The sequence below is a fragment of the Mesoplodon bidens genome (assembly GCF_964165515.1).
Source record: "Mesoplodon bidens genome assembly, chromosome: 3".
Classification (NCBI taxonomy): Eukaryota; Metazoa; Chordata; class Mammalia; order Artiodactyla; family Ziphiidae; genus Mesoplodon; species Mesoplodon bidens.
In genome coordinates this window covers 40,562,130-41,715,562 of record NC_138178.1, presented here as the reverse complement: position 1 = coordinate 41,715,562, position 1,153,433 = coordinate 40,562,130, and the positions used below count along the sequence as shown (strand labels likewise).

The following is a 1,153,433-nucleotide window of genomic DNA, read 5'->3' as shown; positions in this document are numbered from 1 at the left end:
CCTGGATGGCTCATTCAGATGGTTTGCTGAGTCTCATCCTTAGGGTCTGGGAATGGGGCCTGACAATGTGCCTCTCACAAATTCTCAGCTGCTGCCGCTGCTGGTTTGGGAAGCACACTTGGAGAACGGCTGTTCTCAACCAGCATTTCTCAAACTTTAATGTGCATGGGGATCCTCTGGAGATCTTGTTAAAAAGCAGGTCTGTGGTGGGTCCTGATAATTTGCATATTGACAGACTCCCAGGAGATGCTGATGCTCTTCAAGTAAGGACCACTCTTTGAGTAGCATTGCCCCTCGTCAAGCTGCCTTTAGCCTCTGACTGGCTGCAGGTCAAGGCTTCCTATCCATCTAGGAATAAATACCTCCACTCCCTGCCCAGTTGACTCCACCCCATGTCCCTGTTAGGAGCCTAGCTGCCCAATCAGCTGTTGGGACACCTGTTCCCATCCACAGCGCTAGAGGGACAGTTAAGCCTTGTCAGGCTCCAGTCTTGCTGGCTGCTGCACAGTTGCAGCCAGACGTCTGCTCCCTCTCGCTCCCCAGGGCCTGCTCTGCCCTCGCTAGTCTGGCAGTGGCCACCTCCAGTACCAGGAACCAGCCGTTCCTTTGTCCTTGAATCCAGCCCTGCTCGGCTTCTCTCTGGCTTTCCCACTGTCCTGGTCACTCCCGAATGACTCCACCCTCCAAAACGGGCCTGCCACAGCTGCTCTGGTGAAAGGGCAGGAGGAACAGGGAGGTGATTCAAATAAGGAGAAGCTGCAAAGATAGAAACATAGGGGAGAAGGAAAGAGGAATGGGGGTTCATGCGTGCCTCATATGAGTTTTGTTATTTGCAGGATTGGAATAACAAGGACTAATAAGCTAATAAGCACCATGATGGATTTAGGGAGGGTTTCTTGTAGGGTGAGGTCGTGGGAAGGGAAATGGTTTGGGGTTCAGGACACCCAAGTTCCAGTGCTTATTCTGATGCTAGTCAAGAGCCCCCTGGCCTCACTGTTCTCATTTATCAAAAGAGAGGGTTGTATGAAACCAAATTGGAGGTACCACATATCACAAAAAGTCACTTATTATGAGGATTATCTAGGGAGGCTGGGAAAGCCCTAGACTTTGGAATCAGAAAGACCTGAATTTATTTATTTATTTATTTATTTTCAATTTTTAAATTGAAGTATAGTTGATTACAATGTTGTGTTAATTTCTGCGATACAGCAAAGCGATTCAGTTATATATATATTTACATTCTTTTTTTTTAGACTCTTTTCCATTATGGTTTATCATAGGATATTGAATATAGTTCTCTGTGCTATACAGCAGGACTATGTTGTTTACCCATTCTATATATGAAAGCTCACATCTGCTAACCCCCAGCCTCCCATTGCATCCCTCCCCTAACCCACTCCTCCTTGGCAACCACCAGTCTGTTCTCTTACGGAGAAAGACCTGAATTTAAATCCCTGCTTGTCCTGCTCAATGTCTCAGAGCCACTGGACACATCTCAGTCACTCTGAGTTGCTTCTTTACCAGTGAGGATTAAATGAAATAACAAATAAAAAGAACCTAAAAGAGCTGCAGGTATATAGTGAGTGAGCACTCAAGAAAAAGACATTAATATTACGATAGTCACTAAAAACGTGAAAAACCTGTACCTTTCCACTGTGCTCCATTTTGTTAGACTGAAATGCTCAAACGTGTATTACTTTTTTCCCCTCTAGAAACACTTCAATTCTGTGCTTCCCATACTAACCCCTTAGGTAGTCTGTGTTTGCTCAACTCAGCCTCCAAGAAAATACATTCCAAAATCTTGCAACAAGAGGGTAACAACAATCAAAGCAGCATGTTGTCCTACTTAGCATGTTTTAGGGAATTATTTAATACTGAATTGCAGGAAAACTGACTGAAACATCATCTGTGCCAACAGCTCCTGTGGGCCCTGTGACCTGAAGGAAATGTTTAAGAACAGGGCAGGTAGTACAGGACAAAATGGTTTTTTATTGTCTGTTTCTCTGAAAACGGTTGTCATGGGATGCTGAACATAGTGGGTGCTCATTCGATGGTTCTTCTTCTTTTTTTTTTTTTTTTTTGCGGTATGCGGGCCTCTCACTGTTGTGGCCTCTCCCATTGCGGAGCACAGGCTCCAGACGCGCAGGCCCAGCAGCCATGGCTCACGGGCCCAGCCGCTCTGCAGCATGCGGGATCCTCCTGGACCGGGGCACGAACCCGCGTCCCCTGCATTGGCAGGCGGACTCTCAACCACTGCACCACCAGGGAAGCCCTCGATGGTTCTTGACTGAAAGAAGGGTGTTCTAGAGACTTAAATGTTCCACCTGTTCAAGATCACAGTATATGCTGAAGGTGACTGTTGCCTCCATTGGTAGCCTGACGGTTTGTTTATTTAGTTCTGATTTGGGTCCCCCAGGAAGCAGGTGTTTGGTTGCAAGCAACAGAAACTGAGTCTGGCTAATGTATGTGGCTATCTGGAGTTTACAGGTGCACAGGGAAGGCTGGAGAGTCTGGATTAGTAAACAATAAGAATCCAGGACTTACCTGACAGGCACTTCCATAGGGATGAATGAACCAAAGGTTTTGAATATTTCTTTTTTTTTTTAATTTATTTTTTGGCGGCATTGGATCTTCATTGCTGTGCGGACTTTCTTTAGTTGCGGCGAGCAGGGGCTACTCTTCGTTGCTGTGTGCGGGCTTCTAGTAGTTGTGGCGCGTGGGCTCAATTGCTCTGCGGCATGTGAGATCTTCCTGGATCAGGGGTCGAACATGTGTCCCCTACATTGGCAGGTGGAGTCTTAACCACTGTGCCACCAGGGAAGTCCCTGAATATTTCCTCACTTAAGGAAATAGGCCTGGCATTTCTGAAGGTGCCACTCCCTCAGACCCAGCCTTCAAATATGATCCCCCTGCCAGGACTCTGATATGAGCAGCTGACAAAGGGACAGTGGCACATCAGAGGGCCAGCCCATATATTACCCCCATGCCCAGCAGTCACTCTATCCTCCTATTCCTTATGAGATATAACAGACATGAGGACATTCATTCTTGTGAATCATAAGTTCAGTATGCAGCCCAATGTGTGGTGTTGCCTTCAATATTAATCTCTGAGTACTGATTAGTTAATTTCCTATTAACTACCCAATAGTTAATAAAACCTGGTGGTTTGGTTTTGTTGTTTTGTGCCTAATATGTTTGGGTTTTATGGATAAATGCTTACTTAACACATTGTATCTACAAAGAACCCCTATGGGCTATAAGATAACCCCAATGGCCAAACAACTTCATCTACCGACAGAATTATTTCTGTGGTGTGCTACACTCATGTCAGAATTTGGCTAGGGAATTGTGGTCTTCCTGTGCCTTTTTTTCCCAATTATATTCTGAAATGTGCATAATAGACCCTACATGGTGGGTTTGTTGTATTAAATTGTATACTATGTATATTCATCACGCCTGATGTGGTAGGAACGAATACAAAAGACAAGGATTATAACTTGTCTAGATATAGACAAGTCCTTCTATGACTTTCTCTATCCCCATGTAATAATCAGTGACTAAGACTTTGTTGGCTTATATGACAAAGTTTTGGGCAGGAGGAAGGTGAAAGAAAGGGAGGGTGGCCATATTCCCGGCCCCTCGATCTCTCCACGGTACAGAGCTGAGTCACAGCACTTGAGTCACTGGCACCCTCATTCCCTGTCTGTGATTTTGGTTATCACAGTCCTCCTAACAATTCCCCTGCAGGCTCAGGAGTGATGTGGCATCACTGTTTTTTGTTTTTAAACATTATGAATTATTTTGTGTGAGAATTATAAAGTTGATATTCTTTTAAATAAAAGTCTAATAATTTATTTCTTTCCTTGTATCACTCTGCCTGACACCAAGTCCCCAAAGAGAGAGAGTTAGTTTGGCCTTGATGATGGCCGCAACCCTTCAGCCAGGGGAGAGGATGTCATTCTGGTTGATGGTTCCAACAAGCAAATTAGGGCAAATTGATGTTCATAAAAGGAAACTGGGTCACAGTTGCCAGGAGTACAAACAGTCGATGATGCAGCGGGTGTGCAAAAATTCCAAATCTCCACTACAGGGTTTGCAGCGTTTACTCCCATAAAAATTATAAAGCCTAATAAAGAAACTACTCCAAAACAGCAGTTAAGATTTGGACAAAAAAATAGACTAAGAAATAGCATAATTTAATCACTTTGTCATATATATATATATATATATGACACACAAATATGTATGTGTATATATATATATACACACACATATGTATGTATATATATGTATGTATGTATGTAATCATATATATATATATATATATATACATACACATGTAACTAGGATTACAGTAGAATATTTTGCATTGACATAATTCGTTAAAGTTACCCATTACTAACAGACACTAATTTGTTGCTATAATTTGTTTGCAGCTCTCACCTTCCTGCCCAGCTCCCTCTCTCTCACCATCTGAGTCAGCCAGTCTGTCTGGCTTCTACCAGGTGCTGTGTGAGGTTCTAACACCAAGATGGAGACCAGGTACCAGTCTTGCTGGTCCTTGTTGCCAGGGAGTCCCAAATTGAGGAAGAGAGACTGACAGGTAAGTGTGTCAGTTTCACTTGGCTGGTGACCTCAAGGAAGCCAGACTTTGGATTTGGGGTGCAACCTGTGCTAGGACACCAGGCACTGAGGCACTTACTGCATTCCATTCTGCAGGATTCCTAGGTCTTTTCTCATCCCCGATACTTCATTCCCTTCCTTTGTAATCCTGCATCTCACTTGCATAAATCCAGTGCCAACTGGCTGGGTCCAATTCAGTGCCATGAGGCCCCTGTCCGCTGGCCAGCTCCTTCCCTGGATGGAACCAGGACTGCCAGAAGCGAGGCAATGTCTTCCTCCACCCCACCGCCTCTCTCCACCTGCAAGTCTTTGTTAGAGGACTCCAGAAGGCCACCTCCTCACGCCACCTTCTCCGAAAAGCTCTCCCTTTCCTCGGAGGGTGGACATTGTCTCTGGTCACTAGGTACTCCTTTATGTCCATCAGTTTATCCGAGACCCACCTAGGAAGCAGCTTGGTCACTGTGCAGTGTAAAAGGGCAAACATTATCTTTGCTCCCTCTTTCTATCTGCTCTTTTTGGAGAGACGCCAACCTGAGGAATGTGAAAAGGATTTTATTTTATTTCATTTCTATTCATTTTCAAGCCTCCAAAGCAGTAGAATTGACTCCTCTGTTTTGGATTAGGCTCAGAAGGATAATATAAGTCTCACTAACTCTGAAAAATTGGAGAAATATCTTCCAAAGCTCTGCTTTGATCTTGTCGTCTTCCTGCTCTCCCCCCTGCCCAGGGGACAATCCAAACCCTTTCTATTGGCTTTTGAAACCCCACACAGGGAGTGGGCACCCTAGCCAGGTATGCCTCCCATGGTGCATCCCTCCCATCCTCTGTTTGGGTGACACTGGGCTCCACTTCATCCCCCAAACACTCCTCCTCTTGCTCATTCGGGCTGTTACCCAGAATGCCTTGCCCTCCCATTCTCACCTCTTCAAATCCCACTCCGTTTTCAGGACTCTGTTCAGAGGTCACTTCTTTTTTTTTTTTTTTTTAGGTACGCGGGCCTCTCACTGCTGTGGCCTCTCCCGTTGCAGAGCACAGGCTCCGGACGCGCAGGCTCAGCGGCCATGGCTCACGGGCCCAGCCACTTCGCGGCATGTGGGATCTTCCCGGATGGGGCACGAACCCGTGTCCCCTGCATTGGCAGGCGGACTCTCAACCACTGCGCCACCAGGGAAGCCTCAGAGGTCACTTCTGTCGGGAAGCCTTCCCAGTTGGAGCGAATCTCTCCTTCCTGTCCCCTTTCACGGTATTTGTGTGTGGCTCTCTCTTACTTTTCCCATTTTAACTTTCATTCTGGATAACCTGCCAATTTTCCTCACTACATCCCAGTTTTAATTTAGGTGACCAGACACTCAAGACAAGGAAATTCTGGGTTGGGGGGTTGCATTCAAAATCCTTGGCATTACCTCCCTCATCCCGTCGATCAGCAAGTCTGCTATGTTACCTGTGAAATGTTTCTTGAGCTCCTCCCTTCCTCTCTGTTGTGATGATCAGGACTTAGACCCTCATCACTGCTCCCAGAGGTCACTGCAATGGCTTTCCACCTGCGTTCCCTGCTGTGACCTGCTGGGCTCAAATCCACTGTCCTCACAGGGCTGGCAGTTGTGTGTTTCTCTCCCCTGTTAGTCCAGCAGCTTCCTCAGTAGCAACCACATCGTGGTTATGAAGACCTTGTGCCTATTAGATGCTTAATAAACACTGAGTGAATGAAGGATGAATAAGTGATGTAGTTATTGGGATTGGGGGGGAGTGCCAACCAGCTCGGATGGGAGGATGCTACGTGATCATGGGTCCTTGACTTGCACAAACATCCTGCCTTCCCTCCCGGACCCCATTTTACTCATCTGTAAAATGACAGTGATGATCTTGTTTCTGAGATCCAATCATGGATCCAATTTACCCCCGATTCATTTACATCTGTCTCACAGTTAAGCAAAGACCTTAAGTTAGAGTGATCTGAGGGGTACCTTGCAAGAGATCACCCTTCCCTATGAAAGAATGTTTTCCTTCTTATTTCAGCTTGTTCCTTATGTCTCTTGTGAAGTGGACATGGACTATTGCTGATGGGGCAGAATACAAGGGAAAAGCTTTCTAATCTGGTGTGTGACTCTCTCTCCCTTTCATCACCTGGCTGGGTCTCTCAGGCTCCATGATTCAGATTCAAGTTAAAGAGTGTCCGAAAAATCTGCTTAGACATAAAAATCAATCAAAGAAAAGGAGGAAAGACTGATAGCTACAAATTACATAATTCAGGTGGTGGGTACACATGGCTCCCTCCCTTAAAGACTGTGGAAGGTGGAAATCTGAAGTGTTAATTCAACGTTTGAAGGAAACGACAATAATGATTATGCCAGGAAATTTCTCCCTGTGTAATGGTTGGGAAAATGTGCTCAGATCACAGATATAAAAGTTATATACTTTAACTTTTTTATGCCTAAGACCCTTCCTGAATTCAAATATTCTGTCCTCTTGCTCCCAGAAGTATATTTAATGGTCAGTTCAGTTGGGATAATATGGTCATTGCATGAACAGGTCTTGGAAAGTTTTGATAAATTCATACCAGGTTTCTCTTGCTTACAAGAATAAAGTAAGTATAATATTAATAATAATGTCTGGGACTTCTTAAATTCCTCCTATAAGCATATTTCCAGTTTCCTAATGGAAAAATCTCTGCTTGAAGGCCATCAATTATTCCAAGCTCCAAAGCCATAATTTTCCTGGAAAACAGAATCCTCTTATTTGGGATCCCATTTCTTTCTGTGTTGCATCTAAATGAGACTGGGTCATCTGAGCAGTGAGTAGCACTGGGGGAGTATTGGCTGTTGGTTAGGGTGAAACCATATAAAAATTGTTAAAGTGTGTTTGGACAAAGGGAATTGAGCTATGCATTGTTCACCAAATTATATCTGCCGGGGAAGTAAAGTGAGAGCACAGCTGTTTGGAACAGAGTAACACGGCAGACCAGGGGCTGCATGAGAAACTGTTATGGAAAGAGCATGAGTGTCATATGTGGGGATGACCCTTGAGAAGGTAGGTGGAGGTGGGAGCCTGCAGTCTATGTGTTTACTGTTTTGCAAGCTCTCTTATCTTCATTCCCTTTAGCCATTTTGTAGCTCTAGCTTCTCTGTTGCCTGTTACCATATCTTTCTTTCATTAATCAATATCTCCCCTTACCATCTTACTAATGACTATGTCATGGAGAATACTGAATAATCCATATGACGCCATACTATCCCTGCCCAAGGTGGAATGGGTGGAGAGGTTGAGGATCAGGGCAAATGAGTTGATGGAAGAAAGTCAATGATTCTGATCAGGAGGGTGGACCCATGGAGCCAGAATGTTGGGGGTCAGTGGGATGGACAGTGTCAGGCATCTATCAGGAGATGGGAAGTCAGAAAATGACTGAGGTCAGGGTAGTGTCCAGGTTAGGAAAATGCCTAAGCAACTGCCCCCTAGTGGTCAGGAGGTCAGGGGATAGCTAAGAGGTTAAGGATCCCCAACTGGGCCATCCAGAGACACAGTCTTGATGAGGTAGAGTGGGGCTCACAAGTCATTCATTGTAACAATAGTGAAAGAATCAATGCTTATCAATTTTTCAATAAATTGAACTAGATTCAAGATTATGTCTCTATGAAAACTTACTGACTTATATTCTGATGTACATTCTTGAACTGGAGAAAAATGGTCAGGGGTACAGATAACGCACCAGGAGCCGCAGGGACTATCTTACAACAGTCACTTCCCACAATGAAATTTCTTCTAATGTCTGCAAAAATAAAATATTGGGTAGCATTTTACTTCCACAAATTTTTTCTTATGATTTCATCAAAATTTGAGGGGCATGTTGTATATGGAAATAACAAATGTCGGGTGTGTAGCTGAAAGGCAAATGTTGAGAACTGCCAATTTAGTGTCCTGAACTGTGGCAGTGGAGGCAGACTGGGAGGCAGCAGGTGCTTCTACTCTTGGCTTTCAGGATTTTGGAGTTCAACGTTGGTTGATATCTGGGTCATAGACCAGTCAGGAAGGTCAGCTACTGCACCACTGCCTTCTATTCCAGAACATACATCTCTCACCCTTGTCACTCTTTCATGCTGTAGACACACCTGGTTTCTGGGTTCTGTCATGCTTTCCTTCACTGTGGTCTGACGTTTTCTCTTTGCTGCCCCTTGTCCCTAAGCCTCCCACTTGAGACCAAGTCTGGAGCCTGGCCATCCCTTTCTTACAGTAGTTTCTCTACCGGCAGCCACTCCCAATTCCATTCCACCCTCCACTCTGCCGCCCTGCTAATCTTCCTGAACTGTCCCTGGCTTCCTTATGTTTCCCTCTTGAAAAAATTCAGCAAAACATGGTGAGGTGGAAAAAGCCCCCACCAGGTACATCCCTGGTTTCTAACCCCTTTGCCCTCATCTTGCTGTGTCGCTGAGCAAGGAGTCTCCTGTTTTGGGACCCCAGTGTTCTCCTCCATGATATGAAGTGATGCCATTAGTAGAATGTTACGAACCTTGATTCCTCTGCTTAAAAGCTCACCGAATCTGCCCCACTGACAATTTTAATACAATATTGCCTGCAATTTTGTATACACCTTATGTGTTCATCAGAGAAATTTTGGAAACGTAGATGAGCACAGGGGAAAAAATGAAGGTCATTGTAGTTAGAAAGGAAATGCTTGCTTTCAAACTAGGACAGGACACCATCTCTTTGTGCAAATCTCTTCCCCTCTTCTACCTTCAACTCCATTTTAGCCCTTTCACTCTCCCCTTTGGCCTCTTGGAGGATGGTAACATATGGGAGACTGAGTAATAAAATATGGTGGTTAGAGAAACAGGTTTTCGAATCAGAGAGGTCTGGGTGATGCCTAATTTCATCGTGGCCTAGCTGACGCTTGGTGACAATGTTTCTAAGTGTATTTTACTCCTTTGTAAAATGGAGATAATAATAGTATCTTTCTCAAAGCCTGATGAGGAATTTACCATATGGCATGGCACATAGTAATATCTAAATAAGTGTTAGCTCTGAATAAGCTCAAGCTTTCTCTTTATGCATCTTTTTCTAGTCTGGTTCACAGACCTCCCAATGACCTTACAGGGATTACTACGCTGTTTGACTTTTGGTTTTTACCTAATCCTGGGTCTTTTTTCCTGGCCAGCCAAATGCAAACTTCTTCAGTGGTGAACCCTGCTTCTATTTCTTTTGTCTTCTTAAGGAAACCAGACAAAATGCTCGCCCAATAATATTTTTGGAGCAATGAAATGTTAACACCAATTAGATGATGCTATGGCATTCTCCCAACCATAACTAAAATCGTGGTGAAATTGTTCTTCCCAGGCTTTACCTCTTTGCCCGCTACTCTGCAGATACTTTATCTTAATAGACATTCTCTGACACCCGAGGAGCCCTGCGATATGGGATTTGGTGAATCTTGAATTGGCTGCCTGAAATGTCAGATTTACCCCAGGCTCTCTCCCTTGGGGCCAAGAGATGTTTTCATCCTTCCAGCTCATGGTGAGTTTGGGAATGGCCATCCAGAGGCTCAGGAATGGAGATACTGCCCTCAGAGAAGCTGGAGAGAGGTGATTTTGCAGTGTTGTCTGTGAGTTTATTTGCTGTCCATCGTTTGTCATGGCCACATGAGGGTATGATGGGCACTTTCACTGCCCTCAGCACATTGTGGGGAGATCTGTCCCCATGGGTTTTAATTTTGGAGAAAAACCTCAACATTACACGTAAGGTGGAAAAGTTTTATTTATCATACCTGCTATGATAAAAAAATTCGAACTAATGTTTGTATAGAGGGTATCTATTTGGGGGCTGATACTGGAAGAAAGCATCCTCTATGCCCTCCCAGTGTGTAGAACGGACAGGGAAGAGGCTGCAACAGGAGCGGCTCGGTCTGTACTTAACTCTGCCAGCTGACGTTCTTACCCTAAAGGGAGGGGGTGGGCAAGGTGAGGGTTCAGGTGTCAGGAATGAGAGGGGAGGTTCTGGACCTGCATTCTGCAGCAGCAGCCTGTGCTCCACATTTTCTTTGCATCAGAGAAGCCTCCTCATTGGCTGTCTGCCTAAGGATCAAAATCTCCCCCTGGAGATTTTCTCTTCTGTGTGCCCTTCATTTGGGTGTCCAGGCGGGAGTTGACCCCAGGCTCATCAGAACTGGAGCTGCCTCCGACTCCGATGTGGTTCTCTGACTGCACAGTTCTGCTCCACTCGGGAGGTTGGAGGGTGCCGTGCATTCATTCCACCTCATCAGATGCGCTCTAGTTTGGGGGCCCATCCAACGCCCCACCTTGCTATGTGGAACCCAGAGCTCTCCAAATGCCCAGATCGCAGCTGTGACTGGGTATTTTCAACACTGTTCTGTGTATACCAAAAATCCAGGGAGGGAAGCTACACAGAAAGTTTTGGAGAGCAACCAGAATGCACATGGAATTATTCATGTTTGAGGAGGGGATGGCGAGACTTTTGCTCAGGGTCTGAGCAGAACAGAACCAAGGGATACAAGGGATCTGGTCTCTTAGAGACCCCTCCAACTTTGTAAGGTTCTAAATCTAATTCAGAGTGAGAATGGGAACGGGCAGGCTGACCGGGTAGAGATCTGCTCCTGTTTATTAGAAAGAACCGAAATCCACTATCATGTATGTGGAAGGAATTGTTCTCAGATCACAGTGGTCTCGCCCCATCAGGCAGGGGAAGGGGGCGCTGGGAGGCTGTGTAAGGCCTGGGGGTGCTGGGACGGGGGGGGCCTGGGGGTGGGCAAACCAGGGCTGACTCAAGGCTGGTGTTGCGAACAGATGTGGGCTCTGAGACACTGACACTTATTCTAGACTCCTTCACTGGAAGGTCCGAGGTCACCTGCCTACCCATGTCCTTTAGGGCTCAGCTCATGAGGCTGAGTTTCCAGGGAAGTTATCCGAGGTGGCTCTTGGCCACTGGTTTAACTCAACACTGCAGGGACGGCCACTATTCATCTTTATACAATGTTCTATTCATCCTTAACACCCCTCCAGTCCTCCTCGGTGCCACTTACAAGGTTTTCATGATCCTGTTAGATAAGACATTCATTTCCTTTCCTGACCCCCTCTTATTTGGATCATTGGATTTCCTTGCGCATAGAGAATTGTCTTGGGGTGAATGCTTGTGTCTGTTGCCTGAATGCACTACTGTCATAGACTTGGTGCGGGATGTGAGGGGCAGATTTATTTCCTTTGATATTTTGCATCAGCGGTACTGGCGTTATATACAAAGGAAGTCTTAGAGAAGTGCTATCAGGGGAGCTTATACAAAGACACCCCCGGAATTCTGATATGTCCTCACTGAGTTGCAGTGCAGCAGTGAGGCACCATCACGGGTTGCCGAGGTGAAGAACATGGTTGGGGAATGTTGTTTAACGATCTCTGGGGTTAACTGGGTGTAAGGCCAGCCATGCATCACCCCAGATGCCTCTAGGACATGCTGCCACTGTATTTATCCCTCATGGTGTTCTCAGAGGCACAAGAACTCCAGTATCCAAATGAACATGAAGGTGGCCCAGGGCATGGATATTTTTGCTGTGAGAGTAGGAAGGCTTGAACCGAGGTCTCAGGTGTCTTCAGGTGTCAGTTCCTGCCTCTCAAGTGATTAAACATTACTTTTCATGTCTTGTATATTTTTGCATAATCCTCATAATATAGGGGTCGGTATAATATTCTATAATCCTTATAAAATGTGTGACAGGTACAATTAGCCTTGCTTCCTACATTCGGAGACCAAGACTCAGAGCAGAAAAGTGACTTTCTCAAGTCACAGACTTCATGCTGGCAGAGTCTTGGGCATGAGTTTCTATTTCCTGATTCTCAGGTACATGCTGTTTTTGCTAGACTCAACGTATTAAAGAACTGAGACTCTTTATTTGGAAGTAATGAGGGATTCCAAAAATAGCCTTAGCAGTGCTTAACAGATTGGAAAGACCAAAGGAACTGAAGCCAAAGAAGATTGAGAGAGGTGAGCTGTTTCATTGTATAAATTTTCATTAACTTAGTTAATAACAATTGATGCTGCCTTTATATGTGTCTATATATTAATCAAAAATACTTGCGATTTGATACAAGGTCAAAAATGACTCATTAAATTGTTTCTCAAATTGTGCTAACCTCAAATAAGAATCTCATGGTGATCATGATTTTGCAAAATTGATTAGATAAAAAGAAATGCATCCAAGTGTCAAAGGCTACATTAGGAATGGTTGCTAATGAGCTCGATGTCTCAGAGCTGCCTGGCTGGGGGCACAGTAGGTGCTGAATGAGTGATGATGGAAGGCTCGGTTGGCCTTCCATCCCAGGGAGCATGGTGCTTTAATGTGTGAGCTAAGATGAAATTCTAAAAATGTATCAGCCTATAAATTTAAAGGCTCATTTGGAAAAATTCCAAACTTATAGAAGGTTAAGAGAGGAGTATAGTAAATCCCTACATATCCTTCCTCAGCTTCAAGACATCAATATCCTGTAATTTTCATTTTCTATCCCTTTAACACAAATACACACACACATACACATTCTTTTTTGGCTGGAGAGCTATACAGGAAATTCTAAGCATCGAAACACTCACCTGTGAATTTATCTGTATGTATCTTCAATAGAAAAAGACTTAAAATATATATATATATACATATATATATATATGTATATATATATATATAACTGGAATATCATCTTCACCAAAAATAACAATTATCATATCACTTACCTGTGAATATATATGTATGTATCTTCAATAGACAAAGATTTTTAAAAAATAACCACAATATCATCATCACAACAAAAATAACAATCATTCCTTAATACCATAGAATACCTCTTTCGTGTTTAATGCTCCATGATTGTATCAAGATGCTCTGATTCTTTTTTTAAATAAATTTATTTATTTTTATTTATTTATTTTTGGCTGTGTTGGGTCTTCATTGCTGTGCATGGGTTTCTCTTTGCGGTGGCTTCTCTTGTTACAGAGCACAGGCTATAGGCACGTGGGCTTCAGTAGCTGTGGCACACGAGATCAGTAGTTGTGGTGCACAGGCTTAGTTGCTCCACGGCATGTGGGATCTTCCTGGACTAGGGCTCGAACCCGTGTCCCCTGCATTGGCAGGCAGACTCCCAACCACTGTACCACCAGGGAAGTCCCAAAATGCTTCGATTCTTTTGGTTTGATTCTTCCAATTAGATTTCAAACAATGTCTTCACACTGCATTTCGTTGGTCCAGCTCTTATATCTCTTTCAATTTATAATAGTTTCTCCTCCCTTCTAAGAAAAAGAGTTAGGTCTAGAGGCTTGACTAGATTCAGGTACTTTAACAAAAAATACTGTGGACTTCCCTGGTGGTGCAGTGGTTAAGAATCCACCTGCCAATGCAGGGGACACGTGTCCAATCCCTGGTCTGGGAAGATACCACATGCTGTGGAGCAACTAAGCCTGTGTGCTCTAGAGCCCATGAGCCACAACTACTGAGCTCGCATGCCACAACTACTGAAGCGCATGCACCTAGAGCCTGTGCTCCACAACAAGAGAAGCCACCACAATGAGAAGCCCATGCACTGCAATGAAGAGTAGCCCCTGCTCTCCACAACTATAGAAAGCCTGCATGTAGTAATGAAGACCCAATGCAGCCAAAAATAAATAAATAAAATAAATAAATTTATATAAAGAATACCGCATAGGTAAAATTTTGCACTTTCTTTAACCTACAACATTTAGAAAAAATTCTATGTTTCATTAGCATGCATTGATTCCAGGTCCTAATTCTTGGTCAAGATTGATCATGTGAGGAATGTTTTGGGAAGATGACATGGAGACATGGTCTTTTATCATACCTGATGGGTCAGACTTGTGGAAATCACAGCCATCCAGGACACGGCTGCTGGGAAAGGGAAGTAGACTACTATCCAGTATCCACCGGACATAATTATCATAAAGTCTCTCAGGAAGGATTTTAGGGCAGAGGAGAGGCCCTAATTCAGGGCCTATTTTCTCTTGCTTTACACACAGTTCTAAGAGGTGGCATTTTATTTTGGCAACCCACAGTAAATATGAAATGGAAAATTAAAAAGAGCAGGTAGTCCAGAAACATGAAAAGAGCTGGATGACAGCTACATGATCAAGGAGAAAACAGAAGAACTAGAGAAGGCACAGAATCCGGGATAAATTGATATAGAAGCCAAGAAAGTTCGTCTTCCTTTTAGTGGGTACATCATGCTTGTCTGTTTACTTGCATTGTCTATTTTAACTGTCACACTAACCTTCTGAGGTAGGTACTATTATGTTCTGTATTCCACAGATAAAAACATATTCAGAAATATTCCTAAAGTTACCCAACTGGGAAGAAAATCCCAAGGAACACTGTCTCATTGCTCTGTGATCAAGTACAAGGTGTGCATAGGTATGCCCGTGACCCTGAGAGAAGAAAAATTGAGGCCCTGTCTCTCTTGGTTAAGCAGGCAAGAAACCACATGATGTGTTTTGAAATGTACTGACCTCCCCACAAAATGGGAAAAATAAAATGTTTGTAATCACTTTAAACAGCTTCAGGTTTCTGGAAAATTTATACACACTGAAGTCCAGATATAAATGTTTAGAACTTGGCACTCCAAAAATTTTTACAAATCAGAAACACAGAGAGGGCTTCCCTGGTGGCGCAGTGGTTGAGAGTCTGCCTGCTAATGCAGGGGACACGGGTTCGAGCCCTGGTCTGGGAAGATCCCACATGCCGTGGAGCAACTAGGCCCGTGAGCCACAGCTACTGAGCCTGCGCGTCTGGAGCCTGTGCTCAACAAGAGAGGCCGTGACAGTGAGAGGACCGTGCACCGCGATGAAGAGTGGTCCCCACTTGCCACAACTAGAGAAGGCCCTCACACAGAAACGGAGACCCAACACAGTCAAAAATAAATATAAATTAATTAATTAATTTTAAAAAAAAAGAATGCTTTGTAAAAAAAAAAAAAAAAAGAAAAGAAACACAGAGATGTTATACCAGTAGTTAAATTCATGGATCAGTTTATCTTGAAGTGTTACCTGGTAACATTTCAGTGATATTGATGTTGTCAGTTTTCTCTGTCAGCCTGGACTTTTCCTGTGGTTTTCTAGAATTTTCAGTGAGGCATTTGACTGCCAGAGCCAGTAAGCTCTACTTGAGAATCTAATTTTGTCTTCTCTGTAACTCAAGATTGGATTAGTTAGGACTGGGATTCCCCATCACACCCTGTAGATGATGGTGACTATTAAAGAAACGATCTCTGCAGGGGTTTCTTCTTGCAAAAAATAACATGATGGGAGCTTTTAGTTTGCATACATTCTACATGATGTACACCTTAACCAATTCTTACTGAAGATCAGGAATTTGGGGGAGGTAAATACTTCATCATCAGAAATGATACCTTGAACGTCACCCCAGCATCACGTCAACTGTCTGGGACTCAGTCTTCTAGAGCCCAACCTGAGAGTCAGGACACAGAGAATTCAGTTTTGAGGTCATCCTCAGGCACATCCAGCACCATCTGGGGCAACTTAATGAAGGGACAAAAACCTCCCAATTCATAGTCCCTAGGCCTTCAGTAAATAATTTTCGGTGTTCATAGTGATGATTCTGATTGAGCAAGCCATGTTAATAGGGAAATGATTAAGATAAACAAAAAAGTTTGGTTACTTAAAGAACTTACCTTCAGGGACTTCCCTGGTGGTCCAGTGGTTAAGACTCTGCCCTTCCAATGCAGAGGGTGCGGGTTCGATCCCTGGTGGGGGAACTAAGATCCCACATGCCGCGTGGTGTGGACAAAAAAAACAAAACAAAAACCTTGCCTTCAGCTCTCTGGACAACTTAACAATCCAGCAATGATTCATTTCCTGACCATCCCAGCTAACTAAAGTTTTATGCTATGGTGCTTTTAAAAAAAAAGCATCTTTTGTTTCACCAGCAGAGAAATTCTGAACTAGTCTCACCTGCCATGACATTTCTTCTGTGCTTTTGACAATTTTCACAGCATATGGATTCTTCATTTCATTCTCAGACACATCAGTTAATTAGCTAATTTGGGTTTTGATTCACACGTATTAAACACCATCATTTTTGAGCACACAAAAACCCCCTTATGTGACATAAATGGCATTATGTCCAAAAGAATGGTGTTAGATTATCTTTTGCTTTGGAGGAAAAGACAGTAATTAGTTTGATATATATTTTTTCATTTGCAGACTTTAATGCCATTTTCACCACTGAAGGAAAGGTGAATGACCGTGGCCAGTCACTGCTCCTGGTTTTTGTGACTCTGACATTGTATGAAAGGAGTTTGGGGAAATGAAATGGAATAAAAGGGCCTCAGTTGAATACATGGGTAAGTAGCGTTCTTAAGACTTCAACAAAATCTAAAAGAGTTTGCAATTCACATAGCTTTTCTGCCAAGAGGGATATTTTGAATAGTTGGCGGAATGAGGAATTAAATGTAGATTATTCTGGAAAAGACTGGAATTTAATATAACATTTGAACAGGTTAAATTTGTAACAATAAAATACCAGGGGGAGAATGAGACCATTTAATTTCCAGCACACAGAAGACACATAATGGTTCTAGAAAGGATGAACGCAGCATAGGCTGCTGTTTCAGGCTTCTGTGTTCATTTTCAAAAGCAGCCTGGGAAATTTCTGCCATTCTTTGGGATTCGAGGCAGTGGCAAAGCTACGGTCAGATGTGATGGATTACGCAGCCAATTTGCTTGAAGTTTGTGGTTCACTAATCCAGCTCTTTGAATTTCAAAGAACCGAGGTGATGGCATTTGGAATGTACATCACAGAAAATTAATGGGGTTCCTTGGTCAGAAGTGAGAACTAAGACAATGTGACAGGGAAAATGGGGACTGGTGTTACTAATGGCTGAGGAGTGGGACTCCTGGTTTCCAATGGGAAAGCCTGCCTAGCCATTCAGGGCCTCTCCCCGCCCCGATCCCCCTTGTAGGCTCTGAGGGAGCCCTCTTTGTGGGTCAGCCTTGCCAAGAATGAGAAAACACAAAGCACTACTTATTCAAGTGGTTCCCAAGAATTCAGCAGCATCAGAAGCAGTTAAAAGTTTTAGTCTAATTCACTACAGTGGAACTGACTGGTTCCTCCTGTCTCCAGTTCCACAGCCTACCACCCCGTCTGGGTCACGTTGGCAGTGCTGGTGGGAGCCCGGCCCATCAGGGTGCTGTGCTGACATTGGATGCTTCCCACGGTGGACTGGACTTTGAAGCCTGAGGCAGAGTGGCAGAAAGGAGACTGAATAACTGCCCAAGAGGCAGGCTGGGAACGTGGGCCAGGAGGGGGTCTCGGGAAAGAATCCAATGAAATTAGTGAATGGGTAGTGAATGGCTTGCGCTCAGCCAAGCTGGGTGCTAGGTACTATCACAGTTCATAGGATCATTACAGCAACTGTCTGTGATAGCAATAGAAATATAGCCCCTGGCTCAAAGTGGCTGCTCAACAATTTTATTTTTTGAATAAAAGCAAAAAAAAAAAAAAAAAAAGCCCAACAAAACCCAAAAAACCTAAAAACTCCCCAAAACTGTTCAGCTGGGTGATAATATTGTCCTTCCTTTTCAAATGAGAAAACTGCAATTCAGAGACTCGCTCAGATAGTAAGAGAGTTCTAATCTTTGTACTTTGTAAGCTGCAAAAATACGCTTCAAATGTTAGCTTTCATTACTGTGTCACGGAATATGCCCATTTCCTTAAAGCCTCTGCCTCTGGAAGTGTCTGAAACATCATAGCAATTCAAAACCTATTTGCTGATTGAATGACTCATTGACCATTGGGCAAGAGGGGCTGATGGTATCGTAATTGGATTGTCATCTCACAGGAAAAGAGATGAGGATTTCCACACACATATACCATCCACTGTGCAGGGTGAGTTTCCAACACTGTGTAAGAAAGTTGAAGCTAGATACCTATTAAGAAAGATGAGGTGAAATATTTCAGGATGATTTTGGAAATCCTAACTCTGGCTTAGAACCCCTTAAAAACTCCATTAGGAATCAAAATGTACTAGTATTTTTATTGGGTAACAATATAATCTGAAAGAGTGAAAAATTTTCTGTTTGACAGTGCAGGTTGGGGTTCTATTTCATATTAATGGTCAAATCTAATATGGATAGTAGTTTTTGTTGCCTATATGTTTATTAACATTTGAGGGCAATTTGAACTTGATAGCATGTTTCATTGCTTCCTCAAACAGTAATTACTTTTTATTGTAAATACATTTATGATATTACACATATATTTCAAGACATACTAAAAGTAAATTTGTTTAAAAAAATCTGAACTGCTTTGTGCATTCTTATTTCTAGCATTTACTTCCACTTAGAGTCTGATAGACTTGGACGTAGCCACTAAAAGTTGGTCAATAAATTGCAGCTTTTAGAATCCAGGGAGAGTAAGCTTAAAAGAGAACTCCAGGATTCTGTGTTCATTCACTCCTGGTGCCATTTTTCTGGGAGAAAATCCAGATTTTCTCTGTCCATTTTGGATTCTTATTTCCTGATTGGAGTTGGGGGTCCTCACGAGCACTGATAGGGTAGAAACTCAGCTGTAGGTAGAAAGTCTCTGTATGTTTTCAACAACAACAACAACAACAACAACAAATTTAACATGGAAAATTTCGATCAGTACAAAATATAGAGAGAATAGTTAAAACATTTTTTTAAGTTGAAGTATAGTTGATTTACAATGTTGTGTTAATCTCTGCTATAAAGGGAATAGTTTTTTGAACCCCACACACCCTTACCCAGATCTAACAATTATCACCATTTTGCCCATCTTGTTTTAATCTCTTTCCCCCATTTATTTTTTTCTGCATTATTTTAAAACAAATCCCATATCATTTCACCTGTAAGTAGTTCAACATAAATCTCTAACTGTTAAGGACTTTTAAAAAACTGCCTTGCAATTATCACGCCCAAAACAATTAACAATGGTTCCCTTCATACCATCTAATACCCATATTAACATTTCCCTGATTGTCTTAAATATGTCCTTTGTGGTTGGTTGGTTTGAATCAGGATCAATCACTGAATGTTTTTCCTGAAGCACAGACACCTCCCTGGGGCTACCTCCGGTGTCTTGCTAGGTTGGGAGACTAAAACTAAGGTAACAAAGGTAAACTTGGGATCTAAGGCATTATGGCTCCACCTGCTAGTTGCAGCCGAGTGGAGGGAGAGTTAACTAGAAAAGACTAACCTGGCCTCTTGGGCTGCATTGGGACAGGACACCTGAATGGACTGGTCACAATCCCCAAGGGGCAGAGTGGTCTCATTCCTAATTCTAGAAGTGGACTGTGCCAGGTCATGCCATCCTGTGGCTGCAAAGACAGCAGTGGAATCCTCTAGAGCCTAGTGGGAAATAGCAGTCATTCCAGGAGAGTCACCGTAAGAAGACAACAAAATGTCAGGTCTTGTGGGTTGGGGAGGATGGCCCCAGGACCCCAGCCCGATTAGGAGTATTTGTTGGAAGTAGAATAGCAGGCAAAAAATGAAACAGAAGGGACTGGGTTGGAGATGGTGGGTTTATCCCGTGTTGGAGAGAAGAAAGAGTATGACTGGTTCCACAGCTCTCCGAGGACACTAGCTATCAAGTGTGTTTGGAAACAAGACTATTTGGTTCATAGAGTAGGAGCCCAACAGTGGGATCTGGCCACTGGATGCCAGTTCGGGAAACAGGGCTTCATTTCATGTCCCACTGGGGGAAGGAGAAGTAGACAGGAGGCAGCCGTGCATACCCTGCCCATGCTGAGATTGGTCTGGGAGCATGTGTGAGCCTTCAGCACAAGCAGAACAGAGCACACAGGTGGAGTTCACAGAAGGTGGCATTTGGTACAGAAATACGTTTTCCAAATGACATGTTACTAATCTGAAAGAATTAGAACTTGTCTCCTCAGATACATTAAGAGATTTTGTCCATATTACTGATAATATAAGTAACATCACTAAGTGTAGAAATAATGAAAACCGGATACAGAGTAAAGTAAGTCAGAAAGAGAAAAACAAATACCATATGCTAACACATATATCTGGAATCTAAAAAAAAAAAAAAAAAAAAGGTTCTGAAGAACCTAGGGGCAGGACAGGAATAAAGACGCAGACGTAGAGAATGGACTTGAGGACACAGGGAGGGGGAAGGGTAGGCTGGGATGAAGTGAGAGAGTGGCATGGACCTATATACACTATCAAATGTAAAATAGATAGCTAGTGGGAAGCAGCCAAATAGCACAGGGAGATCATCTCAGTGCTTTGTGACCACTTAGAGAGGTGGGTTAGGGAGGGTGGGAGAGAGACACAAGAGGGAGGAGATATGGGGATATATGTATATGTATAGCTGATTCACTTTGTTATAAAGCAGAAACTAACACATCATTGTAAAGCAATTATACTTCAATAAAGAAAAATAGTTGTAAAGTAGCAAAGAAAAAAAACTGGCATTTGAATAGTATTTCATAGTTCTCAAAACATTTTCACAAACATTAATTCTTTCATCTTCACAAAAACCCTGTCCATTTAAAATTGGCTGATATTTACTGAGTTTTGACTATATGCCATAATCTGTGCTGGCTGATTTTTATATCTTGCGTGAGCCTCTTCACCTATCCCTTTTTTAAAAGGGATTTTGCCTCTAAAGTCCCTTACTTGTTGTATTGGATGGGGTTCATCTCAAGAATCAGAATAAATAGATAATTCATGTTCTACAGGGACTACTTGCTTTATGTGATTAAAGACACTGGATAGGCCATCTCGGCAAGACTGTCTCAGTCCAGTGCTAGAACTTGAAGCCCCCAGGCAAGTGGTCAGGAAGGGGAGATCACAAGCAGGCTGGAACCCCATGTGCATAAGCTAGAATCCCATAAGGATGAACTGAATTCCACATCTGTACTTATTGCCTCTGACCTTGGTGATAAGGATATCCTGCAGGAGCCAGAGCCCTTCCTCATGGAGCTGGACAAACATATCCCCGGCCCAGGAGTCAGAGACAGGGAAGGAAAATTCAGGGGGAGAAGAGAGCAATGACAAGACCAGCTGCTGCTTCACATCGAAGAGGTGAATCAGCTGATCAGCAACAACCTCTGTGCTACAAAATAGCTGCCACTTCCCTTCTGTCTTGCAACTCTCCCTAGAGACTCTTTCTTGGAGCCCCTGCTAACAGGAAACACACGAGAAAAAGGAATTCTGGGAAATGTAGTTCTGAGCGGGCACAGAGCCAGCACACCTGTTCTAAGATGTGCACAAGGTGGGGTGGTTCAGTGTTCGAGGCAGGGAGAGGGGGTTGACCTGCAGTAGGAGGGGTTGCTCTGCAGCACTCAGAGGGAAGTTAAGGTAAACTTAACCTCAGTGACCACGTTAAACCTTCCACTACTGCAACAGGAGCTTCATGTCGTAGGACCCGCTTTCCTGATGTATTCTGCTAAATTTTGCGTGAAATGGGGCAGCATGTCCTACACTTGAATAGTTAGCAGGGAAGCATGGAGTCCTGGCCTACTCACACTAAAGGGTCTTTCATTCATCCAGCAACTGTTTGTTGGCTCTGGTGGTGTTGTTCTGTTCCTTCTGCTTCTCAGGGGACCATCCAAGTTTACATGGAGGAACAGCTGAATCTTTTGCTGACCCAGCTGTAAGCAGCTAATTGTCACCAATGCCTTATCCCACCAGGCCCGTGCCTGGGAGGCTGTTTGCCTCTACCAGATGGGCATCTGCCCTGTCATGGTATCTTCCCTCAGCCAAGCAAACACTTGGCTGTGGGAAGTGTCTTCCTGAGCAAATGTGGTCTCAGGTAAAGAACATAAGAGGGCCAGTCCAGCTCTCATCCAACTTGATGCTCAGGCGATGTGCTCTTTGGGAATCTGTCACCATGCACCCTGCAGGGTGAGGGGAAGGAACTCTGTCCCAGCTGGTGTGAAAGTATGTGAGTGGGCAGTTGCTGACATTCCCTGTCCACCTTTGCTGGGATAGGCGACCTGGAGCCACCTTTGAAATCAAGAACAGAGACTAAACGGCCTGGCGGGCGTCCAGAGGGCCCCTGAGGATGCATGCAGGGACGCTTGAATCGCAGAGCCTATTACACGGCCCAGGAAGCACATCGGTGAGCTGGGCCTTGAGGGCCCAGGTGGCTCTGAGCACCTTGAGCAGGATTACAGGCCCTGCCAACACGCCTGGAGCTCGGAGTGCTGACATGGGTATGTTCCCTGGGAATTTCTTGCCATTTTTAATCTTTGTTCTTTGATCTTTGCTTAATGGAAAAGAAAGCTTTGCATGCTCACTGGAGGGTCTGGCGTTCCAGGCTGGGAAGTGGAGCTCAGGCAGGCAAACCTGAAAGCAGCGCTGAACTGGTCCGGGGCTGCAAATTAGTATATTCTACTTTGCTGGCAGGCTTTATTGATTGGCCCAGGGTGGGTGATGATTTTCCAGGCATTTTACATAAATAAATCTAGATAATGGTATCTAATATCTCACTCTCTGTCCCTGTCACAGAGAAAGGTAGGGGGGCATTCTTAGAAGTTTAGACATATGCTTCAGTTGCTGACAAATAGGCTGAATCTTGGTGCCTGGGAAGAGGGAGCTCCAGACACAGATGGGGCTCTTGGGAGGCAAAGGTGTCATCTTTTTAAAAAAAGGCAATTTCCTCTTTTGAGAGGATTTAGTTATTCTATGCATTACCTCTGAACTAATCAGTTGCGGCCCTGAGCACCAAGAGTTTGCATTGATCACCAGTGGGAACATTGTAGAGAATGAGTTCTTTTAGGGGACCTTGGATGGAGATGCTCTTCTAGTTCATTCCAGACAGCTCTTGTGAAGTCAAAGATGACCTGGCTTAAGGGTTTTACAGATCCTGGCCTTGTAGACCCTTTGCTGCTTCTGAGCAAACCCACCTCTCCACCAACCAAAGACATTTCAATCCCTCAAGATCCAGTAAGTCAGATCTACTCTAAAAATTGTGTGTGTGTGTGTGTGTGTGTGTGTGTGTGTGTGTGTGATAAACTGACCTTTCCTTTCCCTGGTGAGCAAGGAGGTTAGGACTTGGGTGTTTGGCATGGTGTTTTTAAGACCTGTGGAAGTATGCTCAAAAAGGAACACAGTGGGATGTACTCAGAGAGATGCACCTGAGTGTATTTGCCTTATCCTGCCATCCCTGGAGATCCTGATATGGGATGTATTTTCAAAATGTGTTTTGTGAGCCCACCCCAGCAGAGGGCTTTGGCTGAAGAGCCCTTGACTGTGGATCCGGTATGAGTTCCCTGTCTGCTGTGTGTCCTTCACTCTACTTTTCTCTGTGATTTAGACTTTATCTGCTCTTTCTGATGTTTGTCCTTTGCCCTTCCCCCATTTCTCACAGTTCTAGAGGCCAGAAGTCCAAACCAAGCTGTCTTCAGGATTGCTTCCTTCAGAACCTGGGAGGGAGGGATCTGTTCCAGGTCTCTCTCCTTGGCCTGTAGGTGGCCTCCGTGTGTCTCGTCACATTATGTCTTTGTGTCCAAATTTCCTCTTATTATAAGGACACCAGTCATATTAGGTTTATTTCAACCCTCATGACCTCATTTTAACAAGATGGCCTCCATAAAGATCTCATGTCCCAATAGGGTCATATTCTGAGATAATGTCAACATGTGAATTTTTTTTTGGGGGGGACACAATTCAGCCTATAACACAGACCACGATTAGCTATCATCCCCCATCCTTTAGAGAAGGGGAGTGGGGCTCCAGAGATCTTTGAGGTAGCCTGGTTAATCAGTGGGGCCCTGGGAATGGACCTCAGGTTCCTGCTACCCTTGCAGGTACCAGGCTTCATCAGAATCCAGATGTGTGAAGGAGCTCCGAGGGCCCAGAGTGAGTGTGCTCCAAACGGGTGTAGAGTTGGTGTCAGTGTCCAGGTGTCAAGCTCAGCTCTCAAGTTTTAAAACCTCTCTGTTTTAAGAGGACACATTACTCAGATTGAAATGAGGCTGCTCCCTTCTTTCTTGTCTGCTCCGAGGGCAATAACGGTACTGACGGTCACGGTTACAACTACCACTACCACCTACATCTGGTGAGCGTCATGTACTTCTGCAAGCCTGTTCTATGCTTTACCAATTTCCATCCTTACCACCACCCCATGAAGTAGATTCAGGTTTAGAAGCCCTTCTGAAAGCCCCTGGGGCCATATGTATTTTAGAATTCAGAGCTCTGCAGACTTGAGAAAAGCAACTACAGTGCTTGTCTTGCGTATGACATAACAGCCCTTGTGGGTTCAGGGGCAGCATTTGAAATCAGACAGCAAAACGTATAAATATTCACACAAAACTGGGTTAATGAGGATAAGCCATAACCTCTGATCCATTCAAGTCAGATTCTGCTGCTGTTGAGTTTAGAAAAACTTTCAGTTTTTTGCGATTGTTTAATTTCAGGTGTGTGGCTAAGGGATCACGAGCCTGTTGCTATTTTGGTCCCTGTTCCCAGATGAGAAGGTGAAGTTGCCCACCTGCCTGCAGAGGTGAGCTGGCCTCGGCACTCAGCAGGAGAGGACTGATGGCAGGGCTCTGTCTAGAAGAATCTGGGTGCTAGTTCTGGGCCCCAGTGACTCATTCTGTGCCTCCAGGGCACATTGTTCACCCTCCCTGTAGCTCAGTTCCCAGTTTTGCTCTGATATGCCCACCTTGTGGCATTGCAGTGAGAATAAAACAGACTTCAGAGGGGACAGGAAGGGGTCTGGGTTTTGTGGGGCTTGAAGCTTGCGAGACTATGAAGGCACTCTTAAAGAAAAAGGACATAAAACAACAGACATAAAATTAGACACAGAGTAGATTTTTCTTTAGGATGAGAAATCACAACAGATTACACATTTTAAAAAGCTGCCAGATAAACTGGAGGTGGGAGTGTGTGAGGGGGAGCTCTCTGTGCTTTCTGTTCAATTTTTCTGTGGACCTAAAACCAAAAAAAAGGAAAAAAGAGGTCAATTAATTAAAAAAACAAAAGCTGCCAAATAGTTCAGACATCACACAATCTAGAAAGGGAACATGATATATTTTTTAAATCAATTATCTGCCCACTCTTTATCATACTTTTTTTCCCTACAAGTTTTGGGCTGTGGCTTCTTTGGTTTCCTTTTCACATGACAATGATTTTGTAATATATTTATAGAGAGCCTTTAAAAATCTAATGTAAAGATGATGCAGTCTTCCTTCTAGCGTGGTCGATCAAGCTGGCTTTTTATAACTGAAAGCTTAGAAACGTTCCTCTCGGCTTTGCAACTGTTTATTGGTAACATGGTAAATTTTTAGGATGGTTGACCAATTTGAGATACCTTTGCCAAGTTTCTTCCAAATCTGTGCCTTTCTTTAGGCAGGAGGACAGTGTCGTGTGCCCACTGCAGGTGAGGGTTCCAAGCAGCCTGGGGTGTTAAGGGGCGAGGGGTCAGTTGCACTTTGTCTGGTTCTCACAGTAACGGTGATGCCGTGTGCCTCCCCATTGTAGGGTCAGCCCTGCTTTGGCTTCTAGAACAATCTTTAAGTAGGAGGATTTTTAGCAGCTTCGCTTTCCTGAAGCACTGGCTCTCATTTGGGTTCTAGACCCACTCCTGTTCTGCCAGCTGGGCCTCTGTTTGAATTGGGTACGTAACATTGCCTAACATCTCAGCCTTCTAAGAAGGCAGGCCAGTCTGGCTACTAAGCCCTCCCTCTCTATAGCCTCCACCTGGACACCCTCTTTGTGAAGGATGCTGTGAGCTGCCTGCCTGAATTTCTGAGTATGTTTCTCTCCCTCATATATGAACTCCTTGATGGCAGAGGTAGGTTTTTTGTGATTGCATGTTTGTGACCCCATCAACCAGAATAATATCTGGCATAAAATTGGTACTTGGAAAATGTAAAGGAATGAATGAATGAATGAATGAATGAGACATGGAGGGCCAGGCCAGCTTTATTGCCAAAGAGCATTTAGGAGCTCTTAGAGCAATAGGCATAGATGCTTCTGAGCTTGACGGGGAGGATTTGAGGGCTGAGCATGGGGTATGTGGATATCCCTGTATTTTGCTAGGGCTGCTGTAACAAAGTACCACAAATTGGGTGGCTTATGGAAAAGAAATTGATTGTTTCACAGTTCTGTAAGGTAGATTGATTTACAATGTTTACATTGATTTACAATGTTTTGTTAATTTCTGCTGTACAGCAAAGTGATTGAGTTATACATATATATACATATATATACATTCTTTTTTAAAAATATTCTTTTCCATTATGGTTTATCATAGGTCATTTGGGATTAGGATCCACCCTAATGACCTCATCTTAACTTGGTTAATTCTGCAAAGACCATATTTCCAAATAAGGTCATATTCTGAGTTTTACTGGGGGTTATAATTTTGATACATCATTTTTTTAAGGGGGAACAATTTAACCCATAACAAGCCTCACAAGCTCTCACCTGGGTGTTTTGGACATTTCCATGACTTTCAGGGGATGAAGTGGGGAGGGGATGTTCTCAAGGACAGGACAGCAAAGATCCTGGATGGAGTTTCTCAGTATTAGCTGGAACATAGGTTAGTGCTTATTCAATAATGGAAGAAAGAAAAAGAGAGTGAAAGAATGAATGAACACATTCTGCGGTGTACCATCCTATGGAGATATCCTTGTGACTTCCTCCTGGACACTCAGTGTCATGAGCTTGCCTGGACAGATGGTTTCTGGATGCTTTGGATATGCTGCTGCCAGGTTGAACTCTGGATGCCTACAACTGGGAACCAGATAGACCTGTGTTCAAATCCTGGCTCCACTATTTTCCCATTGTAGGTTGTAGGTCAAGTTACCTCATCTCCAAGAATCTCCGATTTCCCATGTTGAGATGAGAATGGCGATAGTAATCTTATAGAATTGTTCAGCATTAAATACGATCATATACATGATACATGTAGCTTAGAGTGGGCAGAAAGGAAATGCCTGGTAATGATGAGAAGTCTACTGTTATTGTCATATCTGGCTCTGTCTGTCTCTTCCATGGCTGCCCTCCTCTAGCTTGTTAATATGGTTCTGGTTCCTTCCACACTGCCCCTTTCTTCTAGCTGGAGTTGATCAGGCTACGCCTGGCTATTCCCAGAAATAAGGTGATCAGATGCCCAGTCCCGAGTTAGGCAGGACGCCTGACTTCTGGGCCAGATCTTCAATTAAGTGCCTCTATGGGGACTTCCCCGGTGGTTCAGTGGTTAAGACTTTGCCTTCCAATGCAGGGGGTGCGGGTTCGATCCCTGGTCGGGGAGCTAAGATCCCACATGCCTCATGGCCAAAAAATCAAAACATAAAACAGAAGCACTATTGTAACAAATTCAATAAAGACTTTAAAAATGGTTCACATTAAAAAAAAAATCTTAAAAAAAAGTGCCTCTGTGGACTAAACTGTGCATTCTCTCTGTGCCCTGAGTGTCTTCATTTGTGAAATAAAATGTTGTTGGTCTAGTCCTGTCTATGACCCTATCAGTACCTAATTCATGTCCTTACAAATGCAGATGAGAACGGTTATTGGTGAGTATTTTTCTGCTGTAGGACAATATTTTTACTTGTTGTTGTTACTGGCATAAGCATGGTGTTAAGACAGCGATATAAGAACTCTTGGATTACAGCATAACCCAGAGGAAAGGGAACACAGTGTCTCAGACCCGACTGTGTTTCATGCACTCTGCTCTATGTTTTGTGTACAGTATCATATCACACACACACCAGAGCCTCTAAGGAAGGAGCAGGGAAGGAAACTGAGGTCTATGGAAGTTACATGACTTGCTGGAGGTCTCAGTGCTGGCAGGTAGGACGGTCAGAATTTGAACCTAGGATGCCTGACTGTCAGGGACCTCTGGAAAGGCAGCTGGACCCAGAAGAACTGAGAACAGCGAACAGCCACGTGTCCACACCCCCCACCCTTCCGCCGTCCCAGTCCCCGCACAGGCGCACAGGGGCGGGAGCTGCCTTGGGCTTGAGCAGTGGTCTGTTCAAATAAGTTCTTATGAAAACAACAGGCTGTGACTAAAGAACCAGACTCTCCAGTCGGCCAAGCTCCTCTGCAGGAGAAAACAGGCTTTTAAGAGGATAATGAATTCAGCCTCTAAGGGAAGTGAGCAGGCAGCTGGTGGAAAATATTCCTGTGCAGATTTAGCCTTAGCTTCAAGGCCCCTTGCAGCCTGCTTCTGCTGGCAAGGAAATGGCCTCACACTAAGGAGGAAATATCCGCCTTCCTTCAACCCTAAACCCTGGGAGTCATTCTGGCCATCCAGCGAGGTTCCCAGGCCATTTTCCTTTAAGTATTTACACTAAGCAAGCGCTTTTTGCTCATGAACACTTTTTCTCTCAGAAGGATCTTAAAATGGGGCTCAACTCCTTTTCAGCTGAAGTTCAGTTAAGAAAATAAAGGCCAACTATTTCCATGTTGCAAAGTGAGATGGTAGTGGACTGACAAAGGATGTGATAGGAAACTAACTGGTTTTGGAGCCTTAAACCCACACCCACTGGAGAGCATCAAAAGGGGCATAAAGTCAGGACATGAGAAGTTGGAAAGGTGGGAAGGGAAGTGATTGGAAATTGGAGCATTTTTTGGAAAGAGCTGGGCAGTGATTTTTATCCTTGATGGCAGAGGGTCAGGGGATACTTTCTGATCCCAAATCTATTGAGAGGGATGCTAGTGGGAATTCTCAAAGATCTCAGCATGCATCCCCTGGTTCTTGAAAACTACAGTGGACTGACATCTATCTCAAATTTGGGAATCTACAGAGCTAAAGGCTGTGGCTGGAGCTGTCAGCAGGTGGCTCAGTGAACAGAAGGCTGCCTTTGGGAAGTGATTCTACCCCCACTGACTGAGGGCAAATACGAGTTATTTCCTGTGTGGATCAGGGAGAGAGAGAAAAAATTGATAAGGGGCAGTCACCCAGAGGAGTGAGAAGAAAATGCTGAAGTTGTACCATGGTATGCTCAGGAGTCAAGGGAGAAATTGTAAGTGATCAGCCAGAAGAGATACATTTGTCTACATCACGGGCACTGTAGCAACTCTAAACAAGACCCTTATAATAATAATTCATACATGTATAGATCTTACTAAGGGCCAAGTGTTCTTATCACTAGTTTAGTCCTCAATAACTCTATGAAGCCCGTACTATTTTCATCTTTATTTTACAGATGAAGAAACTGAAGCACAGAGAGGTCAAGTGACTTGCCCAAGGTCACGCAGGTATAAGTGGCAGAGCTGGGATTCAAATCCAGGCAGTCTAGTTCAAGAGTTTACACTTTTAATCAATACGCTGATGCTGAATCTTCTAGTAGCAATGAAGCCATTACATAGTTCTGTTGGAGGAAAATGTTCAGTTTCTCTGCCAGGACTCCATGAAGGAAGCTGGGATCCTGGGTGAGCTCATCCTGGCTGCCCTCTACTCCCCAAGTCCCCGACTCGCCCTTCACTTGGCAACACCTCCCACCTTCTCTCAACATGTTTCCCTAAAGGGCTGCGCTGGGGACGCTGTCCTCTCTCCTCTTGGCCCCCAGCCAACTCTAACCTCTGGGGCCTGCGGAACTCAGCACAATCTCCAGATGCTTCCTTGTGGCCCCTTCACCTACATAAGTCCAGTCTCAGTAAGAGCCCCTGGGAATTCTAGCTCCCTAACAGAGAAGCTATGGGTGCAAGTGTAATGCTTTTTGGTGCTAAAGTCAGGGGAGACTCATAGCACTTTTCTATCAACTTTATCTCCTCTTCCACTGGCTCTGAGCTCTCAGTAGCCTGAGGCAGGAGACAGCTCTGATGTAGGGGGAAAATGCTGTACCTGGAGTGGGATGATCTGGGAGGGTCCTGAGCTCTGTACCTGGTACTCAGGTGCAGGCAGATATGTCTCCCTGCACCCGCCACCCCCCCCCATGCCATGTGATGTCTGCTGGAGGTCCTCGGATAAGAGAAGTCCTTAATGAAAGTGTTTTTGAGACGACATAAAAATCTAAAAAAAATGCATATATATAGTATATACACAAAAATGTGTAAACATCTGCCTTCATATAAAGATTTATATTTATTTGTATACATGTCTATGTGTATATATATATTTATGTGTGTATACACATTCATATAACTATTTCTATATCTATCTCTATAGCTATCTTTTTTCTCTCTCCCTCCACCGCCCCCCGCCATTTGCAAGATGAAACAGAGAATTTAAAGTCACGGGTGGTCCCTGAAGTTGTAATCCAACCTCTTATGAATGTGTGAGAAAACTGAGACTCAGAGATGCTAAGTGATTTACCCAACATCACACAGCCAGGCACTAGCAAGGCTGGGACTGGTCCAGGTGTCCTGTCTCCTCCCAGTGTGCTGCTCCTCCCCCCTCGCCAGCTGCTTCTGTTTCCCAAGCGCTGAGTATGTTCTTGGCAAGGTACTAGGCACTTCTCCAGTGCTGCCTCAGCCAGCCTCTGTTATTTTTTTTATTCCTCTTTTTATTTTTATAAATTTAAAAAATTTTATGTTGGAGTATAGTTGATCTACAATGTTGTGTTAGTTTCAAGTGTACAACAAAGAGGTTCAGTTATACATATATATGTATCTATTCTTTTTCAAATTCTTTTCCCATTTCAGTTATTAGAGAATACTCAGCAGAGTTCCCTGTGCTATACAGTAGGTCCTTGTTGGTTATCTATTTTAAATATAGCAGTGTGTGCATGTCAATCTTACACTCCCAATCTCTCCCTTCCCCCCAACTCTTCCACCCTGGTAACCATAAGTTGGTGCTCTAAGTCTGTGAGTCTGTTTCTGTTTTGTAAATAAGTTCATTTGTATCATTTTTTTTTAGATTCCACATATAAGCGATATCATATGATATTTGCCTTTCTCCGTCTGACTTACTTCACTTAGTATGATAATCTCCAGGTCCATGCATGTTGCTGCACATGACATTATTTCATTCTTTTCAATGAGTTAGCCTCTGTGTTAAGAGGAGGATACTGAAGGGCAGAATGGTTAAGGAACCTAGAAATACAATGGTCTGTGATAGAGCTTCCAGGTCTTTCTAATTCTAAAGCCTGAGTGCTTCACAGGACACACAGGCCTCCACCTCGTGTGCCAGCTCCAGTTGACTGGAAGTGGCTGCATGGAGTGCTTGGGGGCTGGGATCTTTCAAATGTGGCCTTTAAGTCTCTGGGACCCTGGTCTGTATCCTGTTCACCCCACTCCTTGCAGGGATCCATTTGGAATTCTCAGCTGAAAGGCTGCTTTTCCGAGCCCTTGCTGCTTGGTGGGCTCTGAACTCCAACTTTACTCCTTTGAAGCCCTTAAGATGCCTACATTTTGTTCAGCCTTTCCCCTACCAGTCACTGCACTGGAATTGGCAAATGCTGCAGTGGGAGAAGGGCTCTCAAATGATGGCTCACCCTGCACTTCTCTTCACTGTGGGCTCTTGGTCCCTCAAGTCCCTTCTTCCTTGGCAGCTCTCTGATGCCTTCAAACAGGTATTTTAAATATCTTTTATTCCTCCAGTTATTTTAGTAGGAAGGTCATTCTGCCACATGCTAATCCACTTTTACCAGAACTCCCCTACATTAAGATGTGGAGAAAACAAACCTGGAATTTCGATGCTAATTGAGTCATTTGAGAAATTGGCCTCCTCCCAGTGACTCTCCCCTGAACTAGGCTGTACCTCTGAAACCTCTCTACCTTTCAGCTAAGTTACACTGGCACTTCCGTGGTGGAGCTCGGGACAGCTAGCATTCTCTTTACATGAAAGACAATGGACACAATTTCTCTGGTGTTGGGGCCTCTAGCCAGCAAAGTTGGGTGAGTGTTACAATGCAGTCTCCAGGCAGAGCTGGCCATCTCAGAGAGTAATTGCTTCCCCTTCTATCACGAAGCTTTACATCCCTGGTTCATAGCCAGGTGCCCAATGGCCACAGTGATGCTCACATGAAGCCTGTTAAGTCCACTTGGGCACAGTTGACCAGGCAGGAGTGTGAGCAGATCTGAGGATGGTAAATATCTGCCCCCATCATTCCACTGTCACCCTGTGAAATCTTCTGAGAAACATACCATGCAAGAGGAGCTGCTGCTAGCTGTGGGCTGTGCTTCTATTTCTCAAACAGTTGGCTCTAAAAGGTCAGAGTAAGTAATGTTGTATAAAAGGAATGAAATAGTGACAAAAATGGACCCGTTTGCAAAGTGCTTGTACAGTATTTATGGCCCAGATACACCATTTAATGCTGTATTTGGAGAATGATTGATGCTTTAGTGACCCCCAATGCTTTGCTTTGCAGGAGCTGGTGACACATAGAGAGGGCACACCCTTGTATTTGGGAGGGGCAGGCTAGCCTTCTTCTCTGGGTGGCCAAGGGCAAAAGCCTCCTGGACTGTAGCTCTCACTTGTTTTTCTTGTGAATTTGCATCTTTGTATTTTTGCAGCTTCCTTTCCTTTCCTTCCAGCCCATGAGACATCCTTAGCGCAGCCACTAAAGCAGAAAATCGGAGGAAGACAGATGTTGTCCGGGTGTGGTGAGGCTTTCCGGGCGTGGTGAGACTTGACGGGGCACAGATCACAGCTATGTCAATGACAAACAGGAGAAAGACCATGGTCATTGTAAAGTCAGACCTCTCTGGGTCGAAGCCCAGCTCTGTGACTTTCTTGTCCTTGGCCTGTCACTTAACCTTAACAATTTATATTTGTTAATCTTGATATTAGAACATTTAAACATATCAAACTACATAAAAATATGACAAATAATATAAAATAGAAAGAAATTTGTTGACAACTTATTTCCAAAGCATCACTATTTCTTATATTGCAGTTAAGCAAGAAGACAGCTTCCACAGCTCTCCAGAAAACATATAGTGTTCTTAGTGGAGTGTTATCAACAAAAATCAGCCCAGTCCCACACAATAATGTCTTCAATTTATTATCTTTTCCACAGTGCAAGTCTTTCACAAACCATAAATCCTTTGCAGTTATTGAGTCTATAAACAAGTACCTGAATTCCCACATCCCCCCAGTTTAGTATATGCTTGTGAATGTTTTAAGTCTCTCCTTCATCATCTGTTAAAGGAGGGCAATCATGCCAACGCAGCAGCTTTGCTTCGAGAAGGAAATGAGAGACTGTCCATGAAGAGTGATACATCCACATTCCAGCTTCTCAACTTCTCCAGCTTCCAATCATCACCAGCCTTTTATCACATGGCATCTTAGCCAACCCTGCCTTGCTTACGCCCTGCATCTTGTCACCACCAGAAAAAGCACCTCATCAGAAATCTTAGTTCTGAATGTCCCAGTCTCCAGCCCTTCCACTTGCTCAGGACCCTGTTCTTCCACTGAATCCGGACCTCCTGTCCACGTGGTCTCTGTCCTGGAGGAGGGCAACAACGTGGACTTCCTACTCCCATGCCTGTCCCCCTACCCTCTTCTCCCCAAAGCAGATAGAGTGATGTCCTCAAAATTTTAGATCCCATCATGTTCTTCCCCTGCTTAAAGCCTTTCAGTGACTTCCCAAGTGGCACCCAATCAACCAAACAGCTAACCCGTAAATGCTGATGAGCACCTACTTTGCGCCAGCTGCCATGTTGCGTGACCTCAGTGCAAAGGATACGTGCAGAGCCTGCTGTCAGCTCCTCCTTGTACCATGATGGAAAATTGCCCACTATGTGTCTGGAACTATCTCGTTGCATCTTTACCATGAAGCAGATCGTTGTCTTCATTTCTCAGGGGATGGAACTGATCCGCAGAGAGGTTAAAGGACTTGCCCAAGATCACACAGCTGGTGTGTGATCACACCAGGAGCTCCCAGCCTGCCTGTTTCTGCCATGCTGTCCTGCTTAGGTAGCTCTAGGGCCATGGCTTAGCCCCATCACTTACTCATGAAGCCACCACCATTAACCATAATAAACCCTGTGGTGTAACACAGGGCATTAAGACCTTGAAGTCACCCCACCCCCAACACAACCCCTTTGCAGAAAATCTTAGGATATTTCCCAGGCAAAAATCTATCTTCTGTGTTCTCTCATTTTCTTGCCTCTTGCCAGTACCCTTACTCCAGACTTTTGGTCTTATGGTCTCTTGCTTCTCACTGTCACCAACAATTCTGCATCCAACCATCCTGTGACTTAGATGAGATCTGATTATCATCACCATTTTGGATGAAGAAGACAATCAGGCTCAGAGAGTTTAATTTACTTGCTGGTGCCCAGCTAGTGAACAAGGCTTTGAGTAGAACAAGGCTTTGATCTCAGAACTTCTGCTCAAAGGATTCCATCCCATTATTCCTTGTGGCCATGTCACTGTCATTTCTGCTGGTGGAATTCTGCAGCAGGAAGGGGCAATAGGCTTCATCTAGTGTGTGCTGATGCTGGTTGATTTCAGCAGTTTCTTGCACCTCTGTGTTGGGAAAGACTCTGAAGCTGCATTTAGACTCACCCAGAATGAGTGTCCTGATTAATTAGGCATGTCTGCTAAGTGTGGGGTCATGTATTGGCTGTTCCCAAAATTCTATATCATCTCTCATGTAACATAATGTGGCGGCATCTAGCACAGAGCCTGGGATGAAGTTGAAGCTCAGAAAATGTAGAATATTAGTTGATATACAGGGTTGTTTCCAGGGAAAAGAGTGGTAGAAAATACTAATTCCTTTAAAATACCAGCCTCTGCTCTTGTGTTAGATGGGGTTCAGGAAATAGTAACACTGGACTAGGGGGTCAAGCACAGTAGGTGAGGTGGTGTAATACAAAGAATTGGGACATTGGGGCTGGCATCCCTGGGTTTGAAGTCCCTCTCTGTCATGTGGTAGCTGTGTGACCTTCAGCAAGTCACTCAAATATTATAAACTTCAATTGTGGAGGCGGTAATTGTACTTATCAAATAAGGTTGTTGAGTGGGTTAAATGAGATGATGTATATAAAAGTGACACATACAAAGTGTCCCATAGCCATATGGATATACAGAAAGTGTCCCTGACATATAGGAAGTGTTCCACAGTTGTGAACTATTAATAGTATGGTGCATGAAATTCATAGCACAGTTCCTGGCACACAAAAGGCACTTGGAAAAAATTTTCTTTCCTCCTGCTGCAAGGAACCAGGCAGAATGTTCTTCCTCTTTTGCCCCAGATCCTCCATCTGCAAAACAGAATCTGCTTCCTTCATGTTCAGGTTTTGGGGTGCCATGGAGATGTCTGTAAAGCTTACAGTCACTCAGATGACAAAAGCAAAGAAAAGATCTGGTCTCTTCTCAAATCATGACCTGCTTCTTCCATTGGAAAGATGTTTACAGATGGCACCTGTTGGGAGGGGCAGCGAGAGGCTGCATCCTGGGCTCTGGGGTTATTCGCAACACTTGCAGAAGGACCACCAGCATCCACTTTCAGGGTACTCTGCCGATGCTAAGCACCTCTTGGTCCTGCCCTGCATTCTCGCCTTTTGCTGATCAACTTGCAGTCAACTCAGGAATGTGCTCTGAGCAGAAGAGAAAGTCTAGGCGAGGTGGATGGGGCATTAAGAAAGATGGTTAATTTGCTGGATGCAGAGTCTTTCAGGAAGTGTCTGGAGAGTCTGAAAAATTTTAGACCGATGGACTAAAATAGATACCTAAAAGACTGTTTAGCACTGAAGACAGTGCTAAACTAGCCTTCCCCATTTGAAGCAAAAGCTAGCCTCCCCCATTTGAAGGTGCTCATAATTATTTCCCTGGATTGTTCTAGATCTCTGTGTTTTGGGCTCTTATTTGGAACTAAATTTGTTTTGAGAAGTTTGGGACTTAGTGGTGAAAAGCACAGGTTTACCCACCCATTCAGACATGGGTTCAAATCATGATGCTGTTACTGTCTTGCCTCAGAACAATTAATTTACTCTTCTCTCTTCTAACCTGTAAAGTGGGATCATGACACTTCCTTAGAGCTTATTTGTGAGAATAAAATAAAATAAATGAATGAATGGAAAGCATGTATCACAGAGCACAACCCGGAGTAGGTGATGGAGCCTGTCACTGACATTACTGACTGACCAGATTTTCGGGGTAGAGGGGGAAGAACTCTTGTTTAGGACTCAGAACATTCAGTTCTTCTGCAGGCTGAACAAGCTCAGAAGTCCCCAACCTCCCCAAACCCTGTGGAGATAATAATATCACTTTGCCTACCTTACCAAGTTGTGAAAATCAACAAAGTAATGGATGAGAAAGGCATGGTTAACTGTAAAGCATTATCCAAGTGGAAGATGACTTTTGGGGGGGTTTATTGAGGTATAATTCACATGCAATAAAGTCCATGCTTTTAAACTGTACAGTTAGATAAGTTATGATAAATGCCTTCAGTGGGGTAGACATGATCATTGTCAAGGTATAGAACTGTTCCATCACTCCAGAAAAATTCCCTCCTGCTCCTTTGCAGTAAATCCCCTTCCCCAATAACCAACCCTTGGCAACTACTAAGCGACTTTCGGTCCCTGGAGTTTTGTCTTTTGTAGAATGTTATATAAGTGGAATCACATGGTGTATAGTCTTCTGTCTGGCTTCTTTTATTTAGCATAATGATTTTGAGATTCACCCACATGCTTGTGTGTACAGGTAGTCTGTTCTTTTTATTATTGAATGATATGGCATTGTATGGTGCTAGAAACAGAACTGTGTCCTCCCTAAATTCATATGTTGAAGGTCTAAGCCCTACAGTATGATAGTAGGTGGAGATGGAGTCACTGGGAGATAATTAGGTTTACATGAGGTCATGGGGGTAGAGCTCTCATGATGAGATTAGTGCCCTTATAAGAAGGGACACCAGAGAGCTCTCTCTCTCCATGTCTCAGCTACATGTGGACATGGTGAGAAGGTGGCCATCTGCCAGGCAGGAAGAAAGCTCTCACCAGGACCCAACCATGCTGACACCCTGCTCTCAAACTCCTAGCCTCCTGAACTGTGAGAAAATAAATTTCCATCTTTTAAGCCACGCAGTCTGTGAATTTAGTTATGGGAGCCCGAGCTGATGAAGACATGTGGATAGAATTTTTAAAAAAAGAAATTATGGAATATTTCAAATATTTACATTTCTCATATTAATTCCTTTAACACATACCAAAACATTTGATTATAAATATACTGTTCACAAGATCATCACAAGATTAAACATTATGAATTCAGAGCTCTGAATTTGTAAGACATAAAATTTCAAGTGCTGCCATTGCCTTGACATCTCTGAGCCTCACAGGGCCCCAAATACCTCACCAGATGTGCCCCTCACACAGTGGGAAAAGGGTCCTCACCCAGCTAATTCCCCTACCAGTGGCATCAGCTTTGCCGCACAGGGTCCTTACTTCCCTACCAACCCAAGGAGTTATTCAGCAAACCAACACATCCTCCCACTGGAACCAGCGGTCACATCACTTTCTTGTCACTACAAAGCCTGCCTCTCACAGCTCCTGGTTGTTCACTCTGTTCCTGAGTGCAGTCCCCATGTGGCCCTGCAAGGTGCTGTGTCCTCTGCCCCCTGGGCTGTGAGTATATGTAATTAATAAACTTCTGCCAGTCTCATCAGTCCAGTGTAGGGCGTTGTACTGGGTTGGCCAAAAAGTTCGTTCAGTAACAACTTATGGAAAAGCCGAACAAACTTTTTGACCAAACCAATATATTTATTTAGGGCTGGGGATCCCTCCTTCACTAATGAGGTGAATGGGAGGTGATCAAAACAAGCACATAGTAGATTTTGTTGTTTGGTAACAGGATTTGAAGGTTAACATCCTCACTGGGCATCTTTCTTCAATCCTTTACTGTGGTTCAGTGAGGCTGTGCTGGGCCCCACTTGCAGATAAGGTTAAAAGGCTTAATGTGTGGCCTTATGAATAGGGACTCATGCACATGATTCTGAGAAGGGGTTGTCTCTATTTTGTATCCCTGCCCTTTCCAGAGGTCCAAGAAACCTCTAGACCAGGATTAGTCAGAAGCTGGGAAGATTTCTCCTGAGGAGAAATAAGAAAGGCCTTCATGGTGAAAGGAACATCATTAATGGAGAGAAAATGGTCCATTCTCTACTCATTAACAGGATATGATTCTAAACTGCCTTTACTTTTTCCAGTCCAGGAATCTCCTTACAGCAAGTCTGAATCTAGAGAGTATACCCCATGATCAAAGGGGTGTCTGCTCTAACCATCTGCTTGAAACTCTCCTCAACTCCCTGTCCTTCACTCCCAACTCTGGATTGGCATCCACAGGCTTCCTGGTGCCTGAGTTTTTCAGTGTTCTCCAGAGAAATAGAATCCACAGGAGGCACTTACATATATACATATAAGGAGGGAGAGACACAGATGGACAGACTGGTTTTAAGGAATTCGTTGACATGATTAGGGAAGTTGTCAAGTCCAAAATTTGAAGAGCATCAGGCTGGAAACCCATGGAAGAGCTGCTGTTGCAGTTCAAGTTCAAAGACTGTCTGTGGCAGAGCAACTGTAGACTTGGGGTTGGCTGTCTGAGACTGAATTGTTTCTGATTTTTATGTTTATCTTAGTATAGTTTTTAGCTCTTGTTATCATTGGCCCATTTGTTTATTAGTTTGGTTGCTCTCTTCGTTTTTTAAATTACTTTAAAATTTTTTTAATTTTAATAATTTTTAATTTTCTAATTTTATTTTTATTTATTCATTTCTTTCTTTCTTTCTTTTTCTCCCTTTTCTTTTGAGCTGTGTGGCTGACAGGGTCTTGGTGTTCTGGCCTGGTGTCTGGCCTAAACCTCTGAGGTGGGAGAGCCGAGTTCAAGATATTGGAACACTTGGCCCCATGTAATGTCAACCGTGAGAGCTCTCCCAGAGAACTGAATCTCAATGCTAAGACCCAGCTCCACCCAATGGCCAGCAAGCTCCAGTGCTGGACACCCTATGCCAAACAACTAGCAAGATAGGTATACAACCCCACCCATTAGCAGAGAGGCTGCCTCAAATCATAATAAGTCCACAGACACCCCAAAACACACCATCATAGGCAGCCCTGCCCACCAGAAAGACAAGATCCAGCCCCACCCACAAGAACACAGGCACCAGTCCCCCTCACCAGGAAACCTACACAAGCCACTGAAACAAACTTACACACTGGGGGCAGACACCAAAAACAATGGGAACTATGAACCTGCAGCCTGTGAAAAGGAGACCCCAAACACAGTAAGTTAAGTAAAATGGGAAGACAGAGAGATATGCTGCAGATGAAGGAGCAAGGTAAAAACCCACCAGACCTTAAAAATGAAGAGGAAATAGGCAGTCTACCTGAAAAAGAATTCAGAATAATGATAGTAAAGATGATCCAAAATCTTGGAAATAGAATGGAGAAAATACAAGAAATATTTAACAAGGACCTAGAAGAACTAAAGAGCAAACAAACAATGATGAAAAAACCAATAACTGAAGTTAAAAATTATTAGAAGGAATCAATAGCAGAATAACTGAGGCAGAAGAACAGGAAACTGACCTGGGGAATAAAATAGTGGAAATAACTACCGCAGAGCAGAATAAAGAAAAAACAATGAAAAGAATTGAGGACAGTCTCAGAGACCTCTGGGACAACATTACATGCAAAAACATTCGAATTATAGATGTCCCAGAAGAAGAAGAGAAAAAGAAAGGGACTGAGAAAATATTTGAGGAGATTATAGTTGAAAACTTCCCAAACATGGGAAAGGACATAGTCAATCAAGTCCAGGAAGCGCAGAGTCCCATACAGGATAAATCCAAGGAGAAACACTCCAAGACACGTATTAATCAAACTATCAAAAATTAAATACAAAGAACAAATATTAAAAGCAGCAAGGGAAAAACAACAAATAACATACAAGGGAACCACTATAAGGTTAACAGCTGATCTTTCAGCAGAAACTCTGAAAGCTAGAAGGGAGTGACAGGACATATTTAAAGTGATGAAAGGGAAAAACCTACAAGCTAGATTACTCTACCCAGCAAGGATGTCACTCAGATTCGATAGAGAAATTAAAACCTTACAGACAAGCAAAAGCTAAGAGAATTCAGCACCACCAGACCAGCTTTACAGCAAATGCTAAAGGAACTTCTCTAGGTAGGAAACACAAGAGAAGGAAAAGACCTACAATAACAAACCCAAAACAATTAAAAAAATGGGAATAGGAACATACATATCAAAAATTACCTTAAATGTAAGTGGATTAAATGCTCCAACCAAAAGACATAGACTGGTTGAATGGATATATAACCAAGACCCATATATATGCTGTCTACAGGAGACCCACTTCAGACCTAGGGACACATACAGACTGAAAGCAAGGGGATGGAAAAAGGTATTCCATGTGAATGGAAATCAAAAGAAAGCTGGAATAGCAATTCTCATATCAGACAAAAGAGACTTTAAAATAAAGACTATTACAAGAGACAAAGAAGGACACTACATAATCATCAAGGGATCAATCCAAGAAGAAGATATAACAATTGTAAATATTTATACACCCAACATAGGAGCACCTCAAAGCATAAGACAAATGCTAACAGCCATAAAAGGGGAAATCAACAGTAACACAATCATACTAGGGGACTTTAACACCCCACTTTCACCAATGGACACATCATCCAAAATGAAAATAAATAAGGAAACACAAGCTTTAAATGACACATTAAACAAGATGGACTTAATTGATATTTATAGGACATTCCATCCAAAAAAACCAGATTACACTTTCTTCTCAAGTGCTCATGGAACATGCTCCAGGATAGATTATATCTTGGGTCACAAATCAAGCCTTGGTAAATTTAAGAAAATTGAAATTGTATCAGGTATCTTTTCTGACCACAATGCTATGAGACTAGATATCAACTACAGGAAAAAACTGTAAAAAATACAAACACATGGAAGCTAAACAATACACTACTCAATAACCAAGAGATCACTGAAGATATCAAAGAGGAAATCAAAAAATACCTAGAAGCAAATGACAATGAAAACACAACCCAAAACCTATGGGATGCAGCAAAAAGCAGTTCTAAGAGGAAAGTTTATAGTAATACAATCCTAACTCAAGAAAAAAGAAATATCTCAAATAAACAACCTAACCTTACACCTAAAGCAATTAGAGAAAGAAGAACAAAAAACCCCCAAAGTTAGCAGAAGGAAAGAAATCATAAAGATCAGATCAGAAATAAATGGAAAAAAATGAAGGAAACAATAGCAAAGATCAATAAAACTAAAACCTTGTTCTCTGAGAAGATAAACAAAATTGATAAATCACTACACAGACTCATCAAGGAAAAAAGGGAGAAGACTCAAATCAACAGAATTAGAAATGAAAAAGGAGAAGTAACACCTGACACTGTAGAAATACAAAGAATCATGAGGGATTACTACAAGCAACTATATGCCAATAAAATGGACACCTGGAAGAAATGGACAAATTCTTAGAAAAGCACAATCTTCTTAGACTGAACCAGGAAGAAGTAGAAAATACAAACAGAACAATGACAAGCACTGAAATTGAGACTGTGATTAAAAATCTTCCAACAAACAAAAGCCAGATGGCTTCACACACAAATTCTATCAAACATTTAGAGAAAAGCTAACACTTATCCCTCTCAAACTCTTCCAGAATATAGCAGAGGAGGAACACTCCCAAACTCCTTCTATGTGGGCACCATCACAATGATACCAAAACCAGGCAAAGATCTCCCCAAAAAAGAATACAGACCAATATCACTGATGAACATGATACAAAAATCCTCAATAAAATACTAGCAAATAGAATCCAACAGCACGTTAAAAGGATCACACACCATGATCAAGTGGGGTTTATCCCAGGAGTGCAAGGATTCTTCAATATATGCAAATCAATCAATGTGATAAACCATATTAACAAACTGAAAGATAAAAACCACATGATAATCTCAATAGATGCAGAAAAAGCTTTCGACAAAATTCAACACAAGTTTATGATAAAAACTCTCCAGAAAGTAGGCATAGAGGGAACTTACCTCAACATAATAAAGGCCATATATGACAAACCCACAGCCAGCATCATTCTCAGTAGTGAAAAACTGAAACCATTTCCTCTAAAATCAGGAAAAAGACAAGGATGCCCATTCTCACCACTATTTTTCAACATAGTTTTGGAAGTGTTAGCCACAGCAGTCAGAACGAAAATGAAATAAAAGGAATCCAAATTGGAAAAGAAGTAAAACTGTTACTGTTTGCAGATGATGAGACACTATACATAGAGAATCCTAAAGATGCCACCAGAAAACTGCTAGAGCTAATCAATGAATTTGGTAAAGTAGCAGGATACAAAATTAATGCACAGAAATCTCTTGCATTCTTATACACTAATGATGAAAAATCTGAAAGAGAAATTAAGGAAACACTCCCATTTACCATTGCAACAAAAAGAATAAAATACCTAGGAATAAACCTACCTAAGTAGAAAAAAGACCTGTATGCAGAAAACTATAAGACACTAATGAAAGAAATTAAAGATGATACAAATAGATGGAGAGATATACCATGTTCTTGGATTGGAAGAATCAACATTGTGAAAATGACTCTACTACCCAAAGCAATCTACAGATTCAATGCAATCCCTATCAAACGACAATGGCATTTTTCACAGAACTAGAACAAAAAATTTCACAATTTGTATGGAAACACAAAAAACCCCGAATAGACAAAGCAATCTTGAGAAAGAAAAATGGAGATGGAGGCATCAGGCTCTCTTACTTCAGACTACACTACAAAGCTACAGTAAGCAAGACAGTATGGTACTGGCACAAAAACAGAAATATAGATAAATGGAACAGGATAGAAATCCCAGAGATAAGCCCAGGCACATATGGTCACCTTATCTTTGATAAGGGAGGCAAAACTGTACAATGGAGAAAAGACAGCCTCTTCAGTAAGTGGTGCTGGGAAAACTGGACAGCTACATGTAAAAGAATGAAATTAGAACACTTCTTAACACCATACACAAAAATAAACTCCAAATGGATTAAAGACCTAAATGTAAGGCCCGACACTATCAAACTCTTAGAGGAAAACACAGGAAGAATACTCTCTGAGATAAATCACAACAAGATCCTTTTTGACCCACTTCCTAGAGAAATGGAAATAAAAACAAAAATTAAAAAATGGGACCTAATGAAATTTAAAAGCTTTTGCACAGCAAAGGAAACCATAAACAAGATGAGAGGACAACCCTCAGAATGGAGAAAATATTTGCAAATTAAGCAACCGACAAAGGGTTAACCTCCAAAATATACAAGCAGCTCAATATCAAATAAACAAACAACCCAATCCAAAAATGGGCAGAAGACCTAAATAGACATTTCTCCAAAGAAGATACACAGATTGCCAAACAAACACATGAAAGGATGCTCAATACCACTAATCATTAGAGAAATGCAAATCAAAACTACAATGAAATATCACCTCACACCAGTCAGAATGGCCATCATCAAAAAATCTACAAACAGTAAATGCTAGAGAAGGTGTGGAGAAAATGGAACACTCTTGCACTCTTGGTGGGAATGTAAATTGATATAGCCACTATGGAGAACAGTATGGAGGTTCGTTAAAAAGCTAAAAATAGAACTATCATATTACCCAGCAATCCCACTACTGGGCATATGCCCTGACAAAACCATAATTCAAAAAGAGTCATGTATCAAAATGTTCATTGCAGCAGTATTTACAATAGCCAGGACATGGAAGCAACCTAAGTGTCCATCAACAGATGAATGCATAAAGACGATGTGGCACATATATACAATGGAATATTACTCAGCCATAAAAAGAAATGAAATTGAGTTATTTGTAGTGAGGTGGATGGACCTAGAGTGTGTCATACAGAGTGAAGTAAATACCATATGCTAACACATATATATTGAATATAAAAAAAAAGTTTCTGATGAACCTAGGAGCAGGACAGGAATAAAGACAGAGAAGTAGAGAGTGGACATGAGGACATGGGGAGGGAGAAGTGTAAGCTGGGACGAAGTAAGAGAGTAGCACTTACATATATACACTTCCAAATGTAAAATAGATAGCTAGTGGGAAGCAGCTACATAGCACGGGGAGATCAGCTTGGTGCTTTGTGACCACCTAGATGGTTGGGATAGGGAGTGCAGGAGGGAGACACAAGAGGGAGGGGATATGGTGATATATTTATACGTATAGCTGATTCACTTTGTTATACAGCAGAAACTAACACAACATTGTAAAGCAATTACACTCCAATAGAGATGTTTTAAAAAATGTTAATCTCATCCTCCAAAACACCCTCCCAGAAACATCCAGAATAATGTTTGACCAAATATCTGGACACCGGGCCCGTGCCAGCTTGATATATAAAAGTAACCTTTAGAGTCGCCATGCCGAGCTTCTGAGCACAGGCAGAGGAAGTCACACGACAGCATTGCCTGGATTTACTTAAATCAGAATCTTAAAATGGCCTCTCTACAGCCTGTCTTATGTCCCAAGAAGAATGTAAACTCTCTTCTTGGACTGTCCACTCCCTTCTTCACTGTCATTCTCCCCCGATGTGCCTACCTTGTACGTCCTGGAGGACACAGGGACTCAGATGTGAACTGGCCTCTCTGTCCACTGCCCACCTAAGTACCCACCTGTATTTGTACCAACATTTTTGCTCTTGCAGGTGGTTACAATAAGGAAGCATCTCTCCTTTTACCAGAAGACGGTCCCCCCACTAGGGCTCTGGGTCTCCTCCCCTCTCTTCTTCTCAAGGACCTGACTCTTCTGTTGGCCCCTTCCTCTCCTCCATCATCATCAACCTCTCTCTACACAATCTTTCTCACCAATGTGCACATGGGCTTGAGGATTCCCCAATGTAAAATAGCCTCACTGGATGCCATCTCCTCCAGTTGTGCTCCATTTCTCTGCTCCCAGCATAACCAGACTTCCTGAAAAGCTTCTCTACTCACCTGTCTTCACTCCTCAACAGTTCCACTCTGGTTTCTGCCTTCACCCCTCACCCCCCCAAAAGAACTTCTCTCTGAGTCTCCAGTCATCCCCATGTCCCCATGGTGGGTGGCCTCCCTCAGCATCCTGCACAGCTCACCACCCACTCTCTTTGAAACATTTTGTTCTGGCTTTGGACTATTTTGGTTTCTTCCTACCTCACTGGCTGCTTCCCCTCCATCTCCCTTGCTCTTTTCTACCTTACCTCTAGAGTTTGAGAATTTGAGATTAGGCCTGGGTATCCTGTTCTTTCTCCCTTCAATGTTTTCTTAGGTGGCATCATCTTTTCTTTTAGACTTAAATATCATCTTTCAGATGAAGATTCCCAGAAGTATATCTCCAGCCAGATCTTTCCTCTGAGCTCCAGACTCACATCCCAAACTATCCGAATTTTTATTCATATATCTCATATTTCAAACTTTATATGTCTGTATCTTGGTTTCTTCAAAGCCTGCCCCCATGCCCTAATTCTGAAAATGACACTACCAACCACCCAGTAATTGGAGTCACAAACATGTGGGGTGCTGTGATTCCTCGTTTCCCCTATTACAGTCCATCCTCCAAGTTTGTCGCATGGCTCAATTCCACTCGCTTTGCCCCATTCCAACTCCCACTACCTTAGTCCAGGAAAAGCTTCTTTGGAGGAGCCTGCAAAGCCACCACTCAGCTTGCTTCCACTCCTACCCTCTTACAGTCCATATTTAACACAGCAATGACATAGTTTTAATTATGTATATATGATCACGTCCCTCTTCTGGTAAAAATTTCCAATGGCCTCCCACTGTAATGATGATAAAATTCAAATCCCTGACATAGCCTGCATGGGCTGATGCTAATCTGCCTCTCCCTGTTATCCGTGCCACTGCTTCTTATGCTCTGGCCACATTGGCTGTGTTCCCAGCTTGGGACCACAATACTTGAATCCTTTCCCAGCTCAGATTTTCTCATGCTCTTCCCCTCCTGGAAGGCTCTTTCATCGATACTTCAAATGGGTTTTTCCTTAGAGTGCAAGTCTCAGCTTAATTTTCACCTCTGCTCCCCTCTTTCCAAAGAAGACCCTACCCCTCATGGTCCTTCTTCTAACCACCTAGATTATTTCCATCATAACACCATGCTTTGTAATTTTTTATACATTTTGGGGAGTCCAAATCCTCCATTATAAAGTCATCTCTGTGAGAGCAGGGCTCTGTCTGTGTCGCTCCTTCCCGTGTTCCTGGAATCCCCAAGTGTCTGGCCCAGGGCAGGTGCTCACACATCCTTAAGAAGTTTGCAATTCAGGGCAGTGTTGGGGGTGCAGGAGGATTTGACAGAAGGTGTGTTTTCCTCCAGGCTCTGTGCTGGAGGGCTGTGTCACCTTGGACAAACTACTTCCTTTTTCTAGGCTCAAACGTCTAAGTGTATGGCAGACACAAAACAACACATATCCTAAAGAACTGAGCAAATTGCAAGGAAGGGATGAGTTGTTCATGTGGAGAGGGGGCCTGTACTTTTTAATCTCCTTGACTTCCTTGGAATAATAGCATCTGAGAAGTTGACACATTTACTGCACTGATGCTACAGATATTCTGATATATGATATGGAAGAGATCTGTGTATCCTTGTAATACAGTCATCTGTAATCCCATTGTGTGCACTGGTGTTCTCCCTTTCTTATTATTGTAGTAAATTACAAAGATGATATTTGTGATCTTTTGGGACTGGCAGAAGCCACAAATATTTGTGCTTGTTTACTTTATCCCTGATGGTAATCAGTAGAAAACCCTTCCCAGGATTCTGGGCCCCAAATCCAAATGCACCAGGCTGTTCATATTTGTTAAAACTCTCCTCTTTAAACTTCACTAAACACAAGGTACAGAAAACTGATGGAAAGTTTTAGGGACAAGAGATCGGAAAAGCCAGGACACCAAATAATATCATTGCTTCGAGAAAAGGAAGGATAATCTTCAGAAGTTTCTGAGAGACAGAATTAAGAATCAGGGAGAAAAAGACTTCGAGTGCTAAAGCAAATGATTTTAATTGAACCCTTTACTTCAGATATTCTTATTTCTGCTGGAGCTTATCAAGCTAAAGCAAGATGTTAAGCACATTCTTTAAAGTTTATGTAAGAGCTAAGCTTCCTTTTGGATTTTTTTTGGGCGTCATTCAGGATGAATGGGGTCAAGGAGAGGAGGGGTTTTGTTAAAGAGATGGGAGAGAGAGGTGTACTTGCTGAGAAAATGGGGTCAAATATCATCCCAGATTTTTTTTTGTCTGCCCAACAAAGATTTTCCCAGAGATCCTCAGCCTAGAGTTAAAAATGGGGTCACAATTTTGTTATAAAACAGTATTTCCCGGGATCTGCCTTCCTCTGCTAAATGGGAAATCCAGCCCCTCTCGGATTCCTGCAAAAGGGTATGTGGGGTGCCCACATGTGCCCTGGGAGTCGTTTGCTTGATTCCCTGATGCCTCTAGCATTTTCCTCCTCTCCCGCTGAGGCATTCTTATGGTTGCTGTACATAAAGAAGGCTTAGACCTAAAAGCGATCCATCCGGGGAAGCCATTAGCTTTCCCAAGTCTTTCGAAGCATCCACGGTGGTTTGAGGCTGTATGTGGCCAAGACGTGGTGTTGTAGGAAGAGCACAGCTTTTGGAGTCAGATAGACCTGAGTTCAGGCTTACGTCTGCCACTGACTAGTTGTATAAGGCCCTTGAGCAAGTGACTCAGCCTCTCTGAGACTCCATCGAACCTTGAAGGGTCTTGTCACCTCTTCCACCAAAGAGCTTCTCTGTTGCTGATTCACAGGGGTAGAAAGGAAACCCCCTCTCTCTGCCTTACACACTCCTTTATGGCAGCCCTTGTGTTCTAGGGCTCTGGCCCCCATGCGGGGGCTCGGTTACTGCACCTTCTGGTGACCAAGTCCAAGGAATATTTCAAATCATTTCCCTTTCTTTGCCTCTTTCAAGCCTGTATGCCTGCTCACTCTCTTGTCTGAGCGTGAGGTCTTCCTAGCAGGCTCCCGGCTCCTTATAAACTCTGGAGATGCTTCCTCCATTGATCTTCAAAACTCTCAAGTTCTATCTGCAACCCAAGTAAGCATCACTTCAGTTCAAGCTGAGGTCCCACTCACACTAACACTTATATTTCTATTTCATCTTTCTAAGTGTGCTCAAAAGCTTTATTGAGCAAAGAGCAACAATGCAGGTATTGAATTAGCAGAGAGCAGCTGTGGTTACCTGAGCTGGAACTTATGTGCTCACAGGCCGATGTTGGAGATGATCTGAAGGGCAGACTAGGCCAGGTTCCCTCATAGCGCTGTTTGCTTCCTCTTCGGCGACGCTCCAATGCTGAGTTGGAAAGCTCCCAAAGAGGAGGAAGGAAATTGGAGAAATGAAAGAAGAGTTTTTACATAAAATTTAAAAGATGTACAGGTACTTCAAGGCCACTCTTCATTTTCTGGATGCTCAGTGTTGAGTAGCACAAAGTCTTAAATTCTGTTGGTCCTACAGGCCAGGCAGACATAAACCTGGGAAAGGGGAAAGAGGGCCTTTCTTGTCTCAGGGCTGTCACTGAGCTACTGAGCTGGGTGATTGCACCACAGGAAAAGAGCAAGATAGGTCCCCCTTTGTACAGACCACCCTCGCACACTCCACACATTCCGTGTCCCTCCACTGCCTGTGTGGTATTGTAACCTCTTCCCAACCTGGCCTCCTATTTTGGAGTATTTGGCCCACCTGCTTTCTGCACACTCTCTCACTGCACACACAGTATCTGCAAACGTGTCCTGCTCCCTCACCTCTGTTCCCTTTATAATTACCCTGTTGTTCTTCCCTCATGGAATGAATGCCTTCCTCCTACCCTGTCTGTCAAAATCCGACTCATTCAGCAGGTGGCCCAGCTTAAGTGTGCCACAAAAGTGTGCCTCTGCCTAGCCAAAAGTGGCCTGTCATGTGTCTGTGTCCCCCCATAGCACCTTGTCCTCCTGCCAGAGAACCTGCTTCCATATGTCAGAGTTATTAGTACCATGTCTTGTCTTATCCTCTAGTTGTAAAGTCTTTGAAAGTGGCTATTTATCTTATTCATTTTTTAAAAATTGAAGTTTGGTTGATTTACAATGTAGTGTTAATTTCAGGTATACAGCAAAGGGATTCAGTTCTTCTTATCTCTCTATCTCTCTATCTATCCATCTATCATCTATCTATATCTATCTATCTATTATCTATCTATCATCATCTATATCTATCTATCACCTATCTATATCTATCTATCATCTATCTATCTATATCTATTTATCTATCTATCATCTATCTATTATCTATCATCATCTATATCTATCTACCTATCTATCAACTATATCTATCTAATTATCTATCTATTATCTGTTATCTATCTATTTATCATCATCATCTATATATATCTATCATCTATCTATCATCTATCTCTCTCTATCATCTACATATATCTATCTACCTATCATCTATCTATCTACATCTATCTATCATCTATTTATCTATTCTTTTTCAGATTCTTTTCCATTATAGGTTATTACAAGACACTGAGTATAGTTCCCTGTGCTATACAATAGGTCTTTGTTGTTTATTTTATATATAGTAGTTCGTATCTGTTAATCCCAAACTCCTAACTCCTCCCTCCCTCTCCCTTCCCCTTTGGTAATCATAAGTTTGTTTTCTATGTCTGTGAGTATATTTCTGTTTTGTAAATAAGTTCATTTGAATAATTTTTTTTAGATTCCACATATAAGTTATACCATATGATATTTATCTTTCTCTGTCAGACTTACTTCACTTAGCATGATACTCTCTAGGTCCATCCATGTTGCTGCAAATGGCATTATTTCATTCTTTTTTATGGCTGAGTAATATTCCCTTGTATATATGTACCACATCTTCTTTATCCATTTATCTGTTGTAGACATTTAGGTTGTTTCCATGTCTTGGCTATTGTTTTTTTTTTTTTTTACATCTTTATTGGAGTCTAATTGCTTTACAACAGTGTGTTAGTTTCTGCTTTATAACAAAGTGAATCAGTTATACATATACATATGTTCCCATATCTCTTCCCTCTTGTGTCTCCCTCCCTCCCACCCTCCCTATCCCACCTCTCTAGGTGGTCACAAAGCACCAAGTTGATCTCCCTGTGCTATGCGGCTGCTTACCACTAGCTATCTATTTTACGTTTGGTAGTGTATATATGTCCATGCCACTCTCTCACTTTGTCACAGCTTACCCTTCCCCCTCCCCATATCCTCAAGTCCATTCTCTAGTAGGTCTGTGTCTTTATTCCTGTATTACCCCTAGGTTCTTCATGACATTTTTTTTTCTTAGATTCCATATATATGTGTTAGCATATGGTATTTGTCTTTCTCTTTCTGACTTACTTCACTCTGTATGACAGACTCTAGGTCCATCCACCTCACTACAAATAACTCAATTTCGTTTCTTTTTATGGCTGAGTAATATTCCATTGTATATATGTGCCACATCTCCTTTATCCATTCATCCGATGATGGACACTTAGGTTGCTTCCACATTCTGGCTATTGTAAATAGAGCTGCAGTGAACATTTTGGTACATGATTCTTTTTGAATTATGGTTTTCTCAGGGTATATGCCCAGTAGTGGGATTGCTGGGTCATATGGTAGTTCTATTTGTAGTTTTTTAAGGAACCTCCATACTGTTCTCCATAGTGGCTGTACCAATTCACATTCCCACCAGCAGTGCAAGAGTGTTCCCTTTTCTCCACACCCTCTCCAGCATTTATTGTTTCTAGAATTTTTGATGATGGCCATTCTGACCGGTGTGAGATGATATCTCATTGTAGTATTGATTTGCATTTCTCTAATGATTAATAATGTTGTGCATTCTTTCATGTGTTTGTTGGCAATCTGATTATCTTCTTTGGAGAAATGTCTATTTAGATCTTCTGCCCATTTTTGGATTGGGTTGTTTGTTTTTTTGTTATTGAGCTGCATGAGCTGCTTGTAAATTTTGGAGATTAACCCTTTGTCAGTTGCTTCGTTTGCAAATATTTTCTCCATTCTGAGGGTTGTCTTCTCATCTTGTTTATGGTTTCCTTTGCTATGCAAAAGCTTTGAAGTTTCATTAGGTCCCATTTGTTTATCTTTGTTTTTATTTCCATTTCTCTAGGAGGTGGGTCAAAAAGAATCTTGCTGTGATTTATGACAGAGTGTTCTGCCTATGTTTTCCTCTAAGAGTTTGATAGTGTCTGGCCTTACATTTAGATCTTTAATCCATTTTGAGCTTATTTTTGTGTATGGTCTTAGGGAGTGTTCTAATCTCATACTTTTACATGTACCTGTCCAGTTTTCCCAGCAACACTTATTGAAGAGGCTGTCCTTTCTCCACTGTACATTCCTGCCTCCTTTATCAAAGATAAGGTGACCATATGTGTGTGGGTTTATCTCTGGGCTTTCTATCCTGTTCCATTGATCTATATTTCTGTTTTTGTGCCAGTACCATACTGTCTTGATTACTGTAGCTTTGTAGTATAGTCTGAAGTCAGGGAGCCTGATTCCTCCAGCTCTGTTTTTCGTTCTCAAGATTGCTTTGGCTATTCTGGGTCTTTTGTGTTTCCATACAAATTGTGAAAGTTTTTGTTCTAGTTCTGTCAAAAATGCCAGTGGTAGTTTGATAGGGATTGCATTGAATCTGTAGATTGCTTTGGGTAGTAGAGTCATTTTCACAATGTTGATTCTTCCAATCCAAGAACATGGTATATCTCTCCATCTATTTGTATCATCTTTAATTTCTTTCATCAGTGTCTTATTATTTTCTGCATACAGGTCTTTTGTCTTCTTAGGTAGGTTAATTCCTGGATATTTTACTCTTTTTGTTGCAATGGTAAATGGGAGTGTTTTCTTGATTTCGCTTTCATATTTTTCATCACTAGTGTATAGGAATGCCAGAGATTTCTGTTCATTAATTTTGTATCCTGCTACTTTACCAAATTCATTGATTAGCTCTAGTAGTTTTCTGGTAGCACCTTTAGGATTCTCTATGCACAGTATCATGTCATCTGCAAACAGTGACAGCCTTACTTCTTCTTTTCCAATTTGGATTCCTTTTATTTCCTTTTCTTCTCTGATTGCTGTGGCTAAAACTTCCAAAACTAGGTTGAATAAGAGTGGTGAGAGTGGGCAACCTTGTCTTGTTCCTGATCTTAGTGGAAATGGTTTCAGTTTTTCACCATCGAGGACAATGTTGGATGTGGGTTTGTCATATATGGCCTTTATTATGTTGAGGAAAGTTCCCTCTATGCCTACTTTCTGGAGGGTTTTTATCATAAATGGGTGTTGAATTTTGTCAAAAGCTTTCTCTGCATCTATTGAGATGACCATATGGTTTTTCTCCTTCAATTTGTTAATATGGTGTATCACATTGATTGATTTGCATATATTGAAGAATCCTTGCATTCCTGGAATAAACCCCACCTGGTCATGGTGTATGATCCTCTTAATGTGCTGTTGGATTCTGTTTGCTATTATTTTGTTGAGGATTTTTGCATCTATGTTCATCAGTGATATTGGCCTGTAGTTTTCTTTCTTTTTGACATCCTGTCTGGTTTTCGTATCAGGGAGATTGTGGCCTCATAGAATGAGTTTGCGAGTGTTCCTCCCTCTGCTATATTTTGGAAGACTTTGAGAAGGATAGGTGTTAGCTCTTCTCTAAATGTTTGATAGAATTCGCCTCTGAAGCCATCTAGTCCTGGGCTTTTGTTGGTTGGAAGATTTTTAATCACAGTTTCAATTTCAGTGCTTGTGATTGGTCTGTTCATATTTTCTATTTCTTCCTGGTTCAGTCTTGGCAGGTTGTGCATTTCTAAGAATTGGTCCATTTCTTCCAGGCTGTCCATTTTATTGGCATAGAGTTGCTTGTAGTAATCTCTCATGATCCTTTGTATTTCTGCAGTGTCAGTTGTTACTTCTCCTTTTTCATTTCTAATTCTATTGATTTGAGTCTTCTCCCTTTTTTTCTTGATGAGTCTGGCTAATGGTTTATCAATTTTGTTTATCTTCTCAAATAACCAGCTTTTAGTTTTATTGATCTTTGTTATGGTTTCCTTCATTTCTTTTTCATTTATTTCTGATCTGATCTTTATGATTTCTTTCCTTCTGCTAACTTTGGGGTTTTTTGTTCTTCTTTCTCTAATAAGTTTAGGTTGTTTATTTGAGATGTTTCTTGTTACTTAAGGTAGGATTGTATTGCTATAAACTTCCCTCTTAGCACTGCTTTTGCTGCATCCCATAGGTTTTGGGTCATTGTGTTTTAATTGTCATTTGTTTCTAGGTATTTTTTGATTTCCTCTTTGATATCTTCAGTGATCTCTTGGTTATTACACAGTGTGTTGTTTAGCCTCCATGTGTTTTTGTTTCTGACAGATTTTTTTCCTGTAATTGATAACTAGTCTCATAGCATTGTGCTCAGAAAAGATACTTGATATGATTTCTATTTTCTTAAATTTACCAAGGCTTGAATTGTGACCCAAGATATGATCTATCCTGGAGCATGTTCCATGAGCACTTGAGAAGAATGTGTAATCTGTTTTTTTTTTGGATGGAATGTCCTATAAATATCAATTAAGTCCATCCTGTTTAATGTGTCATTTGAAGCTTGTGTTTCCTTATTTATTTTCATTTTGGATGATGTGTCCATTGGTGAAAGTGGGGTGTTAAAGTCCCCTACTATGAATGTGTTACTGTTGATTTCCCATTTTATGGCTATTAGTATTTGCCTTATGTATTGAGGTGCTCCTATGTTGGGTGCATAAATATTTATAATTGTTATATCTACTTCTTGGATTGATCCCTTGATCATTATGTAGTGTCCTTCTTTGTCTCTTGTAATAGTCTTTATTTTAAAGTCTATTTTGTCTGATATGAGAATTGCTACTCCAGCTTTCTTTTGGTGTCCATTTGCATGGAATATCATTTTCCATCCCCTTGCTTTCAGTCTGTACCTGTCTCTAGGTCTGAAGTGGGTCTCTTGTAGACAGCATATATATGGGTCTTGTTTTTGTATCCATTCAGCCAGTCTGTGTCTTTTGGTGGGAGCACTTAATCCATTTACATGTAAGGAAATTATCGATACGTACATTCCTATTCCCATTTTCTTAATTGTTTTGGGTTTGTTATTGTAGGTCTTTTCCTTCTCTTGTGTTTCTTGCTGGAGAAGGTCCTTTAGCATTTGTTGTAAAGCTGGTTTGGTGGTGCTGAACTCTCTCAGCTTTTGCTTGTCTGTAAAGCTTTTAATTTCTCCATCAAATCTGAATGAGATCCTTCCTGGGTAGAGTAATCTTGGTTGTAGGTTTTTCTCCTTCATCACTTTAAATATGTCCTGCCAGTCCCTTCTGGCTTGCAGAGTTTTTGCTGAAAGATCAGCTGTTAACCTTATGGGGATTCCCTTGTGTGTTATTTGTTGTTTTTCCCTTGCTGCTTTTAATATGTTTTCTTTGTATTTAATTTTCGACAGTTTGATTAATATGTGTCTTGGCGTGTTTCTCCTTGGATTAACCCTGTATGGGACTCACTGTGCTTCCTGGACCTGATTAACTATTTTTTTCCCATATTAGGGAAGTTTTCAACTACAATCTCTTCAAATATTTTCTCAGTCCCTTTCTTTTTCTCTTCTTCTGGAACCCCTATAATTCGAATGTTGGTGTGTTTAATGTTGTCCCAGAAGTCTCTGAGACTGTCCTCAGTTCTTTTCATTCTCTTTTCTTTATTCTGCTCTGCAGTAGTTATTTCCACTATTTCATCTTCCAGGTCACTTATCCGTTCTTCTGCCTCAGTTATTCTGCTATTGATCCCTTCTAGAGTATTTTTAATTTCATTTATTGTGTTGTTCATCATTGCTTGTTTCATCTTTAGTTCTTCTAGGTCCTTGTTAAATGTTTCTTGCATTTTCTCTATTCTATTTCCAAGATTTTCGATCATCTTTACTATCATTATTCTGAATTCTTTTTCAGGTAGACTGCCTATTTCCTCTTCTTTTGTTAGGTCTGGTGGGTTTTTATCATGCTCCTTCACCTGCTGTGTGTTTTTCTGTCTTCTCATTTTGCTTATCTTACTGTGTTTGGGGTCTCCTTTTTGCAGGCTGCAGGTTTGTAGTTCCTGTTGTTTTTTGTGTCTGTCCCCAGTGGCTAAAGTTGGTTTAGTGGGTTGTGTAGGCTTCCTGGTGGAGGGGGCTAGTGCCTGTGTTCTGGTGGATGAGGCTAGATCTTGCCTTTCTGGTGGGCAGGTCCACGTCTGGTGGTGTGTTTTGTGGTGTCTGTGGACTTATTATGGTTTGAGGCAGCCTCTATGCTAATGGGTGGCGTTGTGTTCCTGACTTGCTAGTTGTTTGGCATAGGGTGTCCAGCACTGTAGTTTGCTGGTCGTTGAGTGAAGTTGGGTGTTGGTGTTGAGATGGAGATCTCTGGGAGAATTTTGCCGTTTGATATTACATGGAGCTGGGAGGTCTCTTGTGGACCAGTGTCCTGTACTTGGCTCTCCCACCTCAGAGGCACAGCACTGACTCCTGGCTGTAGCACCAAGAGCCTTTCATCCACATGGCTCAGAATTAAAGGGAGAAAAAGTAGAAAGAAAGAAAGAAAGAGGATAAAAGAAAATAAAATAAAGTAAGATAAAATAGAATAGTTATTAAAATAAAAAATTATTAAGAAAAATATTTTTTTAATATTAAAAAAAATCGGATGGATAGAACCCTAGGACAAATGGTGAAAGCAAAACTCTACAGACAAAATGTCACACAGAAGCATACACATACACCCTCACCAAAAGAGGAAAAGGGGAAAAAATCATAAATATTGCTCTCAAAGTCCACCTCCTCAATTTGGGATGATTCGTTGTCTATTCAGGTATCCCACAGATGCAGGTACATCAAGTTGATTGTGGATATTTAATCCTCTGCTCCTGAAGCTGCTGGGAGAAATTTCCTTTCTGTTCTTTGTTCGCACAGCTGCTGGGGTTCAGCTTTGGATTTGGCCCCGCCTCTGCGTGTAGGTTGCCTGAGGGCGTCTGTTCTTCACTCAGACAGGACGGGGTTAAAGGAGCCGCTGATTCGGGCGCTCTGGCTCACTCAGGCCGGCGCGGCGGGCGGGGGGGGGGGGCGGAGGGAGGGAGGGAGGGCGGGGCACGGAGGGTGGGGCGAGCCTGCGCGGGAGAGGCCGGCGTGACGTTGCACCAGCCTGAGGCGCGCCGTGCGTTCTCTGGGGGAAGTTGTCCCTGGAGCACGGGACCCTGGCAGTGGCGGGCTGCACAGGCTCCCGGGAGGGGAGGTTTGGAGAGTGACCTGTGCTCACACACACGCTTCTTGGTGGCGGCAGGAGCAGTTTTAGCGTCTCATGCCCTTCTCTGGGGTCCGCGGCTGCGGCTCGCGCGCAACAAAGAGGGAAGAAAAAGTCTCTTGTCTCTTCGGCAGCTCCAGACTTTTCCCCGGACTCCCTCCCGGCTAGCCGTGGCGCACTAACCCCTTCAGGCTGTGTTCACGCCGCCAACCCCAGTCCTCTCCCTGGCTCCGACCGAAGCCGGAGCCTTGGCTCCGAGCCCCGCCCGCCCGCCCCGGCGTGTGAACGCTTTTCGGCCTGGTGAGTGCTGGTCGGCACTGATCCTCTGTGTGGGAATCTCTCCGCTTTGCCCTCCGCACTCCGCTTCCCTCCTCCGCCACCTGCAGTCTCCGCCCGCGAGAGGACGTGTGTGTGTGTGTGTGTGTGTGTGTGTGTGTGTGTGTGTGTGTGTGTGTGTGTGTGTGTGTGTGTGTGTGTGTGTGTGTGTGTGTGTGTGTGTGTGTGTGTGTGTGTGTGTGTGTGTGTGTGTGTGTGTGTGTGTGTGTGTGTGTTGCGGAGCTCCAGACGCGCAGGCTCAGTGGCTCACGGGGACCGGGGCACGAACCTGCGTCCCCTGCACCGGCAGGCGGACTCCCAACCACTGCGCCACCAGGGAAGCCCCCGTCCCTATTCTTTTGTCTCTGCTTTTTCTTTTTTCTTTTGCCCTACCCCGCTACGTGGGGAGTTTCTTGCCTTTTGGGAGGTCTGAGGTCTTCTGCCAGCGTTCAGTAGGTGTTCTGTAGGAGTTTTTCCACGTGTAGATGTATTTCTGATATCTGTGGGGAGGAAGGTGATATCCGCGTCTTACTCTTCCGCCATCTTTCCCGCCCCTTCCTTGGCTATTGTTGATAGTGCTACTATGAACATTGGGGTGCATGTATCTTTTAGAATCAGACTTTTCGTCTTTTCCGGGTATATGCCTTATTCATTTTTTGCAGGTTAACTTGTACATTGTTCCGCTCATAGTAGGTGCTTAAAACATCTATTTAGTTGAATAATTTGCCCCAGGCTATGAAAACACACTAATTAATGACTCCAGAAGGCTAGACCATGCAGTGCATCTGAATTTGCATTGTCCTAAGGGGTGGCCAAATTAGGGTGGGGACTCAGATTCTAGGGGCAGTTTAGACAGTAATACAAAATGAGTGGTTTGTCATAGTCACATAGAGTTAAGCTTGGATTCAATCCTTAAAAAAAAATCAGAGAGAAGAGGAAGAAACTTTAAGATGTATTTCAATCATTGATAAGAGTATTTGGGTTATGAATGATGATGTCCCAAATTGAATTGAAGGCTCATCTTTCATTCAGTTAATCAATAAGCATGAACTGGACAAATATTTAGTGGGTACCTCCTATGTGCTGTGCCTGCTGCATGTGGTTTGCAGGGATGACTGATGTGGGCACAGCCCCCGACCTCACAGGGTACACATAGGAGAATCTATAATGTACTGGGTACTTGTTGACTCTGGGCACATGACGATGATCAAAGCAAGTTCCAGCCACCTTGCTTCCTCACTTCCTGGGGGTGCCAGGGGAGAGACAGACAGATGACTTAACCTTTGATTTCACTGCAGTGTGACAAGGGCTGGGAAAAGAGTGAGCAAAGTTTGAGAAAGGGTGCTAACTGAGCCTAGGCTGTGGAGGGTCAGGGAGCTGCTCCTCAGCCTTGAGGGGTCACAGGGCATTCCTGGGGGTTGATGTCCAGTGAGCTTGCAGACTGGGTAATAGGAGAGAAAACACAGATGGAGATAAGCTTGGGTCCAAACCCCAGCTCTGTGAATGATGGTAGCTATGACTAGTATAGTAAGTCCCCTACATACGAACCTCCAAATTGTGAACTTCTACAAGTGCTTGGGCTTTTGTGTACTTTACTGTACAGTACTGTATAGAATACAGTAGTACAGTATCTTTATTTCAAGCCCAGAATGTCTGGAAGCAAGCATCAAAGCAGCAGTGATGTAGCTGGCACTGCTAAGAAGAGATTCATGATGCAGGTAATGGCAAGGGGATTTTCTTTATTTGAGGAGGCACCGTTAGTTTGTTTTTGTTTGTTTGTTTGTTTTTTTGGTTTTTTTGCGGTACGCGGGCCTCTCACTGTTGTGGCCTCTCCCGTTGCGGAGCACAGGCTCTGGACACGCAGGCTCAGCGGCCATGGCTCATGGGCCCAGCCGCTCCGCGGCATGTGGGATCCTCCCGGACCGGGGCACGAACCCGTGTCCCATGCATTGCCAGGTGGACTCTCAACCACTGCCCTACCAAGGAAGCCCGGCATTGTTAGTTTTTGAGGCACAGGACGCGAACATAAAATGGTACATGCAGGTTGCAGCAGCCGTTCAGAATGCAACCCAGTGTTACTGTGTCATCTATGACGAGAAAAAGAGAGTTACTACCCAGACATCACTGGATCATTTTTTCAAGAGGGTAGATAGAATTGAATCCAGCAAGGAACCAGAACCTGTGCCATCAACGTCAGGCGTGAGTGACATTGCAGCTTGCCCTCCGTCTCCTATTGTTGATAATCCTTCAGCTCTACCATCTCCCACCTCGTCTCCCCCCTCCAGTAACTCTTCTTGCCTGTTCACTCGATGCCAGCCCCTGGATGCCAGCCGTTGCACTGTACTACTGTACTTCTCAAGGTACTGTAGTATAAGATTTAAAATGTTTTCTTTATTTTTTGTGTTTGTTTTTTATGTACCTATTATTTGTGTGAAAAGTATTATAAATCTATTGCAGTACAGTACTATATAGCCACTTGTGTTAGTTGGGTACCTAAGCTAACTTTGTTGGACTTAGGAACAAATTGGACTTACGAACGTGCTCTGGGAGCAGAACTTGTTTGTATGTAGGGGACTTACTGTATTTTTATAACAACATGCTCAGGTGTATGAGTGAGCAGGCTACATTTGGGGAGTTCAGTTCAGCGTGATGGGGCGAAGAGTCTGAGGGGTTGGGATTGGAAATATTGCTGGAGAAATTTAGAGCTGCTAGTGTAATATTCTGCTTTTCTAACGTTTTATGGCAGTGACATCACAGTTTTGGGCCACATTGTTTTCTGTAGCATTAGCAGCATGCTGGGAAAGGCAGGTCCATCCTGTAAGAGTCCAGAACCGAGATCCCCTTAAGCCCCTGAGCTCCCATGGCTGTAACCTTGAGGAACAATGGCCTCCCAGACTGGAGGAGGCCTCACTGAAAACACACCCCACGTGCTTCTGCTTTGTCCCTGGTCACGTGGGGCAGAAGTGATCTGTGCTTGGTGTGCCACCATCGCCTTTCAGAGCCTGGCTGAGATGGCCATCCTCAGGTGACCTTGAGGATACTGTGTTTCTCTTTAGCTGTTTTGTCTTGGCTGTTCCCTATCTTTTGTTCCAAACTAATCTTGAGGGGGCCGGGGCTAGTATCACTGCAGGTTTCCTCCTCTCACATTACTGTCTACCATAGCTCACGGGCTCTCCTCTTTTTTACACATCAGAAATCTCTTGGGGTCATTTGTTCTCTGGGGAGAGGCAGGGTGACATTGGGGTGCCAATGCCAGCCCAGGAGTACTGAAACCACAAACGAATCTCGTGGACTGAGGAGACCCCTGAGAGTTCAGGGAGGAAGTGGGGGATGGAGAAGGCAGATGCTATTTGGTCCTGGTCACTGTGACAAAGAATTTTACATTTAGACTTTTGATGTGCTCTCCAAAGGAGGTTGTACTCATGATGATTTCTTCGGGATTAAAGTATAATCAATGTGTTGCTTAGTTTTTATTTTTTCATAGGTTTGCTCTGACCCCTCTCAGCTCCAAATGGAAGTGGCCCAAGTCTCTCCCAACCTATGCGTGGTTCCTTCCGGCTCACAGGTGGCTCTACTGAGCCTAATTCCTATCCAGGTGAGCGGTCACATGAGTACCCAGGTGAAACACCAGGAGGAACCTGATGTCAGGGTTGAAATGTTGGGTGAAGAAGAAAGGAAGAACAACCAGGATGAATGAGACATGAGGAAAAAATCTCCCATGCAGTTTTTTTCCTGCTTGTTTTTGCCTGAAGGTGCCCAGGCCATCTATCTTGGATGTCTGCCTCTGGTGTTCTCGAAGGATAGTTCTTGGGGCATCTGGTCTTTGCAGAGACCTGCTCAAGCCTAACAGAGCATTTGGCTCTTCACTAGACACTAGGTTTGGAAATCAGTGCATCTCTTAACCCTACGTGTTGCCGAGGTCCAGCCTTGACTATGTATAGATTAAAGCTAAATATTTGAAATGGGTACAAAGTAACTATTCCACCAGCATCATTAAGAAAATGTAGTCTTGTCCCACACTGATGAACCCCGAATGCAAGTCATTCATTTTAAAAGAGTCCATCTTGGTACCAAGACAGCTAAGGGGAAGTTTGGCCTCCTCACTCTTTTGTTTGCAGGGGCTGCAGCTGGGAATGAGGATTGAGCAGCCCAGCCCTAGGATGAGAGGCCTCTCATAGTTGACCAGAACCTAGGCTAGGAAGGAACCAGGCTGACCAACTGTCCTGGTTTGTCTGGGACCAAGGGGGTTCTTAGTAGGCAGGATTTTCATGGTTAAATCCAGGGAAATCCCAGGCAAACCAGGACAAGTTGGTCACCCTCGGGGACTCATAGAGCCTAGTCAACTCTAGGGTGATGGGACATGACACTTGGCCACACTGGGTCTCCATTTGTAGGTGTGGGAAGTGCTTGGTTGCAAAGCATGGTGGACTCAACCCAATTTTCCAGAGAAAGTTATTTATGTCTCATACTTGAAATAGTTCTGATTGGTTTATGGAATGCATCAAGTTGCCTCCTTTGTGATTTCTTCCTCTGGTAGGATTGTTTCTGCTGATGAAATGCCTCTCTGGGCATTTCTCAACAAGAATCCTTGTTGTTTTTCCCTGTCTGGACAGACAGGCAACCGCCTGTCATGCTCCTGCTTTCTGTCAGCCAGAATATTTCTGACTCTATCTCCACTGACCTCCACCTTTACTGGGAAGAACATCTATTTAAGCCTTGGAGATAAAAAAAATTTTCCTTAATTTTCCTTGCCTTCCAGAGGAAAAGGGGGTGTTGAGAGAAAAATAGCTAGGAAGGGGAGTGAGAGAGAAAAGTGAGGTCAAGTTCTTCCAATGAGTGTGCACTGAGAGCCTGGCAGGACGAGCACCCATGGAAGGAGGAGGCCTTTGGGAGACAGAGCCCAAATCCACGTCAGAGGGTTGTTCTGGCATCCTTTCTTTGCCCTAATTCCTTCCTTCTTTCTTTCTTTTTCTTTCCTTCCTTCCTTCTTTCTTTTTTCCTTTCTTTCTTTCTTTCTTTCTTTCTTTCTTTCTTTCTTTCTTTCTTTCTTTCTTTCTTCTCCTTCCTTCCTCCCTCCCTCCCTCCCTCCCTTCCTTCCTCCCTCCCTCCCTCCCTTCCTTCCTTCCTTCCTTCCTTCCTTCCTTCCTTCCTCCTTCCTTCCTTCCTTCCTTCCTTCCTTCCTTCTTTCTTTCTTTCTTTCTTTCTTTCTTTCTTTCTTTCTTTCTTTCTTTCTTTCTTTCTTTCTTTTTTCTTTTCTTTCTCTCTCTCTCTCTTTCCTTCTTAGCCTTTAACTTCGACACACTTCCTCTCCCTTCCCTTTTCCTTCATTTGTCAGTTGTGAGTATTTTGGTTTGACTCAAGAGAAACAGACAGCTGGTGGAGCCCTCATTGATTCAATAACACCAGGCTGTTTATGTTCACACTTTCCATCCTGCAAGGGGAGCGGGTGTGCAGGAAAGCAGCTCCATGTTCTGAGTCTTTGCGCTTTGGTGGCTGGGCTGTGGTGCGAATGGCCTTCTCCAAGTTCAAGGTCAAATTGGTGAGCCCTAGGGAGGTGTGTGCCAGGGGTGAACAGAGTGTGTTGCAGATAAATGTATTTATGTGCCTAGTGGGGGATCCAGTATTATGAATATTAAAAACGGTGGCAATAAAAAGGGTATGTAAAATGTGTATGAAGAAAAGGTGTATAAAAATTTGCCCTTATGCACGGAACTCTCTTTCTAAATGTCAAGCACAGAAAGCTACTACATAAAATCTTTGCAGTTGTTTTCTGCGTGTTTGTTCATGTGGAAAAAGTAAGGAGCAGCCGATGTCTTTGCATTGTGCTTTACAATGAGCACAGCACTCTCATCTATAAAAAAAAAAAAAAAAGTTGGGGGGGAGGACATGGGGGTGGCAGACAAGCGAAATCATTTGATATCTGGGATCATGCCAGATGGCTACCTTCAGAGGAGGCCAGGCCACCATGATTCCTTAGTGTGGGTGATTAGGGAGGGTAATGATTTGGGGGAAACTTCCAACAAGGATAACGTCATTATGAAATTCACCCATCTCAGCAGCAAATCGAGACCCGGCTTTCCCCTCCTCACTATTCTCAGGACCTCTCATGACCCTCAGAGCATTGTTCTCAGCCTTGGCTACACATTGGAATCATCTGGGAGCTTAAACAACTAGCATTGTCTGGAGTCCACCCCTGGAGGTTCTGATTTATTTGGTGTGGTGTGAGAACAGGGCATCAGGACTCTTGAAAGCTCCCCAGTTGACTGTAATGTAGAGCAGAATTTGAGAACTATTGTCTTAGAGTCTCAAAGTGTGGCCAGTCAGCCAGTACCCAGCATCACCTGGGAACTTGTTAGAAATGCAGGCTCTCAGGCCCCACCCCAGACGGAATCAGAATCTGCATTTTAATACAATTGCCAGGTGGTTCATGTGCACAGTAAAGGTTGAGAAAAGTGTCAGATCCTGTGTCTCTAGGCAGGTAGACTGGGCCAACAGCTTTGCTGAGCTGTTATATTAGTTAAAAGGTATAAAATGGTTAAAAGTGTGGGTTTTGAGGTCAGCTATACCTGGATTCAAACCCTGGGTCTTCTGCTTAATAGGTCTGAGGTATTGGGCAAGTCAGTGACCACTTGGTACCTCAGTTTCCTCACCTGTAAAATGGGGGCTATTTGCATACCTGTCTCCTAGGATGGCTATGAAGAGAAGCTACCTATGAAGTGCTTTCCATAGTGCCTGGCATGCAGCAAGGGCTATGTGTTAGCTGTCATTGCTACTACGAAGATGTGCTGATTTGTTAGAACTGAGGATTTTTATCAAACTTAAGTTCCTTGGAAAATCATACAGTGAGTGGATCGGAGAGAGGGTCCACTTTAGTTAAGCTATAATAATATTTTGTTTTGATTTTCTGATCATTTCTGAATTTCAGGCAAGTATTATCTGGGACTGGCCATTACTAAAAATGTAAACTTTCCTTCCCTGATAGTTTCAGAGATGTATTCTGGGAACTGGGTATTGGGACTTCAGAGAAAAATCACCTCCTTTGAGCTCTCCAGGTTATGGCCCCCTGGTGAGCCCATTCCCCCATCCCCAGGGCCAGCCAGCCTGCTTCTGGGAAGCTGCAGACATGCTTCCACTATATGGGAGCAGGCCCGGAACCAGCCTTGTGGTTCTTGGCCCAATAAAAAGAACGCAATCCTCAGCAGAGCCTGGCCTCAATGACTCACTGCTCTAAAAAATATAATTCATATATCTAGATGAGAGGTTCATATATTTGCTGGACACAGTTGCAATGAGTGGAGTGTTACTGACAGCCAATCAGAATCATTAGTCAAAAGTATGACCTCAATTCCAGCCAGTCAGGCTGTTCCCAGAAGACCTGGACCTTCCACAGGTTTCCTGTCATTTGTAACTCACTTGGAGGACATGGGTCAGGGACACAGGGAGAACAACCTGCTGGGGACTCTAGTTTCTTTTGCTTTGTAAACCTAGGGACATAACTGTTTGGAAAAGGGTTTTGCAAAGTGGAGCCAGGAGATACTACTTGGAAAAAGTGTTTTGTGTTTGCGGCGGTTGAGGACTGTTGCCTATTACATTCTTTTCATGGAGACCTAGCATGCAGTTAGCATATTAAAGACTTGGAGTGGTCATGCTATACAGAAAACTCTGCAGGGTTGTTTTACTCAAGTGTTTATAAAGATATGTGCTATGGATTCATATTTTAAAATAATGTCGATTGAACTTCTGGCTAATGTTTCACAGAACAAATTTTGGGAGCTGCTTAGAGAATTCTAAATTCTGCAGCAAGCAATGCCTGCTATTTATATTGCCTTCAGTCAATCAGCCAGTCAATCACTTAAGTTAACTCTAGGTTCTGGGGTTACTTTACAGGTCGTTATTAAAGAAGGCATTTCTGAGGAGGCTACATTTAAGCTGAACCTTGAAGGATGAGAAGGAACAAGCCTTATAATGAGCTGGGAATGAGCACAGCGGCTGCAGGAATGGAGTGAGCAGGACAATGACAGGTATGTAGACAGGAACTAGAAAATGCAGGGCCTTCTGGGCTCTAGTAAAATGCCTGGGTTTCCCCCCCTAGTTTGTTGAGAAACCATTGAAGGATTTCCAAGAAGAATGTGACATGACTTGGTTAATTTTAGAAATATAATTTTGCCTACTCAACAGAAGATGGTTTATAGAGAAACAAAATTAAAAGGGAGTAGGACAGATTATGTTTTTCAACTATGGCTGCAAACAATAACTTCCATCTCACATGCTCTTCTGGATCCTTCACAGGCTCCATCAGGAGATGAAGTCTAACTGTCCCCCCTGGAACCTAGGCAGGGTTTGACTTGTTTGTAATCAACAGAATGCAGCAGAAGTCCGACTCCCGTTACCTCCCAGGCAGCCATGCTGTGAGGAAGTCAAAACACATGAGAAGCTCCATGTACGTGCTCCAGTTGGCAGCCCCAGTCTTTGAGTTCTCCCAGCCCAAATGCCAGACATATGAGTGAACAAGGTTTTAGATGATTTTAGCTTCTGGTTGTCAAGGTATCATTGGCCTTTGCATCTTCCCAGCTGAGCCCCAGACCTCAGGGAGCAGAGACAAGTGTTCTTGCTGTGCCATTTCCAAATTCCTGATCAACAGAACTGTGAGCAAATTAAAGTGGTTGCTTTAAGCTGCTGAGTGTTGGGATAATTTGTTATGCAGCAATAGTAAGTAGAACAGGGGGCATAGGTAGGAGCCTGTTGCAATGGCTTGGGCAGGAGACGATACTGTCTTGAATTGAGGGTTGTCAATTCTCATCAACTATAGCTCACCCCAGGAACACAGCTGTATTTTAAAAAAGTTAGATTTATTACTTGCTGCAGCAAGGGAGTCTGCACACCATGGGGAAGCACGGAGTGTCCCAAAAGAAAGCAGGTAAGGAAGGGATACTTAGAAGGTTTGGGGGGGCTAGAGTTAGTCATAGATGGTTTCAGCAGGAATTGACCAGAATTTTTTATCTTGGAAGCTGCTGCAATGGTGAGTGGTCTTATCTTTAGAATTCATGAATCTGTACACAGATAGCATTAGTTTGTCTCTAAGATCAGTATCTGTTCTTAGAACATATGGGTCTGAATGGACTGGTGTTAGAAGGGTTTGTGGTTTACACAGTCTGGGATGTACATCATGGCTTGGTCTAGCACAGATTCTCTGTTTGTAAGTCAGGGTACATTTTGCAGGCTGTGGTTTCTATTTCAGTTCCAAATTCTCCTCAACATCTTTGCTGCCAGCTGTTCATTTTAAGAGTGAAATTGCAATTATGTTTAATAAGAGAAAGACTCCTGATCTTTAAGAGATACAAAGAGAAATATTGACAGTGCAAATTAGCAGTTCTCAAATGTTTTGGTCTCAGGATATCTATCTACTTAAAAGTTACTGAAGTGGTGGGATGAATTGGGAGATTGGGATTGATATATATACACTAATATGTATAAAATAAATAACTAATAAGAACCTGCTGTATAAAAAAAAAAAGATAAAAGTTACTGAAGAACCCAAAGGGCATTGTTTTAATGTGGGTTATAGCTATTGATATTCCCTATATTGGAAATAAAAACTTTAAAAAATTAAATATTTAATTAATAACATTTAATTACAGTTATTAATATATTTATAACACAAGTGACATTTTATGAAATATAATTATATTTAAAAAATTAGAAGAGTGCCATTATTTTACATTTTTTGCAAATCTTTTTTTTTTTTTGCAAATCTTTTGATGTTCTGGTTCACAGAAGGTGGCTGCATTCTCATATCAGCTTCTGAATTTAATCGGTTGCAATATGTTGTTTTGGTTGGAATTTATGAAAAATTTGACCTCATACAAATACAAAGTTGGTAAAGGCAGGAATATTTTAATAACCTTTTTCAGATTATTGTGTATATTCTTCTTTGATACCACATCAAATGTGGTAGTTTCTATTTGTAATCATCTCAATGAACTTTTTGTACTCTATTAACATTATAGTCCACAGGTCTATCTTATACTGGATCTTTTATCCATGTGAGATTTTGTATTATCATTCATTGGTCATTTGCAAATATTCCTTTACTGAATATTCAGATCTTCCAAATGTTGGTACATTTCATCATACAATATTTAAAAAATCACATTTGAGGGCCTCCCTGGTGGCGCAGTGGTTGAGAGTCCGCCTGCGGATGCAGGGGATACGGGTTCGTGCCCCGGTCTGGGAGGATCCCATATGCAGCGGAGCGGCTGGGCCCGTGAGCCATGGCCGCTGGGCCTGCGCATCCGGAGCCTGTGCTCCGCAACGGGAGAGGCCACAACAGTGAGAGGCCCGCATACCGCAAAAAGAAAAAAAAAAAAAAAAAAAAAAAAAAAAAAAAAAAATCACATTTGTTAATATCTCCTGTGATCTGGAAGCCATCAAACATATTGCTGGCAGATACATTTTTTTCTAAAATTCTTATTTTCACTTTAAGGTTTGAATTTTACTTTGGCAACAAATGCTATCTGTTGTTTGCCTTGAAATGACAGGCTCACTTTAATTTTGAGAGAAGTTGTGTTAAATACCTGAATCTGAATAACCAGAGTTTGTCTGTTAGTCAAACTTTCAAGTAAAAATGGTGTTCCTTGAAAAAAGTGGCTAGTTTAACTGGTCGCTCAAGTATTTGCACAAGTGCTTTTCCTGAGACCACTATTATACTTTGGTGTGCAACATAAGCACTTTATGGGTACATGCATTTTGCCACACACAGTATTAAAAAGATGTGAACTCAAAAGTTGAAGCTTAGGGCTTCCCTGGTGGCGCAGTGGTTGAGAGTCTGCCTGCCGATGCAGGGAACACGGGTTTGTGCCCCGGTCCGGGATCTGGTTTTCTTCTTTGATAAGTCATTTAGAGCTGGGTCTGGGAACTCTCGGCTGAAAGAATGGTAAGGAAGATCCAAGACCAATAAAACCAGACACTCCTAAAGCCATCAGGTCACCAGCATGAGTCACTGCTTCCTCTCTTCAGTCCATGTTACTGCTTGACATCAAGTCCACCAGAGGGAGGGGCAAGGATAGAGTAAAGGGGGAAAAACCAACCAATGTTAGTCACATACTTGCTGTGTGCTAAACCCTTTGGATGCATTGCCTCAATTGTCTTCCATCCAAACCAGTGAAGAAAGTGCTTTTTTTGTTCTCCATATTTTTTGGTATTCTTTTTTTAAATTATTATTCTCCATTTTAGATTTGAGGAAATTAGGACTTGGAGGAGGTTAACAGTTTGCCCCAGGTCACAGGGCCAGGAAGGGGAAGAAGCAGGGATTTGAATCCCAGTTGATTGAATTCCTAGAGGTTAAGTTCTTCACCACCAGACTAGCCTCAGACATCTCCACTTCTAAACTCTGGACCATTCCAGTAAATATTTTGGTGGGTGGAGTTTACAAACATTAATCAAAAGTAGGCTTAAAGAGTCTCTGTCAATTTATATTTTCTTGTGATCCCTGTCCCTCCCGAGAACCCCCAGCATAACAGATGGAGAGGGAGTGAGACCTTCTCAGAGCTTTTCAGGGAAATCTACAAGCTGCCTTCCTCTCCTCTGCCTTCCTAGTGCCCCCAATCACAGGAGATAATCAGAGCACCAGAGGAGGTTGTTGAATTTCAAGGGGACAGTGCCAAGCATCCAGAGCAGAGGAAGGCCTACGCAGGCTCTCAGAGTTGGAGGGATTTAGCCCAGGCTCAATCAGAGCATTGAGGGAGGCTGCTTAAATGGGCTTTCCCTTCTCCCCACACTCTTGGCCAGTGCCATGCCTTAAAACACGAGCTATATGCTGGCGATTTCATGCTCCAGAATCACATATCTAAAGTGGATACCTCACCGGCATCTCAAATGTAATGTGTCTTAAACAGAATTCTTAAATTGCCCCATCCAAACTTGTGCCTGCTCTCCAAGTCTTCCTCATTAATAAATAGCCCTATTGTCCACTCAGGTACTAAAAGTAGAGTCCTAGGATTCAATCTTTTTCATCTCAACTTCTTATCACGGAAAAGTTCACATGCATACAAAAGCAGACAGATTAGTATAATGAACCCCTATGTACCCATGACCCAACTTCCACACTTACCAGTTCAAGGTCACTCTTATTTCATCATCCCTTTTCTTCCTCCTGTATTATTTTGAAGCATAGCCGAGACCTCAGAGGTTGGTCCATGGACTCTTGGGGTTTCCTAAGAAGCTTTCAGGAAATCTGAGAAGACAAAATTTTTATTATAATATTGAAACATTATTTGTCATTTTCACTGTATTGACACTCATGTTAATTGTGCAAAAGCAATGGTGAGTAAACTGCTGGTGCCTTAGCAGGAATCAAATCATCATGGCAACATTGTATTCTTTACTGTACTCACCCACATTAAAACAAACACCAGTTGCACTTAAGATCTCCTTGATGAAGTAGTAATAATTATTACTTTATTAAGCTTCAACTTTTTTTTTTTTTTTTTTTTTTGCGGTACGCGGGCCTCTCACTGTTGTGGCCTCTCCCGTTGCGGAGCACAGGCTCTGGACGCGCAGGCTCAGCGGCCATGGCTCACGGGCCCAGCCGCTCCGTGGCATGTGGGATCTTCCCGGACCGGGGCACGAACCCATGTCCTCTGCATGGGCAAGCAGACTCTCAACCACTGCGCCCCCAGGGAAGCCCTAACCTTTTTTTTTTTTTTTTTTTTTTTTTTTTGCGGTATGCGGGCCTCTCACCGTTGTGGCCTCTCCTGCTGCGGCGCAGAGGCTCCAGACGCGCAGGCTCAGCGGCCATGGCTCATGGGCCTAGCTGCTCCGCGGCATGTGGGATCTTCCCGGACCGGAGCACGAACCCGTGTCCCCTGCATCGGCAGGCGGACTCTCAACCACTGCGCCACCAGGGAAGCCCAGCCCTAACCTTTTAATTTTTGGTTGTACCAACTCCTAGTGTACATCCTTCTGTATCTGTATTTCTATTTGCTAAGAATATACTTTGTGACAGATTCTGACATAATTACTGAGAATACAGGAATGCGTGTCACATTCCTGCTCTTCCAGTGTTCTCACTCTAGTGGTCTGGGCAGATAAAAGAGGGTTGTAGTAGGTGTTCCTGTTCAAATGTCTACAGGAGCCCATTAGTAACATAAGAGTGAGGTGGGGCCAGTGTGAGCGATACGGGTCTCTTAACTGAAAAGGAAACAACAGTACGAGTATGGTGATGAATGCCAACTGTTTGCCCTCCTCCGTGTTAGGAGAAAATGGGGATGACGGCACGCACCTTCTGAAACGGCAAGGAATTCACTCTGTTCTTCTTCACTCTAACAGCAGGACCCGGGGCAGGCTGGTCTATTAGAGGCGCTCAATAACTTTGATCAATAAGTGACCGAGTGTTTGATGGTGGTGAGCTGGAGAGCATATGCCCTGTTTAAAGGGACCTGCTGCAGCTCCGCTTCAGTCCATTTTGCAGTGTAGAAATGTGGACCCAGTGTTAGCAGATCCTCTGATTTCTTTTTCCCCGAGCAAAGCCAGAAATTTTGATTTTTTTTTTAGGTGAAATTGTCAGGTTAGAAAATACTGACAAAATTAAAATGTGGAAGCCATCCAAGGGGTGGGCCAAATAAATTTGTTTGAAGGCCAAATGCAGCTTGCAGGCCGTTCTCAGGCTCTGCAGAGATACTGCTGTAACTAAAGTGCCAGCAAAAGAGGTGAGATTAAGAGCCAGACTGACAGAGGCAGGTTTGCCCCTGGCCCTGAGCTGGGGTGGGGAGCCTGGACCAGGGTTGAGAGAAGCCAAGATCAGCTCTGGAGGACTAGGTTAGGTACAGAGACCACCCACAAGAAAATGGATCCTTTTGTATCATATGCCTTTTTTGTTTGTTTCTACATTAAGTCCCATTTTTCACGACAAAAAGACACCGGAGGTGCATTAAAGAAGTGTAATTTCTTATGATTTCAGCTTCGGGCTTATGTGTCTCAGGTGTCACGGGAGCCGAGGCAGTCTCAGTGAGGCCCAAAGCATGCACTGCAAAGCTCAGGTCAGATCCAGATGCATTTCTGTAGCATTTTGTAACACTCCTCACAAAGGAGGAGATCCTTAGAGATGGTGCTTGCAGGGCTGAGGTGGCAGGAAGAAAACCATAAAAATGCAAACTGGCCCTGCTTCCAGAGCCCTTGAGTACTGAGCCCAGAGTGTGGAGCAGGCCCTGCTTCCAGAGCCCTTGAGTACTGAGCCCAGAGTGTGGAGCAGCTCCAAGTGGTGAAACCAAGTAGCATGTGAAGAACAAGCTGGTAACGGGATGCTGGCTGGCCGGGCTCCTCCTGGCTGCCCCAAGGGAACTATATTTACATCAGCCCTCACAAGGCAAGCTGTGCAGCACCATGGGACAAGCTGACTGAAGGGCTGTGGTGGGTGTCTGGGGTCGCTGGCCCTTAGCTGGGTTTCCAGGAAGGAGCATTTGTGCACTGCCCTCTGCTTAGCTGTCAGCCATCTGCAGGAAAGGGGGACTTGGAGAGTGTGCCCAGCCTGCAGGTACGAGAACAGAAATCAGCGCAGTGCCAGTATTCTGGGTCTAGGAGGGCTGATGACGCTGCTGGGATTTTCCTGAATGCCATGCTGTGTTAATTTCAGACAGGCTGTGGCTTAGAATGGCACAGCCCAGGGATGATGGAGATGTTCAAACTTGTCTCCTCTTATGGCCTAGGAAAGGGCAGCAAAGACGGGGCAGAAGCTCTCTGCGTTCTCAACAAGTCTGCAGGTGCTGCAGAGATCTCTGCATCCAGGGAGGCTGGAGGAAGGGCCCCCAGGGATGGCTCCTCTGACTGGGTTGGGTAAGGATGACAAGTTTGCAGCTGAAGTGTTGGCCCAACACCAGCAGGGAGACACGACCCTGACAATGATTCCCATCTCGATCACACCTTCTTGGGGGCTAATCTTAGATGCTCAATTACTTCCAGCCTTTTCTGCCTCAGTGCCTCAGAATCTGCCACATAGTTTTCACTCCTAAGGTGCTGAGCACAGGGTTTGCAACAATCACAGAGTGATTCTGCAACGTTAAGAAAAATGGGGGCTTCCCTGGTGGCGCAGTGGTTGAAAGTCCACCTGCCGATGCAGGGGACACGGGTTCGTGCCCTGGTCCGGGAGGATCCCACATGCCGCGGAGCGGCTGGGCCCGTGAGCCATGGCCGCTGAGCCTGTGCGTCCAGAGCCTGTGCTCTGCAACGGGAGAGGCCACAACAGTGAGAGGCCCGCGTACCGCAAAAAAAAAAGAAAAATGAACACACTTTAGTGTTCACCATGCAGCAGGACCTGTGGTTGGCACATGGCATCCCTTGTCTCCATGCTGCCCAACAGTCCTGGGAAGTAACTTATTCTCCCCATTTTACAGAGGAGGAAACAGAGGCTCACAGAACTTAAACACGCTTTCATTGTGGTGAATTTTACCGATCCCTGAAAATAGCAAAGATTCAAAAGCCTCACTGCCTTGTCTCTGATTTACTGTCGGGTCAGGACACCTCCACCCATTCATCCTTGTTCATCCTACTTCCCCACACCTGGTTCTCCCCAGCCTTGTTCACTCCTCCTTATAAAAGCAAAGCTCCTTCTCCTTAATCCTCGAGACATTTGCAGATCTCCTGGTTGGAATGTTCCCTCTATTGCAGTAGTCCTCCTCCTATGTCAAGAGTATCTCCACCCTCCACCCCCAAGTCCAGAGTTGTTTTATTTTGACTGTAGGTAACATTTATCAAGCACTTATTTAGGGCCAGGCCCTGAACTAAACACTTAATAAGCCATATCTTATTTTATTCTTAAAACTATGTGGTAGTTCCCCTACTGTCATTACATTTTAGAGATGAAGACTAGAGCCCAAGGTGGCTCATCAGGGATTTCTGAACTGAAGTTGGTCTGGCTTTTCTATTTTACTCCATCATGCCTGATGATAACCCACAGTGCATTCCTGGGTCCCCAGAGGGGAGGCTGATAAAGAAGAGGATGTGGCAAATAGGGGCAGGGGGTGGGGTGGGTATTGTCCAAAGGTAAATTATCACTGAAATACAGGAAGTCCCCTACATATGAACGAGTTCCATTCTGATAGCACGTTCTTAAGTCCAATTTGTTTGTAAGTCCAACAGAGTTAGCCTAGGTGCCCAACTAACACAATCGGCTATATAGCGCTGTACTGTAATAGGTTTATAATATTTTTCACACAAATAATAGGTACATAGAAAACAAACAAACACAAAAAATAAAGAAAACATTTCTATTCTTACAGTACCTTGCAAAGTACAGTAGTACAGGGCTTCCCTGGTGGTGCAGTGGTTGAGAGTCCGCCTGCCGATGCAGGGGACGCAGGTTCGTGCCCCGGTCCGGGAAGGTCCCACATGCCGCAGAGCGGCTGGGCCTGTGAGCCGTGGCCGCTGAGCCTGCGCGTCCGGAGCCTGTGCTCCACAACGGGAGAGGCCACAACAGTGAGAGGCCTGCGTACCGAGGAAAAAAAAAGAAAAAAAAAAAAAAGTACAGTAGTACAGTACAACAGCTGGCATCCAGGGGCTGGTATACACGTTCGCATCTTTGAAAGTTCACAACTTAAAGGTTCATATGTAGGGGACTTACTGTACCTCAGATCCCTAGGTGAGAGTTGTGGCATTTAATTAGCACTTAGGTGCCTCTTTGATGTAACATGACCTTGGCTGTGGGTTCGGCAGGCTTCGTGAAAATTACATCCATGTGACGGGTATGATTTGTCCTTGATTCAACTACCTGCTGGGTCCCTGTCTTCTTTTCTCCCATGACCCGTGTCATGTGGGGAACCATCTCGCCCATTCAACATGTATATGGGGAGAAGCAGGAAGCAGGAAGTTTCTGCCACTTGTGCCAGGCCAGTCCACAAGCTCTTGGAGGGGAAGAAGAGAGTTGGCCTGAGGCCAGCAGGCTGTCTGTGGCTTACCCCACTGCTCCACCAGTGCCTCAACTTGTGCAAACCAGGCACATTTTCAAGTTAGACCACAAGGCTTAGTTGAATCCTTCTGATCTCTTGGGGTCAAGGTCAGCCAGAAGCCCAACCTACCCAACAATGCTGAGTCTCCAGGGTTCATGGAGACAAGGAAGCAGGGTAGATAGCCTGAGCTTTGGGACTGAAGACCCCTGGGTTTGAAAGTTTGAATCCTAACTCGATCACAGCTATGTCCTGTAGATGAACTTGCATGAGGTGTTTAGCCTCTTTGAGCTTTATTTTCTTCATCTCTAAAATCAGGAGAGCACCACTGACATCGTGAGAGTCGACAGTTGAGATATGTATGGCAAAGCCTGGAACACTATGCCAGGCAGATGGTAGAAGCTCTGTTGGTGTTGCCTACTTCTCTGATTTGCCCACACTGGGAAGTTGGGTGTCTTTACCTGATGCCTCTTCCGTCTTTGTATAACACTTTCCTCTGAGGTTTTGGGGTCCACTCTCTATAAGCTCCCTGGTGACTGGAGCTTTCATGATTTTTTGAGTTCTTCCTATCATGTAGGCAATTGATGATATAAATTAATTCAGAATAAGTTTACATGGATTTAATGATTTAACCCTCCAAGTGGTAACTGCATTTTAAAAAGAAGCTACACATAGAGGAAATTTTTGAAGAGGTTCACCTGCAGAAAGCAAAGAAAATGGCCTTTCAGTATGGGAGATGCCCTCAACTTTCAACATGGGGCTCCATTGCCTCCAAGACAAAGATCTTCCCACAAGGAGATACTCCCCATGGAAAAGCTTCATCCCGGTAGCTCGTTGAAACCTCACATCCGGTGGAAATCTCTGCAGCTCAGACAGGAGCTTACTTACTGTCATTCTCACTCACCCATCCTTGACAATCACACAAGCTCAAAACCTCAGTCATCTTTTAACTGATGCTCTCGGTGAGCCAATCAAACAAACCAATTACTGGTTGACTCTTCCTTGGTGTGGTCCCTCACATCTATTTTTATTGCTATGAGCTTGGACTGGTTCCTTATCAATCTCATGATGCTCTCACTGGATTGAGTCCTAACTGCTCACTTTTCCAGATCAGATGCTAGGATGCTCAGCTTCAGAATCACACATGGTTTGACCCTCTATCACCAGGACACCTTGGACTCATTATTTAACCTCTCGGAGCCTCAGTTTCTTCTCTTGCACAGTGGGGATAATAATAGCATCTACCTAGCAAGGTTGTTGAGAGATTCAAATGAGGTTTGTAAAGACTGAGGAACTGTCTCAGAGTGAAGGACACTGAACAGACATGACATCTAAATGCAGTGTGAAATTCTGAACTGGATTGATTTACTTTAAAGGGTATGGTGGGGATAACTGATGAAACCGGAATTTGGTCTGAAGACCAAGTAATGGTAATGATCAATCTTAACTTCCTGATTTTGAGAATTCTATTGTGGCTATGTGGGAGAATATCCTTTTGTATAGGAAATTCAATACAAAAGAATTTGGAGATGGTGGGGATTTTGATCAGCAACTTATCCTCAAATAGTTTAGGAAAAAACTGTACTTGCAACTTTTCTGTAAGTTTGTGGTTTTTTTCCCAGATAAAACATTATTTAAGAAATTTAAAAAGAAGAAAGCACAAGGTCCTAAATGTAAGGCATCTGACATTGAGTTGGGACTATAGACACAGGAGCCACTTTGGTTTCATCTTCCTATACGTTCTGCACATGGAGATCATCCTCATGCACTGCTTCCTCATTTCCCTTCCTTATTTACACTCTCAGCATGGCTCCCCACAAACAAAGCCCAGACTCCCTAGTCTGGCTTTGAAGGTTCTCCATCATCATTCCTCAAACTGTTTTTCTAGTCTTTTCTCCCCCACATATCTTAGACATCCTTGCTCATCTCCATCTTGCTGCTTTTGCCCTCCTGGAAAACCCTCTCCACTTGTCCTCCTCTGTCAAAAGCTTCTATCCTCTAAGGCACTGTTCCAGTGTCACCTCCTCCAGGAAGTCTTTCAGAGCTGGGTGATTGCACCTGGGATGGGTTCTAATACCTTTACCACTTGAACCTTTTGACAGACATTTAACTATTTGCTTTGGTCTATGGGGATTTCATTCTTTAGTTGTTGTCCTTTCCCAACCTGTTTTATAAGATGTCTGAGCCCAGGGCGCAGAACTATTAGAATATAGAAGCTCTATAAGGACTGGGATTTTAGTTTGTTTTGTTCACTGCTGAACCTCAGAGCCTAGAACACTAGCACATAGTAGATACTCAATAAATATTTGTTTATGAGTTTTGCATAGATGTCATACTCTTCATTGCATATCCCACAACATGGAGCACAGTGCTCTGCAAATGGGTGCTCAGAAGGTGTGGGTTGAACCAATCAATGGATGGATAGATGTATGGATGGATGGATTGGTCAGTATGAACATCACCAGCTACTATGGATAGTCTAGTGTCTCTGCTGCAGCAAAGTAAGATGAATAATGAGTCAGTAACCATACTTGTTTGGTAGCACTAGGATATTGATTATAAAATTCCTGCAGGAGGGTTGGTAGAACTTGTGGCTGAGGATGACAGCCCTCATTGCAGTATTCATGGGCCTCTCACATACTGTCCTTGGCAGGGTTTCCTTAGAAGTCATTTGTACATGATTAATTTCCTTTCCTTGAATAAGACATCTTCTGGCCTTAGCAGTGGCCTGCCTGATGAGATGAGATATCCATCCAGCAGGACCATGGGAGGTGAAAGGATGAGCAGGCAAGCCTAACAGGTCTATCAGTTTCCCCCAGGGCCAAGGTCAAGATAAAAGACTTTTAATACTAGACTCTGAAAGGGGGCCCTGACAAGTTGTCAGAAAGGCATCTCTGTGGAAAATGACTGATTAAATGCAAGTGAATTAAAGGAACAGGAATTTATATTTTTGAGCACCTACAATATCGAGTGTTATGACAGACCCCTTCACATACATTCTCAGAAAAACATTATAAGCCAACAATGAGCTATGAGCCATGTGACCCCCAAGCCCAGGTATTTTGTCCATACTTGCTGTCCTCACCTTCTCTTCCTCTAAGGCACTGTTCCAGTGTCACCTATCACTCTGCTCATTGTAATCGGGTTTCGTCCCTATCACTCCCTTAAACAGTCTTTATTAAGGTCACCAATGATATAACTTGCCAAGCTAACACCCCCTCCTTATGTAACTCCATTTCTCAGCTGCATCGGACCCAGCTGACAACTGCCTTCTTGAAACCCTTTCTTCCTATGCTTCTCGCTATCTCACTGGACATTTCTTTCTGAGTCTTTGTGGCTCCTCCCTTTGTTCTTAAATTCTAAATGTTGGAAACACCCCTGGGCCCTCTTCTCTCCTCTAGTTTCATTCTCTCCCCAAGGGATCTTATCCAGCTCCATCTGTTTATTGATGACTCCCAAGTTTATTTCTTCTACCCAGGCATCTCCCTTGAGCTCTAGACTTATATATTCAATTGCTACTTGACATCTCTGCTTGGACGTTGAATCGATGTCTAAAACTCAACATGGCCAAAACAGAAGTATTGGTTTCCACCTTGTTTCTGATACCCCTCCTATAGGGAATAAGGAAAGTGTTTGATCAGCTTTTACCACTTCTCTCCTGCTTCTCTTCTTCTCTTCTTCTCACTCAATTCAGTGCCATGCACTCTAAGCTTGGGGGCTTCCCTGGTGGCGCAGTGGTTGAGAGTCCGCCTGCCGATGCAGGGGACATGGGTTCGTGCCCCAGTCCAGGAAGATCCCACATGCCGTGGAGCGGCTGGGCCCATGAACCATGGCCGCTGAGCCTGAGCATCCGGAGCCTGTGCTCCGCAACAGGAGAGGCCACAACAGTGAGAGGCCCGCGTACCGCAAAAAAAAAAAAAAAAAAAGAATCCTGAAATTGGAAGTGGTTTGGAGATTTGCTACTCAAATACCTTCATTTTACAGGTGAGGAAACTGAGACACAGAGAGGGGCAGTGATGGGGTCAAAGTCTTACAGTTAATTGACCACCGAGCTGAGACTGGAAGCAAGGTTTCCTGACTTGTAGTTTTCATTTTACTGACACTCTATTTTTCACTTTCTCTTTTGAGCACCTGCATGTGAGGGAAAAAATATCTTTGACTGCTTACTTGTTTAGTTGTCTTCTGGCCTCACTCATTGTCTTCTCCCCAGCCCTGCCAATTTCCAAACCTGACCTTACTTTGTAGAATCCCACAGTCTAGATCAGAGACGGTAAAGACCAGGCCCGTGTGCAGTTGCTTCCTCATCAGGGTCCATAGCAGACATCACTGATCGATCATGATACCTTATCCTGCTGAGCCCTAATACAACCTCAGAAGGCTTTGCAATATGGTGCTCCAGGCTGCTGCTATCAATTGATCAGAGTTGACTTTGAAGATGAGACCTATTTGTTATTCATCACCGGAATCTTTTCCTCTATACAACTTCAAACGTAATCCATTCCTCTCTGGTCTCATGTTTCCCCCTGAGTTTCTCTTTGGAGGCTAGGTAATTTGATCTAGGGTGTTAGAAAGTTCTAGTGAGATGTTACATTTTAGCAGTAACATCTGGAAACAATGCTGACCCAAAGATATAACAATTTAATGATAAAAATATAAGGGCCTGAGGTAGGCATTCTGTCTCTCTCCAGTAACGCCAGGCAGATGTATGGCCTCTGAGTCCAAGTTCAACCTAACTTACTAGCAGTGTGACTTTGGAGCTGAGCTAATCTCTCTGAGCTCCACTTTCTTCATTTCCTAAATGTGAATAACAGGTTGTAGAAACTATTATGGTTGCTGTACGTAAAGAAAGTTTAGACCCAAAAGTGATCCATCCGGGGAAGCCATTAGCTTTTCTGAGTCTTTCTAAGCATCCAGGGTGGTTTGAGGTTGTATGTGGCCAAGACATGGTGTTGTAGGAAGAGCATAGCATTTAGAGTCAGATAGACCTGAGTTCAGTCTTGCATCTGCCACTGACTAGTTGTATAATGACCTTGGGCAAGTGACTCAGCCTCTCTGAGACTGCATCAAAACTCAGTGTCCTTAAAAGGTTTCAGTGCATAGTGGGTGGCATGTAGTAGATCCATACCAATAAATGAATAAATAAATAAATAAATAATGAATGAATAAATACATCCAAATAATATTTACTGAGCATCTACAATGGGCCTGGAATGATGTTGGTGATAAGGCAATAAATAAGGTAGATAGGAAAAGATCCTGTCGTCATGGAACTTACGAGGCAGCTTATGTTTATCTTGATGATTTAGTGATGGTCTCTCCCAGGCTGAAAGAGAACTCTTGTTTTATTTAGGGCTTCAGTCTCTCCCAGCATGCTCTGCCCCTGGGTAGGTACCACATCTGGGAGAGAAAGAACATGATATCTACTGTTCCTCTGCAGCATGTTCTCATAGAAGGACTGAGGAATTTACCCAGATGTCCTAGTGCTGGCCTGGGGCTGGGCTGCAGAAGTGCTGCCCCAGCCTGGCGAGAGGCCCCGGTCCAGCAGGCCATGTTACGTCTGTGCCCAGCTTTGGCTGTTTCTTGGCTTCCTTAGAGGCACATGGCCCTGGGAATTTCTGCCAACTCGAAAGTCATCAAAGCAAAGGGCAGAACTTCCCAGGAACAACTGTAATTTCTTGGTGGGGAGCTGAATTGTGTGGCGACAGTGCAAGGTTCTGCAGAATGAATATCATGTCAATGCTATTTAATAATATGGTAACCACTGACGATTTAATTACATGGTAATTGTCACTTAGTGGCTAGGTAATTGCATAGTAAGTACCATCTAATTTCAGGGTAAAGGGTAAATATGTGATTATTTCAGGCTCCTTAGGCACAGTGTAGGTCACTCAGGAATTAGGTTTGGATTGACTAAGTGTAAATTACCTAGAAATCTGTTCTTGTGTGATTGATTACTCCTGTCATCCTTGCCGACAAAGCCCCTAACGGTTACCATAAAATTAAAGAGAGATTTTGGGTCTCAGGAACTTAAAAAGACACTATTTCGTTCAAAATCAGTCATTACCTGTTGTACAAGAGATGTTGCTAGATTAGGGAGGAGAGGGAGGAGAGGGAGAGAGGGACGCTTAAAATTGGCAGCAGAATTTACTTCATTTGATGTGGGCGATTCAACACTTGGTGCTGAAACTTGGGACAAATGACATTACAAAATGTGAATCCAGTGTGTGCCTCCGTGGCCTCTTGTCAAGAGCCCTGGGCTATAAAGAGGGATGGTCTCAATTGTGGGCTAAATGGTAACTCCCCCCCAAAACATACGTCCTCATTTTCATCCCCAGAACCTGTGAATGTGAACTTTCTTGGAACAGGTGTCTTTGTAGACGTAATTAAATTAAGGATTTTTATTAAAGATAAGATCATCCTGGATTATCCAGGTAGGCCCTAAATCCAATGACAAGTGTCCTTATAAAAGATAGAAGAGGCATAGACCAGAGAGGAGAAGGCCTTGTGAACATGGAGGCAGAATTGGAGTGATGCATCCACAACCCAAGAAATGCCTGGAGCCACCCGAGGCTGGAAGAGGCAAAGAATGGAACATCCCCTAGAGCCTCAGGAGGGAGTGTGGCCCTGGTGACACCTGGATTTCAAACTTCTGGCTTCCAGAACTGTGAGAGAACAAATTTCGGCTTTTTAAAGCCGCCCAGTTTGTTAAATTGTTCCAGCAGCTGCAGGAAACAAATCCAGTCTCTAAGGGGCTGTGGGGAAGCAGGAGCTCCTGGCCTCACCAGCATCAGGTCCTTCTTCCAGTGCTGGTTTGGTTGGTGATGGAGAACAACCAGAGAGGAAAGAGGAGAAGTCTGAACAACTCAAGTCCTGTCTTGAGAGCGCCCACGAGAATGGGGCCACCAAAGACCCCAGGTGGCAATCAGGGCCCAACCCTAGATCTGCCTGAGGTCTCCTTTGTTCGCTGAGGTGTCACGTAGGAAGGGAATTTACAAAAATAGGTTTAATGTTCATCATTATGAAAGAAATTTATGATCTTTCTGAACAAATACAAAACATTTAAAAAAATGCCCAGAATTCAGATATAATCACACCAATATATTTCCTTCTTTTTAAAAAACATATACATGTATCTATTCTTTTTCAAATTCTTTTCCCATTTAGGTAATTACAGAATATTGAGCAGATTTCCCTGTGCTGTACAGTAGGTCCTTGTTGGTTATCTATTTTTAAATATAGCAGTGTGTTCATGCCAATCCCAAACGCCCAACCTATCCCTCACCACAGCCCTTCCCCCCTGGTAACCATAAATTCGTTCTCTAAGTCTGTGAGTATGTTTCTGTTTTGTAAATCATTTCATTTGTATCATTAAAAAAATTCTGGGGCCTCCCTGGTGGCGCAGTGGTTGAGAGTCCGCCTGCCGATGCAGGGGATACGGGTTCGTGCCCCGGTCTGGGAGGATCCCATATGCCGCGGAGCGGCTGGGCCCGTGAGCCATGGCCTCTGGGCCTGCGCGTCCGGAGCCTGTGCTCCGCAACGGGAGAGGCCACAACAGTGAGAGGCCCGCATACCGCAAAAAGAAAAAAAAAAAAAAAATTCTGCATATAAGTGATATTATATGATGTTTGTATTTCTGATCTATTTCCTTCTAATCGTTTGTGTTGGCCATAGCTGGTTGTACTACACAGTGGGGAGAATGAAAGTGCAAGCTTTGGGGTCAGATAGGCAGAGGTGTAAATATTGGTGCTACCACTCAATCATTGGGCAAATGACTTAACTTTTCTCTCTCACTTTCCCTATCTCTCAGGTTGGGATAACACTGCTTGCACTGTAGGGTGTTGGTTTGCTGAGATGATATATATAAAATAAGGAGTGGGAGTTTGTACTCAGTTAAGTGGAGCTGTTGTTTCTGTACGGAATATGCAGGGCAGTGTGGAATAAGCAATTCCCTTGTTACTATGAACTCTATAGACGTGTGTAAATGACTGCATCATAGTCAAATAGATGTGGCAGGGATCAAACTGATGTTGCCAGCTGCATAGCCTCCCCAGAGTTGCTTAATGAGCTTGCTGCTAATTGCACAGTTCTCTGCCTCTGCTACCTTCTTTCCCCACCCCTGCCATGAGCTCACGATTTTGGAAGGCATAGAAATCAGCTACCTTGCCTCCACACTTTGGGTACCTTGGGCACTCAAGTTTACACAAACAAGTGCTTGGAGGCAGAGAATAAGGCCTCCAAATAGCCCATCCGAGATTGCACCTAGCTTTATGATCCTACAAGAAGGAGCTATCCAGCCAATAGAAGGATTAACCAATAAAGGATTTAAAAGACCCTCACTAAATAAAAATAACACGAACCATTCTCCAGGAGGCCTCCTGAGTCCTCACTGCATTTAAGTGCTGCAAGTGAAGTCAGGTTTATTTTTATAGGTTTTGAGTCATTTGCTCCCATAACCCTTCTCATTCTTGTAACAACAGTCTCCGCTCAGTTACATGTGGTGTTCTCCATACTTGCCCTTCTGTCTTCCAACCGGACTATGGGGAAGATACCATTACCAAGGGCTAGTGGTCACCAGGGGACACCCACCTGTGGCACCTTGGTGGTCAATTCTAATTTGTGGTCTAGCATCTCAATGGTTCATCTTGCTATCAGCGATGGTGATGCCCTGGGATATAGTCACAGAAAAAGAGTATTTCCTAAAATAAAAGTAAGCAATGAAAAGCTTCCTTTATTGGATTTTTCTACCACACAGGCATTTTGCAAAGAGTGTCACATAGACTTTCTTGTTTCATCATCACCAAATTTATGAGGCTGGCCTTGTCATTCCCATTTCTCTAGGCCACATGCAACCTAGAGAGGTCCCCTGACTCAACTAAAAGCCACGTGGCTAATAAAGGGAAGGGTAGGGATTCAGACCAAGCCCTGAGTCCCATACTATTCCAGTTCCCTGGGCACATGGAAGGGTGGGTAATGAGTCACTTTAGCTCCAGAACACAATCTTTTGGGGGTGATCGGTTAAGTGGTTCTCTACATCTGCACACTGAAGGAACCAATAATTGGCTGGGAGTCTCACCTTGAGTTCTCTTTCATCCAAGAGTTATCAAAATCTGTACTGAGGGAAATAATGCTAATATATGAGGAGGCTTGCCTGAGGATATGCATGCTATCATCCTCTAGAAGAGTGGTCTTTAAACTTGGCTCAGCAGCAGAATTGTCCAGTGAATCAGATTCTCAGGGGTAGCGTCCAAGCAACTGTATCTTTTTAAAGGTGATCCCCGGATGATCCTGATGCATCTAGTCTGTGGACTAGCATTTGGGTACCACTGCCTAAAATATTGTAGATTTTATCTCTGGCTTAAGTTTCATCATTAGAGAGCTATAAACCAATTGACATCCGTTTAGCTTTGAAAATCACAGCTTTTACCATCCTGCATAGTCATTGGTTAAAAATCAAAGATGTTATAAAATACAGCCCTATATAATTCAGAGCTAGACAGTGTGTTTATGGGATGAAGGATATTGCTAAGGATATAAATTCAGTAATCAGACAAGTCTTTTAATTAACTATCTCTTAGGCTTTCTATCAGAAATAACATTGTTTCTCCTGATAACTATTCTTCCGTCTGTCCATGTGGAAAGTGTGCTATGTAACTGATTGGGTTTTTTTCTTTAAATTGGTCACTAGGAAACCCAGAACAAATCTTACAATGCTTTAGCAAACCATAAAAAATCTTATGTGTTTTGTTTCTAACTTTACTTCTGGATTCTTTTTCCGTCTGTGCTTTTCTTTTTTTCTTAACATCCCCACAGTTGCCTCACCAAACATACATTTTTTTGATCTATATTTTGTGTTTGTTCACTCATGAAATGGAGCTACCTTTCACACTTTAGTTTTTCATAAATTGGGATAGGACCTGCAGTTAATGGATATATTTAATATGATAATATGTTTGTTTCCTAGGGCTGCCGTAAGAAAGTATCCAAAACTAGGTGAAAAACTAGGTGACTTTAAAAGACGGGAATTTATTGTCTCACAGTTCTGGAGGTTAGAAGTCCAAAATCAACGTGTTGGCAGGGCCATTCACTCTGATGGCTCTGGGAAGAATCTTTCCTTGTGGCTTCTAGCTTCTGGAATTTTCTGGAAATCCTTGGCATTTTTCTGGCTGGTAGATATACCACTCTGGTCACATGGCTGTCTTCTCCCTGTGTCTTCACATGGTCTCCCTCTGTGTGAGTCCAATTTTCCCCTTTTTATAAGCACACCAGTCATTTTGGATTAGGACCCACCATCATGACCTCATTTTGACTACTGCAGTAAAGACCCAATTTCCAAATTAGGTCAGGTTCTGAGGTACTGAGAATTAGAACTTCTATGTATCTTTTTTTGAGGGGGCACAGTTTAACTCATAGCATAGTACTTCCTTTCCTTTCTATTTTTTCCTTGATCTTTTATTGACTGTTTTCCTAGTGGTCACTTGATAGGGAGAGAATGTTAAATGTCAATATCATTTTAAAACATTAAAAGGAGTTTAATTGCCCTGACTTTTCCTGGTCACCTATAGCCTGAATCATTAATTAATAATTAACTGTACACATATCAGAGGTTGGAAAGAAATCGAGTGGGTCAGGTACTTGGAGATCATCCAGAAAGGAAGATGTGACAAAATCACCAATTATTCTTGTGGCTCTTCCAGTTTTTAATCTGTCTTAGACAGCTTGGGCTGATATAACAGAATACTATAGACTGGGTGGCTTAAACAAAAGACATATATTTTCTCACAGTTCTCGAGGCTGGGAAGTGCAAGATCAGACCTGGCTTTCAGACAGCTGCCTTCCTGGCTTTCAGACAGCTGCCTTCACACTGTGTATTCACACAGCCTTTCCTTTGTGTGTGAATGTACAGAGAGATCTCTCTCTTTCTTCCTCTTCTTATATGGACACTAAGCCCATCATGAAGGGCCCACCCTCATGACCTCATCTAATCTTGATCACCTCCCAAAGGCACCACCTCCAAACACTACCACATTGGGGGTTAAGGCTTCAACATAGGAATTTGGGGGGTGGGGCACAGACATTCATCCCATAATATTATCTTTCCAATGTTGCTTGCTTTGTGACTTCATTAGATTATCACTGTCAAGCACCCTTGTACCATTTTTACAACGAATATGTAGTTTCATTTTTTTTTACAGGCTGAAGAGCTAGGCAAGAAATTGAGTTGCTTGAAAATTTTAAGTTCTCCACCCTGCATGCTTTATGATGCTAAATAAAAGTTGCCTTCATTGCTCACTGCAGAATATAAACAAGTGTCAACCATCTTAGCAAAGAGGGATCACTTGATTTAATTGCAAATTAAAAAACATAAACCACCTTAAACATGGAGCAAATGCTGCATCAAATCAATACAATAATTGCACCAGGGCAATTGAGAGGCGCACGGAGTTTCCGTACCTTGAATGCTAAAAGAAGCCAGTCACTAGGAGGGTCGGTAAGCTCTGCTGAATGATGGGCGATCATGGTAAATTGCACTAAACTGGCTGAGTTCTTCATTGTCTGTGGCAACACAAAGGAAGGGTCTTTGTTCTTGAAAAGCAGTTAATAGTTCTTTTTGTGTCTTGGGTTGGAGAAGTTCTTACAGTTTCATAGTGGCGGGTTGGGGGGTTGTGGGGGGAAGGAATGCTCCGGGCCCTTGCAACGCCTTGTGTTAAATGTTGATTCTCTTGGGACCCAGCAACTATTTCTTTACAGACCTGACATATTGTGGCAGCTAAATGATGCCAGTGGAATATGTCTGATTGACAGACCCTAAGTCAGTGGTGCTTTGTTGAGCCATTCAGGTGACACTGGCCCTTTGTTTAGCCCTGGAGTACAGAGCAGGCACTGGCAGACTCCATTCCAAGTTACTTTTGTTTCCTGAAAGTGGTCCTCAGTCTTACTCCAGGGACGACCTGGGATGAAAGATGGGTGAAATGGGTAATCCCCTTTGTCATGGGATTTGAAGGGTATGGAGAAGGTCTTCTGTCCCAAATAGCTCTCCTCTCACATCCTGTCACAGTCCTGAAATAACTTCCCATAGACACACATTCCTTTGAGTGTCTGAAGTGCCAGTTAAAAGGCAATCACCCCTGGGAAGGATGAACAAATTAAACAATTAACAGCTATTAATACTGCAATGTCAAGCTGATTCAAGAGGAAACATCCTATGTGCCCCCATGAGGTGTTCATGAGATGATGCCTGATTGTGTGTGTCAATTAATTTAACAAAGTAGCCAGTCACCTAGCAAGAACCTGAGGGAATGGGACATTCCACCTGCATGGACTGCAGGGTGCTTCGGTTGTCAGCTCCTTGGCCTTCTTTGCTTCCTGGCCTTTTGTGGGGAGATATGCTGTGTCTCTCCAGTGGACACGGAGGAGTACGTGCTTGTGGCGGCTGACTGTGCCTCCATGCCCAGGAGCCGTAGCCATTTTCCCTAGGCTCCCCTAGCGCTCTGTGCCCCAGTGTGAGCTGGGTCTGAGGTCCATTTCCCTACCTGTCCCCCATCCCTCTTTCTGCTCTCAGCTCACATGCTGTGCCAACAACTACCTAAGTAGCTTTCACCATTCTCTCCTGCAAGGGCCAGCCCCTGCTCTTTGCATTCCCAGCTATGGCTAGTGTCTGAAGAGACCCCTACCTGACCCCGGCCAGACACGCTTCCCTCCCCTCCACCAGATCGGAACCCTCCCTTCAGTTCCTCAGGAGTCTAGGTGGAGTCAAATTGGTCAGAAGCCTATTATTTCTAAAGATTTGATTTATTTATTGAATAGGTAATTTGTTAATATAGTACATACATCAAAAGGCACAGAGAAAAGGCAGTGAAATGATGTCTTCTGGCCCAGTTGCCCAATTTCTTTTTTTTGAGGCAACCACTATTATTACTTTTTAATTTATCTTCTGGACATATTATATGCATATGTGTGTGTGTGTGTGTATGCATACAAATATACATATGTGTGTAACTTTCTTTCTTCCCTGCCATAAAAGAACACTATTCTGATCTTGCCCCTTTCTTTCTTCCTTCATTTTTTTCTTTCTTTCCTTCCTCCCTTCCTTCCTTTCCTTACTTCCTTTCCTTCCTTTCCTTCCTTCCTTCCTTCTTTCTTTCTTCGTTTCTTTCTTTCTTCACTTATTTATTTATTTAAAAATAGACTTTACTCCTTAGAGTAGCTTTAGGTTCACAGCAAAATTGGGAGGAAGGTACAGACATTTCCCATATGCCCCCTGTACCCACACATGCATAGCCTCCCCATGATCAACAGCCCTCACCAGAGGGCACATTTGTTACGACTGATGAACCTACACTGACATGTCATTATCATCCAAAGTCCATAGTTCACATCAGGGGTCACTTGGGGTGTTATGCATTCAGTGGGTCTGGACAAATGTATAACGACATGTATCATCATTATAGTATCATACAGAGTATTGTCAGTGCCTTAAAAATCCTCTGTGTTCTGCTTATTCATCCCTCCTTCCCTAAACCATGCTTTTTCACTTAAAATTTTATCTTGGGCCTCATTCCATATCAGCATGCAGTGAGCTGCCTCATTGTTTTTAATGACTACATAGTGTTTCCTTACATGGAAGTACCATAAAGTATAGGCTGTTTTTAATCTGTTGCTTTGATAAACAATGCTGCCATGAATACCCTTTTCACATAGACCAAATGTTGGGTGAATATCTAGAAATAGAATTATTGTCCAAAGAGTATAGGTAGTTTAACTTTTTTTTTTTTTTTCCGGTATGCGGGCCTCTCACTGTTGCGGCCTCTCCCGTTGCGGAGCACAGGCTCCGGACGCGCAGGCTCAGCGGCCATGGCTCACGGGCCCAGCCGCTCCGCGGCATGTGGGATCTTCCCGGACCGGGGCACGAACCCGCGTCCCCTGCATCGGCAGGCGGACTCCCAACCACTGCACCACCAGGGAAGCCCAGGTAGTTTAACTTTTAATTGAAATATTGCCAAATTGTCTCCTGAACCTTATGATTTTTCAATGCTGTGCACACCAAGCCCATCCATTCCCAGACCAGACTGACATGCAGGTCATTTCCCTGCCTCTTTTGTTTTTTGGCTGTGATTGCCTCATGCCTATGGCTGAATCCATGGCTCAGCAGGCAGACAAGTGATATCTGAATAGGAGGCAAACATTTCCCCAGAGTGGGAAAGAGATGGGTCAGGAGAGGGAGGTGGGAAGGCATGAAGGGAGAGGAGAGAGGGAACTAATGTTCACTGAGCCTCCACAAGAAGCTTCCCCGTGAATCCCATCAGAGCATTACAGCAGCCATGGGAAGTAGGTCACAGGACCGTTTCCTTCTGCTGAGGAAACTGAGGCTCAGAGAGGTTAATCAAGTAAAGTCACTCAGCTAGTGTTATGGGTTGAACTGTATCCCCTCAGAAACATATGCTGAAGCCCTAGGTCTGCTCCCTCACATCCCCCAGTACCTCAGAATGTTATTCTGTTTGGAAATAGGATTGTTGCAGATATAATTAGTTAGGGTGAGTCTATCCTGAAGTAGAGTGGGCCCTAAATCCAATATGATAGCTGTCCTTATTAGAAGAGAGAGATTTGGACACAGACACAGAGGGAAGAAGGCCATGTGAAGACTGAGTCTGAGGCTTGGACTTATGCCACCACAGGTCGAAGAACCCCTGGGCTATCAGGGGCTTGAAGAGGCATAGAAGGATCCACCCCCTAGAGTTTTAAAGGGAGCCAACACCTTAATATCAGACCTCCAGCCTCCAGAACTGTGAGAGAATCCATTTCTATTGTTTGTGGGACTTTGTTGTGACAGCCCTAGGAAACTAGTAGAACTAGTAAGTGGCCAAGCCAGAAATCCAACCTAAACCAATCTGCATTTAAACCCCAAGCTCACTCAAGTCTGTCACTTGGTGATTCCTGCTCACAAAACTTCAGTGGACTTGGAGGTCCAGGCCTTCCTCACAGCTGTGCCCTTCCATCCTCCATGACTCAGAAGTGGGTGAAGGGACTGGAAGCCGAGGTCCCATTCTGGCCATTTGGTGGCCCCTCAATTCATGGTGGGCATATTTCACGCAGGCTCCAGAAGAGTGGGAAGCTACTCTGTTTCAAATTCCTTCTTGGTCAGGACAGGACTCTCAATAAGCAAATCCACCTGCTATGTGATGACATCAGGATTTTCAAACCTAATCCAGGCATTGCTAACATGATATGAGAACAATGAGTGGGCCCTGGTTCCCACCGCCTGTCCATCAAGGGAAAGCTGTGTCCTTTACAGATGGGCTGCAGGACTGACAAGGCTGTTCTGTTACTCTTTACAAAGTTGCCAGTGGAAGAAAACAACTGCTGGTTTTCTCGTTTCTGTGGCAACAGGAGGACGTGGTCTGACTTCAGAGGATGTTGCTGCCTGCAGTCATCCCTCCAGGGCTGCGGGAACAGTGAGGGGCCCTTGCTTGGGCTGCTTATTGAGAGGCAGGACTCAGCCCAGGAGGGGTCCTTGGAGGAGGGAAGGACAGGACCAGACAGAGGAGGCAAAAGAAACCAGCTTCCAGGGCTTCCCTGGTGGCGTAGTGGTTGAGAGTCCGCCTGCCGATGCAGGGGACATGGGTTCGTGCCCCGGTCTGGGAAGATCCCACATGGCGTGGAGCGGCTGGGCCCGTGAGCCATGGCCGCTGAGCCTGCGCGTCCGGAGCCTGTGCTCCGCAACGGGAGAGGCCCGCGTACCGCAAAAAAACAAACAAACAAACAAAAAAACCAGCTTCCAAAGTCCTGGCACCGGATTTCAGCTGGCGTGGAGTTTATTGGCATATCAGAGATGACCCCAGCTTTTAAAGGGAGGGAAAATGGAGCCTTGGAGGAGAGGATCTGGGTTGGATGCACCTAGAACAGTGTTTGTAAAACAATCCTTTAGAGTGAAAGAAGGAAATAATAGAACTTTGTTTTTTTTAAATTTGTTTTATTGACGTATAGTTGATTTACAATGTTGTGTTAATTTCTTCTGTATAGCAAAGTGACTCAGTTATACATATAACATATATTCTTTTTCATATTCTTTTCCATTATGGTTTATCACAGGATATTGAATATAGTTCCCTGTGCTATACAGCAGGACCTTGTTGTTTATCCATCCTATATGGAATAGTTTGCATCTGCTAATCCCAAACTCCCAATCCATCCTTCTCCCACCCCCTTGGAAGTTTGAATTAGATATCTATCCTATCTCTTACTTTAAAATTTTTACTTTTTATATATTCTTTATAAAATTCATAATATAGGGCTTCCCTGGTGGCGCAGTGGTTGAGAGTCCGCCTGCCGATGCAGGGGACACGGGTTCGTGCCCTGGTCTGGGAAGATCCCACATGCCGCGGAGCAGCTGGGCCTGTGAGCCATGGCTGCTGAGCCTGCGCGTCCGGAGCCTGTTGCTCCGCGGCAGGAGAGGCCACAACAGTGAGAGGCCCACGTATCGCAAAAAAAAAAAAAAAAAAAAAAAATCATAATATATTAATAAACTCAGACATGTAGAAAATAAGCAGGTAGTATATTGGAGAACATACTCAATTTTTGAAAGCTGATAAAGGTGTATGATAAAAGGAATTTGGAGACATTATTTTAGAAGATCAAGCCATCAATCCATAGCCTGACATTCAGGGACCTTCCTCATCTTTCACACACCCCTTCCTCTCCAGTTCAAGTTCTGAGTCCACTGAGCCTCAAACTTAGCCTATGGATTTTGATTCATGCTGTTGTCCATTTGACCTGAATGTTGTACATACGTGTGCATAGTACAAAGCCTGGCTTTGGAGCAGAGATTTGAAGGGATGACTCTTGCCTCTGCCACTTACTAGCTGTGGGACTTATGGAAAGTTTCCTGTTCATATCTCTGAGCCTCAGTTTTCTCATCTGAAAAGTGGGCATAATGACCTTTACCTTATAACGTTGTTAGCAGAAGGAGATGTGATTGCAGCCAACACAAGGCAGGGCTGAGTGCCAAAAGGAGATCTTCTGACATTCAGTGTTTTTCTCACTCCAGCATGAGTGCGGTGTTTCCATTTGTACTGATCATTTTATTATGGTGCACATTCTCAAAGACACAGAAATGCATGCTTCAAAATGTTTGATTCTCATCATGGTGACTATAGCCATGTGTATTGGCTTTCAAATAGTAGTGATGACAACAACAAAACTAAAACCACGACCAACTTACCCTTCTATACAACCTTTCTTTTTAAATGAGCAAGGCCCTGTACCAAGCATTTTTCTACGTTAGCTCTTTTATTGCTTGTGACAATTTTACAGGGGATGTCCAATTATTAGACCCATTTTATAGATGGGGAAACTGAAGAACAGAGAATTTCAGACTTCTCCAAGATCACAGATCACACAATTTATAAATGATGGGGTTCAGGAAAAATCCAGTCATTTGTCCAGGTGCTGAGGTGACAAGTATCTGGACATTTGAAACTGTTTGAAATTTCAGGTTCATGTACACATGTCTAGGAAATGAGAGTTATCCAGATTTGTGAAGGCCAGGACTAATTCCCTTGTAACAAGGTCAGATCCAACCAACATGTGGCAGATACAGCTTGATGATAATGCTTCCGTGAGGCTGCAGTTTCCATAGTGCTGTTTCACTTAGCATTCTGCCTCATCCTGTATATTTTTGACTCAAGAAAGCAATGCAAGTTTCAGGATCAAAAGTTATCTTGGGGCTTCCCTGGTGGCGCAGTGGTTGAGAGTCCATCTGCCGATGCAGGGGACACGGGTTCATGCCCCGGTCCGGGAAGATCCCACATGCCGCGGAGCGGCTGGGCCCGTGAGCCATGGCCGCTGAGCCTGCGCGTCCGGAGCCTGTGCTCCACGGCGGGAGAGGCCACAACAGTGAGAGGCCCGTGTACCACAAAAAAAAAAAAAAAAAAAAGTTATCTTGCTATCTGTTTGAAATGGAAATACGTGGGATGTCAGACGTAGTGATCATACCTGATCCTGTTCCAACTTTTCTCCCTCATGTTAGTTTAAAATGTCCTCTCTTTGGAGTTGTGCCCATCTTTGCAGCAATGACTGAGTTCCATGAATGATAAATGTAGGAGTTCAACCCTCTCTAAACACACTGTCTCAGGTTGACCTTTTTGATGATGGTGAGATAAAAGGGAAGTTTTGATGCTAAATAGGTGGGCCAGGGATACAGTCTGACCTTCAGACTTACTGTGTTTAGCCTGAATAATGTTTTATACTTTAGGAATTTCACATTAAAATCTGGATTTCTGGCTTCTTTTGAAAAATCACATGAGCCAGAACTTGGGTCTACCTCCCTGAATGAGTCTACCCCACTGTCTGAAGATGAATGGAAATAACTCTCTTAGGTGGAATCTGTAGCCTCTGGTTTCTCAGAGTCCCCACCATCCCCCCCCGCCCCCCATTCTCTTCCTCTGTGACAACTGCCTGACCCCTAGGGGCATTTGTATTTCCAATCTGTTTTAAAGAATATCTTGTGGATAGGAACTTGGTAGAAAGTTAATGAGCCCCTCATTACCCAAATAAGGCTGGAGAGGGACAACGGGGCTCTCTTAGCTCGGGTTGCTACAACAAAAATACCGTAGACTGGGTGGCTTTATGAACAACAGGAATTTAGTTCTCACAGTTGCAGAGGCTGGAAGTCTGAGATCAGGAGGCGGCATGGCCGGGATCTGGTGAGAGCCCTCTTCTGAGTGGCAAATGGCAAACTTCTTATAACCTCACATGGTGGAGAGCAGAGCAGGGGACACATTGCTCTCATGACTCTTAGGAGGATATTAATCCCTTTCATCTCATCCTGATGACCTGGCAAAAGTCCCACCTCCTAACCTCATCACACTGGGGGTGGGGTGGGGTTTCAGTATATGAATTTTGGGGAGACACAAACATTTAATCCATACCAGGGAGCATGGGAGTGTTGGTGAGAATGTGGGGTGGTGGAGGCAGGAAAGGGGGAGAAGTGAGGAAAAAGTGGAGAGTTCTTCTTAGTGAAGCTCCTTGAAATATATTTTGCTTCAGACCAAAGAGGAAGATTTTGCACTGGGCTGTCTCCTGATGGGAACGGTAGATGAGAAGACTGATTCCAATGACAGATTTGAACTTGAGACATTCAGGGCTAGAGATGGTTAGGTTAGGTTAGGTTGGGCAGGTGAGGAGATGACATGATTTCCTTGTTTCAAGGGAAATGCAGCTGTGTTCTTGAATGGTGTGAAGAAAAGGTGATAGAGCACCCACCACAAAGGTGGGGCCCCTCTCCCACGTCCCTCCCCAGAGCTTTCTGCCCATGTCTCTTCAGCAAGTTGAAAAGAGGGGAACTGCCTCTTCTGATTGGTGTAGAGGCTGGGCGACCTCCTTGGAGTCTGGGAGCAGGGGATCTGGAAGTTTACTCTCCCCCTGCCTGGAATGAGCAACATTCCCCGGTACTCATACAGGTTCTGTTCTAAGTTTTATTTTGCTCCCTCAGATCCCAGAGACAAAGTCTTTGGAGATGCCACAGATGTAGATAAACATTGGGTTTATTTCCATGAAGGACTATCCCATGACCGGTCAGCCAAAGAGCAGCCCACACACAACGAGGACCCTTCTTATTATTACCGTCAGTGAGTCCTTCGTGATACTTATAGGGCCCCATCTTAGGAGTTAGTGACCAAAGTAATTATAATATTAGAATAAGCAATGGGCATTTTTAGCTTACAGATTAGACCAAGTTTTATCAGATAGCATTTTGCCAGCAGAAAACTATATCTTGGCTCAGGCCTTTGGTCCCTTTGGAACCTGCTTAAATTAGGTTAAAATCCAACTTTGCATCCCATCCGTTTATTAGCACATTTTTCACGACTCCTTGCCACGGAACCTTTGTGTCTTGATGGCACTCTGTAGTTTGTGGGTGAAGCCGTGGTTTCTGGCATCACATTACAGCTTCTAGTTCTTTTGCTTAAATCCGCGGGAGTGGGACATTTATTTCCCTGAAATGTGTAAGGGAAGACTTTTTCTATGTAGCTTCTGGGTCTCTAAGCATGTCCTTCACTCCCTCTACAATTCTCTCCTCCATTCTGCACCAGGCTGACTCCTATTTGTCCCTCCAAAATCCGCCCAGGTGCCCCTGCTCTATAAACCTTCCTGACCCTCCAGTGTTCCCTGCTTTCCACCCCGTGTTCCTCTAGAACCAGGTGTTTATCTCTATTTTACCATTTGTTCATCTCTAATTGTCTGAGCCTCTCCCCAACCCACCTGTCAGCCCCTGAGGGCAGGGCTGTGTCTTGTTCTTTCAAGAAAGATTTTTCTGATTGGATCCTTCCCTTCCCCACCCATTCTCTGCCTGGGTCAGATGCCTCTTCTCTGGGTTTTCCCTCAACTCTGCTCACCTTGGATCAGAATCATCTGTTCAGGTTTCTCCATCCAGACCGCACTTCCTTGTATCTCTTTGTATCTGACCACCTTGTGTCCTAATGGTCAACACGTTGGTAGGTGACCAACTCATCCTGGTTTGCCTGAGACTTTCCCTGGTTTAAAATGGAAAGTCCCACAATTCCACTCCTGGGTATACACCTGAAAACATTGAAACGGGCACTCAGACACATACATGTACACCCACGTTCACAGCAGCACTACTCACAAGAGTCAAAAGGTGGAAACAGCCCAAATGCCATCAATGGATGAATGGCTAAACCACATGTGGTCTATCTATATTGTGGAATATTACTCAGCCATAAAAAGGAATGAAATACTAATATGTGCTACAGTGTGGATGAACCTCAAAAACATTCCGCTAAGTCAAAGGAGCCAGATATGAAAGATCACGTTCTGTATGATTCCATTTCTGTGACATGTCCAGAACAGGCAAAACCACAGAGATAGAACACAGTCTGGTGGTTGCTTGGGGCTGGGGGGAGGAGGGAGAATGGGGAGCGACTGCTTACTGAGGACAGAATGGCCTTTTGGGTGAAAACCTTCTGGAGCCAGATGGAGGTGCTGGTTGCTCAGCGTTGTGAATATAGCGAAGGCCACTGAATGGTCCACTTGAAAATGGTGAATTTTACGTTATGTGAACGTCGTCTCGGAAAATAAAAGCCAACCAACCAATCAACCAACCAACTCTTGGAAACCCTAATTGTAGGGGTCTATCTCTTAAACAAGAGACAGGAAGGAAGGGAATTCTGCTTCCTTAGTGAAGTCAAACTCAAGACTTTTCAAAGCTTTTAAAAAATATATTTATTTTATTTATTTTTGGCCGTAATGGGTCTTTGTTGCTGCACACGGACTTTTCTCTAGTTGCGGAGATTGGGGTCTGCTCTTCGTTGCGGTGCATGGGCTTCTCACTGTGGTGGCTTCTCTTGTTGCAGAGCACAGGCTCTAGGTGCACGGGCTTCAGTAGTTGTGGCTTGCGGGCTCTAGAGCACAGGCTCGGTAGCTGTGGCGCACGGACTTAGTTGTTCCATGGCATGTGGGATTTTCCAGGACCTGGGATCAAACCCATGTCCCCTGCATTGGCAGGCGGATTCTGCACCACTGCGCCACCAGGGAAGCCCTCAAAGCTTTTCAAGTAGCATCTGCTAGTGGCAGAGGAAGGCCATGGCACCCTGACCCTCCCCATTGGGGCACCCTCCTGACAGGTGCTGTGGCCTCCATCCTGGGTCCAAGAAGCGTCAAGCCTCCTTTCACACTCAGGCCCACAGCCCAGCCAAGTAGCTTGGATCTTTAAAGACAGACGTTAGAGGATAATCAAAAGGAAACAAACCCCACGAGTACAAGAGGGATTTGTACAGCACAGGCTTCTGCTCTTATAGTTACCTCCTGGGGCAGAGTTGCAGGCTCATGCCTGCCCCATGTTATCCCAGGAAAGTAAGGACATGCCCCGAAAATTTCCAACACTGCATCCTGTAATCTTAGAATAAGCAAATTAGAAAAGCTTCCTTTTTCTGGCTGGATTTCCCCCACCTTCAGGAAGCAAGACCCCGAGGAAGACCTCCAAGGCAGTTAGCATGTGTGCGGGGAGGTGGGTTGAGGGCACTGATGGCTCTTCGGACGTTTTGGAAACTCCCAGGAAGTTCCGGGGGAGGAGCCTCAGGCTCTCTTGAAAGAGATTTTACTTTACAGAATCTTACTTTCCAGCTTGTTGATTGTCTGGGAATAAGAGATAAGGACCCTGGAGTGAGGACTAGCGTGAGCCTGGTGAGTTCTAGAAGGAACCTAGTCTGCAGAGAACTGGGGTCTTGGGATTGGGGTGGCTCCTGCCTGCATGAAGGACTGTCTGGTCTTTCCGTTGCTGGTAAGGTCACAGGCATGGAGTCCTCTCTGTCCTTGATGTTGAACGAGTGCTGGCCTGGCCTGCCTTGTCAGACACCAGCCGGCAGGTGCAGCTGTCTCTCAGGGCCACCTCTGTTCAGGGCTCCGCAGCAGCTCTGACTTCGGCGAGCAGAGGAGGGGAAATAAGAGGGGTGGGATAGGGAGGGTGGGAGGGAGGGAGACGCAAGAGGGAAGAGATATGGGAACATATGTATATGTATAACTGATTCACTTTGTTATAAAGGAGAAACTAACACACCATTGTAAAGCAATTATACTCCAATAAAGATGTTAAAAAAAAAAAAAAGCGTATGCAAAGGAATCCAGGAGCTGGAATGGAGGCGTCTGCAAAACAAACAGAAGAGGCACCTGAAATAGAAGAGGCTGGGAAGGATGATTTCAGCAAAAATTACCACCGAGTGTATTAGTTTTCGATGGCTTACATAACAAATCACTACAAACGTGGTGGCTTGAAATAATAGAAATTTATTCTCTCAGAGCTCTGGAGGCCAGAAGTTTAAAATCAAGGTGTCAGCAGGGCTGTGCTCCCTCTGAAGGATCTAGAGGAGAATCCGTCTTTGCTCCTTCGGCTTCTGGGGGCTCCTGGCAATCCTTGGTGACTTTTGGCTTTTGGAGGCATAACTCTTATCTCTCCCTTCACTGTCACATGGCCTTCTTCTATGTGCCCTCTCTCTCTCTGTCTCTCTCTCTTTTCTTTTTTTTTTAATGAGGACACTAGTTCTTGGATTAGGGCCCATCCTAATCCAGTATGACTCATCCAAACTAATTATATCTGCACAGACCCTATTTCCAAATCAGGTCACATTCCGAGGTTCTGGGTGGACAGAAATTTTGGGGACACTGTTCAACCCACTAAACTATGAAGGAAGATTTTGGTATAGTAGAAAAAGACGTCTTGGCACTAAAAAAGTATAGTTTGCCAACTAAGAAATTCAAGAGATGAACTGAATGAGAAGATGAGGCCTGAATTAGTGGCCTGTGAGACCGAGAGGAAGAAATAACCTGAACAGAGCAGAAATTCAAAGAGAAGGCATTCCCATGGGACAAGATAGGAGCCATGGAGGATGGATCCAGGCACCCGATGTTAGTTCCACAAAGCAAAAGAGACACAGAGGAGAGTTAAAAAGAAAACAAATAATGCAAAAATAAAACATTGATTAAGGGAAAGCAAATTCTTTGACTCTTCAAAAGAGGTTTTGCCGTGCTCCAGAAAAGATTGTGGAACTGAAACAGACTTACGCATAATCTGGGAAAATTCCTGGTAAACTTCAAGGATAAAGAAAAAAATCCCACAAGCTAAGGGACACAGGCATTCAACTCAAGGACCATTTCCTCAGATATTTTCTATTCCTCTCTTGACTGGTTTGTTAAGCCATTGGTTGTTATATAACTTTCCATGTTTCTCTAACAAGTTTGCAAGTTCTTGATAGTAAAGATGGTGTTTTATTCATATTTCTATCTGTCTTCATATCTGACCATCCAAAAAATTGATGCACAAGACAAGAGAACTAGGATACCCTAAAATTCAATTGACAATAGTCTAAGAGGTACATAGGCAACATTCAGAACTACAGATGGGGCTAGCGGCCTTGTGCTTTTGCAGTGGCCTAAAGGGTGTCACAGTTTGAGGCCAAGGAGTCCTAAGGTTTGGTTAGAATCTTACTGTGGAGATGGTGATGGAAGGGAAGAAACTCCTGTCTTTTTTTTTTTTTTTTGTGGTGTGGCATGCTGGATCTTAGTTCCCCAACCAGGGATTGAACATGTGCCCCCTGCATTGGGAGTGGGGAATCTTAACCACTGGACCACCAGGGAAGTCCCGAGAAAGTCCTACATGGCAGAGCTGGGCCAGGGAAACCCACCCGCCATCCCCCAGTCTACTCAAGACTGGCTTGGAGGCGAACATTACCATGAGATACCGTATTACTGTCAGGCTTCACTCTCAAAGTCCAAGAGACAGGGTCCAGCCTCCTAAGAAGAGGGATTTTCAAGAGCTAGGCAGGGATGTTCAGCCTTCTGGCCTCCAAGGTATGATCCCAGACACTGGTGTGATATGAGCTAATCAGGAAACGGGCACAAGCCCAGGCACATGGATGTGATAAAAAGTGTAAAAGGCAGGGTTTGGAAAAGACTGCAGTTCAGCTGGCAAAGTAGGTATCCAAGCTCACCCCAGTTTGAGGTCAGGGCCTGGGGATCACACAGGTCTGTGTTTGACCCCCTAGCTGCTCTGCCCACTAGCTGTGCAATACTGGGCAAGTGCCTACACACTCCAAGAATTGTCACAAGGATAAAAAAACTCGTAAATAAATAAAATATAAAATAAATCAAAGTTCTGGTGCGGTTATAGGTACATAACAAGGACTCAGTGAATGATATTGGTTTGTTATTAGTATTTGTTTCTTCTTCTTCTTCTTCTCCTTCTCCTTCTTCTTTTCTCCTTCTTCTTCTTCCTCTTCTCCTTCTTTTTCTTCTTCTCAGTGACAAGGCTGTTTCTAGATCTCAGCTGGTGGGCTGGGATGACTCCTGTACCCTCCATTCGGGTTGGGGCTGACTCAGGACTGCATCTGAGGTTCAGGTTATGTGGGAGGGATTCGGGGGAGGGTCAGCAAGGTCTGACAATGGCCCATTCCTCTGAAGGCGCCCTCATGTAGCTCCATCACAGAGCAGAGAGAGGAGTTGGAATTACCACTCTTCATTTTTGGCTCTTTATTTTGAACTCACGATACTGGTCATCATCTTCTCCAAAGTTTTTATTCCCTGAAGGCCTTGGCAAACAATTCGGTCATCATGTCTCCTTTTCAAGAAAATAAATTTCAAGCTCACAAGTGATGTGGAAGTGCATGTTTTATATGGGGAGGGGGCAGGGTAAGCTGTGACAAAGCGAAAGAGCGGCATGGACATATACACACTACCAAACGTGAGGTAGATAGCTAGTGGGAAGCAGCCGCAGAGCACAGGGAGATCAGCTCGGTGCTTTGTGACCGCCTGGAGGGGTGGGATGGGGAGGGCGGGAGGGAGACGCAAGAGGGAGGGGATATGGAAACATATGTATATGTATAACTGATTAAATTTGTAAAAAAAAAAAAAAGTGCATGTTTTTCCCCATGCAAAATGTTAAAGATGCCAAGTACCAATTTTAGTTTTCTTTCTTTCTTTTTTTTTTAAAAAATCCATATATTCATTTAATAAATGCTGAATTTTTGCCCTGTGAAATACAGTGAAGTTAGTTTTGTGGAAGACCCCAAAATGAGTAAGGCATGATCTTTACTCTCAGGGTATTCACTCACTGATTAATAGGGGGAGATAAGAAATAGAAAGAAAGTGCTGATAGATAGAGCGACTGATAAATGATAGATAGATAGATAGGAGGCTATGAAATGTACAAATATGTTGCTAAGGGACTCCAGAGGCAAAAGCCATCCCTTCCAGCTAAATAGAATCAGAGAGCTGTGTCTGATAGTAATACTTGCCATATGCTTTTTGGGCTAGAGATTGGGCTATTGCTGTTGTATTTATTATCCCTTTATTTATTATAGTAGCCCAAGGAGGTATGTCCTAAAACTAAGGCTTAGCGAGCTTAAGTAGCTTGCCCAAGGACACATCACTTGTGAGGTACTGATGGATTCACAGCCATGGTCATGTTCCTTCTCTCCTAAAAATCCTCCAGTTGTGTCCCTTCACACTCCAAATAGAATTAAAATCCCTCCCTCCCGCCCCCAGTCTACAAGGTCTGACATGGCCAGGCCCCTCTCAAGCCTCGCCTGCTCTGTCTCCTTCTAGCTTGATACGCTTCAGCCACCCTCACATCCTTCTAGTTCTTCAGAATCTCCAAACTCACCCATTCCCTAAGCCTTTGCTGCCCAAGTTTTCTTTCCTTGAAATGCTTTTTCTTCAGAAGAGGAGGAGGTTGTCTCCTCGTAGGTCTCAGATGGAATCCCCCTCTCCAAGAGGCCTTTCTGGCCTGAGCTGCCCAGTTAGGCTCTGTTGTCTAGACCATGTTTTATTTTCTTCCTGGCACATAGCATCCATGGATATTTTCTTTCACTACCTCCTTTTACGATGACTGCCCCGTGAGCGCAGCACCTGGTCTGTCTTGTACACCATACTTAGGACAGTCCCAGCTCATGGTCAGCTCTGAATAAATAGATGCCAACTGAGTGAAAAAAGAAGTATCAAGTCCTAGAATTGGATGCGGAGGGCACTTAAGAGCAGAAAGAAGGGGTCGGGGGGGAGGGTGAGTAGAGACAGAGAGAGAGAGAGAGACAGAGACAGAATTTACTGCAAAGATCAAATCTGCCTGGAGTACAGCAGCAGAGCTTGAAAGCTACTTTTGGAATAGGGGGTCAACTCTGCTTCTCTCTGAGCCGTAGTTTCCAATGTCAGGTTCAAGAGTTTGAACTTGATTTGCTAAAGTGCCATTTGGGCAAGGGAATTAAGCCTGTGAGGATAAGGTTTACACCATTTTGGCATGGGGTTAACTACTACCAGTGTTTAAAAATATGTTAGGAATCTTGATAGGAAGTACTGTTTTGCTTTTTTAGACATTTTCATGGATCCTGCACAATGGCTTTCTCTTGGTGGAAGAAGCAGGGCAAAGGGAAGGCCAGGCCTCCTCTAGTCCCCATGAGACAGACGGTGTGTGATGGGACCTTATGCTGCTTACGCATGGTGCCCAGGCCAGAATTCAACTATGGAAAGCCATGCTCCAGAGAGGGCACCCAAATTTGACCTGGTTGTCCAAACCAGGGGAGGGGAATCTAGAGTTTAATTAATAGGAATTAAAGTCAAGACCTGCCATGAAGAGGAGACCAGGATTATTTCTGGGGGTCATGGGACATTAGGGAAACTATTGACTTTGGAACACATACTGGTTATGGTAAAGAAAGGCGGGGCAATTCCGTGGGAGGGGAGAGGGCTTTCTTTCTTCCTTCCTCTCTTTCTTTCTTTCTTTACTTCTTTTTTTTCTTTCTTTCTTTCTAAATTAGAGTATAGTTGATTTACAATATTGTGTTAGTTTTAGGTATACAGAATAGTGATTCAGTATTTTTGCAGGTTATACTCCATTACAAGTTATTACAAGATAATGCATATAATTTCTTATGTTATGCAGTAAATCCTTGTTGCTTATCTATTTTATATACAGTAGTTTGTTAATCCCATACCCCTAATTTGTCCCTCCCCACCCCCCTCTCCTCTTTGGTAACCACAAGTTTATTTTTTATATATGTGAGTCTATTGAATTAAGATGATATGGTATGTACAGACAATGGAATATTAGCCATAAAAAAGAATGAAATACTGCCATTTGCAGCAACATAGATGAACCTAGAGATGGCTTTCTTATGAGTGCAGTGGGCATTTGCTCTAGAAAGAGTCTTTCTTCCTACCTTGATTTGTATACAATTCTTCCAGGCTGTGGCAGAAAGATAGCAGCCCTGGCCTTGGAATAATTTTCCCTAAGTCAGCACTTCTCAGACATTTGCATCAGAGGTACCATCCATCTACTGGGAAGAACACAATGCAGTTTGCTCGAAGCATAAAATTTCTTAGAATATTTTTGTTTTATTTGAATTTGCATTTTATAGTCATGTCGCTTGTCATATCAAATAATGTTTTAAATTATCATCAGGTAAAGCATATAACTAGCTGTGTTTTTTTCCTCACCAAATCATTGAATAAATATGCTCTGTGTGCCCAGAGGCTTTGTGACTCCATATTTCATAAGAAGAGTTGGCGTGGGGTAGCGAGAAAAATGACTCCCAGCAGCTGTTGGCTCCGGAGGTCCACAGAGCTGGGGGATTTAGGTTGCTAGGACTTGTCCATTGTGTCGATGAACAGACCCAAACTCTTCCCAGATGAAGAGGGCTCATTTCCTGGGAGTTGACAGCCGTGAAATGGCAATCGGAGAAATATTGGACTAAGTTGACTCTCGTCGGTGTCGTTGTTTATGAGTCTAGATGGGGTTGGCAGATGCCTTGCATTAGCACTATTTAGACTTTAAGAGATTCTAATTGGAGACTTACATGCGTCCTCATCACCGTTGACCTTATTTATGGAGCGGCTGACATATGAATGTCAAATTTGCATCAGTGAATTCTCTCCTCTAATAACCACTTTAATATGTAAATAACTGATTTGCAGCAGGGAAAAATACATGTAATATTCTGATGATTGCTTGGAATATGTGGCTTCCTTCCGTACACGAAGACTGAAGAGCTGGTAGGTTCCTTCCTTTAATTATGAGACATTGGTGAAAAGATGGAGCCAGAAAGAAAGATACACTTTACCTTAACTCAGCAGATATATAGAGAGTTCCTACTTTGTTGATCTCCTTGGCTAAGTATTGAGGGAGACCAAGGTGAGGGAGATAGGGTCTGTCCCCAGAAAACTTGAAGCTATTATGAGGTGGAATAAGAAAGGTGCACAAATCAGTACATTTCACAGTGTCATATGATAAGTTCATAAGGAAGAAGCATAAGCAACACTACTTTACCACTCTCTCATTTGCAGGGGGCTAGTAAGGGGACCTAGAAAGTTGTATTAAATAGGGATGATTAGCTCCAAAACCCAGCAAGCCCTATGACTGTGATTTAAGTGGATAGGCTGGAGTCATCTCATGCCGCAAGAGGTCTTGCGTAGGTAGTCCAGGGCAGGCAACAGCTCTTTCTACCTTTTCTACTTCATCACTCTTTGTGTGAAGGTCTTAGTGCTATGTTTGTTGCCTCATGGTTGCAAAATGGCTGCTGCATCTCCAGACCTCAGGTCCACATTCTAGGCAATTAGAAGGAAGTGGGAGGGGCAAAGGGAAGAAAAAGGCCATCTCTTCAAAAGCCTTTCTTTTTTTTTTTTAAATTCTGGAAGAGAAGCCCGTCTCAGCAGACTTGTGACTATGTCTTACTGACCAGAACTGTCACAGGCCAGTCCCAGTTGGAAGGTACCCAAGGAGGAGAGGATTGTGGATGAGGGTTGGGATGAACAGTGGTGTCTGCACAAGTACGTTGGAGGAAACAATGATGCTATGGTACAGGTGGAGATTTTGACAGATGTGTATGTGTGTGTGGGGAGGGGGGCAGGGATGAGCAGGAGGGAAGATAGAAAAATGTGATGAATAATTTAGAAAGAAATTGGCAGACTTAAGGGTGAAGTAGATGGCAGAGTAGGAGCTAGCTGACTTTGCGGTGCTCTTTGGGGGAGGAAAAGGAAGTGGGACTGCTCTCTGCTGTGTGTTGGGTGCGGGGAGAGGAGATGTGTGCAGGTGGACTGCGGAGCTGGGTCAGAGGGCCCTGGCATGGTCTGACTTGACCCCACTACAGGCAGTGTGGGCTTCTAGAAACTGTCTGCTTGGAGAGATTGATTGAGATTGCCTAGCCTGTGTGCATGGTAGCTGGGTTCCCACTGAATTGTCACACTGTGTAGAGAGACAAAGCTCTCACCAATTTCCATCTTAAGCATCTACATTAGTAAAGAAATGGGGCAGAGCTAAACAAATAGTATTAAGAGAATAACTCACATGGATCAAGGCAAGTTGACTGCTAACATATTCAGTTATTTGTTTAGCAGTATTTCTGGAGTGCCTACTGTATGGACAGCACTGGACTTGGTGCTGAATAAGTGACATGAGAGGCAGGTCTCTGCCTGCCAAGGGCTGTCACTCTGATAGGGAAGACAAGACGGAATTAGGAAGCATACCGGGCAGCATGGGATAACTTCCTCAAATGGGTGGTTCAGACAGAATGTGTACACATGGGAGTTTAGAAGATTGGGTCACAGTGTCAGTCAGCACAGGGAGAAAGGCCTCGTGGAGGAGGAAGTGACATTTAATTTGTGGATCTTGAGAAACTGGTAGACTTTGGGTGAAAAGTGGGCAGAAGGGGAGCATTCCGGGGCAAGGAACAAGGCTTAGGAAGGAGGTGATGGAGGACCAGGCCATCACCCACGTGGGGGAGTGTGAGGGACCGGTCCGGCTGAGCACTGGGAAAGGATGGGGTGGAGATAACGTGGGTGTGGAGCTCTAAGCCAGGTCTTGAAGGAAAGAGGAACATGGTGATGGGTGGTCCTGGGATTGAATCCTGGCTCCACTTGTTACTGACCAGGGTTCTTGCCGTCCTTAATCAACAGAAATTGATCAGAGGCTAGACAAGAAATTCAGGCAAGCCTTACTGGGGCCCCTGCTGCAGCAAAGGGGAGTGAGAACAAACAACAGGTTCCATTGCTTGCTGGCTCCCTGAAGGGGGACGAGCTCGTTCCTTATATGGGGTGAGGGTGGGGGTGTGTCCAGGGGTCGGGCTGGAGGGCTGGCTTAGGTGGATTGCCCACCCCTTATGTGGTGTTGTGTGCAGGGGGCATGCGCAGTACCCTGCTTTTGCTCCTGACCCATTGTTTTTTTAAAAAAAATATTTGTTTATTATTTTATTTATTTTTGGCTGCGTCGGCCTTAGTTGCGGCATGCGGGATCTTCGTGGAGGCACGCGGGATCTTTCATTGCAGCGCCGGACTTCTCTCTAGTTGTGGTGTGTAGGCTCCAGGGTGCGTGGGCTCTGTAGTTTGCTGCACGTGGGCTCTCTCGTTGAGGTGAGCGAGCTCAGTAGTTGTGGCGCGCTAGCCTATTTGCCCTGCGGCATGTGGGATTCCTGACCCCCTGCTTTTGCTCCAGGATCTTCAAAAGTGGCAGTTGGGTTTTTTGGTCTGTTTGTAGCTTTTGTCCAGAATTTGCCCCAACTGCACATGCACGCAGTTATTTTTAGTCCCATACGTTTCTTTGTATTTTGTTGCTCAAGGAGAGGTGTGTCCACGTGCAAGCATTGCAGCACTGCAGCAAAGGGTCCCAGGCCCCAGCCTGTCTCACACTAACCACCCACCACTTGTGTGCTCTTGACAATATGGTTGACTTTCTCAGAAGCTCGGGAGTATCTGTAAATGGAAGCAATACTGTTGACCTAGAGGGTAGTGGCATAGAAAACTGCAGCAGTGTTAAAGTAAGAGCTGGTATTCTGGGGTGAAAGGGACCTAGGTCTAATCCTGATCGTTATATGACCTTGGGCAAGCAACCTAATTTCTCTGAGACTTTGTGTCCTTGTTAACAAAATGAGGATATTAACAGTATATTACATGGTATAATAATTTCATCTGCATAACTGATAGGGTTCTTAAAGTTCTTAAGAACCACAGAAATGTATTCTGGAAGTTCAGCCTAAGAGGAGTTTGTTAAAAGATATTCAGTAGCACCTGGCTTTCTCAGGAGGGCTAGAGAGCCAGGTTTGGAAGACAGGTAGAACACTGAAATAAAGAGAGATTTGGAAAAAAAAAAAAAGAAAAGAAAAGAAAAAGAAAGGTCAACAAAGTAAACCACAACTTAAAATTTTAATTTTTTCATTTATGGCATTTTTTCTCCTTTGACTTGCATCATATGAAATTGATGCCATTCAACTGCTTTGACCTATAAAAAAGGAAATTTTATATATGATTCAACATAATACATTACACACTACATATAAAGTTTTATGGCCTATTCTGCATATACTGTTATATCTTAAACATTTCCCCATGTCATTAAATTTTCTTTGAAGGCACAGTTTTTACTGGCTGTCTTCTAGTAAATTGTATGTGTGGCCATAATTTCTTTAACCATTTATTTCGTTGTAGGATGTTAGAATTTTTTCTCTTCCCTTCCTTCCCTCCCTCCCTCCCTCCCTTCCTTTCTTCCTTCCTTCCTTCTTTCCTTCCTTCTTCCCTCGCTCCCTCCCTCCTCCCTTCTTCTCTCTCTCTTTTGTTGCTATTATAAATAATGCTGACATAACATATTAATCTTTGTACTTATCTCTCATTATTTCCTTAGGATGCAAACTTAGAAGAGGGTCAAAGGGTTTGAGCAATTAAAAAGAATCTCAATACTTTAAAGCCAAAAGGCTTTCCCCAAATTGTGCCAATTTATCCTCTAAGTAGCAATGTATGAAAGTGCAGGTTTCACTGCAAAATTGTCACCAATGAATATTGCCTTTTATTTGTCTTTATTCTCTCCAGGTGCACTGGAGGAAAATGGTAGTGTCAGAGTGAGTTCATTTCACAATGTAAAGATTTGCATCAATGAATTAGAAAAAAAATGAAATGAGATTTCTGTCTGAACCTCTATTCTGACCATCTGCCTTTGACTTTCATGCTTATTTCAAAAAGATGGGATAGAGCCCAAGTCACAGACCCATCGTCTAAAGCCATTTTGTGCCATCCCTCCACCCACAACTCACCCACCTTCCATGACTTTTCTGCCAACAATATATCAATGGGTGGCCCGAATAGGTGAGTAAGCCTGTGGCCAGGTGGCTGCTTATTTTTTATTTTGGCCATGATTGAGCTGAATTACTATCATTTGGTGTAGGTGACTCAGCGATGCAATCATAACTCATTGTCAGGAGCAGAAAGAACTGGTGTGGGTGGCTTGCAGGCCTTGGGCACAGGGCCCTGTCATGGTGCTCCAGCTTACTTGTTTCCATTTATTTCCAACTTCAATATATGACTTCTAGCATTGCCAAATCTGACTTTTTATTTCCACCTGTGCATTGGGCATGTGTGGGGAGGGGCAGGAGGAAAGGCAGGCAGAACAGGAAGAAAGGGACAGCAATGTCAATCTGGGTTGGCAGAAGCAGAGTGAGAATATGGTAGGGGGTGGAGGGAGGAAGGAAAAATGAGATAATAATTCCTCCCATTCGGTTCCGATCATCAAAGCTGAAAACTCAAACTAAACATGTGGGAGCCTGGTATTGCCTTGGTTCCACCACCAGTGAAGGGTATCAGCAGCTGATTGTGCAGTTAAGCCAAGAAAGGGTAGGACTGTGAGCTTTCAGTGAAGAAAGGGGTCATCCAAACCAGACTTCCCTACCCCTGATGGCCCATGGATTCATGAAAGGAATTTCTCTTTTTTGGCAATGGCCACTGTAGCTTGTGTTTTCTGTTCTCTTGTCTCCAGCAGAGTGGCAAGTGCTTGCTGTTCTATGACATAATCTGGGTGAGGGTAGTCTGGCTAGACCTTGCTGTGGTGACATGAGCACCGGCTGGCAGAGTCAGTCATACTGGGGGACACTAGAGGCACTGGCTGGGTGAGTTAACTAATGTCTCCATAAACCAAGGGTGGTGTGATCACCTTATATGGCTTCTGTGAGGATTAAGATACCATGCTTCTTTAAAGCCTTTTGGAAATAAGGTCTAAATACATATGTTTTTTAGTGTTTGTTTATTTTTTATTGTGGTAAAATATACATTATGTGAAGTTTACCATCTTAATCATTCCTAAGTGTCCAGTTCTATGGCATTAAGTGCATTCACATTGTTGTGCAAACATCACCACCATCTATCTCCGGAACATTTTTTAATCATCCCAAACTGGAACTCTGTACTCATTAAACACTAATACCCTATTCCCTCCCCTTTACCGCACCCCCCCGAGACTCTGGTAAGACTCTGTTTTACATTCTATAAATTTGACTACTCAATGTACTTCACATAAATGGACTCGTATAAAGTTTGTCCTTTTGTGCCTGGCTTATTTCATTTACTTTAATGTTTTCAAGGTTCATCCATGTTGTAGTGTGTATCAGAATTTCCTTCCTTTTTAAAGGCTGAATAATATTCCACTGTATGTATATACTCCCATTCTGTTATCCATTCATCCATCAATGAATATATGGATGTTTCCACCTTTGAGCTATTGTGAATAATGCTGCTATGAACATGGGCGTACAAATATTTATTTTGAGTTCCTGCTCTCAGTTCTTTTGGGTATATATCTAGAAGTGGAATGGTTGAATCGTATGGTTATTACATGTTTATAAATACATATGTTTAAAAAATGAGATGGTAGGGCAGTGTCTTAGTCTATTTGGGCTGCTATAACAAAAATAGCATAGACTGGGTGTCTTACAAACAGAAGTTTATTTTTCAAGGTCTTGGAGGCTGGGAAGCCCAAGATCAAGATGCCAGCAGGTTCAGTGTCTGACGAGAGCCTGCTTCCTCTTCCATAGACGGCTATCTTTTCACTGTGTCCTCACATGGTGGAAAGGGCAAGGGGGTTTTCTGGGGTCTCTTTTATAAGAACACTAATCCCATTTATGAGGAATCCCGCCTCATGACCTAATCACCTCTCAAAGGCCTCATCTCCAAATACCATCACATTGGGGATTAGGTTTCAACATATGAATTTTGTTAGGGGACACAAACATTCAGTCTACTGCAGGCAGTGAAATTATTCTGTATGATACCATAATGATAGGTATATGGAATTATATTTTTGTCCAAACCCAGAGAACTGTACAACACAAGGGTTGTAAAGAGTGAACCCTAATGTAAACTATGGACTTTAGTTAATACTGATGTCCCAATATTGACTCATTGATTGTAGCGCATGTAGCACATCAAAGTGACATGTTAGGGCTTCCCTGGTGGCGCAGTGGTTGAGAGTCCGCCTGCCGATGCAGGGAACACGGGTTCGTGCCCCGGTCTGGGAAGATCCCACGTGCCGCGCAGCGGCTAGGCCCATGAGCCACGGCCGCTGAGCCTGCGCGTCTGGAGCCTGTGCTCCGTAACGGGAGAGGCCCCAGCAGTGAGAGGCCCGCGTACTGAAAAAAAAAAAAAAAGTGAGATGTTAATAATGGAAGAAACTGTTGAGGGGGGTGGGTGAGAGAGGTGGTGTGTGGGAATTCTCTGTACTTTGGGGTCAACTTTTCTGTAAACTTAAAACTGCTCTAAAAATAAAGTCCGTCACTTCATGGAGTCCTTCCCTGAGCAGTTCCCATGTAAATGCTTCTCCTTTTTTCTCACTCTTTCCTTTGCAGTCCCCCTGCCTTGTGGGACCATTAGGTGTCCTGGGCATGGCCCTCTTCCTAGAGGCTGTGACAGGTGCTCTTATGACAGAAGGGTGCTCCTGCTCACCCCCTCATCCTCTTGGGGTCCACTCTCTGGCACCCAGAGTCCAGTCCCTGTCCATCACTCCTAGTGTTGGACCTTTCCCCTTATTTCCAGAGACTTCTCTCAAATCCCTCCCTGTTGCTCATGTCACAGAGGGGAGGGGTTTTGCTCATTAGGGAGGAGGATATAGAGCTCTAGAGAATTCTGGAGAGCTCCTCAGGGTCCCAACGTGTGTTCAGAGCAGACCCAGGTCTAGCCCCGTCTCCAGGGCGCCAGGTGGGTGCTGGTTTCAAAGCAGACATTTTCCACTGAGCATCACTGTGAGTGAAGACGGTCACCATGGAAGATTGTAGGCCCCCTGCTTTCCTTATGAAAAAAATCAAAATGGTTTATTATGGTTTCTAAGTCTCTGTTTAGAGTTTCCAGCAACTTGGTGCCAGTTTGTTTGCTATAAGACACATATTCTGTACAAAATAAAACAATAAAAAGTAACTGAGCTTGAAAGAAAGGAAAGGGAAACCCCCAGGTGCCATAACACAAAAAGTAGCTGAAGTCAGAATGGCAGAAAGATTTTACTGCTGGTGGTTGGCTGGGATGTTGGGCTGGACAGAGGCTCTGTGTCCTAGAGTCCCAGATGTTATTTCCTATTCAGTGATAAAAGATCTGGCTGCGGGCCTGTGAAAGCAGGAAGGGAATAGCCAGGAGCGACATCACCCCACCCCACCCTTCATAAAGCCCAGAGCCTCAAAGAGCCCCTTAGTCTACAGGACTAGGAAAGCTCTGCCCACCAGCATAAATATTACTGAAGGAAAATTAAAACTTCAGACCTGCATCCAAACTGGGTGCAGGGTCCAAATTTACTGAAAGGCAAGGGCTTCATATAAAAGTGGTCCAGACCACTGAAGCTCAAGTAGCCTAAAAAAGCAAACCCAGAGCTACACTGTAATGATGTTTTATAGTCCAGAGTACATCGAAATCTTAGAGGGTATACAGCACTTGTTGAAAATGAGCTAACAATAACAATAATAAAAAACGACAAGCCACACAAGAAAACTAACCACTAAAGGGAAGAGTGCTGAAACAACAAACAAAAATTAGTATCCCAAGAGATAAAAATGATAGAATAAGATGAAAGAAACCCCCAATCCTGTAAAACAATGTTTTAAATAATAAGCAAGGAAAAAAATAGGGGGTAACAGGAAGAAGAGAATCATAATAAATGAACACGACTTGCCATCTATTTTTTTCCTACCAGATGTGAGCACTTTGAGACAGGGTCTCATCTTATTTCATTTACTCTGTGCTCCCAGAGCCCAGGACCCAGTAAGACTCAGTGGACATTTGTGGAATGAATGGATGTCTCCTCCTCACTGTCTATGGAAGAGGGTGGCTGAACACACCTGTTATGTATCTAGATCCTGTCCCATTCTATTCTGTGTGAGTCAAGGTCGGACTGGCAAGTGGTATGTAGGAAACAGTTCTAGGATGTCCTATCTGCACACCCTTGTCTTTCTCTGCCTTCAGTGGTGTAAGGGTGTCAACCACAGAATCAAGCACATGCCCATTTTGTAAGTTGGCACAAGGGTGAAAGAAACAGAGTAAAAGTAACTTCTCTAACCAGAATGACTATTGGTACCAGGAAGCCCAATTTCCTTCTCAAAAGACAAAGAACCTTGCAGAACTCTGTGCCCGCATACACACAGAGCTCCCAGCTGTCTACACCTCCTTCCAGTTCATCCTGTGGGCAGCCTGTTGGTGGAAGGCCTTGGACTTGTACCAAATGACTTGGGTTAGAGTTATACCCCAGGCATCATTAACCTGGTCCTTATGTGAATTTCTCAACTTCTCTGAGCTTCAGTTTATATCACTTGTTGAATGGGGTGGATGAGACATGACCCACCCGTCTCTCGGGGCTGCTAGGAAGTTGGAATAATTGAGTGGAGACACTTTATAAAAATTAATGGTCGGGCTTCTCTGGTGGTGCAGTGGTTGAGAGTCCGCCTGCCAACGCAGGAGACACGGGCTCGTGCCCCGGTCTGGGAAGATCCCACATGCCGCGGAGCGGCTAGGCCCGTGAGCCATGGCCGCTGAGCCTGCGCCTCCGGATCCTGTGCTCCGCAACGGGAGAGGCCACAACAGTGAGAAGCCCACGTACCACAAAAAAAAAAAAAAAAAAAAAAAAAAAAAAAAATTACTGGTCATGGACTTCCCTGGTGGTCCAGAGGTAAAGAATCCGCCTTCCAATGCAGGGGACATGGGTTTGACCCCTGGTTGGGGAACTAAGATCCCACATGCCATGGAGCAACTAAGCCTGCGTGCCACAACTACTGAGCTCACATGCCTCAACGAGAGAGCCCATGTGCCACAAACTACAGAACCCACATGTCTTGTAGCCCGTGTGCCACAACTAGAGAGAGAAAACCCACGTGCCACAACTAGAGAGAAGCCCGTGTGCCGCAACGAAAGATCCCACGTGCCTCATTGATGATCCCTCGTGCCGCAACTAAGACCTGATGCAGCCAAAAAGATAAAGAAAATTAATTAATTAATTTTAAAAAGTTAAAAGTCAATATACTTCAAGGGAGGTTGATCCCTGACACAGAGTAAATGTTTCACTCTGTAGCATCTAGTATGTGACAGTGTAAGATTGCAGCAAGGGGGTGCTATGATGTGTAGGAATGGCTCCCTGGAGGAGGTCACATCTAAGGCAAGATTAGAAGGAAGACTAGAACTAGCCAAGAAAATGGGGAAGGGGGAGAAAAACATTGCTCGTAGAGAGAAGAGCATGAAGAAAGGGCTAGAGGAGAAAGCATATGGAATTTTGGAAAGAAGACGAGTGTGGCTGGATCATGTTCTGTTCTCCCTGGCTGCCTCCCTAAAGTCTGTGCATGGAAATTTCTAGGTCCTGTCCATGTACACTGTTGATCAATGAGTGCCCCTTCCAACCCCATTATCTGCTTCAGGTATCCTGTACCCCTCCCAACTCAACCTCTCTGGTACTAAGCATTCTTTAACTTCACTTCAATCCTTTGTCACCTTCTTTCATTAAATTCAGATATACCCAGGCCCAGAGCTATGTCTCTCCCCTTCCAATACTGCCCACTCTCTCCAGATGCCCCCAGACTTTCTATTCCTGGCTCTTTTTTGATCCTCTTCCCCATTCATTGATCTTCTTTCCACCCAGCTGCCATTTTATTTTAAATGATTGGTGAGCTAATATTAAACAATGTTATTTCACAGCCACTCACCACAACACATGTGGCAAATACCTGTGAAAGCCAGCATCTTAGGAAAGTTAAATAATGCTCAGAAAAGGACTTCCTAGGGGACATACAGTTTTTCAGGGCAGGAGCCCACTGTGTCCCCCTTTGCCTGGCAGAGCAATAAAGCTATTCTTTCCTAAAAAAAAAAAAAGAAAAAGAAAAGGACTTCCTAATATCAGGCTTGGAAGCATTGAATCTGGAAGGGGACAGAGATAACGAATCAAACCAGGACAAGAAAAATATCCTGAATTAGTCAGTCAACATGTTTTCTTACGCATAAGGCATAGCGTTGGAGGTTGAGGAAGACACTAAAATGCCTCAGATATGGTCCCTGCCAGAAGGATGTTATAATTTATTTTGGAGAAATAAGAGGAAATTAGAAAGAAAGTAGAAAGCTCAAACTGCCAACCTTTTCGACAGTTTATTAAGGCCCCTTTCATGCACTTGACTCCAAGCTAAAGAGATTATTTTCCTCAACCCTGCTGCTGAGCTTTGTTCAGGAAATAGTTGACCCGTATGTCATGGGCTGTGTTGACAGTGTAGACTCACAGATGACATTGTGTATGGTGCTCAGAATGCCAGGACAAGAGGGGATTGGGTTTGCTGTGACTGGACGATCCTGCTTCTTTGGGGTTTGGTGGGTAGACCTTCTTACAGTCATCTGTGGGGAGATATTTACAGTGGTAGAAACTTGGAGATTTAAGAGTCACTTGGTATAGCCTCCCACCTAAGGATGAAATCCCTTCCATGGTAACAACCCTCTCAAGGAAACTTTGGGTTTCCAAAGATAAAACTTTGGGTTTTAGAGTTACATGGATCTTGTCCAAGTCCCAGTTCTATCACTTATTATCTATGTGATCATCGGTGAGTTACTAAAATTTTCTAAGTCTGGAACTCTTGAACAATCAGAATTCTTGGCTGCAAGTAACAGAAAATCCCACTGCAATGGGTTTGCATGGTGTTTTCTTCTGACACCAAACATGAGGGTTTTTTCCATACGGACAACCGATTCTCCAATTCTCTGACACTAACTGGGTGTCCAATAATTCAATTCAATTCAATTCTGATACTAACTTCAGAATTAGTGTAGACCCCACAGATTAAGGGCTCAGTCTCACAAGACTGACATCCCACTTCAGATGCCTGTCACAAGTCCCAGGGGCTACCTGTACTTCTGATCAGCTGGCTATAAATTCAAGGGTTCCCACAACCCTCTCCAACTCAGGTTCAATAATTTGCTAGAATGATTCAGAGAACTTAGGAAAGCACTTTACTTACCACTACTGGTTTAATATAAAGGGATACAAAAATGGAACAGATGCAGTGTGTGTGTGTGTGTGTGTGTGTGTATAGATTCCATACCTTCTCCAGGTGTGTCATCCTCCCAGCACCCTGATGTGTTCAGCAACCCAGAAGCTCCCCCAGATCTTGTTGTTTGAGACTTGTCTTTCTTTTTTTTTGAAAGAGCATAATCTCAAGCCATTTCTCCCTGAAGGTCAGTGGTGGGGCTGCAAGTTCCAGCCCTCTAATCACTTGGTCTTTTTGGTCTCCAGTCCTATCCTGAGCCCATCTAGATGTCCTACTCCAAGTTATCCCACTAGCATAAACTCAGCTATGACTAAAAGGGGTTCAGTATGGGGCATATACCCTGAGAAAACCATAATTCAAAAAGAGTCATGTACCACAATGTTCATTGCAGCACTATTTACAATAGCCAGGACATGGAACCAACCTAAGTGTCCATCGACAGATGAATGGATAAAGAAGATGTGGCACATATATACAATGGAATATTACTCAGCCATAAAAAGCAATGAAATTGAGTTATTTGTAGTGAGGTGGATGGACCTAGAGTCTGTCATACAGAGCGAAGTAAGTCAGAAAGAGAAAAACAACTACCATATGCTAACACATATGTATGGAATCTAAAAAAAAAAAAAGGTTCTGAAGAACCTAGGTGCAGGACAAGAATAAAGATGCAGATGTAGAGAATGGACTTGAGGACACGGGGACGGAGAAGGGTAAGCTGGGACGAAGTGAGAGAGTGGCATGGACGTATATATACTACCAAATGTAAAATAGATAGCTAGTGGGAAGCAGCCGCATAGCACAGGGAGATCAGCTTGGTGCTTTATGACCACCTAGAGAGGTGGCATAGGGAGGGTGGGAGGGAGGGAGACGCGAGAGGGAAGAGATATGGGAACATATGTATATGTATAACTGATGCACTTTGCTATAAAGAAGAAACACACCATTGCAAAGCAATTATACTCCAATAAAGATGTTCAAAAAAAAAAAAAGGGCTCAGTATGGATAACAAAAGTCACTCCTATCTCTCAAGAAATTCTAAGGATTTTCGGAGCTGTATGCTGGGAGCCAGGGACAAAGAATAAATGTATATTTTTATTATAGCACAGGGTTTAATGATGACAAAGGGTTTTGGGAATTTTTGGCTTACGTTGAATGGATATTGACATATCCATTGCTCGTGCTAGCTAGAGACTTGCCTACTTTTGGAGTTCATTTCCTCCATTTCTCAGCTTCAGCCTACCTTTGCATCGGCTACTTTCTTAGGCAGGCTCTCTACAAGAGAAAGAAAATGGATTGGTGATAGCCTGAGACTTGTCTTCTTAGAGCTTAGCAACTTCTACAGACAGAAAACTTTTCTTCCCCAATTATTTAAAAGAAAAAAAAATCTCAGAATTTCTCTCGTTGGTCTGGCATGAGCTACCTGTTTACCCCTGAGCTAATCATGTGGTCAGAGAGTAATGCACTCTGATTCAAGCATGAATCCCTGGAATTAGGCGTGGGCTCCACTCAAACTATAAGAACCAAGAGTGGATAATAAGTGGTTTCTTGAGGAAAAGTAGAGGAATATGGTGGCTGGGCAGGAATAGCTACTCGGTCTCTTTTCATCTGTAAAGCAAGGATACTCATCTCTTCCCTCGGCTCTATAGTTTTCTGCAACTACCCTTCTACAATCATCCACACCCCTAGGACCCTCTGCAACATGCACAGGGTGTGTTCTCTGAGTCTTTGTCCAGCTATATGTGATAGAGCCTCCAGCAATTCCTTCAGGGAGATGAAACCAGAATTTAATAAACCTTCTCATTGGACAAAGTTTGTCCACATTTTTCTAGACTTAAATGTATCCCTTCCCCTCCTGGCTATACCATGAGAATTTACAGAGTGCAATATTCTTCCCAGGCCCAGATCATCTCACTACTTGATGTGTTTTTCATTTGAGCCCATGTTTCATTGGAAAATGTCAAAATACTGCCCACACATGGCCAGAGCCCAGCTGAGAAGAGAGAGTCATTTTATAAGACCTGCCAAATGGGGTTCGGTGCTTATCTGATCATGAATCATGAAAGCTTTTAGGACAGATGGTGTAATCACATCCAAGAAGAATGCCCTTTCGAGAGCGATGCTAATTGGATCACATGGTATAAGAATTTCACATCTGTCACATGAGCAACACATGGCAGAGACGAAGCTTTCTTAAACTTTGGTTTGTTTCCGTTCTGGGAGTGGTTAGAGCTTACTTCAGTGTGTTCAGGAAACACTTGCAGGGTGCTAACTGCATTGATTGATCGATTGATCGATTGATTCATTCACCCAGTATATGTATTCTCAGTTCTTTCTATATGCCAGACAGTGTTTTACATGTTTTCACCCTATGAAGCTTTCCTTCTAGCTGCGGAAGGTGAGTAATCAGTAAGTAGACCAATAAATAAATAATATGAATGCAGCTAATGGTAAACACTATGAAGATAGTGTGATCTTGAGTGTGTTTGCATGTGTGGGAGATGGATGTGGGGCAGCTAATGGGGACTAGGTAGTGACATTTTTGCTATGTCTGAATGATGAGAGGGAGCCATCCTGGAAGAGAGAACAGCAAAGGCAAAAGCCCTGAGCTCAAAGTGAACTTGGCTTATTTAAAGATCAAGAAGGTCATGGGACTTCCCTGGTTGTCCAGTGGTTAAGACTCTGCACTTCCACTTCAGGGGGCATGGGTTTGATCCCTGGTCGGGGAACTAAGATCATGCATGCCATGCGGGTGCAACATACATACATACATACATACATACATAAATAGCTCAAGAAAGTCAGTGTGGTAATTACCTCGTGAGTGAGGGGCACACTGGATCGAAATGAGGACAGAGATATAGTCTGGGGCCACAGTAATGAGACTGGATTTTATTTTAATAAAACCTAATATCGGTGAATGTTTACCCTATGCCACTTGACATATAGTAACTCATTTAATCCCCACTAAAATGGTATGAGATAGGCACAATTCCTGCTCATTTCACAGAGCAGGAAACAGAAGCACAGGAGAGTTGAGATTTGCACTCAGATCAGAACACAGGACGTGGCTGCAGAGCTGTGGTCTCAGCCACTATTAGTAAAAGGAAGCCGCTAGGTGGTTTAAAACAAGGATGACATATCTGCCTCCCATTTTTTCAAAAGTCTCTCTGGCTGGGATAGATTATAGAGAATCAAGAGTGGAAGCAAGGAGAACGGTCTGGAGGCTGCTGCCGCAACCCAGGTGAGGGCTGGATTTGGGGACGGCAGTGGCCCTAGAGAAGAGGTTTGGGGTGTGTTTTGGTGTCACCATTTCAGATGGATTGGATGTGTCTGGAGAGGAACAGAGAGAATCAAAAGTGACTTAGAAAAAAAAAAGTGACTTAGATTTAAGTGAAGTCAGTTTAGCCCCTGCTCTCACAAAGCTTATAGTCGCATGGTCCAGACAAATGCCTATTTATTTCGAGGGACTAATTCAGTGCTGTTCTTGGCTTATTCATTCATACAATCCTGGCAATGACTTTTCCCACAGGGAGAGGGATACATCTTCACCAAGGAGGGCTTGGGGGTAGAAACACACATGTTTATTTTACCTGATCCTTCCCTTCCAGGACTCTGGATCTCCAAATATATAGGGAAGCCATATTTATATCCTCTTCCTCTAGCCCCAGTGACCCAGAGATAATGTCCGGGACTGCATTAGAGTCTTCAGCCATGGCCCAAGTTCACAGAAGCCAGATGGAAGTCTGGCTCCCCTGTCTCCTGCATATGCCAGGCTCCTGGCCCCTCCAGCCCTCTTATCTGTGCTCTTCCCTTCCACCGAAGCCCTCTCTCCTCTGTTCTCTGCCCTCCTCCTCACTCTTTAGATCTGTACTCAGCACGTGACTCTTCTGGGGATCCCTCCTGACCTTCCCGAGAAAACTAGCCCTTAGCCCTGCTCCTCTCCTGTGTTCCCACTTTACTTTGGAGATAATTCCAGGTTAGCAATTATTTTGAATTCTAACAGTCCTCTTAGATTGCAAACTTCTCAAGGGTTGGATGTGTGTGTATGTGTGACTGTGTGTACGTGTGTGTTTGTGTAGGCACGCAAGCCCATGTGTGCGCGTGTTTGTGTGTGATCACATGGTTGTGGTTTTATGCATGTGTTTGTGTGCACTGGTGTATTTCATGTTGATATCCCTGCGTCTAGCAGAACACCTGTCATACAGGAGCAAGGGCTTCAAAGGAGGTTTTAGCTTTTGAACAAGGACGCCTAGGGAGATCAGTAAAGGAACAGAGAGGAGAGCCGTAAAGATAAAAGTTATTCTTCAGTACCTCTAAAAGGAGCTAAGACGCCTTCATTGTGCCCTTGGCTACCCAAGGAGCTAGATGTGAGGGAAACCAGAGGAAAGACATTAACCCTGATGAATCTGGCTCTTTCTCAGGGTGAAATCCCTGCATTCTGGCAGGTCAGGTCTTTGCTTCCCTAGTAGCTCACGGTGAACAGGCTTTTATAGTTGAAATGTTCAATCATTTTGCCTCCGTTATTTTTCTTTCCCCAGGCAATTTACCTTCACACAATAATTACCTTTATTCAGATTCCTCCAAAATGTCATTGGGTTTGATAGCTGCAGAGTTGAATTTGCACTTCCTCATGTCAGCATCGTTGAATTCCTTCACCTGGGCAGACAGCAGGACTGTGCCAGTATTTGCTTTCCATTATACGTAGTGGGCAGATTAGAGAAAAATGGGGAGAAAGTAGGTAGGCCTGGAGAAAAGAAAACTATGGTGGTTACTTGGCAAAAAGCAACACTTTTGAAGAAAAGAAAAAAGTAAGAGATTGAGTATGTTATTATTGAATAATTAGATGATTAAATCTTGTGTATTCAAATGTATTCTTCTTTTTAGCTATCTTTGTCCATTCATTCATTTATTTGTCCATCACTTTTCTCACTAGAATTTCATGGTACTTAGCCCACATGTTGTAGGAAAAAAGACCACAGACTTAGAATTCAGGAATAAGACTTTGTCATTTGTGAGAACTGCATTTTTAGAAAAGAAGGGGGAGTGTGCTCACCAGCCAGCTCCCTCAAGCATGAAAAGGTCAGGCTTTCTTTTATACCTGAGTAAAACTCAAGACTCCTTCCAAGATTTGCCTTATAATTCCTGGGAAATTGGAATCCCATGACCATCAGGCAGGGAAGATGGAACATGAAGACACAACCCAGAGGAGAAGGAGGAGGACCTTGGGGGTCAGGAGTCAAACTTGAGAAAGAATATTTGGAAGGGGTACTGATAACCTTTACTTGGAAGAGGCCACCATATTTGTCCCATCAAATACTCATTAATAGAGTCAAGACAGTTTATAGTATTTGTGTAAAGAAAGCTATAGAAGAGTGATGGTGTTTGTCCAGGGGAATAAATCATGACATATGACGTTCAGGATCTAGTTGCTGGTGAGATTTTTTAATTTATATTTATTTATTTATTTTTGCAGTACGCGGGCCTCTCACTGTTGTGGCCTCTCCCGTTGCGGAGCACAGGCTCCGGACACGCAGGCTCAGCAGCCATGGCTCACGGGCCCAGCCGCTCCATGGCATGTGGGATCCTCCCAGACCGGGGCATGAACCCTCGTCCCCTGCATCGGCAGGCAGACTCTCAACCACTGCGCCACCAGGGAAGCCCTGGTGAGATTTTTTTTAACTTTCGAAATAGGCGACTCAAAGGTTTAAAGTTATAGAGGGGCTCATTTTCTGGCCACATGCTCCAGCACTGTGGGAGCGTCGGAGATGATTTCAGTGGTCTCTGTCTCCCAGATGTTCCTAACCTGGTGGGGGAGACAGATGAACAAATGGACAGTGGGAGGGAAGTTATATGGTAGGAGGGAAGGAGAGAGAGGAATGATAGAAATCACCTTGTGATGGGAGGGTCTGGGGGGAATAATTTGCTTTGGCTGAGGGTATTGGGGTGTTTGCATAGAAGAGACCATACCTGAGCTATGTTTTTACGGATGAGTAGGTATATTTCAGGCACATATGGATTGGTAATGGGATGGATTACCAAACAGGAAAGGATGTTCCAGCGGAAGCAATAGCACATGGAGGGCAAAGCATCAGCTCTGGGGCTGGCATGTTGGGGACCTATGAGAAATTCAAGGGTGCTGGCGTGGGGACCCAAAACAGGGTCCCCCTCTTTTGGGGGACCATGCTGGAGGAGGTGAGGAGAACTTTGGAAGCCAAGCTAGGGCATCTGGGTTTGTTCCTCAGTCATACTAGTTAAACTGAAGATCTCCTTGGCTGTCTACCCCTCTTCCCCGTTTCCTACCTAAGTAACTGTGGGGTTTACTATCCCAAGCTGTAGCCTTCTATAGAAGTTTGCTAGGGCTGTCATTAACAAAGTACTGCAAACTCGGTGGCTTTCTTACTATCTCACAGTTCTGCAAATGAGAAGTCTGAGATCAACGTATTGGCTGGGAGCTTCCTTCTGAGGAATCTCTTCTAGCCTTCTCTCCTAGCTTCTGGTGGATTTCTGGCCATCTTTGACATCCCTTGGCTTGTAGAAGCATCACCTCCATCTCTGCTTTCATCTTCAAGTAGCGTTCTTTCTGTGTGTGTCTGTTTTTAAATGTCCCCTTTTATAAGGACATCAGTGACATTGGATTGGGACCCATCATAATGACCTGGTATTTCACTGGACTTATCACTCAGGAGCAGTAGTGGATGCTGTTTGCATACCAGGCAGACCTGCACTTATATCTGGATACTCAGCTTCTAGTCTGTTTATCTTCCTGTGAGATAACCAACATCCCTTAATAATTCCTTTTCCTGTTTAAATCAGCCAAAGTGGACTCTGTTGTTTGCAGCTAAAAAGCATGACTGGCACCCTGTGAGTGTAAACTACTTGATGCTAAATAAAAAGACAAAATGGAGGAAGGAAGGAAGGGAGGAAAAGAAAGGCTGACCAATGGACTGGGAATCTGGAGGCTCTGGTTTTAGAATTGGGCAGTGACTTTGGGCACGTTGTTTCCCATTCCTGATCTCTAGAGAATTCATAGTATTATGAGTGAGTTTTAAAGGTCCCTTCTGGTTTAAACATCCTTTAAAACAATGTGATAGTTCAATGTTTATGTACTGACTTTTTTTTTTTTTTTTTTTGCGCGGTACACGGGCCTCTCACTGTTGTGGCCTCTCCCGCTGCGGAGCACAGGCTCCGGACGTGCAGGCTCAGCGGCCATGGCTCACGGGCCCAGCCGCTCTGCGGCATGTGGGATCCTCCCAGACCGGGGCACGAACCCGTGTCCCCTGCATCGGCAGTCGGACTCTCAACCACTGCGCCACCAGGGAAGCCCTATGTAGTTAATTTTTTGAGTTTTTATTTTTTTGCCCTCAGATGGGTAGGGTAAAATAAGATTTAGATGGAACCACAGTTACTGATTTAGATCAATCTAATTTTAAAAACCCACACGCTTTCTTCTTGCTCCGGGAAACTGGCAGCAGCAGCCTCCCACTTTCCCCTGTGGCAGAGCTGAGGTTCAGGGGGCAGGCCAGGAGAGGAAGCGGGGCTGCTGCAGGCAGCGTTGCCCAAGCTCCCCATACATGGGGGAAGCCTTCTCCTTGGTGGGCAAGTTTTGCACCATGAAGCAGCACAGTCCTGTTTTTCATTGTGTGATGTGAAACTCTATGAAATGAAAATATAAAGGAGCCATTTATCAAAATCCTCAGCGTGGTTAGATCCGTGAACTGTGCACCAGGCCACTTGTTCTTATTCATCATTGAAATGGCAGAAACCAGTGATTGCCATTGTAACAGCCCAGCCCCATTAAAGTGGATAAACAACAAAGTTTCCTTAAAGAAGACCGAATGGGCTGGCCCACTCGGTGGTGCAGGGTGTAGATCAAGATTTCGGGCCCTTGGTTTAGTTCCTTTTTCTCTGGATTAAGGTGCTATCTCCCAGGCTGTGGATTCAACACCCTTGTTTCAGGGAAGAAGGTGGCCAGAGGAGCTGGCAGCCTTGATTGTCAGGAGAAACATTTCCTCCTGTCCAAATCCTTCCCCCAACCAGGAAGGAGAGCAGTGGTAGGCTAGAGCTGGGAACCCAGCTGTGATGGTTAATTTTATGTGTTGACTGGGCTAATGGTTCCCAGTTCTTTGGTCGAATACTAGTCTAGATGTTGCTGTGAGGGTCCTTTAAAGATGTGATTGACATTTACATCAGTAGACTTTAGTAAAGCCGATTACCCTCTGTAATATGGATGGGCCTTATCCAGTCCCTTGAAGGCCTTAAGAGTAAAGACTGAAGTTTCCTGAAAAGGAAGGAATGCTCAAAACTGCAATATAGAAACCTGGCCAAAGTTTCCAGCCTGCTGCAACATCAACTCTTACCTGAATTTCCAGCCTGCTCTAGAGATTTCAGACTTGCCACCCCCTACAGTCTCATTAGCCAATTCCTAACATTTCTCTTTGTCTCTTTATAGATCTAATCTATATCTATATATTTCCCATTGGTTCTGTTTCTCTGGAGAACCCTTCTGACTAATATACCAGCCCTGTTTTTTTTCCCCCTCCAGTGAGATCGTTTTCTCCCCCACTGTATTGTCAGTTTCCTCATCTGTGAAGTGGGTATACAATAACATCCCTATTATGTCCATTAAGAGTTTTTGAAAATATGTTCCATCATTTCCTGTGTTAGAATCTCTTCCCAGGCTGCACTTCAGAATCAGCTTTGTAGCCTCTCAATAATATGAATACCTGAGCCCCTTCTCCTGAGATTCTGGGTCAGTAGAAGACTCACAGTGTTTAAAATGTGCCCCAGGTAAGGCTGATGCAGCTGAAGTTGAGCACCATTGGCTTGGTAATAACATCCAACTTCCTTAGCATCTTAACACTGTCACAGTCTGATATCTTTCACCATTTCACACCATGGTCTAGACACAAGGACCCTTCACACCTTTGTCTTCTGGTGTTTTGCATGCACTCTTACATCTGCCTGAAATCTACCCCACCATAAACACACATCCCCTATTAAGGTTTGACTCTTAACTCCTATAAAGACTCAGCAGAAAGGCAACACTTTTCCAGGCCTCCGGATCCCCTGCCCATAGGTCTAATATCTCTGTTGTGATGTTGATCACATTAAATTACCATCCAACCACACTTCTCTATTTGACTTCAAACTTCAAAGCTGAGCATCACAACTTGTGTCCTCGTTACCCAGCGTGATCCTGACATATAGAGCTCAATAAGTTTTTGCTGAATTTAAATTACAAAGCAAGCTCCTCTTGTATGGATTCCATGCTCACCAAGCAACGTTTAGATACTTTGACTTCGCCAGTAGCTGCCACCGATGGAGCAAATGCATGTTCCGTCAGATGGATGTGAGCATCTGGGCCAATTGATAGTGCATTCATTTCGAGCAGTAAATTAATAAATTGGAGTCCTGGTTTACACATACAGAGTCTGTTGAATAAATGGCTTGCTATGGTCATAGCTCAATTATCTAAATACAGATGATCCTCCTAGCCTATCATCTGCAGACTGGTTTTTATTTATTTTCTTGAATTTGCTCTTTTTCTGGCCCTAACTAGTCCCTTTCTCCTTCCTTGTGTGGATAGTTGAAAGCTGGCACTGAATGTGACCCCAATCAAAGAGACGATTTTATAAAGCACTGGTGGTGTTGTCATTAATGTCCCTGATGGCTTGGGCTACACATTTAGGACAGAATCAACCAGATGTTGGCCTGGTGGGTCCCCACCCCCTTCCTGATCTACTGAGGCCGCTGAAGCAAAATCTAGCTCAGGACAGCAGCTGTGTGAGTCTGTCAGGAAGACAGGGGCTCTCATTAAGCTGAGAGGTGGGTAATGGAGAGTGAGTCAGACTGGCTTGTAAGTAGACACCAATGTGTCTTACATTTAGGTTAGACAGACACACCACCTCGTGTTTTTCGCTCTCTAGGGTAGTTCTGGCTGCTGACCTTTGCATTTTAGCCCAGGAGTACAGAGCAGGCTCTTTCTGGCAGCTGGCGAAGGCCACAGGTCCCTGGGCAGAGGACTTTTCCACGGAAGAATCCTGGAGTCAGTGTGGTACAGTAGGAGCTCTCCAACCAGAGATCAGTGCATGCGGGTCCCAGCCCTGCCTCTGCCACCACATGCCCAGAGCAAAGCAACAGGCAATCTCTGCTGCTTGTTGATTTCGCTCTGGGCTGGGATTGGCTTCCCGGCCTCTGTGTGCTGGTATTTAAGGATGGGGATTAAGGATGCGGCAGCTGTCCAAAGAAAACGAGACAGGATGGGCTCCAATGGGCCTGTGGTTGGTCCCTAAAGCTACTTTCCTCAAAACTACCTCCTCCTTCAATAATTTCTTTCCTCTTTCCTGGTTCCATTCTCCACTTAGCCTGCAACAATCCTGGGATTCTGTAGAAAATTGGCATTCCCTGCCCCTCCTGTTCCAAGTCATCTTTGGACTGCTAGAGCGCTTTCTTCTGGGCCCAGGCGATGCCCCCCCCACCACCTGGCTGAGGGTTCTGTACCATCAGAGTGGGTCCCTGGCCCCTGCCCCCATTCTGGCTTCTGTACTTTCTCGTATGCTGGTCCTATGGCCCACTCCCCTTGCACACGCCACGGGCCTGCAGCCATGCTAAGCCCACCTCACAGCCTACAACTCTATACCACCTCTGGTTTTCATGTGGCTGCCACTCCAAGGAGTTATTGACCTTATGCCGGGGTCAGGGGCCAGAGCCACCAGCTTCGGGAGCTTGCTTAAGGCCACAGGATGAATGGACAGCACAGCTGCCCTGGAAACCAAGAAACTCCTTCTAATTCTCTGCTTTTTCTCTCTCTGAAAGTTTGATTTTGGAGATGGGGCTGCGGTGCTGATGACTGGAACAGGCTCGAGCAGGGTCCTTCCGAAGCTGACCTTGGAGGGCTCTGCCTCCTCTGGGATGCTGAGAAGGTGAACTTGAGAAGCCAGAAGGGCTGAGAGGAATCGGGGGGAGCAGATGCAAAGCGAAGCCCAAACGCTAGATCAGGGGCATGACTGTGGGCAAAGACCAGACTGCAGAGAGAACACGCCCTGAGCTGGGTGACAGCGGGACCAGTTCCAGGACGTGTGAGGGCGGGCTGGCCACGGGGGACCACGCTGGGAAGCCATCTGCACACGGTATTGGCAGTGAACGTGACAATCTACCATGAAGACTAGAGATGGCTCGTTTGGTCCCTCAACCCTCAGGCTTCAGCCAGGGGCCGCCTCATCCGAGAAGCTTTCTTTAACTCTTCCCATAGCTCGAAGTCACAATGGAAGAGAAATAACCAGGAGAAACATCGGCTCAGTGATTCTCAAACGAAGAGCTTTATAAAATACAGATACCTGTGGCCCTGTCTACATCTACTGAATTATAATCTCCAGCAGAGGGGCCCAGGCATAGGTATTTTTTAAAAAAAGCTTTCTAAGTAATGCTCATACATCTCTCCAAGGGGGGCTTAAAAATACCATACTTTATAGCACTTTACAGCTTACCAAGAAGTCCACAGACACAGCCTCACTTTTTTTCTGGCATCACTTTGGATATAGTACATCCCCAAGCACCACATACTTTAAATAACTACCTGAGTCTTCTGTTATTTCACTCTCACCTGGGCCAGAGAAGCAGGCTTTGCTCTTTATTTACTTTTTATTGCTTATGGTACTTGCTTTCACAAACAGTGCTGGTGAAAGACCAAGAACTCTGTAAATACTTAATGATTGGTGCAAGGCTGGGGAATTAAAAGTCACAGTAAATGCACACATGGATGCACACACACTCACACATCCTTCGTTACACAAGAGAGAAGTGTACATTGCAGGAAAATGAGAAAGTGCAAAGAAGAGTAAAAACAAAATGAAAACCACCTCTGTTCACTCCCTACCATCAAACACTGTCAAATTATGGGTGTGTGTGTGTATGTGTGCATGTATATGAAAATGGAATCAAGCCCGTGTGGCTTTTTTATAACTACGTTTTGAAATTTAACAGGAAATCATCAACAAATTTTATTCTTTGAAAAATATTAACATAGCATTAGGTCCTAAGCAGAGATTTCACTAGGAAATCATTATCAAAAGTATCTCAGGGCTTCCCTGGTGGCGCAGTGGTTGAGAGTTCGCCTGCCGATGCAGGGGACATGGGTTCGTGCCCCGGTCCGGGAAGATCCCACGTGCCGCGGAGAGGCTGGGCCTGTGAGCCATGGCCGCTGAGCCTGTGCGTCCGGAGCCTGTGCTCTGCAACAGGAGAGGCCACAACAGTGAGAAGCCTGCGTACCGCAAAAAAAAAAAAAAAAAAAAAAAAAAAAAGTATCTCAAAGATGAGATCTTGGAATCCAAACTTAGAAATTTGGGGTTTTCCCCTCCCAATATATATTTAACATTTATGCACATCAGTACACATCCTCAAAATGCATCATTAGGGCTTCCCTAGTGGCACAGTGGTTAAGGATCTGCCTGCCAACGCAGGGGACACAGGTTCGAGCCCTGGTCTGGGAAGATCCCACATGCTGCGGAGCAACTAAGCCTGCGAGGCACAACTACTGAGCCTGCTCTCTAGAGCCCACGAGCCACAACTACTGAGCATGCGTGCCACAACTACTGAAGCCCATGTGCCTAGAGCCCATACTCCGCAACAAGAGAAGCCACCATAGTGAGAAGCCTGCGCACTGCAAGGAAGAGCAGCCCCCGCTTGACGCAACTAGAGGAAGCCCGTGCACAGAAACGAAGACCTAACATAGCCAAAACAAAAAGCATCATTAAAAATTAAGTATTTAATCTGAACACAGAGATCATACGTACTTTACATATATACATATGTATACATACATGTACTTGGTGTCATTTCTCTGCTCAGGGTCATGACTCTTTCTTTATGCCCTCTTTCTTCTCTGCCTATATGACTACCCCCTAATCCTATAGTAAACATTTTCCATGCCAATAAATAGGGCAGTGTTTCTGTTATGTCACTGTGCAGCAAACCTCTGCAAAACTTGGTAGCTTAAAATAACAATGTATCATTTCTCATGTTTCTTTAGATCAGCTCTTCAGGCTGGGTTCTTCTGCTAAACTCACCTGTAGGGCTGTCAGATTTAGCAAATAAAAATACAAGACACCCAAGTTAAATTTGAATTGCAGATCCACAATGAATAATTCTGTAGTATAAACACGTCTGTGATATTCGAGACACAATTATGTTAAAATGCTACTCATTATTTATCTGGAAAGAATATTTAACTGGGTATTCTGTGTTTTAGCTTTGCAACCTTACTCCCCTGGGGTCACTCGTTCTGCAGTTAGGGGCCTTGTTTCTCCTCCATGTGGCCTCTTGTCCCCCAGTAAGCTGGATGCAACTTCTTCACATGGTGGGCTCAGAGTAGCATCTCAAAAGGGCAAAGGCGGAAGCTGCAAGGCCTTTTGGGACCTAGTGCTGAGCATCTTATGACATCACTTCCCCCTCATTCTATTGGTCAAACAAGTCACAGGGCCAGCCCACATTCAACAGACAGGAAATAAGCTCTAACTTTTGACGGAAGGACCAGCAACGTGGCATTGCAAAGGGGCGGGCATCCAGGGATGATTGGAATTGCTGCAGCCCTTTTGGCAAACAGAGTCAACATTCTTCTCTATCAGTTGAGAACATTGCCTTTTATTCTGTTGTACCACAATTTTTACCCATTGTCCATATTCGATGTTTAGATTATTTTCTTTTATGCTGTTACGAAGCTAGTTGCATAAAAACCAGGGATTTTTCTGCATTTGTCCAATTTTGCATACCTTTTTCATAGGAGAGTTAGAAAGTACTGCCTTGATTCAGAACCCAACTTTATCACTTACCAGCTGTGTGGCTGGGGGAAAGTCACTTTGCATCTTTGTGCCTCGGTTTCCTCATCTGCAAAATGGAGACAAAAATATGACTCATCTCATCTCCTACTGGGAAGGTTAAGTAGATTCTGAATATAAAATGATCCATAACTGTTGGTCATTGTTAAGATAAATTCCTACAAGTGAAATTATTAGGTCAAGAGGTGTAGAGATAATTAACACATTTGCTATACATATTAATAAATTGAAGGAACCATGTTTTGAATTAAGAAAAACAAGTCCAAGTTCTACAGCCTAGTGATTAAGAACCAAGACTTTAGACCAGGATTCAGAAACCTTGTTTCTATAAGTAAGGTTTTATTGGAACATGACTATGTCCTTCTGTTTATGTATCATCTGTCACTGCTTTTGAACTGCAACAGCAGAGTTGAGGAGTGTGGCAGAGATCCAATGGCCCACAGAACTACAGAGATTTACCATCTGACTCTTTATAGAAAGTCTTCCAACCTCTAATTTGGAGTAAGAGAGGCTTGGGCAGGAATCTGCCCTCTGCCCTGCGCCCTCTGTGAAAGATGGCACTTTAATTTTGATCTTCTACTACCTTGGTGGCTACTGGGCAAGGAGGCAGTCAACACTTTACCAGCACTGAACAAAAGGGCTCCGTAGAGTTGCAGCTACTTAAATACAAGGTTTTATGTGTGTATGTGCAAGAGTATGTGTATGCCTGTGTGTGGATGTCTGTCCATATGTATGTGTATCCATGTGTATGTATATGTATACATGTATATGTGTGGGTATATGTATGTATATGTGTGTGTGTGTAGCCAGAGGACCAGGGGAGTGGTCATTGTCCATAAGCAGTTTAGAAAGTTTTCTGCATCTTAATAGTACTATTGACAGGACTGCTGCTGAGCACTGTTGAAAGCTGCCAGGGGAAGCAGTGCAAAAGCCTGACATGGGAAAGATGTAAAGAAGGTCGTCATAGGCAGGGGTCTTTCAATGTGCCTACTCACCCAACAACCAGCGGCACCAGCCCTCCCAGCTGGGCCTGACCCCTCCCAGTAGACAGCCCCACTATCTCCTCCCCACCCCTGATGCTGGAATGTACCTTCCTTCTGCACTCCTCACAATGCTCCAGTGAAATCACCACGTGCTGTCAAGTCCATGGCCCATAGCAGGGGTACTTGGTAGGTTCTGAGCACTGCCCTCTATGCTGAGCATGGGTAACCTTAAGAGACTCAGGGTGTGCTGGCTCCTTTCGTCCCTACACCAATGCTGCCAAGTAGGTCTTACTATCTTCACTTTTTAGATTCAGACACTGAGGCTCAGAAAGGTCAAACAATTTTCATAAAGCCACACAGCCATGAAAGGACAGGAGCTGGGATTTGACCGTTGTGACGCCAAAAGCTTGTTCTTTCTACTGCACTAGGGAATCAACAGTCTAGCAGAAAAGATGTTATGGTACAAATATTATAATTAAAGTCAGGATGAGATATATGCCATGTAAGTGGTAGATAAACGCTAGAAGGGTTCAGAAGAAAAAAGGGAAACCTTCTATAGATGGAAGCATTTGAACTTGATTATAATTCCATATGACTAAGAAAAAAATGTTTTTCCTTCAAATTCGAGGTCTCAGGTAAAATTAGGGGAAAAAAAAAGGATGTTATACTGGGTCAAAATTTGGGAGGTAGTTGACAATCTTTACTTACCTGAAGAAAAGGTGTTGACTTTGGGGTCCGTGAGGGGTTGGCCAAGTACAGCCTTTGCTGCAGGCCACCTCTCTGGAGGGACCCACATGTTACTGTCTTAAGTGGTGACTTTAGGAACAGATCCATCCTGGGCCCAAGAAAGTGTCTCAGGCAGATCCAGCATCACTTCCATCGGGTTCTTTTTTCTTGGTTCCCTAGTCACCTGGTCTCTGCTGCATTTGCTGACGGTGGAACCAGTTGCAGTACCAGGGTTGGGTTTTCGGAGCTCCTCTGCCCGGTTCAGTCTTGTGAGAGAAGAATCGTTCCTCTGCACCACTCTTCTGAGACGGCTTGAGAACCAGGGTCAACAGCACACCGATAGGTGTTTATAATTTGTCTGTGGACAGTGGACAGTCCCAACCTCTGCACCTGTTAGCCGAGGTCTCCCGGATCCACTTCTGTGGTTTACATGAGAGCTAATGGGACATTTCACCCTGAGCATCATGACAGGTGGTGAGACGCAGGTCCGTGGGCCCAGCCCCAGGCTCTTACTGTGGAGAAGAGCTGAGGAAGGGTCTGTTGGAGGAAGCAGAGAGTGAATACGTGAGCACAGCTGAACGTCTCTGTCTTTAATTGCTGAGGTCGCCACTGTGCAGATTTGAAGCATTTTAGTTTCGAATTAAGATTCCCTGCTTGCTTGGGTGTTCAAACTGAAACTAGGTGAGATTCAAGACCCTTCAGCTTAGCCTCAGATAGTCTGATTTCACTGGTCTGGAAAGGAGCCTGGCAATGGTGTTTTTAAAACGTTCCCCAGTGATTCTGAAACGCTGTCAGGACTGAGAATCACTTGGATGTAATCCAGTCTGAATTCTCCCAATTTGCATATGAGGAAACTGAGGCCCACAGACAGGCTTGCTATAGAAAGCCTTCTGCCAAAAAAGAAATTGGCAGAGGGCTTCCCTGGTGGCGCAGTGGCTGGGAGTCCGCCTGCCGATGCAGGGGACACAGGTTCGTGCCCCGGTCCGGGAAGATCCCACATGCCGCGGAGCGGCTGGGCCCGTGAGCCATGGCCGCTGAGCCTGCGCATCTGGAGCCTGTGCTCCGCAACGGGAGAGGCCACAACAGTGAGAGGCCCACGTACCCCCTCCCCCCAAAAAAAAGAAAGAAAGAAATTGACAGAAAGTCTCCTTGGCTAACTGCATGCTTCTTTCATCTTGTGTTCCTCCTCCTCCTTCCTCCAAATGTATGAGACACAATTGAATGTGAACCTGTGGTCAGGACTAGATACCTGACCCCTACCGACCAGCTCCTTCCCTGGATCTTCTGTGACCCTGGGGCTACCTCCTGCCCACTTTCTGTTTCGCAAGTGACTTGGGTTCCATTTTGTTTTAATTGATACAATGTCCCTCCTGGAATGTCATGTCTGTTTCTTCTGTTCTTTCTCCTGGAAGCAAATGGGAAAGATTTATGGCTCCTTGTAAAACCCCAGTGTTGTTTAGAAATTGCTTGTGATTGATTAAGTAATAAAAATGCTTTTAAGACAGGGAGGTAAATCTCCCTGCTAATTGCTCTGTGCTTTACATTAGAACCTTGTTACATACACTGCCTCAGGCTCTCCAGGGCTGGACCACTTGGTAATTTCCATCACCCTGAAAAGTCACATTGGCATCATCGTGCGCAGCTTTTTTTCCAGGACTGATACTGTTAAAAGACGTAGACAGATAATTAATGGGCCAATAAACAATGAACAATGGGCCAGCAAAGCATTTGAAGCAAGAGAGTAAATCCCTCCTTCCCCCGGAGGGTGAGTTCCAGTGCTCATCTGGGTGTGTGGATGGGATCCAAGCCCCGGTGGAAGGGTGGTCCAGTTGGGAGATGGAAGGACTTTCTCACCCTCCACCTGCCCCTTCCCTCTTTCTAGCAAACTAGCTTTGTGTACCTTGAAAGATGGATAGATTACTTACTGGCTTTGAGCCAGAAGGGGATGGAACTCGATCCCAGCGGGGAGGGCACATTGCTGGATGGGGAGAGAGGGCACAGACAGTGTGCAGTGTTTGGTGTAGCGAGCCTGGATTAGATGGGTGACCATCTGGTCCCTGAAGGTCTACAGTGATGAAGCCATTGCCAAGTTCATTCTCAGTCTCCATCAGGAGAGTTGTCATACTTTTACACAGTCCTCTGCAGCTTTCCAAACTTTTCAAACCCACAGGTAAGTGGGTATGAGATAGTTCAACAGCTCTTGCACCTCTTCTGACATGAGCAGGTTTCAATCCGTCTAGGAGGCCCAGGGAATGTTCCACGTGGAAGGCAGGAAACAGGGGTGGTATTATATTAAGTACGATATTTGGTCTTTGTCCCCAGTTCCTGGTACGGAGCTTCTAAAATCCTTGGAGTTTCTTGAGTGAAGGGTGATAGGAATGCTTTTTGTTCTAATGGGGGTATCAGACCCTTAGAAAGCTTCAGGATGGGTAGTCAGGAATACCAAGCCTCGAATAGAAGCTTGGAACTTCTGGCCCCGCCTCCTAACTTTCTAGAAGGGGAGAGGGGCTTTAGGTTAAGTAAATCACCAATGGCGAGTAATGAAATCTGCATAAAAACCCTTGAACAGTAGGTTTGGAGAGCTTCAAAGTTGGAGAACACATCGACGGACTGGGAGGGTAGCACACCCCAACTCTAGGAAGACAAGGAATCTCTGGACCTTGTCCCAGGTACCTCTACGTCTGGCTGTTCCTGTGCATCCTTTACAGTGAACAGGTAATAGCAAGAAAAGTGTTTTCCAGAGTTTTCTGAACCATTCTAGGAAATTATCAAACCTGGAAAAAGGGGTCGTAAGAACCCCCTGACTTTGTAGCCACAGAAGGGTGGATCACCTGGGGACCCGAGACTTAAACGCCTGGCATCTGAAATGAGGGCCATCTTGGAGGATGGAGCCCCTAGACCTCTGGGGTCTCTGCCAACTCTGGGTCGTTAGGGTCAGAACTGAACTGAGCTGTAGGACACCCAGTCTGTGTCCAGACTGCTGGAGGATTGGTTGGTGTGAGACAAAAACTCCACACATTTGGTGTCAGAAGTGTTGTGAGTAAAACATAGCTCAGAAGGGTTTCTGAGTATGAGGGAAGAACTATCCAAGGGGCATGTGGGCCAGGAGACACTTCTTGTCTCACCCAGAGCCAAAGTGGGCTCACTCTCTCCCCCGCCCCCGCTTCTGCAGCAGCTACATTTTCAAAGCAGATTTGCCATGGGAGAGAGCTGATCACGTAGCATATTCTGCCTGACATAGATGTTACTGACAGCAAGTGATTGAAAGAAATAACCAAAGGAGGGATTCGTAATGGGTCCACAGATGAACTCAGGAGGTCCCCGAGTGCTCGAAAATTTGGCAAATTATGTGTGGTTGTGAGTACGTACTTTTCTGGGGAGGGTCCACTCCTTCATCAGAGTTTTAAGGATTCACCATGCAAAGATGATTAAAAAAAAAACCAAACAAACAACCCTAAGTTGCATTCAAATTATTAGAAAGGTGGATAGGAGAATTTATTCTGACTCAGAGGGTCCCCAGTTTTTTCTGGACCAGCTTCCATGGAAAGTCACTCTGTTGTAACAAGTTACTGAGGAATGATTGATGTCCCAGGGAAAATGTTCAGGTTTTGACTGTCACCCACTGGGAACTTTTAACTTGTCTTAAGGGCATTATGTGGGGCAAATGACAGGGACAGATCATGGGTATGAATATTTCATTATGCTTTTTTTAGCCATTCTATTTGGTGATGCCTAAGAGATACCCAAACTTTAAACTACAGAGAAGAGTGATTCGTTTCAGAGAGGTGACTTCATTCAACCCCAGGCTTCCTGAGCATCCCGAGAAGTGGTGATCAAAGGGCCATAGCTCCTAGATCCCTCAGTGTCATAATAGGCTAATGATGAGAATACTCATTCAAGGAAAAGTCTTGGTTTTAGAAGTGCTGTCCCTTGGGTTATGCCTCAGGGTTTGTCGTGAAGAAACTCTGCTCAGGATAAGTCTTGGGATGAGCGAGAGCCTTCAAGCTTAAGACATAATTTCAAGTAGACGTGGAGCACACTTCCACCTCTGTCTACTCCTTCTGACTCATTCTGCTGGACTGGCTACCCTGAGGTCTTAGGCAGGGCTTTGAGTTCTTTCCAGGTAGTGGGTGAAGTTGTCACCACTATATCTTCCCATGGAAGGCAGAAACTGGGGAGACTTAAAGAAAGAGAAAGTCCCTGCCTTCCACGGTCCAGCTGTCAATATTTCCATGTCCAACAGAGTGAGGAATTCTAGTCTAATAAAAGAAGTAGTTAACAATTACTGAGTACATACAAGGGGTCACTGTGCTGAGTGTCCAACTGTTAGCTGGACTATCTCATTGAATCTTCCCTACCACCTTAGGGACAAGGAACTACAACTGTCCCCACCTTAGGGACAAGGCACTACAACTGTCCCCACTTTACTGATAAGAGAATTGAAGATTGGAGAGCAGGAGGATTACCTTGCCCAAAGTTCTACAGTTAGTGAATGAATAGTGGACCCAAGCCACCAGCCATCAGAGGACACACTCTTAGCCACTATGCAGTTTACTGCTTCCATGGTCCATTGCTGGCTGGACCAGTCTTTACTGGTACAGTCTCCTGTACATGGGGCAGGGTGGAGGAAAAAGGCTTCAGGGTGGCTATAATGTTAGATAAAAAGCGGATATAGAATAGGTACATCTGAGAGGTCAGAGTTGATGCAAGGGATAGTGGAAACATCGCAACCCATGGAGGGATGGTCTGGGCAGCAACCGGTGAGGTGCCAGGCCCCTGTCCAGGTGGCTTACATCCATCCCTGCTGCAGCCAATGAAGCTAGTCCCACGAGCTCTGCATTTCTCAGTGGATGTGTTAAAGCACAATAATGTTCCACAGCTCAAGGCCACAGCTGTTCCTTCAATTGACTTATTGCTGCTTATCTTAAATAATAATTGTAGATGGAAATCAGTTGTGTTTGGCAGAAGAATAAATACATTTATTTGATTCTGACAGTTTAAAAACAAACAGGCCCAAAACCCAAAAACCTTGGCCAGGGCCTGGCATGCCACCCCCTCATCCTGCTTGTGCTCTGCAGTTTATTTTCAGATCTTGTTTCCTGGTAGAGAGGAAGCATCCAATTGGAGATCTAGGTCCTGTGGGCTGGGAAAGACAGGCAGTGGTTGACCACTTGGGGTGGACGATACTGTAGATTGCTGAGTGGGGCTGGAGGTGACAGAGCCCGCTTTGTTAAGGTCGTCTTCATCTGGAGGGCAGCTACTTCATCTCTTTGCCCACCTTTCTAGAATGTCAAGGAGATGCAAGGGCCCACATAGACATATAACTGTAACAACAACCACCAGCATATCAAGGAACTCATGGAAGTTTCCTTTTTTGGCCTGTATGGGCTCAGGTGAGCTCCCCCTTCCTCTCTGCCCAGATGTAGCCTGGCAGCCGAGCTGTGGTACTGGGTGAGGTTGGCACGATGGGGTGCAAATGAGTGGTAGAGTCTTCACAGCCCAACACACCCTCTGGGGCTCAACTTATTCAAGCCACCTTTGGAAGCGGCCCAACCATTGGCCTTTCCTGGAGTCCCTGAGGCCTTTCTGGGAAGAACCTCATGCCTCTTCCTTCCAAGTTCTGTCTTTGGCATCCAGTTTTGTATCAGAAAGTAAACACATCTCTCAAAAGTGTCAGCTTAAAATGCATTCCAATGCAGACAAATACTGTTGGATTCCGCTTCTATGAGGTACCTACAAGAGTCAAATTCATAGAGTCAGAGAGTAATTGGTAGATGCCAGGGGCTGGGGCTGGGGCTGGGGGTGGGATGGGGAGGGGGAGTGGGGAGTTAGTGTTTAAAGGGGACAGAGTTTCAGTTTAGGAAGGTGAAAAATTAGGGAGATGGATGATGGTGAGAGTTGCACAACAATGTGAATGTACTTAGTGCTGCTGAGCTGTACCATTAAATATGGTTAAAATAGTATGTTTTATATTATGTGACTTTTACCACAATAAAAAAACATTAAAAAAAAGTGTCAACTTAGAAAAGTTTAAAAGAAACGATATTACCCCTAGTGGAAAGGAAAATATGTCAGAGATATTTTTCTACTCCTCGCATGTGAGGGTGCAAAAGGTTGCACACCTGAAAGTGTGTATACGGATTGAATAATTTACAGCAAATATTTGTAACATTTCCTTTGGTAGATGGAGATCTACTGAAGGTGTGTAAGCAGGGAAATGATATGATTTGATTTGTGAATTTTTGGTCAACAACTGAGGGTTATAATTAGTGCTTTCTGCTTGATTGTGATGTCCTTGAGGGTAAGGAATGAAGCATTCTTTGCTTTTGCATCCCTAGCGCTGAACCTACAAGTGCCACATTCTTCCACATACTGCCACAGTAAACCTCGAATGAATGAATGAATGTGAAGGAAAGTGTCTGCAAGTGCAGGCAGGCGTGGAGTTGGCATGGGAAGTTATGATTTGGAATCTGGGAGGGCTAGAGTCAGGGGAAGAGGCCAGAGGACCTCAAACACAAGGCTGGGGGTGTGCATTATAGAAAAGGACTGTGGGAAGGGAGAAAAATGGGTGGATGCAGGATGTATTGTGGAAGCAAAATGGGCAATTATTTCTATGGTCTTGAGGGGACCTATGATGCAGAGCAGTGCTGTCCAATAGAACTTTCTTTTTTAAAAAATTTATTTTATTGAAGTACACTTGACTTACAATGTTGTGTTAGTTTCAGGTGCACAGCAAACTGATTCAGTTGTACATACATATATACCTATTTTTTTCAGATTCTTTTCCCTTATAGGTTATTACAAAATATTGAGTAGAATTCCTTGTGCTATACAGTAAGTCCTTGTTAGTTATCTATTTTACGTATAATAGTGCATATACGTTAATCCCTAAATAAGGATGGAAATGTCCCATATTTACATTGTCTAATATGGTAGGCATTAGCCATATGTGGCTACTGGGCACTTGAAATGTGTCTAAAGTGAATGAGGAACTGAATTTTTAGTTGAAAAAATTTATGATTACATTTACATAGCCACATGTGGCTAGTAGCTATCATACTGGACAGTATAGTCTATTATCTCCATATCACAAGGAAAGGTTTTCTGGGTCCAGGAAAAAGATGGGGGAGAAATTGGGAAGAATTTTTGCTATGCCAACTGGTAGTTTTGAAGACAACTGTAGCAGAACTATAGTTCTAGAAGACAACTATAGCAGACAACTGTAGCAGAAACTTCTACTGTGAAATCCCAGGTTTGTTGTAGGTGCAAACTTGGTGGAGAAGAAATAAAATGAGAGTATCCCAAAGATTCTCTCTCATATCCTGGACATATTAACGGACTCGTAGCTGGAGGCCTTTATTCATTAGTTTTATGGTCAAAACCTAAATAAAGTACCACAAATGCTCTCCGTTTGTTTGGCATCCATCCTGGTCCAGGTGAGGATGCTATCCATTTCCCGTTGCAATCCTTCATGCAGAGGTGTATGGATGAAGTAATCACAGGGGAGGGATAAGCCAAACCAGCCAAATTTAGCTGGGCTTTTCACAAGCACTTATAGCAAATTAACCCAAATTTGCTTTGGCAGGGGGAGGGTTTTATTTTGCTAGCATTATGTAGTTGTAATAAAAGTGACCTTTTGAATAAAAATCAATGACAACTCTAAATGCCCAGTAAATGCTGTAACATTAATAAACCATACTATGCATTAAATCCAACTTTAATATGCAACGTGCACTATTTACCGCTTGCATTTCAGGTCTGATCAAGCTTCCAGCGGAGAATGAAATGGCCTAAAACAGCTGCCAGATGGTGTGAAATGAACATAGATACAAGGTAAAGGAAACTCAAATGAACCCTGAATGTTCTTTCTCATCAGTGAGACCAGCCCTGGTTAATTAAGGTTGAGTGGATGTCATTCACTCTTCCTCCATCTCTCTTTCCCTCTTTTACTCCCTTGCTGTCTCTCTTCTCCTTTCTTACCACATGTGCAGAACTTGAGGAATAAAAGAAGTTAAAGGTATCGCTTGCTTTCTAGGGCTTAATGTACCATTAGGAGATAATTAACTATACACATGATACAGTTCTTCAATGGCTTCCTGATGTTTCTAATTCATCATGGATATGGATTTCTAATTCATTCTGTGTGCTATTTCCTCTACGGGAATTGCCCTGCCTTGCCTTCTTCACAAAGAAAACTCCTACTTGTCCTTCAAGATCCAAACCAAATGGATCCTCCTCTGTGAAGACTTCCTTGAGCCCCCAGGCAGAGTCCATGGCTACATCTTCTGTGCTCCCACACTGTTTTTCCATTTTCCAATTATAGTGATTATCATGCACACTCTTCAGTGAAATTCCTTGTCTTTATTTCTGTGACTCCCATTGTGAGAACTTTTAAGGGCAGGAACTTGGATATGAAGAGTTTTGCAGCTTCAGTGTCTCATGTTGCCTTGCACATGGAAAGTGCAAATATTTATTTCATATGAATTTGGTAACAGATATAAGGCAATGTCAGTGTAGCTGAACTAGGTATGGGAGAATTTGGAGAAATGTGCTGATTATTCTGTCTGAAGTACTGTTCAGCCAGGAACCTTATAATGACCTCATTACTCAAAGTCATGGGCCTCTGTTGGCCAAGCTCCTTCTGTCTTGAGGCTCCATCTTAACACGTGGCTTCCAAGGTCACTGGACTTGACATTGCCTAGCTGACAGATGGGAAAGAACCTGGAGGTTTGTTAGGGGGTTGGGGGCGGGGAGAATGGACCAAGGGACAAGTCCACACCACTTTGGCTCACATTCCACTGCCTATAATGCAGTCCCTGGCCACACTTGATTACAAGAGAGGCTGGGATCCACAGTTTAGCTGTGCGCCCAGAGGGAATGAGTTTGGTGCTCATGTAGCCTGTTTGGAGAGACACACACAGGCCTCAAATTCATGTCCAGACACTCTCCCCCTTATTCATGATGCCCAGACACACTGGCTTTCTGGATTTTCCTTGTGCCAAGCAAAGTCCCTCTTTTGCTGTTCCCTCTGCCTGGAATCTTTTTTCCCTTTGTTGTCTTTGCGGCACCTAGTACTTACTGTAGTTATATAGTCATTTACTTCCTATAGGTTGTGAGCTCCAGGCAGGCACTGCCCTTCTTGCAATAGACCAGTGGCTGCTCCGGGTACCTCTTGAGGTTCGACCCCTGAAGCCAGAAGCTCTGTTTCCTCTGGTGGGCAACCTGACAATCCATACTCCTTCACATTGTTGAATCTCAAAGAAGGGTCTTCCATCTTCCACTGGGTTTAGAGAACAATTGATGTGGGGCGAGGATAAGGCAGTGGAGATGTCAAAGGATCGGCCCCACCCTAGATGCAAACTAAATGCGCTATATGTTCTATAAAAATGAACTTCAGGGCTTCCCTGGTGGCGCAGTGGTTGAGAGTCCGCCTGCTGATGCAGGGGACACGGGTTTGTGCCCTGGTCCGGGAAGATCCCATATGCCGCGGAGCGGCTAGGCCTGTGAGCCATGGCCGCTGAGCCTGCGCGTCCAGAGCCTGTGCTCCGCAACGGGAGAGGCCACAACAGTGAGAGGCCCGTGTAACGCAAAAAAAAAAAAAAAAAGAACTTTAATAAACTCTGTCCTGAATGGTCAAATTGAAAATTGAGGAGATTTTGGAGTCCCGCTACTTCTTAGCTTATGTGACCTCAGGAAATGACTTAACATCCTTGGATTCAGTTTTTGGTACAATGGGAATAAAGATGCCAGTGAGATCACCTTTATGAAGCAGCGGGGTAACCTCTGACTTATACTAGGAACTCAGTACATCTTCCTCTTCTGCATCCCCTTCCTCTTCCTTTTTCCTTCTACTTCATCTTTTTCTTCCTCCTCCATGATTTTTTCACAGCAAGGGGCTCGCATGAGTATCTAATCGGTTGCCTTCATTTGCTTCTCTCCATCTATCAGAACTCACATACCCCTCTCCACTCACAGGACTCTTGCCATGACCTTGATGGGCTGCACTTCCAGTCCAGACAAATCTTCCTAGGAGGCCACATGAAAGCAAATTTCCAACACACGTAGTTAATAGGTTAATAGGTTTCAGGGGACCCAACTTGGCCCATATTTAGAATGAAATAATGATTTGTGCTTTCATTGGTTTTCCCTCCTCTGGGAGCCATGGGAACATAATTTCCTCTAATTCTCAGTAGGACCTACAGTTAGAGTAACCATTGAATTCTGCTTCAGCCAGACTGAATGTGAAAGGTCCTTCTAGGACAAAACCCAGATCTCTGTTCTTGCCCACAAGCGGGGACACAAGCAAAACTCCCCACATGCCGGCTGAACATTGAATCTGATTCTGAGGCATACTCTTTCAACTGAGCCACTGACAATTATTAGTTAGGTGTCCATGACAGAGTGTCTCTTTGGAAAATGCACATACTATGCAAATTCCGGCATGTGGGATCCTCCCGGACTGGGGCACGAACCCATGTCCCTTGCATTGGCAGGTGGACTCTCAACCACTGCACCACCAGGGAAGCCCCCCAAAATTTTTAATCTGGTTACTGTAGCTTAATTTCAATGAATAGTTAAAAGATGCTCATATACAGCACTCTGGGGAGTGACATGAAGGCTTTTCTGCTTTCCAAATGGCTGAAAGGGACACAAACATAATTACTGGTTCTCGTGTGAGCATCTTCAGGGCTGAGCTGATGTCTTTTTTACCTTTGCCCCACAGAGCCACCTAACATGTAATAGATGCCCAATAGATACTTGTTGAAATAAAATGAAAAAACTCCCAGGGCATTCTTTAGGATGAGAAAAGACTGCTTGATATAAGAATACAGCTTGGATAACATTAAATACATTTTCTTTACTCCATGTCTTGGTTTGTGTGGAAATCTCTCCTCTCCTTTTCTGTGCTGATCATACCTAGATTGCATTATTTGAGTGAGATGGAGAAGGGGAACGGGGGAAGAAGATTCATGTTTTCTTTTCTTTTTGTTTTGTTTTGTTTTGGAGTGCCTACAGGAAGCTAGTCCACTTTACCAGACACTTTTACAAATGTTGCTCTGGTTATTCTCATTTATAGATGTGGAAAACGAGGCCCCGAGAGGTTAAGAAATATGTCAGTTCACACAGCTGAGCCAGCATTGAAACCATCGTTACCTCCTTCAAAAATTGATGCTCTTTTCACTAAATTCACAAAGGTTGATGTGGGGATGGCAGGAGATGAGGGATAAATGGGGTACCAGCTACTCAGATCCAGCATGTCACCTGGTCCGAGGTGTCTGGAAATCCTTCCAGGCTGTCTTTAATGCATGCTTATCTCTCTCCTCCCTGCCTTCTTCTGGCAGCCTCCGTGATTCACATTCCAGGTGCTGTCGTGGAAGGTGCAGGTAGACTTCAGCTTTTTAAACCCCCAAGAGAGCTGATAGCGTAGGACATGGAGGGACCCGGTGGTTGCTCCCCGCCCACTTAGAGACCCAGGTCCTAGGGGGTCAGTGTAATTGTACTGGGATGAAGGAGGTGAGAGTTTTAGCTTCCTTTCCCCCTTAGGCAGTTGCTAAGGGACCAGAGGTGGTGATGGTGATATATGGAAGACCCATTCTAATTGTGTGTGCAGCCTCTGGCTTGAGCTCCCCAGGCAGCTTGAGAATAGAGCTCCACCTTCTGTTCTCCTGAGTTCTTCCAATCCTCTTGACCAGAGGTTCTGACAGTCCTTGCACAGGAACTCATGTAACCTGCAAACCTAATGCATAGCAACCTTTCCTGCTATTCCATCAACCTTCTCTGGGCCATTAAGGTAACATCAGACCTGGACCGTATGTAGCCTTCTGGGCCTGAAATGTGGTCCCTTTAGATTTATCACTGTCTTTTAGAAGAGGCAGCGTGGTTCATGGAGAAGCACATGGACTTTGGGCTCAGACAACCTGGGTTTGAATCCAATCTAGATCATGTTTTACGGAGACCTCAGATGTCTGAGTGTCAGCTTCCTCATCTGGGGAGCAGGGAGCTTGAATCCTACTCAGCAGAGTAGCAATGTCATATGTGTAAAACTTAGAGCAACACGGAAGGCCCTTGGTCAATATGATAATTTCTGAAACACTAAAAGCCCAGGCTCTGAGGTTGGATGGACCTGTTTCGAATACTGAATCTGTTATTGACCAGTTGTGCAAGCTTGAATAAGGGTCTTAACCTCTCTGACTCGCAAATTTCTTACCTGTAGTTTAGTAATAACTACTAATCTATCCAGTAATAACTATCTTGTAGAGTCTATGTGAAGATTAAATGAAATGACGTTTGAGAGGGGTTAGCATAGAACTTGATATATGGAAGGCAGTCAATAATTGTTCATTCATTAGATTATTAAATATCATTGTTATTACTATTGCAAGTATTGTTAAGGTCTTGTAACCTTTAGCAACGATGCTGTGCCATGCTGCCTAGACTCCTCATTCAGGAACGAGGATCTCAACCCTCAGCTGCCAGGGCTATGGGCTACTGACAGCTCACGGCCGATCCTGCTGTCCTCCTTGGAAGGGAGCTGAGTTGTCCAAGGTGACACCTCCTCCCAGAAGCAGTTTGCAATCAGTGACTGATCCACATGGAGGTACAAATCCCAGCCACCTCATCTCAGTTTGAGACAACTCTGCAGGGCCCTCTTGATACCGAGCAGGGCCCTATGGGGCTCCTGGGCACAAAGCCTTTCTGTGTCCCCCATTTCTTTGATTACAGGAAATAGCCTTTATTCTGCCTCCATGACCTTCCCCGGGTTCCAGTGAGCAGATTCAAGGAGTTGTTAATTCAGGAAGGGAGGGGATGCCAGACAAAGGAGAAACAGTCAAGAGAAACAATAGTGCAGCCTTGGGGCAAGGTCCAGCTTCCCCATCAATACACACAACAATATCTCTGAGCTGTTTTGCAAATACTGAAACCTCCTCCAAGTAGGAGAAGTTAACGAGTAACGGTGGTATGCTTCCCACAAGCACATAGACCCCAGACCAGTTGGAACCTGAAAGTTGATGATGCTGACTCCTACTTACCTCACCGTTCAGAAGTACGTCCACGAGCTGATCACGCCCTCTTTGAACCATTACTATAAAACTCCTCACCACCCCCTCCAAGTGGGGACATACAGTTTTGAGGGCATAAGTCTGCTGTGGCCCCTTTGCCTGGCAAAGCAATAAAGCTATTCTTTTCTACTTCACCTAAAACTCTGTCTCCGAGATTTAATTTGGTGTCCGGGGGCAGAGGCCAGATTCGGCTTCACTCTCAGCTCCAGAGCCTCTGTGGCTGAAGCCTCTCCTGTAACTGCAGCATAACTCCCCTCCCTACTCTGCCCATCCTGCTTTCCTCACCTTCACAAACACTGACAAAAATTCTTCCTTGACTAAACTCTAGTCAGGCTATTCTGAATCCTCTCCCCAAGTAGGCCAGGACTTTTGGACTTCTGTGCTCATCTCTGTATTGTCCAGTTTGGGCAGGAATCCTGCTAAGGGGCTTCCCTGGTGGCACAGTGGTTGAGAGTCCACCTGTTGATGCAGGGGACACGGGTTCCTGCCCCAGTCCGGGAAGATCCCACATGCCGCGGAGCGGCTGGGCCCGTGAGCCATGGCCGCTGAGCCTGCGCGTCCGGAGCCTGTGCTCCACAACGGGAGAGGCCACAACAGTGAGAGGCCCACGTACCACAAAAAAAAAAAAAAAAAAAAAGAATCCTGCTAAGTCAGTTTAGCCAGAATCCCGCATCCCTGATAGCTGATCACCTTTGATATCTGATCGGGTTCCTCACCCTCTACCATCCCCCAAGTGATGTCTAAACACCCTGGCCTGCCTTCAGCAAGAATCCTATGAGGTTGATTCAGCCAGAAAACCTCCTTACCCCTCAGGTTTCCTTCCTCTGAGTAATTTTCTACCCACCGACTCCCGCCCTGCTCCTTGACTGTTCTCACTTTTCCTGATTGAAACAGGAGTTGAGCCTCATCTCTCTCCCCTTTTACAAAACCCCATTGTAATAGCCCCCCTTACACAAAGTCTGTCTTACTGTTCTTTAGCAAGTGTCATGAATAATTTTTTCCTTAACAGTACCATTCTCTAGGGCACTTCCAATAAGGCTTTTGCATGAAAATCTCAGAATCTTTTTTCCCCCAAGACTTCTCGCATTTAATATTTGAAACTTCTTTTCAATAGAGTAAACCAATACCCAAGCCCTCATGAGACAAGGAACTCTCTCTACCATCTATAAGACCCAAACTCCTTTGCAGACAGTTCTAATAATTAGAAAGCTTTAAAAAATAATATCCAACATTTATGTAGCTCTTTATTCTTCACAAAGTATTTCTATAGATCTTATTTCTCCTGAGCCCCACAAAATCTTGCTAAGGCAAATCTTATTAATATCCCCATTTTACAGAAGAACGACTCCAGGAAAATCAAAGGAATTAAGCAACTTGCCCAAGATGACTTAAGAGACTGAAATTAGACACATATATCACTGAATTGGCCCAATAATAATTTTTTGGGGCTGATGCATGTTTAAGAAAACTGAGTTTGGGTAACTTTAATCTTCTTCATCATGCCACTGCATCTTTTTACTGGATTACTTCACACATTCCTATCTAGCCTTAGGAGACAATTTGAATTCAGGACAACTCACTTATAAATGGTAGAAACAGGATTCAACCTCTGGCATCCTCACTTTGGAGCCCATGGATATTTTAGTACACTGTGCCATCTGTTTTTTGATTCCTACATTTGTCCTATTTCTGGGTTAAACCACGAGTAGAAAATCTACCCTATGTATGACAACCTTTTAGTTATTCCAAAGCACCTACACCCTGCACCTTCTTTCCCCAGGTTAAACTTCCCAATCCTTCTATTGTCCTTATGGGCTGTGTGTAATAGTGTGATTTATAATAAGCAATATGTATTTGGTCTTAGTCCCCTTTCTGGCACAGAGTTCCTCAAACCCTTGGAATTTCCTAAGTTATGAGAACAATAAAGGTGTCTTTTGTTATGTTAATGAGGTGACTTTTGGACCACACCTAAGGTGAGGGGCTGGTTGTCAACCCTGTGATTAGAGGATTGGAATTTCCCCAGGGGGAATGGTGGGCGGGAGGTTGAGTCAACTGCCAATGGCTAATGATGTAATCAGTCATGCCTAAGTAATGAAGCCTCCAAAAAAACCCCAGAGGACAGGGTTCAGAGAGCTTCTCACTTGATGCACACAAGGAGATTCGAGAAAAGCGGAACACTCGGAGAGCGCGGAAGCACCCTACCTTTCCCCCACACCTTGCCCTCTGCATCTCTTCCACTTGTCTGTTTCTGAGTTATAGCCTTTTATAACAAACTGGTAATCCAGTGAGTACATTAAAATGTTTCTCTGAATTCTGTGAGCTGCTCTAGCAAGCAAACCCGAGGAAGGGGGCGTCGGAACCTCTGTTTTATAGCCAGTTGGTCAGAAGCACAGGTAGGTAACAACCTGGACTTGTTATTGGCATCTGGACTGGGGACAAGTGGGGAGAGGCTTGTGGGACAGAGCCCTGAAGGATCTGATACTATCTCCAGGTAGATAGTGTCAGAATTGAGTTGAATTGTTAAGACACCCAGCTGGCGCTGGAGAACTGTTTGGTAGTGTGGGGAAAATCCCCACGCTTTGGAATTGGAGTCAGCATCGTACTGTGGTTATGTTTGCATATTACATTGGGTCCACTTACCTGGATGGACTCCAGTTTGGTAATAATGCTCTTGAAAATGGTTCTAGAACTTGTTAAGATAGTCTGGATGTGATCTGATCAGTGCAGAGTAGTTTAACTGAAGCTCACTGAATTCCAAATTACCACAATCCAGGTTTTATGTCTGGTCACATAGCTTCACAGATCTCTGAAGTGTTTAAGAATTCTACTCAACCAGGAGAAATGAGGCTCATGCATGAGTATGTCTCTACTTTATTATCTCTCTTAAAGTTTATGTGTTCAAATATGGTCTGGTTATGAGTTAACACTACAAGAACAATCAATACCAGACTCTGAAAAGGAGAACTCACAACATGTCTATAAAATGAAATTAGCATCATAAAACAATTATGGATTCACTTTTATTTATTTATTTTGCCTTGGCAAGGGGTGTGGTTAACTTCCTGCTCCTAAATTAAAATTGCAATGTTTTCCAAACCCATGTTACTTTGAAGGGAGGTGGGGTGTGCAGAGTTCTACCATTATTTGGGACCAGCTGCACTGGCTCTGTCTGCAGGAAGATCATAACAAGAGCTAACAAGTGTTTGGGACTTCCTGGGTGTCAGCAACTGTGCAAATACGGGTTATGGATATTTTCTCATTTCATCCTCGTGACAACCCAGAGGAGGGAGGTACAGTTACTGAGTAACTTGCCCAAGGTCACACAGCTCTTAGGAGGGACGGCCAACAAGTGAGCCCTGGCAGTGGCCTTTCTCAATAATAAGGTGAATGTTTGCTCTTCCTCTGTCTGGTGTCTGAGCTTATCACCCAGTTGGTTCTGAACTTGAGCAGGGAACAGAGAGAAACTTTTTAGTTCCCCCAAAACTCACACTCTCAGCAGAAGAGCCTGGAGCGGAGCACGGGTTTAGGGATCTAATTCTGATTCCCCCCACCCCATACCTTTCTGCTTCCTGTCTGAGATACATTCTAAATTCCAGATGATTATGAACCCGCCACCCGCTCTACTAAAGTCCCAGAATAAACATTATTAGCTGTTTTAAAAATTATAGGGAAAGAAGAGGAAGAGGGGGGCTGACTAAGGACAATGCTAGCAATCTAATTTTATCAGAATTAGTTTGTCGCTTCATTAAAATTTTTTCTTTCGAGGCACTAGTTCAAGAAATCTAGGCAGAGGCTCAATCTTATAAAGGAAAATGGCAGGGCCTTTGATTTTTTTTTTTTTTTTTTTTTCTTTTTGTGGTATGCGGGCCTCTCACTGTTGTGGCCTCTCCCGTTGCGGAGCACAGGCTCCGGACGCGCGGGCCCAGCGGCCATGGCTCACGGGCCCAGCCGCTCCGCGGCATATGGGATCTTCCCAGACCGGGGCACGAACCCGTATCCCCTGCATCCGCAGGCGGACTCTCAACCACTGCGCCACCAGGGAGGCCCCAGGGCCTTTGATTTTTAATATCCCATATATTACCTAAATCAGGTAATGACCAATTTGTCAGCTGCCTTAGAGGATGTGGCCAGGCAGACTGTTCGTGAAACTTGAAGTGATTCTTTCTGAAGTACATTTCCAAACACCTTTTTTTTTTTTTTTTTTTTGCGGTAGGCGGGCCTCTCACTGTTGTGGCCTCTCCCCTTGCGGAGCACAGGCTCCGGACGCGCAGGCTCAGCGGCCATGGCTCACGGGCCCAGCCGCTCTGCGGCATGTGGGATCTTCCCAGACCGGGGCACGAACCTGTGTCCCCTGCATCGGCAGGCGGACTCTCAACCACTGCGCCACCAGGGAAGCCCCCAAACACCTTTTATAACTACCTGTCGAGACTTCAGTGGGCTTGTCAATTGTAAATGCTTCCAATGCCATTCCTGTGGGAGGTACCTTTTTTACTGTCTTGTGGCCCTAATGGAGAACCATTTCGAGGGATTCTTTCCCACACTTTGACAACTTGGCTTAAGGAGGAAAGGCCAGAAACCATTTAAAGCTTTTGACGTACCTCTTTTTATGGAAGCAATAATACTTTTTTCTTGAAATGTCATTGCACATGGTTTCCTATAGACAATAATTATACATTCAGTATGTGTACAGTTGATGTGATCTGGGGTGAAAGTCTTCACGGTGCCTCCTTCTCTTGGCCGTGGCACACTTCCTTTGGCTCTAGTTATGTTTCCAGAATGTTTGGTTATTTGTCTTCCACCTCCTGGGTCACTCTTCCTTGTGAAGTGTGACTGGGTGGGTGAGCGTTGCCTTTTATGGAGCAGAAAAGCATGTTATTCCTTTGGGTTCTTGTGTCCCTGTTCCCTGTGATCATTGGTGACTCGTTGTAGGAAAGCAGAATATGTCTTTCTTTCCCCAGGAGATTTGAGATGAAGGCAGAGGTCCCAGAATAAAGTTCAGGTGTTGGAGAGAAATGAAATCTGATCGGGTCTCACTATGACTCTGCAGGAAAAAGCAGGACACGGTTTCTCTAGTGATAGCCTGATTTCTCTTGCTCCATCCACTCTTATTTCCATCGTGAGAACGATTGGGAACCCATGGCCTTCTTGTCCCCGTCCAGCGATGTGGATGGGATATAAGTACCTGATCTCCTGCTCTCACCTTAGCATGCTGGGTATGTGGGTGGACCCTGGACCCGGATGGTTCGGGTTCAAATCCCATCTTCTACTTCCCTGTTGTGGCACTTCAGTCCCTTCACCTTACCCTCTCAGTTCCTTAATTTCCTTATTTGCAAAATACCAATTATAATAGGTCAAGTGTTAGAAAGTTCTAAGCCAGCAGCAGTATAGTGAAATCAGACAGACCAGAATTTGAATTTTATCTTTGCCAGTGACTAACTTCCTGACCTCAAACGTATTTGATCTGTAAAATGGGTGTATTCATAATAACGTCCACAGGACATTGAGGATTAATGAAGGTGAGGATTAATGAAGAATATATGCTCTGTACTTAGGACAGTGCCCAGCATATGTGCAGTCAACAAATAGTAATTTTATTTAATGATCACTATAATAGTCGTGTTTATGAATAGATAATGGGATTCATGTTGGAAGCAGAGTCGGCAGGACCTGCTAATAGATTTGGCTAATAGATTACAAATAGTAATTTTATTTAATGATCAATATAATTGTTGTGTTTATGAATAGATAATGGGATTCATGTTGGAAGCAGAGTCGGCAGGACCTGCTAATAGATTTGGCTAATAGATTACAAATAGTAATTTTATTTAATGATCAATGTAATTGTTGTGTTTATGAATAGATAATGGGATTTATGTTGGAAGCAGAGTCGGCAGGACCTGCTAATAGATAGTTATCCAATGTGAAGTCTAAGCTTGCCTGAATTGGGATAAACTTCAAGTAAAACTGAGTAGACTGGTAAACGGAAGACTTCGGCTCTATATCCGGTTTGTCGTCTGTGTGGCTTTGAGCTATTATGCTACATTCTGGTCGTCAGTTTTCTCATCCATAAAATGAAAGAGTTGGTCAGGATGAATTCTGTAGTCTAGCCCAGACCTGACACCTCCTGAATCTGTGCGAAGGTTATAACTGCAAGCACATTGAACAAAGACCTTTTCAATATCTCAACATCTGGAGAACAGGTTCACTTATTCTGATTCTTTCTTTTCAGAATATTTCTCTCACGGGCAGATCAGACTAAATTCGATAAAACGAAAAAATTCTGTACACCATCAAGAAAAAATATATCTATCATTGTTGTTCTAGTTTTAAGTTTTGTTTAAATCTAAGAGCATGGTGGTGGCATCCACTTTGACGCCAGGGAGCTTAGTGGAGGAGGCACCACTAACCTCAGTCAAATAGAGGGGCTGCTGCCGGCCACTGTGGAAAACGGGAGTACGCAGGGAGAGGAAGGAGGCGGGGCAGCGGTCGGGAGCTGAGCACATTCTGGGCAAGGTGCCGCCAGACCATCTGCAAATAAGCACCTTCTGTGCGCCACCTCTAACCCAGTGACTTCTTAAAACCATAGCTGATCACATGGCTCCAGGTTGAAACGTGAGCCCGTAGGTGTCAAGGGCATGTTCACAAGTCCCACTGGCCCCTGGCACAGGCTTGAGGTCAGAGGCAGCACAGATTTTGAGACCAGCTCGCAGGCTGTAACAAAGGCAGCTTTTTTTTTTTCCTTTTTCAAATGCAATACCTTTTAATACACAGTAATTAAGTACATGATACAAAGTGATTATTCTGACAGTACGGTTTCAGATGAAGACAATTCCCCATTTTTTTTACATCTTTATTGGAGTATAATTGCTTTACAATGGTGTGTTAATTTCTGCTTCATAACAAAGTGAATCAGTTACACATATATATATATGTCCCCATATCTCTTCCCTCTTATGTCTCCCTCCCTCCGACCCTCCCTATCCCACCCCTCTAGGTGGTCACAAAGCACCGAGCTGATCTCCCTGTGCTATGCGGCTGCTTCCCATTAGCTATCTATTTTACGTTTGGTAGTGTATATATATGTCCATGCAACTCACTTTGTCACAGCTTACCATTCCAAGGCAGCTTTAACTCCCATGGCTGCCTTTGATGCTGCAGAGCCTCCCCAGGGTCTGGGGAAAGGCAGTGTGTGTGCGCATTCGGATATACACCGGCTCGTCTCACGTTGATAATGTGCCACCGTCTATCTTTCCAGGAGGAATGGATTAATAATATACATAAGGCATTTAATTAAAAACGTGTCATCACCTCATAAATGTCTTCTCCGAGGATGTATCATGATTCTCTTCCGCTAACAGAAGTGATGCGCCCGCCCACGCAGCCGCGCTCCGGCCTGTGGCTGCAGGTGCGGAAGGAGGGGTCTCTCGGGAGGGGGGCTGGGCTGCCCTCCTCTGACCCTTGTAGGTTCCGATCCACTGTGCCAAGGAGGACAGCCTTCTCCTCCGCTCTCCCAGTTCGGTTTCTTTCCCGTGCTCAGCCCTGTAGGGGTCTGACCTTGCCCGGCGGTGGGGAGCCAGGGTCCAGCCGCCTCTGAAGGCCGCTTGTCCTGGGCAGCATCTCTCCGACTAGATCAAGAGAGGATATGGAAGCCCCACAGCGGGACAGTCCCCAGCCTCACGTTTCCTTTCAAATATAAGTACAAGGAAGCAGAAAGGGGCACAGAGGGGCCCCAGAAGAAGGGCCATGAATTATGCATCTCCTAGTGTGGGCTCACAGAGCCTCCTCTTTCGGTCCAGAAAGGCAGCCAATGAGAAAGGCACCTTATTCAGTGATTGAATTACTGCATATGAATGACTAGGGGATCCGTTTCAAAGCCGCACTTAGAATGTGCCTATTAAAAAAAAGCGGCCCAATTTGTTTCAGAAGCTACACTGGAAATGAATGAGGGCTCTTCCATCTCTGCTGGCTATTAAAAAAGCTTCACTTCTCACAGAGCAACTGTTTTAATTAAACCGATAATTATGTTTTACTGAATTCAATGCTCTTCAGCAAAAATAAGCACAGAGCCTCTCCGCCTTTAGAAAACTTAATTTAGGCCAGTGGTGGGTTGCCCGAGGGAGGGTGGCTAGGAGGAGTGAGGCTGGGGAGAGAATAGGAGAGGGAAATGGCTATTTCATCCTACCTGTTAGAATGTACCCTCCCACCCCCTCAGTCCCTCACCCCCTACCCCCTCTCCTGCGGCGGGGGGGGGGCCCAGCCAGGGTTGAGAAAGGCACCACTGGATAACCAACGAGTACAGGGAACTCTATTATGTAACAACCTAAATGCGAAAAGAATTTGAAAAAGAATAGGTACATGTATATGTATAACTGAAACTAAGACAATGTTGTTAATCCACTATACTCCAATATAAAATAAAAAGTTAAAAAAGAAAAAGAAAGGCACCCCTGGGAGTCCCCCTTCAGTTTGCCGAGGAGCAGGTAGATTTCAATGCCTCAAGGCAACTAGGAAAGTGTTCCTCTCATGGCTCTTGCTGGCTGCTTCTAGCTGAATGCTGCCTCTAGCTTGTTGCTCCACATTTAATCATGGGTAGAGCCTCTGGTGTCTGTTTTTTTGTTGTTTTGTTTTTAAACTACATGCTTAGGCTAGATTAGGGATTACTGCAGTAACCCCCTAAGAGTGTTCCTCGCTCTGTTCTGGAGTCTCCTTCAACTTCAGACTCTCAAGTTAAACTGTCTGAAAAGTAGATCTGATCCCATCACCTTCCTCCTTGTCAACTGAAAAAAAAATGCACAACCTAAAAGTTAGGAGTTATGTCTTATTCGGAAGACATTCTGCAGACTTCAAGCCTGGGAGACAGGACTCTCAGATCACTCTGAGAGCCTGCTCCGAAGAGGCAGGCGGGGAGCCAGGATACACAGGAGTTTTTGCAACAAAGACCAGGTAGTGGGGAACATCAAAAGACTACTGTTAATGAAAGAAAACGAGACGTCTCAAGTTAATGATATTGGTGCTTTTCTATGTATGGGAAGATGCAAGAGTCTGGGCTCACTGAAATCATTCCTTTGTTATGCACCTCAGCTGTTTGGGGTCACTATCCTGTGTTTTCACATCCTGAGTTTCCTCAGGGTACACTGTAGGGGTGACTAGAGTGGCTGACTACTAGATGGGGAGGGGATCCTCCCTCCACCCCGAGTTTCATCAGGGCTCACCATTGGGGCAGCTGTAATGGGAGGGCTTGATGGCTGCAACATCCTTTGTTTACTGGAATGGCAGGCAACATTTTTCATTCACATCCTTCATCTCTTCAGTAACTGCCTGTTGCCTCAGGTTGCAAACTCATTGGCTTAATCCGAGCTGGGCAGGTAACATAAATGAGTGAGCAGGCAGGGTGGGAACTCTGACAAACTGGAAAGAAGCATTCCTTGGTCTAAAAGGTGTGGCTGAAGCTCAGCTCCATCTAATGGCTGCCCCGTGGAAACAGAGCCCCATGTTGCCAGCTATTTTTTTTTTCCAATAAAGCCTGGAAGTCTTGACTTTTTTGTGAAATCTGTGAAGTTTTAAATATTGGCTACTGTGGTAGATAAAATAATTTGTTCAAAATATTCACTATCCCTTCTTACCAGGCCCAACATATAGGAGGAACTACATTAACCAGTCCATTGACCTGGGGCTTTGTTACGTGCCATGTTTTGGCCAATGAAATGGGAGTGAAATTGACATGTACCATGGCCAAGCAGAAACTTGAAGAGCCATTGCCGGGGTTGTTCCATCGTTCTTTTCCCTCTGCTACAAGAATGCACATCACAGACAGGCCCTGCTCCTTCAGCCTATGTGTCAGAATGAATAGGTTGTGGAGTAAAGCTGGGGTCAACCTTCAACAGACATGAACATGAGTAAGAAAGTGCAATGCTGTTGAAAGCCACTGAGATTCTGGGTCCTTTGTTTCTGTACAAAGAGTTACTGATACATTTACTAATTTAAAAATATTTTGGAAGCATGGTGAAAACTAAAAACCATAAATCTATAGGTTCATCAATTTTCAACCTCTGCTTTACAGGACAAAGTCTAACGTTCTGATAACGACACGGGGAGCACTTTCCTAGCTGTGCAATCTCAACTGCCTTGACCTTGGCTCTGCACTAGCCATTTCAACCCTCCTTGCGGGTCACTTTGTACAATGGATATTTTGCAAAAGCCTGCACACGCTGTAGCCTCTGTCTCAAATATCCTCCTTCTCTTCAGTTAAATCCTTACCTTCAAGATGCAGCTCAGTTTCTACCCTCTTTGAATCCACTTTCTTGCCCTTACTTCTCTCCACTCTTTGCTAGGTTTATGTCCCCTTGCACATACCTTCAGAACACACTGTTCAGATTTTTCTCTTCCATATCTCTTATGACCCAAGATTGTAATCACTGGGATTTTCCCCTATTTGGGGGTCTATCTTTCCTGACTAGAATTGCAAACTCCTTGATGGCAGGATCTGTGCTGCCCTTGTTTACAACTAACACTCAACAAAATGTTAAGTGAACGTGTGAAAGTTTCCCAAGAAGCAGAAAATAGACTAGTGTGTCTATCAGGGCTCTCACTGTAATTGCATATATTCCTGAATATAATAGGTAGTACCAAATCCTCAAAAGAAATCTGAGATGTTCTTAGGCATTGCAAGAATCGTACTTTAGGTCAACCCAGACACACTTTAGGAGAGTGGATAGGATTTTAATTCAAATGGGGTACAGAGGTGTACTAAGAGTTTGAAATACATAGGTCAAGATAACATGGCTTTTATGTTCCTTCAGAAGTTCACACAAAGGACCGTGATGAATAGATCTTATAGGTGGGAGAAATATCTTATGTCCATAAAGAATGCATTACTTTTCCAGATAAAAATAAGGGTTGCTAGCGACCAATGAGGCAGAATGAAAAATAATTTATTAAGAAGCAGATACCCCATAGGAATGGGTTAAGCCCCTTCTCAAATTTGGTGGCTCTCCTGGCTTCCATCCTGGACTCTTGATTATTGCTGTTAGGCAAGCAGATGGGACCATTCATAGTCTGTTAAAGGCTACCCCTTCCAATACCTTCAGTAATCAAAGCTGGTCCTGGAGAGGGATGGAGAGATGTATGTAGGGAACCACAGTAGTCCTCTAGGGAGAAAAAGGAAAAAGATGTGTGACTCTTCTCCTGGGAGGTTCTACAATTCTAGGTCATCTCTATTGGCTTGAGAAAGTTTCTATAGAGATTATTGGAAGGAAAACACTCGGGGTCCCTATAGCGCAGTTGATCATGAAGGCAGGGGCCAATAACCAGGGCTTAGATGTTTATTCCAGAAGGATGGGTCTTTGAAGCCTGAAGCTCCTCTGGACTTACCCACCCTGATGGAGTGATATTATTTGGAGCTCAGTGGCTGAGCATGTTCTTTAAAAAGCTGTAATCTTGGATATATAAGTCTGGGACTATTACAGAGTCTCTGGAAGGACCCAAGGACATCATTGCAACAGTGGATAAGGACACATCTTCCTGGAGAGAACCAGTTTTCAATAGTGACATTGTTCAGAAGCCATAGAAAAAATGACCACCCAAGCAAGATTGACACCTTCTGGAGAACTGACCACTGATAACCTACTTCCCTCCACCTGGCATTTGGAACAGGACTGATTAAACTCTCTGGACCGAATGTGCTCCTAGTTTCTGAGCTGTTTCACAGGCAGTGTCCTGGGTGTGTGTTAAGAGATTGCTTTTCTTGTTAATATTTGCCAGACATGATTCCAGATACTTTACATGTAATTCTTATCACAATTCTTTAAGGGAGGTACCATCATAATTCCATAATTCCATAATCCCATAATTAACAGATGAGGAGTTGGAGGTACAGAGAAGTTAAGTAACTTGCCCAAGATCACACAGCTGATGAGTTTTTTGCACAAGCCTTCAAATCTAGGCATTAACTGGGAAAATAGAAGTAGCAGTGTCTGTCCCTAAAGCTAATGAAAAGGGTCATGTAGGTTACATTAGATGTGAAATGCAATTCAATAATTCATCTCAATTCAATCCAGTCCAATTCAATGAACAAATTTGTACTGAGAAACAACTCTTTTTCAATTATTACAACGACTTAGGGATTCATAGAACAAACTACACAATTTTGCTTTTGGCCGAAAGCAATTCTGGGCTTTGTCTGTGTTCAGACAGCAACCTAAAACTGGTGGGGAAACTGCACTTTTTTTAAAGGAAAACTGCACTGAGGAGAAGAGCAGCCCTTATGATGCCTCCTGCATAAGAAAACAAATAACCTCGCTGCTGACAGGCACCTGCATAAAAGGAAGCATCTGACAGGGTCGGGCCAGGCACCCCTGCAAGGAAGCACTCCACAGGGGCATGTTTAAAAGCTCCTTTCATTAAGGTGTTTTCAAACTGTGACCACTGCTGAGAGCTCTCCTGCAGCTCAGAAGCTTCCCTTGATGCTAAGTGGGTGCTCAGGAAAATCAGACTGATCCACTATCTTTATGGAGTACCATGTATATGTGTGTCTTTAGTCTGCTTGGGCTGCTTGAACAGAATATCAGAGACTGGGTGGCTTATAAACTACAGACATTTACTTCTCACAGTTCTGGAGGCTGGGAAGCCCAAGATCAAGGCGTGAGTAGATTCGGTGTCTGGTGAGAGCCCATTCCCTGGGATGTAGAGAGCTGGCTTTTCACTTTGTTCTCTCATGGCTGAAAGGGTGAGGGAGCTCTCTGGGGATTCTTTTATAAGGACACTAATCCCCATTCATGAGAGCTTCAACCTCATGGCCTAATCGGCTCCCAAAGGCCCCACCTCCTAAAACCATCATATTGGGGTCAGGTTTCAACATATGAATTTTGGTGAGGGGGTGACACAAACATTCAGTCTAAGCAATGTGTGTGTGTATACTAGAGAGAGAGAGACAGAGAGATAGAGGTCTTGCTAGGGCAGCACTCTCTTACCCACAGCCAGAGGAAATCATTTAGCTTAGTTTTCCTAGAGTAGTACCTGGTGGGGAAGGAGGGCCCAACTTATTAGGGCAGAGGTGCGCAAATGTTTTCTTTAAAGGACCAGATACTAAATATTTTAGGCTTTGCAGGTCTTACAGTCTCTGTTGCTACTCAACTACTCAACTCTGCCATCGTACTGTGAAAGCAGCCATAGACAATATGTCAGTGAACTGAGCATGGCTGTGTTCCAATAAAATTTTATTTATAAACACAGGCTGTGGACCAGATTTTGCCCGTAGGCCATAATTTACTGGTCCCTACTTTAGATCCTTCAGCTCCAGGCCCTTCAGGAGTAGGGGAAGGGGAAGAAGGGTCCAAAACTTCATGCAGTGGTGACTCAAGAAGAGTGACAGTGGGAAGATGAGTGTGTTATAGAGGGTCACGTTTTATTTCTTGAATACCTGGAATTAGCCACTTAGAGGGAAGTGAAGGTATCACTTGTTTTGATACATAGGCTTTGGACAGAGTTAGGGCAGATATGGATATATAAACATCATTTTATTTATTTATTTATTTTTTGTTTTTTACATCTTTATTGGAGTATAATTGCTTTACAATGGTGTGTTAGTTTCTGGTTTATAACAAAGTGAATCAGTTATACATATACGTATGTTCCCATATCTCCTCCCTCTTGCGTCTCCCTCCCTCCCACCCTACCTATCCCACCCCTCTAGGTGGTCACAAAGCACCGAGCGGATCTCCCTGTGCTATGCGGCTGCTTCCCACTAGCTATCTATTTTACGTTTGGTAGTGTATATATGTCCATGCCACTCTCTCACTTTGTCACAGCTTACCCTTCCCCCTCCCCATATCCTCAAGTCCATTCTCTAGTAGGTCTGTGTCTTTATTCCCGTCTTACCACTAGGTTCTTCATGACATTTTTTTTTCTTAGATTCCATATATATGTGCTAGCATATGGTATTTGTTTTTCTCTTTCTGACTTACTTCACTCTGTATGACAGACTCTAGGTCTATCCACCTCATTACAAATAGCACAATTTCCTTTCTTTTTATGGCTGAGTAATATTCCATTGTATATATGTGCCACATCTTCTTTATCCATTCATCCGATGATGGACACTTAGGTAGTTTCCATCCCCGGGCTATTGTAAATAGAGCTGCAGTGAACATTTTGGTACATGACCCTTTTTGAATTACGGTTTTCTCAGGGTATATGCCCAGTAGTGGGATTGCTGGGTCATATGGTAGTTCTATTTGTAGTTTTTTAAGGAACCTCCATACTGTTCTCCATAGTGGCTGTACCAATTCACATTCCCACCAGCAGGGCAAGAGTGTTCCCTTTTCTCCACATCCTCTTCCAGCATTTATTGTTTCTACATTTTTTGATGATGGCCATTCTGACCAGTGTGAGATGATATCTCATTGTAGTTTTGATTTGCATGTCTCTAATGATTAATGGTGTTGAGCATTCTTTCATGTGTTTGTTGGCAATCTGTATATCTTCTTTGGAGAAATGTCTATTTAAGTCTTCTGCCCATTTTTGGATTGGGTTGTTTGTTTTTTTGTTATTGAGCTGCATGAGCTGCTTATAAATTTTGGAGATTAATCCTTTGTCAGTTGCTTCATTTGCAAATATTTTCTCCCATTCTGAGGGTTGTCTTTTGGTCTTGTTTATGGTTTCCTTTGCTGTGCAAAAGCTTTTACGTTTCATTAGGTCCCATTTATTTATTTTTGTTTTTATTTCCATTTCTCTAGGAGGTGGGTCAAAAAGGATCTTGCTGTGATTTATGTCATAGAGTGTTCTGCCTATGTTTTCCTCTAAGAGTTTGGTAGTTTCTGGCCTTACATTTAGGTCTTTAAACCATTTTGAGCTTATTTTGTGTATGGTGTTAGGGAGTATTCTAATCTCATACTTTTACATGTCCCTGTCCAGTTTTCCCAGCACCACTTATTGAAGAGGCTGTCCTTTCTCCACTGTACATTCCTGTCTCCTTTATCAAAGATAAGGTGACCATATGTGCGTGGGCTTATCTCTGGGCTTTCTATCTTGTTCCATTGATCTATCTTTCTGTTTTTGTGCCAGTACCATATTGTCTTGATTACTGTAGCTTTTTAGTATAGTCTGAAGTCAGGGAGCCTGATTCCTCCAGCTCCGTTTTTCTTTCTCAAGATTGCTTTGGCTAGTCGGGGTCTTTTGTGTTTCCATACAAATTGTGAAAGTTTTTGTTCTAGTTCTGTCAAAAATGCCAGTGGTAGTTTGATAGGGATTGCATTGAATCTGTAGATTGCTTTGGGTAATAGAGTCATTTTCACAATGCTGATTCTTTCAATCCAAGAACATGGTATATCTCTGCATCTATTTGTATCATCTTTAATTTCTTTCATCAGTGTCTTATAATTTTCTGCATACAGGTCGTTTGTCTCCTTAGGTAGGTTTATTCCTAGATATTTTATTCTTTTTGTTGCAATGGTAAATGGGAGTGTTTTCTTGATTTCACTTTCAGATTTTTCATCATTAGTGTATAGGAATGCCAGAGATTTCTGTGCATTAATTTTGTATCCTGCTACTTTGCCAAATTCATTGATTAGCTCTAGTAGTTTTCTGGTAGCATCTTTAGGATTCTCTATGCATAGTATCATGTCATCTGAAAACAGTGACAGCTTTACTTCTTCTTTTCCGATTTGGATTCCTTTTATTTCCTTTTCTTCTCTGATTGCTGTGGCTAAAACTTCCAAAACTATCTTGAATAAGACTGGTGAGAGTGGGCAACCTTGTGTTGTTCCTGATCTTAGTGGAAATGCTTTCAGTTTTTCACCATTGAGGACGATGTTGGCTGTGGGTTTGTCATATATGGCCTTTATTATATTGAGGAGTGTTCCCTCTATGCCTACTTTCTGGAGGGTTTTTATCATAAATCGGTGTTGAATTTTGTAGAAAGCTTTCTCTGCATCTATTGAGATGATCATATGGTTTGTCTCCTTCAATTTGTTAGTATGGTGTATCATGTTGATTGATTTGCATGTATTGAAGAATCCTTGCATTCCTGGGATAAACCCCACTTAATCATAGTTTATGATCCTTTTAATGTGCTGTTGGATTCTGTTTGCTAGTATTTTGTTGAGGATTTTTGCATCTATATTCATCAGTGATATTGGCCTGTAGTTTTCTTTCTTTGTGACATCTTTGTCTGCTTTTGGTATCAGAGTGATGGTGGCCTCGTAGAGTGAGTCTGACTGTTCCTCCCTCTGCTATGTTTTGGAAGACTTTGAGAAGCATAGATGTTAGCTCTTCTCTAAACGTTTGATAGAATTCGCCTGTGAAGCCATCTGGTCCTGGGCTTTTGTTTGTTGGAAGATTTTTAATCAGAGTTTCAATTTCAGTGCTTGTCATTGGTCTGTTCATATTTTCTATTTCTTCCAGGTTCAGTCTCAGAATGTTGTGCATTTCTAAGAATTGGTCCATTTCTTCCATGTTGTCCATTTTATTGGCAAAGAGTTGCTTGTAGTAATCTCTCATGATCCTTTGTATATCTGCAGTGTCAGTTGTTACTTTTCCTTTTTCATTCCTAATTCTATTGATTTGAGGCTTCTCCCTTTTTTCTTGATAAGCCTGGCTAATGGTTTATCAATTTTGTTTATCTTCTCAAAAAACCAGCTTTTAGTTTTATTGATCTTTGCTATCATTTCCTTCATTTCTTTTTCATTTATTTCTGATCTGATCTTTATGATTTCTTTCCTTCTGCTAACTTTGGGGTTTTTTTGTTCTTTCTCTAATTGCTTTAGGTGTAAGGTTGGGTTGTTTATTTGAGATGTTTCTTGTTTTTTAAGGTAGGATTGTATTGCTATAAACTTCCCTCTTAGAACTGCTTTTGCTGCATCCCATAGGTTTTGGGTCATTGTGTTTTATTTGTCATTTGTTTCTAGGTAATTTTTGATTTCCTCTTTGATATCTTCAGTGATCTCTTGGTTATTACATAGTGTTTTGTTTAGCCTCCATGTGTTTGTGTTTCTGAGAGATTTTTTCCTGTAATTGATATCTAGTCTCATAGCGTTGTGGTCAGAAAAGATACTTGATATGATTTCAATCTTCTTAAATTTACCAAGCCTTGATTTGTGACCCAAGATATGATCTATCCTGGAGAATGTTCCATCAGCACTTGAGAAGAAAGTGTATTCTGTTGTTTTTGGATGGAATATCCTATAAATATCAATTAAGTCCATCTTGTTTAATGTGTTTAATTTAAAGCTTGTGTTTCCTTATTTATTTCATTTTGGATGATCTGTCCATTGGTGAAAGTGGGGTGTTAATGTCCCCTACTATGATTGTGTTACTGTTGATTTCCCTTTATGGCTGTTAGTATTTGCCTTATATATTGAGCTGCTCCTATGTTGGGTGCATAAATATTTACAATTGTTATGTCTTCTTCTTAAATTGATCCCTTGATCATTATGTAGTGTCCTTCTTTGAATCTTGTAATAGTCTTTGTTTTAAAGTGTATTTTGTCTGATATGAGAATTGCTACTCCAGCTTTCTTTTGGTTTCCATTTGCATGGAATATCTTTTTCTATCCCCTCACTTTCAGTCTGTATGTGTCCCTGGGTCTGAAGTAGGTCCCTTGTAGACAGCATATATATGGGTCTTGTCTTTGTATCCATTCAGCCATTCTAAGTCTTGGTTGGAGCATTTAATCCATCTACATTTAAGGTAATTATCGATATGTATGTTCCTATTACCATTTTCTTAATTGTTTTGGGTTTATTATTGTAGGTCTTTTCCTTCTCTTGTGTTTCCTGCCTAGAGCAGTTCCTTTAGCATTTGTTGTAGAGCTGGTTTGGTGGTGCTGTATTCTCTTAGCTTTTGCTTGTCTGTAAAGGTTTTAATTTCTCCATCAAATCTGAATGAGATCCTTGCTGGGTAGAGTAATGTTGGTTGCAGGTTTTTCTCCTTCATCCCTTTAAATATGTCGTGCCACTCCCTTCTGGCTTGCAGAGTTTCTGCTGAAAGATCAGCTGTTAACCTTATGGGGATTCCCTTATGTGGTATTTGTTGTTTTTCCCCTGCTGCTTTTAAAATTTGTTCTTTGTATTTAATTTTTTTTTTTTTTTTTTTTTTTTTTGCGGTACGCGGGCCTCTCACTGTTGTGGCCTCTCCTGTTGCGGAGCACAGGCTCCGGATATGCAGGCTCAGCGGCCATGGCTCACGGGCCCAGCTGCTCCGCGGCATGTGGGATCTTCCCGGACCGGGGCACGAACCCGTGTCCCCTGCATCAGCAGGCGGACGCTCAACCACTGTGCCACCAGGGAAGCCCTGTATTTAATTTTTGATAGTTTGATTAATATGTCTTGGAGTGTTTCTCCTTGGATTTATCCTCTATGTGACTCTCTGTGCTTCCTGGACTTGATTACCTCTTTCCTTTCCCATATTAGGGAGTTTTCAACTATAATCTCTCCAAATATTTTCTCAGTCCCTTTCTTTTTCTCTTCTTCTTCTGGGACCCCTATAATTCGAATGTTGGTGCATTTAATGTTGTCCCAGAGGTCTCTGAGACTGTCCTCAATTCTTTTCATTCTTTTTTCTTTATTCTTCTCTGCACTAGTTATTTCCACTATTTTGTCTTCAGGTTACTAATCCGTTCTTCTGCCTCAGTTACTCTGCTATTGATCCTTTCTAGAGAGTTTTTAGTTTCATTTATTGTGTTGTTCATTACTGTTTGTTTGCTCTTTAGTTCTTCTAGATCCTTGTTAAACGTTTCTTGTATTTTCTCCATTCTATTTCCTAGATTTTAGATAATCTTTACTACCATTATTCTGAATTCTTTTTCAGGTAGATTGCCTATCTCCTCTTCATTTGTTAGGTCTGGTGGGTTTTTGCCCTGCTCCTTCATCTGCTGTGTGTTTCTCTGTCTTCTCATTTTGATTAACTTACTGTGTTTGGGGTCTCCTTTTCGTAGGCTGCAGGTTCGTAGTTCTCATTGTTTTTGGTGTCTGCCCCCAGTGGGTAAGGTTGGTTCAGTGGGTTGTGTAGGCTTCCTGGTGGAGGGGACTAATGCCTGTGTTCTGGTGGATGAGGCTGGCTCTTGTCTTTCTGGTGGGCAGGTCCATGTCTGGTGGTGTGTTTTGGGGTGTCTGTGGCCTTATTATGATTTTAGGCAGCCTCTGTGCTAATGGATGGTGTTGTGTTCCTGTCTTGGTAGTTGTCTGGCACAGGGTGTCCAGCACTGGAGCGTGCTGGTTGTTGAGTGGAGCTGGGTCTTGGCATTGAGATGGAGATCTCTGGGAGAGCTTTTGCCGTCTGATATTACGTGGAGCTGGGAGGTCTCTTGTGGACCAGTGTCCTGAATTTGGCTCACCCACCTCAATGTCATAGCACTGACTCCTGGCTGCAGCACCAAGAGCCTGTCCTCCACACAGCTCATAATAAAAGGGAGAAAAAAAGAAAGAAAGGAAGGAAAGAAAGAAGATAAAATAAAGTTATTAAAATAAAAAATAATTATGAAGAAAAAAATTTTTAAGTAATATAAAAACCAAAAATGGACAGACAGAACCCTAGGACAAATGGTAAAAGCAAAGCTATACAGACAAAATCACACACAGAAGCATACACATACACACACACAAAAAGAGAAAAAGGGAAAAAATAATCTATCTTGCTCCCAAAGTCCATCTCCTCAATTTGGGATGATTCGTTGTCGCTTCAGGTATTCCACAGATGCAGGTACATCAAGTTGATTGTGGATATTTAATCCTCTGCTCCTGAAGCTGCTGGGAGAAATTTCCTTTCTGTTCTTTGTTCGCACAGCTGCCGGGGTTCAGCTTTGGATTTGGCCCCGCCTCTGCGTGTAGGTCGCCTTAGGGCGTCTGTTCTTCACTCAGGACGGGGTGAAAGGAGCCGCTGATTGGGTGCTCTGGCTCCCTCAGGCCTGGGGGTAGGGAGGGGCACGGAGGGCGGGGCGAGCCTGCGGCGGCAGAGACCAGAGTGACGTTGCACCAGCCTGAGGCGCGCCGTGTGTTCTCCCGGGTAAGTTGTCCCTGGAACACGGGACCCTGTCAGTGGCAGGCTGCACAGCCTCTCGGTAGGGGAGGTGTGGATAGTGACCTGTGCTCGCACATAGGCTTCTTGGTGGTGGCAGCAGCAGCCCCAGCGTCTCATGCCCGACTCTGGGGTGCGCGCTGAGAGCCACGGCTCGAGCCCGTCTCTGGAGCCCGTCTCTGGAGCTCCTTTAAGCAGCCCTCTTAATCCGCTCTCCTCGCGCACCAGGAAACAAAGAGGGAAGAAAAAGTCTCTTGCCTCTTCGGCAGCTGCAGACTTTTCCTGGACTCCCTCCTGGCTAGCCGTGGCGCACTAATCCCTTCAGGCTGTGTTCACGCCACCAACCCCAGTCCTCTCCCTGGGATCTAAGCTCCGGAGCCCGAGCCTCAGCTCCCAGCCCCCGCCTGCCCGCCCCGGCGGGTGAGCAGACAAGCCTCTCAGGCTGGTGAGTGCTGGTCGGCACCGATCCTCTGTGTGGGAATTTCTCCGCTTTGCCCTCTACACCCCTGTGGCTGCGCTCTCCTCCGGGGCTCCGAAGCTTCCCCCCTCCGCCACCCGCAGTCTCCGCCCGCAAAGGGGCTTCTAGTGTGTGGAAACCTTTCCTCCTTCACAGCTCCCTCCCACTGGTGCGGGTCCCGTCCCTATTCTTTTGTCTCTGTTTATTCTTTTTTCTTTTGCCGTACCCAGGTACGTGGGGAGTTTCTTGCCTTTTGGGAGGTCTGAGGTCTTCTGTCAGCGTTCAGTAGGTGTTCTGTAGGAGCTGTTCCACGTGTACATGTATTTCTGGTGTATCTGTGGGGAGGAAGGTGATCTCCGCGTCTTACTCTTCCGCCATCTTCCCCCTCACTCCCAACAACTTTTTATTTTGGAATAATTTTAGATTTACCAAAACATTACAGAGATGGTACAGAGAGTTCCCATATACCTGCACCCACTTTCTTTAATACCTTTTTTAAAAAACATTTTATTTTTATTTTCATTTTTTTTGTTCGATAAATTTGACATGTCACAGTTTGTTAAAGTATACAGCATGATACTTTGATATATTTACATATTGTAATATGAATGCTATGGAAGCAATATTTATCCCATTACATCATTATAGTACAATACTGTTGTCTGTATTCACTAAAGTGTGCGTTAGATTTCTATAGCTTATTTACTGCTTATTATAAGTTTGTACCCTAAAACACCATCAATCTTATTTCCCCATTCCCCACCCCCTGGTAACCACTATTTTATTCTCTGTTTTTTTTTTTTACGGGTTGGACTTTTTTAGATTCCACATATAAGTGATACCACATACAGAATTGGTTTTTCTCTTTCTGATTCATCTCGCTTAGCATAATGTGCTCAGGGTCCATCCATGTTGTTGCAGATGGCAGGATAGCCTCCTTTCTGATGGCTGAATAGTATTCTATTGTGTATATATACCACATCTTTTATATCCATTCATCTGTGGATGGGCATTTGGGTGGTTTCCATATCTTGGCTATTGTGAATAATGCTACGATAAACATGGGTGTGCATCAATCCTGTTTTCATTTCCTTGGGGTACATACCCAGAGTGGAATTGCTGGATGGCATGGTAGTTCTATTTTTAATTTTTTGAGGAACCTCCATGTGGTTTTCCATGGTGGTTGGACCAGTTTGCATTCCCACCCACAGTGTATAAAATTCCCTTTCACCACATCCTTGCCAGCACTTGCTGTCTCTTATCTTCTTGATGATGGCCATTCTAACAGGTGTGAGGTGATTGCTCATTGTGGTTTTGATTTGCATTTCCGTGATGGTTAGTGATGTTAAACATCTTTTCATGTGTCTGTTGGACATTTTGAGGTCCTCTTCGGAAAAATGTTTATTTAGTTCTCCTGCCCATTTTTAAAATGGGATTTTTTTTTTTTTTTGGTCATTAGGTTGTGTTAATTCTTTATGCCTTTTGGATATTAACCCCTTATCTGATATATGGTTTGCAAAAATTTACTCCTCTTCTCTAGACTGTCATTTCATTTTGTTAATTGTTTCTTTTGCTGTGCAGAAGCTTTTGGGTTTGATATAGTTCCATTTGCTGATTTTTGCTTTTGTTGCTTATGCTTTTGGTGTCATGTCCAAAAAATTATTGCCAAGACCAATATCGATGAGCTTCTTCCCTATGTTTTCCTCTAGGTGTTTTATGGTATCAGGTCTTATGTTTAAATGTTTATCCATTTTGAGTTAATTTTTGTGAGTGGTACAAGATAGGGGTCCAATTTCATTGTTTTGCATATGTTTCTCCAGTTTTCCCATAATGTTAATATCTTACATTATCATGGCATATTTGTCAAATCTAAGAAAATTATATTGGTCCATTATTGTGATATAAAAAAAAATGTATGGTTTTTGTCTTCAGTTCCTGGCACAGAGTCCCTAAAACCTTTAGAATTTCTTGAGTGATAGGAGTGTCTTTTGTAATTCATAATGAGTCCCTTTATGACCTTACCTAAGTTTATGCAAATAAGGTACTTAATTGGTGGTGGTGGCCGGTAGCTTTAAGATGAGGCCTGTTGCCACAGGACCTAAGCATGTGATTAAGGGATTGGGACTCCCCCCCAACTCCCCCCCACCCCAGGAGAGAGGGGGCTGGAGATTGAGTTCAGTCACCAACGGCCAGTGATTTAATCAATCATGCTTACGTTATAAAACTTGGATGAAAACTCTTAAACAACAAGATTAGGGGAGTTTCTGGATTGGTGAAAAACAATGATGTGCTGGGAGAGTGACTTGCCTGGAGAGGGCATGGAAGCTATGTTCCGTGCTCCCCTTGTCCTCCAAGAGTTTGCCCTATGCAGCTCTTCCATTTGGCTGTTCCCGAGTTCTGTCCTTTATCATAAACTAGCTTTTGTAAGTAAAGTGCCTTCCTGAGTTCTGTGAGTTATTCTAGTGAATTATCAAACCCGAAGGGGGGTGTTGTGGAGCCCTTGAATTTGTAGTTGGTTGGATGAGGATATGAAGCCTGGTTACCCCATTTGCGGCTGGCATCTGAATTGGGGGGCTGTCTTGTAGGACTGAGTCTTAAACCCTCGGGGTCTGTGCTAACTCTGGGTGAATTGAAGTGAACTGAATTACAGGACACCTAGTTGGTGTTGGAGAATTGGTCATTGTTTGGAAAAAGCACACACGGTTGTTATTAAGCAAATTTCAGATTTTATTTAGATTTCACCAACTTGTCCTCTAATGTCCTCTTTCTGTTCCTGGATCAAATTGAAGGTACTGTATTGCATTAGTTATCATATCTACCTAATCGTCTCTGATTTGTGACAGTTTTTCAGTCTTTCTTTGTTTTTCATGAGAGTTTTGAGGAATCAAATATTTTGTAATATGTCCCTCTACTTGGTTTTTTCTTATGTTTTCCTCATGATTAGACTGGGGTTATGAATTTTTAAAAAGAGTACTACAGAGGTGAAGTGCCCTTCTTGTCACATCGTATCGGGGGTATTTGATATCCATGTGACATCGCTGGTGATGTTGTTAACTGTGACTATTTGATTAAGATAGTATTTGCCAGATTTCTCCACTGAAAAGTTATTATTTTTTCAGGTAGGCATATTTTTAAAGGACTTCTTTAAATAAAGTAAGTTGTAAAATCACAAAATAACCACCATACAGTAAGTGCTTACTGCAGTGTAAAAATTTGTAGTGTGAGTGAGAAATAGACCTTTGTGATTTAACAAACCGCCCGCCTATTGTCTATTACTGCCGCGCACCTGGGCTATCCTGCCTGAAAGAGGATAATAAGACTCAGAGAGGTTAAGCAACTTGTCTAAGACCCCACAGCTAGTAAGGGATGAAGCAAGGCTTTGGGCCTGGTCTGGTCAAAACCTGGCTTATTAGTCAGGCTAGGCTAGGTTATACTGTAGTAACAACTTATTCCAAAATCCGAGAGGCTTAGCACAATAAAGTTTTATTTCTTACTCATATTAAATCCTCTGTGATCTGGGTGACTCTTCAGGACAGTGTCATTCACGTGGTGTCTCAGTGAAGCCGGGCCACTTTGATCTGTAGCTGTGCCATCTCATTGTGAGGCCTTCGTGTTCATTGTGGCAGGGGAACAGGGGATTACACAGAGGCTTTTCACTGCCCAAGCCTGGAGGATTACATGTCACTTCTACTCACATCTCCTTGTCCACTCTAGTCATATGGCCTCACCTAACCGCAAGGTGCAGGGAAGTGTCATTTTCTATACATGCATTAAGGGAGAACCGATGCTGGGGATATCTTTCCACCAGGCTGTGTTGTTTCTGCTAAAAGACTCAGAACAGCCCTGAGCATGGAGGAAGGTTAAGAAGTGTGGAGTATCAGGCTTTAGAAAGGGAATTTTAATTAAGATCAAGGCATTCTTTCTCTTGGTCTTCCCCTGAGACCCCATGTGTTTGTGGGAACCACTGTGTAGCAGAAACCTTCAATTCCAGATCCCATTTCAGGACACCCAGTGGCCCTCTCCTGTTCCTTTACCAGCTTCTACCTTTCTTATTAGGCAAGTTTATCAGCAGAAATGTTCCCCCTGACTTATTCTAGCTTTAATGTTTACAAAGTAGGAATCCAGGTGTCTTGGGGCTTAAGTCATTTCACATTCAAAGATGCAGAGCCAAAGAGTGATCCTGATCGTCACTTGTGCCCTATAGGCATGAAGGGCTTCTAAGTACATAATCCGCAGTCTTGAAGTATCCCAACCATTCCTCTTCTTTGGGATGCAGGAGGTCCTGGGAGCCTCTCCCTTTCTGCACTGTTCTCCTGTCTACATCACGTTTGAGTTCTTGAAAGCTCCCCTCCCCTCCCTGAGCACCACTGTACACACACGATCCCATGTCACGTTCTCCCACTGCATCCAGCCCTCAGGGGTTCTGATGGCTTTACTTCCGAGAATTTGTCCAAAGTCGTTGATGTATTTTCCTCTTTAGTGGAAGGGAAGGGAAGGGAATGCCACGTGCTCTTTGGGTACCAGGTTCCATGGGATGGTGTGTATCCCATTCCAGGGACTGGATTGATCTCCCTGCCATATCTACTACCTCCCCATCCTACTCCCCCAACCCAAGACACCCAGGGTCTCCCAGATGTGACTTAGAATATAGACCCTGGTCTGGGCTTCCCACTCAAAAGATCGCTGGCATGAGCCTAGAACTGCTTTTCTCAAACTGTGTTCTGTGGGAAAAGTAGCCCAGAGAAATGTGCCATGAAAAAAAGTATTACATGGTCAAATAGATTTGGTAAAATTTGGGTTAAACAAGTTAGGTTTCCTTACTGTAGAACTTCCTAGAGCTGTTTAATAAGCAAACCTGATTGGGAAACTCCAAAAATTGATGTGGAAAACAGAGTCTCTCAACCTTGCCTGAACATATTTTTCTGAAGTGGCATATGAAGGAGTGAATGTTCCATGGATCCCACTTTGGGAAACGCTAACCCAGAAAATATTAAGCAACAAAACAATATTTAAGAAAATTCTGCTCCTATTTTAGTAACTTAAAAAAAGGTTTTGGACTTCCCTGGTGGCACAGTGGTTAAGAATCCGCCTGCCGATGCAGGGGACACGAGTTCGAGACCTGGTCCGGGAAGATCCCACATGTCGTGGAGCAACTTAGCCCATGAGCCACAACTACTGAAGCCCGCACACCTAGAGCCCGTGCTCCACAACAAGAGAAGCCACCACAATGAGAAGCCCATGCACCGCAAAGAAGAGTAGCCCCTTCTCGCCGCAACTAGAGAAAGCCCATGTGCAGCAATGAAGACCCAACACAGCCAAAAATAATAAATAAATAAATTAATTAATTTTTAAAAAAGGTTTTCTCTCTACAAGTAATAAATAACCTTTGCATGCTTTTGAGTCCGCTAAGTCCTTCCACATTCATTAGCTCATGAGAATGATTAATTCATTTTTAATTTAATTTTTTGAAAGGTAATACATTCTCCGGGTTTAAAAACAGAGGGAATAAAACAATATTCTATTAAAAAATTCTCCCATCTCATTCTTGTCCTCCACATAGTGGGGTTCAACTCTCTTCCACCCCAGGAGCCTGCTGTTAATAGGCTATATGGTTTCCATACAGATGTTGTATATATACAAGACAATACAGTTTCTCAGCCTCCAGTTTTTTAACAGAAAAGTTTACAATACTTTAAAAAGGAGGTTTATCAAGGTATAACTTACACAGAGTAAAATTCACCTTTTTGTAGTATACAGTTCAATGAGTTTTAACAGTGTGTATTGGTGTGTAACCCCTCCCACCATCATGACATAGAACGAACAGTTCCACCCCTCCCAAATGTTCTCTCATACCCACCTCCTGTGCAGTCAAAATCCCCAGCACTTGGTACCCACCATTTTGTTCGTTCTCCTAGTTTTGCCTTCTCTGTAATGTCTTGTAAATTCAATCATAAAATGTGTAGTCTTTTTTTTGCCTGGCTTCTGTTACTTACCATAATGCTCTTGAGAGGTGTGTATAAGACGTTCATCATTTTTGTTGCCTAGTCATATTCCATCATATGAATGAATGTGCCACCATTTGCTTATCCACTCACCAATGGATGGACGCCTGTGTGCTCCCAGTTACTGGTGATTGTAAGTAAAGTGGCTATGAGCATTCAAGTACAGGTCTTTGTGTAGGTGTATATTTTTCTATATTCTGTGAGTTGTATCTTGCCTTTTTCCATTGAAGCAATATATCTAAGAGATGTTTCCATATTAGTAAATGAAAAGCTTACTCATAGTTTCTGGAGCTACATAGGATTCCTTGGTGTGAATTTGATCCTGACAACAACCCCATAAGGAAGGTAACCTAATCACCTCCAGGTTAAACTAGACAGTCAGAGACTCACACAGGTTAAGTCATTTTTCCGAACTAGTAAAAAGCAGAAGAAAGAAAAATGGGCCCTAGGTCTGTCCAACTCCAAGTCTTATGTTGTCCGGAAAATTAAGTCTATTGTCCTTCTCTAGGGTGGCTGATGCCTTTGTCACAGTTTGTCCTCAACATTTTTAACCAACTCTTCCTTTTACCAGCCCCTCAAGAACAAATCCTCTGCTCTGGTCACGTGACTTCACATCTCTGAAGTGATCTTTTCACAGGGATTTCCATAGCCTGCGAATCTTGCTGCCCTAAGGCTTTCCATCTTGGAAGCAACAAGTTTCAGTGCCTCAGAGGAGGGCAGATAACTCCGAGAGCAAAGAAACCTTTGCTCAGTTTCAACTGTCAAATTAGATTTCAGTTTTAATTAGAATCAGGAAAATAAGCACCGTCCCACTGTCAGACTCCTGGCAGTTTTAACAAGCACGAGCCAGTCATGGCTGCAGTGAATAAGAAGTAAGAAGGGTCTTGATGAGTTGGGAGAAGAAGGGACATGCATCTTCCTAGCCTAAGGGATTTTGTAAAGAAAGAGAGAGCAGGAGGAAAAGCAGGGGTTGCGACCCTGGGTTTGGATTGCCCTAGTGGGCATGAGTTTGGATTGGAAGGGGAGCTTGGAGGGCAGCTTTGCTGTACTTCACGTTTGGGAGTGTGAAAGGACATTGCTTCCCAGGTTGCCCTGCCAGACTCTGAAGGAAACTCGCTTACCTAGCGCACCTAGATTTTTCTTGAACTGTCCTAGGTTCCCACGTGCCATAGATGGATCCCAGAATTGCCATATGTGCTGTGGAGAGTGGAGGTTGCAGAAAGTAATTGTGTTGGCAGCAGCTGGGCCTCTATCCCATCATGGCAAGGAATGAGCAGGGACTTCCAGAGTTAGCTGAGGCCAGGGCAAGTGGGGGATGTGGTAGAGACTCAGAGAGATGGGAGGAGGCCTCAAGAGCTGAGGAGAGGTGGAGAGAGGCACGGGGCCCCATGCACACTAGTATATAGTCCCTGCCCGGTGTGTGGGGGCTGATGGGAATAAATCAGATCAACTATGTGTGAAATAAACTGCCTTTTCTTTCCTCATCTAGTTTTTGTGTGTACCATGCCAACATGTGGAAACAGACTTAATGCATACAAAACTGTTTGCCACCATTCAAGGGGACAATGCCTCCTGCCTGGGTTGGGGAGCCAGTGCTTTTGGCTTCACTGATGTACAGTATGGTTTTTCCAGTGACACCTGCCTTCATGTTCTTCAAGGGTTGTCCCATGGGACACCAGTCTGTGCTAAAACTTTGCCAGGTCCCATTTGGACTGCTCTGAGGGGGACACTCCCCATTTTCAATGGTCAAACATTCTTGAAAGTAGCCCTCTAAGGCTGAGATAACTAGCGGGAGTTGCTGGCAGGCGGCAGGCAGCAGCCCAGCCCGAGACTACATTTCCCAGAACAACTTGCATCCAGGTCTAGCCACTTTAGAACCAATGGTGAAGGGCTGGTGTGATGTGTTTGGAAGCTCTCTGCTCTCTTTTCTCATCTGCAGACTGGCTGCAGAGGACTGATGCCCTGGGGGTTGGTAGAACTTGGGCTGCTGAATCACCCATCAAGGAATGACACCTGTTCATTGGGAATTATTGTATTGGATTACTACATGGAACAAGAAATAAACTTCTAGTTGACTAAATACTTTGATGATGTGAATTTTAAAAAAATATTCCTGAGCATGATTACTTTATACTTTTGGCCCATAATTTCTAACTCAATTTTTATTCATATATTAGATTTTTAGAATATGTGTTTCCTATTGGTATCCTAAAATTATATGAAATATGAATCATGGTCTATTCATTGGAAATGAAAGGAATTGCTGTACCATCTGCTTATTTTTAATATTTAATTCAGTATCAGGAGCATTGAATGGCAGTAGGATTTCACTGTCAAGTTGCTTTATTTAGTATTTATATGTTGTGCTAGCCCATAAACTATTCTAATCATCAATAGTGTAGTAATAGAAAAAAGTAGAAATTTTAAATTAACTTCTGATCAGTGACTATTTTAAAAATATTTAATATGTAATATATTTTTTAAAGGTATAGTAAAAACAATTCACTACTATCATCTGTCTTTGAGTAAAGGAATGTGGGTGGTAACTTATTATGAGAAAAAAAGTAAACTTCTACTGTGCTATATGTCTCTCATCTGTAATCATACTTTTTTCATTAAGGAATATGCTAGCAGTCCTTAATGAGTAATTCTTCCCACAGAGGACTGGGGGAATCTTTACATCCAGAAGGGTGGATATAGTGTGGAAGGGTGAAACTGGTGAAAGTGGAAACTTGGTGGAAGCCGGTGGTGCTGAAACACATCCTATTACAATTCATTGATCATCTACTATGTCCAGAGCATTGTACTAAATAGTAAAAAGCAAAAGAAGATAACAAGCAGCCCCTTTTATGGCTACTGATGTAGCCTTCTCTTGTTTACAAAATGCTTCCTTACTCATCATTCTCATTTGCCCTCGAGAAAAATCTTATGAGGCTGCCAGGGTCTTTAAAGATGCAGTGATTAGAAGACCATTGAATGAGTTGCTAGTAAAATAGCACATACCTTGGCCCTTTTATTTTAACTCAAAACATGTAAGTATACATTCTTTTACCAAGATTTTGGTGTCCCTTTTTTTTTTTTTTTTTTTTTGCGATACGCGGGCCCCTCCCGCCGCGGAGCACAGGCTCCAGACGCGCAGGCTCAACGGCCATGGCTCACGAGCCCAGCCGCTCCGCGGCACGCGGGATCCTCCCAGACCGGAGCACGAACCCGCAACCCCCGCATCGGCAGGCGGACCCTCAACCACTGCGCCACCAGGGAAGCCCTTGGTGTCCCTTTTATGTGAATGTGGACCCACTGATTGGAGATGTACATTGTTTTCCATAAACAAATCTCATGCATAATTCATCTGCTATAATTTCTAGGTTTAGTTTCTTTAAAGCGAAACCAAAACCTAAAACCAAGGCATTAGGAGCTTAGACTCCTTCTAGATATTGTAATTTCCCCCATTCAGTTATGATTGTTTCACTCATAGCTAATTGGACATCAATTAAAAAAACCCACTTTATTGAAGTATGATTGACATGCAAAGTTTGGGGACAACTATACACCCTTGAAACCATGACCATATCGGGTCCATAGACATATCCATCACCCCCCAAAGTTTTCTCCCACCCTCTTTTTTTTTTTAAGAAGACTTTTTTTGATGTGGACCATTTTTAAAGTGTTTATTGAATTTGTTACAATACTGCTTCTGTTTTATGTTTTTGTTTTTTGGCCCTGAGGCATGTGGGATCTTAGCTCCCCAACCAGGGATCGAACCTGCACCCCCTGCATTGGAAGGTGAAGTCTTAACCACTGGACCACCAAGGAAGTCCCCACCCCCTTTAATATTAGTATTATTTTGTGTGTGTGGTTAGAACACTTAGGATATGGTCTACCTTGTTACCAAATTTTGAGTATACAATACAGTATCGTCAGCTGTGGGCACTATTAGGCTTTGTAGTTGATCTTCAGAACTTAATTATCTTGCATAATTGAAATTTTCCACCCTTTAACCATCACCTCCCCATTTTCCCCTCTCCCCAGTCCCTGGCAACCACCATTCAACTCTCTGCTTCCATGAGTTTGACTATTTTAGATTCCACATATGAGATCACACAGTAAGTTTCTTTCTGTGTCTGGCTAATTTCACTTAGCATAGTGCCCTTAAGTTTTATCCATGTTGTCACAAATGGTAGGATTTCCTTCTTTTTTAAGACTGAGTAATGTTCCACTATATGTTTTCACCTATCTACCTGTCCATCATCTCGCACATTTCTTTATCCATTCATCTGTGGATGTACATACAGGTTGTTTCCGTATCTTAGCTGTTGTAAATAATGCTGCAATGAACATAAGAGTGCAGGTGTCTCTTTGAGACCCTGAGTTATAATTCCTTTGGATCAATACCTAAAAGTAGGATTGCTGGATAATATGATATTTCTACTTTTAATTTTTCTGAGAAACCTTCATACTGTTTTCTATAATGACTATACCAATTCACTTTCTGGACAGCAACTTTTAAGTTTATTGCTTTTGTGTGATTTTCAACTTAGTTTCCATAGAAATAAAACCTTTTTGCACTTATATTTCATTGGTTTAGATCTTATTTAATAAAATTACTCAGTTACTATCATTGGCAAACCAGGCTTGCGAACGAATGTGGCTGACATTTGGTGACAACAGCAGTGAGTAGGCACGCCATCTGTGCGATTCAGTGGGCCTGTGGGCTCAGGATGGGTGTTTAGCAGAGGAAATGGAGAACGTCACTTAATCTGAAAAGTGATTTTCAGACCTTCCACCCTCAGTGGCAGCTAGCCCACAGAGATCGTTTTTGGGCAGTGTAGCATCCTGCCATGTGCGAGGCTTGATAAATGGGTCTCCAGCAGAATTTCAGCCCCCTCTCCCTCTCTCAGTCAAAAATCCTTATGTAGAACATGACCTGAACATCCTTAGGTGGTGGCCCAGTCTATTTTATCTGTGAAATTTAGATACTGCACCGAGATGCAAACAAGTTAAGTGAGTATCTAAAATTACCAACTGGGACTTGGACCAAAGCTGCCAAAACCTAATCCAGAGTGGACTGCACCACCTGGTCCAGATGTTTGGACACCTCATCTTGTCTTGTCTTGGTCCTAAGATAAGAGCTCCTTCAGTCTTGTCCCAGCATTTAATATACTTTGTTAAGCCTTGTGCATGGCTGCTTCTGGGCCTCTGCCCACGTGGTTTTCCCACCCAATAGGATCTCAACCCCTGTACTTGTCCTTTAAAGACCTGCTCAATCCCTCCTGTCCACAAAAACCCTTTCCTTCTCAGGTCTCCTATTTCTACAGTAGTTCTCAACTCTGGATACATGTTTGGGTTGACATGTTTAAAATTCCCATGCCAGCATCCCATGCCCAACCAACTCAATCAGAATTTCCATGGATGGGACCCAGACGTCACCCAGGTGATTGTAATGTGCAACCAAGTTTGAGGACCACAGAATTAGAAGGGTCTGAATTGCAAAATCCACTTCCTGATTATGTGAATAAGTGATTAATAATTCCATCTGTGTATACCTTACCATGTCAACAAGACAACTTAGAGGTTGGAGTCAGGAGCTTACTTTTCCTGCACATGAGGGATTCTTTTTTTTTTTAATTTATTAATTTATTTATTTATTTATTTTGGGCTGTGTTGGGTCTTCGTTTCTGTGCGAGGGCTTTCTCTAGTTGTGGCAAATGGGGGCCACTGTTCATCGCAGTGTGCGGGCCTCTCACTATCGCGGCCTCTCTTGTTGAGGAGCACAGGCTCCAGGTGCGCAGGCTCAGTAGTTGTGGCTCACGGGCTTAGTTGCATGTGGGATCTTCCCAGACCAGGGCTTGAACCCATGTCCCCTGCATTAGCAGGCAGACTCTCAACCACTGCGCCACCAGGGAAGCCCTACCAACTTCTTTATGCCTTGCTCCCTATGCCAGGGAGCCTTCCCATTTCCTCCCTGCCCACCCTGTACCCAAAGAATCTGCACCAGTATGAATTCATTCCCATCATTTGACTGAGATGGCTTCTCTTGGGAGGATCACAGGGAAGAGAGAGAGGGAGAGAGAGAGAGAGAGCTTGGAAGGGCCTTGTGCCTAGAAGGAGCTCCATAAGCCAGGAGAGGGTTGCAGGAGAGAGTACACAGTGGAGGAAGGAGTAACCAAGACAAAGATGAAGAGGAGAAAAAAGAAAATTCATTCAGGAGAAAGACATGAGACAAGCAACCCACTCTTGGTCAAGCCCAGTGGCTTGGAGGCTGGGATGGTGGACCCTCCCTGGCTGTTAAAGTACTGTCATTAACTCAGCAAGTATCTTACCTTCTCAGAGTGTCCATTTGCCCATCCTGAAGATGCTGACAGCCAAACAGCACACCTCACAGGATGATGGATTGATGCTTACAGGCAGTAAAGCTGCTGAGGTGTGGAGACACGCACATCAGAGTCAGCGGATGGATAGTTTCACAAGGAAGGCAATGAAAGTCCTATTTACTGGCATCATTTAATCCTCCCATCTGCAGGGCAGGTTTTTGGGGTTTTTTTGTTTTTGCGATACGCGGGCCTCTCCCTGTTGTGGCCTCTCCCGTTGCGGAGCACAGGTTCTGGACGCGCAGGCTCAGTGGCCATGGCTCACGGGCCCAGCCGCTCTGCGGCATGTGGGATCTTCCCAGACTGGGGCACAAACCCGTGTCCCCTGCATCGGCAGGCGGACTCTCAACCACTGCGCCACCAGGGAAGCCCTGGAGGGCAGGTTTTGACAGGCTTCATAGAAGCTCTCCCAATTGTTCCCGCTCCTTCAGGAACAGGCCTCCTCCGAGGGACGTCAGGAGCAGCTGCGAGTCCACGGAGTTGGCTGCCTCCTTCGTGTGGTTTCTGAGTGTATTTATGCAGCCTCGGCTGCCCTGGGAAGACAAAGTGCACTAACCTTGTTCCCCAGATATTTTGTTCTGTTTCTTAATGACTTGGTTTGCTAGGATAATATCACACATAGTTATGGCTCTTCTGAGAGGCTGGGGGTGATGCCAAAAGCACTGGAATGGGAGTTAGGAGAAACAGATTCTTGGCTCTACAGCGGACCAGTGGGGTGACCTGTGGCAAATGACTTACCCTCTCTGGGCCTCAGACAGTTCAGACTAAATTATCTCTAAGGTCCATTTTGATCCTAATATTTTAGGAGCCTAAGAAGACAATACTATAAGAGCAAAAGAGTGCACATTTCACAGTCAGATGGGCTGGATGCAGAATTACAGCTCTGAGCCTTATTAGCTGTATGCCTTTGGGAAAGTTACTTAACTCTTCTGAGCCTCAGTTTTTTTCATATATAAAATATAATGAAGGAGATAAAAGAAAGTGCTTAGAATAATGCCAGGTACACACGTGTGTTTAATAAATGTTGGTTCCTCTCTTTACTTTCTCCTTTATCTATCTCTAGCAACTGAAGGAAGCCAGCTAATCTTCATGTTAAGTTTTCCTGCCTTCCTCTCCCCCATTCCATCCTTTCTTCCTTTCTTCTACATACATTTCCTGAGCATCTCTGTTGTTCCAAGTCCTGAGTTAGGCACTGGAGATACACAGATGAGTGTGGTCTGGTCTGGGATGCTCAGCAGGGTATGGTCTACTGTTGGAGATTGTGGAAAATTATATAATGGAGACAAGGCACACTTCTGAAGCTGCAGAGGGGAAGCAAAGCTATCTTTCCCCAGAGGAGGCCTCTGGGAATGCCTTGCACGGGCGTTGGATCTTTGGCTGGTTTCTGATGGAGCTTTGCAAAAGCAGAGGAGATGGAGAGTGTGTCCCTGGGCATGTGTGTATGTGCAAGTCGGGGAGGGGGCATTTGTGATGGGGCTTTGGGCAAAAGATTGGGGGAATGAACACAGGCACGTCTGCTGAGGCCAGAGGCTTTGCAGGAAGAGCTGGCAAGGCCAGGCTGGGGTTAAGACATTACCTTCCTAAGGCCTAGTTCAATTGTTAATGTTTCCCAGGGAGGGCAATGGGGCTGCAATGGTCATAGATTAATTTCTCAGCGTAGCTAGTCCAAGTGGGGCTCCACGGGTCCCCCGAATCTCAAGCCAGACCATGGTGTCCGTGGCGCCATATCTAGTTTGGAAAATGCCTGTCATTCCCAGCAGGACAATTTAGGGGCCTGCAGAACTAGTGTCTCGAAGTCTCTGCTTTGCCTCTGCCTGGCCCTGGCCACCCTGCATAGCCTTGAGCTCTTGGAGAGGTGAACTGATGGTGTGTGTCCCCACCAAAGGTCAATGGGCATCGCAGCAAACTTGTAACCCCACCCAGGCTGGAGTGACAGAACCTGAGCCCCCGGCTGAGCCAGCACTTTCCCTTTTATATGACATCTGAGCCACTGGCTCACTGCTAAGTAGTAGTAGCCTAAGGAGCCGGGAGGGTTCACCTGGTCCGAGTGTTTACTTTCCTCTGCTGATAGCCTCCCCTGCCTTGGGGTTGGGCACTGAGAGCTGTTCTTTTTCCCCAGTTTAATTAACTATTTTCCTCAATGATTTACACTGAGGCAGTCCCTGCTTTGCGGGGGGGAGCATTAAGGGGGAGGGTTAATGGATTTTGTTTTTTCTGCTATGAATATGCTTTGTTACCTACTTGAATATAAGAGTGGATGAAAGCAAGCTAGAGTCGTTGCCTTGAAGCAAACCCCCATTCTGCTCATTTAAGTGTTTGCCATTTTAAAGCTGGAAAATAATTTTACTTCATATGTAGGAAGCATTTCTCCTTCTCCTCCTCCTCTTTCTTCTTCCTTGTGGTAAGAGGAGGAGATTTTTCTCCAGGATGGAAAGTATTTGCCTCATCTACACTTAGAGGTGGTGGCTTTTCTGTTCTGGAGCAGAAGGTCACTGGGAGAGGAGGGGAGGGGAGGGGAGGGCAAGACCCAGGAACCCATCACCTGGAGCTGGAAGCAACCCAGACTCAAAGGACTCCATCTCTCAGTGGGGATTTGTGCTCTGATAGGGACAGCCGATCTCTCCCAGGACAGCGGTTCTTATTTTCCTCTGAAAATTCATGCTGCAGAAATTGATAGTTTCTCACAGCTTTCCTGACAGGTACAATTGTCGCCAGAAATGGAATAAAGAGACAATGCAAAATAGCTCCTCTTAGCTGCATTTAATTGGCTCATAAAGTCATTTTCCTGAGATGGATTAATCACATCACGACACCGTGTGCTAGTGCAACTCTTCAACCCTGTTTTTCCCGATCATTTTCCAGGGTGAGGGGGTATTCTGTGCCACTCTTGGTCCTTATATAAAATCCTGTTATTAGATTTTATAGGGGCCAGTTGATGGAGCACACCCATCCAGGTTCTGGCGCTCAAAGTCCAGTGGACAGGTGTGGCCTAATCCCAGAGGCAGTCTTTCTTTCCGTTTTGAAGAGCACATCAAATTCTTTCTGCTTGTGGAAAATGACAGACTCCCAAACCACCATTCTGCCAGTCCTGGCAGGGGGTTATAGGTATTACGCAAACTCTTGCCTAGGATCTGCAGAGCTTACCATTAAAATTCTATTTCTTGGGCTTCCCTGATGGCGCGGTGGTTAAGAATCTGCCTGCCAATGCAGGGGACACGGGTTTGAGCCCTGGTCTGGGAAGATTCCCACATGCCGTGGAACAACTAAGCCCGTGCGCCACAACTACTGAGCCTGCACTCTAGAGCCCACGAGCCACAACTAATGAAGCCTGCGTGCCTAGAGCCCGTGCACTGCAACAAACAGTAGCCCCAGCTCTCCATGGCTAGAGAAAGCCTGCGTGTAGCAACGAAGACCCAATGCAGCCAAAAATAAAATAAATAAAATAAATTAATTTAAAAAAATCTATTTCTTATTCAAATAGTCATCTACGTGAGTATTGATGCTGCCATTTTCGTGTCAAGAGAGCCTCCCAAGTGTCACTGGGCAGCCCCACTCCTCAAAGTTAGTGAATTTAAAGAAATCCATGGGATGTGGCAGGTCTTTGAATTTGTTTTAAAGCTCTGTTACTTGGGGGAGAAAACAGTGGAGGCTCAGCTTCCATGAAGAATTTAAGGCTGAAATCAAATACAAACTTGCACAAGTTAAACTTAAACACTTACTGGTATGCAAATTTGAGCTCCTATTTATGTAAATTACTGTAATGAGAATTAGTTTCAACCAGCCAGATCAGATGTTGAGGTTTTTCTCTTCTTGCTTCCTTGTGTTTCTCGGTGTGAGTGATGTGCGGGCGTGCGATTTCCCTGGGATTCCTGTGAGGAAGGAGTAGATTGCTGGAGGGGCGGGGCTGAAGGACAGATGGGAGACCGGCTGGGCTGGATGGTCTGTTCACGGCCATGGCTTCCTCTACAAGACTTCGGTTTAATCCTCAGGCTGCCAGCATAACGGTGAAGAGTGCTGGGGCCTGGAGTCAGGCTTGTGGCTATGTGTCAGGGCTCTGGCTTCTTGCTGGTTGTCTGCCGGAGGCCACCCACAATTCCTTGTCACACAGGCTTCTCCACCTTGGCCACTTATGTCATCAAGCCAGCAGCAGGGAGAGTCTCTACAGCTAGTCTGCCAGCAAGATGGAGTCATAATGTAACATGATTGTGGGAGTGCCATCTTACCATCTTTGTCATGTTCTATTGATTAGAAGCAAGTTCTAGCTCCTGCCCACACTCAAGGAAAGGGGTTTGTTACACAAAGGCGTCACCATCAGCCGGTGGGGATCATGGATTGGGATGGGGCACCTTAGCGTCTGTCCATTCATTTCCTTATAAATTCTACTCCCAGGTATTCTAAAAGGGTTAAGCAATGTCAACTGTCATGTCACCTTGGAAGGACATCTGAAGCCATATCAGGATTACTGAGGGTTGGTCCTCCTTACCTTTTGAACATTTCCACCTGTTTAAGATGTTTAATAATCCTCTAAAATGAGCTGATGTCTTCTGTTGCTATAAGCTGATAGAAATAGAAGACCTACATTTCAGATGCTCCTCTGAGGTTACTCATGACTGAATTTAGTGATCTCAGCTGGTCACCATGGTCCTCAGGGCTAACATCAGATCATTATTTATTAGTATGGAAAGGAGATGGGGTAGAGAAAAGTTTCCACTGGATGAGGGATGGGATAAAAACTAAGAATGGGGACAAGGGACTTTGTCATTTCCATGGCTTTTGTTCCCTTCTTACAGATAGCTAAGCTGTGAGTAATGGTGTTTCGGCTCTGAACTTTTGCAAGTACAGATGGCTCAGTGAAAGCCTTGGTTGATGACACAAAAGGGAAATCCACAGTCACTGATATGTTCACAAAGTAATGGGTATCACAAGATAATTCTATCAGAAGTTATTAATCAATTGTTTAACTGATAAAGAGAGCCTTTCATTGTAATGAACTTATTAGACACCGGTCTGTAAAGGTGAGAGAGGGGATTTGGGAAGGTCCCCTGAATCTCAAAAGACTTCCTTCATCTCTTAGATAGTGCCCTAGATTTTAATTATCCCTTAGTAAACTGTAAGTTTTCTTGGTGAAGAATTGCATCACGCCTTACCAGTCGTTCACAGCCTAGTGTCAATGAGAGAAGAGGAAATGAGTTTGCCGTATCCTTCACTGCATGTGGAGCCGGAGAAAGCTCACATTTCCACAGAGGGAAAAGAAAGTTAGACATGAAAATGAACTTTACCCATGTCCCTTCCCTGTTTACAAACTTTCACTGGGATCTCACCCCCCATTATGGAAAACAGAGCCATCTTACCTGGCCTGGGTTACCTCTACAGCTTCGTTGTGAAGGCTCTGTCACTTGTACACCAACCCCTTATGATATCGAGTATCCTAAACTCTCTTATACAGGTATGCCTTTCACATACTCTTCTACCTAGAGTGGCCCTCTGCTCTCTTCATCCTGGACGCCCTCTGAGGTCCAGTGCTAGGACCATACTCTTTGGGAAAATTTCCCCAACTTCTTCAAGAAGGAGAAGTTACTTTCTTTTTGGGGCTCCCATTCGGCAGCTGCATTGTAAAATCACGCTGGAAAAGGTTATATGCAGGTCAATTTCTCCCACTATCCTAAGAGCTCTTTGAGGGCAGGGACTTAAGAATCTTTAAGATAGTTTGTCACCTTAATCTCTTTGATGCCATCCCAGGCCTGATGATAATAACTACTAACATCTATTAAGCATTTATTATATGTCAGACACTGACCTGCAAATTTTAAATGAATGACTCATTTCATCTTTACAACCGTTTGTGTTACTATCACTGTTTTAATCATGGGAGGTGCAGAAAATGTATGTAACTTGTTAGAAGTCACGTAGCTAGATTTGGCAGAACCTGCGTGTGAATCTAAGTTGTCTGATTCCAGAGATTTTTGCTCTTAGCTATTATGTGATGGTATACTCCTTACTGTAGAACTCTGATGAGTACATGTTTGTGGAGTAAATGACTGAATGAATGTGTCACAAGCTGGAGCATCGCCTCGTCCTCATAGCCCCTTCCCAATGAAGCCAGGCCCCTGTCCAGTTTGGGATTTGGTTCCTGTAGTCCTGGCTTGCAGTCTCCCCAGCCTTCAGTGAAGCAGAAAGAAACATCTGGACTTGTGGCTTTGATGGCTGATATCTCCATTTCTCCCCAGCCTCACTCTGGGCAGCCTGACCTTAGGAGCCCTTAGTTCCAGCTTGTTTGTGACCTGATACTTCAGCTTTGGGGCCCAGAAGCCATGAGCCTCTGGGCTGGCCCAGATGCAAGTGCCTGATGAACACTCCACACCTGTCAGCACTCCAGGTCTGGCCACTGATAGAACAAGACTGGGCAGAAGGGTGGGGATTATCTTGGCCCTCCCTGAAGAATTTTGTCAGGTGTCCATGGCAACAAAGCCTCAAGTGGATGCTGAGTAGAGAGTTGGCCCTCCACCTCATAGGACCAAGGATATGGTGACCTTTGAGCTGCCACTTGCTGACAAGGCGGGAATACTGGCATGCAAGTAGTCCAGAGGTGGGCTTTCCCCTTCACTGGAGGCCACTGGAACCCAATATTTTCTGCCAACTACTATGTGCCTGGCACCGTGTTGGGTGTTATGAACATAGAGCACTTCCCTGGCCACTGAAAGACTACAAGCCTAATGGCACAGCTGTCCACATAAACTAATTAATCTAACATATTTTCATCAGTACTATATTATATATGCATGTGCTTTGGAGACACAGAAACAGGAGTATTTAATTTTGCCAGCAGAAAGAGTGGTATTAGGGTAAGCTGCCAAAGGAAGAGATGGTATAATGTGAAATAAAGTAAGTAAAACTCCTGCACATTAGCTGGCACATAGTAGTATAAGCACAGTACTTGACAAAAAGTAGGTACTCAAGGATATCAGATATCATTATCAGCAGCAACAGAAGTAGCATCCCTAGATCTAGAATAGGTGAGTGATCTTCAGGCATGGAAGTCAGGAAAGGGCTAGCAAACCTTTAAGAGCAGAAAATGTTATTCCCAAGGATAAATTTTTAAAAAGTATTGAAAAAGCAGTATGTTTTCAAGTTAAAAAACTGGGGAGACACTGAGCCTCAGCTCAGGGGATTTGGTTGTAGTTTCAGTTGGCCATGACTATCTGTGGGCATTGGGCAAATCCTTTTTTCCCATGGATTCCTTTTTATAATTTTTAAATGCAGAAAAATGGACTACTTGTTATCCAAGAGTCCTTCTAATAGCAGAATCTACAATCTCCACAATATCTCAATGATGATGTCTTGCAGTCAGTAAAACATTACTAGACATGTATAGAAACTGAAAAATGTATTCCACAGCCAAGAGCAAGAGCAATCAATAGAAACTAATTCTGAGATATTAGCATGAGTGGACTAGGACTTTAAAGCATCTATTTTAAATATGCTTAAGAAATTAAAGAAAGACATGGTCACAATGAAAAAACAGATGGATAATAACAGAGAAATGAAAAGTATAAAAAAAGAACCTGATGGATTCTTTACACCATAAAACTAGACTAGTTGAAATTTTAAAATGATGACAGGTAAGTGAACTTGGAAAATTAATAGAAGCCATTTAATCTGAAGGGCAGAGACAAAATGGCTTGACAAAAATGAGCAGAGCCTCAGGTGTACCATATCAGGTGATCTAACATATATTTAATTGGAGTCCAAGAAGGAGAATAGAAAGGAGGAAAGAAACGATATTTGAAAAAATAATGCTAAACGTGTTCAAAATTTGGTGGAAAACACAAACTTACAAATTCAAGGAACTCAAGAAATCAAGCAGGATATACATAAAGGAAGCCACATTTAGGTATTACATATTAAATCTGCCAAAAGTCAAAGAGAAAGAAGAATTCTTGAAAGCAGTCAAAGAAAAGTGACACATCACATACACAGGACATTGATACACATGATGACAAACTTCTTTAACAAGAGTGGAGGCAAGAAGACAGCAGAATGATGTGTTCAACGTGCTGAAAAAAAAGAAAAACTGTCCAGTATCCCAGAATTCTATATTCTTTAAAAATGATAGCAAATAAATGCCTTTTCCAATAAACAAAAATGGAGAGTATTTGTTGCCAGTAGATTACAACTTCAAAAATGCTGAAGAAACTTTTCCAAGCTGAAGGAAAATGATTCCTGAAAGAAAGTCATATCTACAAGAAGGAATAACAAGCACTGGGAATAGTAAGTGTGTGAATAAATATAAAAGACTATATGTTTTTTCTTCTCGTAGTTTCTTTAATAGACTCATGACTGTCTTAAGCAAAGTAAATATTGTGTGGGATTTATAACAAATACAGAGTTACTATTTATGACAACGATATCAAAAGGATAGGCAGTGGAAGGCAAATGGAGCTATTCTGTTACATGGTTATCATATTTTACATGAAGAGGTACTATATAAACTCCAACCAGACTGTGAAAGGTCAAGGATGCATAAAGTAGTCCTTTGAACAAGCACTAAAATATAACGCACAGAGGTAGAGCTGAAAAGCCAATCACAGAACTAAATGGAATACTAAAAAATGTTTGATTAACCCAAAAGAAGGCAGAAAAGGAGGAGGAGTGGATGAAACAAAAAGAGATGAGACAAAGAGAAAAACAATGGCATAATGATAAAACCAACTATATCAAGAATTACATGAAATGTCAATACAGTAAGTCGCTACCTATGAATGAGTTCCATTCTAAGAGTGCGTTTGTAAGTCCAATTTGTTCATAAGTCCAACAAAGTTAGCCTAGGTACCCAACTAACACAATTGGCTATACAGTACTGTACTGTAATAAGTTTATCATACTTTTCACACAAATAATACATAAAAAACAAACACAAAAAATAGTACTGTATAGTGAAGTACACAAAAGCACAACCACTTATAGAAGATGCACGCATGTGGCAATGTACACCAGACAAGTGAACTAACTTATGTGATTAGACATGCAAACGCATGTTGCCATCTTTGAAAGTTCACAACTTGGAGGTTCATATGTAGGGGACTTACTGTAAATGGACCACTCCAATTAAAAGGCAGAGATTGTCAGGCTGAATAAAAAAGCAAGGCACCAATATATTATTTGAATAAGAAATGATGTTAAGTGTAAACAGATAGATTGAAAATAAAGGATGAAAAAAGCTATACCAAGTAAACCATAGCATAAAAAACCTGGAGTAACTATATTAATATCAGACAAAATAGACTTTAAGACAAAGAGTATTTCCAAAAATAGAAACATTTCATTAAGATAAAAGCGTCCATTTATCAGGACATAGCAATTATAAATGTGTAGTTGCCTATTAACAGAACTTAAAAATCCATGAAGCCAAAATTTACAGAACTAAAGGTAGAGATAGATAAATCTTTAATCATAGGATATAGAAGATCTGAATAATATTGTATCTTCACCTAATTGACATTTATAGTATGCTATATCCAACAACTGCAGAATATACATTCTTTTTATAAACAGAAAATTTTTTTCAAGATAGATCAAATGCTGGGTCAAAAATTAAGTGTTAAAAAATTTGAAAAGACTGAAAATTTACAATCTTTTAGAATACATTTTCTCTCTATACTGGAATTAACCAGAAATTAAATTTATAATAATAGAAACTCTGGTGAAGTCCCAATATTTGTATATTAAACAACACATGTCTAAATAACACATATGCCAAATATTAGAAATATTTTGAATAGAATGATAATGAACAAACACATGGAAATTTGTGGGATGTAACTAAAGCAGTACATAGAGGGAGATTTATAGGTTTATATGCTTATACAAGCAAAGAAGAAAAATTTAAAGTCATTGATCTAAGTTTCTACCTTAAGAAGCTAGAAAAATACAATCAATGTAAGTAAGTAGAATGAAGGACATTATAAAGAGCAGAAATTAATGAAGTGAAAAAAAAACAATAGGGACTATTACAGAGCCAATTATCCTTCTAACATTTTCTAATAGAAATAACTCAATTGAACTAGCATGTATTTGCTACTGGGACCAGTGATCCTTTTCGTGGCCATAACATCACTTTGGGGTTCTGGAATAACTTAAGAAAAGTCTGTCTGAGAAAACTTTGGAAGATTTAAAAAATGCTTATTATTCTTTTCTAACAGAAAACATAATCAACATAAAACCAGGTAGTTATCCTTGAGCCTGTCTAAAAAGATCACATTGTAAAGCAAGGCTTTACCTGGTTCACAAGAAACTCCCTGTGGAAGCAGACCATTATATAGTCACCTTCCTGGGTTAGCTTACACTAAGTGTAATTATAATCCTTATCACTCCACATCAAATGGCAAAGGGATGCGGACTTGGGTGGTGGGGATGCATGGCTGGGGTGGGGGCAGGAAAAGCAGTATTAAGAGAAGGAGGATGAATCAGCTGCCAATGAAACCCTCTTCACTCTTCTAAAAAGGCAGATCCTCTAGTATGGCTTTGGTATCCCACCCTTCCCCATAGTTCCTGAAGGATCTGGATTTTGCTGCACATCAACCAGAAGGAAGGGAAGAACACTCTAAGACAATGCAGGAGAATTCAGTTATCACCTGTATGCCCTGTTTAGTAGATCAGGATTTACAGATAAGAAAAGTTAGTGATGAGTGTCTTTCAGTCTTGGACAGACAGGACTAAGGATTCTGATGATTAAGTTGAGTGAGGGGTGGTCAATGTTCTCCTAGTGCTAAGGGAAGCCATCTTATTGTTAGTTTTGAGCTTCAAATTTATGCCAGAAATATTCAGCAAGGATGGTCGTTTACCTGTTTTGTCCACTCTGGGCCCCAGAATCCAACAGCCAGATAAGAAGTGGTCCAGACTGACAATCTTTGAATAGTTCTCTGATTGTCTATGGGTTGGTGAAAAATGGCCAAATTCACGGTCAGTTGAGAACAATATACAATTTTTGACAGAGCTGTCTAGAACACTCTATACAGAGAATAGAGTAGATTCAGTTCTTCCCCATTTCAAAGGGTAGTATCTCCTTACTTGTACACCTGGGAGAACAGTCTTGATTTTGGTGCTGCCTGGAGATGTTCTCTCTGCCTCACTCTATCATGTCCTGTGCTGCTCTTGTCACCAGGTCTGGTGGTGGCTGAGATTCACCTTTAATGTCCGAATTAGTCCTTGCTCAAAGGGCAAAATACCCAGTGTTGCTGAAGCCATGTCTCCTGCAGGTTTGGCTTGCCTTGGGCCCCTGTCCATGGTAGGTGGTGCTGTGTCTCTCTATCCCTCCAGCCTGAAGGATGTTGACATCTTGTCTGCATCTCCTTTGCTTTGTCTGGTATCTGAGCTCGGGCAGCTGCAGGCTTTTTTGGGGCCTGCTGTTGTGCAGGTGTCTTGTAGTGATGGGAGTTCATTTCAGAGATGCTTAGGGCTGATGAGAACTCAAAACAGTTTTCTTCATTGGGTGGAAATATGGGTGTCAAGTCACTTCCTCTACTCAGTACCCTCCTAAATTAGGAGTCCAATCAATCAGTGCTTAATATACATTAATCATTTCCACATAGTTTTGCTCATTTAATCCTCCTACCAATTATTTGAGGTAGGTATTATTGAATCTGTAACAAAGGTAATCATAATCATATCAATCACATCTGCATGTACAGAGGGCTTACTAGATGACACACACTGTGCTAAGAACACTGTGCTATTCCAATGAATCCTCCCAGCAACCCTATGAGGTAGGCATTATCATTCCCCCATTTAGCAGACGAGAAACCCGAGGCACGGAGAGTTTAGATGACTTTCCCATAGTCACATAGCTAATAGGCAAGGGAGCAGAAGTTTGATCCCAGGTGTTCCATGTTTAGCGTGGAGAGAGGCTTGTCAGAGGGCTGGTCCCAGGTTGAGTGATGGAAGGAAGTCTGTTTTCAGGCCTCCCCTTCTGCCTGAGGTACCTGTATTCGTGTGCATCTAGGTCACTATGTCTTTCTAGATCAGCTAAGACTCCTGGGGCTGCACTCACACGCTCACGGCAGGGTACTCCCTCCTCCTACCTACAGTCTCCTCTATGCTCCGGAAAGAATCCACATTTGTCATTTATGAATGTAAATTCATTGAGAACTTCCCTTCTGGGACTTCTGCACCTCCAGCCTCTCTTCTCGTTGGAGGGCAGGGCCATGGGGGCTCATGGACCCAGGATCAAATCCCTGTACAACACCCTCACATAATTTAACCTTAGTTTTCTCATCTGGAAACTAAATCTGGAATAATGTCTGACTCAAAGGGCTTGGACAAGGATTCCATTAGCTAATGTACACAGAACACCAGCTCTTGGACCCAGATTTCTTCTCCTCTGCCCCCACCCAGCCCCCTTAGGAATTTCATGCATTAGAAGGGGAAGGAAATCTTTTGAGTGTCAGTAGGGACAATCACCTCTCTGATGTTTTGTCAAGGCAGCATTGTTCTGATTGGCAGAAGGTTGCAGACAATGTGTGTGTCCACGTGTGCAGGCACCAGTGTGTACACACACGTGTGTGCTGGAGATAGGGCAGGAAAAATCAGGAAAGTGAAAATGAAGAAAACCAGAGCATGAACTGGAAAGCTTAAAGATAGTAACATTACATGTAAATCACCATGATAGGTAGACTGGTCACATGTGTGGGCTTGGGTAAATCTTTATATTAATCAGCTTAAAATGTGTCTGAGGAAGGAGGGTGTTAGCTATAATTTGAGGGAGATTTGGTCTCACTGTAAGATTAGGGAAAAGGTCATCTAAGCTGAATATTAGACAGGAAGTGTGGAGCAATGTGATCCTTCTATAATTTTAGCTATTAACTTTCCTCCCTCTAGATTTTTGCTGTGTCTGAGAGCCATGTGTACTATTCCCTAGATGTTTTTCTTAACATTGACTCAGTTAAAAAAAATTATTTTATTGAAGTACAGTTGATTTACAATGTTGTGTTATTTTCTGCTGTACAGCAGAGTGATTCAGTTATACATATATACATTCTTTTTCTTATTCTTTTCCATTATGGTTTATCACAGGATATTGAATATAGTTCCCTGTGCTATACAGTAGGACCTTGTTGTTTATCCATTCTCTATATACTAGTTTGCATCTGCTAATCCCAAACTCCTAATCCTTCCCTGTCCCACCCTCTTCCCCCTTGGCAACCACAAGTCTATTCTCTATGAGTCTGTTTCTGTTTTGTAGATAAGTTCATTTGTGTCATGTTTTAGATTCCACATGTAAGTGATATCATAGGATATTTGTCTTTGTCTGGCTTTCTTCACTTTCTATGAGAACCTCTAGGCCCATCCATGTTGCTGCACATGGCATTATTTCATTCTTTTTTATGACTGAGTAGTATTCCATTGTGTATATATATACCGCATCTTCTTTATCTGTTCACCTGTTGATGGACATTTAGGTTGTTTCCATGTCTTGGCTATTGTAAATAGTGCTGCTGTGAACATAAGGGTGCATGTATGTTTTTGAATTATAGTTTTGAACATTGACTCACTTTTAAACTTTAATCTTTATCATGAGAATGAATACCTGAGAAAACATGGTTTTATTGTGCTAATTAGATATTTCTTCCAATACAGGCTGAGATAAAACCTATCTATTGAAATGTAAACTGTTATCTGAGTTCCACCCAAATCATTGCATGTGCCACCTGGGACAGTGGGCCACATTCTAAAGGGCAGCTTCGACGGGAGAATTAGTTCCAGCTTTGCCATCTCCTGGCTGTATGACCTGGAGCCAGGGAGCACCTCTCTTTCTCCTCACCCTATCAAGTCATTGAACAGAGGGCCTGTTAAAGTCACCCAGTCCTGGAATTCTCTCTGGAACCTTCTGACCAAACGGTCTCTCAGTCCCTGCTGGGCAGGGAAATAGCCCCTCACGTCCTGAACCAGCTCAGGACAGTTCTGCACCTGCCCCAGATCAGGCTCCTCGTAGCTCCACCCTTTGCTTCTGTTTCTTGCCCTCAGAACCCAGCCCTCCTCCACATCTTTTCCGGCCTTGGCGACAGCTGTCATGCATCTGGAGACCAAGCAGTGTTGAACAGGACTCGGGTCTCCTCTGTTGTGGTTATGACCTTTTTGTTGGTGATGTCCATAATAATAATAACACATAGCTCTCATTGATGGGCACTTCCTCTGTGCCAGGGACGGTGCTGAGCTCCTGCACAGGTGGGACCTCAGTGCAGCCTCACTTCCATCCTGGTTACAGATACAATGTTCATCCCCCTCTAAAAATGATGGCATTAGATTGAAAAAACACTTTGGGGTAGGGGACCATGCTGACAGTTATATGGTTCTCCTCTCTGGCTAAACTCCCAAGCCTTTCCTTGTTCAACACTGCTTTGCCAAGTATCTTACCTTATTTTTGCACAGTTGGTGTTGAGGATCCAGGGGAAGGAGCGTCCACCTGGCTCTGTTATATTTCATCCTGTAGGATCTGGCCCATCACTCAAGGCTGCTGAAATCTTTTTGGATCCCACTGTGTAATCTGACATATTTGTATCTTTCTCAATTGGGTGTCATCAGAAAATCTGATAAGCTTGCAGTTTGTATTTTCATCCAAGTCACTGAGATAAAATGTTGAATAGGAAGAGCCAGGGGAACTCTCTGAATGCTATTAGGAAACTCCCTCTGAATCAGCATCAATTTATTAATCACCACTCTTTGAGTACTGACATTCTACCAGCTATCTGGTCCTCCTAATTATACAGGCTGGTGCTTATTTCTCCAGCTTATTCACGAGATATTATGAGATTCTTGAGCCTGAGATTATGGGAGAAGAGGGCAGGTGTGCAGTAGAGGATTAACCTTGTGCAAATAAAGTTCTGGCTCTTGCCCAGCTCCTGAGAGGTGATCTTTAAGTCCTTGGAATGTGATGCCTAAGAAGAGTGTCTGTCTGCCTGGGGGACTTGGGCCACACTAGATAGACTGTGTAAACAATATAATTTAGGTGGGGACCTTGGGCCACATGGTGTCAGCTTGACCTCTGGAGGGGCTGGAGACTAAGGTCAGTCATGTCTACACGACCAACCTCCAATGAAATCCCTAGACAGCCAAGCTCAGGTGAGCTTCCCTGGTTGGCAACACTCTGTGCATGCTGGAACCCACTGTTGCTGGGAGAAGTAAGCATTGTCCACACAATGTCCTGGGTGAGCATAACTGGCCACTCATGCCTGGTCTCTCTGGGACCCTGGCCTGTGTGCCTCTTCCCTTTGCTGGTTTTGATCTGTATCCTTCTGCTATAATAAATCATTAATTGTAGTATAACAGCTTTGCTGAGTTCTGTGAGTCCTTCTAGTGAATTACTGGACCAGGAGGTGGTGTTAGAGACCTCCTGAAACTGCAACAGGAATCTCTGGACCACATTAAATGTATCTTTCTTTGAAGCCAGAGGGCTGAGTTCTATCTGAGTTTCCCTAAATGCCTTCTTCAAAAGGTATGAAGTGAAGAAAGTAAGAAGGTCTTTCTATTCCACACAAAGTAACATCCTCCCTAAGCTTCCCTAGGGTCAGACCTTCCCCTGTTGGCTACCCCATGTGGGTAATGAGCGCTCATTTCAATCTACTCTGGATACCTATATTGCCCAGGAGGATTCCAAGCTTGGGTATCAGCTCCTGCCTTTTAGGAAAAAGTCCCTGCTGAAATTCAAATACTAATGGGGATGTGCACACTAAGCTACTATCACCCATTTATACTCCAGCCAGAATAAATCAGCCCACTCATGGAACTGGAGTCTCATTAAGATAGAATCCAGGAGAGGGAGGTTAGGATGGGGGCACTGCTGGGGTTTTCTCAAAGCTTGAGAGTAAAGGAGGTTGTGCTGGAGAGGGGAGCAGGGTTGTTAAGGTCTCTCCGGGGCAATGATGAGGTGTAAGTGTTGGGGGAGCAAGAGAGGAATGTGCTGAAGGTATGATGGAGAGCTGAAACAAGCTAGAGGCGAGACCTAATTTTGTTAGAAAATCAGAGGGCAAAACCAACACTTTATTCCTTGTTTGGCATCCATGTGTATCCACATGGGCAAGTGGGTGATGACTCCCCAGAAGATGGAGCTTTGTCAGGGGTGATGGGGAAGTGCATCCAAGCTGGGCATGTGAGACGGAGGGAGCCCACTCCTTATTTCTTACTGAAAATAGGGTTCATGGTGCTGCAGGGGAAAGGGGTCACTGAGTAGAAGAGAGTGATCGCTTTATGTATAAGGTTTTCACCTTGCCTCTGCCCTACACAATTCCAGCGAGCTGAACCGAGACCCTGTTCAAATGGGGCCGATTTTACGTCAATGCTAATATAAGGGCCTGTGACCACAAAAGTGCCTTTAGTTATGTCCTCAGAGGTTGTTTTTGTGAGCTCTCACTACAAAATGGCTTTTTTCTTCTTTTCTTTTTTTAAAATTTTTATTGGAGTATAGTTGATTTCCAATGTTTTATTAGTTTCAGGTGTACAGCAAAGTGAATCGGTTATACATATACATATACATATATCCACTCTTTTTTTTTAAGGATTCTTTTCCCATATAGGCCATTACAGAGTATTGAGTAGAGAGTTGCCTGTGCTATACAGCAGGTTCTTATTAGTTATCTATTTTATATATAGTAGTGTGTAGATGTCAATCCCAATCTCCCAGTGTATCCCTCCCCCCAAGTGGCTTTTTTCTTTAAACTATTTTTGGGATATATGTTGGAAGGGAGGTTTTATTTTTCCTTCCTCCCTCTCTTTTTTCTTTATCCTGCAGCCAAGGGGTATGGATATCTGCCCTTAAGGTCATGACATGGGACAGTTCAGTCCTCCCTGCATCCCTGGACCTTAAAGGATCACAGAATGTGTGCCTTGAAAAGCTCCACACCTCACAGAAGGAAGAAAGCCTTACGGGGCCTTTATTTCTTCCCTCCTGTCGTCAGAGGTGGTGGGAAGTGTAGGGATCAGCTGCCCCCACCCCCAAGCTCTATAAACATGAGATATTGTAGTCCATTCCCTGCATGGAAGGTCTTCATATTTAAAGTCATTAAGGGTGGAAGTTTCTGGATGGCAGGAAGCACATGAATTTCGTCCTTGAATTTGAGGACTTGCCAGGCTTAGCATTGAGAGGGAATAACTGAGATGCTGTCTGTCTCCTGACTTGGGAACATTTCAGCCAAGTAGGATCAGGAAATGTAAACTCCCTTTCCTCGGTCACCACAATGGGCTTGGGCAGCTGCCAGCTGGATGCTTTGATGCTCACAAAAGCTCCCTGAACTCTGCACGAGCGTGTTGGCTGTGAGTCCAGGCCCTCTTGCCTAGCTTGCTCTCTGTCGGTCATGAACTTCAATGAGCTCACTCTCCAATTTCACACGCGAAAACTGTGCTTGGAGCTTGCTGGGTGCTAGGGATAGGGACAAAAATTGTCAGGCATCGAACACATGGACTGTTAGTGGCCATGTCATCAATGTGGTCAAAATTGGGGCTTCCTGAACTTTAATCCTCTAGTAATTTTGTTAACCAGCTGTGGATCCCCTGGGGATCTTGTGAAAATGCAGATTCTGATTCAGGAGCTCTGGGGTGGAGCCTAACAAGCTGCCAGGTGATGCTCCAACCACACTCTGAGAAGCCAGTATCTAAAGGACTACAAGACACCTAGGTGTTGACATGGGGAAGGGGGCTAGGTGGCCAAATAGCCACTAAAACTCTTCTGACACATTCTGAGCAGAAGACAGAGAAAGAGATGATGGATCCTGCATTGGTCTGGAGGAAATCAGCCAGGGCATCCACTCTCCCTGAAGCAGGGGACAGGGCTCCCGGCCCTCATTACTTTGATCAGTGCGTCTGCAGCAGCAAGAGGCAGGATGGTGTAATGGTCAGTGTTTGTGCTTTGGTACCAGTTCACCTATGGGAGGCCGGGCATACACTCCTAAGCTCTGCTCTTGTGGCTTAACAGCTCTGTGCCTGGGTTTTCTCATTTGTAAAAGGGGGTCAGGGGTGGTAAGAATAGTACCACCTCGATAGGGTTATTGTATAAGGGACCCAGTTAGTAGAAAACATTCAGAGCCGTTCCCTTCCTTCTCAGCCAGAGCTCCAGTCCCTAAGCCTGGGACCTCAGGGAGCCCTGGGCTCCTGTGCCCTGCAAGGCCACGGTTGTGCAAGCGCTCTCCAGGCTCTTGTTACCCGGGAGCCAGCAACACACCAAAATAAAGGAACGGGGGACCAGCGGGGAGGGCCGAGCGAGCCTCTGCAGGGAGTCTGACCAGGTCAGCTGGGAATGCTGTCAGCCGTTCAGGGTGGCTCCGGCATGGGCCTGGAGGTGGGTCAGTGACTCACACCAGGGCCCTCTCCACCCCCGCGCCCAAATGCTCGGCCCTCCCCGGGCCGGGGCTCACCTAATCCCCACAGTGGGAGTCGGGGGGCACCCGCGCCTGGGCCGAGGGCTAGGGTTACAGTGCAGTCACTTCACACTCGGCAGCATGTGCAGCTGAGGCCTCCCCCCGTGCAGCAGTCTCCCGCCAGGCGGGCAGCGAGGTCAGCTTGGCAAGCCGCTGCCTCTCCAGCCCCGATCTGGCCTCAGGCAGCCGATTCCCCCGGACCCGAGGACGTGATGGCAGAACAAGAAGCCAGTGGGCTGCAGGTCCTGCTGCACACGCTCCAGGTAGGAAGAGGCGGAGAGCTGCAGAACCCGACCGGCTGGGTCTTTGCGGGCCGGGCCTGCCTCGGCGCCGGGCTCTCCCCGCAGTCCCCTCTGGCACCAGTGGCCTGGTTTGCTAAACAGCAGGAACACCGGAGTCAGCAGCAGCTCTCACCTTGAGGCTGACCTAAGTGATGCTGTGCTGTTTAAATATTAAACCTGACGGTGTTGATGAGTGCTGTGCTTCAGTTATTGAACCCGGTGGGGCTAGATACTCAGGCGAAAAGATCCAGGTGTGCTCGAGATGAGAAAGATGGAGAAAAAGGCCGTTTGGCAAAAGTAAACCTGTTCACGTTCTCCCTGAGCAGGGCAGGAGCCTTGGGGGTGGGTACGTAGAACTGCCTAGGACGGAGGGGGAAGCGGGGCAGAGGACTCCTCTGGGCTTCTGCTGAATGGCTGGTTCCAAGTTCCCAAAGGGTGGTCTGAGTCGGAATTACCTAGGATGCCTGCGGACAGTGCATCTTCTCAGGCGGATCTGCCGGAAGGAACTGCAGTCACCAGGGGCAGGGGCCCTGGAATCTGCCTTGCCCTCTTCGTGATTCTGTTCACTCCTAATTTTGAGAATTCCTATCCCAGAGCACGAGTTTGTGAACCTGTCTGCAGATGAGAAACTCCCGGAGGATGTTAAAAAATGCTGACGCCCACTTACCCAAATTTGGATTTAATTGATCTGGGGAGCAACCTGGGCACTGGAGTTTTGAAAACTCCCCGGGTGGTCTCAAAGTGCAACTAAAGTCAATGAACCACTGCTCTATAGACTTGGGTAGATGCTTCCACTGAACCGGATGCAGGGAATGCCAGGGCTCAAAGAGAGCTAAGAGATCTTCTCCTCCAGGATTTTAAACCTGAAGTCCATGGACGGGTATCATAAGAGGATGGGCTTCAAGGGTCTCCATGACCCTCACCCCCTGATTTAGAATGTAAATGTTTTGCACTTACGTGCATACTTCCCAGCTGTGAAAAGCTTAGTTTTGCTCAGATTCTTAAGGAAATGTATATCCATAAAAAGTTGAAGAACCAATAAATACAACCTTCCAGTGCACAGATAAGGCAATTGAGTCTCAGAAGTGAAATAGCTTCCTAAGGTCACTTAACCACTTAATAGGGGAAATGGGACTAGCACCAAAGAACTTCAATATCCTTTGGACCTGGTGTCTTTGACTCATTCTATCTGATGCATCAGAGGCAAGAATGCCTCTGGGCTAGGAGTGTTGGGGGTGGGAGTGGACCTCAAAATTAATTTACATTTGGCCTGAAGTCACTGCAGGATGAACTCAATCTCCTGTCTTCCTACCCGTGGGGATTTCTAATTGATATTTAGAATGATTGTTCCAGGGCATTGCAAGATTCTCAATCATCAAAGAAAGATTTAATTATGTTCAATATACCCTGCTTAGTTCCCAATTAACCAGAACACTAAAATAACCAGAACATGCTTCCCCTGTGCGTTCTAGTTGATCTCAGAATCTGGTGGTGGAATTGACTTGGGTTCCTGGCTGAGCCCTGAGCCAGCCCTCTCCAAGTGCCTGCCTGAACCTGGTTTCTGTCTTGAGAGTAGAAGTCAGAACCCTGACATAATTTTTAAAAAGAGAACCTGGAGCAGATATGCCATGGAATGATGTTTCATGCCCCACTCCCATCCCCAATCCCCATGGACTAAACCCGGCAAAGTTTCTGAGAAGGGCTTAGCTGAAGTGCTTTTGATCGGGGATCCCAAAGGTCTTAGGGATTCAAGCCAGTCTTCCTTTCCTTGTGCACAAAGGTGAGAGAGACCGAAGGCTTTGTACTGCTACTCAAACCTCTGTGGAAGACAGTGGTTATGTCTGAGCAGAATGTGAGCTCAGGATATGAGTTTCCCATATCTTTCAGGAGCACCCCAGAACATTGCGAAGGGGAGGGAGAAAGAGATATCAGATGACCAGAAAGAGCAAGCACGGGGGTGACAATGTCCCCATGATATGATAGTAGAAATCCCCCTATTCCAGAGCATCATCACTCTGCCTCTTTGGGCCACAATGACAAAATAAACTAGATCATTAAGAAATATCAGTTTTCTGCCTATTATCTTTTCCTGTACCGATGGGAAAGGAGTAATTGATTTTTTTTTCCTACCCTGACTTAAACACAGCCTTATCTCTGTCCTGAAAGTATGAGAATCAGATTTCTACCCAGACATTTTCCAAGTCCCTGACTTTTATCATTTTAGTTGAGGCAGAAAATCAGACTGACTCATGAGGGCCTGGGTGAAGAGGGGGAGACAGCCCAGAGCACAGATGAGAGACAGGAAGAACTGGATCCCACCCCGTTTCTGGCACTTACTGGCTGTAAATCCTCAGGCAAGTCCCTCAACCTCTCTGAGCCCTCATTTCTAGATTTGTAAAAGGGGGGCAATAAAAATACTTTGCTCAGCCCTTTGTGCCAGGATTAAGAGAACCCATTTGAAAAGTGCTTGTAAACTATAAATGGCAGTTCAAATGACTCTGGTTTTTATGATCTCCCCAGTTGAGTACACAGTGGAGAGGCTGGGAACACTTGCCATCAACCTGCCCTGCTTTTTTCCTGGGTGGACTCCAATACACTTGGAAAAAAGGAAGGTGTCTCATTCGTCCTGCTCTCATTTCTCCATGTGGTTTGAGCTAATGGGGAAGATGGGAAGCTGCCAGGGTAGCAGGATGTGGGCTCCACGCCAGCCCTGATCCTGGGAGCCCTCACCCAGTGGTGTCCCACAAAATGCCAATTAAGTACCTTATCAAAACATGAAAAATGTATAATTTTCTGGTCAGCTTTGGCACACTCTGAGCTGTGATATGGGCACACTTTTGCTGCTTGCATTTGCACTTTATTATTTTATGTTACAGTTGCTCAAATTGAATCCCAGTTCTGCATCTTGGCCAAAATGTGCATAACAAAGCTTCATTTCTCAACTTGGGCTCCAGGAACATTATCTATTATGGATTGCCAACGAGGCTGCAGGATGTGGGGCTTCCTGTCTTGAGTTAACATTGAGCTTAGATAATAGAAAACCTGGAGGGGGTGACAGCTCCACTTTTCCCCTTGGACTTGTTCCTCCAAGGATATTTCCAAGACAACAGATGATTTCAGCCCCTGGGCTGCAAGGAGGGGATGGGCGGAAGAATGATGACTGATATGTTTCATTCATAGCACTTGAGAGTTTTGTTTCCAAAACATGTGTTTAAAAATTTCCTTTCTAGAATTTTCCACGGCGGATGTAGGAATATCTATCTATTGTACATACACGGGGCTAGGTGAAGCAGAAACTGAGCTTTCCCTTTGGACATCAACAGAAGGGTTTGGAAAAATCAAGAGAAGACTTTTCCTTTTAGATAGTAAACATTGTGCAGACCTTCTAAACATCACAGGATTCCTCTGCTGGTGAAATTTGAGGCTTTCTGAGGTTTTTATTTTTGGAGACTTCTGCCTCAACCTCAAGACAAACATGGAAATAAACCAGGAGAGGGAGGACTTATTAAATTAAGACTGAAATCTGTCTTAATTTCAAGCACCAGTAGAAACAAAGAAAAAGAAAAACGCCCAAAGGACAAGTGCCCAATGGAAAAGGGACAAAATTGGCAAGAAATAGCCTCTGTCAGTGTCTAAAGAATGACTTGGTGCCAGTCAAACTGGACGATGAAGGGGGCAATGGAGGCATGGAGCCCTGTGCTGAGCTGGGAGTGGGGAGATGACCTTATATAGTGTTTTGTTTTTTAAGACCTTGTTGCTTTCACAGTTTCTTAAAGTCCTTGGTCTCAGAGATTGGAAAAAATAAACACTGATTCAGGGTCCACTCTATGCCAAATTTTCACGTTCATTACCTAACGTCACTGTCTGTGCCACCTGTGAGGGGGATGTGGCTGGTCTGTCTTATAGATGAGGACACTGACCCTCATAAGCCACTCAAGGCTCAATGGAAGAAACTTAATAAATCCCTAGAGGAGAGATGTGAAGAGGATCTTGTCACTCCAAGGTCTTTTCACTGGTCTCCGGTGCTTACGTGACCTAGGGAATACCCACTCACTCTTTATTTTGAGGGTATTACCTTACCTGACTGAACCTGAAGACTGAGAGGTTATGGATTCTTCATAATAGAACTAAAATAATCTTCCACATCCTGTATTGATATTTGGGTAAATAACTCCTGATAAAGGAAGGTAACAGTTTTGATTTGGGTCAATTGGTTATTTTTAATATCTATCTAGCCATCCATCCATCTATCTATCCATCCAACCCTCCATAGCTATCCTATGTGCTAGAAGAGATTCAGAGAATTGGGTAGGATGATACATCAAGAAGAGCAAGGTCTTTGGATCTTGGTTCAGCCATTCAAAACTTGTGTGACTCAGGACACACTACTGAACTTCTCTTTGCTGAACTTTTTTCATTTGTAAAATGAGAATTATAGTATCTACTCATGAGCTTACTGTATGTTTGGAGAAAATGCATGTAAAAAGGTGTTATGTGCCTGACAAATAGCAATTATTATAATTAAACACAGTCCCTGCCCTCATGAAAATACAGTGTGCAAGGGGTAAGGCAGGAGGATAAAAATATTTGTAGAGTAAGTTCGCATGTGATGAACGCCATGGTAAACGTAAACATCAAAAAAAATTCGGTGGAATTTGGGACAAGAGTCTCCTCCTCACTGGATATTCAGGGAAGACCTTGGAAAATGGGTCAGATTTCAGCAGAGGAAGGTGCACTTAAGAGGGTGATAAGGGTCCCCAGTGATCCTTCCTATGTCAGGAAAGTGTGGAGAGTATTCAGGGTATTTGCCATGGCACTGAGTTTGATTAAAACAGAAAATTCGTGAAGGGGAAGAAAGGAGATTGAAATGGGGGTTTGCCTAAATGCTAGAGAGCCTTGAGTGGCAAGCTTCAGATCCGATCATGCCCTTGGTGATGGCTGCCTATCCCTAAAGGTAGATGATGGGCGCTACAGGACATTCAACCAAGGTGATCGTTGCAAAGCTATTTGGAGGGGGGACGTTAGACATGACTGCATCTCTGCTTTTTGTTGCCAAGGGATGTGATGTGTTCCCTGCAACCTCCCCACCCCTGACCTACCTTTTATCCTGATCCTCTTCCTATCCATTCCCAGCCTTTAGCCCTTTCCTGTCACTTAACTCTGCATCTCACTCCCCTCCCCACACCGCCTCAGCCACTGTCCATCCCTAGTCCACCTCCAGGGGGAAAGGCTGTGATGGATTAAGGCTCAGGGATTGGAGAAGCAGAACTATTTAAACTTTTTTTTTTTTTAATGGAAGAAACAACTTATTTTAGAGGCAGCATTCAAATGTCCTTGTGTCAAAGCAGCTCTCGTAACATGTCTGCATTAAGATGACCAGAGTTGAGTCCAAAAGTCCCATCCTCACTTTTGGGAATTGAGAGCACTCGGCGTTTCCATCCCCTGAGCCCAGATTCTGGATCTGACCGCCTTGCTGAGCACCCACCTCCGCAGGGCAGCAGGTGAGGGACAGAGGCCTGCATGGCTTTGAGGTGTAATTGGAAATTTGCCAGTGCTGGGGACATGTTGAGGCAAGTGGCCAACAGAGGGAATTTCTCTCTGTAGAAATTCATAACCTGGCAACATGTACTCCACAACTCAGTTGCTAAAACTGGAACTAGTCTGATGAAAGCCAAACATAGTCTGGGTTTGAGCCCTGGGAGCTGGGGAAGTACGCAACCAGGGAAGAGAAGCTGGTCTGGGTTACCAATCGCTGTACCATATCTGTAAGCATGGGACAGGCAGCTATGAATCAAACAGACAAGGTGCTTCTTCATATTTCAGAAATAGGCACACAGAAATACATCCACTTGGATGTGACCTCCATATCCTTGTGCCAGACCTGAAATGTAGGAAGTCAAAGGTTGTGGGATCTGTACTTTTTCACAGAGTGAATACTGCATGGCTCCTTCAAAGTGATGGATTCGCAAATCAGACTCTCATTGGAGAAAAGAATGTGGTGTAGGGGGAGGAAGAGATCAACAGCAGAGATGCCAAGAATAAAAGTATGAGTAGAACAAAGAGTGTGGACGAAACAGAATGGCACAGAGTATGCGCTCAATACATATTTTTTCCTCCCTCCCCCCCTCCCTCCCTCCATCCCTCCCTCCCTCCCTCCATCCCTCCATCCCTCCCTCCCTGCCTTCCCCTCCCCCTTTCCCTCCCTCCCTCCTTCCTTCCTTCCTTATAAAATTTTGCAAAACGAATACACCCATGTAACCAGCACCCAGACGAAGTGAACTCCCAGCATCTCAGAGGACCCCTCACACCCCCACTTCCAGCCCTGCTCCCCCATTGTAACCACTGCCCTGATCTCTAACCCCGCAGACCAGTCTTGCATGCTTTGTGCGTCATGTAATTAGAACCCCACAGTCAATCTTCTTTTGTGTCTGGCTCCTTTCACTCAGCATTGTGCGAGTCCCCCTTTCGATACAGTTGTAGATTGTTCTCACTGTCATTGCTGAAGAGCATTTCGTTGCGTGAACGTTCCACGGTTTATTTATCCATTCTAGAGCTCATGCTATTTGGGGTAGTTTTCTTTTTTTGGCTATAACAAATATGGCTGCTGTGAACATTCCAGGGCATGTTTTTGTGAAGGTAGGTACACGTGTCTGTTGGGTAAATACCTAGAGTAGAGTCGAGGGGTCATGGGATACATGTATGGTCAGCTGTAGTAGATAATGATATTTTTCAAAAATGAGTGCTCCAAAATAAACACCTATTAACCCTGTAAATACCATTAATTTATGAGCGTCTTGGGTACTCCACACCTTTGCCCTAACTTTCTTAATTCATATTTGTTAGTTGAAAGTGGCTTGAGCTGCTTTGCATGGAGGACTTTGTCATGTTTTATGTGTCTAATTCCCTCTACTTGGTCCCTTTCATAATAATGGTTCTAATGATAACTAACATTTATTAAACAGTTTCTACACGTAAGGAGCTGTGCAAAGTCCTTCACATGCATCATCTCATTTAATCCTTACAACAACCCAAGGAGGTGGGTGGTATTATTATCCTCATTTTAAAGCTCTCAAACAGAAGGTTGGAGAGGTTAACACACTTCTCAAGGTCACAAAGCGAGTTAGTGGCAAAACTGGAATTTGAGAGGAGGGAATCTGACACCAGTGGATGATTTCTCGCCAGGTGTATAAACTCTCTGAGGAAAAGGAGGGGCATTGAGAAGATTCAGAACAGATTTTCCCAGGTGGTAGGTGTCTGCTGAGGAGAATGGAGACCCCCCCCTACTTGGCACATGCGGGGAAGACAGCAGCTGTTCCCACAAGGCTGGCAGGACTGGCCAAGAGGGCAGAGAACAGGTGCCTAGAGCGGGGGTCAGCAAACTGTAAGGGCCTGATAGCAAATGTTTTAGGCTTTTCTGGCCACAGATCTTTGTCATACCCATTCAGCCCTGCCACTGTATTTGTAGACAGTGTGCAAATGAATGGGTTTATGTTCCAATAAAATTGTGTACAAAAAACAGGGAGTAGGGGCTTCCCTGGTGACGCAGTGGTTGAGGGTCCGCCTGCTGAGTCAGGGGACACGGGTTCGTGCCCCGGTCCGGGAGGATCCCACATGCCGCGGAGCGGCTGGGCCCGTGAGCCATGGCTGCTGAGCCTGCGTGTCCGGAGCCCGTGCTCCACAACGGGAGAGGCCACAACAGTGAGAGGCCTGAGTACCGCAAAAACAAAACAAAACAAAACAAAAAAACAAGGAGTGGGCTGGACTTGGCTGTTGGTGGTAGATTGCAGACCCCTGGCTGGAGGTCCTTTGGGCACAGGCATGGTGTAGGGGTGGGAGGTGGGACAGAAAGAGAGTGATAGAGCAGCAGGGACCTGTTGGGGCTGCCAACTGCCAAGTGGGAGCTTCCCTCATGTGCCATGGGTGTCCTCCTCAACTCCCAGGCTGCCTTTCTTGCAAAGGCAGCCCATCAGATGATCTCTGAGTTCCTCTCAGGCAAGTCTTACAGAACCTGAAATGCACACTTCAGGATGTCATTTCCTGCCACTGCTACTGCCTCCAATTTTCTAAGTATCAGTGGGGCCAGTGATTGTGTCCATCAGCCCTCCAAGGTGGGATTTCAGGTCATTTTAGCAGCACTTACCAGTGTAACAGGTGATTGTCTTGCAGATATTGTCTGCATTCAACAGCGCTACCAGCACAAGACATGTTCAGTCCAACACTTCTCAAACTGGGTTCCACAGAACACCAGTGTCCCCTGGGATGCCCAGGAGTATTCTACTCACAAAGGGTCTTGTTGACAGATGGATCTGAGATGTCAGGGTAAATAAATTTACTAATTTCTTTACTGAAAAATAATCAATCTTTTAAAGGCTTTTCAAACATTTCTGTCCTACAGCTCTCAGTTTAAATGTCTTTTACTCAGAGAGGAATACTCTGACAGCCCAGGGAGCTACCCAGTCACTCTAAGTCCCACCTCTCTAGTTTGGCTCTCTGCATAGAACTTGCCATTTCCTGCTTGTTTGTATCTTCTCTGCCTTCTTCCACCAGGGTAGGGATCTCATCTGTCTTGTTCACCTTCACCCCTACTACCTAAAGCACGATCTAGGACATAGTACGTGCTCAATAAATATTTATTGATTGACTAATAAGATGAATGTGCATGTATATTATCAAGTTGGGGATATACTATATGGCATTTCTAAACCATCTTAGAGATGGGATAATTTTTTATAGCAAAACCCCACTAGTATCCCACAGGACTCTAGGAATCCATGGAGCACATTTGGGAAACAATGGTTGTAGACCAATGCCATGTTAAATCACTGCTGGTCTGTGAGGGTTGAATTTCTCCTGATCTGGAAACTAACCTCTGGCTTGTTGAAACATTTCTGACCTGAGTTGATACAAAGTTAGATCTATTGGAGACCTAGGGTCCTTCCTTCCTCTGCTTGGTGAATTCCACAAACTGATGACTCTATGATCTATCTGTAGGCCTTGAGTTACATGAATTCTAATCCTTACTTGATTGGGAGAAAGGATAGAAGTGACAGATGTGGAGGTTTAGAAAAAGGTTCTTCCTAGAGACTCAAGAGGGCCGGTTCTGCTTCTGATCAGGAGGCCAGATGGTGATAAGAACAGCATTAGCCTCAGGTTTCAGATGAAAGGCAGGGTCAGATTTCAGAGTTGGGATATCTGATGAAACTTCCCCTAGGGAACTTGGAGAGAAGGCAGCTTCTTCAATAAATGGTCAGTAATGAATTCTCCCTCTACTCTTAAAAAAACCCAAACAAACCCAAGCTCAGTGTGTGTTAACATCTCTAATCTTCCGATCCCAGCAGTGAGTACAGCCCAATGCCCTAAATGTCTGACCCATAGGCATCCTTATCCCATTCCTCTTAACACTCAAGTTAATCCAGGAAAACCCCATGACAACGCAGGTATTTTTTACTTTTCACAATAGGTAGATTAAGAAGTCACTATAAGAAAATTCCATTTTCTCCTTGACTTTCATTGTTAAATCATAAAATATATATCATATACCCTAAAGGAAAAAAATTCCCCAAACCACAGCTAAAATTTTAGACTAAGGAAGAGGCTAGAATGATAATATTTCAATAGGTATTACTTGAAAGTGGATATTAAAATTCAAGAAGTGTTTTTGCCATGAGCTGCTCACATTTGTTGAGCACTATGTGCCAGGAAGAAGTCGAAGCATGTGACGTGTTATCTCATGCAGTCCTCACAGCAATCCTATGAGGTGGGTACAACTATTATCTGCAGTTTACAGATGAGGAACACAAGGCCCTTGTCAAGGTCACATAGCCTTTAAGTAGCAGGGTCAGGATGTGAACTCAGGCACAGACTGACTCTAGCTTGCTTATTACTCATTGCTATTACTCATCAGGCTACAGAGTCTCTTTTCCTTTTACCTGTCCTTTTCACCACTACACATTTTTTTCCTGATTAAAGAAGTAATACAAGCTTGTGATTGCAAAAATTTTATTAAAATATAGATATAGATTTTAGGAAGTAAAAATCACCCCATCAAATCCTGATCCCCAAGACAACCACACAAGTGTCTGCTGTATATTCTTTTATATGTTTACATACATATAGCAATATGTGTATTTCTATAACTATGTCTATGTGTGTATATCATTTTAACACACTAGTATTCAATTTGCCTTCCCTACATGTCAGTATAATTGCACATATTTCAAGCCAGCACATATAGACCCAGCTCAATCTTTTGTGGTATAACTTAAATAAATAGAAGTATAGTTTCTTCTAGCGTTTCACTTAAATTTGACTTGGCTTGTGTTTTATTTTCATTTTTTGATGTTTTATGTGTTGTATTTTAATAGTCAACTTTATCAAACTTTTCTTTCATGAATTATTTTTGGCCATGAAACATTTTCCCCAGGATCTAACTCTTATACTTAATGATGTTTGAATTTAACTCCATACCATTCTCTTTTTCTTAAGTGTTGTTGCTTTCATAGAACTTCCCTGCCATACCACACTTCACCAGTACATGGCAACAGTAAACAAATTTATATGCTTAAAATTTCTTTTACTGGAAGATCCCAGTTCTGTAACATCTAATAGAGCTCTGCTTGATAGTGTTTGGAAATTTTACATTTGACATAAATGTTTATTTAAAATAAACATATATAGGTTTCTTGGCTGGACTTCAGGAGGCCAGAGTTGATTTTGGGTGCTGCCACTGTCTTTCTGTTTGACTCAAATCCCCTGGGCCAGCATCCTCTGTTTTGATGGTTTTCAGACTTAAGTGCTAGGAACGTGCCCAGCAATATCATCTGTTTCCTTGGTATATTATGACTCTCTTGTTAATGGTTCATTCATTTATTGAATGCTTCCCTCGTGCCAGAGACTGTGCTAGGTAGTGGGTGGCAAGGTTCAAGAATCTTATTACTCAGATACTTTCCTACTGAAATTCTTCCAAATGTTAATGACTAATGTCAGGAAGAGAGAGATCCAGAATGCTGCAGTCACACCTGCCCTCCTTTGCTCCATGGACCATTTTATTCTGTGGTGACTGGCTGAGAACACAGTATTATCATTACTCCAAGTCCCTGGGGAAGATCTGAAGACTCAGCTGCTGTAACATGTTCAGCTATGCCTGTGTACTTATGTTAATTCATATGTGGTCTTTTTTTTTTTTAAACAATTCTTAATCTTTTCATTCTTTTTTCTTCCAGGGAGTGGGGTGTCACAGATTCCTTTTTTTTTGGCTGCACCCTATGGCATGTGGGATCTTAGTTCCCCGACCAGGGATGGAACCCTCACCCCCTGCAGTGGAAGCGAGGTGTCTTAACCACTGGACCGCCAGGGAAGTCCCATAGATTCCTTTCTGATGCCATTGAAAGCTAAAGACACTTTCCCCAGATAAATGCTCACACAAATTTTTGTGAACAACTTCAGGGTAATAAGCCACACCATAAGATTTCACTCTCTCAAGGTATTTACTTGGGTTTTGTTTCATGGACTGGAGCTCTTTAATGTTGGAATAGTAGAGGTGAGTTCTAGTCACATAAAAGAAACCCCACAATTCTGTCCAATTGTGATATATCTTTCATGCCTCCAAACTGGTCACAATATTCTTTTTATATCCACATCCCAACTTTGCCTTGAACATCTTTCAAATCTGATCTATACTTCTGAAAATTTTAAGTACCTTTGATGGATCAACTGTAATGTTACTTTTCAAAAAAAGCCTCTTTTGATAATTTGTGTAGGTGATATTTTTCTCTGTCTTCTGAAGTAGCATCTAAACATTTGTACCTTTCTCTTAAACCATCTATGCTTTGCTTTATTATAGTTGCTCTTTATTTTTCAACAAACCTTTACTGGGCAGGGAGAATCCCAAAATAAATATGACATGGTCTTTGTCCTCCCAGAGCTCACTGTATGTATCTAGAGGAACCAGATATACATTTGAGAATCTCCTGAAAGTTACAGACACTTTCTCTAGATAATCATACATCTGCACTTTAACTAAGCACTTAAATCTTAGATTTGCCTACAGTTTGAATAAGAATCTATGCCATGTGATTGCTCGGGTTGACATATGAACAAATAATTATAAAGTATTATTATAAGTGAAGGTATGACAACATTCCCAGTGTATTCTTGGCAGAAGGGGCATCTCAAACAATCTCCAGTATTCCATGACCTTCTCTTCCTGAGTAATAGATTGATTAGATAATTCAGACCAATACTTGTGTTGGAGACAGTTTAAAATATAGATATAATAGAAATAATTTTTTTCTAAAAAGCATCCATATTCTAGTGAGATAATGAACATTTAATGATTTGAGAACAGAAGAGGTGGGAAACCCAGAGAGATGAGCAAAATTCTGGCACTTCTGCTTTGGAGGCATTTACTATTTTGGAAGGTGTGGCTGGAAAGATTAAATCGTATGTTCTGTAGCTTTGCATGTCTAGAAGAAAAGGAGTTGGAATATAGGGCTTGCCAAGAATGGGGACCTTGGTAAACTACTGTCTGCTTTTGGGCTGACACTTGGAGGGATGCTCCCTAGAAATAAAGGTGAGCCATACATAAACTAATCTTTACACTGAGCCATTCTTCAACTCATCTGGGTGGCCCAGAAAATCCTAAGACTTGAATGGGCAGTCTCAGGTTCCTAGAGCTTCCAGGTGCCTGGTAGTAGCAAATTAAAATCAGTGGAAGAAAATATCGTACTAGGCCTTACATTAATTCTACAAATAATTTGGAAACCAGGGACAAGGGGAGATAAATCAATATGAGTAAACACCAGCAGAAACGGAATCAATAACCTGTGATAAACTATAATGGAAAAGAATATTTAAAAAATGTGTATAACTGAGTCATTTTGCTGTACTTCAGAGATTGGCACAACATTGTAAATCAACTATACTTCAATTTGCAAAAAAAAGAAGAAAAAATGAAATAACAGATTTCTGTTGTACTCCAGAAACGAGAATTACCAGTCACAGAATGTAAGAAAGCTTTGGTTACTATGTTCAAAGAGATTAAAATCAAGTTTGAAAAATTTGGCATTGAACTATAATATATACGATGTGATATAGCAGATTTGAAAAGGAACCAAATAGAAATTCTTGAACTGAAAAATAAATAACCAAAATTAAGAACTCAATGGTTAGATTTAACTGCAGATTATACTTGGCTGAAGAAAAAAATTGAAAATCAGGTCATAAGAAATTATCTAGAATGAAGCACAGAAGGCCAAAAAGCTTAAACATGCAGAAGGGCAGGTAAGAAATACAGGGGATAGAGAAGGTCTAACATACATTTAATTGGAGTTCCGGAAGGACAGAAGAGAATGAAGCAGCAACAGTATTTCAAGAAATAATGATAGAGTCCTAACCCTTTAATATACTGCTCATTACTTGATAACAGAGGCAGTATCTTTCTCAAGCCTGTATTCTCTGAAATACTTAGCAGGACTTTATTAAGAGTTTGTTGAATTTGTTAGTTGAGGAAACTTCTGTATTATGTTCTATTCCATTTTATATTTTTAGAATCATGTCAGAAGTTCTCTTAAAATAGTATACTTTTAAAAACAATATTATAAAATTACTATCTGTTGTGGATATATATTCAAATATCTAAATCCCTGTATTTGCAGTCGTCACTTCAAAATTTAGAGCTAAATCTACAATTGACACTACAGTTGAAGATTAAGCTCTAATTTGCAATCTGATGATTCATTTTTGACCACAAAATATCCCCTTAAACTCATATATGCTACCTATGATTATACTCCATTTCTTTTCTTGTTTTGTAAGTTTTACAGCAGCCTTTGGCAACGAGTTATGAAATTCTAATCTGGTCACAACTAATTAGAATATTACATTTACTTACTTTTCCCCCATTCTCTTTAATGATACATATTCTGATAAATAACTTCATTTTTTTCCTTTAAAGTAGAGAGAAAACATGATATTTTATAGGTTCCCTGGGAAACAGATTTTGAGACAAAGATTTGCATTCAGGAAGTGTACTGGGGAGTGTCTCAGGTCCACACGCGGGGGAATGAAGGAAGCAGGATTGGGCAGTGCGAGGAGATGAAATGCAATGTAGTCACAGCAAAGGCTCAAGCTGATGGTCCTTTACCAACTCTCTCGCCCTGTGCTCAGGGGGTTGAAACTTTATACCTCCTCCCCCACACCACTGACCAGTCATTGGTTATAGGCTGCTTCCAGAGAGAGGACATGACCTTAGAGATCTCTTCATCTCGACAGCAGTTCCCAAAGAGGGACTCAGGTGAGAGCTGGCAGTCACTAATATTCCCTTTGGTTTGGGGGATGAGTGCCTCAGTCCTGAAGGGGAGACCCAAGAGGCACAGCTGTAGCATCCACTACAGGTGACAACTGATAAGACTGTGCATCAAGCCACCTAGGTTCAAATCCTAGTTTTGCTGCTAATTGACTCTGTGATCCTGGGCAAGCCACATAACCCCCTGGGTCACAGTTTCCTCATCTTTAAAAAGACAGGAGTAGTAGGGCTTCCCTGGTGGCGCAGTGGTTGAGAGTCCGCCTGCCGATGCAGGGGACACGGGTTCGTGCCCCGGTCCGGGAAGATCCCACATGCTGCGGAGCGGCTGGGTCCGTGCGCCATGGCCGCTGAGCCTGCATGTCCGGAGCCTGTGCTCCGCAACGGGAGAGGCCACAACAGTGAGAGGCCCACGTACCGCAAAAAAAAAAAAAAGACAGGAGTAGGAATGAGATAATATTTTCCTCAAATTTAGTCATTTGTATGCTACTTTCATACTTTTTTTTCATATTTTGGATCAACGATACTATTGTTTACTTGACGTGATTTATTTCAGCAAATTTATTCATTTTAACTGAATGTAACTTAACGTGGCACTTTACATACAACCATAAATATAGTAGTAGTACTTAACAAAAATAGAAAGTAGTGACAAAAATAAATTTAATATAAACAATGCAATGCTGTTAAAGTCCAGCTAGACACTTGCCTGTAGAGTCTCTGAGCCTGCTCTGTGCTTTCTAAAAAGATTAGCAACTATTGGAAAATAATTGGAAATATACTAATAACTAAGACATTAACAGACATTCCCTAAAAGAAGAATAAACACTTTACTGGGAATAAACGTTTTTGTCTATGTGATTCAGTGAAATTCAATGCTATGTCTCCTGTGACATCTAAATCCAGGTCATATACGCTCAGTAGGAGATTTCTGACCTTCCAAGAAAATCTGGATTAGGTAGCTTTTAGGATGAAATTATGCTATTCCATGATTCTCTCCTTGTGGGAAAGGAATATTAGAGAGAAAATATTTATGAGTTATACTTTTTTTAAAGGTCATACATCTATTAGATTGAGTACCAACCAGAAGCTTGAGGAATTAAATTTATTGGATAGGGTTTCTAATATTATGAGCACACCATATCTGAATGTAGCCATGATGACTAGCAATGAGAATGCAATGCATCAGTTCTCCCAATACCCCTGGAAGAAAGAGCCTCTCATAGGTGGTAGACACTCCTTCCTTTGGTAGCCTAGCACAGCTCTACCCTACATCTAGCTTCCTCTCCTCTGGAATGACTGATCTGAAGTAGCACAATGTATGGTCCTGTCATCCTGAGACCACCAGTTTCTTGTTCAGATGCTGTTTCCATGCTGACCTGGAGTTAGCCAATTTATCCCAGGTCATTTAGGCATTAATAGGAGGTGCCTTGAACATTCTTCCCGTGATATCCTCCAGATATTGGACCCTGTACAGGGTTGCCCAAACCTATTGGCGTGCTTTCAGAGTTCTATCACCTCTGCCTATGTAGATCACAGTCAGGAATAGAACTCTGAGTCTTCTCTAGCATTTCAGCTGTATTCTAAGCTTAACTAGGGTTACTGTTTCGGATTCTTTACTCAGCTATGGTAATAAACAGTTCATCCTAGTCTTGGCATCCTTTCATCCCCCGATGTTAGGATTTGGCATCTCCTGTTGAATTGACCTGCAGTAGCCAACCAAAGGATGGCTGGAATTCTATGTCCATACCCATTTCCTCCATAAACAAATCAGGAAAATTATCTTTCTTGAGGCTAGTAAAGGTGTTCACCTTAGTGGGGTCACCACCCTTCATTCAGTTAGTTCTACATTCTGAGTATTCACCAGTAATTGAGACCATGAAGCCTCCTTGCTTCTATCATAAAACCAATTTATATCAATACATAAATAATGATGATAATGACATTATTATGATGAGGAGGAAGAAGGTGAGGAGGAGGTGCAAGAAGAGAAGGGGGAAGAGGAGAGAAGCAGAGGGGAGAGACCCTTATTGAGCATGTACTAGTTACAGGCCTGATGCTCAGCCTTTCACAGAGGCAGGGCCGATACTAATCTTTGAACATAAATGCTTCCATGTGATGAATTCATCCCTTAAGTTTTAGAGCTCAAGTGCTATTGGAACAAACTAATATGTCTTATTCTCTCTGGACCAACCCAATCTTGGCTCTTTTTATGGATCTTTCTAACTCTTCTTGGTAGCAAGTCAGTTCTCGGACCCAATTCAATGAGGTCTGTGAAGTGAGTTAGTTTTATATATACAGTTTTATTTGGTATAACTTACGAGTCTCATGGAGTATCCAAAGTTATGCTAGTATTTATAGAGTAACCTGCCAGCTCAGCCCTCCATCTCTTCAAATCTCATCTGAGAATCCCTTTTCTCTTTGCTTCCAAATGTCTTTCTTGCTCCCCATGCTGTTATTTAATTCTGAAACTGGCAGAGGCACAAAACTTAATATGAATAATAATGTACAAATAAATGTGTGTTCAGCCTGATGTATGGATAACTTCTCTGTGGTATTGTAACCCAGTGTTTTTTTGTTCTTATTTATTTATTTATGGATTTACCTATGTATTTATTTATTTATTTTAACATATTTATTGGAGTGTAATTGCTTTACAGTGGTGAGTTAGTTTCAGCTTTATAACAAAGTGAATCAGCTATACATATACATATATCCTCATATCTCCTCTCTCTTGTGCTTCCCTCCCACCCTCCCTATCCCACCCCTCTAGGTGGTCACAAAGCACCAAGTTGATCTCCCTGTGCTATGTGGCTGCTTTCCACTAGCTTTCTTTTTTTTTTTTTTTTTTTACATTTTTGCAAATCTCTTTAATGTTTGGCTTAATAAAAGAGAACTGGATTCCTAACCTGCTTCTTAATTCAATTGGCTGTGATATGCTGTTTTTTTTTGCCCAGAGAAAATGAAATTTTTTTTTAGCTCAATTTCATTTCTTTTTATGGCTGAGTAATATTCCATTGTATATATGTGCCACATCTTCTTTATCCATTCATCTGATGAGGGACACTTAGGTTGTTTCCATCTCCTGGCTATTGTAAATACAGCTGCAATGAACATTTTGGTACATGACTCTTTTTGAATTATGGTTTTCTCAGGGTATATGCCCAGGAGTGGGATTGCTGGGTCATATGGTAGTTCTATTTGCAGTTTCTTAAGGAACCTCCATACTGTTCTCCATAGTGGCTGTACCAATTCACATTCCCACCAGCAGGACAAGAGTGTTTGTGTCCCTTTTCTCCACACCCTCTCCAGCATTTATTGTTTCTAGATTTTTTGATGATGGCCATTCTGACCGGTGTGAGATGATATCTCATTGTAGTTTTGATTTGCATTTCTCTAATGATGAATGATGTTGAGCGTTCTTTCATGTATTTGTTGGCAGTCTGTATATCTTCTTTGGAGAAATGTCTATTTAGGTCTTCTGCCTATTTTTGGATTGGGTTGTTTGTTTTTTTGTTATTGAGCTGCATGAGCTGCTTGTCCCAGAAGTTTCTGAGAGTGTCCTCAATTCTTTTCATTCTTTTTTCTTTACTCAGCTCTGTGGTAGTTATTTCCACTATTTTGTCTTCCAGGTCACTTATCCATTCTTCTGCCCCAGTTATTCTGCTTCTGATTTCTTGTAGAGAATTTTTAATTTCATTTATTGTGTTGTTCATCATTGTTTGTTTGCTCTTTAGTTCTTCTAGGTCCTTGCTAAACATTTCTTGTATTTTCTCCATTCTATTTCTGAGATTTTGGATCATCTTTACTGTCATTACTGTGAATTTTTTTCAGGTAGACTGCCTATTTCCTCTTCATTTGTTTGGTCTGGTGGGTTTTTGCCTTTCTCCTTCATTAGCTGTGTGTTTCTCTGTCTTTTCATTTTGCTTAACTTAGTGTGTTTGGGGTCTCCTTTTTGCAGGCTGCAGGTTCATAGTTCCCATTGTTTTTTGGTGTCTGCCCCCAGGGGCTAAGGTTGGTTCAGTGGGTTGTGTAGGCTTCCTGGTGGAGGGGCCTGGTGCCTGTTTTCTGGTGGATGAGGCTGGATCTTGTCTTTCTGGTGTGCGGGACTGCATCCGGTGTTGTGTTTTGGGGTGTTTGTGACCTTATTATGATTTTAGGCAGCCTCTCTGCTAATGGGTGGGGTTGTGTTCCTGTCTTGCTGGTTGTTTGGCATAGGGTGTCCAGCACTGTAGCTTGCTGGTCGTTGAGTGGAGCTGGGTTTTAGCATTGAGATGGAGATCTCTGGAAGAGTTTTCACTGTTTGATATTACATGGGGCCTGGAGGTCTCTGGTGGACCAATGTCTTGAACCCTGCTCTCCCACCTCAGAGGCACAGGCTTGACACCAGACCGGAACACCAAGACCCTGTCAGCCACACAGCTCAGAAGAAAAGGGAGAAAAAAAGAAATAAATAAAATAAAGTTATTAAAATAAAAAATTAAAAAGTAAAAAGTAATATAAAAGAAAGAAAGAAAGAAAGAAGAGAGCAACCAAACCAAAAAACAAATCAACCAATGATAACAAGCGCTAAAAACTATACTAAAAAACAAAACCAAACAAAAAAATGGACACACAGAACCCTAGGAAAAATGGTAAAAGCAAAGCTATACAGAAAAAAGTCACAGAAAGAAGCATACACATACACACTCACAAAAAGAGAAAAAGGAAAAAAAAATATCTATATATATAAAAAAATAGGAAAATTAGAGAAAAGGAAAAGGAAGAGAGCAACCAAATCAATAAACAAATCTACCAATGATAATAAAGTCTAAATACTAAACTAAGATAAACATAAAGCAGAAACAATTAGTTGCAGAAAGCAAACCCCAAGTCTACAGTTGCTCCCAAGTCCACCGCCTGAACTTTGGGATGATTTTTTTTGTATTCAGGTATTCCACAGATGCAGGGAACATCACGTTGATTGTGGGGATTTAATCCGCTGCTCCTGAGGCTGCTGGGGGAAATTTCTCTTTCTCTTCTTTGTTCACACAGCCACTGGGGTTCAGCTTTGGATTTGGCCCCGCCTCTGTGTGTAGGTCGTCTGAGGGCATCTCTTCCCTTTTGGGAAGTCTGAGGTCTTCTGCCAGCGTTCAGTAGGTGTTCTGTAAGAGTTGTTCCACATGTAGATGCATTTCTGATGTATCTGTGGGGAGGAAGATAATTTCCACGTCTTACTCCTCTGCCATCTTGAAGGTCTCTAACCCAGTGTTCTGTTGTGTTTGTCAAGTGCTTGGATCTACAGAGAGAACGGGATGGTTCACTATTCAGTGAATTTGGTGCTTATGTTACATGTACTTGGTCTTTGTGAGATTTGGTTCATAGAATTGTTTTCAGGAAAGCTAATTCCCCATTACTCAGGACAGAAGTGCATTTGGATGCACTCTAAGGTAACCGTGGTTAAAGCAATTTTCATACATGATATGTTAGGCTTGCATGAAGATGGAACACTGATATGATGCAGAAGACCTCTGAACCTATCTTGAGCCCTAATTAGAGTTAGGAAACCTGCATTTGATTTCGGGATAATACCTGTCTTTTCAATTGACTCCAGTGATTGTCAACTAGGGATAATTTTGCCCCTCAGGGGACATTTGGCAATGTCTGAAGACAATTTTGGTTGTCACAGTTGTGGGGGATGCTACTGGTTAAACATCCTATAATGCTTAGCATCCTAATGCTGCTAAATGCAAAATGTCCTACAGTGCACAGAATCTGGCCCCCTCCTAAAGAATTGCCCAGTCCAAAATATCAACAGTGCCAAAATTAGGGCCCTGCTCTGTTCAATCAGCCCTTCATTCACTTTACTAATTGAGGCTGAAATTTAAGATGGCACAATACGTGATAGCACAGTGTAATTTGGTCCAAATAATACTTTCCCTGAGAAGAATAGTGATGCTGTCTTTGTTAATTCTTGGATTTGCTCATAGAAGAATCAGGCTAGTGAATCTCAGGACAGATGTTTTCTCTCCAGAGCCACCTCCTCCTCATTCCCACTGGCAGTGTGCTTTTGCACCCTGAACCAGTTGGCAGTGATCAATGCAATTTGCTTTGATGTATTCCTGAGGCTAGAGGAATTGTTGAACAATGTGAGTGACACATGCCTGGAGGCAAAGTGTATTATAATTCATAAATGGGAGAAGGAGACCAATTAGAGTTGATTAAAAACAGAACACACTGTGGGAAACATTTGGGGTCCAAAATCATTCAGCAAGCAAACTTATGCATGCCAAGATCCAGGCCTGTCAAAAATGAAGATGGCCAGTGTGCCCTATGGTTTACAAGTGCATAGGGGACCACAGGAGAAGATAAAATAAAAGAGTTTTACAAACAACTTGGGTCCTCCATGACTTTTATCCTGTTCTTATTTCTTCTGCAGCATGGTTAGAGAGTGGAGAGCTTAATTTTGATCTTTAGTGGCCAGACACTGGGTTTAGCTCCAGAGAGAGCTGAATTTCAATCCTGGTTCTAGTACATATAAACTGTGTGCTCCTAGGCAAGTTATCTAGTTTCCTTAAACCTCAGTTTTCTCTTCAGTATAATGGAGAAAATGATATCTACCTGTTGTGAAGTTGAAAGGCTATTGATATCGTTTGTGAACATGCTAACACAATTTTGGCACACTTTACAAATGGTCCCTCATTTACAATGATTTGATTTATGAGTTTTTGACTTTATGATGGTTTGAAAGCAATATGCATTTAGAAGAATCCTAACTTTGAATTTTGAATTTGGATCTTTTCCTGGCTAGTGATGTATGATATGATACTCTGTCTTGATGCTGGGCAGCAGCAATGAACTTCAGCTCCCAGTCAGCCATGTGATCATGAAGGTAAACAACCGATACTTACAACCATTCTGTACCCAGACAGCCATGCTGTTTTCACTTTCAGTACAATATTCAATAAATTACATGAGATAGTCAACACTCTATTATAAAATAGGCTTTAGATGATTTTGCCCAACAGTAGGCTAATGTAAGTGTTCTGAGCATGTTGAAGGTAGGCTAGGCTAAGCTATGGTGTTCAGTATGTTAGGTATATTTAATGCATTTTGTACTTATGATATTTTCAACTTAGAATCCCAAGATGTAACCCCATTGTAAGTTGAGGACTATCTGTATATGCTTGATGGCCATGCTTGATGGGTGAATATTCACCCATCTTCCCCCCATCCACACCTGAAGCAATGCCATGTCTCCCATCCCACTAAAATGTTGAGCTTCTCAGAAGTTCGTTTTTGGAAGAATTTTGGATGTGCTTCAGGGTGAAAGGCACACTCTAGAATTCCTCAGTGGATACAGGAGGATGGCTTACTACCATTGCTTTACTGTTCACATTTAACCAGCATTCTCTCTTCTGTCACTGGTAGGGGACAGGGATGGGAGAAAGGAGGATGACAAACACTTGGTTCAAGTCTACTCCATGGATTAGAAAATGAGAATCTCTAGGAATTGACTGGCTGTCACTTTGCCCTCTCAATGTTTCTCAGAGCCTCATGCAACCATATGGATTCCAATCCTGGTGGCTGTACAGTAACACCTCACTTTTTGTAACTCAGTTCTCCAGGAAAATCAAATCTTTTGAAAAATAATTGAGAACCAAGACAATAACCAGTTAATGAATGGGAAGAGCACAAACTGATGCCATGCTGTACAATCCATATATGGTGTTAGGAGAGCCCCATGCTACCATAACTAGAGTTGCCTTACTCTTAAATACTTTACATGCAATTAAACACACCTTTTGATCTAATTTCAAGGCAATTGTCTCGCTGGGACCAGGTCAGAATGGCCATCATCAAATAATCTATGAACAATAAGTGCTGGAGAGGGTGTGGAGAAAAGGGAACCCTCTTGCACTGTTGGTGGGAATGTAAATTGCTACAGCCAGTATGGAGAACAGTATGGAGGTTCCTTAAAAAAACTAAAAATAGAACTACCATATGACCCAGCAACCCCACTACTGGGCATATTCCCTGAGAAAACCATAATTCAAAAAGAGTCATATACCACAATGTTCATTGCAGCACTATTTACAATAGCTGGGACATGGAAACAACCTAAATGTCCAATGATAGATGAATGGATAAAGAAGATGTGGTACATGTATAGAGTAGAATATTACTCATCCGTAAAAATGAACAAAATTGGGTCATTGCAGAGATGTGGATGGACCTAGAGTCTGTCATACAGAGTGAAGTGAGCCACAAAGAGAAAAACAAATATAATATATTAACACATAAATGTGGAATCTAGAAAAATGGTACAGATGAACCTATTTGCAGGGGAGGAATAGAGACATAGACGTAGAGAACGGACATGTGGACACAGCGGGGGAAGGGGAGGGTCGGACAAATTGGGAGATCAGGATTGACATATATACACTACCATGCATAAAATAGATAGCTAGTGGGAACATGGTATATAGCACAGGAAGCTCAGCTTGGTGCTCTGTGGTGATCTAGATGGGTGGGATGGGGGAGGGGGGGAGATCCAAGAGGGAGGGTATATAGGTATACATATAGCTGATTCACTTCACATTGTACAGCAGAAACTAACACAACACTGTAAAGCAATTATACTCCAATTAAAAAAAAAGATTAAATTGGAAGACACTAAATATAGCTCCTTTGACACAAACAAGAAGTTGTAACTCTATGCCCAAGCAGGCTTAAGTTTACACATTGACCATAGTAATTAACTTTCATGATAATGAGCATACATCCTCACCAAGATCTTCACCAAACAATTTTGTGTGTCTTCTTTTTAAAGGAGATGGGGAATTTCAAACTTTGTATATATGATGAAATAAAATGAAATAAAATGTGGCTTGAAATAAAGTGAAAAGGGATAATATACAAAATACAGCTCCTTGCTATGCTTAGTTGGTACTTGTTAAATGTTGCTATTAATATAAAATATTGTAATATGATAATCAGGAGAGGACCCAGGTTTTGTGGGGCCTGAAGCTTTTATAACTTTGGGATTCCTTGTTAAGAAAAAGAGTACAAAATTGCAAATACAAAATTAAATATGAATGGGAATGTTTATTTAGAATAGGAAACCTTTACAAAGTAATGATTTTTAAGAAGCTGACAAATACCACAAGCATCACAAAATCCAGAAAAATAATGTATTTTTTAATTGACTTCCTGGCATTCCTTTATAATCCTTTTTATCATAACTTTTTTTTGCTGACTATTCTTTGATTGCCCTATTCACATGGCATTTTATAATACCCTCTTCTATAGAGAATGAGGACAGTTCAACCTCTTCCTGGCATGGCTGATCAAAATTTATTTTTTACTATTGATAATTAAGGAAAAATTTCTTTCAGTGTCACAACTTGTTTTGGGGTCATATCAGGTAAACTTTTAGGATTATTGTCAAATTTGGGAAAACCTTTGTTGAGTTTCTTTTAAAAGAGCTGTAAGTTTTGAAAGAACATGTCATAGACCAAATTCTGGCTCTGTCCACTGATCCCTTGTTCCCCCTCCATTACCTACATCCAGGGCTGGATGCTGTAGGCGACGTTCCCATAATGACAAGACCTTCGTGTCATGATGCTGGTGAGTCTGCGTAGGTAGGAACATTACTGGAAGCCATTGCTCTGCCAGGATGGCTAACAGTAACTTAACTGTACACAAGAGTTACTGTAAATCATAGGAATAAATCCAGCTAAATCCGGGTTAACTAGGTTCTCAACTCAACTCCAATGTCATTCAATATGTGGGCAAAGTACTCGTAGGAAGTTGAAGAGGGAAGAAATAGGGGTCTTAATTGTGGTTGAAATATCTTCCTGCTGCAAATTATACAGAAACATATCGCCATGTAAACATGTAGCGAGGACACCTCTCAGGTCTTGAAAGAATCCCATGCAAATGAGGGACTCTGAAGCTTAAGCTCCATAAGATTCATGGTCAATCTCCCTCTGATAATAAAAAGCTCTGAGAAGGTAATGAGCAGACCTGGGCCACCATTTTGCTTGGGAACTAGCTATGTGAGCTTGGGTAAATCATTTCATTTTTTATGGACCTTCTTTCCCATCTTTAAAGTGAACATGGTGATGTGTAAGGTCCCGGATACCCACAGCAGTGGGCTACTCTGAGAACTGCTTCTGAGGAAGCCCAGTGGGGTCAGAGAAGATGGGAAAGAGCAAGAAGAAATAGTTATTGCATTAAGACCATCCCTCCCTCCCTCTCTCCTCCAGCAAAATTTGCTTAGCAAACTAATCCTGAATTTTCCCAGCATAGCAGAGCTATGAAAACTGTACCACTGAGTATTGCCACAGTTACTGGCTGTGACAGACCTATCTTTTATTTTCCCAGGAGTAAGACATAAGGAATGAATTGAGCTGTCTGAATGACTTACCCAGACATCCCTCTTTTGAAAGTCATCAGGGCAGGAGGAGAATTGTCTTGGGGGCAGCAGGGCTCAGGCCAATTCCCTGGGTGGTCCTGAGCAATTCTTGTTTTTGACATTGCCTTGGAGTCAGATCAGACTGTAAGTTTGGGAGGGTTCCAGTGCCTTCTGTCTTCACTTCTTGACCTTTAATCCCTCTCCTTTGATGGATGGACTGGGAGTGAGAGAAAAGTGGGTGGTGACCAGTCTTGCCTGGACAATATAGACTTTGAATGTACTTTTGGTATTAAAACTCATTTTTAAAAAAACTTAACTTCATTCCAGTATGAGCCAGCTTGAACATACGTAAAACTCTTTTTCCAAGACTCCTTTTCCACACACCTACAACTTTTTTGACATTTGTTTAGTTTTTGTCCTATGTTTTTTCTCTTTCTGGAACAACCTATTACATTACCTACATTTTGTACACACTTGTTTCTTCTCACCCTTATTTTTCTAAGTAGTTTTAATTACAGACACAGATTGAACTTCTTAACTCTTAGAATCCTTTATTCCTAGTGAAAACTAAGAAGTAAGCAAGTGCGGGCTGTCTGTTACACTAGCATTCTGTGGACTGGCAAATGTATAAATACATTTCATAATTTCTAGAAATATATTCTTCCTCATAGTAAATTTTTCAATGTGGCACAAAACATGTTTACTAAAAGACCCAAATATCTTGTTCCTCTGTAAAAGGAAGCCAAAAGTAGATAAACCTGTGGTCAGTAATTAATGTTTCAGAATTTTATCTTATTTGTAAATGAATCAGATATTCAATGAACATCCATTATTTAACTTATCTCCATATAACTTTAAAGTTATTTTTTAAGTAGACGTACCATAAAACATAATTATTGTTGAAAATTAACTTACAAACTTTTATCAAACTACATCTATTTAATTTACTTGTTCTTAACAATTATGTTTAGATTTTTTATAAAAATTTCATGAGACATGAAAGAGCTAACATCACCTTAAGTTATCTTTCTTGCTGACGAATTCTGTAACACAGAAAACATGAGATTGTTTGACTTTTAGTAAATCTAGGTAGAATAAACATTTTATATTTAATGCTGATAATTCTAAAGACATGCCTGTTTTAATTAAGCCAAAAAACTTAAACTAGGTTTTATTAACCAAAGATTATCCTAGACCAAGTGAACTTGAAAAACATTTAGGTTAGTTTCTATATTTCTGAGAGTATACTTGATATAATGCTTGTTTGTTTTTAAGCCAATTAAATAGAGCTCTTTACAAATTAATTTTGGCAATACAGTCTAGAGGTGGAAACAAAATCACACATCTATGACATGCATATGTAGACATCCAGGCAGATGCAAATGGAGGTCTTATGGCTTTCCTTTAAAGATTTTAGTCATGGGACAGGTATGAGAATGCAAAACTGACTGGTTTATAAAAGAACAGTTGGATCCACACTATGTTTCTGGCAGATGGAATAAGTTAAGGTCACCTACTCAGATGGCTAAGCTAAAGCTTTTTACTAGTATTTGTGAAAGAGACTTTAAAGATTTTTCACAGGCTTAGTTTTCAAAATAGGCTTTCCTTTTTTTCCTCCTTCTGATAAGAATTACCTTAGTTCCTAGAGAAGACCAGGTAGATACTTGCATTTCAAAAGGCACAAAGAAAGGAGACAAGTTCTACCAAGAAGGATTTTTATTCCCTAAGTCCAGATATTTTACAATATGTGAAAACCTTTTGAAAGAAATAGGAGAGGTCTGGGGATTGGTAGAGGGACAGGTGGACTTTGAATTTTTCAAGAGCTGCTTTTCTTTTCTTGTAAAAACTCGATCTGTAAGACAAGTACAGCTGTTTTGAATTCCTCTAGGAATTGGGCTGCAATTCTTGAATGATACCAAGAAGCTGGTCCACCCTTCCAGCTATATTTTTTTCAGTTTGCTTTTTAATATCAGGGAGAAGATCTTCAACTAAGATGAAATTTAAAAGTTTTAAGTTCTAGATTTAGAATTGTTCGTCTTTGGAATGTTTCTTTGTGAATCCTTCCACAAAGCCCTCAGGATATTTTTCTTTCTCTTTGGGTACATAGTTTCATTTTGGCTTAGGGAAGAAGGCCTAAAAAAAGTTCCTATCTGGCTCTGATTATCAACTTCCAATCTGGCACACACCTCACCATAGAGCTACTTAAAAAAACAAAAACAAAAAATTCTTTCAAATATCTTGTCAGGTTTTGGCCAGGACAAACAGTAAATATTTTCGGCAGTATTGAACAATCCTGTGGATGCAAGAGGCATCCCCAAAGAGGGTGCAAAAGATACTATCATCCCAAGATCCAGAGCCACTCCCAAGGATAGCCAAAAGAAAGAAAAGAAACTCCCCTGAGAGTTGGCAGCAGTTGGTAGGACCCTAGCTAACTGCAAATGGGACGCAACCCACATTTCTGTCTGGCCATATTTTGGGGGCCCCAACCTGATAGTTGCCAAGTCAAGTTCTCAAGACACAAATGAGACAAACAAGAAGGCAGTAGTTGTCCTTAGGAGAGAAAGAATCAACAACCACTGGGTACCCAAAAGCAAGTTCACAAGCCACAATTGAAAGACCTAATTCTTCCACATGTTTCTTAGCCTGCCAATCTGAATTTGGAAAGGAAGGGACACTGTAAAATTGTCCCTTCCTCTTTTGACCAGGCACCACAGATAGAGATCTGACTTTGGGAAGGGTTCTCACCCTTTGTCAGCTTTTGCCAGTTTTCCCACGATGCCATCTATAGGGTTTGGAGCGAGTGGGGTGTCCCAGCAGGTCTCATCCTGGTCACCAGACACTGTAGAGGAAGAAAAACAATTTTCCCTCTATGCTTTATGGTGAGTGCTTGGCTGAGAACCCTTCTCTCTAGGGCACCTCCTAAGTGGATAAGCTTGTCTAGGTTAATATATTAAAAAAAAAACTCCAGTAGGTTAATTAGGCTGCCAGTTGTATGAAGTAAATTTTGGTCAAGGAATAGCCAAGGTAGTAATGCAGTAATAAGTTATAAATGTGCTCACTGTGGTCTAGAGTGTCATGATTGGAATGCAAGAAATATGTGTAAGAAAAAAGACAAATATTCAATATTGATGGTTGGATGAGCTGAATAAATTAGATGAATCTACTTTCAATTAAAATTAATTAATTAATTAAATGTAAAGAATAATACCCCTCCAAAAAAAAAAAAAAGAGATCTCCACTGTAACTCAAGATTATTTTTGGAAGGTTAACCCGCTTGCTGAGCCTCAAAACAAAATTTTATACACCTGAGGCCTCACACTCAGCCCAGTGCAGCTTAAGTCAAATCCGGTTCAACCCAGACCTAGTCCGCCCGCCCCCGCACCTATCCAGTCGGTTTCTGAGTCAGACCCCAGTCCAACACTGGCTGGTTTCCAGACCTAGTGTGGAAAAAGAAGTGTTCAAATAAAGTCTGAAGACTCGTAACGCAAAAACTGCAAAGCTAGGATCCGAGGGGGGACTCACCCATCACCCCCAGAGGCAGCAGCGAGAGTAAGGGACTCAGCAGGTACCGACACTTGCTTCCTTGTTGCTCCGGAAGGCTGTCAGGCGTCTCCTTTGATTCCCTCTTCTGACACTGAAACTGTTAAAAGATAAACTGAGGTGGATTAAAAATGAGTTTATTTGAACAAAAATTGATTTGAATCGGGCAGCATCCAATTGAGCAGATAGAAAGGAGCTCCGAGGACCTGTACAAAGTGAGACTTTTATCGGCCCAAGGGAGGAGGAACAAGGAAGCTAGTCTAGGCAAAAAGCAGTCTGGTTGTTGTAAAAAGTTACTTTCCTTTAGGGGGTGGCAGGGGTCACATCAGGCAGATGACCTCGCTGGTGCTGATCAAGTGATTCCTGACCGACTGGTTTAAGATGCCATTTCTGGGAGAGCTGAAACTATAATTAAGTCTTGGTTTGGTGACATGAGGCTTAGCATAAGCAACTCCATTTGGGGCCTGTTGTCTTGTTTTTCACAAGTTACGTTTTGAAGACTCAGTAGAAGTTTCCTAGGAGATCAAGGCACTATAGAAGGGCAAAAGGCATGCATTGAATTGTCACAGGCAAATAAAGACTTTCCGTGGCTGGAAAGGCTGAGAATAATGTATAGCTGTTTGTCATACCAGATTTTGCTCTGTGCATTTATCCATATATATATGCGTGTTTAGACAAAACCCAGACATGCTATAACCATATTTTGTACATTTATTAATATAACATGAATATCTTTTTGCATTAATAAAAATGTCCTACAACAGCATCATAATCAATGATTGAATATTATTCCATTGTGTTATGGCAATTTATTTAATGTTAGATTTCAGAGTGTTTTCACTTTTTCACGATTAGCAACAGTGATGAAGTGATAAAGATCCTTGCAAATAGATGTTTGTCTCCAATCCTTAGGAATAATTGCAGTAGAATTTTGGTGTCAAAGGGTCTGTACATTTTAAAGGCTTTTGATTAAGTATTTCTAAATTGCCCATCCAGAAAAGTTGGAGCAATTTAAGCCTCTTCAGCACTGTAGAAGAATGCCCATTTCCTCTCACCCTCACTAGGGCTAGATTTTATCATGCTTCTAAATCTTTGCCCATTTGAGAGGAGAAAGATGGTAATTTGTTTTAATTTGCATTTCTTTGATTACGAATGTGATTGAGCAGTTTTTTTTATAATAAGTTTATTAGCCATTTGCATTTCTGCTTTTGTAAATTGCCAGTTTATCTCTTTCAGGCAAGAGAATCTTTTCCTTCAGGAAACTCTCCCTAAGATACTAGGATCAATTTTATAAAACATTGTTTTTCGTTCTCACACTTCAAAAACATGCCTCCCATTGGAAAAAGGAAGAGACGGTCTAAAGGAGGAAATGGTGTCCCTGTTAGCAAGTGGTGAGTCCAGCCATGGGGTCAGGGGCAGAATTTAGCCTTCTTGCCTCAACTTTTAGCTCTTCCCTCTGACTTCTTAGGTTAGTTGATTTCTTTCTTTCTCTTTTTTTAAATTTAATTTTATTTATTCTTTTATACAGCAGGTTCTTTTTAGTTACCTATTTTATACATATTAGTGTATATATGTCAATCCCAATCTCCCAATTCATCCCACCACCACCTCTACCCCCAGCTTTCTCCCCTTGGTGTCCATACGTTCGTTCTCTACATCTGTGTCTCTATTTCTGCCTTGTAAACAGCTTCATCTGTATATTTTTCTAGATTCCACATATATGCATTAATATACGATATTTGTTTTTCTCTTCTGACTTACTTCACTCTGTATGACAGTCTCTAGATCCATCCACGTCTCTACAAATGACCCAATTTCGTTCCTTTTTATGGCTGAGTAATATTCTACTGTATATATGTACCACATCTTCTTTATCCATTCATCTGTCTGTGGGCATTCAGGTTGCTTCTATGACCTGACTATTGTAAATAGTGCTGCAATGAACACTGGGGTGCATGTGTCTTTTTGAATTATGGTTTCTCTGGGTATATGTCCAGAGGTTAGTTGATTTCTATTCATGGCTGTATATTACATCTCTTTTAGGAGGTAACTAAAGCCTGCCTTATAGTCTAGATATTTGAGTATCTATACCAAATAGATAAACTGATATACTGTATTATATAGTATAGCTTATATTAGGTAGTTTGTATTATGTTGTTATGTTATATTAATTATCAAACTGATAATAGTTGGGGCATTACCCTGTCCTATCCTAGGTTATAAGCTCCTAAAAGACAAGGACAGTTTCTTCTTCAACTTTTAAGGTCCTGCCTCACCCAACACAGTGGCTTGTCCATAAAAGGTGCTCTCTAATGTGGGATGAATATGGATAATGCCACCTTCCAATAATGCCATTTTAATTCCAGCAGATTTTGAGTTTTCTGGTCCTTCTGGAAACTTGCTAGGTTGTCTTAGAAAAATGACCCAACTTTATAGTGCTTCTCATTCTCCATGCCCCAAAGGAAAGACTGGTAATATTTGTTTATAAAGTTCTGTGGTTATATTGGCTCTTTGAAAATGCTGAGAATTATTAGAGTGGTAAAAAACAATTAAGAGAATTCTACACATAAGTCATTAACTACACTTGAAATAAAATGTGGGAGTTACCACTGACATTTCAAGGACTATATTTGCTAATAACTGAGCCTTGACAAAATGAAATTATTTACAAGCTTGGCCGAAATGGGAATCCAATACTGCTTCTAGTCTTGTTGAACAATCCAATTAAGGAACTCTTTATATAGAACATGAGTGCCATTTTTCCATTTGAAATATTACGATAATGTTATATTTGTTTTTTTTTTTTTGCGGTACGTGGGCCTCTCACTATTGTGGCCTCTCCTGTTGCGGAGCACAGGCTCTGGACGCACAGGCTCAGCGGCCATGGCTCATGGGCCCAGCCGTTCCTCGGCATATGGGATCCTCCCAGACCAGGGCACTAACCCATATCCCCTGCATCGGCAGGCGGACTCTCAACCACTGTGCCACCAGGGAGGCCCAATGTTATATTTGAAATCTGAAACTTTTTTTTTTTTTTTGCCAGTGGTTTGATCTCTTTGGACTTGGACTTGGTGGGGTCAGAGGAGGTGAAGGATGGGGGAAGCAAGTTCACACTCTGTCTAGGCTATGTGCATTTCTTCCAGTTCAGAAGAAAGAGCTCAGAGGCACCATTTCCAATTGAACCTGGAGGAGGTAGCCTCCATCCTCTACCTCAGTCAGCTTGTGTGTGCTTGGTCTGCAGAAACACTCCCTGTCAATGATCCTGGAGCCCTGGGGATTCCTGGAGTGGGATTCCTGGAGCCCTGCTTTTGTGAAAAGTCATAGGAACATAGCTCCTTATGGCTCAAAGGTGTTTTTTTTTTTTAATTGAAGTATAGTTGATTTACAATGTTGTGTTAGTTTCATGTATACAGCAAAGTGATTCAGTTATATACACACATTTGTATATTTTCATATTCTTTTCCCTTATAGGTTATTACAAAATATCGAGTACAGTTCCCTGTGCTGGGCAGTAGGTCCTTTTTGGCTATCTATTTTATACATAGTAGTGTGTATATGTTAATCCCGAACTCCTAATTTATCCCCCCCTTTTCCCCTTTGGTAACCATAAGTTGTTTTTTTTTAATTGAAGTATAGTTGATTTACAATGTTGTGTTTGTTTCAAGTATACAGCAAAGTGATTCAGTTATACACACACATTTATATATTTTCAGATTCTTTTCCCTTATAGGTTATTACAAAATATTGAGTACAGTTCCCTGTGCTAGACAGTAGGTCCTTGTTGTTCATCTATTTTATACATAGTAGTGTGTATATATTAATCTCAAACTCCTAATTTATCCCCCCCCCTTTCCCCCTTTGGTAACCACAAGTTTTTTTCTATATCAGTCTGTTTCTGTTTTGTACATAATTTCATTTGCATCATTTTTTAAGATTCCACGGCCCAAATGTTGACTTGACCCCAATGTGGCATAGATATCTTTCTTCCATGATGAGATTTCCTTTGCATGAGCTTGACTTCTGAAACAAAGAGAAAGTTGGAAGATTCCAGGAAGGGACTGTTCTTTTCACTGATGTCATGGTCAGCTTCATGCATCTCGTGGACTTTGCTGGCTTAAGGATTCCGCATACTAAAATATGGCCAGTAAGATATGTGAGCTGAGTTTGGTGCAAATGGCAACTCGTGGCTCGCTTGCCCACTTCAGGATCAAGTGTCTGCTAATTTATTCTGTCACCCATCCATACCAATGCTGGGGTCCTTCAGAAGTCCTCTTCTCAGTGAATTCACTGAGAATCTAGGCAGAGTGGCCGGAGCTTTCCAAGAATTTGTCTCTTCTTTTGAGTTCCATGATAATCTCTAGTGTTGTTACCGAGCCCAAGCTCCCTCTGTTCGCAGCACGACAGGCCAGTAAATCAGGAGATGATTTGTTGGGGCAAAGGACTTTAATCGGAAAGCTAGCAGACCAAGAAGATGGCAGAGGAGAGTCTCAAAAAACCATCTTCCCTCAGTCCTAATTTGGGCTCCTTTTATACAGAGGAAGGGAAGGGGATGACTAATGGTCGCTTGCTTGGGGGAGGGGCCCACTGCAACGCCGACCAGTGGCCAAGAGGGACCACTACTGGTCACTCACTAACAGCTGCATGCCTGCCCCATCCCTATTACAATGTGAAAAAGGGTAGGAAAAATTGCTGCCACTTTTCGGCTCACTGTTCACCATTGGGTGATGGGTGAACACCTGCCAGACATATGAAATGAGGGGAATGAGGGAGATAGAGGTAATGTCTTGACTTCTAAAAAATAGCTACTTCTATCCAGAAATGACACAATGAGACTACTTTTGCTTTCCCGAAACTACCTTTCTTGGAGGATGCTTCAGCCATTCTCTAGGTGGTGTTGTGACGTCCATCTTACTGCTAATCCCATGATCCAGATGAACTCTGTGAGGTCACAGCAGAGGACTGAGACTGTAAAGATGGAATTTGAACAGTGGCATCTCTCTGCCCTAGTCTAGACCTGCCTGGTAAACACACTGCCACTAGGTTGTGCTAGAGTATAAACATAGCACTGATGCGCATGTCCTGGTACATCTTCACTTCATTGGCTATTTCTTTCGTTCTTTCATTAAAAAAAAAAATTCCTTCTGTTCTTCATGGCTTGGAAGAACATATCAGAAACATAACTTTTCTTTGAAATGAAGGACTTTTGAGTGGCTCTATTGTGATTTCGTAAAAGCCTGAGGTAGTGAGATGCTCAGAATTATTTACTCTCATGCTTGGGTACGACTTAGCCACCTCCCAACATCTGGTGCTTCTCCTCAATTTTCTTACCGAATCCTCATTTTCGGCCTGACTTATCAATACTGGAAAGCTCAAGGCTCTACTTGGGTTCCTCTACCTTCTTTTCTCTGTATAGGTTATCTTCCTTAGTCACATACCACCTATATGTTGGCGATGCCCTGAGCTATAGCTCTAGTCCTGATCTTTCCACAAAACTCCAGACTCTTATATACAGGATGACCAAACATTCCAGCTTTCTGTAACAGAACTAGTTTATACTTGTTATCCTGTTATAATTATTAGTAACAACCCATCTCTCTCTCAAAAGGTACCATTTACGTCATCCTACACATCTCTGCCAATTTGACATGTTCACTTGAATATCTTATAGGCATCCCAATTACTATGTCTGAAACTAGGCTCTTAAATTTCTATCCAATTCCCTTATATCTTCCCAGTTAATAGACTCAACATCTACCAGTTGTTTAAGCCAGTTATCTAGTACTTTTCCTTGATCATTTAATTTCTCTGATCCAATCAGTCAATAAACTCCGTAGGCTTTCCATTTAAAATACATCCTAGACCTACCCAATTCTATCCCCTCCATTATAATTCCAGTCCACCCACAATCATCTCTTCCTTGGATAGATCTTAAAATCCATTCCCCATATGGTAGCCAGTTTGGCATTTAAATAAGATCATGTTGTTTTCTTGCCTAAAATCCTCTCACAAGAAGGGAAGTAAATAATTAGGAACAATAATAGAATTTATTATGCCACTAGAACAAGCAGGGAACATAGAATTTATTGAGCATCATTGTGCTAGGTTATTTGCATTTATTCTCTCATTTAATTTAAACTTCATCTCTTCTCTGTTTTGTGGGTATTATTCCAGTTTATTTCAGCTAAAACAAAGTAAAATAAAACAAGCAAACCAACAAAAAAGAAAAGTGAGGCTCAGAAAGACAAAAATAACTTGCTTGATGTCACACAACTGGTAAGTGTTAAAGCTGGATTTGAATCTTAGTTCTCTTCAGTATTCAAGTCCAGGGGTTATCTGTTTGTTTTTTCCAATCACTTTGTTGGCAAATAGTCATCTTCATCTGGTCTCAGGAATACTTTCTTAGAGATTTTTATATTACTTGGCCCATTTGCCTAATGATTTATCAACTCTCATCATTACAGTCTTATTGGAGATTTTCCCTGGGTTACTGTATTGATTAAGATTAAATTTGACTATGCATAATAAAAACTAAAAATCACTGTTTTATTCTATCTCACATAAAGAAGTCTGGAGGTAAGTAGCCCTGAACTGCTATGGGACTCCATTCTCATCATGGCCCTGGCTTTCTTTCTGCCCTAATATTGCAATGCATGGTTGCCTTCCTTAAGATCACCCTATGTTCCAAGATGGTGGCTGGGAAATCCTACTAAAATTTGCTCTGTTACTAAGGAAGAAGGGGAGAAACCAGCAGTCTCTGCTGTGGTGACTGGCTTTGCTTTCCTTTATTTCTCATTATTTGGGATTTTTTTTTCAGTAGGAGTCTTGAGTGTATGAAAAATAAAGTGTGGAATAAGGTTGACCTGGCTATAATTTCCAGGTTTCCCTGGGACTAACTTGCTAATTGGGCAAGTTGTGTAGTTTCTCTAAGTGAGGTACTTTACACAATCATCTCATTTAAATCTTACTAAAGCCCCCATTATCTCTGTTTTACAGATAAGAAAACCAAGGCTCAGAATGTGTTAGTGCTTATCAAATAACGATCAGTGTGTGATGATTAGCACTTCACGTGGCACACAAATTATTCAAAACTCTTCTTTACCTTGTTTTAACCCAAAGTTTTTCTCTTGACTATCAAATAGGACTATTCGTCCTTCATTTTTTCAATTTATCAAGGTTTTCACAGAAAAAAAACAACAAAAAAAAACAAGCTTAATGTGATCAGAGATAATAGGAGAATGTCATAAGATTCTATAAAAATTCATATGTCCGAAATCCAACTCTAGGGACTTCTAATTTAGTAGATCTGGATGGGCTTGAGGTATCTGTCATTTAAAAAGTTGATGTGGGGGCTTCCCTGGTGGCACAGTGGTTGAGAGTCCGCCTGCCGATGCAGGGGACACGAGTTCATGCCCCGGTCCAGGAGGATCCCACATGCCGTGGAGAGGCTGGGCCCGTGAGCCATGGCCGCTGAGCCTGCGCGTCCGGAGCCTGTGCTCCGCAACAGGAGAGGCCACAACAGTGAGAGGCCCGCGTACTGCAAAAAAAAATAAATAAATAAAAAAATAAAAAATGTTGATGTGTATCTCAATGGGTGAGCTTCCGGCACAAGAAGAATAGCTTTCTGGAAATGTTTTGCTGGTCTTAATTTGGTGTCTTCTTCTTGGATAGAAAAGTCTTTGCCTATTCCAGTGTTTGTGCTGTCATATTAAACAGCCATCTCTAAATTTCTTGTCACGCTGACATTGTTATCACCCAGCTGGCAGTGTCAATATAATCTTTCTTCTCAGATTTACCCTCAGGAATTCTGTTTTAGAAGACAGCTCTCACTTTTTTCTGGGTGAGGTCAGTTCTGTATTTACAGTTGCTCCCTAGGCTGTGTAAGAGTTGCTCTCATTTGAGATGCTGGGGACCCCCAGTTCATCTTGCCCCCCCACCCCACCCTTTGCTTCTCTCTGGGGTTAAGACTGGCAGGGGAGAATGAGAAAAAAGCATAAACACTCCAAATTGGCAGGTTGGATTTCAAAGAACAAAATAATATTCAAAGCATATCTCCCCTCTGTTTATGCTGACAAAAGGCTGTCTTTGCAAGAACTCTGTGGCATCATGTACACTGTTGGCCCTCTGCAAATCAACACCAATGACAACATTATAACCATGCTTCAAAAACAAAGGCAGCGAGAAATGCATTTTAAATATCCTTTATTTGGTTGCTCTGGGGGTGCCTGTGTAAGTTCAGTGCTGGAGAGCAGGTGCAGAGATTAAAAATACACTCAGAAAAGTCTAGAACCCAGTGCCTTGCTTTCTGTCATATCCACTGTGACTGTGAATGCCTTCCTGGAGACCTGAACATTAAGGGGGGTGATGGGGCAGGACATGGGAATTCCTCTTCTCTTGGGTTCTGTTCACAATGCAGTAAAGATAAGGAAGACTAAAGCTTTTGGGGGAGCCGTGGAGCTAGAAAGCAAATTTGTACTCGTAACTAAAAATCAGTTTCTCATGTACTCAGAGAGTTAAGATTGTGTTGGAAAGGGTCTCCTATGGTAGGCGTAATCGTAGCCACTCCCATTTTAGCATCCACTATTTGCAGGCAGGCTACCAGGTACTTTACTGCCATTTCTTGTTCCCACAATAAGATTGTGGGAGAATATTGTGTAATACTCTGGGAGTATCTGAGAGGGCACACAAAGGGGTGCCCAGCCAGTAAGCAGAAGAACCAAGATCCAAACCTGTAGGGTCTGAAGTCTTTGCTATTTGCTCTAGGTGGCACCTCACCTCTGGCTTGATTAGGGCTCATTTGATTGCAAGTCACTGTAGTCCAGGTCTGGATTCCATCAAACCCCAATTAAACTACACTTTGGGTTTCATAAAATGAATTTAAACCCAATCCCAGTTTACATATAAAAGGGAATTTATTGTAGAGGTCCAGAGGTTTCTAACCAGATGCTAAAGTGGTTCTGAGTCTCTGGAATGAACCAGAGCCAGTACTCAAATCCAGAAAGTACTCATGCTGTTCACTGTTTTTGCTTTTCTGTACCCCTCAGTTCACAGTTCACTCTTCTTTTTTTTTTTTTTTTTTTTTTTTTGCGGTACGCGGGCCTCTCACTGCTGTGGCCTCTCCCGCTGCGGAGCACAGGCTCCGGACGCGCAGGCTCAGCAGCCATGGCTCACGGGCCCAGCCTCTCCGCGGCATGTGGGATCCTCCCGGACCGGGGCACAAACCCGTGTCCCCTGCATCGGCAGGCGGACTCTCAACCACTGCGCCACCAGGGAAGCCCTACTCTTCCTTCTTGCTGTCGATGGATTTCTTTCGGCTCTTTCTGCCGACTCTCCCCACATACCGCCAATAGTTCCGGAGTTTCACATGGCACAGTCATGTTACCATACAGTAACAGACACAGTCATGGCACCCGAGAGAGATACCAGCTTCAATAGCCCCCAAAAATGGATTGACTGGTCCAGCTGGGCCAGTGGGAAGGTTGAGTTGTATAAATATGGCTGAACCCACAGTGGCCAGTGGTTAGGAATCCCGTAGAAAATTGGATTAGGGTAGAGAAGATCTCAGAGGACTGTGGTGTGTGTGTATATATATTTGTGTGCACAATGCATGTATGTCTGTATGTAGCAACCGGGCAGACAGAAGTTGTCCAGTACGTCTGTACAGATTGCAGGTGTCTTCTGGTTGTGGAGGTCTTGGAGGGGGCGCGGTTTGCCACACTACCACTTTCAATTCTGTCCCCAAGGCTGGCTCCCCACAAGGGATAAGAGTGGAAGGGTTTGGGTGATGGTCGAAGGAAAGTCAGGGAAGAGAAGAATTTGTTCGTAATCTGTTCTCAGCATCAGTTCTAAACATCCATTAACTATGAATAAACCAAGGCCTACTTTTGCAGATCATCTTTTACTTTCCCCCATGTGTACTTGGAGCTCTAGTACAAGTTGCAATGCCCTTTTGCCTTGTTTATATGATAAATGAACATAGTTGGTTTCAAGGCAAAGTTCCAGCATTACCTCCCTAACTTCTTCTCTGTAACACCCTCTCTTATATTGCCAAATGTTAGAAAATTGTTGTAGTAAGTATGCAAATATGAGCTGATTGTGATGCAGGTGTATCCTTCAGACCTGAAGCCACTGAGCAGAACACAAACCGCAGGGCTGAATGCAGTGGCCACAAACCACCTTCCACTATGGAAGGAACAGCTGGAATCCATCTGCTTGCATGTCTGTCTCCACTCTTGTGCCATGAGCACAAATTATATTGCACTAATTGTGTATCCATAGTGCCTAGCAGAACTCTCAATAAATGTGTGTTGAATCAATGCAAAAGAAGTAAAGTATAAGGCATGAATGACTATAAGGCAAGAATAAGTGCTGTAGAGATATCGCTTCGGTATAGGTGTGATCCATGCCCTAAGGATATTAGAAGCTTTGGGGCCCATGTACTTCTCACTACCCACATCCCTCTCCTCTTATGTCCTCGTTTACTTTTGGCATGTTTTAATATGGAAGAAATCTATGGTCATTTTAAGAAAAGTTAGAAAATTGGATGAGTGAAAATAATTTCCAGTCCCATTGCTCAGGAATAACAATTGTTAACATCTGCTTCCCCAATGTTTTTCTGTGCAAAAAAAAAAAAAAAACCCCAAAAATTGGTGTGGGATATTTTTAAAACAAATTTAATCATTCCTTTTAAATAGAGATTAGAGAGATATGTAAATGTGTCAGTTACAAAGAAATACCCGGAGCCTAAGGATGACCTTTAAAATTAGAGTTTCAAACAGTGGTGTAAGCTGCTTTGGGAGATTCTGAGTTTCCTATCTCTGGATGTATTTAAAAAAAAAAAAAAGATGAGAAAATTTCTCATTTGTGTGTTGTATGAGTGATTTCATGCACTTGACAATAGTCAGATTAGAGAACTTCTGAAGTCTGGGATTCTGATCCATTGGGAGAATTCTCATGGATTCCAAGGGGAACCCACGTTTCTAAAAGTGTGCTGTGTTGAGAGCCAGAATGCGTAGTTTTCTGCAGCCGTGTCTCAACCAGCTTAAACCTCAAAGGCAGCCTCTCAGAGGTTAATCTCTGAATGCATTCTTAGGCTCATTTACACTTTTCAGGTTGACAGGTGAGTTTTTGTTCCACGATGTATCCTGTGATGCCTAATGTAGTCATTGCGCAATTAGCATTAAATTAGTTATAGGATAAAATGAAACAAATTTCGCTTTTTGAAAAAGGGGACTTTCATACAAGGTCCAACTTGAGAGAAAGAAAGCCAGAGAACATTTCAACTCAAAAAGCAATTAACTTGGCAAAAGGAAGTAGGAAAATTACAGCCCATCACACCTAATTACTGCACGCATTTGCGTTTGAATGGGAGCTCTCCCTCCAAGGACTGTCTCCAAGTTCCTTACACTTCACCTCTCAGCAGCCAGAATCCACTGCTGATGGCAAAACAGTCATTGGAGCAACATGATATTGTCCATTTCCTGACACGGTTGCAGGAGGTACTGACATTGAGTGTTGTAGAAAGTCCTGTTCCAAGCATAGTATTGGGCATGTGATTATGAAAAAGGGGTGGAAGAGGATGTAGACATTCCCATGAAAGCTGAATGCACTGAATGAATTTCTCCCTCAAGGTCAAGGATTCAAAGAATTTTTGTAGCTACTCTCCCTTCCAAGAGATAGAGCTTGATTTCACAACTTCTGCTCCAGTGTAGGCTAGACTTAGTGACTTGCTTCCCAAAAATGGAGTATAGAAAGGGAACCATAGTAACTTCCCATTGGAGAAACTTGACAAATGTCACTTTATCCAAGTGTTGAATCAAGTGATGCCATATAGGTATAATGCATCCCTCATATATTATGGGAAGACTCTGATGCACCCCCTCTGTAGACTCATAAACCTGGTCAATAATGAGAAAAAACTAAATAAAACCAGATTGAGGGGCCATTCTACAGAATACATTTTCAGTACTTCTCAAGACTGTCAAGGTCATGGGAAAAAAGGAAAGGCTGAGAAACTCACAGACCAGAGGAGACTGGGGAGACATGACAACTAACGCAAAGTGGTACCCTAGTTGGGAACTTAGAACAGAATGAAGACATTAGTGGAAAAACTGGCAAAATCTAAGAAAATCTAGAGTTTAGTTAATAATGTGCCAATGTCAGTGTCTTAGTTTTGACAGATATGCCATGCTATTATAAGATGTAGCAGTGGGGCAAGAGGGTGATGGGTATCTTTACAACTTTTCTGTCAATCTAAAATTATTCTAAATTAAAGAGGTTTATGAAAAATTTCCAGGGATTTTTGTCTCTGTGCAAATTTCACTTCCATTTCACTAGTGGACTTGGTCCATGCCTTTGATACTGACCCATCAGATGGTTTTAAGAAAATCAATATATTCCTCACAAAGGGTGTCTGCATTTCCAATCCTATGGCTCAAATACCAGACTTCTGAATTGAATTTCTTAAGACTAAAAGATTAGAGTGATCATTCAGCATCTAATGCTTGAGAACTGACCGTGGAGACTCTGAAAAGCAAGCAGAAGTAAGTCATTAATGCTTAATCTAATTATGTATAAACTTACAACAGTCTGTAGAATGGCATGACACAACTATAATTACCCTTGGTAATTGGGCATAAAACTGGTTGATGTTAAAATGGTTGACTTTATTTTGTGGAGAAATGAATAAAAGAGACTTTAGAACTAATTTGATCAAACATCCCTCCAAAGTGCAATAATGCCTTTATAGAAACTCTGATTGAAAGCTCCCTGATTTTGCTTATCCAGCTAATTCTCATCGTTCTGATGAGAGAGAAAAACTTTGATTTTCAATCATGGCAAATCTGGTGCTTTACTTACACGATTGGTTGACTTCCTTCAAGATGATGAAAACCAAAACTTAAGACAGAGTCAGAAATAATTCATAAGGTTTTTAGAAGAGGTTTCCACCCTGAAATTGGAATAATCATGGCTAACCAAAATAACTGTTGCCTCTATTTAGGAAGAACTTCCTGCTTCCTCATTGTACATCTGTATTCATTTTCTTTTCTTTTTTTAAACTTTTTATTTTATATTGGAGTAGAGTCGATTAACAATGTTGTGACAGTTTCAGGTGCACAGAAAAGTGACTCAGCCATACATAAACATGTGTCCATTCTCCCCCAGACTCCCCTCCCATCCAGGCTGCCACATAACATTGAGCAGAGTTCCCTGTGCTATATAGTAGGTCCTTGTTGGTTATGCATATTAAATATAGCAGTGTGTACATGTGAAGCTCTTCACAATTAGATTTTCCTCTCTACTCACATACCTTTCCCTGAACTCCTGTTAATCATTCTCATATATTAAATTCAGTATGGACTTGGGTAACATGTCAGTATTTTTGTGTCATTTTTGGCTTGTTTTGCAGTTGGGTTGAGAACTCCCTCACTGGTGGCATCCTTTGGATCCTCCTCATCCATGGCTCATTGTATTAATGTATATCAAATAATTTTAATAAACAATTGATCAAATGGATGGATGGAAGGACGGATAAGTGGACATTTTGTCTAGTTATTGTTTATGAAAGAAGTCATGACTCTCTGTGACTGTACTTCTCGGTGATTTTCAACCAGTAATTTTCATTTCATCCTTCTTCAACCTAGGCAGGGAGATGCCACTGCATCACTGAGTATTGGAGTACCAACCATGTCTCTCAGATTCATTGAAAGGATGCAGTCAAAAGCAACTTCCATTATCATGATATTTATTTGATAATTCAACATAAAGCTGAATTCCAGAAAAGCGAATTGAAACAAATGTGTTCTCCTTAAGTGGGGGCATTTAACTACGAGCTTGTTGAGTATCTCCTTAGTTCTTAGAACAGCCCTGGCAATTAGAAGAGAGTTGCCTGATGTCCTCTTTATGGGTTATGTGATCCTACACAGCTGCAGACACTTTTCTGGACTACTAAAATTGTAACTTAACTGGCTACTTGCCAAACATTCAGGGCTTGGTTGCTGAATCTCTTGATAGACCATTTTTCTCCCACTGTCCCATTACACTCTCTGACCCTTGAAGCCTTGATCCATAGTGGAACCATCACCTCTACCCTTTGTAGCTCTTTTTTTTTCTATTATCTTTCCCATTTATTTACCCTCTCAATTCTTATCAGTTTTATAACCCAGCCTTCTAACATCGTTTTTCTGGAATCTTCTGGTTTCTTGGACATGAGCTGTGAAAAAATAAAATATCAGTTTGTATTCAACATTATCTTCATCTAACCTTCTCTCTCACCTGCTCCCTCTACTTCATTAAATACAGTCCGAGTGCTTGAAGAATCTCTTGTGAAATTATCAACGACCAAGGTGAAAGTACAATACTTCAAGTAGGCACCATGTCCCTGGTAGAGTTCTAGGGTGACACTGGTGGGTCTTTATGACCCCAGTGTGGGATTTTACATTTCCAAAGAGGCCTCCAGGATATTCCATAAATAGATGGTAGAGTCTATGTGAATTTAACAATGCGTTAAACAGAAGTTCCTATTGGTGAGGAATGAACCTTCTCTGGGAGAATGGTTTGCAAAATACTCTCACTTGTACATGTTACCTAATGATTCCATTTTGAACACCTTCATTCACCAAAGAGATCAACAGGATCTGTAATAGGGATGCAGATGTAAAATATGCTATTAACTAAGTGTTTGATCTTTGGGTGTCCTGGAAATGAAGCTATAGAGTATTTGGAAAGATAAATAGGATGACTAATTTATTTCCAAACTGCTTTTTGTTTAGCAGTTGCATTGTGGTTATAATTAATATAACAAATCTTGTAACAAATTCCCGTTGCAGCTGCCCACATAGCACTGAGATTCCTGGATATATTTGGTTGGAAGCATTTTGCTTCGAAGATGAGAATTACTAGGATGGAAATCACAGTTGAGGTTCCTCAGAGGTGTTCAGTATGGGCCAGCTGGTCCAACAGGCTCATGACGTGGCTTGAAATACTTCTGAGAAGTGCCTCATGAGATCAAGAGGGTGTAATATTCAGACAGGATGAGTAATTGCTTTTCATAGAAACTTAAAGCTGAGTATTGACAGGCATTTTCTGAGGTGCTCACCAGCACTCCAGCCTTCAAATAAGGAAAGAACTACAGGAATTCTTAATGTTTAACCCTTGGTATTTTTGCCCTTAGATGTTGATGACTATTTTATATGACGTAACTCACCCAGAAGTATAAGGGCTTTGTGTTTTCAACCTTGGCCATAGGTTGTGGGACATACTGACTCCTTCTTGTTCCTGTTTGTGTTTTTTCTTATATAATAATGTGCTTATTATTGAGCTTGAAATTTTGGTTCTTCGTGAAAGATGCCAGAGTAAATCTTTCATGAATGGAGTGGGTCCTCATACAGGAAATAAGAATTGGAAAATTGCCTTAGATGGCAGGATGGTAAATCCAGTGCCTCCTGGTCTTGCTTACTTTGGCCTATAGTTTAGCAAGTCTAGACATAGTGGAGGGAACATGGCATCCCCCAGCATGAGGCCAGCCAAGGGCATGGTGGGAGATCATACCTCTTGGGAAACCCTAAATGGAGGATGAGGAGACTACTCTATGTCAGAGCCACACTAGCCATCTACCGAACCTACTTCTTCTCCTTTTAGCACAACAGCTGGAGTCATGTGCAAAGTTTATGTCCTGATTCTGGAATATGCTGTCCTAGCAGCTTTGGAGGAAGGTGAATACCCACGAGCAGAGAATTAATCTCTGAGGTGCAGTTGCCCGTCTCCATGTAGTGGTTCCCCAACCCCTCCTTACAACCCAAACTTACAGGTTTGTGCATTATTTTATTGACAGAGGCAGGAAGTTTCTATATAGTTTATGCTAACTCATCCATGTGCCTTTTTCTTATCTTTCTTTTTAAGCCAAAAGAGCTCATTTACTAGAGCTGGGGAAGCAATTTATACTTATGCAGCAGAATGAAAGGAACTGGGGCATATAACCATTATGTCTACTAATCTTACTATTACCAAACTTTAGTTAAGCAAACACTTTGTAGTCTGAGAGATCTGTGAGAATTGAGACCTTATTGGCTTGTTTACAGCTGCATCCCTGACGTGGAAGTGGCCACCCAATACATATCTTCCAATTATGTTAACTCACTGCTTTCAATAACTGAGCCAACCATGGGCAAATCAGGGAGAATATTGGAAAGAAAACAAAGAAGGAATCTTATTCATTACTTTCTAGAATGTGCTGGATGTTCTCTTTCAATATAACAGAACCAATGACTCTAGCGGGATGGTAATTAATAATCATTCAAAAACAGATGTAATGTCCCATGTTAGACCAAAGCCACACCTTTATTTTAATTCTTGGTTGGTTGATTTATTTTCAAGCAGTTGAATGGTTGGTGGAAATCATTATAGGATGAAGTCTGCTAAATTCAACTAGTTTGCTATTTAACCGTGTGTGTCTGCACATGTATGTATGAATCTGATCATATGTCTGATCCAGAAATCTAGTGCTGGCTTTGAATGAAAGAAGAAAGTAAACAGTTGTCTGGGAGAAGTAATTTGTGGGATGACTGAAAGGATCCAGGCCCCTAAAACTCTCTCTGACTTGACTTTTCACTGATCCCTGAAACAAGGAAACATTTATTCCTTTGGTTTATGTCATTATTCTCATTAGATACACTGGGAGGGATACCGTGTTACATAGGAATTAGTCATTAATTCATTAGTTTAGTGGTTCTTGACCAGTGCCAATTTTGAATTCGGCAATGTTCAGTTTTCACAACTGGGGAGCAGGGTGGGCTACGCACTGGCATCCACTGGATAGAAACCAGGGATACTGTTAAATATCCTACAATGCACAAGACAGCACTCCCACCCCACCTCAACAAATAATTATCTGGCCCCAAGTATCAATAGTACTGAGTCTGAGAAGCCCTGCCTTAGTGTAAACTAATTCACTGAAAGATCCTTTTGAGAAGATAGTTGGCAGAGTGAAAGGTTTTGAGAGAGAGTGGGCAGGATGGACAGAAAGGCATTAAAAGAAAATTGTGAAATTAGAAGTTAAATGTTGGGATATCTTCATGTCCCAGAGGTCGACATCTGTGAACTGAAAGGTAAAGAATTACTCCTTCCTGGGAAAAATGCCAAATGTAGAGCTGTTCTTTTAAAATGGCATAGCGCTGTCTTAAGTTCACAGAGGGGAGGAGAGGTCACGTGGTGAGGGCAAGAGCAGAGATCGTTGACCTGAAGTTAACACTGGCTTCTTTTACATGCCTCTCTGGATTATTCTGGATCCTGGGGGATGTCTTTGGAAGAGCATCATGCCCTATCTTAGGTCTCCAAGGGTACATCTGTCCTATGAGACTCTTGGGTGTGTTTCCAGCAAATGAACAGATACCATCTCTCTCTCTCTCTCTCTCTCATCCCTCATTTTCAGAGTCTGACTCACCTTTAAGCAGCCACTCTTGGCCCACAAGGCCAAAATTAGAAAGTTAACCTCTGAGCATGAGGATCTTCTCTTTGCCCCAGTCTGATATCATTGAATGCCACAGGATCATAAAGTTGGAAGGGACCTGAGAAATCATCTCTTCTTGTTCTCTTAGTTGAAGCATGAGGAAAGCAAATAAAGGCCAGAGAAGGTGAATAATTTATTTAAAATCATAATGGAAAAATTAGGTTAGAAGTAGGTTTACTCCTCCTCCAAGTCTGATGTTTTCTCTGCTATCATGTAGTTTCTTGCAAAAATCAGTGAAAGAAGCTTGTAAAATCTTTGTGATGTTTTGCAATTTAAAAGGTCTAGATCCTTTTTTTAAACTGTTATACATTTCAAATTCAGATTTTAGAAATCAAATTTTCAATGCTTTCTATTGATCTACTTTTGAAATTGGTTTGCATTTCAATTAGTATTGCTGTATAACAAATGATCCCAGTCTCAGTGGCTTAAAACAAACATTTAATTTTTCTCACAATTTGGAAAGGACTGTAAGGGTAGCTCTTGCTTTGTGTCTCTTGTGTGTTGCATTGCAAGTTGACTGGGGCTGCAGTTATCTGAAGGTTCAACCAGTCTGGACATCTAAGATTTCTCGCTGTTATGGTTCACAGCTGATGCTGAGTGATCCCAGTGTAGCTGAGTGCTGAATGGAAGCTGTCTCCTGGAGTATCATGTATGTCCTTCCACATGGTCTGGGCTTCCTTACATCATGGCTGCCTTAGGGTAGTCAGTACTTTCACATGGTGGCCTAGGTACTGCATCACTTTTTAAGGGCTGTCCTTGGAAGTTAAGCAGTGTCACTTCTGCTACAGTCTATTTGGTAATGAGAGTCACTTGGCCAAAATTCAAGGATATGGGCCATAAATTCCACCTGTTAGTATGTGTGATAAAGCATTAGCAGACATATTTTAAAATTGTCAGTCTGTTTTCTAGAATCAGAGAGTTTTCACTAAAGAAACATTAATTTAGTGACTTTAGAATGTCCTAAGATTTTTTTTCAAACTTACTAGCTTTCAAAACTCAATTCAGAAAATATGAAGAAAGGTTATTTTACTCTCAAGCAAATCATTCAACTTGTTTTGGCCTCAATCTCCTCACCAGGACAGTAGGAATAATGATATCAAAATTGCAAGATGGTTTTGAGGAATTCCCTGGCAGTCCAGTGGTTAGGACTGTGAGCTTCCACTGCAGGACTGCAGGGGCACAGGTTCAATCCCTGGTTGGGGGAACTAAGATCTCGCATGCCATGAGGCAGGGCCAGAAAAAAAAAAACCCAAATAAATATAAATAAACGTCACAAGACAGACGATGGTATCAAAAAAAATTGCAAGATATGAGGATTAAGCAAGTGATTTCTGAAACAAAGTGGGTATTCAATGGTAATATTCATAGTATTATGACCTACGTGGGATGTCAATTCATAATCCGATGCCTAGTTCTTAATTTTCAAACTGCACAGAATATCTCTGAAAAGCGGCTTTTCAGAGTGGGTCGGGGAAGGCCCTTACCTACTAGATTAGACAGGACCCAAGTGGTGGAGCAAGGCCATGAGACGATGGGGTCCCTGAAATGGGAGACACAAGGACACCAGAGTCAAACTTTTCTTGCTTCGTGACTGTGCTTTAGACCAGCTGGCTAAGAATTAGCTGGGTGGTTGACCTCGAAAAGGGCATCTTCTTAGCGTTTTTGGAAACTGCTTGGTTCAGTGGCCTTGCACAGGCAGGATGGAGCCTCCCTGACCCAGTGCTTTTAATCTTCCCTGTGTGTTTTGGAGGTTGATGCATTCAGAGAGGATCAAGGGAGTGAGTGGCTGCTGCTGATTGAACAGGAAGGCAGCAACTCACTTCCTCAGCATTGGTACTGAACCTTGGGTGGCAGACACCTGGAAGTGTTATTTACTAGCTGTGTTTAGAATTCATTCAGAAAAGTTGAAAACTGTTTGGCACTTCTTTTCAGTAATCCTTAATTCTAACCTGCAAGTTTTGTGCTGTCATTTGTCAACTGTGATTTGGAGAGACTTCACAGCCTTCCTAGAAATAGAGACAGTCTTCTTTCCAATGAACGTCATTTAAAAGAAATCAGAGAACATCTCAAGTATGTGATGCTGTTGATTGCTGTCATTAGTATTATGACTCAGAGTCTTTGCTGTTTACCAAGTGGCAACAAGTGTGCTGGGTATTGACAAAGGACTCCAAACTGTCTCTGCCCAGAGGACACAACCTCACCATTTTCATATGTTTTGGTTATTTTTCCCTCTTCTTTAAGAGCATCCTGCTAAATTAGGAACATCGTGATCTGGGTGGAAAATTTATCCAGGAAGATGCATTTCTAAAGATCTTCAGGTCTACTCTTATTCACCATTCGTTAAGCATGGTCATGGCAATACTTATTTACCAACAGCCTATTGAACATTTATTGTGACCTGGCCAGAGAGCTAAGCGTTTTACATCCATTATGGTGTTTCCAACCCAATTGTACCCATGAGCTGGATACAGTGATTAGTACAATAATGTGGGGAAAAAATTAAGTTGTACAGAGGTTATGGTAACCAAGGTCTATCTGAATTAAAAGTACATCCTTTAAAAGTACATCCTGCTCCCTTTCTCTACCCCAGCTTCACTGGCCTTCTTTATCTCCCTCACCTTTGCCACGTTTCTACCAGCCACACGACTGTATACTACTCTCCTTTGCTCTGTTTTGTCCTGAGCATTCTTCCCTCCAATATGCTTCTAGTTAATGCTTGCTTATTCTTCCGCTCTTGGCTTAAGTGTTACTTCTTAAGGGAATCCTTTTCTGATTCATGTCAAATAACCTTATTTTATGGTCACGTGGTGCAATAAACCTGGGCACTTATCCCCACTTGCAAGTTTACATTCCCTTGGGTGACTATTTCGATATCTGCATTTCTAACTAGCCTGAAAGTTTCATGAGGACAGGGACTGTGTATATTTATGCTACCCATGGTATTCCTGGCACCTAACACAGTGCCTGGTACACAGAAACTACTCAACAATATTTGCCAAATGAATAAAAAATGGATCACATTCTAACTTTACCTCATGCTGGACCATGAATACCCTTTTACCCTGGAAGAAGAGTATTGGTATTCTTAACAATTAATTATGTAAGACCCAATCTATGACTGGGGCATTTGTTAAATTCTGGGGCCCAAGAACTATGAGGAAAGATCCTGGTGGGATTGCTTATTCTTAAAGTTCCATCTAAGACAGAAAACATTACAGTACATAGCATTTTATTTTATTTTATTTTATTTTGTAATGTTCTGTTCTGTAATGTTTATTTTATCTTGTAATATTATGAAACCACATCACCCAGCTTCTGTAATTACGGCAAACCTTGTTTATATGCCCCACTATTTCCAGCCCAACCTCCATCATATTGAAACAAATCTTATTTCACTTCATTCATAGGTATTTCGGTCCATACTCTTTTAAAACACCTCTCTCTTTTGTACCCATCTCAACACTGACGGGAAGTTTTTCCTTCTACCTAAACTAAATTTCTAATGATTCAGCCTCTGCCTGTTTCCTCTTGTGTGAAGACAGAGAGCTGTTGGTCACGGTTTTTGGTAGAATAACCATTTTTAGTCATTGAAGTTTGTGATTAGAACCCCCTTTTATCATTCATTACCAACTCCAAATTTAATAATGTCTTTTCTTTAGCCAATGGACCATTTCTAGAGAGTGTTCAAACCGCACAACTGAAGAACAAATTTATTTTTGGCAATATGGTTTTCTTGGGCTATGAGCTGTGTCCTGTGCTCCTGGCTCATGCATTTGGAAGAGATTCTGTCTTATTCTTTAGAGACCAAGAGTTAAAATTTCATGGGCTTGTTCTTTCCTCTGTGGGAACAGATTAGCAGAGTGTAAGCACTCTATTTCTGTGATATCAGGGGTGTTACACAAAATGGGGTAGGGATGGCATTTTTTTTCTGCCTGTTCAGTAAAATTGGGCCTAGACTTGAGAAAACTGAGCAGAGGGGCACAGGATGCTTATTTTCCCTCCACTTGTAAGTCTGGGATGCTATTGATGTTCCCTATTCATTAACACAGTGCTTGGCACATAATAGGCACACTATAAATGCTTGCTCAGTTGCTGGATTGGTAGAAAATTTGAGCTGCATACCTTGTAAACTTCTGTAACAATGTTCTCACTGGATTATACTTGGAGGTAAATCCTGTCATCGAAGAGAATTAGATAACAAAACTCTGGCAGATTACATATTAAGTTTCCATTCCATTCCATCTCATCCCATTTTATACCATTCAGAATGTTTACTGAATGCCTCCTTTGTGCAAGATGCCATGCTAGGATCTGGGTATACCAAGGGGAACAAGACAAAATACCTCCTCTAGAGGAGCTCACAGTCTAAAGGGAGTATGGAAGATTAAAAATGGCCGCAAATTCTTTTCTACTCCTCCAGTTGAGAGTTAGAGGTTAATTCCCTCCACTTGAATCTGGGCTATCATCGGTGACCTGATTAACCAATAGAATGCAGCAGAGGTGATGATTGGACTTCTGAGGCAAAGTCAAAAGAGGCCTTGCACCTTCCACCCAGTTCTCTTGGAATGCTTGGTCTGCCATATAAGAAGTCCAAGTACCTTATGATTGTCATGCTGGAAAGGCCACATGAAGGCGTTCTGATCAACAGTCCATGGTGAGCTCAGTCCTTCAGCCTGCCAAGGAGACACCATCTTTGCCAAGGTATCAGACATGCAAGTGGAACCATCATAGATCCTCCAAACCAGTTGTTCCATTTGCCAGCTGAGAGCTACCCAGTGGCCTTAGTTGACACCATGGAAAGTAGAAGAATCTCCCAGCTAAGCCCTGCCCAAATTCCCTATCCACAAAATCAAGAGATATAATTAAAAGGCTGTTGTTTTAAGCCATTAGGTGTTGAGGTGGTTTGCTACCCTGCCATAGACAACCAAAACAGAGAGGCAAGAGAATAACCAGGATCTAGTAAGAATTCTAATAAAAGTATGTGCAAAGTGGATTGTGGGAAATCAAATGTTTAGAGCAAATAATTCTGTTCTTGGAGAAACTGGGCCACTGCATCGCATCACTTTAGAGGGCACTGATTGTGTGATAGTCCCTGAGAATGGCACCCCCTGGAGTTATGCAGTGCCTAATGTATGCAGACATGTGGAAGTTTTGGGTAATGGGTGCCAGGAAGGCAGTTTATTTGGGAAAACTATAAAGAAAGAGAACTTGAACTTGGAATTGAAATATAAGTAGGTTTCATGGGCTAAGGAAGAGGGAGGAGAAATAATACTCTAGCAGTGGAAGCAACGTGAGCAAAACTTTGAAGGCATAGGAACCCATGATGGACTTGGGGCATGGTGACTGGCCCTGTGTGGTCAGCATGCTTGGTACTGGGGTCGGGAGAGTGGATGGAGATGAGCCTCCAAAGGTTGAGTGATGTGCAGCATCTTATACCTTCACGGGGAGTCAGGAGGAGGAAGACAACAGGGAGACAAAGATTTCAAAGCAAGGGAGCAACAAATTCAAAACAGTATTTGAGAAAATTGCAGTTCAAAACCCCACAGACTGTGAAAGACACTGTTTGTTCTTCCAACGGCCTGCCTCTCCCTGAAAGCTTAGGCAGACACGTTTTTTTATAGGCAAGTCTTAAACAACAGGGGATTACTCAATGATTCATTTAAAAGGATCATTAAAAGAAAATCGAGGCACGTCACATCCTGCCTTCTTTAATTGCTCGTTTATTATTACTGCGGGTGAGATAATGGCTTTGTGTTATTCTTCTAAATAGCATAAAATATTTGTTGGTAAATATAGCAGTGCATATATTAATGCCAGCTGAGATTTTGTGGAGCATTTTTTTCCCTCCACTGATAGCCATGATTTTTACTTAAAGAAATAAAATGTTGTGCTGATCCATTCTGTCTCAGAGCTGAGTGAGAACATTATGAACTCGACATCTGTATGACGGTACTGTCTCTTAGTGCTGACAGAATGGCAGGATTCTCTAGGTGGGCTGGCCCTAGAGTTTGTGAAATCAGTTTCTTTCCTGTTTATTAAGATTCTAATGCTTGGGAAGAGGGCAAGTGGAGGTGTAAAATTTTCTTTTCTCCCTCTTTGTGACAAACTACCCAACTGAAAATAGCTTTTATAAGTGAGGATATTTACTATTTCATGTATCTGAAAGTCTACAGGGAGGTGGTTTTATAGAGTTGGTTCGATGGCTTAACAATGTCACCAATGACCCAGGGTCACGTCCTCATTCAACAATGTCCAAAACGAGGAAATAGAGTTTTTGGTTTTTTGCTTTGTTTTTGTTTTTAATGTTTTCCTTTTTAAAATCCTGGAGGAAAATCTTCCCTGGAATCTCTCAGCCAACTTCTACTTGAGTTTCCTTATCCAGATCTGGGCTCATCCTCACCTCTAAACCAGTTGTAGGAAAAGGAGAAAGACTTAGAGGAGGTTAACTGAGACCCATTCCCTGGGCAGGGGAGAGTAGAAGGTGCATCTTCCATCAGCACACTGCTGCCCTGTGCTTGAAACAAATGGGGTTTTCTGGGAAGCAATTACAGAGGAACAGCTCGTGTGTGTGCAGCCAACTGTGTTGGCCACAGGTCAAACCAATTTAGGGGCAGTGATTTAGTACATTCTGTATGCCCAGATCTATATCCCTGCTGGCAGGTACAACAGAAGCCTAGAAGACAGTGCCTGTTCTCAGGGAGCATTAGTGGACATTGTACTAAAAGCAGGCAATTCCTTAGCTGGATAAATTAATCCAATAAAATATACTGATTATCTATTACACCTTAGGAGATGGGAATGCAGAGATGAGTAAGACCTAGTTCTTGCCCACAGACGTTCACAATTCCCTTCACCATCTGCTTCATGCTGGAAGCAATTTCATCCCCTAAGGTCGCCATGCTCCATCATGCTTCTCTCTGAGTATACAGGGCTGTAACACAGCTGGAACACTCGCCCCACCCCCGTTCTGCCTGGTTTCCCAGATTTATCACTCATGAACCTGGCTGGGTTAAATGCTCCTTCCCTCGATTCTTCTAGCATCGATGCTTACCTTTATCACAGTCCTTAACCATCCTGGGTCCTAACTGTCTGCCAGCTGTTCACCTCAGCCAGGCCTGGAGCCCCATGAAGGCAGATTGTTTCCATCAGTTTGTTTCCCAGCCTGGTGACTGGAACATAGATGATTTCCAATGAACGTTTGCAGGATGAATGCATGAATAATTGAATGAAAGGAAATTAAACGTGGATCTTTCATCCCTCTTCAATCAGTTTCTACTTTATTGGTTTTTCTCTCTCCCTTTTTTCTTTCCTTCTTTCTCATCTCTCCGTTTCCTCTCTTATTTTCCCTTTCCTTGCTCATTATTCACAATTAACTAATGAATCCTGCATTTAACAAGTTACACAATATTGTGCAGCCTTGCTTGTATCGCTTATCCCCTTCTCTCTTAGAAAGAAGAGCAGTTATGGGGGGTCCTGCAGATGGATCCAGAAACATCAGTGCTGACCAGGGACACCATTCCAGGGACTTTGTTTTCTACTGTGAGCCATCCTTGGGTCCATTTTCAAAGGGCTGGAGTCCTGCTGTGATATTGTGATTTATAGTAAGAAATATATATTTGGTCTTCCTCCTGTTTCTGGCACAGAGCTCCTCAAACCCTTGGAATGTCCTAAGTGATGAGAGCAATAAAGTTGTCTTTTGTTAAGTTAATGAGTTGACTTTTGGACCACACCTAAGGGTGGGAGCTAGTTGCCAGGAGAACCAACCATGTGACTAGATGGTTGGGACTTTCAGTCTGTCCCCCTGGCTCCCCAGCACACCCCAAGTCCCCCTCACCTCCAGGATAGGTAGAAGACCCAGAAGTTGAATCTATAGACTATGTAAGGAAACCTCCATGAAAACTCAAAGGATGGGGTTTAGAGAGCTTCCAGGTTGGTGAACATGTGGAGGTGCTGGGAGAGTGGTGCTCCTGGAGAGAGCATGGAAACTCTGTGCCCATTTCCCATACCTTGCCCTGTGCATCTCTTACATCTGGCTGTTCCTGAGTTATATTATTTTATAATAAACTGGCAATCCAGAAAGTGAAATGTTTCTCTGAGTTCAGTGAGCGGCTTTAACAAACTAATCAAACCCAAGGAGGAGGTCAGTTGTGGGAATCTTTAATTTATAGCCAGTCGATCGAAGTACAGGTAAGAACCTGAGTTAGAGGGGATCATTGGAACCTCTAATATATAATGAGTGAGCTGGTCAGAAGGACAGGTAACAATCCAGATTTGCCACTGGAGTCTGAAATGGGGGAGGGCAATCTTGCAGGACTGAACCCTTAACCAGTGGACTCTGATGTTATCTCTGGGTAGATAGTGTCAGAATGGAGTTGAATTATAGGACACCCAGATGGTGTCCAGAGCATTGTTTGTTGATGCTCTGGAAATTGGAATTGGTGCCAGAACCTAAGGCTAGCAAACTCCCCAGGATGATAGATCTGTTGCTGCCCTGCTCCTTGGTTCCTGTTCCCAGATTTTGCGAGATGAAGGAGGGGCGGGGAGCACTGACATGGTGCACGACTAGGGATGACATTTGCTGGAGGGTGGCTCAGACTTGGGGACTCAAAGAATGTGCCTTCTCTTAGTGTCCAGTGCAGCTGTGATGGGAAGCACCAGGAAAGTATATGCTGAGCCTGCCCTCATTAGGCCACAGCTCCCAGTGGAGAAGCTCTCAGAGCAAACCCAAGTCTCTTCCTGGATAAGTATAGACATCAAGTGCCTAGGGATCCCCAGGTGTCTCATCACACCTGGAAGATGAGTTAAAGTGTTAAATTTTGGTATTTTGTTCATCATGGATTTTTTTTACCTTATTTGATGTGTAAAAATATAGCATTACACTATTATCTTAATTACTGCATTTTAAATTTAAAAATTTGTGCCCAAGCTAGTGTCTCACTTGCCTCACCCTGGCCCTGGCCTTTGCTGGGGTTTTAAAGTGTGATTTCTTGGAGGGTCTTAAGCCTGGAATTGAAGAAAGTATAAGCACCACTCTGCCTAGGGATGTGGTGTTGGACTTCATGGCTCCTTGGAGTCCTTTATGGTTCAGTTTGGTTCGATTCTGAAAAATATTTATTGCACACTTTTCTCTGGAACAGCGCCAGTTCCAGGTGTTGGGAATACAATATACACAATAATTGGGCCTTTCTTTAAGGATTAATATCTAGTGAGGGTGGGGTGGGAAGCAAGATTGTACCCTGCTGCCAATGCCATGTGGTATGGATGCTGTCAGAATGGCACAGAATGATGTGGAGACAAAGCAGACTCCAAACCCAGCCTTGTGGGTGGGAATGGAATCTTATGGGAGTCATAGTGCACCTGAAGGTTGAGTTGGCATTGACTAGGCGTCAGGAAAAGGGACTAGCATGATCAAAGGCACAGAGGCAAGAAATTACATGGTTTGAGCAGGAAATTGTAAGTAATTCCATGTTGCTGAAGCATGTATTTATGCAAGGGTGTTGTAATGAATAATGAAACTGGAGCGATAACCAAGAAAAGATCATGGGGAGCTTTGGAAACCCCATCAAAACTATCAACTCTATCATGATAGAGTCATGACCTTTATCCTATATGTCATGGGGAGTTATTGAGGTCTTTGAAACTGATGAGGAACATGAGACTTACTTATGGGAAGACTTAAAAGAAAACTTTGCCTTAAATAAATAACATATCTAAAAAAATAGCATATTAGCGTTCCTTTTTCTCCACATCTTTGCCAACATTTGTTATCTCTTGTCTTTTTGATAAAAGCCATGTAGCAGGTGTGAGGTCATATCTCACTGTGGTTGTGATTTGCATTTCCCTGATGATTAGTGATGTTGAGCACCTTTTCATATAACTATTGGCCATTTGTATGTCTTCTTTAGGAAATGTCTATTCAGGTCTGTTGCCCATTTTTAATTTAATTATTTGCCTTTTTTGTTATTGAGTTGTATGAATTCTTAATATATTTTGGATATTAGTCCCTTATCAGACATATGGTTTGTGAATATTTCCTCCCATTCTGTTGCCTTTTCAATCTGTTGATTCTTTCCCTTGCTGTGCAAAACCTCTTCAGTTTAATGTAGTCTCACTTGTTTATTTTAGTTTTTGTTGCCAGTGCTTTTGGTATCTTACCAAAGAAATCATTGCCAAGACTAATGTTGGGGATATTTTCCCTATAATTTCTTCTAGAAGTTTTTTTTAACGTCTTTATTGGAGTATAATTGCTTTACAATGGTGTGTTAGTTTCCATTGTATAACAAAGTGAATCAGCTATACATACACATACATCCCCATATCTCCTCTCTCTTGTGTCTCAATCTCACCCTCCCTATCCCACCCCTCTAGGTGGTCACAAAGCACTGAGCTGATCTCCCTGTGCTTTGTGCCTCCTTCCCACTAGCTTTCTATTTTACATTTGGTCGTGTATATATGTCAGTGCCAGCATCTCACTTCATCCCAGCTTACCTTTCTCCCTCCCCATGTCCTCAAGTCCATTCTCTATGTCTGCATCTTTATTCCTGTCCTGCCCCTAGGTTTTTCAGAACCTTTTTTTTCTTTTAGATTCCATATGTGTTAGCATACAATGTATTTGTTTTTCTCTTTCTGACTTACTTCACTCTATATGACAGACTCTAGGTCCGTCCACCTCACTACAAATAACTCAATTTCACTTGTTTTTTATAGCTGAGTAATATTCCATTGTATATATGTGCCACATCTTCTTTATCCATTCATCTGTCGGTGGACACTTAGGTTGCTTTCATGTCCTGGCTATTGTAAATAGAGCTTCAATGAACATAGTGGTAGCTGACTCTTTTTGAATTATGGTTTTCTCAGGGTATATGCCCAGTAGTGGGATTGCTGGGTCGTATGGTAGTTCTATTTTTAGTTTTTTAAGAAAACTCCATACTGTTCTCCATAGCGGCTGTATTAATTTACATTCCCACCAACAAGGCAAGAGGTTTCCCTTTTCTCCACACACTCTACAGGATTTATTGTTTGTAGATTTTCTGATGATAGCCATTTGACTGGTGTGAGGTGATACCTCATTGCAGATTTGATTTACATTTCTCTAATGATTAGTGATGTTGAGCATCCTTTCAAGTGTTTGTTGGCAATCAGTATATCTTTTTAGAGAAACGTCTATTTAGGTCTTCTGCCTATTTTTGGATTGGGTTGTTTGTTTTTCTGATATTGAGCTGCATGAGCTGCTTGTAAATTTTGGAGATTAATCCTTTGTCAGTTGCTTCATTTGCAAATACTTTCTCCCATTCTGAGGGCTGTCTTTCCATCTTGTTTATGGTTTCCTTTACTGTGCAAAAGCTTTTACGTTTCATTAGGTCCCATTTGTTTATTTTTGTTTTTATTTCCCTTTCTCTAACAGGTGGGTCAAAAGGACCTTGCTGTGATTTATGTCATAGAGTGTTCTGCCTATGTTTTCCTCTAAGAGTTTTATAGTGTCTGGCTACATTTAGGTCCTTAATCCATTTTGAGTTTATTATTGTGTATGGTGTTTGGTAGTGTTCTAATTTCATTCTTTTACATGTAGCTGTCCAGTTTTCCCAGCACCACTTATTGAAGTGGCTGTCTTTTCTCCATTGTATATTCTTGCCACCTTTATGAAAAATAAGTTGACCATATGAGCGTGGGTTTATTTCTGGGCTTTCTATCCTGTTCCATTGATCTATATTTCTGTTTTTGTGCCAGTACCATACTGTCTTGCTTACTGTAGCTTTGTAATATAGTCTGAAGTCAGGGAGCCTGATACCTCCAGCTCCGTTTTTCTTTCTCAAGATTGCTTTCGCTATTCGGCATCTTTTGTGTTTCCATACAAATTGTGAAATTTTTTGTTCTAGTTCTGTGAAAAATGTCATTGGTAGGTTGATAGGGATTGCATTGAATCTGTAGATTGCTTTGGGTACTATCGTCATTTTCACAATGTTGATTCTTCCAATCCACTAACATGGTATATCTCTCCATCTGTTTATATCATCTTTAATTTCTTTCATCAGTGTCTTACAGTTTTCTGCATACAGGTCTTTTGTCTCCTTAGTTAGGTTTATTCCTAAGTATTTTATTCTTTTTGTTGCAATGGTTATGGGAGTGTTTCCTTAATTTCTGTTTCAGAATTTTCAGCATTAGTGTAAAGGAATGCAAGAGATTTCTGTGCATTAATTTTGTATCCTGCTACTTTACCAAATTCATTGATTAGCTCTAGTAGTTGTCTGGTGGCATCTTTAGGATTCTCTATGTATAGTACCATGTCATCTGCAAACAGTGACAACTCTACTTCTTCTTTTCCGATTTCGATTCCTTTTTTTTCTTTTTCTTCTATGATTGCTGTGGCTAAAACTTCCAAAACAATGTTGAATAACAGTGGTGAGAGTGGGCAACCTTGTCTTGTTCCTGATCTTAGAGGAAATGGTTTCAGTTTTTCACCATTGAGAGTGATGTTGGCTGTGGGTTTGTCATATATGGCCTTTATTATGATGAGGTAAGTTCCCTCTATGCTTACTTTCTGGAGGGTTTTTACCATAAATGCGTGTTGAATTTTGTCAAAAGATTTTTCTGCATCTATTGAGATGATCATATGGTTTTCCTCCTTCAACTTGTTAATATGGTTTATCACACTGATTGATTCGCATATATTGAAAAATTCTTGCATTCCTGGGATAAACCCCACTTGATCATGGTGTATGATTATGATCCTTTTAATGTGCTTGTTGGGTTCTGTTTGCTAGTATTTTGTTGAGGATTTTTGCCTCTATTTTCATCAGTGATATTGGCCTATAGTTTTCTTTCTTTGTGACAACTTTGTCTGTTTTTGGTATCAGGGTGATGTTGGCCTCATAGAATGAGTTTGAGAGAGTTCCTCCTTCTGCTATATTCTGGAAGAGTTTGAGAAGGATAGGTGTTAGCTCTTCTCTAATTGTTTGATGGAATTTGCCTGTGAAGCAGTCTAGTCCTGTGCTTTTGTTTGTTGGAAGACTTTAAATCAGTCTCAATTTCAACGCTTGTGATTGCTCTGTTCACTTTTTCTGTTTTTTCCTGGTTCAGTCTCAGAAGGCTGTGCTTTTCTAAGAATCTGTCCATTTCTTCCAGGTTGTCCATTTTACTGGCATATACTTGCTTGTAGTAATCTCTCATGATCCTTTGTATTTCTGCAGTGTCAGTTGTTACTTCTCCTTTTTCATTTCTAAATCTATTGATTTGAGTCTTCTCCTTTTTTTTCTTGATGAGTCTGGCTAATGGTTTATCAATTTTGTTTATGTTCTCAAAGAACCAGCTTTTAGTTTTATTGATCTTTGCTATTGTTTCCTTCATTTCTTTTTCATTTATTTCTGATCTGAACTTTATGATTTCTTTCCTTCTGCTAAATTTGAGGTTGTTTTGTTCTTCTTTCTCTAATTGCTTTAGGTGTAAGGTTAGGTTGTTTATTTGAATGTTTCTTGTTTCTTAAGGTGGGGTTGTATTGCTATAAAGTTCCAGCTTAAAACTGTTTTTGCTGCATCCCATAGGTTTAGCGTCATCGGGTTTTTATTGTCATTTTTTTCTAGAGATTTTTTGATTTCCTCTTTGATTTCTTCTGTGATCTCTTGGATATTTAGCAGTGTATTGTTTAGCCTCCATGGGTTTGTATTTATTAGGTTTTTTCGTGTAACTGATATCTAGTCTCATAGCATTGTGATCAGAAAAGATGCTTGATATGATTTCAATTTTCTTAAATTTACTGAGGCTTTATTTGTGACCCAAGATATGATCTATCCTGGAGAATGTTCTGTGCACACTTGAGAAGAAAGTGTAATCTGCTGTTTTGGGGTTGAATATGCTATAAATAACAATTAAGTCCATCTTGTTTAATGTATTATATAAAGGTTGTGTTTCCTTATTTATTTTCATTTTGGATGATCTGTCCATTGGTGAAAGTGGGGTGTTAAAATCCCCTAGTATGATTGTGTTATTGTTGATTTCCCCTTTTATGGCTGTTGGCATTTTCCTTATGTTTTGAGGTGCTCCTATATTGGGTTCATAAAAATTTACAATTGTTATATCTTCTTCTTGGATTGACCCCTTGATCATTATGTAGTGTCCTTCTTTGTCTCTTGTAATAGTCTTTATTTTAAAGTCTATTTAGTCTGATATGAGTGTTGCTACTCCAGCTTTCTTTTGATTTCCATTTGCATGGAATATCTTTTTCCATCCCCTCACTTTTAGTCTGTATGTGTCCCTAGGTCTGATGTGGGTCTCTTGTAGACAGCCTGTATACAGGTCTTGTTTTTGTATCCATTTAGTCAGTCTATGTCTTTTGTTTGGAGTATTTACTCCATTTACCTTTAAGGTAGTTATTGATAAGTATGTTCCTATTACCATGTTCTTAATTGTTCGGGGTTGTTATTGTAGGTCTTTTCCTTCTCTTATGTTTCCTGCTTAGGGAAGTTCCTTCAGCATTTGTTGTAAAACTGGTTTGGTGGTGCCTAATTCTCTTAGCTTTTGCTTGTCTGTAAAGGTTTTAATTTCTCCATTGAATCTGAATGATATCCTCACTGGTAGAGTAATCTAGGTGGTAGATTTTTCCCTTTCATCACTTTAAATATGTCCTGCGACTCCCTTCTGGCTTTCAGAGTTTCTGCTGAAAGATCAGCTGTTAACCTTATGGGGATTCCTTTTATGTTTTTGTTGTTTTTCCCTTGCTCCTTTTAATATTTTTTATTTGTATTTGATTTTTGATAGTTTGATTAATATGTGTCTTCATGTGTTTCTCTTTGGATTTATCCTGTATGGGACTCTCTATGCTTCCTGGACTTGATTGACAATTTCCTTTCCCATATTCGGGAAGTTTTCAACTATAATCTCTTCAAATATTTTCTCAGTTCCTTTCTTTTCCTCTTCTTCTTCTGGGACCCCTATAATCCGAATGTTGGTGAGTTTAATGTTTTCCCAGATGTCTCTGAGACATTTTATCTTCCAGGTCACTTATCCATTCTTCTGCTTCAGTTATTCTGCTATTGATTCCTTGTAGAGAATGTTTAACATCATTTATTATGTTGTTCATCATTGTTTGTTTGCTCTTTAGTTCTTCTAGGTCCTTGTTAAACGTTTCTTGTATTTTCTCCATTCTATTTCCAAGATTTTGGATCATCTTTACTATCATTATTCTGAATTCTTTTTCAGGTAGACTGCCTATTTCCTCTTCATTTGTTTGGTCTGGTGGGTTTTTACCTTGCTCCTCCATCCGCTGTGTATTTCTCTTTCTTCTCATTTTGCTAACTACTGTGTTTGAGGTCTCCTTTCTCAGGCTGCAAGTTCATAGTTCCCATTGTTTTTTGATGTCTGCCCCCAGTGGCTAAGGTTAGTTCAGTGGATTGGGCAGGCTTCCTGGTGGAGGGGACTGGTGCCTGTTTTCTGGTGAATGACACTGGATCTTGTCTTTCTGATGGTAGGACCATATCCAGTGGTGTATTTTGGGGTGTCTGTGACCTTATTATGATTTTAGGCAGCCTCTCTGCTAATGGCTGGGGTTGTGTTCCTGTCTTGCTATTTGTTTGGCATAGGGTGTCCAGCACTGTAGCTTGCTGGTCATTGGGTGGAGCTGGGTCTTAGCATTGAGATGGAGATCTCTGGGGGAGCTTTTGCCATTTGATATTACATATAGCCAGGAGGTCTCTGGTGGACCAGTGTCCTGAACTTGGCTCTCCCACCTCAGAGGCACAGGCCTGACACCTGGCCGGAGCACCAAGACCCTGCCAGCCACACAGCTCAGAAAAAAAGGGATAAAAAAGAAAGGTAAGAAAGAAAAAATATATATAATAAAGTTATTGAAATTAAAATTTTAAAAATTATTAAAAATTAAAAACTTAAAAAGTAAAGAAAGAAAACGGCAACCAAAGCAAAAAACAAATCCACCAATGATAATAAGTGGAAAAACTGTACTAAGAAAAAAAAATGGACAGACAAAACCCTAGGACAAATGGTAAAAGCAAAGCTATACAGGCAAAATCACAGAAAGAAGCATACACATACACACTCACAAAAATAGAAAAAGGAAAAAACAATATATATCTATATAAAAAAAAATAAGAGAGCAAAGAAATTGATAAACAAATCTACCAATGATAATAAACTCTAAATATAAAGTAAGATAAACATAAAACCGAAAACAAATTAGATGCAGAAAGCAAATCCCAAGTCTACAGTTGCTCCCAAAGTCTACCACCTCAATTTTGGGATGATACATTGTCTATTCAGGTATTCCAGAGATGCAGGGTACATCAAGTTGATTGTGGGGATTTAACCCTCTGCTCCTAAGGCTGCTAGGAGAGATTTCCCTTTCTCGTATTTGTTCGCACGGCTACTGGGGTTCAGTTTTGGATTTGGCCTGGCCTCTGCTTGTAGGTCGCCTGAGGGCATCTGTTCTTCACTCAGACAGGGCAGGATTAAAGTAGCAGCCGATTAGGGGGCTCTGGCTCACTCAGGCTGGGGAGAGGAAGAGGTACGAATGTGGGGTGAGCCTGTGGCGGCAGAGGCCGGCATGATATTGCAACAGCCTGAGCGCGCCGTGTATTCTCCTGGGGAAGTTGTTCCTGGATTATGGGACCCTGGCAGTGGTGGGCTGCACAGGCTCCCAGGAGGAGAGGTGTGGATAGTGACCTGTGCTTGCACACAGGCTTCTTGGTGGCTGCAGCAGCAGCCTTAGCGTTTCATGCCCGTCTCTGGTGTCCGTGCTGAAAGTCTCAGCTTAAGCCCGTCTCTGGAGTTTGTTTAGGCAGTGCTCTGAATCCCCTTTCCTTTCACACCGTGAAACAATTCTCTCTTGCCTCTTAGGCAGTTCCAGACTTCTTCCTGGACTCCCTCCCGGTTAGCTGTGGTGCACTAGCCCCCTTCAGTCTGTGTTCACGCAGCCAACCCTAGTCCTCTCCCTGGGGTCTGACCTCTGAAGCCCAAGCCTCAGCTTCCAGCCCCTGCCCGCCCTGGTGGTTGAGCAGACAAGCTTCTCGGGCTGCTGAGTGCTGGTCGGCACCGATCCTCTGTGCGGGAATCTCTCCGCTTTGCCCTCCGCACCCCTATTGCTGCGCTCTCCTCCATGGCTCCAAAGCTTCCCCTCCGCCTCCCGCAGTCTCTGCCCACGAAGGGGCTTCCTAGTGTGTGGAAATTTTTCCTCCTTCACAACTCCCTCCCGCTGGTGCAGGTCCTGTCCCTATTCTTTTGTCTCTGTTTATTCTTTTTTCTTTTGCCCTACCCAGGTACATGGGGAGTCTCTTGCCTTTTGTGAAGTCTGAGGTCTTCTGCCAGCGTTCAGTAGGTGTTCTGTAGGAGTTGTTCCACATGTAGATGTATTTCTAATGTATTTGTGGGGAGGAAGGTGATCTCCACATCTTACTCCTCCACCATCTTGAAGGTCTCCTCCCTTCTAGGAGTTTTATGGTTTCAAGTCTTAGATTTAAGGCTTTTATCTGGGACTTCCCTTGAGGTCCAGTGGTTAAGATTTCACACTTCCAATGCAGGGGCTGTGGGTTCGATCCCTGGTTGGGGAACTAGGATCCCACATGCAGTGGGACCCAAAACTAAAAAAAAAAGAAATCCTTTGATCTATTTCAAGTTAATTTTTGTGAGTGGTGTAAGATAGGACTCGTGGCTATATATACAAAGGAATTGAAAGCAGTGTCTGGAAGAGACATTTGCACACCCATGTTCACTGCAGCGTTTTTCATAATAGCCAAGATATGGAAGCAGCCTAAGTGCCCTCAACAGATAAACGGATAAAGAAGATATATATACATACAGTGGAATATTATTCATCCATGAGAAAAAGCATATCCTGCCATTTGCAACAACACAGATGGATCCTGAAGGCATTAGGTGCAGTGAGATAAGTCAGATAAAGATGAACACTGTACGATATTACTGATATATGAAATCTAAAAAAGCTGAACTTGCAAAAGCAGAGAGTAGAATGATGGTTACCAGGGGCTGGAGTGGGGGATTTGGAGAAGTGTTGTTTATGGGCACAAACTTGCAACTAGTAGATAAATAAGTTCTTGTGATCTAGAAAATTAGCATATTACAGCGTAACAAACACTGGCCTGATTTTTGGGAACCTGGCCTGGGCTGTAACTTTGGGTTTTTCTCTGTGGGTCACCATAGAGGACTTGAATAATCCTCCCTCCCTCTGAATCTCAGTGTCCTCTTCTGTATAACAAAGGGTAGAGTATCAAGCGTTGCAAGCATCCCATAGAGCATCTATATCATGTGATTTGGTGCTACCCTAGGTGTCTCTTGAGAAAATAAAAATTCATCCTTGTCAGTCAGGGAAGTCTTTCCATTGGAACATTTTAGTGGGTTTCTGTTTCTGCTGTTTGCCCTGCATTTAACAATAGTCCAAACCTCCTGAAATAAGTGAGAACTATGCTAACTTGGCCCACAAAGCCCCTTTCATTTGCTGTTTCTGTGTAAATTATCAGTGTTTATTCTCTTGCCCATCTTGCTGGTGTTACTTAAAAAATGGGTCCCCAAAGAAGGGTCCTGAAGTCTGAATATGGTGGCAGAACCCCTGAGACCTTAACTCAGTGAATCCCCTCATAGTCATTATTTAAGGAACAACCCTTCAACCATCTCTTGTGGCAGGAAGTCTTTCTCAATAGAAGGAAACACAGTCCTGCCATTCCCATGTGTACCCTGACGATGCCGCCTCCTTTCTTTTGCCTGCCTTCTTTTTCTTAATTTTTATTTTATATTGGAGTATAGTTGATTTACAATGTTGTATTAGTTTCAGGTGTACAACAAAGTGATTCAGTTATCCATACACATTTATCTATTCTTTTTCAAATTCTTTTCCCATTTAGGTTATTACAGAATATTAAGTACAGTTCCCTGTGTTATACAGTTGGTCCTTGTTGATTACCTATTTTATGTATAGTAGTGTGTACATGTCAATCCCAAACTCCCAATTTATCTTTCCCATACCTTTCCCCTTTGGTAACCATAAGTTTGTTTTCTATGTCTGCGAGTCTATTTCTGTTTTGTAAATAAGTTCACTTGAATAATTTTTTTTAGATTCCACATACAAGTTATATCATATGATATATGTCTTTCTCTGTCAGGCTTACTTCACTTAGCATGATAATCTCTAGGCCCATCCATGTTGCTGCAAATGGCATTATTTCATTCTTTTTATGGCTGAGTAGTATTCCATTGTATATATGTACCACATCTTCTTTATCCATTCATCTGGACATTTAGGTTGCTTCCATGTCCTGGCTATTGTAAATAGTGCTGTAATGAACATTCGGGTGCATGTATCTTTTCAAATGAGAGTTTTCATCTTTTCTGGATATATGCCCAGGAGTGGGATCGCTGGATCATATGGTAACCTTAAGGAACCTCCATACTGTTCTCCATAGTGGCTGCACCCTCGCCTTCCTTCTTAAAAATGACTGACTGTGCTTTCATTGCAGAGCTCCTCTGACAGGGAGTCCACCCTGACCATCCTCCAGATCCTCGGAGATCTGCTTTCCGTTGGTGAGTAAGCCATGCCCTCATCCCTTGTATGGTGGACATGGAGGCATGCAGCTGTGGTGTCTCCCAGGGACTTATGTAGCCTGGGGGTTTGCTCCAGCTCAAGTTTTCTGTGAGAGATCGAATCACCATGGGATGGTTGTACTTAGGGCTCTTCAGTCTTGTCACTCACCCTACAGTGATCCAAACTTAGGAGGGAATTAGACTCTTGGTGGTCATTCTATGATACTTCATTTCTGGGGCCAAGGACCTCCAGCCCTCAGCAATTCGACCTGTTGCCTCCCCTGCTTCCCTCATCGTGGCCCATTTAGAGAGCCAGATATTGGCAGCTCCCTTCATATGTCCAATGGAGACAGGAAGATGAGGCAGGAGCTGGACTTAGCAGAGTGGTCAGCCACTACATTTTCAGAGATAAGATGACAGAGATGACTATATTGGCATTAACTGAGTTAACTGGGGCACGCCTCTATTAGCTCATTTCCATGTGAGGGTCTTGGAAAACACAGCTTCTTGGACATTCCAACATTTACTCAGTTTTCACTTCTATGTAGCCAGTCACATTGCATTAGAAAGACGTATTATCACCAAACAGACAATACCAAAGTGAATGTCGCTCCAAAGCCACAAACCCTCAGATTACAGATTCAGGAGGAAGGGTCCACTCATACTGAGGTTTTTCCATAGGCTGTGCTGCTCTCCAATGGCAGGGTGACTTCCCTTCTTCTGTGCGAGGTACCCTCTGTAGGTGAAGACCACTTGTGCTCTGTGATAGTTCTGCCTTCAATTTGTCCAGTGGTGTCTGGAACTCTTAGAATGAAACCTTGGAGTTCTCCTTCTGAAATAGATACTGATTATTGCCCCTTTAGTAGAGGATGAAAAACCAGAGGGTCTTCTTTGCTAATAATCTCCCACCCTGGTGTCCACCTTTGTCCAAGTGCACAGAGAGTCACGTGGGTCCCCTTCCAAGTTGAAATGTAATCACTGCTTTTGAGCTTGTCGTGGGGCAAGATGTTTAAAACTATTCTTAGGTAGAAAGACCAATATACCTTACCCTAGCCCCAGACACTGTTCAAACTCCCTAGACATATGATTAGATGTTTGTTTCTCAAGGGATTATTCTGGTTGTTTCCATATTTACCACACATCTGTTACTGAAGGCCAGCACCAAATAATCATTAACACCATCCATGAAATTATTCCAGATAAGCTATCAAACCAAACCCTCTTGTAGATGATTCAAACCTATAGCTGAGGGGATACTGATCCCTCTTTAATTAAGTATATGATTATACATAAGCCTATATGCATATTTCTATACATGCAACACAAGTGCACACATACACTGAGACTTAATAGATTCTCAGGAAAGTAGATTTTAGGCTCCGCTTATTACAGCTGCTGCAAATTCTGAAATATTCCATTATTTCTCCATTTCACACCCCACCCCCACCCCACAACCCTGGCCCCTTACCTAATAGCACAACTTTACACAAGTTGCTTCAAGAACTCCACAGTTTTCGTTTCTGGGGTGAAATGAACCAATCCTTGCTCTGTCTCTAGCTGTGAGGTCTGCTTCCTGTTCCAAGGAAGTGAGGGTAGTTATTTGAGGCTCAGCGCTCCTCTGCTTTCCCCCTCAGGCACAGACCGGAGGATTTGCTACATGATCAGCAAGGGTGGTAGCGAAGCCCTTCTGCAGACCCTGGTGGACACAGCCAGGACGGCTTCTCCAGACTATGACATCCTCTTGCCCCTCTTCCGGCTGCTGGCCAAAGTTGGCCTACGAGGTACCCATACCCCTGGGACCCAAAGATGACTGAAAGGGCATCTGGGGATGTTATCATGAGAGCAATTTGGGAAGCTTTTGTGGGGGAGTACAGGGAGGAGCAGCAGGGAGGTATAGGCACCTTGGTGGTGATGGCAGGACCAGCCCCAGCCTCACCTGGAAGGTGAGGGACCAGGAGAAGTTTGTAGATGTCAGCAAATCCAAGGTACTTAGGTGCTTAGGAGAGGACCCAGAGCAGGCCTGGACTAATGGGGCATGAGGCATATGGGGGACAGAGGGGAGATACTCCAAGGAGGTTTTCAGTCACTTAAAAAATAAGTGGAACATTGCGCTTCCTTGGTGGCACAGTGGTTGAGAGTCCGCCTGCCGATGCAGGGGACACGGGTTCGTGCCCTGGTCCGGGAAGATCCCACATGCCACGGAGCGGCTGGGCCCATGAGCCATGGCCGCTGAGCCTGCACGTCTGGAGCCTGTGCTCCGCAACGGGAGAGGCCACAACAGTGAGAGGCCTGCGTACCGCAAAAAAAAATAATAAATAATAATAATAAATAAATAAATAAATAAATGGAACATTTCTACAAATAGCATCTTATATGGAGGTTCATTATGTAAATGCATTAATTTCTTAGGGCTGCCATAACGAATTACCACAAACTGGGTGGCTTAAAACAACAGAAGTTTATTTTCTCATAGTTCTGGAGGCTAAAAGTCTGAAATTAAGAGGTTAGCAAGATTGGTTCCTTCTGGAGGCTCTGAGGGAGAATCTCTTACATGTCTTTCTCCTAGATTCTGGTAATTTCCAGCATTCCTTGGTGTTTCTTGGCTTATAGACACATCACTCCAATTTCTGCATCCATCTTCACATGGCCTTCTACTCTTGGGTCTTTCTTTGTGTCGTCTCCTCTTATAAGGATGTTGGTCATTGGATTTAGGGCCCACCCAAATCTGTATGATCTTATCTTAAGTAATTAAGTCTGCAAAGACTCTATTTGCAAATATGATAACACTCTGAGGTTCCAGGCAGACATGAATTTTGGGGCACAGTTTTCAACTCACTACAATATGTCACATAGAAGTGGAGCTTCCTTGGTTGAAGAGAAGATGGGGGTCTAGAATTCTTTCCACTTATGCCACACATCCATTTCTCTTTCCTCAGAGAAGACTGAAACACCTCCCTACAACCCTAGGAATTTTTGGAGCACATTTTTTTTTTTTTTTTTTTTTTTTTGCTCTACGTGGGCCTCTCACTGTTGTGGCCTCTCCCGTTGCGGAGCACAGGCTTAGCACTTCACTTAGCATGATAATCTCTAGGCCCATCCATGTTGCTGCAAATGGCATTATTTCATTCTTTTTTATGGCTGAGTAGTATTCCATTGTATATAATGATTGAGACCCAGACATCAGCCAGCACCTGCATGAGCATGTTCCAGACAAAACCAGTAGAACCAATATTCACTGAATATTCAACAGATTTTTACTCTATGTCTCCCAGGGCTGTGCACTGTTCTGGACACTGGGAACATCATTGTCACAAAGACAGATAAGGGGCCTCCTCACATGGGACTTACATTCAAGTGGGGAAGGGCAGAAAGTAAATAATTAACTAGATAATAGCAGACAATGATAATTAACTAGATAATAACTGGAAGGAAAAGAAAAGGTGATGTTCCTCTAAGATGGTGTGGACAGAGAGAGGTGACATTTGAGCCCAAACTTGAAAGATAAGAAGAAGTCAGCAAAACAAAGAGTGGGCCAAGTGAACTCCAAAAAAAGACAGAAAAGACATGATATACACCCTGGTAGTAAATGGCAGAGGCTGGAACGTCAGATCTGGGTTTCAGGCCTGGCTTTCACATTTATTAGCAGTGTGACCTTGGGCAAGTTACCATTGGGCTCTCATCTACAAAATGGGTCTCAGTACATAATTCTTGGGTTGCTGTAAGGATTAAGCAAGGTTGTATGTTGCCTGCTTAGCATGTGGCACCAGAAGCTTGATGGACAAGAGTCATGTAGGTTTCATAGGAGAAAGAGAGATGAGTGATGCACCAGGGCAGTGATTTTCAAGTTATGGACCTTGATATTATTATTGTCATAATTACACCTTCTGCCATTAAAGATGGTAGTCCTTGATATTGACATTCAAGCTGTCAGGGGCTGACCTGAACAGAACAGAAATGAGATGGGCTGCTCATGAATGGAGCCAGATAGGTATCTTTCTTTTCTGATAAAGGAAATGAGTCATATGAGTTCAGTCACAATCTCTTTGCCGGTGTCTTTTGGTCCAGAGATAAATATTGGTAAACGAGGTTTAGGATGTTGTCTCTGTTTTCCTTATTTCCACCTGCTATGAATCTGGTAGTGATTGTATTCTTGCAAAAACAAACATGGTGATTTGGGCATTGCAGTTTGGAAAGGACACAAACAAATGTGACAGGTGGCACAGTCACAGATTATCCTAGTGGGAGCCAGGAGCATAGAATTAAAAAATACTTTTCCCTTTATTTTTTATGCTATTACTAATTATTAAATAATATTAATAATTAATAATTATTAAAATAATAATGACTAACCCACAACACTGAATATCAGGTTATTTGGATCAATAATTTAGAGAAATTTGGGGTGAAAATTTTATTTTCTGAAATTATGTTTTCATGTTTTATTATAAAGTTCTCTACCATATAGAAAGATGACCTCTTCTATACCTATCACTTAGATCTAACCATTGTTAACATTTTGCCATATTTCCTTAACCTATTTATTTTTATTTGAAATATTCTAAGGAAAATTAGAGTTAGCATTACTCCTAAATACTTTTGAGTGCATTTCTTTGAAAAGAGACGTTTTCCTATATAATCATAATACCATGGTCATAAATCTAACAAAATTAACAATGCATACATATTTATATTCATTCCAGTTTCTTCAAATGTTCCCAGCATGCCTTTTACAGACATGTTCAGAGAAGGATCCAATCAGGGTTCACACAATGCATTTGAATGTTATGTAACTTAAGTATCCTTACTTCTGGAACTGTCTTAAAGGAAGAAATTTATACCCAGCTAAACTGTAGCTCATGTTTGAGGACAATCAGAAACATTTTTACATATAGGGGTGCAAGTCATACAACCCACAAGACTTCATGTAAATATTACTTGAAGAATAATGGACCATAAGTATACCCTCGATTAGTTATTTTGAGTCATCTAGTTCCAGTGGGGACATACTTAGTAGCAGTTTCTACTAGACCCGAAAAGTCTCATTGGCCATGATAATCTTCTTCACTCCACCATCTTTGCCTTCCTCTCCCCCACACATTATACAGCCTTCAGAATTAATGTGAAACACAACTAAGTTGGATTGATCTGTGTTCACAGATAAAAAGTTTGGACAGAAGGCACTGGAATTGGAAGCACTTGATGTGACACTGATTCTGGCGAGGAAAAACCTGTCTCACAGCCAGAACCTCCTCCACTGTCTCTGGGCTCTGCGTGTCTTTGCCTTTAGTGGTAAGCAACTCAATTGTGGCTCTCTGGGGGTGGCTTCCAGATCTGGGCTGGGACACCTGGAAACCATTTGGGGGTGTGGTTGGAAGGAGGGCATGGGTGGAGGACAAATGTAGTCCCAACAAGATAAATAAACCAGGAGGAGCCTCATGTTCTAGAGACTGTAGAGGTGAGAAGTTATTTCTTCATCTCCTTCTCAGCCATGGAGAACTCTTGAGCCAGTGCTTGAAGTGAGAGGTCCATATCGTTTTCCCTTGGGAGCTAAAACATCTTAGCACTCTACATCTCTCTGTCAGTACTACGAGATGAAAAAGACCTGTGGCAGGGGAAGGCAGACTTTATTCAGTCCTTATATCCAAGGCACAGAGCAATGTGTTACAGCTGTCAAGAGTGACCCTCACATCACAAGTCTCTCCACTATGTCCCTGAAGTCACTCATTGCTCATGACATCCTTTACCAAAGTTTATCTCCCAGTGCTTCTCAACATAGTCTTTCAGGTAACTTGATATATCATAGCACATGGGTTGATGTTATTTGCCATCTCCTGATTTGGATTATTTCTGATAATCATAACCATCCTGTATGTAGACTCAGCATTTCATAACTAAGAAAAAAGACAGTGAAGCTTAGAAGAATGAAGAAATTGCTTGAGTTCATACAGATAAGTCATGAGGACTAAGTTTCTAACTGCAAAATTCATGTTTATTCCACTCTCCATACGGATACAGTTATTAATAGATTATATTCTGTACCACCTATTTCAGTGTAAAGAACACAGACCTTTATTGCTCCTTTCTAAGCCCCTTTCCTGCAGAACAAAAGTGACAACTATTTAGATGTAATACTCTCTAGAGAAAAGAACATGAGCTTAGAGCCGAGAAGATCTGGGCTTGACTCTGACTTCATTTCTTAAGAGTCATATGATGTGTGCACTTAACCTGTTTAACCTCAGCTTCTTCCTCTGTAAAATTACAGTTGTAATAAGAGCTCATAGACTTGGTGGTTGGGCTAAGTAAGATCATGTTCACGGGTAAGCTCGTCACATAATAGTTGCTAAGTAAGTGTTAGTTTTTCTTCTCCGCTCTAATCTTTTCCCTCAGTCCTTTGAAATAATAGGAATCATACACATAAGGGGAGTAAACAGGTGGTGACCTTTTTCCGTAACTATCCTCAGGACTAACAAAATAGTAGGGACATATTTCATTGGTTAACTCCATGAATAAGCATGGAAGACCCATCAAAAGAAAGTATTTCTAGGGAATAATGAGACAGATGCTTGACTCCATGATCACAGACAGAATCTCCACTCACACTCATGTATGTTGACTGGAAAATCAAAGAATATTTGAGAGAGGCTGAAAGAATCTGTCCAAACCCATCTCTAATAAAGGAAAATCTAAGTGAGAAGTTGTGGCTCTGTATAAAGGACAACTCTTATTAATGAGTAGGCAGAAGGTGTGTCACCCCCATTTGGAGCTTGCCAGCAGCACGAGATTTGAAGTATCTTCTTTTGGTTTCATAAAGAATAGTTAAGATGAATAACTTACTCTCATTATATACATTGATTGTAGAGATCTTGAAGAATTCCTTCAGCAGGGAGCTCTGAAAAATGCTGAGATTTGCCTGTGGGTATGAGGAGGTGGCCATGTGTCTCCTATTCTAAGACAACATTTATTGTATGAACTGTTTCATAAAATATTTAAAAAAATACGATCACTCTCTACACATTGACTTTACTGATGAGAGGCAAGCAGAGTTCATGAAGCCCATGGGTTGCTGTCGCTTTGGTGAATTGTTAGCTACTGTTGAATGTTCCAGCAAGTTTTCTAAACAGCTCCTATCTGCAGAAGGAATTGGCTGGAACCATAATGGGTCTGTGACAGCCAGCGAACCCTTCGGCAGCTCTCAGATGGCCAGTGAGGTTGCTTATAGAGCTGCCAGAGGTCTAACCTTGGGCAGGCCTCCAGCATGGAAGAACTTAGCGAGGACTTTTTATTGTTATCCTCTTTCAGTTCCAAGTCTGAAGTCTCCCATGCTAGAATTCATGCTCTTAAAACTATTTCCTCCCTAACTCTACTTAATACTAGAATTTTGCTGAATTATTTGCCAGGAGTTTACTCCAGCATGTTTTCCCAATTTAGAAGTAAGGACTGAGTTAGTAGCCATGGGAAGGGAAGATTGATGGGCAGGACTAGGATGCCAAACTCTTGAATTTTGATCCATTCAATGACTGCCTGTACTAGCCTCAGGAGGGACGAATGCATAGAGGATATTCCAGGAACACGCACTCCTGGTGATAACTAAGACATCAGCCTCAGTCTCTCTCTGGTGGACTGTACTGAGCTGAACTATATTAGAGACTCCAGTTTTCCATTTTTCCCCCTTTCCTGAGGCTTGGAGCAAGCCAGTATAAGCCTCCCTTGTTTTTATCTCTTTGCTTCTCCCTGACCCCCTTGTTTCCACTCGTATTTCCTGGAACAAAGCTGGCCCAAAGCACAAGGCATTCATAGGTCTCTGTTTTACTACAACAGTACAGTGGAGGAAAGGAAAAAGAGTCACACCTTGGAATATAACTTTCTTTCCTTCTCCCACTGAAAGTTTTGCCTTGGGCCAAGATTCCATTCTATATCCTGGGGGTTCCTCTTATTTTTGACGTGATCAGAGCTCTTCCTAAAGTGCGCTGAGTGGAGTGAGGTGCTGGGAATATTGCAGAGTGGCTGGGGCCTCATCGGAGATGAGAGGTTTTGTATCCAAAGTACTCACCTGAAGCCACCAGGATGACCAGCTACCCCTTTCGGTCTCTTTCTATTATTCAGATCTATCACTCTGTTTTTATAGCCATCCAATTGGGCAAAAAGGCAAAAATTTCTGGTAGTTACCTCTGAGCAGGACCAACTGATTCTTCCTTTGCCATTCTAATGGATAGAGGTATAGTCAAGCCTTAGCCTTTTAATGATGGGCGATCCGAGTGCAAAAGTTGTAGGGGAACTTGGAACCGGGGTGGAACAAAAAGGGCACTATCTTCTTTATTAGGTTGCTTCTTAAAGTTTTAAAGAAGTCAATCCAAGTTGGACTGAAACTTATCCCATCCACTTACGACTTTTCTTCATTGTTAAGTCTCCAAACAGCAAAATACGTCTAAGAAAGTGTTTTTTAAGATACTGGCTCTGTGTGTGTGTGTGTGCGCACATGTATGTGTGCATGCATGTATGTATCATATAGGAAGTCGGTGGTGGGTGAAACAGCTTGAACTTAAGTAGTTGCCAGAAACCCAAAGATCTGCTTACAGAAAAAATCTGCTCGGCAATTGCCTTGGCTATTCTGATTGACTATACAAAGGAGTAGGGCAATGGGCCACCAGAAAATGAAAAACAGAATTTCATGGCTTGGGACCCTTTTGAGAAAGAGATAGTGTGGGAAGATAATGTGTGCTTTTCAGATGATCTTTAACTTCCAAGTCAGGGATAAAAGACCATAGAGTTTCTCTGCTTTTAAGTTGCCTTTGGTAAGAAAAGTGATGGACCTCCCCTATCTTTTAGGCTCATTCTGTAATGCTGAAAATTACGCTTGGTTCAGATGGGTCAATAACTAGAGTGCTTTTGTCTTTCTCAGTCACCACAGGAGCCATGCTGGGAATTAATGGAGCGATGGAACTGCTTCTCAAGGTCATCACCCCTTATACCCAGAAGCGCACCCGAGTAATCAGGTACAGAGCAATTTTTAGTACTTTTGCCTTCTTTGCAGTAGATACAGATATGGGAATGGTCTCAGAGATATTCGCTTGGTGCTTCCAGTTCACTTAGCAATGACTTCCCCCTTGTAGATATGGTACTATGATTTTATCCTGTCTCAACTCGCATCCCTCCCCACCCATGCATCATTTCCTCGGATTGTCACAACAACCTGAATGGATATATCATCTTCATTTTCAGATGAGGGAACTCAGATGTGTAGAGAGTCTTATCCAAGGTCACAATGCTAGGAAAAGGCAGAGTTGGGATTTGAATCCAGCCAGATCTGTCTGACTCAAAGGCCCTTGTTTTTTGCGTGAAGCCTTCAGGTATCTCTTTTAATCACAGACTCTACCATAGTGAGTACAGCCCTTAAAAGACAGTCCAGACATGATAGGGAAAGGTGATGCTCTCAGGGTTCCTAAATTTCTGATATGAAATTCTGATTGTGTGCTGGTTTTGAGATGTGTTTTTATGATTGGAAAGTGAAACTCAGCCTATTCTCCCTGGCCCTGCCTCCTGGAGTGGAGTGAATTGAATCTCAAACTTAAAAAAAGGGAGATGGTTAAAGACGCAAGCTTCAGAGATATTTGGAACCAATAAGATCCATCATTTATGGGAGTGACTCAGCGAGGACCTTGAAAGAATATTAGAAAAAATTCAGCCAGTTTCCAAGATACATGGGGTCATTTGGCAAAGTAGCATTTCCATGACCAGCCATGAGATTTTCCGCATCCCAGCATCAGTCGTCGGCTCATCTTCCACCTGATTATTTTTCTCTTGGGTCACCACAGTAATGCCATTATCATCCATTCTCACCTGCAGCTCTCTACACCAGCATTTCCTAGAGTGATAAACATTATATCTTGGTAAAAAAAAAAATTTCTCATCAAATATATTGAGAAGTACTGGGTTAAACAAAGTTAGGTATATTTCTTTAGTGTAAGACTTCTCAAAGCCTTCATAAAGCCAACACACATTCAGAATATTCAAGATGCGTATGTAGTATATACCCTTTTCCAAAACTAATTTGGTTAGGGAACTACTTTTGTTTGCAGACCACCTTTTTTTTGGGAGTCAGTGTTGCATGTGCCTCATTTGAGAAATCTCTTCTCTGAAGTGCAAATGTATTGCAAAATGGGATTCAACGAAATTCTGTCAAGGGATCCTCATTTAGTTAAGTATAAAACTTCAGAGTCACAAGCTCAGTGACCAAAAAAATTAACTTTCTTGGTTTTTCTGTATTTTATTTTATATTTTATTTTATTTATTTTATATTATATTTTATTTCCCTCTTAAACTTCCATTATTCAATTTGAATATGTTTGATTTGGATATTTCAGTTTTTATCATGGTGTGTTGGCCTTTGCTGCTGACATATGCAGTCTTAACATGTCCTTTGATCAGCAATCCATGAGCCATATCTTTTTGCCTTACTCACCAGGACTCTTCTAATCTGCTGTTGTCTCCATGTATCTCTTTGGCAGCTCAGGAATGTTTGGTTTCTTACCCTACATCATGTGAAAATCTAGTGATGTCTCCTGGGCCCATCCACATACCAGTATCATACAGTACTCACTCGGGTACATGTTGTTTGGAGAGCTCCTCTAGGCAAGCCCTTCCCAGCTTACCTTGGCACTAGGCCCTTCCCTTCTGGGATCCTGATAGCTTTTATGGTCTTCCCTATTCAGATTGAGCTAGGGAGAGTAAGCAACAAAGCACAGAAGCCCCCTTCTCAGAGACTCATGCTAGTTGCCATCTCTATTGCTTTTTTTCTCCTGGAAAGTAACCCCAGGGATAAACAGGGGTGGATGTTTCTGATGACAAAATGACTTTTCAGGGACCTCGGGCATATTTCTGCATTTCTGGTCTGTTCTGTAAAAGTTAGACAAGATGAGTCCCCTTCTTGATCCAAATGCCAAATTAAAACCAAACCTCCATAGAGGAGAGGCTTTTCCACCAATCATTTTGATAAAGCTGTCATTGCCGTGGCATTTATTATGTGCACTGCCCCATGCTAAGCTCTTAGCATGCATTATCTCATTTGATCCTCTCCTCTCTTCTGCGAGGCAGGTGCTATTGCTCTCCCCAATTTTACAGGGAAAAAAAAAATTGAAGCTGAAAGAAGTTAAGTAACATGCTGGGATTTAAGTGAAAGAGCTGGAATTTAAACCCTGTCTGATACATGAGCCTTAGCTCTTAAACCACCACCGGAGTATCTTACACAGTCTATTTCCAGCATTTGATTTCTAAACCACCATATATAAGGCAATCACAAGCGGTTAAACTTTGTTTAAATTTCTGTTACCATCTAAACGCACATACTCATGGACCAATTTGCTCAATGATAGAGGGAGTCTTTCTCCTCCATCGTATGGCTCTTTTCTCTCAAAGGCGAAATAAATGTCTGTTCCCTCTGCTTTTGAATTCTTTCTCAAAGCTGCCTTGTTTTCTGCCTTACCCTCAGCCTCCAGCAGCAAGACAAGAGCAAAGGTGCTAAAATCAGAAGACCTGCCTTGTTGCCCTCTTTCTAGCTGATTCCTTGGCGAGTCATTTATCCTTTCTTAACTAAACTGTTACATTTCTCAGAGTGGGAATATCAAGTCCTACCTCTTAGGTTTGTTGGGGGCATTAAGAAATATTGTGCCAAAAATCTTGGAAGCTTTGATGTGCTTTAATTATTGTTCCTCATTATGAATATAAATGCTATTGGGTACTTGGCTGCCTGCTTCAGATCTGGCAGCAAAGCTAGAGGCGAACATGCAGATGAGAAATTTCTGCCACTACTCACCTTCTCACATGAACTCCATTTCCCAAATAGAAACTAAGTTGTACCCCAATGAGTTCTACTCAACTCCACTTGGATGCCAGAACCTGTGGGTTTGAAGGGGTCTTTCAGGGATGAAGTAACATGTCAGGGGACGTGAATAGCTTTACTGAGTGTCAGCCTCCAAATGCTAGCAAGCCCCGGGAGAGTTATTCTTGGATGCCTCTGTAGGAACAGATGCCCAGCGTTGTGTCACTATGACTCCTCCCTGCCCTGGAGATTAAACCTGCCCTATTTCTCTAGCACAAACCTAAAATTAGTTATGCAGCTGTCCTCCAATAAAACCTTGTCTCCAGATAGTATTCAGGGCAAGATTTATGTCAGAGAAACAAACCGCACACCTTCTAGAGACAAGGGGCATGCAGAGCAATGTCACTCACCCTCTGTGGCCTTGTGCCAGCCCTCACTCTCAGGGGAGGTGGCTATTCCAAGCCTTCCTCACTTCCCAAATACCCACCGTGCTGGCAGAGTCTTACTGTCATAGATTTGGGTCGGCTTGCACCTGTTCCTTCATGACCATTGCTTTAGTCTGAGCAGTTTTCTTCAGACCTAGACAGCTACTATAGCCCTCCCACTGGTATTTCGTGACTTCAAAGCAATCAAGACTGTGTCCCTATCTCCATCTCCATGCTTCCCTTTTAGTCCTCCTCTCATCTTTCTTTCTAGCCAGCTACCCCTGCACCTGGGATGCTCTGTCCTGTTCCAGATCTTTCCTCACGTGCTTCCCTCCCTCTGGACGGGCAGTCCTGCCTTATTGAATGGCAGAAGGTGCCCCCATTCTTCAGACCCCACCTTATGGTGCCTGCTCCACCTCACCAGACAAAAGGAATTTCCCCTCGTCCAGCACTTTGTTCATATTTTCCTGTAATATATATCAAATTTGACTCTGTACCATGTTGGCGTGTGTGTCTTCTCTCCCATATAAATTCTAAACCTCCTAAAGGTAGAAGTCAAATTATATTTATCTTGCTGTTATCCATTGGTCCTACCCAAGTTCTGGGACCATGGTAGGCTCTTAATTCAATTCAAAAGAAATTCTTCAATTAAAAAAGTTTTATATTTTGTGAATAACCTATCTAATGATGAATAAAAGCCAACATTTACTGAGTGGGTGCTACAGTAGGCACTTCATATTTATTATCTTATTATTCCTTGGTACCAAGCCAACTTCACATTTGAGGTTCTATCATGTCTAAACATGTCTAGGAAATGAAGTAGCTGGTCTACCCAGAACTCTCTTGCATGAGGGACTGAGGTGCCTTGCGGGAGGGGACTCATTCTAGAGAATGAGAAGCAGCAACCATCAGCTTGAAAGAGAACAAAGTCTCACTGGACGGGGTCTTTTGTCTCTTACTTAGAGTTGTCGGGGGAAACTGAAATTGGCAGAAGAGAAAGATCTGCGTTTGAGGGGCTGTGACGGGCAGCATTCACAGTCAGATTTTGCTTCCTATTTGAAGCAGAGCTAGGCCTCCAGTATTTGGTTTGATAATCCATTCGGCGGGAATTTATGGGGCTTTAGAATTTATGGGGGAGCTTTTTATAGACTCAGGGAGGGAGAAATGACACAGGGCCAGGGTGAGCTAGCTCTTGGTAGCTTGCTCTACTGTGAACAAGTTTGTTTATCTGCACCAAAGCTGTCTTTGAGCTTTCCAAATTCACTAAGTAGAAGAATTTTTTTGAGGCAAAGATGAATTGCTTGTCTGTGACTGACTCATCTTGTGACCTTAGAAGAGTCTGTGTTTGTTCCATGTCTCAACACCTTCTGTACCTTTGTGCCCTCATTTCCAGTGTGGACCTAAGGGTCTTGGTAAAAATAATGACAATTTCCACTGTCTGTCCACATAACTATTTCCAAAGCATGGCCACATTTTCACATGGTAATAGTTAACCCAACCTTTGAAGCTGAATTAGCAGCTGTTATCATTGGTTTATTGCCCAGGACTTTAAACTCTGTTGGCCTCTCTTGCCTCAGAAACATCAGAGTCAATCAGAAACGGGTTGAGTCTTCCTAGCAGAGGTTGGAGCTTGAGCTCCATTGTATTCCCTGACCATTGCACCGTCCTTTGAGAAAGGGAACTCAGGACATCCGTGAGCTGAGATGGTTCCTTCATCCTTCACTTACAGTTTCTCTGGAGCTTTCCCAAGAAGACAGGAGGTCAGGAAATGTGTTGTTCAGGACCTTGCTGGTCTAACCCTCACAGAAGACAGCATTTCCAGTATTCACACCCCTTCAGTGTCCTCTCAGGCTTTCAGCAGGGTTCTCATGCTGTGAGTTATACTCATCAGGCTCAGGAGTTCCTGGGCGCCTGGGTTTCTTTGAGGTCATGGTGTTCAGAGGCTGTGTGCTTTACCTGGGCTCAAACACTTCGACAAGAGGAGAAGAGGGATGTGTTGGGTCTTTCGCAAGCCTCATAAGCAAATTCTTCAGCTTAGTCTCTTGTTGTCTGTGCGTAGAATAGTTTTAAGTGATCTTCTCCCTTCAAAGTCCTGATCTCAGGGCATCTCTGGCATTTGAGCTTTGCCTGAGTTCAGGATTACTAGGCCTTGCTTCGTTGACAGCTCTTTATGGTGATTTCATCTTCAGTTTGTAAGCTCTAAAATATGTCCTGCACCTCCTTTCCCTTCCCCAAAAATCCCTACTTTTTTTTTTCAGAGCCAGGCCCTCTGGGCTTTCTCCGACCATCATACCATTCCACTTTTTGGATGAGTGCAGACTCAACCAAAGCTAATGCGTTCCCTGAGCTCATGAGCTATTGGGTGACTCAGCTACTTTGTCACTGAGACAAAGAAGCAAAATCTCCTGTTTTTCAAAATAGCTACTGAATTTCTCCCTGGGTGTTCATTTTCCCCTTCCCCTCCCATTAATGGCTCTGTGAATTTTGCTGCTCTCTGTTCAATATAATTAGACTCTGTGGTCTCCAGAGCAAGGGCTCACATTGGGGTTTCAGAAACCGTGTGCCCCCGATCACTTGGACTCAGATACCTTGGAACAGGAACAAAAAAATTCCACCCCAGCCCTACAAGTGCTTTTATTGGGAGTGAGCAGCACAGGCTCAACTTACTGACAGAGTGATTAGTGCGTTTGCCACCTGACTCCAAGCCTGTAGCTGATGGTGGGATGAATAGTTTCCTACATATATTAAACCTTGGCGACTAGGTTTGTTGGTTTAAATCCCTCTCATCTTTTTTGGGAAGCCAGTAATCTCTCCCTGATTAGGGCCAGTCATAGATATTCAAGTCATAGGATCTAAAGTTGGAAGGTCCTTAAGGATCTGCTGGTCCAGCTCCTTCATTTTAAGATGAGGTGACTGAAACTGAGAGATTGAACTAAGCCTTCTAACCTAATTTCAAGACACTATTCATTTCTCTAAGATGCTCTACTGTATAATGAAAATCCAACTTCCCTTGAAGTAGGATTTTTAACATTTATTTGACAACATTGTAAGTGTCTGTCTTGGTGCTAGGCACGGGGGTTTGAAAACAGCAGAAGGTGGACCCTGTCTTTCAAGTTGGTGACAGTCTGTGGCAACAATAACAGTGCAGTGTGGGAGGAACTTTCTGACCCAGTGTTGGGCTTATGAAATGGACTGACTTCCTCTTCTGTGGAAAGGTCCTCATCATGCCTTTATCTGGAAATGCCCTTAGAGCTGAGTCAGAAGGGCTTCTGTTGTGGGCCCCGTTCCTTAGGAGGCCCAGGACTTTAGAGAGCCTTCCTGGAAATGTGTAAAGTACTCCTTTAGGCCTGAGATGGGCTTCGGTTGGCAGTGTATCAACAGGACTCCAGTCTGTTCCTCCCCCTTCAGGGTGCTCTCTGATGTCCTAACACCTCAGTGAGGTGGACTGGATACCTTGAGGAGGAGAAGCTCTGGAACACATGCATATGGGGCTGTCCTGAGACTCCATGACCAGTCCTCGATTCAAGGGGTATGATCTGGCAAGGAGATCACTCTTGCGATCTGGTGCGGTATTTTGTCCTCAGCATGACATGAGATGGGGCAGACGGAATGGTGCTGACATGCTGATTTTGAGTGCATCCAGTTGTTTGTATAGACAGGGTCTCCAAAACAAAACAAAACTAAACTAAACTAAACTAAACTTGGGCCTGCATACCCTAGGACAGTCATACGTGCCCTGCTTTGCCCTGGCGAGGGTTCTCTACAGAAACTCCATTCCCATCTTTATCTGCTGAAGCCAGTTCTGCCCATATCTCTTCATGGATTTGCCTCCATTTCCCCTCTGTAGACTGGAGGCAGGCTCTTAAGAATTTTCACTTTCCGTAGAAATTAATCTTACAGCCCAACCTGACTCAGCAAGGAGCATTTGCAAAGAAGTTTGTATCTTCCTGTAAATCATGCCCTCTTCACAATACAGTAACTGCCCATAAATATATGGGTGAGGGGATTTGAAGAACCAGGGGGAGGTACAGAAAGACCTGTATCAGTAAAAACTCTTATGACCTTCACCCTTTGCTTTGAGGGAAGACATGCTTCTAATAGACCATTACCAAATTCTTCAGGGGTTGATTCCACACTCAGATAGTACAAATTATAAAGCACATGGGTGAAGGAAACTCACTCTGCTTTTCCTATGGGGCTGTGAGTGGGTGCTGTGTCTGGGGATGTGTTTAATTAGCAGAGATAAGCCAGCTCAATTAGTTGGAAAGGAAAGGGTCAAAAGGAAGCCATTAAGCAGATGTATTATCATCTAAAGCTAGCTTCTTTAAAGAATTTAGACAGAGATGCAGGATGGGAACAGATTGGAGGCTTTCTGTCTAAGTTCAATTATAGCACTATTTTAATATTAGATTGCAAGTGATTGTTAATTATATTTAAAAGAGCCAATGAGGGAGCTTCAAGATGGCAGAGGAGTAAGATGTGGAGATCACCTTCCTCCCCACAAACAAACACATCAGAGATACATCTACATGTGGAACAACTCCTACAGAACACCTACTGAATGCTGGCAGAAGACCTCAGACCTCCCCAAAGGAAAGAAACTCCCTACATACCTGGGTAGGGCAAAAGAAAAAAGAAAAAACAGAGACAAAAGAATAGGGATGGGACCTGCACCAGTGGGAGGGAGCTGTGAAGGAGGAAAGGTTTCCACACACTAGAAAGCCCCTTCGTGGGCGGAGACTGCGGGTGGCGGGCGGCGGGGGGAAGCTTCGGAGCCACAGAGGAGAGCGCAGCAATAGGGGTGCGGAGGGCAAAGCGGAGAGATTCCCGCACAGAGGATCGGTGCCGATCGGCACTCACCACCCGGAGAGGCTTGTCTGCTCACCCGCCGGGGCGGGCGGGGCTGGGAGCTGAGGCTTGGGCTTCGGTCAGAGCGCAGGGAGAGGACTGGGGTTGGCGGCGTGAACACAGCCTGAAGGGATTAGTGCGCCACAGCTAGCCGGGAGGGAGTCCCGGAAAAGGTCTGGAGCTGCCGAAGAGGCGAGAGACTTTTTCTTGCCTCTGTGTTTCCTGGTGCACGAGGAGAAGGGATTAAGAGTGCCGCTTAAAGGAGCTCCAGAGACGGGCGTGAGCCGTGGCTATCAGTGCGGACCCCAGAGATGGGCATGAGACACTAAGGCCGCTGTTGCCACCACCAAGAAGCCTGTGCGCGAGCACAGGTCACTATCCCCACCTCCCCTCCAGGGAGCCTGTGCAGTCCACCACTGCCAGAGTCCCGGGATCCAGGGACGACTTCTCCGGGAGAACGCACAGCACGCCTCAGGCTGTTGCAACATCATGCTGGCCTCTGCTGCCGCAGGCTGCCCCCCATCCATACCCCTCCCTGCCCCCGGCCTGAGTGAGCCAGAGCCCCTGAATCAGCTGCTGCTTTAACCCCATCCTGTGTGAGCAAAGAACAGATGCCCTCAGGCAACCCACACATAGAGGTGGATTCAAATCCAAAGCTGAACCCCAAGAGCTGTGCAAACAAAGACGAGAAAGGGAAATCTCTCCCAGCAGCCTCAGGAGCATTAAGTCTCCACAGTCAACTTGATGTGCCCTGCATCTGTGGAATACCTGAAGAGACAACGAATCATCCCAAATTGAGGAGGTGGACTTTGGGAGCAACGATATGCATATTTTTTCCCTTTTTCTCTTTTTGTGAGTGTGTATGTGTATGCTTCTGTGTGTGATTTTGTCTGTATAGCTTTGCTTTTATCATTTTTCCTAGGGTTCTGTCCTTTTTTTTTTTTTTTAGTATAGTTTTTAGCTCTTGTTATCATTGGTGGACTTGTTTTTTGGTTTGGTTGCTCTCTTCTTTCTTTTTTTCTAATAAAATTTTTTTTAATAATTTTTTATTTTATATTTTAATAACTTTATTTTATTTTATTTTATCTTCTTTCTTTCCTTTTCTTTCTTTCTTTCTTTCTTTCATTCTTCCCTTTCTTTCTCTTTCTTTCCTTCCTCCCTCCCTCCCTCCCTCCCTCCTCCCTTCCTTCCTTCCTTCCTTCCTTCCTTCCTTCCTTCCTTCCTTCCTTCCTTCCTTTCTTTCTTTCTTTCTTTCTTTTCTTTTCTTTTCTTTTCTTTTCTTTTCTTTTCTTTTCTTTTCTTTTCTTTCTTTCCTTTTTTTCTCCCTTTTATTCTGAGCCATGTGGTGACAGGCTCTTGGTGCTCCAGCCAGGATTCAGGGCTGTGCCTTTGAGGTGGGAGAGCCCAGTTCAGGACACTGGTCCACAAGAGACCTCCCAGCTCCACGTAATATCTGATGGGGAAAATCTCCCAGAGATCTCCATCTCAACAACAGCACCCAGCTTCACTCAACAACCAGCAAGCTACAGCGCTGGACACCCTATGCCAAACAACAAACAAGACAGGAACACAACCCCATCTATTAGCAAAGAGGCTGCCTAAAATCATAATAAGGCCACAAACACCCCAGAACACACCACCAGATGTGGACCTGTCCAGCAGAAAGACAAGATCCAGTCTCATCCACCAAAACACAGGCATTAGTCCCCTCCACCAGGAAGCCTACACAACCCACTGAACCAACCTCAGACACTGGGGACAGACACCAAAAACAACAGAAACTACGAACCTGCAGCCTGCAGAAAGGAGACCCTAAAAACAGTAATTTAAGCAAAATGAGAAGACAGAGCAACACACAGAAGATGAAGGAGCAAGGCAAAAACCCACCAGACCTAACAAATGAAGAGGAAATAGGCAGTCTACCTGAAAAAGAATTCAGAATAATGATAATAAAGATGATCCAAAATCTTGGAAACAGAATGGAGAAAATACAAGAAACGTTTAACAAGGATCTAGAAGAACTAAAGAGCAAACAAACAGGGATGAACAACACAATAAATGAAATTAAAAATTCTCGGGCTTCCTTGGTGGTGCAGTGGTTAAGAATCCGTCTGCCAGTGCAGGGGACACAGTTTCAAGCCCTTGTCTGGGAAGATCCCATGTGCCGCAGAGCAACTAAGCTGGTGCACCACAACTACTGAGTCTGCACTCGGGAGCCTGTGAGCCACAACTGCTGAAGCTCACGTGCCACAACTAATGAAGCCCAGGTGCCTAGAGCCTGTGCCCTGCAACAAGAGAAGCCACTGCAATGAGAAGCCCACACACCACAACAAAGAGTAGCCCCCACTCGCCACAACTAGAGAAAGCCCACGCACAGCAAAGAAGACCCAGCAGAGCCAAAAATAAATTAATTAATTTAAAATTTTTTTCTAAAAGGGATCAATAGCAGAATAACTGAGGCAGAAGAACGGATAAGGGAACTGGAAGGTAAAATAGTGTAAATAACAACTGCAGAGCAGAATAAAGAAAAAAGAATGAAAAGGATTGAGGACAGTCTCAGAGACCTCTGGGACAACATTAAAGGCACCAACATTCGAATTATAGGGGTCCCAGAAGAAGAAGAGAAAAACAAAGGGACTGAGAAACTATTTGAAGAGATTATAGCTGAAAATTTCCCTAACATGGGAAAGGAAATAGTTAATCAAGTCCAGGAAGCACAGAGAGTCCCATACAGGATAAATTCAAGGAGAAACACGCAAAGACACAATTAATCAAACTATCAAAAATTAAATACAAAGAAAAAATATTAAAAGCATCAAGGGAAAAACAACAAATAACACACAAAGGAAGCCCCATAAGGTTAACAGCTGATCTTTCAGCAGAAACTCTGAAAGCCAGAAGGGAGTGGCAGGATATATTTAAAGTGATGAAGGAGAAAAACCTTAAACCAAGATTACTCTACCCAGCAAGGATCTCATTCAGATTTCCAGAGAAACTGAAACCTTTACAGACAAGCAAAAGTTAAGAGAATTCAGCACAATGAAACCAGCTTTACAACAAATGCTAAAGGAACTTCTCTAGGCAAGAAACACAAGGGAAGGAAAAGACCTACAATAACAAACCCAAAACAATTAAGAAGATGGTAATAGGAACATGCATATCGATAATTACCTTAAATGTAAATGGATAAAACGCCCAAACCAAAAGACATAGACTGGCTGAATGGATACAAAAACAAGACTGGTATATATGCTGTCTACAAGAGACTCACCTCAGACCTAGAGACACATACAGACTGAAAGTGAGGGGATGGAAAAAGATATTCCATGCAAATGGAAATCAAACGAAAGCTGGAGTAGCAATTCTCAAACCAGACAAAATAGACTTTAAAACAAAGACTATTACAAGAGACAAAGAAGGACACTACATAATGATCAAGGAATTGATCCAAGAAGAAGATATAACAGTTGTAAATATTTATGGACCCAACATAGGAGCATCTCAATACATAAGGCAAATACTAACAGCCATAAGAGGGGAAATCATTAGTAACACAGTCATACTAGAGGACTTTAACACCCCACTTTCACCAATGGGCAGATAATCCAAAATGAAAATAAATAAGGAAACACAAGCTTTAAATGGTACATTAAACATGATGGACTTAATTAATATTTATAGGACATTCCATACAAAAACAACAGAATACATTCTTCTCAAGTGCTAATAGAACATTCTCCAGGATAGATCATATCATGGGTCACAAATCAAGCCTTGGTAAGTCTAAGAAAACTGAAATTGTATCAGGTATCTTTTCTGACCACAATGATATGAGAATAGATAATCAATTATAGGAAAAATCTGTAAAAAATACAAACACATGGAGGCTAAAAAATACTATTTAATAACCAAGAGATCACTGAATACATCAAAGAGGAAATCAAAAAACACCTAGAAACAAATGACAGTGAAAACACGATGATCCAAAACCTATAGGATGCAGCAAAGGCAGTTCTAAGAGGGAAGTTTATAGCAATAAAATCCTACCTTAAGAAACAAGAAACATCTCAAATAAACAACCTAACCTTACACCTAAAGCAATTAGAGAAAGAAGAACAAAAACCCCCAAAGTTAGCAGAAGGAAGGAAATCATAAATATCAGATCAAAAATAAATGAAAAAGAAATGAAGAAAACAATAGCAAAGATCAATAAAACTAAAAGCTGGTTCTTTGAGAATATGTACAAAATTGATAAACCATTAGCCAGACTCACCAAGAAAAAAAGAAGACTCAAATCAATAGAATTAGAAATGAAAAAGGAGAAGTAACAACTGACACTGCAGAAATACAAAGGATCATGAGAGATTACTACAAGCAACTCTATGCCAATAAAATGGACAACCTGGAAGAAATGGACAAATTCTTAGAAATGCACAACCTGCCAAGACTGAACCAGAAAGAAATAGAAAATATGAACATACCAATCGCAAGCACTGAAATTGAAAGTGTGATTAAAAATCTTCCACAAACAAAAGCCCAGGACCAGATGGCTTCACAGGCGAATTCTATCAAATACTTAAAGAAGTGTTAACACCTATCCTTCTCAAGCTCTTCCAAAATATAGCAGAGGGAGGAACACTCCCAAACTCATTCTACGAGGCTACCATCACCCTGATACCAAAACCAGACAAAGATGTCACAAAGAAAGAAAACTACAGGCCAATATCAATGATGAACATAGATGCAAAATTCCTCAACAAATTACTAGCAAACAGAATCCAACAGCACATTAAAAGGATCATACACCATGATCAAGTGGGGTTTATCCCAGGAATGCAAGTATTCTTCAATATATGCAAACCAATCAATGTGGTACACCATATTAACAGTTGAAGGAGGAAAACTATATGATCATCTTAATAGATGCAGAGAAAGCTTTTAACAAAATTCAACACCCATTTATGATAAAAACCCTCCAGAAACTAGGCAGAGAGGGAACTTTCCTCAAGATAATAAAGGCCATATATGACAAACCCACAGCCAACATTGTCCTTAATGGTGAAAAGCGGAAACCATTTTCACTAAGGTCAGGAACAATACACTCTCACCACTCTTACTCAACTTAGTTTTGGAAGTTTTAGCCAGAGCAATCAGAGAAGAAAAAGAAATAAAAGGAATCCAAATCAGAAAAGAAGAAGTAAAGCTGTCACTGTGTGTAGATGACATGATACTACACATAGAGAATCCTAAAGATGCTACCAGAAAACTACTAGAGCTAATTAATGAATATGGTAAAGTAGCAGGATAAAAAATTAGTGCACAGAAATCTCTTGAATTCCTATACACTAATGATGAAAAATCTGAAAGTGAATTTAAGAAGACACTGCCATTTACCATTGCAACAAAAAGAATAACATATCTAGGAATAAACCTATGTAATGAGACAAGAGATCTCTATGCAGAAAATTAAAATACACTGATAAAAGAAATTAAAAATGATACAAATAGATGGAGAGATATACCATGTTGCTGGATTGGAAGAATCAACATTGGGAAAATGACTATAGTACCCAAAGCAATCTACAGATTCAATGCAATCCCTATCAAACTACCACTGGCATATTTCACAAGCACTGAAATTGAAATCGTATCAGGTATGTTTTCTGACCACAATGCTATGAGAACTAGAACAAAAAATTTCATAATTTGTATGGAAACACAAAAGACCCTGTGTAGCTAAATCAATCTTGAGAAAGAAAAGCGGAGCTGGAGGAATCAGGCTTCCTGACTTCAGACTATACTACAAAGCTACAGTAATCAAGACAGTATGGTACTGGCACAAAAACAGAAATATAGATCAATGGAACAGGATAGAAAGCCCAGAAATAAACCCACGCACATATGGTCCCCTATTTTTGTTAAAGGAGGCAAGAATATAGAATGGAGAAAAGACAACCTCTTCAATAAGTGGTGCTGGGAAAACTGGAGAGCTACATGTAAAAGAATGAATTAGAACACTCCCTAACACCATACAAAAAAATAAACTCAAGATGGATTAAAGACCTAAATGTAAGGCCAGACACTATCAAACTCTTAGAGGAAAACATAGGCAGAACACTCTATGACATAAACCACAGCAAGATCCCTTTTGACCCTTTAGAGAAATGGAAATAAAAACAAAAATAAACAAATGGGACCTAATGAACCTTAAGAGCTTTGCACAGCAAAGGAAACCATAAACAAGACCAAAAGACAACCCTCAGAATGGTAGAAAATATTTGCAAATGAAGCAACTGACAAAGGATTAATCTCCAAAATTTACAAGCAGCTCATGCAGCTCAATATCAAAAAAACAAACAAGCCAATCCACAAATGGGCAGAAGACCTAAATAGACATTTCTCCAAAGAAGATATACAGATTGCCATCAAACACATGAAAGAATGCTCAACATCATTAATCATTAGAGAATAGCCAATCAAAACTGCAATGAGGTATCACCTCACACTGGTCAGAATGGCCATCATCAATAAATCTAGAAACAATAAATGCTGGAGAGGGTGTGAAGAAAAGGGAACCCTCTTGCACTGTTGGTGGGAATGTAAATTGATACAGCCACTATGGAGAACAGTATGGAGGTTCCTTAAAAAACTGCAAATAGAACTACCATACGACCCAGCAATCCCACTACTGGGCATATATCCTGAGAAAAGCATAATTCAAAAAGTGTCATGTACCAAAATGTTCGTTACAGCTCTATTTCCAACAGCCAGGACATGGAAGCAACCTAAGTGTCCATCATCGGATGAATGGATAAAGAAGATGTGGCACATATATACAATGGAATATTATTCAGCCATAAAAAGAAATGAAATTGAGGTATTTGTAGTGAGGTAGATGGACCTAGAGTCTGTCATACAGAGTGAAATAAGTCAGAGAAAATCAAATACCGTATGCTAACACATATATATGGAATCTAAAAAAAAAAAGTGTTCATGAAGAACCTAGGGGCAAGAAGGGAATAAAGACACAGACCTACTAGAGAATGGACTTGAATATGGGGAGGGGGAATGGTAAGCTGTGACAAAGTGAGAGGGTGGCATGGAAATATATACACTACCAAACGTAAAATAGATAGCTAGTGGGAAGCAGCTGCATAGCACAGGGAGATCAGCTTGGTGGCTTGTGACCACCTAGAGGGGTGGGATAGGGAGGGTGGGAGGGAGGGAGACGCAGGAGGGAAGAGATAGGGGAACATGTGTATATGTATAACTGATTCACTTTGTTATAAAGCAGAAACTAACACACCATTGTAAAGCAATTATACTCCAATAAAGATGTTTAAAAAATAAAGAAAGAAAAAAAAAGAAAAAAGAAAATAAAGAAAATAAAAGAGCCAATGAGAAAATGGGTAGAAAACAATAGTCTGCCATTTATAAAATTGAGTTATTATATATAAGGTTTGAATTTCTTTCAAGTGGTACATAGTGGGTATTCAATAAATGCCAGCTGAATAAATGAGCACTGTTGTTTTAATTTGTCTGGATTGCACTCTTTTAACCATTTATTCATTCAATAAATGTCTTGGGTATTTATTATCAGCAGAGATGTGTGGGCAGTGAGATGAAAATACATAGTCCTTGCCCATTAAGGCACTTACAGATACATGCACAATAAAATAAATAATATAATGGCAGGGTGTTCAAAGAAGGAGGGTCTTAGTCTAGCCAGGAACTGTCAAGGAGGAATTCACTAAAAAGGCAGCTTTTGGTTTGAAATAGGAAAGGATTTTCAAAGATGTTAAGATTATAAAAGAAGAACCCTTGAGGCAGAGGCAGAAGCAAAGGCCAAAAAAAGCGAGAAAAGACGGTGGGTTCACATGTGGCTGGAATATATTGCAAGAAAGTAGGGCAGGGAGCTCACCCAAATTGATTTTGAACACTCCAATATCTTTTTTTGTTTTTAAAAATAATCCTCTATTTAAAAAATTTTTTTACAAATTTTATTTATTTATTTATTTATCTATCTATCTACCTACCTTTGGCTGCATTGGGTCCTCTTTGCTATGTGCGGGTTTCTGTAGTTGCGGTGAGTGGGGGTTGCTCCTCGTTGCGACGTGCAGGCCTCTCATTGCAGCAGCCTCTCTTGCTGTGGAGCACCAGCTCTAGGCACATGGGCCTTAGTAGTTGCGGCTTGCAGGCTCAGTAGTTGTGGTGCACGGGCTTACTTGCTCCGCGGCACGTGGGATATTCTCAGACCAGGGCTCGAACCCATGTCCCCTGCATTGGCAGGCAGACTCCCAACAACTGCGCCACCAGGGAAGCCCCCAATATCTTGATAGGAATAAAAGAATGGAAATACATAATTCACGAAGAGGAAATAGAAAAACCAATAATCTCATGAAAATATTCAATTTGCCAATAATTAGAGACAATTTAGATCAAGATACCAGTTTCACAAATCAGAGTAGCAACGATTTTTAAAAATAATATTGTTGGTGAGGATTCAATAAGATGAGCACTCATATATGCTGCTAAGAATGTAGATTGATAAAACCTTCCTGAAGACAGTGGGATGATGTATATCAAGTTCTTTTTTTATTAAGTTTCCATTTTTTAAGCACTTCTTGAAATCTGTCCAGAATATCATTGAGAAAGGTGGATGAAGATTTGTGCACAAAAATATAAATCACAGTATTATTTATAATTGAAAATATTATAAACAGAAAAAGTCTGATGGTATGCATAGTAAAAGTGATATATTTATACATCATAATATTATGTAGCAACACACAAAAAATAGATTACAAATGATGTTTGCCAGTGGTACTAGCTTATGACAAGAAAAAAAATAAGGTTCAAAATACAGAATGGTCTCAACTATGTAAAAAAACATGCATACAACTTCTGTTTGAGGCCAAGATGGAAGAACTAGGATCACATTTATCTTCCCATCTGAAAAAAACTGCAGATAAAATATATTTTAAAAACTGTTTCAAAAGATACTAGACGTCAGGTAATGAATAACAGTGATCCCTGGGAGATGCACCTTAAATTATACCAGTTAATGTCTTAAGAGATTTGTGGTTTACAGTGCAGGAAGGGGAACCTCAGGTACAGCCTGGTGGATGGCCTGAGTTGAGGAGACAGAGTTGAGGAGCTAGGGCTAGAAGTATGCAGAGACCAAGATGCTTAGAATCATAGGCCAGAGTACTGGAAGAAAGAGAGCTGCACAAAAAGAAAGAACTCTGGAGAGCTTCAGAAGTTCTCATTCAAGTATTCAGCTGGATATTGGTCAGTATATATTATACTTGTTGGGAAACTGCTCAAAGCCAGGGAAAGACCACCTGAAAGGAATGGAGAAACAATGCCTGGTGCTCAAACAGGGCTGGAAATAATGCTTGGTTTTACAAAGCAGACTGGAGAACTTCGTGATTTGTGGGGCATTGGGTAGAGTGCACAGAAGAGTATTACCTCAGTAGTGGGGAGGAGTGAGCTCTAAACTCAACACTGCTATGACCCTACTTATCAAATATTAAAAGAAGACCTGGAAGGATAAAACTTTCCAAGAAACTTAACTGCATCTCAGGACAAAGATTCAGAATATTTATAGGAATACAAAACTATTCAGCATTCAACAAGGTAAAGGTTATAATGTCCAGAATCCAGTAAAAAATTATCACAGGAAAATACTACTCATGGTGAAGAGATAAATCATTAAATCAAGAAACAACCCAGAACTGAGATAGATGTTAGAATTCTCAGGCAAGAACATTAAAAAGTTATTCTAACATGTTCAAATGTTAAGTAAAGATGCAGAAGATATTTAAAAAGACTCAAATTGAACTTCTAGCGATGAAAGGTACAGTGTGCAAGAGGTTAATACACTGGACTGAGTTAAGGCAAATTGGACATGGCAGATGAAAAGATAAGTGAACTTGAAGATATAGCAAAAAAAAGTTTCCAAAATGAAGTGCAGAAAAAAAAAAGAGAGCACCAGTGAATCATGGGACAATTTCAAGCAGCCTAATATACATATGATTGGAGTCCTTGGAGAGAGGAGAGACAGGTAAGAACAGAAAAGATATTTGAAGAAATGATGGTTTAAATCTTTTAAGTATCATGAAACTATAAAGTCAGAGATTCAAGAAACTCAATAAATCAGAGGCATGAGGAACATGAAGAAAACCACTCTAAGACAAATTATAATCAAATTGCTCAAAACCAGTGATAAAGAAAAAATCTTAAAAGAAGCCAGAAAAAAAGGGACACATTATGCACATAGGAACAAAGATAATAATGCAACTGATTTCTCTTTGGAAACAATGCAAGTGGGGGAAAAAATAACAGTGGAGCAGCATCTTTAAAATATAAAATTCTGTATGCCATTAAAGTATATTTGAAAAATGCAGATGAAATAGACTTTTCAAACATACAAAAACTGAAGAATTAGTCTCATGAAAAGAAATGTTAAAAAAAACCCTCATGCAGAAAGAAAATAGTACCAAGTAGAAGGATGTATTTACTCAAAAAACAGAATGGCATTGGAAATAGTAACTACGTGAATAAGTATATTTGATTTTTGACTTGTTACTTTAATCTCTTTAAAAGATAGTTAAGTGCTTCAGTAAAAATAGTAATAGTGTGGTCTGGAGTTGATATACCATGTAAAGTTAAAATTTGTAACTACAGAGGCACAAAGGTCAGGATGGGAGAAATGGAAATATCCTGTGGTAATGGTCTTATAGATGAAATAGTGTAGCAACACTTGAACGTACACTGTGATATATGAAAAATGTATACTAAAGCAACCACTAAAATAATAAAGCAAAGAGTTACAGCTACTAAGACAACCAAAATGAAAAAATGGAATAAAAATATTCAGTTTAATCCAAAAAAAGGTAGAAGAAGAGGAAAGGATGATTAAGCAACAAATGTTACATATAAAAAGCAAATAGGAAGATGATACATTTATACTTAACCACATCAATAAGATGTAAATGGTCTTAATACTCCAATTATCATACTGATAAGAAAGCAAGACTCAACAATATGCTGCATACAAGAAAAACACTTTAAATAAAAAGGCACAAGTAGGTTAAAAGCAAAAGGATGAAAAAGATACACCAAGCTAATACTAATCAAAATAAAGCTAGTAGAATGCCTATACTAATATGAGATAAAGTGGATTTCAAAGGAAAGAAACAGCCAAAATCTCTTATAAAATAGAGATGCAAATATCCTTAACTCAGTTTTAGAAAACTGATATCAACAGTGTATAAAAGTATCAAGACCAATTGGGATTTATCCCAGGAAGGCAAGGTTGGTTTAACATGCATAAACCATTCTCTATATTTTATCATATAAAAAACATAAAAAACTAATAACATGATTATTTTACTAGACACAGAAAAAAACATTTGATAAAATTCAGCATTACTTTCTGATAAAAATGCAACAAATTATGAATAGAAAGGAACTTAATAAATAACACTTATGAAAACCGTTAGGTAGCATCATACTAAATGGTGAAAGACTGCTGATCTGATGGTGATCTGAATGCTTTCCCACTAAGATCAGAAGCAAGACTAGAATGTCCACTCTCACCACTTCTACTCAACATTGAGTTGGAGATGCTAGCCAAGGCAATGAGGCAAGAAAATAATATCAAGACATCCAGATGGGTAAGACAGATGTAAAACTCTTTATTTGCAGATGATATGATCATCTATGTAGAAATTCTCATGGAATCTACACACACACAAAAGGTACAAGGAGTACTAACTGAGTGTACCAAAGTTCCAGGATGCAAAATCAATATACAAAACTAATTCTATTTCTATAGAGTGCAACAAACCATTGGAAACAAAAATTTTTCAAAATACAATTTATGATAGTGTCAAAAATATGAAATACTCAGGGATAAACCCAACAAAAGATGCAAAAGATCTGTACACTGCAAGCTACAAAACATTGCTGAAACAAATTTATGAAGACCTAAATAAATGGATAGAGTCCATGGCTCAGTAGACTCAATATTGTTAAGATGTCAATTTTCCTTAAATTGATTTATAGATTGAATGCATTCCCAGTCAAAACTGTGAGGATTTTGTTGGGGTAGAAATTGACATATTGTTTCTACAATTCATATGGAAATGCAAAGAACTTGGAGCAGCCAACACAGTTTTGTAAAAGAAGGAAAAAATTGGAGGACTAACAGTACTACATTTCAAGACTTATTATAAAGCCACAGTAATCAAGACAGTGTGATATTGATGTCAAGATTGACAAATACATTAGTGAAACAGAATAGACTGTTCAGAAATAAAGCCACGCATATAGAGACAATTGATTTTTGGCATAGGCAGATTCCATGGACAGTTAATCAGCTATTCAATATATGGTCCTTGAAAAACTCGATATCCATATGCAAAAGATGAATTTCAGCTTATACTTCACACAATAAACAAAAATTAACATAAATGGATAATATATCTAAACATGCAAACTTCAGCTCTAAAATTTGTGGGAGACAGTTGGGAAAACCTTTATGACCTTTGGATAGGCAAAAATTCTTTTAGATGCAACATTAAAAGTGCAATCCATAAAGTAACAAATGGATAAATTGGATTTCATCAGTATTAACAACTTTGGCGCTCTAAAGGTACTATTAAGAGAATGAAGATACAGACTGGGAGACAATATTTGTCCATCACATATCTCAAAAAGGAGTTTTACCATGTATATAAAGAGCACTTAAAGTTCAATAAAAAGAAATGAACAATCCAACTAAAAAATGGACAAAAGATTTGAACAGACATGTCACCAAAAAAGATATACAAGAAAATATACATATAAAACATGATCAATGTTAAAATTCATCAGGGAATTGCATATTAAAACCATAATGTGTTAGCACTGAATACCTGTTACAATTGTTAAAATTAAAAAGACTTACCATCACAGGGGATGGCAAAGATCTGGGAGAACTGGAACTCACACACTTTACTGGTGAACAACTGAAAATGGTATAATCATTTTGGAAAACAGTCTGGCAGTTTCTTAAAAATTGTACATACACCTAAAATACAACTATTCCTTTTCTAGGTATTTACTCAATAGAACTGATGGTATACATCTTTACAAAGACTTGTACAAATGTTCATAGCAGCCTTATTTGTAATAGCCCAAAACTGGAAAAAATCCTAATGTCTATCAACTAATAAATAGATAACAAACTGTAATATTTCCATACAATGGGATATTACTCAGCAATAAAAAATGAACTATTGATACCTGCTACAAGATGAGTAAATTTCAAAATGATTATACTGAGTGAAAGAAGCCAGACAAAAAAGTGCACGATGTATGATTCCAATTATATAAAGTTCTAGAAAATGTAAAATAAACTATAGTGACAGAAAGCAGATGAGTGGCTATCTGGAGACAAGAGTTGGGGTTAAAGAGGGATAAGAGAGAGGGATTCAAAAAACATGAGGAAACTTTGCAGGGCTATAGATTTGTTCATTATCTTGATTGTGGTGATGTTTCAAAGGGTATACAGATGTCAGATCTTATCAATTTGTGCACTTCAAAAGTGTATAATTTATTGTATGCCAATATATCTCAATATATCAGTTAAAAACAGAAAAATGTTCTCTTTGCACAAAAATTTGCACAATAAAATCTTTAAAGAAGAATACCAATAACTGTAGCTATTTCTGAGTGGGGGGACTCTACATTAACTCTAAAGTATTTTCTGTAATTATTAGGCATTGCTATTGTAATTATGAAAACTAAAGCTTAATGAAAATAGTTGCGGTAATGTCTAGTCTGCAAAATATTTTTTTGGATTCTCTGGCTACAGATACATGCATTGAAACTAACACCACCATTATTGATCATTAGATTGTTCATTTATTCATTCGTTCAAAAAGGAATTGAAGAGGAGTTTTGACTGATGAGGAGGATTTAGTCCATTAGTATTAGGGATGGGGAATGGAGGGAACAAAGCAGAGTGTGTTTTTCTAGGTAGAGAGAAAAGCACTAGAAAATGCATAGAAGCAAGAAACAGACTAGTTTCGGTGGGGTGAACAATTAGTTGGATATTAATATAGGTAAAGTTTGAGATGGTTGATCATGGGAAAGAAGGATATAAACCAAGGGAGGATCTTTTTTCTATATCTTGTCTTCTCTCTTACCCTTCTCTCCTCTCCCCTACCCTCCCCTTTCTCACTTAAGTTTTTTGTTTTGCCCTTTAGGGAAATTCTTTGTGTTTGTATTCAACTTGAATAATTCAGTTTTCTGCTGTATCCTGTCTGCTGTTCACTGCCTCTGACAAAGTTTCACATTCATAACCATCTATTTAATATATATATCCAATTCTTTGTATTGTTAGATTTATGGCCTTGTTCAGTTTTCTCTAGGGTTATAGACAAAAATGCCCTCTGGAATATTCTGAAGAACAGAAATCAGGTATTTTAGAATTCATTTTCCTTTTCTATCTTATATTTACTCTGCATCATAGGGAGGTAACCTATTTTTTATCACTTTTTAAAATTTTTATTGAAGTATAGTTGATATACAATGTTATGTTCATTTCTGCTGTATAGCAAAGTGACTCAGTTATACATGTACATACATTCTTTTTTATATTCTTTACCATTATGGTTTATTCCAGGATATTGAGCATAGTTCCCTGTGCTATACAGTAAGACCTTGTTGTTTATCCATTCTGTATGTAATAGTTTGCATCTACTAACTCCAAACTCCTAATCCTTTCCTCCCCCGAATCTGTTCTCTATGTCTGCGAGTCTGTTTCATAGATATGCTATCATTTCATAGATAAGCTCATTTGTATCGTATTTTAGATTCCACATGTAAGTGATATCATATGGTATTTGTCTTTCTCTGTCTGACTTACTTTGCTTAGTATGATAATCTCTAGGTCCATCTATGTTCCTGCAAATGGCATTAATTCATTCTTTTTTAAGGCTGAGTAATATTCCATTGTATATATGTACCATATCTTCTTTATCCATTCATCTGTCAATGGACATTTAGGTTGTTTCCATGTCTTGGCTATTGTAAATAGTGCTGTTATGAACGTAGGGGTGCATGTATCTTTTCTTTTCTTTTCTTTTCTTTTTTTTTTTTTTGTGGTACGCAGCCCTCTCACTGTTGTGGCCTCTCCTGTTGTGGAGCACAGGCTCTGGACGCACAGGCTCAGTGGCCATGGCTCATGGGCCTAGCCACTCTGCAGCATGTGGGATCCTCCCCGACCGGGGCACGAACCTGCGTCCCCTGCATCGGCAGGCGGACTCTCAACCACTGCGCCACCAGGGAAGCCCATCTTTTCTTTTTTTAATACATCTTTATTGGAGTATAATTGCTTTGCAATGTTGTGTTAGTTTCTGCTGTACAACAAAGTGAATCAGCTATATGCATACATATATCCCATATACCCTCCTTCTTTTTTTTTTGATAGATCTTTATTGGAGTATAATTGCTTCACAATACTGTGTTAGTTTCTGTTGTACAACAAAGTGCATCCGCCATATGCATACATATATCCCCATATCCCCTCCCTCTTGAGCCTCCCTCCCACCCTCCCTATCCCACATCTCTAGGTCATTGCAAAGCACCGAGTTATCTCCCTGTGCTATGCTGCTGCTTCCCACTAGCTCTTTTACATTTGGTAGTGTATATATTTCGATGCTCCTCTCACCCTCCTTCTTGAGCCTCCCTTCCAAGCTAACCTATTAAGCAAAAGTCACCTTCTTCTTTTGAACTGAAGAATAGGTTTTCCTTTTCTTTCTTCCTTTCTTTTTTTTTCTTTTCAATTTCAGCCTTACAGAGACACTTATATTCTCTCTCAGTATTAGTTTGTAATCAGTAACCCCTGAGCGAGGACTGTGCTGGAACTTGGTATAGGTCTCTACTCAAATATTTCATAGCAGGATCTTCAGGGTCAGATTAAAGAAAAAGAAAGGAAGAAAGGAGGAAGGAAGGAAGAAAGGGAAGAAGGAAGGGAGGGAGGGAGGAAGGGAGGAAGGAAGAAAGAGAGAAAGAAAGAAAGAAATCCTGGTAGTTACTATTTTGCCAGTTTAAAGATCTGGCAACCTAGAGAAGGAATGTAGTGGAACAATGCCATAGCCATAGCCACAGGTATTGCTATTTTATTTCAGTGTCACTGAGATGATGCTCCACACCATGGCTAACTCTCCAGTGTGTCTGATCAAAAACAGACCCTGGGGGCTTCTCACATGTGGGTTTGCTAGAAGGAAGGTGACCATGCTTGTGCTCATCCCAAAGATTGCCATGCTGCTTTCACCTTAAGCTCTTGCTTCTCTGGGATGGGGGCTTTCTCCAAGAGTTTACTAGGGTCTCTGTCCATTTTCTTCTGGTGCAGCTATGAGATTTTTAAAAAGTATTTTACTTTGGGAGATTCTCATTCCTGTTTCTCAGAACTGCTACAATTTTTGCAATCTAAATATTTCTACAATTTTTTTTAAAAAGGGTAAAACAATTTTAGACTCTGTAACAGCAATATTGTTCATTTCCATAGAAGCTTTAAACGTTTTATGCAGAAGGGAAAGTAGAGGGTACTCATTCCAATACCCCCACCTGATAAACAGAGACTGTGTTCAAAATAGGTGATTTCTTGTAATTTACACAGGTAGTGGGTAGACGATGTAAGATAAAGTTTTCTTGATATGAATGTCCAAGTCTATTTTCACCTTATCACGCTGTAGAGTGATGGTTTTTTTCCTCAATATTTAAAAGCAAAAATGTTTAAAAGACTAGAAAAAATAAATAAAATGTGCAGTGGACCATTTCACTAGAACCTGAGGGCTCTAAAAAGGAAAGAGGCAACATCAAGTCTCTGTTTCCTTGTGGCTAAGATAATTTGTGTCTGAAAATGGCCTGCCCTAATCATAGTAATCATCATCCATGTAATAAAATCCCATTCTATGTGGCATGTTTTGGGTCAAATGAATCCCCCCAAAATGCTTTTCAAAATTAATATCAAGGTCCCCCAGTTATATGATGCTCTTATGGAATTAAAGAATTCACTGGCAGAGTTATGATAATAAGGGGTAACAGGGAAAGTGGGAAATGATCAGGCAATAGCAATGGAAGAAAGCAGTGTTTCTGAAACAAGATCAAGATTCAATGAGGCAGAGAAACAGGAAAGGCAGTTCCAGACGTCAGCAACCCACTCATCCTGAGCACATGTGTAGCCCACCACCATCTCTTGGTAGCCATGGGTATTACAGTTCCAAATTACCTCTTCTACAAGCTGCCATGTATTTCTTAAGATATTAGGAGTATAAAGTGTTGTAATGAAATGACTTCATATTTATAGAGATGTTATTTCCAAGCCACTCAAAGAAAATAGCTTTTTGAGAAATTCAGTTAATTATCTTATTTCTTCTGCTGTTTGGAAAACCTAAATGTTGCCTTCCTGAATTTTGTTTGTGCTGGCAATTAATGCTCAACCCAAGTAGTATCCTGTTAGTATTTTCTTCTGATCAGAGTTGCTAGTGAAGGCTGAAATGAGTTCATCAAACAGTTAGTCGCTGGATCAATATGAGACTGTTTTTTGAAGCAGAAGTATGAGTGTATTTTGGAAGCCAATTGTTGAATGGCTTTTGATTTTCATGGAATTTTGTACATATTCTATTTTTGTACTTTTTGTTTCAAAAGGGCAAACAGCTTAAAAATTAGTCCTAAAATAATTTTTGGTGTCTTAAAAGGAGTTTCTAAAATAAAAATATTTTCTCTCGCTCAGGGTCAGCTTCTGTCCCTGAAAATTACCCTTTAAGGAGTCCTGTAGGGTGGGACTTCATGGCTAGAACTGGTTTATGGCTGTCCATGCCTTGGACAATCCAAGTTCCTCAGATCTCAGACAATTTATTTACTGAGAGGTTGGTACATTTGACACATCTCAAGATGCGTCTGAAAATATGTATACAAATACAAATCTCAACTTTGCATCATGGCCACTAAAAGGGAAAAATGGAGAAATTAATTACAGTGTAAAGATTGCTTTTTTTGTTATGGGCGTTCCAAGGCTTTCCAATCCACCTCTTCAAGTGTAGGGCTAAATATGAAGGCAAACCTGCTGTGTGGATGTGTCAAAGTGTTTGCTCTGGAGTAGAATTTTAATCTCAGGAGCCAATCTGATATGGAACACTGTGGCCTCCACAAAGACCTCTCCAAAGTAAATCTCACAGAGTATCATTCCTCCAGGCTTTCAAGAATTTGAATCATTTGTATTAATAAAATGGAGAATTAATTGGGAACCTAAGACGTGTCAGAAGTTTTCATGTACATTATCTTATTTAACTTTCACAAAATCACCATGAAGTTGGCATTTTTGCCTCCATTTTACAAATGAGGAACTGGAGTCTGAGACATGTTTAGCAACATGTCCAAGGTCATACCAGAATGAAGATTCAGGTCAGAGTAACTGACTTTAAATCCAAAACTGTTTTCATTATACAATGCATACTGGCTTTTCAATTCTTTGAGCCCTAGTCTATGCTTATTTCCATCTATAATCTGAGGATGCCTAGGCTATTATTGATACTAATGCTGCATCTTATTGATACTAACGCTGTATCTTATTGATACTAACACTGTATCAAATAAAGCTAAAGCACTTACACCTTCATCTACCTTTTTGCTTCTAAGCAAAAATATCTAACCTGTGCTGCAAACTCACATGTCCCTATGAAAACCAATACATACCCACATCCACAAATTAGTTATCGAGGACTTACTTAAGATCAATTGTAAGAAAGGATATGGGGAAAGGAAAGACAATGTTTTACATTTTTTAAAGTCTGATTTCTTATGAGATTTTTCTTTTCATAAGTGAAAGATTTCCGCCTCCTTTTCCAAATGGGTTCTTACATGGAACTTCAAAATATAATACAGCTAAGAGCTACCCTCTTGGCAGTGGTTGAAAACCTGGAGTTCTGCCTTCTCTTTGCATCTTAAACTTCTCTTCCTCATCACATTTCTGGGATTCCAGGACTTGAAAGAACATATATTAAAAACCCTCTAACCTATTGAAAATAACAATAGGTCAGCAGTCATGGATTAGGATTCAAGAGTTGACTCCCCTTTTTTTAGTGACCTTAAGCAAGTTTCTCAACTTGGTTGAGTCTCAATTTGCAGACTTTAAGAATGGGTATCATAGGGCTTTATCTCATGAAGCTGCTGAGAGATTTAAATGGGATAATAAACGTAAGGGCCCAGAACAATGGCTAGAACATAACAAACTTCAGTAAAGAATAGTACCCTTCATTGCTCATTGCCAGTCCCTCAAAAGTCCTTCTCTATAACCATCAAGATTATATACAGGACACATGTGACTAAAACTTTCACTGCTCAACAAATGCACTACCCCAAGGTGTATCCAATCCTGACCTTTGGTTTACAATGCAGCTATCCGTATTGTCATTTGGATTTACCATCTCCCCTAAGCATTTACTCAAAAGTGACTTCATTTTAGACTGCTCCATTTCCCTGTGACTTCAAGCATTCTTTTAGTGAGCAATTATTAGTGGTGTTGGGATTTGGGGCAAGATGACAGTTTGAGCCAGGGTGTTTACTGTGCTGCTCCAGGATCATTACTGACATGACAAAGAAATAGATAATTAAGGGAAAATGTTGCATCAGAGTTGGAAATTAGATATGGATGTCATCCACATGCTTCAAGGCATTTTTAATAAATATAGTAGAGAAGGGTCAAGATTGAGGAAAGGACACAAAAGTCACCTCACCACTCCCATCCTCAGCAAAACTACTCTCATCCACTAATGTGGGAGGGTAGCTGCTAAAATGAAAGAGGATATGGCACAAGTGGAAATTAAACATTAAAAAAATTATTCATGGTGAAACTTTAAAATTACACACCAAAGAAATAGAGAACTAGGAGGATGTAAATTGATGTTAATTTACTCATTTTACATGTGGGAGGCATCAGTAATTACTTTTTAAAAGCCTGTTACAAGTTTTCTATTTTCTTTTAAAGAAAGTAGTATATATATATAAAATGAATATATATAATGAATATCTCCTGTAATTCTCCAGAGATAGCTTCTTTGAACATGTAAGTGCTTTCAAATTATTTTATGCATACATTAGCATGCATGTGTTTGTAACACATATTATTACTAGTATTATTTTACAAAAACAGGATTGTCCTAAAACAATCGTGCTTCTATTGCATTTTTTTGTTTAATGAAACATAGTGAATGCTTTCTGAGTTACAACATAAACATCTCTTGGCATCCTTTTTTATTTTCTAATTGAGGTAAAATTCACATAACATAAAGTTAACCATTTTAAAGTTTAAAATTCATTGGAATTTAGTACATTCACAAGGTATAATTATCACTTCTATTTAGTTCTAAAACATTTTCATCACTCCAAAAGGAAACCCCATACCCATTAAGCAGTTACTCTCCAGTTTGTCCTACCTCCCAGCCCTTGGCCTCCACTAATCTGCTATCTCTATGGATTTACCTATTCAGGATATTTCGTATAAATGATATCATATAGTAAGTGACCTTTTGTGTCCTTTTTTTTTTTCACTTACCATAATGTTTTCAAGGTTCATCTATATTGTAGCATATATCAATACTTCCTTTTCTATGGCCAAATAATATTCCATTGTATTGGTATGCCACTTTTGTGTATTCATTCATCAGATGATGGACATTTGGATTGTTTTTCCCTTTTGGCTATTGTGAATAATGTGGCTATGAACACATGTGTTTATGTATTTGTTTGAGTATCTGTCTTTAGTTCTTTTGGGTATACACCTAGGAGTAGAATTGCTGGATTTTAAAGTAATTCCATGTTTAACGTTTTAAGGAACCACTAAACTCTTTTCCATAGCAGCTGCACCCTTTTATATTCCCACTAGCCATGTATAAAAGTTCCAATAATTTCTCTTTATCCTCATCAATGCTTGTTATTTTCCACTTTAAAAATTATTATTATAGCCATCTTAATCTGTGTGAAGTGGGATGTTTTTGTGATTGTAATTTGCATTTCTCTAATGGTTAATGATGTTGAGCATCTTTTTGTGTGCTTATTGGCCATTTATATATCTTCTTTGGAGAAAGGTCTATTCAAGTTTTTTTTAATCTATTCTGTAATTAGGTTGTCTTTTTGTTGTTGATCTTGCTAAAGTTTTAAGATGTGTGCACAGTATCCGATGATGGAATACACCCTATCTTTATTCCAATGTAAAATCAAAAGGAGGAGTAGATACTGGGTTGAAAAAACAACAAATGTCCACCATATTAGGAAAATACATAAGGCAAGATTCTCTGAGGAGTCCTAGATGACATTTCCCATAACCTTGCAGAATAATAACTCTGTAACCCAAACTCATCAGTTTTACTTAATATTTTTCTTTCTCTGGATGTGAAGTCATTATAAATGGCAGCTGGGGAGAAGTAAGTGAAGTGGAAAAAATGAACTCCTGGAGTTGATAATTTCTTTTGGTTTCCATTTTTTATCAGAGGGATAATTAAAAGCTCAAATATTCTTTGTATGTGATTAATATATGCTCTTAGTCAAGTGTAATTAACTCTGTCACCAGATTTTTAATAAATCTCATAAGAAAGTTGACCAACCATCCTAGTTCGTGACACTCTCAATTTTTGCATTGAAAATCTGAAAATCTTGTGTCCTGGGGATCCCCTCAGTGAAATATGAAAGGTCTTGGTTTTAGGTGATGTGTGTGGAAAGTTGAGGGAAAAGTACACAATTCATATGGTAACCCCCAAAATAGGGCCTGAAAGTAATATTGTTTTTAATGGCAATTAGATATGGTGTAGTTGGATAAATGGGTACCCTTTGTAGGCACCATTGTTTCCTCTGACCGCTGATGTTGGCAATCATGATTTGTGGTTCACAATAAAGGACTATTGGACTATTCATTATTGCACCATTCTGGATGGTGAGACTTAAGTGTGAATGTAAGGGCATTGTGACTGTGAACATTAACAGTCTGTATTTGTTAGTTTAATTGTAAACATTGTGAATAGATTTTCTGAGAGTTCGGATAACAAAATGAGAATGATCACAATACCATTGTGAGCATGACCCAGATATCACTGAGGAAGAAAGTCAAATGACCATGTAATTTTTTTTGAAGTATAGCTGATTTACAATGTCATGTTAATTTCTGCTGTATAGCAAAGTGATTCAGCTCTACATATATACATTCTTTTTTAAATATTTTTTCCATTATGGTTTATCATAGGATATTGAATATAGTTCCCTGTTCTATACAGTAGGACCTTGTAGTTTATCCATTCTGTATACAAAAGCTTACATCTGCTAACCTCCAACCTCCCACTCCATCCCTCCCCCAATGGCAACCACAAGTCTGTTCTCTCTGTCTGTGAGTCTGTTTCTGTTTCGTAGATAGCTTCATTTGTGTCATATTTTAGATTCCACATATAAGTAATATCATATGGTATTTTTCTTTCTCTTTCTGACTTACTTCACTTAGTATAATAAACTCTAGTTGCATCCATGTTGCTGCAAATGGCATTATTTCATTCTATTTTATGGCTGAGTATTATTCCATTGTGTGTGTGTGTGTGTGTGTATGTATACACACTCATTTGGCAGACAGTGCTAATGTAAATTTTGACAAATCCTATTTACTCTATAAACTTTTTACCAAAGAAAATGAAAAGATCTTACCTGTTAAATGCCCTGCACACCTTGTACACAGAATTGCTAAAAAGGGGGTGATTTTCTTACCAGTGTTATTCACAATAAGAGTTTTCTTTTGTCACTTTCAAGTTTCCTCAAAGCATACAGAAGCAATTAATACAATTTTGACTTTACAGAAATGAAAGGAGATAGCATCCTACAGCAGGGTACATCTTGATACATTTTTGTTGACCATAAAAAAGTTTTTAAAATGTTGGCCTGCTATGAAATATTTTCAAGTGTGAGATCAGAAGAATCTCTTTCTCTAATTTGGGAAATACCTTGAGGATAAAAATGGGGAAAAGGATTACTTTAAAAGAAAGATTTATATAGTGTTTCTTCAAAGCTTTTTGGTGATCTTTGAAGAGATATTAAGGAGCCCTAGAAAAGGATGAACTGACAGCACTTGAATTGTTTTAGGCTGTAGCAAACACTTATATGGAGAAAAAAAAAAAAAAAAGGAAGACTCATTTTTAGGGGAGAAATAAGACTGCTTCAGAATTCATAAAAATGGGCAGCCAAATTAAACAGGACTTTCTCAGTTTATTTACTAAAATTGTAATGTATTTGGAATCCAACTTTGATTTCAAAAACTCAAACTACTTTTTTGGTTTAAAACCATTTTCCATGAAAGAGGTTTGACTTTGGATTTTTTCAAAATTATACACATTGTAGACATGGAAAATCTATTTGATAAATTTAAGGATGCAAAGGACCTGATGGGCAGACAACTGGTCTACTGTAACAAGCTAGTAGATATGATATGGATGGACCTTTCTAAAGAACCGGAAACGAATTCCTACACGTCTAAAAACCTAGTGTTGCTAGTAAATAAATCTTAAGTATTCTATGTGCAAATGCTTTTGTGGAGAGGTTATTTAGTTTGACATCATCAAAACTAGAAACCAGTGTGATAGGGTTCTCTTTTTACAATGCATTATATTTGGGTATCTTCAGAATAGATATTAATATAGCATAATGTATGTATAGCATAACTGTTACATACAATAGTTTTAAAAGGTTTAAATAATTTCTCTATCAGAGGGCAGAAAGAAATTTTATAAAAATATTACACATTTCTCACACATATTATTTGTTTAGACCTACTAGTAAGTACTACTAAGTGCTACTTTGTCTTATTTTTGTTTAAATATTAACATTTGTATAGAATAATTATTATTTCAAACATCTACTTGTCATATTTTATATTAAAATGATAACAGATAAGTGAATGATTATTGTATTTTATTATGATTTTTTTGTTTGTTTGTTTGTTTTGTTGTGGCTGTGTCCTGGTTTGGCTTTCTAAACAGTTGATAATTCTACCCAGATAAATGCACTACAACTAGCTCTAGTCCCACCTGGGCTCCCCTTTCTTCTTCCTGTAGGATGCATGAAAGCAGATGTTACTGAGGCTTTGTAAAAACATATCTAACTTACAACATTCAGACCTCCAAGTGAAACTCTGAAGGGAAGCTAATCAGGTATCAAATAATGTGGGGATGGACTAATGGATAATTCAACCTCATCTTTATAGAGCAAATAAAATATATAAAAAAGGACTGTCCTAGTTAATATGAAAAGTAACAGTGTGGAGAAAAAAACCATCTAAAAGATGCAAGAAGGCAGGCATTAAAAAAAAAAGAAGAAGATCTAAGCTTAAGAAAACATGACCCAAGAAACAAATAAAAATTTCCTACAAGTGCTTTGCAGTGTAGAATTTAAAGCGAATATGAATCCAATGACTTAAGAGCTCAAAGATAAGTTGCTAAAACAACAGAGTGAGTGGAAAAGGAAGATTACTGAGGAAGAAAAGAAAAAATTAAGGGTACAAGTTCTTTTTTAAGTGAAAGAAACAGAATAGGAACAGAAAAGACATAGCAGAAAAGTGAATTCATGACAGAGCAAAGCCTTGTGATGATAACCCTGAATGAGGAAAAAAAATGAAAGGGATTAATGGAGTTAGAATGACAGTAATAGATAAAAAGGTAAGAGATGGTGTTTTTAACCAAGAATAATTGTTCTTCTTTTTTTTTAGTTTTAAAAAAATTTATTCATTTTATTTATTTATTTTTGGCTGCATTGGGTCTTCTTTGCTGTGTGCAGGCTTTCTCTAGTTATGGCAAGCGGGGGCTATTCTTTGTTGCAGTGCGTGGACGTCTCATTGAGGTGGCTTCTCTCGTTGCAGAGCACAGGCTCTAGGCATGTGGGCTTCAGTAGTTGTGGCTTGTGGGCTCAGTAGTTGTGGCTCGCGGGCTCTAGAGCGCAGGCTCAGTAGTTGCGGCACATGGGCTTAGTTGCTCCAAGGCATGTGGGATCTTCCCAGACCAGTGCTCCATGTCCCCTAAATTGGCAGGCAGATTCTTAACCATTGCTCCACCAGGGAAGCCCAGAAACTAAAACAAATAGAATTGTTGTGAATGACAGAAAACCCTACAAGAGTGGCCTCAGAAGTCCTGGTAGAATGACAACCCATGTTATCAGGAATCAGGCTCTTTCTGTCTTTCTGCTCCACCATCTTTAGTGTGTGGCTACTGTGCCTTCATGTACTGACTCCACATTCCAGGCAGGAACATGGATGAAGGACATGGGGCCAATTGTTTCTACTAGTGAGAGTTAGTGCTTTTATTTCAGAAGGAATAAGCTCTCCCAGGGACATCTGACTATATCTCATTGGTGAAACTGTGTCACATGACTACACCCAGCTTCAAGGGAGTCTGGGAAGGTATTCTAGTTTTCCATAGTTGAGAAATGCAACACAGAGGTTAACTATGGCTTCTGGGAAACCAATCCAGAGCCATCTACCAAAACAGCAAGTCCACAGGCATTGTCTAAATTCGATAACTCAGTAAGCAACAGTGTCAGCATATTCTTTTTTTTTTTTTGCGATACGTGGGCCTCTCACTGTTGTGGCCTCTCCCGTTGCGGAGCACAGGCTCCGGACGCGCAGGTTCAGCAGCCATGGCCCACGGGCCCAGCTGCTCCGCGGCATGTGGGATCCTCCCAGACCAGAGCACGAACCCGCATCCCCTGCATCGGCAGGCAGACTCTCAACCACGGTGCCACCAGGGAAGCCCTTCCAGCATATTCTTTACAAGCTTGGTGGTAAATACTAGAATAAACAGCAAAAATATTTGAAGAGTTTGCTTCAGGCAGCAAGTTGTAAATATACGGAGAAGTATGGTGCTGTATATTTTCATATAAGTCCTTTAATTTTATCTGAATTTATACCCATGTACTTTTAAGTTTCAAAAATGCAAATATCTTTGGGGAAGATATAGGGAAAAAAGGAAAATAGAGAAAAATCATTAGGTGATTTCCGTGTTCAACTCCCCATCCCTCCCCCCAAGAAAATCAAAAGTACACATACAAAAAAATTAAAAAGAAAATGTGTCTTTGTAAGTAAAATTCTTACTAAATACATTGTTAGGATATAATTATGTTCACTTAAAGTTCAAGAAAACTACTAGAAAAGTAGGAAAAAGTGGCAAACTTTTAAACCATAGGGGGAAAAAAATGAAGCAAAGAAATTTTAATTAAATAAAAGGCAGGAAAGAAAATTAAAAAGAATCAAGGAGAAAGAATGCAAGTGGGGAACACAAAATAAGATGGCAGAAGTCCAACCATATCACAACAGGTGCAACAGAGATTAAAATCCAGTTATGTGATATTTACAGGAGATATTCTGAACACAAAATGATATCTGAAACCTGAAAATAAACACATGAAAACAAGTAGATCAAGGAAATTCTAATGATGATGACTACAGGCACAGTAATAGCATCAACAGCAACCACAAAAAACAAAAAAAATAATCCCCCCCCACCAAAAAAAACCCCAAAACCCTAGATGATGACCTGTTGACCATTTGTATGTCTTCTTTGAGAAATGTCTAGTCAGGTCATTTGTCCACTTTTTAACCAGTTTTTTTAATTTTAATTTTTTTTGCTCTTGAGTTATAGGAGTTCCTTATATATTCTGGATATTAACCCCTTATCAGACAAATGATTTGCCAATATTTTCTCCCATTCTGTAAATTGCCTTTTCACGCCGTTGATTGTTTCCTTTGCTGTGCAGAAGCTTTTTCGTTTGATGCACTCCCATTTGTCGGGTTTTTAAAAATATTTATTTATTTATTTAGTCTGCGTCAGGTCTTAGTTGCAGCATGCATGCACAACCTAGTTCCTGGACCAGGGATTGAACCCTGGCCCTCTACATCGGGAGCGCTGAGTCTTACCCACTGGACCACCAGGGAATTCCCACATTTGTCTATTTTTGCTTTTGTTGCTTGTGCCTTTGGCCTCATGACCAAAAAATCATTGTCAAGATCAATGTCAAGAAGTTATTTTCTTTATTTTCTTCTAGTATTTTAATGGTTTTAGGTCTTACATTTAAGTCTTTAATCCATTGTGAGTTGATTTTTTTCATTTCCCTGGAGTTCAGAATGATGCAACAGAGGCATTGAAGCATGTTTCCACATTAGAAGGTGGCAAACTGAGACGTCACTCTGGTCTCTTATGGCTTTTTCTGATTTTGACCCACAGCTCACTTGAGGTGGGTCTACCACTCCATCCTGAGCAGCTTTTGCTTTATGGCAAAGTTGAGGTGCTCAAGACCCACATGCAGGCACAGAGAGGGTGCCTGTCTCCATGAGCCTCTCCTGAGGGTGCTGGAAAAGCTTGACAACACAGAGAAGTAGTTAAACATCAGAATAAATCAGGGACTGTGTTTCTCAACACAGTGGGAAGACCTTTGAGTAAAGAGTGGTGCCTGGGGCTTCCCTGGTGGTGCAGTGGTTGAGAGTCCGCCTGCCGATGCAGGGGACATGGGTTCGTGCCCCGGTACGGGAAGATCCCACATGCCACAGAGCGGCTGCGTCCGTGAGCCATTGCCGCTGAGCCTGCGCGTCCAGAGCCTGTGCTCCGCAACGGGAGAGGCCACAGCAGTGAGAGGCCTGCGTACCGCAAAACAAACAAACAAAAACAAAACAAAACAAAAGAATGGTGCCTGACATACTCTCTTAGGGTAAGCCAGCCTTTTAGCCACCTTTTGAAGGTTGATCAAGACCTATTAATTTTGGAATATTTTCTCTGTTTATTCTAATGACACTCCTATCATAAACATAAAAGCTGTTTGCATTCAACAATCACACTGATTGGAAAGGACAGGACCCTCTGGCCAGCCAGTCAGGCCCAGGGTGGGGCATAGTAGGGAGGAGCTGGGGTCTGCTTCCAAGTCCTCTATCTGGAGATGAGACTCCCAGGCGTGGGGAGAGATCTTTACAGAGTAACATATTTTCCTGTGAGGGATTTTGTCCTGACAGTGGGTCTTGAGTTCCCCATTTTTTATTTCTTCCTTTCACTCCTATGCACACCCTGCTGAAAAAATTCCTTTTGTTCCTAACCTGCTCTGCTTCTAAGTACAAACCAGAAGTACATCTGCACTTTCTCAGCAAACTAGTCGTTTGTGGCTGGGTCGCTTCATAATTAGATTTTTCAAAAGCTTCTCTCCTCATATATCAATGAATCCACTCCCTTAATTATCCTCCTCAGTGTTCTCCATGATCCTACTCATTTGTCAAACCGTCTGGGTCTACACTTTGGTGTTTGCCGAAAAAGGAATGATAACATGCGAACAGGGTGCAACGTCTACTTGGCTGCAGTCTTCGGATCTTTTTCCCACGTTTTTCCCCTTCTCCTCCCCATTTGCCTTGCCAGATGATAACATTGTTTTCCGTATCTGAAAAAGAAGGTCGCTCAATTAATGGGCTTTCGGACTTCTGTGAAGATGCTTTTAGAAGTAGAGCATTCTGGAAATCGATGCTCCCTTTTTATGTCCCTTTGTGTGGGAAGACCTAACTTCCTGAAGCACTAACCAGTTTTACAACTAATTAACCTATGGTAGCCTCGGTGATAACCCAACAGACAAGACGAATTATGGAACGAATTCCTGATGCCATATTGGGTAGTCGGTATGAGGGGAAGATGTGCCAGTGTGCGGGCAAAGAACAAGCAGTCCTAGTTCCATCAGGCATGCCAGAGCCCCAAAATTCACTCCATGGCAATTTAATACTGGTCCCAACTCTGTCAAAATAGACATGAAAGGAGCAAGTAGCAAGGTCTTAGGCAAGAGACATAAATCAGGAAAGATATATATTTCTATCAGGTTCTGCAGAACCTGATACGAATATACTGTCTTTGATAGACATTATTTTAAAATGGAAATGAATTTATTCTTTATGATAGTCACTAAGCATGAGGGATTCACTTCTTCAGTTTATCTACGTGGGTTTTTAAATATCTCATTCACTGATGGATTCATCCTTTCATCACACATTTATTGAGAGCTTACTATAGGCTGAGTACTGTTAAGGTACCTGAGATGGGATGGAGTCGAAATAGATATGGTCTCTGTCCTGATGGGTTTTATAAAGAAATAGAAAAAGACAGATATTAATCATAACATCCCACAAATACTTGTAAAACAACATTAATGATAACTGGTAGTTGGAGGGTACCTCTGTGAAGGGCATGGGGATTGGATGTTCTGGGGTTCTGATTGGTTGAATAGGCTTGTGGTCATCCTGAACCAAATGAGACACACATCTTCAGATACAGCCTTCCCTGTGAGTGCTCTGAAGGTGAGGTCATGTTGCATTGTCTATTTTTTTTTTTTTTTTTTTTTTTTTTTGTGGTACGCGGGCCTCTCCCTGTTGTGGCCTCTCTCGTTGCGGAGCACAGGCTCCAGACGCGCAGGCTCAGCGGCCATGGCTCACGGGCCCAGCCGCTCCGCGGCATGTGGGATCTTCCCGGACCGGGGCACGAACCTGTGTCCCCTGCATCGGCAGGCGGACTCCCAACCACTGCGCCACCAGGGAAGCCCGCATTGTCTATTTTTTTCAGAGGATTTGATAGTTTTTAATTGCACTTCATACATATTTAGCATTGCTTAGTTCATCAGATTCATCAGATGAAAAGTAATTCCCTCACCAAAAGGATGCATAGAAAAAATTTGTAAATATTGACCTACATGGGCAGCTTCTTGAAGGTCTGAAAATCATCTGGCTTGCCGGGATCACATGTTCTTCAGATTAAAGTGAAATTGGACTCCAAATTTGGTGGGAATTCCAGCAACCCTTTACCCCCAGCGTTCACCCATAAATGTTTACCTGGCAAGATTTACTGGAGACTTGGGGCATAAGGTGGCTGTGACGGTAATTGAACCACCGGGCAGCACAGCAGGAAAAAAACGGAACATTGGACATTCTAGATTTTAAAAGTCCCTCAAGCCTTTCCTCCCCTAGAGAATTTTTGCCCCTTTATTCTTGAGCTCAGCTCTGTCATTTCTTCCTATTGCTACATCTATCCCAGCTATGCCCTGGGGGTGTCTTTCAACAACTGTCTTCTTTCGGTGAGGACAATAGGACTTAGGGAAGGAAAAATAAAAGGATCCCCTTATCAAATAAATTTGGGGAGCTCCAGTTGAAATGCAATAGGAATTTTTTTAACCCTAGGATTTCTCTGAGTCTTTAATGCACTAATCTATGTTATAAATTGCTAAGAGAGTGATTTTTGAAAGTCTTTAACAAGATCTATTTTCATTATTTCTCAGAAATCGCATCGTTTTTGATGACTTTGGCTCCAAATAGCACAAACTCTGACTTACAATGACTTGAGCACCAAGAAATATGATCATGTCGTGTGGCTGGAAGTTCAGATGTAGGATGGTTGATTTCGTGGATCAGTGATGGCACCAAGGGCTTAGATTTTTTCCCTCGTGGCCTCTGCCATCCTCAGTGTTGACTCACAGTAGTAGCACGATGGCTGCAGCAGGTACAGGCTTTAAATCTGTAGTGGCAGTATCCTTAAGAAGGGGAGTGGCCATTTCTTCCTAGGGCTTTTTCTTAGAGAGAAAAGACTTGTTCCAAAATCCCCCCATAGACTCTCTCTCACATGTCTTTGGCTGGAACTAGGTCTTAGCCTTATTCCTAAACTAACTCACAGCAAGGAGGATGGCTGAGGCTCCCTTAAGCACTTGGGTACACATGGGATGGGTAGATACCTGCACACAATTGAGGTTCTTTTTGGAAGGCGTTAGGTGGGAATAAGTGCTGGTCAGGCCACTAATAATGTCCATTAAAGAAGCACATTGCTATGGACTGAATTTTGTCCCTCCTAAAATCCATACGCTGAAGGTCTAATCCTCCATGTGACTGATTAGATTTGGGGATTGGGCCTTCAGGAGTAATTAAGGTTAAATGAGGTCATAAGGGTAGAGCTCTCATCTGGTAAGACTGGTGGCCTTATAAGAAAAGGAAGAGAGAGATAGAGAGAGTACATGCACCAAGGAAAAGCCACGGGAGGACAGTGCAAGAAGGTGCTGTCTGCAAGCCAGGAGGCGAGCTCTCACCAGAAGCCAACCCTGTCAGACCCGCATCTGGGACTCCCAGTCTCCAGAACAGGGAGAAAATAAATTTCCCTTGTTTAAGCCACCCAGTCTATGGTACTTTGTTACAGCAGCCTGCACTGACTAATGTACACTTCAGTGTGATAAGGAATGAAAATAATACAGAAGTTTCTGGAAAAATGATGAAATACTCCTCCTCTATGCCAACTCCATTCCCTGCCTGGAGATTGCTGCTAAAAACAATTTGTGGTATACTTTTTAACGCTTACCAAATGTATGTAGACGTTCATGTGCCATAAACATACATATATCATTGTACCCACATATGTCTTTGTTGTTGACTTTTAATTTTTTAACACTGACATTTCACTTACCATTATGCAAGCTTATTATCATTCAACAAAATATATAGCCTTAAATCATTCCTTACAAAGGTTGCATAGATATACCATCCAGATGTATCATAATTTCTTCAACCACCTCAATATGGAAGGATGTTGTGTGAAGTGGGTCCCAAATGTATCTGAACATGGAGTATCTCCTGGGATTTGTATTCAGCACATTTGTGGATCTGCTGCTCTAGAATTACAGGTTCTCTCTGTTTCTCATCCTAAAAGAAGACAATGTCTTGAAGCTTTTACGATGTTTGACCACGGCAGAACGTAGTTGGCTGATGGTACCCAAAGGACATGATGACACAGGACGCTAATGAATGGTTATGTGCTGGATAGTCCTCTTCTGGCCCCTGTGCATCAGAAATGCTAACTTCTCATTCTTTAGGTGACCAGACACTTTGTTCTTTCTTGCATGACACTGTACTGTTATGGAAATTGTGACATGACTCATCCACTGACTTATTCCATCTTGGATGAACTCTCCTTCAAGCTATGTAGCTCGAATAGAGTAAATCTGACTAATAAATTTACAGGCAGGATTTTGGCAACATGAAAGATTCTGGCCTCCCTGGAAAAGTTTTAAAAATTTGTCTAATGTTTATGAGGAAATTATTTTTCGTTATGTATGCTATTTGAATCTAATTTTAATAATCCATGAGCACTCTGTAAATGTAGGAAACCCACCCTAGTAAAGTCATTTAGTCTTTGAACCCATTTAATCCTACCAATGGGGTTGTTGAAATTAACATGGGTGATTTCTAACATGACTGAGAGTTTACACAACTGCCCTGTTTGCAAGAGCCAAGATATTATTGTGTTTATCGTAGACAAAAGATGACCTTCACTTGGGGATTGGATTGAGTTCCAACAGAAGTGCCATAAAACGGTTGATGGCTTGCCTAGACTGCAAGGTGAAGAAATTCTTCTGTTCCCACAGTTTTGTTTCTTTTCCCTTTGGAATTTCTGAATCATTCATATCTTTAGTATCCTAAGCACGTCTTTGTAGATAGGATGGATGGATACTTATCATATATAAGTATTCATACATGCTATATATAATTGAAATACACTTTAACATACTTTTGATTATTTGTTGTAGTCTAATCATACTTCTTATACCATCATTGGATGCTATGTACTTTTAAGATATAAAAGTGTTTACATGGGAGTTTGAATAAGAATATGATTTTTTTTCCAATTTAATGTATCCATGATTCTTTGAAACAACACTGTGATGGAAACTAATTAAAAAATTGGTGGCTACTACTCTAAAAAAATAATGGAATGGAACTAACAAGTGCTATAAAATAAACGCCTTTAAATAATGAAGCATGGGAACTATCTCAGCCTCCACAGTCTGAAATCTGGGTGATTTGAAGGTCACCCTTGTCTAGAAAGACACCACAGATGACAAAAATTAGGTGCTAAAGATTAAGCAGATTTGGGAAAGATATTTTTTCTTATAATTCTTTTGAAATCAAGAGAGAAAATTCATTTTAAAAAATGGCTCTCATCCATCAATTTAATGACTCTAGTTCTTTTTCTTTTCCTCTACCTAAAATAAATTCAAGCCAAAATGAGGCTTTAAAAATGAAGAAATGAAAAATTAATTTGTTAGACAAACCTTCCAAAATACTGCATGTGGACCTTCCAACAACTGAGTCAACAAACTGAGATATGTGTATAACAATTACCCACAATTGTATGGGAATTAGGTGTACAGAATAATCTTTCTGTTGGAACTCAATCCAATCCCCAAGTGAAGGTCATCTTTTGTCTACGATAAACACAATAATATCTTGGCTCTTGCAAACAGGGCAGTTGTGTAAACTCTCAGTCATGTTAGAAATCACCCATGTTAATTTCAACAACCCCATTGGTAGGATTAAATGGGTTCAAAGACTAAATGACTTTACTAGGGTGGGTTTCCTACATTTACAGAGTGCTCATGGATTATTAAAATTAGATTCAAATAGCATACATAACGAAAAATAATTTCCTCATAAACATTAGACAAATTTTTAAAACTTTTCCAGGGAGGCCAGAATCTTTCATGTTGCCAAAATCCTGCCTGTAAATTTATTAGTCAGATTTACTCTATTCGAGCTACATAGCTTGAAGGAGAGTTCATCCAAGATGGAATAAGTCAGTGGATGAGTCATGTCACAATTTCCATAACAGTACAGTGTCATGCAAGAAAGAACAAAGTGTCTGGTCACCTAAAGAATGAGAAGTTAGCATTTCTGATGCACAGGGGCCAGAAGAGGACTATCCAGCACATAACCATTCATTAGCGTCCTGTGTCATCATGTCCTTTGGGTACCATCAGCCAACTACGTTCTGCCGTGGTCAAACATCGTAAAAGCTTCAAGACATTGTCTTCTTTTAGGATGAGAAACAGAGAGAACCTGTAATTCTAGAGCAGCAGATCCACAAATGTGCTGAATACAAATCCCAGGAGATACTCCATGTTCAGATACATTTGGGACCCACTTCACACAACATCCTTCCATATTGAGGTGGTTGAAGAAATTATGATACATCTGGATGGTATATCTATGCAACCTTTGTAAGGAATGATTTAAGGCTATATATTTTGTTGAATGATAATAAGCTTGCATAATGGTAAGTGAAATGTCAGTGTTAAAAAATTAAAAGTCAACAACAAAGACATATGTGGGTACAATGATATATGTATGTTTATGGCACATGAACGTCTACATACATTTGGTAAGCGTTAAAAAGTATACCACAAATTGTTTTTAGCAGCAATCTCCAGGCAGGGAATGGAGTTGGCATAGAGGAGGAGTATTTCATCATTTTTCCAGAAACTTCTGTATTATTTTCATTCCTTATCACACTGAAGTGTACATTAGTCAGTGCAGGCTGCTGTAACAAAGTACCATAGACTGGGTGGCTTAAACAAGGGAAATTTATTTTCTCCCTGTTCTGGAGACTGGGAGTCCCAGATGCGGGTCTGACAGGGTTGGCTTCTGGTGAGAGCTCGCCTCCTGGCTTGCAGACAGCACCTTCTTGCACTGTCCTCCCGTGGCTTTTCCTTGGTGCATGTACTCTCTCTATCTCTCTCTTCCTTTTCTTATAAGGCCACCAGTCTTACCAGATGAGAGCTCTACCCTTATGACCTCATTTAACCTTAATTACTCCTGAAGGCCCAATCCCCAAATCTAATCAGTCACATGGAGGATTAGACCTTCAGCGTATGGATTTTAGGAGGGACAAAATTCAGTCCATAGCAATGTGCTTCTTTAATGGACATTATTAGTGGCCTGACCAGCACTTATTCCCACCTAACGCCTTCCAAAAAGAACCTCAATTGTGTGCAGGTATCTACCCATCCCATGTGTACCCAAGTGCTTAAGGGAGCCTCAGCCATCCTCCTTGCTGTGAGTTAGTTTAGGAATAAGGCTAAGACCTAGTTCCAGCCAAAGACATGTGAGAGAGAGTCTATGGGGGGATTTTGGAACAAGTCTTTTCTCTCTAAGAAAAAGCCCTAGGAAGAAATGGCCACTCCCCTTCTTAAGGATACTGCCACTACAGATTTAAAGCCTGTACCTGCTGCAGCCATCGTGCTACTACTGTGAGTCAACACTGAGGATGGCAGAGGCCACGAGGGAAAAAATCTAAGCCCTTGGTGCCATCACTGATCCACGAAATCAACCATCCTACATCTGAACTTCCAGCCACACGACATGATCATATTTCTTGGTGCTCAAGTCATTGTAAGTCAGAGTTTGTGCTATTTGGAGCCAAAGTCATCAAAAACGATGCGATTTCTGAGAAATAATGAAAATAGATCTTGTTAAAGACTTTCAAAAATCACTCTCTTAGCAATTTATAACATAGATTAGTGCATTAAAGACTCAGAGAAATCCTAGGGTTAAAAAAATTCCTATTGCATTTCAACTGGAGCTCCCCAAATTTATTTGATAAGGGGATCCTTTTATTTTTCCTTCCCTAAGTCCTATTGTCCTCACCGAAAGAAGACAGTTGTTGAAAGACACCCCCAGGGCATAGCTGGGATAGATGTAGCAATAGGAAGAAATGACAGAGCTGAGCTCAAGAATAAAGGGGCAAAAATTCTCTAGGGGAGGAAAGGCTTGAGGGACTTTTAAAATCTAGAATGTCCAATGTTCCGTTTTTTTCCTGCTGTGCTGCCCGGTGGTTCAATTACCGTCACAGCCACCTTATGCCCCAAGTCTCCAGTAAATCTTGCCAGGTAAACATTTATGGGTGAACGCTGGGGGTAAAGGGTTGCTGGAATTCCCACCAAATTTGGAGTCCAATTTCACTTTAATCTGAAGAACATGTGATCCCGGCAAGCCAGATGATTTTCAGACCTTCAAGAAGCTGCCCATGTAGGTCAATATTTACAAATTTTTTCTATGCATCCTTTTGGTGAGGGAATTACTTTTCATCTGATGAATCTGATGAACTAAGCAATGCTAAATATGTATGAAGTGCAATTAAAAACTATCAAATCCTCTGAAAAAAATAGACAATGCGGGCTTCCCTGGTGGCGCAGTGGTTGGGAGTCCGCCTGCCGATGCAGGGGACACAGGTTCGTGCCCCGGTCCGGGAAGATCCCACATGCCGCGGAGCGGCTGGGCCCGTGAGCCATGGCCGCTGAGCCTGCGCATCTGGAGCCTGTGCTCCGCAACGAGAGAGGCCACAACAGGGAGAGGCCCGCGTACCACAAAAAAAAAAAAAAAAAAAAAAAAAAAAATAGACAATGCAACATGACCTCACCTTCAGAGCACTCACAGGGAAGGCTGTATCTGAAGATGTGTGTCTCATTTGGTTCAGGATGACCCACACAGAGGAATCCTTGTACTAGGCACCCCCCTTGTCGGTGAAGCTGAACAGTGTGCCAGCATCATATTCCTTTCCCTCTCAGGGACTTCCTTGCTCCCTTGCCCTTCCTCCCACCATTCCAACTCACTCCTAGTAATCTATTTTGGATGACACTTACTTTGTGGTTTCTAGAGCTAGTGTGGGGTTCAGGTTGAGGTATATTTATGTTTAACAGAAGACTGTTGCGGCCTATTCAGTTATTGACTTATTTCCCCACCAAACACATATTTAAAAATTACTATGGAGCAGGTCCTGTGATAAGTGCTCAGACTTCCAAGATCACAATATTGTTTCTGTCCTCAAAGAGCTTCTAGCCTGTTGTGGAGTTAGATACATAAATAGATAACGTCCATGTTACTGTGAAAATGGTATAAAAAGGGAAAGTAGAAAGTGTGTTGAGAACTTAGAGAACTCAGGTAGTTGGAGAGCTGGAATTTGCGCTGGTTGCTGTAAGGTGGGTAGGAGTTTGATAGAGGGAAAAAGACAAAGGGAGGGAAGGATTTCTAGAGCATGCGAAAACTGCTTGTTTAGACCTGTAAAGAAACTCAAGACCATGATGTGTGGAGGGGAATTTCTAGTAGCATTATGGGCCTGGAGTTCTCTGGCAGATTTTGGCCTCTGTTGGGTTTTATTGGTAATAAATCCAATCCTTTAAAGAAGTGAGATTGGCATTTTTTCTCATCTTCCCTCTCACCAGAGCATTCGTGAAGATCCTGATTTCTAAAAGAGATAAACACTCCACGGATGCTGGGGATCATAGGCATACATTCTGTCAATCAAGGAATGAATACTGAGTCACAGTGAGGCTTTGAGACAGACAAAAAGAAAAACTCCTCTGCTGTCTGGAACCTCAGACTCTGATTTGGAAAGAGTCCTCAAAATCTCATGGGTCTTTTAAAAGTTAATTTTAGTTAAGGGAGAGGGACATTTAGGAAATCTTTGCTTGGAGGTCCATCAGTGATGATTCTATGAGGAGGCATCGCTGAGGGTCTGGAGAATTTGACCTGAAAGAAAAATGGCTTAGGAGTACTCCCCACACCTCTTACTGAAAAAGCCCCTCATCCAAATCTCCTGAGTACCTCCTACCTAACACTGCGTTTTGCAAGTGTGATTCATAGACCAGGAGCGTCAGCAACACCTGAGAAATGGTTAAAAGTGAAATTTCTGGGATCCCAAACTCAGGAGTTCTGGGGGTTGGCCCAGCACTCTGTGCTTTAATGAGACCCTCAGGGAGATTCTGATGCACCCGCCAGTTAAAATCACTGGTCTGGGTGGTGGGTGATGAACTTTTTTCTTGCTATTCCCATGTCCTTCCAAGTGGACAGTCTAAAGACTTTTTCACACTCTTTACCCCTCTTTCCTAAAAGACCTAAGCATTTTTTTTGGAAAAGAGATCACTCATCTTCAGATCTAATGACAACTTATTTCGTGGTAGTAAAATACAAATAACATAAAATTTTTCATTTTAGGATAAAGATAATGGTATATATACAATGGAATATTACTCAGCCTTAAAAAAGAATGAAATGATACCATTTGCAGCAACATGGATGAACCTAGAGATGATCATACTAAGTGAAGTAAGTCAGACAGAGAAAGACAAATACCATATGATATCACTTATATGTGGAATCTAAAAATATGATACAAATGAATTTACTCACAAAACAGAAATAGACTCACAGACATAGAAAACAAACTAATGATTACCAAAGGGGAAAAGGGGGGAGGGATAAATTAGGAGTTTGGGATTAACAGATACACACTGCTATATATAAAACAGACAAACAACAAGGACCCACTGTATAGTGTAAGGAACTATATTCAGTATCTTGTAATAACCTATAATGGAAAAGAATCTGAAAAATAATATATGTGTATATATATACATATATAAAAAACAGAATCACTTTGCTGTATGCCTGAAACATTGTAAATCAACTATATTTCAATTGAAAAAATTTACCATTTCAACCATTTTAAGTGTGCAGTTCAGTGGCACTGATTACATTCCCATTGTTATGCAACCGTCACCTCTATTTATTTCCCAAACGTTTTCATTACTTGAAACAAAATCCTGTAACAATTAAGCAATAACTCCCCATTCCCGTTCCTCTCAGCCCCTGGTTACTTCACATCTACTTATGTCTCTGTGCATTTGCCTATTCTAGGTACCTCATATAAGTGGGAAGAATCCTACAATATTTGTTTTTTTGTGAATGACAGCCTTTGGAAGTGCTGGTTGCATTCATGCTGGGGACTCTTAAGTCTTGGTACCAAGCGTGATGCTCTGTTACATCTCAACCAAACAGGTCCAGTAATGGTCAGGCCTGTCTTTGGTCTGCCCTTCAGCAAGAGCAAAATCAGATACATTTCTATTCATTCATTGAGTCAGCAAATATCCTCCGGGTGCCTCTTCTCTGCTATGCAGTGAGATAGGATATCACAGCTTTCCTTTTGTGCTTCCAGATATTCAAGAGTGGATGGTATAATACATGCATTAAACTTAGAAGATTTCAAGTAAATACAGCAATTATTCTACTATAGTAATACAGGAGAAACTCTGTAACATTTTATTTTGCATGCATATGCATAATTATATACTGTGCTCATTATATGGTACATTTATATGTACATATTACAGTATAGGATTACAGTCACTCATCCATATATATTGTACTTTATAAATAATTTAAGGAAACTCAAGGGTTACTGTCACATAGAGTTCTAACCCAAGAGTCACAGCCTTATGCAGAAAGAGACCGCCTTTTGTGAAAGCTTATTAGAATCCTCACTCTGCTCTCCCCTCCCCTGCATTAACCTTTCCCATCCTGGTCTTGGGGATTCTCAAAAGCTTTTTTTTTTTTTTAATCTTTATTGCAGTATAATTGCTTCACAATGTTGTGTTAGTTTCTGCTGTACAACAGAGTGAATCAGCTATATGTATACATACATCACTATATCCCCTCCCTCTTTGAGCCTCCCTCGTACCCTCCCTACCTCACCCCTCTAGGTGGTCACAAAGCACCAAGCTGATCTCCCTGTGCTATGCGGCTCCTTCCCACTAGCTATCTATTTTACATTTGGTAGTGTATATATGTCAATGCTACTCTCTCATTTCATCCCAGCTTACCATTCCCACTCCCCGTGTCCTCAAGTCCATTCTCTACATCTGCATCTTTATTCCTGCCCTGCCACTAGGTTCATCAGTACCATTATTTTGAGGTTCCATATATGGGTGTTAGCATATGGTATTTGTTTTTCTCTTTATGACTTACTTCACTCTGTATGACATACTCTAGGTTCCCCTACCTCATTACAAATAACTCAATTTCATTCCTTTTTATGGCTGAGTAATATTCTATTGTATATATGTGCCACATCTTTATCCATTCATCTGTTGATGGACATTTAGGTTCCTTCCAAGTCCCAGCTATTGTAAACAGTGCTGCAGTGAACATTGGGGTGCATGTGTTTTTTTTTAAATTATGGTTTTCTCAGGGTATATGCCCAGTGCTGGGACTGCTGGGTCATATGGTAGTTCTATTTTTAGTTTTTTAAGGAACCTCCATACTGTTCTCCATAGTAGCTGTATCAATTTATATTCCTACCAACAGTGCAAGAGGGTTCCCTTTTCTCCACACCCTCTCCAGCATTTATTGTTTGTAGATTTTTTGGTGATGGCCATTCTGACAGGTGTGAGGTGATACCTCACTGTAGTTTTGATTTGCATTTCTCTAATGATTAGTGATGTTGAGCATCCTTTCATGTGTTTGTTGGGAATCTGTATATCTTCTTTGGAGAAATGTCTATTTAGGTCTTCTGCCCATTTGTGGATTGGCTTGTTTGTTTTTTTGATATTAAGCTGCATGAGCTTCTTATAAATTTTGTAGATTAACCCTTTGTCAGTTGCTTCATTTGCAAATATTTTCTCCCATTCTGAGGTTTGTCTTTTCATCTTGTTTATGGTTTCCTTTGCTGTGCAAAAGCTTTTAAGTTTCATTAGGTCCCATTTGTTTATTTTTGTTTTTATTTCCATTTCTCTAGGAGCTGGGTCGAAAAGGATCTTGCTGTGATTTATGTCATAGAGTGTTCTGCCTATGTTTTCCTCTTGATAGTGTCCTTGATAGTGTCTGGCCTTACATTTAGGTCTTTAATCCATTTTGAGTTTATTTTTTTGTATGGTGTTAGGGAGTGTTCTAATTTCATTCTTTTACATGTAGCTGTCCAGTTTTCCCAGCACCACTTAATGAAGAGGCTGTCTTTTCTCCATTGTATATTCTGGCCTCCTTTATCAAAAATAAGGTGACCATATGTGCGTGGGTTTATCGCTGGGCTTTCATCCTGTTCCATTGATTTATATTTCTGTTTTTCTGCCAGTACCATACTGTCTTGATACCTGTAGCTTTGTAGTATAGTGTGAAGTCAGGGAGCCTGATTCCTCCAGATCCATTTTTCTTTCTCAAGATTGCTTTGGCTATTCGGGATCTTTTGTGTTTCCATACAAATTGTGAGATTTTTTGTTCTCGTTCTGTGAAAAATATCATGGTAGTTTGATAGGGATTGCATTGATCTGTAGATTGCTTTGGAGAGTATACTTATTTTCACAATGTTGATTCTTCCAACCCAAGAATATGGTATATCTCTCCATCTGTTTGTATCATCTTTAATTTCTTTCATCAGTGTCTTATAGCTTTCTGCATACAGGTCTTTTGTCTCCTTAGGTAGGTTTATTCCTAGGTATTTTATTCTTTTTATTGCAGTGGTAAATGGGAGTGTTTCCTTAATTTCTGTTTCAGATTTCTCATCATTAGTGTATAGGAATGCAAAAGATTTCTGTGCATGAATTTTGTATCCTGCTACTTCACCGGATTTATTGATTAGCCTTAGTAGTTTTCTGGTAGCATCTTTAAGATTCTCTCTATATAGTGTCATATCATCTGCAAACAGTGACAGCTTTACTTCTTCTTTTCTGATTTGGATTCCTTTTATTTCTTTTTCTTCTCTGATTGCTATGGCTAAAACTCCCAAAAGTATGTTGAATAATAGTGGTGAGAATGGACAACCTTGTTTTGTTCCTGATCTTAGAGGAAATGGTTTCAGTTTTTCACCATTGAGAATGATGTTGGCTGTGAGTTTGTCATATATGGCTTTTATTATGTTAAGGAAAGTTTCCTCTATGCCTACTTTCTGGAGGGTTTTTATCATAAATAGGTTTTGAATTTTGTTGAAAGCTTTTCTGCATCTACTGAGATGATCATATGTTTTTTCTCCTTCAATTTGTTAAATGGTGTATCACGTCGATTGATTTGTGTATACTGAAGAAACCTTGCATTGCTGGGATAAACCCCACTTGATCATGGTGTATCATCCTTTTAATGTGCTGTTGGATTCTGTTTCCTAGTATTTTGTTGAGGATTTTTGCATCTGTGTTCATCAGTGATATTGGCCTGTAGTTTTCTTTCTTTGTGACATCTTTGTCTGGTTTTGGTATCAGGGTGATGGTGGCTTTATAGAATGAGTTTCTGAGTGTTCCTCCCTTGGTTATATTTTGGAAGAGTTTGAGAAGGATAGGCATTAGCTCTTCTCTAAATGTTTGATAGAATTTGCCTGTGAAGCCATCTGGTCCTGGGCGTCAGTTTGTTGGAAGATTTTTAATCACAGTCTCAATTTCAGTGCTTATGATTGGTCTGTTAATATTTTCTATTTCCTCCTGGTTCAGTCTTGGAAGGTTCTGCTTTTCTAAGAATTTGTCCGTTTCTTCCAGGGTGTCTATTTTATTGGCATCTAGGTGCTTGTAGTAATCTCTCATAATCCTTTGTATTACTGCAGTGTCTGTTGTTCCTTCTCCTTTTTCATTTCTAATTTTATTGATTTGAGTCTTCTCCCTTTTTTTCCTGAAGAGTCTTGCTAACGGTTTATCAATTTTGTTTATCTTCTCAAACAGCCAGCTTTTAGTTTTATTGATCTCTGCTATTGTTTCCTTCATTTCTTTTTCATTTGTTTCTGGTCTGTTCTTTATGATTTCTTTCCTTCTGCTAACTTTGCCGGGTGGTGGTGAGGTTGTTCTTCTTTCATTAATTGCTTTAGGTGTGAGGTTAGGTTCTTTATTTGAGGTGTTTCTTATGTCTTGAGGTAGGATTGTATTGCTGTAAACTTCCCTCTTAAAACTGCTTTTGCTGCATCCCATAGGTTTTGGGTCATCGTGTTTTCATTGTCATTTGTTTCTAGGTATTTTTTGATTCCCTTTTTGATTTCTTCAGTGATCTCTTGGTTATTAAGTAGTGTACTGTGTAGCCTCCATGTGTTTGTAGTTTTTACAGTTATTTTCCTGTAATTTATATCTAGTCTCCTAGTGCTGTGGTCGGAAAAGATAGTTGATACGATTTCAATTTTCTTAAATTTACCAAGGCTTCATTTGTGACACAAGATATGATCTATCCTGCAGAATCTTCCATGAGCACTTGAGAAGAAAGTGTATTCTGTTGTTTTTGGATGGAATGTCCTATCAATATCAATCAAGTCCATCTTGTTTAATGTATTATTTAAAGCTTGTGTTCACTTATTTATTTTCATTTTGTATGATCTGTCCATTGGTGAAAGTGGGGTGTTAAAGTCCCCTACTGTGATTGTGTTACTGTCCATTTCCCCTCTTATGGCTGTAAGCATTTTCCTTATGTATTGAGATGCTCCTATGTTGGGTGCATAAATATTTACAGTTGTTATATCTTCTTCTTGGACTGATCCCTTGATCATTATGTAGTGTCCTTCTTTGTCTCTTTTAATAGTCTTTATTTTAAAGTGTATTTTGTTTGATATGAGAATTGTTACTCCAGCTTTCTTTTGATTTTCATTTGCATGGAATATCTTTTTCCATCCCCTCACTTTCAGTCTGTATGTGTCCCTAGGACTGAAGTGGGTCTCTTCTAGACACCACATATATGGGTCTTGTTTTTGTATCCATTCAGCAAGCCTGTGTCTTTTGGTTGGAGTATTTAATCCATTTTCATTTAAGGTAGTTATTGATATGTATGTTCCTATTACCATTTTCTTAATTGTCTTGGGTTTATTATTGTAGGTCTTTTCCTTCGCTTGTGTTTCCTGCCTAGAGAAGTTCCTTTAGCATTTGTTCTAAAGCTGGTTTGGTGGCGCTGAATTCTCTTAGCTTTTGCTTGTCTGTAAAAGTTTTAATTTCTCCATTGAATCTGAATGAGATCCTTGCTGTGTCGAGTAATCTTAGTTGTAGGTTTTTCTCTTTCTTCACTTTAAATATGTCCTGGCACTCCCTTCTGGCTTGCAAAGTTTTCTGCTGTAAGATCAGCTGTTAACCCTATGGGATTCTCTTGTATGTTATTTGTTGTTTTTCCCTTGCTGCTTTTAATATTTTTCTTTGTATTTAATTTTTCATAGTTTGATTAATATATGTTTGGGTGTGTTTCTCTTTGGATATATCCTCTATGGGACTCTCTATGGTTACTGGACTTGATTGACTATTTCCTTTCCCATGTTAGGGAAGTTTTCAACTATAATCTCTTCCAATATTTTTTCAGTCCAGTCCCTTTCTTTTTCTCTTCTTCTTCTGGGACCCCTATAATTCGATTTTTGGTGCATTTATTGTTGTCCCAGAGGTCTCTGAGACTATCCTCCATTCTTTTCATTCTTTTTTCTTTATTCTGCTCTGCGATAGTTATTTCCACTATTTTATCTTCCAGGTCACTTATCCATTCTTCTGCCTTAGTTATTCTGCTATTGATTCCTTCTAGGTAATTTTTTATTTCATTTCCTGTGTTGTTCATGATTGTTTGTTTGCTCTTTAGTTCTTCTAGGTCCTTATTAAACATTTCTTATATTTTCTCCATTTCTCCATTATTTCCAAAATTTTGGATCATCTTTACTCTCATTACTCCGAATTTTTTTCAGGTAGACTGCATATTTCCTCTTCATTTGTTTGGTCTGGTGGGTTTTCACCTTGCTCCTTCATCTGCTGTGTATTTTTCTGTCTTCTCTTTTGCTTAACTTACTGTGTTTGGGCTCTTCTTTTTGCAGGCTGCCGGTTCGTAGTTCCCGCTGTTTCTGGTTTCTGCCTCCAGGGGCTAAGGTTGGTTCAGTGGGTTTGGTAGGCTTCCTGGTGGAGGGGACTGGTGCCTATGTCTGGTGGATGAGGCTGCATCTTGTCTTTCTGGTGGGCAGGACTGCATCCAGTGGTGTGTTTTGGGGTGTCTGTGACCTTATTATGATTTTAAGCCGTCTCTCTGCTAATGTGTGGGGTTGTGTTCCTGTCTTGCTTTTTGTTTGGCATAGGGTGTCCCACACTGTAGCTTGCTGGTCATTGAGTGGAGCTGGGTCTTAGCGTTGAGATGGAGATCACTGGGAGAGCTTTTGCCATTTGATATTACGTGGAGCCTGGAGGTCTCTGGTGGACCAGTGTCCTCAACTGAGCTCTCCCACCTCAGAGGCACAGGCTTGACACCTGGCTGGAGCACCAAGACCCTGTCAACCACACGGTTCAGAAGAAAAGGGAGAAAAAAAGAAAGAAAGAAAGAAAAATAAATAAAATAAAATTATTATTAAAAATTAAAAAGTAATTTAAAAAGAAAGAAAGAAAAGAGAAACCAAAGCAAAAAACAAATCCACCAATGATAACAAGCGCTAAAAACTATACTAAAAAAAAAAACAAAAGGACAGACAGAACCCTCGGACAAATGGTAAAAGCAAAGCTGTACAGCAAAATCACACAAAGTCCACCGCCTCAATTTTGGGATGATTCATTTTCTCTTCATGTATTCCAGAGATGCATGGTACATCAAGTTGATTGTGGAGATTTAATCCGCTGCTCCTTAAGCTGCTGGGTGAAATTTCCCTTTCTCTTCTTTGTTCACACAGTTCCTGGGGTTCAGCTTTGGATTTGGCCCAGCCTCTGCGTGTAGGTCACCTGAGGGCGTCTTTTTTTTTGCTCAGACAGGACGGGGTTAAAGTAGCAGCTGATTAGGGGATCTGGCTCCCTCAGGTCGGTGGGAGGGAGGGGTATGGAATGTGGGGCGAGCCTGCGGCTGCAGAGGCAAGCATGACGTTTCACCAGCCTGAGGCGCCGTGTGTTCTCTGGGGGAAGTTGTCCCTGGATCACGGGACCTGGCCGTGGCGGGCTGCACAGGCTCCCGGCAGGGGAGGTGTGGAGAGTGACCTGTGCTTGTACAGAGGCTTTACGGTGGCTGCAGCAGCAGCCTTAGCATCTCATGCCCATCTCTGGTGTCTGAGCTGATAGCCGCAGCTCGTGCCCATCTCTGAAGCTGGCTTAGGCAGTGCTCTGAATCCCCTCTCCTCGCACACCCTGAAACAATGGTCTCTTGCCAATTAGGCAGTTCCAGACATTTTCCTGGACTCCCTCCAGGCTAGCTGTGGTGCTTAACCCCCTTTAGGCTGTGTTCAAGCTGCCAACCCCAGGCTTCTCCCTGGGGTCTGACCTCCGAACCCTGAGCCTCAGCTCCCAGCCCCCACACACCCCAGCAGTTGAGAGAAGCCTCTCATGCTGGTGAGTGCTGGTCGTCAGGTCTCCTCTGTGCAGGAATCTCTGCTTTGCACTCTGCACTCCTATTGCTGGGTTCTCCTCTGTGGCTCCCCCCGACCCAATCTCCACCAGTGATGGGACTTCTAGTGTGTGGAAACCTTTCCTCCTTCACAGCTCCCTCCCACTGGTGCAGGTCCCGTCCCTATTCTTTTGTCTCTGGTTTTTCTTTTTTCTTTTGCCCTACCCAGGTACGTGGGGGAGTTTCTTGCCTTTTGGGAAGTCTGAGGTCTTCTGCCAGCGTTCAGTAGGTGTTCTGTAGGAGCTGTTCCACATGTAGATATATTTCTGATGCATTTGTGGGGAGGAAGGTGATCTCCACGTCTTACTCCTCCGTTATCTTACCAACATCTCGCCGTTGGTAGTTTGATAGGGATTGCATTGAATCTGTAGATTGCTTTGGGTAGTATAGTCATTTTCACAATGTTGATTCTTCCAATTCAAGACAGGAATTCCATATGTTTTTATCATCTTTGATTTCTTTCATCAGTGTCTTATAGTTTTCTGCATACAGGTTTTTTTCCTCCTTGAGTAGATTTATTCCTAGGTACTTTATCCTTTTTGTTTCAATGGTAAATGGGAGTGTTTCCTTAATTTCTCTTTCTGAGTTTTTATAGGAATCTGTTTTGATTTGCATTTCTCTAATAATTAGTGATGTTGAGCAGCTTTTCATGTGCTTCTTGCCCATCTGTATGTCTTCTTTGGAGAAATGTCTATTTAGGTCTTCTGTCCATTTTTGGATTGGGTTGTTTGTTTTTTTAATATTGAGCCGCATGAGCTGTTTATATATTTTGGAGATTAACCCTTTGTCCGTTGCTTCATTTGCAAATATTTTCTCCCATTCTGAGGGTTGTCTTTTCGTCTTGCTTATGTTTTACTTTGCTGTGCAAAAGCTTTTAAGTTTCATTAGGTCCCATTTGTTTATTTTTGTTTTTATTTCCATTACTCTAGGAGGTGGATCAGAAAAGATCTTGCTGTGATTTATGTCAAAGAGTCTTCTTCCTGTGTTTTCCTCTAAGAGCTTTATAGTGTCCGGTCTTACATTTAGGTCCCTAATCCATTTTGAATTTATTTTTGTGTATGGTGTTAGGGAGTGTTCTAATTTCATTCTTTTACATGTAGCTGTCCAATTTTCCCAGCACCACTTATTGAAGAGACTGTCTTTTCTCCATTGTATATCCTTGCCTCCTTTGTCATAGATTAGTTGACCATAGGTGAGTGGGTTTACCTCTGGGCTTTCTATCTTGTTCCATTGATCTATGTTTCTGTTTTTGTGCCAGTACCATATTGTCTTGATTACTGTAGCTTTGTAGTATAGTCTGAAGTCAGGGAGTCTGATTCTTCCAGCTGCGTTTTTTTCCCTCAAGACTGCTTTGGCTATTCAGGGTCTTTTGTGTCTCCATACAAATTTTAAGATTTTTTGTTCTAGTTCTCTAAAAAATGCCATTGGTAATTTGATAGGGATTGCATTTAATCTGTAGATTGCTTTCGGTAGTATAGTCATTTTCACAATATTGATTCTTCCAATCCAAGAACATGGTATATCTCTCCATCTGTTGGTATCATCTTTAATTTCTTTCCTCAGTGTCTTATAGTTTTCTGCATACAGGTCTTTTGTCTCCTTAGGCAGGTTTATTCCTAGGTCTTTTATTCTTTTTGTTGCAGTGGTAAATGGGAGTGTTCCCTTAATTTCTCTTTCAGATTTTTAATCATTAGTGTATAGGAATGCAAGAGATTTCTGTGCATTAATTTTGTGTCATGCAACTTTACCAAATTCATTGATTAGCTCTAGTAGTTTTCTGGTGGCATCTTTAGGATTCTCTATGTATAGTTTCAGGTCATCTGCAAACAGTGACAGTTTTACTTCTTCTTTTCCAATTTGTATTCTTTTTATTTGATTTTCTTCTATGATTGCCATGGCTAGGACTTCCAAAACTATGTTGAATAATAGTGGTGAGAGTGGACATCCTTGTCTTGTTCCTGATCTTACAAGAAATGCTTTCAGTTTTTCACCATTGAGAATGATGTTTGCTGTGGGTTTGTCATATATGGTCTTTATTATGTTGAGGTAGGTTCCCTCCATGCCCACTTTCTGGAGAGTTTTTATCATAAATGGGTGTTGAATTATGTCAAAAGCTTTTTCTGCATCTATTGAGATGATCATATGGTTTTTATTCTTCAGTTTGTTAATCTGGTATATCACATTGATTGATTTGCATATATTGAAGACTCCTTGCATCTCTGGGATAAATCCCACTTGATCATGGTGTGTGATCCTTTTAATGTGTTGTTGGATTCTGTTTGCTAGTATTTTGTTGAGGATTTTTGCATGTATATTCATCAGTGATATTGGTCTGTAATTTTCTTTTTTTGTAGTATCTTTGTCTGGTTTTGGTATCAGGGTGATGGTGGCCTCATAGAATGAGTTTGGGAGCGTTCCTTCCTCTGCAATTTTGTGGCAGAGTTTGGGAAGGATGGGTGTTAGCTCTTCTCTAAATATTTGATAGAGTTCACCTGTGAAGCCATCTGGTCCTGGACTTTTATTTGTTGGGAGATTTTTAATCACAGCTTCAATTTCATTACTTGTGATTGGTCTGTTCATATTTTCTGTTTCTTCTTGGTTCAGTCTTGAAAGGTTTTACCTTTCTAAGAATTTGTCCACTTCTTCCAGGTTGTCCATTTTATTGGCATAGAGTTGCTTATAGTAGTCTCTTAGGATGCTTTGTATTTCTGCGGTGTCTGTTGTAACTTCTCCTTTTTCATTTCTAATTTTATTGAATTGAGTCCTCTCTCTCTTTTTCTTGATGAGTCTGGCTAATTGTTTATCAATTTTTTTATCTTCTCAAAGAACCAGCTTTTAGTTTTATTGATCTTTGCTATTGTTTTCTTTGTTTCTATTTCATTTATTTCTGCTCTGATCTTTATGATTTCTTTCCTTCTGATAACTTTGGGTTTTGTTTGTTCTTCTTTCTCTAGTTCCTTTTGGTGTAAGGTTAGATTGCTTATTTGAGATTTTTCTTGTTTCTTGAGGTAGGCTCGTATAGCTATAAACTTCCCTCTTAGAACCACTTTTGCTGCATCCCATAGGTTTTGGATCGTCGTGTTTTCATTGTCATTTGTCTCTACGTATTGTTTGTTTTCCTCTGCTTTCTTCAGTGATCTCTTGGTTATTTAGTAACCTATTGTTTAGCCTCCATGTGTTTGTGTTTTTTACACTTTTCCCCCTGTAATTCATTTCTAATCTCACAGCGTTGTGGTTGGAGAAGATGCTTGATATGATTTCAATTTTCTTAAGTTTACTGAGGCTTGATTCATGACCCAAGGTGTGATCTATCCTGGAGAATGTTCTGTGTGCACTTGAGAAGAAAGTGTAGTCTGCTGTTTTTGGATGGAATGTCTTATAAATATCAATTAAATCTATCTGGCTATTGTGTCATTTAATGCTTGTGTTTCCTTATTAATTTTCTGTTTGGATTATCTGTGCATTGGTGTAAGTGAGGTCTTAAAGTCCCCCACTATTATTGTGTTACTGTCAATTTCCTCTTTTATAGCTGTTAGCAGTTGCCTTATGTATTGAGGTGTTCCTATGTTGGGTGCATATATGTTTTTAATTGTTATATCTTCTTCTTGGATTGATCCCTTGATCATTATGTAGTGTCCTTCCTTGTCTCTTGTAACATTCTTTATTTTGAAGTCTCTTTTACCTGTTATGAGTATTGCTCTCTTTTGATTTCCATTTTCATGGAATATCTTTTCCATCCCCTCACTTTCAGTCTGTATGTGTCCATAGGTCTGAAGTGGGTCTCTTCTAGACACCACATATATGTGTCTTGTTTTTGTATCCATTCAGCAAGCCTGTGTCTTTTGGTTGGAGCATTTAATCCATTCACATTTCAGGTAATTATCATTATGTATGTTCCTATGACCATTTTCTTAATTGTTTTGGGTTTGTTTTTGTAGGTCCTTTCTTCTCTTGTGTTTCCCACTTTGAAAAGTTCCTTTAGCACTTGTTGTAGAGCTGGTTTGGTGGTGCTGAATTCTCTTAGCTTTGGCTTGTGTGTAACGCTTTTGATTTCTTCATCGAATCTGAATGTGACCCTTGCTGGGTAGAGTAATCTTGGTTGTAGTTTCTTCCCTTTCATCACTTTAAGTATATCATGCCACTCCCTTCTGGCTTGTGGAGTTTCTGCTGAGAAATCAGCTGTTAATCTTATGGGAGTTCTTTGTATGTTATTTGTTGTTTTTCCCTTGCTGCTTTCAATAATTTGTCTTTGTCTTTAATTTTGCCAATTTGATTACTATGTGTCTCAGCGTGTTTCTCCTTGGGTTTATCCTGTATGGGACCGTCTGTGCTTCCTGGACTTGGGTGGCTATTTCCTTTCCAATGTTAGGGAAGTTTTCAACTCTAATCTCTTCAAATACTTTCTTGGGTCCTTTCTCTCTCTCTTCTCCTTCTGGGACCCCTATAATGTGAATGTTGTTACGTTAACAGCCAGAGGTCTCTTAGGCTGTCTTCATTTCTTTTCATTCTTTTTTCTTTATTCTGTTTCACAGCATTGAATTCCACCATTCTGTCTTCCAGGTCACTTATCCATTCTTCCACCTTAGTTATTCTGCTATTGATTCCTTCTACTGTAGTTTTCATTTCAGTTATTGTATTGTTCATCTCTGTTTGTTTGTTCTTTAATTCGTCCAGATCTTTGTTAAACATTTCTTGTATCTTCTCAGTCTTTGCCTCCATTCTTTTTCGAAGGTCCTGGGTCATCTTCACTATCATGATTCTGAATTCTTTTTCTGGAAGGTTGTGTATCTCCACTTCATTTAGTTGTTTTTCTGGGGTTTTATCTTGTTCCTTCATCTGATACATAGCCCTCTGCCTTTTCTTCTTGTCTGTCTTTCAGTGAATGTGGTTTTTGTTCCACAGACTGCCGGATTGTAGTTCTTCTTGCTTCTCTCCCATCTTTGGCTAATGTGGCACTTACCATGTATTTTCTGCTGTATCATGTCACTGTTTGGATTCATGTTTATTTATTATGTTATCATACTATTAGCTACCTTCTAGAGGATTGAGATCTGGGAGTCCCCTTGAATCTTCCTCACAACATCAAAGAGTAACTGAGCCAGATTGACACTGTCCTCTAAACCAGTTATTCTCAAAGGTTAATATGCGTATGAATTATCTGCTAGAATAAATGTACTGATTCAGCAGGCCAGAGATGGGGCTTGAGAGTCTGCATTTCTATTTGGCTCTCAGGAAATATGAAGGTGCAGGTGGGAGACCCATGCTTTGAGTAGCAAGACTCTAAACTTCCCTTTAACCCCTCTCTCTTCCTTCTTCCTCTACGTCACTCTTTTGGCTGGGGACCCTGTTACTTCAGATCCTCCTAACTGACCTGCCTGAAGCCTGTTCTTCCCCACCACCAGTGTATCCCTTATAAAACTATTATCTACCAGAGCCCTACCTCCATGGTGAACTCGCCCAAACAAATGTGCCATGCAAATCGTAAATGCAGAGTTGCCCTAAGACCTGACCTGTGATCTAAGGACCTGGCTAGGTATTTTGCTTGGGACATCCCCATTCTTCCTTTTCCTGCTTCTGTGGTTTCCTTCTTCTCTGCTAACCTCCTCTGATGAACTCAGTATGGCTACTCTGCTTTTCCCCAAAGTACTGATATTCATTTTCTCCCAACCCACGCCAGGCCCTCTGCACTGTGGCTCACAGATTTTCCACAGTGGCTTGGGCTGCCAGCAACACCTTCAACGTGCCCTTTCTTAAATCCACTGTTGCCCCGCTGTTAGGGAACCATTGGCCAAAACTGCGTGCCTTAGCCAGGCATGATGGTAACCACTTGCATGGATTGTCTCCCAGCAAGAGACAACTTTGTCTCCTTGGACATTTATTTCCAAGTGTTAGACAAGAAGCGTTCCCCTTCTCGGGGCCTTGGAAGAGGTCCTCCTTCCTGCAACAGCACTATGTCGTGTTACAAAAGAGCGTAGCTGAGGAAGCTGAAAGTTGATTAGAGGAAATCAAGGTTGGGAAGGAGAAATGATGTAGTCTATCGGTGAAAACTAGCCTAGCCTTCTCTATGACTGCCCTGCAGTTGTTTGGTCTCACAGAGCTGGGGGTCATCCCAGACATGGGTTTGCATCAGTGAGTTTCAGGCCACTGCTTTGCAGGATTCCCTCGTGGGTTATGGGAAGCAGTAAGGTTTCAAGTGCCTACTTTCTGTTTTAGTTTATTTTTATTCATTCCTTTGTTATTATTATTATTATTTTTACTGTCAGCTCTATTGCTCAATAGTAAATAATGTATTGCAAAGAGAATTGTCCGTTATCAACTGGGCAGAGACCAGGGCAAAGAAAGTACCGAGAGAGATTCTGGAGAACAATGGATGTGGGAGGCAAGAGGGGGAGGGGAAGAGACTTTCAGCAGAGAAAGGGACTCTTGAGACCTATTTGCAAGACAAACACTTCACTCAGCGTGATTTCTACATTTGTGCCCCTTTAATGGTCAGCAGTAGAATCAATGGAATGCCTGCTACCTGATGAATATTGGGGCAGTTAGGTGGCAGCAATGAGCTGGCCAGCTATGGGATCCATGGGCTGACAAGAAGACCATTGAACATTGACCTTTCCACTTTTCTTTCTCTTTCCCCAGGGCAGCCACTGAAGTTCTGGCAGCATTGCTGAAATCCAGTAAGTGCCTCTTTTGAAACGTGGTTATTTCTTTCCCCTCTGAGTTCAGTGAAAGATGCTCTTCTGTCTCCATGGCTCATTTTCAACCTGGACGGCAGTAGAACCATTCCTGGATCTTTGGGGTGAGATGGAGGATACGGAAGTTCTAACTCGGGGCTGCAAAGAGAGAGTTAATCTCTCTCTCTGTGGAGGTGCCATTCATAATGCTGCCAAGACAACTGACTCTAACTGGAGTATGTTGTCTACTGCAGACCCGAGGAACTCTCCAGCTCCTTCCAATTGGACCAGCAGCTTTTAAGGACTGTTGGAATAAACTGCAGGTTCCAGTGGGATTGTCCTATGGAAGAAAGGTTTATGACAGTGGGTGGGAAGCATGATTCTTGCCTTTGATTCACAACTCAGCTAGTGACTATATTCTTGGGCAGATGGGGTGTTGGAATCGCTTGGACAGTGTAGATGCTGATAACAAATTTATATTAAAAAATTGGCTCTTTCCTCAGTTACTTGAGTGATTGCAAAAGAATAGCTCTGGGAGTCTGAATAATTTGAGAATTGTTTTTGTTTGTTTGCCTTGTAGCTCTGGTCTAATTACATTGGGAGTCAATTTCATGTGTGCAGTATAGTAGAAGGCACCATGCACTTGGGAGTGAAGAAGTTTCAGCTTAATGTTTTTATTTTTTTCCCCTCCTTACCTCTTCATCTATTTTAATTTGGCATCTTGGAAACCAGCTGCTTCAATTGTGATATTTGTTTCTCTATAGGGAGCCCGAGGCATGTGGATAATAGGTGAACTTTAATAAAACTTACAAATAAATAAATGAAAATCAAAACACCTTCTCCCCCAGCCATGTATCTCTGTCAACTCTAAGTGCAGAGAAAGAGTCACATCACATAGTGCTTCCCTTTGTAGACTGAAAAAATAATTGAAGCTTGAATTCATTCGGTTTGTTGGAACTTGATACAGTACACAAGTCTATCCACAGCTGCCTGACCTGCAGGGAGAGTGAAGGTGGTTAGAGCAGGTTGGGGAATGAAGAGTGAGGGGTTAGGAAGCCCTCGAGATAGGAGGGGGGGAGAAAGTGTTACCTGCGGGTTATGGGGAGAGAACGGTTCATTCTCCATACTGAACTTGACTCAGGTTTGGCATCTGGGTTTTCATTATTTACCTGCTCACTCTGTCTGCTCACCTGATTATAACACCAGGTGTTCGAGGAAGCAAGGTGAGGAATTTCTTGGATTGCAGGAAGTAAAGATGCTGAGAACGGCTGGGTAAGCCAGCCGGCGAGTGCTGTGCCTTAGGAAAGTAGCTTTCTCCTGGATCCTCCCTGCCCAGCTTTGGCAGTAGAGGCCTGATGTTTCATGGGGACAGAGCCCTGCTAGTGTTATCAAATGCAGGGGGTGGGGGTCCCGCTGCTTGCTGCTTACAAAATCAATTACATACTCACAAATGTTGGTAGAAAGGAAAGATGCCTTTAATCAGAATGCTGGCAATCTGGGGAGATGGTAGACTCAGCCTCCCCGCAAAACCACTTCTGAAGATTCGTCCATGATACTTTTAAAGGGAAGGAGGGAAGTAATCTCAGTTAGTCATTGAGATAGGGGGTCAGAATCATCACCATCCCTCACTGTGTGCAGGCTTGTAGACTTCTGGTGATCTTCCTCTAAGATGTTACCTTGTTCATGCAGTTTGGTCACACAGTCCGTTCGGGAGATTACTGACGGGGAAGCTAGGGAAGAGATCTGGTCATCTGTTAATTACTTATTCTTCATTTCTACTTCTTTGATCTATGGAAAGAACCGATGAGTTAGGCAAGGTATTGTGTGATTAAAAGATTTGAAAGATGTACTTGAGCCGGAGATTGTAGAGAATTGGGGTGCAAAATTAGTTAAATGGTGCAAAGGAACTTATTTACAAAAGTGATATAGAGTCACAGATGTAGAAGACAAACTTATGGTTACCAGCAGCGAAAGGGTTGGGGAGGGATAAATTGGGAGATTGGGACTGACATATACACACTACTATATATAAAATAGATAACTAATAAGGACATACTGTATAGCTCAGGGAACTCAATAATCTGTAATGACCTATATGGGAAAAGAATCTAAAAAAGTGTGGATATATGTATATGTATAACTGATTCACTTTGCTGTACACCTGAAACTAACAACATTGTAAATCAACTGTATTCCAATAAAAATACAAAAAAAAAAGTTAGTTACAATCTAGCTTTGCTAAAGTGAGGAGAAAGTGGCTTCCTGCTGAGAGCAGTTTCCTGCAAAGAGCTGTTTACACTAGCTGAGAAAGGCTGACTTATTTTTCTACCCATACACACACACCCCTGAAGCTCAGAGTTGAGTGTCCTGATACACCATGTGTAAAAATCTGAATGTAGTCACATGACAGTTATTAACTATTTCTGTGTAAAACATGATGCACGAGCCCAGGAGAAACCAGTAGCCAGTGCAAATACCGTCTGATTCAGGCTTAGAGCCTTATGTGGGTTTCCAACGTGCTAGTTGTGCTTAGCAAATGGAGTACACTGCACTAGGGGCTCAGTTTTAGAGTTTCTAACTTCTACTCTCCCTCCAGAGCTCAGCTCAGACCTCATTCCCTCTGAAAACACTTTCCCTGGCTACCAAGACCAGGCTGGATGCCCCTCCTCTATGCTCCCATAGGCTCTCCCAACACAACATTGATTATGCTGCATTGAATTTGCTGTTGCCCATCTCTCCCAGCAGATTGCAAACTTTTGAGGGCAAGGGTCATCTTTGCTGATTGTTGTATTACTTGCATCAGCACAATAAAAAGCCTAAAATAAATATTTGTGTACTAAATGTTTAAGTGAATGAATGAGTTATAATATCTACATGTATAAAAAAAGGCAATACCGCCCCCTACTACCCTGTACTACTGAATCCAACGACCCATGCATAGAACCAATGATATTAGTTCTAATCTCTGTTTAACTATACAAATAGACTGTCAGGGAAATGATAGCCTGCCATCCTCCACATATAAAACAAGTTTTATTGTCACATTAGAAGGATGTATAGGCTTATTTGCTAATTCTGCTGAGCTGTCCACATAGACTTTTGTCTGAGTCTCAGGTTCATCCTAACACGAGAGAGCTGGATGAGGACTTCTCTTATGGTCTTTCTACCACTAAATACTCAGCCTTCATGTCTATCAGGGTTTCTCAACCTTAACACCCTTGCATTTTGAACTGGATAATTCTTAGTTGTTGAGGCCTGTCCTGTACATTTTGGAATGTTTAGCAGCATCCCTGGCCTTTTCTCACCAGGTGACATTGCCAGTTATAATGACTAAGATTTGTCTCTAGACACTGCTAATTGTCCCCTGGGATGTGAAAATTGCCTCCTTCTGAGAATCACTGTTGCATATTTGATCACACATTAGCTGAAGCTCATTCAGGGTTTCAGATGATCCCTCCCAAATAATTTTATTGGTATTTCATAGAAATGCTCTTCTTGCATAATTGATCTTAAATTCCCCAGCACTGGTGTCATTCCTGTGGGTTCACATGAAGTAAGAATACGATGGCAGAAAGTCTTTATGAACATGCAGAAGTTACTTGGGAGGGAGGAGGTTCTAGAGATCTAGAGGATCTTAGAACAAGGACAGCAGAAATTTCCATTGCAGGGCTTCCCTGGTGGCGCAGTGGTTGAGAGTCCGCCTGCCAATGCAGGGGACACGGGTTCGTGCCCCGGTCCGGGAAGATCCCACATGCTGTGGAGTGGCTGGGCCTGTGAGCCGTGGCCGCTAAGCCTGCGCGTCCAGAGCCTGTGCTCCTCAACAGGAGAGGCCTGCGAACCGCAAAAAAAAAAAAGAAAGAAAAAAAAAGAAAGTTCCATTGCAAGTGCCAACTCCCATGTGTGGGTAGGATTCTGAGATCATATTTGAGCTCAGCAGGCAAGAGGGCTGTTTTTTCTTTTTTAAGTTTATTTTTTATTGAAGTATAGTTGATGTACAGTATTATACAAGTCACAGGTATACAATATAGTGATTCACAATTTTTAAAGGTTATACTCCATTTATAGTTATTATGAAATATTGGCTATATTCCCTGTGTTGTACAATATATCTTTGTAGATTATTTTATACCTAAAAGTTTGTACCTCTTAATCTCCTACCCCTATACTGCCCCTCCCCACTTCCCTCTCCCTACTGGTAACCACTAATTTGTCCTCTATATCTGTGAGTCTGCTTCTTTGTTTTTATATTCAGTAGTTTGTTATACATATTTTTTAGATTCCACATATAAGTGATAGGATACAGTATTTGTCTTTCTCTTTTTGACTTATTCATTTAGCATAATGCCCTCCAAGTCCATACAAGTTGCTGCAAATGCAAATTTTCATTCTTTTTTATGGCTGCATAGTATTCCATTGTATATGTGTATACCACATCTTCTTCATCCATTCATTTGTTGATGGACACTTAGGTTGCTTCCATATCTTGGCAATCATAAATAATGCTGCTATGAACACTGGGATGCATGTATCTTTTTGAATTAGTGTTTTGTTTTCTTTTTGGATATACACCAGGAGAGTGGAATGGCTGGGTCATATGGTAGTTGTATTTTTAGCTTTTTGAGAAACCTCCAAACTGTTTTCCACAGTAGCTGCACCAGTTCCCACAAACAATGTAGGAAGGTTCAAGGGTGCTGTGTTTAAATAGCAAAGTCTTTCATGGATTTGGGGAGGAGCAGTTGCCATCTTTGTTCTACCAGCCTAACCAAAGTATTGTGTGACATGTAAGGTCTGGGTATGGATGGTACCATTGCACTTAGGCTGGGGTTGCTGTGGGGGGGATGAGTGTCATGGAATTCTCTAGTTGCTTCAGATGCCTTCATGCATAAGTAAGACTTGACATGGAATGTCTGTCAATTTACATCCCAGATGAGTTTGTGTCCACTGAACCTAAATGCAGGAAGTCAGTTCCTGTCTAGAATTCAAACCCTCACCATCTGGCACTGATATCTGGGAATATTTATGTGAACCTTTATCTCCTGAAAGCAAACTCTTTTTAGCTGGTGATTATTCTGGCCTTGATACTTATCAGTATAAAAGTTGGCCATTTTAGTATATCTCTATAATTGCATTACAAAAGGAGAACATTCCCCAGTTAAAATAGAGCCAGAAGGACATATCTACTACCTTGGGGGCAGTAAACATGGGTGGGCTTGTGAATCTTAGGTCAACAAGGCCCTATGACGTAGTGGGTGGTGGGAGGCAACCCTCACCAGTAACGGGGAGAGCAGGGCTGAGGGATCTGGGAGCCTTGGAGCTGCCCACCATAACAGAAAGAAAGGGAAAGAACACCAGGTTGCATAAGAACAATTTTGTTATTTTGTCTCAGCCCTTTCTTCCATCAAGTAGCTATTGCATGAGAAGCCAGTGTAGGAAAGGTAGATGGCGGACAGAGAGAAACGAACCAAAAGAAAGCTCTCATCTCTTTCCTTTTCCGAGGAACAGCATGCAAAATAAAGCCTTGGAAGTCCTAGACCTCTTTTCCAATTATTTCCGAAATTTAGAATCCTAAAAATTAAAGTCATTGCTCATTCAAGGGTCCTTTTTGTATGTATGTGGGCTAGAATGGTCTAATCCAGATTGCATACTTTTATTGTATCAGTTCCCGTCTCTCTACCTACTCATGTGCAAACACTAAATTTTCCTGTATTGAAAGCTTTGCCCTTTTATGCTTTATCCTGCACAAAAACATTTAGCTTTTTATTACCAAAACTTAATAAGGCTTTGATTAATAAATAATGCTTCCATTGCAGGCAGTTTTTTCTCTAATTAATAAAATAAGACATGGTCCTTTGCCCCTGTCCCTTTTTAAAAAAAATTAATTTCTTTATTGAAGTATAGTTGATTTACAATGTGTTAATTTCTGGTGTACAGCAAAGTGACTCAGTTACACACATATATACATTCTTTTATTTATTCCTTCCCATTATCATTTATCCCAAGATATTGAATATAGTTCCCTGTGTAATACGGTAGGACCTTATTGTTTATCCATCCTATATGTAATAATCTGCATCTACTAACCCCAAACTCCCAGTCCATCCCCCCCCCAATGCCCCCTCCTCCTTGGTAACCACAAGTCTGTTCTCTATATCTGTGAGTCTGTTTTTGTTTCATATTTCATTTTATTTTATTTTTAAACCAAGTTATGTCTAGTTTATTTATTTACTTTTAAAATTTTTATTGGACTGTCGTTGATTTACAATGTTGTGTTAGTTTCTGCTGTACAGCAAAGTGAATCAGTTACACGTACACATATATCCATTCTCTTTTAGATTCTTTTCCCATATAGGTCATTACAGAGTATCGAGTCGAGTTCCCTGTGCTATACGGCATTTGTGTCATATTTTAGGTTCCACATATAAGTGATCTCATATGGTATCTGTCTTTCTCTTTCTGACTCATTTCACTTAGTATGATAATCTCTAGGTCCATCCATGTGCCCTTGTCCCTTTTTCTATCTGCATCCACTCTGCCTTTCTCTCTTTCATCTGTGTCTCTACCTGGACTTCTGTGTCTCTTTTTCCTTTTTTTTCCCTCATCTTCTTCTCCTTTCTCATTGGCCTCCCCACCTCTCCCTTTTTCTTTCTGCTCCCTAACACCCTTTTGTGAGCATTAGGTATAAATGCAGTTTGGAGAAGTGGTGGCTTGGCAGTGGTGCTTGGAATGAGCGTGCACCGTGGGATTCTGCCTGATCTGTACTGGCTCCAGGGATGAATCTTCACGTAATGCCTTGGTAGTAACGTTGCTGCCCAGCTTTAAAGGTCACATTCTCGCAACAAGGAAAGACCTGAAACACTTTCTGGTTCAGGCCCTACATCTTAGTAAGAGGATGATGGGTCTACTTCAGACCACTCTCCAACTTCAGCATTAGCATTCAGAGGAGTCTGGGAGTTTGCATAAGTTGGGGCAATGGGGAGGGTGCAGGGAATGGGAAAGTGAGTTAGTAAAGGGAGGGAGACAGAGAAGAAAGAAGGGAGGGAGAGATGCAAGGGAGCTCGTGGGAAGTTTGGCAGGAAGAGGAGGTTCTCTAGTGTCTTCCTCGGTGAGCTCTGCCTGGCTGGCTCATGGGGTCAGCGCAGCCTGTTGCTGGCGGGGGTATAGGAAGGAGGGGACTTCTGGCGCCTAGAGTCCTGATCATGGACAGACACCTCAAGCTCTCAACGGTCCTCTACTATGGCCTGGCAATCAGCAGTGTAGGGACTGGAGGACTTGGTGGCCAGATAGTTGCCCTACAGCAAAATGTCAGAGAAGGGGCCATGTTTGAAAAACCGCAACTGAGGCTTCTGTAGGAATTCTAGGAGCTCTGAGGAGTTCTCAGAATGGCATCAGTGTTTTAGGATGGTTGGCAGTGTGATTCCTTTGAACTTCTGACATAACACCAGTAGCCGTAGGGTGGCACAGACTTCACAGGGCTCACATGTACAATCTGTGTTCCCACGGGGCCTGGAATCTGTCCTCCTGGCTTGCCAGGCTGCCTGGACAAGCCTGGTGCCCCAGGGTTCTGCCCACGGAGTGTCTCCCCTTCAGTTTCCAGAGGAGGGCCATGGAGTCAGACCATCAGAGCTGGAAAAGACCTTCGAGGTTGTTTAGTGCAGTGGTGTTCAAACGTTTTTGTCTTGGAGAACTCAGAGCCCTGTCTGTCCGTTTCCCAATGATTCTCCCCTGAGGTGGCCTCTGAGACACGTTCACAGAAGTATAGGGCCCCCTGAGAACCCGGAAAAGTACTAATCTTTCTGAAAAGTGAAGTGTATTTGACACTGCACGTGTGCACACGGAGACACTCACGGTATGGATTTACGTTCTGGACCTGCTACATCTATACTTGGCTGTTTTGCTACCAGAGCGGTCGTGTGCACCTGTCACATCACATGAGTGTCGTTTCTGTTCAGTGGTTGGAATAATCAAGACCTAGTCTCTCAGTGAGTTGGGTGGCTACAGTACACAGTGTCGTCCAGATCCCGGAAAACGGTTGGTCTTATCCACCCCTCTCCGCATTTTCACACAGGGAGACTGAGGACCAGAGAGAGGGAGTGACCCACCCAGATCGCTGAGACTTAGAAGGTTTCCTGTCCAGCTAACACTGGTTCTTTCTTTTGTCTCAGCACAAATGTCTCTCTCAAGGGTATTGACAACCCCCCATCTCTGCCCAGGGTTAGGTTTCCAATTAAGCCTTTTCACTATATTTATACTAACTATCAATATACTGCCTATAACTAAGAAGTAACTATACTGTAATCAGTGAGTCCTATACTTTTGCATATGTGTTTGTGTGTATGCATTTTTGTGTACGTATGCACGTAGTTTCCCTGCAGGGTCTACCTCCATGGGCACTGGGGTCCCTGTCATAGCGCGCACACCTCACATTGAGCTGTACCCAGAGAACCTCTAACACACTAATGTTAACTAAAGAAGGATTCCAGTTTCGTGACTTAAGCCTCATACATTTGCTTCCAATATGCCTTAATGAAGAGGCCAGCCCAATTCCTGTCCCCAGAAAGAATCAAACTGTGGTGTGATTATAGACCCGACGTCCGTTCTGCCATCATAACTCCTGGAGAAGCAGGCCCTATATTTCTGTGATGATCCAGAATTCTGCGTCAAGTAATATTGCTAGATTTTTGCATTTGTCACACTGGGATGGACTGCTGTGATCGACTTTGTATGAATGCAGACTAGCAAACTACATCCGTCACATGGTGGGATTGAAATGACAATGCACACGTGTACCATTTATCGACTGCTTAGCGTGTCAGCCACTGTATATACCACTGCATGTACATTCCTAGTAAGGGGGTATCATCATCACCATTTCACAGGTGTAGGAACTGAGGCCTGGAGAGGTTGGGCTACAGAGCTTACCTGCTGTAGACCCTGGGACCTGAGCTCTGTGCACACCAAGGAGAGATGAACAAGGGTAGGTTTATTTAGCCCAAAGAAGATAAGATCAAAATCTGAAAGGAAGCTAAATGAATACTTTCTAAGTATTAGAAGGATTTGTGTGTGTGTGTGTGTGTGTGTGGTGGGAGCATCTGTCATTTAGTTTAGGAAAGAGCATCACACGGTCCATCCCATACAAGCATCTGAAGGGGACCCAGTGAGAGGTGCCAACACACCAACATGGCTGTGCAAAGGGCCAGAGTCTCTGCTGTGAGGCTGAGCATCAGGCGAGGCTGATGAATGACGGGGTGAGTGAGAGGAGAAGGGAACAGGGCCGGGAAGGATTACAGCTGCTAGTTCCCTTTCCCTGCTGGCTTTGTCAGGCCCCCGAGTTGGGGGTGGGTGCTGATCGTCCCTGGCCACAGACCGCAGCTCATGTACTTCCTCTTCCTGCCATGTGGTGGTGCTGTTCTTCTAGTTATCTTGGCCGCGCTAGTCCAATATTTATTTTCGGTGAGTAATTTGTTTATCAGGAGGTTATTTTAATCTAATTTTGGCCATATTTGCTATTCCACACTATCTGTGCTTCCCAGCGTTAGCAGCTTGCATGTCTTGAAGGAAATTAGCTGAAGATGGTCCCGGAGGCATTCGCTCAGCCATTATTTAAGGGAGCTGGGAGGAGGCAGGGTGAGCGGAGCCCAAGCCCGGTGTTGGAAAAGTTGCTGGAGTTTGTTGCACTCCCAGTGAGGTTAGCGGGGTTGAGAGGGACTTACCGAGGGTAGGGAGCATCTCGCATCTCGCGCAGCTTTTTTGAGGGCTGCCTCTGGTAGAGAGCAGAGAATCCTGCAGTTACTTTTCCCCATCTCCCCTGAACCCTTGTGATAACCTGTTACCTTCTTCACCTTTGCTGCCAAGGCCAAAGGCACGACTTAAGGAAGATGCCCATCTGCCTTCCCATGGTTCACAGGCATCCCACATCCCATTTGATAATATGTTTCATGAACTGTTCTCTGCGATCCCTCAAGGAAGAGGGCAGGAAGGTGGGGCGTGATAAGAGAATTATTGTTTATGAGAGTACCTTCAGGGAATAATGATCATAACTATTAATTACAGAGCAGTGGCACTTGCCAGGCACGTTATATTCCCATTTTACATACAAGGAAGTTGTAGTTAGGAGAGGTTAATCATTTTTTCCCCAAGATCCCATGAATGGTAAGTGGAGAGCTGAAATTCAAACTCCGTTGTGACTGTCTTCAAAGCAGAAAATCTTCCTATTTCAAGGATGAGTCTCACCTTCCACATGGAGTCAGGAAACCTGGACTTGGCTGATGGGCATGGGACCTGAAATTAGTTCTTTGTCATTGTACTTGACTTCAGTTTGGTTTTCCAAAAATGGGAGGGCTGTACAAGTTGAGTGGTTTGAGGGTGCTTTAGTAGAAGAAACTTTTTTTTTTTTTAAAGAAATCCTCTGAGGAGATGACACATCTAAAGCAGATAAAACGGGAGCAGAAGTGGGAGATCCCAGTGAATCACAGCCTGGCCTTTCCCTTTTCACCTCTTCTTTCCCTGGCTCGTGATTGATGCTGAGAAACTTCCATGGACGTTCCTCAGGGCTCGAAAGAATCAAGTTTGAAAACCTCTGAAATAAATATTCTCATGGGACACTTTCAGAGCTCAGTAAATTGTCAGAGATTATAATTTAAAGACGGGCTGATGCATCCTTTAGGAGGTTTGGAACACGTGCTCGTTTTTACTGTGTGGTGGTCCTAAGGAAGAGCTAGTCAAGTTTGACTCAGAGAGAGATGTAAAATTGTTATCTTCATCCTTGAGCCTTAGTCAAGTAACTTTTGAGTCTCTTGGGATTAAGACGCTGAATTAAACAGGACCTAATTAAATGAGAAGGGTCAGCTTCCGGTGGAAATGACAACGGTTGTTAGTATAGGCAAGATGGTGAACTACCTTCCCAAGATGGCCAGGATGTTCCCAGGCACCCACACGGGGTCTAACAGAACTGTGGATGGCGGTGGTGTGTTTTCCTTGCCTGACATAAACTGTTGTCTGCAAAAAACACTGTTGTAATAAGGTTGCAGCCAATCCTGGTTCTCACAACTAAGCAGGCTGCTGTGTTTCAACCAGACTATCCTGTTTTCTGGCACTAAAGACCTGGTTCTATCTCTAGGGCTTTCCCTCTGGCCTGATTATCTATCTGCCTGTAGGTTTGGGCCATGATGTTGCTTTGACAACAGTGTGAATGTGTTCAAGGAAGCTCAGGCTCGTGTGTGAAGGTCGTGTGTGTTTGCTAAAAGCTCAAACCTCTTACTCTAGAAGGTTGATCCACACACACACACGTACTTTGTTTTCATTCTGGGGAACCAGGGGTTAACATCCAGGATTGCTGAGCTCTAAATGTTGTGGATTTCAGAATTTGTGTCACCCTGGCATAATGAATGACTGGCTGTGGATTGACAAAGATAAGGTATCACAAAGATTGAAAGAGATAGACAAAAAGATAAACATCTCAGAGCTCTGAAAGTGCCCAGTAGCTTCCTCATCCCATTCAGGATCGACTGTAAAATTATTTGTTTATGTCAGGATGTAAGTCAGATGCTTCCAACAGACTTCTAATAATAGCAGTTTGCAGAGCACTTTTTCATCTATTATCTCAGTTAATGCTCACCGTAGTCCTGCAAGACAGGTAAATATTTAACTCTTCTAGAGCAGCAGTTCTCAGCGTGAGTGATTTTGTCCCAAGGGAACATTTAACAAGGTCTGGAGACATTTTTCATTGCTACATCTGCAGGGGGTGTGGGCGGTCCTGGCATCATGTGGGTAGAGGGCAGGATGCTGCTAAATATCCTACAATGCACAGGGCAGCTGCCCCCGACCCTACGACATAATATTCGGCCTCAGATGTCCATAGTTCCAGGCTGGGAAACTGTTCTATACAAAACATTGAGGTTCAGAGAGGTTGGCTGACTTGCCCAAGATTGCATGATGTGTACTTGGCACAGTGGGACTGAAATCCCACTTCATTTCACTACCAGAGGGTTTCAAATCTTTTATTTTTATTTTAAAGAAATAAATTGTAGGCATTAAACTTGAAATGAAAACCTTGGCAGAGCCATTGCATGTAAACAGCTGATGGTGGAGCTGTTCTGGTGGCAGCAGGGGTCAGAGACCCTGCTCAGCCTCTTCCTCAGCCCCTCCCCTAATCCCAGGGACACCCAGGCTGCCTGGCAACTGCTACGCCCATACAAGGAGACCCAGAGAACATTAGGCCCCTGTTGGCATCCACAGATCTTCTGGATTTCCCTGAGCTGTTCCATTTTTCTGAGTAGAGGATGACAGCATCTGAGTGTGTGTTTTAGTGAGATGTGTTGGGCAGTGGAGGGGAGGCATGCGGGTCAAGTAGGAGGCTGCTGCGGGCACATTCCAGGCGGTAGGGAAGGGGCACTCGGAGGACCACGGGGGATAGGAGTGGAGTTCAAACAAGGAAGCGCAAGGCTCACGCTTGCTTCGGGACTTTTCAGTGCTGTGCTACCGTATGACATCAGGCCAAAGGACAGCGGGCCAGGAGCACAGAGGCTGAGCTCTTTACCTTGCTCTGCGCATGCTCAAGGCCTGGAAGCATAATGCAGTGTGAACCAATGTGCACGTGATGTTTGCACGTGCAGATTTGTTTTCCTGTAGTCCACACTGCTTGTCTGTACTCTGGCCAGAAGCAGGCAACGCCGCTGACGGACAGGTGTCTCCCTCATCCATTGACAGAGAAAGGCAGGCGGGGAAGTGCTCTGTTTTTCTTCTTCCAGGTATAAATCCTGGCTTTCTTCTTTAAGTGTTGCCTTCTGATGAGTAAACAGTGGAAATGGCAAAATGAAACTAGGAGGAAGGTTATCTACAATAACCCAGAAGGGACTGGGGCTCATCTTAGGGCTTAGCAGGTGCTTCTTTCCCTACGAAGAATCTAGACTCAAAAGAAAACTCTGGATGGATAGGAAAACTCCTGGGAAATTTTAGGTCCAGGCAAAGATGATCATTCCTAAGGGCTTTCTTGCAGAGATGTCAAAAACAAATAACAAAAAGGAGAGTGAGAAAATCTGACCGACATATCTGCCCCCCCCACTTGATTTTGCACAACCCGCTGTGATGAATGTCAAAGCGGTGGGGGTCCCGCATTCTGATCTCTGCCCTACTGCTCTCCCCTCACTTTCTTCACCTGGCTTTAGCTTCCAGACTTTTTGTTATTTGCACTCACCAAATTTGGGCTTTTCTACTTGCTCCGCTCTCCAGATTTCTAGAATTTTCTGTCCCCGGATCTCTGCAGCCTGATTCTTCCCTACATTCCGGTTTCAGTGCTAATGCCCCCTCCTCAAAGAGTTGCCCAAGCCACCCAGTCTAAAGTAGCAGCCCCACCAGTCCCTCTAGAATCATTATTTGATTTTCACTGTAGCACTCGTCATTGTCTGAAGTTACCTAATTTGTGTGTGTGTGTGTGTGCACCTATTTGGATCTGAGAGTCTCCCCAGCTCCCCCATGGGAATGCAAGCCCCTAAGAGTAGAGACTTTGTGCATCTCATTTCCTGCTCTAATATCCCCAGTGCCTACAATACTGCCTGGCACATACTAGCACGTAGTAGTTGTTAAGCGTGTTTGTTGAATGAGTGAATGGTGGTTCCTGGAGTTTAGGGGGTATGAGTATGGTTTTAGCTGATAATTCACCACATACCTAGACACAGCAAAATCTGGCTTTCAGGGAAAACTGTCTCTGCTTATTCCCATATGCTGAGCAAACCTCTCAAGCGATCATTTCTTGCTGGGAACAAGCTCCTTTTAGAGAATTTTCAAACTAAATATTGAAAAATTAATCCTACTTCCTCAAATCTAGGATGTCATTGACTATAAGATGCTCCAATTTTTATGTGCCATGAAGAGCGAAAAAATGCTGCCAGTTGTCATTGAAACATCATCATTGGTAAGAAGCATCTTAATTCTGGAAATGCTAAAATGTGAAAAAATATATGCCTTAGAATTGATAAAGTACAAGGTGAGGTTGATTCATCATATGGGATGCAGGGAAGTGGCAGGGGGTTCTGGTCTGGAGTATGTCCCTATTTGTTAGTGGTCCCTTCCCCTGTAGCACTGCAGCCTAATACCTGGGACATGGTACTCTCCAAGGACCAGAGGAAGAGCTGGGTGTGTAGAGGAAGAGGCAGATATGGCTTCTGAGGCTTTCTCAAGAGTGGAGAAACTTCTATGGCTTGGGAATGTATCTGTGGAAAGGTATTAGAAGCAGTTGGTGATTCAAAAAAACCCAACCAGCAGTAGGCGAGTCTAGATTTAAAACAATGCTGCGAAGGATGGTTTCTCAGCCTTCTTAGCCACTCTTTCTGAAGCTTAGGAAAAGCATCTTTCATTTCCAAAAGGCAGTCAATGGGAAAACAAGATTTGCTTGAAACCCAAATTTCCTTTAGAGCCAAGTTTACTGAAAAGTATCTATTTTACAAAGAGAAAAAAATACCTGCAAGCTAATTCCATATCATTATTCTTATTTGAGCTAATGATAATGGAGTGTAATTTCCATTACTGCTGACGTTAAGATTAGTTATGTTTCGGTACATACAGCGCGGCTTCTCCTTTGTGAGGAGTGTTGAAGCAGCTGCCGGGGAGGCTGAGAGCGACTCCGCCTCAGCAGCCCTGCACCCACGTACTGGGCCTGACTTCCCGGCTGGCCTCAGGGGTCCCTGCCGGGCGTCAGGAGAGGTCCTGAACATCTCCTCCAGGGAGCCGAGGCACCATCGGCTGTTAATTTGGCTCTTTATTTATTTGTTTTTAAATTAATTAATTAATTTATTTATTTTTGGCTGCGTTGGGTCTTCGTTTCTGTGCGAGGGCTTTCTCTAGTTGCGGCAAGTGGGGGCCACTCTTCATCGCGGTGCGTGGGCCTCTCACTATCACGGCCTCTCTTGTTGCGGAGCACAGGCTCCAGACGCGCAGGCTCAGTAGTTGTGGCGCACGGGCTTAGTTGCTCTGCGGCATGTGGGATCTTCCCAGACCAGGGCTTGAACCCGTGTCCCCTGCATTGGCAGGCGGATTCTAAACCACTGCGCCACCAGGGAAGCCCTTGACTCTTTAAACCTTCTTGAGTCTCCTATTAAAAATCAACTTTCGCCACAATTTAGGGGCCTGGGAGGGAGCAGAGAAGACGGAGGAGGGCGACGGAGGGCGACTGGCCGGAGGGACGGTGCCAGGTTCCACTTGGCTGAAAGCCACGCCCCTCAAGCACCTCAGTTGTGCCGCGGACTTCATCTCCTTCAGCCTTTCGGAAACCCTCCTCAAGAAGCTGGTTCTCCTGGTAACCGTTAAAGGTCTTTATCTGAATGCAAAACAGTGTAATCTGTACAAACCGGCACTGGGGATAATGATGTGGGATGTCAGCTTTGGAGGCAGATGGGGGATTCCATTTGAATTCTCCACGTGCCATTTATAAGCTCTCAGGACTTGAATAAATTATTTAACTTCTCTCAGCCTCTGTGTCTTCATTTGTAAGAGGAGGCAAATAATGCTTATCTTCAAGCATTTCCATGAGATAAATGAGATGATCATGTAAAATGATTAGCCCAATGCTGAGCACATAGGAAACATTCAGTAAATAAATACTCAGTAATTGTAACTGGTGTTACAGTGGCAAAACAGGCAGCTTACTGTTCATGTAATATGATTTAGAAGTCTTGGTAAAAGCCTGCTTTGTCCAGAAACATCTTCTAAATTGAATCCCTGAAAAGAGCACTGTTGCAGAGGCCAGTGGATTGTTTGCTGTAGTTTAGGTCACCATTATCTTGGGTTGTAGTAATGTCTCCAAAGGGAGATTTCTAGGGTGGGATATTATACAGTGCGAGTGCTGTGGCTCCAGGTGGGTATTTGCATGTGGAGTCCTGATGAAGATCAGGCAGTGTTTGTGATATAATTGCTCAGTTGGGGGATCCAGTGAGGAGAGGGTTTGGAGGCAAGCCTTGGGGAGGGGTGTTTGATAAGCCCCACTGAGTGGTCTTCTCTTATGAGAAGGGGGCCACAGTCCTGAAAAAGGGCTAGCTGAATTGTCAGTAGTTCATATGAATGAATTCTCATGAAGTTCCTGAAACAGAAGGAAACAAATCTGTTTAATAAAACTATTTAATCTTCCTGGGCAAGAATTTCTTCAGATAGTAATGGCCCACTATGCTATGTGGCTGAAGATGATTTCTGTCCTTAAGAATGATGAGAGCCTCGAATCCTTGTATTTATTCTTACTCGTGTATGTGCTTATCAAAAGCAAGGGTGAGTTATTAAACACTTAACCGTTATCAATCAAGGGGATCTTAGAGCACTACCCAGTCTTCTAAAACAGCTTTAGTGTAATGGGACCCAACTCGGGTAAAGTTGGTCAGAGAGGGGAACTGAAAAGTTCTACATTATGGACATCGTCTCTAAGGGCTCCTGGGATAACGTGGGGGAATGGTCCTGGTATATATGTTTGGGGTGTCTAAGGACAGATAGGCAGCTGTGTAAGGTGTGTGGGCATTTGGGGTGAGAAGTCGATTCCATTACATGGGGATTGAAGGACTGTGGTTATAAATTTTACTTATTTTGAAACTTTTCCTTGGGCTATTCTCACTAGTGAAGTGAATTTGAAGTTTGAATGTCATCCTTATGGGGAAGGGATTATCATTTATTGAGCACATACTTGATGCCAGCTGCTACACTATGCAATCATTCCTTATAATGGACTTGTAAGGGTGATGCTTTAGTTATCTCTCTTTGATCTTGCTTTAATATTTGCAGATGATGGAAATGTAGTCCAGGATGGCTTAGTAACTTAAACAAGGTTACACAACTGATAAATGATAGAGCCAGAATGCAGATCAGCAACTATGTGATCCTAGTGCTCCTATTCTTGTGTGAGGCTGTCCAAAGGAATCTGTTCATGTCCTGAGCATTTGGCAGTTTGTTGTCCAAAATTACAGAGGGGGAGTTGGAATAGTAAATAGATGATGCTTATCATGTTGATGATGACAATTATAGGCAACAGGTATTGAGTGCTTATTATGTTCCAGGCATCGAGCTGTCTACTTTATATATATTATCTCATTTAATTTTCTCAACAGTTCCACAAGGAAGAGACTGTTATCAGTTTTGTTTGTTTGTTTGTTTGTTTTTTAGATAAAGACTTAGTGACAAGAGCTGTGAAGTAACATGCTTAAGGTCACACAGCTAGAAAGCAGTGGAGGTCACAGCCATGTGCAAGGACTCCAGAAAGAAAGCTGACAGCTGAAGGCTCTGCCCAGCAAGGCAGTGAAGGGTACACAAGGATAGTAAAGATGAGTTTGGAGGTCTGCACTAATTTGTATGTCTCATTCCTAGAGCTGTGGTTGTGAAAGCATCCAGCTCATTCCTCTGCTGCAGGTTCCCACTTTTCCTCCACTTTAAGCTATCTCTTTACTCTAAAAGGGGTGATGAAATTCTCAGATATGGGAAACAAAGAGCAGTCATGGAAATTTCCTCTGGTTTTGCCCAATAAAAGTGGCAGAGCGTTGGGTTGCTTGCAGGTATTATAATCTGGGTCACCAAGCACTTCTCCACCAACCTGTCATGGGGCTGGAAATTCCTCATGAGAAATCCAATCTTTGAGTCTTGAAGGTGTCTGGGCTTTCCTGTTAAAAGACAAACACCTTTATAGAGATGATCATGCTGTCAAATACCTTCAGGGGCAAGGTAGGTAATTCACTTTCGAAAGGGATGGGGTAAGGTGAATTGGTTGCTATGGCAACCCGGGGACTTCTTGCCCTGCCCACAGGCATTTACAACATGGCATGGCCTATAGACTACGGACTTCCTGTCAAAGGGTAACCTGTCTTTTTTCTACTTGATTGTCAAAGTTCATTGCAGAGGATGAGGAGAATAAAAACTACAGAAAAGTCTAAGTCTAGTCTAAAAAAACTCAAAGCAAATAGAATCATCAATCTTTTCCTCCCTCATAAGTACTATTGATATCTTGGCATATTCCCTTCCTTTTTTTATTCTTTCTTCCTGAATGTAAAAATCTGCTGCATCAGTGGGGTCTGCACTAAAGAAAACATTCGAACCTCTGTGAAGAAATACGTGGGGTAAAAATAAGGAGAGCGCGAGGTCACATTTTAGACCGAGAATTAGCTACAAATAAGACTTCAGGAGGATAAAATCTGGAAAGGTAGGTAGAAAGAGTAGAACTTAAGAGGATAAATTGGAGGTGAGTACAAGGATGCAGATTTGCCACCGGAAAACTGGCCAGATAAGAACTTCAGCAGGAGGCTGCCAGGGAGGGGCTGATGGAGACAAGGGGGCATGGAGAGCGCCTTTGGATGGGGAAGGGGGTGGAGGTGAGCTGTTAAATTAAAGGTCCTCAGAAGTCCTCTCTGTCCATTCCACCCCATCCTCCAACCAGTTTAACATAAACCAATCTGTTTCGGAAATTTAAAAAAAAAAATTAAGGAACAGGAACTCTTTTTCCAAGGAAATCTTAGGAAGAAGCCGTTTACATAAACAGACTAAAGTACAGCTGGTCTGGGGATCTTCTCTGGCCTCCCAACCCTGAGCTCACCCAAAGGAATGTATGAAACCCCACATCTTCTCCTTCCTATTTGGCCTCCCTGGGAGAAGCACTGTCCTCCCCTCAAATCTTCTCAAACTTCTGCAAGTTGCAGATCCCAGTGACCCTCATTTCATTCTTCAGCTCCCCTCTACATTTGTTCAGCTTGATGGATCTCTTGTCGGGTTTCAGGTGCATATTGACTTTTGCAAAACTCCCAAGCCGTTCACGGAGAAAGATTGACTGATTTAGGGTAGGGGTTGGGGGAGGAGGTGTAGCTATTTTCTATGTTAGTAAACACGACAGGTTGTTGAAGATTAACAGGAAATCGTGAATAAAATCATTGGGATCTGATAAGGGATTTTTCTCTCAGACAATTAAAGACTTTTTTCTCGTTATCTCCCTCCCCCTCCCCCTCCCCCAGAAGTGGGAGATGAACGTCATGAGGATAACACAGTATTAGTCTTATACCCTTAACATAGATAAAAGACAAAAGTTCTTAACCTCCCACTGCCCACGCGGCCTCCATGCACTTTTTTTGCCATTCTGTCTTCTTTTCAGCAGGTGATAGTTTCCTTTAATACTTCCTACCTAATCCTCAATTTTCTTTTAAACATCAGATATTGGATAGGCTGGAACCTCATTTAGGCGGTAAAGAAGTCCAGTGCTTTGTGGCTGGGACCATCCGAGGAGAGAAATATTTTTGATACAAAAGAATAATTCATTAAAGGAGGTAATGAAGGTGATTTAAACCTTCCACAAACACATCATGGAGTGAATAAAGCTCATGGCTCTCAATTTAGGGTCATGGCTGAATGAAATGTTGTAAAAAGTGAAAAAAAATATAAAACCAACTGCACAAATGGGTCAGAAATCTCAGTGGGGCTCAGTCAAGCCTGGCAATTTAGAATTTGACAAACAAGTAGAAGAAAAGGAGAATTCCATTAATATTATGAGAAAACCCTTCTGGAATAAAGCACTGAATTTTCATGTTATCGTTTCACTCATGTGCACTTATATGGTCTTAGGAAAAAATCTGACTTGGAGCTGAAATTTTGCTTATCCAGTTACAGTTCAGGGGATCTCTCTCTCACATGCTCAGCCAGAAACATAGATTGTCTCATAAACCAGCATGAACGGTATGGATAATGGAGAAATGCAGTCGTGAGAGGGCAGAGCTGCAAGATGTGGGCGTTTGTTCCTGAGAGTCAGCCCGTTAGAGTTCTTCGGGGTACCTAGTCCACAGGGGTAGAGAGGACCAGGATCCAGAGAATATCTATCTCCCCATCTACTGGGTAGACCTGAACTGGTCTGTCCGCCAACGCTGTAGGCGGAGGAGCTTAACATGAAAAGTGGTGTATGTGGACTGCTGAGAGAGGTATCTTGGACCATTCTTCCCCCTTTCTTTCTTCATAATGGAAAAAGGAAGAAATCATTCACCCATCAGAGGGGTCTCATGGGAGGTCTCACGCAGGGTCATTCAACTAACAAAGGGTAGTCATGGTGTGAAAGAGGGGAAGAGAATATTACAGCTCCCTGTCAGATGTAAGGAAGCCCTGTCCTCACATCCCTGCTGGGTGGACTTCCAACCTCTTTCTGGATATTTTTGGTGCCACATTGCTCATTACCACATAGAGACCAGCTCCCTGTTGGGTAGCCTTGAGCCTGAGGAGTTCCTTTCCTGGACGGAACCAACCCCTTGCTGATCTGGCTTCCGTTCTCTTTAGGGAAAACACCCAACACGTCTGTTACACATGGCAGCCTTCCTGACATTATGTCTGTCACTCAGGGTCCTCTCCTTTTCAACCTAAGCCTTATAGTTTGCTCAACCCAAATGACAATATCCCAAGTCTACTGAGGCTTAGGAAAGAGGAATGGAAATCCTGTGGATTCCCCCCACCTCCTTTCTTCTCTCTCCCCACACACTATTATCCTTTTTCTGAACTATTTGAGAATGTTATAGACATTCACAATGGTGATTTTCATAAAAACAAGAATATTCACTTATGTAAACATTTAATAGTTTATCAAAATCTGACAATAAACATTTATACAATACTATGGGTTAATCTAAACACTATTCATATTTTACCAATTGCATCACTAATGCCTTATGTAGCAAAAGAAAAAAAATTGTTTTGTGGTCCAGGATCTAAATTATAATTATATACCATACTGACATGCCATGTCTTTTTAGTCTCTGTTAGCTCAATTCCTGTTTTTTTTTTTTTTTTTTGATTTTCATGACCTTGACATTTTTGAAAATTATAGATTGGATATTTTGCATCATGTCCCTCATTTTGGGTTTGCTGATTTTCCTCGTAGTAACATTTAGGTTATGCATTTTGGGGCGGGAAAATCATAGAAGCGATGCTGAAAGGATGCTAAAGTGGTGCTTAAGTGATGCTAAAGTGATGGTGTGTCTTTCTCAGGGCATCTTATGTGCTGATGTCGACTTTGGTCACTTGATGAAGGTGATATCTGCCAGTTTTCTCCAATAGAAAGTTATTTTCATTCCCTTTATGATGAATTAGTATCATGTGGGAGGTACACTGGGACATCCTCAGGCAGGTATGGCCAGCCTGTGATTGACATTGTCTTTTCCCATTGATTTCAGAGTCTAACAGCCGCAGGGCAGTGAACAGAGGCTATGTCACCATCTTGCTCAGGCTGCATCAGGACTGGCACAGCCATGACACGACCAATTCCTACGTGCTGATCCGCAGGGCGCTTCTGCTTTGCCTCAGGCATATTGCCAACCTCCGGTCTGGCAGGGAGGCCTTCCTGGCAGCTCAGGGCATGGAGATCCTTTTCAGCACCACACAGGTAATCAGCATGGGGATTATCTTTGCAGTTGGATGACATCTGGATGATTCCTGAAGGCCGTCATTTAGGACTCACCTTCACTAAAGTTGGGAAACCTCAATACGTTTCTTGCTTCCTGCTCTGGGCAGATGTTTTGGACTCAAATCCTCATTCCTTCACTCACTCATGTACTGATTGACTCATTTATTCAATACGTATTAGTTGGGTACACACTGGGTAGTGCAGTGATTAAGAGTGTTGATTTTCAAGCTAGAGAACCTGGCTTCAGATCCCAGCCCTAGCACCTATAGCTGTGCAACTTTAGAGAAGTCACCCACCTTCTCTGGGACTCAAGTTTCTTCTTCTTAAAAAAAATAGAAATGATAAAATCTAGGTTTTTGCGTGGCCTGAATAAGTTAACATAGACATGTCTGTGTTAGCAGGGTTCTTGCCATGACTTAACTGCTTTATGAGTGTGAGTGGTTATTGGAATAATGATTAGTTTTGGGGACCTAGTGGTGAATATGATAGACGAGACCCCTGATCTTTTGGGGCAAGCATTCCACCAGAGAGTTGGACACTAAGGAAGCAAAGAATTCAATCTGGAAGATAATTTCATATTGCTCTGTGAAATCAACAGAGGAAGGGCACAGGTCTACAGTGACTTTTACATATGCAGGGAGACTTGACCTTCTCTTAGAGAGGTCAAGTCTTCTCTGAGCAGGTGACACCTAAGCTGAGACCTGAATTATTGAAGGAGTCTGTCATGCCAAGTTTAAGAGGAAGAGCATCCCAGGCAAAAGGAGTAGCACCTATAAGGGCTGTCACTTACCTGCACCCCAGTGGAATAAGTGTCTAGGGTTTCCTGGATTTCAACCAAATAATAAATTCCTTAATTTCACTTGATGAGGGCTAATTTAAACACCATCATGCGAGGCTACCTATACGTTCTCCATGGATGATGTGGGTATCTCCCAAATACCCATCATCTGCTCACCAAACCTCTCCTGGGGCCGAGGCAGCCGTGTTTCACACACATCATGTTCCTTGCTGTCTTCGTATTAGTCAGTCTCTGCACTACTTTCATTGGTCTCGTTGCTTCTCTCTGGACACTCTCCAGTTTCTCTGTACCTGAGTACATCTGAGGTAATGAAGCGGTCAGCGAGAGTGCCGTTTTCCAACCACGGCATCTGTAGACTAACCATTGTTTTAAAAAGCTTTTCCCCGGGGCTTCCCTGGTGGCGCAGTGGTTGAGAGTCCGCCTGCCGATGCAAGGGACAGGGGTTCGTGCCCCGGTCTGGGAAGATCCCACATGCCGCGGAGCAGCTGGGCCTGTGAGCCATGGCCGCCGAGCCTGCGCGTCTGGAGCCTGTGCTCCACAACAGTGAGAGGCCCGCGTACCGCAAAAAATATATATATATATAGGGCCTCCCTGGTGGCGCAGTGGTTGAGAGTCCGCCTGCCGATGCAGGGGATACGGGTTCGTGCCCCGGTCTGGGAGGATCCCATATGCCGCGGAGCGGCTGGGCCCGTGAGCCATGGCCGCTGGGCCTGCGCGTCGGGAGCCTGTGCTCCGCAACGGGAGAGGCCACAGCAGTGAGAGGCCCGCATACCACAAAAAGAAAAAAAAAAAAAAAAAAAAGCTTTTCCCCTCCTCTAAACAATAACAACACTGCACTGCAAACCAATATCTACTTTCCTGTCTGCTGTCGCCTCTGGGCTTCTCTCCATCATTACAGCTTTCAGAGCTTCTCGGTCATGAACTAGCTACATTTTCCATTCTATTCCTCTGGATGAGGAAGTGCTTGGACTGTTTCCAAGCTTCACCATCCTTTGTAAGCCTGTGTCCCCCAAATCTTGAATCTCTCCCAGCCTTGGTGAAACTCCCCCCGTATTGCTGATGCCTAGAATCCCCCAACTCTGGCTCGTGTGCTTTAGCCAGCTCCTCCGCCCCCTGCCCTCTGCATTATTGACTATTTTTCTGATCTGCGTTAAAAAAAAAAAAAAAAAAAAACAATTAAAAGAGTAATACAGGGAAAAGATGGTGATCCCAGAGGTACAGGTCTATGACAAGAAGAGAGTGGAGAAAATACCAAGTGAAACACAGGCATGAAAGGGGCTGTGAGCCCAGAAGCAGGCTTTTAGAAGCAGTTCCTCAGCAGGACAATAAAGACCTCAACTGCTCAATTAAGCAAATTTACAATGAGCTCCCAGCCTCCAATTACTGTCGGGAATGGAAGCAGGATGTGAGCAGAGGCAGAATCTGCACTTGGTGGCCAGGTTTCTCCTGCCTGAAAAGCTTCCCAGCACCTGGGCTGAGTGCTCTGAGCACAGATGCCCTTGCAGCTGTGCTGGAGTTAGAGCTGCCCATCCATTCTCTCCCCTCTCCTGCCAGAGAAGATGAGTAAGTCACAGGATGGCCAAATGGGGAACCTTGGATCTAGTGATGTCATTTCAGTAGCTCCTGCAAATTATGCTGCTTCTACTGCTGCTGCTGCTGCTGCTGCTGCAACTGATGGAGATGACAATGAAAATGAAGGAGAAGAGGAGGAAGAGGAAGAAAATAGAGGAGGAGGAGGAAGAGGACGAGGAAATGAGATTTGTCTTGAATGCTTACTATGGCTTAGGGCTGGCATAGCAGTTTATGCAGACTTTCTGATTTCAACATTTCAAAGGATTTGAAACTGATGGTCTTACTCAACAGTCCGTATTTCTGTCCACTGGACCAGAGGTTCTCTAAGTTAACTGTGATCAAAGCCACCTACATGGCTGCAAGGGCCCCATCCTCAGAGTTTCTGATTCAGAAGGTCTGGGATGACCCTGAGAAGTTGTGTTTCTAACAAATTCCTAAGTGATGTTGATACTGCTGGTCTGGGTCACACTTTGAAAACCACTGTCCTTTACTGTTTTTATCGGTGCTTGTGGTGTAATTGCAAGCCTCCTGGGCATGAGAGTGACTGAGAAAGAACTGTTTTTGAGTCCTTCCCACAGACTTCGCCCATCATATTGTTCTTTGCCTTCCTGCTGAGGCCACTGCTTGCCATGATTCTCTCTCAGTAACCCCACCTCTTTGTTTCCTGGGTCCCACAGCCTTGCACAGATCCTCTGAGCATCCTTTAAACATTCAGAGGATCAGATTGTCTATAATGCATAATAATCCCACACCAAGTAAAACATTACACTGTTACCATCATCAGCAATAGTACCAATGGCAATCATAGACAGACCTGGCTTCCAAAATGCTGGCAGTTTTGACTGAGTTCCCTGGCTTGGACTTGGCTCACTCCCTCCTAAGGTTGAAGCTTAGAGCATTATCTCTGATCAGTCATCTACCTTACCATTCTTCATCCTCCATGCTCAGTTCTCTCTTTTTCCAATACTCATACTTTTCAGTAAGCACTTAAAACGATTTGACCAGTCCCAGCGATAAAATAGCCTCAAGGAATTTATTTTCCTTGGAGAGTGTTTCCTGCTGTTGGTTCAGGATACCTGATTGGTATTATTTGAGTACATGGAAGGGGAAATAACATTCTTTTCTGGGGGGACGAGGGGGCTAAGTAACATATTTATTTTCCTCTTTTAATAATAACATTTATTTATTTTTAACATCTTTATTGGACTATAATTGCTTTACGATGGTGTTAGTTTCTGCTTTATAACAAAGTGAATACATATACATCTATGCCCATATCTCTTCCCTCTTCCGTCTCCCTCCCTCCCACCCTCCCTATCCCACCCCTCTAGGTGGTCACAAAACACTGAGCTGATCTCCCTGTGCTATTTGGCTTCTTCCCACTAGCTATCGGTTTTACATTTGGTAGTGTATATATGTACATGACACTCTCTTACTTTGTCCCAGCTTACCCTTCCCCCTCCCCATATCCTCAAGTCCATTCTTAGTAGGTCTGCGTCTTTATTCCCATCCTGCCCCTAGGTTCTTCATGACCGTTCTTTTTTTTTTTTTAGATTCCATATATATGTGTTAGCATACGGTATTTGTTTTTCTCTTTCTCACTTACTTCACTCTGTATGACAGATTCTAGGTGCATCCACCTCACTACAACTAACTCAGTTTCGTTTCTTTTTATGGCTGATTAATATTCCATTGTATATATGAGCCACATCTTCTTTAGCCATTCATCGGTCGGTGGACACTTAGGTTGCTTCCATGTCCTGGCTATTGTAAATAAAGCTGCAATGAACATTGTGATACATGATTCTCTTTGAATTATGGTTTTATTAGGGTATATGCCCAGGAGTGGGATTGCTGGGTCGTATGGTAGTTCTATTTTTAGTTTTGGTGGATTTTTTGTTTGTTTGTTTGTTTTTGTTTTTGTGGTACGCAGACCCGTCACCACTGCAGCCTCTCCTGCCGCGGAGCACAGGCTCCGGACACGCAGGCTCAGCGGCCATGGCCCACGGGCCCAGCCGCTCTGCGGCATGCGGAATCCTCCCAGACCGGGGCACGAACCCATGTCCCCTGCATTGGCAGGCGGACTCTCAACCACTGCACCACCAGGGTAGCCCCGTTTGTAGATTTTTTGATGATGGCCATTCTGACAGGAGTGAGGTGATATCTCATTGTAGTTTTGATTTGCATTTCTCTAATGATTAATGATGTTGAGCATTCTTTCATGTGTTTGTTGGCAATCTGTATATCTTCTTTAGAAAAACGTCTACTTAGGTCTCCTGCCCATTTTTGGATGGGTTGTTTGTTTTTTTGATATTGAGCTTCATGAGCTGCTTGTCAATTTTGGAGATTGATCATTTGTCAGTTGCTTCATTTGCAAATATTTTCTCCCATTCTGAGGGCTGTCCTTTCATCTTGCTTTTAGTTTCCTTTGGTGTGCAAAAGCTTTAAAGTTTCATTAGGTCCCATTTGTTTATTTTTGCTTTTATTTCCATTTCTCTAGGAGCTGGGTCAAAAAGGATCTTGCTGTGATTTATGTCATAGAGTGTTCTGCCTATGTTTTCCTCTAAGAGTTTTACAGTGTCTGGCCTTACATTGAGGTCTTTAATCCATTTTGAGTTTATTTTTGTGTATGGTGTTAGGGAGTGTTCTAATTTCATTCTTTCACACATAGATGTCCTGTTTTCCTAGCATTACTTATTGCAGAGGCTGTCTTTTCTCCATTGTATATTCTGGCCTCCTTTATCAAAAATAAGGTGACCATATGTACATGGGTTTATCTTTGAGCTTTCATCCTGTTCCATTGATTTATATTTCTGTTTTTCTGCCAGTACCATACTGTCTTGATACCTGTAGCTTTGTAGTATAGTGTGAAGTCACGGAGCCAGATTCTTCCAGATCCGTTTTTCTTTCCCAAGATTACTTTGGCTATTTGGGGTTTTTTGTGTTTCCATACAAATTGTGAAATTTTTTGTTCTAGTTCTGTGAAAACTGCCAGTGGTAGTTTGATAGGGATTGTACTGAATCTGTAGATTGCTTTGGATAGTATAGTCATTTTCACAATGTTGATTCTTCCAGTCCAAGAATATGGTATATCTCTCCATCTGTTTGTATCATCTTTAATTTCTTTCATCAGTGCCTTATAGCTTTCTGCATACAGGTCTTTTGTCTCCTTAGGTAGGTTTATTCCTAGGTGTTTTATTCTTTTTGTTGCAATGGTAAATGGGAGTGTTTTCTTCAGATTTTTCATCATTAGTGTATAGGAATGCAAGAGATTTCTGTGCATTAATTTTGTATCCTGCTACTTTACCACATTCATTGATTAGCCTTCGTAGTTTTCTGGTAGCATCTTTAGGACTCTCTATGTAGAGTATCATGTCATCTGCAAACAGTGACAGCTTTACTTCTTCTTTTCCGATTTGGATTCCTTTTCTTTGCTTTTCTTCTCTGATTGCTGTGGCTAACACTTCCAAAACTATGCTGAATAAGAGTGGTGAGAGTGGGTAACCTTGTCTTGTTTCTGATCTTAGAGGAAATGGTTTCAGCTTTTCACCATTGAGGACGATGTTGGCTGTGGGTTTGTCATATATGGCCTTTATTATGTTGAGGTAAGTTCCCTCTATGCCTACTTTCTGCAGGGTTTTTATCATAAATGGATGTTGAATTTTGTCAAAAGCTTTTTCTGCATGTATAGAGATGATCATGTGGTTTTTATTCTCCAATTTATTAATATGGTGTATCACATTGATTTATTTGTGTATATTGAAGAATCCTTGCATTAGTGGGATAAACCCCACTTGATCATGGTGTATGATCCTTTTAATGTGCTGTTTGGTTCTGTTGGCTAATATTTTGTTGAGGATTTTTGCATCTGTGTTCATCAGTGATATTGGCCTGTAGTTTTATTTCTTTGTGACATCTTTGTCTGGTTTTGGTACCAGGGTGATGGTAGCCTCGTAGAATGAGTTTGGGAGTGTTCTTCCCTCTGCTATATTTTGGAAGAGCTTGAGAAGCATAGGTGTTAACTCTTCTCTAAATGTTTGATAGAATTTGCCTGTGAAGCCATCTGGTCCTGGGCTTTTGTTTGTGGAAGATTTTTAATCAGCTTGTCATTGGTCTCTTTATATTTTCTATTTCTTCCTGGTTCAGTCTTGGAAGGTTGTGCATTTCTAAGAATTTGTCCATTTCTTCCAGGTTGTCCATTTTATCGGCATATAGTTGCTTATAGTAATCTCTCATGATCCTTTGTATTTCTGCAGTGTCAGTTGTTACTTCTCCGTTTTCATTTCTAATTTTATTGATTTGAGTCTTCTCCCTTTTTTTCTTGATGAGTCTGGCTAATGGTTTATCAATTTTGTTTATATTCTCAAAGAACCAGCTTTTAGTTTTATTGACCTTTGCTATTGTTTCCTTCATTTCTTTTTCTCATCTGATCTTTTTGATTTCTTTCCTTCTGCTAACTCGGGGGTTTTTTTGTTCTTCTTTCTCTAATTGCTTTAGGTGTTAGGGTAGGTGGTTTATTTGAGATGTTTCTTGTTTCTTAAGGTAGGAGTGTATTGCTCTAAACTTCCCTCTTAGAACTGCTTTTGCTTCATCCCATAGGTTTTGGGTTGTCGTGTTTTCATTGTCATTTGTTTCTAGGTTTTTTTTGATTTCCTCTTTGATTGTTTCAGTGATCTCTTGGTTATTAAGTACTGTATTGTTTAGCCTCCATGTGTTTGTACTTTGTACAGATTTTTTCCTGTAATTGATATCTACTCTCATAGTGTTGTGGTCAGAAAAGGTACTTGATACGATTTTAATTTTCTTAAATTTACCAAGGCTTGATTTGTGACCCAAGATATGATCTATCCTGGAGAATGTTCCATGAGCACTTGAGAAGAAAGTGTATTCTGTTGTTTTTGGATGTAATGTCCTATAAATACCAATTAAGTCTGTCTTGTTTTATGTATCATTTAAAGCCTGTGTTTCCTTATTTATTTTCATTTTGGATGATCTGTCCATTGGTGATAGTGGGGTGCTAAAGTCCCCTAATGTGATTGTGTTACTGTCCATTTCCCCTTTTATGGCTGTTAGTATTTGCCTTATGTATTGAGGTGCTCCTATGTTGGGTGCAGAAATATTTACAATTTTTATGTCTTCTTTTTGGACTGATCCCTTGATCATTATGTAGTGTCCTTCTTTGTCTCTTGTAATAGTCTTTGTTTTAAAGTCTATTTAGTTTTATATGAGAATTGCTACTCCAGCTTTCTCTTGATTTTCTTTTACATGGAATATCTTTTTCCATCCCCTCACTTTCCGTCTGTATGTGACCCTAGGTCTGAAGTGGGTCTCTTGTAGACAGCATATATATGGGTCTTGTTTTTGTATCCATTCAGCCATTCTATGTCTTTTGGTTGAGCATTTAATCCATTTACATTTTAGGTAGTTATCTATATGTATGTTCCTTTTACCATTTTCTTGGGGTTGTTTTTGTAGGTCTTTTCCTTTTCTTGTGTTTCTTGCCTCTAGAAGTTCCTTTAGCATTTGCTGTAATGCTGGTTTGGTGCTGCTGAATTCTCTTAGCTTTTGCTTGTCTGTAAAGGTTTTAATTTCTCCTTTGAATCTGAATGACATCCTTGCCAGGTAGTGTAATCATGGTTGTAGGTTTTTCCCTTTCATCGCTTTAATTATGTCGTGCCACTCCCTTTGGGCTTGCAGAGTTTCTGATGAAAGATCAGCTGTTAACCTTATGAGGATTCCCTGTATGTTATTTTTCCCTTGCTGCTTTTAATATTTTTTCCTTGTATTTAATTTTTGCAGGTTTGATTAATATGTGTCTTGGCATGTTTCTCCTTGGATTTATCCTGTATGGGACTCTCTGTGCTTCCTGGACTTGATTAATTATTTCCTTTCCCATATTAGGGAAGTTTTCAACTATAATCTGTTCAAATATTTTCACAGTCTAGTCCCTTTATTTTCTCTTCTTCTTCTGGGACCCGTATAATTGGAATGTTGGTGCCTTTAATGTTGTCCCAGAGGTCTCTGAGACTGTCGTCAATTCCTTTCATTCTTTTTTCTTTATTCTGCTCTGCAGTAGTTATTTCCACTATTTTATCTTCCAGGTCACTTATCCATACTTCTGCCTCAGTTATTCTGCTGTTGATCCCTTCTAGAGAATTTTTAGTTTCATTTATTGTGTTGTTCATGATTGTTTGTTTGCTCTTTAGTTCTTCTAGTTCCTTTTTAAACGTTTCTTGTATTTTCTCCATTCTATTGCCACGATGTTGGATTATCTTTACTATCCTTATTCTGAATTCCTTTTCAGGTAGGCTGCCTATTTCCTCTTCATTTGTTAGGTCTGGGGGGTTTTTATCTTGCTCCTTCATCTGCTGTGTGTTTCTTTGTCTTCTTATTTTGCTTAACTTACTATGTTTCGGGTTTCCTTCTCACAGGCTGCAGGTTCATAGTTCCCGTTGTTTTTGGTGTCTGCCCCCAGTGGGTAAGGTTGGTTCAGTTGGTTGTGTAGGCTTCCTGGTGGAGGGGACTAGTGCCTGTGTTCTGGTGGATGAGGCTGTATCTTGCTTTTCTGGTGGGCAGGTCTGCATCTGGTGGTGTGCTTTGGTGTGTCTGTGACCTTATTATGATTTTAGGCCGCCTCTCTGCTAATGTGTGGGGTTGTGGTCCTGTCTTGCTTGTTGTTTGGCATAGGGTGTACAGCACTGTTGCTTGCTGGTCATTGAGTGGAGCTGGGTCTTGGTGCTGAGATGGAGATCTCTTGGAGATCTTCGCCATTTGATATTACGTGGAGCTGGGAGGTCTTTGGTGGACCAGTGTCCTGAACTCGGCTCTCCCACCTCAGAGGCACAGGCCTGATGCCCGGCCGGAACACCAAGACCCTGTCATCCACACGGCTCAGAATAAAAGGGAGAAAAAGAGAAAGAAAGAAAGAAAAAATAAAAGAAAGTAAAAGAAAGTTATTAAAATAAAAAATAAGAAATATTAAAAATAAGAAAAAAAATTTTTAAATAATAAAAAAGAAAGAAAGAAAGAAAGAAAGAAGAGAGCAACCAAACCAAAAAACAAATCCACCAATGATAACAAGCACTAAAAAGTATACCAAAACACACACACACACACACACACACCAAAAAATGGACAGACAGAACCCTAGGACAAATGGTAAAAGCAAAGCTATACTGACAAATTCACACACAGAAGCATACACATACACACTTGGAAAAATAGAAAAAGTAAAAAAAAATATATATATATATATATATATACACATATATATATATCATTGCTCCCAAAGTCCAACTGCCTCAATTTGGGATGATTTGTTGTCTATTCAGGTATTCCAGAGATGCAGGGTACATCAAGTTGATTGTGAATATTTAATCTGCTGATGCTGAGGCTGCTGGGAGAGATTTCCCTTTCTCTTCTTTGTTCGCACAGCTCCCAGGCTTCAGCTTTGGATTTGTCCCCACCTCTGTGTGTAGGTCGCCTGAGGGCGTCTTTTCTTCGCTCGGACAGGACAGGGTTAAAGGAGCAGCTGATTCGGGGGCTCTGGCTCACTCGGGCCGTGGGGGGAGGGAAGGGTACAGAATGTGGGGCGAGCCTGCGGCGGCAGAGGCTGGCATAACGTTGCACCAGCCTGAGGCACGCCGTGCATTCTCCCAGGGAAGTTGTCCCTGGATCACAGGACACTGGCAGTGGCGGGCTGCACAGGCTCCTGGGCGGGGAGGTGTGGAAAGTGACCTGTGCTCGCACACAGGCTTCTTGGTGGCGGCAACAGCAGCCTTAGCGTCTCAAGTCCGTCTCTGGTGTCTGTGCTGTTAGCCGTGGCTCACGCCCGTCTATGAAGCTCCTTTAAGCAGCGCTCTTAATCCCCTCTCCTCGTGCAACAAGAAACAAAGAGGCAAGAAAAAGTCTCTTGCGTCTTTGGCAGCTCCAGACCTTTTCCCGGATTCCCTCCCGGCTAGCTGTGGCACACTAGCCCCCTTCAGGCTGTTCATGCAGCGAACCCCAGTCCTCTCCCTGGGATCTGACCTCCGAAGCCGGAGCTTCAGCTCCCTGCCCCCGCCCGCCCCAGCAGAGGAGCAGACAAGCCTCTCAGGCTGGTGAGTGCTGGTTGGCACTGATCCTCTGTGCGGGAATCTCTCCGCTTTGCCCTCTGCACCCCTATTGCTGCGCTCTCCTCCGCGGCTCTGAAGCTTCCCCCCTCCGCCACCCACAGTCTCTGCCCGCGAAGGGGCTTCCTAGTGTGTGGAAACCTTTCCTCCTTCACAGCTCCCTCCCACTGGTGCAGGTCCCGTCCCTATTCTTCTGTTTTCTTTTTTCTTTTGCCCTACCCAGGTACATGGGGAGTTTCTTGCCTTTTGGGAGGTCTGAGTTCTTCTGCCAGCGTTCAGTAGGTGTTCTGTAGGAGCTGTTCCACGTGTAGATGTATTTCTGATGTATTTGTGGGGAGGAAGGTGATCTCCGCATCTTACTCTTCCACCATCTTGAAGCTCCTCCTCGGAAATAGCATTCTTGATTTTATTAAGAAATTTCTGTTTTGAAAGTTGGCTTACATTTTTTTTACTTTGGAGTCATTTGGGTAGCTTGAATCCATGGCTTAAATTTTATGAAATGTTTTTCCTCCATGTTTTTTCCTGTGGAGCAGCCCATAATGTGGGCCTGGAGGTACCATGCATGGCATAATTGTAGACAGTCACTGCCCTGTGGCATGTTCTAAGCATCCTCCATATCTCCTACTATGACTTATTGGCCTTAGAGCTTAGTGGAAACCCCTTAGGAATACCAAACTGGAGGCTTACATTAGTCAACTTTCTGTATCAAGTCAGTAAATAAAACATTTACTAAGAGACTGCAGAAAATGGCCATATTTTTGCCAAAGACATACTGACTACTCCCAACTCTCTGTCTCTCAATTTAGTAAACTTGTTCTTACATTTTTCACAGTGTCTGAAAAGAAGGGTCTTGTCATGTTCCATCAGTATCAAAATGTTACATCTGCAAACCCAATTTTTCTTTGCTTTGTGTAGATACCAAGAGAGATCACCACTGTGGGCTTTGAGAAGAAGCATGTTATTTGATTTAGGTACTTGGGATTCTCTTAGTCTTTCTTCTGATTTCATATTTTATCTTTTTCCTTGATATTTTTCTCTTCAGATCATAGCTAAAAGAGAAAAGTAAGACTTCTATCAATTCAGCTACTCATTCTCTAATTTAGGCAATAATTCACAACAACACATGGATGGTTGAAGGAAGATGCCATTACCTCCTCTTCCCTCAGCTATTCTGGACAATGTTTTACCTTAGGTGCAGCATCCCTTGAAAGTCTCTGAAGTCTATTTTCAGACTAAATTCATTCCAATAATATATTAGCTGTAAAAGAAAAATAAAAATGCAGATTACACGCTGGACCAAAGCAGATCCTGTGTTAGATAAAATTCTACATTAGAATGTTCAGATTAGATGTTCTACATTAAGGCTACTACTGTCCATTTAGGCTGCGTGTAATCCATTACTTAAAATAACATTATAGCAAAGGGACTCCACACAAGATGTCAGTGTCTGATATGATCTTCTCTTGGTTCAGAACTGCCTGGATGACAAAAGTCTGGAGCCTGTCATCTCCCTTGTGCTTCAGATCCTGAGGCAATGCTACCCTAAGAGTCCACTTCCCTTGGTCACAGCCAGCAGTGCTTATTCCTTCCCAGCCCCTGGGAGCACCACCTCTGAACCTCCATGTGTTCTAACTGAAGGTAAAGTATGTGGGTAGTTCTTCTGTACTTATTTTGCTCATAGTTATGAGCTTTATGATGAACTTTTGCATTTGGATAATATTTCAGAGGAATGTGGATGAAAGTAGAATCAATTTTTTTAACAGATCAACTGTGATTATCTAATAAGTAATTAGAGACATGTATGAGAAAGCTAGTTTTTCATAATACCAAGCTTATTAATTTTGTCCTTAATTATTAACTGTTGGCACTTTGCCTGGTAGCTATGGAATGCCTGTAGAGTCATCTCAGCTGATTTTTAAAAATCTATTTGCAATCCCATGATGGAGTCCCTCCACCATACAGACTGGTTCTGGAATTAATTTGCCCTCAGGATGAAATTGAAATCAAACTTTTGCTGTTTTGCCACCCCATGCAAGTCATTTTAGAATACTTGAAAGTATGATTATCCAATCTCCGAGAAGGTTTTCTTGTCAGAAGATACTAGTGCTTTTCAACCTTGTCCTCCTTCCAGGGAACAGATTTTCCATAGGCATCATCTTGTCACAATGACACTGGGTGCTTTCTGTGGACTTTTGTTTTAAATCAGTTCGTTCGTATTAAAATTAGGGAATCAATCAAAGTGCTGTCTACATTACAACAGCTTTGGCATCTACGTGATCACTAAACTCTGGCAATGTTAGTTACATAAATACTTCTACATAGAAGTTGCGTAAATACTTCTACATTGGGTGAAGGAAGCCAGAATGGTATTCATGTGTCATTTTATTCTGCACTCATTTTGCATTCAGTGTGGGACAGCAGTTTAGACGTCATGATATAGTGCTCTCACGTACCTATGTGCGCATGATTTACACATCTGATAAGTGTAAGCGTGTGTTGGGATCCTGTACACTTAATAATGGCCCCTGACTTGTGGGAAGTACTAAGCATTGGGTGGCGAGAATCTCAATCCAAGGCAAAGGGGAAGCCTCAACCACTTCACCTCTTTTTTTTTTCCCACTCAGAAGATTTTGAAGATGATGGAGACGAAGAAGAGGACAAAGACTCAGATTCTGAAGATGTGAAAGAGGAAGTAGGTACACTAGCCCTTGCTTCTAATGATCTCTACATTCATAATTCTACAAAGGAAAATGTCCCTTTCTATGTTCAGCTAAGCCCAGGGTAAAATTTTTTTTAGAATTATTTATTTATTTATTTTTGGTTGCTTTGGGTCTTTGTTGCTGCCCGTGGGCTTTCTCTAATTGCAGTGAGCGGGGGATACTCTTCATTGTGGTGCATGGACTTCTCATTGTGGTGGCTTCTCTTGTTGCAGAGCATGGGCTCTAGGCCCCCGAGCTTCAGTAATTGTGGCATGCAGGCTCAGTAGTTGTGGCTCGCGGGTTCTAGAGTGCAGGCTCAGTAGTTGTGGTGCATGGGCTTAGTGGCTCCACGGCATGTGAGATCTTCCCGGGCCATGTCCCTTGGATTGGCAGGCAGGTTCTTAACCACTGTGCCACCAGGGAAGTCCCCCCCAGGGTAAATTTTAAGGATGGACTTTTGCGTTTCCACTTTAAGTCCTGGCAGATACTGATGCTCACTAAATGATGGCTACTGTTACTGATTTCCAAGTTGTCATTTTTGTCTTGGTAGGCCCAGTACAATCCCATCGTCAAGTCAGAGGCTATCTATTATCAAGGCACTAATATTCCATCAGGATAAGCCTGAGGTAGACATTTAGGGTTGGTGTATTTAATGAATGTGAAGGATACTCAGGCAAAGAGACCATGGAAAGACTTCCTAGGAAACTTTTTCTAGTAGATCTCCACTGTCTTTGTAAGTCACTCTTCTTATCTACCCAATCTATACACAGGACCACTGCGTTGTACAATTCCATTTACCTTGGAGTATGTGAACTGTGCTCCTTTGGGTTGTATGGCACGTATCCTGGCCAGCAAGGAAGTAGTGCCTTTTAGTCTCTATCAATAATAACTTATGCTATAGAATGGAGATCAGCCAATTCTCTATGAAAGGTCAGATAATCATTACTCTACGCTTTGTGGACCATACAGTTTCTGTCACAACAACTCAACTTTGCTGGTGTAGCACAAAAGCAGCCATAGACAATGTGTAAACAATAGGGCATGACCGTGTTCCACAAAAGCAGACAGTGGGGCATAGTTTACTGACAGCATTTCTAGAAAAAGGTTTCTAAACCTTGGCATTTTGGCTGGATAGTTCTTTGTCATGGGGTGTTGTCCTGTGCATTATACGATGTTTAGCAGCACTCCTGACCTCAATCCACAAGATGCTGGTGACATCCACCCCTTTGCCCCCCAGTCATGAATCAAAACTGTCTCTGGGACTTGCCAAATATCCCTGTGGGGCAAAAATCACCCTGTGGTTAAGAACCACTGCTCTAGAATAATGATAATTTATCTACGAGTTATAATTCTGTCTCCATCTCTGTTGGTGGACATCGACTTGGACAAGTCCCTTCAAGTTATAGTTCCTTAGTTTTGACATCTGCAAAATAAGACTGAGAAGTAAATGCTACCTTTTATGACATTCCTGGAGATGAAATCTGGATTAAAAAATCTACCTATCTATCTATCTATCTACTTGTCTATTTATCTATCTACTATCCATCCATCCATCCTCCTCTCCCCCTCCCTCTCTTCCTTTCTTTTTACATACCATTCCGTCTACACATCTGCCTAGGGAGAAAGAGACTTTTTGCGTTCTCTGTCATAATAATCACTCACCTTGCTAATGGTAGTAGCAGACATAGAGGGACTACCTCTTAGCCAGGTCTCTAGGTTAAGGCTGCTGTTGCTATTCTGGTGTGCTCAGGGTTTTGTTGATAAATAGAATCATTTCTGAAGTCATCAGTAGCAAATTGGCTCTTTGCTGTGACTTGCCGATGCAGGCCTATGGAGAACTTGCTGAATTATTTGAATAATACTGTGCTGCTGCAGTCATTCATCAATGCCACTTTCCCACCCCTCTTGCTGGCTCTTTGATAACTGAATGTTTGATGTGTAGCATCAGTCACCTCTTGTATCTGATGTGGAGGGACAAGCTGCAGGCTGGTGCTCGACTTCACACAGCATGGGGTCGGGGGAGAGCTTTCAGACTGTCCTTACCCCCACTCTGCAGATGGTGGGTTGGGGTGGAGAGGAATCTAAACAAATAAATCAATCCAGCTGGGAAGGAAGCATAAGACAAATAAGTGAGGGCCTGGAAATAATTCGTCAAGAGCCTTCGAGCTGAGGAGAAGGTGAGAAGTAAGTGTGTGAGCATGCCTTATAGAGAAACAGAGGAACATCAGAGTAAGGGCTTGATTCTGGGGTATAGCAGGAGACAGGGAACCGGGTTTTCCCCTGAAGAACCCAACAGCATTTGCTGCAAGTTATGTGGGCAAGAAGCCAAGAGTATTTATTTCTGGTCAGAGAATGGACGCAGGCCTTTAACTTGTGGCCTTTTCCTTTGAAAATCTTAGTTAACAATTGGGAGAAGCCTCTTAGAAAGAATGATTAAAAGGAACTTATATCTGTAAAGAGTCTTGAGAGTGTATAGTTGGGTGCTGTTCTTTGATTGAAAACTGTGAATGTCATCATAAGGAAAGAGAAACTTACAACGAATATAGAGTAGAAGTTGGCCATGTTTGTTTTTTTTTTCTTAATGAACACAAACATTAGATTTGGACAGACTGAAGAAGAGGAGGACAGAAAGGGTGAATTCAAGCTCTTCCTTGCTTTCTTCCCTCCTTTCCTCCTCTTAAACTTTTTATTTCTTTCAGGTATTTTCTTGGATATGATCCATATGTGAGGCGGCATGCTAAGTTCCTAGGGAAGTTAATATGATACAAAAGCAAATAAGACATAGTTTTTATCTTCAAAGAATTCAGTCTAGTAAACTTGGGGATTGTCTCTACCAGAGTTTGAATCGGCACCTTCAAAAGGGTGTTGAACTCAAATCTAAGGCTGGGGAAAGTCAATATTGGAAGGGTCGAACCTGAGGAGGGAGGGAGTTATCTGGGTTAGATGGGTACCAAAATCCTAAATGATGAAGCTTCTCTGGGTTGCTGTGAGGACAGAGAAGCTGGTCCACTCCTAAATAAATATAAGTGTATTTCTAAAAGGGTATTTATAAAATACAGAAGTAGTTGACAACCTGCTTGAGTGCCTGGAGATTCAGAGGCCAAGATTCAAGCTTTGAGGACCAGAGATGGTCTCTGTTACAAGTACTCCACTTTGCTGTTATACTGAGAAAGCCATCACAGGCAGTATATAAATGAATGGGCATGACTGTGATCGGATAAAACTTTATTTACAAAAACAAGCAGTGGGCTATAGTTTGCTAACACCTGCTCTAAGGCTGAGTAGGTCACCTAGATAGGCTGAAGCTCATGGGTTACCTGACGCTCCTCATTCCAGACGTACCAACCTTACTTGCTGGTGGGGAGATGCTTCTCAATGCCTGCCTGGCAGGTTGCATTTCTATTGGTGCCACCTTGGGGCATGGCTGAGGCTGTAGCAGAGATGGTGAAAGGAAGGAAGATCTGACAGATGAAGCTGGAAAGGATAAGTGTTGGGATCTCCAATACCAGGCTAAGGAGTTTGGGCCTGGTATGCGCTGTATCTGAAAAATTCCTTATATCAACCTCATGGGATCTATATTTCTTTTAATTTAAAGCTTGGAGGAAAATTGCAGAAGATGGATGGAATATTGCACTCTATCCCCCGAATCAGGAATATAACATTTTTTAAAATGATTTTTAAAAAAATGTATGTTAACCCTCTTAGTTATTTATTTTTTTGGCTGCGTTGGGTCTTCGTTGCTGTGTGCGGGCTTTCTCTAGTTGCGGTGAGCGGGGGCTACTCTTCATTGCGGTGCACGAGCTTCTCATTGTGGTGGCTTCTCTTGTTGAGGAGCACAGGTTCTAAGTGTGCAGGCTTCAGTAGCTGTGGCTCACAGGCTCTAGAGCACAGGCTCAGTAGTTGTGGCGCACAGACTTAGTTGCTCCGGGGCATGTGGTATATTCCCGGACCAGGGCTCGAACCCATGTCCCCTGCACTGGCAGGCAGATTCTTAACCACTGCGCCACCAGGGAAGCCCAGGAATATAACATTTATTTTCCACATTTATTTGATTTCAGGAAGAATAAGCCAGGCTTTCAGGACTATCAGGTTTTTCCTTAACTAACAAAATAGATTCCTAAAATATAGGGTGGATCCCCCCCCCCATTTTATTAGGGAAACTTGATCTGGGAGAGGCACAGAAAGATGAAGAGATTAAACTATGTCCTTTCTCTGTAACATTCTATAACCTTTGAAAAATACAGAAGTGTTTGGAGGAGAGTCACCATCACTGTTAAACTATTATGAAATGATGATCTAGAAGAAATAAAAGGTCTGGTATTATTCATCCCAGTGAAGAAAAGGCTGGTGGTGACTCGGTAAACTTTTATTTTTTTTATTTTTTTAATTTTTTTTGCGGTACGTGGGCCTCTCACTGCTGTGGCCTCTCCCGTTGCGGAGCACAGGCCCCGGATGCGCAGGCCCAGCGGCCATGGCCCACGGGCCCAGCTGCTCCGCGGCATGTGGGATCCTCCCGGACCGGGGCATGAACCCGTGTCCCCTGCATCGGCAGGCGGACTCTCAACCACTGCGCCACCAGGGAAGCCCTCGGTAAACTTTTTTTTTTTTTTTTTTTTTGCCGTACGTGGGCCTCTCACTGTTGTGGCCTCTCCCGTTGCGGAGCACAGGCTCCGGACGCGCAGGCCCAGCGGCCATGGCTCACGGGCCCAGCCGCTCCGCGGCATGTGGGATCTTCCCAGACCGGGGCACGAACCCGTGTCCCCTGCATCGGCAGGCAGACTCTCAACCACTGCGCCACCAGGGAGGCCCCCTCGGTAAACTTTTAAATGTACAAAGGGATACAGGTATAGTAGGAGGTTATGACCTCCTCCCCAGAGCCTGGAAGGCTCAGCATCATCCCTGCGTATGGAATCTTGACTCCTACAGTCTTCCTCTTATTCTTTATGCATCAGCCACTTTCTATTTAAAAAAATTGTTTTAAATTTATTTTATTGAAGTATAATTGATTTATAATGTGTTAATTTCTGCTATACAACAGTGATTCAGTTATATGTATGAATTCTTGTATATGAGTGTATACATTCAGCCACCTTCTTTCTGTAAGCAAATTTAAGTTGCTTTTATTTTCTTTTTCTGTTAGTAATTTCTTCCCCCAAGTCTTTGCCTTTTTGGCCGTTACTGTTAAAATGTGTCCTCCGGGCTTCCCTGGTGGCTCAGTGGTTGAGAGTCCGCCTGCCGATGCAGGGCACACGGGTTCATGCCCTGGTCCAGGAAGATCCCACATGCCACGGAGCAGCTGGGCCCGTGAACCATGGCCGCTGAGCCTGTGCGTCCAGAGCCTGTGCTCCGCAATGGGAGAGGCCACAACAGTGAGAGACGCGTGTACCGCAAAAAAAAGAAAAAAAAAAGGGACCTCCTTAGCTTCTTTGTACCCCAGCCTCACTCACAATCACTTCACCACCTCTCATTCTTCCCATGACATTTATCACTGTTCGAAGTTACCTTGCTCATTTGTTTGCTTTCTTACTGTCTTCCTTTTCTCACTAGAAGGCAAGTTCTATGGAATCATGGACCTTGGTCTGTTCAATTATCAATGAGTCTTTAGTACCTAGGAGAGTGCCCACTCATAGTAGGGGCTCATTAAACATTTGTGAAAAGAGTGACCTAAATAGGTAGATAGATGAATAGGTACAACAGTTACAGTTATGGCAAAGACAGTGGTGATGAGATAAAAACAATTCTTTGGTATTGTGCTTCATTGTTTACATAGTCCATCTCATTTTACATAAATTGTTTATGATGAAGGCTGATAAATACTAACATGAACACTGAGAAAAATTATAATCTTTCTTAGTATTTAAAAAATACAACCTTACATATTAAATTATCCTTGACTAGGCTAGCACTATAACTTGGAGGCAAGGAAACCGTGTCCCAGGATTCTGAAAAGTCCCATCTGTAGCTTGTCTCGATATTTCTCAGGATGGCTCTCCTGATTGTAACATATTTTTTGAATGTGCCATTGTAGGATGATGACTTGGAAACAGATGTGAACAAGCTGAGCTCCAAACCTGGTCTTGATCGACCTGAAGAGGAACTGATGCAATATGAGGCGATGTGTCTTGAGCTCTCCTGCAGTTTTGAGGTAGAATGTATGCCGTGGTTCTACTCCTCGGTGATGCTAATGGGTTCTTTGCAGACCCTGGGCATCCAAACTGGCCTCCAGATGGAAAACATTGCTCATCTTTAGCATTCTGCTTCTGGGATCTTTCTGAGAGGGAAGTAAAAGGCTAAACAAAAATATGAGAAGGTGGCAGAGATAGGATGCATGCAAGGGTCCTATCAATACAATCTGACACCCATCACCTCGGAAGGAAGTAGGATGAAGGTTCACATTGCTGCCTGTTGTCTGGTGGGCAAGGTGCCTTACTCTCATGTCCTGGGAAAGCAAGTGAAAATTCATGGTGATTTAATCGTTCTCTTGTGAGAGTGGGATGGTTGTATGAGATGGCTTTCTGAAGGTGACCAGCCTGATCCTAGGGTTTCGTTGTTAGCAGAAACAAATCAAGCACCTTATACCTGGTCATGTTAATCCAGTGGTTGGTTGCTGCTGCTTCTTCTGCTGTTGCTCCCACCAAAATTTAGACCTGCTTTTGGACCTCCATTATTTTCTTATGATTCTTAATAAACCATGAATTTGGCCATATCTAAGGGTACACACTAAGTCACTTATAGAAGGGAGCTGACATATTGTATTTCACTCTAGAAAGCAGAAAGGCATTGGTGGGTAAAAGTTTCAGGGAAGGAAATTTTAATTCAGAGTAAAAAAGAATTTTTCTTAAACAATCAGAATGATCCTCAAATAAAAGGAACCACCTTGGGATACAGGGAAGTTTCTATAAATGAGTCATTCAACCAGGCTGTAAATGTTTGGGGGTGTTGTAGGAGACTTTCATGTACTGCATAGACTCATACTAGACCCACCAAATGCCCCTTCCACGTGTGCGTTTCTAGGATTCTGCCATTTCTTTGACTCTTGAAGCTTAGTCTTTCCTTGACTGGCTTTGGAAAAAGTTTTCCAGTGCACAGGATTTAGGCTTAGCTCTGTGCCCAGAGAGTGAGGACAGGGATCAGATTGTATTCTCTACTTGGACAGAAACACTGACGTCTTCTTTTCCACTTTTAACCTGAAGGCACTGGAGCCCAACCCTGGAGGTGGTTTGAACTTGGACGAGACTCGGTATGCCAGTCACCACCACGTTCAGACTGCTGCCTCCCCAAAAGGGCTTTGCCTGAATAAGGACCAAATCTCCTGGGGACAAGAAAGAGAAGTCCCTGTCCAGACCTCCCTTCTGAGCAGAGTGAAGATGGGGAGGTCCAACATACATCTAACCTCCAAAAAAGGACCTGGAATGAACCCATACCGAAATGCACAATCCAATGGTCTTGGGATAGGTTCTTCCGGAAGTGAAATCTCAGACGTTCAGGCGTCCTTCAAAGAGGATGCTTGGGACATAGATGCGATTTCCTGCCCAAGGATAAGTGCCTCCTTTTCCAATTCCACTAGACCTAGAGAAACTGCTGAATTAATAGATAAGCTCCTGCAGACACATCGGACGCATATCGCCTTCCATGACCCCTATCTTTATATGGCCAAAGCTAGAAGAACCAGATCTGTGTCTGACTTCACAGTGATGGCATTTCCTGATTTCTGGGGGCATTGTCCACCTCTCTCTGCCCAGTCCATGTTGGAACGTAAATGTGGAGTCCAAAGGTGATGGTGCTACTAACTTGGGAGCTATATATATTTTTTCTTCTTTAGTATTTTTGTAGGTGGAATGGTTTGTACAGATAATTCTGTTATCTTCAGGAAAGTGAGCATTAGTCAGGAGCATGTTAAAAGCCTTAAGGAGGGCTTCCCTGGTGGCGCAGTGGTTGAGAGTCTGCCTGCTGATGCAGGGGACACGGGTTCATGCCCTGGTCCGGGAAGATCCCACATGCTGCGGAGCAGCTGGGCCCGTGAGCCATGGCCACTGGGCCTGCACGTCCGGAGCCTGTGCTCCGCAACGGGAGAGGCCACAACAGTGAGAGGCCCGCGTACCCCCCCCACCAAAAAAAAAAAAAAAAACCTTAAGGAAATTTTCGCCAAATATACAAGCTTGCCTCCCTACTAGGACATTTCAGAGCCAAGGGTAGGGTGGTGGTAGACATGTGTTTCCACAAAAAGAATTTCTTAGACGATTCTAATGCAACCCCTTACCCTGTATCCATTGCAAATCCTACAAAAGGGAAAGATTATCCAGTTTCTCCAAATACTGGGATCATTCCTTAAGGGAAGGTTCTCAGGATAAAACAAGTATGGATTATTTGGGATCACTTTTCTCATTTACTGCAAACTGGAATCTGATCTCTTGTTAATGAGAGGAGGTGGTGGACCTCCATCCCACAGTCCCAACCTTATAGAACCTGACTTGGCTTGGGGAATAGTTTTGCTGCATCACTGAGGATTGTAAGGAAAAAAAAATGCATCCTGCAGGGAAGAAATGTTGTGTGATGGATTATTCCCAGGATGCATGAAACGGAGCTTTGCCTTTGGATAGGCATAGCGAGATTAAAAAGAAAATTACTGAACTCAAGGAGAAAACTATTTTCCCAGAAAATATACTAAGTATGCATACACTAAGTCTATGGAGCAAAGTGTGCATAGCAGTAAGTTTTCTTAACTGTTAGCAAGTTCATCAGCAAATTGATGGTGGATCCCAAGAACTGCTTCCACTTGGTCTCCTGGCTGACATCTCTGACCTCACCCCTCTGACCTTATCTCCATGCTCAAGTTCCTGAGAGACACACCACAGGGGCTGGCCCAGCAACAGCTCCCCACTGGACAGGACATCTTTCCCCTGAGTCTAGGCCTCATTTTGACCTTCCCTCCCCCTTCTCCTACCCCTCCCTGCCCCAGAGACCTGGATCAGAAATTCAAGGAGGGAATCTGAAATATCCCTTAGGTATCCTTCCTCCCTCTTAAACTTAAGTCTCCCAGATATTGGTGTTTCTCAGAGAGAAGATTGACCATAGTCTTCTGGAGCAAACAGAACCAAGGACTATAAATGACACAAGAATTCAAAGGCTTATTGGAGCCTCCCAGACCATCAGCAATCCTAATGTCTCCTTCAAAAGTGTCTTAGTGCAGAGGGCCCTCTTATTCACACAACCAGAGGCTTCAAAGTCCCTCAGCCCAAATGCTCTTGACAAAACTCCTTTGAGTCGAGAATCCTCCTAAAACGAAAATCTGGCATCACTGCTTCCTACATTCCTACTGCTCAGTGTAGTTTTATTTTTTGGTAAAGAAGAAAAGGAAGGAGGGGTGGTGCTTTTTGTACTCATTCAGCTCAAGGTTGGATCATGATTACAGTTTTCTTTCATAATTCTCTGATGAGTCCCAAGGCCCTTCTCACATGACCATAGGATGAATGGGGTAAGGAGTGAGGGCCAACCCTTAAAATGTTTTCAATTTTCCTTTCCAGGATCAAAATATTTGAGGATGTTCGGAGGCTCATCCAGCCAAGCGATATTATAAATAAAGTTGTCTTCAGTCTAGATGAGCCTTGGTAGGTGGTCTTGAACATCAGTGGAATGAGGGGTGTGGGAGTATAGAATATCCTTTTAATGGCACGAGCATAAGAATATTTTAAGTTAATAATCCATTCCTTCTCCTAAAATCAACACAGTGAAAATTCGGGTTAAAGATCTGTAAGAGAAAGCTTATCTCTAAGCAATGTTAAACTGTGCCCAAGAATAGCAATAAGTCCTATGTTCAAAGGTTCTCTATTTCATTACAGGCCTTTGCAAGACACGACTTCTGACTGCTTACGGTTCTTCTCCAAGTTTGAGTCTGGAAATCTTCGCAAAGCCATCCAAGTGCGTGAGTAAGTAAGGAAAGCTGCAGGGGCCATACTCAGTATGGCTCAGCCCTGTTTTGTATCCCCCTCCAAGGAGACATTTTTGAAGTTTTCCCTTTTTGGGACGTGGTGAGTGGTAAGTCATTTTTTTTGGTACGTGAAATATTTCAAGGAAGCCCAACATATAACAAATACAAGTGGAGCTGTTTGGTATGGAGAAGGGAAAGGCAGGCATGTTAAGATTCCTCCTCAGCCTCCTTCTCTTTCTTGTTTGCTATCTCAGCTTCTTCTTCCTACAGCTCCCGCTTTTATTATTTATTCTCTTCATTTATCAAGTTCCAAGGATCCAGGAGGGAAGACCTGATTAGGAATCTCCTAGTGGGAAAATGAGCAGTCCAGGATGTGCCTAAGCTCCTGGCCTTACTCAGGTCTTTCTCTTTATATCTGCCTTTGGCCAGAGTGTAGAATCCTAAACTCGTCAGTTGTGGTCTGGGTGACAGAGTCAAATGACAGAAAACAAACCTACTTACAGGCAAGGGTTTTTTATGATCACTTTTTAGCGAGAGCATTGTGGGCATAGCAGACAATTGGAGGGTCATAGACTCCCTGGAATTGTTCTCATGGGTATCCCTATGGTGCCAACTATAGCTTCATTCATTGTATGGTGAGTTCAGTGGTTAGAGTGTGTTGCTTATAGTGACGGTGGGAGGGGTGGGACACCATCTGCTCTGCTACGGCTTCAACAAAGCTCTCCCCTTCCACAAATCTCACTATACACTGCCATTTAATCAGAGGGCCAGAGTAGGAGAGTATGAACGAATCAGGGCAAAACCATTGCCCTTTCTAGAAGAGCAACTCAAAGAGCATGCCAAGGGGATGGGATAAGAATATTTTTGAAAATGAAATATCCTGATGATAATGTTTAAGTCAAAGCTTTATTGCTAATTCTGTTGCTCAAGCTTGAAAAAGTAATTTTTTGGAGACATAGTGATTGTGTGGGGACACATAAGGGCTTTCTGGGGTGCTGGAACTGTTCTACATATTGATCCAGGGAGTTGTCACACAGGTGTATCCAGATGAATTTGCTTAAACTCGTTGAGCTGTACATTTAAGATCTGTGTACTTTACTTCATGTAAACTAAATCAGTTAAAAAGGGAAAAAACAAACAGACAAATCTTTCATTGCTAGTCTAATTCATGTTTGTTGCCTTGCTGGGGATTTACATATATTATACTACTCAATCTTTACAAACAGTACTGCAAGTTTAGGCACCATTTCTTTTTTTTTAATTAATTAATTTATTTATTTACGGCTGTGTTGGATCTTTGTTGCTGCGTGCGGGCTTTCTCTAGTTGCGGCCAGTGGGGGATTACACTTCATTTCAGTGTGCGGGCTTCTCATTGCGGTGGCTTCTCTTTGTTGTGGAGCATGGGCTCTAGGCGCACGGGCTTCAGTAGTTGTGGCACGCAGGCACAGTAGTTGTGGCTTGCAGGCTCTAGAGCACAGGCTCAGTAGTTGTGGCGCATGGTCTTAGTTGTTCTGTGGCATGTGGGATCTTCCCCGACCAGGGCTCGAACCCATGTCCCCTGCATTGGCAGGCGGATTTTTAACCACTGTGCCACCAGGGAAGTCCCTAGACACTATTTCTATTTTTCATTTGAGGAGACTGATGCTCAAAAGTCATGTCTAACATCAAATAGTAATGGCATATCCAACCAGATGTGACCACATTTTCTCTGGGATATAGCACACTTGCATTTTTCCAGCTGGACAGAAACTTCATTACCATTTAATAAAAAGATAGGCTATAGTTGTATAACTGACTCTTCTAATACCAGGACACTGCTCCCCCCTCCTTAAGTTTCCAAAGCCTCTGTCCAACATTGTGAGATAAGGATGATAACTATAACTTACCAGCCAGCCAAGATCCTGGATCTTACATCTATCATCCAGAACCTGAGATGTGTAGATTTCTCAGTGTTGGAAGTTCTCTTAAAGGCTTTTAACCCTCTGATCTTGCTTCTGACTTTGCAGGTTGGAGTACGACTTACTGATCAATGCTGATGTGAATAGCACGCAGCACCAGCAGTGGTTCTACTTCAAGGTGAGCGGTATGAGGGATGCAGTCCCTTATCGCTTCAACATTATCAACTGTGAGAAGGCCAACAGCCAGTTCAATTACGGTATGAACTCTTGGGAAATAGAGACTTTCTCAATAACACCAAAAATGATGTCACTTTTGAGTGCTTGAATTATTATCAGAAGCCCTGCTTGGGTTGCAGAGGGTTTGAAGTTGGGCTGACATGTTTTGGTTGCCAGGCAAGACGGCCGCCAACCTATGGTAAATTGCTACTATGGGAGGGGAAGCTTGAAACTCTCCCTGTGCTATGAAATGTTAATACCTCACATAACTTTCCGCCGCTTCCTGCCTCCCTTGCCCCACCTTGAACTTTTTGAGGCCAGTGAGCCCTCTCATTTATTCCTTCTCTCCACCTCCTAAATCCCATAGAAGCAAATGTACTGATCTGTTGGTATTTGTCACAGACAGGCAAACGGCACAATTCCATTGGACAACACTGAGTTACACTCTCAGAAAACTCTGGAAAAAGTTTAAATTCTCCTGAATACCTGTGGCACTTTTAGAGGGGGCGTTCAAGGGACAGTGACTGACTAGTAGCCCATATTTATTTTGAATGTTTCTAGAAATGGGAAATTCTGCGTGTTATTGCTGGCTCACATACTAATGTATTAATGGCTCTGAGTAAGGAAAAAATATTCCCCGTAGCTCCAGGTCCGAGCATAGGACATTACCTCTATTTTGTACTGATTAAATAGACTCTTGCTGGTATAGAAAGAGAAAAGGTGAGCCTTGGCTCTTGTATTCACTTGATGCAGTGGCTGTAACAAATTGTCACACATTTTGTGGCTTCAAAGAAGACAAATATATTCTCTTACAGTTCTGGAGTCCACAAGTCCCAAATCAGTTTCACTGGTCTTAAGTCAAGGTGTTGGAAAGGCCATGCTTCCTGTGGACATTCTAGGGGATTATTTGTTTCCTTTCCTTTTCCAGCTTTTAGAGGTATGTTCCTCACATTCCTTGGCTCATGGCCCTTTCCTCCATCTTCAAAGTCAGCTGCATAACATCTTCAAATCTCTCTGCTTCGGCCACATTGCTTTTCCTCTGTAGTCAAACCTCCCTCTACCTCCCTCTTGGAAAGACATGTGTGATTGAATTTAGGGCCCACCAGGATAATGTCCCCATCTCAAGATACTTAATTTAACCATATCTACAAAGTCCCTTTTGTCATATAAGGTTAATATACAGCTTCCATGGATTAAGACCTGGGTATCTTTGAGGGCCATTATTCAACCTACCACAGCTCTCCTTTTCTATTCCCCCCACCCCCCACCTAATGGATTAATCCTGCCTTTATTTTGTGTAGGGATGCAGCCAACTCTGTATTCTGTGAAGGAGGCTCTTCTTGGTAGACCTGCCTGGGTACGGACAGGCTATGAAATCTGTTATTACAAGTAAGTTAGAGTGTTGTTAGCTTCCTTTGCTCTTCTGTTCTCTCTCAGTTTCCTGCTTCTCCATGTTAATCTTACAAACCTGAGCAATCTGTGCTTGTCTGCTGTACTTGTCACTCTTCCAGTGGCAAACGCTCTGTCCTTCAGAAGTCTAAGTGTGTTAAATGGCACCCACAGTAGACCTCAAGAAATATCTTTTGGTTTTCTGAAAAGTCATCTATTCTTATTTAAACACCTTAAAACCTTTAGACCTTACTGTTGGATATTATTATATAGACTCAACCTATGATTAGTGCATCAAGCTTCAGTTCTTTTCCTGTTTCCATTGGTCCCAGTGAACAAAAAGTGTGAGATATTCTAACTTATTCTTATCCATCGCATGCTTCAGTTTTCCAAAGCAGATAAACATGAATATGTGAGAAATATACTTAAGTAACTGTTGCTCCACAGAAAGATACATTTTGGAAAAAATAGAAGAGAAAGGTATTTTCAGAATTCATCTTCAGCTCTTGATCAGTAGCCACTTTCATCCATGTATCCTGTAAAGGTGTAATGAAATTTGAATTATCCATCTATTTTGATAAAATACATGCATGCATTCCAGACCCATGAATTGCTTATTTGTGCACTTCCCTTTGCTAGAAAATAAAATACAAATTCATAAGACAAAAAAAGGATAGGGAGTGTGGACAGGTAGAAACTAGGTAGCTAATTATTAGCTTGTTGCTGGTTTCTTATAAAAAACTGATACGTTAGTACTTATTGCCTTGGATAAAGTAACTTATATCTCTTTCTGAGATGACAGGAGGCCCCTACAAATATTATCAGGCATTCTTGAGTTCAGGGTAGTTGCAAATATCACAAAGAAAGAGTAAAAATGCTTGTGCCTCTTGGCTTTCGAGACTATAAGGACAGGAGCATTGACAGATAAGAAGGTCAAGAATCTTGTTGCTCTGTCAGACACAAGGGCAATCATCACCATAGAAGTAAGGATAGTCTATAAAGCACAGAGATGGGCTAACAGTTTGTAATGAAAGAGTCAGCAGTCTTTAGTCTTGGATGTATTAGAATACGGACCTGGGTAGTATTTTCATTATATTCTTCAGAACAATAGCAAAGCCATACAATGTTGTTGGTTTTCCATAGCAATGACTTTCTGACCCACCTATCTGCAGACTCTCAGGATCCTCTTATGGTCCAAAGAGATTGAGACTAAAATCATCTCAAGGTGACAGGGGCCACAGCTGTAGGGGAAAATAATGGAAGCATAAATTTGGACTTTGGTGTGTCAAGAATAATTTTTAGTGTCCTCGAGAAATAGTAATTCTAAATAAACATGAAAGACCCGGCTTGCAGTGGGCTTGGATCTGGAGGTTAGTAAGAGATTGGACAAACATAACATTCAGCATCCTTTGTGGAGGGGGGCAGCTGTCCCTGGAGGCTGCTTCCTTGGAGGTGGGGGATAAGGCGTGGGCTTAAGGGGATTTAGAATCTGCCAAGAGGAAAAGGAAGAAATCAAACATCCCAAAGCGGAGCCTTGGCCTAAAGAATGACAATGTTAATGTTAATAGCTTTTAGATTCATGAACAAGACAATTGTTATGTGATTAAAGAGTAACAGAGGGGTAACATGAAAACCATGAATGTGTAATGTAATTCGTTTTCCATCTTCTAGCCATGAATACAACAGAGATGAATGGATAAGATTGCTACATTATAACATAGTTTGTTTTACACCAATTCACCGCATTGTGTTAACATATTTCCAATAATGTGATCTAACAACAGGATAGATATGTTATGTGTATCTCTATTCAACTGCAAATCAGAGTGCCTTTCCCTACCGCAGAATGCCTTAGATTATACAATGTATTTATTTCTCTCTTTTACCCATCACAGTCTTTGAGTTAATCTGCTTTTGAAGATTTTTTGGCTTCATCCCCGACTTTATGCTCTCTAATGTATTAATTTGGGAGAACTTTACCTCCTATTTCTTTGTCTCCAATATGTCATCAGGAACTCAGAAGTCTTATTTCTATTACATTCTTATATTTAGTACCATGTTCTAAAGGGGGTGCCAGGGTGCTTATTGTGGAGAGAACCATGAGCCATGGTACCTGAGTATATCTATGGGAGGGTGAAAGAAAAGAGTACTCAGAAAGAATGGGATATCCATTTCCTTCAAAAAGTGATAGCAACAGTGATCAGTTAAGGAGGTGGGCCAACTGCTTTGTGGGTCGGAGCATCATCACTTAGAAAGTGATCTCCAAACTATTTTGATAAGATATACTAATCCATGTACTTTTAATATAGAATTGTTCATAATTTAAAAAAATTATACATGCCTTACTATACTAATATATTATGCATACTAGAAAACATGCAGAAAGTTTAGAATTTTAAGACATGGGGAAAAGATGAGAAAAATAATTTTCAATTTAAATCTTTAAATTTTAAATGTAAAATTGTTATATATTTTTTTACTATTGGTAACTCAGGGCATCCTATACCCTTAAGGTTTACCATGAAAAATATAGTTGTAAATTGCCTTTTGGCTAATTTTGAAAACTGGTGGTTAACTTCTCCAATCTAATTAGATAATTTTTACACAAATAAGAATTCTTGAGAAAGAGCTAATATTAAGGTAGGAAGTAGGCCATGTCAGTTCTTTCATTTTCTCGGTCATTTGTGTTTAAAATGTAATATTATTATCAATCTCTGAATTCCAAACAGAATTTAGAAAAAACTAATTATCTATATTGCAGGGTCTAGTTTAATTTAGATAATATAATCTGTAAATCCACTAGAGAAGTCTTCTGCAAGTTTAAATACCTTGCCAGAAGCTGAAATCTAAAGAATGAGAGAGATGGTGAGCTATTCTCATCCCTCCCTCAGGACGCCTACTGTACAGCAGTCGATACTAAACTACCTGACATATGAAAACCATAGATATAAAATGTAATGTATTTTTCATATTCCAGCCCTGGAAAACAACAGAGAAGAATGGATAAGACTGCTATAGTGTAATCTAGCTTGTTTTATAATTATTCATCATAGTAGCTTGACTTGGACAGCATAAGGGCAGCGTTGTCCATCCCCATATTAAACCTTAGACAACTTTCTTTCTTCCTTATTAGATCATAATAAATTTAAAGAGAAATTCTAATATCTTCTCCCTGTGTTCAGTAGATCTGATCTTCTTGCCCCTCCCCTGGGGTACCTCCTCCCCCACCATCCCACCCCCTCGCCCACCCACCTGGCAGATCCCTAAGCCAGAAAATCAAAAGGGATCCTCCAGAGGGAAGAACAGAAATGGGCAGGCTTATTTTTCCATGCCTCTTGTAAAAGTAAGCAAGGACTGTTTTAGTTCCTGCTTTATTTACTTCCCTGCGGTCTGCTTCTCCCTCTAATGTACACAGCCTCACACCTTTTTGAATTTTCTCCCCGCTCTGATCTAAAGTAATTTTGGTGCTGAAGGGCAGAGGGAGGGAAGCTGCATGCTCAGAGTGGCCATGTAATACACAACAGCTGATCTCTTCTGACATTTATCTCTGCTCGTGAGAGGAGATGGAACAGCTCACTCATGAAGATGAATGTCATACAAGAGCTCTGCCGTCATGCATCCTTCCCAGGGATCTCAGGAGAGAGATTTGGTGCTATACAGTATATTAGAAACTCTGCAGACACAGGGCAGCCTGGTGACTTGACTGCCCTGCCTTATTAGATCCTGTTAAGTGAAATGATGCTCCCATGTTAAACAGAGCCATCGTCATTATAAGTTTATCTAATTCACTGTCTATCTTGGCATTTGCTTCTTTCATGCACACACAGAAAAAAAAAGATAAAATTAAAAGATAAAATTTTAAAAAATGACTTCCCAGCATATTTTAACGTACAAATGGAAGGAGACTGAGTTCATAACCATGCATTTGTGTACTTTGCTCCTTGCTTCATTGAAAGCTTTATGATTTTAAAAGTGCAGACCCTTCCGAGGATAAATTGTTCAGAGAATGGAAAAGCAAAGGGGAGCCTTTTAACTGTGGAATGGCTGATCTATCCATATCATCTTTGACCCAACATGCATCTAGGATCTGGCATATTTGAGAGCACACTTGATTTTCACCAGGCTTCTTCTCCGCCTAGAAGAGCAGATCAAGGAGAGAAAGTTTCTGGAGTGAAACTTCTACCACTCATTAATGTGACCTTGGGGCAAATTATTCCAGCCCCTCTCAACTTCAGATTCCTCATCAGTAAAAGGGGATAATAATGGTATCTACTTGATAAATCTGTGCTGAGGATGAAGTGAAATGAGATAAAGCACATGGAAATCTTACAACAGTGTCTGGTGCATAGTGGATGTTCAGTGAGTGTTAGCAATTATTAGTAATTAGTAGAAGCTTCTTAGTGGCATCAAATACCAGTGACAAAGAATCATAGTGGTATGAATAATTTTCTCACTAGCTATCATCTGGATTATTTTACATTCCTTCTGTTATTTTAGACTTCAGGTTTATAGGTATCTCTGATTTATGAAAACCGAAACTTCCAATTCTTACTTGCTGAATTAAACCAAAAGACCTCTTGTCCTTTTATCCATTCTTATGAGACAGGTGATAAAATGAAAAATAATCTTGTTTTTGGGGTAAGCCCACACCTAGGGTTGAATCCTGTTTATTGTGCTTGTTGCGTGGAGTTCCTCAAGACACTTAACATCTCAATTTTCCCAGTCTGTAGAGTGTGCATAATAATACCTTGAAAGGATATAATTAGGATTAGAGATAAGATATGCCAAGTATTCTAATGATTACTTCTAGAGTCTTAGGTCCATTTATTCTACAGGCCTTAGTTGAATAGCTGCTAAGTCCAGGTACTGTGCCAAGTGTGAAGATATACAGACAAATAAGCATAATCCCTGCCATAAAGCATGGGCAGTGAGGGAGAGGCACAATGTGATAAGAATTATGTAAAAGGGTGGATATTGGGGAAGACTTCCTGAAAGAGGAAACACTTGTGTTGAGTCTTGAAGGAGGAAGAAGAGTTGTATAAATGAGGAAGAAGGAAAGCATTTCCATACAAAGGAAGAACATGGGAACCATTTAAAATATAAAGGATGAATGTTACTGCCTTGCAAACATCCCTCAGTATGTTCATATCATAATTGGGAAAACAAAAAGAACTTGATAGGATCTCACTTCATCATGGACAGATCTAATTGTAGCAAGCCAAGTGTTTCACTTTGGAGATTTATGGAACACTTCACTTTGAAGAAGGTGATCTTGGGAAAGTTTAAAGGTTTCTGAAGAGGAAAACTTTGCTAGAGGTGGAGTCATCTCCGGGACTCTCCCACTACAGTGTAGCCACCAGGAGACTCCAGTGGGGAAGCCTGACATTTGCTTTAGTTTCACCTACAGCGTAGACCCTGGATTAGGGTAGCAAGTGAATCTCCTTTAGCTGAAACTCATCCTAAATGAGGTGATTTTCATTTTTCTTAAATTCCAGCCATCAGCAACCATCCTGAAGAGGGCTGGATTATTAGTGGGGAGCTTTTAGTCTTGCCCACGACAATCTTGCCCATGAAGCTACAGCAAGGGTGTGTGTACAACAGGCGTGTGTGTGTGTGTGTGTGTGTGTGTGTGTTTTGGGAGGGTGAGGAGGTAGATTTTATAGCCCAAACTACCAACTTTCCTTAAATCACTAGAACCTTGGTCCACAGAAGCTCAAAAGCTAAAAATTATTCTATTTTATTTCTCTCTCTATTTCACTGTAGCTGTTCCCTGCCTGGAGTCCAGTTTTGGCTTGAATGGTGGAAAGAGCCTAGGGATGGGAATTTCATATCCTTTTTTTTTTTTTTTTTTTTTTCAGAGAGAGCAGCAACTAGGGTGCATTTATTTCCTCCTGGGCCTGGCAGGCTGGGAGCAGAATACAGACAAAGGCACTGGGGCATGTGGCCTGTTATGGCCTGGAGTTCAGCTGCCTGGGTGGTAACTGAATGGGTGTGCCAGGGTGTGTAGAGACTGGAGTGATCCTCCCAGAACTGAGAGAAAGGCCCTTGGGGTATGCAAGCAACACCAACGTTGGGCTTGGCACAGATGCAAGAGAGGGGTTATGGAGTAGATGTGAGATGGGTGTGCTGGGGCAGGTTGTGTTGAAGCGTGTTGGGCCCTGGCTGTCAACTGAGAATCTGGGTGCCAAGGTCTAGGAGAACAGAAAGGCCTGTGGGTCCGCAGGAGCCATGAAGACGTGACTGCAAACAGGATCAAACCTGGGGGAGACCGAAGAGTCCAAGGTGACTCCTACAGCGAGGCGATGAGGGGGCAGGTCTGGGACTCCCATTCAGGAATACATGGCCAGCTGTAGCCACTCCTGGGTGTTCACCTGGATTTGTCCAGTGCCATCTTTGTCAAGAGATTTGAAGGCACGGAACATGGCATCCGGTCTGACCAGGCAGCTGATGAAGTTGTCAGAATCCATGTTCCCTCCCTCATCTGAGTCGTGTCGGATGATCATGTTGTAGAGATGCTCATTCAGGCGGAATCCTGCTGCCTCAAAGGCCCCTGGGAGTTCACTGCTGCCAATGGTCCCTGAACGGTCAATGTCAAATTGTTTGTATATGGCCTGACACTTTTTTTCTTTCTTTCTTTTTTTTTTTTTTTTTGTGGTACGCGGGCCTCTCACTGCTGTGGCCTCTCCCGCTGCGGAGCACAGGCTCCAGACGCGCAGGCTCAGCGGCCATGGCTCATGGGCCCAGCCGCTCTGCGGCATGTGGGATCCTCCCGGACCGGGGCATGAACCCGTGTCCCCTGCATCGGCAGGCGGACTGTCAACCACTGTGCCCTCGGGGAAGCCCAGCCTGCCACTTTTTGATGTTGTTCCACAAGTACGTGAATTCCTCGAAGCCCAGCTTGCCGGTCGTGTCACCACCGTGCTGTGACATGTGTCAATGCCAATACCATCAGTCTTCAGGATGTCGGGTCACGACTTTGTTGAGAATGTTCATGAGTTCTGTGGCACTGACCTCCATATCCTCTCCGGCCAGCTGGACAAAGACCTCCAGAACTGCCGTGCCTTCTCACTCTCATTGGCCTCGATGTTGGAGTAATGGGTGCGAGGGGGCGGGGGCTCTGGGTTGTACTGCGCAGCCGCCTCGCTAACGGCGCTAATGACCCCGCCCAGTATGCGCGCGGCAGTTCCGCAGCCGTCGCTTCCTTCTCTTCTGCCGCCGCCGCCTCGGGCCCACTGACCAGGCCTCCGAGCACATTCCCTAAGGCCCCCGCCCAGGCCCCCGCCTCCCTCGCCGCCTCTTCCACCCTTCCAGACCGAGTTAACCAGGAACATGGCTGTGACTCAAGATTCTGCCTCGCTCGCGCGTCGGCCGGTCAGCTAGTCTCCATATTCGTATTTTTACTCTCTCTCTTGTTCTCTGTGGTGGCTGGTGGGGTAGCATAGAATTTGCTTAGGATGAATGTGCCTGTGATGTGACTTCAGTGTACTTAGTACAGTGGGAAGCCTAGAACTAAGCAAGGCTCATGTCAGATGAGACCACCCCCACTGGCCTCGGGGGTATCTTATTAATCTTGAGGAAAGATGCACGCTCTGTCTCCACTGCATGTAGGTGAAAAACTTGGGGATGGCAAGGCACTAGATGGATGTTTCCACCTGCTTTTACCTTCATGAATATATATGTATGGTGTGTGTGTTTTCACACTCATGCATGTGAAGCTCAATTCCACATTCTGATTGGTTGTCAAAATGTTGACCATTTGACCAAAATGTTGACTGGCTCATTTCACTTAGAAGAGAGGTGTAATTGACTAGGTTCAGCTAGGTGTAAACTGAATGTGTGCTTGCAGTGGAGCCTTGAAATCAGAATGAATAAAGGTAGAGCATATGTGGTTTGCATGCTTTCTGAGTTACCATCTGCTTCTTTACATACTTGCTAATAATCAGAGCCTTAGCTCCGGAGAAACTATAGAACTTTGGGGAAATCTGGAGAAAATAGACTCAATTAGGTAGCAAGATCCAGATGGCACCATGGGTAAAGATGCCTTTTTGGGGACTTCCCTGGTGATCCAGTGGTTAAGACTCTGCTTCCACTGAAGCGGGTGCAGGTTCAGTCCCTGGTCAGGGAACTAATACCCTGCATGCAGAGCAGTGCGGTCAAGGAAAAACCAAAAAAAAGTTGCCTTTTTGAAGTTTCTAGTCCTGTAGTCACAAAGGATATGGGTCCTATTAATAGGATGCTCAAAAGCTGGTACATCGTTGGGGATTTCCTTTCCCTAGGATGACCAAGGATCCAGGGTGCCATATTGGCAGAAGCTGATGCAAGAGAAATGTATAGCCTGATAGGTCATAGTCCATGGAACTACCAATTTCTCTTACTCCCATTCTTAGTTTTATGAATATTGAAAAAACCCACAAAACCAGGCAGTAGATTTTCTATTTTGTCCTTTCTTGCTCACTTGATCTTTTTGCTTTGGTGGCAGGTGTCATGAAGGTAGCAAAAAAGGCAGAAAAGAATAATCCATATTTTTTATATTTGCAAGAACGCACAGAATAATTATCTGCTTTTTCTTCCCTCTCCCCACCCTTTCCCCCAATGAAACCCCAAAGCACAATGGACAAGAAAGCCAACGTTGTAAATGTTCAAAGGTGGAATTACATCTTTTGGTGTCCTGGTGTATTTTGCATTATAATGCAGCCTTGACGATAACATTTCTCAGGAAAGCCTGCACAGCTGTCTCAGCATCAAGAGGCAAGGAGGGAGCGTAACTGGCAGCATATGGGGAAAATATTGCTTGGAATGTACTTCTGGGTGCAAATTACTTTGATACTGTTGTCTGAAGTATCAGCATTGGTGCTTCATCTTTGACAAAGGAAAATGTGGATTGTCAGGCTGTAAGAAGCTGAACCACATTTGGGGTGACAAATGTATTCCTTTGGGAAGAAAGTCTTGTGTAGTGGAAAGAACAAAGGCCTTGCAGGCAGATCTGGGTTTGAGTCCTGTATTGGCCACTTATTAGCCTTTTGACCTTTGACAAATGGATTTTTCTAAGCTTTTGTTCTTTCATCCACACAATGGGTTGTTACAGTGATAACAAGATGACATACATTGTGTTGAGTTGGAACTCTGTATAGGGTAGTGATTTCTAAGAAACCGTCTGGCAGGCAGAAAGGAAAGGAGGAGCTGGACTCTGTTATCTGGAGAGAGGCAGGGGTTGAGGAACCCAGATTTGGGTAATAAAATATATGTCTCTAATAAAATCCCAGGAAGAACAGAATTATTCACATTTTCCTCTGTTTTCTAGTTCAGTGACTCTATAGCCTTCATTTTCAGACACAGCAAGGAAAGGCCTATGGCATAGATGCCACAATTAGGAGACAGATGGATTAGCCTAGATGTTGGTGATTTGGGCTCATGACCTGGCAGTAAGCTCACTTCTCTATTTCTCCGTTTTCTAAATTTTGCTCACCAGGTGTTTCAAGTGGAGGACGTTTTGCTAGTCTATAACACCAAAGGTTTATGGCATCTCGAACCCTAAATGACTGTTTTCCCCACCTTTCCCTCATTCTTGTCTCTTCTCCTTTCTCTTGTAGAAATCATTATCGCCAGAGCGCAGCCATCACAGGGGCAGAGTCTGGGAAGTGCTATTACACCCTCACCTTTGCCGTCACCTTCCCGCATGCCGAGGATGTCTGCTACCTGGCCTACCACTATCCCTACACCTACACCGCCCTCATGGTAACTTCCTCTCTACAGCCTTATGGAGGCCCAACTGAAGGGGCTCTTGGAGGTTTTCCTGGAAACATTCAGGAGACCCTGTCATCCTGGTGGGGACTTCAGCCTTCCAAGGGAGCCAGGGTTTGTTGTCACTAACTTGGTGGCTTTCTATTTGTCCCTTTTCCTTCCTTGGACAGAGTTCGAGGCTGAGGTCATGACCAGTGACATTCTGGAGGCCCCAGTGGCATATAGTGCTCTTCATCTGTAGGTTGAGTGTGGGAGGTGGAGGGCAGGGGGACATTTCTTAGGGGCTCTATCTTTAAAAAGCCCTCAAATTAAGCAAGGATAAATGAGATTGGAATGAGATCATTCCGTTGAAATGGGGTAAAACCATGCAGGTCAGCTGAGATGCAGATTTAAAGGACATAGACACATTGAGAGGAGTGAAGCAGAGGCTGAGGAGGTGAAGCTTGGAAAAACTCCCTGAGTTCATCTGACAGCTGCTTCCCCATTTCCAGTGGTTCCCACGGCCACGGGCTGGAGGCTGTTAGCAGGATCCAGGGCAGACAAGAAGGGTGGAACAATAAAGCATTGAATCACTGCAAATGAGGGTCACAATCTTTTTATGAGAGGAGGGTAGTGTCAACCTGTCCAAACTCGAAGTCAGCATTCCGATGTCCTATCAGATCCTGCACAGGGCTCATTTGACCAACCTGAGCAAACTGCTTAAACCATGCAGTTTCCTGTCATTTGAAAAAGTTGGCAAACCATCCCTTTTCCCCTAGCTATTTCATGAATATCCTGAGGATTAATGAGCTAAAGTATCTCTTATAAAATACTTTTACTCTCTGCATTAATGCAAAATGTTATTAGCATATTTATAATAATATGTGTATAAGCAAACAGATATATCACTTAGCCTGAAGGATGAGCATTTTCATTGCAAGTCTGTGATAGGAGTTGGAAAAGACGATAACCAAGAACATCTTTCCCCTCAGAAGGAATGTTCAAGTATAAATACAATTTTTTCTGCCTTGAGAAGGCGTACCTTAAACCACTTGGCTAACTGCTTCATAAAAGGACATCTGCCCTTCTCTCCATAGGTTGGTTTGCCTAAAGAGAGATTCTTTTTATTTTATTCTTTTTTTTTTTTTTTTTTTTTTTTTTTACTATTTCCCAGACTGCAAAAGATATACAACTAGTATTATTTGCGTACGGCACTTAGAGATCTCAAGAACTTAATCCAAGAAATGTGCATCACAACCTTTGCTGTAACAAGGCATGTTTGTTTTGAAACATGCTCATTGCCTTTAGGGACTTACAACAGGCAAGATTCATGATCCCCTTCAACAGCTGTTCTTATTGTCTCGCCTGTGAAACTCTGCATGTGACAAGTCTACTGGGGAAGGGGATTCCTTTTTGAATGCGTGTTTGCCTTTTCTGTCCAGGGGAATGATCCATGGTTCCAAGACACTATTCTTTACCCTTGTTAGAATATCTTTGACCTCCTGGAGATTCTCAGTGGCAATTAGTATAAAAGTTTAGAATACAAAGGGGCTTGGGGAATTGTCTAATTCACCTTTATCATTTATAGATGCAAAAACTGAAGCCTAGAAATCTCACATTTAGCTAGTGGCCAAGCAGGGAACAGAGTACTGGCCTTTGACATCTATTCCTGTCTGAATAGAAAGTCTGAAACTCCTTCAGCCGGCCTTGACTGCATCTGGCTTCTTACTTTGAATTTCAGACTTTGAATCAACTTGTAGGCACTTAGCAAGGACCCATCAAAGCATCTTGGAATAAAAATGGGATCATGTTTGGGGAACAACACTCTTCTCACCTGAACCACATCCATAGCACCCAGAGTTATAGACAAAAATCTTGGGTTGATGACTTGAACTCAATCATTTGAGGTTATATAATCACACAACCTGATGATTATATGCACCTATAAAAGTGGGCTGCCATTGCCGTAACTACTGTATGTCATAGCTTTTGTCTTTGGGACCACTCAGTACTCTTGTCAGACTAAAGCACAAGGTCTAAAGTTTACAATCAACAAATAGTTTAGGAGCCACTGAGGTCAAGTTGGGGATAATTTCATATTGAGGGGGGACAAAAATTCAAGAAAAGAAGACCCCACCATCACTTGATCTCAGTGAGAGGAAGAGAGAGGTCTTGTTCATTGATGCTTATTGGCTTGTTACTTTGCCTACTGACTGAACCTCTTCCCACTAGGAAGAGGAGAGTTAATGAGAAAGAGAGACAGGAAAAGGGTAGCTTTTCATTTCTTCTAAATGAGCAGAACAGAATAAGAAAGACGATTTGTTCCTTGAAGTAAAAAATGTATATACTCAATTTTAGGTTTTACATTTCCAGTAATGCATGGGCTTTGTGTTCTCCAGGTTTAAGACAATAATTGACTCTGTGACTTCTCTTAAAAAACTCTTCCTCCCATCATGAACAAAATAAGTACATTCTGTAATGCACAGTGGTCATTTTTATTTTTGGACATGTCCTAAGGAGAAACAGTTTTCTTCCAACAGATCAGTGATAAATGTGAATGATACCCCAAGGGCAGAATTAACTGGATGTTACTTGGGGGTTATGCTGAGGGGTGGAAAATATATTTCTGTGTGGAATTCACAATTGTGTAAATTTTTATAGCAGAGGACATGTATTTTGGAGGTTTTTCAACATGAATATAATTTTGCAACCTTAAAAGTTTTATTATTCTCTTGTAATAAGGGAATTAGCATTTGGATCTTTCAAATTGCTATCTTCCAGATGCTTGCCAGGAACTCTGTTGGATAATTGTCCAAATTATAGTATTAAAATAAAGCTGAAAGAAAAATACAATATTATTGTAATTATGAAGCAAGCAAAAGGAGTTCTATTTAATCATCCATCTCAAGGTATCAGTAATTGCAGTGATTGTTAAAGTGTTGTTAGCAATACTTGTTAAAGTATTTGGATTATGTTCTGGATTGCCCCTAGGTAGCCAGGAGTATTGGTTGAAAATGGCGCCCCAAGAGAGTTTCTGATGGACATTTTAGAGAGTAGGAAAATGGGACCTCACTGAGAACTTATAACTACATGAGTTGGCAAGAGATAAGAAAAGTGATCAGAAGTAGGATCCATGTGTTGGGAGAGCTTAAGGCTTTTGGAGGGTAGAGTAGGGTTTTCACCAGACGCATATACCCACTGTGGTAGATGCTACCAGCATGATCTTTAGAGATAAAATGGAGTGTACTGTGGGGAGAGTAAGGGAGGGGAGGGGGAGAGAGGGAGAGAAAAAGAAAGAATTGAGAATTAGAATGCCATATTCACAATCTCTTCTAAAGGGCTCACGTTTAAAATGTGTCCAGTAGGAAATATCGACTTACATGTGGTAGATCAAAGATGCAATGAGCAAGTCATAAATCAGTGTTGTCACTTAATCAATAGACAGACACCTATCTTTGTATGGGCAAAAGGAAAGGACAGGCACCAGTAAAGGGTCCTGATGTTGAGGAGTTGAACACAAAGAGCCATTCTGGAGGAGCTGAGGTGTGTGTGGATGGATGGTGAAGTCACTGACCACAGGAACCCCTGAATTCCAGGGTTTTGAGCACAATGTAAGAACAAGTTTTGGAGTCAGACAGGCCTGGATTTGGGTCTAAGCTCTGTATTGTCTTGCAGTGTAGTCATGGACAAGCTATTTAACTTCTTTCAGCCTCAGTTTTCACATCTGTAAAATTGGAACCATTGAAGTGGTTATTCTATGGGTTATCAAGATTACATGACTTGATACATAGCAAGTGTTAGCCAAGTGCCTACAACTAGTAAACAATATTAGGTGGTGACCCTTAGAATGTTTATTCTTTTTTTAATTAATTTATTTTTATTAATTAATTTATTCTTTTGGCTGCATTGGGTCTTTGTTGCTGCACACGGGTTTTCTCTAGTTGCGGCGAGTGGGGGTTACTCTTCATTGTGGTGCACGGGCTTCTCACTGTGGTAGCTCCTCTTGTTGCAGAGCACGGGCTCTAGGTGTGCAGGCTTCAGTAGTTGTGGCTCGCGGGCTCTAGAGAGCAGGCTCAGTAGTTGTAGTGCACAGGCTTAGTTGCTCTGCGACATGTGGGATCTTCCTGGACCAGGGATCAAACCCATGTCCCCTGCACTGGCAGGTGGATTATTCACCACTGCACAACCAGCGAAGTCCCTATTATTTTCTCTTTTATGATGATGCGTGATTATTTTCTCTGTTGGACAGATTGGAAGATACCCATTCACAATACATAATAAAATTAAAATTATATTAAAAAAAACCCAATAAAGGACCCCAAAAAATAAATACAAAATCTACTGATGGTTTTCTTAGGGTGGTTGATTATAATTATTTTTTCTTTGCTCTCTTTTCCAAATCATCAGCAATAGAACTTGGTTTATTTTTAGTGGAAAAAGGGTATTAAAGTCACTAATCAGCAAATCTGTGAATACACATCTAGAGACTAATCACTTCTCTCAGTCTCAAAGTCAATCTATGTAACTTAGGGAGAATGGTATTGGCAGACTGGGGCAGTTTGAGAAAGCTCATTAGAACCTGCTTACAGGATGTTCTCTTGTTTTTTATTTAACTTAAAGGTGTCTTTTGTTCTCTTGTGATGAGAAGCCTTCGATTCTCTGATGAGTGTGTTTAAGTGACAACGGAGAACTAGGCAGTACGCAAATAAAATAGGCCATCTCCTTAGGGGTGAGCTTTCTTCGGAATTAGTGGGGACAGGGAGTGTAGCAGTTTAGGGGATAACAATGAGAAACAAAATGATTTTTGAGTGTATAGTGCTTCTTACTTTATCAGTAGCCACCAGCAGGGTAACCTGCTGAGGTCAAGTGAAGCCTTTTATGGAAGTTTTAAGGGAGTAGCTGATAAAGCAGAGGGGGCAGAAGACTCCTGCCGAGAGGCACCCGTGAGGCTGCGGGCTGAGTTATCAGCCGGATGTCTTTCATGGGTAGGTAGGATTTTCTTTTAAGACAGCCTCTCTGGGGGTTTCCATAATTGTCTTGAGCTCATTCCCATTTTTATAAAGAAACCCACCCCTGTGGCTTCGCAGGGCTGTTATTACGGTTGGTTGTTGGCACACACATTCAGAAGCCCTGCTTCTCTCATCAGTGATCCCAACAATATCCAATTAGACACGGCCTTGCTGGACCTGAGATGGGGGCGTTCACCTAAAAATCATCTTCAGGAGAACAGTACAAAGCCATTTTCGCAAAAGGCAAACCAGCGGAAGTTTATAATTGGTTTACTTCTGGAAGTTGTCTGTGTGGCTGGAGCTAGAATAATGCACTAAGCACAGAGGTGTTATGTATTTGGTGGCAGGTGGAATGGTCAAAGGGACAGAGATTTCATTGAGGGGCACAGGGAGATGGCTGCATGAGCAATTACAGAAAATGGGCTTAAGCTAAAAGATATTAGGCATTTGTTGAATTGTAATATTTATAGTAATCATGAAAAGTGTCATAATAAGAAATTAATAAAGAGCTCATAGGAGAAGAAAACTTTCAAACTTTGCTTCCTCCAGCATTGCCCGTTAACGTGACAGTGTTTTAAAGCAGTGGTCCCCAACCTTTTTGGCGCCAGGGACCAGTTTTGTGGAAAACAATTTTTCAATGGGCTGGGGACGTGGGGATGGTTTCGGGATGATTCAAGTGCATTACATTTATTGTGCACTTTATTTCTATTATTATTACATTGTAATATATAATGAAATAATTATACAGCTCACCACAATGCTGACAGGAGGCAGAGCTCAGGCTGTAATGCAAGCGATGGGGAGCTGTTTTAATACAGATGAAGCTTCGCTGGCTCGCCCTGCCGCTCACCTCCTGCTGTGTGGCCCAGTTCCTACCAGGCCACAGACGGGTAGCAGTCCATGGCCCTGGGGTTGGGGACCCCTGTTTTAAAGGGCAATGTACGTGGGCAAAAGATGGTTTTTCTTTTTTTTTTTTTTTTTTACTTTTTTCTTTTGTATCTAATTGTGTTTAATGACTTCTACAGACAAAACTGCTTCCAAGCCTCCTCCCCTTATCTGATTTATAGAATCTAGATTTTATTTTTTTTCAAGATTTGGCAAGAAGAGCTACGGCCTGTTTGTAACTTTTGTGACATCACAGAATGATGGCCAGTACTTTTCTGGAGAAGCGTCTCTATCTCTCCCCCATCTCCCCCACATCTTGTAGCCATAATAAAATGTGAAACAAATAGCTTTGATGGCAAGAAGAAAACAAACAAAACAAAACAAAACCCCTCAATTCAGCAGACAGTGTTTCCCAAAGCGTATTCTACAACACTCCACGATCCTGAGATCTTTAGAGAAAGAGGGTTGAAGAGTCACGTAAATTCTTGAAACACTGTTTGCTAGTTTTTCTTCTAAGAGTTCAAAATGTGTATTGGCATGTTAAAGAATCTGAACAATTCTGCAGCCATGAAAATGTTTTCATTTTCTTTAATTCACCATATTCCAGGTGCCTTGGCTATGAATCTCCACCCCTCTATACCCCAGCACTTAATAACATCCTGAAGATTACATTTTGGGAAATGCTTCAGGAAAGGGTATTGATTTCCTATTTTGGGGGCCTGGAATCTTGAGAGTAATTGTGAGACAGAGTCTCCTCAGTTCAGATTTCAATAATTAATATTGGGAGCAACTTTCACCCAGAAATGTATGAAAGTGATTCAAATAATTTGTTTACGATCACAGAGTATCATTTAAATCCAGGGTGATCTTGACTCTTTATGAGGGTGCTGGAATTTCCTTTTACCAGCGTGGCTGAGACGGGCCGACTTTCTGAAGGGATCATTTTCATTCTTGTCCTGTGCCTTCTCTCCTGGGATGCCAGATGGACACTTCTTCTATTAGCACTTTCATTACACTGATTTAATATTTATTTTCTTTTCAATATATGAATTTCTTTCATGAGCTTCTTTTAGGAGGATGTTTTTCTATTCCTTAATGGTTTTATTTTTCCTGTTTTTAAAACCATTTTAAGTCTAATTTCATTCAATTATTGTCAGAAAATGTGGCTTGTATAATATATGCTTTTTAAAAAAATTTTAGTGAATATTTTTATAGTCCTGCATATGATTAATTTTTGTTATAGTTCCCTGAATGTTTGAGAAAAAAATAAAGGATGCTCTCTGTAAAGACAGCTTGACATATATCTATAAAAAACAATATTGTTCAAATACTCTATATCATTTTTTTGCAATTGATTTATTCAAGACTGAGGTACTGTTTTAAAGCCTCCCACTCTTAGTACAATTATTTCCCTTTCTGCCATTTTTGTGCTGTACATTTCAATTCTGTGTTATTTGATTCTTAAGATTTATGAGTTTTTTATGTTCATTGTGAATTGTGCCCTTTATCAAAATAAGATTTTAAATCCCATTTAATGCACTTGGTCTTGACTATGACTTTGTCATATATCACATTGCCAGGCCTGCTTTAATTTATGTTTGCTTAACCGTTTAGTTTCAATATTTCTCTTTTAAAATATTTTAGTGGAGGCAAACAGAACAAGAAGATAATTTAGGAGTGTTTTTCATACACATCATGGGTCTTTCTTTAATTCTCTTTGAAAGTTCCTTTTATATACAATAGGCAGTGGGATTTAAAAAAAACTAATCTGAAAGTTTTTGTCATTTAATAAGGCTGTTTAACCTATTTATACTCAAGACAATTTTTGGTGTTACTTCTGTCATTTTGGTTTTGTGCTATTTTCTATGCTTCACTGCTTTTCTTTCTTTTTTTCTCTCCCCCTTCCCCCATCCCTCCCTTCTTTCCTTCCTTCCTTCCTTCTTTCTTTCCTTCCTTCCCTTTCTCTCTCTCTTTCTTTCTTTCTCTTTTATGCAACATGGAGTGACCATATTTTCTTTGATTTCTTTTTCTACAGTGTTTATAATTCTAGTAGTGTTTCCCTTTTAGTTCTTAAAAAAAATTTGAACCTACATTTCCTCATCAAAAATAACAGCTAAAATTGAGTGTTTCCTGTATGACAGGCACTTCTCATACACAATAAACTGCTAAATTATAGCAATCATTGAATGACATAGGTAATGCCATTTTATATACATTTTAAAGATGAGAAAACTGAGTTACAGAGAGGTTAAGTACAGAATTTCCATGACTCTTCTAGAATCCACAACCAAACTTTGAACCCAGGCAGTCTGATTCCAGAGCCTGCCCACTTAGTCATCTTGCTATTCTGCCTTTCCATTTTCAAGAATTAAATAATATTATGTTCATATAAGTTGAAAAGTTAGTATTTTGTTTTACTTTATTCCTTACTTACACATTTCTTTTTACTTTCATTTTAGAACCAGATGATGAGATTAACATTTGATAATATGTGTTTTCTCCCTAAAAAAATATTTTTTATATTTGTATTATGTAGTAACTGTGTTTTCCAATAGTCATTTAGACAAAACTTGTTTAACTGAACTGTCCCTTGATACCATTCTTTAGTTTGATTTGGGGCAGCTGAAATTTGTCTTCAAGTTATTATTGTCAATAAAGATAAGAAGATATGTTTTCTGAGCTCTTGCCTAACTGAGCATGTATGAGCAGAAACTCATGAGCAAAACCTTGGCTGGTTATAGGTTTACTTGATTATAATCCTGTGTACTTGCAAACTCTAAGCAGGGCCTTTGTGTTTGTGTGTATACCATTAGTTAGCCTCCTTGTCTCCTCAGAGGTGTGAGACTACCACCTGATCTCCAGTGCTGGTGCATCACAGCAATGTGTGGCATTCATTAGCACTTGACAAACAACCAGAAGACTGAAGTACAAAGGTTTGGTCCGATAAATGGGCCTTTGCTGAATCTCATCTTGAACCTGGGGTAGCCATGATCCTTCTAATTCCTTTTCTTAGTATTGTGTCAAATGCTGGCTCCAAGAAATACCACCAGAACAACCTGTTTCTAACATAGACCTAAGTGTATTGTGTACCTTGGTGTTTTAGATAGAATAGTGCCCACCACCCACCCCAAGATGTTCATATTCTAATCCCTGGAACCTGTGAGGATGTTACTTTATGTGGCACAAAGGACTTTGCAGATGTGATTAAGTTAAGCCTCTTGAGATGGGGAGATTATGTTGAACTATTAGACTGGGTCCAATGTAATCACAAGGGTCCTTAGCCGTGAACGAGTGAGACAAAAGACTCAGAGTCAGAGAAGGAGATTTGACCACGGAAGCCAGGGTAGGAATGATGTGATTGCTGGCTTTGAATGTGGAGGAAGACACCATGGGATAAGGAAAGCAGCTGACCTCCAGAAGCTGGAAAAGGCAAGGAAATGAATTACCTTATAGAGCCTCCAGAAGGAGCGCAGTCCTGCCAAGACCTTGATTTTTTGCACAGTAAAACCCATTTTGGACTTTTGACCTCTGGAACTGTAATACAATAAACTCGTGTTGTCTCCGTCCACCAAATTTGTGGTAATTTGTTACAGAAGTGATAGGAAACTAATCTATTTGATAAGGGAGAATGTGACAGAGTCTTGATAGTGTCTCAAAGGGGGAAGGGCAAAGCTGGAGTATTTATTAAGACTTTAAAGCTTTGTTAAGGTCAGGTATTTTAATGTAGGGGCTTGATTAGCATTGGGTAAAGATCATGATATAATGGTTAAAGATTGGTGGACACTGTAAGGCAAGAATCTTGAGGAGAGGGGTTCAGAGGGTCTTGGATCAATTCATTGATACTTTCTATTGAAGAGTTGATGAGATGTTCCTGAAAAATAATAAATTTATGAAAAATAAATTTATTTGTAATTTCTATTTTCCTGGGCAAGAGTTTCCTAGGACATTAAACTTATGTTGATGCAGACAGGGAATAATAAATTCATATTAATCTAGGAAACAGGCTGTGTGGAGGCAGATGATTTGGGGTCTCAGGTTTAAGGAGGATATGATTCAGGGTCAAATTTTCAGGTATCCCTGAAGCTGTAGGAAAGGCCACAGAATCATCTGGTAATCTTTTCTTTCCTTGGAACTTTTTCGTTTTCCTTGTAAGTCAAATGTTTCAATAGCATACAAGTAGATTTTAGTCTATTCCTACCCAGATGCTAAGATTTTTACTTAACTTAGGAAATTCTTTCTCTTATTTCCCAGTGTATTGGTTTTCTATTGCTGCGGTAAGAAATTATCACGAATTTGGTAGCTTAAACAATTTAAAAAATTAACTTACAGCTCTTTTGGTGAGAAGTTCAACATGGATAAAAATCACTGGGCAAAAATCAAGGTATTGGGGCTGTATTCCTTCTGGAGGATGGTGGAGGAGAATCTATTTCCTTGCCTTTTCCAGCTTTTAGAGGACACCGCATTCCTCACCTTTTTACCCCTTTACCCCCCAGCATGGCAGGCTGAGTCCTTTGCATGTGGTTCTGGTCCTTTGTGGCTGGGGAATGTTCTCTGCTTTTAAGTACTTTTGATTAGATTGGCCCCAACTGGTTAATGCAGGATAATCCCCCCACCTCAGATAGACCTCAGTCTTAAACATATCTGTGAAGTCCCTTTTGCCATGTAAGGTAACATATTGACAGGGTCTGAAGATTAGGGCATGGACATCTTTGGGGGAGCCATTTATTCTGCCTAGCACCTCTGTAGTACATGTTTTTCACATGTAAACACTTCCTCTACCTTTTGAAGGCATTACTCCATTTTTCATAAAATATATTATGAATCTTTTATAAATATTTTCATAGGAGTCATGTTTGTTTCATTTGTCTAGCAGACATGTTATTTGTTAAATAACAAGATGGGCAGTTTTTCCTCGGCCCTCTTAATACCTATTTGAATGTGTTAATACCTATAGCTGGAAGGACGATTGTGTGTACTGACGTTCTTGTGTTGGAGAAGGACCGCTTCCCTTTCACTGGTTACTGAAGTCACCGTGTCCCTGTTGTTAGGGTATGCAGTGTGGTTGGGAGGCATCTTCATGACTAACATCTTTATGACTAATTCCACTGTTTGGATTATGGAAAGTATCTTCAGAGGTCTTAAAGATTGTTGACCAAGAACCCTATTTTCAGTGGTTACCCCATTTTGGTATCTTTCTGCATTTTAAATGAGTGTTTAAGTGGGAAGGTAGGGTAGGGAAAATCAGTTGCTACCAGTTAGTGGTTCTCTTCGCTTAGCATTCTCCCTGGGCCAATTGCTTTCTATTTTCCTTCAATATGCTCCCAGCTCTCCTTATATTGCTTGATTCTAAAGTAATCTGCACTGCTGAAGCTCTGTCTCATGTTCCTGAGTGTCCTGCATGTACTCTGTCTTCATGGTAACAGCATTCTTTACATGCAACTGTCATGGGAAGAATGTTGTCTGCCCCTGTTCTTTTGCTTTCAGTGCAACTTGAAAACAGATAGTCTACTGTGCAGACATAGGCAGGCATGATGCTTCCTGTTCAGCCTCACTGAACTTCTTCCAGGGAGTAGGAAGAGCACCCTTTTAAATCACTTAATGCCCACGGTCAGGCAGATTAGGTTAACAAAAATACTTCTAGGGGCTTCCCTGGTGGCGCAGTGGTTGAGAGTCCGCCTGCCGATGCAGGGGACACAGGTTCATACCCTGGTCCGAGAAGATCCCACATGCCGCGGAGCGGCTGGGCCCGTGAGTCATGGCCGCTGAGCCTGTGCGTCCGGAGCCTGTGCTCCACAGCGGGAGAGGCCACAACAGTAAGAGGCCCACGTACGGCAAAAAACAAACAAACAAACTTCTAAACTATAAGGAGTTAAATGAATATAAGCTTTGTTGCTGGTTTCATCTATTGTTATTATCAAAAATCTTAATATGCACTTCTGTTTCATCTCTGCTCCAGACTCACCTTGACGTTCTGGAAAAAAGCGTGAACCCCAAGCAGGTCTACTTCCGTCAGGAGGTTCTCTGCCAGACACTAGGAGGGAATTCATGTCCATTGGTGACCATCACTGCCATGCCCGAGTCTAACAGCACTGACCACCTGGAGCAGCTCCGTGAGTAGACGGCAGACCCTCTTCTTTGAAGATTTGGTGGTGAGGGTGGGGGTCCTCAGAGTCTTGGAAGCACTCTGTCCCTTGGAGATCAGAAGCTCCATAAAGCGCTGGGGACTGGTCTACCTTTATAGAAACCCAACTCTTCTTGATATGACAAAAGGGTAAATATTTATGTTGCTCTGTTATCAAAGGGAGAAAATAATAAATTGCAAATTGTCAGAAAGATGAAATGACTTGTTGGAATTGAGAGCAGTTTACAAGTGACAGTCACTTCTGCTAAAACAGACCCAGGACTGGAAAATGAATCACATTTTGCAACTTCTAATCCAGGGACTTTTCTCACCATGCTCACTCCCGTTATACTACACTCACGGTCAGTCCAGGTTAGGAAAGGAAGGAAGTTGAGGGTTGGAGGACTGGCTGAAGAATTCCCTTGATGACCTGGATTACAGTTTGGATCAGAAGAGCAGACAGTGTGGAGGAGGCTCTAGCCAAGAACTGTAAAACCAAACCAAAACACACAGGCATACACACACACACAGACACACTCTCACAGACACACAAATGCCCATTTAATATTAGAGTCCTGAGCACAAATGTGATTTGCTTGTAACCAACCAGCTTTTTCTTTTTTTAAAACATCTTTATTGGAGTAAAATTGCTTTACAATGTTGTGTTAGTTTCTGCTGTATAACAAAGTGAATCAGCTATATGTATACATATGTTCCCATATCTCCTCCCTCTTGCGTCTCCCTCCTACCCTCCCTATCCCACCCCTCTAGGTGGTCACAAAGCACCGAGCTGCTCTCCCTGTGCTATGCAGCTGCTTCCCACTAGCTATCGGTTTTACATTTCATAGTGTATATATGACAGTGCTACTCTCTCACTTCCCAGCTTACCCTTCTCCCTCCCTGTGTCCTCAAGTCCATTCTCTACGTCTGTGTCTTTATTCCTGTCCTGCCCCTAGGTTCATCAGAACCAGGTGGGGTTTTTTTTGTTTTTTTTATTCCAGATATATGTGTTAGCATACGGTACTTGTTTTTCTCTTTCTGGCTTACTTCACTCTGTATGACAGACTCTCAGTCCATCCACCTCACTACAGATAGTTCAATTTTGTTTCTTTTTATGGATGAGTAATATTCCATTGTATATATGTACCACATCTTCTTTATCCATTCATATGTTGATGGACACTTAGGTTGCTTCCATATCCTGGATATTGTAAACAGTGCTGCAATGAACATTGTGATACATGACTCTCTTTTTTTTTTTTTTTTTTTTGCTGTATGCGGGCCTCTCACTTTTGTGGCCTCTTCCGTTGCGGAGCACAGGCTCTGGACGCGCAGGCCCAGTGGCCACGGCTCACAGGCCCAGCCGCTCCGCGGCACGTGGGATCCTCCCAGACCGGGGCACGAACCTGCGCCCCCCGCATCGGCAGGCGGACTCCCAACCACTGCGCCACCAGGGAAGCCCTACATGTCTCTTTTTGAATTATGGTATTCTCAGGGTATATGCCCAATAGTGGGATTGCTGGATCATATGGTAGTTCTATTTTTAGTGTTTTAAGGAACCTCCATACTGTTCTCCATAGTGGCTGTATCAATTTACATTCCTACCAACAGTGCAAGAGGGTTCCCTTTTCTCCACACCCTCTCCAGCATTTATTGTTTGTAGATTTTTTGATGATGACCATTCTGACCGGTGTGAGGTGATACCTCATTGTAGTTTTGATTTGCATTTCTCTAATGATTAGTGATGTTGAGCATCCTTTCATGTGTTTGTTGGCAGTCTGTATATCTTCTTTGGAGAAATGTCTGTTTAGGTCTTCTGCCCACTTTTGGATTGGCTTGTTTGCTTTTTGATATTGAGCTGCATGAGCTCCTTCTATATTTTGGAGATTAATCCTTTGTCAGTTGCTTTGTTTGCAAATATTATTTCCCATTCTGAGGGTTGTGTTTTCGTCTTGTTTATGGTTTCCTTTGCTGTGCAAAAACTTTTAAGTTTTGTTAGGTCCCATTTGTTTATTTTTGTCTTTATTTCCATTTCTCTAGGAGGCGGGTCAAAAAGGATCTTGCTGTGATTTATGTCACACAGTGTTCTACCTATGTAATCCTCTAAGAGTTTGATAGTGTCTGGCCTTACATTTAGGTCTTTAATCCATTTTAACTTTATTTTTGTATCCGTGTCAGGGAGTGTTCTAATTTCATTCTTTTACATGTAGCTGTACCGTTTTCCAAACACCAGTTATTGAAGAGGCTGTCTTTTGTCCATTGTATATTCTTGCCTCCTTTATCAAAGATAAGGTGACCATATGTGTATAGGTTTATCTCTGGGATTTCTATCCTCTTCCATTGATCTATATTTCTGCTTTTGTGCCAGTACCATACTGTCTTGATACCTGTAGCTTTGTAGTATAGTCTGAAGTCAGGGAACCTGATGCCACCAGCTCCGTTTTTCTTTCTCAAGATTGCTTTGGCTATTCGGAGTCTTTTATGTTTCCATACAAATTGTGAAATCTTTTGTTCTAGTTCTGTGAAAAATGCCATTGATAATTTGATAGGGATTGCATTGAATCTGTAGATTGCTTTGTGTAGTAGAGTCATTTTCACAATGTTGATTCTTCCAATCCAAGAACATGGTATATCTCTCCATCTGTTTGTATCATCTTTAATTTCTTTCATCAGTGTCTTATAGTTTTCTGCCTATAGGTCTTTTGTCTCCTTAGGTAGGTTTATTCCTAGGTATTTTATTCTTTTTGTTGCAATGGTAAATGGGGGTGTTTCCTTAATTTCTCTGTCAGATTTTTCATCATTAGTGTATAGGGATTCGAGAGATTTCTGTGCATTTATTTTGTATCCTGCTACTTTACCAAATTCATTGATTAGCTCTAGTAGTTTTCTGGTAACATCTTTAGGATTCTCTATGTATAGTACCATGTCATCTGCAAACAGTGACAATTTAACTTCTTTCACGATTTGGATTCCTTTTTTTTCTTTTTCTTCTCTGATTGCTGTGACTATAACTTCCAAAACTAATTGAATAATAGAGGTGAGAATGGGCAACCTTGTTCCTGATTTTATAGTAAATGGTTTCAGTTTTTCACAATTGAGAACAATGTTGGCTGTGGGTTTGTCATATATGGCCTGTATTATGTTGAGGTAGGTTCCCTCTATGCCTACTTTCTGGAGAGTTTTTATCATAAATAGGTGTTGATTTTTGTCAAAAGCTTTTTCTGCATCTATTGAGATGATCACATGGTTGTTATCCTGTAGTGTATTAATATGGTGTATCACATTGATTGATTTGCATATTGAAGAATCCTTGCATTTTGGGGATAAACCCCACTTTATCATGGTGTATGATCCTTTCAGTGTGCTGTTGCATTCTATTTGCTTGTGTTTTGTTGAGGATATTTACATCTATATTCATTAATGATATTGGCCTGTAGTTTTCTTTTTTGTGACATCTTTGTCCTGTTTTGGTGTCAGGGTGATGGTGGCCTCATAGATGAGTTCGGGGTGTTCCTCCCTCTGCTATATTTTGGAAGAGTTTGAGAAGGATAGGTGTTAAGTCTTCTCTCAGTGTTTGATAGAATTTGCCTGTGAAGCCTCTGGACCTGTTCTTTTGTTTGTTGGAAAATTTTAAATCCCAGTTTCCATTTCACTGCTTGTGATTGATCTATTTATATTTTCTATTTCTTCCTGGTTCAGTGGGAAGGTTGTGCTTTTCTAAGAATTTGTCCATTTCTTCCAGGTTGTCCATTTTATTGGCATATAGTTGCTTGTAGTAATCTCTCATGATCCTTTGTATTTCTGCAGTGCCAGTTGTTACTTCTCCTTTTTCATTTCTAATTCTGTTGATTTGAGTCTTCTCCCTTTTTTTCTTGATGAGTCTGGCTAATGGTTTATCAATTTTGTTTATATTCTCAAAGAACCAGCTTTTGGATTTATGGAACTTTGCTGTTGTTTCCTTCATTTCTTTCTCATTTATTTCTGATCTGATCTTTATGATTTCTTTCCTTCTGCTAACATTGGGGTTGTTTTGTTCTTTCTCTAATTGCTTTAGGTGTAAGGTTAGATTGTTTATTTCAGACGTTTCTTGTTTCCTGAGGTAGAATTGTATTGCTATAAACTTCCCTCTTAGAACTGCTTTTGCTGCATCCCATAGGTTTTGGGTTGTCATGTTTTCATTGTCATTTGTTTCTTGGTATTTTTTGATTTCCCCTTTGATTTCTTCAATAATCTCTTGGTTAATAAGTAGCATATTGTTTAGCCTCCATGTGTCTGTATTTTTTACAGATGTTTTCCTGGAATTGATATCTAGTCTTATAGTGTTGTGTTTGGAAAAGATACTTGCTATGATTTCAGTTTTCTTAAATTTACCATGGCTTGATTTATGACCCAAGATATGATCTGGAGAATGTTCCATGAGCACTTGAGAGGAATGTGTATTCTATTGTTTTTGGATGGAATGTCCTATAAATATCAATTAAGTCCATCATGTTTAATGTATCATTTAAAGCTTGTTTTTTTCTTATTTATTTTCATTTTGGATGATCTGTCCATTGGTGAAAGTGGGGTGTTAAAGTCCCCTACTATGATTGTGTTACTGTCAATGTTCCCTTTTATGGCTGTTAGCATTTGCTTTATGTGCTGAGGTGCTCCTATGTTGGGTGCATAAATATTTACAATTGTTATATCTTCTTTGTAGGTTGATCCCTTGATCATTATGTGGTGTCCTTCTTTGTCTCTTGTAATAGTCTTTATTTTAAAGTCTGTTTAGTCTGATATGAGACTTGCTACTCCAGGTTTCTTTTGATTTCCATTTCCATGGAATATCTTTTGCCATCCCCTCCCTTTCAGTGTGTATGTGTCCCTAGGTCTGAAGTGGGTCTCTTGTAGGCAGCATATATATGGGTCTTGTTTTTGTATTCATTCAACCAGTCTGTGTCTTTGGATTGGAGCATTTAATCCTTTTACATTTAAGGTAATTATCAACATGTATGTTACTATTATGATTTTCTTAATTGTTTTGGGTTTGTTATTGTAGGTCTTTTCCTTCTCTTGTGTTTCCTGCCTAGAGAAGTTCCTTTATTATTTGTTGTAAACCTGGTTTGGTGGTGCTGAATTCTCCTAACTTTTGCTTGTCTGTAAAGGTTTTAATTTCTCTGTTGAGTCTGAATGACATCCTTGCTGGGTAGGGTAATCTTGGTTGTAGATTTTTCCCTTTCATCACTTTAAATATGTCCTGCCACTCCCTTCTGGCTTGCAGAGTTACTGCTTAAAGATCAGCTGTTAACCTTATGGGGATTCCCTTGTATGTTATTTATTGCTGTTCCCTTGCTGCTTTTAATATTTTTTCTTTGTATTTAATTTTTGATGGCTTGATTAATATGTGTCTTGGCTTGTTTCTTCTTGGATTTATCCTGTATGGGACTCTCTGTGCTTCTTGGACTTGATTGACTATTTCCTTTCCCATGTTAGTGAAGTTTTCAACTATAATCTCTTCAAATATTTTCTCAGACTCTTTTTGTGTTCTTTTTCTGGGACCCCTATAATTTGAATGTTGGTATTTTTTTTTGTTTGTTTGTTTGTTTTTTCGGTACGCAGGCCTCTCACTGTTGTGGCCTCCCCCGTTGCGGAGCACAGGCTCCGGATGCACAGGCTCAGCGGCCATGGCCCATGGGCCCAGCCGCCCTGTGGCATGTGGGATCTTCCCAGACCGGGGCACGAACTCGTGTCCCCTGCATTGGCAGGCAGACTCCCAACCACTGTGCCACCAGGGAAGCCCAGTTGGTGTGTTTAATGTTGTCCCAGAGGTCTCCGAGACTGTCCTCAATTCTTCTCATTCTTTTTTCTTTATTCTGCTCTGCAGTGGTTATTTCCACTATTTTCTCTTCTACGTCACTTATCCGTTCCTCTGCCTCAGTTATTCTGCTATTAATTCCTTCTAGAGAATTTTTTATTTCATTTATTGTGTTGTTCCTCATTGTTTATTTGCTCTTTAGTTCTTCTAGGTCCTTGTTAAACATTTCTTGTATTTTCCCCATTCTATTTCCAAGATTTTGTATCCTCTTTACTATCATTACTCTGAATTCTTTTTCAGGTAGGCTGCCTATTTCCTCTTCATTTGTTTGTTCTGGTGGGTTTTTACCTTGGTCCTTCATCTGCTGCATATTTCCTTGTCTTGTCATTTTGTTTAATTTACTGTGTTTGGGGTCTCCTTTTCTCAGGTTGCAGGGTCTTCGTTTCCATTGTTTTCTGTGTCTGACCCCAGTGGGTGAGGTTGGTTCAGTGGCTTGTGTAGGCTTCCTGGTGGAGGGGACTGATGCCTGTGTTCTGATGGGTGGGGCTGGATCTTGTTTTTCTGGTGGGCAGAGCCACATCTTGTGATGTGTTTTGGGGTGTCTGTGAACTTAGTATGATTTTAGGCTGTATCTTTGCTAATGGCTGGGCTTGTGTTCCTGTCTTGCTAGTTGAGTGTCATGGGGTGTCCAGCACTGTAATTTGCTGGCCTTTGGGTGGAGTTGGGTCTTAGCGTTGAGATGGAGATCTCTGGGAGAGCTTTCATGGATTGATATTACATGGGGCTGGGATGTCTCTGGTAGTCCAATGTACTGTACTCCGCTCTCCCACCTTAGAGGCTCAGGCCCGACATCAAACTGGAGCACCAAGACCCTGTCAGACACACGGCTCAGAAGGAAAGGGAGAAAAAAAGAAAAAAAAATTATTAAAAAAAAAATAATAAAAATTTTAAAAAGGAGAGAGCAACCAAACCAATAAACAAATCCACCAGTGATAACAAGCGCTAAAAACTATAGTAAGATAAACATAAAAATCAGGAACAAATCAGTCATAGACAGCAGACCCCAAGTCTGCAGTTGCTCCCAAAGTCTACCGCCTCAATTTTGGGATGATTTGTTGTCCATTCACATCTTCCACAGATGCAGGGTATATCAAGTTGATTGTGGGGATTTAATCTGCTGCTTCTAAGGCTGCACGGAGAAATTTCCCTTTTTCTTCTTTGTTCACACAGCTCCTGGGGTTCAGCTTTGGTTTGCCCCAACCTCTGCATGTAGGTCACCCTCAGGCATCTATTCCCACCCATACAGGATGGGATTAAAACAGCGGCTGACTATGGGGCTCTGGCTCACTTATGCCAGGGTGAAGGAGGGGTATGGTATTTATACTTGTTATGTGGGGTGAGCCTGCGGCAACAAAGGCCAGCGTGACGTGGCAACAGCCTGAGGCGCAGTGTGTGTTCTGCTGGGGAAGTTGTCCCTTGATCATGGGACCTTGGCAGTGGCGGGCTGCACAGGCTCCTGGGGTGGGGGTGGGGGTGTGTGGATAGTGACCTGTGCTTGCACACAGGATTCTTGGTGGCTGCAGCAGCAGTGTTAGCATTTCATGCCCGTCTCTGGGGTCCAAGCTGATAGCCACGGCTTGCGCCCACCTCTGGATCTCATTTAGGTGGTGCTCTGCCTTCTGCGGGCAGACAGGGAAGGAATCCCCTGTCCTTGCGCACCCCGAAACAATGGTCTCTTGCCTCTTAGGCAGTTCCAGGCTTTTTCCCAGACTCCCTCCTGGCTAGCTGTGGCACACTAGCCCCCTTCAGGCTGTGTTCACCCAGCCAACCCCAGTCCTGTCCCTGGGATCTGACCTCCGAAGACTGAGCCTCAGCTCTCAGCCCCCACCACCCCAGCAGGTGAGCAGACAAGCCTCTCAGACTGGTGAGTGCTGGTCAGCCCCGATCCTCTGTGAGGGAATCTCTCCGCTTTGCTCTCTGCACCCCTGTTGCTGCACTCTCCTCCATGGCTCCAAAGCTTCCCCCCACCGCCACCCCCTGTCTCCACCAGTGAAGGGGCTTCCTACTGTGTGGAAACTTTTCCTCCTTCTAGCTCTCTCCCAGAGGTGCAGGTCCCATCCCTATTCTTTTGTCTCTGTTTTTTCTTTTATCCTACCGAGGTACGTGGGGATTTTCTTGCCTTTCGTGACGTCTGAGGTCTTCTGCCAGCGTTCAGTAGGTGTTCTGTAGGAGTTGTTCCACATGTAGATGTATTTCTGATGTATTTGTGGGGAGGGTGGTGATCTCCGCATCTTACTCCTCCATGTTGAAGGTCCCCCTGCTAGCCAGCTTTTAAAGTTGGCTCCTGATATAGTTTTCGACCAAGCAGAATAAGGAATACTTTTCATTAAGGAAAAGTTTGGGAGATGAAAGAAAAGACTGGGGAATAAAAATCTAGCTAATTTATCCAGATGCAGCCTTACCTGATGAAGTGCTAACTGCATTAGGTGAGTCTTTGGTGGATAGGAAATGTAATTTCTCACAGTTCATCAGCATATGACAATGAATGCTTAACTATCTGGCTAATCAACAACCGATTATCCCATCTGAATTAATAAGGCCTTAAAATGCTTTAATGAATGATATGGGATTTTCTAAAAATTCTCTTATGTGTTTTATGCTTTTGAGAGCAATTTCTGTAATCGTTGCCAAGTCCTTCCCTTGCAAATGAGAAGTTCTTGGAAGTTAGAGACAGTAATCCTTCCAGGGCAACCTTCATAGAACAGTAATTTATTTAAGAAAGTAGATCTATGTATGTCTTCATTGTGCAGGCTCAGTTTCTGAATAGGAGCTGAGTGGTACCCAGTGTGTAATTATGACATGGAGCTGCCTCTGCTTTTGCATTTTTATTTATGCTGACAATGGTGCTTTTGTTGATATTATAACCACAGAGATCATTCTTACTATAAGGAGAGGATTTGAAACATAGTAAAAGCCCCTAAATAATTTGGCACTCCAAAATAGTTCACTTAAAAAAAAGAGAAAAAATATCTCTTAGCACACCTTCGTATGAATCAAAGGAGGCTGTTTTCTGCTTATGGTCTAAGATTGGTAATAATAAATGTATACTCTTGATTCTGGTGTGGTGATTCTGGGTGGTGGTGGTGAGGTGGCTGGAAGCAGGACCTTGGTTCTTGTCATCTTTGAAGAAATAATTCAGTAAAGAGACCAAGATTGTGAAACAGATAAAGCACTTATTAGAAGCAAACCACACGGGCAAACTCGAGGAGTGAGTTGCTCCCAATAATGGTGGCTTAGATAGCTTATATGGGGGCAGTCTTCTGGGTTTGTCTCTGGCCAACCATCTTGCTTATGCCCATATTTGGCCTGACTCGGGGTCCTTCCTGGTGGCATACACATCTCTCAGCCAAGATGGATTCCAGCATGAAGGTTTCTGGGGGGTTTGACAGGAGATGTTGTGGACTGGTGTTTCTTTCTCCCTTTGACCCCTTCGCTAGACTGAGGACCTTCTCTGTGCATGTGCAGGCTGGGAAATCCCCTTGACCACAAGAATGAAAAAAATGTGGTCAATTTGTCTTTCACCCAATCAAGACCTGATGCTCCTGCTAGTATCTTATCTCGAAGTGTCAACAGGGGACCGGTTGCAGCTGCTCAGCCTGGGGCCCACCTATCTTCTACCTCCCTCTCATGAATCATTACAGTGTTCTGTCTTAAACGTGTGCCAACATGTCAGCAGTTGTTCATCTCAAGATGGGCAGGCATGGAGAGGACCCAGAAAGTGGTGAAATGAATGCTGTTCATTTTCTTTTGGGCATAATTGACTTGCAAGTGACAATCGTTGAGCTGAATCCTGAGGAGAAAAGACTAATGAGGGATGTCATTATAGGTGTGTCAACTGTACAGTTGCACAGGTCCCATGCTTAGAAGGGCCTTGAACTTCGTTTAATGTTCTTCTGTCACCAACTTAAAAATCTTGAAAAGTTTTGAAGGAGGCTTTGCATTTTCATTTTGCATTGGGCCCTCACATTGAGTAGCCGGTCCTGGGACTAATCTAAGGTCATTTAGCTAAAAAGTGAAAAGGCTAGTGCCCTTCCCATGCTACTATCCTTTACTGCTAAGTATACAAGAAGAGTTCCAACCTATTTTGCACATACTCTGAAAGTCTTATGTGTTATCGGTTATGTAGCTGATTGGTATCTTTCATAATGGGGCTGAATTCAGGACTCTCCGTTTTTACAAATGAGGTAAGTGGGGCTCAGGGAGGTTAAATACCACAGTCAGTGGTGGTGCCTGATTTCTGATTTTCTTTTTCTGATTCCTGGGTCCAAACACACAACAAATGTGCTAACGCAATCATCAGAACAAGTATTCAGCATCACTATTCAGGCTCCTCTGTGATCCAGAACTTCCTCTCCTCCCTGTTCTGTGTCCTCACACTATTGCAAGCTAGTTTAGTTGTTAAAGCAACTCACACTAAATTGACCACAAATGAATGTATTACCCTCTTCTTGCTCACAGTGAATTTTATTTTCCTCTCCTAACCCAAAGGAAGCATTTTCATGGTGGATGTTTCAGACACTGTGGCAGGAAGGAAAGAGGGAGGGAAGGTTCAGAACCTCCAGACCCCTCAGATCCCAGCACAGAGCTGAGATTGCATGTCTTGGCCCTCAGTGCTGGGAACATAGTCCCAGACGGGCTGCAGAATCAAAAATTTGTTTAGCAGGTTTCAATACATACCTGAACCCAGGTATGCTGTGTTTCTTTTAAATAAATAAATAGATAGATAAATAAAAATAAAAAAACACACAACCTGAACATCACCTACCCTCCAAAATGCAATTATACATGCCTATAAATCAGAAATGAAACCACTTAAGTTTCTTCGAACCGCAAAATATGATGCATTGTTTTAGGACAAGAAAATAGCAAATGAGTCAGCAGCTCAAGACTCTCCTGCCTCCAAGCTTCCCTGCAGGTGAACTTCAATTGTCTTACCCACTTCCTCCCTCCTAGGGACCAGGCCAGCTTCAGTTTGCAGTTGTATTTAGCCGTGATTTGGCTAGTTTCCGACTCAGTGGCTGCCACTCACCCCTCATAAGGAGGTTTTGTTCACTGAAGGACTTTCTTTCCACTGTGCAGGATTATCACTTCCGTTTTATTTTAGAACCCCAGGAGATAAGAGCATGGCTACGGGGCCCTGGGAGAAAGCCCCTGCTGGAGACTGATTCCCTAGTGGTCTGGCCTAAAGTCTGACCAGGGGATTGTTCAGAACAGTTTATTAATTACTTTTAGTCCTTCCTAGGGTCTGGGCTCCAGAGAGTCTCCTGGAAGGATTCATTTGGTTTGATTTATTTTTCAAAAGCATTTTTAAAAAAAGATATTTTCCTGGAAACATTTAGCCTTACCTTCTTGATAAATATATTTCCGGTTCAGTAGTACCCAGATTTGCCTGGCGTATGCTTTATCGTTCTCCCGAGAATTGAGGGCGGGTACCTTCTCACAATGGTCCCAAGAGAGAAGGCGCACTTTACACTTGGAGATCTGAGCCCTCAGCGCCAAAATGCTGGCAGGTCACCAAGAGCAGAGTGACTTTCTGCCCTTTTCAGTGGGACAGTGAAAAGGGAATTTCTCTGAGAGATCGTCATTGATGCCATAATGGAAGAAACATGATAAAAGGGAGCTGTTACCAAAGGATAAACGGCTTATCCTAGCCTCAGAGACTCCCAGTGGATGAGGCGTTGAGGAATTAGAAAGTCCAGGCCCTTCTTAACCGGTAGGATTCCAGAGGTCAAAGGAACCCTGGACTTTTGAAGTTTGCAGAGCAGAGAGTAAGTGAGGAGTGAATAGAATCCAGGAAGATGGGATACAGGCTCCAACAGGTTGGAATAGAAGGCAACGGATGAGCAGGTCTGGGGGTAGGTTTGGTGGGCAAGATCCATCCAGGATGTGGATTCTAGTGCTACTACTAGACTACTCTCCATTGGTTAATGGTGTTCTGGCATAATTGCACTTAGCCTAGTTAAATCCTTTCACACGTTGTATGTCAAGAGGTACTTTGATTAGCAGAGCCTTTGAATATGCAACTTCCAAGTAAAGAGTTGAGAAGTCATATTTTCTTTAGTTTGTGTACTCTTCAGGAATGGTGTATGTTTGTGTGTGTGTGTATGCACGTGTGTGCTTTTTGGATTTGAACTGAGAAAAGATACTGAATTTACACAGAACTAGAGAACAATTCAGAAAGAAAAAAAAAGCCTTGGAGTGGGGAGCATTGTTTCCTTAAACCCTAGTGGAGGTGGATGAAAACCCTAGAAGGGAGAGTAGTTCTACCTTTACCAAGGCTCAGCCATTCTCCAACTCAGGCCTGCTTCCTGCTTTTGGCACAAGTGCTGCCTTTGCTGTCACGGGCCTCCATGTACTTGTCATTATCTCCAGTTTGCACGTGGCCAAGGTAAGCTTCACTAAGGGTAAATAACCTGCCTGAGGCCCCATGGTAAGTGATTACTCAAGGAGGAGACCCCAGGTCTCCACCCCACAGTTCCAGAATGTCCCCCTCCTTAGGGTCTGCTCTCACTGGGAAATTCCCCAGAAATGCACACAGTGCAAACACACAGCTTATTAAAGACCATCATCATTTTGTTAAATTTTCTATTTTCTCCACATTTCCCCCATCACCTCACATTTTCTGTTTTTTTTTTTAATCTTTTAAAAATTTTGGTTTGTTTTTTTGGCCACGCTCTGTGGCATGCAGGATTCTAGTTCCCCGAACAGGGATCAAACCTGCGCCCCCTGCAGTGGAAGCATGGAGTCTTAACCCCTGGACCACCAGCGAGGTCCTTCACAATTTCAGTAACCATTTCAGTCCAGGGAAAGTTGAGTTCCTTTTTAGTTTGGGGAACTACATCTCTGTGATGGATGCTTCATTTTTCTTCTCAGGAGCATTTTTTGCTCATTCTTTTCCCCTTTGGATGTCTATCCATCCAGACCCTGTAGCAGTATTGTCTTGACCATCCTCAAGAACAACCTGAGAGGGGAGCTAATTTGTGGGAATTTTCTGATGGCAAATGTCTTTCTCTTGTTAGAAACTCTCATTCTCCAGGTGAAGAGTGGCTGACCGACTCACTGACTGGTGAGAAGCCAAGAAACAACAAAGGTGGATGGAAGGGGGCTGCGTCTGCTGTTTTTGCCCTCATAGACACCTCCACCCTGCATTTATTGTAACCTGAAGGAGCAGAGTGTAACCTTCCTGTGTCTCAGGAGGTGAGGTGATCTCATGGCACTCACTGCCTCAGCCTCCTATGGCTCACATGCTGTTCTTCCCAGGGGGCCTGAGGTGGAGGAAGCAAGAGGCTGCGTTTGCAGTTGTGAAAGAATACCTTTCTCTTGTTCTTTTTCTTAAAAATATTCTTACGAAAGCAGTGTTCTATTCAGCTTGACATTATGCTGAAAGCTTTTCCTTGGAAGACAATAGCTGTTCTCAGAAAAAAAGATTTACATGGAGTCCCGAGGGTGTAATGAGCTACCCCACGGCACCTGCCTCGGGTTGGGAGTTGTCACTTGTAAGTGGTTTTAAATTAAAACGGAATGGAAAAATACACAGTTACAGAATTCCCCTTTTGGCTTCTTTGCGAATCATTTTCCATCCTCTCTGGCCTTTGTCTGTTTCTGAGACACCTGATCAGGTATGAAGAACAGAGCTTTCCCGTGGCGAGAGGGTGAAGGGACAGTAGTGATCCAAGGAGAACAGAAAGCCAAAGTGGAAACCGCTCACTCCTGGGAATTCCTGTTTCTTTTATGCCCCCACCCCCAGAGGCACGTGGAGCCAAGTATTATTAAGGGATCATTGAATTCTAGAGCTTAAACATCCGTAAAGACTATGGAGTCCAGATTCCTCAATTGCTAGTGAGGGATTGAAGGTCAGGAGCATGAACTGACCTGTCTCGGTCACCTTGCTGATTGATGGCAGATGGGGTTCTAGACCTCAGACCTCTCGTCTCCTGGTTAAATCATGTGCTTCCCTTTTTTTTTTGTAAAGCACTGCTTCTGAGAAATGTTAGAACTAAAAAAAACAAAAAAAAAACAAAAAAAAAACAAACTACAAGAGTATGAAAAGACCTCTCTATGGAAATTTTTAATAAAAGGATTTAGAATTAGAAAAACTGAATTGTACCCTTTTCTTGTTTTGAGATTTCCATCTCTTCAGGCAACCAGGGCTAGGAACCATGGTAGATATTAGGAATACAGAGGTGAATAGTATGTGATCCTAGTCATTGAGACACCCATGATTGACACTGCGTGTGTGCGTGTATTTGTGTGTGACAGTCATGTTAACGGGTCATTATGGTACAGCAAGTTATACCAGAACAAAGTTCAGTGGTAGCACAGAAAAGAGAGCATTTGTCTTCATGGTAGAATCAAAGGGGAACTGGTAACCAGGAGGGGAAGCTGTGTAAATCCCATGTGCACAATGATCCTATATTGACAGCTTTGCTTTCAGAGAAACCTCAGTGGAGAATCCCAAAACCATTTAAAGAACTATTTGAATCTTTCTTCAGAAAACATGAAAGGGGGAGTATGTAAAACCCATTGAAACCATCGTAAATTCATGTTTCCTCCTCCTCTATCTTACTGTTATCCATCTGCACACACAAATAGTGGTTCACAGTAATCCCACCTTTTTTCAGTACAACCCCTCAGAGCTATGACATTTAGACCAGTTGAGTACCTCCTTTTTATTTCCCATTTTGGCCCAGTCACTCCAAGAAAAGGAAGGTTAAGAATTCTTTCTCCTTCCAAGGCTGGTTGGAGGGGATGGGAAAAACTGTAAAACCTTACGGTTGAATAGGTTAGCTTATACCCAATCACGTAGTTTACTCTTACAAAGTTTTTACATAATATATCATTTTGTCATTATAGTTCCCTTGTGAGTTGAGGAAGAGTGTAATTATGATGCCCATTTTATAATGATGAAACTGAGATTCAGTGCCAATGCCATATGATCTTCTTCTTGAAGTCAGACTGCTACGTGCAGAGAAATGGAGGAGTGTCTTTTCAAGTAGGAAAATAGCTTTTGCAGAGAGAGGGAGACCTGGAAATGATGCTGTGAACATCTCAGGGTGCCAGGACTACAGGATGGTAGATTGATTATAGGGTCAGACCATAAGGTGGGAAAGGTAATTTGGGCTGAGTGGTAAAGAACCTTATTTTTCATGTTACTTTCTCCTGAAGGCAGTGATGAGCTAACAGGATGTTATTAAAAGCAGAGAAATGACAAGATCAGATTTGTTTTGGAGGAAGATTTTATGGCAGTAATGTGGGGGAAGTCTGGAGTGAGAACATGGTGACATGTTGCCCAGCACAGAGGAGTTCTTAAGTGCTTAGCCCCTAGATTCAGACTCACTGGGGTTCTAATCTTGACTCTGCCATTTAGCAGCTTCATGACCTTGGAAAAGATGCTTCAATACTCCACACCTAGGTTTCCCCATTTATAAATTGCAGATAACAGTAGTACCTTCTTCATGGGGCAATCTGAAGCTTGTAGAGGACTTAGAACAGTGCCTGGCACATAGCTGATTCACTTTGTTACACAGCAGAAACTAACACAACACTGTAAAGCAATTATACTCCAATAAAGGTGTTAAAAAAAAGAAAAAAATGATAACAACTGTTAGTCCTCTATCTGGACGATGAGGTTCCCAAGGAAGATAAGTCTATGGAAATGGGAGGGAAGGGTCTAAATATAGGTGACATGTCTAAGTTACAAGTGAGAGGTCTTGGCGATTGATTGGGAGTATGGATAAAGGGGAAGGAGTTGAAGTATTTCTCCTTTGGGTGATGGGTGCACGGTTTCATGCCAACAGAAGAATATATGAGAGAGTAAGACTGTGGTGGACGGACACTGAGTTCAGTTTCGGGAATGTTCATTTCCAGAGGCCTGCAAATTATATAAGAACTCAGGCTAAACATAATTATAAAGCCAATATTCTATAAAATATAATCTATTTCAGAGGGAAATAAAACAAAGTTTGCATTACCTGAATAATTTTCTCAATTAACAAGGATACTAAAAATTGACTATAAGTGGTTACTGTAGCAGAAACATGTAATATATTTCATCAGAATCAATGCCAAACCTTCTGTCCTATAAATATGTTCATGAGATTTAACAATTTATATCTTTTTAAGGGAATTAACTGTTTACAGAGTGTTTACATGTGATTAACTGTTCCACACAACGACTCTGAGGTAAAGAAAAAAAAAGAATTGCGTTTATGGTCTCCAATTTTTGATGATAAAATTGAGGCCCTAAAAATTCCTATGGTTAGTAAGAGGAAAGCTCAGATTTATCCCCAAACTCTCTGAATCTTAAGCCTCATAATCCTAACCTATGACCTCTTTCAGCTGTGTAGTCATGAGAGAAAATCCTTTATCTTTGAGATGCAATTCCCTATATGTAAAAATATTTCTTTAGGGCTTCCCTGGTGGCGCAGTGGTTGAGAGTCCGCCTGCCGCTGCAGGGGACATGGGTTCGTGTCCCGGTCCGGGAGGATCCCACATGCCGCGGAGCGGCTGGGCCTGTGAGCCATGGCTGCTGAGCCTGCGCATCCGGAGCCTGTGTTCCGCAGCGGGAGAGGCCACAGCAGTGAGAGGCCAGTGTACCGCAAAAAAAAAAAAATTCTTTATACTACAAGTAATACGTTCTAGGCTTCTCCAATGTGTGAGTACATATGTGGTCATGTTAGTATTAATTACCCTTGTAATTTTAGTAAAATCTAAATCTTACTGCCTCTGCAAGACCCTGCATGCCCCTCTGTTTTGTATCTTACCCCTTTACCGCTTTGTACCCTCAACCACACTAATCTTCTTTCTATTCCTCGAACATAGCAACTTTATTATATCCCCTGGGCCTCTGCATTTGCTGTTCCCTCGAGTGGAATACTTGTCTTCCATAACTTGGCATGGTTGATTTCTTCTTGTCGTATATTATCCTAGCTCAGATTGAGGAAGCCTTCCCGGGTCACCATATGTAATGTTCCCTCACTCAGAACCTCATTATCACATACCTTGTTCTGTTTTCTTCATAGCCCCTATTACTGGGCTCCATGAGGGCACATATTATATGCTGTATTTTTTCACTCTTGTATCTCTGGGAACGAAAAGTTCCTGCGCAAAACTGGTGCACACTCAATATTTATTGAGCAAATAAATGAAAACTTTGCATCTATTCTTGCTTCTACTCACAATCAGGGCCTTTAAACCTCTCTTGAAAAGTTACTTCTTTCCTAGGTTTGTCTTGGCGTACCCACGGGTAGCCTCAATTGTACTCATAAAGTAGCCATTAGGTTACAGTCACCCATATGGGCCAGTCCATCCTTCCCTGACGCTTAGGCTTCTTTTGGTGGTTGTCTGCTGTCCTTGCAGCTACTAAAAGGACTCTTGCTACTGCCATTGCTGGGTTTTCAGAGAGTTGCTGGATTTCATGTAAAGATGGGGGGGTGATGGATTAGCATTCTCCAAAACCCTGTACCACACCTCAGTGTTGCTTGGCACCAAAGCTCCCTAAGTTTCCTATGAAAGAAGCTCCTTCTTCACAGCCTGGGCAGGGACCAGATGATAACCCATGTCTCCGTTATTCAGATGTTTTTCTCTCTCAGAGTCCCTTCAACTAAGACATGAAAACCTAACCCAAACTCCTCACTTGTCTTCTAGCCTCAGATGCAAAGGCTTCTCTACCTACCAACACATGCTCTCAAGTGTGGGTTACCACCAACCTGCCAGTTCCAAAAATAGTCAAACTCAGATTACCAGGCTGCGCTAACCAGATTGTACTCTGATTCATATATTTCATGGAAGCCTCACAACATGACCATGAATTTGTTATTAAAATTACCTGTCATTTTAATATAACAGGACAATACATTTTCTTGTTTATGGATACTTAACGTGTATAGAAAGTATAAAACCGTGCTGAAAAAAGATAACACCAGATTCAAAATAGTGATTCTGTCTGAAGATGGAGGAGCAGAAAGGGAAATGGGTTTTAAATCTTCTGGGGAGTTTGTATTTCTTAAAGAAAAAGAGTTCTAGGGAAAATATAACCAAAAGTTAACAACGTTTAAATCTGGATGGGTAGGAACCTGAGTCTGTCCTATTATTTTTTGAGTGTCTCCAACTATATTCGTAATTTGTGAGTCTTCCTACCCATGAACATGATATACCTCTCCATTTATTTAGGCCTTATTTAATTTTTCCCTTTAGTGTTATGCAGTGTTTAGTGTAAACTTCTTATATGTAATCTTTAGATGTATCCCATGTATTTCACTATTTATTTATTTATTTGGTTGCATGGGGTCTTAGTTGCAACACGTGGCCTCCTTAGTTGCAGCAGGCAGGCTCCTTAGTTGCGGCTCATGGGCTCCTTAGTTGTAGGTCACCAGCTCCTTAGTATGGCACGCAAACTGAGTTGCAGCATGCATGTGGGATCTAGTTCCCAGACCAGGGATCGAACCCAGGCCTCCTGCATTGGGAGCAAGGGGTCTTTTCTTTTTTGAATTTTATTTTATTTATTTTTGATACAGCAGGTTCTTATTAGTTATCCATTTTATACATATTAGTGTATACATGTCAGTCCCAATCTCCCAATTCATCATACCACCACCACCACCCCCGCCACTTTCCCCCCTTGGTGTCCATACGTTTGTTCTCTACATGTGTATCTCTATTTCTGCCCTGCAAACTGGTTCGTCTGTACCATTTTTCTAGGTTCCACATATATGCATTAATATACGATGTTTGTTTTTCTCTTTCTGACTTACTTCACTCTTATGACAGTCTCTAGATTCATCCACCTCTACAAATGACCCAGTTTCGTTCCTTTTTATGGCTGAGTAATATTCCATTGTATATATGTACCACATCTTCTTTATCCATTCGTCTGTTGATGGGCATTTAGATTGTGTCCATGACCTGGCTATTTGTAAATAGTGCTGCAATGAGCATTGGGGGGAGCACGGGGTCTTAACCATTGTGCCACCAGGGAAGTCCCCCATGTATTTTACTTTCTGATGCTGTGGTAAATGATAATTTTTAAATTTCATTTTTTTATTGCTAGTATATGAAAATACAATTGATTTTTGTGTTATCAACTTTGAGTCCCATGACTTTGCTGTAATTTTTACTTCTGGTAGCTTTTCTCGTGTTTCTTTCTTTTTCTTTCTTAATTTTAGCAAATAACTTATGCAAGTTGTCTGTGAATAAAGACAGGGATTTTTGCTTGTTTGTTTGTTTTACATTTTGTATCTTTTTCTTTTTTTGCCTTATAATACTACCCAGGAACTCTAATACAATATTGAATAGAAGTGGTAAGAGGAGATATTATTTACCCTGTTCTTGATTGTCCGGGAAATTATTTAGTTTTACTATTAACTGTGGTGTTATTTGTAGGTTTTTATAGATGTCCTTGAGAAAGTTGTGTTTGATTTTTAGTTTGCTGAGAATTTTTTATCATAAATGAATTATCCCATGATTTTTCTTTTTCAACTTGTTTGTATGATGAATTGTATTTGATTTTCAATTGTTGACCCAATCTTAGCATTTCTAGCTCCAGGGGCCAAGCTCTTAACCACTACCCCCCATTGCCTTGCCTCCAATCTTGGCATTTCTGAGAGAAACTCCCTTTGGTCAGGATCCATTTTGCCCTATGTTTATGAGGGATATTGGTCAGTGGTTTTCTTTTCTTGCAATATCTTTGTATGATATCAATTCAGGATAAAGCTGGCCTCAAAAAATGAGTTGGGAAGTGTTTCTATGCTGTGGTAGACTGAATAATCGCTGCTCAAAATGTTCATACCCTAATCCCTGAAATCTGTGAATGGATACCTTATATGGCCAAGACTTTGCAGACGTGATTAAGTTAAGGGTCTCTAGATGAGGAGATTATCCTAGATTACCTGGGTGGGGCCTAAATGCCATCACAACATCTTTATAAGGGAGAGGCAGACAGAGATTGCAAGTAGAAGACATCATGGGGCAGAAGCAAAGGCACAAAGAGAAGAAGTTACACTATTGTCTTTGAAGAAGGAGGAAAGGTTCATGATCCAAGGAATGCAAGGAATGCAGCTCTAGATGCTAGAAAAGGCAAGGAAGAGGACTCTTTTCTAGAGCCTCCTCTAGGGCATCATCTTGGCAACATCTTGGTTTTGCCCCAGTGAAACTGATTTCATACTCTGGACCCAGTGCTGTGTAAGAGAGTAAATTTGTATTGCTTTAAACCACCGAGTTTGTGGTAATATGTTACAGTAGCCATAAGAAACTAATGCATATTATCACTTATTTTTACCTTTTCTGGTCTATTTTATTTATTTATTTTAGATCCAATGTTTTACTTGGAATTTTTGGGGGGGAGGTTTGAAGAACTTTAATATTTCTTATATTAATAGCAGATATGCAGGTAATAAATAAACTCTCTAAGCTTTTATTTTTATGAAAAAGTCTTTATAGTTTCTTTTATTTGGAAGACATTTTTTCCTGAGTATAGAATTCTAGGTTGACAGATTTTTTTCCTTTCAGTGTATTAAAAGATGTTTCTACAATGTCTTCTGGCTTGCACAGTTGCCAAGAAGAAGAATGCTATAATTCTTATGTTTGCTTTTACCTGTGTAATGTTTCATTTGTTTCTGGTTGCTCTCAAGATTGTCTCATTATCTTTGATTTTCAGCAGTTTGACTATAATCTATGTAGTTGTGATGTATGTATGCATGTAAGTATGTACGTATGTATCATTTATTCTGCTTAGAATTTTGTGAGCTACTTGCATCTGTGATTTGTTCTTTTTCATTAATTTTTGAAAAATTTCAGCCTTTATCTCTTTAAACATTTCTTCTGCCTTGTTCTCTCTTCTCATTCAGAGACCCCAATTATATGCATGGGGTCCTTTTTGTATTGTCCCATAGCTCTTGAATGCTTTGTTCTGTTTTTCTTTCATTCTTTTTTTCCTGCTTGTTTAACTTTGTATAATTTTATTGATCTTTCTTCACATTCACTGATTGTGCTGTTACCTGTCCAGTCTTCCAGTATGCCCACCAAGAGAATTCATATCTAATATTATTTTTAAACATTTATAGCATTACCATTTGGCTCTTTTTTGTAGTTTCCTCCTTCCTGCTGAAATCTCCCAGCTGTTCATTTATGTTTTCTTTCTTTTGCATGAGATCCTTTAACATATCATATTTATTTAAAAGTCCGTACTTGATCATTTCCAACATTTGAATCTTCTCTGAGCCTGGTTCAGCCTAGTGGGGTTTTTTTTTTTTTTTGATTGAATGGTGGATATTCCATATGTATAGAAGAATATCAGAGAATGAGATCAAGACCACTTATACTTCTTCTGTCAGTGTAGGGTGTAGTGAGTCTGGTCGAGAGTGGGTTTTGTTCTTCTCATACTCTTATTGAGCCACAGGCTTCAATTCCTTCCAGTGCTGCCTGCTGTTAGCATGTAATTAGTGTAGGGTCTAGGGTGCAGGGGGCAGTGGTTCTCAGTGTTCCTGCTCCACCATAAGCTTTCAACAGCATGTTTGCATTACAGAGGGCATATGTCTCCATGTTCATTTCTGCCCACGGGGCAGACAACTTTTGCATCTACTCCTACCCCAGAAACACGAGATATTAGTCTGGGTCCCGAGGGTGAGAGGGTTTGGTGCTCCTCTAACAGCAGTTTAAGGTTTTGTTATGTGTGAGGGGAGCTAAAGAAAGAGGTGCTGTTTTTGCCTGTCCATCAGCAGCAACTGAGCACCTTCTGCTAGCCTCTGCCTCTGTGTGTGTGTTTGTGGCCTTTCCTATGGCCAAGTTCTGCAACTGATCCAAGGAGAAGAGTTTCCAGAGTGTGAAATCTCCTTTTATATGATGGATTCTAGTTGATACACTATTGTTACCGAACACAAGTTCGTGTGCCTGACGCACAGTGAGTCCAAACAAACCGAAACGTCAGAGTTTGGAGCAGAGAAAGGTTTATTACAGTGCCAGGCAAAGAGAACAGGTGGCTCATGCTTTAAAAAACTCCGAACTCCCCGGTGGTTTGGGGGGAGAAGTTTTTACAGGCAAAGTTTGGAGTGAGGGCTGGAGGGTATGTGACTTTCTTCTGATTGGTTGGTGGTAAGGTAACAGGGTGGTGCTCCAGGAATCTTGTGTTCAGCCTGAAGTTACCATCCTCCACCTGGGTGGAGGCCTTAGTTCCTGCAGAAGAACTCAAAGATACCGTTATGTATATCCCTTGAGGAGGAACCATGATCCTGAATTAATTGCTGCACTATAGTTTCCTGGTTGTTCCTCCTTTGTTTCTGCATTCCCTTACTTCCCTGATTAGCAACTGTTTGAATCTGCTCTTTGGAATTCTGGGAAGGTCTAGGAGGCTGAAGCCTTTATCCTCCAAATAGGAAACGGGAAAGGCTTTTTTGTCCAGGAAGGGCCCCACAGGGTCCTGCTCAGTTTCACTATCCCACACAGGGCTTTCAGGGATTTCTTAAAATTTAACTGCTTCTACAGCATCCCTTTCTCTCATACTCCACCAAAGTAGAAAAGTTTGTGTGTCTCTCCTTTTGGGACATATCACTCTTTGGAATTCGGTTCACTCAGCTGCTTTGTGATACTAACCTCTGATAGGTTCAAGGAAAGTTATGATGGATATGAAACTGTGCAACTCAGATTGGGACTTGAACCCATGGCCTTTTAATTGAAATCACACACCTGGTCTCAGGACTAATGAAGCTCAGTTTCTATCTATCTATCTATCTGTCTATTCATTCATTCATTCATTCATTCATTCATTCAGGCTGTGTTGGGTCTTTGTTTCCGTGTGTGGGCTTTCTCTAGTTGCAGTGAGCGGGGGACACTCTTCATCGCGGTGCGCAGGCCTCTCACTGTCGCGGCCTCTCTTGTTGCGGAGCACGAGCTCCAGATGCGCAGGCTCAGGAGTTGTGGTTCATGGGCCTAGTTGCTCCACGGCATGTGGGATCTTCCCAGAACAGGGCTCAAACCCGTGTCCCCTGCATTGGCAGGCGGATTCTCGACCACTGCGCCACCAGGGAAGCCCAAGCTCAGTTTCTTGATGTCTCATCACAGAAAGAATTCAGTGAGAGACAAAAAGAGACAGGTAAGAAGTGGATTTATTTAGAGAGAAACACACTCCACAGACAGAGTGTGGGCCATCTCAGAAGGTGAGAGACCTCAAAATATGGGTTGGTTAGCTTTTATGGGCTGGGTAATTTCATAGGCTAATGAGTGGGAGGAGTATTCCAACTATTTTGGGGAAGGGGTGGGGATTTCCAGGAATTGGGCCCCACCCACTTTTTGATCTTTGATGGTCGGCCTCAGAACTGTCATTGCGCTGGTGCCCGTGTCATTTAGCTTATGCTAATGTATTAAAGTGAGTGTATAATGAGGCTCAAGATCCACTGGAAGTCAAATCTTCTGCCATCTTGGACCTAGTTGGTTCTAACCAGTTTTTGTCATGTCCTGTGGCTGTGCCTTTCTTTCAAAGGCTGTGCTCTTCCCCCTTCCTATCGCAGGTAGATTATTATTCCGCGCTTTTTTTTTTTCTCAGTTAAGATAAGAGCAACATTCTCCAGTGGGTTTCTACATGTTTTCTTCAAGAAAGCTGTTAAAAGTATTTAGTCTCTTATTCTTCTATTAATGGAAATTCTCACCTCTTGAGCTCTCCATTCACATCCCTTTCTCTGTTGACTTTTTAGTTTCAATTGTTAGATTTTTCACTTCCAGAAATTTATTCTATCCTCTCCACATCAGCGTTTTGCTTTTAGAGGCTCATTCCTTGCTCATATCTCAAATTTCTCTTTCATTTCTTTAAACACTATCATTTATTTTCATATTGTTATTTTATATTGTTTCCCATAAATCTAATATCTCATGTCTCTGCTACTCTGGTGCTCCTTCCTATCTCTGCTGCCTTTCACTCATGGGACCTTGTTTCCTGGTTTGTTCTATAATTGTTGACACTAAGTCACTCATTTCACTTGGAATTTTATCTCTGGAAAACCTTTGAGGTCAGAATTGAGGCTGCTTTACTTAAGAAAGCATTTGAATTTGCTTTTGCTAGTTATCTGAGGATGCTAGCAAATTGATATGACTGTATTACCTCCCTTAAACTCCGGGGACTACAGATGGATCATGAATTCAAATGTATGTGAAAATTTGCTTATAGTTATATACTTCTAGGGAAATTTTGAAATAAAAAGTTATTCTTGCTTTTCCTTTCTGTGAATCAAGAGTGAAGACTTTTGGGGGGGGTGGCCTCAGCTTTACGTAAGAATCTCCTATTTGATGTCCCACCGTGGGTGAGCCCCATGCTTCACTTCCCTGCATCTCCTGCAGCCTTCAAAGCAAAAGCTCAGACTCCAAGGCTTAGTAGAAACCCTTGGGTGAAAAGTATGCTTTGATGCTTGCTTACCTTTCAAGGTTTCTTTGGTCTCACTTTGTTTTTGGCATCTACAGATTTCTTCTTTTTAGACCAGCTCAGCAATGCATTGAAAATGATTTTTGAAAAAGTTTATTTTAGCATTCTGGTTGTTTCATTTGGGGGATTTTTCAGAACATTTAGTCTATTATTCTGTTGAAAATGGAAGTTTTTCCACTCCTTGATCTTTCTACTTTACATGCTACTTCTTTCCATTAGAAAGAAAAATGACAGTCTATTTTTTGTTTACTAGTGTGGATAATATGAATTTGAAAGTCTGTTTGTGAATCTGAAATAGTATATCCGCTATTCTATATTTAGAATTTGACATTAGTCCTTCTGAAAGATGCTCTTTCTTTTCTCATTCTTGGAATACTTTTTTCTCCCCCTAGCAGAAAGTAGGGATTTTAGTGAAGAAGTATTTTGAAATTTTTAAATTAAGAATCCAACCAAAGACTAGGTTTGCTCCAATGTCTCCTGCTTATTTTGTTTGACATCCTGAATATCAGCAGAAGAGTGGTTTTTATTTGGTTTTGTTTTGCTCTTTGCCTTTAAGATGATTGGTGCACCTAGAGGAACCTTCTTTTCTCATTTCACTCCCCCGTTATTAACATCAACACCAGAAACCTCCAAAAGACAGGTTATTTAATCCCTCCCAGCTGTTCTGCTCTATGAAACTAACTTTAGGGACCTCCAGCTGTGGGAGGGATTCCTCGTTCCCTTGCAGCTGGTGGACAGTCTCTTGGTCCCCATAATGGGGTTTCTAAATTGCAATTTGCAGGGCAGGTATATTTAATGTAATTGGGGGAGGGAATGATTCTCAGCACAGCTGATCAATGTTCCGCATGCTCTCAAGAAGCCAGGATAGAGTGATGCAGTAGAAGCTGGGGATGGATCCTAGCTGTTCTTTCAATAACTAATGTTCATAGACCTACCGGGATCCTTCATTCCACTCCATTAGAGGTGAGCGATGAGTGATTGTGACAGCAGGGACTCCCTCCCACCCCAAAACAAAACATAAACAGTCACATTGCAAGCCTGACTTACAGAATGCTAAGATTGTGTTATAATACCCTTTCTTCTTCTTGAAAGTAGGGATTGAATTTAGTGGAGGAACACTGATGCGAATGATATGGCATTATCCAATTTGTTTGTGGTGGTTTGCTACTCCCATTCTCCAAAGTTAGAAAAAAAAGTAGTTTGGCCAGACAGGCTTTTGTAAACAAGAGCCTCTTGAGGCCATAGCTGAGATATCACTCCACTGATTCCAGTCGCAGGAGAGATTCAGGAACACAGACTTACGGGCTGAATCACTGGGCATATTAACTGCCTGAAATGTGATAATTGAAATGTATGTCCATAGCCACCCCGATAATGATCTCTTGATGGAGTTCTGCCCTCAAGCTGGTATGTGCGGTGCTGCCTTTACCAAGCAACAGATGAATGCGTCAAGAGCCTGCATGCCATAACTCAGAGGCAACTGGTGGTGCCCCAGTGTTGTCTGTGCACTTTCCCTGTAGCTGATTTTCTGTGGCTCATTGAGTATTGAGTCCAGGTGGCAGCTGTGGGTTTTGACATTCCAGAATTTTATAGGGCAAGGGCATCCTCAAAATGTAATGGTGCACATTGGGTTGGAAATGGCTATTCATGAAACTGACAGGGTAAAACCCTAATTAGAAAAAACAGCAGGCTCCCTGTACCCTGGGAGGATTCGACAGAGCTGTCACTGTCTCCCCTCAGGCAGGATCATCGGGCTGGAACACTGAGCAAAAAACATTTTGTTCAATGTTCAACATAAATAACTCCCATCATTAGCAACGTGACAAGCGAAAGGAGGACCTGCATGTCAAGAGACAAGGATTTATGCATTGTGGCTGTGATGGGTGATTCTGAAAACTTTTAGCTGCTGGGCAAGTAGCTTTCACCTTCTGAAAGATGCTACTGGAAACTCACAGAGTCAAATGGGTATGCCCCTCTGGTCTTCAGCAGACTGAAGCTTAATTCGAGGTTTTGGAAACACTTTAGGCTGGGAAAGGGATGGGGTGGGACTTGAATTTGAATCACGATTCATCCCAGTATTTTGTAGGGGTTTTTCATTTCTTTAAAGCTCTGTTTCTTGGTCTTTAAAATGGAGGGTTGTAAGCAACTCTCCCCTTTGTTTAGGCATATAATGTAGCCCTGTTTATTAAGATTCTGAATTCTTTGGGAAAAAAAATCCTACACACCATATTGCACTCTGAATACACTTGTGCAAACAGCCTTTACTCTTACAATTGAAAAGATATATTGCCAGATCGTATGGTAGTTTCTTAAGCTGTTATGAAAAGCAAGAATCCTTATCTTAAGTTCTTTTCAGTCAATAACAATTTGTAATTCAGTAGGAAGAGGAATAGAAACTGTACTCCTTTGAAGGAAGCTGTGATATGATTTGGTGGGCACCTTACATAGTTTAATTAAGCATCCTGATTAAATCAATACGTATCCAACAGCTCAGCCTGGCAATCAGCTTAATCTCATTAAATGTTGTTCAGGCCCCAATAATTGGTTAATAGTACATTATCGTTTATGAATTATTGGCTTCAAATTATTATAATTGTGCCTGCTTTTTTCACTGCACCTGCTGCCACATGTTAATTATGAAATGCTCAAGCACTTTTCTTGGAATAACTTTAGAGATAAAGCTGATGGGGCTTTTAATGAAGTAAGATTATCTTTCGTTCAGAGCTAGCCTCTCTCAACCCTGTATTGTTTAATAAAAGGGAGCAGACATTTGCCTTTTTAAGAGCCAGTGCTTTAAGAATTGAAAGACAGAGTTGGAAGGCATCATGCCCGAGTTGGATGGTGAGCCCTACTAAATAAGGTGGGTGATGTCAACCTCATAAACCAGTGGATTCTACTTATTGAGCAAGACCTTTCCTCACCCAGTAGGGGGTGGATTTCACCTGGAAGAGATGGGTGCCCCCATTGTCAGTCATCTGGGGGAAAAAATAGGACCTCAGAGAGGAAGACAGAATTGGCAGTGTGAAAGATGATCCTTAGAGCTTGGGAGAGGAGCAACTCTTTGGAACTTCTAACACCAAGGAAATGTATTAGTCAATCATCAGTTGACATTGGGGACAACCTTCTTTTTCAGCTGAGATCATACCAAAAAAGTTATTCCCCAAAACGACACCTATTATATGCCACTGACTGGAACAGGCACTGGATATATAGGCATCATTCCTGTTCTCCTGGAGTTTACTGATTCTATCTTTGAAGTTTGGATATGCCCAAGGGTGTTTGAGGATTCTGGAGGAAGGAGCAGACATTTCCTGGCTAGAGATAGGAAGCGTGGGAGCTCTTCAGGGAAATGCCCTTTAGAGGGACCTTGGACTGAAAAAGAGGAGTTATCCCACTTAAACCGGGTTAGTTCCTTGCATACTATTTCTCTCTCCTAGCTCCACTTTTTTTTTTTCTTTTTTTGGCTGGTTAGCAAAATCTTGCTTCAGAGCCCCAGCCTGCTCTCAGCTATGCCAGAGGAATCAAGACAGGAGTTGAGAATGAGTTCACACTTGAAGTCAAGCATAAAAGGAGAGGACATGGTCAACTGGTCATGTTTGATGCTCAAGGGGAAAGTAAAATTTTGGTGGGTGAGACCCAATTTGGCAAAGTCCCATGGCCCCTTCCTACATTGGGGGTCTCTTTCCATAGCCTTCCTTGAAGGACTGGGGCTTGATTTTATTGAAGACATCCTGGAAGGCATCACTATTGCCGCCTCTGGTGCTTAGCTCTGTAGGACCCTTTCACTCCAGGCTGAACACATCTGGCCCTCCTGAGATGTTCCTTCCCCAGTGAGATGCCTCTTTGATCTCCAAAACCTGGCCCAGAGTCCAGCAGAGTAAGAAATAACATCTGATTTCAGGCTCCATTTTTTCCTTTTTGTGAATGCCATTAAAAGCCTCATGTTTTCAAGTGCACATTTTCCAGGAAAGAAGATTTTGATAGAGTGGGAAAGCATAGCTTCATCATCAGACCTGGACTGGCATCCTGGATTTTCTGCATGAATTTTGGAAAGTGGCTTAAATTCTCTGAGTTTCAGTTTCCTTATCTGTAGAATGGGGATGGTATTATCGCCCTCATAAGGGTGGTGAGGATTAGTGCAGTAAGGTATATTTTCCTAACAATGTCTAAGAGAGGGTACTTGTTAAATGGTCACATACATATTCTCTCACTCTGCCAGCCTTGATATTCTAAACTGAAGTGTCATTACCCATCTTACTTGGTGCCATTTTAACACTCAGGTTAACACACAGCCTTTTTTTTTTTTTTTTTTTGTGGTACGCAGGCCTCTCACTGTTGTGGCCTCTCCCGTTGCGGAGCACAGGCTCCGGACGTGCAGGCTCAGCAGCCATGGCTCACGGGCCCAGCCGCTCCGCAGCATGTGGGGTCTTCCTGGACCGGGGCATGAACCCTCGTCCCCTGCATCGGCAGGTGGACTCTCAACCACTGCGCCACCAGGGAAGCCCAACACACAGCCTTCTGAATTGAGGGGAAGGGGTTGAGACTCAGGTGGACAGACAAGCCACCCAAATGTAATATCAAGAGCTGCAGCCCAAGCACAGGTTTTGGAGCCATTCTGATCTGCACTCAACTTTGAACTTTCCCTCATGGTAGTTAGGTAGACTATTGTAAAACCAATGACTGTTGGGCAACCTCTGAATTGAACCAGCCTCAGTTTCTTCATCTGTACAATGACACCAGTAATATTTTTTCATATAACTGAGATAAAGTTGAAAAGAGTTAGTGCATACAAAGCACAATGCCCAGCATTAGGTAGGTGCTCAGTAAAAAGTAGTGCTCCATCCCCCCTTACTCGTTTTGTGTAGGCATTACTATAGCTAGTGTTTACTTCAAAGTGGCACTGGTCAAAGAGGAGAATATAACCTTTCCCATCTGCAATCTCAGACAATACCACTAGGCAGGATGTAGCAAGCATTACCAAACAGCTCTTGGGGTGGAGGTTGGGGAAACTTGTCTATTTTTCATACACCAAATTAAGGAAAACTTTTGGCAGGGACTGAAGCACTATCTATGTTACTTATGTTTTCTGAATGAACCCAAATGTATCCAATTTTAGCATAGACCATGGATGTCCTTCTATCCCTTACTCCTTTCTTTATACCCTGCTGTCTACCATGGGTAGACCCATGGAGAGTGCCTGAAATCGTACTATTATGTTAGCATAAAGAGTTTAGACAAAATTACAGGGAAGAAGTGTCCTGAGAATACTGAATTGTGTGGAAGATCTCTTACTAGATTCAACTGCTGTTCCTGCGTTGAAATAAATCCCAGTTCATCTTGAAGTGAAGTGCTCCTCCAGAGACCCCAGATAATTCCCTAGAACTTTTTTTTTTTTTTGAGTCTTGCTTGATTCATTTTGGTTAGATTCTCCTTTCCCTCTCACTCAGTTTTTACTAAATAACTACACCTCTCTGTTCTGCAGGTGCATAGGCACAAGGATTAAAACGACTGCCCTGGTTCTCACACAGGTGTGACACTTTGGAATTTGAGCATCTGTCAGAGGTGACCCCAATTCAGAGGATTTGAAAATTGGGAATCAGTGGGTCCCTTACTTTCTGCGGGCCAATCTGCTCTTCCTATCTGACTAGATAGGGATTTTATCTGTGAAGTTGGGAGCCTGATCCTGGAAAGTAGGTAGCAGATCAGAGGATGTAGAGATGACAACGTTACATTGTCCATCTCGTTCTGCTTCTTGTCTTCCTTTACTCCACTGATAGTGCAGCTCTACCTTGTGAAGCTTGATTTGTCCCAGTCACTGTGCCCTCACTCATCTCAGTTGGGTACTAGGTCCTGATCTCTGGCTTTATCTTCTTCCCTTGGAGGGAGCGACTGATCCTTGCTAGGATGATGTAGTCCCGAGAGAAGCAGTTCTCTCCTGTAGGATGATGGCAGAAGCTTATACTGGGACTTTCAGGGCTATGAGCTGTCCTATGGACAAACAGAAAATGTCAGCCTCCGTGCCTGCCGGTCTGGCATCCTTCACTGTTGCCTTGTTCATTCACGATATTTATAAACATGCAATTTGGTACTTCCTGCATCTTATCTGTTTTCTGCTTCTCCTTCCCCTTAATTATTTCTTTCCAAGGAGATATGCATCAATTCAGGCTCTCAGTAGTTAAAGAAGTGTCCCTAAAACATGTGAAATCAACCTAGTTTCTAGTTCATTTGTTTCCATAGCAGCCAATCATGATGTCACAAACAGAAGGTGATGACCTGAGGGAGGAATTAGGTGGCAAGATGGCAGATAGGCTTTTTTTTTTAATCTTCTGGTTTTTATTGTTTGTAAGAGACCCATTTTTTTTAACATCTTTATTGGAGTATAATTGCTTTACAATGTTGTGTTAGTTTCTGCTGTATAACCAAGTGAATCAGCTATACGTATACATATATCCCCATATCTCCTCCCTCTTACGTCTCCTTCCCACCCCTCTAAGCGTTCACAAAGCACCGAGCTGATCTCCCTGTGCTATGTGGCTGCTTCCCACTAGCTATCTGTTTTACAGTTGGTAATGTATATGTATCAATGCCACTCTCTCACTTTGTCCCAGCTTATCCTTCCCCCTCCCCGTATCCTCAAGTCCATTCTCTACGTCTGTGTCTTTATTCCTGTCCTGCCCCTAGGTTCTTCAGAACATTTTTTTTTTTTTTTAGATTCCATATATATGTGTTAGCATACGGTATTTGTTTTTCTCTTTCTGGCTTACTTCACTCTGTATGACAGACTCTAGGTCCATCCACCTCACTACAAATAACTCAACTTCATTTCTTTTTATGGCTGAGTAATATTCCATTGTATATATGTGCCACATCTTTATCCATTCATGCAGATAGGCTTTTGGAAAAAAGAAAGGGAAAACAAGATCCTCTTCACAGTTTTCCTTGGTAATAAAGAACAAGGGAAAGATAAATCAAAAAGCAGTAAGAGAAAAGAAGAACCATTTCCAAACAGTGTCAGAGAAAGGGGTGGAAATTAGCAACACTTGCGAGCAGTGTTTGTTTCCTTTCAGGCATTATGAATGATGAATCTGCACAACTCCCTTGGGATGATGAACTACATGCAAAATGAGGAAATTAAAACTTTGGGAGATTAGGGAACTTGCCAGAGGCTGTGAAACACAGGGACAAGCTTTGAGAGGAGGGTTGAGTTTGTAATCATAATGAAATAGAGCAGGGATAGGCATACTTTTTCTGTAAAGAGTCAAACAGTAAATATTTTAGGCTTTGTGAGCCATGTGGTCTTTGTTTTAACTTCTCAATTCTGACTTTGTGATGCAGAAGTAGGCTTAGCCAATACATAAACAAATGGGCGTGGTTGTGTTCCAGTAAAGCTTTATTTATAAAAATAGGTTGTGGGCTGGATTTGGCCCAAGAAATTCTTGAAATAGAGGATTATAGAATATAAGTGCCACATTTAAATGGAAAGGGCCTTGATGGTAGTACTGACACCAGACTTCCTCCTGAGATTTATTGGTTCATGCATTATGGTATCATGAGTGGAAAGAATAGATGGGTATTAAATAGATAGGTCCCAGCTCCTCCGTTTATTCCACAAACTTTTGTTGTGGATCTGCCTCATGAAATACACTGTGCTGGTATTGGGAATACAGCAGTGCACAAATCTCTGTCATTGAAAGATTTTATGTTCTAATTAGTTGTGCTAGCTTGGGCAAGCCACTTCAACAGCATCAGCCCTGGTTTTTCTCATTTGGAAATCTAATTTTTTAAAATCATGAGCCATATTATGTGTACAATATAATCTATAATATGTATATGTAGAATATAAAAATTAAAACAAACATCTATTTGCCCACCACCCATGTTAAAAAAAAAATAGAATGCTATCAGTACCTAAGAAGTTTTCTGTGTCTTTCCCAAGTCTCATTATGCTTCTCTTTCCCAAAGAATTCTGTGCTACTTATTTCCTTGATTTTTTTTATAGTTTTGCTGCATATGTATGTTTCATTTAAAATTATATAGCCCAACTTTTTGCCTCTTTGATTTTTAAAATTATTAGAACCATACTGTTGTACTCTCCTTTGACATGCATTTTTAAACTAGGAGTGTTTTTTTGGGGGGAGGGGTGAGTGGATTTGTCTACACAGATGTGTGTAGCTATTGATAAAATCTGGGGCCCAAAGAGCAGTAGAGCCAGACTTGTAGTCAAATAATGTTAGATTTATGAATTGCTATAGCGCAGGAGAATGGAGAATCATTGGGCATTTCAGAAGGGGATTTGCGGGAGGCTACTTATAGGTTTTGGTGGCTAGAGTTGGCCATAGATTATCTTGGTAGGGATTGGTCAGAATTTGTAAACCTTGTTGCTAGAAGAGTCAGTGATTGTATCTTTAGAACAAAACACATGAGTTCATGTAGTGACACTGTTAGATCAGTTTGTGGTTTTATCTTTTAATGTATGGATCTGAATAAATGGGCATTAAAAGAGTTTGAGCTTATGTGAGCTGGGTGCATGCTGCCAGTCATGGTTTCCCCTTACAACCATGATGCCAGAAAAGGCATTAAAAAAACTTTATCACTGTAGTTTATTTTTATTGCAATATAACATTCCATTGTATGAATACAGCCACATTTACTTATCTCTTCTACTCTTGATACATTTGGATTGTTCCTGGGCATTTTCTGTTATAAGCAATGCTGCTATGAACATTCTTGATGTGTATAAAAGTTCCCCCAGGCTGGGTATATACCTGGAAGAGAAGTCATTGTATGCATCCCTACACAGATATTTAACTTTAGTAGGAAATGGAAAACTGGTTACACAGTTCTCTTCCTTACCAATTACCAGTTACCAGTTGTAGGTAAGAGTTACTGTTGCTGCACATCCTGGCTAATACTTGGAGTTGTTAAACTTTATGATTTTTGCCAATCTGATGAGTATGTGATGATATTTCATTGTAGTTTTAATTGGTATTTCTTTGATTATAAACAAGATGAAACATGTTTTCAAATGTTCCTTACGCCCTTTGGATTTCCTCTTTTGTGAAGTGTCTTGTTCGTTTTTTCCCTCCATTTTGCTATTGGTTTGTCTTTCTCCCACATTCTATAGGGAATAGTACTTTAAATAAATCTTGATATCTAATAGGGAAGTCCTGCACTTAGTTTTTCTTCTTCAAGAATATTTTAACTATCCTGGGCCTTTTTCATGTCTAAATAAATTTTAGTATCAGATTGTCTAATTGCAAAACAAAAATATAAAAGCACTTACTGGGATTTTTGTTGGAATTTTATCAAATTACATACATATCAGGGAAAAATGATATAAAAAATGATAGGAAATGCTCCTATGCATGAAGGCTCCAAGAGCATGTGTATTTCTCCATTTAGGTAAGGTTCTTCAGTAATTTTCATAAAATTTTATGTTTTTTGTATAAAGAGCTTGTTTATACATCATAATTTTATTCTTGATTATTTATATACTTGTGGGCTATTGTAAATGATATATTCTTTAAAAATTCCTTTTAAAAATGATTGCTACTGGTAAAGAGAGATAAGATTGACTTTTATATATCATTTTTGTATTTAGAAAATGGAATACTTTTAAAATTTTAATAATTTTTCTGCCCATTATCTAGGGTTTTCTTTATGGATAATCATATCATTTGTAAATGATAGGATTTTTTTCCTTCATTTCTAAGTGTTGTACCTTTTATTTATTTTCTCTTGCTTTTAATACATTGGCTTGAACTTTCAGAACAATAATAGTATAAATGGTGATAGTGAATATCTTTGTATTGCTCTTGATCTTAAAAGAAATGCTTTCAGCATTTTACCATTAAGTATGACATTAACTGAAGGGTGTGTGTGTGTGTGTGTATGTATGTGTGTGCACGTGCGCTCATGTTTGAATGTATTTCATTTATGAGGTTAAGGAAGTGCCTTTTTATCCCCCATTTGCTAAAAGATTTTTAATATGAATGGATATTGAATTGTATTAGATGTTTCTTTCCACCTCTATTACGATTATCAGATAATTTTTCCATTCTAATCTGGTATTGAGATAAATTACATTAATTGATTTTCTAATATTAACCTAAACTTGCAGTCCTAAGATAAACCTATTTGTCATAATATATTACCTTTTTATACATTACTTGTTTAACTTTGCTCTTATTTTATTTCGGATTTGCATGTATGTCCATGGTGCTACAGACTTGTAATTTTTCTCTCTTTTGCTGTCTTTGCTTTTGGTATGAAGGCTGTGCTTATTCCTTAAAATGAGATGAGGACATATTCCATTTTGTTTGGTTGGTTTTTTATTTGTTGTTCTTTCCCCTAGTCTCTGGAAGAGTTTGTATAACATTAGAATGAACTCTTTCTTAAATGTTTGGGAGAATTTTCCTCTACATTTCTCTGAGTCTGGTGCTTTCTTGCAAGAAGTTTTTAACCTATTGATTCAATTCCTTTTTTGATTCATTAGTGTTTTTGGTTTCCCTATTACCTTTTGAGACAACTTTGGTAACCTTTTAATCTTTTTATTTAATTCTTGTAATGTGTCTATTTAATCTAAGTTTTAAAAATTGCTTGCATAACTGTGATTATATGTCCAATTATTAATCTGTAAAATTTTCAGCTTGTGTAGTTGTCTTTCTTTTCATTGTTAAAATTTTTTATACCTCATTCTTTTCTGATATAAGCATTTAAAGCAACCCATTTCTCTTTAAATACCACTTTAGCTCTATACCACTGACATTTCTATGTCATATTTTCATTTTCTCTTAGTACTAAAATTTTTCTAAAGTCTATTATGATTCATTTTTGACTCATCAGTTGCTTAGTAGTTTAAAATTTTTTTCAAACATATAGAGTTTTTCTAGTTATCTATTTGATATTGATATTAAATTAACATTACTATGAACAGATAATGCCATCTGCTTATTATTCATCATTTGATAATTGTTGGGGCTATCTTTTATGGCCTGGTGTATAGTTAAGTTTTGTAAATATCTATACAAAAGGAATGTGTTTTCTTCAACTAGTAGGTGTGTAATTCTTTTTTTTTTTTTTTTTTTTTTGCGGTACGTGGGCCTCTCACTGTTGTGGCCTCTCACGTTGCGGAGCACAGGCTCCGGACGTGCAGGCTCAGCGGCCATGGCTCACAGGCCCAGCCGCTCCGCGGCATGTGGGGTCTTCCCAGACCGGGGCACAAGCCCGTGTCCCCTGCATCAGCAGGTGGACTCTCAACCACTGCGCCACCAGGGAAGCCCTGTGTAATTCTTTATATATGCTTTAGATTGAACATGTTTTTTTTGTTTTGTTCGAATCTCCTATATCTTTAATAACTCCTGTTTTGACTGCTTGACCTGTCAATATTTGAGAGAATTGTGTTAAGATTTCCAGTTATGGAATTGTTAATTTTTCCTTGTTTAGTTAAAAAAGTTTTTGCTTTACCTATTTTGAGGCTATGTTGTTGCATATAAATTTAGAATTATATTGCATTTTTCTAATTAATTGAAACATTGCTCATTATGTAGTGATCTTTTTTATCTCAAGTTCCTTAAAGAGAATTTTGTTTGATATTAATATATATACTTTAAGTTTTCAGGTTCATATTTGTCTGATATCTATTTTGATTAGTGTATGTATTGGGAATCTATTTTTTTTTAAGTCAGTTGCTTCTGATGGTTTTCATCTGTAGTATCTCACTTCTAGTATGCTTTATAAATATTCACTGTAAGATGGCCTTTTACTTAGAACTGCATCTGGGGGAGCACTTTGTAATTTGGGTTGAGTTTCCTCCTGAGAGAATTTCTTCTAGTCACCAAGCAGCACTCTCAACATAGATCCACTTTAAGTTAAATCCTGGGTTTAATGGCTTTCAAACTAGATAGGTAGTATAAATTTGAACACCAGCTATACATGGACACTTTCCCAGAGTAGCAGCAGAATCAAATCAGATATTTTTCTTGCTGTCTCCTTTGCAAAAGGACTTTGTTTCTGGTTCAATTTTTTAAAATTAATTAATTAATTAAGCTGCATCAGGTCTTTAGTTGCAGCATGCAGGATTTTTCATTGCAGCGTGCAGACTTCTCTCTAGTTGTGGTGTGCAGGCTTAGTTGCCCCGTGGCATGTGGAATCTTAGTTCCCCGACCAGGGCTAGAGCTCACATCCCCTGCATTAGAAGATGGAGTCTCAACCAGTGGACCACGAGAGAAGTCCCTTTTCTGGTTCAATTTTATACTATGTATATAGCCCTTTAGAGTACCACATTTTTACAGTGGTCTCCTATGAAATTCTCTGTGTTGGCCAGACCTTAGGCTTCTTCTGTCTCCTGGGTTCTATGCAGTTTTCAAAGCAGAAACTCAAGTTCTTTAGGGATTGGCAGGAAACGTTCAAAGATGGCTTTACTTATTCTCATGGTTTTCTGGTTTTACTTTGCTTTGGAGCATAGCACATATCTTTTCTTTGGCCAGCATGGTGATGCTTTGTATTTTTAGCCACCATTTTTTTTTCTTTGGAATCCACCATTTCAGTTGCTTCTGTGGGGAAGTTGAATGAAAATATGTATCCCGTTTATCATGTTGCCAGAAATAGAAGTATACTTAACAAATATTTGTTGTGTATTATTCTCAGGTGGCTGTGGGGCTCAAGAAAGTAATATGTACCAAATAGCTTTCGAAACAACAAAGTATTTGGGTTTTCCATAGTTAGGTAACACTGAATAACATTAGTAACTGATGTAAAACATATAAAGTAGACTTCATGCTTAGAAAAAGAAATCAGATCAACTCACTTCATTGTGAGGCAGTTGTATGAACCTTGGTATTGACTACAGTTATGTTAAAGAACCATATGATAAATCTCCACCTACTGTCAAGAAAGAGAATCATTTGATTGGCAGATGATGCTAAAGGTAATCTGACTAGAGGCAAGGGCATCAGAAGTTAAAGAACTGTGAGTGCAAAATCCTGCTTGGATCTTTGTCCTAAATGTGTTTGCTCTCTGGGTTTAATAGTGATACTCCTTATCCAGGCATGGACTTAATGTCTAAAAGGCTAATGCCTCTGACTCCACCTTGCTGAGCAGTCTGTATGTTCAACACTGTCAGTGTGACCTCTGAAATTCTTTCTTTTTTTTTTTTTTTTGTGGTACACGGGCCTCTCACTGTTGTGGCCTCTCCCATTGCAAAGCACAGGCTCCGGACGCGCAGGCTCAGCGGCCATGGCTTACGGGCCGAGCCGCTCTGCAGCATGTGGAATCTTCCCAGACCGGGGCACGAACCCGTGTCCCCTGCATCGGCAGGCGGACTCTCAACCACTGCACCACTAGGGAAGCCCTGAAATTATTTCTTTTACTTGACTAGGATCATGGACCATAGGTGCTCAGTTTTGCACAGTATTTTGCAAATTAATGAACTTACTACTGACCTCTCTTCATGGTGTTTCTCCTTTTCTCTGCCCAACCTGACATGTCTTGCTTTTTGGAAAGGATGTAATTTACTAGGCATTAACCTGTATGTTGCACTATTGTACCTCTTAGCGCTCCAGGTAATGGATGGTGATATGCACAGAGAAGAGCCTCTGATAATTACTATGGTGGGATGTTTCATATGTTTAAAAAATAGAATCATAGCATGTCTCATTCTGTTTAGTGTCAGGCACTCTGCTAGGTATCAAGTTTACAATGATGATTAAAACATAGTCCCTATCCTTAAGAAATTAATGAGTTTTCTTAAGAGGAACACACAAATAGTACATTTAAGTGTTACAGGTACTATGATAGAAGCTGATACAAATTTGAGGTAAGGTATAAAGGGGGAGTTGAAAATTATATCTGGGAGGGTAGGGAGGAAGTCAGATGATATTTGAAGGAGCTAATGATGCTAGTACTAAGGCATGGATGCAGTGTGGGTGTTCCTCAGGATGCTAAAGTGGACAAAGGGATGTCTCTAAGATGAGAGATCATTGTAGTAAAGGTCCACTTGTGTGAGGCTGCTGTGAACATCTCATAGCTTGCGTTCATTCATTAATTCATTCATCATTTATTCAACCAATTTGTATCAGGCATCTGCTAGGTGCCAGGGACTATATCAGGTGTTAAGTATATAGATGTGGTCTCTGACCTTTTGGAGCTTTCAGACTAAGGGGAGACAGTCAATAAACCAGGAAACAAATAAGAGAATAGTCACATAATGTGATAATAGCCATAAGGAAAATAAGTAGGTACAGGGATAAAAAATAAGGTGGGATGGTTGTGGTAGTATATAATTTAGATAAGGATGGCCTCTTTAAGCCAACGCCCTAACAAGAATTTTCCATTTGAGAACACGGGATGAGGTGGGATGGAGTTTGGGGAAAGGGTTAGAGGGTTACAGGCAGAGAGAACAGCCTGTGAGAAGCCATGTAGCAGGAATGAGCTTAGTGTGTTCCAGGAATGAACAGGAAGCCAGGGTGACTGCAATAAAGGGGGGAAGAGGGAGAGTAGCAGTAAATGACATTGGACAAGTAGGCAGGTGACAGATCTTGGGGGACACAGTAGACCAGGATAAGAAGTATTAGTGTGGAGCCTTTGAAGGGTTTTGAATAAAAAAAGTTAATGACAACTAGGATTTTAGCAATGCCATCTGCCACTTGTGGACAGGATAGGTTGGAGGGTTAGCTCATCAGAGAGGTAGGGAGGTCACTCGGTGATTTTTGTGAGAGTGAATAGAAGCTAATGAGTATAAATGGGAACAGAGAAGAAGAAATGTTTGCGTAGGGAAAGAGGAGAGATGGCAAATGACATTCCTGGGTAGATGATGGTGGTGCTATTTTTTAAACCTCTAAATTCAGCAAGAGTAGCATGTATTTGGGGGAAGGCAAATGAATTACTATTAGGTGTTAAACCTATTAGGTATAACCTTTGAGGTCCTGAGAGTGTGTGGGAAGAGGATAGCATTTAGTGGACTTGCAGATCTGTTTGGAGCTTGTGACAGCAGCCAGGGCTTCTATGAGAGATGGACACAGGTTGTTGCCAGCCTGGCATTGCTTTGTTGCTGAGTTGGCCAGTCCCACAGTCCAATCTTTGCTGAACAGCCATCTCCCAACCTCCTAGCAAGATGAACACAGATGAGTTAATGTCCTTTTTCTTAGTACCTCCTGGTTCATTTCACCAGGCAAAACACTGGATTATAGTGGAAATGTAGGATGATATTTTTCTAATAGATTATATAGATCTCACAGAGTTACAAGGTGTGTGTTGGGGGAAGGGAGGAGATGTTACTGTTTCATCTGGTTTAGTTGCTGTCCTGCATCCAATCCAGATGGGAAACACCTGATGTAGATGTAGGTCTTTGACAGGATGGTGCCTCACATGAATACTTTCTTTCTTCAATTATCACTTCTTAATTTCTTCCATTTTTCTCCTGAATCTTTTACACTCAAGCCCCCGAAGGTAGTATCCCACTTTCTCCTTGAGAAAATTCCAGGCCTTCCTACCTGAGCAAGAAGTTTTGCTCCCTGAACTCCTGTATCTTCCAAACTTAATCACATAGGGTTCAGGTAGGTGCTAGAGAGTTTTTCTGAAATCCAAATGAGAAAACTGCGGTCTCACGGTTGAAAGCAGCTTGATGCTCCAATTTCCATTCATTCTCTCCACCAGCAAGTGCTATAGTTGATTTCCTCACTATTACATAGGAAGCTAGCACACTTTGTCAAGGTGAGCAGTTTTTCTTTTTTTTTTTTTTTTTTGGTCAGGGCAACACAGTTCAGTCTTATATGAACAATGGAAACCCCTTCTATTGAGAAGATAGTTTCCTGTCTCCTTGTGAAGCAAGAAACACAGAATTATTGGGTTACACCATCTATGAGTGTCTCTAGCTTAGACATCTAGGGCTAGTGAAAAAAAGTTCTGTGAAATTTATTTTTAGTTATGTATTTTCTTCCAAATAGAAGGGAGGGGGATATAGAGAATAGTTTTTGGTTTACTCTGCAACATAAAGTTATCAAATATTGCAGTGAAGCCAAGTTAAAGTTGAAGATGCAAGAGAAGAAAAGATTTGTTTCCTTGGTTAGGGAAGTTTGGCCAGTGGGAAAGAAGAAAATGGGTGTCATCTTCTTTTGAGAAACTTGATTGTTAAAGGAAAGAGACCATTAAGGCAATAGAGAGGAGTGGTATACACTGACTTTTTGTTTTTGATTTTTCTTTTTTTTTTGCTTGTTTCATTTAAAGGAGGAAGTGATTGAGAAACTTCTAAAACACTTTTGGGTGGAGAAGAACCCAGTTTTGAGATAAACAAGATTTAAAGCACAGCCTAAACTTGGAATGAAATATTCCAGAGAAGCTAGAAATGGATTAGGATAGATTAATCATGAACGATTGGCAAGGAACCTCTGCCTTTAGACTGAAGGGAAGAAGGTGGGTTTTAGGAGCAAATGAAAATAAGTTTATGGATATGGGAAGTAAGAAGTTGAAGGAAGTCACTCCCCATAGCCCTGATAGTCTATGTGGAGTAATATGAGGCCATCCACTGATGGCTTGTAAGATGGGAGAATAATTTGAGGAGATTGGTCAAAGTGGAAATGGTCATTCAAGGGAATGGGAGAAAAAACTGACCAATGATAGAGAGATGGATGACAGAGAGGGGCTTAAAGACCAGTGATAAGGGAGATCACGGGTTTCTGGGGCTTCAGTCTATGTGGATGGTACTTCTCCCCAGCAGTACTCAGCAGGTCTCCTGGAGTTAAGAAAGTCAGTGGATGGACTGACCTAACATTGAGGGTGGTAGGACAAGGAAGTGGAAAGACTGGGGGATAAATGGAGACTTACGTCATAAACTTTTTGTTTCATGGAGCTAGAACCCACTGAGTTCTTATCTAACAGATTTGTGACATTCCAAACACTAAATTTGCCCTTAATATGTGATAGCTAGATGTGTTGTACTTTACTCAGGAAGCTGAAGTTTACAACACCTCTGACTCATTCTCTGATGATAAATTTTACTCTTCGGATGCAGAAATTCTGGCCTGAATGCAAATGTCACTGGAAATTAGTTTGGCTTTGCTTATTTATTCTGAGAAGTGATGGAATCCCCATAAGAGAAGATAATCTTAGGCATATGCACTCAGTAGAAATGTTTGTATACTAAGTGTTTGCTTATGTTTTCCTAGACTTGTCAACTGCTTTTTCTATACCAGTACCTTTATTGAACATATGGCATTTTGAGGTGAGTCATAGAAAATTCAGCTGAGTCTGTTAATTGCCAAAGAGACAGGTATAAAATTCAGAAAGGAGCCAGAATAATGTATCTACAAACGAACCTCAGGCAGGTGTGACTTGCCTAATTACTTGCTGATGGAAAAAGCACACCTATTCTCATTTATGTACACTCTGGTCATATGATAGGAGTCTTGGCAACTGTCAGATGTGGCGTGCTTCAGATGGGGTGTGTTGTGATTTGGCTCTCTGAGAATTCAGGCAATCCCAAAGAAAGAGGGATCTGGGTAGAATCCTGGCTTCATACTTACATGTACTTTATAGCTATGTGAACTCGAACAAGTGTTTACTTTTAACCTCATTTTTTTCTCTTTCTTAAAATTGAGGCTCATAATACATGATGTTTTATTATTCTGTAGACCAAGTATTTGAAGCACTGAGCTGAGCTCCTGGCTTGTGGATATTTGTACTCCTCATTTCCTCCCTCCAACCCTTACCCGTAGAACTTCTAGCCCTAAATATGGGAGACCAAGTTAATGCTTATTGTGGTTCTTCTCCAGAACAAGAACTAAAACAATGGTATCAAAATATCACAACTTAATAATCATATGTATATAGAGAGTAATAAAACAAGTGTGGTAAGATATTAAGAATTAGGGGAATCTAAGTGAAGAGTACCCAGGAATCTTTTGAACTATTTTGCAACTTTTCTATAAGTCTGACATTTTTTCGAAATATAAGTTTTAAAAAATCATAATTTAAAAGGAAAACACATCCAAGCATGTGACAGAAATAAAGAAGAAATAGTTGGCCTGTTTGACTGTCTGGGAGTCAGCTTGTGAGAGATGTATGGATGTAAGAACAGAACTGGATTTACAAGTGGAGATCTATAGAGATGGGCGATGCACCCTGTGTTTGTGTGCAGTAAAGGCAAGTGTAGAGGCTGGTATATAAATAGGATGTGAGGCTGCTAGGGATGTTTCCCTCACTGACAGCACAAGTAGAAGGACCTGCCTTCTAGCTTAGAGAAGCAAAAAGGAAGATTCTCTCTCTTAGAGCTTAGTGGGGAAGAAAATAGTCTCCTGAGACACACTGAAGCCCCAGACTTCTGCTGCAAGTGTACAATACCAGCTAGGTATGAAGGAAGTACATAAATTAATTTAAAGACAGGTCCTGGTGAAACTCATTTTCTACCCAGAAGAAAGCAATGCAGAAGCACTCTGTTGTTGTTTTTTTTTTTTGAATTCTTTTTTTTGGCTGTGTTGGGTCTTCGTTGCCGTGGGAGGGCTTTCTCTAGTTGTGAAAAGTGGGGGCTACTCTTCGTTGTGGTGTGCGGGTTTCTCATTACAGTGGTTTCTTGTTGCAGAGCACAGGCTCTAGGGCATGCGTGCTTCAGTAGTTGTGGTGCGCAGGCTCAGTAGTTGTGACACGTGGGCTTTGTTGCTCCATGGCATGTGGGATCCTTCCAGACCAAGGATCAAACCCATGTCCCCTGCAGTGGCAGGTGGATTCTTAACATTGCAGCACCAGGGAAGTCCCAGAAGCACTCTTTAGCAATACTTTCATAACCCGGGAACACTGGACTTCTGCTGCTGCTGCTGCTAACATGTATACCCTACACAAGGAAATGATGCACCATGAAGGAAACCAAAATTCCAATAATCAGGACTGTTAGCCCATAAAAAAGTTGAGATGATAGAACAATCTGAAAGATGCCTCAAATTATGGAGCTTTAAAATGACCAAAAATGAAAGAAAGAATCAAAACCATGAAAATAGAATAGGAAACTATGAAAATCAACAGGCATATTTAAGAAAAAAAAGCAAATACATCTTTTAGAAATTCAAAAGAAAACATATCTATTGAAATGAAAACCACAGTAAGCAAGCTAAGCAGCAGTTTTGGACACAGTTGATGAATTTAAGAAAATTGGAAACATACTTGAGGACATAACCTAGGATACATGACTTAGAGAAAAGTGGACACCACAAAAGAAAGGCTGAGAGACATGGAAGATAAAAGTGAGAAGATCTAAGAAATTTCAGAAAGCAAACAGAGAGTTGGACGAGCCAATGTTCTAAACATATTGGCTGGTAATCTTCCAGAATTATGGAAGAAAGGAATCTTCAAATTGAGGATAATAATAACTTTGTATCCACTAAACTTTGGATCCACTGAAGTGAAACTGCAGAACACTAAATAGCAAGGGAAATACTTAAAAACAACTGAAGAAAAAAATACATAAAATAATATAGTGCTTGATAATTTTTTAAAATTCAAAAGCAAAATAAAATAATATTATGAGAAAGTTAGAGAAAACTATAGAGGAAAGGGGTGAAAGAGAGAGAGAGAGAGAGAGGGAAGAAAAATGTAAGAAATAAAAGAGAGGGACAGCTACAAGGGTATTAAAAAGAGGATCTCCACAGGACTTAGATTCAGGAGACCCTATTCCAGGTCTGTTGCTGTGAAAATTTAGCTAAGTTACCTCACTTCTCTGATTAAGAACATACATGAGATATTTTCTGGTTTTGTTTTAACAAGCCTCAACCGTCAGCCATCAACTCATTTCGCACAGTATTGTTATTTTTCAGCACAGAGCCCAGTGTGCCTCTGTTGTGAAAGTGTTGACATAGAGAAGTGGAAAAGTATGAGGTCAGCTCGCTATACAGGGAGGAGAAAGGGTGGAGAAACTGAGGAGCCAAGGAAGAGGTAAAAAACCAGTCTCTGCATGCTGCTTCCAAGGGCCGCACATGTTGGGGCCACCTGAAGCTTTGGGGTCAGTGGGGTTAGTTTGTACAGAGTAGCAGTGCCTTGGGGATCTCTCACTCCTTTTGCTCTGTCTCTTCATCTGCTCCAGGTTCTTTCCTCAGAGCTGCGTTTTGCCTCGTGGAGTTGGGTTCTGTTTCTGGACGTCTCAAACATGCTTCTGTTTTTTAGTTGCTCATCACTCTCTGTAACTTGTAAGAGACACCCCTGAGGTTTGGTGGGCTCAAGTAGAACAGACTCTAAACTTATTATGGAGAATAAAATGTGAGAGAATCAAGCTGAAACAAGTTCAGAAAATAAATTGCATTTAGAGCTAAATGAATAATGCTTCCCACTTCTTGGGCTGACTGGAACAAGGTACTTGCCTGGAATAACAACTCTTGCCTGTGAGTTGGCATTTGACTGTGCTTTTATTACCCAGCAGTCTGGCTTCAGCATGAAGAGAAGTTAGGGGTGTTTAGTTAGTACAGGACTGCTGGATTGGCTGGACATACTCCAGCTCTGATCCATGATTTATACCAAGATGGGAGCAGCAGGCAAGACTATCCTTGCAGATGGGTGAAAACCTATCCCCTTACACCCCATGGGGCAGAGACTTAATGGGAACTTTTCATAGTTCTGAAAGCAGGGGTTTGAAAGCAAACATCAGACTGGCCTCTGCCTTCAGAGAGAGTCAGATGAAAGAGGGACCCGAGAAAAGCTCCTATTGTGACACATGATTTGTGAAAACTCATGACCTAAGTAAGAATTACTCGGCCACCTACCTCTCCATAGTCTTCTTGCACAGAGAAATTGTCTGAGGGTGGGGAGTCATGTACCCTCTATTTCTAGGATGTTAGGAGGCATTCCTGAGGACTCTAGCTGTCAGGGAAAGGAGACAAGAATTATCATCACTCTCAAGAGTAAAGCATTACGTGGACATGCAAAATAATCAATTTAGAAATCTTGGGAGCTTTTGTGTTCCTGATGCCTCTCTGTTCCTTTCCTCTGCTCATTTTTATAGAAACTTGCACAGATTTACAGTAGTGAAACTTTTGTAAACTGAGTTGCTGTCTGCTTCTCATGTGATATTTTGTTTACAGGCCTGGATATTTGCAGAAAACTGACCTATTCACCCATATTTTGCAAGAATCCAGTGTTCTCCCCTGCATGACCAGTAGGCATTTTCACATTTATTTAAGAAGGGAAAGAAAAAAAGTACAGAAGAAAAGAAGGAAGGAAGGAAGAAAGGGAGAAAGGAAGGAAGGAAAGAACGAAGGTAGGAAGGAAGGAAGGAGAAAGACATATGTGAGGTATTATTTTAACTTATTTGTTTATTTAGCTAATGTTTACAAGTGTTTGGTATGTTCCAGATACTCTTCTAGGCAGTAGAGACAGAGCTGGGATTAGGAAACAAAACAGATAAGGTCCTGCCCTCTGAGAACTTACATTTTAAAGAGGGGACACAGATGATCAGTATGTAGCCTAGGATAAATGATGTGTTGGATGGTTCTAAGGGACATGGAGGAAAGGAAAGCAGAGTGGGGCATGGGATGTGCCAGGCGGACATGGGCTGCATATTTTAAGAGGTGGTCCGTGAAGTCTCCTTAAGAAGGTGCCAGCTGGAGGCTTGCAGACCCATTCCCGGCAGAGGAAATAGCAAATGAAAAGAGCCTTAGAAAAAAACATGTTTTAAAGCCCCAAGACAGGAGTGTGCTTGGTGGGTTCTAATCAGGATGGCCAGTGTGGGTGAGTGAAGTGAACAAGGTGATGAGTCAGGCAAGGTGTAAGAGGTGATGGGGGCCAGTTCCTGCAGGTCCCTGGAGTAGTTGTAAGAATTCTGGCTTTTCCTTTGAGTGATGTGGCACCATAGGAGAGTTGAATGATGTGGTCTGATTTATACATTAAAAGAATCACTTTGGCTTCTAAGGGGTAAAGGTGAAGGAGGGCCCCACTGGGGAATCTATTGCCTTGCTGGGAGGAAATAGTGGTGACTTTGAACAGAACAGTGGAGGTAGGGAGGTGGTTGTGTTTTGGATCCGTTTTGAAGGCAGAGCAACAGATCTTGCTATTGGATTGGATAAAGATGTACAAAAAAGAAAATCATCAAGGATGCTTCTCCAGGTAAACAATTTGGATAGGCTTCCAAGACTGGAGCCAAGGAGAGCAGGATAGAGGCTACTCTCAGCCACTGAGGTAGAGCTGGAGTTTCCAGCACTATGTTGAATAAGAGTGGTGAGAGTTGATATCCTTGCTTTGTTCCCAGTCTTAGGAGGAAAGCATTTGGTCTTTCACCATCATAGATAGTGTTAGCTGTGACTGTATTGTAGATTATTGTTAACTTGAGGATGTGACCTTCTGTTATTATTTTTCTGAGAGTTTTTATCCTGCTTGGATGTTGAATTTTATCAAAATTTTTTTTCCACCTTATTTTATAGAATCATATGATCTTTCTTCTTCTTCTTCTTTTTTTTTTTTTTTGCGGTACGCGGGCTTCTCACTGCTGTGGCCTCTCCCATTGTGGAGCACAGGCTCTGGACGCACAGGCTCAGCGGCCGTGGCTCAGTGGCCTAGCCCCTCAGTGGCATGATCTTCCCGGACCAGGGCACGAACCCGTGTCCCCTGCATCGGCAGGTGGACTCTCAACCACTGCGCCACAAGGGAAGCCCGATTTTTCTTCTTTATCCTATTAATACAGTGAATTACATCGTTTGATCAATCTTTCTGAAAGATATCTTCACTAGGTGTAGGATTCTACTTGACAGTGCTTGCTTTTAGTACTTGGAAAATATTGTGCTTCTGCCTTTTGGCCTCTGTAGTTTTTAAATAAGAGATCCACTATCATTCAAAATGCTTTTCCCCTATAGGTAAGTTATTGTTTCTCTCTCGTTGCTGTCAAGATTTTCTTCTTCCTTCAGTTTTCGGAAGTTTGACTGTGAAATGTCTTGCTATGGATTTCTTTGGGTTTATCCTGTTTGGAGTTTGCTCAGCTTCTTAAATCTATAGGTTGCTGTCCATTGCCAAATTTAGGAAGTTTTCAGCTATTATTTCTTCTAATATTTTTTCAGTCCTGCATTTTTTTCTCTTCTAATTCTGGGACTCCAATTATATGATCGTTGGGTTATTGGAAATCTTGTAAGAAATCTTGTCTTACAGATCTTTAAGGATCTGTTCATCTTTTTTTTTCAGTCTGTTTTCTTTCTGTTGTTCAAATTGGGTAATTTCTATTGTTCTATTATCAAGTTCATTGATTCTTTCCCTGTACCCTCCATTCTGCTGTTTAGCTCATCCACTGTTTTTTTTGTTTCGATAATTGTATTTTTCAGTTCCAAAGTTTCTATTTGGTTCTTCTTTATATCTTGTTTGTTGAGGTTTTAAATTTTTCATTGCTTTGAGTATGTTCATAATTGCTTACTGAAGGATTTTTATGATGATTTAAAAAAATCTTAGTCATAAAATTCTAATACCTGTGTTTTCTTGGTGTTATCTATGGATTGCCTTTTTTCAGGACAATCTTCCTGGTTTTCTGTATGATGATTAATTTTTGACTGAAACCTGGACATTTTGAGGTATTATGTTATAAGACAGTGAATCTTATTTAAACTTTCTGTTTTAGTTGATATAATAGGTCGAATAATGTCCCCCCAAAATTCATGTCGGTCTGGAACCTCAAAATGTGACCTTATTTGGAAATGGAGTTTTTGCAGATGTAACTAATTAAGAATATTGAGATTAAATCATCTTGGACTTAGGGTGGGTCCTGAATCCAATGATGCTCTCCTTACCAATAGAGGAGAGGATACAAAGAGACACACAGAAGAAAGCTGTGTGAAGACAGAGCCAGAGATTGGAGTTACATTGTCATAAGTCAAAGAACATATGGAGCCACCAGAAGCCACAAAAGGCAAGGAAGGATTACTCTCTAGAGCCTTTATAGTGAGTGTAGCTCTGCTGGCAACTTGGTTTCAGATTTCTGGCCTCCAAAAGTGTGAGAGAATAAGTCCCTGTCATTTTAAGCTACTAAATTTGTGGTCGTTTGTTATGGTAGTCCTAGGAAACAAATGAAACGGTTCCCTTTGGTATTGCTCTGGCAGGGGAAGGGGTGTGGGTACCACTTTGTAACTACTACATTAGTGAAGAAGTCCTAGTTCCCCACTTGGCTTTTGTTGACCCCTGAGGGCAGAAACCCTCTGCATTCCTGCTGATTGCAGATGGGAGTTCTGACTACACTGGGCATCCACTGATACTGTTTTGGCTGGGAGGGGTCAAAGTGCCTCACTACTGCTCCTGACATGGCTTCTTCTGCTACCTTGGGTGGCGAGGGTGACCGCATTACTCCTGGGCAGTGGTGAAAGTCCTGACTCTTATTAGGCTTCCACTAATGCCACCCGGGTGGGGCAGGATCAGGACATCTCATTACTGCTGGGGTAGGAGTGCAAGTCCAGTCTCCCCATGTGGTCTCCCCGACTCTGCAGGTTCCCTACCTGGCCCTCTCTGACATACCACTGTACGGGTGAAAGACACGGGATTGGGGTGCCTTGTTAGGACCTGTCCAAGGTGGAAATCTAGGCTCCCCACTCAGCATTTGCTGGTGTGGGTGGGGCCTCAGTTTTTTCTGTGGTGTTTGACTGGAGCAGAGTGGTTATTATCTAAAAGTTTTCTGATCTGCTGAGCTCCACTTTTTCTGATCCTTTGACTAGACAAAGCAGGTTTTTGTTGGGGCTTTTTTTGTCTGTGCTTGTTGGCTTTCTGAGTTGCTGACTTTTTTGGCTCTAGGATTGGGAAGCATGAGGCAAACCCCCCCACAAAAACTCCAAAACCCAAGACCAAAAACCAAACCAAAACAAAAAAACAGAGAACTTACTCCTGTGTCACTCCTTGAGTCCTGAGGTTGCTAGCTGGTCCACCTTCCCCTCTTCCTTTCTCAGAATCATCTTATGTTTGTTTTAAACATCATGACCAGATGGGAGGAAAAAAGAAAGATACATCTGCTGTATACTGTACTCCCAGAAGTGGAAATCCTTATGTGCCTTTTAAAGATTTTTCATACCTTTACTCTTGTCAGATTGTAGAATTTATATTCTATGTCCTTTCTGGGTAAGTATCATCCTCAGACCTTATGGAGATCTAGGGAATCCTGTTAGAACTTTAATTATGAGCCCATAGACCAATCAAGTCCCCCAGACTTAGGAGAGCCATGGACCTTAATATGATTTTGGTCAGAAATTTCCTTTGTCCTTTGCCTTTACTTGTGAGTTAGCCACTTGAGTCATTGCTTTAAGGAGTAAGGGAAATTGATAGTAACTCATTTTTTTTAAAAAGAGTGTCTTCATTTTAGAATTTTCTTAACCATAGAATTTCTCAGAAAAGCTATTCTTTCAAGAGTGAATGAAGTATTATTTAGTTTACATGAATGTTTTCATGAACACAAATGTTAAAATCAGTAATTGCTTATTGAATTCCTGGTTTGTGAAAGGCAGTGGGCCAGTGCCCTCCTCCTATGTGCATTTCTCATAGTAATAAAGGCTACCACGTTAAAACAGTCCCTTTCCCAATTTTATTCTCATCTTGTTATCTAATATCCTTTCTTTAATGCCAGTTCTCTGACTGCCCAGCACTTACTATGATTTTGAGCATTGCTTAAGTTTTTCTCAGCATGAGCATTTGGGAAATAGCTGAATTCTGGTCATTCTCTATATGTTATACATAGTTGTTTGATTATGAACTCAGTTCAAAACAACTCTTGACCTGTATGTGTTGCTTTTCTCAGAAATATAATAAACTGTGTGAGACCCAGGGCTACATTTCTTGTTTCTTTTTTACCTTTTTGGGGTGATTAAGAAAGCACAGCCCCAAAAATTGACTGTGAAATGAACTAATGAAGGAGATCAAGAGAATCTGGCTTAGGGGATAGTGATGGAGACTGAGAATTATGCTTTTATTCCATCAGACTATGTTCATCCATTCATCCAACAAACATACAGAGGCATGCTGTGTATGAGGCACCTTAACTAAGGATTATAGGGATTTCAAAAATGAATGAGACAGTCTGACAAGGTAGCTAAAAGTTGAACTTCAGAGTCAGAAAGAATTGAGTTTAGATCTCTGATCTGCCCCATATTAGCTGCGTCATGTTGTGAAACTTAGCTTCTCTGAGCTTTGATTTCCTCATCTATGTGTTTGTTATGATGATTAAATGAAATAACAAATAGAAAGGATACCCACCCACTGTAAGTAGGTACTCAGATTATGTTGGTTATTAACAAATCACATCTTTCTGTCTCAAAGGAGTTTATATTAGTGAAGGAAGCATATACTCGAAGAAATTAGAACATTTTTAGAATTTGCCACAAGAGCAGCATTTTGTGAATTCAGAGGAGAAAGCTCACTATAAACTGGCAATGTGTGAAGAACTTAAATTTAGTGTACTCTGCACACCACCCAGACTGATGCACCAGACAAATGGTCTTCAGTAAATTAGGGGGAGAACTGGGGGTCAAGGATACAGGAGGGTTTTCAGAATTTTCCTGGTGTACTAGACGTTTTAAAGTTATCCTTCCCAGCACCCCGTATCTACTCTCTAACCCTAGAGAGTGACTTGAGAATTGGGAGGCTGATCTTTACGGTCTATACCAATGGGGTCCTTTGATGGAATGGCTTTGGTTTGGGTTGACCAATGGGGGACAGTACAAAAGATTGGAAAATGGAGAGAGCAAGATCTAACTATTTATTCTCCCAGCTTCCTCCTTGGTTGTGGGTTGGCTACATCCCTCCTCTGAAGGTCACAACTCCTGACAGGCTCCTCTCTCCATACCACTGCCCTTTTTGGGTACCAGTAATGGCTCCCTTCCCTTTTGCTTTCCGGCCTAGGAATGGTCACAGCTGGCCCCAGGATCCTGGACCTTGCCTTGCTAATCCCCCCAGATTCTTGTGCTGTTTCTTGCCAATGCCCTGGTACCCTGGTCTTCTTAGAAATTATCCTTGCCTCTGCATCTCCTCAAAGTTATATCTGAGCTCAGAAAAGCATGGAGTAAATGGACTTTCATAGATTATCATGGAGGAACAAAAGATTAGAAAAAGAAGGGAGAGATTAGGAAACAAGATGGTGGAGTAGAAGGACGTGCTCTCACTCCCACTTGCGAGAACACCAGAATCACAACTAGCTGCTGGACAGTCATCGACAGAAAGACACTGGAACTCGCCAAAAAAGATACCCCACATTCAAAGACAAAGGAGAAGCCACAATGAGAAGGTAGGAGGGTTGCAATCACAGTAAAATCAAATCCCATAACTGCTGGGTGGGTGACTCACAGACTGGAAAACACTTACACCACAGAAGTCCACCCACTAGTGTGAAGGTTCTGAGCCCCATGTCAGGCTTCCCAACCTGGGGGTCTGGCAATGGGAGGAGGAATTCCTAGAGAGTCAGACTTTGAAGGCTAGTGAGATTTGATTGCAGGACTTGGACAGGACTGGGAGAAACACAGACTCCACTCTTGGAGGGCACACACAAAGTAGTGTGCTCATCGGGACCCAGGGGAAGGAGCAGTGACCTCAGGGGAGACTGAACCAGAACTACTAGTGTAGGTCTAGTGTTGGAGGGTCTCCTGCAGAGGCGGGAGGTGGCTGTGGCTCACCGTGGGGAAAAGAACAATGACAGCAGAAGTTCTGGGAAGTACTCCATGGCGTGAGCCCTCGCAGAGTCTGCCAGTAGCCCCACCAAAGAGCCCAGGTAGGCTCCAGTGTTGGGTTGCCTCAGGCCAAACAAGCAAGAGGAAGGGGACCCAGCCCCACACATCAGCAGTCAAGCAGATTAAAGTTTTACTGAGCTCTGCCCACCAGAGCAACAGTCTGTTCTACACACCACCAGTCCCTCCCATCAGGGAACTTGCACAAGCCTCATAGATAGCCTCATCCACCACAGGGCAGAGAGCAGAAACAAGAACTACAGTCCTGCAGCCTTTGGAACAAAAACTACATTCGCAGAAAGATAGACAAGATGAAAAGGCAGAGGCCTATGTACCAGATGAAGGAACAAGATAAAACCCCAGAAAAACAACTAAATGAAGTGGACATAGGCAACCTTCTAGAAAAAGAATAAAGACTAATGATAGTGAAGATGATCCAGGACCTCAGAAAAAGAATGGAGGCAAAGATTGAAAAGATACAAGAAATGTTTAACAAAGACTTAGAAGAATTAAAGAACAAACAAACAGAGGTGGCCAATACAATAACTGAAATGAAAACTACACTAGAAGGAATCAATAGCAGAATAACTGAGGCAGAAGAACGGACAAGTGACCTGGAAGACAGAATGGTGGAATGCACAGCTGCAGAACAGTATAAAGGAAAGAGAATGAAAAGAAATGAAGACAGCCTAGAGACCTCTGGGACAACATTAAACGCAACAACATTCCTATTATAGGGGTCCCAGAAGGAGAAGAGAGAGAGAAAGGACCCGAGAAAATACTTGAAGAGATTATAGTTGAAAACTTCCCTAACATGAGAAAGGAAATAGCCACCCAAGTCTAGGAAGTGCAGAGAGTCCCATACAGGATAAGCCCAAGGAGAAACATGCTGAGACACATAGTAATCAACTTCGCAAAAAATTAAAGACAAAGAAAAATTACTGAAAGCAGCAAGGGAAAAATGACAAAAAAACATACAAGGGAACTCCCATAAGGTTAACAACTGATTTCTCAGCAGAAGTTGTACAAGCCAGAAGAGAGTGGCATGATATATTTAAAGCGATGAAAGGGAAGAACCTGCAACAAAGATTACTCTACCCGGCAAGGATCTCATTCAGATTTGATGGCGAAATCAAAAGCTTTACAGACAAGCAAAAGCTAAGAGAATTCAGCAACACCAAACCAGCTCTACAACAAATGCTAAAGGAACTTCTCTAAGTGGGAAACAGAAGAGAAGAAACGGACCTACAAAAACAAACCCAAAACAATTAAGAAAATGGTTATAGGAACATACATATTGATAATTACCTTAAACATGAATGGAATAGATGCTCCAACCAAAAGGCACAGGCTTGCTGAATGGATAAAATAACAAGACCCATGTATATGCTGTCTACAAGAGACCCACTTCAGACCTGGGGACACATACAGACTGAAAGTGAGGGGATGGAAAAAGATATTCTGTGCAAATGGAAATCAAAAGAAAGCTGGAATAGCAATACTCATATCAGATAAAATAGACTTTAAAATAAAGAATGTTACAAGAGACAAGGAAGGGCACTACATAATGATCAATGGATCAATTCAAGAAGAAGATATAACAATTATAAAAATATATGCACCCAACATAGGAGCACCTCAGTACATAAGGCAACTGCTAACAGCTATAAAAGAGGAAATCGACAGTAACACAATACTAGTGGGGGACTTTAACAACTCACTTACACCAATGGGCAGATTATCCAAAATGAAAATAAATAAGGAAACAGAAGCTTTAAATGACACAATAGACCAGATAGATTTCATTGGTATTTATAGGACATTCCATCCAGAAGCAGCAGATTACATTTTCTTCTTAAGTGCACATGGAACATTCTCCAGGATAGATCACATCTTGGGTCACATATCAAGCCACAGTAAATATAAGAAAATTGAAATCCTATCAAGCATCTCTTCTGACCACAACGCTGTGAGATTAGAAATGAATTACCGGGGAAAAAATGTAAAAAACACAAACACATGGAGGCTAAACAATACGTTACTAAATGACCAAGAGATCACTGAAGAAATCAAGAGGAAATCAAAAATTACCTAGAGACAAATGACAATGAAAACACGATGATCCAAAACCTGTGGGATGCAGCAAAAGCAGTTCTAAGAGGGAAGTTTATAGCTACACAAGCCTACCTCAAGAAACAAGAAAAATCTCAAATAAACAATCTAACCTTACACCCTAAAGGAACTAGAGGAAGAAGAACAAACAAAACCCAAAGTTATCAGAAGGAAAGAAATCATAAAGATCAGAGCAGAAATAAATGAAATAGAAACAAAGAAAACAATAGCAAAGATCAGTAAAACTAAAAGCTGGTTCTTTGAGAAGATTAACAAAATTGATAAACAATTAGCCAGACTCATCAAGAAAAAGAGGGAGAGGACTCAAATCAATAAAATTAGAAATGAAAAAGGAGAAGTTACAACAGACATGTAGAAATACAAAGCATCCTAAGAGACTACTACAAGCAACTCTATGCCAATAAAATGGACAACCTGGAAGAAATGGACAAATTTTTTAGAGAGGTATAACCTTCCAAGACTGAACCAGGAAGAAATAGAAAATATGAACAGACCAATCACAAGTAATGAAATTGAAACTGTGATTAAAAATCTTCCAACATACAAAAGTCCAGGACCAGATGGCTGCACAGGTGAATTCTACCAAGCATTTAGAGAAGAGCTAACACCTATCCCTCTCAAACTCCTCCCAAAAATTGCAGAAGAAGGAACAGTCCCAAACTCATTCTGTGAGGCCACCATCACCCTGATACCAAAGCCAGATAAAGATATCACAAAAAAACAAAATTGCAGACTGATATCAGTGATGAATATAGATGCAAAAATCCTCAACAAAATACTAGCAAATAGAATCCAACAGCACATTAAAAGGATCATACACCATGATCAAGTGGGATTTACCCCAGGGATGCCAGGATTCTTCAATGTATGTAAATCAACCAGTGTGATACACCATATTGACAAATTGAAGAATAAAAACCATATGATCATCTTAATAGATGCAGAAAAAGCTTTTGACATAATTCAACACCCATTTATGATAAAAACTCTCCAGAAAGTGGGCATAGAGGGAACCTACTTCAACATAATAAAGGCCATAGAGGACAAACCCACAGGAAACATCATTCTCAATGGTGAAAAACTGAAAGCATTTCCTCTAAGATCAGGAACAAGACAAGGATGTCCACTCTTACCACTGTTATTCAACATAGTTTTGGAAGTCCTAGCGATGGCAATCAGAGAAGAAAAAGAAATAAAAGGAACACAAATTGGAAAAGAAGTGAAACTGTCACTGTTTGCAGATGACATGATGCTATACACAGAGAATCCTAAAGATGCCACCAGAAAACTACTAGAGCTAATAAGTTTGGTAAAGTTGCAGGACACAAAATTAATGCACAGAAATCTCTTGCATTCCTATACACTAATGATGAAAAATCTGACAGAGAAATTAAGGAAACACTCCCATTTACCATTGCAACAAAAGGAATAAAATACCTGGGAATAAACCTACCTAGGGAGACAAAAGACCTGTATGCAGAAAACTATAAGACACTGATGAAAGAAATTAAAGATGATACCAACAGATGGCGAGATATAACATGTTCTTGGGCTGGAAGCATCAATATTGTGAAAATGACTATAATACCCAAAGCAATCTACAGTTCAATGCAATCCCTATCAAATTACCATGGCATTTTTTATGGAACTAGAACAAAAAAATCTTAAAATTTGTATGGAGACACAAAAGACCCTGAATAGCCAAAGCAGTCTCAAGGGAAAAAACCACAGCTGGAGGAATCAGACTTCCTGACTTAAGGCTATACTACAAAGCTACAGTAATCAAGACAATATGGTACTGGCACAAAAACAGAAATTTAGATCAATGGAACAAGATAACTTCAGCTAATCTATGACAAAGGAGGCAAGGATATACAATGGAGAAGAGACAATCTCTTCAATAAGTGGTGCTGGGAAAACTGGACCGCTACATGTAAAAGAATGAAATTAGAACACTCCCTAACACCATACACAAAAATAAACTCAAAATGGATTAGAGACCTACATGTACGATCAGACACTATAAAACTCTTTGAGGAAAATATAGGAAGAACACTCTTTGACATAAATCACAGCAAGATCTTTTTTGATCCACATCCTAGAGTAGTGGAAATAGAAACAAAAATAAACAAATGGGACCTAATGAAACTTCAAAGCTTTTGCACAGCAAAGGAAACCATAAATAAGACAAAAAGACAATCCCTCAGAATGGGAGAAAATATTTGCAAATGAATCAACGGACAAAGGATCAATCTCCAAAATATATAAACAGCTCATGCAACTCAATCTTAAAAAAACAAACAACCCATTCCAAAAATGGGCAGAAGACCTAAGTAGACATTTCTCCAAAGAAGACATATAGATGGCCAAGAAGCACATGAAAAGCTGCTCAACATTACTAATTATTAGAGAAATGCAAATCAAAACTACAATGAGTTATCACTTCACACCAGTTAGAATGGGCATCATCAGACAATCTACAAACAACAAACGCTGGAGAGGGTGTGGAGAAAAGGGAACCCTCTTGCACTGTTGGTCGGAACATAAATTGATACAGCCACTATGGAGAACAGTATGGAGGTTCCTTAAAAAACTAAAAATAGAGTTACCGTACAATGCAGCAATCCCACTACTGGGCATTTACTCAGAGGAAACCATAATTCTAAAAGACACATGCACCCCAATGTTCATTGCAGCACTACTTACAATAGCCAGGTCATGGAAGCAACCTAAATGCCCATCGACAGACGAATGGATAAAGAAGATGTGGTACATATATACAATGGAATATTACTCAGCCATAAAAAGGAACGAAATTGGGTCATTTGTAGAGATGTGGATGTATCTAGAGACTGTCATACCGAGTGAAGTAAGTCAGAAAGAGAAAAACGCATATATGTGGAACCTAGAAAAATGGTACAGATGAACCGGTTTTCAGGGCAGAAATTGAGACACAGATATAGAGAACAAACGTATGGACACCAAGGGGTGAAAGCAGTGGGGCTGGGGTCGGGGTGGTGGTGGGATGAATTGGGAGATTGGGATTGACATGTATACACTAATATGTATAAAATGGATGACTAAGAAGAACCTGCTGTATAAAAAATAAATAAAATAGAAAATTTAAGAAGAAGAAGGGAAAGTTTGGGAAATTTTTCTTCTCAACTGCATTCACTAGCGAAATTTGTACCAACTTTTCCAGTGCCTGTGGGTTCTTAAGTTTCTTCCTTTTCAGAGAAATCCATCTCTTTCTCTAGAATGTGACCAGAAGGCCCTGCAGTGGCTGCTGCTTGCAGGGCATTTAATCACCTGTGTGAACGTTTGATAGGTCTATGAAATATGGCCCCTGAAGGCCCCCGCACTGCCTTTTCCCTTCCTCAGATGGTGAATAATCATTGAACTGCTCCACAGTTTCTGATATAACGTTCAAATCAAGCCATGAAAAAACCCATATTTCACAAGGTAGCATATTTTTGGTTCCTGGCAGTAAATTTCCCTCTATCTCACTGTACTGTGGGACATATTTGGAAAGGTCAGTTTGGCACTGTGTAAATTAACCAGGGGACCATTGGAGTTGAGTGAAATCTATTGTAAATGTGTATTGATGGGCATAGCACAGAGTGGGGGACATGGCTCCGGTGCCAGAGTGATTTGCTCAGAAAAGCAAAATTGTAACTTGGGCCTTAGAACCATTGTTATTGTCATGCTGAGTAACCACTGGAATGGAGTGATGACACAATGGCAGGGAGGCTCTTTCCAAAGCTTCCTTTGGGAAGTGAGGGTTGAGCTTCTGCCAAGGAGTGAGCTGATCACTTGGTGTCCTGCGGGTGTATCACTTCAAGTGTGAGCACTACTGCCATATTGCACAAATCCAGTGGGCACTGGTCACGTTGTCATCCGTTTGAATAGAGCACCCTGGTGTTGTGCAGTGTGCAGGCTGTGCATCCAGGTAGGGTGGCACGGGGTTTATAACACACCCTGGGTCTAGGAGGCAGCATAGTCCAGTGGCTAAGACCTGGATGGAAGCACAGATCTTTTACTTGCTAGCTGTATGTTCTGGAGCATGTCTTTGGCATTTTCTGAGCCTCAGGATCTTCGCTTTAAATACAGTGATAATAACAACACCTTCCTGTGTGGTTTTGATTGTGAAATCAGATAATGTGAGTAAGGCACTTTGCTCAGCATGATAAGCAATTCCTAAATGGTAGCTATTATTGCTCTTATTATTTAAAATATAGGCCCTGACTGGGAGCCTAGATCCCAATATGGCAAGAAATGATAATGGTTAACGGGAGAACATGGAAGGGAACCTGATCTGCCACATGCCCTGTTCAGAGTCCTTAGTTCCTGCTTGACTCCTTTTCTTCCCTCAGTCACATAACGTCATCGGTGAACAGAGAGGAGCATGACTTTTCCATAATCAGTTAATTATTTAATCAACCTATTCATTCACTTATTCAAAATTAATTGAGTGCCTGCTCTTTCTCAGCACTGTTTTAGGCTCTGGGGAGCAGCAGTGAACACAGAAACAGAGAAGACAATACATAGGTCATGTCCAAAGCTCTTGACACAGCTTCTACTTGTCTGCCTGAGCATCTTATTAACTGTCTCCAATGGCTCTGCTCACATTTTTACCTATGGGGAGACAGCTGATTAGGGGAGAGAGAGAGGGAGAGGGAGAGGGAGAGAGAGAGAGAGAGAGAGAGAGAGAGAAGAAAGAGGATGCGGAGGAGGGGGAAGACGACATTTAGAGAAGACATTTTATGGATAGTAAAGCCAGAACTATTAGTCAAAGGCCTTGACTCCTCCTTTTCAAAAGACTGCTGCTGACAAGCCATTCAGTTAGTGGTTGCCTCCTACAACCAACAGTGGCACCAACAGTCAATCAATCAGCCACAATTAATTGCATACCTACTATGTACCAGGCACTGTGCTAGGCATGGGGAGTACCATGGTGAACACATTAGAAATGTACAGTTTAGTAATGAATATGGATACTAAAGAGGTTTGAAAGTAAGTAAAAAGATAGCAAATGTGCAAAGAAATACAGAAGGCTATGGCACTTATAACTTGGAGGAAACAGTCAAGGGAGGCTCTTCTGAGGAAGTGATATTTAATCTGAGACTTGAAGGTTGACTTTGAGTAGCCAACAAAAAGCTGGTACAGGGAGAGAAGTTTGTGAAATCTTTAACCATTCCTAAAAGAATCCTAAAAGAATAAAGATGTAGGGCTCTTTTTCAAAGTTGTCTTTCCCCAGCCCCTCCTTTTAAAAAGCACTCAATTGATGCAGGATATGATCTCATTTTTTACGATTCAGTGAATAGCAACATCACTGACCTAACAAGCTTGCATGCTGAAAAGGAGTAAGCAGGAACTTCTGAAAAACGGACCTTGTTCAGTTAGTCGTGGTTCACCAGCCAGCAAGAAGCTTGTGTAAATGGTGTCATTTCCACTACTAGTGGAAGCTTTGAGAATCAGTGCTAACGATGGACCATACAGCGAAACTCTGCCTTTGGTTCTGAGCACTCACTGTTTTGCCTTGCTCTGTTGTGGGCCAAGTTAGAAGGCAATGAAAAATTACCCTATTTGGTAGCTCGTTTACACAATATGGATGCTGGTGGAGCTTTGAGAACTTCATTAAGAATAGCATCTGATGGTTTATTGGACATGTAGTGCCCAATTACGGGATTTGACAGTACAACGTATATATTAATGACTTATTAGGGTGGACCTGACTGGTAATTGATCACTAATGAGGCAGACTTGCTTGCATCGAGGCAAAATAAGATTTTGAAACTCTTTTAGCAAACCCTGCATGAATGCCTTAGGAGAAGTGATCTACTAAATGGGTGATAAATATTTCATGGCAAATATTTTACATCACCCATTTTACTAATTTTTTTTAAGGATAACTAGACGGTAACCAGAAAGTCCCAGTTGGTGGTTGCCTTTGGTGTTCAAAATTCTTGATGTGCAGGATTTGCACAGAGTAATTGCAGTCATTACTGACTTTATCTTGCTACCTATGATGACAGGGCCATGTCCAAGTGACTGAGAGTGTTTTTCTGGACTAAGTTCCTGGCAAGCTTTGTTTTGGGTTCACAAAGACAAAGCATAGTTTATGCATGTTTCTCAAATGTCATAAGAAATGAACCATTTCAAGCTACAACTATGACTGCTCACTGATATGAAAGTGAAATATTTTCTTTCCTTTTAGACCCTGAATTAAATAAATACTTGCTTTCCTAAAGATGGTGCATGTATATTTTCCATAAAAATGCTCTGGATCTGTTTTACAAATTCCCATTTTCCATCTGACCCTTTTCCTCTTTATATTTATGAATTTCACCTAATTGAATCAGATGCCACAACTGACAAGTGCTCATTCTGAATTTGAGCTTCATCTCCCGAAGTAGGCATTTCCTCAGTAACACTTAGCAAAATTATACCTATCAAAAATCACTGGTGCAGTTAGAATTTAATTTGCTCTATCAGCTGCCGTTGTCATGCTACTTAACCTTAAAAAAAGTAATTTTCCTCAAGACTTCATAATTCTTTTTACATTTCTCCTTTTTCTCACTGAATGAATTTAATAAACTCTTGAAAGAGAAAAGACTGGATAAGAGCCCTTCTTCACAGGGTGACAGGGGAAGTGAGCCTGTTGTGTCCCCTTTATTTCCAAGTCACCCCTACCAGCTAGCATTGGATACCTTTAATGGCATCTTTCATCCTGATGCTAGCCTACAGAGTCCTCTTGGGGAAGGGGAGAAGACGGTCCTGGCAGGGAATGGGAGAAAGTGGGGGGGATGGAGAAAAGGAGAGGCGATGAAGGTAAGAAAATAAAAGGAGGAAAGAAAGAGGAGGAAGGAAGTAGCAATGTTGTTGGAAGAGAAATCAAGAGGGAGAAACAGCAGTGCAAAGCCAGAGATACCAGGCTCCCTTGACCCCTCCCTGTTCTCTTGAAACCTTTACTGAGTACTCAGCTCACATTAATGTTTTCCTTTTCTGATCTCTGTGGAGCAGTGGTTCTCAACTACAGGTGATAATTTCCCCCCAAGAGGGCATTTGGCAATACCTGGAGATATTTTCAATTGTCATAACTTGTGGGGGGGAGGGCAGTGTAGTGGATAGAGCACAGCTGTGCTGGTTTGAATCCTGTTCCTCAAAATTCATGTCTACCTGGAAACAATAAATGTGACATTTTTGGAAACAAGACCTTTGCGGATGTAATTGAGTTAACATGAGGTTACACTGGATTAAACTGGGTCCTATTCCAATGACTGGTGCCCATATAAGAAGAGGGAAATTGGAACACAGAGATACGGACACAGAGGAAAGACAGCCATGGGATGATGGAGGCGGAGATTGGAGTTATGCTGCCACAAGCCAAGCAAAGCCAAGGTTGCTGGGAACCACCAGAAGCTGGAAGAGGCAAGGAAGGATTCTTCCCTAGAAACTTTGGAGGAAGCATGCCCTACCAACACCTTGGTTTCAGACTTCTAACCTCCAGAAATGTGAGATAATAAGTTTCTGTTGCTTTAAGCTACCCAGTTTGCAGCCCTTTGTGACAGAAGCCCTAGGGTTGCCACTCAACTTCCTACAACACACAGGACAGCCCACCACAATAATGAATTATACAGTCCAATTGTTGCTAGTGTCAAGATTGAGAAAATCTGCTGAAGAGCTTAAGTCTGTAACTCTCATTAAACACTTTATTATATATGCTTTGAGGCAGCTTCTATGCTTGCAATTTTTCTTTTTTACCTGCTCCTTATTCTTTATTTAACTTTTTGTGCATTTGTGTGTCAGTACATCCACTAAGTACACTCTTGGATGGCAGGGGACATGTGTTTGCGTCTTTGATGTCCTTCTTTGCTTAAGTGATATGCATATAATAGGAGCTCAACAAATGCTTTTTTTAAAACAATTAATTAATTAATTAATTAATTTTTGGCTGTGTTGGGTCTTTGTTGCTACGTGCAGGCTTTCTCTAGTTGCGGCGAGCGGGGGCTACTCTTTTTTTTTTTTTTACATCTTTATTGGAGTATAATTGCTTTACAATGGTGTGTTAGTTTCTGCTTTATAACAAAGTGAATCAGTTATACATATGTTCCCATATCTCTTCCCTCTTGCATCTCCCTCCCTCCCACCCTCCCTATCCCACCCCTCTATAGGTAGTCACAAAGCACCGAGCTGATCTCCCTGTGCTATGTGGCATGGACATATATACACTACCAAACGTAAAATAGGTAGCTAGTGGGAACAAATGCTTTTTGAATAAGTGAACAAAGGTTATCAGCCCACGATCTAGTTACAGTGGCACCTGTCCCCAGCCATGTCAGTAGAACATATTCTAAGGCCTTGAGGTTGTGCTTTCCCAAGTTTTGACTAATGTCCCTTAAGTCAGAGGAGTCTGGGTGGAACCAGTCAACCCAGTAAGGAAGGCCTGATGTGGATGAGATGTAGAGGAAGTATGGTCTTTCGGAAAGAGCTCCAGAATGGTGGATAGGAGAAGGGTTCAATTTCTAACTCCTGGGGCATCTCACATGTTCTCTCTGAACTATGTTTTCCCCACCTATAAAATGAGAATAGCAATACCTAGCATATAGAGTTGCTGTGAGAATCAAGCAGGTTACAATAGAAAGAGCCTGACAAAGGTATTAAATAAATAATTGATTTTTTATCCATGTAAAAACCAGGACAAGCATCTTTTCCTGTTTCAGGAAAATGGCGCAACCAGGAGATATCAATACATGCACGATGGGCCTGTGAGTTTTGCCTGAGAAGCAGAAAACAGGGAAGAGAGTAATGCTTAACGTTGGTGACCTCCTATGTGCCAGGCATTTTCACGCTTTCTCATTTAGTCCTTAGGACAACCCTCTGAGGTAGCAATTGCTATTCTCAGTTTGAAGTGAGGGAAGTAAGACTCACAAAGAGCTGAAGCCAGTAGGGATAGACTCAGATTTGATCTTAGTATTTCAGCTGTACTTGCTGCCTGCCAAACTTATATGAAAGGTCCTATTTGGTTGTTTGGTAAATCAAAGAAAGGTGAGGATCCAGAGTAGCACTGGAACAGAAGACATCCTGTAGAAGTCATATGAAGTGAGCATGTGTTTATAAGGTATCATCTCTGTGCAAAGACCGTGTTCCTGGATCACGCTTGCCTGGCTGTGTATCTGGGCTGTTTTTCTCTAGTTAGTCAGTTAGTGCTGACTATAGCTTGGTCTCCAGCATGTTCCTGCAGTATGTCAGGTGAAGGTTAATAGTATTGTCCATGGCCACAGAATAAAGAGAAAGTGATGGGCCATGGCTTCAGGAGCTCCACAGGACACTCTGCTGATTTGGTTGGTCTCAGAAGTATCACTGTCAGAGCTAGAGCATGACAAGGTTAAAGGTCTGGGAAGAGATATTGAATAAGAATTGGCAATCCAAAAGAAGATTCCAAACTTTTGAGTTTAGGCTCATATGAGGAATTTATACCTGGCTACTCCTCTGAGAAAATGTCCATATCCTAGTGGGCTATGCCCTGACAGAAAAATATGTAGATCCATGGGCAAGTTTACAGTGGAACATTTCAAAGAAAAAACAAATTTAACAAGTACATTTAAGTGATAGCTAAGTGAATAATTTTTTTATATGAGACCAGAATCATGGCAAGGGAAAACTTCACACCTTTCCTGATGAAAAAAAAGCTAGTTTTATATTTTAATTATATGAGCTAAGCATATTCTGTGTAGTTACACCATATCTGCTATCCAGGAAATTCATGTTGGAAGCCATGTGGATGGGAAGCACGGTCTTCCTGTACCATAGATAGAATGCCAGTAGTACCTGTGGTTGAAGGTCACTGTGGACTCACATGATGCTGTAAATCTCGCCTTTAGAAGACCCAACTTTCATCCCTTGGTTCATGTGGGGTCTGTAAACCTGATCATGTGTGGATATTGAGGATGACACTTGCACACTGATGAAGAATGGGCTCATTTTATGGTGATCATCATTGAGAGTTTTTAGTAGTGTTTTTCTTTTGCCATGGTGCTACAGGAGCAGATATTTGATCATTAGAGGGAAAAAGGTTAACTTCCTACTACGCTATTATCAAATTAATTTAACCCTTGATGTCTTACTGCAAAATTTTCACATTTCTGGATTTTTATAAGTTTATATTCAAAAGGGTCAAATATAAAACATGTTTTTAAATGTTCTTCCATTAGAGATAAGTGGCTTTTGTATTCTTCTCCGTTTCTCTGTTATACCTTCTGCCTTCTATCCAAGCTGAGGCCATTGATTTCTATATGAGAGGTGACATCAGAAATATTTTCATTCTTTCTGGTTCATCTGGTTTTGACAAAGCACACACCAAAGGTGTTCTTTGAGTCTTTTAACTCATATTAGAAGTAAATTCCATTGTATTAGGCACAGGACTTTTCTTAGACATTCCTCTTTCTTCCTATAAGAGGCACTGTCCACCTCCTGCACAGTATTGCAGCCAGCAGGGGCTGACCAGTCACTTTCTCTGGGAAGGCCAATCCCTCCTTCTTACTGCTCCTGAGAAGGTAGTCTGACCAGTAGCAAGCCTGGAGTTTCTGGTTCTTCCAGCAATTTCTGGACTTGGATGAAAACTCACAGTGAAGGTGTGGGTTGTGGCATTTCAAACCACTAAAGTAACCCAGCTATGTGAAGGAAGGTTTAATACCCCGTGAAGTGAACTCTCACCAGCTACAAACAGGAGACAGGAAGGAGGTGGTCAAACAGATTATCTCCCATTCTTCCCTTTCATTGACTCCTTGGACATAGAATTTCTCTTTACAGCTTGTCTTTAGTTAGCTCACATGCTGAGTAACCTGGTCTATCTGTTCATTGAAGGCTGTGAGTCAACATGGCTGTTATGAACTGAATTGTGTTCCCCACCCACAATCACCCCAATTCATATGTTGAAGCCCTAATTGTCGATGTGACTGTATTTGGAAATAGGTCCTTTAGGGAAGTAGTTAAGATTAAATGAGATCATAAGGGTGGGGCTCTAATCCAGTAGGAGTGATGTCTTTACAATCAGTGTTTGCATGAGTGAGTGCAGAGGAAAGGCCACGTGTGGACACAGTGGAGGGTGGCCATCTACAGGCGAGGAAGAGAGCCCTCATCAGAAAGTGAATTTGTAGGCACCTTAATCAGGGACTTGTAGCCTCCAGAGTAATAAGAAAGTAAATGTCTATTGTTCAATCCATCCAGTCTTTGGTATTTTATTATGGCAGCCCAAAGCAGACTAATACAATGGTAATGCTATATTCTCATTGCTTCACACCTTTCCTGATGAAAAAAACTTTAATTCTCATTGAGGCTCTGTTTTCCAAACCTCAGGCTAAGACAGACATCTTACATTGGAAAGAAAGTGCCTTAATAGTCATAAGAAGATGATGCATTGAACTCTGTTCTATAAATATGTCAGAAAAAATGTAAAGTTTTTATTTTATTTATAAAAAAGAGATGTTAAAAGTCTTCTCTTGGGGAGTGTGTCATTCTTTTAATGAAGCATCTGTTGCAGTATATGTCAGTTGAAAGAAACTTGGGGAGATGGAGAGATGGTTGGCCAAAAAGTTTCAGATATGATTTTTCAGTTATTGCTCCTTGGTCCGACAATATGTTATCCACTGTCGCTTTTCTACCATGCTTTGCAGAAGAGCTGAGTGTGGGAAATCAGTTGGCTTGGCAATGGGCTATTTGAAAATATGCAGGCTGTTGCCAGGACAGGAGTAAGACAGAGTTTCACAAAACTCTATTTGTGAAATTAAATTGGCCAGGATCAGGACAGTCTTGCAGCTGCAGTCTGGTTGCATGCCTCTAAACAAAGTCCACCAATACAAAGCCATGTTCTTTACTGTGAGGATGTATCTAATGGGCTGCCACTGAGGTCAGCTCTAGGTCAAGCTTCCTTTACTCATGAAAAAAAAGGAAGTGTGGAGAACGTTAATGAAACCCATCCTGGTTCTAAAGTGGAAGGCCCTGCCGTGCCAGGAGAATGAAATAAATGTCACTCTTATTTCTTCACATTTAGCAAGCTTTGCCAATTATTTTGCAGTGTATGAGATCTTATGATAAAATCATTTGAAGGATAAGTGAAATATGAAACTGGCAGAGAAGTGCAGGTAGAAGAGAGGTTTATCTTGGAAATGACAAGACAAATCATTTGGATGAAAGCCATTGGAGTTCAGTTTTGAGTGGGAGGGAGAAATATATTAACAGTCACAGAGGAAAGATTTGATAGAATATTTAAACCGAGACCAGAGTTTTAGGGCAGGTTGGAAGTAAAATTAGAAGCCAGGGACCAGATGTTCCAACACATACCTGAAAGATGAGAGTCATATGAGAACCAGACCTTGAAGTTGTATTGGTGAGGAGATATTACAGTAGTGGTAGTTGTTGTAATAAACGTTGCACTCTTGACAAAGCAGCTGCTTTTTTTTTTTTTTTCCGTTCATGCATGGCTCAAGACAAGAGTATACTGATTATATCACAGAGTGATACTTATATTCCAGAGTGTAGCTCTGTGAAGGACTCCAATGAGGCAGGTGATCTGCACTTAACTTCTCCATAGAGGCAGATGCTAAAGCGGGTGGTTGTCACAACTTCCATATGCTTGAGTAGGGGGTATGCCCAGACCTGGCCTGTGGAACAACCAAATCTGTCCCTTATCCCAGAAGCTGGTTCCTGAGCAGCATCCAAGTATACTGAGGTAAAATTAGTCTAAGGTGTGGTTCAGGGAAGTATAAGTAAGAAGGATGTTCATTTGGTAATTTGGAAAAATATAGGGAGTGCCCAGGGGAGGCCTGATACAGCCATCTGATTGACAGTATGATGATTCTGAGGCATTAGATAATTCATGGTTGGATCTTTCCTAGTAGATGAGGTATAGGATATGTTGTCAATGTCCTGGATGAGAGGTAGACCAGTGGCCACAGCCCACTCATGTTGGTTAAGTTGTAGCACAGGTCTGTGGTCTTTGCCATTGTCAGAAATGGTTTAGGAATTGAATGGGGCTGAGGGGAAGTCATTAGTAGGTAGGATGACCAAGGTTAAGTGGATTTAGAAATGTGAAAGATGCTAACAAAGAGAAGATGCATTTTAAAGACCTTTTTAAAAATTAATTTATTTTATTTATTTATTTTTGGCTGTGTTGGGTCTTCATTGCTGTGCAGGGTTTCTCTAGTTGCGGCGAGCTGGGGCTACTCTTCGTTGTGGTGCGCAGGCTTCTCATTGTGGTGGCTTCTCTTGTTGTGGAGCACGGGCTCTAGGTGTGCGGGCTTCAGTAGTTGCAGAACGCAGGCTCAGTAGTTGTGGCTCGCGGGCTCTAGAGCACAGGCTCAGTAGTTGTGGCGCACAGGCTTAGTTGCTCCACAGCATGTGGGATCTTCCCATACCAGGGATCAAACCCGTGTCCCCTGCATTGGCAGGCAGATTCTTAACCACTGCACCATCAGGGAAGCCCCAGGAGATGCATTTTAGAGTGAAGTATTGATGTGTAGCTCTGGACAGTCAGCTAATATTCCTGAAATGTCAGTTGAAGTTTAGTATAAATAGGAATTTAGAGGCTAGATTCACTGTGGTAGGCCAGATAATGGCTCCTCCAAGATGTCTTTGCCCTAATCCCTTGATCCTGTGAATAGGTTACTTTACATGGCAAAGGAACCCTGCAGATATAATTAAGGTTATAGACCTTGAAATAGGGAGATTATCCTGGATTATTAGAATGGGCCAAATCTGTTCACATGAACCGTTGAACACAGAGAACTTTCAGTGGCTGGAATTAGATATGGTGGAAAAGGAGGCAGAAGAGACGTGTCATGAGGGAAAATCAGAAAGACTAGAAACATGAACAGAACTCGATGGACTGTTGTTGACTTTGAAGATGGAGGAAGGAAGCGGACAGCAGCTCCTAGATGATTGCCAGCAAGGAAATGGGGATCTTTGCCCTAAAACAGCAAGGAACATACTTCTGCTGACAACCTGAGTAAACTTGGAAATGGATTCTTTCCCCGAGCCTCCAGACAAGAGCCCTGGACAGGTGACACCTTGATATTTGCCTGGTGAAACTTGTGTTGAGTTTCTAATCTATGGAACTGTGAGATAAATTGTTTTTGCTTTAAGTCTCTAAGTTTGTGGCAATTTGCTAGGTAGCAAAGGAAAAATAATACATTGTCATATCTGTGTTTCCATAGATATATGTATCATTATTTAAAAAAATTTTTTTTTATTTTTGGCAGTGTTGGGTCTTCGTTGCTGCGTGTGGACTTTCTCTAGTTGGGGAGAGCAGGGGCTACGCTTCATTACGGTGCACAGACTTCTCATTGTGGTGGCTTCTCTTGTTACGGAGCATGGGCTCTAGGCGTGCGGGCTTCAGTAGTTGTGGCTCACGGGCTCTAGAGCGTGGGCTGTAGAGCGTAGGCTCAGTAGTTGTGGTGCACGGGCTTAGTTGCTCCGCGGCATGTGGGATCTTCCAGGACCAGGGATCGAACCTGTGTCCCCTGCATTGGCAGGCAGATTCTTAACCACTGCGCCACCAGGGAAGTCCTTTATCATTATTTTAATGTGTGTACACACACATATCTGAGCAAAAGTCCCATACACTATATAGCATACTGGAATAAATAGAGTTCATGGGAATATGCAGCCTTATGGTTGTTGCTTCTGGCACTCACTACTGAGAGCTGGTCTGGGAGCATGTGGCCTACAACTATTTTTAACTTCTTCCATGATTTATTAAAGAGAGAGACTCCATGTGGGAAATTATTGTAACTTCTGCTTTTGAGAGCTGCTGCTTCGCAAAGATTATCAGAAATTCAAACTCAGCTCCAGCCTTCCCCAACACCTTTGTCAAATTTGATAACTTTTCCAGACAATATACGTGTTTGTGTGTATGGGTTGTGTCTAGGGTATGTGTCGACTACATATAGGCAGATATATAACTCTCATTTCCAAAGCAATTTTCTAATGTGTTAAGAATAGAACTGGGGCTTCCCTGGTGGCGCAGTGGTTGAGAGTCCGCCTGCCGATGCAGGGGACACGGGTTCGTGCCCCGGTCCGGGAGGATCCCACATGCCACGGAGCGGCTGGGCCCGTGAGTCATGGCCGCTGAGCCTGCGCATCCGGAGCCTGTGCTCCACAACGGGAGAGGCCACAACAGTGAGAGGCCCACGTACCGCAAAACAAAAAACAAAACAAAGAATAGAACTGGAAACCAGCCTTGCTGAAACATGTAGCTGGTGAAGGAGGATGGGGAGATTTGCTTTTTGTCAACACTGAATCTGTCCTTTTCTCACAGTGACATCTCTCGCAGGATTCCCTTATTTGTGATTCCCTGTGTTTTGAAAACTCACCCATAAGTTTATGCAGAAAGAAACATCTTCTGTTTCTTTCTTCTCAAACACCCTGATCATAAGAATTTAATGGAACTCTCACTGGAGCCACCACTCTGCTTGCCTGTCTCCTCTTCAGCACCAGCCTGGGATGGACAGCTTCCCTAGGAGGCTAGGTGGTTTGTGTGCATTTCTTACACAGTCAACAGAGCTGCCCTCTGTGTTTTAAATCTAAGTATGGATACTGAAAAAATGCTAATTTATGATAAGCAAGAGCTGGATTGACAGGAGGCACAATAGCAGAGGGAGAGGCTGTTTGGTGAGACTCGGAAGGGGGAAAGGGAAGGGAGTGAAAAAAATACAGACTGGGGCTTCCCTGGTGGCGCAGTGGTTGAGAGTCCGCCTGCCGATGCAGGGAACACGGGTTCATGCCCTGGTCCAGGAAGATCCCACATGCCGCGGAGAGGCTGGGCCCGTGAGCCATGGCCGCTGAGCCTGCGCATCCGGAGCCTGTGCTCCGCAACGGGAGAGGCCACAACAGTGAGAGGCCCGTGTACCGCAAAAAAAATAAAAATAAAAAAATACAGACTGATTGGGAATAAAACCAAGGAGGTTAAAACAGAATTTTTTTGGAGTTAACCCAGAGAGGGACTGCAATAGAATAATTTGGAAAAAAAGACCATGTCAATTTATATCTAGGAAAATAGACTAAACATATTTTTCTTAGTCAGATAATAGTGATAAGGAAAAAAATATATTAGTTCAGGGAGTCACACACCTTCCTGGAAGATCAGCTAATGTCCAAACCTTGGGTTTATGTCTTCTCGCCTTTGTTTTTCTGAAGGTGAGTGGCAACAAGAGGCCAGCTTGCTGGCTGTAAGCTAGAACCTAGGTGGAACTAAAAAGCTGAACCCAAGTTATCTTGTAGGGTGAATCAGATGGAGTCAGCACTGATACTATACTGTGTCCCATGATGTTGATGATCTGCAGAGACTTTTTACCCTGGGAGTTTCACTGGAAGGATATGAAAAGCAGGGCTACAGTTCTCATGAGCAAGACTTTCAGTCTGAGCAAGAGTTGGGGCTGACTTTACCCCAGGTCACATGAGGAGGTGTTCCTTTTGTCGCTTTCTCTGGCATTTTGTTTTGCATCCTCTCTTGCGGAGCATGATGGAGAAGTAAGGTGGAATAGAGTCTCACTTTACATTTGAGGCAGCTGAGTGCCAGATGGGTACCACAGTTGCCCAGCATCACACAGCAGCATCCACACCAACTCATCCAAATACTCTTAATTTTTCTTGATTCCTAAAACCGTGTTTCTACTCTGGTATTCCCTGAGGATAACCTTGTTTCCTGTTTCTCTGCAAACAAACACTGAGACTGTCAGTGTAGAGCTTATTCATGGCTGAGAGAACCTTTGAGAACTCAGGAAATATTTTAGCTAGAACCACGTAACTCAGTTGGGGCATGAGTGTTATCTTCGGATATTTGTCAGGGAGTCACGTAAAAGCGGGATTTACCTAAACCCCTGCGGTCCCAGAGGGCAGATGCAAGAGTGAGGTGTAGTAGTTCCAAGAAAGCAGATTTCAATCTAGGATAATGAAGAACTTCCTTCCAAAATGTTCAAAAATGGCATTAACTAATTTATGCGATAATGAGTTCTCTGCCTCCTGAGGTAATTAAATAAAGACTGAATGTAGGTCAAGGATGCTGTACAGAAAATTACAGAACTGGCATGAGAGTGGAGTGGGCTTGTGCTTGATAGCTCACATCTTGAAATTCAATGTTTCCATCAAAATTAAAATTACTCTACCTGAGCTTCTTTACCTTCCTTTCCCTATTTTTCAAATTTACTTTTTTATTTTTAAAAAGGTTATTATTTTTTATTTTCATTGAGGTACAGTTGATGTACAATATTATATACATTTCAGGTGTACACCATAGTGATTCCCACATTTTAAAGATTATATTTAAATTTATATATTTTAATTTAATAAAATTCATTTTAAATTAAATTAAATTAAAATATATTTATATATTATATTTAAATTATATTTAAATTTACTCTTGATTTCTACTCTTCATTTAAACTTTTGTCCCCACATAGGTTTAGCAGAGACCACCTCATCTTTCTGGACTCACTCCTCTTTTCTCCCATTTCCTTCTCAGTGTACTCATCAATTTATCCCTTTCTCTGCTTTAGTTGTCTATCTTCTTTGCCAGTGGCACTTTCTTTCCTTAACATACCACATGCTCCTTTACCCTAAAACGATATTCCCTTACCTGTACTACCCCTCATATTTCCATTCTGAACCTTTTCGTGAAATAATATTTTGTTTATACTTGGTGCCAATTCACTTACCAATTCATGCTCACTCCATAAACTCTTGATGACTCTTGTCTTATCATTCTGCTCAGTGGTGGGTATGGAGGTGTTTGTTCCAATATTCTTTTTTAAAAGGCAGAACGGCAGAAATAGAGACAGATGTAGAGAACAAATGTATGGACACCAAGGGGGGAAAGTGGCGGGGGTGGGGGGAGTGTGGTGGTGGTGGGATGAATTGGGGGATTGGGGTTGACATATATACACTAATATGTATAAAATAGGTAACTAATAAGAACCTGTTGTATAAAAAAATTAATTAAATAAAATTTAAAAAATAGTTAACATATGAGTGTTTACTCCGGGCTAGGCATTGTGTTAAGTGATTTTAATAACCCTATGAAGTAGGTACTCATATTGTAATTTAATTAATTTGCCAGTGGTCACAGTTAGTAAGCGTTTGAGCCTGGGAGGGGTGATTCTAGAACCTTTAACCATTCTGATGTCCTGTTGGCTTATCCTCTATTTATACCATATGTAGCTTTCATCTGAAATTTGAATGCATCTGCCCTTGATTGGGATGTTTTTCTACATATTTTGTTTTAGAAACTATCTATTCTCCTAAGGACTCTTTACTGATTCCTGCCCCCTACTTGAAATCCCACATTATTTATTTTGTACTTTTATGTACAAAATAAATTTTCTTCTTTAAAAATTTTTTATAGTAGTGTATATCCATAGCTTCTTAGCTCTGATATTTATCATCTCCTTAAAGGCAGGGACCATTTGTCAATCACGTTTTTTATTAAGTTACTTAGCAGAGCACACCTTCCCTACAACGTAGTAGGATCTTTGTCTAAATTGAATTAACTCACAGCACATTAACTATATATAAGAGCTTGTCCTAATTCAGTACAGTGGCCCCTTTCATGCTTTTATGATTATTACTCCTAGCTTTAGGGTTTAGACAACCGGAAGTAGCATCAATGATTTATATGTCACTGATATACATAGCACTGATTTATTTACACTTCAAGAATTGCCCTTCTAAGTGAAGGAAAGAAAAGTCTCATTTCTACAAGAGACAAGTGATAATATCTGAAACAAGGGCCACATCAGTGTCCAAATGGATGGAAAAGATGCATTAATTAGAATTAATAGCCTAATTTTGACCTCTTACAACAGACAGAAAAGATTCATCTAAGCTATTCTAGTTGACATATAATGGTCTGAACTTTCTGACAGAGGAGTTCATTTTGAGGAACTAATTGTGAGTTCTCTGAATCCTTCTGATCCCCTTGAGTGGGAAAAGCTGGGAAAGAAGATGTGATGAGCACTTAGTACTTGTGGTAGATCTGTGTCTCTGTTACCCAGGATGGAGGGATGTGGTTGTCTCAGCAACCGTCTGCATGAGTGAATTGAAATTGACCATTTGGGTAGCCCTGTTTCAGAGAGTGGGTGATGGAATTTTTGCCTCTCATATGTGAAACTCATCCTTACAGTCTCTCTCTACACCCATTTTTCTCTTTGCAGCACTGCCTGAGATTATTCATATTTCTGATTTTTTTCTTTATCCCCTTTTCTCATTCAATCCTTTGATTTTCTCTCAGTCACACCTGTTATTTGTCAGTTCTGCTTTCCAAGAGCCTTTACGTTTGTTTGGTGTGTGATGAATAATTTTTTTTTAATGTTTTGAGACAGAACATTTCTGGGGTAAAGGAGTGATAAATATCAAATCAAGTGGAGGCCAGAAATTTAATTTTCCCTATCAGGGCCAATCTGTGCTTCATTTTATCCTGACAAAAATTGATATTTTATCCCTGTGATAATGGAAGACTCTGATTGCAATGCCTTTTCATAATTTAAAAAAGAAAAACCTTTTTCTTCCCCCAGAGAAGCTTGAATCAAAGCAGAGCAGATTCCATGTACATTGTGAAGAAAGTCACCTTATATTCCTGCCCTTTGTGTCCCCCAGCCTGGCAGCAAGTATTTCCATAAAGTTGCTCAAGTTCTTGATGTAATGTGTGGCTTTCAGGTTTTCTCTCTGGTTCTTCTCAAGAAATTTATTTAGCCATGGCAGAGACAGAAGCCTCCCCCACTTTCTTTATCCAGCCCCACTTCATAAATTCAGGAGGATTTAAGAACTCTGAGATTGTCTGAGAACTGTCCTTTCCAGTTAACTCATTAGAAGATGATAGAGTGGGACAAAGCAGTACTTATTTAACAAACACTCATATGTCTGGATCAGACAGCATTCCAGGGGCTCTTTAAATATCAATTCATTTAATGGTCATAACAACCATATGATGTCGATCCAGTTTTTTACACATTTCACAGATGGATAAACTGAGGCACAGACAAGTGAGTTAACAGGACCACAGTTACTAGCATGTAGTGGAGCCAGGATTCAGATGTGGCTGGCTACCAGGATCCATGCCCTTAATCATTTTACTGTGCTGCCACCACATTAAATTGTTCAGTTTGCTTTGTGTCTTCCCTAGCATCATCCTCCTCTCACAGACACTTTTCCAGTTCTTCTTTGGGGAGTCCCTGGATTACTCCTTTAAAAAAGGTTGCACACTACATTCCTTCACGTTTTCTAAACTATGCCAGAAGCATTCAGGAAATGTCCAGATTCCCAAATCTTAGAATAGCTTCTTCCTGAGAGATGCAGTCTCAGTTCTGTCAGAAACTAACTATATGGTACTGGGGAAAACAGCTACTCTCTCACCCATCTGTAAAATAAGGTGAGGCTGGGCTACGCAATTGCTTCTGTTCTAACAGTAAAGTGTTAGGATCCTAAACTTGACCCATATTCTTCAGGGGCACCCAGGCTGTGCAGACTATGCTTAGAAATTGATCTCAGATTCGAAATCTATCTTCTAGGGGGCGGGAGTCAGATTAAAAACTTTGCCCCAAGGCTGCTCTGTAGAACCTATTAGTATTAGTACACTGCCCTGGTTTTGCAGCGTTTTAGGCTGTTCCTTATGTCCTTTCGACAGCCTCTGTTATGATGCATAGGTACAAATGATAACATATTCCATGAGGACAAAGAGATAAATGCTTTATGCAGTCAACAGAGACTAAATTAGCATGAGACATGGCAGTCTTTTGGGGGAAGCCACTAATAAGTTTTTTTTATTCTCTAATTTGGACAAAATACATGGTATGCAGGATGGTCTTAAAACATAAGTACCTTTTTAAAAAATTAATTAATTAATTTTTATTTTTGGCTGCGTTGGGTCTTCATTGCTGTGCATGGGCTTTCTCTAGTTGTGGCGAGTGGTGGCTACTCTTCATTGTGGTGCATGGGCTTCCCATTGGGGTGGCTTCTCTTGCCGTGGAACATGGGCTCTAGGCAAGCAGGCTTCAGTAGTTGTAGCTCACGGGCTCTAGAGCACAGGCTCAGTAGTTGTGGCATATAGGCTTAGTTGCTCCGCGGCATGTGTGATCTTCCTGGTCCAGGGCTCGAACCCGTATCCCCTGCATTGGCAGGCAGATTCTTTACCACTGCACCACTAGGGAAGTCCCCAAACATAAGCACGTTGAATGGATACTTCAAGTGCTTTTTGTGTGAGAACTATGTAGGTCTGAGGTTCATAGCATACAGCTTACGCTATGCCCCTGGTGGCATTTTCTGAGGAATCCCCACCCACATAACTTCGTATCTATAGGCTTTATAATCTGGAGTAGGACTTATGAAGAGAAAATATGTTCTTGAGACTCATGACTCCTCATTTCTGATTCCTATGCCACATTCTCATAGATCTAAGGGTCCTTATGCTAGAGATTTTAGATCAATGGGGACCATGGTTGGGCTTCATTCATCTGTGAGTGCCTGGAAATTATATATATAAATACTGGGGACTTGCACATGGTGGTGTACATATAGTAGTGTACAGGCTGAGTACCAAGTTGATCGTGAAGGCATGTACACATTATCCCTCTTGTAAAGAATTTTGGGTCTGTTGGTCTGGAATTCAGAGCAGAGGTCAAGGCTGGAGACATGATCTTGAGCATCATTAGCGTTCAAATGGTATTGAAAACACGGGGATGGGATAAGGTCATTTTGGCACTGACTAGTGTGGGCAGAGGAGAAAGCCTGAGAAATGACATATGGTGCGGGGGATTAGGAGGGCTGAAGTGGAGCAGCCAGAGAGGCAGGAGGAAAATGAGCGTGGTATCTGCAAACTGGAAAAGAGCGTGCCTTAAGGAGAGGTGAATTGTGCCAGATGATGCTGGCAGATAAAGAACAATGAGGCCTGAATAGATTCCACTGGAGTAAAAGCAATGGATGTCATTGGGGACCTTAAGAAAGGTCAGTTTTTAGGAAGTGGTGTAGCAGGATGCTAGATTGGAGTGAGCTGTCTGCAGGACTTCCCCCTGGAGTCGCTCGACCTGGAGTGCCTTTTCCTCCACTCTCTAGACTGGCTCACAGTAGCCCATCCTCTGTATGTACTTCATATGTTAAATATTTGCATATATTTCATATATATGTAACACCTGTATGTGTATAGATAATCTTCATTGCATTGCACATCTGATATGCATAAGATACACACACATATGTGTGTGCATATATATGTTGATTACATATATATGTGTGTGTATATCTATCTATATATATACTCCAACACTTATCACAGTGCATCATAATTATTTATATATTTAACTCCCACACATCATCCTTGCCAGGAATCTGAGAATTTGGGTCAAGGACTACTTTTTTTTTCCTTTGTGTCCCAGGTTCCAACACCGTGTGGAGTCATCTGGCTCTGCAGTGTGTAATCTTTCACCCAGTAATAGAAAAGCTTTTTGTGCAGGTGATGCCATTCCAGGCAGGGGATGCAGAAGGGAGGTGGTGTGGAAGGGAGGAGAGGTGAAGGCAGTGGATGCTGCCTCTTTCCACCCTTGCCTGGTTTCAGCCTATAAATCTGATTTAGCGTGACCTTGGTTGGGTGTGTGGGAGAAGCAGACAGGGTCTGAGTGTATGCAGAGTGGTAAGAGGATAGGGGCGCAGAGCCTCTTTGTTGGAGTACCACCTACCTACACACCTGGCAGTGACCCCTTCCACTAAGGGAAAGAGTCCCAAGCATCCTTCAGACAGTACTTATGCTGGGCCCGTGAGCCATGGCCGCTGAGCCTGCGCGTCCGGAGCCTGTGCTCCGCAACAGGAGAGGCCACAACAGTGAGAGGCCCGCGTAACGTGAAAAAAAAAAAAAAAAAAGAAATAAAAAAGAGTGGCACCCACTCGATTTGCCTGCTTCTTGGCCTCAAGTGAGGCATAAGCCAAGGACAAATGTAAATTTTCTTTGTTCTTTTATCCCTCCTTCCCTCCCACCCTCCTTCATTCTCTCCTTCCATTTCTCCCTCTGTATCTTCTCTTTCTTTGAGTGTCTGTCTTCTTTCTATCTCTTTCTCTCTCTCATTCATCTTCTATCCATTTCTCCCCATTTACATGTATGCACACACTTTATAAATGCAGCTATATGCATGAGGATTTCACTCAGCTTTGGAAGTATAGACCTTTGGCTCTTTCTCTCATGATTGTAATTTTCCTGGCTACCCCTGCACTGTCAGCTGGGACCACATCTGAGAACCTGTCTCCACAGGGGAGGCTGCTCTCTGCTCACCACACTCAGACTGGCAGGCTGGTTTCTAGATGCTGCAGAGGCTTCTTTGGAGAAATTACAAAGCCGAGGACTAGGGTCCACAGGGTTCTGAGCAGAGAGTAGCAAGGTAGTAATGGTGGGAGAGGGCCCTCCTGTCCCTAGGGCCCCCGCAGACCCAGGAATCCGGTTACCATTGGGTGGTGAGAGTGAGGCTGAGAGCCCAGAAGAGCAGATTTTGGTCAAAGTACTGGCGTGACTGACCTAAACCTTCTAACCCCTCCTTCTCTTCTTTCTTTTCTTCTTTTTTTCTTTTCTTTCCTTTTCTTGTCATGTCTTTTCTTCTTATTATTTATTTATTTATTCTGGTTAAAAGTCTCTGGCATGTCATTTAATAGTCCAAGTTTTGAAACAGGTCCCACATCCATTTCAAATAGCATGCAGCCTAAAGGATCATTACCTTTATAAATATACCCTATCAACCCTCATCTAATTAAGTCAGTGTGGTTTAGTCCACACATCCTGAGGAAAAGTTTGGTGATATTCTGCTTAAAATTCTCTGGGCTGAATTTCCACGTGCAATTTGCTTTGAGAGTGTGTGTCCCTTATAATGTGATTACTTACTTCCTCCAGGGAGGCCTTGGCACCCTTCCAGCATTTGGAAGCCCTGCTCCTGTGGACAGAGAAAATAACCTTGACATGCTGGGGCATGAAGAGTGACAGAACAGAAATGGCCCAGAGGGGGGATGGAGGTGGGGATGGTAATAAGCTTGCCCCCAAAGGCCAGGGCCAGTGGTTTGGCTGTATGGATTGGGGTGTCAGGAAGTCCTGTGTGTCAGAGATGAAATATAAGACACTTCACAGTGCTGAGAGGGGGCTTCAGGTAGACAGGTGGACAGTGACGCAAGGATTGCTGTAAGCAGAACAGGATTTTAGGCCAGAAGACCAGGCACAAAAATTTAAGACACAGGTGGGGATTCTCAGCATTACAAAGTCAGGAGCCTTCAGTCAAAAATGTTGGTAACAGGAAAATCCCTAGATGAGGCACAGCATGGCATGGAAAGACCAGAGGCTGCTAGGTTTCACAGTCAGGTCTGGGTTTAAATTCTTGTTGTGCTATTTATGAGAAGTCTGTCCATGAGCATAATTAACATCGGTCAGCCATTTATTTTACTTAAAGTGGCGCCAGTAAAACTCTTTTGCTTTGTTGTGGTGAGAATTAAGTGAAATGATGTGTGCAAAGTGCTTAGTACAGGGCTTGCTGCAGAGAAGCTCTGAATAAATGAACGTTACCTCCCTCCTGACATAGGCAAGGCCCTCTGGCATGAGCTGTTAGAATGGAACTTGACTCCCCATCAAAGGTTTGCAGGGGAATAAGAGTAGGGTCTCCTACTCAAGCTTGACTTGATTTCAGATTAGGACAGAGACTATAGTCCACGGTGGTTACTTGACTTGGTGAAGGTCCCAACAGTTCTTAGAAGCAAAGCCAGAAATATAACTCAGCATTTCTAAATTCTAACCCATAGGCATCTCCAGTTAAGCATGTAAACACTTACTGGTATCAACAGAAATTTGGGGTGAAATAAGATTTGCATCTTAGCGAGGAAACTTTTGTTGATTTATTACAAAGCCTATGAAGATAAGTGTAATTTTATGCTTCATGGATCCATTTTTATGAATGCCCTGGGGGTCTGCATATTTGACTTTAATGCTTGCATTTATCTAAATATCCTAAAAGTAATAGTAAGAACATATAAAGGAGACAGTGTGATCCAGGCAGCACCTTCGTCAGGGCGTGTGACTTGTTTATGCACTGCTGGTGAGGGATTGTTCTGATTTATCCACTTTTCCATCCTAGGCCCTCTGGCAATGACAATAATGATTGGAGTTAGAGAACAGTCTGATGTGGACTGGAGTGAGCTGGGCAGTCTTAAACCTATAAGCTGGGGTCACCAATCATAATCAGTTGCCTCTTGCATCTGTCTGGTCAAAAAAGAGACCCTCAGAGTCCTTGACTTTCTTCAATTCCTGCCTTGCTCGTATGGCAGTGTACCCTCAATCATGGGTATACCTCTCACGAGACTATTCCTTTGGAACTGGACTTGCACCTAATATGTAGCAGAGCTTAATTAAGAACATGGGCTCAGGAGTCAGTCTGCCTGAGTTGAAATCCAGCCTCTGTTACTTGCTTTCTGAATGACCTTGGGCCAGTCATTTAATTATCCTGATCTGTAGGATGGTGATTACAATAGCACCTTTATTCTGAGATACTTTTTGAGGAAAATGTGTGTTAAAATAAGCAAAGTGCATAGTCAATCATGGATAAATATTTAATACTCCTTAGTCTACTATTATTATCTGGTTCCAAAGCTACTTATTCTTGGTTTCCCTTCATGGAATCAGCCATACCCTCCTGCTACTCAGCCACTTGGGATTCAACCCTTGCTCTTGTCTTTTGTCCAAATCTGAGGCAACCTGTTCTACTCCTGGTGAGATCAAAGTTGGGCAGGTGTTTGCCTTGAAAGGTATGGAACTTTTAATGATGATTTATAGAATCATGTTGAGTTCCCTGAACTCTACCATTCCCAGCTCGTGTCATCCTTTTCACTAGTCTATCTGTAGAGCCCTGCACGGTGCCTGATGTAGGGAGAGTAGTACATGTGTGCTGACCACAGGAAGGAGAACATATGTGTCACTATCCAGTGAAGAAATGCAGTCTCTTGTGCAGCCCTGAGCTGGTCCTAAGACAGTGTACTCAGCATTCTGGCTTATTCTCTGTGTTACCCCCCTATTTTATAGCTTATAATGTGACAGGAAAGGGTAGAAGACTTAAGTATAGGGGTTATAAGTGAAGGGGAAGGGGAAGAACACCATAGTCAACAAGGAAGTGTGCTAGTTTGAGCCCTGGCCAATGGTAAGGTCAAGTGCATGTTGGGAACAGAAGGGTGGAGTCTTCTCTGTTCAGAGAAGGACTCATCACATTCTGAGTATGATTACATGAGGTGGCCACACTGCCTGGGACAAGGTGGTGGGTCCTGCATCAGGTTGGATCTGGGCAGGTTTTCATCTAAGATGACCAACGGCTACGTGAGCAGATGGAGAATAGAATTATGCTAGAGAGGTGCCATGGTTTTACCTGAGGATATGGTATGTGTTTTAAACTTAGATGCTGAGCTAGGAACTCAGTGGGGCAAAAGATAAGGAGAATGGATGTCAGAATGAGGGAGTGTTATAAACAGGATGGGAAGTGGGTCAGTGCTTGGTGAATGTCGTCACTCAGAGTTAGTGCAACTTCCAAGTCTTGAGGAATAGTCCCCACAAAGCTGTTCTCATGGGCCTCCCTGGTGGCGCAGTGGTTGAGAGTCCGCCTGCCGATGCAGGGGATACGGGTTCGTGCCCCGGTCTGGGAGGATCCCATATGCCGCGGAGCGGCTGGGCCCGTGAGCCATGGCCTCTGGGCCTGCGCGTCCGGAGCCTGTGCTCCGCAACGGGAGAGGCCACAACAGTGAGAGGCCCGCATACCGCAAAAAGAAAAAAAAAAAAAAAAAAAGCTGTTCTCACTTCTGACACCAACTGCAAGTTTGGGGTTTCTCCAAAACCACCTTCAGTTTTGATAATTTGCTGGAGGACTGAAAGAACTCACTGAAAGCTACTTCCTGTGATAGTTTATTACAGGGAAAGGATATAAGTTGGAACCAGCTGAAGGAAGAGACACATCAGGCAGAGTCCAGAATGGGCTCAAATGCAGAGACTCTGCTGGTCTTGGACCCATGGAGTCATGGACAGCAGTACCTTCCCCCCAGCCAAGATGTATGAAATACACAGGAAGGACTGCCCACCCGGGAAGCTCACCCAAGACTTAAGTGTCCTGAGTTTTTACCGGGGTTTGATAATGTACTGTACATTAGGCTGACCTGTAATCTCAGTTCCTCTGAAAGTAGGAAGTGATTCAATGTGGCCCAAAGCCCCCATCATAAATCATATTGTTAGACTGTCCAAAAGGCAAAATCCCAGGGCAAACAAAGACACTCTTATCAGGAAGTACATTCCAGGAGCCTAGGGATGACCTCCATGTAGCCAAGGGAAAAAGACCAGACTCTCTTCAGGTGAAGTTAATTTTTCATTTCATAGTTATTAAGTCTTGAGTTGCCCTATTCTGAACTTACCTTGTGGATGGTGACAAAAGGACAGGAGTAGGTTATAGATGATAGAAGAACTAGGCCACAGGTAACTTGTAATCATCTCAGTATGGGAAAGCCAGATAGGGTGGGCCTGGTCCTTAGAGTAAGAATTATAATTATTATGTTATAAGAATTATACTGGCTGGGTTTTTCTGGTTGAGCCTAATGGGGCCAGACCCACCAGGTGTCCAGCCTTAGCCTTTGCTTTGCAGTCTGAGAAACTCCACTCTATCCATTCATCTAGTTGGATGGGATTTTATGGACCAAAGTCCCAAGAAATGGATTTTTAAAAACCACTATCAAATTTACTAATTTATAATTAAATATACACACTCATGTATTTGTGCATACTTCTAAGCACCAGAAGAGGTCATCACCCTGAGGGGGTCACAGTGCTGGTGAATCATCCACTCAGGACACCAAAATATACCCTAGAAGGCAGCTTGGTCAGCACAGAATTGGAACAAACAGAGCTGGGCTTTAAAGATATGGCAGTTCTCACAGCCTGATGGACTGGCCTTTTCTCTCCAGCAGCATTTTCAGTATAAATCACTGCACCAGACTACTAAAATGTGAGCAAAATTTCTCGTGGTCAGTGCTGACAAGTCCTGAATTTCCAAGTCTCCATTTTCATTATTTCTTATCGGGTCCCAAAGGCTTCTCTCATTACATTATTTTATATTACAATTTACAAGCTTATTTTATACAGGTGACATTTCAGAGTAACTGGTTCCTGGAATGTTAATCTCACTGATGAGCCAGCTCTAAATCACCACGTGCAGTGTACTCATGCTGCATTTCCTCTAGCAGGAGGCTGCCAGGCTTGCTAGTTCCAAGGAGCTACTTTCCCACCCTCTCCAGATTTCAGGACTTGGTGATTTGGGGTCCAACTTTGAGCCCTCCATCCTCATCCTCCTTAGATACCCTGGCAGGTGAATGCTTTGTGTAATTGCCTGGGGGAGGAACTCACACTCAAAACCCCTCTCTTCCTTCCTATGGTAGAAAAGAGGCCATGAAAAAAATAATAATGGTAGGAAAAAAAAAAAAGATGGTTATTTGTGGGTGAGAATTTCAAATTCTCATGTAATATCTAGGCTTTATATACCTAGGCTTCACGCTTCACTTTTCCTACAGACAGACTTTTCATTTAAACGGGGTTCACACCACAGTGTGTACATATGTATGGATAAATAAATACTTAATGCTGTACATAATACAGCAAAGAAACAGTAGGGCAAATTTCAGAGTTTAAAATACAGTATTGTCATATTTTTAGAGCCGGAGTCACCTTAATGTGCTGTCTGCCTCACTCAGGCAAACTTTAAAATAATATCATATTTCATAAAACCCTATTAAACTGTCACATAAATTCCCCTTATTTCCTTTTCCCGTCAGTGCTGATTACCACAGAAGATATTTCTGTGTCAGTGGAAATTCTCTCTTTTCCCATCAGCCTCCTCCTCTTGCCTTGTTCTTTTGGGGGTCTGTCTCCAGGGAGCAGTCTCCTAGGGACCACTTTGCTTCTCCAGAACTGAGGGAAATGCAACCTGGTGACCCAGTGCCGGGTTTCTCATAAGCTGTAAGCAGTTTGAACTTCCAGCTGGGCTGTGTTGAGAGAAATGGCTGACTTCACAGGGGCTTACAATAGTTATCATTTATCGAGGGCTTACTAGGGGTCTGGCTCAGGCTAAGCTGTTTATGTCACCTCCTCTAATTCTCACAAAAACATAATGAGGTGGGATTATTATTATTCTCCCCTTTTGACCACTAAAGAAATTGAGGCTGGCTGTAAATAACTTATACAAGGTCAAGTTAGAGGTGAAGTGGCAGGATTAGAATTTAGGGTGACCAGTTGTCCTTGTTTGCCCGATTCTGAGGGATTCATTGGACTTTCAGTGCTAAAACTGGAACAGTCCTGGGCAAATCACTATGGTTGATCACCCTAGTTCAGATCCTAGTTCATCTGACTGGCTGAAAGCCCTTCATCTTAACCATTATGGTCACTACTCCACCTGCATGGAGAAGAATATAATATAATAATATCACATGAATTAATACAATGTTACTCACACTTCTCTATTCCCATCTTTCCATATTGTGTTTTAGACAAAAGTTTTAAAAGTCAAATCTGGATGGTTCTCATTCAAACTAGATGTGGCCACTCCAACACTTTATTCATTCATTTGATTTACTATAGCCTGAATAATACTATAATGCTCCTTAATTAATAATTATACAATTTAATTAATTACATTTACTGAGCAATTAATGTGTGCCTTTTACTTTGCAAAAATGCTTTACTTGCATTATCATATTTAATTTGGACAACAATCCTATGAGATAGGTACTATTTATTTTCAGTTTTATTGAGGTATAATTGACATAGAACATTGTGTGGGTTTAAGGTGTGCAACATTATGATCTGATACATGTTGCACAATGATAACCACAATAGATAGTTAACACATCCATCATACAGTACTATTTTTTTCCCCAGTTTTGCAAGTAAGGCCTCAGAGAACTGAAGTGATTGACCACAAAGAGCATGCAGAGCTGCCACGCTAACCCATTTCTGAGGCCAGAGAGCTGGCTGACTCAGGACATAGGGGAGCACGGTTTATCTGCCCTACTCCATACAGCCTTAGGGCTGTCTTCAAGTGCTTTGCAGCAGTCCAATCTTAACCCATGTAGCTGTGTCTCACTTCAAAAAATAACTGCAGGGGGCTTCCCTGGTGGCACAGTGGTTGAGAGTCCGCCTGCTGATGCAGGGGACACGGGTTCGTGCCCCGGTCCCGGAAGATCCCACATGCCCCAGAGTGGCTGGGCCCGTGAGCTGTGGCCGCTGAGCCTGCGCGTCCGGAGCCTGTGCTCTGCAACGGGAGAGGCCACAACAGTGAGAGGCCCGCGTACAGCAAAAAAAAAAAAAAAAAAGAAAGAAAGAAAGAAAAAATAACTGCAGGAATTCTAACTTTTCAAAAAGATTCATAGCAGTGGACTTCAAAATTGAGAGCTCTCCAAGTAAATTTAAATGATGACTTGATTTTTAAAATATCCATTTACATGCAATCTGTAGGGCCCACCTCTGACACAATTCCTTGGCATGGCCTAAGGGATTGTTTGAAAGCAGAACACTAGTGGGATGTCATTTGGCTTATGTTAAATGGCTTTCTGGGGGAACTTTAACTCTATACACTGCTCAGGAATAACTGATGCCCAAAGACTCTCACATGATAGAAGCTTTATACTATGGGCACTTGGTCGCCTCCCTCCCTCCTGTCCATCTGTCTATGTCTTTCTCTCTGTTTCTTTGAGTGTCTGTCTTTCTTTCTGTCTCTAAACCCCGAAAGAGGAAAAGAAGTATTTCATTAACTTCCTCTTAATTTACAAGGCCATCCATGTGAATGCATGGTTTAGAAATCTATTTTATAAGCCTCACCTTTCAAACTGTGTCCTTTTAAGGCTACACGTCCTCATCTAGTTCTGCTTCGAAGGCATGTCTCAAAGGATACCCAGTAGAACTTTAAAAATTCTTGCTTTTAGTCCTTATGTGACTTTCAGACAGGATGATATTCCTCTCACTAGGCTTTGTTCTTCTAACCCATGTTTTTTTAAAGTATGTGTATGTGTGTGTGTGCGCGCGCATGTGCACGCACACACACACACACACACCCCAGTCACTATGCTGATTCCTAGTTTCTGGGGAAACAAAATTGAATGAAATATACATACTCAGGGCCATTTTAAGATCTTTTAAGCCGAGGCACTTAAAGAGTTTGAGGCCCATCATCATATATCGTATTAAACATAATAAAATGCCCTCATATCCCACATTATCTTTTTTTAACTGAATTTGAAATAATTTCATGTTTGTTTTTACAATTATTTGGCTATGGGTGATACTTAATTTATGGTTGTCTGTTACTCCTTAGCCATCATTGTCAGCAATCGAGAATTCCTGCCAAGTGAGGAAATCTTACCTACCAATTACTTTCAAAGATAATAAAGTTTTTATGAATACTAAATTTACCCATTAATGAAGTTGACATGATATTCTATTTTGGGGGCAATTAAACATTTATTTCCATAAATTATTTCTTTTCATATTTTGGAGCCAGTATATATCTTTTTTTTCAGGTCTCAAATACTTTTCTGAGTTTTACAAAGCCTGTTGGCTCCAGGCACCGTGGTGAGGGGCCCATGGGGTAAAGGATTGTGCACGTCCTCCCTGCCTTGAAGTGTGTTCCAGCTCGAGACAGAGAAGAAAAGCAAGAAGTGCAAGGCAGGGTGGACTCAAAGCTTTGATACCATGGTAGAAATATGAGCCAGATGGCAGAGGAGCACAGGCTCCGGAGTATTTAATTCAGACTCAGAAGGAGGTAAGAAGGAAGGTTACCCTGAAATGAGTGAAACTTGAGCTGAACTTGAAGTTCAGTGGAGCCGGTCAAGCAGAGAGGGCGTGAGAGGGCATTCCATCAGAAGAAAGAGCCAAAGTCGTGGAGCAGAACAGAGCCTGTTGAACCAGGAGGCTACTCTGTGTGGGTACCTGTGGAGTGCCAGTGCAGGTGTGGCATGGGGGGAGCATCCCTCCCTTGGGAAGGCCCATTATGAAGGGCCTTGTGCCCCAAAAAGAAGTCTTTTTTTTTTTTTTTTTAGTTTGGCAGTTTGTTTATTTATGTATTTGTATTTATTTGTTTGTTTATTTTTATTACAGTATAGTTGATTTACAATGCTGTGTTAGTTTCAGGTGTACAGCAAAGTGATTCGGTTATACATATAGATACATATATGTATATAACTATATTTTCTTTTTGCTGATCCTTTTCCATTATAACTTATGACAAGATATTGACTGTAGTTCCCTGTGCTGTACTGTAAATCCTTGTTGTTTAAGAAGTCTTAATTTTATCCTAAGGGCAGTGGGGAGGGGGCACTGAATATTTTGTATGAACAGCGATGGGGAGGTCGTAAAATACCCAAAAAGGTATTTTGGAGGCAGAAAAGACAGGACTTGGTAACTCTCTGCAGGTGGGGTAACTCGCTGTGATGTGGGTGTCCGGTGAGACCTCCCTCGTTCCAGTTGAGTTGCCTGGAGGGACCGGGATGCCCTGCACCTTCACCATCTCAGGCCACACAGGGCAGGGCGGGGCTGGGGCAGCTGAGCTCGAAGGCCCGAGTGCGTGGGGACTTGTCCGTGGGCGGTTGTCTCAGGCACCTGCTGCCCATGCCACAAACACTGGCAGGAGGGTGTCAGGAAGGCAGAAGGAAACATGAGAAAGATGGGCCACAAATAAGTCTTTGATCCTGATAGCAGCCTGGTTTGGAAGCAGCGAAAGATTTTGTATGCTGATCTCAGTTTCTCATGTTCAGGCCTAAATGTGTCACTAATACTCTGAGAGGCTCACCGACCAGACCCACTCCACCCCACGCTGTTGATTCCACACATCCTGGGAGCTCTTGGCCTGCCAGGGGCTCTTTCTTATTGCTCAGTCGTCTGTGAATGTACCTAATTCAAAAGGTGAATACATTTAAATGGCTTAAACATAAAAGCCAGGTTGCCAGGCAACTGGGAATCCGAAATACCCTTGTCAGGTTATGTAAGTGAGGAACTGGCAGGTCACCACTGTAGTTGTTTTGATGGGAACAGCAGCAATAATAATCCTCTTTCTTTCTTTTTCTCGTATTTCTTCTCGCGCTCCCTCCTTTCATCTCTTACCGTAAATCAGCAGCTGAGCCTTAGTTTTGAGGTATAATAGCTCTATTCCGACCAAAGTATGCCTGGGAACAGCTCTGGGTTCTGTTTGTGGAGTAACTAAGCAGCAAGGTTACTTTCCTATTGCCGACTTCCCCTGGTTCCTCAAACACCCCCAGGTTCTTGAAACAACCTGTACCACACCAACCATCGCGAGAGTAAAAATTTCCACATCTCAAAGCAAGTAACGCAGCCACTGAAATTTCCTGGCACGATTTCCGTGTTAAACTCCTCTGCCCCAGTGTCAGGTGGTGACATATGTTTTGGGCTTAAGACTCTTAAATTTTCTCCTCCTACCTTAATGCTCCTTATGACTCAGGCCTGTAATTTATTCATCGTGTGGTTTTCACTTGGTTGTTTCACTTGGTGTCTTAAATAGCTGGAACTAGCAAGGGTTTGGGGACAGTCTAAGATTCCTGAAAGGTACTGCAGGAAAGAGAGCAGGCTTTCAGTTTGTACTTTATAATTTAAAAAGAGAATCATCCTATTTGCCTATTTTAAAATGTCCATTGCACAGGAGATCACATTTCCTTCCCACCCCTCACTCTTACCATTTCCCTTCCCTTCGTCATGGATACCTAATAATATCCTGCAATAAGATTACCCAGCAGCCCATGGTAACACAGGCGTACTTTGCTTATGGAGGAAACCTTGGCTTTGGAACTGAGAGCCTGTGCCCTCGGGGACTTTGGATTCTTTTCTCGTTCAGATATGGTCAGGCAAATAATGTGGGTAAGAGCAAAGCGAGAGACCCATTGTATGTGATCTGGGAGCAGAATTATTCACTAGGATATTTCAGCGTTTTCTGAGCAAAGCCAAAAGCTCTTTATAATCTCTTACTTCAAGATTCATATCTGTATCTTTCACTGCCTTATAATATGCCTCAACTTGGTGAAATGTAATCTAGCGTAATAAGGTGAGCTGTGTTGGATGAGTCTTCATGGAGCCTGAAAAGGTCTCCTTCCAACTCACTTCGGTTATTTTACGTTTCTCGAGGTTACTGTGATGCACGGCTATGCCGCAATTGTACTCAGGCCAGGAGCTCTGGCAGGAGGTGGTTGGAGCCTTAGTTTTGTAATGAAACACACAGAAACAGCTGGTAGCGATTTAGCCCCACCCTCATGGTCTGTAGGTGACGGAGCCCTCCTGGGGACTTCTGGAGCTTGAGGGAATTATAGTGCTTTCCTCGGCCAGAATTAATTCTAATAGGGAGGCCAGGGGTAAAGGAGCCAGTGCCCTGGGGTACCAGTGAGCCAGCAGATCCCAGGCAGAATTGCGAGCATCCCTAACCAAGATCAGCTGATGGGTTCATGGCGGTGGGGGGGTGGGGGGGCTGCAGCAGCATCTGTCTGCAATTTTCCTGATGCGATTACACGCTTCTCCCAAGTGACTGTCGTTTCTGTGTGTAGTAAATTTCTCAAACCCAATCCAAATACTCTATTATGATACTGTATATATTATGTATCATTATAGCACAGAAGTATTATTTTTATTTTCAGCATATTAAACAAAATCTCCAGAAAAGTCTGTACAGTTTGATGCAGATGAGGAAATGCAGATGCATTTGCTCTTATTTATGCAGAGTCTAAAATTGTTGTCTCAGCCTCGACTACACCACTTCCTCATAGTTATCTGAAAATCAGGAATAGATTTCCTGATTTTCTTTTCATTTATACCTATTATCCAAACCCACTTTCTTATAGTCAGAGATAGATAGGAACAAAATAAGAAGGTGAGATTGCCCTTTGCAAAGAAATATGAGTTTGTAATATTTCAAAATTGGATTGTTTCATGAGAAAGAAGGCAATGAAACAGAATGTTTTGTTTGGAGGGGGCTATTATTTTATTCATTTTCTTAATGCCTTGACTATATTACATTGGAGTGTAGTAAACTTTTATCATTGAGTATGGTGAAGGGTTTCAGTTAGAGACTTGAAAGAGGGTCTAGGGCTGTATTGTTCAAGTTAGTAGTCACGAGTCACATGAGGCTATTGAGCAGTTAAAGCAGTCCGAATTGAGGTGTGCTGAAAGTGTAAAATACACACCAGACTTCTGATGACTAAGTACAAAAAAATGTAAAATATCATATTAATCGTTTTTTGTATTGATTACATATTGGAATGGTAATGTTTTGAATCTTTGGGGTTAAATACAATTTATTTTTAAAATTAATTTTTAAAATTTTAAAAAATGTAGCTACTAGAAAAATCTAAAATTTTGCATAATATTTCTGTGGCTTGCATTATATTTCCGTGGGACAGGGAGAGCTTTGCTGCTCAAAGTGTGATCTTTGGACTAGAAATCTTGGCATCACTTGGGAGCTTGGTAGAGATGCAGGACCTCAGGCCCAGACCCCAGAGTCACTGAAACAGAATCTGCATTTTAACAAGTTCTCCGGAGGATTCACATGTAAAACACAGTTTGAGAAACACTGCTTTAGTTGAGGGAATTTCCTAAAAGGCCAAAATTCTTTCACTCCCAATAAATAATCTATTTCCCATGGGGAAACTGGGAGTTCTTTTAGGACAGGGACTCTGCCTAAAACTGCTTTTTTACCCTCAGTGTTTGATACGTCCTTGGCACATAGAAGATACTCAATAAATGTTGAATAAATGAATGGGCACATAATCTTCTCTACCACTTTATGGATGTAAACTTTCATAATGGTCACGTAAAGTGGAAAAGCCTGGTGAGTGACCACTGTTGAGGGCAAATAGTTTAAAGTGGTCGGTCTTCTATGGCATCATTTTGGTATCAGAAACACAGAACAATGTGCTATTGTCACACGTGATGAACTTAATTGGCCTCCCTTCTGGACTTTGAAAACCTTATCCTGATGGTGGTACAGAAAATTATCTTAAATGGAGCAAAAGTGCAAATTAGATCATGGTACTGCCCTGCTCAAACCTCCGTGATTTTTCATTACAACCCAATCTTTCTCTGTAAGACTCATAGAATCTGGCTCTTGTCCATTCTGTCCACTTCACACACTCTATTCCAGCTCTATTTAACTTTATTTCTTGAACTGGCTAAATTTCCTCAATGCAAGGAGGTCTCTGCTTAGATGCCAACTCCTCAGAGAGACTTCTCTTCATCATCTTTTCTAAAATGATGACCTCCACCCCTCCTCTGAATTCTCTGCTGCATCTCTGCTTTATTTTTCTTCACAGTACTTACATGATGATACTGTTTGCCTTCCCCACTACAAGGTAAGCTCCTGATGGCAGGGACTTTGACTCTTTCCCTGTTACAGCTCCAATTTGTAACACAGTGCCTGGTGCGTCTTAAGCACTCAATAAATACTTGTTGAATGAATGAACAAATGAATGAGTGGATTCTGAAAAAATTAGTGAATTTGTATGTTGTGACACAGCTGGGCATGGAGAGGTTAATTAGAGGTTAATTACAGTTAATTACACGCATCTACTCAGCAAATATTTTCTGAAAACCCCCAATGTACACCGCTTTAGGAACAGAGAATTAAGGTATAGGAAGCAGGCTGGATAGTGGAAGAAAGCGACCAAACGATAAAATGGATGATAAGTTTACTTGGGGAGTTGTGTACAGATGTATGGCTAATGTGCATCTGGATAATACTAGAAATCCACATATGTCGTAAGACCTAGGAGACGGAGACTACTCCCTCTTCCTAGGTTGGTGGGGGTGGGGGGGATCAAGAAAAGCTTCAGGGTGAAGGGCAATAAGAATTTTCCAGGCACGGAAGTGGGGAAAGACTTCTAAACAGAGGGAAGAGTGTGGGCAGCACCACAGCCAAGGAAGGGAAAGGACATGTATTTTGGGAACAGTAAAAAGCAGAGCGAATACTATTTGGTTCAGGAGGAACAGGGATTGAGACCAGACAGTCTGGCTGAGGCCAGCTGGTGAGGACTTTCAACTCTATAAGAAATATAGATTCTACTATATTTATTATGTGGAAGGTGATGCAGTCAGAGCTGTTTTTTTTTTTTTTTTCTGTTTGTTTTGGATCTCTTGGGATGCTGTGTGGCTGGAACAGATGGTGAGGAAGAGGTTGTATGCATGCAGTGAAGAAGCAGGAGGGATGTATGATGGAGAGAGGAGGAATTAGAGAGGGTAGGGCCTTTCTGGTCCTGGGCATTTCCCTCCCTGTTATGTGTATTGCTTACAATTCGTGAAGAAGTTTTAAAGAGTTAAGAAAATGATCATGGGCTGCCAATACATGATCATGATCCTCCAGTCAATTTCTATAGCTCATCAGCTGTGTAGGGTATAAGGTCAGCCTTTGCTCCACAGCTACCTCCCTGCTGCCCCCGCGAATCCTCAGAGAGGCAAGTGGGGGCCGTGAGCATCCTCTCTCTTCCCTCTGTCAGTGCAGGAGCCCCTATATATCTGGTGAAAATTAAGTAATCTCTTTACAGAGAGAAGTCAGAGCTTCTCAGGCTGTATGCCATTCTGGGGTATGGAGGTCATTTCTCAAGCTTTGAGAGGAAGGTAGATTACAAAGTTCTGGGAGGGACAAGATCTGAGGCCACTTCTTGCCTCTTCCAATGGGAGTGAAGATGATCAATTTGGGGTGAACTGAGGTTTTTAACCTCACCATTTGGAGCAACCCCAAATGAGACTAGTTCGGAAACTGCAATCTGGTCAATTTCTTATTCTCATGGCATATGGGCCAGAAAGCTCATAGCTTAAGAGTTTGTAAAAGAGGGCATGTGAACAGAAGACCCTGCTCATCTGGAAAGGAATTGTGCCCCAGCTGTCAGGAGAAGCAAGAGAGATCCAGGCTACACTTGATTGTTCAGAAGCTGATTATGTACCTGCACTGCTTTCTTCTGCCGCCACCTGACTTTTGACTTCTCTACTTATTAGCACTTGCACCTGAATATTGGAAAAAGAGAAAAAAAGAGATGAAGCCCCATGTAATTTTGCTTCTTCTTAGATGCTCTATTAAAAGAATACAGAAGAATATAATAGAATCAAAGGGGATTGAAACCACTGGCTAAAAAGTTTTATTTTTATCTACTGTATTTCACATTGCCATTGATAATCATTGAATTTAGTCCTGCAAAGACCTGAGAGAGCCTGATTTTCTAGGTCAGGAACTGAGGTTTCAAAAGAGTTTAATTTCCCCCAATACATTCAGTTAATATGAAGCAGAACCGGGCCTCAAACCCTGCTTCCCTGATTCAGAATTTACATGGTGCTTGTTTTACCCTCAATATATCATCATGGTTTATCTCAAGAGGATTAATTTTAGCCGACCTCTTAAGTATACATACAAAATAGTACATGGTCAAATGAAAAGAACATTGGATTTTGTTTCAGAACACCTAAATTTTCCTCTTGCTTTCTCTCCTTTCTAGCTTTATGAGTGAGAAGAGAATAATACTTGTCTTACCTACTTTACCATTTACTTTGAGAACTAAAAGGATAATGTAGGTGAAAGTGCCTTCTCAGCTGCAAGTTTCTATAGAAATGTCATGAATGTGTTTACATGTAATCCCACACATTTTAACAGAGCTGGCACAAATTATTGGTTAATCTGTCAGAGAGCCACCAGCTGAGATAACATTGAATTGCAGTAAAGGACTCTTATTTCACATCAGTGAGGAAATTCTAAGAAATTAAAAAGGTATGCGGAATAAGTGATATAGACTTTGGAGAGAAAGAAATGTTTCATTCTTTGCAGATGTTAGGATTGTCTGCCTGGAAACTTCAATATAATCAACAGAAATTTTTAAAAGACGAGTGTAAGAAAGTTCAAGAACTTGGAAATTCCATTGAAGACATTCTCCCTTCTTTTGGAAACCGCATAAAAAAAACATGTATGATAGAAAACAAAACACATATTCCTATTTCTGGAAAATGAGGAGACAGACTTCTAAGTACTTGTAAGGGGTGTTGAAAGCAGCCAAGTTCTAACAGGATCTTGGTGGAAGGAACATGGAAAGAAATGGAAAACGGAGTTCAGCACCAGGGGTGAGATATGATCCAATACTCAGCAAAAGTAACTTTTTTTTTTTTTTTTTTTTTTTTTTGCGGTATGCGGGCCTCTCATTGCTGTGGCCTCTCCCGTTGCAGAGCACAGGCTCCGGACGCGCAGGCCCAGCGGCCATGGCTCACGGGCCCAGCCGCTCCACGGCACGTGGGATCCTCCCGGACCGGGGCACGAACCCATGTCCCCTGCATCAGCAGGCGGACCCTCAACCACTGCGCCACCAGGGAAGCCCCAGCAAAAGTAACTTTTAAACCTGAAGTTGGGATGAATTCATTTTTAGACAAATGAAGAAAATACAAAAAGGGAGAGTATTCACTGCTAGCAGACCCATGGTAGAAGAAATAATGATGGGTGATTTTTCAGGCAGAAGGGAAATGAAACCTGATGGATGCTTGTAGATGGAGTAAGGAATGAAGAAGAATTAAAAGGGTAAATATATAATTTAATTTAAATTAACATCAACTTTATAACACAATAAATGTGTTTTGTGAGTTTTAAGATTTATGGTATGATAGATCAAAATGTAGTAGATTATATTTACTATGATAAGTTAAATGTACATACTTTAATCTTGAAAGTAACTAATTAAAGAAGAATAAAAGGATGTGTAACTACTAAACTAATAGAGCAGAAAAAAGGAACAATAGTAAAAAAAACCTACCCAATCATTCTAAATGAAGACAAGACAGGAAAGAAAATAGATTATACAAAAGTTAAAATGAATGGAGAACAAAAAATAAAATGATAGCGTTAAACACACATATGTCATTAGTTGCATCAAATGTAAGTTGACTAAATACTCCATTTAAAAGAGATAGAGAATCAGAACCAAGATGGCAGAGTAAAAGGACATGATCTCACTCTTGTGAGAACACCAGAATCACAACTAGCTGCTGGACAGTCATCGACAGAAAGACACTGGAACTCACCAAAAAAGATACCCCACATCCAGAGACAAAGGAGAAGCCACAATGAGAAGGTAGGAGGGGTGCAACCACAGTACAGTCAAATCCCATAACTGCTGGCTGGGTGGGTGACTCACAGACTGGAGAACACTTATACCACAGAAGTCCACCCACTGGAGTCAAGGTTCTGAGCCCCACATCAGGGTTCCCAACCTGGGGGTCCAGCAATGGGAGGAGGAATTCCTAGAGAACCAGACTTTGAAGGCTAGTGGGATTTGATTGCAGGACTTGGACAGGACTGGGAGAAACACAGACGTCACGCTTGGAGGGCACACACAAAGAAGTGTGCCCATCGGGACCTAGGGGAAGAAGCAGTGAACCCATGGGAGACTGAACCAGACCTACCTGCTAGTGTTGGAGGGTCTCCTGCAGAGGCGGGAGGTGGCTGTGGCTCACCGTGGGGACAAGGACACTGGCAGCAGAAGTTCTGGGAAGTACTCCTTGGCGTGAGCCCTCCCAGACTCTGCCATTAGCCCCACCAAAGAGCCCAAGTACGCTCCAGTGTTGGGTTGCTTCAGGCCAAAGAACCAACAGGGAGAAGGGTACCCAGCCCTACCCATCAGCAGTCAAACGGATCAAAGTTTTACTGAGCTCTGCCCACCAGAGCAACAGTCAGCTCTACCCACCACCAGTCCCTCCCATCAGGGAATTTGCACAAGCCTCATAGATAGCCTCATCCACCACAGGTCACAGAGCAGAAACAAGAAGAACTACAATCATGCAGCCTGTGGAGCAAAAACCACATTCACAGAAAGATAGACAAGATGAAAAGGCAGAGGCCTATGTACCAGATGGAGGAACAAGATAAAACCCCAGAAAAACAACTAAATGAAGTGGACATAGGCAATCTTCCAGAAAAAGAATTCAGAATAATGATAGTGAAGATGATCCAGGACCTCGGAAAAAGAATGGAGGCAAAGATCGAGAAGATGCAAGAAATGTTTAACAAAGACTGAGAAGAATTAAGGAACCAACAAACAGAGATGAAAAATACAATAACTGAAATGAAAACTACACTAGAAGGAATCAATAGCAGAATAACTGAGGCAGAAGAACAGATAAGTGACCTGGAAGACAGAATGGTGGAATTCACTGCTGTGAAACAGAATAAAGAAAAAAGAATAAAAAGAAATGAGCAGCCTAAGAGAACTCTGGGACAACATTAAATGAAATGACATTCGTATTATAGGGGTCCCAGAAGGAGAAGAGAGAGAGAAAGGACCTGAGAAAATATTTGAAGAGATTTTAATCGAAAACTTCCCTAACATGGGAAAGGAAATAGCCAACCAAGTCCAGGAAGTGCAGAGAGTCCCAGGCAGGATAAAAGAAAGGAGAAAGACGCTGAGACAAATAATAATCAAACTGGCAAAAATTAAAGACAAAGAAAAATTATTGAAAGCAGCAAGGGAAAAACGACAAATAACATACAAGGGAACTCCCATAAGATTAACAGCTGATTTCTTAGCAGAAACTCTGCAAGCCAGAAGGGAGTGGCATGATACACTTAAAGTGATGAAAGGGAAGAAACTACAACCAAGATTACCCTACCTGGCAAGGATCTCATTCAGATTCGATGGCGAAATCAAAAGCTTTACAGACAAGCAAAAGTTAAGAGAATTCAGCACCACCAAACCAGCTCTACAACAAATGCTAAAGGAACTTCTCTAGGTGGGAAACAGAAGAGAAGAAACGGACCTACAAAAGCAAACCCAAAACAATTAAGAAAATGGTCATAGGAGCATACATATCGATAATTACCTTAAACGTGAATGGAATAAATGCTCCAAACAAAAGACACAGGCTCACTGAATGGATACAAAAACAAGACCCATGTATATGCTGTCTACAAGAGACCCACTTCAGACCTAGGGACACATACAGACTGAAAGTAAGGGTAGGGAAAAAGATATTCCATGCAAATGGAAATCAAAAGAAGCTGGAGTAACAATACTCATATCACATAAAATAGACTTTAAAATAAAGAATGTTACAAGAGACAAGGAAGGGCACTACATAATGATCAAGGGATCAATTCAAGAAGAAGATATAACAATTATAAAAATATATGCAACCAACATAGGAGCACCTCAGTACATAAGGCAACTGCTAACAGCTCTAAAACAGGAAGTCAACAGTAACACAATACTAGTGGGGGACTTTAACACCTCACTTACACCAATGGACAGATCATCCAAAATGAAAATAAGGAAACAGAAGCTTTAAATGACACAATAGACAAGATAGATTTAATTGATATTTATAGGACATTCCATCCAAAAACAGCAGATTACACTCTGAAATGTGCACAGAACATTCTCCAGGATAGATCACATCTTGAGTCACAAGTCAAGCCTCAGTAAATCTAAGAAAATTGAAATCATATAAAGCATCTTTTCTGACCACAACTCTATGAGATTAGAAATGAATTACAGGGGAAAAAACATAAAAAACACAAATACATGGAGGCTAAACAATATGTTACTAAATGACCAAGAGATCACTGAAGAAATCAAAGAGGAAATCAAAAAATACTTAGAGACAAATGACAATGAAAAAATGATGATCCAAATCCTATAGGATGCAGCAAAAGAAGTTATAAGAGGGACGTTTATTGCTATACAAGCCTACATCAAGAAACAAGAAAAATCTCAAATAAACAATCTGACCTTACACCTAAAGGAACTAGAGAAAGAAGAACAAACAAAACCCAAAGTTACAGAAGGAAAGAAATCATAAAGATCAGAGCAGAAATAAATGAAATAGAAACAAAAGAGTAGCAAAGATCAATAAGACTAAAAGCTGATTCTTTGAGAAGATAAACAAAATTGTTGACCATTAGCCAGACTCCTCAAGAAAAAGAGGGAGAGGACTCAAATCAGTAAAATTAGAAATGAAGAAGGATAAGTTACAACAGACACCGCAGAAATACAAAGCATCCTAAGAGACTACTACAAGCAACTGTATGCCAATAAAATGGACATCCTGGAAGAAATGGACAAATTCTTAGAAAGATATAACGTTCCAAGACAACCAGGAAGAAATAGAAAATATGAACAAACCAATCACAAGTCATGAAATTGAAACTGTGATTAAAAATCTTCCAACAAACACAAGTCCAGGACCAGATGCCTTCACAGGTTAATTCTATCAAACATTTAGAGAAGAGCTAACACCAATCCTTCTGAAACTCTTCCAAAAATTTGTAGAGGAACGAACAGTCTCAAACTCATTCTGTGAGCCCACCATCACCCTGATACCAAAACCAGACAAAGATACTACAAAAAAAGGAAAATTAGAGACCAATATCACTGATGAATATAGATGCAAAAATCCTCAACAAAATACTAGCAAACAGAATCCAACAACACATTAAAAGGATCATACACCATGATCACGTGGAATTTATCCCAGAGATGCAAGGATTCTTCAATATATGCAAATCAATCAATGTGATACACCTTATTAACAAATTGAAGAATAAAAACCATATGATCATCTCAATAGATGCAGAAAAAGCTTTTGACAAAATTCAACACCCATTTATGATAAAAACTCTCCAGAAAATGGGCACCAAGGGAACCTACCTCAACACAATAAAGGCCATATACGACAAACCCACAGCAAACCTCATTCTCAGTGGTGAAAAACTGAAAGCATTTCCTCTAAGATCAGGAACAAGACAAGGATGTCCACTCTCACCACTATTATTCAACATAGTTTTGGAAGTCCTAGCCACAGCAATCAGAGAAGAAAATGAAGTAAAAAGAGTACAAATTGCAAAACAAGAAGTGAAACTGTCACTGTTTGCAGATGACATGATACTATACATAGAGAATCCTAAAGATGCCACCAGAAAACTACTAGAGCTAATCAATGAATTTGGTAAAGTTGCAGGATAGAAAACTAATGCACAGAAATATCTTGCATTCCCATACACTAATGATGAAAAATATGAAAGAGAAATTAATGGAACACTCCCATTTACCACTGCAACAAAAAGAATAAAATACCTAGGAATAAACCTATCTAGGGAGATAAAAGACCTGTATGCAGAAAACTATAAGACACTGATGAAAGAAATTAAAGATGGTACCAACAGATGGAGAGATATACCATGTTCTTGGATTGGAATAATCAATATTGTGAAAATGACTATATTGCCCAAAGCTACCTGCAGATTGAATGCAATCCCTATCAAATTACCACTGGCATTTTTTACAGAACCAGAACAAAAAATCTTAAAATTTGTATGGAGACACAAAGGACCCTGAACAGCCAAAGCAGTCTTGAGGGAAAAAAACACAGCTGGAGGAATCAGACTCCCTGACTTCAGACTATACTACAAAGCTACAGTAATCAAGACAATATGGTACTGGCACAAAAACAGAAATTTAGATCAATAGAACAAGATAGAAAGCCCAGAGATAAACCCATGCTCCTATGGTCAACTAATCTATGACAAATGAGGCAAGGATATACAACGGAGAAGAGACAGTCTCTTCAATAAGTGGTGCTGGGAAAATTGGACAGCTTCATGTAAAAGAATGAAATTAGAACACTCCCTAACACCATACACAAAAATAAACTCAAAATGGATTAGAGACCTAAATGTGAGGACAGAGACTATAAAACTCTTAGAAGAAAACATAGGAAGAACATTCTTTGACATAAATCACAGCAAGATCTTTTTTGACCTACCTCCTAGAGTAATGGAAATAAAAACAAAAATAAACAACTGAGACCTAGTGAAACTTCAAAGCTTTTGCACCACGAAGGAAACCATAAACAAGACGAAATGACAGCCCCCAGAATTCGAGAAAATATTTGCCAATGAATCAACGGACAAAGGATTAATCTCCAAAATATTTAAACCGCTTACGCAGCTCAATATGAAATAAACAAGAACCCAATCCAGAAATGGGCAGGAGACCTAAGTAGACATTTCTCTAAAGAAGACATACAAATGGCTAAGAAGCACATGAAAAGCTGCTCAACATGACTTATTATTAGAGAAATGCAAATCAAAACTACAATTAGGTATCACCTCACACCAGTTAGAATAGGCATCATCAGAAAATCTACAAACAACAAATGCTGGTGAGGGTGTGGAGAAAAGGGAACCCTCTTGCACTCTTGGTGGGAATGTAAACTGATACAGCCACTATGGAGAACAGTATGGAGGTTCCTTAAAAAACTAAAAATAGAATTACCATATGACCCAGCAATCCTACTACTGGGCATATACCCAGAGAAGACCATAATTCAAAAAGACCCATGCACCCCAATGTTCATTGCAGCACTGTTTACAATAGCCAGGTCATGGAAGCAACCTAAATGCCCAACGACAGATGAATGGGTAAAGAAGATGTGGTACATATATACAATGGAATATTACTCAGCCATAAAAAGGAACGATATTGGGTCATTTGTTGAGACATGGTTGGATGAAGAGACTGTCATACAGAGTGAATAAGTCAGAAAGAGAAAAACAAATATCGTATATTAATGCATATATGTGGAACCTAGAAAAATGGTACAGATGAACCGGTTTTCAGGGCAGAAATTGAGACACAGATGTAGAGAACAAACGTATGGACACCAAGGGGGGAAAGTGGCTTGGGGGTGGGGTTGTTGGTGTGATGAATTGGGCAATTGGGATTGACAAATATACACTGATGTGTATAAAATTGATGACTAATAAGAATCTGCTGTATAAAAAAATAAAACTTAAAAATTTAAAAAATTAAAACAAAAAATAAAAGAGAATAAAGTTTGCTAGACTGAATAAAATATAATAGTCAATTATATGATACATCTAAGAAATGAATACCTACTGAAAAATTATAGAAAGTTTGAAAGTAAAGGGATGGGAAATGATACACATTGTAAATACTAACCTAAAGAAATCCAGCAAAGGTATATTAATACAGCCAAAGGAGAAGCTAAGGAGGAATGTTTTAGTAGAAATAGAGAAATACCTTATAACAATAAAATGTCCTGTTAGGACAACATAACGATGCTAAATCTGTTTTCATTTAAAACATAGCTTTAAAATAAAGAAATAATTGACAACATTATAAGAAGAAATAGAGAAATCTAAAATAGTCTTTGGAGACTTTTAATATACCTCTCTCAGTAACTCATAGAGTAAGGAGACATAATATCAAGCAAAAATATAGAAAATATGAAGAATATAACTAGCAAATATGATCTAATTGGTATATATGCAATGTTGCACTCAATGGCATTCTTTTAAACACATGGATAACATTTATAAAATTCCATCATACACTGGGCCAATGATGTAAATACCATTTTAAGTTCTTGGTAAAAGAACAAAAATATTGACACCAAAGAAAGTAGAAGGAAGGAAAAATGAAATTTAGGAGCAGAAATAAATGAAAGAGAAAACAACTATAAAATAAAGAGTTCATTTTTGGAAAAGACTAAAAATGATATGCTCTCTTTGAGAATGATTAAGAATAAAGAACTCTATATCAGAAATAAAAATAAGGACCATCACTAGAGACTCTTAAATATAATAAGGGGGATTTTAAAATAACTTTACACCAACATATTTGAAAATATACCTTTAAATGTAAAATTATTGAAAAGTAGAATTACCAAACTGACAAAGGAAGAAATAGAAATTCTAAGTGGTTGGATTTTTTTATTACATGAAATGAATGCTTTTTAATATTTTGATTTTGTTATTATGTAATTTGGGTTGTTATTAAAATCTTCAGAGAAAATAATTCTATGCTCAGATGGCTTCACTAGGAAATTTTACCATAAATTTAAGGAGGAAATATTTCTAATCTTCAAAAATCTTCCACAGAAAAAAAGAAGTGGTAATGATTTCCAACTCATCATAACCTTGATATAGAAGTCTGAAAAGGACATTACAAGAAATAAAAATTATAGACCAACTTCTCTCATGGGACATAGGTGCAAAATTCCTGAGAAAACAACCAAATCCAGAATTACATAAAATGATATATGATATATCATAATCAATGTATTTCAGGAATGTAATGTTGATACAACTTTCAAAAATTCAATGTTAAAGTGATGCCTAAGACTTGTTTCAAAATAATCTTGAGAGAGGTAGAGAGAGGGAGTATAAATAAAATAAAAATGGCTGGGAATTGATCATTGTTGTAGCTGGGCAGTAAATATATTTGTGTATATTCAAAGTTTTCTATAAAGGAAATAAAAAATAAATCCATGTAATTCATCACATTTACAGAATAAAGGAGAAAATTATGTATTCATTTCAATAGAAGCAAAATATCACTTGAAATAATTTGACATAATTTAAGATCAAAAGCTCTTAGCAAGTAGGAATAGAAGAAAACTTTCTTAATTTGATAAACGGTAGTTTCAAAAGCCTTAATGGGGAAATGTTGAACGCTTGCCTTCTGAGACTGGAAACAAAAAAAAAGATTGCCACTATCACCAGTTCTATTTAATATTGTATTGTAGAGTATAAGCCAGAGTTTTTCATTCTCCTCTCTGTTGACATTTTGAACCAGATAATTTTTTGTTATGGGAGTCTGTTCTGTGCATTACAGAATGTTTAGTAGCATCCTGGGCCCCTATCCAATAGAGACCAGTAGATGCGAGTAGCATCCCACCTTCCAGTTGAAATAGATGCTTTCAGGTTTGGAGAGGAAAAAATAAAGCTTGTTATTTGCAGAAGATAAGACTGAATGTGTAGAATATCCTAAAGGATATCATAGGAAGAAAAACATGAATCTCAACCCTTATATCATATCATAATCCAAAATTAACTCACTAGACCTAATATTGATTGACTTAAATGTAAAACTTAAGACTATAAATCTTGCAGAAGAAAATCATGGTCACATTGAGTTAGGCAAAGATTTCTTAGATGGAACACCAAATACTCAAACTATGAAAGAAAAAGAATGGAGAAGTTTGACTTTATCAAATAAAAAATGTTTTTGCTTCAAAATACATTTTCAAGAAAATGAAAAAGTAAGCCAAAGAGTGGGAGAATTTACTAAACCTATGTCTGTTAAACGGTTGTATTTAGAATATATAAAGAACACTTCAAACTCAATAATAAGACAAACAACCTGATTTTAAAATAAGCAAAAGATCTGAAAAGATACTTCCATTAAGAAAGTATGAAAATGGCTTAAAAGCACATACGAAGGTTCTCAACATCATCTGTCATCAGGGAAATGCAAATGAAAACAACAATTAGTCACCACTACCTCCTCATTAGAATGACTAAAATTAAAAAGGCTTGACAATACTAAGGGTCGGTTGTTCTGTGGATTAACTGGAACCCTCAGACACTGCTGGTGGACATGCAGAATAGTACAGACTCTTTGGGAAACAGTTTGGCAGCATCTCATAAAAACCTACCATAATATTAACCCTACCAAAGTATGCAGAAATTCTGTTCCCCCAAGTATTCACTTTGAAGAAAAATGTATACACAAATGACTATAGCAGCTTATTTCATAGTATCCCTAAACTGGAAATAATACAAATGCTTATCAACAGGTGAGGGAATAAACAAATTGTGGCATGTCCATTGCTCTGTGGTACACTGGAATGTAAGTCAGCGGCTAAAAGGAACACATTATTGATTTATGTAGCAACATGGATGACTCTCAAAAGCATTACACTAAGGGAAAGAGGCCAGACAAAAAGGTTATATGCTGTATGAATCAATTATTATGAAATTCCAGAGAAGACAGCCCCACAGAGCCAAAAAGCAGATCAGTGGTTGCCAGAGGGTAGGGATGGGGTGAGGCAACTGCCTGCAAAGGGGAGTGAGGGGAATTTTTGTGATGATAATCATGATCTTAGTGGTTTTACAGCACTGCATACATTTGTCAAAATTCATTGAATTGTAAAATTAAAATTGGTAAAATTTATTGTATGTAAATTGTACCCTAAGTACAACTAATTAAAAAAGAGAGATGGAAGAATCTTTATATATTGATGTGGAAAGACCACCAAGATATATTAGTAAATGAAAAACACACAGTGCAGAAAATTTTCATAGCATGCTACCTTTGGTGGTAAACATTAGTATCATGTATATTATATAATGTATAAATTTTTTTCCCAGCACACCTCTTTTCAAATTTTCTCTTTCTCAGAATCTTCTTTCATTGACATTTTCTTTTCCATTTCTGTTTCCTGGTCTCCTTCCTCACTCCTTGCCCTTCAGTCAGGCCATTTTTATCCACTCTCTTCCAGAGTTAAGGTCAAGTTAGCTGACTGGACCTTAAAAATCACAATATGCTCTTTTGGCCATTTCTCCTATCATCTTCAGCTCCAACAAGAAGCCCCATCTGATCACACTCTTGCAAAATGATTTTCCATGGTGCTTCCACAGCCTATAAGATTGTTTCCAAACTCCTTAGCGTGGGCTAAAAGGCCTGTTTAAAAGAAACAGGTACAGACTTAGCTTGTAGCATCACTCCCCTTCTTACCTTCCATATAGCTAGTGTTCTAGTCACATAAAATCACATCACTCCTCTTGAGACACTCTGTGCTTTATGACCTCATTATCTAGCAATTACATCGACTTACACCTTTCCATCATCTCCCTCCTTTCTTTTCTTCATCTGGCAAACTCAAACTCCAGTGGGACAAACCAGATCATATGTCATGTCTTCTGTGAAAAAAACTTTTTTTTAATCTTTCTCTTCTGTGGTTTACTACTCCTGGAAAATATTTTGCCTTTATGAAAACTGACATATGATTGTTATTTTCTGGAGACACAAACATGCTAGATCGGGATAAAGACATAGAAATGACTCAGGTAGCCTCCACTAGCAGATGTGTCTCTGTGTATATAGATACCTTTAAGTATCTACAGTGACACAAATGGGGTCCATTATGATGCAGTGCTCTTGCCTACATTGTTTTCACTCATCACTGTGTGACAGATATCTTCCAGTGTGAGATCTATGTGCCATTTTTAATGGTTGCATAGTATTCTGTTTTACGTATCATTTCTTTAAGTAATGTCCTGTGGATGTATGTTTAAGTCACTTCCATTTGCTCGCATTACCATAAATAACGTAATGAGCATTCCACTGTGCTTTGAAAAATGTCTTGACAAATGTCCCTGATCATTGGATCATAATTATCTGTGTGCCTGTCTTTCTCACCAGACTATTATTAGTTCCCTGAGGGCAAAAATCATTATTTCTTTTGGAATTTCCAGAACCTTACAGAGTGCCAGTAGGAGCTTAATATATATTGTTAAAAGAAAGAAGGAATAAATGAATGGATGTTTATATAGTTGGGCGTACATGTGTATCATCACACATGTCTTCTGTTCTTACTCAGCTTTTCATTGTCCTTGAGCCTGATATCTCTCAGGCATTATACCACCCCCTACTTGTTTCTAATACAGATGTCATTACCACTGACATAAATTCAATATGTTGCTTTCAGAATTACAATATTGCCAAACCATGACTCCCCCATACATTTTGGTGGCCTCTGGAATAGATTTTATAAATTACAGAGGAAAAAAAAAAGACATATACTTGATACTCTTTGCCCTACCCTAAGCAAAGATGAGTTATTAAAACTGAAATTGTCAATTACAAGAAAAAACACATAGTATGTATGTTGCATACTATTTACAGCTGTTGTCTGTTATGGGTTCTCTGGAGCACCATTTGCTGCTACAACTGAATGGTCCTATAAGTTTAACTCACCAATACGACTGCAAAATTGCCTTAAATCACGGAGAGGAAGGAGGAAAATCAACTAGAAATGGCTAAAATTCTGCTTACACTTATTTCTTCATGAGAATCCACAGTTTTCCCTGTTTGCTACTTCAGGATGCTCAGAACAGCCTGGCAGGTTTTGTGGTGTATTACAGTCTAGCAGATTATCAACCTGACTCTCCAAAGGGAAGAAACATCATTGACATTTCTTTGCAAGAGCTGCATTTGGCTTATTGACTAATGCACTGCATTGCACTGGTTACCAGGCAATGGGACTCAAATGGCCCAGACAATGAGAGTGTTTAGTTGGTGCTGAAAATTTACATGAGCTTAAGCTACTTTTTTTTTTTTTTTTTTAATCTTGCTGGGCTGGGAGCACTTACTATTGTTGTTCAATATGCTGTAAATGAACATAGTTCAAAAACCACAAAGAGAGTGATATGGAATTATAGTACTGAAAATAGGCCACTGATTGGGTACAAATTCGTCAAGCCTCTTTATTACTCAACAAGCTTTTTATTGGCGTGCCAATACAGCTTGCTTTGGAAGGAGTGAAAAGTAATTGTGAGCAAATGATATAGTGGGAAAGTTTACCTTCAACTAATTTCAACTGTGCTCAGCTAGCTAACTATATACCACCCCCCACCAATACTTAGTAACTTCCAGTTAGCAAATCACTAGGCTTACATGCAGAACATCCAACCCAATACTCAATTTCTTCAGAAACTTACATAATTCATCTCAGGTAGAACATGGTGGGGCTGGAATTTGAACTCTGGAAATATGGCTCTAAAAGTTGTTCTCTGCTCTATAACCCCACCACTGTCTATGGTTAAACAAATGTACTGTCTTCATAAATGTCAGAATTTTTTTGAAGCAGTCTTTGGCATGTCTTTCTCCTGTTGAAAAGCCGTCATTTACTTTCTATTTCTTAAAGTAGACATTCTCAACTGTTGTTTTCTGGGACACACATAACAAATATTCTTACTACAACTCTCTGCCATTCTTTTCTCCCCAGTCCAGAAAGCACACTTGGGTGCATGTTATTCAAAGTAACCTTATTTTAAGGATGACCTTAAACCTGCTCTTATATCATATAAGTTAAACTAGAGTCTAACAAGATATAACAGAAACATGATTACGTTTGCCCAGTCAAATAGTGGTTTATTGGTCTCAAACATCCGGAAGCATTGAAGAAGCTAGTGAAGGTGCAGGGTAGCTGCTTAAGGGATTTTTCAAGAACCTGTAGGCTCTTTCTACCTTTACGGTAACATCTTATCATGTGACTTTGATTCTCAAGTTGGCTTCTTCACCTGAAAGTATCAAATCTATGTTCACGGAAGGAACAAGAGACAAAGATGAGAGATAAGGGACAAAAACCAAGAAGGCATTTGCCAGGTGAAACAGTGCCCTTTGATCAGTTTTCCAGAAAGACCCACCCCAGGCTGCCATTTACATCTCATTGGTCTCGACCCTGTCACATGGTCACTCCTACCTACAAGAGGATCCACAAAGCTGGGTGTTTTGATCTGGGCACTTTTTAAACCCCCCAAAATCAGGGGTCTGGTAGTAAGAAAGAAGGGGAGAAAAGCTATTGGGCGGGTAGCCAGCATTTTGTGTGATATGTGTATGTGTGTGTGTATATACATGTATATGTCTATGTATGTATATTTATAAAGTATATGTATACATATATAGTGTAGTGTATATGTGTGTGTGTATATATATATATATATACACATACATATACATATATATATATATATATAACAAGCATTTACACTTTTATTACTAACCAATGATTCTTCAGTAGATCTCATCACAGATCATAGCGTATCAGGGAGACACTGACTCCATGGTTGAGAACTTCTGATCTACAGAATAAAGTCCAAATCCCTAAACAAAATATCTGAGGAAGGATCTTAACAGTTTGACACCAAACTGCTTTTCTAAATTCACAAGCTACTACCTCTAGTCCTTTGCTTCAGCCATTCACAACTTTTCTTTATTCTTGAATACACCAGTTTTTCTCTTCTGTGTTCTTTGCCATGTATCTTTTTCTTTGCTTAGAAGGCCCCTCCTCACGTTCTTTCTCTAGTTAGCTGATACTTATCCTGCAACACCCAGTCTAAACAGCATCACATCGCTGGAAATGTCCTTTCCTCTCTGACTCAGATCTATGTTTGGTGCTTTATATACACCTCCACTAGCTCACTTGTCATTATTTGCTTGCATGTTTGTCACTACCGACAAATGCTTTGGCCTGTTACAGAACAAGAACTATAATATATTCAACTTTTTCTACCCAATGCCTCCTGCAGTTTCTGGAGTATGTTCAAAATACCTGCTTAAGCAAAAACATAACTGAATATTATCCACAATATATAAAGGATCTACAAGAGAAGTAACATGCTCTCACCATAGTCAGTAAAAATGTACCAATATATGCCCCTTAAACCTGCGTCTCATTGGCTGTTGACAGAGGGTATTTTGTTTGTTTTAATTAATGATAATAGTAATATAATTAGGGAATTAATAGTTTATTTCTCTGTATCTTCCATTACTTGTTATTTAGCTGTAATTGAGAGTTATTAAGTTTTGTCTTTCTTTGTACAGAATTAGAGACACAGTTTATTCCCTCAAAAAGATTACTGCTAAAGGGAAGAAAAGCCATATTTAACTCACGATTTGAATGATCAGGAAGAAAATGACTGGTTTAACTTTTAGGCTGTTTAGTGGCTAAGGTATTGATACTTGGCAAATATTTAGTTCTCATCATTAGAATGGGTTTAGGAGCAATAAGGAATTGGGTGAGGATACAGAAAGAAGAGTCAAAAAACCCACACAAAATTAAACAAGGGCTTAGAGCAGACACGGTGGATTGCTTGTATGATACCACATGTTCCCCACTTCTTCCTCAAGTGTATGGGGACAGACATCACCAATCAATCAAAAGACATTTACCACCTGAGCTCACATGTGGTCTAAGAATACGTCTCAACACTACGATACTCCATGTGTCTTCTGTCAGCAAAGAAAGGATGATAAGTCTCTCTTTCATCAATGCATTCTTCATAAGATCTATTCATGTCAATACACTCCCTGTGATTGGCAGAGAGTGTGTTCCTGATTTCTTCTGCAAAGTGAAGGAAGTATTGCAACTCCAAGATTGAGCTTCCAGGTGCTTCCCTCTTTTGTGAAATCTCTCCAGGATTGGCTTCAGTGTCATAAAGTCAGTCATAAATTTCCCTGTTTCTGTACCTGACTCCTGTTTCTACTGGGGAATGTGAGGCACCATCCTAACCACAGACTTTATAATTGAGAAGGGAAAGAGCTAACAGGTACATACTGAACAGCAAGCAATATGCCAAGTTCTTTATAATCACATCCTTTAGGTTTTTTTTTTTTTTTTTGCGGTACGCGGGCCTCTCACTGTTGTGGCCTCTCCTGTTGCGGAGCACAGGCTCCAGACACGCAGGCTCAGCGGCCATGGCTCACGGGCCCAGCCGCTCCGTGGCATGTGGGATCTTCCTGGACCGGGGCACGAACCCACGTCCCCTGCATCAGCAGGCGGACTCTCAACCACTGCGCCACCAGGGAAGCCCAACATCCTTTAGTTTTTATAACAGCTGCAGGAGGTCAGTATTATTGTCCTCATTTTACAGATGAGAAAGCAGCCTTGGAGAAATTAAGTCATTTGGCTGAGGTCTTACAACTGGTAAATGATGAAGATAAGATTCAATCTCAGATCTGGGACACCCATCATCATGCTGTTAGACTCTGAAGAGTAAATTATTTCTTTGGTGGTCTTGCTAAAATCTGATTCTTGGTTGGTTTTGATGCCACTAAGTACTTATGCTTTGGATAACAGCCTTGAGCTTTAACTTTATACTCTCTTGAGGCTTGCAGACCATAGAGGCAGATGGAAAATGGATACATGTACATTAGATGTGTATTAGAAACAATCAACCTATTTCAGGCTTCATGCCAGTCAGGTGTAATACTGGCAGCCTGGAGATTATCTGGGTGGAAATCAAAAGTGTACTTAGGTTTAATTTTCTTGTGTCTCTTTTTCTGCAGGGCAGCGCCCATACCAGGTGATTACTGCTCGAGTTCACCCAGGAGAGAGCAATGCCAGCTGGGTGATGAAGGGGACCTTGGAGTTCCTGGTCAGCAGTGACCCTGTGGCTAAGCTCTTGAGGGAAAACTTCATTTTCAAGATCATCCCCATGCTGAACCCAGATGGTGTCATCAATGGCAAGTATGTCTGGCACCTGGCTCAACCTAGCCCTCATTCATGTTATCATGGTAACATGTTGTTGTTTTGCTCAATGGGCTTGACTGGAGGGGTCTTGGTACTCCGGCAGGAAAAAACTTCTCTTGGGTTCTGTTACCTGGTACAAATAACAGGGTAATCTCCATATACATTAATGTCAATCTCATAGTTCCTTTGAATAGAAAGGTATAGACTCATTGGCAGTTAATAACAGAGGAATCCTTAGAAATAATGTCATCTAACACTCTCCTTTTAAAAAGGAGGGAATTGGTGTCCACAATAATCCAATGACTCCCCCTGGTTACTTGGTTAGTGACAAAGTCAGGGCTCAAATTGTGATTTCCTTGAAGTTAAGACCAATGCTTCACAAAAATAATCTCAAAATGGATTAAAAACCTAAATGTAAAACCAGACGCTATAAAACTCTTAGGGGAAAACATAGGAAGAACACTCTTTGACATAAATCACAGCAAGATCTTTTTTGACCCACCTCCTAGAGTAATGGAAATAAAAACAAAGATAAACAAATGGGACCTAATGAAACTTAAAAGCTTTTGCACAGCAAAAGAAAACACAAACAAGATGAAAAGACAACCCTCAAAATGGGAGAAAATATTTGCAAATGAAGCAACTGACAAAGGATTAATCTCCAAAAGTTACAAGCAGCTCATGCATCTCAGTATCAAAAAAACAAACAACCCAATCCAAAAATGGGCAGAAGACCTAAATAGACATTTCTCCAAAGAATTTGTACAGATTGCCAACAAACACATGAAAGGATGCTCAACATCACTAATCAGTAGAGAAATGCAAATCAAAACTACAGTGAGGTATCACTTCACACCAGTTAGAATGGGCATCATCAGAAAATCTACAAACAACAAATGCTGGAGAGGGTGTGGAGAAAAGGGAACCCTCTTGCACTGTTGGTGGGAATGTAAATTGATACAGCCACTGCAGAAAACAGTATGGATGTTCCTAAAAAAACTAAAAATAGAATTATCATATGACCCAACAATCCCACTACTGGGCATATACCCAGAGAAAACCATAATTCAAAAAGTCACATGAACCTCACTGTTCAATGCAGCACTATTTACAATAGCCAGGTCATGGAAGCAACCTAAATGCCCATCGACAGACAAATGGGTAAAGAAGATGTGGTACATATATATAATGGAATATTACTCAGCCATAAAAAGGAATGAAATTGGGTCATTTGTAGAGATGTGGATGGACCTAGAGACTGTCATACAGAGTGAAGTAAATCAGAAAGAGAAAAACAAATATATTTGTCATATATTAATGCATATATGTGGAATCTAGAAGAATGGTACAGATGAACCGGTTTGCAAGGCAGAAATAGAGACACAGATGTAGAGAACGAATGTATGGACACCAATGGGGGAAAGCTGTGGGGGAGGGTGGTGGGATGGATTGGGAGATTGGGATTGACAAATATACACTAGTATGTGTAAAATAGATAACTGATAAGAACCTGCTGTGTAAAAAAAAAAGATTAAAAGAAATAAAAGAAAACAAAACGAACAAACAAACAAAAAAAGACCAGTGCTTTGATTTGCTTCTATTTCCTGCAGATAAATCTTTATTCTCAGTTGTATTTTACTGGATTCTGGATACAGCTATAATAAAGGTGTCACTTTATCTAAATGGAATGGCTGAAATGGTTGAAAAATGGCTGTGGAATGGCTAAAATTGAAACGACTGAAAAATGGTTGGCTGCAAGAGGGAAGATTGGGGTGGTGCTTCTCCTGGCCTAGCTCCTCCATGCCTTTCAGAATGTATAATAGGAAAGGTGAATTCCAGTGTCATAAGGGTTCAGCATTTGCAGAGTTGTGAGTTGAGGCCCAGATAGAAGAGCAGGTTCCCAAGATCACTCAGTCAGTGGGTGGGGGTGACAGGATTAACATTCATACATACTGCCTCAAACTGTGGAAAAAGACTTAAAGCCCCTTCCTATGGTAATAAATGATTCTTTTTTACTATAGGATTAGACATTGGTATCCTATGGAAATAAACAGAATACAAGATAAACAGAAAAATTGAAAGGAAAAATAATTTTAAAAGCTAAAAATAAAAATGCAGAAGAAGTTATAATTTAAAATATCAGTTTTAAAGAGGCAAAAGCATACATTTAGAAACTGGGAAAATAGAGCAATACTGAAAAGGTGAAATGAGGTAAAATGAGAATTATAAAGAAATTTTAAAAGAAAACAAAAATTTCAGAGATAAAATTACAATGACTTAAACTTAATAAGATAATGTTTTAAGAAATATAAAATAATAATTTCTTTCAGGAAATAAAAACCCAAAATAAATGTTAAAAGGCTGAGAACAGACTAGCTTCAAAGGAGAAGCACTAAAAGAATATTGTTAAGTTAAAAAGGTTAAAATTTTAAAGATGATAAACTAGAAAAAGAGGATGAGAATAAATTCCAATGATAAAGTATGTTAAATTATGCCAAAATGCAAGCAAGTTAGAGCTAAAGGCTGTAAAACTAAAATTCCAACAGATAGTACCCCCCCAAAAAAAGATAAGTAGGTAAGGAAAGCATCCATGTGTTCTAACAAGATTCCTAGTTTTGTAGCTTCCAGATTTCTTTTTTTTTTTTTTTGATGGAAGTTTTTGGTGGGCAGAGAGGAGGGTCCTTCCTCTTTGCATATGGTGACTGGTTGGTCTTCAAGCACATGTGAGGCTTGGGAGGCCAAGTCCTTCAGGAGGTGGCATCAGTCAGGCCTCTGGCAGCAATCAGGCTTCCTAGATCTCAAGCTGGACAAAGCACTAAAGCAGTGTCCTTCCCTGGTCCAACAGAACTCAGCTGGCTCCTACCACATGTTCCTTTAACTCTGGAGATCAGCTCCAGGGCCTCAGTGCATGGCTCCTCCCTGCTTGAGGGGCTAAGAGTTTTACTAGCAGGCTTACTGAGCCTAAATGGATGGAAAACAGCTCTGCAAGCCATCTTGAGAGACATGACCTCTTTTCAACATTTTCTCATCCAGGCTGGCTCTTTCCTGAAGTTACATGTTGCATTGAATTGTCTGGGGTCTGATAGAGGATGGAAAGAGCATGGGGTTCAGAGTCATAACTCTAGTCTGGAATTCTGGCTCTTCTGCTGACCTACTCAATTTTTTCTTCTGTTGGAAGAGGAAGCTCCCTATTGACCTGTGTTGGTAGAGGTCTTATAAGTCCAAAGTAACATTCACACTCTGGAATACTGTAGTTTTTTCCATTTCAGATGCTCACACCTCTGAATCAGAGGCTGGATCCAGGTCTTTGGTTGAAAGGTTAACCTGGTCTCAGTCACTGAATATCCTCCTGGCCTGGGCACACATTATTTCCAGCTCACAGCTGGTTGCTTTAGGCTCCTTAATGGCAGGGCAGCTTCACTGTGACACCACCATCCATCGTCATTACCGTTATTTATTATGACTAAATTACCCTTTTTATTTATATAGCATCTTTCATCATGGAACTCAAGGCACTTTGTAGGTTACTTGGATCACCCAAACAATTTTGGCTGAAAGGGATTTGGAAATCATAGCATTGTTCTACTGAAAAAAAAATCCCCAGGTCGTTGCACATCATTACCAAAAGACTTGAGGCTGCCATGGAATCATAACATCTTACAATAAGTGGGCTTAAAAGTTTCAGCTCAGGGCTTCCCTGGTGGCGCAGTGGTTGAGAGACCCCCTGCCGATGCAGGGGACACGGGTTCGTGCCCCGGTCCGGGAAGATCCCACATGCTGCGGAGTGGCTAGGCCTGTAAGCCATGGCCACTGAGCCTGCGCATCCGGAGCCTGTGCTCCACAACGGGAGAGGCCACAGCAGTGAGAGGCCCGAGTACTGCAAAAAAAAAAAAAAAGTTTCAGCTCACAAACCCTTAGAACACACCTAACATATGGTTTATCTAACTTCCACTTAAATGCTTCATTGACATTCCGTTTCAGGACATACGCATTCCATAGTGTATAATTAGGTGGATTTGTTTTTCTTTGTTTTGATCTTTGCCTTGTGAAATGTGTAGAAACAAGGATAAGATCTAATCACCGTTTTACATGCCTTAACTTCCTCAGGTGAAGCCCTCTCCAAGTTTGATGTGGTTCACCTAAACATTGCTTATGTGGTGTTGTTTCTGATGTTCTGATTGTCATTGATTTTCTTTGGACACATTCCTATTCATAGGCTTCTAAACATTAACAAAACTGCCCCGTGTGTGGTCTGACCAGCAAAGAGGCAAGCTTTTTGCCTAAAGATTAGAGAGCCTGAACCTGAACTTGGCTCTTAACCTACCACAAGATGCTTTTCTTTCTCTCCCTGCTAGTATCATGCAAAAGAACTTATGAAAAAATCCATAATATTTCTGTGTACCTATCATTATGTACTGTATTTTAAAATCATAGCTGCCTTCATTTAAATGCTATGACTGAAAGTTAAAGGTATCACAGGAGGCCTTACAAAGGAATTCAGGTTTCATACTTTGAAAATTATTTGAAACTTCAGGAAATCACTGTATTAGAAGACTCAGCTTTTAAATAAAAAAGATTCTACCAGCCTCAAAAAAAAAAAAAAAAGAAAAGAAATCATGGACCCCTGTGGAGTTTGCAAAACTGTGTAAAGGTGGAGTAGTTTCCTTGTGTGGTGATGTTAATGAGCCTCTGAGGATGGCTGGGAGGTTTTGATAGCAGTGGTCAGGGAGACAAAGCCAGGATTTTCTAGCAAAGATATAGTGGGTCTTGCCAAGCCAAAGATTTCTTAGCAACAGATGTCTGTAACAGGAAAACAAAATACAAAGATGGTTTCCAAAAGAAACAATTTACCATCTTGTTGGCCTGGTAGTTTGTATTGAACTGGTCTGAGTTCAAAGTAATCCAGGAGGACTGATGCAGTGATCCCTCGTTTCTTGTATTTCTTTCCAACATGGGATAAAAGGACAAGGAGAGGGCTTCCCTGGTGGTGCAGTGGTTGAGAGGCCGCCTGCCGATGCAGGGGACACGGGTTCGTGCCCCGGTCCGGGAAGATCCCACATGCTGCAGAGCGGCTGGGCCCGTGAGCCATGGCCGCTGAGCCTGTGTGTCCGGAGCCTGTGCTCCGCAACGGGAGAGGCCACAACAGTGAGAGGCCTGCGTACCGCAAAAAAAAAAAAAAAAAAAAAAAAAAGAACAAGGAGATAACAAGTTGGGTTAGAGCAGAAGTGATAATGGCTGCTTGATTAGAGTGGGGAGTGGGGAGAAGACAAGTGATGACTTAAAAGGCCAACATGACAAGTAAGTGAAGGAGAGGAAGAAATACAGCATGATTCCCAATTTTTGGACTTTGGTTTTTGGGTGGAGGGTAGTGACAAATAATTTTTATAAAATCAACACCCAGGCCAACATTTTATTCCCAGGAGAATCAGAGTATATTTATTCTTAGTATATATACAATGCTGCAAACTTGATTACTTTTTTCCAAGGCTATTGTGGAAGAGAAGTAAACAACCATAAAGAGCAAAAGATGTGCTATAAGTAAACACACCAAGGTATTAAGAAGTAATAGGCTGAATGCTCTAGTGGAAACACATGAAACTATAAAAATCAGATAAAAATCTTGACAGTTTTAACTATCTGGGACCATTAAAGTTTAGTATCGATAGTCTTTTAGTCTGTGGATTGTGAAGGCTTTATTTTACTACAATAAGAGCACTCACAGACTTTATCAAAAAAATATTTAGCACATTTTATAAGCCAAGAAAGAACCTTGCTCTTTTACATATATTTTCTTATCTAATAGTAACTATGGCCCAACCAAGGTAGATTTTCCATATGATTTTCAGGTGCAAAAACTTGAGTATACAGGGGTGAAGTCTTCAGTGCAGTTTAAATAGCTCGTATTACAGAGCCAGGACTAAAACTTCTGTCTATTCTACATTCCTTTTCTATAGAGATTTAAGGGAATTAGAATAAAAGAATCTTAAAATGTTCTAGCTGGGCGGGTTATTGTATATTATTTAGTCCCAGTCCTTCAAATGATAAGGAAATTGAGACTAAAGAGATAAAATGAGTTATCACATAGCCTAGTTCAAGGCAGAAATGGCATGAAAAATTGTCTAGATAATTAAAACACTCAAGCAACTACACAGACACACACAGGCACACACACACACACACACACACACACACACACTTTGGCACACACATACCCATGTCTACCTCCAGAGCCCATGTTGATTTTAATCTATCAGCTCTTCCCAAACTTGAATGGAGATGCAAGTAAAGCCTCAGCCCCATCAGCAGATGGTCTCTGAAATGAGTCTTGTTGACCTCGATCTTCACATCCAGTGTGACAGGGATGAAAGAAGGCATAGCCTTCCCTGCTTTCTGCAGTCTTGGCCCAGGATGAATGAATTAGTTCATCCTCAGTTTTCCTTCATGGAATTTGAATTCCTAGCGTGGCTTGGGCCTCAACACTCTACCGTGTCCTGCCAGCTTTCTCCTCTGGAGAAGACATACTTCCTGTTGATGCCAACTTTTGGCTGTAAACAGCACCCAGCTGACTTTGAACAGTTTGGCCACAGGGCTGCCATTCCACTGCCCATTCTATTGTACGTTTTCACTCAAGTAACTATTCAGGATCACAAAATGCTTATGATTTATCCCCATTGGGTTCACTTCACCTTTGGGCTGGGCTATGCCTCTTTCCTCCTTTTTTGATATGTTCTGGGCTTCCCTCTTTTTTTTTTTTTTTTTTTTTTTTTGCAGTACGCGGGCCTCTCACTGTTGTGGCCTCTCCCGTTGCGGAGCACAGGCTCCGGACACGCAGGCTCAGCAGCCATGGCTCACGGGTCCAGCCGCTCTGCGGCATGTCGGATCCTCCCAGACCGGGGCACGAACCCGTGTCCCCTGCATCGGCAGGCAGACTCTCAACCACTGCGCCACCAGGGAAGCCCTGGGCTTCCCTCTTATGTGACCTCAGCTCTAACTTTTAGTGTATTTCAAATCTCTTCAATATAAAAACATGGAGCAGTGATTCTCAGACTTTCGGATTTCTCAGATCAGTTACATTTGAAAAAAAATGGACTGTAATAAGTATATAATTTTTAAAAATTATGCTCAAGGGGCTTCCCTGGTGGTGCAGTGGTTGAGAGTCTGCCTGCCAATGCAGGGGACACGGGTTCGTGCCCCGGTCTGGGAGGATCCGACATGCCGCAGAGCGGCTGGACCCGTGAGCCATGGCTGCTGAGCCTGCGTGTCCGGAGCCTGTGCTCCGCAACGGGAGAGGCCACAGCAGTGAGAGGCCCGCGTACCGCAAAAAAAAAAAAAAAAAAAAGTATGCTCAAGAAAGAATGGAAGATACTCTCTGAGCTCCCAAACAACAGACTGGTGAGAAATTCAACATTAGTTGTTTCTTGGGCTGCCTCCTCACCTACCTACAATCATACAAGCAACTCAGGGGTTTTTGATGCTAGATCTTTAGATCATGGCAGTAAGCATTCTTGCCCTTCATTCTATGATACATTTGCTACTGGCCTTGAAGACTTCCCTGTGGGCAGAGAGCAGTGTAGTCATTGAATGAATTTGTTATTCCCATTGTCAATCTTCCTGGAAAGGAGTAGATCCTGAAGCAAGAAAAGATGCCTGACAGATGGACCTTTAGAGGGAAGAGATACTTCTCTGGAGCTCGAAAGTGAAGAAACTCTGGTCTAACCAGAGGGTCCCCCTAGGTCACTGAGGAAAGATGGCATCTGCTATGTGGAAGAGGCTGGAAGAAGCAGTCCCTCACATGGCTGCTTGAGAATGAGAACAGCTATAGCAATAATCAGTTTTAAATTTTCTGTGAGTAGTTATCATCTGTTATATCATTTATTCTTAGTAAATCGTTAATAAGCCTTTTCGTCTTGTTTCAGCTGTGTTATTGAGATTGAAAGAAAATGTCTGTGCCTCAGATTGGTGAAGAGGGTCAGTAGCAGTCATAGTTGGAGAAATTTCTAAGGGAACAGTGAATAATAAGTACAATGGCTAATATGTTTTAAGAGTCGTGCTCCGTATAACTGGGACATTTAAAAAATAAAATAGCTTCATTGTCTTCTAATTATAAAAATGCTACATGATACAGTCAAGATAATAGGTGTTAAAGAAGAAGAGATTTGATTCACACTGGTGGTAGAAGTCTGAAAGTTCAAAAAGGGGATGCAGAAGAAGCCAGGAGATTTAACATTTGCAGAGGCGGGCACTGCCTACAAGCACAGGGAAGCAAAGGGAAGAGGTGGAGTTACCAGAACCCAGGGGTGGAAAGGCTCCATGATGCTGGTGTGTGGAACTCTGAGAAGGGAGTCTGACTTGGCAAGGGCTTCAGTGGACCAAAGGGCGCAGTTGAAAGGGTGAAGGAATGAAAATATCCAGATGGCAAGGGGATGCATCCCGCCTGCTGCTGGTACCCATGAGAAGATGCAGTGATGCTAGTGCTGTGCATCTTAAGATGCAGGAGTTCAGCCAGTCCCCTGCTGCTGCCCTAATCTCATTAACTGGAACTGGGAACCATAAAGGGTATCCTTTTCTTCCTCTTCCTGCCTTCCTATCTCCCTCTAGTGCCTCTCGTTGGCAGAACTTAGCAGGAAGCCAACTGGCAAGGGAGTCTGAGCGTTGCGATCTGCAGAGTTTTAGCTGCAGTGTGACAGAGCAGAGGATAGAATTGTGGGCTGAGAGCTCAGAGACAATTGGTGAAAAACAAGCACAAAGCGTTGGTTTACCGAGTCTCCAACACGCACTTGCATCAGGCTTATTATTGTTTATATGTGACTTCTTTGTTTCCAAAAAATAAAATGGTTTTATTGTTTCCAATGGGGGAAAAAATGAGACATCATTATTGTAGAAAATCCTAGTGTAGAGAAAAAGCTTAAAGAAGAAATTAAAAAGCACCCAAATTTTGGGCTAATACATTACGTTAATCCAAGGGGCATTGTACACATTATCATCCATGATAATTACATTTTGCCCACAGAATTTTGTAACCTGGAGGTCCTCCCTGGATCAGGCTGCCCAGAGAGAAACACTATTAGCAAGCTGAAGAAGGTCATTAGCCATTTGTTTGTAAATTGACAGCTTCAGGTATATCAGCTATTTCCTTAAATATATTTCTATATTCATACCCATGTTAACTTTCATAAGGTAATGTATTTTGTAGTATAGTTTATAAACAGACAGCTTCTTCCTACAACAAAGAATACAAACGGCATTTATAGTTTTTAAAACAGCAATCTCATGGTCTTGATGGGCCATAATTGATTTAAACAATTCTCCATTATAAACAACAGACAGGTGAAGAGTCTTGTTAGTCTCTGGGCAAATTTCTCCAGTCATTTCCTTAAGATAAATTCTTAAAAGTAATCTGTTGAGTCAAATGTTATGCATATTTTTTATTTAATGTATGTTATTGCCAGATTACTCTCTATAGGAGATACACAGATGTATATTCCTACCACTGATGGATGAAAGGGCCTGGTCCCCATACCTTGTTAACACTGCACATTATCACTCTTTTTATTCCTTGTCAATGTAATAGGATAAAAATATTTTAAATTTAAGTTTTTTATACTTATGAAAAAAGTAAATATTTTACTCCCATTTTGCAAATGAAAAAAAAAATCTGAGGCAAAAGACTGGGTGACATATGTAAGGTCAGCCACACAGCTGAGTCAGGAATTAAACTCAGGTTTGTCAGGTTGCAAAGCTCATGTTCTTTCCACTTGGCTGTGCAGCCCCACTTATCAAAGCTTCCAGAGAGTCATCTGGTGACTCTCCTTTTGAATGTTGTTAGCGTAGAACTTGGGAAGTGGTAAGTGCCTAACACATATTTGTTGAGTCTAACTCAGGGTGCCTGACCTTTCTAAATTCTTTTTAACGTGTGACCCTTCAGGTATATCATCCCAGGCCAGAACAAGGGCTCTAAGGGGCCTTGAGTTACCTCCATCAGAAATGAGCTTTTGGATACATCTTCAGTTAAATATTAGCACTTAAGTATTGGTGTACCATCGACACAATGTTTTACTACAGGTTTGCTTGGAAGGGAAAATTTGTATCCTGTCCATTTGAGGTATGATTTTTGTTGAACCTGTGGGCATGATACTTAACCTTCTCCATGTCCTTCTCCTCCTTTTAGCCACTGTCTTGAAAGAATGACAGAGGACACATCAGGGAGTGTGATTTTATGTCTGGGTAGTCTCCAACAGGCTAAGGTTCAATAAGTATCTTTCAAGCTGGGAAGATTTGTGCCCTTAGGTCTCCTGCTGGATCACATAGGGAAGTGATTGGCTTTTCTATGGACTCACCATCCATGTCTGGCTTCTGAAGCATAGAATTTCTGTATGCCTGTGGATGAGTTCTGCAGTACGTCCTGAAAAGCAAGAACAGCAGAGCACACTCCTTCATAGTGGGGAGAAGGAGAAGCAGGAAAAATCAGGGGAGACCAGCAAAGGCAGAGGGATATTGGCTGTCAGATAGTCAGCCTCCCCATGGGTCTCTTTCTCTTTCTCTCTCTCACTCAGCAAGGCACTGTGTCCTCCTGTACAAAGGCCAAAATGTCACAGGCTGAAGAGCCTAATATAAGGAGAAAGTTTTACATTCTCTGTGGCCTTTGGGAAGATGAATGATTGAGTCCATGATGTCTGTAGAAATGGTGCTGATGGTCATTATGACATGACATGACATGATATGATACAACATGAGGATGATACTCCCCTTTGAACTCTCATTCCAAAATTTCAGCTCTAAATTTTCCTTTCAGTGAGGCCACGCAATGCTGTGGAATCTCTCTGTGTAATGTTTGCTGGCCAAAGGTCATATTTCTTAGCAGTTAAAGCTTAGCCTACAACAGTCGTCTGTCCTTCAATATAGAACCCAACTGCTCTGCCTGGGAGCTGACAAAGGAACTTAAACTTGCAGTCATGGACTTTTGAAATTTAGATTGTTTTGCTATTTTGTACTCTTTGGAACAGAGTTATCAATGGATGGATATTTGTGCTTTATTCGTTTTTAGGAAATTTTTAATTTTTTGGACATGGAGCAAAGGTTGGCTATTGGGATGGAAATGTCATTCTGGGTCTGGTTCTACCCTGTTTGCGGGTCTCTGTGTTAAGGGGCTCTGGGAAGAGGTAGGCAAGGGGTATTTAATCTCTTTCTCTTTGCTTTCCTTATATTTGAAAATGGGGGAGAATGTTATTCTGATCCAGAAGGAAGAACTATGATTCGATCGGAAGAACTACAGTTTTCTCCATTTACCTCCTGCCCTCACAGAAAAAAAGGAAGAATGGAAGTCTTAGTCCATTTTGAATGCTAAGATACTCTCTTAGGCACAAAAAGGGAACATTTACAGGAATATTTTAACCTCACAGGTTTTGAAGATAACTACAAAATAAAAGACAAACATGCATTTGAAATTGTTTTAAAAGATGCAAACGTAACTGTTTTCTGTCTTAAATACTTTCCTTGCAAATGTCTGTCAGTAATTCTCAAATCATGGTCTATAGAGATTTTGCAGGACATCAGTGATGTTCCTTCTAAGAGATGGAAGGAGGTAAAGAGATCCATGAAGAGTGTAGCATTTGGTACAACTGTCCAAACCTCTGTGCATACCCCGTAGGAAGAGTGTGAGCTCAGGGAACATTGAGGGTCTTGGTTCTAGAGGGAAATGTGACATGAACTTGTTCTTAGAGATCAAAATGAAAATTATTTGCTCTGGGAACTGTTAAGGTCCTGCTGCTAAGTCATTTGCATAGTGTTAAATGATGCATAGTGCTGGGTGGAGAGTTCTGGGAGCACGTTCCCAAGGGCTCCCTTGCTCACATCCGTTCCTACCACAGCCTGCACACCGAGAGGGAGTCAGGAGCTTGACTACTCCATTTGCCTTCTTCAGACATTGCAGTGCTGAATAAATATCACCATTTATTATTCCTAAATTTAGGGTCATTAATTATATCAGCATAAACCTAATTTATGCCATCATAAACAGCGATAATAAATGCTACCAAATGCTAATACCCAGCTCTTGCCAACTGTGCCTGTAGTTGATGGGTTCCCCCCTTTCTTCCCAGAAGCATTAAATTAAAAATGATTCAATGTTGCAGAATCATTGATCAAGTTGGAGCTGAGGCTCTTGGGGAAATGCGTTTGTTTTGTTAAACGCTTTTCTCCCTCGTTGGCTGGGCGACTTTTGATATCTGTCTGCACTCCAGTTTTTCTCTGTTCCTTCCCCTATACGAGGAAGAAATGGGGTCAAGGATGCAGGCAAGGAGGGAGACAGATGGGCATCTATTCTTCTTTCTTGATTTCCCCTTTAGACACCTCTCTTTTTAGTGTCCCCACTCTTAACACCTTCTTTCAACATGCACTTAGAAGTCTTTATAAAGCAAACCCTTGAGTATAATATAGATATGTTATTTCACAATTCCCATCACATCTACCACGTATTTAATGATGTATGTCACATGGCTCCCTAAAATTCATGAAAGTTTATAACTGGAAAATAGGAAGCACAGACCTGACAGCTCCTGCCAATACTGAGGGTGCTTTTTCTTTTGCCATTTACTCTTGGGGAGACTCTGCTTTTATGAAGGAAGAGGGAGAGCCTGTTCCCTTGTTATCAGAGCTATAAGAAGATCTCATTGCTTTGCTCAAAGGAAACTATTTTGTACTTTTTCTGCCTTCTCCCTGGCTCTTTCTTCTTTTCCCATCTGGGATGACTGTGATTGTGGTGTAGTACAAGGAATTCCCATCAAGCGATCAGAAGACTCTGGTTTAGGTCAGAATTGTGTTCTTTCCATCCATGTGGCTTTGGACAAGTTACTTAACCTCTCCACTCCTGTTTCTTCAAAGTATTAAGGGGCTAGTAAACTCTAACCACTGTGCCTCACCTAATTATTATCATGGTCAAATACCATAGTACTTTGAAACTGTTAAACACTGTATGGAATTATAAAAGTAAGGGTTCCTCTGATGGTGTTCTTTATTTTTTTTTTAACTGGAGGAAAGAATATTTCTTTTTTTTTTTTTTTTTTTTTGTGGTACGCAGGCCTCTCACTCTTGTGGCCTCTCCCGTTGTGGAGCACAGGCTCTGGATGCGCAGGCTCAGCGGCCATGGCTCACGGGCCCAGCCACTCCGTGGGAATATTATTCGTTTCAGTTATTGTATTCTTCAGTTCTGATTTGTTCTTTTTTATATTTTCTATTTCTTACTCTTTGTTGAAGTTCTTGCTGAGTTCATCTGTTCTTCTCCCAAGTTCATGAGCATCTTTATGATTATTTTTTTAAACTCTTCATCTGGTAAATTTCTTACCTCTTTTTTGTTTAGTTCTTTTCCTGAGGTTTCGTCTTGTTCTTTCATTTGGAAGGTATTCCTTTGTCTCTTCACTTTGCCTAACTCTCTGTGTTTGTTTCTGTTTATTAGGTTTATCAGCTACATTTCCTGGTCTTGAAAGAGTGATCTTATGTAGAAGTGATCACCACACAGGTGCTCCTGTGTAGGTGGTATGTGCCCTCCTCTCATGGTTGGGCTGCAAGCACACTGGTGAGTGGGGTAGGCCCCCAGCCTAGCTATCTGCAAGGCCCGGCTGTGACTGTTTCAGGTGCCCTGGTGGGCAGGGCTGCTCCTTGGCAGGTCTGTTTCTGAGGCCTGGCTGAGACTACTTCAGGTGTGCTGGTGGGCAGGTCTGGTCTCCCAGAGAAGGAACCACTTTGGAGGGGCTGGCTTGGGTGGGTGGGTTGGGTGTGGAGCATCCTCAGGGGAATGCTGGGGCAGTGTGCATGGTATTAACTAAATTGACGGAGAGGGGCGGAGATAGTGCCCACCAGCACCAGGCCAGCTAGGTGGAAGGAGACTAAAAAATAAAATAAAATGGCGTCCACCAGCACTTCTTTCCCCAGAGAAAGTTCCACTCGGTCCCAGCCCCTTCAGCACATACTATAAAATTAGTTGATGAATCTCCTTGTAAGACCCAGGCACTTTTCAAGCTGATGACTCTGCACTGGGACTTGGAGTGGGTGAGTTTTTGCAAGGTCTTCAGGAGTGGAGTCTTGGGTTGCCACAGCCCTCTGGCTTTCCTGAATGTAAGCCGACCTGATCTTCAGAGGCAGACATTATGGTCATTCATCTTCCTGGTGCACGTCCCACAGGCTAGAAAGCCCAACACTGGGCTTGGACCCTCACTTCTCAGGGGGGATCTCCATAATTGTGATACCCCTCCCACTTGTGAGTCACCCCATGGGGGCACGGTAGGCTCTGGCTGGGTGACATCTCTGCTACTCCTGCCTTTCTTGATATGATATTTTCTTTATGTCCTTAGTTGTAGAAAATCTGTTCTGCTAGTCTTTAGGTCATTCTCAGACAGATTTGCTCATATGTGGTTATAGTTTTGGTGTATCTGTGGGAGGACGTAAGCTCAGGATCTTCCTACTCTACCATTTTGATCTGAACCTTCTTGTTTTCTGTTGCCTGAATTTCAGTGGTGGGACATGCAAAGTTCTTCTCAATGGCCAAGCCAAGCAGGCTCTTTCCTGCTTCCATTTCTCAGTTTCTCAAAGAGATCCAGGATAAGATTTGGCAGAGATAGATGAGATAGGTATTCTGCAGAGAATGGGATAAGGTCAAAGGTGAGAAAACCTCCTTTAATATATATATATTTAAATATATATATATATATACAATTACATGTATATGTATACAATTTATTCAATCCTACATGCACTCCATAATTTTAAAATCACAGTCACAAGGACAACAACCTCTTTAGTTAGAGCTTTGGTTGTCCTTGTGATTATGACTTAAAAATTATGGACTGGGTATAGGGTTGAATAAACTGTATAAAATATACAGCAGTAGAGAAGTTTAGAGCTGGAGGAATTCAGCTAATGCCTTTTTTTCTCCTCAGGCTTACTCTTTTTTTTTTTTTTTTTTTTTTTTGCGGTGTGCGGGCCTCTCACTGCTGTGGCCTCTCCCGTTGCAGAACACAGGCTCCGGACGAGCAGGCTCAGCGGCCATGGCTCACGGGCCCAGGTGCTCCGCGACATGTGGGATCTTCCTGGACCGGGGCACGAACCCGTGTCCCCTGCATTGGCAGGCAGACTCTCAACCATTGCGCCACCAGGGAAGCCCCATGCTTACTCTTTAAATAAATTTAGTTGTCCCATTGGAATGGACAAAAATCTGGCTTCTTGTCTTTCAGAAGCCAGCCTATAATCAGCCTCGGTCTCCATCAGGGCATCTCCAAGAGCGTTTCAGGATGTCTGTAATGAGCAGTGTCTGTGGTTGGTGGAGTCTGTCTCCCCCAGCCTAGGGACTGCCTCTTTGGTATACCCAGTCTCAGCATCACAGCCTCATTGCCCACCACCCACAGAAGCCTGGATTCCTAGAAAAGTGCACCCCATCAAGAACCAGAAAGAACTGCACCTCTAAGTATGGCATTGGGGAATTGCCGGGAGGCTTATGCTTTTAGATTCTGGGTCCTTCTTCCTGGCTAGCCAGAATTTATAAACAGGAAAGTCAAAGGCAGCACATAAACCTTGGTAATGCGGATCCACCCTCCTTGCCCTGATTTCCAGGTTGTCTTTTCCTTGCAAAAGGTTATTTATCTCTCTGAGCCACCTAGCCCTTTTGAATTATTAGTCTTATTCCTTTATTGCCCTGCTTCCTTCTTACAAATATGCTCCTATACATCTTCACTGCGCAGGAAACTCTTTTGTATTTACAGCTTCTCTATGTTCCTCACCCCTCCCCCTGGCCCAATAACAGCCAAGGAGATAAATAAGAAACATAACTCTTTTTGGCTATTATTTTTTTTTCTTACCCTGCACAGTAATATATATATAATAACAAGAAAACAAATCTTATTACTAAAGTAATTACAATAAATAAAAAATAACCGAGAGTAGGGCTTAAGAAAGGGGGCATGTCACGGGAGTGATTGCAACAGGATTTTTAAAATTTAATTTACTAGCTCCAGTCTCACTGTTCTGTTGATGCCTCACATAGGAGATTCTGTCTAATTAGAGAGTGTTGTTATTGCTCTTTGAATACACCCGCCCCTATTTGACTTGTACCTTGGGTCTTTAAAGGGGAAATTTGGCTCAAGGAATTCCTCGAGAAATTTCCTTGTTGGCAGCCTTATGTTGAGAACAGCAACATTTTGCATGCTAAGTTGTATAATCTTCTAAACTTGGGAACTGCAAAGAATTGCATGGCATCTTTCCCTCTGACTGTAGATAATCTGCAAAGAATTGCATGGCATCTTTCCCTCTGACTGTAGATAATCTCCCCCTTAATCACCCAAATAGATGGGTTTTTACCCTGTCATTTGTGAATTTCTGAGTAGAGGTCACAGTGCCTCCCTTAGTAAAATGTGCTGGTGCTGACCAGTTCTTAGAGTTAAAATGTTTTTTTTGTTGTAGCCAATCTAATTTTATCTGAAAGCAATTTATGTCCCTTTGTTCTTGTATGGTCCAGAGTGGAAATGGAGAACAGTTATTTTCCTTCATTAATTATGGCTATTATCTCATTTATGATAGCCATCTTTCCAAGTACTTTTGGCATTTGAATCACTTCTCTTCTTTAACCTAAGTCCTTGTATGGGCTGCACTTAGTATCTTTTAACTATAATGTCATTGTCACTGTTGGGTTTCCTTAGCCTTCTTCAAGTTATTCTTGGGTGTGGAAGGCAGATTAGGCACGGCATAATAGCTTTATCATGCCTCTTGGCATCATTCTTCAACATCAACGTCACAAGAACAACAATCACGTTTATTAATCCATTATGTGTGCATGTGATCTTCTAACTTACTCTGGCTGATTGGTCTTAGTCATCCACACAGTTGAAATCCAGGAAAAATGAACAGTTTAAACACATAATATACCACCTTCTCTCTCAACCATCACTGCTACCACCATCATCCCTATAAACACAGCCAACATCAATGATAAGAAGATAACAATTATATTGAGCATTTAACATGTGCTTGACAATGCTAAACATTTTACATGCATTATCTCTTTTAATCTTCACAACAATCCTCTGTGATAAGTACTGCCAGTATGACTTAATCATGACAAAACTAATATTTTAGGAGCAAAAGGGCATACAGAACACAGATAATAATTGAGTGAAGAGGATGTAGAATCTAGGTTTCTGTACGAGTGTGTGTGTGTGTGTGTATGTGTGTGTGTGTCTGTGTGATTCTAGAACCTGCCTACTTAACACTACATTATACATTAAATTGAAAGTTAAGAAACCCTATAATGTTAGCATTGGAAAGGCTCTTGCATTTCAACAAATCTAGCCCTGCTCTCACTTTATAGAAGAGAAAAAAGATGCCTGGTCAGGTTCAGTAGGTTTTTAAATCCATACAGTATTAGACCTGAGTTTACAGGCTAGGTTTAAAATTTCCCCCACTGAATGGCCATTTCGTGCTAGGATAACGCATTTGCAACCTATGCGGACATTCATTAATAACCTTATGTGTAATCTTATGACATTTAGGCATGTAAAGCAAAGGTAAGTACTTTCTTAAGGCAGAAAATGCAAAGAGTTTTGCACAGAAAAGGACTAAATGCTAGAACTCCCTCGGCCTGCCTAAGATGGCATCCCAGAAATAAAGAGACAGCAAAGGGAGTTTAAAAAGGGGAAGCAGAAGTTTCTTAGAAGAAAAATGAAGGTTTTTTTCAGGCCAGCATTTCCCAAACTGGGTCTGAAGGACACTAGCAGATTGGTGCTAATAGATATTTCATAAAATAGGGTGTTATGGTTGGAAAACATATTGCAAATTTCATGTAAAAAGATTTCTTTGTTGCAGAACCTACCAGTTCTACTGGAATATTAACATGCATGGAGACTATCCAATAGGGGGCAAATTACATGGCATTTACTGAATTTATTCAAACAGGGTCAGTTTTGTTGATATATACCTAGAAGACCTAGAGGAGTATTAGTTATCCCTCAACTTGGGAAGTGTGGCTCCAGGCTTTTAACTGAGATGCAGACATAAAATTAAGCTTATTACTTATAAAGAAGTGTATTAGTATAGTGGCTGAGAACATGCATTCTGGAGCTGGATTGCTTGGGTTTGCCACTTACTGGCTGTGTGATCTTGGACAAGGAACTTTCATAGGTTGGATTATGTGGGAAACATATTCTGAGATGGAGATTTGCTACAGGAGGTTTATTGTAGCATGATCTTGTGAATAACACCTGTGAGGGAACAGGGGTAGCTGGATCAGGACTAGGGTAGAGATGAATTGTGATGCAGTTATGACAGAAGCCTCAGATGGTGAATGGGAAACTTTACAGCTGGGGTAGCCTTTGAATATCCTGAGTTAAAGCAAGTGGACTGAGCCTTTCCTTTGTGTACCTGACTAATGACTAATCACTGAACGTGGGCTGCCTCTGGGGAGTGGGTGCAACCTTGGGCAAAGAAGATCCCTTTGCCTGAGGACAATTCCTAGAGGAGGTGCTCAGCCATGAACCAGTAGCCAACAGCAGCTGAGAAATGAGTTTTTCAGCCCTAGATGGCTACTCTGAGGGACACACCACAGTATCCACTGTGCTTCACTTGTCTCATCTGTAAAATGGACAAAATAGTTGTACCTTCTTAATAAGATCATTTTGAGTTAAACGAGTTGTACAATGTGCCTAATATTTACTAGGGCTAAACAAGTGTTCAAATAATTAAGATAACAAATAATACTTAAGATACATACCAGTTGTTTATCATGGAATTCATAGTTAGAGTTAAGCCCATGAAAACCGAAAGAAAAAAAGAGAATATATTTTTTACTCCGAGTGAATTAGAAACAATTTTAGTCCCTCTGTGTTATCATATATTCACACCAGTGGGCCTCTGTATAGCTTTCTTAGGTTGGGACAGAAAGGCATCTTCTGGTGTGTTCTTCCTCTAGTAATGTAGGTCTCTGTGATGAGAGCAGTCTACTCCTTCAGAAGCCATCCCCTTGGATAGTTCATGTATTAGGCAAACAACAAACAAAAACAAAAAATTTTAAACCAGACCAAGAAGTAAGTTGAATAGAGATTACTACATATTGACTAGTACCTAGGAAGTTGATTGTGGTGTTGACTTGATCTAAAAGGAACTGTATCCATGGAAGAGATGGCCTATCCTAAAATGATATCCAGAGATTTGACACTAGATAAGCTGAGGTCTTTCTCTAAGTGCAGTGTTAAGTGAAAATGTCCAAAGCTTGGGCTGAACTTTCCAATGTCAGGGCAAAGAATTACAGTGTTTGAAGTCCTGATTAGGCTGGGCCTCTCTCCAGGAGACTGCAGCACATTAAAGCCCATCATTTGTGGTAGTAATTCTGGAAATTCAGACAGCAAGACTCCCTTCAAGAGTAATCGAGGCCATTGAAGTCCATCTGATCTAATGTGGGGCAGACTTTAAAAAAAATGGAATATGACATATAGCTATTAATCTAGCCATCTTGACAGTGAATTATTGGGTGTTCTAACTCAGTGGTTTTGGCCAGTGAGAGACTTAGCATATGATGCATGCAATATAATGGATATTCTCTGAAAAAAAAAGCAAACTTATTCTCCTTGGGTAGGGCATTTAAAGGTGATTAATAGCATTATTATATATATATATTAATAGCATTATTATATATATATACTATACATATATCTGGAAGAGTTCAGAATTATTGGTTCAACCATTTAAAGTCATTGAATAGCATAAAATAGCATATATATATCCACACAATATATATATATATGTGTGTGTGTATATGGAAGAGTATTCAGAATTACTTGGTTTAACCCAGGATTTCATTCTACTGATAAAAAAAAATAAGCTTGGAGATTTTATGTTACTTATAAAAGTTTACCCAGTTCTCCAGCATAGATAAGATCAAGTCAAAAGACAATTGAGGGGCTTTCCTGGTGGCGCAGTGGTTGAGAGTCCCCCTGCCGATGCAGGGGACACGGGTTCATGCCTCGGTCTGGGAAGATCCCACATGCCGCAGAGTGGCTGGGCCCGTGAGCCATGGCCGCTGAGCCTGCATGTCCAGAGCCTGTGCTCCGCAACGGGAGAGGCCGCAGCAGTGAGAGGCCCGCGTACCGCAAAAAAAAAAAAAAAAAAAAAAAGAGAAAAAAAAAAAAAGACAATTGAATTCCATTCTGCTGATATTTCCATGAATGTAATTTCTCTCCGACAGACATCTTATTCCTAATGGATTAATTCACAGAGGAGGATAGTGTGAGTTATAGATGAATATATTTCTGTGACTTAATCATTCAACCATGGAATATTAAGGAACTTAGCACTTAGTCCAGCTTCCCATCTCGTGTTTGATATTCCTTTACGGCCTTCCTGCCATGTAGCCAAACATTCTGTGCTTTAGCAGGTCTGTAGTGTATGAACTTATTTTATCTCATGGGAATTTATTTTACTGCTATATTCCTTTAGCAAGTCATCTCTTGAACCATTGCTAAAATGTCTCCTTGAAACTTCTGTCCTCGATGCCATGTAGAATAAGCGGAATCAATCCTCTTCAGAGCGTTACCTCATTGAAAACTGCCCTCACATGACTCCCATGAGGCTTCCTTTCTCCGGGGTAAGCATCTTTAGTTCCTTCTAGTTCTCCTGTGGTGTGTGTTTTTATTCTTCCACTATCCTGATTACTCTCTGAATTACCTCACTCATTTCACTAAAAGTTTATTGAACATCTGGTAAACCTGAGGTAACAATGAGCAGAGTAAGCTGTTCATGGTGTAGAGGTGGAAAACGACAATTAAACACAGTATAATTCAGTGTTAGAAGTGATCTGATAGCCGTTAGCTGTAGGGATGCTCAGAGGAAGGGGGCGTAACTTAATCTTGGGGCCAGGGACAACTTCCTGTGGCATCTACATTGAGAGCTGAAGGAAGAGTTAGCCAGGAGCAAAGCATGTGTGGAACAGTAGAGGTAGGAGAGTGTGAGAGCTTCCTATAGGAGAAGCCAACATGCTTAGAGTCTAGGAATATTTAGGTCTCTATTACAGTGGGATTCCCGGATAACCACCATTATCATTCTGAAAACCCAACTGCCATTAAAGAAGTCTGAAGCATGAAGTCTTAAGGTCTTTTGATGGCCTAATCATATTGCTAACTCATTTTCAACTTAGTGTCAAGTAGAGGCTCCAACTCCTTTTTTATACTAATTGCCATTAGCATGAATGCTTCCAGCTACAACACCGTGTAGTGGATCTGGATGGACCAAGTGCTTGAACTCACACTTTTTCCAGTTTCATCTGATTAGATTCCATTCTTACGAAACCACTTTGGATCTTGAACCTGCCATCCATTTCATTTGCCTCTGTTCTAATTTACATGGAGCCTTCAGTGCCGACAAGAATTTCTTTTATCTTTTTACCAGCTATGGATACATTTGTTGAACTTGAGTGAATACATATCACCCAAAACATAGATCCATTTAGTTATGATCATTCAACCACATTCTCATCTATTTGAGCACTGCCATTGAACCTATCTTTCTTTATATAACATGCAAGGGTATCTTGAGAGACTCTTGCAAATTCCTCACTGAAGGCCTCTTAAACTCTGTCTCCTTACCTAATAACCTGTCAAAGTGTGAAATGAAGTTGGGCTGGCACAGCTGGAATCATTTCCTAAGTTGTTCTTGGTGATAGGCTCTGGTTTCTATGATTTCTGCTTCCTTTTCTGGGCAGCCCCAAACTTCCTTGTTAATGTGTCCCAGAAGTTTGCCGAAGATAAAGTGTCAGGCTCGCTGACTTCATCTGCCGTTTTCTCCTTTTCACAAATGGAAGGGCACTTGTCCATCTTCGGTTTTGTTCAAAATTCTCCATAGATCACTGTCATTGTCTCAGGCTAAAGGTGGGCTCAGCCAGAGCCTTTGAAAAGTGAAGAGGAGACCTCAGCTCCTCTTGACTTAGGGTAACTCAAACTTAGAGGCATCTCTAGGTACTGCAGTTATTTGTTTTCCCTGTCCCCAGAACAGACCATGCACTATGCTTATCAGGATGATTATTTAGTCTAAGGGCATGAAAACTGCAATTCTTTTGACCTTAGGTCACTGAACTGAATGATACACATGGGTCAAAAGCATTGTGGCTTCAGGTATTTTAATCTAGAAAATTCTTTATTTTACTTCTATTGACTTAATGCTCTTTAGTACCAATAGAGCTCCTTCTTGGATACGATTAGATCATAGACTGTAAAGATTGTCTGAACATTTTTTGATGTGTGACATGTTACAAAATATATGTCCTGCATATCTTAGGCACTTTTTTTTTTTTTTTTTTTTTTTGCGGTACGCGGGCCTCTCACTGTTGTGGCCTCTCACTGTTGTGGCCTCTCCCGTTGCGGAGCACAGGCTCCGGACACGCAGGCTCAGCGGCCATGGCTCACGGGCCCAGCCGCTCCGCGGCATGTGGGGTCTTCCCGGACCGGGGCACGAACCCGTGTCCCCTGCATCGGCAGGTGGACTCTCAACCACTGCACCACCAGGGAATCCCATCTTAGGCACTTTTTAATATGAAAATGTTAACCACGTGTGGTAAGCTTGAGGGAGGTAAACAGCAAAATTCCAGACCATTAATATAACTTGGGAAGCAACTTAAAATCAATGATTAAAGTCATCGTGTGAGAGACTTTTTCTACTAAAAGTGTTTCCTACTCCAGTTAAAATTCTGGTAATTTATATCAGTGATTTAAAAATGTGGTTGATCATCAGAATGCCTTGAGGAGCTTTCTAAAAGCACAGAGTCCAGGGTCACCTCTTTAGAGTTTCTGATTTCTGATTCAGGAAGCATAGGTGGGGCCTAGGAGTTTGTGTTTTTAATAAATTAGATAATTCTGAAAATAGGTCAGTAGTATGCTACTTGTCTATATAACCTTTGTGACGGTCATACTATCAGAGGATTATGGAGAGAGGTTATGAGTATGGGCATATATACGTGTGTGTGTGTGAGAGAGAGAGAGAGAGAGAAAGAGAGAGAACGGAAACATAAAAATAATATATATGATGAGAACTCACCAAAGGAGACAGGAAGAAGCCATCTCCATGTGAGAGGCAGCAAACATTTTTTTCAAAGCATCCACTAGAGGTGAATTTGACCACATCTCTAGTATCCAGTAGAACATATGTAGCAGAACACATGTAGTAGAAAATAGGAGCCAATATAGAAATAAAGCTAAGACTTTGTACTTAGAGCTTGAACATTGAAGACTTGTAAACAGAAAGACTGAGAAATCTCTGAAGTTAATGTCAAAGACCTCATATAAGGGAGTATCAGTTTTGCCACAGGTGGGTGGGGGCAAATCAGCATGGGGTCCAAAAAAGTTCAGTGGACAATCTAGGGCCAACTTCAGCTTCACCAAGGAAGGGGATTCTGAGAGATCCAGGGCAAAGAAAATATCCTTAACCAGACCTGTCAAAGGATTTTACTTATTCCTTTGGAAAACTGTCTGGAAGTCATCTTAATTAGAGAACTATATCATTGTGCTTGTGTGTGTGTGTCTGTGTGTGTGTGTCTGTGTGTGTGTGTCTGTGTGTGTATTAGATCACAGATTGTAAAGGATGCCTGAGCAGTTTTTTAAAATTTATATCATTTCTTTTAAGGAATAGTAAATTATCCAAAAATGGGAACGGAATAATGCTTACAGGTTATTTGTATCCCATATATAAAGATAGAACACAAAATCAAAATTTATATTATGGCAAACATAAAGATTCTAAAAGAATTTTGTTGAAGTATAGAAGTAATTCATTTGTTAACAGAAGTCATAATTTTTTTTGTTATTCAAACAGAAAGTCACAAAAATTATAATCATCCTCATCAGTTCACTCAGTCCCATGTAATTAATTTTTTTTTCATCTTGATCTTTCGCTAGCACTTTTATGAATTCATCAGTTTTCCATTAGAGTTCTGAAAATGCTTATTCATTCAGTTCAGCAGTATAGTCAGTTACCAGAAACCTGTGCTTGTCAGAGTCTTTTCCATGAATTCCTTGAAGATGGAACCCTTTTGTAGGAACATTTTTTCAAAAGCATCAGAGTACACCTAGAACTGTAAATGTCTGTAAATGACAAAAGACTTAAAAATGACCACGGTTAAAGATGCCTGAGCATTTTTGATAGTGACATGTTATGAAAAATGTATCCTGTATATCTTAGGCAGTTTTTGGCTGTTATATATATATATATATGTATATATATATATGTGTATATATATATATGCATATATATATACATATATATATATATATATATATATATATATATATATATATTCAGCCATTTGCTTAAGTAAACCCAAAAGTAAATTGCATGTGGTTCCATAGTATGGGTTCATCCACACATGAACAACATTGTATACCTTCCTTTAGTCCTAATTAAAAGGATTCCTTCAGGTAACTTCAACCTCAGCCAGCTGGACCAGCTGACAACTGAAACCTCAGATATGGTAGCCAGAGCGAGCAGTGGGAATGAGTTATACCCCTGCTAAACGCGGCCTGAAGGAGGCCTGTTCTGCTCGGAGAATGCAATACAATATAAATGCACACATCAGTTGAAATCCTCATGGATCCCGTACTAAAGCTGCCCAAGTGGGGCTACTCAGTTATTTGTTTTGTCTGTTTTGCTATGTTCTTTGTATTTATTTCATTTACTTTGGGTCACATGGTGATCGTTTAAGGAAAGAAATGTACTTCATGTTTTCCTTGTCACTGTATTACTCTGTTTTTGACTGAATTGATAAATCCTTCCTGGGGTAGATACTCCATAGAAATATTTTTCATGGGAAGAAGGAAAAAGAGGAACAGTTCATGGAATGAAATTATAAAAGCTTCATTTTATAAGGGTGATGACAAATGTGCTAGACCTTTTTGTAATATCCATAACCAAGAAGCAGAAATTGTACAGGGATGAATATTAGTGTCTTTCATAAGATATATTCGTACATACTGGATGTCATTAATTGGGCAATATTTCTATGAGTTTCAAACCAGGACATCTCCAGAGTCCTAAATGACATTTCCAGCTTTATACTGCCATTCAGTGTCTTTTAGTTTGTTTTATTTTTTTTTCAATACATGTTAAACATTTAGACCCATAATTTATTATAAAATATTCTCTGCAATTTTTGTGCATGGTTTTAAGAAAACCGCCATTAGCATTTAGCGAGGGTAACTATTTATATGGTTTTGACAATTTATACCAGTTTTCCAGGGCAATCCCTGTTTATACCTGATTTCCCAGTGTGATTACTCAACAGTATACCTTTTTACTCTCAAAAGTACGGATGACATATTTTGTGGCCACATAAAAGGGGCTAATAGAGTCACAACTTATTAGACTTTAGCACTGGCAGTTTCTGCGTTTGATTGGGCCAATTCTTCCTAGCTGAGTCTTCTCCAAGGGTTGAAACTCACATTCCTAAATTTTCCTTGGGATCCAAACATGGTGAACATAATAATAGAAGTTGGCAAAGCATAAGGACAAAGGCCGTCTCCCTTTTCCCTTCTTATTCCTGACCTTATAGACAGAAGTAAAATACAAAGTAGAAGGGGTCTGAAATACTCCAGGGATCTCTGTCCTCCATTTTATGGGTGATGATACTGGGATCCAGTGTTGCCAGTAGCCATTGGATGGCTTGTCCCCTAGACCAGCATACTTTTCAATTCTATCAGCATAAAAGGGGTCCTAGATAAACTCATTAAAAGGGAGGGATCTGAAAAACTGAGCTAACATGAAGGTAGAATTGTCCACAAATCCAAATGAAACTCTGGGCATTTGGAACTCTCATCAAGGGCAGCTTTGGGTAGAAAACTGTACAACAGAGTCTCACAAAGAGAAAGCTTTTGGTGCCCCTCAGTGCCAACAGCAATACCTTGGCTTGAGGGGCCGTATCCATTACGATTAAGTACCTCAAAGTAGGGCGGAAAATGTTAAAGAAAAATACTCTACGGAAGGTCAGATCTAAATCTTCCTTTTAACATTCTCCATTTTCCTTCTCATCTTTTTTCTATATACACTGAGTGCTTAAACTGCTATACTTGGAAATAATCTACTGCTTAGTGTCCTGTTCAGGGACAGTGTTGAGTAGAAGATACACTTTGTGTTTTTAATATGTGCTTAATTGTTGTTCAATGCATTGATTTGAATTCTACCTTTTCTCTGAGAAAATGAAGCAAGAGAAAATCTGAAATGGGGAAGATTATGACTGGAACTAAGGACTCATATATTCACCATAGGCATTGCCACTCATGAGGATGGGTTAATAGCAGAGTTCACAGAATAACAGCTGAAGGTCTTCAAGAGTACTTTGGATTTCTACCTGCCTGGGATGTTAAGGATGAACTAAGTCTTTCTAAAAGCAGCAAGGTACATGAAGCCCTTTCTTTTTTCTACATTTTTAAATTTTTAATTTTTTATTGAGATATAATTGATTTACAATGTTTCAGACATGCAACAAAGTGATTCAGTTATACATACACACACATATATGTGTGTATATATATATTCTTTTTTCAGATTATTTTCCCTTATGGGTTATTACAAAGTATTGAATATAGTTCCCTGGACTATACAGTAGGTCCTTGTTTTTTATCTATATAGTGGTGTGTATCTGTTAATCCCAAATTCCTAATTTATTCCTCTTCCCTTTTGGTAACCACTAGTTTTTTTCTATGTCTGTGAGTCTATTTCTGTTTTGTAAATAAGTTCATTTGTATCATTTTTTAAAATTCCACATATAAGTGATATCATACGATATTTGTCTTTCTCTGACTTACTTCACTTAATAATAATCTCTAGGTCCATCCATATTGCTGCAAATGGCATTATTTCATTCTTTTTTATGGCTGAATAATATTCCATTGTGTGTGTGTGTGTGTGTGTGTGTATACACACATATAAAACAACTTTATCCATTCATCTGTCAATGGACATTCAGCTTGAATGAAGCCCTTTCTTGCCTTGTGATTAAATGACTTTGCACATTTGGAGGCTCATGTTCTCAGTGATCACTGAAAGAAAAAAGCATAATTGAAAGGTTTATCTTCCTGATTTTCTTAGTGTATTCCAGAGCAGGTAGTCTCAGAGAATGAAGCCATGGACAAGTGAAGACTGAGAAACAGAACAGACCTAGGAGGGGAACTATGGCTGCTGACTTCACAGAGGGTTAAGTGTTCTTCTGCTTCACTGTGCCCCCTCACAAAGGCATTAACAAGGATACTCATTCCCTGGGTCACTAGGTCGTGAGAACCTTAGGTCTGGAATAGAAGGCAGGGTAGTCTCTTTTGGGAGGTTTCTGTTGTACTCCAGAGCCATGGGAAAATATACATGTACTTGTATCTCTAGTGCTGTCAAACTTGGGAGCTTTGCCTCTGCCTTCCTCCAGGGCCAGCCTTGTGGCAGAGCTGTATGGAGTGAGTCTATTCTACCCCACTGAAATTGAAAAAAAATTCTAAAACTTTACCTTGAAAATATATGTATGATAAATAGAAAAGAGTAAGAAAGCTGTGATTTTTCTTTGAAAGTAAAAGTTTAAAAAAATGCATTGAGCATAATAGACTGTCAACCACACTATCAAACTGAAAATTATAGCTAGACTCAGCAGACTTACAACGTAAATTTGACAGATAGGGCAACAGCCAAGTGTTGCACAAATGCTGCCTGGGATCGTAACTTCAATTCATCTCTGAGGAATCAACATGAAAGGTTTATTCTCCCAGATACTCATAGCCCTATAATTTCAGGGTCTGTTCTCACTATGTGGGTGAATGCAACCTTGAACTATGTCTACATTTTTCATTTTATTTCAGGCAAATGAATTCCTCACAGGACATGTTGTTTGTGCAATCAGGCATCCTTCTTATCATTGCCTTTGCGCTTTGCTGTGAATAATGCCAAGATAGCCAGAGACATAAATAAAATGGAACCTAAGAAAAATCCATGTTGCAACAAATAACAATACTGACTTTGATGAATATTCTTTCCTCTTGCCCACACTGGCCTGGAGTTCAGTCAGCTCTTTAGCCTTCAATGACTGAGTTTGGGGTTGCTTTTCTGGGAGATTAGTGCAATGAAATCTAGCCTATTTTGATTCCAGCATTTCTTTCTTGGAAATAGAGTGTCTGCTTTGACTTACCAAATCTTGGAATTTGTAAGACTCTGAAAACTAAAGCATAATATTTACGTTGTTGCATATTGGGAGAATGCCCACAAAATGCAAGTCATTATTTCAGTGCATAGGTTTTAGTTGTGATATATTGGATTTTCTTGACTCAGGATTTGCTCAGCACCTCAAGGCAGAATTTAGAGATTGAAGAAACATATATATATATATTTTTTTCAAGTGCTAGACACTGGTCTAGATCTTAGGGAAGCACAGACATAATCTAGTCCTAAAAAGCACATAATCAAGCTTGAGAGACAGACCTAGAAGAGCTAATCATTAATAACCACACATCATAATACACATTTTAATGTCTGCATCAGTAAGTTGTTGTGGAAGCAGAAAAGAGGCACATAGAATTAATTTTGTTTAAGAGGAATAACAGAAGTATCACAGGCAGCAATTAGGGTTTCAAGCTGGACTTTGAAAGAATAAGGATTTTATAGGATTTGTGAGGAAGTAAGGTTGGATTATAGTTTAACTTTGAGTTACATATTTTTAAAAAAGGATTCTTTTATTTTTTAATTTTTTTATTGAAGTACAGTTGACTTACAATATTGTGTTAGTTTTAGGTATACAGCAAAGTGATTCAGTTATATATATATATATAATACATATATATTCTTTTTCAGATTATTTTCCATTATAGGTTATCATAAGATATTGAATATAGTTCCCTGTGCTATACAGTAAGTCCTTGTTATTTATCTATTTTATATATAGTAGTGTGTATCTGTTCATCCCAATCTCCTAATTTATTCCCCCTACCCTTTCCCCTTTGGTTACTATAAGTTTGTTTTTGATGTCTGTGAATCTATTTCTGTTAAAAAAGGACTCTTAATGTCAGTGTTTATTATGTGACAGGAATAGTGCTGGACATTTAATATTATAAAAGCCTATTTAATTATGATGACAACCCTATGGGAGAAGTAATATTAAAATCCTCTGTGCAGGTAAGGAAATTGAGATCCAGAGAGGTTAAGTTACTCCAGGTCACCCAGCTACCAAGTAGTGAAGCTGGGATTTGAACCTGGTCTGTCTGACTCCAGCATCCCAGTTTGTAATGACAGCTCTGCAATGAAGACAGAGTTATTTCAGTCAACATATTTAAATTATCAGTATTTTAATGGGACCTGTTTGCTTACAAACCGTGAGACCCTGCTATGAACCCACTTGCCTGAACTGGGCCTGGCACAGAGTCAGCACAGTTGGTATCCGACTTGGACTCTGGGACTCTCAGTTTCAGTGTCGGCTTCACTACTCAAGTGATCTTGGAAAAGTTACATAAAACCAGGTAGCCCTGTCTCCTAGTCTGTAAAATGAATACACCAGCTCCTCCATTACGCAGTATTTGGTAGGATGAAAGGAAATGGCACATGTGGATGGCTTAGCACAGTGCTGGCACATAATGAGTCATTCATGAAGGTATGGTTACCATATATTTACATTTCTCAGTAATTTGTGATCTAGCAATTCCAACTCTCCCCATCTTTACATCAAGACCATGCTCAAAGTTTGCTTTCTACTCAGTATTAGAAAGTAAAACAACTGCATGTAAAACTTTCTGTAACTCAGACTGACTTTCATCCTAATTAGTATTAACTAATAAGATTTTGTTTTACTTTATTACTAATCCTGGGTGTTTATGTGGTGTCTGACAAGCCGTAGGAACCCACATGCATTTTTTTTTTTTTTTTTTCGGTATGCGGGCCTCTCACTGTTGTGGCCTCTCCCATTGCGGAGCACAGGCTCCGGACGCGCAGGCTCAGCGGCCATGGCTCACGGGCCCAGTCACTCCGCAGCATGTGGGATCCTCCCAGACCGGGGCACGAACCCGTCTCCCCTGCATTGGCAGGCGGACGCTTAACCACTGCGCCACCAGGGAAGCCCCCCACATGCATTTTATCTTATTTTAATTTAATTTAATTTAATTTTACTTTATTTTATTTTTTATTCAATGTTTTTAAACTAAAAAAAAAGAAAAAAAAAAGTTCTCACATTTTTCCCTCCCCACGCCCACCCCTTATCTCTTGCAACCACCAATCTTTTCTCGGTGTCTATGAGCTTGGATATTTGTTTGTTTGTTTGTTTGGGTTTTGTTTGTTTTGTTTTTTTAGATTCTACAGACAGGAGAGATCATATGGTATTTTCTTTTTCTGTCTGACTTATTTCATTTAGCATAATGCCCTTGAGGTCCATCTATGTTGTTGCAAATGGCAAGATTCTTTTTTATGGCTTAATAATATTCCATTATGTGTGTGTGTGTGTGTGTGTGTGTGTATATATATATATATATATACACATATACATATAAAATTTCTTTATTCATTCATCCATCAACACACTTAGGTTGTTTCCACATCTTGGCTGTTGTAAATAATGCTACAAAGAATATGGGGGTGCATATATCTTTTAGAGTAAGTTTTAATTTTCTTTGAATAAACACCAAGAAGTGGGATTACTGGATCATATGGCAGTTCTATTTTTAATTTTTTGATGAACCTCCATACTGTTTTCCATAGTGGCTGCACCAATTTATATTCTCACCAACAGTGCACAAGGGCTCCCTTTTCTCCGCAATCCTCACCAATATTTCTTACTTGTTGTCTTTTTGATAATAGCCATTCTAACAGGTGTGAGTTGTTATCTCACTGTGATTTTGATTTGCATTTCCCTGATGATTAATATGTTGTGCATCTTTTCATGTACCTGTTGGCCATCTGTGTGTTTTTTGGACAAATGTCTATCCACATCTTCTGCCCCTTTTTTATACTCTTTTTGTTTGTTTGTTTGTTTTCCTACTAAGTTGTACAAGTTCTTTATATATTTTTGTTATTAGCCCATTATCAGATATATTATTTACAGTTATTTTATCCTATTCAGTAGGTTACCTTTTTATTTTGTTGATGGTTTTCTTTGCTGTGCAGAAGCACTTCAGTTTTAGTTTGTTTATTTTTGTTTTTGTTGCCTTTGCTTTTGGTGTCAGGTTAAAAAAAAATCCTTGCCAACACCTATGTCAAGGAACTTACTGCCTTTGTTTTCTTCTTCTTCTAGGAGTTTTGTTGTTTAAAGTCTTACATTCAAATCTATAATCTATTTTGAGTTAATTTTTTAGTATGATGTAAGATAGTGGTCCAGTTTCACTCTTTTGCTTGTGCCCAATTTTCACATTCACCATTTATTGAAGAGACTGTTCTTTCCCCACCATATGTTCTTGGCTCCTTTGTCAAAAATTAATTGACCATATATGCATGGGTTTATTTCTGGACTCTCTATTCTAGTCCATTGATCTATGTGTCTGTTTTTATGTCAATGCCATACCTGTTTTAATTACCAAAGCTTTGTAATGTAGTTTGAAATCAGCGAGCTTGATGCCTCTAGCTTTGTTTATCTTTCTCAAGATTGCTTTTGTGGTTCCATACAAATTTTAGGATTGTTTGTTCTATTACTATGAAAAATGCCATCAGAATTTTGATAGGGATTGCATTGAATTTGTATATTTCTTTGGGTAGTATGGACATTTTAACAATATTAATTGTTATAATCAATGGGTATGGACTATCCTTCCATTTATTTGTGTCCTTCAGTTTCTTTCATTAATGTCTTGTAGTTTCAATACACAAAACTTTCACCTCCTTGGTGATGTTTATTCCTAGGTATTTTATTCTTTTTGATGCAGTTGCAAATGGATTTGTTTTCTTAATTTCTCTTTCTGATAGTTTGTTATTAGTGTAAAGAAACACAACAGGGGCTTCCCTGGCGGCACAGTGGTTGAGAGTCCGCCTGCTGATGCAGGGGACGTGGGTTTGTGCCCCGGTCCGGGAAGATCCCACATGCCGCGGAGCCGCTGGGCCTGTGAGCCATGGCCGCTGAGCCTGCGTGTCCGGAGCCTGTGCTCTGCAACGGGTGAGGCCACAACAGTGAGAGGCCCGCGTACCGCAAAAAAAAAAAAAAAAAAGAAAAAGAAACACAACAGATTGTCTACTGATTTTTATCCTGCAACTTTACTGCATTTGTTTATTAGTTTTAACAGTTTTTTGATGGAGTCTTTAAGGTTTTCTATATACAGTGTCATGTCATCTGCAAATAGTGGCAGTTTTATTTCTTCCTTTCTAATACAATTTCCATGTGCATTTAAAAATGTTAGTGCTTACTTAATAGACTATATCAGCTTGGAGACTGAATTGTAATAATTACATTAGAACCCTACTGTGGTGCTGGTCGATGTGATCTCCCTTTTTGACTTTCTGGAGCCTACCTTCTATCATATGTTCCGTTGAGACTTCTGGTTGCCGTGACATGGGGCAGGCAGTTTAAAATAACCTCAAATGCTTCCCCTTCTTTCAGCAGAGCTGAATAATCTGGGGCTCTAGGACTGTGCACTGAAATCCACAACAGTTCTGAATCTCCTTTCCCATCATACAGCCCTGGAGCCCAGGGACTCACCTCTTATCCTCCCCACCTTCTCCCAAGTTGGGGTCTTCAGTGTTGTTCACCTCCCAGAACTGAGCTTCAGCTTGTGGCTCAAGATTCTGTTTGTCTAGGACCCAGCTGAGGGGCTTGTGAGTAGCTTGCCCTGGCATCCAATCTCATGACAAACAACTATGCATGCGTCAAATTACAATTAATATAACCCAATATTAATACATTATTATTAACCAAAACCTACTTTATTCAGATGTCTTTAGCTTTTACTTAATGTACTTTTTTTTTTGGTCCCAGGACCCCATCCATGACATTGCATTATATTTAGCTGTCATATCTCCTATGAGTTTCTTGGACTTTGTTTTTCACGACCTTTATAGTTGTAAGGAGTACTGGTCAGGTATGTTGCAGAATGTCCCTTAATTGGGATTTGTCTGGTATTTTTCTCATGATTAGATTGGGGTTATGGGTAAAATCCATAAAAAGTCATTTTCATGGGTAAAGGTCATGGGTAAAAAGTCATTTTCATCACATCATACTAAAGGTAATTCTACTAACTGACATCCTGCTATTGATGTTGACCCGGCTGAGTTGGTGTTTTTCAGGTTCCTCCACTGTAGAGTTACTATCTTTTTTCCCCCATTTCTATACTGTACTCTTTCTGACCAATGTCATTCACTTAAATAATATCAGGTCACCACCAAAGATTGCAGAGATAAAGAAGAGCTTAGTTAGATAAAAGCCTGAAGGACGTCAGGAGATCTAAGGCCTGAGACTATTCTGTTTTGGGTTTAATTTGTTCCTGGGTCTGGTGGCAGGAAAAATTGAAAGAATTTTCTTTGAGAACAATGAGGAGAGGGCTTCTGGCAGATGTAAGCCAATATGTCAGCATAGGGACAGGCCCCACTGATGGGAATGACCCCTGTCCCCACACTCCCTCAGGGTGCTGGCGAGGGGCCAGGCTGCAGGGCCACCAGGGGCCACGCTGGAGGTCTGTCCTTGTGCTCTCATCAAGGCTGACTTTGACAATGTGCAGAACAAAATGGCCAAGGGTGGCTCACGCCAAGGGAAGTCTGACAGGCACCAGCTAAAGCTGATGGTCAGCAGCCTGGTAGCACTGAGGTGGAGTGACCCAGCTGGACTTGGAGAGATGAGGATTCTGAGTGACTTCCTTGAAAGAAAATGCATTTCCTTTCACTTTCTTTTTGGCCATTGGCCACTCTTTAATGGATGGTTAGAGGACTTTTATACAGAGTCAGGATGGATAGCATCTTTCTAAATAGGCCTGTTTAGCTCCTTCTAGAAGGGGATGGTGGCAGATCCTGCTCAGAAATGTTCCATGGAAATTAAATCAGTGTTAGATTGGGAGCGAGTCTCAGGGAAACATTAAATGGAATATATTTATCTGAGGAAACCAGTTACTCCAAAATCCTCCCCTTGACACATAGATGTGTGAAGCACTTTTCTTGGAGAGAGAAGTTTCACCCTGTGTAGGGGTCTGACCTGTGAAAACTCTGGCATATGCTCTGTGGTCACTGGCACCTCCAGGAGGGCATCCCTTAGCCTATGCTGCCAGGAACAACACACACTCAAGTCTCTGAGCTTCAGCCTTTCTCTGTTAGATTTGATGAATTCACTAACATATATACTAGGACATCCAAAAACCAATATTGAGGGAGTGGGGAAGGAGGGGATGGGGATATAGAGAACATCTTTCCTGGATAACTCTCTTCTTTCCCTTTCTGGTACCTTGAATTTATCTCTGCAGCCCTTTCCCCTAGGGACAATGCTTTATGAAGCCTAAGCTATGAGACTCAGTTTGTAAGACTTTCCTGGCTATTCCATCATCCCAAGCTGGGGCAAATGCAAAGAATTCTAGTTGATCCAGACAGTGGAGGAATCTACAGGCATCTGAAGACCTGTCTACACATCCAGCCAGTCTTTTTACTGCAGCTGAAACATTTGATCCTTCACTTACCTAGTCATTCCAGCTTTTAAACAAAATGGAGTCTGGGTAGTTACCTGACCAAATTAACCTTTTTGATGACAGTACTAACCATCTGGGTTAATCACCCCTGTGAAGCCAGTTGTCCACCCAAGTGGAGTTTTATGACTCTTATTTTCTTTGACCTTTATTCTAACTGTCCAGTTATCTGACAACATGTGTCCAAAAAGTGAAAAAGGTCCACTTGCTTTACACTGAATTCAATGGCTGACCTTGCTCCTCAGCTGTCGAGTATATTGTTTAGATCATGAAATTGATGAGGTGAGGAGAATCGATGCTGAGAGGAGAATAAGCGAAGTGCAGTAGGAGCACAGGAAAGACCTCACAGTGCAGTTTGCTTACATTTAAATTAACTCATGCTAATTTATTTACTTATTATATTTATGGGATACACCCACTGCTTATTAGCCCCTGGATACATTTTAAGAGGATCATAAAAAGAGACACTTCTTGTCATTATGGCTAATTAACATTCAAACTGACTAACTAACATTTAAGTGCTAAGAATAAAATCAGTCATGGGCCAGTCAACATTTTCATCAAATGTTCTTAAATAGAATTCATTAGTTGATTCTCTCTCCTCTACTTTTCTACCTGCTGCCAAAATATCTGGCATCAGAAAATGTTGGAATTGAACAGGGGAACTATATTGTTACCTCTGTGACAATTAATATCTGATGTGTTTCTGGGCTCATACAAGGTAGTATGCAAAGCTTGATTAAATGGACAAGGCTTCCTCCCAGTAGTGGTTTATAATCCAGCTATAATAGATACAGAAGAAATGAACACGTAACACTCAGTCCTGTTGTTCTGGATTTATTTTTCTCACACAGTCACAACAATTACTGAAGCTTATAAATTAGGGTGTGTGTCCAATAGTAAGCATTCTTGATTGAATATGTGTGCTGAAAGACCCTTGAGCTACCGTAAATCCATTCGGTTGAAACATATGAAGCACAGGGAAAAATACTGATTGGACAACTCAGATGGTTATTCTTGTAATTTCTAGGGGAAGAGAAAGGGAAGAAAATTCATTTTTTGGTCATTAATCTACTCAAGTAAATCTCTGTATAAGCACATATGAGTCCCACATTAAAAACATGTTGACATTAAAATTTTCATCCCTGTTTTTTTTTTTTTAGAAACTGTCCTACATGTTTTGTAAACAGGTGACATTTTTGCCACTGGAGGGGAAGGGGGAATGGAGAGTTAGTTTTTAATGAGTACACAGTTTCAGTTTGGGAAGATGAAAACATTCTAGACATGGTCGGTGGTGATGGTCGCACAACAGTGTGAATGTATTTAATGCCACTGAATTGTCCACTTAAAAATGGTAAATTTTATGGGAGTTCCCTGGTGGTCTAGTGGTTAGGACTCAGTGCTTTCACTGCTGTGGCCTGTATATCTTCTTTGGAGAAATGTCTGTTTAGGTCTTCTGCCCATTTTTAGATTGGGGTTTTTTTTGTTTTTTGTTTTTTTTGATATTGAGCTGTATGAGCTGCTTGTATATTTTAGAGATTAATCCTTTGTCAGTTGCTTCATTTGCAAATATTTTCTCCCATTCTGAGGGTTGCCTTTTCGTCTTGTTTATGTTTTCCTTCGCTGTGCAAAAGCTTTTAAGTTTCATTAGATACCATTTGTTTATTTTTGATTTTATTTCCATTTCTCTAGGAGGTGGGTCAAAAAGGATCTTGCTGTGATTTATGTTAAAGAGTGTTCTGCCTACATTTTCCTCTAAGAGTTTTATAGTGTCTGGCCTTACATTTAGGTCTTTAATCCATTTTGAGTTTATTTTTGGGTATGGTGTTAGGAAGTGTTCTAGTTTCATTCTTTTACATGTAGCTGTCCAGTTTTTCCAGCACCACTTATTGAAGAGGCTGTCTTTTCTCCATTGTATATTCTTGCCTCCTTTATCAAAGATAAGGTGACCATATGTGTGTGGGTTTATCTCTGGGCTTTCTATCCTGTTCCATTGATCTATATTTCTGTTTTAGTGCCAGTACCATACTCTCTTAATACCTGTAGCTTTGTAGTAGAGTCTGAAGTCAGGGAGTCTGATTCCTCCAGCTCCATTTTTCTTTCACAAGATTGCTTTGGCTATTTGGGATTTTTTGTGTTTCCATACAAACTGTGAAATTTTTTGTTCTAGATCTGTGAAAAATGCCATTGATAGTTTGATAGGGATTGCACTGAATCTGTAGATTGCTTTGGGGAGTATAGTCATTTTCACAATACTTATTCTTCCGATCCAAGAACATGGTATATCTCTCCATCTGTTTGTATCATCTTTAATTTCTTTCATGAGTGACTTATAGATTTCTGCATACAGGTCTTTTGTCTCCTTACGTAGGTTTATTCCTAGGTATTTTATTCTTTTTGTTACCGTGGTAAATGAGAGTGTTTCCTTAATTTCTCTTTCAGATTTTTCATCGTTAGTGTATAGGGATGCAAGAGATTTCTGTGCATTAATTTTTTATCCTGCAACCTTACCAAATTCACTGATATGTTCTAGTAGTTTTCTGGTGGCATCTTTAGTATTCCTTGTGTATAGTGTCATGTCATCTGCAAACAGTGACAGTTTTACTTCTTTTCCAGTTTGGATTCCTTTTATTTCTTTTTCTTTTCCAATTTCCATGGCTAAAACTTCCAAAACTATGTTGAATAATAGTGGTGAGAGTGGGCAACCTTGTCTTTTTCCTGATCTTAGAGGAAATAGTTTCAGTTTTTCACCATTGAGAATGATGTTGGCTGTGGGTTTGTCATATATGACCTTTATTATGTTGGGGTAAGTTCCCTCTATGCCTACTTTCTGGAGGGTTTTTTATCATAAATAGGTGTTGAATTTTGTCAAAAGCTTTTTCTGTATCTATTGAGATGATCATATGGTTTTTCTCCTTCAGTTTGTTAATATGTTTTATCACGTTGATTGATTTGCATATATTGAAGAATCCTTGCATTCCTGAGATAAAACCCACTTGATCATGGTGTATGATCCTTTTAATGTGCTGTTGGATTCTGTTTGCTAGTATTTTGTTGAGGATTTTTGCATCTATGTTCATCAGTGATATTGGCCTGTAGTTTTATTTCTTTGTGACATTTTTGTCTGCTTTTGGTATCAGGGTGATGGTGGCCTCATTGAATGAGTTTGGGAGTGTTCCTCCCTCTGCTATAGTTCAGAAGAGTTCGACAAGGATAGGTGTTAGCTCTTCTCTAAATGTTTGATAGAATTCGCCTTTGAAGCCATCTGGTCCTGGGCTTTTGTTTGTTGGAAGATTTTTAATCACAGTTTCAATTTCATTGCTTGTGATTGGTCTGTTCATATTTTCTATTTCTTCCTGGTTCAGTCTTGGTAGGTTGTGCATTTCTAAGAATTTGTCCATTTCTTCCGGGTTGTCCATTTTATTGGCATAGAGTTGCCTGTAGTAAACTCTCATGATCCTTTGTATTTCTGCAGTGTCAGTTGTTACTTCTCCTTTTTCATTTCTAATTCTGTTGATTTGAGTCTTCTCCCTTTTTTTCTTATGAGTCTGGCTAATGGTTTATCAATTTTGTTTATCTTCTCAAAGAACCAGCTTTTAGTTTTATTGATTTTGCTGTTGTTTCCTCCATTTCTTTTTTGTTTATTTCTGACCTGATATTTTTTATTTCTTTCCTTCTGCTAACTTTGGGGTTTTGTTCTTTATCTAATTGCTTTAGGTGTAAGATTGGGTTATTTATTTGAGATTTTTCTTGTTTTTTGAGGTAGGATTGTATTGCTATAAAATTCCCTTAGATCTGCTTTTGCTGCATCCCATAGGTTTTGGGTCATCATGTTTTCATTGTCATTTGTTTCTAGGTATTTTTTTATTTCCTCTTTGATTTCTTCAGTGATCTCTTGGTTCTTTAGTAGTGTATTGTTTAGCCTCCATGTGTTTGTATTTTTTACAGTTTTTTTCCTGTAATTAATATCTAGTCTGCTAGCACTGTGGTCAGAAAAGATAATTGATACGATTCCAGTTTTCTTAAATTTACCAAGGCTTGATTTGTGACCCAAGATATAATCTTTCCTAGAGAATGTTCCATGTGCACTTGAGAAGAAAATGTATTCTGTTGTTTTTGGATGGAAAGTCCTATAAATATCAGTTAAGTGCATCTGGTCTAATGTGTCAGTTAAAGCTTGTGTTTCCTTATTTATTTTCATTTTGGATGATCTGTCTATTTGTGAAAGTGGGGTGTTAAAGTCCCCTAGTATTATTGTGCTGCTGTCAATTTCCTCTTTTATGACTGTTAGCATTTGCCTTATGTATTGAGGTGCTCCTATGTTGGGTGCATAAATATTTACAACTGTTATATCTTCTTCCTGGATTGATCCCTTGATCATTATGTAGTGTTCTTCTTTGTCTCTTATAATAGTCTTTATTTTAAACTCTCTTTTGTCTGATATGAGAATTGCTACTCCAGCTTTCTTTTGATTTCCATTCACATGGAATATCTTTTTCCCTACCCTCACTTTCAGTCTGTATGTGTCCCTAGGTCTGAAGTAGGTCTCTTGTAGGCATCATATATACAGGTCTTGTTTTTGTATCCATTCAGCCAGTCTGTGTCTTTTGGTTGGAACATTTAATCCATTTACATTTAAGGTAATTATCAATATGTATGTTTGTATTACCATTTTCTTAATTGTTTGGGGTTTGTTATTGTAGGTCTTTTTCTTCTCTTGTGTTTCCTGCCTAGGGAAGTTCCTTTAGCATTTGTTGTAGAGCTGGTTTGGTGGTGCTGAATTCTCTTAGCTTTTGCTTGTCTGTAAAGGTTTTAATTTCTACATCGAATCTGAATGAGATCCTTGCTGGGTAGAGTAATCTTGGTTGTGGGTTTTTCCCTTTCATCACTTTAAATATGTCCTGCCACTCCCTTCTGGCTTGCAGAGTTTCTGCTGAAAGATCAGTTGTTAGCCTCATAGGGATTCCCTTGTATGTTATGTTATTTGTTGCTTTTCCCTTGCTGCTTTTAATAATTTTTCTTTGTATTTAATTTTTGATAATTTGTTTAATATATGTCTTGGCATGTTTCTTCTTTGAATTTATCCTGTATAGGATTCTCTACGCTTCCTGGACTTGATTGACTATTTCCTTTCCTATTAGGGAAGTTTTCAACTATAATTTCTTCAAATATTTTCTCAGACCCTTTCTTTTTTCTTCTTCTTCTGGGGCGCCTATAATTTGAATGTTGGTGCATTTAATATTGTCCCAGAACTCTCTGAAACTGTCCTCAATTCTTTTCATTGTTTTTTCTTTATTCTGCTCTCTGACAGTTATTTCAACTATTTTATCTTCCAGGTCACTTTTTTGTTCTTTTGCCTCAATTATTCTGCTATTTATTCCTTCCAGAGAATTTTTAATTTCATTTATTGTGTTGCTCTTCATTGTTTACTCTTTAGTTCTCCTAGGTCTTTGTTAACGATTTCTTCTGTTTTCTCCATTCTATTTCTGAGATTTTGGATCATCTTTACTATCATTACTCTGAATTCTTTTTCAGGTAGACTGCCTATTTCTTCTTCATTTGTTTGGTCTGGTGTGTTTTTACCTTGCTCCTTCATCTGCTTTGTGTTTCTCTGTCTTCTCATTTTGCTTACCTTTCTGTGTTTGGGGTCTCCTTTTCACATGGTGCAATTTCGTAGTTCCTGTTGTTTTTGGTGTCTGCCCCCTGTGGGTGAGGTTGGTTTAGTGGCTTGTGTAGGCTTCCTGGTACAGGGCGCTGGTGCCTATGTTCTAGTGGGTGAGGCTGGACCTTGTCCTTCTGGTTGGCAGAGCTGCGTCCAGTGGTATGTTTTGGGGTGTTTGTGAACTTAGTACGACTTTAGGCAGCCTCTCTGCTAATGGGTGAGTTTGTGTTCCTGTCTTGCTAGTTGTTTGGCATGGGGTGTCCAGCACTGGAGCTTGCTGGCTGTTGGCTGGAGCTGGGTCTTTGTGTTGAGACAGAGATCTCTGGGAGAGCTCTTGCCGATTGTTATTATGTTGGGCCAGGAGGTCTCTGGCCGTCCAATATCCTGGACTAGGCTCTCCCACCACGGAGGCTCAGGCACAACACCTGGCCAGAGCACCAAGACCCTGTCAGCTGCATGGCTCAGAAGAAAAGAAAAAAAAGAACAGATAGAACCCCCCAAAAAATGTTATAAGAAAACTAAACAGACAAAATCACACAAAGAAACATACACACACACACTCACAAAAGAGGAAAAAGGAAGAGAGCAAACAAACCAATAAACAATCCACCAATGATAATAAGTGCTAAAAACTAAACTAAGATAAACATAGAACCAAAAACAAATCAGATGCAGAAAGCAAACCCCAAGTCTACAGTTGCTCCCAAAGTCATCGCCTCAATTTTGGGAACATTCGTTGTCTATTCTGATATTCCACAGATGCAGGGTTTATCAAGTTGATTGTAGGGATTTAATCTCTGCTCCTGAGGCTGCACGGAAAAAAATCCCTTTCTCTTCTTTGTTCACACAGCTCCTGGGGTTCAGCTTTGGTTTTGGCCCTGCCTCTTTGTAGGCCAACCTCAGGCATCTGTTCCCCTCCCAGACAGGAGGGGGTTAAAGCAGCAGCTGATTAGTGCTCTCTTTCTCACTCAGGTCGGGGAGAGGGAGGGGTACAGTAGTCATAATTGGAATGCGGTACGAGCCTGTGGTGGCAGAGGCTGGCATGACATTGCAGCTGCCTGAGGCATGCCATGTGTTCTCCCAGGGAAGTTGTCCCTGATCATGGGACCCTGTCAGTGGAGTGCTGCACAGGTTCCCAGGGGGGCATGGGTAGTGATCTGCGCTTGCACACAGGATTCTTGGTGGCAGCAGCAGCAGTGTTAACAGTCCACGCCCGTTTCTGGAGTCCAAGATGATAGCTGCAGGTCGCGCCCATCTCTGGAGCTTGCTTAGGTGGTACTCTGCGTTCTGTGGGCACATGGAGTAGGAAGCCCCTCTCCTCGCGCACCCCGAAACAATGGTCTCTTGCCTCTCAGGCAGGTCCAGACCTTTTCCCGGACTCCATCCCAGCTAGCTGTGGTGCACTAACCCCTTCAGGCTGTGTTCATGCAGCCAACCCCAGTCCTCTCCCTGGGGTCTGACCTCCGAAGCCCGAGCCTCAGTTCCCAGCCCCCATCCGCCCTGGCAGGTGAGCAGACAAGCGTCTCAGGCTGGTGAGTGCTGGTCGGCACCAATCCTCTGTGCGGGAATCTCTCCACTTTGCCCACTGCACCTCTCTTGCTGCGCTCTCCTCTGTGGCTCCGAAGCTTCCCCACCCCCACCCCCCACCACCCCCGTCTCTGCCAGTGAAGGGGCTTCCTAGTGTGTGGAAACTTTTCCCCCTTCACCTCCCTCCCAGAGTTGCAGGTCCCATCCGAATTCTTTTGTCTCTGTTTTTCCTTTTTTCTTTTGCCCTACCCAGGTATGTGGGGATTTTCTTGCCTTTTGGGAAGTCTGAGGTCTTCTGCCAGCGTTCAGTAGGTGTTCTGTAGGGGTTGTTCCACATATAGATGTATTTTTTTATGTATTTGTGGTGAGGAAGGTGATCTCCATGTCTTCCTACTCTGCCATCTGGAAGATGACCTCAGTTTCTTTCTCTAAGATGGTATTCAGAGTTTCCCTGGGGTAACTGCTATGGATACTTCTTAATTTTTTCTTCCAACCCTTTCCTCTCTCCCCTTTGCTGGCCCATTTCTTATTGAACGCCTTAATTCTGAGCCTTATATGCATATAGATGACTCTTGACTTACCCCTCCCTGTAGTGATAGGAAGAGTGGGTGTAGGAGGGGTCTAGTGTCATCCTGTTGTGACTAAGCTTAGTGGAAATTCCACCTCCGGCCCAAACTATGCATCACTAGAGTCAGATGGAGTGGAAGAGAAAGGGGAAGCCAGCCACATAGGACAAGCCAAAGCGACATTCAAAATAAGTAATAAAATAGGCAAATATGGAGTATCAGAAATTTAAGAAAAAAAGTAGACATAAAATGGAATAAATGTGTCCATTGGGTTTGTGAGAGCAAGTTCCTTGGTGAGAAAGATGGTCTTGTCCAGGGTTGGCTTTTTGTGCAAGAAGAGTTTGGAAGCAAAGAAATTCTAGCTATTTTGCATCCATTCAGTAGATAATTGGCGTGCTCCCACTAAGTGACAAGTGCTGGGCTAAGCCTTGTATAGAGTGACAAACACCAGAGACGTGGCCTTTGCTCCATTGGCAGTTACACTAAGTTAATAGGAAGAATTATATTATAAATTAATATTAGTTGACAACCATGATCTCAAAATTATTATTTTACAAATAAAGAACATCAGTGGTGTTAATACAGAGTAGGTACCCAAAGTTAATTATTTGGATCAGCTAAAGAAAGACTGAGGAAAGAAGGTATGAATAACATTCAGAGACACTGAGGATCTGCTTATGTTTCTGGAAAGTAACTATGGGGGAATAAAGTATAGGTTATCGCCAAAGTTAGGACTTCTAATCTTTTTCAAGACTCTGCAAGTCCACAAAATAAAACAAACCGGCTTTGCCAAATCTTGAAAATCCATCAATCTGCAGAGAGATCTTAACAAGTTGGTTTTTAAAGAAAATTTTGTTTATATCAAATGACTCTGGACTTCTTAGGAATTTTCCTCAAAACCATTTTTCCCCTAGTTACTATTGCCAGAAAGAGGAGTTCTGAATGGACTATGGTTTTCATAATTTTATAAATTATCTCAATTTGATGATACTGAGTATGTGTATTATGGCATGTTCTAGAGAAGTTAAGTGAGAAACATTGATAGTAGATGTTGATGTCAAATACAGAATTCTAAGTATTCAGTGCTTTGACCTAATCTCTCCTCTTCAAGGCCTGGTATTTATAAAAATAGTATTAGCTTTTTGTGGAGCACTAGCCCAGTGATCTGCTACTTCCTTTCTCCAACAGAGACAGGAGAGGGGGCTGTAAATCAGATGGCGGCACCATTACTTCTGCTCCAGGGCTGCACTGGGTTGTCATTTTGAGACATTTACTGAGCACCATAGTTTCAAGAAACAGGTTGAGATGCAGTCCCTTCTCCACAGTCCTGTGCCTTCATGGAACCGCCTTATTCTGTCCTTTCAATTCCTTTTTCTCCCAGTATTCATGTAATTCCCCCAACTTAGCTGGGTCCTGCTACCTATTCTGGCCCAGCTTAGATGATCTCAATCCTGGTAAGTGACTTATGTGGCTGCTCACTTTACAAGAACATCAGTAATAATTTCAATTATTACTAACTGAGCACTGTGGGGTAGAGCTTAGGGGTCAGGTGGTGAAAAGTTGAAAAAAGTACAGATCCTACTCTTAAGAATTCCCAGTCTCTCTGACTGTCTCCTTCTACTCTTCCATTCTTATCATGGGTGGCTGTAGATGAGCTTGAGACACCTGTGGTCAAATCTGGCCTCTCCCAATCACCAGGTGTCATTGAACAAAGTATATAATTCAGCCACGTCTCACTTATAGGTGGGTTGTGGGGAAAACATAAGCTAATCTAGGTAAACTGTTTTGCATGGGATCTAGCCCCAAATGCCCAATATAATGCCCAGTATAACAAAGGTCTTATTTTTTTATCTCATTATCTCCCAGTACTCCCTAGTCACATGCTCTGAGCAGATTGGAACACTTCTTCACTCAGGGACTTGCTTTGTCCCTTTCCCTACTTTTTTATACCATTCACTTTATCAAGAATGACCTCTCCAGCCCCCTTCACTCCACTCAAGTCATCCAGGGTTACCAGATTTAGCAAGTAAAAATACAGGACACCCAGTTAATTGAATTTCAGAAAAGCAACAGATAATGTTTTAGGATAAGTATTTCCCATGCAATATTTACTGGGATATATTTCTTCTAAAATTTTATCTATTTGTCTAAAAGTTAAATTTAATTGACTCTATGTTTTATCCAACAACTCTCTCCCTCCCTCACTGCCTTTTGCCTACCAAACCTTATGTGTTATTTAAGTCTTGCTTAGGAGTGGCACCCTGAAATGTCTGTAGTGGCCAGGCTGGGAATGCTGATAGGTGAAAGGGGCCTAGTAAGGATGCTGTAACTGGAAAGCACATGTAGGGCAGTGGCATCTCACCTCCAGCCGGTTGTTTCTATGTGTGATGTGGAACTCATGTTGCTAGATGTTACTAATTTCCAAGAGTAGCTGGAAATTTAAAAAAGGAAGCATGTGTGATCTGCTAATATTTAAATGTTGGAACTAGTTAAATATCTTAATAATTATCCATGGGTCACAAATTTGAAAACTCTGGCCAGGGTAATTACCTTTTGTTTCCTCCATGCAGACTTTCTCTGAAAACCCACACTAGATATGGCATCCCTTTCAGATGAACTCCATGAGTGGCTTCATTCTGATGGCTCAGTATTTATGGCCCTGTATGGCTGATCTTGATTTTTTTCCAAGAAGACTATCAACTCCAAGAAAGTGGGGAAATGTTCATCTTTTCTTCTCTAGGGTTTAGTATTTAATGCATTATCAGTTGAAAGAATGAATGAATAAGTGAATACATGAATGAATGAGTAAATTTCAGTGTAGCCAGATTCAACAAAGATTATCAACAAGACCAAGAATAGGAGTTAAAAACCAGCAACACTGAGGAAAGCACAGACATCTATAGATTTTCAAACTACGACCAGACTTTACTACATACACATTCTTTTCAGGCATCATGAAATGAGTTGCATTCCTCATGCCTTATTCATTAAAGCAGCCATGGCAGAGAGGTTGTATAAACAGAAGCAAGTCCAGTTTACATAGGGAGGATTTTTACATCGGTGCACACAGCCCAGGTGAGAACAGTCAATGGGACACTGAAGGGGCCTCTAGTAGGTGCCCTAGCCAGCTTTATCTCTGGAGTTTCAGCAGTAAATCTTGCTTTAGAAAGAATTTAATTTTAAGTTCCTCAGTATTAATAAAAGCATTAAGGACTGGTATAATAAAAGTTTATTGACTCATTTTCCACCATAATTTGCCTGTGATTCCTGTGTAGCCATATTATATTTTTATGAAATGGAAACACTGTGTTCCTAGGCTGCATAATAATGACAGTAAAAGAGCAAAAGATACTTTGAAAATCACTCATCAGGATCTGAGGCATTTTGGGTGAGTAAATTTAATACTCTTTTCATGGGGGATGCATAGGGTAATTTAAAAAAATAATAAGGGAATTTGCCCAACTGCGGAAATACTAAGAAGAACATAATACACTCATGATTGGTTCATATATTATTTGGTTATGCACAAAAGTAGATCTCTTTGTAAAAGTCTTCTTGATCACTAAGAAAGGAGGAATTTAGATTATGGTCAATAACCTGTCATCAAGGGCTAAATTGACATGTGTGATTGTCCTACCCCTGCTGTGGGATGGAGAATTATAAAAATAATGATAACAGGACTCATAATAGTGAATGAGAGTTAAACGTTTACATTATTTCAGTCAGTGTGTGAAGCATTTTATAGACCATGATCTCATTTATTCCTCATGACCACCCTGTAAGATTGGTTTTCTTATTAGTGAGGAAATGGGTCCAGTATATTGCCCCAAGACACAAAACTAGTGAACAGCATTATTAATACTCTAAACCAAGATGGAGACCCTACTCACCATGTATTTAACATGGCCTTTTGCTATAACACCATAGCATGGATGCCTTAGGAATGGACCCAGGGAGCAGCAACCAATCTCCAAAACACTTTCATATTTGAGAATGAAACCAAGGGGTTTTGGAATAAAGTACCTTTCATCAGGACATGAGATGCCAAGAGTTAAGTGGAATAATCAGGTATGGGAAACAAGCTCAAGAAACATCATGATCAACACAGTGATGGGAATGGACAACAGAGCCAGAGTTGTACATTAGAGTGTGGGTCAGGAACAGATGGAGTAAAGCCCTAACCTTTACAATTAGAGATATAATTGATGACCAAGGCCAGCCACCATCTGACTACATGAACTCAAGAAAGATGATGTGCTCCAATCTAGCAGATGGAGGCTTGCTGGCATGGATTTGTTTTGTAAAGGGCTATCAATATGGTCACTGTGTCATGTGACTGTATTAAGTAGCTTTGAGACTGATGGTTGTTTATATAGGTTATTGGGATATTTGAGTATGGATGCCACTGATCATTGATCCTTTAAACAACTGAAGTCAAAATCTGACTTTTTTTTTCATATTGACCTAGTATTTTATCTTTGGAGCTAAAATTTTTGACATCTCATGCTACAAAAAGGAAAAAAAAAATCCAACAACTCTCTCCAGTTTCTGCCCAAATAAGGTTTATGGCCTTTGGAGCAGAGACAGGCACATAGAGTCGACTCCTTCCAATGGCTAGTTCTGTTTAATTAATGATTTGAGAACCATAGAAGATGATAGGAGGGTAGGTGTGCCAATAATATAGCTTGTAGGAGACTATCCAGGTACCTGTGCCAACAGGCTCCATCATAAACCCTGAAAGGACCAAATCACTAAATGGCAAGGTTCACACTTGTTAGAGGGGCACTGTATCTCTGTCATTGGAAGAGATGGGGCAGCTTCCCTTCCCCAGAATATAAACATGGCAGTTGTCCAACCAAAGGGTCAGCTCACTGTATTGAACACCTCATGGTGGAATTGGCAGGAGGAGTTAAGCCAGCCTCTTCTGCCTGTGGAGAGACACGCCCAGCAGGACAGCAACCCAGCAGCCAAGTGTCCAGCAGATGGTGGTGAGATCAGTCCTTGGAGAGGGGCAGGATCAGAAGAGGTTAAGGAAAAGCTCAGGTCATGCTCTGAAGAGCTCTGAGCATCAAAAGGAAAACAGTCAAATCCACAGGATCAGGGACAGATGATAACATGACAGATGAAGCTTGGAACATTCCAGTAGCCTCAGGAACTGAGACGGGAACAAAGAGCAAAGGTAATGGGGCGCAAAACCTAGTTTAAGACAATTGGTGGCATGAAGCCAGGAGGCTCTGCCTGGTTTTAATTGGGTACCGGCCATGTAGTGTGTAATACTCAGCTGGATTTAAAAGCACATGGTTAGGTCAAGGGAAAAAAAAAAATCTATCTTTGAATAGGCAGGAGCAGACTGGGCCAGCACCAGAGCCATCATGCTTTAGTTGATACAAGCAGCCAACACTTACGGATCCAGCCAGCCCTCTGCAGCCCAGGGACTGAAAAGATCAGAGGCCCTTTGCTCCCTATGCCTTCATGGTCCCCCGATAACCAGATTCCATCCTGGGGAAAGGAGAGGGGAGGGAAAGAGCTCTAGTAGAGAGTTAAATTCTGAATTGATTGAGTTTTTTCCCCAACAGAGTTGTTTTTAACCCCTCCCCCAAAAGATAATTTAAACCAGAAAAATTTGAGATACCCCAACTTGAAAATTTAAGATTTTCCTTATCCAGTGTGATGGCAGGGAGTTGGGGGGGGGGCAGGTGTCTTTTTAGGAGCAATGTCTGAGCTGAAGGGTGAACTAATTTGTGACTCTGCTCTGTGAGTGTTATTGTTACTGTGGGGATCATCCTGTCTGCTTCCCATGGGAGTGGGTGGGAATCAAAGGCCTGGGAGATCAGGAACAATCACACTGGTGCTCCTCCTGACTTGAAGCCCATCACTCTGGGGAGATGTGACCCCTGGCAAGCCGACAGAGCAGCAAGTCCACCATGGGGATCTGGAAAGAAAGAAATCCATAAAGCGTGTGAACTTGTGATAGCCTTTGATGCTTGCAAAGATGTGACTTGTTGCTATGGCGATACTTCTGGGATGAATGCATTATAACAGGAAATACCTCAAAACCCTTTTGCTTCAGCCAAAGCAGGAGCATCCATAAGTGGAGGCTTGGTCAGGGGAACTTCCCTTCTGGCTGATGCAGTAAACTCTCTTCCCTTTGGGGACACAGCAGGGTACTCCCATGTCAATTTGGATTTATAGTTCTTCACCACTGAAAGCTACTCATTGTCAAGCATGGCAGACAACCTATTCCATAGAAAGTAAGCAAGAGCCTGCCAGGGAGTGTGGTAATATACTACAGGGTGCATTTTCTGCCTCCCACTCCAGACCGACTTCCCTTTTTCTTCCAACCTGGTGCACAATTTTGTGGTCAGTTTTCTCCTCTACCTGGCCTCAGATGAGTCCCCTCACCCATTTATCAGGATCAGGAGCCAGTTGAAACAAATAAATAAGGTGGAAAGGAAAAGGACCTCAACATCCCAAACCCTTCCACTGAGTTGTGACTCAGGAATTATAGCGCACTGTATTAAACCATTTCTCCTTGATGCATTGGGACCACTCAAAAGCTGACAGTGACATATGGGAAAGGCCCTGTTAGTGGGATCGGGGCTGTTGTGTGATGAATGACACAATATGTCAAAGAACATCTGTTATCCATCATGCCGGCTTCCTCAGAACACTTGGATAGAGAGAGAGAGAAAGGGGCTGGTGGGGAGGGGGCTGAGAGGTGGGTGAATTAGGAGGAAGCAGGACTCTACACAGCTGGAAGAAGATAGGAAACGAGCCCCCTAACCTTGGGAGAGCAAAAGTGATTCAGGAAGATGAGCGAGCCAGTGAGTCCCTCCAGCAACCCGCCACTCTCCCTGTCCCTTTCATCTCCTTTCCCTTGATTTTATTTTTAAAAAATGTAATCGGTTGAGGGCTGAGTGTATTAAACCATCATGCAGGCAGGTGAGGGATTGGAGCTGGCTGTACCATTGTTCTGTTCCTTTCATTCTCCAGATGCACCGCTCTGGAGGTGGGTTGGATTTCTCAGGGGCCAGACAGACTCAGTCGAGCATTCTGCAACTTCATTGGCATGACAAGCTGTACTAGAATTGTCCAAGTGAATGCTCTGAAGCCCGTGTGTGGGAGCAGGTTTTGTGCCAGGAGGCATCTTTCATTTTGGATTTCTTCACATTTCATCCATCTAACGTTCCTATCATAGTAATGCAAATGCCTGTCTTCCCTATCTGGATGCAAAGTTTCTGATTATTTTGTGTCAGGAGAGAAAACTTCCATTTGTTTTGGATTGCTCTTTGTGATATTATTAGTGCAACTTTTCCAGGATGAGACCAGGGGCACCCAGGAGGATAAATGGATTTCTCACTCCCTTCAAAGATGCAACTGCTCATCATGTTATCTAAAAGAATAAATCTGTATTAGTGAGTCCAATAGATCAGGACCAGACATCCCTGGAGCTCATCTGCTTTTATTTTAGATGAGATTGGAGGCAGAAATGCTTGTTGAAAATAATTACACTTTCTGGGCTTCCCTGGTGGCGCAGTGGTTGAGAGTCCGCCTGCCGATGCAGGGGACACGGGTTCGTGCCCCGGTCTGGGAAGATCCCACATGCCGCAGAGCGGCTAGGCCCGTGAGCCATGGCCGCTGAGCCTGTGCGTCCGGAGCCTGTGCTCCGCAAGGGGAGAGGCCACAACAGTGAGAGGCCCGCCTACCGCAAAAAAAAAAAAAAAAAAAAAAAAATTACACTTTCATATTTACAGAGTCACTTTCCTTGGTACTCATATTTCTTTCTAAGTATTATTTTATATCTCTTTAATATATATCTGGATTACGTTCCTGTGCGTTAGAGGTAAGGAAAGGCACAGACAGGAGTAAGATACTTGATCCCCTTACCTGGGATCACTGGAGGAGGTTTCATAAAATGCATTTCCCAGGCTCCGTTTGGAACTTTTTAGATAAGGTTCATAAATCTGAAATTTAAAAAATGTATCCAGTTGATTCTGATGATCAATATAGTGAACAAATCAGTTGCAATCTAAATATCAGTTTTCCCCTTTTCCTGTTACTAGTACCCAAATTTCCCTCTGTGTATTTATCTCAGCCACTTCTCCATCACGCAATTATTTTGTGACATAGACCTACCCTTATACCATTCAGGCCAGTGGGAGAGAGTGAATCTTAAGACCTAGAACTATTACAAAAGACCCTTTTTCTCTGCAGCAGTGGGTGAAGATGTGGGCCCTAGAATTGCAGTAGGATTGCAGTTTCGTTTGCTCTAGCCAGGGAAAGCCTAGAGCTGCTGGAGCTACTATGTACATCCTGAGAATGAAGCTGATACCATGGAAAGCAGGCAGAGAGATGGAGAGAAAGTTGTATCAATTGAGTTTCTTGATCAGGCCTGTCTGACTTGCAATCTATGTCTAGATGTTTCTGTAACATCAACCAAAGTGTTTAAGCCAATATGAGTTGGGTTTTAAATCACTCAACACCAAAAGAGTTCTACCTGATTCAAATGGCCAAATTTAGGAAAACCTGCTCTAAATCTCCTTCCAGATAGGTAGAGAATCCAAAATTAACGTCAACCACACACTTGATCCTAATAATACTTACTGAGTACCTGCCAGGGCCAAGCATGATACATGTAAAATTCAGGATGGAATACCCAGAGTGGTGAAGCTGAGTTCTTATCTTCAAGAGGACGACTGAAGGGAAGAGAGGAAGGTACGCCTTAAGAAAGAGCTAATGATATGAGACAATATAAAATTGTCAAAAGAGAAGTACAATCAGCCAGCATAAGGATGTCCAAGGTGGAAGAGCTCTCTCTGAACCAGTGAGTTGAAAGCTACACACAGGAGGTACAATTTGAACTTCTTATTCTTGGCTCCCAAGGACCATTCAGCCAGTGTTGTTTACTTAAAAGGGTTTCTGACTTCTTTCTCCATCACACTTGGGTAACTTCTATGACCAAAGAGAGGATAAGGGAAAGCTCAACTCCATTTCAGCAGGCACCACCACTCTTGAGTTAAGCGAGCTGACACAATTGAGGGCATGACCATGGTTTGGTAACTGGTATGAGGATGAAGGTAATTAATTACTCATCTGAATTACTGAATTTAAACACCCAACCTCCCACACTTTGGCCATTCAGGAGCAACACTGAGGATATTTACCCATGGAGTGATGTCCTGGTGTATCTGAGAATAAGAATGTGGCAGTTGTGTCTATGGTGTATTAGAGAAAGTGAATCTTTCAGAAGAAAGGAAGTTCCACCAAGTGTCTAGGCTAAAATCTCTACAGTATCTGATTAAATGTGGGAGCAATCACATGCAACTCAATAACAAAAAAACAAGCAACCGAATCAAAAAATGGACAGAAGAACTAAATAGAAATTTCTCCAAAGACATACGGAAGGCCAATAGGCACATGAAAAGATACTCAACATCAGAGAAATGGAAATCAAAACTACAATGAGGTATACAATGAGGATACAGTGAGGTATCACCTCACACCAGTTAGAATGGGCATCATCAGAAAATCTACAAACAACAAATGCTGGAGAGGGTGTGGAGGAAAGAGAACCCTCCTATACTGTTTGTGGGAATGTAAATTGGTGCAGCCACTATGGAAAACAGTGTGGAGATTCCTTAAAAAACTAAAAATAGAACTACCATATGATCCAGCAATCCCACTCCTGGGCATATATCCTGAGGAAACTCTAATTCAAAAAGATACATGCACCCCAATATTCATAGCAGCACTATTTACAATAGCCAAGACATGGAAACAACCTAAATATCCATTGACAGATGAATGGATAAAGAAGATGTGGTACATATATATATACAAGAACACTACTCAGTCATGAAAAGAAGAATGAAATAATGCCATGTGCAGCAACATGAATGGACCTAGAGATTATCATACTAAGTGAAGTAAGTTAAAAAGAGAAAGACAAATACCAAATGTGGGAGCAATCAGGTTGGTAGCAAGGGGCTTGGGGTCAAATAGACACAAGAGTAGTTAGCAATTGATTGGTTGTGGAGTGTAAGAGGGAGAAGGAAGCCAGTTGTGATTATGAAGTTTTTAACCTGAGTGAATAGGGAACTGACTGTTTAAAATTTAACTCAAAAGCAAACACAAAAAAAGTTAGGAGAAGCTGATTTTTGGAGGACTAGAATACTTTCAATTTCAAATATTTTGAATTTAATTGGCTGGCAAGTCATTTGTGTGGAGATATTTCTGGCAGGTACATGGGAAATGAGGGGGTGGTAAAGCAAAGTGAAATTGAGGCTACAGATGCAGCTTTTGGAGAAACACACAACGTTAAAACTGTGGGAATAGATTTAAAGTCCAATAAAGAGAATATACAGAGAGAAGATATGAAGGTCAATGACAAAATATGAGCAAATTTCTGGAGTAAAAGGAATAAATGGACTCAAAAATAAAGATGAGTTAGTCAGTGATGTAGTAGTCATAACAGAAATAACAACCATAGTGATAATAACTAGTTGCCAGATGCAAGGCTGTAAGCTCTACATAAATATATTTTTAAAAAATCAACAGCATCTTTTCACAAGCAAAGAAGAAAGTGTCAGAGGACATCTAATTATAGAAAAATCTAAGGCAACTGTATTGACTGTCTTTGAAGGAGGTGTGAGATCCTTCACTGGTAGAGTAGAGGTTCTATTCTTCAGAAACCTGTGCTAAGGAGCCAGAAAGACCTGGGATTGAATCCCTGCTCTGTACTTACTAGCCACGTGTTCTTGGACAAGTGGTCTAGTTTCTTCTTCTATAAAAATGTGGAGAATATTTATTGTTATGGACTGAATGTTTGTCTGCCCCATCCCTCAGATTCATATGTTGAAGCTTCAACCCCCAATGTGATGATACTAGGTTAGGATATGGGGCCTTTGGGAGATAATTAGGTTTAGATGAGGTCACGAGGGTGGATCCCCCAAGGTAGGATAAGTGCCCTTGTTTAAAGAGGAAGAGAGAGCAGAGACACCTCTCTGGCATATGAGGACACAGTGAGAAGGCAGCTGTCTGCAAGCCAGGAGGTGAGGCCTCACCAGACACCAAATCTGCTGACACCTTGATCTTGGACTTTCTAGCCTGCAGAACTGTGATAAATAAATGTCTATTGTTTAAGCCATCCAATCTATGGTATTTGTTAAAGCAGTCCAAGCGGACTAAGACATTTACCTACCCCACAGGCTCATAGCAAGGATTAAATAATGAATACTTGGTACAATGCTCAATATAAGACGTCTATTCAGAGTGTGGAAAAGGTGAGAGACCCCAGCTGAGACTAGGCAGAGTCGCCATGTTGTGTATCCAGTTAAGGCAGCCTCCTGGTCCTCAGAGAGGCAGATTCCAGGATGCTGTACACATGCCTGTTACGGGAGCTGCTGAGAAAGGGAATACCTGTCCTCACACATGGGAGAGCTGTACTTTGGTTTGCTGCCATGGTCAGGGACATCTATGGCTTCATCTGCAGAATGCTAAGCTGCAAATAACTCCCTTTCTCTTACATTGGCCTGTTACAAAACAACAACAACAAAACAATCCAGAGGAAACCTGGCGTATAGTGTGCCTTTTTGTGCACCATCTCGTCACCTATCTGTGATCCTCAATGTCATCTTACCCCAGCAGCTCACAAATACTGTGGCCGTGGGTCCCTAGTGCACCTCCATGAACTTTGGCCTGATCAAAGTCAGCTCTTCTCCATGGCTAGACAAATGGATTGTGGCGTGACAGCCACTCGGTTCAGCCACCTCCTGATACCTGGGGCCCATTTTCATGATGGATTTGACTGTTGTATGTCTAAGTTATCAGTGCTCATCTTTGTCCAGGAGAGTCTCCCTGGTTTTTTTTTTTTTGAATTTTATTTATTTTTTTATACAGCAGGTTCTTATTAGTTATCCATTTTATACATATTAGTGTGTGTATGTCAATCCCAATCTCCCAATTCATCCCACCACCACCACGCCCCCCGCCACAGTCCCCCATTGGTGTCCATATGTTTGTTCTCTACATCTGTTTCTCTGTTTCTGCCCTGCAAACCGGTTTATCTACCATTTTTCTAGGTTCCACATATATGCGTTAATATACGATATTTGTTTTTCTCTTTCTGACTTATTCACTCTGTATGACAGATTCTAGGTCCATCCACATCTCGACAAATGACCCAATTTCATTCCTTTTTATGGCTGAGTAATATTCCATTGTATATATGTACCACATCTTCTTTACCCATTCATCTGTCGTTGGGCATTTAGGTTGCTTCCATGACCTGGCTATTGTAAACAGTGCTGTAATGAACATTGGGGTGCATGGGTCTTTTTGAATTATGGTCTTCTCTGGGTATATGCCCAGTAGCGGGATTGCTGGGTAATATGGTAGTTCTATTTTTCATTTTTTAAGGAACCTCCATACTGTTCTCCATAGTGGCTGTATCAATTTACATTCCCACCAACAGTGCAAGAGGGTTCCCTTTTCTCCACACCCTCTCCAGCATTTGTTGTTTGTAGATTTTCTGATGACACCCATTCTAACTGGTGTGCTGATTTTTTTTTTTTAACTACACAATTTTTCCTTTTTGTTAAATCTCTATCCTAGACCCAATGCATGTGAATGTCTAGGGATGGGGTTGAGTTGTGTGTACTTTTACAAAGCTCCTTGGATCATTCTGTGGTGAAGTCACATATTTAAGGAGAGAAACCTTTGAAAAATTGAACTGGATTTGATTTTTTTTGGTTGTTTGTTCTGGAATGAAATATTTGGGGCCACATGTTTCTTGTCTCCTAGATTGAACAAACATTAATTTTAAGCATTATTTGTCCTTTTATTAAGACTGGAGGGTGACTCCTTGCTTATCTAAAACTTAACTTTTTGATTATAATTATTTTAGAATAGAATTAAATAGAATAGAATTAAAATGATAGATTTTGGGTTAGGGACACCTGGGTTCAAATTTCAGTTCAGCTATGTACTAACTGTGACTTTGGGACATTATGTCACCTCTTTGAGCCTCATCTGTAAAATGAAGGTGATGTGCACCTCACAAGTTAGGTTTAAAGAAGATACTGCACACAAATTCCCCAGCTCAGTACCTGGACATGGAAATGTACTTTAAACCATAGCTATTATTATTAATAATTTAATTATCTTAAGTAGTTACTGATTAATCAATAGATATTCTTACTGCACTATCCTCATAATATCCCATATATTTGTAAATTCAAATTGGTATTTTTTACCTGGGACTTGTCAGAAAATAATAAGATCTTCTAGGACATGTTTTAATGAATAGCCATCATTTCGTTGAAAACATTCATTTACAGACATGTACATGTATGCACAGACTAGTCATAGCTATTAGTAATTGACTACCTAGAGGCTCATCACTGAATATTTGTTACCTGTTTTGAGATTGTGTTTCTGTACTATAACTCAACTGGTTGGATGCTTTCTTTCCTACCCACTTTGACTTTCTTAGCACTTTTTTGGTGTCTTGCTTTTAAAAAATACTTGTTGAATTGAAATTATGTTAGACTTTCCTTTTACCAAAATCTCTCGAAAAACAGCCTTCCTAGGTTTCTGAATCTTTAATTGGTTAATCCTTGGTCACACATGTGGGTATCTCTCAACCTTTGGCCAGGGAGGGCTTGGAATTTTAAGAATTGTGTTAAGATTGCATACCAGGCAGTAGAAGTAATTCCTCCAAAGGAGGATCCAGATGCAGTGGTAGAGGCAAAATAATTCATGTCTCCTCTTCCTCTTCCATTACTTACCAAAAATTGCCTTCTTAATGTCTTTCATGTTTCCCATTGTCTCTAGGCTTTGGTCTCTGTTCTAATATAGTTTCCTAACTACTTCTGCTTTCTCCCAATTTTAATATGTTTTGCACACATCTATAAGATTAAACACTTTTACCATATATTGAAACCTTCAACGACTTCTAATCCTCACTTTACAAAGTTTGAACTCCTCTGCCTGACATCCAATGCCCTACAAAATCTGTGTCTTAACTAATATTTATGATTTTATCACTTAGAAATCTCTATCTGGACTAACCTTTCAATGAATTTGCTCTTTTATCCTGAAGATGGCCTCTGACTATTGGCGGAGGAGCACTATCCCAGCCAGGGTAGCTTTCCTGAACACATCATATAGATTCATTAGATTTCTTAGGAATGATCTGAGCATAATCTCCAGACTCATCTCCTACCATTCCTGGAATTCTCCCTTACTCTCCATCCCCACCCTATACACCCATCATGCTAAAAATCTTACAGGTCTCTGGGCTGGGCAAGTTGTACTGACTGTTCCCTCTGCCTGGAATGCTCTTCCCCCTAATATCTACATAGCTTCTTCTGCTCAGATGTTTTCACTCAAATGTCATCTTATTAGACAGGGCTTCCCTGACCAATTGCTGTCGTGATGCATGCCCCGTATGGCCCTCTCTCTCTGCCTTATCCTTCTCAATTGTTTCTACAGCCCTTAGCATCATCTGACATGATACATGTTCAGTGGTGTGTTTATTATGTGTCTTCCCCTCCATATGGTAGTTCCATGAGGATAGGGACTTTGTCTTGGCCACTGTCTATCACCAACTTCTGGAAGGGCACCTAGGCGCTCAATTACTATTTGTTAAATAAATGAATATGTGCTAAAGACTTGCAAAGACATAAGGGACCACAAAGCATGTAAAATGACTGTGCTCAGTGTGATCAAATATAGGCAAATGTTCCCACCAGCCATTCATATTGTCCTTTCCACATCAACAGACAGACACCTAAATTAAATACAGATGCATGTTCCTGAATCTTCAAATCCAATATGCGCACAATGGTATTCATAATACAAAATCCATCATGTCTGGCATCGCTTTAAGGAGATCGGGAGAGGAGAAGGCCTGAGCGTTTCTCCCTGCAGCAATTCCATACCCCTCTTAATGATATTTTGGTAGCTTGATAGAGGCATTTTATCCCAGAAAGCAGTCTGACATTTATCCCGGATTGCCTGAATTTACTGCTGCAGTTACCAGCAAAAAGCCGTCAGGTTTTAGAGTTTTCTCATCCGTGGGAAGCTGGTCAATTTATTTTATTAGAATCTTTTCCAGTGCCTGACCCTAAAATAACCGATTTTAGTGTTTACATTCTTAGAGGCAAGCTAATGAAGAGCCCTTGGCAGCTACGGCCAAGCCCTAGATGTCTGAGCAAAACCTAGTAATAAAAAAAACAAAAAACCTCCCAGTGGAATCCACTGGAAAAAGATCTCTTACCTGGTATTTTTTTTATATCTTATTGTTTTGATGAAAACAATTCTGTAAATGTGGAGCTTTGCTTTCCACCCTCTGCTCCACATTGCTACTTGATAGCTACAACTTGCCTTTTTTTTAAGATAGTCTATTTCTCACTCTTTCTTCTTTTCCTCACTTTCTTCCTCCAATCAATGTGTCATTTGCTTGCTTTCTTCACTTAGTACTGAAGGCTCTTTGGGATTTTTGAGTCTATGGGGAAAACCTTAGAAAAGTTCCCTTACAGGCACACACAGAGAAAGGATCCTGAGGGCATCTGAGAGTCCTATGTATGTGCCCATGGAGATCCTTTCAGCCTTGTCACCAACAATTCTGCCCATTAAAAGTGAACCAAAGTTTGGGCAAGAATGTAGAGCGGTTCAGACTCTCCTAGGCATCTGGTGGGAGTGCCACTTTGGAAGACATTTTTGAACTTTCTTTCAATTAAAAACCACACTTCTATGATTCAGTAATCCCATTCATAGATATTTACCCGAGAGAAATGAAAACACATGTGCACATGATTGCTCATAGCAGCTCTAGTCATAATTGCCCCAAACGAAAATCATCCAAATGTTTATCAACAGATGAATAGAAAAGCAAACTGAGGCATATCCATACGGTGGAATACTATTCAACAATACAAAGGAAAAAATATGACACGTGCTGTAATATGGATGAATCTCAAAAATGTGCTTAGTGAAGGAATCCAGACACAAGAAGACTACATGCAGTGTGATTCTACTTTATGAAATTATTGAACAGGCAAAACTAATCTGAAATGAAATAAAGTAAATTGATAGTTGCCTGGGGACAGGGGTGGGACTACTGACTGCAAACAGGTATGAGGGAACGTTTTTAGGTGATGAAAGTGTTCTATATTTTGATTGAAGTGGTATTAATGTGGGTGTATACACTTGTGAAAATGCATCAAACAGTTCCCTTCAAATAGGTGCATTTTGTTGATTTAGAATAAAAGCAGAACAAAATGAAAACAAAATGAACTCATGTTTAAAGTCTGTTCTCATTCACTCCTTCACCTGCCAAACCCTCTGTCCAAAAAGAACTCTTGCCTCCCTGAAACTCTACTGACCATTTACCCATTAGGAGAGCTTTAGAACACTTCATTAAGTTATTATAAAAAAAAAACAAGCTCTGAATTCAAGATCTGGTTCTGCTAGCCTCTTCCTGTGATATCTCAGAGACAGCAACTAATGATAAAGACAATGAACATGATTAAAATGTATTGACTGCTTGCAATGCCTGGCATTTGTAGTGCTTTACCTCCTTGTATCAAGTTCTTAGCACAGTGCCTGGTGCGTAAGAGGCACACTGTAAATATTTATTGAATAACAGGACAAACCTTATAACAATGTAATAAATATGTCATCATTTTATCATCATTTTATAGATAAGGAAACTGAAGTTAGAGAGGTTAAGTGACTTTTCCAAAATCTCTGAGTTAACTAATTGGCAAAGCCAGGTTTTGAGTCCAGGTCTCTAGCATTTGTTTTTCCATTAAGTTAATCTGATTTAATACAGGGTATATTACCTCCCAGTTGGTTGCTCTTATGTAAAATTGTTATTATATCTACATCTTATATCTGAGTCACGTGCCTGTACTGATGATCAAACAATTTAAAATATGTGAACAATCTTTGTAAACTCTAAAGCTTTGTAGAAATACAAGAAATAAGCAATATGATTTAATGTAGAATTTGGCTTTCTTTTTATCTATCACAAGAAAAGCTAACATTTTTTGAGTGCTTACAAGGTACCACATGTTATTTTAAGTGCTGTATAGCATGTTTAATCACTCAGTTCTCACCAAAACTCTATGGGGTAGATATACTATCACCATCATCATCATTATCATCAACTCCATTTTATAGATGAGAAAACTGAGGTTCATGCAGGGCTTCCCGGTCACAGAGGCAGTAAGTGGCAGAGCTAAGATATGAATCCAAATAATCTGTATACAGATATCTCATAATCATTACCTTGTACTCTCTCATCCATCCATCTGTCCATCCATCTCCAAAACAATGGTTCTCAGCATTTTTCCTCGAAACATATCTGACAATTAATGTTCATTCAGTGATATTCTCACATCATTGTCATTCATGTCAGTTCACCACATAGATTAACAGACTGCAAGTTATGCAGTTTTCTGTGAATCAGTTGAAATTTTCACTTTTTTTCTTATTCAGGATGAAAACTGATGCTCTAGATTAAAGCAACAACAGCAAACAAATAAACAGTGGCAGGGCATAAATTCAGCATTAGTAATTCATGACATATTTATCTGGATAATGTCATCTTAAATTGAAAAAACACAAAGGGCTAACTCCTCCAAAAAGCTATCCTGCTTATTCCATCTATAATGTCTTTTTTTCCTGCTATTGGCCAAGTCTGGCATGCGATGGCTGAATTTTGACTCTTCAGCTGAACGGTGAAAGGGCTTACGCCCAGCCGTTTGTTAGCATTCTTTCCAAGGACTGTACAGTGCTGGGCACAGTAGGTGATGGTGATGGTGTCTTACAGAGCAACTTACCAGTGTGGTGTTCAGAGGAGAAGCCCTCATAGGAGCTGAGTGTTTTATTCTTCAGTTTTCCATCCATGTCTGTAGGCTGGATCTCACATTTGGGACAAGAGACCTGGATAAAAATAAGTTCAGAGGAGGTCTGGTCAAAGCCACAGTTTGATTAAGATGTTTCAGGGAGCTGGATTTCCCTGGCTGTCCAATGGTTAAGACTCCACGCTTCCAATGCAGGGGGCATGGGTTCGATCCCTGGTTGGGGAACTAAGATCCCACATGCTGCGTAGTATGGCCAAAAAAAAAAAAAAAGATGTTTAAGGGAGAGAACTGCGATAAACCATGTGTCTAGAGCAAATGAAATTTAATCTGTTTCATGACTGTTTTGATGCTTCAGTTTAAGAAAGGAATTGTCTCATTACTAAATGGATGTCAGTTTTACCCGATTGGTTTTATAAAACTGAGCCTATCTAAAGTGCTTTAACGTTCAGTCTTTATAACCTTTGCTATTGTGTTGACTGAGGTGGTACGGGCAACATTTGAACGTCTCAAAAAAGGACTGCCTGCACTCTGCAGACTGATACATTTATTAGCTATTCATTACTGATTTATTAAATATATATACAAAGAGAGAGAGAGCACACACTATGTTTTGTCTAGTTAATAAACTAAGTAGACAAAATCCCTTTCATCAGGGAGCCAAGCCAAAATTACTTTTTTTTTTTTTTTCTGGAAAGCTGTGCGACAGGACAGAATGAAATATCTCTCTATAGCTCCATCTCTATTATTTATTGTTACTTAAATACATTTTTGTTAATTTTTTCCATTATAAAATTAACTTCTTCCTTATAGGTGAAAAACCAGAATAATCATTTTATCTATTAGATATGCAAGAAACTTTGATCTTTTGTGGGTGTGCACAGAGAGCTTCTTATTTGTAATGGGGTTATAGTTGACACACTAGGTTTTTGATTCTATCAGGTGAAGAGGAGGGTTACTCAACAGGTTTGTGGCAGTCTCCTTACTTAAGATCCTTCTGGGAACAATTCCAACAGCTGAAATCTTTACTTTCTGAAGAGGACAGGACACCCAGGGCATACTCAACATAAAAGGGATCATTATAAAGATTTGTCTTAACTCATTCAGGAGAATTCTAGAATCAGGAATGTATGATTAGGGTATCATGTCTAGGGGAAATTATCTCTACTATGCTTCAAACTTCAAATCTTATAGAAAGACTTAAAACCAGTTTTGAAACCAAACAAGATTAGAAGCCTTCTGGGGACCACCTGCAGGATATGTCTGCCTGGCAGTCATATTATGCAGGTTATGCAGGCTTGTTGGCTTAAAGGGTGTCAAAGGATTATATAAGTCATCCTCTTTCATCAAGTTCAAAATAAAAGTTTATTTTCTGCCAGTAGAGTAGAAAAAAGGATAATGTTAGGAACACATACTATGATCATCAGTTCTCCTAATTCCTCTGAGATTTTCTGGGTCTGGGATGAGTGGGGATCCCAGATTTGTCCACGTAGGGTTCTTGGTCTCTTTCAACTTTCAGTGCCTTCAATCACATGAGTAGTCTGGTGTAAAGGGAACACCGATGGAATAGAAGTGGAAAGAATGAGAGATAAATAGTAGAAAAAATAGTCCTGCTTTTCTTGTTGGGAAGCAAATCGACTGCCCCCTTCTATTACCACTTTAAAAAATGAGTTAAATCAACCCAATAACAAGGCTCAGCAGCCTGGCTGAAATGAAGTCAACTGGTACGACTAGAGACCAATCTGAAGAAACATGAAGATCAAGCCAGTTTTCCCCAACACTTAGAGGATGGGTTCCTTTAAAAAAATTAAAACTTTAAGAAGTAGATGACAAAATAAAAATAATTATAATTACCTTTAGTACATGAAATACAATGTCATAATTAGTATACTATGTCCTATATAATATTCCATATTATGCTGTATGGTAGTAAGTTCCATTTATGTGCCAGGCATTGAACTATTCATTTTGCATTGGTTTTCTGTTTCTCCCAATAATTGTATGTGAGCCATAGTCTCATTGTCCCTTTTAAGAAATGAGAACGTTGAAGCAGAGAGAGGTTAAGAGCTCATCCTAGGGCACATCAGCACTAAGTTCCTGTTGCAGGTTGATTATCCTAGCTTGCAGACCTTGGGGAGAAATTTTAGGTTTATAGTAGGCTATCCCATGTAGTTCGGCATTATAAGGAAAGTGAGGTTGGTAAGAAAATAGATGGGAAATTGCAGTTGATTTGTGGTAGAGGCAAATAGACATCTCAAAGTCCCACTGAGGGCTTCCCTTGTGGCGCAGTGGTTGAGAGTCTGCCTGCCGATGCAGGGGACACGGGTTCATGCCCCGGTCCGGGAAGATCCCACATGCCACGGAGCGGCTGGGCCCATGAGCCATGGCCACTGAGCCTGCGCATCCAGAGCCTGTGCTCTGCAACAGGAGAGGCCACAACAGTGAGAGGCCCGTGTACCACAAAAAAAAAAAAGTCCCATTGAGCACTGCTCAGTTAAAACCTTTATGAATTAATTATGTAACAGAATTAGTTAATCGTGAACTTATAACTGTTTTTTGTTTTGCCTTAAATGCTTAGTAAAGTCTCATACATATCCCTAAGTGAACTATTACTACTCAGTATGCTTGCTCATAAATGATAGTTTGACTCCAAAAAAGTGGAACTTTCTACTTCTTTCTGAGTTGTATTCATTTATTTTGGTACATAGCTTTGCCTTCTTAGACTACATATATACAATAATCACGTGAGTATAATAGGCACCCTGTGAAAGCGCCCACCTCGAGGAGCTGTTCTCAAGATCAGACCTATTGTTACTATTTTCACTGAAGGTTCACATTTTTTGGAGCTTGCTGCCAATTCGGTAAGATGAATAGTAATTGCATTTCTTCTCTTCTGATTTTCCTCTGGTCTCATTTCATTTTGACCAGGGGGCATGCACTCAAATACATGAAGGAAACAGAAGCTACAGTTGGTGCAAGTGTTCATTTGTCCCCAAGATCTATTCTCCGTAGTCTTAGTTTGCCTGAAAGTATGTAGCAATGGAATCTTCATTCACTATGCTTGTATCAAACCTTGAAAGTAAATTTCTCAATTCTCGTTCTTGTACTTAATTGGGGTGAGAAGAAAGACAGACGTGGGGATATAAATTTGAGATCCTATGAAATTTTGCCCCAATTTAAGCCTTGATGTTATTATATAATTTTGATCTTCTTCCTTAGGAAGCAATCCTTATATTGGAATCAGCTTACATAACTACATTGCCTAGTGACTTGCTACATGTTTGAAACCCCAGAGGATTTCAAAATGAGGAAAGAATTTAGAATCAAGGCTTGTGCATAAATTGATGACAAAAGATTCCTGCTTCCGCAGAAGGTAGAGGAAAGAACTCAAAAGGTGGACTATTGTGTCAAGGTCAGGCCAGAGTGACTCAGAGATAGAGGAGTATTTACTGGACACTCAGTTCAACTTGGTCTCCTTGTCTTGGGTATCAGTTACAGCTGCTTAGACATAAGTGGACAAATTGTGCATTAAAAACCATAAATGGGAGCTTTTGAACATAGAGCTTCCCAGGTATCTCCCTTGGAGACTGGGATTCAGAGGGTCTGAGATGTTGTTTGGGAATTAATATGTTTAACAAATATCCTAGCAGATCCTTACTGTTAGAGAAGTTTGAGGTAATCTGCTGAGGGAAGGAAAATGTAGGCCAGCAGAATTACTTGTACTACCCTACAACTTTTCCTTGACACTTCCCCCAGATTTCCTGGGTCCTTACTGCTGGTTCTGCATCACTGACTTTAGCTCAGCTCCGCCTTCATGGCGCTCCCAGCATCTTCTCGGGCTCTCGTCTGCCCACCATCCTGCCTCTTCTGTCACAGCCATTTGCTATTTCTACTACTAACCCTAAGTTTTATCTCTGTCATTGTGACCCTGTGAGAGATTTGGTGGTTTAGTGCCCAAAAAAACTATTTCCAGCCCAAGAGGTTAAAAGATGATATGATCTTATTTTCTTGTTTGTTTGTTTTTGGATTAGTGTGCTAGGTAAATGTATTCTGGGTCAGAGGACCTCAGCCTGAAATGGGGTTCCCCTGGAGAGCTTTACAGATCATACCCCTGCCCTTTTTAAGGCCCCGGGTACCTTTAATGTGTCTCCAGAGTAGAAACCCACTGCTCTAGGAAGACTTGCGACTCTTGCACTGGCCCACAGAGGAGTGGAAATGGGTTTTTAACGAACTTCACTTTAACGATAGAAGCTTCTAAAGGAATCAACCGAAGTAGCATCTTGCTCACCCAAACTCTCTTTTCTAGGAGAGAAGAATTTTCAATGCACCCTGTTTATACCTAGCCACACTCGTCCCCAAGCCCCATCTGAGAAGAACTTGTTACAATATCCAGTATTTATATAGTACTTGTCTCCCTGGAGCACACATGTCAGGCAGATTTGTTTTAAGATCTCATTAATCCTCACAGATTTTTTATTTAGAATTTCACAGGAGTATTGCATCAATATATAAATGGTGAAAACACTATTTAAAATATATATAAGTGCCATATGATTTTTTAATTTAATATTTACGTCCCATAACCATTCATGCATACATGTGTGTCTATATGTGTATATAAACATAAAATATATGAGGCATATATTAAACACAATCCCTCCCCCACAGTGTACTTAATATTTATTAGCATTGTTTTCAAAGCCTTCTTTTAATCTTTAGTGCCCCAGTTTTTCTTTCCCTTCCCTTTGCAGGAGTTTTCATCTCTCTTTATTACTGAAATTCCCATGGTTGCACTTCCGGGTAGCTCACTCACTGTGAATGATTATTTCTCATGAGCTCCTAGGGGCGAAGTTGTTTCATAGTGATCAAATGATTGCAGCATCCACTGCTTGAAATCTCCCATCCAGTCCCTCCCCGCCTCACTCAGTCCATACACAGTCTTTCCCGTCTGGGATTCCTTTTCTTTAGTCGATTGCCTGCAAAGTCTGAGTTGCTCCATTATTTGAGAAATAGATATCGGTAGCCCTCATTGCCAGCATCTATTTCAAAAGGCAGTGCCACATAGGAGTTGAGAATATACAATGAAGGGGCAGACAGATCTGGGTTCAACTTCTACCATTTTCTAACTATATGACCATTCTGAGGCTCTTTTGTTGGGTGGTTATGAGGATGAGTTGAGATAATCATGCATTGTGTGGAGTGCAGTGTGTCTGGTGCATGATAGGTGATCAATAAATGGTGACATTCTTATTATCATCATTGATTCTGCCAAGGCTTCAAGTTTCAGCTTAAGCTTTTTCTCTTTTTTAAGATCTTTTCTGACTCCTGTAGGGAGACTTCATGACTTGTTTCCCTATCGTATCATTTCCACTTGTTTATACTACCTTTATGAACATTCCTTGATATTGGTTTTTGTTTTGTTTTGTTTTTTGCTAGGCTTTCTCTACCCCACCCCCACCCCTAGACTGTAAACTCTTGAGGGTAAAGATGTGACTTAAATCACTGTATCCTACTGCCAGACACAAGTATATCATGAGAGGAGGGGGACAGGCAGGGAACTTGCTACCTACAAATACTTTGATAAAAACTGCTTGTGAATTTCTTCACTGGCTGTGTGGGAAGAAAGCATTAGACACAGCATTCAGGGCCTTAGCCACCTTTTTCCAACTGGTCTTAAATTGGACCTTCACACAAGCCTTGCTAGGTCTGGCTTTTAGAATGGAAATCTAGAAACTCTGTTCATGGCAAAAATTTTGGCATTCTGAAGCTCAAATTGCTGAGTTCCTCTAGAGAATAAGGAACACAGTTAAGCAGATGGTGTAGCTTCTCAGATTCACTGCCAGAATCTGTACTCCAGGCAGCTGGCCTCCCTGCTTTGGTTCAGGTTAATTTCAGGGGCAGGTCACTTTCCACAGAGGGCCTTGAAAACATCTATATGGACATCACTGCGGGTTTGCTTGCTTTTTCTCCACTAAGGAGAGAATCATTTCATGTGACCGGTAAAAAGTCTTAAACCGTGTCATTATCAGCTTTTGCAGGCCCTTTAGTAGCACAGCTTCCATTCTGATGGCAGCTTCCATTCTGAATTGGGCTGAAACTCTTACTAATAAGACTCCTGTACTTACTTCTTCTAAATTGCAGGTTCATGTTTATGGCTGTTCCCTTCATCACCAAGGAATAATGAGCAGGGTTTGCAAATTCCTTAGCTAATAATTCAGTGATCATAGTTATTAAAAGAGTGTTGTGTTCAATAGATGTGAGAAGGGCATGGGGGAATTAGGAAAGATTAATTATCAATCTTGAGACTGAATGAGAACAGAATTTTTGGTCTCCCCTCCTTGAATCTAATTTGCCTAAATGAAGCGGGAAAGGCAGTGTGGATTGTGATTGATATTTTTAAATCATGTTTCCAATCTTTGATGAGGACAGAAGGGTTACAGTGCTGGTGACTTCTCTGTGTAACTTTGCCCTCTTCAGGGCATCCCACTGCTTCTATTTTAAAGAGTGGAGCACGGAGGAAAACTGGGGAGCATTTTAAGGGTGATATATAGTGTTGAATGGAGACCTGCCAAAAGAGATATGTGTATGTCTTAACCTTAAGAGCCCACGATTGTTTGGAAAGAGGGTCTTTGTAGATATAATTAAGGATCTGGAGATGAGATCATATTGGATTATGATCTCAAGGAATGCCAGGAGTCACCAGAAGCTGGAAGAGGCAAGGACGGATTCTCCCCCAGAACCTCGAGAAGGAACACAGCTCTGCCCAACTTGATTTTGACATTGTGGCCTCCAGAACTGCGAGAGAATAAATTTCTATTGTTTTAAGTAACCAAGTTTGTGGTAATTTTTTATGGCGGCCACAGAAGATGAATACAGGTGACTAGGATTTATATCAGGGAGGCAGATCTAAAAGACTGGTCAAGGTATAAGTTCTCTTACTACTTATTAGGTTGTATGGCATTGGGCAAAGATATTCTCTGATATCTGATTGGTTGGTTCACTGATACATTCATTTATTCATTTATCATGTACTCAGTAATCTCTTCAATAAATACATACTGACTTCCTCCTGTGCTCTAGCCACTGTGGTAGACATTGTGGTGAGTGGAGGTGTTTCCTAACATTAAAAAATGTTACATCTAATGAAAAGAAATCAGCTATTACAGTATGTGTTTGTGAAATTTGCTTTATCTGATTATACATATTCTAATGGGAGAAAATGCTAATTGTAGAACATTTAGAAAATGTAGATGGGCAAAAATAAAAGTAACCCATTATCCCAACACCAAGGGATTAATCACAGTTAACATTTTAATAGATTTACTTCCACCCATTTTATAAACAGTTGTACTTTTATGAAAATTTGAATAGTGTTCCTACTTTAACACTACATCAAGTATTTCACCATGATACGAAATATTACTTTAAAATATCATTGTAATGACTTTACAAAGTCCTTTGTATTGTCCCCTGATAGGGTAGCATTTAAGTTTCACCCGAATTTTTTATATGCACAAAGGTTTGTACCCTGGGAGTTAGCTCTAGGACCCCGGAAAAGGGACCCTTGACCCAGCTTGAAATACATCAAGGAAGGACTGAATGTGATGGGCATAATGAAGCCACCTCACAGGGCCATTGTAAGGATCCAGGCAAAGCCTTCTTGTTTGGTGCTTGGTGCTTAGGTGAATTTCTGTCTGTCTTTCCCTTAGCTTTGATTTTCAGTAAATAAAAATTAAGTAAAAAAGAAAACCTGAGTGCCTATAGTGTCACTTCTGTGGGATAACCACTGTTAATATTTTGGTGAATAAACTTTCATCATTTTGTATGTGTATGTAATACACATACACATATATATTTACATATATGTTTCCACATATATAAAAAATATGGAAGTGAATGTATACATATAATATTGTATATTGTAATATTGCAATATAATATATATATTAGCTTCCCTGTATTTTTTTTTTTAGAAAAAAGATTATGTAGTACACACTTTGTGTTACTCTGTTTCTTTTCCTCATGCCAAAACTATTCTTCTGAGACATCATTTTTAATAACCCGATTGTAAATATTTTGTTCCAAAGATGGAAAATAATTTATTTGACCACTATTCTGTCACTGGAATTTCAGTTAGTTCCACGAATGCTATTGTTGTCAATCTTTACCATACCATTAATTATTACCTAAGGATTAATTCCCGTACGGGAACTGCCAGGTCAAGCATCTTACCATTTTTCTTGCTTGTACTAAGTTGGGGCAAATTGCTCTTGGAGAAGTGTCCCAACTTGTACTTTTACTTGAAGTGTGCGAGGGTGCCCATGTCCTGAGTCTGTTCTGAATGTCATGAGGAAGGTCGTGTGTTGCCAACATTCAAAGTTGTTTTCCTCTTTGAGTGCTTATGTCAGAGTTCAGGTTGGTGATCATCTTTATCCGGCTAATGGACATTTATAAAGAAAAATCTCATTTAAAGAACTTGTGGCGGAAATGATTCCATGAAATTCTGTTAAGCAAACATCCATTAAGCATCCATTATGAGCATGATACGTTTGTTGTGTCTGGTACTATGCAAAGATGAATGAAATATGATTCATTTAAAAAGCACATAGAGGGGTAGAACTTACACATACTTATAAATGAATACACATACGTGTGACAAGGAAGAAGGTGATACATACACTCATATGGATGCAAGCAAAAGGGGAGATGGAAGTCAAGTTTTCTTGGACGATATGACATGGACGTGAGCCACCAAGGCAAGGCAGGATTTTAAAAGATGGAGATTAGAAGGCCATAAGAACAGCAGGAACAAAGGTCATAAAAGGCTAGGAATATTTAAGTAATGGTCAGCAATCTAGTTGGAGCCTAGAAAGAACGTGAAGGACTGTGACCAACATTGATACCAACTTTTAAACTTATTGTAATGGCAAAAGTACTCTCTGGGTATTCCTGCCTTTTTTTTTTTTTTTTTCCTGTCATTAAGTGCTGGAGACTGTTTTCAATGGGTAGGATTTATCAATCCAAAGTCCATATTATGAAAGATGAAGAGGAAGAAAAAAGAGTATAATATTTTTTGGTGAAATGGAACTTGAACATTACAGCTGAAGGACAGAGGAAGAAAGAAAAAGCCGTTCTTCTGTCTTGGTCCTTTGACACACTTAGAGAACTTCTTGATGGTTTTGTGACAATAACAATAACCATCATTTATCAAGGACTTATTATGTGCTAGATGCATTTTGAGCCATTGATTGACTCTCCATAACAATTTAGGTATGTATTTTAAGCCACATTTATGGATAAGGAAGCCAAAGTCTAGTAAGGTCATGTGCCTTGCCCAAGATCACACAGTCTGTATATTATAGCACTGGGAATAAAGCTTACATTGTTTTTTTCCAGATCCCATGCTCTTACTACTTCCCTCTTCTGAATATGTAGAATCCATGTGCAGGACTTTCTTGGTTCTCTTATCAAGTCATATCTCTACACCCTAGGGCATAGAGAACTTGTGTTATCATATGCAGTGAATGTCCAGCAGATTACCTGTTTTCATATTACAATATTTTCTGCAGATTCTGCCAAACCATCATCTTAGAAACTACAAATCTTATGATACATCCTGATAAACCCATCTTAGTTGGAAATATAGTTTAGTAGAAAGTGCACTTAATACCCCTAAGCTACTTAACATTATAGCTTAGCCTAACCTACCTTGAAAGTGCTCAGAGCACTTACATTAGCCCACAGTTGGGCAAAATCCTCTAGCACCAAGACTGTTTTCTAATAAAATGTTGAATATCTCATGTAATTTATTGAGTACTATACTGAAAAACAGCATAGTTGTATGGGTACAGCATGGTTGTAAATGTATCAGTTTTTACCCTCGTGATTGCCTGGCTGACCAGGAGCTGCGGCTCATTGCCGCTGCCCAGCCTCAAGAGAGAGCACTGTACTGCCTATCTCTAGCTCAGGAGAATATCACAATCTGAGATGTGGAATACCCTTTCCACTGAGTGTGTACTGCCTTCACACCACCGTAAAATCAAAGAATCATAAGATGAACCATTATTAAGTTGGGGACCATCCGCAGATTGAAATTCAGTGGTCATCTGGTTCACCGTCCACTCTACTGAAATCCCCACTTGGCATCTCAGATAGATATTTTCTGCTTCAAAACTTTACTGCATTACATTGGAATGACTCATTTAATATAGTTGAGAAGTGGAATGAAGGAAAGTCACGTTTACTTCTAGAGAGGTTAAACATTGAACAGAAAAAGTAACGGTTAGATGCTGCTAGAGATAACGTCCAAGAGTCTGCAGTGTTGATTTCAGCCTTACCCACCTTTCACAGTGTAGGAACTCCTGTGCTAACAAGAAAGAAGAGATGTATTGCTGACCCATAACTGTGATGAGTTAACCTACTTTGGTAATATATTTATAATCCTTTTGAGCTCCTTGGAGGAAAAATGCAATATGAATATAAAATAATAACAGAGCTAACCTTCAAGCACTTCCTGAATGCCCAGGTGTGGTTTGAAGCTTAATGAATTTGTGTTAGTAAAAATATTCTGAGGGCTTCCCTGGTGGCGCAGTGTTTGGGAGTCCGCCTGCCGATGCAGGGGACGCAGGTTCGTGCCCCGGTCCGGGAGGATCCCGCGTGCCGCGGAGCGGCTGGGCCCGTGAGCCATGGCCGCTGAGCCTGCGCGTCCGGAGCCTGTGCTCCGCAACGGGAGAGGCCACGGCAGTGAGAGGCCCGCGTACCGCAAAAAACAAAAACAAACAAACAAACAAACAAAAAAAAATATTCTGAGATCCCAGTTGAAGGGAGCTAGAGAACACAAATGGTTATTAATTATTATTATTATCAACTCCTGCCCAGAGTTACGGAGATTGATGGTCTCTGCCATGTTTTATCCCCAGGAGTGTAGCTGCAGGTATCAGTCCAGGGCACAATAAATGTCTAATCCCTTAGAAGGATTTAAAAAAATAATGATTCCCCATAATCTATTCTGAATGAACTGCTTCTTCCCCCTCCTATTTCATCTGGTGACTCTTGATATCTATAATGGAAACAGACTACACTAAAATCCAGGCTGGACCCTTTGTGTTTTATATTGGGTAACAGTGCAAAGAAACTTCACGGATTTTTATTACCTCTGTAATATGAGAAGAAGAAAAAGGGGAAAAGAGTTTTGTTTTATCTATGGCATATTTTTCGACCCTTGTGTCATGTGGGCCAGTTCTTGTGACCCAGGACATCTGCACTAGGTCTAATAACAGTCCACCTTGACCAGAGGTTTTCTTTTATCAGTCATCTTATTTGCAGTAGTCTTAACCATTGTACAAAGCTTCAGCAGCCAAGCCAAAATTTGTTTCCTGTTTCACGCTTGCCCCAAGGAGGCACGGGGAAAAGTTGGTGGCTGAGTAATTCTGCCTTAATCACTGTCTATTGTCACTGATTGAGAAACACAATGGAAAGATTTGGGCAGATGGAATGGTTCAAGTGCCTCTCAGAAGTGATTACAGAAAAGTTTCACTGGTTTTCCAGATACAAACATGTAGCTGTGAAAATAAACAAACTTCTGCATCCCTACAATTATTGCTTACCAATGCAGATGCAGCTTCAGTGAATCCCAGCTCATCTTGAATGCTCTGATGATGTCTCCAAATGAAGCTTCTTGCTACCTTAGCCAGAGAGGGAGCAGTCGGGATTCAGCTAAACAATCTCGTGAAAATGTCCTCCTTGTTTTCCACTGGAAATTTGAAGGACATTTCCAATCAGGTTAACGAGGACCTGCTGATTCAGTGCTGAAATGGGTTTATTTACATCTTTCCACTTATCTATCCATGAAGAGCCATTCTCCTTTATCTGCCAGCCAATCGCAGCCTGCCAGTGTAACATCTGGCTTGAACAGCTGCCAAGAGAGGAAACACACGTTCTGTCCCTTCCAGCAAGTAGCAAGTGTAACTGAGAACCTGTAATTGCAAGAGTGCACAGAATTTGGGCAGAAATCGTGAGGTGAGATGAGAGAGGAGATGGAGGGTGCAGAACCAGCCCCTGTGTAACTTCCAAGGGAGTCCCAGGTGGAATGAACCACAGAGGAGAGTAATGATTCATTTTCATCTGTACAGACGTTCTTGTTAGCATGTATCCGATGATGCCCATGCCACTTTTTGATTAGACAAAAGTAAGGAAACAACATTTTCCCAAATTGAAAATGCAAGGGATCATTTATGAATCTGGGAGGCATTGTTTTGATTCTATGATTAAGTCTCCCCCGAGCCCAAATTTATTCTTTTTTTTAAATTAATTAATTAATTAATTAATTAATTTATTTATTTATTTATTTTTGGTTGCGTTCGATCTTTGCTGCCTGCGGGCTTTCTCTAGTAGTGGCGAGCGGGGGCTTCTCTTCACTGCAGTGCACAGGCTTCTCATTGCGTTGGCTTCTCTTGTTGCAGAGCACGGGCTCTAGGTGCACGGGCTTCAGTAGTTGCAGAATGCGGGCTCAGTAGTTGCAGAACGCAGGCTCAGTAGTTGTGGCACACGGGCTTAGTTGCTCCATGTCATGTGGGATCTTCCCGGACCCAGGGCTCGAACCCGTGTCCCCTGCATTGGCAGGCGGGTTCTTAACCACTGCGCCACCAGGGAAGTCCCCCAAATTTATTCTTAAGGAGGCGTGGGCAAGTTAAGATAGAAACTGGTTTGCTTCTGCATTTCCCAGCAAGATCACTCCCCATGGAACACTGATACGCTATTGCCTGAGTAGGAGATGCACTGAAAGGACAGCCTGTTATCAATTTATTCCATATCTTGTCACGGACTTCCAAAACTTTTCTCCCCTCTTTTAGGGTCTATTTCCTCCAGACTCTATGACTGTGGTACTCAGTGAAAATGTATGCTATAAAGTTGCTCTGAGAACATTTTCAAAGCTTTCCATGAGACCAGATAAGAATCACTGGAGGTAACTGAAAAAGTTGGAAAAGTTTCCTAGATTGTTCTAATCTGCCTTCCTTTTTCCACACCCTCACACCTTCCTTAGAACCACTGTGTTCATGAGTTTCCACCTGCTTATGGCTTGTAAAGCTCTTGGGCAACTAACTTGGAACCTCAGGGATGTTCTGAGAGCTCCTGGCAAAGAGCAGAGCAGAGCCGAGGTGAGGCCACGTGCAGAGTAACAGGCAAAGTGAACTGTGCCAAGTACTACAGTCAAAGCATACTGAGCGAGGTGTTGGCTAGTATATTGATGACCCTGCCAAACTCTTAGCTGGGCCTGAGGACAACATGCACAGGACAAGGACAAGAAAATAATATTATTCTAGAAAATTGAGATTTCAGTTTAGCATTTCATAATACATTGTTTTTAATGTGGTGTTTAGGTCCAGGTATCCAACAAATGTTTACTAAATGCCAGGGACTTTGCTATGAATTGAGGATACAATGGTGAAAAAAGCAGACATAGTCTTCATGCAAAATAAAATGTGTTCTGAGGTTAATAGCAATGATTTCTGATGGAGAATAACTTCTCTCCCAGGAGGGGATATGTGAACTGACGTGGAGGATGAGGAGGCAGGGCAGGCATGTGCGGTCCCATTTCATAGAATAGCATGTTCAAAGGCCCTGAGGTGGGAAGAGAATGCAGCAGGTTTGAAGAACTAAAGAAGACAAGAGTGGTCTTCAAGCAGCAGGTGTCTTAGGTTGGGTTCCCTGAGAAGCGGACTGTGGGACAGAGCTTTGTGGGCAGGAAGTTTACTGGTGAATGTGCTCAGAATCAACACGTGGTTGGGGAGTAAAGACAGTAGGAATGGACAAAGGGAGGAGGGGAATGAACTCTGAGGCACTAGCAACAGAGACCTCAGCTAGTCCCTTAGATTGTTCTGCAGCTGAGATACTCTCCAGAGCCCCGAGGCTAGTGGGGCGAACCTTTATACTCCTGCATGGACAGATCTTGTAAGTTGCTCCCAAAAAAGAGAAACGTCCTTGGATAGGGTTGATGTTTTTTGGTTTTTGGTTTTTGGTTTTTTTGCTGTACGTGGGCCTCTCACTGCTGTGGCCTCTCCCATTGCGGAGCACAGGCTCCGGACACGCAGGCTCAGCGGCCACAGCCCACGGGCCCAGCCGCTCCGCGGCATGCGGGATCCTCCCGGACCGGGGCACGAACCCGCATCCCCCGCATCGGCAGGCAGACCCCCAACCACTGCGCCACCAGGGAAGGCCCAGGGTTGATGTTTTGGGTGGAAAATAATTCCCAGAGAAGAACCCAACTAAGAGCTGTCAGCCACCAAGACTCCCATCATCTGGGGGCATGACGGTCTCAGTGCTGAAAGGGGGATCTGGGTGAAGCACCACAGTACACACTACAGCAGGTGAAAGGGAAAAGGGCATGATTGGAGGTTGGAGTGGGAGGCAAGGGCTGCCATGCAGTAGCTTATGGGTCATGGGAAGGAGTTTAGGTTTTATTTTAAGGGCAGTGGAAAGACATTAGACGCGGTTTAAGCAGGGTTTTAATGACTAAACGTGGCTTTTCAGTGTGTTCTCTTTTGATATTTACACACGACAGGTAACATAAGAAAAAGAGGGCATAGCACTATGTCGCCATTTATAGAATAGAATATTAGGATTTATAAGCTTGGTTATATTTGCCAAGGTAACATAGTTAATAAGTGAGAAAGAAGGGCTCAGGTCCACGTCTGTTTGCGTCTAAGATTTAAAATCTTTCCACCACGTCATGCTGAAGACTTAAACTTTGTTATAACAGAAACTATGGAGCATCTGTAGTTTTTGTTCACTGTGTGCATGTGTGTCTGTTTAATGATGAACAGACTCTAGGAAATTTCACTTTTAATCTGGAAGCACTAGAAAAGGTGACAAAGCACTTTTCTGGTGACAAATTAACAAGAACACAGGACAGAATTCGAGGGAAGAAAGTGATGCCGCGCTTAAACCTTGGAAACCATTCCCTCATCCAGATTCTAAGATCTGTCTGTATTGTTTGATTTCCTTTAGTAGTTTTGAAGTTTGGATAGGCTTTTGGTTGGGGTTGGTGAAGGGTTTTAGGAGAAAGGATACTTTAGCCGCTAAGGAAGAAGGCTAGTCAGTAGCAAGGTAGAGATTACCCTCTCTTCTCCATCACAGAGCAAAAGTAACAAGTGGCTCACCTAGAAAAAAGTAGATGAGACACAGGATCCCTTGGGAAGATCTACTTACCTGTATGTTCTGTTTAAAGGAATCTCTCTGCAATTCTTGGTTTATGTCATTTGTGCTCTAGAAAGCTACCTGAAGGGGTTATTGAATTCCCTAAAGAATTCAGAGACAGAGTCAATGTAAAGACAGAGTCAGAATCAATTTTGTATGAATGAATCTGCATATAGAATGAAAGCTAAATACAGTTTATCATGTAACATACAGGCTTATTGTGTAGGGCTGATAAACTCTGGTTCAAGGGCCAAATCTGACCCATAATTTGGTTTTGTGTAGCCCACAAGCTGAGAATAGTTTTTACATTTTTTTACAGGGTTGAAAACAATTGGAATACGAAGAATATTTTGTGATATGTGAAAATTATATGAAGCTTAAATTTTAGTGTTCATAAATCCAGTTTTATTGGAACATAGCCATACCCATTTGTTTAGATACTGTCTGTGCTTGCTTTTGCCCTGCAATAGCAGAGCTGAAGAGTTATAACAGAGACTGTATTGCCCTCAGAGCTTCAAATATTTACTAACTGGCTCTTGACAGAAAGAGTTTGTTAATGCCTTGTCTTATTCAGATGTGGCTTTGAGTAGTGCTCCTCAAGCTTTGCCCAAAGATGGCTGGGGATTTTGTTAAAATGCAGATTTGAATTCAGTGGGTCTGGGGTGAGACCTAACAAACTTCAGGTGATGCAGATGCTACAGGCGCACAGACTACACTTTGAGTCATGACAGCTTCGAGGATGCTCTATGCCCTTTGATTCTGGTATCATCTAGATCAGGGGTGCCCAACCCCAGGGCCTCAGACCAGTACTGGTCTGTGGCCTGTTAGGAACCGGGACACACAGCAGGAGGTGAGTGGTGGGTGAGTGAGCAAAGCTTCATCTGGAGCTCCCCATCGCTCACATTACTGCCTGAACTATCCCCCTGCCCCCCCGTCCATGGAAAAATTGTCTTCCATGAAACCAGTCCCTAATGCCAAAAAGGTTGGGGACTGCTGATCTAGATCATTCATGGATTGACGCTGCTTCGCCCTGTGCCATTTTTGTTCTAGGGCTTGCAGTACAGGGATGTGGTAGAGCAAATGTAGGCTCTAGAGTCATCATTCTGGGTACAAATCCTAGTTGTTTCACCTCCTAGCTGGGTAACTTTGGGCATGCTCTTTAAACCATCTGTGCCTCAGTGTACTCGCTGAGAATATTGAAACAAATTAAGTTCTTATTTTCAAGTGTAGTTGTGAGGATTTAAAGAGAAAAATCCATGGGAATTCCCTGGCGGTCCAGTGGTTAGGACTCTGCGCCCAGGTTCAACCTCTGGTCTGGGAACTAAGATCCCACAAGCCCTGTGGCACGGCCAAAAAAAAAAAAAAAAAGAGAAATCCATGTAATGTGTTAACAATAGTGCCTGACACATAAGACATACTCAATTATTGTTTACTCTGTTTGAACAATTGATACTCAAAAAATATAATTCTTATTCCCTTAATTTGCAATTGCTAAAAATCTTATTTTTAAGTTTAAAGTTTTAATTTTATATCCAAGGACAATTTTTTCTGTCCTTCATTCTGCTCTGTAAAATTTCCATTACTTTCTTTATGGAATTGTCTATTTTCCCATCATTTCTGTGTAGCTCTGTTTTGGTTCTCTGTTTCATTTGCCTCTTCTCTACTGCTTTGCCAAAGAGGATTTATAATTCGCTGTTTTAACTTCCAGGTTGAACAAAACTGTAAGAGTATGTCTTTGAGAAGCCATCAAGATGATAACGGTGCCCCTTCAGTAAACTTGCTGAAGTCACAGGTTTTGCTCTTTAATATTTGACATTCATTTTCATGCAAGATGGCACAAACAACTCACAAGTATATGTGCAATATTTTGTCATCTATTACAATGCATGAACAAGAAACATATTATTTTTCACACTGCCAGGTCTTAAATCTGTGGTCCTTAATTTCTTTTGGATCTTGGATCTCTTTGAGGATCTGATGAAATCATCTCACCCAAGATAAATGGATATACACAAGCATTTTTATACACAAAACTTCTGGAGTCTATTACCCAACATGGACGCTCCATGAACCTCAAGTTAAGAACTCCCGACTTGTCACTTTTCACCGGCAGAGATTAGATCTTATCTTTATACTTATATCACATCTTTACAGAGCCTGGCACAGAGATACCCAATTAATACCTGTCTATTTGAACTTGACTTCTATGAAGGTGACTTCAGAAGGTCTCCCTTCAGCCAGGAGCTTTATTTTAAGGACCAGATACATATACCCAACTGTCTTTCCATCTCAACCCAGTTCTCTCTTACTTATCTCTACTTCAAAATATCTAAAATGCCAATCTGCTTTCTCTATGAGAGAGTATGGCTTTGGAGACAGAAATCAGTCCATCTAACTCAGCTGACATTGAATACCATGCATGTATCTCTGTTTCCTTATCTGTCAAGCAATGGTAATAATGTCTTCCCCAAGGGAGTGTTAGGAGCCAGAATCTCCTGCTCAGGATCTATCAGTCTGATACTTCTAACCCTAAACTCATCAGAGAAGATTTCCTTACCTTTATGAGACTCAGAATAATATTAAAGATTCTTCCTGGGCTTCCCTGGTGGCGCAGTGGTTGAGAGTCCACCTGCCGATGCAGGGGACACGGGTTCGTGCCCTGGTCTGGGAAGATCCCACATGCCGCGGACCGGCTAGTCCCATGAGCCATGGCCGCTGAGCCTGCGCGTCTGGAGCCTGTGCCCCGCAACGGGAGAGGCCACAACAGTGAGAGGCCCATGTACCGTAAAAAAAAAAAAAAAAGATTCTTCCTCTGGAAACACCCCCTTGAACCTCCAGCCTGGCTCAGTCTCCTCTTCTGAGCTCCCACTGTGCTGTGGACACATCAATCTCACCTGTTTATCTGTCTGTCTGCCCTCTCCTCAAGCAAGGAGAGTAGGAACTCTTCACCTTCGTACTCTCAAGGTCTTACATAATTTCTGGTTCATAATAACATCTATTAAATACAAGGTAGCATTTACAAAATGCGTTATGCTGCCTGACCTCTACTGAATGCGTTCCCATCTCCTGACGACATTAGCCTATATCCATGAATCCAACTTGGAAACCTTAGTGTCATTTTCAACTCCTTCTTTCCGTTACCCTTATTTTAATTAATTATCAAGCCTTAGTGATTCTACCTCTTTCATATCCTTTCTTTCATTTTCATTTTTGCCTGGTTTAAATTTTCCCCGTCTATTGCTTAAATTTTAATTCCAGTCTTCTAATCAGCTGGGGTTTTTTGCCCCTGGTTTTCCATTCTGTCTTTCCACCAGAGGTTATTTTCCTTTGATCCTAAAACACAGATATGAATGCATTACTCCCTTGTTTAATGGTCATCAACTCATAGGTTTAATATGAATATTCATGAGCCTAACCCAGACCTATTGAAAGAGGCTGAATCCCAGGACTCTGTGTATTTACCAAGGTTCCTATGTAGTTTGGTACATCCTCAGATTGGGGAAGTCCTGACCTAACCTACTGTTTCTCAGACTTTCCTTCAGATCCCTCAGTAGTGTTTCTTCATATGTAAATTTCTGGGCTTCCTCCCAAAGGTAGGATTCAGGAGATTTGAGGGAGGCCTGTGGATCTGCACAGTAACCCCTTCCCCAAGTGGTTCTGATTCAGGTAGTCTATAGAATTACCCTTGAGCAGCCCTGGCTGATAGGTCTAAAACTTGGAATCACACACAAAGCTCTTCACAAACCTTGGCTTCATTTCCTCCTTCCCCTTCCCCCCGCCCCCATATATTAGACCCTCAGGAAGGCAGAATTGCATAGCAGCTAAGAGGCTGAGCACCAGCATCACACTTCCCTGGGTTTAAATCTAGGCTTTTCTATTTACTAAGTATGTGAGCTAGTAAAGTGCTTAACCTCTATACACCTTAGCCTCCTCATCGTTAATTTGGAAGTGATTATATAATTGCTGCCTGTCATTTTTGTGCCAAATGTTAAATGAAGATAAAATCTACAGAGTTCTTCATATAATGTAATGCACATTACACATCCTCCATAAGGGCATTTGTTATTATTGACCACTCCTGATCTACACTGTGGATTTGGATGTCTGTCTTTCTTTGCTTATACTGTTTCTTCTAACCAGTTTGCCTTCTCCCCATTTTTTCCCTTCTATTTCCATACCCTTCTAGGCCCAGGATATACATGACTTTTTTTTTTTTTTTTTGCGGTACGCTGGCCTCTCCCTGTTGTGGCCTCTCCCGTTGCGGGGCACAGGCTCCGGACGTGCAGGCTCAGCGGCCATGGCTCACGGGCCCAGCCGCTCCGCGGCATGTGGGATCTTCCAGACCGGGGCACGAACCCGTGTCCTGTGCATCGGCAGGCAGACCCTCAACCACTGAGCCACCAGGGAAGCCCTACATGACTCTTTAACATCTTTCTTAACCCATTCCACTTCTTCAATCCCCTACTTAGGTAATAGTCCTTATTCACTACCTGTGCTTTGTTAATCACATCGTCATATTGCTAATCACATCATCATAATTGCTCTCACATTTCATTACGGTCGTGTGTATGTTTCCCTCACTGGCAGGATGGTGAGACCCTTAGACGTGAACTCTGTCTCATTCAACTTTGTAACCCAGGCACTTAGCACAGTCAGTTTCCCAGAGTGGGCATGCAACAACTGTTTGCTGCATGAATGAAAGTGATAAATATATGGCGAATATAGTTGTTATGAGTAAAGAACTTGAGGATAGCTATGAGAATACATTTTTAATATTATTTGGAATCTTTATTACAATTTGTTTTCAGCTTCATTCCTATAAGTGAGATGTTGGTCAATACAGTTCATCTCCATGTGTCATTTGGAATTCAAACATTCTTCTTCTCTCCTTATGTCTCCCTGCTTGTGGGTACTTGGGTCTCAGCTCTGCCTGTCTCTATTGACCCTACTCCTTCCTGTGTACTTTTATTCAACTTGGCTACTGCACATTGAATGCTGGTGACCTTTGACATCTTTACTTGGTGGTCGAGTTCCCAGCTCAAGTCTAGAAAGCCTACCTTTATAGCTTTCCATATTTTCTCTTCACATAACCTTCTAGATGTTTATCTTCATTTCATTTCAGCCCATAGGACTCAAATAATAGTGCACACCCCTTCCATGGAACTGGCCAGGATCTGCAGATGCCCTGTGCTCTGTGGTTTTAACCACTCTTCTAGCCCTTGGGGCTGCCTGCTCTTTCTTGCTCCGATCTGTAGTCTTTCCTGACCTTTTAGAACTGTCACCAGAGGGTATTCTATAATCAGAAATGAAAGAGTGGAAAGGTCAGGTCACAAGGGGATGGCAACAAGGTGCAACATTTATCCAGAAACACATTTACTCCCCCTAAAATCGTCTCCCTTCCTGTTATAGCTCTTTGCTTGAAAAAGGAGCTTCCTTCCTCCAAAGGCAGCTGCTCCTCAGCCCCAGGACAGTTGAAGTGAAGTCCCAGTCCTGTGGTTCTGACAGTGCAGTTGACACCGTTGCCAGGAAACAGAATGATGATGGAAATAATAATTAATAAATGATGTGACATTATGGACTCATCAGGGACATTTTGTACTAAGCTGGATGGATGAAGAATATGGGTCCCATAAAGACTTTTTAGAAACCCAGAAGCCCTTGTTAATGACATAAGCTAAAAATTTGAATAAGAAAGGCCTCTTATTTTTTTTTTAAAGGAAAGTGGCTTCAGTTTAAAGGGAGATGAAGGCTCAGTTAGCAAGGAATCCCAGACCCATGCCAGAGTGCAAGGCTAATGCATTTAGGTAGCCCCTCCATCTCATCTGTAAAGGACCTAACCGCTGGATTAATGTGATTTTTCCTGCAGTTGTCCAAAGACTCATCCAACAACACTACCCTAAATGTTGTATATTGAATGCATTCTTTCTCTAAGCAGCCGAACTTATTCGTCTGGAGTTAAGTCTCTGAACTGGTAACCCCAGGAAAGTGAGAAAAACCAGAAACCTGCCTAATGGGGTGGCACATGTTGGACTTGAATAATCACTGAGAGAACACTGGTTTGCAGAGCCAGTCTGTTTCATATAAAGGATTCTCAAAAGTTTCTGGATGAGTTTCAAGTTCCCCTCCTCTACTTTCTTCTAAATGAGTGGGTTTCACCTGGTCGAAGCAAAGAATGAGACTAAACATCGTTCACTAATCCTGAACATTTTTATTCAGCTCCCAATTTGGTTTCCGGTCATATTTGCCCACAGTTTTAGCTGTGGCATTTCAGCTAAACAACAGCTGGGAGTTGACAGCAAGCCAGCTGCAGCCTGCTAGAGCAAACACTTGAGCTCCTAAATGTATAAAAATGATAAAATGACTAGACGTATAGGTTTCTAATTGCAGCCAGGAGCCTGCAGCTGGGAAGTCACCAGAAGATATATATTCTGCGCTGTAATCCAGCAATCATGCACTCCACCCCAACTGAAACTCACTTCCCTTTCTCCCACCCCCAAGGTTGCAGCCCAAATGTGAAATCTAGTTCCAGCTTGCAAACGATGTTCACTTCTTATTAAGGACCTGACCTAGCTCTAGGCTTGTAAATCCAGCCAAGGATTGAGCCAGGATGATAGATCAGTTGAAGTTTGAGAGGGACATGATGATAAGGTGATGCTGGAAAATAAGACTCAGATGCAGGCCTAAGATGAGATCTGTGGGATCACAAAGGTAGCCCCCCAATTCAATACTACCTGCAACAAACAGCATATAAAAGATTCAGAGCACAGCCGGTTGTTTCCTCTCTTCAACTTTCCATCGTATCTCCTTCCCTCCCCTTTCGTCTTCTCCCTCCCCACCCTTATCCCTGGTCTCCACAGACATGCCCTCCTTTCTTCAAACAACTGCTGTAACTCACCACCCTTCTCTGTCAGCCCTGGTCCAATGATGGGGGAACATTCATCTTACTTGAACTTCTCTCCAAGCATTGAGAGGGCAAACACTTCCCTGATGTCAAATATTCATCCTTCCATCTCTAGAGTTAACCTTCCAAGCATTTGTTCTTGATTTTGGGAAAAAAATAACCAAACTTTTATAGTTAGTTTTCTTCTGCTTGAAATTTAGCTTTCAAGACGGTCATTTCACTGTGGATTTTAAAAGCTGAGCAATTTCTTTGTTTTCTCCTTCCCTGGAGTACTGATCTTCAGCCTGTTGGACTAACTAGTCTTAACAGCAGAAAGGCTGCAGGGCAGGGGGAAGAGGATGCCTGTGTGACAAAGAGGCCAAGAAAAGAAAGTGCATCTGGGATATTCTAGAACGTTTTCTGGCTATGTTGTTGGGCCCATGGCACTACACTGTCCTGGCTTGTTTGCTTTTTGTACCAGAGCAAAAGCACTTTAAAAGAAGGGGTCTTCTATTTTCCTTTGTATCTTTGGGGTTTTTACACAGTACCTGGTCTCTGACATATACTTAGAAAGAACGCTTATGGATTGAACGGTGAATGAATGAACTCTAGTCAAATCTGGTTGGATCTGCTCATGCTAATAGTAACGCCCTACATTTGTAAGATTTTCCGAAGTGTTTCCACATATATCATTATTCTTGCTGTGACTGTTAGCAAGTTGTCACTTTTCTCTGCACTTCCATGAATAAGCCAGAAAGCATACAAATTAGCAACCGATTTGAAGCTGAGAATTTAACCAGAAGAAGCCATGGCACGGAGGATTGGATAGAAACACCTACTATCTAGCCTTGGGGTCTAGATCAGAACCACAATCTGTGAGGCAAATCTGGCCTGTGGACCACTGTTGTAAATAAAGATTTATCAGAACCACAGCCATGCTCACTCATGACCTCATGTCTTTGACAGCTTTCTCACTACCAGACAGAGGTGGGAAGTGTGAGAGATGATCAGGCCCTCAAGGCCTAGGGTATTTACTCTCTGGGACTTGGCAGAAAAAGTATGTTGACCTCTGGTCTAGATTTCAATAATAGCAGGGTGCACAAGTCACTTTGAAAGATGTCAGAGAAGGTAGGGAAAATTCTATCCACCTTTGGAACCCCTCTTGATTGTTGGGTGGTATTTTCTGATCTATGATCTAAGTAATATACTTAAAAAGAAAGATCAGGGGGTAAGCATGGGAAAGTAAAGAAATAATAGCATGGAATCATCCTTTTCAGCCAACACATGGGTAAAGACAGTCTGGAATACCCAGTGTGTTTTACTCAAGTTTGTTGTGAAATCTCAAAAAGCTCAGTGTAAGGCACTTCTGAGGGCCCACTGTTCCACAAGGCAGCTGTGATATCCCATTAAGCCATCCCAGTTCCCTCCTTATCTCACACTTTCTGTTATCTTTACACTTGAGAAGTCACTCCAGATGCAGCTCTGCTGAAAGTAACATAATTAGGTATGGGTGTCTCCTCTCTCCCCTTGCATCATCTGTGGAGTGGGTGCAAGGTGCCTTCACTCTGAGAACTTAATTTTTTTCCCAGTGGATTACTGAGTAGACTGAACATATGGTACCTCTTACACCTGTAGGCATTTTAGCAATTTCCTCTGATGAATCCATTTGTAACCCTCTGTTCAGTTACACCAAAGGGTTCCTCTTCATTTTTTTGCAGCCTCTGAAAGATTTTGCCACTTGCAGGGCTGGGAAGTCATGAGCTATCTGGCTAGCTGTGGGGAAACTTCTGCATTTGGATGATGTTTTTTACTTCGATAAATCGTGATGGATTTTTCCACAGGCAGATGCTTTACATTTATCTGCATGACAACACCAATATTGTAGAACAAATCCAACATGAGAGTTTGCAATTTACCTCTTTATCTTGGCAGCTATCATTTAGCCTTACTGGCATTTTTAAAATTTTAATCACTGAATTATAGATAAAGAAACTGATTGCAAACTGATTAAGTGACTTCCAGATCAGAGTGAAATCCTGCAAATAGAGAGAATACTGAAATATCCTGTTTCTCAGAGGCATCTGCTATATTTAAATAGCATAGACTTTGGAATAAGAGGACCTGGGTTTTAAGCACAGCTCCATCACTTAGAAGCTCCAAGACTGTGGTTGATTTACTCTGTAACTTCTCTGAGCCTCGGTTTCCTCTTGTATGAAATCTGGGTGATCACATTATCATGCTCCTCATGGAATTTAACTCTGTTCCATTCAGTTTAACAACGCTTTATTGAGCATTTACTCTTTCGAGGCTCTTGGCCTAGCACTGTGGTTATACATCAATATAATCCTCTCTCCTTACCAGTTTAATGTGTATTGGGGATTCAGATACATATGAGGATGGCTTCAATATAATTTGGTATGAATCATATGGGATATGGTCTGGGTTCTATAGGGATATTTTGCTCAGTCTGAGTGTCCAGGAAAACTTCCTCTGAGACATGGTACCTGAGCTGTGATTGAATTAGTATCGTCATGCTAAGTTGGAAAGAAGGATTATTTAGATGGAGATCCTAGCATGAGAGAAAGCAGGGGAACCTGAAACCACCTTGTTTATGTGGAAAACTTTAAGAGATTTGGTAGGATTTGATCACAGAAAGAACATTCGTGGCAGGGCATGTGGCTGGAGGTACACTTAGGAACCAGGCCACTAAGGGCCTTGTAAGCCTTGCCAAGAAGTCCCAATTTTACCCAGAGAGCTCTGGGGAGCCAGTGAAGCTTTCAGGCAGGGATGTGACACGATAGTGCATATTTGATTAAACACTTTGGTTAGTATGTGTGGGTACTACTCCAAGGGGAGCAAGTTTTAAAGCTAAGTGATAACATTTTCAGCTTCCAGTGAAAGGGATACAGCAGATCTGTGGCAGAAGAGACAGAGAGAAGGGTGGTGGTTTCCAGAAGTCATAAATATAATTGTTAGGGGGAGAGAGGTTGATTGGATGTGGTCCGTGAAGAAAAGGGATATGCTTATACTGGTGATAAACTCAACTAATGTGAATAAAAGCATTCTGCAAACTATAAAGCACTAGATATCGTTAACTTTGGGGGCATCATTCAGAAAACATTTAATGAGGAGTTTCTAGGCTCTAGGCTAGTTTCTGGGTATATGTGGGAGATAGGAGTACAGAAAAGAGAAGAGAAATAATATTTGCAAAAAATATTATATTCTAGGCCCTGACCAAATACCATATATTCATGAATTTTCTTTGTTTTCACAATAGCCCTTTGAGGTGGATTTTATTTCCATTTATGCCTGAGGGATGGAGACTTAGAGATGATTCCCTGTTCTCAAAATGCTCATGGAAATTTGTGTAAGTGGAATTATAACTCACAGTGAAAGAAGTCAAGACAAAGACATACATGGAGTGATGCAAGTGTACAGAAGAAAAGTGCTGAGCTGTACTTGGAGAAACTTCACAGAGGAGGTCATGCCTGTGAAGAGGAGTAGAAACTGTCTGGGAGGCAGGAGGGGGCAGCAAAAGGAACCACAAGTAGAAAATGTGAAGGACTGTGTTCTGGGAACTGCAAATGGTTCAGTCTGACTGGTGAAGTGTAGAGGGGAGTGGCATGGGATGAGACTCTATGACATGCTAAGTGTGGGCTTTATGATAAAAGCAATGGGAAAGCATCCATGAGCTTTAAGCAAGTGTGGGTCAAGATAAAATATGTATTTTAGAAAAATCATTTTGGTGGCCCTGTAGAGAGGATGAAGAAGATTGGAAGAAGGCAATTTCTAGATAAGAGTTGGTGGAAGCTTGGACTAGCATGGTAGAAGTGGAGATGAAGCAGGACTAACATTCAGGAGACTAGAGACAGCATGCTGACCAGGGGTTATAAGGAAAGAAGGATATAAGGAGTCACTGAGTTTTCTGTTTGGGGGCTGGGTAGAGAGTAGAACTAAACAAAGATGGAGACTACAAGAAGAAGAGTTTGTGGGGAGGAAAGAGCTTTGAGGGAAGGATATCGAGAGACATTTAGAAGGCACATGGAAGACGATAGATGGGTAGAATATGAGTGGTGAGCAAGAGAGTGAAACTGAGGATGCCTTGAGTATGCCACAGGATGATGGCATCATTTAAAGAGCAGGGTAACCTTTTGTCAGGTGGAGTCTGCTAGCTCTTTGAGAATCAGAAAAGTGCCTTGAGCCCACTTTCCTAACTTGTGGAAGTTTTAAAGTCCCCCAGTATTTCCAAGATTTCATGACGCTTTAAGTTCTCATGATTTCTTGAGTCTACATACTTTCTTCTATAGTGCTGTGGATTTTTTTTTTTTTTTTTTTTTTTGAGGTACGCGGGCCTCTCACTGCTGTGGCCTCTCCCATTGCGGAGCACAGGCTCCAGACGCACAGGCTCAGCGGCCATGGCTCAAGGGCCCAGCCGCTCCGCGGCATGCGGGATCCTCCCGGACCGGGGCACGAACCCTTGTCCCCTGCATCGGCAGGCGGACTCTCAACTGCTGCGCCACCAGGGAAGCCCAGTGCTGTGGATTTTTAACACAATATTTATCCATATGTGAAACTGTTCCTTTCACTGGTTCTTGCAAAACACATACTCCCCCATGGCCTCTCCCACACACAGGCAGAGCGCTTGTTCCTTATTCTCGGAACCCTTGGTGCTTACTGACAGCCAGCCCCTTGTGACCCTGGGACAGTGGGTGAAGGGTGGGGAAACATCGCCTTTTACTCAGTGTGTATCAAGTATTTTCTTCCAAAGATAGATTAGATACTGGCTGTAAAGGGATTATAGTTTACCCACTTCCTTGTGTGGTAAATACAGGATGAGTTTGGGGGAGGGGTCATGTTTGTAACAGAGAATGACAGGTTTTATTTTAAGCAAATTTCATTTGACATGCCTCTGGGACATCAAGGTTACTCTCATGGTTTCAGGTAATCTCACTTCTCCTAGAAGATGCTTCCTATAACGAGTAGAATTTTGTAGGTCATTCTGTCCTTTCCCTTATATTCACACCTAAAGAAAGTTGACTGTTGAGTATGGTCATTTCCCTTCCTCCACTGGCTTTTTCCATGCTGTTTTTTTCGGTTCTGCAGGACAGTAGTGTGCTAGAGGGTTTGTGTCTCAGTTCTGGGCTGAGGATCTAAGCTTGTCCTAGTGAGAATGAGACTGTGGGTCTAATATGCAGGGTAGGTAGTTCACGCAATTAAAAATCCCAGTTCCACTGCTACAGGCTGCAGTTTCATCCTGCTAGCTGTCTCAGAGTTCTATGCCACTGATCACAAAGTTAAACAGGTATGACCCTGAGAAGTCTATCACCGCCATGGGAATGTCAGCCTGTTTCTGCATCAGTGCATTCATTAGCCATGAAAATTCTTGAGTTTTGGTCTGATTCTTGTGGCTGGGATAATAGGGTCAGGAACGTTTTATCGTAACAAAAACTCATGAAAACTAGTTTAAGTTAAAATGAGACTCAATGCTCATTTATCAGAAAAATACAAGGGGACATGGGACTTCCTCTCCTCTCTCATCCCTCTGTTTAATCCTCTCCCCTCTCTCTTTCCTAGTTATGCTTCCTAGATGGTAGAAGATGATCACCACAAGCTTCAACTATACATAAACTTTTGGTACTCATGATTTCCAGATAGGGTTCCTCTTCCTTGACAATTTCAACAGCAGTCCTGGGGAAAGCTTTGATTGACATAGCCAGAGTCGTTTGCATATCCATAAACCAGTCGGTGTGTATGAGGGAACATGACACTCTGATTGGTTGTACCCAGGTCAGGTGTGCAGCCTTGGGAGCTGAATGTGATGTGAGCCTCTCCTGAAGCATCAAGATTGACCATGAAGAAATAATGGTTCACCCAACACATACTGGATTTATGCTTGGTATTCTGATAAGCAGGATACAGTCCTGGTAGAGGTGGGACCAAATACTCAGCTTCTGTAACATCTTGTCTTAGGCAGTGAACCCTGATACCATATCCCCAAGTAGCTGAATGGGATCCAGAAATGAGACTGTGTACAGATACTGTAGTGTCATAGCTACCTGAGTATAGACATCCACACTGCATGACTGACTGCTGCTGTAGGATCTCATCATCCCACTCAGTTAATTCTTTTATTTGGAACTATCCTTGCTTTTAAAAAATACATACTTTGTTCTTTACTCTGGAGCACTTTTAAAAAGTAAGTCTCAGTCATTCTCATTTCATGTAAATATAGAAGAAGCCACAATTACTCATGTGTTTGTTTTATTTGTTTTAGAAAATTCAAACGTAAGTAGTGCACAGAAAATGATGTAAGGAACACACTTAAAGCTAATGTTACTATTTAATGAATTTTAGCACTTTTACATATTTGCTTCAGGGTTTTATTTTTAAACAAAGGCAATATTGTGGATAAGGGTTAAAGCCCTCCTGAATCCAGTCAAAATCTAATTTCCATCCTTTCTTCTCCAAAATTACAACTAGTGTTGGTCTATCTATCTATCTATCTATCTATCTTATCTGTCTATATCTATCTATCTATCTGCTTCTGCTTTAGGGTTTTCTCTTTGCTTTCTTTGGTTAATTTTTCTATATCTGTGTATGGCTAATTTACAGTGTTTTTATAGAAAGTGTTAATTAAAATTCCCTATTAATTAAAAGCAACCACACACACACACACACACACACACACACCCTGCCCAGAAAAACAGCCTAAAATTAAAAATTAAAAACAAAACACCTGTATTATAATTTTTTTCAGGTTGACCTACAGCTTTTGTGAGATGTTTGTTTAAAAAATACCTCCACTGTGATTGAGATCTATCAGTTTCTGCTTTTAAGTATTTTTGCTTTTGTATTTGAAGTGATGTTGTCAGAGGTACACACATTCATGGTTGTGAGAATTTCTCAGTGCAGTGTTCCTTTAAGGATTATATTGTGTTTCTCTTCATCTTGATTAATAATTTTGCTATGAATAATTTTTCATGTAGTAGTAGTTAGAGATTTGTCTAATTTATTAGTCATTTTTTCCTATGTAATTTTGGGTTTGCTGATCATTTTTCTTTACCCATTTCATTATTTTTTTTCTTGTTTTTTTGTGTGTATTCCATTCATCTTCTTTCTTTGGACCTATTCCATCCCCCCCTACCCCCTTGACCCTTGATTTCAACAAAAGTCTTTTTATTTTAATTCACCTTGTTTTTTAATACAAAAGATATTTGATAAGCATTATTATATTTGTATATAGTTTAAAATTTACATCATTATTTCTTTAACCCATGAACTGATTAGATTGTTTTTGGGTGCCAGACAGTGGTAGAGGTGGTTATCACTGTTGGAATAATTGTTTTTGTAAATTTTAAGCTGACCCGTTTTTCTATTTCATTCTCACTCAATTCCATGGTGGTCAGGGAACCTGGACTCTGGGGGGGTAATTCTTTTTTTTTTTTTTTAACATCTTTATTGGAGTATAATCGCTTTACACTGGTGTGTTAGTTTCTGCTTTATAACAAAGTGAATCAGTTTGTGGGGGTTATTCTTTAATATCTATTGAGTCTTCTTTATGACATAGTCCCTGACAAATTTTTATAGATATTCAATATATGGTATAAAGATGGGCATATTTTCTGTTGGGAACATAATTATTTAATAAGAAGCTTTTTGATCATGCTATTTAAATTTTATCCAACTTACTCTTTTCTATTTTACTATTTGATCTAACAGTTTTTTAAAAAGTTTGTTTAAAAAAACAATATTAATTTTCCTTGGAACTCTTTTGTCCTGTCCAATGTTTTTGCCTTAAATTCTCCCCCCCCAATATTAGTATTGCTAAATCAGATAAAAATAGGTTTAGTGATTTTTTTCACTAAATTTTTGTTTTTAATTTTTCTCTGGTAATTTGTTTTAAGTGTTCATTTTCTAAAGATTATATAGCGGGGTTTTTTGGTTGCTTGTTTTTAGAAAATTCAATAATAGTACTGCCTTTTAGTAGATTACTTAATTTTATATTTATTGTGAGCATTGATCACTTTGGATTAATTCCTTCCATCTTATTTTGTGCTATTTATTAAACATTTTTCCTTTGCTTTCATTTTTTTAATCCCACATTTCCTACCTCTGTTGGCTTAGCAATTTTAAAGTATTCCTTTGTTTTCCCCCTTCACCAGTCTGGAAACTACTAGTTATATTTTTATTGTGTTTGTAAATTTCTCCTAATTAAAAAATATTGAAGTTCAGTATACATACAGAAAATTGCACACAACAAAAATGAAATTATCACAAAATTAACATTCATGTAACTGCCATACAAGAAATAAAACATTTCCAATATTTCAGAATTACAAAGCATTAATGCCTTTTAAAAAAGAAATCTTTAAAGTTAATTAAGTTTCTTACATCAGCTAAAGTTATGCCATATCTCTGTACTTTCTCAAATGAGGTGAGGACATTAGCAAACTTAACTAGTCATTAAACACTCTTTCCCACCTTCATTTATGTTGTTTTAACTTTAGTTTTACTCACTTGAGACAGAGAAAGCTATTTTATATGTGCAGTTACATAAATTTTCCAACTGCATCTTACTTCCTTATCTGTGTGCTTGTTTTGTTGTTGTTTTGCACTAAAATACAGCCTTTAGTGGTTCTTTCAATACTGATTTATGAGAACTAAACTCTCAACTTCGTTTTAGGTCTGAAAATGTCTTCATTTCATCTTCACTTGAATGATACTTTATCCAGATATAAAATTCTAATTTGACAGTTGTTTTCCCTTAGCATTTTGAAATTTTTTCTCTGTTGCCTTCAGATTTTCATTATTAATAATGTTAAATTTACTCACAATATAATTACCATTCCTTTGAAGGAAATTTGGCTTTTTTATTTGATAGTTTCAAGAATATTTCTTTTTATTTTCACTGCATGAAATAGCAGTGTCCTCTGGTTTTTAGTATGGCATTGCACCCTACTGCTAGCTGTGCCTGATGTCCCTATGTTTGGGGCCTGTACAGTTTAATCACTTGAGAATAAATCTCTAGTCTTCAGACATAAAGGAGTAAGGAAAATTGCTTAGTCAGATAACCTGGGGCATGGATCCGAGGGCCTGATTACTTTTCATAAAGACTTTCAACCAATACTGTGTTTAGACATTTTCTGTATGTCTTACAGGAAGAGATACTTTTTGCACACAGTTTCTGATTTTTTTCTCTTGTAAATTGGCTTGCATCCTTTTGGTATATAAGTTTGAGGGATCTCTGATCTGTTAAATCACATACCACTAGACCATCTGCTTTCCATCTTTCAATATTTAGATATTTCTTCTCTGTCATCTCTTCTCCTACTTTCTGTATGTTTGAAGATTTATAAATATTTTGAAATCCTTTACAGTATTTTTTTTGTGGGAGGAGGTTCTTGGAGATATAATGGACGACTGCGTATATTCAGTCTTCTGTGTCTAAACAAAAATCCTTTCCATTAAGATTTTGCAGACACTGGAAATTCTATTAACAGAAGATAGAGTCCTTCATTTCATAATTAGAAATATCCCAGGGAGACATAGCACATTAACTTATAATTATAAATGGCTGTTATGCTTTCATCTTTATAATTGACCCCTGATTCAGAATTAATTGCTTCCATATCCCTGTTATATCTCCTTCACGTATTTATGGTTTTTGGTAGGCAGGCCTCAATAACTAGACTGTGAACTAGTTAGGATTATGTTTAAGGCACTTTTGCATTTGAGTATCATTAGTACCTATCGCAGTACTTGGTACAAAGAGATTGCTTCATAAATGCCTCTTCAATAACACTGAATAATTTAGAATCAGAATTAACACAAAAAACTTTCAGCTATGACAAGAGTATTTCTCACCCATTGACGAGAATTTTTTTTTTTTTTTTGCGGTACGCGGGCCTCTCACTGTTGTGGCCTCTCCCGTTGCGGAGCACAGGCTCTGGACGCGCAGGCTCAGCGGCCATGGCTCATGGGCCCAGCCGCTCCGCGGCATGTGGGACCCTCCCAGACCAGGGCACGAACCCATGTCCCCTGCATCGGCAGGCGGACTCTCAACCACTGCGCCACCAGGGAAGCCCTGACAAGAAATTTGAACCAGATGATCCCAGACTTTTCTTCCAGATTTCTCCCACGATTTGATTGATTATTTGGTTTAGAAACTGGTATTGTGAGGAGATTAAACCTTCAAGTAATGATAAAATAACAGTATTATTTTATGTTTATATAATTTGTTTATTGTTTAAGGCGCTTCCATACCCATATATATTTTTCTAACCCTCACACATCCCTGAAATATTGGAGAAGTGCAAGGTGTATTTTACTTTTATTTATTCTTTCAAAGAATACAAGATACTGGTGGGGGTAATTATCATCAATTTGGGGTAATCCAAGAATATCCCCTTGTTTAACATCATTTTCTGTAAAACTATCAGAAACAAAGGAACCGAGGAAGAGCTTCTTAAAGGGATAATAAAGCATGGAGCAAATGTCGATTGCCAAAGTAGAACCTGTAGTTTTTCTTTCCATATTACTCTGCGCCTAGGGAGTGCTTTTGTCAAATAATCACTATAAAGGCCGCAAAGAACAAAGAGCTTTATTTGGGGTCTTGAGAATTGCAACTCAGGAGACACAGACTCAGGTAAAGCTGAAAGTGTATTCCAGAGAAGAGAAAGAATCGGGTTTATAAAGGCAAAAACCACAAGGCTGTAGTCTGACATAAGAAAGGCAATATTTGTCCTTAAGGGATAAGCTGTCACGAGTAATTTTAGACTAAGGATCCAACAAGTATCTGGAATTTCTGGAACTTTGGGTAGATGTTCTAGATGCCTGTATTAGGACAATAAACGGTCAAAAGGTCAGATTCCATGTGGGCTGAGATGTGCATAAATCACACTTCCTCAATGGCCTCCTGGCTCCATTTTAGAGAACTCCCTTAGCAATACTGACTCTATTTTGATTTTCCTTTTACAACACCACCATGAGGCAGCTCATACCCTCTGTTTTTTGAATGGAAATAGGAAAAGACTTGGACCAACATGTCTTCATCCTCAGAAATGCTCTCCTGGAGCCCCTGCCCACATAGACACAGACACACCTCTTCGCCCAAGCCCCTCATTCCCACCAGAAAAATGACTCCAACTTTGAGCTTCTCTTCTCTAATTTTTTAAAGGGAGAAGGTAAAGGGACCACTATTTATTTTTATACATAGCAAACAAAGTTCTTATTTAGTACAAACATATAAACACAATTATAGGAATCCTAGAAATTCTTGCCCACAGAATAGTTGACAGTGAAAAGGAGTAATGATCATTTTTGCCTAGAGTAGAAAGACTTACCCTTGTTAGTTCAGAGAATTGTCTAATCTACTCTAAAAGAAGCAGGAGATCTGGGGATATGGGGTGGGCTGGGATTCCAGGAGAGAGGAATGGTATTGGTTTTAGAAGGGTTGAGGTCTCTGGCTATACAATTTAGAACAAAGTGAAATGGAAGTGCGAAGCCGAGATTAGACAAGGGAATGTTTTAAAAATTGAGGAAAAGGTCCCAGAGCAAGATTTCTGGGTAGAAGCTTTAAACAGTGCTGCTTCAGAGTAAAAAGAAGGAGTGCACATTGAATGGAAGTGCATTTATTGTGAAATGTCAGACATAAAATGCAACCTCCACTAACTGGTATTGTAGTTCATTTCTTGACTAGTCCCATAGAATGAGTTTTTTTGTTTGTTTGTTTGTTTCTTCATTTAACTTATTATTAGAAAATAATTATAAACTCACAGAAAGTTGCAAAAATAGTACCCTTCACCCGGTTTCCCCCAGTCATCATCTTACATAGCTATAGTGTAATGAAACACACATAAACAATTTACCAGACAAAGAGTTCAGAACACTGGTAACTACAGTGTGATACAAAACCAGGAAGTTGCACTCGTGTGTGTGTTTGTGTGTGTGTGTGTGTATAGTTTTATGAAATTTTATCACCTGTGTAGATTCATATAATCACTACCACAATACACAAGATACAAAACTGTTTCATCGCCATCAAGGAACTCCCTTATGCTACTTCTTTTTAGTTGCACTCACCCATCTCTAACCCTTGGTTACTGTCAATATGTTCTACATATGTATAATTTTGTCCTTTTGAGAATATTATGGAAATAGAATCATGCTGTATGTGACCTATTGAGATTAGCTTTTTATTTATTTATTTTTTACATCTTTATTGGAGTATAATTGCTTTACAGTGGTGTGTTACTTTCTGCTTTATAACAAAGTGAATCAGTTATACATATACATATGTCCCCATATCTCTTCCCTCTGGCATCTCCCTCCCTCCCACCCTCCCTATCCCACCCCTCCAGGCGGTCACAAAGCACCGAGCTGATCTTCCTGTGCTATGCGCTGCTTCCCACAAGCTATCTACCTTACGTTTGGTAGTGTATATATGTCCATGCCTCTCTCGCGTGTTGTCACAGCTTACCCTTCCCCCTCCCCATATCCTCAAGTCCATTCTCTAGTAGGTCTGTGTCTTTATTCCTGTCTTACTCCTAGTTTCTTCATGACATTTTTTTTCTTAAATTCCATATATATGTGTTAGCATACAGTATTTGTCCTTCTCTGTCTGACTTACTTCACTCTGTATGACAGACTCTAGGTCTATCCACCTCATTAAAAATAGCTCAATTTCATTCCTTTTTTAGGGCTGAGTAATATTCCATTGTATATATGTGCCACCTCTTCTTTATCCGTTCATCCGATGATGGACACTTAGGTTGTTTCCATCTCTGGGCTATTGTAAATAGAGCTGCAGTGAACATTTTGGTACATGACTCTTTTTGAATTATGGTTTTCTCAGGGTATATGCCCAGTAGTGGGATTGCTGGGTCATATGGTAGTTCTATTTGTAGTTTTTAAAGGAACCTCCATACTGTTCTCCACAGTGGCTGTACCAATTCACATTCCCACCAGCAGTGCAAGAGTGTTCCCTTTTCTCCACACCGTCTCCAGCATTTACTGTTTCCAGATTTTTTGATGATGGCCATTCTGACTGGTGTGAGATGATATCTCATTGTAGTATTGATTTGCATTTCTCTAATGATTAATGATGTTGAGCATTCTTTCATGTGTTTGTTGGCAGTCTGTATATCTTCTTTGGAGAAATGTCTATTTAGGTCCTCTGCCCATTTTTGGATTGGGTTGCTTGTTTTTTTGTTATTGAGCTGCATGAGCTGCTTATAAATTTTGGATATTAATCCTTTGTCAGTTGCTTCATTTGCAGATATTTTCTCCCATTCTGAGGGTTGTCTTTTGGTCTTGTTTATGGTTTCCTTTGCTGTGCAAAAGCTTTGAAGTTTCATTAGGTCCCATTTGTTTATTTTTGTTTTTATTTCCATTTCTCTAGGAGGTGGGTCAAAAAGGATCTTGCTGTGATTTATGTCATAGAGTGTTCTGCCTATGTTTTCCTCTAAGAGTTTGATCGTTTCTGGCCTTACATTTAGGTCTTTAATCCATTTTGAGCTTATTTTTGTGTATGGTATTAGGGACTGATCTAATCTCATACTTTTACATGTATGTGTCCAGTTTTCCCAGCACCACTTATTGAAGAGGCTGTCCTTTCTCCACTGTACATTCCTGCCTCCTTTATCAAAGATAAGGTGACCATATGTGTGTGGGTTTATCTCTGTTTTTTCTATCCTGTTCCATTGATCTATCTTTCTGTTTTTGTGCCAGTACCATACTGTCTGGATTACTGTAGCTTTTTAGTATAGTCTGAAGTCAGGGAGCCTGATTCCTCCAGCTCCGGTTTTCATTCTCAAGATTGCTTTGGCAATTCTGGGTCTTTTGTGTTTCCATACAAATTGTGAAAGTTTTTGTTCTAGTTCTGTGAAAAATGCCAGTGGTAGTTTGGTAGGGATAGCATTGAATCTGTAGATTGCTTTGGGTAGTAGAGTCATTTTCACAATGTTGATTCTTCCAATCGAAGAACATGGTATATCTCTCCATCTATTTGTATCATCTTTAATTTCTTTCATCAGTGTCTTATAATTTTCTGCATACAGGTCATTTGTCTCCTTAGGTAGGTTTATTCCTAGATATTTTATTCTTTTTGTTGCAGTGGTAAATGGGAGTGTTTTCTTGATTTCGCTTTCAGATTTTTGCAATGGAAAATGGGAGTGTTTTCTTGATTTCACTTTCAGATTTTTCATCATTAGTGTATAGGAATGCCAGAGATTTCTGTGCATTGATTTTGTATCCTGCTACTTTACCAAATTCATTGATTAGCTCTAGTAGTTTTCTGGTAGCATCTTTAGGATTCTCTATGTGTAGTATCATGTCATCTGCAAACAGTGACAGCTTTACTTCTTCTTTTCTGATTTGGATTCCTTTTATTTCCTTTTCTTCTCTGATTGCTGTGGCTAAAACTTCCAAAACTATGTTGAATAAGAGTGGTGAGAGTGGGCAACCTTGTCTTGTTCCTGATCTTAGTGGAAATGCTTTCAGTTTTTCACCATTGAGGACGATGTTGGCTGTGGGTTTGTCATATATGGCCTTTATTATGTTGAGAAAGTTCCCTCTATGCCTACTTTCTGTAGGGTTTTTATCATCAATGGGTGTTGAATTTTGTCGAAAGCTTTCTCTGCATCTATTGAGATGATCATATGGTTTTTCTCCTTCAATTTGTTAATATGGTGTATCACATTGATTGATATGCATATATTGAAGAATCCTTGCATTCCTGGAATAAACCCCACTTGGTCATGGTGTATGATCCTTTTAATGTGCTGTTGGATTCTGTTTGCTAGTATTTTGTTGAGGATTTTTGCATCTATGTTCCTCAGTGATATTGGCCTGTAGTTTTCTTTCTTTGTGACATCCCTGTCTGGTTTTGGTATCAAGGTGATGGTGGCCTCGTAGAATGAGTTTGGGAGTGTTCCTCCCTCTGCTATATTTTGGAAGACTTTGAGAAGGATAGGTGTTAGCTCTTCTCTAAATGTTTGATAGAATTCGCCTATGAAGCCATGTGGTCCTGGGCTTTTGTTTGTTGGAAGATTTTTAATCAAAGTGTCAATTTCAGTGCTTGTGATTGGTCTGTTCATATTTTCTATTTCTTCCTGATTCAGTCTTGGAATGTTGTGCATTTCTAAGAATTTGTTCATTTCTTCTGGATTGTCCATTTTATTGGCATAGAGCTGCTTGTAGTAATCTCTCATGATCTTTTGTATTTCTGCAGTGTCAGTTGTTACTTCTCCTTTTTCTTTTCTAATTCTATTGATTTGAGTCTTCTCCTTTTTTTTCTTGATAAGTCTGGCTAATGGTTTATCAATTTTGTTTATCTTCTCAAAGAACCAGCTTTTAGTTTTATTGATCTTTGCTATCATTTCCTTCATTTCTTTTTCATTTATTTCTGATGTGATTTTTATGATTTCTTTCCTTCTGCTAACTTTGGGGTTTTTTAGTTATTCTTTCGCTAAGTGCTTTAGGTGCAAGGTTAGGTTGTTTGTTCGAGATGTTTCCTGTTTCTTAAGGTAGGCTTGTATAGCTATAAACTTCCCTCTTAGAACTGCTTTTGCTGCATCCCATAGGTTTTGGGTCGTCGTGTCTCTATTGTCATTTGTTTCTAGGTATTTTTTAATTTCCTCTTTGATTTCTTCAGTGATCACTTCGTTATTAAGTAGTGTATTGTTTAGCCTCCATGTGTTTGTATTTTTAAAGATCTTTTCCTGTAATTGATATCTAGTCTCATAGCGTTGTGGTTGGAAAAGATACTTGATACAATTTAAATTTTCTTAAATTTACCAAGGCTTGTTTTGTGACCCAAGATATGATCTATCCTGGAGAATGTTCCATGAGCACTTGAGAAAAATATGTATTCTGTTGTGTTTGGATGGAATGTCCTATAAATATCAATTAAGTCCATCTTGTTTAATGTATCATTTAAAGCTTGTGTTTCCTTATTTATTTTCATTTTGGATGATCTGTCCATTGGTGAAAGTGGGGTGTTAAAGTCCCCTACTATGAATGTGTTACTGTCGATTTCCCCTTTTATGGCTGTTAGTATTTGCCTTATGGATTGAGGTGCTCCTATGTTGGGTGTATAAATATTTACAATTGTTATATCTTCTTCTTGGATTGATCCTTTGATCATTATGTAGTGTCCTTCTTTGTCTCTTCTAATAGTCTTCATTTTAAAGTCTATTTTGTCTTATATAAGAATTGCTACTCCAGCTTTCTTTTGGTTTCCATTTGCATGGAATATCTTTTTCCCGCCCCTTACTTTCAGTCTGTATGTGTCTCTAGGTCTGAAGTGGGTCTCTTGTAGACAGCATATATATGGGTCTTGTTTTTGTATCCATTCAGCCAATCTGTGTCTTTTGGTGGGAGCATTTAGTCCATTTACATTTAAGGTAATTATTGATATGTATGTTCCTATTCCCATTTTCTTAATTGTTTTGGGTTCATTATTGTAGGTCTTTTCCTTCTGTTGTGTTTCTTGCCTAGAGAAGTTCCTTTAGCATTTGTTGTAAAGCTGGTTTGGTGGTGCTGAACTCTCTCAGCTTTTGCTTGTCTGTAAACGTTTTAATTTCTCCATCAAATCTGAATGAGATCCTTGCTGGGTAGAGTAATCTTGGTTGTAGGTTTTTCTCCTTCATCACTTGAAATACGTCCTGCCAGTCCTTTCTGGCTTGTAGAGTTTCTGCTGAAAGATCAACTGTTAACCTTATGGGGATTCCCTTGTGTGTTATTTGTTGTTTTTCCCTTGCTGCTTTTAATATGTTTTCTTTGTATTTAATTTTTGACAGTTTGATTAATATGTGTCTTGGCGTAATTCTCCTTGGATTTATCCTGTATGGGACTCTCTGTGCTTCCTGGACTTGATTAACTATTTCCTTTCCCATATTAGGGAAGTTTTCAACTATAATCTCTTGAAATATTTTCTCAGTCCCTTTCTTTTTCTCTTCTTCTTCTGGAACACCTATAATTCGAATGTTGGTGTGTTTAATGTTGTCCCAGAGGTCTCTGAGACTGTCCTCAGTTCTTTTCATTCTTTTTTCTTTATTCTGCTCTGCAGTAGTTGTTTCCACTATTTTATCTTCCAGGTCACTTGTCCGTTTTTCTGCCTCAGTTATTCTGCTAGTGATACCATCTAGAGTATTTTTAATTTCATTTATTGTGTTGTTCATCATTGTTTGTTTTATCTTTAGCTCTTCTAGGTCCTTGTTAAATGTTTCTTGCATTTTGTCTGTTCTATTTCCAAGATTTTGGATCATCTCTACTATCATTATTCTGAATTCTTTTCAGGTAGACTGCCTATTTCGTCTTCATTTGTTAGGTCTGGTGGGTTTTATCTTGCTCCTTCATCTGCTGTGTGTTTTTGTCTTATTTTGCTAATCTTACTGTGTTTGGGGTCTCCTTTTTTCAGGCTGCAGGTTCGTAGTTCCTGTTGTTTTTGGTGTCTGTCCCCAGTGGCTAAGGTTGGTTTAGTGGGTTGTGTAGGCTTCCTGGTGGAGGGGACTAGTGCCTGTGTTCTGGTGGATGAGGCTGGATCTTGTCTTTCTGGTGGGCAGGTCCACGTCTGGTGGTATGTTTTGGGGTGTCTGTGGACTTATTATGATTTTAGGTAGCCTCTATGCTAACGGGGGGGGGGGGGATTGTGTTCCTGTTTTGCTAGTTGTTTGTCATAGGGTGTCCAGCACTGTAGCTTGCTGGTCATTGAGTGAAGCTGGGTGCTGGTGTTGAGATGGAGATCTCTGAGAGATTTTTGCCGTTTGATATTACGTGGAGCTAGGAGGTCTCTTGTGGACCAGTGTCCTGAACTTGGCTCTCCCACCTCAGAGGCACAGCACTGACTCCTGGCTGCAGCACCAAGAGCCTTTCATCCACACAGCTCCTCAATTTGGGATGATTCGTTGTCTCTTCAGGTATTCCACAGATGCAGGTACATCACGTTGATTGTAGAGCTTTAATCCACTGCCTCTGAGGCTGCTGGGAGACATTTCCCTTTCTCTTCTTTGTTCTCACAGCTCCCGGGGCTCAGCTTTGGATTTGGCCCCGCCTCTGCGTGTAGGTCGCTGGAGGGCGTTTGTTCTTCGCTCAGACAGGACAGGGTTAAAGGAGCAGCTGATTCGGGCGCTCTGGCTCACTCAGGCCTCGGGGAGGGAGGGGCACGGAGTGCGGGGCGAGCCTGCGGCGGCAGAGGCCAGCGTGACGTTGCACCAGCCTGAGGCGCGCCGCGCCGTGCATTCTCCAGGGTAAGTTGTCCCTCAGTCCTGGGACCCTGGCAGTGGCGAGCTGCACAGGCTCCCTGGAAGGGGGGTGTGGATAGTGACCTGTGCTCGCACATAGGCTTCTTGGTGGCGGCAGCAGCAGCCTTAGCATCTTATGCCCGTCTCTGGTGTCCGCGCTTTTAGCTGCGGCTCGCGTCCGTCTCTGGAGCTCCTTTAAGGGGCGCTCTTAATCCCCTCTCCTTGCGCACCAGGAAACAAAGAGGGAAGAAAAAGTCTCTTGCCTCTTCGGCAGGTCCAGACTTTTCCCCGGACTCCCTCCCGGCAAGCCGTGATGCACTAACCCCCTGCAGGCTGTGTTCACGCTGCCAACCCCAGTCCTCTCCCTGCGCTTCGACCGAAGCCCGAGCCTCAGCTCCCAGCCCCGCCTGCCCCAGCAGCCGAGCAGACAAGCCTCTCGGGCTGGTGAGTGCTGGTCAGCACCAATCCTGTGCGGGAATCTCTCCTCTTTGCCCTCCGCACCCCCATTGCTGTGCTCTCCTCCGTGGCCCCGAAGCTTCCCCCTCTGCTACCCGCAGTCTCCGCCCGCAAAGTGGCTTTCTAGTGTGTGGAAACCTTTCCTCCTTCACGGCTCCCTCCCACTGGTGCAGGTCCCATCCCTATCCTTTTGTCTCTGTTTATTCTTTTTTCTTTTGCCCTACCCAGGTACGTGGGGAGTTTCTTGCCTTTTGGGAGGTCTGAGGTCTTCTGCCAGCGTTCAGTAGGTGTTCTGTAGGAGCTGTTCCACGTGTAGATGTATTTCTGGTGTATCTGTGAGGAGGAAGTTTATCTCCGCGTCTTACTCCTCCGCCATCTTCCCCTCGTCCCTCTAGAATGAGGTTTTGAGCTTGGATTTAGCTAGTAGGAAGTGTGCATCTTAAATGCATTGAAGGAAGCTAAAATTGTAAATAAATCATTCTGCCATGTTAAACTGACAAAGTGTTCAGTGAAAGTAGTGATCTGGTTAGCAGCGGAAACAATTCAATTGTTATGTAAATCATGCGGAGCAGGGGTATGTTCCTTGTTCTTCTGAGAGATCAAATTAATTCACATCATATCACAGCACCAGGGATATCATCTGCTAATACCTAGTAGCTTTTCAGGTGTAACTCCCTAGGTGACCTCAAGAGTTTGTCAGTCGCCACTCTGAGCAGTTTTTCTGTTAGTCATGAGAAAGCTGGATAATTAAGAAGTTTGGGGCCGTGCAGACTGGCCAGACAAAATGGACGACTGAAGAAAGTGACATTGTTTGCTTCTCCTGAAGAATAAACAGATAAACGTCCATCACGCAGGTGGGACTTAAGAGCTTTATGGAGCTGGCTAATGGAAAATCCTCTTATGATACATAGGTTTGTGGAGGGAAGCTTTGTCTTTGTCTCATGGCTTCCTGATGGTCATTAGGTTTCAAAAAACTTACCAACACATTGTGATTGACCTCTGAAAATGAAAGTTGGAGATTCACATAACAGCCAATAAATTTGAGGGCACATCGAAACACCTGACATAATTAAAGCAAGACCCTCAGTAATAAACAGGTAGAAATAAGATATACAAAATTGATGTCATTCTTAAAATAACTATTCAGTATGTTAGATGTATTGAAAAGCATCATCACTATGACTTTGGTATATATGAGAAAATTTGGAAAGCAAGCTGTAGTTAAGAATTTCTAACATTATTCATAAGGTTCCTCTATATTTAGTTTTCAAATAGATTATTAATAAATTTTAAAAGGACAGGTTATTCCAAGTTTCAGTATGTAAATACATAGACATAGGCTGATAGAGTAAAACCTCAGTGATTAAGGAACTAATTAATGGAGTATCTACAATAAGTAATACATTTTTCCACAATTTTTATAATTACATTTTAAAAATTGGGAAATAATTCACATATACAATTCAGCCATTGCAAGTGTACAATTAAATGATTTTTAATATATTCACAAAGTGGTACAATCATCACCACTGTCTTATTGCAGTACATTTTCGTTACCCCATCAGCGGTCACTCCCCATTCTCCCCTCCCTGTGTTCCCTGGAAATCACTAATATACTTTCTGTATCTGTGAATTTGCCTATTCTAGGCGTTTCATGAAAATGGTGTCATATGATATGTGGTCTTTTATATGTGGATCTTTCACTTAACCTAGTGTTCTCAAGGTTCATTCATTCGTTCCTTTTTAGCACTTCATTCCATTTTATAGCTCAATATTTTTCCATTGTATGGATATACGACATTTGTTTATCCATTCATTCACTGATAGGCATTTGCCTTGTTTCCAGTTTTTGGCTGTTACTTATAACACTGCTATGAATATCCACGTACAAGATTTTATGTGGAGATATTTTTTTCAGTTCTCTTGGGTGTATACTTAGGAGTGAAACTGCTGGGTCATATGGGGAATTTATGACATTTTAAGTAACTGCAAGACTACTGCACAATAGGTAAAAAAAATTTATTGCCCTAGAATGTGTAAGAGTTTCAATTTGTACACATTCTCTAACATTTTTAAACTTGTTAATTTTAGCCATCCTTTTTAATTTAGTGTGTGAAATGGTATCTTATTGTGGTTTGGGATTGCATTTACCTAATGACTAATGATGGTGAATATATTTTCATGTACTCATCGGTCATTTGTGTATCTGTTTTGGAGAAATGTCTATTCAAATACTTTGCCCAATTTTTAATGGGTTTGTCTTATCAGATATATGTGATTTGTGAAATTTTCTCCTATTCTGTTGGTTGTTTTTTTACTTTCTTGATGGTGTCCTTTGATACTCAAGAATTTTAAATTTTGATGAAATACAATTTATTTTTCTTTTGTCACTTTTGCTTTTGATAATATAGCTATGAAACCATTCCCTAACCCAAGGTCACAAAGATGTAATCCAGTGTTTCTTTCTAGTTTTGTGATTCAGTTCTAGTATTTTGGCCTGTGACCCATTGTGAGTTAATTTTTGTGTCATATGAGATAGGGGTCCAAAATCATTTTTTGCATTTAGGTATTCAGTTTTCCTAGCACTATTTCTTGAAAAGACTTTTTTTTTTTTTCTCATTTGTAGTTATTTTGAAATTGGGAAGTGTGAGTCCTTCAACTTGGTTCTTCTTCTCTTTCAAGAGTGTCTAGTCTATTCTGTGTCCTGAGGATTTGCATGTGAATTCTAAGTTCAGGTTGTCAAATTCTGAAAAAAAAAAAAAAAAGTAAGCTAGAATTTTGATAGATATTGTATTGAATCTTTGGATCTATCTGATGAGTATTGCCATTTTGACAATATTAAGTCTTCAAATCCATGAACAGAGGATGTTGTTCCATGTATTTAGGTGTTCTTTAATTTCTTTCAATAATGTTTTGTAGTTTGCAGTGTATGAGTCTTGCACTTCTTTGGATAAATTTGTTCCTAAGTGTTTTATTCTTTTTGATGCTATTCCATTATAAATGGAATTGTTTTAATATTTTATTTTCAGATCATTCATTGTTAGTGTATATAAATACAGTCAATGTTTGTGCATTGATCTTGTATCCTGTGTCTTTGCTGAACTGTTTTATTAGCTCTATTTTTTTTTTTTTTGTAGATTCTTGAGGATTTTCTATATACAGGATTATTTCATCTGCCAGTAAGGGTAATTTTACTTCTTTTCCAATCTGGATGCTTTTTATTTCTTCTCACCTAATTTCTCTGGCTAGCATTCCTGGTACAATGTTGAGAACATGTGGTGAGAGCAAACATCCTTGGTTCATTATAGAGCTTTGGGGAAGTATTTCAGTCTTTCACTGTTAAGTATGATAACAGTTGTGGGATTTTAATAGATATTCTTTATTATGTTGAAGAATTTCCCTTCTATCCTTAGTTTTTTGAGTGTTTTCTATCATGAAAGGATGATGGATTTTGTAAAATGGTTTTGTGCATCTACAAAGATGATAATGTATGTTTTTTTGTCTCTTATTTTATTAATATGGTGTATTACATTCATTGATTTTTTTTTTTTTTTTTTTGCGGTACGCGGGCCTCCCACTGTTGTGGCCTCTCCCGTTGCGGAGCGCAGGCTCAGCGGCCATGGCTTACGGACCCAGCTGCTCTGCGGCATGTGGGATCTTCCCGGACCGGGGCACGAACCCGTGTCCCCTGCATTGTCAGGCGGACTCTCAACCACTGCGCCACCAGGGAAGCCCACATTGATTGATTTTTAACATTGATTTTCCAAGATCAATGTACATTTTCCAAGAATCAACTTTTAGTTCACTGAGTTCTCTGTTGTTTTTCCATTCTTTATTTCATTGATTTCTGTTTTAATCTTTATTATTTCATTCCTTCTTTTTGCTTTGGGTTTAATTTTATTTTCTTTTCCAGTTTCTTAAGATGGAAGTTTGAATTATTGACTTGAGATATTTATTTATTTATTTATTTATTTATTTTAATATAGGCACTTGCAACTATATTTCCTCTGAGCAATGCTTTTAGTTTATCCCAAAATTTTGGTACATTTTGTTTTCATTTCTTTTAATGATTTTTCTGATTTCCCATGTGATTTCTGCTTTGACTGAAATAATGAGTACATTATTTAATTTTCACATGTTTGTGAATTTCCTCAAATTTCCCGTTGCTATTGATTTCTAATTTCATCTGCTTTTGATCATAGAACATACTTTGCATGATTTGAATCTTTTAAATTTATTGAGACTTATTTTGTGGCCTATCATGTGATCTGTTTTGGAGTATACTCCATGTGCACTTCAGTAGAATGTGCACAGTTTGCTCTATTGGACCAAGTGTTCTGTAGTTGTCTGTGAGTCTAATTGGTTTATAGTTTTATGCATGTCTTATGTGTTCTTGTTGATATTCTGTGTAGTTGTCCTATCCATTACTGAAAGTGAGGAATTGAAATCTCTAAGTATTATTATAGAATTGTCTGTTTCTCACTTTGGTTCTTTCATTTTTTTTTTTTCATATATTATGCCACTCCTTTATTTCGTGCATGTGTGTTTACAAGTTATATCTTATTGATGAATTGACTCTTTATCATTATATAATATTCCTTTTTGTCTCTTGTAACTGTTTTTGAGTTTAACTCTATTTTGTTTGATACTAGTATAGCCACTCAGTCTCTCTTTTGATTACTATTTCCATGGCATATCTTCTTCCATCCTTTTACTTTTAACCCATTGTGTCTTTGAATCTAAAGTATGTCTCTTGTAGACAAGTTATAACTGTAAAATTTATTTAAAAAACAATCCACTGTACTCATCTCTACCTTTGGATTGAATGGTTTAATTCATTTATATTTAATGCAATTACTGATAGAGAAAATTTATATCTGCCTTGTTGCTATTTGTTTTCTATATTTCTATGTCCTTTTAAAAATTCTTCCATTCTTCCATTACTGCCACCTTTTGTGTTAAATAAATGCTATCTACTGTAACATTTAAATTAATCTGTTATTGCTTTCATAATTCTTTTTGTTCTTTTCTAAGTTTTTACCCTGGGGATTATAATTAATATCTTGGTTTTTTGTTTTTTTTTTATAAAGGTGTCACATTTTATTTATTATCTTTGGCTGTGTTGGGTCTTCGTTTCTGTGCGAGGGCTTTCTCTAATATCTTGGTTTTTAACAATGTAGTTAAGATTAATACAGAATGAATTACAACAGTACATAAAATTTTTCTCTTAAAGAACTTCATTTCCTCCCCCTTTCTTCATGCTGTTATTATACAAATTATATCTTTATACATTGTTCACACATCAACACAGTTTGTAATTACTACTTATGCAGTTGTCTTTTAAATTAGATATGAGAAAAAAAAGTTAAACTAAAAATAGGTTTATACTATCTTTTATATTTATTTATGTAGTTACCTTTAGCAGTGTATTTTCCTTTTTTTTGTGTGTGTATTCTTGTTGTTATCTAATCTGCTTCCATTTCAGCCTGAAGATCATCCTTTAGAATTTTAGAATTTCTTGTAGGGTGCATCAGTTAGCAATTAATTCTCTCAGTTTTTGTTTATCTGGTACTGTCTTAATCTCTCCAAAATTTTTTAAAGGATAGTTTTGTTAGATGTAGGATTCTGCTTGGCAGTCTCTTTCTTTCAGCATGAGCATGATTATGTTTTCTCATGGCCTTCTGACCTTCATTGTTTCTGATAAGAGTAATCAGTTTTTAATCTCACTGTGGATCTCTTGTATAAGATTAGTCACTTCTCTATTGCTGCTTTCAAAACTTTTTTTGTCTTTTGACATTTTGACTATAACTGTCTAGGACTGTCTAGGTGTGGCCTTCAAGTTACCTGTCCTGGAGTTTGATGAGTTTCTTTTTTTTTTTTTTTTTTTAATATCTTTATTGGAGTATAATTGCTTCACAATGGTGTGTTAGTTTCTGCTTTATAACAAAGTGAATCAGCTATGCATATACATATATCCCCATATCTCATCCCTCTTGCATCTCTCTCCCACCCTCCCTATCCCGCCCCTCTAGGTGGTCACAGAGCACCGAGCTAATCTCCCTGTGCTATGTGGCTGCTTCCCACTAGCTATCTATTTTACATTTGGTAGTATATTAAGTCCATGCCACTCTCTCACTTCATCCCAGCTTACCCTTCCCCTTCCCCGTGTCCTCAAATCCATTCTCCATGTCTGCATTTTTATTCCTGTCCTGCCCCTAGGTTCTTCAGAACCATTTTTTTTTTTTTTTAGATTTCATATATATGTGTTAGCATACTGTTATTTGTTTTTCTCTTTCTGACTTACGTCACTCTGTATGACAGACCCTAGGTCCATCCACCTCACTACAAATAACTCAATTTCATTTCTTTTTATGGCTGAGTAATTTCCATTCATCTGTCAGTGGACACTTAGGTTGCTTCCATGTCCTGGCTATTGTAACTAGAGCTGCAGTGAGCATTGTGGTACATGACTCTTTTTGAATTATGGTTTTCTCAGAGTATATGCCCAGTAGTGGGATTGCTGTGTTTTATGGTAGTTCTAGTTTTAGTTTTTTAAGGAATCTCCATACTGTTCTCCATAGTGGCTGTATCAATTTACATTCCCACTAACAGTGCAAGAGGGTTCCCTTTTCTCCACACTCTCTCCAGCATTTATTGTTTGTAGATTTTTTGATTGATGAGTTTCTTGAATGTGTAAATTAATGTTTTTCATCAGATTTAGGAAGGTTTTGGTCATTATTTCTTTAATCATTCTTTCTACTTCTTTGTCTTTCTCTTTTCTCTCTTTCTGGGATTCCTGTTACATGTATATTGGTGTGCTTCTGGTGTCCTAATCGTTTTTGAGGCTGTTCATTTTTTAAATTCTTTTTTATTTTTGTTCCTGAGATTGTATAATTTCAGTTTAACTATCTTCAATTTCACTGAATATTTCTCCTGTCTGCTCAAATTTTCTACTGAACACCTTTAGTGAATTTTTCATTTCAGTTATTATACTTTTCAACTCCAGACATTTTATTTGCTTCTTTTATGTAATTTCTGTGTCTTTATTGATAATATCTCTGTGTTGAGACACAGATCTCATACTTTCCTTTAGTTCTTCAGATCCAGTGGACTAAGTTTTCCTTAGTCCTTTAAACATGTATATATACATATAATAGCTGATTTGAATCTTTCTTAGAAAGTCTGATATTTGGGCTTCCACAGGGACAGTTTCTATTAACTGCTTAATTTCCTGTGTATTAGGCATACTTTTATCTTTCTTTTCTCTTTTTTTTTTTGCATGACTCACAAAAAGGAGAAATTTTAAATAGCATTAGTTATGCTTCAATTCTGGAAATCAGGTTCATCCTCTATGCCAGGGTTTGTTATCATTTATTTAGCAACTTTTTTGAATTAATTTTGTAAAACCTATATTATTTGTAATATGTGGTCACTGAAATCTCTGCTTGGCTAGCTTAGTGGTCATTTAATTATTAGATAGAGATGTTCTTATTTGCCTGGAACTAATAAGTCCCATAGCCTCTGCTGGGGGGCTTGTGGGCATGTTGGGGCGTGCCATCAATACTCAAGCTAACAACTCTGCTTTACTCTTTACTTCCTGCTTGTGTAGAACCTCAAGGTTAGTCACAGGTGAGAACCCAGTGCCTTTTTAGGTCTTTTCTGAGTGTGAACACTGGGATGCACAGAGGCCTGGGTATTCACACAGTCCTTTGCATTTATATACCCAGAATAGGTTGGAGATTTTTTTCAAATTCCCCTATGGACATTTCTTTCCCCAGCTTTTAGTTTTAGATTTTGTGGTTAGTTCACTGTTTACCCAACTGCTGTCCACCGCCTCAGACAGCCATGATGTTCAGCAATTGCCTCTGGTTGTTTTTTAGAAATACCCCTGGGAAAAAGGCTGTTTCCACAGGACAAGCTCTGAATTAGGTAAAATAAAGACCAGTGCTACTTATTCCTTTTGCCTATCATCAGGAAACAGAGCTAACACTCCTCCAATGGCTTTTCTACAAAACAGCCTTATTGAAGAATCTTGACACAACTTTCAAGACATCACTAATTAGATTTCACTTGCCATCTGCTACACTATCCTTGTCAGAGACCAGTAAAATGTAAATTAAGAACAGATGACAGAATGAAAGGAGAAAATGACACCTTCCTGTTGATTGTGGCTACCCAATCTGGATCCTGGGGAAGCGATGCAATATTATCCAAAGGATTGCTTCTTGTCTTAGGCTAACAGAATTGGCACTGAATGAATAAATGTGTCCATTTTATTTCTTTAAGTTTTATTTGAGGTTTTCTTACCTTGGAAGAGTGGTGAGGAAGAAGGAGAGCAAATATTATCTTATATAGGAGAATTTTTCTTATAAAATATAATTTTGATAATTATTCTCTTTGATAAAGAGATGTAAAAGTTATATTAACTATGTTTAGCTTGAAGTGTATGTTTTAATTTAAAATATACAGTAGATCAAAGATAACTTTTTTTTTCTGGTCCATGAGACCTAGCTATAAAGATATTTTGAATTTTCATATTGCTGAAATAACTCCCTGAATAAAAGGATGAAGTCAAGCTACTAATGAGAAACCTGTCTGATTTTATTCTGCATCTTAATGGAAATAAGCCAAAGTAAAGTAACTTCAAACTTTTTATGAAATATCTTTGAGGGAACTAGCGGTGAGTTGTAGTCAAATTATGTATATACATTTTAAGGCAGAGTCTGTACAGTTTGCTGATAAGTGGGATTAGGGGTATGAAATGAGGAGGCATCAAAGATGACTATAAGATATTTGGATTGAGAAGCCAAAGAAATGGGGGAGCCATTTACTGAGGATAGTGAGAAAGTAGTTGGTATTTCCTCCTTCTTTGTTTATAAAGTCTAATAAATAGTTCCTTTGCCTTTCTAAGTTCCTGGCATGGTATGTGTGTGTAATTTAGCTGAACAATATACAGTAGTCCCCTCATCTGTTTTTTCTTTTCCCCCCACGGTTTCAGTTACCTGAGGTTAACCACAGTCAGAAATTATTAAATGGAAAATTTCAGAAATAAAAAATTCATAAAATTTAAATTGTGTACCATTCTGAGCAGTGTGAAGAAATCTCAAGCTGTCCCATGCCTACCCTCTTGGGACGTGAATGATCCCTTTGTCCAGCTGCTCCACAGTGAACACGCTACCTGCCCATTAGTCATTTAAGTAGCCATATCTGTTATCAGATCAACCATCTCAATATCACAGTGCTACGTTCAAATAACACTTCTTTTACTTAAAAATTGCCCCAAAGCACAAGAGCTGTGATGCTAGAAAAAACATAGTATATATTGGGTTCGGTACTACCCATGGTTTCAGGCATCCATGGGGGTCTTGGAAAGTGTCCCCTGTGGATAAGGCAGAAGCTACTGTAAATGGCCTGCAGAGGAGCAGGATAAGAGTCAAGCCAGCACCAAACCTTTCTGCATGAAAATAGAGCATGTGAAGAGAAAATGAGGACAAATTACAATGAGGTATCACCTCACACCCATTAGAATGGGCATCATCAGAAAATCTACAAACAACAAATGCTGGAGAGGGTGTGGAGAAAAGGGAACCCTCTTGCACTGTTGGTGGGAATGTAAATTGATACAGCCACTATGGAGAACAGGACGGAGGTTCCTTAGAAAACTAAAAATAGAATTTCCATATGACCCAGCAATCCCACTACTGGGCATATACCCAGAGAAAACCATAATTCAAAAAGACACATGCGGGGCTTCCCTGGTGGCGCAGTGGTTGAGAGTCCACCTGCCGATGCATGGGACATGGGTTCGTGCCCCAGTCCAGGAAGATCCCACAGGCCGCGGAGCGGCTAGGCCCGTGAGCCATGGCCGCTGAGCCTGCGTGTCCAGAGCCTCTGCTCTGCAACGGGAGAGGCCACAACAGTGAGAGGCCCGTGTACCGCAAAAAAAAAAAGACACATGCATCCCAGTGTTCACTGCAGCACTGTTTACAATAGCCAGGTCATGGAAGCAACCTAAATGCCCATCGACAGACGAATGGATAAAGAAGATGTGGTACATATATACAATGGAATATTACTCAGCCATAAAAGGGAACGAAATTGGGCCATTTGTAGAGATGTGGATGGGCCTAGAGACTGTCATACCGAGTGAAGCAAGTCAGAAAGAGAAAATCAAATATTGTATATTAACGCATATATGTGGAATCTAGAAAGACGTTACAGATGAACTGGTTTGCAAGGCAGAAATAGAGACACAGATGTAGAGGACAAACGTATGGACACCAAGGGGGGAAAGTGGGCTGGGGGGTGGTGGAGGTGGGATGAATTGGGAGATTGGGGTTGACATATACACACTAATACGTATAAAATAGATAACCAATAAGAACCTGCTGTATAAAAAAATAAAATTAGATTAAAATTAAAAAAAGAGAAAATGAGGGCAAACAATAAAGAAGAAGATATCAGAAGATTGTGCTTTAGGTAGATGAATTTCCAGACTTCCTCTGTGCCACCTATTATTCAATTTGGTGAAGAACCTTGGTTCAAATTCCAGCTTGAAATATGTGACTATGGATAGTTATGTAAACCTTCTGAACTGCAGTTTCTTCAGATATGAAATGGAGACTGTTTTGAGGATTAAGTGAAAAATATAGTTTTTTTCCCCTGTTATTTTTATTTTCTTCTCATGCTTTACTGAAAATCTAAAAGAAAAAGTAAGGAGGGGCTTCCCTGGTGGTGCAGTGGTTGAGAGTCCGCCTGCCGATGCAGGGGACACGGGTTCGTGCCCTGGTCCGGGAAGATCCCACATGCCGTGGAGCGGCTGGGCCCGTGAGCCACAGCCGCTGGGCCTGCGCGTCCGGAGCCTGTGCTCCGCAATGGGAGAGGCCACAGCAGTGAGAGGCCCACGTACTGCAAAAAAAAAAAAAAAGAAAAAGTAAGGAGAACAGTCCTATATTTATAGTCTAATTTGTCTCTAAGCTTTTATATAACAAGTAGTTACTGAGACCCATTGAATGTAGGGCACAATGGTAAGGATTGAAGCAGATTTATTAAACACACAAAGTATAGTTCATCCTCCAGTGATTTATAATCTAAGTACAAGCACACATAGCTTAGTTAAATGAAAGTTCAGGACAGTATTTGAGGGTGATGCAAACATGAACGCTGTAAGTAATTGTTTAAAAATTTTTAAACATTTATTGTTTGTCACTGAGCATTTACTAAGTATTTTGCTAAGTGCCTTCAGTATGTTATGTTGCTTAATTCTAAGAGACAAACAACAATCTGTGAGTTGGATACTACCACTTCCTTTAGGTAGAGATTGAGAGGCAGGAATACTTCTTATCTGATATTATGGAGTCTTAAATTTAGCAAGGTTAAATAATTTAGCCAAATTTACCTAGCAAGTTGCAGAACCAGACCCGACTCTTATTGACTATACACATAAACTTTTCACTATTTTGTTTTCCTACGGGAGTTCAGAGGTTGGAGAAATTGTTGCTATACATTGGAGCAGTCAAAAAAAGTCTCATGAAAGGGGCAGGGTTTGAAAAGTTTCCTGAAAGGTGGGTAGACTAAGAAAAAAAAGAAATGGATCCGATTTCAGACAGGATTCCATCAGCAGTTGAGAGGATTTGATAGTTGGGAACGCACAAACTATTTTGGAAACAACAAGGACATCTGCCTTGATTATAGCACTGGCTTTGTGTTGCGCAGTAATAAAATTACTGAGAATAAGGATGGAAGCAAATTTTTTAAAAAAGTTTATCCTTAAATGATTTATAATCTAAGTATGTAGTTTAGTTAAGTAAAAGTTCAGGACAGTATTTGCTGATGATGCAAACAGGAATGCTCACTAAGAGTTGGATTGGTGAATCGAGACCAGTTTGTAGAAGATCTTGAATGCCAGAGTAGTTTATACATCCTCTTGTAGGTAATGGTAAGCCACTGGAAGAATTTGAATATCAGTTTGGAATTATGTCAAGTTGGGAGAGAAATGTTATGAGAAAAAGAAGATAAGAAAGCCATTGTGGAGGCAATTGCTCCTATCCATGTATTAGGTGATAAATCTTGGACAATTTTTCTCCTTAGGAATCTGTGTTTCTAAGAGTAAAACCGTATAGCTCTCGTCTCTACCCTCCTCTCCCCTTGTGTATCTCTTTTTCTCTCTTTCCCTTTTCTTAGAAGTCTTTACTTAGAGTAATGGATTTTTAAAGGAGAGTTTCCTTGGCTAAATATCATGTGTCCTAATTTGTTTTAAACAAATGACAACTCTGATTCAACAAAATTAAGGAACTTGTCTAAGATCATATGAAAGCAAGTGTCAAAGCCAAGACTAAAACTCAGTTTTCTGACTTTCTTTTCAGCACTGTAAGTGGTATCATTTCTATCTTTCTACTTTCTCCTGCGAGGACTTCAAGAAGAAGAAACACCAGATTTCCTGGATGATATTCTTCACTCCTTTATCTAGGATGGTACTGGCAGTCAGTATTGCTTTCAGGGGATGAGGTGAATGTTTCCTAACTACTGAAACTCCCAATCAGCAGAAATTATTTTTCTACATCTCTGTTTCTTTCCCCAAGAGACTCATCTGGATTTTATTATACACCAGAATCAAACACATTGACATCCTCTGGAGAAAGCAGAGAATCGCTTTTCTTGCTACCTCTACTAGTTAGCTGGAAAGGGAAGAGTTTTACTCTCTAGAGAAATCTTTTGGCTTACAGAACATCAAGGAATTGTAAATGTCCAGTATACCTTCTGGTCCATAAAGAAAAATTACCTTAATATGAACGAAGCTTCAGAGGCATAGAAAAAGGGAACAAGTAAAGAGCTATGATTTTATTCCATTCAGGAAGAGAAACATGGGGTGTTATTTGGTGTTACGGTCCAATAAAGGACCCTAATTTCTGGGCTTCTTTGGGAGATCACAGCTGTAAACTTATCAACTCTCGCATTAAGGATAAGAGAATGAAACTCACATTGCAATTTTAGAAAAAGAATTTTTTAAATTTTTCTCAGTGTTAATGGTTTTGAGCTTTACATGGAATTTTTTCATCAAGCGTTTCTCTCTAAGAAGGAAAGTACAGAGATTTTTAGACTGTAGCAGTATGGAGACCCCTACCAAGACAGAGATGGTCAGGAAAAATCAATATCCCATAATTAAATCTGTTGAATTAACAATTTTTAAAAAAAGTTGCAGTTTTAATTTAGATATTGGCTGCCCAGAGAAGAAATATTTTTCAGCAGTAGAATGGGGAGTTCCTTGGATCATGATGAATTATTTGCCTACCATGTGCTGGTCACTGTGCTGAGTTGGTGCTGAAAAATTAACAAACAAGATGGACATATGTCTGTCTTTAATTACCATGTGATGATAATCCCCAGAATGCAGATTCCTAGTAGGGCTTGTTCACTGCTCTATTCCTCAGGATAAGAATAGTATCTGACACATAGTAGATGTTGTAACAATAAATATATGGTGAATTAATGACTAATATATGTTTTTATACAATGCTTTTGTCTTCTGAATATAATTTTATACCTTACACTAACTGGTCAAGTATGCAGGGGAGTATTAATTTTACATATGAGAAAACTGGAGACTAAATTGTCAAAAGACTTCTAAGGCTAGGTCGAGTAATGGCACTGGACTCACAAGCCATCAATTATGAATATATTAGACGTTGTAATGCTTTCTTCAAAGTTTGACTCTAAAGTTCAATGTGCAAATCAGATGGAAGCTGAGACACACTGGTTCATGTAGGTATGGGAGGCAAAGGTCATCCATTTCTTTAGGTTTCTTCCCCATCTTTCATCCCTTGAGGACATTGGGTTGATATGTCTGTATGGTGGTTAAGACTTCTAGGCATCTTGTAAGTAACCTGCTTCTGTATTATGCAGTCTGCTCTGGATTCAGAAGCTAATCTACTCTTGCTAATTTAGACAAATTACTTAACCTCTCTAAACTTCTATTTCCTCATCTTCAAAGTGGCAGTTATAATAACAAATGCCTGTAGGGTTATTGTGAAGATTAGTGGAGATAATGCATAGAAGCAGTTACCAAAAGACTGGCACTCAATGAATGTTAGTTATGTTGGTGATGAGGAGAAAAAACAGCTTTTATAATCATCTGGCCTGATGTAAAATGATGAGGTGGACCTTATTTGTTTTTCATGTAGTGATGGGATCTTTCAATATTAAATGAAATATAAGTATTCATTTTATTTTACACCACAGACATGACAACTAAGATAAAAATAAACACTGGGAACAATGTGTTTTTGCTTTTGTGGTGTCAGAAAGCGTTTGAAGGTCTTAAAACTGTTTTGCTTTGCAACTGATTTTGCTTTAATAAACATTTATTTAAGCATACTTCACTTAGGACATTAGAAATTCAATTTAAGTTCTATTTTATTCACATTAATATACATTCATTAAATAATTTCTGTAGGCCAGGTGCTCTTCCGGGTTCTAGAGACTCAGAGATGTGATAAGACCCAATCTTATCTTCAAAGGGCTGAACTTCTGGTGGAGTGAACTATTATAATCATGTAAAACAAATCCTGTGGCATCGGTATCCACAGGTTACTTTACAAAAATTGAAAATGTCCGTAACTCTGGTCATTTTGGTTATCGGAGTTTGTTGTCTAATATATTTCTCAGGACAGGATCATGAGAATCATATTCCCTGGGTTCTTGAATATTAATAACAATGTGTCTGTCCCTCTTTGTATTTGAAGATCAGTGTTGTTGGATACAAACATCTCTGTCTCATATTTTCTTTCCTTAAATGTCTTATTTAGTTCTTTGAATATCACTATTCAATTTTCTTCTGATGCATTGCTGTCAAAAAGTGATAACCTAATTTTCCCTTTTTAAGTCCCCTGCTTTTATTGCCTAGCTCCCCAATGAGTTTTCTTTTTCTTTAATATCCAGTAATATTACTAGGTTATGTCTTGATGTTGGTTCTGGATCAAGATTATGTATCTCAGACACATAATAAATTATTTCAATATGTAGTTTTACTTTTTGATTATTTTATGTGTTTTCTCAGTATAGGTTTTTTAGTATTTTTAGTATAGTATTTGTTCTGATCCTTAGCTTTGTTTTCTTTCTTACCTGCTCGTATTACATTGGTCACTGTTTGCCTATCTTCAGTGTGTCATTAGGTGTCATTTTCTCTTAAATCCTTTTCATCTCTTTGCTTCCTTAGGATTAAAACTTTTTCTTTTCACATTTTTCTCATAAGGCATGATTTGTATTGATTCACTCATATTCTTTCTAGTCTAGATTTCATTTACAAAATTATATTTTCTTTTTCTAACTGTTTATTGAGTTACCTCATTTCTGAGTTTTTAAAATTGTTACATGTATTTTTCTTCATGAAGTATAGAACTTCTTCCCTTTTAAAATTTTAACTTTTAAAAATCTTTTAAGTGTTTATTTTGAAATAATGGGCATCTGTCCGAATAGTTCTAATAATTGTACAAAAAAACCCTGTATAGTTTTTACCCATCTTCCCCAGATGCTAACATCTCTCATATCCACAGTATAATGATGAAAATAACATCAAGACACTAGTATTAACTACTCTATAGACATTATTCATATTTCGCCAATTGTGCCAATAAAGTCCCTTTCCCCAGTCATAACAATGCATTTAGTATTCATGTCTTCTTAATCTCCTCCAATCTAGAAGAGCTTCTCATCCTTTTTTTGTTTTTCTTGATCTGGACATGTTTTATGAGTTCTGGTCTGTTATTTGGAGAATACACCTTAATTTGTGTTTGTCTGATGAGTAAATTCATCTCCTGTATTTTTGGCAAAAGCATCACATAGGTGATGCTCTGCCCTTCTCAGTGCACCGTATCATTGGATATTTGACATTGCTATGTATTTCTAATGGTGATGTTATCTTTGATCAGTTGATTACGGCAGTATCTGCTGTGTTTCTTCACCATAAATTTAGTATTTTTTTCCCTTTGAAATTAATAAGTATCTTATGGGGAGATATTCTAAGTCTATGTAAATCTTCTGTTACTCATAATACTTTCACCCACTAATTTTAGCATCCATTGATGATTCTTGCTTGCAACAATTACTATTATGATATTTCCCAAATAATAACTTTATTTTCCTTCACTCCTTCTACATTTACTAATTGGAATTCTACTCAAATGAAGAGCTATTCCTTTATTTAGTTATATCAGTACAAACTTATAAATATTTACTTTATTTATGGATAATAATATATTATTATTACTTTTATTATTATTGATTTTATTGTTCAAATCTTACCACATTTGGTCATTGGGATTCCCTTAAAATTGATTCCTCTGTCATTTCAACATGTTCCCATTATTTTTGAGTACTTTTAAAATTTCAGGCATCATAATATATTCTAGACTTATATTCTTCTTTCCTCACCCAGGCATTACTTCAAGAAGCCCTGATTTCTGTGATTAAATAATGATACTTAGAAAATGTGATCTGAGCATTTTATATGTTCATTGCTACTAGGGGGTTATTGTTTCTAGGTTCTTCTAGTAGACAGAGCTAGGAAATAAATGCATGAACACACACACACACACAATACACATACTTTTGTATCTGTTTCTTTATCTACCTATCTCTCTATATGAAACCATGAGTTCATGCTGATACTTCTGATTCCAGTACAACACCACAGAGTTAATTCTTTATTTATAACTCCTTTTTGTGACTATGAGAAAACTGGTTGTTATTACTCATAATTAACTTACTTGTTTACTCAGTTCTAGAATACATCCAAAGCAGTCTTAGAATTGGTAGCTCAGAATTGAATACTGCTATGAAAAACACACTTGTGTACTATTGTTTTTGTCTTTAGCTTTAGAGTATATAGCAACAATATTTTTTTCTAAAGTTACTTGAGTCATTTATTTCCTTCCTACTTCCATAAGTGTTATTTATTTGCCATAGAGTTTGTTTATTTGTAACTAATCCATTTGGAGTTCTATTCATGGTTTTCTCATATTTATTTATTCATATAAGTGTATGAAACATTAACATGATTCTAAAAGTTGGAACAATACAGAAAGGTATGATCAGAGGTGTCACTTGCCCTTTATTCCTCCTACCCCATTCGTATTCATCCATACTTTATATCCTGTTTCCATCTGCCTTCTGTAAGTAATCAATCTTATTAGTTTCTGATATATCTTGTATTTTTTGCACAAACGAATAGATGTATGTGTATTGTCTTATGTCTCCTTCATTCTTAAATATGCTTTTTATATCTTACAAAACTTTTTATCATTTAACTTTATACCATGAAAATCACCATTCCATATTAGTTCATAGATACCTTCCTCTTCATTTAATAGCTGCACAATACTCCGTTTTTTAAATGCACCAAATTATTCAACCACTCTCTTATATGAGCATTTTCTTCTGTATTGTAATATTATATCCTGTTACCTTACTGAATTATTTATTGAGTTAATCATTGGTTTTTTAGGTCATAATATAAAAAATATGTTATTATATTCATATATATATGTAGAAGCAGAATTGGTGCATACTTTTTTTTTTTTTTTTTTGTGGTACACGGGCCTCTCACTGTTGTGGCCTCTCCCGTTGCGGAGCACAGGCTCCGGACGCGCAGGCTCAGCGGCCATGGCTCACAGGCCCAGTCACTCCGCGGCATGTGGGATCTTCCCGGACCGGGGCACGAACCCGTGTCCCCTACATCGGCAGGCGGACTCTCAACCACTGTGCCACCAGGGAAGCCCGATGCATACTTTTTAAACACATACATATGACACAGAAAGTATCCACCAATTCTTATTTTCTGATTGTCTTTCTCAGGAATGAGTGTTGGATTTTTTCAAAAGATTATTTTTAAATTTTTTAACGTTATGGAGATAATCATTAGTTCTTGGTTTTTGGAAATGCTTTTTATAATTTCCCATTCTGACAACTTTTTGTGAAGATTATTAATGTATTTAAAATTTCATAAATTAAATAAATTATTCTTACTCATATCTGGTAAATAATATTATGTGGTCCAAAATGTCAGCCAGTTGCAATAGGTGACCTCAAGTGATTACTGACACCCTGGCTGGTCTCAGAATTGTTGGCGCAGACAAAGGTCTCAAGACATAGCTTTAGAAACTTTAACCTTAGAGTATTAACTGTTTCAGTGGGAGTGATACCTATTTTTATTGAGTCAGTTGTATATGGGATCAAGTGCTATGTAGAAATGTGAATTAACTGGTTACATATTCCTGATTTATACAAGTGATAGTGTAGGGCTCACCTATATTTGCCCACCCCTTAATCTGGTCTGACCTGATTTCAGCTTGTCCTCACCTTGTTATCTTTTGAATTGTTCCGTTGGATGTTTGAATGATATTATGAAACCAGACTTGTCAAAATAACTTGGAGAAAACACATTTTCATCTTAACTCTATATTGGTTTTCAAATCAAAACATGCAAAAGACTAATACAATAGTGGGGAAAATGAGGTGGGAAGGTAGGGGGGATGTCTCTTCAAACATTTGGAGCTAGTGCTACTGTAGGTCGGATGCTAGTGATTCTAAATAGCATATGTTTTAGGTTCTTGGAAGTGTGGTGGCAATAAAGTCCTTTATAAAGTACATGTTCCTATGTAAGTGTTTATTTTCTTTCTTTCCTTAAAGTATAGTATAAGGCACTGCTTCTTTTTGTTTATTGCCGTTGGCTTTTTAAAATAAATTTATATTGGAGTATAGGTGATTTACAATGTTGAGTTACTTTCAGGTGTACAGCAAAGTGATTCAGTTATACATATACATATATCTATTCTTTTTCAGATTCTTCGAGTAGAGTTCCCTGTGCTATACAGTAGGTCCTTGTTGATTATCTATTTTATATATAGTAGTGTGTGTATATTAATCCCAAACTCCTAATTTATCCCTTTCCCCAACCTTTCCCCTTTGGTAACCATAACTTTGTTTTCTAAGTCTGTGAACCTGTTTCTATTTCATAAATAAGTTCATTTGTATCATTTTTTTAGATTCCACATATAAGTGATATCATATGATATTTGTCTTTCTCCGTCTGACTTACTTCACTTAGTATCATAATTATCTAGGTCTGTCCATGTTGCTGCAAATGGCATTATTTCATTCTTTTTTATGGCTGAGTTATATTCCATTGTACATATGTACCACATCTTCTTTATCTATTCACCTGCTGATGGACATTTAGGTTGTTTCCATGTCTTGGCTGTTGTAAGTAGTGCTGCTATGAACATAGGGGTGCATGTATCTTTTCTAATTATGGTTTTCTCCAGATATATGCCCAGGAGTGGGATTGCTGGATCATTAGGTAACTCTATTTTTAGTTTCTTATGGAACTTCTACTGGTCTCCGTAGTGTCTGTACCAATTTACATTCCCACCAACAGCGTAGGAGGGGTCACTAAATGTGCGTACAGATTCCCTCGAGCTCTTGTTAAAATGCAGATTCTGGGCTGGGACCCAGGTTTCTACGTATCTAACAAGCCCCTGAATGAGGCTAATGCTGTGGGTTTGTGACCATACTTTGAGGAACAAGGGCATGAAAATGACTAGTTTAGGTTTGAACTAACCTAGGTTCAAATGTCAGCTCTGGGTAATTTATTTAACAAAGTTGACATTTGAACCCTGGTCAGTTCTCCGGGCCCATCTTTTAAAGACCTCAGCTTTCCTCTACCTGAGCTCTGGGGTGACCAGTCCTCTGGTGTCACATTGCTGGGTTCTTGGAGGGATTGAGGGACCCCTGGGTTTGATCTCTTCTATTCCCCTTCTCCCTAGATTATTGCCTCTCTGAGCATTTTGCATGACAAAAATATTTTGAACTTAATAATATGTCTCTGGTAACCCTGATCGTTTGAGTTGTATTAACAACTGTGGCCTTAAGATGAAACTGCCTTTTGTTTCTCCCTCTTTCCTCCCTTTCCTGATCCAAGTGATCTTTATTTGGAAAGCTTTGGGTGCAGTGGCTGGCCCATGGTGGCCCATGCTGTTCTGTTGTGTTCTTCCATGCATCTCTTTACCTTGATAAATATTCTCCCCCTGCGTCCATGCCACCTCCTGTTACTAGGATGTGCAGTGCGTGGTGACGCACTTGCTAAGTCTCAAGCACGCTACCTCTCTTTAGACTTCAGAACTTGCTGTGCCTCAGGCACTTGTATCAGCAAGCCTGGCGTCACTCATCAGTCTGATGGGCCCCATCTCTCCTTTTATCAGGCACGGATGGATGGGAGATTTTTGAATCATTTTATTGTCTGACTGCAGCTTTATAGATGATCTTTCAGGAAACAACTCACTTTTCCTCTTTCTTCCTCTGACTTACGGTTCTTTCTTTGCTTCAGGGGTCCTGGTAGGTCAGGGTGTGCTTGTCAAGGCCTTTGGTTATATGGTTTATTTTCCATTCTCTGGTCAGGATAAGCCCTGTTCTTAGCAGATACATAAAATCCACAATTAGTCTTAAGAAACTGGTTTACAGTGACATCAGTTCCCTTTAGACTGTCTGACCTTTAAGGGTATCCTTAGGTTACCATGAAGTTGGTGGCTTTTATTCAGTGACCTCTTAGGACTGGCCCTTCTGATGCATTTTTTATAATTTTGACTGAGATTTTTTTTTTTTTGGTCATAAAATGACCATATTTTCAGGAAATGAAAAACTTTTTTTTTTTTTTTTTTTTAAGGGAAGGAATTTGTCCTACCAAAACCTGCAGGTTTAATGGTTAGAGAGACATCCTAGACACGGGCTGAAAATACCTGTGGAGGTTGGGGGAGAGTGTACCCCAACTAAAACATTCAAAGTCAATTAAAACAATCAAACCCAACTGTGGTCAGGGATCCTACCTTTGAAACCCCTCCGTTCACCAGGAATTGAGGGGTTTCTTGGGAAATATAGGAATTTCAAGGCTATAACTGCAACATTCCAGGACAAACTGGGTGGTTGGTCACCCTAGACCTGGCATGCTTTGTGCATCTAAGCTTTATCTTAAACTAGACTGTAGTTAAACCAAAGCTTTTCTTCTAAGAAATGAGGACTATTTGGATCAAATGACTTACCCCTGTGAAAACCAAAAGGAAGTGCTTTTTTCCCCTGCTCTGTAAGTTTGCAATTTTCAGTGGGGAAAAAAATAGCAATGCTCACCATTTTATTCTCCTTGTAAGCAAAGCAGGACTTCAAACTCTATTTGAGGGATGACCCCTTTTCAGAAATTAGAGGCACTGAATTTATTGCCAACCAGTCATAGCTGTCCATCTGCTAATTCTCTCCACATAGAGGGAGCAGCTGTCATTTCAGAAATGCTACAGTAGATAATAAGATGGGGTGCATTTCCTCTTCAAATGCTTAAAACAAGTCCCCAGGAAGAGTGGTAGCAGTTCCCCTGACTGCACGCATCTCTGATATTATTAACACAAAATGCCAAATTGATTTGGAGATTGGAAGAAAATGTATTTGCTTTAAAAGGAAAGGCACTCAAGTCAGGTGTAGTACATATTGTAATAATCTACAATTGCCGAGATCTAGGAACTGCAGAAGCCATAGGCACACACAGAGATACTCTCAAAATCATAGCCACGCACAGAGCGCTGAATACAAATACACACATACGGGTTTCCCAAGTTCATACGGTCTGCGTATACCAAAGGAATGCATCGTTGTCTCCACCACTGTGAAACAAACAAAATTTATCCCCAACTAAGAGCTTGCCTAAGTCTCACATTGGCCCAATTTCTCTCCAAATCCATGTACCTAGTCAATCTTAGATGCCATCCTCCTCTTGGTACTGTTTAATGGCCTGCTTGGTATATTAAATAGTCCATTCAGCAATTTATATTGTTATATCCTTGCATTTTTTCCTTAGATAACTTCTTTTCTCTTCAGTCTCATTGCTTCCACCATTAAAAGTGCTCAAGTCAACTTGAACTTAAAACTAACCACAACCTCTGGTTTGGGGTTCCTAGCCAAGATTCTACTCCCCTCCAATCAACCTGCATATAGCTCTCTGATTATTATTCATAAGGAAAAATATTAGGATGAGATAAGGAACTAATGAACATAGTCCAAGTGGTGCTATGCGTCCCTGAGTATTGTAGATGTGGATGAGGATGTAGATAACAGCTATAGATGGAGACGTGCATGTGTATATAGGTGTGGACATGACATGGACATAGACAAGGGTGATGATAGAGTTATGTAGGTATTTCTCCATGGAGATATCTAAAATAGAGATCATTTAATTTAACCCTCAGAATAGTCCTGGGAGATAGGTTATACTTATATTCTTCTGCATATGACAATATTGACTCTCAAAGGGGCCCCCAACCCCATATCTGGTGACAGAGCTGGGAGTTGAGACTTGATCTCCTTAACCAACACTCAGGCTCATTCTGATTGCAACACAAAACTTGTTCTTTCCTATTTTTTGAAGAACTGTAATCTAGAACAGTATATCTGCTGTTTGGTAACTTCTGAGTCTTTTCCATGTGGACATTGCTCTTGGACTTGGTCTTTGTGGAACATACGGAAAGAAGAGGTAGAGAGAGTTGCATGGAACTGCTGGCTATTGCACACATATAATGCTTGCATTTTCATTTCTACAAACAGAAATGCTTTTAAGGGGCCTTCACTGATTTCATTACTTTTGATGTTACAAAGAAAAAAGAAATCTCCAGTGTTGATGAGAATCCAGGTCAAGGCAAAGAGAATCACAGAGCAGTTAAAGAAAATCCTGAGGCTCTGGGATTTTGTGCCTGCAAGTACCTTGATTTGAGAAAAGAAATTCATTTAAACTCAGCAAATAAGCTCAGGAGAAAGTCTGGGACACTGGCTTCTTTCCATTGTTATTTGCTTCTTTCCAAAAATCTGCTTTGTATTTTACCTTCATCCTTGGTCGTCAGGCAGAAACCGTATTTCTAGATGTCATTGCTATTAAAAAGAGGAAGTGGGGGGTGGAAAGCAAGAAAAGAACAAAAAAGTCAGAGAGGTAGATGCAAAAAACCTCCCATTTCTCAAGTCAAAATATGTTAATGGTGAAATCGGGATAAATGATGAATCTAATGATTTTCAGTTTCCAGTGAGCTGTAAGAGGGGCTAGCAAGCAGCAGGAAACTAATATTTAAAGATAATTTCAGAAACATGAGATGAAAAAGTGGTGAAAGGAGGAGGCTGAACCTTTTTCCTTCCGCCTCCAAGGTTTATTGAAAATAACGTTTTCTCTTTAAACAGAAAACGTATGTGATTCTACATTTAAATCTAGTACATTTTTTTCACTCCAAATTATTTACTGAATACTAACTCTGACACAGTTACTATATTAAGGTTTTGATGGTAACAAAGAAACTGTTTCTGCCTCCGGGAAGCTTACAGTCTAACTGCAAATGTAAGAGAAATAAAAAGAAATTTTAAAAAAATCTAAAAAGGTTTTTATAAGAACTCTGATGAAGGTTGTCCCAGGATGCTATTGCAACAAATAGGAGCAGAATGTAATGGCCTGGTGATCAGGGAAAGTTTCCCTGCAGGGCTGATTGTTGAATAGGTGGGAAGGGATAGAGCTTTGGAGAGTCCTGGCAATGAGACCAGTAGGCACAATTGCTCAGAGAACTGTGTGCAGTTTGATCAAGCTGAAGTATGGACAGACAAGAGCGGCAGGAGGTGGCGATAGGGATTAGGGTAGGGGGTTGGGAGGACTAGGCGATGGAAGTACTGCACTGCTTCCTCCTTATCTGTGGTACCTTGATCCTTAGCCCTATTGAATAAACAATGTCTCAGCAGGACTTCTGGTTGCCTCCCTGGAGAATGGGCTGTGCTTGGTAATTTCTGGTCGTCCTTGGCTTTTAGGATGACCTTACCTGTCACTCAGCAACTCAGCTTCCTTCCCTCTGAATTGCAGTCACCGTTCTCACTCACCAGCTGTGTCACCTTTGTAAAGCGACTTGATTCTTTCAAACATGAACATCCCCTTTTCCCAGATGAGGAGATGTATGATTTTAAGCTCATTTCTAGAGCTAATATTCCATGATGATGTCTCTGAAAATGATAGTCTGGCTCTCTGAGTAAATGTCAAGCTTTCTGTGTCATCTATATGGACAGGGCGGGCAGAAGCAATGTGATAGGAGGAAGAGCCTTATGCTTTTTTTCAGAGGGAAACAGACCTGGATGAACAGCCTAGCTCTAAATTATGTGACCTTGGGCCATTTATTTAACCATTTCTAAGTGTCAGTCTCTTCATTGGGGTGCAGTAATATCCAGAGTTATTGGGCCAGCTAGAAATATCATATGTAATATGCCCAGCATGATAGATTGAGCTCAACTTAATTATTTGTAGAACTGAAGGTCCCAGAGCCTAGAGAAATTTATTGAATTTGTTCTCCACGGATGTGTTGTGTAGCGGGGAACATTTCTCAAACTTTGCCTTCAAACTCTGGTAACCCCAAATCAAGTTAAATATGGTTTCTAAGTTCTTTTAGGGGCTGTGAATAATCACGACACGTTGGGAGATTAGAGGCCAGATATGCATCTTTCTGGACAACTTCAATTGATGTCAATTGAGAAGAAGACGGAAGGAAGTTAGATTCATTAGTTTAATTGTTTGTCTTGTCGAGCTTTATTTTCTCAAGTTATTTTCTTCTAAACGTGTATTTATTTGCTTGTTGTTTGTTCCTGCAGTCACAGATGCTCACTGAGAGGAGGGGATTTGAACAGACAGTGGCTCTCTCCTAGTGCTCATCTCCAGCCCACAATTTACCACGCCAAAGGGCTCCTCCACTACCTGGGCAGCATCGGCCGACGTCCCATGGTGAGTTACTTCCTTCACTTCCTTCTGCTTCTACACTCTTGCTTGGTTCCTTCCACCTTCCAGGAGGCAGAATACATTCTGTCCAGGCAGGAAGACCAGACACAAGCCAAAGACCTGTGTGTGACAAGCTGTAAAGTGTGTGTGTGTGTGTGTGTGTGTGTGTGTATTCAGTTCCTAAGGCTGCCATAACGAAGTACCACAAACTGGGTGGCTTAAGACAACAGAAACATATTCTCTCACATTTCTGGAGGCTAGAAGTCTGGAGATTAAAGTGTCAGCAGGCCCTGATCTCTCTGAAGACTATGGGAAATAACCCTTCATTGCCTCTTCCTAGCTTCTGGTGATTGCCAGCAATCCTTAGCATCCCTTGGCTTGCGGGGGTGGGGCACAATTCCAATCTCTGCCTCTGTCTTCACATGGCCATCTTTGCCCTCTGTGTGTCTGTGTAGAAATTTCCCTTTTCTTATCAGGATAGCAGACACTGGACTAGGGCCCACCCTATTTCAGTATGGTCTCCTCTTAACTTGATTACATCTGTAAAGAATCTTTTTCCAAATAAGGTCACATTCCTAAGGACTGGGAATTAGAGCTTCAACATATCTTTTTGGGAAACAGTTTAACCAACAATAGGAGCAAAGCAGTAGTTCAATACTCATTGGTGAAAACTGGGCAAAAAATTGCATTTCATCCCATTTCCTGGGTCTTTATTTTTTTCTTTTCAGTTATTGTTCAAGAAAGGAAATGGTATTTTTTCCAAATGGTACTTTTTCCAAATATTATTTGAAAAAAATCCTCTAGATGTTCAGATTGACATTCAACTAGTACTTATTAAATTCCAACGATGATTCTGGCACTATGCTAGGCGCTTTCATGTGTAGGCTTTTCTCCCAAGCCTATAGTAACTTAGCAATTGATGAAAAACAGACTATATGGATCCAGAGGCTTAGGCTCAAGATAAGATAGGAGGCAGTACTAGCTAAGTAACTGTATGAAAGTGATCATTTATTTTATTTTTATTTTCTTAACATCTTTATTGGAGTATAATTGCTTTACTGATCATTTATTGACTACAAACTGTGAACATATCTGTCTGCAAAAGTGCAGAAGAGCATATGTCCAAATTTAGAGCGCTTACCTAACCTAAGGAACTTAAACTAATGTGGAAAAGCTCACGGATGAACCAACTCAGACAATTCCCTCTACCATTAGCCAAATTTTGACCATGTACTATGTCATCAAAACAGTGTCACATTCAATGACTATCTAGTGAAACAATGGGTGAATATCTAATATAGAAGCTTATTTAACTCTCAAAAAGATTAAGAGGTCAAGTGATTCCCTTGGCATCACCAGGAAGCGTGCTGCAGAGTTGAGATTCAGTTCTGATCTGGTTTTCCACCCAGAACCCCATCTTTCTTCAACACTTACTCTTTGAGAGGATGTGTTGGCATGTCCCCAAGACTACCTTCAGATTCGGTGATTCCCTGGAAAGACTCACAGAACCCAGAATAGTTTTTCTGCTCATAATTACAGTTTATTACAGTGAAAGGGTACAGATTATAATCAGCAAAGGTAAAAAGCACTGAGGGCGGAGTCAAGGAGAGACAGGTGTAAGTCCAGGTGTCCGCTCCCAGGGGAGTTGTATGGACAGTGCTTAATTCTCCAGCAATGATGTGTAATAACAGGTAGAGTGTTGCTAACCGGGGAAGCTCCCCTGAGCCTCGGTGTCCAGGACTTTTTATTTTGTAGCCATGGTGTCCCACATGGCTGATCTTAGTTACTCAGTCTCCATACCCTTCAGAGGTCAAACTGACACTTTGCGGCACAAGAACCCCACCATATATCACATTGTCAGCATCAACCTTCTCACATTGTCTGAGACCCAGGTAAAGAAAGACACTTTGATCTAGCAGAATATTCCAAAGATGTCAAGGTGTTCTCCCAGGAGTCAGTCAAGGGCCAGACCTTTCTTTGGAGTGTACAGGGTTTAAACACTTCAGACTTGCTGAGTCAACACTTTATTGCAAAGAGGACAAAGCACATCCTTTTCCCTTAAGAATGCTTTTTCTACACAGGTCAAAATGTGCAATATTTTCATGCTAGCTCCCACCCCACCCCCCTTCCAAGGAGATGCTGTAATCTATGCTGTCTACCCTGTAGAAGCAAGTTCATGGCCTACATAGCAGAGCACCAATATCACAGTCAAGATCTTGAAAAGTATGTCTCTCTGAATAGAAGGCCTAAGAGTATGTCTCTCTGAATAGAAGTATGCCTCTCTGAATAGAAGGCTAAGCCTCTGGGAGGAGAGAGAAAGCCTTACAGAGAAAAAGGTTCCAACCTGATTCACAGTTCAGCATACGCACATTCAACACGCAACAAACAGGATTCCTCTCTGTTCTGACAGTCTCTAATTGAAGAGCAGAACATTTATTTTAAAGCATGACAGGTGAAAGCCTTGTTTAAAAATATAAATAAACATTAATTAACTGTAAACAGGACAGCCACAGACTTGTTTCCTGCTGGGACCATCTGAGAGGTGGGTGAGAAACAGCTGAGCCCTAGATGCAATTCACAGTGTCACAAAGCTCTCCTACAGGCTCAACATCACCTTTCAGCTACCTATGCAACTGTATTTAACTGGCCTCCTGCTGACAGCAGAAGCACTGTCACTCATTCAGTACTCAGGCCTGTCCTGTGCCGGGAAGATTTCCATTGAGTCAAGATTACCTCTTGGGCTAGTTGTAGGTTAACTGTGACTCCACTCAAACTCTGACTCTTATGAAAATATTTCTTAAAACATTAGGAAGCCAGTTTCTGGTGGCTAGAAGATTTCACCTGTTCTAGATGATACTGAGACATTTGCCTATTGGCAGGTAGAATAATATAAACTCCCAGAACCAATGAGAATGCAAGACAGTGAGAGAAAGCAATGCCATGATACTTCTGGGGGTTGCTAAAGACCAGATAATTCATTCAGTTTATAAGCAATATGGCATTATTCACAAATTGTTTCATCCATCCACCCATTCATTCATCCATCCTTCCATCCATCCATTCATCCATCCATCCATCCATCCATCCATCCATCCATCTGTCCATCCATCCATCTATGCATCTATCCACCCATCCATCTGGGCAGTCATCCACTTGTCTACTCATTTACACCATGTGTGTAATCACTGTGCTAGATGCCAGAAGGTACCTTTTCTCTGAGGAGTCCGTAGTTTCCTTGGTAGAAAGTAGAGTCAGGTCTGCAAAGAAACCAATGTAGTAAAAGATGGTAAAAACTGAAACCAAGGCTCGTGGGAGTTGTAAGAACACAAACGAGAGGTTGAGCCACTTTCCCTCAAGGTTATGGAAAAGCTAGAGACTGGAGATGCCATTTGAGCTAGACTTGAAAGATGAGTCTCAAGAGTTTTTCTTGTACTAGTAGTAAAGTAGAGACGTAGTCTTTTTTTATTGTAGTAAAGTAGAGAAATATTCTTTCTTCAGAGGTCTACAGGCCTGATTATGGACTTTTAGATCTTCTGCCTTGTGAAATTGAAGAGTTGGTGAACTTAGGGTCACCTCACAGAGCAAAAGAAAGGAAGCTTTTTATTAACTAATGGCATAGTTCTCACATCACACTGATCTTATGGTCTCTTTCCCATCTTCTTGAACTTCCATTTTCTGTCTCCCTTGTTTGTTAGAAGATCAGGAAATCTGCTCCAGATGTTGGAGCCAAAAGCCCAGAAACCTACAAAATATTGGCATATTCATACATTGGAATACTATTCAGCAATAAAAAATTAAAGACAGGTCTTCCCTGGTGGCGCAGTGGTTGAGAGTCCGCCTGCCGATGCAGGGGACACGGGTTCACGCCCCGGTCCGGGAGGATCCCACATGCCGTGGAGCAGCTGGGCCCATCAGCCATGGCCGCTGAGCCTGCGCGTCCGGAGTCTGTGCTCCGCAACGGGAGAGGCCACAACAGTGAGAGGCCCGCCTACCGCAAAAAAAAAAGGTAAAAAAATAAAGACAATAACAATAAACTACAGATATACTCAGCAACATGGACCAATTTCAGGAACATGTTTAGTGAAATAAGCTAGACACTGAGAAGCACATATTCTGTGTTTCTATTTATGCAAAGTTTAAGTAAACCAGAACAGTGGTTGCCTCTAGAAGGGGATTAAATAAAAGGGGCCAAGAGGGAACTTTCTAGGTTAGTGGAAATGTTCTATATTTTGAATGAAGAGTCAGTTACACCAAAACTCATTGACTCAAAACTCATTCAAGTTCTGTTCATGTACGCATTTACATTTATATTTACTTAGAATTAAAGAGAAATCAAAGCAAAGTCACAGAGCTTTGAAATGCAGCTAGGAGGTAAAGGGGGCTGTCCCAAATTAAATTGACCAGCATGGAGGCATGCAAGTCAAGCCAAGGAAGATTATCTTTGCCAGAACACAGAGAAAGGCTGAGAAGATTTATTAGAAATCAGTAAGCTCTGGCCAGAGAAAATGTATGTAAGCGGAGAAGCCCAGAGGAGCAGACAGGCTTGACAGTGAGTAGGAAGCGTTGAAGTGTTCCTCTTTGCGGAGCGAGTGCCCCATAAGGGCCAGGAGGCACAAGGCTCAGGGGCAGTAGGGCATGGCTTGGGGGAGTGGGTGAAAGCTCTCAGGCTCTAGCAGGCTCCCAGGAAGCCAGATCGGCAGTCTCTTCTGAGCTGCTGGGTTGTAGCTACCTGGCCTCTGTGTCGCTGCAAAGGGTCTGGGCTTCACAATTAGGAGAGGTATGGATTCCCATCCCCTTGGCTCTTGCTCTGTGAGTGCATGTTGGTAAAGGGATTGCAGTGCTCTCTGAGCAGCTCATTGATTTCCGTTTACCACTCACAAAAACTAGGGGCGCCTTCTGCCAGGGGCCAGGGAGGGCATATTTTGGTTTTATCTTTCTCTGGGGCCCAATGGAACAGAACTTTTAGCTGCTTAAATGATTTTCCTGGTCTTTTCTGTCCCTCTGGCATATGTTTTTAGTTAATCAGCTTCTTTTTGAAAAAAAGGCATGAAAGGAGAGGGGAAAAAGGAATGGTATGTCCCTTCCTGAAATCTTGTCTCCAAGGACCTCAAGATACTCTATACACATAATTTATTTTATCTCCACTTTACTCCTCAGAAGTGTTAGAAGAACAAGTGTTATTGTTACTTATTTTCATTGACTCAGGCTAAGGTACTGAATCTAGAATTCTCCCCTTTTTGTATTTGAGGATATAGTAGGGAAAAAAAAGAAAAAAATCCCCAAACCAAAAAAAAAACAAAAAACCATGGAGGTCCTGGGTAAAAATAATAATAATTTGATTCCATATTTTTTTATTTAAAATTGTTCCCATGCTATCAGAATAAAGATCGAACAATGCTTCTTTAACATACCAGAAACCATGTTTTGTAGGTGTTTTTTTAAATGATAAAAAGAGAATGCATACAATTTGTAATTTTTATTTTTTTAATTAATTTTTATTGGAGTCTAGTTGATTTACAATGTTGTGTTAGTTTCTGCTGTACAGCAAAGTGAATCAGTTATACATATATTGACTCTTTATTTTAAAATTTTTTTAAATAAATAAATTTATGTATTTATTTATTTTTGTCTGCGTTGGGTCTTCCTTGCTGCACGCGGGCTTTCTCTAGTTGCAGCGAGTGGGGGCTACTCTTTTTTTTTGGGGGGGTACGCGGGCCTCTCACTGTTGTGGCCTCTCCCGTTGCGGAGCACAGGCTCTGGACGCGCAGGCTCAGTGGCCATGGCTCACAGGCCCAGCCGCTCCGCGGCATGTAGGATCTTCCCGGACCGGGGCACGAACCCGTGTCCCCTGCATCGGTAAGCGGACTCTCAACCACTGCGCCACCAGGGAAGCCCGGGGGTGGGGGCTACTCTTAATTGTGTTTCATGGGCTTCTCATTGCGTTGGCTTCTCTTGTTGCGGAGCACGGACTCTAGGCGCACAGGCTTCAGTAGTTGTGGCATGTGGGCTCAGTAGTTGTGGCACACGGGCCCTAGAGCACAGGCTCAGTAGCTGTGGCGCACGGACTCTAGAGCGTAGGCTCAGTAGTTGTGGCACACAAGCTTAGTTGCTCCGTGGCATGTGGGATCTTCCTGGACCAGGGCTCGAACATGTGTCCCCTGCATTGGCAGGCGGATTCGTAACCACTGCACCACCAGGGAAGTCCTTCACTCTTTTTTAGATTCTCTTCCCATATAGGTCATTACAGAGTATTGAGTAGAGTTCCCTGTGTTATATAGTAGGTTCTTATTAGTTATATATTTTATATATAGTAGTGTGTTATGTCAATCCTGTAGGTGTTTTTACAGATGTAAATACTCTACATTTAAGTGAATTGCTAAGGTTTCTTGGATAAACTTATGTTGGAAAGTAAAGGGAATATTCCCTTCTCTGTGACTAGTATCTCCAATGAAATTTCTATGTATCACAGGGACTGGAAACCTGGGGTTCCCCATATGCTACAGGGAAGGCCAGTTAGATTTTTCAAAGAAGTCTGAGAAAATTCCCTCTTTTTCATCTTTTGCAAAATGGACTGAGGTTAGGAGGTGAGGTATAGGGGAAAATTGGAGGATGTTTGCCCGGATCAGTGTTTCCCTTCAGCCTAGTTGAAGGTGCCTCTGCTCAGCGCTGGTGGAAATGGGATGAAGGCAAGAGACAGGACCAGATGGACTAGTTTTGCTATAAAGGTATTCTCTGTGAGGGTGGGCTGCAAGTCAGAACAGGCTTCAGATGAAGACATGGGGCGACCTGTGCTTCATCTGCTAAGTATCTATGTCCAAGGAAGACTCTAGTGAGAGAGCAAGGCAGGGATGATCATGGCCAATGGCACTGGGCATAGAGCTCAAAGTTCTAGTCCCAGAAAGTAGGGTTTGCCAAGACTAAAGCACAGTCCAGCCTAGGGTCCAAGACAACTAACAGTCCTCCAAGATAGGATTGCAAATCAGGAAACAGAGGCAAGCTTCCGTTTATTGACTGGCTAGGCATGGTGGTGGGTCAGTGTTCATACCCCATTCCCTAGGTTTATCCAGACAATTTGGAAATCTGCCATGGGTCAAAAAGACTAGTCTAGATCCCACCTTCTGGTGAAGACAGGGTTCCCAATAAGCTATCTACCCTAACTGACATTGTCACACAAAGTGGGTAGGTTAATCCTTCTACCTTGAGAGCTTTAGTGCCTGCAACTGAGTGAGATAGATGGCAGAGGCCTCACCCAGGCTGATAGGTTGCAGGCACTGTGTCCAAAGGTGGCGGCCAGACTGCTGCTTCTCTCCCTTCAATGTCTAGAGCTGGAGAAAAAGAGCAGTTTTAACTGCTGGGGAGCCTGCCAAGGCCTCACTGCACAAGTACCCTCTTGGGGTGTTAAGCTCCCTCCTCACGTAGGGGCAGCTGGCCAGAGAAAGCGAGTAGAAATCAGCTTAGGCAAGAGCTCAGGGTAAGCCTGGTTATTCACTCTTAATTTTGCTAATTGACAGACTTGTTATACTGCACTTTATCGTTGTTAAATCCAATGTTTTATAATATTTTGTTCTGGAAAATCTTTGGAGCCAGACCAATTAGAGTTTGAGATAAAACACATGGGTTTTCAATGGGAGGCCATGTGTAAATCACTTAACTTCCTTTAACCTTAGTAAAAGTTGAGCCTCATATGTAAATGTGAATGATAGCCTCCTTTCAGGAATTTTATACTGATTAAACATGTATGTAAAACCTTAGCAGTGTGACAGGTACGTATCAAGCATTTAAATAAACAGCAGAGATTAAAATTATTATTACTTCCCAGGAGGGTGCTACATAGAAAACAAAGCCTCATACTAGACTGCATGATTTTGCATTAAGGTACATGTGCTCTTTCAATGTAATTGAAATATTTTGGAAGGCAGGCCATTATATTATAATACATAACACTGGAATGGCAGAAAACCTCCTCCAGCATTTTATAACATGTAATAAAGGGTCCCACTGTGAGAAATCTCATAACCGGTTAGTTACTAATACCTTCTGCTGAGTGAAATGTGAAAAATTTCACCCCAAATTAGACATTGGAGGGGGACAAAACTGATTTGTAAGTAAAGGCTGCTTTTCTGAGGCCATGTTGGAACTTTGGCCCACAATGACGCAATTTAAGTGAAAGTCTCTCACTTTAGGAAAGGGAAAGCAGCATCAACTCTTCTTTCAGGTAGTTTTAGGAATAAGTGCTGCACATGCCCTCTGTGGTTAGCCTCAACCATGACTGATGTTGCTGTTAACTCAGATGAAACACTAGCTAAGAAGAGAGCATGACTGTCAATAAAAGGACTGGGAAATGTGGTCTTGCAAACAGGGTTCTTGGATAATTGAACATGCCACCCATAGCATTTCCCTCATAGAAAGGTTTACGCTGCTCAAGAGCTTGGGCTGAATGTTGTCTGCAAAATATTGTGCACAGGCTGGCATCTCCAGGGCTTTAGTGAGACTTGGTTGGTTTAATTGGAAGCATTGCTGTTTTGGGTTTCCATCACATTCCCCAGAATTAGCCTCCTTTGAGCTCCAGCCTCGCCTTCATTTTCTTGTGGCGATGGAATAAATAATGCAGAGGTCTTGCTGCCGGGAAGCAGGAACAAGACCCAGATGTCAGGAATGGAAAACACAGCAGCAGCTTAAAGCTGGCAAAGCAGAGCAGTAAACAATCAGGAATAGGTGAGTTGTTGGAACGGGTGAATGGCTAGGGGAGGTGTGTTTGAGATGGGGGTGGGTAACCTCTTGAACAAGGTGCCCAATTAGCTTACAGAGGAACCAGGATGGGACCAAAGAATGGAGGGGAAAGATGGTGAATGCATGTGAATAGCATAGTAATGTGGCCCTGAACGGTCTCTTTACTGAGCAAGAAATGATGGAACTCATGTTTGCGTGAATTAAATTAACCTTGCAATTTAACTCAGACAGTAATTCACTGGGAAAGGCACTAGGGAGATGCGTGAGAGCCTGATTTCAAAATCGTAATTCAATCCACACTATACACCTCGCTGATGAAGAAAGTGAGACACAGGGGAATCAGTTTAGCTCAGGGTGAACAAGTTCAAAACTAACCACTCCAGCTCAAACAAAACAAAACTTAACTGAACGAAACCTTCAAATCTGCATCTCTTCCCATGTGCCTTGCCTTGGGGAAAAGCACATCATATTGTCTATTCACTTAATCCGGAAATCTAGGTATTATTCCTAACCTCTTCCTCACTGAGCCCCTAAATCCATTTAGTCTCCAATTCCTATAGATTTTACTTCCTTACTCTCTCACCAAAAGTCCTTTCTCTCCATACTTACATTTGCTGACTTAAACTAGGCCCTTGTCATTTCTTTTGCCTGGTCTCAGTCCTTGTAATCCATTCTTAACACTCCTGTTCTGGTGATCTGATCATGCTGGTCCTCTTTGCTCCAATACTTTGATGGCTGCTTCACCACCTTCGGGGAAATGTCCAGACATCCTGGAATGGTGTGCACGTGCATTAACGATGTGACCACTGTCCACTTCTGCCTACACCTAAGGCCCACTCTCCTTCCCTCTGTAGTCTTATTCTGAATTATTGCAATTCTTCATACCCATAGTCCTTTCTTCCTCATTTTCCATTTGCTTGGACAGCCCTCACTCAGCAGGACTCATCTTAGGCATCACCCCCTAGAGAACCCCAGGACCACCACATCATACACCTTCAGGGGTGCCATTCCTTAGAGTGCAGTGTGAATGATGCCCCATGAGTTGTGCAGCGTGTCTGTGTGTCCTTATCTGTGTGTCTCTCTCCTCTCACTGCAATATGATCACCTATTCACTTGTGGGATCGTCCCAACAAAACAGCTCCTGGAAGAGGCAACATAGACCCAAAAAGTGTTTTAAAACATGGAGTCTGGATGAGAGCAAACTCAGGTTCAATTACTTGCTCACATACTTAATAGCAGTGCAAACTTAAGCAAGCCTAGGCAAGTTACTTATTTTTTTGTTATTAAGTTTTCTCAGCTGCAAAGCGGGGGATAATTATAGCACCTACTTCATCATGAGATAATCTACATTAAGTGTTTAGCACAGTATCTGAAGCATCGTAAGTCTTCAATAAATTAACTACTGTTGTTCTTGTCATTGTTATTGAGGGCAGTACTGCCTTATATTAAAATTTTAATTTCTCCTGCCACACCACAGGCACCCAGTGAATATTTGTTGACTCAATTGATGAATAAGCAAGATAGGGCCATTGATTAACCCATGGGTGTTAGAGTGCCATGACTGGGCACACTTCCTATTACAGAATTTTACCGAAAGGAAGTAGACAAGTGTAAAGTCATCCATAGGAAAGAAAAAGTTTCCTCAGCTGAAATAACTTGATAATTTGTCTTGTAATTGCCCCCTGCAATTTAGAGGAACACATGTTTCTTATAACTAACAGGCATTCATTTTTATGGATGTCATTTGAGCAACAAGTAGAACAATGCCTCCTTTACTTTGAATTTTCAGAGGCCGCTAGAACTCCTAGGGCTTCTTCCCACAGGTGGGGATGTCTATAATTTGTTGTTTACCTCAGCTTTCAGAATCTGTTAAGAGTCAGAAAACAATCAAATCTTTTTTTCCAGTTGAATTTGGCAGCTAAGGAGCACCTGTCACCACGTAGGCCTAGCTTCTGGCTTTATTGAGGAATCTGTTGCTAAGACACAGTCTTAATTTGTTTGCACAGTTTTCATAAGAATGTGGGTGTTTATTCACAGAGAGAAACTGAGGCATGAGAGATAAAGGTTGGTGGAAAATTCATGATGGTAGAGGATTAAACCTCAAACAATGATTTGATTGGTCCCTTTAGAGGCTTTCAATGCATGGTCCCGGGCCCAGGGGCATCAGCATCACCTGGGATTGTTGAAAATGCACATTCCCGGACCTCACCCAGACTTGCTTGCATCACAGAATTGCTGGGGAGTGGCCCACAGTCTGTGATTTAACAAGTCCTCTAGGTTATTCTGATGCTTGATAACATGTCAGATCCACTGCTCTAGACCCTAGACCCATACAAGTGGGTTTCAACCCTGGCTGCACATTTAGAATCACCTGGAAAACTTAAAAAAATCCCGTCAGCCTGGTGTCACTGCAGACCAATTAAATCAAAATCTGTGGAGATGGGCTCTAGGGATTGATATTTTTAAAATCTCCTCAGGAGATTCTGATGCACAGACAGGATGGAGAAACACTGGCCTAGGGTATATTTTTGTTGCACATAACAGAAACCTGCTAAAGTAACCCAAGGTGGACATTTTGAAGGAAAAAATTCAAATAAGTTCTAACCAGAACTGGAAAGCACCAAAACCCCAGGCACTTCTGTCCATCTCGCATTTTTCTCCTTCTGCGGCCACATTTTCTGTTTTCTGCTTTTCTCTGCACATTTAATTATCTCACCCTTTACAAAACAACTTCTTTTTCTCATTCACTGTTTCTACTCTGCTTTTTCATTATTTGTCTTGTCATTGGACCAACTCCCTCCTCCCAACTCTGTATGACCTTTTGGCTTGAACACCCACAGCTCTAGATTCTAGAGAGATTTATTTTCTCATAAGATTTTTAACTTGAAACTATGAACTAAGGATTCCCCCCACCAAAAAAAAACTTTTTTTTTTTTTGAAGAGAAAAAAAATACTTAAAAATACTTTTCTGCTAACAGGAAATTTGCAATGTAATTTAAAACTCTCCCCACCCACCCAATAAAATAGTGGCTTTCTATTATTGACAAGAGAGAGGGGGAGGAAAAGAAGGGTACATTTATGGAGAACAGTTTCAATTCCTTTAGTTCTTAAAACTTTCATCTCACAGATGTTTGTCTGACAACCACGTTGATTCCAGAAATTAGTCTTGACATCGCTGAATTCTTCCCTGCTTGCATAGCCCAAGCAACACACCTATCAGTTCTAACCTGCTATTCAAGAGTTTTCATCTTCTCCCATTATGACCGGGCAGACCATCTACCTATTTACCCTTTTTAATTTTTCTTACACATATGTGTTTATTTATGGCTCCATGCATGCACCTTGCATATCCCGGGACATTCCTGCTGTCAGTGGATTCCTGTTCAGTCAGTGAACTATAGGACTTCATCAGATACCAGAAAGTAGCCTCAGCCATCATCTCATCTAACTTCTCAACCAACAACATCGTTGATAGAAATTTATTTGGCTTTTGCTGAAGTATTTCCAGAAAACGGAAACTTTTAAAAGTGTGACACAGCATTGCAAGACAGCTATAATCATCGAAAGTTATTTCTTGCTGGTAATAAATATTCAACAACTGAATTTAACATGGAGCTGGAATCTACGTCCATGGTACATATCCTCCTTCCTTTTGCCTTCCTCTGCTCTTTGAAATGATAACAAATATATTTATTCATGTTTCAAATGGGAAAATTTGTAAATTTGGAGGGCTGCTATCAAGACCCCACTGAGCCTTCTTTTTTTCTAGGATAAGCATCTCCAGTATCTTTCGGCAATCTGTGTTTATAAGCATTCCCATTTCCTTGGCCTTCTGATTCCTCTCTACTGAGGTACACTAGCTTGTTTTAAAAGGCCACACTCAGAATTAAAAAACACTATATGAGATATAAGTTGACCAGTATGAGGTACATTGGACTCATTGTTCTCCTTATGTATGACCACTTTACTTCTCCAGAAGCAATTTATGATTAATTTTGACATCCCTGGCTACTGAGTCATTCTGAGCAAACTGTCATCTAAAACCTCCAAATCTCTCATTCAAAACCTACTTCTTAGCTAAATGTCAGTTTTACTTTTGCCACTGTTAGAATCTAATTGTAGGAGCTGCGTATTCCAATTTAAGCTTTTCTATTTCCAAGAATTCTGCTCTTTTTGGCCCTTATAATTTCTGCTCTTACTTGTTTACTCTGCTATCAGTTGTCCTCAATTCTGTATCATTAGCAAATTTGACAAACACCTTCAGTTACCTACCCTGTGGGCTTAACTAACTACACAAAGACTACATTTCTACAGACTAAGGAACAAATGTGAGGAAATACCAGGACTTCTATCTCTTTGAAACACACAAATGTGTATGTATCATATATTAATTTTAAGTACACAGATCACACCTCTACAGCTTGATAAATTCTCATGAAATGAACACACCATGTAACCATCAACCAAATCGAGAGACAGAACACCACAGGCAACCCAGACATCAGACCATAATGTAATGTCCCCCTTCCCCCAAACATAGAGATTATCCTAATTTCTGTCACTGCATTAGTTTTGCCTGTTTCTGAATGTCATATCAAGGAAATCATATGGATGTACTCTTGTATCTAGCTTGTTCTTTCATTCTTAATGCTGGACAGTATTCTGTTGAACGATTATACTACAATGTATTAATCAATTCTACTGTTTACAGATTTAGGCTACTAAAAATAGTGTTGCTCTGTGTATTCTTGATATCTTCTGGTGCCCAGTATATGCATTTCTGTTGGGCAGGTTCTAGAATATGTGTATATTCAGCTTTAGAAGACACTCCAAAATTGTTTTCTACAGTAGTGGTATAGATATAGTCCCACAAGTTGGGTTCAAGAGTTTCACCTGCTCCATATCCCAGCCAACGTTTGGTATTGTCTTTTCATGATGTTAGGAGTCCTGATAACCCATTAGATGCAGGGGCATCTCACTGTGGTGTTTAAATTATATTTCCTTGATATTGATGAGGTTGAGTACATTTTCATTTGCTTAATAGCCATTTGGAACTTCTCTTTTGTGAAATATCGATTCAAGTTTTTGCCCATTTAAAAATTGAGTTGCTTCTTTTTTTCTTATTGATGTATGTATACATTCTCTCTATGAATCATTTGTTGGATATATGTACTGAACATATGTTATTTCACTCTTTGGTTTGCCTTTTCACATTCTTCCTGGTGTCTTTGGATCAAAAGAAATTCTTAAATGAAATATATCTAGTTTTTAAATATTTTCATTTATTTTTAGTTCTTTTTTTAAAGAGGTTTTTTAAAATTAATTATTTATTTTTCTTTGGCTGCGTTGGGCCTTTGTTGCTGAGCACAGGTTTTCTCTAGTTGTGGTGAGTGGGAGCTACTCTTTGTTGTAGCGCATGGGCTTCTTACTGGGGTGGCTTCTCTTGTTGTGGAGCATGGGCTCTAGGCACGCAGGCTTCAGTAGCTGCGGCACGTGGGCTCAGTAGTTGTGGCACATGGGCTTAGTTGCTTCGCGACATGCGGGATCTTCCCGGACCAGGGATCAAACCCATTTCCCCTGCATTGGCAGGCGGATTCTTAACCACTGCACCACCAGGGAAGTCCCAAGATTGTGTATTATTTTTTAATCCATTATGGCTATTGAATTTTTCAAACGTTTTAATGCATCTATTATGATTATCATATTCGTTCTTTCTTTAGTCTGTAAATGGAGTGAATCACATTGAATTATTTTTGATGTTGAAACAACCCAACTTTGCATTCCGGATTTTAACTAAATATTATGATGCGTACTTGTTTCATTTTTATGAAACAATTCTAGAAAAGTTCCAAAAATAGCACAGAGTACCCATATATACTTCATCCAGTTTCCCCTAATGATAATGTTTTGCACAATTATGGTACAATTATCAAAGCTGAAAAATAATATTAGAGAAATAGCATAAATGATACTACAGACTTCATATGGATTTTACTAGCTTTTCCACCAGTGTTTTTTTATTTGTTTCAGAATCTAATCCATGATCCCCATTGTATTTAGATTTCATGTTTTCTTAGTTTCTCCTCTATGAGAGTCCCTCAGACATTCTCTGTCTTTCATGACCATGATGATTTTTAAAATATTGGTCATATTTTTACTTTTCTTCAATATGAATTTTGTCAGTGTGTCTGTTACTGGTGATGTTTACCTTGATCACTTGGTTAAGGGTGATGTCTGCTGGGTTTCTCCATTGTAAAGTTACTATTTTTCCTTCTGCAGTTAACAACATCTTGGTGGAGATATTCTGACACTATGCAAATAATCCTTTTTCTCCACAAATCTTTCTCACTAATTTTGGCATGCATCAGTGGATCTTGCCAGCAACAATTATTACAGAGGCGTTCTAATGGTGATTTTCTATTTACTTCATTTCTCCTGTATTTATTAACTGGAGTCTGTCTGTAAGGAAGAACTATTAAAGCCTATTTCTTATTTCCCCTTCCAGTTTTGGCCCTGTGTCCTCCCCTGTCACAAGTAAACTTGTCAGAAGAGCTACATGTGACTCATATTTCCTTTTATCCTGTTGACCCCTAAGCACCTTCCAATCTACCTTCCTTCCTGATAATTCTACCAACAGAACTCTTGCTAAAGTCCCCAGTGGTCCTCGTGTGCCTGGTTCTGCTAAGTAAACAATATCTACCTAAGAAAGTTGACATTTTAAACATGTAAGAAACCAATAGATTTAGTTTCTCCTTTGTTTGGCCACTGTAGGTCTTCTGTGATTTCCATGGTCACTCCCAAAAGAGGAATGTGTTCCTTTACGGTTGTAGCATCAAAGAGACTTTGTGGCAGTCAGAGTCCACTGTGAGCACATCCAATCTCTTGGAAGATGTCAGCTACAGGGTAAGTCATTATGGTGGATGATACCAGATATTTTGTGTCCATATGCTTGCCTTTGAGACATGCCTCAACCATTATTTTCCTAAATAGGCATTTTGATTATCTTAACTATAGGATTATAGTACAAGCAGGTTGAAGGCGTGTGTAACCTCTCCATGTTTTTGATGAATAATGGCTTCTTGCCTGGTTACTCTGAATTTGTTTTTTCTATATGATATGATATGATACAGTACATAGGACGTGAGAATTGGAGACAGGAAACCTCATCTTAATACCTAACTTTATAATGATTAACTGTGTGACTATGAGCCATTAACACTCCCTCTCTGAACCCCCATTCTTCACCTGTAAAACGAGGATAGTGAAAATACCGTCCTTGTTAGGTATTATATTTATGGAAGGAACAAAATGATGCCTGATTGGAAAGGATCTTCAATAAATAGGAAGTGATGAAAAAAATGTAAGGCATTAGACCATCCACATTCCTCTGCTTGAGCATACTATAAAAAGTAGAACAGTGACCCGCTGAACCTAATTCTATTATTTCTGGGTTCCAGTAGTTGGAGCTCTGCTATCCCCACACTGAACCCAAGAGATTAGGGAGAGGTAAGGAAGGAAGGACTTCTTCCTGTCAGGATAAAGTAAACAGGCTGTTGCTTGCTGAATATTAGGAAGAGGTAGAAGATGTCAAGTTATCCAACCACAAAATAAAAACTGGCCTTTGTTTCAAATTTATATAGGAAAAAGAGAAAAATCATTGTGTTGGAAAAACCTAGTTCTCCTCCTGTGTCTTTCTCTTTTACTTTTACACAGAACACTTCATTTATGACACTTCTGGGGACCAAATATTTGGATTTTTCCCTCCACCAAGCAATTCTTTGACACCAGCTGGATATCTTACAATTTAACTCAGTTCTGACACTATCTACCTGGAGATAACATCAGATCCCTCAGGTTAAGGGCTCAGTCCCAGGAGACATGCCCCCATTTCAGATGCCAACTGCAAGTAGTAGGTCCTCAGGTTACCCACAACTTCTGTCTGACTTGGCTACAAATCAGAGGTTCCCATGATCTCCTCCCTGTTGGGTTCGATTATTTGCTAGAACAGCTTACTGTACTCAAGGGAACACTTACTTACATTTACCAATTTATTAAATGATGTGATAAAGGATGCAGATGAACTGTATGGAAGCTTCTTATGGAAGCTTCCTCACATGGGCATGATCATTTATCAACTCCACTTCCAGCCCCTCTCTCTTTCCTAGAGAAGTGATGATCTGCCCTGATCCAGGAACCATTCAGGAGCCCACCCAGAGTCACCTTATTAGAACAAAAGATGCTCCTACCACTCTTATCACATAGGAATTTGCAAATGTTTTAGGAATCTCATGTCAGAGCTGGGGGTGAAGAACCAATATATATTTCTTACTACAAATCACGATATCACAGTTATGATGTTACCAACCTCTTCTAAATCCCTTATTTTTCTGGATATATGAATTTACTGTGCGTGAAATACCTTCATTTACAGGGTTAGTGAGTATTAAAAGAGGTAAAACCCCACCTATTTCACCTACTATTTCACCTGGAATTACTTCCCCTGTGTCCTGAATTTTTTTTCACCCTCTTCATTCATGTCTATTAGAAGCATGACTGCTACTGATCAGTAGAGTTCCCCCAAGGCTATTAAAGCTGAACCAACAGCTTATCCTCAGTGTCCTCAATGTCCTGTTTACACTAAGGCTCAGCTAGAGTACTGGCAATAAACCTCAAGAAGCTTAACTGCTTTATCTTACTTAGGAAACTAGTTAAGTAAATTAAAACTTTCATCTGGGCAGGTCATGGTGACCTATATAAAATTATCTCTTATGAGTGGTACATCTTAAACTAAAAGAATCTATACTATCCAATCTTAAATAGAGTCACCATGAGTTTTAGCTCTCTTTTTCCAAAAGAAAGTTAACAATATTCATAGATAATAATAAAGCTTACCCCAAAGACTTGTGATGATTAAATGAATTAATGCATGCAAAATACATAGTAAGCATTCAGTGAAAAGGTGTCTATTATAATCTTAATATTTGGGAAACTGAAATTAAGTTTAAGGTACAGAGCAAGTGTCAGGGGAAGAGTTGAATGTCCCAAGCCTTCTTGCCCCACCCAAACCGGGCGACCCCAGGAAACATTGAAACAGGTCTCCAGTGGATCAATTCATATGTAGAGTTCATCAATTTCCTATTCATTTACAAAACAAAACATAACAAACAAACAACCTCCAGTTATCACAGCTATTATCATCTTCATTGCTCACTCTGACATAGATGTATTTGTGTGAAATCAAAAGGGAAATGCAGTGAGGACTTTACTGTAAATGAGATAGTTTGGAGCCCATTATTTAATGAATGGATAAATTGCCGCTATGGAGGTGTAAGAGGGTACTGCCACTGCACTTTGTAAATCTCACATCCTCCAGGCTCCAGTGAAGGGATCATAGCTCATAGAGCTCTCCAAGATGCACGCCATTAATTTGAGTGTGTGGTTATTTGGAGAGGGGCCGTACTAGCTAAGAAAACAAGGTTCACCTAAGTAAGAAAGCAAAGATCATTTAAATGATGTCAGATTAAGTTTTCGCAACAAGGTAAAACATTGATAAATTATAATTACATTCATGTATTCTTGATCATATTATATATATATATAGCAACTAAAAATATATATATTTACTTTTATATATATATATATATATATTCTATTTATGTCTGTTTAAGCAGTTCTCTAAAGGCCTGGACTAGCAGATTCCATTTATTTCAGTGAATAGTTATGAAGTACCCTCTACAAGCAGCATAGATTCATGTGCAGAGATTTTCCTGTGAACAAGACACAAACTTCTAGGCTGCAGAGGAGATAGAAAATAAACAACAAATTGCAGACACAATAATTTAACTGTAATTGTGATGAGTACTCTGAAGGAGAAAAATGGGGAGAGGGATCGCAGGGAGAGAGGGACAAGAGTGGATAGATAAAATCAATTAGGAGGCAATTAGAGAAACTCTGAGGATAACATTAGCATTTCATTTCCCTTAAAATTATGATGCTTTAGGTCTGGAGGCTATGTAAGAACTTAGAGATCCTAGTAGGTTATGTTAATAATTACATTAATATATATTTATATCATATATCATATAATAATTATATTAATCCTTATATTAATATAGTTAATGGTTATGTTAAACATGACAGTAAGAACCACAGATACAATATTAAAAGATTTGCTCTATGTTCTAGAAATGAACAAAACTGCATTTCCTTAACAATAATTCCTTAATTTATATTCTCATCAATTTGTTCTGCTTCTCCATCTTGTCCCTATAATTTGTCCAAAGACCCGATGCTATACTGTTTCTTATCTAATGTATATAGTTTTGTATGATGTTCTAGTTTTTGGAGATTCTGTCAACACTGAAGTGAGAGAACCCTTCTTGTTCATGTCACAGAAGTTCTGAGCTAAGTGTAGTATTTCAGCTGTCCCAAAGACTTGGTGTACTTTCAACTCTGAGACATCATCTTTGGGGGATGGAAGGGTCCAGTGACTAGAAGTCCCCTCTCTGTCAATCGGAGAGTGGCAAGGGTCTACTGATGCCTTCTAAATGGAAATTAAGTGATCTCACATAAAGCTTTTCTACCCTAGGAAAAGATAGTATATATGAATCCAGAGAGTGTGAATTTTTAGAAGTTTTATAATTGGTCCAGCTTCAGATTTATGGATCAGAGAATGAGACTGAAATGTTCATTTTGGCAGTTCCAGTCCCTCAGGAAACAATATGTGCTCCTGCTCAAGAATCATCAATGGCCTGTATGTCTGAGATAAGGAAAGTTCAGCTAGAAAACAGTGAGGCTCGATGGAGCTACTCTCTAAATTTCAGTTCCCTGTGAAGTCTGTGGCTTTCCATGAGACTCAACTCAGCAACGTATGAGGCTGAACGTATGTTGCAACCTTGGTCCACCGTGATGCAGGAAGATGGGGTTGAAAGATCATACTCTTTGGAGTTGGCCATGTTGGCATTTGGATCCCATTCCAGTCACTTTGTAGTTGGACTTGAACTATTTCTTTCTAACTTTTCTAAGCTTCAGTTTCCTCATCTTTAAAAGTATTAAAAAAAATTGGTGTCCATTACTCAGGATAGATAGAAGATTTATAGTTGCACATATTAAGTGTTTAATGTATTGAGATGCTTAATACATACTGAGAAGTTGTTTTTTATGATGCATAGCCCCAATCACCGGCAACTCATCATAATTTGATTTTTTTAAATTGTAGACTCTTCCCAAAATCCTTGATAAACTAGCACCAGCATTCACCTTAAGCAGCTGCAGCTTCCTCGTGGAGAAATCCCGAGCCTCCACAGCACGGGTAGTGGTGTGGAGAGAGATGGGGGTGTCCAGAAGCTACACCATGGAGAGCAGCTACTGTGGCTGCAACCAGGGCCCCTATCAGGTATGTGAGGCTGCGAAATATCCATGCTTTCTGTCTGGCAGCAGTACACTGTGATGCGGAGCTATCACACACCTCTTGTTCCTGCTCTCTAGCCTGAAAGAGGAAGGAGTCTCTAGGTAGAGTCTGGCCCAGCTCCCTGATCTTGCCGAAAAACTAGTTCAGTGATTGTCTTCCCTGGCAGCACAATCTGCGTTGATCCTGGAAGCAGTTTGTGCATGCCTGCTGATTTGGTTTCTCAATCATCTGCCCTCGCCAGCAAGTGGCAGGGGAGCCTCCCTCAGACAGGCACCCCCGCCCCCGGCTTTTATGGAACCTCTGCCTGGCCCTGTTTTATGCATGAGAACATTTTCTTTCCTTCTGCAACAACTGGGACCAGTCCCCTATACATCGTAAAAAAGACATAGGTCAGCATGTAGATATTGTCAAGATGTACGTAGATTGTGTTTCTCTGTCTTCTGTGCTTATCTAAATTAGCGGCTCTCTGTTATCCTGCTATCACCAGAGCAAACAGAAGCGTGTGCATGACGTGGGTCTCCCCAAGATGAGTGGGGCTAGGACTCAAGTTCTAACATCGAGGGAAATGGCTCATATAAATCGTTTTCTTTCTACAGCTATATTAGCTCTTACAGTGGGCTGTTCTAGATGCTTGTCCCACTCCCTCACTAGAGGAGCATAAATAAGGGACATTGTGACAGTGCCAGGGTAATAGACTCTTTTAAATTCATTAGGCAAGCTGACAGACTACTCCTTGGTGACTTCTATTCAACCTCAAGAATACCTGGACCTCACCAGCCTTAAAGCTCATTGTGTTGGCTTTGATACTTTCCTGGAACTGCTAGGAAGTGCTTGGCATCTCCATAATCTGGCGCTTGCGGAAATCTGTTAACTATCAAAGGCAGTCCAGGGAGTGACAGGTGATAAACATTATCTAACTTCCCACCTGGTCCAAGAGATTTTTCGACACAGGGTTACTGAACCACCCATTTTGACCTATTAATTCTGTTAAATAGCCAGTTAGTTTGTCTACACAGTGGCTTGAAAGAATTGTTTTTATTACTGAATTAATAAACTGTTAGACTGAATTAATCCATATTTATCCACATTAATCCAATGCAGAGTAAGAAGAGTGAGCTTGTTGGAGAGACATGGGATTGGGCATCCAAAGACCTCACTCTTCCACTTACCAGCCGTGCTGCAAAGTGCTTACCTCTGTTGAACCTATACATTTCATATATCAAACACAGATATTAATAAGGATTCGTCTCCTTCCTACTAGACAAAATTTTTGTAAAGGCCAAAAGAAAATACGTATACAAATATAATTGGAGGTTATATCATCAGGAATCTGTTCATTCTCTTGACATTCAAAACCCATAGGACTGGAAAAAAAATAAGCCTGGAATATTGTGACTCTAAGACCTTATGGGTATAGACTTGTGCCTCTCTAGCTGTATGCTTCTTGGAGACAACTCCACACATCCCTCACAGATTTATTGGATTTGTGACTTTCATTGACTTTGTTTCTCCAAGCACCAATTCAGGCTAGCAGCTTCTAGTCACATAAGTATCAGTGCCATTCACAGTAAATCAACCAGACACTCAAAGGCCCTTGAAGCTGTCGTTTGAAAACTAAATGACTCATAGGTTCAGGCCCTCACCAACTCTTCGTCTTCCATGCAACATACATACTGGCCGTTGGAAATGACAGTGAAAGAGGCTTGTCCAGTGGGACAGCTTTCAGATATGGGCTCAGCATTTGCCCTGGGAAATTTTCCACATGGCCTTTGCATGGGGTTTCTATAAGGAAGAATGGAGAAGAAACTGACTAGAGAAAAGCCCTAACAGTGCCAGATCTGGCTTTGCTTTAAAAATCCTATTCTCTATATGAAACACCTCTCTGAACTGGATTGGTTTTCCCCTTTCCTTTGTTTTACTCTCCTTACAAACATTGTCGAGTAACTGAGCAGAATTGCAGACAGTGACCAAGAGGATGGTGAGTAATTTTATATATGGGGGTTGGAGGGGCACCCTGGGGAAATGAAACCAGCCCAGAGTTGGATGTTTTGGTGATTTTTGTTTGAGGTATATAATGAAGACTACAAGCTATAAAGCAGTATAGAAATTTCCATCCTCAACATACTGCAAATGATTTTTGTACATTGAGAAGCTGAGTCCCAGTTGGGTCCTGAGGTTATTATTCTAAGGTCATCTTTCCATTTTTTGTTTAGCATTACCATTTATACAAAAGATGGAAAATACTTAAATATACCCACGAGGGGCATTCCTTCCTGCCTTCACAAGAATATAAACATTTTTGCAGTTTCTCTGGTTAATGCAGCTTTAACGTAGTTCCGATCATTTCTCCCAGCACACTAAGTACCTGATCTGTTAGTACTGAAATGAAATAGCATTTCTTACAGTGACATTTATGTTGGAACTGCATTAAAGAATATAAGCTATCAACTTCAAATAATTATTATTAATATGATATTTTCCCTTCTGTTTTCCAGTCTATTGGTTGGCTAATTAAAAAAAAAAAAACTTCTCAGCTTTTGTTGTTTGGAGGATATAGTCTCTACTGCTAGGTTATATGCTTTGATCCATAATTTGTATTTAATGTGGAAGTCCCATCCGCTGAAAAATTTACTTTCTGTATTAGGGACTGGCCCAAAGCTTTGGAGGCTGTTGAAGGGAAAAGCCAAAATGGAATGTTGTGTCCTTTGGGGGCTCATTTTTTAGAGTCATTTTTCAGACTCTACGTGGACAGCTGTGTGCTTCACACTGAGTTGAGTGTTTGCGACCTGGAGTCACATGCATGGTGTGTTTGCACATGCGAAGGCATGTGACTGGGTCCCGTGGGCTGCTTGTGGCTTAGGAGGATAATGTAAAAGCTGCCACCCAAGCAGGCTGTTAACATGCTCCTTGACAGTGCTGCTGACTCATGGGATGGCAAAGAGGGTCTTAGAGGATGGACAGAAGTTGGGTGACTCAGCTGAGGTTTGAAGAGTGACTCAACTGGGTGTTAATATTCTCTACCTGCAACTGCTTGCCTTGTATTGTGGACCCTCAAGCAATCCATCCTCTTTACCACCAACAGACGGATCTTTCAGTAACCCAAACCTATTCAAGTCAAGTACTGCCCATAACCCTCATTATGTCTAGAGAAAATCCAACTCCTCATCTTGACGTGTAAGGCCTTTGACAATCTCCTCATTCATTTTTCTGTACTCAGTGCCTTCTTTAGTATAGAATAGTTGTTACGTATCTGTGTTGACTGACCAATGACTGAATGGATAAGTGAGCAAATGAATGGTGATTTCCGGGTAGGGTCAGATGATTTTCCTCTGTCCATGGATAATTAGAAAAAGGAGAAGAAATCACCATGGTCCAAATATGACTAGAAGCCATTCTAAAATGGAGATTTTTAAGAGTTGCTGTAATTGGTGGAAATGGAAAATACATGGGTGAGAGAGAGAAATGAGTAAGAATGCAACTCTGAGACCTCTTAGGCCGGTCACTATATACATGATTTGAGAGCATCTAATGGATTCTTTCCCCGAGTAAGGTGACTCCAGTCCAGGTGTGGAATTTCACATGGCCACATTCTAATAACAGATGATGATTAGAAAGGAAGACATCCGCCGTGCATGTGAGAGATGCTGGGATGTACCTCCTAGATCCCCCTGAAGAGGTGCTCATTTCCCCAGTGGCTCACAGCTGTGTCCATCACCAGAAATTACTTGTAGCTGGCAGAAACTGCCTTGACCAAAGCCATGGCTCCTCTGTGTGAGCCTGCATCCAATGGCTGGTCTATATGGGGTTACAATGGCCTGGCCTCCTAGCCTTAGTTGGGAAAACTCCAAAGTGGGTGCCATTCCAGCTCCAGAACTCCCTGTAGGATCGGTGGGGACCTCTGTTGCAATTGCACTGAGGTTCAACCTCCTCCTCTGCCCAATTCTGCTTTCCTCACCACTCATAGGTGTTGTTATGGTGAGAGCTCCCCCAAAACCCTTCTGCAAAACAAATTATAACAGTATTTCACAAAGGCTTAACTTAGAAAACATAAATGTTGGAACTAAGCACTTGAGCTATTAAAGATGGTTTGATAGGGACAAATTCATAGAAGAAATTAAATCATCTCAACTTGGCTTTCAAGCCTCCCGGTGCCCTCTCATTCACATTCTGCTCCCCTTAGCTGTTTTGGGAACACGGCCCACACAGAATGAGAGACTGCAGCTAGGTACAGGGCCTCTTGCACTGGTGCTCTACTGCTGTTGTGGTCCAGAAGAGAGATTGAGTGTATTAGTTTCCCACAGCTACCATACAAATTACCACAAATTAGGTGGCTTAAAATTACTCTGTAATGGTTCTGGAGGCTAGAAGTCCAACATTAAGGTGTTGGTAGCACCACATACTCTCTAAAGGCTCTAGGGGAGAATCTGGTCCAGGGCTTTCTCTTAGCTTCTGATGTGTCCTGGCTTGTAGATGCATCACTCCAATCTCTTCCCTTTGTCATCACATGGCCATCTCCACTTGTCTGCCTCTGTCTCTGTGTCTTCTCTCCTCTTCTTATAAGGACACCAGTCATATTGCATTTGGGACCCACCTATTCCAGTATGGCCTCATCTTAACTAATTATATCTTCAACACCCCTACTTCCGAATAAGGTCAAATTATGAGGTTCTTGGAAGGACACTAATTTTGGGGAGACCTATTCAACCTAGTACTCTGGTCCAGGCAAGAAAGTACAGAACATTTAGATCCAAGAACCAAAAAGAGGTTTTTATTTCTGTCTCCATATTTCTGTGCTGTGAATCCCCAAACAAATGATAACTACTCTTGTTTTCTCTCTACCTCATGATCAAGAAATTAAGAAGTTTAGATTTTCTTGGAACATTTTGGAAGACAAATTGGAGAGTCATGCCGTAATTAATGAATGCTGATTAGTGCTGCTTGAGTATTATAACATGCAGTGCCCCTAAATAAGCAATAGTAACAAATACGTCTATGGTATTTACTGTGTGTTAAACCTTTTGCAGCTATAAACTTACTCCATTTTTTGCTACCACAGGACAAAAAACTGCAAAGTTGTTTTTTATCATCATCGTCATCATCCTTATTTTACAAATTGGGATACTTAGGCAGAGAGGTTAAATAACTTACTCAGTGCCACATGGCTAGTAAATTTTAGAACCAGGGTTTGAATACAGGCACATCTGACCCCTCCCGCCCCTGCTTTCTGCCTAGTTGAATGTCATTGGTGAAAGGAGCCCTGGGCTTTGGAAACAGGAGACCCAGCTTCTGCTTTTGGCTACCACTAAGTAAATCTGCAACAAGGGGTTTCTTGACTCTAATAAGAATGCATAATTAGAGCTGAGAAATGGGCATAGTCTCTGGTAAATTATGTTTGAAATAAGCTGCCTATTTGGGTATCCATGGGGCTTATGGGTTACCTAGATCAGGGTTAACTGGCATGATTCTGAAACCCCTAAAAATCTTCTGCAGCCACTGCTGGGTATGTGGTTTTTCCAAGGAGAATGTGCTCTGCTTTTAGCACCAATTAGCTAGTTGTCAGGAGGCTTTGTTCATCCATCCCATCTTGCCACACCCCTTCATCCAACTTGACCTGTTTCTTTTTTGACTTTTCCAGAGTAAACAAAGAAGGATTGGAGGAATGTAATACTATGAAGTAGAAGCTTTCTAGCAGCAGGGAAAATGGGGGGAGCGAGCGGAGCTGGTCTTCAGTGAAACAACCTATTGAAGTTTGAATTAGGCAAGTTCCTACACTATTTCCTACACTCATTTCACTTCCTAGTGACATCTCTCCTTTTCCCCTTAGAGAGCTATTGCTCTCACACAGCTCTTTGGACTTGACCAGTCTTTATTTGAGGACACTTCTCTTCCTCAAATGTCCCAAGTTGCAAAATTGCCCTTCTGCCAGGGTCTACACACACATTCTTTGACCACACACACATTTTATATGTGTGTATCACACATGTATGCACAAACATATGTACCTACCAACAGTTCTCCATAGATTTATACAGGAAGTACGGTTTATTGTTTAGTGTGGGTGTCTGTGTCAGACATAGAGTTCCAGGGAGAGCTCTGCACTTAGCAGTCATCACTTTGAGACCTGACCTCTATGAGTTTTAGTTGTAGTAGTGGTTTCCTCACAATTCCTGCCTATGGAGATGCTGTTAAGACTGAATGAGCAACTGCCTGTAAAACATTTATCATTATGTTCATAGTAAACACTCATACTTACTTATTGTTTGTACCATTATTGATGGTATATAAGAATTTTCAATGGTTGTTTTCTTTTTTCATTTTAAATAAAGACACTGAGACTCCAACTTTTATCTATAATTGTCTTACTCAGATCTTCTTAATTAGAACCTTTGGGGTTAGAGTTTAGGTATCTGTGATTTTATTAACTTTACTATGAAGCCAGCGTTGAGAATGATAGACTTTGACTTTTACTGAGGCTGATATCCATATATCTATATTTATAAATTTAGCTATATCAAAACAGCTTCTGTCTGTATTATCTAGACCTTTCCTCTATTATCTACCCTTTATTCTATCAAACTTCGTATGCAGTCTAAGCTATATAATAGTCAATTTATAGCTGAGGTTCTAGAGAAAGGGAAGGGGAATTTGTGAGCCTGCTTCTAGGGGAAGAGTGAGGTGTGGAAGACAGGACAGGAAACAGATTTAAATTCCTCCAAAATTGCTGAATTTAAAAGCCTATTCTGATCACAAGCACAACTCAAGGATATATTTTGGATCATTATTCGCTTGGAAGTCATTTTCCTGTTCTATGGGCAGCCTCATATTGGAATATAACTCTTTCTGAGCTCTGAATGGGAGTTGGGGGTATCTTAATTTCATTAATGTAAACTGAGGAATAGTATTTCTCAAACGTTAATGTGAGTAAGAACTATCTAGGGATCTTATATAATGCAGATTTCTGAACCATGTCTCCATTTGACCTGGGGGATGGCCCAGGAATCTGCATTTCATCAAGCACCCCTGGAAATTCATATTCTCAGTCACTGAGAGATGAGGCAGGATACCCAGAGGTAAAAGGCGAGATGGTTTTGAAACTAGTTTTTGTGGTTTCTGTTTTTGTTCTCTTTCTCCTGATTTGCTCTGGCCTATGGAGAATTTTCCATGGCTTTTATTGTAAAGTCTCAAATTCTCTGCCTTCCCCCAACCTTTAAAATTTTTTTTTGATGTGTGTGTGTGCATGTGCGTGTGTGTGTGTGTGTGTGTGTGTGTGTGTTTCATCTGTACTTTTAGGTAACTGACTTAGTTCTCCCACAGAAGTTGTATTTAATAAATGTCTAATATCCCAGTGAGAGTTGAAAGACATTTTTGGTTTTGTTTGTTCATTCGTTTTTCTAGCTTCTGAGACACCACCAGGTTAAAGTTTCTTAAATTGCCTGTAGAACAAAAGTGTCTAGGAACTGATATAATTATATACAAAATCTTTTGCCTATGTGTACACTTTTCTGGGGAGAGTGGCTACAGTTTTTAAGATATTTTTAAAGGGTGGGCAACCCACCCAAAAGATTAAGAGCTCATGCTTTAGTTTATTGAATCCAAGATCTCCAGACGGCCCATCACAGCTTCCCAGTGTCTGCTCTTAAATCAGCTCTAGAAGTGCCTGGCTTGACTTTGTGAAAATCAAGTAGAGTCTGAATCGCTATTTCTTCTACTTATCAGTTAGCACAAGAACAGTGATGCATCTCATTAAGTGTGTATTGGAGTAACTTCAGTCTAAATCTTCTGTGATTGCACATAGGACACTAATCTTTTCAGGATGTTGCTTCTCACAGGTGGTCATTTAGACTGAGGAGCAGCTGCCTCACTTCACCTGGGATCTATGCAGAGTCTCAGGCCCTACCTATTGCTTCAGGATATGCATTGTAATAGGATCCCCAGGTGATCCGTGTTCCCAGGAAAGCACTGATTTAGAGCATCCTTGGTCGGCAGGGAGGTGAGAAAGGATTAGGGGTGAAGAAAGGGAAAAGTTAGGGAGTTCTAACTTTTCTGGTAGGCAAGGACATAGTTCCCAGAATTTTTGTGCGCTAGACTGAGATGCTGTATGTGGATGTGATTTAAAAGGTGAAAGTAATCTCCAATATGAGACCTTTTGTTGATCCGTGGCAACATTTTAATGCTAGATGAGTTTGTTGTTTTTTCCCCCTGCATCTCTATTCTCTAACAACCATCCCCATTCTAGGGCTTAGAAAAGAGGACCATTTCCCAAACGCCTGCTTTACCATTGAAATGCAACTTCAGTCCTTTGTTGTTACAAATATGAAATCCAGATGCTAAGGTATCATTTTAGTATGAACCTCTATTTGAATCATTCATGTCAGTCCCCTTTTTCTTATTAACTGTGATTCAACAAGAGTTGCCTTAGTGTTCCGTTTTTGTTTTTGTTTTTTAACCTCTTTGTATATCTCAAAGCACATGATGAGCCATTTATTAACCCACTGCAGGCTTAATGATGTAGTGAAATATTGTCCTCATTCTGTAGCCCTCCATTCCAAAAAGTCTGTCAGCATTATGATAGAATGTTAAAAGGAATTAAATAAAAATCAAGAGTCAGAGATGCTAATAAGATTGCCAGCAGGGGCCTTTCCTGGGATTTCTAAAACCCTGGGAGCAGTGAATTTTATATGCCCGTTGTAGAAAATGGTTTATTGTATCAAAAATAAGGACAACATCTGGCACGTGGGATAATCCAGTGAGCCTCTGATGACCTCTGTTCATTAAAAATAATTTGGCTTCAAAGGACAAGGGAGAAGAAAAGACGGTTTATCTCTAAATCTTACTCTCTTCATGTGATTAATGTAAATGCAATAAGCCAGATGCCCTAAGGGAGCAGATATAAAACCAAAGAAAGGATTCATTTAATCTAGGGTTTTTTTTGGTTTTGTTTTCATTTTGCATTTTTTGTTTGTTTGTTTGTTTGTTTTTAGCTTGTAACATAGAGAAAAAGGATTGGCTAAGCCCGAGATGCATTTCTTTGGTTCTTGGGTACATGACTGAGTTCTTTGGACTAGCATCTCCTTATAAATGTGCTGAGAAGGGAGGGTTCAGGCTATGAAAGTATTATCCACAGGGTATTCTCTACAAAATGGAGTGGACCCCAGACCACGGTACCCTCCTTGACTAGGAGGGGCAGGTAATGGTTCTGTTCCTCCAGCCAGTTTTTTGATATTCTCTACCATGACTTCACTTCAATGGAGCAGTCTCAGAAATTTCTATTTATAAAACTAAGCAGTGGGCTTCCCTGGTGGCGCAGTGGTTGAGAGTCCGCCTGCCGATGCAGGGGACACGGGTTCGTGCCCCGGTCTGGGAAGATCCCACATGCCGCAGAGCGGCTGGGCCCGTGAGCCATGGCTGCTGAGCCTGCGCATCCGGAGCCTGTGCTCTGCAAGGGGAGAGGCCACAACAGTGAGAGGCCCGCCTACCGCAAAAAAAAAAAAAAAAAAAAAACTAAGCAGTGATTCTCTTTATACACCTGCGTTCCCTGAATGTAAATGAGAAAAGAACATTTTAGAATACTTTGAACCGTGTTGTCAGAAGGTAGGCATTAGATATTTTTATATAAATTTATCATCGTTTCATCAATTACTTAACACATATTTATTAGGTATCTACTTTGTTTTAAGCTGAAGTTTGGGACTTGGGGATACATATAGAAAACTAAAAACACTTAGCCAAAGTCAGATACGTGGTCAATTCATCTTCATTCTTCATTCATTCTTTCTTTCATTCATCATTCAATAAGCATTTAAAAAAATCCAGACAGTATGTTAGGTGCTAAGAATATGACAGAGAGTGGAATTGACAGCTTCCTACCCTCCCAGAGTTTATAATCCAGCCAGAAAGGAAGTTAATTAAGTAAGCAATAACAACAGAGAGTAATATAAAACAACTGGGTGCTATAAGGGAACACAGAAGGAGATAATTTAGGCCTTCCTTCAATTTTGGTTGAGTTGAATATAAATTATCCACAAGTTAATTTTTTGTGAAATTGGGGAGGATAACTTATGTGACAACGTAGAAGATAATAGTTTGAAAGTAGGGTAGGGTCAGGGAGTGCTTGACTTTTCTTTCATCCTAGTTTCCTTTCATGCTACTTTTTTCTCATTTCATATTTCTAAATCTCCATGGAATTCCATGCTGGGGGTGTGCATTAGGCTAGACCCGGGTACACTGGAGCACTCAAGTATAATATCCTACTCCTTTCTCTAGCATGCCTTCCTTCAGGAAGCACCTGAAATGTTCTGCAGGTGTTTCTATGGAGCTTATAGTTTACTACACCTCCCTAAAGGCACACGTCAAATCAGAAAGATCAAAAATATCTCAAAATCCTTTTTAGACTGATAATGAATGATGGAATGTAAATAAGGGTAATCTTGATTATTTTATGAAATAAATTTCTGTATACCCCCAAGTATTCCTGAAAGCAATAAAAATCACAGCAATAAAAATACCCTCCCTTTGCATAGTTGTTTATAATTTGTAAAACACTTTCATAAACTTTATTATCTCAGAGAGCCAGAAAACCACCGTAGACCAAGTGTGAGAGAAAATGAAAGTGGGAGATAAGAAATGTGAGCCAGGAATGAGATGGAAAGTAATGCAAAGTGTTGCATTTCTGGTCAAAGCAGGCAGGTAGGTTTGCTCAGCTATGTGGGGTGCGTCTGGATAGGCTTGTGCAGAACAATTTCCCAGAGGGGTTGTGGAGAAGGAAGAAGGAGAGATTTATCTGCCTGCTGCACACAGCTCCCCTTCCTGTTTCCCATTAGCCAAAGTGTGAGCCCAGAGAGTTGAACCATGTGACCCTCTTTGCAGCCACTCATACAAGTCCAGAGATGGTGAGAGAAGCCAGAAATTCAGGGTGTGAGGCTGGTGGGCCTGGCTGTATAGTAGCAGCAGTGAAGGAAGTTCTCCTAGGAATGTAACTGGTCCACCCCAGGGTGTGGAGCTGTGAGGGCCCAAACAGACCTGGGGGCACTTAAGGCAAAGTTTGCTCACTACTGAGGGTCCAGCAGCTCATGTCACCAATGGAATCTGAGGAGGCACCTAAGATATGTCCTATATAATTCCCAAGAAAACCTTTTTATACTTTCAATCATAAACATTATAAAATACAAATTGACAATATTCAACAAAAATATTCATAACCTTTGATCCTAAAGTTTCACTTCCAGAAATTTAATTCCAGAAGTGCACAAAGATACCACATACGAGGATATCACTACTTGTTAATAGTGAGAAAATGGAAACAACCTTAATTCCCATCCGTAGAGGACTGATGAAATAAACAATTGTCTGTTTAACAATGGATGACTCAGACAAAAGAAAGAAGATAATTACATTCACATGGCCTCTAGCATGTCTATACACTAGCTCCATCATGTATTGATTGTTTTTTGGGTGCATTATTTATTCCTTTTAACCTTTAGTGTACTCATCAGAAAAATGGGGATAATGATTATACCTTCTTCAGCATATTTGTATGTAAAGCACTTAGTAGACACAAAATACTAACTAATCTTTGTCTTCACTGTCATCCTCCTAACTATCCTCTCCCATAAATATATATAATATATATAATATATAAGTGTAATAAATATAATAAATATATGTATATGTACACACACACACATATATATATATTTAGATATATATAAAATATAGGGCTTCCCTGGTGGCGCACTGGTTGAGAGTCCACCTGCTGATGCAGGGGACACGGGTTCATGCCCCAGTCCTGGAGGATCCCGTATGCCGCGGAGCGGCTGGGCCCATGAGCCATGGCCGCTGGGCCTGCGCGTCCGGAGCCTGTGCTCCGCAACGGGAGAGGCCACAACAGTGAGAGGCCCGCGTACTGCAAAAAAAAAAAAATATATATATATATATATATATATATATTTTTTTTTTTTTTTTCAGGTTGGCCAAAAAGTTCGTTCAGGATTTTTGGAACATCTTATGGAAAAACCCAGAATGAACATTTTGGCCAACCCTATATAGATAGAGAGCAGATAAAGGTTTATTGCAGGAGCCAAGTAAGGAGAACAGGTGGCTCATGCTCAAAAGACTTGAACAGCCCGATGGGTCTCAGGGAAGAGTTTTCAAGGGGAAGGTGAGGGCATCTCCCTTATATATTGCTAGGCTCAACCTACTGACATGAAAACAAAGATGAAGAAAATTTAAGTGGCATTCCAAGTGCTTGATAACTTGTCAGTGGTAGAATTAGAATTTAGGCTGTGTTCTAATTAGAATTAGAATACACTAAATCCTGTGTTCTTTAATTATACCATGTTGCCTCACTTTGAAGAAATTTTCAGGTGTCACAAAGCTGGGATAAGCAGTTATTGAGTTACAGGGCAAAATTTGTGTCTGAAAAGATCTTAGCAAAATGGAATCCTGGGCATAATATCAAAAGAGGAACTTAACATGGATAATTGGGAAGTCCAGCATTTGGTTAAAACCAAAAGAAATCACTCCAGTACAAGAAAGTTTATAAAAAAATACTTAGGGATTTTACTTACTGGTAATGTAATATGATTAAAATATGAACTATGACTGTTAAAAATGTGAATAGGATATTCAACTGCATTAAAATTATCATAATGCTTAGAATGAGAAAGCTGATATTTCTGCTTTCTCTAACTTGGTCTAATTGCGCTGAGAAATATGTGTTCCATTCAGTAATATGACTTGATTTTCAGACACTTAAGGGAGAGTTGTAGTAGAAGTATGCAGTGGTCAGGTAGTTTTACTTTCAAAGTAAAGTTTGAGTTTACTTTCAAAGATAAAAGGTGTCCATCAGTATGATTTACGTAGAGAAGTAATGGGATCATATCTGTTCTTTAACAGCTGTGTGCTGACTGGGACTGGGGACAGGGAGACTAGTCAGGCTATCGTAACCGTCCATGGCTGGAAGGAGGGCGGAGGTCTTGGAAACAAACAGGAGAGACAAATTCGAGAAATATTCAGGAGGTGGACTTGACCAGAGCTGATAATCGGCTGAATGAGGTAGTGAGGGATGAAGAAGTGGGAAGACTCTAGGATGACTCCCAGGTTTCTGAACTGGACGGGAGAGGCCACAACAGTGAGAGGCCCACGTACCGAAAAAAAAAAAAAAAAAAAAAGATAGGAAATGTAGGAAGGGGAATCATCTTGTGGGCATGTGTGAGAGAGAAAGGATGATCATATACATAGGCAAGGGAACTCACTACTACTTTGGATATTACAAAAGAAACGAAAGAAACAGAGTTTGGCTTGATGGATAAACTCTATAGCCAATTCCCTTTGTGAAGTTCTTGATCTTGTGATCAGACTATTAATGGAAAAGAATGCGAAATTGCTGTATTGACTTTATGAGAAACTTTCTAATATACACTCATTACTGCTTCAACACCACTGACCTTACCCTCATTGTGGCTTAATTTAGATTCTAATGCTTATTCCTCTATATACTCCAAAATTCTTATTATAGTTTTCCTTATTGCTACTAACTTCCTAATGCAAATCTATATGTTTGGTATTATTTTGACTGCAGAAAAGAGCCCTGGGTCAAATTTAACTATATATACTTTTTTTTTTTCTAACCATATTATAGAAAAGTTTAGGGGAACAAAATAAGAAAAGTAGTATGGCTCATAAATATATGAACCTGTGTCTATGTCTTCCATTTGTTTTGTCACTTTGATATTTCTTTCTAGACTTTGATCATATGCACATATTTACGGACTTGTTATCAATCAGTACATATATTTGTGATTGATTGATTGATTGATTGATTGATTGATTGATTTGCGGTATGCGGGCCTCTCACTGTTGTGGCCCCTCCCGTTGCGGAGCACAGGCTCCGGACGCGCAGGCTCAGCGGCCATGGCTCACGGGCCCAGCTGCTCCGCGGCATGTGGGATCCTCCCGGACCGGGGCATGAACCCGTGTCCCCTGCATCGGCAGGCAGACTCTCAACCACTGCCGCCACCAGGGAAGCCCTGAATTATTTATTTTTAATTAACATTGTATCATAAGAATTTCCCACATTTCTCTGAAAACATCGTGCTTCTAACAACTGCATTTTTTCCAATATTACATCTATTACACTACAATTCACTTAGAATTGTTAGACATTTAGTTTGCTTCCAAAATTTTGGCTGTTTTATGCAACTCTAAGAAGAAGATATTAATCTATAAACTTTTCCCTACTCACCACCAATATTTTCAACTAATAGTTTAGAGTTCCAAAGCAGAATTTCTAGGTCTAAGTGCTTAAAAAAAACTTGTTTAATTGGATACTACAAAATATCTTTACCAAGTTAAAACCTGGCTTGGCCTTGACTCCTTGCTTATGGTCAGTGTGAGAAGTTGTATTTCCACTTGGGCTTTTTAATTTAACCATGTATATAGCACATTTAAGCTGAATGCACAGTCAACTCGGCATAGGAAGGAAGGCAGAATAGAAATATAATGACCACTTTTATTTTTTAAAAAATTCTCAAATTCTTGCATCTCACAATTTTGATAGGCTCCTTCTTACTTTTTTTTTCCCCCAGACCAGCTAATGGGAAGATCAAGTGGCAACATTTCTTACGTTTTCTCGTTCAGATATATTGTCATAGAAAGGAATTCATAGGTTTGTTTGTCAATTTATTTTTTAGCTTTTGTGAAATGATGTCCTAAAAGAGGCCATTGAAACAACCATAGGGTTGATTTCCAAACTGGATCATCATTTTATCATTCAATTGAAATCTCATTTACCACTGAAAAGCATTGCCAGTTACCATAACAAATCAATTTTTGTGTCCTAACACTCCTCAGACTCTCCTCCGTCACTCATGAATGGGTTGAGTACAGCTGTTCATGATCAACCCCAAAATATAATCCAGAAGTGAAATATTTCTCCCCCCAAATCTCCTTGATATAGATACCTCCTCACTGGCTCAACATTGGCAAAGAAATAAGACCATTTGTAGTCTCAGGAAACATTAAAGAGATTGCCAAAGAAAGTGGCGAGATGGAAACCAGAAGGCTTCATCAAGGACACAGGATATGAGTTTAATTTGGATTATGAGTTTCTTAGGAAATGATTCTGGATATATGTTAGCGTGAGACATTAAACAGATTACTGAGGCAGTAATCTCTCTAGCTCAGAGTTTCTCAGCCTCAGTACTACTGACACTTTGGGCTGGGTTATTCTTTGTCGAGGGGCTGTCCCGTGCATTGTAGGATGTTTAGCAGCATCCCTGGCCTTTCCCACTAGATGCCTGTAACAGATTCTAGTTGTGACAACCAAAAATGTATCCAGACATTGCCAGTTGTCCCCTTGTGGGTCAAAACCACCCATAATTGAGAACTATTGCTTACCTGCAGTTGTTTAGTTTCCCGTGTCCCCTTTTTGAATCTCAGATTCCTTACCTACAAAATCAGAAAATTGAACTAGATGATATCCAGTTATCCTCTAACTCTAAAGGTCTTTGAACATGCCACAGCCAGAGAAACAGATTTACTGTCTATATGATCTTTCAAACCCTAGACTTCTGTGATTCCTGAAGTTTAAAAATTGCCACAATGTTCTGAAAGTGTTTTAAAAGAAACACTATGGTGTTATCAGTTGGGGAATGTAAACAAGATGGGCTACTATTTTCTCTAAGAAGAAAAAAAATTGTTAGAGACCAGAACTAGAAATTTTATTTGTGCTAATGTCCTAAAGTTTCGAGATTAGAAGCAAGCTGGAGTATGATGGAACCGGAAGACAGGAGAAAAGTGACCAAATCTAACAATAAAATAGAAGTGAAGGCAAAACCAATAAATTTCAAGTCTGAAAATACCCACATCACTTCTTTTAAACATAAAATAATCAGATGATAAAGAGGAAAAAGCTTCAAGGAATCCAGGAACTGATTTCCTAAGAGCATATGTTTCCACTGGAAGGCTTCTTCTTTCATCACTCGGTTACTTAAGTTTCATGGGAGACTAGGTGTGAAATCCATTAATTGCTTTTTGAGTAGATTGAAAGGAATTACTAGTAATTATAATACTAGTACTTTAACACTAGTAAATATAATAGTAGTATAATACTAGTACTATAACACTAGTAATTATAATAGTAATTATAATACATTCAGAACACTGGTAAGAAACAGAAGTTCAGAAGTTCTAGAATGGCTGTGAGGGTGGAGCAGGAAGGAGGTGATGAAGAATAGCAAGCCATGCTCCACATTTCACTACCGTCACCATGGAAAGAGCTTTTGTGATGCTCGGTGTCTATTTGGACACACAAGCATGCTGCCTGTCAGCACGCCCCATGTGCCGAATAGAACCAATGGATTTGGGTCCAGCTTCACAGGCAAGAACATTCTCATCTGAGAGATAACACTGGACAAAATTCACTCAGAAAGGAGAAGAGGAAGTGATATTAAATCTCTCTCTTTTGCTTGGTCTCTCACTCTCTCTCTCTTTCTCTCCTAACCCTGCACTTCCAAACTATCTAGCAGGGCAACTTTCACAGTCATACAGTAAGCATTCATGACTTTGAAGGGTAACTAGTAATGTTATTTAAGTGCTTGCCATGAACTTGAAACCTGACTTGGCCTTGACTTCATAATACATCATGATACTTATTAGGGCTTACTGTGTACTCTTATGTTTGCATGTGTTAGATTAACTGTCCATATAAACCTTTAAGGTCGTTGTTTTTTCACCTACCTCTTTAGATAAGGAAATTTGAGCAGAGAGTAGTAGTTGGGTAACGTGTCCAAAGTCACACAGAGAGTAAGTTGAAAGAGCTGGGATCTGAACCCAGCCAGACTCACTCCTTGAGCCTCTGCTCCTTGCTGCCGTGTCCTACCACTTCCCTGAGTGTGTTATAGCATGGCCTTCATTCTAACTGCCACCTTATGAGTAGTTATTATTTTTATCTTTTTTCCACAGATGAGGAAACTGAGGTACAGGGAGGTTGAGTCATTTGTCAAAAGTCACATAGAAACGAAGTAAGGAATTCCAATCCAGTTGGCCAGCTCTCAGTCTTTGCCCTTGCCTCTGTGCCTTCTGCCCCCTGTGGAGGAGCTACAAGGACGTGTGCTAAGCTACTGCCCAGTGAGGTAGATGTCATCGGAGTCACACATAGGGTGGCATACTTTCCTTGTTCAGAGAAGGAGGATGTTACATTTTGTTGCTCGGAAAGGGGTGTCCAAGAAGACTTCATGGAAGGGGTGGTATTCGCTAGGGTGGGGAAATGGGCTAATTTTACAGGCAGAAGTTGAAGGGAGGGAGTTCTAGGAAGGTAAAACAGCATAAGCAAAGGCACAGAGGTTGAGTTTTGCAGGGTGTTCCTGAAAATGTTCTTCAGTTGGTCATGGAGAAGTTGAGGGCAGTGAAAAGGGTGTCGCCTTTCCTGAAACAGATAAGCTGTAACTTTCTTGAAGATTTGCTTGAAAGTACAGCAATTCAGGGAAACTCAGAACTCAGAAAAAAAAATTGGGGGTTAGAAAGAGATATGGGCACACTGACGAAAGCGAGTACCAAGGGACAGCCTTAGAAAATGACCAAGAACAAGGCAGATGCTGCCATGGGGACGTCTGTGGTAATCACTCAGCAGTGCCTGGGCTGGGTTACCTTGAGAAGTGGGGATCATTCCAAAAAATCACAAGACGAGAATCACAGCCCAGTAGGAAACTTCTTACTCTTCCACAGGCCCTGAGGACTCACTAGAAATCCAGTTATCTTTCAACACCATCCTTTTTCTGAGACAAATTACTAGTGTGTAAATGTATCAATATGGAAAGCGTTATGAACAACTAACATACGTATGCTGGGCACTGTTGCCAGTGATTCTAAATATTAACTCCTTTAAAGGTATCAATAATGTTTAAGTAACTGCACAATTAGCAAATTACACTTACAGTAAGAATAAGGTTTATGAAGAGAATTTTAAAAGTCTGCATTATACCTTCATTAATTGAATACTGTTATATTTGAAATCACAGTGAGTCTCAGTTGACTACTCTCCTGACAGGCAATACAGTTTCTTTAATGAAAGTGAATAAAGAATCTAAGCTTAGGGGGCCTCAGGCTCTTAACCATGTTACCAAAGACTCTGATGCAGTTGGTCCCCTCCAGTTATCACCAAGAAGAGGATACAGCCAACAGGAACCCTGACGGCCCAAACAATGGGGTGTGTCTGGGTAGAAGAACATTGACAGCAGTAGCTATTGAGGACAATTCTGTCTTCTGTGCCCTGCATGGGGGAAGTTACTGCAGGGAGGGCTGAGATCTGTCAGATTCAGCTTTTCAGCATTTTTAATAAGGCTGAAGCTCACATAGACCTAGATCTCATTTGCCTGGGGTCAGGCACCACGGCAAGCAAATCTGATCAAATTCAGCCCCTGGAGCGTCAGGCCCACTGAGATGGAGCACAGCGGGCTCATCTCCAAAGCAGAGAAATACTACTCCTGTAGTATTCTGTTTGCAGTCCAAATAAGCTTTGTTTTTTGTTCTCCTTCTCAGGCAAAATTTTCACCCGACCCTAGGCAGCATAACTGCACAAAGACCCATATTTGTTGAGAGTGGCTCCTCCCTAGAGAAAACTAGAGCGAGTGTCTTTTACTGTTTGTTAAACCTTTATTAATTTTTGATTGTGAATAATATGTGTTATCAATGTTCACTGAGATAACTGAGAAAATACTGATTGGGGAACAATATAAAAAATATTAAACATCCCTCATGCACTTTTACCATTTTCATGTATATCTTTCCAGAATCTTTATGCATATATTTGTATGCTAAGTACATAAGCACATATAAACAAGTATTTTCAAAAATATGAATAACCTGTAATTGTTGTTTTGAAATCTATCATTTGGGGATATCTGTTTTATTCTGAAATTATTTCACTTACAGAAATGTTGCAAGAACAGTATAAACTACTGATCACCCAGATTTACCAACAGTGTGCATTTTACCCAATCTGCTTTATAATTCTCCCTTCCTTTCTTCCCTCCTTCCTTCCTCTATCCTTCCTTCCTATCATCTATCTATCTACCTTTTTATTTCTCTAATCTATCCTCTATCTATCTGTCCATGTATTATTCTGAATCATTTGAGAGTAATTTGGAGACATCATGCCCTTTTAGTTTGTGTTTCCTGAAAACAAAGACAATCTCTTACATAGCCACAGTAAAATATTCTCTTATATACTATTATAAATTATGAAATCAAACAATAAACCTTGATGCAGTACTATATCTAACCAGAGTCCATCTTCAAATTTCATCAGTTATCCCAATAATGTATTTTATAGCTCTTTTCCCCTTGTTTTGGATCCAGCCCAGGATCACATATTACATTTAGCTGTCATGTCTCTTTCATTTACTTTAATCTAGAACAGTTTCTCATCCTTTATCTCTCTTAACCTTGACATTTTTGAAGGAAATGTCCCTCACGTGGATCTGTCTGATTTTTCTCCCATTGTTAGATTCAGTGTATGCATCTTTGACAGGTATATCACAAAAATGATGCTGCATCCTTTTTGGTGCATATCAGGAGGTACATAGAGTATGTTTATCCCAGTATCAATGATGCTAAATTTTATCACTTGATTAGGTGTTGTCTTCCAGGTTTATCCATTGTAAACTTACAATTTACCCCCATTGTATTAAATAGTTTTCCCATGGGGAGATATTTTGGGACCAGGGAAATGCCCCCAAATAGGCTATTTCTCAACAAACCACTAGCTTAACATCTACCTAGATTTTTCTCACTGCATCATTATTTTTTGTCTACTAGTTAGCTTCCTATGACAAGAAAAAACTTTCCCTTCCTATCTATCTGTGTATCTGTCTGTCAATTTGGTAGGGATTCATGGATTTGTCAATGATTATAGGCCATCAGTGTCATTTATTTTGTAGCTCAAATTTCTCCACATGTGGTTACAGGGAGCCCCTTCATGCCCTCTTCTTCCTTTTTGGATATATGCTCATCGTTCTCTGAACACTTCGTTAGCTTCTGGCACCACAAAGTATTCCTCGCTAATTTTGTACTTTCTCCATCCTGGCTGTGGGATCCAGCTTTTCCTTTATGAAACAATGGCTATTTTCACAGAAGAAAAGCATTTAGAAACCACTGTCTGTGGACTAGGTATGCTCATTGCTACTGAAGTTTCTCATCAGACAGACCTAAGAGCTAGGAGATATATATATATATAGCATATAGATAGACAGGAGGACATACAGATTTCTCCAGTGCAACACCAAAGAATATATTCTAATCTTTCTTTTTTTCATATTTTTAGTTGTCTTTTCCAACAGTGAGAAACCTGATGAGATAATTGAAGAAATTTCTTCATTATTCAGCTAACATATGAATTGCACTGACTAATTTTAAAATCAACTTTATTGATATTTAGTTTATATACAATAAAATGCACCCATTTTACCTGTCCTGTTTGAAGAGTTTTGTCAGTGTATATACCACTGAAACCACCAACCACAAACCGGATGTAGAATATTTCTTTTTTTTTTTTTTAAACATCTGTATTGGAGTATAATTACTTCACAATGTTGTGTTAGTTTCTGCTGTATAACAAAGTGAATCAGCTATATGTATACATATATCCCCATATCCCCTCCTTCTTGAGCCTCCCTCCCACCCTCCCTATCCCACCCCTCTAGGTGATCACAGAGCACCAAGCTGATCTCCCTGTGCTATGCAGCTGCTTCCTACTAGCTATCTAACTTACATTTGGTAGTGTATATATGTCCATGCCACTCTCTCACTTTGTCCTAGCTTCCCCTTCCTCCCACCCCGCGTCATCAAGTCCATTCTCTATGTCTGTGTCTTTATTCCTGTCCTGCCCCTGGGTTCATCAGAACCATTTTTTTTTTAAGATTCCATATATATGTGTTAGCATACTGTATTTGTTTTTCTCTTTCTGACTTACTTCACTCTGTATGACAGACTCTAGGTCCATCCACCTCACTACAAATAACTCAATTTCGTTTCTTTTTATGGCTGAGTCACTATAAAACCCTTAGAGGAAAACATAGGCAGAACACTCGATGACATAAATCACAGCAAGGTCCTTTTTGACTCCCTCCTAGAGTAATGGAAATAAAAACAAAAATAAACAAATGGGACCTAATGAAACTTAAAAGGTTTTGCACAGCAAAGGAAACCATAAACAAGACAAAAAGACAACCTTCAGAGTGGGAGAAAATATTTGCAAACGAAGCAACTGACAAAGGATTAATCTGCAAAATATACAAGCAGCTCATGCAGCTCAGTATCAAAAAAAACCAACAACCCAATCCAAAAATGGGTAGAAGACCTAAATAGACATTTCTCCAAAGGGTACAGAATATTTCTAACACCCCCGCAAAGTTTCCTCATACTGCTTTGTAATTAATCCTCCATTACAGAGATCAGCTCTAGGCAAATACTGAGCTCCTTTTTGTCACTGAAGATCATACTTCCCATTTCTAGAATTTCATATAAATTGAATCATAAAATAAGTGCTCCTGTTTCTGCTTCTTTTACTCAATATGATGTTTTTGAGGTTCTTCATCTATGTGACACTGATTTTTGAATGATAAAGCAACCTTGCATTCCTAGGATAAACCATATTTGTTCATAATTTGTTAACTTTTTATATGCTTCTAGAGGCATTTTGTAAATATTTTGTTAAAGATATGTGCATCTGTGCTTTTGCGGTATATTTGTTTTGAATCTTCTTCCTTATACTGTTTTTGTTCAGTTTTGCACACAAGGTAATGTTGGTCTCCTAAAATGTGGTGGAAAATGTTCTTTCTTCCTATACTTTATTAAATAGCCTGGAGAATATTGGTACTATGCGTTCATCAAATATTTGATACAATTCACCAGTGAAATCATCTGGTCCTGGGATTTTCTTTGTGGGAATGTTTTTTGTAATGATATAAGGCTTTGGTCACACTCTAGTAGCTTCAAATATGTATATATTTAATTTAGTCCAATACTGAAATTTATAATCTGGGGGCAGGTTAGTATGACACATAATGCTTGCTCATTACCAGGAGTACAACATAGTAAAATATAATTTTTTAAACTCAATGATATATTGGGGCAAATTTCTACATCAACGAATACACACAAGTACTGTAGAGTATTTCATTTCATGCATGTATTGCAATTTTTTTACCTGATTTTTCCACTTGTGTATTCACACTCATTTTCTTTAAACCCACTCTTTTGAGGCCTTTTTTACTCCAATGACATTGCTAATGCCAAGCTAATGAATTACCTCTATGTTGCTAAATCCAGTAAGTTTTTAGCCCCCATGTCACTTGACCCATCAGCAGTGTTTGACTAAGTTGATCACTCTCTCCTCAGTATACTTTCTTCACTTAGCTTTAAGGACACCACCCTTTCTTGGCTTTCCCTTACCTCACTGGTTGCTAGTTTTTTTTTTTTTTTTTTTGCGGTACACGGGCCTCTCACTGTTGTGGCCTCTCCTGTTGCGGAGCACAGGCTCCGGACGCGCAGGCTCAGCGGCCATGGCTCACGGGCCCAGCCGCTCCACGGCGTGTGGGATCCTCCCGGACCAGGGCACGAACCCGTGTCCCCTGCATCAGCAGGCGGACTCTCAACCACTGCGCCACCAGGGAAGCCCCGGTTGCTACATTTTGATGTGTTTTGATGGTTGCATTTCCTGTGGAAATTCCTGTCCACTTCCTGAACTCTTAATGTTAAAATGATCCAAAGCTCTGTTCTTAGTCATCTTCTCATCTCCTTATACCTTAAATCCCTTGATAATCTCAACCAGACTTATAGCCTGAAATACCATTGCTGCTGATTATTCCAAATTTATGTCTTCAGCTCAGATCTGTCTTATAACCTCAGACTCAGAAGTCAGACAGACATTTCAATCTCATGTTCTACACTAAATTCTCCAAAACCTGCTCTGCCCCCGGCCTTTCTTATTTCACTTGATGTCAATTCTATCTTTCTGGTTATTCAGTTCCAAATACTTGGATTCAGTTGTGACTCATATTTCTCTTATATTTGGACAAACTCCAGATCATACTGGCTTTACTTTTCTCATACATCCAGAATCTTATTACTTTTCACCATGTCATTGCATTATCTATTATTACTGCCGCTCATTCCTCCTATCTCTCCCACCCCTTTCAGAGTGTGAGCCACCGTCATCTCTCCCCTGGATTACTCTATAAATCTTCCAACTTTACAGCTATTCCCAACACACTCATAATAGGATCACATTAATCACTGGACTTTTAAAATTTAAGTTTAATTATGTCATTCCTCTACTCAAAGCACTTCAGTGTTTCCCCAATTTACTCATTCTACAATCTAAAGCCCTTACAACAGTTTACAATTTCCTAAGCTTCCTGCTCCCTGGTGTGTCTCCTCCTTATTCCCTGCTCCAGGCACTGTGGTTTCCTTACAATTCCTTGAAATCTCCCGGTGCATTCCTGCCCAAGGGCTTTGTCCTAACCACTCCCTCTTTTTCTGGAGATCTACACAGCTAACCACCACCTTCAAGTCAGCACTCAGCTCTCATCGTCCCAAGGCTGCCTACCTTGACTGTCCTTACCCTCAGAGCTCCCAGTTCCATTTACCCAGTTTTCCTTTTTCTTTTTCCCATATCACACATCACCTTCTAATATAAAATGTACTTACTTGTTATCTTTACTCTTTATTGTCTGTACTCTGTTAAAATTTAATCTTCTTAAGAGCAGAGATCTTTGTTTGTTTTGTTCACTAATATACTGCACACCAGAAAGAAGAAGCAACACATCGTAGATATTTAATTAATTTATCTTGAATGAGTGATTTAGGCAGGTTGTTCCCATTTTCCAGAACAAGGTGGATCTAGCTATCACATATCTATCTGTCTGCTGTCCATTCAATCAGTAATCCATCTATCATTTATCTATATCTATAGCTATAGCTATATCTACATCTATATCCATAGCTATATCTACCAGCTATATCTATAGCTATATCCATAGCTATATCTATCCATTTGTTTTTTTAATATTTACCTGTTTTGGACAGTGTTAGATACTGTGGGAAAAAATAGATAAATATACACTGATGATGGGGCTTCCCTGGTGGCTCAGTGATTAAGAATCTGCCTGGCAGTACAGGGGACACGGGTTCAAGCCCTCGTCAGGGAAGGTCCCACATGCCGTGAAACAACTAAGCCCATACACCACAACTACTGAGCCTGCGAGCTAGAGACCATGAGCCACAACTACTGAGCCCGCATGCCACAACTACTGAAGCCCATGCAACTAGAGCCCGTGCTCCACAACAAGAGAAGCCCCCGCTCGCCTCAACTAGAGAAAGCCTGCACGCAGCAACAAAGACCCAACGCAGCCAAAAAATAAATAAATTAAATAAAGAAAGAAAGAAACACTGATGCACTGGAGCCACTCACATTAGCTTGCTAGAACTGATTGTTAAATATTCAGGAATTTTACAATCCGGTTGTTAAAACAGTGGTAGCTTGAAATTGGCCATGGTGAGAGCTTTTACATTATATAAATTGGAAAATGCTACAAACCAGGGCTTTTCTCATCACTCCTCAGCCTCAGAGCCCATTTATTGGTGTCATTGGAAGTACAAGGCTTATTCTTTACCATCAAGCAGTTAAATCCCTAAGCATACAATTCTTAAATATAGTATGTAATAGAACGTAACGGTACTTAAAATTGACTCTTGCCATACTTGTGTTTTGTGGAAATAAATGAGAACAGAGAAGCGATTTATTCAGAGCTTGCTATAGCAAAGGAATCAGGCACCATCACTTGTGTTTAGCAGAGACTCAGAGGCAATCAGGTAGTTGGAAAAGCTTTATAGTGAGAAAAGGGGAAAGCTTCAAGTTGTAGGTTGTTGGCTTGGGGAAAGTGGATAAATAGCAGAGGGGCACCTTATGTGATTGGTTTGGGAAGAATATTTGGCTTTCTCTAGTTTGTCCTGAATTGGATGAGAGAGGGGTGACAGCTGGGGGAGCCGGTCATCATTGACCCAGTTCTGGCCATTCTGGCTGATTGCTGCAGAGGTCGCAGTTGGGTATTCTAGGCTTCATATGTGGATCAGAGTCCTAATGTCACATATGGTCTGGCCATTGTCTGTTTGTATATTCAGTCTCCCAATCCTCTGGTTTGGTCATTCTCTTGCTTGTGAGAGATTGACCAATTCAGAGAAGGCTCAAATTCCAGATCTTCATTTCTCAGTGATTGTCACCATTGTCAACTGTATTGTGAGATCTTCTTGACCTGGTTGTTGTATCATGGTGGTTATCATTGGGTGAGAGAATATCTTTGCAGAAGCATTTAAAAATCTGGACAGAATGCACTGGACCAGTGTCATTACTACTGTGATAAAGACAACAATTACTGGTTCCTGTAATATGCTTTGGACTCAAGAACCCCAATTGCCAAGAGTACAAATCCCAGAGGTTATGGGGATCAACCTTGTAGATCTAAGTAGTCTTTTCCATAATGCAAGGTATAGCCTGTTCTACCTTGCCTGTTTGATCCAAGTACAAAAAAGTATTATTAGCAATGACACAGATGCCACCATGAGCCCACAAGAAATGTAGAGCAAGGCGATTGTACATCACTATTCATGTCAATGAGTGAGACTGATCTATATTTCACCTAAGGCAGAGTAGTATGCATAACGACTTCTGTCAGAGTCAGTGATAAGTTTTTTACTTCCGCTGTTTGGAATACTGCTCTGACTGTTCTCATATACGATGAGTCAGTTTAAAACATGGCAGCATCTATTCTAAGGGTATTATATTGAGATAACTTATTTAGACATGTTAATGTATTTAAATGTAAAAATTCAACTTGGACTTTGTTGCTTTTGGGCAGTAAAACTACGGGGTCCATTGTTGAAAGTCAATATAAGGATGAATTTGGTATTAATAAGAACTATGAAAATGGAGCAGACTGTCTTGAGAATGTGGTGGACTTCTTGCTATTTAATGCTTTCAGGCAGTGGTTCTAGCTTTGAATGGGAGTTTGAAATAGATTAACTTTAATGTCTCTTTCAATGCTAAGAGTCTGTGACTCAGAATGATTCTTGAGAGATGCAGATTAATGACTAACTGCTATAAGAAAAAGAGAGTGACTGATTTTAGGGTAATCACATAGAGGAAACAGAGATTGGTTTCACACTGAACTGAGTTTTGCTTAGTTTCTGAGTCAGAGTTATAAAGGGAAATTTACTAGCTTTATGTTGTTTCATCTGCCATACAGAGTATCCTATAGTCAGATGTTTTTCCCCTAATAATTTGGTATCTTTTCTCCTTAAAGACTATGTGGATCATGTAACTGAAGATGTTCCCATTTTTATTTTAGTGGCATGAAATCCAGGGGCAAATTTTCAGTTAAACATTTTAACTGCGTATGTTCAGATTGCCTCTATATTTATGGTTTTTCTTCCTGGTCTCAATCTCCTATTCTAAATGATATCGTGTTGGCTCTTTATTTTTATGTTTGGTATTTACATACATCATGCATTCTTCTAAGTACCTTAAATTCTTTGTGCAATGAGATGGAAAATGGATGAATGGATGGATAAGTGGATGTAAGGATAATGACTTTGCAAATCGGTGTTCTTTCTGGTAAGTTCCAGTAAGTAGTGATGTTGTCATGTTCCATAATGATGGAGGAAACTGTCAATCACTATCATTACCAGCAGTTTCCTCCATTACCCAACATCCAAGTATCTTTTTTCCCCAATAGGTTTCCATTTTGATAACCACCAGCCCTAACCTAATACTTACTTGGAATAGTGGTGATATACAATGGGATCAAGTTGGCTAATAACAAATTGATTGATGATGTTTTAGGATTTATTTTGCATAGCGTTATTATATTCAGTACATGCTAGATATATATGAGAAGGTTTCTCATAAGTCCCATATTGAAAGTAAAACATAAAATAACAACTGACTTTTATATAAGCTATTTTCGGGACCCCAAATGGTGGTACATTTGATCTGTCATCTTTGTTAGATTGAACTTTGAAGTACTTCTGTTGTACAGTAGTAAAAAGTGATTGCTTCTCTATAATTATTACGATCTGAGCAGGTCTGGAATGCTGTATTCAGTTCTGGGCCACATCCTTGGGAAGGACACCAAAAACCTGAAATGGGTTCAGAGGAAGTTAACAAATTGATGAGGGGTTTTGGAAGCACCTCACATGTCACTGCTGGAACTGCGAATGCTTAACCTGGAAAAGTGATTACTCTAAATTCATATGGTTACTTCTTTCTGATATCAGACTTGAATTTGTCTACTGTTTAATAAACTTTGTACATAAATGGAAGTCTTCCAGAAATACGAATATACCTATGCATTATGGCATATGTTCATTGTACTACAGTGTACTTCATGAAGTACCCACAAGATGCTAAAAGATCTTGCAAAAGGTCTGTATGATGTGGTTTTCTGCTTACTGCTACGTGGAAACCTATCTGTCAAGAGCCCTTTGTACGTGCCTCCTGGACCATGTTCTGGGGAAAGTCACCCACTGGCAGTACTGGAGAGGATTTCGTCTGTCACTCAGTCTGCTTTTTGTTTCTTGCCGAAGGCAGCTGAGACGGATAGATTGGGAGAGATGCCTGCAGCCTGGCAACTGGTTTCTAGGACAGGAAGCTGAATCCAAAAGATCCTTGGAGGGGTGCACTGCTTTTCCTACGCTTGCCTTTACCCCTAAAGTAACTCCTGAATCTACTTTTATCAGTAAGCAGTATCATAATGAGCAAATGCAAGAGAGAGACAAATTGGGCTCACTTGCTCTTTCAGTGGCATAGTCTCAAGGAATTTTATATCTTAGACATTCTGGACACTCCTGTAGTAGATAGAGCAGGGCAGGCTGATGCTAATTTAATCAGGGTAGAAGAGGAAGTCTCTAACCAGTATTCCCTGTAAGCTCTGACACTCTCCAGGGGTCCAGAGCCTGCTTGACTTCATTTGTAATTTTTGCAGACCTCCTTTAGTGAAACTCTACTGGATATTAAAATGTCCTAGGATTCGTGGTAACTGAAACCATTTTTTCCCATTTGCTTATTTGCGTTAAGCTTCAGACAGAACCCAGGGAGCAAACAGCCTAGCAGGAAAGCCTGTTGTCAAAGGAGATGGTGGGGATAATATGGGGACCAGGTCTGATCACTGACAGTCATTTGATTGAAAGAGAGGTTGCATAGATTTGATTATTAATGAACAGATTCTTCTGTAGACAGCCAGCTGAGGATTTGAGGGATATCAAATCCTTAAGCCAGGTATTGTGAAAATTGTTGGACAATACATTATTTGATTTTGTTTTTAGTATATTTACCTTTCGAATTATGCATCGCTTATGTCAATAATACAATTAATTTGCACTTCTTGACATTTGCATTATTTGCATTAGAGTTGAGGGATTGAAAACCTGAAGTACATTGGACAAAAATTTTGCTGTGACGTTAAGCATCAGTCACGCTTTTTAGTTGGGTGTAAGTGGATTAAGTAATACAATGAGAGAATAAATGAATGATCAAATACAGAATTTTTTTGAAAAAAAACATGATTAAGGTGCTTTCTGTGTCTGGAAAGATAGACAAATGTTTTGCCAGGCCAGTTAGGAAGAAGTCATGAATGGTGTGCTGTGGGAACAAAAGGAAAGAAAGAGAGGCATTTTAACTGGTATTTTAAGCAGAATCATCAGTAATGACATATTCTACTTAATAACAGTTTTAATTTCCCAAAGCCCTCTACATTCACCGTATCATTTAATTTTGAGGTAATTTAGGCAAATTATCATTATTATCCCATTCAATAGATAAAGAAATGGAGATAGGCAGGGTAAATAATGTGCTTAAAATAACACAGCTGGTTAATAAATGGATTGAAGCCAGGACCCAGGCCTCTTAGCTTAGCCACTTAACTCTTTCCACTTGATCACTTTGCCTCTCAAAATTTACAAATGATCTCCATGCAATTTAAGCCTCCAGTGGCTGACTATACCTTGATTCTTTCCTTCCGTCCTTCCTCCCTCCCCTCCTTTATTCCTTCTTTCCTTCCTTCCTTCCTTCTTGTTTTCCCATCTTCCCACTTCCTTCCCTCCCTTACTTGCTTTCTGTTTTTCTTCATCTGTAATACCATGGCATTAGTAGACATTAGCAATCTCTTTGTTTAGGACCTCTAAAACCTTTTCATCCCTCCTTTCTCATTCTGAATGGCAGCATGGCTACCTAGCAGGGGCCTTAAGTTATTTATGTATATAAACACACACACATATATTTGGCTTTGAATACCAAACTCCTAAACCCACTTACTCATAGTAACCCTGAGCTTTACATTCTTAATTCATCTCATGAGGTATGGTGGGAGTTGTTATAAAATAACTCCTTTATAGAATTATTCTGATGATTAAGCTTGATCATCATGTGAAGCGCTTAGCTCAACTTCTGTTACACTGTGAGATGTATGTACTCAATAAATGGTAGCTGTTGCTGTTGGGTTGTTTTGCTCACGAAGCAACAGTGAAATTGAAATTTTAAGAAAAGACAAAAAGCCATCCTCATTTCAAAGAATGGGGATGGAGTCACAGAATACACAGCACTGATTTGAGATCAAACCCAGATATTGTATCAGTTGGTTTAGGGCCTTTTCTGGCTAAATCCCAGTCAATTTTCATATTTTCTTTGCATATGAAAGATATATAATGGGTTGAAAAAATGCACAGCCAGTGGGGAATGCATGAATGATGGAGTTTACAATATGTTTGTGGAGTCATAATCACAATTTACCAGAACGGGTAGCCTCTATATTATCAACAGGTGGGAAATTATTCAAAGATCAGGACTTGACCGGAGAAACGTCTTAGAATTTGCAAGTAAGAATGCTAAGTCAAATGCATTAGTAGGAAAAAGAAACAAGGTCCTGAGGGGGCGGGAGACTTTAGTCATGGTTTGGTCTCTTGGAGTCAACATCAAAAGTGTTCCTTCTAAGAGGAATTCTAGGATCTCTGCTCCTCCAGCCATGGACCAGTGCAGGCCCTATTCACAGCAGTGACACATCTTAAATCAGGCCTCTCACCCTGGCTGTTGACACATTGCTGGGTGTGGACCAGCCGAGTAATTGGATATGAAGCCCCATGCCAAATGGTTCCATTACAGTTCAGTAAAAAGCAGTGACAGGGTGAACGCAGGAGAGGTCAACAGCCATTTCCTTCCAAACACAGGTTTCCTAAGTTACAGCATAAATCCTCCCCTCTAAAAGATCCAACATCTGATGTGCATTTTAACATCTCACTTCTATACGTTAATTATCTTACTCAGGAAATAGTTGGAAGCTGACTTAGTAGTCAGCTTAGACTTAGGGATATAAAATGCATTTAAGATTTCTCCTAATGTTGTCATTTCCCCCAGCCTTCAGAATCTGGGCACTTGGCTAAGGGCTTAGTGCAATATTGCAGCGATGTGTGCTGCCTCTCTCTGTTAGCCAGTGCCCCCCACCCCGCCCCCAGTTTCCCATGCCCAACCATTTTGCTTCCAAGATGGACATCCTGCCTAAGAATGGGATCAGGCTGGCACAGTACCTACCAGAGGAGGAATCGCTGCTTTCAGAGGGAAGCACTGAATCAAATCTCTCAGAAGGGGAGCCTGACCCCTTCCCTCTCTTCCCACCTCCTCCATCTGGAAGAGAAGAGATTTGGAAGTTGCCAAAGTTTAATTACTTCTACTGAAAGTGACAAAAAAAATGTGAAAGCTTATCCTTTAGTGAAAGTAACTCAGAGGGCCCTACGGACATTCGCAGCAGTCTGTTTGCCATTTGTTTTTTCTCTTTTCTTCTTTAGCCGCCCCCCCCCCCACCCCGAGGAGCAAATTTCCATTTTTCCTTTCCAAGAAGAAAGAGGACAGATTGTCCCTTAGAGACTTCAAAGGGGTGTTTTGGATTTTGCCACCAGAGACAGAGCTGTTGAGACGTCCTCAAATACTTCTGCATTAAGATTCACACAACGTGAAACTCAGGAGAGCATTTACTTACACCATTAGCTCATTGTGTCATCTATCCACCCAGGCAAATTGTATTAAAATGACATCCATCTCTAACTAACCCATAGGGGGCCACATCAGCAGATATTAAAAGAGATGATTTTGAATTTTTGTGTGGGAAGGGGGGCAACAAAAACTTAAACAACACAGGAACAACAATTAGAAAATTGTAATATGAAAGTGTAGGCAATTAGATAACAATTAACATTCTCATTAAACCCCAGTTATCAAGTGTTTACCATATGTCAAATCTATACACTTTCATGGGTATTACAATTATTTCTTACAACATCCCTGTGAAAAAAAGCTAATATTTTCACTTAATAGATTCAAAGAAAGCTAAATTGTCAGTGAAGATAAGGAATTTGGCCAAAGTCACCCAACTAATAAGGGGCAGGACTGCAGTTTCAATTCATGTCTTCTGATCCCAAGACCAGGTGATTAGGCCTCAGTGAAGTCTTAATTAGGCAAAGGCTGATCAAGCTTGCAGATTGCCTGCACTTGATTTATCTGCCTTTTCTCTCCCTGTGGCATATTTTCTGTATGTTTTACCTTTTAGCAATACTTGTACACTTGGATTGACATTTACCAACCCAAAGGCAAAATTTTCTCTGCTACTTGTGAGGAGGTTGAGGGGTAAGTGATCGTATCAAGTAATTAAAATTATGTAAAAATAATCAGTGAATCACAATGATTGTTATTTTCTAGCTTTTATATCAAGAAGTCGAAACTGGTGACATGCAGAGAATAAGTTTATTTCAAAGAACAAATTAGGAGATTGAAGATAGTAAACAACATTGCTTGAAAGAAATAAAGCTAATGCTCTTTCAGCTTTTAACAGTAAGTCTTTTCTTATGAAGGAAAGTCCTTTTCATTACAAATGGGACATTGTAATATTTCCATCTTGTTGGTGACCCTTTAAAGAGCCAAAGAAAATCTCACATCTTTCTCTGTTTTCTGTGAAATCAGCGTGATTTGCTTTTTGATTAATTCTGTCTCTTTCTTATAAATCTTTTCCTTGTGGATTTATTGCACAAATCTGTGTAGCATCTAAAAATCATCTTTTAATACAAATGCAGGCACTAAGCACTAAATTCTACATTTGAGGAAATTTGTATGGAAGATCATGGCGCAACTGGGGACTTTCTATTTCAACTCCTTTTTTCTTTTCAAATCTTTGATGTACCCGATCCCTTCCTAACATCACATGGAATATAGAAATTGCCCTTAGAAGGTAGGACATGGGTTTTGCTAGTCCAGTATTAGTCTCTAGTTGAAGCTCAGGTCTTAATTTTTCAACATGTGTCAGATAATTCATATTGTACTGAACTGGGCTCAGAGGTTACATGTATGATGGCTGGGATTGGGAAGACAACATGAATGGTAAGAATAAGAGAAAAGAAATCAACTGATAGCTTTATAGGGGTTCCTTTGTAACTAACTCTATGTTTTTCTCTTGCTGCCTTTAGAATCTTTATCTTTAAATTTTGCCATTTTAATTATAACATGTCGTGGGTTTGGACAAATGTATGCAACATTACAGTATCATACAGGATAGTTTCATTGCCCTAAAAATCCTCTGTTCTCTGTCTATTCATCTCTCCCTTGGCAACCACTGATCTTTTTACTGTTTCCATAGTTTTGCCTTTTTCAGAATGTTATATTGTTGGAATCATACAGTATGTATTCTCTTCAGGGCAGTTTTTTTCACTTAGAAATATGCATTTAAGGTATCTCCCTCCATGTCTTTTCATGGCTTGATAGCCCATGTCTTTTTAGTGTTGAATAATATTCCATTGTCTGGATTTACCACAGTTTCTTATTCATTCACCTACTGAAGGATATCTTGATTGCTTCCAAGCTTTGGCAATTGTGAATATAGCTGCTATAAACATCCATGTTCAGGTTCCTGGGTAGATAAAATGTTCAACTCCTTTGGGTAAATACCAAGAGCATGACTGCTGGATAGTATGGTAAGGCTATGTTTAGTTTTGTAAGGAATCGTCAAACTGTCTTCCAAAGTGGCTGTACCAATTTGCATTCCCACCAGCAATGAACGAGAGTTCATGTTGCTCCACATCCTTGCCAGCATTTAGTGTTGTCAGTGCTTTGAATTTTGGCCATTTTTGTACGTGAGTAGTATCTCATTGTTTTAATTGTAACTCCCTAAGGACATAGGATATGGAGCATCTTTTCATATGCTTATTTGCCATCTGTATATCTTCTTTGGTGAGGTGTCTGTTTAAATTTTTGCCCCCACCCCCTTTTTAAGATTGGGTTGTTTTCTTATTGATGAGTTTTAAGATGTGCTTTGCTTTTGATATCTGATGTCTCAAAGGGAAAATCTTATAGAGAAATAGTTGCTATTATGCAAATTTCATGTTTTTCCAATGGAGATAAGAAAAATCGAGGCAGTACATGGATATACTTTCAGAGGCTTACAAATTATTATGATATTTGAGATTATGTCTGTAAAGAGAAGCATGCACTGGATAAGGTGAAGGACCAGCTTATAACCAAGTACTATCATTCACGTTTGGTACCTGCATTTCCACTGGTATTTACAATTGCTTTAACACCAATGACACAGCAATGACATAATTCATTTTTTTTAAAAAGAATTGTGTTGCATTCTTTTTTAAAAATATTAATTAATTAATTTATTTATTTTTGGCTGTGTTGGGTCTTCGTTTCTGTGCGAGGGCTTTCTCTAGTTGGGGCAAGCGGGGGCCACTCTTCATCGCAGTGCACGGGCCTCTCACTATCGCGGCCTGTCTTGTTGCGGAGCACAGGCTCCAGACGCACAGGCTCAGTAGTTGTGGCTCACGGGCCTAGCTGCTCCGCGGCATGTGGGATCTTCCCAGACCAGGGCTCGAACCCATGTCCCCTGCATTGGCAGGCAGACTCTCAACCACTGCGCCACCAGGGAAGGCCCCCATAATTCGTTTTTAATGCAGTACTTTTGAAACCAAGGTCAGTAGATGCCTGCTAATCTGTGGATATATTATCTGGAATCCAGAAGAGTTTTAACCCTTTATTCAGTAATGAGGAACACCAGAAATATCACTACATGTCTTTGATCCCAAACTACAATAATTTCCACGATGCTATCAGAAGACTTTTTTTGCTTTGGCTAGAGACAGGCTTGGGCAGGTGAGGGGGCCAGCTCCTTGTCCTTTCCCTCTAATTCACTTCTCAATCTCAGATTTTTACATCAGGGATGCAAGAACAGGGAAAAGTGTGTGTCCAAACACAACCTTGTCTTTTTCCCTATTGACAAGACGACCTAGAAATGTGGCTCAAAGTCTGTCGTCTTGTAACTTCTCACTGGGAAGTAAAGTGCTTGTGTACTGAGAAATATAAAGGAGATGGAGAAAAGCAAAGAAGACCGTCAGCTGCCTTCCCAATATATGACCTGAGGCTGAACTGCAGGATTCATAGAAGGCACCTGGTAGGTATTCAAGCAGGTGATGGTAGCAAACTGGATAGTATCGCCCACTGGCAAGGGCAGCTTGGTCATTGCATGCTGGAATGGAGATCTGAGTCAAATCTGATTTTTCAAGGGAAGCTGTGAATCTGATTTTAATGTGAAATCTCCTAATTTTCAAATATTGGCAGTGAATTCATATCTGTTTTAAAGCCCTGTGACCTTAATGAAATATATCTGTGGATGAGATCTGGCCCACTACAGGGCTTCCAGCTGGTGACGTGTGCTCTATGTGGGTTCACTTTGCTGGTGATTTGCTGATGAGAAATTGCACTTTGACAAACACAAGGTGGCTATAAGAAAAATACACAGGAAGGACCCATAGTTTAATTTTGTAAGCACATTACTTTGTTTTCAAACATATTCACGCTAAAACATCTTGGTTTCCTCTCCTGAATGTGTAAGGGTACACTCCCTTTCTGCATGCTGCCTGATCCAACACTCACCCACATGGAGAGATACATTCTTGAAGTGGTTGCAGTCTTTACCGAGGTAAAGATTTATAAAACTGGCGTTCCTCATGTGGATGACTAGATCTCAGGCTTTGCGCAGCAGGCACAGGTGTAAGGAGTAGAATTATAAAGAGAGCGAGGTGGAGGAGGGACTAAGAACAGAAATCCCAGGAAGCAGAGTTGCTAGGTTGCAGAGGCCTGAAGGTTAGCCATCAAATGATGTTACAGATTTTCGAAGCTCTGTAGAAGATAAATGTGGTCACCTGAGAAACACTCCCTGGTCAGAAAAGTCTGGTGCCTGGGCTTACACATACTTCGTTTATACGTAAGTAGCTGTAGTAGGGAATATAGATGCCTATGGGGGCAGGGGTGCATGGAATTGATTCGTATTTACCCACTCTTGGGCTTAATACTGCTTCAGTGGTCGCAGGCTACAGAATTCATGGAGCATGCTGTATGGTCTCCTCCAAACACCTCATCCTCATGCAAAGCTTCTTGTTTAAAAAAATCCATGTGTTTCCGGCAGGGGGCCCGGCGGCAGGCGGCTGCCCAGCACTAGCGGGGCCCTGGGCCGGGGCGGGGGTCGCCCAAGATGGCGGCCGGCGGCGCGGAGGGCGGCTCGGGCCGGGCCCCGGCGCTGCCATGGGGGATTGTGCGGAGGGCAAGTCGCAGTTCCGCAGCCGCGAGGGCTTCTACAAGCTGCTCCCCGGCGACGGCGCCCCTCGCAGGTCGGGTCCGGCCTCCTCCCAGACCCCGGCGCCGCCCCAGCCGCCGCAGCAGCCCCTGCCCGGCCCTGCCTCCACCTCCGGCCCGGTGCTGCGGGCGCCGCGCCGTCCCCTCCGCCCGCAGGCCCAGGGCCCGGGCCCGCGCTGCCTGCGGTGCGCCTCAGCCTCGTGCGCCTCGGGGAGCCCGACGGCGCCAGGGCCGGGGAGCCTCCTGCCACGCCCGCAGGGCTGGGCGCTGGGGGAGACCGCGTCTGCTTCATTTCAACTTGGGCCACGAGCTCTGTTTCTACCCGGGCTGCTGTCGCCGCGGGAGCCAACGGGTGAGTGGCCCGCATCGTGGGGCCCTGGGTGCTGGCTGAGAGGATGGGGATCCCTGAGGTGATAAACAGGTGACAGGAGAGTCCCTGAATGATAAGGGGCCCTGAGATAGGCATCCTACGTGTGACGGCCATCTTAAGGGGAAAGGATTCTTGGTGGTAATACAGGATTCTAAAAGGTGATGGGAGGCTCCTTGGGTGCTGGACACCCTGGAGGTGACGGGAAACCTCGAGATCATGTGAGATCCCGAGGTTGTGCGTGGGGGTCCTGGGATGGTGACTATTCTGGAGGTGATGGGGAATCCGAGATGGTATGGGGTGCTCCAAGGTGCTGGCTGGCAGGCATTTTGCAGGTGATGGGAAATGCAGGCTCAGAAGTGATGGAGAGTCCAGGGGTATTGCTGTCTGGGGGTGTTGGGGGGACTTGGGGAGCCCAGAGGTGAGGAGGATTCTGGAAGTGATGGGGGCTTAGAGGTAATAGGGATCCTGAAGGTGACTGGGATCCTAGAGAAACTTGGGGTTCTGGAGGTAATGAGGGTGCTGGAGGAAATGAGAATCTCGGAGCTGATGGGAGATCTGGAGATAACGAGATCCCAGAGGGAACATCCTCAGGTGTGATGGGTGTCTCTAAGTGATGTCAGCCCCAGAGGACATGAGACGCTTGGGGGGGAAAAAAAATCCATGTATTCTAATAAATGACTGAATAGTAAACAGGACTCACGTGAGAATCTTCATCACGATAGTAGCCATGTGAACAAATGTTACTCTCTTAAGATAGCGGGGAAGAGGATTTTTAAGTGGCCTACTTTTGTAGAAAAAAACAAAGCAAAGCAAAGCAAAACAACAACCTACCTCTAGTGGAGACCGTAACGACGTATCTAGATTTACCCCAACTACTTATTAAATGCCAACAATATGCTGTTGTTTGTGTTCTGTTTAACAAACCCTATCTCAAATGTTTACTTTAACTTTGATTATACCCATTTTATAGATGAGATCAAGCATCAGTGAACACGTAACTTGTACAAGTTCACAGAGCAAATAAGTGACAGAGCTATAAATCAGAAAAGACCGTGTGCTCCCTCTTTCCTCCAGTGGAGCACCAAACCTTTCATGTCCCTTTGGGGCACACTGATTTTTTTTCCTATTAGAAACTTAAATAGAGTACTGGTTTAATAACCAGGTGATCTCTCCTTTCTTTAGCATAGTCAATTAACTGAAGACAGTCATTGCATCTCTTTTGCCACAATAAAACTGTGGTTATGAAAAGTGTGGGTAACCGGATTTCACCAGGGCCATGCTGTCAGGTTAACACTGTGTGAAAAATGGTCCAGCACAACTGCCGGGAAAGAAGAAAACTTAGTCAACCAACTGGTTCTTTGGTCCACGTGATACTACACAAAAGTTTAAGATCAAGCAACCTTGAATGCTTAAAAAAAACCCCAGAATATTCAATATGTAGCAGGTGGGTTTGAAATGTCTACCTTTGGGTCCTCAGTCATGAAGACACACTTTCTTGGATGGGAATGAAAAATGTAGCCAGGTAATAGCTAAGAAAACTAGCTTGTTCTGCCCTAGAGGGAAATAGATAAACTAACAATGTTTCCTAGACTAAGTCATGCAGTTCTTGAAAATTTCTGCCTCTCAGAGTGAATCCTGGTCTTTCCACCCCCCTCCCCCCCTCCCACTTGCTGTCAGTCAGTGTTTAAAATGGGAAACACTCGAATCTGGTTCCTAAACCATTTCCAGCAAATCTGTGCGGGAAAGAAAAGGATCTCTGATTTATACTTGACTCTAAAGTTCCATTTCGCACTCTTCTGAGACATCCCAAGAGGCCTCCAAAATCAGCTCTTATCCCATTTCCATAAGCACACTTTTTCATTTTTCTTCTTCCTTCTCTTCCCTCCATTCTCTTGCTTTTTGCCTTTCATTATGTATTTGTAGAGGTCATGATATAAAAGAGACACTGTACTATGCTCTAGACCAGTGGTTCTCAAAGTGTAGCCCCTGCACCAGCAGCAACAGCATCATCTGGGACCTTGTTAGACATTTAGATTCTCAGGCCCACTCCAGAGAATGAGTAGGCCTCATTCTGACTCATTTGCTGAATCGGAAACTCAGGGGTGTGGCCCAGCAATCCGTGTTCTAACATGACCTCAGGTGATGCTGATACATAATGCTCAAATTTGAGGACTACTAATCCAGACTACAAAATTGAATGGGACTAGTATCTGCTCTTGGCAGCTTCCAATTTGGTGATGGGAACAGCATGAAAATTAATGGTTATGATGAATTATATGATATAGATATGCATAAAGTATGGGGGAGAAAAAGAAGGACAAAGTTAAAATTAATATTTTGAGAGAAACTCCAATGCACTCTCTTTTTATTGTCCAAAGATTGTTGTCTGTACATTCACATATTTTCAGTATGTGGTCCTTCCTAAATTAGTAGGCACCCAGCCATTGCTTATCTGTAACACCAAACCAGGAGAAAATCCTAACTCCCTTTTGAGGATTTTTTAATATAGAGGATACAAAACACACCTTTGATATTTGTATCCATTTGGAAGCCATTCAGTTTTTCTTGGGCAGAGAATCTGAACCCAAGTAAAAATCAAAAGAGAGCTAGAAAGAGGAATATTCAACAACATGGTGCCAAAAGGCTAATCTCAGATGCTGCAAGGTACAGTGTAATGCACAAGGGAATGTGGAAATCTCTGCAGATTTGTTGCAGCCCCTTCTGCCAAGGGGTTCCTCCCCACCATCCTGTAATCTAATCAGAAAGCGGAAAGCCAATTTACATTTCTGTGGGGGTTTTCCTGTCATTATGTTATTTTTAAAGTATGGTATTCAGCAGGCTACAGCAGCCAAAGAAGTGGTTCTTATTAAGAGAGGCAGCCCATTTGCAAGATACTGTGAAAGCAGCAGCTACATGAAAAAAAGGCTCAGAGGCAGAAGTTTACTGTAAATTCAGGGTGAGTCAACAGAATGACAAGATTGCCAAGAAATTTAATTTGATCTTGTGCTGCCTTAGTTTGTAAGCAGCTTGTATTTAGAATGAGGGGCAGACTGGGGGTGCTGTCCTCTACAGGGGTCAGAACACACCTGGACTATTGTGAGCCTTGTCCTCTAAAAGAATATACTAAAAGTAAACCCCAAATCCCAAACCCAAATTACACTCTTGGTGCTCTGCCTTCGAGTGTGAGGGATAAAATCTTCACCCTGCTCTTTGCCTCTTAGAAAGTTGTGTGGGGAGGGGAGAAGGCAGAGCCTGGAGACATTGTATCTCGACCAGAAGGAGACCAAATCACCTGCAAGGGTCTTTGAATATGCAAATAGAAGCCCCCAGAGCTGAGTCTGAGAGAAGGAGCTGAAACAGTCTTTGCTCAAGTCTCTGCCCAAACATCTCTCCCCAGGAGGTCTTCCCAGATCTTCTGATTTTAAAGAACATCCACCTCCCCCCACATTCTACCTCCCCGACTTTCTTCAATTTATTTTTTAATTGAGATAATAACCTTGAGGTTTATAACATTCTATAAGTTTCACGTGTACAACATTATATTTCTACTTCTGTCTACCCTACTGCGTGCTCATCACCAAAAATTTAGTTTCTACCTGTCACCACACAGCTTATCCCCTTTACCTATTTTGCCTTCTCTTCTGCCTCGGTAACCACTACTCCTTTCTTGGTATCTACATGTTTGTTTTTGTTTGGCTTGGTGTGTTTATTTATTTTGTTTTTGTTTGTTTAGATTATTCCACATGAGTGAAATCACACAGTATTTGTCTTTCTCCATCTGACCTAACTCTACCCTTTTACTAGCTTTAGTGTTCTTCTTAACACATAACAGTACTTGACAACACGTATTTATTTGTTTCCTGTTTGTCTCCTCACCTGGGCAGGGGCTTGCCTACTGCCTTCATTGCCTTATTTTCTCCTAGAGCTGTGTTTGACACAACCCAGGGATGTGGAAGGTAAACCAGAGAAGAATTTCAGGAGGTGGGAACAGGGAAATTGTGATCTTGGGAGGCCTCGGCCTGCAGCAGCTTGAAGCAGGATTTCGGTTCCCAGCCAGAGATTGAAGTCAGGCCACGGCAGTGAGAGCGCTGAATCCTAGCCGCTAGATCCGTGGCCAGTGACAAGGCCCTGGCCTGTCAGCTTTGGAGAAATGAATTTCCACAGAGAGACAGAAAGTAGTGAAGCAAGTAAAGTGTTTATTAGGAGGAAAAAGAGTACATGTGGTTAGACACACGGGTGGGCTCAGAGAGAGAGTCGCACCGTTGTGGTAGTATGGATCACTTTTGTGGGGCATTTCTTCCAGGTTTCCTTTGGCCAGTCATCTTGCTCTTAATTGTCAGAAACGACTATCTCTTCTGTCTCCTCCATCACCAGGAACAATTGCTAGCTGATAGGAATTTGTGTTGTAATACTTTACTATTAATAAATATTATAATCACTTTCTAAGTTAAGCATTGCTTCATTTAATCTGTCTCTGCTCAAATGTGATATTAGCTCAGTCCCTTCTTAGCCTTGGCAAGCTGCCTTTGGCCTGCCCTGCCCTTTGATCTGTAATTTCTAATTGCATTTCATAAGGGGTCCTGCTTTTACACAATTTATTGACCTTTGACAGGAATTTGGGTAGTGTCATTTGACAGAATTGACGTTTCTTGCAATCTGACAGCTGTTTGGATTTCAGTCGATAGCTGAGAACAATATTCCTGTGACCTTTCAGAGCCACTTTTTTCTTTTGCTTTAAGGACCAGGCACAAGAGGTTTGAAAAAACTGCCCAAACTGACTTTGACAGCTGGAAAAATGTTGCCTCTGACTAAAGTATGCAGGACTTTATGTTCAAAATCTAAAACTCTCTAGAAGACAGTTGAGGTTGAGAAACTGCATGGAATTCTCATCTACTAATTGTATAAGTGTTGATACCCCATAATTTATGGTAAAGTCTGACAATTGGAGGTCCAATTAGTAATGTAAAATTTCAGTTGGGTTGATGAGAATATGGTGTCATCGAAATCATAACTGTAGATATTTTATACATTAAGTGAAATTGTATGAAATTTTTGTTTTCAAAGATTGAAATGGTTGATAACATCAATTGTATATGTTCAACTTTATATCACACACATGTGAGCCTGGGGTGGGGTGGGGAGAGAGAGAGAGAGAAAGAGAGAGAGAGAGAGAGAGAGAGACTGTGGAAGAAATTAATTTACTGTTTCAAAATGCAAGTACTTGGCAACAGAACTTTGATAGTAAAGTGTTGTTTTGCCACTTAAAGCATGTTATTGCTATTGGATCCATGATTATACAATATTAGTGGAACTAATATTTACTGAGGACTTCCTATGGGTCAAATATTTTAAACATTTCATTTAATCACAATATTTCTGGGAGGTAGGTCTTTATATCCTCATTCTGAAGATGCAGCTCAAAGAGAGGGAACAAGTGTCACAAAGCTACAAATTGATGAAGCAGGGCTCACCCTACAGGATGCTTCCACCTAAGACTGACTCTCCCTCATGCACATCTTGGAAACTGGTCTTGATGGAAATTCAATCGAGGGAGCAGATTATGAACCACAGAATCACTCTTCAGTTCCAAACTGTGCAGGAGGCTAAGTTTGATGCCAGAGAGGAGAATTTAAATAAAAAAGCAAGAGGTAAAAAAAAAAAAATTAAAAAAAAAAGTTTGCATTGTCTTGCCTTTAAGTAACTGCAAAACAGGATTAGGCTAAGGTGATTTAAAAGACCCTTCCCCACTCTGGATATGATTTATTGACTCTAAGATGACATGGGCAAATCTATTAAGGTCATGAAACAGATGGAACTAAAACATCTTCCTCCAGGTTTGGTTCCAGGACCACCCTCATTAGAAGCACGTGGGTCTTTTATTAAAAATATAGATTTCTGGGCTCCAGCTCCAGACCTACAGAATGAGAATCCTTAGGGATAGAGCTAGAGAATCTATATTTTGACTATCTTTTCCAGAAGCCTGGCATTGAGTAACTGCTGTATAAATGAGTATTAATACTGTAATATGAATACTGCTAATGATTCTTAGACACCTTACATTTGAGAACCACTAAACCAAAGAGTGTAAAGAATACATTCAGGTGTATTTGATACAGAACACCTGTCCTTAATCAGAAAACGGGAAGTGGATCACATCTTGATCTGATGTAATCTCTGGCAGAGTTCAGAGTTTATTCTAAGAGCTCTTATTTTGTTCTCCATGGATTCTGCTGCATCTTGCACTTCTCTGTTTCGCTGAACCTCTGACATTAACGCTTTCCCTTGGGCTATAAGTACTGCCCTTATTTTATAATTACTCCTCCCCTTGGACCTGAGAACAAATGCAGGCAGTAAATGTCATTAGAAACCATTTAGAGGAGTGGTCCCCAACCTCTTTGGCACCAGGGACTGGTTTCGTGGAAGAAAATTTTTCCATGGACTGGGGCAGGGGCGTGGGGATGGTTTGGGGATAATTCAAGCACATTACATTTATTGTGCACTTTATTTCTATTATTATTACACTGTAATATATAATGAAATAAGTATACAGCTCACCATAATGCTGACAGGAGGCGGAGCTCAGGTGGTTATGCGAGCGATGGGGAGCTGCTGTAAATACAGATGAAGCTTCCCTCACTCTCCCACTGCACACCTCCTGGTTATGCGGCCCGGTTCCTAACAGGCCATGGACGGGTACTGGTCCGTGGCCCAGGGGTTGGGGACCCCTGATTTAGAGCTTCAAAGATTAAAAAATATGACTTCAAGAGTCAAAAATTTTGTGGACCCTTCTGTTATTAGGGCCCAGATATCTGTGGCCAGGGAAAGCCCTGATCTAGTTCAAACCTCTTCATTCATTCATTTATTCATTGCAAGGCCAATATATATTGAGTGCTACCATGAGCAAGGCACCACAATAGGACCAAGAGATATTTATTATCAGTTATAGTGTCAAGCACATAATAAGTACTCAGTATATCTTTTTAAAGAGATGTGACATCTGTCTTCAGCAAACCTACACTGTCTTCCGTGTATAAAGACTTGGCTATACTTTATGTCTGGCCTAATATCAAAGATCACCTGTGAATGGAATGGAAGAGACTCTTAAGATCTAACTAACTCCTGACTTCCAGTTTTTCCCTTTCTCCATGCTTCTCTCTCTTTTAATATACTAAAACAGAATGAAAAGTTAAGTGGAAAATGATAAAGTTCAGATTTCATTAGCTTTTGATATCACTATTTCTTGGGGAGAAAAGTCACATTTTTGGGTGACCTTTTTAGTTAATTCATAGCTGGGAGAAAATCATCCTTAGTGTCTTTGCTATTTATAGGTAATTAGACTCTACTGGTAAGCATGGTCCTATGCAGTGGGCTGTGCTATGGGGGTGAACGGAGGTGGAATATGGCTCTCATCCTTTTGACCTCTGATTCTCAGACCCTGGGCCACAGCAGCTAGTAGAAGAATGACAGCAGACTGTGACAAGCACCAAAATAGCATCCAGAGGAGAGAGGGCTTACTGCTGACCTGAGAATCACGGAAGGCTTCTCAGGGTAGGAAACATTTGGATTAAGCCTTATATTTTATATGATCAGGACTTTGACAAATGGAGCAATGGAGGCCATTTCAGGTGGCAGATGCCACATATGCAAAGCAGCTGAGATGTAGACTCAGATGCACATGCAGAGAAAATGGGCAAACTCTTGATTTCTACAAGGGTCTACTCCTGGGTAGTTCTGTACAGAGTTAAGTCACTTTTATTTGATCAGAACCCAGTCTTTCCTGATCGAGGGTTTTCCAGACTCACCAGTCTTGGCCACATAACTATTCTTCCAGACAAGCAGGGTCACAACTGACCTTAGAGTGTTTTTATTAAAACAGTGTGGTCTCCAGGAATATCACTTATTTGTGAATTTCCCAGATGGAAAGGGGACACCAAATTGGTGGTGTCAGGTACAATTCCCATCAATAGAAGATGAAAAGAAAGGTCCATGAGGTCACATGCAGTCTGTCTCTTGAGGATCAGGGCAGGAGGATTCTGGAATGTATTCAATTTCTTGAACTCTGTTCAGCGCAGACTTACGTGTTTACATTTGTATAGCACCTTTCCTCAAAGGAAATGACTTCACTTGTGGAATGGCAAAAGGTCACTTGGAATCTGAGTTATGTGGAGACGCAATAAACTTCATGCTGTCAGGAAGTTTTCCCTGAGGCTCCTCTATGGTTTCCTCCCACTTAGCCACTTGCCTGCGTGGGATATTCTAAGCAATTTCACCCTTGCCTCCACGCTGGCCTCTCCCCCGCTCCCCCCCCCCACCCCGTTTCCTCCCAGGGCTTCCCCAGTGACCTTAATTATCACCTCGTCAAGTGCACATATTTATCGCTTTTCATCTGTCCTCTGGAATCAATCCATCCGCTGCACTAGCCCCTTGGTTTAACCCTTTCGTCAGTTTCCTACCTCGCCCTGGTGCATTTCCACATCCTAGTTTGAAAGGACTAGAGAAAATAATCTATCCTCACATTAGATCCTCGTAAAAAGGGACTTTGCAACCTACCAGCTGTGTGATTTTTCCACTTCTGAAGCTGAACTTCGAAATATAAGCTCTTTTTTTCCCTCCCTGCTACAGCATTGCATGACCAGTCTAAATCCCACTAGCTGCCCGTGCCCATGTGTCTCTTCTCATGATTCTTGATTCTTTTTCAAGTTTGCTCTGTGCTTTGAATATTTCTCTTCAAAGGCAGCCGCTGCTCTTTCCCTCCAGTTAAGTCTCCTTTTATTCTACTCTGCTCTCTGGTTGCTCTTGCTGTAAAGTTCCCCTGCCTGTCTCTTCTTTCCTTCCTGGCATTTGCAACCCTTTCAGTTTGGAACCACCGGAGAATTTCCTTCGTGTGAGGTCATCTTTTGCAAGTAGGGTATGAATATAGATGATAATACGACTAAGGGTAGCAACCATACTTGTAGATTTTATTTAGTTATGGGGCTCTGCTTTTAAATCTTTCTCTATTGTTATGCTGTGCTCAGCAAGGATGGCGCTCTGTTGTAGGACTCAGGGAAGTCAACTGGGCTGCTGGGGCAAGTGCAGGATTTGGATTCACCAGATCCAGGTTCAAATCCTTGCTCTGCCACTTACCGCCCAGGGTTTCGTGTTAGTTAAACAGGTTACAAACGATCAAAAACTGGACAGCTTACAATTGTTAGCGTAAGTTCGTGTGCCCAACACACAGTGAGGCCAAACAAACCGAAACGCCAGTTTGGAGCAGAGAGAAGTTTATTGCAGGGCCAAGCCAGGAAACGTGTGGCTCATGCCCAAAAAACCCCCGAGGTCCCTGAAGGGTTTCTGCAAAGCATTTTTAAAAGCCAGATGAGGGAGGAGGGTCACAGGGCATGTGATCAGCTCATGCACAGTTCTCTGATTGGCTGAGGGTGAGATAACAGGGCCGGGTCAGAGGGGTTAACATTATCAGTCCTTAGGCTCCAGGAGGCCTGGGGCTCTGTGCTCATGGTCATCAAGTAGTTAACATCTTCCACTGCGGGGGGTGGGGGTGTGTGGGGGGGCGTTTCACATCTGTAAAACAACTCGGGAAATATGCGTGGAATACTGTTTTCTGGACACTTCAGGTAGGAGCTAAAGCAGAGGATATGGGAGAAGGACCTGTCCCCCCTCCCCCCAAGAAAAAGAGCCCCATAGAGTCCTGCTTGGTTACAAAATGAAAGAAATGTATTCTCTCATAGTTCTGGAGGATAGAAGTCCCAACATCAAGGATTGGTTCCTTCTGGAGTCTGGGAGGGGAAATCTCTGCCACGCCTGCCTCTTTCCCAGCTTCTGGTGGTTACCAGCAATCCTTAGCCTTCCTTGGTTTGTAGACACATCACTCCAATCTCTACCTTCATCTTTTCGTGGCTGTGTCTCTGTGTTCTCCCTTCTTATTGTAAGAATGTCAGTCATTGGATTTAGAGCCCACGCTAAATCCAGTATGATATCATCGTAAGACTTAATTACATCTGACAGGACCCTATTTCTGAATAAGATTACACTCACAGGTACCTGTGGTTAGAACTTGGGCATGTCTTTTTAGGGGACACTGTTCAACCCACTATAACCTTAGTCAAGTTTTAAAATCTCAAACAGTTTTGAGCCTGTTTCCTCATCTATAAAATATGGATAATACTGCCAACCAGAAGAGTTGTTGAGGGAAATAAATCACAAAATGTCTGGAAATCTCCTAGCGTTATAGTGGGCATATAGTAAGTCACCAGTAAATATTAATTTCCTTTTCTAAAATTCCAATAACTCTTTTGGTATGGCATGTTAGAAAACATATGTGATCTTATTTTACAGATTGAAAAATTAGTTGTCTCAGATCTAGTGCTATATGACTATAAGAAATTGAGAAATAAGTTTCCCTCTAATAATTCATCTGCAAGACAAAGTTGGAAATTTGGGGGAAGAAGAGGTTCAGACAAAAGCCAGGGAGGCCTCATTCTTTCAGTCCATAAATATTTATTGAGCACCTACTAAGTACTAAACACTGACTAAAAGAGACAAGAGCCCAGGCATCATGGAAAAAATGGTAATAAAGAATAACACAATAAATACGCAATGCAAGGTAACTCCAGGTTACTATAAATAAATAGAGAAAATAAAGCAGGACAAAGGGATGGAGCATGGTGGAGGGCAGAGGGGAAGGTGAGTTTTGAAAAGGTAACAATAAAGGCAAGTTCTGAATGAAGCGAGGAGTCATTCCATGCAAGGGGTTGGGGGGACACACATTCTCGGCAGAGGGAATAGCAAGTGCAAAGGACCTGCGGCAGGAGGAGGAAACAGACAGCCAGGACATCTGACACCGCAGGAGGTGGGGTAGAATTTGGAGGAGGAAGATTACATAGAGCCTAGGGGGACAGGGTTGAGATTGGACCTGTCACAGGTGCTGAGTAAGATCCAGTATGGCTGGCAGCACAGTGTCCAAGGGCAACAGCTACCATTGGCTGCAATTTGGAAAGACAGCCAGTAGTGTGGACGGAAACCACCAGAGCTGGTTCTCCTGGCATTGGGTCATTGTCTAAGTTACATAGAACTCTGCCCTCCTTCTCCAATTCTAGTCTCTCTCTCCTGTCCAAACTGTTATCCAGCCGTGGGAATATCACCATCTCTGGATAATTGTTCGTGTTCTTTTATTTTATTTTAATCTGATAGAGATAGACGGTAATACTCCAAGACACTTCGAGAAACCAGCATAGCACAAAGGGTGCTTTTCAGACTGTCAGTTCCTCCGGTACAAGCGACATGACATACAGTGCCTTTCTAAATAATTTCACAGAATCACAAATCCTGTTAAGTGAGTTTACTTACACTGGTAGCTGTTGTGTCTCTCTGCCTGAAGCTGCACTCTGTTGTGTTTTGTTGTGTACTTCACCGGGAAGAGGCCAGAGTTAATCCCATTCCAGCCTCATGTCCTGCGGTACTCAATTATTTAATAAAAAATACTTTCTCAAAAGATAAAAGCAAGCATGAAAAGATAAAATGGGAAGTAGAGGTCTTTCCAGAAGGGAAAGAAAAGACACTGAGTATTGGGAGGAAGAAGAGAGAGTGAAGGAAAGCTGAACAAAGGCAGGGCGAGTCTAGGAAAGCACACAGGTATGTGAGTAGTGAATAGTAGCATTGTCTCCTTGTGGTCTAATGAAATTTCCTGCATCAGTGCACACAGGTGAAATCCTGTCTTCTAAACTTCTCTAGAAAGGCACTGAGAGGTAGGGTTCCTTGTTCCTGCTGTTGGAGACTGACTATATAGCAAGAGCAAGTCAAACTGCAATTGTATTTTAAAAGTATGAGATTAACTTGTATTGATAGATCAGATCTAATACAATAGCACAGTTATTAGCCCTTGATCAAGCTGTTGGACATGGCCATATGCAACATTCGGTAACATTTATAGAGCACCTACAGTATACAGTGAGCTTGATGGGCTGGGTAGGGAGCTATGGAGAGAAGGACATTGGCCCCTGCTGTCTGGAGGCATTAAGTACTGATTCTGAGTCATTTCCTGTGGTTTTCACCTCTTTGGTTCTTTTCATCTCCTCTCTCCTGGGGGGTGTTCTGGATTAACACCAAAAGGCCAAAAAATCTAACTGGGGTGGAAGTGGGGCTGGGCATTGGAGGAATACTGAGCATGAGCTGAAGTCAGAAGGCTGAATGTTCCACAAACTCAGGCCAGCAGCTCTCACTCTGCCTGTACCCACTCCCACACGCTCTTGGTTTTACTAAGGGACACTCTGCTGTGATGAGCCAGCCTGGCCACAGGGTGTCACAACTGCCCCAGAGACTCCCAGACGTACTCAGGAGAGAAGGTCTGAAAGGTCAGACTGCAGCTGCCTGTAGCCCCAACTCCTGCTACGTGAGTCAGCCCTGAGTCCGCCAGCTGCTGCAGAAACCATGCAAAACGTTTCTTATTGCTGCCAGGGCCCTGCCAAAATGGCTCCAGAATTGCTCCCTAGGCCTTGAGAGGCTCCCTGTATAACAAGAGGAGGGGATCTAAATGCTGGCTTCCCCCATGGGTGGGGTGAGGGTATGGGACCAGCCCAAGGCCTGCTTAGGACTGTCTCCCTCATTGGCCTTCAGTTAATCAGACCCAGTCGACCCCTGGAGGGATTTGCATCATTTACCTGGAGAAGACCTGGCAGGGAGCCAAGAGACAACAATTTCAGGGTTGACTCTGCTTCCTTCAAGCTGGTGATCACAGAGCCGGGCCTTGGTTTCTTTATCTGTAAAATGAAAGCAAATCTTTTCAATTCCAAAGCATTAGAGAATGACCTGTCATGTGTTAATGTTGTTAGGTGTTTCAATTTCATTTTCTTATTTGGCCTTGATAGCTTCTAAGGTAAGAAGAATTAGAGTAGCCCCTTTCTACAGACACAGAAACTGAATTTCTGAGAGACTAGAAAAAGGTAATGGAAAGGTCATGTAGGGGAGACATTTCATCCAGATCTGCCTGGGTTTATTCCACCATAATTAAGATGTTAGTCGACAAACCATATCCAAACCTCTTAGGAGTTCTGGGAACCAAATGTAAGACATGATGAAATAAAAGGCACGGAGGATAAATTTGAATTAGACTCTGTAAGAGGTAAATTCTGGATCTTTGGGATAGAAGCTAAATTTGATTTGTGAATCAGATGTTAAGAACAAAACAGGATTATGTGTGTAAAGGAGAAACGGGCGAAAGGAAACTAATTTCAATTACATTCCACCAATATTTAATGAGTTTCTCTCCTGAGAAACTTACTGGTTAGGGCAGCAAAAGACATGCATCTCTTGAGGGCAGGTGATAATCCAGCCACACCAATATCCAGGTTCAAAGGAGAGTTAACAAAGGGCTGGCGAAGAACAACAAGCAAGGCATTTTGGGAATTCGACGGAGAAGGAAACCATACCCATTGGTGGAACTAGGTCAGCACCATGGAGAAGGTGTTACTTCAGTTGGACCCTAAAGAAGAGCAGGATAGAGCAGGTACAAAGGATGAACTAACTGAAAGTTTAAAAAAAAAAAAAGCTTGCGTTTGGAAAAGTTTTATTGGTGGTCTCTTTTTTTTTTTTTCTTTTTTTTTCCTCGGTACGCGGGCCTCTCACTGTTGTGGCCTCTCCCGTTGCGGAGCACAGGCTCCGGACGCACAGGCTCAGCGGCCATGGCTCACGGGCCCAGCCGCTCTGCGGCATGTGGGATCTTCCTGGACCGGGGCACGAACCCGTGTCCCCTGCATCACCAGCGGACTCTCAACCACTGCACCACCAGGGAAGCCCCCGGTGGTCTCTTTTATTGAAGTTATTGGGCACATAGGGGAGATAGACGTGGAAGAGCTAATTTGGAATCATATATCGTAGCAAGTCTTCTTAAAAGACAATTTTGACCATAGTGGATGGTTTCTGGAGGCTGGAGATGAGGCGGCCAGATAAATGTTTAGTGAAATAACCTTTGTTAGAGATAAGGAGAGGCTGAACTAATTTCGTGGCAGTGGGAATGAAAATGAGATGTTAGATTCACCAAGGTATGAACTTGAGGACTTGGCTTCTGATTAAATACAGGTTGGGATATTGGAGAAAGGGTAAAAAGAGGCTGAGGTTTTGAGCTTCCGTGGAAAATGAAGTTGCTGTTAAGAGAGGCAGAAAAGTCAGGAGGAGTGAGAATCTTCGAGAAAACTAACAGGAGGAAGTATATAAAGAGAAGAGAAGATGGATACAAATGAAACACTAGGGAGAACTTATATGATGGAATGAATGTGAGACAGTAACGCTAATGGAAAAGACAGAAACCACCAGCTGAGGCACAGAGTTACAAAAGAAGAGAATTCCTAAGCAAGGAAGAAGCAAGGTCAGTAGTGTCAGGTGCCTCGGGGATTCAGGAGGACTGAGGCGAAGCCCCTAGATGCGCTCATGAGAAAATCACAGTGGCTTTCGATGAGGGTTGTTCTAGCACCACTGCCATTCTCTCTGAACATAGAGAAGCTCTGTTTGAGGGTTTACATTGATAACATCCTACGCAGCATCCCGCCCATCGAATGTGTTCAGTGAATGTTTGCTGAATGGAGAAAGGAAAACACACAAACACAGTGCTGTGTAAGAAAGCTGTAGGCATGGATATGAAGTTGTTAGGGAGGGAGTGGCTTCTGTGTAAGAGAGGGCAGTGGGCCTCCTCCGTCTTTCCAAATAGTTCTGAAGGGGGAGACAGAGGCAGCTTGGGCTAGCACAGTCCTTGAACTTGACAACAAATTGCCTGTGGGGTTGTCACATGGACTGCTGGCTCCCACCTCCAGAGCTTCTGACTCAATAGGTCTGGGATGAGTTGCCCAAAATTTCATTCTGACAAATTCCTGTATGATGCTGATGCTGCTGGTCCAGCTCCCACTTTTCGAGAAGCACTGAGCTACTGAGAGGATCCCTGGATACTTAGTTAAAAGACCTAGAGTAAATCCCAATTCTTTCTCTTATTTGCTGTTTGATGTTAGACACGTCTCTGCTGATTTCCTCCTATGCAAGATGAAGATCTTGCCTGCAACGTAGGGCTAATAGTGTTAAGTGAGATCTGTCTCAGAGTATGTACTTAAAACAGATTTGCTGAACTCAAATTATGAGCAATTTTTGGGCTTCCCTGGTGGTGCAGTGGTTGAGAGTCTGCCTGCCGATGCAGGGGACAGGGGTTCGTGCCCCGGTCTGGGAAGATCCCACATGCCGCGGAGCGGCTGGGCCCCTGAGCCATGGCCGCTGAGCCTGCGCATCCGGAGCCTGTGCTCCGCAACGGGAGAGGCCACAACAGCTAGAGGCCCGTGTACCGAAAAAAAAAAAAAAAAAATTATGAGCAATTTTTAATAAGACAGAGACTCGCTGGAGCTTAAGGAGGTAGCATAGAGGAGAAAAATATTTTTACTTTGCTTATTTAAAAAGAAATGGAGAGATCTGTGCATGTTTGTGGGCAAAAGATTTCATCTGAATCAACTTATCTCTTTGAAATAGCAGGTGATTTCAGAGCTGGCATGAATCTTGCATCAGTCTGTCTGTGTGAGCAGGACGTATAAGCCTGAAGGCAGCTGTATAGTTTCGCTGGTTCAAAGTTAACTGAAGCGCCTGAACTACACACATTCAGAAGGGGAAGGATAAAAGGAAGCACCCTCTGAGTCATACATAGATGTGTAATTTGTTTCCAATAAAAATGGAGATGAGGCTGGAGCTGGATAACCATTAGCTTGGTCCAAGGTACAAAGGTTTAATTTTTTTATGTTTGTATTTAGTCATTTTTATGATACTGACTTCCCAGCTCACTTCTGGATAAATCCGTGCAGCACTGAAACAAATGCCAAAGAAACAAAAAACCCTCTTAGAATTTCCCGTCCATATTTATAGTGAGTTGACAGATATTACATTTGCTTCCCTTCAGGCCCTAATCAGTTCATTGTTAAAAGGAAAAAAAAAAAAAAAGAGAGAGATAGAGAAAAGAAAACAGATGAAGAATAATTTGTATGGGGCTTCTGGTCATTACCCTCCTGTTATAACTCTCATTAGTAGAATGAATTAGCATTGCATTAATACATAAAGCGATAGAGGATGCTGCCCCCGCCCCGACACACAAAGATGCTTATTCTGCTTGCAGATACATTGCTACCATTTGCTTGCTAAATTCAGCTTCTTTACTTTTTTTTTTAAATTTAGTGCTTTTAAGAGACTAAAAGGCTCTCCTTTGATGGATTCTCTTTCTGTGTGGTCAGGATGCAGGCCCCAGGGTAAGAGTGTGGCTGTAGGTCTGTCCAGCTGTGTTGTGTGTAAGGGGTATTCTGTGCTTGCTTGTGCACTTTGGGTATTACAAATCCAAATCCTTCACACCCTTTCCTTGTTCTTCTCTTGGCTGTTGACAAGACAGTGGCCCAAGCGCAGACAGAGAGAACCAGCCTGTTCCTTGAGAGTTTTGGTGTAATTCAGCTCTGATGGATTGTGTCACTGAACTACCAGGGACTCCTGAATGGCTCTGCCATGGATAATGGATTGAAATGGAGACTGAGGGCAAAGCAGAAGCTCCCCACACTCCATCCCCTACTGAGACGAGGGAAGTTAGAGGCAACAGTGCCAAGGTGGAAGAGAGGGTGTGCTGTGTTTCTCAAACATTCATCTGGGTACACCTGAGATATTGTTACAAAGCAGATCTGCTTCCACAGGCTCCCATGGATACGGATGCTGTTGGTCCGCGAAACACTTGGAGTCACCCTGACCAGTGATGGATTTCAGCTCCTTCGATTTAACTCTCTGTCTTCTGTGACAAAAACAACTAGAATTTTGCTCAGGTAGCTCCAGAGGGCCATGTAGTTTTTCTATCAAAGAAAAAGAATCAACAGGGTTGAAATCATATAGGAAAATCCCCTTGATAGTTCCCCCCAAGGTGTAGAGGTAAGTGAGAGCATGAGGTAGTGAGAACTGTGTAGAGATAGCAGTGGAGTTTGCCTCAGTTTTCATTCTAACCCTAGTTATTAATTTTTAGGAAGGGTATCTTTATGTCACAAGTTCCTGAAAGGAAGCGGGAGCAGACCTGGGTTTGGGAGAAGAAAAAAAGTCACATTTATCAGCACTCTTTGTGCTAATCTTAACAAACATTTCAGGTTTTAATCTTAGCAACAGCCTTAATGGGTAGGTAATGTCATATATCAAAGATAAAGGAGCTCAGAGGGGCTTAGAGAGATTCAGAGAGATTGAGTGACTTGCCCAGAGCCAAGTTACTAGGAAGACCTATAGCCCATGTTCCTTTATTTATAAAAAATACTGCTTCTGACTTATTCTTTGAGACCTGTAGTTTGGTTTGAGGCCTACTAGTATCTTTTATTTATGGCTTGCATCATTTCCCATGAGATATGTGTGGCAGCCTGAGTGCCAAAACTTCCTGGAAGGCTAAGCACACATCCCTCATAGGATGCTGGGAGGTTTCCTAGTCTCACAAGAGTCCCCAGGAAGATGTACAAAAAGGCTTGGAGCTAGGGGCTCAAGTGGCTCCTCCCACCTGCCCCCAGCTCCTGGACCTCTTCCTCTCTGAACTGCTGTCCTTCCACAGAGCTGATGGCCTCCTTCTACTGCTTCTGCCTCCACCCACTCCTGTTCTTTCTTTTGCTGAGGATTTCCAGAAACTAGCAGTCTTCCCTTGTTTCCATTGGGTTCCCTGCTTTTCTAGTAGTTTTGAAAGTTAATGGGGTCCATTTGAATTACATAGTTGCCACTCAGGACAAAGGAAGGAATTTACCTGGATCACACAAATCATTCAGATTGCTCAGATCTTGCTCCTGGATGTCAAGATTCCCTCACGTCCATCCTCAGAACCGTGGCAATAACTACATCTCATCATATTTGTTTGCACAAGGGCTGCCTTCATTGTGAGTTCAACTAGCCTGTGATATTTAGGTGAGGTTGCCTACAAGTTACGGGATCTGAACAAGTGTATTAGTTACCTCTACTCTAAAGATGCATGCATAATATTGGGGTTGTTCTCCACCAGCATCATTTTGTTTTCACAGTTACTTTAAAATTATTTTATTTTATTTTATTTGCTAATGTTATTGCTGATTTCTTTCTTATCCTTCTTGTCATTATGGAGATGATTTTGATTCAAACTAACCATTCTCTGCTCACTTGCATTGTTCAGTTGTTAACCAAAAAGCCTACAAAAAAACCAAAAGCAATATTTGAAGACAATACAGATGAGAACTTTCTATATTTGATGAACATAGTGAAACTTAACAGTAGGTAGACACAGTCAGTCCTTCACACAATAAGTAAAAATAAATCTTAACACATTGTACTTAAACATGTTGTACTTAAACACATTGTAGTAAAAATTCCGAACAATTAAGAGGAAAAAAATATCTTGAAGACAACTAGAGAGAAAAGATAGCAAACACCAGTTAATACTTATAGAGAAGAGGTACATATGTACAGAAGGAGAGCTAGGTTGTGTAACACTAAGTTGATGAAGTTTAGGTGAATCATTACCTTTCATAGCTTCTTACATACCCATTAATTATTGTCTGTATTATTAAGATATGCCAGATTGGTTTCACTGTGTTTGATTGCACCATAAATTATTGTTTATGTAATCTGGTCACATGCTCCAAATTTAAAAGAAAGAAATATATATCAAGAGAAACTTGGTTATGGAATAAATTAGACTGTGACATCTGACATCATGGACATTCTTCTATGTTCTTTATATCCTGGAAAGTACTTAGCAGAATGCTTCACATGTAGTGAGTTCTCAATAAATAAACACTGCTGAAAGAATGTTAGAATCCTTGATCTTCAGCAAAATTCTTATTTTAAATTTCCCTCATCTTTAGATAGATAGTTTCCAAGTGGGTTGTATTAACCCCAGGAAAGTAAAAAGAACCATTCTGTGACACCTTGGAAGAAAGTCTTAGGACTTCTTTCTCATATTTAAAACATATTTTTAGTGGATGTTTTATACAATATATCCTACATTTGTACTGTACTGTATGTAAACAACTTCATAAATAATCCATTACACTTAAAATAGGTGAAAGTGCAAATGCTAATATGTATGCAAAAGCAAAAGTATTTGGAATGCAAATCAGTACCACCAGGAGATAGCACTTCATGCTCATTAAGATAACTAAAATAAAAAAGACAGACAATAACAAATGTTGTCAAGGATGTGGAGAAATTGGACCCCTGGTATACTGTTGGTGAGAATGTAAAATGATACAGCCACTTTGGAAAACAATCTGACAATTCTTTATTTTTTTAAATTTTTATTTATTTATTTATTTTGTGGTACGCGGGCCTCTCACTGTTGTGGCCTCTCCCGTTGCGGAGCACAGACTCCAGACGCGCAGGCCCAGCAGCCATGGCTCATGGGCCCAGCCGCTCCATGGCATGTGGGATTCTCCCGGACCGGGGCAGAAACCCGTGTCCCCTGCATCAGCAGGCGGACTCTCAACCACTGCGCCACCAGGGAAGCCCATGACAATTCTTTAAATTGTTAAAAATAGAGTTACCATATGAGCCAGTGATTCCACCTCTGGGGATATATGCAAAAGAAATGAAAACATATGTCCACACAAAAACTTGTACATGGATATTCATAGCAGCATTATTCATAAGAGCCAAAAGGTAGAAACAATCTAAAAGCCCAACAACTGATGAAAGAATAAATAGAATGAGATATATCCATCCATACAGTGGATATCATGACAAGGAATGAAGTACTGACACATGCTACAACACAGATAAACCTTGAAAACTTTATGCTACATGAAAGAAGCCAGACACGAAAGGCCACATATTTTATTATTCCATTTATTTGTTATATCCAGAATGGTCAAATCCACAGAGACAGAAAGTAGATTAGTTTTTGCCTGGAGCTGGGGGGAATGGAAAAATGGGTAGCAGCTGCTAATGGTTGTGAAGTTTCTTTTTGGGGTGATGAAAGTGTTCTAACATTAGATAATGATGAGGGTTGTACAATTCTGTGAAAAACAAAACACTAAAAAACGGTTAAAAAAACAAAAAAGAAAAAAAATGTGTTTGAAAACCACTGCTGTAGATAAACTCACACAAACTGGTTGAAGCCAGTATAACTTAGAAAATCATGAGAGTAAAAATATTCAATTCTATTTACATTAGGTTGCCACATTTTTTCTCTTTTTAAATAGCACAATCTCTAAAAGATGTTTTTCTTTAAATTATCCCTATAAGCTTTGATTTAACAAGAGATGTCATGTTTCATTTTGTGTATGCTCACAGTGGTCTAAAAGGAACCCCACTGGATGTACATTGAGGAATTAGGACATGCTGCATAAAATTGTTCTGTGAATTAGAAGAAAAACAATTTTATTAGATTTGTAATCTGTTCTCATTTAAGGGACTGTGGAGAATAGAGAAGAATGAGTTCTTCATATTTTCTTCTATTTAAGGCTGGAAGGCTCAGAATTTACCCATTATTCCACTTCTTGACCTGTTTTTGGATGGCAGGGAATTCCCCCCCTACCCCTTTTTTCTCATTTCTGAGTAATTATCAAGGGCAAAGTACTGTTGGCTTGAATTGTCATTCAGATTGCTGTAGATGGCACTGTTTTAGCTCCCTGGTTGGAGGCTAATCTAATCAATAAATCCAGTCTAATATCTGGTATTCTTTCCAGAGAGATTACTTAAGGATCCTGATGTGTTTGACAGTTACCTTGGGTTCTTACTCTGGGAAAAGTAGTTCTGTAGGTATGCTGGTGCTGGAAGTAAATCCAGCTTTTGTGGGGACTTCAGTTGAATTTGGGAGGTCCTCTATAAGAAAAAGATTACAAATTTTAAATATAAAAATACTTACAAAAGTGAATTTCTGTTTAGAGAGACAAAAGACATAACAAGTCACACAGGTAGAATGCTGCCAAACCCCACCAACATGAAATCTAAAAAAACCCAACTCATTTCAAACTTTATGTCTCTCCCCTCCTTCCCAACTCTCACTGCCAGCTGCTGTAGGATGTATTTGGAACACAGTAGAATTCCTGGCCCAACTTTCATGTCACATCATTGGGTGAGCCAGCAAGTTGGAAGTAGGAGAGTTATTGGAAGCTCTTTCTACACCAGGATGGTAGCTATGACTTAACTATACAAGGGATTCACTATGAACCTTATAAATGGGTACCACTAACCAGAAAGTAAATATATCCCAACTCAACCCCTCCTGAGTGTGATGCCCAAAATGCCATGGGCACCACCTTACCACACCACAGAAGGGGAAGTGTGATGGAGGGAAGTGGGAAGGTGACATTATCAGAAAGGAGACAGAAGGCAGTGTTAACTCATGGCTATTAAAATTCCCAGTTCTGTAAATTTTATGACAGTAGGGCTGTGGAAGGAATCTGTTAATGAGAGGTTTGAAGCTTAAGCTTCTTTAGCTTCATGGTATATATGTCTCCGCTGATCTCTCCTTTTCAGAGACATTTTGCAGATATCCATTTATTTTTTTTAATTTTAATTTTTAAAATATTTATTTATTTATTTATTTATTTTGTTGCATCAGGTCTTAGTTGTGGCAGGTGGTCTCCTTAGTTGCGGCTTTCAGGCTCCTTAGTTGTGGCTTGCTGGCTCCTCAGTTGTGGCACATGAGCTCCTTAGTTGTGGCATGCAAACTCTTAGCTGTGGCATGCGTGTGGGATCTAGTTCCCTGATCAGGGATCGAACCTGGGCCCCCTGCATTGGGAATGCAGAGTCTCAACCACTGTGCCACCAGGGAAGTCCCCAGATATCCATTTAAATGAATCTGTTTTCCCCATTTTATCTGGGCAATTTCATAGGAATAACAAGTTCATAGGACACTTTGAAACATTACAGTTTAAAATTGAGGGACTACAGAAAAAGAGGCAGCATGAGAAAAGTATTCTTTAATATATCAAGATATATTTTCCTAGAATATCTCCCATTTGTAGTACAGAGATGAAAACTTTCCCCTCATAAAATACATTTAAGAAAATCCCAAATCCTTTGTAATGCCCTCACTATGGGAGTATTATTAGATTACTGAGTCATTATGAGTCAGCAAATCTAAATCTTATCATACTGGCTTACAGCATCCCATGGAACCATCACTATTATATATTTAAAAAGACAGGAAAAGATCACATTCTTTAATATATTTAACCAGAACGCTGTAAAACCATCTCTAATGATTCATAGGCACAATTCAGTTGTTTCATCTGTTTAAGACATATATATTAGTGCCAACTACATGTAGGTCTTTGCTAGGCCTGAGGTGAATTTAGAGATTTATAAGACACAGACTCTGTCCTCGAGGAGCTCCTAATTCTTTTTAAGCAGAACAAGGCATATATTCAGGTAACTATAATAAAATGCTGGGTAGTAGGCAGATATGAAAAAACAAATAAGCAAAAAACAAAGCCCTGTGGAAATTCCTAAGAGGGAGAATATCATCCATTTATTTGAAGATGGAGGGGTGGACAGAATACATCTGGTCCCTGACCTCCCAGAGTTTATAATCTAGTGGGGAAGACGTGCACTAAATAACTCCACACGCTCATGACTATCTCATTGTAAACTGCAATGTGTTATGAAAAAATAGATTTGGGAGACAATGAAAGAGGACCCTGGTCAAGATTGGAGCGTCATAAAATCTGAGAAGGTGACACATCAGAGAGAGCTGAGTGCTGAGTGTGAGTGACTGAGGTAGAGGGGGTAGAATATTCTGGGCAGAGGGATGCACAAGTGAGAACTGTTCTAAGGCGGGGACAGTTTGGTTAGTTTAAGGAACTGAAAGAAGGTGAGTGTGGCTGGATTACAGTGCCTGGGCGAGAGCAGCATGAGGTGGTTCAGAGAGCAGGAGTAGAAGCTAAATTCTGAAGGGCCTTACAGGCATGTTAACAGTTCTGTGCTATGGGAATCCTTTGGCGATATGAAACAAAACAAAACAACAACTCGTGAATGATACAGAGAGTGGATTGGAAGCAGAAAAAATGTACTGGCAAGAGGTTGCTGGAGTCATTCAGGGAGAGACTATGGTGACTTGGACTAGTGCAGAAGCAACAAGGGTGGAGGGCAAGAAGTCATCGGTTTTGCCGGTGAAGTTGAAAAGACTTGGGTATGGATTGGGTGGGGAGTGAAAGAGAAGGATCATACTAGACTGCTTGTTTTAATATTATAATCTTTTTAAATTAAAAAGATTTCATTGAAGTATAGTTAATTTACAATATTGCATTAGTTTCAGGTATACAGCAAAGTAATTCAGATATATATGTGTATATATATAAATATATACATATATATACACATATATACATATATATACATCTGAAAATATTTTTCAAATTCTTTTCCATTATAGGTTTCTGCAAGACATTGAGTGTTATTCCGTGTGCTATGCAGTAGGTCCTTGTTATTTATCTATTTTATATACAGTAATGTGTATATATTAATCCCAAACTCCAAATTTATGTCCTCCTCCCCCACCCCCTCACCCGCCTTCCATCCCCTTTGATAATCATAAGTTTGTTTTCTATGTCTGTGAGTCTATTTCTGCTTTGTAAATAAGTTCATTTGTATAATTTCTTAAGATTCTACATATAAGTGATATATGATATATATTTCTCTGTCTGACTTACTGCACTTAGTATGATGATCTCTAGGTCCATCCATGTTGCTGCAAATGGCATTATTTCCTTCTTTTTTATGGCTGACTAGTATTCCGTTGTATAAATGTACCACGTCTTCTTTATCCATTCATCTGTCGATAGACATTTAGGTGGCTCCCATGTCTTGGCTATTGTAATTAGTGCTGCTATCAACGTTGGGGTGCATGTATCTTTTCAAATTAGTTTTCTCTGGATATATGCCCAGGAGTGAGATTGCAGGATCATATGGTATATATTATAATCTTAACTTTGTGACAAGACTGTGAGTTCATTTAGTCAGTAGACATTGTTTTCTGCTGATTTGTAATCTACAGCATCAAGATTGTAGAAGGTGATTAAGAAATATGATTTTCCATTTGTTGTACTGGGTGGAGAATCTGGTTCCCCTCGCCTTCTGCTTCTTAGGGTTTTCTTGTCTTCTTTCCATTACTGTGTATTTGCTTCTTGCTCCTGACCTTGGAGGAAGAACAGGAAAACCTATCCCTCACGCCTTGCATTTCAGGGCTACTTACCATCCTCTTTCAACGTAGCACAGGCTAGAGACACATAGCTGTTCTTGCTCTTTTGGATAAATACTGCTGGGACGGCCACTCTAGAAGGGCTATCCAGCATAGCAGCTGGTAGCCCAGCTGAGATAAAGAAATGTGATGCAGCAGTCAATATTTACTCTGTTTTTTGCATGGTTATCAGAGGAACATGGTTTTAAAATGTCCTTATATGCATCTTAATCATTTCTATGCATACTTCAATGAAAATGGTGTGGGATCTGGCACTTTTAAATGATCTTCAAAGGAAGTGATGCCCTGGATTTTCACGGGCATCTGCATCTCCTGGCCTTTCTTGGAATTAGGAGGGTTGAAATAGGGCTGTAGTCATTTTGTTTCTTCATCTTGTGGGGAAGTGGGCATAGGTAATGAGCTCTGGGGGCAGAGCAGTTGCTCTGGAGGGTTTGTTGGACTTGGTGGGTGGCCATCACCGAAATGGCCTTTTCCTCTACCTTGGAGACCTATTTCAGCCTGACACATTGTTTCTCACATTCAGCTTTAGTGTCTAAGCAATCTGAATGGGAAACTTGCATTAGAAGGAGGATCAGGATTTGGAGGAGATTTGATTTGGAGTAGAGATGAAAAATGTCAGAGAGAAAGAACAAAATGAAGGAAGAGGTAGATAGATGACTGGCTTAATCATCTATTGCTGAGTTACAAATGACCACCAAATTTAGAGGCTTAAAACTACACACATATATTACCTTAGTTTCTGTGGGTCAGAATCGGGGCATGGATGACTGGATCCAGTGCTTCAGGGGTCTCTCACAGGCTACAATCAGGGGGTCAGTTGGTCTGTAGCCATCTTGAGGCTCAACTTGGTAAGGCAACGCCTCCAAGCTCACTCAGTGGCTGTTGGCAGGATTTAGTTTCTCACTGCTGTTGGCTGCCCTGTGTTCCTTGCCATGTGGGTCTCTTGCTTTACTGATGTTGCAGCTGTACTATATGTATGTGACTGTGTGAGAAGGCAGTAGAGAGCATGCAAGCAAGGTAGGAGTCACTGTCTTTTGTAACCTAGTCATAGAATTATTATCTCGTCACCTTCGCTGTATTCTATCGATGAGAAGCAAGTCACTAGTTTCAGCTTACGCTCAAGAAGAGGGTATTATATACAAGGGCACAAATATCGGAGATGGAGCTCATGGTGGGAGGTCATCTTAGAAGTCCACCTACCTCTCTGACCTCGAATTAGAATCTGTTGCAAATATTGAAACTGTCACGGCAGAGGGAGGGAAGAGGAGTTTCTTTGGTAAGTACCTTCCCCTCTACAAAGAAAGGACTCCAAAGTGTTACTCTAATACTGAGCTCAGATCTAGGCTCAGATTAATGTGGTGGTTAAAGAAACAGTCTGGTAGCCAAAAACGATTTCTCCTTGACTCAAGTTAATGTTTATTACAGTTTCTCAAACATCACGGAGGACAGGCATCTTCTACACTACACCATCTCCTCTGAAAATCCCAGTTTTTTCTTCCACCCACTTAACTCATACACAACACCATGGTTGTGCTAAACTTGCTCTCTTCCCATCTCTCCAAACAATCTCCCAGATGGTTTATCTTTTCTTCCAGTTCTAGATTTACAAAAGTCCAGGAAAAAGGATTCAGCTACAGCATAGAAATGTCTGGCAATCACTGAACCCTCTTTGGAGAGTGGAGAAGGGGAATAAACAAAGCAGGCAAAGCATGTTCTCTTTAGCAGGCAGGGGAGGAGAGAAGCTGGAAAACCCACATATATTTTCAGTTTCATCACATAGCATTTATTGGGTGCAGGTTTTATTTCTTTAATCAGACTGCAAACTCCTTGAAAGCATGTTCTTATCTTCTACTTTCTTGTTTTCCCCCATAGCAAATGTTGGGCTGGGGTGGGACAAATGGATGGTATGTGTGCTGGGCTGTGACAATTTTTCCATTAGACTGAGAGGTTAAAAGAGATAATGTGCCTGAAAGTGCTGTGTAAATGGTAACACTCTGTCTACATGTCACTGTTATTTTTGTTACTGTCATCACCATCATCATCATCCTCTAGCACATCTTTTAGGCACCATATGCAAAAATAGACGCTTTCCTGGATAGATGCTCCATCTTGACCATTAGAATTTGAGCTCAGCAGAATAAACAAATCCCTTCCAAAGATACATTTGTGCATCAATTCTCTGCTTTAAAATTTAGGATGATAAACATTATAGAGTGGGACTGTCACATATAATGTCAGTCAGGTTTCTAAATATTATATTTTTCTGATTATAAGAGCAATCAGGTTTATTGTATAGAATTTAGAAATAAAATGACAACATAAAATAGAAGACACCACTGTTAGCATTTTACCGTATTTCTTTTCAGCCTTTTGTATAAATGTGTGTATATGTACGCACCTAGATACGTGTGTGCATAGCTATCTGTACACATACAGATTTTATATCTTGCTGAATTTATAGTCTATTTTGAGAAATTTCTTTATTATTAATTATACTTCTAAATATCAATTTATGGGTGACATTATTCCATTAAAATTTTAGTTATAACATGTGTAACCATTTCTATACATTTTGGAGATTTAAGTTTCTTTCCTAATATGAATAATGTTCCAGGTATTATTTGGTAATATGCCATCATCTACAACTCTAGTTATTTCCTCTGAGTCTTAAAAGTTGAATTACTGGGTCAATGGCATGACCTTTTAAAATATTTTTTCTAAATTTGGCAAAGCATTCTTCTGGAAAGAGTTTGCCAGTTTATATTCCTCAGGAGTCTAGAACATTCTTACTCTCAACTGCATCAAATAATATCATTTGAAAATTTCTGCTGATTTTATAGAAATATACTTGCATTTTACTTTAATTGTATTTTTTAATTACTGAGGTTGATTTTTTTCCTGTTTTTTTTGGTATTTATTCTTCTGTGAATGGTTTATTCATGACTTTGGCCCACTTGACTTTGATGGGTCTTAACGTTTTCCTTCTCGATTGATAAAGTATCTTTGATAGCTTACTTTAACGTTTTGACTGTTGTATTGCAATCATTTTTAAGATGTTCTTTGCTGTTAAGATTTTGTATATGATGTTTTTGGCATCTAAATAAATTTATTCCTTCTGTATACCTAGTGCACCATAGTCAACTGTTTTTCCAAAATTATTAATCATGTCACTTGTTTACTTTTGTTTTAAGATATTTTCTATGCACATACGAACATATAAAACATATTCACAAAGAATGTGTAAAATGTATGTGAACTGTTTAAAGAATAATGATAAACACTCTCGTCTCCACCACTCAGTTTAAGAAAAGGAACCAAGGCCACTACTTGGCCACCCAAGTGTGACTTCCCTAATCACACAGCTCTCCCCCACTCCCCAAGGTAACCAGCCTTTTGACTCTGGTCATCATCACTTTCTTCCTCTTCTTTGCAAGTTTGCAAATATGTGTGTATTCCTAATCAATACATTGTTTAGTTTTTCTCGTACTTGAACTTTATGTAAGTGTCAAACCACACTGTGCTTTTTTGTCATTAATTTCTTTCATTCAACAATATTGTAGTTTTAAATTATAATGACATGTGGATGCATATCATAATTCTTTTGCTCTGCGGTATAGTGAGTATTCCATACTTTATCTGTTCATTATATCCTTAATGACTGTTTGGGTTGTTTTCAGGGTTTTTGTGGTCGTTTTGCAATTACAGGCAATATTGCTTTGAACATTCTTGTAGATGACAAGTCTCCTAGAACAAATGTGTAAAAATGTCTCTAGGGAATATATTGAGAAGTCAGGTTGTTGAGTATTGGGATACGGATGTATTCAGTTTTACTAGATAAACACCAAACTGTTTCCCAAAGTATTTATTCTAGGCTTCTTCCCCTCCAGCAGTGAACAAAGTTTTCTATTTCTTTCCTTGCACAGCACTTAGGATTTCTGACTTTTTAAGTTTTACTTACAGCGTGAATATTAAATATTATTTCAATGTGATTTTCATTATAACTTTGCTCATTACTAAGTGAGGTAAAGCACTTTTCACACGTTTAGAGGTTATTCATGTTTTCTGAAAAACATTCAAATTCTTTGCTCATTTTTCTGTTTTTTAGGAAAGCTTTTTCTAATTGAATCACAGGTGCTCTTTTTTTTATTCTACTTTTTGTCATTATAAATGTTGCAAATATATTCTTCCTATTTATGGTATGACTTTTTACTCTCTTTGTGATGTATTTTCATTGATGAACTCAAGTTGTTAATTTCACATAGGTTTATCAATCTTTGGCTTTATGGTCCATTATTTTTGTGTTTTATTTTTTTAAATCTTTCATTATTTTCTGAAAGGAGAAACTCTATTTCTTCTACACACTGACACCACTCCACTTCTGATACCAGATGCGTGTTTTTTTTCTCACACCAACAAATTCTCTGACACCAGCTGGGTGTCCTACAATTCAGTTCAATTTTGACACCATCTACCTGGAGTTAGCGTCAGATCCCACAGGTTAAGGGCTGAGTCCCATAAGACTGCCCCCAGCTTCAGATGCCAATTCTAAGTCTGGGCCTCCAGTATTTGTAATTGACCAGGTGTAAACCAGGAGTTCCCACAACCCCCTCCTCAGGTTGTATTATTTGCTGTGATGGCACACAGATCTCAAGAAAATACTTACATTTACTAGTTCACATAATAAAGCATATAATGAAAGATATGAGTGAATGAACAGCCACAGGAAGAGATACATACTGTGATGTCTGGAAGGGTCCCGTCCATGTGGAGTTAGGGTGTGCCATCCTTCCGGCAAGGAGATGTATTCACTAACTCACTAAGGGATTTAACCAGCATTCAATTTTTGTCTTTAAAATTACTGTGGTGATTAGCTTTTAAAATTTTACTTATAGTCATGAAATATTATATTAATACATTACTAAAAGTAAACCATCTTTATAATCTTAGCCTAGGTCCCATTTAGCCTTAGTGAATTATCCTTTACACCATATTGAAATCTATTTGGTAATATTTCATTTAGGGTTTTTTGCATTCTACATTAGCAATTTCAATTTGTTTTCTTTATTCAGTTTTATAATCAGGGTTGTACTACCTTCACCAGAAATGCTGAGTAGCTACCATCTTTCTCTGTACTCTAGGAGAATGATTTTTATCTTATTTTTTTATATTACACACAACAGGAAAACTAACAATGTTTTGTTCTGTTTTATTAATAGATGTGTTTATGTGCTTATATACAGGAATGGTAAGGAGGATGGGTGGATTTGGGGCTTGCTTTGATTCACAATGATTTGGTTTCTTTTCACTTCTCCACTCTGCATTCTGGGGTGACAAACTTTTCAAGCTGGCTCCCTGCATGGCATCACATCTTTACAGTTCAGAAGAGAGGGGGCTGGCTTCTATAAGTTCTCATAAGATGGAGGTATCTTCTTTGAGAATTTCATAGAAAAACTGTCTGCTTTATGTTTCATTGTCTTGAATTGAGTCAGTTGTACTTTCTGGCCATGCAAATACCATGAATTGATGGGCTTTTAGATGGGTCACCTGATCCACTCATGGTAATAAGGGAACTTTTGCCTTGATTAGTTAAAATAGAGTCCCACGCTGGATATACTGGATAAGCCACTCCTCAGGGCTGTTGATAGTGAGGGAGGGAAAGATAAGATGTTGGTGAGACAACCTCAGTATTCACTAAAAAGACATCCTTTAATAAATTATCTAACTTTAAAACCATTTAGGGTTCTATGTTTCAAACATCTTTTTCCTATTTTTCTATTGATCTGTTTTGGTTTCCTATGTCTTATTGAGTCCATTTTGTAATTTGTTCCAAGTGTATCATTCATTTTGTCCTATCTTAAAAATATGTTAGCCAACATTTTGTATAGTGTTGCCATATTTTTCATCTCCTATGTGCCCCTATATCTATTACCATAGCCTTGATTTTCTTTTTGAATAATAATAATAATAATAATAATAATAATAATAATAGTGATGACAGCTTAGGTACTGTGCAAAGAGTTTTATATATATTATCTTTTTTCTAATTGCTCTCATAAGACTTGTTACAATTTTTTTTGTTTTTATCTATTTCTTTTTAAAGAACTAGCTCTTAGATTTGCTTATGTCTACTGTTTCTCAGTTTTCAATAATTAATTTTTGCTGCATTTTATCATTTCCTCCTATTTTCCTTAAGACTGCTTCTATATTCTTTTTCTAAATTCTTGATAATTAAAAATTGTTTTTCATCATTTAATAACAAAGTATTAAGGATCCAGATTTATGTATGCTTATATTTATTATGTGGATTTATAATACTTTTATTTAAGAGAGTTTCTAAGTAGTTTAGTATTTTATTATGTATTTAAACTTTGACTCAGTGGGCTCTTAGAATAGCAGCTTTCAATTTCTGTGGTTAGGGCTTTGTAAAGTTATTTTTGAAATTTCTACTCTCTGAATCTTTTTTTTTTTAATATATAAATTTATTTATCTTTGGCTGCATTGGGTCTTCGTTGCTGCGTGTGGGCTTCCTCTAGTTTCGGTGAGCAGGGGCTGCACTTCATTGCTGTGCCCACGGGCTTCTCATTGCGGTGGCTTCTCTTGTTGTGGAGCACAGGCTCTAGGCACACGGGCTTCAGTAGTTGTGGCTTGCGGGCTCTAGAGCACAGGCTCAGTAGTTGTGGCGCACGGGCTTAGTTGCTCCGCGGCATGTGGGATCTTCCCAGACCAGGACTTGAACCCGTGTCCCCTGCATTGGCAGGCGGATTCTTAACCCCTGCACCACCAGGGAAGCCCCTCTCACTGAATCTTGAACAAATAATGTTGGTCTGTACAGTGACTAATTTGCAGACCTTAATGCAGGTTTGTGTCCCAATAGACACAATTTTTAAGCCATTCCTTTCAGGCTTAAAAAGAAAGAATCATTTTTTAATTTGTGGTATATAAAATTAAATATATGTCTATTCACACACTTTTGTTAATTATGTTAATCCAGTCATTACTATTCATATATATTTTTGACTACTTCATTCATTATACAGTGAAGGTAGGGAGTTAAAGCAACTCCATTATATTTCTTTCTATTTCTTAATTAATTTTATAAATTATAATTTATAAATTAATTTTAATTAATTTATTTTAAAATTTAAAATAAATTTTAATTTATTAATGACAAATAATTGCTTAGTTAAATATTTGATTTCCTAAGTAACATGTGAACACACACTTATATAATTAGCACCCAGGTCAAGAAATTGAACATTGATAACTCAGTCTCATGTTTCCTTTTAGTCACTAACCCCTACAGGTAACTGCTGTCCTTAATGCTAACAGCAGAGATAGGTTTTGTCTGTTTTTGTACTGTCTCATGTCTGGTATCTTTCACTCAACATTGTATTTGTGAGATTTGTTCATATTTTTTTGTGTGGAATGTTTTATAATACCATTGACTTGAATGCTTAAAAAAAAAAGTCAATATCATGAGGCACTAGAGAAGCAAACAGACACAAAACTGAAGGATTATTTTAGAGTAAAGGAGAGTCAGTAGCTATGGCAACCAAATGTATGATTAAACTGGAGAGTTTTGAATATGCACTGTATATTAGTTAATACTATTTTATCAATGTTAAATTTTTTGAGTGTGCAGTGGTCTTATGGTTATATAGAAGAATGTCTCCTTGCTCTTAGGAGATGATGTGATGATATATTTGAGTCAAATATTATAGGGTCTGCAAGTTACTTTAAAATGGTTCAGTAAAAGTAATATACATACACATATATTTTGTGTGTGTGTGTGTGTGTGTATGAAAATAGCAAGGACATGTGGTAGGATGTTAAACATTGGTGAAGGATGTAACAGTGTCATATTATTCTTTCAACTTTGCTATGGAGTTGAATTTTTCAAGACTAAAAAAAAAATGTGAAAAGATAAGCATGCGTTGTGATTTAATCCTAACTTTTAAAATCTGAGAAGTACCTTTTCCACTGTGATTCCTTTTCACATATGGGGAAACTGAGGCTCAGGAGAGTTTGGTAAATTGCCTAAAGTATGCTCTTTCCACGAAAGCCACAAGGATACTGTTGACTGACAGTTCAGAAAAATGAAAGCTACAAAACATCCTGGGATTTTATAGAAGATATGAACCTGTCTACTCAGATACTCTAATCTTAGAAATGATGTTGAGAGAGTTTAAGTATTTGGTTCAGGGGTGTCAGAGCCTGTGTTAAAATCTTGGTTTTCTGATTTTTAGGTCAGTGTTATTTTCACTGCACCACCGAAAACTGAAAGTATTTGCAGGAAGAATTCTGGGCCGTGACAACAAAGTTTTAAAAAAGAAAAAGAAAAAGAAAAAACCCCCTCAAATTCCCCCAATTGCATTTCAGGTTTATGTTTGACATGTGACCACATGTCAGTCAGGTGTTTCTATTGCTTGAGTCAGGAACGTTTTGTCTAACTCCTCTGAATGTGTAAGATCCTCGCTTTCTTTCCCTGGCCAGGTTGGGAACGTATCTTGGCATGTAGCAGAATTCCTGGATGTTTATTTCCCTGTCTTATGTAACAACAGTTTGCTGAATCATTTACTTTTTCCCTTTGACAGAGTTTCAATGCTGTCAGTAGAGTATGCATCAGGGCAGAAGGGAATTTATCATGGTGTCAAGCATTATGGGTAATTCCAAAGTAAATAGTTCTGCAGAGAGCCATGCTGACTTGCCTGAAGGCAGTAAAAAATCCAAAGGGAGGGCTTCCTTCTGTCTGGCTTTGTTAATTTCAGTTTAGTGTCTATTAGCAGGCTTCTTGGAAATAGGTATGTTGGACCCTTGACAGTCCTCTTGAACTTGAGAGCCCTATCCAGTCTCCTTCATGCTTTTCTCACAGAAAAGGTTTTGTTTTCAATTTCTTAGTTTCCATTATCCACATCTTTCTGTTTACTTTTCCTTGGCCCCAGCCTTCCCTGAGAGGAAAGAGATGTTTCTGTTGTTCCCTTTCCACACTGAAACTCAGAGCCCAGAGTTTGGGTTAGTCTTTTTTTTTTTTTAATGAAAGACCATCCACAAAAATATAGCTAATCTCACCAATGAGAAATTTCCCCCATAAAGTCCTGTGTGATGTTATAGGAATCCGGGGATCACCATCTCAGTTTTGAGATTAGTCAGTGCTATGACCTGATCATACCATTTTTCATCACTAAATAAGTAACAGTGAAAAACATGAAAAGATTCTGCCTTAATGTGTGCTTGATAGGTGTCAAGAAATTAGATTCTACTTGTTCATTCTTAAAATATAAAAATACATTCTAAAAGAGACATTTAAAAAAACCAAACCTTAATTATCCAGTAGTTGGATACAGATACAATTTATATATTTGAACATTGCTTTGTTGCCTTTTCTTACATGATCTTCTTCAGCTCAGATAACCAAAACTAGTATTCTTAAAAGATAAAAACTGGGGCTTCCCTGGTGGCGCAGTGGTTGAGAGTCCGCCTGCCGATGCAGGGGACACGGGTTCGTGCCCCGGTCTGGGAGGATCCCACGTGCCGCGGAGCGGCTGGGCCCGTGAGCCATGGCTGCTGAGCCTGCGCGTCTGGAGCCTGTGCTTCGTAACGGGAGAGGCCACAACAATGAGAGGCCCACATAGCACAAAAAAAAAAAAAAAAGATAAAAACTAAGTGAGATAAGTTAATTGATTTATCTAATATTAAAAGTCTAGTATTTGATTGAGCTAGAAGTAAAACTAAGAATTTAAATATCTCAATGTCAATATGCCATTTTTTCACTATATAGATAACAAAATGATGCATTAAAGATAATTTGTAAAGTAGAAAATATTTAAAATATGAAAACATTACAAAAATATCACCCATGTCTCATATTTGTTAATTCCCTAACTATATGCCAGCCATTGTTTTAAGGGTCAAAACTGCATCAATGAACAAAATAGAAAAAAATCCTTATTCTCATGCAGCTGACATTATAATTTGTTCAATTTTCAATATACATTGTATCTTATATACATGAATATGTGTAATATAGGAATCATATTGATTATATAAAGGTGATAAATGTTATTAAAATAAGTGAAGGGAAAGAGGGTTTGGGATTATCTGGGGAGAAGTAGGTGGGGGGTATTGTTGAGAAGGTGATATTTGGGTGATGATTTGAAGACGTGAGATAGTGAGACATGCAGATATGTGATGGAAGAACATTCCAGAAAGAAGAAGAGTCAGTGCAGTGGTGAGAGCATGTCTGGAATTCCTGAGGAACGCTAAGGTGGCCAGAGTGACTGGAGGGGGTTTGGTAGAGTGACGGGGTTGCTAGAATAAAATAGGAATTGGGAGTTTTGTTGCAAAGAGGAACAGAAAAATGGGAGCATAGTCTGGGTCCTTTTTTTTTTTTTTTAAGGTGACACCAAGAAATCTTTTATTTTTATTTATTTATTTATTTTAAAAATTTATTTATTTTATTTATTTATTTTTGGCTGCATTGGGTCTTCGTTGCTGTGCACGGGCTTTCTCTAGTTGCGGTGAGCGGGGGCTACTCTTCGTTGCGGTGTGCGAGCTTCTCATTGAGGTGGCTTCTCTTGTTACAGACCACGGGCTCTAAGCACGCCGGCTTCAGTAGTTGTGGCTCACGGGCTTAGTTGCTCCATGGCATGTGGGATCTTCCCGGACCAGGGCTCGAACCCATGTCCCCTGCATTGGCAGGTGGATTCTTAACCACTGCACCACCACGGAAGTCCGAAATCTTTTATTTTTTAAGACAGAGTAATAATATCATTTTTATGCTGATAGGAATGATCTAGTAAAGAGGAAAAACTGAGAATGTAGAAGAGGGGGCAAGAATTGTTGGATGGATGTCTTTGCATGGGGGTGAAGACAGGGAATCTAATGCATCCATGGAGGGATTAGCCTGAGGCAGGGTCATGGAGAGTTTATTCATAGTAACACGAGGAAAGCAGCATGCATGAAGATAGATTCTGGAAGATGGGTAGAAGGGATCCTGAGGATTTTTGGAAGATTGCCTTTGATTGCTTCCATTTTGTCAGTGAAATTGGTAGAAAGATTATCAGCTGTGAGTGAGGATGGGGAAGACTTGTTGGAGGTTTCAGGTGAAAGGAAAAGGTGAGAAATGGTTCAACAGGAGTCTGAAGGAGTAAATGGGCAAGAGAAACATACTCTAATCATTTGGCAGCATTTCAGCACTCATGAAAGTTTTGGTCATGAGTTGAAAGTGATACCGGACAGAAGGGTGATGTGTTTTCCCTTCCTACGTTCAGTGACTTGGAAGGAAGCAGGTGGGGAAGAGGTGGTAAGGAAAGCAGAGCTGAAAACATCTGCAAGTGAGTGATTATAATGGTTGGTCATAGGATTTAGACTCAATAAGGAAAAATAAGTATATTCAGAAAATTGACACTTTGTTACATTTCCTTCTATCTTTTTTTTTTTTTTTTTTTTTGCGGTACACGGGCCTCTCACCGCTGTGGCCTCCCCTGTTGTGGAGCACAGGCTCTGGACGCGCAGGCTCAGCGGCCATGGCTCACAGGCCCAGCCGCTCCGTAGCATGTGGGATCTTCCCGGACCGGGGCATGAACCCATGTCCCCTGCATCGGCAGGCGGACTCTGAACCATTGCGCCACCAGGGAAGCCCTCCTTCTATCTTTTTAATGTACAGTATACATCAGATTTTTAAAAGTTACAACAGTTATTCTGGACTGTGTTTTTTCAACATATTTTTCATGGGCATTTTAACATACTCTGGTTTCCCAATAGACTAGAGCAGGGGTCCCCGACCCCTGGGCCGCAGACTGGTACCAGTCCGCAGCCTGTTAGGAACCAAGCCGCACAGCAGGAGGTGAGCGGCAGGTGAGCCAGCAAAGCTTCATCTGCCGCTCCCCACTGCTCCCCATCACTCGCATTACCGCCTGAACCACCCCCCCACCCCCACCCCAGGGAAAAAATTGTCTTCCACGAAACTGGTCCGTGGTGCCACAAAGGTTGGGGACCACTGGGCTAGAGTATATGTACAATTTCTCTTTTGGGGGCATTGAGTTTTGTGAAAAAGACTGCTAGTTTTCCTTAAATATTCTCCCATTCTTTAATAGTAATAGAAGCCCTTCTCCCACTTTGAGCTTGGTACACAGCCACAGAAATAAAAACTGTTTGCCAGCTTCCTTCTAATTAAGTATGGCCATGTGACCATCTTTGGATAATCAAATGAATGTGCAGGGCATGTGTCAATCATCTGGGACCATAACCTTGACAGTGGACGCTACATGCATTTATGTTATTGAGAACCTGGGTCTCTGACACCATGGAGGTAATACCTTTAGCTAGAATAATTATGAAAGGGAATTAACTTTTTGTAAACCAATGTCATTATGAGATATTTGGAAACAGATGAATTGCAGCCTCCCCAGAGTATGAAAAGGCAACATACCTTTTTTCCAGCTTGAGCATCCTGTTTCTTGTTTCTCTTTATTCCACATGAGATTATCTGAAAACAAAAGCAAAACAAAAGGCCACTACTTTAAAAAGGGCAAAGAAAAAAAGCACCTGAATTTAAAAACTCTAAGGCAAGATGCCTGTAAAGTTCAGATTTATGGCCCACCAATAATTAACATTGAGTCACAGATTGGCAGGCGTATGGATCAGCACACTATCTGGATTCTTCCTTCCCAAGTCCCCTCATCTTTCACCTATGGATTCCGAATACAAGTGTCATCTAGTTTTCTGTAGCCTTCCGTTAGTCTTACCCATACTGCTATCTGCCAAGGACAAATCCCAAGTAAGTCAGATTTGCGGATTTTATTGACTTCACAGTTCATTGGCAGCGCAGTGATTCGTGAAAAACCTTGTAGTTAGTGAATCCCCTAGCACTTCTTGGTTCAAATCCTCAAATCGGCTTGCTTCTGGGAAGGAAATTCTGATATTATTCACTCAAGTATCTTCAAGATTCCCTTTCCTATCTTTCCTATGTCTCTCCAACCTACAACCCAATTAAGTAGCTTTCACATTTTTAATGAGCATAAAATTATCTTGGTAAAAATGCATCTCATCAGACCACAGTGTTGGGGTTCCTGATTTGGTGGATCTGGTGGTGAGGCCCAGGATTATTTATTTTTAACCAGTGTCATCCCATGGCTCTGGTGTGGGCTCTGTGTGGATCACATTTGGAGAATTTCGTAGATACCTTCATGGAAATTGACATTCTCTGACTCAGTTGTACTCTAATTGCTTAGAACAGTTTCATTGTGTGAGATAGTCTAACAAATGGCTGATCTTCACTATCTTTCCCCATTTTTTCCCCTATATGATAAAAGAGAAACCTCTGCCATAAGAGTAACTTGGACATCTGTGCTTAAACCAAAGTGCACTTCCAGTTCAAATGTTATTTTGAGGTCAAAAGATTGGCAGAAAATATTTAGAGGAAACCAGTTTCCTCACGTGTCTTGTTCAACTCAAGCAACCCGGGAGATTTAGTAGCTGTGACATGACTCCACTTAGTGAAAAAGGGGACAAAATCAATGCCCACTTCTGTAGTTCTTACAGAGAAACATAAGGGACTCTGCCTCTTAATTTTGTTGTTGTTGAAGTTCTGAAGATATGAACCAAGCTTTAATGGAAGGCAAAATGAAAACAAAAACAAAAATGTTTTCTGGCTACTGGAGGTTTTTATCCTTCTTGGCTTAGAACTTCTAGAAAGATGTTGTCTCGGGATCAGTGTAAACACCCTGGGATGCAGTGTAAGTGTTTCGTATTTCACAGCTCAGGTTGCAGATGGAAGCCCTTTTTGGGGTAAGATTTACCTACAGCTAGAGCTCTATTGACTGCTTATTTGCTTTCCTTTCTTAAAAATCTCCCAACTTTAATTTCTGGGACCCCATTCTGAGACTCATTTTGATGGAATTAATTATAATTCTTGTGTTTGGAGTTTTCTCTCTGAATTTTATGAGTAACTGCATTAAATCTCCCCAACATGTGCACACGCACGCACACACACACACTTTAGTTTGTATAAAGCAGAAGTCTAAACAGGGTAAAATTTTGCCCCTCACCTGACTCTTCAACGCCAAGGACATTTGGCCCTACCTAGAGACATTTGGGGCTGTCCTCACTAGGTAGGCATATTACTGGCATCTAGCAGGTGGAGGCCAGAGATGTTGCTAAACACCTTGCAATGTACAGGACAGTTCTCACAACAAAGAATTTTCCAGCCCACATGTCAAAAGTGCTGAGGTAGAGAATCCTTGGTGTAGAGCCTACAGAAGTTTATCCATGAGAATGTATTTTCATTTTATTTTTATTAAAGGCTCGTTCCCCCATCAACCAATTGGAATATTGCCCGGTGGCCTTTTCACATGCTTCTTCCATAATCCCCCTCAGTTGCAAACCAAATGAGTTAAATCATCACAAATATCCCGGGGGTCCATGATTCACAAATAAGGAATAGTTAGCACTGGCTTGGTGGGCTCCCTCCCTGTCTGTTCAGTGACCTCATCTTAAATTATGGTCCATACACAGTGCACTTTAGCGACTGCTCATTTCTCCTTTCCCTGCCACCCAGAGCGTTGCCACCTACCACTTGTTCCCACATTCTGTAATACCACAAAGCCCCTTCTCTCTATATTATTCTCAAGGCCTAGCAGGACTTTTGGTGTTCAGGCAAATAAACACCCTACCAATAATCCAATAAAACTTTTACAGACATCGGATATAAAACATAGCGAGAAGCAGTACACAATCTCTAACTGCTTGCTTCTTTTTTATAAACCCTGCACTTGAGCCCTGGAAGCAACACAAATCAAAGCTAATAAAAGTGCCAAGGTTTTACCCTTATTGTTCCTAATGGGTTGATTCACCCTTCCTGTGCTGCTCCCCTAGTGACCACAGGCTGCCTGGGTTCCCAGATGGAAGAGATGCATGCTGGCATGTCGAGTATGAGGGAGGAGGAACTAATTTCAAACACTTCTTTCATCAGGTTGATTTTCCTTTTTTTTTTTTTTTTTTTCCCGGTACGCAGGCCTCTCACTATTGTGGCCTCTCCTGTTGCGGAGCACAGGCTCCGGACGCGCATGCTCAGCGGCCAATGGCTCACGGGCCGAGCCGCTCCGCGGCATGTGGGATCTTCCCGGACCGGGGCACGAACCCGTGTCTCCTGCATCGGCAGGCGGACTCTCAACCACTGCGCCACCAGGGAAGCCCGATTTTCCCTTTTGATGGTCATCAGTTGCAGATGAATAAGTGCCATCACCTTGAGCCAGAACTAGCCAGTGTCTGAGGCTCCCAGAGACAGAACGCAAAACAAAACTAAATCCTGGAGCTTATTTTTTTTTTCAGCTGCATTTCCCAACTCTTACTTTATGAGGGAGCTGCAATTAGTCTATGCTATAAATGAAAACAGATTAGAACCGATAAATGTGAGCTGTTTGATAAAAAGCTTGTCCCAAAGCGGAGGTAAGAGGAAACCACAGTTAGAATATTAGTCCTTTCATAGGGAAAAGTTTATCATTGGCAGAATGACTGCTGGGTTTTGCTGATAATCCAAACGCCAACATTTTCTTCGGAGCCACAGCTCAGATGTCTCTAGGGGCCAAGTAGATGACATGAATGAGTGAAAAGGAGGGGATAAGGGGAAATGTTGTGTAGGGGTCTTTGGTCATCTAGATATATGCCTTTCTTGCAGTCTCCAGCCCTCTGCCAACAGCTCAGCCAAATTGTTGGCAAGGAGACATGCGTTTTCAGATCTTCCCATTTTTCAAATATATAAGATAAATATCTATTTTAACGTAAAGTCTTCAAATTTTTATTACATGAGTAAGTAATTTCATTTAGGAAAAAAATGTGTGGGCCAAAAAACAAACGAAAACATATCAGTGGGCTGGCTTCCCATGATCTTGTATTCAAAGTTTCTTCCTTGAAAAGAAATCGCTTATGACGTTTGGTGTTCATTAGTCCCAGGACCCTGATCGAGGCTTTATAGAGCACATCATAGGGTTTTAGTTTTGTTTTTGTTTTTGTATTGGCTTTTTTTTTTTTGCTTTCACTGTAGGACCCACTTACATTCTTAGAGGGTAGGAGATGGTATGGGTCAGGGTAACCTTTTGGTGACCCCTTCCATTTCAAGCCTTCTCCTCTAGGTGTCACTGCAGCTCTCCTTTGGGCGGGGGGTGGACAGTGGTCTTTGACCTCCTGGTCCCCTTCACGGTAAGGCTTTCCTAATGACCTGGCCCTGCCAAGTCAGCCAGCCATGGAGAAATAAACATTACACACAGCCTTCCCTTGACTAAAGATGCCAGTAACCATCAAAATCAGACAGGAGCTTCATATAGCCACGGGCACCAAGAGATTGCCACTCTTGAATCTCTTTCATCTAGTTTTGCTCTGTTGGAATGTAACATCTTTTCAGCAGCTTTTCCGTTTCAGAGCAGCATTATAGTAAAGCAGTTGACGGTGGCTTGTGTTAACCAAAACTCCCACTAACAGCCTGTCAGGAGAGGTGAAACCTTCATCCATAAGGGAAGGTGCAGGCAGGGTGCAGAGGCAAGGGCTTACTGGATCAATTGACAGTCATTCCGGATGTATCTGGTGGGATAAATCTGGGGCTGATCCCAACTCTGAAATGCATTCTTCCCTGGAAAAATCATGAGCCAGCAGGTACAGGTGTTCAGAGAATGCAAACAAACCTTCCTTTCATATTTCTTTGAACTGTGAGCACCTATTAGCAGCTTGCCCTCCCACTGTTTCCCAGCAGTTGGAGCATAACTGAATACACATTTGGAAGACAGAAACCAGAGTAGCCAACTGACTCTGGATTCTAAGTACCAATATAGGCAATTACATCTTCACTAGTAAGTATTCAGTGGAAAATATACAAACATTAAAATAAAGAATGTTCAGGTTTCTTCAAACTAACATTGAGAGGTACATAATCAATATTCCCCCCCCTTTTTTTCTTTTTTCCTCCTCTTCGTCCCCCCCCCCCCCCGTATTTGTGAAGCATCTTCTACTGTGTACAGTTCTGGACACATCTAACTTTTAGGAGGTGCTCTCTTACCATCAAGTCCATATATATTTTGAGAAAAAGAACATACACCATTTGGAAAGTTAGAAAGGGCACTTGTGTTCTTAGATATTCAGGAAATGCAGTTGCTGCTGCTGTGATGGTCATTCTTGTTCCTGGGGAGAGGGAAAGTCATCGTTACCTTGTAGTGGTCAGGAAATACTGCAAGAAGGTGTACCATTTGGACAGTTAGGAGGAGAGGTCATTGAGTAGGGAGCTGCGGCTCGGGTTGAGATAAACATCACGAGGAACCTATGGCTTAGGTGTCGTGTGACTGGAGCAAGAGATTCCTATAGGCCCTAAGTATTATATGGCAGAAAGATGAGGGGACAATTCAAATAATGGACAAGTTGGTTCACCTTCCTGAGCATCCATAAAATGGGCACAAAATGCTTACCCCCATTGGGCTGCTGTAAATATAAATATATGTTATATAATGTGTTATACATCATATATAATATAATGTATAATAGATCATGTATATCATGTTATATATTATGGATACAACTAAGGTAAGTAGTGGAATATCGTACAGAGCATGAAGCTTGGTGCCTGGCCCGTTTTTGCACTCTCAGTGTAATAGATCAAATCACGGAGGTCTTTGTTTGATGAGTTTGGGTATTTTTCTGCTAGTTTTTGTTGGTTGCCTGAACCTTAAGTTGTTTCTTTTGAAGATCACTTGATTCCTCTCATACCAACTGTTGCTGCTTCTGAGACCGTCACCTTCCTCATTTGTCAGTTTGATTTCTTTTGCTGATACGCTCAACTATCCATCCTAGCCCTTCCACTAAGGCCTAGGCAGCCTTTTCTCTGGTCCCCAGAAGTATTTCGAGAAAGGGAAGCTGAGCTAGGACACAGACAACTGCACAAGCCCCAAAGGCCAACTGAGTTCCTCTGGCCAATTGGTTTTCCAGCCTCAGTAAATGCTGGTTTCCTCCTGCTTCTTGACACAAGCTTCTCTCATTTCATGAGACTTTGTGATTAGTATTCAACAAGAACCTTCTCTGACAGCATTTGTGGGAAACCAGACTGTCAATTTATTTATAGCCAGCCTCAGGGCAGAACCACAATGCCTGTGTAAAGCTATTGAGATGCATAAAATACGGTGTGTGTGCATATATATATATATATATATACGTATTGACTAGAGGTGACATTTAGAGTGGAAATCCATTGCCCCATGGGTTGGAAAAGTGACTAACAGTAGGATATAAAAATGCCAAAGAAAGACTTGGTGTTATTGCTAAATGGAGGTCACTTTTTCAAATTCATGGTTAATAGTTTCCTCCAGTAATACTCCATTATATATGGGTAAGTACAGTGTCATCTGCGTGTGGTCTTGTTCTGCCCAAACTGAAGTTGGTGACCTGGACTTCATATCGTAGAAGAAAACACATCTTTGTTAGATCTCCTACTTCTGGGATTATAAAATGGGCCAGTGACCTGGGGCATATAACACAGAGGGAAATAGGGCGCAAAGGCCTCCAGTGAGCTAGCAGCTCTGATGTCCTGGTGGGAAGCATCCTAGGCATAGGGTCAGGGGACCTGGTTATTGAGGGTTCAGAGAGAATCTTACCTTAACCTTCTTTAGAATTGTTTAAGATTAAACTTTATCACTATTACTATTTTTATGTCATTTCTATCTATCTATCTATATCTAGTTTATAAATGTAAATAGCATATATATGTCTATAGTATATTTATAGATATAAGAGAACATGACCAGTATAATTATTCAGGTTGGGTTAGAGTCCCTTTAATGTATTCTCATAGCATTCTGCATTTTTTGGTCACAGCACTTTCAAAACTATAATAAAGCAATTATTAACATAACTTCTCTACACTAGGTTCCCTGAGGGGGGGCGGGGCTGTGTCCTCAGCCTGAGAACAATGTAACAATGTCTGGCACTGGGAAGGAATTTACTCTACATTTTTGAATGAATTACTGTTAAATCTTAGCATTTGTTAAGTCTGAGTATGAATGACCCTAGTAGTGTTTTTTTTGTTTTGTTTTTGTTTTTAATGACTAACGTATACTGACATCTCTATTGGTCTGTTCTGATCCTGGACTAAGTAATATGATTCAATAATATCCCAGATGCTTCTATCACTAATTATTCTTACCTCATTTGAGTTTTTACAGCTTTTCACAAAATGAGATCATGAGTCCCATTTTATAACTGTAACTCTTGAGGCCTCCTGGAATTTGGTTCTAGTCAGTGTTTCTCATTTGTGGACTTACTCTTACCTTGAATCATAAGTCTTGACCTTATCCAGGATTGTTTAATTCAGAGTTTATGTGGGTGTGTGGTTACAGAAACTCCATAGATAGAGGTCATAGGCTGAAGTATATTTCTGACTTTTGCCTTATCACCCCCACTAATAATCTAATCATTTGGCCATGGGTTTGGGGTTTGACTTTTTAAATGTGGTCATAGAAACACTAAGGAGAGCAATTTTCCATGTGGGCAGGGCGAGGTGACTCCTGGAATGTTAGAATGGGGAGGAGTATTAATTAGAATTGGCCATTAGAACTCAACTTCCAGCTGTATCTTACAGATGTGGTAACTGAAGTCTAAAGAGAAAGTAGAAATGCCTCAAATCACCCAGGAAGGTTTTGATGGGACCAGAATTATAATCCAGTTCTTCTTATTGCTAGTGTCACAGAATTTTGATTGGGACTTCCGTCTGAGAATTGGAGCTAGCAGATTGCAGTACAAGTCATTCCACACTCCATATCCAAAAAAAAAAAAAAGCCCCCATTGAGCAGATAAGTTCCCAGGGCTTACTAAGAAAAGTCAGATTTGAGCCTACTATGCCTTGCACCACACCCCACTTCAACATATAGGAAGAGAGACTGGAGCAGGAGGTGGGGAAATAGTCACCAATAGCTTCATGCAAGGCCGTGCTCGTGGTGAGAGGGCTTCCTGCTTTCTCTGTCCTCAGTAGCTAGGGTAGCTAAGAGCTCCAAAGTAGTTGGTGGTAGACACTGAAGATGGCTCTAAGCAAGGAAAACCAGCCTTTTATTTTTCCAGCTGGATGGATGCTTGCTGAGATGTAGAGGGTGTAGCTGCAACCTGCAGTGAGGCATCTGGGAGGCAAGAATTGGTCAGTGGTTGGAGACTGGGCTGACCAAAAGAGTATGCCATCCCCCACCCTGTCCCTTAAACCTCCCTCCGAAGAGGGAATACACATCTTGCCTCCGTCTTGACATCTAATTCTTACTCTGTTAGGCAGAAATTTCATATTTCACCTCCGAACTGCATGTCTTGCAGTTAACATCATTTCACAGGAAGACTGCTCTTTTCTTCACTGCCTATTTTATAACGTTTTTTCTTATTATTTGTGCAGTGTCTAAGTAGGAAGGGATACATTAGGGTTACAGACCTTCTGGTAAAAGAGATCTCAAGACTATGCCTAAGCTGACAATAAGTGCCTTTATTGTGTGGGATTGGACCCTAAATAATCTGCCACAGTGCTCACTAACAGTATGATGAAGGTCTAAAAGAGTAAACAGTGAATGAACAAATGAATAAATGAATGAACCCAACAGGAACACTGCTTGTTACCGAACTCAGGTTCGGCTGCTCACTGCTGGCAAGTCCATACTTGAGAGACAAGTGTTGGTAGGAAAGGAAAGCTTACTTTATTCAGGAGGCCAGCAACCTGGGGAGAAGGTGGACTTGTGTCCAAGAACCAACTCCTAACTGCCAGTCAGTGGGCAAGAGCTTTTAAAGGGGAGTGTCAGGGGTGCACAGGCAGGGGAGGGGGCCACGTGCAGAACAGCACAGTCAGCTCTAACAATCAACTTGAAGTTGGGTCACATGTTAGTCTGATCAGTGTTATCTTGATTATTTTAAGTACAGTTAGTCTTCAGTTCCAAGGTCAGTTTGTTCCCATTTCCTTGAGGCTAGTTCTTACGTCATGGCTACAGGTTGGTCATTATGTAGTTAACTTCTTCCACCAGGGGGTCGGGGAGAGGGTTTCAGTATCTACAAAACAGCTCACAGGATATGGCTCTGAATGTTATCTATAGCCCTTGAGGAGGAGCTAAAGGTTATTTACTTTGTTTAATGACTAAACTATTATTATTTTGTCTTGTTTGACTATTTTCCTTTGTTTCTGCATTTTCTTACTTCTCTGATTGAATTTTCTCTTTGGCTAAAGTTTTTCTACAGACAAGAGGCAGGCAGAGGACATGGGGGTGTCTGTCCCAGGAAGACCCCACAGGGTCCTGCTTGGTTGCAATCCTACAGTGTTTCTGTCAGTGAAGAACCTAATACCTAAATTGACCATGAAAGGTATTGTTGTTGTTACACTTGGCTTCAGAGTCAGACAATTATGGGTTGAAATCCCAGGTCTGCTACTACCAACTGTGTGATTTTTGGCTGGATATGTGATTGCTCTGTGCTCTAGTCTTGGTAGTAAAATGGAGATGTTAACACCATCGTTTATGCGGTTGTGATGAGAATTGGAGATAATACCTAGAAGGTTCTCAGCAAAATGCCTGATAGAAGATGTTCAGTAGAAGCCTCACTTTTTACTCAGCAAATATTGATCAGTGTCTAATCAGTCCCAGAGTCTGAGTGAGGGGCCAGGCACAGACACATTCATAGGGTATAACCCCTTTCCCAAGAAGGTCACAGTTTATCTGAGTAGGGAAAGAATGAGCTGGTCCTACCTAAGGAACTTGGTTTGGAGACCAAGGGAATGATTAACTAAGCCTTCTCTTTTGAGGTGATCAAAGTGCTCTACATTGTCTTTGCATGGAGGCTTTAAAATGTAATATTTACGCATATATTTGTCCACACAATTATCATTGTTTAAAAAAACACTCAACCTTTTATTATATGAGATAAAGAGAGTAAAAGGAGAATTAAAATGAGCTACATCTGCAAGTGCTCTGTAGACTGGGGTTTGTCTGCACAATCGTTTAGTCAATGGCTAGAGGAATGGAGATAAGCAATTGTTTGTCCAGTCATCCTGAAAAATCATAATCTTGCTTCCATTTGATCAGAGACTGCGGTCTTCAACATCATTAAATACTACATTTTTTATAAATAAGTTTGTGCAAGAGACTGGGAAAATCACTGCAAAGCCCTTTCTATACTCTTGTGTAGAAAATACAAAGTATTAGAGTGGATCCATTATGTAATTGGGTGTGAAAATTACCTCTGAAGTTTCCAGGTATATATACTACCCAGTGCTAAAAAGAGTGGCTGAAAAAAATAGGAATTTTCAAAGGAAGTATTTACCATCCAATCCATGACTTTTGATCCCGTTAGCCAGATCAAGAATGTAGAAAGAGGCCAGAGTAGAAAGAGAGTTGATCTGGATAAAATCACGTGGACTGCATCCCATTTCCCCTTACCTGCCTCAAGCCTGGAGGAGTAGCTTCATTGAGACCACTGGGATAGCCTGATATGTGACCCCTGGAGTTTGGGAGCCATAGTGCATTGGGGTTGTATTCCCATAATCTAGAGGAAAAGCAATATGCTGAATAACTATTTGATGGTGAGTCAGAAACCCAGTTAGGTTGGGATCATTTCTCTGGGCAAAGGATGCATATGTGTTTCCTCAGAGATGAGTGGCTTGTGCAAGAGGGAGACAGTAAAGGGCCGTCTCAGGCCACATCCAACTGAGCCATCCGGAACAGTAAAGAAACACCAGCCACCATGTGGGAAAGGAAATGCTCTCTAGGGACTGTGCAGCAGGCTCTCAAGCAACCACCTGGAATGGAGACCTATCTGTCAAGAAAGTGAGAAGAACCCCTGATAGGAAAATCCAAAGAATAGCAATTGTACATCTGCCCCCAGATGGCCTGCACATCAGAGGGTAACTGCACCCACCATATGAGGCTGGATCTTTCTCCTGTATGACCTTTCCTTGCATCTAACACTGGAGGTACCCAAAATAGCAGTAAATGAGTTGGAAGGAAGCAATGCTTCGTACCTCCCTCTCCAAGTCCCAGCCTCATTCAAGTTTCCAATCCACTACCAACCTCGACTAGAAAAAGACTTGCCTTTGAATAAAGATTAAAATATCTATTTACATATTTCACAGGATATTTCTGATTTGAACTTCTATGGCCTAAGAGCTAGAAGTCATGAGATCTGCCTAGTTCATTGCATTCAATGAATAAATCTGGAGGAAGGTGTTTGGGATGTAATCCCAATTATCATGTGGGTTCAATGAATGGGTTATGGTAACGTTCCTTTTGTACAAGCAGGACAGGTAGGCAGTTTATACTACACAAAAAGCAAAGGAGAATGTGTATAAAGACAGAAGGAAGTCAGGATTTTTCTTTTTTTTTTTTTTTTTTTTGCGGTACGCGGGCCTCTCACTGTTGTGGCCTCTCCCGTTGCGGAGCACAGGCTCCGGACGCACAGGCTTAGTGGCCATGGCTCATGGGCCCAGCTGCTCCGTGGCATGTGGGATCTTCCCGGACCAGGGCACGAACCCACGTCCCCTGCATCGGCAGGCGGACTCTCAACCACTGTGCCACCAGGGAAGACCAGGATTTTTCTTTTTTAATTAAGAAAATTCCTTGCCTCATTTATTGCCAATCCCTCCTACCAACTCCTGCCCTCAAGAGGCTCAGAGAAAACTTGAAGATTTCCAGATTTCTGATTCTTTTTCCAGAATTGACCTGCTCTGTATCTTATTCCTGTCAGCCCCAAACCTCCACTGAATGGCCAGATAGCAGTGAGGCATTCATAAGCAATGTTAAGACTTGGTGTTATTTTATGTATGAATGGATATTATTTTAAAGTTATTAATAAGAGGCATCTGAGTAATTGTCAGATTGATGGAGATGATTTGAAGCAGGGAGACTTTTAGTTTTCTTAAAATAAGACCCTGCTGAAGTCCAGGACTCTGATCTAGTCCTGAAGGTGGATGTGGTATATATCCTCAGCTACATGCCTAATATGTGTTCTCTCTCCTGAGTATGGCATCCGCCGCCTTCTCTGTGGAATTTCAGCAGCACGCGCCCATCTCCTGCTACCTGCTGCTGCATCTTGAACTTGTAAGTCTCTCTGCCTGAGGACACATCCCAGTTCTTTTGCCATCAACGGGCTGTAACCTGAACACTCTCCCTCATGCAAGAACGAGATGGCTGTAGGAGGTTGGAGGCAGGAAGGAAGAAGACAAGACTGACAGGAAGAGTTCCATTAAAAATAAAACATTTCTCCCCGTTTGAAGTGAACAAAGTCTGCTAACATGTAGGCTGCTTGCTGGGATTTCCAGCTGTTCCCTCCTGAGCAGTTGGGTATCAAAGCCGCATGGGCCGACGGGAGGACTGTTGGCTCTGATGCCAGAGCAATTATAGCCTGATGGTGCTCAGCTCTGTTACTGTTTTTATTGCTCTTATTATTACTTCTCTGCTCATGGATTCTGAAGGCCTTTCTACACAGACGCGAACCCTGGGGAATCACAAAGCCACAGGCACACCGTTTGCAGTCACCGCTCGGCAGCTCTTGGATTGATGTGGTTTTAGCATCTTCCCTTTATCTGGTGAGCAGAACCAGAGATGTTTAGACTTACACCCACAGGAAAGAGAGGATTCCCTGCAGAAAATGTCAGTCTCTACTCTAGGCAGCGAGCAGGATAGAAGGAGAGTGGCTTCTTAATTTTCATCTAAAAAGATCTCCAAGTATCAGTGGACTAGGCGCTTCCTGCCTGCCTCTGGGCCAAGAGGCATATTCAAGGCCAAACTGTCTGGGGCCTAGACTTGAAGCTTTGGACAACGGATTCTGTCAGTGCTTTGCACACAGCAAAAAGAATTTTCTTGAATAAATTTACCAAAGAAACAAATCTCTCCATGCATTCTCATTACGTACATGTTTTAAAAAACAACATTTGCACATATCAGCTTTTCAGATATATTTGCAATTGGGTGGGTGTCATTTGCTGAAAAACAGTGAAATTCTAGAAGGATGAAGACATAGTCTTTTTTCTTTTTCCCTTAAGGTTAATTGTATTAATAATCCAATGCTGTCAATAAAATTTTCTTACTGATTTTTTAGTTAAAACATTCTAATATTAACCATTATTAATTTACTGATTGACTCAATATGAGAGTTTTACACAGCAATCTCACTTCTTTTAAGCCCTAAATGATGATTTTTCTCTGCATTTGGTCAGGCTTCATTTGCTGAATTGAATGTAAAGTTGTTATATTACTTTTGGTCATATGATATCTTTTGGATGATAACATCAACTTCTAGCCACACATAAATCTTCAGGCCCTAATGGATATTAACCCCTTTTCCTGCTTATATTGGTTTTCTCCCTACTGTATCTCTCCTGAAGTATTCAGTCAAGCAAAACTTGAAGGGGAATAATAAAAAAATATCAAAGAAGGAGTGTTAGTGACTAGAATTGCTCAGAACTTGAGTGTTACAGGAGCCAAGCAGGTAACATAAATGCATGGGGCTGGGAAAGTGTAAAACTGTGCATTTAGCTGCTTATGTTGCTACACTTGTTTTGTTAGACCACCTTTAAAATGCTGTACAGGGGCACACAAAGTCCAGCCAAAGCCAGAGCAGTTATTTTTTCCTCTGAACATTCAAAATGTTTCTCATTACTATAAGTTGTGCCTTTTCTAGTAGGCTGTAAGATCCTTGAGGGTTGACATCTTCTTTGAACTCTTTTGATGATCTTCTGATTGGCCACCCTGCACTCTAAAATGATACCTTGCATCATACTCTCTGCTAGAGATATAGAAATGGAGGTGGTCTTTTGGAGGTGGCAGGCACATAAGTCACCGTTGAGGTGGGATCATACCTCTTTCTTCATGACTCCCAGCACAGCATCACGTACTTAGTGAGAGTTAAATAAATTTCCATTACAGGTGTGAGTGGACAGCTGACTCTCCTAATTATTTGGTGATGATGAATGCTGACCAAACCCAGTTGCCAACCTTCGGAAAACCCTATAATTCTTCATGAAGCCAACAGCACCTCCTAAAAGATCCCCCCCTCCCAAGCACACAAATCTGCATGCAAATTGAGGGGAATAATCAACTGTCTCTGGATCCATATTGTTCAGTGAAACCCAGTTAGAAACCTCTTGGCTGGAACAAGTAGACGGTCCCCACATAAACTGTGGTCTAGGGTTCTGGGAGATGGTGTTAAGAATGGTGATGGTGCTAAGGTCTCATCAGGGTGTAGGGTTCCCCAAGAATTCACTCTGGTCCCCCAGACTGTCACGTTGTTCCAGGTCACTTTCTGATCAGTGTGCTTGATTCGTCAAATGAAGCTTTCTTTGGGGATGATTACTCTCTTTTTCTGCTCAAGATCTGAATTTCTTTCTTCAACTTCCACTTTGTATAAGAATTGTATACCAGCATATTTCATTTTATGGCACTTTGCTAATATTGTGTTGTTTACAGATTGAAAGTTTGTGGCAACCCTGTGTTAAGTAAGTTTATCAGTGTCATTTTCCCAACAGCATTTACTCACTTTGTGTATGTATGTCACATTTTGGTAATTCTCAAAATATTTCAAACTTTTTCATTATTATATTTGTTATCTCTGTGATCAGAGATCTTTGATGTTACTATGGCAAAAAGACTCACTGAAGGCTCAGATGATGGTTAGCATTTTTTAGCATAAAATATTTTTTTCTTTCTTTTAAATTTTATTTTATTTATATATCTATTTTATACAGCAGGTTCTTACTTGTTATCTATTTTATACACATCAGTGTATACATGTCAATCCCAGTCACCCAATTCATCCCCCCCACCCCACCCCTGCTTTCCCCCCTTGGTGTCCATACGTTTGTTCTCTACATCTATGTCTCTATTTCTGCCTTGCAAACCAGTTCATCTGTACCATTTTTTGAGATTCCACATATATGCGTTAATATATGATATTTGTTTTTCTCTTTCTGACTTACTTCCCTCTGCATGACAGTCTCTAGGTCCATCCATGTCTCTACAAGTGTCCCAATTTCGTTCCTTTTTATGGCTGAGTAATATTCCATTGTATATGGGTACCACATCTTCTTTATCCATTCGTCTGTCAGTGGGCATTTAGGTTGCTTCCGTGACCTGACTATTGTAAATAGAGCAGCAGTGAACATTGGGGTTCATGTGTCTTTTTGAATTATGGTTTTCTCTGGGTATATGCCCAGTAGTGGGATGGCTGGGTCATATGGTAATTCTATTTTTAGTTTTTTAAGGAACCTCCATACTGTTCTCCAGAGTGGCTGTATCAATTTACATTCCCACCAAGAGTGCAAGAGGGTTCCCTTTTCTCCACACCCTCTCCAGCATTTGTTGTTTGTAGATTTTCTGATGATGCTCATTCTAACCGGTGTGAGGTGGTACCTCTCTGTAGTTTTGATTTGCATTTCTCTAGCATAAAGTATTTTTAAATTAAGGTATGCACATTTGTTTTTTTAAAGACATAATGCCATTGCACTCTGTTGGGGCCCAGGGAAGTCCACCCCAAAATATGACTCAATGGCATATTGATTATTTTGAATTAAAGTAACTTGGGAAACACCCTGTGGAGGTAAAAAGATATTAAAAAACATTCTGATCCCCATCTTTCTCCCTAAAAGCAGGAAATAAATCTCCCATGTGAAGGTATTTTCCCTATACCAGGAGTATAGAAAGCATCCTTATCACCAGAGTTAGGGAATTCAAGGCTAAGAAAACTGTGTAAACAAACTTTGTTACGTCTTGATTAGTCTGATACTCCAAGTACAAGCCCCTTTGTTCTCTTAAATCTTCACAAATAATTGTTTCTTTGTCTAAAAATGACACATAAACAGCCCATGTTGGTCACTTTCAGGGGTCCCGTTTTCTTGAGCCCTCTGTGCATACTAACTTTTTTTTTTCCTCCTGTTAGTCTGTCTGTGTCAATTTAATCATTAGACCAACCAAAGGAACTCCAGAAGGGTAAGGAAGAAATTTCACCTCCCCCAAACACATGACAGACAACACTACAGTGTAAACATAACTTTTTTTTTTTTTTTAAAGGAGACGTTAGGGGTAGGAGTTTACTAATTTATTTATTTATTTTTGCTGTGTTGGGTCTTTGTTTCTGTGCGAGGGCTTTCTCTAGTTGTGGCAAGCGGGGGCCACTCTTCATCGCGGTGCGCTGGCCTCTCACTATCGCGGCCTCTCTTGTTGCAGAGCACAGGCTCCAGACACGCAGGCTCAGTAGTTGTGGCTCACGGGCCTAGTTGCTCTGTGGCATGTGGGATCTTCCCAGACCAGGGCCCGAACCCGTGTCCCCTGCATTAGCAGGCAGATTCTCAACCACTGTGCCACCAGGGAAGCCCTAAACATAACTTTTATATGCACTGGGAAACAAAATAATTTGTATGATTCACTTTATCTTGATATTCACTTTATTGCAGTGGTCTGGAACTGGACCTGCAGTATCTCTGAGGTGTTTCTGTACACGAGGAATATGATTCTTCTCTCTCAGTTCATTCAAAACTTTACTTATATAGATGGATAAAAGCTCTAGCTTCTCTTGAATTCCAGTGCTCAATACTTTGCCTCTTTGTTTCTTATCCGCATCAAATTGACCAGGTTAAATTGGAAGAAAAAGAAGAAAGAGAATGAAAATTGATCAAAGATGAGTGGCATTTATATATGCATACATACGTACATTTTAAAAAATTAAAGTATAGTTCATTTACAATGTGTTATTTTCAGGTGTACAGCAAAATGATTCAGTTATCTATAACTAAATCACTTTATATATATATATGTGTGTATATATATATAAAAAATTGTTTTTCAGATTCTTTTCCCTTATAGATTATTACAAGATAATGACTATAGTTCAGTATACTATACCTACCTATACAGTAGGCCCTTGTTGGTTATCTATTTTATATATAGTAGTATGTATCTGTTAATCCCAAACTCCTAATTTATCCTTTCTCCACCTTTCCCCTTTGGTAACTACAAGTTTGTTTTCTATTTCTGTGAGTCTGTTTCTGTTTTGTAAGTAAGTTCAATAGTATCATTTAAAAAAATTCTATATATAAGTGATATCACATGGTATTTGTCTTTCTCTTTCTGACTTCCTTCACTCAGTATGACAATCTCTAGGTCCATTCATGTTGCTGCAAATGGCAATATTTCATTCTTTTTTTGTGACTGAGTAATATTCCATTATATATATATATATATATATATATATATATAGATATAGATATAGATATATATCTCACGTCTTCTTTATTCAGTCACCTGTCAATGGACATTTAGGTAGCTTCCAATGTCTTGGCTATTGTAAATAGTTCTTCCAAGAACACTGGGGTGCATGTATCTTTTCAAAATAGAGTTTCCTCCAGATACATGCCCAGGAGTGGGATCACTGGATCATATGGTAACTCTATTTTTAGGTTTTAAGGACATACATACATTTACATGTTATGTATAAATGTGATTTATACAGATTTCTAGGCCCGTGTGTGTAATAGTGCATGTAGAAAAAAATGCCTGAAATTCGCATTTATGGAGCATCTACTCTGTGCATCTGTATGGTACATGTGCACATTGTATTTCATTTAATATTCATAGAAACACTTAAGTGATACATAATATTTTCCCATTTTAAGGAAGAAGACCTTGAACTCAAAGAGGTTACATAACTTGAACATGGTCATTGGGATAAGAAGTGGCAGAATTGAGATTCAGATCCCAGAGAGTTGACTCCCAAAATATTCTTTTTGCATTGTTCAAAGCCGAGGCCTTGTTGGGGAGTTTATTCTAGAGCAGTACTACACAAACTGTCTGGTCCCTGAACTGTTGATTCATCGGTTGCTGCAAAGGTATAGGAAACTTGTACCAGAATATAAATAAACACAATCACAGTGCTCCCTTCCTTGGAAAAAAACAATCAGATGAACTAAACATGTGTACTTAGTCACATGATTGATTTATATTCAGTCCCAGCTCTCTTATTTCATCACAGATAAGTGTTCCAAACATTTCACAGGCAAACACTAATCTGGGGACCATGCTTTGGGAAGTGCTGGACTTGAATATTGTTATGGTGCTCTTACCCTCCCAAAGCCACTGGCCATCCAGCGTGACTAGTGAAGGCAGGTCTGGTGGGCCACTCTCCTGGGAGAAGCTATATTTATGGAAAGTTGGGGGCTGCAGCTTCATCTTAATGTTATTTCACCTTTTGAAAATAGTTTTGGTTGGTGTCCCATCCCCCTCACCAGACAGGGAGACTGGGTGTACTTGGACGGACTGGTGTGGAGACTGGAGACCTGGATAAGGGTTAGGATTGGTATTCCACTGTGTAGGGAATTGAAATACTTTCACATCTGTGCGTTAATAGCCACTGCTTATGCCCTCCAAGTGAAACTCCCACCCACCCCTTCACTATCCTGTTCTCCCTCACTCCTCTTCCATATCCTCCAGGACCATATCAAGATTCAGAAACCACAGGATACAAACCTGGCAAAGCAGAACTCTGCTCCATTGCTATGACCGGCATCTGTTCTGATTGGTCATTGTCTTTTTCAGACAAGTTTCTCAAAATATTGTATATAACTCTTAGTCAGAGGCAGGGGACCTTCTCCCACCCTCCCCGCCAATCTGTGACACTGGAAGGAAAGTTCAAAACTAGATCTCAGAGCACCTCTGGGGACCCAGGGCTAGAGAGATCGCTGCAGCTAGTCATCATAAGGCGGGCTAGGGCAGGTTTCAGGAACCAAGGGCAGAGCTAAGGGATCAAAGGGCCAGGGAAGAGGAGTGCCAGGGACAGTGGGTGGAAATAGAGAAGGAAGGTGACAACCTAATTGCTTATGATTGAGCTTGTGCTTGTTCCTGCTGAAAGGTAAGACTTATGGAGGCACATAACCTCTAAGAAAAGATGAACTCCAAATCTTTTATTAAACAGGAATGTGAAGTTTGAAACCTTGTGTATTGACATGGACATTTGATTAGTGTCAAGGGAACATTTATTGTAAGCCCGTTTCTACTGGCACTTAGCTACATAACTTTGTGTAAGGCATTGTCAGTTTATGCATCTATAAAACGGAGAGTTAAGCTTGCTAAGATTCCTCTCTGCTCAAATTCTAGTCTGTCTAAGATACAGTCTCTGATTCATATTTACTCTCATATGCGTGGTCCAGAAAGACATGGAAAGGCAATCACAGAGGACTTAGCTGTCTGCTGTGTCATTCATGGCTTAAGCACACATTTACCAATAAAAGACCCAGGGAAGGTCCAGCATAGAAATAAAGGACACATTTGAAATCCAGCCCTGCTGTTTCCATGAATATAGGGCCTTTTTGCAGTTACTAAGGAAACAATTGTCAGTAATGGATTAGGAAGCTGGGGCTGAAAGGATGGATACAGAGGGGCTTTGTACACAGGAGCCCATCAGATGGAGTCTGGCAGAGACATCAGCATGCTTCGCGATTGATTTGGTCTTCATGTGAAAGCATTAGAGTCCATCTGATGGGGTCGATAAGCAAGGAAGCCGAGGAGCCCCGTCCACCGGCTTTCTCGCTTTCTTCTCTGCCACCTATTAGAGTTCACAGATCTGCATGGCTGGATTGGCTGTTTTAACTTCTCTGCTGGGTGCATGTCAGGACAAAGGATGTACAAACTTAATTCATCTCACAACCTCTCCAAACTCATTTAAAACTCTAAAAGTCACTGTCTCTCAACTCACGCTGGCAGTTTGTAAAGATTCTGAGAATGTTTCTGGGGACAATACCAAGGGAGTAGATTTCTTGTTACTATATTTTTACTAGACCTTAAGATGTTTAACCCCAAAATGAAAATAGGCACAGGCTCAGTGACCCAGAGGAATTAAGGAGAATCTAGAGGATACCAGGTAATGTGTGTGAAGGAAGAAACAGGTACTCAAGAAAGTTGATGTGACTAACCAGCTTTATTCTTTGCCTTTTGTCCTGATTAAATATTTAAATTCAAATACTTGATTTAATTTTAACTTAACTAAGGAATTATTAAAATGAACTTTAATTTTACTTATACATTTAAAATCACATATAAAATAATATTCATTCAGATATACTACTCTTTCAGGCTTAGGTGCATTGCTTAAGGAAATATGAGTGAAAAAGCAATTACTTATTTTTATGACTAAAAATAAAGTAAGGAAAACGAACAAAGAGAAAAAATTAAAGTGGGTACCCTCATCATCATGCATTTCTAACTACTTTTAACATTTTTGTAAATGTAAATTGTTTAAAAAATTTTAAATAAAATTAGGATCACAATGGATATACTACACTGTAGTGGATTTATAGCTTGTAATACTATATTGAATTAAATAATGCCATTTGCAGCAACATGGATGGACCTAGAGTTTATCATACTAAGTGAAGTAAGTCAGTGAAATACGAATGTCCTATGATATCACTTATATGTGGAATCTTAAAAAATGATACAAATGAACTTATTTATAAAACAGAAACAGACTCACAGGCTTAGAGAACAAATTTATGCTTAACAAAGGGGAAGGGTTGTGAGAGGAGGGATAAATTAGGAGGTTGGGATTAACATACACACACTACTATATATAACATAGTTAATCAACAAGGACCTACCTTATAGCACAGGGAACTCTACTCAATATTCAGTAATACAGTGACCTATATGGGAAAAGAATCTGGAAAAGAATAGATGTATGTATATGTATAACTGATTCACTTTGCTGTACGCCTGAAACTAACACAACATTGTAAATCAACTGTACTCTAATATAAAAAATTTAAAAAAAGAAATTAAAGTATTCCACAGATACTTAAAACAATACTCTATTGTGCAATTATCCCCATGGTGTTGTCTCTTCAAAGCCCATCATAATATTCCATGTTGTGAATATACTCAAGCTTATTTGACTAGTAATATACTGGTGCACATTTAGGACTTTCTTGTTCATCTTAGGATTATTTTCTTAATAATGATTTCTGGAATTTGAATGAACTCCAAGAACTTAAACATTCTTAAGGCTTTTGAAATATATTTTCAAATTGTCCTTTGGAAATACTGCAACTATATGTACTTCCATTGGTAACAGACTATGATAGTGCCTTTTTATAGCTTTGGACCAGCTGATCAGTACAATTTAGTGATCAAGGCTAAACCTGAATTGAGAAGCAAATCATGATATTTTATTGTTATAGTAATTTGCACTTTATATCAAGTGAGGTTATTTGTCCCTTTATTAAAACTATGTTTAGTTTGTTGTTTCATTTGTAATATTTTAGGCAATTTAGATATATTTATATTTTATTTATCCACTCATTAATATTTTCCTTTATGGTTTCTTCTTTGGGGATATGCATGGAAAGACCTCCTGGTTTGGAGATGATAAAACATATAAATCTGTATTTTGTCCTTTATTATTACTTGATTTTTAAATATTTAACCCTTTAATCAAAATTAAATGATTTTGTATTTGTGTTAAGAGTTTTACCTCAAATATTAACCCGTTGTTTTTGTTTTAGCTCCATCATAATCCATTTCTTGGTGAATTGAAAGGCGTTTTTATCATATGCAAACTTTCACATATTTGAGGGTTTTGGTGCTTTCTGTAGTCTTCCCTTGATCTGCTGCCATATTTTGCATCAGTACCATAATAGCAAATTATTGTAAATGTGTAAGATCTTTTGCCTATTTGTAAAGGAAAACCCTCATTATTTTTACTCTTCATTCCAAAATTATTCTGGGATATTTTTGCCATGTATCCTTCTAACGTGGATTTAGTTTGCCAAGTCTGAAAATCCCCATTGCTGTTTTTTTTTTTTTTTTTTTTCGCGGTACGCGGGCCTCTCACTGTCGTGGCCTCTCCCTTTGCGGAGCACAGGCTCTGGACGCACAGGCTCAGCGGCCATGGCTCACGGGCCCAGCCACTCCACGGCATGTGGGATCTTCCCGGACCGGGGCACGAGCCCGTGTCCCCTGCATCGGCAGGCGGACTCTCAACCACTGCGCCACCAGGGAAGCCCCCCCCCCCATTGCTGTTTTGATTTCTATGCTTTTATAGACTGATATGAGGAGAATTGATATTGCATGCTATTGGTCGCTGCTTTCCCAGAATTCAGCATATTTCTTCATTTATTTAAATTTTACCTGTTATCTCTTGATAAAGTCCTGGGATTTATCATATAACCCTTAGAGTACTTTTTTTTTTTTTTTTGCGGTACGCGGGCCTCTCACCGTTGTGGCCTCTCCTGTTGCGGAGCACAGGCTCCGGACGCGCAGGCTCAGCGGCCATGGCTTACGAGACCAGCCGCTCCGCGGAATGTGGGATCCTCCCGGACCGGGGCACAAACCCATGTCCCCTGTGTCGGCAGGCGGACTCTCAACCACTGCGCCACCAGGGAAGCCTGGAGTACTTATTATTAATTCCATTTCTAAATATTTTAGAGTTGTGTTGCTATTGTAAATGGAATTTTTATTATACTTAATTTATCATGCTGGTTCATAGAAAGAAAATTGATTTTTGTATATTTAATTTGTTATCTGTCTACTTACTCAATTCTTGCTTTATATCTAATAGATTTTCTGTTTCAGTTGATTCCTTTGGTTTGTTTTAGTACATAGTTTTCAGATAATGATAATGTGATTCCTTCTTTCCATATGTATGACTCATTTTTTCTTATCTTATTGAATTGTTTGGAACCTGCCAAATAATGGTAAATAACAGTAGTGAGAGTATACCATAGTTTTAGTAAGGATTGGGTATGCCAAGTATAATTTTGACTTTTGGTTTTATATAGGCATTTGCTATTATTATTGATAATAATAAATACTTGTATAACGTGAAATGGGCCACGTACTAAATTAAATTTTTATATATGTTAACTCACTGATTATCTCAGCAGCTCCATGAGATAGATAGTTGTATTATTATTATTATTATTATTATTATTATTATTCCCACTCTACAGATAAGACAGTTGAGGCACTGATAGGTCAAATGACTTCCCCGATGGCCATACAGTTAGCACAGCACTGGGATTGAGACCCTAGCAATCTGGCCTCCAGGACTGTGTTTACATCTACCATGCCATGCTGCCCTCTCAGGTTTAGTAAGTGCCTTGTGGGCTCATATACTAAGACTTGTATCAGAAATGGATGCATACAGAAGGTCCTGGTTTTTTGTTGTTGTTGTTGTTCTCTTTTCTCTTCTGCCTTTTGATCTCTATGTGTTAACATTTGTATTAGTAGATTTCCTAATAAAACCAACCCCATGTCATTCTTAGAAAAATACTCTATAGACCATGCTGTATAATTATTTGTCTTGCTGCTTTATTTATGTGCTATAATGATCAGTTTTTTGGTTTTAGGGTTATGCTAATATTTTCCCACTTTTTATTGAGTTATAATTGGCATATAACATTACATTAGTTTCAGCTATACAACATAGTGATCTGATAAATGTATATATTGAGAAATGATCATCATGTTTTGTTAATATTCATCACCACACATATTGTTAATATTCATCACCACACATAGTTACAACTTTTTTTGTGATGAGAACCTTTAAGATTTACTACCTTAGCAACTTTCAAATATACAATACCCTATTATTAACTATAGTGACTATGCTGCACATTACATCCCCAAGACTTATTTTACAGTTGTAAGTTTGTAACTTTTGACCACCTTCACCCATTTTGCCCACCTTCCACCCGCCCGCCTCTAGCAACCACCATTCTGTTCTCTGTATCAATGTTTGTTTTTTTCAGATTCCACCTACAAGTAAGATCATACAGTATTTGTCTTTCCCTGATTTATTTCACTTAGCGTAATGCACTCAAGGTCTATCCATGTTGTTGCAAATGGCAGGATTTCCTTCTATTTTATGGTTGACCACTATCCTAATACATCTATCTATATCTATACCTATATCACATTTTCTTTATCAATTCGTTCATTGATAGATACTTAGGTTGTTTCCATGTATTGGTTATTATAAATAATAGGGTTACAACAATATTTTAAAAGAAATTCTGAAATTTTCCTTCTCAACGTGTTGTCTGTGTTTAATTCTTTCTCTTCCTTGGGTTTATCTTCCTAAGGCCCTCACACATAAACAACATTTTTCAGGCACAGTATTTTCTCCTCAATTCTGTAAGTTGTTGCTTCATTGTCTTTGGTATTTAGTGGTGTGAGCAAATTTTACTATTTAATTTTGATTATTTATAGGGATCTTTGTACTTTTTTTGTTCCTTTTCATTAATTATAACACATGTATTTGATTAGCTTGTTTGATCTGCAGACTCAGATTTTTTTTTAATGTAAGGAATTTCTTCTTTTCATCATGCTTTTTTCCCCTTTTTTCCCTCTTTTTCTTTTTCTTGACTTCTGTTTTTTTTTTTTTTAATTTATGGCTGTGTTGGGTCTTCGTTTCTGTGCGAGGGCTTTCTCTAGTTGTGGCAAGCGGGGGGCACTCTTCATCGCGGTGCGCGGGCCTCTCACTATCGCAGCCTCTCTTGTTGTGGAGCACAGGCTCCAGATGCGCAGGCTCAGTAATTGTGGCTCACGGGCCCAGTTGCTCCGTGGCATGTGGGATCTTCCCAGACCAGGGCTCGAACCCGTGTCCCCTGCATTGGTAGGCAGACTCTCAACCACTGCGCCACCAGGGAAGCCCCTTGACTTCTGTTTTGACTCCCATACTACCTAGTCTGAAAGTCCAAGAAAGTCCAAGATCAAGTGCCTGAATCTGTTCTGCAGTTCTTATTTATGTATTTAGCTTGCCTTGTTTATCTAGTTTTCCCTTGAGATATTGGAAAATTTCTCAGAGCTGTCCTATACAAAATGACTTTTATTTTCTGCATCAAACAGTTTGTTAACTCTTTCCAATGGCTTTTAACTTAGAAATTGTACTTTCCATCTCAATAGTACAATTTCTTCTGTGCTCTTATTCTCTCGTCATGCCTTTTGCTACACTTTCACCAATGCAGTATACTCTTGATTCTTTCCAAGAATATAAACAAGAAATGTCCCAGATTTTTCTCATTTCTGGTAGTAAATGTACTTGTTTGGTGTCCTTTGAGTGCCACCCTTTTTAACTGCAGTATTTCTGCATAGGTGTAACGTCTTCCCTCTGTGTATGTTTATAGAGGGTGTTCAATGAAGCCTAGTTTTGTTAAAAAGATAGGCTTTGCCAGACATTGTTGTAGGTCTTTGGGCCAGATATTAATCCCTATCCACGTATAACTTGGGTTTTGGGACACAAAGAGAGGCCCATGCAAGATGTGAGGACTAATTGAAGACTTAATCACACAAAGCCAGAACCTCCAAAAATGACATTTGCAGTCAGTAAACTAGTGAAACCACAATCTGTGAAGCAAGTAAGTGGGTTTGCCTGACTGTCTTGGCCATTGCTTTGGGTAGAGCAGGAAAAAAATGGAAACGTCTTTTATTCATAATTTCTCAACACAAACCCTCCTTCAAGCAGATTTGGAGTCATATTTCAGTGGTACAGTGTAACCCAAAAGGCCTCAAGCCAAAACTTCAGCCTATAATGGTCCTTGATTTGTTGTCCCCAAGTGCCCAGGGGAGGAAAACACACTTTCTTTCTGGAGGCAAGAGCATTAAAATCAATCCACAAAGACTTTCTTTGAATGAAAAGAAATATAAATTTAGAATTTTTGAAAAATCATAAAATATTTGAGCAAACAAGCCTACATTATTGACATTAAACAGAAAAATCAAACCAACAAATGATGCATGCAAAGACTATATTCAAGAATAACCAGGTAGAGAATATAAATAACTGTGTTTTTAGTGTTTTAGAGACAGTTTTTGAGATGGATGAGTTAAAGAGACGGTTCAATGAAGCTGGAGAGAGAATTATTAAAATGGAATATTTATATAAAATATTCAGAATCACAGTGATAGAAAGAAATAAAAATATGAAAGTAGAGCTAAGAGTTATTGAGGAAATAGGGAATGGGGGTGATAAATTATTCCAAGAGATAATGGGTGACACTTTTCTAGAACTAATGAAAGACACCAATCTTCAGTGTCACTGAATTACACATAAAAGAAATAAATCTAAATATACTTCAGAATATAAAAGATAAAGAGAAGATCTTACAGCTGCTAAATGGAATTACAGTGGTTTATTGGCATACTACATATAGCTTTTTAAATATTTTTCTAGGGAGCAATAACTTTAAAAAATATTTCTTACATGGATGTTTTATTGATATTATAGAGCCCCCTCCCCCAAATGTTTGTGTAATATTGGCAAATCATAGCAATGGTGTCTGAAAGTGTATGTGAGGGTTTTTTTTTTAATGGCTTTTTTTAACTTTTTATTTTATATTGGAGTGTAGCTGATTAACAATGTTGTGTTAGTTTCAGGTATACAGCAAAGGGATTCATTTATACATATTCATGTATCTGTTCTTTTTCAAATTCTTTTCCCATTTAGGCTGTAACATAATATTGAGCAAAGTTCCCTGTGCTATACAGTAGGTCCTTGTTGATTATCTGTTTTAAAGATAGCAGTGTGCGCATGTCAATCCCAAACTCCCAATCTATCCCTTCCCCTGGTAAAATAAAATATGGAATGCTTCACGTATTTGCATGTCATCCTTTTGCAGGGACCATGCTAATCTTCTCTGTATTGTCCCAATTTTAGTATATGTGCTGCCAAAGCGAGCATGAGGAATTTTCATTTCTAAGTCTTCACCAGAAATCACATCATTATGTGCTTTGGATTTTGCTTTTCACACCTATCATTAAATCATAAACATATTCCATATTGTTAGATTGTTCTAATTATCATTTTAGTGACTTCATTATATGTCATAAAATTTATTCCATTATAATTTCCGTAGTCATTTTTTCCTTATTAGATATTTAGACTTTTATTTCTCTCAAATTTTAATTATTATATATAACCTTGATATAATATACAGTTTGTGCATATGGCTTCACTTTTATTTAGAATCAGTTCCTTAGGAAAAGTTCCCAGAAGTGATATTATCATGTCACATAGTCAACGTATTTTGATATGTGCCAGCTTTTATCATGAGTCAGCACTAAATATTGCAGATCTGAATATATATATCTACCAATATGCTGGGTGTAAGAGGCATTTTTACTTAGGTAATAAGATAGAACATTTTTCCATGTGTGTTTTAAAATTATTTTTCCCCCTTTGCTCACCAGTTATCAGTATTCATGCTTTATAAACTTATCTTTTGTGGATTCTATGTATATCTTACCAATATGTAATTTTCTGCAATAACATAAATATTAAAATAAGTAATTTTCTGTAATAACACAAATATTCTTCCCATATTAATATTTAAAAATTAAGTGAGGATGAGGTTGGTAGGCAATTTTGGGTTCAAATGTACTTATGAATTTGACTTATTTTGGGGTAGATTATCAAGAAAAGTTAATGTGTGTGTATATATATATATATAAAGAATTGTGCTAGTGAGTTTTGCTTACCAATGTGATGAAAAGATAGGCACCTGTACTTTCTGGCAGCATTGGTAACTGAATATTGATATGACAGACATTGTTGGCTCACCCAACGCTGGTTTCTAACACTCTTCTGTCTTACATGTCTTTATTAAAGAGGAGGAACAAGCTAAAGTGTTCGGTTACCAGACCGTTGTAAAGCTGGAGTTTGCTTTATTATAATACACAGTTCTGGCCAGTAAAGTGTAAGCAAGAGTATGCTGTCGCCTCCTCCCCCTCACGTTCTCTTTCTCCTTCCTTGAATGATGATGTGCTGGCTGGAGCTACAGCAGCCATCTTGTAGTCATGTTGAGAAAACCAGGAGAATGGCAGATAAAGTGACCCTGATTTTGTTAAGACACTGAAATAATGCCACGAACTTCATACCCACCAAAACTTATAATATGCAAAAAATAAAGCTCTATTTATGTTTAAGCCACTATAGTCAGGCTTTCTGTCATCGGCTGTGAAAAGCAAATCCGAATTAACACAACTAAGCTGGGGGAGAGGAAAATTGGGTCTCTGTTTTATTAAGATGCTCTTTTAAACTAACCCAAAGCCTTGCTGCTGTGAGTATATGGTAACTAACCAAAGTATGTAACAGAATTTCTAAATTTTATCCACCCGTTTTCCCAAACATATCCAGGGAGTGAATGTACTTCCTGGAGCAAAAATAAAATAAGAATTTAAAAAATGCTCATGACCTTTAACAATGGGAGAACATAATTTAAAGGCATTCCTCTGTTCATTACTCAGAGAAATGAAGTTTCACTTAACAAATACAATAAGTATCCAAGAGACACTCCATCCATGCCTTTCTATACCCACCCATTTATAACCATTACTTATCCATTTTTAATATATGGACGACATGCCATATGACAGGCTACGTAGTCCATGCCAGGGATGTAAAAAAAACAGATACTGCTCAGTCCTTGCCTTTGAGGATTTCACTCCAGGCTGGGTGTGGGAGGTAAGAGGAGGCCGTTTGGATAAACAAATGTTTTTGATACTGTGTGAGAGTAAAAAGTATAGAGTACTCAAGTGAGATTCATAGTAGAGGGTGAAATAGAATAAGTGTTACCCAAGACCCCACAGCCAATAAATGGTATAAGTTCCTTTATTCAAGGTCTTCTGGAATAGTCATTTTATAATACCAACCATTGGCTGAAATAAACAAAGCAATATCGGAGATATGGGACTATTTTTGCATTTTGAAAATGCTATCATTTTGTCTGCTGTTGTACAGAAGTTGACTTGTATGAAGAAATTGCCCCTGACCTGGCAATATGGTGCATGCTGTGAGATTTATTTCCCCCAGGACTCTTGCTTCTTTTGGCCTGTTGTCTGTTCAGCGGGATGCTGGGGTAACACATGTAAGAGGAGGCCTCCTGCTACTGACTGAGGAGATGGGTGTGACCAAGACAGCCCTTCCAGAATGAAGAAAAGCAGCCAGGAAAATGGGCAGAGGAGAAGTATCAGCCCTCAGAGCTGTGGCAAATGGAAAGAGACTGAGATTCTTCTCTCTCTGTAAAAAGTGATCTTTTCCATTGACCTAAGGAAAATAACTTGTTAAACACGTCTTTCCCTTCCCACTGCCGTTGTTTATGGAACAACAGACTTCCCTTAACTCTAAAGTAATGTCTCCTTTCTTCAGGAAAACAGGTGTCCAAACATGCAGCAAATCACATTTTTAAACAGCTAAAACAAGCTGGGACAAAGAGAGAGTGGCATGGACATATATACACTACCAAAGGTGAAATAGCTAGCTAGTGGGAAGCAGCTGCATAGCACAGGGAGATCAGCTTGGTGCTTTGTGACCACCTAGAGGGGTGGGATAGGGAGGGTGGGAGGGAGACGCAAGAGGGAGGAGATATGGGGATGTATGTATACGTAGAGCGGATTCACTTTGTTATACGGCAGAAACTAACACATCATTGTAAAGCAATTATACTCTAATTAAAAAAAAACCCCAAAAATTAATAAAATAAACTTGAGGACTTTACACATTTCTGTATCCTTTTATGTAGAAATTCTTTTGTGACGCTTACAGTTTCCCGGCTTGGAATTTTTTTTGCCTTGGGATCCTTTTGGCCAATCTTTTCAAATTTTTACTAACACATCCCCGTCTTCTTGATCACTGTTCTTTGGATGGAAAATCTATTGCTTAAAATATAATATTCAACAATGGATTCTTTTTCATTTAAGTCAAATGTACCTTATAAACATGAAGACCTCAGGACCACATTGAATTCTGTCATATTAGATATCTTTATAGGATGAAGGAAAGAAAAATTGAGCTATTACTGATCAATATTGGGGGACTTTGAAATATTCCTATCATGACTTGTCTAAGTATATGGAGGGAAGGATTATAATCCTTTTTATGAATGAGAAAATCAAGGTGAATGTTCATATATCTAAGATCACACAGTCAGAAAATAGTAAAATCAGGATTCAAATCCAATTTTTATCTGACTTCAAAAACCATGCACTTTCTACCTCACCATGTAACAGAGTTCCTCCTAGACTACATAAAGCACTTTGTTGAGTAGTTAAGTCAGAAGTGATTTATGAGGCTCTATTATGTACTAGCTGGGAGGGCATGGTCAGTTCTATGGGTCTAAATCCCCTTCTCTATGGAATGGATACAGTAACAATATCTACCTCATAGGATTTTGTTAAGGATTCACTGAGTTAATGCATGTAAAAGGGCTCAGAACAGTACTGGATATAGTAAATGCTCAATAAAGTTGTTTGTTCATTGTTATAATTATCTGTTAACTTCGTGAATAATAGCATAGCATGAATGTCATGGCTTTGCTTTCATGTGTCGTCCTAGTACAGCTGAATAGGTGGTTCTAAATAAATGGTGAATGAGTTGTTTTTTTTTAAGTTTTTAGTGTTTGTATGTGAGAGATCACCCTCATTCTTCTCCATTGGTTGGCAAATTTATGGGAGAAAAAGGGTATCTCTTAGTAATATTGTTTACAGACTTTTGTTTCAGCTGTGAAACCCTTTTGTAAAATACAGATAGAAGTACTGCTGCTTTACCTAAAGTGGGGGGAAGTGACTCCTGGATCTCCACGCACACCTCCTGCCCTCTAGTACCCCTACCCGGTCATTGCTGTCTTGGGAGTAGTTCTGGGAAATCCTGAAGGTTGAAGTAATGCAGACTGAGAACCACTAAGCCACAAATCCCACAACAAAACACATTGGGCAGTTACTGATAAATACTATTAATTCTTAATTTCTGTGATAAGCCTATGTCCAGGTGTCCTTCCTCTTAATCTCAGATTGTCTTCACTTGGTTTCCATCCTGTACTCACTGTTGAGTGCTTTGTTTAACTGACAGGGTCTACAGTTTGGTACCAGTGAACTGGAGGAGATGGGATCTATGTTCTGCTTGGGCCTCCTCATCTTGGAACTCAAATCTGTAAGCTGCAGCCATCAGCTGCTGACCTGTGCAGCAGCTCTGCTGAATGCTGAGGAGTCGTCTCTGGACCAGCACCTCCAGCGGTAAGTTGCTCACTATTTGAACCTTTGTGTTTCCACTGGAGAATATCTGGGAAATGAAAGTCAGGCGGACCTATGGGTCTTTGACAAAGAGAAAATACGGAGAAGCTGCCAGATCAAGGTAAGGTAGTAGTGCTCCACTGGAACCAGACTCGGGGCATCCTTACTTCCTGCTGAAGACAAGGAGGATGTTGCTTACTTGTACATAAATGCACATATAAAGCTACATACGTTTATAAATATGTATTTTTATTAAATTTTGCTCATGGCAAAGAAGATGCAGCTTAGCGACACACGTGCACATTTACCTATGCTTATGTTTGCCAGTTATGTGTTTATATGTATACTGATGTCACTTTGGAGTCATTAGTCAGCTAAAATTGGGCAATCTCACTGCTAATACCCAGGCACTTGGGGACAAGAAATGTTTTAATCTTCCCATTCTTAAAAAGCAATGTTCTGTCTCAGAATACATGATGGTGATGAATACGCTGGCCCAGAGAAATTGACTCACAGACATGGCAGGGAAAGGATGGATCTCTGAGAACAGTGAGGATCTTTAAAGAGTCAGGAGAGGGAGAACTGTTATCCACAGAAGCCCTTTTGATGCCCTGTACTGTAGACAAGTTGTATTCGGGGGCAAGAAGGGAAGATATAAAGGCCATGGGAGAGAAGAGAGATCAGGAAACGTCAGAGGAGTCAAAGAACGCTAAGTCATTGCCCACATTTTGAGCAAAGCATTGGAGCGGGGGATTGAGCTGTTGGGTGAGGAAGTATGTGCCGGTAGATGAGGAAACATCTTGTCATGCACTTCATGTCCCAAGGCAGAGAGAAAACCGCTAATACTGGGGCCTCCTATTGCTAGCTCACTTTTGTTAATTTTCCTCCTGCCACTGTTAGGCTGCCGTTCCAGTGTGACTTCTCACCAAATGGCCAATCAAGCCTAGAAAGATCTGGCAGTGTAAATTAATACTGCTTTGGAAGGCACTGGTTTCTCTGAGACTTAATTACCTAAGTGCAATATTTAACGTGCTCATCACACGATGCTATAGATCATAGACTATGGAGACTTAAGTAAATCCAGACTTCTTCCCTCCCTAAAGTCACTGTGCCAATTTCGTTTTGACATCACAACCATTTCCGTCTGTCCCAGCTCCTTCAACACCCCTCAGAGCCCGAAGGCTTGGTGTGCTTGGCATCGTGGTTGGTGTTTCAGCTTCTCCCTCTGACAGCAAGCGCTTCCATCTGCCAGGATATATATTTCAACTTGTCTTTTCATCTTTGCCTTTGCTAAGCTATCCTGGGTGCAGGCATGCCTGCGTTTTCTTTCTTTCCATCTCCCCCCCCCCCCAACTCCTCTGCTGCTCATTGAGGGAAGACTGAGCAGACCTGGCATTGCTTGCTTTCCCTGAATTGATTGTGCCCGTCTGTTTGATCCAATGCAGTGAGGATTAGTTGCCTGTAAACTGGAACAAGAAGAAATCTGTCAAAGAAGTGCCTTTTCTAATTCAAGTCTAAAGAATTTGGTGTCAGGCTCCAAATGCAGTGGCCGCTGTGTGGGTTCTCATAAGAACATAGTATTACCTGCCCTCCAGGCCATCCCACACAACTGACTAGTAATTTTTCAGTTACAACCAGTCCGAGGATACTGAAGGTTGAAGTCTTCCCGTGACCTCTGACCCTTCTTAGGCTGGTACGGCTTCTTAAGGGCAGGATACCTACAAAGGGTATGATTAATCTGTGTGTTTTGAAAAGATTTCAATTAAATTTGAGAGGCGTGGAGCTTGGTGGAGAGCAGCAGGGTGAAAACTGCCTATTTCACCCAAACGTTTGTATCATAATACATTTTTCTACTCATGGAGGCAGGTGATCCAAACAAATCATGGTTCCTGCCCAAAGGACCTGAGAACTAATGGTTGAGAGGGAAATTACGTTGAAAATGTCTTGACCCAGAAAATATTCCTGCCAGTAAGTGTATAATCATTAAAGGCTGGCAGAGGGAAACTTAATAAAATGATATTTATTGGTTTGAAACCAGCAGCAAGCTGTTTGAGTACCTTTGATTCGTTTCTGATGAATAGAACTAAATCATGAGATATAATAATCAGCAGAGTGAATCCTAAGAATTGTGTTAGCAACAGGGGTTCTTACTATAATACAAAGGGTGTAACTAATGTTTGTCAGTACAGTTCTCCATAAGCTTTAGAGAGGAGACCTCTGCTACCCTCCCCCCGACTCCTGCCTCTTTTCCTTGGGCGTGTGGCCTTTATTTGACATAACAGGGTTATATACTTGAGGAAAATTCTTCTCTTCTTGCAGAGAAGGAAATACTAGAGAAAAAAGGGGGGCTCTGACCTGAAAGTCTGCCTTAAAGAAATGCGAGCACATGTTATTTTGAGGGTCCCTCCGACAACATTAACCCCTGGGAGTGATCTACTGGGAAGATAAAGGCTGGCTGTATGCCATGGGCATCATGTTTTTTGACAATAGGTTTTATGCCTCACTTACCACAAAAACAATTAGAGTGTAGTCAGCATCCACAGAGCACGTCACCATTTTTCATGAGCAGAGAAAGTGCAGAATGGTGGTGGTTTGCCCAGTGGCTGAAGCTGAAAATGAAGTACTTACACTCTTTGTTTTGGTTTTTCTTCTATAGCTCTCTTCTTCCCAGTTGCTCACTTAAGAAATGTCTGCAGACCCATTAAGGCGTCTTTAGACCTTCTTGCCGTTCCTCTTTCTTTCTCCTTCCTGTCAGTCTCATCCCTGGAAATAATTGTGTGTGCACTGCAGGAATGCTAAGCTGCTTCTTCAGGAGGGGCCGTTTATCCATTGTGACAGGTCTTTTGCAAAGTCATTTAACAGTTTTGCCGAGTCAGCCACCTTTCATCTTGATTTGTATCTCTCCAGTGCCTTTCCGCTCTTCAGCTCAGCTCCCCTCTCTGCATTTGTCCTTCCATTAATAACAACAGAAAGCTCAGAGTTTCCGACCTGAGCCTTAGCAATAGCTTAATATCTCGCCTATTCTCCCAAATTACAGTCCCATTGCCTTAACTGGGGCTCCCCTTAGCATCAAGATAAATTAGTTTAATCCTCTTTTCAGTTTGATGAAACAACACGGAAAACATAAAAATCTTTCATAGACTTTAGAAAACCTAATTAGACTTTTTAATAAGTAAAGACACTTGATTTTCCTTTAAAACATATACACTTTTGTCTTTCTGAATAAGAAAATATAATTTGGAAATCAAACAACAAAAACACACCCCTACTCCTGTCTTTAGTCACACACCATCCATCTACCTGTGGATAACCATTGTCAACATTTTGGTGAAATTAGATTACTTTTTCACCTATGAATAAATAGATTAAAAACCCCTCAAAACAATGTATAGGAGTTCCTTTCCTTGAAACTTTATAAACACTTTTTTCAAAATAGACTTTACTTTTTAGAGAAGTTTTAGCTCTCAACAAGATTGAGAGGAAGGTAGAGATTTTCCATATACACCCTTCTTCCACACATGCATAGCCTCCCCCATTATCAATATCCTCTGCTAGACTGGTAGATTTGTGACAATTGATGGACTGACATTGACACATCATTCTTACCCAAAGTCCACAGTTTACATTAGGTTTCACTCATGGTGTTATACATTTAATGGGTTTGGACAAATGTAAAATGACATGTATCCATCATTATAGTCTCATACAGAGTAGTTCCACTGCCCTAAAAATCCTCTGCACTCCCTTTATTCATCACTTCCTCTCTGCTAACCTTTGTTAACCACTGACCCTTTTACTATCTCCATAGTTTTGCCTTTTCCAAAATGTCCTATAGTTGGAATCATATAGTATGTAGCCTTTACAGATTGGCTGTTTCTCTCTTAGAAATATATGTTTAAGTTTCTTCCATGTCTTTTCATAGCTTGATAGCTCATTTCTTTTTATCACTGAATAATACTTCATTGTCTGGATGTATCACAGTTTATTTATCCGTCCACCTACTGAAGGACATCCTGGTTGCTTCCAAGTTTGGGCAATAATGAATAAAGCTGCTATGAACATATGTGTGCAGGTTTTTGCGTGGACATAAATGTTTAACTCCTTTGGGTAAATACCAAGAGCATGATCACTGGATTGTATGGTAAGCGTATGTTTAGTTTTGTAAGAAACTGTCAGACCGTCTTCTGTAGTGGCTGTGCCATTTTGCATTCCCACCAGCAATGAATGAGAGTTCGTGTTGTTCTGCATCCTTGTCAGCATTTGGTGTTGTCAGTGTTCTGGATTTCGGCCATTCTAATAGATGTGTAGTTGTATCTCGTTGTTTTAATTTGCATTTCCCTGATGACATAGAGTGTGGAGCATCTTTTCATATGCTTATTTGCCATCTGTATATCATTTTTTAGTGAGGTGTCTTTTAAGTTGTAGATCCATTTTTTAATCAGGTTGTTTCCCTATTTTGATTTTGAAGAGTTCTTTGCATATTTTGGTTAACAGTCTTTTATCATATGTGCTCTTTCCAAATATTTTCTCCCAGTCTGTGGCTTATCTTTTCATGCTCTTCATAGTACCTTTCACAGAGCAAAAATCTTTAATTTTTATGAAGTCTACCTTAACAATTCTTTCTTTCATGGATTATGCCTTTGGTGTTGTATCTAAGAAAATAATTGCCAGAGGAACCTAGGGGCAGAACAGGAATAAAGATGCAGACATAGAGAATGGACTTGAGGACACGGGGAGGGGGAAGGGTAAGCTGGGACGAAGTGGCATGGACATATATACACTACCAAAAGTAAAATAGATAGCTAGTGGGAAGCAGCCACATAGCACAGGGAGATCAGCTTGGTGCTTTGTGACCACCTAGAGGGGTGGGATAGGGAAGGTGGGAGGGAGACGCACGAGGGAGGAGATGTGGGGATGTATGTATATGTATAGCTGATTCACTTTGTTATACAGCAGAAACTAACACAGCTTTGTAAAGCAATTATACTCCAATAAAGATGTTAAAAAAAAAGAAAATAATTGCCAAAACCAAGGTTGTCTGTATTTTCTCCTACCTCATCTTCTAGATACAATGATTGTTTTTGCATTAAAATCTTCGCAATTTATAGGTGAAAATGGGGTGCTGTTTTAATTTATTCTTTGACCTTTTCTGAAATGGATTACATGCTTCTATTTCATTAGTATTCTGTTTTAAAATAAATTTCCAAATACTATCTTTTGTTCTTTATTCTTTTAATAATCATTTTAAAATTTACATTTAAATTTAATTTCAATTTCTATATTAAAGATATTCTACTTCTGTTTGTCTTGGATATTTTGAATATTTTCCCATTAACCTTTCATGTTTTTTACATAGTTTATTGACTTTGGATGTATTTGTTTTTACATAGATATGTTTCTCAGTCTTCTTCTTTGTTTCTTTTACCTTTGTTAAAATTATCTGCCTCAGTCTAATAACAAATAATTCACATGCACTGTAAGAATGTGTTAATTCAACTGAAGTAGGTAAGTTTATAATGAGTATATTTACATACTGTAATTCCTCTACATTTTTTCACTATTGAATAAGTCTGTATTTCTAAATTGTTAACCATTTGCTATAGCAATTACTTAATAATCCATCCTTTAACACTGATTAATAATGTCAGCTTATTATGTAGTATTTACATGTGCATGTACCTGGTATATACGTATATATATATTTTTTTGGTTTTATATTCTGTTCTATTAATCTATCTGCCAGGAACATATAGTTTTAATGTTGTAACTGTGTAATTTAAACCTATGATGTTGCAAGCACCACCTCATTAGTATTGTTTAACACACATATACATTTACATATACTTAATTTGCCACTTAATGTATTTATGTGTGTATTTGTTTAAAAATGTGCTTTGCTATTTTCCTTTTTAAATTTTCGCTGATAAACTCTGTAATGAGTTGTTACCTGCCCAAAGTGAAAGCACTGGGATTTTAACTCAAGTTGCACTAAAATTATAGGTTTTTTCATCTATTGACTATTTGCCTATATGACTTTTTCAAAACCTGATATTTTGTTCCACTTATTCACATCTTCTTTGATGTTCACAAAGTATTGTAGGGGTTCTTTTGTAACTTTTTTTTTCTTCATGTACTTCCTTGATGTATTATCATGAGCTTTTAATCTTAACATTTAAAATTTTCTTGTTACTCAAAAAGAATCTTTTTCATCATATTTTTGTAAGTGGTTGTCTTAGTTATACAGGAACATTCTTGATTATTGATATGCTTATTAGTAACTTCACTGATCTCTGTAGTTATACCTAAGTGTTCACCTAGATTTTTCTGTTTTTCTAGATAAATCATAGTATCATTTATAAATTTTGACAATTAGCTTTGCTTATTTATTTTTATTTATTTTATTTTTTTTGTGGTACGTGGGCCTCTCACTGCTGTGGCCTCTCCCGTTGCGGAGCACAGGCTCCGGACGCGCAGGCTCAGCGGCCATGGCTCACGGGCCCTGCCGCTCCGCAGCATGTGGGATCCTCCCGGACCGGGGCATGAACTCATGTCCCCTGCATCGGCAGGCAGATTCCCAACCACTGCGCCACCAGGGAAGCCCAGCTTTGCTTACTTTTTACTCTTATCTAGAACCTGCTCAGTTTTGAGAACATAGTTTAAAGATGATGATGATGATTTTATGGGCAACTTCATTGTGAATCTTGCTTCAAAATGAGAATGACTCTAAATATTTAAGAATTAAGTAAAATGTCTGTTGGTTTGGTATTAACATTCAATGTCTTCTTTATTATTCTTTTTTCTTAGCTTAGTAACTAAAAAATCAGGATTGGATGATGAGTTTTTTTGGTATCTAGAAAAATGATTATTACTTTAAACTAATAGTCTTAAATTATGTTAATAGGTTTTCTAATATTCACCCATCCTTGAAAATCAAAGGAAAATTTATTTGGCTATGATCTAAAATATTATTTTATTATAGATATTGATGGTATTTACTGTGAATATAGGAGCTTTTTTCCTATGTTTGTGAGTGAGTGAAGTGTGTACTTGGTCTGTATTGTTCAATCATCCACAACACTTTACATTTCCTAGGATTTTTCCTGGAACATATACATTTTGAAATACACATATTGCTGATCCAACCATCTGTGTCTCATTTATTTTAAACAAAAATATTGTTTTCCACTTCTTATTTTCTCACATAAGACATATCTGTGGCATTTGGATTGTCTAAGAGTCATAGTCAGATCATTTTAAAATTCAGTTTTATGTTTAATTACTTGCATTGCTCATCTCTTTCCACTGTGTGCAATCATGTCCTCATTCTTATTTTTATGTTGATTCATCTCACATTTTTGTTAGAGAACACCTTAATTTTTTTTTTGGTAAAGTAAATCAGTGGTGTACTTTCGGTATATTAGTATACATGTGGATATCTTCCTCTTTCCTTTACGTCGGAGTTCCACTTTGCCTACCTAGAGATTTCATTAAAACAATATAGGCTTGGTTCAATTTTCTCTGATATTTAAGCCAGTAGTAATCAGCCTAACTTTTCTTTCTTTGTATGTACCTTGTTTATTTCTGCCTTAATAGTTTTTCCTTTTTCATTAACACAAATATTCTTTTTCTACTACATCAAAATTATTTCTTTTCTTTTTTCTTTTTAGGTTTAGGTCCTTTTGATTCATTTGGAATTTGAATACCCCATCCTTTTCTGACATGTCTTTCAATTATACGACAGCAGTGTTTCCATTCTAACTCTTCATTCTCTTTCTCTGGAGTGTTTGATATCTGCTTTCCAGCCTTCGTATCTGTCATGTCTTCTCCTCTCATCACTTCTGCTTTGTAACTCTTTTTTTCATATTTAAAAAATATTTTATAGTGCAGCATAGTTGATTAACAATGTTGTGTTAGTTTCCAAAAAAGTAATACAAATGAACTTACTTACAAAACAGAAACAAACTCACAGACTTAGAGAACTAATTTATGGTTACTAAGCAGGAATGATCGGGGGGAGGAATAGATTGGAAGTGTGGGATTGACATGCAGACACTGCTATATTTAAAATAGATAACCAACAAGGACCTACTGTGTAACAGAGGGAAAGCTGCTCAATATTCTGTAGTACCTTGTAACTCTTAACACTAGATTCTGGAAGTGCATCTAACGTTTGTCCTCATAGATTCAGTTTTCTGCAGCGTGGACTGTCCTCTTTGCTGATGTGTTTTATTTTCAGCCATTTTACATTTAGGTTTTATTGCACCTATTTCTTTATCTCTCATCAGTTTCTCTTTTATTCATGCTTGCTTGCAATATAGTCAGCTCTCTTTCCATTTGGATATGCTGTCTTTTCATGTACTGTTTCACGGATGTCATTTTTCTTGAATTTTCCTGATACCTGAACAGGGGCTACCTAACGCTGGCTTCTGTTTCCTGTGCCTAATCATTTCCCAAAGAGCACCATTGCTCTGTGGATTGAGTAAGGCATTCATCTCCTTATACACTGCAGAACGTTTCACCTTCTGGGTTGTTAAGATTCTTTCGTCCTCCTCTTTCAACTTCTGTTTCATCATTGTTTTGTTTATTCATCTTTGAATCATGAGAGCTCTATTAAGACTTAAAATTGCTCAATAACCCAGGGTTTAGATGCTCTTTAAACCTGTTTGTAGTCTAGCTGGATGCAGATAACTCCTCCTGTTTTAGTGTGAAGTAACTTGGTTTAGATGGTGCTTTTTCTTCAAGAATTCATTATACTTTGGCTTTGACCTGAAAGTATAGATCTGATTGCACTGGGGAAGTTAAGGGAAAGGAAGAGTTCTATCTCCCTCTCTGGAGACTCTCTGAGTCCCTCAAGATGGTTGGTTAATATTTACTAAATGAATATGTGAATTACTTGAGATATAATGTTATCAATGAACTTGTGTTCAAAATAAGTTTATATTTTGGAATCCGGTAGGGGGAAATTAATGACAGTTATGATGATGGTGATGGTGATGACAGCAAATATTTATATCAGTGACATGCAATCTCCTAAGTATTAATTTACTTGTATAATCTCATTTAAGCCTCTCAATAACCTTATGCACTAGATATTATTATCTTCGTATTGCAGATGAGTACATTGTGATTCAAAAAATAATATGTGGCTTGCCTAAGATGACAGAATTGATAAGTTGTAGAGCTGAGATTTGAACCTATACAGTTTTGCTAAAGAATCAGTACTGTTAATCACTATGATGCACTACCTCATAATAGATAACGATAATAAGAGCTAACACATAGTAAGAATTTACTCTTTGTCATGTCCAGTGCTCTGTGTTTTGTATGCATACCTCATTTCTTGCTTTATCTTTTAAACCAGGGGTTGACAGACTTTTTCCGTAAAGGGACAGATAGAAAATATTTTAGTCTCTATGGGCCATATGGTCTCTTTTACAACTACTTAGCTCTGCTGTTGCAGCGTGCAAGTAGCCATAGCCAATATGCAAATATATGGGCATGGGTACATTTCAGTAAAATTTTATTTACAAAAATAAAGAGTGGGCTAGATGTGTCCCAGAGAGCCAAAGTTTGCCAACTCCTGCTTTAAACAATTCTTTGAGGTATGTAGTATTATTATCTCCCTTATACAGATAATGAAACTGGAGGTCAGAGAAGCTATATAACTTGTCTTTCACCCAGCTAATAAGAATCACGTAGGAGTTGAACCAAGCAGTATGACTTTGTATCCTTGATGTTTAGTGACTACAGATACTAAGCTGGGTGGGGTTTTATATGACCAATGAATGACACTTTTTTCTTCTCTCATGAATTCTAAACCAAATAAGAAACAGAACACAGGAGCTGGATAGGTTGAATGGAACATACCTGCTTTTTTTACTGGTTATAAAGAATTAGAGTGCATGGACCCACCAGAATTGAACTTCCTTAACTAGAACTGTAGGAGCAGAGCTGGCCTTGCTAAGCTTATCATGCAGAGGAGCAATGAGGGCATCTTGAGTTCAGGGAGAGAATGAACACGGGGCCACCAGCAGCTCATGCTCACTCAGCATCTCCCCCTGAATCATCAACTTCATGGCACTCTTCCTCCCTTAGGGAGAAGCAGGTGAGGGTAGGAAGTGGAGTACCAGTGTCTGTGGGCCAAAATGAGACATATGGGAATGGGGAGAATTGTTCCCCAAAAGGTGCATCGTATCAAAACAAAAGGTGGAAACTCAGTGTTTCAGATCGCAAATTACACTCTGTTTCCAACAATTCCAACTGTTGCTACATAGCAATTATGACAGTATTTCTTTTTGCTTGTCTTTGGTCACCCTAATTTTATTTAAATTAAAAAAATTAGCCCACAATATCTAATATTCGAGAATAGTCTTAGCTTCACTCCATAGTTGCAGGCAAAGAAATGTCCAGTGGCTATGAGGAGGGAAATGTTGGAACGGAACTCAGCCTGGGGATCTTTTTTTTTTTTTTTTTTGCTGTACGTGGGCCTCTGACTGTTGTGGCCTCTCCCATTGCGGAGCACAGGCTCCGGCTGCGCAGGCTCAGCGGCCATGGCTCACGGGCCCAGCCGCTCCGCGGCATGTGGGATCTTCCCAGACCGGGGCACGAACCCGTGTCCCCTGCATCGGCAGGCGGACTCTCAACCACTGCGCCACCAGGGAAGCCCTCAGCCTGGGGATCTTTTGAGACTATAAGTTATCACATGTAGCTTTAAAACATTAAATGGCTCTCTAACGGATCAGGGAAAATGAGTTGATTAGCCAGGAAGAAGTGCTAATCTTAGCGGGAAACAATAACAACAAAAAACCCTGGTCCATTCGTAAAGAAAGGCTAATTCAAATATTTTTGGTATGATTCTATGCTGATTCTTCTACAATAAGCGAATAAAAATAATGAAAACTCAGTGTTAGTGCATCTATGAAGAAAGAAGTTTAATAATATCATACTCTGTAAATTGGTTTACTTTCCTCTGGAGAAGAATTTGGCAACTTTTAAGAAGGTCCGTAAAAACCTCCCGTTTAATTTTGTTTCCAGCTAGAATATCCCTCAAGAAAATAAACTTATCAGAAAACAGAAATTACTACGTAGATATTTATAGCAATGAGACTTATATCCCCAAATAAATTTAACCCAAATTCCTAGTAGTAAATAGAGAAAAAAGAAAGAATATGGTTGATTAATTTTCTAGAATACCATGAAACCATGAAAATAATGTGTCAATGCATATATGAGATGATAATAAGAGCAGACATTCATTAGAACCTTACCATGAACTTGATGCTATGCTAAGCATTTTGTTAGTATTATTTTACTTTATCATGTAAATAATCTTGTGTGATAGATACTATTATTAGAGTCCCCTTTTACAAAGAAATTGTTCTATAGAGGTTAAGAAGTCTGCCAAATGCCACGAATCTTATAGAAGAACTGCTAGCTTTTGAATTCACTTCTGTTTCAACACAAGGCTCAATTTCTTCTCCTTTATGATGTTCAGACTTTCAAATAATAAATGCGAAAAAATCAGGATAATTAATACTCTACACATGCTGATTGTGACTTCAGCAACATGCAGAACCACTGACAGAGGTGAGGGCCATTAAATGGATAATCTAAAACTTATTTAATCATCTTAGTTTCTTTTTCTCTTCAGTCCCTAAAAGTATGTGTTGGGTGAATGTACGTCTGTGTGTGTTTATGTGTAAGTTTAAAAATCTTAACGTCTTGTACATATTTTGGCCCAGAAGTATCCCTTGATTGTTTTAATACTATTCAGGGAAGATTAATGTATATCATCATAGGTGGAATGTGTGTCACCATGGGTTGAATATATTGCAACTCATGGGGGTAAGAATTCAAAAGAGAGAGGTGATAGAGATTGCAGACAGAAAGGAGTTAAAGTGAATTTTCTTCATATTCCATATTTGTTACTTGTAAAATATTCCCACCTAATAACAACCATGAATGTTAACCTAAAAGAATACCTATTTTACAAATGATTCCACGGGAGCCCAGGGAGTCTAAGTGACCGCTAGGTGTGGTTAAGTGTTTTACCCATGTCCAGTCAACACTGGGGATCTCATTCACTTCTGCCTCAGGCTCAACCAAATGAAAGGCTGGTCTCTTGCCTATGAATCTATAAATACCTGGAAACAGAATAGGCTATCAGGCCCTGGAAAAAAATTTCAATCAAGAAAACTCACTCTTTCCACTCTCTATTATTAACAGCAGCCTTTTGCAGCCTTGTCTTTTGTTGTTGTTAATTCTAAAAATGGAAGACAAAAATCTTCAAAGTTTTCCCAAACAGGAGAGGCTATCTTTATATAGGAAAGCTTCAAATAGCCTGGTATGGGTGGTCTAAGTTAATTCAATAGCTTTTCATTAATTTTTTTTTTTTGCGGTACGCGGGCCTCTCCCGTTGCGGAGCACAGTCTCTGGACGCGCAGGCTCAGCGGCCATGGCTCACGGGCCCAGCCGCTCCGCGGCATGTGGGATCCTCCCGGACTGGGGCACAAACCCGCGTCCCCTGCATCGGCAGGCGGACTCTCAACCACTGCGCCACCAGAGAAACCCTCATTAATTTTTAGAGTAATACCTTTTTCTCTTTATTTCTTAATACTGGTTTTCTCTTTATTAAGAAACCCCATGAGCCCCTGTGGCTCTTACAAAGAGCTAACCTGCTAGTATTATGGTTCAAACCATTTTACCTGTAAGAGTTAGTCTACCAGATAGTATAGAGGAAAGCAAAACTATATTTGTGACAACAAAGGCAAAAAAAAAAAAAAAAAAAGGAAAGAAGGAAAGCTGTTTTACAAGAGAAGACATCAAGGTCATAATATTCAAACTAGAGTAGCCTTATGATGATAAAAAGAAACAAAGTTTATGTTTTGGTTTGTAAGCTTCTGAATTTAGATGACTCTGTTGTAGAAGAGAAATGCGAGGTGAGTTTCTGTGAACATTTCCATGTTTTGCCCTTTTTCTTTATTCTAACCATTTGTCCAATTCCCCCCTCTTAGAAGGGAATCAAGTAAAGAAATCTAGACACATCCACTGCATCCAAGATGAAATAATCTGTCATGGTTTTTGCTGTTCCACAAATTTCCATGAAGCCCTCACTTTGGTACCCAGCACAGTTTTTACCAAGGACATGTGGCTTAGTTTCATGGAAGCACAGTTTTGGTTCAGAATATTACTGCTGACAACTGGCTCTGTGACTATGGGGAGGTGGCTTAACTTGTTTACTCTCAGATTTTTTTAGCTTTAAAATAAAAGATCTTTAAATTCCTTTCATCTCGAATAGCCTATGTTTATTCTCAAGGCTATGGCCATTGACATCCTCTCATTTCAACATGGGCAGTAAGGTTGCAACACGGCATTCAAGATATAAAAGGCAAAGCAGTTGAATTATGCTAAGTGGCACAAAGCTCGTATTTGGTTGAATGAAAATTAAATTTTATCTCCATGCCTACTGAGTAGATAATAAAGGGACAGAAGCTTAACAGTACTTAGGTAACAGAAAGGAGTTATAAATAAATGAGAAGAAAAGGAGAGGATAAAATGAAGAGGTTTGTTCAGAAGTGGATGTCACAAATTTAGGGGCAAAACATGGTGAGGAATGACGTGTTTATGATGACTTGTTATTCGTCATTTCATTATGTGGTTTTGAATCAGGGAAGCTGACTAGTTCCTTGTGTTTTGCCAGTGTGTGACAAAATAAATACAATGAGGAGTAGAATGGTGACAGGTCATAGGGCTGGAAGTGTGATAAAGGTTTGTTATGTGTTATCTTAAATCAAGTAAACCCTAGGAAATCTTTATTATTATTAGGAAATCTTTATTACTATTATTAATTGTTACCTTATAGATGAACTAAATGGAGGCTTAGGATGCTAAATGTTTGGTAAAACCCAAGCTACTACTACATGGCTGATCTGTGATTCAAACACAGATCACTGATTCCAAATTTCTTATTTTTTTCCTGAAATGTACTGCAAATAATTCTTTAAAATTTTATTTATAAAGCAGTTTCCAACACAAAGGGGAAAGCTTAGACCATGAAAAATAACCTATATAAGTTGATGTTCTTAACCAAAGAGCTGGTTCCTCTACATTCAGTGCGAAGATCACAACATCCTCCATGATAAGGAAACATACATGCAAATAAGTCTCAACATTCTAAACCTTTCACTCACTGAATGTTCAAGACCATGAAGGAAAACCAGTCAATCTAACTTTGTTGTTTTTCTTGTTATTCATATATTTAAATATTACTTGGGAATAACCTAGGAAAAGTCAAAGGAACTTCTTCTTTGTATTCTAAGGAAAAGATGTAAAATTATCTTTTAGGTCTACTTAGGTATTGAAGGTTTTCCTTAGAAAGGATGGATCTGACTTTTGGAAAGAGGGCCTGAAGAAGTTGAATTGACTCTGTCTCTTATCAGTGAAGCACTGAGGGCATAGAGATGATTTGCATTCCAGTCTGAGCTACAGTTTAACCACTCAGCCATTAATATTGTGGGAAAATAGACACTGGGGAATTGAGTATGCTTATCAGAAAAGCAGGAGTTAAGGACACCACTGATGATAATAACCAATGTTTATTTATTGCTTAACAAATGCCAAACACTATTCTAAGTTTTTATTCATATAAGCCGTTTTAAAAAAATTTATTTTATTTTATTTATTTACTTTTTTTGCTATGTTGGCTCTTAGTTGCTGCGCGCGGGCTTCCTCTAGTTGTGGCGGAGGGGGGGCTACTCTTTGTTGTGGTGCGTGGGCTTCTCATTGCGGTGGCTTCTCTTGTTGCGGAGCACAGGCTTTAGGCACACAGGCTTCAGTAATTGTGGCACTCAGGCTCCAGTAATTGTGGCACTCAGGCTCAGTAGTTTTGGCTCACAGGCTCTAGAGCACAGGCTCAGTAGTTGTGGTTCACGGGCTTAGTTGCTCCGCAGCATGTGGGATCTTCCCGGACCAGGGCTCGAACCCGTGTCCCCTGCATTGGTAGGCGGATTCTTAACCACTGCACCACCAGGGAAGCCCCATATAAGCTTTTTAAATTCCCTCAAATAGTCCTAAGAGGTAAAAAAATATTTTGCCCCCATTTTAAAGAGATGAAACCGAGATACAGGGAATTTAAATAACTTGCCTAAAGTTACTCGTAAGTGATGGAGCAGGAATTTGAACCCTGGAAGCCCTCTCCAGGACCAGCATGTTTAACCACGATACCAGTTTGAACAGCAGAGGTGGTTTTGTAAAATCACAAATCTCTTGTTTCTAACTGGATCATATGTGTGTCTATACTTGTTTACCTTGTCAGGAAAACAATTGCTCTTTATGAATTCCAGGCCAGAATGTTGTGTAAAGGGAAGGAGAGGCTTATTAAACCGTTGGAAAGACTGGGGGGGGGGGCAAAGGCAAGGACTCTGTGGCAGATTAACATTTAGTGCCAAAGTTAGTGGTTTTCAAGAGCCCAGTCAGAAGCTGCTTTGAATCTCAAGATTTTCTAGGACACCCCCTCCATGCATCTCCATCTGCTGGAGTCCTCCTGAAGGAACTGCCCTCAACTACATCTGAGGTCTGTAGGCACAAAGAAGGTGGCTGGCTAAGGTTTGCCTGAAAGCTGATGATGTCTGATGTCTCCCCATCCATCTACCACAAATGCTTGCCCGGGGATAATGGTCTCTCCCCTTCTGCCTCCAAATCTGATAAACAGATTGGCAGAATCTAACCCAGAACCTTAAGAAGAACTAGAGAGAAATGACGGAATTATTATACCGCTAAATACCAAGTCATGTTTTTAATATAATCATGAGTGATTTTGAAAAATCATGGCCTGCAAGTAAACAAATCTGTGGCTCCAAAGCAGAGGTATGAGTGCCATCAGAATTAAGCAGAAGCTAAGTTGGTTTCACTAGTCCCCATGGAGTAGAATGATGGTAATTCTTAAATCTGTACATTTTTGTTGAGTTCCCAATGTATACATGAAGATTACAATAATTTTAATTTGTAAAATTCATATTTTAGGTGTTCCTTTTTATGCTTATAACAGCTCTATGAAGGCCCCCAGGTAGAAACTGGAATGGTGAGAGATGCGTGCACCCAGGCAGCCAGGTCTGCACAGTCACCTCTTTGGATTTGTACAGATGTTCCAGGCAGAGTTCTCCGTATATCCAATGGCATAACTGTTAACTAACTCCATCAACAACACAGAGTTTGTGTCTTCCCTAAGACCCCAGTTTTTGTTAGCAGCGGTAATAAGCATAGGGTCAGGGACACTAAATTTCCTAAAGAGGTTGGAATTTATAAAACCAAAGGAGAAACAAAAACATACCTAGTTATATTTCAGGCAGGAATGCAGCTAAAGGGAAGGCACAGCGGGGAAACCTTTGTTCCATGGCATGTTTTGTCTTCACTACGTAAAGAATGATATTCAGACTGAGAAGGAAGAAGAGGAGGAGGCAGAGGAGGAGGAAAATAGAATAAAACCTGCCAAGAAGGAACAGATGTCAAACGTGGGAGAGGGAATTTTAAAAAAATATATGTATTAGTTTAAATGAATTCAGGGTTTCTGGATTGGCTGTATTAAAAGGCAATTCTGAAATAATACCCATATGATATTATCTAATTCCTGTCCAAGATCTTTGAGGAGGCATGTTTGCAAACTGAAGTTGGAAAAATATCCTTTTACTCTCCAAAACCTAGAAAGAGAGTCTCTCAAACTTAGGCAAATGAGTGTGATGTAGATATCAGGAAAGCACAGGTTGAATTATTGAGGAAGGTTTATTAAGTATTTAGAAAATGAACTGGGCATGACTGGAAACTACTAAATATTCCCTGTAAAAGAAAATGCTCAAACAAACCTGATTTTATTATAGCTTAATTGAGGCATTATTGATGTACAATCAACTGCACATATTTAAAATATGCAATTTGATTGGTTTTGGCATTTATACATACAGTCATGTTACCATTACCACAATAAATATTACAACTCTTCCCATCATCCCCCCGCAAACATCTTTGAGTCCCTTTGTAGTACATTTCTCACTGAGACAACCACTGATTTGCTTTCAGTCCCTAAATTTTTGTCTGTATTTTTAGAATTTTATATAAATGAAATCATATAGTATGTACTCTTTTCCCCCCCTTTGGCATTTTCACTCAGCATAATTATCTTGCGATTTATCCATGTCCTAATCTGATTATATTTTATTTTTATAAGGTTAGTAGCTAGTAGATCAAATAAATGTAGAAGAAATTGTTTACCTGGACTTCAACCACACATTTCTGTTTCTCTAACAGTCTGAGATAGATCAATCCTAACTCAAAATTTTTTCACTGGTTGTTCCCTCAGACTGATATGCATTTCCTACAGATCATTGCATAGCTGGCTCCTTCTTGACATTCAAGTCTCAGCTTAAATGTCATAATCTCAGCAACATTTGTCATGACCACCTTGCCTAGAGTAGCATTCCTAGTCTCTACTACTATGACACCTTTAATTTAATATCATCTGTCTTTCCCAGCTAGCATGTACAACCCATGAGAGAAGGAACTTTTTCTGTCTTGTTCAAAGTTGTATTCCTAGCACCCAGAACAGTGCCTGATGCATAGGAGGTAATCAATAAATAAGTGAACAAATCTTTGCCAAGCCTTTCATCTCTGTTTATGGGAAATTACGGAGACCTATGGGCTGAATAATGACATAATTCAATGTAATTGTTATTAGTTGAAGTAATATATTCTAAGTATGCTGATTAATGGATATTTTTCAGTCTGACTTGGGATTTATATTCACAGCTTTGCCTTAAGTCCTGTCCTATTCCACAATTTTTACACATTAAAAAATAAAGCACTTAGCTGTAACTATAGAAACAGTGGTATTTCTTTCTGTATAATGTGAAGTTACAACACATAATAATGATGTAATTGATATTCTAAAATATATTTACAGATGGAAATGATAGATGGTGCTGAAAAGATGAAAGTAGATAAGGATAAATTCTGCTCCCAGACAAGGACACACCCCCTTGGAAGAGTACACAGCTGTCTATGTGGGGTTGTAATTGACAGTGAGCTTAATAAAGCTCAGTGGGCTAAACCTGCCAAAGTTCTAATGACAACTTAGTGGCTTTAATAGAGTTATAAAATACAGAATTGGAGAGGCATGAGTTTCCTTTTGCTTTGCCCTTGACAACACAAAACCTAGAGTATTATAATTTGTTCCTGAACCACAAAAATGGAAATGGTTTCAATGGATTGCATACATAATAGAAAGACGAGTAATGTAAAAATAGTACATATAATGAATAGTAGAAGAAATGGGCAGTGTTTATTTTGTCGGCTGTCTTTATATATTTCCCTAATGAAAACAAATTAAGGCTAGTCTTGGTCTGACATCAACGGTGAACTAATATCTATTAACATCTGATACTACCCGGTTTGCTCAGTCAGAAGTGCCCACAGATGGAGTGACTTCAGGCTCTTACAGCACTTGAAAAAGGCTTTGTAGGTCAGACTTAAGACTGTGAATTGTTACTTGGATGATAGCATATTTAGAATCTGTACTAACTCTGACTTATAAATTAAACTGTATCACAATATTAATAAAGCTGTTCATTTTCATTTAGTTTATTTGGTATGAGATGTAGTCCATTCACTTTTTAAAAATAGATGAAACCGCGAATTCTTCCCTTAATTCCTCATTGATATGAATAATCCACTGCAGAGGTAAGTTTGAGGAGTGGCTGCTTGGCACTCTTGTTTGAAATTTTATCTTGCGCTATTAGGGGACAAAAAAGTGTTTGTTTTGTTTTCGCATTTTACTTAAACCAGAGAATAGCAGTTTTTAATAGGGTGTGGGGGGGATATTGAAAGCTTTGGTTTCTAGGTCTTAGTCACCACACAAAATCATTTTATATTCCTCAATTTCCATTCAATTGGATGGTTTTGTGTAGATGCTTGCTGAGATGGTACTGTCCAACGGTGTGGGTGCTGAATTGTAGGGCTCTCGAGGGGAAATTTTCTCAGCAGTCTCATTAGTAAAATGAGACTGCAGGCAAAAAGATAAGCCTGCCCAATTTATTTACTTAGGCATTCTATTTTTCAAAATTGTATTATTACCCAGGGAAAAGCATTAGTTAGTGCTGTATCTTTCTTTTATGTAGACATTTATTTCAAATTGTAAGAAGTACAAAACATAGTAATCCATATTAAGTTGCGGGTTGCATTTTTCCTGGACAATTTTCTCTATTAACAAGAAGTGGAGACAAAGGAAGAACAGAGACATATTTATTACGTGATGTGGAAACAAAACTGTTTCTAAATGATACTGTTGTGTGGTGTATTCCTAGAGGTACTGACAGCTCCTTATAAGGCAAATGAACATTTCAGCTGAAGTTTGCAAGCAACACACGAGGCTAATTACAAAATATTTTTCTGTCTCTCAGCAAACTGCAGGGGGCAAGAGTGAGCTTGTGCAAAAGCCCTAAGAACCTAGATTTCCCTGGGTGCTGTCTTCTCACATGTGTTTTTAAATCTTCCAACTTGTGATTATTATTTTTCAGAACTGAATTAGTGAATCATTTTACATAGTACCATTATGTAAAATAAAATGATACTTTGTTTCTCTGCATTCACCAATTACTGGGTGGAGAAAATTGGACTCCTAAAAGACACATGTGTATATAGTTTGCCAGATGACAGGAAAGCCTTGTAAAATGCTCCCAGATGTTTGATGTAAGAGAGAGAAAATGCCAGGAACAAGGAACAAATTGAGGAGGGTTTCAGATATTATACAATCTATTGAAGTAAAAGCTAAGAAAATAAATAAGATCATAGACATGAAATCCCTCTGGGAGGTCAATGCTCATAGAGTTTAACTATATTAAACCCATTTTCTCCTTACCTTTCTCCCCTTTTGCCTGATACTATTGTAGAAAATATTAAGGCATATTATTGCTAATCCTTAATAGTACATTAAGCATGAATTACCCTATCTTTTCAGCACAGAGGCCACAGGACTGAAAATGAACAAAATCTGGACTGTTTTATTTTTCAGGGACCAGACCCCCATATCCAGTCATCAAGATTGCCTTTCATTTAAGGGTTGGTTAGGTGGTTCTTGATAAGAATTTTGCTGTGAAAGAGTTGAAGCATCGTAACTAGAGTCTCCTTTCAACCTCAAAGAGCAAATGGAGAGCCTGTCTGTCCCTTGGTATGAAGTTTCTTAAACTTGGCTATAGCAGAGCCAGGTGAAGTAAGGATTGTAAAACTGGCCTTCTTCGAATGTCAGGATTGTTCTTGAATCAGTCTGTGTTCTAGCAGCAAACAGCTGGAAGATGGCAAAGGGGTAATTGAGAAGATATCAGTGAAGGGACTGTTTTTGAAGGCAAGATTAAGGGAACCATTAAAGGATGGTGAAGCACTCTGGAAAGGGCAATAGTGGGAAGGTATTATCACCTTAGTGAGGTAGAGGGGTAGAACCAAGGAAGAGTTGCCCTAGTCTGTGAGAGATGTATCTGCATGGTAAGGAGTGTCCGACAGGGAAGGATATTGGAGCCACTGCCAAACAATGTTTTCATAGGGAGGGACATGAAGGAATAAATGCCATACCTTTTTCTCTTACTAACTCCTGATCTCCTGAATATGCCACAGTTTGTCCAAACCCAACCAAGGCAGGAAAGCTTGGTTAAACCAGTCTTTGAGGTCAGTTTCCTAGGACACAGAGCAGGATGGAGCAAGATGAAGAAGACCTGGAGGGGAAAATGGAGAATATATAGCACATTCCACATTTTAGCTTACTTATTTTTGGAAATATACCCCAAAATTATTAGTTTCCATGTTTTCATAGATAAGTATACTACGATTAAAGTCCTTAAATAATTTCCCCCAATTTAAATAAGGATCTATCTGACTTCAAACTCTTCAACCTCTTTCCGCTATACCATGCTGCTACTTTTCCTTTGTTTCCAAAGATCATCTTTGGGGGAAGATAATCCACAAAAGGAGAAAAATATATCGTTATATCACATCTCCTCTTTATTGTAATTCTACTATATATAAAGTGCTGATCCTTGTTTTCCAAAGAGACCAGCAGGATTAACAAAAGTAACTCATCAGAATTTCTCTAGCAGGGAATCTCAATCTTACTGTTTTCCATCTTGCCCTTTATCCATGGCTGTAGTTTCTCTGGGTGCTTAACAGGAAAATTTGAGCCAAGTGTTCTGGGCAAGCCCTAAAATGCCATTCTGGGAACTTACTGCCATTAGTAGTAAAATGGATCTCGAAGGCACATTGTAAAGTTTGAAGACAGACCACTGTCGCCAAATTACAGATTTATTTAATGTGTTTGTTTTGTTGTGTATGTAATTTAGAGTTCTTGTGGATTCCTTTTAGTAAGATGAGACAGAATCTCAGTTTTTAGACTTCACCAAAAGACTGTAAAGTTTTCTTTTAAAATAATAAAGTTGGGGAGGTCAAATAATCGAATCTTTAAAAGCAGGAAAATACAGTATCGTCAATCTCATGTGACATACCTTTCATATATATTTTTTAACTTTTTTATTTTTAAGCTTTTATCTTTAAATAATTTCAACTTTATTAAAAAGTTGCAAAAACTATCCAAATACCTTCACTGAGAGTCCTCAACTGTCAATATTTTACACATCTGCTCCCTCTTTTCCTCCCTCCGTCTCTCACACACACACACATGCACACAGACACACACTATTTCTTTTTCTGAGCTATTGGAGAGTAAGTTGCTGACATAATGCAAACTTACCTTTAAATATCTCAGTGTACATTTCCTAAAAACAATGGTATTCCTGTATATAACTACAGTACAATTATAAAAATCAATAATAATTGATACAGTAAAACGATCTACAGGTCTTATTAAAAAATGTTTGATTCAGTAATGCCCTTTAAAACAAAAAGATCTGAATTGACTGTAAGATCCAATTCAGAACAATACGTTTCATTTAGTTGTCAAATCTCGAGTCTTCTTTAATCTAGAACAATTCCTTGATCATGCTTTACGTTTCATGACCTTTACATTTTTTAATGTAAATTATTTTATTAAAATTAATTTGACCTGTTTCTTTTTACTTTTTTTTTAACATCTTTATTGGAGTATAATTGCTTTACAATGCTGTGTTACTTTCTGCTTTACAACAAAGTGAATCAGTTATACATATACATATGTCCCCATATCTCTTCCCTCTTGCATCTCCCTCCCTCCCACCCCCCTACATGGTCACAAACCACCTAGCTGATCTCCCTGTGCTATGTGGCTGCTTCCCACTAGCTATCTATTTTAATTTGGTAGTGTATATATGTCCATGCCACTCTCTTACTTTGTCCCAGCTTACCCTTCCCCCTCCCCGTATCCTCAAGTCCATTCTCTAGTAGGTCTGTGTCTTTATTCCCATCTTGCCCCTAGGTTCTTCATGACCACTTTTTTTTTTTATTCCATATATATGTGTTAGCATACGGTATTTGTTTTTCTCTTTCTCACTTACTTCACTCTGTATGACAGACTCTAGGTCCATCCACCTCACTACAAACAACTCAGTTTCGTTCCTTTCTATGGCTGAGTAGTATTCCATTGTATATATGTGCCACATCTTCTTTATCCATTCATCTGTTGATGGACACTTACGTTGCTTCCATATCCTGGCTATTGTAAATAGAGCTGCAATGAACATTTTGGTACATGACTCTTTTTGAATTATGGTTTTCTCAGGGTATATGCCCAGTAGTGGGATTGCTGGGCATGACCTTTACATTTAAAAAAATTTCAGGCCAGTTATTTTGGAGAATGTCTCTCTCAATCTAAGTCTGCCTGATGTCTTCTCATGATTAAATTTAGGTTGTGTACTTTTGGCAAGAATACTACAGAAATGATGTTTTTTTTTTTTCTTTCTCAGTGCTTCATTTTAAGAACCATATAATATGTATTTGTCCCATTACTGATGATGTTACACTTTGATCACTTGTTTAAGGTGGTGCCTGCCAAGTTTCTCTACTATAAAGTTACATTTTTCCTTTTTAATTAATAAGTATCTAGTGGAAATATGTCCTGAGACTATATAAGTGTTCTGTTTTTCATCAAACATTCATCTATCAGTGCTAGCATCCATTGATGATATTTTGCCTGGAACAGTTATTATTATGGTACTATTATGGTGGAAGCCAAATGGTTATTTCCCAATTCTGTTATTTCTTCTACATTTATTAGTTGGCATTCCATTGTAAGGAAGAACTATTCTTTCTGATTGATTTAAATCTCTATGGATTCATTGATTAGTTTTTTCATTGAGTTATAATTAATTACCATTATTATTTATTTTGATGCTAAAATTGTCCTTAATTTGGATAGTGGAAATTCCTTCATACTGGCTCATCTGTCCCTCAGCCACATCCCCATCATTCTTTGAGCATGTCATTATTACGGGTACCGCTATATGTTCTAAGTTCGTTTTGTACTGTACCTGATTCATCTTTAAAATCATCCTTTCTTCCCAAAGAGATCTGATCTTATTTGAAGGTGGTATTAGAAACTAAGATCTAAGTGTCAGGTGTGCATATTACTTTTTTAGCAAACTGAACTAATACACACACACACACACACACACCTTTCTTGAAGTGGTCTTACTGTCGAAAAAGAATAGTTTAAACAATAATATAGAGCTTTTCTTTAGGAAAAACATAGACTTTTGGCATTAAGAGTCTTTGAGTTATAATTAGAACTGGCAGTTTTCAGCTGGGGGAATTTAGGACCAAGAAAAAACGAATGACACACCATGGGTATAGGCAAAGTTTTTGCTGCCTTGATATTTCACAGTCTCTCAAGTACTCCTAACTTTCCTTCTCTCCTGATTTATTGTTTTCAGATAAATTTCTCCATGAGGTCTAGTTCATCACCAAGAAACTTGATGTTATTTGATGTCAACAAACTTCCTGTTAGGTTTAGGTTAAATGGGTTTTTCCAAGTGAACACATCAGTGTTTGAGATAGTGTTTTATCAGCCTCCACATAAAACCCCAAGAGACATTCAGAGTCAGCAGGCTTAGGAATCATGTGGGATACTGTGATTCTGAGTGCCCACCCCCATCCTCACCAAGGGAATAAGGTGCTAGAAGAGCTGCTCCATAACTGGTCCATTGCTCATTCCCCAGATGATTCCAGGTGCATATTAACAGTTTAACTTTGTTAAGAAGGTGTCAGCCTTGCATCATTTGCATTCTGTTACCCACAATGCCTTTTAATTTAGTGCCTGCTTTGAAAAGCAAATGATGACATTCTGCTGGGAAAATTTCAGCCCGTGTGTGCTCTTTATAAAGTAAGGAAGTGGAATAATTATCACTGATAAGGAGGAAAGAGAATGTTTTTCACATTTGGTGTTTTAGAGAATGTGGGGTGTGTGTGGGGGCGGGGTGGTCTGTGTGTACTGGGAGGTTGCATTGGGGAGAAGAGATGGAAGATGGGGAAATAGTGATTCTGGTTCCCTGTACTAGTAATAGTGAACCAAGAGTTGTCAGTAATTCTGAAAATCCTTCTAAGTAGGAGGAAATCCAAATTTATTGTTAAAAATGATCAAGCAGACTTGTGCTGAGTGTGTGCTAAGGTACCTGTCATCAGAATCCTGGGTAAACCAAGATTAGATCATGAAACAAGAGGCTTAGACTCAAGAGTTGAAATTTACTCGGTCTCATGAATGGTCCAAAGATGAGATGGGGGAGGAAAGCAGTTGAAGAAAACCAGATAGAATGATAAAACACAAGTCTCTTCTCCCCTCCCCTCTTTCCCTTTTTTTCTCATTCCTTTTTTTTTCTTTTTCTGTTTGATCTACCTCAACAGAATCCTATTATTTCTTCCTCCAATACATATTTTATATTAAATAAAGTCAAATATCAGAGTGTATTGGAAAGAGATATAGAAATGAATAAAATAAAGTGAGGTTTTTTTTTAATTTTGGGAACTTAAATTGTAGTAAATAAGCTAGGACAGATATAAAACTAGTATAATAGAAGTAGGAGTTAACAAGCTGTATGCGTTTTACATACAATATCCTTCATAGACTAATAGCAATATTTACTTTGATCTGTCCATCAGAATGGAACTCTAGGAAGATAGGGCTTGTCTTTTGTTCACTGTTGTGTACCCAGTTCCTTGAATAGTTCCAGGCATATAGTAGATTCTCATTAAATACTGAATGGATAGATGAATGGTAGTGTTCACATCTTTTATCATCATTTATTCCCTTCTCCTCTCTTTTGCAAAATTACAGTGGACTCCACCTCCTCCTTTACCATAAACTCCTTAACTCACTCCCATACTCTGGGAGCTTCTTGCAGCAGGGATGACACACTGCTGTCAAATCCACTTTTCCCCTTTTCGTCCTCACTGCATTTTCTGCTTTGCATCAAGTGCAGTGGCTCATTGCTTCCTCTACTTTTAAACTCTCCTCTTCCTTTACTTTTCTCCCACACTTTACTTTTTTTGCATTTCCTCTGGCTTTCCTCCTATGAGTCTGAGTTGTCAGTAATATCCATTCATTTGGTCTTCTTTTTTTTTTTAGTTTTTAAATAAGAATTTAGATATTTAAGGTATACATGATGATTTAATATACATAACACACTGAGATGATTACTACAGTCAACTAACTAACATAACATCTCACACAGATTTCAGGTACTCTTATCTCATATACACACACACATCATTTGGTCTTTTTTTTTTGGCTGAGCTGGGCGGCTTGTGGGATCTTAGTTCCCTGACCAGGGATTGAACCCAGGCCCTTGGCTGTGAGAGCACAGAGTCTTAACCACTTAGCCTCCAGGGATTTCCCTGGTCTTCTTCATCTCCTAGTTTTTCCAGTTCTTTAGCTGCCTTTTCTTTTCTTTTTCTGCCTATTCCTCTGAGGTGATCACATCAAGCTCCATGACTTGGATTATGATCTTCATGCTTAAAAAGAAAACCTTTAAGGAAGTGAGTGTAGAAAGAAAAGTAACCCCAGCCTGAGTCCTGGGGTGCTCCATCTTTTAAAAGGCAGGGAGATGAGGAGAAATTACCAAAGAGCAGTGAGAATTTGTGGCCAGAGGTGTTGGAGGAAAATCAGGTGGTTTTAGTGTCCTAGAAGCCAAGAGAAGTAAGCATTTTAAGGAGGAACATTGAAAGGCTCTTACCAACTGAGTGACAATGGATTGGTGTTTCCAACCGTGAGTGCAGTGTTCTGGTAAGTTCACACTAGTGTAAGTGGTAATAGCATTTTTGTTTCATTTGTTATTTTCTTAAATGCATAGAGAAATGGATAGATAGATATCCATTAAACAAAGGTTTGGATAAACCTGATATGAATACTGGTTCTGCCTTCTATGAATATAGCATGGCTGTAAGAACTTGGACTCTGAAGTGAGATGGCCTGACTTTGGCTGTTTTTATCAGCAGATCATATGATTTTAGATGCGTACACTGCTTAAGTCTCAGTTCCCTTATTCATAAAATGGGAATAATAATAGTACCTATTTCATTAGGTTGCTCTAAGGATTAAATAAGAAGACATATTTAAACAACTGAGAATCTGAGTACCACAGAGTAAGCCCTCAGTGACTATTGTTCCATGAGCTTGTGTTTCCTTGTCTGTTGAATGGGCATCATGCATAGTTCCAAACTCATAGAATTACTGTGAAAATCAAACTAGACTATCCACGTGAAGTATTTTGTGCATAGTAAGCTCTCCATACATGTTGATGGAATCACTGTTGAATATGTTCATCATTTGGTGTGAATTAAATGACCCAGCCACCCAGTTTATCCCTCACTTGAGCACTGCTAGTGGTTATGGGGATGGAAGCATTACACAGCTTTAAATTGTTTTATTCTAAGTCATATATTGTTTAATTCATGCTTATAAAGTGCTGCTGGTTGAAGACAGGAAGCGTGAGCATCACTGACGCGCATGCAGTCTCACAGGATTTTAAAGATGCATATTCATCTGATGAAAATGCTCATAGAGCACATCAAGGTGATGCTAGTGCTTTGAAAACCAATGTTAAAAAGAGAAAATTTAGTGATGATTAAATCCAATTTGACTTTCATATTGGGGGAATAAACAGAATCCTCACGAACATGTTATATGTGAAGTGCTTTCAATTGGAATACTGAAGCCACCTCTTTTAGCTCATCTTTTGGAAACAAATTTAAAAATAAATAAATTGTTTTTTAAGTAGGAAATGCAATAATTCCACACATTAGGTCTGAAAGTCAATGTTTAATTTCATGGCTTCATTTCAATCTAAAATCAAATATTAAGTAACCCATGTCAGTTATTAAATGGGACAGTAAAATTTGTCTATATGGTTTATGAGTATTCTTGGAGGCTATGATAAATTAACTTTATATTATAGTATATCATACATCATTGGTCAAATATAAAATGCTGTTTTTACCTCAATCCACTTTTTATTGCCAAAACAAAAAAGTACAAACTATTTTGAAAAATCTTGAGTTTTTACAAAATTGTATATGATTATGAAATGAGTGCCTGAGGGGAAAAAGCTCTATTTAATCAATAATTGTAGAGGAAGGACTCAGATTCTTAGAACTGAGACGTTAACTTGGGGGAAAATTTAGAGTATAAATATTATGCGTTTGATTATAGCACTTAATTATGAAAATCACCGCTAAAACTCTCCCTCCACCGCATGCTCATCTCCTAGATAATATCCTCTTCAGGGAAACCTGAAATTTGTTATGTACAACTTACTATTACATGCTATTAATCGCAATTCCTTAAGCCTCATTTATTCTTTAGTAAAGAGTCTTAAAACTTTAACATGTGGTTCACATATTCAGTTAACACACTTACCACCTCCCTACTGGGCATCCCTAAACCTTGCTTTTCTCCTCTGGACAAACACACCTCAATGTGTGTTCCAAAATTTTCTGGTATATTTTGTTACAATCTGTTTTGAGGATTTCACAAAATAAGCATATTCGGTGGAATATGCATTTCAACTAGTCCCAATTCGAATCCAGCACTTGTACTAATTTGTTGTGAGACATGAGAAAAACCTACTTAATTGACTTGACTTTTCTTAACCTCAGGCACTTGATCTATAAAATTATATATTTCCTGCAGAGAGAAAAAAGGATAAGAGTGGAAAATGTAGTGAGGGGGATAAATGAGTAGACACAAAAGAGAGGGACCTTGCACACAACAATGAGAATAATGCACCATGAAGCAAGGAATGTGGTTAACTTAATTATTTGTCCTTGAGCTTTAAACCTCTCCATCTGTCCATCTCTCTAGCTTTGCTAACTATTGCTAGAGCCTAGAATGGTAATTCTAACAGGTAGGTACATAATATATGGGAGTTCCTTTTTCTCCTTCCCCAGCTCCATCTTTCTACTCACACCACCAAATCACCTTTACATCTGTGCACACCACTGGAATAGGGAACAACGATTCACTCCCACCAGTGAATTAAAAAATGAGAATAAAAATTAATACACATGTACAGCAAGTTATCATTTCCTAAATTGTGTATGGAAATGATTCCTTCTTTATAAGTTGGCAGTATCCCTAAAATTATTACTTCCCACTTAAGCAAAGAGGAAAGACTAGGTTTTCATGAAATCACATAACTCTGCTCTTTTTTTCTACCTGCTCTGTATGGAGGAACCATTAAACAAAGTGTGGGCATGTGCGTGCACACGTGCACGCACACACACACACACACACCACACCCCTCGTAAACTCTAAACATAGTACGTTGTAAAAATGTAATAGGATATTACATGCCTTCCTCCAATAACTTTTTCAAAATTTGGAAAAGATGCGAAGTCAAATGGATAGAATTTATAGGAACCTCACTAAAGAAAAGATAGTCCCAAGAGGTCAATGAAAAGCGCTTTTCTGGACTTTCTGTATAAAATATTGAAGAAATATTGAATAAGAAAATAAGCATGTCAAATTTCTTTCACAACAAAAAAATATTACCTGAAAGAATATCATGAGTTCCTCTGAGAACTTTCCTGGAAGTAGAAGTCAAAATTGACTTTTCTTTTTTAACGAAAATGAAGAGCTAGAAATGTGTGATCAGTTTTAAAGGGTCATACATGATGAGACCATGAATGATTGTTCCTTTAGAAACTGAAGTTGGGGGCTTCTCTGGTGGCGCAGTGCTTGAGAGTCCGCCTGCCGATGCAGGGGACACGGGTTCATGCCCCGGTTTGGGAAGATCCCACATGCCACGGAGCAGCTGGCCCCGTGAGCCATGGCCGCTGAGCCTGCACGTCCAGAGCCTGTGCTCCGCAACGGGAGAGGCCACAACAGTGAGAGGCCTGCGTACTGCAAAAAAAAAGAAAAAAAAAGAAACTGAAGTTGGATGAGGAGGGTTAATAGACAGAGATAGGAAGCATTGTTCTGACATAGACCACAATCCCTCTAGCCACTCGTGTTCAAAACTTCGACATTCCATTTATTTTGTCCCCTTTCTTCATTTTCCTTCTCTGGTTAGTGGCTACATCTGGCCAATTTCCATTCTTAATATTTTCCATGCCAATTCTTTCAATGTCGTGGGCACAAACACACATAGGCTACTGTGGACTGAATTGTGTCCCTCCAAAATTCATATGTTGAAGCCCTATTCCCCAATGTGATTTTATTTGGAGATAGGGACTTTGTGAAAGTAATTAAGGTATAGGATTTGTGTCCTTATAAGAAGAGACACCAGAGAGCTTGTTCTCTCTCACACACATGCACTTAGGAAAGGCAACGTGAGGGCACAGTAAGAAAGATGTCTGCAAACCGGAAAGAGAGCCCTCAACAGAAGCTGAATGCTGTCGCACCTTGATCTTGGACTTTCCTGCCTCCAGAACTGTGAGAAAATAAGTCTCTGTTGCTTAAGCCATTTAGTCTATGGTATTTGTTATGGCATCCCAAAGTAAGATATAGACTAATTACAGTATTCCAGAATCAGTGCTACTATACCTTGTCTCAGGTTTAAATAAATCCTCACAAAAACCTTATGAATGAGGTTTTTTTTTTTTTTAAACATCCAGCTTATTTATTTATTTATTTTTTTAGATGTTGGGGGTAGCAGTTTATTAATCAATTTATTTATTTTTGCTGTGTTGGGTCTTCGTTTCTGTGCGAGGGCCTTCCCTAGTTGTGGCAATCGGGGGCCACTCTTCATCGCGGTGCGCGGGCCTCTCAGTATTGCGGCCTCTCTCGTTGCAGAGCGCAGGCTCCAGACGTGCAGGCTCAGTACTTGTGGCTCACGGGCCTAGTCGCTCCGCAGCATGTGGGATCCTCCCAGACCAGGGCTCAAACCCGTGTCCCCTGCATTAGCAGGCAGACTCTCAACCACTGCGCCACCAGGGAGGTCCCATGAATGAGGTTTTATACAGATGAGCACTTCAATTTTCTAAGAGGTTAAATTATTTTCCCCAGTACACAGAGCTAAAGATGACAGCAAACAATTAGAGCCCTGTTTTATTTTAAAAGTGTGTTTCTTCCATGCTAGTACCAATATCATTACCATAAGCCAGGCCTTCCTTGTTTAGGTTTCCAGCATCTCCCAGAGCTATCCAGCACCTGTGCTAATTTTGTATACTTATCAAGTCAAAGGCATCTATTTTGTTATTTCACCTTCACCTTGTGCTCATTTAATGCACCTCTAAGAGTTGCCAAGACAAGCCCCAAATCCGTAACCTGTCTTCTCAGGTGTGTTCAAAATCTGAGCCTGCTAAATTAAAATGTATCACTGCTTTCAAGCTCATGTGTCCAATCTCTGATTCACCATACTATACTGGAATACACCACATTCAACTTTGTCTTTATGATCTTATTATTTGTGGCATTCCCTCTCCTGGAAAACAGTTTCCTCTCCCATATACATACAAAAATTCTACTCATCATTTGAGGCTAAACTCAATCCAACTACTTGTATACATTTTTCTTATGTCAGTCTATATTATCCCCCTGCTTGGAACTCTTCTAGTTTGTGTGTGTGTGCTTTGCCATGTATTTTTATTTTTTTTTTTTTTTACTATTTGGTTATGTATTCTTCCATTGTTGTCTTGTGTTTATGAGAATTTTTTTCAGAAAAAAAGAAACAAGTAGTTACTGATCAGTTACTATATGATCTAGGCTTTGCAAAAACTAAAATGGCATTGCATAAGAATATACTTTATTCTTCCTCTGTAGTGTATTTCATAACTAAGCCTAGTGCTCCAAAGATACTCAACAAATAGTAGATCGATTGATTGAATGAGTGATGGTATTACTGCTATGTGCTCTAAAACTCAAAGAATATCCAACACAATCTCATCTTTGCTCACCAATAATACTGAAAAGGGATCACGAATGGAGTGGCTGTTTAATAGACAGAAAGACAGCATGGTGTGATGGAAGCTGTATGGACTTTGTACAGAACTGAGTTTGAATCCTATCTCCATCCACTTCCTTATTTTATTACTAAGGAAATTACTTAACTTTTCTCAGCCATACTTTCCTTATTTAAAGCCCCCATCACAGAACCTGGCTCATAATAAAAATGGCGGAATCTCCTAATTGCTATTTGTGGCCGTTGGAAATCACTGTGTAGAGAATTTTGTTATTCCTTCATCCACGCTCTTTCTGTGCCTATTGCTGCTTCAACTTTACCCTGCTTCAAAGATGAGCAATATGTATAAGTAGGTCTAAAACATAGCCAGATTCCTGGACTGGCTTTGAATGGGGGCAAAGGGAAACGTTTAGAGGAGCGTACTATAGCAAAGTTATTAGTAAAGAGAAATAGTTATGTACAATCACATTTCATCATAGTCATCTTCCCTTGCAGGAAGCAATATATTTGCTCAACTTAAAAAGAAAACATAAAACAGTCAGTCCTATAGATGCATTACAACGCTCTAGAAAGGATATAATTAGACAAAACACCTTGTATCGATGGATTGCCTCTTGGGGGGATGCACCTGATTAGAGAATCCATCATTTCACTTAGTGACACCTGTTATACCTGTTTTAGAAGTAAATTATAAGATATAATGAATAATTATAAAATTGAAAATAACATCCCATTATTTTCAGTAAAGAATGAATGACTGTGGACCAACGTAATTCTGTTATTTCTAATGGGAGGATAGTTTGAGCTGATACTTAAGGCTCTGCTCAGCATTACATTTGGAAAAGTGCAATTTAATTGGTATGAGGCAGTATGGGTTTGGGAAAATAAATCATGTCAAACACAGTTGATTACTTTTAAAAATTAAATTGCTATTGGACTGGATAGAAGAGAAAACAAGTAAATTCAGTACGACTGGATTTTTTAAAAAGCCGCCTGACAACATTCTTTTTTAGTGTTAAACACATAGATTAGTTTCAGGTAGGTTTATGAGTAAAAAGTGAAGTGGTGATGGACAACGGCTGCTGGGGTTGAAGATCTAGAAAGAAACATAGCTGTTCTTTGGAACAGTTGGAAAAGTACAAAATGCCAGAAGTGGCGGGCTTTAGAGGCAGACAGATTTGAGGTCAAATATTGGCACTGCTAACTACTGGCTTTGTGATAAGTCGCAACCTTTCTGAACTTCAATTTTCTCATCTATAAAAATAAATCATAATAGTTACCTTCCAGGCTCTGTTGAGAAGAGCAAATTTGAGGTTTTTAAAGTGTGCAGCTCAGGGCCTGGCATGTAGCAAGGTGTTCATGTGATATTTCCCACCTACTTCTAGACCCCTTATGCCACAGTGGCTTCCCCTAATCACACAAAACTCTAAGAAATTTAGGGAGAGAACTGCTTCAATATTCAGTCAAGACTCTGGGTAATATTAAGATCCAAGCTCTATTGTGTCCTTGATCTCTTGATACCTTATATATGTTTTAACTATTTCCCTCTCTGTAAACACCTATTTAAGAGATCAGTACTGTAAAGCCCAGCTTAGTCCTTTGGAAATAAGAAACTCGAGAAACTTGAAAATCTTTGCAAAAATTCTAAGATAAAAGCTTCAACAAAATCAGTGAAAGCCTTTTAGGAAAGGCCTTCTTAGTACTTTATGCTCCATGGTGGGATGTGACAAGAAGCCCCATGTATCCACCAAGCCACTGTCTTCTGTTAATAATTCTCTGCATAGTCTACATACTATCGGAGGCTTTTCTCATTTACTTCCTCTGTGTTCCTGCTTATTCATTGCCTCCTCTCCCAGGAATGTAGGTAGGCCATATGAAAATAACATTTTTTTCTATCCTGTTTATTGCTCTATTCTGTGAGTCGTAAACCCTTCGAGTTGCTAGTCCTGTTAGAGTTGCTAATCTACCATAGGCACCCAAATAAATATTTTTTTAATGAATTAATAGTTCGTCTAAAACAAATGGTTCTGAAGAACCTAGGGGCAGGACAGGAATAAAGACGCAGATGTAGAGAATGGACTTGAGGACATGGGGAGAGGGTGGGGTAAGCTGGGACGAAGTGAGAGAGTGGCATGGACATATATACACTACCAAACGTAAAATAGATAGCTAGTGGGAAGCAGCCACATAGCACAGGGAGATCAGCTCAGTGCTTTGTGACCACCTAGAGGGGTGGGATAGGGAGGGTGGGAGGGAGATGCAAGAGGGAGGAGATATGGGGATATATGTACACATATAGCTGATTCACTTTGTTATACAGCAGAATCTAGCACAACAATGTAAAGCAATTATACTCCAATAAAGATGTTAAAACAATAAAATTAAAAATAAAAAAACATTAATAGCTGATGGCAAGAAGAGGAGTCGGCACACTGTGGCCACCAGTCAGGTGCAGCCGGCCACCAGTCAGGTGCAGCCGGCCACCTGCTTTGAACAGCCTACAAAAAACACAGCTATACTTATCATTCATGTGTTTCCTATGTCTGCTTTTATGCTGTAGTGGCAGAATGTGTGGCCGGGTGACCTACAAAGTCTAAATAGTTACTATCTGGAATTTTAGAGAAAAAGATTGCCCACACCTGGTTTAGAAGATAGGCATCAACAATGTGATATCATCACCATCAGCATCATCAACATCATCCTCATCGTAGCTCTCAAAAATGTTTTAATTGGACTAGACATTTTAGGTGCCATTATTTGGTCTCTTAACAGCATTTGCAAGGTGGGTCTTATTTCCTCTGTCTTGCACGTGAGGAAACTGGCACTCAGAAAAGTCACAGCTAAGGATATGGATGGAGCTCAACAGTGTCTGAGCTCAGACTCACCCCTCCCCAACCTCAACCTGTCTGACTCCAGAGCCTTTGATCTTCATACTGTACTAAGCTACTCATATTTTTACCACAGGCATTTTAAGTAACCATGAGAAGTCATTTAACTTCTCAGTGTCTCCATTTCCTTTTCTTTCATGGGTTTTGGGTCGAAATGATTTTTTAAAAACCACCGAACAAAACAAAAAAATAAACAAAGTTTCTGAGCCTTGTTTTATAAGTTTGGTTGCCATGAACTGCCACTTCCTCTTCATTATATTTCTTTCTTGGTTTGCTTGTTTTTAATGGAAGGGATTACAGAGGTGACGTGCATTATTTTTTACACTCACTGCTGACATTGAAATAGAGGAAATGTTAGGAAACCAAGATAGAACCATTTCACAGGATAAACTCTGAGGGATTAGGCAAATGGGCTTCAAAGTGGAATAGGAAATTTAATGTGACTAAGTGATGCACTTGGGTAGAAATAATGCCCAGGCTAAGTACAGTTTAAATGGCGCTTAATTCGTTAATATGGCAGAGAAAAAAGATCCATGTGTACTCAGAGAATGAGCATTTGCATTCCGGGTTCAGTGTGCAGCAGAGATGGAGCGAGCTAATGGGCTGTCAGCTGGTGTGCAGAGGTCCACTCTATTAGTCCTGGGATGCCAGGCCTTTTGTAAAGTGCTGATTAGAACACACCAAAGCATCTGGTCTAATTCTAGACTCATTAAGTAACAAAAGAGATGGGAAGTCTATTTCCAGGAACTAGAAATGACTGCCAAGATTTTGAAGCCTCTTTGGTAGTGAAGAGGGCCAGTGCAAGGGCCAGAGCTGAAGCTGCGTCTCCTGGACGAAAGCCCCAAAGATCCAGTGGGATGGGGCCTCCTGCCCCCTTCAGCCTCCTTCCATGCTGCAGCCCTGCACTCATCACATGAGTTCAGTCACATTTGCAGGATTCTAATAGATACTGCCCTCCAGTGTAATAATGCTGTGTATGATAGCCCATCATACAGACAGGACAATTATGCTTGCGTTTCTGTCTGTCCATTAGAAAGTAGCTCGTTGAGGTCGCGGGGTCTCTATCTCATTTACTTGTGCATTATTGGACCCTACACTTCCCCTCCTGCTACACAGAGTCTTATTTTTGCCCTCTGCTTTCTCCTTTTCTTTCTCTTTGGGAGGGAGGGAGGCTAACTATAGCTACATCATTAATTATGAAAGAGATTGCAGAAGGGCAAAGACAGAAAATTCAGGCAGCATGTTGATAGAGAGTTTTTATTGGGGAAAACGTGTTGGGGGAGGAGCCGAAGAGAACACTGGAATGAGAGAGAAGTGTATGTGATGAAGCCTTGTGGTGGATTATGAATGGGGCTTTCCTAATTTCTAAAGTATATAAACACAGAGGCTAAGTTGCTTTTTACTTAATTATGACTATTGAAATGCATTTCTTTAAGCGTCATCCCACTCCGGGTCTGGACTGGATGAATGATTAGAATTATAAGCATTACCTTGGTATCCTTGGTGCCCCGTAATGCGCTAGACAAGTTGTGGAGATTAAAGAATGTCTTGAATAAACAAATGAATGAGGGAGAGGGAAGTGATGACAGCTGCAGAGTGATCTGATAGGAGATAGAACTGTGCTCCAGTACTCTTCAGTGTGTTTCAGGTCAACATAATAAATTAGTTGTGGACACTTAAAGCACCTTCAGAGTATATATAGCTCACCAGGACACGATCCGGAAGCTCATTCAGCCCTAGAATAAGGCAAACACTAAGGTGAGCAGGGTGGAGACTGAATTTTTCTTTTTGCTTTTTTCTCTTTCTCCCTCTCTCTTTTTTTTAATGCTTGTTACTTAGCTATTTTTTAAAAATTAATTAATTTATTTATTTTTGGCTGCATTAGGTCCTCATTGCTGTGCCCGGGCTTTCTCTAGTTGCGGGCGGGTGGGGGCTACTCTTTGTTGCGTTGCACGGGCTTCTCATTGCGGTGGCTTCTCTTGTTGTGGAGCATGGGGTCTAGAGCGCAGGCTCAGTAGTTGTGGCGCAAGGGCTTAGTTGTTCCACAGCATGTGGGATCTTCCCCGACCAGGGCTCGAACCCGTGTCCCCTGCATTGGCAGGTAGATTCTTAACCACTGCGCCACCAGGGAAGTCCCCTTCCTTCCTTCCTTCCTTCCTTCCTTCCTCCCTTCCTCCCTTCCTCCCTCCCTGCCTCCCTCTCTCTCTCTTTCTTTCCTTCCTTCCTTCCTTCCTCCCTCCCTTCCTTTCCTTCCTTCCTTCCTTCCTTCCATGAAACTACTAAAAGAAATCCACTAGAATTAAATTAATCATGAAAGAGCTACAAAGTACACAAAGATTACTGGAGAGTTTACTAATCAATTAGCCGGCATTCAGCAGGCCCTTGTTAGAGCAAATTATGCAATGTATATACACTGTGTCTCTCCTCTAGCACACACACAAAAGCTGGAGGCATGGGCAACAGAAGAGAAGAATAACCTGTGCCAGTAGCTGGGTTTTTACACTTTCTAGTCACAGAATTTATACTGAACACCGGTTAGAACACATAGGAGTTATAAATATTGCTGTGACTTCCTCAGAGGCACATAGGGTGTTGAGGGAGGGGTGTATGCAAACATTGTATTAATTATGAGACAACAATAGGGGGCCCAATAAATACAACACATGTGCCATTGAGTTTCAGAGGAGAGTAAAGACACCTTTCACTGGTGACAGGGATAAAGGAGTTCAAGACTTAGGCGATATCTGAATCAGACCCTGAAGTGTAGTTGAATGTCAGTTGGCTGAAATGAGGAGGGGAAGAAGCAGTGTGAGCAGAAGACAGGATGGGAAGCACAGCATAGATTCCAACCCATAATACAAGTAAGTTATATGTGGGGAATTAGACTAGAAGAGAAAAGTTGAAGTAGTTTAAGCTCTGGGGAATTTGGGGCAAAGGCTGCCTTATGAAAGTCATCAGTGGGTATAGATAACCAGGGACCTGAGAGTTAATACCAATAGTGGATCTAGATTGATGTGAGACAGTAGGGATTGGCAGGGTCTGTAAAGAAACTGGAACTACTAAGATTCAAGTGTTAAAAAAAACCACAGTGTACAGACCCTGAATACAAACAATGTACTGAGTTATATGGCATGCTTATCAACTTCCGCTTGACAGAGCAAAGCACAGTGTCTCCATTAATGCGTGAGAGAGTCATGGCCACAAGATAATGCTTGGAGAAGCTGGGGCTAGATATCTGGTTTTCTGATCCACTGGTCAGCGCTAGATGCAAGTTCTGGAAAATGCATTGTGCTTTAGCAACAAGAAAGCCAGGGCTCATTTTGGCTGCATTATAGAGTTGGCTTCCCAGCATGGAACAGTTAGAGGAGAGTAGTTATTGAGTCTAAATCTCAGTGCTGGTTACTTAATTTGTTTGACCTTGAGCAAGTTAGCACACTTCTGTGAGGATCAGCTCCTCCATCTATATCAGGAAGACAATTACAGCCGAAGCATGATGAAGCTTTAACTTAGGATCATGCATAAACATGTATAGTGCTAGGCTCAATAGTAGGTACTCAGAATTGGTGCGTACTACACACTATTATGATCACTAGATGCACCATGTTTAGTAGCAGTTGATTGGTGACAGGGTGCAACAATGAATGGTGGGAATGTGGTTTTTTCTCATTGGTAAGTTGCACATGGGGCACTTTTACTTTCTATGCTTTGGCACAAATTAAAAATGTACTTGGAGAAAAGGGATATGAAAGTGTAGACCATGTTTTCCCTCCCTTCTAGATTGTGTTGAGTCAAAGAGAAGGAAGAGAAAGAGTCAAGCAGGACTCGGAATGATGGGGACGCTCATGATAATGACACTAAATCAAAAGGTGCAGCTTGGTGTTTTGTGACCACCTAGAGGGGTGGGGTAGGGAGGGTGGGAGGGAGGGAGATGCAAGAGGGAAGAGATATGGGAACATACGTATATGTATAACTGATTCACTTGGTTATAAAGCAGAAACTAACACACCATTGTAAAGCAATTATACTCCAATAAAGATGTTAAAAAAAAAAAGGCGCAACCTTGATGAAACAATGGCCTGAGAGGGACTGTGATTGCATTATTCAAATATTTACCAAACGAAAACATAGGGAAGTGTGAGACATCCTGCCATAATCAGGGACCTTCCACACCACAGTGGGGATGCTGAGATTAAGACTTAAGGGGCTTCCCTGGGGCTTCCCTGGTGGCGTAGTGGTTGAGAGTCCGCCTGCCGATGCAGGGGACACGGGTTCGTGCCCCGGTCCGGGAAGATCCCACATGCCGCGGAGCGGCTGGGCCTGTGAGTCACGGCCGCTGAGCCTGCGCATCCGGAGCCTGTGCTCCGCAACGGGAGAGGCCACAACAGTGAGAGGCCCGCGTACCGCAAAAAAAAAAAAAAGTCTTAAGACTCTCGTGGCATTGAGACTGGCTGAACTTGTGAATTCAGAAGTGTCAGCTGAGGTGTCAAGCGTGGACTGGCAAAGGCTATGTCACTCTGCCGGAGGTACCTTGGGAAGGAGATGTCACTTTAAAAAGTGTTTTGAATTTCAGTTTAGTTCCCATGTGTTAAGGCCCCCAAAATAGACTCTCCAATAAGCAGAAGGGTCTTTACTGGATAAGAGAAAAGCATGGGGATAGTACTTCTCAAGACCCTTTTTTCATTTCTCATCACAAACTAGCTGTCTTTAGATTCATTGTCTCTCCATACTAAACTGTAAAGAAAGGTAGAGCTGAGTGCAACTGAAACTGGAAAATATATTAAAAAAGAATTTAATAATAAAACGGGATATTTTCCATGGGACAGGAGCTTGATTCTGATTTCCCAGTTTGAGACACTAAGGAGCCATGGGTTGATATGCTTGGAGAATCATTGAACACTAAGCTGCAAAGACCCCACTGATGATCAGGTCTAAACACTTATTGTTTAAATGAAAGAACCAAGGTTCACAGAGGTTCAGTGACCTGCCCAAGGTTATCTAGTGAATTTCCTGTGTAACATCAGAACAGGTGCACTTAGGATGAGAATACCTGGATTTAGACTTAGCTCCTACACAGGCTTACCCTGTACTCATAAGCAAAACTTCTGTAATAGGCAAATTCCTCACTTTCCCTGTATGAAAATGGAATACAGGGAGATTTTGTTTAGACTTGACTTCAAAAACATGCACTGAACCTCGACAAAATGTACTGTGTTCTTGGTTCTAAACTCATTGTATAAAGGCAAGGGGATGTCCTTTTCCTTTCTGGGAGACCTCAGATGGGCAAGTTTGTCAGGGTCTGACAGAGTCATTGAACTGGGAAGGATGTGCCTCTTTTACAGATGTGATAAGTGTCCTGAAAAAATAAGTAAATACAGCACAGTTACATAGTAAATAAATGGCACTGAAGGACTGGGGTCCTTAGCTTCTTGCTGTAGGGCTTTTCTCATTTTCTCATGTGACATCATCTAAGTATAAACAAACCAGAGTTGACACAATTGGCTCTTCTCCTTTTGCATGAGGAGCTGCACTTCTAAAGCAATTCCATCTTGCAACAAGGTTCTTCTAAGCTGGTGGCTTATCTACAACTGCCGAGACTTATAGGAGGTACGTTCAGGGCCTCAGCCAGACACGTGGCCCTATAAGTACTGGCACAGCTATCTTCTCACCTCTAGCCTCTTTTCAGCCTCTTTTCCTGTTGAGCCTTAAGGAAGTTAAAGACAAAAACCTTGCCTTTCTTTAAAATTTTGACACTATGATCATTATGAATGTTTTGCATTAATTTTGATTTTTAAAAATACTGCATTAACATATTATTTACCTTGATTACTGAGGTTTTCTTACACCTCCTTAAGTTTTGCACCTGGGATTTTAGATTGGATAGAATTCCATGCTTCCCTTGACTTTCTGTAGCCTTTGGGTTCACTGTGTCAAAATTAAGATAAAAATGGATAGATTCCACCCATTTTCCAGAGGACTCTAACCTACACATTCAGATTCAGATTGCATTAAGAAATAGACATATGCAGTCATAGAATGTAGTTCCATGCAGGAGACGTTTTGTGTGTTTTGTTCTGTGATATATCCACAAAGCTTAGCATAGCACTTAGCAAAATGTAGGAGCTCAGTTAATATTCGTTGATCAGATAAGTAAATGCAGTAACACTCTATTGTTCTTGGTGTTTATAGTCTGCTAACATTTTGTCTAAATTCCCTCCAACAGAGTCTTACAGGACCAAAACCAAGCTCTAGTAGTTCTTTGAGACTTGGCCTCTCTGTATTGGCTGGCCACTTAGACGATTCTAAGCAGATGATAAGGATGATGGTGATTGTAAAACAGTTCACTAGTAATGCTAGATTTTAACTACAGAGTAGCTCAGAAGCTACCATTTGCTCTTTTGGTAGCCTTAGCCAGGTCTCCCCATGTTTCTGGACATAAAATTCGTCATTTGGCAATAATAAAAAGGTATCACCAACGGTTTGGTAAGGATTAAGAAAGAATACATGGAAGTGAGTTTTATAAGTGGTAAAGATAATGTAAATTTAAGAATGTATGATTACTAATTCCTTGCAGAAGCAAGAATCTTTGGATCTGTACTTGTATATAAACAAAATTGTACTTATATACCAACAAGCAGAGAAAAGGCATGATTATATATGCCCCAAATTGTTGAATTATGCTTCTGGCCTTTCTGGACTGATACTAGGCTCAGCTGGGTTTTTCTTTTCTACAACTAACTGACCTAGACAGAAGATTCATGTGCCCAAGAAATCATTTCATGGGTGGGGATATTGGGGCACTGTCCGATTCTCTCACTCTGATATTCACATTCAGCTTTCTCAGATCCTAAGGCTGGAGATTTCCCCTCCATTACTGAAAGCATCGAATGCCGCCAGGGATCCCCAAATCATGCTGTGATCTTTCTGCCTCTTACATTATCACCAGCAATAAATATTCTGCAACGAGATTTGAGCTGACAGTTCAGGTGATTGATTTACCAAAAGCAGCAAAGTCTCCGGCTTGGTTCTTCTGGGTTTCAGTCAGATCCTGCAGGGCCAACAGGAAGGAAATCATGTTGGTTTTCTTTCCACCTTCTGCCATGCTGGCAGATGAAACTTGAAAGCTAGCAAGGAGCAAAGAGATAGAGGAGGAAGTAATCAATGTCACATACCGCCCCCCCCCAAAACTGATTTTGGGGTTGCAGGGTAAATCACTGGCCTGAGGCAACCTAGAGGAGCTGGAGGTTTTCTGGATGCTTTTGAAATAAAGGTTGCTTGTGGGTAAGGCAGCAGGTTTAGAAGTCTGGAACCTGGAAATCTTGGGGAGCAGGAGGCTTAGAAATGTGTTCAGGGCACTGGCTTAGTCATTGGAACTGAATATGGAAAAATCCCAGCCTATGACCATCTTATTTCCAGGTCATTCTTCCCTCCCACATTTACAGAAGTAGCATTTCTCCAGGGCATTGGTTGGCAGCCACTCTGCTTGCCTGGTTATCATATGAAGATTGAGAGGAAGGTTTTGCATAATAGTCTTATGAGGTGGCTCTTATAATAATCCCCATTTTACAGATGCAACTACTGAGGCACAGCAAGGTTAATTGACTTGTTCAAGACTATGCAGCCAGTAGATGGTAGAGTCAAGTTTTGGTTGCAGGCAATGGGGCTCCAGAGTCTATGCATTTAATCTAATTTCTTGAAATATATGGTGTGTGTGTGTGTGTGTGTGTGTGTGTGTGTGAGAGAGAGAGAGAGAGAGAGAGAGAGAGAGAGAGAAAGAGGGAGAGAGAGAGTTTATCCAGGTTTATAGTTGTTCTCAGTAAGAGGTTGGTCTGATACAATCTACTGCATCAGAGCTGGAGATAGAAATTTCATATGATGTGATTTTCAAGCATCTTTTACTGTGTAGGTGCTATTGTCGGTACCTCTTTTTTTTTTTTTTTTTGCGGTATGGGGGCCTCTCACTGTTGTGGCCTCTCCCGTTGCGGAGCACAGGCTCAGCGGCCATGGCTCACGGGCCTAGCCACTCCGCAGCATTTGGGATCTTCCCAGACCGGGGCACGAACCCGTGTCCCCTGCATCGGCAGGCAGACTCTCAACCACCGTGCCACCAGGGAAGCCCAGTACCTCTTTTTTGATCCTTGTTCTCCAGTATTCCTGTTCATGCTGTGAATTCCTCAATATTTCTTCTATGTATCCCTAAATCAGACGGATTTGGTTTCAGTTCCTTGCACTTAAAAATCATGATTGATGTAAATTATTATAGAGATTATGAAAAGTAGTACTTTTTTGAAAACTACATTCTCAAATACAGGGTACGTGGCCAGGAGTTCATTCTTCTGCATTTTTGAGACAGTCGAGTGGAGTCCTTAATAGAACAGACAGACTCTGAGGCTAGACTGCTTGGAATGGAGAACTGGGTTCCAGGATTTGCCGTGTATTAACTGTGTGCCTTAGGCAAGCCAGGGGATGTATCTGTGTCAGTTTCCTCACCTTAACATAGAAAAATGACCTTTGAACAGTGTGGGAGTTAGGGGCACAGACTTTCCATGCAGCTTAAAATCCACATATAACTTACCAGCTGCCTCTCCAAATACAGGGCTCCTCCATGTACGGAGTTCCTCTCTGTACACAGTTCCTTCTTATCCACAGATTCAACCAACCTCGGATCGTGTAGTACTGTAGTATTTACTACTGAAGAAAAACTGCAAATAAATGGACCTGCACAGTTCCAACCATGTTGTTCAAAGGTCAACTGTATATCTCATATTTTTTTGTGAGCATTAGGTGAGAAATTCAGTCACTGTTTAGAATACTGCCTGATACATAGTAACTACAGTAAAAAAAAAAAAAAATTAACTACTATTATTAAAAGCCTAGGAATTTTTGGGGGGAAATATAACTAACACATATTGCCTGCTTGCTATGTAGAAGGCATGGTACTAATCATTCTCTATGAGCTCACAACAGTCTTGAAGAGGGCTGTGTTAGCAAAATTTTATAGGTGAAGAAACTGATGCTCAGAAAGGTCAAAGATCTCTTCTAGAATCTCACAACCAGAAATTGGCAAGTTTAGTACTTGGGTTTATCTGTATCTAATTGCAAGGCTGTTTATCCTCCATGTCTGTGAGATCTCATTTGGGAAGAAGAGAGGTCATTTGCATGGGGCACATGTATCTAGAGAATTCCCCATTCATACACTTACTGGTAATAAGAATAGGCACTCTTCACCATCTGTAACTAAACTCCTTCCACTTACCCTAGGTCTGTGACATCTCCAGTGACCCCTTACATGGGTTGAGTTTGACCCCCTCTGATGTCATGGTAAGAAGGGAGGTGACCTTCAATGAAGTCAAGCTTTATGCAAGACACTGGTCTAAGCAGTTTGCATATTATTATTATTTTTTTCATTTTTCAAATGCTTAGACTCTAAGCAACCCTGGGACCTACATACAGTATATTCATTTTTGACCCAAGAAACTTAGCTTCTCAGAGGTTAGGAAACTTGCTCAAGGTCACACAGTTATCTAGAAGTATAGTTAGGATTGAAAACCAGGACTGTTTGACTCAAAATATGTATTGCTGATGTAACATGACCATGACCAAGTTTCCCCATGAAGAAAGATGACTGGAGTGGTAATAAAATCATAATTCAAGTTGTAGTGAGAAGTATGGCATAATGGGTTTCATGCAGTTTATGGCAGGGAGTGACAAGGAGATCTGTAGTTGGAAAAGATGCAGAGGGCTTCCCTGGTGACTCAATGGTTGAGAGAGTCTGCCTGCCGATGCAGGGGACACGGGTTCATGCCCCGGTTTGGGAAGATCCCACATGCCACGGAGCGGCTGGGCCCGTGAGACATGGCCGCTGAGCCTGCACGTCCGGAGCCTGTGCTCCGCAACGGGAGAGGCCACAACAGTGAGAGGCCCGCGTACCGCAAAAAAAAAAAAAAAGATGCAGAGACTCAGAACCATTGTAGGAAAAGAAGTGATGAGTAGATGATTTAGGCAAAGAGAGATGTGGACCATGTCTCAGGTCCACAAGGGGTGGGGGCTGAGGGATGGAAGGAAAGCTGTGTAAAAATAGACGCCTTTGGTTCACAGAAGTCTCACGTTGATGCCGGCTCTCCCTCCTGCTCACAGGCACAGCCAGCCCCTTCCCTGGCGAGGAGTCAATGTCACTATTGATCTCTTTGCTTCCGCATCGCAACGAAGCAGTGAAGTCACTTCAGGAAAAAAGGAGCAGAGACAGCACTGGCTCTCTCCATGATGGGGCTGACACTCCTTCCCACTGGCTGCTTCCTCTTACATGATCCTCTGTAGACAAACAAAAATGAGGACCAAAGAGCAAGACTTTCCTCCCCCTCCTGCCATTGTCCCGTGGTGAGTGAGCTAATGAGGGCTGCACTCCTGGTGGGTGAGGCAAACACTCAGGGAAGGTAAAGAGACCCCATAGCGCCCCGTCACAGGCTCAGGATGTGTCTCCATCCAGGTTTCCTTTTTCTTTTGTGCTCCTGCTTTCCTGTATCTATAGTCATCACATTCAATGTGAAGTCACGACATTGTTCCTTGGCTTAGAAAGCTGTTTCACACACGTGGCTTAAAAATATATATATATATATATTAATGCTGAGTGGGCAAACTTAAAAGAAAAAAGTATGTATATAATAAAATATATATTGAAAATACTTAGGACAATATATATTTTTATATAATATATATCTCTCTGCCCCTTTTTATATTTCTCCATAAGGGAAAGTATAATTTTTTTTTTTTTTTTTTTTTTATGCGGTACGCAGGCCTCTCACTGTTGTGGCCTCTCCCGTTGCGGAGCACAGGCTCCAGACGCGCAGGCTCAGCGGCCATGGCTCACGGGCCCAGCCGCTCTGCAGCATGTGGGATCTTCCCAGACCGGGGCACGGACCCATGTCCCCTGCATCGGCAGACAGACTCTCAACCACTGTGCCACCAGGGAAGCCCGGGAAAGTATAATTTTATTTCTAACTTCATGGGGTCTTCTGACTCCCCTCACCAAGGCAGTATTTGGCATGCATCACTATCCAAGATGTGTCCCTGGCAATAGAATGCTATGAAATGGGGTTCTGAAGTCAAATGAATTTCGGACTATGAGTTATGTAAGAAAAGCAAACATCACTACTGCAGACTTTCTCAGTGCCTTTAACGTACCTGAGTGCACTGTGAAGCTCCAGAAGGCAGAAGTTATAGGCAGATAATTTGACCATGAAGTCCCCCTTCCCTACCTTTTATAATCATTTCCTACAGGATCAATCAAGATTAGTGTTCCTTGGGGAGGAGATATTAGGAGTCATAGTAACAGGTTAAAATCATGGTGCAGGTATCAAAAGATGTAGGTTCAAATCCCACTAACTTGCTGTGTCATTTCTCATGAGTAACTTATCCACCCTTAGGATAATAGACTCACCATTGCACTTGGAAAGTGGTAGGAAATGGTGATCACCGTTACTATTTTTATCATTATCACTTTCAAAACCCTAATGCACTTGGGATAAGGAAGGACAGACACATAATGTTCGTCCTTAAACTGTTCATCTGTACAGCAGGATGCCCAGAGGGCTGGACACCTCAAGGGTTCTAGACACTAAGTTTATAAAGACCCTCCCCCTGCAGCAGGTTGGTCTTATGAGTAATTGAGCCCTGCTAGGAAGGGACAGGTTTATGGTTTTCTGATACTGTGTGTGTTTGCAGCTGGCTAGTTCTGATAACACTCTTAAATAACCCCCTTCGCCTTTAAGCCTGATATATTCGCCTCCTGTTTACAGTTCCAGGAGTTCTATTGCTATAAAAATAACCCAGCTTTAAAAAGGCAATGCTATTTTTTTTAAAGAGAATAAAAGTGCCCTGGCTAGAGCCTTAGTAATTTAGAGATGAGAAGCCCTGTCAGTGTGTTTCACTGTGGCCTAGATGGTCTTCTATCAGTGGAAAGCTGGGTAGTTTTGTCCCTTTTGTTATAAAGTATAAAGAATAAAACTTCTGTCTGGATCATCCATATTTGGATCACCCCAGACCTTCCAGATGAGAGAGTTCATGCTGAATCTTATTAGCTGACTGACCATTAACTGGTCTGAGCTTCTACACATGCAAATTAAAGAGGTTATTGTATTATCAATGCAGCCTGCCACCCAGGAAGTTCTATGATTCTGTGCCAAAGTGCTGCTAGGTATAATCCACACTATTGTTTTCCTTTAATTTGAGGATATGATGGAAGGAATAGGATTGGGGGTTCTGCTAACGTTCAAGCTGCGCCAAAATTATCCCTAATTTTTTAGGGGGTTGCTGTCTAACTAGGGATATAAAACTAAAATAGAAAACAGTGTGAAGTTGAGTGGTTATTATGGAACACATATTACAAGTGATGGAAGGAATACGATTGGGGGTTCTGCTAACATTCAAGCTGAGCCAAAATTGTCCCTAATTTTTTAGGGGGTTGCTGTCTAACTGGGGACATAAGACTAAAATGGAAAATAATTAGTCAGCGTAAAGTTGAGTGGTAATTACAGAACACATATTACAAGTGCTTGTAGATTAGTAGAGAGATTGCATTATTTCAGGAATGACTTTAAGGGGAGGTGGGTAGACGGATGGGTGAGTGTTGGATGTGTCAAGAAAAGGAAAGTATTCTGACAGGGTTCTTTAATTTGCAAGGAAAAAGGATTTGACTTCAGGTATCGCATGTGAAAAATACAGTTTTAATACAAGGATAAGGTAATTTTGCAAATTCCAGTTAGGAGAGGAAATTCAACCAAATTTTAGGTGAATGGAAATTGAGAAATAAAATGCTTTAGGATCCAGAGTTGACACTCTCTCCAGACCTTAAAGGACTCTCAGAGGCCTGTTAAGAATGCCTGCTCAGTCTCTTTCCTCCTGCAGGACAGAATGCTTGTTCTTTATCTTGCCTACAGCTCCACCCAAATGCAGCTTCTGCTTTCCATTGGCAAAGCTCCTTTCTGTGTGGGTAGAACCCTACATGTCCTTTGCCACTAGCCAGCCTATTGATTGTTTTCTCTAGAGTTAGGGGCCTGTAATCGTCCAAGTCAGCCATGCGCAGGGATAGGGTCACATAATATATAGGACATTTTGTCCCAGGGGCTGGAGTCAGGACTGTTTATATTAGCAGGGAAGCATTCCCTAACAAGGAAGATAAGGGACACTGGTAATGCAAAATGCCATGCCAGGTTAAAGAAAAGGAGGGGCAGAAACATTGAGATTGGGAAGAGAATTGCCTGGTTAGAGTGGACAGTGGTCTAAGGCAAAACTAAAAAGGAAGAATTCAGCCAGAGGACGCATGGCTTTGAAATTCAAGAAAATGATTCGAAAAAAAATAAGCACTGAAGATATAAAAGAATAGGATAATGAATTGTTGACCATGATGATGGGGACAATGTTTAAGTCTTAAAGTGTGATAAAACATCACAGTTCTGGGGCTTCCCTGGTAGCGCAGTGGTTGAGAGTCCGCCTGCCAATGCAGGGGACACGGGTTTGTGCCTCGGTCCGGGAGGATCCCCCATGCCGCAGAGCGGCTGGGCCCGTGAGCCATGGCCGCTGAGCCTGCGCGTCCGGAACCTGTGCTCCATCTCAACGGGAGAGGCCACAAGAGTGAGAGGCCCGCGTACCGCAAAAGACAAACAAACAAACAAAATCACAGTTCTGCATGTTGATGGAACTTCTTAAGTTTTAGATCAGCAGGCAATCAAGCAGAAAAGGGAAAGAAACTTCATATATTGTGCTAATTGACCTTCAAGAAAAGAATTTGGTCCTTTATTGACTTTTGAAATACCACAGCTGGACAGAAAAGAGGCCAGGCTCAAGTTTCACGTTCGGCTTTAATGTTTGCTAGAACGCATTTATCTAACTTCTTGCTTTAGTTATTCAGTCTGTAGAGCAGAAGAGCAATGCTTACATCTAAGGTTTGTTTTGAGGGTTAATGCAATGTGTGTAATATAGTATTCAGCATATAGTAGATGTTTTATAAATGTTAATTCCCTTTTTCCCCTCTAATCTTTGTTAGATCTAGGTCCCTATTCTCCTTATCTACTGGGAATTTTTTTAAACTATGGGTGGTTCAAAACTCATGTCAGGCTAAACATGATGAAAAGGAAGGTTAAGGCTCTTTGAATGGAGAGGAAGGCAGAGAGGCTGGTGATGACTTAGATAAGCAGCAGTAAAGCATTGAGTCCTCTGTGCTTGCTGATGACAAGGGCATTCTTTTCATTGCATAGAAATAAAGGGAAGTGACCCAGACCACACAGCACCAATTGTCAGAGTTCCTTTCCTCGAGGATTTCCATTTTGCACTTGTTATGAGCCCCTACAAATGGAATCAGACTGTATGGCTTTTCTAGACACCTCGAAAGGGAAGATTGATTTAAATTAGTTACAAATGAAGCAATGCCCTCTGCTTTTGTGGAGTCCCTTTGTAAAGAAATAAATGGCAAGAGTGACTAGACCCTTCTTTACTTAAATTTTTGCAAAAGCCGGAAGTTGTTACTCTGGTAATCTAAATTTGTACTTATTTGCCAAAGATGTTTTCTTTGGCTTGTTGTTTCCATGGGCTTGGGAGGATCATGAGATCTAATTATGGGATGCAGGGAAGGAAGGGGAAACACCTGCCCCCCTTCATCTTCTGCTGTCCCTAGGTGGTGCCAATGGCCCCCGCCTGTCCAAATCCTCTCCCTGTAGGTCACTCTTGGAGCTGTGTCGTTCCCAGGGATTTGCCCCGATTGTCACAGAGAGGGAGCTGGAGGCTGACATTCATGCCATTGGCAGTGTCATAAAAAGAAGCCCTTCCTTCAGGGCCCCCTTTGTTCCTCTGGTAGAAAGAATCACGGTAAATACAAGTCTCCTTATGCAGATTAAATGGTTCCCACCGCTCTCTCTGCTTTGGTCTGTTAGTCACCAAATTAAATTCTGCATTGGAAAGAGCCAGAAGCCTACAGGTAGCTTGGTTCAGCAAATAATGAGGAAATCAACATACTTCAGTGCTTGTTATAGGGACACATTCCCTGGAAACCGAGGGGGGGGGGACAATAGTTAGCATATACAGTTTATTTAAAGATTTTAAAATTTTATTTCGCAGCACCTAGTCTTAAATTGTGCCTAGAGCAGGACTCAGTAACTATCAGCTGGATGAACATATGAATTCTGAAGCATTTTGCTGTGGAGATATTACAGGCTTGTACACTTTAGCTCCCAAAGACACTCACACTCAAGTTACATTCATTTTTGTTTTCAATTGTTTTTAAATCTTTATTCATTTTAACAGCTTTATGGAGGTATAGTTTACGTATTGTAATATCCACCCATTTAAGTACATTATCATTGACGTTGCATTTATTCTTGACCCAACTTTTGCTTTAATGAGAGGAAGGAAGAGTGCTTCTCTGGTTGACCTGTAGGGCAACCTAAGGAGGTTAAAGGTTATCACCAAAACTGTAATCCACTAGGACCCCAGGGCACAGTGCTTTCTTGCAAACCCATTTGGTCTCAGAACCGCGGGGCCTGTTTTTCCTCTTAGAAGCCTGGGCTTCTGGCAGGAGAGCTCCCCCTACTGGCAGGTTGTGGGCTGAAGGATTGGCTGTGGCCTTAGTGTATGTAGGCCCTGCACCTACATACCCACTTGAGAGTTATCTGAATAGCCTAGTGGATCTCAATCAGGAGTGTTTAAAGTGCAGATTCCTGGGTTCCACCCCTAAAATTCCTGGCTCAGGAGGGCTGATGTGGGCCCAAGGAAACTGTATTTTAGACAAGCTCCCAAGAGGATTCTGGTGTAGGTGGTCCCAGAGACCATTTCATTCTGAGACTATTTTGAGAGACAGTGAATTTACAGCAACGTCAGAATGGTTATGGGTTGGAAATGTTGACTTCATTGGTCTAAACAGATCTAGTTTTATCTACCTAACACGGCCCTTCTGGTGCATCTAATTAAAGACACACATACACACATGCACAAAAGAAAAGGCAAGCTAATATGGATACATAAGGAAAAGTCATTTAGAAGTTAAATATATATAGTTTTCTTGTGAAAATAATTTTTTAGAACGATGCCATATCTTGTTTAAATATATCTTGAAACTGTTAGCTGAGCCTAAGTCCCTGCTGGGAAATGAATGGAATGGGAAATTCAAGCCTAGTCTAAAAAAAAAAAAAAAAAAAATTTCCAAAGACTAATGGTTTCCAGCCACCTTAGTTAAGGCAGGACTTCTTATTGACAGGGATACTTAGCTTTGGAAATAACAGTTGAAATAGAAATTGAGGACACTAGCTGATGAGCCTGCTTTGCGTATTTATATATCCTGCCAGATCTTTGCATTGAGCTTTCTGCCTAGGAATAAATGTGCTTTTATTGTTTGTCCTAGCCTCCCCTTTTCTCACAGAGCTCCTGCCGTGCCAAGAGAGATATGAAAAAAGGCCAAGTGATCTGCTATTGAAGCTGGAAGAAATATCTCCCTTCCAGTGACCTTCCGAGATAATGAGCAGATATGGTTTTCTAATGTAAAGGGAATAAATCAAGGGACCTTTCAGGGAACCCGGGCAATAACAGTGGAGTCCAAGACCATCAATTCCAACAGCAAAGGACAGAGGCACCTTTCCCTACAGATCAATGTTAGACTACAACAAAGTGGGAGACATGTCCCCACCAGAGTGGGGAGGGGTTAAAATAGATCCTCTTCCTCCCTCCCTCCCCCACTCCCAACTTGCTCTGAGCCCTGGAACTAATCTGGGAGGAAACCACACCTTCACAGGATGTTTCTCTAGCCATTATTTTCTGTCGATTGGGCTGATACATAGTTTTGAGAGATGGATTGTTTGTCTTTGTCTTTAGCTTATTTTAATTTTTTGCTGTGAATTCATTGCTAGACACAGTTGCATATCAGAGTTATTTCAAAGGCTTCTGTTGATCTGCAGAGCAGCTCTGGTCTTCATCTGCAGCCATTAGTCCCGCTGCAGAGGCACATTTAGGGACAGGGCTAGAAGTGGAGCCACCAAGTGTAAAGGTCCTACTAGACCTTTGGATGAAGATAGTTCATGGGGCATCTCTGCCCTAGACCTATTGCTGTACACATGACAGCAAATGATTGTTATTTATGTAGTATCATGATACACCAATGAGAACAAAGAGGAGATGTATGTTCAATTTAGGAAGAATGTCTAGTATGTTGAGAATCATCACATAGATAATTTTGATAATTGATGTTTACTGACATCTAGGTGTTAGGCACTGTGCCACATCTTTCTAAATACTGTGTATGAACCCTTAAAGAGGGTCTGTTATTAGGCCCATTTTACAAACGATGTTATAGAGGCTCAGTACATTTAAGTGACTTGCTCTGGGTCACACAAATGGAAGATATTAAGTGAAGCATATTTTACTTAGGGCTGTGTGACCCAAAGTCCATTCTTTGAAGCATGCTTTTCTGCCTCAGGAAAAGACCATAAATGGTCTATAAAAGGAGCTTGGGAGAATTGGGAACTATCCCTCTGAGGAAGCCCAGTTTTTCCTGGACCTTGTGTAGGCAAACATCTGGACAAATATCTTGTTCCAAGTGAGATGGCATAGAAAGCTTAGAATTGTAATGTACTATGTGGTCCATGTAACATTTCAGAAATCACATTAGGTTTTCCCTTCCTTCCCCTCATTTTATCTATGAGAAAACTGAGATCTAAAGAGACAAGCGACATGTTCAAGGCTGAGCCAAAGCTGTAACCCAGGTCTGGGATCTTTCTAAGCCTTTTCCTTTAATTGGTGGCCAGCCATATTTTATTTGGGATGGATAAAATATCTTGTTGAAGACATGGCAATCCACTTAGGTCATCTTTCCTGTAAGACCTGCAGAACTCCAGGCTCCTTGGTCTCATCCTGCCAGCAGTCAGCAATAGATTTGGGACAGGAGCCCATGACCCATGCTGGGCACCAGAAGACAGCTCCTTACTTCTTCTTTCCCAGATATTCTGCTGTTTGCTGTTTCTTTTTTTTTTTTTTTTTTTTGCGGTACGCGGGCCTCTCACTGTTGTGGCCTCTCCCACTGTGGAGCACAGGCTCCGGACACGCAGGCTAAGCGGCCATGGCTCACGGGCCCAGCCGCTCCGTGGCATGTGGGATCCTCCCAGACCGGGGCACGAACCCATGTCCCCTGCATCGGCAGGCGGACTCTCAACCACTGTGCCACCAGGGAAGCCCTCTGCTGTTTCTTTTTTCGTTCGAGTCTGGGGCTCCCACTCTGCCATGTGCTGACAAGCCAGGGCAGCACTGAACAGTCACCAATTTGGTCCCTGTTGGAGCTTCCTGTGGTTCTCCTCTCACCCAGTACTTTATCTCAGTTAAGGCCTCCCCTCTGCCACTTTTCTCCTTTGGTAAGTTTATCTTCTATGTTGTGGACAGAGACAGCTTTTGAAAATACACCTGGCTATATCCACCTGTATTGAAAAGATGAAGTTGAATCCTCTTTCATGTCCTTCTTAAAGTGACTTATGCAGGACACTGCAAGATATGGTCCCTCCTTGTTCTAGAAACCTCATCAATATTGAAATGGCTTTATTTTCACAAATATGCTATCATTTCTCTTGCCTCTGAGGCTTTAAACTTGCTGTTCCCACTGCCTGTCTTCTTTGTAAGTCTGGCTAAGTCCTACTCACTCAAGAGGTCTCAGTGTAAGCATCACTTCTCTCCATGAGCTCACGCTTGATCCCTTACTAGGTGCTCAAAACATACCTTGCATGAACCCCAGTCCTAGAACTTATTACCTGTATTGTAACTCCCTGAATGTGTACATCTGTCTCTGCCCATAGACTGGGAGCCCCATGGCACTGGGACCCATGTTTATCTGATTCATCACTGTGTCCTCACTGCCTAGCACCAGGCCCAGCACAAAGCAGGTACCAAACAAATACTTGTTACATGAAGGCATAGCTAACGGATGTTTTGTGAACAAGCCTTCCCTTCTCTTCCCAGCCACTGTGCCTAGTGCTGGTGAAAGAATAGAGAGGAAAACTAGTACGAGGCTGATCTCATGGAACCTCTGGTCTTCTGGCAGAAATACATAACTACACAACTACATAAACACACGCACACAATACAATTACCAATTCTGATAAATTCTACTTGAGAACATTACAACAGACCCTATTACATGATGACCTAAACTTTTCCAGTCACAAATGGACATTGTTCAGCTCTCATGGAGTAGATGAGGTCAAATGACATTTGAATGTTCAGTATCTCCACAATTACGTGGCGTGGTCGTCAGCCTGATGAAAACCGGGAGTGGAGAGATATGGTACCGCCCAGTGACCTGGCCTCCCCAGCACATGCACCCCCAGAACTCTAGGGAGAGCACTTTTATCTTTCTTCTTCCAGGACAGTGTGAGCTCCAAATATAGGCCCTGATTTCCTGCTGCTTTTACTTGGAATCCACAGTCATACAAGAGGAACATGGAAGTTTCTTCCTACTTAAAATATTTATTAGATACTTTATAAAAAACATGGAGAAGAAAGCAATAACGACCATGTCCCAGTTTTCCAGAGAGTTGCTGATAATATTGTGTAAAGTATTACATACACATAGTCAGAAAATGGAAATGGCAGATAAAAAATGAAATATATAACATTTATAAAATATATAAAGATTACAAAATATATAAAAGGTGTAAAAGCATCAAAAATATGAAGCAAAACCTCTTGCTAAAGGCCTTAATCCTTAATATTCTCTTAAGATTCCTCACAGACAAATTTTCTAGTCAAATAACATTGTGTGTATTTACTTTTAATGCAAAAAAGGAATCACACCATCCACATATGTTTGTATGTACTTTTTCATTGAGCAGTGTGTCTTCTGATAATTTGTCTATAACAACACACACAGAATAATCTTGTTCATTTTTTCAGCTGTGTAGTATTTCCCTTTATGGCTATAATGTCGTTTACGTAACCCCCACTGATGGACCTCTGGATGGTTTCCCAGTTGTGTTTGTTGTTGTTGCCATTGTTTTTGTTTTCAAAGTCAGTGTTGTCAGGGACATTCATTGGCATTCTCCTCCTAGTGCAACTCCAAAATAAATATTAGATAGTGAGATTGCTGGTAAGGCTTACAAGCATTTTACATTTGGAAAGATTTTGCTAAATTATCCTCCAAGTCACATTGATCAGTGTAGGAGCAGAGTCATTTCCTGCAGCCACCCTCGCAATGCAGTTTCCTAGCAGTTTCTTACTCTGATAGGTGAAAAAGTACATATCAGATCAGATTTGTATTTAAATATCATTTTTATAAGTGAGATTGCACACCTTTTCTTGTTAATGTGGTAGGTATGTATCTTGGGATGCTGCCTTAAAATCAGTTAGAAACAATAGCTTTTTAAAAAAAAGCAAATCATAAACACAGACAGGATTACACAGACCTTTTCAAAGAAAAACATGTTTTAATCACAGGTCCTAAAATTTTGGACATGCTTATTTGACATGAAAGGACTGATATTCTATTTACAAAGCACCCTCACATATTTATCTATAATGATCTTTCCTAGGCAACACGTTATTACCTTGGTTCAATGTGTGATATGTATGGAATAAATTAACTTTCACCTTATGCTATTCTGTGAATCGCACTCCCATCCCAGTGACCCATCTTAGTGAGGAGTTAATGTACCATAGGCAGACATTCTGGAAACTTCACTAATCTCTGTGTATAGCATTGCCATGATGGAGACCAAAAAGCTAAATGAACCCTTCAGGTTTTGTAGCAGTTATTCCATTAGCTCACAGCTCAGCCCCAATGCCTTCTCTATTCCAGTTTTCCTGGGTTTCTGCTTATCCATCTTTCCAGTCTCATTGGCACCAGCATGGTTTAGCCTGTGGGTTTGTGGTGTGCTGGGTACTGAAGCAAAACAGATGTGTTTCTGAAATGAGTCTTAATCCGTCTAGGTTTTTAGGACAAGATCATTCACCTTGTGTCTGATATAAGGGGGATCTCCAAGTACTTCCCCAGGTAATGTGTTTGATTCAAATGATGTTATGATGGGAGAGGTAGACAGATTCTTCCCTTGTCACCACCTTGTAGGATCCCATGCTCTAGGGAGAGTGTAAGAACTCAGCACCTCAGCCCTGTTCCTCCTCCCATTTCCAGGCTCAGAGATCAGGCAGAAAGGGTCCCTATGCCCTCTTTACTGTTATATGTATATATGTATATGTATATTTTAAGACTGACATTAAAGGTGACAGCCTTTCCCCACCCTCGCAGGAATAGATACATTGGGAACTATATTTGGAAAGAAAGGAAATGAGATGAAAGCAAACTCTGTAGCCCAACCCTTATATGTTTTATGAGGGGTGATTATATTTGGGCTATTTTTTTCAGTGAGTGCATTTCTCAACCAAACATCAAGGACAAATGATTTAGATAAGGGACAGTGAATCAGAAGAATTAATGGACCAGAATATTGCAATATTCTCACGCAAAATTTTGCAGTATTCACATATAAAATCACCTAAGTACAGAACAACCCATCTATCTTCCTTCTTCCCCCCGTCGTCTCCCCCTCTTCTTCCTTCCCTTCTTTCCTCAGTCCTTCCAAAATCAAAGCACTGTTTATAAGAGACTATCCTATCTGCTTCTCCCCGACAACTCCTTCCTTTTATTTTTTTATTTTATTTTTAAAAAATTTTTATTGGAGTATGGTTGCTTTACAATGTTGTGTTAACCTCCACTGCACGATAAGATGAATCAGCCATACACGTACAGATATCCCCTCCCTTTTGGATCCTTCCTTTTAAAATTACATTGTTCCATGAGCTTTTTGCCTTTCTGTATATATATCTGTGAAGAGCAGAGACTAAATACATTTAGAGAATGCATAGCTATGTTATATAGATGATATGTATATTATTATATTATATGGTCTCCATGTGGCCCTGGGTCGCCCCAGAACAGGACTCCTTCTCTATCTCCATTCTAGCTGTGCTTGCCAAGGAGTCTGACCAACGATGAGGCACCAGAGGAATATTTAGGTCAGTTCCAGGGAGTTTCATTTTCCACAAACCTGTTTAGGGACACAAGAGAATAATCCAAGGCAAGAATAAAGGCTGTCATTTTTTCAAAATTTTATGGAAGTACAGTTGATTTATAATGTGTTAATTTCTACTGTACAGCAAAGTGATTCAGTTATACATAAATATTCTTTTTCATATTCTTTTCCATTATGCTTTATGCTGGGATATTGAATATAGTTCCCTGTGCTGTACAGTAGGACCTTGTTTATCCATCCTATATATAATAGTTTGCATCTGCTAATCCCAAACTCCCAATCCTTCCCTCCCCCACCCCCTTCCCCCTTGGCAACCAGAAGTCTGTTCTCTATGTCTGTGAGTTTGTTTCTATCTCATAGATATGTTCATTTGTGTTGTATTTTAGATTCCACATATAAGTGATATTATACAGTATTTGTCTTTCTCTTTCTGACTTAACTTCACTTAGTATGATAATCTCTAGGTCCATCCATGTTGCTTCAGATGGCATTATTTCATTCTTTTTTTATGGCTGAGTAGTATTCCATTGTATATCTAGCACATCTTCTTTATCCATTCATCTGTCGATGGACATTTAGGTTGTTTCCGTGTCTTGGCTATTGTAAATAGTGCTGCTATGAACATAAGAGTGCATGTGTCTTTTCCAACTATAGTTTTGTCTGGGTATATGCTCAGGAGTGGGATAGCTGGGTCATATGGCAACTCTAGTTTTAGTTTTTTGAGGAACCTCCATACTGTTCTCTATAGTGGCTGCACCAATTTATATTCCCACCAACAGTGTAAGAGGGTTTCTAAAGCCTTTGTTTCTAATTGTAGATCATGTCTGGTGAGACTATACTAAGGAAAGAGGGGAAAGATGCCCCTTTGTCTCCCTGACAACACTTGTGCATATTAAACTCGGTGTCAGAACACTCAATGCTGTGTGCCTGAAGCAGAGGTCTGTCCCTTGCTTAGATGCAGGTCTCCCTGTATCTTGTCATGTCAGGGTGTCCACTTACTCTCTATGGCCAGGCAAGCATAAACAACTTGAGAGCAAGGACTTCTGTCTTTCCACCTCTCCTGGGCTCTAAACTACAAGTTCTTACTAAAATCTTGTTGAGAATCTTATTAAACATGCTGTTGTTCACTTCAGTGCAAGGGAAACCTCATCACAAAAACTGCATCACAAATTTACTTTTAGTAAAACAACATCTATCACACAAAATTACAAAGATGCATTCAAATTTTATTAGTTTTATAGTGTAAGAGCTCTAAATATAACATCATGTTTGGTGTTTGTGCAGATTTAAACACTATTAGTTTTTAAATGAAGTCAACAGCTTGAAGAGGACATTTGTCTTTAAAGGGCATTTGTGCTTACTTCAAGTTTGAGAAACAGCCTTAATTAATATCGTCATCCATTTTTTTTCATGTGTGTATGGCTTGCTTGCCTAGCTAGATTACAAGATTCTTGAGGGCATGTGCCATGAATCACATGGTTTTTGAAATCCCAGCGTACCAAGGAACTTATGTGATACCCAAACAATATTGATTGGTTAATGGTACTGTCTCCACGTGTGTGCTGAGGTCTGGGTTTTCCCTTTACTCTGTAGTGGTTCAAGGATTGAGGGATCTGTGTGGGGAGTGGTAGGAAGAGAGCACACATTTCAACTCTGTTGTGTCTGTTCTTGGGTCCAAAGGGCTCCTCCTCAAGCTTCCTGCAGGGCTTTGATGTCCACACCCCTCTCAACTGGATGAATGCCCCGAGCATCCTGAAAGCATTAGCCAGGCCTCTCCCCAGTGTCATCTTACATTCTGATGTTTGATTGTGGCTATGCAGTTTTATTGCTGCTGATGGCACTAATATCTCTTCATAAAGTGGTTTCTTTGTTCCCATCCTTTTAGCCTTCCAGCAGCGCTGACCTTTCAGTTTGCCTACTTTGCCAAGCTCCAGAGAAAAACCCAAACTCTTCCTCTTTTTACCTGGCAATGGTGGCTCTCCCCCATTCCTCTCCTCCTCTCCCTTCTCTCTTAGATCTTTTTTTTTCTCTCACTTAACCTTTTGATTGTATTTTCTTCTCTGTGGGTCATTTGGAGCCTTCCTGGCCAAAGAGAAGAAGAAGACATACGACACTAAGTTTGAGATTTATCAGAAAACTTTTACTGCCAAATAATGGCATGAGAAATTTCATAGTCCGTATATTTGTCTCAGGAAGAGACAACAGATGGAGAAAATATTTATGTATTGATGGACTTTTATACTGGTGTCTGCTATAAGGAAAAGACAAAAGGAAAGGAAGGAAAAAGATAAAGGAAGGCAAATAAAAGTGAGGGTGGATGGCCTCGGGCTTTAGGTTTGGCTGAAGGCAACTTTGGCTGTCTCTCTAGGAAATATAGAAGAAGCCGGTTCTTCCTGCCCCTTCAAAACAGAAGGAAAACATTCATTACACCGTAAAGTAAGCAGTACAGAAAATTCTATCCTATGTTTCATGTCACGTCTGGGTTTTCATGATAGCTGAGGAGCAGAGAAACTGGTAGCACTGAGAGTCCCTGAGAAAACAGGCCTCTACTTTTGGGTTTAGAGTGAGCAAAAAATACAGGAAAATGACCTAGAAAAGATCACAATCCTGGAACAATACAGTTGACTGCCTTCTTCAAGGGGCCATGGGCACCAATGCCATTTCTTAAAGATCTTTTATGTTTTTCAGTGGTAGAGTATCATTCATTTCAGACTGGCCCCCAATTCCCTTCTTCTGGGTGCTCCTCCCTGATTGACTGCCCTCCCCTCTGTACACAGATATGCTGACTTGCCCCTTACTTTTGTGTTCATGTCAACTTCTCTTATGCCTCTATTTCTTTACACGCCTTCCCACCTGGCTGTTGAAGGTGGATACTGTGTGCTTGATTTTAGCTTTTTATCTCTCACCTGCTCCCAGCTACTGCTTGACTCCATGTTGTCCATGCTGGCTTTTCACTGTTAATTGACTTCTCTCCAGCATGGAACTTCTTGCTTTGCCCCGACTAAGGAGGAGAGAGGCAGCAAGGGGGAAAAGGACCTACCAGGACAATCAGCCAGTCCTGACACACACGGACTTGTTTCCTGAGAGATGGCCCCTACACAAAGATATCCATTGAAATGACAGTGAAAGATGGTGGCCTGAGGCTGGGATTTCCCCATATCATTTAGCCTTGAGTCCAGATGCCTTGGGTGCTTGCTCTTCTTCCTCATTGGGAGCAGCACATCCCCCAAGAGCATCTGGACACATCGTGATGGTGGTAGGGTCAGTTGTAAGTTTTCATGAACACTAGAGTGTGGAATGGATAATATTAGCTTTTAATGCCAGGGTCTAAGAATGACAAATGCCCTGAAATATGCAGAAAAAAGGCCCCCACAAAGAGATGTGTCCCTCACAAAATCCCATTAGTTCCCCATTAAAAAAAATGCACACACACGCCAGAAACAAGATTACATAGCCATTTTCTCACAAAATTCCCAGGCTTCAGGTGAGGTTTGCTCTGAAATCTTCCAATTCCTTTTCTAGAGTCCATTTATGCACCCACGGATTTTCTAGAGGAACCCCTATGTGTGAGCCCAGGGGATGTGGTAAGATGGATAAAGGTAGATAAAGCCCCCTGCCCTTCTAGGCTCTTGTCCAGTGACAGATGTAAACTAAGCAGAGACCCTGCAGTTCCATGTTATGAGTGTTTTAAGTACTTCCCAAATGAAGACGTGAGGATGAGCAGGAATTCAGAAGTGAGAGAGGGAGGGCGCAGGGTGGTACCTCATGTGGAAGAGCCCCGTAAGAGGCAGAGGGAGCGGCACATGTGAACACCTGGAGGTGACTGATCCAAGGGCCTTCAGGAAGAGCTGCTCCATATGGCTGGGTCTTGGAGAGCAGACAGAATAAGGTAAGGGAGTTGTTGACGCTGGGCAAAGAGGCTGAGCCAGTCTTCTAAATAATGAGTTTAGGCTTTATCAGGAGCATACTTGGAAGTCACTTAAGGGTTTTAAAAGCAAGAACATCGGCAGTTCAGATACTCCCTCTGTCTGTAGTTTGGTCCAAGGTGAGTTGACCAAAGTGGAATCCAGTTAGCATGTCTTTTTGCTTCCTGTCCTCCGCTCGTTCCACTTGGAAGTAATTAAGCAACAGCAGCTTCCAGAGTGCTGTGTCTTAGCTTGGGTTTGGAAATTTGTTCATTAGGCAGAGAATTTATTGATAACTATTAACAGCGTGAGATTTGCCCTGCATTTACAAATTCACATCCTCTCTGGATGTCTAGGCAAATTTATTCACGGTTAACCTTAGATGCTGCCTCCTGAAGCTGCATAGAGAAAGCAAGGTCCTCTTTGCAGGTTTCTTGTAAAGCTTGATGCTGCTGTTCTTGCTGAATCTAAGCAACCAGAGCTCCTCCACATTCTCTCATTTTAATCTCATAGCACGACTACAGGTGAGATGAGTGGGTAGTATTTGTATTCTCCTTCTCACAGATAAGGGAATGGATTCCTTCCTTAGCTATCAGCTTGAATGCCCTGCTGTGAACTAGAAGAGTGACCTAACTTTTACGGAGCAACTGCTAAAGTGAAAAGTGCTTTCCATGGCCATTTCTTTTGATCCCCTCAGTGACACTGTTGGGAAAGATTTATCCACTCTGATTTTACAAAGGAGAAACCAAGGCTCAGTGGGGTTAAGTGTTCACATAGCTCTGGAATACCCTTGGAAAACGAAAGAAAGTGGATGTGTTTGGTTTCAGTGACAAATGGTCTTGTCTCTCCACACCTTTTTGGGTCATTATCTCCATTCTCAAAAGTTGTCTTGGCTATGTCCTTCTAGTCCCTCAGGCTCCCCATTTTTCTTCTCTCCCTTCAGTCTTCTTATTTGGTCCATTATGCCTCTCTAAGCTCATTTGTAGTTTCTAGTCTTGAACCATGAGTGCGTCTGCCGCCGATGGCTCTTTGCTCTTTTACTGTAGTGTAGCAGGTAATAAATGCAGATCTGAATTTCGGAAACCCAGATTCTCTTCCTGACTCTGATCTTGAACTGTAAGATGAGTGTTTCTGGGCATTTCATTCTACTTTGTGGAGGCTTTCACAGCCCCATCTCTGATGCAGGGATTAGCATTCTTCCTCTTTACTTAAAACAAAGGGACATCTTAAGACAAGCAACCAACAGGGCTTCTGAAGTGCTATCCCTGTATTTATTTGGACTCTGAGTTAGTATCCACATGGCTTCCAGGTGTTCTTATGATTAAAACCAAAAACTATGGGCTTCCCTGGCGGCACAGTGGTTAGGAATCCACCTGCCAATGCAGGGAACACGGGTTCAATCCCTGGTCCAGGAAGATCCCACGTGCCGCAAAGCAACTAAGCCTGTGTGCCGCAACTACTGAGCCTGTGCTGTAGAACCTGTGAGCCACAACTATGGAAGCCCACACGCCTAGAGCCTGTGCTCTGCAACAAGAGAAGCCCCGGCTCGCTGCAACTAGAGAAAGCCCGCGTGCAGCAACGAAGGAAGACCCAACACAGCCATAAATAAAAAAATAAATAAACAAAAAAACCTCAAATAACTATGCTATGGCCTCCAAGGCTCATCATGGTCCACACCCCTGCACCCCGCCCCCCCACCACGCTCACCTCATTTGGTATCTTAAGACCCTTTGTTTCTTGTGCTCCATTCCTACTGGTTTCCTTGGTTTCCTTGGTTTCCTTTTGTTTCTCAGACACTCCAAACTCCCTCCTGTTAAAAGGTTTTTATATAGTCTCTCTTTGCCCAGACACCTCTTACCACCCTCTAATTAACATCTACTCATTCTTTTTATCTCAATCACTGACCACTTCCTCAAGGAAGCACTTCCTAGCCCCTAGAATAGCTCCAGCTACTATGTGCTCCCAGAGTACCATGAATCTTTCCTTTGTAACAGTGGTCATAGTTATTTGCATTTAGCATTGTGATTGATTCTTATCTGTCTCATTCAATGGATTATAAACCTCATGATGGAGATCAAATCTGCTTTTGCACACCATTGTAATCTCAGTAACTGGCACTTGGGTGCTCCATGGTACCTGTTGAAAGTTTGAATGAGTGCTCTGGATTATATGATGGGTGATTTAATTACCTTTTAAATTATTCTGATTCTGGTGTCAAGGATCCACTTTTGTTAGAATTTAATACTGCATGAGGCTAGAGAGTATGATCAGGTTTGATATAGATTTATGTGAATTGAAGGAGTTTTAAATTGTATCTTCATATGGAACTCTGTTCTTATTCAGATTAGTCCAGAACCCTGTACATAATCTAAAATATTGCAGGATTTATGTTTAGTTCAGAATTCCCGAATACTATGGGATTAATTTATATTTATTGAAGTTAGTTGGCCAGTGGAAAGTGAATGTTATAGGAGAAAGCATGTGAAGAATTAGTTTGCTATAGTGGCTATAAGCCCAGGTTCTAACATCAGACCTCTTCAGATCAAATACTGCATAGTCATATGTGACTTTGTGTAACTTATTTAGTTTCCCTCTGTTTCCTTACTTGAGAAATAGAAAAAAATAATAGCAACTTCCACCTAAGATTGATAAGAATAAAACAAAATAATCTTTGCAAACTGCATAGCACAGTACTGGGCATCAAGTAAGGGTCCAGTGAATGTTAGCTCATATAAATAAGGGGTTAATACATATTATTAAATTATTAAGGAATTAATAAATATTAATTGACATGCTTTGGCTTTCTTGCGAAAATCACAGACCCCATCTCCTTTTGCAACACTCCCATTAGAAAGTCTTGATTTTTAGATGATATCTAGACACTCATTGAAAATATCAATATAGAATCTTGAAAGATGTTAAAATCTTTGACAGAAAACAAGCAAGTATATTCTTTAAGGGAAGGAAAGATCTTGATGACTCCACATTCTTTTTGGTGATCTTCATATGATTCTAATTTCTCTTTGCCCACCGTGGTAACATTTTTTTCATCACTTTTAAAAATCACAAACATTCCCACGTTATGTCTGAGTTCTTAGGGTAACCTTATAACTTTTCCTAAAGGAGTAAAGGCAGAGACTCTGACATTTGGAAAAATGAGGTGTGCAGTTATTTTTAGACTGCCTCAAATAGCAGCAGCAGGTTTCCATTTATAGGAACTGTGGGAACCTTCTCCTGTGTCTGGGACAAGGTAATGACTTCTGTGGAGTAATGAGTTTGCCATCGTAAACTTTATCCCGCTGATGATTACTTACCTCTTTAGTGGTCTTTGAATTATGCTATTTTGTCTTTTTAGTATTAAGAAAATGAGGCCCTGGTTGTTCTTTGCATTTTATCATTTCTCTCTTCTTGGGCTGGAAGAAAATGAGAAGCAGGGGCAGACTACCTCTCATGACTAAATCGTTCCTGCTAAAACTGCAGGAACTGTACGTTAGGGTGTCTTTCATAAATCAGCCTTGGGGAGAATTAGGTGCTGAGAGACGGAGGAACGATGTTTAATCATCACTTGTAGGAAATCATTAGCTGCACACCCTCATTCTGCTACTTGCCCATTCGTCATTCCCCAATCGCTAGTTTTCCTCCAGACCATTAACATTTCTCAGTGACCTTCTAAATGCAGAGAAACACCACAGAAGGGTTGAAGGATGGGGGGCCCTTATGGAAACACGCAACTGAGAGATGTTTCTGCTGCTTGCCTCCTGCTCCTGTGAATGTAAATGGGCCGACATAAGAGCAAGATGATTGATACCTCGGCCAGCCAGATGCTGCCGCGAGAGCTAAAGAAGATTTTGCCTCCTGTTCTCCTCTTCCCTCTGTACAAATAAATAGCCTAGGTGCCTTTCCTTTGGCGATGTGTAAGACAGCTCTGTCTTTTCTCCATTACCATAACCTCATGATGGACAAAGAAAATGAAGAGTTTGAATGGGTAGTGGAGGAGTGACAGCTTGGGAAATTAATTGGATCTCCCCAAATTTGCTTCCCCTGTCCTAGAGAGAGGAAGCCACAGACTTCCTGCAGAAGATGCTGTAGAGTCTTCAAATGAGTGATGTGGGAAGTATAGTCAAACTGAACTGCCTCATTGACTGAAGGACTGGTGAATGCCCTCAAAGGAATGACCCAGTAGTGATGCGTAGACAGACAGTGCCATTCAGGAATTTTCAAGAGGAAACAGTATTCTAGCCTTGAATACTGCATGTTCCTGGAATGCACTTTTTGATGCTACGACACGTACACAAAGTGATTATAGGAGCTTTTTTCTGAGGCAAGTACCCCAGGTCTGTACTTCTGATTGTTTGCCTAATTAATTTTGATCATGGATCTCAGAAGCTCTTAGCTACAATTTACTGTCTTCCAGGTGAGACTAAAAGTTCAGTAATAATCAGAACATGTTCACTGAGGACTTACTACATGTCAAATCCTAGAATAAGTAACCCAGCATACACTAAAAGAGTTGAATTGCACAACTGCACTACAAAGTAAAGATTATCGTCCTAATTTTGTTTGTGAAAAATCTGATGTTAGTAATAATGATTTTCCTAAGTTCATGAAGCTTAGGGAAGATCCAAGTTCTTTGGGGCCTGAAAATTATACTGTTTGCAGAACCCTTTTGGAAAAAAATTACTACAAATTTAGGTATAGGGTTGCAGAAAGGGCTTGTGGAAGAGAAGAGTGCTATGGCTGCAGGTTCATCAACTCGGGGGGAGCTCTGCTTCCATTCAGTTGGTGGTGGAAGAGGCTGATCTGATGCAGGTCCACCTGAGATCACAAATGCCGTGATTGTCTGCATATGGAAAGTTGAGTGCCCTAAGAAAATAAATCCAGGTGTGAGACAGCGAAGAGATTTTAGAAAGCTTAGGGGAGGGTAAAAAGTTAATCCTGGAGATACCCATCTGGTTCAGGAATCATTACTGGTTATCATAAAACTCTGAGAGAGGAAACCATGACTGGAGGGCCCTGAACAACTCTATGAGACAACAAAGTCCATTGAGAAGGCATAGAAATGGGAGTCAGGAGGCCTGTGTTCTAGTCTCAGTACTATCTTTCCTGAGCCCTGTGACATTAGAGAAGCTAAGTTTGATTCTTCAGCTGTGAAACCAGAGTTTTACTGTAGCTTTGGAATTCTGTGATTCTGACTCAAAAAAATGTATTAACTTCCCCATTTCTTTGGTGTTCCTTCTTGTTGAATATTTATGGCAGAGTTGAGCATGTTTTAAAGAGACTGCATCCAGGTCAGATGCAGACGTGGAGAGGGTAAAGATTATTTTGGTGCTGATGCCTGAGGGCAGGAAAAGATGATGCCCCAGCTCAAGCAAAAAGAGCAAATTCTCCCTTCCTCCATATTTTTTTTTGTTCTTCCAACCCTCAAAGGATTGGGTGATGCCACTTGCACTGGTGAGGTTGATATTTACTTGGTCTACCCATTCAAATGCTAAGCTCGTATGGAAAGACCGTCATAGACATACCCAGAAATAATGTTTTACCAGCTACCTGGGCATCACTTAGCTGAGTCAAGTTAACATACAAAATTAATCCACATGGAGCATATTCCACGTAGTAGCAGCAGTACTTTCAAATCCCTGGAGCTGTAAGGGGCTGAGGTATGGTAGAAAACATTCTAAGTACAGACTGTAGTCATGACATGATGTTGAAGTGTTTGAGGTGGTAATGACTAGACTTCTGTTTTAAAAATAAAATCCCTCTCATAGCAGTGTAGATGCTGCCCTATGGGAAGATGAGTCTGAAGACAAAAATATATTTGTGGCTGGGAGATACTTTATAGCTAAGGGAGCGATAAAAAGTAAATAAAATTAACCAAAATTATAGGGATCTCATGTGGCCCTCTGGCTTCTTGGTGTTTTCGGTAGACTGAACTAGATAGAGTCTTTAGGCTGTTTGTAAGAAAGGAAGAGTAGAACCTAGTTTAGTGAGAAATTGCTTGCTTTAAAGTACTTTAGCTCTTTAACACCCAGGTTTGTTGAAATGTCTCATAATGGTAATAATGATAATAACAAAAACAACCAACACTTACTGAATTCTTTCTATGTGCCAGTCATTGTTCTAAAGTTCATGTGTATTTGCTCACTGAACTCTCACTACAACCCAATGAAATAGGTTGCAGTTCTTCTCTCATTTAACAGACAAAGCCCAGATCTTGCACTGGGCAAGATTTTCCCCAGATCACGTGGCTAGCCAATGGGTGTAGCCGGGTGTCAAACCCAGGCGGTCTGGCTCCAGAAACCATGCCCTTGCTCCCATGCTGTACCACCTTCTATAGTAAAACCATTTTATGTTTTCATGTACAAAGCCCTTTCACTGTTCTTGCTTGTTTAATTGTTTACATGTTATTTAGAATATGTTTTCTTTAGACCAGACACTGGTCTTTTGACAAAGGTGATATAACCTAACCTGGTGATTTTGTACTTCTGACTCTGTGTCCTAGACAAGTTAATAATTGGTGTCATCATTAAACTCATTGGTAATGAAATTATTTCATTTAAGCTTTTTATTTTAATCTAGACCCATCAATTATAAGAGATGCACAATTTATATGAAAAGATAGATGGTCATATAAAAATGTTTCTAGTATAGAAGAACAAGTCATAGTGATTTATATTTCAGTGTGGAGATTCCCTTATTCATCCTTCCATCCATTTGTCAAATATCTATTGAGTGCTAACTATACACTGGATGCTGCTCATGTACTAGGGATATAAAGTCAAGTAGACACGGTCCTTACCCTCCAAGATCTCTCAGTCAACTGGGCCTAATCAAATTCTTACTCCTGCTGCTGTCTATAATGGGAGAGACAGGGCAATGAGAATCAGGAAGGCTTCTATTTAGTGAAGCCAAGAAATCAAATGACCAGAGATGATAAGAATTTTTTTTAAATAATCTTTTTTTAAGAAAAATCTTGGCAAAAGAATCTCAACACACACACACACACACACACACACACACACACACACACACACACACACACACACACACACACACACACACACACACACACACACACACACACACACACACACACACACACACACACACACACACACACACACACACACACACACACACACACACACACACACACACACACACACACACACACACACCCCTGCTCTGAGAAGCTACTGACACACCTCTGCTCTGAGAAGCTACGGACAAACTACAGAGCCCTCTTTTAAAAGCTGGATGGAGAGGAGGAAGAAACGATAGCCCTGACATAATGATTTGGGGTAAATTAGTAAATAGTGCTATATTAAAATCTAAGTAGGAAATTTATGTTGTATTAAATAGTAATTTTGTTTAAGAATTAATGGCAAAGTATCCGGTTTCATCTAGTGTTTACTTCCCTTGAACTATTTTTTAAAGAAGTATCAATCTTTTTAAAACATAATTAGCAATAGGTGAAGTTCCGATTGTTAAATATATTTTAAAGAGTGATTGACTGTGAAGAGGTGAGTCTTGAAAATCTAGGGAAATGGATACCTCCAGATTAACCTTTGGTCATCAAGTGTAGCAGCAAGGCAGGCATTCTGGTGATGCATCTGTGAAAGCAGAAAGCAGAGACATAGACTACTCAGCCTGTGTCTTGTGAGATTATAAATTATTCTAAAATAGGTAAAGCTAAGCTAGGGAAAGATAGTTTCCACCCCCTCACCCCTTACTTGTTTGTATTCCTCTTACTATAAGTACTTTAACATGCTTCTTGTTATTACTGGATTCCCTAATAATAAATGCAGAGGAGACTTGTTTCCAAAAGCATGGTCTGAGATTCAGAGGGTAGCAAATATTCCAGAGGCAAACAGACACAGAATCCCTATCTTGAACTGAAGAAAACAATATAGCATTTGTTGAGCTCCAAACAGTTTTTCGTTAACTCATTTGACTTAACAGCTCTCAACTTGTCTTGAATTTAGTAACATTTCCATTTTAGAGTTGAGAAAACTGAGCCTTGCTTCTGAGGTTTTTCCTGAGATCACACAGTCCATCAGAGTAAGAACAGTGGTTTTAAAGTCAGATTTTCTGATGTCACGACCAGTGCTATTTCCTCTTCTTGATGTTCTTACTAGTAGTATTCTGGAAAACATGCCACTGTCTCTCTGATGGCATAAGATGCTAAAGTTGAGAAATCAGGCAAACTTGTATTCTATTCAAATGTGAGATTTTGCAGAACTCAAACCAAGGGGTGTAAAGGTACAGACCTCTCCTTCCCCTCACCAGAGAATATTTGCTTATATTCTAGAGTGAAAATAGAATTTATTTCCCCTGCCCTCAACTCCAACCTCCATCTCTCTCTCTCTGGAGGGGAGGGCGGACAACCCACCAGCAGCTCTGCATTCAGGGCCCTCGCCTGTAATATACCCACTGCATGTGCAGGAGCCATCAAGCCCTCACTGGATCTGGGGATTGGACACTGGGAATTGATGTAACAAATTGCTGTGGCAGCTGCTTTTGCTGTGAGTAATAAGCTGTCTTTATCTCTGACCTGGAGGTCTCATGTTATCCGGCAAGTAGGTTACAGTCCCATACTCTTCACAATGTCTGACCTAGCACCATGTTTTCAATGTTTAATCTCTCCAGCTATGCACTCATCCAACAGCTTTTTAAAAGAGCACTTACTATACATAAGAGATTCCTTTAAGCCCTTGGGATATAGAATAGAAGAGGCCCCTGACCTATGGGGCTTACATTCCAGGGCCTGAGTAAACACTAAACAAATTAAACAGCTCATTTTTATCTGGTGATAACTTCTGTGAAGGAAATCTAATAGTACAGTGTGGTAGAGAGACTTGATTTGGGACACAGGCCAGTCTGGACAGGTGGTCAGACATGGTATGTCTAGATTGGTGAGATAATTATAATAAGACAGTGGTTCTTACACAGGGTTGACTTTGTCTCCTCAGGAGACATTTGGCAATGTCTGGACACACCTGTGATTGTCAAGACTGAGGGAAGGTGGAATTACTACCAGCATCTACTGGACAGAGACCAGGGATGCTGCTAACCATTCTGCAGTTCATAAGCCTATCTTCCACAGCAAAGCATTACCCCATCCAAAATGTCAATAGGGCTGAGATTTAGAAACCTTATAATAGGGTAACAGCGCTACATCAGAAGTAAGAAAGACACTATGACTGCACATTTAGGGGGTTAATAACTCCCTGAAGGATGGCCAGAGAAGCCTTGACTGAAGAACTGTGTTTTGAGATGAATTGTAAAGATAACTAGGGGTTTTTCAAGTAGATGTGATAGGCATTATAGGAGTAGGTTCTCTCAAAGGCTGGGGTATATGGCACAGTTTTCCCACCACAGAACTTCCCGATCCCCAAGGATACTGGGGACCTCCTTGTGGTAGGACATTAGAAGTAGCCAGGGTAAGGGGAGAGATCTGTTCTCTCTTGAAACTTTTGAAAGGACTTGGTCTGAGATTCACTGTCAGTGTATGTTTGCACAGAGCCATAACATACCTGCCATGTTCAGACATCCTGTCTGTGTTAGGGACAAGGGGGCAGACTGGCCAGCTCTTCTCATATCTGTTTCTGTTCATTTTGGGCACACAACTAGATTACGTATCTCACCTCCACTCTCAGGAAGATGTAGCCATCTGACTGGGTGCCGGCGTGAGGAGGGAGGTGTCCACCTCCAGGCCCTACTCATAAAGCCTCCCACGTGTGTTCCTCACTCTCTTTCCCATCCACTGGTTGAAAGCAAAGGACTTTAAGGCTCTGAGGATGGAGGCCTCACAAGATAGAAGGGGGCTGGACCCTGAATCACTGCATGAAACACATTGTGCTGGAATTTACTTTGGCAAAAACTAAGTGTTTATGGTATTAAGCTACTGGGATTTCAGCGTTGATCTATTATAGCAGGAAGTGCTACCATGATTAGTATAGATAGAGCTAAGGACTTTAAGTCCATTACCCCTAATCCTTTCAATGACCTTGCGATACAGGTGATATTACTTGTATTTTAAACATAGGAGAAAGGGCTCCAAGTGGTTAAGTAACATAAAGTAGTAAGTGGAGAGAATTAGGAATCAAATGCATGATCTTTCCAATATGCTAAATAACTATGCACTGTCCTTCTGCAAGAAGTAGCTTTGAATGACTGGATAACTTTTTCAAGGGAGAGCTTCTCTATAGAGATTTGCATCTTTCCTTATCTTTCCCTATTTCTTCTGGTGCAGAGGGGGAACAAATAGCTTTCTTCCAAGTTCCCATGCCTGGCATAGTATACCGATGCAGCATTCTCATCATCTAAAATATTTGACCCAGTACAAGAGGTAACATGATTGGTGAATAGAAACCGCTCTTGCGTAAGTGATACTGTGCTTGTCAGACCGTCACGGATGAAAAAAAAAACCTTCACAAACAGTGTTGCTTGTAATTTTCCGTATTTTTCTTCTTCAACGAATTGAGAATGTACACGAAGCAAAGGATCTTCTCCCTCTCTCAGCTGCTGGAAGTTGCATTTCATTTCCTAGTAAGAGAGTTTATGGCTCTCCAAGGCTGCTGGAAGGAGGAGTTACCAGTAATCAGACAGTCATAAAGGAAAGGGGTGTTTACATGAACGAGCTCTGGGAAATCCTAAGGACCTTTCTATGGACAGGGATGAGGTCAGGGCCTGAGAGGGGTAGCCTTTATATCTTTGATGTGACACATCTGAAAAAAAAAAAGACCAGCATCGCTGGGTCTCAGAGTGTAAGAAATGAGGCTGGGGAAACACATGAGGCCTTGGTTTTTCAGTCTGTCCAGCATCTTTGGGAAACTATCACTCCTCTATTCTTAGTCCTTGAAATGTAGTTGGGGCTGAGCACTACCTTCTACTTCCAGGATTGGGCAACTGACCCACCCTTGACCTGTTACTTATTTCTCTTTCTATCTCCCGCCTCTGTCTGCAGCCACAATGATTGTTATGGGAACAGCTATATCACCTAAGCAGCGCCAGTAAGAACCATCCTTAGGATGGTTCAGGTACTGTCATGGGAAAGTTCTTTCTGATTATAGATATATCTAATTAGCTGGGCCTGGTAACCCTTGGGGTATCAGGGATATTCCTTAAGGAGAGCCTAAGAATGCAACCTCACAGAAGAAAGCATTATTAGAAGATTTGAAAAAAAAAAAAAAAAAGTAAAACACACCCAGGTGATATTATTAGGGATTGTGTCTAGGGATATAGTCATAAATGAAATCAACCAAATGCTTAAGTTTTCCATTTTAGGAGCCTTGCATTTTCTTGTTTTGTCTAAGTTAGTCTGAGTTGGACTGTTCTCATTTGCAACCTAAAGGAGTACATATAGGGCATGTTCCTCTAGGCCAGGGTAAGAATATGAACCTTTTTCCCAACAGCAATGAGAAATTATTGAAGGGTTTAAGCAAGAGACATGCTCAGGTTGTGTTTCAAAGAGATCATGCTGGCTGCACAGTGGAGAGCATATGTCAGAGGGCCAGCAATGGTGAGAGTAACAGGTGATTAGGTAATCTAGATGACAGAGGTGAGTAGCATGGATTTGAGTAGTGGAGCTCACATTGGAGAAAATAACACACATTAGAGAGATATTTAGGGTATACGACTGGTATATTAATGAACTAAGGATGGAAATTAAGAAGGAGAGAGTTGCTAAGAATCACTCCCAAGTTTCTGGCTTGGGAAAGTGGTTGAATTAGAGAATTGCTCAAGGAAAAATAGAGCAACCTTTAAGAATAACAAGTGTGGAAGTGATAGATCATGAGTTCACTTTTTAATACACTCTATTTGTGGCGCCTTTCACACGGAAATTTCAGTTAGGTAGCTGGAAAGTTGGACCCAAATTTCAGTGAAGAGCTCTGGACGGGAGATGTACATTTGCAAGTCATCTGTGAATTGATGGGAATTTAATTCATGGGCACTTATAAGATCAGAGAGTAAAAGGTTAAGAGTGAGTAGAGAAGAGGCCTGGGGCTAGGCCTTGGGGGTATATTGGGCCCAATATTTAATGGTTAAGTAGAAAAGAATGAGTCTGCAAATGAAGATAGCGAAAGGGCAACCAGAGAGGTAGGAGGAAATCAAGGAGGCCTTTATAACAACTAAGGCAGGAGAAAAGTGTTTCAGGATCCTGTGGTCAGCATTGCTGATGGCTGCTGACAGGTCTAGGAAGCTGAGAACTGAGAAATACTAATCAGATTTAGCAACATGCATGCCACTGGTGACCTTAGGACTCATTTCAGTAATGTGATCGGAGCAAGAGTCAGATGGGGTGGGTTGAGGAGTGAATGAGGAGTAAGGAAATGGAGACAGCTTATCATAAATAATGCTTTCAATCCAGTAAGCCCTTCACATGCAGTAGTGAACTACCAGAAGCTAAATACATGCTTGGCAAATGAGATTTGGGGTTAGATCTGCCTATATCTCTCAGAATCGAGAGCACAGGTATGCCTGGTTCTCTGTCCATGGTACACTTATGTTCAGTCAACATTTATTAAGCATATACCCCATGTTAGGCTCTGGGTTATAAAGGTGCATAAGATTTGGGTCTTGCCTTTGAAGAGCTGTCATATAGATGGGGAGATAGTCTTGCAAAGACAGTGGTCTAATTCAGTGTGGTAATGCAGTGAAGGTATACAGAGGAGATAGTCCTGAGGGGGAGCAGCAAAGGCCTCCTGAAGGAGGCGACAGCTGAACCAAGTCTTGAAGTATATGCGGGATTTAAGTTTATCCCTGTGGAAATACAACTCTTCCATACATGGAGCCAGTCCATAAAATATGGACATCAATACAATTAGCCTTCATGCACCCAAGGAATAAGTGTATAGAAAACCGGAAGTCAGTTTGCTTACACTCATCACATGGCCTAACCACCACTAGTTGGCTCTATATGCACTGAAAAAAAGGAAAAAGCAGAGCTGTTAGGTGTATATTGAAAAGAATCTCTCCTAGATTTCTTATCTCCATGGGGTTTCAGAATGAAATATATCAGCTCCACAGGGAAGCCCCTGACAGATGGGAACCTATTTAACAAGCCATGGAAAATGAATAGTTTGGCTCTGAAAAGGACCACATAGTCAGAGAAAAATCTATTCTCAGCGATGTGGGTGTTGGCAGGACCCAATGACCCACATTCAGAAAAATTTGTCTATTAATTAGGGCAGGTGGTTTCATCCCAGAAGGCTCTGCCTAGCAACAGTAACCAAGAGCATCTGCAACTTCAGTCCTATGAAAGAACTTCAGTGTGAGGAGTCATAGTGGAGTGGATAGTAGCAAGAGAAGTCTCTGAACGTGAGCCTGATTGCTCTATCTGTGCCCCTATTTTTTTTTTTTTTTTTGCGGTACGCGGGCCTCTCACTGTCGTGGCCTCTCCCGTTGCGGAGCACAGGCTCCGGACGCGCAGGCTCAGCGGCCAAGGCTCACGGGCCCAGCCGCTCCGCGGCACATGGGATCCTCCCGGACCAGGGCACGAACCCGTATCCCCTGCATCGGCAGGCGGACTCTCAACCACTGCGCCACCAGGGAAGCCCTGTGCCCCTATTTTTGCTTCACCCAGATGAGTAGTTTCTGATAGCTCAACAGATCCCCAAGACGGAATCTCTCTCCCCTAACAAACTTAAACTCTGTGTGGCCTTTTCATCTGGCCCTTGAATACCAGTGATGGATGGTTTCAAATAAGGATATTAAAACAATGTTTGAGGGTCATTACAGGATGGTTGAGACATGGAACAGGTACAATGGAGATTTTCATACACTCTTGGTTTACCATTTGTTTGATTCAATTCATTCATTCATTACACAAATATTTATTTCACATATTTCATAGACGAGGGGCACAATATTGAACAAAACAGAGTACCTGTGCTCAAAAACTTAATATCTATGTGAGGAAATCAATAAAGTCATTTCAGTGCAGTGAGATAATTGCTACCATACGGAGCCTTAAATGTAGGGGTTGTAAGTACAGGGAGCCCTGGGAAGAGGTAGGCAACCCAATCTTTGAAGAATCCTGGAAGGCTGATGGGGGAGTTAACTGTAAGAAAAATTAGGATTCATGCTGCGGAAAAAGGAGATGGTGGTGTTCTGTGAAGTGCTAACAACATGTATCAAGGCAACAGACATGAGCAGGCGTCTTTGTTGAATGACGAATGGCTTGAGATTGAGAGATCTAAAATAGGAGTGTAAGAATTGAGATGGAGAGGTGTGCAGGGGCTAGATCATGTAGGGTCTCAAATGCCATGCTAAGGAGCTACAGTGTTACCCTCTAGGTAATCAAAGAACAGTTGTTTTTGTTTTTGTTTTTTCTTTCATTTTTTTTTATTGAAGTATAGTTGATTTACAGTGTCATGTTAGTTTCAGGTTTATAGCACACTGATTCAGCTATACATACATACATATATTCATATCTATGCATATATGAATATATATATGTATATTTTTTCAGGTTATTTTCCCTTATAGGTCATTACAAAATATTGAGTACAGTTCCCTGTGCTATATGGTAGGTCCTTGTTGGTTATCTTATCTGTTTCATTTATAGTAGTGTGTATGTTAATCCCAAACTTCTAATTTATACCACCCCCTTCCACTTTAGCAACCATAAGTTTGTTTTCTATATCTGTGGGTCTATTTCTGTTTTGTAAATAAGTTCATTTGTATCCTTTTTTTTTTTTTTTTTCAGATTCCACATGTAAGCGATATCATGTAATGTTTGTATTTCTCTGTCTGGCTTACTTCACTTAGTATGATAATCTCTATGGCCATAGAACGGTTTTAACTGGAAAGGAAACATGCTCATGTTTGTACTTTGGAAAATATTCCCTAATCACTAATTCATTCATATTAAGAAAAGACATATGAAGCCTCTGTTTAGGCCAGGCACTGGGCTGAGCTCTGGGACTTACAGTGGTGTGCAAAGCAGGCATAATCCCTGCCCTTGTAGAATTTATAAGTAAGATAGACATTACACAAATGATTTAAAGTGTTGATAACATATCAGTGTGAGACATGAAGAGATGGAGGATTGAGGCAGGGAGGCAACTTAGAGTCCACTTGTAGTAAATCAGACGGAAGATGGTGGTGGCTTACACCAAGGCAGAAAGTGGAGTTGGGAGGGATGGATTGATTCCAGAGATTGTTGCAGAGGTAGAGGTCATAAGACAGCTGAGATCTCCTGGTGACCATAACTTCCCCTGATGGAACGACATGACAGGGCTCAGTCTGTTCCATGGAGAAAAAGGAACCTATTCAAATTTGGCAAATCAATTTGGAGAGATCTGTCAATATATCACACCCCCGGGCAGAAGATCACTCGTCATAGCCAGTTTCTGGGCACCTAATATGAAGAAGGATTAGTACAGGTTGAGATGCAAAAGTCTGTTTACAGTTTCATATTTGTGTTCTTTCATGGGCCAGAGCTCCTGCAGTTGTAGATTTTTCTTCTATTTTTAACTCATGGCAGGAGATATTTTTCCCCCAAGATAGTGCTATATTTTAAATTAAATATTTAATTATGAATATCTCAAACACATAAAAACAGGCAGAAAATAATATAACAGACCTATGGAGCCATCACTAATATTTCAAAAAGTTAACTTTGTGTCATATTTGCTTTAGGTATCTTTCTTAAACAGTTAAGATGTAATTAAATCATGATTGCTCTCTTCAACATCCTGAATATCTCAGAGGAAACAATCACTGCAAGTTGGTGAATGTCATTCCATATACTTCAACATTTACCTGACATGGATGTATCCACAAACAACACATAGTCTGTTTTAAAATCTTACAGAAATTGTATCATACTTGATCATTTTTCTACCTTGTCTTCTTCAATCAAAATGTTGCTCTTGAGATTTCTCTTTATTGATAAAAGTGGATTCTGTTCATTTATTCTAATAACAGTATATATCCCACTGCTCTGATAATCAGAGTTTATAGATCTGTTTCCTTTACTGAGACACAGTAAATTTCTCCCTGTTCTTTCACTTGCATGAACGTTTCTCTGTGATAGCTTTCGAGAATCGGAATTGCTGGTCTGCATCCTCATCAATACTTGGTGATCTGTGTAGTTACTTTTTTTTTTTAACATCTTTATTGGAGTATAATTGCTTTACAATGGTGTGTTGGTTGCTGCTGTATAACAAAGGGAATCAGCTGTATGTGTATATACATCACCGTATCTCCTCCCTTTAGCGTCTCCCTCCAACCCTCCCTATCCCACCCCTCTAGGTGGTCACAAAGCACTGAGGTGCTCTCCCTGTGCTATGTGGCTGCTTCCCACTAGCTATCTATTTTACATTTGGTAGTGTATATATGTCCATGCCACTCTCTCACTTCGTCCCAGCTTACCCTTCCCCCTCCCTGTGTCCTCAAGTCCATTTTCTACATCTGAGTCTTTATTCCTGTCCTGCCCCTAGGTTCTTCATAACAATTTTTTTTTTAAGATTCCATATATATGTGTTAGCATGCGGTATTTGTTTTTCTCCTTCTGACTTACTTCACTCTGTATGACAGACTCTAAGTCCATCCACCTCACTACAAATAACTCAATTTCATTTCCTTTTATGGCTGAGAAATATTCCATTGTATATATGTGCCACATCTTCTTTATGCATTCATCTGTCAGTGGATACTTAGGTTGCTTCCATGACCTCACTATTGTAAATAGAGCTACAATGAACATTGTGGTACATGGCTCTTTTTGAATTATGGTTATCTCAGGCTATATGCCCAGTAGTGGGATTGCTGGGTCATATGGTAGCTCTATTTTTAGTTTTTTTTTGTTTGTTTGTTTGTTTTTGCAGTACGCGGGCCTCTCACTGCTGTGGCCTCCCCCGTTGCGGAGCACAGGCTCCGGACGTGCAGGCTCAGTGGCCATGGCTCACGGGCCCAGCCGCTCTGTGGCATGTGGGATCTTCCCAGACTGGGGCACGAACCCATGTCCCCTGCATCGGCAGGCGGACTCCCAACCACTGCGCCACCAGGGAAGCCCCGTTTTTAGTTTTTTAACGAACCTCCATACTGTTCTCCATAGTGGCTGTATCCATTTCCATTCCCACCAACAGTGCAAGAGGGTTCCCTTTTCTCTACACCCTCTCTGGCATTTATCGTTTGTAGGTTTTTTGATGATGACCATTCTGACTGGTGTGAGGTGATACCTCATTGTAGTTTTGATTAGCATTTCTATAATGATTAGTGATGTTGAGCATTCTTTCATGTGTTTGTTGGCTATCTGTATATCTTCTGTGGACAAATGCCTATTTAGGTCTTCTGCCCATTTTTGGATTGGGTTGTTGTTTTCTTTGATATTGAGCTGAATGAGCTCCTTGTATATTTTGGGGATTAATCCTGTGTCCGTTGCTTCATTTGCAAACATTTTCTCCCATACTAAGGGTTGTCTTTTTGTCTTGTTTATGGTTTCCTTTGCTGTGCAAAAGCTTTTAAGTTTCATTAGGTCCCATTTGTTTATTTTTGTTTTTATTTCCATTTCTCTAGGAGGTTGGTCAAAAAGGATCTTGCTGTGATTAATGTCATAGAGTGTTCTGCCTGTGTTTTCCTCTAAGAGTTTGATAGTGTCTGGCCTTACATTTAGGTCTTTAATCCATTTTGAGTTTATTTTTGTGTATGGTGTTAAGGAGTGTTCTAATTTCATTCTTTTACATGTAGCTGTCCAGTTTTCCCAGAACCACTTATTGAAGAGGCTGTCTTTTCTCCATTGTATATTCTTGCCTCCTTTATCAAAATTAAGGTGACCATATGTATGGGGGTTTATCTCTGGGCTTTCATCCTGTTCCATTGATCTATATTTCTGTTTTTGTGCCAGTACCATAATGTCTTGATTACTGTAGCTTTGTAGTATAGTCTGAAGTCCAGGAGCCGTATTCCTCCACCTCTATTTTTCTTTCTCAAGATTGCTTTGGCTATTCAGGGCCTTTTGTGTTTCCATACAAATTCTTAAATTTGTTGTTCTAGTTCTGTGAAAAATGCCGTTGGTAGTTTGATAGGGATTGCATTCAATCTGTAGATTGCTTTGGGTAGTATAGTCGTTTTCACAATGTTGATTCTTCCAGTCCAGGAACATGGTATATCTCTCCATCTGTTTGTATCATTTTTACTTTCTTTCATCAGTATCTTATATATTTCTGTATACAGGTCTTTTGTCTCCTTAGGTAGGTTTATTCCTAGGTATTTTATTCTTTTTGTTGCAGTGGTAAATGGGAGTGTTTCCTTAAATTCTTTCTGACTTTTCATCATTAGTGTTTAGGAATGCAACAGATTTCTGTACATTAAATTTTGTATCCTGCTACTTTACCAAATTCATTGATTAGCTCTAGTAGTTTTCTGATAGCATCTTTAAGATTCTCTATGTATGTATCATGTCATCTGCAAACAGTGACAGCTTTACTTCTGTTCCAATTTGGATTCCTTTTATTTCTTTTCTTCTCTGATTGCTGTGGCTAAAACTTCCAAACCTATGTTGAATAACAGTGGTGAGAGTGGACAACCTTGTCTAGTTCCTGATCTTAGTGGAAATGGTTTCAGTTTTTCACCATTGAGAATGATGTTGGCTGTGGATTTGTCGTATATGGCCTTTATTATTGTTGAGGTTAGTTCCCTCTATACCTACTTTCTGGAAAGTTTTTATCATAAATTGGTGTTGAATTTTGTTGAAAGTTTTTTCTGCCCCTATTGATGTGATCATATGGTTTTTATTATTCAGTTTGTTAATATGGTGTATCACATTGATTGATTTGTATATATTGAAGAATCCTTGCATTCCTGGAATAAACCACACTTGATCATGGGGTATGATCCTTTTACTGTGCTATTGGATTCTGTTTGCTAGTAGTTTGTTGAGGATTTTTGCATCTATGTTCACCAGTGAGGTTGACCTGTAGTTTTCTTTCTTTGTGACATCTTTGTCTGGTTTTGGTATAAGGGTGATGGTGGACTCATAGAATGAGTTTGGGAGTGTTCCTCCCTCTGCTATATTTTGGAAGAGTTTGAGAAGGATAGGTGTTAGCTATTCTCTAAATGTTTGATAGAATTCGCCTGTGAAGCCATCTGGTCCTTGGCTTTTGTTTGTTGGAAGATTTTTAATCACAGTCTCAATTTCAGTGCTTGTGATTGGTCCGTTTATATTTTCTGTTTCTTCCTGGTTCAGTATCAGAAGGTTGTGCTTTTCTAAGAATTCGTCCATTTCTTCCAGGTTGTCCATTTTCTTGGCATATAGTTGCTTGTAGTAATCTCTCACGATCCTTTGTGTTTCTGCAGTGTCAGTTGTTACTCCTCCTTTTTCATTTCTAATTCTATTGATATGAGTCTTCTCTCTTTCTTTCTTGAGGAGTCTGTCTAATAGTTTATCAATTTTGTTTATCTTCTCAAAGAACCAGCTTTTAGTTTTATTGATCTTTGCTATTGTTTCCTGCATTTCTTTTTCATTTATTTCTGGTCTGATCTTTATGATTTCTTTCCTTCTGCTAACTTTGGGTTTTTTTTCTTCTTTCTTTAATTGCTTTAGGTGTAAGGTTAGGTTGTTTATTTGAGATGTTTCTTGTTAAGTTAGGATTGTATTGCTATAAACTTCCCTCTTAGAACTGCTTTTGCTGCATCCCATACGTTTTGGGTCGTCGTGTTTTCATTGTCATTTGTTTTTAGGTATTTTTTGATTTCCTCTTTGATTCCTTCAGTAATCTCTTGGTTATTAAGTAGTGTATTGTTTAGCCTCCATGTATTTGTATTTTTTACAGATTTTTTTCCTGTAATTGTTATCTAGTTTCATAGCATTGTGGTCAGAAAAGATACTTGATACAATTTCAGTTTTCTTAAATTTACCAAGGCTTGATTTGTGACCCAAGATACGATCTATCCTGGAGAAGGTTCCATGAGCACTTGAGAAGAAGGTGTATTCTGTCGTTTTTCGATGGAATGTCCGATAAATATCAATTAAGTCCATCTTGTTTAATGAATCATTTAAAGTTTGTGTTTCCTTATTTATTTTCATTTTGGATGATCTGTACATTGGTGAAAGTGCGGTGTTAAAATCCCCTACTATGATTGTGTAACTGTCGATTTCCCTTTTATGGCTGTTAGCATTTGCCTTATGTATTGAGGTGCTCCTATGTTCGGTGCATACATATTTACAATTGTTATATCTTCTTCTTGGATTGATCCCTTGATCATTATGTAGTGTCCTTCTTTGTCTCTTGTAATAGTCTTTATTTTAAAGTCTATTTTGTCTGATATGAGAATTGCTACTCCAGCTTTCTTTTGATTTCCATATGCATGGAATATCATTTTCCATCCCCTCACTTTCAGTCTGTATGTGTCCCTAGGTCTGAAGTGGGTCTCTTGTAGACAGCATATGTATGGTTCTTGTTTTTTTTTTTTTATCAATTCAGCCAGTCTGTGTCTTTTGTTTGGAGCAATTAGTCCATTTACTTTTAAGGTAATTATCGATATGTATGTTCCTATTACCATTTTCTTAATTGTTTTGGGTTTGTTATTGTAGGTCTTTTCCTTCTCTTGTGTTTCCTGCCTAGAGAAGTTCCTTTAGCATTTGTTGTAGAGCTGGTTTGGTGGTGCTGAATTCTCTTAGCTTTTGCTTGTCTGTAAAGGTTTTAATTTCTCTGTCAAATCTGAATGAGATCCTTGCTGGGTAGAGTAATCTTGGTTGTAGGTTTTTCTCCTTCATCATTTTACATGTGTCCTGCCAGTCCCTTCTGGCTTGCAGTTTCTGCTGAAAGATCAGCTGTTAACCTTATGGGGATTCCCTTGTATGTTATTTGTTGTTTTTCCCTTGCTGCTTTTAATATGTTTTATTTGCATTTAATTTTTGATAGTTTGATTAATATGTGTCTTGGGGTGTTTCTCCTTGAATTTATCCTGTATGGGACTCTCTGTGCTTCCTGGACTTGATTAATTATTTCCTTCCCCATATTAGGGAAGTTTTCAACTATAATCTCTTCAAATATTTTCTCAGTCCCTTTCCTTTTCTCTTCTTCTGGAACCCCTATAATTCGAATGTTGGTGCATTTAATGTTGTCCCAGAGGTCTCTGAGACTGTCCTCAATTATTTTCATTCTTTTTTCTATATTCTGCTCTGTGGTAGTTATTTTCACTACTTTATCTTCCAGATCACTTATCCGTTCTTCTGCCTCAGTTATTCTGCTATTGATTCCTCCTAGAGAATTTTAATTTCACTTATTGTGTTGTTCATCATTGTTTGTTTGCTCTTTAGTTCTTCTAGGTCCTTGTTAAACATTTCTTTTATTTTCTCCATTCTATTTCCCAGATTTTGCATCATCTTTACTCTCATTATCTGAATTCTTTTTCAGATAGACTGCCTATTTCCTCTTCATTTGTTAGGTCTGGTGGGTTTTCGCCTTGCTCCTTCATCTGCTGTATGTTTCTCTGTCTTCTCATTTTCCTGAACTTACTGTGTTTGGGGTCTCGTTTTCACAGGCTGCAGGTTCATAGTTCCCGTTGTTTTCGGTGTCTGCCCCCAGTCGGTAAGATTGGTTCAGTGGGTTGTGTAGGCTTACTGGTGGAGGGGACTAATGCCTGTGTTCTGGAGGATAAGGCTGAATCTTTTCTTTATGGTGGCAGGACCGTGTCTGGTGGTGTGTTTTGGGATGTCTGTTACCTTATTACGATTTTAGGCAGCCTCTCTGCTAATGTGTGGGATTGTGTTCCTGTCTTGCTAGTTGTTTGGCATAGGTTGTCCAGCACTGTAGCTTGCTGGTCATTGAGTAGAGCTGGGTCTTAGTGTTGAGATGGCGATCTCTGGGAGAGCTTTTGCCATTTGATATTACGTGGAGCTGGGAAGTCTCTGGTTGACCAATGTCCTAAACTCGGGTCTCCCACCTCAGAGGCACAGGCCCAACACTTGGCTGGAGCAACAAGACCCTGTCAGCCACATGGCTCAGAAGAAAAGGGAGAAAAAAAGGAACAAAGAAAAAATAAAATAAAGTTATTAAAATAAAAAATAATTATTAAAAATAAAAAAGTTAAAAAGTGATAAAAAAGAAAAAAATAGAAAGAAGGAAAGAAAGACGAGAGCAACCAAACCAAAAAACAAATCCACCAATGATAACAAGCACTGAAAATTATACTAAAAAATAAAATTAAACTAAAAAACCAAAAAAATAAAAGGACAGAGAGAACCCTAGGACGAATGGTAAAAGCAAAGCTCTACGGACAAAATCATGCAAAGAAGCATATACATACACACTTACAAAAAGAGAAAATGGAAAATATATATATCTTTGCTCCCAAGTCCACCGCCTGAATTTGGGATGATTCATTGTCTATTCAGGTCTTCCACAGATGCAGGTACATCAAGTTGATTGTGGAGATTTAATCCGCTGCTCCTGAGGCTGCTGGGAGAGTTTTCCCTTTCTCTTCTTTGTTTGCACAGCTCTTGGGGTTCAGCTTTGGATTTGGCCCCGCCTCTGCGTGTAGGTCGCCGGAGGGCGTCTGTTCTTCACTCAGACAGGACGGGGTTAAAGGAGCAGCTGATTCGGGGGCTCTGGCTTACTCAGGCCGGGGGGAGGGAGGGGCACGGAGTGCGGGGCGAGCCTGCGGCGGCCGAGGCCAGCATGACGTTGCAACAGCCTGAGGCACCCCGTGTGTTCTCCTGGGGAAGTTGTCCCTGGATCACGGGACCCTGGCAGTGGCGGGCTGCACAGGCTCCCGGGAGGGGAGGTGGGGATAGTGACCTGTGCTCACACACAGGCTTCTTGGTGGCTGCAGCAGCAGCCTTAGTGTGTCATGCCCGTCTCTGGGGTCCACGCTGTTAGCTGCAGCTCGCGCCCATCCCTGGAGCTCGTTTAGGTGGCGCTCTGAATCCCCTCTCCTCGCACACCCCGAAACAATGGTCTCTTGCCTCTTAGGCAGCTCCAGACTTTTTCCCGGAGTCCCTCCCGGCTAGCTGTGGTGCACTAGCCCTTTCAGGCTGTGTTCATGCAGCGAACCCCAGTCTTCTCCCTGGGATCTGACCTCCGAAGCCGGAGCCTCAGCTTCCAGCCCCCACCCGCCCCGGCAGGGGAGCAGATAAGCCTCTTGGGCTGGTGAGTGCTGGTCGGCACTGATCCTCTGTGCGGGAATCTCTCCGCTTTGCCCTCTGCACCCCTGTTGCTGCGCTCTCCTCTGTGGCTCCGAAGCTTCCCCCCCACCACCCCCTGACTCTGCCAGTAAAGTGGCTTCCTAGTGTGTGGAAACTTTTCCTCCTTCACAGCTCCCTCCCGGAGGTTCAGGTCTGTCCCTATTCTTTTGTCTCTGTTTTTTCTTTTTTCTTTTGCCCTACCCAGGTATGTGGGGAGTTTCTTGCCTTTTGGGAAGTCTGAGTTCTTCTGCCAGCGTTCAGTAGGTGTTCTGTAGGAGTTGTTCCACATGTAGCTGTATTTCTGATGTATTTGTGGAGAGGAAGGCAATCTCCACATCTCACTCCTCCACCATCTTGAAGGTCTCCTCTGTGTAGTTATTTATGAACAGTCTCAAAGTGAAACGATATATCATTATTGTTTTAACATACATTTTTCTAGTTAGTGAGGTTGAGCTTTTTCCCTCACAATTTATTAGCCATTTGATTTTCTTCTGTTGTGAGTCACCAATTAATATGCTTTATCCATTTTTCTATTTGCTGTTTCTCTTTCTGTTATATTCTTTTTCTTATTGATTTGGAGAAATTCATTCTGTATCCTGAATACTTGGTCCTTTGTTTGGTCCAATGGTTAAAATTATTTTCACCCAGTCTGTGACTTTGTTTTTTCAATTTTCTGCTACTTTAATTTCCTTTATGGAAAATTTTCTCTTTTGTTTTTTGTTTGTGTGTGTTATTTAATATGTTTTGAAATAATTGTATGATTTTTTCCTTTATGACTGCTGTGTCTTTTGTACTGTTTGGGAAATTGTTGCCTAATCTCACAATAAAATTACTCATTTTCCTGTATTTTCTTCTAAAAGTTTTATATGATTGCTTCTCACATGTCTTTTATCCACCTGAAATTTTTTTTCACATATAAATAGAGGTAGAGTTCTAATTTTGTCTTTTTCCATAGGGGCAGCCAGTTAACGGTCTCAGCACCACCACCAAAGTCTTTATAATGTCACCTCTGTCACGTGCCAAGCTCTCATATATGCAAGGGTCTGTTTCTTTGCTCTATAACCTGTTCCCTTGGACTCTTTTCTATTCGTGTATCCTATATGACCCAGATTAAAATACAAACTACTATATAAAATATATATAAAATACATAAGCTGCAAGGATATGTTTTACAGTGCAAGGAATATAGACAATATTTTATGATAACTTTAAATGGAATATTATCTATAAAATGTTGAATTGCTATGTTGTACACCTGAAACTAATATAATTTGGTAAATTAACTATACCTCAATAAAATATATTATTTTAATTAATATTACTAATGTGAATATTTATAATTATTTATATATGATATATTTATATTAAATAAAATATCCCTATATCAATCCATACTCCTTCTTCTGTGCCCTTCTTTTTTCCTCCTCCTCGTCAGTTGCCTCCTTCAGCTATTTTTTCTTTTTCAATATCACCTTTGCTATTATTCAATTTTCAGTTTCCATAAGAATTTTAGAATCTGCTTATCAAGGTTCATGAAAAATTCTGTTGAAATTTTGACTGGAATTACACTGACTTTGTAGATTAATTTTGGGAGAATCAGGGTCTTTATGATATTGATAATTACCATCCCTGTAGATGTATCTATGTTCACTTATAGGATTTCTTTTTAGTATTTCCATAAAATTTTACATTCTGGCCATTAAGGTTTTATACATCAAATATATATATATATATTTATATATATGTTTGTAATATGTTTTGTCATTAAAACAAGTGCCCATTTGCACTTGTCAACACTTCTGTTACCTCTTCTCTGCTTTTTTCCTTTCAATTTTTTTGACTTATCACATAGATACAGAAAAGTGAACAAATTATAACTGGAAGGCTTGATTACAAAGTGATCACGATCAAGAAACTGTCACCCAGATCAACAAAGAGAATATCATGTGCATCCCAGGAGGCCTTTTGTGTCTTCTTTGAGTCATTACCCTTCCTAGAGATCTTTCACTATCTTTATTATCAAGTACCATTAAATAGTTTCCCTATTAAAAAAAAGTTATATAAACAGAAACATACACTGTGCATTCTTTTAGGTTTGACTTGCTTTTACTCAACATAGAGTTTGTAAAATTCATCCATATTGCTGCATAAAATTGTAGACTATTCTTTTTCATTGCTGTATAATATTGCATTGTGTGAATACTATTTAACCATTGCATTTATTTTTCCACTAAAACCTTGATGGGCATTTAGGTAGTTTCTAGTGGGGAGCCATTGTAAATACTGTTGCTATGAACATTATTGTATCTGTCTTTCAGTGAATGTATGCCTGCAGTTATTTGGGTATAAATTAAAGTGTGGACTTATCAAGTCATAGGTACACATATATTCAGCTTGTAGTAAATACTGACAAAGAGTTTTTCAGCATTTATGAAGAATTCTGATGCTCCATATTACCATTTATGGAAGTTGTCTTTCCTTATCATTGATTCATTCTAATGGAGAATAGTGATATCTAGTTGCGGTTTAATTTGCTTTTTTTCAGATGACTAATGAAATGTAGCCTTTAATTTTTATACTTCATGAACCATTTGAATATGCTCATTTGTGAGGAGGCTGTTCCAATTTTTGCTCATTGTCCTATTGAGTTGGTTATGTTTTCCTGATTGATTTGGACACAAACACACACAATAAACTTTTCACTCCCTTACCACAGTATTTTGGAAAATACGTAGTCTTAATTTAGTGTGATACGATTTACTTTTCCCTTTATAGCTATTGTTGTTTGTGTCCTGTTCAAGAAATCTTTGCCTCCTTCAAGGTCATAAAGCGATACTTTTCTGTGTTCTTCTTAAAGCTTTATTATCTACCTTTCACATGTAGGTCTATGATCCACATTTAGTAAATTTTTGTATATAACATGATGTAGTGATCAAGATACATTTACTTCCTATGTGGATATCCAGTTGACACAGTACTATTTATTGAAAAGACCATCCTTGCCCTCGCTACACTGCAGTGTCACCATGTCATAAATCAGGTGACTGTGTATGTAATAAACTATTTCTGGACTCTAGTCTGTTTCACTGATCTATTTGTCTATCATTAGACTAAGATCACAGCGTCTTAATTATTATAGCTTGATAATAGGCCTTTCTTTCTTGTTGGGTATGTCCTTCAATTTTGTTTTTCTTCTTCAAGATTACCTTGCCTATTCTTGGACATTTGAATTTTCATATAAAGATTTAGAATCAACTTATAAACCTCCACAAAAAGTATGTTTGCAGCCTGACAACATGAAATTTTCCATTCTATGACCAGAGAATATCCTTCCAATTAATTACTTCTTTTTAAGCACCTCTCAATACTTTAAAAAATGTCTTATTTTGGAAGTCTTGCACAACTTTCATTAATTTATTTTATTCCTAGGTATTTGACATTTTATGACAAATAGTATCTTTTAAAATATATTTGTTTGTTAATGCTGTGTTATGTTTCATATATCTTTTAAATAACATAAAGCTGATTTTCTTCAAGCTGACCATTTCTGTATTTACTGACAAGTTTAGTCCACTCACATTATGATATGTGTTCATTTATTTCCTCTTATCTATTTTGAATTTTCTAATCAGTTTTGTCTTTGCTTTTATCTCCATATTTTCTGCTTTCTGTAGGAGTGATCAATTTTATTTATTCCCAGCCTCTTTACTGTTTTGGAAGATGCACATTATGCTTTTATTGGTTTCCCTTAATATTTCAATAAAATACCTGTTCTGTGGGAGTTGATTTGAGAATTTAGTAGCAAGAATGAGGCAACGTATTCAGAGTGCATGGCCATGATATACATGTGCTCAAAAAATGGTAATTATCATTATGAGTATTCCTCTGACTCAGAAATATTATCAGGGTACAAAAATCATCATCCTCCCTCATTTCCTCTCCTTTTATATCTCTTTGCATCACTCTCTCTATATCTTTCTAGGACTGGACATTAAACCTATGCTAACTAAAGGACTTTGATGTCTGAGTTTTTAATCATAAGAACAAAATCAAGTCACTAAAAACACCAGGGATGTCTCTACACAGAAAGGCTTCCAAAGACAGTACACGTCTGGGTAGTGGAGTCTTAACTTAAGGCTTATGAGACAAGAAGCCGACATGTGCTTTTTCCATCCAGCCTAAATGTGGTTTGTTAAACGTGGATACAGTGACACTCTGATCATCCACTGGGAAGAACAAGCACAAAGGGTTTCTGCCCTAAAAAAAAAAAAAAAAAAAAAAAAGTTTTTAATTGGGGTGCTTGAGTTAATTAACAGAATTGTGCCTTTTCATTTCCACTAACGAGTTTCTCCTGGCTCTTCTGGATCTGTCTCAATCACAACTCATGGGTCTTCTGGCTCTGAGACCCAGTTCTGAGCCTTGGGCTTCAGGATCTTCCTAATCTGCAAAAATTCGATCTATAAAGTCACCACCTCACAACCTCATTCGTTCAAATACCAGTCCTGACGTAATCCGGTACTACATCTATCAAAGGGCCTTGACCCATTTCAAAATCTTCATTATCATTTATTTTTAATTTGAGGATTATCTGACAATAACACTTATATACGTTTTGGATGTAATGTCTGACTCATTATTAGACCCAGTGCTAAGTGGTAGATGTGATCTCTTACTCCAAAATATATATTTTTTTCCTGCAAAGGCAGACAGGACAATTCAGGTGTAAGCTCTGTAAGAGAGACAGTAGAAGTTTATTGCTTCCCATTTAAAAAAATATGTTTGAAATACTACCCAGTCCATTCTGCTCTTGTTTGAGGAGTTGGACGCAAGATCCAGAAACAAGCATTTCCTACTTTGGTGTGGGGTTTTGAAAGATGGGATGAGACTGGTGGTTAGAAAGTAATTTGTGAGCAAAGCTGATCTTGGATCATGCTTTTAACACTTGCATGAATCTCTGCTTCAAGTTGACCTTATAGTTTGAGTATATCAAGCAAATTCAGGGTTGACCAAGAGAAGGAGACGGCCAGTGGGGAAGGAAGAAGAGCCAAGCTTGAGCCCTAGAAAGCATTTTTATAAATGTTGAAATCACCCAAAATTCTGTCTCACGGCAGTAAAGCAGGTATTTAATTCTCACGGAGGTCAGCAGTGAAGTGTTTTAAGAATTATAGACAGTGGATATCTTGGCTAAATTTGCTAAAAGCCCCAAAGCTAACTACTTTCCATGCCTGCTTTTGATTGAAGTGAAATTAGTTTCAACTTGCAGTAACCAGACTCTTTCGCCACTTTTTCTTGTTTGTTTCTTTTAAGTGATGCTGGCTTTCTCCAGTGGCATACATAATTAGTTAAAAGGCTGAGAAGAACAGCTGGATCTCGGGGGACTCCACGTCCGTGAAATTGCTTCATTCCTTCGAAACTGCTTATGCTTTCCAGTTGTTTTGAGGAAGTTCTTCCACTAATGAAATTATTTCGTTATACCCCCTGCCCCCTCACCATGTTCTCACTGTTCCCTTCCCTTCTTGTTAATCCATTTGGATGCAGGTACATTATCCTATCATGCTTGAGTCCATAGACTAAGTTCTTGTCCGCTCCTCTGTTTTCTTTCTCATCTCTTCAAAGGCATCCACCTCCTTTGTATTCATGTTGATCAGCTACTATGGAATTTTCTAATGCCTGGAGCTCTCTGGAAATATATTCTATCATTCGAAGCAAAGGTTTCTATTTATTTTTCCCTTCCCTTTTGGAGTAGGAATAGTCTTGCTTTCCTTTGCAACATGTGAGCTGGCAGAGCCTGTCATCCTTGTGGGTGAGAGAGTCTTTTTCCATGGCAGCCTGGTCCTGTCTCTGAGCTACAAGGCTCCCTGCCAACAGCTTTCTTAGCATCTGATTTTAAATTACATGCAGAGACTATGGGGAGATGCTGGTCAAATGCTACACAGTTTCAGTTATGTAGGATGAATAAGTTCTGAAGATCTTATGTATAGCATGGTGACTATAGTTAATAATATTGTGTTGTATACTTGAAATGTGCTAAGAGAGAGGTCTTAAAAATTCTCACTACACACCAAAAATCCCAACCCTGTGAGTTGGATATGTTAATTAGCTTCCCTGTGGTAATCACTTCATAATGCCTATGTATGGCAGAACATCATGTTGTATATACAATTTTTATTTGTTAATTTTACCTCATTGAAGCTTTTTTTTTTTAAGCTGAAAAAATTATATTAGAAGAACCACTGTGAGGTTCTGTGGGGCTCTGACCCATTCACTAAGAAAATTAGACTTCTGGTTTGGGGAAAGGACAGTGTTGGACCAGAGATGAGAATACAGATTTTGAAGTCTGAGTGACATGAGTTTAAGCACCTGACCCAATCTTTACTTGCTGTGCACCTTTGCACTACCTCTTAACCTCAGTTCTCCATCCTGTAACTTGTGAGTAGTAATACTACTGTCCATAAATGGGTGTTGTTAAGTTTAAATGAGGTAACCTATATAAAGTGTTTGGGACAGAGTTGGCACATTATAAGCTCCTATATGCCATGTTAAATATTAATAGTGATATTAACAGTGTTGGAGCATAGAGAGCACCATTCCCCACAGAGGTGACCTACTGATGGAGCTCAGGAAAAATAGAGCCAGAAAGTTAATTAATTCGCTTTGTGAACGGGTTGACTGCAAACTGGAGATGCGGTTATGCAAATTCCGGAAATAATAGCTAACGTTTATTTCAGCCTTCCAGAGTATATTTACTGCCCCAGTGGTTTTCAAATCTTACTGTGAATAAAAATCCCTGGGAAGCTTGTTGCAAATGCAGAAGCCCAGGTTCCATCCTTAGAGGTTTTTGTTAAGTTGCCCTGAAGTTCAGGATTCTACTTTAAAGAAGTAACCTAGATGTTTCTGTGGACTATACATTAAAGACAGCCATACTGGACTTGGAGTTAGGCTAATTATAGAGCTTAATAAAGTTTACTTTCTTATATGTTTTCCCACTATTACCTGAGCCAAGTTTCAAAGGTAACTGTGACTTCTGATACTTGATAGAATTATCCTTGGAGTCACATTAGTCAGCCTGCCTTAGCCTACAGAATATTCTGGAATATATAGTCTTAAGTAGATATAGGTTGAGTTCCTTCAAGGCATTAGAATCCTTCTAGTTTAAAGTTCATTGTCCAAATGAAGTCTGCCATTATTGGAATAGGACCTATTTTCAATTTTTCTGGAATCTAAAGTTATGCCAAAAGAAAAAGTTTATTTAAAAAATTAGCTTATGAATGTCTTAGTTTCCCAAGTACCCTTTTAACTCCCAGTCTTACAAGTAAGAGTCATTTTCTTACATTAAGAGGTTTGGTGTGCTTTTTTCAGGAAAGGTCCCACAATACAGAGGAACTGGTGTTATTCTGGAAGGAACCTCCTTTCCTAAAGGGTACTAGCAGCTGCATTCCTGAGACCCACAGAAGAGAAAGAGGGCCAGGGACTGGCTGTAGAGAAGTGCGCGCAGGCTGCTCTTAGTAAGGGGATTAGGTGATTGGGTGGGAGATGGAAAGAATTAGGAGGAAGTATCATTCGGGTCAGTGTTTTGCAGGCTGACCAGCAGAATCCCTTAGGATGCTTGCTGATTCAAAAGCTCTAGGACAAGGTACAGGAATCTGCAGATTTTAAAGGGTCATTAGTGATTATGATGACTGGCCAAGTTTGGAAACCATAGATAGCAGTAAAAAATCAGAAGCTAGAAAAAAATCACCAGTTGTGTATTGAGATAATTGGACTCCAGGGGACCTAAGTTATGTGCAACTGAGTGTTCTGAGAGCTCTCCCCAGGGGAGCTGGTATCTCATTGCCGACACTCAGACAGGAGAGCCAGGACTACAACAGACGCAAGGTCATCACTATGATTGGAGGTAGGGAATGATTTGAGTGTTCTAGGCTAGGGCTGGCACCACGCTAAGATATAGGAGAGTAGAGGTGATTGGTGCACAAACACCACTGGATAAATAGTTGTGGATGGGTTTGGTTTCTCTTCATATACTTTGCACTTTTCTGGATTTTCTCTGAGGGTTAATCACTGGTTCTTCTGGGACTTATTTCTGTGTCAGAGCCTTGGTTCTGGAAGTTCGTGACTGCCAGGCATCTGAGTTGTAGGAAACAAGTATGGCATGATATGGCTTGTGCCAAGCAATCCCACATACTTGTCCTCTTCTGGGTATATTGTCACGAGGGAGGCAGTATCTCCACATTGGTGCTGGGAAAAGCCTAGAGCCAGGCAGATGTCAGAGTCCCTTAGTCTCCTGGACAGAACCACTGTGCCAGTGGCCAAAAGGTGCAAAAGACAGCAGGTACAATGATTTTCAGTGAAATATTTAGGTCACATAAACATATATAGAAAAATATAACACACACGAACTCAGTTTCAAGCTTAAAAATAAGACATCACAAATAAAAGGGATTCCCTATTTACACCTGTGCTATAATGTATCTTTCTCTTTACAATCTAAGGTAACTACTCCTCTGAGTTTAGCTTTTACTGTTCCAAGACCTGTCTTATACCATTACTACTTCAGTATGTATTTGTAAACTATACTTATATTATTTTTAATCACATTTTAACTTCTATATAATTGTTGTCATGCTTTATTTATCTCCCTCCTACTTTTTTTAAATTCGCCATATATTTTTGAGACTTATGCATGTTAAGTATGTAGATCTAGCCCTTCAATTTAATTTTCTTGTGGTATAAATGCATCACAATTTATCCATTTACTATTAAACACTGTGTTTGCATATATCTCCTGTACCTCATACAATTATTTCTCCAAGAATGGAGATTGTTGGGCCATAATGTATGCACATCGTCTAGATGCTCCAAGGGTTGCACCCATTTACACGCCCACCGACAGTATATGAGGGCTCCCAATGAGCCACCCCTTTGTCAATACTTGCTATTATCTGTCTTTTTCATTTCTACCAATTGAATATTTGGTGTTATCTGATGATGGTTTTAATTTGCATTTTCTTAATTATTACTGAGATTGGACCACTCAGGTTTTCTCCTCCAAGAATTTCCTATCCATATTTTATACTTATTTTCCTGTGAGTTTTTTTTTCCTTTTTTAAATGTTGATTTCAAGGAGTCATTTACATATTCTGGACACTAATTCTTGATATATAATTGCACTGAAAATTCCCTTCAACTGTGGGATATTTTTTAGGTGGGGTCACCTTTTTGAAAGTCAAATGTCAAGTAGAGGGACAAGGAAGCATACGTCACATTTTTGGAAAATAGGAGGTGTGGCAGTGAGTTACCAAGGCCAGAAGGAAGGGATCAGGATCCAGAAGTTATGGAGTCTAAGCCAGTGGTTCTGCCTGACCTTCACATGAGGCTGAGGTTTTGAAAGAACCTGGTATTTTCTTTTCTTTTTTTTTTTTTTTTTGGTCTCTTGCTATGGACTCAAGCAGCTCTGTTGTCACAGAGCCACATGTGAATCAAGGGAAGAATAAATAATTCAGTTGTTATTTTATCCAGCAAACACTTAATGAACTCATACCATGTGCCAGGCTGTGCACCAGTTTCCTATGTACAATGTGTGAGGATGACACAGTCCTTGAGGAACTCTCAGTATTGTCAGAGGGACCCACCTCTAAGGAAGCCCTTGGATGGCAATGTGACAAGAGCCGTAACACAGCTTAGGACAGGAGCCATTGATTTCTTCATTCATTGGTGAAATAGTTATGGAGCATCTACTATGGGGACTAGGGATACAGCTGTGAACAAGGGAGACAAGATCTCCTGGAGCATATATTTTTAAAGGTGTGAGATAATCAATAAGGAATCTGCACGTAAATTGACAAATCACTGCCATAAATGTCATCCTTAACTAAGTAAGTTCATAAGCAAGAAAATTCAGGCAGTGCTACATGTCACGCCAAACATATTTTTAAACGGATAACATGATAAAAATTGTTGAAGAGTGGGTCTACCGCAGCTGGTGTGGCCAGAGAAGGCCTTTCTGAGGAGCAAATGTTTGAGCTGAGAGGTATGTGATGAGCAGGAGTTAGCCCTATGAAATCTACGAAGAGCAAGAATAGAGCAAGTGCAAGTCTGCAAGGCAAGAATGAAGTTGGGATTCACAAATAAACAGAAATCACAGAAAAGGGAGTAGTGGAATCTGCTGGCAGGCAGGGGACTTTGGGGAGGAAGGCAAGTTTTGCAGAGGAGGTCACATTAGGCAAAGTCAGGAAGGATGGAGAATAAAGAATATTCAGGCCACAGGAAATCATATGACCAGGTATTAGGAGAGTAAATACTCTGTGCAAGGCCAAAGCTTCAGCACCTAAATCCATTAACCTATGCAATCACAGAGTCAGACACAAGGCCACTCACTGCATGCAGCTCTTCCTAGAGTCTGGGCTCAACCCAGTTGCTGGCACACTTGCGTCTCCTAATCCTGGAACTTCCATGGGCTCCATCTTTAGGCAAAAACCATCAGATGATCCCGCAAAGGGAGATTTTTCTCTCAGAGATGTGAATGTAACAGAACTCAGGTTATGATTTTTAACTAGGGGTGAGAGGGTTAGGTAGAGATCATCAAAGGCAAGTTTCAAGTTCCCATCTCTGAAGCTTCTACTTTGAACTAGATCATTGCTGCTGGGTTGTTTAAATTTTCTTTGCCAAATATTTCATGTGGGTATATAGATGATCCCATTGTTTGGGATGAACAGGTGAATACAAATGGACTTAACTCCATCCTCTCAGAAAGCTAGCATGGAGCAAGCAATGAGCCTTTAAATTATACCTCCTGGACAATGATCCAGGTCTATACAAAACTAATCCAGCCCCTATCACCTGAATTTCCACAGTGCCCATCTCAGTAGCTCTCAACATCACTCACTGCAGGGGATAGTTTTAAAACACATGCAAGTTTTAGCAGTCTTCATAAGACTTAGAGAACCCCCCTTTGTTTTTGAAAGAATAGAAATATTCACTTGACCAAGTAAATGCTGTTTGATGACAGGGCACATAGGATAGGTCATCCTTCTCTGGAGATAGCTCTGGGCAGTCTTCTCAGATCTATCTCTATGTCTCTTAGTTCTGCTTAAATGACTGCAATCACTTAAATAGTCTCTGGTGATAAAAGTAGTCACTGGAAGCCTCGGAGACACTACTCATTTTCATTGGAACCATTCCAGATTTTCACTAGCTTCACTTTCTCTTTTATCTGCTTTCTTAAATTTAGACATTAGTTAAAAATAACGGTGTTTTCGTTGTTGTTATTTTCAGTACACACTGGTGCATTCTTATGACTTAAGAATAAGCATTCCCAGGGAATGCAGAGCATTCTGGAGAAGGCACAGAGAGCTGCATTTTGTACTTGGCAATTATTTTTTAATCGCAAAGCTCAAAGAAACTTCATTGGGGGGCAGGGGACACTGTATTTCTCTAGAAGAAAGATGCTATAGATGTTATCCCATCAAGGCATTTGGGTAACACTGTCAACCTAGGAAAGGAACTCACACAGTGTATTAATTTCACCAGTTGAATAGAAAAGGAGCCCCTCCCAGAGAGAGAGAGAGAGAGAGAGATTGAGAGAATGCTGTATCTTGTACAAGTGTTTGCTGATCTCTACATTTCTTCAGCTTCTGCTCTCTAAATTTTTCTCAAGGCTTGGTAGACAGCTGAAGGGTCTGCAGGCTAGTGCCCTGGGGCAAACATGCCTTTTTTCTAGACTGTTAAGTCATAAAAGATCACTATTTGGACTCATTGTTTTGGATCTTGTTATTTTTATTGTGTGGCTTTGGGAAATGGTTTCCATTGGAATGCCAGTGAAGAGAGGGCAGCAAGAAATACATGACAGAACCTAGGAATTTATCAATTCACTTTCATGATTTCTCTTTCTTAATCTTAAACAGCTAAAGCTCTCTCCTGTTATAAAGATCAACATGCTTTTAATTTAATTCAACAAGTATTTAGGAAATGTATATCTATTCCATGTGGTCACAGCTCCTGCAACATACTGTGACATCTGTAACCCACAGGAAGCAATTTCATGAAAGGAGTTGTAATAAGTCCCAAATGCCAAAACAATACAGAAAAATGGGTAAAATGCAAAATCCATAGACAAAATAATTAAACCATGTTACAAGGTAACAAGAAGGAGAAAGATCAGTCTCCATCAGAATTTTCAGATGATCAGTAATCATGTGGAGAGAGGTAGTCCTGGAATATAAGGAAAATTTGGAAGTATGTAAAGACCCAGCCCTTAAACTCATATCATCATCCTAGTCTGGAAAACACATGAACCCAACATGAACTTCTGCTGAGGACGAACCCCTCCAATCAACTGCCATTTGACTGGATGGCCTGTTCACTCTAGTGAACTACTGAGGTCAGAAGATTGAGTCCTGATAAGGCTGACCCTAAAATGTCTGAGTAGGTTAGTGCCAGATGTGGATCATCTATGAATCTCAATCCTTCCATTGATTATTTGTATGATTTTGGTAAGTAAACTCCCTAACTTTCCACATTTGCTAGTTAGGGATGCTTTTAATTAATAAGATTATTTCAAGGGACTTCCCTGGTGACACAGTGGTTAAGAATCAGCCTGCCAATGCAAGGGACATGGGTTCGAGCCCTGGTCCGTGAAGATCTGACATGCCGCGGAGCAGCAAAGCCCATGCGCACCACAACTACTGAGCCTGCGCTCTAGCCTGCAAGCTGCAACTACTGAGCCTGCGTGCCACAACAACTGAAGCCTGCGCACCTAGAGCCTGTGCTCTGCAACAAGAGCAGCCACCACAATGAGAAGCCCACGTACCACAACATAGCCCCTTCACCACAATGTAGCCCCCTCTCACCGCAGCTAGAGAAAGCCTACATGCAGCAACGAAGACCCAACACAGCCAAAAAATAAATAAAATTAATTAATTTTAAAAAAAGGATTGGGCTTCCCTGGTGGCGCAGTGGTTGCCTGCCAATGCAGGGGACACGGGTTCGTGCCCTGGTCCGGGAAGATCCCACATGCCGCGGAGCGGCTGGGCCCGTGAGCCATGGCCGCTGAGCCTGCGCGTCCAGAGCCTGTGCTCCGCAACGGGAGAGGCCACAACAGTGAGAGGCCCGCGTACCGCAAAAAAAAAAAAAAAAAAAAAAGTGAACTCTCTAAAACCTGAAGTAGTTGGTCTCAGTCTATCCTTTGGCATCAAATAAGTGTAAGGGTCAAAGGTAAAAATCATATTGCTTGCCTCTTGTGTAGCAGCATCCAGAATGCCACTGCCCACATGTAACTCATACCCAGGACATGATAAGCATCTTTAAGAATGGCCAGGGATTTAGCTATGGCTTCAGGGGTATAAAGTCACCTGCTTCATACCACTTAGCAACTCCTGCAACACTGAAAGGCTTTGGTTTTAGAGCAAAGGTCAGCAAACTATGGCTCAAGGGCAAAATTCAGTCATCTGACTGCTATTTTGTAAATAAACTTTTATTGGAATACAACCACGCCCATTCACTTACCAGTTATCTCTGGCTGCTTGTGCTATAAGACTGAGTTGAGTAGTTACATCAGAGATTGTGTGGTCCCGAAAGCCTAAAATATTTACTATTTGGCCCTTTACAGAGAAAGAAAGGTTTTCAAATCCTGTTAATGGTTCAGGAGGGAAGGGCTTTCTAGTACTTTCTCACTACAAAGTATTCCTGGTGTTAATAAAAGTGAATTGTGCAAGGCTGAGTTGCCTGTGATGCCTCTGAAAGGCAGTGCAGTGGTCCAAAACATGGACTCCGGAAATCAGAAAACATTGACTTCAAACTGAAACAACTTTTTGGCTGTGCACTCTTTCGGGTAGTCGCTCAACTACTGAATTTCCTCATCTGTGAAATACACTTAATCATTCTGACCTTGTGGGTTGTTTGAAGATTGAATTAGATTGGGATATTTGTAGAACCTAGCCTAGTGCCAGGCACAAGTGCCTCATTAAATGATATTTCCTGTGTGGCTCTCAAAAGATTGTACCTCCACGTCATGAAGGCCTCAGTTAAACTGGCATTTTGGAGGTACATGCATTAGCTCATACTATCTCTGGGCTGCTCCATGATGGCAGGTTGCTTTGTACATCCCAATGATGCATGGCGTATAGGAGGCTGAGTGCCTTGAAGCTCTTGAAGAATGGAATGCAAAAGCAGAGTCATTTCAAAAAAGTAGCAGAACTATCTCTTCTGTCCTTTCCTTCCTTCGTCTTTCTCATGCCAGAGACCTGCTATCCTGCAGGCATCTCAACTTGCCTACTCTGATGAATAAGAAAATGCACCAGGCAATTGCTAATTGCTGATAGCTACCTCCCTATTGATCTCTTTCTTTGGCTCGACCATCTCAGGTTCTGAGTGACCCTTCTAGCTAATTATTATTGAGATGGGTCAGGACAAAGAAGCCCCGTTTAAATATTTCTATATCAGAATGGCAGTGTCTGTCTGCAGGAGACACACACACACACACACACATACACATACGTACACACACACACACAGAACCAGTGCAGATGCATTTTTAGAGGCATGGAACTTAAAGTTTCACATATTTAAGCAGAGGAAGGGGAAAAAATCCATCAGCAAAATGGATTGAGACCAAACCTGAACTAACCTGTTATGGGAAGAAGGCAGCCAGTGGAGGTGGAGGGCTCAGGATAAGATCAGAAGTTGGATGTGAGACAAAGTTTCTTTTTTTTTTTTTTTTTTAATTAATTAATTTATAGCTGTGTTGGGTCTTCGTTTCTGTGCGAGGGCTTTCTCTAGTTGCGGCAAGCGGGGACCACTCTTCATTGCGGTGCGCGGGCCTCTCACTATCGCGGCCTCTCTTGTTGCGGAGCACAGGCTCCAGACGCGCAGGCTCAGTAGTTGTGGCTCACGGGCCCAGTTGCTCCGCGGCATGTGGGATCCTCCCAGACCAGGGCTCGAACCCGTGACCCCTGCATTGGCAGGCAGATTCCCAACGAATGCACCACCAGGGAAGCCCCAAAGCTTCTTTTTTTGATATGACCTTTTTGTCAAAAGATATTCTGTTACTGTATCAGTCAGGGTTTTAGTTTAAGCAGAAAGGGATTTATTAGGGACAGTTATTATACAGAATTTCTTGTAGGTTCATGTAGCTAAGCTTGGGTGCTACCCAGCTATACGCAATGCAGTCAGGAGAAATGCCTAACCAACCAGTGAGACTGTCCCAGTTGAAATCCCATGGTTGTCACTGAAGTCCTTTGGAAGCCGTTAGACTGCCAATCACAAAATCAAACTGTCACTATTTCTACAGAAAACCAAACCAAACCAAACCAAACAAAACCAAAACAATTGCCTCAACCACATGCTTCAGAAGAGCCAGGCAGCCACTGCCTCACCGTGCTCCCTTCTTTCTTCAAAGTCTTGAGTGAGACTCTTTGCTTTCAGAAGCCAGATTACTCCTGAAATCCTAACTGTGAGGGAGTCAGGGAAATTTAGACTTTAGCTTCCCAGCATTAGGTAAACTTATGGTGCATGCTACAAAGCAGTTGGAAGAGAGTCCAGTGAGTCAATCTATAATGTCTGTAAAAGCTGAATTATACTTTAAAGATTGCATAAAAAATACATGGGATGCTCAAACAGTCTTTTTCTTCATCCCAGGAGAATTATTAATCCATGGACATTCTTAGAAGTTTGAATCAAGAGGACCCTGCTTTCCTTTGTTACTAAGATTAGTTTCTACCCACTGAATGGACAACTACTCTGTAATAGCAGTAAGCTAGACACTTTACATGCCATGCTTTAGTGCTATAACAGCCATAGGTGATAAATATTATTTTTCACATTTAGCCCTTGGAAAATTGAAGGATAGCCAATTTAAGTAACTTGTCCTATTTATACCACATATATGCTAGGTATCTAAGGAATGCACTTAGATTCCTAGGTTGTGAAACCCAGAGTCTCATATTTATTGAAGAGTTGAAAGAAAAAAACAGGAGACCAGATATTGCATTGTTGTTGGTGGTGCTTTTTTGTTTGTTGTTTTGTTCTTTTTAAATTGTTGTTGTTTTAAGCAGACCTCCTGAATGGGAGACTTTGACGAGTTTATGAGGAGTTTGGCAAGAAGCTTGTTTGCTTGGCAATCTTCATTTGGGCATCTGGGGAAATGTAAAAAAATAAATGTATTTATCTGAGGCGAGTCTTCCTTTTGGGAAATCTTTCTTCTACACTAGGGTTCTTTCCTAACACTCAGTGTCTGGATAGTAGCCAGACTGTGGATTCAGAGTCCTGTCTAGCTTGAATATCACCTTTACTTCCTTTTGTTTGCATCTGAATGTAATTATAACTTTCTGGGGCCTCTTGTTATGGGCAGAAGTCCTTAGACAATTTTCTTCTTCTGTATTAAATAAATGTAACTCTGCTTTCCTCAAAAATGCATAAGCACATGGAAATTGGCCACTCCAAAGGGCGAGTGTTAAGAGAGTAATCCAGACTAAGCAATTGCACAAAAGGTAACATTCTCTTCTCTTTACATCAGGATAGTTCATGTACTCAGTCAATCCACAAACACCAATTTCTTAACACTTTCACTTGTTTTCAGAGTAGCTCATCCAATTAAAAAAAAACCTTCAGTTGTTGTGATTGAATTAACTAGGTTCTAGAATTCTTGCTCTAGGGGAACTCTGTAGGCTCAAGGCAGTTGGGGAAATGGAATAAGCACTTTGACATTCACTTCTATTTTTTGTTGACTTTGGACAAAAAAATGAAGCCCCAATATCTTCATCTTGAATCTGTAAGCCGTTTTGAAATTCTTAGCTGAAAAGTGCAAGGGAATTGCATATAAAACTAATCATTACCTTATAATGAAATGGTTCTGCAAATTACTGCTTAATAATACTTGAAGTCATCAAAAAGCTCAAAGATTAATTACCATATAACTGGCAGTGTTTAGATTGGAAAATTAAGATTCCAGTGAGGAACAGAAAAATATCCACATAATTACCCAGGTATAAAATGCAGCTTAATACATTCAGGTATATTGGGCTTCTCAAAATAGCAGATTCCTTTTGAGAACACAAGTAATTTTTCATTATTCTTATTTCTTGCTATATAGTAACCAATGTCATGCTTGTTTACTAATCTGTATCTGATAGACAACAGTTTCTCTTTAGCAAATACCTGCACCACCATGAAATAATCTGAGTGATATCATTTGATAGAATATTATTCTTTTTGTCATGGATCCTGACAATTAATAAGCACATGTTATTTACACATACTATTTTGGGACATTTTTTATGGGCCTTAGGTAGCAAAAAAGTATGCCACAGAACTATAAAATGTTTGAAACCATATAGAGATACTTTTGAGTTTATTGGTGTACCATTTGAATCAAGGATTTTTAAACTTATTTTTATTTTATCTTTCTATCTTTTCCATATCTTTGCAAATAGTACACCCTTGAAGAGGAATGGTTTGATAGGGCCAGTATTTCCTTTAAGAGCTTCTAGGAGAGAGAAAGACCTGAAATCTGGAACCCAGGAACAAGCCTTCCATATGTATGTTTGGTATTCAGAGCTTTCCCTCATGAATCAGACTATGCTATTCCTACTCCACTTAACCTAATTTAAACATTTGGCTTAGAAAACTGGCCACTTATGTTTTTAGGGGATTTTTAAGAAGTGAGACATAATTTAAAGATGGAATTTCGCAAACTCTGCCAGGTTCAAGCAGGAGCCATATGCTAGCAACTGCCTCCTGGCAAACTAGTTTCTGAACACGTTTGGCATGCTGTCTACCCCATTTGAAAATATTTCCTCTACACTTACCTGGCTGATGGTAAAAAAGAAGGTCACTTACAAAGAGGGAAGTGGAATATAAGGGAGTGGAAGCAGGAAGACTGGCCAGAGAGTGAGAAGTGAAGGATCTGGTAGGAGACAATAACTTTTATCAGAAGCAGCAGTTGCTGAATTAAGTTAAAGCAGGTGACATTTTATAGGGCAAGATAAGTGAAATATCAGCTAAAGATGTGTTGGGGAGCTTTTTTTTTAAAGCAACTTTCTCCAGCAAAGGGCCATTGAGTGTGAAATAGATGTCTCTTCTTGGTACCTGCTTGTCTTCAGACAAAAAAAAAAAAAAAAAAATTTGAACTTTTATGTGTGATGCTTCTTTCGGGCCTATCCTCAAAGTGACCCTCACATTCACCATCTCACAGCTTCAAAGACTGCTTCTTCCTGTAGTAACAACCATCACAGATCTCTTAGTTCTTCTCAGTTCCTTTACTAAATTCTATCTGGGAGCAAAACTCTTTCTTGGAAAAATGTTGGGGAGAAGCAGAAAAGAAATGTGCGTTTTTTTCTTACCTTAAAACCATTCATTATTTCCCCTTAGTTACATAAACATATACAAAAACCTGTTATAACCCTCACAAATGAACTCATATCCTGCTATTCCGAATCTGCTACCATGTTGTTTCATGATAAGCCATTTCTAGTTTGTTTGATCTGCCTACAGATGCCAGGACCCGTGCACTTTATGCCGTGCCTTATTTTCCATTGAAAGATATGTTCCTTTTCTAACAACTTTCATAATGGAAGGTCTACATTCCCAAGAACATTTCCTGCATATATCTATATCTCTTTTTACCTCTATCTATTATCTATCTATCTATCTATCTATAGAGAGAAAGGGAGTTTTTTTTAGTCTTTAATCATTGTGTAGGTCTCTCATCACAGCAGAGATTTAAAGTCTCTACCAATACGTGCCAGATGAAGAGCTGATGGATTTATGATTAAAGTGGCTGAGGTGCTCTGGGAAAAAAATACAAGAACCAAGAAATAGGTCATTGCTGTTGTTATTCCACATGCCCTCCGGAGAGAGCCACAGAGGAACTTAGAGATCCTACAGACTTAAAGGGAACGAGACTTGTAATTTGGTCCGTTTATGCTAAAGATGAGAAATACTTAAGCCCTGTCAACAACGCATGGATGCTATTAAGCTCTGGAAGAATTAAGCTTTATTTCCTTTGGAGATTCAACAGCTCCTTAGATGATAGGAATAAATCCCGAAAATATTTTTGATGATAGAGAGGGATTTAAATTTGTCAAGTTCTTTTTTGTTGTTTTTGAGGGATGCTAAGTTTATAAGTCTCCTTGAATGGTTCCATATACAGACCCAGTGGGCAGAACTTTTTCTTTTCTCAAGTTCCAACTCACCAGCTCTCAATCTCAAATCATATATATATATATATATATATATATATATATATATAAATTTTTTTTTTTTTTTGCTTGGGACAACTATTCCTATTCTCAAATTAATCAGATGCTTTTTGAATGAGTTTTTTCAAATCTTTCAGTGTTCAACAGACAGAAATTCATGATGGCAAAGGCTACTTCTACTAATTCACCATTGGATCCCAGTTTCTAGCACAGAGCCGGGCACTGGGCAGGGCCTCAGTAATATCTCTTGCCTGATGTCCCTTCAGTGAGTAAATGCCCAGGCTTAGCCACACATCTGTAGCATCTATTCCTTAAATCACAAAGTAAAACCACATTTCAGTGTTAGAGAATGCAAGATAGTGATATCATTCTACCTGATTTCCCTTAAGCCTAACATATACTTAGCGCTTAATATGTCAACTTAGCACATGAAAACTAATCAAGAGATTGTTTCTCTGTCTTAGGTAGGAACTGGGACTATACATACGATTGTTCCTGGCCTCAAGTGGCTCACAGTCTAATGGGAGGGACAGATAAATAAGCAGATTATCTCAATGTTGTGCTATAAATGTAATTCATGGAGAGATCTGACATACAGGCCGGGTGAGGATTAAGGATTAAGCATTTGTAGCAAGACAGGCCTGTGTTTCAATTGCAGCTCAATTAGTTGCTATTGTCCTTAACCTTTCTGAGCTTTGATTTCTTCATCTGTAAAAAGGATATAGTAAAGCACTTAGCACAGAGCTATTGTAAGGTTTTGATGATATAAGATATATAAAGTAATTATTACTGTATTTGACAAATTATTTGCATTATTAACTGTTACTCCAAAATCAGGGAAAGTGTCCCTAGAGAAGTGAATTTTCTTTTGCAATTTTTTTGTAGGAACTCCAGCTATGTGAAGGGGCAAAATACAATGATAAGGAATTTAGATTTGTTGAACATAATAAGCATCATATGTAGCACTGACCTGTACATGAATGAATGTTTATCCTGTGTCATTTCAGAAAAGTTTAGAGGAAGCTCTGGCACCTCATGGGTGATCCATTTGAACCATGTAAGGCCACTGGTATCTCTCTTTTCCCTCAGCTTTTAGCTGTTTGGAATTTTCTAAACAATGTGGCAGTATCGCGTCTGCTTCTTGGTAAGGAGCGCATTTATTTTGGAATCCTTGGAGGACAGAGAATGGGAAGGGCATGGTGCAGTGGGTCTCAATCCAGGGTGATTATGCCCTCGAAGAAACATTTGGCAGTGCATAGGAACATTTGGGGTTGTCACAGCTGGGGAGGGAGGGTGATGCTACTGGCATCTAGTGGGTAGAGTCAGGGATGCTGCTAAACATCTTACAATGCACAGGACAGCCCCACAACAAAGAATTATCTGACCTCACATGTCAATAGTGCTACAGTTGAGGACCACAGGCATAGGGAAAGAGAGTTTGGTCTAGTAGTGGTCAGTCACCCAGTGGTTTGTTGAGGATATCTCAGGGAAAGAGACAGGAAAGAAGCTGCTCCTAAGAAAATAAAGTCAACTGTGGGCCAGAAGACCAAGAGGTTTAGACAACGGGAAGGGGCAGAAAATTCAGCACTATAAATTTGTAATTAACTTTGTGTATTTAAAATTAATAAAAAGTGTTAAGTGAGTTAAAAGAATCACAATAATTTCCAAAATGAGTTATTTACATGTTAGATAATCTGAGGAAGGGGCAAGGAGACTGCCATCTGTTAAGTGTACGCTCTGTAACAAGCTTTAGGTATATCTCATGTTAGTCATCATAAAAAACAACTCCCAGTAAGTAACATTATTTGCCATTTTGAAATTGGGTTCACAAACACACAACTGGTTAATGACAGAATCGGGATTTAATAGAGAACATTCTGACCCATTTCTAAGTCACCACGTTTCCCCTTTTGCTAGTTTCCTGCATCAAGCCAATGGTGGAGGCAAGAACACAACAAAAAACCCAAATGAAAAATAATAACAGTCGCCACCACCACCACAAATCTGGCAGCGGGAAAGATGCAAAACGAAAGGAAGCAAAGCCAAATGTGAAGGCTGTGCATGTGTCCTGATTGCCATTTAATGTGATCTTAAACTGGAACACAAGCAATACCTGTTCTCTAGGCTCTGGCCCAAGACACACCTCAAACAACCTGGGTCGCACTGTTCTCTCTTGTACAGAAATAGCTCCTAACTGTTCCTGGGAAAGGCATCACAGGGGGCATGCAGGGAACATGGAGGAGTGAGGTGGAGGGCACGATCCTGAGTTTTTATGTCCACATGGAAGGAAAGTCCTAGAGGATTTTAGTATCTAAGGACCAAAGCCACATTGGAAGGATTATTTTCCAAGCTCACTATCCACAGAGAAAAGAAGCATTGGCAGCCAGAAACCATGGAATACGAAAAAGGATCGAAGCTACAGCAGCAAAAGTTTGGATTAGCCAACGAGGGAAATGTTGTTGAGACAGAGCCATCGGGGAGGGAGGAGGGTCCCATGGCAAGGGGCTGAGGGACTCCCAGTGCCGGGCTTCTAGAGCACATTAGATAAAATGATTGCAAAGACTCGAGTGGTCTTTTCTGGCCTCGGAGATAATTGGTGAATTGAGCAGAGCCGTCTCACTCATGGGCCAATGTCAAATTAGAACAATCCATTATTTTAACAAGAAAAAAGGAAAACGAACGTTCCACCAACACCACCACCACCTTTTTCTCAAAATGAATTTTATGTCTATAAGGAGCACCAGAAGAATAGACCCCAGAGGCTGAAGTTTTCTATTAACTCACAGGATAGTGACTTAACAGAGCAAAGGCAGTACATGATCCTCCCCTGTGAATTCTCCCGGCATTTCCCAGACCTACTTCAGGACCCCAGTTCCTCTGCTCACCTTATCCACTACACAGCACCTCTTGGCATGAGTCTGAGGCCCTTAGTCTGAGGGCCATCTGACCTCCTCTGCTGAACCTGCCAATGAGCTAGTCAAAATGGGTAGGACTCGGGGCTTCCCTGGTGGCGCAGTGGTTGAGAGTCCGCCTGCCGATGCAGGGGACACGGGTTCGTGCCCTGGTCCGGGAAGATCCCACATGCCGCGGAGCGGCTGGGCCCATGAGCCATGGCTGCTGGGCCTGCGTGTCCGGAGCCTGTGCTCTGCAACGGGAGAGGCCACAACAGTGAGAGGCCCGCGTACCGCAAAAAAAAAAAAAAAAAAAAAGTGGGTAAGGACTCGGATGTGGACATGTGCTTATTAGAAGCAGGCTGGACATGTATCTCATAGAAGGCAAAATCAGGAATTGCTTGGAATGACTTTTAGCTATTTTGAAGATATCAAGAACCTAATATGGCCCCTTGGGTTTGGTGTGACAAGCTCATTGGTTTTCTCACTGTTTTCTGAAATGCCTACCCCATTCTACCCTCCCCCCTCAAAAGACACAATATTTCAAAGGAAAGAAGTATGTTCTTCTAAATGAAATGCTAATTTTGCTCTAAATGCAGGGGAAAGGAATTGAAAGACTTTCCATAACCAACTATAGCACTGAGCCCTTTATAACCCATTTATAATTCCCCAAAGTCCATTCACACTATACTCATCCTAATTAATTCTTGACAGGCACATCAGCTGGGAAAATCAAAACAGCCTATAATGCTGGAGTTATGGTTCGGCAGCATCTCAAACTCTGGAAAATACCGCTAGAGTCTACACTGAGCTCAGGGCCTCCTTCCCCAGAGAATTCTTCCTGCCAGAACTCATCAGAGCTCAAGGCCCAGCATATTTATACCTTAGCTCTACTGATTGGGGGCCTGTTGGGGATTAGGGATTGGAAGGAATGGTGGGTGGCCTCTGGAAACACGAAGATATATTCCAGAGACTTAGAACTAGCTCTTCCTCCAGAGACAATATATTGTAATACCATTTGGCTTCCGTGACTCAGGCAATGAGAACGTAATTATGTTCTAAGTGGGGGTCAAGCTGTAACCTGGAGCCATCTTCACCACCGCAGATGGACCCTACCAGATCAATCTTAAGGAGGCCGGAGGGGGTGGGGCACGACACTCTAAACAAGAAGGGGAAACGTAACCTGGGAGAGAAAAATTAGGGAGAGGTTTCACTTAAGAAGTGACTGGACAAGACTGAAGCTCCCCAAAGAAGAATCAAGTTGTTAATACTATATAAAATATGTGTCCTCGGCCTGGAAATTCCAAGAAATACACCTCAGATTACTTTCACAGGCCACGATGGTGTAACAGTTAAAAATAAGGACTCTGGAGCTGGCTGTGTCCAATTTCTAGCTCTAATACTTGGTAGCTATGTGGACTTAAGCAAGGCACATAACCTCTCTGTGCCTCCCCTTCCCTACTTGTAAAATGGGAATAACAACATCTATTTTGTAGGATTGCTGTGAGGGTGAATTGAGTTAAATTAAATTTGAAAGGACTTACAACAGTGCTGATGCATAGAAAATAATATATAAGTGTTTGTTATTGTTGTATTGTTAGTATTCTATATTTATTATACATAGTTTATATAACATTTAATTATATGAATTGTAATTTATAATTTATAACATATGGTTAATGATTATTATATATAGCTATAGATTACATTATGTTATATTACATACTATATGTTATATAGCATATATCATGTATTGTATATTATTCTTTATTAGTGTCTATATCTGCACTGAATCTCTGAGCATACATTGATGTCCATTTTTTCCTCAAAATTTGTAATTGCTTTCTATGTTTTCTGAGACAAATTCCATGTAATCTGCCTCAAAGCCAGCTCCAACACGTATTAGTTGTGGAACCTTGATAATCCTTCCTAAGTCCCAGTTTCTTGAACTTGAAAATAGGTCTTGGTGAGAATTTAAATAAGTTAGAACAGAGTGGTCCAGCCAGAGTCCTCTGCACAGTTAACTGGGTTAAATAGTCAGCACTTTAGCCTTGTAGATGGGCAGCAAATTCTGGGAAAATTGTAGCACTTGACTGGTTGTTTCTGACAACTTGTCCTTTTATTTCAGTGTGCCCTATAACTATTACCATTTCTCTGAATTCATAATAGAAAACCTGTTGGGGAGCACTGAGAAAGATGTTGGATTTGAAGTGTTGAGTATGAGGCCTGGTACATAGTAGGTGCACCAACAATATTAACTCTTGTGCTTGTGCTGATGGCAGTGGTGACAGTAAAGGAGAAAAGGAAGAGCAACTTTGCTGTAGTTTTGTGTTTTTTTGAAGAGTGGATTTGGAGCCTCCCATAATTTTACTACTTCAAGCCAAGAGGCCACAGTCTACCAGTGTTGTCTCTGTACCTTGGAAGTCCTGAGTATTGTGAAATACATGTTGACCTTGAAGCCATGGATGATAAGGTGACCAACTATCCCAGTTTGGGTGGAATGAGAGGGTTTCCAAGCTGTGGAATTTCCAGTGCTTTTAAGTGAATCCTCACTTTGAATATGTGAGTTGGACTTTTTCTTATTGTCACATGATGAAAATAAAACCTGACTGATAGGGCCTTTGTTATCAAATAAGAAACTATATATGAAGTATGTGCCATAGAGTAGACGTAAGACAAATGTTACTCCTGTTCTGCTCCACAGACGTCAGAGTGTGGGTATATGCTCCACAACTTGGTAGCTGTGTAAAGCTGGACAAACTGTGGAAATTTTCAGAGCTTCAATTTTATCATCTATATAATAATAATAATAATAATAATAATAATACTAATATTGACCTTTATAGGTTAGAGGGGCATTAAATGAAGAAAAGACAGTTACTCCAAGGGAAAAATATTAAGTGATATTTCCCTTCTTATTCCCTTCTTTTCTTTCAGTGGATTTTCAATCCATAGATCTTAAACAGAATGACCATCTTGAGAAATAAGGCTTCCAAACACTGGTTTACCCATGGTATTATCTGCATGTCTCAGCTGAGAGAATTCCAGAAGCAGTTCTGCTCTGTGCCACCCATGCCCTTCCCATGGAGAAGATGGTGTTCTCTGTGAAGTGTCTGCGTGAGGTGTTTCAGAGCACAAAACAGCTTTCAGAAACACTGAGGAGCTGGCCAGGATTTTAACAGCAAGGCACCGACTTGGTGTAGCAGACGAGTTTTTGTTTCTAAATCCCATTGGTTTTCTTTCATCCTTAATAATGCCCCATAGGAACCAAAAGAGGAATAAAAAATGGTATAAACCTATTCAGCACCTGCTAACATGAAAAACTGATTGTTTATACTCAATTTCATGATTTCCCCTTCCTTTCTTTCTTCTTTCCTCCCTTTCTTCTTTTCTCCTTCCTTCCATCTTTCCAACTTTTCCATTGTTTCTTTAGTTGTTCCATTCTCATGTGAATCATAGTTTCTTTACCTCCCTTAATTCTTCTTGACTTCCACTTTAGTTGTCACTGTCATTTCTTTATCACCACTAATCATGGATGAATCTTCTCTTTTTTCTTTAGGCAATTCATTTAATAATATACTCAGTGAATATTTATTGATCGCCTCCAGTTGGGCCAGACACCGTGTGAGACACTGATGAGGTGAACAGAGGTGTAATCTTATGGTTTCTTTAATGAATCACTCTTTTCTATTCAAAAAATTACACATAAGTACATAGAGAAGGAGAAGCTTATTACATACATTGTCTCATTTTATTCTCATCCATGTAAGGATTAAGGAAAATAATTAACTTGCCTAAGTTCACTAGCTAGATTCATGATTCAATCCAAGATCTATTTCACTAAAGAACAGTGGTTCATTCTAATTTGGCTGTGTGTGAAATAATTCACGTTGGTCTTCTCATTTTTCTCCTTTTAGAACTGGTGACTTGAAAGTTTTTACTACTAAGGTCTTCCCTAGACAAAATATGAGATTAAGGGAGTTTTAGTTTGGTGATTCCTTCTACCCCAAGCAGTCCCTGTCCTCATCATGTCAAAGGATAACACCTTTAAGATCCACTCCCACCATAACCAGGATTTTTTTTTTCCTATCGAACTGTGTTTGGTGTTTATCCCATTCATTCGTATTCTTACTTGGGAACTAGCTAATTTGATGCACTAACCCTGTGTGCAACTTGTAAGTAGCAATTACAGTCAGTGCTACTTCATCTGGCTGGACCATTCTGGGGACATTGCTCTAACCCACAAGATTAGTGGCTGAGAGAGTCAGGCAGTGCCTGGGAATTAAGAAAGGAACATGTGGACTTGGGGAACTTCCAGTCACTTCTAGCCGGATCATTTTCTAAAGACATTTAGGTCTACTTGACTTAAATTAACAGTACTTAACAGGCCCAGTAATCTACAACAGTTTGGTAGACCACACATTCTCAAACTAATATTGAAATTCAGGCTACCCAGAGTGGAAAATTTCTAACAGGACAAATAATGACAAATCTACCTTTGTGCTTCCTTGGTATGAGTTTTGCATATTGTTTGATTTGTCAAGTCTCTGTTGGATCAGTAGATTTTTAACAAGATAAATAAATGATTACCTCAAACAAAAAATACTTGGCATGGAAACATTGGGTTCCAGTTTTTTTGTTTTGTTTTTTGTTTTTAAAGCCCATGAAAACACCACATTGATTCAGCTCTGGGTTTGCTCCATCTTGAAGCGAGAGATTTGGCAGTCCGGTTGGTTGTGTCTCAAATGAGTTCAAATGCGGGAAGGTTTTGTAAAAATACACCAGTTCTCCTCTCTTTAAGACTAAGTAGATTTTCACTTCTGCTGCAATGAAAGAGAGAGAAAAACACACACTACATGTAATACAATCTTCTTGGGCATTTGACTAATAGCTAGTCCTTTTGAGTGAGTAGGGGTTTTCTCATCTGTCATTTAGCTGCAATACAACCAAAGGTTTTCTTGCCTGTCTCCAGCACACACAGCCTATAGGGAATGACCGTTTCACCTTCTAGACTCAAAGACATCACATTGCCCATCTCTCTCTCCTTGTCGAGCAGCTTTCCTCTTGCAGTCTTTCTTTAAACCCTATTAATCAACACCTCTGAAAGGCCCCATTACTGAGAATATTTAAAGTGTGACAGGATAATACACTAGGAAATATACTGTGGGGAATATTATAGTCCTGGCAGGACTAAATGACCTAAAGTCATCTCACTCTCTAGTGTTGCTTTGATTAATTAGCCCCATTTCTCAGAATCCTTGAGTCCAAATTTCTCTGTACTGAAGCTTGTCAGGAGCCAGCTCAGAGGAGGGTTTTTTTCCCTCTCTTTTTTTTTTCTCTCACTGGTGTTCTTTCTTTGCTGGAGGTGTGTATTTACTCCTAAACTCCAGCTTGTCTCTAAAATGTTCATTTGATCAGCAAATATGATTATACTTCCAATATGTGCTAGACATGGCACGTGGGGCTGGTGAGGACCAAGTTGAGTGATACCTGGACCTCACTGCAAGAAACTCTAAGTCTCAAAAGGGAAATTGATCAGAATGAGGCCTTTTGGACACACAGAAGAGAAAGTGCTTAACTTTTGTCTACAGTACCAGAGAAGGCAACACATGAACCAGATCTTATGGGGTTGGTTATTGTTGGCCAAGCAGATGGACCAAGGAAGTTTATTATAAGCAAAGGAAAAGATAATGTGCAAATATATGGGTAATTCTTGAAGGATTAATTGAAGTTGAACTTATCCAGTCTGTCTAGATTATGAGGGTCAGGTGAGGTGATAGAAAAAGGTAAGCATCAAAAGTAGCTAGAAAAAGAAATGTCATGTGCGCTCTGCCCAGGAGCTTGGTCCTTGTCCTACAGGTAGTGGGGACAATTGAAGATATTTTTAGTGGAGGTGAGTTTTTAAAAATCGCTCCAGTAGAATAAAAGCATGGAAGCCAGACGGGGCTAAAAGATGGGCAGAACAGGCAGGAAGCTACTGGGAAGTTTAGATATGAGATAACTGGAGTAGTGGGATCTGGGGCTATAAATGTGACTCTGATTCTTTCTCCAGATACATATCTCTTGCATGGCCCTGTAACATTTTCTTTTTTTTGAAGTTAAAATCAGCTCTCTATGATGGACAAATACATTCTCTGTGTTCTAATAGGCTTTCTGTGCCCTTTTAGGCCCTTAATAAAAAACTCTCCAGATTCTTTTTTTGTTTTATATAAATACAGTTGAATATTTAAATGCGTGGCATTTCTGTCAGTCAATGATCATGGGATAATCTTAGACTCCTATGGCCTTAATGGGGTTAGTTCCAAATTCCATGATGTTGGAAATATCTATTGGAAGCACAATAGCAAAAAGAAAGTATAGGCCAATATAAGCTGTGAGAGCTATTTTCTTTTTATAAATTTATTTATTTTATTTTCGGCTGCGTTGGTCTTCGTTGCTGTGCACGGGCTTTCTCTAGTTGAGGTGAGCAGGGGCTACTCTTTGTTGCGGTGCGTGGGCTTCTCATTGCAGTGGCTTCTCTTGTTGTGGAGCACGGGCTCTAGGGGTACAGGCTTCAGTAGCAGTGCCACCAGGGAAGCCCCCTGACAAGTATTTTAAGTGAGTCTTTTTAAACTAACACAGTAATACTTGTCATTGTGTTTGGTAGGAATTATAGAAAACATATAGTTTAAGTTTCTGACTTAGAGTCAATTCCATCTCTGTCATGTATACTAATTCATATTAATTGGCCATACCCATGTTCAGGCTACTTATCCACTCCAAGGCTTATTATTTTTCAACTCTGAAAGCATGGGAAAATAGCTGTCTTGCTTGCTTCTCAGATCAATCAACATATGGAAAAACACTTTGTAAACTTTAATGTACTCTCAGAATAAATGGCTTTGATTATAATTCTAAGGGCAAATAGCTAATTAGTGACAGAGCCAGGATGAAAACTCGGGTCTCCTGACTTTTAGCCTAAGCATATGACAATTTGTTCACTTTTATGTTGAATTTTTTTCTGTATACACCTCACTCAGTTTCAAAAAGAATGTAGTCCAGATGCTTTCTTTTCCCATAGCAAATTAACTTTGTCATGTATAATATATATATATATACACACATGTGCATGCGCACACATGCACACACACACACCATCTCTCTTCCTAATTCTAACCACTCTATTTGGTACTTAGAAAAATCCACTGAAGCAGTGGGCTGAAATTTATCTTAAAATAATCTACAAAGAGAAAAAAGGGTTTGTCTTTGAAATGATTAATAGAATTCTCAACTTTGCCTTAGCATTAGAATCACCCATGGAGTTCTTTAAAAAGTTTTGGTGTCCAAGCCTCATCAAATCAGGATATCCTGAATTTCCCTAAGTGATTGAACCCAAACCCATGGATTTAGCTAAACAGCCAGAGGTGATCCTGATATGTGCATGAGTCAGTTGGTTCCCTCAGTCTCAGATTTATAAATTCATTCATCACAATTGATCTTTGCATATAAATATATCCCCTTGACTTACCTTCTCCCTCACAGCTACTCCTCGCTATATGGTTAGAAATGCACACCATGCAAACCCTTTTGGATCCACAGTTACTGCATGTGTCCAGCCACTATGCTGGATACAGAGATGAAAGAACACAATTGCTGCCCATGATACCCCAGGGGTATGCATGCCCGGCCATAAAGAAATGAACCTAATAAGAGTGTGATATTTGCAGTGATATACATATGTAAAAGTCCAGAAATATTAAGGAGCAGGGAATGCTTGGTTGGAGAGGGGAAGCAGAAAGAAAAGTCTTCACAGGTGAGGCAAACTTTGGGCAGGATTTAAAGGATAAGTGAGAACTTTCCAATGAGTCAAACCAGTGAAAACAGAGAACAGGGAGCCTGTAGGAGAGGAGAGAAGGAAGGAAGATACTCTTGAAAGGGGGGGGGCATGTTTAGGGAGTCACAAATAGCCTTGAGGCATGTGGGATCTTCAGAAAGATAGGACTGAGAATGGGGGGGCCTTAGTGGATGAGAATGGAGAGGTCTGTAGGGAGCAGTCAAAAGGACCTTAGATGTTTTGCTATGAAGTTCTACTCTGATGTTCTCAAAACACAGAATGGGGGCTTACCTGGTGGCGCAGTGGTTGAGAGTCCGCCTGCTGATGCAGGGGACACGGGTTCGTGCCCCGGTCCGGGAAGATCCCACATGCCACGGAGCGGCTGGGCCCGTGAGCCATGGCCACTGAGCCTGTGCGTCCAGAGCCTGTGCTCTGCAATGGGAGAGGCCACAACAGTGAGAGGCCCACGTACCACAAAAAAACAAAAACAAAAACAAAAAACACAGAATGGCTCTCCATTGTTCTTTTTCTAATGCTGTAAACTCAACTAACTAGATATCCCTAATAATATTTCTGAACTGGAAGAGATGTTTTGATGAAAGTGGTTCTATCTTCCATCTCCTTTCTGTAAAGGAATCACAGATGTTTTTTGGAACCTCTGTGCATTTCTCTGTTGTCTTCCAAGGCAGGTTAACACTGAAAAGCCTTATCCTAAAGGCCCCTCTTCCCTCCATCCCTTCCATGCCAACACACAAGGTCTCTGGAATCCTCGCCCAGCTCTCATTTCTTGTGGGTGACAGCATCTTTGTTCTGAGGAGACCTGTTGAGATTGAAACAGGCTCTCCACCAGTTATTGGACAAGGAACAACATTCCAGAGAAAGAGAGGGGGCTTGGAATAAATAGGAAGAGGTTTTAAGGTTAGTCAAACCCCAGAAGACTCAGGACTGAGCTCCAGTTCCAGAGAAAACTAATGATCTGAGTTGAGATCATCAACCCAACTCAACCCTATGAGCAATGCACCTGCTGTAAGAGATGGGCAGAAACAGCCTCTCTTTCCATGTGTGATTGGCCCTGGGACCTGACTGCAAGTGAGTGGATACCAGACGTAGGATTGTGGAATTGAGTCTAGATCCCTGTCTGACCTGCCAGCTATTACAGCCTGCCTTGGCTGTAGACTTGGCAGAAGACAGGTGTAGACTGATAGGAAGGGGTCGGGTGGCCAGACAGAAGCTGAACCCACATAGGAAGATCAAAATGAACCTGGACTGTTAATGTGCTACAGATACACACAGGTGCTCACCCAAGAAGTGTCCAGGTCACAGAAATAAGTTCTCTGGAGCTTGGAGGAGACACTTCTTCATATTCCAGGAAGTGAAAGAAGAATGGAAAAGGAGACATTGTTACTTAGAGTAGGGGTTAGGACTCTGGTGTCTGGATGACTTGATTCAAATCTGAATTATTTTATCACTGTTAATATCTATATCCCTCCAGGGCAAAGGCTGTGTCTGTCTTAATCATCCTGATATCCCAACAACCACCACAGAAAACAATCAATTTCTGTTGACTTACTTTATTTTGTTTTATTTTATTTTTTATTGAAATATAGTTGATTTACAATTTGTGTTAGTTTCAGGTGTACAGCAAAGTGGTTCAGTCATACATACCTACATATACATAGATATATATATACACACATATATGTGTGTATATATATATCTTCCTTTTTAGATTATTTTCCATTATAGGTTATTATAAGTTATTGAGTATAGTTCCCTGTGCTATACCGTAGGTCCTTGTTGGTTATCTATTTAACATATAGTTGTGTGTATATTTTAATCCCAAACTTCTGTTTTATCCCTCCCCTCTCTTTCCCCTTTGATAACAATGTTTCTTTTCTATGTCTGTGAGTCTATTTCTGTTAGGTAAATAAGTTCGTTTGTATCATTTTTTTTAGATCCCACATATAAGCAATATCATATGATATTTGTCTTTCTCTGTCTGACTTACTTCACTTGGTAAGTAAGTGAAGGTCCATCCATGTTGCCGCATTGTTGACTTGTTTCAGAAGTTAATTCTTGGAGATTTTTATTGTCTTCAAACATTCCTTTCCTCCTCTGTAAAATGGAAGTGGAAAATGCTTACCACACTCATGTGAAGATTACCTGATTAAATGCATTAAAGTCCCTAACAGAGTGCCTACCTCTTAGTAGTGGTAACGTGCAAACAAATGTTGTTTGACTTCTCTCTTTCACCTTGTTGCATTCCTGAGTAATTTATGTAGAATAGTCAGGGAATCAGGTTGTTTGTTATACGACAATTGACCACCAGTGTATCTTCTGGGAAAGTTTATGGGACAGTATAATAATCTGTGTTCTGGTAAATAACTGACATTCATTTGTGAGGTAGTTGACTGAGAAACTGCCTTATACTTTAATCTCCGCTCAGTAATGATCTAAGTACCTTGCATTTAGCAGAGACTCAAATTTTTATGGATTGAATGGTTTAGGAGATCTTTGAAATTTTTACTCTTTTGTTTTTAGAATTGAGCATATTTGAGTAAATGAGTTTGCAGTATTAGGTGAGCTGGGTTAGGTCAGTGGACAGGAATTAATAAGGCCCATTCCCAGTTTCTAGTATGGTGTTGGTATTCTTTTTTTTCCAAAACATTCTATGATATTCCTTCTGACTGCAAGGATTTGGGGAAAAAATTCTGTTTTAAGCGAGATTAAAGAGACTAACAACTTCTGGCAAGGTGTTCATGTTTACAAAGTCATGAAAAAAACTTAAGAAATTAGTCAAGATCACACATTAATGAAAACTGCTAGTTATCAGGAGTGACTGAAGCAGAGAGGCAACTAATTGCACTTTTAGCAAGAATAGTCAGCAAAGAGGGAAAACAGTCCCCCAGGAGATGTGTTATAATTCAGATTTTGGTGGGTACAGTTTGTGGACAGAGGAGGGGATAACAAATCTCAAGGATCCGGGAAGGATTTGGAGAGAGAAGCAAATAGTATGGAGTAGTCAAAGATGATTCCAGAGATGTGACATTAAAAGGACATCTATAGCAATGAGGAGTTTAGTGAAGATTGCTTTGGTGAAGGGAAGGGTGAGGAAGCGAAAAGGAAGTTTGTCGTTTATGTTTTAGACCCATGGACTCTGAGTAAGTTGCAGAGGCAGCATGCAAGTATGTCAAGTGCTGGTGAGGAGTTTCCATTTTCAGCCAGAAATATGGGATGGGTCCACAGCCAGAAGGAAGTGCGGGAAGATGAATAGTAGGTGTTAGTCGAAGCCATAAAAAATCTTCCAGAGAAATTAAATAAAGGACACATTATGGAAGTCTGAGAACTGGGGAACACCCATCTACAGGACAGAGAGGAAAAGCTCTCTGTGTAGAAGCAATAGGATTGAGAGGTCTTATTCACAGAGGCAAGAGGACCGAGTCTTCTATCATATCACAGAAGTCAAAATAAAGAGAACATCCAGAAGGAGGGGTGGCCAGTTGGGATACCAACGGAATTGTCAAGAGGCCTAGAGACCAAGAGACCAAGAAAAGACACATTGGCACCCAGCCAGTTGCTTTCAATACCAAGATTCTTAAATGCCATTGTGACTTTCATAAAGGCAGCTCAGTTGACAGGTGACATGGATGCCAAAGAAATATCAGGAGAATCAGTTAAAAGGAAATGGGAACACAGTCAAAAACACCTCTCTAGCAGTTTGGCTATGAAGGGAAGGAGACAAGCAAAAGTAGTGAGTAGGGCCACTTAAAAATCATTTCAGGATTAGAAAAAGCAACATATTTGAAGGCAATTCAAATTGAGGGGAAAACGTGGAGATACTAAAATTAAGAAGTACCATAAAGAAGAAAAATCCTTCATGAGCCAGACAACAGACTCAGGGAAGAGGAAAACTGGCCCCTTCCTGAGATCAGTGACCAGAAGAGGTAAAAGTTATATTATTTAACCTTTGAAAATACCATACATCCTTCAGGGTCTGTATAAACAGTTTTTCATTTCAATATTTTTCCTTAGGTTATTAGACCTTCATAGGGACTCTGTAAAAAAAAAAAGAAAATTTATTATTTCCATCCTACATTGTGTAAACATAATCTTAGATCAGGTAGGTAAATTAATCAAAATCCTATACCTGGAAAGTGGTAGGGTTAGGCCAGAATCTCAGATCTCCTCATCTAAGACAGTAGACAAGAGCCAAGTCTTCTCCCTGTGCCTCACATGTCTGCACTTACGCTGAAATGTACATCAAAGATGAGAGTGATACGGTTGGATGGCCTCGAGCTGTTAAATAAGATGGTGTGTGTGTGTGTGTGCGTGCGCTCATTGGAGGATGATATAGATTGAATTGTGTCCCCACCCACCCAAAGACATGTTGAAGCCCTAACCCCTTGCTACCTGGAATGTGAACTTATTGGAAATAGGATCTTTGCACATGTAACGAAGATGTAAATTAAATGATGGCATAGTGGAGTAGAGTGGGCCCCTAATCTAATCTGAATGGAGTCCTTAGAAGAGAAGAGACACAGAGACAGACACACAGGAAGAAGACAGCCATATGTGATGATGGAGGTAGAGGTCAGAGTGATACGTCTACAAGCAAGGAATGCCAAAGACTTACAGCAAATACCAGAAGCTAAAAGAAGCAAGGAATCATAATTCCCTGTAGGTTTCTGAGGGACCATAGCCCTGCTGGCACCTTGATTTCAGACTTCTGGTCTCCAGAAGAATGAGACAAGAAATTTCTGTTGTTTTCAGGTACCCAGTTTATGAGACTTTGTTATTGTATCCCTAGGAAACTAATATGGAGGGATTTAACTTAGATGGGTTTGGTGAAAACCTGAGCAGAAAAGAGAAAGTGTGAGTGACTGAAGTGGAGGTTAAGTGTGGGATTTCGCAGAGGAGTGTAGGTAGTCCTGGGGTGAGTATTTACCACGGGCCAAGCTTGGCAGTCTAGCACTGTGGCTGAGCAGAGTGATTTTGTAACCAGACACAGATGGGTTCTGCCTCTCTTTAGCTGGGAGACACTGAAATGTTATTTAACGTTGCTAAGGCTCTGTTTACTTATTTGCAAAATAGACATAATAATCCCTACAGCATGGAATTATTATGAAAAATAAATGGCATGAGACATGGAAGGTGTTCACCACAGTGCCTTTTAGTGCTCAATAAATTTAGGTGAGTTGGTTGTAATAGTGTGAGTTATTGTTTATGTTGTTACCAGCATAACAACATATGTTGTTTATATGCCTTTTTCTAGCACCATTTTTATGTGGAACTACAGAGAGTAGAGGCAGGAAACATTGAGAACAAATTCAAGCATTGAAGTATATTTGTCCATCAAAGGTATCATGATGCTAAGGGCAGTTGTGGTGTTAGTAATAGCAGCAATAGCAGAAGCAGCAGCACTAATAGTAGTAGCAGTAGTAATACAAGGAAGAAGATGAGGAGGAAGAGGAACGGTGCTTTTAGATTACTATGTTCCAGACATTCTTCCATGTGCTTTGCATATATTAGCAAGAACGTGAAATGTTGTAGAGTGGAGAACGTTGACATTTGGAATCCAAGACTGAGAACAAACTCAGTTGTAACAAAGGGCAGTGTTTTGGTCTCAAGTAGAAAAACTGAAACTAATTCCAGGTAACAGGGATGAGATGGAGGACAAGATCAAACGTAAAAAATGGTAATGAATAAAAAGGTAATCGTTGAAGATAAGACACACAAAGTGCATCATTTGTGTAACACAGTAATGTATTATGTTGACGATTTTTTTCCTATTATGTGATGGCTATGGATGCCTGTGGATGGTGTAAAAAATGTCAAGTATATCATTATTACTAATGATAATAGAGATAGGTGCTATTTATTGAGCACTGACTATTTTCTTGTTGTAGTATTAAGGATATTGTGAGTATTCTTGTGAGTATTTTCTTGTTGTAGTATTAAGGATATTGTGAGTACAGTTCTTAAACCAACCCTCTGAGCTAGTGTTTTGTGCCCCAAAGATGCTGCCTCAGATCTGCTCAGCCTCACTCATCTCCAGAGCCCTTGGTTACTGATTCTACCCTGGTTGCCTCTGCAGTGACCATTCATTGGCTCCAACCAACATCACAATGGCACAACCCAACGGCACCTGAGCTGCTTCCTGTGCTGCTCACCCTTCACCTCCTACCCTAGCACTTCCTAATAACCCTGAGATGTGTAGTGTCATAGAACCGGATCGGTGTCCATGTGTGACAGTCCTGAAGTCTAGGGGATTCAATGCCATGTAGAATGAACCTATAACCGTTTGGGAATGGGAGTCAGCGAATGTATTTGTCTCCCTTCCTATCTGTTGAGTGATTTTCCTGTGAACCAATTGCTTCATAAAGACTTTTCAGTAGTCTTCTTGGGAAATAAGAATCTCCCAATTTAGAGCAGTTGGTTGCTCTTGATCACAAGTAGTGGCTAGTGACACACCCTCATATTGTTTCTCTATCCTTCTCTGTCCCACAACCTTTTCTCTCACTTCTCTTCTGCTCCCCTGTTATTTATCTTCCCAATAAATTAGTAGTGCATAGGCATTTACCTTTCTAGAGAACCCAGACTAAGATAATGGTACCAGGACGGGATGGTTATAATGTCTGTTGTGTAGGGGTATCCCTGTCTTATGGCCTTCACCTGTGCATAATTGGGATGAGCTGCAGGTGGAAGGTGACAGACACATGGATTATGCAGTGGTTGTGGTGATGGGCCAGAATGGACACAATGACACTTATAAGGATTGTAGAGTATTATGGCTTCTGTTAACAATACTGGTAGCCTTGACAACAGAAAATGATAGGCTAAGGGCAATCTACTGCTTGCGTAAGTCGTGCTATAAAACCTGGAATGCCTTTATAGCATCTTTTAATGAGACTCTCATCTTCTGTAACTGCAAGGCATATGTTACTGAAAATCAGGCAGAGTCTACTATAAGGATAACAAAACTATACATGAACCTGAATATTCCCCTTCAATAAATCACCTTTGAGAATTCGGCCTTGATAGAAGAAAAGTCGACAATGAAACCTAGGATATGGGCATTTGGATAGACATGCCTGAGAGTCTTTTTTAATCTTCAAATTCCCCTGGATTCTTCACGCTAGCAGAAGTAACCCTCCTTCCACCTGCTGCAGGAGAACAGACTCTTCTTGCCTAGAAACTTGCAATCTCTTCATCTGAAGAAGAAGCCTTGAAAGATAATGCTTATCCTCCTCAAGATCTCGCCCTTTCCCTCTGTTGCCTCCAGATCAATAATTAGAGTTTGCTTTTAGCACAGCTGGATTAGGGAAGTACAGTCTTGCTCCAGGACAGTATGGTCTACATGTGAAAGGATTTGCAGGACCTTCCTATTGTGTTTGAATGTGAGAACTGAGGGAATCTGTGTGGGAGTCCGTTTTGAGTAGGTGAGTTTGGGGTAGGGACAGACATTTAAAACTGGATAGGGGAGAAGGTATTGACGTGAAGCACTCACATGAGACTCTGAGTTTAATGTTCTGTTAAAAACACATAGAGTAGGGCTTCCCTGGTGACACAGTGGTTGAGAATCTGCCTGCTAATGCAGGGGACACGGATTCGAGCCCTGGTCTGGGAGGATCCCACATGCCGCGGAGCAACTAGGCCCATGAGCCACAACTACTGAGCTTGTGCATCTGGAGCCTGTGGCACAGTGGTTGAGAATCTGCCTGCTAATGCAGGGGACACGGATTCGAGCCCTGGTCTAGGAGGATCCCACATGCCGCAGAGCAACTAGGCCCATGAGCCACAACTACTGAGCCTGTGCATCTGGAGCCTGTGCTCCGCAACAAGAGAGGCTGTGATAGTGAGAGGCCTGCGCACCGCGATGAAGAGTGGCCCCTGCTTGCCACAACTAGAGAAAGCCCTCGCACAGAAATGAAGACCCAACACAGCAAAAACATAAATCAATTAATTAATAAAAACTCCTACCCCCAACATCTTCTTTAAAACAAACAAACAAACAAACAAAAAAACACAAACAGCAGATTCTAAGTTTGCTGTATGCACCCTGTCAACAGGCCAAAGATGAAAAGTCATATGAACAGATACAATTGATGCAGAAAAACCACTTGGCACCATCCAACAGCCACCCATGATAAAAACTCTCAGAAAGTTAGCAATGGAGAATTAGTTCAACTTGATCGAGGGCATCTACCAAAAATGTATAGCTAATATCATAAATAATGATGAAAGACTGAAAGCTTTCCCCAAAGGCTGGGAATAAGGCTAGGATGTCTGCTTTCACTGTTATTATTTAGCATAAAACTGGAAGCTCTAGCAAGCACAGTAAGGCAAGAATGGCAATAACAGACATATAGATTGGAAAGAAAGGAAATTTTTCCTATTTGCAGATGCCTGATTATCTACATAGAAAAATTCCATATAATCTGCTCCCCCCCAATAAATCCTCCAAGAACTAACAAATGAGGTCAACAAGATTGCAGGATACAAGGTTAACACATGAAAAGAAATCACATTTCTATATGCTAAAAATGAGCCTGCTGAAACTGAAATTAAAAATATAGTGCCAATTATAATTACTCCAAAGAAAATAAAACACTTAGGTAGACACTTAACAAAACATATACAAAACCTGAATGAACATGCTGATGGTGGAAACAAAGAGGATCTAAAATGGAGAGACATACTGTGTTCATGGATTGGAAAACAATTCCAATTGTAAAGATGACAATATTCCCCAAATTGATCTACAGGTTTAATGAAACACCCATCAAAATCTTAGCGAAGGTTTTTTGTAGTTATTGAAAAAGGCTATTGTAAAATTTGTATGGAAAGGCATAGGTCCTAGAGTAGCTAAAACAATCTCTTTTTTTTAATTTATTTTTTATTTTTGGCTACGTTGGGTCTTCATTGCTGCGCGTGGGCTTTCTCTAGTTCCAGCAAGTGGGGAATACTCTTCATCGCGGTGCGCAGCCTTCTCATTGCAGTGGCTTCTCTTGTTGTGGAGCACAGGCTTTAGGCACGCGGGCTTCAAGTAGTAGTGGCACGTGGGCTCAGTAGTTGTGGCTTGTGGGTTCTAGAGCGCAGGCTCTGTAGTTGTGGAGCATGGGCTTAGTTGATCCACGGCACATGGGATCTTCCCAGACCAAGGCTTGAACCCATGTCCCCTGCATTGGCAGGCGGATTCTTAACCACTACACCACCAGTGAAGTCCAGCTAAAACAATCTTGATGAAAAGAATAAAATGGGAGGAATCACTCTAGCCACTTTAAGACTTATAGTTACAGTAATCAAGACAGTGCGATGTTGGCGGAGGGATAGATGCATAGATCAATGGAACAGAATAGAGAACCCAGAAACAGACCCACATAAATATGCTTAACTGATTTTGACAAGGTGCAAAAGCAATTCAATGTAGGAAACCTTTTTAACAAGTGGTGCCAGAGCGATTGGACATCCATAGGCAAGAAAATGAACTTTAACCTATACCCCACACCTTATTCAAAAATTAACTGATTTTTTAGGCTTGACATCAAAAGCATGAGCCATAAAAGGAAAAAATGATGAACTAGACTGCATTAAAACTAAAAACTTTTGCTCTGTAAAAGATTATATGAAGGGGATGACAAGACAAGGTGCAAACTGGGAGAAAATATTTGCAAACTACATGTCTGACAAAGGACTTGTATCTAGAAGAGCACTCACAACTCAATAGTAAAAACAAACAAACAAACAAAATCAAACTATCCAATTAGAAAATGGCCAAAAGACATAAAAGACACTTAACTGAAAGGGATATACATATGGTAAATAAGGACATGAAAATATTGTCAGCATCATTAGCCATCAGAGAAATGCAAAACAAACAAAAACCCAGAGTGGGATATCTCAACATACTGAATGGCTAAAATAAAAAATAGTGACAACACCAAACGCTGATGAAGATGAGGAGAAATTGGATCACTTAGCCAATGCTGATAGTAATGCAAAATATAGATAGATAGATAGATAGATAGATAAAAGGTAAGTAATTGTAGTAGACACCTGCAGTTTTAAGAAATAATACAGAGAAATCCCATGTACGCTTTACCCAGTTCTTCCTTGTGGTAACTTCTTGCAAAACAATAGTCCAATATCACAATCAGAATATTCACACTTATGTAATCCACTGATCTCAGATTTCTTCAGTTTTACTTGTACTCATTTGTGTGTGTGCAAACAAAAAGTAAAAATCTGCAGAGTAGATCCTTACAGCTTCTGCACATCAAAGGCCTACACTAATGAGATAGAAATGCCTTTGCTGAATATTGAGGATGGACTCAGAAGACTCAGGACAGTGCAAATATTAGAATGAGTGGTGTCCCAGAGGACACTCCTTTCATTGTCAGTGGTTTTCAAACTTAACCCTGCACAGAATCTTTAGGTAGGTTTGTTAAGCATCAATTTCTGGGCCCCATCTCCATAGTGTGATTAAGTATGCCATCAAATCAGGGGTCCTAAAATTTATATTTCTAAAAAGCTCCCACGTGATGTCAACGCGACGGTTCTGAGGTTCACACTTTGAGAGAACGCTACACTAAGGTGATAAGAAATGCATTGGGGACGGGGCGGCTCCAGGATCTTTGAGAAGTTCAGTGGTGGTTGTCCTCTGTAGGGTGGGTTTGACAGTGGGAGACGTTAACGTAGAAGTAATCACCCCTAGTATCAATGCTGCTGATGAGATTCCAGAATGACTGAGGCTAGGTGGCAGCACTTAACCATCAGAGGCAAGGAAGACGTACCTGATATAATCACTATAATGTGTAGGAAGGCTGGAGTGGCGATCATGGTGCCTTGACCTGCAGTGGTTTGTAGCAATGGCTAAGAGATTATGGGGCTTTTTGATTAAAGGAGAAGGTCTGCCCCATGAGTAGGACCCTTCAATGTCACTACAAGTAGATGGGGTAAAGACCCGTCTGATCTTTCCCAAAGAGACTTAAAATAGGGCTGCTACGCATAAAAAGGGAAATGCCAGAACATTTAAGGATTATTAGACGGGTCCAAACACTAATATCAGGAGACCTGAAATACCTTCACACTCCTCCAGTTAGAGGTGGGTTGTAAGAAAACCAGATATTAAATAGAATTTGACCCAAGTCCATCTCATAGTAGGTTCAGTGGGTATATGAAATTGGCCTGTGATTATTTCTTTGAATCCTGAATGTATAATTGGCATAGACTTATTAAGTAGCTTCCCAAATTGGTTACCTTTTCTGGAGAGCAAGGGCTCTTATGGTAAGAAGAGCTAAGTGGAAGACGCTGAAACTCCTCCTCCCAGCCAAGATAGTATCTCGGAAGCAACATCGCCATCTGTGAAGAACCTCAGAGATCTCTACTGTCCTTAAAATTTTTAATTATGCAGAGGTGGTATAATCCCTTTCCCTTATGAATACTTCTAGACCCTGCAAAAGCCAAATGAATTCTAGTAGATTATGGTGGCTACCAGAAATGTAACAGGTGGTAGACATACCTGCATCTGTCTTACTGGATGTGTTATTTTTACTGACCATCAGTAGAGCCTCTGGTACTTGATGTGTGGCTTTTTTTATATGACATTTTATTCGATACTCTGGTACGTTGAATAATGGCCCCCAAATATGTCCATGTCTTAATCCCAGAAATCTGTGAATGTTAATACATATGGAAAAAGGGACTTTGCAGATGTAATTAAGTGAAGGACCTTGAGATGGGAAGATTATCCTGGATTATCCAGGCCCAATCATGACAGCCCTTACAAAAGGAATGCAGGAGGAGTTGTAGTCAGAAAAGAAGGCCATGTGATGACTGAAGCAGAGATTGGAGTAAGATACTTTGAAGATGGAGGAAGGGGCCACATACTAAGAAACACAGGAGTCCTCTGGAGACTAGAAGCTAAAAAGTCTAGAAAAGACAAAGAAACAGATTCTCTTCTAAATCCCCCAGAAGGAATTAGCCCTTCTGACAACTCACCTTCAGCTCAGTGAAACTAATTACAGACTTCTGGTCTCCAGAACTTTGAGAGAATAAATTTGCATTGTTTTAAGCCACCAAATTTGTGGTAATTTGTTACAGCAGCCACAAGAAACTAATACAACCCCATTAGCAGGAAGGATTAAAGCAGCATAAATTATCCATTGTCTTGTCCCAGAGCTGTGATAAATCTCCTGCCCTTGGTAATAACATAAAGTCCAAAATTAGATATATTGATAGATGAGAGATAGAGAGCTAGATAGCTAGGGACTGAGATATAAATAATTGAATATAGTATTACATTGAATTGTCCTTAAGTTGAAGACATAATTTTGGTTAGACATAGTGAGTAGGAAATGGCAAATATTCTTGATGTTCTAGAGAGTTAAGTATGTGACAGAATAGGAGGTGGTCTCAATAAAGATTTGGAGGGTGATGTATCAGTGAAGTTTTGGGGGCTCTGCCACATGCTGGGACATCCTTCTAATTAGGATCAAGGGTAAGATGTCAGACCACTCACCTTCTACCACTAAAAGGCACGACACTTAGTCGGCTTTATAGGATTTTGGAAGCAGCGTAGTTCCATGTGTGAGAACACTGCTCTGTTTGGGAAACTGCAGGGTTCAAGTGGAGCCCTGATAAATAAAAAGTTCTGCAAGAGGTTTACTGTGCAGTGCAAGTCTCCCTTCCACTCATGACATTTAACCCCAGAAATTTGATGGTGTCAGTTGTTTCTGTGCTAAAGAATGATGCTGCATTGTTTCTGTGGCAAGCCCTATTAAGAGAGTCACTGTTCACACCTCAGGATTTTGAATGGCAGAGAAATACTTGCCATTTGGAAAACAGTTCCTTCCATGTAACTGAGATCTAGTGGAGACTGAGCATCTGATTACAGGACACCAGTGAGGTGTGACTGGAGCTGCCCATTATGAGCTAGGAATTATCAGATACATCAATTCACATAGTTGGTAGGAATCATTTACATGGTGCAAATGGCACACTTGGGATTGGGGATTGGCTGGTCCAGAAGCCATGAGTAAATTACATAAATGTCTGGATCAGAGTCTCACATCACCTGCTTCTGTTGTATTAACACCTCTCCCTGACTCATACCCATGCCCTCCTGGACAGCTTCCTACCCTTAGCCAACAGAAGAGAATAGGACTTGGGCTTTGTTCACAGATGGGTTAGCACAGCATGTTGTTGCTGGCTGAAAACGAACTGTTGCCCCACAATAGCTTCACTATAAATGATCAGGGGATAAAATTAGTTACTAATTTTTTTTAGAATGTGTACAGATAATTAGAAGGGGGGAAAGAAAGATCAGGGGAATAAGATGATGGTTAGTCAATGGAATTAAAAAGCCAATGCCTTCTCATGTGGAGTAGACCAGCATAGGAAACATATTCTCACTATGAGAGTAATGTAGAAAAAGCATTCTGTAAAAGAAATGCAAGGTGACTTTGGTAGACAGGTTGAAGAAAGTGAGAAGAAAGAAGATAAGGAAGAAGAAGAGGAAGGAAAAATTAAGAAATGATTACTTAGAACCATTAGGAATTTCCCTAACATACTGGTGGGTGAAATATACAGTGCGGGTAGAAGTTATGAATAGGTAGGGTATGAACTGAAAGTTTGTGAGAATTGGGATGTAAATGACTACGATGAGAGACCTGGGCAGGGAGTAAACATGTGGAGCATTAGCTTGCAAAGAGGTAGGTGTAGAGCTGTTATCAGAAGCTGGACCCGAGTTCATTCACAGACATATATCTTATCCACTTGGTATCTGGATCATATCAAGAAAAGTCCACCATCTCGCACAGAGGCATATGAGCCAGATCCCACCCACCAAGTGAAGGAAAAACAGTTTCTTACCTTTGAGTCTGCCATTGAGCAGAAACATGCTGCTTCTAGCTTATTTCTTGGCTAAACTATTTTCATTTTATTCTGCCGTCTTCCAGAGGACACCATTCATACCCTCAAATACATGAGAAACAGGAGTTCAGTTTTATGCTGCTAAACGAGATTGCCTGTTTAAAATCTATAGCATCGTACCACACTAAAAGTATATTCACTGACTAAAATATTGAAGATCGTGTTCTGAAATCCCATAGCTAATTTGTACAATAAGTCACATAGATGACCCTTAAAATAGAAACTGATGAAATCAAGGGTGTTTATATAGAATATAACAGAAGACCAGTACTCAATAGACGCAGACCTTGGTTCTGTTGGTAGAAGTAAATTCTTTAAAGGTAATAGAGCTTAAAATATCAATTTCCACCAAGGTCTCAATTACAAATAAATCAACAAAATGGAAATGAAAGGAAAAAAGAAAACTCTCCAAACCAAGCCACCATCATTCAAGAGTTTCCTAACTTATTTCCCGGTTACCACTGTCCCTTAACCCCTCAAAGAGTCTACTCTCACACCCCAGTAAGAGCTACCCTTTAAAGTATCTGGTTAGAATATGTATCTCCTCCTTCAAACCATGCAATTCTTTCCCTTCACAATAGAAATAACATTCAAACTCTTAAACCTGGTCCCAAGTCATGACCTGGCTCCAGCCTACCTCTCTCACCTCATAGTTGGTACCCTTCCCCTCACTCCAACCATACGTTCCAACTATACCGATGTTTCTTTTCTTATTTCTTTCTTTAAATCCTTTTTTAGGAAACTTATCACCCTTAGGTCTCAGCTTAAAGGATCATCTCAGAAAAGCCTTGTCCAACTTCCCAAACTATAGTAGTAACTATTCCACTGATAGCTGGTCCATATAATATCATGTTTTTATTTCCTTATTGGAATTTTCATTATCTGAAATTATCTTCCCTGTGTATTTATCTGTTTATTGTCTGCCTCCTAGTACTAGAATATGATCTCCAAAAGCGCAAAAGCCATTTTGTTCTTGTTCTCCATTATATTCCTAGAACCTAGAAAAGCTTTCAGAACAGATAGCCACACAAATATTGTTGAGTGAGTAAAAGAATGAACAAATGAATGAAACTAAGTATGTTTTATGCATTTCCCAGACTCTCTACTCCCAGGATTCCTACATTCATTACTGCTTTTTATTATTGGCTGGTCCAAAAGCCTTCTTAGCTATCAGAGGAAAGTGCCATTTAGTACAGAATGACCACCATATCTTTCAAGAAATGAAGGAAGTTATTGTATGCTGGTCATTTATTTTAATTATTACCTTGCTTTACATGTTTTTTTGTTTGTTTGTTTGTTTGTTTTTGCTGTACGTGGGCCTCTCACTGCTGTGGCCTCTCCCGTTGCAGAGCACAGGCTCTGGACGCGCAGGCTCAGTGGCCATGGCTCACGGGCCCAGCCGCTCTGCGGCATGTGGGATCTTCCCGGACCGGGTCACAAACCAGTGTCCCCTGCATCGGCAGGCGGACTCTCAACCACTGCGCCACCAGGGAAGCCCTACATGTTATTTTAATTATTATTATATATATGGAACTAGGGTCAGCAAACTGTAGCCCCTGGGCCAAATTTGACCCACCACCTATTTTTTTGTAAATAAAGTTTTATTGGAACACAGCCAAACTCGTTTGTTTATACATTTTCCGTGGCTGTTTTTGGGACACAACAGCAGACTTGAATAGCTGCAAAAGACAGCGTGACCCCCAAAGCTCAAAATATTGGCAACTTGGCCCTTGATACAAAGCAATATGGGCTCAAAGATAGAAATGGCATGAGAAAAAGACCTGTAAAACATCAGGGGAAAACTGAGAGCACTGACTAATGTTTGCTTTGGGTAAAATCCAGGAAATTTGATAGTGATCACATTAGAAGTGTATCCTCGACATGGTCTTGGATTAGAGCGTGAGAGAGAAGCCTGCATTTCAGTTGTTGAGTCAGAAACCAGAACTATACTGGATAAAGACCAAGCTCCCCATTCAGGCTAGTTCTGCATTCTCTTATTAGGAGATGTACACTCTCCTCAGGTTTGCATCAGGCCCCTGATTCCTACCTTTGTTAGCGTCTTCTCTGCACAGTCTGTAATGTAGGGAACATTGCCATCTTTGTGATGAATGGTCTCCCCCGTTGAATTGCAATTACAGGTTTTAATAGGTTCATTATTCCACCTAGTTTTTGGGTCCTGACAGCTATGCTGCGGAAACTCGTTGAATTGGCTTTACCTCAAGGCAGTCCCATAAGATCTTACCTTGCCATTCGGGAATCTTTTTGGCTGATTGACCAAATTAGCCCTAATTTCCATATTCTAACCTAAAAAAACAATAGTTTCATATATCCCTTTTGAAACATTTCACATTTTTTTCTACTTTGAATAAGATACTCTTCATATGAAAAGACAAAGACATGAGCCTATAAGTAAGTGTAGTGTACACTGAGCTTCTTATATAAGAGGCTATAGAGTCATTGCAAAGTTAACCTTTATTATTTCCCTTAGCCTCTCTTTAGATCAATGAGGGAAGAAAGTGTGGAAGATCTTGGATATTACATTAATTCCTTTCAACCCTTTGTTCTTCTTGGTGCTGCAATTTTTAGGCTATGAAAGCAATAGTGCCCAGGGATAACATTTGGCTGCCTGTCTGTGATGGCATTATCTTAGTAAGGTCACCATGGTCTATGGCTAGGGACTTAGGTCTCTGGATGTCTCCCACAGGACTGACTCACACCAAATTCCCAAAGTTTTATCTGATAAAGAGATCAAAATGCCAATTCATCAAATTAGTATGAGAGATATAACAGCCAAGGAGACCAGAATAATCTTATCTCTTTGGTCAGCTTATTATCTTCCTGTAGGAGGAACTAAATGAGAAGACAAACAATAATCAGAAGATTGTTTGGTGAGTGTAGGATGAAAGCAGAGGGAGGAGAGATGCTGTTTAGAAGATTACATATTTGGCATTGGATACCCAGCTTCATCTATCTGTCACTGGGAGCTGCACCATCAGAGGACAAGAAAACCACATTGTGGGTCAAAGCAGCTTATCCTCTGAAAAGTCCTAGATGGATACCTCCAGTAATGGCCTCTAGAAAGCTGATTTTCTACACACATTTTATTGAAATATTCTTGCTTTGGATATCGTCACTTAATTACTACATTAAATCCTACTCTTTCTGACATAGGGATGCTCATCCTCTGAAGGTGATATCTCTGTATTTTTTATTTGATTCATTGCATATTAAATTTATGAGCTTGACCCACAAAGTTCATGGATATCTCATTGCAGTCTTTTTATACTAACAATATATAGCATATAGCAGGGTCCTCCAACTTTAGCACTACTGACATTTTAGGCTGGGTAATATTTTGTTGTGAGGGGCTGTTCTGCACATTATAGGATGTTTAGCAGCATCCCTGTCCTCTGCTCACTAGTTGTTGATAGCAAGCCCCCTCCCTCAGTTGTGACAACCAAAAATGTTCCCCATGATTTCAAAATGTCTCTTGGGGCTCAAATCATTCCTAGTTGAGAACCGCTGGTATATAGGATAGACGGATGAAAGGAAAAGAAGTTAGCTTCTAATTCTTTTCCATAATCTGGAGCAAAAAGCCTTCAACCCAGCCAAGACAGAGTCCAACTTCATACAACTGACCATTCAACTTTATTCCTCTGAGGTTGCCCTTACCATAATCAAGGTGTTTATAAAAAAGCAAATCTTAACTCAGACCTTTTTTCCATAAAATTACTGTGTTTAACTATCTTTCCAAGCAAGTCACAATTTTCTCATATCTTCTTGGGAAGAAAATTTATAGCACCTTAGTAGACTTTTGCTCAGTTATACAGATCATCCTTTTTTTTTTGCGGTACGTGGGCCTCTCACTGCTGTGGCCTCTACCATTGTGGAGCATAGGCCCCGGACACGCAGGCTCAGCGGCCATGGCCCACGGGCCCAGCCGCTCTGTGGCATGTGGGATCTTCCCAGACCGGGACACGAACCCATGTCCCCTGCATCGGCAGGCGGACCCTCAACCACTGCGCCACCAGGGAAGCCCCAGATCATCCTATTTTTATTGGGAGAGAACAATATTTCAAAACATGAGATCTGTACAGTGTCTATCAAAAAGCCCACAACTGCTTCAACTCTGAAACCTAACTAATGTGCATTTTAATTTCCTTTTATTGGAAAGCTGGGTCATAGAGCTTGGGATAGAAGAGATCTTCTAGTCCAACAACTTAATTTTCAAGTAAGGAAAATAAATCTCAGAAGTAAATTGATGTGCCTCAAAACAATAATAAAAGGATGATTTGAGCTCAGGTTTTCTGACAACAGAATATGGTTTTATACTATATAATTCCACACTTCCACATATGTGCATAGGAGGTATTTGGGGGTTTCTACTTCAAGCAAAATAGAAACGATGGTTCATAGATTATGTATGTCTCCTACTCCTCTGCCCCGTAACCATACCTTGTTGTGCTTTTATAACATATTTCAATACATTTCTCCTGCCCATGATCAGTCCCCTGGCTGTATCTACTATGAGCATGAAGTGCATTGGGTTTGGATCAGGACCTTAAAGTTTTCTGGCCCAGACAAGTACTGTCATCTTAGGACATGAAGACTACCTCATCCATCAACTTATTGGAATTCTATGCCCAACATTAAAGAACTATTTCTTTGGCTTATGTCCTTGCAACTTGTTAAAATGGGAACAATTTCTTATGAATGGCCCTGGTCTACAAAGCTTTAGTTCCTAAAAGATACACCCCTAGATCTCCTACCCAAATGCATGACCTAGTCTTAGACAGAAGTATTATCTCATTCTCATCCTCTATTTTAAAATATATCTCCCCATCCTTCCTTTCATCATATTTAAATCATCTATATCCCTGCCCTTTTTTTCTCTAAGCTATGCCCCAACCCTGTTAGTTCTCCAGAATTACAAAAAGAGTAGTCTTTCCAACAGAAGGTGTACATTATTTTCACTGCAAATTACCAACAGCAGCCAAAAGCCCTTTGCCAAAAGAGCTATCTTCTGAAAGTAGGACTACAAGATCGTTTTTTTTTTTTCCAGAAATGGTTAGATTTTTCCCTACCAATCAAAAAGCCCTAAAGCAAGCCCAGTGATGCTTATATTTGGGGAGAATTGAGCAACCTGGATGGGGGATTGTATTTACCTGCATTCAAGCCCTAGGAGCAGTTCTGCATTTCTATGGCAGTTTCCCTTTTACAGGAAGGAAGAGGGCAATTGGCCAGATAAAATATAATTATTGCTGAGGTACATATCATTCATCTTGAGCTAACGAGATCATTTCCAGAAAGATTTTGTTAGCAAAAGTGAGAAAAGGGAAAGACCGTAAGGAGAAAGGTCAGAAAAGGAAAATAACACAGTGCATGGAAAATTCTATGTGTAAAAATACAAGCTGTGTAAGCGCATACTGAATTCAGATGAGAATTTCAGAGAATGTTTTGCTGCGATGTTAGCAGTTTGAAGGGCCAATGAATGCTCTTTTTAAGTGTATTTGTTAATTTATTATTTTAAAATTTATTTTTAATCAATCTGACTTTGAAACTTGGCATTTCCACCATCCATATTAGGATTTGGTCTCTAGAGTCAGGAAAATCAGGTTTTAAAATACCAGCTCCACTCCTTATTAGATATGGGACTGGTACAAGTTCTTTAATTATTCTAAAATTGCATTTTCTCATCTATAAAATGGAACCAATCCATTAACAGAGTCTGGCTTAGATACTCAATAAAGGCAAAAAAGATGGATAAATGGATATGTGGGTGGGTGGGTGGAAGAATCTGAAACTCTGGACCCATCAGAAGAAAAAAAATATCATCTGAATTCTTACATAAAGAAAGCAGCTTTGTTTTGTTCGCTCTCATCGACAGTGAGAAAGAATTAAGAGTTCATTCTTCAGGAAAGGCATGAGACCTTAGCTATCAGTATTGAAGAAAGTACAACTTCACCTGTCTTGAGTGTTTTTGCTCTAAGGAAGTGGAAGGCTTTTATTGAAGTGGTGGCACAGGAATTGCCTAAGAACTTTGTTCTGGATTCTGAGCACCTCAAATAGATTGATTTTCTCTCTAAAGAATCAAGCCCTTCTTCCCTGGTGGCACAGTGGTTGAGAGTCCGCCTGCCGATGCAGGGGACACGGGTTCGTGCCCCGGTCCGGGAAGATCCCACATGCTGCGGAGCGGCTGGGCCTGTGAGCCATAGCCGCTGAGCCTGCACGTCCAGAGCCTGCGCGTCCAGAGCCTGTGCTCCGCAACGGGAGAGGCCACAACAGTGAGAGGCCCGCGTACCGCAAAAAAAAAAAAAAAAAAAAAAAAAAAAGAATCAAGCCCTTGAAACTTGCTATGTGATACTACAGACACCTCTTCCTGAGCTCAGTGGCCAGGCAGAGCCCAGTCTAGCCACGGAGCTGGCCTTCCATTTCCATTTCAACAAAATTAGAAAAGTTTCTTTTTCTGAATCAGTAACTGGCTGGCAGAAGACATGGCACAGGGACATCTCACAGGGTACTTTGGAGGAGCAGGCAATCTAACTGTTGATGAAGGGGCCACAGCAGCTCATTATGTAGAGGAATTTTCCTCTCTGCAGCAGGAAGGTAAGGAGTTGTGCTTCATGCTGGTGAGCTGATTGTTCGGCTCATTCCAGTTAGTACTGTATCCAAATGGAATAATGTATTTTTCCTTAATTCTTCCAATTATCCAAATACTCAGTGGGAGAATGCATTCTTTCCTTCCAAATGGAAGCGCAGAATTCCTCTCTGCCGTGAGGCCTGGTGATTAGTGCTACCAGATTAACGCTGCCTGCAATTCTGCTGGAGGTATAGCATTGGTTGCCAGCATGCAATTGTCCATCAGTATCACTAATTAAAGAGGGGCTGCACTCCCTCTCCCTTGCTTCCTTAACGACCTCACTACACAGTGAATCCCATCTGGAAGATGCTTACAAGTCCCCTAGCACATATAATTGTACCCAAGATAGGGTTTAGGGCTCCTGCCAATAGGTCAGATGTCACACCTGGGGGTGGAGAGGGCACCCTGATTGGAAGAGAGGTAGGGAGAGTGGATTTGGAGGCAGTTTTCCAAGCAAAGAACAACAAGTATTGACTGTGTGCCTCTGATTCAATGCTACAGATGAGTAAACAATAAGTGTCCTTAAAGGGCAACAACAAAAAAAGCAAGTCAGCCAAAGAGCATACATCTCTATCCACCACAGCCCGATGGTTCTGACAGGGGTCTCTGAAGGAGGTAGTACATTGAATCAGCAAAACTTCACTTAACCCTGACAGTTTGATGGCCCTGCTGTGGAGAGAGTGACAGATGTTGCAACAGTAAGAGCAGTATACTTTAAATGCAGGCAACATGGGGCTGTTTTTTGTTTGTTTTGAGTTGCAAATCCCAAGGCAAAAGAGGCAGGGGTGTGAGAAAAAGAGGTAGGGATTAGATTTGAAGAGTCTCCACGGTAAAAATATTTGATGAGAATTTAATACTGGAAAATTAACCAAACCAAAAAAACTAACCAACCAACTAGGGTTTTTGTTTGTTCCCTTTTATGAAGTGATCTACAGAGAAGCTTAGCTGGGAAGGAGGGACCTCAAACAATGTCCCCAAGGCAGGGGAATAAGGCAACCCAGAATGATTGAATGTTTAGCTTTTACTTTTAACCCTAATTGCATGAATGAATTAAAGTCTTCTAACTGAACTTTGTGGATGGACCCCTGACCTCAAGAATCTTACACTAAAGAATTTTTTTAACAGCTTTATTGAGATATAATTTACATCCCATGAATTTCATTCATGGTGAGTATAAGATTCAAGGATTTTTAGTACATGTGTATAGTGCACCATCACCACCACAATCCAGTTTTGGAATATTACCATCATCCCAATTTCCTCATGTCCACCTAGAATCAATCTTCCCACACCTCCTCCCAGCCCCAGTCCAGGCAACCACTAATCCTCTTTCTTTTTTTATAGATTTTGGATAATTCATATAAGTAGTACTATGTAACATGTAGTCTTCTACATCCGACTTATTTTACTTAGTGTAGTGTTTTTGAGATTCATTCATCTTACAGCATGTCAATTCTTTTTTCTTATCTTATGGTGGAATAGTGTTCTGTTGCATGGATATACCACACTTTGTTTATCCATTCATTAGTCGATAAACATTAAGATTGTTTCTAGTTTGGTGATATTATTCATAAAGCTGCCACCCTCAGATCTGCAGTTCTAGGGACCATCCACATCTTCTTGTACATGGGCCATTATTATATTTTTCAACTCCAGAATTTACATTTGGCTCTTTTCATAATTCCCAATGCTTTGTTGAGATTTTCTATTTGTTGATTCTCTGTCATCATGTTTAATCTTTTAAACATAGTTTTCTTTAGTCCTTTGAACATATTTTTAATAGCTACTCTGAAGTCTTTGTCTACTAATTCCAACATATGGGTCCACTCAAAAAGATTTTCTAGTGACTTCTTAAAATTTTTCTGTTACATTTTCCCTTTTTTTTGCATGCCTCATAATTTTTATTGAAAGTGGGAATATTTTAGACAATGGATGACAGTAATCGAATTGAATTCTGATATGTCCTACCTATGCAGAAATTTTTGTTTCTTTAGTCTTTTTGTTTTTTTTAATTTCATTTTGTTTTTTAGTAACTTGCTATGAATAAATCTACCAAATCTATTTCCCTTGTGTGACTTCTGTTTCTACTCAATTTTTTTTTTTTTTTTTTTTTTTTTGCGGTACGCGGGCCTCTCACTGTTGTGGCCTCTCCCTTTGCGGAGCACAGGCTCAGCGGCCATGGCTCACGGGCCTAGCCGCTCCGCGGCATGTGGGATCTTCCCGGACCGGGGCATGAACCCGCGTCCCCTGCATCGGCAGGCAGACTCTCAACCACTGCGCCACCAGGGATGCCCTCTACTCAATTTTTTTAAATTTTAATTTTATTTTATTCATGGCTTCCTAGGGGTCACACTATTCTGCATAACTTACTGATCAAACAATGACATTTGAAAAGCTGTGCTAAACACCTCAGTTCAGTAAGTTTCTACCCTCTGACAATGGATTTGTGTATATGTGGGGGAGGACATTCACATTCATACAGTTTTTAAGCCAGCTCCAGCTTTTACTTTCTGCAGGTCCTGTTGCACATGTGTGAGGACAGAGTCAGACACCAGCATGTATACAGTTTAGATTCTCTTTGGTCTGTTTTGCATGTGGGCACAGCTTTCTTGTCAACTAGGGACCAGTGGGAAAGTTATCAAGACCCCTTTTTGCTGTGTCATTTCTCAGATTTCTAGGTTTCTGTCTACTCTGCCACTTTCTTACTTGCCCAACTAGGTCTACACCTCTGATTAACTGAACAACTAGTCTTTCATTCTTTTGTGACAGAAATAGCTAACATTACTGACAAAGCTGTTAGTATAGGGTATTTTTTTTTTCCCTGCTTGCTGCAAATAAAGTCAACCCTCTCCATCAGTGAAGCTTCTGGTTTTTATGAACTGGCCCATTCTGGTGGAAAAAATGGCACAGGCTTTCAATTTTTACCCAAAATTCAGTATTTTTTCCATGAATAATTTCTTGCCAACTTGGTGTATGCATTTGGTTAATTTCCGAAGCCCTGAAATTGTGTGTGTGTGTGTGTGTGTGTGTGTGTGTGTGTTTTACAATTTTGTCCAGTGTCATATCTGATTTTGGGGGAGAAGATTTGCTGAGAGGATTTGCCATATTAGAAGTCTTGTCTCAAAAAGTTATTTTTGAGAGAAGGAATGAATGAATCATCAGTAAAAATGTAGCTATCATAGATCCCCCATTTAAAGAAATTGACTTGTTCATCCTTTTTATTATGTGATATCAAGTCCCCTCGTGACTTTAATTCACATCTTGGAGTACTAACACCCCTTTTAATATTTAGTCCCCCAAACTGGATGCAGTATTGCGGGCATGGTCTCACTCATTCAGGTAGTTGTAACTTACCCATATAGAATGGATTTACTGAATGATAATTCAATAGTAGTAAATAAGAAACAATAAAAGTTAATCTTTTCAATAGATTTCAATAGATTCATTTGGGCTCAGGCAGAGGATCCATGATGGGAAAGTAGTTAAACACTAGATTAAGTTTCCATAGGAGAAATTTGGGATTGATATTTTAACTATCTTTATCCTTAATCTTTAATGGTGGCAATAGAAACCTCCACAGGGGAAAAAGGAGAGTGTAATAATATTGATAAAAGCCAGCATTTCCTGAGAACTTTTCATGTTTCAGGCATGATTTTAGGTGTTTTACAAGTAATTGCTTTTTGATCTTTGCAACCCTGCTGATGAAAAAACTGAAATCAGCTGGAGTAATCAACCTGGCTGAAATCACAGAGCTAGTAAAGTTTGACTGTGGATATTCTGGGATCCAGATCTGGGCACTTATTGAGTATGTAGAGGCTCACTACCTAGTAAAGGGAGCTTTCTCATTGGAAGCTAATCTGGGAATGCCTTGCTTTATATCCTTGCCAGTTCTGAAGGAGATTGAAAGATTACTGGTGTAAAATTTTAGAATCCAGCTTACAACACATTTTAGTGGTGCAAGTTTCCAGTTTATGTAAATTTCTCTGCTTTTCCTCCAAAAATTGCCAGTCCCTAGGAAAGGTGGCTAAGAAGCCGGCCCCCTGGCTGCTGAAGCATCCAGACTGCTATGCACATCAGGAGTACATTCTGCATAATAAGTAGCCGTCCCTCCCACTATAACAATTGCACACAAATCAGGACGGAACAGGGGAATTCAAATCAGCATTGCTGGCAGCCACTGAATCTGAGGCCATTAGATAAATGGAACAAGGCGTTCTGAAAATAAGGTGGTACTTTCTAATGATTTTTTTTTTTTTTGGCCAATCTTATGCAAAAGAATCAGAATAACAAGTCACATGAAAATAATATTGCTGAAATCCTGATAGACCTTATAACGGATGAAAATGGAATCATGTCTGGAACGGAGAAAGTGGCAGCTCTGGCCAATTTTATCCCCAAGTCCCAGAAGTGACAGACACAGCTCAGGCTATGTCAGGCTTAGCCTCTAGGACCCGTTGGGACCATTTCCAATAACTCTGAGGCCAAATCCTCATCCTAGGAAAGCAAAACTCCTGCCTTAGCAGCACCATGCTTGCCTTACAAGTGGAGTAGGGCCTCTGTCAACGATATGCTTGAATTTTAATGGGAGGTTATAGAAGGAGCTGCCCTTTTTGATCTTTTTACACTTCTGAAAATAAAGAAGGATTTGTAACTCTTCCCACTGCTTCTCCAGCCAATCATTTTGGCCTGGGAGACTTCAGTGCTATTGCCTTGTGGTTTCCATAGCATAAACTGATCCACCTATGTGGTGGTGTGACACTCTATCTCTTTCAACCCAGTTGAACACAATGGGAAGGATAAGAAGACTTTGTTAGTCTATATCCCGACACTGTTTAGCACAGGCTGAAATGCACTGATAACTGGATTCAAAAAGAGAGTCGTTTTCAAGGCTTGGGAAGTAGCAAGATGTCACCTGCCTTAGGCTATGGACATTACTTATTCATTCCTTCATCCATAATTTTATTAAATAGTGTCTGTACATGGCATGGATTAAATACCGGAGGAATTACCACTATGCAGAGGACATGTTCATTGCCGACCTATCTCTGTCAATTCCACTCCCTCCCCCATCCTGTTTTTCACTCAGGTCCTGTAACACCTATGACATGTCATTTTTGTTAATAGGACTTAGCTGAACTTCACCAAAGAACCAAGTACCCAACTGCCCTCATAACACAGGTGCCCCACCTGCCATGTTGCCTCTCTCTGTTTTGTTTGCTCTGTTTTAGATTATTCTTTCTCCATCAAGATCCATCTTTTTTCTTCCTCTCTCTCATTTTCTCTGGAATCTTCCAAACATTTTTATTAACACAGAGAAGATTTATTGGTATTGGTACTTAAATTCTCGGTGGTAATTTCCCTCAACTATAAAGTGGGAAGGATAAGGTTACCTATTTGATATATTGCTGTAAGGCTTAAATGAGATAAGTAGCATGCTTACAATAATACATACCACATGGCAAATGCTCATTAATTACTCTTCATATCATGTGATCATTCCAAAAACGTTTAAAAATTACACAAAAATTTCCTTCTGGTCACCAACAATATAAATAATGGGTAACATTTGTAAATCAGATACTATGTGAAGCACTTTCTCACATTAATTATTGCCATGTCCATTTTATTGATAAGGGTACCAGACTGTAGAAAATCAGTAGTAGTTCTCTGACATCACCTCTAAAATGTGTTTGGAGGGGCTTTTTGATCAACTGTTGAATGGACTAGATATATAAGGTACTTTAGACCATCTGATTAAGGATGAGTGACACCACAAATCACAGCAGTGGAAGTATCACCCACTCTTATCCCTTCTAAGTGCTTTCCTGATAGCATCACCATCATTTACTGTTTTGGGAAAGAGGGCAAGAAGTGGAAGAAAGAAGTGCAGATATAAAGCCTGGAGAGAAAACTGAGAGCTGGACCTGTGGGCTCTCTTGTTCCTGAGAATACAAGTCAGGATTTAGGGCAGGTGCTGATCCTATCTTGCAGCTAAGTCTGCCAGGACTGGCTCACCCTGCCCACCTGACCCTGTAGGATGGGGCCACAAATGACTCTGATGGGGGCAAACAGTGAAGACAGGTCCATCACATGGTCAAGGACAAGACATCACTTCTCAGCCGTAATCCTTGAGAACTGGAAATGTGGATGAAGTGACAAAATATGTATTGAACCTGTACAGTGAGTGAACCTTTCTGTCTTCCCAGGATTTTCTGAAATCTCTTTGATAAGAGCAAGCATTTCTGACCAAATCTGCCAGTCTTAGTTCTACCTGACTCACAGAACCCCCCAATTCTCCCATCCCCAAGGTCTCTAGGGTGGTAACTGGCTTGATAAAGAATCTGGGTCTGGACAGGGGTAGTAGCCAGAAAGAAAGGCAAGGCATCAATCTGAGCCTGAATCAGGGAGGAATGAGAATAGTGATCAGTGGGGTAGGCAACGAGGGATGCAGGAGCCGTTCTGGACAAGTGACAGGGTGACCAACAGAGATTTGGGTTTAATACAAGATGACGGAGATGGTGGTAAGTTCAGACTCATTTTAGTGAATGGTTTGAGTGCAGCAGAGGGAGGTTTGTATTTTTTTTTTTTTTTTTTTTGCGGTACGCGGGCCTCTCACTGTTGTGGCCTCTCCCGTTGCGGAGCACAGGCTCCGGACGCGCAGGCTCAGTGGCCATGGCTCACGGGCCCAGCCGCTCCGTGGCATGTGGGATCTTCCCGAACCGGGGCACGAACCCGTGTCCCCTGCATCGGCAGGCGGACTCTCAACCACTGCGCCACCAGGGAAGCCCGGTTTGTATTTTTATTAAGTTCTGAATAGACTGCCATGCCTACCTTGCTCACCATTGTCACAGCACCTACCATAGTGGAGTAATTCCATTCACATTTGTGGAATGGATGAATGGATGGCTGATCATTTCCTGAGAGTCTCCTAAACACCTCATGACCTCCTCCACTTCCTGGAAAGTCTGTTCTCACCAACCTCCAATCTCCTTGCACTATGTGGACCATGAGACTTGAAGAACACTCAGCTACTCTGCCAATGCCCCTTTTGAGTTAGCATTGGTTATCCTCCTTATTAAAAATATTCTTCCTACATTCCTGGGATTACTAAAAACCCCAGGGCTTGCTTCATTGCAGCAGGCCTAAGATCTGAGGTCATAGTCTAACAGGTGATAATAGGAAGTGCCCACCATACCATCCCGTGAACCCTTTTCCTGGAAGCAAGGGAGAGGAATGAGGGGAGGGGCTGCAGAGTAGATCCCCTACCCATAAGGCATCCTGCTTATCAAGGTTTGAAGAAGTGATTCTCAGTACGAGGTGCACATTAGAATCACCTGGGAAACTTTTAACATGCCCATACCCCACCCTGGATTCTATCAGAATCTTGGGGTGTGAGGCTCAGGCTTGGGTTTTTTTTTAAGCTCCCCAGGAGGATTGTATCGTAGTCAGAATCAAAACCCAATGAGTTATAGTTCACTAACTTTGCTGCAGTTAGAATCACATGGAGAGATTTCAAAAATCCCAATGCCCAGGCCATGCTCCATACCAGATTTAAATCAGATTCTCACATATATATGGAATCTAAAAAAAAAAACAAAAAACAAAAATGGTTCTGAAGAACCTAGGGGCAGGACAGGAGTAAAGACGCAGACGTAGAGAATGGACTTGAGGACATGGGGTAGGGAAAGGGTAAGCTGGGACAAAGTGAGAGAGTGGCATGGACATATATACACTACCAAACATAAGATAGATAGCTAGTGGGAAGCAGCCACATAGCACAGGGAGATCAGCTCAGTGCTTTGTGACCACTTAGAGGGGTGGGATAGGGAGGGTGGGAGGGAGATGCAAGAGGGAGGGGATATGGAGATATATATATATGTATAGCTGATTCACTTTGTTATAAAGCAGAAACTAACACACCATTGTAAAGCAATTGTACTCCAATAAAGTTGTTAAAAAAAACATCACATTCTCTGGGGCAGGGTCTGGGCATCCACATTCTTAAAACTCTCCAGTTTATCCCAGTGAGCAGCCAAGTTTGAGAGTGAACAGTTTAGGAGAAGGTGGGGTGTATATGCCCTTGGTATGCTGAGCCATTGTTACTTGCTAGTTGAGTGACAGTGAAAAGTACTGATTTGGGGCTTTGATCAAAACAATATCATATGCCTGATACTCATACAAGATTCAGCCTTGATATGAAAAAGGATTATTGGTTAAGCAAGCAGTGAAGAGCTAATTATTTTTTATATCATGATTCCTAGGCATCAGAAATAACAGAAATAAAATTAGATATTATTGCTTTAGTGCCAGATCCTCACAGCAATCTTGAGAAGTGGATAATATTACTCTAATTGTAGCGATGAAGAAATGGATGTGTAAAGAAATTAAGGAACTTGTGCAAGGTTGCCCAGGGCTTAAGAGTTGGAATTAGGATCTGAACCATGGTATAATGACACCAAAGCTCAGGCCCTGCTTACTACACTTGTTTGCTTTTATTTTTTAAGAGCTGATTATAATGTAATTTACATACCATAAAGTTCATCTATTTTAAGTGCACAATGATTTCTAGAAAATTTACAGAGTTGTGCAACCATCACCACTTCTTGTTTTAAAACATTTCCAACGTCCTTAAAAGATCCCTTATGCCCATTTACTTGACTGACTTTTAAAGAACATTGGACTAGAAGGCTGAATACCTGGGCTTTACTCCCAACCCTATCATTTACATAGTCCTCTGACCTTGAAGAGTTCCTTAGCTTCTGAGTCTCCTTTTTTAAATTAGTCACTTAGAGGTAATAGTCCCTGCTATAGGATGAAGGTCAATTAAATATCACATAGAGAAGTGCTTGGTAACTAAGAAGAGCTAAGGAAGTGGAAGGTACTGCACTTTTTTTTTAACATGCTGAAAACCATTTTGCACCTTCCAAATGCCTTAGATCTGAAACTGACCTCAGAGAATTGCAATTAACTGCAAGACCAGCTGTTTTTCCCTCTTGCCCATTGTTCTCCTGTACCAACACCCTCACTCCACTGAGGTTTGCATAACTACACTCCTTTGGGAGTTAAAACCTGCACCAGCCATCATAGCTGGTGAGAGTGTACACCCCTCCTGAGCACTAGTATGGCTCAGAGCTCTGGGGTCTTCAGGGGGCTTTGCTGTCCCTGGCAGAAGCCTGGGGTGCCCATACACTCCTGTAATGACTAGCTGTCAGGGAGATGCATGGTGTCCTTTTAGCAGGAGAACAAGAACAGATGAGGTGGATGGTGGTATTTCTCCAGCCTTTTAATTAGCACTCTGATGGGTGAAGAGAAGCCCAACTGAGATGCATTCCATCATGGCTGCTGGGGAGTGAGGCTAAAGGTTTATGATATTCCTCTAAGTCCCAAATAAGCAGTCAGTGTGGAGCTCAGCATTAATGCCCCCAACCTTCTTTTATTTACATTGCTTTAATTCTTTGCCTGAGCTGTTTTCCTACTTTCATATAGCTTAGACTGTGAACATCCTGAGGGCGTATTTTCTTTAGCCGTATGATTTATTCTAGCTACCAGCATTGATAAGTGTTCACTGTTATATAAATAGAGCTTGAATCCTCATGCAATTTCTTATCTGTCTTTATTTCCTCCAGCTTGCAGTATTTGGAAGTCTTATCTTCCATATAGCTGAAACACCTAGAAATTCACAGACTTTTCACCTAGCATCTCAAAGATATTCATCACTGCCTTCTGATGACTCCTGTGATATTTTACCTAGTTGTGATTTTTCACCCATCTCCCAAACTGTGTCCGTGTTTAATGGCCCATCCAGCACATAGAGAAGATGAGAACCTTCTAGGGCCAGACGGAGTGATAGTTGGGACACTTAGCCCCCTAACTCTTTTGAAAAGGCCAATTGAGAAGACCTGCATATATTGTTCAGGTCCTGGAATGTTGTCACATTTCTAAGAGCGCCCCAGAGCTCCTGTTCTACCTCCTGGACGAGGCACCCATGTGAGAGCAGTGGGGCTTCCTCCTGAGCATCAGGCAGATTTCAGTGTCCCCAGCCACAGTGTGAAGCAGGAACAGACAGCTGCACAGGGAAAGGCAATGGTGATATAAATACATGTTTAATTGCACATCAATTACAATTACTAGGCTGCATTTATTTAACTGCAGTATAATTAGAGCAAAAGCCTTGATTCAATCATAACCTTATCAAACACAGATCCTGTCATCTTCCTGTGCTTGCACGGTCTGTGTTTCCCTTTGTGCCAACTGCCAAGGGGAAGGGTGATGGCAGTACCCAATTGGGGCAGGAGGCCCCCGCCAAGGATTCTGTCCGCATTGGGGACCCCTGATCAGAAGCTGTAGAGCGGTTCATCTTGTCTCTTCTTTAGCAGCTCACCGTGAGAGGGCCTGATTAGCTAGAATGACTTATTGAAAATATAACTCATCCTTGATGGCAGGCTTCATAACCCGGGAGCCCAAGATTAGTAAGGACATTACATAGGTTCAGCCTCCAGAGATGAATCACTCCTTGGAATGTACCCTCTCATAGTCCCTATATCTGATTTCTCATCAGCGTGGATAGGCCCTGACTTGACATTGCCGCAGAGGGGTGGCAGCAGGCAGGCAGACTATCTTTCACTGTTACCTCCAGGCTGAGTCTTTGTCCACCTCCCTCTCTCTTTCATTATCTCTTGGCTTTTCTGTCCCTGGCTCCCTGGTGGCTGAAATGCTGTTTTTTAAGTTTTCTGAAGGAGAATGCCCTCTTGCTGAGAGCATGCTTAAAGTCAGTCATCTGTTGTACCCTGCCCAGCACAAGCATCCCAGGTGGACAAAGGAGTCCTTTCTTCAATGACCTTCTGCATGGTGACCGGGAGGGGAAGTGGAAACAAACTTCATCTCCATTTTATGGATTGGAATGTGAAGGTCTAGTTCCAAAAGCCAACCCTAGCAGAGACAGACACGAACAAAAACAGGCAAATGTCTTAATGTTTGCTCTTGGCTAATTTTCTCCTTCATGCACTTATTTCCTACTCTTCCAGCCAAACAGAAAGCAGGTACATTTCTGGAACTTTAATATTAATAAGTAATGTGTATTGAGTACCCACTCTGTGACAGGCAGTGTTGATGCATTATCCTTCACAGCAAAATGCAGTGTAGCCACTATTATTATTTCCGTTCCACAGATGAGAAAAGAGGTTAATTGTCTGGCTTGAGATCACAAAGTTAGTAATGCAGTGACCACTGTTGTGGAATGCAAGATTGGGGCCAACACTGCACTGCACACTTTTTGTATTTTGTCTCATCTTATTCTTATAACGTTATGGACAAGGCATTATTCTCACATTGCAAATAAGGAACATGAGCTCTGAGAGGTGAAGCAAATGCAGGAATTTTCATGACTAGAGATTGATGAAGCCGTGTTTTGGACCCAAACAACTACGTGCTCTTCTCCATGCCCACTTGGTTCTCACCCAGTGGCCCTGTGTTCCAGCAGGTGGCACCCCCAGCCATCTAGCTGTACAATCCAGAAACCCAGAAACCAAACTAGAAACTTCCCTCCCCTACCACATTGGATCCATTATCAATTCCTGTCAATTTTATATTCTCAGTACATCTCGAATATATATACCCCCATTCCTCCTCAACCCATGGTTGGCATGCTGGTCCAACCCATCATCTCTTATTTGGATTCTGACAGTTACTATCCAACTGGGCATCCTGTTTCTACTGTTTCTTCCATCCAGGCCATTTCCTTCGTATTAACCAGAGTCAACTTGAAAAGTGCAAATGTGTCCTACCACTCATTGGCTTAAATCCCTCTAATGGCTTCCTGTCCTTCTAATGGTGAAGGTCATAATCCCTTCTGTGGCCTTCGTTCCTCTTCAGTGTGGGATTTCTACCCTTCTCTCTGATCTCTTCTCAGGAGGACCTCCTTGCCTCTGTGCTCTGGCCACTTGGTCTCTTTTCATTTCCTCTTACACATTCTCTCCCAAAACAGAAACCCTGCACATATTATCCCCTCTCCTTCGAATCCCCTTCAACTCCTCTCATCTTCCTTTGTCTAGTTAACTGTTCCCCAGCTTTGAATCTCAACTCAAGAATGACCTCTTTGGGGAAAGCTTTCCTGACTGTTCCAGATAGAACAGAACCTCCTGTCACACACTCACAGGACTCATCAGCTATTCCTTATACACTTATGTGACTATCTCATCCATACATAACTCCCCACTAGGGTCTAAGATGTAACAGGGCAGGGACTGTGTCCCTGGCACCCAGTATGGCAGTAGATACCTAGAAGTTAATCAATAAGTATAGATTGAAATAAAGACTGAATATACTCAATTCAGTCTAGACTCTCTTTCTTTCTTTATTTCTATCTGGCTTCCTCTTATTCCACAACCTCTTTACCACATCCCACAGCTGAGTTTCTTCTTTCACAATTTTTTTTTTTTTTTTTTTGCGCTATAGTCTTGGGCTCTTGCCTTTACTATGAGCCCTAGCCAGAATTTTTCTTTCATTCCAGAATAATCTTTCCAGGTCCCCTTCTTCATTTTGCCCGAGTAACACCTTCGAGTCACTATACAAAGGTTGGGCTCCCTTGATACCACTTTGGCAAGTATTATAGAAGCCCATGCTGGTGACACACTATCTGTAGCACAGAGGTCAACATAAATCTCCAGGAGGGAGACATGTTGTTTAGTGGTAGATGAGGATATAACAAGGAAAAAGGCAAAAACTCAGAATGAAAATGGAGAAATAATTGCTCAGAAGGAAGTACTAGCATGAAGAAAAGCATTGAAAAATCAGATTTAATAGAGCCTCTTAAAACTCAGTGAGGTGGGGCCCTGGAGAACATCCTTGGGAGACGGTTTACCAGCCCAAACCAGTGTTCTTTTAAGGCTTTGCCAGTCACTGTCCTAAATCCTGGAGCCAGCGAGAAACACAAAACAGATTCTGACCTAAAGGCAGTCTCAGGTCAAAGCCTGCTGGTGTGCAAGTTCATGGATATGCATGTGTGTTTTGTGGGCATGTGTATGTGTGTACATGCAGGTATGTGTGTGTAAAGGAGGTGGAGACTAAATTACAATGTGGTAAGAATCATTCATTCATTTACTCATTCATCAAATATTCATTGAGAACCTACTATGTGCAGGACACTGTTCTAGGCCTTGGGGTACAACAGTAAACAAAGGGTCAAAGCCTCCTGTGCTCTGAGAGCTTATAGAGCTGATACATGGGTTTAACTTTGAAAAATCCATGAATAGATGTTTCTAGCATTGCCAGTCACCCTGGATACCTGGAGCAGCTCTGGTCACACCCAGGCAGGGTCCTCCTTTACAGGCAGTGGTGGCTCAGACATTCCCAATCCACACAAAGAACTTTCGTGGGCACTAATTGAGCATTATTGTGCCAGATACTGGGGTAGAAAAATGAACAGGACAGGGACTCTGCAATAAAGGCACATCTTTCTTTTTATAAAACAGTTGTCCTCACCCAGAGATGGTATATGGATGAGAGGGACTTTTAGCCCCTTCCTCCCACCCCAAATCATCTCCTATGAACAGCTACTATGTCATAAGTTCATACTACTTGAGAAGCAGTCCTATGAATTCAAACTTTGCTGCTAACAAAGCTGTTTGGTTTTGGTAAAATATTCTGAAATCTAGACAAGTTCTATCCTGTGAGGGTGCTAAGGGCATATGTCCTGAGAGGGTCAACTAACCATACCAGGTCTGGAGAAAGTCAGCTTAGAAGCAGAAAGGACACGTGGCAGAAAATGTACAAGAAGGGGTACATAGGTGATGGTGAGCATTTGAAGGCAGGGATGCAAGTGTGGAAGAAAACTCACACCTCCATCCTCTTGATGTTCTAGGGCTGATAAGCCTTTGGAGTCAGACACACTTGATTTGAAATTCCACTTCAGCACTTACCAGATGTGACCTTGGATGTGTTACAGACATACTCTGAGCTCAGTGTTGCTGTTTGTAAAATGAGATGATGAGACCTCCCATCCAGGATTGTCAGAGAATTGAATCTGGAGTGGAAACTTGTAATACATGGTGTGTGTGTCTGCCTCTGAATTTTACCTAGGTCTGGTCTTTTTGCTGTACCTTAATGATTGATTTGGGGGCTGGATACCCCAAAGCCCTACAGATCAACTGTGAACTCTGGGCAAATTACTAAGCCTCTCTGAACCTCTGTTTGGCATCCTTAAAAGGAAATATGGCACAGCCCACCCCTATGCCATATTTTAGAACTATAGAGGATGCATATGCAGCTCTGAGCTCACTACTCAGAACATGGTGAGTTCTCAGTGCAGTAGAGGCATTATTACTATTAATTATCACAACTATGGCAAGACAGCTGCTTTCCCTTCATTTCCTTTTTGCAAGTGAAATTGTTAGGAATAGGGTTTTCCTCTTTCTTCTTAGTATATTTTTATGTATTCCTGTTTCCTACCAGCGGAGAAGTGAGAAAGAGTTAAACGCAGTTATAAAGCACAGAGGCTGTCCATTAGGGTCTGATTTATAAATGTTTCACACTGTCATCCAGGCATATTGGCACTACATGACTACAAATTATGCTTTGGTACCTGGTTCTGCAGCAGGAGTTGCTGTTCAACAACCAGTCCCAGGGAGCTTGGATTTTGCTAGCCTCCACCATCACTGATCGTTCTTTTCCTCTATAAATGTATGTCCATTTATGCATGTAGATATACACGTGTTCTGATGAACACATTCTCCTGTGCTTCTGAACATGTAATAGGCCTGCCATCTGCCATAGGTAAATCTAGGCTCTGCTGGTGTCTCTTGTGGGCAGAAGGCAATATTGAGGTTAAAGCAGTTGATTGAGAGGCTCTTTGATTACCTGTTCCTTGGCATTGGCTGCTCTTGCCCCTGCAGCTAGCCCATTCAGGGGGGCAGTTGAGGATAGGAAGCTGTGTCCGTCTTGCTCCTGCTCTTAGGGAAGACAGTGGAATTCTAAGAGATGGGGCTTCTTGAGAAGGTTGTGGAGTTCACTTATTTTATTGCATGGATGGAGAGGGACTTACAAAGTAACCCTACCTTTCCCCAAGCCCCCAGAAACTCCTGAAGGCCACTGCTCTTGGATTCCTCCTGGGAGATTCTGATTCCCATTGACTGAGCCCCATTCTCTGTTCAGTTTCATTCAAAGGCATTTATTATGCACCAACCAGAGACAACAATACAGTGTCTGGGTGCTGTGGGGGAAATGAAAATGAACTAGACATGATATTTGTACACAGGGAGCTTGAAATCTAGTAGCTACTAATGATAATGCTTGATATATATTGAGCTCACACTTCAGAGTGCCAAGGACTGTCTCAAGAGCACAGTATCTCACTTAATTCTCATAACCCTGTGAGTTAGCTGATATTATTACCCCTATTGGTACTTGAAATGAAGCTTCAAGAGGTTTAGTGACTAGCTCAATTATAAGGAGGCTTTGGAGACAGAATGCCAGGGTTCAAACCCTAGCTTAAACAGTTACTATAATTGTAATTTTGGGCAAATTACTTAAATTTCTCTGTTACTTATTTTCTTCATTTATACAGTTGGGGTAATGCTGTTATCTACCTCATAGGCTTGTTGTAAAAAACAAATAAAATAATATATATTATTTAGTATTTTCTGTTGGTATATAGCAAGCACACCAAAAATGTTAGCTATTTTTTTTTATTATAGCTTCACCAGTGTTGTCGGTATGCCATCGGTATTTCTGAGAAGAGATGGATGTGTTTGAAACTCTAAAGCATTCATTTGCATTTATGAGTTACTGTCAGGTTTATCCACAGGGTCAAACCAACTATACGATCATTAAATATCACAAGAATGGGAATATAACTTAACTCCAAAGATAGCAGTAACTCATAGATGCCAAGTCAAAACTACAGAGCCAGGCACTGTCCTAGGTGCTGAGAATACAGTAATTAAAAGTGTATCTGTTCTTCTTTCTCTAATTGCTTTAGGTGCAAGGTTAGGTTGTTTATTTGAGATGTTTCCTGTTTCTTAAGGTAGGATTGTATTGCTATAAACTTCCCTCTTAGAACTGCTTTTGCTGCATCAATAGGTTTTGGGTCGTCGTGTGTCCATTGTCATTTGTTCCTAGGTATTTTTTGATTTCCTCTTTGATATATTCAGTCATCACTTCATTATTAAGTAGTGTACTGTTTAGCCTCCGTGTGTTTGTATTTTTTACAAATTTTTTCCTGTAATTGATATCTAGTCTCATAGGCTTGTGATCGGAAAAGATACTTGATATGATTTCAGTTTTCTTAAATTTACCAAGGCTTGATTTGTGACCCAAGATATGATCTATCCTGGAGAATGTTCCATGAGCACTTGAGAAAAATGTGTATTCTGTTGTTTTTGGATGGAATGTCCTATAAATATCAATTAAGTCCATCTTGTTTAATGTACCATTTAAAGCTTGTGTTGCCTTATTTATTTTCATTTTGGAAAGAAGAACAAAAAAACCCAAAAGTTAGCAGAAGGAAAGAAATCATAAAGATCACATCAGAAATAAATGAAAAAGAAATGAAGGAAATGATAGCAAAGATCAATAAAACTAAAAGCTGGTTCTTTGAGAAGATAAACAAAATTGATAAACCATTAGCCAGACTCATCAATTAAAAAAAAGAGAAGACTCAAATCAATAAAATTAGAAATGAAAAAGGAGAAGTAACAACTGACACTGCAGAAATACAAAGGATCATGAGAGATTACTACAGGCAACTCTATGCCAATAAAATGGACAACCTGGAAGAAATGGCCAAGTTCTTAGAAATGCACAACCTGCCAAGACAGAACCAGGAAGAAATAGAAAATATGAACAGACCAGTCACAAGCAATGAAATTGAAACAGTGATTAAAAATCTTCCAACAAACAAAAGCCCAGGACCAGATGGCTTCACAGGCAAATTCTATCAAACATTTAGAGAAAAACTAACACCTATCCTTCTCAAACTCTTCCAAAACATAGCAGAGGGAGGAACACTCCCAAACGCTTTCTACGGAGCCACCATCACCCTGATACCAAAATCAGACAAAGATGTCACAAAGAAAGAAAACTACAGGCCAATATCACTGATGAACATAGATTCAAAAATTCTCAACAAAATACTAGCAAACAGAATCTAACAGCACATTAAAAGGATCATACACCATGATCAAGTGGGGTTTATTCCAGGAATGCAAGGATTCTTCAATATACGCAAATCAATCAACGTGATACACCATATTAACAAATTGAAGGAGAAAAACCATATGATCATCTCGATAGATGCAGAGAAAGCTTTCGACAAAATTCAACACCCATTTATGATAAAAACCCTGCAGAAAATAGGCATAGAGGGAACTTTCCTCAGCATAGTAAAGGCCATATATGACAAACCAACAGCCAACATCATCCTCAATGGTGAAAAACTGAAATCATTTCCACTAAGATCAGGAACAAGACAAGGTTTCCCACTCGCACCACTCTTATTCAACATAGTTTTGGAAGTTTTAGCCACAGCAATCAGGGGAGAAAAGGAAATAAAAGGAATCCAAATCGGAAAAGAAGAATTAAAGCTGTCACTGTTTGCAGATGATATGATACTATACATACATAGAGACTCCTAAAGATGCTACCAGAAAACTACTAGAGCGAATCAATGAATTTGGTAAAGTAGCAGGATACAAAATTAATGCACAGAAGTCTCTGACATTCTTATACACTAATGATGAAAACTCTGAAAGTGAAATTAAGAAAACACTCCCATTTACCATTGCAACAAAAAGAATAAAATACCTAGGAATAAACCTACCTAAGGAGACAAAAGACCTATAGGCAGAAAATTATAAGACACTGATGAAAGAAATTAAAGATGATACAAATAGATGGAGAGATATACCATGTTCTTGGATTGGAAGAATCAACATTGTGAAAATGACTCTACTACCCAAAGCAATCTACAGATTCAATGCAATCCCTATCAAACTACCACTGGCATTTTTCACAGAACTAGAACAAAAAATTTCACAATTTGTATGGAGACACAAAAGATCCCGAATAGCCAAAGCAATCTTGAGAACGAAAAAAGGAGCTGGAGGAATCAGGCTCCCTGACTTCAGACTGTACTACAAAGCTACAGTAATCAAGACAGTATGGTACTGGCACAGAAACAGAAATATAGATCAATGGAACAGGATAGAAAGCCCAGAGATAAGCCCATGCACATATGGTCACCTTACCTTTGATAAAGGAGGCAAGAATATACAGTGGGGAAAAGACAGCCTCTTCAGTAAGTGGTGCTGGGAAAACTGGACAGGTACATGTAAAAGTATGAAATTAGAACACTCCCTAACACCTACACAAAAATAAACTCAAAATGGATTAAAGACCTAAATGTAAGGCCAGACACTATAAAACTCTTAGAGGAAAACATAGGCAGAACACTCTATGACATAAATCACAGCAATATCCTTTTTGACCCCCCTCCTAGAGAAATCGAAATAAAAACAAAAATAAACAAATGGGACCTAATGAAACTTCAAAGCTTTTGCACAGCAAAGGAAACCATAAACAAGACCAAAAGACAACCCTCAGAATGGGAGAAAATATTTGCAAATGAAGCAACTGACAAAGGATTAATCTCCAAAATTTACAAGCAGCTTATGCAGCTCAATATCAAAAAACCAAACAACGCAATCCAAAAATGGGCAGAAGACCTCAATAGACATTTCTCCAAAGAAGATATACAGATTGCCAACAAACACATGAAAGGATGCTCAACGTCATTAATCATTAGAGAAATACAAATCAAAATTACAATGAGATATCATCTCACACCAGTTAGAATGGCCCTCATCAAAAAATCTACAAACAGTAAATGCTGGAGAGGGTGTGGAGAAAAGGTAACCCTCTTGTACTGTTGGTGGGAATGTAAATTGATACAGCCACTATGGAAAACAGTATGGAGGTTCCTTAAAAAACTACAAATAGAACTACCATACGACCCAGCAATCCCACTACTGGGCATATACCCTGAGAAAACGATCATTCAAAAAGAGTCATGTACCAGAATGTTCACTCCAGCTCTATTTACAGTAGCCAGGACATGGAAGCAACCTAAGTGTCCATCAACAGATGAATGGATAAAGAAGATGTGGCACATATATACAATGGAATATTACTCAGCCATAAAAATAAATGAAATTGAGTTATTTGTAGTGAGGTGGATGGACCTAGAGTCTGTCATACAGAGTGAGGTAAGTCAGAAAGAGAAAAACAAATACCGTATGCTAACACATATATTTGGAATCTAGAAAAAAAAAAGTCATGAAGTACCTAGGGGTAAGACGGGAATAAAGACACAGACCTACTAGAGAATGGACTTGAGGATACAGGGAGGGGGAAGGGTAAGCTGGGACAAAGTGAGAGAGTGGCATGGACATATATACACTTCCAAACGTAAGATAGATAGCTAGTGGGAAGCAGCCGCATAGCACAGGGAAATCAGCTCTGTGTTTTGTGACCACGTAGAGGAGTGGGATAGGGAGGGAGAGTGGGAGGGAAGGAGACGCAAGAGGGAAGAGATATGGGAACATATGTATATGTATAAGTGATTCACTTTGTTAGAAAGCAGAAACTAACACACCATTGTAAAGCAATTATGCTCCAATAAAGTTGTTAAAAAAAAAAAAAAGTAAAGTGTATGTGGCAGTTTGGGTTCAGAAAAACAAGGACTAGAACCTTGCTCCTTCTTCTCTTAGTTGTGTGTTGTTGTGCACGTTACCAACCTCGATGGCAATCAGTTTCCTCCTGTTATGAAATTGGAATAACAACAGTATCTACCTCTTAGAATTATTCAAAGATAGTGAGTTGAAAGATACAAACCATAGTCGCTGCACAGAGTAAGTGCTAAGCAAATGTTATTTATGCAAATCCGTTCTTAGGAAGGTCTATTGCACATTTACAGGCAAATGTTGTAACTTATAACTTAGCCTCCAAGGAAAAAAAAAACACTGTAAGATTAGTATTACTAATCAGGTCCTACAGAGGAAGAGACTTAAATAGTTTACAGAATTAGCCTGAAGTGGAACAGTCATAAAATTGAGTACTTGCTTTGAGTTCACATCACCATAATCCAAAGCAGATGTTCTTTTCACCATTTTGGCCACAAGCATTGGGTAACAGTAATCGGTTTTGCTGAAGATGTACATATGTGCAGACACTCATGAAAGGGTCAGAAGAAGAAGCCAGTGAAAAGCTGGATGGGGAAAATGCATTGCATAAGGAAAAGAACACCACATTGATTAGGCCAGACATTGTAGATAGAAACAAATGTAGTTGCTGGTTGATGTGGCGAGAAACTATGAATGAACAGACAAATGATTTGCCGATAGGTTTACTGTGGGTAGAATTTGAAGTCATGGAGAAGCACATACTGCCATCTGGCAGGAGGTGAATTACTGTACCCACTACTTAGAGACTTGAGAACAATTAGAGAGGTAGATTCCATGCATATAAATAGAAAGAGCATGTGGAATATGAGTGCTATGTGGTGATAGATAACGCCACAGATAAATATTGGAGCTGGAAAGGCACATAGAGACTCTGGATAAATGATTCCTATAAATAAGTATTGCTCATAGATATTTCAGATGCCTTTCTATTTATGAACATTTCACATCCACCCCTAAGGAATTGTATATTTCCTCATCAAAAGGAAAAGCAACTGTGTAGCCAGTGACTGGATGTCTGATTAGAGCTTTAAACATTTACACCATGCTAGCTGCTGCAACCACTGCTCAGACTCTAGCTCTGAGCTCTTGGGGTATAATAGATATCTCATTTATGACAAGACCAGGAAGCCATAGTAATTACTACTGGCGGAAGCTCACCACCAATGCCTGTTACTGAAAAAATGTCCTTATTTTCCCTAACTGTGATAAGTAAGGGATGTCATCATCCCTTACTCAAGGCAAAGGGTTTGGTCTGTGTAGGTGTTGGGAGGTCTTCATGTTGTTTATGAGACATTATACCCCTTATGAGTGACAAGACTCTGGTATTTTAAATTTTAGAAAGCTCTGTATGGATCATGGGAATGGCACAATAATAATCTTAGAAAGGTGATGATGTCTATGCAACGTCTTCTAGAGAAAAACACATGGGCTTTAAGATCAGATGGACCCAAAACTCACTGTGTGATACTAAACAAGTTCCATAACTGCTTCTCCTCAAACTTAAAGTGTGATGATAAGTATTTCATATATTTGTTGTGAGAATTAAATGTTATATATAAACTACTTAGCCTAGGGACTGGTATATGGTGGGGCTTCAACAAAAGGTAATTGTTACAATTATTCCCAATAATCAGAACGGCAAAGTACTACCTGTTTGTCCCCAGTGCGGGCATCTTGGTGTATAGAGCATTTCTCACTAGTTAGATTACATAGCTTTGCATGAAGACAGAAATCAAAGTATCCATGAAATAGACAGCTGCCGGAGGTTCAGAGGTTCTTTTTTTTTTTTTTTTAGCATCTTTATTGGAGTATAATTGCTTTACATTTTTGTGTTAGTTTCTGCTGTATAACAAAGTGAATCAGCTATATGTATACATTACATATATCCCTATATCCCCTCCCTCTTGCATCTCCCTCCCACCCGCCCTATGTTCAGAGGTTCTTTCATCTTGAGTTGTGTAGGAGAGAAGATCTACTTTGCTCTAGCCTGATCCATTTGAAAAAAATAATCCAAGCCCAGAGGGGCACCTGAGCCTATGGCTGTGAGTTGTAGTAGAAGGAAATACCAAGCAGCACATTGATTTCTAGTTGTTTTTCCACTAACTTGCTTTCATTTATGGCAAAGTAACTTGAAGACTTTAGTTTTCCCATTGACAAAAGAAAGGAAGGAAGGGAGGGAGGAAAGGAGGAAGGACGGAAGGAAGGAAGAAAAACTATAGTAGCCAACATGCATCGAAGGCTCAGTATACTCAGGAACCATTCTAAGTACTTTTTGCATTAGTTTATATCACACTATCAACAACCCTATAACTTAAGGTACTTCTACTACCCCCCATTTTATAGTTGAGAAAAGGGGTATGCAAAGAGTTTCCGTAGCTTGGCCATGGTAATTGGTATGAGCTGAGAGTCAGTCCTGGGCCATCTTACTCAGGAATTTGCCCTCATGCTACTGCACTAACCTATCTACGGTAACATCAAGGTATTGCACTCACTGAAGCTGTAAGTTACCTTTTAAATCCAAATGCCATAACTCCTTTGTAAATATTTCATGACAAGAGGGCATCAGGAAATTATTAGTCACTGTCACCCCCTTAGTGTGGGGCATTCAACAAGCATGTGTTCAAAGTGCCTCCCACATGCCAGGTGTCAGGGGTTACAGTGGGCTCTCAACAGTGCAGCAAATCACCCTGGATTCCATACCATTGTGGTAGGGATGTTTAGAAGGGACAGTTTATTAGACTAATTATTCTGTAATCAATCAATGCTAGTGGTTGGAATATGGTATAGCAAGACAACTGAAAATATCTCTATATTTTGATTTTTATAGCACTTACCAGACTCTGAAATGATTAAATTTGTTTACTTATTTATTGCCATTCTTCCCTTTACCACTCCCTATGAATATTTATTCTCCCTGGAGCAGAGAACTTGCCGACTTGTTCACCATACAATCTCCAGCACACGTAACAGATCTGGTGCACTGTAGGAGTTACATAAACAGCTGTTGAGTGAATAGTGAATGAACACAACAATGATAGATCCTGGTATAACACTTTACATCATCTCCCTGAAGTTCAGGAAACGCTCACCGGTATAATATTCCATTTGATATTCGTCAACAGCCCCAGGAGAGAGCTAAAATTGCACTCCTCATTTTACAGAAGAGAAATCAGAGAATCAAAAGGGTTCTTTGAATTACCCAAAGTCCTACAAAATGTAAGACTCCAACTCCTTTGATTCAGAGCTCCAGACTTTTTATTATGCCACGTTGCAAAGGAACCTATGATAACATTTTGGACGTACCACTTAACTGAGCATTTCACCAGTAGGCATATGATATAATTGGACCAGAGATGTGAATATAGGCAAATGCAATCAGTTTCTACCTTCTCAGTTCCATGATGGTCCTAAGGAAAAATGTAGAGTGCAAAGGGTTGAGGTGGACGACTAAGGTTAGATAAACTGTATTTGGTTTTCTTTACTCAATAGAACTAAGAGAAAAATCCCATGTACCCAGAGCTAATTATTGCGTTTCTTTCCCAAAGCAAAACTTCAGCTTCATCCATTAAAACCTTATGTCACAGCATGTCCTACTCATCAGAGTCTTGTGTTCTATGTACATCTGTACCTCCCTTTTCCCTAGTCCCGCATGTGTAGTATTTGCAGTCTATAGTTATCTTGTCCAGGCTCAAACTCTAGCTCTGCCTCTTTTCTTTCTGTGCAGCTTTGGGGCTAGTTTGCTGGGTTACTTTGGGTTACCTGGGTCACTGGGGTTACTTTGGGGTGAGTAGCTGCTCTGTGCTTCACATCTTCCCATGGTTACAAGAAGATTAAATTAGTTAATATATATGAAGTACTTAGTTCTAGGCCTAGCATGTAACACAAGTGTTTGGGAACTCAGCCATAATCATTGGGATCATTTTTATTTTCATGGTTGTTGTTTGACATCCAGATGACCTTGCCTCAGCCATCTTCCCCTCCCCCAGGTTTGCACTGTAAGAAACATCTCTTCCTACTCCGTCATTCTGTTTACCTCCCTTCTAAACTTTCAAACCACAGTTTCCTTTCATTATAGCTCTAAATATACGAACAAGACCGTTTACCTTCTCATAGCTGGAATATGGCTCAAAATAAACATTCCATTAAATGAATTAGAAGAGTCATCTTGTCAAATGAAGGACAATAGATTTTTCTTATAGTGCCAGTGATCAATGCCTGTCTATCACTTCCTCATGTACTATTTCTGAATTGTTTGTTGAACCTCAGTCCCAAATGCCATTCCCTTGATAGCCGGAGAAATGCTAATTCCACATCAATATGGCATTGATCACACACTTAAAGGAGCTGTGTAAATTGGGCTCTTACTTCTGCAAGCAAAACCAGGTAGGGGGAATGGTGGTTAATCCAACCACCGTTCACTTCTTTCATGAGTCTTTCAGCAAACAATTATGGAGCACTTACTGTTTGCCAAAGAAGGCATTGTGCTAAACACTGGTGAATCAGCAATAAATTGGATGCTATATCTGACATCAAGGAACTCACTGAGAAAGGATTTATTGCAGAGAAAAGACATATAGAGCATTACACAAGGCAAAAATTCTATAATAGAGTTACGCTTGATCCAGTGTGTTCCCATGAAGCGTGGGCTGCAGAATCAGGAAAGCTTCTCAGAGAAGGGCTATAAGAAGAGAATTTGGAAGGAGGAATAAAAGTAAGGCAAGGTGGAGAACAGAGCTATCATTTGATGAAATAACATCTAACCGTATGAATATATATTCATAATGTATAAATACGTGAATGCCTAAATATGCAAAGGCATGAGATAAGAGGGCAAAGCACACTCGGGAAATATCTACTGTATCAGTGTGTGGCTGTGATGTGGGGTTTGGGAGTGCATGGAGTGATACAGAGAGAGAAGGGTCATCTTATAAAACACTTCCACATCATGCTGTAAGGATTTCGGTTTTGTCCATTTCTTAGGAGTGGGCAAATTCTATTTCATAATCACAAATGGTCATTACAGTTATAGAGCTAATTGAAGTTTTTCTCAGCCCTCGACTTCTCTTTGGCCATGGTGGTTCTCGTCTGCATAATCCTAGCCTCTAGCACTTCTTCCAAGGCTGTGCAGAAAGTGCTGGCACTTCCATTTTCCTCTCACCCAGAGTTGGCAGCCTGCTAGCTCTACATTTTACAGATCAACTCTTCTACCGGGTAGGTGAGAATAACTTTCTGAATTCTATGGCATGCATTTCAGTTTATGGGCCACCCCAGGAATGAAGCATTCTGTATTGTGTCAGTAATAAAAACAATAGTTAAAAAAATGTAAGCGCTCAATTACATTTGACATTTAAAATTTGATTTTCAGTAATGGTCTTTGATATTTTAGTGAAGGGATATAGTGCTTTGCTTGAGAGAGGACCATTTCAAATGAGGAAACTTAGGAGGCGGAGGCCAGACTCTATAAAAAACAGAACAATAAAATGGCAAACTGTATGTGGACTAAGTGGGGCTTTTGTGCCAGGTGTTTTTGGTTCAATTTTATTATTTATGGCATTGAACCAATAAATAGGCATTCAAAGAATAGGATATACATTGAATAAAAGCAGGGGTAAACAAATTAGCAGATAGAATTTAAGGCAGAGGATATGGATAGGGTTGAGTTTAAAGATTTAAGGCACTGATCTCTCCCTTACATGAAAATTTCTAAGCTTTGGTGCAAGTGCCAAATATATAGATCTCAATGAATCTAGAGCTATTTATAATGGGGAAAAGGGGAAATCACAGCCATCACAGAAAGGTAAGCACATATCTTAGTGTCTCACAGTGTCTGGATCTAGATCATGCTCTTAGGGCACTATCCATGGGATGTAAGCTAGTGTATGTTTTACAGTTTGTCAGAATGATGAATTGTCAATGTGGCTAATCCAGTATATGATCAAAAAGGGAAGTCAAGATGTAACACAGGCATCAGGTGAGGTTGAAAAAATAAACATACACACACACAGAGTTAAAAACAAAGGAACAGGTATAGAAGTGGACTGTAGATGATTTTGTTCAGTAGATCATAAGAGGAGCTTAAAGCACTCTGAGGTCACCAGAGGGCATTCATATGTGGCACCAGCTTCATGGTGCAAGACTCTCATACAGCCACCTAAGGCACACGAGACTGCAACTTCTTGGGTCTTTCCAGATGTGAAGTCTTGTTAGCAAAGCAATTAGCAGACCTTTTATGACATTCTTCATAGCACCAAGCCAAGGGAATTCTTTCACATTTAGTAGCTAGAAGCCATGGAAGAAGAGGCCAGTTTCTTAAAAGTGTGTTACAAATGGAACACATTCAACTATGACAGAATTCTAAATACTTTAAGATCTAGTTAGCATTAAGTGAAATAAGTCAGACAGAAAAAGGCAAATACTGTATGATATCTGTATGTGGAATCTAAAAAATATAACAAGCTAGTGACTAGAACAAAAAAGAAGCAAAATCACAGATACAGAGAGCAAACTAGTGGTTACCAGTGGGGGGGGGGAAGGGGGAGTGGGAGGCACAAACTATTGGGTGTGAGATAGACTCAAGGATGTGTTGTATAGCATGGGGAAAATAGCCAATATTTTATAATAACTGTAAATGGAAAATAAACTTTAAAAATTGTATAAAAAATTATAAAAATGTTTAAATAAATACAAATTTTAAAAAGAAAAAATAAAGTACAATAACTTTAAACATAACTTAAAAAGATCTAGTTAGCATTAATGCTTAAGAAATACAGATGTGTAAGGAATCGTGAATGGGATGTTGTAACGAAATATAACTGTCTAGAACCATATTAAATTGATTTCTACTCACCCTGGGAGTTCATTAAAAAGAGAAGAGTTTCGTTCTGTGACATCACACTGTCTGGTTTGTATCTGAGCTTATATACAACAAAACTACTAAAAAGTAGGGCCTGTGAATCATTAGTAGATATGAGTGGGTGACACAAATTAATGGAATGGTGACAGGAAACAGATGTTGAGAAATAAGCAATCTGGAAAAGGAAGAAGAAGAATAGAATAAATACTTCCTAATGAAATGGCCTGTGCTTTTAATAGAGGAGAATGAAAGAAAGTGGCACGCCTACCTTGGCCCACAGTTTAGCATGTTCCACATGCAAGGCCTTTAAAATCACACAGTCTCAAGGACCAAGCAAAGGCACCATTTTGAAAGAATTTTTAGGTATTTGTATCCTAGCTGTCAACTGCCTTGGTGGCAGGGTGATAAATGCTTCTGAATTTGAGTTAAACAGACTAAACTCTACGAAACTGTACTTGAACGACTGATGGACTTTCTAATAGTCAGTTCCCCAAACTCCCTACTGGGGGAGTCAGAGTAGTGCGCCATGGGAAAAACAGAGCAGAAGTGGGGGAACAGGGCACAGCTATCAAAAGGGCACCTGCGGCAACTTCCCAGTGGTCATTGTGATGGTCGCCCCTGAAGCCCCTGTGGTGTTGCTGCATCTGCTCATCACGAAGATTCTAGCAACAGGCCTCTCTCCTCTTGCTTCAGAGCCTCTGAACACTATTAGTAATCATGGCCACTTTCTCTGCTTTAGCTTCCTTCTTTAGAAATGAATTGGTAGACCTTTCCATCTAAGATACGACAGAGTTGAAGGGGATAGTCTGTAGCGTAGTGTTCAACTATTTTGGAGAAGAACTTGGGGTATAGACCAAAAATCACAAGAGACACACTTCATAGGATATCTGTTTAAGTTTTATAGATCTTATATATAGGTAGAGCCTGGAGACAGAAAAAAAGTGCTACCAAACCTTGCCTCGATTTGATTCCAGACAAATATTTTTCTAACGATAACAATAACAACCTCCTCTTCTACCTCAACTATTAAAGACGCTGACCAGAAATGCCATGTACCAAGCAGTTTGCACGTTTTATCTCAGTTGTCAAAGTCTAAGCTCAGTCATCTCTTGAGATCCTTCCCAGCTATAGACCCATATTAAATTGATTTCCCACTTTCTCAGGGAATTCATAAAGAAGAGACCAGCATCATTTCTTGATTTGGCAGTCTTCTCTGGGCTTACATCCAGAAGAGCTGGAAAACAGGCCATTTCACTGCCCACAAGTTCCTGCTTTGAAACAAAGGCAGCAAAGTAACATTTCCCCCTTTTCTTCTACTGTGCTCACCCACTCCTGTTCAGACTGAAGTGCTTTGGAGAACCCCTATTCTAACACACAGATATCTTTCATTATTAAGAGATTCAAGTTTATAATTGAACAACATGAGCTTAAATTGTCTTAAAAGAGTGTAATCAGAAAAGGAAGGGAAAGGAAATCAATTTATAACCACTATATCCAGTGCTTTTTATGGACTAAATGCAATACTCTTGCTCTATCTTCTTTTTCATCTTCAGTTTACAAGGAAGAAATCGGAGGCTTATAGAATTTAAGTCACAGGTTGAAGGTCAAATAGGCAGAGCCAGGATTTAAGCTTTTCCATTATTTTCTTTTGCCTCAGAAAGGACATTGAAAAGAGGATCCATAGCCTGCATCTAACTGGTAAGAAAGAGGTAAAGCATATCTGCCAAAAACAGAGAAGAAAACAAAACACAATGAAAGTCCTCTTTCCCTTTGGAATTTAAACACTGCTTGTGTGAAAGCATGAGGATGGAAGTTATACACATGCTTACCTGAGCAGAAATATTCTTAGCAGTCTTTGGATTTATTTCAGACATATTTTGAATGGATATATTAAAAGAAAGAAAAGAGAGGGGATGAAAAAAAAAAGCATCTGATGAATAAGTGAGTGGGAGAAATCATGAGGAATAAAGATGCAGTGTAATCCTAGCCCAATTTCTTCTGGGGTAAACTAGCATGCTGGTGCTGTCTGTATCATAGGGAATATATCAGATGTACTGAGATGACTATTTCATCAAAAATAATACTGGTTCTGATCTTTCAATTTGGCCAGTTGGCTGCAGAAACAACATTGAAGTTTCCAAACTTTTTAGCTCAAGTGAATATTAAATATGGATTCCCTTAGTTGCCTTGGCAGAGAGACTGGATAAGTTGCCTTTGGAACCCAGCAGCTAATTGTCTAGGTGTAGTGTTTTATATCTTACACCTAGCAACCCATGTGATGGTTTGCTATTGGAATCATTTCATTAAATCGGACAGACTTCTTTGACTGACTTAACAAGGAAGTCAGCTCAAGAAATGAAACCAAGGAAAGCCATTGTCTTTTTTTTTTTTTTTGCATGACCTGTGAATAGGAATTGGGAACAGACAATAAAGTGTTCGCAGTGTCCATTGTCCCTAAGGACACCCATCTATCAGATATGTGGTCAGTATCTCCAAAGAGTGTCTGTGTGCTGAGACACTCAAAAGCATCCAGCTTAACCTCAACCTGTCAACCAGACAAGTCCAGCTGTTGGAACATTGAACATTCGTAAAACAAGTCTTCATGAACTCCTTGGCTGGCCATAACTAGTGGAATTATTAAATTTCTGTAGACAGAACAAACTGACTCCCCACACTGCTTTCTTCCTTCCCATAGGCTCCTTGGAAAGAGGCTGCCATGCTTGTGATCTGGGTCCTCAGGGACTCCTATCCTTCTATCCACTCTCTACTTCCTCTCTTGTTTGCTAAACTGTGGGGTCTCTTACTGCCTCAGTGATCACACTTAGGGCATCTTGGCCTCTTCCAGGGGTTGGTCCTTTAGTCCATCTTCAGGTTTTCACTCTATTACACAGGGCTGTTGGATACTCTTTATCTTCATGCTCTTCAAAATAATCACCAGCCCTGACTTTCTTCCATGCCTAAGATCCTAGCTCCCAGAACTCATTCCCCAAACTGAGCTCCAGAACTTTCCCCACCCCCTTGTGTCAAAAGAGATTTTGATCACCTGTACTTTGTCTTTCTATGGAAAGACTTTCTATTTTCTATGGAAAAATGATTGGTCAGATTGTTTATCTGAATGATTGCCACATGACACATGTACCTCTAAAATGCAACTACAGTTATTAAGCACTTCGGTACATATTTTTCACATCTGATACAACAAACAACCTTGTGATACTCATATCCCGATGTCCTCATTCAGATGAGAAAATGGTTTAAATGATATTGAAATGGATTTCTCAAATTAATATTGATCAACAGAGGCATATCTAGAAGTCAAAGAGCAGATTCCAAAGCTGTCATGAAATCCAAAACTCAGACACTCTTATCAGGACAACTGCAATAATTAGATTCCTGGGACAGAAGAGCTGCTTGTTTGAATCACAAACAGTACCTATGAATTCCTACAAAGTCCCCTTGCATGCCTCTTTTTAATATATTTTCTGAAGTCAAAAGAGGAAAGTATTTCCATTTCCCACCTTTTCAGATGGAGAAAACTGAGACACGAACTGATGGACTAAAAGGACTCAACTGGAGAACTGAATATCAAAGCCTCAAGTCCTGGACCCTGGTCAGCAGAAACCACTAGGCCAAATTTACCTCATTTACCTCATTCATGAATTGGATTCATGAATCCAATTCATGTATTGGATTTTGCTACTAGTTGTATTGTGAGCTCATCTACTATTATTGCAGACAAAATAGAAAGATACATAGAAGTGCTTCCTATGCCAGCAGTATTGTTTATTTAATTTTCAATACTCACTTAGCAGTTCAATGGGCAGACCTAGTTATATAAATGCAGACCATGTGAAGATAATCATTCTCATACATGCAAATATTATACACCTCATCTCATTTCCCCTCTATCTACAGTCATCCTTTAACCACAGTGTCTAACAGACTATCCACTTCCTAATTAGGAAGGGATCTGGTATTTGTCTTTGTGACTATTCTGTGTAAGTTCCAATTTTCTGCCAAACCCTCGGTCTCCGCAGGTGGGAACAGAAGAATAAAGCATTTTGCACTGGTTTCTTTTCCAGTGTAAAGTTTTCATCTCTGCAGGAGCAATTAATTTTCCCTGTTTAAAAGTACAGAGAAAAGCTTTATCTTTTGCTTTTCATTCTAAGAGCTTGGCAGATGCAGTACGGGGGCAAAGGCATGTTGGTCTTTCCTGTTTCCCTGCTGAGTCAGATGAGTTGATTTCTGAACAAAATTCTCAGTATTCTATAAAGGAGTTGGTAACCTGGTTAGTTTTCGCTGAGTGCTGGGAGAGAATAAAATGTAATGAGAATAACAGTGTTAAAAATCTACTTGTGTTCAGTGCATTTAAAGATGTTTTAAAACTCTCCAGTCCATAGTTTTAGTAATGGGGGTTTTCTTCCTCTTTTTGTAATGTTATTTTTTTTTTGCCTCAGCATAATAAAAACTATAGAATGCAACTCAAGACACAAGGGTCTTTATGAAGTCATAATAATAGTGGTTATGGTTCAAAGAACAGTGGACTTGAAAGCAAGATTTGACTCCATCTCCTCCCTATTAAGTTTGTGAATCATTTGCCATCTCTGTTTTCATTTCCCAATCTCTACAATGGGAAGAATACTCCCCTACCCATCTGATGGATATGTGGTGAGGGACATAGCCTATGTCAAACAAGAAGACTATGATGTGCTTTGTTCACTGTAAAGCCTGATGTACCTACATACATTATTTCCTGTAAAATAACATAAAGTGCCTTTATGGAGAGCCACAATTTTGCCAATATTTCCCAATCCTTTTCACAGGGCATGGTAACAGTCCCAGGGATTATTTAAATAAAAGAAAAAATAATTTATCTTTTTATTTTGTATACAATTTTTAAAGGTTACTTTTCATTTACAGTTATTACAAAATATTGGCTGTATTCCCCGTGTTGTACAATACATCCTCATAGCCTATCTTACACCCAATAGTTTGTATCTCCCTCTCTTCCACCCCTGTTTCCCCTCCCCTGGCACTGGTAACCACTCGTTTGTTCTCTATATCTGTGAGTGTGCTTCTTTTCTGTTACATTGACTACTTTGTTGTATTTTTTAGATTCCACACATAAGTGATATCACACAGTATTTGTCTTTCTCTCTCTCTCTCTGACTTAGTTCACTTAACACAATGCCCTCAATTAAAAAATGATTTAGATAGTAAAGTCTTTTGGAAAAATCATGGTGCTGTGTCTCTCAACTTCTATTTCCTTATGTGCAAAAGTAAGTAAAATACCTGCCCTAGGATTGTTGTGAAGTCTATATTTTTTAATGTTTTGGTGCCAGTAACCAACACATAATAAGTACTAAATTACGGTTAGTTCTTTCTCCCTACATTGGTCATTCAATCCATCTTGCTCCTGATTTGAGAAAAGCTCCTGGTCCTTACTGAAGGGGAATCAGAGTGGATGAATGGGCCCCGGTTAGAGGGGCTGGGAAATACCAGCTGCCACTTAAGAGCCAAATGACCCAGGATCAGGAAGATCCCTCTCTGTGGGATGAACCACAGGGAGAAGGAATGGTGTATTTTCCCCGCTTCACTGACCTAAGGTCACCCTTTAGAACAGAGTTTTTCAATTTTTTTTTAATGCAACCCACATAGTATAGTACATTTTGTGCAGTGAACTGAGTATGCACAGACGTACATACATACAGTCATAGACAAAATTTAATGAAACAATCCCTACTTTTACTTTTATTGGCAATATATGCTGCTTTCTAGTCTATTCATTCTGTGATCTTTAAAAATAAGATTTTATGACACCCTAATTGGTAGCAATCCAACAGTTTAAAAATGTTTTTCAGCGTATCTCCAAGTATGACCTCCAACATCACAACTTCATTTGGCACTCCCTACTATGTCCCTGTCTGATAAGTAACAGAGCCAACTGTTATTGTTTTGCAAATCAGAAAACTAAGAGATTATAACCAGGACTTTAAATCTAGAAGAGATCAAAAATATGAAACAGAAAAAAAATATATATATATATACCTTTTTCTTTCTTGGATTTTTTGTTCATAATTCCCAGAGAAAATGTCCTACAGTTCCCCTCAACCTAAATGCTAAGGATCTTTTAATAACAATAAAAGCATGAAATCAGTCTTGGGCCTCCCCAGTCTCCGCTCAGGGCACCCACTCCATCAGGCTCTGCCACTGCCATCATCAATAAGATCTAGGTCTTGCAAGTGTGCCTGCTTCATGGGACAAGCCCAGAACCAAATCACATCTCTGTATCCAGACTGTGGTTGAGAAATGTGCCACTTCCCTTAGACACACAGCATGACCTTTGGCATCATTTAATTGGAGCTTATTATGTTACTTATTTTTTAATAGAAGATTCCATAGAAGAGTAGGTGATGAATTAGTGGTTGGGATTAGCAGTGAGCCTCATAGCTTTCTCTATAGTGTCTGACTTGCATCTGTGCAAGTCAGTTTGTTTTATTAATGCCTAGTGGCCTAAAGCTACTGCCATGACGTTAAAGATGCAATGTCAGCAGAGAACTGACATAAAGATTTGTTTTCTATGGGAAAGAAATTAACAGTCACATAGGATATTGAACCCCTGGCTTTCCTCCAACTTTCTGGCCTCTATGGTCAAAGGCTGGACTAAAGGTAGAGATTAGAAAGGGGATCCTGAGGGGGTTACCATTAAGAACTGGGTAGAGATCAGGGAAATCTAGGCTGGAGGATCAAGGTTGAGATATCACCTTACTTCAGCGTGAGACCTGACTTCCTCCTCATCACTCATCCTCCACCAACAGGCAATTCACATGGACCATCAGGCAATTGGTAAAGAAGGAAGCAGAGTGGTCCCTTGGCTACTGAATCATCATAGAAGCTTTGTCAGGCAGAATACAGAGTTTTATTTGTCATAAATATTGGAACCTCTTCTGTCACCAAGTATAAGAGAGTGCAGTGAACTCCCGTCTGATCCAGGCCAGCATTTATACTCAAGACATTGAAGAGTGGAACATGAAGTTTCAGTTTCTAGGGAGCTGCCATCTTGGACTCAAGTCATAACCTGGGAGGCCCATCCAAGCAGATGAGAGCAATGAGAGAGGCAGGGCTCAACCACAGGGGAAGGCACCATGGGGGACAGGTGGAAAGACTGCATCTAGTAACCTGGTCCATGATTCAGGGCAGGACTTCAGGCGTAACAGGGAATCAGAGTGGAGATGCTGCTGCCTTGGGGGTCCCAGAACAATGTTCAGATCAGGTGCTCCCAATGTAAGGAAATTGACTCTTGGATCCTCCTTTCTTGTAGGAGAAAGTCCCTCTTGGGAATGGTTGCTGTTGGTTCTGGGCCAAAGAGAGAGTCCGTGGCTGACCAGGTTTCATCTGCTACGTCCTATAAGCATGCTTTGGGCTCCCTGAGCTTCAGTTTCCTCCCTTCTAGAATGTAATAATAACCCCTGCCTCTAAGGCTAGGGTTTTTGAGAGGTTTGAATGAGTAGATGGATGCTAATCACGTGGTGTAGGGTCAGACACAGTGATAATGATAGCAGTAGTGATGTATCTCATTATTAATATCACTTTTCAGTTTCTGGGATAGGAAGAGGCATTTAAGGTGTAATTCTATCCACTTATCTCACTTCCTGGGCTTAAGAAAATCTTCCCAGTCCATACGAGTAGTGTACGTGGGTCAATTATCAAATGTCAAATTTTATGTGTTCAAATATATGAAAGCCCATAACCAGTCTCCACCCCCACGTCCCCATGCTCACTGAGGGCTCACCTAGCTTACCGCCCTTCAGTCATCCTGAGTGTCACCCAGCAGTGGACTAGCTGAGAAAACCTGAGTCACAACTCCTGGAGGGAAGTAGGTGGCAGGTGCCCAGCTCTGTGCCATTTTCTAAGTGGGTAGTACAAAAGGTGCTTATAATCAATGGAAGAGATTGCTAAAATGTATGTCACCAGACCTGGCTGGCATGCTCTTCCATGAAGAAGAGACTAGGCAGATAACCATCTCTTCTGTAGGAAATTAGGTAATGTTCTTGGAGGTGGGAAATAAAACCAGTGACCTCTGATGATGGACCTTCTTGTTAACAGATACTTGGAAACTCTCCTTCTTGTCAGTATTGGGAAAGGGACAAGTAGAAAGTGCTAAGACATGAGCCCCGCCCATGGGAGAACAACATGAGTCTGCATCTCCAAGTCCAGTTAGACATGTGCCATCCTTACTGGGAGGCCATATGCTCTGAACCCAGAAGACTGTGAACATTTATCTAACTTCTGTAACTTTCAGCTATTAGAAACATACCCAAGCAGAGAGACCTGAGGGCCACTTTGTGCTCCATAGTTTAGCAACTTTCCTCTAGTCACTTCTTTGGATTACTTATTAAGCATTATTTATTCCATGATACCTACGCCCCCCCCCCCGCCCCATTGCAGACAGTGTGGTTACCAACCCATGTCTCTTTTCTCACATTCATTCTCCCCAAGGTCAAAGCTAAAAATGGTGTTTCTAATGACATGTGTCTGTATTTTAAATGGAGCCATCCCCATCATGGTGAGCCCTTCTTCCAACTCTCCTCCATGTTGATGGGGGAAAACAAAGAACACTGGAAAGGGTAAACTGTCTCTCTCCTGGAGCAGAAAATAGCCCCAAGATTTCAACATGGAGCTCAGGAGCTTAGCCCACAGATCATCGTTTTCATGAAGCCCTGGAGAAAGAATGAACACATGCTCTTGTGCATAGAGTGTGCTTTTGTGATTAGGGTTTTGTTCTAGAGCAGGGCTTGGCAAACTTGTTCTGTCAGTAAATATCTCAGGCTTTGCATACAGTCTCTTGGAACTATTCAGCTCTGCTCTTGTAACACAAAAGCAGCCACAGACAATGCCTGCTACAGAGAATGTGCTCCATAAATGTTAACTAATAAGCCCATTAAATTGGGACATCTTGCTCATTCTTTTCCTGACTCCCCATACCTGGTCTTCCATCCACAGGCTCCACAGCACTGTTTATCAGGGGCACCTTATTACCTCTATGGTTGGACCTCTCAGCTTGGGGGGCAGCCCCTGAGAGGGGATGTCTGAGTCCCAGGACCTTCAGCAGCCATCTCCCCCAACCCAGCACCCGAAGAGCCATTGTGCTGCTCCAGCTCAAGGCAGAGGCATGAGTAAGACAGAGAGGGGGCAAGAGTCTTTTGTCCAGGATCATGAAGAACAGAAGGCCATCCGCCAGGCTCTAGAGGGGGGTGTTCAGCCAGAGAGTATGTCTGGCAGGAGGCAGCTTCCTTCCTGCATCCTCGCCCCATTCATCCTGTCTCTGCCCCTCATCTCTTCCTGGAGAAGGGCCCCTTCCTCCTGTTTTGCAAAATGAGTGGTTTTTAATTATGCCAATCTTCTTGGCCTAACCAGTATCAAGGTGGGGTTGAGGTAGGTGTCTGACTTCACAAGACCCCAGGGGCTCACTCCTCTAATTGCTAGCGAGCCTCTCAGGTGCCCCCATATGGTCTTTTGGGGGGAAAGAACTCACCAGCTGAGTGTACAGTCTTAGATGCCTGCTGCAATTTTGACTCCAGGGAAGGTGTTGCCTGGGGCTTGGTGTGAGGCCGACCTACTCCTCGTCTCTTAGGTGAGACACTTCCTCCTCCCACTTCTGCTTGGCCACTTATTAATTCCACTGATGCACCAAAGCTTCCCATTTTTAATCTGGCCAAATCAATTACAAGTGTTACAGGTTGTAATTACCCAAGGAGTTCCTGAAAACTAATTAATACGCAATCCCCACAATGAATTACCCCTTTCCTTTGGCCTTATGAAAAGAAAACTCTTTTCTGAGGATGAAGAGAAGGAGTTTTTCTCTGCTCTGCCAGGGACAATCTGAAGATGATCTTTATTTGGCTCTGACGTGTGTTTTGGGGTGTTTGTCAGAGGTGGCCCGGAGTGGCTCTGCTTGGCAGCCACATCACCTTTTACACTTTGGGGGAAGTTACCAGGTTATCCATGGGCCCTGGACTGTCCTTCCACCACAGGGAGGAACTTCAGTTTACTTGGGAAAAATATGGGCACCGGCAACAGAAAGCAGACAGCAGATGCCGGGGGAAATCTAGAAGGGAAAGCAGAGCAGCATGATAAACTTGGCCCTGGCAGTGGTCAGAGCCTCCTTCAGCAAGGGAGCCTGGCAGAAGAAACTCAAAGCACAAAGCTTTTGGGTTTTTTCCCGGTAACAGCAGGCAAGGGAATCTCAGAGTTTGCCGAATCTCAGCTTTAGGTACCAATAAAGGCTTTCCTTACTGAAGTACCATTGGAAAGCAGACTCTAGAAGTATATCAATAATAAAAACAGTAAATCAGCCCATGTACAGGACTCACATCCTCCCAGTTGAAGCTCCTTCACCTGGAACTGCTGTTTATGGGAACTGTTATTTAGAACTGTTAATATAATTATCAGGACAAAAGGAGAAACAGGGAAGCAAAGTTGTAACCATTCCAAGCATGGAGTCAGAGGATGGAGAAATTTAGGAATGATTTATATGTGTCAGGAGGACCAAGGGTGGCTGACAGGAGGAAAAAAGTTCTTTGAATCTGAACAGTAGTGAGAAGCTTCCTCTTCAGAGTACCCTGGGAGTGGTAGTTGGTCATGTGTGTTTCTCAGTCCACAAGCGTGGCATCTGTGTGTGTGTGTAGATTGGAGTTGTGTGCATGTGTGTGTCCATGTGTGTATATATGGGTGTGCATGTAGGTATAAGCGTATGTGAACATGAGTGTGTGGTAATGTGCATTTGTGTGTGCACTTGTGTGTGTATGGGTGTGCATGTGTAGGTATGAGTGTGTGTACATGTGTGCATTTGTATGTGTGTAGTGGGTATGGGTGTGTGCATGCATGTGAGTGTACGTGTGCCTGTGTGTCTGTGTGTGTGATACCAACGCACACTAGATCAGATAAGACCCCTTTTACTGTTGTTCTCTAGCCTGTACCCCCCCATTGCCCATCATAGTCTGCATCCTTCACACTGCATTTGCACAGTGACCTGACAGCCTCCCAGACAAGGCAGGACAGGGGAGGAGAGAGACGGAGTGTGCTTCACCCCACACCTGGCACCTGGCCCTGAGCCTGGCTCCGGGTAGGAGCTGATTAACATCTGCTGAGCTGAGCTGTTGAATGCACACCGGCGCTGATGAGCCTGGGCGATGGTGCGTGTGTGTGGCAGGCAGGCTTCTCGGGTCCTTTCCTCACCAGCAATGCTGCATTCAATTTTGCAACTTTGGGAATCTGTCACTTTTTCTTTGCATGTTTACTTCTAAAACAGAAAGGTATATCTTGAATTAGCACGGACACAAACGTGAAATATAGAACAAACTCTATAGAAAGAGGAGGAAAATCTCTTGTAAAATAATTCTTTGTGGTGGGAGGAGCCTTAGCTCATATGATGGTCCCAGCTTCTTTTACTGAAAATCTCAGCATCCTGATGATTCGAACGAACTCTCTCACTCCTCATCTCCACTTGGTTATCTGTTAGTTTTGTTTGCAGAGGATTCTAACCTCTCCCTTAGACACGGCTTTTATGAAAACAGTCATTCTTTCTCACCTGGATCACTGCAAGGACATTCAAACTTGTCTTCCTGTTCCATTTCCCCCACTCCATGCTATACACCTTGCCGAGGAGACCTTTCAGTGGGAAGATCTAAGAGCATTAAGTTCAAACCTATGAAGTTGCTGATATTGGACCTCTCTTGACCTGCAAAAAATAGCAGTTTAATATAATTCAACCGATACCATCATCTAGCTCACAAACCTTTGTTGGCATCCCATAAACAGTAGTTTTTTGAGAGGAATGTGCTGTACTCCATTTCCTAATCACTCTACCAGAATTAAATAAGCCAGAGTGGTACCCCGGAGCCCCATTTCCCATAGATGCTACTTGCTAGATAACAGACAACAAAGAACAGCCATATATCATTCAAATGAAATGTTCAAATCAAATAATAATAATATATGCTCATGTTCACAGTTAATGACTTCCTGTATTTGCAACTAAACTGTAGCCTTTCTGATGACAATACACAATGTCTCCCAGTATAGAATTGTCAGCGAAACCTCCGGGCGCATCCTGCCACTACTAATTATTAGCTGAATGACCTTGGGCAAATCACCTAACTTTTTACTCTTCTCATATAAAAATTAAGCATATTAATAGTACTTAACCCATTGGGCTTTCCTGAAAATTAAAGGAATAGTGAATATAATGTGCTAAACATGGTGACTGGCCCCTATTAAGTAGTCCATGATGTTGGTCCTTCTTTACTCCTCTCGATCAATGCAAGGCCAGCTCTTTTAGGATCAGGCTTCTCTTGGGCCCTTGTGGTAATCTACAGCTAAATGGCAACTTTCTGGGGGCATTTTCTCTAAGTCCTCCTAAGTCTGAAAGGAGGAAGAGGCTTTTTTTAATTTACATGTACCCAGTGGGAATCTCCCCTGCCCCTGTTTTTTTATTTACCTGTTGCTTATGAAAATGTGCCTCCTTTTTTTTAATATTTACTTGAGTTTGTATGTAGAAATTTAAAATAGTTTTTCTAAATATGAGTGATTATTGCCAGGAATGTGAATTCCAAAATGAATTTAATCAAGGAGCTAAGGTGCTTTGTAGTTAATTTTTGCTTCATTTGATGAGAAAATATCAGTAGCGCACTGTTTTTAAATAGCACATATAATTATACCCTCATTAATGATGTCAAATATTATTATTTAATACATTGCTCCAATTAATTATGTTTTTTAAACTAAACAACTAATCGCTAACAAGTTATGTTTAAATAATTATATCTAATGCTAATGGAGTAGGGAGTTCATTCCAGCATCTTCTTTATAAATACAAAATGAAATGACCTATACAGTTAAGTCTGGTTTCTTCTCCTTGGCTAAGCAGCCCTGCAGCTTCGTGCCCCACCACTAACCACACACAGTTTATGCTTCCAACTCCGTAAAAGGCTCACAGTTGCTGTGTGTGGTATGTTTTCCCAGGATTTTGTACCTACTACTTTTCATCCTGGGGTGTCCTTTCCTCTAGTCTTTGCCCAGATCAAAGCTCATATGTTCCCTGTTTGAGGACACCTTCCTGACCCCTCTGACCAAATTACTTGTTTCATCCACTGAGCTCCCAGCCTGCACTGCTAGCCCCTCTGCTAGAATGTTCAGTGAAAAACACTGCCAATGATCTCTCAGTATGTCTGTCCCCCACTCCACTCCCCAGCTCTTCTGTATTCTCTTCTGTAGCAATAGCCCTCAACACATGGAAGGTAGATAAAAGCTGGCTTTTCTCTCCTTCTTTTCCCAAATTAATGAATAGATAAATTAAGAAAAGAAAATTCTTTTTTTTTTTTTTTTTTTGTAGTACGCGGGCCTCTCACTGTTGTGGCCTCTCCCGTTGCGGAGCACAGGCTCCGGATGCGCAGGCCCAGCGGCCATGGCTCACGGGCCCAGCCGCTCCGCGGCATATGGGATCCTCCCAGACCGGGGCACGAACCCGTATCCCCTGCATCGGCAGGCGGACTCTCAACCACTGCGCCACCAGGGAGGCCCCAAGAAAAGAAAATTCTTGACAATCAGTAAATGGTTATTGAATGAATAAATGGATTAAATGAGTTAGTAACTCCAAGAATTTTAGTGAGTTTGGGATTTGTATGGCTAAGGCACAAGAAAAAAAAATCAGAAGCAGAATACTTATATTTTGAGATCAGAAGTGACAAAGTATAAAGCAATACCGTGGAGTTAAATGAGGTAATTTATTTAAAGTATCTAGCAAAATGCTTCTCAGTAAGCTTTCAGATACAGTAGATGCATTTTGTTGTGCTTCTTATGGTTGTTATTGCTATGTTACTCAGTAATTAGTAAATGGAAAAAGCTACCTAATATAGCAGATGCTACCAGATGATGCTAAAGCATATATTTAACAATGCTATTTTCATTTTTATTAGACACTTTTGAAATAAATTATAGTAATCATAGTTTAACATATATAATAGTTTATATTATTATATATAAACTGTATATATAGTTTTATATAATATGTAAAATAACTTTACTATATATATATATATATATACACATACATACTACCCTTTGTTATAATTCTTATAATACAGTATCACGACTTTGTTAAATGATACTTATTTACTTCTGCCTATGCTGAATTGCTGTGGCATGTTTTACATCATATCAAAAGTTACTATAATATTATTGCATAATATGTTTTATCATGATGCTTATAACAAATTATCCCAGCCCCTCCTAGAAGGATATTTATTTTTTGACTCCATATAACAAACTGTCTCTGATCTGCTTCTGACAGGATATTTGCAGTCTTTTATGTCCTGTCACAGTTATGATCCTCAGAGTCTGTCTGTTGAGTTCAGATTTGGATATTGTTTTTAAAAGGCCATAATTGTCACTTACAATTATAACTATTTTTTCATTAACCCAACTCAAGCTGTGCCTAGTTAACTGCTCAAATCAAAATACTTCCTTGAAGGTCAACAGTCATGTTTATAGTAAAATTGATTCTACTGTTAATACCCTGTTAATTACATTCCCTTAGAACTGAGTGTGGGATAAATTAAAATTGGCTTGTTGGAGTTAGGGTAACCTCCATCTGAAGGTACTGACAGTTTGCTCTCCCACACTTTGTGAAAAGACTTGATTTCTCCGTAGTCTGTACAACATAGGAGTCTATTCTCCACACTTCACATCTCTTCAAATGTCATGTGTTGATTATTTATCTACTTCATGGCAAAAAGGATCACCTCTCTACAACATATAGTTTCTGACAAACATACCTACTTCATTCTTATTCCACTTATCCAGTGGTTTTTCCCAAAGATGCTTATGGTACTCAAATCATGGCCAGTGTGCCTGGCTATCATGTAACTTCAATGTCAGGAAAAATGTGTGTGATAAAACTGATAATCCATAGATTAAATGTGTTACTCGTAACCAGAAATAGAATAAGACATCCACAAAATGTCGGGTTTTGCCCCAAACTCAGTGGAAGGTGGTGTGGACATAGATCTATGTTCTGAAACCAAGAGCCATCTGGTTTTTGTCCTACAACTGAGATCAGAATTCATTGCTCTGTAAACTCCTTGCAATCCCTGGGTGTTTCAGAAGGCAAGGAGATTTGATTTTGTTCTTACAACAAAAAGGCCTGTGTAAAGAATTCTTTTAGTCTGTGTAACAGTAGCAACACAAAATCCTTTTATCTGAAACCTGAGAGCCTGATAGAAACATAGAATTTGGGAGACAGTTTCCAAGATAACAAGATACATCCCGATCTTGTTTTTTCATATAGGCTCTCCAAATTCTTACCCCCCATCCTGCAAATTTTGGACATCTATCCATTTATGCCTTTTTCATCTTAGCTGTAAACCTCTTATTCTAGTACTTCTTAATTTCCTAGGACAGAGAACACAAATATCAGCCTATGGCAAGCAAACTAGAATCTCACAGAAGAACACTGATTAACTTGAAGTTTTAGCAAACATTCTTGTAAAGAAATGGCCCATTCTAGCACTGTCTCTTCTATAGTTTCAAATTTTAAAGTATGAATCCTCTTGAACACCTCACCTCTTCAATTTCTGTGTGTGGCCAGTAGAAATCAGGAGACATATAGGAATATCCTTAATCTGGAGGCAGAGTCCATTTTTCTTGTGTTAAAAAAGTGAGGTTTTATGCTATTTCTGAATTTAGTGTATGCTTTGAGCATTTTCTATGTATACAGCAAGTGCTAAAAACTATTAGAATTGATACAGCCACTATGGAGAACAGTATGGAGGTTCCTTAAAAAACTAAAAATAGAATTATCATATGGCCCAGCAGTCCCACTACTGGGCATATACCCTGAGAAAACCGTAATTCAAAAAGACACATGCACCCCGATGTTCGTTTCAGCACTATTTACAATAGCCAGGTCATGGAAGCAACCTAAATGCCCATCAACAGACTAATGGATAAGGAAGATGTGGTCCATATATACAATGGAATATTACTCAGCCATAAAAAGGAACAAAATTGGGTCATTTGTAGAGACGTGTATGGATCTAGAGACTGTCATACAGAGTGAAGTAAGTCAGAAAGAGAAAAACAAATATCATATATTAGCTCATATATGTGGAACCTAGAACAATTGTACAGATGATCCGGTTTGCAGGGCAGAAATAGAGACAAAGATATAGAGAACAAACGTATGGACACCAAGCAGGGGAAAGTAGCAGGGGGTGGTGGTGGTGGGATGAATTGGGAAATTGGGATTGACATGTATGCACTGCTGTGTATAAAATGGATAACTAATAGGAGCCTGCTGCATAAAAAAATAAATAAAATTCCAAAAAAATTAAAAATAATTTCTTAAATGAAGAAAAAAGTTTAAAAAAATAAAAATAAATAAATTAAAATTTAAAAAGATACTGGTACTAAGTCAATTTAAATTAAACTGTTTATGTGAAGATCCTGCTCCATAAAATAATTTATTGAAATAAATAGAAATAGAAAGTTACATCTGTGGAAAGTATATATGTGTGGCTATATGTCTATCGATCTATCTATCTTGGTTTAAATATTTCCATCATTTGAACCGTAAATCTCAGCCTTTTTTTGAACTATCTTTGACATATGATGTTGTGCACATTTAAGGCATACATGTTAATTTGACACATTTATATATTGTAATGTGATTGAAAAACCTCCTTTAGCACTTTCCTACCTAACCACTTAAAGTCACCTACCTGACCTCAAACTTCACCTTCACTGTACCTTTGGTTCAGTTACGATCTGCTCCTCCAATAGTCCTTTAAGCATCTCCCTCGAGCTGTATTCTGCTGTGTTCTACTATTAGGTTTTTAATTCCTAGTATGTCCAGGCATTCTGTGTCTGGAGAGGGGGAGGTGTTTGTGGAAATGAGACTACAACGTGAATCGCAGCTATACAAGTCATTCGAACACAGTCCCTATGGAAATGAGTTCCTGACATTGTACTTTACAACTGCTATTTCCTTTCCTTTTAATTCCCTGTCATTGTTCCAGGCAACCACCACAGATTCTTCTAGCTACAGATCACATAATTTAGAGTAGGTACCTCCCAAGATACAGTGAGTTTTACGAAGCTCTTTATAATATCAAAGGACTTTCATAAATCTCCAGTTGAGTTAGCATGAATGGGGGAAAAAAAAAGAAAGAAAACATTCCTCCCTTCAGGATAAAGGGATCTCAACAGAGAGACATAGATTCACAAGGATGTGTATAAACCCCAGCAAGCTTCCATTTTCCTTCCATTTACTCTAAACCCCCTGGGGAAGAATGGGAAGGAAATGTAATAAAGAAGAAGACTTTAGGGCTGCAAACTTTCACCACTCCCACTGCCTCTACATGCCAAAGATAGGGCGCATCTTTGTGAGAACCTCCAGATTTGGGAAAGCTGAATGATTTTTCTTTGGGCCCAAGAAGGTACAGAATTTCAGTCCCTGGGACCAGCAGGGGGAAGGCAGCATCATGGACCATGACCCATTCTACTGCCAGTGGCCAGTCACTTTGGGGCTACCTCATCAAAAGGGACTGGGCTGTCCAGCAGAAACTAAACACTCAGGAGAGTGAAACTCTCTGTCCAAACAAAAACAAACAAACAAAACCAAAATACGCACTCACCCATCCATCTAAAATATAGAGCTAAAATTAAACATATATTTACATTTTAAAGATAATGTTAATGCTGAAATTCAAACTGTTGGTTCTTTGTAAGTTCCATCAGCTTATAGATGTCAACAATTTGGGGAGAGAGGTTGATAACCAAAGAAGTTCTAGATACAAAATGAATTTCCTGGGGATGGGAGAGAGTGCGGTGGTTCTAAATCCTAGTAAAAGGAGATTTGCTCAGTGACGTCCATGGGGACACCAATTGGCTTTGGTCATTTACCAGCTGTTTCCTTACCCTTTAATTCCTTAAATGTGCTCATGGCCTCAAACTAGCATTCACTGTCTGCACCTCCAGCACTATTATTTGCATGTCTTTTGTGAGCCATTATGGGTCAAAACCGTTCACCAGAACATAAAATCATGTCAGAAAGAGAAAACTGTAGAGGAGTTAAAAAATGAATACTTTTTGAAATAAGGAAAGCACAGGTTGTCATGTTACATTCATTGGCTGAGCAATAGATGGTTTTCATTCCTGGAGTGAGACTAATATATAAACATTTATAACACTAAGAGTTCTATGACAAATAAGTGCAGAGCAGTACTTAAGGAGCAATGTCTATAAATTGTGAGTCAGAAAATAAATGCATAGATTGATTATCTTTTAACTTTTTGAAGGATCAAAACTTTATGTCCATATTTTATTTATTTATTTTTTTAACATCTTTACTGGAGTATAATTGCTTTACAATGGTGTGTTAGTTTCTGCTTTATAACAAAGTGAATCAGTTATACATATGTTCCCATATCTCTTCCCTCTTGGGTCTCTCTCCCTCCCACCCTCCCTATCCCACTCCTCTAGGTGGTCACAAACCACCTAGCTGATCTCCCTGTGCTATGCGGCTGCTTCCCACTAGCTATCTATTTTACATTTGGTAGTGCATATATGTCCATGCCACTCTCTCACTTTGTCCCAGCTTACCCTTCCCCCTCCCCATATCCTCAAGTCCATGCTGTAGTAGGTCTGTGTCTTTATTCTCATCTTGCCCCTAGGCTCTTCATGACCTTTATTTTTTATTTTTCTTAGATTCCATATATATGTGTTAGCATACGGTATTTGTTTTTCTCTTTCTGACTTACTTCACTCTGTATGACAGGCTCTAGGTCCATCCACTTCACTAAAAATAACTCAATTTCATTTCTTTTTATGGCTGAGTAATATTCCATTGTATATATGTGCCACATCTTCTTTATCCATTCATCTGCTGATGGACATTTAGGTTGCTTCCATGTCCTGGCTATTGTAAATAGTGCTTCAATGAACATTTTGGTACATGACTCTTTTTGAAGTATGGTTTTCTCAGAGTATATGCCCAGTAGTGGGATTGCTGGGTCATATGGTAGTTCTATTTTTAGTTTTTTAAGGAACATCCATATTGTTCTCCATAGTGGCTGTATCAATTTACATTCCCAAGCAACTGACAAAGGATTAATCTCCAAAATTTACAAGCAGCTCATGCAGCTCGATATCAAAAAAACAAACAACACAATCCACAAATGGGCAGAAGATCTAAATAGACATTTCTCCAAAGAAGATATACAGATTGCCAACAAACACATGAAAGAATGCTCAACATCATTAATCATTAGAGAAATGCAAATTAAAACTACAGTGAGATATCGTCTCACACCGGTCAGAATGGCCATCATCAAAAAATCTATGTCCAGATTTTAAATTGTCTTAATTTGTTTTGCTGTTGCTGAGAAATCACTCCTGACCTTTCTCATAACACAGTTCTCTTTTTGTTGCTTACTTTATATGTAGTAATCAAGTTTATTTCTTCATGGTTTTGAAGAATATAAGAAAGGAAAGTCCTTTTAATATACAACTGGAGTGGTGATACCACTTAGCATGGAAAGGTGGAACAAAAGTTAACAAAAAATCTAAGTGTTTTCAACAAACATGTGTTGATACTTCTCTCAGATGCTCTGATTTCTTTGCAGACAATGCGGAATTGTTCTTTTACATGTTTTTGAAAGATGATGAGTTTTACAGCAGTGAAGTTGAGTGAGACACAACCACAGTTTTTTTGGTGTCACTGTAAAGTGTTTTTGTTTTCATTGACGTATAGTTGATTTACAATATAATGTTAGGTTCAGATATATAACACATATATATTCAGTCATATATATAGTTTTATGTGTGTGTGTATATATATATATATATATATATATATATATATATATATACACTTCAGATTCTCTTCCCGTATAGGTTATTACAAAATATTGTGTATAGTTCCCTGTGCTATGCAGTTAGTACATGTTGGTTATCTATTTTATATATGGTAGTGTGTATCTCTTAATTCTAAAGTGCTTTTGTTTTTGTTTTTGATCCACTGAAACTTACCTTGTACTATGTGTTCCACTGTTGGAGGGACCGTATCAAATGGTAAAGTATTTTACCTGTACCCAATTATGCTGTAGCCAAAGAGTAATGACCCATAGATATTTAATAGAATGGAATTTCAGTGAGAAAACATGGTGAGAATGGTGGGAAGCAGACATTGTATCTTTCTGGCTTTGGAAAGGGTATCTTTTGGACACTGTAATAGTGGTAGCCTGGGCAAGACCATCATCATTCATTGCTAAAGTGACAAACTGACTTGCCCTAAAACACCCTGTCTGGTCATTTGGCATCGAGTAGGTCATCATGATCCTTATTTGGATCCTTATTTGGATTAGTTATGAAGTAGTTATTAGTTAACTTCTTTAGGTCCCTTAGCCACAGAGTATAGCCAGCCTTGTAACCCAGACCCCAATTCTATAACCACCCAGTGCATTTCTAGAGGGAAGGACTCAGCAAGTGACTATGATTTGGCTCAGTGGTATTTCATCAGCTATACTAGATAAATAATTCACAGCACATGTCTGAAACATTAATGGAACACTCAAAGATCTTCTCTCATACAATTGCCATTTTTTTAGTCATTGACTGTTCTCCACAATGAACCAGCATCTTACACTTACATACCTTTTCCTTCAAGCCACTTATGTCAACTCATTTATCATACACGTTATCAGAACTTAAGGGTAAAGCTCTTGATGACAAGTTGGTTGGACGAGTTTCACTAAACTCTCCTCTCTCTCTCCTTTCATTCTCTTTCCCCTCCCCATCTCTTTTGTTCTCATTCTTTTCTCATTAACTCCCCCCTCCCACTCTCACCCTCTTTTATTCTATATTTCTATTTTCATGAAGAATATGGACCACATCCTTACACCATCATGGATTAACTTGTTCAATCACAAGTGGGATGATGGCCAAGAGGTCACATGAAAAGATGCTCAACATCACTAATTAGAGAAATGCAAATCAAAACTACAATGAGGTATCACCTCACACCAGTTAGAAGGACCATCATCAAAAAAATCTACAGACAATAAATGCTGGAGAGGGTGTGGAGAAAAGGGAACCCTCCTACACTGTTGGTGGGAATGTAAATTGGTACAGCCACTATGGAGAACAGTATGGAGACTCCTTGAAAGACTAAAAATAGAGCTACCATATGATATAGCAATGCCACTCCTGGGCATATATCCAGAGAAAACCATAATTCAAAAGGATACATGCACCCCAATGTTCATTGAAGCACTATTTACAATAGCCAGGACATGGAAGCAACCTAAATGTCCATCAACAGAGGAATGGATAAAGAAGATGTGGTACATATATACCATGGAATATTACTCAACCACGAAAAAGAATGAAATAATGCCATTTGCAGCAACATGGATGGACCTAGAGATTGTCATACTGAGTGAAGTAAGTCAGATGGAGAAAGACAAATATCATGATATAGTTTATATGTAGAGTCTAAAAAATGGTACAAATGAACCTATTTACAAAACAGAAATTGAGTCACAGATGTAGAAAACAAACTTATGGTTACCAAGGGGGAAAAGGGAGGATACATTGGGAGATTGGGATTGACATATACACAGTACTATATATAAAAGATAACTAATAAGAACCTACTGTATAGCACAGGGAACTCTATTTGATGCTCTATAATGACCTATATGGGAATGGAGTCTAGAAGAGAGTAGATATATGTATATGTATGGCTGATTCACTTTGCTGTACAGTGGAAACTAACACAACATTGTCAATCAACTATACTTCAATTAAAAATTAATTTAAAAATCATTAAATAAAAAGAAGTGGGACATTTGTTTCCATAGTTTTTTGAGTGAAAATGTCATTGGACTTTTTCTAGACCTCTAAACCACATGATAGAGTTTATGACTTTGATTTTGGCTGAATTACAATTTCACTCCAGTTCTTCCTCAGATAAAGTAGGTTTTATACATCAATATTTGTTGAATGAATTGAGTCATTCAACTCATTTGGGATACAGAAGCCCTTGGTCTTGTCTAATTATCATACATCTTCTATGCCATGCATAACTTTAAAATACTGAGAAAATTAACTACCCAAGGTCTCTCTTTTCCCAACTGTAAAACAGGAATGATAATATCACCCTATAGATTTACTTGTTTTTTTATGTTTTAAATGAAATGAGAGCAAATGCAAAACACCTGACACACAGTAGGTGATTAACAATGTTATTGGTTTTTTTTTTCCTTTACCAATAGTGCCTAGTGCTGTTTTCTGTACACTTGAAATGCTCCATTACTGGAGTTAACTCAAAACAAGACAAAAAAACAAAAAACAAAACAGGGAAATAATAAATTATGCCCTTCCTCTTACAAGTGTTGAATCAGTGACAGACTTTGTGATGATGTGAAGAACTTGGCAAATAGGAAGCACTAGGGAACCACGCTAATTGTTTTGGGTGATGATGGTGAGATATTCATAGCCGAAATAATTTGTATGTCTTTAGATATTTATGAGTTGTCTAATAGGCTGCTGGTACCTCCTCAATGGGACACAACATTCACACAGCTTTGCTCCCAAAGGTCAAAGAGGAACAGCATGGTGTGAACAACGCGTCCAAATACTCCTCTGGGAATTCAGACTTACTCCTTCTCTTCTATAAAAACCAAGATGCAGCAGGGCTGCATTGTATTGCGAAGAGGCATTTGGTGGGGCTCAGCTTTTTCAGGAGGGAGATAGGTGATAAGTAGGCTGCAGAGAACATGTTGGGTGAGTCTGAGTGTCTAGAATTTAAAGAGCGTTCTATTGCTTCTCAGTGGGCGGCTGCCTCTTGAGGTCTGGCATTCACCCAAGTCCTGAGCATTACCTCAGCACTTAAAGAGAAAACAAGTGAAAAGAAAATCCACGAAGTTGCGTTCTAAGCAGCATCAACATCAAGGAATGCCACGGGCTAAGTTATGTTCACCCTGTTAACAAGCAGAATTATTTTGCACTACAGAAAGCTGCCTTTCCCAACCAAGAAAACAAACAAACACACACAAAAAAGAACTAATTAAGATAGTCATATCTCAATAAATATGCAAATGAAAAATCAAAACAAAGAAATTCTATTTATCACATCATAAAGTTACAAATTGCTGTACAGGCTGGCTTGGAAGAATTGCAAAGGATAGAATCTTCTTAATGGCTTTGCCCAGAAACTCTGTTCAAAAGCTGCATTTATGGGTTTGTATTTGAGGATGAAAGATGATGAACTTGCCAAAATAAAAATATTTTCGTGCCTTATCTCCAACACTATGGAAAGGAAAGAGGAATACAAATTCAGTTGAGTAACTATGTGTCAGGTCTTGTGCTAGGAAATTTGCTTCCTTTATATCATTTCAAGAAGAAAGCTAGTAAGATACTCATTTTATAGATGAAGACAATGAAGCTCAGAGAAGGTAAATTCCTGTTTGTCACTTGGTCTTTGAAACCAGTATTCTTACCTCCACTCACATGTATGACTCTATGTTTTCTTTTGACTTTTTAATGTGTTTTTATAGGATATCAAAGCATTCAGAGGGAAATGAAATCAATTTTCAGATATTTTCTCCATATATTTTCCACAACTGGGTATTAAGGACCACCCCATCAATGGAAGCAGAGTTTGATTTCTGCATAATGTTATTTCCTTTTATTTATATTTGATTTAATTTGCATATGGTGATGTCTTCTTCTTGAATTTATCATCTTTGAAAAATAGAGAGAGAAAGACCAAAAGGGAGAATTATGGATACCATAATATTGCTGACAATACTGTTTCTCTGCCTTACCATATATATTTATTTTGCCCTGTGAGAGCTGAATCTATAAGCTGCAGAGAGAGCATCTCCTTATGACATTGGCAGCTTTGTTTTAGAAACTTGAACCTGCCCTCTGCCACGTAGAATGCTGCCCTTAGAAGAAGGCTCTCCCTGGACACCAGGGCTATATTTGCTATTCTGGTCTGCTGGGCTAACATTAGGGTGAGGTTTTTTATGAGTATGTGGAGTTGCCTGGAATGAGCAAGCAGCTAATGAGATGGGTCCAGCCGGGTACCTATTAGGTATTCCTCACTGCCCTGGTCATGAGGGCAGTGCAGTCAGCAGTCTTGCGACTAGCAGAAGGTCAACACACATGGAATTGCTTATTAACACTGATAGTAATATTAGACAACAATATAAATAAAATGTCAAAGAGAATGGTCAAGCTAAGTGCTTGAACAAGTAAAAGAAGGAGGGCAGTTTGCTACTGTTCTCAGCAGAAGATTTCAAAGAAGAAGTGAGATGCAAGCTTTGCCTTCAAGATGGGATAGATTGGCAAGAGTGTCAAGGGCAATTTTATTGTATTTTTTTAGACTTGAGCAATTTTCTTCAAAGGACATAAGATGATGGTCTGAATGGTAGCAGGATATATATAGCAACCCTGTCCCCTGACCAGGGACACCTGCCACCAGCAGTTTATCTTCTGTATCCATTCCCTTTTCTTCCTTCCTTCCTTCCTCCCTCTTCTTTCTTTTCTTTTTCTTTTTTTTTTTTGAACTTTTACCCTTTATTAGTAACTTTATATTATAAAATTGTAGGGTATAGTTTTTTATTTTTTAATATTTTAATTGGCGTACAGTTGCTTTACAATGTTGTGTTGGTTTCTGCTGTACAGCAAAGTGAATCAGCTATATGTATACATATATCCCCTCCTTTTTGGATTTCCTTCCTATTTAGGTCATCACAGAGCACTGAGTAGAGTTCCCTGTGCTATATAGTAGGTTCTCATTAGTTATCTATGTTATACCTAGTAGTGTATGTTTGTCGATCCCAGTCTCTTCCTCTTTCTTTTTTTCTTTGTTTTCTTTCTTTCTCTACCTCTTTTCCTTCTTTTGTCCTCCCAGCCTTTCTTTTATCATCTTAGATTTAAAACATTTTAGTATTGGGCTTCCCTGGTGGCACAGTGGTTGAGAGTCCGCCTGCTGATGCAGGGGACATGATTTCGTGCCCCGGTCCGGGAAGATCCCACATGCCGCGGAGTGGCTGGGCCCGTGAGCCATGGCCGCTGAGCCTGTGCTCCACAACGGGAGAGGCCACAACAGTGAGAGGCCTGTGTACCGCAAAAAAAAAAAAAAAAAAAAAAAAAAAAATTAGTATTATTTTCCCACTAAAATCATTATTTTATGGCATATACATTTATTTATATATTATATATGATATATGATATATATGATACGTGTGTGTGTGTGTGTGTGTGTATTTTTTTTGGCCGTGCCTCACCGCATGTGGGATCTTAGTTCCCCAACCAGGGAATGAACCCGTGCCCCTGCAGTGGAAGCTTGGAGTGCTAACCACTCCAAGGAATTCCCGTATGTGTATATATTTTTAAAGAACCTATGGAGGATTGCTTAGGAAAGTGGCAAAATCAATTCTGCCTACATTCTCTTGGTCAGAGAATATTTTAAATTACTCTATTCTCACTGTCTATATATGAGGCCTCTCAGTCTATAGGAATATATTTTCCAAATTGTTCAACATACTTAGTATTTTTTAACAAAACCATTTCTTGTGATCTTGTTACTTTTTATGAGTTCAGTTTCTTTCTTACTGAAGTATATATTTTAGTAGTCCTTTCAGTGATGGTCCATGTGTGGGAAAACATATTTATTTCACTCTCATTCAAGAAAAATAAAGTTTTTTGTTTTTATTTTAGTATGTAATTCTAGTTCGGGATTTATTTTCCCTTAGCATCTTTAAGACATTCATTTTTTTTTCTGACTAGCTTTAACATTATTATTACTTTTTAAGCATTCTAAAATTAAACTTTCAATTTGGAATAACTTTATATTCACAGAAATGTTGCAGAGATAGCACAGAAAGTTCCCTTCACCTGGTTTCCCCTATTTTTTTCTTTAATGGGAAATCTGTTGATCTAAATGTCATTCATTTAAGGGTAATTTGTCTTTTCTCTCTCAATTTCTCTAAGATTTCTCTTTTTTTATTGGTGTCCACTCTGATGTATCTAATTATGGACTTGTTTTTTTTTTAATTTTCCTGCTTGCCAGAGTATTTCTTCAGTTTGAGGACTATCACCTTTCAACTATTATCTTCTTGAATATTGCCTCTCTACTTCTAGACATATTTCTTATTGTTTATTAATTCTCTATTGAACTGTGTCTTTTGTGCCATTTAACTGTTCCATTGAGCTGTTTATTGTATTTTTTTTTTACTTTTAGAGAGAAACTGTTTAATTTTCAAATTCATCTTTTCTTTATCAAAAACACCTTATCTTTTATTATGCATCCAGAACTTATTCTAATTTCTTAATCATTGTAAACATACTTATTCTACAGTCTTTTCCAGATTGTCATAGGGTTTCAAGTTTGTGGGTGTCTGTTTCTGCTGCTTTATTTCATATGTATAAGAGGAAGTCTCCTTCTATTACTATCTTATCTGAGAGGTTTTATCTTTAATGGGTGTTAATTTTGTCAAATATATTTTTTGCATGAATGTCTATGGTCATATGATTTTTCTTCATTAGCTTGTAAATATAGTGGATTACACTGATTATTTTTTAAATATTGAACCAATCTTACTTTCCTGGTGTTAACTCCACTTGGTCAGGGTGTATAGTTCTTTTTATAGAATAGTGAATTCAATTTGCTAATAGTTTGTTATGAATGTTACATTTATATTCATGAGAGATATTGGTCTGTAGTTATTCTCCTTTCTTTTTACTGTCTTTGTCTGGCCTTAATATTAGAATAATACTTGACTCATAATGTGAATGGAAAGTCTTCCCTCCTCTTTTATTTTCTGAAGGAGAGTGAATAGAATTGGTGTTAATTCTTCTTGAATTGAATTCTCCAGTGAAAATATCTGGGTCTGGAAAACTCTTTTTCAAGATGTGTTAAACTATGAATTCAATTTCTTTACTAGCTATAGGGCTATTCAAATTATCTATAGTTGTGGTAGTTTTTGCTTTTGGAGGAATTGATCCATATCGTATAAATTGTCAAATTTATGTGTGTAGAGTTTTTTTTGTGTGTGTGGCATCACCTTATCATTTTGATACTTGCAGAGTCTATAATCTATAGTTCCTCTTTTATTCCTGATATTAGTAATCAGTGCCTTTCTTCTTTTTTTCTTTTTCAGTATAGTTAGGGGTTGGTCTTGGTATAGATCTTTTCAAACAGTCAGCTCTTGGTTTCATTGATTTTCTCTGTTGTTTTTCTGTTTCAGTTACATTGGTTTCTGCCCTTTATTGTTTCCTTTCTTTTACTTGCTCTGGGATTATTTTGCTCTTATTTTTCTACTTTTTGGAGGTGTAGTTTAGATTTATGATTCAGATTTTTCTAAGGTAAGCATTTTATTGCTATAACTTTTCCTCTCACCATGGATTTATCTGTGTGCCACAAATTTTGATATGTTATATTTCATTTTCATTAAGTTCAATGTATGTTTTGCTTTCCCTTAAAACATCTTCTTTGACCTCCTAAATTATTTAGAAGTGTTTTTATCTATTTTCCAAATGTTTGGAAATGTTCTTTTCATCTTTATGTTTTGGATCTCCAGCTTGATTCCTTTGGTCAGAGAACACAGTCTGCACTGTTTCAATTATTTTAAATTTGTTGAAGCTTGTTTATGGCTCAGGATATGGTCTGTCTTGATATATATTTTACCAGCATTGGAAAATAATATGTATTCTGCTGTTAATAGATGGGGAGTATTCTATAAATGTCAATTCTGTGTTGTTGGTTGATGGTGTTGTTGAACTCTTCAGTGTCTTGGCTGCTTTTCTGTCTAGTTGTTAAATCAACTGTTGAGAAAGGAGTGTTGAAACCTTGAATTACAATTATAGTTTTGTCTAATTCTCCTTTCAGATCTATCAGTTTTTCTTCACATAATTTGCAGTTCTGTTGTTTGATACATACGTGTGCAAGAGTGCTATGATTTTTTGATGTATTAACATTTTTATCATTGTATCCCTCTATGTCCCTGGTTATTACCTTTCCTTCAATTACTACTTTATCTGATATTGTTAATATAGACACTCCTGCTTTCTTTCAATTAATATATGCATGGTATATCTTTTCCATCTTTTGAGTTTATATCTACCATATTCATTATATTTTAAGTGAGTTATTATGAACAGCCTACAGTTGGGTTACATTTTTTTAATCCACTCTGACCATCTTTCTTTTAATTAGTATATACGACAATTATATAACATTTAATGTTATTGATAAGTTAGGGCTAACTCTTCCATTTTATTGTTTGTTCTTGCTCCCTTTTTTAATCTCTGTTTTGTTTTTCATGTCTCCTTGTTAGTGGATTTGTTTTAGAATTCTATTTTTATTTCTTTATAAGATCTTGAGTGTATCTCTATGTATATATTTTTTCATGTTGTAGGTATTACATTTTATATACATAACTTATTATAATCTACTGGTGTCACATTTTTACCAGTTCAAGCGAAGTATAGAAAACTTACCTCCCTGTACATCCGTTTACCTTCTCATTTATTATAAAATTAGCTTAAATATTTACATGAAGCATAACACACAATTGTATAATTTTTGATTCAACTCTCAAACATAATTTTAATAATTCAAGAGGAAAAGAAAAATCTATTGTCTATATCTATATTTTTACTCTTTTGTTGTTCTTTCTCCCTTTCTTATATTTCAGCATTCCTTATTTCATTAGCTCATTTGTTTTTAGAGGATTTCCTTTAGCCATCCTTTTAAGGTAGGTCTGGTGGCAACAAATTCTGAAAATTTTGCTTCCTATAAGAATGTCTTTATTTTCCCTTCATTCTTTTTTTTTTTTCTTTCTTTCTTTTTTTTTTTTTTTTTTTTGCGGTATGCGGGCCTCTCACTGTTGTGGCCTCTCCCGTTGCGGAGCACAGGCTCCGGATGCGCAGGCCCAGCGGCCATGGCTCACGGGCCCAGCCGCTCCGTGGCATATGGGATCCTCCCAGACCGGGGCACGAACCCGTATCCCCTGCATCGGCAGGCGGACTCTCAACCACTGCGCCACCAGGGAGGCCCTTCCCTTCATTCTTGAAGGCTATTTTTTCTGGATTTAGAGTATTAGGTTGGTAGTTCTTTTTTTTTCAAACTTGAAGAATGGTGTTCTGTTTTATTATGGCCCCTATTGTTTTTGATGAGATCTCTGCTGCCAGTAGAATTACTTTTCCACTATAGTGCTGTTACCCTAAAGTTTCTCTCACACCAGTTTCAAGATTTTTAATTTGTCTTTAGGGCTTCCCTGGTGGCGCAGTGGTTGAGAGTCCGCCTGCCGATGCAGGGGACACGGGTTCGTGCCCCTATCCTGGAAGATCCCACATGCCGCGGAGCGGCTGGGCCCGCGAGCCATGGCCGCGGAGCCTGTGTGTCCGGAGCCTGTGCTCCGCAACGGGAGAGGCCACAGCAGTGAGAGGCCCGCGTACAGCAAAAAAATAAATAAATAAATAAATAAATAATTTGTCTTTAGTTTTCAGAAAGCTTGTTATTATCTGTCTGGTTAGGTTTCCTTGGGTTTAGCTATTTGAGATTTGCTCAGCTTATTGTATTTGTAGATTAATGTCTTTTGCAACGTTTAAGGCATTTTCAGCCATTACTTCTTTGAATACTTTTTCAGGTTCTCTTCTTTTTGGACTCTGCTGAAATGAATATTAGATCTTTTGTTATAATCCCACAGGGTCTTGATGTTCTGTTCATTGTTTTAATCTATTTTCACTCTGTTATTCAGACTGAATAATTTCTGTTGTTTTCAAGTTCACTGATTCTTTCCCATGTTCCTTCCATTCTGCTGTTCAGCCCATCTGTTGAATTTTTTATTTAGATTTTTTTGTGTATTTATTAGTTCTAAACTTTCCATTTGGCTCTTCTTTATATGTTGTTTCCTTGTTGAGACTTTTCTGTTTCTTCATCAAGTTTTATAAGTTTTTAAGTTTTATTCCATTATTGTATTTCTCACTTCTACAGTTTCCTTTGATTCTTCTTTATACTCCTTATTTTTTTGCTGGGATTTTCCATTTCTTTATTGAGACATTCAATTATTTTTGTCATGTGTGTCCATAATTACTTAGTGGAACACTAACATGGTGTCTGCTTTCAAATCCTTGTCAGATAATTCTAACATCTGTGTCATTTTGCTGTTGGCATCTATCAATTTTCTTGGTTCTTGGTAAAATGAGTGATTATCTATTGAAATCTGAACATTTGGGATAATATACTATGAGATATGGGTCTTATTAAAATCTTCTGTTTGAACTGGGCTCCTATGACACCACTCAGAGAGGAGAAGAAGGAATCTTGTTACTGCCACATGTGGGTGAAAGTCTAGCCTCCCTCTTGGGCTCCATTGACACCCATGGTGCTGAGGGCTCCTTGTAACTTCTGGGCATTGGTAAGTGTTTTAGCTTCCTGCTAGGCCTTCACTAGTACTGCTCTGGGTGGAAGCAGCATGGGTACCTCGTTACTGGTCTTCACAAAAACTGGTAAGGAGTCGTCTTGTTACCAAGAGTTGTGTTTGGAAGTCCAGGCTCCCTACATGGTCCCCACTGGTATCAATGGGTAGGAGACCTCATTATTGTACATTGGAGATGAAAGTTCAGGCTTTATTCTGCCTTCCCTGATGCTTCCTTAGCATGAGAGAAAGAAGGGGATTTCGGACATCACAATTAGGTCTTATGAGAGTAAAAATCTGTTGGCAAAATGAGGGTAGGACTACTGTTTTTTCTGTGGGGTTTGGTTGGAATAGAGCTATTATAATTTAAAACTTGTCTTTTTTTGTGAGATTGCTCCTTGTCTCATCATTTGGATAAAGAGAACAAACTCTTGTTAGGGACTTTTTGTCTGCACTTATTAGCATTTCCAGGCTGTCAGCTTCTCCAGCTCCAAGACTAGAGAATATGAGGCCAAAAGAAAACCCAGGGAACATACCACCATATTGGCCATTAGGTCCCGATCTGGTCTGGCTTCTTCTCTCCATATTTTATCCACATTTTCTTATGTTTCTTTAATATATAATATCCAGGGCGAACTATGAAGAGGAAAAGGGAGAAATAGTTCCATATCTCTCCAGAAGTGGGAGTCCCTGAATATGCATTTTGATTCTCTAACTCAACAGAACTCCTACACATTTGGGCAAATAAGTGAGAGATATAATTAAACTATTGTAAGCCTTCTTAATTGATAAAAAAATATATGTAAGTGTACATAACATATAAATATGTAACATATTAATATGTATAATATATAATTTTATAATATATTATGCATTGTATATTAATTTTATATTATATTTATATTATACTTTACATTTATTTATAAATATGAATAACAAAGGAAATGTTATTTGTTTAAAATTATTAAAATGTACTGACATGATAATTATGATTTAATTCATATATAAAACTTTTGAATGGGAGACCAACGTGGCGGGATAGGAAGATTCTGAACCCACCTCCTCTCATGGACACACCAAATCTATAGCTATATATGGATCATTTCTCTCTGAAAAAGATTTGAAAACTAGATGACCAGCTTCACCACAACAAAAGATTAAAGGACCACATCGAGAAGGGCAGGGAAGTTTGAGACAGAGTCTTGGCAAGAACTCTCCCTGACCACCAGCATGGCAACACACGATGAGGAGGGAATCTCATCAGTCCAGTGTTTCTACAGGAGTGAGGGGTTGGTGCTCCACATTGTGTACCCATCACCTGGGATCTACACCAGAGACACAAGCCCTTAAAATGTCTGGCTTAGAAAACCAACAGGGCTTATGTCTAAGGGACCCATAGTGCTATAGGAATCTGAACCTTCCCTTTTAAAGGGCTCACATATGGTCTTATCCACCCTGAGACCCAGAGAAAAAATAGCAGCTTGAAATGTGCCTAGAATATATGAGAAAGAGACCCATTTGCTAATCTAAAAGCATGTGCTGGAGGAGCAGGGGTCAGTTGAAACTCACCCTAGAGATGGAGGTGCTGGCAGATGGCATTACTGCCCTCTCCACATACCCTGCTAGCACAGGCAGTTAAGCTTAGAAGCATCACCCTCCTGCTGCCTTGCTAAGATGGACAGGGGCAAGTGGTCATGGCACTATCCCCACCCTGCTGAAGCCAGAGAGCACAGGCAGTTGCAACACTCTGCTGCTCCCTGGTTGGGGCTGGCACGTGAGAGTGGTCCAGGCATTCTCCCACTCCCAGCCTAACTTCAGCACATGCACACGAGCAACACACTCTACTGCTGCATTGCTGAAACCCACGGGCGTGCACAGTCAAGACATTTTTCTGCCGCCTTTTGGAAGCCAGAGAGGGTGCCCTGCTTCCTACACCCTACAGCTGCCTTGCTAAAGCCAGTGGGTGTATGTGATTTACGCAGGGAACAGTTTATTGATTGACTGATTGATTGATTGATTTCTACTATAGTCTCTGCACATTCTAGATGTTCTATACAATAATATAAATATGAATCAGACAGATGCATGGGCCTCATTCACAATATAAGACTATAAACACTATTAAGGATCAAAGCAAATTAAATGAATATGTGAAGATTTATATTTAGGGAAGAAATTTCAATAAGAGATAGAGTTATCAAAATAGTCATTTGGTGGAAGTTACGACGAGCTTTTAAAATTGATCTATCTTATCTGGTTGGATGTTGAGGAGTTGGAAGATGATTTTAGATATAGGAAATTTCTTGTATGAATAAAGACTTGGAGACACATTTAGCCTGGTACGTTTGAATGGTCACAACAAGAACAGCCTGACAACTTGACTGTAGTAGGAAAGTTCCAAGTCTGTGAGTGACTGGAGCAGACTCTACAGTGAAGGGAAGGCAGGGCCTTATTAGGGGAAGACTGACCCTGTTGTTTACTCCTGGACTCCTGCCAACTGGACCCTTTAAGAATGTCCCATCCACCGATACTCACATTGCATTAATAAGCAAGGGCGAGTTCTTGCAAGCTACTGAATTTGAAATGGAATAGTAAAAATTATGTTTTAGAGAAACTGTTAGCATTGCCAATTTGGATGGTTTTGCAATAGAGATTGCAGCAACCCAGGTGTGAAGCAACCTATCTCAGTTCGTGCTCACTTTTACCACATTTCACCATCTTTTTCAGTATCCACAATAAAGTGGAATTAAAATTTGTTGATTGCTTTTATTTTGCAGTCAATTCTGCTAGATTGCATCCATGTGTTTTCTCATTTGGTATTCACAACCTCACAACAACTCTTGAGATATTACTATTGTCATTATGTGAGGTGAAGGGGATATTCCAAGGTCCCCTGGTCAGGATTAAAACCCAGGCTCTTGACATTGTACAGCATGGTCACCTCAGCACCTACCATGGTGACAGCAGAGTCAAAGGCACTTGGTGTTCTTGCTGACTTGAGCTTGTGTTACGACTGGGCAGCTCTTACCTTCCTTTATTCAACTGCTTTATCGCCCACCATTCAGCCTGTAAAATACAACAATTTAATGCTGTGGTGCTGTGGAATCAAGATTCATATTTCTTCTCTTTCCTTTCCATTCATGGTATGTCCCACCAGACCTGCAGCTTAGGGTACTGAGAGCCTGAAGAGCATGGAGCAGCTCGTAACAGTTAGTGGACAATTAAGAAACTGGCCTCTGATTCATGTCCCAAGCTAAAACGTAACCACGCTGCTGATTACCCATTTTCATTGTTTATGGCGAGGCAGGTGGATGAACAGCTCTGCCTGATTTATGAAGTGCTTGCCTTCTATAAATCACAGAGTAGAAACCCAGCACGCTGCTAATCCTAATTGGTTAAGTCCTAAGTAGGGAGTGATTAGGAAGTCTTCAGGAAAGAAGGCACCTCATGCAAATGAGAAAGATACACAGCTCCTTGGGAAGAAATTTCCCCTGCTCACAATATATGGTCCAGGTTTGATGTTCATTCCTATTGCCCCCTTTTGTCTCTCATTGGTCAACCCCCTGTGATCTTCCACTTGTGAATAAACTGGAGGGAGGTAGGGGAGATGATGAGGGAGTACAAACATGGTAGAAAGAGTACTATTTTCCCGCTTACTCTCTCCGTTCATGTGCACCTGGATTAATTTTTTAAGTTTTTTAATTAATAAAGCATTCACCATGGTGAAGGGGAGCTATGTAATATGACTTATTGTGCTGTTAGAGTGGGAAACATTAGGGATTTTGAATCTTACTTACCTGAATTCCGTCCCCACTCTTCCCTGGGCATAACTGACCTGACATTCTCAGATAGTCAATGACAGCCATCTCTGATTTTTCACTTTGAGCTTAAAGGACCTTGACAATGTTAAATATATGAGGCTGTCCCTATCCTGTGATTGGAAATCTTCCAATGGAATTAGAAATGCAGACTCTGCTGGCTGAGGAAGAAGGGAGCCCACAGATTTTACAGATTTTCTTCCCCCATCTCAAGGTAGTGAGAACACAGGGTGCTATGTCTGCAACACGTTGAAAGGAACAGGGGCTCTTGAGATTAAAACTCAGTGAAGATAACCTCTACCCTCCTTTTCCAACCAATTGTAAATGTTCCTCTCTTTGGGTAACTTCTTTTCTTTTCTTTGGGTAACTTCTTTTCTTATCTCCCTCTCCTTTCTCTTCACCTCCTTGTTTCTACTTCCCTTCTCCCCCTTTCCCCCCCTTTTTCCTTCCCTCCTTCCCTCTCTTTCCTTTCTTCTCCATGTTTTCTGGGAACTCGTGGCAGATGCAGCAGCAGCAGCAGCATCACTTCAGAACTGGATGATGAGCCTCCCTGCCTGGAGGAGATTGACTATGGTACCGACAGCAGCTCAGACCAGGAAGGGAGCTTCTCCGAGCTGGACCGGCAGATCCAGGAATGTGCTTTCCACAAGGATGAAGGAGAGGAAGAAGAGGAGGGACCAGGGCAGGGAAGAAAAGCCATCCCAGAACCCTGAGGTTCATAGCAAGTTCTGTGCCTCTAACCATCGGATTAGCTGCCATGTTGTTGCTTTACTATCACACACACACAGTGTTGGCACAGAAAGCCAGTCCATGCGAGGTCAGCATCCCTACATCCAGATTTTCTTCTAGTTTCACTATGCATAGAGAGTGGCTACTTCTTTTTTTATTTTAATTAATTAATTAATTTTATTTTTGGCTGTGTTGGGTCTTCACTGCTGCGTGCGGGCTCTCTTAAGTTGCAGTGAGCGGGGGCTACTCTTTGTTGCAGTGCGCGGGCTTCTCACTGCGGCAGCTTCTCTTGTTGCGGAGCACAGGCTTTAGGCACGGCGGGCTCAGTAGTTGTGGCTCGCAGGCTCAAGAGCGCAGGCTCAGTCAGTAGTTGTGGCACATGGGCTTAGTTGCTCCATGGCATGTGGGATCTTCCCGGACCAGGGCTTGAACCCGTGTCTCCTGCATTGGCGGGAGGATTCTTAACCACTGTGCTACCAGGGAAGTCCCCAGAGTGGCTACTTCTTCATTACAGCATTTTATATATATAGATAGGTGGCTGCATGCATGCTGTCATGATGATAGAATGGGAGATACTCAAGATGACTATGGATCCTCTGAAGACTCTTCTGAGCTCTTCTCCATTCCTGTGCTTGAAACTGGAGTGGGCTGGAAGTAGTAGGAGTTGGACTTTCTTCGTGTCTTCTCAGCCAGAATTCTAAGTGGTTGTTTAAGTCGTTCTCTATATGAGGGTTATCACTTCCTGTTGTCTCCCTCTTATAGCATCTGAGCCTCTCAGCCCAAACCATGAGCCCCACTGAGACTCTGAGGGTCCTGGCATGGTCTTCCCTTGCTGGGTGATTGAACGTAAAAGGCTGTACAACCAAGTAATCATCCTCGGTCTGTTGGAACAGTATACATTTTGCAGATAGAGAATCTGCAGAAGATCCCCTTCTAAGGGAAGGGGGACAGTGGTGAATAAGACATGGCCACTGGCCTTTACAAATTTGAAAATCTATGAAATTCATAATCTTGGGAGGCAGCAATTCATTCATTTCAGACTCAGATAGATGTGGCTCATATCCCGGATCTGGCTGTTACTTATTATGAGAACGGAGGAAAGTAATTAAATCTCCCTAAATCACAGTTCAGTGGAGATGAGCATATCTATATCATAGAGTTATTATGAAGATGAAACGAGATAACATGTAAAAGTATACCGTTTGGCACACTGAAGACAATAATATTGGCTTATTTTTTTCCATAACGCAGGCAGAACATTCTATGGAGTTATTCTCACAGTTAACATTCTGTGGAGTCACATGGTTGAGAAATACTCTCTCTTCCTAGAGGGGATCAGGGCAGGAGGCTCTAGGGGGCTGGCATAGCTTAGACCAAGTGAAAATGGAGCAAGGCCCTTCAACAGACAGATGGAAACAGTTTGAAAGTGTGAAGGATGATATACATGTACAGGGCCCAGGCAGAAAGGATGAGAAGAAGCATGGAAGGCAGATTAGAATGGAAGATAAAATGGAGATAATATGTTAAAGCAGATGTATGTTGGTCCAGATGCCCTGTGTATTTAGTTAGAATTAGGTTTGGCTATGAGAGATGGAAAATCCAAAACAGCAGTAGCCTTTGTAAGATAGAAGTCTGTTCATCTTTCATGTGGAATTCCAGATATAGGCAGAGCAGAGCAGGTATCACGAGTGCCTGATGTCAGGTACTTAGCTTCAGCAGCTTTCTAGCCACCCCCCACCCCCGTGTGTTACTTCTACTCTTGCTCTAAGAGAGCTGCTGAAGCATCAGGCTTTGCATCTACATCCCAGTCAGCAGTAAGCAGGACAGAAATAGAAGATCATGTTCTCCATATTTCCAAAAAATGCATACTGCTTCTGCTTAATCCCGCCATCCAGAAAGTGGTCCTGTGAGCACAGGTAGCTGCAAGGGAGGATGGAAAATGTGGTCTTTATTTCAGGTAGGCAAGGCTAAAGATTTGACATTTTAATCCTAAGGGAAAAGAAAATAATGCATATTGAGGTTCAAAAACATGCCAAAGAGACTTTTCCTGATGTACCTACCACCACCAAGAGATCTCGGAAACAGAATAATTTCAGAGAAAACTCAGCAGAAAGAATTTAGCCTCAGAAAAAAATGTTTTGCCATAATTTAGCCCCAAGGCATACAAGAAAGTTATATGTGCTGTGATTTGGAAGTTGACATTATTATTATTGTTGTTGTTGTTGTTATTGTTATTGATAGTCCCTTATTTTTCAACTCCTTTTCAAATTTCTTTGCTATCATTCAGAAATCACAATTCATTCTTTGTATTAAGGCATTCAGATTTCTGTAACATAATGAGAGTTTTGAGGGAAATAACAAAGACACTGAATTCAAATCCAGGCTGAAAGCATCTCTTAACTTCTCCCATATTCAACATTTCCATTCTTAAATAGAGGATGGCATAATGCTTCTGTGTTTGGTTTTTTCTTCATTGTCTTGAGGCTCAAGAAGATAATATTGTTGAAAACGTAAATGGTGAGAAGAATGGAAATAATACTAACTCATCATCAATTTGCATTTCAGCTCAAAATTGCTTATTTACCATGTTTCTGAGAATGTGACCAGGGCAGGTAAATTTCTATGTGGTGTGCTCAGGAAAAGCCAGAAACATGGACTATTTATTGATTTATCTATGTAACAAATATATATTAAGTACCTGCTATGTGTCATGCTCTTTACTAAGCCCTAAAGCTGCAGAGAAAAAAGACTCACTGTGTCCTGAAGTTGCTCAAAGTTCAGTGGGAGAGATGAACAATAAACATTTTATTTTAACACAGTGGCACACGGCTTTATGGAGCTGTGCAGAGGATGATACAGAATCACCTCATCTAATGGAGGCAGCGGTGGTGGGAAAAGTCTACCAAAAGAAAATGGTAACTTAGGTGATTTTGGAAGGATATGTAAGCTTCCTGGTTAAAAAGAAGAGGACAGACTTGCTAAGAAGTGGGAAGAGTTTATGCAAAGACCCCGGGGTAGGGTGATAGCTTGAAATAAAATGTTCAGCGTGAACTGATTTAAAACATGTACTTGTATGTGGGGAAAGGAGGAGAGTGACAGAAGATGAAATTGACAAGATAGACATCCATCAGATCAACAACACTTGTCATGTGTTGATGAAAGGTTGAACTTTATTCTGAAAGTGCTGGGAGGAGACAAAGATTTTCAGCAGAGGCATAGCCAGGACTGAGGTCGCCATGTATGCATCAATCCTGCTGCACCACATGTGTATGACTGATTGATTGGCACCCTTGCTGTGCTGGTTGTTCAGTGGTCTGAGAAGTACACTGGGTATAAAATTATCATATTTGAAGAGCAGCAGGTTTGGGGTGAGGTGAGAGATAAGGAGTGTAGTTGAATACTGGGGTCTATGAGATGTCCAGTTGGAAAGGACTCCTAGAATCCAGAAGTATATCAGGAAATGAAGTAGAAGAAGATGAGCTCCACCCAGCAAGCTTGGGGACCTGGGTGCAAGTCCTGAGCCACTGAGCCCAGGCACCAGCCAACTATGCTTGGAGGGAACAGAAGAGTGGGGGGAGGGGGCAGACTTTCCTCTCTTCTTGCTACAGAAGGCCCTTCTGTGTCCCACCTCACCATCTTCAGTCTGGGGGTGGGGGAGGCTCATTACAGGTCACCTACAGATAGTCACAGGAGCAGTTCTTCCAGCCCGGCCGGACATGTCTCTTGCTGGCCAAAGCACTATGGTCAATTTTCCTGCAAAACATTCTACCCAGCTCCGAGCCAAATGTTATTACTCAAGAATTCCAGGGAGTTGTAAGCTCTAATGGGAAGCAGTTGTGCTTCAAAATGTGCAAAGGAAGTGCATCTAGAGAGGTGATGTGGGGTTCAGGCCACGTGCATGGCTGTCCTATGCCGGCTGTTGTTCGATGCTCTGCATAGCAGGGCTAGAACAGGGGGCCATTTTCACACCCAGGATAATCTTTCATGGGTAGAGAAGCACAAGGCTTCTCATGATCCGCTAAGGACCGTGCTTCCATGATCCTTTAAGGATGGAATCTGCTGTCTCTCCATGACACTTCCCTGTGCTAGAGACTCTTTGGTTCCTTGATAGATTCAAATCCTGCCCATCTGCAGTCTCTACAGTTTGCCATGGGACATAACCTCATTTTATCTCATCACACTAGTGAGTGTGGATGAACACGCACAAAAATCCATGCACACACACACCACTTCTTGAGCCACGCATCTACCTAAGTGCCCTTTTTGATTTTTCGAACCTGTTGACACTTTCCCTCTGTCTCTGATAAGCTTCTCCCATTATCTCATTTGGGGGTGTCAAGACCCAATTCAGATATCACTTTTCTTATGTAAAACCTTTCCTAGTCACCCCAAGTCAAGTTATATAATTTCTTTTCTGTGCCCCTAATACACCGTTAATACATTCCTTTTATAGCATGCTTATGCTTGCCATTTACAACTTTATTTATGTGTTTTTTACAGCTCCAACCCCACTAGCCAATGAATAGAGAATTCTAAGATGTATGGAGCTGCCTATTATCTTTCTATGTCTCCCCTCACCTGACATATTAAAGTTTCTCAAAAATGTATCTTCCACCTAGCCTCAAAACTGGACATCCAACGTCTCAATGAAATTCCATATATTTCCCTTAAATTCCTCCATTTTCCATCTCATATCAGAGCTTGTGTTATAGGAAGGGAAATTGGTTTCATTAAAATGGCATCTAGCACAAGTATAGCCTAGCCTCGGAAGACTGTTTCCCGTGTGAGGCAAGCTTCTTAAGGAGCAGGGTGGCCTTGTCCTTGTCTAGACTGTGCAAGTATTTAGATAGAGAAGTGAGAATAGAGGAACAGAATCTCTGAGAGTCTATGCCTTCAGTATTCATCAAGGTGCTGTGGACATACAGGGTCACTTTGTTGAGAACTGGCACATGACTCCATGGGCATTGTGCCAACTTGGCTGCCTGGGTGCTTCTTTCAGCGCCATCCATTGGTTCCACTTTCCTCTGGGTTTCCAGTAAAAGGATTCAGAGCCACAAAGAACAATTGAACATACCTGATCCTTGAGTTACAAGCTCGCATTGAGCCTTGCCAACATAAGTAAGGTCACGTTACATCCCGAGGGGAGGAGTTCTCACCCACGGCTTCCATCATCCAGCCTGAGCAACTGACCTGTAGAGTCAATTTCATATTCCAAGGGGAGCCTCTTCCCTCTGCCAAGGAAAGGAGCTTCCATGAAGTGTCTGACACGAGTCATCCTTGTTAGGGGCTCAGGACAGAGACCTGCGTGGTGGACCTGGACATTTGCATCCTCATCAGAGTTGATGGACTCATTTGGCCCTGTTGGTACAACCCGCCCCTGCCCCCTAAAGGCTCTAGTCTTGGAAAGACACACGACAGTGTAGCCTGGGTACTAACCGTGTGAGCTTTTTTAGACAAAGATAATTCATGAGGTCTGGAGTCTGCTGCTGGCTCCCCAACAGATGTCCTCTTCTGTTTGTGTTGTCATTTGGTTCCATGTGTGCTGCATACCCAACTGATTCTTGATAAAAAGTGCTGCTTAGAAAAAAGGAACTGCTAAAAGGAAATTTTTAGATGAAAATGGATTACATTACAGCCTTTCTGTGCCTAATAATAAAGAAGATTCAACTGTATACAACTTAAAATTATCTATTACACGCATTTCAACACAATAGAGCTGAAATTGAGCTTGATACACACACACACACACACACTCTCTCTCTCTCTCTCTCTCTCTCTCTCTCTCTCTCTCTCTCTCTCTCTCTCTCTCTATAGGTCCAGGGCTTTCAGAAAGAAAACAGAGTGAGGAAAGGTTTGTCATCAGGCACATGTCTCTAGAGGCAAGGGGTAGCTAGGTGACGACTTGACGCCGTGCTGTCACACGGAAATGGAAGTGAAGGCCTTTGGGGTAGAATGTGAGAACCTCTCTCATCGACATGTGGCATAGACTGGCCTTCTCGCATGTGTGTATTTTGAGCCTGTTCAGGTCATGAAGAAAAATGGATCCAGTTCTCTTTGGAAGAGAATGCACATTTGGGAGAAATTTACCGATTGAACCACACTCACCTCCTACGACAAGTAGCTAAACAGAGCAGAGCAATGAACTGTTGAAATGCATGGAGTACACTGGTTACTCTGACTAGGAGCTTTGATTGATCTTTTAGAGTCTTTTGTAGGGCCTTATAGGGTTAAAATGATTTCTTAAGAGCAGGCATGTATCATGACCATTCCCTTGACAAAATAATAATATTTAAGCACAATTCTTTGGAGCAGTTCAGTTGAGGTGTCTGAGTGTGGCCTTGGTCTTTGGAGGTCAGGGCAAGGAGTAACACTGAGATCCATTCTGGAATGGCTGTGGGGCAGGGTGAGGAAGCAAAGAGGCCCACAGCCCTGTCCTCGAGGGTGTGGGCGTTAAATGAATGGATGATCTTGGATAGAATAATATCGACCAGGCCCCACCCACATTTCATTCTGAAGAGGAAGTTATTTTAGGAGGAAAATAACTCCCCTTTTCCTCCCCTTTTAGGGGAGGAAAAGCCTGCCTGTGTTCCTCCTCTGTTCATAGTGACTCATTGAACTTCTCACGACCACTCTGGGTGATAAATGGGCATTACTAATGCTATTTTCGAGAAGAAGTTTGGCCCTATATAAAGGGACACTTTTAGTGAGTGATGGAACGGGGATCTACTTCCCGAGAAGTCTGACTTCCCAACCCATGCTCCTTTTTACTTCCTTAGAAGGGATGGACAGTAACAGTACACAACAACCAACAGCTGCCACTAACGTGGGCTGAATATGAATTCTTGCCACATACAGTACTCTGAGTCCGTTGCATTTGTTATCATGTCTAAGCCTCACAACCCAAACCTACAAGGTAGGCTCTCTTCTTATGTTCATTCCATAGGTGAGGATGCTGAGGCCAAAAGAAGATCAGGATTTGCCTAAGATTACACAGCTAGTAAGTAGCAAGATGGTGAATTTAACCCAGGCAGTCTGACACCTGAGCTGCACTGCAAGGAAAAGTGCCACTTCAAAGACTCTTCAGGGCCCTTCAGAGGCCAAGGAGCAATTCTCTCTCTCTAGGAAGATGTATTATTGTTATTTTTGTTGGTTTCAATATTTGAGTCAAATATAAACAACTCATGCTGGACATCCCTGCATAATATCCCCTTTAACCTCAAACTGCACACGTTCCATGTCAGAGCCTCCTTATCTCCTCCCAGAAAAGTCTCTACCTCCCAGTTTCCTAAACTGGATCATCTCGATGAGAATCTGTTTCTGTGTGTGCCTGATGCACGGCTCAGTGTCTGACTGAGGCAGGCAATTTAATGCTTCTCTCAATGGGTGAATTCACCAGTCTTGTCAAGCCTACTCTTAGCTTTGCTTAGAATCTGCTGCTCTTACTTCTTGGTCCATTTCTCACCTGGATTTCAGCAATGGTCTCCTCACTACTGTCCTCATCTTTGGAGGCTCTGCCTTCCTCTCCAGCCCTTTATTCTCACGTAGACATAACATTTGGAATGAAAATCTGTTTCTGTTTCTGCTGTGTACAACCTTTCACTGGCCTCCTATTGTCCTAAGGATAAAATGCTAATGGAACTTGGCACTTGAGCCCTTCCCGATCCAGCCACTGGCTTACTGTCCGGTCTCCTCTCTTAAGCCCATGCTCAGGTCCTAAAAAATCACTTCCGGTTTCCAGAAAGCACTTTATTCTCTCTGCTTGCACCTATGTGTGTTCATTCACTGTGTGCTTAAATGTATTCTCCTCCAAGTAGTCTTCCATGATCTGATTCTGAGTTCCCATAGTGCCTTGGAGGAACCCTATCATAGCTTTTGTTGCAAGGTTTTGCCTGTGGAGTTTTCTGTTCCCCCCACCAGACTAGAGATTCCTGGAGGACAGGGATGATTTTGTTCACTGCTGTATCCTGAGGGCCTAGCACCCTGCCCAAGATACGGTGGACCTGCATTAAATACGCGTTGAATGATCAAGTTCTTCATTTCCATTCCAAACGTCTCCCAGGAATGACCTCCTACCCGTTGCCTCAGTAACCTATTAAACATGGATAGCAGAGCTGCAGGAAAGTAGGGCACACATGTGTCCAGCAAACTCAGAGCAGCATCGAGGAAGCATCCAGGAAAAATCTCCCTCAGCCCCTGGTCCGCGGGGCCTCTTGCTCTGTAATTTTCCAGAAGCAGCTTCCTTTTTTCCTCCAATGGCCTGTAGAGGTCAGAAAAGGGCCTTGGTTTCCAATCGCGGACTGTCCTCTGCCTCAATTAGCATTCACCCCGGGTATCTATAATTAAGCAAACCTAGGCGCTGCACATAGGAGCGGAAATGCATTGAGTTTAATAAAACAGAGTGTAAGGCAACTTTAGATTGACTCCAGCCTTGTTTGTTCTTGCACACTTGTAATTCTGCTTCGGTATATTCCCAGTCAAAGAGACCATTGTCCTGGGAACTGAAGCGTGTCCCTTCTTAGCTACCGCAGCCCATCCGAGGAGGCGAGCAGTATCAGCTTGCTGCTCCCGGCTCATGGCAAAAAAAATATATATATATATTTGTATTTCTTAAAGCAAAACAATAACAAACTGGAGAGTGTGTGAGTACCATGAGAGGATCTCCCACTGATGTTCTAGCTTTTTGGTATTTTTCATGAATGTAAGTGCATTCAGAGTCCAGAAAAAAAAATATATATAAATATAAAATAAAAATGGAGAAGGCACTCTGATCACTACTAGCATTTAGGAACCACTGATTTTGTTCCATAAATTTGTTCCCTAGTGCATAAGGAAGAGCATGAGACTGAAAAGAGTCCATGGTTTGGGGTCCAACTCTGTCACTTTCATGGGGGACTTTGGGGCTGATCCTTTAGTTCTCTGGGTCTCTGTTTCTCCACTGAAGAGTGAGGGGCTGGACCAGGTGAAATCTAAGGTCATGTCTATCTCTAATATTCATTGCCACTGTGCCAGCTGACCCGTGGGGAATGCAGCAGCCCCTGCGCTGGCCAGGAGGGTGAAGAGGCAGCGTGACATGGCTCACACTAGGGCTGTGTCCCCAGAGGGCCCGAGGCCAGGCTTGCACAATGATCTTTTCAGAGCCCAGAATGATGCAGTTGATACCCTGCCAATGCCCGGCAGAGTAAAAGCTTCCGAAATCGGGGCTAAAAATAAATAATGAAACAAAGTGACAACATAAAGAGGAAGACCTAGAAGCGGTGGGGGATGAATTGAGTCAGCAAACTTGGGGGCGGCATGGGGAGGAATCTAATTTGTTCTCCTCTGCAAGGATGGGCCTGCTAGAGGCTCCAGAGGTGAAAGTGCTCTTGAGAATGGGGGTGTGATGCCACCTGGGAGAGGATGCAGGCCATGGAGCAGAGGTGTGACTCCTTCCTCAGGCTCATTTCCTCTTGGCTGCACAATTGATCCGCCCACTCGTCCCTGACTCTTTGTTGGCTGTTCAAAGAGCGAGCTCCTTAACAGTGCCCCTCCTGTCCCTGGACCTCTGCTTGGGCCAGGGCCAGCTGCCCTCATTGACCTTGTCTCTCAGCCTTTGGGGCCCTGCTTCCTCTTTGCACACACTCGGTATTTCAATCAAAGTGGCTTTCCTATCTGGTGATTCAGGGCGAGATGTGTGCAGGAGGGTTAGGTAGGGAAAGGATACTACTAGTTTTTTTTAAGTACATTTCACGTTCCAGCCACGGGGATAGGTGCATTCATGCAACCTACAAGGAGACAGGGAGGGGTCTCAATAACTACAGGGCAAGTCAGCATGTGAAAATCACCTCTGCACACTTTATTTGGCCACTTCTAGTTCTCACAGATGCTAAGGGTAAAGATCCAGATCAGAGGGAAATTTTATCAGAAAACGGTGCCTTAATGAATTGAGGGGATATGCAAATGTGAACATTGTCAGGGTGAAGGACGAAGAGCTGTCCTTCTGTGCATAGATACTAATGGAAATTTGGGGCTTGTGCGCTGGCAGAAAAGAAGAGGGAGGGAGAGAACTCCCCAACATGGCCAGAGGCCCAAATCCATGGAGAAAAGAAGGCTCGTGAGAAATCTTGACTCATAAAAAAAGTGATGTCTAGTGTTTGATTTTAATCCATTTCCTGTTCTGTGAGGTCTAATTTTACTCCATCCCTATGCTCTGAAATCTTTAGTAAAAGATGACCATCCCACACAGCAATATTTTGAGTAAATGGAAGATGAGATTGTTCATTTTGGATAAAAAGACTATGGGTAGAGGTTGTCCAGGAGAATTTAGTGGAAGCAGGAAATCTGCATAATTTGCTTCTAGGGCAAATTACAGTTCCCACACTCCAGCTTGGAAGCTTCAGCCATTTTATTTGTCTATGAAAATGGTGATGATAATAGTGATCATTAGAAAAAACAAGTTATCCTGGTCCCTTACCATGCACCATTTCTTAGGCTGAGTGTCACACGACATCCCTGTTAGGTAAGTAACTATCATTATCCCTATTTTGTAGATGAAGACACAAAGTCCTAGCGAGTGTGTACAAAGTAAGTACCTAGGACAGAGATCAAGTTAGGGTGTGAGCTGAGTGCTCCCTTCCCTCCCATGTTCTCCGTGGTATAAAATCACCATAAAGGAAGTGATGCTCCTTGTCAGTGTGGCGTTCTTCTTTTATCATCTTGAGGCAAGCTTGTCTTTGTGCTTTCTTCCTCAAATTCAATTAGGAGTGTATCTGTCATTTTCAGCATCTTATTTTTCAAACTTCATAAAGACATTCTTTCCCCCTGTACCTATTAACCTTAATTTTGCTCCGCCTCCCTTCCATATTTCTAGATGAAAATGCGGTGTGACCTTCTGAAGGAATCTCCCAATGGGTTGATGGTGGTGGGTGGTGATGTGTATGTGGAATACACGAAGCACATTCTAATGTTGAGAGCAGTGTTTTTAAAGGCAAAGAACATGAATTTCAAACAGAGGTTAAGTGAACATCAAAGATGAATATGGTCCCATCCAAACAAAATTAGGTTGGGTTTGGGTTTAGCAGGGTTTTCCTTAAGGTGTCTGCTGTGGTCAGGAAATGATTATTCAGGTCTCTATCACACTTATGAGGGTTCTGAACAATGTAAGCTGTTCCCAGTGGCTATATTTTTGTAAGAGCTCTATTTTGCAAGCCACCCTGGAATAAGGGTGTTGGGGTTCATTGTGAGCTTACATTCCAAGATCTCTGAGCACCATATAACCATTACCTCATTTCAAGTGATACTCAATTTACTTTATTAGGCCAGAATCTCTGATCTCCAAACCTTAAGCTATCTCTGCACCAACCCAGCCCTTCACTTAACTTCTACTTACCAATGCCCTGAGGGAGTCAGCCACCTCAGCAAAGCGACTCAGCAAAGAGCAATAGGAGAAACTGTCCTTGCCCTCTTACCTTGCCCACCTCTGTTGGAAATAGATTTCCATGTCTTTTGGTGTAAGCCAATGATATTCCACAAAGAAAGTTTACTTGAGACTTCCTGCTCTTCTTCTGAATGTTTTTGTTGGTTGGCTGGTTGGTTTTCTCATCTGAAGTGACTATATGATGATAGGACCAGAGACACTTAGGCAAGGAAAATCATGACCCTGAAAGTTAAAAGAAAGTCAACACTCAAATTCCAGGATGGTCAGTTACTGGCCGCCCAACCCCTGTTGCCACACACACACACACTACACTTCCTAAGGAAAAACTATTATATGGATCAAGAACAAGATGGAGACTTCAAGGACACTAATTTGGTGACCATTGCAGAGAGCAGAGTTTTTGTGGTAAGAGAAAGAAGTCTATAAATAGAAGTAATCAAGGTGACTTCTCTCACAGTGTTTTATAATTGATGTCACAATATCTTTTGCCAGAATGGTGTAACAGGGATGTCTCCAGCTTAGGAAGTGCCCTCACTGCCAGAAATCCCAGTGGGATCAGAGTGGGACAAAGGAAAAGCAGATAGGGGCTGCCTCACCCACTCTGCTATGGGCTTCAGGAATAAAGGGCAACCTCATGGGTGATGTCAATAACTGCACCTTAGGTTTTTTTTTTTTTTTTTTTTTTTGCTATACGCGGGCCTCTCACTGTTGTGGCCTCTCCCGTAGCGGAGCACAGGCTCCGGACGCGCAGGCTCAGCGGCCATGGCTCACGGGCCCAGCCGCTCCGCGGCATGTGGGATCCTCCCAGACCGGGGCACGAACCCGTGTCCCCTGCATCGGCAGGCGGACTCTCAACCACTGCGCCACCAGGGAAAGCCCCACCTTAGTTTTATGTTGCTGCAAAATAAATGACCACAAATTTAGAAGTGTAAATCAACATCTGTTTATTACCTCACAATTTTCTAGGTCAGAAGTACAGGAGAACTGTACTGGGTTCTCTACTCAAGGTGCCTCAAAGCTGAAAACCCAAGGGTCAGCCAGCCTGGGGTCTTATCTGGAGGCTCAGGAAAAGAATCTGCTTCCAAACATGGTCGAGTGGTTGGTCGAACTCATTTCTTGTGGTTGTACGACTGAGATCCCCATTTGCTTGCTGACTGTCAGCTGGCGTTATTCTCAGCTCAGCTGCCTTCATGCCTTGGTGTGTGGCACCTCAAAACCAGTAACAGTGTGTTGAACCCCATTCATGCATTGACTCTCTGATGTTTTCTTCTGCAACCAGCTGGAGGAAGCTCTATGCTTTTAATAAACTTCTGTGATTAAAATAGACCCACCCTGATCATCTTCCTTTTATCTTATGACATAGAATAATCACAGAAGTGAAATCTCATCATATTCACAGGTTGCACCCATGATTAAAGTGGGAGAGAATTAAATAAGGGCAGATTCATTGGGCTTCTTTTTTATAAGGCTGTTTACTACAAAAAGTACTAATAACAAATATTATATGACACTTTCCCTGTGCCAGGAACAATCTAAGTATCTACCTACATTAACTCACTGGATTTTCACAATAACCTTATCATTGTCTTCATTTTACATTTGAGGAAACTAAGGCATGGAGTGTTGATGTAGTATACATGGCTAGTACACTATATACAGCATCTCAATGGTTGAGCTGAGATTTGAACCTAAGCAGTATGGCTCCAGGTTTCTGACAGATTTCTTAACCACAACTCCATAGACCTCTCTAAAAATGTGTTCTCTCTTTTTTTTTTTTTTTTTTGCGGTAGGCGGGCCTCTCACTGTTGTGGCCTCTCCCCTTGCAGAGCACAGGCTCCGGATGCGCAGGCTCAGCAGCCATGGCTCACGGGCCTAGCCGCTCTGCGGCATGTGGGATCTTCCCAGACCGGGGCACGAACCCGTGTCCCCTGCATCGGCAGGCGGACTCTCAACCACTGCGCCACCAGGGAAGCCCTCTTTTTTTTTTTTTTTTTTTGCGGTACGCAGGCCTCTCACTGTTGAGGCCTCTCCTGTTGTGGAGCACAGGCTCCGGACACGCAGGCTCAGCGGCCATGGCTCACGGGCCCAGCCGCTCTGCGGCATGTGGGATCTTCCCGGACCGGGGCACGAACCCGTGTCCCCTGCATTGGCAGGCGGACTCGCAACCACTGCGCCACCAGGGAAGCCCTAAAAATGTGTTCTCTTAGACATAGTTTTTTCCTTCTTCCATCCAAGTTGTGGTACAAACATGGGATCTGGAGTTGTTTAGTGGGACGGGATAGGATACAGGTGGAAGGTAGCACAGCATGGTTTAGACTGCCCATGACCTGGTCTTCAGTGAAGGTTTACATGTAACATGCTCTTCTGTGCTCTCCATCTTGTAGTCAACATCTTAGCCAGTTACAAAGAGCAACTATCTTCTGGGAGTGCTCCCTCCCCATGCATCCTTCAAGAGCAGTGGATCTAGCAATGTCTGCTAAGGGGTTTGAGGTACAGTGAAATCTATATGAAATAGACTTACACTCTCATGTCCCTGGGGCTCTTTTTTTCACCTGAATTGAAGGTTGTGCTGTGCAAGTGCTCAGGTCTATATGGAAAAGTAACTTAACAAACCCATGCTTACTCAATATGGGCTTCTTTGAAAGCATCTATGCTCAGTTGCAAGGGGGAGCTGAGGTAATTTTATATGTTTTCAATCTTCCACTGATTGGGTTACATTATTTTGGCTTAGACAGGAGATGAGATAAATCCTTAAAGACAGAATAATTAGTTTATAATTAGAAATTAGTAAAGACAAAGGTTAATAATTATGAAATAAAGTTGATTTTAAGAATAGTATTTTATTTTTGAATGCCTTAATATCATAAATAGTATTAACATTGGAAATCCACCAGTAAAATCACAGTGAAAGAGTATAGTTCATATAACAAAAGACATTACAAGAAAACAAAACCAAGAATTAAAAAAAAAAAGCAGAAGACTGACAACATTTAATAATTGTAGTTGTAAATGATATAAATTATACCACGAAGTGACACAGAATATGAGCTATGATCAAAAAGGGAATCTAAAACTATTTTTTATTCATTATACAAAACTAAATAAAAAGATTCATAATGAAACAATGTAGAGTGGAAAAGAGGTTATGAGTAAAGATTTCTAGGGAGCCATTACCAACGAGAAGAATTATAAATGCAAAAGCTGAAGTTTGGAATAAACAGTTGAGATGGGGGACTGGTTTAGGGAATTACGAGAAATATTAATGAGTTTATTATCAGAGCCATGAGAGAAGGCCTGGATGAAAAGGAGGAGACTTTCCAATCTCTGACTGGGGAAATTTAACCAAAGTATGTGAAAAGTAAAAAGACAGAAAACACAAAAGGATTCCTACCCAGAGCACTGGAGCAGGAAGGAGACACAGGCTTCAGGCCTGAGGGGTAATGAACAAAGTAATATGCCCATAGCTTATCTCTTGCTCCTTGTTTCCCTCTTATACAAGGTAACTTTGAAAACATGATAAATAGGTAGAAGGGCTAACTTAGGTCTGTTGAATTATGTTGGTTTAGGACAGATTAAAATGAATTGGAACACCAGTCTCCTTCAGTTGTCCATATGATGCATTAGCTTGACATTCAAAGCCCTCTTAGCCCACCCCAGCCTGCCTTTCTAGGCTTATCTTCAAATACACATGGCCCCAGACCCAGCTTTTTAGCCAAAGTGGGCTAGCCACCATCTCCTAAATTTATCCTGCATGTTATCACCTGACCACCTTGTCTTGCTCTTCCTCCCTCCCTTCAAGGCCTAGTTCAAATTGCCCCTGATCTGAAAATCTTTTCCTATAACTCCTGCTCTCTCTGTTCCTCCATCTATGACCCTTAAAGCATTTATTATGCAATTAGCCATATCCTTTCATGCTCTACTGATTGGCCATTTATCTCTTTTATCACGGTGTGATGCTTCACATGTGTCTGTCATTTCTCCGCAAGTACACTATTTGATTCTTGAGAGCCAGGCCACATCTTTTTATCATATCATTCAGCACCCTCTAATTTCAATTTATTTATTGATATTATCTCGTGAAATGCTCACTATAAAACTTAAGGTTAAATATCACTTCCCTCATTGTACAGACTAGATCACTGAGGCTTAGAGAAGTTCAAAAACCTACCCTGTGTCGTGCAGCTAATAAGTGACAGAACCAAAATTTGAAATCATGTGAGTTGAGGAAAAACCCTCTGCTTTCCCCAATAAGACCATGATATCATTATACCTACCTGGAGCTATCACTCCAGATGATGCCTCACGATAAAATACTCATAACATTTACACATACAAAAGAGATTTTCCATAAGTATATTTCAGTTATTGTAGGTGATTTGCATGCAATTTGTATGTTTGTAGCAGGGGTATAGAATTCCCAGATTAAATCTAATGCCTAGACAGAATGTCTATTCACAGGTACATGCACACACACCTGTGCACACACATACATGGATGCACACACATACAAAGATGTTTGCACCATGATAGATTAGCTGATAAGTGCTGCACACAGGTCTGCCTGGAAGGACATTGCTTTCCCAATGGCACAATGAATGGCCTTCATTGGCAAGGACGTGGAAAACTTTTAATCCCATTTAAGTTAGAAAGGCGTATAATCCTAGCAGGATGCTTCAAGCCTCAATTTTATTGCAAGGGTGCCCAGAGCTTATTGATTAGGTTTATGGCTAGCATATTACTTTAAAGTAGAGACCTGTTCATTGTGATATTAGCTTTGAAGAGCTCCTCTGTTAAAAAGCCCTGTGTCAACTCATCTGTTTTCATGTACCCAGAAAATCTAATGAATGGAAAGGGTGCTCAGCAGGCTGGTTCTATTTTCAGGTTCCTGGTTTGTTCCCTATTTAGGGGAGAGAGGCATAATATCTCTGAAACCTATTAGTGTTCAGAAGTGGGAAGAAGCATGGCAAGTAGAGAGAACTGTGGAAGGGAAGAAACCAGAGCCTAATTGTTCAGAGGTTCCCTGGATACTTGACTTCACCTCTTGACATCAGATATTCGCCATGTGCATAATGAGAAAAATCATAACATTTCCCTCTTTGTAGATCTCACACTCCAGCCACATACCTGGATGGCTGGTTGAAACACAGAGTACTGAGCTCTAATTCTGGAGATTCTGATTCAGTTGGTATACCATGGGGTAAAATAATTTGCATTTCTAACAAGTTCCCAGGTGATACTGATACTGCTGGTCCCGGGAACACATTTTGAGAACCACCGTCCTAACAGACATGGTATGTGATCATAGAACACACCAGGTAATCATAGGAACATCAGGTCCCTTCAAGAAAATGTATTATAATGCTAATAGTTATGAAACTTTTCCTAACACCAAACCTAAATATTTTCTCTACAGCAGTGCCAATATTCTCTCACTTATCCCAGAGCATGTAGAGAACTTTGCTATGTTATACGTACATTGATGCTATCTCATGCCTTGTTCTTACGAAGGCTAAGTTGCTGTCCACCAAATAGGTGCTGATGGCTTGCTGTCATTTATGGGATCTTTTCTTCTCTTCTTGAGAGAAGAGTCGGTTATTACTGGACAAGGAAGAATAGAAAAACTCTAACCATACAAGGGAAGGAAAACACTAATATCTGCTTCTTCTCTCCTCTTTTCCTTCTATTTCTCTTTTCCTTTACTTTCCCTCTACCGTCACTTTCCCCTCATGCTTCTCTTCTGTTAGTTTGTCCCCTTTCACTTTCTCTAGGTATGTGAGTCTTCCTCTATCCTCCTCTTTCTCCTACAGAAGTTATTGTGAATGAGTTCATCATGGTCTGGCCTGCCAACTTCCATCTCCATGACTTTATTTCCTCTTACTTTATCCTCAGTATATAAATCATTTTCTGAACAAAATGAATACCACTAGTTCTGAACCTAGAAACTTGTCCAGACTTTGAAGCTTTCAGGCCAGGCAAGATGTTTGATGGTTATAATGACCTTTTCTGAATAGCTTAGTACACCTGCCATGTACACAACCTCTTTCCAGGAGTCTCCATATGTGTAGATTGCTATATTTGTGCCCAGTGACACCATGACCCTGAATACAATGGATTTGACTCCTGACCCAAAAGGAGCCTGTTCATAGGCCTTCCTTAGACTCATGAAGTGTGACCTGGTGTGAAAGCTCTATCCAACACCAACAAGAGTACCCTCTGCTGGATGGTCATTTTCCAAGTCAATCAGATTTTTCTTTGTTGAAGAGTTTGAGACACATGTAGGATCATCATACAAAAGCAGTGCTAATACTAGAAGTTGAGGTAAAGAATTGCCAAGACACCAAAGCAATAGTCTGAAGGATAGTATGCCATGGGGCAACTGCTAAAATTTCTTTGCATCATCACTTTTTGAACTATTGCCAAGACCTGAACAAAACTTCTATCTCTAGGAAGCCTGGTTGTGTATCTTTATAGCAAACTGTTTGAGATAAGCTAAGAATCTGTGTTCCTTGTGCCTCAAAGAAGCTTAATTTACAAACAATAGGAAAAGTTATTTTAGACTAAGATCTAGGCAGAAGGCTATAATAAATAGATGAGCAGTCAATAATAGAATCCAGGATTGATAATCACGATCGGTAGCAGTCATTGAAAAAAATATTTCAAAGTCTCAGTGTACTAGAAAATTAAATCATTGTTATCTGTCTGCCTATGATAGGACTCTAGGGCAATTGCTCCTCTTAAAGCCACTGATGGAAAGCCAAACCTAATTGTGTATTACTTGACCTTGACATCATTAGACCAAAGGTGAGCAACTACTTCAAAAGAAGCAGATTCCTGTACATATATATATATATATATATATATATATATATATATATAATTTTATGTACCTTATTCTATGTAATTATAGCTCATGAAATAGAAAAAATAAAAATAATCTTTAAAAAAATGACCTAGGCCAATCAGATCCCTGTGCGGGCCATTTAAACTAAGAGTATAGAGGTAATGACTTAATTACCTCAAGGAACTGCTGTTTTGAAGAGTCACAAGGCAAAATTGAAGTCAGGAAGGATGGTATGCAAGCTGAAGGTGTAAGGATGTTGAACCCTGTGTTGGCAGAATCTGCGATGCAGAAGAAAGAGAGATATAGAGCAGAGACATAGAACCAAAGGCAGAGAAAGCACACAGCACATGCAGGAGGGTAAGAGAGGACCTGGTCCAAGAGCTGTCTCTCTTGTAGAAAGATTTTCCTGGCCCAGTTGTAGTCCATGTCAATCCTGACAGTAAATCTGGTTGTCCTTGAGACTCAGAGATATGAAGTCGCTTGCCTGAGGTTATTCAGTGAACACAGAGGGGAGCAGGTATTTGAATCCAGGCTGGCTTGATCCATTGCTTTTGCTTTTTCCAGGACATGTTAGTGTGTTCTGGAGTCTTTACAAATGTGGAAGAAGGTATGAGTCTTAACGACCAGTGTGCTCCATCTCTCAATCTTTTTCTTTTGTTTTCATGTACCATGATGTTGTGTGCTTGTGTGTGTGAATTACAGGCTTCTTTTGACAATTTATCTCTTTATCTCTTCTATCCCAACCTCTTCTAATCACAAAGTTTCTGACAATAAAATATTTCATTGGAATAAATGAACTTAGTAAAGTTTTCACTTATATTTTACACGTTTATTTTTATATTAGAAGTTGCTTGATGTTAATTTAAGCTCGGTTAATTTATGAGTTATTTACAATTTTTTTCCAATGTCTACCATTTCCTTCTCCCCATTTCACCATTTACTTATATTCTTTATTATTTCGTTTTCATTTACCACTGCTCAGTCTTCGTACATCAGGTCTTGAACCATTTTTTTAATAAGAAAATATCTGATACAAATAGTAACAGTAGGGAAACATGGTCTAGCATTTTTTGAGTAGGAAAGACAAGATGTTGAGACACTCTTTCAAGATCTGCCCTTGGTGGCTCTGGACAAAAAGAATATCAACATCATGGTCAAGGAAGGAGTTTTATACTATCTTTTCATAGGCTTCTGGACAATACAGAGAATGGGATGGTTGAGTGTCATAATCCTGGCAACTGATCACATCCTCAAATACCAACTCAGACGTCTGACTCCATCCATGAATTTCCACCACCTTTGCATGCGTGTCCCCCGTCTCAGGGAGAAGCATCTGTGAAACATCAATGCTCAGGAGTGAAGAGATTCCCAGTCTAAAAAGTCACAAAATTATATGAGAGCAGAGTCCAGAGGTTCCTTTCAGATAACTAGCTCAATACTTGAGAGCTTCTAAACTCCAAGAACTACTTGGTATTACCAATCAGCCTGGTGATCTTTGAAGGAATCCAGGTTTCCAGAGAGCCAGTATTCCAGCTTTAAATAAAACTGGCAAACTCCCAATAATAGCCATCTTTATGCTCATCAACATTCATCTCTGGTGTTCAACTGAAGCCCTATATATCATATCCATAGATACACAGAGCATTATCTCTGGACTCTGTAAACCAGGAGATGCCTCTGCCTTGAGATCACCTACATGCCTTTCCCCAATTTTATAAACAACCTTTAGCTAGGTAATACTTTGGCAAACAGATAGGCAAAGGTATGTGTGATTTGGCTGTCTTGAATCTGAATAATCTATTATGCTGTACCCTTTCCACTTCTCTATCATGCTTGCAAGGAACTATACCATCAACCTTGTATTTGTCTTGCCTCAAAATCTAATAAAAAATCACAAATAAATGACAATAATATAATCAATGTTTCGCTCCTTTCCATCCCACAGAATACACGGCAAACACTCTGGGATATGAATTAGGAGATGTCGTTTTTTGTTCCAGTTTAATTGCTGAGAGTGTGACTTTAGACAAGTAATTTAATCTCTGGAAAACCCTCTAGAGTGAAAATAAAAACCCTGTCTTGCCTTTCACTTGGGACGACGCTGAACAGATGAAATGATGCATAGGGCAACATACTTAGCACTATTATATAAGTAGAAGAGGTCAGCCTAGGAATGTAGGAGGAGAGTCAGGTTAGCTATTTAGCAGTGAAGAGGAGGAGACCCACTGTATTGGGGCACTGTTGTAAGAGATTTGTTCATTTTATAATTGCCAAAAAGCAAGGGAGGGTTTCAAAATGTTTACTTAGAGGTAATCAGTTCAGTCTGACCCCTTTGTTTAATACATAGTTTCTCTTGTAGATAAATCTCTTCAAAAAATAAGCAATTATTACAGTATCATTTTTGGCATCTTTTTTTTTTTTTTTTTGCGGTACGCGGGCCTCTCACTGTTGTGGCCTCATCCGGTTGTGGAGCACAGACTCCGGACACGCAGGCTCAGTGGCCATGGCTCACAGGCCCAGCCGCTCCGCGGCACGTGGGATCTTCCCGGACCGGGGCACGAACTCGTGTCCCCTGCATCGGCAGGCGGACTCTCAACCACTGCGCCACCAGGGAAGCCCAATTTTTGGCATCTTAGTGAAAAGAAGCACATTCACCTGCTATGACATCAAACTGGTGTTAGCTTTGCATTTCAGGTTTTTGGAATCTAGGAAATAAAATGCTAACAAAGGAACTACCCATGATAACTCAACAATTATTTTCACAGGCATCTGCATATAAAAGTGTAAAATTCTTGGGCTTCCCTGGTGGCGCAGTGGTTGGGAGTCCGCCTGCCGATGCAGGGGACGCGGGTTCGTGCCCCGGTGCAGGAAGATCCCACATGCCGCGGAGTGGCTGGGCCCGTGAGCCATGGCCGCTGAGCCTGCACATCTGGAGCCTGTGCTTCGCAACAGGAGAGGCCACAGCAGTGAGAGGCCCGCGTAACAAAAAAAAAAAAAAAAAAAAGTGTAAAATTCTTTAATGGAAAAAAATACACCAACAAAATGACTAGCAGTGTTTTTTGATGTTGTTGTTTTGTTGTATTCTCTCCATGCTAACATGACTTTTTTTTTTAATGTTTTACACATTTTAAAACTTTACATTATGTGTGTGTATGGTTGAGGGGGAGGACTTTGGGGGGAAACACTTTGAATTCTATTGGGACACATTTTCCTGGAGTTATTTGCTTCTTAAGACAAGTCAGTACCATCATTTATAACCATAACCCTGAAGGCATCATAGTTGTCTGAATATATAAACGAAATGAAATGTGCAATTTGCAGAATCTTTAGCTGAGTACTTTAAAATATGGTTTGGGGAAAGACATACAAGTAAAAAAATAGTATCTGATACTATCTAGGAATGTTTATTAAATGCCTATTTGTGGTTGTGTTTGGCATTCTAAAGGACAAGATAAATGTAATTGTGGAATCATAGAATTATAAAGCTGGAAGGAATTTAAAATGAGTCTTATCTAGCTTGTATACTTTACTGATGGAGAAAGTGAGGTTAAAGGATATGAGTCCTGAGGCCACTGAGCTAGCAAGAAATAGGACTCACACCCAGGTTTCCCAAGACCTAGTTCAAAGCTCCTTCCAGCACACTCCCCTTAAGAGCCCTTTTATATCCACTACTGCTAATGTATCATGGGAATTTCCCTAACATGCCTATAAACAACCAACCAATTTTCTAAACATGGTGTTACAGCAAGAACAGAACCAACAGTCAACTTTAGGCTCTGTTGACACATTTAAAAGTGGGTAGGAGATATTTGGCCATTACCAAATCATTTGATTAATGTCAACAACAGTCCAGATCTTCCAGGTTCTGAGATGGATGGCTGTGTGAACAGGGAGCTGATTGGACAGTGTACAGGGCCCATGTGAAAAGGGTTTATGGAAAAGCGTCCCTTTCCTTCTTACTGTGTAGATTTGCTTGAGAGTAGAGGCCAGAGAATTTTTAGGAAAGAGAATTCCTGAGAATAAATCAAATCACAAGTCTTTAGAGAAAAACAATCAATTAGGTCACATATAGTCCACCCCATGTGGCAAGGGTAGGACTGCTTTTCAGGGGCTGGACCTGAGTGTTGTGTTTTCTCCCCAAATTGCTTCGCAATGACATCAACCCTGCACACTCCCCATTCTTCTGTTCCACTGTTCACCATATAATGGCCCATCATGAAGTTTTTGCTGAAGGCAGAAATTAACCTTTTGGAGAAATTTCCTTCCATTAAGTCTAGTTACATGAATCCAGACTGATCTTCTTTCTGACAGGAAGATTTGTTTTAGCCAGTATTTAGGTGCTCTGGGCTTGACTAAGAGAGAATTCCTGGTGGAAACGAATTTGTTAGTCAGCTATGGTCTCCATGGTGATTTTTTTTTAAGACCAAGTTTGAATCAATCTTCTAAATATTGAGGCATAATTTGTGAATGCAATTGAATGAATAATAGAATTATCAACAATACAGCATTACCTTTAATTCTGGTATTTGAGACTTTCCACAGACTAGCTCATAACTAGTCTTCAAATTGGTCTCTGAGCATGACCTTAAGGGTCGCCTTTTCTCAGTCATGATGTTCTTGCCAGGCATCTGTGTTTTTTTTTTTCACTGCATCTGTATATCTGGTTCCTTTACAGAGCAGCTCTATTCCTCCCATTCCTGAGTTCTTTCCTTAATACTGTTTCATTGTAATCCTGCTTACTTTATGCAATTCATATAGCACAGGCTCCCTTACCCTAGGAACTGATACATCGGAAAGAACTCTGGTTTGAATATCAGGAGACCTCAGTTTTAACTGTCAAAGCAAATTCTATGGCCTGACTTAAATTTCTTGATCTAAAAACCCAGCAAGTTGGGCAAGATCATTTCCAATGTCCTTCATCTGTAGATTCCATGATGAATCTCAGTCATAGAAACAAAATAATACAGTCATCAGACAGCACTGTTTTCCTGCTCTGTCTTTTTAATAGAGTGTTTTTCATCCATTATCTTTTCAAATTTGTACTTAAGGTTCAGAAATATGAAATGCAACCAAAAGCTGCGCTGCTGTGAGCTAATGAGAGGGAGAAGTGAATTCACCTCTCCGAGGAGACTCATGTTCTGATAAACCTGCAAAATGTGTCTGCAGGCTGGGAGTGCTATTAACCAAATGCTTCCAGTGGCAAAGTGGAGACATCACATGATTTATTGTTGATTACCTTTCTCTAAGTGTCCAGAAAGCTGTTAAAACAGGAAAAAACTAAAATTCGAATACCTCTTCGTTGGCCAAGAATAAGCAATTTGGGGTGTCATCCGTTTAGGACAATAGACCAGAGTGTGTGACTCCTCTAATTGACCAAAGTGGTGGGGGCGGGGGCGAAGAATGAAGCAGCTAGTGTGTTCTGTGCTTTTAATGGGTTTTCTCTCCTTCTATTACATGTTCCTCTGGGTTAAGCTATACATAGGTAAAAAGAAGGTAAACAGAAGCAAACTACCCCCAAAAGCTCTTGGAATTTGCTCCCTTAAGTCATGCATAGCTAAAATAAATATTTGTTGAATGCCTACTATGTTATATCTATAAGGTACGGGGTCAATATAGTGTAGTGGGTAAGATTACAGACCCTGGAACCAGTTAGTACAGTACTTAAAGCACTGCATGTCTCATAGGTAACCCACAATAAATGTTTGATAGTGTTAGTGGTTGTTATTGCTGTTTGCTGGGTACTAGATACAAAATGAAGGAAATAATAACGTTTCTGCTTTCACAGACAACCAAAGTAAACCCTACCAAATCAATAAATACTTTTAAAACACTGTGTTTGAGAAAATGTGGCTAGAAGAATAAAATGTACTCCAATATTCTGGACGGTTCTTCCCTTGCATACAGCCGACCACATTTCCCAAGCTTGTGTTTTAATAAACTGGACAACCATAGGGTTTAAGTTAAAATATAAAAGGCATAGAATACATTTGCACTGCAATCTGGGTCCCATTGGTCTTGCCCTATTTTGTAATCCTCCAGGCTGAAAAAGATTTCTTTATTATGGGTGTGAAAATGAACTCAGCTGGCTTTCTCCCAGACTCGTCTCCCTTCCCACGTTCCAGTCCCCTCCATCCTATCCTTTTGTCCATTGAGCCCCCTCCTCACGTCTTGCGTGACACCAGAGAGGAATTAGAGGGTCTTGCCGTGTTTAAGTTACTTGGCTTAGATAACAACGCGGGTGCTGTGAGTTACCTCGGGGGAGAATGCGGTTGGACATGCGACATTAAATTTACGTGTACGCTTGTATCCATCGGCTGTGCTGTAAGACAGCGGATCTGCTCAGAGAAAGGCATGGCTCAGGAGAAGGCAGAGAGAGCAAGGCACATTCTCGGCCTGGAGGCAAGCTAGCTGATGGCAGAAACTTCTCGGCTGCTACCATAAGGCTGGTAGCAGAGACAGTAAACTCTTCCAGTGGCCACCCCAGCTGGCCACCCCATCGCGGCAGTACAGTGCTCTCTAACCGGACCACGTTTCTGAGTTACCAGTGCTCCATGGACAGCTCGGTAAAGAGAGTTTATGAAAACGTGAAGAGCGTTTGTGTTTAGCCTGGCGTCAGGTCTGACTGAAAATGAAATCTTGTTTCTGTTGTGCTGTGGGATTGCAGAGGAGCCACACGGAGACCGGAAAGCAGAGGAACTTACGGCGATGATTTTATGTGGGTTTTAAAAGGGAGGTATGATCAGAAATGTGACTGTTAAAAGGCATTTCAGTGTTCCAGATTTATTCCCCCTTGGTGACTCCCATGTCACGTCCACTTAGGATACAAATATAAACAAAAGAGTCCCAACTGCAGCGGTGGGAAGCTCTGAAAGACACTTGACTAAAGCGTCATCATGTCCTGTCCTTTTAGGCGTTTGAAGAGCCCTGGCCACTGGCTGGTGGAAGGTGGTGGGAAGCCTGCTGAGCAGGCGGAAGCGGTGATGGATGGTGATGGGTGCGTCTGAATCTCCACCGCTCCGCTGAGCAGGTGCTCCTACCTCGGGCTCCTGCCACGCTGATTAATCCAGAGCATCTCAGCCACCCTCGCTGTAGCCCCGCTTTGTCAACAAGTGCTTCTGAAAGGACAACACAGGACTTCCAAACAGTAAACAGAACAACTCGTTTTAAAAAATGACAAAAAAGAGGGCCTCCCTGGTGACGCAGTGGTTGAGAGTCCGCCTGCCGATGCAGGGGATACGGGTTCGTGCCCCGGTCTGGGAGGATCCCATATGCCGCGGAGCGGCTGGGCCCGTGAGCCATGGCCGCTGGGCCTGCGCATCCGGAGCCTGTGCTCCGCAACGGGAGAGGCCACAACAGTGAGAGGCCCGCATACCGCAAAAAGAAAAAAAAAAAAAATGACAAAAAAGAAAAAAAGAAAAAAGAAGCAGCAAATTCCTCACTGTGTGCCAAGCCTTGTATTAGGGGGCGGAGATTCTAGACATCTTTATTCTTGTGGCAAACTGGCCGTTATCTGGTGCATTCTGACAAGTTCTCTGATCTGGACGTCCAAGGAATCCAGATTCAGCATCATACCGAATGCTAGGCTTTGTGCCAGCACTTTCATATAAGTATAGGAGGAATGTTAGCAGACTATTAACATTTTTCTTTCAACCTGTGAAGTATCGCATGCCATCTACTACCTGTCACACAGCTCCATGGGGGATGGGGGGGTCATTCCTTCTACAGCCTGGTCCCTGGACACAAAACCAAAGCATCCAGGGACCTCAAGGACAAATTGCAAGATGGGAGGCTGCAGAGCAAAAAGAGGCAGAGTAGGTGAATTTAATTAATCAGGAGGTGTGGCCAATTCAGTCCATTGCCCAGGAAGTATTTAGTCTCCCAGCATTCCTTGCTCTGAGAAACTCAACTTTTGGGGGGTGCCAACTAAGGGCAAGTTTATTCAAAGACAATCCCGATAGACCTGATTCCCAATTTCCCAGCACCTATGGGAAGACTTGCAACCCAGATCTGGTCAATAAAATTGAAGTGGAAGCCTGCTGGGAAGGGGGTGGGAAGAGGTGGTCTGTAAAATGCTTGCTTTCCTTATTAACAAAAATGGATGTGGCTGCCAATACCTCTTCCTCCTTCCATAGACTTCCTGTCTTGTACTCAGATATGATGGCTGGAGCTGCAGCAGCCTTCCTGTGATCAGAAGAGGAAGGCTATAAGAATGGCAGAGACACTAGACCTACAATGGCTGAGTCACTGAAATGATTGTAATTGCCTACTTCTGCTATTGTTGTGGAAGAAAAGCAAAGCCTTGTTTCTGAAAGCCTGTGTAATCACATTTTATATTACAGACAGCCAAACCTTTCCTAACTATTAATATGGTGGAAAGGGACGGGACCATTCCATATCTCTGGAGAGAGACTCAGCAATTGCAAATACCTAGTCTAAGGTGCATAACAAAACTGAGATTGACCCAAGTGATTATCACCATGTGGGAATTTGGGCAAGGAGATGTGAAGTCTTTAAGCAGCTGCTGGAGTTCTCCGGATGGGTGGAGATCAAAGTTGAAGCACCACAAAGCCTTTTAGGGATACTGTGACCGCTTAGGTCAGGCCATATAAAAACAGACTCTGTCCCTGGTAGAGATTAACAGACCCAAGGAGGAAGACTGAGCTTCTACACTGATTTGGTTTCATTTTTCTAGGGAACTGCACTAAAACAAAACAAAACAAATCAAAACAGAAAATCTGTCTTCCCTTAGGACCTTATGGCATGAGTCATTTTCATGCAAAAGAGGAACTCCAGCATTGTTCTGCTATAAAGAGCTGGGTTGTAAACCCCACTCCTTGTGCCATCCCTTATCCCTCTCTCTCTCCATCTTGCTCTAGCTTCTTGCCACTTCTGACACACAATTCTCCTGTTTGCATTTCTACATAGCCTTTCTATGAACTTATTTCTCCCCTCAAGCCTTATTTAGTGTCTCCCTGCAGATGTGTGGCCTCAATGCTTTTAGTAAGCACCTATCTCTACCTAGGTGGGAAACAAACAGAAGCCCAGAACAAGGAATAAAGCCAACCAAATGCACTGGTCATTCAGGCTGAATCCTGATGGCCATAGGGAAAGAGTAGGTGCAGCATTTTATTTTATTTTATTTATTTTTTTGACAATTTGTTGTTTCTTGCTTATTATATTCTGACACTTAACTAAGGGAAACCTTTTCCAGGGACTGATTTCTTAAGTAGATTTTTTTTTCAACTTTATTGGAGTATAATTGCTTCACAATGGTGTGTTAGTTTCTGCTTTATAACAAAGTGAATCAGTTATACATATGTTCCGATATCCCTTCCCTCTTGCGTCTCCCTCCCTCCCACCCTCCCTATCCCACCCCTCCAGGCGGTCACAAAGCACCGATCTGATCTCCCTGTGCTATGCGGCTAGGTGCAGCATTTTAATGGAGGACTTTGGATTTGGTCTTTCTTGTTTTGAAATGCATTTTTCTTTAGAGAAACTTACTTAACCTTTCAGAGTTCCTTAACTTGTTGATATGTGAAGTGGGGATAATAGTAATATAGACCTCATAGGGTTGTTGTTTTAGCTGAGATGATTTATCAAAGCATTTAGAATAGTGCCTTATACACAGTAAGTATCCGAGAAACCTAACCTGTCTGAGCGAGGAGTAGATCATTTTATCAACAGATATTTATTAAGTGTAGTTTCTATGCTGGGCACCTGGAGTACAATAATGACCAGTAAGCTTTAGTCCCTACCTTCAGGGATTGTCCATATAAGAGAAAGTCAGTTGATAATCCCCATTCTTTGGTGTCACAAGTGCTGTGATATGGAGTGAAAAACAAGGTACTAAATAACCTACCTGCAAAGAAGATTGGGAAACATATAGGGTTCCAAGATATATTTGAGGAGCACAAACTCTTCACCACAGTAAGTCCATCTGGTCACTAAGTAACTGGATGCTCTCTTCTCCCAGGTGTGGAATATATTTACCCCTCCCAAGGGAGACAACAACCCAGAGTTCAACCCAGTCATTGCATTGTATTGTCTGGTCCAGTCAAGGGCAAGAAACCACATGGTAATCATAACATGTAAGAGGGGATTAGGTTAACAAGAGATTCGCTAGTTAGAAGTCAAGAGAACTCTAAAGAATATGGGAACAGAAGATATAAGGAGCAGTTAGGACTTGGGGCTGAGATATCACACCCAAGGAGGAGGCTTATATGGTGTCCACTCCCCACCCCCAGTGGCCAGGGCTGAGATCCAACACGGTTGGAGATTCATTGCATGGCTCTCTGATGGCAGAGAAGTCACTGTGGTGCCATGCTGGGAGACCTTACTGGAAATCTACCCTCTGGAATTTGCTGGAAAACTGTCCTCTAGAAAAGCTATTCTCAAAGAGATGTCTCACTCGAGGCACTCCACCGCAGTATGCTCACAGAGGGGATGCCAAGCAACCTGCTGGCCTCGAGGAGCTGCGGGCCACCATGCACTGCAGGAACCTCATGATGGTGAGGCCGCAGGCACTGTGGGAGCATGCCTCAAGAGCACACCAGAAGCAGGGAGCAGACCCCTTCTTCTCCTGGAATCTCTCTCCATTGCCCTGCGCTGCATCCGTGCAAGCTGGTGAAGGGAAAATAGTTAAGAGTGCAGCTCCATTTTCACAGGACTGTCAAAAAGGGTGAATTGGAGCTGTGAGGCAATAGACTGATAAACAGCACAAATGTTGAACTCAAACTAGGCAATGTACCATGTTCTCTTTATTAAGACAACAGTGTCATCTCTGGGTCCAGAGAATTGGGAAATAAATTCTACATTCCTCCTTAAGCCCCTCCCCACTAAACACACACACACAGACCCACACACACACACTCACTCACTCAGAACACAATGGTGTAGCCAGAATAGGATGACTGTTGTGAACACTCCCACTTGGAAAAGGGAAGGTGAGGGTGGCAGCAGATACTGATCATAGTGATTCTGCTTGTAAAACTGTGAAACGTTTCAACCCCAGATGGAGTAGAGTTCTAGATCAGACCGTGCACCTGCTCTCTGGAAGGGCTCGTTTGTCCACTTCCTCTCTAGTCCCTGGCTCTGCTCTCTGAGGGTGTCATCAGACATCCTAGAATTGATTAAAATTTCAGCCAAGGACGTTTTGCAGTCTTGTGACTTCTTAGGTTCATTCCCTTGAAGACTTAGCTGGATTCTGATTCATTGACTTTCACTCAGCTCCACGTGCTAGTGATTGTGCCCCGATAGCTTCAGAGATATTCTATATTAGAGCAATTATATTACTCCTTGTTTTTGCCCTCACACTTCTCTCTCAGCTTAATTAAAACTACCTTAAAGCTCTCAGACTCAATCTGATCTTTGCGCTGAATCACTTTATCCTTCTGCGAGGTTATTCTGGACATTTGTCATTCAAAGCCTTGTCCAATTTCTTCTCTTACAGTTTGGGCTTCAGAAACAGTTTTCCAGCCCTGCAAGGCCCCAAATTTCCAGACTCCTTTTTTTTTTTTTTTTTTTTTTTTGGAGTACGCGGGCCTCTCACTGTTGTGGCCTCTCCCATTGTGGAGCACAGGCTCCGGACACGCAGGCTCAGTGGCCATGGCTCATGGGCCCAGCCACTCTGCAGCATGTGGGATCTTCCCGGACCGGGGCATGAACCCGTGTCCCCTGCATCGGCAGGCGGGCTCTCAACCACTGTGCCACCAGGGAAGCCCGAGAGAAAGTTTTAATATTACATATTTCTAAAGTTAAAATCAATTTTATTAAATATTCATTGTGGTTAAAATATTTTAAAATTCTAAGAAAAATTAGCAAGTCCTTAAAATTGAATCACAGAATCAAATGAAAATCCTACAGGTTAAAACAAATGGGTTGCTAACAAAACAGCATTTAAAGTGAATTCTACAACTCTAACTACACTTCCAGAAAACAAATTACTAGTCAGAAACAAAGGAACTAAGAATTCAACTCAAGGAGTGAGAAATAGAAATGAGTAAACCCAAATAAAGAAGCAGTAATTAGTGCTAAAAATAATGTGAAAAAAATGAAAACATATTGAATAAAAGATTTAAACACAAAACTAAAGGCTAGTTTCTAAAAGGACACTATAGACAAAACTCTAAGAAGTATGATTAAGAAAAAGATGAAAATAAATACTGAATATAAAATAGATATAATGACAAAATTAACAGAGGCTTTAAAAGTGTTGAAAGGGTATGATGAAATATACATGATTAAATGCATCAAATTATATCAAATGAATTAATTTCTCAAAATATGTTAACCACTAGATTTTGAAGAGGAAAATTTAAAAATCTATTAGATTATATTTTTAATATATTGAAATGGAATTCCAAGCCTTCCCCCCATCACGCTAACAAATAAAGTAAAAAAACAATTAACTTTAATAATATAGATATTACTGTGGCTGTGGAGAAACAGGTACCTTCATGTTGGAAATGAGACCCAGAAATGAGACCTGGAAGCCATGGTTTTAGAAAACAATCTATTATAATGGAATAAAATTAAGTACATATGTACCTAAATGGCATTATATACATATAAATATGGAGGGGAGTGGGATTTTAGGAATTGGCTAATGGGATTGCACAGGTGGCAAGTCCAAAATCCATACAGCAAGCCAGCAAGCTGGAGATTTAGGTAAGGGTTGATGTTGATGACTTGGGTTTAAAGACTGAGAACCCAGGCAGATTTTCTGTGTTGCTATCTGGAGGCAGAATTCTTTCTTCTTCAGGAAACCTCAGTCTTTGCTCTTCAACTGATTGTACGAGACTATCCACACCCACATTTTGGAGCGTAATCTACTTTACTTAAAGCCAACTGATTTTCAATGTTAATCACATCTAATACCTTACAGCAACATCTGGACTGGTGCCTGATCAAACAGGTGATCATTGTTTAGCCAAGTTGACACATAAAATTAACCATTGCATATTCAAAGATGACTTACTATTTAGCAATCTGAAGTAATGACCTGCATTTTCAAAGAGCAACGTAATGCTACCTCAAAAATATCATTAGTGAAATAAATAAGAAACGGAATGGAATAGCTATTTATGTAAGTTAAGCATATGCAACATATGACAACAAGGACCCATGTATATGTATACACAAAATGGATTGGAGTGGCATAGACTGTTCAAAATAAAGTGGGTGTCTAGGAGAGTGGGTGCAAAGGTGATGGAGCATAAAAAGAAAAAACAATGACATGAGATATTAGGGGTGCCTTGCATGGTCAGGTGATAAGGGAACCTGTTAATTAGGAAATGAGGAGTGTGATTAGCTCGATTCTGTCCATGTGAGACCTGAAAACAAGTGTAATATCTTAATTCAACACAGTAACAGGTTAAACTAGTTTTAAAGTTCATGTTAAATATTCTATGACACCTTGAAATTAAAGGGCATATACTGAACCTGGTAAATATATCTACTAAAATCCTACAGAAAATGCCACTCTTTAGGTTTGAGATAAGCCATCACCTCTGACATCATATGGTAGCAAGGGGCGTAGCACTACCATAGAACAAGACAATTAAACACAATATGTAATGATTGAAAGAAAGTTAAAAACTCCTTGTTATTCCCAGATGGTAGATGAATATCTACAAATAAAACTCTCAGAGAATCTATAGAAAATTATTTAGAGGTATGAAAGAGTTCAAGGATAGTGGGTTAATATATAATATAAAATATCAATATATAAAAATTAATCAGAGTTCTATATAGCAGCAACAAACAATGATATATGCAATTAGAGAGATTACATATGATACAACAAAAATAAATCAGGTAATGATCTTGTAATATATCTAACAAAAAAATGAATGATCTTTCAGAGTAAAAATATAAAATTTAACTAAACATCTAAAAAAATACCTAAATAAGCATAGATCTATACCATAGCAAATTGGAAGAATCAGTATAATAAAACTGTCAATTCTTGCTGTATTATTGCCGACGCTAAATGCAAATTTAATTAATGTTAAATGTCAAAAGGATTTTTCTTAGAATTTAAGAATCTAATCCTAAAATTCATACAAAGGAATAAAAGAGTAAGCGCATCCAGTATACTTCTGGAGCAACAAAACAGTTAAAAGGCAGTGGAGTGAGGGATACTTAAGATTTCAAATGTGTGATGCTCAGTCTCTCAACTTATCAGGTTACATCAGGGTTTTTCAGCATTGGTACTTCTGACGTTTTTGGACCAGATAATTCTTTGTCGTGGGCAACTGTCCTATGCACTACAGGATGTTTATCAGCATCCTTGGCTTCTACTTCTGCAGTTATGACAACCAAAGATGTCTCCAGACATTGCCAAATGTCCCCTGTGGGGAAAATCACCCCTGGTTGAGGACCACTGAGTTAGAATAATTAAAACCATTTTTGATACTAGCATAGGTGTGGACAAGTAGACTAATTACAAAGAGGAAAGAAATAAGAATCAGACCAGCATGAATGGGAATTTGGCATATATAAAAGTTCTATTACAAGCTAATGGGGAAAATTTAGTAGAGAATCCTGCAACAATTAGCTGTTTATAGAAAATGATAAATCACATAGATTTCTACCTTATACACAAAATAAATCCCCAATTGATTAAAAAACTAAATGCAAAGATCGGAATGCAAAATTAAAGCAGTATACAAATTTAACCAGCATTTTCATTTCTATAAAGCAATCTTAGAAAAACTTCAGACATATATTCAAGAAGATATTTTAAAAGATAGTTATTTTGGCACAGTCTGTAATTGCAAAATTATGCAAACAATTTTACTCTGCATCATTAAGATAAATAAACTTTATGTTTAATTCAATACCATGTATCTGTTAAAATGAGCTAACTGGATCTAAAATTATCACCATGAATAAACCTCAAAAATATATAACACCAAGAACAGAAAGCAAGTTGCAAAGTGATACTTACAGTAAGACATTATATATTTAAAATGTTAAAACACTCAAAACAATAATATATATTGTTTATCATTGCCGGCAAATGTATTAAATATATAGAACCTCTTAAGAGAAATTTCTTACCTTTCTAAAAAGGGAGGGAGGGCAATGAGATGTTATGGGATTTTAATTACAGGTTTATGTAAATTTGTAATTTAAAAAAAAAAGAGTTCTGAGGAAAATGTGGCAACATTTTAATATTTGTTAGTACTTGAGATCAAACATAAAAATATATTTATGTGTTTCTATATATGAAAATGTGCTATTAATAAAAATAAAAGTCATTCTTGGTTATGTCTGGCCCATTAATTAAAGATACTTTTAATGTGTAGGGATAAAATTAAACCTACCTATAAATACAAAAATTTCATCAAAATGAGTGGTTCAGGGCTTCCCTGGTGGCGCCGTGGTTGAGAGTCCGCCTGCCGATGCAGGGGACACGGTTTGTGCCCCGGTCCGGGAAGATCCCACATGCCGCGGAGCGGCTGGGCCCGTGAGCCATGGCCACTGAGCCTGCGCGTCCGGAGCCTGTGCTCCGCAACGGGAAAGGCCACAACAGTGAGAGGCCCGCGTACCGCAAAAAAAAAAAACAAAAAGAGTGGTTCAAAGGCCATTCGTGACCTCCAATGCAGGCTTTCCATCTGCATTCTTCCCCTATAAAAATGTCCTTGCATGGAAGAAGGATGTTCTCTGGTTTTACCTGTAGACTTTCCACGTTCCTCAGTGTGGACTGACTTGACGTATGGATTTTCTCCTTCTTGCTTTGAAGAGATTTGCTTATGAGATCATTATTACAACATCTGCACTTGAAGCCTTTTTCTGTTTTGCTTTGTGACTCTTTGGCAGGGATGAGTTAAAATTTAAGTTCCACATTACAGAAAACTGATAAGTCAATGCTGTTTTTCTTCCCTGTTTATTAATGAGCTTCCCCTCTCTTCTCTTTCTCCTCACTCTTTCCTTCTTTTTCTCACCTCAGTACATTCATCTCTGTTCTCATGTGCTTTAATGTCCTTTCACCAGCCTTATCGTTTTCTTCCAAAGCCAAAGATGCACATTATTCTTATCTGGGTCTCTCCCCACTTCTCTATTTCCAGAACAGATTTAGCTTAACCAGTGGATCATTGATTAGATGGTAACACAGCCACACTGGATCTTTATTTCTCTGTTCATTTGTCTTATTCAGGAGAAATGGGATTAATTCTACTGTAATTGTGTCATCTGTAAAGATACACAAGAACTCTTTTAAAGTTTTGGGGAAACACATAGTGGATAATATTTCAAAATATATTTTTTTAAATATTTCAGCAGGAGATCTCCTGTTTCTTTAACTTTTCTATGTTGAACTGAAAACAAAATAAAACAAAATAAGAAAATACAGAGTACTATTTATCTTGCTTTCCACAGAGTCTGAGTCAACACCTCCTTATTCATTAAGTAGATGCAGACACAGGACTCTAGTTGATGTCTCCTGTTTGTGTTGTTGTTGTTGTTTTTCCTATTCAGGCACCTCTTCTAAATCTCATATCTACTCAAATTGTTGTCACTCTGTTTCTGAGTTTCTCTTTCCTTATATTATTTACCCACTCAGATCTATAAACAATAGGCAAAGCCGTATCACTTACAAGTATGAACGATCTGATTGAAATGAACCAAATTCACCACTCACTTAGGAAATCAGAGGTGCTTTGTTTCCATACGGTACAGATCAGGTTCTAGTTGGGTTTGACAATGAGACAGTCATTGCCATGGCCTCTGTGAGAGTACTTGTAAAACCACCCAGAGTTTGAATTGCCTTTTTCTCTCTCAGAAGCAAAAAGGAGCCAATGAGTGTCCACACTGCAGCTCTCTCTAGGATTCCTGACAAATAGAGCTCTATCATTATGGAGACCAAGGTTTCAACTCAGTGTTCCTAAAGACAGCAGCAGAGACAGTCAAAGAGCCATGGCCATTGAGAAAGATATGATGCCAGCCTTACAGTGGAATGTCCAGAAAGCCTGGATGTGAGGATAGGTCAATTGTGTGCTTCATTTCTCCCCATAAAACACCGAAGAAACTTCTCGTGATGTGTTGTTGAGTCCTTATTTGCAGTCAGAGGATGTTACCATTTTCTATCACAAATTGCAAATTCAGTTTTTAAATTCAATTATCCCAGAGACAGCCAACCAATAAGCTTAGCAGTGTTTGAAAAGAAAGACAAGTAGCACCCAGGTTTATAAACACATATATAGATACAAAACCTTTTACCATAAGCCTTGGCAAAATTGACAATTTCCAGCTCTGGGCTGGGGTAGGAGTTGGGGGAGAGGATTTTGGGTAATCAGACATATGACAGACTCCTAGATTTGTGTGATCTCTGGAACAGTATCCAAAATGATCCTCCATGACGGACACTTTTTAAAAATGGCCAGTTAGGCGTGGGAAACACTGCATAATGCATCTCATTCCTACAGATTCATCAGGCATATTGACAGATTCAAGATTCCTAAAATAATTAAATCTTTTACTTTGTTTGCTTAGCACTCCCCATATTTGACCACAAAACACTTTTCTTGAGAATCCTTATTAGCAGTTCTCAAAACTTTTGTTTCGTGCAGCTCACAAAGATGCAGAATAAACATACTTCAAATTGTGGAGAACATACCACTGAAGATAAGACTCATCTCAAGCTAAGCTCTTCCCATGAAAATCCACAGACATTTACAAAACATATTTTGAGGCAGGCCTATTTAGGACCTTGCTATTCCAAGTATGTTTCTTAGAACAGTAACATGGAACCACCATTAAGCTTGTTAGAAATGCAGAGCTCTGGCTGTACCCCAGAGCTATTGAATCAGAATCTCACGTCGTCTGCACGAGCCCCAGGAGATTCCTGTTCACAAAACAAGTTTGAGGAAGACTATTTTAGGAGATATTCTTTCTAAAATACCTGAATTTTAGGCCTTTCTGCATAAAGATTGGAAAACACAAGCTAGAATTTTGTAATTAAGGTTCATAACACTTATATTTTAAAAGTTGAACATTGAGCAATTTTAGAGAGAAAAATATGTTAAAATATTATGTCAAATTTAAATAGGGGACCAGTTCAAATTAACACATACAAGCTTTGGATCTGGATCAAAATAACTGGGTCAGTGTGTATTATAGAAAGCAGGAGGTTGGCAGAAGACATGGCAAAAGCAGAGCAAAGCCTCAACTCTCGCCTGTTTAGGACTTAAAACAATTTACTTGTCAGAAAGGAAAAGTATTTAACAGCATACATGCACTATGGTCATATTGACATATTATTTGCAGAATCCACATTTCTTTTTTTTTAATTTTCATTGAAATATAGTTAATTTACAATGTTGTATTAGCTTCAGGTATACAGCAAAGTGATTCATATATATATCTTCATACATATATTCATATATATTCATATATATATATATTATTTTTTAGATTCTTTTCCATTATAGGTTATTACAAGATATTGAGTAGAGTTCCCTGTGCTACACAGTCGACCTTGGTTATCTGTTTTATACATAATAGTGTGTATATTTTAATACCAAACTCCTAATTTATCCTTCCCCCCTTTTTCCTTTGGAAACCAAAAGTTTGTTTTCTATTTCTGTGAGGCTGTTTGTGTTTTGTAATGAAGTTCATTTGTATGATTTTTTTAGATTCACATATAAGTGATATCATATGATATTTGTCTTTCTTTATCTGACTTACTTCACTTAGTATGATAATCTCCAGGTTGCAGAATCCTCATTTCATTCACATTTTTGTAAGAGGACAAGAATTCCTGGTTTAGAAATATTTTAATTATTTGAAAATAACTGTCTTAACATTTATTCAGTTACTCATTCGCTGGTTCATTAATTCATTTTACAAGTACATTCTTTGGATCTATCACTATCCTCAGACCAAGAAGACATTAACTTTCCTTAAAGACAAAAATAAACAAATGGGACCTAATGAAAATTAAAAGCTTTTTCACAGCAAAGGAAACCATAAACAAGACGAAAAGACAGCCCTCAGAATGGGAGAAAATATTTGCAAATGAAGCAACTGACAAAGGATTAATCTCCAAAAGTTACAAGCAGCTCATGCAGCTCAATATCAAAAAAACAAACAACGCAATCCAAAAATGGGCAGAAGACCTCAATAGACATTTCTCCAAAGAAGATATACAGATTGCCAACAAACACATGAAAGGATGCTCAACATCATTAATCATTAGAGAAATGCAAATCAAAACTACAATGAGATATCATCTCACACCAGTTAGAATGGCCATCATCAAAAAATCTACAAACAATAAATGCTGGAGAGGGTGTGGAGAAAAGGGAACCTTCTTGCACTGTTGGTGGGCATATAAATTGATACAGCCACTATGAAGAACAGTATGGAGGTTCCTTAAAAAACTAAAAATAGAACTACCATACAACCCAGCAATCCCACTACTGGGCATATACCCAGAGAAAACCATAAATCAAAAAGAGTCATGTACCACAATGTTCATTGCAGCACTATTTACAGTAGCCAGGACATGGAAGCAACCTAAGTGTCCATCGACAGATGAATGGATAAAGAAGATGTGGCACATATATACAATGGAATATTACTCAGCCATAAAAAGAAATGAAATTGAGTTATTTTTAGTGAGGTGGATGGACCTAGACTCTGTCATACAGAGTGAAGTAAGTCAAAAAGAAAAAAACAAATACCGTATGCTAACACATATATATGGAATCTAAAAAAAAAAAAGGTCATGAAGAACCTAGGGGCAAGACGGGAATAAAGAAGCAGACCTACTAGAGAATGGACTTGAGGACATGGGGAGTGGGAAGGGTAAGCTGGGACAAAGTGAGAGAGTGGCATATATACACTGCCAAAGTAAAATAGATAGCTAGTGGGAAGCAGCCGCATAGCGCAGGGAGATCAGCTCAGTGCTTTGTGACCATCTAGAGGGGTAGGATAGGGAGGGTGGGAGGGAGGGAGACACAAGAGGGAAGAGATATGGGGATATATGTATATGTATAACTGATTCACTTTGTTATAAAGCAGAAACTACCACACCATTGTAAAGCAACTATACTCCAATAAAGATGCTAAAAAAAAAAAAAAAGAAGACATTAACTTTCCTGTAGCAGGACACACAATCCAGCATATTAGATGGATTATAAACAATCTACCATTTTGAAAACAAGTATACTGCAAGGTTATAGCAACAAGTTCCATAAATCAGAAATATTCGTGATAAATGTTAGGTACCAGAGTAGGATTAAGGATCTGAAAAAATCCCCGTGTCGTTTTTTTTGTTTTGTTTTGTTTTGTTTTGCGGTACATGGGCCTCTCCCTGCTGTGGCCTCTCTCGTTGCGGAGCACAGGCTCTGGATGCGCAGGCCCAGTGGCAATGGCTCACGGGCCCAGCCGCTCTGCGGCATGTGGGATCTTCCCAGACCGGGGCACGAACCCGTGTCCCCTGCATCGGCAGGCGGACTCTCAACCACTGCGCCACCAGGGGAGCACCCCCATGTCGTTTTTTGTCTGTGCATCTTCATATTACTGGGAGTTAGTAGAGAATTAGTGTAGTATATAGGTTACAGGGCAAGTAAGATTCTCTTTCTCCCAAGTATCTGTTACTGGTCATTTTTGACTTAACTCTTTCTTCATTAAACTACTTTCAATGATTTTCTGAACAATGGTTCTCTGAAGATGGTAGCTTCCCAGTGGAAGCTGGGAAGCACAACCTAGTATAGGGCTGGACTCAAAGTTCTTACCTGTAAAGTCAGGGATAAGAGATCTTGGAGAAATAGTTACGAGTGATTCAAGGGTAAAGCATTGTCATAATTTAAGAAAAGAAAGTCATCTTTGCAAGCAATCACGTTAATGCAATGTCTGAGCCAGGAAACTTACTGCCTGTGCATGCGTGTGTGTGTATATGTGTTACTTCAAACAATTTAGAAGACTCAATGTTATTATGCTGATTTTACAGTTGAGGGAAGATATACCCAGAGAGGTTAAGTTCAAAGCTAGTCAGCAGCAGCATAAGGAGTCAAACATGTAAAACTAGACTCTTAATCTTCACTCTATTCCAGGGTTTCTTAACCTCAGCACTTCCGACATTTGGGGCAGGCTAATTCCTCACTGTGGGAGATTATTCTATGCACTGTAAGATGTTTAGAAACATTTTTGACCTCTACCCACTGAATACCAGTACATATCTGCCCCCTGCCATCTATCTCCAGATAACCAAAAATATCTCCAGACATTGCCAAGTACCCTCTGGGGGAAAATCATCCCTGGTTGAAAACTACTGTTCTAGTTATGGTAGGTCCCTAGGATCCTGAATGTGAGCATTTTATAGTAAATCATCTGCGGAACATGGACCACTGATACAACTTCATTAATGTAGATGGCTTAGCAGGTTTGCCTATGGTATGCTTCCATTTTTTTTTTTTTTTAGGAAACTGGTTTGCCCTCATTTTTACCCATGTACTTCTGGTGAAGATAAATAAATATATATATTTTTTTGTCCCCTGACATCTCCAGGTCTGAAATATGACCAAAGACAGGAGAAGCAGGGTCTTTTCTGATTCCTTTCCCTCTCAGGTGAAGACGGTTGGGGTGTGAGCTAAGGATCAACCTGGGAAATAGTTGACTAAACAATGATGTCAGTGGGCAGAAACAAGAGCTTATGGCTTCCATATCTCAGGTCTCCAGAACCATCCCTCTTCCTAACACCCTGCAGCTTTGTGGTTTATCTCCATCTTGACTCTGTAGGTTACTCAGATGTTTTTCCAATAAAACTTAATTTATACTTAAAGTGGTTCCAGTTTGCTTTCTGTCACATGTAACCAAAGAATCCTAGCAAACAGAATTTGAGACAAGGAATCTAAAAGCTTAAGGAAGAAATACTTTCCCCTTCTCAAATTCCACCCCAATCCCTCCCCCACCCAATATAAACACTTAGACCTGAGAATCAACTTAAGAGTCAGATGTTTCCTGCTTTAAAAATAATCCCATGTCACCCAAGGAAGTCTTACAAAAATCCCTCAGTTTTGGTTTAAGAGCTGCTCCCTAGATTGGAGATAAGCCAAATATAAGGAAAGGGTCATTTTAAATAAATTTGACTGATGATATGTGTTAATTAAAGAAAACATCTTTTTATTTTTAAAAAGAAGACTAGTGTAATCATATTTGTTAGGATTTAGGAAAAGATAACAGGTAATTCTATCAAGAATGACCCAAAATATGCAGAATATGATGTCTTACACATGGAGAATAGACAGTGTCAATAACCCAGTGGGAGATGATTAGGGTATAAATCAAGGCACTTTGCATGGAGATAAAGTAGCAGTGTGATGGGAAGGACAATATTTAAGTACACGGGGAATAAATGGCATCATGGGGTGGAGTGAATAACCCCTGCTGGAGCAGTAGTGCAGGGAAGTGGTTATATATACAAGGTGGCAATAATTGTGCATAGGAGAAGTTTCTTAAGTTTTGGGGGGATAGAAAAACTATTTTGTCACATTCATTTTAAGGGCTTGACATGACTTCTGTGTTGGAAAAACCCTTAATTCTGGAAAATCGAGAGAGTACTCCAACATAATCCCCCCAAAAAGGAGCCAGGAGACCAATTGTTTTGTCTTCTTGAACTAGGCTGGAGTTCATGATACGGAAGTGCAAGGGTTCTCAATTTTCCTTCCACATGTTGCAGCTTTGTTTTCAGGAACAGGCAGGAAATCACGTCAGGATGGGCAGGAATAAAGATTAAATATTTAGTATGAGAAATGTCAGTACTATATCCCTTTAGAACCAACACATGATTGGTAGGGTAAACAAGTAGAAAGGAGGGGAGGAAAGAAGGAAGATAAAGAGGAATAGGAAGAATAAGGAGGAAGACAAAGAAGAGGAAAAGGAGGAGACAGAAGAGTAAGAAATGGGAAGCTCCCATCGTGTGAAGCCGGCCCAAGGAACCATAATGGAGCTTTTTGTTCTTGAAACGTGAACATACTTTTCCTTACCTCTCAGCTCCATCTTTTTGCTGTCTATGCTCTAGGACACCCTCCCATTCTTCACCTCTTTGCATAATAACCCTTCCCCCCTTCCTGCTCCCTTCCTAAAAGACACCAGAGATCAAATTAAAATTGCCATTTCCTTGGAGCCCAGCAACTGAGCCCTAAGTTGGAAATATAGGGCCTTCTGAGTTTGGCTGGAGATGTTTTGAAAGAAAAGAGGATATGCTCTTCATCTAAGCAAACCCATCCTGATTGCCTTGCTATTTTGGACCTCATCTGGTATGGATCTGATCCTTCTAATGAGAGCCACCATTGGGATCCTATGAATACCAACACGAGAACTGCTTTTCCATACAAAGCGGTGATAATAACAATGAAAAGATTTTCTTAGGCAGATTGTTTCCAAGGTCACCTGCAATCAAGTGAAAGCCTTGTAATGGGAGAAAGCATGTTCATAAAGTCACCAGTTGACATAAATGCTGAATCCTGCCTCACTTAATGCTATTCCTACTAACCCAGGTGTGTGGAAGTGGGGGAGAGGGCTGTGCTTTTTAACTGAATAGGTTCAAGCCAAAAAAACCTGACTAACTCCTGGGTTAGGAAACAAAAAAAAAAAAAAAAGAGAAATTACTGGCTTCTCAGCATTTAGTGTCACTGAGAAAGTCAAATATATGGCCTAACTTAAATTACTTAGGTTATTAAACTTCCAGCTTAATTCAGAGATAACAAATATCTAGACACTTGCCAGCCCCCTCCCTTTGCACTCTTTGGCCAATTGCACTAACTGATCATAATAGTTTTCTCTTCACCTTGGATAAGACCTCAGAATCCTTCGTAACACAGTATGTCATAAAGCTGCTATTGATAGATGGTTATCACTGTATGAACCCTACTTGTCAACTCTGTCATGCTGAGGAGAGAAGAAAGTAGTTTCACAGGTACAATAGTTAGCATCCTTGAAATTGGCTGACTTGGCTTACCACATGGTGAAGAGGTGAAATTCTGGCAGCTCCCACAAAGTAGTGACATCTTTTGGTGTAGTTCTAGAACAAGACTTAGCTTGTTCCACCAGACTTAGCTGATTAATGGTCTATCAGAAATAAAGATACTTATTTCAATTAAAGCATTTTACTTACGTTATTAAATGCATAATCTCTGATTTGAAATAGGGATTTTTGTCCACTGTACTTTTACCATATCATGTTATTGTCCAGGCTATCATCATTTTATACATGGATACCCAGAGCTTTTGGCCACATGCCATTAAATATTTGAATTATGACTCATTTGCATTTCTCTGATTCATGATCGCCAAACATTTGCATATTTCTTTGCTTCCCCTTTCCCTATTGGGAAAAAAATGCCCTGGTCTTGCTAATGTAAGTATTCTGATTTACAAAAGCTAGGCTTCTCACTTGTATTCTACACTGACATATTGAAATTCTAATTCTTTTCATTCCGTTAAAACTGAATTTTGCACAGCCTTATAAGTAATTTCCCTAATGCCCTTTCTTTTTCCTGATAATTGTAGATCCAGTGTCTCAATAACCAGAATCAGCTTTCCAGAGCAGTCATCTGTTCCTTTCATTATAATAGGCATAAACAGAATAGCTGAGTGATTAAGCAAAGAATTTGGATCAGACAAATTAGAATTTGCAACTTCTTTTTTTTTAACATTTTTATTGAAGTATAATTGCTTTACAGTGGTGTGTAAGTTTCTGACTGTGTGACCTTTGATGAACTTCAAAACCTTTCTAAGACAGTTCATGCTTGTGAAATAGTAATAATAGTGTTTATTAGTGCTGTAAGCTTCTTGTAAAGATTAACTAAAATGATGAAGAGATGTACTTAGGAGTCTCATTAGTTAGTACTCAATGTATAATAGCTATTGTCATAATTCCTTCTTTCTAATTCCAATGGCATTAAATTACCACATGGAGAATATGGTGACGTGTGCATAGCATCAGGGTCCCTAATAATGTTATACCCATGAGACCTAAACTTACTTTTTTGACTTAATCAACTATTGTTCATTGCTATCCCATCAACAGTTGAAGCTTCTTGATGGTGAGAAATCTATTTTCCATATAATTACTTAAAAGGACATTTTAACTATGGTAGCAATTTCAACTGACTTCATGTCATTTCTTAGTCACTCAGTGTCAGAAAGCCTAGCTGATCTTCTGGGAACTAGTGCCTCCCAAGCTTTCTCATGTCAGGTTGGCCTACCACAATCACAGGGGAAAAAAAATCACAGGTTGGCTATCAATCATCCAAAGACCTTTCTTAGGCACCTAAAAGAGCATAATTCTTTGCTAACTATTGTGCAAAGTGAATTACACAGACATAGCCCCAGCAATCTAGGACCTCATATTGAACAAACACGTCTCCAAAGAGAATGAGAGAGGGTTTTGGCATATTATAAGAAGGGGTGTGTTACACTGGAAGGGGTGTTCACTCAAGTATCAAGAGACCTACCTTTCCCAGGTTTGTCCTTCAGCAATTCACTTTACATCTCTGAATCTGCTTCCTCACTGAAAGGTAGAATTATAAAATCCACCTATCTCCCAGCGTTCTTAATACTTTGAAAACATCTGCAGTGTGCCATGAATTTTTATATAACACTTTCTGCAAAAATAAAATAATAATAACAAACTGATCAGAACAGAGAGGAGATGAGCATAGTAGATAATTATAGGTATCATTTTTTGAATTTCCTCTCTGGGCCAGATCGAAAACAGAATCTCAGGCAAGTTAGTTGGGGATTGGGGTGGAAATTACTCCACGTTGGTTAGCAGTAACAATCTAATGAGTTGAAAACTGGGAAATCATACTTCTAGATAGTTGTTTTGTATTAACTGAGCAGGGATCTGAAATAAAAGAATTTTTATGGGAAAATGGGCCTTTTCAAGGTGTTAGGGAGATTTGGCAAGGGAATAAGAGGTCTCTAGAAGAAGTGATTCTTGGAAGACTCCAGATATTCATTTGTCATCAGCTCTGAGGCTCTAGAGGCAAGACCAAGAATATGCTGCCCTCCCCTCCCAAGGAGCCTTTGACAGGGGCATTAAGATAAAAATCGCCAGTGGTTTCTGACTGCTCTTAAGGTACAGCTGCAGTCTGTCTTGTTTTATAACTTGAGACTATCTACAAATATCCCCATTGCTCTCCTCGCTCCAGCTTCAACAGCAACATTTTTGTAATTTTTCTAATGGACCAGGCTCCCTCCTGCTATAAGGCTGTTGCAAATGATGGCCCCTCTGTCTAAGACCCTCTTTCTCTACCTCTTTGCTTAGTTAAGCCGCTCTCACTCAGCCTTTAGCCTTCAGGCCTCAGGAAGACATCCTCTGAGTCTCTAGACTAACTCAGATCCCTGTTACAAGTTCTCAAGGGCACCCAGTCAGTTCTTTCCCTGTATAGTCAAAGTGTTTGAAGTCTTGGAAATTTCTGTATGGTTAGTTGGCTTGCCTCCCCTTTACTTGCATTACTTTCATTACTGTGCAAGCCCCACAGAAGAGGGAATTTTACTCGATGCCTTTGGTACCTAATAAAAGGCATGCAGCTGTTCAATAATTGCTAAATGTGTTCATTAATAAGTGAAACTGCATACTTTAAAATTATAAAATATATTTTATTATTATATTGTTTACACATATTTGATGTAGAAAATTTCAAAAATACAAAATTATAAATGGGACAACATATTTTATTTCTATTACATAGGACTGACAATTTATTAAAATTTTATTCATTTATTATTTTGCCTATCTTTTATTAATGTATCAATAAATTATATTGTTTAAGTTATTATAATTCCTTCCAGTTAAATATGAGTGCATACATATAATATATACATGTGGATAGAGATATAATTTTGGATTATTGGGCATACATTGCTTATAATTTAGCAATACCATGAAAATTTTTCAAAATCACTAAACATTCTCCACTAAAATCATTCTTAATAGCTACGTAGCACCACTGCTTTTTGTCAAGTAATTTATTTAACTAGTAGCTTATTATTGGTATTTAGAATATTTTAAATATTTTATTATAAACAGTGGTGGAATAAACAGTTGTTTTACTAATTTTCTCATGCCTTTTTCTAGGATAATTTTCTAAATATGGAATTATTCAGTCTAATATTTTGATGCATACTGCCAAGTTGTTTTAAAAGGAAAATGATTACAAAGCTCTCTCACACCAGTGGGATGTAAGAGTATCTAGTCATACTCATCTCAACAATATTATTTCTATTCTTTTAAACTCTTCCAAGTTGATAGACATTTGTATTTTATTTTAATTTGTACCTCTTTGATTACAGATAGGGTTGAATTTATTCATAAACACATGCATACATATATATGCATGTTTACCATTTATAAACCTCATATTTTATTCATTTTATAAGCATCTGTTGAGTTTTTACATACACATTTATACATATATTTACTATTTTCTAAATATTTTATTTTGTTCCTATTTTGTACATATCTGTTGATTTTTCACACTCAAGGTGTTTATTATTTTTCTCAGAGGTGTATAAATATATATTTTTTCAGGATCCTTATACTACATTTGCAGCATATTACATTTTCTCAATTGGTTGATTCTTTTTAATTTTGCATTATGGGTTTGCTATCATGTGACACATTTTGATATATTGAAAATTACATCTTCCTTTATTATTTTCTTCAGATATGTATACTGTGCATGTGTATGCACATGTGTATCTTTCTTTTATTTTTATTTTTTGCGGTATGCGGGCCTCTCACTGTTGAGGCCTCTCCCATTGCGGAGCACAGGCTCCAGACGCGCAGGCTCAGCGGCCATGGCTCACGGGCCCAGCCGCTCCGTGGCATGTGGGATCTTCCCGGACCGGGGCACGAACCTGTGTCCCCTGCATCGGCAGGCAGACTCTCAACCACTGCGCCACCAGGGAAGCCCCACATGTGTAACTTTACATCTTAAAATAGATTTAATATTTCTGTTTCTCTAAGTTATAAGGTAAGTTTTTTTCCATATTTTTTCCAAATAAATTTCCAGTTGTTCCATCTAATACCACTTACACAAAACTTCATTCCTTTCTTGATAGGCCACTCTTAACACATAACAATTTCGATATGTATTTGATTTTGGCACTGGATTTTCTATTCAGTTTCAGTGATCTGTTATTCTAATGCCAGAAAACTACTTTTATCCATGTAATTGTATGGTGTATTGTAATATGTGGTTAAGTCCTCTTTATTTTTCTTTATTAAAGCTTTCAAAAATTTGTTATTGTGATGCATTTCTTTTTATAGACAAAAAGGAGAATTTGTCTCCTTTTCGTTGGGATTGTCATTGAATGTTAAAATTAGAGTTGATTATTGTTCCTTTAGTCATACTTATTTTTTATCTTTCAAAAAACTTTTCATTTTCCTTCTTAGTCCCTACACATTGTTTGTCAGTTTTATTCCTAAGCATTAATCTTTGTTTTGCAATTAAGAATAAGATTCTTTGGTGTCATTACATTTCTCTAACTGTTTATACAGAGATAGGACAATTATTGGCTTTTATGAATTTAGTGTATAATCAATTAATTAATTCTACTAAATTTTATTTTACTGCAAATAGATGATGAATTTCTATCCTATTTTTCTATGATTATTTCTTATGTTATTTTCTGTTTAAGAGCTCTCAGATCAATATTGATTAATAAGTGATCATATATATCTTAATCTTCAAATTTAAAGGTAATGCCTCTTATGCTTCTCTATTAAGTTTTGCTTGGACCCCAGATATATACTTTTTGTCATAATTTAGAAGCACCATTGTATTTCTGATTTACTAAAAGAATTCAGATTAGAAATAGATGTTAAATCTTATCAAAATTATTTTCTATGTTTCTAAGACTATCGTGTAGTCACCTTTTCTAAAATTATTTTTCTAAAAAAATTGTATTTAAAAAAAATGTTAACTTTTCTGATTTAGTGACGTATATCTTTGAGTCATTCCGTTAACCAATTTCATAGGCTATTACCAAACCACTTTTGGCTACTTGCCTTACATGCTAGGCTAACACTTAGAAGGAAATATTCATATTGGAAATGTCGTAGGCTAGTAAAACAGGCTAAAGTTCTGAGAATAGATCCTCTCCTCTACCTCTTTTCTCAGGTGGGACAGGTAGTGTTAAAAGAATTGACCAGACAGAGAGAACAAAGGGATGGTAAATTTCATTTGTGGCGTACATGTCAATGGTGGTTATAAATATCAGCAAGTGCTAAAATTAGGAAAAAGGCCAAATTGAGTGATAAGGAATTCAGACAAACAACTTCTGGGAGGTGGCTGTGAGCGGCAGAGCCTGATTTTCTAGTTTGAGGGTTTAAGGAGCAGGTCCAGCCCTAGAGCAAAGGAATACGAGAAGAAATAATCCTTAAAGGGATAGGGATAACTCAGAAGTGACTGATCTAGAACCAGACTATGGACAGAGCAGAAAACAAGCACCAAGAATGGATCCCAGGTGAGGGAGTAGACAAAAGCAACTTTAGGGTCAGACTGTCACTCAGGCATCAGGGAAGGACTCAGCAATTAGCTCTGGGTCACTGCTGGTCACCTAAGGTAATAAATACTCATAAGGCCTCTTGGGCTAGCAGGGATATCATGCCTCTTAACATTTCCAGTCTTCAATCTGTTTTCTCCTTGCAAACAAATCTGAACTTGCATAGACCAAAACGTTCAGTGAGGGGGACCCCATGAGAGGTGAAAAATTGAGGCAGAAGAATGAGAGAAATAATCTAGTGAGTTCTTGCTTTCAAATTCACACTCAGACTGAGGGAAAGTATTGCTGCCTCTGTGTTGAGCATTCTGGAATCAGTGCAGGCATTACTGATTGCAGAACATCTTTATCCCATACATTGGTCTGAAATATTGTGAGCAGAAAAATCCTACTTGTAATGGTTGGTGTTATTTTCATCTAACTTGTCATTAAAACCAGACAATTTCTATCAATTTTGGCCACTTACCCTTGAACTATTAAAATACTAAAATATATCTACCCAAATAATTAAAACATAAACCATGAAGAACAGACCTCTCTTTAAGAAAAATCCATTTTGGCAATATGCAAAATGCTGGAAGATGTTCAAAATGCAAACATAGCTACAGATGTACCTTATTTCAAATATAATATAAGTATCCACAATCATAAAGCACATGCATTTCCCCCAAATATCTTCAAATTACAAAGTCACCTTACTATATTTAATATATGAGGCAATACTAGAGTGATTGTATACACATAGTTATTTGCAAACGCACAGGTGAGTGAGCCAATAATTAAAAGGAACATAATGCAGTAAGTCCCCTACATATGACGAGTTCCATTCCGAGAGCATGTTCTTAAGTCCAATTTGTTCATAAGTCCAACAAAGTTAGCCTAGGTACCCAACTAACACAATCGGCTATAAAGTACTATAGTGTAATAGGTTTATAGTAATACTTTTCACACAAATATAAAAACAAACACACAAAAATAAAGAAAACATTTTTAATGTTACAGTACAGTACCTTGAGAAATACAGTAGTACAGTACAACAGCTGGCATCCAGGGGGGTGGCATCGAGTGAACAGGCAAGAAGAGTTTCTGACTGGAGGAGGGAGAGGAGGTGGGAGATGGTAGAGCTGATGGACCGTCAGCAATAGGAGATGGAGGGCAAGCTGCAATGTCACTCATGGCTGATGTCGATGGCACAGGTTCTGGTTCCTTGCTGGAGCCAGATGCATGCTCTTATTTTTTAAAGTTTGCAACCTGAAGGTTCCTATGTAGGGGACTTACTGTAGTATTTCGCTGAGGAACTTGAATCTTAGAGAGAAGGACCCCCCCACTCCTACTGCCTCCATCCAATGCACACCCTTCTTTTCCCCTCTCCCATCCCATGCAACAGAGATCACCACTAAGGGATTTTTGCTGGGATCCATTTGTTGGGATTGAAGTCCAAGAAGAGGTTTCTTAAAAGAAAGAAACCTTTAATATGTTAACTGTATTTACCCTACGTCTTGAATTTCTTACCCTCTTAGAGCAGCTCAACTCAATAATAAGATCCTAGTCTTAAACCACAAGTGGGATTTTAGCCAATATCCTTTGATAAATTGGTTGCTACAAGAATTTAACCACCTGTTTATAGGGGGTGTCCAGGAGTTAGAGCTGCATGCCAATTGCTTTTATTGTGTTATTGTGATTTTAAACTATATTTAATGGGCTATTTGAACGGGAGGTTTTGCCACCCAGGAGAACATTCCAGAAAACTGCATAGGTCACTCGGTATATGAAGTCAAAGTCAGTTTCACACTTCCATGGAGCTGCAAAAATTGTGAAGGGGAAATGACCCAGAAAATCCAGCTAAGGCAACTTCCCCTTAAGTCTAATCCTCTGACACTGATATTTAAAAAGCAACTTCCATGTCTTCTCTGAGGTCACAAACTTCTCTCCTACATTAGCTATGAAATAACTGTTAGACTGATTTGTTGAGAAGACATGCCTCCTGTATTTGTTTCATATATGGACAGATGTGCATATTCTGCCACTCACATAATATTGATAGAATACTAGTGCATAATACTAGTGTATTATGATTTTTTCATTAAATATTTTGTATCCTTACTTATTCCCCTTGCCATTAATATTATTTTAAAAATGCAAAATTATGTGTAATATACTATTTAAAAAACATGACTGTGTAAACATAATTTATTTTTCTTATGAACATTTAAGCTTTCTCTAATGATTAAATATAAATCATGCTTCAAATATGTCTTTGTAAATATTGTTCTCCATTTCTTTTTGAATATTTACCTGCAAAGTGGGAGCCCTTTTTGAATATCTTTGTTTATCCCCAACTAGCCCTCTTCTGCATTTTCCTAAACATTTCCTTCAAATATATCCATGATTTTTTAAAGCATAGAATGCGTAAGCTAGGCTCAAAAGCAAATAAACCTTTATTCACACCTCTTACTATCTCCTTAGGAAACATTCCACAAAATTAATGGCTTGACCAGAACACAGGAAAAAATTTTAATTATTAATATATTTTAACAAAGTGCTTTCCAGAAAATTTTTATAATTTTTTATTCTCCTTAGCTGCATCAGAGAGTGTCATTCTAACTGCACTCTGTTTGCCTTTTTTTTTTTTTTTTTTTTTTGTGGTACGCGGGCCTCACTGCTGTGGCCTCTCCCGCTGCGGAGCACAGGCTCCGGATGCACAGGCTCAGCGACCATGGCTCACAGGCCCAGCCGCTCCGCGGCATGTGGGATCCTCCCGGACTGGGGCACGAACCCGTGTCCCCTGCATCGGCAGGTGGACTCCCAACCACTGCGCCACCAGGGAAGCCCTGTTTGCCTTTTTGATTGGACAGAAAAGCTGCCTTTTTAAAAATTTGCAATGCATTAACTACTTATAATAAATGATTTAAATGTTTCTCAGCTCTTTGAGTCTATTTTATGAGTATTTTGTTCATGATTGTTTTTGTCTATGTATCTTCTTGGCATTAGTTTTGTCTCTATGACTTGTAAGGTTCTTTACATAATTATAGTATAAACCTTTGTCATGGTTTATACATCGAAATTCTGTGTTACTAGGCACATAAATGTAGGATACTTTCAAAAGTACAGTAGAGCTGTACTTTTGTGAATCTGATATGATTGTCCTTACGTGATTTAACAGCTTTTAGTTTGAATCCCCACATAATACACCTGCTTCCTATGAAGACCAGCTTCTGTGCCCAGGAGAACTGAAGTTGTCTTGGGACAAAACAGGATCCATCACCATTCCAAACCACTTGTCCTATAGAGCTAGGTGAGCTGAGTTATGTTAAGGGGAGGCAGAGTTTAAACATCTTGTCCATGAGAATTCTGCTCCCTGGGACAATTCCCCACATCTTCCATTACCTTCATAATAAACACTCATGTAATGAATACATATAGAAGGCTTAAAATATAATAAAACAAAAACCCTTGTATTGAACACACATCCCATCATCTGGTAATAAAAATATTACCAGTGCCTTTGAAGTCCCCTGGATGCCCTATGTTAACCCCACTTTTGAATTTTTTAAACTCACCTTTATTGAGATATATTTACATACAGTAAAATGTACACATCTTAAGTGTACAGTTTGATCCTTCAAGAATATATGTCTATAATCCAGATATACATCATGTTCATTACCTCCAAGGTTCCCCTTTGCTCTTTTGCAATCATTAGCCATTCTCCTAACCCCATGCCCCCAATATAACCAATATAAACTGTCACTAAAGATTAGTTTTGAATGTTCTAGAATTTTATATAATGTACATTATATACGTACTTGATGTTTCTGGCTTTTTTTGCATGGCAATATTTTTGAGATTTATCTATGTTGTGGCGTGTGTGGATATAGGAAGTTACTTTTTAGTTTTGGGTAGTATCCCATTGTATACCACAGTTTGCATCCCCACTCTCCTGTTGAGGGACAGTTGAGTTGCTTCTATTATATTTAGTTATTAATATAGCTACTATAATATTTACGTACAAGTATGGGCATATACTTTGGGTGGACATTTGCTGTTATTTGTCTTGGATACATATGTAGAGGAGAAATTGTTGGGTTGTATGTAAAAATTATATGTAAGTCGTGAGTTTTTCTTAACATTTCCAAAGTGTTTGCACTATGATACATTCATATCAGAAATGCGTGTTTCAGTTAATCCATAACCACTAGGTAAGTTTAGTTTAGTTTAGTGGTTTTGTTTTTGTTTGTTTGTTTAGTTTTAATTTTAGCTACTGTGATTTTAATATGTATTCCTTGAGGACTAATGCTGTTGAGCATCTTCTCTTCCGCTTACTGGTCATCCCTATATCTTCTTTGTAATGTGTCTGTTGACATTTTTTGTCATTTTAATTTTCAAATTAGGTTGTCTTTTAATTGTTGAGTTAAAAGTGTCCATATATTTTGGATACACGAATTTTGTGTATATATGTGATATGTCATTCCTATAATATATATATTTCTAATATATATGTATATATTAAATATTTATATTAAAATATATCTATCAATATAGTATAATTATATTTATATATTAGAAATATCTTTTACCAGTCAAGTGTCATGCCTTCACATTTTCTTAATGATGTCATTTTTTGTCAAATTTATTACAGTATAATTTGTATACAATAAACAGCATCCATTTAAAGTGCACATGTGATGAGTTTTAAAGATGCATACAATAAATATACAGAAAGAACACTTCCGTCACGCCAAAAATTTTTCTCTTCCCCTTTGCAGTCCATCGCTACCTCCACCCCTGGCTGATCACAGACAACTGCCGATCTGCCTTCTGCCAAAACAGGTTAGTTTACATTTTCTAGATTTTATATAAATGGAAACGTACAGCATTTATATCTGGCTACTTTCACTCAGCATCATATTCATCCATGACATGTTTTAGTAGCTTATTACTTTTTATTGTGAAATAGTACTCCACTGCATAGATATGCTGCATTGTGTTTATCCATCCTCTTGTTGATGCGCATTTGGATTGCACCTGGTTTTGTTTATTGTGAATATAGCTGTTATGAATATATGTGTATGAGTTTTTGTGTGGGCATCTATTTTCATTTTACTTAGGTAAATATCTAGGAATGGAATGTCTGGTCCATACGGTTGTTCATGTTTAACTCAGAAACTGCCTAATGATTTTCTAACAGCTGTGTCATTTTACACTCCTTCCAGCAATAAATGTGAGAACTTAAGTTGTCCCTTATCTCACCAGCATTTGGCATTATCAGCCCTTTTAATTCTAGCATGCTAATGTGTATACTGTGACATCTTATTATGGTTTTAATTTGCTTTTCCCCAATGACTGAAGCTGCGAAGCATCTTTCCATATGCTTATATGACATCTCTAAAACTTTTTGGTGATGTGTCTTTTCAAGAGTTTGCCCAATTTATAGAGTCAATTGTGTTCTCATTTTAGGTTTGTAAGTTTTTTCTCTTTATTTTGGATACAATTCTTTATCAGATATATCTTTTTTTCCATGCACACTGATATCCCTTTGTGGTTTTATTTGTTGGTAAACAAACACTAACATTTCCTGGGTACATTTTTTGCTTACTCTTGATTCTTGTTTCTCTTTGAAATACCTGCTCATGTTTGTTTAATGTAGACTCCAGTGGCATTAAGTTTTAAGGATTAATTTGGAGAAAATTATATTTTTAAAATATTGAGTATACCTATTAAAAATCCTTTACTTTTGCCTTCCTTAATGCCATGAAATAAAAATTTATCATTTTCTCCATATATCTCTTTGTTAGATTTATCCCAAGCTTGTTAAGTTTTTAATATTTTGACAATGCAGCTAGTATGTTAAAATTATACTTTATAACTCTGTATTGCTTGTGTATAAGAATTCACTTTATTTTTTATTTTGGCTTTATATCCAGAAGCCTAGCTATACTTTTAAAATTATTAATTTTAATAAATTGACTGTGGATCCCCATACTTCTTCTATGTAGATATTAATATTCTCCTTTATGACCAGTATTTAGTTGTTTGTTTTTTCTTACTTTATGGGTTAAGACTTCCAATTAAATTTTGAATGGAAATGGTGATTGTCAACATCATTTTTGTTTGTTTCTGATTTTTAAAAAAGTGCTTCTAAGCATTTACTGTAGAGTTTGATGGGCTTTTGGTAGATACTTTAGTTAGTATAAGAGAGTTTCCTTCTACTGTAAGTCTGAAGAGAGTTTTACTATTATTGTTTTAAATAGAAGCTAAATTTTATCAATCTTTCCCCTTCTATTGAAGAGATTATAAAGATTTTCCCCTTTAATCTGAACATATGAGAAACCATTAAAATATTTTCTAAAATTAACCAATGTTGAATTTGCTTCTCTGCTCAACCAATATTCATTAAATCCTACTTTGTGCCAGGTATTTTGTTTGGATTTGGAGATAAGTATATAACAATGAAGAAACAAAGAATAATAATTAAAGCCTTTATTATATTTTAAAAAAGCAAATAAATATATAATATGGCATGTGGCAATAAGTGCTTTAAATACAAATAAAACAAGATAGAGATTGGTAGGTGCTTATCTTAGTTTGTTCAGGCTGGTATAACAAAATACCAGCCTGGTAGCTTATAAACAACGGAATTTTATTTCTCACAGTTCTGGAGGCTGAGAAGTTCAAGCTCAAAGTGCCAGAATGGTGAGAGCCTTCTTCCTGGTTCACAGCTGGGGCCTTCTTGCTATGTCCTCAAAGGGTAGAAGGGGCTAACGAGCTCTATTTCTTTTCTAAGGCACTAATCCATTCATGAGGGCTCCACCCTCATAACTTAAGCACCTCCCAAAGGTCCCACCTCCTAATATCATCATCTTTGCAAGTTGGGATGTTAACATATGAGTTTTGAGGGGACAAAAATATTCAGACTGTAGCATTTCACCCTGATTCCCTATCTTAAAGAAGATGTTTAAGAAAGTCCTATCTGATTTTTTTTTAAAATGGCATTTAAGCAGAGACTAGAAGGGAGTAAGAAAAGGAACTATGTGGATACATGCAGGAAGAGCTTTCCTGGAAAAGGAAATGGCAAGTGCAAAGGTCCTGCAGCACAACCACAGAGAACTAATTGGTTGGTATGACTGGGAAGCAGCAAGTAGCTGTGTGAGAGGTAGTAAATAGCCAAAAAGGCAGAAGCATGTCAGATTATGTAGGTTCCAAATAATCAGATGCTTCATTATGGGGTCTTGATGAACATGGTCAGAACACAGTTTTTCTTCTGAAGCAAATAATACCCTGGAGACTTTGAGCATGACTTCCTTGTAAATAGAATACTCTAGCTCCTTTGTAGAAGATAGAGAGAAAGCAAGAGGGCAAAGGTAAAAGCAAGCAGGCAGTTAGAAGGCTGATGCGAAACTCCAGATGAGAGAGAATGGTGGCTTGAGTGAATAAGAAAGGTTATGATTCTGTACATATACGGAATATCCATGATGATAGCAAATACAATTATTCACAACACTTAGGATTTGCCAAGCACTCTAAGGGATGTATAAATATGTACTTGTTTCATTCACTCATAAGAGCTTCAGAAGATAACTACTATTATTACTTCCATTTCACATGAAGAAACTGAGGTACAGAAAGGTGAAATACCTGGGTATGTTTAAAAAGGGTCAAGGGATAGATTGGTAGCCCTGACACAATGAAATCTACCTCTAAAGATGGCACCAGGAAGGTATCCAAGGCACCCAAGAACAAGGGCAGGGGGGTTCCTTGACATATAGTAACTCAATAGAGGGAGGTTTACTGGCTGCCTGAGACCCCACTGGAGAGTTTCAGAGACACTTTGATTGTTGTCTATGATTCTAGGATGTGTTGCTTAGGATAGAAATCTTCGTTCTTGAGAAGGATACAAGAGGATTCCCTTATTGAAGCTAGTGCAGGAGGAGAAGACTTATGTAACTTATTTTTTTGTTACTGTTACTACTACATTTAAAAGGGATATGTATTTTCCCTGAGTCTGAGAGCCACAGTGAACTTTTGTGTTAACAGACAAAAGGACAAAAAGTAGAGGGTCTTAGATTCTTGCTGTAGTCACCTAACCTGCTTACACTGAATGGCCATTCCTTAATATTCAGGAGGTGAATCAGAATTTTCTTGGCTTAAAGGTAGAAAAGTCCTTTTCTTCTTGTTCTTTCTTTTTTTTCTTTTTTTAAATAAAGCTCTGTGCATTGTTAGTGTGATGGCACAGAAGACCAAGTTATTATTCCTTGCAGAAAACTGTCAATCATATGCGTCTGAGAGTCCCTCAGCATCCTAGCTGGTTACACATGCTTGGTCATTACCATCATTTCCCAAGGGTGAAATCCCCCAAGCCCCTTAGGTACTTTTTGTTCACCTTAGATTTATCTTTTGTTAGTTTTTAAACAATTGGTTTTCAAAATGCTTAGGAAACCAAAGTTTAGGAGAGAATAAGAGAGAACAGGAAGTAAAGAAGAAAATTGCATGTATATGAAATTACATGTGTATAAAATTAATGTACATGTGAATGAAAATATTGTATGTGTACAAAACATATATTTTTGCATATATGTATACATATAAATATGTACATGTGACATATATAAGTATACTATGTAACTATAAGTATACTATGTATGCATACATTTATATAATGTAATATATTTGTATTATATGATGATGTATATCTATAATACATATAATTACATACAATATTATGCATTTTAAGTGATTATATATAATCTAGCATATGATGCAATATATAATATATATGAAGGTTGAGCATTTTTCAAAGACCTGAAGAACATATATTAGATAGCCACATCTCTGAATCTTGGTGTGTAATTATGATTTGTGGGACTTAGATCTGGTTGGGAGCCTGGAAAATCACATCTAAATGGTCTGTAAGGACTAGGTCAGAATGTGGAGCAGACAAACCCAGGCATTAGGGCATCAGATTTACAAATTTATAAATATTTATAGAATACCCGTTATGGGTAGAGAACTATGTTATATGTTGTGAGGGATAAATAGTGTTATAATAAATGGTCCCTGATTTGTAGGAGTTTACAGTAAGATTAGCAAGACATGGCACCCATATACAGTGGCAGACCAAGGCAACCTAGCACACATTCTATAAGAATGATCTAGGTAATAAGATATTATTTTAGAGGAAGGAAAAATGACTTTTGACCAAAAGACCAGGGAGGACTTTAAAGAACAGCTAAGATTTGAACTTGAATATGAATACTGTATTTTTTTTGCATGAAAAATCCTTTATTTTTTAAAAATTTTTATTGAAGTATAGTTAATTTACCATGTTGTGTTAGTTTCTGGTGTACCACAAAATGATTCAGTTATACTAAAATACTATTTCATATTCTTTTCCATTATAGTTTATTACATGATATTGAATATAGTTCCCTGTGCTATACAGTAGGACCTTGTTGTTTATCTATGTTATATATAGTAGTGTGCATCTGTTAGTCCCAAACTCCTAATTTATCCCTCCCCCTACCTTTCCCCTTGAAAACTATAAGTTTGTTTTCTCTGTCTGTGAGTCTGTTTCTGTTTTGTAGGTAAGTTCATTTGTATCATATTTCAGATTCCACATATAAGTGATATCATACAATATTTATCTTTCTCTGTCTGACTTACATGGTATATGTTTTATACAATATTTATAAACAGGGATGAGGATGCATGCCTGTTTAGACCTGCATCAGTTCTCTACACTTAGCTCACAAATTTCTCTACTTATGGTTCCCCCATACATTCTGGTCCATAGCAATTCCTCCATAATTATCAGGGAGATCCAGAATCCCATTTTCAGTTTTACTTGCTCCAGGGACTTGGAATCAACTTTTAACTGAAAATCTCTTATGATCTGAGTATATACAGGCCAAGACTATCAACTCTGTTTGTCTCTGCATCTTTGCTCTACCAGGTACATATTAGATACTCAGCAAATGTTTGGTTAATGCAAGAATAGTTTTCTTTTTAACTTTAAATCTTTTGAACTCTACTCCCCATCTCCCAGCAAACCACAGTTATGTCCTATTATGCTAAACATAGAACTGGATATATTAGATTTATTTCCCATTGACCAAAAACCTGCTAGAAATACAGTCCTTTACTGAATTCCTGCCTATTGGACAGGTATGGGTACTGCACTTAGCTTAAGTGTCACCTCTCTCATCCAGGGTCGCCATGAATGGCCAGATTACCATGAGGACAGGGCTACAGTCTGTCTCAGTTTGAATATTCCTTGCCAAGCAGGCTTGCCTTCTTTTGTGCTCTGTGTAGTGATTTTTCACTGCCATCCCTAATTCTAAGCCTGTCTGATATCAACGACAACTTGAGCGATGCCTAAACTGCTAAATATTGTACAATGGCTGTATGACACACATTTTAGTACAGCTTCTGTCCCACCTTGGTTTTTCAAATATGTTTTTACACAGTCATAGTTTTTCCTCCCTGACTGTTCCAAAAGGAAGTAATGGCTTGAGCAATGCGAAGAGGCATGAACATTCCAAAAGTGTTCCAAGCAAGGTGAGTGGGAGGAGCAATTTAAATAGAGCAACAGTCCTTAACCCAGTGAGAGTGAACATCCATTTTTTAATGATAAATATCTGTAATATCTTATTATCCCGAAATGAAAAGCAAAGGTGATATAACATCCTACATGGTTTCAAAATATCAACATTATGCCCTAACTGTAATATCAAGCAGAAGCATATTAAACTGGTATGAATTAGCAGTGTTAATGTTCAGACACATTTCACTGAATACAAACTGTCTTAAGTACCTGGTCTCTATTTTCTCGCCTCCAAATCACTGTTTATTCCCAAGACGTTTTGTCTATTAACTTTTTTTTTTTTGCATGTTCACAATGGCATTATTTTTATTTTATTTATTTATTTATTCTTGGTTTCAATATTCAATGATTTTTTTAACATCTTTATTGGAGTATAATTGCTTTACAATGGTGTGTTAGTTTCTGCTTTACAACAAAGTGAATCAGTTATACATATACACATGTTCCCATATCTCTTCCCTCCTGCATCTCCCTCCCTCGCACCCTCCCTATCCCACCCCTCTAGGCGGTCACAAACCACCTAGCTGATCTCCCTGTGCTACGCAGCTGCTTCCCACTAGCTATCCACTTTACGCTTAGTAGTGTATATATGTCCATGCCACTCTCTCACCTCGTCACAGCCTCCCCCTCCCCCTCCCCATATCCTCAAGTCCATGCTCTAGTAGGTCTGTGTCTTTATTCCCGTCTTACCCCTAGGTTCTTCATGACCTTTTTTTTCTTAGATTCCATATATATGTGTTAGCATATGGTATTTGTTTTTCTCTTTCTGACTTACTTCGTTCTGTATGACAGACTCTACGTCCATCCACCTCACCACAAACAACTCAATTTCGTTTCTTTTTATGGCTGAGTAATATTCCATTGTATATATGTGCCACATCTTCTTTATCCATTCACCTGTTGATGGACACTTAACTCTTGTTTTCCTTTTAAATCTTTATTCCAATTCGTTGTTGAGCACCAACTAGGTACCCGGCAGTATGCTCGGCAATAACAGAGGTATTAATCCCCCTGCCCCCCACCCATGGCAGATGAGGAAATCAACAAGTTAATCAAATATCCCTAAACCTAATTGTTGGGACACAATGGAACAAAGTTGAAAAAGTAAATCTGCCTGTTACTTCTGCTACAGCAAGCAGGAGAGCTGTTGTATGTTGGGTTGATGTAGTCATTTGAAGGGAGCCTGGTGGGGGAGGTCAAGGGACAGAGTTAGTGTTCTGTTTTTGCTCTGGGTGGTGATTACATGGTTATGCTCAGTTTGTGAACTTTTGTGAAGCTTTACAATTATGATCTGTGCTATGCACACTTTTCTCTATGTACATTATTATTCAGTGAAACCTTGGGCAGGGGAGGGGGGAAGAAAAGTAGAGCTATCTGAATCCAAACAGAAAAAAAGCAGAACTATCTGAATCTAAAACAGTTTCCTTTGTCTGAAGTCAGACTCTCAATGAATCCCACTCCAAATATCAGATCTTCTTCTCAGTATGCTTTTTATTATTTTATTAGCACTGGTCTGCCTTTCAAAGGTACCTCTACCTTCTTTATTGAGAAACCATAATTCCTTTGGAGAGGTGATTTTGGAGATATTGATCCAAACATGAGCTGTACATGAGTTCCGTTCAAACCTACCAAAACTCAATCTCCCTTTTCCATCAAACTTTCTATAATATGGGTTCTGAAAAAGAACTAAAGTTTGGGCCAGTGTAAACCACCAAATGAGGAAGCTCACTGTATCCAGCAAGTAGCCAGAAGTGAGTTTTGTGTGGGAAACTGAAACTTGTCCTCCACGTACAAAATAGTGCATTAGATTGTTTATTGGTGACCCAGTTTTAGGACTAAGATGACCCTCAGGAATTAGGGCACTGAATTTCACTTGAGTGATGCTGAAAGATCTAAACAATAAAGAAGTTACAATCAATTTGCATGTAATTAAATTCAATTATAAATTGTCAGAAAAGAGAGAAAAAAAAAGATAAAGAACTAAAACACTGTCTGGCATACTGTTCTACCTCAAGCATGGAAACAGCCAAATCTGAAGTGCTCAGTGGTCACTCAGAACAGGCTAATGACCGTAAAGTTTTTCTAGCTACTGGAAAAGTGAAACATTTATTACTAGGCAACTATTTGTTTGCTTCTTCACCATAGAAGAGCTTAAAAAAATTAAATGAGAAAAAGAAAATGACTAAAGAAAAGTTGCTTACAAAGTAGTATTCAAATATCAGGTATCCCTTCTATATTTTATAAGCCATTAAAAGGTTTTCTAAGGGCTTCCCTGGTGGTGCAGTGGTTGAGGGTCCGCCTGCCGATGCAGGGGACACGAGTTCGTGCCCCGGTCTGAGAGGATCCCACGTGCCACGGAGCGGCTGGGCCCGTGAGCCACGGCCGCTGAGCCTGTGCGTCCAGGGCCTGTGCTCCGCAACGGGGGAGGCCACAGCGGTGGGAGGCCTGCGTACTGCAAACAAAACAAAACAAAACAAAAAAGGTTTTCTAAGTATAAATTTAAATATTCTAATTGGTCACCTTGCAAGCTGACTTTACAACACAGTGTCCACGTATGATTTAACTTTATTTCTTAACCTTATAATCAAAAGCAACTGATATTTCCAGATGAAATAAAAATCTGTGACCTATACAAAAAGGAGAGAAGACTATAATGAACTATTTTTTTTTTAAACCTGGTGTTTACCAAGCACAAAACTAAATATTTTGGTGGCAAGGTGGTTTTATATTTTTTGTTTTTTGTTTTTTTGGCCAGGCACTATGATGAAGACTTTATTGTATTATTTCCTTTAATCCATACTACAATCCTGTGAGGTAGATATTATACTTTGCTTTAAAAATAAAGATATTGAGACATAGAGAAGGCAACTAAAGTTACCTTTAGTTAGGTCTGCTAAAGTTGATGATTCTACAGCTCACACTCAAAGGGATCCAATTTTGTTCCAGTGAGACTCCTGAGATGAGCGCATTGTAGGAGACAGAGATGTGTGTAAAACTTCAAAAAGTTCTAAATATCATTTTCACAAAGAGAGAACAGAGGAGAGAAGAGAAAATATTTGAAGATATAATAGAAGAAAATTCCCCTGACCTGAAAGATGGCATGTTGCCAATAATGTCTCGAGTATATTAATAGTACTTTGCTGTGGTAATTTTTCTTCTTTAAATTTTAATTACTTTTCCTCCTGTTTGAATGTTGTGTGTTTGTTTCAGTGCTTCTTCTCACAGGAGTAGATTGCTTTACATGTTTGGGGATTCTTAATCATCTTTACATATTTATAAATAAGAATCTGTATGATCAATCTTGGTAGCAGGAGTACATTTTCTGCAGCCCCAGGCTCTGATCTTATGACATCACTGTTTATTACCTTGAAATTATTCTGAACTCTAATGAAAAAAACAAATTTAGAAATCCTCTTCTTCACCTGCACGTGTTTGCAATTTTCTCAGCTTCATTGCATTTTGTTGCCTTTTAAGCTCTTTCCATCTGCTTTACACCTTTTACAAACTCTACAATGATCTTGTAGGCTGAGGGCACCCCTACCAGCTTTCCAGCCGTGCTATTGATTATTTATTTATTCATTTGTTCACATACCCAATTATTTTATTAAAGCATATACATACAGAAAATTCACATATTATAAGGATATAACTTGATTATATTTTTAGGAAGAGTGCACTTGTATAATCAACACCCAGGTCAAGAAGTAGATGCCTATTAAATATCTCAGAAACCCACCCTCTGTGCCTTTCCTGTCACTAAGCTCCCTCCCAGAAGCAATCTACTATTCTGACCTATAAATCATACTAGTTTTGCCTGTTTCTGTGCTTTATATAAGCAGGTTTCTAGTTTTGTGTCTGACTTCTTTTACTCAATCTGGTGTTTGGAAATTCACCCATGTTTTTGCAAGCATTTGTACTTTATTTGTTCTCATTTGTGTATATAATATCAAGATGCAACTATTACCCAATTTATTTATACTGTGTATTGCTGCTGGACATTCGGATAGCATCCAGGTTTGAAATATTATAAATAGGGCTGGTATGAACTTACTGTGAATATATGTATGCATTTTTGTTAGACGTACACGTCGGAGTAGAATTGTTGGTTTTGATTTATTTTGCTATTCAATATATGTTGTCATTTCAATAGATTTTAGAACAGATGAAAATAAATGCATTGGATCAGTCTGCCATCTTTTACTTGAAACACAAATGCATGATTTTGACTGACAGAATTATTTTCAATCCAAAGTTAATGATATTGTTCACACATTTTTGAATTTATATAACCCAGAATGAGGAAATTTCAGAGTTCAACACTATTTTAAAAAAAACACACAAAAACTTGCAAACACTGAATATTCCTGTTTATTCCCTCTTAATACTTCAATGTACATTTAGCTTTTAACATTATTTAAGAAAGTCATGTATAGAAAATAACCATTATTAAACCTGCTTTTTCTAAAATCCTGATCTTATTATCTCTATAAGGCTGCAATTGAGAGCAAAAATAAAAAGAAGGAAAAAAGAATTCCATAGACAATTTTTTTTTTGCTTGCTGTTTTGATTCGTATTTGTTCAGTTATGCATCTCTGAATGAAACTAGTCCCTCAACCACTAACCTTCTTCTGAACTTAAATGATTTGTATGTGGTCTAATCATATTTCCTGGTCCCATGGTACTCCAGAGTCTAACTGTGCATACCTCCCTCTCATTTCCGTACATTGTATCTCAGAGATAACCAAATGCATGGCCAACTTTCCCTAATTAGGTTTGCCGGGTCCTGGAGACCTCCCAGCAGTGCCCTCTTTTCCCTTCATTCTTTAAGTTATTTTTTTTCCTCTCCCTCTCTCTCTCCCTGAAGTATCCTCTCCTTCAATTTCCCCATCCCTAAGGAGCCTGCTTCAACATTTGTTTATATATCAAAATAATTGAAAGCTAAATTAATTCTCAGCTTCAATTTATCAAGCCTCTTTTCAACTGTTGTAGCTTTTCCCTCCTTCAGAATCTGGACTTTGGTGACTAGAAAAGGCTTTGAAAACAGAAAGCACACAATAGATATTGATTGGTCAGCTAATAGACTGTCTCCTTCAATCCTGGAGTCTATGATTTTATGACTAATTGATTTACTGTATTTTTTTTTCTCATGGGTTCTCAAAACTTGTTAAATTACACAGAGAGAGCCACCAACCATGTTTGTAAATCCCACATCCTTAACATCTGTTCCTTTTGTAAAAGAGGCTTAATAAAAAAATTTTTAAAAAAAGCTAATTTAAACCCTGGACTGTGAGTTCTTTAATGACAGGGAAATATATTTCCTATCTCTTTATGTACTAAATTCTCAGTATATTGGGCAAGGCATAGTAGAATCTCAATATAGATCTCTCTTGCTATCATTTAAGGGAAAATATGATTGGGAAGTGTGTCAGGCCGCTTCTATGTTGATCCCCAGTGATCTCTACCTCCTGATATTCATACTTGGTGTAATCCCCTCCCCATGAGGCTGGGCTAGTCTAGTGACTTGCTTTTAAGTAATATAATATAGCAAAGGTGATGGGATGTTGCCTTACTGATTGGTTATAAGAGATTGCAACCTCCATATTTCTAGCAGATTCTCTTGATTGACTGTGTCCCATGCTGGCTTTGATAAAAAAAATTGTCACCTTGAGGAGGCAAGGAATTGAGGGCAGCCTCTAACAGCCATCTAGGAACTGAGGCCAGCAAGCCAACAGTCCTTGAAGAACTGAATTCTGTCAATAACTACATCAGCTTGGAAATGGATCCTTCTCCAGTTATGCCTTCACATGAGATTCCAGCCCTGACTGACACCTTAATCATGGCCTCCTAGAGACCCTGCAAAAGGACCCAATTAAGCCACACCCTGACCCCAATTCACAGAAACTATAAGATAATAAATCTGTATTAATTTAAGCCCCTGTTCGTTATAGTTTGTCATGTAGCAATAGATAATTTATACATTTGTGGAGTTGGAGTGCCAACTCTGTACTGGACATTGGAAGAGAGGGACCTGATGCAAAGAACCTTATTTGGTCTTAGCAGCCATTTTGCAAGGCATGTTTTTGGTTGGTACATAGGGATGACTCTAAATTGCAAAGTTATAGGGGAAAAAAATGTCAGAGAATTTAACCCAACCTACCCAAGATCACACACAGCCAAGATTCCAAGACCCAGACTAGATCTTGTGAAGAATGGGAATGGGAAGAAAAAAAGAAAGGGCCAGATATGAATCTTGGTTTCATGGGTCAGGAATGAGATAGGGGACTGAGCTTTAGGTAGACTGGATGTTGGTGGCCCCCAAATACAAGAGGAAATGACTCAAAGTGAGGAAGAACTAAGTCATGATCTATAGAAATAAAACTCTAGGGAAGGTAGAAAATTAAATTCTCTTGAACTGTGCAAGAATCAGTTGACAAATGAGAGCCACGGAGATTATGCCCATTTTTAATTAAAAAAAAGCTAATGTGGGAAATGTTTTTAGTAGTCATCTAAAACGTGTAGCAAATTTTTCCAGGAAGGCCATGCTTTGCTTTTCTACCAGGTTCGAAGCTAGCTAGAAATATATATACATATATAACAATAATGCAGCTGAAACACTACACGTTTGTAATGAAAATACAGAATACCAGACTCTAGAAATGACAACATATTTGACAACAACAGCCAAATGAACCCCAATAAGGTAGAAAAATAAATTGCTTAACTAAATTATTTCTTCAAGAAAATCAGTTTTAATGGAAAATTTGTGGGGATTCTGGGATTTTGTAAGAGCTTTAAAAATTGATACCACTAGCTTTATATTATTTATGATTTCTTTACAAAACAACATACTTTTTCTTGATATAAATATATTGCTATCACGAGTTTTGTTCATAATAGTCATGAATAGGGGCACAGAGAGGGTGAGGTGATTTTGTTCAGAAATAATTAGATAGGAAGTTGGAAAGGTGAGTACAAACAACAAAAGAATTAAGAAAATTACTGGATACAAAAAAAACGTAAAATGCTTGCTGGTGAAAGAATCAGCTCAGTTAGATATACAAGTAAATGCATCCCATGATCAAATAGAAATGCTGAGTTGACAAATCACTTCTTATGTATGCTTAGTCAATTCCTGGGCCTCAGTTTTCTCATCTTAAAACAAATTATAATGCTTCTTTCTATTTCAAATGGCCTAACACAGACGGTAATGCCTTGCATCAAGCCTGCCATGTAGTAGACTCTGAATGATGTTTGTTGAATCTGAAACTGAATGTGTTACCTTCCTAAAGAGAAAGAATAGAAGTCATAAAGAAGAAAATTTAGATTATCATCTCCCCATGATAGATTAATTTGGCAAAAGAAGGAAAGCCAGGAAGGGAGCAAGAAAAGGTCAAACAGAAGCAAAGCCTAGAAAAAATTGCAAAGGCTGGCTAGATACCTACTAAACCCATTTCCTCTTCCTGTAAGTGCAGAGAAACTGTTTTCTGACCCCCTTACACATAAGGGAGACCATGTGAGCAGTTCTCACCAATGGATAGTGAGTGGAAGTTGTCATTTACAGTTAAGTAACAGAAGTTATACATAAATGCACTTTCCCCATGCCTTCCCTCCCTCCTGTCTGCCAGTTGGATTATGTCAGTGGGACTTCCCTGGTGGTCCAGTGGTTAAGACCCTGCACAGGGGGCAAGGGTTTGATCCCTGGTTGGGGAACTAGTATCCTACATGCCGAGTGGTGCGACCAAAAAAACCCTGAACTGTGTACTGAAAAAAAAACATCACATAGTAGGAGCCTGAGTCCCTGAACGATTGCCTGACACAGAGGCCCACCTCCACAATGCCTCTATTGGTCTGGAAATGAATGAAAAAGAAACCTTTACTGTGTTAATCCATTTAGAATACTAAACTGTGACTGTAGTTGGCATTATTTACAAATAGAGCCTAAATGGAAGCAAAAGGGGGCATTATGTAGCTGACTTTATGTGTGTTTAGGAAGCGAAAGTCTAGATTTAGAGAACGGACAAATGACTTGGTAATTCTCTGCATCACAGAAATATTCCCCTTAGATTCCTATCAGTGGCCAGATTCTCCTGTCCATTTATAATGATTGTGTTTACAGCGTAATTTTGTGTGTATAGCCATTATATATGAAAGGGGTAACAGCATGCTGTCTGAATTGTAATGGACACCCAGAGGAGGTGAGACATCTCTCCACTGGAGAGGCCTCTATTTTGGAGCCATTGCAGTGCAAGAGTGCAAATATCTGAAATATTTGCTTAGGAGCTCAGAATTTAAACTTGCAACATTGGCTCGTTTAAGGTAATAAAAGTTGCTTTCATTGGAGATATAATATTCAGAATACCCATTGTGTATATTTTTCCAATTAATTGGACTTTAATTACTTTGCAGAAAATCTATAAAAGAGTTATCAAACTTTTCAAGATGAGAATAAGCTGGCGCATATTCCAGTTACTTCCCATAGAACTATTTCACCATGAAACTTAAAAAAAAAAAAATAGCCAATTTTATTTTCTTCTGTTGAGGTTTATAAAAGACCCGATAGAGGCTACTATCTCTAATTTTTACAGAGATAGCTCTATTTAGAGATATAAATGCTGAGAAAGAGAACAGGCTCAGGAATGCTGTTTTAAATCAAAGTAACCCTTTATATTAGTTTCTTACAGTGCCTGGGTGTGTGTGTGTGTGTGTATACACATTTATATATCTAAATACTTTTATGACTGCAGCAGTATTCAGCACAAGCAAGGTAAAAAAAAAAAAAATCCAGCAAGAATGTGGTAACATAAAGCTAATTTCTTGATTTTTCTCATTTCCATATCAACTATTTTTCTGGGGTATTTTCTTCCCATTGGAGGGGGAAGAAAAATGATTATACATGTGAAAAATATTTAATAAAATATGTTTAACCTCAATTACTGAATATATGTTTAGTGGGGTAGAGGGTAGAGATACACATTTGAATAAGAAATAATGGCTTAACTTGAAGAAAATTGTTTTACTGTCAACCGGTAAGAAGGATTTAGGTACTAATGATGCACAAGGGAAGGATGAAGCCTTGAGAAGTAAGGAAAGCCATGCTGAATGTGAGCTGGGGCTGTATCCTGCAATTTCCTCTGTTACAATATCAGTGTTAAAGCGGGGAGGAGACACTTTTAAATCCTATCCCAAACATGTCCAGTGTGGTCAATTAAAAAAAATTATTTTTGGCATTTGGAGCAGGAGAGCAGACTAGATGGGAAGCTAGAATCTAAATAAAAAGTGAAACCTGAAATTAAAAACACATCAAAATCCATCAGTTCAGTAAGACTGAAAAATATTCTTACCTAGAGGGAGCTGATTACCCCTTGAGGGTGTCTCAGATCTCTTCCCATCCCTGCACTTTGATGCTATAAGATGCTGAGCTGGGAGTTAATTGGCTGAATATTTTGCCTTTGATTTTGGAATTTCTAATCTTCAACCCCAGTCCTGTATGCTGCTGCTGCACTGTTTATTTGCCAACCAGGGCCACTTAGACTTTCTTCATGTTACTGTCGGGTACTTTCCTATAGCCTGAATTAGTTTAGTGTTTCTGACAATGAATTTCCAGGTAATTTCAATGGCTTCACTCCATGATCTGTCTCTTAGGGCACTCTTGAAAATTAAATGTTAGCTCTCACCAGTTATTTGCTAACTTCATCCTCATTTTATTAAATAATCATTTTTAAAAATCCTTTCAGATTTAAATATGCATGCTTTATTATCTGAAAGGCTTGGCAAGATGGAGAGTCTGGGTGAAACTAAGCCAACCTCATGCTCTCTTCATTCTTCCTCAATGGATTTTCCATTGGTGTTCAGTGTATCTTAAGTTGTGGGCTTTATGGAGCAACCTGTTCTGTGCCTACTGGGGTCCTGCTTTAATTGCAACAACTATAGCAGAAATTTCTGCTGTTTAGAGGTGGCTTGAACCTTTCAACAACATTGAAAATACTGCAATCCAGTTATAGCAAAGGAGTAAGGTGATTTTCCATTTGTGTTGGAGGAATTTTCTACTAGATTTCTGAGGATTTATTTTGATTGAAGAAATAGATAAGCAGGGTCCCAAGACACATGCATTGTCGTGTGATGATGATTGCACACTTTATCTGGGTCCAGTGGATAACAGTGATTTTCCATTTGTGTTGGAGGAATTTTCTACTAGATTTTTGAGGATTTATTTTGATTGAAGAAATAGATAAGCAGGGTCCCAAGACACATGCATTGTCGTGTGATGATGATTGCACACTTTATCTGGGTCCAGTGGATAACAAGGGCTTGTCCCTCATTCTAGGAGTGTTTCCCTTCTAGAGGAGTTGCATGAAGTTATCCTCCTGTAGAATTTGGAGGGGAGGATGTTATATTTAGTTAAAGAATTTCACTCAATGAGATAAGAAGTGACTTGTTCAAATTCAACAAAATAGGGTTCTGCTTAATTCCCAGTTCAAGTAATCTAGAACAGCATAGAGTAGCAAAGAGGTCTTGAGCTTTGGACATAGAGACACATGAGTTGAATTTTAGAAGCCACTCTTTACTAGCTGTATGACCTTCCATATAAAAATAGCATCTGAGCTTCTGGTCCCTAAAGAGAAAATTAAAGTCTACTTTACAGGGGTTATTTTCAGTCTTAAAAAATGCCTTTAATCTACCCCAAATATAAGACATAATAGTAGATAGTCTTATCATTATTTCTCTTATTACTGTTTCCAACAGGCTGCTTGGTATAAGGCTGACACTTGTGATATGAATCATGATATAGTCATAGTCCAGAAATTATGTTTTGAAAAGCTTAAGTTTTATTCCCCTTACTGGAAATTTACTCGGCCACATGACATGGTAGATTCTTGTTCAACAAAAGTACAATATACAGATCTGATATTTTCATAAAGTAAGGCTACATGTATTAGCTAATGAAAAAGAGAGTATTTGCATTCTTATTCCAATATTCCTTGTCTAATTCTACTGTGTGATCTTAAACAAGCAAGTACATTTTTCCATCTCTTTGGGGAGGAAGAGCAGAGGGCTTTATCTGTAGTATCAAGGCTATATCTGTGTAAATTATTTCCAAGAGACAAGTGAGAGAGACTGCAATATTGTCCCTCAAGTACTTGGCATTCCTTGGAAGAAAATATGATGTAATTGGAACTTAATAACTTAGATGAAAATGTATCCTAGGGCCATAAAATGTTTCTCTATGACATTAGATCTGGGCGAGTTATTATGATTACCTCTTAAGAAGAGTTCAGGTTAACAGATATGTGATTATAAAGTCCATTACAAAGGCAGAATCAGGAAAAAGAAGAGCTACAGAAAAGCACCCTGATATTTCAATGCTTCTCACTTCTGAACATTTCAGGAGAGAAGTTTTTTTATCACTTGCATTGCCAGGCTCAGTGGGGAAATAGCTGAACGAGGAGGCCTGCCCTTAATATCGTTTCCACCTTCCTACTTCCCTTGTATCACACGTTAGAAACCTGCTTAAAGGAGCTTCCCTCTTTGCAGTGTATAGGTGAGCACTATGATATGGGAATCAAAACACTTGGGTCTACCAGCTCAGCCCCCACCTAGCTATGTGATTCATACAACATCCATTATGCAGACACCAAGCACCTTCTGTACAAGGAGTTATAAATACAAAAATAAATACAACATGATCCTTGACCTCAGTTAAAAATGGTCTAGTGGAGGAAACCAGCTGTTGTATACAAATGCATCCGTTAATAGATTTCTAAAGCATTTTACAGCTGATTTCCTCACAGTAGATTATTCTTAACCAGTTATGGTAATCTCATCCCTGCCACCACTTTGTTATTGATGGGTTCAGGGATGGAGTTGTGGATCCAAGCCAGTTTGGGGTATTGAAACACTAGGAGTGACTTTACAGAGCTTTCTAGGAAAATAAAAGGAAACAAGAATCCAAATAACCTCTTGGTTTTAAGAGACCATTTAATACCCATAAGGGAGACCAGCCTAAAGATGAAGTTAAGGTTGTTTACATCAGGGCAGAGAGAGGGAAGAAAACTGTCCTGGATGGCACAGTAACAACTGGTTGAATCAAACCGAGGTCTTCTCGCTCTTCGTTTCATGATACGTGAGCTAATAAATGACTTTTTTGCTGAAGCCAGCCTAAATTAAATTAAATGTTCACTTACTTGAAGCCAAAAGCATTCCAACTGACATTGGTTTAATGCAACACTTTCCATATTTCATATTGTGACAGTCCCCTCGGATTTTTGTTTAAAACACACACTGGGTATCACCTCACACCAGTTAGAATGGGCATCATCAGAAAATCTACAAACAACAAATGCTGAAGAGGGTGTGGAGAAAAGGGAACCCTCTTGCACTGTTGGTGGGAATGTAAATTGATACAGCCACTATGGAGAACAGTATGGAGGTTCCTTAAAAAACTATAAATAGACCTACCATATGATCCAGCCATCCCACTACTGGGCATATACCCAGAGGAAACCATAATTCAAAAAGACACATGCACCCCAATGTTCATTGCAGCACTGTTTACAACAGCCAGGTCATGGAAGCAACCTAAATGCCCATCGACAGACAAATGGATAAAGAAGATGTGGTACATACATACAATGGAATATTACTCAGCCATAAAAAGGAACAAAATTGGGTCATTTTTTGAGATGTGGGTGGGTCTAGAGACTGTCATACAGAGTGAAGTAAGTCAGAAAGAGAAAAACAAATATTGAATATTAACGCATATGTGTGGAACCTAGAAAAATGGTACAGATGAACCGGTTTACAGAGCAGAAATTGAGACATAGATGTAGAGGACAAACGTATGGATACCAAGGGGGGAAAGCAGTGGTGGTGTGATGAACTGGGAGATTGGGATTGACCTGTATACACTGATGTGTATAAAATTGATGACTAATAAGAACCTGCTTTATAAAAAGATAAATTAAATAAAATTCAAAAATTCAAAAAAATAAATAAATAACAGTCTTGTAAATAAGCTCACTTGTATTATTTTTTTAGATTCCACATATAAGTGATATCATATGATATTTGTCTTTCTCTGACTTATTTCACTTAGTATGATAATCTCTAGGTCCATCCATGTTGCTGCAAATGGCATTATTTCATTCTTTTTTTATGGCTGACTGGGAACTCTACTGAATATTGTGCAATAACCTAGATGGGAAAAGAATCTGAAAAAGAATAGATATATGTATATGTATAACCGAATCACTTTGCTGTACACCTGAAACTAACACAACATTGTAAATCAACTATACTCCAATATAAAATAAAAATTAAAAAAGAAAACCAGACTGTCAGGTAATACATATGAAGAATCAGAATCTCTGATGTACTTGTAGGGAGATGGGTCCCATGGGTCTGGGGTTTTAGTAGGTGCACCAGGTGATTCTTATGTTCAGGCAAATTTCAGATGACTGTTCTTAATAGAGCAAAGAATGAAGTGCAGGCTTGGCAGCCAACTCAGCCTGAAGGAGTTAGGAATGGTTTCTTGCAGGAACATTTGATCTGTGCCTTAAAGAATGAATGGGGCTTGCCAAGCTGAGAAGAGGTAGAAAAATGGTCCCCACAAAGGGAATCTTAACAAAATTCGTATCTTTAAGGTCTTGCCTCATCTATAAAATGAGGACATTAAAAAGCATGCCTTCTCATCTGACACCTTCTGTTTCACTGATAACTTTGGAAACTGGGCAATTTCTTTTGCTTCTCAATCCACCTCAAAATGTTCAATGTAGCAACTTGTGAGATTTTCTTTATGAGAACTTCTCTCTACTGGAAAAATGGAAATATTTGGTAAGCTCTATTATAATATAACTGCCTTGCAGGTAGAGATTATCTTTCTTATTCACTTTTGTATCCATATTGCCTTTCAGAGTATCTGGCCCATTTGCACTCAAATGTGGTTATTGTATAACAGAATTGAATTAATTGTATTCAAGTGTTCAAATTCAGGTAGGCCTGTTAAAGGTGAATTTCATATGTAAACTAATATTTTAATTATAGTGATGATAATATCAAAAATGTAAATATTTGGAATTTGCCTAGCCACTTTATATTTTTAAAAATATATTGAACATTTAAAAATATATTGAACATTTTGTAGGTGTCAAGTATTTAAGTTCTTGCAACGTGTCCAGTTTCCCCTGGATCTATGAGAATATATTTAAAACCTGTAAGATATGGTGTATGTCTTAAGAAAACTGTTGCTTCCTCATTCCTGCCCTCCTAATCTAGAATAGCTCCGTGAAGAAGAAAACATAAGCACCAACAAGCTTCATAAAAATAGACTCCATTTAGCTGGTCCCTAGTACCCAGAAGACAGAACCATGGGAGGGCACACTAACATTCAATAAGTATGTGTTCACTAAATAAATGAAAGAATAGTAAAGGCACTTCACATAACCTATTTTCTACTGATGGATTTAAAAAATATCTCTTTCTAAGCCTTCATCATGTTTGAGATAGTACCTCTCTTCTTGCTTCAAAGAGCCATGAGTGGTTTTCCTAACATCAGGACTGAATGTCCTTTACACAGTACAGAAACAACTCAAGTATCTGGAGATCACTTTCTAGAAGCATCCACTAATTGAAACGTAGACCAAAATGAAGAACTCAGAATAAGGTCAATCTGAGTAGCCAAAAGAGAAGCCCTGAGTTCTTGCAGGCTCTGATGTGCTAATACTTTACTCTTTTCATTGTTCTTAGCTTCTCCTTCAAAGGAGCTGTACAATAGCAACAACAACAATAATAATAATTGCAGCAATAAGAATAGTGGGGACAGCCACCCCTTTGGGAGCATATACTCACATATGACTCCTCATTTCATCTTTCCACAAACTCTTAACAAGGTATGATTATTATGTCTACTTTATAATAAAGAAACTCAGGTTTACAGAGTTTAATTTATTTTTCAATGTCAAAAATGTAATCTGTTGTACAAGAATTTTAATGTCTGTATATGTATATCTGTCTGTAAAATACAATCTTACCCTCAATTATCTGATTTTCTAACCCACAATAGCTAATAAATGGAGAGAGGCAGAGATAAAACAAGGAGAGAGAGAGAGAGAGAGGGAGGGAGAGAGAAGGGCAATTCATAAAACAAAAATGTACAGCAGCTCTGGATGTTTTAGTCTGGTGGCAAAACTCTGCATCCTCAAGGCTTCTAGGACAGTACATTAATTAAGGCATATACAGATAATTCTGAAAAATAAACTAAAAGTGAAATTCCATTGAATCCTTTTGCCTTAGGGTAAATGGAAGAGGTAGCTGCATTTTCAAGATATGTCTAAACAAATTATTGAAATTAAAATTTGGGTACTTAAAATGAACTAAACTTCAAGATTCTGGAAAATTTGTTTACCTTGAGGAGCTCATTTATAGCTGTAGTTGTTGTTACTGTTACCAGCGTTGCCTTTCTGCATCTACTGCATAGCCATACCATTTTTAATGCCATATACAAGGATTCAGAAATCTTACAGTGGATAAATTAATACAAGGTTAACCAGCTGAATAGATAAAAATGATAAAAACAGGGCTTCCCTGGTGGCGCAGTGGTTGAGAGTTCCCCTGCCGATGCAGGGGACACGGGTTCGTGCCCTGGTCCGGGAAGATCCCACATGCCATGGAGCGGCTGGGCCCGTGAGCCATGGCCGCTGAGCCTGCGCGTCCAGAGCCTGTGCTCCACAACGGGAGAGGCCACAACAGTGAGAGGCCTGCGTACAGCAAAAAAAAAAAAAAAAAAGAATGATAAAAACAGCTGTTTCTATCATTAAGACTGTGCCAAATTCAACTATGAATATCAATGTCCAAATACTTACTGGTTTTAAGAACCAAACGCCTGGATACTATTTTTATTTCCATTGAAGAATCTTGAACAGAGAAGTATTTGTTATCGAAAGTTAGTAATAAAGGTAGGTGTTCTTCTTTGTCCTTCACCCTATTTAAAAGTCTGTGCATGGATATATAGTATATCACTAACAAAGTCACTGATGTTTAGCATATTAGAATAATCAAAACCAGTTTTGCCATCAAGGCAAACACCTGTGAAAAGAGCAAAAAAAGCAATGCTGTTGCAAGTAAGCCCAGCAAAAATTTCTCCTGGTGGTTTCCAGATATGAACCAAGCTACTTTGAACATCTTCATTTTTCCTGATTCGAAATAAATTTATCCTGATTCTAAATAAATTCTAAATAAATTTAAACAATGTAATGGCATCATTAACTATACTGGGTAAATTCACCAATTTACTCTCTTCTCATGAGTAAAATTTACTTTTTTTTTCCCCTTGGGAAAATCTCCCAATCCCTTCACTGGTATACATTTCTCAATTATCAGTGTACTTGACCTCTTTCATTCTACTTGGCCCCAGTCACAACCTCTCACCCATTTACAAACATCTCCAATAGTTAGAAGCATTGCTACCATATGATGCATTACTATAGAGAGGAGAAATGGCATAGGGTGGCATCATAGGGTCTCATTTTTCGGTACAACCAGCACTGCTTCCCAGAAGAGCGACACTGATTTGCTCTCAACTGAAGGCAAATATTTGCTATTGTTGAAAAAAAGGATTTTTCATTTTCAGGCAAACATATTTGCCTACTTCTTTGGTTCCCACTACAACACCTTGGGTTTTCTGTAAGCCAGAACAAATTCAACCTTCCCTTATCTTTTTATGTGTCAGCTTTGTGTATTAAAGGAAGTGACTTTCCAAACAATCTTGATATTGCTGATATTTTGCCTCATTTACTTCTCAGTATATTTTTTAACCAACATCTGTGGTGCCCTGATATAACCGTAGTTGCGAAGTGAGGGATTAGTCAGTGAGAAAATTGGAGAAAGGAGATGTATTAATAGGATAGAGAGACATTTCTTATAGAAAATATACATTTGCACCAAACAGGAATACATTGCTCACCTCTTATACTAAGACAACAGAACAGCCTTAAGAGGAAGTAAAAATTAGATCTTTATTTCAAATCACATCTTTTTTTAATGTGGGAAAATAAATGGATTTTTCTTTCTTCCCAGTATTTTTACTAAAGTCCTACTCTTTTTCAATACCTTCCATTTTACTGTACCTACTTTAGCATGGTTTATTACATTGTTTTGACTTTATTTGTTACTGTTGCTGTTGGTTTTTTGTTGGTTTCTTTGTTTTCTTTGCCGGAGTTGAACTTGTGAATGGATCTATATTTAATCTGACAAACAGTCCTGGCAAGCTCTGGGGCACTTACCTAATTAGTCAGAGATGTCCTATTGCGTGCCATGAGTGCCCTGCACACATCTACACATGACATTTGAAGAAGAATAGTCCAAATATACTTTTCTCTAACACAGAGGATTATTTTTCAGGTCAATCTGGGCTTGTTTAGAATAAAATTACCTTTCTCAGTAGCCAAAGAAAAGGTGTTTCACAATTAGACATCATCCTTCAGTGTTGTGTGCACTTACTACTTGTCTGTTATTTGAGAACAGAGATATGGATTAAGACCCTGCAGTTGTAGATTTCTATAGACTTCATGTGTCTAAGCAAAAGACTCTCCAAAGCATAGGCGACAATGTGGTTCATCAGGAATCATACCCTTATTACTAAATTCTGTCCAAATGCCAATTAAAGAAAATCACCATGTTTCTTTAGTTAGACTCCCCAGCTGCAGAGCCTGAGATGAGGATTCACTTGCAAGTGATTTATGAAGATAGTGCTCCCAAGATAACCTGATAAAAGATTGAGGGAAATAAGACAGGGAAGGGAAAGAAGTTGGTCAAGGGTGATTTCAGGCAAAGTCTAATCTCAGTCTGGTCCTGTGGGGAATTCGGAGTGTATATAGTTTGCATCTCAGTTTGTCAAAACTCAAAGCAGTGGAGCTAGGCTTTCTTAATTCTCTAACAGTCAGCCATTGGTTATAAGCTGCCCTGGAGGGATGGAAGCTCCCAGGCACACAGGGTGAGGTGGCTGGAGTAGCCAAAAGACCTTTATCTGAAGATACAGGCCACTTATAGAAAAGTGCACAGAGCCGGAGATAAATTCAGAGATCCAAGGGGACCTTGGAGGAGCACTGACAGTGTTTGCTAAGGCCATGTGTTCTCCTCCCAGTGTTTGCACATATGTGGTATGCTATTCATTCCGTGTCAAAATGTACAATGAATCTAGTCCAGTGCTGTCCAATAAAAATATATGAGCTAAATATGTAATTTAAGGTTTTCTAATATTCACATTGAAGTAAAAAGAAATAGATAAAATTAAATTCAATCATATATTTATTTTATGCAGTATTTCCAGACATGTAATTAATAAAAAAAAATCAGTGAGGTATTTTACACTCTTTTTTGTACTTTGTCTTCAAAATCCAATGTGTATTTTGTACTTATTATACATCTTATTTTGGACTAGTCTCGTTTCAAATGTTTAGTAGCCACATGTGGCTAAGGGCTACTATTTTAGACAACACAGATCTAGCTGGTTTCTTGAGCTGATCTTTTGGGCGTTTACTGAGTGGTACAGTCAGAGAAAATAATATGTTAAATTTGAAATAAGTTGTCTCTGTACTATACTATCCATAATACACTCTCTACTATAAGAAGAATAGTACAATTCTTCAGTCATCTTCCCTTTCATGAAAATACCCCACCTCCTTCCACAAGGGGGCCCCCTGTGGCACCTTTGTACAATGTGACTGTCCATTTGGACATAATTGTTTAGATCTTGATAATTTGACCCGATGGCCTAATCCCATTCACTTTTTTGAGGATTCCCTGAGTACCCATTGGCTTTCCAGATCCTGATTCCAGTATCTCTGAGACTTGGCTTCCTTTTAGCCCTTGGGTTTGTTGAAATAGGACTATAAATGTAAAGAAATCCTTTATAAAGTTGCTTACAACCTAAGGAATCTCAACTAGGCATGAGAAGTGGTATCATAAATGCAGAGACACTGTGAATCCGACTGAGTCAAGGCAAAAGCCAGTGAATCTTGCCCATGCTTGGCTGGGGAGCCAACAGACCACAAAATTATATTGACATTCACTGTCTTGAGACCAAGACCAATAAACCTCATTGATCAGGCAGTCTTTAACTTGGTTATCAAATGTAAGGATGTGATATCATTGTGTATAATTATTCCTTAGGAACCCCAGAAAAGTGCAGCAGGACAAAGAAGCAGGTTATCTAGCTAGAAGAAGATAAAGAAAATCTGCATTAATACCCTTGTTGTCCAAGAGAATTTTTTTCCCAACAAAGAAGCCAGAATGATTCTTTTAAAATCTAAGTCAGATAATGTCACTCCCCTCCTAAAAGTATTCAGATGGCTTCCTACATCACCAGAGTAAAAGCCAGTCCTTAAAATGGCCCACAAAGCCCTATGGAATCTGGCCTCTCAGTGAAAGGATGCTCAACATCACTAATCATTAGAGAAATGCAAATCAAAACTACAATGAGGTATCACCTCACACCAGTCAGAATGGCCATCACCAAAAAATCTACAAACGATAAATGCTGGAGAGGGTGTGGAGAAAAGGGAACCCTCTTGCACTGTTGGTGGGAATGTAAATTGATACAGCCACTATGGAGAACAGTATGGAGTTTCCTTTAAAAAACTAAAAATAGAACTACCGTACGACCCAGCAATCCCACTACTGGGCATATACCCTGAAAAAACCATACTTCAAAAAGAGTCATGTACCACAGAGTGCATTGCAACTCTATTTACAATAGCCAGGACATGGAAGCAACCTAAGTGTCCATCAACAGATGAATGGATAAAGAAGATGTGGCACATATATACAATGGAATAGTACTCAGCCATAAAAAGAAACGAAAATTTGTAGTGAGGTGGATGGACCTAGAGTCTGTCATACAGAATGAAGTAAGTCAGAAAGAGAAAAATAAATACCGTATGCTAACACATATATATGGAATCTAAAAAAACCACAAAAATGGTTCTGAAGAACCTAGGGGCAGGACAGGAATAAAGATGCAGATGTACAGAATGGGCTTGAGGACACGGGGAGAGGGAAGGGTAAGCTGGGACGAAGTGAGAGAGTGGCATGGACATATATACACTACCAAATGTAAAATAGCTAGCTAGTGGGAAGCAGCCACATAGCACAGGGAGATAAGCTCGGTGCTTTGTGACCACCTAGAGGGGTGGGATAGGGAGGGTGGGAGGGAGGGAGACACAAGAGGGAGGAGATATGGGGATATAAAGCAGAAACTAACACACAATTGTAAAGCAATTATACTCCAATAAAGATGTTTAAAAAATAAATAAAAAGGTAGAGTCTCATTAAAAAAATGGTAGGAAAGCTATATCTCATTTTTTTGCCCCTGCTCTTTACCCTCCTCACGGTGGCAGAAGTTTTGAAGACAGTGGTTTATTTTCTCAGTGTGGGACCCTAGTCACTGATTCTGGAGGGAGCAGAATAGACCTTATTTGCAAAGAATTGTATTTGTCTGTTCTAATCTGCCTGTGGGCTGCCTGAAGGCCTGACACAAGTCCCTTGCCTTTGTTTCACCTAACCCAGAAGTAAAGTAGGGTGAAAAGCAGCAGGCATTCCTCAAAACCATTGTAAAGAAATTAAACCACAGTCACCTGGGGCAAAAGATTACGGTTGAAGCATACAATAGAGCACCCAAAGCGTGGGGACAGGATCTCAGAAGAGAGATTCTTTGGGAAATTAGGTCACTCAAAAGCACCTGTGTATACTGGGAAATTTAGAGTCATAGAAAGGTCCAGGGCAAGGTGAATCTTCAAAAAGACCTGAGAACATCCTAAGCTTTCACTCTGGCTAATCTCAAGGTTCAGAGCTTATCATCATCATCATCATCATCATCATCATCATCATCATCATCATCATCATCATCTGTTTCTTCATTTTTTTATTATTTTCTCTGCTTTGCCGGGGCAAGACTTTGGCATTCAAGGAAATACCTGTCAAAACACTAGCTGAACACAAGCAAAAGGAACAGAGGCTTCAGGGACCACACATGAAAAGGAAAATATACTTTACAAAATTAGTTCAGCCAAGTCACTAAGCAAACAGCTACAGACTACAGCAAGCAACCACAACAACTCAGAGGAGGGGGAAGAATCTGATTTCCAGAGTTACCACATTATAATATTCAGTATGTCCCATTTCAACAAAATATTATAAAACATGCAAAGAAACAAGAAAATGTGTCTCTTCATGGAAGAAATTTACAAAAACTATCCCTTAGAAGTCACAGACATTTGGTTTACTAGAGGAAACTTTAACTGTGTGGTATTGGTAAAAAGCAGAACAGTAGAACATAAGAGAAAGTTCAGACACATGTACGTATAAATATCCACTTGATTTATGACAGAGGTGCCAAGGCAATTTAATGGAGAATAGAAAATCTTTTCAAAGAATTGTTCTGGAAAAGTCGTCTATCCAAACAGGAAAAAGAAAGAGTCCTTCAAACCATACAAACACAAGCACATGTGAGTACACACACAAATGGAATCATAGACCTACAAGTAAAAAGCTAAACTATAAAATTTACAGAAAGAGCCATAAAAGAAAATCTTTGTAAACTTGGGACAGGCAAAAATTTCTTAACTGTAAATCACTGAAGGCAAACTTTAAACACACAATATTGATAAATTGGATCTCCTCAGAACTAAAACCTTTTCTTTAAAAGATACCAATTAGAAACAAATAAGCCATAGAATGGGAAAGAAATATTTGTACCTGTGTCTGATAAATGACTTGTATCCAAAATACAGAAGAAATCTCTTAAAACTCAGTAATATAAAGACAAAAAAAAAGTGGGCAAATAATTTGAACAGATACTCCACTAAATAAGATATAGAAATGGCTCATATGTACATGATTAAAGATGCTTAGCACCATCAAGATTTATTTTCTAATCAAGGTAATAGCTAGAACATGTTGGAATGTGCTCGATGGTACAGTGGACCCAGCAGACTGATCAGAGAAAAAATAGGCCAGCTTCCCCTATTATTGAGAAAAAGAAAATACCTGGAGGGAAATTATGATAATCTGTATGAAATTTATTACATTGGTTGCTGTTGGATCACCCTCTCTGTTGAAACTGGGCTGGACCTGGGACTTTCTTTAGTCAAGTACTTAACTTCCAAGATTGAGCCTAAAGAGTTATGCAGCTTCTACCCTCCCTTCAGGAATGTTCTCTCTTGGAAAACAGCTATTATGAAAAATGTATTACTATTCTGAAACCACCATGCTGTGAGGAAGCCCAACCTATCCACAAAGAGAGAGAGGGGTCATAAGAAGGAGCATGAGGGCTAAGCATGTGAATGAAGCCTTCTTGTATCTTTAAGGCAGCCCACACATTAGCTGAATGCAGCCATGTGAATGGCCCAAGCTGAAGCTGTATGGAACAGTGGAACCGCCAAATTGAACCCTATGCAAATTATAGGCCCACAGAATTATGAGAAAATAAAATGGTATTGTTTGGATTCACTATGTTTTGGGGTTCTTTGTTATGTAATAATAAATACCTAAAACTGACATTGGTACCTTGAAATGGGGTGCTGCCATAACAAATACAGTAAGTCCCCTACATTAGAACCTTCATTTTGTGAACTTTCAAACTTGCAAACGTGTGTTTGGTCAATGTCAGGCGTGAGTGACATTGCAGCTTCCCCTCCGTCTCCTGTTGCTGACGATCCTTCAGCTCTACCATCTCCCACCTCCTCCCCCTCCTCCAGTCAGTAACTCTTCTTGCCTGTTCACTCGAGGCCACCCACTGTATGCCAGTTGTTGCATTGTACTACTGTACTTTTCAAGGTACTGTACTGTAAGATTACAAGTGTTTTATTTTTTGTATTTTTTTGTTTTTTATGTATTATTTGTATGAAAAGTATTATAAACCTATTACAGTACTATATAGCCGATTGTGTTAGCTGGGTACCTAGGCTAACTTTGTTATACTTAACGAACAAAATGGACTTAGGAACATGCTCTCAGAATGGAACTCGTTCATATGTAGGGGACTTACTGTATGTAATATATGTGCCAGAGGCTAGAAAGGCAATGAAAAAATTTGTAAATAGAAGTTGGAAGGAAAGAGAGTCATGCTATGCAGTGGCAAAACACTTGGCAACACTATCACCTTTGCAACTTGGAATACAGAAAATGTATTCAATGAATTTGTGCTTCTAGCTGAGGAAATATCTAAGGTGAATGCTCAAAGTGCCAGCCGACTTTCTTCTAGCTGTATCAGGCTGATGAACCAAGGAATAAACTGTTCAATTTTTGAGCAGAATCTAGATTTAAAAAATAAATTCAAATCTGAAATTGCTAATTTGGACAACAAAACTGTTTCTCACTCCCAGATCCCCTGTCAGAAAAAGATTCTCAAGGTAATAAATGTCCTCAGGAGAATGATCAAATCTAGGGATTCTTCAGTAAAACGTGTCCTTAGGGTCAAGATCAAATCAAGAATGCAGGTGTTAAGTCCTTTGTTAAGCCTTCAGAAAGTTGTAATGTGGTGCCTTATAGACTCAACTAGATGAAAAAGAAGTGTTAAGAATCTTAAAGGCATTTTTTCACAGCAACTCAAAGTAGAGTATGACTTGTCTTGAAGATATCTGGGGGTGAAGTAAACACTGACATGATTCATAGAAAACCTACAAAGTTTTTAAACATAATTACATTAAAGGAAGCGTTACCAGCTTGGACTAAAAGGGATAGGGATAGTTCAAAATGTCAAGAGGCTTTTGGGCATCTGAACTTCTATAGACAGGGAGTAGTAGGATGAGAAATCTTTAGCTACAAACAGGTTATTTCATTTTTGAAAGGAAGGATGATGGATGGTGCAGAGGCCAGGACTAACAGCTCAGAGAACAGAGCCAAGACATGCATGCACGCATGCGTGCACACACACACACACACACACACACACACACACACTCTTTCCAAGGAATAAAATTGAATCCATCTGGCCCTTATACAAGAATATTTCCTGCTCCTGGGGTAGGAGAATTGGTGATGCATGCCAAGGTAGATTTCAGAATTTCCATGAACCAGTGGCTGATAAGCAACTTCTTTTACTTCTTGTTTGTGTGGGAGTGCTCACTACAGTTATTCAGCTGCTGTATCTAATTCTATGTCACACCTTTGGGTGTATGGAGTGAGTTTACAGATCTTCAGACTAAGAGGACTTGTACTTACTGGGCTGACCCTGAGGAAAACACAAACGGAGCCCCCCCCTACACCTGGGTCTGATTTAGAAGACAATACTCTGGACCTTCAGTCCAAGCATGATGTTAAAACGGGTCCTAATCTGGGCTCCTGTGGCGTAGAAGGTGAATATATTGCGTGTGGAAAGAATGTAAATCATTATCAATGTCTGGAAGCTACTGCTTTTGTGCTCTTGGGAGACTTAAGCCTCTGTGCAAGAAGCCCAGTCACACCACTGTCAAGGGCACATGGAGAGACAAAGTGGAGGGTTCCCATGGAACGGGAGAGGCTCCAAGACCACACAGGCAAAGACGTCCATGTGCCAGCATCCCAGCTGAACGGAATCGCAGGAGTGAGCACTGGCGAGACCAGCTGAGCCCAGCCCAAAAAACAGAATCATGGGCAAATAAAATGGTGGTTCTTTTAAGCCACTAAGTTTTAGTGTGTTTGTGAGGCAGCCATAGATAACCAGAACAGAAATGCTCTGGTTGGATGCTCTGATGACTGAAGCAGCTGATATAAATCATCACAGGAAATGGCAGGGGAAAGCAAAAAACAGGGGATAGCCACTGATAGGCAAGAAGCATCTCTGAAATTTCCTTGTGGATTCCCAGAGTATGATGGGCTGAAGGCCTGGATACTCAGAGTAGATGGGGTCAGAGAAAGACTAGGAATATTATCCTGTTACTAAGTTACTTTTTATCACCAATCTGGTTTAGTCTTGAACAAAGAGACTCTTCACCTGGTAGTGCTATATAAATATAAGTTAGTGTTATTCACCTATCACAAAAGAAACAAACAAAACAAAACAAAAATCTGACAGGTCAGGGGCCTGATAAGATTTATCCAGCAGAGAGTACTATGATGCTTGGCGTCTGAAGACAGGACCCATCAGAGATTTAACACAACAAGCAAGAACCCAAATTGCGTCATATCAAATGTCTCAGCACATATATATGGATATGGTGCTGAAGGCACTAGAACCCCTGAGCTAACATAAGCACAACCTAGGCATCTTGCAAAATCTAGGCTTTGGGAACTCACTTTGCCCTAACTATGATTGTAAACCCGGGTCTAGAAGCATTGTGCAAATTACAGACCAGCGGAGTCTGAACAGTGAGTGAATGTAAATGAAGGTGGCCTCCCAGGAAATAAAAACATGGGCTCATTATTTTGTTTTTCAATCCAGAAATGAACACACTTTGAAATGGCAGTTTCTGGCGAGAATAAAAGAATAGTAGTAATAATGATAGCTCTGCCTGAGTCATTTTTCTCCAAGTGGCAAAATCTTTTAGGAGCTCACACAGTAAAAGGACCTCATCTTATCCAAAGCACAGCGACCACCAGCGAACTTGTCATGAATCTATCATCTTGGGGCATTTTACCAACAGTATTTATTCAGCACTTTCATCCCATGAGGTGTGTGTGTGAGGGGGGCCATAACTGTACCCCTTGTGCAGGCTTCACAAAATGTATTGTGAAGGGATGGGTAATATCGGAGGTGATGTAAAAATGTTCCGTTTTAAACATTTTCAAATTGGCCAATTTCCTTGATCTTTAAAAACATTTGCAAAGCAGTGATGTGGAAACATTTTTCTATCTTTAAAATGCATAGACCAGATTCATCTTGGAGATGGCTATGCTATTAGAATATTTTATGGATGCCATTTCTGCAGGCTACCGGTACTTGGATAATGTAGCAAATGGTGCCAGGAATGTTTACTGGGTTTGCTCCTCTGGGCTCCTTGCTACAGGAGGTTCTAATCCATAGAAGACACTGCTGAGCTGAAATTTCTTATGAGGTCTCTATTCCTTTATATCTCCATTCAAAGGTCACCTTTCTTTTTTTTTTTTTTTTTGCGGTACATGGGCCTCTCACTGCTGTGGCCTCTCCCGTTGCGGAGCACAGGCTCCGGAAGCGCAGGCTCAGCGGCCACGGCGCACGGGCCCAGCTGCTCCGCGGCATGTGGGATCTTCCCGGACCGGGGCACGAACCCGTGTCCCCTGCATTGGCAGGCAGACTCTCAACCACTACGCCACCAGGGAAGCCCCAAAAGTCATCTTTCTTGATTAGGCCCACTGCTCTATTAATACTGAAATCTGCTCCCTAACCCCTTGCATTTACTGATCCCTCTTATCCTGCTCTATTTAAAAAGAAGTCAATGAATTATTTCTGTTAACTACAGATGAAGTGTAAGTTCAATAAGGCAGAAGTCTTGGTCTTTTTTTTTCTTCCACTGATATATTCAAGTGTCTAGCACAGTGCCTGCAGCTCAATAAGCATGCATGGAATAAATAAATAAATGAATTCATCTCTGGTAAGGCATTCTATTTATCTGATCTATTTATCTCATCTCCTGAATGAGAGTGATTATTCTAGTTTCCAGGACCTATAACCTATATAATCAAACATGGTTCCATGCAAGTCTAGTTCATGTTGGGTGAGACCCAAGGTGGTTTGCTTTTTTATATAATCCCATGAGTAGTGATATCAGGGCATTTCAGTTTTGATTCTCAACATAGAAATTTTCTCCACAGATGTCCAAACTGTTAGCTTCCACAGCATGGACCAGCACAATAGGATTGAACTAACATGACTCATTCACACGTTTGTTAGACAGACATTTATTAAGAGCCTACTGTGTATCAGATGGGTTCAGCCTGTGGATGCAGAAATGAATCAATTGTCAGCACGTGTCCTCCAGGAGCTCACCATCTGCTACAAGACGAAGACGTGCACATTTTTATAGCAGTGGTAGGATGCAACTTGTACTACAAAGGAGGCAGAAGCAGAATGTTGAAGGAGCACAGAGAAGAGAGCCACTTACTCTGCCTGCCATGGGAGAGGTGATCAATGAACTGGATCTGGGAGGAAGAATGGGAATTTTCCAGGTAGATGGGATGATGAAGGAGGGAAGGTCAGAGGAAAAGCATTCTGGGGAGAGCAAACCAATGGGAAAAGGAAAGGGGTGGTCCCAGAACATGGAGAGTTTGGAGTAGGACACAGTGTTTTGTGGAGTTCTGGGTATCTTGATCAAACTCAGCTCTTGGAAAAGACCTCCCTGACTCTTTGGACAAAGAAATGACACAGCTTCTCAGACTCCAAAAAAAACCTCACCCTACTATGGAGGCAGCATCTTTGTTTTTTATTTATTTTTTAAATTGAAGAATAATTTATTTACAATGTTGTGTTAGTTTTTGGTGTACAGCAAAGTGATTCAGTTATATATATATAATATGTATTATTTTTCATATTTTTTTCCATTGTGGTTTATCACAGGATATTGAATATAGTTCCCTGTGCTATACAGTAGGACCCTGTTGTTTACCCATTCTATACATAATAGTTTGCATCTGCTAACCCCAAACTCCCAATCCATCCCTCCCCTGCACCCCCTGCTTTGGCAACTATAAGTCTGTTCTCTATGTCTGTGAGTCTGTTTCTGTTTCATAGATAGGTTCATTTGTGTCATATTTTAGATTCCACATATAAGTGATATCATATGATATTTGTCTTTCTCTGTCAGATGTACTTCGCTTAGTATCATAATCTCTAGATCCATGCATGTTGCTGCAAATGGCATGATTTCATTCTCTTTTATGGCTGAGTGATATTCCATTGTATATATGTACTACATCTTCTTTATCCATTCATCTGTCAATGGACATTTAGTTTGTTTCCATGTCTTGGCTATTGTAAATAGTGCTGCTATGAACATAGGGGTGTTTCAAGTTATAGTTTTGTCTGGATATATGTGGAGGCAGCATCTTTAGAGGCAACGTGTCTAGATGTGATTATATCTCATATGCATGTAATGATTTTGTCCAAGTTGCTCTGTTCTCAGTTTGATGGGTGCCCAAGCATGTAACTAAGTGTCTAAAAACAATAACAATAAGTGATATCATCTAGAACAAACCCATTGGCAAGCTTCTTGTTAATAGATTTATACAGAAACACACACATTTAAGGAAATTAAGGTTGGATAAGTCTTTGTACGATGAGAGGGTTTGGGCATGCTTGGTATATCAGTAAAGATGATACAAAAGGTGATGTAGCTACAACATCTGTTGCCACAGTATCATCAGGACTCTCTTATCTGACCTGGATGGCTAGAAGATTAAACCTTCCTCTCTCATATTTCCAAATGCACCTTCTTACTGTGTTTCAGACAAGCTCAGGGATTGGTAATGGTTGTTCCCTCTACCAGGAATGTTCTTCCACCAGATGGCCACGTGGATCGCTCCCTCACTTGCTTTCAATCATTGCTCAAGTGTCACCTTCTCAATAAGGTTTGCCTTGAGCACCTTATTTAAAATTGCAATTTCTTCCCCGCATCCCTATCCCATCCCCTACCTCCTCAGCCTCTGGCACTCCTGATTGTCCTTTCTGTTGTTTAATTTCTTCTACAGCAGTGGTTTTCAAATTATATATTTGCCGGCTTGCTTCAGGGTCTGTAGAAGGAGAAGAAACGGGGAGGTTGAACAGACAGGGTCTAGTTTTCCAGCATTTATTTTAATTTAGCTCTCTTTAATGAGTTTTCTATTCTTTGACTCAACAGAATACATCATTTAAAGTGTTCTGGGGCTTTGCAAAGTTGGAAAATGACTGATAGAGAAGAAAGCACACAGGACTAAATTCAGGAAAGTTAGATTCAAGCCCTACATCTCCTATAGACCAGCTCTGTGTAAACTCAAGAATGTCATGCTCCTACTTTGTAGCTGTAAGATGGTGAACAAAGCAATGGTGTCTTGGTCCTTTTCAAATGGAGTGTTTCTGTGATTCTGAATAGCTAAACATGCTCCCTGCTGTTGCAAAACAATGAATGGGCTGCTCATGAAAACTGTTATTATTATGAGACAGAGACAAGAGCAAGAACTGATATTAACTAGGTGTGAGGAGTTGCATTTATAAATCAAAAATGAAATGTGATGTTCACATAGGGACCAGGTGCTGAAATACAAGTAGTGGGAAAGAGGAAACAGGCTAGATGTCAAAAGGTGAGAAGGGTCAGCTTTGGCTGTTTGGGAACAAATATAAGACAATACAGGGATTCTTGGGACCCATAGGGAAGGATTTCGGGTCTGGCTTTTCAGTGATTCATCTGGTGAAGGCTAAAGTATTGTTCCGTCTTTAAAGTCATGTTTTGAAACTCATCCCACAAATGTGCCTTCCACATTAGTGATGCTTCAGGAAATATGGACCTTCTTGCACTTGTGTTTTTTAATATCAAAAGCAACAGCAGCTTCTCTTTAGAATGCACTGTTTCAAAAGAAATTGGATATCTTCCAACTCACCCACAGAGTTCCTGATAGCAGCTGTCACGGACATCATGGTGAACATGAGACCGATCTTACTGAAAGGTCAAAGGAGAAATCAATAGACAGAGTAGCTTAAAACAGTATAGACTTTCCCTTTATGTGTGATGTGTTGAAACAATTCCTGTCCATCAGCTGCTAAGCTTCATTTCCCCCCTTTGATTATTTAGTCATTTCGAAGGACTAAAAGGACACAACTCTTGTCAGAACTAATTTATTGTTATACCACATTATTAATTCTGGCCCCAATGCTCTGATCTTTAAAAGTTGCTTGAGTTATGGTTTACTTTTGCACTGAGGGACGTAAAAGTTTGTTTTTAAAAAAATGATACCATATGAGATATTACTTAGACTTAGCTCCCAAATTTAGAAGCTGATGAAAAACCCTAAATCTCCTCCTAAGTTTCTTGATTTAGATACTAATACAGTAAGCTGAAATCTGACTTGCCAGATTATATTACATTAGAAACAATTTTTACTAAACTTCATAATAGTAACTGCGTAAGGGCTGTTATTATTTTAAAATGAGACTCAAGTACTTCAATACTAAAAAATATGAGCATTGTAGAACGTTTAGAAAATACGTACCTACTTGAAATAGAAAAATAAAGAGGATGAAAACAGTCCACCAAATAGCTCTAGGATCAAAGACAATGTATTGTGTCCAGTTATGGTCTTAGACACTAATGCCAGTTAGAATAATAAACATCCATGAAAACTTAAAGGAGGCAGAAAAATATGCCTTCAGAGGCACACTTTAACTACTGAACTAGGAAAATGAGAATTAACTCTTCAGGTGATAACTCACTTCCCCTCCCCCAGCCCCCTCAAATAAAAAAATGAAAAAAGAAATAAAAAACACCTTGGTGATAATATGATAAATTGCTAGGACAAAATCTGAATTAATATATTAGAAAATTTTAAAAATTAAAAAGACAGAGGTAAGAACTAATGTTTTGAGTAAATTTAATAGTCAAACTTCTTGTAAATCAAGAAAATTTCAGGAAATTAAGAATAAGAAATTTATATAACAGCAAGGGGCCACAAATATGGGAGAGATTAAACACTTAAAAGAATAATATTATACAATTATATGAATAATATTGGAAAATCTGTATGAAATAAGCTATTGTCTATGATTTGTTTCAAAACAGAATATGTGACATAATAGACTTATTAAAAGGGAAGATATTGAACATGTTATTAAAGACCTTCAAAATGATGGGTCCAGAGAGTTTTAAGTTCTTAAAAACAAAGAACAGATAATGCTTATGCTGTCTAAATTTCTCTGTGTGTGGAAAGCAATATATTTCTTCTCAATTAAACTTATAAATCAAGTATAATTATCATAATAAACCATGAAGATAACTCAAGAAAACCTAGATTAATTTTTAAGAATAGAAATGTATTAATAAAATATTAATAATATAAATCAGCATGTTAAAATTATAAAATACATTTAAATAAAGTTTATACAGGAATGTGAGGCTAGTCCAAATTAAGATATATATTAATATATTAAGATGCACTTTAATAAGCAAAGAAGAGAAGATATTAGTAGATGTTAAAAATAATTCGAAGAGGGCTTCCCTGGTGGCGCAGTGGTTCGGAGTCTGCCTGCCAATGCAGGGGACACGGGTTCGAGCCCTGGTCTGGGAAGATCCCACATGCCGCGGAGCGACTAAGCCCGTGTGCCGCAACTACTGAGCCTGTGCGTCTGGAGCCTGTGCTCCGCAACAGGAGAGGCCGTGACAGTGAGAGGCCCGCGCACCGTGATGAAGAGTGGCCCCCGCTCGCCGCAACTGGAGAAAGCCCTCGCACAGAAACGAAGACTCAACACAGCCAAAAAATAAATAAATAAATTTATAAAAAAAAATAATAATAATAATAATAATTCGAAGAAATTTTATATTATTTCTTTACATTCAAGAAAATTTTAAAAAGCTTTGAGCAAACTATCAATAGAAAAATACTAACTTTACATGATGAAGACTTCAAAACTAATAAATAATATCAATATTATTAAACAATATAAAATTTTATTGTGTGCACACTATAATATATATAATATATAATATGTAATATTTTATTGTATATATTCTCTGTATAGTATGTATCCTTTTTTAAAAAAATCAGAGTATAGTTGATTTACAATGTGTTAGTTTCTGCTGTACAGCACAGTGTGTCAGTTATACAAATACATATATACACTCTTTTTTAGATTCTTTTCCCATATAGGTCATTACAGAGTATTGAGTAGAGTTCCTTGTGCTGTACAATAGGTCCTTATTAGTTATCTATTACATATATAGTAGTGTGTATTTGTCAGTCCGAGTCTCCCAGTTTATCCCTCCACTCCCCCACCCACCTGCTTTCCCCCCTGGTAACCATAAATTTGTTTTCTACATCTGTGACTCTATTTCTGTTTTGTAAATAAGTTCATTTGTACCAATTTTTTAGATTCCACATATAAGCGATATCATATGATATTTGTCTTTCTCTGTCTAACTTATTTCACTCAGCGTGACAATCTCTAGTTCCACCCATGTTGTTGCAGATGGCATTATTTCATTCTTTTTTATGGCTGAGTAATATTCCGTTGTATATATGTACCACATCTTCTTTACCCAATCCTCTGTCAATGGACATTTAGGTTGCTTCCATGTCCTGGCTATTATAAATAATGCTGCAATGAACATTGGGGTGCATGTATCATTTTGAATTATGGTTTTCTCTGGATATATGCCCAGGAGTGGGATTGCAGGGTCATATGGTAGGTCTATTTTTAGTTTTTTAAGGAACCTCCATACTGGTCTCCATAGTGGCTGTACCAACGTACAGTGTATTCCCACCAACAGTATAGGAGAGTTCCTTTTTCTCCACACCCTCTCCAGCATGTATTGTTTGTAGACATTTTTTTGTATAAATGTATTTATTTATTGATTGATTGATTTTTGGCTGCATTGGGTCTTCATTGCTGCATGCGGGCTTTCTCCAGTTGCGGCAAGTGGGGCTACTCTTTGCTGTGGTGCATGGGCTTCTCATTGAGGTGGCTCCTCTTGTTGCAGAGCATGGGCTCTAGGCACGCAGGCTTCAGTAGTTGTGGCACATGGGCTCAGTAGTTGTAGCCCATGGGCTCTAGAGTGCAGGCTCAGTAATTGTGGCGCACGGGCTTAGCTGCTCTGCAGCATGTGGGATCTTCCCGGACCAGGGCTTGAACCTGTGTCCCCTGCACTGGAAGGTGGATTCTTAACCACTGCACCATCAGAGAAGTCCTGTTTGTACACCTTTTGATGATAGCCATTCTGACTGCTGTGAGGTGATACCTCATTGTAGTTTTGATTTGCATTTCTCTAATAATTAGTGATGTTGAGTATCTTTTTATGTGCTTTTTGGCCATCTGTATATAGTATGTATCCTTAAACTTGCTATCATACTATATTTAAAGTTTTCCTGGAAGTTCCAACCAGTACAATAAAAAAATAAGAAGAAATAAGATTATTTAGAAAAGGGGAGATTAAAAGTAATTATGACAATTTAGTAATTGAGTTACTTAAGTTGTTTTCCTATATAACAGCAGTAACAAGTCAGATCAGCAGACACAAAGAAAACTAAGAGCACGCACACACACACACACACACACACAAATACACACTCATTAGAAACAGACTATTTGAACCTGAAAGTAAAATAAATTGTACGGTTAACAGAAAATATCTTTAAAGGATTTTTTTTGTTGGATTAAAGAAGAAATTATGTTAAAACATGAAAATGTGTTTTAACATTGTCACAAAATGTAGTAATCAAGAGAAAAATAAATCATTTAGGCTAAAAGTTATTTGGGAAAATGAGTAAATTTTTTTTTTAAGTCCAGATAGTTTGGCAAGAGAAAAAAGATGGAATATTTGAGAAAAAAGCTAAGAGTGAGAATTAACCAGGAACACAACAGAAGGAAATGAAACATGAATGGAGAATATATTAAATAAACTAAAGGAATAAATATTACCAGGGTTTAAGAAAGGCATTTTCAGTTTGCAAAAATCCAACAAGTGCCAAGTCATGTGAATGAAAGAAGCCACATCTATACCAGCAATGAAGAAAAGGGTACTTCCAAAGTGTCAGAGAGTGATAAAACAAACAAACAGAAAACAAAAGAATACAAATATTTTTCCCCACAAAGGGAAAAAAAAAAGTCTAAGACTTTAGCCTTCTCTTCAGCAACACTCTACACAAGAAAACAATGAATTAATGTTTTCAAAGCTTTGAGGGAAAATAATTTTATACTTAGAATTCTAAGTGTATCAAAAGAACAAGTCAAATGTGAATACAAATTTAACATATGTTCAAATGTGAAGAACTCGGAAAGATTATTTCCCATATACTTTTTCTCAGGGAAAAATAGCTTTAGCAAATGAAAACAGAAACTGGAAAGAATGAGAAAGAACCAAACGTGGAATCAAATCACCATGCAATTACTTCACAAGTGCATCACATAACTTCAATATAAAGCAGGCCTAAAAAGTTTTAAAAAAAGTTATCCCAATCTAAAGGAAGAATTGAAATGGACCCCAAAATAATGGCCCCACTAAGAAAAGGGAGATTTTATATTAATAAAGGTGGATATTATATTAATCTTTATTTTCTCTGTCTACAGTTTCTTATTTTTCTGTATTTAGGTATACGGTCTTTATAATTAGGAGAAAGGAGCCAATGTGTCAAAACAAACAGTTTTTGTTTGTTTGTTTGTTTTTGTTTTTTGCGGTACGTGGGCCTCTCACTGTTGTGGCCTCTTCTATTGTGGAGCACAGGCTCCGGACACACAGGCTCAGCGGCCATGGCTCACGGGCCCAGCCGCTCCGCAGCATGTGGGATCTTCCTGGACCGGGGCACGAACCTGTGTCCCCAGCATCGGCAGGTGGACTCTCAACCACTGCGCCACCAGGGAAGCCCTATATTTCTTTTTCAGATTATTTTCCCTTATAGCTTATTAAATAATATTGAGTATAGTTCCTTGTGCTATACAGTAGGTCCTTGTTGGTTATCCATTTTATACATAGTTGTATGTATATGTTAATGCCAGCCTCCTAATTTATCCATCCTCCCATCCCCCTTTCCTCTTTGGTAACCATAAGTTTGTTTTCTGTGTCTGTGAGTCTCTTTCTGTTTTGGAAATAAGTTCATTTGTGTCCTTTTTTTTTTTTTTTGATGCTGCATAGAAGTGATATCATACAGAATTTGTCTTTTCTGTCTGGCTTACTTCACTTAATATGATAATCTCTAGGTCCATCCATGTTGCTGCAAAGGGCATTATTTCATTTTTTATGGCTGAGTAATATTCCATTATCTATCTATCCATCATATATACCCCACATATCCTTTATCCAGTCATCTGTCAATGGACATTTATGTTGCCTCCATGTCTTGGCTATTGTAAATAGTAGCAAGTCATGCTTATGTTTACATTTTGTTGTATCAAAGTGAATCTCGGTGATATGTGGAGGGAGTTAGTAGTTGTCTTGCTTAGAAACTCAGTCCTGAATTCTGCTTATGGCTATGATGGACTAGCACATAGCAGACCAGCCCTCCCCATGAGAACAACTAGAAAAGCTGGATAACATGTATTCTTTTTTTAATTATGTGGGGACCTTAAATATCTAGCAAGGCAGCCAGGATATGAGATGCCAGAGTCCCAAAGGAAGAGTGTTGAGGTGAGTCTGATATTCTTCTCTACCTTTTCACCTCAGCAACTTATTGATTCCTTCACAAGATATGTGGAGAGTCTGAGAACCAAGTTAAAAACAGCTGCTCTGAGACAGAGAGGATGAGCAGAGCTTTTAGCTGTCTCATGGGGATAAGAGGAAGAGTTCATGGATCATATTTCTTGAGTGTCCAAGATCCCAAATAGAAGGGAAGAGGAGATAAGTGAAAATGACTTTTTCCCTAGATATATTCTCTTTTGTGTAACTTGTGCTGCCTGAAAGGTAGAGAAGCCAAGTAGAAAGTATATGCCAGGGGACTGAGGGTCTGAGCAGAGCTACGAGCAGCTTTATGGAACAAGAGAGATGAATATTATAGTTCAGAGCACTCCATGGTCAAGGAGCCCTGGTAAATACCCCATGACTTCAAATAGACATCCCTTAAAGGCCAAGAGAGTCAACTGGACTCATGTCTTACAACACCTACAAATCAGCCTCAAAGTTGCTCAATCCCAGATTGGTGGTCTGCTACTAATCTCACTACAAACCATAACCTAAAGAAAATAATCTCTGAAATCACAGAACATCACCCAGATACTCTATATACAAAGTATATAGCAATTTTAACATCCACCATTCTTCATTCTTTTAAAAATTATTAGGAATTCCAAGAAAAAGGACCAAGAGAAGTCATAGACTGTATAAACAGATCCATAGTTGATGCAGATATTGAAGTTGTCAGACGTGGACTTTAAAATAACTTTTAATATGTTTAAAAATAAAGCAGAAACTAACACACCATTGTAAAGCAATTATACTCCAATAAAGATGTTAAAATAAATAAATAGATAAAAATAATTTGGACAAAAAAAAGTAGATGACAGGAAGGAAATTTTCACTGGAAATTATATATATATATATATATATATATATATATATATATATATATATATAAATATAAATAAGATACCAGAACTGGAAATCTCAGTACCTCAAATAAAAACTCTACAGATGAGCTCTTCTCGTCTTCCCTTCTCATCCATCTTCTCTTTCTCCCTTCTTTTTCTTTTGTCTTAAAAACAATGATTCTATACCCATCCCTTTCCTTGTCTTCCATTTCTTTTGTTTTTCTTCTCTTCCCTGAGCTGACCAGGAGCAGTGGGTCCTCCTGGGGAGCCCCTTAAGGCTGAGGAGTTGCCCTGGACTGCAGGCCTTGGGAGCAAGAACTGACTAGGCAGACAGGGCTGAGGAGGCAGCTGGTGTGAGAAGGTCTGAGGGGCTGGGGCTGAGGAGGTGACCAAGACTGCAGGGTCTGTGGAGTCCGACACAAAAGTACACATACAATATCCTTCCTTACATATAAATGGTATAAACTTGCCCAAAAAACCCAAAACAAAACAACTAGTGGTGACAAGTCAGGAGAGTGTTTACCTTTAGGGAGGGAGATAGAGATTAAGAGTGCAGAAAGGGGAAATCTGGCATGCAGATAAATTTCTATCTCGTCTAGATAGTGAATTACTTGATTATGCGGGGTTTTTTTAATCTATGAGTGAAAATTACTAAGCTGTACACTCAGTAGTTTTCTACATGTAAGTTATACTTTAATAAAAATGTGCTTGGAATATAAATTCTGATCTGAGTTTTTATGAATAAATAAGGTATAGTAGAAAATAAAGCAAGGAGAGTTAAGTATTTGACAATGTGAATACAGGTGCAGGAGCATAAAATAGTATGATAAATGTATAAACTATAGCAGCTCCACAAGTGAAACGGAAACTTTGAGGCAGAAAGTGGTGGAGATGAAGCTGAAAAAGCAGGGAGGGACAAAGACATGGAAAGACTGAATATAATACTAAGAATTGTGGCTTATAGGATGTAGAAATGGGAAATACTGAGGGTCATGAGGGGAAGAGAGTGTGTATGGGAGAGGGGAAAGGGATTGTCTTTTACTGGTGACATTCTAGCAAATGAATGGTGAAAGAAAATGAAAAGGTTGGGGCTGGAAAAGCTGGGAGGTAAAAAACTGGGTGGAAGCATGAATTCCATTTATATTAAGAACTGTGCCTAAACAAATGTGGTAAGTTTCACCACAAAATGTAAAGCTTTTTAAGCTTGACAACTCAAAAATCGTAGTGTAACTTACAAAGATTTGGTGTTATATATGGAGAGAAGTTGTGAGAAAATGTCAAGAGTATTTCCTCATTTTTTATTTGATGCTACTTGAAATTGATAGATTGATAAGGTTATTTATCTATCTATACACATATATATTATGGTATTTAAAGTTATGAAGACAATGATATGAAAAACAGAGTCTAAAAACATTAGACTAGGAAAACCAAAACCGAAATCATACACACCAAGTAAAAGAGAACATAGATCATCGAGCAAATAACAGATACCATAGGAAATATTAATACAAATGGAATAACATAAATGACAGAATTCAGAACAAAAATATGTTATAGCAACAGATGTCAGTGGGATAAACTAACCCATTAAAAGAAAAAGACAGATTATATAAAAAAGGTAAAACCCAACTACATGCTATATATATGAGACATATCTGAAATGGACTCATAAGGGTTGAAAATGAAAAGACAGACTAAAATCACACCAGGAAAACACAAAAACATACATCACGATATTATCCCCCGTACTGTACACTGGAAGGCAATGTCTTTTCAAGTATCTATGTTTACAAACACTGACCACATATTAGGCAATCCCTTTCTTTAATACTACCATATTTCTCATATTTTTACCTCCATTATTTTGTTCTAAATCACAATCTCACACCAAGACTCCTCCATTATTCTCCTAAAAGTACTCTCCCTGTCCTGTTCTCCAGACTTAATCTCTAGTCAATAGACAAAAAGATTTCCCCATAAATAAAGTTAAAGAAACAATCTCTGGGAATATTGAATCAAAAAATCATAAATAAATTACTGAATGGAATACTATAACACTTTAAGATATTAATGCATGCTAACAGAAGGAATGATGTTTCAATATTAGGAACTGTGTCTAACTTATTAATTATCATCTCCATATAGACCAAAAATACTATGGATAAAATGAAGCATTTATTCCTGATCTGAGTTATATTTCTATTATATTATCAATACCTTGTGAAAAGGTAGCCTATCTTAATATATTTAATATATAAGTATGTATACATATCATATTTTAATTATATCTTTTATTTATGCATACATATATATATACATAAACACACAGAGCCACACATAAATATATTTTATATCACTGCAGAGATGTGATCCTAAGCTTCCATTTTTTCATTTTTTTAATTAATTTTTATTGGAGTATAGTTGATTTACGTTGTGTTAGTTTCTGCTGTACAGCAAAGTGAATCAGTTCTACACATACATATATCCACTCTTTTTTAGATTTTTTTCCCATATAGGTCATTACAGAGTACTGAGTAGAGTTCCCTGTGCTATACAGTAGGTTCTTATTAGTTATCTATTTTATATATAGTAGTGTGTATATCTCAATCCCAGTCTCCCAGTTTATCCCTCCCCTCCTTTCCCCTTGGTAACCATAAGTTTGTTTTCTACATCTGTGACTCTATTTCTGTTTTGTAAAAGCAGACAAAGACAAATATCATATGACATTTCTTATATGTGGAATATAAAAAAATGGTACAAATGAACTAAGCTTATTTTTTAATGTATATGTTTTGCTTGCTTCTCTCTTCTTCTCTCCCCTTCCACCTTTATCCTTCCTACAAAGTAACCCAGGTCATCAACTTAGCATATGTTCTTTCTAATTTTTGCTCATGCTTACGTAATTACATATAAATATATGTGTATGCACATATACACATATAGACTCAGGGTATATACATAAATCCATACACACAAAGGTGTTGTTTATGAGTTTTGACATTATTTAATATAAATATTTTTATAATATACACAATTGTCTATATATTGCTTTTCTCCCTCAACAAAATATCTAGTGCAAATCCCTCCACATCAACTTCTGCCACTCTGAGGCATTTTATTTCTGGTATAATATTCTATGATATGGATATAAGATAAAATATTCAGCCTATAATTGGAATTCACATTGTTTCCTCATTTTGTTACTACAGACGATGCATCATAAAATATCTGCATTTCATTGTAGTGGGTTGGGTTTCCTGGGAAACAAATTCTGAGTTCCTGAGTGTTGCAGCAGGAGACTCAGAATTTCTATTGGATTCTATGTATTTTTCTGTTAAATTTGTAAATGTTCTTTGGGCATTAAAGACATGGGTCCTTTATCTGCTATCCCTGGTATCTGCACTGAAAAAAATTTTAGTGAAAATCTATTTTTATCATATATTGAATTTATTAATGGCATATTTTACCATCAATAAGGTATTATTTTTACATTGGAATGTTGATTTCGCTTGGAATTTCTTTGGGGAATGGTACAAAATAGAGGTCCAAATATATTTTCTGGTGATGGATAATATTCCAGTAGCATCACTTATTAATTAATCCATCATTTTCTATTGATTTGATGAATACATTTATCTATATTAATTCACATATATACAAGGATCTATTTCTGGAATATTTATTTTAACAGTAAAAAGTCAATAAATTAAAAATATATTTATAAATCTTTAATCTGATATATATATATGAAATCAAAGGTAAACATCACAACTGATAAGTAAAATACAAGAAGTCTTACCATTAAAATAAGGAAACAAACCACCTTTTATTTAAATTATTTTGAAAGTATGAATCAAAACAATAAGAAAAGAAGCAAAGTTAAAGTATTGAGTGTTAAAAAATGGAGGCAAACTTATTAATATTTCACATGATATGATTGTATATTTGGGAAGTGAATCAACTGATAAACCATTTTAACAGTAAGAGAGTTTTCATAAATTGTCTGGTTAAAAATTAATATACAAAAATCAATTGCTTCCTAGACACAAAGAGTAAAGTTAAAAAATCAAATTCAGGAAAGATCCCATTTACAGGAGCAACAAAAAAGATAAATAATTTGGAAAGAAACTGGAGAAATGTTCAGTGTCTGTTGGAAGAAAATAATAAAGCTCCACTGAGAGGCATAAAAGAAGAATTGAGACAAAGGAAAGGCACATTTCTTGTAGCTATAAAGATTCAATATTGTGAAGAGTTCAGTTATTTCTAAATTTATCTATAAATTCGTTTTAAAGTTTGGATATCTCAAGGACAGTGAAGAGGTCCTGGGCTCCCAGGACATGGGTAAAGGGGATGACCCCACCTGGAGTTAAGATAAAGATTTGCTACCACTATTGTCCTACTTATATGTAGTAAGAAATAACAAATTACTTTCTTATATATTCTTTTTAACTTATGCTTTCTGATTGGTTAAGTAGGCCCATTCCTCAGGAAGTCTTGAAACGTTTGGTTTCTGAGTCAGCCCTGTAGAAGGACAGGGGTTCCAGAAGCCCATGACCTTAATTTAGAGCATGCTTGTGGGCAAGGCCAGCAAAGAATAAATGTGAAAATATTTCCTTAGCTTATAAATTGTATCCTCAAGCAATGTACAAGTACTCAGACCACTTTGAAAATACTCTCTTAATGTCTCCACTATATTGCATTGTCATTTTCTTATTAGCTGTCTGTCTAGATCAGGGGTCAACAAACTGTGGCCCATGGGTCAAAGCTGGCTTGTTGTCTGCTTTTATAAATAAACTTTTATTGGAACACAGCCACACCCACTCATTTACACATTGTCTATGGCCCCTTTCACTCTGCAATAGCAGAGTTGAGTAGTTGGAACAGAGATAGTACGGCTCGCAAAGTCATTTACTATCTGACCCTTTAGAGGCAAAGGTTGCTGAACTTGTTCTTGACCATAAAAATACCGAGGACAAGTTCATTTCTTTCTTATCTCCGCATACTCCACATTTTGGTCATACGTGCTGCTTAAAAACTATTTTTGCATTAATGAATTAAAAGAAGAAATATTCTTTCAATTCTTTGTTAAATTTAGACTATTAATGTTTTATTTATTTATATGTATTTCCTTGACTATTTGCAATGGAATATGGGGTGGGGAGTAAATCTGAGAAGGGCAGCAAAAAACTGTGCCCGAAATGGATAAAAGGTGAGGCTGAGATATGATGAAAGGATTGAAGGCAAATTAAGAGAGAGGATTATAGTAGAGATGGAAAGTGTGGCATGGGGGTAAGACACATGATGGTGGCTGGGAGAGGCAACACTAGTAAAGTCTCCCCAGATCAAAAGATCTGGTGTTTGTTTCTGTTTCTGATTCTTATAATAGTCGACCATTTTTCCCACTCAAAATTAAGCCCCATAACTTCTTATTGCTCAATATGTAGAAACTCTTCACTTGTCTTTATTCCCAATTCCACTACCCACTTGCTGTAAGCCACCAATGTACATTCCATGGGTTCTACAACAGCCTCTTAATTGGACTCTGTTATCACTATTAGGGTGCTTTGGGGTCAAATAAGAGAAAATCCAACTCTAACTGGCTAAGGGATAAAGAGAATTTACTGTATTATTTAATTAGAAATTCTAGCAGCAGTTCAGATTTCAGGCATGATTGTATCAGTAATCTAGGTCCATTTCTGAACTATTATTTTATTGTGTACTCCTCTGTGGTGGCTCTTTTCCCACTGGCTTCCTTCCTGGTGTAAGATGGTTATCAGCAGCAATCTAGACCTCAGCTTTCGTCATTCACATTCAAGGGGAGAGAAAATATATCTTGTTCACCAAATATGAATCAACAGTCCCAAGCCTGAAAACAGTTGACCCAACCTGAGCCAATCACATAGGCAAGAAGAATGAGATCATACTACATGGCCTCTCAGTTTTGTATTGGTAGAGATGCTTACAAATAGCGTGAATAAAAAGTTGAGTGGTTCTCAAAATTGAGTGTACATCAGATTCTCCTGGAGGGCTTGTTAAACCACAGATCATTGGGTGCCTCTCACAGAATTTCTGACCTAGTAGGTTTGGGGCGAGACCTGAGATTCTATATTTCTTACCAATTCCCACGTGATGCTGATGTTGCTGGTTTATACTGTGGGAATAGCTGGTGTAGAGAAAGCTATATTTAAAAATCCTTTCCCAAGTTATGGAGAGGCTGGGAAATATGTAGAGTCCCATTTATTTTCGGGGAGAGCCTAACTATACTGTTAGGTACGAGAGTGTTTAATGTTTTCATTTTACAGACCCAGAGCCTTGAGTTCTGAGAAGACTGAGTGAGGGCTGAGTTACATGTCTGCCTTAAGTTTGGACGTGGATCTTTAATTCTTTTTGCTGGGGAAATTTTAGCTCTTGGAGTTTTGTCCAACTCCCAAGTCTAAGGAAAGAAGAAAATGCTCTAATCATTTCTGGAAAATAAAAGCACCAAAGTATAGGGCTTCCTTGGTGGTGCAGTGGTTGAGAGTCCGCCTGCCGTTGTGGGGGACACGGGTTCGTGCCCCGGTCCGGGAGGATCCCACATACCGCAGAGCGGCTGGGCCCGTGAGCCATGGCCACTGAGCCTGCGCGTCCGGAGCCTGTGCTCCGCAACGGGAGAGGCCACAACAGTGAGAGGCCCGCGTACTACAAAACAAAACAAACAAACAAAAAGCACCAAAGTATAGACTGAGGGACTTATAGCTCCAGTTGGACCCATACATTTGGAGAGCTGAGTCAAAGGATGGACCCAAGAATTAACTTCAAGGACCTAAGGAAGTAGTCAGTTCATTTGCCCTCATGCCTCAGGCTCAGATTCCAGGGTGATCTGAATGACACGGAGACCCATATTAATAATAATAAAAGTTACCACCCACAGGAGGTTAAAAACGGCAAAAATCAATGCTAGACTGTGCTGGCCCCTTCTGGAGTCTATTGTCATTAAGAAGGCTTTGAATCAAGAGGAGCTTGACACCAAGGCAGAGTCCCACTGAGAGAAGTGCGAACTAAAAAAAAAAGGAAAAAACAAAAAAACCCTGCCCCTCTGGCCCTACCCTAGCCCTCCGTAGCTGATAAATAAAAGGACATTTTACCAGATTCACCAAGTAGCCACAGTTTCCTCTGAAGTCACAAAAGTGACATCATTTTATATCTTTTTCATTGGATAGAGAAAGAGATACTCTATACTGTCTTAGGCAGCTTGAGCCGCCATAACAAAATACCATAGACTGGGTGGCTTTAATAGCAGAAACTTATTTCTCACAGTTCTAGAGGCTGGAAATCCAAGATCAAGGTGTCAGCAAGGTGGATTTCATTCTGAGGCTCTTCTCTTAGCTTATAAGCAGCCACCATCTCACTGTCTTCACCTGGCTTTTCTTCTGTGTGTGCCTTTTGAAGAGAAAGAGCTCTCTCTCTCTCTCTCTCATCCTGCTGTCTTTCCTTAAAAGGGTAGTAATGCCATCATGAGACTCCCATCTTCATGACCACATCTAATTAATTCCCAAAGGCTCCAACTCCAAATATTATTACCTTGGAAGTTAAGGCTGCAACATATGAATTTGGGGTGGTGTCCCCAAACATGCAGTCCATAACTCTGACTCTTGATTTAATTAGGCAAGGGTGCATTTTTTTTTCCCCTTTAAAAGTAAGAGAGAATAAGCCAGACCTGGGAGAGACAATCTTACTTGGGCAAAGAATTAGAATTGGGCCTCTGGCTCTGCTCAGTTAAGAAGATTCCATGACCGATAAACGTAATTGTGGGCAGCTATCAGCACTGGGTGGAAAAGCTTTCCAAAACCCCTCTGCATCTCAGAACAGATATTCTCCCTTCTTTTACAGGGAGAGAGCAGAAGTAAATGGAGACACGTGAAGCCCAGGGAACAAGCCTGAAGAAGGCTCGCTCCCCAGGCTGTCAGTCAGGCAGCTGCTTTTGTCACAGGAACCAGGCATTGTGAATCACAGACACCCTGCCTCCGAGCCAAAGCTGCCCCCCATGGACTTCTCTCTTGTTGCTTTCTGATTATTTCAGATTCCTGTAAAGCAACCCTGAGTTCAGAAGCTCTTGTTGTGAAGGGAGAGAAAACACGCAGGTGACGAAGCCACTGCACACAGGTTTCGTGCAGAAGCGATGCCTTTTACCAAACAGCCTGCATCCTAAGGCATGTGTAAGGCATATTCAGGGTGGACTCTCTTGCTAGAACAGTACAAACACATAGATAGTGTTTTTTAATATGTAAAAGCAAATCCATGTGTACCATCTGACTAGATGTACGGAACAACACAGTGAGCTAGAATTACAATAACCTTCCCCCACCCATTGTGTCCTGTTTTCCTACCTTCTTTTTGTGGGTTGTGTGATTGTTTGACATCAGATTCCACTAACATGAGAAAGTATTGTTAAGGGTGTGGTTTGAGATAGGGAAGAGGGCTATACCCCCCCCCCCACACACACACACACTGCAGTCACAGTAATCTTGTCAAAATGGAAATCTGAGTATGTCACTTAGATAAGCAATGAGGAAAAGAAGGTTCTGATATGGGAAAAATGCAATGCAGTGTCTGCCATAAGCTGTGTGATGCTGGGAAAAATCACAGTCTCCTCTAGATTTTCCTTCTAAGATGAAGCACTCACACTAGATGATGACAGGACACTGAGCATTTACTGTCCCCCAGGCACTCTGCTTGAAGCAGTTTAACTATATTATCTCTTATAATCCTTAGAGAAAACTGCGTTTTTAGGAATTTTATTATCCTTATTTTTTCTGTCTTTCATTTCTTTCTTTTCTTTTTATTCTAGGCTGGGAGAGTAAATTACTTACTTAAAATTGCATTGCTGGTAAGTCATACAGACCTTTGTATGACTCCAGCTATGCATGCAGTATTCGTCCATTTAACAAATTATTATTGCATCTTTATTTTGTCCCAGGCGCTGCTCTAGGCATGAGATATAAAAACCTGCTTGCACTCTGCCCTTATGGAATTTACCATTTAAGAGGGGGGAGAGTTTTTAATCAAATGAGTAAAACTATACTTGCAAAAGAGCAACACTTCTAAGTGTTGTGAAAGATAAGCTCCTGGTGATATGAGAAAATAGAACATCATATAGAAGAATGTGCTGAACCCTTCCTGGGAACGTTAGCCTAGGGAGAAGATTGTTCTGAAGTCTTCTAGACTTTCTTACTCAAGGCTGACCCGCCTGATGCAGACCAAACATTGGGAACATAGGAAAAAAACACTGAGGGTTAAAGTAAAGAATGGCTGTCAGTTGTCATGGCTTATGGAGTGGTCAAACATAATCAACCTGAAGGGCTATTGAGAAGCACACAATTGTACAGAATATAACTGATCTGACAGAAAGAAATGGAAGGAACCAGGCTATACCTCTCCCGTTGAGGAACTAAAGAAAAGACTCTTTAGTTGGTGCTAAAGAGTCACATTGGACCTGGTTCTGAGGTAGCAGTCAGTTAGGATGGAGTTAATTGAGGGGGTGGGACGGCGTAGTCTAACCTTCAGAGGCTACCTATATTATAGATAATAGTAATGTTTAGTAATGTTCTTAAATAGATTTCTCCGTTTGTTTATTCCCTAATTTCTCTCAGCAATGTTTTATCAGTTTTCTGTGTACAGATCTTGCACATCTTTTTTTTGGCCATGCCATGTGGTATGTGGGATCTTACTTCCCCAACCAGGGAGTAAACCCATCTACCCTGCAATGGAAGCGTGGAGTCCTAACTACTGGGCTGCCAGGGAATTCCCAATAATAATAATGTTAAGTAAAGCTGTCTCCATTTGGGGGGTACCAAAGTACAGTGAAACCACATAGACATAAGGGCAAAAAGAGGCTCTAGTCTATTAGGACACAGCAGCTGAGATTAATGGTTCAGGTTTTTGCCTATCAGACTACATCCAAAAGAAAGGATTAAAAATCCTGATTACACCCACTTCAAAATGGATTGCTCTTCTGACTACTTCTCCTCAAGAATTTGATGAGAAACATCCTGTATTTCTATCTTGAAAAGCAACTTCTGTTTGCCACATTCTCAACTGGGCCTCTTAGCTTTAGAGCCAAGAGGGCTTCTTTGTTTGTTTTTAATTATTTCATTTGGCTTCTCTCTCCACATCCCCTTTTATTATTGTACTTGCTATTTATTGTTTTTCTCTGGTTAACAGAGTTATGAAGAAAAAAAATAACATCTTTTAAAAAAGCTTGGCTCTTCTTTTGACACTGATCTCCTTAGTAATCTTGGGATAGAACTTGCTGTTACAAGGGCAATTTTAAAATCATCTTAATTAGGGTCTCTGAAGGTCAACACAATCATCCCATTATTTGTCATTTTTAGGAAATCACAGGGTAAAACAAAATTAGAAGATCCTTAGCACTAAACTCACGCTATTAAGGACATTTACATTTTGATCTTTCTGTTTTTATTTGTATAATAAATTTACTGGATCAGGGTTTCAAAGAATGCCATGTATACAACAGATAACCAAACTGAATTCTCCCGGGGTTCCATTTGAATCCCCTGAGAAGCTAAGTCACCCACAGCTTCAAGGGATGAAGGCTAGAAATACAGGCTAGTTCATTTCTGAAGTGAAAGATGCACCAGGGCTAAAAATAAAATGGCTAGGAGAATTTTAAAATCCCATATTAGTAAGAGGAAAAACAGACATTAGAATAATTAAAACTTAAATAAGATCTTGGCAAAGAGCTGTTGTTTAAAAAGTAGGTAAAGAAGAATTAAGTAGAAATTGTTAACTAGAAAAAGAGTGTCTGAATAATATTTATGGAATTTTCTAATTTATCAAACCATTTCCACTTAATTTTAAACAGAATGAAAGGTGAGAAGGATCTATGGATGTGAACAAGAAACAATGTTACGTTTCCTAGTAATTATCTCAAATACTTATACCATTTCTCTTTAGGAATTAAACTTAAATGTAGAGCAGAACCAGAAACATATAGACAGTGTGGAATTTTTGAGGTATGTTCCCAAGAATGTACTACTTTAAGGAATATGAGAGATTAAAATCCTGGCAAAAAATCAGTGCTGGACAGGAAGTATTTAATGGATCTCATTTTTGGGGTCAGTTGTTAATCCCTTGTCTTCACTGCTTCTCTCACGATGCTGACATAGGAGCTGAAGAGAGCTCCAAAATATATACTAAACACCATGACAGTACACACAGCCTGGACCACGAAGCATTTAAGTCATCACCCTTGAAATGCAAAAGAAATAGAAGGAAGGCTGGCAAGGCCAGGTGTAGGGCTAGCACTTTGTGGGGCTCCGTAGACCAGTGGTTAAGGAGTAAACTGTCATCTGCCGGCCCAGGTTTGAATCCAGGTTCTCCTTACTCCCTGTGTATCGTCGGGAAATTGTCTCAAGCCTCTGTCCTCTACTTCTTCTGTATGCAACAGGCATAAGAGTAGCATGTAGCTTGTGAGATTAAGTTGCACGTAGAACATGTTGAGTCATTCTCTGAATCTTAGAAATCATTATTGGGATTATTGGGGCCCTGAGGGAGACGACCTTTGGCTCATTCTGAATTGCACTAATATACAAGATATGGTTTTGTTCCTTTTTCCCTTTTAGTCTATAGGGAGTGGTAATACTCAATGTTAATGATGTTTTGGTTCTAGCCACTGTTTCTTATGTGAATTAAGGCCCCAGATAGCAGCTGGTTGGACAAAGTCCAGGCTCCAGAGAGAAGGGACTGGGGTTGGCAAGGGTTTGAAACACTTTCAGGGCCCCAGTCGAATGGTTTGAGGTTCAAAGAAGAGCTCTCATCCCATCAGGAGAAGCAGGCAGCAAATCAGGAAATTAAGTTCTACAGGCTGGATTAATATGCGGACAGGAACAGTAATGCCAGTGGGAACAGCAACTTCCTAGACATTAGGTGCACTAACCCTCAGGTGGTCTAGATATTAGTGTGTACCTCCCAGGACATTCAGGTGACTGTCTTGCTGTTTCTGTAGAATTCCTCCCCAGTAGGTCATTATGATTTATGTTATGCCATCCAAACCTGCCCCAGTTGACAAGACCAGGGATGGCCATGTGACCTAAAGGCAGACCTCTCCAGTCTGGCCAGTGGCCCAGGTAGTTCCAGAAAAGTTTCCCAGAAATAATTATACTGTCATTTCTAAGATGTGACAGCTGACCTATTACCACAAAGCTATAGGTGGGGACTTGAATTCACTCAACAAGAAAAAAATATACAGAGAGCAAGCAGGGACCTGTAGTGTACCGGCAAATGGGGGTGTAATAACTATATGACAATGAAATACAATAACTAGTTTTTATAACAACTGAGTGATCAGTAAACATTTACTTTATGTTCAGTATATTGTGCCTCAGAAGCAGGAAAAAAATATAATAGATTGTAAAAAGAACTTACTTCTAAATTAGAAGGAGTTTTTTAAAAATTGAAGATTACAAAAATGCATGCTGAGCTTTTTGTAAACATAACCATCTAGCTTATCCATTCTTTGGTGTTTCTAGATGGGTAAGATTCAGCTGTTATTGAAAATAGTGAGTGATGAAATAAATAGATGTTTTTGAGTGCCTCCCTTTCCTAGGGATTTTTAGACAGGTAAACTTGGGAGGAAATCAAATACAGACCTACAACAAATTAATCACAAATTTATAACCTGTTAGAACTGGAAGGGAAGGGGAGGTGACAATTATTAAGATTCTCCTCTTGCCAGGTAATGTGCTAAGGGATTTACCAGTTTATACTTAAATCTTCTCAGTATTCACAGGAGTTAGGCATAAGTATTTCTGTTTTATAGATAAGGAAACAGAGCTCTTTTCTTATATATTCTAGCTACCTCTTGATGCCAAACAAACCATCTGAAACTTAGTGGCTTATAAAAATACTATGATTGGGCTTCCCTGGTGGCACAGTGGTTGAGAGTCCGCCTGCCTGCCGATGCAGGGGACACGGGTTCGTGCCCCGGTCTGGGAAGATCCCACATGCCGCGGAGCGGCTGGGCCCGTGAGCTATGGCCACTGAGCCTGCACGTCCGGAGCCTGTGCTCTGCAACGGGAGAGGCCACAGCAGTGAGAGGCCTGCGTACCACAAAAAAAAAAAACAAAAAACAAAAAAACTATGATTTCTCATGGCTTTGTGGGATGACTGTGCTCAGCTGGATGGCTCTCACTTGGGCTTTCTAATGCTTAGCTGGGCCTAAAGTCATCTGAAAACTCTGCTGAGCTGAGCATCCAAGATGGCGCACCTTTAGTCACATGTCTGTTGTCTGAGCTGAGATGGCTTGGTCATCAGGGGCCTGGCTGAGTATCTCTCTCTTTCCCTCCATGTGACCTTCCACATGGTGAGCATTAGCTTCCTCAGTGCATGGTAGTGTGAGGAGCTGTCAGACTGTTTATATGGTGGCTGGCTTCCTCCAGACAGGACAGGGAGCAGGCCAAGAGGCCTGGGCTGAAATATGTCTTATGTCTTGCCCTCAGAAGTCTCAAAATGTCATTCTTTTGGTAAAGTAGGTCACTAAGCCCAGCTCAAATGAAAGGATGGGGAATTAGACCCCCACCTGTCATTGGAAGGAGTATCAAAGGATCTTTGGCCATCTTTAAAAAGTTATACCATGGTAACTCAGTTAGGATGAGAATCGAATCTTTTTTTTTTTTTTGCGGTACGCGGGCCTCTCACTGCTGTGGCCTCTTCGGTTGTGGAGTGCAGGCTCCAGACGCGCAGGCTCAGCGGCCATGGCTCACAGGCCCAGCCGCTCCGCGCCATGTGGGATCTTCCCGGACCGGAGCACGAACCAGTGTCCCCTGCATCGGCAGGCGGACTGTCAACCACTGAGCCACCAGGGAAGCCCGAGAATCGAATCTTGATCTACCATACAGCAGTATCCGTTTTATCACATTTCTGGTAATTGAACCTAAGAGAATGTTTTGTTTTGCTGATGAAGTAGCCGAGCTACAGGTAGGTAAAGTCCTGTGATCAAATTCACAACATTATCTAGGAACTTTCCCACATATAAGGCTGCCCAGTATTGATTTGCTTAAAAATAAGAAACTGCCTCTAGAAAGGAGGTGCAAATTCAACTCATTGAAAACAACTCAACACAAAGCCCTATGAAAACCCTCTAGGTAGCTCTCCAGAGCAGGTTGGATATACAGGAATCTGTAAAGCCCTAAAACCTGGTGGCCATGCCAGGAAGAGAGCTGCATGCTGCTCTTTCTGTATAATCACCAGGTGGCTGAGACTTAGAACAGATGAGCCAATTCCCAGAGAGTGACTCACGTCATACATCTGGGATGTTAACATGTTGGGGTTGAAGGTCCTAGTGCTTACAGTAGCAGAAAGCTCTGAGTAAATCACTTGTGTTTGTCTCCACATTTAGAGCCATGAAAAAAAAAAAATCTGCACTAATCTGAATATTCAGGAGGAAATCCAACAGTGATGGTAGTGCGGTGATCCAAAAGAGAAGACCAAAGAGGGAGGCATCCCCGGGATTTAGTGCTTAGCATATAACAGATCATACATGGGTAGATTTGGAAGGTGTCAAGAGTGGTGAGTGGGAGAGATATCCCAGAAAATGGGGAGAAAAAATCTTTTTTTTCCAATGGTGATAATAAGAAATTAGACCAGAAATCATTGTAAAAAGCCATCCTCACAAAGCTGTTTTATATAAAAAATGAGAACAGAACTAATTTAGTTAGCTAATTATCACATGCATTTCACATCAGCCCACAAGCAGCCAAAAACCATTAGCAGTACACCCTGCCGTTCTCATCAAGCAGGGGATTAATGGGAACAGACCTGGAATTGGCTTTTGCAGAAATGAATCCACCATCTTCAAAAGGTAATAATCGCCCTGGGCCTCCCTTTGTGATCGGCACTGTGGAGTGAGGTTCCCCCTGAAGACTTGAGTGGCAGAAATATCTGTCTTCACCTCTCTCTGGTTGCTCCCCTCATCCCCACACGCTGCTCTGAGCGCTATAAGTACAAAGTGCATCATTTTACATGGATAATCCTAGTGCTTAATTCATCTTCTTAGTGACAAAACCCAGTTTCATGATGACCTCTGACCTCTTCAAGTGGGCACTGTTATCTTCCTTAGACCACACACTGTATTAGGTGGTGAGAAAGGAGACAAATGATATCTGTAAAGAGCTCATAATATGATGTAAAAGAAAACAAACAAGCAAACAAACGAAAATTAAGGTGCACTGTGATGCATCACAACGAGGTAGTTGTATCAAAACTCACTGACAGGAGACAGAGAACTCAAAGTATCAGGGGGATGGACTTGAGGATTGAAAACTGCAAAGATCTAAACAAACAGCGAATCTGGGTAGTTCATCCAGAGAGAGGACAAACAGCATGGACAGGACATAAAGATAAAAATTACAGGTGTTTTGCATCCTGGGACTGTAAGGTGCATATGGAGAAGTTGCTGATGAAATAAAGCTACTACCTTGTGCTCGAAGTATGAGCAACAGCAGCACCCAGAGCTCTCTAGAAATACTGAATCTCAGGCTTTACCACAGATCTGCTGAACCAGAATCTGCATTTTGAAAAGCTCTCCAGGTGACTTGCATGCATGTTCGAGTTTGAGAAGCACTGGGCTAAGGTGTGCAATAGCTCACAGGTTAATTTGAAAAATAATAAAAATAAAAATAGAGCTTCCAGCCTTTGACAGACACAAACCTGCCAGGAAGTGAGAGGGTGAGCAATTGAATTGCATCTGCAGATCCTCAAGGTTCTTTTTATTTCTCTGCTCTCCACAGTAAACAGCATGCCTAAGAACTCATAGTTAGCAGGGTTGTTGGGTTTTAGATGAGTTTGACCACATATTTTTCTCACTGGTTAAGATAGCTAGTAGGCATTATTTTGATGGTATGTTTTCCTTCCTATCTTTTTTTTTTTTTTTTTTTTTTTAATGTCATGGCTCTTCTCCATTCAAAATAGACTCAGAAGGATCCACTGCCTTGGGTTGGAGTTGTTACAGCAGAGCCCAGAAAATAAGTCAATTTTAGGCTTTTGAGATTCAAAATGGATTCTGAAGGGGAACGTTTTGGGAACTGAAAAACATAAGATTTTATCTTCAAAATCCTAAACCACAAAGAATTGGGGGCACAAACCTCAGGCTATTGTGAAAAGATAAAGAGCCAAGCAAACTTGCTCTCAGATTAGGTAGAAAGTTTATGGACTGTGTGGAGACGCGACAGTCGGGAAACCTCAGCTGCTCGTGAGCCCTAGATGTGGTGCCATGTATCCTGGAGTTTAGACTGGGTCTTGAGACTCCATAGGTTTGAGAGAGAAGACCTGGGTTCTGCCCCCTGGGCTGCCTCAGATTTCCCAGAGCCCCTGATGGGAAGGGAGAGTTCTTGGTGTCTCTGAGCACACAGGGTCTGTAGGATGTTCTCTGGGATTCCACGAAGAGATGATGACAACACAGATGAGAAAGGCAGTGAACATGAAAAGACCTTGCTGCTAGTTTCAAGAATGAGAAGCAACAATCTGTGGAGACTGATGACAAGATCTCTTTAACCTCTATCCCCAGCAAAGCTTGGCATTTGCTGACTGCTCTCCCAGGTAAAAGAGACACGACCCAGCTGACAAAGATGCCCCTTAAACTACTGAGAGTAAATATTTGTGTCTGTCAAAATGGGAACTTAAAACACATATTAGGGCTTCCCTGGTGGCGCAGTGGTTGAGAGTCTGCCTGCCGATGCAGGGGACACGGGTTCGTGCCCCGGTCTGGGAAGATCCCACATGCCGCGGAGCGGCTGGGCCTGTGAGCTATGGCCGCTGAGCCTGCGCGTCCGGAGTCTGTGCTCCGCAACAGGAGAGGCCTCAACAGTGAGAGGCCCGCGTACCACAAAAAAAAAAAAAAAAAAAAAAAAACACATATTAAATTCTACTTTAGGAAAAAAACCCCAATACTCTCTCTACCACTCTGTGTACGTGATATGGACGTGCATACCTGCTGCAGACACTTGTAACTCAAGAACAGAGTCAGGGCCAGCCCTGCCACACAGATCTCCTGTGATCTGCCCACTGGCTGAACAGACCCACACGATGATGAACATTCTCCTGGGTAGTTCATTCCCTTGGTATATTCAGCAATTTGGGGTAAGCTAATTGTAACTCCATTTACTTTTTTTCTCGTTTAAGAAAGAACATAGAAAAACAAAGATATCTGAGTGAGCTACTATGAAGATAATGTTGGATCTTATCAACTGTAAAATTCCTTCAGTTATATAAAGCAGTACCCTAACTCTTATTAATAACAAACACTAGAGAACACACCCCCAAATTAATTAACATATGTATGTATTGCAATATTGAAATGGGGATTCACTCACTGGGCTAGAGGAGACATTGATTTGATATTCAGATGGCAGTAAAGTTGGGGCCAGGCAATGTCTCATCCAGCACCTTTAGAGAGCTAGTTTTTCCCAACACAAAAAGCTGCCTCTCCTCTAGGTAGATAAGGAAGACAGAGTGTTAGGTCCTGGTATGTCACCAAATGAAGGGCTGTAACAATGTAGTGAAAGCATTTGAATGTGGGATCCAGTTTGATCTGGATTTGACAACTAATTCGATTCCTTACTTGCTATGTGACCTTGAGCCAGCAACCTAATTTTTTTCTGAACTTGAGTTTTTAGATCTGTAAAATAGAGTTGCTGTGTGATGTAAAATATGGAATTGACTGGAGCCAAACAGATTTTTGGTGAATGTAAGATCCTTCCTCCATTATTATATAATTAGAGTTGAAATTTTTGTGCTTTTACAAACCAGTACACAGAGACCTAGCCAACATCCTCCCTCTCTCTCTCTCTCTCTCTCTCTCTCTCTCTCTGATTTTTGCTTCTTGGGAAACTAAATTTGCCTGGAGCAAACTAAACTTGCCTCCAATTTTGACCTCGTAGATATCCATTCATTCATTAAACAGATATTTCTTGAGTGCCTACTTTGTTCTTGGACTGTGGTATGCATAAAAGCATATTGTTTCGTGTTTATTTTAGAGGAGGGTGACAGACAATACCCCAAAACCTAATAAGTATAGATAGATTTTGTGTGTGTGTGTGTGTTACGCGGGCCTCTCACTGTTGTGGCCTCTCCCGTTGCGGAGCACAGGCTCCGGACGCGCAAGCTCAGCAGCCATGGCTCATGGGCCCAGCCGCTCTGCAGCATGTGGGATCTTCCCAGACGGGGGTACGAACCCGTGTCCCCTGAATTGGCAGGCGGACTCTCAACCACTGCGCCACCAGGGAAGCCCAAGTAGATAGATTTTATAATATATTTGAATGCAATAATTGCTGTAGAAAAAAACAGAAAAAAAGCATGGGTGATCAGAGGTGTAGGATTGGGGGAGTATAATGGCTTACAACTTAAAATAGAGTGATGAGAATAGGCCTCAGTGAGAGATTGAAGGAGTTTGAGGAGTTTGCCACTTGGATATCTGAAGAAAGAATGTCATGGACAGAAGGAGTGGCCACTGTGCCTTTGTCTGCTGGGGCTGCTATAACAGAAGACCAGACTGGGTAAATTATAAAAAATAGAAATTTATTTTTCATGATTCTGTCTGCTTGAAGTCTGAGATCAGTGTTCCATCATGGTCAGATGAGGACCCTCTTCCAGGTCACACACTTCTCACACATGGCAGATGGGGCTAGAGATCCTTTTGGAGCCTCTTTCATAAGGACACTAATCTCGTTCATGAAGGTGGAGCCCTCATGACTTAGTTACTTCCCAAATGCCCCACCTCCTAATACTTCTGGGGGTTAGGATTTCAACATTTGAATTTTGAGGGGACACAAATATTCAGACCATAGCACACTGCAAAAGTCCTCAGACAGAATCAGGATGCCTGACATGTTCAAGGGATAACAGGGTGGATAGTGTGGCTGGAGCTGAGTGAGCTGGGGGAGAGCAAAGGAGATGAGATACAGAGAGACCACTTCCCAGGATCAGGGGGCATCTGAGCCCAGGTTTTTTCTTGCTTCCTGAAGTAGAGTTCTGTGCTGAGAACCACACTTCCCACTATACTGCACCAGGATCCTGTAGACAAAAGACCTCAGTTGGGGCACAGTGGAGCCTTTACCTTGTCCTGCAGTGGAATCTGACAGATTCACCCCTCAGGATGGGGGCAGTGGGACTCAGGTGGCCTCTGACTCTTCCTCAGAATCCTTCTGTACTGAGGCTTATACCTTTGTGGACTCTTGTCTGGAATACAATTAACTGGGACTGCTTCAAGGGAAGGAGGGAAAGTCTAAGGGTGAGAAGGAGGGAAGAAAGAAGTGATGACTTACATGGTGTCTCAGACTATGAGACTCAAAATGCTGGCTGTGAGTTTGCCTTCTGTAGTCCTGGGAAGTCCACCTAACCCACCTAAGCCTCACCTTCTTCTATAAAATGAGGACTCTCCAAGGTGCTAACAAACCCACAGTGTCTCTCTGCCCAAGTATATATTGTGTTATACCCCTTGCCACCTGACTTGCTTTATGCTTTGAGCTAAAGCATGACAACTGTTATGGGCTGACTTGTGTTCCCGCAAAATTCATATGTTGAAGTCCCAATCCTAGTACCCCAGAATATGAATGTGGAGATAAGGTCTGTGAAGAAGTGATGAAGTTAAAAGCCCTAATTCAATATGATCGGTGCCCTTCTAAGAAGAGGACCTTTGGACACAGGCACAGAGAAAAGACCATGTGAAGATGCAATGTGAAGACAGCCATCTACAAGCCAAGAAGAGAGACCTTAGAAGAAACCAACTCTGCCAACTCTTGGCTGTGGACTTCTCGCCTCCATAACTGGGAGAAATGTTTCTGTTGTTTAAGCCACCCAGTCTGAGATACTTTGTTATGGTGGCCCTAGCAAATTCATACAGCAACTACTTAATGGAGCCAAAATGGTGCCTATGGAATGAGGCATAGCTTTGGAGCATATTAGGAATAGGAAGGAGAGAATGAGCAGGAAAAGAGAATCAATCCCTTCTCTGGAGCAACCCAGCTAATGCCTGGGTCAGACTCTTTTTAAAATATATATGAAAATGTACTTCTGTGATTCCACTCTGGACCCTTGAGCCAAATTCATCTCTTCATTCCACATGAACTAACAAACCTGTAAAAGAGCGTTCATAACTCTGAGCCCCTCCAGCTACAGCTGTCTTATAAACCAACACCCTCTTCCCAGCCTGCATTTTGATATTCATTCTGGACTTAGCTCATTTTCTTGCATCCAATTTGGAATGTCCCTTGTCACATTGCCTTTTGTGGCTTCCTTTCACTGGATCCTGATCTCCTGCCTGGGGTCTGGTGACTAACCAGGGTGACCCTGTAATATAAATTAGATTTTTCTTTAATGGTCAGAGATCATCAAAGTGATTTTATATCAGGACCCTCTGTGGATGAAACAATGCCTATGAGCTGTCTTTTTCTTTTAAATAATAGAAAGGACAGGCAATATATTAAAGTAGTCATGGAACATACAGCAGTACTGTAATGGTAATAGCAGTATTAAATAAAAAGAAAAAAATCTCAAGTTCTTCATCCCATAGCAATTTAATTATTAATTTTCCATGTCCTCTATATATAAATATTTTACACTTGTAATCATAGAAGAAATACAATTTTACTTTGCCTTTCTCACTTACATCACAGTGCAGATGGTTTTCTTTATTGCTCAGTGATCTCAATGATTACTTTTAGTGCCTTCATAGTATTACATATAAATGGATATACCTTGTCTTTAATATTATTGGGCATTCAGGCTGTTTAAAAATCTCTGCTATTTTGAAAAATGCTGAACATATTTATGAAAATAATGTTTTCTGTCCTTAGGGTTACTTTCCGTACGAAATGAACAAGTCAAAAAATCTGATATTTTTTATAATTTTAAAAGCATAACAAATCTTCAAGAGAACTTGCCAAGTTACATTTCTTGTAGCAATGTATGAATGTACAACTTTCATTTAAACCTCATGTGAAATTGGTGTCATTATTTTTCATTTTTCATTTTTTAGTAAAAAATGAAATATGACCTCACTTTTGTTTTGATCATAATTCTTTGATCAAAATGTTCTATTTTATACCTCCTCTAAGTTGTGAATTTACATTCATATTAAGAGGTAGATAAAGTCATGGTAGGGTGAAATGAATATTCAATACTCACTATCTGCCAGTTTACTAGGAATTTTATACTTGCTACTACTTTTTTTAAAATTTATTTTATTTATTTTTTTATGCAACTTCTTATTAGTTATCTATTTTATGCATATTAGTGTATATATGTCAATCCCAATCTCCCAATTCATCACACCACCCACCCCCCAGCCACTTCCCCCCCTTGGTGTCATTACATTTGTTCTCTACATCTGTGTCTCTATTTGTGCCATGCAAACTGGTTCATCTATACCATTTTTCTAGGTTCCACATATATGTGATAGTATAAGATATTTGTTTTTCTCTTTCTGAGTTACTTCACTCTGTATGACAGTTTCTAGATCCATACACATCTCAATGACACAATTTTGTTCCTTTTTATGGCTGAGTAATATTCCACTGTATATATATACCACACCTTCTTTATCCATTCATCTGTTGATGGGCATTTAGGTTGCTTCCATGACCTGGCTATTGTAAATAGTGCTGTAATGAACATTGGGATTCATATGTCTTTTTGAATTATGGTTTTCTCTGGGTATATGCTCAGTAGTGGGATTGCTGGGTCATATGGTAATTCTATTTTTAGTTTTTTAAGGAGCCTCCATACTGTTCTCCATAGTGGCTGTATCAATTTACATTCCCACCAACAGTGCAAGAGGGTTCCCTTTTCTCCACACCCTCTCCAGCATTTGTTGCTTGTAGATTTCTGATGATGCCCATTCTAACTGGTGTGAGGTGATATGTCATTGTAGTTTTGATTTGCATTTCTCTAATAATTAGTGATGTTGAGCAGCTTTTCATGTGCTTCTTGGCCATCTCTATGTCTTCTTTGGAGAAATGTCTATTTAGGTCTTCTGCCCATTTTTGGATTGGGTTGTTTGTTCTTTTAGTATTGAGCTGCAGGAGCTGTTTATATATTTTCAAGATTAATCCTTTGCCTGTTGATTCGTTGCAAATATTTTCTCCCATTCTGAGGGTTGTCTTTTCATCTTGTTTATGGTTTCCTTCACTGTGCAAAAGCTTTTAAGTTTCATTAGGTCCCATTTGTTTATTTTTGTTTTTATTTCCATTACTCTAGGAGGTGGATCAAAAAAGATCTTGCTTTGATTTATGTCTAAGAGTGTTCTTCCTATGTTTTCCTCTAAGAATTTTAGTGTCCAGTCTTACATTTAGGTCTCTAACACATTTTGAGTTTATTTTTGTGTATGATGTTAGAGAGTGTGCTAATTTCATTCTTTTACATGTAGCTTTCCATTTTTCCCACCACCACATATGGAAGAGACTGTCTTCTCTCCATTGTGTATCTTTTCATCCTTTGTCACATATTAGTTGACCATAGGTGCGTTGGTTTTTCTCTGGGCTTTCTATCCTGATCTATATTTCTGTTTTTGTACCAGTACCATATTGTCTTGATTACTGTAGCTTTGTAGTATAGTCTGAAGTCAGGGAGTCTGATTCCTCCAGCTCCATTTTTTTCCCTCAAGATTGCTTTGGCTATTCGGGGTCTTTTGTGTCTCCATACAAATTTTAAGATTTTTTGTTCTAGTTCTGTAAAAAATGCCATTGGTAATTTGAAAGGGATTGCATTGACTCTGTAGATTGCTTTGGGTAGTATAGTCATTTTCACAATGTTGATTCTTCCAATCCAAGAACATGGTATATCTCTCCATCTGTTTGTATTGTCTTTAATTTCTTTCATCAGTGTCTTATACTTCTCTGCATACAGGTCCTTTGTCTCCCTAGGTAGGTTTATTCCTAGGTATTTTATTCTTTTTTTTGCAGTGGTAAATGGGAATGTTTCCTTAATTTCTCTTTCAGATTTTTCATCATTAGTGTATAGGAATGCAATAGATTTTTATGCACTAATTTTGTATCCTGCCAATTTACCAAATTCATTGATTAGCTCTAGGAGTTTTCTGGTGGCATCTTTAGGATTCTCTATGTATAGTATCATGTCATCTACAAACAGTAACAGTTTTACTTCTTCTTTTCCAATTTGTGTTCCTTTTATTTCTTTTTCTTCTCTGATTGCCATGGCTAGGACTTCCAAAACTACATTGAATAATAGTGGTGAGAGTGGACATCCTTGTCTTGTTCCTGATCTTAAAGGAAATGTTTTCAGCTTTTCAGCATTGAGAATGATGTTTGCTGTGGGTTTGTCTTATACGGCCTTTATTATGTTGACGTAGGTTCCCTCTATGCACACTTTCCGGAGTGGAGTGTTGTTACCATAAATGGTATTGAATTTTGTCAAAAGCTTTTTCTGCATCTATTGAGATGATCATAGGGTTTTTGTTCTTCAATTTGTTAATATGGTGTATCACATTGATTGATTTGCATATATTGAAGCATCCTTGCATCCCTGGGATAAATCCCACATCATCATGGTTTGATCCTTTTTATGTGTTGTTGGATTCTGTTTGGTAGTATTTTGTTGAGGATTTTTGCATCTATATTCATCAGTTATATTGGTCTGTAATTTTCTTTTTTTGTAGTACTTTCTCTGGTTTTGGTATCAGGGTGATGGTGGCCTCATAGAATGAGTTTGGGAGCGTTCCTTCCTCTGCAAGTTTTTGGAAGAGTTTGAGAAGGATGGGTGTTAGCTCTTCTCTAAATATTTGATAGAATTCACCTGTGAAGCCATCTGGTCCTGGACTTTTGTTTGTTGGAAGAATCTTAATCACAGTTTCAATTTCATTACTTGTGATTTGTCTGTTCATATTTTCTTTTTCTTTCTGGTTCAGTCTTGGAAGGTTGTACCTTTCTAATAATTTGTCCAGTTCTTCAAGGTTGTCCATTGTATTGGCATAGAGTTGCTTGAGTCTCATAGAGCCTCTTAGGATGCTTTGTATTTCTGAGGTGTCTGTTGTAACTTCTCCTGTTTCATTTCTAAGTTTATTGATTTGAGTCTTCTCCCTCTTTTTCTTGATGATTCTGGCTAATGGTTTATCAATTTTGTTTATTTTCTCATAGAACCAGCTTTTAGTTTTATTGACCTTTGCTATTGTTTTATTTCTTTATTTCTATTTCATTTATTTCTGCTCTGAATTTATGATTTCTTTCCTTTTGCTAACTTTGGGTTTTGTTTGTTCTTTTTTCTCTAGTTCCTTTAGGTTTAAGGCTACATTGTTTGTTTGAGATTTTTCTTGTTTCTTGAGGTAGGCTTACATTGCTATAAACTTCCCTCTTAGAACTGCTTTTGCTGCATCCCATAGGTTTTGGATCATCGTGTTTTCATTGTCATGTGTCTCTAGTTATTTTTTGATTTCCTCTTTGATTTCTTCAGTGATCTCTTGGTTATTTAGTAATGTATTGTTTAGCCTCCATGTGTTTGTGTTTTTTACGTATTTTCCCTGTAATTGATTTCTAATCTCATAGCATTGTGGTCAGAAAAGATGATTGATATGATTTCAATTTTCTTAGATTTACTGAGGCTTGACTTGTGACTCAAGATGTGATCTATCCTGGAGAATGTTCTGTGCACATTTCAGAGTGTAATCTGCTGTTTTTGGATGGAATGTCCTATAAATATCAATTAAATCTGTATGGTCTATTGTGTCATTTAAAGCTTGTGTTTCATTATTAACTTTCTGTTTGGATGATCTGTCCATTGGTGTAAGTGAGGTGTTAAAGTCCCCCACTATTATTGTGTTACTGTCGATTTCCTCTTTTATAGCTGTTAGCAGTTGCCTTATGTATTGAGGTGCTCCTATGTGGGTACATATATATTTATAATTGTTGTATCTTCTTCTTGGATTGATCGCTTTATCATTATGTAGTGTCCTTCCTTGTCTCTCGTAACATTCTTTATTTTAGTGTCTATTTTATCTGATATGAGTATTGCTATTCCAGCTTTCTTTTGATTTCCATTTGCATGGAATATCTTTTTACATCCCCTCACTTTCAGTCCGTATGTTTCCCTAGGTCTGAAGGGGGTCTCTTTTAGACAGCATTTCTATTGGTCCTGTCTTTGTATCCATTCAGCAAACCTGTGTCTTTTGGTTGGAGCATTTAATACATTTACGTTTAAGGTAATTATCGATATGTATGTTCCTATTACCATTTTCTTAATTGTTATGGGTTTGTTTTGGTAGGTCCTTTTCTTCCCTTGTGTTTCCCACTTAGAGAAGTTCCTTTAGCATTTGCTGTAGAGCTGGTTTGGTGTTGCTGAATTCTCTTAGCTTTTGCTTGTCTGTAAAGCTTTTGATTTCTCCATTGAATCTAAATGAGATCCTTGCCAGGTAGAGTAATCATTGTTGTAGGTTCTTCCATCACTTTAAATATATCGTGCCACTCCCTTCTGACCTGTAGAGTTTCTGCTGAGAAATCAGCTGTTAACCTTATGGGAGCTCCCTTGTATATTATTTGTCATTTTTCCTTGTTGTTTTCAATAATTTTTCTTTGTCTTTAATTTTTGTCAATAGATTACTATGTGCCTCGGCATGTTTCTCCTTGGCTTTATCCTGCCTGGGACTCACTGTTCTTCCTGGACTTGGGTGGCTATTTCCTTTCCAATGTTAGGGAAGTTTTTGATTAAAATCTCTTCAAATATTTTCTCGGGTCCTTTCTCTCTCTCTTCTCCTTCTGGGACCCCTATAATGCGAATGTTGTTGCATTTAATGTTGTCCCAGAGGTCTCTTAGGCTGACTTCTTTTCATTCTTTTTCTTTATTCTGTTCCGTGGCAATGAATTCCACTATTCTGTCTTCCAGGTCACTTACCAGTTCTTCTGCCTCGGGTTTTCTGCTATTGATTCCTTCTACTGTATTTTTCATTTCAGTTATTTTATTGTTCATCTCTGTTTGTTTGTTCTTTAATTCTTCTAGGTCTTTGTTAAACATTTCTCGCATCTTCTCAATCTTTGCCTCCATTCTTTCTCCAAAGTCCTGGATCATCTTCACTATCATTATTCTGAATTCTTTTTCTGGAAGGTTACCTATCTCCACTTCATTCAGTTGTTTTTCTGGGGTTTTATCTTGTTCCTTCATCTGGTACATAGCCCTCTGCCTTTTCATCTTGTCTATCTTTCTGTGAATGTGGTTTTTATTCCAAAGGTGCAGGATTGTAGTTCTTCTTGCTTCTGCTGTCTGCCCTCTGGTGGATGAGGCTATCTAAGAGGCTTGTGCAAGTTTCCTGGTGCTCAGTAAAACTTTAATCCACTTGTCTGCTGATGGGTGTGGCTGGGTTCCCTGGGTCTTGTTTGTTTCGACTGAGGGACCCAACACTGGAGCCTACCTAGGCTCTTTGGTGGGGCTAATGGTCGACTCTGGGAGGGCTTACACCAAGGAGTTCTTCCCAGAACTTCTGCTGGCAGTGTCCTTGTCCCCTTGGTGAGCCACAGCCACCCCCAACCTCTGCAGGAGACCCTTCAACACTAGCAGGTAGGTCTTGTTCAGTCTCCTATGAGGTCGCTGCTCCTTCCCCTGGGTCCTGATGCACACACATGCCCTCCATGAGTGGAGTCTCTGTTTCCCCCAGTCCTGTTGAATTCCTGCAATCAAATCCCAGTAGCCTTCAAAGTCTGATTCTTTAGGAATTCCTCCTCCCATTGCCAGACCCCCACGTTGGGATGCCTGACGTGGGGCTCAGGACCTTCACTCCAGTGGGTGGACTTCTGTGGTATAAGTGTTCTCCAGTTTGTGAGTCACCCACCCAGCAATTACGGGATTTGATTTTATTGTGATTGCGCCCCTCCTACCATCTCACTGTGGCTTCTCCTTTGTCTTTGGATGTGGGGTATCTTTTTTAGTGAGTTCCAGTGTCTTCCTGTCGATGATTGTTCAGCATTTAGTTGTGATTCTGGTGCTCTTGCAAGAGGGAGTGAGCTCACCTCCTTCTACTCCGCCATCTTGAGCCAATCTCCCTATACTTGCTACTCTTTAATCTTCGCAATGACCTCTTATTATTTCACAATTGAGTCACCAGAGACTTTGTATGGTTAAGGAACTGTCCAAAACAGTTCTGAGTTTTAATTCCGCTCCTTGACTGTCCAGGTCAAGGAGCGGAATTAAAACTCAGAACTGTCTCCATTTAGGAACTGACTGATAATGTTAGAAAATTGATTTATAGACATCAAAGCATTGACACATAGGTTCACACCGGGCCAGAAGCTGAGACTGACCTGTGAGTAGTTAAAATACAGTATCTGTGCCCAGAACTCAGATATTCCAATACAGTGAGTCTGGAGTGTGGCCTAGAAATCTGCATTTTTAACTAACACTCCAGGTGATTTTCATCATCAGGCAAGATTTGCATGTGGCATTTGTCAGCAGTGTCTACTCTTAGCTCTCAGAAGCGTGTATAGAGTTTTGTAAAACCTACAGATCTTGGAATCCCACTCCAAACCTACTGAATAAAGTCTCTTAAAGTGGGGCTCAAGAGTCTGCCTTATTAGCCACACCTCCCAGGGTATTCATACCAAGCAGACACACAGAGCTCCTCAGTGGCATTTGGGAAGTCCCACACACAAGGATGTCACTTTTGTTGCCCTTTGGGTCTATGTCATGTGATCCTGTATTAAGTGAAGGTCTTTTGTATAAATCTTTAGTTAATTAAATAGAAGCCTCTGGAATGAGGTGCCAGAGGGCCTGGTACACCCGGTAACTGAGTCTGCTTGCCTTTTTAGAATCTCCCTAAAGATCTCTGAAGGGAGGGAGGTTCAAGAGGGAGGGAATATGGGGATATATGTATGCATGTGGCTGACTCACTTCGTTGTACAACAGAAACTAACACACTACTGTGAAGCAATTATACTCCAATAAAGATCTATTAAAAAACTATATTATATTTCTTAAATACACTCATGCATCTTAGTTCTTACATATGTTAAAATTGTATTTCCTCTTGCTGCCAAAAAACAAGTGCCTGCTCTCATGACAAGGCGTGTTTCTAAAATCACCCTCCTTCTCTCCCCTCAGTAATTGTTATATTCACACTTCGGATGAAGAACCTAAGATAAAGGTCTAATTTGGATTAATAGGATAATTACCATGTGACAAAGCAATGCCAAATAACGTGAGGAACTGCTTTGTGAGAGAGTTCTTAGTCTGACAAAGGTTTGTTTTCAGGTATGCAACCTGAATTTCCAACTTCAGAATTATTTCCCAGGCTTCTGATGAAATTTATATTTAAACTTATGATGCAGCCTTGCCATTTTAAGAGTCAAGTTTGAACTCTCTAGTGGAATCTTTCTATCATTCCTCAGGCCTTGCTGAGGCAGCTGAATTACCACCTCAACCTTGTTGATACCCCCAAGTGCAGCTTCCCGAAAATGAGGAGGGAGAATCTCGAATCTGCGAGTGGGAGAAATGCATCTTGCCTCTAGGGCTCACGCCTGTGTTCACCAGGACATCCTGCACGCTCTCTGGTGATTGTCAGTTTATGTGTTTCTCATCCCTATTAAGCTGTGAGCTCCATCAGCAGCAAGGGCTGTGCAGTCATACTTTGAAAATAATGACAGAACATCTTCAACAACTAACAGCTTTGGAGCCATTAGGGTACCACAGGTGCTGTGCTGGCATCTATTAGTCACGTTTCAGGGAAAAGAGAATGTGACCAAAGAAGGTAAAGAAATTTGCCAGAGTCAATGCATAGTAAGTGGCAGACCCTGGGATTCTAATTCTAAACTGACTGCAAAGCCTGAGGGATCACCTTTTCTTTTGTATCACCACTACCTGACCCAGAGTGGGTACATAGTAGGTATGAAACACACTGAATTATCGAGGAGCTGCCCTCTGCTGGATACTGTGCTCAGCTAGTCATAGACACTATCAACACCCAGAATCTAACCACCCCACTTCCATGTGGAGCTTGCCTGTGAAGACGGTGGCCACTCTGAGATAGCTGTAGGGTAAACTGGCTCTGACCCATTTGGGACTGGCTCACATTTCAGTAAAACTCAAGGCTTCTGTTACCTGAATGAATCCTTTCTTTTTCTCTTCTCTCGCAATTTCCCTACTCTCCACCTTATTATGGGCTCTTTTCCATCTACTTAAAACATACTTCCCTCCCTACTGGAATCTCCTCAGGATGCATGAAGCATACAATGGGCACCTACCACCTGCTTTGTACCTAGCACTGTTGTCACTTCAGCCCCATGTGGTCCCATGTCCACCACCCACCTCTCTGGGTTCTTTCCCAGCCACTATGAAGAGGGGTGCTTGTGCTGCCCAGGGTCACAGCCTCCTTTTATCTCTTACTATTTTATGACCTGGGGCAAGATGCTTAACCCAACTGTGCATCAGTCTTCTCATCGTTACTAATGGGATGATAATAACACTGCTTACTTCATCAGCTTGGGGGAAAGTTAAATGAATTAATATCTGTAATGAACTTATAAAAGTCCTTGGTTTGTAATAAGAGCACCAACAACGTTGGCGCATTGACCTACTCTCATGCCCTTCTCTTAACGGACCTCAATTTAGGATGCCTGGTATTCTGTGTCCTCTGTAGACTGTCATTCCTTTCTGCTCCCCTTTCTGACTCATTCCTCAGGGCTGTATTCCATTTACTTTTTAATTTTCTTCTCTGACTCTCTTTCACATTTCCTCTGAGTTCTACCTGAGACCACACAAGGATGTATTTATATGTATTTGTGCTTCTGTATACATAGTCATCAGACCAGTGGAAAAGTAAAAGGTTCAGACAATTTCATGGCTTGCTCTTTTTAACAAAACAGATTTATTTTGAGACAATTAATAGAATCAATGATATGTAGGCACAATCTCATAAAAAAAAGTATAGTTTCGGGCTTCCCTCATGGCGCAGTGGTTGAGAGTCCACCTGCCGATGCAGGGGACATGGGTTTGTGCCCCGGTCCGGGAATATCCCACATGCCGCGGAGCAGCTGGGCCCGTGAGCCATGGCCACTGAGCCTGTGTGTCCGGAGCCGGTGCTCCGCAATGGGAAAGGCCACAACAGTGAAAGACCCGCGTACCACAAAAAAAAAAAAAAAAAATTATAGTTTCACCCAAGTGAATTTGTTTAGGGGTGTGTGTGTGTGTGTGTGTGTGTGTGTGTGTGTGTGTGTGTGTGTGTGTGTGTTGCAAGGCTGATGTATGCCCACATTGCAAACAGACCAAGTCTGCTGGTCCTTAATAAATCTTGGTAGGAAAGATATTCAACATCTCGAAGCCTCAGTTGTCATATCTGAACAGCAGGGATAGGTGGGTCTCCTACATAATGGTGTTTGGGGGATGCCTTGTTACTATTAAAGGTTTAATGCAATTGGAGGGAAGTGCCAAGAAGAGGTTTTACAATCTATTTCCTTCCTTTTTAAGTGGGTTTTAACCAGGAATCTATAGAAACTACCAACTTTACCCTAGAGACCATGTCTTTGTAGCCAGGTGGTAATGTCTGTGTGTGTGTATGTGTGTATGTCCCTCTATATTCCTTGTCTACACAATTTTATGTCTCTCTCCTGGGAAACAATCTATGTAATTTGAAATGCTGAATGAATACCATGAGTCATGGGGAGGACATTTGAACACATAAAACCCATGACATTGTCACCAAGTATTCTGCAGGAGTTGGGACTCAGGCTCAAACTGATGATGATATACATGATGAAATGTTAAAGAAGATGAGACACAGAAAAGAAAAGAAGTAAATTTCTTTTCTTGTATCCTTTATCAGTTACGAAATGATTGAATCTTTTAGACAATAAGTAAGAGTCAAGTTGGGAAAAGACTGGAGAAGACATTGTAATATTACATACTATTTCTTGTATAAATCTTTGTGAAATTTTTCCTTTTTTTAAAAGAAGAAAGCTCACAGATTGGTATCCTGAGGCTACAAATGCTCCTAAAAATCTTGCCATCCAGACCATTCCATGCCTTCTCTATGTTACCTAAAAAGCTGTGGCTGCAGGAATGGGAAGGTTTGGAGGCTGGTAATAGAATGAAGTTATGTGTAAGTTAAATGTGTTCATTTAAGCATCTCAGCATCTATTCAATCAACTTGTAACAATAGTTCTTAAAGTTCTACCTCTCCTATTGTGGTTCAGATGGATTCCTGTCACCATACAGGTGAGTTTCCCTAACCAAATACCTGCTCTGAGTCCATAATTCCTAGTACATGAGGTGGAAGAAATAAGGAGAGAATAGGGAGTCCAGAGTAGAGGCAGAAAAAGATAAGATTAAAAGAGGAATAAAAAGCATGGAGTATGCTAATATTAATTTAGTGTTTACTATGTCACAGACATCCGTGCCAGGAACTTTGTGTGACTCACCTTGCTCATTTTCACAGTGGCTAGTTATTGTTATTCCATTTTTAGAGAAGACTACATCAATTACCTGACTTGCCAGGAGTGATGAGTGAATTCCCTCACTTAAGGAGTACAACTAGGTGTTTCCAGCTTCATCTCATTCAGCATTTCTGCACACAGGTAACCTCAGGAAGTTTAGCTAGCTTTCCCACATCACACAGCAAGGAAGAGTTGATATGGTTTGGAAATGAAATCTATACAGAAAATTTTAAATGCTCTATTGGCTACAGATCCCTGCTGCCATGAAGTCGTTTCTTTTGTCAGCATTAGGTAACGTGTTCATTACTAGAGGAAGCTCATAGGATTGTGATTGTTTTGAAGTCCTGAGTCCAACTGATCTTGCAGCTCAAACTCAGGTCACTCCTAGTAAGAATGTGGGCAAATCTGTGGGAGATAGGAAGATTTTCTTCTTAGTTCTCAGGTTATTTGGTTTATTTCAGATGACATATAATATTGATCCAATTCCAAATATTTTCCCAAACCTTTTCATGCTCAGGCATCCATTTAAAGAAGGCACTGTTGTTTGGTGGCACAAAGATTTAGAGGATCTTGCCAATGTATTATTCAAGCCATTTACCCACATTAATGTATTATTGACACACAAGCTTAACAAGTTTCTAAAAGAAACTGTTGCTTATGAATGGGAACAATACCATGGTGACACTCACATGATACATTATATAGAGCTATTCCTTATCCTCTGGAACATGGATCCAATTCCACTTTATCTGAGCCAGCCTCCCACCTGGTTCCCTGGTTCCCTTGCAGACAAGTGGGATTGGACAAAAGCCATTGTTTTGCTTGATAATCTCTGACCCATCTGACATTCATTCCATCAGTGACTCAGCCTTTCAACCACATACTCACACAATCACCAAATAGACACAAAGTGTCTATTTGTCTAACAATTCTGTTTTACGGAAAGTTCCACCCTGAATCAAGGAAGAAGAGTTGTGTATATATGTCCATGCTACTCTACACTACCAAATGTAAAATAGATAGCTAGTGGGAAGCAGCCACATAGCACAGGGAGATCAGCTAGGTGGTTTGTGACCACCTAGAGGGGTGGGATAGGGAGGGTGGGAGGGAGTGAGATGCAAGAGGGAAGAGATATGGGAACATATGTATATGTATAACTGATTCACTTTGTTATAAAGCAGAAACTAACACACTATTGTAAAGCAATTATACTCCAATAAAGATGTAAAAAAAAATAAGAGTTGATAACCAATTGCAAATGGCACACTATGCTGATGAAAACACTTATTGACACCAATAAACTATTCATTCATGTTCAAAGGTTTATCCTTTCAGATTTTACAAATACTGAGATGTGCAGACACTCTCTCAGATGTTTCCAATCAGTATTAGCATGCAGAGGGACCAACTCAATATCTGAAATACTGAAGAGAAATCTACAGCTGTCTGCATGGAATATTTAGTCTTTTAGAAAATCTCCCTCTTTCCCTTATTTATAATTCTAAAATTTGGAACACATAACAACCTTTTTAAGGTAGGAAAAAAATCTATTATTTCAGCATTCTGAAATAATCCCTTTCAATATTTTGGTCTTTAACTTTTCAATCTTTCCTGTGAAAAAATTTTAAATTATATATAAATGTATAGATGCATACAGGTAGAAATCTACACACATATTTTCTACCAAAAAAAATAGTAAGCACAGTATGTAATAGTCACATATTCACTTAGCAAGTCTATTATGAGCATTTTGTATGCCAATGAATATTTTTCTATAATATTTTTAGCAGCAGCACATCCATTGCATGAATATACAATAGTTTACTTAGACAATCCTATTCTTGAACATTTAATTTGATTCTAAATTTTTGTAAATTGTAAATTATACTATTATTTCAGTCAGCTATTGTTAAAATAATGCTGGATAACAAACCACTGCAGAGCTCAGGGGCTTAAAATAATCTTTATATTCATAGATCTACTGGTTGGCCATGGCAGCAGCTCTGGTTCCCTTTGCAAATCTGCAGTTCAGTATCTTCTCCATGAGTCTCATCTTCCTTGAATCATCCAGGCTAACTGGGGCATGTGATTTCCACAGCAATAGTAGAGATAAGCCCCACTTGGCAAACATATTCCAAACCCTTGTTGACATTACATCTGCCTATAAACAATTGTTCAAAGCAAATCACATAGTCAAGTTCAAAGCTTAAAGTATATTTCACCTTTGTTAATAGAAACCTTAAGAGAACATGGAAAAAGGCGTGGAAGCTGAAAGGGGTGAAGAATTTGAGAAATAGTGCACATTACCATGATTATAATTAACATTCTAATATATGCAAATTGATAGGTAGATAGATAATCTTGAAATGTTGTTTAAGATTATTTTATGAAAGCGAGGTTGGACAATATAATTCATTTTCTATGTGCCCACATCACACGCTTCAGGTATAAAAACCTGCTGTACACTTAAGATCCTCTCTAAGGATTTGATTCAGGCTGTCTCAGAATTGATGATACTGGTTTCTCTATTTTTGATCTGCTGGTTGGTGCTCCATCTCAGGTACCATTTTGCTTCTGTCTCTCCTGATTAATGACCTCAGATGATCTTGGTTTTTTTCTTTGAGTAACATCATCACTATTATCTGGGACACATGTTTGATATTTGCCTTTCTGAAACAAGCCAGGTGGCCTTGAGGGAAAGGCCATTGCCAGCATACCTGCTCCAGCCTTGCCAGCTCCCATTCTAACCTTAGCTGGGAGAAGGAGATCAATCCTAGACTAGCGGTTTCATTCTTGAGAAGTTTATCTCCCTTCCTTATCAAGATTTGGCTTCCCTGACTATTTTGCCAGCTAAGGTGACTACCGTGGGTGTCTCCATTTCTATAGAGTATGGGGTGGGCGTTCCCCGAAAGCCTTTAAATAGGTAAACTTGTTAAATCTTTACAATCTCTGTGGAGGAGGTAACGGATGTGTCACTTACAATTTTTTCTTCCTATGTCTTTAAAATAATAGATCCGTGGTTCTCAAATTTGAACATACATGATAATATCCTGGAGGGTTCTTAAAACATGGGTTCTTAAATTTGGCTTTTTATCCCTACTCCCCAAATCATGGTTTAGTAATCTAAAATGATATCCAGAATTGTCAGCTTAAAGAGTTCTTTTGAAGCAGTAAAATTCAGATAGCATCTTAAGCAACATGTCCAAGACAGAGTTATTGTTGTTATTGCTTTTAATCTGATTGCATTTTTTAATGTGAAAAGATTTTTTAATTCCTCAGTCAAAAAAAATTTTAATTCCTGAATTCCACCCCCCAATTTTTTATTTACTTCATTTTAGATGGGGCTGGAACAATAGTATCCTCCAGAATGTCCCCCATAGGATTTTGATATGTAGACAGGAAGAGTTATTGATCCAGACCCTGAAAAGTTTACTGAGAATTGATGGTTATTGCTATTTGGCCATCCATAGGCACATTCACATGTACACACATGTATCCTCTGGACATTCTTTTTTGTTTGTCTTCTTTTTTCTCCAAGAAGAGAAAGTCCTGTCGTTAACTACAACACTAGCTTTGTGTAAGAACTTTTGTGAGGGAGAATTTGTGATATTAAAATTGCTCCTTAGAAATTCTGGCTTCAGCTCTGACATGTAAAGAGCTTAAAAGTTATCTTTCCCATTCTTCCAATAAGGAAAAGGTGGAAAAACTGCAAAGCAATGACTTTTCTTAGACCTCTCAGAGAACATAGGTTGCAGGATAAACTACTACCCTGAAATCTGGAGAGACAGGCGCATCCAGAGAGAGCCACTGAGATCTACTTGCTGGAAGCAGCAGCCACTGTGATCATACACTAGTAGGAACACTGGGCAAAACAGTTATGTAGCAAGCCTAGAAAGGCCTGCTTGCAAGGTTGGCCCTTGGCTGGTGCCTGGCAACTTCGACTTTAGGAGGGTTCCCACGATTCACAGAACAGTGCTCACTCACTGTGCCTAGGCTGCTTATATAAACCATGTGGTTTAGCTGACACCTATTTTCCATCTGGGAGGTTGGAATTTTGGTATGTGCCAGGCAGAGGGTGACCTCAGTAAAAACCTTGGGCAGTAAGTCTCTAAGGAGCTTCCCTGATAGGCAACATTTAATATGCATTGTCACAACTCATAGCTGTAAGAATGAAGAGCATCCTCTGTGTGCCTCCTCTGGGACAGGACTGGGGGAAGCTTGTGCCTGGTTTCCTCCAAATTTCACACAGGCACATTTTTCCTTTCATGATTCTGCTTTCTGTCACTTTACTGTAATAAATCCTAGCTGTATGATGGTATTCTGAATCCTATGAGGCTTTCTACTAAATTATTGAACCTGGAGTAGTCATGGGGACCCTGGACAGAAACATTTAGGTAGCGAATTTGATAAATTGCAGGAAGCTGCGTATGGATAAGCTTGAGAGTGAGAAAATCCTGAAGACCACTGTTTTGGGCTGGCGGGGGAAGGTAGCTCATATTCATGGGCTTTATCTCCAAGAACCACAGGAACTCCACCCAGTTCTCCTGGTGAAGTTTTTTGTTTGTTTGTTTTGTTTTGTTTAACATCTTTATTGGACTATAATTGCTGTACAATGTTGTGTTAGTTTCTGCTGTATAACAAAGTGAATCAGCTATATGTACTCATATATCCGCATAATCCCTCGCTCTTGTGTCTCCCTCCCCCCCTCCCTATCCCACCCCTCTAGGTGGTCACAAAGCACCAAGGTGATCTCCCTGTGCTATGTGGCTGCTTCCCACTAGCTATCTGTTTAACATTTGGTAGTGTATATATGTCCATACCACTCTCTCACTTCGTCCCAGCTTACCCTTCCCACTCTCCATGTCCTCAAGTCCATTCTCTACATCTGTGTCTTTATTCCTGTCCTGCCCCTAGGTTCTTCAGAACCTTTTTTTTTTTTTTTTTAGATTCCGTATACATGCGTTGGCATACGGTATTTGTTTTTCTCTTTCTGACTTACCTCACTCTGTATGACAGAATCTAGGTCCATTCACATCACTAGAAATAACTCAATTTCGTTCCTTTTAATGGCTGAGTAATACTCCATTGTATACATGTGTCAAATCTTCGTTATCCATTCATCTGTTGATGGACATTTAGGTTGCTTCTATGTCCTGGCCATTGTAAATAGAGCTACAATGAACATTGGGGTACGTGACTCTTTTTGACTTATGGTTTTCTCAGGGTATATGCCCAGTAGTGAGATTGCTGGGTCGTATGGTAGTTCTATTTTTAGTTTTTTAAGGACCTCCATACTGTTCTCCATAGTGGCTGTATCAATTTACATTCCTACCCACAGTGCAAGAGGGTCCCCTTTTCTCCACACCGTCTCCAGCATTAATTGTTTGTAGATTTTTTGATGATGGCCATTCTGACCTGTGTGAGATGATATCTCATTGTAGTTTTGATTTGCATTTCTCTAATGATTAATGATGTTGAGCATTCTTTCATGTGTTTGTTAGCAATCTGTATATCTTCTTTGGAGAAATGTCTATTGAGGTCTTCTGCCCATTTTTGGATTGGGTTCTTTGTTTTTTTGATACTGAGCTGCATGAGCTGCTTGTAAATTTTGGAGATTAATCCTTTGTCAGTTGCTTCATTTGCAAATATTTTCTCCCATTCTGAGGGTTGTCTTTTGGTCTTGTTTATGGTTTCCTTTGCTGTGCAAAAGCTTTTGAGTTTCATTAGGTCCCATTTGTTTATTTTGTTTTTATTTCCATTTCTCTAGGAGGTGGGTCAAAAAGGATCTTGCTGTGATTTATGTCATAGAGTGTTCTGCCTATGTTTTCCTCTAATAATTTTATAGAGTCTGGCCTTACATTTAGGTCTTTAATCCATTTTGAGTTTATTTTTATGTATGGTGTTAGGGAGTGTTCTAATTTCATTCTTTTATATGTAGCTGTCCAGTTTCCCAGCACCACTTATTGAAGAGGCTGTCTTTTCTCCATTGTATATTCTTGCCTCCTTTATCAAAGATAAGGTGACCATATGTGCATGGGTTTATCTCTGAGTTTTCGATCCTGTTCCATTGATTTATATTTCTGTTTTTATGCCAGTACCATACTGTCTTGATTACTGTAGCTCTGTAATACTGTCCGAAGTCAGGGAACCTGATTCCCCCAGCTTAATTTTACTTTCTCAAGGTTGTTTTGCCTATTCGAGGTTTTTTGTGTTTCCATACAAATTGAGAAAATTTTTGTCCTAGTTCTGTGAAAAATGACATTGGTAATTTGATAGGGATTGCACTGAATCTGTAGATTGCTTTGGGTAGTATAGTCATTTTCACAATGTTGATTCTTCCAATCCAAGAACATGGTATATCTCTCCATCTGTTTGTATCATCTTTAATTTCTTTCATCAGTGTCTTATAGTTTTCTGCATACAGGTCTTTTGTCTCCTTAGGTAGGTTTATACCTAGATATTTTATTCTTTCTGTTGCAATGTCAAATGGGAGTGTTTCCTTAATTTCACTTTCAGATTTTTCATCATTAGTGTTTAGGAATACAAGAAATTTCTGTGCATTAATTTTGTATCCTCCTACTTTACCATATTCATTGATTAGCTCATACTTTTCTGGTAGCATCTTTAGGATTCTCGATGTATAGTATCATATCATTTGCACAAAGTGACAGTTTTACTTCGTTTCCCACTTGAAATCCTTTTATTTCTTTTTCTTCTCTGATTGCTGTGGCTAAAACTTCCAAAACTATGTTGAATAATAGCAGTGAGAGAGGGCAACCTTGTCTTGTTCCTGATCTTAGTGGAAACGCTTTCAGTATTTTCACCACTGAGCATGACATTGGCTGTTGGTTTGTCATATATGACTTTTATTATGTTGGGTCTTAGTGTTGAGACATAGACCTCTGTGAGAGCTCTTGCCAACTGATATTATGTGGGGCTGGGAGGTCTCTGGTGGTCCAATGTCCTGAACTCGGCTCTCCCACCTCAGAGGCTCAAGCCTGACACCAGGGCAGAGCACCAGGACCCTGTTGGCCACACGGCTGGATCTACATCTGAAGAACAAGGAATAGAAGAGGACTTATTCAGAACTAAAAGCCTCACTCTTGGCCTCCTGGCTGGGTCTCTGCAACACGTAATCCCTTACGTCATAAGCTGATGGCAGGTCCAAAGCATTGCTCTCCTCTGACTGGCTTCCTGGAGTGGCTTCCTGAGTTGCCATAGTCCACCCCACCACAGCAGCCACCTCGAACCAGAAGCCACGGTGAAGTTTTGAGAAAGATTATTTCCTTGTTCTGGCAGGGAAAGGGGAAGAGTAAACACTGTGAAATAAACTCAGAGATTTCTATTTAACAAAATCCCCCTCCCCAGGGGAAAGGTCTTTGTTAAAGGCTTATACCAGGAAGAAAATTCCTTCTATTCCAGTCCCCTTCAAGTTTCCAATCTTACCTAAGAGGGGAAAAATCCAATAGGGGGTCAGAGTTTCAAGGAAATAGGTTGAGAACAATGCACCCATGGAAGGATTTGGGGATATACAAATATCAAATCATTATGTTCTACACCTGAAACTAATATGTTATATGACAATTATACCTCAATAAAAAATTAATTACAAATGGATCATATACTTAAATGTAAAATGCAAAAATATAAAATTTATTTAAGAAAACATAGAAAATCTACATAATTTTCAGTTTGGTGATAGGTTTTCAAATATAAGACAATATCGTGACTCATGAAAGAAAAAACTAATACATTGGATTTTATGAGAATTATAAACTCCTGCTCTGGGAAAGACACTCTTAACAGAATGAAAACACAAGGCACTACATTGGGAGGAAATATTTGCAAAATACTTATATGATAAAGGACTTATATCCAAAGTATACAAAAAACTCTAAAGACTCAATAAGAAGAAAACAAATATTCCAGTTTAAAAGTGTGCAAGATATTTGAATAGATACCTCACCATAGAAAATATACAGATGGCAGAGAAACATATAAAGCTGCTTAATATCATTCATCATTAGGAACATGCAAAAACAACAAGATGTCACTACATGCTTAGTAGAATGGCTAAATTGTTTTTTTTTTTTTTTTTTTTTTTGCGGTACGCGGGCCTCTCACTGCTGCGGCCCCTCCCATTGCGGAGCGCAGGCTCCGGACGCGCAGGCTCAGCGGCCATGGCTCACGGGCCCAGCCGCTCTGTGGCATGTGGGATCCTCCCGGACCGGGGCACGAACCCGCGTCCCCTGCATCGGCAGGCGGACTCTCAACCACTGCACCACCAGGGAAACCCTAAATTGTTTTTTTAAAATGCTATACTGACTACTGGTGAGGATGCAGAGCCACAGGAACTCTCATTCATTGTTGGTTCAAATACAAAACAGTGCAGCCTCTCTGGCAGACAGTTTGGCAGTTTCTTACAAAGTTAAAACATAGTTTTACCTTATGATCCAACATTTGCACACCTAGGTATTTGCTCAATTGATTTGAAATTTTACATTCACATAACTTCTGCATGCATATGTTTTTAGAAGCTTTGTTTATAATGACCAAAAACTGAAAGCAGCCAAGATGCTCTTTAATAAGTGAGTGAATAATTAAATTGTGTTATAATCACAGAATGAAATATTATTTAATATTATAAAGGTGTATAGACAAAAAATCCACAAAATAAGCAAAAAAAACAAGCAAACAAAAAACCCAAAAACACAAGGTTAAACTTTAAATGCATATTAATTACTAAGTGAAAGAAGCCAGTCTGAAAAGGTTAAATATTATATGATTCCAGTTGTGTGACATTGTTTAAAAAGTAATATTGCAAAGACAGTAAATAGATAACTAGTTGCAAGGGATACCACACAAAGAGTGAATATCAATATATGAAAAGTGAAAAAATATCTAAAAAAGCACTTAGGAGTTTGGGAGATCCAAGGATGGAAAGCAGGCAGTGAATATTACAAATGTGTGAAACAACCTTACTGAATGAGTTTCAAGAAAATGTCTTAAGCTAAGTAATTTGGGAAATGAGTGGAGTCTGTAAGACTAAAAGCAAAAGGATCTCTCCCTAGTAATGCAGCTATTTCCTATGGAAATGTGGGTTAATAATTCTGAAACTGCTATAGATATAAATCTGCATTTAACAATTAAATAAATGGATGACAGAACAAGGGGATGAGGATAGAATGATCTATGTGGTAATATTAGCCTTGGAGATATCAGTATGCGCTCATATTTAGCTTACAGGCATGGTTACATATTGAAATATTTATAGATATGTGTGCATACATAGGTTAGTATACACTCCTATATTTCTTTCCTCTGTCAGCTGAGAAGGCCTAGAAGTCATAACACTACAGTAGCAACAAACACCCAGCACTATGATCTTGGTTTCTAATTCCATTCTCCAATTAAAGGATGTGGAACATCTTGGAGAAGTGGTCAATTCTAGGAGTAGGACTGGAACTATGCAAGATGAACATGGAGAACCTGTAGTGCTGGTAAGTAAGCAGTTGCTAAAAGCAATTAAGGAGATTGGTTCAAGATGGCAGAGTAGAAGGACGTGCACTCACTCCCTCTTGCGAGAGCACTGGAATCACAACTAACTGCTGAACAATCATCAACAGGAAGACACTGGAAATCACTAAAAAAGATACCCCACATCCAAAGACAAAGGAGAAGCCACAGTGAGACAGTGGGAGGGGCGCAATCACAATAAGATCAATTCCCATAACTGCTGGGTGAGTGACTCACAAACTGGAGAACACTTATACCACAGAAGTCCACCCACTGGAGTGAAGGTCCTGAGCCCCACGTCAGGCATCCTAACGTGGGGGTCCAGCAATGGTAGGAGGAATTCCTAAAGAATCAGACTTTGAAGGCTACTGGGATTTGATTGCAGGAATTCAACAGGACTGGGGGAAACAGAGACTCCACTATTGGAGGGCACACACAAAGGAGTGCATGCATCGGGACCCAGGGAAAGGAGCAGTGACACCATAGGAGACTGGACCAGACCTATCTGCTAGTGTTGGAGGGTCTCCTGCAGAGGCGGGGGGTGGCTATGGCTCACCATGGGGACAAGGACACTGCCAGCAGAAGTTCTGGGAAGTACTCCTTGGTGTGAGCTCTCCCAGAGTCCGCTACTAGCCCCACCAAAGAGCCAAGGTAGGCTCGAGTGTTGGGTTGCCTCAGGCCAAGCATCCAACAGGGAGGAAACCCAGCCCCACCCATCAGCAGACAAGCAAATTAAAGTTTTTACTGAGCTCTGCTCACAAGAGCAACACCCAGCTCTACCCATCACCAGTCCCTCCCATCAAGAAACTTGCACAAGCCTCTCAGATGGCCTCATCCACCAGAGGGCAGACAGCAGAAGCAAGAAGAACTACAATCCTGCGGCCTGTGGAACAAAAACTACATTAACAGAAAGACAGACAAGATGAAAAGGCAGAGGGCTATGTACCAGATGAAGGAACAAGATAAAACCCCAGAAAAACAATTAAACAAAGTGGATATAGGAAACCTTCCAGGAAAAGAAATCAGAATAATGATAGTGAAGATGATCAAGGACCTCAGTAAAGGAACGCAGGCAAAGATCTAGAAGATGCAAGAAATGTTTAACAAAGACCTAGAAGAATTAAAGAACAAACAAACAGATGAACAATACAATAACTGAAATGAAAAATACAGTAGAAGGAATCAATAGCAGAAAAACTGAGGCAGAAGAATGGATAAGTGACCTGGAAGACAGAATGGTGGAATTCACTGTCACGGAAGAGAGTAAAGTAAAAAGAATGAAAAGAAATGAAGACAGCCTAAGAGACCTCTGGGACAACATTAAACACAACAACATTCGCATTATAGGGGTCCCAGAAGGAGAAGAGAAAGAGAAAAGGACCCGAGAAAATATTTGAAGAGATTATAGTCGAAAAATTCCCTAACATGGGAAAGGCAATAGCCACCCAAGTCCAAGAAGCACAGAGAGTCCCAGGCAGGATAAACTGAAAGAGAAACATGATGAGACACACAGTAATCAAATTGACAAAAATTAAAGACAAAGGAATTTATTGAAAGAAACAAGGGGAAAATAACATACAAGGGAACTCCCATAAGGTTAACAGCTGGTTTCTCAGTAGAAACTATACAGGCCAGAAGGGAGTGGCGTGATATATTTAAAATGATGAAAGGGAACAAACTACAACCAAGTTTAGTCTACCTGGCAAGGATCCTATTCAGTTTCGACAGAGAAATCAAAAGCTTTACAGACAAGCAAAAGCTAAGAGAATTCAGTACCACCAAACCAACTTTACAACAAATGCTAAAGGAACTTCTCTAAGTGGAAAACATAAGAGAAGAAAAGGACCTACAAAAACAAACCCATAAAAATGAAGAAAATGGTCAAAGAAACATACATATCGATAATTACCCTAAACGTGAATGGATTAAATGCTCCAAAAGATACAGGCTCACTGAATGGATACAAAAACAAGACCTGTTATATATGCTGTCTACAAGAGACCCCCTTCAGACCTAGGGACACATACAGACTGAAAGTGAGGGGATGGAAAACGATATTCCATGCAAATGGATTCAAAAGAAAGCTGGAGTAGCAAAACTCATATCAGACAAAATAGACTTTAATATAAAGACTATTGAAAGAGACAAAGAAGGACACTACATAATGATCAACTAATCAATCCAAAAAGAAGATATAACAATTGTAAATATTTATGCACCCAACATAGGAGCACCTCAATACATGAGGCAACTGCTAACAGCCATAAAAGGGAAAATAGACAGTAACACAATCATACTAGGGGACTTTAACACCCCACTTTCACCAATGGACAGATCATCCAAAATGAAAATAAATAAAGAAACACAATGTTTAAATGACACATTAAACAAGATGGACTTAATTGATATTCATAGGACATTCCATCCAAAAAACAGCAAATTACACTTTCTTCTCAAGTGCACATGGAACATACTCCAGGATAGATCACATCCTGGATCACAAATCAAGCCTCAGTAAATTTATGAAAATTGAAATCATATCAAGCACCTTTTCTGACCACAACGTTATGAGAGTAGAAATCAATTACAGGGAAAAAACCTACAAAACACAAACACATGCACGCTAAACAATATGTTCCTAAATAACCAAGAGATCACTGAAGAAATCAAATAGAAAATCAAAAAATACCTTGAGACAAATTACAATGAAAACATGATGATCCAAAACCCAAAATTTATAGCAATAGAAGCCTACCTCAAGAAAGAGGAAAAATCTCAAACAATCTAACCTTACACATAAAGGAACTAGAGAAAGAAAAACAAACAAAACCAAAAGTTAGTAGAAGGAAAGATGTCATAAATTTCAGAGCAGAAATAAATTAAATTGAAACAAAGAAAACAGTAGCAAAGATCAATAAGACTAAAAGCTGGTTCTTTGAGAAGATAAGGAAAGTTGATAAACCATTAGCCAGACTCATCAAGGAAAAGAGGGAGGGGACTCAAATCAATAAAATTAGAAACGAAAAATGAGAAGTTACAACAGACACTGCAGAAATACAAAGCATCCTAAGACAGTACTCTATGCCAATAAAATGGACAACCAGGAAGAAATAGACAAATTCTTAGAAAGGTATAACCTTCCAAGACTGAACCAGGAAGAAATAGAAAATATGAACAGACCAAACACAAGTAATGAAATTGAAACTGTGATTAAAATTCTTCCAACAAACAAAAGTCCAGGACTAGATGGCTTCACAGGTGAATTCTATCCATCATTTAGAGAAGAGCTAACACCCATCCTTCTCAAACTCTTCCAAAAACTTGCAGAGGAAGGAACGCTCCCAAACTCATTCTATGAGGCCACCATCACCCTGATACCAAAACCAGACAAAGATACTACAAGAAAAGAAAATTACAGAACAATATCACTGATGAATATAGATGCAAAATTCCTCAACAAAACACTAGCAAACGGAATCCAACAACACATTAAAAGGATCATACACCAAGATCAGGTGGGATTTATCCCAGGGATGCAAGGATTCTTCAATATATGCAAATCAATCAATGTGATACACCATATTAACACATTGAAGAAGAAAAACCATATGATCATCTCAATAGATGCAGTAAAAGCTTTTGACAAAATTCAACAGTGATTTATGATAAAAACTCTCCAGAAACTGGGCATAGAGGGAACGTGCCTCAACATAATAAAGGCCATATACGACAAACCCACAGCAAACATCATTCTCAGTGGTGAAAAACTGAAAGCATTTCCTCTAAGATCAGGAACAAGACAAGGATGTCCACTCTCACCACTATTATTCAACATAGATTCGGAAATCCTAGCCATAGCAATCAGAGAAGAAGAAGAAATAAAAGGAATACAAATTGAAAAGAAAAAGTAAAACTGTCACTGTTTGCAGATGACATGATACTATACATAGAGAATCTTAAAAATGCCACCAGAAAACTACTAGAGCTAATCAATGAATTTGGTAAAGTTGCAGGATACAAAATTAACGCACAGAATTCTCTTGCATTCCTATACACTAATGATGAAAAATCTGAAAGAGAAATTAAGGTAACACTCCCATTTACCGTTGCAACAAAAAGAATAAAATACCTAGGAAAAACCTACCTAGGGAGAGAAAAGACCTATATGCAAAAAACTATAAGACACTGATGAAAGAAATTAAAGACGATACAAACAGATGGAAAGATATACCATGTTCTTGGATTGGAAGAATCAATATTTTGAAAATGACTGTACTACCCAAAGCAATCTACAGATTAAAGGCAATCCCTTTCAAATTCCCAATGGCATTTTTTACAGAACTAGAAAAAAATTCTTAAAATTTGTATGGAGACACAAAAGACCCCGAATATCCAAAGCAATCTTGAGGGGAAAAAACGGATCTGGAGGAATCAGACTCCCTGACTTCAGACTATACTACAAAGCTACAGTAATCAAGACAATATGGTACTGGCACAAAAACTGAAATATAGATCAATGGAACAGGATAGAAAGCCCAGAGATAAATCCACACACCTATGGTCAACTAATTTATGACAAAGGAGGCAAGAATATACAGTAGAGAAAAGAAAGTCTCTTCAATAAGTAGTGCTGGGAAAACTGGACAGCTACATGTAAAACAGTGAAATTAGAACACTCCCTAACACCATATCCCAAAATAAACTGCAAATGGATTAAAGACCTAAATGTAAGACCGGACACATTCAAACTCTTAGAGGAAAGCATAGGAAGAACACTCTTTGACATAAATCACAGCAAGATCATTTTTGATCCACCTCCTAAAGTAATGGAAATAAAAACAAAAGTAAACACATGGGACCTAATGAAACTTAAAAGCTTTTGCACAGCAAAGGAAACTACAAACAAGATGAAAAGACAACCCTCAGAATGGGAGAAAATATTTGCAAATGAATCAATGAACAAAGGATTAATCTCCAAAATATATAAACAGCTCATGCAGCTCAATATTTTAAAAAAACCAATAAAAACATGGGCAGAAGAGCTAAATAGACATTTCTCCAAAGAACACATACAGATGACCAAGAAGCACATGGAAAGCTGCTCAACATCACTAATTATTAGAGAAATGCAAATCTGAACTACAATGAGATATCACCTCACACCAGTTAGAATGGGCATCATCAGAAAATGTACAAATAACAAATGCTGGAGAGGGTGTGGAGAAAAGGGAACCCTCTTGCACTGTTGGTGGGAATGTAAATGTTACCTTAATTTCTCTTTCAGATTTTTCATCATTAGCCACTATGGAGAACAGTATGGAGGTTCCTTAAAAAACTCAAAATAGAATTACCATATGACCCAGCAATCCCACTACTGGGCATATACCCAGAGAAAACTATAATTCAAAAAGACACATGCACCCCAATGTTCATTGCAGCACTATTTACAATAGCCAGGTCAGGGAAGCAACCTAAATGCCCATTGACAGATGAATGGATAAAGAGGATGTTGTACATATGTACAATGGAATATTACTCAGCCATAAAAAGGAATGAAATTAGGTCATTTCTTGAGACATGCATGGATCTAGAGACTGTCATACGGAGTGAAGTAAGTCAGAAAGAGAAAAACAAATATCGTATATTAATGCATAAATGTGGAAACTAGAGAAATGGTACAGATGAACCAGTTTGCAGGGCAGAAGTAGAGACACAGATGTGGAGAACAAATATGGACACCAAGGGGGGAAAATGACGGGTGCAGGTGCTGGTGTGATGAATTGGAGATTGGGATTCACATATATACACTAATATGTATAGATTGATAGCTAATAAGAACCTGCTTATAAAAAATAAATTTAAAAAATTCAAAAATTCAAAAAAAAATAAAATAAGACACTTAGGTTGGGCTTGAAAATAAATAAATTAAAAAAAGCAATTAACACACGTGCATACATGCGTGCGCACATACACACACACACAGTGACAGGAAGATGTCAGAGGTATAAAGGATGCAACTGAAAGAGCTCCTGCTGTTCAAAGTGGGTACAATTTTAGCAAGAAAATAAATGAAGTAGTATCAGATTACAATGCAAAATATAAAATAAACATATGAGTCTGTATTGTTATAAACAAATAGTTGAATGAATACATGAATAAATAAGTAAATAAATAAATAAATACTTAAATAGATAAATAAATAAATAGAAGAGAATAGCCAAATGCTGCATGTAGAAGAATTCCAAATAATTTATGTAGACACTCCACTTCAAGGAGATGGAACATAACTGTTCTGTCACTTTTTAAGTGTGCTATGCACATGGTAATTTCTATCTAAAATGTACAGTATGGAAAGGGGTAAAATAGCATAATGGAGAAACCTGACAAATACTCCCTTAGCCAGTTCATCAAGGTTAACATCAACAGAGATAAGTCATGAGACAGTATGTGGACTCAATATGACAGGACAAACATGGTGTTTTACCTCTGTGTCTTTCCCCGAAACACATAACCCGACCCTTAAAAATGTCAGACAAATTGCAAAAGAGGTTTATTCTACAAAATATCTGACCATTAATCCTCAAAATTTTCAAGGTTGTCAAAAACAAGAAATGTCTGAGAAACCGTCACAGTCAAGAGTGGCCTAAGGACAAATGATGACATTTCTTTTGGTATCCTGGATGGACACAAATAGGGCATTAGGTAAAAACTAGTGTGAGTAAATATGAACGTTAGTTAATTTCTAAAAAAAAAAATCAATTTCAACCAACAGTTATGCATTATGTCTTTTATTCATGTTTATTTGTATCATCAGCTGTGAATTAACCTCAGCCACACCGCTTCTGCTGTTTTGGAGTACTAGAAAGGAGATAGTCTGTTCTTACTTTCAAGTGCCTTTCCCTAACACTAGTTGCCATACAGGAAAACCAAGCCCTCTCAACGTGCCAGTTGGAATGTATCAGTATAACTAGATTTGATGCCCCCATGGAAACCGGAGCTTGCTCCAACCTGTTGACTGGCTTCTATAGCTGTCATGGTGAAAACAAGCTTGTTCCTGACAGATAGCTAGGAATTTGAACTGGGCTTGAACTTGGCTGTAAGCTGGTATATCTCTTAAGGAAAGTAGTAGTTGTTTTTCAGAATTTTTAATTTATGAATTTAAACTAGTCCTCCATCCTGTGTCTGAAGCCTCACCTCTACATTATGCAGGGTAATTTCCACAGTGCGATTAATCTCTTTTCCAGGCAGCATTTGTAAGCAAACAATTCATTCTGTGACAGCATGTTGTTTGGAATATTAATAAACATCTTAAAGGTTTAAGTTATATTATCCTACTTAGGAAATTAAAATCAAATCATTCACTCAACACATATTTATTGAGCATATACTATATTCAAAGCACTCCACTAAGCATTAGAATCTTTCAAAGCTAAATCTCCCTGCCTTTCTAGTGTTTCCCATCTAGTTGCAGAGATAAAAGAACTGACATGATGTTTCTAATTCAGGACAGTATATGGTGGTTACTCAGAGAGCATTATAAACTTCCTAAGTAGACCACAACTTTGTGGGCTGTGATTATCAGGAAAGACTTCTTTTAAGACCTCTAGGATGCTGTTAACTAGAACTGGTAGAAGAGGGCACTCCAGGAAGAATGAGTGGAAAAGGCAGGTGGCAAAACAGGGCAAGCATATTAGAGGGTGAAAACTGGAGCTATCTGCTCTGAGTAACGTTATGGAGGGTGTGAGGAGGGAAGGACCTATGACATAGATTGGGTCCTTTGTGTGCAAAGCAAAAAGAGTTTAAACTTTATTTGGTAGGCAATGTGGAGCCATTGGACGGAGCCACTTCAGATCATAAAAGTGCCATCATCAGAGTGGTAGTTAAGAAAAATTAGTCTGGCAGCATGCAGAGGACATGATGGAAAGAGAATTTAGTGGTAGCATACCTAGAGTGTAAAGTGAGAGCCTGAATAAATGCAGACCCTAGGCTGTGGAATTAGAAAAGAGGGAACTAGTATGGGAGACAGGAGGTAATTAAAAATGATGTTTCAAGCCTGGGTGAAGAAAATTTGGATTGCAGAGGAAAAGAGAACAGGAGTAGAGTTTTTGCAGGAAGGTCCTGAGACTGACACCAGGATGATCATCGTTCCCAGCTAATTCTTTCCAATTAACTTCCAGTGGAGGAGCATTAGTTGAATTGCACAATATTCAATATTCTCTACATATTTTTTTCTGTTTCCATGTTGGCAATCAGTGATCATGACCAACTGTGACTTATCTTATTGAACATATCCATTGCCACTAATGTAACTCATTTGCCGGAACCCAGGAGCTAGCACTGGTTCCTCCAACTACTTGTTAGTACATGGGATGTCCAAGATGATACTCCTCTGATTCCACTGTGGATCCGAACTCCACAATACCAAGTCCCAATTCCTTGAAGACAGGGAGCGTCCCTTGATTTTTGCCCTACAGATGCTTAGAGGGAAAGCAATGAGATGAAAAGTGAGAAGTGATTTGCTTTTCTGATTCCAACGAACTAGCCAGTGTTTTCATAGGAAGATGCTCCTCATACAGTCCTCCACCACAACTCCCCATGGGGAACTAATAGCGGCGGGCAATGAGAAGGTATCCCCAGGGACCAGGAGGTGTAAACAAAGAGGCCTACAGGAAGCCCAGACACTTCTTTAAAGTTTTTATGTTTTAACCTATATTTGTTGAATGTCTAGAATTATGATGGACTTCTGTCCAGTTTCACATCTGTGTTTGCTTTGATATAAAAGTGATGTATTCTTTCTCATTATTGGAGTAAAATTTGTGCACTGGAAGATGTGCCATGCTAATCCAATGGCGTTGAGTACTCTCTGCAGATCCCTATGCCACCCAGGGGTACTCATAGCCCTCTATAATAAGTGTAAGGAGGATAATTATTTTTTTCAGAAGCATGCAGCATGGGAAGAAGGTAGTTCTCACATCTACCAAGCTTGTCCTAAGGACGAGTGGGAATTCAAAAGCCAGCTGGACCTATAATTGCTGAACCTCTAAAAGGAAGTGAGGCATGCAGACCCTCCAACATGGTCAGCTTTTCTACCCGTTCTGGCAGAGAGAAATACCATCCAAAGGCCTTTGGAGATTGAACAGTCAATCTTGAAATAATCAAGCCTAGCTGTTTGAAACAAGGGAGCCAAACTTTCCCTAACTCCATTAACATTTCCCTCCATCCAAGTATGAAAAATGAGCCCATTTATTACTTATCATCTTCATATTGGATATTTCACCTCCTGCCAACACAGCTAAGCCCAGCCAAGTTGCCTCCATGGTGGGCCCAGAGGCAGATGATCCCAGCAAAGCAGCATCATGACACCCAGGGAACCAGATGGGTGACCTTTCCCTTTCCTGCTCTCCAGACTAGAGAACAGACAGTCAAACTCTCTGGGTGGCCCAGGATCTTTGCTTCTATAAATTCAAATGTACATTTTCAGACCGATAGTCTGTTTCTCAAAAACATTGATCACACATTCGCCAAACACCATCTTTCACACATTATGCCAGAGTAGCCAGTTTTGCTGTTATCTGAAATCCCTTACATCACGCCCTTACTTTCTTGCTGAACTCCCCTCAAAATAACATGGTGTGAACTTTTTCTGTTGCCTTTCCTTTCCTCCTATGTATTTGAAATATGTTTAATATATTGTCACATCTCATTTTAAATATCATGAGGATAGGCCAATTCTAGGGTATTTTAAGTGCCCTCGTTATGAAACATATGGCCAGAGGGGTGGGGATAGGGAGGTAGAGAAAGAAATATGGCACGTGTAATATTTTCCCAAGGGAAGGGGGCAGGGAATATGACCTGCAAGATGTAAGAATCTATGTGCATCACTACTGAAATACCATCTGTTTCCATTCAGATTATCATCTTGAAATTATAACTTTTTTTTCATATGCCATAATGTATAGGATTCAAGGGCCAAAACACATCATAGTGTTTGCAACCAACCAATCCAGTTGCTGCCAAAGCTGTGGCAATTTAAGAAACAGAAGAGAAAAACAAGAGAATGTTATAGTTGTTGTGTTTTCATTTTTACTTCTCTTTAAAATGGAGGCATTGTTATTACAGACACAGTGATAGGGATAGTCATTCAAACATCATTCATTGATTGATTCATTCAGTGTCATTAACAACATCATTCATTGATCATGAATTGATTCATTATTCGTTGATTCATCATTCACTTATTCTTTCATTCATTCAATAGCTAGTTAATGTATCTTGTAATTCACACATGATGTGTGGAAGTGGGACTATGGAGATGAAAGTACCATTGTCTTCAGTTAATAAGAGACTAAAGGAAATGGGAAGACAGTGTGCAGACTTAATATATGAATGCCAAGGCCAACTGTAGAAGTTCACAGAGATGTGACAGGAATACCCACATTTCGGGGAAGAGGTGGTGACATTGCTCAGCGATAGAGAATTCTTCTTAAAGAAGGCTACTTTTAAGCCGATTTAAAAATTAGGTAGGATTTATCCGTGCAAAGGGGATATTGATGTTCTCCAGGCTTTGGGATCAGAATATGCAAATATACAGAAGTGTCCACAAGCCCTGGCTATGAAGAATTCATTCTGGCTGGAGCATAGAGGAGCAGAGACAGAAGGGAGGCAGATAGGGATGGTGTAACTCCTCAAGAGCCCAACTCTATTGAAAACCAACAGATATTTCAACAACTAACACCTGAATTCCTACTAGGAAGACAGCTGTCTTTCGTGGAAACTGTGTCTTTTTTTTTTTTTTTACCTTTTTATTTATTTGTTTATTTATTTAATTTTTTAAACATCTTTACTGTGGAATGCCTTCTTTTTTGTAAACGTCTTTATTGGAGTATAAATTGCTTTACAATGGTGTGTTAGTATCTGCCTTATAACAAAGTGAATAAGTTATACACTTACATATGTCCCCATCTCTCTTCCCTCCTGGGTCTCCCTCCCTCCCACCCTCCCTACCCCACCCCTCAAGGTGGTCACAAAGCACCAAGCTGATCTCCCTGTGCTATGCGGCTGCTTCCCACTAGCTAGCTATTTTAAGTTTGGTAATATATATATATGTCCATGCCACTCTCTCACTTTGTTCCAGCTTACCCTTCCCCCTCCCCATATCCTCAAGTCCATTCTCTAGTAGGTCTGCTTCTTATTCCTGTCTTGCCCCTAGGTTCTTCATGACTTTTTTTTTTTGTTAGATTCCATATATATGTGTTAGAATACGGTATTTGTTTTTCTATTTCTGACTTACTTCACTCTGTATGACAGACTCTAGGTCCATCCACCTCACTACAAATAACTCAATTTTGTTTCTTTTTATGGCTGAGTACTATTCCATTGTATAAACGTGCCACATCTTCTTTATCCATTCATCTGTTGATGGACACATATGTTGCTTCCATGTCCTGGCTATTGTAAATAGAGCTGCAGTGAACATTGTGGTACATGACTCCTTTTGAATTATGGTTTTCTCAGGGTATATGCCCAGTAGTGGGATTGCTGGGTCATATGGTAGTTCTCTTTTTATTTTTTAAGGACCTCCATACTGTTCTCCATAGTGGCTGTATCAATTTACATTCCCACCCACAGTGTAAGAAGGTTCCCTTTTCTCCACACTGTCTCCAGCATTAATTGTTTGTAGATTTTTTGATGATGGCCATTCTGACCTGTGTGAGATGATATCTCATTGTAGTTTTGATTTGCATTTCTCTAATGATTAATGATGTTGAGCATTCTTTCATGTGTTTGTTAGCAATCTGTATATCTTCTTTGGAGAAATGTCTATTTAGGTCTTCTCCCCACTTTTGGATTGGATTCTTTGTTTTTTTGATACTGAGCTGCATGAGCTGCTTGCAAATTTTGGAAATTAGTCCTTTGTCAGTTGCTTCATTTGCAAATATTTTCTCCCATTCTGAGGGTTATTTTTTCCTCTTGGTTATGGTTTCCTTTGCTGTGCAAAAGCTTTTGAGTTTCATTAGGTCCCATTTGTTTATTTTTGTTTTTATTTCCATTACTTTAGGAGCTGGGTCAGAAAAGGATCTTGCTGTGATTTACATCATAGAGTGTTCTGCCTATGTGTTACTCTAACAGTTTGATAGTGTCTGGCCTTACATTTAGGTCTTTAATCCATTTTGAGTTTATTTTTGTGTATGGTGTTAGGGAGTGTTCTAATTTCATTCTTTTACATGTAGCTGTCCAGTTTTCCTAGCACCACATATTGAAGAGGCTGTCTTTTCTCCACTGTATATTCTTGCCTCCTTTATCAAAGATAAGGTGACCATATGTGTGTGAGTTTATCTCTGGGCTTTCCTTCCTGTTCCATTGATCTATATTTCTTTTTTTTTGCCGGTACCATACCACCTTGATTACTGTAGCTTTGTAGTATAGTCTGAAGTCCAGGAGCCTGATTCCTCCAGCTCCATTTTTCTTTCTCAAGATTGCTTTGGCTATTTAGGATCTTTTGTGTTTCCATACAAATTGTGAAATTTTTTGTTCTAGTCCTATGAAAAATGCCAGTGGTAGTTTAATAGGGATTGCATTGAATCTGTAAATTGGTTTGGGTAGTATAATCATTTTCACAATGTTGATTCTTCCAATCCAAGAACATGGCATATCTCTCCATCTGTTTGTATCATCTTTCATTTCTTTCATTGGTGTCTTATAATTTTCTGCATACCGGTCTGTTGTCTCCCTAGGTAGTTTTATTCCTAGGTATTTTATTCTTTTTGTTGCACTGGTAAATGGGAGTGTTTCCTTAATTTCTCTTTCAGATTTTTCATCATTAGTGTATAGGAATGCAAGAGATTTCTGTGCATTAATTTTGTATCCTGCTACTTTACCATATTCATTGATTAGCTCTAGGAGTTTTCTGGTAGCATCTTTAGGATTGTCTGTGTATAGTATCATGTCATCTGCAAACAGTGACAGCTTTACTTCTTCTTTTCCCATTTGGATTCCTTTTATTTCTTTTTCTTCTCTGATTGCTGTGGCTAAAACTTCCAAAACTATGTTGAATAACAGTGGTGAGAGTGGGCAACCTTGTCTTGTTCCTGATTTTAGTGGAAATGGTTTCAGTTTTTCACCATTGAGGACGATGTTGGCTGTGGGTTTGTCATATATGGCCTTTATTATGATGAGGAAAGTTCCATCTATTCCTACTTTCTGGAGGGTTTTTATGATAAATTGGTGTTGAATTTTGTCAAAAGCTTTCTCTGCATCTATTGAGATGATCATATGGTTTTTCTCCTTCAATTTGTTAATATGGTGTATCACATTGATTGATTTGTGTATATTGAAGAATCCTTACATTCCTGGGATAAACCCCACTTGATCATGGTGTATGATCCTTTTAATGTGTTGTTGGATTCTGTTTGCTAGTATTTTGTTGAGGATTTTTACATCTGTGTTCATCAGTGATATTGGCCTGTAGTTTTCTTTCTTTGTGACATCTTGTTTGGTTTTGGTATCAGGGTGATGGTGGCCTCGTACAATGAGTTTGGGAGTGTTCCTTCCTCTGCTGTATTTTGGAAGAGTTTGAGAAAGACAGGTGTTAGCTATTCTCTAAATGTTTGATAGAATTTGCCTGTGAAGCCATCTGGTCCTGGGCTTTTGTTTGTTGGAAGACTTTTAATCACAGTGTCAATTTCAGTGCTTGTGATTTGTCTGTTCATATTTTCTATTTCTTCCTGGTTCAGTCTTGAAGGTTCTGCTTTTCAAAGAATTTGTCCATTTATTCCAGATTGTCCATTTTATTGGCATATAGTTGCTTGTACTAATCTCTCATAATCCTTTGTATTTCTGCAGTGTCAATTGTTACTTCTTTTTCATTTCTAATTCTATTGGTTTGAGTCTTCTGTTTTTTCTTTATGAGTCTGGCTAATGGTTTATCAATTTTGTTTATCTTCTCAAAGAACCAGCTTTTAGTTTTATTGATCTTTGCTATCTTTTCCTTAATATCTTTTTCATTTATTTCTGATCTGATGTTTATGGGTTCTTTCCTTCTGCTAACTTTGGGGTTTTTTGTTCTTCTTTCTCTAATTGCTTTAGGTGTAAGGTTAGTTTGTTTATTTGAGATGTTTCTTGTTTCTTAAGGTAGGATTGTATTGCTATAAACTTCCCTCTTAGAAATGCTTTTGCTGCATCCTATAGGTTTTGGGTCATCATGTTTTCATTGTCATTTGTTTCTAGGTATTTTTTTATTTCCTCTTTGATTTCTTCAGTGATCTCTTGGTTATTAAGTAGTGTATTGTTTAGCCTCCATGTGTTTGTATTTTTTACAGCTTTCTTCCTGTAATTGATATCTAGCCTCATAGCATTGTGGTCAGAAAAGATACATGATACGATTTAAATTTTCTTAAATTTGCCAAGGCTTGATTTGTGACCCAAGATATGATCTAGCCTGGTGAAGGTTCCATGAGTACTTTAGTAGAAAATGTATTCTGTTGTTTTTGGATGGAATGTCCTATAGATATCAGTTAAGTCCATCTTGTTTAATGTGTCATTTAAAGCTTGTGTTTCCTTATTTATTTTCATTTTGCATGATCTGTCCATTGGTGAAAGTTGGGTGTTAAAGTCCCCTGCTATGATTGTGTTACTGTCGATTTCCCCTTTTATGGCTGTTAGTATTTGCCTTATGTATTGAGGTGCTCCTATGTTGGGTGCATAAATATTTACAATTGTTATATCTTCTTCTTGGATTGATCCCTTGATCATTATGTAGTGTCCTTCTTTGTCTCTTGCAATAGTCTTTGTTTTAAAGTCTATTTTTTCTGATATGAGAGTTGCTACTCCAGCTTTCTTTTGGTTTCCATTTGCATGGAATATCTTTTTCCATCCCCTCACTTTCAGTCTGTATGTGTCCCTAGGTCTGAAGTGGGTCTCTTGTAGGCAGCATATATATGGGTCTTTTTTTGTATTCATTCAGCCAGTCTATGTCTTTTGATTGGAGCATTTAATCCTTTTACATTTAAGGTAATTATCCATATGTATGTTCCTAATATGATTTTCTTAATTGTTTTGTTTTTGTTTTTGTAGGTCTTTTCATTTGCTTTTGTTTCCTTCCTATAGAAGTTCCTTTAGTATTTGTTGTAAAGCTGGTTTGGTGGTGCTGAATTCTCTTAGCTTTTGCTTTTGTGTAAAGGTTTTAATATCTCCATCAAATCTGAATGAGATCCTTGCTGGGTAGAGTGATCTTGGTTGTACGTTTTTCTCCTTCATCACTTTAAATATGTCCTGTATTCCCTTCTAGCTTGCAGAGTTTCTGCTGAAAGATCAGCTGTTAACCTTATGGGGATTCCCTTGTGTGTTATTTGTTGTTTTTCCCTTCCTCCTTTTAATATTTTTTCATTGTATTTAATTTTTGATAGTTTGATTAATATGTGTCTTGGCATGTTTTTCCTTGGATTTATCCTGTGTGGGACTCTCTGTGCTTCCTGGACTTGATTAACTCTTTCCTTTCCCATATTAGGGAAGTTTTCAACTATAATCTCTTCAAATTTTTTCTCAGTCCTTTTCTTTTTCTCTCTTCTTCTGGAACCCCTATAATTCAAATGTTGCTGTGTTTAATGTTGTCCCAGAGGTCTCTGAGACTGTCATCAATTCTTTTCATTCGTTTTTCTTTATTCTGCTCTGCAATACTTATTTCCACTATTTTATCTTCCAGGTCACTTATCCGTTCTTCTGCCTCAGTTATTCTGCTATTGATCCCTGCTAGAGAATTTTTAATTTCATTTATTGTGTTGTTCATCTCTGTTTGTTTGCTCTTTAGTTCTTCTAGGTCCATGTTAAACGTTTCTTGTATTTTCTCCATTCTATTTCCAAGATTTTGGATCATCTTTACTCTCATTATTCTGAATTCTTTTTCAGGTAGACTGCCTATTGCCTCTTCATTTGTTAGGTCTGGTGGGGTTTTGCCTTGCTCCTTCATATGCTGTGTGTTTCTCTGTCTTCTCATTTTGATTCACTTACTGTATTTGGGGTCTCCTTTTCACAGGCTGCAGGTTCATATTTTCTGTTGTTTTTGGTATCTGTCCCCAGCGGTAAGATTGATTCACTGGGTTGTGTAGGCTTCCTGGTGGAAGGGACTAGTGCCTGTTTTCTGGTGGATGAGGCTGGATCTTGTCTTTCTGGTGGGCAGGTCCATGTGTGATGGTGTGTTTTGGGGTGTCTGTGGCCTTTTATGATTTTAGGCAGCCTCTCTGCTAATAGATGGTGCTGTGTTCCTGTCTTGTTAGTTGTTTGGCATAGGGTGTCCAGCACTGTAGCTTGCTGGTCGTTGAGTGGAGCTGGGTCTTGGCGTTGAGATGGAGATCTCAGGGAGATTTTCGCCATTTGATATTACGTGGAGTGGGAGGTCTTTTGTGGACCAGTGTCCTGAACTTGGCTCTCCTCAGAGGCACAGGCCTGACACCTGGCTGGAGCACCAAGAGCCTGTCATCCACATGACTCAGAATAAAAGGGAGAAAAAAAAGAAGGAAAGAAAGAAGATAAAATAAAATAAAATAAAGTAAATAAAATAACATAAAGTTATTAAAATAAAAAATATTTATTAAAAAAATTTTTAAGTAATAAATAATAAGAATATTTAAAAACAGAAAGAAAGAAAGAAGAGCAACCAAACAAAAAAACAAATCCACCAATGATAACAAGTGCTAAAAACTATACTAAAAAAAATTAAAAACCAACAACAACAAAAAAAATGGACAGACAGACCCCTGGGACAAATGGTAAAATCAAAGCTATTGAAACTGTGTCTTGATTAACACAGTATAGAAACAGATTGCAAGGTCCTGTATGTCAGATGTGGCCAATCTCAGAGACACAAAGCTATTTTAAGTAAGGCATGAAGAATATGTAAATGTATCACCCTGGCAATTGTGTGGAAGAGAAGAGAATAGAGAGGAAGAAGACAGAGGGATCAGGGGATGGAAGAATAGGGGACTTCAAGAATAAAGGGCAATCAGAGAAATTCTAAGTATCAGAAAGAACAGAAAGGACTTTTGGAGGAAAAGCCTGTATAACATGCCATTGTTTTGTTTGCTTTTCCATTGCGAAGTATTTTCTCTCCACATCCCCTACTCTTCCCCAAACTCTCTTTTCAGCTCCTTTACGAAGTCTTCTGCAGTCTTGTATATTTTTATGGTGGGTTCAATCTTCTTTCGGAAAAGGTAGTAAAGGGATGGAGCTACTTTATTGAAACAATATGGAGTACTGAAGGTATCACAGAGAAGAAAGCAAACAGGATCCAATATAAACCTTCATGGAATTAAAAAAAAATCATGATATGGATGGGCTTTGAACTTCCACAAAATGCATAAATGAGGTTTCAAGCCAATCTCACTAGATTTTTAAGTCTGAGGAAGCACCCTGGCTGCTTTTTAAGTTGTGTCAGCAAAGATTTAACTGTGATAACCATAGTTAAGAAGAAATATATGAGGTCCTTTTACTATAGAACTCATAGTCAATTTCGGGAGACAGTTGCATATGTACAAAGGTAATGAACCAGGTAACAATATTCATCCTTAGCAGGGCTACCTGACCATTTTCTCTCTGACACCCTGAGAACTATTTGATAAGTGTTGAATAAGGTATTGACACTTAGACTTTGGGTAGTAATCATTACAGGTTAAAGAATAGCCACCAACAGATGAACGTTTCTCATATTTCTGGACTACTTTTGACAATTCCCTCTTTCAACCCACATATTTTTTTTCTCTCTCTCCCACTATACTCCAAGATATAGAAGAGTCTTGTGGATATGTGTCCCTTGGAATCCTCAGTGCTATCCTCTGGTTCCCCAAATGTTGGCCAAAATATAAATCATCTTGTATTTTTAGAATTTTAAGAAAATCTTGGTTGAATTAATAAGTGCATTATGAACTTCTGTGGATTGATAAAGAGCAAATTTTCCAAAGAAATTGCCCAAGATTTGTTTCTCAGTGGTGCATGTATTTTTAGCACATTAAGAAGTCTGAGTAATTTCTAATACTTCTGCATGGAGTGGCTACTAATATTCAAAATTACATAATCAGAGTGTATCACTTATAAAACTGATATTTGATGAACTCACCAGAATTTTTAGTTGGCCAGGACTTGTTTTTAGGCATTTCTCACCCCATTAGTTCATCTATTTCTTACCACACTGCTGAGAGATGGACAGCATCATTCCTCTTTTCTGAGGAGGATGCTGAGGTCTATGGATAATCATCTCTGGGATTTAAACCCAGATCCTTTGATGCCTTCCTAGGGCCCATGCAGCCTCTCAGAATTGAGAGTGAGATGTGAGTCCTGAGACCATTCCCCACTGATTTACCTATGATGTGACCTTAGGCAAGTCATTTCCCTAATCGATACAGTCCTTCCTTACTTTCCCATCTCTGCATCCCACCTCTTGTATATCTAGTACTACTTGTCCTCCATTTCAGACAGCCTGGTTTATCAGACCAATCTTTGCCCCATGCAAAAGGAGTTAAATCAGTCTTACTTAATACCCAGCATTCCTTTATGAGTTTACTCAGTTTACTCATTACTTTACGAGTTTACTCAGCCATTCATTTATGCAGACATATTTCTGAGTGCCTGCTATTTGCCAGGCATTGTTCTAGGTGCTGGGAGGTGGAACAGTAGCCCAGACTAGAGTCCTGTGCTTGAGATTCACTCTGGTGCCTGGTAAAGAGTGTCTCCCCAAGTGACAGGCAGTGTAGTAAAATGGGGACAACACATATTTCAGATGTGATTCCTGGGTTCAAATTCTGTTTCTACCACCTAGTATTAGGTGGAATGAAGGAAAAGTCACTTTATTTTTTTTTTAATGTTATTGGAGTATAGTTGATTTACAATGTTGTGTTACTCTCTGCTATACAATGAAGTGAATCAGTTATACATAGATACACATCACTTTCAGTCTCTGAGTTACCATCTGTTTAATGGAGATACTTACCCACCAGGAATATAATAGGCACCAAGGAAAATCCATTGTCAGATTGTCAAGCCAATGGACAATATAATAGGTGCACAGAAAAGCTGCTAAATTCCAGTGCCTCCTTTCTTAGGGGCTGTGACACCGCCTCCTTTGTAATCCACTTGTTTCCTTTAAACGCTGACATTTTTATAACCTGTTGTCTGGCTCAATAGACCCCTGCTTTCCTTAGTTTCTCTCTTTTTCCCGTATGATTGATTCTCCATTCAGCAATTAGAGAGATGTTTTGAAAACATGAACTTGATCATGCCAACCTTCAACTATTCAACAGTTTCCCATTTTCTTGGAATAACATTGAAATAACTCATCGTGGCCTGTGATTGACTCACCTGCCTGCCTCTCCTCCCTCCTCCCTGACCACGACACCTTTTGTTCACTTTGCTTCTAACCCTCGTCTTTTTGCTAGACCTCAGAACACAAGTTCACTTCTACCTCAGGGTCTTTACATTGTTTTGCCTTCTGCCAGGGATACTATAATATTTTCCCCCAGATTTCTGTCTAACTGGTTCTTAGCAAAAATACCACCTACTCACAGAAACATTCACTCACAATTCAATCAAAAATTCTTCCATTAACAAATGGGACCTAATGAAACTTAAAAGCTTTTGCACAGCAAAGGAAACCATAAACAAGACGAAAAGACAACCCTCAGAATGGGAGAAAATATTTGCAAATGAAGCAACTGACAAAGGATTAATCTCTAAAATTTACAAGCAGCTCATGCAGCTCAATATCAAAAAAACAAACAACACAATCCAAAAATGATCAGAAGACCTAAATAGACATTTCTCCAAAGAAGATATACAGATTGCCAACAAACACATGAAAGGATGCTCAACATCACTAATCATTAGAGAAATGCAAATCAAAACTACAAGTAGGTATCACCTCACACTGGTCAGAATGGTCATCATCAAAAAATCTACAAACAGTAAATGCTGGAGAGGGTGTGGAGAAAAGGGAACCCTCTTGCACTGTTGGTAGGAATGTAAATTGATACAGCCACCATGGAGAACAGTGTGGAGGTTCCTTAAAAAACTAAAAATAGAACTACCATACAACCCAGCAATCCCACTACTGGGCATATACCCTGAGAAAACCATAATTCAAAAAGAGTCATGTACCACAATGTTCACTGCAGCTCTGTTTACAATAGCCAGGGCATGGAGGCGATCTAAGTGTCCATCAACAGATGAATGGATAAAGAAGATGTGGCACATATATACAATGGAGTATTACTCAGCCATAAAAAGAAACAAAATTGAGTTATTTGTAGTGAGGTGGATGGACCTAGAGTCTGTCATACAGAGTGAAGTAAGTCAGAAATAGAAAAACAAATACCGTATGCTAACACATATAAATGGAATAAAAAAAATGGTTCTGAAGAACCTAGGGATAGGACAGGAATAAAGACGCAGATATAGAGAATGGACTTGAGGACATGGGGAGGGGGAAGGGTAAGCTGGGACAAAGTGAGAGAGTGGCATGGACATATATACACTACCAAATGTAAAATAGCTAGCTAGTGGGAAGCAGCCTCATAGCACGGGGAGATCAGCTCAGTGCTTTGTGATCACCTAGAGGGGTGGGATAGGCAGTGTGGGAGGGAGGGAGACGCAAGAGGGAGGGGATATGGGGATATACGTATATGTATAGCTGATTCATTTTGTTATAAAGCAAAAACTAACACACCATTGTAAAGCTATTATACTCCAATAAGGATGTTAAAAAAAATGCTTCCATTCTTAGTCATGACCACATTTTGTACTACCTAAAAGTACTTATCTGTTGATTTATTTATTTTCTGTCCGCCCCTACAAAAATGTAAGCTCTATGGGAATGCCAACAACCAAGATATGTCTGTCTGATCCATCACTATGTCCCCAGCGTGCATAACTGTGCCTAGTACATAGTATGTCCTCAACAAATATTTGTTGAAGGAATGCATAAAGGATGCTTCCCATTTTGAATACCCCAGCTGCTGGGCGAAACTTCACACTGGCTTATCTAAATTGAACTTTAACTCTCTTGAAAGAGACATCATTAAGGTAGTTAGAAAAAATAGGCAGCTATAACTGTCTCCAGAAAACACCCATGAGCAAGTGCACGCTCCTTATTAAAAGTCCCCCTTTGGGCTTTGCTGTTGGTAGTTGTTTCATTAGGATGGATAGGTGGATGGTCTGATCATAGAGGCCATTCCCCATAGGCAAGTTTCTAAAAAGGCACACAAGATATTGAATTGTGATTAAAGATCTCCATCCACCTTTCTTCTCATCCTCCTCTCCGCCCTCTCTCCTAGGCACTTATGCGAAGGTGCTGCCCTGTCATCCCATCTCTGACAAATCGCTTCCGTCACCTCCCCCTAGGTGCCCTTCATCCCTTTCCAACATAATTACTATCTTACTAATAAGAGGAAGTGGGTAGCGCAAAGTGGGCAGCTCCGTTTGGCTGCCTTACTGAGCACCGGCATGGAGTGAATGGGAACTACGGATAGATAATAGGGCTGCTGCTGCCCTCGGCGCTCCAAGGGAAGCCTGCTAATGGGTTTTCTCTTCAGTGGCTCTTGCTTACAGGCGTGGCACAGGGAACCAGCCGGAGGAAGACAGAGCTATGGCCCCATCTCGGGCCCCAAGCTATGTCCCTCTGGCCATGGTAGCGCTTCCCCAAACACCACAGAAAAGAGACAGATCCTTCTGACCCTGAAAAAGACTCAGGTGCTCTGTGCTGCCTTTCCCCCACCCCAAACCCAAGCCCATTTCTTTCAGACATATTTCCAAGGGAACGTTGCCCTTCCCAACATCTGTGCCACCCCACAATCCTGACTCTCAGATGAATTTATCAGGCAGCAACGACTGCCTGGCAAATCCTAATTCCAGGCTGGAAGAAGGATGCTGGGGCAGGAAGGCAGCAGAATACTTAGGGCCCTTTCCTCATCCAGACTGGTGAGCCAGGCATCCAGGCAACTCACACAGACCACAGGACCTCAAGGAACAGGACATGTTTACTAATTTCTGCGATTTTGTTACACATTAGAATGAACATTCAGCAACAGCACGAGTGCTGAGTGCTTAAAATGCAATACCCAAGCTATTGGTGTAGCCTTAATTTCATTTTAAAGCCAGTAGAACTTAGATTGGGGGGGGTGGAGCAGAGTGAAGAGGGTGTGGCCTTGCTCCCACCTGATATAGAAAGATGCCAGATTAAATCATTGTGGCTGGAAAATCTCCAGTGCCTGGGCACCAACTCGATTTTAATATACCAGAGTGTGCTTTCTTCTTCTCTTTTTTTTTCTTCTATTTTTTCTTCATTTGCACAACTGAGCTCTGAACAGCGTTTTAAGGGGCACATGGCAGGAAGGAGGTGAACTTCTCATCTCATGAATAACTCCTCCCTGTGCACTTTGAAATATTAATCTACACCAGATTATTAATCATCAGGAAGGCAGCCATGGGTACGGGCCACACGGACTTCTTTTATCACACAGATCTCTGGATACTAAAAGAGCAGATGAAAAATGATCAGGGAATGGCCCAAAACCTCTTCACCTTGTCACCATCTCCTTCCTTCCCTGGGACCCCCAGGGGCTGCAGTGACACTCTCCCTGCCTCTATTGTGCAAAATGAAGGAAGAGAACATGGGATGTGAAACACACTCAAGCCTCACTGATTTGGAATGCAGGGGTGAAGGTGAGAGCAGGTGAGTGGAAAGCCCAGGTTCAGAATATTTTTTTTTTTTTTTTTTTTTTTTTTTCTGTACGTGGGCCTCTCACTGTTGTGGCCTCTCCCTTTGCGGAGCACAGGCTCCGGACACGCAGGCTCAGTGGCCATGGCTCACGGGCCCAGCCTCTCCACGGCATGTGGGATCTTCCCGGACCAGGGCACGAACCCATGTCCCCTGCATCAGCAGGCGGACTCTCAACCACTGCGCCACCAGGGAAGCCCCAGAATATTTTTAAAGAAATCTATCCATACGACTTTTAGGGATGACATGTACACACTGCTATATTCAAAATGGATAACCAACAAGGACCTCCTGTATAGCACAGGGAACTCTGCTCAATATTATGTAACAACCTAAATGGGAAAAGAATTTGAAAAAGAATAGATACTTGTATATGTATAACTGAATCACTTTGCTGTACACCTGAAACTAACACAACACTGTTAATCAACTATACTCCAATACAAAATAAAAAGTTAAGAAAAAAACAAACATACAGTTATAACTAATGAAGTGTTGCCAAAAAGGAGGTCTATGAAGGTAGAAGCTTACCATTTATATATTGATGACTGGTGAAAATTTGGCTATAGGAGGGCTTTTGAAAGCACTTCCCTTATATAATTTTTATACATTCTTCTAGTCAATCTGGTTTGGCATGAAGGTGATCTTTGATTCCATTTTTATTTGATTTTTTTGCCATTTTTTAACATCTTTATTGGAGTATTATTGCTTTACAATGGTGTGTTAGTTTCTGCTTTATAACAAAGTGAACCAGCTATACATATATCCCCACATCTCCTCCCTCTTGCGTTGCCATTTGATTTTGTGTGTAAGAACTAGCATTAGTTTAGTGACTGTGATGTGCCAGGGAACTCTTATTTGTCATTTTCAACTATACTAAATTCTGCAAAGTAGATAATTTTAGGTCTACTTAGCAGATAGAAAACTTAAAGCTCAGAGAGATTAGATCATTTATTTTAGGTCACAAAATTTGTTAAAAATAAGTAAGGTAGGGCTCCCTTGGTGGCGCAGTGGTTGAGAGTCCGCCTGCCAATTCAGGGGACATGGGTTCGTGCCCCGGTCTGGGAAGATCCCACATGCCGCGGAGCGGCTGGGCTCATGAGCCATGGCCGGTGAGCCTGCGCGTCCGGAGCCTGTGCTCCGCAATGGGAGAGGCCACAACAGTGAGAGGCCCGCGTACCGCAACAAAAATAATAATAATAATAATAATAAGTAAGGTAGCAGCAACATGGATAGACCTAGAGATGATCATATTAAGTGAAGTAAGTCAGACAGAGAAAGACAAACATCATATGATGTCACTTTGGTGTGGGCTAAAAAATAATACAAATGAATCTATAAAACAGAAACTGACTCACAGACATAGAAAACAAACTTATGGTTACCAAAGAGGAAAAGGGTGGGGAGAAGGGATAAATTAGGAATATGGGATTAATAAAAATAAACTAATACACATAAAACAGATAAGAAACAGGGATTTACTATATAGCACAGGGAACTATATTAAATAACTTGCAATAAACTATAATGGAAAAATAATCTGAAAAATATATATATATACCTGAATCACTTTGTTGTACACCTGAAACTAACACAATATTGTAAATCAACTATACTTCAATTAAAAAAAAATAAGTGAGTAAGGTAAATCCAACTTCATGTCACCCTGTTTTCCCTCCTTAATAGAATTGCTAAGTTTGTAGATCATGCCTATGCTGATCTAAATGTAATACATATGGGTTTTACTAGGTATTTATTATTATGGACTCAATGTTTGTGTCCCTCCCAAATTCATGTGTAGACATCTAATCTCCAATGTGATGATATTCGGAGGCGGATCCTTTGGGAGCTGATTAGGTCATGAGGGTGAAGTCTTTGTGAATGGGATTAGTGTCCTTACAAAAGAGACCAGAGAGCTAGCTCTCTCTCCTTCTGCCATGAGATAATACAATGAGATGTTGGCAGTCTGCAATCAGGAAGAGGGCTCTCACCAGAAAGTGACCATACGGGCACCCTCAAACTTATCCAGAACTGTGAGAAATAAATTTGTGTTGTTTATAAGCCACTTACTCTATGGTATTTTATTATAACAGTCCAAATTAAGATAGCATTTAATGAATTTATACTACTAAACAAATTATCAAACCATTTATACTACTAAAATTTATAGAAAATATGGGCTCAAATATTCATGAAGCTTAGAGTATTTGTTCCTGATTGAGCTTTTTTTTTTTTTTTTTTGCGGTACGTGGGCCTCTCACTGCTGTGGCCTCTCCCGTTGCGGAGCACAGGCTCCGGTCGCGCAGGCCCAGTGGCCATGGCTCACGAGCCCAGCCGCTCCACGGCATGTGGGATCTTCCCGGACCGGGGCATGAACCCATGTCCCCTGCACCGGCAGGCAGACTCCCAACCACTGCGCCACCAGGGAAGCCCTGAGCTTTTTGATGGCTTCCCCAGGTGATCACATCTGGATCTTATGTAGTTCCCAACTGTAGGTCCAAATGTACCTTCATTCTCTGGGCCAAGAGATAGATTCAGCCACATCATCTGCTGGTAATTAGCACTGTGCTGCCTTCTAGACTCAGGAGTCATTGTGCCAGAGATTAGCCCTGAGTGTTGTGTAGACATTACAGCACTCCCCGTGTAGGCTTTATCTATATGTCTTTCTTTGTAATCTTTCTGTTTATTGGAACTAGTCTCCATTAATAAATGGAGTTTTTCAGTAACTTTACTTACTGAAGTAAATCCTTATAATTCTTGCCAGTTTACTGAACTGAATCCTTACAATTCTTGCCAGTTACCATTCCCCAACAAGCTAAAACTGACCCCTATCATAAGTTACCATTGGAGGACCTTTTCTTAAGTAAACAGTTATGTCAGTTTCATGACATAGCTCTGCTTGATTCCAATATTATTGACAATTCCAAGATTTCTTTTTCAGTCACTACTGTCCAGCCTCAGGATGCTTTATGTCCAAGTCTACCTTTACTGACCCAAAGACTGGTGACAAATGGATAGGTTTTACCATAAGACAATGTCATTTTTTTAAGATAAACTTTATTTTTTAAAAACTTTAGATTTGGGCTTCCCTGTTGGCACAGTGGTTGAGAGATGCAGGGGACACGGGTTTGTGCCCCAGTCTGGGAGGATCCCACGTGCTGTGGAGCGGCTGGGCCCGTGAGCCATGGCCGCTGAGCCTGTGCATCCGGAGCCTGTGCTCCGCAATGGGAGAGGCCACAACAGTGAGAGGCCCGCATACTGGGGGGGAAAAAAAAAACAAAACACTTTAGATTTATAGAAAAAGTGTGACAATAGTACAGAGAGTTCTCGTATACCCACACCCAGTTTCCTCTATTACAGACACTTTACATTACTATGGTATGTTTATTATAATTAGTGAATCAATATGGATACATTATTGTAAGTTCATACCTGATTCTCATCTTTTCAGTTTTTACCCACTGTCCTTTTCCTGTTCCAGGATCCCATCCAGCACCCCACACTACATTTTGGGGTCATGCCTCTCTGGCTTCTTGTGGCTGTGGCAGTTTGTCAGGAGAACGTCATTCTTCAATCATGACTTTGGCCTACATCTAATCGACATCTTTGTCCTTAACTTAGATGAGGACACATATGACTAAACCAACCTGTGTGTGACACAAAGCTGGGAAGGAGAGCTAAAAAGGGATCCAAAAAAATGTTCCAAAAGCTTCATGAATAGACTGAACATAACATGATGAAATTTAACAGGCACAAATGTAAATTTAAAAATGAAAACCACCAACTATTGCACATATGAATAATTGGGGGGAATGTATCAATAACACATGTGAAAAAAAGACACAGGGGTTTTAATTGACTCTAAGCTCTACATGAATCAACTGTGTGATGTAATTGCCAAAATACGAATGCAATCTTGGGGAACAAGGACAGAAATAGAACAAGAGGCAATCATCCCACTCCATTCTGAGCCAATGAGACCACACCTGGAGTGCTGGATTGGATTCTGGGGAGTATTCAGGCAGGGGAGGAACCTGGAGCTATGTTATATGAGGAATGATTAAAGGTATTCATGGCCAGGATGGAAGAAAGCCAAGATGAGTGTATTAAAGTATCCAAAAGACTGTCACATAGAAGGAAAAACAAAATTTTTCTATGGGATTATATACATGGGAGGGGAGTCTGGGATCAATATAAAGGGGACCTTTTTACAATTTAGAGTGTTCTTAAATAGAACTGGCTGCATTAGGAAAAATGAGTTGTCAATCAACAAATTAAGCAGATTCTGGAAAATCACTTGTAGGGCTTTTTTTTTTTTTTTTTTTTTGCAGTACGCAGACCTCTCACTGTTGTGGCCTCTCCCATTGTGGAGCATAGGCTCTGGACGCGCAGGCTCAGCAGCCATGTCTCACGGGCCCAGCTGCTCCGTGGCATGTGGGATCTTCCTGGACCGGGGCACGAACCCGTGTCCCCTGCATTGGCAGGCGGACTGTCAACCACTGCGCCACCAGGGAAGCCCTGTAGGGCTTTTTAAAGTAGATTTATGCCTTCAATAAATCAGGGTTGGACAAGAGGCGTTTTAGCATGGCTGTGTTACATAGTCCATACCATTTACACACTGTTGGACAATCATGGATCATTTGTTATATTTTTCAGTGATTTTTTCTTGTCATCCCAATTAAAATGGAAATTCGCTGAAGCCGGGGACAGTGTCCTTATGAAATTCTTCTTCTACTTTCCTCATTCTTTCTAGTGTAGCACAAAGATGAACCCATAATAATTACATACTGATTGATAGCTGATATTATTAATTTATGGAAATAATATTTCCCCTTTGAAGTATAAAGTTATGTGCTACTTCAGTCCATGTTGTTATTGCCCTGTGTTATTTGAGTTAATATTCTATGATTTTGGCAAACTACTGTTGGTTCATCTCTTTGGAAAGCACTGTGCTTTTACCCCAAAATGTCCAGTTCTGATTAATATGGACATGCTGGGAAATCTCCCTATGTCTTAGTGTTCTCTTTGTGAAACACAGAAATGGGATTTCCAAGGTCCCCTTTAATTCCATCATTCTGTGTATCTAGTCATGTAGACTGCCTTAGGAGTTCTGGTTATTTTGTCTTTTTCATGTGTTTCCTTCATCTCTCACTGTTTCTTTAATGACTTTGCTAGTATCAGTACTGAGCCGGGTATGTTAGCATCATATTCTGAACATAGCATCTCGAGAACTCTTAAAGATTAAATATGTAGAGAATTATAAATATTTGAAATACCCCGGGGCTGGTGTATGTACTGTCTTTAAACAGATTTTTTTGATCTAGTATCTTTTATTTGCTTGCTTGTGTGCTGGCTTTTTCCCTTTTGTTGGAGCATCAGAACCTTTGCAGACTTTAAGACTGGCAAAAGGCCCTGTAGACAGTCACGGAAACCTAAATCTTTGCCCTCCATACCTGCTTTAGGTTGAGGAAAATGATGGGATACTCACAAGCAATGATACTACAACAGACTACAATACTAAGATTTGCTTTTGCTGATCCTGAACTGTATTAACAATTAACTATTGAGAAGTTCAAGCCCTGATATTACTGTTGCTATTCACGCACTTAGGAAAGACTAATAACCTTGTTGGGAATCCATTTCCAAAGTGATGACCCATACATTCCATATATATTTTTTATGACTTTCTTGAATGTCTATTTTCTAATTCTCAATTTATTAGAATCAAAATTTTTCATTGCAGCTCTGCCACAAACATAAGTGAAAAAGACACACACCATTTATTTACATTTTCCTTCTTTGCTTGCTCCCATTCTTATTTCTGCGCTTTCCCTCTCTTTCTTTCCTCCTTCTTCACTATATTTCCTCAAAATTGCTTTAAGCTGGCTTACAAAAAGGTGAAGAGGAAAAGTGAAATTTACATGAAAAGAGAAGTTAAGGCAAAAGAAAAAAATGGGTGAGCCCAGGATAGAGGCAAATACAGAAAACGTGTTGCAAAGTCTACAACTCTTTCTAGAATGTTTCGCTGTGTTTTGTAATAGCAAGGAAAGGGAGGAACTACATATTTCAACCTGTCTACAAGATAAAAACAAACTTATTGAGCAAGAGAAGTACGAGTATCCCTGATGCTGGGACCAGAGAGAAATACAGAGAATACCATGGATTGATGCAGACTTGGTTTTCAACATACTATTTACAAAAAGTACAACAATAACTTTTGTTAGAATGCTTCTTTATTATTTCTCAAAGGAAGCATTGGCCATGATGACAAACAGCTCTTCATTTAAAGGCATTCTAGTAAGGATTTATGGTGGGAAAAGGAGTGGGGAAGAGGGAGAGCCATGTTTCTTTGGCTGTCCAGCTTAACCTAAGGATGGATTTTCAATAACTACAGGACTGGGTCACCTGAATATTATTCAGACAACTTTCTATAAACTCAGAGACCCAAACTTTCTCATAAGTCCAGCAGAGCTCTTAGTTATTGTTGATGTTCATGGGTTTGAATTTATAATATCTGATAAGGACCAAAATATCACTATTTCCTATATCCAGCAAAATCCAGTCCTAAGCATTAAACAGTCAAGTTTGGATTAAGGTAAAAGTCCTATGTTAAAAATGATTGTGATTGGGCTTCCCTGCTGGCACAGTGGTTGAGAGTCCGCCTGCCGATGCAGGGGACACGGATTCGTGCCCCGGTCTGGGAAGCTCCCACATGCCGCGGAGCGGCTGGGCCCGTGAGCCATGGCCGCTGAGCCTGCGCGTCCGGAGCCTGTGCTCCGCAACGGGAGAGGCCACAACAGTGAGAGGCCCGCATACCGCAAAAAAAAAAAAAAAATGATTGTGATTAAATACTTTTCTATTGGTATGTTGCATACAGCATTTCTCATATTAAAAAAAAACAAAACCCTCATGATACATGTTATGTAGAAACTGAGGCATAGAGAAATGCATTTAAGTAACTTGTCCAAACTCACACAGGAAGTAGAAGGGCCAGAATTCAAAACTATGTCTCTCTGACTGTGAAAACTGGTTGCTTAGTGGTCCCTGCTAAAAATTCACCTCAGCTAATTTCCTGACAAAGGTTTATTACATCTCTGGGCTTTCTTTTTGTAACTGTTATTGTTCATTCAAATATTTGTATGGTTTTGCAAAAAGGCTTTATGATTCATTTTGGTCATAAGTTGAAGATAAAAAGGACATTTATATTCTCTCTGTTTATCTACCTCTCTATCTCTTTCTCCTTCTCTCTTTTTCTCTCTCTTCCTCTAATATTACAAAGCCTGTCTACATCGTGGCAGACATAAAACATACCCTGCTTTTTAAAATCTAGCCTCAAAGGATAGATTTTGTCTCTTATAGGGTCGTTTATTGGTTATCATAGGGCTAAGAGAAGAAATGCTGAATTTGGCCCAAAGCAGAAAAGAGCCAACTTGCAGTCTTCACTTTTCCTTTTATTTGTCCTGTTTTAAATGGCCATCATTTTTATATACTCAGGATGCTCCAAAAGAACTTTCCCTGATGTTAACTATCAGAATGGGCAGGGATGGAGATCAGATAATAACCATATCCATGACACAACAGCACACTTGTCCAGCCCGCCAGGTAGAGTCCAAAATTATTTTTACACCTGTGTAAAAAAGTTGGATGTCATGTCACCATTCTTTCCCTGCCCAACACCTATGCCACTAATCTCTTAAAACTTACTTAAGGGCTTCCCTGGTGGCGCAGTGGTTGAGAGTCCGCCTGCCGATGCAGGGGACACGGGTTCGTGCCCCGGTCCGGGAAGATCCCACATGCCGCGCACGGAGTGGCTGGGCCCGTGGGCCATGGCCGCTGAGCCTGCGCGTCCGGAGCCTGTGCTCCGCAACGGGAGAGGCCACAACAGTGAGAGGCCCGCGTACCGCAAAAAAAAAAAAAAAAAAAACTTACTTAAAAGGTACTTAAAACTATACATTTTATAAAACATCTTCAAAGGTTAATGTTTACAAAGACTATAACAATATACAGTTGATAGGCAAAATATAGAAAACAAAAATGTGAAAATAAGAAAATAAAAATCATCTATGATTTCAACTCCATGACATTACTATTTACATATTTGTGAATATATATGTCAGCTTTTTCCACGTGTGTAAATGCACTAAAACATACACAAACATACATATTTGATTTTAAGAAAATTGGAATTTCATGTAATTCATTCCATATAACTGTGCCTTCTTATTATTCAATTTAATTTTATAAGCATATTATATATGTTTATAGAAATGTCTAGAGTACTTTTTAAATAGATGTATAATTAGAATCAAACTTAGAATCAAACTATAATTAGAATCAAACTGTAACTCCTTTAGTTATGCCAAATTAGTGCATATTCATATTTTTAATTTTTCACTATGTAAAAAAGTGCTGTAATGATCATTATTGTTTATATATACATAAAATTGTGATGTACATTATATCACTTTTACATCTACAAGAAGCAAGGCCTTGAATTAATAGGTCAAGAGAACACAGAAGGAATTTCCATATAAAAGGGAATAACATATGCCAGGGTCCTGTGGTTGGAAGGAGGATGGCAAAAAAAAAAATGCAACAAACCCTAAAAACAAACAAACAAACAAAAACCATAATGGCAAGTGTACAGACAAGGTGAGGAAGGATAATAAAGGGAACTGGAAAAAGAAGCATGGGCCAGAATATGCCTTGGTCTTTAAAAAGCAAAAAAAAAGAGAAGGCTTTGAAGTTTTATTCTTAAAATAGAGTTGAGAAGTGGGGCATAAAAAAATTTATGCTTTCAAAGTTCTCTTTGACTTTCAGTGCAGAGGATGGGCTAAAGGCAAGAGTAGAATGCTCATGGATGAAACAGCTAGGAGGCTATTGCCATACTCCAAGTGGAATAATTATAGCTTGGTGTAGGATGCTAAAAAAAAAAAAGAGAGAAAAAAATGGATGGACTCAAGAGATATTTAGGAGACAAAACTGACAGGATTTTATTGTAGGTGGGATATGGGTGGGAAGAAAGGAACATAAATTTACAAAGATGTCTCCTAGATTTCTGACATGCAAAACAGGTGCTGCCATTCACCAAGACAAGGAATACTGGAGGAGAATCATGCTTGGAGGGTGGATATTTTGTGCTCAGTTTTGAAATTCTTGAAACATCTAAGTACACGTGCTTACATATCAGAAATTTTAGGAGCAGTCCAGACTTGAGGGGATACATTTGACTCTTATTGGCATGTAAATGGTCATGAAAGCATGGACTTGGATAAAATATCTAAGGAGATGGTAGAGAATGGGGAAAGTAGAGAGCCTAGAATAAGCATTAAAGTGCAAATAAGGATGAGGGAAAAGAGGCAAAGTTGAAAGCGAAAGGATAGCCAGAAAACTATCAGGAATACTAAGAGTATGGGAACAGGAGGTGATGAATTCATGAATGAATCACCTAATTCTATTTGACTCTTAGTGTGTGCTCTTTTGACTTTAATGTGTGAAATCCTCTTAGCATGTTAAAATGACTTTATAACAGAGTGAGGGAAGCTCAGGCACTAACTATTTTTAGGCAGGTAATTGAAGACAGTTTTATTGCTAATTTTAGCTTGTCAGAGGCATTTTTTAAATGGCATAAAACATTCACTCCTGCAGAGACAGGAAGGTGGGTGGGGATTGAGGAGATGGGGTCATTCAGCCCAAAGGTCTCCACAAATGTAGGACACGTGTTCAGGCCAAATGTAAATGAACAATAGAGCCCAACTGCTATTTCACCCTAATTGTACTTTTGGACCTCTGTACTGGGAAAGAGGACACTTCATAAAAGGAGTTACTCTACATGAACTGGACTCCAGGTTATAGAGGACAAATCAAGAAGAAAGGTTTGGTGAAAGCCATTCTGAGATTTAAGGGCCATTGGAAGCCAGTGGAATATTAAGATATTGGCCTGGTCAGTTCAGCTGCTGTAACAAAATACCATAGACTGGGAAGCTTAAAGTACAGAAGTGTATTTCCACTATGGAGGCTGGGAGGTCTAACATCAGGATGCCAGGATTCTGGTGAGAGTCTTCCTCCTGCCTTGCAGATGGTTACCTTCTTGCTATATACTGACATGACCAAGAGAGGAATCTCTCTTTTATCAGGGATTTAATCCCACCATAAGGGTCCCACACTCATGACCTAATCTAAACCTAATGACCTCCCAAAGACCCTACCTCCAAATGCTATCACAGTGGATTTTAGGATTTCAACATATGAAATTTGGGGGGACACAAACATTTAGTCCATAGCAGATATCATCTGAGAAAGGAAATAAAAAGAGTGCAGGAACCAAGCTTCTTAGAAACCCTAAGAAGCTGAACATTTCCATCAGCCTGTATTTATTAATTTGTTTATTCAATTTGCCATACTGATGAACAAATAAAGCTCCAAGGCCAAAGGACTCTTCCTGTTGGTTTTTGAAAGCAACTGGAAAAGAAGGTGGTAGCTGAAGAGGGGAAAACTGTGTCCCAAAATATTTCCAATCTTGGGACTGAAAAAGACCTAAGGATGCAGTGTGGTGGCCCTCATAAAACAAAAAGTCAACCAGACTGAGTTTAGTGAGCCTAATGGATTCATCCTGGAACACTTAGGTCCTAGGAAGAAGATCGAGGCGGGGGTGAATACTCATCGATGGAATGTTTAAGGAGGTCCTAATGTGTGCCAAGTCTATGAGTTACTCAGCAAAACGTTAACCAACTGATCAGGCTCTTATAAGGAAATATAGATCTACTAGCTACTGTGTTTATTTTAATTTATTGATTCATTCATTCATTTGACCCATTTTTATTGAACACCTACTATGTCTCAGGCATTGAGAATATAACTCAACAAAAGAAGACCTAGTCCTTATCTTTATGACACAGCTTGGTGACATTTTAATTCTTCATTTGATTCTGTAAGAAATTTCTTTTCACATGATCCCTGGATCTACCTCAATGTTGCAACATGAAACACTTTTCTATATAGTCTCATTTCAGTAACTATCCCGAATCCTGTCCATAAAATATGCCTGAACATCCAGCCAATACAAGGGTCAAGGAAGCCCAGCATGTGTGCATTTTCTTCCCTAATCTCCCCTCATGCTCTCTAAACCCTGCTGATTCCCAAAGACTCCAGTTCTTCATATTCTGTCCCCTGATCCTGAAGTCATATGGGCATCCTGGGGCATATGACTCACTCCCACAATTCCTTGTCTAATCATCTTCTTGTTGAATAAATTAGCATAACATATAGGATATCTAAAATCCAATTACGTGTTAGTTACTCTAACCACAGACAAATTTGGTTATTCTCAGTCCACACATTAATTGGAGGCAGAAGACAAATGTTGTTCATTCGTTTTCGAGTGTTTGTTTGAAACAGTTCTTCAGCTTGCCTTCTCTTACTCCATCTCCCCAGGAAGTGGGCTTTCTGTTCACAGACCTACAGGTCTACCTCCAGCTGAACTAGAACCCTCATTCTTATTGCTTCTCTGTACACACGCCTTCCATTTCAAGACATTCCCCATTTCTATGCTGACTAACCCTTATCCTATGAGATGCAACTTAACTTTACTTTTGAATTCTTCAGTTTCTCATCAGAACCCTTAAAATATACAGTGGTACATTTGACATACACAAAACAGCTCTTGTTTCAGATTCAAAGGATGACTTAAAGGATAAATTATGTCCAAATAGAGGTGGCTGAGAAGCATTCGTTATAGTGATTTTTTAAATTCCTGACAAATACCCAGCAAAAATCTTATGAGCCAGGATTTCAGTTCTAAAAATCTACTCCTAAAATACACTGACAAGAATATGAAATAAAGTATGCACAAGGCTATCTATTGCAGCAATTTGATATAACAAATGATGGAAAACTACTTAAATACCCCAATGGCTATTATAGGAACTGGTGAAATAAACTATGAAATCTTCCCAGAATGGAGTATAAGAAGCTAGACAGAAAGGAATAATAATTTATATGTGAGATAGATAGATAGATAGATAGATAGATAGATGGTAGAGAAAGAGAAACTGGTTCATTTTAAGGAATTGGCTCACACAATCACAGAGACTGGCAAACCCAGAATCTGCAGGGAAGTCTGAGAGGCTGGAGTCCCAGGAAAAGTTGATAATACAGTCTCGATTCTCAATGAGACTGCAGACAAAATCCATTCCTCTTAGGAGGACTTCAGTTTTCCCTCTTAAGGCCTTCAATTGATTGCATGAGATCCATTCCCATTATGGAGGGGTAATCTTTTTTACTCAAAGTCTAATGATTTAGATGTTAATTGCATCTTTGAAAATACCTTTACAGCAAACATCTAAACTGGTGTTTGACCAAAAACTGTGCACCATGGTCTAGCCAAGTTGACATATGAGATTAGTCATTATGTATATAAAATATTGAGTTAGGAGCTCAGTTTTATATAAATATGGATATAATCTATATTTTAAAAATAGATACATTATATATCTATATTTATATTTTATCTATATGTTCATTATCTATCTAGCATTCTATCTATCTACTATCTCTCTACTTATCTATACAGGCATACCTCGCTTTATTGTGCTACACAGATATTGTGTTTTTTCATAAATTGAAGGTTTGTGAGGAACCAGCATTGAGCAAGTCTCTCTTTGCTTTTCCATTATTTTTCATTATTATTATACTTGTTAAGATGATCTGTGATCAGTGAACTTTGATGTTACTCATGTAAAAAGATTACGTTGCTGAATACATATCTGATGTTTAGCATTTGTTAGGAATATAGTCTTTTTTAATTAAGGTATGTACATTAATTTTTTAGGCTTAATGCTATTGCACACTTTATAGACTACAGTATACCACAGTACAATGTAAACATAACTTTTATACAGGGAAACCAAAAAATTTGTAACTCGATTCATAGTAGTATGCTTTTTTTTTTTTTTTTTTTTGCAGTATGCGGGCACTGTTGTGGCCTCTCCCGTTGTGGAGCACAGGCTCCGGACACGCAGGCTCAGCGGCCATGGCTCACAGGTCCAGCCGCTCCACGGCATGTGGGATCTTCCCGGACTGGGGCACGAACCCACGTCCCCTGCGTCGGCAGGCGGACTCTCAACCACTGCACCACCAGGGAAGCCCTGTGGTATGCTTTTTATTGTGGTGGTCTAGAACTGAACCTGCAATATATCTCCAAGGTATGCCTGTACATTACTCAACTAAACTTCACTTTTTATTTGGATTCCACTAGTTTTCCCCAATGTCCTTTCCTTTTTTTTTTTTTTTTTTTGGTTCCAGGAATCCATCTAGAATACCACTTAATATTTTGTTATCTTAATACTTAGCTAAGACAACTTAGCTCTCCTTGTTCTGTGACCATTTCTCAAATTTCCTTTGCTTTCCAGGAAGTAATTTATTATTTTATTTTTTAAACATCTTTTGATTTTGTTAGTTACCTTTACTGTTTCATTGCATTCTGCTTCATTAAATTCTGCTTTTTAACTATATTATATCCATCCTTTTATGATTTTCCTTGTGTTCACTCTGTCTTTTTTAGCTCAGTAGAATTCTTAGCTCATTATTTCTCTTTCTTGTTTTCTAAAATTTGCATTTAAGGTTATACATGTTCTTTATTTTTTAATTGAAGTATAATTGACTTACAATATTATATTAGTTTCAGGTGTACAAGAACGTGATTTGATATTTTTATACATTATAAAATGATTACCATGATCAGTCTGGTTACCATCTGTCACCACACAAAGTTATTACAATATTATTGACTATATTCCATATGCTGTATATTACAACACTTTAAATTATTTATTTTATAACTGGAAGTTTGTACCTTAATCACCTTTACCTATTTCACCCATCCTTCCATACCCCTCTCCTCTGCAACCACCAGTTTGTTCTCTGTACCTATGAGTCTTTTTCTGTTTTGTTCACCCATTTGTTCTGTTTTGTAGATTCCACATATAAGTGAAATCACATGATATTTGTCTTTCTCTAACTTATGTCACTTAGTATAGTACCCTTTAGGTCCATCCATGCTCTTTGGAAATGGCAAGATTACATTGTTTTTTTTAAATGTATATACCACATCTTCTTTACCCATTTATCTATGGATGGCCACTTAGGTTGCTTCCATAACTTGGCTATTGTAAACAATGCTGCAATGAATATTGGAGTACATATATCTCTTCAAACTAGTATATTCACTGTCTTCAGATAAATACCCAGAGGTGGATCATGTGGTAGCTTTATTTTTAATTTTTTGACAAACCTCCATACTGTTTTCCACAGTAGTTATACTAACTTATATTCTCACCAACAGCGCACAAAGGTTCCTTTCTCTCCACATCCTCACCAACACTTGTTATTTCTTGTTTTTGTTTGTTTGATTTTTTTTTAATGGTAGCCATTCTGACAGGTGTGAAGTGACATCTCATTGTGGTTTTAATTTGCATTTCCCTGATGGTTAGTGTTATTGAGCATCTTTTCATGTGCTTGTTGGCCATCTGTATGTCTTCTTTGGAAAAATGTCTATGCCTTCTTTGGAATCATATATACTCAGGGACTCTGACCACTTTTTAATCAGATCGATTTTGTGTGTGTGTGTTGATTTATATGAGTTTTTCATATATTTTGGATATTAGCCCTTTTTCAGACACATTATTTACAAATATCTTCCCCCATTCAGTAGGTTGCCTTTTCATTTTCTTGATAGCTTTCTTCATTGTGCAAAAGCTTTTTAGGGTGTTACAGTCCGATTCATTTAGTTTTGCTTTTGTTGCCCTTGCCTGAGGAGATAGATCAAAAAAAAATTCCTAAGACCAATGTCAGAGAGCTTACGGCTTATGTTTTCTTCTAGGAGACTTATGATATCTTACATTTAAGCCTTTAATTCATTTGACTTTATATTTGTGTATGGTGTAAGAAAGTAGTTTAGTTTCATTCTTCTGCATGTAGCTGTCCAGTTTTCCAATGCCTTTTGATGCAATTGTAAATAGGATTGCTTTCTTCATTTATCTTTAAGATAGTTCATTATTAATTTAGAGAAATAAAACACATTTCTGTGTATTAATTTTGTATTCTGCAACTATACTAAATTCATGCATTACTTTTAACAGATTTTGGTGGAGTCTTTAGAGTTTTCTAGGTATAGTACTATGTCATTTGCAAATAGTGATAATCTTACTTCTTCCTTTCCAAGTTGGATGCCTTTTATCTTTTTTTCTTTTCTGATTGCTATGGTTAGGACTTCAAATACTTTGTTGAATAAAAGTGACATGAGTGGGTATTCTGGTCTTGTTCCTGATCCTAGAGGAAAAGTTTTCAGCTTTTCACCATTGAGTATAATGTTAGCTGTGGGTTTGTCATGTATGACCTTTATTATGCTGAGGTAAGTTACCTCCATACCCACTTAGTTGAGGACTTTTATCATGAACATAATTTTGAATTTTGTCTAATGCTTATTCTGCATCTACTGAGATGGTCATTTAATTTTTAATCCTTCATTTTGTTAAAGTGGCATATCTCATTGATTGATTTGCAGATATTGAATCATCCTTGCATCCGTGGAATAATTCTCACTTGATTATGGTGTATGATTCTTTCAATATATTGTTATGTATAACATAAACTATATTTACCAGAAAACAAGAAAGCTATCAATGCCTACCTGGGTTATGCCCAAAAGGATCATAAGCACCAATGTGACAAGGATCCCACTAAAAAATAATGAACATTTAGAGCACCAAAAGAACTCATCATCCTTAAGTTCACAGTGACACAAAAATAAATCTCACTAATCACTCTAGGAAACTGTTAAGGCATAAACTCATTCTGAAAACTGGTTTAAAAGAAAGTTAAGAGAGGGTAATTGAACATCTATCCTGCCTTTCCCATACCAATTATGTTTCAAGGTTCTTTAATAGCAGAAGAGTAAAGGGTCTTTATAGAAGAATCCCATGGTTCATAAGCACAGATGGAATGATAGAATACCATCATTTAGCCACCCCTTAATGTAGTAAAGTATCTAAACAGTGATCCATCAGGGCTGCTAAAACTAGTAGGTGAAAGGCTAACGAAGAACTTAAAAATGAATGAATTGAATTGATAACTTCTAAACATTAACATAAACAAAGAAACACAAAAGATATTCTGTGACTCTTGTAGTGATAAAGTATAGAGAAGTGTTTATGAAGATAAAAAAAAATCAAACATGATTCTGATCAAATCTCCATGGAAGCTCAACATTTACAGAGGAAAGAAGAACATGCTAAATGACATATGGCCAGATCTCCAGAATGTGAGAAAGATGACAGAAAAAAAGGACTTGTTTTTTCCCCCAAATAAATGAGTGAGAGAAAGTGAAAGAGGGAAACAGAGAGGACACTCAAGTCATATCAATCAAATCACATATGCAGACATTGTTTAGATAGTGATTTACAAACCAAGTAAGGAAAGTGGTAGGACAATTTTAGACTTGAACTCTACATATTTATAGTTTTAATATAAAGAATTTTTTTGGATAGAATACTGGTATTGTGGTTACTAAGCTTCTTTCTTTCTGGCACTTGAATGCCAAATAGTTTTTTTTTTTTTCATGTAGCCTCAGAATTACTAAATTTATGAGTTTCTTCCACATAGTATCTCCTTGGGTCCCCATGATCAACTAAAGAGTTATAAAGTAAAGGTATTATAAGCCGTTATTTTTCTAGTGGGAAACTGAGACTTCAAAGAAATGTAAATGTTTTATCCCAACAACTTCCAGAAAGTGGACTAATCACATCCTCTACTGATTGGCACCATGTGCTGCTGGTTCCCTATCTGAGCTGCTCACATTTACACATTAGCATAAAAAAAGAAAGAAACAGTCACAGCTTAGGATTCTCTAGGCTTTAAAACTTTTTTTATCAAATTTGTTTAATTTTATTTAACACATTCAGATAAAGCACACACACACAGACAGAAAGACACATGCACACACACACACACACACACACAGTGGGAAATAGCCTAAAATCCTTGTGCTCTTTTCAACTTTACCTATGCCCAATATTAAAGGTTCTACTCCCTTGCACATTTCCTGGTCACACTTCAGGATAAAAAAGCAATCCTAAGTAATTTAAGATTTCAATGACCTTGATTTTAATATTAACAAAGTAGCATTCAGTAAGCCACCTAAATGACTATTTCATATTAAGGTACCTGAGATTTTCCATTACAGGGAGTGCAGTGTCCTTATGATTTAATGAACAAGTCAAAGTTGACTGGCCCATCCTGAATTTCACATATACTTTTCTATTGTGCATGGTTCACTTCACATTACCCAATTTTATGCAAAACTAATCTTAAGGGGTGTATAATATTCCAACAAAATTTCTAGATATTTCCTAAATTAGAAAATATTTAGATTAATTATTTTCTGATTTGTATTATGCACAAGCTTTGATCTACATTTATGTGCATAAGATTTATATATATATTATGAGATAATTATTGAGGATTACTTTCCAGAAGCGGAATTAATGAATCAAAGGAGTTTTAAGGCTTTTGATTCATATTGTCAAAATGCTTCCAAAAGTGTCCTACCAAGCCTCTTGCCTGCCAGGAATGCACCTCTTAAAACCCTCTGCAGCAGTGAGAATCTGCATATGTAAAAACCTACGTGGATTTGATGTGCATTTCTTCTGGGCTTTTATCCTGAAATGGATCTGGTCTTAGATTGTGTGTTGGTTAAGAGTAGGTGGAACAAAAAAGCTTTTCCACTTAAACTTGAAAAAGTTAAGCTCCCAAGAGACCCCCTACATCAACCACTGAAGCTCATTTGGCAGTAAAAACAATAGCATTCAGCGAACAACAAGAAATCTACAACAATAGTTGTTTTAACCAAAAAAAAAAAAAAAAATCCAGCAGCTAGTGTCTTTCCTGTTTGAAAGAAGGTGGTGGGAAGTGGACAGAAGACCTTATAGGAAAGATAAAAAGAGGAAAAGGAAAATAAAAGTTTCCAGTTTGACAATCAAGCTGTCTTCTGCATCCATTTCATCCCAAGACCACCAAGCCAATGTGGAGGCTTTTTCCTCCTTTCCTTTTCATGAGACTGATCACAACCAGCACTGCAGAGTCCATTAAATTAAGAAATGCTGTTGCCTACATGTGTGAATGAGCTGTGAGTAAAGTACTGGAGTAGAGGAGACCTGACTTGAAATGTCCTCATGAATGTCTATGTGGCTGAGCAGGAAGTTAACCTTTCATAGATGTGCTAAAGAAGAAGAGTTGGGTTTTATTTTATTTACTTTTCCCTGGACTCTGTTGAATGACTATCATCTACAAGTTCAGGCTACTTTTTGCTGAGGATTAATGCACTGGGAGAGCTGAGAGAAAACTGAACAGTAGAGCTGTCTTTTTCTTGACCAGTTCACCTTATTTTCCCAAACTCTAAGTCTTTCCCTAATTCTTTCTCCTATTTATTGTAGTAAAATGAACAGAACACAAAATTTACCATTTTGATCATTTTACAATTCACTGTACAATTCAGTGGAATCTACTACTGTCACAATGCTGTGAAACTGTCACCACTGCCTAGTTGCAAAACATTTTCATCACCCCAGAAGGAAACCTACACCCATTTTAAGCAGTCATTCCCTCTTTCCGTCTCTTCCAAATCCCTGGCAACCACTAATGTATAATATGTTCCTCGTGTATGGATTTGCCATTGCTGGACATTTCGTATAAATGGAACCATACAAAAAGAAAAAAAAAAGAGTAGGTGGAGGAGACAAGCTCGAGGTGTTTCTTCCCCTTGAGCTGCCTATCCCAGTCCTATTTTGTTCAGTCACTTCCCAGAAATGATTTCATTCAACACTGCCCCCATTCTGATGAATGAAGTCACTGAGTTTTTCTGCTTTTAATCCCCTTGATTCTTTTGATTTGCTGCGGGGTTGAAAACAGAAGGAATAAATAGCTGACACAGGAAGCTGTGCATGTTTCAAATGAAGTTTCCTTTTTGTAAAGCTGGGCAATTACAAGCTTGGCTCACTCCATCTCCATTCCAAATGGTTCTGTGCATGGCAGCAATGGTGTCTGGCTCAACCACTACCTTGACCAGGCTGCTGGTCAGAATTAGGCTTTGTTCTGAGCTGTTTTTTCAGGCTGTGTTTAGAATTTGCTAGTCAGAGAATTGAAACAGTGTGCACATCAAAGACTAGTTTTCTTTAAAGAAACACAGGTTGATTTGCATGTCCTCCTGCCCCTTTCTTATTTTTAAGAAGCTGAAACTTGCTTGGTGCTCATCACAAAAAAAATAAAAATAAAAAAAAATTGTAACTATATGAGTGGCTGGATGTTAACTAAACTTACTGTGATAATCATTTTGTAGTGTAGTATGTACACATACTAAATCATTATTTAATGATTTAATATGAGCCCACTTTGAACTTATACAATGTTATGCTAATTATATCTCAATAAAACTGGAAAAATAAGTTTAAAAAATATGCTTGGTGCTTTGAAAAAGAGGCATGGGACTTAAAAAACACAGTATGGCCTGAAAGAAATATAACATGTGATTTAAGCTCCCATCTCTTTTTATGAGTTTCTTTTTTCCCTTTTTGTAAGAATCTTTGAAGAACTTACTGAAAATTGAAAGCAATGGTACAAGATTCAAAGCCTCCCTAGAAGCCAGATCTATGTCAGTAACCCATATATGTATTTTTTAAACATCTTTATTGGAGTATAATTGCCTTACAATGGTTTGTTAGTTTCTGCTTTATAACAAAGTGAATCAGTTATACATATACATATGTTACCATATCTCTTCCCTCTTGAATCTCCCTCCCTCCCACCCTCCCTATCCCACCCCTCTAGGTGGTCACAAAGCACCGAGCTGATCTCCCTCTGCTATGCGGCTGCTTCCCACTAGCTATCTGTTTTACATTTGGTAGTGTATATGTGTCCATGCCACTCTCTCACTTTGTTCCAGCTCACCCTTCCCCCTCCCCATATCCTCAGGTCCATTCTCTGGTAGGTCTGTGTCTTTATTCCCATCTTGCCCCTAGGTTATTCATGACCTTTTTTTTTTTTTAGATTCCATATATATGTGTTAGCATATGGTATTTGTTTTTCTCTTTCTGACTTACTTCACTCTGTATGACAGACTCTAGGTCCATCCATCTCACTACAAATAACTCAATTTTGTTCCCTTTTATGGCTGAGTAGTATTCTATTGTATATATGTGCCACAGCAGCTCATGCAGCTCAATATTGAAAAAACAAACAACCCAATCCAAAAATGAGCAGAAGACCTAAATAGACATTTCTCTGAAGAAGATATACAGATTGCCAACAACACATGAAAGGATGCTCAACATCACTAATCATTAGAAAAATGCAAATCAAAACTACAATGAGATATCATCTCACACCAGTTAGAATGGCCATCATCAAAAAAAATCTACAAACAATAAATGCTGGAGAGGGTGTGAAGAAAAAGAAACCCTCTTGCACTGTTGGTGGGAATGTAAATTGATGCAGCCACTATGGAGAACAGTATGGAGGTTCCTTAAAAAACTCAAAATAGAATTACCATATGACCCAGCAATCCCACTACTGGGCATATACCCTGAGAAAACCATACTTCAAAAAGAGTCATGTACCAAAATGTTCATTGCAGCTCTATTTACAATGGCCAGGACATGGAAGCAACCTAATTGTCCATCAACAGATGAATGGATAAAGTAACCCATACATTTTAGCGCTTGGGTCACCACGTGCATTCTACAGCCATGCATCCATGCATTCACTTGTTCATGCGATAGCCATCTATTTTTCATCATATGCCAGTACCATGCTAAGCACAAGTGATTCAAGACTGAAAACAAGATGATTCTTGTTCCCATGAATGTCAAATTCAAGGAAAAGGCAGATCCATTTCTGATTAACACTAATATAGAAACTTCCAGAAGGACAAACAGCTTTGACTCCTGCCACTTGTGAAAACATAATGAAAAACAAACAAGTAACAGAAAAATTCCAAGCGTATTACAAACCACCATGACCCTCTTAACTACGTATTTACAATGTTAATTTTGTGCAGTTTATCAAAAATGGCTTTCACGTAAATAAAAATTTGCTGGGGATGCATTTTTTTTTCATTTTCCTTTCTTCTATTTCATTCCCATCAACAGACCATTAAGTTTTCCTGAATCCTCTTTTCTGAAAAAGTATCACAAAAGCATCCAATGCAGGTTCAGTATATTATAGAGTATCCTAAAGCATCTGGACTTGGTGGTCCAGAGATGGGGTCTATGAGTTTTGACAAGTGAAAGTTATCATACCTCTCTGACGGATTCCATTCAGCTTTGATCATGTAAACGTCTTGGCCTTATTTTTCTGTGGCAGAAAACTTGGTGTCAATTGTTGGCTTGAAACCAAGCAGCAGTACCATCTCCAACGATGGAGACTTTTCTCTGTGATAGGTGGACCTAGTCTTGTCAGAATTCTCTGCTAACTAGTGTTTAATTGGTTAATGACCTGACTAATCACAGATTCCCTTGTTTAGGCCTTTTCCATGCCCCCAAGAACTCTAGGAATATCCACAAAAATAAAGGAGGTTTTTTTTTTCCCTTTAAAAATTATCCATGGTGTGGTTTAGACAGACCTGACTGAAATCAGGCCCCAACCATTTTTATTCATCATTATATCCTTAAGAGTTAACAGGCTCTGGCACATGGCAGATGTCTAATCAGTATTTTTGGAATAAGTGATAAGAAGAGGCATTAATATATTTTCCTGATTTAGTGCAGAATTTTAAAATGCACCCCCCTTGCCTTCATGGAGTCCATCACTTTGTTGGACTTTCCGTGTTGCCACATGGAGCTCACCAGAGAAGACAGCTCTTCCCAGCGTACCAAGATTACTTTGACCATCTCATTCCCATGAATCATGGCACTAAAAAATGTTTGGAATAGTAGTTTCTTTCCTCAGAGCAGCCTTTTGTTTTGGATATCCTTAGTTTTTAATGCCTTTCTTGGCAAAAATAATAATAATAATAATTCTTCCTTTTTCTATTATGAATACAAACCAGACTCTTCATGGAATAAACATTTCTAGCCACATTGACTCTCTGTCTTTGACAAAACCAAGCTCTTTCTTGACTTTGAGCTCTTTGAGCATGTCCTTCTATTTGGAATATTTCCCTAGTTTTTCTTTTTTTCCCCATGGTTGACCCCAATCGTTTATGTAGGTATCCACTTAATTGTGGTCTCTTTTGAGAAAGTTATTTCCTGATTGAAGTATCCCTCTCCACTCTATATCCCAATCACTACCTATATCCTGACTCCATTTCTTTTTATTGAAATCACCCATGTAAATTTTTCTCTCCTATTTCCTACTGAATCCCCAGTGTCAAGCACAGTGCCTGACGAATTGGAGAAATTCAATAATTATTTGTCAAATCATTTAACGAATGGATGGATTTAAGAAATACACCAGGTGACCTGAAATATTTCATCTTACCTTTAGATTTCTTGACAACCTGTTGCACCAGGTACTATTTAACTTTTCTCTGTAATGGGCGGCTGCTGGGGCAGTGTCCAGACTTAAGATTTCATGGTCTTTATGTGAAAGGCTTATAGATAGCGATCTACGATCATCAAAAGGAGGTTGCTTACGTATAGGTTGAGAACTTGAGAAGGTACATGAATCGCTGCCCAATTTTACCAAATCTGAGAAAGATGATTGGTGAAAAATTGCCTATATTCAGAAGGCTGCACTGATCAGCAAGATTTACTGACAGCTGTTAGGAGTCTGAAGTAGAAATTCCTGCAAACAGTGACAAGATTGATAATGAAGTATTGATCGGGGTGTACACTGCAGGGCAATTCTGTCCATTTCCTTGTGGAAGCCAGAGCATCCTCAGTCTATAAGGAGGGTCTGGATTGGCATCTGCAGCCCCAGCATTTCTTTTCTCAGAGATTAATTGTGATGCTTATTTAGAACTGTCTGGAAAGTGTAACTATTTCTAATTTTCTCTAGACCCTTAGGGTCTCCTTTCTCTCTTTCTCTCATTCTCTCTCCTCAAATATGGCTTTAAAAATGAGCCCGTGTGGCTTGGGAAAGACTTGTGCAAAGGAAACTTTGAAATCAATCCATCAGGCTAGGCCTGTAGCAGCAGCTATATGGCTCAGGGATGACTGCCAGGTGGCTCAGCCATCACTGACATCAGAGAGCACTTTGTCCACTTTCTCTCCCACTCATGCCCACCCGAACCCCGGACAGATGGAGCACTTTTGCACAATGTCAGATGGTATTACCTTTTGGCTGGAGTGCTAATCAGAGAGCCCTGGTGCTGCAAATTTCCTTTTACCTCTCCACTGAACAGATAATTCACAGGCATCAGAACTATGGGCAATCCCCAACCATCTCCTGAACTTCCTCACACTTCTTCTTCTGTTGACACCCGAGCCATGTGTCATCTGAGGATACAGGGAGATGCATTCCTTCCCAGAACCCAGTATGATCTTGTGTTACCCAAAATAATAAAAATAAAATTGTGCTAACTAATCTTACTGTGGTAATTATTTCACAATATATATGTGTATCAAATCATCACATTATGCACCTTAAACTTATACAATGTTACATGTTAACTATATCTCGGCCGTGGCGGGCGGGGCTGGGAGCTGAGGCTCGGGTATCGGCTTTCAGTCGGAGCGCAGGGAGAGGACTGGGGCTGGCGGCAGGAAGAGAGCCTGAAGGGGTTTGTGCACCACGGCTAGCTCGGAGGGAGTCCGGGGAAAGGGTCTGGAGCTGCTGAAGAGGCAAGAGACTTTTTTCCCTTTTGTTTCCTGGTGCGCGAGGAGAGGGCATTAAGAGGGCTGCTTGGGGAAGCGCCGGAGACAGGCACGAGCCGCGGGTAAGGCACGGACCTCGGAGACGGGCGTGGGCCGCCGCCCGCCGCCGCGGCCCGCCGCCGCCGCCGCTGCCGCCGCCGCCGCGGGGCCTGTGTGCGAGCGCGGGTCACTGTCCGTCCCGCCTTCCGGGGGGCCTGTGCACCCCGCCACTGCCGGGGTCCCCGAGACCCGGGGACGGCGTTCCCCGGAAAGCGCACGGAGCGCCACGGGCTGCTGCAACGTCACGCCGGCCTCTGCCGCCGCAGGCCCGCCCCACACTGCGCGCCCCTCCCTCCCCTCTGCCTGAGTGAGCCAGAGCCCCCGAATCAGCGGCTCCTTTAAACCCGTCCTGTCTGAGCGAAGAACGGACGCCCTCCGGCGACCTACGCGCAGAGGCGGGGCCAGGTCCAAGGCTGAGACCCGGGAGCTGTGAGAGCAGAGGCAGGGAAATCTCTCTGTGCAGCCTCGGAGGCAGCGGATTAAAGCTCCACGGTCCATTTGATGTGCCCTGCGTCTGTGGAGTGCATGAATGGACAGCGAATCATCCCAAATTGAGGAAGGGGACTTTGAGGACAAGATTTAAGACTTTCCCCCCTTTTCCTCTTTTTACAACGAATTATTCCAAATTAAGGAGGTGGACTTAGAGAGCAAGATTTCAGACTTCTCGCCCTTTTCCTCTTTTTACAACGAATTATCCCAAATTGAGGAGGTGGACTTGGAGAGCAAGATTTTTGATTTTTCCCCCTGCTCTCTTTTTGTGAATGTGTATGTGTAATCTTCTGTGTAAGATTCTCTCTGTATAGCTTTGCTTCCACCATATGTCCCAGGGTTCTATCGGTCCGGTTTTTTTTTTTTTTCAATAATTACTTTCTAATTTTAATAACGCTACTATATTTCATACTTTATTCTATTTTACTTTACCTGCTCTTTCTTTTTTTCCTACTCTCCCTTCCTCCCTCCCTCCCTCCGCTCCTCCTTTCCTTCTTTCTTTTTCTTTCCTCCTTCCCACCCTTCTTCTTTCCACTTTCTTTTTCTTTCCTTCCTCCCTCCCTCCTGTCTTTCTTCCTTTCCTTCCTCCCTCCCTCCCTCCTTTCTTTCCTTCTTTCTTTCCATCCTTCCTCCCTCCCTCCCTCCTTTCTTTCTTCCTTCCTTCCTTCCTTTCTTCCCTTCTTCCTTTCTTTCCCTCTCTCTTTCTTTCTTCTACTAATTCTTTCTTTCTACTTTTTCTCCCTGTTATTCTGAGCCGGGTGGATGAAAGGCTCTTGGTGCTGCAGCCAGGAGCCAGTGCTGTGCCTCTGAAGTGGGAGAGCCAACTTCAGGACACGGGTCCACAAGAGACCTCCCAGCTCCACATAATATCAAGCAGCGAAAATCTCCCAGAGATCTCCATCCCAACACCAGCACCTAGCTTCACTCAACGACCAGCAAGCTACAGTGCGGGTCACCCTATGCCAAGCAACTAGCAAGGCAGGAACACAACCCCACCCATTAGCAGAGAGGCTACCTAAAAACATAATAAGGCCATAGGCACCCCAAAACACACCACCAGACGTGGACCTGTCCACCAGAAAGACAAGATCGAGCCTCAACCACCAGAGCACAGGAATTAGTCCCCCCCACCAGGAAGCCTACACAACCTACTGAAACAACCTTAGCCACTGGGGTCAGACACCAAAAACAACGGGAACTACGAATCTGCAGCCGGCAAAAAAGAGACCCCAAACACAGTAACATAAGCAAAATGAGAAGGCAGAAAAACACACAGCAGGTGAAGGAGCAAGATAAACACCTACCAGACCTAACAAATGAAGAGGTAATAGGCAGTCTACCTGAAAAAGAATTCAGAATAATCATAGTAAAGCTGATCCAAGATTCTATTTCCAAGATCCATAATCTTGGAAATAGAATAGACAACATGCAAGAAACAGTTAACAAGGACCTAGAAGAACTAAAGATGAATCAAGCATCGATTAAAAACACAATAAATGAAATGAAAAATACTCTAGATGGGATCAATAGCAGAATAACTGAGGCAGAAGAACGGATAAGTGAGGTGGAAGATAAAATAGTGGAAATAACTGATGCAGAGCAAAATAAAGAAAAAAGAATGAAAAGAACAGAGGACAGTCTCAGAGACCTCTGGGACAACATTAAACGCACCCACATTCGAATTATAGGGGTTCCAGAAGAAGAAGAGAAAAAGAAAGGGACTGAGAAAATATTTGAAGAGATTATAGTTGAAAACTTCCCCAATATGGGAAAGGAAATAGTTAATCAAGTCCAGGAGGCACAGAGAGTCCCATACAGAATAAATCCAAGGAGAAATACACCAAGACACATATTAATCAAACTGTCAAAAATTAAACACAAAGAAATCATATTAAAAGCAGCAAGGCAAAAACAACAAATAACACACAAGGGAATCCCCATCAGGTTAACAGCTGATCTCTCAGCAGAAACCCTACAAGCCAGAAGGGAGTGGCAGGACATAATTAAAGTGATGAAGGAGAGAAACCTGCAACCTAGATTACTCTACCCAGCAAGGATCTCATTCAGATTTGATGGAGAAATTAAAACGTTTACAGACAAGCAAAAGCTGAGAGAGTTCAGCACCACCAAACCAGCTTTACAACAAATGCTAAAGGAACTTCTCTAGGCAAGAAACACAACAGAAGGAATATACCTACAATAACGAACCCAAAGCAATTAAAGAAATGGGAATAGGAACATACATATCAATAATTACCTTAAATGTAAATGGACTAAATGCTCCCACCAAAAGACACAGAGTGGCTGAATGTATACAAAAACAAGACCCATATATATGCTGTCTACAAGAGACACACTTCAGACCTAGAGACACATACAGATTGAAAGTAAAGGGATGGAAAAAGATATTCCATGCAAATGGAAATCAAAAGAAAGCTGGAGTAGCAATTCTTATATCAGACAAAATAGACTTTAAAATAAAGACTATTAGAAGAGACAAGGAAGGACACTACATAACGATAAAGGGATCGATCCAAGAAGAAGATATAACAATTGTAAATATTTATGCACCCAACATAGGAGCACCTCAATACATAAGGCAAATACTAACAGCCATAAAAGGGGAAATCGACAGTAACACAATCATAGTAGGGGACTTTAACACCCCACTTTCACCAATGGACAGATCATCCAAAATGAAAATAAATAAGGAAACACAAGCTTTAAATGATACATTAAACGAGATGGACTTAGTTGATATTTATAGGACATTCCATCCAAAAACAACAGAATACACATTTTTCTCAAGTGCTCATGGAACATTCTCCAGGATAGATCATATCTTGGGTCACAAATCAAGCCTCGGTAATTTTAAGAAAATTGAAATTGTATCAAGTATCTTCTCCGACCACAATGCTATGAGACTAGACATCAATTACAGGAAAAGATGTGTAAAAAATACAAACACATGGAGGCTAAACAATACACTACTCAATAACGAAGTGATCACTGAAGAAATCAAAGAGGAAATTAAAAAATACCTAGAAACAAATGACAATGGAGACACGACGACCCAAAACCTATGGGACGCAGCAAAAGCAGTTCTAAGGGGGAAGTTTATAGCAATACAATCCCACCTTAAGAAACAGGAAGCATTTCGAGTAAACAACCTGACCCTGCACCTAAAGCAATTAGAGAAAGAAGAACAAAAATACCCCAAAGCTAGCAGAAGGAAAGAAATCATAAAGATCAGATCAGAAATAAATGAAAAAGAAATGAAGGAAACGATAGCAAAGATCAACCAAACTAAAAGCTGGTTCTTTGAGAAGATAAACAAAATTGACAAACCATTAGCCAGACTCATCAAGAAAAAAAGGGAGAAGACTCAAATCAATAGAATTAGAAATGAAAAAGGAGAAGTAACAACTGACACTGCAGAAATACAAAAGATTATGAGAGATTACTATAAGCAACTCTATTCCAATAAAATGGACAACCTGGAAGAAATGGACACATTCTTAGAAATGCACAACCTGCCAAGACTGACTCAGGAAGAAATAGAAAATATGAATAGACCAATCACAAGCACTGAAATTGAAACTGTGATTAAAAATCTTCCATCAAACAAAAGCCCAGGACCAGATGGCTTCACAGGTGAATTCTATCAAACATTTAGAGAAGAGCTAACACCTATCCTTCTCAAACTCTTCCAAAATATAGCAGAGGGAGGAACACTCCCAAACTCATTCTACGAGGCCGACATCACCTTGATACCAAAACCAGGCAAGGATGTCACAAAGAAAGAAAACTACAGGCCAATATCACTGATGAACATAGATGCAAAAATCCTCAACAAAATACTAGCAAACAGAATCCAACAGCACATTAAAAGGATCATACACCATGATCAAGTGGGGTTTATCCCAGGAATGCAAGGATTCTTCAATATACGCAAATCAATCAATGTAATACACCATATTAACAAGTTGAAGGAGAAAAACCATATGATCATCTCAATAGATGCAGAGAAAGCTTTCGACAAAATTCAACACCCATTTATGATAAAAACCCTGCAGAAAGTAGGTATAGAGGGATCTTTCCTCAACATAATAAAGGCCATATATGACAAACCCACAGCCAACATTGTCCTCAATGGTGAAAAACTGAAACCATTTCCACTAAGATCAGGAACAAGACAAGGCTGCCCACTCTCACCACTCTTATTCAACATAGTTTTGGAAGTTTTAGCCACAGCAATCAGAGAAGAAAAGGAAATAAAAGGAATCCAAATTGGAAAAGAAGAAGTAAAGCTGTCACTGTTTGCTGATGACATGATACTATACATAGAGAATCCTAAAGATGCTACCGAAAAACTACTAGAGCTAATCAATGAATTTGGTAAAGTAGCAGGATATAAAATTAATGTACAGAAATCTCTGGCATTCCTGTACACTAATGATGAAAAATCTGAAAATGAAATCAAGAAAACACTCCCATTTACCATCGCAACAAAAAGAATAAAATATCTAGGAATAAACCTACCTAAGGAGACAAAAGACCTGTATGCAGAAAACTATAAGACACTGATGAAAGAAATTAAAGATGATACAAATAGATGGAGAGATATACCATGCTCCTGGATTGGAAGAATCAATATTGTGAAAATGACTCTACTACCCAAAGCAATCTACAGATTCAATGCAATCCCTATCAAACTACCAATGGCATTTTTCACAGAACTAGAACAAAAAATTTCAAAATTTGTTTGGAAAAACAAAAGGCCCCGAATAGCTAAAGCAATCTTGAGAACGAAAAACGGAGCTGGAGGAATCAGGCTCCCAGACTTCAGACTATACTACAAAGCTACAGTAATTAAGACAGTCTGGTACTGGCATAAAAACAGAAAGATAGATCAGTGGATCAGGATAGAAAGCCCAGAGATAAACCCACGCACATATGGCCAACTTATCTTTGATAAAGGAGCCAGGAATGTACAGTGGAGAAAGGACAGCCTCTTCAATAAGTGGTGCTGGGAAAACTGGACAGGGACATGTAAAAGTTTGAGATTAGATCATTCCCTAGCACCATACACAAAAATAAGCTCAAAATGGATTAAAGACTTAAATGTAAGGCCGGAAACTATCAAACTCTTAGAGGAAAACATAGGTAGAACACTCTATGACATAAATCACAGCAAGATCCTTTTGGACCCACCTCCTAGAGAAATGGAAATAAAAACAAAGATAAACAAATGGGACCTAATGAAACTTCAAAGCTTTTGCACAGCAAAGGAAACCATAAAGAAGACCAAAAGACAACCCTCAGAATGGGAGAAAATATTTGCAAATGAAGCAACTGACAAAGGATTAATCTCCAAAATTTATAAACAGCTCATGCAGCTCAATAGCAAAAAAACAGACAACCCAATCCAAAAATGGGCAGAAGACTTAAATAGGCATTTCTCCAAAGAAGATATACAGACTGCCAACAAACACATGAAAGAATGCTCAACATCATTAATCATTAGAGAAATGCAAATTAAAACTACAATGAGATATCATCTCACACCAGTCAGAATGGCCATCATCAAGAAATCTAGAAACAATAAATGCTGGAGAGGGTGTGGAGAAAAGGGAACACTCTTGCACTGCTGGTGGGAATGTGAATTGGTACAGCCACTATGGAGAACGGTATGGAGGTTCCTTAAAAAACTACAAATAGAACTACCATATGACCCAGCAATCCCACTACTGGGCATATACCCTGAGAAAACCATAATTCAAAAAGAGACATGTACCAAAATGTTCATTGCAGCTCTATTCACAATAGCCCGGAGCTGGAAACAACCTAAGTGTCCATCATCGGATGAATGGATAAAGAAGATGTGGCACATATATACAATGGAATATTACTCAGCCATAAAAAGAAACGAAACTGAGCTATTTGTAATGAGGTGGATAGACCTAGAGTCTGTCATACAGAGTGAAGTTAGTCAGAAAGAGAAAGACAAATACCGTATGCTAACACATATATACGGAATTTAAAAAAAAAAAATGTCATGAAGAACCTAGGGGCAAAACGGGAATAAAGACACAGACCTACTTGAGAATGGACTTGAGGATATGGGGAGGGGGAAGGGTAAGCTGTGACAAAGCGAAAGAGAGGCATGGACATATATACACTACCAAACGTAAGGTAGATAGATAGTGGGAAGCAGCCGCAGAGCACAGGGAGATCAGCTCGGTGCTTTGTGACCGCCGGGAGGGGTGGGATGGGGAGGGTGGGAGGGAGGGAGATGCATGAGGGAAGGGATGTGGGAACAGATGTATATGTATGACTGATTCACTTTCTTATAAAGCAGAAACTAATTAAAAAAATAAATAAACTTTAAAAAAAAAAAAACTATATCTCAACAAAGCTGGAAAAATAAATAAATTATAGAACTCCTACAAGGCCTAAGAAAATGACAAATTGGCCAATTAACAAATGAACAAAATAATTTAACAGATAATTATCAAAAGAAGATACTAAATGGGCAATAAGCATATGTAACGAAGGTCAAACCATTAGATATTAAGGGAATGACAATCAAAACTACACTGAAGAATGAAAATACTATTGCAGAGGATGTGGAACAACTGGAATTATACATTGTGAACTGGTTAAAATACTTTGGAAAATGAGTAGTCTGTACCTATTAAAATCAAACAGTTGCTTAACCTACGACCCATTAATTTTACTCCTAGGTATGTTCCCAAGGAAAAAATGAGGGCATAAGTCTACCAAAGGACATGTTCAAGAAGGTACATGGCAACTTATTTATTATAGACCAAATCTGGAAACAACCCAAATGTCCATCAACAGGAAGATGGGAAAATAAATTGTGTTTTAATCTCTCAGTGGAATGTTACCTACTCAGCAATAGAAAGAGGCAAACTCTTGATCCATGGAATAGCATGGATAAATCTCACAGACATAATGATGAAAGAAAAAAGACAGACACAGCAGAGTATATCTTGTTTGACTCCATTAATGTGACATTTAAGAATAGGCAAAACAATCTAGGGTGATAGAAATCATAATATGGGTTATCACTTGGCAGAAGGCAGTTATTGACTGTGAAGCAACACAGGTAGGACTCTTAGGTGCTGGAGATGATTTTATTTTGAACTAGGCTGAGATTACGTGATTGCATTGATATGTACATATTCATTGAGCTGTACACTTAAATCTGTGCAGTTGGTGTATTATACCTCAATGAAAATAATAACTAAATGCAAAAAGATAATATTTTGGATTAGGTCAAACATGTTATGCTCTGAATTGGTCCTTAGGGTATTCTTTATTATGTTCCAAAGCCACCAATCAGAACAGCTTAGGCAGAAGCATCAGTCTGCCCTTTTGCTTGGGATAGCATAAATCAAATGAGTATATACCCTGCTAAAAACAATGACCAACGTAAAGAAGGATTTCTGTATTATTTCCCCTGAAAATGAGAGGACTGAACATATTCATTCAGTAGCAAGGCAGGCTTCAATCAATTACCATCAAAATACTGTATGATTGGGCTTCCCTGGTGGCACAGTGGTTGAGAATCTGCCTGCTAATGCAGGGGACACGGGTTCGAGCCCTGGTCTGGGAAGATCCCACATGCCGCGGAGCAACTGGGCCCGTGAGCCACAACTACTGAGCCTGCATGTCTGGAGCTTGTGCTCCGCAACAAGAGAGGCCACGACAGTGAGAGGCCTGCGCACTGCGATGAAGAGTGGCCCCCGCTTGCCACAACTGGAGAAAGCCCTTGCACAGAAACGAAGACCCAACACAGCCAAAAATAAAAATAAATAAATTAAAAGAAGGTTCAACATTTAAAGAAAAAAAATACTGTATGATTTCAGGTCTTTTACAAGAAGCTGACTTCAACTGGTCAAAGATGGTCTCTGTAGATTTGCAGTTATGACATGAAGTGCTACCACTTAGGGATGTTATAGAAAGCCGATTTTAATATTTCATGCAAGACTTAAATACCAAAAAATAAACTTTTGTGAAATTTGGCATTAGCACGGTTTTGGAGTGAGGAGACCTGTAGTCTAAACTTCATTTTGATATTAAAACCAACTACATAATCTTCAAAGAGTTATACCTTCTTTGAGCAATTTTGCTCTCCTGCAAAATGCAGAAATATTTTTCTTTTTCCTAAACAGCAGAATTATTTATCCAAATTATTTTTTAATATAAAAGTATAAATTAAGATCTGTTCGTGTTGATGGTGAGGTGGCATTATGGCCGAAGCTCTGTCCTTCTGGTCTCCCATTTTTGTCCTCCGTGGTTCCCTGAGAGCCAAGGAAAACAGTTGGAAAAGCACTGGGAGTATATAATATCTAGCTCTGGCATTGGAAGATGAAAGGGAAATCTCAAAGGCATTGCTAAGATATGCTCACTTATCACTTTGAATTTTAGTCAGTGATTCTGTTTTAGCCACTGTGCTCAGAAGAGGCAATATTATTCCTTTTCATGTTCATAGAGATCCCTGGTTACAGCATGCCTTCTACCTTAAGCCTCACAGGAGACACTGCACAGGAAGAGGAAGCATATAATGGAAGATGAAATTGGTCTTAGAGGTTTTCCATTTTCCTACCCTTCTACTTCCTTGCACTCTCCTCTAGAACTTTCTCTACCACCCTCTCATAATGCCCTTGGCCCTTCAGTCACAGCCCTCTGGAGCAACGTATATTCCCTCTCAAAGATCTAATTCGTTTTGGGCTATAAAATCTTGCTAACAATGTTAACTCTGATACCAGGAATAAGGAAAAAAAAAAAGAATGATAGAATGGAAGGAATTATAGAAGCAGTCATCCTCGATTTTGGCTTTGCTGTGTGGTCTTGGCAAAGACAATATATTTCTCTGAGCCACTTACATCATTTGCCAAATGGCAATAATAAACTCCTTGTAGAATGCTATATGGAGTAAAGTAAGTCTCTATGAAGTGCTTAATATACCTGGCACATAGACTTTATTACAAAAAGTTTTATATTAAAGAGAATATCAGACCATCTGAGTCATGGTTTTCTGACACATGGCAGAATAATTTGATGGGGACTGGAAGTTTGTCAGTAGACCCCTTAATCTTAAGGACACCTCAGTCTTTGGTGTTGCTAGGGGAACATGACTTATAAATGCCAGACTGTCATCAGGCAACTTTACCTAAAACTCCAATGAAAAACATGACGGTGGACATGAACTTCAAGGGCATGATCAACTACTGTGATTCGGGTCGATTGTTTAATTTTGCCTCAGTTCAAGTATTCTGGGAGCATGGAAGTGTAGACCACTCTCACCTGCAGAATTATTCTTCAGGGATTCTCAAAATCCATTACCAATTCCTACTCCTTAGGACCTAGTAAGGGAGAAGTCATTCAATGCAGATTTTATTTCCTTGAGCTCATCCTTTCGCTGTCATTTAGATGGACTAAAGGAAGCAGCACAAACTCATGAGTAGACATGACAGGTAACTGGATTCAGACAATTGCAAGCTCTGCAAGGAGAACTTGGACAAAGTAAACAATTTCTCTTAGCCTCAGATTCCACATAAGTTAAGTGGAGATAATAATGTTTCATATCTAATCTTAAAGATTAAATAATAATTGGTACATGGTAATGGTTCACCAAATGTCAGTACTTAATTTTCAAAGACAAAGAACTGGCCTAAAATCTCGATATCTGGGATATACTCTTGCTTTTTTCATACATTGGGTAAGGTTACTTACCCTTTTTCACTTTGGTTTCTTTGCCTATTAAACAGAGAGTGGGGTAGGTTGGATTAAATGACCTCAAATATCCTCTTTTAACTCTAAGATTTTGAGTTCATCAAAACCAAGGATGCTTCCATGTTTTAGAAAAACAATTCTTCAAGGTCTCTGCTCTACCTAGAATCTTCTCATTTTAGATAGGCATCTGAATATGACCTTAGGGAACAAAAGACATGTATGCCAGATGTAATGAATGCCTCAGTAAATCAATTCAGTACTCAACAAATATATCCTTGTCATCTAACATACAACTGGGTATCTAAGTCACTTACCTAGCAAGTCATTATGCTTGATAAAGTCGGGGATGTAAAGATTGTTTCGAGAGGAAAAATGGGTCTACAACTGGAAAATTGCAAGCAAATAATCTTGAAAGGTAAGATAGTGAAGTAGTCATATGGGGAAGTCAAAGACTCAAAGATCAAAAAAAGAAGAGCATCTAGTGCTACTGATAAAAAAGGCTGTAGATATGTCCAAGACAAAGTGGGTAATCTTTAAGAACTCAGGGACAATAAGGGCTATGTCAAAAGACATATAGGTGACAGGGAAGAACACTAGTATCAGTAAGAACCTACTGCCTAGCAGGTATTTTCACATTCTTGATTTCAGAACAATCCAATTTTAGTAGGAGGAATCTGTGGATCAATAAGACGATGTGACTTGCCTGCAGGAATGCAGCTAGTAAGTGGTTGAGCTAGAATTTTAACTCAGGCCTGTCTACCTCTAAAACCCATGAATTGTCATTCATATTGTATTCATACTTTAAGTACTCCTTCCTTCCTTCATTCCACAGCGCCAGGCAATAGGATTAGCGTGGTAAATGAGGCAGGCACTAACCCAGAGCTCCCAGAGCTTACTGTCTGGTAGAAAAGAGAGCTAAAACTAAATAAATAAATAAAAATCATTCTGGTAAATTGTAATTTAATAAGTTTATAAATTATCATGTATAACAATAAAAACGTGTATAGAGAATTATGGTAAATTCTATAAAGGAAACAAGCAGGCTGTTGCGATAAAGCATGAAAGGTGTTGTGAGCAGAACTTACTTTAGAAAGAGGCACCATATGCAGGGATCCCACTCATGGGCATACATCCAGAGAAAACTCTACTTTGAAAAGATATATGCACCCCAATGTTCACTGCAGCACTATTTACAATAGCCAAGACATGGAAGCAACCTAAGTGTCCTTCAACAGACGAATGGATAAAGAAGATGTGGTATATATCTATATATATATATCTATATATATATATATATCTATATATATATATATCTATATATATATATCTATATATATATATATATATATATATATATATATATATATATACACACATACATACACAATGGAATATTACTCGGCCATAAAAAAGAATGAAATAATGCCATTTGCAGCAACATGGATGGACCTAGAGATTATCACACTAAAGCGAAGTAAGCCAGACAAAGACAAATATCATATGATATCACTTATATGTGGAATCTAAAAAAAAAAGATACAAATGAACTTATTTAAAAACAGAAATAGACTCACAAACATAAAAAACAAACTTATGGTTACCAAAGGGGAAGTGGGGGGGGGAGGGACAAATTAGGAATTTGGGATTAACATATATACAATACTATATATAAAATAGATAAACAACAAGGGCCTACTATATAGCACAGGGGACTATATTCAATATCTTGTAATAACCTGTAAGGGAAAAGAATCTGAAAAAGAATATATATATATATATATATATATATATATATATATATACACATATATATATATATATACCTGAATCACTTAGCTGTATACCTGAAACTAACACAACATTGTAAATCAACTATACCTCAATAAAAAATAAGAAAGGGGTATCATACGTGTCCTTTTGGTGGAGGTGAGATCAAAGTGGAAAGCTGAAGGATGAAGAAAAACCAGCCATACAAAGAACAGGGATAAGAACATGAACACCATGCTTTTTTGCTACAAAACAAGCAAGGTAAGATCAGCTGCATCAAAATTCTACAATGCATTATGATGCAGGTAGCTTGAGGGCATTTAAAAAAGAGATTATATAAAACTGCACTGGTGTCTGGATAGTGGAGTTATGCTAAATCAGTTCCTTTTTTTTTTCTTTTGTTCTTGCCTTCATTCATTCATTCTTATTTTTTTAGTTTTTTTTTTTTTTCTTTTTTTTTTTTGTGGTAAGCAGGCCTCACTGTTGTGGCCTCTCCCGTTGCAGAGCACAGGCTCCGGACGCACAGGCTCAGCGGCCATGGCTCACAGGCCCAGCCTCTCTGCGGCATGTGGGATCTTCCCGGACCAGGGCATGAACCGGTGTCCCCTTCATTGGCAGGCAGACTCTCAACCACTGCGCCACCAGGGAAGCCCCATTCTTATTTTTATTCACTTTTTTCTTTTCAAGATTTTTTTTAATTTCAGTTTAGTTACTTAGTTGAAAAAAATTTTTAAATGCTAAATCTTTTATCTTATCTTCATGAATACGTTGGACATAATCCCCCATGACCTACCAGCAAAAAATAAGGTTGAATTGAGACTAAGATGTCATAATATTTAAGTGGAAATTTAAGTGGTTAAGTATCCATGCTAAAATATGTTGATGGCTCTGGAATCCACTGCAGAGCTGTGGGACTCAAACTTCAGTCCCGTTTTGTTGAACATTTTCATCCAAACATTGCACAGAATCACATAAAATGTGTTTAACAAATCACGGTTGGATGGATAGATTACAGTGGTGACAGAAACAAAATTCAAATGCCTTAAGTTATTATACTCTGTGTAAACCAAAATAATAAGAATAAAATTGAAAATATGAGAATTCCTATATGTACATTAAAATGATCAATATTACAAATGCAGATGTAGAGAGATTGAGGGCAGTTCCTGTGAGTTCTGGGAGTCGATGTTGTCAGAAGCTTAAACAAGCCAACTGTGCCAGAAGACTCCTAAACGAAACCTTGATTGGTGACACTTCTGTAATCTGCCCTGGTCAGAGCCCACTGTGCTCAGTTCTGAGCCCCTCCCTTGAAGAGCAATGTGGAAAAAGTAGAACTGGTCCAGAGGAGAGTTGCTTTGGCCCCAGCCATTCAATTATATTAATGCCGTTTCTGCTTTGTTCATGTATACCTCTGTTCCTTTTCGTTGTAATGTTCTGCCTCCTGAATTTTGTATGTTGGATTCCTTTTGGAATCTAGGTTTAAAAGTAAATGCAACTTCTTCAGAGAACTTCTACTATCAAAAACTAGCCACCTAGCTCCCTGCACTCTTACTCACCCAGTCATCCTTTATCACGTTACCCTATTTTATTTCCTTCATTTATATTTACCTCTCGGAAATTATCTTTTTATTTGTTTAGGTGTGTGAAATTGAAGACTCTCTAATTTCCACTAGAAATGGAAGGATGAGGGCAGGGCTTTGGTTCTCTTGCCTTTTCCTAGGCTACCACATGAAAGGGCTCAAAATAAATTTGTTTGAAAATGAATCATGTCAAGAAATTGCTAAGTTTAAACTGGACTAAAGGACTATGGCAGAGTTGCCTGCAAATATATGAAGCACCATCAAGGGAAATAAAGAGACCTGTGGTGTAGAACTTACACCAGAGACACAGTAGGAGCAGTAAGTAGAGTGTAAGGAGTCTCTTTTGGTTCAAAATGAGGAGAAGCGTCCTGCTAATTTGACTGATCTGAACAACAGTATAAGCAGCGTGAAGTCGTGAGAGTCACATCATATATAAAAAACCAGAAACTGCCTAGTTGTGCATTGAAGAAATTGCACCACACGGCCTTGGATAAGTCAGAGGCTGAACTAACTGATGTCTAAAGCTATCTTTAGTTGGAAGCGTTTCTACATCTGCAACACCAGTAAAGATCCAGAGACACTTTTGGATCATTGAACCAAGGAGGAACTCCAGCTGTGGAAAAGAGCTTAGAGCAAAGCTTAGAACAGAGCAGAGCTCAATTCTCTTACGAGATTTATTTTTATTGTTCTCTTATGTTACCAGGTTCACAAGCATAGAGGAGAGAAACAAAACAAAACAAAACAGGTTGGGGAGGGGCGTCTCATTTACGAGACCAAGATTCCAACATTTCGTTGAGCAAAGAGCCTCATTATTAATTAATAAGACAATTTCCCTAAGACACATTACATACCAGGTTGGCTGTGTTAATGAGGATGTTTTGCATCTAATTTAATGCACCGCAATGAGCATTTTTAATCACAAAAAGGACAAACCTTCTCTATCTAATCAAAGCTCTTGTTAGTGGCAAACTTCTGGTAAATAATTCCTCATTCCTAAATGGAAGACACGTACACCACAAAAGTCTCTCCCTGGGGAAGTTAAGACTTTCAAGTGTGCATTTTACATGACACACTTCCTCAGAAAATGCTCTGAGGACTCTATATTTCCATTTTCCACTGACTTCCAACGCTGGCCTAACAGTGCTCATCAATCGGAGTCATCAACCTGGATTGGCCCCAGCTGGTTACTATATTGTTTGCATAGAAACCTGGGTTTTGGGTGCTTCCAAAGCACCCTCTATTGAATATTTCTCCAAGTAACACTCTGTACCCATCCCTCCCACTCAGCATTAAAATCAGTTAATCATCATTCTCACCTGAGAATTTCAAAACATCAGGGTCTACCCCAAGGCATTAATTTTCATCCTCCTCCATCCCAGTGAATTGACAAATCACTTGTATCTGATGTCAATCTCTCAGCTAGTATCAGAGACATACAACCCATGAGGCTCCAAAAACTCAACCATCTGTTCTACCCACTATAAGCCCATCAGTAATGACATGCTCAGAAATGTGAGGTGCAAAATCAGTAAATTAGAAAGCTAATTAGACTTCCTCTGCTCCTCCCTCCCATTTACCTTCTTTTGGCACACATAGGGAGCCTTCCCCTAAAACGTTTCTTCTTGAGCACAAGAAGTAGAAATTATGAAAATATTATAAGAAGCATACTTATCATTTCCTGTGAGCACAGCAGATGACCACTTTACATGGTAGAGAAGAGGGACAGTGTATCATGTAGGGGGTGGGCTATAGAGTCCTACAGACCGAGGTTCAAATTCCAGCTCTGCTGCTTACCTGCTGTGAGAATTTGGACAAATTACTTAGTTTCATGAAGCATCAAAGTCCTCACCTACAAAAACAGGATAATAATAGGCCTGCCTGGGGCATTGGTTGAGAATAGTACAGGAGTTAGTGAATAGCAAGCATTGAGTAAAGTGCCTGGTACATAGTAAGTAACCAGTCATTACTGGCTATTATTATTATTTTTATAACAAATTATTAGTAATGTTAGCAGCAGGGCAGAGAGAGAGGCTGGTGTCTATTTCTAGTGTTGCATGTTGGGGTTGCTATAAATCCAGAGACTCTGTGACAGTATCTGTGCCCTCCTTTTCATTGTAATGTCACCAGTATAGCTTTTTTTTTTTTTGTCTCACCTGGACCACGCCCTTTTAACGTGGCTTCCACCTTCAATCTCTTCCAATTTATCATCCAACTCCTTTTCAACACTACAACTACTTCCTTAAAGACATCTTTGATTATTTATTTAACACTTGCATCTATGATAGTTTCTAAGGTCTTATCAAATAACACTGGATGCCCTTAGTATAACATTTGGGGTCCTCTAAAGTCTAGACCCAAACTACTACTAGCTTCACAACTTCCATCAAAAGTTTAAAGAAGCAATATCAAGATGCAGCCTAGTTGGTGGCAAAGATAAGAAGCCATGGAGAGAAGGAAGGATATTCCTCTTGGGGCTGAAAGGGTGATAGTTTTGCTCTCCCCTTCTCTCCTCCATAGGATGGGACAATGACTAATGAAGAAAGCAGTACTTCCATCATCAATAAAAACTTCATTTCACTTTTATTTCATTTTTAAAAAGAGATTCCTAACACTGTTACCAATTTATGTCTTAAATGTTTCACATGACAAATACTATGACATTCAAAAACAGACTATATCCAGAATATATTAGCAGCATCCTTTTTATTTTTTAAAATTCTTTAATGGTAGTGTCATTGCCTTTATTGTAGTTATTTTATTTATTTATTTATTTATTTTAATTTTTTTCGGTATGTGGGCCTCTCACTATTGTGGCCTCCCCCGTCACGGAGCACAGGCTCTGGACGGCCGGACGCGCAGGCTCAATGGCCATGGCTCATGGGCCCAGCCACTCCGCGGCACGTGGGATCCTCCTGGACTGGGGCACGAACCTGCGTCCCCTGCATCGGCAGGTGGACTCCCAACCACTGCGCCACCAGGGAAGCCCCTGTAGTTATTTTTTAATAGGAGTTTCTAAGTTAAAATGTTTTCTTAATTATTTTTTTATTGGAGTATAGTTGACTTACAACGTTGTAGTAGTTTCTGCTGTACAGCCAAGTGAGCCAGTTATACATATACACATATACACTCTTTTTTAGATTCTATTCCCATGTAGGTCATTACAGAGTATTGAACAGAGTTCCCTGTGCGATATGGTAGGTTCTTATTAGTTATCTATTTTATATATAGTAGTGTGTATATGTCAATCCCAATCTCCCAATTTATCCCTCCCTGCCCAGCAGCATCCTTTTTAGAAAAGCTTTGAAATTTGCTAAATATGACATGGTTTACCTTCTCCCTCAATGCTGAGATCTTTTTCCCCCACCTACCTACTATGTCACAAGGCCACTCCTTTCTTGGTGATCACAGACAATACTTGGAAGTGACTATATGTTACTTTCATGTATTTTAAAAGATGACCTGTAATAATGATGTCTTAAGTATTGGGCAGGGGTGGTCCTCAGTGTTGGGGTGAACCCTGGTGTTGCGCCAGCAAGCACTCCCCTCCTTACTTCCTGCAATGCAGTTCTAGTAAACAGCAAAGCCTTGCCTGAATCTGGAGTCTCAGAAGATAAGGGACTAGAAAGCTACAAGGAGACAGTGATTCTTCAGTTGGTATTCTCTCCAATTGACCATGAGGCCTGAGGCCTTCAATTTAATCCAGTGTGTGTCTGTTGAGAACTTCCCATGTACTCAACATTATACAAAGCTCAACTGCACTGGACAGGGCTTCACGATAATGTCATTTTTTTCAGGCTCATTAGAACCTTCAACACCACACTAGTTGTGAGTGAGAACAAGCAGCTATTGTCTATCACTAAAGTGATCTATATGAGGAAGCATGGTATTTTCTAAAATCAAACAGCTTGTCGCCCACCCCCATGAAATTATTTCAATTATACCCTGAGGACCCACTCCTTCTCTCTTCTCCAAATAGGCAGTGGATAGTGACTCACTGTGAAAACATTGACAAATACTCTATAAACAGCTTTAGATAAGAAGATTCAGACCTCCATTTATAGAGACTGATAAATGACAGAGGCCAGAAAAGAAGTGTAGAGGCCAAGGAACAGGAGAGACGAGTGTAAGGATAAGATAGACATCCATCTTTAAGAGAAAAGATCACAAGGACCAGGAAGCTGCTTCACTGCAGACGAGTCCTCCGATTGTCCCCCAGGGGAGCACACTGACCAACAGCCATAAGCCAGTTACTCAAAAAATGTCCACTTTAAAATGATGCTCATCTGTGCCTCCAGCTGTTAACCCCAACCAACTCTTCTTCCATGAATAACCAAAAATATGATGGTCTGGACAAATGTAAATCCCCACCCATCCATACAGAAAAACAAGGTGGGTTTTGAATATTTCATTTGTAGGTGGTAACACTAATGAAAAGCCCACATCTTACCTCAAAACCAGGTGGGACTAGACACAATCAGCCTAAAATTTTCTGCTGCAAAGAGGTGGAAGGAACATATCACCAAGTTACAGATAGATTAGTTCCATGTCATAGTTATTTACCATCATGGTGTAGATAACAGTCAACATCATAGGAAAATATTAATTCAAATGAGCCAATCCTCTCAGTACCCAGGGCTGAAAGAGCTTAGGTGTCATGTTAAAGAAGGAAATTCCACTTTCTGTCTTTCTCTCAGCTCCAGGTATGCAAGTCTTCTTGAGGCATGGTGCATTGGTGCTCCTTCCCCTGCTCCCCAGGCTATGAAAAAAAAAAAAAAAAAAAAAAAAAAACACCTCTCTGGGACTTTTTTGGAAAAGAACTAAAAATCAGATCCATTCTCTTCAACTGAATGGAATCTGATCCATCAGAATTGGATTTACACCTAAGCTGAAGGTAAGATTGAAAGTCACTTTGGATGCTATGGCGGGGGGGGGGGGGGCCTCTGTGTGAAGATTCATGAGATAGAAGAGGTGATACAAAGTGATACTCTGGTGATGTGTCTTCACAGTCAGTCTATGCGCATGTTATTGTCTAAAGACTGCAAGCCCTTT

The 1,153,433-nt window shown here is 40.5% G+C and overlaps 1 protein-coding gene and 2 pseudogenes across 3 annotated transcripts; 1 reads left to right on the top strand and 2 right to left on the bottom strand.

The window, feature by feature from the left end:
• Positions 1-193,945: 193,945 nt before the first annotated feature.
• AGBL1 (AGBL carboxypeptidase 1) lies at positions 193,946-757,263 on the top strand (the record flags this gene model as incomplete). The annotated part of the gene is made up of 22 exons (XM_081229515.1): positions 193,946-193,996; positions 259,234-259,297; positions 260,932-261,078; positions 264,455-264,586; positions 268,197-268,290; positions 329,031-329,068; positions 350,221-350,429; positions 362,405-362,570; positions 363,557-363,624; positions 369,660-369,776; positions 370,825-371,405; positions 373,156-373,239; positions 373,471-373,557; positions 375,566-375,714; positions 376,975-377,062; positions 386,653-386,797; positions 398,633-398,786; positions 507,795-507,975; positions 633,683-633,812; positions 649,308-649,439; positions 653,755-653,931; positions 757,096-757,263. The coding sequence occupies 22 exons, from the start codon at positions 193,946-193,948 to the stop codon at positions 757,261-757,263; spliced, it is 3,162 nt and encodes a 1,053-aa protein (XP_081085641.1).
• LOC308614924 (calpain small subunit 1-like) lies at positions 382,924-384,427 on the bottom strand (annotated as a pseudogene). The gene is made up of 2 exons: positions 383,909-384,427; positions 382,924-383,673 (listed from the first exon to the last, which is right to left on the bottom strand). The product of its transcript is annotated as a calpain small subunit 1-like (transcript).
• Positions 757,264-1,085,592: 328,329 nt separating the features above from the next.
• LOC308614011 (shieldin complex subunit 1-like) lies at positions 1,085,593-1,085,827 on the bottom strand (annotated as a pseudogene). Its single transcript has one exon. The product of its transcript is annotated as a shieldin complex subunit 1-like (transcript).
• Between the last annotated feature and the right edge of the window lie 67,606 nt (positions 1,085,828-1,153,433).